Here is a 993,243-nt window from a genome sequence, read left to right on the forward strand (position 1 = left end):
CCGAGGTGAGGCTCACAGATGGCTGGGCTGTGGTCCTCATGGCTCTGAGAGGAGCAGCAGCACAGCACCCGGCACTGTCTCTCGTGTGCCCTCCTCTAGATGCTCTGCAGGAGGGCTCGTTGGCTCCTTAAGCCCAAGCATGGGTTGGTTTACAATTAATCCCATTTTTTTAAAGATTTTATTTATTCATGAGAGACAGAGAGAGAGAGGCAGAGACACAGGCAGAGGGAGAAACAGGCCCCATGCAGGGAGCCCGACTTGGGACTCGATCCTGGGTCTACCAGGACCATGCCCTGGGCCAAAGGCAGCACTAAACCACTGAGCCACCCAGGCTGCCCCAATTAATCCCATTTTTAAGGCAAAAGGCTGAGGTGGTATGTCCGCCACGCCAGATAAGGGAGAGGCTGAGCAGAGATTCCATCTTAGCCTCTCAGCCCAGGTCTCCTGAGAGGTACACGGCTGAGACCAATAACCCCACAGTGTCACCCTGCACACATATGAAAGGGTCGTAAAAAATCTCAAGTGCACATACAAGCGTTAGACCTTGGCCCCCGCTGGGCATCCCCTAGGCATGTGGCATTTGACATTAACTGGACTTGCTGGATTCTTAAAGTGTTTAATTGGGTAATCATTCACCTTTTTTTTTTTTTTTTTGGTGTTTTTTTGGACTTGTTTTTTTAAGATTTTATTTATTTATTTGACACAGAGAGAGAGAGAGAGAGCACAAGTAAGGGGAGCAGGAGAGAGAGAAGCAGGACCCTGGGATCATGACCCGAGCCAAAGGCTGACACTTAACCAACTGAACCACCTAGGCGCCCCTCATTGATTAAAAATTTAACCATTTTGATGAAAAATTTAACCATTTTCACCAGACACTACACGCTGTGTGTAATCTTTATGTCTGTAAGGTAGGACTAACCTCTCATGGCTGGCCCCATCACAACTGTGAGCAGGGAGTGAGTATCCTACTAAAGGCGGCCATGTAGTACAGAAGACACATGCTTCTGTGTTAACAGACTTCGTTTTAGTGAGGACGCAGTGTGCAGATATTTATTGAGTGCTTAGTCTACTTAAGACATGAAGTAGAAAAAAAAGAAAAAAGACACGAAGTGGGAGGTCAGGACCCAGCAGTGCATGATAGGTATGGGGCTTCCTGTGCAGTGGGACAGACAGACAAGCCCATGACAAGTTGGCTTTCAAAGGAGAACCTCTGGGTTCTGTGGGAGCACCCCGATGGACAACCGGAAGGCTTCCCTGAGAAAGACCTGGCCTTCTCCTCTCCAAACTCTGTGACCTTGAGCAAGGACTACAACAGGCTCTGGAGGGGATCTAATCTGACCCACCGGTCTCAGGGTTAGGAGTAAAGGAAGCTGAAACATACTGAGCGAAGGCACAGCTTTCTTGTCTCTGCTTCCTCATTTGAAAAATAAAAATTAATGGGCAGAAGAAGATTTAGGAGCCTCTAAATTCTTTCTTTTTTTCGTTTTAATTTCATGGAGTTGATTTTTTTTTAAAGAAACATTTATATAAACACCAAATGTGGTCAGATCAAGTTTTCAAGTATGGAGGACACATGTAATACGTGCTTTCCAGAGAATGTTCCTATAACATTTTATTTTGGCGAATGCAAAGGGATATAATGGGCCTACTCTGTGGGGAGCTTACTTTGCTGCACAGTGTTGTTGAAACTTGATCTTCAGCTTTTGCCTAACAAAAGCAATAAATGAATGATGTCAATTGATAAGAGGTGAAAAGCTCATTTCATGCTCCAGAATAGGGGATCTTTGAGCAGAAAAAAACAAAAGTCTACTTTCCAGACTCTTTATTCCCTTTACACTTATGTTTAGATGCCAAAAATCCAGGGGTACTGTGCTGTCGAGGCAACTCCGGGATCATCCCTCTGGGAGCTCCATGGTATTTTACTGAGCATTCGGACCCACGGACATCTCACATCCTGCTCTATCTGCAGCCTCAGCAAGACTTTCAGAGCTACTCTCTGACCCGAGTCAATGAATGCCACACCAACTAAGAAATTGCCAACTTCAGTGTCAGCCATGTAAATTGTCTAGCTTAATGTCTCCATGAAAATGTGTCCATTATGGACTTGTCCAATCAAAAACGTGTAAAGAGTTTTGGTAGCACGGGAGGTGATGCATCACCTTTTGAGAGGGTTGCAGAGGTTGGTGACACTGAAGACCCCAAAGAACTTTTGTTTACTTGGGCTGATTCCGCCAATACTTGCCACGTTAGAAATTAAACTTATTACAAGTATTCACAGTAATATTTATTTATTTATTTAAAAATCATAGCATAACATAACATTTTAATGAAGACCATGAAAAATTTTAGAACGAAAAGTATGAATCTCATCAGTACCTGGCATGATAGAAGACAGCTGGATCCTCATGTCTGCTCCGTCTTCCATCTGTCATGATAAGTTATTTTAAATCCGGCTGCACATAGAGATATAGTCAGAAGAGGGAGGAGTATTTTGATGGACTTTTTAGAAAACCATAGATATGGTTTTCTCCTTTGATGCTACACCAAAACTCAACAGAGGGCCATTGCTTAAAGGTCGGTTGTGATGTGAAATCTGAAGCTATATGAGCGAATTTTTCCTTCTCTGTGACATCAAAACCTTATTTTGGTCTCCCTTGCTGTGAATGGACGGACCTCTCACCCATGCATGACTTTGTAACATCAAATATTGGACACGTAAAAGACGCCGGTTCACTGAATTGTGTGGCTCTTCCAAAAGCTGATAAATTCACTCTAAACATTGAAAACTCACTTTTGTAAATACTGCCACCAATCTCATCAGAAAAATATGTAAGTATCGGGGAGCTAGTGAGCCCAAGTTGGCAGCTAGCAGCAAGTTTTCCAAAATTCCCATCTTCACTGGAAAGCTCAAATTTTATCATTGGCAACAAATGCTGTCAGTTGTTTTCCTTGAAGTGACAGACTCACTTTATTCATTTTGGAGAAAATGTTGCCAAATACTCAATGCTGAATAACCGTGGTTGGTTAGTCATTCTTCCAAATAAAAATTCCATGAAAAAGGCAGCAGAGCTCACAATTCAATGAATCACACAAATGCTTTTCCTGGAGACTATCCTGTACTTGAGTAATGCAGCAAACAAGCTGTATGCATATCTTTGTTTTGATCAAAAGTGTTCCTAACTAAAAGTGGTCTTTTTTTTTTTTTAATCCGCTGCAAGTGTGTGGTGGCAAAGAATGCAATGTCTAGTGCAATTTGATGTGTACAACTTGATTTATGTTAAGGTGTAAGCAATTTTACCACCGTTGCCTTTCCTCCATTCATTCAAGTATCAACCTAGTAAAAAAGACAATGTCTTAGTATTATAATGAAAATAGTTCTGACCTCATAGACCTTCCGTGGGAGTCTCAAGAACCCCAGGAGTCTGGGATCATTCTTTTGAGAATGGCCTCTATAGATATTTTCCATCAAAAGTCTGTCATGTGAGAATAACTGAGCTGAATGAAGCTTATTAAGTCAATGTCACAAACCTGATTTTTGATCTTTCCAATGATTAGGTTTCAGTGTAGGATTGATATCCAGGAGTTGAAAGGTTCTGGATCTTTAAGAAAACCTTCTAATTAGTTTGTTACTATTCACCTCCCAGTGGGTGAGTGTCTTCGGGCCCTTGGGCAAAGGCCCCTTCCCTAAGAGGTGATCCATAGAGACGAGTCAAGAACTGGACCAGTCAAGTTTGATGATCTGGAGTTTATCTTTCTATTAAAAATAATTTTGATAGTTGCTCATTGATTTAGAGAAAATCAGCTCATCATTTCATGGGTCCTCAACAAGGAAGTTTGAAGTCAACATTTCCAGTGCGTCTGGGTTGCATCTAGTCTATGGGGCCCCTACTATCATTGTGTGGGTTCACCTCCACGACTTTGTCAATCTCCATGTGTTTACGACCCAAGGCCCTGCTCCATAAATTACAATTAACTTTCTTTCTGAGGGCTTCATGATGTTTTTACAAAAATTCAAATTTTTGCAAGACATTTACAATCATAATTCTTTTGTCTTAAAGACCTTGCCCTGAGTTAATGGGAAGTGTATCTAGTGATATAGAAATAAGCTGTGTTCCACATATGGAATCTGATTTTTGGCTTTAAAATCACAAATCAGTTCCTGTTGGAGCAGATACTCCCTCTGGGAGGTTCACCCAAAGCCCCCTAGCATGAGATTTTCATTAGATCTTGAGGGAAAACTGCTTCTAGAATGTTCTCTGAAAGCTCTGGCTTCTGTAAATTTAGTTTCCGGCCGAGGTAATCCATAATTTTCTTTTTTTTTAATCTTTAAATGCAGGAAATGAAGAAAACAAAGAAAGGATCATTTTATTGACTCCTTATACGGCAGAAAATGTTTTTAAAAAAATATTTTATTTGTTTACTAGAGAGAGAGAGAGAGAGAACACAAGCAGGGGAGCAGCAGGCAAAGTGAGAGGCAGACGCCCCACTGAGCAGAAAGCCCATAGTGGGGCTCTATCCCCGGACCCCAGGATCCTGACCTGAGCTGAAGGCAGACACTTAACCAACTGAGCCCACCAGGTGTCCCGCAGAAAATGTTTTTAACGAATCTGGGCTGGGTTTTGAATCTTCAGGCATGAACCCTGGGCTTCCCAGCCTCCAGAACCCTGAGAAACAAGTGTCAGCTATTTCAGGACCCGAGTCTATGGCCTTTTATGGCAGCAGCCCTAGCTGACCACGACAGGCTCTTTGGAGCCACTCAGCTACGGAGCCTGGGGGAACGTGAGCAGAAGCAAGGCTCTGAGGTCACTGCTTTCCAGAAGCACCGGTAGGTAAGTAGCAGTGGGTGCAGGAAAGCAGTGAACTGGCTGGTGACCGTGGAGTGGGGTGGAGGGAAGTGCCCAGCAGCTAACCCTGGGTGTGTGTCCTCCAGGGGTGAGGACGGATTGTAGCAAAGAAAGAAATCTTTGATTTGAGAAATCACGGCAGCTCCCCAAGTGAACCAGTGAGCCCCCCAGCTGGCCCCCGTCCAGGTAGGTCTCTGTGGGAAGGAAGGAGGGGAGGAGAGTGCTGGGCCCTGGGCCAGGCGGGGTCAGGGCTCTGAGGGGCTGGGGGGCATCGCCGGGGCCCAGGGAGGGGCTGATCCAGGAGGGCGGAAAGCCATCGAGCAACTCCTTGGACTCCTTGTTGCTGAAGACCTGAGGCCCCCAAAGGATCTTCCTTCCCTCTAGGCCTGTGGTTTGGGGGAGCCGTGGGGCGGCGGGGGCAGGGCAGAGACACAGTGGGCAGGTGCTCCTGGGAGATGCAAAGCCCTCCCTGAGCATCGTCACTGAGCGGATGGCGGATGGCGTAGCTGACCTTTGGGGGAGTCTTGCTACGGGAACTGAGTGAGTGACCTTCTGTCTTGGGAAGACAGATGCCCGGGGGGCTCTCAGGGCTGGGGACATGGGGAACAGCCCGCTGGCCTCCCTGAGTGAGCCGCAGGCAGGGCGGCTGGGGGCGCACGTGGGGAGCCTGCTCGCACCCCGACTCCTCCATGGCTGAGGCATCATTCCCATTTTCTGGGGGTGGACTGTGCATAAACACTCTGCTAATCAGATGTCAGCAACCCATTTTTAGACAACATGAAACACATCGGGAAAAAAGAGAGAGAGAGAGAATAATGTGCCAAATGCTCCTGCTCCCACCACTCAGAATTTAAAATGTTAGAAGTCTTTGCTCAACCTCATTAATCACCAGGGAAACGTACATCAGGACCACAGTGACATCCACTTCGAACCCTCTAGTTCGGCTGCAATCGAAGGGTCAGACAATAGTCGGTGCTGGAGAGGTTGTAGAAAAATTAGAACCTTCCTGCACTGCTGGGGGGAACTCGGAATGGTGCAGCCACTTTGAGAAACAGTCTGGCAGTTGCCCAAACAACGAAACAGATTTACACACAGCCCAGCAACTCCAGCCCTGTAGAGACACCCAGGAGAACTGAAAGCACACGTCCACATAAAAGCTTGTATGTGAGTGTCCATGGCAGCATTATTCGTGATCTCCAAAAAGGTGGAAACCATCGAAACGTCCATCGGGTGATGGATACATCAAGAAAATGTTGTCCATCCCTACAAGGGAACGTGATTAGGGCCCTAAAAAGGAATGAAGTTCCGACCTGCTACGACATGGACGGATCCTAAACACGTGATGCTCGGTGACAGGAGCCAGACACCAAGGCCCGCACGTCACATCATTCCACTCGTGTGAGATGTCCAGAATCGGGAAATCGGGAAAAACAGAAAGTGTTTGCTTGGAGCAGAGAAGACATTGATTGCTGAAGGCACAGGGCTCTTCCTGAGGTGGCGGAAATGTTCTAAAAATCGACCGCGGTGATGGTCGCACATCTCTGGGAACAGAGCAAAAAGCACTGAGTCGAATGCGCTCGTGGGTTGTACGGTATGTGAATTGTAGCTCCATTAGGCTACTTAAAAGTCCGCGATTAAAAAAAAAAAAAAAGTCCGCGATATTCTTCTCCAATGTTTTTCATATGAAAGGACCAAAATGTTATGAAACACATGGAAGTCCCCTTTCTCTCCCTCCCTTCTTCGTCGTGAGCGAGGCTTCCCTTCCAGTCTGCTCTAAAACACTGTTCCATGTCATGCCCCTCTCTCCCCTTCCTCATTTAGCCACATGCGAGAGCGCTGGGAGACGGTGCCATGACCACCTCCATTTGACGGATGAACAAACTGAGGTCACACAGGTCAAAACTGAGCTTCCCCCGGGGTCAGAGAGCCAGGCTGACCAGGGCCGGGTGCTCCTGTTCCACGTCCGGGTTACAAACTCTACGCCTGCTCCCGCTTCCTCCAGCAAGCGTCTTTGGCCAAACCTCACAAATGATCCCACTGATCTGAAAAGAATATCGCAAGTCACATTAACAGGGAATCTGTTGCTTGCAGAAATCCCAAAACATCTCTGGTATTTTCCAGGAAACACTTTTAGAATCCCAAGGTGATTTCCTAAGTCCTTGTCTAAAAGGTGAAAAATCGCTATGCCGAACAGCTCGAGCAGACGGTCGAGATTTCTTCAGCAGAACTCAGCTAATTCTCACGTCCCAGACCCACAAATGTCACAAATCTCCCTACAAGCCTCGAAAATGTTACTACTTTCGTCGGCAAAGGATGAAGAACAGAGAGGAGCTGAGATGCTTCGCATTTCAGATACTCCATCACGATAGGGATGGACACTCTGGGAGCCGTGAAGCAGTTGCCGAAAAAGGGACAGGTCGACAGAGAAACTTCGGGAAGGCCCATCGCGGGGAGCCTCTGATCACCCCCCCCCCACACTCCTGCTGCTCACTTGATTTATTTATTTTTCTTTTTTCTTTTCTTGATTTATTCATGAGAGACCCAGAGAGAGAGGCAGAGACACAGGCAGAGGGAGAAGCAGCCTCCATGCCAGGAGCCCAATGTGGGACTCGATCCCAGGACCCCGGGGTCACAACCTGAGCCGAAGGCAGACGCTCCACTGCTGACCCCCCAGACGTCCCACTGCTCACTTTCAGAAACCAGCCTCTGAGCCTGGGGGATGAGAGCTGAGCCCACCGGCCTTGTGGGGCCCAGTATCTGCAAAGTGTCACAGGAGACCCAGTGATGGACGAGACCTGGCCCTCGCCTTCAGCGCGATATCCTTATTAACTGATGTTGAGTGGTTTCCTATGGAAAGTCGGCCCATAATAGTGAAAAATAGCAGGGTTTTTAGATACTCTTTAGACCCAGGAGGGAACAGAGATGCACAAACTAACTGGGGCGCCTCAGGCCGTGTGGGAGCGTGTTTGGCGGACGAGCTCAAGGCCATAGAACCCACTTCGCTCGGGGCAATCTAGGCGTGAACCTCCCGGTTGCAGGTCGAATTGTGGAAGTCCCAGAAAGAGATGTGGAAATCCTAACCCCGGCACCTGTGGATGTGGCCTTATGTGGAAATAGGGTCACGGCAGGTGTGATGAGTTACGAGGAGGTCAGACTGGACGAGGGTGACCCTTAATCCCATATGGCTGGTGTCCTTGTAAGAAGGGAGAAGGGAGCTGGTGGAAACGAGGCAGGGACTGGAGGGACATGGCCCCAGCCAAGGGAGGCCTGGGGCCCCAGGAGCCGAGGGGTCAGGGAAGGACCTCCCCTTCTCTTTGTTGAGCATGGGGTCCTGGACATGGGTCTTGCCCACCCTTGCTTTTCTAGGTTGGCCCTTGCTCCTGAGCCCTGACTCCGTCTGCACGAACCCAGCCTGGCTTCACCCGGGGCCCCTCGGAGAGACGCCGAGCTCTTGGGCTTCTGCGGCATCTCCCTGAGAGGCTCTGTCAGCGACGAGACGCAGAGTTGAGTTGCCCCCACCTCCTGAGTAATCCCAGGGTCTGAGTCGAGGGTCCAGACAAGGAGCCCCAGGCCGGCGGACACCGGTCAGCTGTTTCTAGGACCCCAAGAGGTCATGGGACCCCAAGCCACCGTGCCCTGACCCCAAGGAGCCTCCTGGCCTCAGCGATCTCCAGCCCCTGCTGTTTCCTGGCCCCCTGCAGCTGTCTCTTTCCAGAACTCTGGTTCCAGGGTTTGTCCAGGCCCCTAAGGCTGGGACGGTGTCTGGGACCTGCGGGCCTCCTGGCCCCTCTGAGAGGTTCCACCCTTGACGAGCCTCCTTCTGTCAGGAGGCCCCGAGCCTGGGGCCTTGCTCACCCTACTGTGCGTGTAGAGCATGACCTGAGAGCTCCAGCAGGGCCAAGGGTCCCCGTGAGCTTCGTGATGCCCCGTGGCCCCTCCCGAGGGGACACGCCTCCCGGCGGAGGAGCAGCAGCCAGCGAGGCCACGGCAAGGCCAGCACACAGGTCATCGGATCTGCTGGATCTAATGACGTGTGTTATGTGTCTTGTCATCCTCATTTTCCAACTTTCTTATTTAGTGTATTTTACAGAACTCTCAGGCCATAATGAACTGAAAACAAGAAACAAAACTGGCCCTGGACCGCAGCGAGTCTGGAAGCAAGCAGGTGTCAGAGGCACAGGGTCCCCGGGGCGTGACTGCAGGGGCCTGGCCCCGTGGGGGGCCGTCCTCTGGGGCTGGAGCCGAGTGTCCACCGCAGGACCCATCCCGTGGACGTGAGCTGGTGAGGGTTCAGGCGGGTGGGGGGGAACTGGAGGTGTCCAAACTGAACACGGATCTTCCCTTTGCACCACCTGTCATCCCTCCCCGAGGCCCCCCTCACCCCATCCCCCCCAAACACACACACAGCTGAGGAGTGACAGCCTGGGGACTTAGGGAGGAGCCAGGAGGGGGTGGGGGGGTGTCAGGGAAGCTGGCCTTGCTCTCACTGGGTCAGGGTCTCACGTCCTAGCCTTGGCCCCTCTCTGCCACCCCTGCGCTCCCCAGCCGGCCTGCTCACCTGTGACCTGAAGGGGCTGCCCCGGCCCAGGGGTCAGCGCCAACTCCGACCAGGCACCTGCTTTTGTAAAGGAAGCTTTATTGGACCCCGGCCGCGCCTGCGCTTTATGCAGGGCCTGCGCCCGCCCAGCACAGCAGGGTTGAATAGTTGTGTCAACCTGCAGCCTGCAAATCCCCCAAATCCCCCAAATCCCCCGTGTTCACTGGGACCGCTGCCCCCTCTCCGGATGAGCCCTTCTCTACGGGAGCAGCGCCGCCTCCTTGCGGGCAATTTGGAAATGGCACGTCTGCGGCGCCCACGAGGTACTCAGGATAATGTCCTGTTAATACAACTGCCGGGTCATCGCGCTGCACGCCTGAGACTCACACAACATTGTAGCCGACTATACACTAATAATAAAATATATATATATTTAAATGACATAAAAATAAAACTAAAAAAGCAAAATAAAAAATGGGGCGCCTGGGTGGCTCAGCGGTTAAGCATCTGCCTTCGGCCCAGGGTGTGACCCTGGAGTCCCGGGGTCGAGTCCCACGTCAGGCTCCCTGCGTGGAGCCTGCTTCTCCCTCTGCCTGTGTCTCTGCCTCTCTCTCTGTGTCTCTCGTGAATAAATAAATAAAATCTTTAAAAAAATAAGTAAATAAATATTTTAGAAATAAAAATGAAATCTTGCCATTTGCAACGGTATGGCTGGAACTAGGGTATATGGGGCTGACAGAATGAAGTCAAAGACAGATGCCAAGTGATTTCACTCGTAAGTGGAGTTTCAGAAGCAAAACAAATGAGCAGAGAGGAAAAGAGGGAGACACGAACCAAGACACAGACTGTGAACTCTCCAGAGCCCACTGAGGGTCACCAGAGGGGAGGTTGAGGGCAAGGGTGGAGATGGGGCAAACAGGTGCTGGGGGGGCAGTGAGGGGGGCACTTGCCGTGAGGAGCGCTGAGGAAGGTATAGGATTGCCGAACCACTATACGGTGCACCTGAAACCAATATTAACAGTGTGTTAACTAATATTTAAATGAAGACTGCAAAAAAGAAAAATTTAGTTTTTTTTAAAAAAATGTATTTTATTTATTTATTCATCAGAGACACACAGGGAGGCAGAGACACAGGCAGAGGGAGCTGGATGCCAGACTGGATCCTAGGATCCCGGGATCCCGCCCTGGGCCAAAGGCAAGACAGCCAACCGCTGAGCCACCCAGGCGTCCTGAAAAAATTTACCCTTTTAGTTCTTGCAGTCCCAGTTGATGCAAAATTAAGGCATCGTACTTATCATTTTGAGATTGGGAGCACAAGCAGGTGGCAGTCTCCCGGGCATCCCTAGGGAGGCTCTGAAGGGTAATCTCACCCCATCAGGGCGTCTCCAGCCCTGGGACAGACTCTGCATCCGCATCCCTGCGGCCGTGTCAACGCGGCACCACGAGAGGGCAGCATAAGCCCGTGAGTGTGGCCAGAGCAGGACCTCGCACTGGGGACCCGGGCAGAGGAGGGGAGGGGGGCTCCGAGAATCTTGGGGCTGGTGTGGGGCTCTCAGGAGTCAGGGGCCTCAGTGCGGGGGTCCCAACCGTGGAGGGGCGATCCTAGGGTCCAGGGCACCTGGGGGAGCAGAGTGTCCCCAAACCCCCCCACCCCACCCCACCCACCCCCTGTGTTTCTGGAGATGCTCTTGTCTCAGAGATGCTCCTTCACACGGTGCTCGGCCTTCCCCCTCCCTCCCGCAGTCCCGGTGCTCATCTGCATCCTCAAGGTTCCAGGAAGTCAGGCAACAGAGAAATGTGCCCCGTTCAGCTCTTGTGACCCTTCCCCCCATGTCCCTGACGTGCGGGTGCGTTCCTGAGGCCTCTGTGTGGGTTACGATGACTTACACCGCCAGGCAGGCCTTGGCAAACGCTGACTTGGCATTTGGGGGGAGGCTCCTTTTTTTAAAAAGTTGAATTCTCGTTCATTTGCAAGCTGCCTTTGCCAGAATGGGGTTTGATTCCACCCAGCAGAGTGCCTCCCCCTGCGGGACTGGGAGGAGCAGACTCGGGGTGGAGGGGGGTGTGCCAAGAGGAGACTGGGGATCAGAGATTCTTTTTTTTTTTAATGATTTATTTATTTATTCATGAGAGACACACACAGAGAGAGGCAGAGACACAGGCAGAGGGAGAAGCAGGCTCCCTGGAGGAGCCCAATGCAGGACTCGATCCCAGGACCCCAGGATCACAACCTGAGCAGAAGGCAGCCGTCCCACCGCTGAGCCACCCAGGTGCCCCAGGATCAGAGAGTCTAAGTACACTGGGGACCCATCCGTCAGGCCCGTGGGCGAGTTTGCTTGTCCTGATCCCTGGGTCTCCCTTGGGCCCCTTGTCTGGGGAAACTCTTGTTACTTGAAAAAGCAGCCAAATGTTGATCATTATAACCCAACAGAGTCATTGAAGAAATGCAGAGGCCCCACACCTCAGGCTCTTCCTCTCCATGTGAGTCGGTGCATCTGCCTGCTGGACCACAGGCTTCTGGGCTGGAGGCTGGGAGAGGGGACGGCAGTGAGGTCCTCCCCTCTGTCCCCCACCCCGCCCCCCAGCCTGAGAACACAGCCCCCCGCAGTAGGACCACATCGCTGGGTGAATGCAGCCAGAGGAAGCACGAGCCTCGGAGCAGCTGGATCAACCTCACGCCTCGGTGATGCAGATCATCTGCCACGGCGGACACCCAGCCCTTGAGCGTCCCCTTCGTCATTAACGAGTGTCACCAACTCACATTTGTGCCGAAATCCTTTTAGGTGCCACACGTGCTATATCCTTGTAGATTCTGGGTGTCGGAATCCCCCTCTCCCCCCGACCTCACCCACGGACCTGTGACAACCTCAGCTACATGATGGGCTGATGTCTCACTTTGTGTCACCGGAGGCCCTGAGATCAGGCCACCTCCTTCACGCAGCCCTCCACAGCGCCCTTGGCCGCACACCCTCAGCATTTTATTTGCATTGTGTGGGCACAGTCATCCCCCCACCAGGACAGGCTGGTGGCCCCGGATCCTTCTCGCACAGAGCAAATGGACTAAATTAAGCATGCATCAATGAAATTATCTGCTTCCCCTGAAACTAGGTGACCTCTGAGCGGGGACACGTTCCTCACAGCTGCCCAGAAGCAGCCGGAGTGTTGACATCCAACAGGAGGATGTGGCCAGGCCCGCTGTGGACAGGCGGTTCTCAGGTCCTGTCAGGAGTCAGCGGCGAGGCGCTGGCCTGCTCCCCTCCCCGCCTGGCCGGCCTCCCTGGGAAGGGTCCCACCTCCTGCAGGGTGCCGGCCCCTCTGGGCCCTCGGCCCCTGCCTGGGGCAGCCCTTCCCTCCCTCGGCCCGGTGCCCCCGCATCCCAGTCCTGCCTTCCTCTGCAGCCCCTCCTGCTGCCCGCAGCCCCGTCCTGCCCGCCTTCTGGAATGTTCCGCCAAAGCAGAGGCCAAGCACCTCTCGTTCCACTCCCAGCTCAGAGTGGAAGTTCAAGAGGCTCTTCAGGGGGGCTGGTCAGAGAAGTCTCCGGAAGGCACGGCCTGCAGACCCCAACCTGTCCAACCCGCCTCCTCTCCCCTAAAACCTCTCCTCGGTCTCCCCGAGCAGCTTCCCGTGTCTCACCCCTGGGCGCACCTGCGGCCCTGCTGCCTTCACCCTGCCTTACCCTGCCTTGCCCACTGCCCTGCCCACTGCCCGGCTCTACACAGCCTCCGCACCCCTGCCGCTCGCATCCCTGCTTGGCCTGGCCGTCGGGCTCAGCCGCCCGGGGTCCCCGCTGCTGCACCCTGGCCAGGACCAGGTGCCACCCTGCCTGCCCCTCCCGCCACCTTCCTGAGCATCGTGGCTAGATGCAGCCCCCCATGTGCTGCTGGGGACACTCTGCAGGCTGCGGCTGTCCCTTCTGGTCTTCGTGTAGGCCACCTCCCCGCCCGCACGGCCTCCAGAGCGCCGGCTTTGGGCCCTCACCCCCGCCAACCAGCCCAGCCCAAGTGTGTCCCCCTGCCCGGCCAGGCCCCACGCTGCCCTGCAGACAGAAGGTGGCAGGGGGTGCCCCCCAGTCAGCAGTCAGGGTTCCTAGACCTCACTTCTGGGCATGCACGCTTGGCTCTACGCTCACCCTCAGGTTTGAACCTTCACTTTGTCCATCTCAGGAGGTGAGATTTATAAAAAAAAAAAAAAAAACCTTCTTCTCTGCCTTGAAGAGTGGCAGCCACGGCTGGAACCGGGTCACTGCCTCCTGAGAAGCACAGTCCCCAGCAGCAAGGCCCCGGAGCCCTGCCCCATAGCTCTCCCCCCACCTCCTCCCCTCGGAACTCCCTGCCACCCCGAGCATTGAGCATTGCTTCCAGAACCCAGCTCTCTGGCGCTGGAAACTGAGACATAAAAGTCAATTACTTTATTGGGCTTAAAAAAATGAAAAGCAACCAGCAGACAGGATTTGTTTCCTAATTTATTTTCGGAACGAATTTTCACTTGGTATTGATTGTCGCCGGTGCGGGGTTGGGGAGGTGGTTTGAGATTTGTGTCCTGGTCCCTCTGGAGGCTGGCACAGCAAAGGCCACACACGCATCTCCTTGTTTGATAATAAATTCATTGGTTTTTTTTCCCCCTAAAAAAATGTCACCAATTTATTAATATAATCAAAATTAAAAATCTCACCAATGTCTTTTTTTATAGTTGGTTTGTTTGAATCAGAATCTAGGGCAGCCCCGGTGGTGCAGCGATTTAGCACCACCTGCAGCCCGGGGTGTGATCCTGGAGACCCGGGATCGAATCCCACATCGGGCTTCCTGCATGGAACCTGCTTCTCCCTCTGCCTGTGTCTGCCTCTCTCTGGTTCTCTCTGAATGAATAAATAAATAAATCTTTAAAAAAAAAAGAATCTAAAACAAATGGTTAGATATATTTCCTAGATCTACAATGGTACCCACATGCTTCTCTTTCTCTCTCTTAACAACTATTTTTTGAAGAAACCAGATCATGTGTCCTATAGAATTTTCCACCTTTGCAATTTGCACCACGGAAATTCATTGTTTTTTTTTTTTTTCATTGTTTTTAAAAGAAAGTAATGAGGAAGCATCTCAAGAAGCTGGGGATGTCCCCCCCCCACCACCCCTCCAATGGAATATTCTCCAAGGCGCTGCCCATCCTCCCTCTGATCAGAGCATCCCTGGGCAGGTGAGTGTGAGCTGTAGGTTAATATGAGGCTCCCTTAATCCCTCCTAGAGTGGAAACCTGTTTGCATTGGGAGCAAACTTCCTTCCGGGGCCTGGCGGCTGGGGGCGGCCACACCAGCTCCTCCCACCCTCCTCCCCTTTGATGGGATTACTGGGGCCTGCGGAGGATCCATTTCACCTAATAGGCTCTGACCGATGGCCTTTGGCGGGGTCACCTCGGAAACCTCCCAGGGCCCGAGGCGAGAAGCCTTTCTTTCTTCTTGAAAAATTATTTCTCATACTCGGCGTAAGTTCTGTCTCGATGGGGATGTTTCATAAGTTTGCTGCTCTTGGGGATCATCAACCTCTGAATAAGCTCATCCTTCTCTCCAAGAAACTCGAGGGAGGAAGGTGGATTCTTTTTATTAGTGTAATTATTTTTTGGTGTCCTTCCTGTGGGGTGTTCAGTGTCTGTATTTGATGTATTCGAATGAACACGGGGGAGTTAGTTCTATGAGCAACGACCCCTAAGGAGCCAGCATCGCGGTAATGCAGCAGACCCGTCTCGGAACGCTGGGCATGAGGACGGCGTTGGGGTCACAGGTGGCTCACAATATTCGGAGTACGACGATGTCTTATTCGAATCCACATGCTGTGAATATCGGAGGCCGCTGAGCGGGCCCTGGAGGGACGTGAGGACCAAACCCTGCGGAGGCCGTGCGCTCATGCACCCGTGGGTTCCATCTGTCCCCTGGTCCGAGCTGGTCTGAGCAGGTGCCACGTGCCCCATGAGCCCTCTCCTGGCCCCCTCACCCAGGAGAACCTCCGCACTTGCTCTACGTCCCTTACGCCTCTTCACGGACTCCCTAGCGCTTATCTCTGATTTGTCCGATTCCCCCTCTCTCCCTTCCTTCTCTAAAATCTAAGTTCCGTGAAGGCAGACCCAGGGCTGAATGCACCTGCTACCACCCCGGGCTCCTAGTCGGCGCCCACGGCGGCTGCTGGGGTGAGTGGGGGATGAGAGAGGATTTGGGGTCTGGCTCAGATGGTTTGGCATCTCAGCTGCCCTGCAGGCTCGGGGTGGCCGGTAAGCTGCTCCAGAGCCAACTGTGGGTCCTGCTGGATTGTGAGGGGTGACAGGTTCCTCCTCCCCAGGTCCTCAGAGGGCACAGGGCAGGGAGGAAAGCTGAGAGGTCTGTCCACGGGCGAGTGGAGGCCAGGGCCGGGGAGGCCTCTGGAGGACTCATCTCCCGGGGAGCTCTCCCTGGATGCCCAGGGCACCTGGCACGCTGCTGGGCACGCTTGTCACACGACAGTTGGTCTGGTCAGTGCTGTCGATCGGTGTCTCTATGACCACAGGTGCGGGGTCTCGTTCACCTCCGTGTTCCAGGTGTCCAGTGGGGGGGGGCATGCAGGAGGCCCCCCACCAGCCTGTGTTGATTCAGTACGTGTTTGAGTGTGGGGGGGCCCTGCAGCAGCAGGACGGGGTGCCCGCCTGTCCCCGTGCACCGTGTCCCTGCGGGGTGGGGAGAACCGCGAGGACGGGGAGCCGGAGGCCGGGCATCATTCAATCACAGCCGGGCACCCACAGCAGAGTCCTCACCTCCACCTGCCACCCCAACCCTCGGGCAGCTCCCAGGTGATGCGCAGCCGGTGACACCCTGCCGCTGGAACAGTACCTCCCAGCTTCCCCTACAGACAGAGTCTAAGTAAAAATTGCTAGAAAAGGGATCAGGCAAAGCCTCCCTCACTGGGTGAAATGTAATTCTGTGACTGCCCGCCGAAAACTGCCCGTGCACCTGACACCAGGGTTCGAGAAGACTGTGGGCACCTTCCTGGGTGGCACAGAACCCCCCCCTTCCACTGTGAGGAGCTGCTCTACACAGGAATGAATGCAGGTTTTTGGGGGGTTTTTTTGTTTTTCTTTTTTTTTTTTTTTTGGTTTTTTAAAATATTTTATTTATTCATGAAAGACACAGAGAGAGGCAGAGACACAGCAGGCAGAGGGAGAAGCAGGCTTCATGCAGGGAGCCCCATGCGGGACTCGATCCCAGGACTCCGGGGTCACTCGATCTCAGGACCTGAGCTGAAGGCAGATGCTCACCTGGATGGAGCCACCCAGCCGTCCCGAGGTTTTGGAATAAAAAACACAAAACCACAGAACTGTGTTTTTCAAGGCTGGAGCCTCTGGCAGCCCATCTTTATTACATACACGTATTACATGTATATTCTTATATAGATAAAATTTATATTGTGTCTAAGTATATTGGTAACATATATGTGATAAAGATGGACTAGAATCAACTGGTTTTGCATATGTAAATATACAATAAAACAACAGCACACATAGGTCTACACGCGCTGTACTGGCGTCACAGCTATACTCTTAAATGCATAATTTATTTAAGATGTTTAATTTAGGGGCAGCCCCTGTGGCTCTGCGGTTTAGCGCCACCTTGGGCCCAGGGCATGATCCTGGAGACCTTGGATGGAGTCCCATGTCGGGCTCCCTGCATGGAGCCTGCTTCTCCCTCTGCCTGTCTCTGCCTCTTTGTGTGTATGTGTCTCTCATGAATAAATAAATAAAATCTTAAAAAAAAAAAAGATGTTTAATTTAAGGGGCGCTTGAGGGGGCTCAACAGTTGAGGGTCTGCCTTCAGCTCAGGGCGTGATCTCGGGGTCCTGGGATCGAGTCCCACGTCGGGCTCCCCGCATGGACTCTGCCTCTCCCTCTGCCTGTGTCTCTGCCTCTGTGTCTCTCGTGAATAAATAAATAAAATCTTTTTTAAAAAAGATGTTTAATTTAAAAATACGGTTATCCTGTAGGCTGCGGTGATATTAACCCTGGTGATGGGCTCCCTTACTCCAAATCTCAGAACCAGCAGATCCGTGGCCTCCGGTGTAAGCCCCCACTTAGATTAACTTCGTGTTGGGTGGAATTTGTCTGCTACCCTTCAGGGAACAGAAGGCAAAAGTGCAGCGTCACTGGGGGACAAGGAGGCTGGGATGGGATGCAGGGGCATATCAGAGAAGGCTTCCTGGAGGAGGTGATGTGACGGCCAGTGGGAGCTAGTCAGCCAGGTATGGGAAGGAAGGACATTCAGGTAGAAGGAGCTGCAGGTGCAACGCCACTGAGGTAAGGGGCAGGCAGAGAGAACACGGCAAGCAGCAGGGAGGCCGTGGTGGCCGTGGGCCCAGGACAGCAGGGGATGGTGTGAGCCACAGAGGGACGTGGAGGGGGAGCACAGGCCGTAAGTCGGCAGAGGAAAGAAGATGAAACTGATGGGCTCTGGAGGGGATTGGGGGGAAGAGGCAGGACAGGAGCCCCTCCTGGTTTCTTGGAGGTGGGAGGGAGGGGGTGCTGGTGGGTGGTGGGCCCTTCACTTGGAAGGGGGAGCAGGTGTGGGCCAGTGGGGAAGAGCTGGCTTCCAGACAGGCAGCATTTAGGGGCATTTGGGACATCGCAGGGACTCCATCCAGGAGCCACTCGGCTAGGCCAGCCAGGAGCCCTGAGAAGGGCCTGGCCGAGGCTTGGGGAGCCGCACATCTGGGAACAGGTAGCAGGGGAAAGCATGGGAGGGGTGTGCCGAGGAGCCCGGAGCACAGGGAATGGACCGGCTGAGGGCTGGGCCCAGAAATCACAGCCCCTCCTCCCCCAGGAGGACCCTCCGCCTGGTTTGGGGGCTGGAAGCAGTTCCCAGGCACTGTAGCTCCGGGTGGGACAGAGTGGGATGCACCCTGCAGCCCCCCCAGGAACATCCCGGTGCGGGGCGCCTCCTCTCCCCCCACCCGACTGCCCGGGAAAGATAAAGGCCGAAAATCTCCCCAGATCGGTTTCAGTACCTGGGGAGCTGAGAGCCGCGGATGAGTGACAGGCGGTGATAGAGATCTCTCCTTGTTTACCTGTCAACAGAAACCCCGCAGGGACCGAATGAATACCCCACTAATCTCTTCCTCTGCTGCCCCTTCATTTAAGCAAAAGATAACAGGGATCAAAAGGCCCCAAGAGAGGTGAGAGTGGGGGGGCGGGCTTTGTCCTTTTCCGAGGGAGACTTGGGTGCTTGGAAACCGCCTCCCCCCCAGGGGACTTGAGTCCAGGCTCCCACCGGTATCTCTGCAGCCCCGGCTTGGGTTCGAGCTGAGCCTTGGTCGTGGGCACACGAACACGCACACGCACTGCGTGTTTTGCAGAGAATGGTGAAGACACGGCTTAGCCCCCGAGCGAAGGCAGGAGGGTGTGTGCGTGAGAAGCGGTCAGCGGGCGGCAAGGCACCGAAGCTGGAGGCGATGGGGGGCAGGGGAGGACACAGCTGACGGCCTCGCAGGTCCCAGATTGCCGCTAGGACACTGTCGCGGTGGGGCTCCCTCTCGTAGGGCTCCAGGTGGCCTCCCCAGGTCGCCTCTCTCACCTCCACCGCGTGGGACGCCCTGGGACCCAAGTGCCTCCCTCCATCGGTCAGGGAACAGAGACCAACGGGGAGGGTTTGCAGGGTCTCGGGGACATCTCCGCTGGGCTCCCCACCACATGATTGCACCCTCTTTCACGTCCCACCTCACACAGGGCAGTCTGTCCCGTTTTGAGATGTTTTTCCAGAACTGAGCCTGCCGGACGCAAGGCCAAGTGTGGTCAGCCAAGGCCTCCCACAGATGAGCCAGGTCCCCCACGACCAGTTGCAAACTCTGGTGGCTCCTGCTGGGACAGCTCCTCAGCAGAGGACTTAGAGAAGCCCTCGTTGGGGGCAGCGGTCGCTGGACAGCGGGCACCCCTGCCGTGGTGTGTGCGCGTGTGTCTGGGGGTCTGCGGGCATGATCGCTCGCGCCGGCGGTGCTCGGAGGTGGGAATCCTGCTGATGACTGGTTTCACCCAGAGGATGCCCGGTGTGGGAGAGCTCGCATGCCTGCACTCCGGGGACACTGAATTTCTAAAAGGTCAACCAGGGACCGTGACCCACCTGCGTGTGGACTTCCAGCTATCACTGGCATTCTGGACCTGGGAAGACATTGCACGTTTTCCGAGGAGATGCCCATCACCTCTCCAGAGCTTCAGGGTGAGGATTCTCACCCCTGACTCTACTGCAGAGAGAGACCCAAGGAGCCACACTTCCAACGCCCAGGGCCAGGTCATAGCCACCTCCCTCTTGCTCACAGCCCTGGGAGCCCACCAGCACCATCTACTCCCTCCCTGAGGACATTTCCTCGCTGAGCCCTGGACTTCTGGGCTGTGCAGCGGAGATAGCACCCCAGCCCAGCGGCTCCTGTGGGCGGGCGTTACGTGGAGAGGCCCCGACGGGACCCAGCAGCTTCCTTCCCACCCCCTAATTCCCTGGCCCCCTTGACAAGACCTGCCACGATCTAGCTTCCCCATGCTTCTCATCTCATTTCTCATGACTGGGCACACAGCATGTGGGTTGGTACAAGGCTTTCACGCACTCAGTCCATGATCCCTGTATCATGCACACTACTGACAACCAGAAACCATGGCCGTGCTCACAGCACCATTCACTACATGAATCTTCCACGTACTCATTCATCTGTTCACCCTTCGTCAAGGGCCGTCTCCTGGGTACACAGGACTAGGGACGGCACCAAAGCACAAAGCATAACTTCTGCTGCAGGGACCCCGCTGGCATCACACACGTTGTCCTTACCCCCCTACACGCTCACTGGCCTTCCAGGTTCATGGAGGTGGTTTCACCCAGAGGATGGTTACCCGGAGGTAACCAGAGCAGTGATAAAGTCTTAAATGAAAACGGTCTAAAGAGCCAGAACTTGTGAAATCACACAGAGACATGCACGTACGGGCTCTGTTTATGAGTCATTCGGGCTCCCCAGAAAACTTAATCGTAACGTCTGTACAAAGATTTCCAAATGCCACGTTTATTTCAATCTTGGGACCCTCATCTGTGGTTTTCTTCCTTCTCCCAAAACACATATTCATAAAACAGAAAGGGGACACTTATGTTCCAGAGAGAGACGCACTGCCCGACAGCGAAGACTCAGTGGACTGGGGCTGCAGTCAGCACACACCCGGAATCAGGTTTGCGCAGCCAGACGTCAGTTAGGAAGACTCCCTGTGCATCCCGGTGGCATCCACGTGCTGCGAAAACACGAAGCCTGTGTCACGTGGTGCCGGGTGCTGTCTGTACAAACACCACGGAGAGCACGTGAGATCCTCATCAGGACCTGCATCCTCATGCTTCCAAAATGCCTTCCCCAGACCAGGTTGCTCAGTGGCAACTTCCTGCCCCCGGAAGGACGATGCTCAAGGATGATGCTTCGCCAGCCCCTGAGAGCAGCTTTTTTTTTTTTTTTCCATCCTCATGGGAGATACCACCTTGATGATGAGATGATATTTGTAACCAGGCCCCAACCCCCAAAACACTGCAATAAAATCAGCAGACGGAAACAGGTGTTCACAGAATTCCAAGAAGCAATGGGTCATCTACCTGGAAAGGAGGGCTTTAGGAATTGAGACTTGGCCCGTGGAGAAGGCATGGTCCTAAAATTACCGTGCCCAGCCCAGAGATGCTGTCAGCTGCCCACGGAGCCTTCCTGTGGGCAGAGCAACCAAGATAGGGTTGGGCAGCGCAGAGAAGGAGCTGGAATGATTTTCCAGAACTGAGCCTGCTGGACGCAAGTGATTGAGGGTTGAGTCTGGCCTTGGGTCTGCCAACTACCAGGCCTGGAACCTTGGGCACGTCGATTCTGTGGCCTCCGTATGTTGTTCCTTGTATATAATTGAGGGTCGGTTCCAACAATGCCATTTTCTCATCTCGTTTTTTCTGGTTGACACCAATAAATTTAAAAAATGGTGACTGACAACAATTAAACAGCACTTTTCAGGTGCCAGCACCGCCCTAAGCATTTTATACATGACATTGTGTATGATATCTGTGATGTACATGCTCTAAGGATCCCCATTCCCCAAATGGGTAAATGAGGCCTACAGGGGTTATGTAGCATGCACAAGGTCACACGGCTAGCTAGGTAGTAGCGGAGTGGAGAAGCGCCCAGGCCGTCTGCAGAGATCTCTCTGTTGGAGCTGCAATAGTGATAGGCAAGGGAGGGATGGCGGTGGGGTGACTCCGAAGGGCACCTGAAGCCATTTTTGAACTTTCATCTTGTGTGACCCTCTCCAGCCCTGGTCCCTGCTCACTCCGGTTCCCGTATCTCGTGTGTACCCACTGCCCAGGCTCCCGCAGCCCAGGATCCCTCCCCAGTGACCTCCTGCTTACCTTGAAGGCTATTGATCTAAACTGGCTTCATCACCACCACCACCCCCCACCCCCCGATCTGGTCCAAACTATACCTTTGGCAAAACACGACCAAATAAACTCAGTCCTTTTTCTCTCCTGCCTGCCAAGGGCAGTGGCCCTGAAGCCAGCCACGGGGGTCGGCAGACCTTCCAAGCGGGGGGTGCGGCCCCTGACTGCTGACAGTGTACACAACTCCCACGACGCCTTCCAAGGAAAATTATAGCCTGCGGTGAACGCCCTGAGCCGAGTGTCTTCCCAAAATGCCCTCCAGAGCAGCAGCTGCCCTTGAGACAGTGACACTCATCCCCGATGGGCTCCCGGGCTCCAGAGCACCGGAACTGCCGGCGCAGACTCAGACCGCCACCCAGAGGGAGAGCTCCTGTCGGGGCTGACCTACTCTCCAAGGCGTGAGCCCCAGTGCTGGGAGGATAATTTGAACAGACTTCCTTTTCCGAGGCTCTCGGATCCTCCTGCGGCGTGGCCTCCCCATCTGCCTCCTCTGCGCAGGCCATGGGGTACGTGCCGACCCAACGAGGTTGCCAGAGCCCCAGCGTCCTCTCTTGGCTCTACCTGCTTCCCTCTCCTTTGCTGGGCTGAGTGAGCCTCGTGCTACAGACCTGGGTGCTGGCCTCCTAATTGCTTAGACACCCACTTGGCAACAGGTGTGCTCTGAGCGCAAGAAAACCATCAATAACCCAGCTGCCCACAGGTGCCACTCTCAACTCTTTTTTTTATTTATTTATTTTTTATTTATTTATGATAGTCACACACAGAGAGAGAGAGAGAGAGGCAGAGACAGAGGCAGAGGGAGAAGCAGGCTCCATGCACCGGGAGCCCGACGTGGGATTCGATCCCGGGTCTCCAGGATCGCGCCCTGGGCCAAAGGCAGGCGCCAAACCGCTGAGCCACCCAGGGATCCCGCCACTCTCAACTCTTAAAAGACTTATGGAAACAGGGGCCAGCTCCGTCCTCCAGGGAGTGAAGTGGTTGGGGTTTTTTTTGTTTTGTTTTGTTTTGTTTTATGTATATAATAAGGTCTGGGAAGTAAACCCAACTTAAAGCTGTGTGAACCAGTAACGCCGCCTCCCCTGGCACTGACAGGTGGGGTTAGCAGACAAATGGCTTCTGGATGAAGAGTCGAGGTGTCCCTCCAATGTCCTTATCGACCTGTGCTGTTTGATTTACCTGGCCGCCTGGTGAAAAGCCACATGGTGGCACCTTAAATCAGCCTGACCGGGAAACCTGCCAGCCCTGCCTCATCAATCTCCATTTGTCTCTCACGAACGAACGCAGGAGAACCACTGGGCCAGCAGGGCCTCCGGCTTATCCCACCCACCCTGGGTTAAGTGACTTTTAGAAGCGCTCCCCCACCCCAACAAAACAACAAAACAAAACTTTTGAGGGCAACCCCTCCCAGAATCTCCCGGCTTGAACTCTCCTCCCGCTGACAAGAAACACATTGGCCTGAATGTCGGGCTCGCTGACGCAGTGAAACAAAAACAATCCCTCTCGTTCCAATGACTTCATGCCATTCCTTGCTTTAATCTTTAGGAAAGAGACTGCTGTTCCTATTACAAATTGAGAGACCGGGGACGTGTTTGAAGCAATTTATATTCAAGACTAACATAGCTAATATATCCTGAGAGAAAGGTAGACGAAGCAAACATTTACGAGTCCACACTCGTTTCTTTTTTTTTTTTAATTTTTTTTATTTATTTATGATAGTCACAGAGAGAGAGAGAGAGAGAGGCAGAGACACAGACAGAGGGAGAAGCAGGCTCCATGCAGGGAGCCCGATGTGGGATTCGATCCCGGGTCTCCAGGATCGCGCCCTGGGCCAAAGGCGGGCACCAAACCGCTGCGCCACCCAGGGATCCCCACACTCGTTTCTTTTAAGGAAGACTCTTTTGCCGAGATACTATGTTAGTAAGACTATTTAGGAGGATACGGTGGCATCTTTTTTTTTTCCGCTCCCCAGATCAAGATCAGATCTTCAGCGTGATGACGTGAATACAGATACTTCGGAGCTGAGAACTGTGGAACGAGGGATGCTTTAAAACAAGAGTAAACGCCGACGGGCTGCCCAGAGTGTGGTGCTGCAAGAAGAGCGGCTGTAGTTGGCCGCCGGGGAGATGCACCTGCATCCAGGGAAGGCGATGGGCTGATGCACGCCCTGCACACCTTGCCTGCTCTCTGACAGGGGTGACTGGTTTTATTCCGGTTGACTGTCAACTTCTCACATCTCCGGTGGGTTCCTTGGGTCCTATATTTTCCTAAGTGGAGATCCAGACAACTTCCTCACAGGACTGGGGACTGAGTGCACTCTTCCCTTTGAACTGAAGCCATTCCACCCCCGCATCTGGGTCCTGGGTCTCCTGCTGGCCCCACTCTGATGGCTACTGCAGTGCTTGTCACCACCCAGGGCACGAAAACATCCTCCCCAGACGCCCCCTCTGTGGTGCCTGTGTTCCAAGAAGATCCAGCGAGGGAGCCCTTTCCTTCCTTAAAAGGGGGGGATGCCCTTGTGGCTCAGCGGTTGAGCATCTCCCTTCGGCTCAGGTCATGACCCCGGGGTTCTGGGATCGAGTCCCACATCAGGGTCCCCGCAGGGAGCCTGCTTCTCTCTCTGCCTGTGTCTCTGCCTCTCTCTGTGTGTCTCGCATGAATAGACAAATAAAATCTTAAAAAAAAAAAAAAGAGGGCCATGGGCAAGTGTCCAAGGACCTACGTGCTACGTGATTTCAGTTGGGCGACTTCATCAGCATTTCTCAACTGTTGTCTTGAGGATTTGAAAAGCTTTGTTAGCAAAGGAAAAGTGGACAGATGAGAAAGTTCCGGGCCCCTCTACGGTATACCTCCTTCAACGGAAACCGGTCACCACCAGCCTCCATGAGGTCAACCACGCTCCTGTCCCCAGTAATAACCGCCAGCACCAGCCTGCAGAGATGAGGAGGAATTGACTTTCTCTGCCAAACGTCACCAAGGGCAACGCACCTTTATGTTGTGTAAAGTACGTCTGGCCTCGAGCGGAGGAGATGTTCGAGCTGCACCTGGGCTCTTCTCCGGGCTTCCAGACGCACCCGGGAGGGGAGGTCCTCGAGCTGAGAAGGCACAGACTGTCCCTCTGCACCGAATTGCTTGAGTCCTTCCCGGGGATCAAGAGTTAGGGGCCCCCCGGGAGTGTCCCCGGGGGAAAGGAGCATAATTACAGCGAAAAATTAAAATTAGCCTACGTTACCGAAAAGAAGCATTTGGCCAGCCGTCCGGTGACATTTCAAATGTCTTTACGTTCTCGTCTGTCTCTTAAAGTTTGGGCGTTTCAGACCGAAGAATAGATGTTGAGCATCGAAGGGAAACCAGAGTCCAGGCCCCCGATTCCACACCAGCGCGGCCCCGCACGTCTACTCCCCTGCGAGTTTCCCGTCCCCTGGGCAGGTGGCAGTTGCTGCGCGTCTGAGCTGCTCGGTGGTCACTGTCTGCGCGGCCAAGGCGGCGCGTGTGTGCATCCCCACGGAAAACAGAAGGGCGGCTTCATCAGGAACAGGCATCTGTCGCGGGGCCTCTATGTCACCTGACCCCCGCGGCAGCTGGACCCCTGGGAGCCGTCTAGCCGGTGACGCGGACGGGAAACTCCAAGGTCTTTTGGCAAAAAACACAAGTTTGGGGGCAGCTTCATCCTTTGAGGCAGGATTTCTAGACCTCAACACGCTTGACACTGAGGTTGGGGCTGAGGATTCCTTGCCGGGCGGCGGTGCCCCTTGTCATAGGCGGTTTACCAGCATCCCTGACTCCTACTCACCGGGTGCCGGCTGCACGCCCCTGCCACCCCGAAGCTGTGACGACCAAAGATGTGTCTACACGTTGCCACACGTCCCTGAGGGGCAAAGTCGGCCTGCACGAGGTCAGCTGGTGCAGAGACCCGCGTGCCCGTGTGCGTGCGTGCGTGTTACTGGTGATGGGAAGTTACACGGTCGCACACACACCCTGGGGAGCCCTCTGTGGGGTCGGTTCCAAGCCATCTGGTCCTTGTCTAAAGGGCAGTGGTTCTCGGGACAGGGGTTTCTCTTGCCCTGTCTACCTTATGAAACGGGTGGACAGCTGGTGTTTCTAGAAAGATCCATCAGATTGGTCTTGGAGAAGCTGTGCTCACTTTGGCTTCAGGGTTCTGCCTTCGGCCCTGTCACTCCCTCTCCTGGACTCCCACCTGGTCCAGGAATCTCTGGGACAATGGTGACAGGAGTGCTGATTTCAGGAGCTCGGGGGGCTCCGTGGGCCACTCCCAGCCTCTGCGCCCACATCCCCAGCCTCGGCCCTAACCCACCAGCCAGTTTCTCCAAGCCCCTGACACGGCTTTCCTGATCACGGAGAGCAGGGCTCCTGCCTTCGCATCCTTTGGAAGCAGAGAGAACTCTCCTCAGGGACCTCTCTGCAAACCAACAAGGAAGGTTCTAGGCCACCATTCTTTGTGCTCCCAACCCCGAGAGCCACGTGCTCTCGGGCTCCTGAGGGCTGTTACTACAGATTATAAAGCTATAAAAGGTTAGTACTAAACAGGGAAACTGAGCCTGGGATTCACTCAGGATCCCGCAGCGAGTGTGGACAGGCTTGCCATGATAGGCAGGCCTGTTCTGTCTCCCTTCAGCCTCCAGAAAGCCAGGGATTGGTGCCACCTGCAGGTGAAGAAAGGCACACTGAGTGCTGCCATCGGCCTTCCTCCCTGCTCACCTTTGAGGACCAGACCCCAGAACGCAGAGGGCAGTGAGCCATCCGTCCTTGCCTAGAAGACGGAACCTCACAGTGTGCAGATGGGAGTGGGGTGAGCCAAGGTGGTGAGAAGGCCCACATGTATCTCCAAAGGCCTTTCTCATTGAGCCATCCAGCACGGAGCTGCAAGTCATAGGCTGCTTGTCTACCAAGCATCGTGCCAGGCACCAGGGTGGAGGGGCTCAGGGGCCGGGGCTCAGGGTGTGAGTGGACCATCCCTGCTCCCGCCAGGTGCTGGGCCCCTTGTGGAGGAGGAGAGACAAACAGCACTGGCCTCACTCTAAGGAGCCCTCCCGTGGGGAGGCCAGGCCCCCCAGCCAGGGCCTGGAAGGTAACTCAGAACCACAACCCCTGGCAAAGTCTGCCATCTGTCCCAGCCAGGATGAGCCCGGAGGGGCTCTGAGCCTGGTGGGTAGAGACACAGGTCTCTGTGCTCCTGGGAGAGGGTCCTGCAGAGAACCTTTGGTGTCGCTGAGGAATGGAAGCAGCTATTTAAAGAAAGAACTACTAGCCTGAGTACCCTAGGGAGCACCCAGGAGGAGAGGTGCTCTACATCTTTTTTTTTTTTTTTTCTCTACATCTTAAAGGTGAATTTTCATGAAGATTTTCTTCTTATCCGTGCTCCCTGGGGGCTGACCTCTGGGTCTTATCAGAGGCACAGTGTCTTGGTCAGAGGATAGAGCACAGTAGAAATGTGACATCCTAAGCAGCTCAGGTGGAAAGTCTTTTGCCTCTGGAGGCCTCGACCAGCCCACGTCTTGGGCACCAGATTTGCCCATTTGAGCAAATAAAAGCATAGGAGGCCAAATTAAATTTGCATTTTAGATAAACAACAAATAAGACATTTTACATAAAAGTTATTTATTGCTTATCAAAAAATCAAATTTAACCAGGCTTCCTGCATTTCATGTAGCACTACCCCCTACCCCCCGACGTTCCTGGGGTCAGCTGACTCATAGGAAAGGCTCTAATTTCACCCCAGTGGTCAGCTGAGGGTCCCGGGCTACAATTCGGAAGGTGAGTGTCCATCTCAACCAAATTCTAACCTGCTGCCAAAGAGCCAGGAATGGGCCACTTCGCCTCTTGGCTTCTGCTTTTGGACAAGGAAAACTTGCCTGGGCCATCTCCAAAATTATCATCCTATAATAATTTAATCTCCCTTTGCTTTGTACCATCCATTATATTAAAGCCTATACAACTTGATATAAAGCAAAACCTTCAATGAAGGTGCCAAGTGTTCGGATCCAACATCATTTTTCCCCCAACTGTGTTCTTTAGGACAACAAACAAGTTACACAAAACGCAATATATTTTCTCCCCCAAAACTGCAATAAGAACTTGCCAAGAGGAAACAGAAAATGTTCTACAATGTTCTTTCCAAAAAAAAAAAAATGCCTATCAACAGTAAGTAATGCTTGCAAACCCCAAATGGATATTCAGGCCAAAGTAAACATGCAGCGAATTGTTATTATTAATGGTATTATTTTGTAAAACATCAATGTTGTCTGGAATACAGTTTGGTGATGCTGCCCTGCCATATTGCCTCTAATAAAGTTCATGCATTTATTTTTTTTTAAATGAATTAGCCCATTGTTTGACCAACATGGACTTAGTCAACATGTTTTGATGTGAATGTTTCTAATATTTGAAATTGTAGCCTTATTTATAAAATGGAGCATCCAGTCTTCCTCCCCAAATAAGAAGAGAGTGAGATTGCCAACGGACACAGAACAGGATTTCCCATGAACCAGAGTCGTATAAATCCAGCGCTTCCTCAGGCCTGTTTGGTGAGCTCAGTAGTAGTCATGCTTAAAACCCAAGGCATTTGTAAAAACTCCAATAACAACAAACCCAAGGCATCTGTGTAAGTCTCTTACATTATCTCAATTACCCTAATATCAACATTAGCATTCATTTAGAGCTCAACTATACATTGGAAAACCAAGAAAGACCCCATTCGCTAGTCTAATGAGATCAAACAAGCAAATACATCACAAATGGGCCTTCCTTCCAGGAAATTGCCCTGGAAAAAGCACTGGACACATCACTTCCCTCATTCCACTGATGGAAACCAGACCTGACTTCTCACTCCTCCCCTCCATCCTCACCCCGCCCTCTGGGTCTCACCAGCTCCCTGACTCCTCTCCCACCTTTGCCCTCTCCTGCCTCTTCTCCACCCAGCAGCTCCAGGGAGACCTCATAATGCAAGCTGATCCTACCAGTCTTCTTCCCTCACAACACCAGACACTCTTGCACTTCTTGGAAGAAGCTTCTTTACTAACGTCCCTGGGCCCTGGAGTCTGGCCCACCACTTCTCCCTGCCAACTTGTGCTATAGTCTCCTTTACTCTCTGTGGCCCAGTCTTTAGATTTCTGTATCCTCCCTCTGTCCTCTACCCCAGGGCCTTAGCACACGCTATATAATGACCAAGAAGCTCTTCTCTTCCTGCTTCCCTGTGTGTATCTGTTTCCTTGGGCAGCGCTAACAAAGGTACCCAGTGACCGGGTACCTTAAACAACAGAAATTTCTCTCTCCACAGTTCTGGAGGTTAGAAGTCCAAGAGCAAGGTGTTGGTAGGATTGGCTTCTTCTGAGGCCTCTCTTGGGTAGTAGATGGCTGCCATCTCCCCGTCTACTCACATGGTCATCCCTCTGTGCTGTCTGAATCCTAACCTTCTTTTCTTTTAAAGACACCAGCCGTGTTGGGTTCAAGTCCATCCCAATGATCTAATTTTAACTAAATTGCTTCATTAATGACCTGATATCCAAATATAGTCACATTCTCAGGAAGTGACAGTTGAGACTTGAACATATGGATTTGATGGGGGTGGGGTGGGGGGATGGGACACAATCCAGTCCATCACACACCATAGAACCATGCTAACCTCTTAGCTTCAGACCTCTGCACACCCCAAGGAGGGCAAACGGCCACTTGGAGGCAAGCAGAGGACCACGTTTCTCTCCTTCAAGGCCCTTGGCAGGTGTGATTTTTGTGGAGTGGGATTATGTGACCAGGGGCTGCCCCTCTTAGACTCTATCTCCAGGTGGGCAGACATCACATTAGTGCTCCTGTTTGGTCGATTCCTTTGGTGACAGTTGCCGGCACATACTAGGCACCTAATAAACTGTTGAATGATCTCCTGAAGCTCTCTCCCACAGGAAAACAGTCGTATAAATGGAAGGGTGTGAGTGGACCATCCCTGCTCCCACCAGGTGCTGGGCCCCTTGTGGAGGAGGGGAGGCATATCTGATAAAGGGTTAGAATCTAAAATCTACAAAGAACTTATCAAAGTCAACACCCCAAAAACCAAATAATCCAATTAAGAAATGGGCACAAGATACGAACAGACATTTTTCCAAAGAAGACACACAGATGTTCGACATCACTCATCCTAGGGCAACTACCGGGAAATCAAAACCGGGATGAGATACCACCTCACACCTGTCAGAATGGCTAAAATTAACAACACAAGGAACAACAGGTGTTGGCGAGGACGCGGAGAAAGGGGAGCCCTCTTGCACTGCTGGTGGGAATGCAAACTGAAAAACAGTATGGAGATTACTCAAAAAGTTAAAAACAGAGCTACCTTATGACCAGCAAGTGCACTATTAGGTATTTACCCAAAGGATACAAAACTACAGATTCGAAGAGGTACACGCACCCCGAATTTATAGCAGCATTATCGATAATAGCCAAACTATAGAGAGAGACTAAATGTCCATCAAATGATGAACGGATAACAATGCGGTGTATGTATGTACAATAGAGTATCACTCAGGCAGCAAAAAGAATGAAGTCTTGCCATTTGCAACGACGTGGACAGAGCTGGAGAGCGTAATGCTAAGCGAAATAAGTCGGTCAGAGAAAGACAGGTACCGTATGGTCTCACTCATACGTGGAATTTAAGAACCAAAACAGGTAAACATACCCATATTTGCCTCTTATGGGGGCAAACCATAAGAGATTCTTTTTTTATTTTATTTTATTTTATTTATTTATGATAGTCACAGAGAGAGAGAGAGGCAGAGACACAGGCAGAGGGAGAAGCAGGCTCCATGCACCGGGAGCCCGACGTGGGATTCGATCCCGGGTCTCCAGGATCGCGCCCTGGGCCAAAGGCAGGCGCCAAACCGCTGCACCACCCAGGGATCCCAGAGATTCTTAATAATAGAGGACAAACTGAGGGCTGTTCGAGGTGGGTGGGGAGGGGCTAGATGGGGGATGGGTGTGAGGCGGACACTTGATGTGATGAGCACTGGGTGTTGTATGTGAGGGATGAATCACTGAACTCTACTCCTGAAACCAGTATCACCCTATACGTTAACCAACTAGAACTTAAATAAAAATTTGAAACAAAAGCAGCAACACCAAAAAAGCAAGTTCTTGTCTTTTATAACCTAGTCCCACCCACCAGGTCTATTGGCTAGAAGCCAGTCACTGGGTCCAGCCCACACTCAAGGGCAGAGGAATTAGCCTCCGCCTCTTGAAGAGAGGACTGCTAACAAACTTCTGGGCTTAGTTTAAAACCATTGCAAGGATAACACATTCTTAAGCTAAAGAAATAAAGCTCACACCGATGGGGTCTCGGTTTTCAGCCCGAAGGAGGGCATGTAGATTCCTGAAGCTATGGCTCCTGGGGGGCCTGCAGGGGTGTCTCTGGAAACCCTGGACTGGCAGGAGTCTCCCATCCTTTGGTTTGGAAGCCTGGGTTGGAAGCTGACCTCCCCGCCGAGGGCGCTCACCCAGCGGGGTGACAGGGTAGGGTGGCCCCAGAAGCCTTGATGCACATGGAAGGGACATTTTGGGGGCAGCTGGGGTTTGAGAGAGAGAAAAGAGGAGCAGGAAATGACCAGAGGCAGAGTCTGAAGGTCGACTGAGGGTCGAGTCACAAAGAGGCCCAAGGGAAGGTGGTGGAGATGACGTGGGGTTCGGGGTCCTCACAGACTCCGGGGAGAGCCCAGCCTCTGAAGCCAGTGCGCTCAGGGTGTGCGGAAGGGGAAGGTACGGGAGGGCGTTTCAGAGGGCTTTGAACAAGATGGTGGGAAGTTCTGACTCCACATTCTTTTCTGAGCCTCAGCAGTTCCACCTCCAGGGGGGCTTAAGGTTGTCTGCAAAGCCCCTTACATTTGCCTCCCAGGAGAAGTTCTGGGGAGCCCCCCGCCAGGTGTCACCAGCGGGGATTATTGCATTCCCATCTTGCAGACAAGGAAACAAAGGCCCCAGAAGCCCTGGAAGTCAGCTCAAAGATCACTTCCTCACGGAAGCCTCATCTGACCACCTTCGATTAGGAGACGTCCCCCCACCCACCCCCACCCATAGTGGGCACGTGTGGGTGGCTCAGCAGGTTGGGCGGCCTACTCTTGGTTTCGGCTCAGACCATGATCATGAGAATAGAAACATGAGCTGAGAAGCCAGGCAGCGCGGGTTCGAGTCCTGACTCTACGCCGTCCCGGGGTAAACAGCTCAGAGTGCTACAAAAACCAAGCCAAACCAAAACAAAAACCCTCAAATTACCCCCAGCACCTCACAGCACGAATGCAGAGGTGTGAGGGGATCTGATTTTTTTTTTTTTCTCGAAGAGTATGCCTTGATGGAAGGGAAACTGAAGACTTTTCTTTGTGCATAACTTCATAAATCGGACGCATTTTGCCAATTTAGCCTAAATTGGTGTTTTCCTGCCCCTGATCGCTATTTCACTTAAAAATAGTCACACTTGACATGCAACTTTGGGTTTTCCAGATGGCCTGAGGACGACCGACCTTTTGACTCTGCTGCCTAAACCTCTTGCCTGGAGGTGCCTGCAAGTCGTGCAATCTTGTGTGCTTCAGTGGGAAAGACCAAAACCACCTGGACTCACTGCTTAGCGTGGCTTTCAAAAGCTCCTATGTCATGGGGGGGGGGGCAGGGTGTGATCCCAAGGCTGCCCCTTCATTCAGGGTCTCCGGGGTGTCAGCTGGGAAGAAAGATTTGCTAACCTGCAGCAGGCCCCAAAAGGAGACCTGGGCCCCCTGGTGTGTTGTGGCTGTGGGCAGGAGGATGCTCTGCGCTGTGAGGCTGGGCTTTTGCCTCCAGCTGCTTCCTAAAGGTCAGGGGTCTGGAATCTGTTCTCCAGCAGTGGCTGAGGGCCCACCAGGCTGCTGCTGACAGGCCTGGAGTTAAAACTGTTGCTGACCACCAAAAAAATCAGTGACGCACTCCGGTGGGACCTTCCCAACTTCTGTCAAGACAGCAGACATCCTGCCTGGGTGCCAGTCAGAGAGGCCAGGACCCCAAGGTCCAGAAGAGCTCCCCGACTGGTGCCCATATGTGCGGGAGGAGCAGGTCAGCCAGGCTCAGCCTGGGGACGGGAGGACCCCGCTGCAGCCCCTTCCTGTGGGCTTCGGGCCCAGGGGCAGCTCTGCTTTGCTTATACCCACACTTGCTCACCTGGCGCTTCTCCGCCTCTGCCTGTGGGCCCAGGGTCCGGGCGAAGGTCTGGAAAGAGCAGCCCCCAGAAACCCAGAGACAAGGGACATAGGGCGGGGGTTCCTCTGACCAAGAACAGGAAGCAGGATGGTCAGTGTGTCATTACTCCCTTGTCCGTCCTCACAACATCCAACAAGCTGGTTTTAGGACCCTGCTTTATAGACGAGGACCCCAGAGCTCAGAGAGCAGCTTGGTCCAGGCCAAACAGCAAAAACGTGGTAGAGTCAGGACTCGAACCCGAGCTGGCCTGGCTTCTCAGCTCTTGTTTCTTCTCTTCTGCTGCAGAGAAATGCAACATCTAATCCTGGCTCAGTGCATCATTTCTTCATTCACTCATTCATTCATTCATCCATTTACTTAATTCTTTCCATCACCCTGCCCCCCACCGCCATCCCCACCAGGTGCTGGGGGAGCAGGGGTGCGCAGAACCGTGAGGGCCCATCTCATAGCACTGAGGTAACACAGCCCCATCTAGTTATATTCCCTCTGCCTGGACATAAGGGAGCCTGTCATGGGGGGACCTCTCCCTTTTTTTTTTCTTCCTTTTTACTTTTGTCTGATTTTATTTATTAATTTATTTGTGAGAGAAAGAGGGGGTGAGCACAGGAGGGGGAGGGAAAGAGAGAAGGAGACAGAAGCCGAAGCAGAAGCCACACTGAACACGGAGCCTGATGGGGGCTTCGATCTCATGACCACGAGGTCATGGTCTGAGCCGAAACCAAGAGTAGGCCGCCCAACCCGCTGAGCCACCCACACGTGCCCACTATGGGTGGGGGTGGGTGGGGGGACGTCTCCTAATCGAAGGTGGTCAGATGAGGCTTCCGTGAGGAAGTGATCTTTGAGCTGACTTCCATGGCTTCTGGGGCCTTTGTTTCCTTGTCTGCAAGATGGGAATGCAATAATCCCCGCTGGTGACACCTGGTTGGCTTTCAAATACAAACAACAATAATTCCCGTGTATTTTTCTATTTCGTCATCAGGAAGAAAAATTTATCACAGTCGGAGAACAGAACATGTTTTCTTTAACAATTTGTTAGCTCGACAGATCCCTTTAAAGGCGTGCGGGCCTTCACCCGTGGGCTGGCCCTGGGCCTCCTGCTGTCTCTTCCACCCCCGGCCTCTCCTCTGGCCCCGCTGATTGGCCCGCTGATTCCACGACCCTCCCCACCCCTCCAGGCCCAGGAAGGTTCTGGCTTCCCACTGTGGCTACTTGCTGGGGCTTCAGCCTCCTTGGTGGTCCCTCAACCCCTTCCTTCCTTACGTGGCTTTCCAATCAATGTTTTCTTGAGGGCTGGACCTGCTCCTTTCCAGAACCTTGACGGATACTCCTGGCACGTTATGAGTGTTGAACAGCACACTCCGTTCTCATGCAATTTTTTTGGTCTTTCCCATACACTTCATTTTCTTCTCAATACTGACTCCCTCTTGACAGTACAGGATCTGCAGACTTAAGCTTGTTTCCGGTCTCTGCCCCAGACTGTGAGGTCTCTCTCTAAGTGCAGGGACTTTGACTTGTTCTCTGCTGGAGCCCCAGGGCTGCAAACAGTGCCGGTCACATAGTAGCTGCTCAATAAAAATTGTTAAGATTGAGTGACCTTCAGTGGAAGAAGAGAACACACATGTAAATGTCTACAAGGACAGCTGGACTCTAAAAGACTGCGAGCATTGGCCCGGGGCACGCGTCTGTACAACGGTCAGTGAAGGGTGATTGGGGAGGTGGGGCAGATTTCAAAAGGTCACAGTTGGCAAGGCTGAGATGAGACACCCAAGGTGCCACCCAACGCCTGGCTCACGGCGGGCGCTCCAGCTACACGAGAGCTCCGTGCATCCCGTGGTCACGAGCAGGTGGGATTGCTAAAGGCCCCTCCTGCCCGCGTGACTCTGTTAGATCAACTACTTGAAGATGAGGGACAGGAGTTAGAGTTGACCAGGCTATAAATTGGCTAAGAGGAGAATTTCGGTCGTGGACCGAGAGAGACAGTGTGTGCCTCGGGGGCGCTCCGTGTGTCAGTTAAAATGAGAGTCGCCTGATGATGCCCTCACCCCGATCCTGAGGTTTGGTTTTTTTTTTCCCCTCCTTCCCATACTGAGCTGCCAAGGACTGTGATATACAATCACACAGCAATTATTTGGAACCCGCAGCCCAGTGAATAGACTGTTCATTAGTTGAAGGGATTCTGGAAAAAAAAAAAAAAACAACAACAACCAGTTGAGGCTTGTGGGGGTCGGGCTGCCCGAGTGAGGAACACCCCGGTGTCTGTCACTCAAAGCAGAGCGAGGTTGGCAGCCCTGACGGGGGAGCTGGCTGCTTGGCCGGGGAGGGTGACGGGGACACACGTCACGGCCATCAGGGCCGCGTGGAGGAGGAGTGAGTGTTGTGGGAGGTGTCGGGAGGGGCTTGGTCGTCCCTGCTGTCTGCAAACAAACATTTTTGATGCGTGCCATGAAGAGATGAAGCTATTCTGGTGATGGATCCTGCACTCTCAGGAGGCACAACGTCCTGCGGGGGGCTGACCTCCAGGCTTCGGCGCGCCAGCCCCGGCGGTGGCAACTGCGACAGGTGCCACGGGCCCCCCGCGGAGCCGGACTGGGGCTGGCCGCCCGCTCCCCGCGATCTCCTGCTGCCCATCGCCCGTCTCCAGCTGGGCTTTATCAAGGGCCTTTTTGGTTTTGTTTCTGAAGTCTGGAAAGTGGCTGCAGATAAACAGCTGAGTTGATGCTGGAAAACCTCAAATGCGCAGCTCCTAGCGCGTCCGGGCCCCAGGCAGGAGAACTGAGGCCCGACATCCACCTCGAGGGGCGTCCGGCGAGGCCGAGCACCGAAGTGCCTACCTGGATCCAAAGGTCCGTCCGTCAGTGAGTTCAACACTCACGGCACACCCCCAGCTGGGACTCTGCAAGAGACTCAAAGGTTAATGAAAACAGAACAAAAGTGGTTTCCATTCGTTTAGCGTCAAGCACTAGATCAGCAAATGATAAATATAAAATCAAAGCAATGACTGGTGTGGGGGGAGGCCGCCTGGGGGGCTCAGCGGTTGAGCCTCTGCCTTCGGCCCAGGGCGTGGTCCCGGGGACCTGGGATCGAGTCCCGCATTGGGCTCCCCGCGGGCAGCCTGCTTCTCCCTCTGCCTGTGGCTCTGCCCCTCTCTCTGTGTCTCTCAGGAATAAATATAATCTTAAAAAATAACGACTAGGATCTCATTAGTACTCACAAAACCCTATGAAGTGGGTGTCCTGATTGTCACTATTTGAGAGAAGGGGAAACTGAGTCTGGGGCAACTTGACCATGTTACGCTGACCCTGGTGCACCGGCTCCCCAGGCACTGAGGCCAAGCGGCCTTCTAGGTCTGACGCCATCCATCCTGGGGTACCCTCACCCCTGCCGGGGAACGCAGCAGGTAAGCACGGGTGGGTGTTACCCATCCGCAGGAGGGGCGGCCAGCGTGGGCCAGGCCCTGGCCCGTGGGCTCCAGGCCATGGGACGGGGCCCCTCTCCTGGGCCCTTGTGTGTGCTCTGCTCACCTCGGGGGCCGGAGTCGGTCGACAGGACCAGACACCCGAGCCAAGTGGGGATCTGAGAAATTGTGGCTCAGCCACAGGGCTTCGACCTCCCCAGCTTGTCCTCACGGGGCCTGGGGCGCGTTCAGGTCCACCTTCCACAGTCACAGGCTCTTCCAGCGGTGGGCCCCAGCAGCTCCCCTGCTCCCCGTCTGTCCGCTCTGTCTGCCTGTCGCACTTACGAGGGTAGCGGATGGCATGGCATCGCGACACAGGGGACAGTTGGAGACACGCGGAGGACCCACACGGTGTGCAGGGTCCGTGTCCACGCGGTGGATTTTCTTTTCCAAAGGCACTCACGGGCACCTTCCAGGGGCTGTTGTCTCTGCATCAGAAGGTGCAACCGAATCCCCGCGTCCGCAGCCCCCTGGCCTATGGCCCCCTGCTGCCACCTCCGTGACCGAGGATGGAGGCATGGGTCTGCGGGCCCGGGGGCTCCGTCCCGCTCACGGCATCGATACTAGGCGGCTGCTTGATGCCGTGGGAACACGCGGCAGGCCTGCCTACCAGGACGGAATTTCTCAGAGGGAAGCAAGTGGCCCTCATGCCCCTGCCCCGGGAGCTTTGGCGACAGGAGACTACCAAAAGTCAGCATGATGTTCAGCACGTCAGGCTGCCGGTCCTGACTGCGTGTCAAACCCCTAAAATGCAGTCGTAAGTGGTTTTCCCCAAAACTTTATTTGAAAATGAAAAAAAAAAAAAAGGTTTTTTAATAGTAAAGAATGGTCAAGATTAGCTTACAGAGGCTCTGCTTCCTGGGGGTGATCGAAGGCTGGTTCCACCCTTGGGAGCAGGCCAGGCACACCGCGGGAGCAGACACCCGGGCCGCGGGGCCACACGCCAACAGGCGGGCTCTAGCAGCCTGGCATCGCGCACGGAAAGGACACGCTTGGCCTCAGAGGTCGGCCTGCCTGCCTTCCCTCCTTCCTCCCTCTCTTCCTCCCTCCCTTCCTTCCCTCATTCCTTCCTCCCTTCCTTCCATCCCAAAAATAGTCAGGCTCAAGAATCTTCCAGCAGAGGTCACACTTGCCTTTGTGATGATGGAAGGTAATTTTTTTTTAATTTTTATTTTAGAGAACAGAACTGATTGTTCTGGGCTGTACGTTTCCACAGTGCGTGGAGAGATGCCACGATGGCACGAGGCCACGGAGAGGTGTGGGAGACACCGTCAGAGCCATGGGGCCACCAGGCAGCTGCACATCACACATCATGACAAAGCGGGTGGCACCATACTGCACTGTCCATGTCCCCGGCGCTGGCCCCTCATGCTGCTATTAGCATCTATTCCCTGTGATGTGTTGGCTAAACTGGTGATGGGGTCGCCTGAACATTAGCCTTCCCCTTGGGGCCTGAGCATCATGAGGGCTTCCTTATCAAAAGCTCACCTGTCCATAGGCTGCAGGGGTTTCACGGACCCCTTGGGGCTATGGCTGCAGGGTCGTCGCAGGATTCTGCAGAAGGGTCTAGACTCACCGGGTGCCTCCCAGGGGCTTCCAGTTTGCTGGGGTGTGAAAGCACCATGCATACAGGTAGAGGGGCTTCAGGGAGGAAGGGTGAGGACCAGGCCGGCCTGGGGGAGGTGTGTAGGAATCGAACTGGCGGAGGGAAGAGGAAAGACACCACCGCTCAGGAGTCTGAGCGATTTGCTTGCAAAGTCACGTGGGATGTTTCTTCTGGGCGATAGTCCACTGGCTTCCAGCACTAAATACGGCCTAGAGAGCTGAGATTCATGAGAGCTCCCTAAACCCACTCCTCTGACCTAAGTGCTTTCCCTACATTGTCTCGTGTTGGTTCTAGAGTCGGGAAATCAAGGTTCAATAGTCTGCCCGAGATTGCGCAGCTTCTAAGGAGTAGAGTCTAGGGTCACGTCCAGATGTCGCACTCACCAGACTGAACTTACAACTGCTACCCCACCCTCCTGATCAACGCGGGTCCCAACACGGTCTCTAACCTCACTGGGGCTGGTACCCACGGCCACAGTGTCTCGTGTGCGTGAGCTAGGGCAACGTTAGTCCGCGGCCAGCTCCCCAGTACCGCCACCTAGTTCCTTTCAACTCCTTTACACTCAATTCACACATACACACACACACACAGCTACCAATGTTCACAACTTAAAATGGGCTAGAGATCAGCTTTCTGGAGTTTGGTCCTTGGGCACTTGGCTAGTAACGATGTGATGTCACGTGTCTACAGACTGAAGGTCCCCGAACACCCCTAACACTTCCTCCACGTTTCTTCATTCCGCATAAGCTCGAGCAGCTCCTGATAGGATTTCCGATCCCATTGCACTCAGGGTATGTGGGACGACAAAGAAGGAACGATCCTTAGCTGTCTGTTTGGGGGAGAGGAGGAGAGTTTAGGGGTGACACAGAAAGTGCCATGAGCTGCCTAACCTGTGGAGCAGAGGGCCCAGGTTCCACCGATTTCTGCGAGGACTCACGGTGTCCCCCTTCACCGCAGCCTGCAGTACCCTGGCTCACGGCCGAAGATCTGAGAGGGTTTATTCCAGGGAGCTCGTGGCACAGAACATTTGTCCCCAGAAGTGAGGAATACAGGCATGTGCTTCAAGAGGCCTGAGCGAGGTGTGTACAAGGCTAGACGCACCGACAGAGTGTGCACAGGAGACGACTCGGCCCCTGGTGAGGCTTGGCCTGGATCCTCAGCACCTCCTGTCACCTTCACGCCACCTCGCATAAAGGTTCGCCAGGTAATACACGCATGGTTCCCATCAAGAACTGCCCGGAGCACAGTCATCGGCTATTGATCCTTCTGTCTGCACCTCTAAATCCTTAAATGAAATGACCCTGGAAGCATTTATATTTTTACCCATGGGATCTCCATATAACCACAACAGTCAAGGTTCTGGTGCAAAACAGAAAACAAAACAAAACTCTCCTCCTGTGTGCTTGTCCTAACAGGGCCCGTGTGCGTCTTGGAAACCAGACAGACCCTGTGTACATGAGGGGACGGATATTTCTAATCTGAGTGTTTTATGCCTTGTGCCCGTTTTATGGGCCAAATCGCCGTCTGGCCTAGCAAAGATGGGTAAGGTTGTTGAGAAGAGTGTGTGAGTAGATGTGTCTGGAAAATTAGTATCTTGGCCAGTCATGATCAGAGGGAGGTTACATCTGTGCAAGGACATCAACTCTTTACAAAGCTCCGGCCTGTGGTGGACACTTAGTTAACATTTGCTAAATGAGTGAATGAAGAGACAAAAATTAGACTTTAATCCTACCTTTCAGGATCCTCTGGTTAATATCTATCCTCCATCATAGGTCCTACGTAGACAGATCCTCCACATACAAGGTGCCTAGTTAATACCGCAATCCCGAGCAAAGTCTGAAATACTGACTACAAGGAAAGACTGGATAGTCCAGTAGCCTGAACATGGAGACTCCCAAGCACCCCCTTTGTGTGGAGAGTGTCCAGTGAACCAAGCCTCAGATTCGAAGTGCCCAGACCCATTGGAATCATTCAATTATATCTCTGTGAAGCAGGCAGGGTGGTTTTTCTGGAGCAGTCTAGAACCCCTGGTCACCTGGAGCAGCTCTAAGAGGGTAAGTCTTCCAAGGGTTGATCTCGTTGGGACACCAGGTCCGGGTCCCTTCCCAAAGAAGCTGTTTGCCCTGGAGTCCCTGACCTAATGTGTGAATTCCCCCCAAACCTCACTCTTCAAATCCTGGGGACTGCATTCTGCTGGGCCAGCCTGTCATCTCTTCGGGGTGTGTTCTGTTTTATTATAATGATCACATCCAACACCTTTCTGCGAAATAATCACTTGTTGACTTCCCGCGCCCCCGTTCACGATTCTCCGTAGAGTGAAGCCTAAGGAGTGGTGAGACTCGGGTTATTTTCTGCAGAAACCCTGCTCCTGGTCAACCACCCTCGCTCTTGGGGCTCAGATCCCATGGCCCCCAGAGTCCTGCTAAGACATTTGAGAGCTGAGGCCTGGGGCTGGGGAGGTGACACAGGAGGAGCCTGGGGTTTAACCTTACATCTTATGTCACGCTGCTAGCAGGAGCTCATTGCTGCGTCTTTCAGAGATTTTCCGGTCCGCACAGTGGGGTGCGTATCATGTAGAAAATGTTAAAGGAATTATGCTGTGTGCTTACGGAGTCATTACATGGATCTTGGGAGAACCAAGAAATTGACTTTTATCTTCCTTCTTATCCTTCTCTCATCTGTGCAAACCTGAGATGAAAGTGCAGGCAGGTAGAGCCCAGACCTGGGAAGAGCAGAAGCCGCAGGACGTAGAGACCTGGGTGTGATCATAAGGGTTCAAATTAGCTTTTTCTGTCAACTCTTCCAGAAATTGACCAAAGCAGAAAAGGACTCATTTTTCAGTTATTTGTAAGAGTCCAACCAAATGCTAACTTACTGTGTACCTTTTGCCTTCTTTATATGGACCATTTCAGATTTTTCCAGACTGTTTAGTGAGTAATGGCCATACCACACGGTTTGCTCCACAATTTAACTTCTGAAGGTTTTTGTTCAGTAACCGATTCCATGGAGGTAGAAAAAAAATATTTTTTCCCCATCATTTGCTCCTGAGATAATGCAGGTTTTTCAAAGCGGGTTGGGTGGGGGCATTTCTTCACTCTACAAATATTTATTGATGACCAACTATGTGCTGGGGGCGAGGTTAGGTGGAGACAGCCAGCCAGTCCTTGCCACCACTCGTCCTTTGACATGAAGAAGACGCACAGTGTACCAGGTGGTGGTAAGTTTTATGGCAAAAACTCAGAGAAGAGGGTCAGGAGCCTCCCTGAGAAGGTGATAAGTGAGTTTCCATGGTAGATGTCCCCCATCAGTGGGTCAAGTTTCCTGTGTTGGGGGAGCCTGGGCATTCGAATTTTGGGTTGGATTAGATAGATGCAGGTCTAGGGCGTAAAACCAATAAAAGGCTAAGGCAAGAAGTGACCCTGCAAACCTCGTTGTCCAGCCCCATTCAGTCTACTTGTGGGGAAACTGGCCTGCAAACCTCGTTGTCCAGCCCCATTCAGTCTACTTGTGGGGAAACTGGCCTCGGAAATGTCAACTGACCGGCTGAGTCTCTGCTCAGCCTCGGGGCCTGAGCACTATGCCTCCAACGTAGATGCTTCCGTGAGAATCCAGAGTCAACCCACTCCCCGTCCGTAGTCACGCAGCCTGCTTATGGAGCGACCCCTGATGGTTACCACTGAACAAAAGGCAAGCAGGCTCACCTGGACACTGCGCACTGTCTCAGACTCAGAAGTGGCTGGAATTCTGCACCGGAACATGGAGCCGTCCGTCTTCCCCGTGGCAGTGAACTCCAAGGGTTGTTAGACAAACCCATTCAGCTTCCGTAGAAGGTGTAGCGCCCCCTCCCCTCCACCCCCATGCACTTGTCACGTCAACTCCTACCAGCATGAACCTGCAAGAGGAAGGAGAATTGCAAAAAGAAGGCCTTGCACGCTCCCGCTACACCCGTTTACGAACCCAAGCATCAGTGGCCAACGGGTGTCCCAACGCCAAAAGGGCTGCCTCTTCTTCTCTCTTTACTTTCAGAATGCAATTCGAGTATTAATTTAATGCTTTCTTTCCATCTGCTTTGAAAAGAGCAGATGCGGAATTTGACGTGGAGAAGTAATTGAGATTCTTCTCCTGGAAATGTTGTGTTCTACAGAGTGGGGAGTCATCAGCGCTCCATCAGGAAGCCCACGGGGCTCCGGGGAGATTGTCACGATATCTCTTTTTTTTAAAAGATTTTATTTATTTATTTATTTATTTATTTATTTATTTATTTATTTATGAGAGACACAGAAAGAGAGAGAGAGAAAGGCAGAGACACAGGCAGAGGGAGAAGCAGGCTCCATGCTGGGAGCCCGATGTGGGACTGGATCCTGGGACCCCAGGGTCACGCCCTGGGCCGAAGGCAGACGCTCAGCTGCTGAGCCACCCAGGGGTCCCTGTCATGATATCTCTGAGCAAAGTGAGAACGTGCACGTCCATCCAACCGTCCAGAAGACTCAGGGGTCGAGAGAAGGCACCCTTCCCTTAGCGAGCTTGTACCATCATAGTGTTAACTGGATAATAGAGGGAACCCATCATACTGGTCCAATCATCTTAATTCCATATATGTTTTAGACTCCACCTCAGATGATACGAGGAGAACAGGGCAAAACACGAGACCCTCCCTCTCTTCGGGGTTTGTAGTCAGTGCTGGGGGGCCGCGGTCAGGTCGCAGGATAAATAGCTATAGGTCAGCCTGGTGGGTGTTATAACCAAGATAAGACACAAACTCCTCCAGGGATACAGAGGAGAGGGGACCAGCCCTGCTGGGCTTGGGGTCAAGGAAGGCTTTTTATTTATTTATTTTTAAGATTCTTATGTATTTATTTGACAGAGAGAAAGAGAGAGGGAGAGAGCACAGGCAGGGGGTGCAGCAGAGGGAGAGAGTGAGGGAGAAGGAGAAGCAGGCTCCCTGCTGAGCAGGAAGCCTGATGTGGGGCTCCATCCCAGGACCCCAGGATCATGATCTGAGTTGAAGGCAGACGCTTAACCGACTGAGCCCCCCGAGCCCCCCCGGAAGGGCTTTTTAGAGGAGGTGAAATCGAAGGTGCTCCTGAGGGATGCACGGGCACTCGTCGGTGAGAAGGAGAGAGAGGCACTCCAGGCAGCGGGGGCAGCAGGCAGGAAGGCACGGGGATGTGCAAGAGCAGGGGTGCGGTCGGAACCACAGGTCATTGCACGTGGCCAGAGCGGCAAGTCCAGGTGGGAGGGTGTGGGGGACCAAGCCCCAAGCGGGCTAGGCCCCTGCGAAGGGCCTGCACACCTGCTGAGCCTTGGGGAGGTGGGGTGGCGCCTGCACAGAGCCCCCTCCCTGAGGCGAAGCGGGTCTCAGGCTCCCTGTGGGTGGATCAGGAACCTGGAAGCCTGCTGCCCGGACGTGCCCCTTCTCTCCCAGGATCATGGGCTCGTTTCCCCACATCAGAGCAGACCCGCAGCTGCTCCGGAATTGAGTTTTCGCTCCTCTTCCCCGAGGACGCGCGCTGCCCACCAGCCCGCCAGGCCCCGGCTGCCAGGCCCGCTCACCGCTGACTGCTGGGATGGTTACCATCGCGGGGGCGGGCCGCCCTCCATCTGCGAACCAGACCCAGCTCAGCAGCTGGGGAAAGTCTGCTCAGCCCGGTGCCTGGGTCCCCACATCATTGTCCCCTGCGTCCCCGGCAGTCGGGGCTAATTGGGAGCTGGCGGCCGGGTCAGCTTTGCTGGCCCTGCGACGCCACCGCCGCCAGGTCGCTGCAGTAATTTCACAGGAGCGAGAAAGGCCAGCGTGGGGTGGTTTTCACCTTCTCTGCAAAACAGCAGAGCCGTTTGAATTTGTCTTGGGCAGGAGCAGAGGGTGGGCAAAGCTGCAGTAAATGTGACAGGCGGACCCCACTGTGGGATCCTTCACGTGCTGCCGCCTGGGTGGGGGACGGTTAGCAGGAGAATCACGTTCTCTTTCCCTCTGCTCCTGCCTCCCTCTGTGATTGCACCTTCCGGGGGGCCAGGCAGTGCATTAGACCACAGGCAATCCACCCCCGGCCGATCCCTTCCTAGGGAAACCAAACGTGCATGAAGAGTCCCTTAGCGTAACCCTAACTGCAAGTAACTAATGGGGAAAAAAAAATACTTCTTTACACTATTCGGAGAGCATGAGTTTCATGACTAATTTTTTCTTAAAAAGGAATCTTATTAAAAACTTAAAAGTCTAGGGGCACCTGGGTGGCACGGTTGGTTAAGCATCTGCCTTTGGTTTTGGTTCAGTCCTGAGGTGGAGCGCTGCATCGGGCTCCATGCTCAGCGGGGAGTCTGCTTGGGATTCTCTCTCTCCCTCTACCTCTGCACCTCCCCCTCTCTTAAATAAATAAATATGTCTTAAAAAATTAGAGTCTATTCAAAAGCACACAGAGGTTGAGCATAAACACTGGCTCAAAAAGACAGGGCTGCTCAGCTGGAAGCGTGTGTGAAAGAGGGAGTGGCATTTTTAACATGCGCATGGGGAAGAGCAAAATCGGGTAGCGGTACAGATGTCCCCAGTCGGTCCATCAGCTCTAGAAAGATTTACTGACACCTGAATATGCCACGATCGCCTAGGATTAAAATAAAGAAGAAGAAAGTATCCCTACCCAGTAGGAGAATAAGCTTTTCTACAGCAGTGTGTTCAGGTCTAAACTATAAATACCACGCAAATAATGGAGCACAGTGTGGGTCACGTGGTGGGCAGTGTCTAGAAGGGGCTCTGACCGGAGCCTGCTGCTGAGACCCGCCTTCTGTGGTTACTGGGAGACACGTAGACATCGCAGGAAGAAAGGCTCAGGGGGCTGGGGAGGGAGGCTCCAGGGTCTGCTAAGGAGTTTGCAGAGGGAGAGACCAGTCTAGCCAAGGGGCCATGTGGCCACTGATGAGCAGAAGTCCTCACCCAGAGACGGCAGCAGGTCCGCAGGCCCCACGCAGAACTGGGGTTCTGTTCCTGCATGCTCTTCCCATCTGCTGGAATCCAGAGTAATGGGTTCCCAGCTCCCTCCTCTCTCAGGAAAGCCACAAGACAGCAACAGCTACAATCTCATCTCACTGTTCCTGCCTCAGTCCACTTCTGGATTCGGTCCCCCAGATAACCTGGGAAGGAAGGCCATCAGAGCTTCTAGAATGAAAAACCATCCCTTTGGCTATGTGACTAACCCAGTGGTCTGAGCGCAACCTCTGGAGGCTGAGGTCCTACCTATGTTCCCCGCCCCCGGGTGACCTTGGGAAGTATCCTTCTGTTCCTGTCCTACTGTATTGACAGTCAACAGCGAGAAGAGTTGCCCCAGCTGTTTAGAATGTCAGTGAAGGCAGGTGCCTCGGTGCTATGTTGGCCAGTGTAAAAATAATATTTACTGTAAATCATTTGGGTTGCTTCATATCTTCTAAACACATTTGAAAAGGAAATCGGGTTCTCTGCTGGATTATAAGAATTGTGTCCCAGATACGCAACTGTGTGGGTCAAACTCTTCTTTATCCCAGGGGCTCTTGGCATATGGTTGGAAGAAAGGAAGTTCTATGGAAATCCCGACTCCAGTGTCATTACAGGAAATCTCAGAGGTTGCATAGCCCAACACTTCAGTTTCCAAGGAGACAGTCTGATGAGGAAGTGAAACCATGTTGACCTGAGTCTTTGTCGTATCAGAGTTCACACCGAGGGAGTGGGATGCATTTAGGGAGGTTGTTTTGTGTTTTCGCTGGAAATGAGACAGCATATTGGTGTTTACCAGGCTGCAGGCTGTGTCAGAAGCTCAACTGCTGTTACCGTGGCAACCAGAGGCCCTCACATCTCTCTGCAACACCACCTTGGCTTTGTCTGAACCATCTTCCAAAGTGTCCAGGGGGTTATTTCCCAGTGGACATTTCAACCTGACATTGTATTTACAGAACATCAGCCAGAGAATGCACACAGAGTATGCATCTTAGATTCAAGAATGCTCAGACTTGGGAATTTTGCCCAAACTGCTTCCCTCCCGCCTCTTCCCCCCCTACCCTCTGCACACACACACACACACACACACACACACACACACAACCCAAAAAGTGATGGTCAGTCAAAAGCCCATGGAAATCTAACTTAGCCACAGGCAGGAGAAAAGGTCAGGACATTTCCAATGAAAAGGCATGAGTTTGGCCCCAGAAAATGAGCAGCCATTTGTCATACATCCTAGATGAAGTCACCTTAAGAAAAAAAAAAACCAAGAACCAGCACAAGTCCTGAAGCCTCTGCCACAGGAGGCAGAAACCCCAAAGGAAAAGCCAGAGCAGCTAGAAGAAGAAAGAGAAAATTTTTAGGCAAATAATGCACAGATAGAGTCTAAGAGATGGTTTCCATGGTTTCTAATTCTCCTGTAGAAGCTCTGGTCTTTAGGAAGACATGGCCTAGGCTTGATACAGGTTGTATGAAGCACTAATACTGTGATTTTGAAGAGGTAACGTGACCTCTCCAAAACTCAGGTGTTTTATTGGAAAAGTGTGGTTTAGGGACGCCTGGGTGGCTCAGTGGTTGAGCATCTGCCTTCAGCTCAGGTCATGATCCTGGAGTCCGGGGATCAAGTCCCACATCAGGCTCCCCACACGGAGCCTGCTTCTCCCTCAGCCTGTGTCTCTACCTCTCTCTGTGTGTCTCTCATGAATAAATAAGAAAAATCTTTAAAAAAAAATGGAAAAGTGTGGTTTATAATTTTAATTCCTGCAGGAGTTTGGGAGGACTGAGTATCACAGCTCATGTGAGCTCTGGATCCCTACGTGTGACACACAGGAAGTGCTCGGTGACCTCTCTGGCTTTCTCATTCATTGTTTTTTCATTCATTGCTTTTTGGGCATTGCCAGGTGATATGGACACTCAACGGAACGTGTTTCAATTCGTGCTTCAAGGAGGTGAAAGCCCAAAGGGGCAGGGTGGTATATAGGTATTCATCTAATGTTGATGCCGTGTGACCGGTCTGAGAGCAGAGAATGGACAAGCTGGCCAACCCTGCTGGAAGAGTTGGGTGAGGCTCCAGAGAGGGTGGCCCCAAAACGATGCCCTACAAAAAGCTGGAACTTACCAGAAGGAGGCCAGAATGGCACTGGAGCAGAAGGTGGGGACACACGGAGCTTCAGGTGGCAGGATGAGGTTGTGCCCTGGGCAGTCACCCGAAGCCTCCTGGACAGTCTCCTGATCACTGTGCAGGATGTGTGTGTGTGGGGGGGGGCGTGGGGGGGATGGAGGGTGCTCAGGGACTGCGGACTGTCTTGAGACGATGAGTATAGTTTGTCCAAAAAAATCAACATATGCTAACCACTTGCTAATTTTTTTTTTATTAATTTTTTTATTTATTTATGATAGTCACAGAGAGAGAGAGAGGCAGAGACACAGGCAGAGGGAGAAGCAGGCTCCATGCACCGGGAGCCCGATGTGGGAATCGATCCCGGGTCTCCAGGATCGCGCCCTGGGCCAAAGGCAGGCGCCAAACCGCTGCGCCACCCAGGGATCCCCCACTTGCTAATTTTTTAAATAATAGTTTGGTTAAGATATAATTCACATACCATACAACTCACTCATTTAAAGTATGCAGTTCGGGCCACCTGGGTAGCTCAGTGGTTGAGCATCTGCCTTCAGCTCAGGGCGTGATCCCAGGTCCTGGGATCGAATCCCGCACGGACCCCGCTTCTCCCTCTGCCTGTGTCTCTGGCCCTCTGTCTCTCTCGCGAATAAATAAATAAAATCTTTAAAATAAATAAATAAATAAATAAATAAATAAACAAACAAACAAATATAAATAAAGTATGCATCTCAATTAAAATAAATAAATAAATAAATAAATAAATAAATAAATAAATAAACAAATATAAATAAAGTATGCATCTCAATGGCTTGTAGGTCACGCACAGAGTTGTGCAACCATCACCATAGTCAGTTTTAGGATATTGTCATCTCCTCAAAAGGAACTTCCTGTACTCATTAGCAGCGACTTCCCCTTACCTTCCGATCCCCGGCCTTAGGCACCTGCTAATCTATTTTCCCTCTTTATGAATCAACCTGGTCTAGATATTTCATATACGTGGAATCATATAATATGTGGTCCTTTGTGATTGGCTCTTGTCTCTTATATCATGTGATTGTTTCAGCAGATGTCACTACTTTATCCCTTTTCGTGGCTGAATTATATTCTATCACATGGACACCCCACACGTGTGTATCCACTAATCAGTTGGGGGATACCGGGTTGTGTCAGCCCTTTGGCTATTACGAATAATGTTGGTGGAAGCATTCATGGTCATGTTTTTGTGTGAATGTATGTTTTCGTGTCTCTTGGGTGTGCACGTAGGATAGAATTTCCGGGTGGGAGAGTAACTAACTCTGTGTTTCCCCATTTTAGGAACTGTCAGACTGTTCTCCAAATTGGATGCTCCATCTTACAGTGCCACTCCCAGCGTGCCAGGTTCCAGTTTTTCTCCCCCCACCCCCCCACCTCCCCACCCCATCCTTGCCAAATCTTATTAGGCTTCTTTTTTATTTTCGCTAGCCTACAGGGTGCTGAATGCTATCTCATTGTGGTTTTGATTTACATCAAAAAACCTAACTAATGACTCTGAGCATCTTTTCATATGTTTACTGGCCATTTGTACATCTTCTGTGGAGACATGTTTATTCAGATCCTTTGCCCATTTTTCACGAGGCTGTCTTTTTCCCGTTGAGCTGCAAGTGTTCTTTATATAATCCAGAGACAAGTCCCTTATCAGATACATAGTTTGCAAAATTCTTCTCCCATTCTGTGGGTTCTTTTCAGTGTCCTTTGAAGCAGAAAAGTCTTTTGATGGTGTCTAATTTATCTATTTATTCTTTTGTTGCTTGCTTATGTTTTTGAAGCTGATTTACAAATGGCTTTGAAATTTCAGGTAATCCAGCCCTCTGGGTACTTCTGCTGTACATAAGTAACTGACCATATTGCCTGGGAGAGAAAAAAAAGTGTCCAGAGATGTTAGTTATAATAATGGACACAATAATAATATAATAATGGAGACAACAGTATTAATTAATAACAGTTATAATTACGTATAATTACTCTACAATCTTAGGCAAATGGCTTAACTTTCAGTAATGTGGTTTTTCTATCTAGAAATGAATAAGTGAAGAGAAAGCAACTTTCAGTGTGAGTGTGTATTATGTGTTAGGCACTGTGTTAGGTACTTAAAAAGGTAGAAGAGAATCCTGAGGCTCAGAGACATTAAGTACCTTTCCCAAGGTCACACAGTAAATTGTGGAACTGGAGAAAAACTGAATTTGAAGAGATTGGCTTCAATACCTGTGTTTTTCCTGCTATCTATGTAATATATCATCACATGGCATAAAAATGTCTTGAGGACAATTTTATAATAATATAAATTATTCTACCAACAACACAGAGGATCAAGTGTTTTGGTAGAAACTTAGAACAAAACAATCGAATATGTAGTCTAAAAATGTGAGGTTATGCACTTTTCTTCTCGTCCTTTGCAAGCTGAGACTTGACGGGATGCTGTTTGATTAATGATAAAAATTCACCTATACATTTAAATTCCAGAAAAAAAGCAGTCTAGAAGGGCGACCAGCCAAGGTGGTAGGGAGGATGCATGGAGGTTAGGTGAGAATTGCATGATATCAGGGGTGGAAATCCCCCCCAAATTCACAAGGCTTCTGGTACCCCATTTTGCAGAAGACTTGGCTGGGGGCAGCCTGGATGGACTCTCCCATGCTCCTTTGTCTCTGGTTTCAACTTGACCCCTTCTCCACAAGGAATTCATTCTGAGAAGCCATTGCAGTAGTCCCCAGAATAAAAAATAGATTATTTTGAAGCCCTGGCTGAAATTGTATATTGGCAGGAATTGAGTGCTGGAGGACCCTGAGTCTGACTGATTTCCAGAGATAGTCTCGTTTTGAGGTGACGCAATCACCACGCACATTAATTTTGCTGCTGTTGTGTGTCTGGCAGCAGGATTTGAAAGTGTGAAGTATTTGCACAGCTTGAGCAGCAAGGAACATTCATATAGAGTGATTGATTCCCTCTCCGTCTTGGGGTGCTTGCTGTTTTGAGTGATGAAGAAATATTGAAGGCCCCACCACCTCTTTGGAGGGCTCTTTGCCAGGGTGACACAGGCAATCCCTCCAACGTGCCTTGACTTCCGGCCATGCTGCTCTGTCACTGTCCAGCGTGCCTGCCCATCCTTCACTAAGCCAGAGGTGGGAACTGGACGCCTAAGGCCACCACTGGCCGGCGTTCCCCCACCTAGAGGGTGGAGGTGTGTCGGGCTGGGCTGGGACACACTTTCCAGGAAGACCCCAGTGGAATGATGTCTGGGGCAGAAGCATCGAGTTCCCTGTGTCTCCTGCACCATCTCCCTGGTTCACTGAGGCGTGAGCAAACAGCAGAGTTTTGCTTTTCACGTTTCGTTTCCTGTTGAGTTCATAAACTTCTCTGTGTTTCTGGGGAAGCTGCCAACTCCTCTACTGGAACAACCTGCCTCAGCAATTTTGAGTGTGATTTTAGCCTTTGGACAAAATCCCCAAGAAGAAAAATTTCCCAGGGCTGCCTTTTTCTTCTGAAAAAAATCACCAGTTTCTCTGCAAAATCAACTTCAGGTAAAACAAAACAAAAATAACAACAAAAGTCCCCAAACTGCCATTTTAGATCAATGAATGCCTGTCCCAAGTCCCCAGCTTTCCGAAGGCCACATCGAGGGCTTTACTGAAGGACATCGGGTGGTTCCCTGATGTGCTCAGACAGCCTTGGGCCTGGAGGTCCACGGTGGGATGGGTGGAAGGCATGGCCTCCTGCCCTCTTGCAGGCAAGGAAACCCTACTAACCTAAGCCTTCCTTCTGCTGGGCAGAAGGAACGGCGGGTATGTGACATCCTTTGGCACTTTCCAGTGGGAAGGCTCTGCTCTGCTCCTGGAAAATGAGGTTTCCCCAGGCCCTGTTGGGGGCCCACCATCTCCCCACTCCTTCCATTTCTTCACAGCACTATCCTTAAAGCAGACATATCTGGTGCCATAATCCAAAAACACTTCTTAATCATTGACAATTTATTGTATCAACCAGGTGACATCCTTCAGAGATGAAGACATCTCATAAAGAATATAGTCTAGCTCTCCCGGTTTTAGAAATAATTCTCAGAGAGGTCAACTTTGGTTCCAGTTACACAGCTAGTGGTTGGCAGAGCCAGAACTAGGCCCCATCTCCTGAGCCTCATCCAGAGCTTGCTAAACCAAGGCAGACTGTCTCCATGTTATATTTTAAATAGTGGCTGGTGGAGGAATGGCTGGGGAGTGGGGAGACACATGGTTTGGACCAAGTGGAGTAATTATCAAAGTGGTTGGAAGTTCAATGCCAGAAGAGAGAAGATGCTTTTATACTAACTAGTCTTCTAGAAACTTCTAGAAGACCTAGAGTTGAGCATCTGCAGATTCACTTATGATTAAAGGAAAATGTAAGCAAGGAAGACAGCTTATGTTGAAGAGATACATGGCGTAGCTGACCTTGTGCACACATATGTTCCTCCTTCCTCAATACCTTGATTCACACAATCATTAAAATGATGGAAGCCTCTTCCTGGGTGGTAGCTGTGAATCTTAAATCATAAAACGAGCACATGGCTTTCAGATCTGAGAGGAAATGCATGCATTGCCATTGCTTCGCAGTTTTTATGGGCACACGAGTTATGGTTTGTGTGCAATTCTCCTCATGTTTTGACATCTTCTAGAGCAAGGATGTGGATTAGGAGTGTTCTTCGCCTCCTGTCACCTTTTCACACTATTGACTTAGTATGAAAGTTTAAGGAAAAGCAAATATCCGCCACTAAGCATAGAAATGTTCTCAGCAGGAAGGATGTCTAATATCTTTGACTTACAGAGAACATTGTCCGTGACAGCAAGAGACGTCTCCTCTTTGTCCTCCAGATGCCCTAAAAAAAGGCTCAGCCAGAGGAGAGAGTCAGTAAGTGGCAATGAAAAATGAAAGCTTGAAGTCCTTCAAAGACAAAAGTACTCTTCATTCTTGACCTAAGTGCTTGCGAGCATCAAGTTTCAGTTGAAAGGTATCAGTAAATAACATTTGCTTTGTAGATAAATACTGGGTTAGGAGGCTGAGCAACAACAGCTAGCTCGCTCTGGTTGTATGCAAATTGCTAATGGAAATGCAAGCCAAGGGCTCTGAGTGGTCAAGCAGAGCTAGCATCCCTGGGCAGAGCTGGCCCAGATGGAGTGTGTGTGTGTGTGTGTGTGTGTGTGTGTGTGTGTCGGGGGAAGGGGAAGTAGAATTCAAAAGCTATTGTTTCCCTGGAAGATAAGGAGGACCTTCCTCCTCTGCCCTCTTCTATGTCTCTTTCTTCCTTGCCACATCCCTTCATCAAACACTACGCAGTATCTCTCCAGGCCAGGCCTAAAATAATGACTGCACCATGGTCTCTTTGCCAACACAACTTGGATTTAACTTGCATGATATGACAGCAGGATTTGCATATCCCTGCTTGTCATCGAGGCTCTAGACACCAGGCACAGCGCTTCAAGGTTTAGACATTCACCAAACATTTGAGGAAGGAACAAGTGGATTGTGGAGACTTTGGAGGTTTAAAGGGGGACTTTTGCTGTGACCCAGCATCACAGGTAAGTAAAGCAGAGTTTGGGAGTAGAAGACAAGGAACAAAAGCAAAAGGGCAGCACACAATCTGAATAGGCCCCTCCTCACCCCAATTTTAAGATTTTCCAATCTTCACCAAACTGCTTCAGATCATATTTCATTAAGGGAACTTAGTTACAGGGCTACCATATTTTCACGGGATGATATTGGTTTCTTTCTTTCTTTTTTTTTTTTTTAACCAGGTATATCTCCAGCACCCTCCTACATAATAATATTGAGATATTGGGGCAGCCCAGGTGGCTCAGCAGTTTAGCGCTGCTTTCAGCCCAGGGCCTGATCCTGGAGTCTCCAGATCAAGTCCCATGTTGGGCTCCCTGCATGGAGCCTGCTTCTCCCTCTGTCTGTGTTTCTGCATCTCTCTCTCTCTCTCTCTCTCTCTCTCTCTCTCTCTCTGCCTCTCGTGAATAAATAATAAATCTTTAAAAAAATATTGGGATCTTGTAGATAAAGAAAGAGGAGAGGCTAGTTATTCTGAAGGCAATTAACTATCTCCATTTTAAAATAAAGCGTTTAAGTGACAAACATTGGAGAACAAAAGTCTATCACCAGGATATTCAAAGTATATAACCCACTAAATTAAAAAAATATATGAAAATAAAACTTTAGGGATGTCTGTCATGATTCAATTATATAGGCAAAGAAAGTTTCAAACCAGTTGAGCAATATTGCTGGGCATTTTTAAAAGGAGATATTGAAAAAACAAAGAAGTTAGAATTACAAAAGTTCTTCAAATGCATGATGCACATACTTTTGCATCTAAGATTTATTACATTCCATGTGACCTCTTGTTAGAAAAGAAATCTGTAGAAGAATGCTGTGAGATAAAATGGTCACTAAAACATTAGACCCAAAACTTCAGCCCAAAGGTGGAGTGATGTGGCAATGAGTACAAGTAACTATTTGTAGAGGTGATCTCTTTATGTCTATGTGTTGACAGCATCATTTTTATTTTAAAAGTTGTGTTTATTGAAGTTTGTATATATCATATAAAAAGCCTTAACATAAATTCTCCATTTAGACATAAGCTATTATTTAGACTTAGAATTTATAAAATAGCATAATACAATGTTCTAACCAACACATATTTGCTGTTCTTTCAGCTAATCTAAGTGAAATTTTCTTGTACATAAAACACATTCTGATGACAAACTGTATTTAAAACTCAACAAGCATGCACTGAGTGCCTACTCTGGGATGGATTTGTGCTGGGTTCTGGGAATATGAAGGTGACAAAAGGAGGACCCTGCCCTAGAAGAGCTAGTCATGGTGTAGGTAGTAATGCAATGAACTGAGGGGCTCTGAAAATGGGCTCAGGAAAACTCCATAAAGTATCTCAGGAGCTTCCAGATGGATGCTAGTAACTCTGCTTTCTTCCCTAGGAAGATGGTCCCCAATGATTCCTCATGGCTTATCTTGCTATGCTTAATCACCATGTGTAGGTGTTTTCCTGGTACTATGGCCAAAGCTAAGCAAACCAGAAATTGGTGCATTAGCAGGAGGAAATCATACTTGGAGGTTTCCTACCAGAACTCTGCAAAATTCAAAGCTTCTCTTTGGGAAGTGGTATGAGAGAGAGGAGGGTAGATGGTGGTTAAGATACAGGCAGGTGGAAGAGTAAGATTGTCTGAAGTTAAAAGTCTTTTCCATCTGGCTGTGACCCTTATGAGTGTATGCATGGCCTAACTGGCATGTAAACTTTGAAAATTACCTCAAAAATACCTGTACCCTTGGGCAAATCAATCTCTAAATCTCAATATCCTCATCTGTACAAATGGTGATGATAATACTTTTCTCACAGAGTTGTTGTAAGGATTCAGTAATGTCATAGCATTACAGTGTGTATCATGGCTTCTGACTTACAGAAAGGGCTGAGTAAAGGATAACTTGACTTAAATAGGAATGCTCATGGAATAAGAAGGTCATATGAACTCATGTGATGTCCGGTGATGCTGAGCAACTCACTGCTTGGGATATGTGCTGAGTCTGATGTACATTTCAGTCCTAGACACAAGAGATTCTATGAGATGAATAGTTGAAGAGGACATAGAATATTTTCCATCTTACAATGTTCCTATAAAATATTGCAGCAAAATTCTACTTTGTGATTATTTTGAATCAGAAAAGGAATGCACAGATTAGTTTTAAACAACTAAAATCATGTCAAATGGGAAGAATGTGTAGGACAATAAAAAATTTACGATTGAAATGAAGTACTGAGAAGTCTTTTACAACAATAAATGTATATTGTATAATAAGGCTATAACTGCCATAAATTTTATATACCAAATAATCTGCAATATTATTAGCATCAGCATGCATGTAATATGTAATAATAATAGCACCACTATGCATAAAATATAAACTCCAAGAAATAAGAGAAAAAAGTGGGCAGAAGCATAATAGCAGTGAGAGATTTCTGTAACTTGTAACAGCTTAACACAGACCTAGAAGACAAAAAAACAGTAGGTGATATGGACAACATTAAAAACATAATAGATAACATTACCTAACACATATATCAAACTTTATTCCATTTTATCTATGAATATATCTATTTAGTCCGGTGCTTGTGGGGCACCATGAACAAATGTTGACTGTATCTTAGGCTACAAATAACTTCTCAATAAATTCCTTCCAAAATGTAAAATGGATTCAGACCCTCTGACATAATGAAATATACCTGTAATCTTTTAATAGATAGAAAGCTAAATAAATTTTAAAAAAACCTCTAGCAAACAATAATAAAATAATTAAAACTTCAGAAAAATTTCTCTATTTCCATTACTGGCCAAGAAATAAAGTGGTCATGTGACTCTCTGCAGATAATAGTATAAGAAATGGGTGAAATAAAATAACCAACTATTTAAAGACACTGGAAAGCATCCAAAAACAGAAACTAGACAGGTTTAATTTCAAGAGACTATAAATGGAAGAGATAAAAACTGTTTGTGGCTTCCTGGAACAAGCATGCTGATCCACACCAAGGCTATGGCTGTAAGAAATGGTAGTTGGACAAAATATGATCTAACTTCCAGGGAAGAGAGTTCAGGGCTGGCTGAGAAAGCAGCTGAAAATTGAAAGTGGAAATTATGGCAATATGAGAACTCAAAAAGTATAGCCCCAAAGTCAGAGAATAAACTCCAAAATTCTGGCTGATAGTTGAACACACAGATGTAGGGGAAAACCCTTGAAAAGCAATAAGAGGACAAAGAAAAACAGATTCTTGAGAGATACGATATTCAAAACAGATAAGTGAGTTTGATGCTTTTTAAAAATTTTTTAAGTTTTTTAAAGAATATATTATCTATTCATTTGACAGAGAGAAAGAGAGAACACAAGCAGACTCCCTGCTCCACGGGGAAAGACCCATACTCCAGAAGAAAAGCAGTCAATAAAAAATAAACATCAAGCAGAATCATTTGTTAGATTTAGCAAAAAAGACTTCAAGTGAACTATTATAAGTACGTTCAAGAATTAAAAGAAAAATGTTCAAATACTTGGAGAAAATATGCAACCAATGAATGGATTGAGAATCTCAATACAGAAATGGAAACAACAGAAAATATTGGAGCTAATAAGTTCAATATTGAAATAAAAATTTCCTACCTGGCTGCAACATCCCTTTGGAGATAGCAGAAGGATTAGTAAACTGGACAATGGAGCAATAAAAATGATCTAATCTAACCAGAAAAGCGAATAATATAAGTAGAGAAATTAACAAAACATCTGAGACATATGGAAAATATGAAGTGGCCCAGCAGATGTGTAACTAGAATCACAGGAAAGAGAGAGAAACAGAAAATAGTCTCCTTGAGGAAAGAATGCTCTAAGTTTGGTGTAAAACAATATTTTACAAATTCAAGGATTTTAACAAACCTCCAAAAGTATAAACACAAAGAAATTGCTCCTAACCATGCCATAGACAAATTGCTGGAAGCCAAAGATAAAGGAACAATCTTGAAAACATGCAGAAATGAAGAAACACATCACATCCAGAAGGACAATGGCAAGATTGACAGCTGACTTCTCATTCAAAACCATGGAAATAGAAGATCAGAATAGCCTATTTAAAATGCTTAAAAACAAAAATCACAAACTCTGTCAACTAAGAATTTGATACCCATCAAAGTTATCCTTTAAAAATGAAGACAAGATAAAAACATTTTCAAATAAACAAGAACAGAGAGTCCATCAAACATGTTAACAAAAAATGCCTAAGAGGCACCTGGGTGGTCCAGTGGGTTAAGTGTCTGCCTTTGGCTCAGGTCACGATCCTGGGGTCCTGGGATCAAGTCCCATGTCCAGCTCCCTGCCCAGCAGGGAGTCTGCTTTTCCCTCTCCCTCTGCCCCTCCCTCCCTGCTTATGTGCATGCTCACACTCTCTCTCTCAAATAAATAAATAAAATCTTTTTTAAAAACACTCTAAAAAATGCCTAAGAAAGTTTTTCAGAGTGAAGGGAAAGAGCACAAATAACTTGGATTTACTAGAGGAATAGATAGTACCAGAAATGTTATATACATGGGCAAATATAAATATTATTCATGTACTGTCTCTCTTAACTTTCTTAAAAGACATGTGACTTCTTAAAGGAAATACATTAATATTGTATTGATGCATTTATCATATCTATAGATGTAATCTATAACAATATCACTGAGAATGTATGTGAGGATAAACAAAAATATATTCTTTTAAGTTTACTAAAACAAATAAATATTGACTCTCAGTAGCTTGATGCAAGGCTAAGATGTATGAGGTAATTTTTAAAGTAACCAATAAAACATAATACAAAGACCTAGCTATAAAGCCACAAAATGAATAAAAACAGAATATTAAAATCTCTAATTAACATACACGCACACATACACACATTGGGGAGAATGAAGAACATATGGGAAATAAACAGATGAGATAAAAAACAAATAGTAAAATGGAGATCTTAAAACATTACCAATAATTAAATTAAAGGTAAATGGATTGAATGCTCTTATCAAAGTGCAGGTTAAAAATTCAGGAACCAACTATATAACATACATATTATAAGATAAATAATTTAAGTACATTCAGTACAGATTGAGAATTAAACTCTAAATAGACATGTTCTATGAAAACTTTCAGCATAAGCAGCTGCATTAATATCACACAACCTGGATTTAAAGACAAAGAATATGACCATGAAGGATGATATTTTGTATATCAGGACAATATAAGCTTATTTTTTTGCCATGAAGAAACATTTTTTGTGACATTAAATTTATCAATCTTTTTCCTTATTGGTTCCGGATTTTGAATTATCCCCACTCAACCTATATCACACTTCGTAGACAAAATCACTCATGTTTTTTGTCTTGTACTTACACGGTTTCATTTTTTTTATTCATTTTCACAGACATTTAAGCACATCGAATACTCAGGAGACATTTTTGCCTCAAAATGTACTAAAGATCTTGATTCATTGTAACTGAATTAAACTGACACTCGATAGTTAAGACTGTATTTTCAGTTGATCTTCTTGTGCATTTAATTGGTAAATAATCAGCATGAAATTTGGTGGGGGGCATAAAAGGAAAACTCTGCAAATACGCTCTCTTTTCGCCATCAAAAGGGTGGGAAATTTCACAAGCATGAAATAGCTCCAGCTCCTCACAGCTTTCTGATTGGGTTACTTTAAAGTCAGCAGGAAGCTGCTGGGGCATGGTTTGGACATGGATCACTTCTGGAAAAGACAGAGCTGTGATTTGGGTTTCCCAGCATGATCATGCTCATTGTGTCCCTCTTTGTTATTAGCAGCTCTCAGAGTGTCTCTCGTAACTGTCCAGCCCGGGTGATGTGTGGCTCTGTGCTAAGCCCAGTCTGAAAGCATGAAGACGGGTCAGGTTATACAGTGGTAATGAGACAGGCAGACACACCAGTAGGGGGTGAGGAATCTCTGCAGAGGCGTGCTTGATTCCAAGGGCTTCCCATGCCTGCCTTCGCACCACTATAATTTATTAATGGCATTAGCGGGATCCTGGTTAAGTTTCTAGAGTCAATAGTGTTTGTCTTTTCAGAGAAGCTTTTTCTAGGATTAGGATACATACATATATGTTGCACATATACCTCTTTTGTCTTCTATCTTTCTTGGCTCATAAGTCAAGATTTACTGCCGTGTTGTTTCTTTTGAAAACTAGGCTGATTTAGATACTCACAGTTATTACCAAACACTATGTAGAAATGGTATGTATAAGCCTATTTGTAATGTATGTATACATAACAACATATGTATAAACCACTGCTCCTGTAGTTTGTAAGTGTTGGAACATGTAAGGACCTTGGGGTGTGGCAAGCACCAAACACCACCAAAGTGGTTTTCCTGGAGTATCTTCCAGTTATACAATGCTTTAGCAGATTAGTACATGGATGTCCACCCTAGTGATTACACTGGACTCTGCTTATGGTTCATATTTAGGAAGTAGGCCTCCCAGGTGGTGAGAAGGGCCCAGGAGTTGTCCTCTAGCTTAGATCTAAGTCCTGGCATGGCCTCATCCCTGCTAAATGGTCAGGTAGGGACCAGCTGTTGAGACTATTAGCCTCGACTTCCTCAAATGAAAAATCATGATGAATATAATCTACCTCACTTAGAGGCTGTTTGTGGGGCTCAGATGGATCGTTTATGAACCATGGACAAACTGATCTAGTGAGGACTCAAGCCAGACTGTTTGAGTCCAGATCCCCGCTCTATACTTAGGTGTTATGTCATTTGGAGCAAGTTACTCAACCGTTCTCATGCCTCAGTATCAGCATCTATACAGAATCAATAAGTCCTACTTCATAGGGTGGGAGGGTTCCACAAATTAGAAAAAAAAAAAAAAAGAATGAAGTCTGGCACCTTGTATGTTAGCTACAATTATTACAAATGGAGGAAGTTTCAGAGACAGTCTGGAACTGCAAGATAAAGAGTGACCCTACACTGTGCCTCCACCAGGTGCCAAGCATTTCCCAGGGACTTTATGTCTGGTTCCCCATTCAGTCCTCACAAAAAGCTTGCCAGGTAGCATGTCCGTAAAGGGGGAGTGAGAAACCAGGGAGCTTATGAACTCAACAACTGCCTCAACGTCATCCTGACGGTATACACAGAGCCAGTATAGGAAGTCAACGCTCACACTCTCTACTATACCATAATTGTTTCCAAAAGCAAGTAAGCACACCACTTCCACACAATGCCCTCCTCACCAGGCCAGCCTCTCTTATTACCATAAGTACCCACTCCTTTGCTAATTTGGCCTCCGGTCAAGTCCTAACTGCGGGGAGGAGTTGGCCCCTGCTTTGCCTTCCAGCCTCCTCGTGCTGCTCCCAAGTTGGGCACCATGCCAAACTGGCCTTTCACTTCCCTGAAACATGCCAACTTCTCTCTCACCTCCAATCTTTGTGTGCCCCCGCTGTCTGAACTATTCTTATCTTCTTGTTCAATTTTTGGTTGGTTGGTTGGTTGGTTGGTTGGTTGGTGTTTAAGTAGGCTTCACACCCAGCATGGAGCCCAGTGTGGGGCTTGAACTCCTGACCCTGAGATCAAGACCTGAGCTGAGATCAAGAGCCAGACATTTAACTGACTGAGCCACCCCAGCACCCCTCAGCTTTTTATTTAAACAAAATGATAAGTCACAATGAAACATAGTCAAAAGGCCTGGAAAATTCTTGAGGACCAAAATTTATTTTGTGTGTTAGTGTGCTGTGCTGAAAAGTATCTCTCTCTCTGCAAGAGAAGGAGATAGAATATTCATCACTCAGTGGGCTGAACTCTAAAGCTGTTTATCTGACTAATCAGGCTGGAGCAACGGACTCAAGAATAAACTTGGCTGTTCTTTGTTCTTTATCATTAATTAGAGATTCTCTTTTGTGTTCCTTGACATTCAGTGTACGGCAGAAATGGCTCCCTGAAATGTCAAATTATTTTACTGCAGAGCCCGTTTTAATTTCTCAGGAATATAACCTTTCAAGCAAAGGCTTATGTTAATGCTAAAGTTGGAAAAACATGTTTTGGAAAAACCATATGAAGTCGTGAAAGTGTTGATTGTAGGATCTCGGGATGTATAGAGACAGTCCACAAAGATGGCTGTGAGGATGGGGTCAAATTGAAAGAAATGCACCTGACCCTTCTCCCTTTCCTCTTTTCAAGATGCTTGACTCCTCTTTTGACTCTATCTGGGCACCCCCTAGAGACAGGAAAATGCGCCCACCTCCAGCAACTTGTATCAAATGTCTCTGGTGGTTTGGGATGCAAACTTAACAATATAGATATCTCTCTCCCATCCCCTAAATACTCTCATCCTGTGTCAGGGACAACTTCCTGAAGCTCCCAACTGTCTCTCCCAGAATCTGAGGCATAGTCAGTGCCAATCTGCTAATGAGGACTGCTAATGAGGGTGCCCCCCAACAGCACCCCACGTGAATTCAACCACAGTCATGCATTGAGCAGATATTGGATGAGCAGCAGTGTCCTCAGCCGAGATTGGCATGCTTTTCCTAAAGAGGGCCAGGGAGTCAATATTTGAGGCTTTTTAAGCCAGAGTCTCTGCTACATATTCTTTGTCTTATTTGCTTGCCTGTTTGTTTGCTTGGATTTGTGTCCAGCCTTCTAGAAACTTAAAAGTCATTCTTAGCTCAGGGCTATACAGAAGCAGGCTGTAGACTGGATCAGACTCTTGTGATATCTCCAGATGACGCTGTGATGAAAAACTCAAGCATGACCCCCCCTCAGAAAGCAGTGGAGAGTATGCTAAGTCATCTACAAGAGGAAGTCAGGGTTGTGAAGATAAAGAATAGGTTAAACCTGGGAGGGGGCTTCCTGGAGGATGGAAATGCTTAGGGAGTAAGTGGGGTCACAGGAATGACCACAGCAGATGCATCAGTGAGCGGGTTCAGGCAGAAAAAGCTATGTGTGCAAAATCGATGAAGCAGGAGAGAAATAGACGGGATAGGCCCAGCATGACTGTGTGGCTGTGTGGCTGCACCCCACAGGCTGAGGCATGTGAGTGTGGTCTGAGGAAAGACAGAGTCCTGTAGGAAGTGTCAGCAAACTGGGTTTAAAAGGAGGATGGAGGGCAGCAGCCCGGGTGGCTCAGCAGTTTAGTGCTGCCTTCAGTCCAGGGCGTGATCCTGGAGACACAGGATCAAGTCCCACATTGGGCTCCCTGCATGGAGCCTGCTTCTCCCTCTGCCTGTGTCTCTGCCTCTCTCTGTCTCTCATGAATAAATAAATAAATAAAATCTAAAAAAAAAAAAAAAAAAAAAAGGAGGATGGAGCTACTGAAATGTGTTCAGCCAGGTGCCAGGAGTCATGACCCTGGGGCTACACAGGTGAGAGGCTGCAGGGACACAGGGGAGGGATGCAGGAGACAGGGTAGAGCGGGGGCTGGCACTTTTCCACTGACCTTGAAGTTTGCCAGCCCCTCTGAGGCAAATTAGAGGCTAGACAGCATGTATGGGACATGATTCCAAGCTCTCTCCTCATAAGAGAATTGTTTGGGGAGGGGGTAGCTTCCAAAGAGGAATCAAGCACCCCCTCTTCCTTATCAGCTTAGGGGTGGAAAGCAAGTTTCTGCTAATACAGAGACAATGTCTCCTCTGGGGTCCAGAGGCTCTCAGCATGACACTACACAGTGAGACACTTTATCCATTGATCCCCCCTTGTCCTGTATTTACTGAGAGTCCACCAACATGCACCATTCCTGGGTCTTGGGAATAAGATGAGGGCACCTGTGTGGCTCAGTGGCTCAAAGGCATCTGACTTTGGCTCAGGTTGTGACCTCGGGGTCCTGGATTAAATCCCCGCATCAAGCTCCCCGCGGGGAGCCTGCTTCTCCTTTGCCTGTGTCTCTGCCTCTCTCTTTCTTTGTGTCTCTCATGAATAAATAAATAAAATCTTAAAAAAAAAAAAAAAAAGAAGATGAATCAGCCAACACTGTCTACAGCGAGTTGACAATCTAGTTAAAGAGACAGGTAGGCAATGCAGTCAACATGTAAGAAAGAATAGAATAAGGTTAATAGTTGGTATTAGGCAGAAAAGTCCTATGGGAAGAGACAGAAAGATGGATTGATGGGGAAGCAACCTCTCAAAGGCCTCGGCTCTTGAAGCTGGAAAGACTTGACTGCTTCTTCTAGTGGAACTTGAGTTCCAGGCAGTTTCTGTTTTCTGGTGCCCCTGGATATTTCAGAAGTGGATGAGGTGACCTCTATTTTGGGAAACCAACCTTGGCCATGGCATGCATCATGGTTTGGGAAGAAAAATGGCCGGTGGGGCAGAGAATCCACCTAACTTGAATCGGTACCTCATTCACCTTGATTAATTTAGTTACTTGTCCATCTTTTTGCACCCGAAATGCAAGGTGGTTATGTGACTGAATCTTCCATTTCTTGTTCTACTCCATGCCACGCAGCTTCTGTCCCAATGCTGCAGTCATTAGCCAGGCCCGGGCTGGAGAGACGAGAGCAATTCAATGATAATGACTCACATTCATTACTGAGAGATAGTAATGATTCAAGGGAAAATAATGACAAATGTCTCTTTCCCTCGAACAAGGAACTTGATGCCAAACTGGTGTTTGACGGTGCTTGAAAGAAAGCAAGAGGTCATTAAAAATCTTCTCCCAATTTTGTGTTCTTCGTATAAAACTTGTAAAGAATCAGTTAGATTTATAATGAATAAAAACATACAAACTTCTGGATCTTACATGAAATGCGCAGGAATGTGCATGATTCAGCTGAACCTTCCTCTGATTATGCTTTTTGGAAATGTATTCTCTCCAAAATTATATGGTTGTCAGCATGATGCTGAACTGGGTACAGGAGAAGGCCGAAGTCAATACTGCTTCACGTTCTATATTCGTTAGAGAGCCATTTGCACCCCTCCTGGGAGAATGAAGACCCTGGAGAGAGGCAAATTTTATGGATGACTCTATGACTGACCAGATGCAGTGGGACCTTCTTGCCATTTCACCCTGTTGTCCCTACAGGTGGTGGGCCTGGGCTCTTACAGGAAACACTGTTTTCATTCCCATTGTTAGAATGAATGAGTCCTATTTGTAAAACCCAGTGCGGTTGACACTTGACCCATAAAGCCTTTAGCTGGGGATGGAAAAGAAATAGAACACTCTGGCACCAGCTGTCTGGGGCCTCGCCTGATGGAGGGAAGTTGGATTGGAGGGAAGAGAGAAGCAACCTTCCACCTGAGAGCCTCCCCCACATCCTGTCACCAGCACACAGCGTCCCCATCAGACTGATCCTCTGCGTATCTGGCATTGCTGTTTAGACAAGCTAGGAGAGGGGGAAGGCTGGTTTTCAGCCAGGACAGCTGAAGAGCGCTATCCTAAATATTTCATATAAATTCAGCTTAAAGGAGGTTTTTGTAGTTACGCACTTTTTATTTCCACTGTTTATCACCCTATCTGTAAGCAAAAACGAAGGCTATTCTTCAGAGAAATGACATTGGGAGAAATTGTCTCTGAAAATATTTTCATTTTTGACTTCATTTTACCCCTTCCAATTTCAAGGGAACAATAAAGCTTGATCACATATGTAATCTGATCAGATTTTTCACTGTAAACCTATACAAGCTTTGAGTTCCACAGTATGCTTATTTTCAGTTAACTATCTGAAACCAGTAGGTTGCATTTAGGAAAGAAATTTTGTCTATGAAATATCACTTCAGAAGCTGTGTTGTCCTGTCAGCTCCAAATTACTTCTGGTGATGCTCAGTGCTCAAGGTTGGTTCAATCTGGGTCATGGTGATGCCACCCACGGCCTGAGTGGGGACATGTAGCAAAAAGAAGCAGAGCAGTACTTATCTAGCTGCTGACTGTTGGCTCATTATTCATACAAAATCTGGGTGTCAGTCCATGGGCAGAGTAAACAGACCTGTGAAAATTGCCCAGGCCCAGTTGAAATTGAAGTAAAATTTAAAAATATGAGTGACAGGGGAATTAAAATATTAATTATCCAGAAAGGTTGTCATGTTGCCGGTAGCAGGAACTTTGGTGAAGAAAGGATTCTAGCTCTGGGCCTGGAATGAATAGATCCGAAGTGTTTGGCAGGGGCCGATAAGATAACGGCAATGAGTCAGAAACATCTCAGCTTAAGAATAAAAAGGGGGCAGAGGGATGTCAGGTAAGTACAAGATAAACCCTTCTAGCATCTTCTGGATGCCAGGGACAAAGCTGCACGCTGGGTGACAGAGAAGCACAACAGGTTCTAGGCTTTTCTTGCAAGAAGGAGATGACCGACTAGGGAAGCAGATTCTTAAGCAATTAAGTCTTGGTATAGTGAGTGGTACAGGCATGCGGGGGCAAAGGGACTCATCGGGAAGTGAGTGTGTCCCGTTGATGGGGGAAGGGTTCACCCAATAAGGGGGCCCAGGAAAGGTGACCTGACCTGACATGTGATATGAACACATTGTCACTATATTGACTTTGGGGGATGTCCATTGCCTTTTGTGCATGTCACGTATCACAGAGGCACTCTTCACCTGGATTCATACCTCAAGCTTCCAGTTGTCTTCCCAGAGACCACAGCATAGACATTAGGGAGCTTTCCATTACGGAGATGTTCTAATGAAGGGTTTTTTTTTGGGGGGGTGAGGGGAGGCACAGAAAGTGCTGCGTTAAAATGCAGAAGAATAATAGCACTGATTTAAATCTGAGCTGAGTGACCACCAGTGGATCTGGAAAGAATAAGTAGGGTTTTTGTCATCTCAGCTAAAAGACCAGGCATTGCATATTTCCAGAGCCTGCAACCAGAGCTTGGACCCCAAAGTGGTCTTTCTGGGTCACGGCAAAGGCACGTGAGCCCAGTTTCACATAGAATAAAATTCTAGCTCTGTAAGCCCTTTCCCTGAGAAGTTCTCCTGGGTGGTTAACCTGGCTCCTTCTCCCATTGATCAAATATCAGCGCCATCTTGGACTTGATTTCTGGTTCTTTTCAAAAATCAAGATGATGACTAAAGCCACCTCCCGTTTCAGTCCTCTGCTCCACCCCTCTGTTCACCTAATGGAACCTCAGTGATGGAGATCACACCTTCACCCTCACACTCCTGACGTTTGTTTGCTGTTTCCAGACTCCAAGGTCTTTGCTCATCTAGTTTCCGCTACTAGAAGGACCTCCTACTCAGCTCACATGGAAACTATTCCACCTTCCAGCATCCATGAGTAGGGCTCCTCATAAGGAAGTGTTCTTGGGCCACACGCTGCCATGGGAGATGGATACAACCCTGTCTCCCATGGTCATGGCCTTCCTTGATTTACTTACTCCTTTTCCTGACTTCCTGCAAGCTGTTCTGATAGAGTCCCAGGTATATGCTGAGCACCCAGTCATTGTTTGTGGAGAGAAGAAATATACAGACCTGTACATAATTTGATAAACTTTATTCAAGCCCCTCCAATATAATAACAATAATTCAGTCAAACAGTAATTAATCTGCCTGTTTTTTTCACCCTCTCAACTATTTAAAAAATAACATGACTCCAGCTTAATTAACCAGAAGCTGTTGTCTATTGTTTTATGAGGCGTGTCTGACTCAATTTGAAAGTACATTAATGGAGGGTTTGTTTATCCCACTATTTTCTTCCTCAGAGAACACTCAGGGTTCCTTCAAGTTGAATCTTAAACATTTAAGTCAAATAATTTACTCAAGAAATGAAAACACGCAGAATGAGACAAGCAAACATTTAAAGACTCATGGGATTCTGTTTACGTCTACTAAACTGGATTACTGGTTAACACATTTGACTGCTTACCCCTGTGTATATCAGACGAGGCGGCAATGAGAACGTCGAGTGAGTGGTGACAACCCAGGAAATCAGCCACGTCACCTCCAGGCTTGGATGAAGAAAAAGTTGGTGAGGAGGGTGGATTATTCCATTCTGTAATGGGAAGAGGGAAGAATATTTGAAAATATGAAAAACCACTCCTTAGGGGGGATAAGCTACCTTTTCCACAGTATATTAGCATAACAAGATGGTGGGCTGAGTTGAGAAACCTAGAATCTATGCATAGCTCTGCCACTTACTGCAAGTTCCACTTTGAATAAATCATTTTACTTTTTTTCAATTTTCATTTATGTTATCATGGCTGGACACACATTTAACTCCTTGTGTGAACTCTGAATGACAGATGATGGCTTCCTGAAGGACAGTGGTAAGAAAGATTCTGAAGATGAGTCAAGATGGAGAAGATAAGAGCCCTGTGATGGATGATGTCTGCCGTGGAAGTAAGGAACGGGGCAACAGTGCAGTGTATTAGCCATCCTTGGAAGAATATTATCAAGGGTCTTTCAGGCTCTAAAATGCTTAAATTTTTAACCTACTTTACGCCAATGCAACTTCAAGTTTTTAGTTGGAAAAAAATTAGTTGAAGACCCCTGACATAGGTTTTTAGGGTTTGGGTGCGGCCTTGATGCTTCTGCCCCACCACCCCTGCTTGAGACCAGGATACACGCTTGAGTAAGGAACCTGTCCCTGCCTTCATCTGGAATCTTGTTGATGCTTCCCAAAACTTTTAGGGATACCTACTCATCTCCTTTTGATATTTGCCCCTATATTCTTTGGCACCTTCCCTTTTAAGACCACTTCCTCCTTAACTTCTTCACTCCCTCCTTACTTCTACCTCTTGACAGGTTGACCTCACCTTTTGCTTTTCAGAGAAAATAGAGCCTCCCATAGCAACTGCCCCCCTCCCCCACTCCCCCAGCTCCTTCCCTGGAGTCTCAAAGGAGGACATGGCCTTTGTCCCCTCTGGGCCAACCCTTCCCCACTTCTGAGCAGCCTCCTACTTCCTCTCTCTGCTCTTCCCTCTCTGGCTCTATTTTTCCCTTTGCCCTGCCATTTGGCCCTTTACCTTCTACATTTGAGCATGCTTCTGCTAAACACCAACAAAATTAAAAGTACTTTGACCTCCTCCTTCCCTCTCTTCTTTGGGATAAGTATTTAAAATAGATGTCCACACTCTCTGACCCCCACACTGGTGCCTTGCCTCCCAGCCCTCCAAAACTGGTTCCTGTCTCAGTGCTGAAACTCTTGCCTCCAAGATGGTGAGCTCTGCTTGGGACATACTGGATTTGAGGTACGTGGAGGTCATCCACACACAGATGTCCACAAGGCAGTTGGATATACATGTCTGAAGTTCAGGAGTGATGTGAAGTGTGAAGAAGCAGACTCAGGCACCATATGACCTGTCAGGAGGCAGTGATGTGATAGTCGTGGGCCAGCAAGATCCCTGGGAGCAACTGGAGTGAAGCTCTGCAGAATTGGGCCTCAGCACTCCTGGGTAAGGTGGTAGAAGGGACTGTGGCACGCATCCTTCCCAGGAGTGCTTAGTGGGCCACCTCCATTTTCTTTTCTTCTTGATCTACCTTGCTAACATTTTGCCCAATTTATTCATTTTCTTTAAGGAACGCACACTTGGGTTTGTTGATTGTCTCCATTGTTTTGTTATCCTTTTTATTAGGCCAGTCTTATTAGGAAATTTTATGATTTCCTTCCTTCTTGTTTCTTTAACGTACTTTCTCTTTTCTAGTTACTTTTATTGAACATGTAACTCAATTATTTTTATTCTCCTTGTTTTTCTAAATAAATTCATCAAAAATATAATGCTAGATATCTGCTTTAACAACCATCTTGCAAGCATTTTCATAATTGTTCATTTCGATTTCCTTCTTAACCCATTAACATTTTTAAGAATTTTAAGAATTCGTTTTGGTATTCAGACATTTTCTTAACTATCTTTTATTGTTAGTTTCTAATTTAATTGTGTTGTGGTCAGAGAAATGGCCTCTGTGACAAACTTCTTCCATCACTGTGAAATTCCCCTCTGAGATGTAGCCTGTGGTTAATTTATAAAGTAACACTTGTGTAAAATGGGTCCCATCATTTTTAGCATATGGTTCTAATTATCTCTGGTATATCAGATTGGCTAATTTCAATGTTCAAGGCCACAATGTTACTAATCTGTGTGTGTGTATGTGTGTGTCTACTTGAGCTAGGTGAAAGTGGGTTCAGATCAGTTACTCTGTGGATTGGTCAAATGTGTCTTCTTCTGTCAATTTTTCTTTACTGAATTATGAGAAAATATTGTTGGTTGTTCATATTCCTTACATATTCTTTTTAAAAAGATTTTATTTATTTATTTGAGAGAAAAGAGAGAATGAGCAGAAAGGAGGAGTGGGAGAAGGGAGAAGCAGACTTCTGCTGAGCAAGGAGCCTGATGCAGGACTCGATCCCAGGACCATGGGATCATAACCAGAGCTGAAGGCAGGTGCGTAACCAACTGAACCACTCAGGTGCCCCTCCTTATATATTCTTGATGTGAATTCATTACTATGTAGACTTATTCTTAGCCCATCTCAATATTTTTTCACCTAAATTCTATTTTGTATTAATAGTACTATTCCAGCTTTTTAGAATGTGACTCTCTGTCTTTTTCTTTCTTCACTTTTAATTTTCCTTGAGGTTTATTCTAGGTATATTTCTAATCAGCAGCAGTAAAAATAAATCTAATCCTTTGTCCTTATTAGTTTAGCCATTTACATTTATTATAATTGATCATGTATTTTGGCTAATTTCTACATCTTATTTTGTGTTCATTCTTAATGATTCTTTCCCATTCTCCTTTCCTATTATCTGATAAATCGGGTGTTAACAACTTTTTTTTTTTCTGGAAAGGATATTTTTTGATACTTTTATAAAAGAGAAAACAAATGTGAAAACATTTTTGATGACATTCAAATTATAAAACATGATTATAATAGAACAAAATTGAGGGCAGAAGCTAATTGTCTTAAACAAGTTTATTTTTTTCTGGACATTTTCTGGGCACATTTTTCAACTGCTGCACAAAATCCAGCTTAATGAATTTATCATGAATTAATGGCCTTCCTTGCCTATCTGTCAAATGAGACACTTGGAAACTTACTGTGATGGCAGCCTTGTGTTCATCTTCTTATTCTGGGGAAGAAATTTTGCTGCGCTGATATACCTGTTGTAAATTTGCTAATTCCTCTGAGCATCACTGTCCTGAATGAGGAAGTTCTTAGTCTAGTAATTTGGATATAGTATGTGTGCCCTTAGCACACGTATGGTGTTATTGTGTAATATACACCATGCCTCACCATGCAACTCATTAGCAAAACAATCCACATTACCATGCCTTAAAATCACAACATTTGAAGTCCACACTTTTCTTTTTTTGATAAATGAGTATGCCTTGGTGATGGAAAAAAAAAGTCTTGGAACATCAATATATGTGGTCCTCAAGAGGCTGCACGGGGCTGCCATTGGGATTTGCAGTGTGTGGCTATGATAGCGGTGATCGTATCCAATGCAGCTGTGGTCTGTGATGAGCTGCGGTGCAGTGCCAAAGCCCTGTGGGCAGCACATAAACAAATGGGCGTGCTGTGTTCAGTAAATCTGTATTTATGGGCACTGAAATTTTAATTTCATGTAATTTTCACATGTCATGAAATATTCCTTTGTGTTCTTCTTTAACCAATGGAAATAACACTCCTAGCCTGTGGGCCACACAAAGACTGGTGGTGGGCCAAATATGATAAATAATTTGGAGTTTCCCATTATAATTTTTCATTCTTTTTGTTCTATTTGGAAGCTATTGATTTTATCTTATTCATTTTGTGATTTCCCTTAATGTTAAAAATTATATCTAATAAATTACATTTTATAATAAAGAGGAATTGGTCTTTTTTTTTTTAAAGATTTATTTATTTGAGAAGGAGAGACAGAGCGAGCAAGTGTGCAGCAGCAGGGGGAAGGAGAAGCAGACTCCCCACTGAGCAGAGAGCCTGATGCCAGGCTCGATCCCAGGCCCTGGGATCATGACCTGAGCTGAAGGCAGATGTTCAGCAGACCTGAGCCGACTGAGCCACCCAGGTGCCCCTGAGTTAGCCATATTTAATTAATTTTTTAAAAAAGCATGCCTACTGAGTCGTGTTTCTCACAAGAAAGTCCAAAGTTGGTCATGTTTCTTTTTTAATCATTTTACTAAATTATACATATTTTTTATAATAATGTCCAGAGTCAGTCATGTTTCTGTCCTGTGTCTGATCTTTCACAGGAGTGGGACACAAAGGATTCAGTTCTCAAGAGCCAAGCTTGAGGACAGAGACACTGAGTTCCTCTGCTACCTCCATCTGCTAGAGAAAAGGCAGCGCAGATGATGGGAAGACCATGGGCCGTGGAGTCAAGACACCTGTGGCTTTTAACCTTGGTCTCCCGCCCCACCCCCTTTGGGGCAAATCACTGAACCTCTCCAAGCCTTAGTTCTCTCACTTGTAAAGGTTAGTTAACAATACCTCCCCTGCGTATGAGCTTTTAGTAGACCTGGTATCCTCGAAGCCCCTGCTCACAGAGGCCTTGATAGCGGGTCACCACCATGAACTTCACTCGTGTCCCAGCAGGTGCATCTCAGCAGGGCTCATTACAACTACAGGGCTCTGCACTCTTAAATTCAAAAGCCCAGCTCTATACTTTTGCTCTCTTGCAGGGATTTCACTCAGTCTGTAAGTGGGAAAGCATTTATAAAGCATTTGTTTTGGTCTCCTCTAGACTGAATGTGTCCATTCCACAATGGCCACAGCACCGTGTCTGGTTTGGTGAAAGGCTGGTCCAGCAGGTGGTAAGCTGGACGTGCTGTCTCAGCAAAGGCCGTCATTCTACACTCGCTTATGCTGACAGTCCTTTTGACTAAGGACGCCCCATTAGGCCATCAAGGGAGCTTTGAGGTTGCTGTATGAATGAGCCCATGTGAAATCTGAGCCGAAGAGTGGGGTCCCTCCTGAGAGGTCAGAAGAATGTGGTAACATCCATCTTACTAGTTGCTTGAGAATGTATGACCTTTTCCTGTTATAAATCTCATTTTAATTTTGTGCCTGCAATAAGTGCATAAATATGGTTATGTGTACTAACAGACATACATGCTCAAACCCTGGAAATGAAGAACGATGAAATCTTGTTGTCAAAAAGGGCACATGAAAAAAGAAATCTTGTTAATAAAAACGTATTATTGATGTGGGTTCTTATATTTCATATGTTTCTTACATATCTTTCATTGGTTATAGATACCAACCAGGACATAGCAGACAAAATTAAAGCAATAGTAAATGATCCCCCTAAAAAATTTAGGGACAATAAATCTCTTAAGAATTGCATAAAGGGGAGTTAAAAAGTACAAACTCCCAGCTATAAAATAAGTTACGTGGATGTACTGTACAGTATGATGACTGTAGTTAATAATACTGTATTGTATATTTGAAAGTTGCTAAGAAAGTAGGTCTTAAAAGTTCTCATCACAAGAGAAAAATGTTTGTTAACTATGCGAGGCGATGGATGATAACCAGACTTCTTGTGTTGATCATTTCACAATATACACAACTATTGAATCATGATGCTGTACACCTGAGACTGACATAATTACATATCAATTATATCTCAATAAAAGAAAGAATTTTATAACAAATTACTGAACATTTTCCCTTCCTTTTTTATATTTCCTTTGTTATGCCATTCTGTTTAATGTGATCAATTTTTAATATTCCCCAATTAAATATTACGTGATTTATTCTTTTTAGCAGGAATTTAAAAATTAAAAAAATCAAAGGAGGTGGGAGGTGATGTAAATAAAGCAATGAAGCAGTCCTGTTCCACTCAGGATTACAAAAAAAAAAAAAAAAAAGCATAAAGAATTAAGCACCATACTTTTCAAGAATCCTGAAACAGAAACCTTTCATTAAAGTATTAATTCTGCTCACTCCTGAAGTCCATCTTCCTGTACACCAACCTGCCCTCGGGCTTCCTGGAGTAAAGTGGACCCAGCAAAGTGAGGTCCAGTCAAAGCAGCAGGTTGTTTGGTTCAGGTGCAGAAGTTAATGTGCGCCTTAGGCAGAGCCAAACCGCTGGTGCATGCACACGTGCAGGCCAGCCACAGTGATGGATTACTGCAATGGATCAGGGGCCAGGAGACAGGCCGACCTCTGAGCTCTTCCAGGAGTAGGTAGTGAAAATTATCTATTGCACACACATTCTTTACCTCTCCCCATTGTTAAGTCTTATTAAGCCCAGACCCTGTGGAAGAAACTCAGAAGCATGACACAATTCCTGTCCTCAAATTCTTCCTGCCACCTTGGGAGCTAAGCCTCGTTCTGGACAAGGGGACTTAGCTCTGAAGAGAGCAGAGGTGGAAGGGAGGAGTGGCCTAGAAAATGCACAGGCGTCACTGGCAAATATGGAATCATCCCTTAGATTAAGGACTGTGTGGTTAACCTCTCATCAAGAAGTGGCCACCAAGTATCGGCCTCATTATCTGGAACATCATTTGTGTTGTTCTGATGGCTTTCATAATCCAAATGTGAAGCTCATGTGGACTAACTAACCAAACTTAATTGGCATCCGAATTTCCTACCCCCCAACCTCCAGCTCCAGCCTCCTCTGCACACAGCCCTCCGGCACAGCTCACTCTGCATAATGGCAGTTGTCCCCACCGCCCTGATTCAGTCATTGTTATATCTGAAGGGTTCAGAAAAAGACCTGACCCTATGTATGGGGGAATCTGGCCCATCACAGGGGACGCTGGTTGCGGGGAGAGTCCTATGATGGGATGGAGAGTGTATGGAAAGCTTAGGGTACAACTACACTCACACACTCATTCGCTCATTCATTCATTCATTCAACTGGTACTAGCTGGGTGTCTACACTGGGGATATTACTGCGAAATAAAGCAGGCAGGCTGCTCCCCACATGGACAACAATCTGGGGTAGGGGGAGGAGTGAGGTAGACCATCCAGGAGCTGCAGAAGCAGAACAGAAGGATACCAAACTTTGACTTTGGATGCCAGGGAAAGATTTCTGAAAAGTGAGATCCTTCTGGAACCTCAGAGATGAAGTGGAAGGCAGTAAAGTCAGGGGCAGAGGGTAGGCAGGTTCCCGCTGACATCACTCAGTATTATCTGCAGCCTTGGGGAGATAAGCAGCTTAATGGGTCAGTTTCCGTATCCGTAAAATGGGGGTAATAATTTGCCTCACTGGGTGGCTGTGGGGGCCTCATGAGATAATGACCATTAAGCAGCTAACAGAATCCTTGTCACCTTGATGTTCAATCGATGTCGGATGGATGGATGGGGGATTCTCAGGGGTAGAGAAAGCCTTAATGACTCATCAGTTCAACTTGCTCAATGTTAAGGCGGGATACAATTCTGATTTTTTTTTTAATGAAAATCCAATTCGATATACTATTCACTTACCCTCTGTGAGCTGAGTGAAACTAAAAATATTTCACATTCTTTGTGTTCAGCCACTGATGACAACTGATCAAAGAAATAAGTCAATTTATTGCAGGTGGCAGGCAGTTTGCCTTGAATAATGTTGTTTTACAAATTTTATATTAAATTAGAAGAGAAAGAGTTCCCCAAATTTCAACTAATGGATGCAGAGGTTCACAAAAGGAATTCGTACCCAGGAGCCCTGAGGAAGGACCAGCTCTGGTCACAATTGCTCTCTCCTGTCACTATCAGACGATAGATCTTCTAGTAAGACGACAGGTTTTATGTGAAGGTTCCTGAATGATGCTGCGGAGAAGGGAGAGGACTGGACTGGCTCCAGCCCGGGGCAGGGCTCGACCCCTGGCCTTAATCACAATGTAGTTATAAAGCTGAGAAATCAAACAAACATATCCCGAGTTAGCCGAGTGTGGGAAACACAGTGAGGTGTATTTAAAGACAAAATGCACTAATCGTGTGTTCACAAATGAAACGCCCTACTGACTTGATCATAAAGTCATCATTTTGGAGCCAAATAACCAAGATTCGGGCGATAATTGCTCCTTCATCTCTGTCTCGCCCACTGCAAAGAGGTCCTAGGAAAACAGCAATGAGCCCAGGCAATTCGCCGCAGGGATGAACGCCAAGCCCAGTACGTATCTGGCACCTGAAAAGATTTCCTGAAAGCACGGCATTTTATTAGGAGACATGCAACTTGACCTCTGCTGCATTCTGTGATATTCGCACGCAGTCCTCTCCATCTGAAGTCAAATCCTCAATGCAAATGTGACATTCTCAGTCTTAATTTGAAAATACTAGGCCCTTGCCTATCAGGGCCTTTGCACCTGTCATCCACCGCTTCTCTCATGAGAATCCCAGGCACAGCGTGACACTGTGATGCGTGTGTGTGTGGGAATATGGCATTCGCAGGTGCATTTCTGAGTATGGGCCATCGGAAGATTGCATGTCTATCAGGAGTCCTTTCTAGCTCTCATTAGATGAGCTTCTGGAGATCACTTAGCCCATTGACTCAGCTGTTCTCTCAGCAGAATGGCGAAGAAGTTCAGTTTTCTGCTTCCCTGAAGAGTTCTAATAATTACTGTAATGTTATTTCCCTGAGTGAAAAATGCCACTTGATCGCAGTGGGTACGCTTAGGAAATTAAAAGATTCAGAGTTGAACATATACATCCCAGGGCAGCACTGCTAACGTGCAAAACTTTCGCCCATCGTAAATAAACGAACTCCACGTTTAACTAATATGTGAAATGTAAACCCCTATCTTGAAATCCAGTGCTCACATTTTAAAGCACTAGTCACTACACTTTAAAAAACACTTTGAACATATTTTTGAATTTTCATCACCAATCGTTCTTTGGGGATTCCTGTTTATCCATGACTAACATGTTTGGGGGGGGGGAGTGTGGGGATTACAATTTATTTTATTATTGTGCTTTTCGGTTTTCAATGAGAAAACTTCCACTACAGTTGGGCAATGGTAAAAACTCCCAAATAATGTGATATCCTGGCCATTTTAATTGTCTTTCCCTTCTGAAATTTGAAACACATTGTTTTTATTTTTAAATTATTCGGCACGACCGAAATGTTTGTTCAAACGAAGAACAAAGTATTCCGAGGACATACCATCATGGTCCTGTAACATCATGCAAGGCACTCTTTTTGTAAAGGCTTACAGTTATTTAAAATAATATTTTGGAAATTTCCATAGGCTTTGTTACTTTGAAGACCAAAGGGGGAGAGAGGTGGAGAAGATGGGGCCTGAGCGCCGTGACAGGGCTCTAAGTCCAAAGGTGAGGGGGTTCTCCTGGCCTCCTGGTAGCTGCTCCCCATCTGAGGCACAGGGAATGGCCTTGAGCAGCCCGTGGGCAGCTTGCTTTTAGAACTATGGTCAAGTTCAGTGAGTCCTGACCAAAGAAAGGATTTAATTATAAACTGATTACAAGCTGCTTTGCTGTTTATTTATTGTGATTTCAGCACAGTTTCCTTTCTCTCGGAAAACATCTCTTTGGGATAATAAGTGGCCCTCAAGCTGACTGTGCCAGGGCCCAGGGACTGCATTTGGGCTGCTCCTCCCCACACCCCCACCCCACACCCATTGTGCAAATACATCCAGACACATGGACCGTCACGGAGGAGAGATGGACTCTGATTTCTAAATGCCCCACATGGCTAGAATTATTTTTAATTATGCATTTGTCAGAAAGAAATTCCCTCTGTTTGATTACACAATTACGTATTAAGCTTAAAAAGCTTGAACAGATGAAGTTATTTTTTTATTTTTATTTTTTATTTATTTTTTTAAAGATTTTATTTATTTATTCATGATAGTCACAGAGAGAGAGAGAGAGGCAGAGACATAGGCAGAGGGAGAAGCAGGCTCCATGCAGGGAGCCCAATGTGGGATTCGATCCCGGGTCTCCAGGATCGTGCCCCGGGCCAAAGGCAGGCGCCAAACCGCTGCGCCACCCAGGGATCCCAGATGAACAGTTTTTAAATACCCAAAACTGATTTTTAGTGAAACAAACCAAAAACTGAAAAATATTTTTAAAAAGTTTTGTTTTTTTCTCATTTTTAACAGGAAACCATTGTTGGAAGGAAAATAACCAGCTTTGCACCAATTTCTAGCCATCACGTACTGAGGTATAATATAACGACGTTTATATACACATTTGTCAATTTTCTGAAAGCTCCATTGATTGTCAGATTGTACATCGTATTTTCCCAATGTTGTCAAACTTTTTTTTTTTTTTTTAATTCTTTCTTTCTAAGTTTCCTGCAAACTCAGGGTCTCCAGTGGGGACGTTGAAGAACACTGCTGGAACTCTTCTCATATACAAAACAGCATGTACATTCAAGCTCCATGTATTGGTGTTTCTTTTTAGCATGATAGTCTATTAAAACAGGCTTGAGATAAAATTTTTCGATTTATAAGGGAAGGGTTTTCTTTCTCTTTTCTGGCCTTCTTGCATTATATTACACTTGGGCAGTGTTTCTCCAAGAGAGATTTGGCGTTGCCTGTAAGTCTGGCTGGGCAACATGGTATCGCAAACGGAACCAGCACGCTGCCTACCTTCGGGCTGCCTGGCCAGCAGCAAGATGCCTTGCGATGCTGAGGAGTTAGTGAGTTTGTGGCTGCCACCAGGAAGGCTCAGTGACACACGCCCCAGGATCCAAATTCACCCAACTCTTGGTTGTCCTACCCTGGTCTCCAACCTCCAACCTCTTCTGTCTCTCCCTCTCTCCTTCTCTCCCATCCATCTCTCTCTCTCTCACACACACACACACACACACACACTAGTGTTCATCAGGACCACTGCTGGTCAACTCGGGGGGAACTGACACAGGGCAGCCCTCCCTTCCAGCAGCTGCAGCAGCACTGGGATTCAGAACCAAGCACGGAAATCCTACCAGGGGTGGAGGCAGGGGCTCTGGCTAGCGCCCTAATCCGCTCTGCTCCAACTCCTCTGTCCCTGTCCTCCCCCAGGGAAGGTGCGTCTCCCAGGTCCCCGGGTGCGGGGAAGGTGGGTGAGCACACGGAGCACCTGCAGCACCAGGAGGCTCTCTGAAATGACTGGTGCCCCTAGGTGACCAGAGACTTCGAGACGGCCTAAGTCTGGTACCAGGGCCACCCTTTCTCTCCCAATGGCCGTGGGGTCTAAAGAGGACCTTCTAGGTAGATACAAACGAGGAGAGTGGCTTACATGTACCTGGAGGCTGCTGCTTCCCTCTGCATGTGGGGGCAGCCGGGGCCCAAACTAGGGGGGGGCGGGGTGAGGAGCAAGAGTGAGTGGGGTGTGAGTGTGAGTTGGGTAGGGAGCAAACCCCAACCCATCCTGTGAGTGTGGGTGGTAGGCACGGCTGCCGTGGCCACCTGAGGCTCCTGGTCCTAGGAGGAGGTCAGTAAGGGCCAGGGGAGGACCAGGAAAGGAGCTGCTGCCCCTGGCCTCTGGCAGCCCTCCTCCCTCCTCACCACCACTAGGAAGTCCCTCTTACACCTGGCCCAGTCCCTGCAGTCCCAGATCCCCCTCGGCCACACTCTGGTCAGGGTGAAGAGAAGCCATCTGGCCCTCAGGGCTGCCGTTCACCGCCACTCCCCACCTCCCTGGAGCACCCAGGGAAGACCCAGAGCCTCCAGGTGGCCCAGGCTGGCCTGGAGGAGGAAAGGGGCCGCGGGTAGCACCCCGGCTGCCCTCCCACAAGTACCTAGAAGTCTCTTGGGCTGGGCCAGGCTCCCCTCGACAAAGCGGGGGCTGGGTGCCAGCCTGTCACCCCTGGACGGCGCGGCTCCGGGTCAGAGCACAGGCTGGAGGCCCAACAGCTGGAGCAGGGCCCCTCGGAAGGGTCACCTGGGGGAGGCTCGACAGGTGCGCGCCCCGCCCGTCTGCGCTCCCCGCGCGCCCCCGCCCCGGCCCCGACTCCGCGGGCGCCACGCGGGCGGGACCAGGCTGGAGCTCAGGTCCTCCGGACGACACTGGGCCAGTCCCCGCGTCCGCTCAGACTTCGGTCCCCTCCCGACTGTAGACCAAGGGGCCCAGGCGGAAGCCGGCGGCCGCTGCCTGCGGGCCGGCGCCGAGGCCGGGGGCGGGGCCGGGGGCCGGGGGTCTCCCGAAGGAGAAGTCTCCGGCCAGGCCTGCGGGGAAGCTGCCGAGGCCGCCAGCCAGGGCCCCCATGGCCGAGGCGAAGCTGGAGAAGCAGGCGGCGTCGGGCGGGGACGGCGGGGCCCGCGGGTCCGGGGAGGGGGCGCCCAGGGGCTGCAGCTCGGGCGCCCTGGCTCCCCCGGGGCTCCGCGCTCCCGACCCGGCGGCGCCCACCTCTCCTCTCCTCTTCCTCTTCCGTCGGAAATTCCCGTTGTCGAACATCTTCTCGCAGTTGGGGTCTAGGGTCCAGTAGTTGCCTTTACCTGCGCAGGTAAAGAGAGGGCGCAGCTCAGAGCAGGTGCGGTCTGAGCGCCCCTGGTGTGCACGCCGCGACCGCAGGTCAACCTCGAGAAGATCCCCCCGCGCTCCCTCCATCCGTCCTCACCCCCAACTCGTCCCCCACGCCTCGAGGTCTGTGCCTGGGACTGGGACGAACAGCGACATCCCAGAAAGGCCGGCAAGGGCGCCCACCGAGGCATCCCGAGCCCCTCTAAGTTCAAGGCCAGGGAGAAAGCAGCCCCCGGGGTGCAGAGCCAGCTGGGCCTCTGCGTCGTGTCCCGCGCTTCCGCGAGCGGCATCTCCTCGGCCTTACTTACCATTTTTTAAAAATAAAGATTGTATTATTTATTTACTCATGAAAGACAGAGAGAGAGAGAGAAAGAAAGAGAGAGAGAGAGGCAGACACAGGCAGAGGGAGAAGCAGGCTCCATGCAGGGAACCCAACATGGGACTCGATCCCGGTCTCCAGGATCAGGCCCTGGGTTGCAGGAGGCGCTAAACCGCTGAGCCACCCGGGCTGCCCCCTTACTTCCCAATTCTGGGGTGGGCACCGTCCTTCCCATTTTACAGCAAAGGACCCCGAAACCCGGAGACGCGCCCCCCAAGGCCGCCCCGCTGACCAGCGATCCGGCTCGTCCTCCGCGGGAGCGCACAGGGGGTTCGAGCCTCACAGGGCGCTAGGCCCGAAGTCGGGGCCCGCGCGACCCGGGGGTCGTCTAGGAGCCTGTCTGCCCCTCAGCCACCGCTCCTCTCCAGCTGGGCCGTGCAGCTGGGATGCCCCGGGCCGCCGCCCACCCCCCCTTGCTCGCGCGCCAGCAGCAGCCGCGCTGCGGGAGTCCGCGGGGTGCGGCCCGGGCCGTCGGGGGCGCGCCCTTTCACCTGGGTCGTCCTCCTCGCGGGGCACCTTCTTGAAGCAGTCGTTGAGCGACAGGTTGTGGCGGATGGAGTTCTGCCAGCCGGCCTTGCTGCGCTTGTAGAAGGGGAAGTTGCCGGCCACGTACTGGTAGATCTGGCTGAGCGTCAGCCTGCGCCGCGGCGCGCTCTGGATGGCCATGGCGATGAGCGCCGAGTACGAGTAGGGCGGCCGCACCAGGCGCAGCAGCTCCTGCGGGCCCGACAGGCTCAGCCAGGCCAGGTCGGCGCCCGCCAGGCCGCCCGGGGCGCCGAGGAGCGCGCCCGGGGCCGCGTAGCCAGGGCCGGCGAGGGGCGGCGCCCCCGGGCAGGGCGCGCAGGGCGCGGGGCCCAGAGCGGGCGCGTCCAGCCACAGGCGCTGCGCCCCGCCGGGGGCGCCCAGGTCCCCGCGCGCGTAGGGCGCCGGGGGCGCGGCGGCCCGGGCCTGGCTGTGCGCGCCGGGGCAGACCCCGGAGCCGTCGCAGTACGAGGCCATGTCCAGCCGGTCCCGGGGCGGGCCGGGAGGCTCGGCGCCGAAGCTCATGCGCGCCCCGTCCAGCCCCGCCGCCGGCAGCTCCCGGGCCCCGCCCTCCGCCCTTTAAATGCGGTCGGGGGCCCTGGCCCCGGTGCCCGCGGTGACGAGCCCCCTCCCCCCGACTGCGAGGCCCCGAGTGCCGTCTGGATCCCCGCCCCAGGGTCCGCTTTCCGCCCCGCCCCGGCCCCGGCGCACTCCGGAGACGCCGCCCCGGGGATTCCAGCCCGCGGTGCGTCCTGCGCCCCGGACCGGCGTCGGCGGGAATCTCACCGGTCCCGGCCTCATCTGGCCTCTAGGGCCCCGAAGTCCCGGCTGCCCTGCTGCCCTGGACCTCCTCGCGCAGGTGCCACGTCTCCCGCAGGCCCCCAGTGGGACGCACGGCACCCTTGCTCGCCCTTGGGGGACCCTGCCCTTGCGGAATGTCTCATCCCCCCGCGCGCTCCGCAGATGGGGAGGAGTCGCGATGAGGCCCACGGATGTCGATGCGCTGGGCCACGAGGCGAGGCAGCGCGGGGAGGACGCGAGCGACCGGGGCCAGGCCTGGCTGGGCCGGGACAGTGGCGCTGGAGGCCTACGGGGTCCCGGCTCCATCAGTGCGCGGAGGCGGGCCGGACCCCTGAGACAGGCTGGAAGCTCCAGCCTCCCCAGCTGTCCCGGGAAGCCTTTTTTTTTTTTTTTTTTTTTTTTTGCAGAAACCGCGCCTGGCTTGTTGGCGCCGCGGGGTGCAGGGATTAGCGAAACCCTCCCCTGGCCGTCCCGGGACTCCGTGCGCGCCCGCGCGGTTCTCCCGCTGCCTCCGGCTCCCTCTGGCTCCCCCAGCCTCCCCGCTCGCGGCCTCCCCGCTCCCCGCCGGCTCTCCGTGCTCCCGCCCACCCCCCGCCCGGTGCGCCTGGCACCCCGGGGCTGGGTGCCTGGGAAGAGCGCCAGCCTCCTGGACCCCCGAGTTCCTGCCACCTGCAGGAGACGGGAAAAGTCTCCGCCGATCGAGGTTCCGAGATAGGAGCTGGGCCCCATCACTTCGAAAACCAGCGCCTGCTGCAGCAGAGCCAGTCTCCTTGAAACTGGTTTCGCCCTGGGTCTGTGGAACGACAAAGCAAATATATTTAAATTCATTTAAGGGACCCAAGTTTCAATCCTACAGCCCGCCTCCTCTCCTCTTTGGTGGTGGGGAAGAGGAGGAGGAAGAGGAGGAGGGCCATGGGTTGGGGTTAAGGATCGGAGGAGGGAGGGAAAGATTTGGATTTAGGATTTAAGGGTCTCATCTTGGGTCACACTGTTGGTGTGGCCTTAGGCCTCTTAAATTGTGATTTTAAATTTTATGTAAAACAGCCAATTTGTGGAACAATTTAAGGGCAGAAGGGAGAGTCCCTCCATTGCAACATAGGCCTCTCCCCTTAAAAGTGATGGCCCCTAAGAAGTGATAGGAGACCTCAAGGCAGTTCAGGGGGTGGTTCAGGCCGTGGTTCTGGGCTTCTAGAAGGTAGAGGCCAGCTCCTCGGCCAGCTTGTACCCGCCTGCCCCTCTCTCCCTTCCCTAAAGATTTCCAATTGTTGTAGGATCCCAGGCACCTTTCAGAAGCTCTCTCCCCACCCCCATCGCTCCCAGGACAGCCTGGGGGCGGGGGCTGTACTCAGGTGGGAAGACACTACCTGCTTTTTCTTCCTTCTCTCATAACAGCAGCCAGAACCATCTGCCTGTCGGCTAAGCGGTTTTCAGCATGTCCTCACAATTTTAAACACTTGCTGCTCTCTGTGGAGGCGACAAGCTTTTGGTAACAGCATCTTAAAGAAAAAGTCTTTCCATCAGCCACTGTGGCTGCGAGCATGACTCAGATGTGTTCATTCTGAAGCAAACTGTCTGCACTCCCGTGCACCCCTCCCGCCCTCCCTAAGGATCCTTAGTTTGCTGGAAGTCTAAGCAGGTTTCCACACCTGACATTTGAAAAGACTGCTGGTTAGGAGGCAGCTTTCCAGAAACCAGGCTTCGTGAGGCCGGGGCACCTCGGAAGCCACACAGCTCCATCAGGACCCGAACCACAGGAGCAGTGGAGACGGAGCATCAGGGTCAGAAGCGCAGCCATGCGGTGGGCGTCCCAGCACAGCCCGCATCCACAGGACCTAGGGTCCTTCCCTTTGTTCCAGCAGCAGATGTGGGTGTGGAGCTTCTGCAGAGTCAGGAACCTTCTGCTCCTCCCTGGGGGGGTGGGGGGGTAGGGGGGTGGGGGGGTGGGAGGGGGTCTGATTGCTCCAGGCTCTGAATGTACAAGACACTTATCCTAGTGGAGTAACACTGTGATTTGGGAAGAAGCATTAATGTGATCGCCGTGAACTGCTTTACTGGGATAATAAAATCAGAGATACAGAATTTTAAAGAACATTTTGGCTCATCTCTTAACAATGAAAAGGAATTTAAAAAAAGATGATAGTTCTTTCCAAATCCCCTTTAATTTGAACAGCCTTTCTTTCTGTTAATATTGTCACTCTTTAACACGCGTGCACTTCAGACTTCTGAGAAAATCAGATGAACCTTCATGTAATTTCTCTCAATTTGGCTTTTGTAAAAAAAAAAAAAAAATCACTACAGTTTGTGCAGGAATGCCCATATTTTAAACACCGTTCTTTGCTTCGTGAGCCCAGTGTCCATCTTACGTCTCTACTGTCTCAGCCTCCCTATCTCTCAACAGATTGGACTCATAAAATGAGTATCAGTAGATGGAGTACAGTCATTTGGGGGAAGAAATGTCTTAACACTTGAGTCAGACTTGGATGGAACTCTGATGAGAATTTTTCCAAGAGGGAAAAAAAAAAAAAGCTCAAGGGGATGAAAGAATAGGGAAAAAGTCTCCATCTCCAGGGTACCCAGCTCCCCCTGCACCCTCAGCCCCACTAGGGTTCCGAACACAACTCCGTCCCTCCCTCAAACCCCTGCCCCCCTTCCCCTTTATTCTCAAAAGTGACCCCACTGCCTCCTTTGAGGATAGGTCTCTCCAGTCTTCCCCCATCACACTTCCAAGCCCCCCCTGCAGCCGCACCCACACCTGGTTTTCCTCCCCTCTGACCATCTGGGACAGGTGTCCCTCTTTGTCACATGGATCTCTCTCCTGAGGTGCACCATGTGAGGAAGCACCCCAGTCCCAGGGGCAGGACCCCCAGTGAGAGATGCACTCTTCCAGTTCTTGGGCCCACACTTCTCCCAGGGGGCCTCCCAGGGGCCTCCTTATGTGACCCCCCCCTCAGCCCCCACCCCAGGACATATCTTAATGTCTTCAGCCTGAGTCCCTCTCCAGATGCTGCTCCCTCTCTTTGCTTGTCCCCTGCCTCTGCTGAGGGTTGCTCTGTCTTCCCCTCTGGAAAACAGCCTCGTCACTCAGCCCACACGGGCAGCTGCTCTGGCACAGTCTCCAGTGGCCTCCGACTCCAGGAATCCAGCGATTACTTCCATTCCTCACTGCTTCACCCTCTGCAGCTCTTGACGCCTTCCAGAACCAACACCCCTTCTTCGCCCTGTTTCTCACCTCTATTCTCTGACTTACCTCCCCTTTCCTGGCTTCTTCTCAGGCTCTGTGTTGGCCTGCCCTCCTGTTAGGGCTGTGTTTTGGAAGCCCTCTTCTCCTCGCTCTGGGAGCCAAGTACCAGCCAGTAACTCACAGTTTCTTAGACTCAGCACTACTCACTCTGGGGTGGCTAATTCTGTGTTGTCCTGTGCACTGTAGGATGTCTAGCAGTGTCCCTGGTGGCTCGTTCCTAGATGCTGGCAGTCCCAACTGGCGTGACAACTAAATGTGTCTTATAACATTGCCAGCTGTTCCCTGTGGGGCCAAGTCACTTCCAGTTGAAAACTCCTGAATTCACTAAAAATTCTCTCATTTCTGCCAGCTGTTTGCATGTCCTCCTCTGAAGTCAACATGTCCCAAACCGAATTCCTCATCTTTCCCACATGAGCAATGACCACAGCCTCTAGCAGCTGAGAGTGACCCCAGGCTGACAGCTATCAAGGAAGCAGGAACCTCAGTCGTATAACCACCAGGAACTGACTTCTGTCACTAACAGGAATGACCTTGGAAGAGGGCCAGGGCTTCAGATACAATAGCCAACACCTTGATCTAAGCCTCAGCAGAAAACCCAGCCATGCCTTCCAGACACCTGGCCTACAGAACCATGAGCTAATTATGAAGGGGTATTGTTTTAAGCTGCTAAGTTGTGGTAATTTGTCACACAGCAATAGAAAACTTAAAAATAAACAAAGCCATGTCATTCCAGTTCAGTGATCATCCCCCCCCCCCTCTTTGTGGTGAGAGGGAGGCTCCCACTTCTCACTGAACCTGGATCTCTCCATGGCAAGGCCCTGCCCCCATGCCCTAACTTCTCACTAGCTCTTGTGTGGGACTCCAAAAAGGGCACTTCCACTGATATTCAAGCCTGATTGGCAGGACCCAACTTGGTTGGAGGAGTCTACACAACTTCTTAAAACATTCAAAATTGGAGAACTCAAGCTTCTTGGTCTTTGAATGGATCATTTACAGCATCCCCCAAAACCGTCCTTGACTTTGCAGTTCTTGTCTTCCAAAGAATGCCCCAAGTTCTGGAATTGTATATGGATTTCCAGTTTCTCGCTCTAGAAGAGGTCAGGTCAGGTCAGGGGCCACTGTAGCCAAGAGCTCAGGAGGGAGTCAACCCAACCTTAGCCTCAAGCCATGGATCTTCAGTCAGTGATTCCACCTCTGACTTCCCTTTTTTTCCCCCCACTTGTGAAGTGCTTTGACATATTAGGTTTCTCGAGATCAGACGAGATCGGGCGCGTTCAGGGTGGTATGGCCGTAGACCATATTAGGTTTCTCAATTCATACACGACCTGTGCCATCACCACCCACCCCAAGGTGGTTTATAACTGAAATTTGCCTCAAACTCTTGTGTCACTGCGAGAAAAGGCTAAAGCAACATTGGGGCTCTGCAGATTGCCAAGACGTTTTTTTCAGCAGAAAAATGTAGAAGGTAAGAGCTTTAGCTACAGATAGACCTGGACCCAAGCGTGGGCTCTAGTTCCAAGCACCTGAACAGGTGGGCTGCTAACCCCCTCCATCTGCAGAGGGAGCTAATAGTGCCCATCTCATAGTTACTCTGCAGACTACATGAGGTGACACACGTAAAACAGGCATTAGTGAGTAGTTACTGTGATATGTATGGGTAATCTCTCTTTCAATTAATCAATCATCCATCAGTCTAGAGAAGGAATCTTGGGTTTAGCACACACTCAAATATATTCTATTTCTGATGGGTAACTGAGCAAAGGCTTTATTCATATTTTTTCCCCTAATATACTCTAGTTTCCCTTTATTAAGGAAAAACCTGCCTATATTTAAATATAATATTTAAATAGATGACAACTCACCCATTTTTAAACTTTTGCTAACCAAAAGTTTTAAATAAATAATTTTTAAAGTTTTAAATTATTTAAATGATAATAGCCAAAAATAATCACTTTTGTTCTAACCAAGATCAAATATTGAATTAAATTTGTAAACTCCTACTGCATTTGCTTCATCTCTGTGCACAGGGGTATTTGTTGTTGAATTGAAGCACTTAAAGCGTAAATGATAAACCTTTTGATTCTTTGCTCTGAAACATATCAGTATCCATCTTTTAAAAAAAAGATATTGCCTTATACAGCATCTCATAATGACAACTAGCAAATTGGCAGTACTTCTATAATTTTTTAAAAGATTTTATTGATTTATTCATGAGAGACAGAGAGAGAGAGAGATAGGCAGAGACACAAGCAGAGGGAGAAGCAGGCTCCATGCAGGGAGCCCGACGTGGGACTCGATCCCAGGTCTCCAGGATCACGCCCTAGGCCGAAGGCAGCGCCAAACCGCTGAGCCACCCGGGCTGTCCAGTACTTCTATAATATTATCTAGTACACACTTCGTATTGAAATTTTCCTAATTTGTCATGAATAACATTTTAGCCTTTTTCTTCTCAAATCAGAATCCAGTGTACCTATGACAGCTCTCATGTATTGGTCATGTCCTTTCTGTTTCTATTATTCTAGAACAGCCCTTGCCCTCTGCTCCCCCACCCTGAAGTTTTTATTTAAAGATACTGGCTTTTTAAAAAGAGCAGTCCAGTTGATGTGTGGGAGGTGCCACAATCTGGATCTGTCTGATTATTTCCCCTGGTAATGTTAACCTTGTCATCCCCTGCAATTCTTTTACGCTGGAAGGTAGGTTTCAAGATTGGTATAGTGGTTAAGTGGTTTTATTGTTTTTATTTTTTAAAAAAGATTTTATTTATTTATTCATGAGAGACAGAGAGGCAGAGACATAGGCAGAGGGAGAAGCCGGCTCCATGCAGGGAGCCCGACATGGGACTCGATCCCAGGACTCCAGGATCACGCCCTGGGCTGAAGGCAGATGCTCAACCACTGAGCCACCCAGGTGTCCCATGGTTAAGTGGTTTTACCCCATCATATCAGCAGGCACACAACGCCAGTTTAGTCCCCTGTCACTGATTGAGTTTGATTATTGGGTTAAGAGAGCGACAGCTAGAACTCTCCATTGTAAAGGCAACTAGAAACTAATTTGTGGCATGATGAATACCATAAAAAAATCCACCCAGCATTTGCACTACTAGATATTTATCCAAAGGATAAATCACTACAAACATAGTGATTCCAAGGGGCACATGCACCCCAATGTTTATAGCAGTAATGTCCACAATGTCCATCAACAGATAAATGGATAAAGAAGATATGAGATAGATGAAAAATAGATAGATAGATAGATATGGAATATTACAAAGCCATCAAAAAGAATGGAATCTTTAGATGTTGGGTGGCTCAGTCAATTAAATGTCTGCCTTCGGCTCAGGTCATGATCCCAGGGTCCTGTGATCAAGTTCAGCATTGGGGTCCCTGCTCAGCAGGGAGCCTGTTCTCCCTCTCCCTCTGCCTACTGCTCCCCCTGCTTGTTCTCTCTCTCTCTCTCTCTCTGTCAAATAAATAAATAATATATTTTGAAAAGGAATGGAATCTTGCCATTTGTAAAGGTAGGAATAAAACTAGAAGGTATTATGCTAAGAGAGATAAGAGAAAGATAAATACCATATGATTTTACTCATCTGTGGGATTTAAGAAACAAAACAGAGGAACATAGGGGAAAGGAGGGAAAAGATAAGATAAAAACAGGGAGATAAACCATAAAAAGCTCTTAACTATGAGAAACAAACTGCTGGAGGGAGGTGGGTGGAGGGATGGGGTAACTGGGTGATGGGCGTTAAGGAGAGCACTTGATGGAATGAGCACTGGGTGTTATATGCAACTGATGAGTCACTAAACTCTACCCCTGAAACTAAATTGAGTTTAAATAATTTTTTTAGGAACAAACAAAAATCCAATTCTGCAAATAAAAGGATCTCTGCGTAGAAATTGCTACTGATCTTATTTTCCATTGGTGGCTGCTGCCTGAATCACTCTACTGGGAGTTGCAATCTAGAAATTTCCTAATTCCATCACTCCATTAACATTGGTTAGCTGCCATTTCTCTGTAAAATAGAGCTTTCTATCATCAACTGGACTTCTCTGAACTACAATTCCTATTAGAAATACAAAACCAAAGCATGATTATTTCCCTTATTGATCAGTTTTAAGAATAAGGTGTTGGTCAAACTGTCATTCCTAATTGGGAACAATACTTTTTTGGAGTTTCTCTTTTTTTTTGAGTATCACTATGGAGTCAGGAATTTTATGTATTTGACATTTTAATGAATTCTCATTATTTTTGAGAAGCTTATATTGTCCCCAAACTGGGGCATTGGGAGTCTCTTTGAGCTGGCCGCTGTGTCCTCCTGACGTGGCCCTGCTAGTATTTGAATGTTTCCTTGCTTTCTGCCACAAGGTATCTCAGGCTTATTCTGTACTTTCTCTGATGCAGATCTTGAGTCAGCTATTTCTCCCATGGGCTCTGGCTCCATACTCCTGGGAGTAAAATGCCTCCTGGGAAAGGGATAACATTGTTTCTATGCCTTTTAGTGGAAAAAACTGGGAAATATTTATACATATGTATACAAATACATATACATGCCGTTTACGTCTTTTTAAATATTTATATATTAAATATAATATTTCTATGTTTTTAAAGATTTATTTGAGAGAGAATGTGAGAAAGGGAGGGGGTGGGGCAGAAGTAGAAAAAGAGAAAGAGAGAGAATCTCAAGCAGACTCCCCGCAGAGCACAGAGCCCAATGAGGGGCTTGACCCCATGACCCTGAGATCATGACCTAAGCTGAAACCAAGAGTCAGACCCTTAACCAACTGAGCCACTCAGGCGCCCCTAGAAAATATATTTTTTTAAATCATTAATTAAAATACTTCTTATTTAAATTTAACTTATAGGGTTTTTTTTTTTTTCAACTTTTACTCTATACCCATGTCTCATTTCTGTTACACTGGAAACCTCATTCTTCATAATATAGACGTAATTATTTCTTGCTTTATCTCACAGTATATTTCTATGGTTTCAAATAGCTACACCAGTATCATTATTAACAGAATGAGATTGAAGATTTCTTTGCAATTCCTTTTTATCCTTAAAATACATTCCACTAATGAAGTACAGTCAAAGGCGTATGTTGTGAAATCACTTGAAATGTCTCTTTTCTCTGTGTGGTCTGTAGCTGTGCTGGCAGGTAGATTCTTCTCATTTCATTCCATGTAAGTTCAAAGCCTTGAATTTGCTGAGGAGTAAGAAGCTGGAAAACACGCTTGGTAGGTTAACTGCGCAATGTTCATTTTCTTTCATGCATATATTTAGTAAACGGGTGTGATGGAATTTATATAGGGTTACTTGAATGTTAACAGTTATAGCAGCCATTGGGATCATATAAGGATGGTCTAAGTTTTATGGTAACACTGTCTTGTGTCTCTGCAGACAGGCAGACATTTGTAGACGCCGGACAGGACAATGTCGCAAGTGGTTGGCTTTGGCAATGAGGCTGCGAAAACAGGCCAGCCTGTAATGTCCCACGGAGTCAGATTTGAATCTTGGTCCTGCCAACTACTATCTGTGTGACCCTGAATGAATTAACTTGGATCCTCAGCTTCCTTACCTCTAATGCAACAATAACTATGTCCCAGGTCCTCCTCGCCCCACTGGGGTAAAATGAAATCATGCATAAGAGGCACTTTGCACATTTTCCAGCACAAAACATGTCAATTAGTGTACTTAGGGTGGTAAATAATAGTGCATTTTTTTCTCCTCACTAGTCTGGAATTTTTTCCTAATATATACATATTTTTTAAAATAATGAGTGGGCCTTGTCTTCCTTGTAGTCAATAAACAGACCTCCAACTCCAGTAAGCTGAGATAAAAAGTCACCCTCTTTGTAACCACGTGGTGGCTGTGTGTGTGTGTGTGTGTGTGTGTGTGTGTGTTGATCATTTCTCTTGGGAGTGTTCCCATCCTTAATTATGTGACTATAATGCCATCTAGTGGGAAGCTAGAATCTGTTTCCTCAAGTAGACCCGTTTGATAAGAAAAATCCCACATTTACATCGCATAAGTTCCATTACTTCCTTGTTAGAAAGTAGTGAAACAGGTAAGAGGAATGAAATATTCCAAATCCATAGCCATGGTAAGGATATTTTTGAATGAAAAAATTTTAAGGATATAAACTTTCCTCGAGAAAGATTTCTCATGAAGTAAATTTGTTTTATAATATAGTTTTCTTTTATATCTAATTTTTTTTCAGGAATCAATTCATTTAACTTTTTAAAATTAGCTTCAGAGACACAATTTAGTGATTCATCAGTTGCCTATGACGCCCAGTGCTCATTCCATCATGTGCCTTCCTTAAGGCCCATCACCCGGTTACCCCATCCTCCCACCTGCTCCCCTCCAGCAGTCCTTTTTGTTACCTAGAGTGCGTGTCTTTTGCAGTTTGCCTCCCTCTCAATTTTCATCTTATTTTATTTTTCCTTCCTTATATTTTTAGAATCTGAATTAAAAATTGTAATGTTGGGATCCCTGGGTGGCGCAGTGGTTTAGCGCCTGCCTTTGGCCCAGGGCGCAATCCTGGAGACCCTGGATCGAATCCCACGTCGGGCTCCCGGTGCATGGAGCCTGCTTCTCCCTCTGCCTGTGTCTCTGCCTCTCTCTCTCTCATTCTGTGTGACTATCATAAATAAATAAAAATTAAAAAAAAAATTGTAATGTCGATTTTCATAGTAAATTCTATTGAATTTTTTTAAACAAAATGCTAGTAAATACATGGGACTTTATAATAAGTGCAATAATTTTATTTCAGAGAAAGATCTGCTCTAACTGAACACCACAAATATCCCCTTGATTTACAAAAAATAATAATGTATCTGGAATAAATTTCAAGTTTCGCTGATTACTGAGCTAAGCACCTCCAGTCCCCAGCCAGAGGCAGGAAGTGCCCGGGAGCCAGTGGACCCGAATTCCCCTCTGGGCTGTTCTTTTCCCACACTGTGTGACCTCATCTGGGCAGAAGCCCCACTCCAGCTTCACGTGTGAACGATCAAGTCTGTAAAAGTGAGATCTGCTTTTTATGAGTCTAACTTGCCAACCATATGAGCATCTAAACCCTATTTTCACTATGAAATGCATACGGTAATATGCGTATAATGGACCAGGGTAGAGGTGAAGATGCTCTTGACTACTAGCGCTTTGCACCTTCTTGCTTGCTGCTGCCCAGATGCATTTCTGGATACATCCTGTAATGACAAAACATTAGAAAAATCCCTTTATTTTCAATTTCTTATTATTCGTTTTCCTTAAATGTAATCCACGTACCCTGATTCCTGACCACTTTGGTTCAGACTTGACTTGGGCCAGCACACGCAGGTGGACAGAAGGGGGGTCCTGGCTCCTCCTCGCCAGGGATGCGGGTGGAGACCATATGAAACATCCAGGGGCAGGGTGCAGTTGCCCCCGCCACGTCTGCTCTGTGTAGGTGCCACAGAGAGAAGGTTGCTGCCCCTCCAGAAGTGAGGCAGGCCTGAGTGGCTTTCCAGTACCTGCTGTGGCTCAGACTGCCTCTCGCGGTTCTGTCCCAGCACAGAGTGTGAGCCAAGAATGCTGGTGCCAGGAACCAACAGGCCACGGGAGCCCACACCTTGCCTAAGTGACAGGGAAATTAGTACTTAGGAGCATGGCCTCTGGAGGCAAGCAGTCCTGGCTTGGAATCCACTTCCTTGCTCTGTCCCTTTCCCAAAGTGACCACACCTCTCTGAGTCTCCTTATCCCTGTGGGTAACCTACGTAATAATAGTGTCTGCTTCACTGGGTCATGGCGGGTAAATGAGGTAATACATGCGAAGCACCTGTTTAGTGCTCAATACGTCATTATTAAAGAGTAACTATTGCAAATATCAAATTAATTCGATATTAATATATTATTAATGTAGCAATCACATTTTATATTGTATCATATAGGTTACATGTTATATAACATAATTATATTACTATATTATGTAATATAATAAAGCACACATTACTTATATATTTTTATAGTATATTAAATTAGGTTAAAATACTGAATTAAAGATACATTATAGAGTATAATATTAATCTGTTAAATTCTATTTCTTTATTTGTTTAATTGGTTTTCTGGGACACCCGGCCGAAGGAAATCATGTTCCTATTTCCACATGGTGACTGCCTGTCATTTGGTTCTTTGTTTCTGCTGTCTGCATGTGTCAGTTAGACGAGGCTGGCTCTTCCTCTTGCTGCACTTCACAGGGATTTTTCCAGGGATGACCCCCTTGGAATTTGCTAGTGTACAGTTTTTTAAACTTATGGATTTCTGCAATTTTGGCAATGTTGTCTGTATTGCAGGTGCTTTCTGGAGCGGATTGGTCCCCCCAGCTCACACCCTCTGCCCTCCATGGACTTCATCTGAAGATTCCCTGTACCCACCTCAGCTCACGCATTGTCTATGATGGGCTGGAATTGATGGAAAGCACACAGCGTTCGAAGGACTTCCACCCCGCACTCTTTGCCATGCCAGGCACTGTGTTCTTCCCAGCCAAAGCCTAAGTATTAGCTCAGTTTCCATCAGATTCTCCCAGGGCCTGGTGGAAAAGAAGTAATTTTCTCAGCATTTTATAACTGTCCCCTGTGTCTTCAGTTACCTTTAGAAAGCTACCAACAGAACAGCAGCTCTGCAGACATGGAGACAAACACCCAGCATCTGTTTAGTTTGGTCACACATCTGCAGAGAATTGCATTAAGGAAAAAGGAAGCCAATCTAATTACCAGATGATAATTAGCTGGGTGTCTCTCCAGGCCCAGTGGATCAGGGCATCCGTTCAAGGTTGGCCCATGCACCTTGTGGCGTCGCCGGGGTGGTAGGTTCCAAGCACGCTACTTAGTTCACAAAGGATGGGGCTGGTAGTCGGGCTTCTTTGCCCACCCAGTCTGGCTGCTTCTGGACTATGTCATAGGTGTTCTTGAGCGAAGAGCCCAGGCCAGGGAAGCAGACGAATCTCCATCAACGCTCAGGCCACCGACCGTCTCTGCGCCCTTGGACGTGCCCCCCAAACTTCCGCAAACCTCAGATTCCTCTGTCTATAAAACATGCCCTGCCTCAGAAAGGTTCTGTGAGGGATTAAAAAAATAAAAAAGATATTGTAGAAATATTTGCAATATGCTGTGCAATTTATGGTGTTTTTTTTCCCTACAGAAAACGCTTTGTTGAGAACTAAATATGTATGCTTTTTAAGAAGTTAGGTTCTTTTTTTTTTTAATTTTTTTTATCGGAGTTCAATTTGCCAGCATTTAGCATAACACCCAGTGCTCATCCCTCCAAGTGCCCCCCCTCAGTGCCCATCACCCAGTCACCCCAACCCCCTGCCCACCTCCCCTCCCACTACCCCCTGTTCATTTCCCAGAGTTAGGTGACTCTCAAGTAAGAAGTTAGGTTCAATGAAACTTTTAGAAAATTGGAAATATCTTCTTACCACTTTTTTTTTTTAACACTTATTTTTAAAAGAATCATTTTAGAAACTAATTCTAACCCGTTGATCTGTTTCTTCTTATATATCTGTGTGGTTACAATGATCAGGGCTAGATATTTTTTTGAAATAACAGGTAGTGAACTTGGTGCCAGATATTGTCTGTTGCAGCCCTTTATACTCCTGTCCTTCTAGACTTCTCTATGCTCTTTGGTTCTGCTAGGGTAGGACCCTAGATGCCGTCAGGCTTCCTGACGGCGCCTGGCAATGCAAGGTTGCATCCGGCAGAGGCACATGTGAGCTGTTCTGTGCCAGGTGGTGCCTCCAGCCCCCACAAGGCCATAGGTCAAGGGCTGCAGTAGGGAACTATGGGAAGCTGCAGGCTTTGGCAGGAAAACCCGCGGCAGTGGCGGATGAGCTGAGTTCGTCCCACAGAGGTGGCAGCCAGCAGAAGATGGCTCCTGGAGTGCAGCTCAGGAGAGCAGAGACAGTGGACTGTGGGCCAAGGAGCATTGGCTCCGGCAGGGATGTGACAGCTTTCTGTGTCATTATAATATTACCTTTATCCAATAATTTCATCATCAGGGACACCTGGGTTGCTCAGTGGTTGAGCATCTGCCTTCCGCCCAGGTCATGATCCCGGGGTCCTGGGATCGAGTCCCACATCAGGGTCCCCACAGGGAGCCTGCTTCTCCCTCTGCCTGTGTCTCTGCCTCTCTCTCGTGTCTCTCATGAATAAATAAATAAAATCTAAAAAAAAAAATTTCATCATCAAATTCTCTCTGTTAGATCTTCTCTGTTTATCTGTTTTCTTAATTGGGCAGTGAAACCCTGCCAGTTAATTAGGTTCTACTTATTGGATCATTTTTGCTGTGCTGTGTTACTTTTTAATGATATGATTCTCAATCTGTGCTATCAGCAAAAAAATGATAACTCATCATATCTATGTGTGCTTCGGAACACACAAATCGCCCTTACAGATGTGGTCTCATTTGAGGTTTTCCAGTAGTCAGTGAGGTAGGACAAGTGGATCACCTTTATGCGGGTAAAAGCACAGAAACCAGGGGTGGTTCAGTAAAGTCTGAATTCTCAGTCTCCTGGTTTCAGGCTGAGTCCGGCTGTCAGAGATTGATGTGCAAACTCCCAGCTCAGCTGCAGAAAACACTCCTCCAGAACACACTCCCAGCAGGAGAAAGTGACTTCCCCACTTTCAACTTTACCTCTCTCCTCTACCCTTGGTTGCACAATACCCTTCTGGATCATTTCTTTTTTCCCCAAGGCTTGTCCATGATCATCATTTTAACAACGTGTCCCCTGCATGAAAGTGTGTGGAGCAAGGTTATGCCAGTTCCTGTGATTTTCTGTCGGTGGCCACACTTCGTAGTTCTCATAAGTTACAGGAAGGACGTGTGTTAATGCTTAGTCAACAAGAATTTACTCAACACCTAACCATACGCCAGGGGTCTGTGTTAAGTCGTGCAGGGACAAAACTTTCTAGAAGGAAGAACACAAGTGAGGAAGCACTGAGGCAAACATCTAAGTGCAGTGCAGGACACAAAAGGACAGGATGATGCAGAGGCACCATATTGGTTCACCATGGAGACAGGATGCTGGCAGGATTGGGAGGGCAAGAAAGAGTGTGCTATGGTGGTTAAAACCATAGCAAGGAGGCGTGGAAAGAGCAAAGGCTCAAAGACAGAGCAAGCTGGAAGAAAAATTTAGAGCACGTAAGGCTACCTAAGCTTGTGATAATATGTGTATGCAGTATTTTCTCCTCTAAGCCAGGAATTTTATAGTATGCTCAAGTTAAACTGAGGGTACACATGTCTAAGAATGTATCAAATGTATCAAGGCTTCTTCCTTGGTTCCATTTATTTTTTTGTGAATGTTATTGATCTTTCTACAGAAAAGTCCATTAAGTCAGGTACACAACTTGATGAATTTTCAAAGTGAATTCATCCATCCATTAGGACCTAGAAGGTAACAGCCCATCAGAGAACTCCAGATGGAACCTCCTCTCCTCCTTGTCATGGGCGCCCCCTATGTTAATTTCTAGCATGAATGAGTTGTGCCTGGTTTTGAACTTTATATGAATACAATTAGTACTGCATGCTGTTTTCTGTCTAGACCTTTCATTCAATATTTCCTTTGGTTTAATTCAGTTTTATTGTTGCAAGTACTTATAGTTCCCCCCCCCCTTTTTTTTGATGCAGTACATTCTGTTGTGGGATCATTTTATCTATCCCTCTTATAGGTGGATATTTGTACTGTTTCCAGTATTTTGGTTATTATATATAGTGCTGCTATGAATATCCTATACAAATATTTTGATGAAAAAAAGAAAAAAAAACAAATATTTTGGCGAAGATATCTAGGACTTTCTAGGAGTAGAATTACCTGCTCATGGGGTATGTATATGTTTAGATTTATTATATACTGATCATTTTCTAAAGAGATTACACCAATCTCCTTACCAGTCCTGCATGAGAATTCCAGTTGCTCTGGTCCTCACCAACCCTTTAGATGTCCAACTTATTCATCTTACTGACTCAGTACACTTTGGGTGGGTGGTAAGTGTAAGATTTTGTCTCCAGGATTTGTTATAGATCCATAAACAAAATCTCTCACCCTGATCCTTAATAGCATTGGCAATGGGCTTTGTTTTGTGAGATGCCACTGAATTTTCAAATCTCTGACATTTTCTTCCCTGAGAGCTCATATTTCTGAAACTAGAGCTTCTTTTTATAGCCTAGCACAGCTCTATACTCTAACACAGACCCAAAATCCAAGTTCTAGGGGGAAAATGTTTCAGTATAAATGAAAGATGTGAACAAGAACTTTAGCAAAAGTGAAATGTAGGACTTGAAAATCTAGCCATAAATGTCTTCCAAACATTACTCACTGCTGCTGCCATTTTGACATGAAGAAAAGAAAGGCCGTGAGCACATTTTGGAGACTTCAAGTTGCACAGGGGTAATGCAATATGGTGGTTAAAACCATAGTGTTTGAGTTTGGGATTACTTAGTCTTGAATCTTCTTCCACTGTGATTTGTAAGTAATCAAGTTACTTAACCCTGCTAAACGTTAACTTCTTTATGCGTTAAATTGGGGTTAAGTTGGCTGTGACTACCTCATAGCACTTTAAACACCAAACGTGTTAACTCATAAAAAAGCATTTAGCTCAGTAAACTGGCATTCAGTAAGCTTTCAGTGTTTGTTAGCTAGGACATTTTCCTTTTGGTGCGATACTGGATATTTTTCAAATTACTATAATGAACTTAAATGTGTTAATTTTAATCCTGTAGTTACTTTGTTTTTGTTATTAAAGTAATGTGCATGATGCTAAACGGGTGAAAGCAAAACATAAAGATCTCCTTCCCACCATCCTCCTTTCCCAGCTCCTTCCCTATGCCTCAGATGTGACTACTTTTGTTTTTTTCCATTAGCCATTCTGAGGTTTCCTCCATAATTAGTACATGCTAGTATTCATTTTCTCTTTTTAATTAAAATTTAATCAAAGTAATACAAAGACCTTATGGCAAGAACTTATATGCTTTCCTATCCTCCTACTCTATTCTGCTCCATAGGAGTAATAATTTTTTTTAATATTTTATTTATTCATGAGAAACAGAGAGACAGAGATGTAGGGACACAGACAGAGGGAGAATCAGGCTCCATGCAGGGAGCCCGACGTGGGACTTGATCCCAGGTCTCCAGGATCATGCCCTGGGCCGAAGGTGGCGCTAAACCGCGGAGCTACCCAGGCTGCCCTAGGAGAAATAATTTTTAAACTCTATAGCCTGATATCTTAATTTTTACCTCTACATTTAAATAATATGCAGATACTGTTATTGCCCAACTCACCAATTTTTAGCAGTACCTATTGGCTTCATTTTAAAAGAGATGAGATTTTGATTCACTTATACCTAATCCTCCAACCCATTCTCCCAGTTTAGCATCTTAATTTTTATTTAAATTCATTCTCAGGGTTTTAACTATTTTACTTAGGTAACTATCATCTACTGCTGACCAAGCAGAGTGGTATGATTACATTTTCCTTTATGTAAAATATTATTTTTCCAAGAGTTAAAACAATTGCCTCAGTTTTAAAATTTTACGTTGTTTTCCTTGAACATCTAAGTCTTTCCATAACTTCAATATGTTCCACAAGGCAAATGAGTATAATTCTTTACAAAGTCTAACTTGTCTGATAATAAATTACCCTGTTTTGTGTATGTGTCTGAGAAATTATCGTTCTGAAGTCCTTCTTTTAATTAATATCTCTAAACCTGCTCTCTGTTTTCATATAGACTTTCCTTTGCAATTCTCCAGGGAATTTCTTTTTCCTCTTTCCTTCTTGAACCTCCTGCTTTCTGGGTCTCATATATTTCTTTTTCTTGGAGTATTTACTTTATGTTAGAGCACATCTTGTTACTTCACAGAAGTACATGTTTTTGAGAATTTTATGCACTGAATTTCTACCTTCACTTTGATTACTAGTCTGTCAGGGTATAGATACATAGGTTGGAGATTATTTTTACTTGGAATTTTGAAGATATTTATCCATTATACACCAGCTTCCAAAGCTACTGTGAAGTGCAAAGTTATTTAAGATTCTTGATTCATTTTTTTTCTCCTTGGGAGTGTTTAAGGTCTTCCCTTGCACATCCTGTGTTGATCCACTATTTTCTTGTCTTCTCTGTCCTATTAAACCTTTCTTCTTATTGTTCTACTTTCTGGGAGAATTCCTTGACTTTATGTTCCAATTGTTCTATTTTTGTTTGGTTTAGTTTTCATGGATATTCTCAACAATTTCTTAAACCAGGCTACTTTCTTATTTTTTGCCTGTTCCTTGTAATAGTTTCTTGTTCTTGTTTCATGGTTGCAAAATTCTCTCTTAAATCTTTTAGGATATTAACTATAATTATTTTGAAATTATCTTCTGCATTCTGTGTTGTCTCTTTCCTTTGAGCTCATTTACACTTTTTTATGTTTTCGTCGTTTCAATCTTTGTCTTTCATGTTGGAGTCTATCATTAAAGGTCTAGTGATTCTTGGCTGACCATGTATATTTAGGAGTGAAGCAATAAAAAAAGTTGGTTGGTAGCTCATGTGTGCCCACACATAGGCACACATGCGCAAAACCAAGGCAACTTTGGAGTTGACCCCTGAATATCAACTCAGAAAACAATATGGAGGCAAATTTCTTAGAAAGATGCCCCAGTGCTCTGCCTGGGTATAGAGCCTGCTTGTGATGTTGTGGGCCTGGGAGACAGGACTCCTGCCTCACTGTTCATCTTATAGAATTTCACTCAATTTCCCTGGTTTGAGTAAGACATTTTACTCCCATCTCCCTCTGTGCCTGATGCTCTTGAGTCTGGAACTCTCTGATTTAGTTACTCCAGAAATTAAATGTCCTTTCTTTTATGGGTACAGGGTCTCAGAAACACCAGATGGGAACAGGAGGTGTAATTACTCTCTTATGGGGATTTTCAAGCCATCCCTCTCTCTTTAGTCTCCTGCCTTATCCCTGCCTTTCTTAGTAATTGGTACTTTCAATTCTCAGGATGTATTGGCTTGTTCCTAATAACATGTTGAATCTAATATTTTGTAAGGATCAGCAAAGTTCACTAATTACCATAGAACCGAAAGTCCTTTAAACATTTGGGGATTCTATTCTCAGCAGTTACTGTACTCCATCCTTGCCTTAATTACCTACTCCTCCGTCCCTGCCTATCTAAGCTTTAAAACTTGTGAGAAGTTACGGTATTTATAAAGCAATTGCTGAAACCCGATCTTCTGACCTGTTCCTGTAAAATAGCTGATCTAAGCATTAGATCAAGCCCCACCCAAGTTAGCACTCAAAGATCGTTTTATCATAATAATAATTTTGTGTGGGAACCAAAAAGTGTATAGACCTGAGTGTCTGTAACCTTCTGTTAGAGGGAGGTATAATTCCCAGATACTTGGTGTCACAGAGGAGGAAATGGATGGAAAAAGAATCCCTCTCACGCTTTAGGGAAAGATTCTTTGTCTAATTCTTTGGCAGGGCACAGCAGGGTGTAGATACTAGAACACCTCCTTGTTCCAAGGAAGAGGTTGACACTTCCTTCCAAGCATTTAATAACCCGGTTGGATACTTTTGGGGAGTTATTACAGCATTTGTCCTTAATGGGGAGCCTCCCTCAGAACAGACAAGCCAGCCTCAGGTAACTTAATCTGCAAGACACCTTAATTGATGGTACAGAAGACCAGAGAATGGAAAGCTTAAACATGGACACGGTTTAATTGCTCACACTAAGAATCACTCATTGTTGGTGAGCTGATGTCCCAGATGGCAGGACTCTTCTTTTCAACAATTAATCACTCAAGGGGGAAAAATAATTAGGACTCTTACCAAGTCAAAGCAAGATGGATACAAAAATTCTTTCAAGAAGTTACCTGGGGTCCAGAATCTGCCTTGAAGGAATCACGGTTTTATTTTCCAAGTACCTTCCTATAAAAGCAGAGATGCTCAAGTTACTAAATACAAAAGACAGCCCCAGCTTGGAATGAACAACCCAATCCACCTTTGAACTTTTGCAGGATTAACTTCCTACCAAGTGCATGACTGTAATTCTGCAAGTAGCTACAGCAGGTGGAACCTCCCAAACAGACCTCAATCCTCTGAAGGCAGCGGCGACAATGGTTTACTTGACAACAGAGTCATTTCTAAAGGAAAGGTCACAGGCTTAGTCTTTGCTTAAGCAAGGTGGATGTACTTTATTTGGCTCTTTACAAAATTGAGGCTTCCTGGAAAAAGCGAACAGCCGTATCATGTGTCCTATCCAGTAACTGATGGAAGAGCTGTCAAAAGCCAGACTGGATCCTTCTGGTTCTGATTTTATCTGAGGCATGATTGAAAAGCACATATGTTGCCAGATGTAAGGTAGCAGCCCTGAAGTTCTGGGCAGTATCCCATCCCTTGAAGAGCAGGACAGGTCCCACATGTCCCCCACTGCCTTGTGGATGTAGAAAACCAAGTGATTTTTTTTTTCAAAAGCTATTTATTTATGGAGTGTTATTTCTGCACACTGTGTTTCAAAGAGGGGTCCATAAATATTGTCTAATTCCTTTAAATAATGAGTTACTCTTTTTAAATAGGAAAAAAAGAAAGGATTTTAAAAAGTGTTTTTTTTTTTAGTAATTTTCCTGGTGACTAAATGTATGAGGAATTACAGTGAATGGGCATGTAATCAGAATGCATTTTGTGGGCTTAAAGACAAATGTTAAAATACATTTTTCCATGGATTGGTCACATTGGATAAAATGATTTTTAAAAACACCTATAATAATTCTTATTGTAAGAGATTGTTGTTATTTTTTCTTGGACTGAAGTCACTGGAGTGCAATTTAAATAGAGTTGGTGGAAGTTTACTCTTTCCTAAAGCTGGGGTTTTAAAAATGTCCTGTACATGTTTCTAAAGTGGAGTAGCTTTTCATTGTTGATTGATTTACATGCTGTTAGTGGCTCCTTTGGAAAAGAAATAAAATGTCTCAAACCGCTGGCGCACTTCATTCTCCTCCACTGAAGGTTCAGAAAAAAACAGGAAGTAGAGACATCTATATTAATGTGTACATTCAAAATGAACAGACAAGTCTAATTTTAGGCCTATCAACCTTGATAGCTCCTTTTTAATCATTTGGATTTGAACAGATATGCAAATACAGGAATCAGAAGCAAAGAACTCACAATTTAGAAGTCACAGCAGCGCTAAAATTGCTTGAGAGGTGCATAGATTTGTAATTCGCTCATTACGCTCTGGTCCCAGAAATCTGTGGTTCTATTAGGAACGGAAGCCAGAAATGATCTATAATGTGCAAATCCACATGAATGGCATGCTTGTTGGTAAATGTCAAATCTGAGAAGCCACAGATGTCCCCTGCACAGTTTGCTAGACTCGCCTGTGAATAGAGTGTCACCCACTTTTCAGCACTGGGAAAATGAGGACTGATGAATACACGAAGCCATGCTGCGACCTCTTACACCAATATTTTGGTGGATGAGCTGGGGCTTTAAAATCCAGGTACCAGAGTTTGTAAAATTTGAACTTACATCATTTCTCTCACTTTCAGGTCAGAATCGGTCCTGTGCTCTAAAACCAGTTCAGTAATAGTCAACTGTGATGCAAATGGGGTCAGTACGAGTCCAAAATGTATGTTGTCTAGGAATCAAGTGAAGCTCGGGATTCTACAGGCATGTATAACAGTAATGTAAAGATGGCAAAGCATGGAGTCAGGTGAGCCCTGCTTTATTTTCTGGATGAAGCAGGACACTGTGCAGCTGGCCATAGTCCAGAAGCGTTTTCATTAAATCAGGGCCTCTCTTGGAGCTCCTGATGCCCAGGATATGGCACCCCTACAACTCATCTGTCTTCCTGGCTAGTGAGCTGCTGTACGATCAATTTCTCTGCAAAGGATGGTCATAAAATTTTTCAGAGGTAACTGCAGAACTCTCATTCCATGAAACATCATGTGGTGACGCATTATGATCAATGTTTAATCGAAGACAGGAATTAAAATATACAGCCAAGGCCTGTCATGGTGGGAGAGGTGCTTCGGGAATGTTGGTGCAAGGCAGACACAAAGCAGGTCCAGCTGGGTTGCTAATGGTCCTGGCCATTTTCATCATGTGGCTTCTATGAAATGACTTCAGGCTTCATTTGCCACATCCTCCCCCTCACCCCTCACACCCTACCCACCCCCCCCAGCTGGCCCTTGTCCTGTGAAAACTGCACATCAGCGCTAACTTCTAGCTCTGCTGGAATTCTCTGGCAATCAGGCTTGAACTTACCAGGCAGGAAGGCTAAACCACCCACACAGGAGCAGAGCAGAACAGATGCTAGATGGCTCGGGGACAGCTGCCCATGAGGATGTTCCACATTGGCCCCAAGTTCCAACACAAAGAAATGGCATTTTTTCCCCCTCTAGGACCTTTAAAAATAGGAGAGGTAGGAGTGGCTGGTGGGCACTTGGAAAAAGCCTTCAGACTCTGGGGTGGTTGATGTCCCATCGTCAGTGCTCTGCTTAGTGATGGAGAACCCAAGGCAGAATTAGGATGCTTCAGAGCTTACCCGGCCCTGGAGCAGTGGCACATGTATCACTGCTTGGGGCCGGTTTTTCTTCATGTTTCGTGAATAACGCTACAACCTGGGGAACATTGGAAACAGTAGTGCAGCAGGACACTCTGATTTGAAGAGAATTTGAGGGGATGGAGATCTTGCTTTGAGGACCAGGACCTGAAAGTACCCAGGGGACAGATCAACACTGTCTATTTTAGAATCTCTCCCGGTGCCCCCTGAATAATTTTGCAGTAAGCCCTGGATTCGGGTTCTTGCTGCCTGTTCCAAGTGGCCACCGTTGGAGTGTTCCAATGGTATGGACTGGCTTTCTCTGCCTCCAGGTTCTGACATCAACCCATGGAAGTTATAATTTCTCGACGGGGTCATTTTTGGCAGCCCAGGGGCTGGGAAGTCCTCTCACTCACTGGCAGCTGGCACTCCCTTTCTCTCTTTCTTTTCCACTCTTTCCTTTCCTTCCCAGTGGCGCTCACACCCAGAGCTGTATTTTGGATGGGGGATATGTCTGGTGCCAAGCATTCTTTTCAGCATACAATTCAATGGCTTAATCTAATAGGTACTCAACAGGCGACTCTCAGCATCTCTGGCATCGTATTTTATATGGGTGGGCAGGTGGCCGCTGCCACCGTACACCCCCCAGAATGTTGAAGACTTTTTGTGAAGTACAGATAAACACTTATACACGCAGTTGCCTAAATCATTATTTATGGGATGCTAGTGTTCTATCATTTTCGAAAATGACTAAAAGTATTCTATGTATTAGTATTTCAAAGTTGATGAGCCAGTAACTCAAATTCCATTTTTAGGTATGCTTTTTTTTTTTAAAAAAAAAGGTAAAAAGATCTATAGGTAAGCAGTATCTACCACTATCAATTGTCTTCTAAGCCTTTACGTTGTATATCAGTAATATTGGCATGTTGATAAGTTATGGTAAGTTGTATTTTAAAAAGCCTAGGTAACATACTTCTTAGTGAAAAGTCAAATAAAATCTGAAGTGCCATTTGAAAAAGCAGTAGTAGATAAAACTAAAAATATATGTACATCTATTTATAAAGACACATACATGTGTATAAACACATACATATGCATAGACATATATTTGCATATACATAAATATATTTGTGCACCTATAGATTTGAAAAAATATTTCCATTGCTTGACATTTTGGTTTCCTGATTTCACAGGGTTTCAGACATCAATCACCTTTGCAGGGGTGGATTGGTTTCTTAATATACTCCTATGGGTTTATTACATTTTATTTGCTGCTACTGAAACCCTGACTTATTTTTCTCTTGGGCCTGGGTTTGAATATAAACTTAAAATATTAACTATCGACAGGAAAAATGACTCTCATCCCCCTCAGACTTCATATGTACCTTTATTTATTTAGTTTGATCCTGAATTCCTTTTAACTCTCATGTTTTCACTCATCCTATTGAGAAGTAGATTTCATTTAAAAATAAAATTTCTCTGAATGCTTATAACTAATTTAGCTGTGTCTTTCCCAGCCTCTAGGTTATGCTGTCTAGCAGGAATGCTTTTATATCTGAATAAATGTCAGAAAACAAACAAACATCTTACGTTGGAATGAAATAAAGCCTCTGAAATGCATACAAAAGTCAGTATTGTCTTTTAAGTCTGTAATCTTTTAAAAATGCTTTTATTCTATGTTTCTAGTTTCTAGCATATTTTAGTTTGATTCACAGGTTTGTAGAGCATTTGTCACATTCATTTACTTAGTGAATGAGTTTATTATGGACACATTAAATTATTTTCATTTGAGCTTTGATAATGATCATTTATTATGACTGATATACTCCATAGCTCTTGTACTTTTGTAACATTAGAAGTACTTTTGTTACACTTAAGAAATAGGCTTGGGGAATGTAATTGATGTTATTTATAAGTGAAGGCGATTGGCTGGGGACTCCAAAACAGTGTTCTTCTCTCCAAAAGTGTCATCATCATCTTTCACCAGCAGAAAGCTCTGAGAGGAGTATCGGTAGCCTACGGCATGAGAGGGGATGGGGACAGCATGAGATGCCACACAAACATTGTCAGCAGGAAGCAGCCACATGTTGCAGCCAGACACCTTAATGGCCATAATTAAAGTGAAGAAATGGAGAAAAATGTTCACAGGAGTGCACCGTTAAAGTATAATACATTTAAAGTAATTATTCCTCAAGAGTAGCCCTAAGAGATGATCACATGTTAAATGAGGTCCTGATAATGAACATAGTTTGGTGATGAAAAAGAGAAGAACACAGAATGTGTGAACAGCAGATCAACAAAAGGATCAAACTCAAAAGGTAACTCATGATCCATCAGTCCCCTCTCATCACGGTTCCGCTCTCCTACTTTTCAGATATCCGGGGTCAATTGTGGTCTGGAACCAGATGATCCTCCTCCTGACATATCATCAGAAGGTCAGCAGTAGCCTCATGCTATCCCACAGTGCCATTGTCATTCACCTCCTTCATCTCATCACATAGACATTTTATCATCTCATATTATTGCAAGAAAAATGGTAAGTACCATATAACAAGGTATTCTGGAAGAGAGAGAGAGAGACCACATTCACATAACTTTTATTATAGTATATTGTTATGATTGTTTCATTTTTTATTGTTGTTGTAAATATCTTACTGTGCTTAATTTGTAAGTTAAATTTTGTCATAGGTATGTATGTATAGGAAAAAACATAGCATATATAGGGTTTGGTACCATACAGCTTCAGGCATCCACTAGGGATCCTGGAACACATCTCCAGTGGATAAGAGAGCACTACTGTATTATATGGCAAACACTTCAAATAAACAGAGAAAAGGAAGATTATTTATTAAAACGTGTAACTAAGCTATAGACTGACATTGAGAAAGAGAGCAAAAGAGAAAGAAAGAAAGAGGGGAGGAGAGAGGGACTTTTCTCTACTTTTTAAATCATAATCACTTGTGAATAGATTGAAGAGTAAGCTAAATAAAATAAAGCCATAAAAAACACAAACCCTTACGAATGAATTTATTTATAATTTTTCAGTGCAGAAATCCTTTTGTAAGCAGGGCACAGAACTCAGAAGCCATAAAAGAAAATTGAGAGATTTTATTATTTATAAAATAAAAATTTCAGTATGGATAAAATATCTTAAGTGAAGTCAAAGACAAATGACAAACTAGGAAGAAACATTTGTGGCCTGTATGACAAATTATGGGCTAATTTCCTTAATTTACAAGAAGGTCATAAAATGAATGAAAGAAAGACAACCCAATAGAAAATCAAGCAAAGGGAATAAACATGGAGTTCATGGCAAAGAAAACCTACTGACTAATTAATTTAAGAATATCTTTTGCATAATTAAAGAAATGCAAGGAAATATAATGATATAACATTTTAAAATCTGAGTGTTTAAAAATTTGACAGTACCCAGTGCTAGTCTAATTGTGAAATCTAAAACCCTAGTTACTGATGGTCAGCATATAAAATATAAAATATAAAAACATCAACAATCTTTGAAGAAAACAGGATAATTTTTTAAAGGCTATATGTTCTCCTATTTTAAAATTTAAAAAATCCGAACCAAATTTTCTGCTTTCAATAATGATGGGGTAGCTTGTTTTAGACCTAATCCACATATAACAATTAAAAAATATCTTTTGAATAACTATTTGAATATATCAGAAAGTATTCAAGAGAAGTCAGAAGGTGGGGAGGTTTGAATGTTAAAATGAAAGAAATGCATTGAGTGAGATTTGCATTTATGGCAGCCTTTTGCTTGAGAGTGCTCTCCTTCATCACCATGTGAGATAGCTAGATGTGAAACAGAAGTCTACAGGTTCACTCCCTAGAATATCCAAAATGGAATTTAGGCTTGCAAGGGTAGCAGAAAAAGTAGGAGAGGATATCCAGAAATAGAGAGGGATACAGAGGGAATAGACTCAAAATCTGAACCTAAATGCCACTCAAATGCTTGACTGACTCCTGAACTACATATACTTGGAAGAAGACACCAGGAGACCCAGCAGACAGCGAAAAATGAAAGATTGAAAGAACTGAGTGGGATTTTTAGCTTCTCTTCACCCCAGGACAGAGTCTGGAGTTTAATCTACTCAAGTTTATTTAATGCTGGGAAAAACATCAACAATCTTCAAAAAAAAAATAACAGAATCAGCAGTTTCCACATAGTTCAACATACAATAAAGAATTACTACACAGAGGAAGAAACAGGAAAATGTAAGTCAGAATCCAGAAGAAAGAAAAGCAATAGAGACTGACCCTCCCTTCTGACCTAAATGTTGGAATTAGTTTGTAGTATGTATCTATAATAACTGCTTTTACAGTTATTATAGATACATTCAAGGACTTAAAGGAAATGTGGCATTATGAATCTACTGGTAGGCAATCTTGGGAGAGAGATGGAAACTTCAAAAAGGATGAAATAATCATTTTAGAACTGAAAATAATACTACCTGAAATATAAAATTCACAGAATGAGCTTCACAGTGGATTGGAGACAACAGGAAAAGATTCACTAAGCCTGAAGATAAATGAAGAGAAATTATCAAAGATGAAGACAAAAAAAATTAGAAAAAATTAACCTAGATGTCACAGATGGTTGAACACCTGACTCTTGGTTTTGGCTCAGGTCATGATCTCAGGGTCATGAGACTGAGCCCCACATTGGACTCTGCACTCAGCAGGGAGTTGGCTTGAGACTCTCTCTCCCTCTCTCTCTGCCCCTCTTGCTCGTGCTCTTGCTCTCTCTCTTTAAAATAAATAAATAAATTTTTAAAAATTAAAAAAAATAAATCTTTAAAAAGAAAAAAAAAAAAAGAACAGATCCCTCAATGACCTTTGGGACAACATCAAGGAATCTAACTCGAATCTGTAATTCAAGTCCCAGACAAAGAGGAAAGAGAATGGAACAAAAAAATATTTTGAAGAAATAAGAGCTAACATTTTCTAAATCGGTCAAATCTTAAACCAAGAAGATCAACTAATGTCCAGAAGGATACATACAAAGAAAAAAAGTCATCTAAGTAAGTCATAGTTAAATTGCAGAAAATCAAATATAAAGGGAAAATCTTGAAAGCAAAGAAAAAAAATTGCATATTGCATGCAAGAGAACAATAATATAAAAACCAACTAAATTTTCGTAAGTATCAATAGGGGTAAAGAGATAAGTGGATGATATTTCGTTTAAGTTCCAAAAGAAGGGATCCCTGGGTGGCGCAGCGGTTTGGCGCCTGCCTTTGGCCTGGGGCGCGATCCTGGAGATCTGGGATCGAATCCCACGTCGGGCTCCCGGTGCATGGAGCCTGCTTCTCCCTCTGCCTGTGTCTCTGCCTCTCTGTCTCTCTCTGTGTGACTATCGTGAATAAATAAATAAAATCTTTAAAAAAAAAAAAAAGTTCCAAAAGAAAAATGGTCAGTCCAGAATTCTGTGAAAATATTCTTCAAAAAAGAAAAACAAAATAAAGATGTATTTAGATACATGAAAACTGAGAGAATTTTTCACTATCAAAACTGCAATATAAGAAATGTTAAAAGAAATTCTTCAGGTTGGAGGAAATGATCACATGGAAAACTGGGTCTGTGAAAAGGAATGGGGGGCATTGGAAACGGTAAATATGGGAGTAAATATTAAAATTTTTTTTCTCCTCTTAACTTCTTTAAAACACATGATCGATTAAAATAGTAATTGCCACACTGTGCTGTGTGGTTTATACCATAGTTGGATATAATATTTATGACAAAAATAGCACAAGGAATAACAGATCAGGGGCAGGCATGGTCTCTTAATGCATGTCATTGTGAATAAATAGTGTTTGAAGCAGAGAAACACTCTGCTGCCACTCTCCTGCCAAGCACACCAGAGCTCGGTAAGCTGCTTGAGAAGGTACTTCTCCTCCTTGGGGCTTGGTTGGGCAAAACTGCTCCCTGCACAAACCCTCCAACTGTACACACAGATCCTGAGGGAGGCTATAGAATCCTAGAAGGTGAGTATGACTCTAATCAAGACATTTTTTATTTTTTTATTTTTTGGAGTTGGTTAACTGATTCTTTAATCTCCCGCCCCAGTCACTTGGTAGTTATGGGATTTGGAGCAAAATATTTAAAAGCTCCTTCTTAACTAGATGAAAAGAAAGTCTAAATATGACTTTTGAAAAAAAAATAAAAATAAATATGACTTTTGCAGAGTTACTGGGTTTCCTGTTGTTTTTCTCTTCAGGTGAAAATGCCTGGAAGCATTGAGGCCTTCGTTTTTTGTTTTTTTTTTTTTTTAAGTAGCAGCTTTATTGAGATATTATTCACATATAATTAACCCATTTAAAGTGTACACAGTTCAGTGATTTTTAGTAGTTTTTTTCGGATTGTGCAACCATCACCTCAACCAATTTTAGAACATTGTCATCACCCCCAAAAGAAACTCTGTGCCCTTTAGCAACCACTTTGCAAGCTCCCAGCTCCACCCCTAGCCCTAGATAACCAACAGTTTACTCTATATCTCTATTTGCTTATTCTGGATGCCTAATATAAATAGAATCATAAAATATGTGACCTTTTGTGACTGGCTTCTTACACGTAGCAAACATTTTCAAGTCTCATCCGTGTTGTGACATGAATCAATACTCCATTCCCTTTTATTGCCAGATAATATTCCATTGAATGGATATACCACATTTATTTATCCATTCATAAGTTGATGGGCGTTTGGTTTGTTTCCACTTGTGCCCCTTTTGAATAATGTGGCTGTAAACATTCATGTACAAGTTTTGTGTGGACATGCTTTATTTCTCTTGCTTAACTGTTTAAGGGATCTCCAGACTGTTCTTCAAAGTAGCTGCACCATTTTACCTTCCTATGACCAGCGTACAAGTGTTCTAATTTCTCCACATCCTTGCCAACTTGTCCTAACTGTATTTTGATTCTAGCCATCCTAGTGGGTGAGTGGTTTTGATTTGAATTTCCCTAATGACTAATGACTAATGCTTGTTGGCCATCTGTCTCTCTTCTTGGGAGAAATGTCTATTTGGATACTTTGACCATTTTTAGAATGGATTCTCTTTCTATTGAGTTATGAGAGTTCTTTACATACTCGATGTACTTGAAAACCTCCTGGAGGAAAAAAAAAAAAAAAAAAACCTCCTGGAGGCAGACATATTTACTAGGTAATAAGGGACAGTAACATTTTATGAATATTATCATCTATCATCTATTTAGTCTATATACCTTTCTGAAAATGTAGATATGAAAGTACATGCATATATCTCTACAAAACAACGAACAATATTTTAAAATTTGAACTTAGGAGTTGTATTTTGCCAAATGATCATTTGGGACGCTGCCAGCAATTGAGCTCTTGTCTCTCAGCCACACACACCCTTTTTTCTCTGGTTTATGATCTAGGGCTGGGACTCTCCAGATTTGTTTAGGCCACTGCTCCCTGTTGGGAACTGCTACTTGGTGGCACTACAAGGAAGCAGCAGGCCTAGGGGATAGGGAAGAGACTACTTCCTGTGCATTATTGTATTCCAGGAGAAGTTGATTCCAGTCTGCAGTTTTTCCAACATCTAGACAATTAGCCTCCTCGTGTTCCACTCAGGGAAAACTGTCCCACCAATCAACTTCTCTCCTCAAAGGTCTGGGTCTCAGCCCCAAAAGGACCCTCCTCCAAACTTCGACAATTCCAACAGCTTCCACTTGTTCCACAAGTCCTGTACCTTAGTGTTTATTTTTTGCCTTTTCAGTTCTATAATACTTGGCTAACAATCCTTATGTTAAATTCTCCTGTTAAGAAGATGTGGTCTAGATATACAATATTCCTCAGCCATTAGAAATGACAAATACCCACCATTTGCTTCAACATGGATGGAACTGGAGGGTATGATGCTGAGCGAAGTAAATCAATCGGAGAAGGACAAACATTATATGGTTTCACTCATACGGGGAATATAAAAAATAGTGAAAGGGATTATAGGGGAAAGAAGAGAAAGTGAATGGGAAATATCAGAGAGGGAGACAAAACATGAGAGACTCCTAACTCTAGTAAATGAACAAAGGGTAGTGGAAGGGGAGGTGGGTCGGGGGACAGGGTGACTGGGTGACGGGCACTGAGGGGGGCACTTGACAGGATGAGCACTGGGTGTTATACTATATGTTGGCAAATTGAACTCCAATAATATATATATATGTATGTATAAATAAATTCTCCTGTTAAACTGGAATGGTTCCTGCCTCCTGACCAGACTCCAGCTGAGAGGCAGGCCATTTGAATAGTGGGTTGAAGCTTTTGTTTTCTTTGGTTTTTTTTTTTAAGATTTTATTTATTTATTCATGGGACACACAGAGAGAGGCAAAGACACAGGCAGAGGAAGAAGCAGGCTCCCTGCAGAGATCCTGATGGGAGACTGAATCCAGGACCCCAGGATCACGCCCTGAGTCAAAAGCAGATGCTCAACCACTGAGCCACCTAGTTGCCCCTGAAGTTTTTGTTTTCATCTCAATCCTCAGTCTACTTGCCCTGTGTTAGTGGACAACAGGGAGACAAGCCGTCTTCCTACTTCTCTGGATTTAGTGAACAGTTGTAGAAGGAGTAAATCAATGTGAGATTGGGAGTCAGGAACAGACAGCCATCCATGAAGGACTCTGTGGATGGTCTCTGACTTGCAAGGGGTTTGGATGTGAGAAACCTCTCAATCCAGAAGAGGTGTGTAGGGCCCAGTCAGAATTGGATATGTGACTCTCTGGAATGATGGGTCATCTTGATGCTACTCCCATGTAGTCTGGATGGAGGTTGGACTAAAAATCAAAAATAATAACTAACAATATGATTCTGTTACACATTCCCCAACTCCTGGATTCCATCTGACCCCCTATCCTTGCTTGCCATGCTGCCCCCTGTGAATCAGCTTTCATATAGCCACTGGGGGTCTTCTAAACTGCAGTTATGATCATGTTATTCTCCTCCTTGACACTTGTAAGTTGCTACTGTTGACACTGAAGACAAAACCACAAATGCACACTGTGTCCTCAAGGCCCTAATGGTTGGTCCCTAACCACCACTGTGGCTGTGACCTTGTTTCCAGCTCTTCTAGTTCCCTTCCCAAGCCTCAAACATATCAGCAATCTCCCAGCTTCTTAAAGAAAGCCATCAAATTTTCCACCTTGAAGGCCATCTGCCCAGCATGTTCTTCCTCCAAGATTTACCTACCCAGTCCTACTCTTTCTGCAGGTTTGTTTAAGTCACTCCTCAGGGAGCCAGGTGGCCCAGTCAGTTAAGCAGCCGACTCTTGATCCCAGCTCAGGTCATGATCTCAGGGTCCTGGGGTCGAGCCCCATGTCCAGTTCCACAGTCTGGGAGGAGTCTGTTTGAGGATTCTCTCTCTCTGCCCCTTCTCCATAGTCATATTCTCTCTCTCTCTCTCTCTCTCAATCAATCAAATAAATAAAATAAATCCTTTAAAAAAGAGGCACTCTCCAGAGCAGGCTTCACTGACCCCCTTCAAAAAATAGTCCCCATGATATCCTTGTAATACCTTGTCCTTCTTGATAATCTTTATTGTCATTTATAACCAGATATTTATTTGTGTAATATCAGTCTCTGAAGGAATAATCTATCCTCCTGTGGTTGGACGCATGGTAGATATTGAGTAAGTGAACAAATGAAGGTACATATGAATGGATGAATGCATAAAGTAGATGTAGACCACTTGGAAAAATCTAGAAATGGCCCATATGCCCAACACTGCTAGCTTTTAAGAACTGACCAAGTCTCAATGGTTTGAGTGTAGACAGAAATGGGTCTCTTGGCTTTGCTGTCCCTGTGGCTCCAAACATTCAGCCCCATTCTCAATCTGGTGGCTTCTGGTACTTGATTCCTTCCAGCAAGGTGATGCAATTCATATCATGGCCTTGATGTGTCCTTTCGGAGAGAACTAGCAATCAGTTTGTTTCCTGATTACCTTTATGCCCCATGAATAATTATTCAAGTTATTATTAGATCTGAAATGTGACTAATAAAGAGCTCTCTTGAAAGGTTTCTTACATTACATGTAAAGATCCTCAAGGTGTTGTTGACATTAGGCTGATAAGGCTAGGAGCACTTCATGGACTTGATTGGAGAGGGAACTAGGCTCTTTAAGGGGAGTTTCTAAGACCTTGGTCCTACAAAGTTGGTTAGTGACAAATTCTGATATCTGAAAGAAGAGGTGTTGAACACATGCTAGACAACGGGCCCAACACTTTACAGGTGATTCCTCATTTAATCTGTATAAAGACTCAACAGGATTTAATTGACACCATCATTGCCACTTTGTAGGTGAGGACACAAACTGAATAAACCTAGATAGTTTGCTGCAGGGCATGCAGAAAATAAATGGTTGAGCTGGCCAGGTCAAGCAAAATCCAGACCACCCTCTCAAAAGCAATCTTACTTGCTGGACTTGAGATAGAATTCCATCCCCTGACCCTATGGAAACCCATAAAAAATCTAGGCATGATCTTAAGGCTCAACGAGGCCATGTCCATGACCTCTCTTCAATCACAGTTCAAAATGTGTACTGTTGAAGAAGAGTCCAGGCCACATCTGCACCTCCTGTAGTAAAGACCCCCACATGTTGCCATTAGATGTGCACACAAGACCCTCACTTTTGGCTCAATAGGGTAAACAATCATTTTCATCGCCATTACTACTTACAAAGTGCTTAAATGACCTACCATTGAAAAATGCATTTTTTTTTAGATTTTTGCATTTTATAATCTATTCCTATAGGAAACCATGAAACTTTAATCAAAATAGGTTACTTCTTAAAAAGAGGGAAGCATGAAAATCAAGTATATTAAAGGTAAGATTTCTGTATTTAGAGAAGCATGAATTTCAATGATGGTACAATTAATGAAATGCCCAGGAAACTAATTTCAGCATCAGGGAAGGCAGATTAATTCTTTTCAGAATTATGGGGACATTAGGGAAATAGCCAGAGAGTCAAGGAACCTCTGAGCTTGAAGTGACAGTAGAGATAATCTCACTCAATATGCTCATTTTACTGATGAAGAACCAAGTGGGATGATTTCCCACTCACACACCTGATTGTCTCTTTAACACATAGCTCTTCTGCAGACAGCCAATTCTAATTTTTATCAAGTAACAATGGAATAAAAATGGCAGAACAGGAGAAAATTGTCTTGGATTCAATTTCACTTAGCTCATGGCCTGTGTTCAATTCAGCTTTCCCTTAAAGTGAAAGGATCCTGGTTAGTTCTTTTATTGTGACTAAAGCGTCAGGCAAGATTTTTATACTATGTTTGGAAGCTTTTTTTTTTTTTTTTTTTTTTTTTTCAAAAATAGCCATACACCCCTTATCCTGACGATCCAGTGATTTGTTGAAGGCAGATATATATCAGAGAAGCCAAAGTAAGCAGATCTGAAGAGGCACAAGAGAAATAAATCATTTTTAGCCCAAATGCTACTGATAACTTCAGTAGATAAAATTTATACCACAAGAATTTTTATTTGCAAGGGAGCCACAAAGTAGTTTATGTTTTTTTTTCCAAGAAAAAAAATATCTCCAGAAAAAATGTTGATCTAATATATTACATTCATTGAAGTTAATGTTTAAAAACTTTCTATATTCTGTACTTAAAAACAATTGCCTCACCTACGATCATTTAGAATGATTCATGGGTACAGATAAACACATTAAGTTGTGGGTTTTTATTTTTATATTTTTACTATATATTATAGTGATCAGCACTCTAAGTGCAAAAGTAAGTATATAGAAATTCCAAAGCTAGATTCCACTCTTCTCATTAGATTTTTTAGTGCTGAAAAAAAAATGTTCTCATTTGATGCCACATTTAATTTGAAGTATTTTTCGGCTTCATTTTCAATTCCTTGTCAGAACTATGTATTACAGAGTCATTTAAAACAGACCTGAGCTGGGCAATGACCAAATAAATTCATTCCAAGGAAAGAAGATCTATTGTGCTGTGCATTTTGGAATTATACCTTTTAGCTCATATTTTACCACATGCTGCATAACTAGTAACAAGCCGCAAGATATATTGTACTCTTGGGCATTTTTTGAAGGGAAAAAAAAGTCAAGGACATTACTTGCCAGAAAAATGTTTTTACATGAGGCAAAATACATTTGTGATGTTCCATGGAACCTTCCTTTTCATTAACAGCCTCCCCCAAAAGCACTTTGCAAGAGTGGTGCCCTCTGCCTACCTTCCTGCTGCTTCCCCCAGTGCTTTGAGCGAGTGCCAGGGCCATGGGTAGTGTGTAATAGCTCTTCGAGCACAGGCCACCGTAGTGACGGCCGAGATGCTGGATATAGGAACTCATACAGTAGGGCTTTCAGGCTCCATTTCTCCCACGTCAAGCTGCCTCAAACCAGCATACAGCAAATGAATTCCAAGGAGAGAAAAAAAAGCTCAATTTTCAGGCCCGTTGAATCTCTGGCCTCTTTATAAGACCCACCAGTCCTGCAGGGAATGCTCCTTGACAGGCTGGGGGAGCTTTCTGTGCATATGGCGGCCTCTCGTCCAATGGATGGTGATTAGGTTCAGGAGGGGTTCCTGGTTGTCTACAGGAGCAGTGTTGTGTCACTGACAGCTTGGGGAGCTTTCAAGTAATTAAGTGATTTCTGCAAACACAGAGAAAGGAGGAGAAATCCAATTTTAATGAATGCGAATATTACCGGGCTGATGGATAGGAACAAGGGGAGCTTGAGGGGGTTTAGCCTGTGGAATGTTAGATGAGGAAGGGCTTCAGAAAGTACCCAGGGCTTCTCCCCCATTTCATGAATGAGCAAACTGATTCCTGCAAAGGGAAATGATGGAGGTCACATAGCAAGCTTGCCCTTGTGATTATATACTAACTCTGTTCAATACTCAGTACAAAGGCTTGGACCTTTTCCAAGAGGTAGGGACTGGATGTAGCACAATAGGGGGTCACAAACTTTCACACCTGGCAAAATCTAGCACATAGAGTGAATGGGTTGCGCCAATGCAGGGATACCTCGGAGATATTGCGGGTTAAGAATCCAGAATACTGTGATACCACCACAGGACAAGTTAATGACTTCTTTGGTTTCCCAGTGCATACAAAACCTGTATTTGCACACTACTGTAGTCTACTAAGTGTGCCATAGTGTTATGTCTAAAAAACCAATGTAATACGTGAATTTGAAAACATCTTATTGTTAAAAATGCTAACCATTGGGGCACCTGCACGACTCAGTTGGTTGAGCATCCTACTCTTGGTCTTGACTCAGGTCATGATCTTGGGGTCCTGGGATCACGCCCCGGGTCAGGCTCCACATTCAGCAGGAGGACTGCTTGAGGACTGTCTTGCTCTTCTTCTCCGTCTGCCCTACCGCCCCACTGGCATGCACTCTTTCTCTCCCTGTCTCTCTAAAATAAATAAATAAACCTTTAAAAAATGCTAAACATTGTCTGGGCTTCCAGTCATAATCACTCATCATGGGTCACCATAACAAATAAAATAACCATGAAAAAAATTTCAAAATTGCCAAAACGACTGAAATGTGGGGACACAGACACAGAGTGAGCAAATTCTATTGGAAACATGGCACTGATAGACCTCCCCAATGTGGGGTTGCCATAAATCTTCAATTTATAAGAAAAAAAATGCAGTATTTGTGAAGTGCTATTAGCAAAGCACAAAGGTCTGCCTGTGTGAGGCAACTCTTAATCTCATGTCACCAAGGAATAGAGAGGGTGGTGAGGATTTGAGCCAATGGTAGGGCTCATGCCCTCTCCAAAAAGGACAGCTACCGCCCGGCCCTTATCAGTCGCTGCCCCATAGGAGAGCAAGGCCAGGGTATGGCTTCTTTCTCCTTTAAAAAAGGCAGCGGAAAACCAAATGCATGTGTGAGAGTCTAAATTTTAAAATGTCAATCAATAACTAATTTGATTTTGGAATTTGGTGAAAGTCAATCAAAATGCTTCTGCAGGCTGAGTTCAGCTCATGAGTTACAGCTTTAGACCTCTGGTGGAGAGGCTGATCTGATCCTGCATTCCAGAAGCAGACGGCCTGTGGATGGAGGAACTTCTCAGGCACCAAGATCTTCACTCTTCGTGGTTTACCAGCTGCTTCGATGGAGTCTCGAGACATGAGTCACAGCTTCTTGGCATGGAGAAGAGCTTTGCTCTGCTGTTCTTCAAGCCAAAACAGTCTGAGCCATGGCACAGGTCTCCAGGGAAGCGTGCCTATGGCTTTGGCATTGCTTAGCCCGAGGGGTCCCTTTCACCCACGCTGCCTGATAGGGGCGCGCCTCCATCCCCAGCGCTGGACGCAGAGCAGGGCCCTGGTAGGGGCTAGCGCTCGGGGTTAGTGCTCTGCACCTAGACGGTTCCTGTATCCCCGGGGATCCATATGCTTTCACATTAAAATGTTTCTGTATTCTATTGAGCAAAAATGTAGTGCGTTTGCCTGCTTCCAAGGAGAAAAGGAACATTCTGTCCTTTTTCTTTGACTCCCAAATAAGGAAATGCCACAGGGCTTTAGATTATAAAAGATATTTTCGCATTGTACAGATTTGCAATTATTTTCCTACCCTCCAGACACAAATAAACAAAGCAATAAATGCTAAATTAGTTACATCCAGTTATCAATGCCTGAGACTCCACCGTTTCTCGTTTCTGCCTGCCTCTCCTCTGCTTTCCCTTTCTCTCGCCTACGTGTGTTTTTCCTTGTAAGTTGTTTCATCTTCTGGCAATTTGGCCCTGCCCGACTTGAAACGATGTCCACGAGCCCTTGCCATTGGGCACCTTCCTCGGTTTCTAACCTGAGTGCTCTTCAACGGTCGAAGCTCTTGCTCATTTTTTTTTCTCAGAGGGGTGGAGGATGTGTTGAGAGCCCTGGGATTTAATTCCTCGTGGGCTGCCAACCAACCGCATGCCTTGAGGAATTTCCTCCACCTGTCTGGGACCTGGCTGCTCTGTGGCAAAGGGGTGGGTGGGAATGAGTGGATGGTGAACTGATCCGAGAGGGTAGGTAGGCAGTGCGGACAACCGGGGGAGCAAACAGTACGAGGGCCTCAGATCGGTGCATGGAGCACACACTTCCTCATGAGTACACCCTGGAGAAGCAAGTCAGCAGGTACATATGCTGAGAGCCAAGAAGCACACTTTTATATATGAAAAGCAGAATATGATATTAGACGTTTTATAAATAGAACTTTTAAACCCAATTACAGCACGGCTCCTCTGGTTAATTTTCCAGCTCACTTCATCATCTTTACGACTGTCTTAGGCAACCTGCCATGCATTCTCTCTATTTGTTATATTATTTTTTTTTTTACCAAAACAACTTACGTCCCCTTTAAATGAAACTTCAAATGGATAAAAATGTCCACAATTCAAGTAATAGATCATACCACAGGTCAAAAGCAATTATTTCATTTCTCTGTTCGCTAATAATATTGATCCATGTATAAAACTTAATATGGAGAGATGAAATCCTGATAAAAATTTTTATGTTTGATTTATCAGATCATCATCTAGCAAATAAAATACCTTCAATGCTTTCTCTTCGTTTTTATACATTTTAATGTCCGCAAAATATCTCCTCAATTATTTGCTTCGGGTTAACACGCCATCACTCCTCAAACACTCTCCCATTGGTGTATTTAGATAGTCCCTTTATTTGAACCTCCATGCCTGACTACAAACTCGGAAGGGGTGAAACCAAGGCTAATTTACCATTTGTAACTCAGGGTTCAGCACAGGAGAGAAAAACACAGCAGGTGGTTTAAACAGAGAGATTTAGTCCAGGGAAGCAGGTGCGTCCACACCTGGGGGTAAAGGCTCACAGAGGAGGAATTGGAGACTGACAGGAACTCCTGTATTTGAGACACCGGGTTCAGAAGCAACTGCTGCTGCTGCCACCTCTTAAGCTCTGTGTCCCCATCACCTGGCCCAACCAGGGGAAGAGTCAAAAAAGCTGGATCCACCATGGCCTCCATCCACCTTCTGTGTCCCTCGTCTTAAGTGAGTGCATGATGCATGGAGCCACCGGGCCCTCGTCTGTATCCCCATCCCTGGCTGCCCCGGGGTCTCCGAGAAGACGGCTGTCACCTTCGCAGGGTCGGCTGCAGAACCACGCTGGGAGGCAGTGGGCACTGATGCTGCACACATCCTGCCCTGCCCCCCACCCCCCATTGCGTTCCCAGTCCCACTCACTGGGTTCTGAAGGGATGTTCTAGTAGCTCGGCCTCCTCTCCGAAGGCACCTGTGGCCTGCCTACGAGACAGGGGCGAAACAATCCATAATAAAAAGCCAGTCAAAGAATCTCTTGAGGCTGTACAGCAGAAGCAGCAATTCTCCGACTAGAAAGACAGAGAAGGACTTTTTTCAGGGTTATTATTAATCACACGGAATCTAAAAGATACTTGGACGTGAACTCAGACTCATGTATTTATTTGTCGGGCTGCCTCCCCCTCCCTCACATGGCATTAAAGCAAAATGCTACCAGAAGGCCAGACGGTTGATGATACGTTTTTGTTGGTTCTTGCCCCACCCCCATGCCTTTTCAGAAATCACCATGTGCACCAATTCCTTCTGTTGGGGTTCGGTCCCACCGATGCAGACAGCTGAGTGACTTAGGACGATCAGAGCATTGCCTGGGCTTTGCTGCTATGACACACATGGGACTTTCAAAGAGTGACACTGGACTCCTAGACAATCTTGGGTCAGAAAATTTTCCTTCCGTTCCTTTGTTATGTGGGGACCTCCCAGATGAAGGAGAGGAGGTCAGTGGACTGGGGAAAGCTGAGAGAAATGTCTTAACCTCCCAGCTTTGGAATCTTTGTGAATGCATACCTCTCTAACGTTGGCCTTGGGGGGTGGGGGCACTGCTGGGTAGACACCACATAAGTGATCAGTTCTAATAGTCTTCCAGTGAAATGGTGTGATGCATTACTCTAGCGGGGCACCAGTGGAGGACGCACGATTTGTTAGGGACTTGACCTACCCAGCCGCGGGGGCCAGCTGGAGCGACATGAGCAAACATGTCATGGCAAGGAAGGTCAGTTTATCTGTGGAGGTACTTGATTCAATAGGGTTTTATTTATTTTAATTCTGGTAAAAAAAAATGCACACGCACTGCATTAAACTTACCGTTTTTTTTTTGTTTTTTTTTTTTTAATTTTTATTGATTTATGATAGTCACAGAGAGAGAGAGACAGAGAGAGACAGAGAGACAGAGAGGCAGAGACACAGGCAGAGGGAGAAGCAGGCTCCATGCACTGGGAGCCCGATGTGGGATTCAATCCCGGGTCTCCAGGATCGTGCCCTGGGCCAAAGGCAGGCGCCAAACCGCTGTGCCACCCAGGGATCCCTAAACTTACCGTTTTAACAATTTTTAAGCATACACTGTCGTGGTGTTAACTATGTGCATGTTGGTATGCAACCAATCTCTAGAACTTCTTCTTATAAAACAAACTCTCTACCCATCACACAGCAACTCCTTACTTCTCCCTCAACCCAGCCCCTGGTAACTGTATTCTACTCTCCGCTTCCGTGAGTTGGACCTCTCCTAACCTGTGTGGCCAAATTGCTTTCCAGAGGGTCTGTACCAATTTTCCATGCCACAGATTAGCATTGCACAAGTAAATCTTTTCCTATGGGGTTTTCGTAATCTATTTGTGTTCCATGCTTTGAACCATCCTTGATTTCCTGGCATAAATCTTGCTTCATCAAGATGAATTATTCTTTGACTGCCTGCCTTAATGTCCTTGATCACAACTGCTCTGTGGCTCATCTCCTTTGTCATTATTTTTGCCATGATCACCATTACCGTCATTATTATCATCAGGATCACCAGAGTGCCCCTCTCAGGTAAATTGAGGCACCAAAGGGTAGCTCCATGGTTATCCCGAGTAAACTCATGTAGAGCTTTCTCCGTGATCCCTCACCTAGGCACCATCCGATGGGTCAGCCATTCTGGCGTGCTTTCCTTAGAACTCAGCACAGTTTAGGGACCCTCTGGACTTAAGTGCAGTAAAGTGGGCTGGTTTCCTGTGCACTTGAAGGCAGAGATGGAGGCCTGGAGAGAGACAGCACAGACCAGCTCCACCCACAGAAGCACTCAGAGAGCTGTTAGAGTGTATGCGTCCCTCCTTTACACGGGGCCATATGTGCTGTGCTTCCTTCATGGCCTTCATATGCCTGATTCCAGGCCAGATGGAGATGAATGCCTCTACCCTTGTAGATGCCGCCTAAAGAACTCACCGCCACCACAGGAGCAATTATGTCCATAAAGGACAATTTGTAGGGTGGGCTTTTCACTTACCATGATGCTTCTACTATTCCTCCAACAAGTGCACTTCTCATGATGTAAATGCTATGTTTTAATTAGTTCTTATATATATGTTAATCCAATTAGCAGCATTTTCACATGAGCGTGATGAGTGGTGTTCGACTAATGAGGTGCCCATGCGCACACAGCAACTAAAGATGATCGATGGCCCCACACATGTGGCAAATAAAACATCTGACAAGCAATCTTCTGTTTTTAATAACATGAAACATTTTGAGGGAAGAGAGAAACGGGGAGGAGGATAAATCTATTTTTATAGAGCAGGAGAGGCAATGAAGCACCATGTGAGAAGGCCAAGTATGTGTTCAATAAGATTATCATTATAGGTGATTTCAATTATTCCAAACTAATTGGAAAATCTCTAAGGTATTCCGCACTACGGCTTTTCTAAGAGAGAGAGAGACAGGCAGGAGAGAGCTTGGCCATCTCCTGATTCAGAAACTCCCCGGAGCAAAATTCCACATTCCTCACCACCAACCAAGATGGTGCCTGCAAATTAGAATTAGCCAAGACACCACGGTCAAATAGGGCTGCAGATATATTACAAGGATGACAGGAGGTTTAATTTAAAACTGGTATTTCTCTCTGCTCCTAGGAAAGTGCCTTGTTGGCTGCCTTTAGACTTGGCGAAAGCCTTCCAATCACCTTCTGGGTTATTTAGGCTCTTCCTGGAGCTGTACTTTCCTAAGTGGGGCCATCTTGAGTAATACTTCATTGGTGTGTCCTGTGCAGGTTATTATACTAATACATCATTAAAGCAACAATTTGCTCTGGGGATGGATGGCATAATAGACCCTGGGAGGCACAATTCACGCAATGATGAACTGCCCCTCTTTCTGATATATACTCACAGTACTGCCCAGTGGATCCTTTGTGAAGGCAGAGGGCAGACTTCAGAGTGGGTTTTGTTTAAAGAAGCTCTTTACAGTAGAATGTTCCTTATAGATCAACCCAGAGTATGATTTGTACTCTGATTGTCAGGGGGGGAAAAGGACAAAAGCATATAAATCTAGCATTTAGCCAGATTCCAAAAAGTCAGGATCTTGGGAAAGCTGTACTAAAGTTTTAAAGGGAATGGCCTCTTTAGGACATGGATGTCTCAACCATTGAGGCAACAATGGGTTCTCTTTGATTTTCAGTGAATGTGTCACTCTTGGTGCCCTGTATGTTATTTTGAGAGCAGCTCTGTTTTCTAATAGATTAGATCCACTCTTGGGTAAGTAGGATATTCCTAAAAGTCAGATTCTCTCAATTTTAAGTAGGGTTTGATTTCTATGGATTACAGGCAGATCCAGTTGAGTGCAGGAGAGGGGCCCCATATTCGTACATGGGCGTCATTCACCCCCAGTAAATCTTTGCTGTTCATTAGCAAATGAAATAATGAAGTTTAATGTATCAACTAATGAGATTTCCTCAAAACTATGTGTGAATTTTTTTAAGCTAATAGTACAAGACCAAACTGGGGACATTTTTTAACTGTCTTTGAATATTGCCCCAGTTTAAGAGTATTTCAGGGAGTAGCATTATATATATATAATAAAATATATTAATATATTGATTTGTACATTTCGAATCATCACTGAAATGATTAAGAACAATGATGACCTCATATTATTGGAGTGTTTTAAATTCTGGAAATTATTCACATTATTTTCCAATCCTTAAGGCTCACCTCACACCAACTTGTCACAGAGGTGGGCACGTGTTAGGATTCCCCTTTACAAAGAAGGAAACAGATATGCGAGGGGTTAAGGGCTTTGTCCTTAGGGTCAAAGCCAAGGTTGGACACATGCCTATGAGGCGGCACATCCCATCTTTATCATGTGCCCACTGTCTTCACCCCATGAATCGCTTCCACATCCCTGTGCCCCCAAACATTCCTGGAGGGCAGTTCCTGAGAAGTCAGCAGCAGCATCGTCAAACAGTCATGCGTAGACATATTTGGCTGGAGCCACTTGAGTTATCTCTGAAGTGAAGTAACCAAGAATCTCAATGGACCTAGAGAAACTCAAAGTTGGTGAAAAGTCAGAGCAAAACACCTGTTCACCTAAAATCTATGTTGATTCCAAGTGCAAAAATACTCTTTTCCACTTCGAAATATTCTTGAAACTTGACAGGCTAACACAATCTTAGTCTCTGCCCCCCATGGATAAATAATGCCCAACTCTCAGACTGCGGCTTTGCTTCCGTTCAATCAGGGCTGTGTTCCGGGGATACTGGTCCTCCTGTGGGTCTGCTTCTCTGCCTGGGGTTACCAGCCCCTGCTGGGCATCGCTGCCCAGGTAAGCTGCTCATGCCGGCTCACCACTCCAGGCATCTCAGCACCTCTGGGAATCTACCCACTGGGTTCAAGACTTTCCCCATCAACATGACAGCTACCCCCCGGTTCCCACTTTGACAGGAGCGAGCAGACTGGCTGGCTCTGGGACGGTTTGCACCTCCCTCGTCTCCTGTCTCAGGCACACTGGCCGCTTAGCATAGGAGGGTTCAAAGTCAATGCCCACCAAGGCAGCCGCACAACCTGGAACATGTGAACTTTCTCAGCAACGATGGTGGAAACCAAAGTTTGGATCAGGTGGTCATAGAACCCAAACCCAATCAAAGTATCACGTGTCCATTGTCCATAGCCCTAAAGTTACAGAGAATTCACGAACTCAAAGAGGAAAGGTCCCTGTCTCCATCTCCTCTTCCCAGTCTCGGTTCCCAGGATGAGCTCTTGTCAGCATTTCTGTTCTAGTTCTTTCCAGAATTACCCTCATCACCCTGGATACTGCGCATATACCTTTGTTTCCTGACACATCGACTTTAAATATTATGTAAATATTTGACAGATAAATTCTTTTGCTATCCTATAATGGTTACACGAGAGATCACACCCGCATCATTCATCTGTTGTGATCCACACACGTTTCGTGCTCTTAGCATTTTTGTGGACAAGGTAAGAGCCCTGCGGCCTTTGAGCTCCCTCCCTCGTAGCCCACCCCTTGTGTTTGCGGTCGTCTGCTTTCCTCCTCCATATGCTCTAAACGCCATGTGACGTTGAACGCTGCTTTTCACAGGCAATATTAATGTCTATGTCCCCGGTGCTGGCATCTCCAAAGCTCCCCCTTCCTGCCCCAGGCCTTTGTTTCCAACCAACATCATTCTCCCTCAGCCTGGAGAATTCTCTACTGTTACTGGTAATGCAGTCTTGCGAGTCATAAAGTCCTTTAGTTTTTATCCTTCTGAAAATATCTTTATTTTGCCCTCATTTTCCCCTCTAATCCATAAAGCTTCTACTTCTGTCTTTTAAAAAATTGATGTTTACTTACACACAGTTATGTGCATACGTCTTAAGTGTATAGCTTGACACATTTTTTTACACATGACTATGATCCAGAATAAAATGCAGGATATTTACCGTACCCCAAAATGTTTCCCCAGGGTCCTGTTCCCCAAAGGACACTAGCCGAGACCAGTCTTATCTGGTTTTGAACCTCCTAGAAGGAAATCCTATGTCCTTTTCAGTCTTGCTTCTTTCCCTCAAAATGTTATATTATATATCAACACGAATTCCATCCCTGTTGTTGCCTGGTCCTTCTTTTTCATGGCTGTGTGGAATGCCATTGTGTGGATATTTATTTATTTATCTATTGACTCTTGATGAACATTTAAGTGGTTTCCAGTTTTTAGCCTTTATACTAGCATGGCTGTGCAGGTTCGTATGCATGTCTTCTGTGGGACTTTTATGTTCTTTCCTCCAGCAATGCAGGTGCCAGGTCACAGGGTTCATGTGTCTCTGGCTTCAGTGGATCCCACCAAGGAATTTTAGAACATAATTATACCCTTTCACCTGCCCATCACCAACAGCCTCACCAGCCCTTGGGGCTGCCAGGCTTTATAGGCTTAACCATTAAAAAGGGAGTGGAGGTGGATCTCGTGGTGATTTGACTCTGTGTCCCAACTTTTTACTGGGATATCTGTTTCTTTTTAGTTTGTAGGAGCTCTTTGTATATTCAGAATGAAATCCTGTGTCAAATATATGAACTGAAATATTTTCTCCCAGGATGTGGGGCTCTTCTTCTCTTCGATGAATAACAGTTCTTAATGTTAGTGCTTTTGTATTCTGTGTGAGAAATCTGTACAATATACCTCTATGCGTTCTTCTAGAAGCTTAATTGCTTTACGTCTCCTATTAAGTTTATGGTACATCTTGCATTAATTTTATATATAGTATGACATATAGCTCATTCCTTTCTACGTGGCTTTCCAACTGACATTTTTTTCCTCCTGAATTGCAGTGGGGACTTTGCCGTAACAGATGCATATGGATGTGAATATGGACATAAATCTGTTTCTGGACTCTCTGTTCTGTCCCATTGTACTTTGTCTGCCTTTTTTTTTTTTAAGTTTTTATTTATTTATTCATGAGAGACAAAGAGGCAGAGACACAGGTAGAGGGAGAAGCAGGCTCCATGCAGGGAGCCCGACGTGGGACTCGATCTTGGGTCTCCAGGATCACACCCTGGGCTGAAGGCAGGCACTAAACCGCTGAGCCACCCAGGCCTCCCCTTTGTCTGCCTTTCACCAATACTATGTTTGTAATGCTTTCTTAGAGTTTGTAGTAGCTATGCTATACCAAAACATCTATGCAAAATTAATATTTTCTCTTCTATAAATGTTTGGAATAATTCACCACTAAAGCCATTGAGATCCAGAGGTTTCTTTTTGGAAAGGTTTTAAATCATGAATCCAACGTATTTTTACATGAAAGGTTGTTTGAATTTTCTATGTTTTCTTTTGTGAGCTTCAGTAAATCTTGTTTCATGAAATTCGTGTACGTCATTAAAGTTGTCAAGTCTATTGGCATGCATTTATTATATTTTAAACATCCACAGCATCCTTTAGGACATCTTTTTTTGCCTCTGATACCAAAAACATTTGTTTTCTCTTTATTTTCCCAGATCAAACTCGCTAGAGATTTACAAACTTATTAAAGAAGCTGCTTTTTGACTTTGTTGATGCTTCCTGTTGTGCATTTGATTTCTATTTTATTGATTTTCGTGCCAATTTTTATTATTTTCTTTGGTCTTAATTCACTGTACTTCTAGCTTCTTGAGAAGACAGTTTATGTAATTTATTGTCAGCTTTCTTTCTTTTCTATCATGTGGCTTTATAGCTAAAACTTTTTCTCTGAACAATTTTAACTGTATTCTACACATTTTAATACGTTGTATTTTCATTACAATATAGTTCAAAACACTTTCCAATTTCCATTGCCATATCTCTTGGACCAATGGATAAAGCAGAAGTAGGGAGCTTAATTTCCAGCTCTTTAGAGGTTTTTGTAGTTATCTTTCAGTTATGAATTTGCTAAAATCAACATATGCAAGAGTCCTAGATGTTCCACATTCTCACCAACAGTTAGTATTCTTAGTCACCTTTAATTTTAGCCATTCTAGTAGATGTGCAGTAGCATCTTATTGAAGCTTCTATTTTAATTTCTCTCATGACTAATAATGTTGATCATCTTATATGTGCTTATTAGCATTTGTTTATCTTCCTCAAGTTAGGTCAATTAAAATGTTTTGCCCATGTTTTGAGTTTTTTTAAATATTAAATTGTTAGAGTTCTTTTTATACCGTGAATATAGCCACTTTACCAGATGTGTGTTTTGCAAATATTTTCTTATTCTGTGACTCGTCTTCATTTTCCTAATATCATACTTTGAAGAGCAGAATCTTTTCATTTTGATGACATCCAATCCACCTAATTTTTTTTTAATGATTGTTACATTTTGATGTATTTACCCCCTGGTTACAATAATACCCTAATAAGTGTTCTATAAATTCTATGTCTTTAGCTATTCTTTTAGATCTGTGATGCAATTTGAGGTAATATTTGTGAACATATGGGGTAAGAATGGAGAGTCATACTTTTGTATGTGGATGCCCAATTGTTTCAGTGACATTTAAAAAAAATCATCCTTTTCACATTGAATTTCTTTAGAAGTTGTATCAAAAATCAATTGGATATATACCTGTGGGTCTCTTTCTGGACCCTGCATTCTTTCACCCCATAGTAATTTCAGTTTTCTTAATTACTATAGCTTTATAGTAAATCTTAAGATTCTTCAATTTTGTCTTTTTAAAAAATTATTTTAGCTATTCTAGGTTCCCTACTTTTTGATATGTTTTAAAATCAGCTGCTCAAGTGACATTATATTTCACAGACAGTTGAATTCAAATTATTAATGTTCTATTTAGCATTTTCCATTCTGCACAGATGAGTTACATTGATCTAATTTTTTTATTAAGTCAGGGTTTAGTATTAGAATTATGCCGACTTCATAAAGCAAGTTAGGGTCATGAATTAAGGTGTGCTCTTTCCTCCTGTATTTCTCATAGAATTTGTGTAATATTAGCAAAATATTTTTATTGGATGTTTAATAGAAGTCACCAATGAATTTATTTCAGCTTAATTTTCTTTATAGAAAAGTTTTTTGTTATAAATTTAATTTATTTAATAAAAACAGTGCTGTTTGTGTTTTTATATTTTCTTCTTGTGTCAATTTTGGCAGGTCGGGTTTTTTTGTTTTGTTTTGCTGTTTTGTTTTTTTGCTTTTTAAAAAAAGATTGTATTTATTTATTCATGAGAGACAAAGAGAGAGGTAAAGAAATAGGCAGAGGGAGAAACAGGCTCCTGCAGGGAGCCCAATGAGGGACTCGAGCCCAGAACCCTTGGATCATGCCCTGAGCTGAAGGCAGACGCTCAACCACTGAGCCACCCAGGTGCCCCTACAAGTTGTTTTTTAAAGAAATTTCATCTAAATGACAAATTTATTGCTACAAAGTTTCTTATAGTAGTCCCTTGGTATAGTTACTTTCAACTTATGAATGGCTTATCTTATATTTCTGATACTGTACTTTGTTTTTTTTTTTTTTTTTTTTCCTCTTTAAAGGTTTTTTAGGCTTGGTAATACTCCCTGGTGAAACCATCTGATCCTGGTGCTACTTTGTGAAGTAGCTCTTTGTTGATTTTTTTCTATTACTTCCACAAATATTGGTCTAATTAAGCATTTTTTCTTTACTAGGGTCAATTTTGGCAAATGCTATTTTCCTAGTAAGCTACTTATTTCATCTAGGTACTTAATTCATTTGTATAGAAGTCAGTAAAACAGTATGTTACACTTCTTTAAATTTCTTCTGTTTCTATGGTTATTTCCATTTGTTACTTCTTGTTTTGTAAAGTTCTTTCTTTTTTTTTTTTTTCCTCTTGATTATATTACCCAATGGTTTGTCAGTTTTGTTAAAACAGGATTTTGGTGTATTAGATATATTGCTTGACTTTATTTCGGTAACTTTTAGTTTTAATCATTATTATTTTCTTCATATTCTATGAATTGCTTTGTTTTTCTTGGTTTTCAACTTTTTGGGTTATAAATTTGGGTAACCTATTTTATCCTTTAATTTAAAAGTATAAGTATTTAAGGCTGTATATTTTCCTTTTATCACTGTTGCAGGGTTACAGGGTTCTTGTCTCATGGAGTTGAAGAATGAATCTCATAGATGATACAGTGAAGTGAAGCAAAAGTTTATTAAGGGAAGGTGAGAACAGAAAGGAAAGGAAAAGAGCTCTCTACAGTGAGAAGGGTCGCAAATGGGTTGCCAATGAGGGCTTTTATGGTTGGTCTTTTATAGAAAACTAACCAGGGATCCCTGGGTGGCGCAGCGGTTTGGTGCCTGCCTTTGGCCCAGGGCGCGATCCTGGAGACCCGGGATCGAGTCCCACGTCGGGCTCCCGGTGCATGGAACCTGCTTCTCCCTCTGCCTGTGTCTCTGCCTCTCTCTCTCTCTCTCTCTCTGTGACTATCATAAATAAAAAAAAATTAAAAAAAAAAAAGAAAACTAACCAGGGAGCTTGGTAAATACGTCTTAAATGTCTATAACATTTAAGACCAACATTTTTGGATTTGTAAATACTATGAAATATTTCACTATATTTAGGACAAATAAGGTGGATTTGTTATGTTCCCTTCTCTTTGGTTAATTTCTTATCTATACCATTTCTCCACATCTGGGATTTCTGTGAGTCTGGTTAGGTAGTCCCCCACCTGTCTCTCCCTGCCTAGCCTCACTGCCCCTTACTCATTACCACTTCACATGTGTTCCATATAAACGGATACACATTTCATTAACATGACTTTTCAGATTTTCTACTTTCTGATTATATTTGCGTTTCTACACAATAATTGTTTTATGGAAGCCTTCTTAATTTCCAAGTGGAAGGATCTTTTTAAGCTCTGATATTATTTCTAGTCCTGTTGAATTATGATGACAGTAATTGTTTGTAATATTTCTACTTTTTAGAAAATTTACCAAATCTTTATTAGCTAATAAATGATTAATGTTTGTGGATTTTACTACTCTGATCAGCCTGCCATAATAAAATGTCACAGAGTGGGTAGCTTAAAAAACAGAAATTTATTTTCTCATGGTTCTGGAGGCTGGAAGTCTGAGATCAGGGTGCCGACATGACTGGTTTCTCCTCCTCGCTTGCAGACTGCTTTCTCACTGGGTGCTCTGGTCACATGACCTTTCCTCTGTGTGCAAGGAGAGACAGAGAACTCTCTGGTGTCCCCTCTTATAAAGGTACTAATTGTGTTAGGTTGGGGCCCCACCCTGTGATGTCATACAATCTTGTTTTTTAAAGATTTTATTTATTTATTTATTTATTTATTTATTTATTTATTTATGAAAGAGAGAGAGACAGAGACAGAAAGAGAGCTGGGGAAAAGCAGAGGGATAGGGAGAGAGAATCTGAAGCATACTCTATGCTGAATGCAGAACTTGACTTGGGGCTCCATCTCATGACCATGAGATCATGACCTGAGCGGAAGCCAAGAGTCAGATGCTTAACCGACTAAGCCACCCAGGTGTCCCTGACCTCATGCAATCATAATTACTTCCATAAAGAGCCTATCTCCAAATGCAGTCCCATTGCTGGTTAGGGATTCAACACAGGAATTTGGTGGGAACACATTCACTCATAACACAAATATTCTCTGTGCACTTGAGAAGGCATATTCTCTACTTTAATGGATCCAGTTTCATTAATATCCAGAGGATGCACCATTTTATATCTTTATGTATTTTGTCCCCTTGATGTAACTTGTATTGAGAGTATTTTAAAGTTTTTGTTGTGAGCCTGTTTCTATGTTTCTCTTACAGCATGTACATTATACCTGTGGTTGCATTGGGTTTTGGTGCTCTCTTTTACAGCTTTATTGTTAATTGTAATTTTTAATACTTAAGTGTCCTTTGTCACATTTTATGTATTTAGCTTGAATATGACATTTTTCAAACATAAGGAGTGTAATCTGATTCCTTATTTCTTCCATTTCCTGGTATTCTTTTGCCCACTCATCCATGTTAGCTCTTCCTAAATTCCAGGGCTCTGGATGTGCTGTTAGGTGTGTCCTTTATACACATCATTAATCTGGCTTTTGCTTTGTGAGCAAAATTTGAAAGTCTTCTTTGATAGGTGATTTACATCCATTTTCATTTACTGATATACTTGGTCTCCTTTTCATCAAACTATGTAATTTCTATGTGCGTTATGTAACATTTGCTGTATTTTATTCTCTATAAAATGTGTTTTAATTGCTCTTTTCTTCCGGTGCTTCAGAGAGTCTGTATTTTTCTTTGATTGCTTTCTTTAATGCACTTAGTTACCTGCTTTTTTTTTTTTTTTCCTTAGGTGTTTGCTTTCTGGTTGTTGTCTTTCATCATACCCTCTGCCTCCCTCTTGGCATGTATACAATTCCAAATGAGCTAATCCTATTTTCTCTTCCCTTCTTTCCTGTGTCTTCATTTTTAATTGCATTATTTTTATTTCATCCAAACATGTAACATGTGGATATTATTTTCCCGCCTGTTTTGGTCTTACCTCTGTCATTAAATTCTCACAATTAGTTCTTCTGCTACATCTCCTCAGTCTTATCTTGGCAGGAGAAAATTCATTCTCCAGTACATTCCTCAGGAAAGACTAATGGGCATGAATTACCTGCATTCTTGCATGTTTAAAATTGCTTTTCTATGTTTTTCTTTGATATTTGAAGAGCAGACTCAAATTCTTGGCTCATCATTTCTTTCCTTGAGTTTCCTGAGAATGCTGCTCAAATTTGCTTGGCTTCTCATACTTTTTAGAAGCTTTATACCACTTGAATTCTTTTGCCCTCATAACTAGTTTGATCTTTTTGTTCAAAGACTCTTTGAGTGTTTTTCTGTACATTTAAAATCTAATCACTTTCCTTAGCTCTGTCTCAGAGTCCACCATTGTGGGTCAGATCTCATAGGTACCCATGAGCTCTTCCATTATGTATACTCAGGTTTTCTTTCTTCAGAGAGTTGAACTGGTGTATAGTTTTATTTTTTTTAAGATTTTAAAAAATTTATTAGACATGGAGTGTGAGAGCATGAGAAGGGGGCAGAGGGAGAGGGAGAAACAGATTTCCCGCTGAGCAGGGAGTCTGATGTGCAGCTTCATCCCAGGACCCCAGGATCATGACCTAAGCTGAAGGTAGACACTTAACCAACTGAGCCACTTGGATTGTAGTTTTAAATAATAGTTTTGGTTCTTTATCTGCTGTCCAACTTTAGGGGCACCAATTATATGTATATTAGATCTTTTTTGCCTGGTTTCCATTTCAACCACTTTCCCTCTGAACATTCCTCCTCCTTCTCCTCTTCCTCTTTTATTCTCACTTCTTCCCCCTCTGTATTTTATACTTTAATTTTCCTCTATGCTCGTCATCACATTTCTATTCAAGTATTTCCTCTCTTGGGCACCATGGAATGTAATTGTCATTTCTGACTGATTTGTCTGTGTCTTGGATTTCTTTTCCAACTTTATTCCATTCCTGGTTTACATCCTTTTTTTATTAAATTTTAAAATTTTTCTGCTTCATGCTGGTTTTCCATATTCCCCAAATGCTTGCCTAATGATATTTAATTCAGTTTAGGGCTTTTTCTTACATTTTTTTTCTTTTGTTTTATGGTTGTTTGGAAAAAGAAAGGAGAATTGTTATCAGCTGAAATGTTATGATTCTTTTTTTTTTCTTCCTGGGGAGGTTTCAGAGGAAGATTTCTTATATTTCCATCCTTCATGCACACAGTTAGCAGTTTGGGATGATTACAAAAGCAGGCTTTTCTTATGTGAACTACAGAGTCTTCAGTGGGTCACTTCATTTTGGAGAGAAGGAGTGCACATTTAAATTTTATTTTTACTTTATTCTGTCTTGCAGAACCCTAAACTTCCTCCCTTACCCAGTGTCTAGAGTCTCTTCCTTGTCATCTTTTTCCTTTAGAAACATTACTTTTGGGGATCTCAGGTGGCTCAGCAGTTTAGCACTGCCTTCAGCCCAGGGCATGATCCTGGAGTCCCAGGATCGAGTCCCGCATCGGGCTCCCTGCATGGAGCCTGCTTCTCCCTCTGCCTGTGTCTCTGCTTCTCTCTCTCTCTCTTTCTGTCTGTGTCTCTCATGAATAAATAAATAAAATCTTAAAAAAAAAAAGAAAACCCTGCAATTTCTTAAAAAAAAAAAAAAAAGAAAGAAAGAAAGAAAGAAACATTATTTTTCAAACTGGCCATCCAAGTCTAGGCAGTGTTCTTACCTACACGGATTCTTTCTTTGGGATTTTCACACTTACTGTGAACCTGCCATTTCTGAAGATAATTTATCTCAGCCCCTTTGTTCTTTCCTGTGCAGCTTTTTCAGAGGCTTTGCTGGTTCTCTGGCAAAGGGTTGTGGTAATCATTTGAAACGTTGAAAGATTGGTCTGCTGGATCTTGATGTTTATTTTCACATTAATTAGAAGTATTCAGTGTTCTGGAGGTTTTTGTTTGTTTTTGTATTGTTTTGTTTTGTTTTGCTTTGTTTTGCTTTCAGAAAGGATGGGATTTGTGTGTTTTAAGTTCTTTTTTGTTGATGTTGACCGGTGAAGTTTGTGGAGAATGTGTGGAGATCCTCATCTTTGAGGAGTCTCCTTGGCTACTTTGGTACCTTTGCTGCCTGGAAATTCCCTCAATGCAGTTTTAATTCACATTTATCCCTTCTTTTCATGCAAGGTCATTATATAAGGAAAAATATATATATTTATAGAATAAGTGGAAATATGTTTCTTGAAAATTTGACTTGTGCATTTGTTTAGTAAGATTTAAATAACATATAAATTCAGTTGTTTAAAAAATGGGCTAACAGTCAATATTGTATATTCTTCTATTGAAAAACTCAAAATGACATATTTAGTTAAAATTTTCTATTTCATGACATTTGAAATTGTGGACTATATGGGAATCCTCTCTGAAGTAGTGGAACCACGTCTCAACACAGGATTCTTAAATATAGCGTTCATCATGCTTTCTAGAGATATGGTACAACAAAGGAACCAAAGAGGATTAAAGAGATTTAAACTATACAATCTGCAGGATTTAACCTTGTTGAGATTTCTTTAGTGTTACATGTTCATAAATAATTTCATAACAGTGATTAGAAGTTTGTTTATACAAAATAATTATATTGCATAATGAGTCTTCCTGTTATGCAGATAATAAAGACAACCGGGATGTGCTTTGGAGAAAATGCTGAAGTTTATTAAAGATATAAATTATGGATTCAACAATTGCAAAATAATAAGTTTGAACCATATTGTTTATGTACTCAAGTAATTATTCTCCTATTTTCTTCTAATATCCTGTTGTTATTAGAAATTTTATGCCCTATTAATCTTCCTTGACTTTTTCCCAGAGTGTAACATTATTATTAAACACATGCACATTTTTACATCCACACAGACATCCACACACACAAACAGGCACCTTATGAGAATAATTACGAGCATGGGTCATAATGGTAGTAAAATGGAAACATGGTAGGGATAACAGGCATATCTTCCTAACAATAGAATAGCCTACGTTCTAGCTTTACCATCAAAAAATTGTGAATAAGGAAAATTTAAACTTGAAGGAAAGCCTTGTCCATGTAAAACATATGACTAGAAGTTGAAGTGATACTTTTGTGTATGAATCTTTGAGCGTAGCATGAATCCACAGTAGAGTGATTTTGAGCAACATCTGAAGTTTTTTGAGGCATTTTGTTCACAATCATGGAGAAATCTTGGTTAAATGGATCTTCCTTGTGGAACTTCGTAAGTCCTTGTGACAGGTCTGATTCAAATTACTCTAATTTCACCTGAGGAAGAAAATTAAACTTACTGACAAAAAGTCACTATCTATGTGTGACGTTTATTCTCTAACCATGAATAATCAAGTGTTGACTACAGATCAGTTCACCTTCTATTAAATCACACCTTTTTCTGAAACATTGAGAATATGTGTGATAAAGGTGGATAGAAAGAAAATGTCTAATTCCAAAAACTTCCTGAGATGCTTTCATGTCATAAAGAAGCATTTATGTGCCGTCTATACAAGCCGGCTAAAACCTGTCAATTATGCAGAACAGATATTATCATTCCCTTTACTATATGGGAAACCTAAGCTAGGGTGACACTAAAATCAGCTGGCTGGCAAAGATAATTGGGACTGGAACAGAAACCTCTGCCTCTCCCCCCCTTCAGTGTCTTCTCAACTATCGATGGTCTCCAACTTAAGCATGGTTCGACTTAGGAGTTTTCCATGTTATGATGGTGTCAAAGTGACAACAGTCAGTAGAAACTGTACTTCCGATATTGAATTTAGACCCTTTCCCAGACTAGCAGGATGCAGACAATCCTCCCTCAGCGTGCTGGCTTGAGCAGCTACAACTGTGATCATGAGGGTCAACACCCTTTGAAAAGTGTTGTTTTCACTTCCATACACCGTTCAATACATTGCACCAGGTATTCGACACTTTATTCATACTCAGGGTCTATATGGTAGTTTTGCCCAACTGTAGCTTAATGTACATGTTCTGAGTACCTTCACGGTAGGCGAGGCTGAGCCATGATATTTGGGAGGTCAGGTGTACTCAATGCATTTTCAACTTACCAGATTTTCAACAGTACAGTGGGTTTATCAGGTCATGACCTTATTGTATGATGAGGAAGATCTGTATACTTTTCCACTTAATTGCCTGCAAACTGATCCAACCTTCACTATTAGATTGTATTTAGGAAGCTAGAACTAAAACTTCACTCACAACTGAGACATCTTTATTGACTTAGACTTTAAATTATTTCTACTTCAAAGAGAGGTTTGGGAAATGGATGAAGACAAGGAAAAGGGGAATGAAGGAATGGAATCAATTATTGATCTCTCCGTTATGGATGAGACCTTTAATACTCACACAAACCCAGCATGGCTGGCTGGGGCATCCCCCTTCTTCTGAAGACAAGCTGAGTTTCCATGCTTCATCAACAAAGCAGAAGTCCTTGTTACACCAGACGTCTAAAACCATTCATGCCTAATCACTTTTCAGCCCACAGAGGAATGGCAATTTCTTATGAAGCCTTCAATGTCTGAAGTCATTGGGTGCATTTCTTTCCAAACTGTTTTCTGGGCCAAATTCCACCTCTCCTCATAAGTCTTGATCAGATCAATATGAACCCAATGCTCACACTTTCTGACACATTCATCTAAATCATTTTTTGCCTTTTTCCACTATGGAAAAATCTATCTTTAAGACAGGGGTAAAGTATATTTCTCCACGTCAAAATAGTGCACATAGAAAGTCATATTATTTTTTTGTCATGTGTAATAGACACTTATTATTTTTACCTAGGGAAGAGTCAGATTTGATTCCTGTAAAGGAAGGGTCAGTAATAAGAACTTTATGAGTTTCAAATCCCTAGTCAGCCTTCTTTAAGCAAGGTCAATGCTTAAAGGTCTGGTACTGAGGTCTGAAACTCAGTGCACGCACGTGTGCACACATACACAGTATGTGAATTAATGAGGATGAAAAGATCTCACGGCATTAGGCAGACTCAGTGTTACTCAGCATTTTTATACTGACTTACACAATAATTTGGGCTACAAAGTCACAATTTCAGAGAAAGTATTCAGAGAGGTAAAGTTATATGATGCTCTTCCTTTTACACCATACTGGGAACTGTGTACTGAAAGTTAAGACCCAATTTTTGATTCATAGCTTACCCAGAGGAATATATTTCAGACAGATATTTGACACATGGTATAACCCCTGATTTATTAGAATCCACTTTAAGTATTTTTCAAAGATAGTAATTTGATATTTGAAAATTCAGGGCCAAATTCTCTAGGTCACCTTATTGCTTGCTGTGTTATAATAGCAGCTATAATTAATATTTTTTAAATGGGTCTCTCCAGGATGTTTTTAAATAATATTTTGATCTAAGTTTGTAAAGATAAAAATCCTGTTTTTTTCCCCACTGGTCTAAAAGTGAGAATAAATCAGGCACACAGACACATTTTATTTCTATATGCAGCATGCTCATCACGCAAAAGATATATATGCTTCTTGATAAGCATTAAGTTTACTTTTCCGGAATGGTAGAGCTTTCAATTTATACTTAGATCATAAAATAGCTTTGCCAGCATTCTAAGTAGTTGCCTAGGCTCAAATCGAATCACTGAAATTCCAGAATGCTGCCTGAAATTCTTCTAATCAGGGAAATTCATTTTCAGGGGGTTGGATGTAGGCATTATAATATGTGTGAGAAGTTAAAGCTGGTTAGAAAGAAGTAAGTGGGAATGCCTGGGTTGCTCAGTAGTTGACCATCTGCCTTTGCCTCAGGTCATGATCCTGGGTTCCTAGGATCAAGTTGCGCATTGGGATCCCAGTGTGGAGCCTGCTTCTCCCTCTGCCTATGTCTCTGCCTCTCTCTGTGTCTCTCATGAATAAATAAATAAAATCTAAAAAAAAAAAAAAAAAGTAAGTGGATACCATAGTAGGATCCCTTTGTGCTCCAGCAGGTTGGAGAATTGGGACATTTCATGACACCTTTTTCTACCTTGTTCTGATTTTAATTTCAATAATACTGCATTATCTTAAAGGTAAGGTCTAGCTATGTGTGCTTTTATCTGCAACCTCTTTTAAAGACTATTATACATTCAGTTGGAATATTTTCAATTTAACATCTTCCATTTGCTATCACTAGATTTACATCACTTCTCTTGAAGTTAGGGGCTTCAAATCTTTTACTGGGGTCAGTTTTCAGCTTTCCCAAATTCTGAGACCAGCACTCCAGCATAAGGTCATCAGTGAAGCCTCAAAAACCTACTTTCAGATGTCCCCAGGACATCTTACATCTCCCACTGTTCCCCCCTACCCAGGGCCCCTCCCCTGGGTACTCAACTTTGTCCCAGCTGTGGGAGATATGGGAGCTGTGAACACTGTACACTGGCACTGGCCTCTGATGGGTTTGGCTCATTTATTCCAAAATAAGAACTTTGCAAAATAGCCAACCCCCAACGTACTTTTAATTCAACATCCAAATGCTTTCATCAGATGTGTGAAAGATGCAAACAGGTATAACTTCCAGAATTTTGTAAGTTTACATTGTAGAATCAAAAGTAGTCTATCATTCTATGTAATGGGTCTAATGGAATCTGATGCTAAAGTGATTCAATACCCATCATCATCTATTTACAAGATATATAATCTCAGCTTTAACAGTCAGAAATTTCAGGTTTACATTTTATTTTTCTATTTGAACTTGGATTTGTATTACACTTCTGACACAATTTTCTCTAGGCCTAATATAGCCTATGATTGAAAGTCTTTTATTGATCAATTTAATGCTTCTTTGTGAAAAACAAAAATACACATATCCTTACATTTAAATTTTTTAGAACGCTTTTTGTGATACTAAAGCTGGGTTTAAAAATTCATCCTGGCTGAAGCTACTATTAACAGGATTATTAATATGCAATTAATCAACACAGCATAACATGTAGTATACATTCTGCCAAGGCATAATTAAACACATGTAAAATATTATTGGAAACACATCCTTTGGTAAAACGGGTAGGGATTTTTACAGTTGGTTTAAGTATGCATAAATGAATATGGCTGAAGATGACATTGTTAGAAGAGAGGCAGAGCTTAGCATCTTTTTAAAAATAGATATAAGTGCCGAGAGAGCTTATCGACATAAATAAATAGGTAAAGGAGTTTCACGATAGTAATGCATTGAAATGCTCCTGAGTTATATGCCAAACGTCTTAGTGACCTTAAGTTAAAAAAAAAAAAAAAACTCTCTTAGCTCTCAGCTCTATTAATTTCTCCTTCAGATTTGTCAAAAGCAAAGGCTTGAGGAAACCTGAACTGGAAAAGGAATTGGTACCCATTCATTACACTCATTCCTGTCCCTGCAGCGACCTGGATATTTTCAATTGCCCCTTTGCATAGAGCTGGGTTTTAACACCAGAACAATATACCACAGCAAGGGATGTGCCTTTTTTTCTATGAAAGAGAGAAGATGGTTGAGATAGAAAAGCAAAGAAAAGAGAACCTGCATCCACAAGGCCATTTTTAGGAAAGAGTAAGTAGGACATGGAGATCCCCTTCAAACCACTGTTGGTTGTTCACCCCTTGAGGAGCCGGGAGCCCTAAGTCCCTGGTCAGAAGATGACGGAGCTAAGGCAACATGGTGGGAACCGAGGTTCATAAACCAAGGTGTCCCCAGAAGTCCTGGGTTTGGGGTGAGGAGAGGCAAGTGACACAAGCTTGTGGACTGGTCCCTTCGTCTTGTCCTCCCTTGTCCCTCATACTTGGAGGGTAGCCCAGGAGTCTGCAGTTTGGACAAGGCCCTTTGGAGATTTTGTTGCAGGAGTTCACAGGTAAATTGCCCTCTCAGAGACACTGGATCACAGGTAAGAGGATGGACTTTGGCCTTAGCTGTGAAGATCCTGGGCCAACAGGTAAATCTCTCTGAGCGTGATGTCTTCACCTGTTAACCACGGTGAGGGTTTAGTGAAATAATGTGTGTTAGGCTGGTTCAGGACAAGCACTGAAATTCTCGATAAGTACTATCTTCCCTTTTCTCCCCCAATCTCCTAATCTGTCCCTCCCTTTATCTGAGGCTGGCAACATGCTATTTATGTTTATATTCTAGTTCTTAGATTTAGGGGCTCAATAGAAATTTCTGAATAAAAGCTGATACAAATGGATAGAAATGATAAAACTGAGGTAAAATCATAAGAAACTTCCCTCTACATTGACCGAGGTCTTTCCATCAGTATTGAAGAGGACAGTATTAAATGAGTCTGATTATTCAAACATCTTACCTAATAAAATTGGCATCCAGACCATATGTCCCTACCTTGTCCCCAAGGATATAAGGGTTTGAGACACTTTATCTCTCAGGTTCTCAAATTAGATAGTCTTAAAATAGTGTGTTTTGACAGCCTCCAACAAACTTTTGGTGAGGACCCAGTGTATCATAGTCCACATTCCAGGCACAGGAGATGCCAAAGGACAAGATTCTCTCCGTGTCCTGGGGACCTTGCGACTTACCATCTCTGAGAGATTGCATTCTGACTCTTACGAGTGAACTCAAGGTGACCCATTAATAATACTCTCCAGCGTCTCATCAGAGAATAATGTTGAGGTCACCTTTCCTGACTGTCTGAAAATCTGACAGAAATTTGCCATACTTACTCAGAGATGAAGGAGCAACTTCACGGTGGTGAAGCACACAGGCTATTAAGCTGGGCTACGTATGGTCAAACCCAAATGCTCGGTCTTAACAGCTAAGTTCTGCTTGGCCTAGATTTTTCCCCAAATAGAGCCAGAGACAAAGCCTTTTGTGTAGGCGGCTTATTTGGAAAGCGATCCCATGAAGCAAGAATTAAAGGACTGAGGTGGGGCCAGGGAATAAGGATACTTTATTGAGTTGGCCACTGCAATGAATGACAATGCTCCATTCTACTGGGGCTTTCTTCAGAGCCCTAGGAAAGATGTTTCACAACCACCTACCTGGGGTCAAACGTAGGAGCACTCTGTCCCCTATGACTGTTTACTCCCCATATTTGCAGGGTGAGAGAACCTGGCAGGTCCCCCATCTGGATCCGCATCACGGGGATGGATGGAGGCCCAGAGGCAAGAAGTGAGCAGTATGTGTGCGCACTAACTGTCCCTCCACCCAAGATCTTAGTCCACAGATGGCCTGGGTAGGAGACTTGGCATTTTCAAAACCGCCTTATTGTTTTCTTTTTAAGAACAGTACGTGTTCCCATCTTGACTTTCAGTTCCTTCTGATAAATTCTACTCCATTCAGTCAGAAGCTCTCCTTAGTAGGCAAAGAGGAGGGACACCTGGTGGCTCAGTGGTTGAGCATCTGCCTTTGGCTCAGGTTGTGATCCCGAGTCCTGGGGTCCCGGGATCAAGTTCCGCATCGGGATTCCTGCATGGAGCTTGCTTCTCCCTCTGCCTGTGTCTCTGTCCCTCTCTCTGCGTCTCTCATGAATAAATAAATAAAATCTTTAACAAGAAGAAAGAAAAGAAGGCAGAGAGGAGCAACATGGGACCCAGGTCCCCATCATAACACCACCGCTGAATGGCTGACCATTTTTCTTCCTGCTCATCTTTTTGCTTTCCTTTAATTCTAAAAGATCTCAGTTGACCTTCACATTGAGTAGGACCCAGGGCTTCCTTCAATTCTTTGCTGCTCCTTTTGTCTTAGCCCAAGTGTCACCTTCTCATTGAAACAACTCTGATTACATGTATAAAATTGCAACCCACATCCCCCCTCTGCTCCTGGTTTTTCTTTTAAAAAAAAATAGCACTTAGCACCTTCTAACTTGCTAAAACTTATTTATTATGTCTATATTTATTTCAAGTTCCACAGGACAGGGGACTTTAACTCTTGGTTCACTAATGCATCCCCAGCAGCTAGAACAGTGTCTGACATTTGGTAAGTGCTCAATAAACATTGATTGAACAAGTAATTGCGAATGGTTCAGGCGTATTCCTTGGTGAATAAAAGCAGGGTTTAGCTTCCTTGGAATATTCTATGGACTGAAGCTCAATCAATGCACTCACTCCAATCAAGGCAAAAAGCCTTAGTTGAATTAATAACTTGCCTTGAGAATAAAAATTTAAAGAGATGCACAGTTAATATTATTTTATAACTGCTCACTATCAGGAGGAGAGAGCTAGTGTGGGCTGTTGGCCCTCTTCCCAGTCCAAACTTGAAGGTGCCAAAAAAGAAAGAGGAAACTATATTGCTTCAGAGAAAGATAATGAAGCCCATGAGGCCCCCCTGGGGACTCAGATGAAGTTGTGACCTGATTTGGGAGAAAATAGTGGTGAGGCAGAGAAGGAGCAGATGGTGGGCTGGGCCTGGGGAGGAACTGGCTTGGCAAGGGCTGTTTGTTGCCTCTCATCTCTTTGCAGCGTCACCCTCTCCTTCACCAAGATGGGAGAGAAACACAGCAGACACAGCCCGGCAGCATGGGGGTAGTGGTGGGAACAGCAGAGAGCTCCCACCCGGTAACAGGTGTGACATTCTGGATGGCCCCTTGGCAGGCTGAGTACAAAAGTACAAGGGAAAGTATCTCTAAAGAGAGTAGTAAGGGGAGGGAGGGAAAGGAAAGCTGTGGGTATTCGGGTCTCTGATAAAGATGTGGCAAATAGGGTGGGGAACGTTTCCACTCACCCAGCTCCAAGGAGTGTGGGGTTTCTCCACACCAACAAGCAGCCCCTGGGCACCAGCTGTGTGGCTACAATTCAATTCAATTCTAATGCTGTTGCTGGAGAAAGCTCAGATTCCACAGGTAAGGGACCAGGCCACAGGACTGCACCCCCAAGCCTCACACCGGATGCCTACTGCAAATTCAGCTTGTCACCCAAGCTTCTGACCTACAAGCTATAGATGGGAGATTCTGACCTCTTCTTCTGGGTTCCATTAATTTGTTAGAGTGGCTCACAGAGCCCGGAGGGACATTTTACTTAATAGGTTACCAATTTATTATGAACACATAAAACCCGTGAAAAGCCAGACAGAAGGGATTCATAGGGCAAAGAGGCACCGAGCTTCCATGCTCCCCCGAGCATACCATTCTCCCCAAATTTCCACATGTTCACCTGCCTGGGAGCTCTTCAAATCCTCCCCTTTGGGGTTTTGATGTAGGCCAGTTAGATTAAATCATTGGCCACTGATGATTGAATTCAGCTTCCTAGCCCTCTTCCTTCCCAGGAGGTCAAGAGTAAAAGACTCTTTAAATCACGGGTTGGCTCCCCAGGCAATCAGCCCCCATTCTTAGGTTTGGCCCCAGATCGACCTCATTAGCATAACAATACCAGTCTTTATCACTCATCACAGGAAATTTCAAGAGTTTTGGAGATCTGTGTCAGAAAGGAGCGAGCAACAAATATCTATTTCTTATTTTAATCACACTATTACTGGTGGTCAAGTCTAGATGGTTTCTCTGAACGCTATTCCTTGGGTACCCTCCCTTCTTAAACCCATTAGGATCAAAACAAAGAATGACCTCGATCCCATACTCCAGGGTGAAAGTTACCTCTTTTTTTCTTTTTTTTTTTTTTTAAGGATTTACTTATTTATTTGAAAGAGAGAGAGCACAAGCAAGAGGCAGCAGAGGGAGAGGCTCCCCACTGAGCAAGGATTTTCCCCAGATGATCTTGGGCTTGATCCCAGGACCCTGAGATCCTTAATCCCATGACCTGGGCCGAAGGCAGATGCCCAACCCACTAAGCCACCCAGGCACTCCTGAAAGTTACCCTTTCAAAGGTATTCTCAACACAAAATGATTTGAAATGGTAAAATTAATCAGATGCTTTTGCAGACCCTCAAATTAAAAGGAAAGAAAAACTGAGCAACAGGTACTGGACAAGCCAGAACTAATGGAGCAGGATCATGAAGACCTAAAATAAATGCAACAAGAATAGAGAAGGGATATTGGTAACACAAAGCAGGACCAAGCAATTCTGAACAAGAACCGAAGCACATACTGCATGCAAAAAATAAAATAATTCAAATAAAACAAATAAATGGAAGAGTACGTATAGACAAACAACGTATTAGTGATCTAGAAACTCAAATCTAGGAAATCCCCAGAGGCATCAGGAAGGAATACAAAAGTGAGAAATTCAACAAAAAAGTTGAGATGTAATAGACAGTCTATATTAGCATAATATATATAAAAGATGTCCCAGGAAAAAAGAGAAAATATATGCAAAAATAATGAGTAAAAATTTCCTAGAAATAAACATGCGGTGATCTCAGATTGCAAAGCCTCATAGAATGCAAACTAAATAAGGAAAAACCCTACCATGTAATTTAAGACCATCGGAGGCAAAAACAAAATTCCCAAAGGCTTTTAGGTAGGAACGCTGATCTCCCACAGGATAATGAGGATCAGATCAACTCTAGATTTTCCAACAGTAGTCCTGGAAGCAGGAACGTGCTTCATATTTGGCTAAATTATAATTTCAGTGTGAAGGCATAGCAAATATATTCTTAGGCACAGAAGGGTCAGAAAGCTTATTTCTCCAAGATTTTCTTTGGAAATTCCCTTGAAGGATGTACTCGAGTAGGAAGACAAATAAATCCAGAAGCATGCCATGGGAAATAGGGGCAAATAAATAACCAGCTAAAAGAAAAAGAAACAACTAGACAAAAATGACTAAGGTATAAAAATCAAGAAACATGAAGAAAGGAAGGAAGGAAGGAAGGAAGGAAGGAAGGAAGGAAGGAAGGAAAGGAGGGAGGGAGGGAGGGAGGGAGGGAGGGAGGAAGGAAGGAAGAAGGGAGGGAGGGAGGGAGGGAGGGAGGGAGGGAGGGAGGGAGGGAGAGAGGGAGCGAGGGAGAGAGGGAGGGAGGAAGGAAGGAAAGAAGGAAGGAAGGAGAGAAATCATATAACCCTTCATAAATAAAAATGTAGAAGACATTAAACTTCAAAAATGCTTTCATTGAGTTGATTTCAGATATTAGAAATGATGAACTTGATTAAAATTTCTAATTTCTTTAAAAAATGACCACAGAATGCAGTTTCTGGGTGCTCTTGACCCAAGCTTAAGGTTTTAGCCTGAACACTCAGGAAGAGCCCTGGGGCATCAGTCAAGGATGCAGATATCAGTCAAGGATGCTGCTACCTGGTGAATTCTCACCTATTGGTCCCTGTTGGGGGGTCAGCAGAGGAGTGATAAAGGGATTAGAGCAGGGGACAAGTCTATCAAAATCTGAAGGTATATTTATAGTGATGTGTCGGCATGGCTGGCCGCGGGTGGGCCAGATTTACCATGTGGCTCCTCTCAGCTCATTTCGTTTGTGCCACATAGCCCCACCTGGGAAGTCGTGCATGGACTCACTTGAAGCACCTCTGTGCATAAGGGGCTCCTGTGGGTGCTCAGCAGAGGATGGTTTATGGGACTAATTAACAGGCTCTCTGTCACAGCTAATGAGGTGTCTTCAGTCACAGAAAGTGTGACGGGCACATCAATCTAACACTCAATGTAGATCAACTTGCAGAGCCTGGCACCCCAGCCTGTGACTCAGCTCTCCAGAGCTTAGTGTTGGCTGGCCTGGCGTGGATTTGGGGCAGACTGGTTAGCCGATCCGGGTCTTAGAGTACTGAGAAGACATTGCATGAAGGAGCTCTCTGGTCCCCTCTAGCCCAGATATCTCAGGGTTCCTCAAATTGTTGATGAGAATTTGGGTTAGTCTGTATTGAATAGTAGAAAAAAAGGACCACACTGAATTTGACTGAGGTGACAGAAATAAGATTTCCCAGCTCTGATGTGCCCTATGAATTCAAGTAATAATAGCTACCGGTTATTAGGCACCTGTCATCCATGGTTTCATTTAATGTCAGCCACAGCTTTGCAAAATAGATGGCCGTCTTCCCATTTCTCAAAGGGGGAATTCTGAGGTTTTGAAATGTGCTATAGGTGCTAAGGGTCAGAAAAGGAAGTGAACCCAGGGCAATGGCAAAGGCCTAGCTTTTCCTCGTCTAAGGAGCTTGCCTGATAGAGGTTACCTACTGCTGTGTGGAGAATCACCTCAGAACTCAATGGCTTATTATCCTTCTGTATAATCCAAGAGTCAGTCAGTGGATGATGTTTTGGCTTGGGGTCTCTGCAGTTCAGTTGGATGTTGGCTAGGTCTGCAGTCATCAAAAGGCTTGACTGGGCTAGAGGATCTGTTTCCAAGACGGTGCATCCCCTTGGCCAGCAAGATGGTGCTGGGCTGGTGGGAGGTCTTAGCCCCTCTGTACACGGGCTTCTCCAAGGGCTGCTAAGGGCTTTCGCTGCAGACCTTCATCTTCCCTCAGAGTGACAGACCCAAGAGCAAGAGAGGCAGGCAGATGGTGTGACTGTTTTCATGACTTCCCTTTGGAAAGGACACAGCACCACTGCCACCACACTCCACTCCTTGGGCGCGAGGTACTAAGTTTGGTCCACATTCAAGGGAAGAGAAGTCAGGCTCCAGCACTTGAAGGGAGGAGTATCATAGATTTTGTACCTTTTAAAAATTAGTCAATCTGTTTTTGCAATACTTTTTAAATTACGGTTAAAAAAAAAAACATGAAATTTACCGTGTTAGCCATCTTTATGCGCAATTCAGTAGTGTTAAATATATTCATATTATTGTGCAGCGGATCTCCAGAACCGTTTCAACTTGCAAAACGGAAACCCTACACCCTATACATGTTTTGAAACCACCAGGCATAGACGAGACTAATGCAAACTAAGAGGCAGAAGGCGGCCTTGTTGTTGGCTCACCTATATCACTCCAGGGCTGCAGTAGTGAGTGGTCATGGGAAGAGCTCAGGAAACATTTGCTAAGTGAATAATGAGACTCAGACAGGAGTGAGAGGCCTTGAAATTCATAAAGCAGCAGCTGTGTCCTGTGTGAAATTCAGAGTGTGCTGGTTTCCCTGCCCCCGGGGTCCAGCAAAGTACCTGCGTGGTACTTTGTAAACATTTGTATCATTCAAATAGAGGACTTTGACCAGGAGCGACTCCTGACCACTTGAATGGTTTGGCCTTGAATTGTTTTCAACAAACAATTATAAACAACATTTTAAAATGTCCAGGAAAAAAAAGGGCAGATCTCGCTTCCAACAGTAGATGTTACAGTTTACCACTTCTAGGGTTAGGATACATGATAATATGGTGTTTTGGATTTTTTTTTTTTTTTGCCTTGTTCTATATATTTGCCCCTAAACAAAATTTACATTCAAAGCTGCAGTTTTAAACAATAGCTTTTTTTTTTTTTCAGATAATCAAAACAGGAACCAGAGATCTGTACATGTAACTGGCATAAAATGGATATTCTCTCCTACGTGAATATTTCAAAGAAATATTTTATATAAGTTGTTTTTGTGATTCAGATTTATTTCTGAGGTCTTATTTGATCACATTTTGAGAGTAATCTTTCAATCTACTGTAAGGGAGATTTATATCTGAAAAAACAGGACATTTTTTTCACAAGGTCCACTTGACCAGGTTGTAATTTCTCTCTATATATAGACAGAAATTTTTTTAGAGATTTTTTTTAAAGATTTTATTTATTTATTTATTTGACAGAGCGAAAACACAAGCAGGTGGAGCAGTGGACAAAGAGAGGGAGAAGCAGGCTCCCCTTGGAGCAGGGAGCCCGATGTGGGACTCAATCCCAGGACCCTGTGACCATGATCTGAGCCCAAGGCAGATGCTTCACCGACAGAGCCACCTTGGGACCCCTCGAAAGACTTTTTTTTAGTTGTTTTCAAATACTTACCAAAAGCCTGTCTCTTTAATCTATTTACCTATGTATATCTATATAGAAAATATCTTGAATTTACAGTTATAACTTCATAATCTAGGTATTTTTTTTAAAATTCAGTTTATCAAACTTGAAATTTGCAACTGACCATAAACTAAATTTTATTTAATGAAATTTCAAACCTGCTTATTTCATATACTTGTAATTGATATATCTTATCAGTAAAAATAACTTATTTTTAACAAAAATAAGCAGACCAAACATTCTTTATAAGTACATTTAAGTAAACTGTTAGCATCAGCTCCACTACATTCATAGTCACATACACGAACATTCATATCATGAAAAATAAAGCACACCCTCCAGATCTTAAAGTCTCTAATGAGCTGAGCATTTCAGAGCATCTCACACCAGTAGTGCCCAGTATGTTAACAATTCCAAGGAAATGACGGGTTCTGGATTTAGGAATAGCACCTGCCTGCTGAGGGCTGCTTTGGCCCTAGAATAAGTGGTATGGTAATTATTTCTCATGCACAAAGCCCCCAACCTTATATTTCAAAACATATTTTAAAAGAGCATTCAACAAGAAAAGGAAATAAACAAGGGGATTATTTAAAACTCTGTAAGTGGTACTAAAATATAGTCCTTTAAGCATTAAACACAGCAAGCAGGTCAGTGTATAATAAATAGAATATCCTGAACAAGAAGTGGGGTGTTTTTTTTTGACAGGATGAACATTGTGATGCCCCAAAGAAAGGTTATATAAAAGAAAAGCTTCTAAAAATGTGAAGTGCCAGCAATTCACCAGGGCCACACTTTCTCTTGACATTGTCCTTTACGTTTCTAAAAAATTAGAGAAAATGATGGATTTGGGTTTGCTATAGGTCAGCTTTCTTTTTTCTGTTTCCTATTCTCCCTCTCTTTCCTAAATATAAATATATATATATGTGTATATATATATATATATACACATATATATATAATGTTATTAGTAATATATATCCTTATCTTTTTTTTCCTATCTATCTTTATTAAAAGTATAATCACTTTGAATTAAAAGTTAAAAATAGAGAAAACCATCCAAGGTCCTATGACTCTAACAAAATAACCTAATCCTACTTTAATATATTTTGCTCACTTCTCTTTGTTGCCTAGATTGAAACACACACACACACACACATACACACACGTGCATATTCACAACACATACAGAGTTAACCATAAATTTTCAAGAGTGCATAAATTTATTCAGCTCTTCCCACATTATTCAACATTTAACTTATTTTTAGTTCTCCTAAATTATAATTAATGCTATATTATCTATCCTTTTGAATATACTTTCCCCCCACCCCCCCCCCGCCCCCGGATTTAAAACTGCTACCTTGGGAGCCTGAGTGGCTCAGCGGTTGAGTATGTGCCCTCAGCTCAGGCCGTGATCCCTGGGGTCCTTGGATGGAGTCCCACATCGGGCTCCCTGCAGGGAGCCTGCTTCTCTCTCTGCCTGTGTCTCTGCCTCTCTGTCTGGGTCTCTCATGAAAAAATAAATAAAATCTTAAAAAAATAATAAAATAAAATTGCTACCTTCAAAAACCAGAATTATTGGATTAAAGAGTATAAACATCTTCTAGATTTAATACCTATTGCCAAACTGCTTCCTAAAGAGTTGTACCATTTTACACTGTCACCAACAAAGTCTGAGTCTGCCTGTGTCACCTTGCCCTTGCCAGCAGAATAAAATTAAGGTTTCCCCTTATTTTAATGGAGTGAAATGGAGCCTATCCATGTAGCAAACTTTTTAATTACCTGCTGGGGACAGTGATGCTAGAGCCACAGCCCCTGTCCGGAAGGGGCTTACCATCTAGCGGAAAGAGGGCAGCAGGGAGATTCAGATGCAAGGCTCCCTTCTCGAGAAGGCAGGCTTCCAGAGCCTTCAGGGCTAGGCACGATGCTCTGGCCTGCTGTCTGTCTCAAGGCTGCCTTTCTGCTGAAAGGTCCATTAGCCTGTGGGATTTTTCCACTGTTCCCAGATCTTTGGGGGAGGAAGGGAGAAGGAGCACCAAGCCCTGCCGTTAAATGTGGACTCGGATTCCCCTAGTCTGGTTCCTTTGCAAAGTTCTCACCAGTCCAGCTGCCTAGGGATGCTGGGTCCTGCGGTGAGACCTGCCTATGAGCATGCGCTGCCCCCTCCAAACCAGTCATTCACTTTTGAGGATACCAATCCAGTGTATATCCAGATTGATAAGAAACCTGCTTCTTTTTCCTGCTTGCCATTGTTCTACTGAGTGGTCCTTTCTTGCTTCTTCAGGATCCTCCCTGAAGGGCAGTGTGACACAAGCATTAAGATCAAGGGCTTTCTGTGCCTTGGATTTCTCATCTGTCGTGGAGGTGTAGCGATCATGGCCACCTGACAGGTATGTGATGAGGAAGACATGTAGGATACATATGACTTACAGCCCAGCATTGTCTCAACTACACTTCCATCTGCTCCCCCCATAGATTATTTTGAAACAAATCTTGGCAGTATCATTTTATCCATAAAAATGTCAGTATGGATTCCTAAAACCAAAAATACCTGTTATGGAAACATCACTAAAGTATCATTGTCATACTTGAAAAATTGATAACAATTCCTTAATATCAAATACCCAGGATTTGAATTTCTGCATTGTCCCATAATTGTTTTAAGATTTTTTTGCTTGAATCAAGAATCATATAAGGTCAACACATAGCAAGTGACATAGATATGTGATATGTACATACATATGTGTGTGTATGTATGTACGTGTGTATACTATATACTATATAACATTTCCTTCCATTGTCATGGTTTACTTAACTGTGCCTTTCAAATATCACAATTTTTAAATTTCGATAAAGACCAATTTATAATTTTTTTCCAATATTAATCACATTTTTGTGTCCTAGCTAAGGAATATTTGCCCAAATCAAAGCCACAGAATTTTTTCTATGTTTTCTTCTAGAAGTTTCATCGTTTTCAGTTTTACATGTAAGTCTGTTTTATCTGTGATGTGAGTGAAGGGTCAAGAATGCTGTGGGGTTTTTTTTCTTTATATGAATATCCAGTTTTTCCAGTACCATTTGTTGAAAAGATTTTGCCTTTCTCCTAGAATTGCTGTGGTAGCCTTGTCAAATATCTACTGGTTATATAATTGTGGGTTTGCCTTGGACCCTATTCTATTCCATTGCTCTCTGTGTCTGTCCTTCTGTCAATATCATACCTCATTACTGTAGCTTTATGGCAAGTCTGCAGTCCTGTAACATATGTTTATTCTTTCAAATATTTGGTTATTCTAGCTCATTTGCTCTTCCCTGTAAATTTTATAAACAGCTTTACAATTTATACCAAAAAAAAAAAAAAGCCTACTGGAATTTTGATTGAGATTATACTGAATCTATGTATTGAATCCTAAAGAAGTGACATCTTAGTAATGTAAACTCTCCCAGTCCAAACCAGGAATAGTTTTTTTTTTGTTTGTTTTTTTTAATTTCTCTCAGCTGTGTGGTTTGGTGTTCAGCAAAGACATCCTGCATGTCTGATGTTAAATTTACTCCTGAGTATAAGACAGTTAAGATTCTCTCACAAACGGGATGATGTTTAAAACGTTCCTTTTCCTGTTCTCTGCATCCCTGTGATGTGCTCCCTCCCCATGAGTGCTGGAGGGCCACCTTGCTTTCTGACACAGGAAGATGGTGTACTTTTCCTGCCTCGGTTCTGGAGTTAAGTTTTGTTTGGTTGGTTGTTTCCCCGTGGTAGGGAATGCTATTCTATCTTTAGAATACATCCCACTAATGATGTGCAACCAACGTACTAAGTTCAAAAGTCACTTGAAATAATGCTTATTGCATATACCGTTGGGCTTATTTGATCTCATTTCATTGCAGTTTTAGGTTTGCTTTTTTCTATTGCTCTAGTTTCAGTTTTTGAATATGCATAATATTTACTTGGCTCAAAAGCCCAAGCCGTGTGGTCTCAAAGTGTCTTACATCTGCATCCCCTCCATTATTTCCCATGTAGTAGTCATTTTTATTATCCTGTGTTTATCTTTCTGAAGGCCTTGTTTTTTGCAATTATGAGTTCTTATTTCTCCTTGTCTCTTTTACAATTTTAGCATGATACATATACTGCTTTGCATCCTGTTTTTGTTGTTCATTATATCCTGGAAATTACTTCAAATGGAACAGGGATGACATCCTATTTATTTAGATGGCTCTATAATATTCCTTTGGGTGGCCGTACCACAGGGTTGTCAACCAGCCTCCTCCTGAGGGACATCTGGATTGTTTCACACCTGTCGCTATTACAAATGTTGTCATAATTACTAACTTTATGTCTGTGTTGCCTTATAATGTTAAGGTATATCCTCACAGTATTTTCCTAAAGGAAGGATTGCTGGGTCAGAGGTAATTTGGTTAGTTATTGCCTACTATAGGGTTTCTATTATTTTGTACCCTCATATAACAATATGTAAGAATGTTTCCACATAGCCTCACCAACAAAAACACTGATTCTTTCTGGGACTACCCCATTTTTCAAAACATGGGGTAAAACCCATAGATAAAACCTGTGATGTTAAGAATTTATATTATTCAATAAAGGAATGCCTATTCTATTCAAATAATATAATTAAAAATTTGTTATTTTTTGCATAAATTTTCACTCATAAAACCCTTCATATTTTCAACTTTGGGTAACAAAAAATAAAATAAGATAGCTGTTGGGATCCCTGGGTGGCGCAGCAGTTTGGCGCCTGCCTTTGGCCCAGGGCGCGATCCTGGAGACCCGGGATCGAATCCCACATCGGGCTCCCGGTGCATGGAGCCTGCTTCTCCCTCTGCCTGTGTCTCTGCCTCTCTCTCTCTCTCTCTGACTATCATAAATAAATAAAAATTAAAAAAAAATAAGATAGCTGTTGGACAGATAGAGTTTTGGCACTATATCATATTCTTTTTAATTAAACATATAGGAAAAGCTTAATTTTGAAGTATATTGAAATCAGCGGCATTATTGCTAACTTTATATCTAACTTATTTATTTTCAAGAGCCTTTCACACTTCCCCATATAACTGACTTATAATGTTAGTTACATATTAATTATTGCATATAACTATTTATAATTTTAGCTGCACATTATTGTACTGATACAATTTAAGTAATAAGAAAGACACAGCATGTTGACTTACATTGTTTTAAAAATCAATACAATCTGGGGCACCTGGGTGGCTAATTGGTTAAACATCCAATTCTTGATCCCAGCTCAGGTCTCGATCTCAGGGTCCTGAGTTCAAGCCTATGCTGGGCATGGAGCCTACTTAAAAAAAAAAAAAGTACAGTACAGTTTGCTTTTCCATTTTTAAGTCAAGTTATTTGCTTTTTCACTACTGAGTTGTATAACCACCTTAAATATAAATAATGCCTAATAGGTTACGTGGTTTGCAAACATTTCCTCCCATTCTCAGGTTGCGTTTCCGTGACTCATCCTTCTAGATGCTAACTGCCCTCCTCATCATAGAGGCTCCCTTAGCCTGGTGATGCTGAGGATGGCCGTCAAGGTATCGTGTGGAGTGGCAGTGGGTTTCTCCTGCAGTATCGGCAGAGGTCAGATTCACAAGCTTGGACACGTAACTAGCAGTTCCATAAGGTGGTCATTACCACTGAGAAACTTCACATCATGCACAGGAGCGAGAAACCCTAAGAATTAGTAATGTATCAAATGAAGAAACCAGAAGGCTTGGCAGAGAATATGATTAAAGATAAACATAACTAAAGAAACATTTCCTCAATTAAAAAAATCTATTTATAGGCATGTTGACAACAGCCACCTTGTTCTAGGCAAAATTGATTAGAAAATAATCACATTTTTGAAGAATATAATCAAAGCAAAAATCCTAGAAGCGGCTTAGATAGGTAAGGCATGTTGCTCATAAGGACAGAAAACTCAATTGGTCTGAGACTTCTCTGGAAACCCACAGTTCAGAAAACAAAGGACCACTGTCCACAGGTTCTTGGAGAGAAATGTTGTAAGGTCAGACTTTATACCCAGACAAATTTTGATTGTGTGCAGAAATAATACAAGAATGTTCTCAACCTGCCCAAGGTCTGAGATATACTCTTTAAAAAACTCATGTTGACATACACACTTCAGCTAATGAAGAGATGTGGCCTCATTAAATGCAGCAGTTAGGTATGTCATTATAAAACAGCTGGCAAGAGGTAAGACAATTAAACAGACAGCTAAATGTGAATACCTGCAATCATGGCTCTAAAAAGACTGCAAATATAAATAAACATTCTTGAAACCAGAGAGCTATACCATAAGAAATGCATACGCTGATAATAATAATTATGGCCTCAAACCAAGAATATGTTTAATTTTTCCTTTTACCTGGGGCAAGGAGAAATGGAATCAATTAATGCTTGACTTCGTACATAGAGAAACACAGGTTTAAATATTTCTGGGAATGCTTAAAGGTAGATTTTAGTAGTTTAAAAAAAGCAACAAATGGAGGAAAACTAACCAAATATATTTAGCCCCGGCCAAAAAAGAAAATGAAGTAAAAAAAAGCGTGAAATGAAACCATGTATAAAACAGGATGAGAGAAGTGAAGTGGAAATGATTGGTTGTAGCTAAGAGGCAAAATTCTTTAATTCATGATTCCTGAACAATGTTCTATGGATCGGATGTTTCAGAAACTGGTATTCATCGTTAAAATGCAGACTCCTGGGCCCTACGCAGGCTGTGCTCAAGTAGGGTCTGCAGAAGTGAGAACAAGAATTTGTAGTTGAATGAATCCTCGGGGAAGTTTGAGTTCTGTTAGAACCTTACCTTATGTATTTCCAAGAGTTGGTATTGGATTTAAGAAAATCCAGCAGCACACTGGCTAAAGACACCCCTGAAACAACACTATGATGGAAAGTTAGAAATGAACAGATGAGTAAAAAATTATTAGGAAAATATAATCATAGAAAGGAGTAGCCATATGAATTTCAAACACATTTGAGATTTTTTTGGGTTTTTTATTGAATTATAATTAACATACAATGTTATATTGGTTTCAGGTGTATAGCATATTGATTGGACAATTCCATATATTACTCAGTGCTCTCCACAATAAATGTGGTCACCATCTGTCACCATACAATGTTATTACAATATTATTGACTATGCTCCCTCTGCTACAAACACAGCTGAGTTTAAGGTCCAAACCACTAAATAGGAAAAGAGTAATTTGATATTGATAAAAGGTGTCATTCCCAAGGAATATAATAATTAATGAACTATGTTAAATTAAAAATATATGTATACAAAACAAAATACTAAGAAATTATGAGAGCCCTTAAATTTTCTTTATCTCTCCTCCTTTCCAGCATTCTTTATATCTTAAAATTAGTAAACATTTACAAAAATTAGGGGCATCTAATATATAATAAACAAATGATCGATTTGATAATACCTAGAAAGAAAAAATCATTTTTTAAAGATTTTATTTATTTATTCATGAGAGACACAGAGAGAGAGAGAAAAAGGGGCAGAGACACAGGTAGAGGGAGAAGCAGGCTCCACACAGGAAGCCTGATGTAGGACTTGATCCCAGGACTCAGGATCATGCCCTGGGCTGAAGGCAGGCACTAAACTGCTAAGCCACCCAGGGATCCCTGGAAAAATCATTTTTATAATTTTTTAAAGATGTATTTATTTTAGAGAGAGAGTAGGTGCACACGTTGGGGGTGGGAGCAGTAGAGGGGAAGAGAAAGCCTAAAGCAGACTCCACGCTGATCATGGAGCCTGAAGCAGAGCTTGATCTCATGACCTTGAGATCGCAACCTGAGCTGAAATCAAGAGTTGGATGCTGAACTGACTGAGACACTCAGGTGCCCCAAACCAAAAAGTATTGTCCACAGCATCTGACCATGTTATAATTAAGGAAGAAAATACTAGAAAGATGTTTTTTGCTAGCATTTATACTTTTTAAATTAATTTATTTTTAAGTCTACTGGACACAGGTTCACATTAGTTTCGGGTATCACATAGTGATTCAACATCCCTACACATTGCACTGTGCTCACCATAAGTGTGCTACCTTCTGTCACCATATATCACTATAACAGTATCATTGGCTCCATTCTCTGTACCTTTTATTCCCATGACTTATTCACTGCATAACTGTGAGCCTGGATCGCCCACTCCCTTCAATGATTTTTCCATCTTCCCACTCCCTCCCCTCTGGCAACCACCAGTTTGTTTTCTGTGTTTCTAGATCTGATTCTTCAACTAGCATCTGCTACATTTCTATAGTATAGCCAGGTATTAGGCTATCTATATTATACTTACTATTTCCACCCTTTCCCTAAGTTTTCCAGGAAAGAATATTATATTTACTTAATAGATTAGGAAACTGTGAATCAGAAATCTTTACAAAATGTGTCCAAGATCACTAAGAATAAAAGTGAGAACTTGAAGCTGAGTTGGCCTGAGCTCTTTCTCTTGTCAGTACAGCTCATCCTTCCATTAATTCAACACTTATTTCTTGAGCAACTACTATGTGCCAGTCATAGTTCTATATGCTGGCGTCCAGAGGAAACAAAACTCGCTCGGCCTTGCCTAATGGCTTTCGCAAGATAGTGAGGAAGACAAACATAAAAATATGTATAATTAAAAATTGTAATACAGGCTAAGAGCAAAAATAGAGGAATGCATTTATGCAGACGACTAGGGAAAACACATTCCTACAGGGGTGACTGTATGCAAGGGCTCCGTGGGGTGAGATGGAGTTTGCTGTAGCAGCTTAAAGACCAGCACTGAGTCGTGAGCAAGAGGGAGAGTGATGGCTACTGAGTTTTGAGAGTGGACAGGAACTCAGTCTGCAGAGATCATACTGCTCTGTCGTTGGATTTCATTCCAAGAGATGGAGGAGCCTTGGGAGGATCTTAAGCAGGGGTATAACATCCAGTTGTCTCTAGCTGCTGCCTAGGGAATTGCTAGGAGGAGAAGTAGGGATAATAATTAGAAATCTATTAAAGTAGCCGAGCTGAGAGATGATGGTTATGTGGATGGGGCAATAGGAGTAGAAACAGAGGAAAAATCAATGCATTCAAGATATACATCGAGGATGAAATTCAAAAGAACTGGTGACACATTGACTGATTGACTATGAAGAGGGATGAAAAAGGTGCTAGAATGGCTCTCAGTTTTCCTGCCTGAGCGATTAGATGAATGGTGGTAACATATTTTGAAATAAGAAGATATTATTGTTTTCCACATACATGTACATGTATCTGTCCCAGTCCAGAGAAACTTGGGCATTTAAAAAAAAACTGTTTCATATTTATTTTATTTTTAAAAAATATTTTATTTAAATTAAAATTGCCAACATATAGTATAACACCCAGTGGAAACCTGGGTTTTTAAAAATAGTACAGAACAGTAAGAAGTAATGAGTTAGTATGCCACAAAAAGGTACCAATGAATCCTAAATGCATTTTGCTTAGTGGAGGGAGTGAATCTGCAAATGCTATATGCTGTATCATGCCAATTATATGACATTCTGGAAAAGGCAAAACTGGAACAATAATATTGAGATTGGTAGTCGCTAGGAGTTTAGGATAGAAAAGGGGAAGATTGAGTGGGTGAAGCACAAGGGATTTTTTTTTAGGGTGGCGAAATGTTTCTGTATGATACTGTGAGGCATTTGTCATGATATTATGTATTTGTCAAAACTCCTAGAACTTTACAGCACAAACAATGAATATGAATGCAAAAAAAATTTTTTTAAACCACTAAGGAGACCAGAGGATCCAGGATGCAATGCAGAATGTGATAAAGGAATCTAATTGTATACAAGTATATGAAACAATCTCACTGAAGGGGATGAGCGGTAAGCCTCTGAAGTGAGGTTGGAAATGTTTCTAGAAGAGGAAAGGCAAAAGAAACTGTGCACAAATGTTGCCCGTAAGTTGATTAAGTTGCTACCCACGGAGGTACCGGTTAGCAATCCTGATACCATGGCACATGGAATGGAAGCTTTCAAGTGGATTGCAAATTATCTATCTTTTCTTCTCTAGTCTAAACCACTGACAATCTCTTCCAGTGTATTTTTCATTTTCAGGTAATGTTTTCTATCTCTGAAGTTCGATTTGGGTCTTTTGATATTTTCCACCCTCCTTGTTGTGTTCATGTTTCCTCTCCCTTCTGGAACAAATGGAGAATATTTACAATAGCTGTTTTAACATCAATGTTTACGAATTCTTCTTTTTTTTAAGATTTTTATTTTATTTATTTGACAGAGAGAGAGAGAGAGAGAGAGAGAGAGAGAGAGTCAGGAGAGCACAAGTAGAGGGAACAGCAGAAACAGAGGGAGAAGCAGGCTCCCCATGGACCAGGGAGCCCCATGCAGGGCTTGATCCCACAACCCTGGGATCACAGCCTGAGGCAAAGGCAGATGTTTAATCCACTGAGCCACCAGGTGCCCCAGTGTTTGTTAATTCTATTATCTGTGTCATTTTGTGTCTGTTACTGCTCACTGATTTTTGTTCTGGTTGTGGACTACATTTTCTTGCTTCTTTGATGCATGGTAATTTTTGATTGGATGCCAGTCATGAATTTTACATTGTTAGATGCTGATTTTGTTTTATTTCTATACATATATTTTGGTTTTGTTTGGGATGCAGTTAAGTTACATGAAATCAACCTGATACTTTTGAGACATGCTTTAAAGGGAAACATTTCAGATTGATAAAGGGTTAACCCATTAAGAAGACATAAAAGGAGCAATATACCATATTTATGGACCAAGGGATGCAATACTAAGACATGCATTTTTTTCAAATTTATCTATAGATACAGGCAGTACCAATTATTATTATTATTTTTAGAAACAGACAAGCTAATGCCAAAATTAACCAAGAAGTTTTATAAAGAAAAAAAAGTTGAAGGACATACTATACCTGACATCAAAACTTCCTATAAAGCTACAGTAAATAAGACTGTGGCATTGGCAAAAGACAGACATTTAGCTCAATGGAACAGAATAGAGAGTTCAGAAGATAAGCACATACACAAAATTTTCCAAGGCAATTCAACAATGGAAAAGATAATCCTTTCAATATATAATACCAGAACAATTAGATTGCCATAAGCAAAGAGCAAAGGTTCTTTCGTACCATATAACAAAAATTAACAAAAATAATAAAATTTGTGGAGCAAATTATGTTAAAGAATTCTCAGTGATTTTTGCTTAGGCAAAAATTTCTTAAATAGGGCATAAAAACTACCAACAATTTAAAAGATGTGTAATTTATATTTTATTGGAATTTAAAATGTTTGGTCTTGAAAAGACACTTAAGAAAATGAAAATGCAAGGTACAGATTCAGAAAAACTATTTGCAAAACCTCTATCAGAATGTATAAGGAATTCTTAGGATACAGTGATAAGATAAACAATCCAAATAAAAATGAAAAAAATAAAAAAATTTGGACACTTCACCAGAAAAGATATTTGAATGGCAAATTAGTACATAAAAAGATGCTCAATCTCATTAGTCATTAGGGAAATGCAAATTAAAACTACAGCAAAATATGATGACATATGACTACAGGAATAGCTAAAGTGTAAAAAGCCTGAAAGTACGATGTATGTGAGGATATGGAGAAATGGAACCCTTTTTTTTTTTTTAAGATTTTATTTATTTATTTATTTATTTATTTATTTATTTATTTATTTATTTATTCATGAGAGACACAGGGAGAAAGAGAGGCAGAGACACAGGGTCCATGCAGGGAGCCCAATGTGGGACTCGATCCCGAGTCTCCAGGATCAGGCCCTGGGCTGAAGGTGGCGCTAAAACCGCCGACCCACCCAGGCTGCCCTGATTTGAATTTCTATCCCAAATACTGTACCTCATGAATTTACACCAAAGTCCCTATTTTAAGAAACATAAAATTTACTTATTTTCAAGCAAATTTATTTTATCAGGCTAATGTACAGTAGGTGATTTCATTAATTAGATGATACTTTAATTAACCTATCAAGTTGGTATGTAAATGGATTCATGAAAACACTGTTCTCCTGAGTGATTTAAATAATGCCTCTAATCTTATTTATATTCTTAGTTTGCCTTGCAAACTCTTCATCACCAAGGTAAAATTCAAGTGGTCACACATTGAGAATAGAAACATCTGAGCTAATGAGGTTTTCTTTGATCTCACTTTTACATTGTGCTCTTCATGCCTTCTTAACAGAGGAACTTACTTGCAAAGTTGCCCCTGGAGCCTGGCAGAATCCACTGGGCCCCATTCTCAGCTCTGAGTGCATGTGCCTTTTTTTTTTTCAATTAATATCTTCTTAAAAATTTAAAATCAATTAATTAACATATAGTGTATTATTAGTTTCAGAGGTAGTTTAGTGATTCATCAGTTGCATATAACACCCAGGACTCATTACACCAAGTGCCCTCCTTAATGCCCATCACCCAGTTACCCCATCCCTCCCCCTGCCTCCCCTCCAGCAACCCTCAGCTTATTTCCTAGAGTCGAGAATCTCTAATGCTTTGTTTCCCTCTCTGATTTCATCTCATTTCATTTTTCTTTCTCTTCCTCTATGTTCATCTGTTTTGTTTCTTAAATTCCACATATGAGTGAAGTCATATGTTTGTCTTTCTCTGATTTATTTCGCTTAACATAATACTCTAGTTCCATCCACATCATTGCAAATGGTAAGATTTCATTGCTTTTGATGGCTGGGTAATATTCCATTGTACACAGACACCACATCTTTATCCATTCATCTGTCAATGGACATTTGGGCTCTTTCCACAGTTTGGCTATTGTGGACATTGCTCCTGTAAACACTGGGGTGCAGGTGTCCCTTCAAATCACTATGTTTGTATCCTTTGGGTAAGTACCTAGTAGTGCAATTCCTGGGTTGTAGGGTAGCTCTAGTTTTAACTTTTTGAGGAACCTCCATACTGTTTCCCAGAGTGGCTGCAGCAGTTTTCATTCCCACCAACAGTGTAAGAGGGTTCCCCTTTCTCACGTGCTTTGCCAGGTATTTGACCTTGGATTCACCTGCAGAAAACATCGATTTGACTGTTTTCTCCTTAGAGCTAAAATTCTAGGCTATAAAGAATAAAGTAAAGCATAAAACTGTATTTGGGTAACTTTTCACCATTAAAATTTCCCAAATAAAGAGCTTTCAGATTTAACTTGTGATTAAACATTTATTAATTTCACTAAAATGTTGATTTCCCTTCAAAAGTATTGTTTGGTTCATAATCCTGGGTACTTTTCCAGCCTCTCCATGTCACTTGTGACCCCTTGCACATAGTAGGGGTGTAGTGGTATCACTGATTTGAGATGCACGAGCCCCCCTCACCCAATGTCTGAAGTCCCAACCCCTAAACCTGCCCTCCATCAAGAGTCTCATTGGAATCCCCTCTCCCCCCTCTCCCCCACTTGTAAGATTTTCTCCCCTGAACTTCCTTAAGCCTGTTACTTTTAAAATTGATTTGATTGATTGATTTTATAATTTGTTCACCTACTGGGGGCTTCTTGAGGGCAGAGCCCAGGTTTCACAAAAGTTTAATGGTTGCCCAAATGAATGAAAGTTATTCCTTTGACTAACATCTTCATTCAAAAATTTTTATTGATTTAATGGAATAAATCATAGACGAAACAAAGTCCGGGATTTTGTGGAGTTGATAGTCTAGTTGGGGTGAGCAAATGAAAAATACACAAATACTAAGTATAATGTGAGATGGTATTAAGAACTAAGCAAAAAAATTGGAACAGGTGCAGGGATGCAGTCATGCTTTTCAGATGGGCTGGACAGGGAATACTTTCTTGCTCAAGGGATAGTGAAATGACAGTAGAGAATGAGCCATCATTTCATTCTGGGAAGAGTATTCTAGGCAAAGACCATGGTAACATGCCCCAAGATGGATGTGTGTTCTTGTATTTGAGGAACAACAAAGAGGAAGGGGGTTTGGGGGTGGAGGACCAGATGTGTCTAGAGAGAAAGGGAGGATAATAGAAGATTATATAGGGTCTTATAGCCAAGGATAGAATGTTTGATTCCAAATGGGAAGTTGGGATGTTTCCAACACCAGTGACCAATTCTCTGATTCTCCAGACACCAAATGGATATCCTTAACTCAACTCAATTCTTTTTTTTTTTTTTTTTAACTCAATTCAATTCTAACAGTAACTACTCCGAGTTAGCTCAGACCCCACAGGTTAAGAGCTCAGTCACACAAAACAGTCTCCACTCAGACGCTGGTCACAACTAGTAGGTCTTCAGGTTACCCACACTTCTGTCCAACTTTACTACAAACTTTGGGATCTTCTACAATCTGCCCTCTCATCCTTCTCAGGTTTGATGCTTTTCTAGAATGGTTCACATAAGTCAGGAACAATCTTTATTTACTATTGCTGATTTTATTATAAAAGAGATGCATAGGACAAGGTATGGAGAGGTGAGAGTGAAACAGAGCTTCCCTGCCCTCTCTGGGCACCCCACGCTCCTAGCACTTAAAAAAAAAATTCCTAGCACTTTGATGTGCTCACCAACCCATAAAGTCTCCAAGGTTTCATTAGTAGGCACGACTGATTAAGTCATTGGCCATTGGTGATTAACTCAATCTGTAGCTCCTTTTCCCTCCCCTGGAAGATTGGGGTGGTGGGGCTGAAAGTTTCAACCTTCTAATCAAGGCTTGATCTTTCTGGAAATTGTAAGGATTATAGGAATTAGGGACAAAGACCAAATACTTGTTTTTTATTATATCACAGGAGCCTTTGGAGACCATGAGAAAGGGGTGACACAATCAGGTTGCATTTTAAAAGAGAAAAACTGGCTGCTGTGAGGGAAAATGGACTGTAAGCAGGGTGACACATGTGAAGGCTGTTGTGATGGTTCAGGCCAGGGGCTTGGACTATGGCAGTGGAAGGGAAAGCAGTAAGAAGCGGTCAGATTTTGGATGTCCTTGGGAGACAGAACCAAGTGGACTTGTCCAGCTATTACTGCATTGAACAATCTCTAAATTCCATTTTCATTTAAACATTCCCATATTTATGTCCTGGTCCCCCTCTGGCCAGCGAGTGGTCTGAGAGCAGGTGCTAAGTGGATTACATCAGAATCCTTGGAGGATTTTGCCTTTGGCTGGTGTTCAATCAATACTTGCAATCGTCCTCACATTCAGGGGAGGTGATCTGGGTCCTTAAGCTCTCAGCCAACAGGAGTTGTGAACATTTGTTGGGGTCTTGGTATTTGCCAACCATTATTCTTAGTGTGGTACTTATTTTAATTGTCTCACCCAATGGTGTAGATATTGTCATTTTTCAGGTTGTAGAGCTGAAATACAAGGGTTGTCATTTGCCCAGGGTTAGACCACTAGTGAGTGCAGCAGCTGGAATCGAGACCATTATGATGTGCAGCCCTGTCTTCTCGGTGGCACAGCTCTGCCACCACCCCTGTGCTCTCAGCCACTGAGAACAAGAAAGAGGAGGCAACAGATCCATCTTCCTTTGTTTCCAGAAGAAGAACGTCATTTGTGGCTAGAGATAAATGTTGCCCAGAATTACCTGGATTACCTTTTCACTCTGCCTCCCGGGATAGCTTTCTGTGGCTCACACCAGGGATGGGGAGGGCAGACGTCTGCTGGAGTCATCCTATGTGTGAAGGATGTAAACACCTCTAGAGCTAGGAGGCAGCTACAGGATCCTCTTTGTCTAGACTCACTCTCACCCCGCGCCCTCCAGCAGCCAGCCTCCCAACACACACCCGCACCCGCCTCTGCCCTTTGATCCCTCCCACCCACAGACCACCAGCTCAATCCTTTCAAAGCGGGATACAGGTGAGTAACCTCAACCCCACCAGCCATCCTGTGGGCTTGGGGGCAGAAGGCTGCCGTTAACTTTGAGTCTGGTAAGACAGGGGTAAGTCCCAGGTATTCTCATGCTCTTGGGGTCCCCAGGGGCCTCACTTCACATTCTGGTGGCTGGGGCTGCATACTCACTTCCTGTTAGCCTGCCGATTACCTTCTGCACTGGAACCTGGACATCCCACCTGGCCCTCCAGGTCCTGCTCTTCCATCCCTGGGAGGCTGCGAGATGGCCCCCCTGGGATAGCGACATCAAATCCCAAAATCTGTGAATGTCACCTTCAAAGGCAAAAGATGTGATTAAATTCAGCATCTCGAGAGGAATTGATCCTGGGTTATCTGCCGTGGGCTCTAAACGCTGTCCTATGTACCCCTGTGAGGCAGAGGGAGTGTGGGGACACACATGGAAGAGGGGAAGCAGTGTGACCGCAGAGGCAGAGTTTGGAATGCTGCAGCCACTAGCCGAGGAACACAAGAAACTGGAAGAGGCGGGGAGCAGATTTTCCAGGCCTGGGGAGGGAGCACTGGCCGCTGACATCTTCATTCTGGACTTCTGGTTTCCAGGACCTTCAGGGAGCAAGTTTCTGTTGCTTTGGGTCCCCCACATTGTGCTAATTGTTGGAGCAGCCCCAGGACCCAAATTCAGGGCCTGATGCATTTTGGTTATGGCGAGCACCCCCCCCTTTTTCTTTTTTAAGATTTTATTTATTTATTCATGAAAGACACACACACAGAGAGAGAGAGGCAGAGACACAGGCAGAGGGAGAAGCAGGCTCCATGCCGGGATCCCGATGTGGGACTTGATCCCAAGACTCCAGGATCACGCCCTGGGCCAAAGGCTGGCTCTAAACCGCTGAGCCACCCAGGGATCCCTATGGCGAGCCCTTTTGATTGGACCAGGAGCATCTCTGCTCCTTAGACATCCACCATCCCCATCATCAAGGGCTCAGGACCTCCTGGCTGCTCTTTTGGGAACAAGTCTTCCCAATCTAAGTCCAGCTGAAGGATTGCCCTCCGCGCCCCTCTGCGCCCTGGAAGTCCCCTGCCCCCCTGCACAGGTGACAGCCTAGCTCCCTGTGGGGCACAAGAGAAGGAAGCAGTAGTGCTGTGGGGTGGCTTTTCCCTTTGCAGCAACCTTAACTCCCACCCTAGGTCCCAAGCCCCGATGTAAACCCTGGGCATGCACCATACTCCCTGTCACCCTTTAAGGTTAGTTGCTCCCGGAACGGGGTAGGCACCTGCACTGGGTGTAAGAAATGTCCCAGGAGCTGAGAAAGACCGTGAGTAGGGCCAAGTCCCTGATTTCCCGGAGCCCCTATCCTAGGAGGGGCCGCGGAACAGGGAGCAAATGATTAAACAAGATGATTTCAGACGCAAGCGACAGCAGCACAGTTCAAGTGACTGGGTCATGTCACTGGAAAGTCCAGGGGCTAAAGCAGCGACTGGCGTTAGGAACACCTTGTCCTGGAGCTGGCTTTTTCTCTTTGACATCCCGCTGCGCACCGGGAAGGTGGTGGTGGTGGTGGGGGGAACACCTGGCTGTGGCCACCCTACTGCCCCCTCCAGCCTCTCCAGGGGGGCTCTGATTGGCCTGCTCTGGTCTTGTGCCCAGCTCCCGACCTATCACTGTGGCCCGGGGGCTCTGGGGTGCCAGTTGGGGTCAGGTCCTCACTCCTGGGAGCAAGGAGGTGAGCCTAACCTCTTGCAAGGCAAAGGGGTTGACCTGACTTCCAAAGAACCGGGGGTAGGGGGTCAGGGGTCGGGGTAGGAAGGGGGGTACGGGGTGGGGGGCCTTGAGGCCCAAAGGAGGGGCCTCTGAGCAGAGTAACGAGTCCGCCACGCGGTTCTCACCTGCACGACACCACGTCGCTGCACAAGCCTCGGGTCCCAGGGGCGCCCCCGTGGCCTCCTCCAGACACGGACAGCTCTCGAGGGCAGGGAGGGCCACCGGCCTGGCTGCACCTGACGCCAGGCGGGGGTGGGGGGTGGGGGTGGGGGTGGGGTTACCGTCGTTTTGGGGAATGCCACGTGTCCTGGCATGAGGAAAGGAGGCCACCAGGTTCTGGGAACCCATTCCTCCCCCAGCCTTGTCCGGGACTGGGGAGGGAAGGGGGGTCCTGGGGCTTCACCCCGGCCCGACCCACCCCAGGGCCATGTCCACGGGCCCATCCGGGATGAACACCAAGGACCCGTTGCCACAGGAAGCGGGTGGTCGTTCCTGTCCTGTTGGGGAGGGAACAGATTGTCTGCGGGTTTGCAGCAGAGCAGCGAGGAGGCCTGCGGTGCAGCCCCGGGTCCTGCGGGGGTGGGGGGCTGTCTCGGAATCTGGGGGCCGTCCCGGGGTGGGGGGGGGTCGCGCGGGGCTGGGGGGCCCTGCGGTATTGGGGGTGGCGTGTGGGGCTGGGGGGGGCGTGCAGGGCTGGGGGACCCTGCGGGGATGGAGGGGGACGCGGGGCTGGTGGGGGAACGCCGTGCGGTGCTGGGGGGCGCCGCGCGGGGATGGAGGGGGACGCCGCGCGGTGCTCGGGGGCTCTGCGAGGATGGAGGGCCACGCGGGGATGGTGGGGGACGCCGTGTGGTGCTGGGGGTGGGGGCCGTGCGGTGCTGGGGGGCCCCTGCGGAGATGGAGGGGGACGCCGCGCGGTGCTCGGGGGCTCTGCGAGGATGGAGGGCCACGCGGGGATGGTGGGGGACGCCGTGTGGTGCTGGGGGTGGGGGCCGCGCGGTGCTGGGGCACCCTGCGGGGATGGAGGGCTGCGCAGGGAATGGGGGGACGCCCTGCGGTGCTGGGGGGGGGCCGCGCGGGGATGGAGGGGGACGCCGCGCGGTGCTCGGGGGCTCTGCGAGGATGGAGGGCCACGCGGGGATGGTGGGGGACGCCGTGTGGTGCTGGGGGTGGGGGCCGTGCGGTGCTAGGGGACCCTGCGGGGATGGAGGGCTGCGCGGGTAATGGGGGGACGCCGTGCGGTGCTGGAGGGGGGCCTGCGCAGTGCTGAGGGGGGCCGCGCGGGGGTGGAGGGTCTCGCGGGGATAGGGGGCACGCGGTGCGGTACTGCGGGGGCCATGCGGTGCTGAGGGGGTCCACGCGGGGATGGTGGGGGGAGGACGTGCGGGGATCGGGGGGCCTGCGGTCCTGGGGGGCCCTGCGGGGATGGAGGGCGCGCAGGGATGGAGGGAGGCCGTGCGGTGCTGGGGGGGGCCTGCGGTGCTGGGGGGTGCCCTGCGGGGATCTGGGGGCGGCGCGGGGCTGGGGGGCGCGCGGGGGTGGGGAGGCCGCGCGGGGAAGGCGGGCGCGGCGGCAGGAGCTTCTCCCGCATCCCCATCCCCATCCCGCATCCCGCATCCCGCATCCTGCATCCCGCAGCGGCTGGGCCCAGCTGGGGGGCCGTGCGGGGGCGGGGGTGGGGGGGGAGCGTCCTCGCCGCGTTTCCCGCAGCCTCTGCCAGGGCTCCCCGCGCGGATTAGCCCCCGCCGAGGGGGCGGCTCCAAAGCTGTAATTTGAGCCAGGATCTTGTTGCACTTCCATGCAGCTGTTGCATTCAGCAATACAATGTATTTTTTCCCTTTCTAAATGGGCTCTGTTCATCTCAACCGCTTCATTTACTGCCTTTTTCTACAAAACTTTGGCAGTTGGCTATAATAATGTCACTGTTGAACTCCCTGCGGTTAACAAGCTCCTTTTTGTGGCATTTTTTTGATGCTCTACGCACTTTTGAAGAACGACATGTTTCCCCTTTCTGTAGTTTTGTCAATCATGATTTCCTTTTTAATAGCATTTCATCTTTCGCGCGGTCGCAGATCCGCAGGGTAAACAGGATGGAGCTACCTGCTGCGTGTAAAGCCGGGATGACGGTGACACAGCCGGCTCTGTTCATTAGGAGGGTGTTGAGAAGAAGTGAAAGCGCTTCCATCCTTAAGTGCTACCATCTGAGACAGCGAGACCACTCCAGCTTTGCTCTGGGTCTTCCTGTGTTCGTTACTGTGAATTAATCCAAATAATTACCCCTTGTAATGAAAAGGAGCATTTCTAGTGTCTTGAACTCTGAAGTGGTTGCAATGGGTTGTTCTTCTCGGGCAAGCTGACCCATCCTATTCAGTGCGCCTTTATCAAGCACCTGCTGTGTACAGGTCTCTGGATCCCATGCTGGGGGGATTCAAAGATGAATCGCTCACCACCCCGTGCCCTCAAGGAGCTTGCTACCCAGTGAGAAAGTCAGATGGGAAGACAGCTACCCCAAAGCAAAGCAGAACACTCCGAGGGTTATCTGCTAGAGACAGCCGCTGTCCCCACAGACTGGGACAGTAGGGGACGTGCCATGGGGAGGGGTAGCACTATCTGGGCCCTAAAGAGGGAGCAGGATTTAGTTGGGCAGAGAAGGGAATGCATGGGCCCAGACTTAGCAGCCTCAACTTGCCAGTGTTTTTGGGCAACGGTGGGTGGTCAGCCACATGCGGTGAACAGTGGAGGTGCTGAGCTGTGATTACTCAGGCCAGATAGGGAGAACCTGACACACCAGCTCAGGAGACTGGGCATTTTCCAAAGGCAGTGGCATCGCTCCCTGCTCATATTGGCTTCATTTTCCCTTTTGGAAAAATTGACCCAGTATATCCTTCACTTGATATTCTCATTCTTAGGAGGTGATATTGAGGAATTTTGGAGGGAAGCCTCATGACGTCTGAAATTTAATCCCAAATAGTCCAGCAAAAACTGGTACACATACATGCACCCACATACACAAAGAGACAAAACATCAACAAATGTCAAATCCAGGAGAAGGATATGTGGGGGTTCATTTTACTGTTTTCACTTTTCTGAAAGTTTGCAAGATCTCCTGATAAAGATTGTGAATAGAAAAAAATAGAAAACATTTTTTCTAAATATTTTTTCTAATAGAAAACAGAAAAAAATAGGGGCACCTGGGTGGCTCACTGGTTGAGCATGTGCCTTTGCATCAAGTCGTGATTCTGGGGTCCTGGGATCAAGTCCTATATCAGACTCCTTGCAGGGAGCCTGCTTCTCCTTCTGCCTGTGTCTCTGCCTCTCTCTCTCTGTGTGTCTCTCATGAATAAATAAATAAAATCTTTAAAAAGAAAAGAAAAGAATAGCCCATTCTACCAAAGAGAACACTAGTTGGTAATACTGTCCCAGCTCTGTATGTATCCTAGGTCTTGGGATTTAGCTCTCCTTGCAAGACACCGAAGCCACCTGACCACTGGTTTCAGCATCTGTCCAACAGATGAAAACGGGAGGACCTGCTGGCCCACAGGACGCTGGAGGATTAAGGAGAGAACTGGTGTCTGAAGCACTTGACGTGGGGCCTGACCCATGTTATGTCTCAGAAAATGGTGCAGGTTATTATAATCCCTGCTACTATTGTTGAGCTTTCTGCTTAAACCTTGTGCAGTTGTATTTCTGCCCAGCGCCCATGATCACTGCTGCAGGCTCAGGGAGGGATGCCGACAGCCCTGCTGATGCCCCATCCTCCCAAAGGGCTGATGGATCACACTCACAGCATCCTGTGGTAGATAATAATAGCATTCTCAACAATAGCCAAACTATGGAGAGAGCCCAGATGTCCATCGACAGATGAATGGATATAGAAGATGTGGTGTATTTAGACAATGGAGTAGTACTCCACCATCAAGAAGAATGAAGTCTTGCCATTTGCAACGATGTGGATGGAGCTAGAGAGAATAATGCTAAGTGAAGTAGGTCAGAGCAAGACAAATACCATATGACCTGGCTCATATATGGGATTTAAGAAAGAAGATGGATGAACATAGAGGAAGGGGGAAACGAAAAAAAGGAGGGAGACTCTAACGTTAGAGAACAGAATGAGGGTCCATGGAAGAAGGTGGGCAGGGGATGGGCTGGATGGGGGATGGGCATGAAGGAGGGCACTTGCTATGATGAGTCCTGGGTGTTGTATGTAAGTGATGAATCACTGGATTCTACTTCAGAAACCCATATTGCACTGTATGTTAACTAACATGTAAATTAAAAAAGGCAAGACAAGACAAGATGCTTTGCCGGTCCAACTTTACATATCATAAGGACCTCTCAAATTCCACTGAGGAGCAGATTTTGAATATTCAGATCAAATGTCAGTGCCTTCAGTGGGATAATCATTTGGTTTAATTTTTTTTTTTTTAATTCAAGTAAGGGGTGAAACAGTACTGTCCTTTAGGCTGTACCAGCAGCACTACTGTCCTTTTTATAATTTATAGTTTCTAAACAAATGAAACATTTCATTGTGACAATAAATTGCCACAAACGTAACATGAGTGATTTGAAGACAGACAGAAAAGCTTAAAAGTCATTTTTCCCTGGCACATTCTGGTCTTTTTTCCACACTTGTCCTAGAAAAATGGCTTTACCCCAAACCAAGAGGCATCCTGCACTTCACAGAATCATTCAACAGCGCCCGCTCGACTAATTACGAGCAAGCTTAAAATCTTGTAAATAAATAATTGAACTCAAAGGTCAGTGAATGTGAATCCACATATGTGTGTACAGATACCTGAAGGGCTAAGCAAAATACAGTAAGAGTGACTTAATGCATCTGCTAGTACTTGCACAGCTGCGATGCTCCGCAGAAAAGCAGCTCAAGCTCTGCAGGTACTAAGTGATGGGAGTAGCCAATCAACGCTGCTTCGGTGCAGATGCTTGTCTGGGCCTCCATAGGTTTTTTTCATTTTCTCTACTGTTAAGTAGGTTTTATTTTTATTTATTTATTTTTTTTAGTAGATTTTATTTTTAGAACAGTTTTAGGTTTATATAAAATCTGGGAAGGCAGGACAGTTACCATATACCTTGTGTCACTTTCCCTGATGAGTCAGGATTCTGGTATGTTTGTCATGGCTAACAAACTAATATTGATACATTATTATTAACTTACTTCCATACCTTATCCAGATTTCCTTTGGTTTCATCCAACGTCCTTTTTCTATCCCAGGACCCCATAGAACATTGAGTGTGGCAGTTTCTCAGATGTCCCTTGTTTTTGATGACTTTGACAGTTTTGAGGACTCCACATCTTGTTATGGCTTCACTTCTCAGCCTTCCTATTTTTAATCACCTCTCCTTATAAAACGGTAGTTTCCAACACCACTACACATTATTAAAAATGCCTTAATAGACTTTGCAAGAGGCTTGTAATATCATGTCAAAGCAACTGTGATCGGCTGGTAGTTACACTTTGAAAATGTGCTGTGGTTAATAATAGATTAGAACGTTTTATGCAAAACTGCTTCCTGGTAATTAGGTATTTGAGATGTTTTGTAGAACCCCAATTTTTATTTTATTTAAAATTACAATTTACTCCAATTATAAACATAATCCAGTTATATTGAGTTGGTTGGGTAGCTATTATACATTATGGGCATAATTAGAACTACCCTGTATTTAGGCCCCCCTCACTCTGTAAAAATATAACAATTGCCAGAAAGCCAGAGTTGGAGGGAAATTCTTAGAGGCAAGAGCTAATCTGTCTCTTCACTTCCAGGTCATAAAACCCCAAACCCCAAAAGCCTATGTCAACGGCCTTTTGCCCTCACCCCAGCTCTTAGGGCTTTGACGTCAAATCTATGCTTCTTTCAATTATTTAAAAAATAATATTATGGGATGCCGGGATGCCCAGGTGGCTCAGCGGTTGAGCATCTGCCTTTGGCTCAGGGGTGATTCAGGGGTCCTGGGATCAAGTCCCACATCGGGCTTCCTGCATGGAGCCTGCTTCTCCCTCTGCCTGTGTCTCTGCCTCTCTCTGTGTCTCTCATGAATAAATAAATAAAATCTTAAAAAAATAATAATATTGTGAGCAGCTTCTCTGTACCAAGCACTTGGCACAAACAGAACAAATACCTGTCTCTGCCTTCATGGGTCAGTCTGTCCAAGGAGGTGGACTTACAGCAGGTAAATAACTCAAGGCTTGGCTCCCCATGAGTTTAGAGAATCTCCAGTCTTTCTGTGACCCTACTCTTTCTTTTTTTCTTCTCTGGTATTTCTGATGCTAACCTATTACCCATATGTCAGCCTGTCTATGTGCATGCTGCATTGCTCAGCACCTGCCTGTGACTCTCCTCACCCTGCCTGGTCATGGGTCAGCCCCATCCACTTCCATCTTGCTGCTCAGTTTTCACATCCCTGAGATTTCTCAGCTCTGATTGCTGCCCACCTTGTTGGTCAAGCCCTGCTGCCTGGCCTGTGATGAGCCACTGAATGGCATTCGTGGCAGATTAGACATTGCAGAAGAAAAGAGTGGGAGAAGAGATAGTGATCAAAACTACCCAAAATAAAACAGATCAAAAAAGATTGCAAGATTTAATAGAGAATCAATGAGCTATTCAAGTGAAAATTTCAAGTGCCCCACTATATGTATAATTGAAGTCTACAAAGAAGAACAGAAAGAGGGAGAAACAGGAAAAATATTTGATGAAATAATGCCCAATTAAAAAAAAAATTCCAACAAAGTAGATTCCAGAACAAAGAACACTATCAGAGATAAAGTCATTCCATAATCATATACGGATTAGTTCAAGAAAAATACATAACAATCCTAAACATATATGCACCTAATAAGAGTGTTTCAAAATACATAAAGCAGAACCTGACAGAATTAGGAAGAGAAATAGGCAAAATCAAAATCAAATATGTCTTGTTAATTTTCATCATTCTCACTGGTATGAGGTGGTATCTCATTGTGGTTTTTGATTTGTATTTCCCTGATGGCCAGTGACGTGGAGCATTTTCTTATGTGCTTGTTGGCCATGTCTATGTCTTCCTCTGTGAGATTTCTGTTCATGTCTTTTGCCCATTTCATGATTGGATTGTTTGTTTCTTGGCTGTTGAGTTTAATAAGTTCTTTATAGATCTTGGATACTAGCCCTTTATCTGATAGCTCGTTTGCAAATATCTTCTCCCATTCTGTAGGTCATCTGTTAGTTTTGTTGACTGTTTCTTTTTCTGTGCAGAAGCTTTTTATCTTGATTAAGTCCCAATAATTCATTTTTTTGCTTTTGTTTCCCTTGCCTTTATGGATGTATCTTGCAAGAAGTTGCTGTGGCCAAGTTCAAAAAGGGTGTTGCCTGTGTTCTCCTCTAGGATTTTGATGGATTCTTGTCTCACATTTAGATCTTTCATCCATTTTGAGTTTATCTTTGGGTATGGTGTAAGAGAATGGTCTAGTTTCATTCTTCAGTGAAACCCCAGAACACCTGCACCCCAATGTTTATAGCAGCAAAGTCCACTATAGCCAAACTGTGGAAGGAGCCTCGGTGTCCATCGACAGATGAAGGGATAAAGAAGATGTGGTCTGTGTATACAATGGAATATTCCTCAGCCATTAGAAATGACAAATACCCACCATTTTCTTCAACGTGGATGGAACTGGAGGGTATTATGCTGAGTGAAATACGTCAATTGGAGAAGGACGAACATTATATGGTCTCATTCATTTGGGGAATATAAAAATTAGTGAAAGGGAATAAAGGGGAAAGGAGTGAAAATATCAGTGGGGTGACAAAACATGAGAGACACCTAATTCTGGGAAACGAACAAGGGGTAGTGGAAAGGGAGGTGGGTGGGAGGTTGGGGTGACTGGGTGATGGGCACTGAGGGGGGCACTTGGTGGGATGAGTACTGGGTGTTATGCTATATGTTGGCAAATTGAACTCCAGTAAAAAGAATTTAAAAAATGAAATATGTCAGAGATTTCAATCCTCCTTTCCAATCACTACCAGAACAAATAGACAAAAAATCAGTAAGAAAATCTGAAAATAATTTTGATATTAATATAGCCAATTCAATTTTCTTTTGATCAGTGTAAATAAATATGAATTTACTATCCTAAGCTTTTAACCTATTTCTGTCTTTATATTTAAAGTATATTTCTAACATGCAGGAGAGTTGAGGAAAGTATGTTAGAGTCTGTTATCAACCAAATTGACATAATCAACAATTTTAGAATACTACACCCAACATTAGCAGAATACACATTCTTTTCAAGGTCCCACAAAACATTTACCAAAATCAATCAAATTCTGAGCTATAAATAAAATGCCTTAATACATTTTAAGGGATTCAATTTGTACAAACTATATTATTTGATTACAGTGGGATTATATTATATTTAAAATATTTGGAAACTAAATAACTTATTCTTAATAACCAATGGATTAAAGAAGAAATAAAAAAATTAGAAAGTATTTTAAAACAGCATTTTAAAAATAAAAACATGATATTTTGAAACTCTCTGGAAACACAACATGCTAAGATTTGTGGGATGCAGCCGATGCCACACTTTGAGGAAAATTTGTAGCACTGAATGTCTACATCAAAGAGAAGAAAGAGTACAATATAGGACCTCAGATTCCACCTTCAGAAAATTTAAAAAATAGAGCCACTCAAACCCAAAGAAAGCAGAAGAAAATAAATAATACAGATCAGAGTAGAAACCAATGAAATATAAAATAGGAAATCAAAAGAGAAAACCAATATACCCCAAAACTGGCTATTCAGGAAAACCAATAAAATTGCTAAACGTCTAGCCAGGCTGACCAAGAAAACAAAGAGAAGACACAAATTACCAATATCACGATTGAAACAAATGACACCACAACAGATTTTATAGGTATTTAAAAAAAACCCAGGAAATAGTATAAACCACTTTATACCAGTACATTTAACAGCTGAGATGAAATAGACAAATTTCTTGAAAGGCACAAAAGCCATCAAAGCCCACTGAGAAAGAAATCATATTGGTAGTTAAAAACCTGCCAGAGAAATATCTTATGACTTCATTAATATATTGTATCTAAAACACAAAACAAATAAACAAGCATATTTAAAAAAGAGAAATAGACCCATAAATACAGAGAATAAGTTGGCTCCCATAAATGGGTGAAGGGAGGGATATAGGCTTTCAGTAATGGACTGAATAAGTCATAGGGATGAAGGGCACACAATAGGGAACAGTGTCCATGGTCTTGTAACAGCATTTTATGGTGATGGATGATAATGTGGGGAGCCCGTTATAACTTACAGAGTGGTGAATCACTATGTTGTACCTGAAACTGATGTAACTGTGTCAACTATGCTTCAGATAAAAATTAAAAAAAAAGAAAAAGAAAAAGAAGAACCTTAGGCCCAAATGGCATTACTGATGATCAACCAATCATTTCAAGAAAAAAATAATACCAAGTGTACAAAACTATTCCAGAAAATTGTATAGGAAGGACTATTTCCTAATTCATTCTATGAATCTTTCACTATCCTGGTACTAAAACTACACCAAGACATTACAAGAAAAGAAAATGAAACACCAATACCTCTAATGAATATATATGCAAAAAATAAAGTATTATGAGGAGGTGAAGTTCTTATCCCAGAAACACAATATTGATTTAATGGTGGAGAATTAATCAATACAATTCAATGCATTATCATACTATAAAAAAACACTGCCATATGATTATCTCAATAGATGCAGAAACTTCATGTGACAAAATCTAGCATCAATTCCTTTGTTTAAGATTTTATTTATTTATTTGAGAGAGTGAGTGAGAGAAAGAGAGTACTCATGAACAGGGGGAGGAGCAGAGGAGGAGGAGAGACAGACTCCCCACTGAGCAGGGAGCCTGATGTGGGGATCAATCCCAGGGCTCCAGGATCAAACCTGAGCCAAAGGCAGAAACTTAACCATCAAGAACCACGCAGGTGCTCCACACCTATTCCTTTTTTTTTTTTTCCACTTCTTCCTTTTTAAAAAACATTCTCAGTAGTCCACAAAAAGAAGGAACTTCTTCAATCCGACAAACGTCACGTAGTAGTGGAAGAAGGAATTCACCACTTTTATTCAACATTGTTCTGGAGGTTCTAGTCAATGCAGTAAAGCAAGAAAAAATTGAAGTGATCCAAATGGGAAACAAAGACATAAAAACTGTCCTTATTCATGGACAAGATGATCATCTATGTACATAATGCTATAGAATCTACAAAAAGCTATTATGACTAACAGCTGAGCTTAGCAAGATTACAGGTTACAATTAATATACAAAATATACATTGCATCAAATGTATATAATTTATACAATTAATATACAGGGTACAGATTAATATATAAAAGTCGAATATAATTATAATAAGGATGAAAACATGAAAGTAAAAATAATACCATTTACAGTAGCATCAAAAACATGAAATATAGAGGCATAAATCTGACAAAGGAGTTCAAGGCCTTCACACTAAAAAACCATAAAGTGGGGGAACATTAGAGAAGCCCTGCACAGCTGAGATGTAACCCTTTTCTCTGATCTATACCCTGAGAACCTTGTGGGGTCCTAGAGGTAATTCCTGCAAGTGTGGGGGTCCCCTACAACTGGGTCCCCTGGGAGTTGGTAACTTTGAAGTCTGTGCACACATGATAACGTAGGTGTTCTCACCATGCACTGGCTCCAGGAGCAGTCTTCTCCTGGGCACCTGTTCCAGGAAGCTGTGATTCTCGGTATCCACCGTCTTTCTCCCCAGTTTAGGTGGCAGCAGTTTGCCCTGGGACCATGGCTCTCTGATGGATCTCAGAAGAGTTGGCTCAGCTTTTTTCTTGTTGTAGGAAGAGATATAAACAGCTGCCAATCTCCTTACATGTCAGACCAGAGAATGCAGTTTTTAATCATTTTATTGTGAAACAAATTAACAAATATAATATCAGAGAAGCTCCTTAACTCTGTCACCAAACTTGAATAATTATCAATGTGTAGACTGGAGAGAAAAACCACTCTGGCTGGAGTGAGGGAAAAGCGATCATCTTGAAAATGAACTTTCAAGGCCTTCTTCTCTCCTTCACAAAAGCCTGCCCTCCAGTAGAGCCTGAAGACCTTGGGTTTTACCACAGCTTTGTCTCCTTGGAGGAAGGGAAATACCCCACTCTGGCCCCCTGCAAACTTCCTGCTCTGGCAAAAGGGGGAAAAAGCAGGATAAAACTGAGCAGCACTTGAGAAGGTCACACCCTGGGGATACGGTCTCAACTAAACTGAGACGCAAGGACAGGACTGTAGGACTTCTCCCCAAGCCTCGCTGCTGCATCCCTGGGCTCCTCCTAACTACAGGGCCTTCCAGCATGAAGAACCACATGTCTCAGCCCTCACTGAAGAAGAGATCTCTAGAGATTCCCAAAGACAAAGTGGGACGAGAAGGAACGCCTAAGGAAAGTAGCCTGTGACACCTGCAGCCAAGGCAGCTGTAAGCACAGCCCAGCAACGGACAGGATCAACGTGAGCCTCACACCGGAGGCCACTTCCCTCACCTCCTTCTACCCAGGACAGCCTGTCTTCCTTTCAACAAAGAGATGAAAGCTAACTAGACAATGAATCAAAGCAAAGGGAAGTGGATTAAGACCATACATGTGCCTAGAATGGGACTCTGGTGCGTCTTCCCATCTCTGCAGCAGAAATGGTCCTGGTCCCCACAAGCATCGTCTCTCTGAGCTGGGCCTCCTTCCAGGATGCCAACCCTCCTTGACAAACTCAGCATTTCATCTTTCCTCCCTGGGCCCCATGGGTCAGGAAATCCAAACACCACTCTATCTCCTGAACACCCTCCCCTAAACCTGACTGTCCTCGCGGGCGGCCAAGGCTTGGCTCACACGACCCCAACCTTGTCGGGGACCCTCTTCATCCTCCTCCGTGATCCGATCCACCCTGGAAGGTGCCTTTTCTTCCTTTCCTGCCTCCTCATTCTCATCCCACTCTCCAGGTGTGATTCAGCACGAGGGTGCCTGAGGGAGGACATCCATGGTCCTGGTTGTGCCACACTCACCTGATGTGACCTGGAACAAGCTGTATGTTTCCCTCAAGTCCCACTCACTCCAAAGAAGTACAAAGAAATGAAAGAGATCTCTCCCATTTTTCATTAGCTCAGGATTGCTGGGTAAGATCGCCTGTGAAGAACCTGTAAACGCGTAGACAGATTGATTCACACAGAGTATGGTCATTGGGAGATCTTGAATCATTATTGCATTTTCCATGCATTTGTCTTTTCTCCCAACTAATTCTCAAGCTCTTTTCAGGCAGGGCCCTTGCCATTGTTTCCCTTGTGTGTGCAGAGCAATTTGTCCCATAATGTGGACATCACCAGTGCACAGTGAATGCTTTCTGGAACCAATCACTGTTCTGGTGGCTCATGGGTACTATTTCCGCGGGCTGGGACCACAGGCATAGGATCCCTTCCCTGTCTGCCGCAGCGGCGTTTGTCATCATGTCTTATGGGTGGAAATCTCTGCAAACAAAATCCATCTCTGTCATTGACTTAACATTTCATTATTTCTTCCAGTGTTTTGTGTTGCTTTACAAGAAGAGCAGCACGATATGGCTTTTTATGTTTTTTTAAAAGCCAAATAGGAAGTGAAAATCTTTTCTCATCGGTAATTGCACCACATTCTGCTGATTCCTCAGGTTCTCTCAGGCCTGTTGCTGGTGGGGAGCATGGGGCGAGTCCTGAGGTTCTGAACATAGCAGATTTCAGAGAAGCTCTAGCTCTCAGCGCATCAGAATTTCAAAAGGGACAGATATCCGCGGCTGCCTAATAGAATTTCCTAAAATTACTGTTTTTGAGGAAGGTAAGCTGTATGTTTCATATTAACCTGTTACAAAGTGTGAGAAACAGCTATGTTTTTTTCTTTTTAATCTTTACCTGTAGAACCTGAATGTGGTGGGCCTCATCGGCCCGAATTTCACTTCTGACCCCTTAGCTTGCCGGCATCAAATTGCCCTTTAAGACAAATTTTAAAAAAGGATGGGTTAACAGTGGTATATTTCTCTAACAAACTGTTCCTCGGCAGTAAAAAAGAATGATGCATGGAACAGTAATGGGTGAATCTCAAAACCGCTGTGTTGTGCAGAAGAGAAGCCACACACAGTGATGCCTATGATTCTGCGTATGTGAATGTTGAAAACTGGCCACACTAATCCATGGCAACAAAAGTCAGACCAGTGGCCAGCTAGGAGGTGATGGTTACTGACCCTAAGGAGCCTAAGAGAGAATTTTCTGGAGCGATGGATCGGGAATTCAGTATCTTAAGCCAGGAGGTGGTCACAGCGCAGCGTGTATGTATTTGAAATGTTGACCAGCTACACCCTTAAAATGTAAGAATTTTTCTGTATGCAAACTGTACCTTAATAAAATCCTATTAAGCAAGAAGTGAGTGAGAACTTCTGCTTCTGGAAAGATGGCATAATTTCCCTCTTCCTCCCACTAAATACAGCTAGCTGCTCTGGATGTTCCATATATAAAGCAAACATAAGGAAAGGAAACTCTAAAATGTGGGAGGAAGAAAGCAGACGAGCCAGGGACCTTGGGACCCATGAAACTACAGAGTGGGAACTGCCTTGCGTCTCCTTTTTGCCTCCTATAACCTAGGCCTGGGGCTGAAGAAACAGATAATTTGGACCTTGCATTTGTCACTCGCAGGAATACAAAATAGTACAGTCACTCTGGGCGACAGCTTGGCAGTTTCTTAAAAAACAAACATTCAATTACCGCATGGCCCAGCGATGTACTCTGGTGCATTAATCTCAGAGCAATGAGGATGATTGTTCACATAAATGCATGTTGATTGCAGCTCCATTTGCAGTAACCAGAACAGGAAACCATTCAGGTGTTCTTCAACGGGTGAATGGTTGAAAAATCTGTGGCCTGTGCACGGCCCCGGGGACCCACATGGCCCCTGGATCAATACTCAACGGTGGAAAGAAACTATTGAAGTACGTACGCAGCAACCAAGAGTAATGTCCAGAGAATTATGTGGAGGGGGGTGAAAGGCCAATCCCAAACATACTGTATGATGACATTTATATAACAGTCTGAAAATTACAGAAATGGAGAGAAGACAGTGGTTGGCAGGGGTCAGGGGGGCCGTGGCTATAAAAGGGGGAGACGGTCCCTGCCAAGATGGAAGTGAGCGGTTCTGTATCTTGGCTGCCTCAATGTCGACCCCCTGGTGGTGATATTGGATCTCGTGATACTGTTTTAAGCGATTCTACTGTCGGGGGGACTGTGTAAAAGATCCACAGTATCTTTCTGTGTTATTTCTTACAGCCACACACGAATCCATAGCTATCTCAAAGTAAAAAATTTTAATTAAATTTTTAAAACTCAAAGCAGAAGAGAGTTTGCTTGGGGAAAGGCCCGAGGTAGCTCTGTGGGGTGGTGGCAGCGGTAACGCGTCGTACCTTGATAGAGATTCGGGTTAGATAGGTTTATGCATTTGTCAAGAAACAGCAGATGGTCACTTAGGATCTGTGCGTGCCTTTGTATATTGATTTTACATTAAAAAGAGAATTAAGTGGAAGTGCCTAGCCTGCCTTCCCCTCCATTCTGGGGCTGGCGGGAAAGCCAGCATCCAGCATCCTTTCCAGTTTTCTTGGGCCTATGGAAGGACAGGGGCTCTGCTTCTCCTGGTTCCCTGCTTTTAAAACTGTACCATCACTGCATTCTGAGTCCTAACGGTGCTTCTGTCTGCGTCTGGGTGGCTCCCTTCCCACACCGCGCTGCTTAGCTAGAGCCCTGACCCTTCTACTCAGCTCTGCATGTGACTCAGTCACTCACAGTCACTCCACTTAAAATTGTCTGACCCTCTGACCCTCGACTGGTGCTTGTACTCAGACTCATGGGAGTTGCCGAGACAGCACTGGGAGGGCCTCCATGCCTCCCTTCTCCCCACCACACCAGGTCCACCTAGAAAGGGGATGTGCAGGTGCTGAGGACCACCTTGATCATCTCTTTCCAGAGCCTCACCCCTCTGGACACTTGTGATAGAAGGAGGCTGCAGCTCGCAAGGGTGTGGACTATCTTAAAACACACACACACACATATACACACACACAATTCACTTCATTCAAAATTGTGTGCTGCGGTAGGTAGAGTGACAGTCCCCAAAGATGACCACACCTCAGTGCTCAGAACCCGTGAAAATGTTAGGTTATTTACATGAGCAGGAGGGATGAGGTTGCAGGTGGAATTAAGGTTCCTAATCAGCTGACTTTGGGATGGGAAAGTTTCCCTGAATCACCCAGGAGGGCCCAAGGTAACCAGAAGGGTCCTTAAACCTGCAAGAGGTAGGCAGAAAACGGTGGTAAAGTGGGGGTGGCAGGAAGGCAGGAGCAGGGACAGACATGGTGGCTGGCTTTGAAGATGGAAGAGGGAGCCCCAAGCTGAGGAACACGGATGCCTCTAGAGCCAGAAAAGCAAGGGAACAGATTCTCCCCTAGAGCCTCCAGCAGGAGCACAGCCCTGCAGACCCCTTCCTGTCAGCCTAGAGAGACGCTGTCAGAGATCTGTCCTATAGAAGGCCAAGGGGTTAGTTGTGGTGGCTGCCGATAGCAGCCGTGGAGGAGGAATACGGGCTCGACGCCTGGTGGTGCAAGCCCTGAGTGGGAGCATGGAGAAGAAAGGACGTCCAGGCTTTGCCATTGACTGGTTTGCTTTAATACTCTTGTCATAATATTTAACAGTCATTTCTGGGCTAGCTGTAAAGCAGATCAACCTCGCTAGGGTTTTAGGATTTCCTTTTTTTTTTTTTTTTTTTTTTTTTTTTTTAGGAGAGTTACTATAGTCCAGTGGGGTCAGTTTTACATTGACCAGGCATAGGCATTTCTATTTGAAAGAAAAAGAAAAAGAATGAAAGGCTGGGGGGGGGGGGCGGCCCTGAAACTGTATAGACCATGTATTTCAGCTATATGAGGTTAAATGAAACACAGAGTTAAAATCATCCTCATTTCCTCTGTTTTTACCTTTTTCAATGTGACCACTAGAAAACCGAAAATCATGAACGTGACTCCCATTGAGGTGCGCACTGGATACCATTGATTTATAGAAACGATTGCCAAGTTGTTTTTGTGTGAAAAGATAATCAGAGGAGGCAGCCAAATATATAGGCTAACATGTTACCTTTTTGGGATTTTGTAATGTCTGCAGATTTTTCAGCTTCTTTAAAATGTGTAATTTATTGTGATATTGATCATTTTAAATAAACATTTACTTTCATACTTATGTGTTTATGAGTCTGTATTCTTCTCGAAGAAGTACCCTCAAATTGTATGTTTCTCATCCCTTCGAACCTGGATCTGCCCAGGAACTCAGGCACCGTTCTTTAGAGGGGGGCTTTAGCAACATTAGCTAGCCTGGGGTCAGTTCCTGAAAGTTAAGAGATCTTTCAGTGTACTGTTTTCAGTTTGCCTTTAGGAGGTTCAAAGTAGCTGAAGGGTGGGAGACCTGAGATGGGTTGGGGGGCGAGGTACTGCCAGGGGGGATGGAGGGCAGGGCCAGCAGGGGGAGGGAGGGCTGAGTTCCTTAGGCAACTGGAGAGCAATGGCTTGCTTCTGCAGCGTTAAGTCCTTCCTTTTCTCTGCAGTGAGGTTAAAGAATAAGAAAGAATATGTTAAGAAAATTCTGTTTGTGCAAATGGAACGAGAACAAAACACCTCTGAAAAGGAAGGAAAAATGTTAGTATAAAAAGGGCTGAGCAAATTTGTGGGCAGGAGTAGTAATGAGGGAAGTCAGACACAGCTCATTTGTGAATCTAAGTTTATTCTGCAGGACGCAATTGGAAAATTTCTAGTAATTGAATTTAAGGACAATGCAGAAGCAGGAAGTAAGAGAGCCAGGCGACACTGAATCAGAGATTTTCTGAGACTTTAAGTTTGAACACCCTGGAGTAGGGGCTGTGCTTTGGCCCCCAGTGGTATAGGAAGTGAGAAGCTAGCAAAAATTGATGCGAAGGTGAGCTCAGGCATTCTGGCATATGAATTAATCCAGAGACGCAGTGTACAGCACATGACTGTGTGTAGTATGTGTATGTGGCACAGCATATACTATGTATGTGTGATACAGTGTATAGTACGCATACTTAGTATGTGTATGTAGCACAGTGTGTAGTAAGTATATCTAGTGCACAGCATGTGGTACACATATACAGCGCAGTGTGCACTAAGTGTACAACACAGAGTGTAGTATGCTTACGTAATACAGTTATGGTATGCATATTGATTATGTGTATGTAGCACAGTGGCCAGTATGTGTACTGAATACCGGGTATAGTATCCATATTTAGAACATGCATATAGCACAGTGTAATAAAGGTATATGGCACAGCACATTGTATGTGTATATAGCACAATGTGTGGTATGTATACATAGCACAGCGTGTACTAAGTATATATATAGCACAGCGTGTGGTAAGTGTATATAGCACAGTGCATAGTATGTGTATATAGCACAGCATGTAGTAAGTGTATATAGCACAGTGTGTAGTAAGTGTATATACCAAAGTGCATAGCATGTCTATAAGGCACAGTGTGTAGTAGTGTATATAGCACAACGTGTAGTAAGTATATAATACAGTGCAATGGATGTGCATATAGCAGCATGTAGTGGGTGTATATAGCACAGCACTTGGGATGTGTATATACACAGCATGTCGTAGGTGTATATACAGCACAGCATATAGTAAGTGTATATAGTATGGTACTTGGGATGTGTATATAGCGCAGCGTGTAGTCGGTGTATATACAGCACAGTGTGTAGTAAGTGTACATAGCACAGTACACTGGATGTGCATAGCCCAGTGTGCAGTAGGTGTATCTATAGCCCACTGCATAGTATGCATACAGAGCACAGTGTGTAGTAATGTATATAGCACAATGTGTAGTAAGTGTATATAGTACAGTACATTGGATGTGCATATAGCACAGCGTGTAGTGGGTGTATATAGCACAATACTTGGGATGTGTATATACACAGCGTGTCATAGGTGTATATACAGCACAGCGTATAGTAAGTGTACATAGCACAGTACACTGGATGTGCATAGCCCAGTGTGCAGCAGGTGTATCTACAGCCCACTGCATAGTATGCATAGAGAGCACACGGTGTAGTAAGTGTGTACAGAGCACAGCGCATGCTAGCACAGCGTGTAGTCAGTGTATACAGCAGAGTCCGTGGTAATGTGCACACAGTGGCTTAGAGCGTCCCTTTCAAAGCTGAAGGAAAGGAAGGAGAAGCGATGGACAACGTTGTGGCAGACAACTAATCTCTCCGGTTCGTGGGGCGAGGGCTCAGAAGACTCCCATCATCACTTTTGTTCTATGGCTCAGCCCCAGGGAACGCCTTAGTTAGGGGCACACCGCTCAGTACCCCAAAGGCAATCATCATACTTGACCCCGATAACGACTCCTCAGTCACTGAATGTTACCTGGCTCCAAGCGTGAGCGCGCGTTAAAAACCGTTAAGGATGAGCAATAAGCAGAAGCACAAATGAAGTTATCTGGCAGGTCGTGTATAAACAGGGCTTTTATTGCCTTTGGAATGATGGGAACATAATGAATGAATATTGGACTCATTAGTCACCATTGAAGAGACCGTACGTTTGAAGCAGTTTATTAACTTGAGAGTATTTGCCCCCACGATCTGTAGGGGCACCAAGTGGTGGTGGGTAGGCTTACTGACCCGTGGTCCTGAGGCAGGAGCATCATGAAAGGGCAACTGAGGACGCAGAAGAGCTCATTCCAGGGCACACAAGGAGAAGGAAGCTCACTCTACTGGAAGTGAGTAAGGAGACTGATAAGCAATATACATTTTGGGGGGTTAGGCTGAATGATGGATTTTATTTTCCTAAAAGTTTTATTTTTAGAGAACATGTATGTTGGAAACATCCTTGATTGTGATGTATATAATATCTTCAGTAAATAAATGACATATGTGGCTTTGGGTAAGCAGGTGGGGTGGGATGGGGGTGTGAGGCATAGAAGGACAGAAATCCCTCCTCCTGGGCGTCCCTCTGGGTTGTCGCCTTCCCACTGATCTACCTTCCTTGATCCCATTCTTTTTTTTTTTTTAATAATAAATTTATTTTTTATTGGTGTTCAATTTACCAACATACAGAATAACACCCAGTGCTCATCCCGCCAAATGCCCCCCTCAGTGCCCGTTCTTAAGACCTGGTTGTCTCTTGAAATCCCTGAGGGCTTGTAATCATTCGAGTTTCTTGGTAAATATGTTACCTTTAAGAAGTATTTTATGTGTAGAACACTTGACTTTTGATTGTAGGACTAATGAATATATCCAAGTTAATTTTAATACAGTTGAATGTTTAAATTTTTTTTTAATTTTTATTTATTTATGATAGTCACAGAGAGAGAGAGAGAGAGAGAGAGGGGGGGGCAGAAACACAGGCAGAGGGAGAAGCAGGCTCCATGCACCGGGAGCCCGACGTGGGATTCGATCCCGGGTCTCCAGGACCGCGCCCTGGGCCAAAGGCAGGCGCTAAACCGCTGCGCCACCCAGGGATCCCTACAGTTGAATGTTATTTATATCATGTCTGACTTCTTTCCATTTAGCAGGAGGTGCGCACTCTTTAGGGGGCCTTCAATTAATTTTATAAGAGAAAGCATGATTGGGTAAAGATAAATTTTAAAATTACATATGGCGTCATGTTTGGGTTTGGGACCAAAAACGTACATGGAAACATGGGCTGATTGTTAAATACGTGGGATGGACCAGCCATTCTGACCTTCCTGCCTGGACATGGGGGCTTGGAATTGGGAGCCCCTCCCCCACTCCACGGCCGTGGAATCTTGGCTGCCCAGCCCTGGCCTTCAACTCTTCCAAAAACCTTTATACCAGGCTTTGTCAATCCTGCACAACTGATATTCTGGCCTGAATCCTTCCTTATTCCGTGGGGCTATCCTGTGCATCACAGGACATTTAGGAGTGTCTCTAGTCTCCACCCACAAGATGCCAATAGCCCTCCTCACACCTAGGTTGTGACCACCAGAAATGTCTCCAGGCTTTGCCAACACTCCACGGGAAGCAAAATCTCCCTGGTTGAGGCCCACGGTTCTATCCCATCACCTCATATACTCTCCATTTGTCTCCCAAATTGTGACCCACCGATATCCTTAAACTGGGAGAGAAGAAGTCGTTTCCAGAAGCTATCTAAGCACAAACATGCCAGGATTTTATTTGAAAGATCACGTGTTTAAAAGTTTCCTCCAAAATATTTTCAAATCTAACGAACAAGAGTTTAGTTAACACTCACCTTCTGCAAAGCATTGAGCCGGTCCATTTTTTTTGTTTCAACGGAGTTTTCAAGGTCTTTCCATGTTCCTTAATCAAATAAAGGATTTCTGAGGCCACAGACAGCTTATGAGAAGAATATCTCATTTTGTCTTTAATACTTCAAGTCTTCCTTTGTAAAATCATTCTTTTTGTAGGAGAAGGGAAGGAACCGAAGCTGCCAAGTTATTTTAACTCCAGTTTGTATTCACACTGACATTATAAACATTTGATTTTGCAAAGTTTGGAGAGACTTTGCTCCACAAATTTCCACTGAAGGTACAGAGCTATAAATCTCAGAGAAGTGTGACATATACAGGAGTCGCTCACACATACTTCATTTGTGCCCCGTGAGTAGCACCATAGACAGTGAGTAAAGGGCACATGGCTAACGATGCGGTAAGCATTTTCAAACAGCCCTTAGACTGAATTTGTCACACACAGATAAGACACGAGATGCATCATCTAACTAATAAGACCAGGAAAGAAATGTCATTTGCTTCAAAATAAACTACAAATTCAGCTCGCCTTCCTTCATGAAATCATAAGAATTAAAATAAAAGCCTGTGCTAGCATTTTTCTGAAAATAAGTCGGGAATTTTGTACGTTAAAACAAAATCCTTTTTTTTTTTTTTTTTTTTTTTTTACTCCAGTTTTTTGAAAATAAGAAAGTACAGGGTCACGTGGGTGGCTCAGCTGGTTAAGCGTCTGAGTCATGGCTTTGGCGCAGCTTGTGATTTTATGGGTTATGAGATCAAGCCCCGCATCAGGCTCCACGCTCAGTGGATGCTCGCCCTTTGCCCCTCCCCCCAACTCACCTGTGCACCAGCACACTTTCTATCTCTCTTTCCCTCTCTCTCTCCCAATCTATCTCTCCCTCTCTAAAATAAGTAATCTTAAAAAAAAAAAAAGAAAAGAAAAGAATAAGAAAGCACACCTTCATAATTAAATCTCCAGAATCAGGAAAGGACCAGTTCATAGAAACACTGTTAATGTAATAATACCTTGAAACTTCAGCTTTCCCCACAAGCAAATAGTTCTGGAAATGTCTTCTCTTAATTGGTTGCTTAGCTGGGTCTTTTTTTTTTTTCTGACCACATGCTTTCCAAAGATTCTTCAGAGCCAGATGTTCCTTGGGCTATTTAGAACCTACTTAGCTGTGCCATGAAAACTTAGCTTTGTTTCTTGTCATATCTGTCTATCCTTCCGTCCACCCATCATCCACCTACCCATCTATCCATCCACTCATTGATCTATCCAGTCATTCATGAGAAATTAGTTGAGTGGATTTCTCTATGCCAGGCACTATCATAGGTATAGAGATTCAGGGATGACATAGACCTTACAGTCTTAGTGAGGGACTGTGTGCATCCACTGCCTTCCTAAGACCACCAGAGCTATGTCTCCCCTAGTAGAATTAGATAAATACATCTAGTGACTATGGTTTCTGTAGAACTAGGTAATTCAGAATCTCTTCTGATGTCACATTTGGAAGAGGCTATCTACACTTAACTGTAATTAGACCCCCACCATCCTCTAGGCTTAATTTAGCAGCACTGGTTACAATAGGAAGTGATTTCTTCTAGACTTAACCCCTAAGCCTCATTTGTTTCTATGCCCACTTGCCATATCCTCTTGCCTAATTGTGTGTGGTTCAAGAATCTGTCATTTCAAGATTGGAATGAACAATATGCATCCCGCCACTTTCCTTGACACTAAATTTCTCTGACATTCCAATGACTTACCCAGGGGAATCAAATTTGGCAAAGGGAATAAGGTATTAGTTATTTTTGAAATTCAATTTAACTTTCCAGTCTAGAAGTAGCCCAAATCAAACAATGCAACCAATTAGTAGAAGATCTTTATTCTCAAAAAGTTAGATCATCAGAGTTTAGTAAAACTTGAAAACCTAAATCAATGTGAAGACAATTTACCTCATGCAGTTTAGTGATTTAACTAGTTCCCAAAGCATTTTCTGACTTTGTACCAATTGATATCTCCTTAAACAGGCAGTGAAGTTGCCCACATAACCACATCCTCACTGGCACTTAATATAATTATTACTGTTATTATGATTATTACTATTATTACTATTTTATAACTTGACAATCAGATTGGAAAAGAAACACATGCTCATTAATGTTTATATGCATTTTTTAAGTTCTTTTCTTTTTTCATTGGTTTATTGCCTATTTATTTTTCTTTATCAACTAGTTGCCTGTTAGGGTTCTTTTTTTTTTTTAAAGAATCTTTTTGTGTATTTGTTTTTGAAATATCGATAACTTTCCAATAAGAAAATAGATGTTTTTCTCTAGAATATTTAAGAATATAGTCATTGTAAATTTAGGAGTGATTGGGACCAAAATAGGCATGTTCTATATTAGAAGGATTTTAAAAATGTTTTGTATTATTGTGGAATATTACCATTCAAATTACCATTCAAATATTACCATCCAAATCAAAGGAGATTTGATATGTCTTAGTTAAAATCTAGTAGCTTCTTCAATGATCTAAGAAAACATTCTTAATTCCATTAGGTTCATCCAAAGATCTAACTTCAGATGTTCTTAATAGAACAAAAATTCAAACAACTTTTGAAGAACACAGACTGAATTACTCACTAGAAGTACACTGACTATACAGAACAGAATTTAAAGTGAATAACTTAGGATCAATTTAATATTTCATTAAAGACCAACAAATCACAAAATCTTATTACTTAAAATATTTTACTTTCTAAAAAAGTTTAATCCATTTTAAAATTGAAATAATTTCATTGTACAATACTTGATAATATTAATTCAGCCTGTTAGGATTCTTTTCCTGTTTTTATTTTGGGTCTTCTGGTTTCTCTTATACCTGTTTGAGACTTTCCCCCACCTGAATTCCTATTCTCCTGGCTCTGGTCCTCAAACTTTCTTTACCCATACTCCTCCTTGCCCCAGGGATGACAGTCCTATCCTTCAAATTGCTCAGTGAAAGGCATCCAGTCTTTAGTCATCTGTAATGTTCCTGGTAGCTTTCCTAAATTTATCCTAATGAAAATGTTTACTTATTATAAATATACACACATACAGCAGACCATCCTTCATCCACTCAAGAGGATGCTCCAGCCACCATCCTCTCTCTCTCCTAATCATCAGATCTCTGGAACATTCCCAAAATACCGACACCAAACACACTAGACTTTTTCTCATTAAGAAAGCAAACAGGGGCACCTGGGTGGCTCAGTCAGTCGAACATCCGACTCCTGGTTTCAGCTCAGGTCATGATCTCAGGGTCATGAGATGGAGCCCCACATTGGGCTCACTGCTGGGCATGGAACCTGTTTGGGATTCTCTCTCCCTCAATTCCTCCCCCTCCTCCCCTTACTCACAAGTGCTCTTTCTCTCTCAAAATAATAATTAAACAATTAACTAATTTATTTAAAAAATTTTAAAGTAGAAAACATACAAAACAACTCAAACAACAACAAGAATAATAACAAAAAGACCCTTTTCTTCTCTAACACCATCTGACACATCCTGCACTGTCAGGAATACTGACAGCCTTCAGGATGCTGAGATCCTTGGAAGATGAGAAGGACAAGCCACAGGCCATCTCGAGACCAACCTCAGGAAGAGAGGTGAAAGCGCAAGGAATGTGCTTGGGAGCTGGACCAAACTTTTGTATCTTTCATAGTTTTGGCAACAGGAATTTAGAGTTTTCTTCACATTAAGAAGACGGTACTGAAAAGACATAGGTGTTTTTTTTCGATCTGGAGCTGCCCTGAGACACCCAAACTTCTCTCAGAGGCCCCCCAGGAACCAGTGGAACTAGAAGTTGAGTCTCAGTGGGTGAGAAATGCACTGACCACCCCACACAAGGTTCTCAAGGAGCATCTCGGAGCATTCTGGGGTATCGGTGTGTGACCAATTCCAAATGTAAAAAAAAAATCAATCAAATGGGGATTCTAAAGGTATAATTCATTGTAAGTTCTTGGTTAATCATTATTCATGTCATGGGATGGCTTAAATTGCCTCAAAACAGATGGGAAGAGCACAAACTTCTGTTTTAAGACTCAGTTTTCTAAAGTGAGTTGAGCTTTCTGAACTCTGCTGATTGGCATGAACCAGTAACCCTTTGCTGCATATAAATTTGGACAGAGAACTTCTTGGCACATTGACAGTAGTTAAAAAGGTACCCGACAGATGGCCCAGTTGGTTCATGTTAAAAATAGATGGATGTTTGGAAAGGTTCTCACTGTGGACTTACCAATCTGAACTCCAGGAGGGTAGAAGGTGGCTTCTAGGAGCTGAATCTGCTCTGCTTGCTCCACAGGGAGCATAGGATGAAGGAAGACAATCACATCAGCTCGTTCCACCTGCTGGGGCTTAGCACGTACCCGACACTCAGTAGGTGCTGAATATGTGTTTAGTTTATTTATTTATTTATTTATTTATTTATTTATTTATTATATTTTTACATTTGTTTTTTAAGTTTGATTTGCCAACATACAACACCCAGTGTTCATTCTATCAAGTGCCCTCTTCAGTGCCCATCACTCAGTTACCCCAACCCCACCCCCCCAATCTCCCCGTCTCCAACTCTGTCTCCCAGAGTTAGGAGTCTCTCATGGTTTGTCTCCCTATCTAATTTTTCCCACTCAGTTCCTCTCCTTTCCCTTAAGTCCTTTTCACTATTTCTTATATTCCACATATGAGTGAGACCATGTGATGATTGTCTTTCTCTGACTGACTTATTTCACTCAGCAGAATCCCCCAGTTTCATCCACATTGAAGCAAATGGTGAGCATTAGTCCTTTCCGATGGCTGAGTAATATTCCATTATGTATATACCACATCTTCCTTATCCATTCATCTGTCAAAGGACATCGTGGCTCCTTCCACAGTTTGGCTATTGTGGACAATGCTGCTGTGAACATGGGGTGCAGGTATCCTGGTGTTTCACTACATCTTTATCTTTGGGATAAATACCCATTAGTGCAATTGCTGAGTCATGGCAGCTCTATTTTTAACTCTTTGAGGAATCTCCACACTGTTTTCCAGAGTGGCTCCACCAGTTTGCATTCCCACCAACAGTGCAAGAGGGTTTCTCCGCATCCTCTCCAACATTTGTGGTTTCCTGTCTTGTTAGTTTTTACCACTCTCACTGGTGTGAGGTGGGATCTCATGGTGGTTTTGATTTGTATTTCCTGGATGGCAAGTGATACGGAGCATTTTCTCAAGTGCTTGTTGGCCATGTGTAGGTTTTCTTTGGTGACATTTCTGTTCGTGTCTACTGCCCGTTTCATGACTGTATTTTTTTTTCTTGGGCTTAATATGTGTTTAGAACTGGGCATCTCCCCTGCTGCTGATTGTTTCATTAAGGTGGGGAGTCCCAGTCTTTTACTTTGGGGAATATACAACATAGCTCACAGGGGAAGTGGGGATCAACCCCAGGAACAGACAGTCCTAAACTACTCGTGCCTTCAGATCCTTCCACTGCTGATCTAGCAAAGGTAGTTGTGAGCTCAGGGACCATCTTTAACTGAAAGGTGAGGTTTGGGGAGCAATGAGATCCCCAGTGAACTGGAAATGAGCTGGTGCTGGATTCAGAAAATGCCTTTGGGTCTGCCAATTAGTTCATCTCCTTGCAAACACTGTTTACAAAACAACAACAACAACAACAAACAAAAAACAAAAAACAAAACCCTGGCTTAGCTAAGGGTCAGCTACAGAGAGTTTCCCTGATGACATGAGTATACTAAAAATGGTGGATTTTATGAGCTCCTGTCATTTTTCATTTGACATTTTAAGGTGTAATAATTTTTTTTTTTTACAGATTTCTTCCCTTTTGTAGTTCTTTTGGTTTGTTTTTTGGATTGTTTTTTTTTTTTTTTTTTTTTTTTGTTTTTTGTTTTACTGTCATTGGAGGTTTATTCTCAGGAAGTAAAGACATGTCCTTGGTGCAAAATCTTGAACTGAAAGCCATTTTTCAAGTGAATGTGTCACTTCCTGAGTCAGTGTTTGATTACAGAAAATAAAATTGGCCCACACAAGCCAGTTTAGCTTCCTGCAATTGTTGTATTGGCTCAAACGTTTTGTTTATCAAAAATGCAACTTTGCCAGGTTCCAGCTGCAATGAATTCTCATGATAGAAAGGACTGCAAACTGGCTTTTGCTGCACTGGTGGCACTCTTCATTTGTTTGGTTAAACTATTATAATTTAAGAATTTTATTTTCAATAGGGAATTTGAAACGTGTTCCTTTCAAAATGGAAAGTTAGAAGCCTAAACCTGAAATGGGTGAAGATATGCCAGATAATGAAGACATCCAGAGCCCTCTGGAGTCACTGAAGAGTGAGACAAACATACTTTTATCTCTGAAGATTCTGACCTTGAACTTGTACGGCAGAAGTTGCTTCCAGCACAGCTTGCCTGCAAGAAGTCAGGAGCACCAGCCGACATAGAAGGCATCGTGTTCTTAGAAAGTTATCTCAGAGATGAATTTTATGATTGTGGCAAACAAATATGCTTACAACTGCTTGTTTCCTGTTGAGGAAAACTGAACAATTAATGACCTGAAGTCAAGATCATGATGGGATATTTGAGAACAAAGCTGCAAGCTTTGAAGAGAGTTTAAGATCATTTTGCATCTAGAGAGGGTTTGACCAGAAACAATGAATGAAAAGTACAAGTGCATATAATTTAGAATAAGAAGTTGCTTGGCTCTTCCACCAAGCTTGGTTTCAGAATCCCTTGAATGGTGACATTCACGTGCCAGGAGAAAAGTTGGTGAAGCCCCATATGATCAGTTTGATGAATTCTAGTCTGGAGCCAATACAAGCAGCCTTGCTGGAAAACCTACCCCTCTCAAGTGGCATGAGAAGAATACATTTTATTCCCGTTAAAAGTCACCCTTTCCTCAAATAAATGAGTAAGTGACTGAGCTTAGCTCAATTCTCTACCTTGCAGTTGGTTTGTTCACCACGTTTGTGGTGGTGATACCTATAAACACTAACTGTGTGCCACAGAGCACCTGATGGTTGGATCCAGTAGAGAAATTTTTGACTCTGTGTAAATATCTTTATAGTAATTGCTGGATAGACTAAGGGAAAAAAATTAATTTGGATGCACCGATGAGGCTAAAACGATGGCAGTTGATGTTGTAGCTTGGCTTCCTGAAGCATGCCTCAAAATGTAGGTGTCTGTGCAAGTGGTTTATTAAAAAGGGTTTCCAGACAACCTGACAGTGGATGAGGAGGAGGAGATGGGACCAGGAAGGCAAGGAGGTCTGCTGAGGGTGGGCAGCAGGTGGAGCCTTGAGAGGTGCACCTTTGGCCCAACCCCCAGAGGGAGCTGGGGAAATGAGTAGTTCACATCTACTAGTGTGAAGAGAGCTGAGTGCTAATTTGAGAGGGTGCAAATCCCCACGCAAAGTACAGCTCTGGCAGCCGGAGGCAGCTGTCTGACAAAGAGATGTAGGGACTGCCTACAAGGAGTGAGAATAAGCGTGCATGAAAATGGTAGAGGATGAGGGGGTGTGAGCTTTGCCGGTGTATCTGCTGCCATCCAATATACTCTAAGTATATTAAGCACGTGTACCCTCAAAGGGCCCATCCCCTCATTTCTGCATTTTATGGCAATCTCCTAGTCACCTAGCCAGTGTCTACACCCCCTTTTTCCTCACTGATGGAACTCTGAGTTCCATCCCCAGCTGTCAACTAAATAAATGCACACATTTCTAGACTCCTTGCAGCTGGAAGCGGCCAATGTGATGCTCCTTCAATACTGATATGATGCTCCTTCGATATTTCCCTTTGCTTTATTCTTTCTGCTTGACGCTAAGCTGCAGGGAGGGATCATCCTGGGACTGGAGCTGGTAAGCATGATGGGGAGGATTGCCGTAGGGCAGTGGAGTGCAAACATGGAGATGTAAACTGTCCGGGGCCTCAGGGGCATCTGTACCAGCCCTAGGTGCCCACTTCCTAAACTCTTGGGCTATGGCTGAAATATATCCCAAGCTAATCAGAGTGTTATTTGCAGCTGAAAAGTTCCTAACGAATGAAGCATTAAAATGTAGGAGTAAAGATACACCGACTGAAGTAGATGGTGGCTTATTGTTTGTTTTTAGTCAAATTTTAATAAAATGGGAATTTTAATAAAATGGGAATCTGAATGTTTGTCCTGCTGCTCCACGGACATAGCTGACTCAGATAGGAGAAGGCCCTGGTAAGGGTTTCCAACTCAAGGTCAAATTGATGTTTTTCTCCACGGAGGAAAAACAATAGACATTACTTGCATAAGGGGAATAAATTCATTGTTCATCCAAACGATAAAGAGTGGCTCACAGATCTGGTTTATTTCAGCAGATGTTTAACATTCTTAATCAACAATTGCAAGGCAAAATGGAATATGTTTATTGCACATGACAAGATTGTTGAAATGAAGATAAGCTCGGGAATTGGATGAAGACAATTGATCATGAAGATGATTAATCATTGGGAACTGTTGGCTCATTTACATGAGAGGAGATTTACTGCATTTGCAGCAAAATGAAGTACATCATTAACTGTCTTTCTTCGCTAAGAAATAGTTGTGACCATATGAAGGACTGACCAGGGTACATTGCCATGTGTTCAGTCCCCAGAGCCCCCCACTGCGTGACAGCAGCAGGTACCATTGCCAGCCTTCTCCACCAAGCCCTGAGCTCCAGGAGGGTAGGATGCATCTCTATTCCTTGTCTCCTCCCTTTCCTCAGCCACGTGAAGGACCTGCAAATATCATGGATGAATAATCACAGAGAGGGCCAGAGATTCCTTTAGCTTGCCACCTGCACAGACAATTAGCCTCCCAATCCGTGTTCACTGAGAATCCCACCAATGAGATCCTGGGCACTGCACTTGACAGCATCCCGCATGGCGTTGAGAGCATCTCTCATCAGAATTACTCTCCCACTGGTGGTAGAAAAGTGATAAACAATGATGCCATTGGTATTTACCCATTACGCTAGCCTGGATCCTTGAAATATTGAGCTAATGAGTCAGGAGGAAATAGGTACTGGATATAGAACCTGATAGACAGGGACAGCTTTTTGCAATTCAGTCCAGTTTTGGGAAATTGGCAGACTCACGGCACCAGTATTTCATCTGCTAAACAACAAAGAGGAAAGAAATCTTTTGTTCCTTCATGGTATATTTAAACTATTATTTTTCATGTTAAATAAACACTGAATCAGAATACAGAATTTACTTGTGATTGAATGGCAATAAGAAATTCCTGGGATGGGGTGGGGTAGAAAACAATTGGGAAAGAAAAAATCAAAAGGAGCTTAGGGTTTTTCCTATCTAATTATCCCTATGATACAACAAACTGGTATCCCCGGGGGTGTATGGTGAAGTGCAAAGAGGCCCCATGGATATAAAATTGTCCTTAATGTCTAATGGTTCTGAAAAATTCTCGTTTTCCAGAAAAAATTTCACATTTTCTATATATTATTTCTTTTTAGTTTATAAAAAAACAATATTAGCATAAATATTTTGAAGAAACAGTAGTTAGATAAAGGCTTATTAAAATTTGATGTATAGCATTAAATTCTAGTACTGAGGAGTGGCAATTAAATACTCTATTCATCCAAAATCCCCTCAAGCAAATGAGAACCTAGAAGAATGGACCCTTGGCTCTCAGTCTTATATCCGTAGCCTTAGAATTCTAAGTGCTACGTCGTGTCCAATGTGTGTACCATGGAGTCTAACAGCCCTGAGTAGAATCCTCTCTTCGTACAATCTTTGCTCGTGTATCCTTTTGTTTATAAAGCAGAGCAACCCAGTGGAGAAAAAAATACTCTTCAAAAGACAGTGCTGAGTAACTGGACATCTACATCCAGAACAAGAAACACTGATTCATACCTCATACCACATACAAAAATTAACTGTGTGAGTAGGGTTTTTTGTTTGTTTGTTTGTTTTTTACGATTTTATTTATTTATTCATGAGAGACAGCGAGTAAGAGAGGCAGAGACACAGGCAGAGGGAGAAGCAGGCTCCACACAAGGAGCCCAATAGGGGCCTCAATCCTGGGATTCCAGGATCACGCTCTGAGCCGAAGGCAGACGCTCAACCGCTGAGCTACCCAGACATCCCTAGCTTTAGTCATCATTGCCCCAAACTGGAAACAGCTCAAACATCCATCAGCTGGTAAATGGATGATTAAATTGTGCTCATCCACATGATGGAATGCTGCTTGGTGACCAACAGGAGCACACCAGTGACCTGTGCAAGGAGAAACCTAACTCCCAGAAGCATAATGCTAATTGAAGAAAGTCAAACTTAACAGGTGATGTCCATTTATATGACATTCTGGAAAAGGCAAAGCCTTGGGGACAGAAATTAGATCAGTGATTGCCAGGGACAAGGGGACCGAGGCCAGGATGGATGGAAATCCTCTATATCTTGAAACTATCACCAAAGTCGTTTCATTACTATATAAGTTTGCCCCAATTTAATAGAACTATACACCCAGAAAGACTGAATTTTACTCAGTGTAAACTCTGCTACAGTAAACCTGTAGGGTAGGGGAGGAATGAGACATGATAACCAAGTGTGGTGTGTGATCTCAACTGGATCCTGAGCCAAAATAAAATATAAACAAACAAACAAATCCACAACATTTTCAAAACCTATGAGGACATTACTGGAACAGTTGGGGGAAAAAATCAGTGAACTGCATGTTGGCTAACGTTATTGTATGAGTGGTAAATTTTTTAGATGTGGCGAAGGTAGCAGGATTGTGTAAGAGAACATCCTCTCTTTGGAGAGGCAGGCTGAAGTGTTTATAAGTGAGTGAAATATCATGACCTCTGCAAGGCTTTTTCCAAAGCTTCAGATTGTTCAAAGGGAAGCATCTGTGGGGGAAGATGAGGTGGTGAGAGAGGGAAAGTGAGCAAAATGTTCACAACTGGTGAATCTAAGCAAAATGAGTGTTATATTATTCTACTTTTCTGTACGTTTGCAATTTTTCAAACAAAAAGTTGGCCCCAAGAAGTGTTAATCCTTTTTTATCCAATAATGAGCTTTGTAGAAGTTTATTCTAATAAAATAATTGAAGCTATACACACTGTTGTAAGGAAAATATACTCCACACTATAAAGTTCATAAAGCTAAAATGTTACAAAGTGTGGAGATGTCCAACACCACATGGCCCCTGACTCAGACTGGCACTCAGTACATCTTTATTTTAAAAAATGAGCATTTGCATCAAAGGATAATGGGTAAATAAATTACAGGATAATAACATAATACAATATTATGCAAACATTAAATGTGTTTTGCTAAATATTTAATAAAATAGAAAATGCTTATGCTATGTTAAATAAAAAATCAAGATACAAAACCTATATATATATAAGGCTATTTTCCTTTTTTTATATAAATTTATTTTTTATTAGTGTTCAATTTGCCAACATATAGAATAATACCTAGTGCTCATCCCATCAAGTGACCCCCTCAGTGATAAGGCTATTTTCTAAAAACATATTAAAAAAAAAAAAAAAAAAAAAAACAGAGAGAAAAACCTGGAAGGAAATAAACTAAAAAGTTAAAGGAGGTCGTCTTTGGCAATAGGATTTACTTTTGTTTATATTTTGTTCTATTTTCCAATTTTCTACACTGAGCATGTTCTTTTTTTTTTCTTTTTTTCTGCAACGTCTGAAAATATTTTGAGTTTAGCAATGCAGGGCATCAGAAAGGAAACAAAGTGTATCCAGAAAAATCTCTCAGAACAAGTATCTGTAGGTTATTTGACAATAGGGATGACACAATAGTCACACTGAATGAGTTCAGTAAATGCCTCATGGACTGATTGATTCACAATCATTTACCTAATTATGGCAAAGCCTCTGGACTTAAAGTGAGTTGTTCACTAAGAAATCATTTTCAAATATGCTTTAATAACACGATAGTAATTTCTAATTGTGCATTAGTCTTACAACATAAGAACAAAATGAAATAAAACCTTACATCAGATGAAGTAGGAAAAATCCAGTTGTTCTGTCTTTCAGGGTTTTCACGTTGACTCCCTTGACCCCTGTCAGGTTCTGCTATAAGCTGGGACATGGGGCATCCAAGAAGAGCCCTTTTCCTTTTTCCTTTTTTTTTTTTTTGAAGAGCCCTTTCCAATAAACTTCCACCTCTCGATTATTCTTTGCCAGTTGAGTGGTGTTCAAATAGTGATGAGAAGTTTCTTTTTGAAATCATACAGCTTGAGGGAGTGAGCACAAAACAGGAGAAAAACTGTGAAAAGGTCAGGTGGAAATATGTGCGAAAATGAAGAGCTATTTGTCAAAATCGTCCAGCCAGAGGCGGCCCTGGCGCCAGGATCCTGTCCGTCCAGATCAAGTCTGGGTCATCAAGTGGAAGCCCGTGGGCCTTGGATTGCTGGAAAAAAAATCCCTTTTTGTGTGCACACCTCCTGGACAGGGAGCTGGGCAGAAGGGCCCAGGGCAGTGTGGGATGATAAGGCTGGTAAGATGCTGCTTCTACTTTCTTCAAACCCCCAAGGTTGCATGAAGAAGGTGATCAAATGGAGGCCAAGAGTTTGTACTTGGGGAAAATTCCTCTTTGGGGAAGCACTGGGGGTATGTTTGCTTTGGGGTTTCCTTTTAATGAAAGATTTGATTCCTGGACTGAAGGAAGAGCCCCAGCAGCCCAGCCTGAGCCTCAGCAGAGTCAAGAAAGTCAAGTGCATCCTTCTGCGTATCCGAGAACAGGCGAGGAGAGCCAGAGGCCTGTGGCAGAGAGGACCCGGGATGCATGTGGAAGAGCTGGGATGTTTAATAATTGATCACCATTTCTTGCTAAAATCAATGCCATGAATTCCCTAAGGTCTTGGTATCATTAGAGCATCAGGTCAATTGAGTGTGGAGAAAAGGTGGGCAGTAGCCCAACAAGAATTCTTCAAACAAAAATATATATATATATATATTTTTTAAATTTTCTTTTCAAATTCCCTCAACCCCATTTTCTGAATAAAAATTTTCAAATAGACATTTTGGAAGAAAAAAATATTTTTTTCTCTACTTTATTTCTGGAGACCACTCTGAAAGCCAGAGGGAAACTAGAAGTACTTGGCTTGCACCTTATTTTAATGTTAACTCTACCCTGGAATGCACGTGCCATCAGGCATTCATAATATCCTGACATGGGCACTTGCCCTTACGTTACATAATAGTGTTGCATAAATACTTTCATGCCTGTGAACTCAATTGAGTTAAGTATTAAGTATAAAGAGTTCTACAAAATCATGCAGTTAATAAATGATGTTGCAGCTTAATGCTGGTGCTTAGGAACCTTTGAGAGCTTTTATCTTCATATTTTAAATTCTTAATGATCCCTCCCCCTTTCTTATTAAAGCCTGTTGGAGAAATGAATCTTTTTGTCCTGGAAATCCTTAACATCTTCCTCATTAGTTGAAGGGAAAGGGACCCCAGTGAATGCCAGCATCTCTCTCTCTCTCTCTCTCTCTCTGGCTTCTATCTGACTGTTCAATTGTCTCAACTGAACAGTCAGATAGAATTAGAATTAAATGTCAGTGTGAAAATTCAGTTGATATGATCACGGTATAAAGGTGGGATGTCTACATCCTCTCCCCTCCTTAGCTCTTACTATAGTGAGTACCCCATGTGCAAGGATGAGTGTGCACGTGTGCATGCATCCACACACATGCACAATTGTGGTTGTGGGAAACCTCATAAGAAAGGCTAAAGTCCCCTAGAGATCATTCTCCCCTACTCCTTTGTTCTACACATCAGCAAACTGAAGTCCAGAGAGGACAAGTAAAGCATTCAAGGTCACCATCAGGTTCTAGGCAGTCCTGTGGTCACTGCCCTGTCTTCTCGCACTCTGCCCCGCTGTGTGGTGTGTAAGAAACAGGAACTCATGAGTTTGAATATCAGCCTGCTGCTTGCCCACTATATGAGTTTCAGCAGATCATTTTCCTTTTTCTTCAAGATGGTTTCTTATCCCCAGAGTGAGGCTGGCATCACCCACACCCCCCACCAGGAGGTGTTAGAAGGGGTGATGCGTCTTTCAGACTTCTTGTAGAGCCCCATTGGAAGCAGATTCCTGGAAATATTAGACTCATTCCCCTGCCTTTGCATTTTGGGTCCAATGATGCTGACACTGTCCCGAGGGTGGAGACCACTCAGTCAACCCTGCCAGGCATCCTGTGTGCACATTTCCTGCCCCATGGTTGGTAAGAAGGGACTTTGTAATGCAACAAGTTTGGGTAACACTATACATGGGGCAACTCCAGTTAATTCATCAGTTCCTAAAATGATTGGATCCCATCCACCACCACCATGCTGAACAAGGGCAGTCAGGAACACCAGGGGCTTTGTTATAATAGTTAAAATCAAACCACACCCAAGAAAACAAAACAAAAACCACTTTCATGGCTGAGATTCTCCAACATGGGCAACTTTAGATCACCTGCACCCCATTCTACAATCACTATGGCTGAGGGATTCCTGCTTCCTGTTCACACATGCCCTCTGCTCCCAGCCCCCATGGGTGAGCCCTATCCACCTTCAGTGATCCTGGCTAAAATTGGGGTACTACATCAGAGGAGGCTCCCAGTGTGATGTTGCTCACTCCCTTTCCTGGAGCCCAGCACTTCCTGACCTTGAAAATCTAACTTTGCCCTCTATGAAGAAGAGCCTGAAATGTGCCTGGCATATGGAACATGCTCATTATATGCTCTATGAACTGGGAGCCTCCCTCAAAGGCTCCCAACCTTCCTTGGAAAAGGATGTTTCTAAACAAAGTGACAGGCACAGCCCCTGATCCTGGTGCCACATTTGACCTCAATAAATGCATGAAAGTATTGAGATGATGCTTCCCATTTTATAAAATTCGATCAGGTCTTGAGTTCTATTTCACACTTGCCAGATGTAGCAGATCTAGAATTTTCCGTTCTCTTTCTGTTGTTTTGTGTCCTAACATTTGAAGAAAGCTCAGGTCACTAAAAGATGTTCTGAAGCCCAAATAAGTTCTTCAAAGCATGTCCTGTACAAATGCATGGACTCCTGGACTCCTGTTCCTGGAGAATGAAGGACCACCCATCAAGCCTTGAGGTGTTTCAAGGCTACTGGAGGACATTTGCTGCTATGGTCATCAGGTCCCTAACCCAGACTCTCCCTTTTCTATGGAAGTGAGGACAACTGTCCCGTGAACTGGATGAAGTGCACCGTGTAATTCACCATCCAGATATCACAAGATTCAAATCCTCTCTGCGAACCATCAGTGCCCTATAAAACGCTTCCCACTATTGCTGCGGGAATGGCAGGCACAGGCATGGAAATGATTGAAGAATGACAGACACTATGAGATGCTATTAATTTTTATGAAAAGAGGAAAGATTACCTTTACTAGAAATTGTGGTCCTGTTTTAAATGAAGGGAACATGACTTGCTTATTTCACTCAATAAAAAGAGTAGTCAAAACCATTTATTAACCAGATGGTGGCAGTGTTTTCATTAAGAAAAGATAAAGTGTTATTATGCACTCCTCTGATCCATTTTATCCAATGTTTAGGAGGATGGATTTTTGGTCCTTCTCACTAAAATGCTTAAAATTCCAACTAAACAATGGGAGGCAGGGTTTCAGAAGGTTCCTGATCATTTTTGATAGTTCCTACCACTAGGAAATTAGGTAAATTATATGAGGCAAAATTAAAATGTTTGACACCTTTTCTACCGCTAGCCCCTTTGTTAAGGTTTATAGAGATGGACTACAGTACTGACTGGCTAGGGTTATAGTTCCACTGACTGGTTTACCAGTTGACTTGTACGGCTAAGGTGCATTTTTGACAACTTTTTCGCGTTCTGTCAAAGAGGAAGAGAGAGTTGTGTTCTGCTTTCTTCTCTAAAATTATCCAATGAATCTTTTGCTCATCTACTCCCTGCAGACAGCACCACTGAGTCATACGTCACAGACAAGCAGAGCACCCGAGTTTTATTTCTGTAACACAATCAGGTGACAAACAAGCCAGCATCCTTGCCAACATTTAAATTCCATTATGCCAAAAAGGATTGCCAATCAGGTCTGGGAATAATGTTGTCCTCCTACTGAAAGGCACCAAAAATATCCACAGCCTTGACCCTTCCATCTGGGAATATGATGTTACTCCTTCTCCAAGGGACTAAATCCTCCCACCCGTATGTGCTGCCGGCACCATCTGCACCGTCTCCATCTGGGAATCAGATCCTAAACCCACACAGATGTACTCAAAGCCAGTGCCTGTACCCAGCAGACTCCTTGACCCCTGGGTCCAGTGGAAATATTGAGCAGCACATAGCAATTTGTCCGTCTCTATTGTCCCTCCTGATCTAGGATCTGTGCTTTCTTACCCTCTCTGGGACCAGGATTGTGGTATTTTGTGTGCAGAGTTTTATTTCCAAGGGTATATTGTTCTAATTGGCATTGTATTTAGGATGATCTTTGCTAATTGGTATTGCAAAGCTCCCTTGCCCTCTCCTGCTGCTGTCAGATGCAAAGGCCTCCATATGGATGGAGGATCGGGGTCACCTGCCCAGGGTTGTACAGCAGATTATAAGGAGATGAACCTGGCAGCCTTGGATTTACAGTTTTCAGCATGAAAAAAATTGTGTGTGAGTGAAATGCACTTTGCTGATTTAGATAAGGAGTGCAAAGCCTTCTCCCAGAACAAGGATGCCAAGGCCAAGAGCAAATGGGCCTTGGACAACTTTCTGTTGGGTGGTTACTCCAATCTTCACACTGTTCAAGCTCTTAAGAGCTTTCAAAGTTGACTAAATAAGTCTAATGTTTATAACAAAGGCTGTCACAGAGACCTTTGTGGTAAGACCACCTGAGCATCTGAGAACCCAGTATCTTGCAGGATTCACAAAATAGTCACCAGAGAGGAGAAACTTTCCAAATGCCCTTGAAAGCGACCTTGGCCAATGATTCAAGATGCTCATGTCCTCATGGGTGTTGGTGCCTGGACACTTAGTACCTGACCTGGAAATGGTGGTAATTGAGTCTGAGCTTCTAACCATGGACTGGAACCATTCAGGAAGCCTGAATGGCAGAATAGCTGTTTTCAAATGCTCTTAAGAGTCATCAGATCAAAGAAAGGAGTTGACTTCAAAAGGTGGCTGAATCTAGCTCAGTGCAAGGAAGAGCTCTCTAATAATTCACACTGCTCCCCAGAAATTACACTGGTGAGAACACTCCTACATGAGGCTTTCGAATGATTCAGAGTCCTGGATTCAACTCTGTTTACCTACGTACCAGTTGGATGACCAGTTGGAAGTTATTAACTCCTTGGATCCTTTATTTTATCTGCTCATCCTACTTCTTAGAGTTGTTATGCTGGCCAAATAATGCGTGTGACGGGTCCTGAATGGAATCACAGATGATAGTGCTTGAAGGGGTCTTCTTTTTAAAGATGAAGTAGAACGAGTGGCTACCCAGGTTGCAGATGAGGCAATTCATAGGTAATAGAAGTTTCATTCATTGACTACCCAGTACACTAGCCCTGCACTGCTTGTTTACACGATCTCAGATAATCCTCTTAGGAACTTTTGAAAGGATGTTGTAATCCTTATCTCGCAGGTACGCAGGTACGGAAATCGGAAATCGGGGTTTAGAGATGGGATGTAAATTGCCCAAATGAGTGACACTGCTGAAATCTGAACCCAAGACCAACGGGCCCCTTAACTCTCCTTACTCTTAGCTGACCCCAGTCTCTTACCTGCTCCTTTTCATCAAGCAAGAGGTTAATATCCAGTCGTTCTGACAGCACCACTTGCAATGCAAAATGGGAGGATGGTACAAAAGTGTGCCTTGTGACAAGTCTCCTCCCACTGAAGTCAAAGAACATCCAGGAGACTGGCATCAATTTCAAGGTTGTTTGCCTCTTGTTATTCCACAGAGCTGCCCTGCTCCTCTGTCCCATCCAGTGGCCGCACCTGCGAATGCATAAAGCGGGGGAAGATCAAAGGGTTATCTTCACAAATCTGTTCTAAATAGCTGTAAAATTCTCCTTCAATCTGAATTGTAAATTCCACAAACATCGCTGTGATCTCCCAAGTGTACCATGAATGTGTGAACAGCTGGGCAAAGGCAACATTGGTGTTAATTGACTCACCTCAGACATGTCCGTCTTAGCCCAGCCTAAATTGGGAGAATTTTCCTGTGATACTCGTTTGGTTGGTTAATGAATGATTATAGTCAGTTCAAGAGTGAGCTAAAACCTACAATTAGTGTTGTGAAGAAAGGAGGGGAAACGTGCTGACACACGGCGGACCAAGCTTTGCATTCTGAAAACTCTGCTGCCTAAAGTCCAGAGGCCTGTACACCAGCGAGTTCATATGTTAATCAACCAAAATGCTATCTGCCAGGAGAAAAGGATCTACATAGCCTCCTTTCCTTTCATCCTTTGCCTTTTCTTTCATTCTTTCCTCCCTTCCTCCTTCCTACCCTTTCTTCCTTCCTTCCTTCCGTCCTCCCTCTTCCTTTTTCTTTCCATTAGTTTTTAATTTTGCCAAACTCAAGCAAGTGTATCCATAAAAGAGTCCGTTAGTCATACCCATTTCCTTATAAAAAGAGTGATCTCCCACTTCACTGCCACTTTCCGCTTTCCAGACGCCACCTCTTTCAACACCTTCAGATAATTTTTTTAATTTCACCTCCATATCTCCAAAAATAAGCTCGTAGTCTTCATTTCTCAGTTTTAGGCATTATATAGTTAAATCACAATTTTAGGAGCTCAGTCTTTGAGATTTACGTCTTTCAACTTTGTAGCCCTGTTCACAGGTGAGTCATACAGTAAGGTTGCATTTGCTCTTTTGCACAATTTTTGTTTTCCCTTGAGTTGATATTTTATCTCCCTAATTTGCCTAATTTTCATTAATCCCACCAAGAAAGCTTCATCAGGCTATAACCTCTCAAGACATTCGGACACATCAGGATTGTTATCGATTGAAACTTCCTGATGAAGCCTTTCCCAGAGCCTTCTGACTTGCCCCAATCTGGAACAGCTGCCCTTTATGTTTGTGCACAACTGTCTCCTGGATCTCCCTTCCCTGTCCTACTCAGGGCTCCCTTCATTTATCTTCTGTCTGTATCACCTGTTCTTTTACCTGTGTTCCGCATCCTTGGTCTATACTCTCTTCTGGTGTAAAGCACATCCTGCTGTAGGGTCCTGAAACAGAACATATAAGAAGCACATTTCTGAGACTTACTTTTCTCAAAATGTCTTTATTTTCCCCTTATAATTTATTGATATATTAGTTGGGTATAGAACTCTGTGTAGGAAACCATCTTCTTTAGAATCGTAAAAATTGAACTCCTGTGGCTTTTAGCTGTTTGTAGGCATCACTGAGAAGTCTGAAGCCTTTCTGATTCTCAATCCTTTACATGTGACCTTTCTTTCTCTATTTCATTGAATCAGGATCTTTTTGTGTCCTGAATGTTCTGAAATTTGGTAGTGTGTCCTTGGCAGGGTCTATGTACTAGTTACCATACTGCATACTTGCTGTGCTTTTTTCAAACTAGGAACTTGGGTCCTTCAGTTATGGGAAATTTTCTTGAATAACTTCATTGATCATTTTTTTCTCTTTGTTCTTTCTTTTGGGGACTCTGACTATTTAAATATTGAACCTATGGAAGTGCTCATCTAGTTCTCTTCTCTTATGTTACATTTCCTCATCATTTGGTTCTGCTTTCTCAACTTCTCTTCAAACCTTCCCATTGACTTGTGAGCTCTACTGGTGTGGGGTTTTTTTTCCTGATAATTTTTTGTACTACTGTTGTTCCTTGAATATTCCTCTCTATAGCATCCGGTTCTTATTTTGTGGTTTCATTTTACCCTCCTATCTCTGTAATAATATCACTGATAGTTTGGTTGTTGTTTTGATTTGCTTTGGTATTTGATATTGCTTTCTCTTGCTATATAGTCCAACTTCCTCCAAGTTGCTCTTTCTTATTTGAAACTGTGGTAACTATCCTCCATGTTCAAGGCTTCTCTCAGATGGCTCTTAATCTTTGATTGTCTGCTCCTATTAAGTAGAGGACACTGAAGAGCTGACTGGAAGCTCTAATGACATACCTGGAGGTTGTCTTCCATGAGCTTTACTGCTCGGTGAGCTGGCTGCTTATTTGGGAAACCTCCCATGCTAGCATCTTTGTGTCTGTCCTTCTGGTTTGCCAAATAACCAAAGGAAGAATCTCCCAGCCTTCTGACTGGAGGTGAGGCTGTTTCTTGTAGTTGCTGATGTGAAGAGAGAGTTGAGCAAGGTTCTCAGCATCCAGGATGTCCACATGCTCCTGACCCCTAAATTTTCAGTAGGTACCCTGTGTTCAATGATGCTTGGTTTCTCCAATCCAGAGACCCTCTTCTTTATCCTTATCAAAGAATAAATTTCCAGTCTTGGACTATGCAAGATACAGGTGAGAGGTGATCACCTAACATGGGAGAGGAAATCATGACCTGGAGGTCTGATTGTTTCTTAAACAGATTTCTAAAAACCTCCTTATTTTAGTCACCCTACTTTAATATACTTTCAGAGATACCCAGAGCCACCAATTATTAGGCCTTTTGAGAGTTATGCAGTATAAGTCAACTTGAGTCTTTTTCCACTGCCAGATTAAAATTAAATTTTCTAGGGTCTTCTAGGTCATTTTTCCTTTTCTGTCTTTTTTCCAACTTCTCAGATTTGGTTGCTATTGTTTTCTCTCTCATCCTCCTTAGCCTTGTGGGTTTATGCCTATTTTAAAAACTCCTTTGTTGTGATTTCAGTGCAGTTGCCAGAGGATATAAATGTAGACATATGTCTTCCATCTTCCATGTTTAGCTGAAAGGCCAACCGATATTTCTCTGGTAAAGGTTTTAAAAATCAATGTCACCAAAAATCACTTTCTTATGTCTACCTCAAATATCACATACTAATGTCTAACTCATTTTCTCTTGTCTCATTTTCCATGAAGATAAAAGACAGCTAATCAATGTCTTCCCTGCTTACATTGTCAAGTACTCTATTAAGACACTATCAAACATAAATGGAAGTAACCCCTTTTCACTAAGAATCATCTTAATTTCTGAGGTACCTGGATGTCTCAATTGGTTGGGCATCTGACTCTTGATTTCAGCTCAGGTGATGCTTTTAGAGTTGTGAGATCCAGCCCTGTGTTGGGCTCCATGCTGGGCATGGAGCCTGTTTAGGATTCTCTCTCTCTCCCTCTCCTTCTGCCCCTCTCCGGCACCTCCTCAAAAAAAAAAAAAAAAAAAAAAAGATTAAAAAAAATTTTTTTTTTATTTATTCATTCATGAGAGACACAGAGAGAGAGAGAGAGGTAGAGACACAGGCAGGGAGAAGCAGGCTCCATGCAGGGAGCCCGACGTGGGACTCGATTCCAGGTCCCCAGGATCACACCCTGGGCTGAAGGCGGCACTAAACCGCTGAGCTACCTGGGCTGCCCCTCCCCCCCAAAAAAAGAATTATCTTAATTTTTATTTTGTACTTAAATGCACCTTATGACTCATTGAGATTCCTTAAGCCTTTTTCTTAGCTCTATTTATTCCAGCTAATCATTTCTTAAAAATGAAGCAAGATATAGGTAAGTAAATAATTTATTCATTTAGTCAACAAATGGAGTGGTTATGATTTTCCAGTCACCGTGTTAAGTACAAGGATTGCAACAGAAAATAAGAAAAATATACCTTGTCCCCAAGGACTTCATATCCCGTTGCATAAACTCTAGTGGTCATTTTCTAAACCAATCACCAAAATTTAACATCTTAGTGTTCTCCTGACTGGCTATTTCTCAAATGTGTTTGTGGTAACTTTAAATTCTCTTCTGAGGTTTTCATCTTCAGTGTGACAATCACAGTAACATCGCAAAAAAATTCACAAAAAAACTAAATAATCGTTTTGGATGACATTTTGCCTGGGAGATGGGATTAAATTCACTTCCTTTCAACTTGCAATGGGAACATCTCTGATCTTCTTGGCACGTTAGTTATCTGTTATATGTGACATGGAAATGCTGCTTCACAAATCTTATCTTTCCAGATCCTAGTATGGACGTAATGGAAAAGTAACAACTCATTTCCTTCTATTCTTTTATGATATGTACCTATAATTTTTTAACTCAAACATTGTACATTTCAATATATTTAGATTTTCCTGCCATTAAACATTATGCTAAAATATTTATGTATTTATAAGAACCATGTTTGGGACATGGTTATTATTAAGGACATAAAATAAAGATTGAGAATATGGTATATGAAACAAATCAATTGCAACTGCTATAGTTTTCTATCAGGCTGGAAAACTGGCATAAAACTTGCACCTAACCAGAAATAAGAGAACCATATTGAAGCTTAGAAATAAATATGCACCTATGCAGGCTTTGTGGGCATATTTAATTTAAAAATTACCTGAATATTTCCTAATCACTCCATGGAAGTGGCCACCCATGCCAAATGGGCTCACTGTTGTACATGGCAAGAACCAAGGAAAAGCCATATTTTCTGAAGCAGGTAACACTGGGTGCTTCTTCTTCTGCCCGAAACACTCTGAGTTCTCCATAGAAATAGAACCAATAGGATATATATTGGTATATATATTTCTGTATATATATGGAAATTTATTATAAGAATTGGCTCATATAGTAATGGAAGCTGAAAAGTCCCCATAATCTGCTGTCTGCAAGCTGGAGACCCAGGAAATCCAGTGGTATAATTCAGTCTGATTCAAAAGGCCTGAGAATCAGGAGCTCTGATATTTGAAGCCAAGAATCATGGACATCCTAGTTCATGAAGAGAGAGAGAATTTACCTTGCCATTACTTTTTTTTTTTTTTCTTCCCTATTTGGACCCTCAACAGATTGGATGGTGCCTGCCCATATTGATGAGGGCAGATTGCTTTACTCAGTCTAGTAATTCAAATGCTAATTTCTTCCAGAAATACTCTCACAGACACACCCAGAAATAATGTTTTATCACCTATCTGTGTATCCCTGAGCCTGTCAAGATAACATAAAATTAACTATCCACACATCCTTTTTCCAGTAAAGGATAGAATGTCTGTGCACAAGGAAGAGCTAAGAAAGACAGCTGGCCCAGGCAGATTATGGAGGCGACATTGTCACATCTTATCACTCAGGTTACCTGTCCTATTCCAAAAAGCTGAGAGGAGGTGTTTAAACATCAAGAATAACCAGTCCTGATGACCAAGTTCAGTCTACATAATATGAAAGCAACTATGATTTAATTTTTTCCCCTACTGATTTGTCCCAACATTTTGATGTCTTGTAGACCTTACAGAAGACCTAGCTGTCTTGGAATGAAAGATGAATGGACAGTCCACCTTCTAGTGCATTCCCATGGGATGGTCTTCCCTGAATGGCTTCCTTCTAAGAATGACCCTCCACATCATTGTTTCATGGTTGTTACTTGTAAATAAGGTTCATGCGTACATACATGTGGTTCACATATAAGGTTCAACAAGATATACGCCATGTTCATACAAGGAGTTTTAACTCTTGGCTGCAGCCAGCTGATCCAGGGGAGGGTGCCTCTCACTGAAGAGGTGGTGAGTTCAAGGTAGTCCCACATCCAACTCTGTGAGGAAAGCATTTCCACAGAGTGAGAGAAGATTGAAGCCAACATGTAGAATGAGGAAAGCTGCCTGGACAGAGACCCTCACTGAGGCTCCAGCCATATTCCTTACTCAGTATCCTCGTGATACATTCCTTTATTTCTGAAGCTTATTTGGGTCAGGTTCTTGTTCAAAAAGGGCTCTCCACCCATACTCCCACCGTACCCCCAGCAAATGATATTTGGTTTTCCTCAGAAGCAGGTGTTGCTGATTGCCTGTGGTTCTTCCTGCCTCCAATACGTGAAACCAAAAGTCTCGAGAGGCCTGTGTGCCTCTTTCTTCGAGTGTTGCTCTTTCTGAGCACTCACTTAAAGCAATGTTTCAAATTAGAGTGAAAAACGGGAAAAGAAAGGGAAAAGAGAGTCTGCTGGGATCAAAGTTGCTTTGAAATACACAGAACACCACTCTCTGAGCTAGCAACAATGAGGAAATCTAGCTGCTGTGAGGGGTCACTCCAGCCTCAGAAGGAGGACCACTTCTTCCTCAATTTGCAAGAAAATTTCTTTTTGAAGCATGGAACCAATTGACGGTGATTTGTCACATTTCTTTCTCCACTGGTTTACTTGCTTACTTACTTGGTTACTGAAATATTTCAATAAGCCTCCTACTTAATGGCAGCGACTTAGAGACAGGGAATGTCTCTTCTCCTCCTTCATCTGCCCTCCCTCCCTCTTCTTTAACTCCTATGTCACAGAAGAGGTACACACAGACCCTTGTACATTCATAAATTATCAAATCTCTTCCTTCACCAAGGATCTGATTGCCATGCAATAAGTCAAATGTTTTTCCTGATGCCTGGTAATATGAAAAATTTCTTATATGATTATATCTATATCCCAAGACACCAGAATTATTATATTTCAGTGTTTTGTATTAGTGGCTTCTCCTGCATCAAATCCCAAAACCAATTACATTACAACCAAAAAATCCCCACAAAAATGCCTAACACACAGCTCAGAGGGCTGTGCCCACAGTTTCACAAGGGTTAGAATTTTGGATTTGATACTCAGAAAGAAATGTTGTGAGTGTCAACAGGATTGGGATTAATAATAGTGCAATATATGCTTAGTTTTCTTTGTGTAAATATTTTCTTAAACTTGAGTGCCATCCTAAAATTAAATGTGGAAAATGAAACTTATGCACATAACTTAAGCAAAGAAAATTTAACTGAAAGTAAATAGACATCCCACACAGCCACTCTACCATAAGAATCCAAAACCCTTATGATTTTTTACAATATGCAGTCTAAATTTTATAATTACTTTTCTTCTTTCCAGAAACTGAATACCTTACTATGGAGGAGAGGAGGAAGGAGGGGGGATCAAAATTAACTTTTCAAACCTATTTTTCTTAATTTTTGATGTATTTTGTTCCATCTGTCCCAGATTATTTCACCAAGCAGGAAGATTTTCTTTTCTTTCATTACATCAAATTATATTTTGGAGACTCAAGAGCTTTTAGCAACATTTTTCAGCATAGTAAACATACCCAGATGAAGGGGTTTCCTAACAGTAAATGATTTTCCAAGCCATAGATTGAAAAATAATATAGCTATATATGTATATCTATAACTATATATACATCTATAAAGAACTATATCTCTATATCTATACAGGTGGCATTAATCAGCAGGACCATGGCAAATGAAGCCTTATGATTTAGACTTAGAAGGAGCTCCAAGTAAAATATACCCCTTAACATGCAGAGTCCTAATGTGGAACCTTGAGTTCCCTCTTGGGCTGTGTAGCAATGGGGCCCCATGGGAAGTAAAGGGAGGGAAAAGCAGAGTGGTGACTCCTGGCAGAGAATGAAGGTGGTTAGCATCACGTCTGAACAATGGCCTGCATGACCTTCTAATGTGTTAGTGCAGTGTTTGTAGAGTGACTGAGCCATTTGGCTTGAATGACATAAAACACAATGCTCATGTAAAAATTACATGTCTTGTCATATTTCATCCTGACCCTTGTGTGTGATGCTTGAGGTGTGCTATGCAGAGCACATCTCTCCATCATGGGCAGACAGGCAAGGTCATGGAACCTGGTGTCAGGACAATAAACTGCAGTGTATCACAAGACGGATAGCTAGGTCCCCCAAAAGAGAGACCTAACTGAGTTTTGATGTCAATAATGACAACAATAGTGGTGTTGAAAGCAATGGTGCCGTGTTGAGTATGATGCTGGGAGTAAAGGTGTTTTCTGAGCATCAGGCGTGGTACTGAGCTATTATAGGTATCACCTCATTTAATCTTTATAAAATCCTGTAAAACAGTTACTGTTATCAAGGATGTTTTGCAGATTAGGGAACTATATCCTAGAGAAATAAGCAATGTGGCAGACTGCCAGCTAGTCAATGCCAAGATGGGTTTGCTAACTGAGGTCTTGATGCAAAGCCCATGACCCTGACTGGGATTGGATGGAATCCAATACATTCCAATCCCACCCAATGGTACTCATTGATCTGAGGCCAGGAGCCCAGGGAGAGCTGCCTGCCCACACTTGATTTGCAGTGACATAGCTGTTTCTCTTCCATAATTGAGGTACGGTGTACTTTAACTGTCACCTTGCAAATGTTTGTTCCCCCTACCAGATACCATGTGCTTCCCTGAAATGGTCACCTTCAAGACATTACAAATTAAATAATGATTTAACCTTCGAAAGTTCTTCTAAAATATTAAAATATTGGATGGACCTTTAAAATTAATTAGTTTTTAAAAGTTACTAATGAAAGTATAACATCAACTGGAATGCTGGCCCATCACAAAGTCCTTCCATGAACTGGAAACTTCCAGGACACTTGGCCAACACATTCCATGTGCTCAGTGGCAAGTTTTCATGCATACTCCCCTCAAAATCTAACATGCTAAAATCCTCTATAAATCAGAACAGTAAGACAGTGCTTATCATGAGAGTCCCCAGAGTTAGACTACTCAAAAATTATAGACTGATGATTAGCCGTTTGTCCTTGGCTTATTCCTATGGGTCTCAGTTTCATCAACTGTAAAATGGAAATTATAGGATCTTTTCTACTATGTCAATTCAGATATTGATGTGAACTCTCTTTTAAGGAAAAAACCAGAAAAAAAAAAATAGAGAAGAGCCCTATCCAAAAGGAAGTCATTGTTTTTTATGGTTCTATCTACAGAATTAAACCAAAGAAAATTTAAAATCTCTTCCTCCTCTTCCTGCTCTTCTGTTATATCACCCTTTTTCATGTTCATTGGCAGGAGTTTATAACAGAAGATGCCACTGCCTTTATTGTTCTTCACCACTCCCAATTTGCACACGGCAGACATTTAGTGCACATTTGAGAGAGAGCATAATTCAGAGCCTTCTCATACCCATTCTGGCTCTGGGAGTGTTTTAGCATTCACTCTGAAGCTGAGGGAAGGAAGTTCTCCCACCTAAGAAGAGGATAACTTTATATTAATTTTGCTTGTTGAAAGCTTTATGTAATACTTCTAGTGAAACAGCACCCTAAGGCAGGTTCCTCGGGCAAATGAAATGCTATGACCAAGTTATTAGAGAACATCAAAGTTATTTAGTAGAAACCAAGACCTGGGAGGAAGGGCTGACATCTGACTTCAGCAGAAATGAAAAACAATGGCCCTCCTGTTCAGGCGTCCAAGCCACAGACGTGCACACGGTGGGATAGAAGTGCTTGTGGGCAAGCTGCAGAAAACTCAGCTCAAAGCTGTTGAAATAAAAGAGGATTTTATTGGTTCACATTGAAGGATGGGCTGGGGTAGATGTGTCTTCAGGCATGAGAAACTCCAGGGCCCCAGCCCTTGCCTTCAGAGCCTGGCCTCTGGCCTCTGCCCAGGTCCCCGTATCACTCAGGATCATGCAACGTCTTCCCTCATCATGGAAAGATGCCAACGGCGCCGTCCTCACAGCTCCAAGCCATGGAAGGAAAAGAATTGTCCCTCCAGGCAAGTTCAACAAAGTTCTGCATTTTATGTGCTGATTCCTGCAACCATTCCTGTGGAGGGGAACTAAGTGGCCTGACTGGCCACCTCTGGACCTGGAGCCCAGCCTCATCGGGACCACAGGGCCCAGTATACGAGACTGGGAGTCCCCAGAGTACAATCCTCTGTTACCATTATCAGAAGGGGCAATGGATACTGAGTGATGACAAACCGCCAACATCCACCACACACCTGGAGACAGCTTAAGGACCTCGTGACGGTGTCGCTTCACGACATCCCCTTGATTCCTGGAAATGACGTCCAAATTCTGGACTTGGTAGTTAAAGATTAGGCATCTCCTGTCCCCAAGGAAGAGCCCATTTTATCAGCTCTGTCGCTACCCACATCCCCAGCATTCTCAAATGTCATCTCTTGAACACTGAAGGAAACTGCCAATAAAAAGAACTTAAAAAATGCTATTTTTAGCTGCAGAGATGTACGCTCCCACCACAGGATAGCATTTATGTTATCATGACCCTAGTCTGAAAAGTTTGGATGGGGATTTGCATTAAGCCAGGGCCTGGAGCTATGCTGAATAAGGATTCGCGACCCGCACGTGGTGGTCAAGTGGGCTTCCCGATGTGAGCCTTAAGGTCTGCACCAAAGATTTGTTCTAACTTTTGAGCTCTGAGAAGCAAAATTCTAGTTCTTTTCCTGTTTCTAGTAATCAGTGATCCATTGCACTCTGCTACCTAATCAAGAAAATGTGGCAGGGAGAATGCCTGGCATTTGTGTCTGGTTTTTAAAACCTCTTTTTAGCAGATGAGATGCTAAGATTGAAGTCTCGTTGCTTCAATTGTGGACAAACAGCAGCCCAAATTAAAAGTGTGGGTTAGGTCTCCAAAACCTAACAGAAGACGGAGAACATTGAACCAAGATGCTCAGGGCTAGAAAGAACACAATTTAAACTGTGTCACAGATGAGGAAACTGAACGCAAGAAGTGCAATTGCCTGGTCAAGGATCTGCAGCTAATTTGATGAAAAAACAAGGTGAAAAAGGCAACGCACGGCCTATCTGGGAGAGCATTGTAAGCACTCACAAGGAGAAACCGTTCAGTCAGTGGAAACAGGGCTTGGAGTCAGGCACAGCTGGCTGCAGCCTTGGCTCCTCTGTGTTCTCACTGGTGACCTTGGGGAATTTAATTAATCACTCTATGCCACATTGAGATAATACTAGTGATGTCATCGTTCTGTTGTGAGGATTAAGAGATAACTTATGCTAAATGCCTGACAAAAGATTTGCCATCACAAGCCCTCAAAACGCATGATTGTTCTGAAATTTTATTTTTTAAAAAGAAAAAGAGAGAGAGAGAATAAATACCCCAAAGCAGTCATGTTTGGAAGTCAAACAAACCAGGGAATTTTCTCCTCATTCTTAGAGGGGAGGAAGAACAAAAGATAAAAAGCGAAGGAAGATCGCAGAATGAGATTAAAATAGGTCTGGTTGGCCTAAATAAAAATAAAGAAAGAAACAGTATTGTTGCAGAAATTGAAAATGTTCTCAAAGCTGCAATGAACAGAATCGATCCTATAGAAACTGGCTTAACATTCAGGACAGGAATCCGAAGTCACAGCATCGTGAAGAAAGAGGAAGGAACAGAAGAATAACAGAGAAAATGATTGTACTGGACCCGAGATATGAGCCTCCCGGGTTCTGGGCTGCTTACTCAGGGCCCCTGGGCAGCCTCAGCCAGAGGTGCTGCCCTCAGCCAGGGCGGACAGGCTGGATCAACAGGCAGCACACAGGCCTGATCCCGGGCCCACCCTCAGCCACTGCTCCCAGTGCCACCAGGCAATGCCACCGGGTCTGTGTCTGCAGGGAACCCACGGAGACCAGAAGCTCCTGCTCCTCCCACTGCCCCCACCGGGGCACCAGGGCAACACGGCCTGGGAGTGTGGAGGGGTGAGCGCCCTGCTGGGCAAACGTCCATGGAAAGAAGCAAGTAGACAAATTTGACCAAAGGCTCAGTAGACACAAAACTTGCACCTCCACCCCCTCTCCAACGACCTGCTGCAAGGCCCAGCAGCTCATGTCGCCACAGATGCCAACTGTTTTCTGATGCCTCAGTGGTCAGCTCCTGGTTCACAACCTTGCATTTGCTTTTCCTCCGTCTTTGTCTCACCTCTGTTTTGTTTTCATCCTTGCTGTCTCAGGATGGCACTCCAAACAAGGGGTTGCCGTGAAGTTTTGCCCTTATTCTGTGTCCTGGGAAATCTGGACTAAGACAGTGATCAAAATGGGATTGGCATTGGAGACAAGGTGGATACTGGGTTCTACGAGCTGGAGAATGAGCGAGAAGAATTGAACAACATAAAAATGTCAGAAAAGAGAATTTTTGAAGAAGCACCATAACCCAGAAAATTGATAGGGAATGATAAATACTGAGATTTATCCTGGCAATACTACTGAACTTTAAGGAAACTAAAAGAATCTTACCAATATTCAAAAAGAAATAGGTATCTTAACAGAAAAAAAAAAATGACTGGCTGGGACTTACCAAAAACAGGATTCTAGGAGAAAATGGAGCAATCAAATGTCTATAAAATTTTGACAGAAAAAAAAATGCTAACCTCAGAACGCTATACCCAACAAACTGTTATTTATGAGAAGTCAGCAGAAGGACATTCTCAATATGCAAAGAGGATTGAAATACCTTTATGAAAATACACTTGAGGATATAATCCAACTCAGCAAGAGATGAGGTCCTAGATCAAAGATTTAAACAAAACCTTAAAACCTTTTATTATCTTGGAATGGGAACATTTTCTTTCCTGTAACCCAATAGCCAGAAACTGTGAAGGAGAAAAAATGAAAGATATTTGCAAGCTAAAAAAAACAAATAAAACAAAAATGTAATTACAAAATATGACAAAAATGCTTAATATCCTATTATATAAGGAAGTTTTAACGTCAGTAAGAAAAGAAATCCAACTGGAGAATGGGCCAAATACATGATAAGGCGATTCGTAAAAGAATTCCAAATACCTGTGTGTGTAGAGAGACAGACAGACAGATCTATAAATGTTTATCCTTACCAGTAATGGAAAAACAAAAAGTGTGAGTTTAAACCATATAACAATGCTTTTTACCTATTGTATCAACAAAATTGAAGAAGAAGGGCAATGTCCAATGTTCCTACAATGGTATAAATGTTCTGGAGGGCAATTTATCAATATATGTGGAAATTTCAAATGTGTGTATCTCTTGACCAGCTTTCCCGCTTCTAGCAATTTGTCATTATGAGGCAATTGGCCAAATGTATAGAAGCATGAATTGTAGCATTTTTCCCCATTAACACAATATTGAACGATCTAAATGTCCATTAATAGGAAATGAGATGGTTTAGCTAATTGTGATATATGCACACAATTGAATACCATAGAGACGTTAAGCACAATGGTATAGTTTAACATTCACAGACATGGAAAGCTCTCCGTGCATTCTGTGGAATTAAAAAAGACAGATTTCGGAATAAGAACTGTGTGATCGCATTTATATAAAAATGAGTGTGCACATTCGCATTCACATCACACAGGCATCTGAAAATGCTGAGGGGTTACCTACAGCAGTGAGCTTAGGATTCTATTTTTAGCTCATTTGTCCTTTTTCTAAAGTTTCTAAATCTCTAATTTTTTGATTTATAGTAAGATGAAATAAAATGTCTTAACAGGAACACTTGAGGCGCACCTGAGTGGCTCAGTCAGTAAAGCGTCTAAGTCTTTGTTTTGGGCACAGGTCGTGATCTCCGGGTTCTGAGATCGAACCCTGAGTCAGGCTCCGGGATCAGCAAGGAGTCTGCTTGTCCCTCTCCCTCTGCTCTACCCTGTCCCCGACCCACCCACCCACCTCCAATAAATAAATTAAAAATCTTAAAAAAAGGAAAAGTTTATGCCAATAGATTTTTACTTTCAATCAGTAATGTAGAATTCCTGTGAAGTTTTTCTTGATATTTTCCACCTTGGTGTTATCAGGGTTGTCGGAATGAATAGACCACCCGAACGAGAACAAGCAGGCTGTTCCTTTGGAGCTTCCATATCAAGGGAGTCAGCCCCGTCATTTGCATTTGGCAGAGACTCCCAGGGAAGCAGAGGAGCAGGGAAGCTTTAGAAGGGGGAAAGGGAGGCTTCGGTGAGCCCTAATTGGAGGCAGTTGGCCTGGGGAAGCTAGAGGTGGAGTACCTAAAGCAGGGCATCCCTTGTAACTGGTTTGGGAGCATATTTGGCTTTCTCCGCTGGCTTTGCATTGAAAATAGAGGGGAAATAGAGACACTTGAGGTTGTTAATCGAGTCTTGATTATTCTGGGCCAATTCCTGCAAGAACAGCTTCCTGGGCTGGTTGCTGCAGAGGATGCATTGTCATATATGGTTCTCCCAATGTACTTCAATAAATATACTAAATTTGGCCACACTATTTCCTTTTTTTTCTAAGATTTTATTTATTTATTCATGAGAGACACAGAGAGAGAGGCAGAGACACAGGCAGAGGGAGAAACAGGCTCTCTGCAGGGAGCCCGATTCAGAACTCGATCCCAGAACCCTGGGATCACTACCTGAGCCAAAGGCAGATGCTCAACCACTGAGCCACCCAGATGTCCCTGGCCACAGTATTTCTAAGGAACATAGGAAACTTTCCCTGGACTCAGTCCTACCGGCATCTATATTATCTTGGTAATATATTTGGAATAATAGCCAATCTATTTTTCCATCATTGACAAATTATAGTTGTTCCAATGCTTTACTGATTTAATTTGTAAGGTGAGTTATACACCCAGTTTTTTTTTTTAAAGGTTTATTTATTTATTCGGGAGGAAGAAGGTCAGAAGGAGAGAGAGTCTCAGACTCTGCACACTGAGCATGGAGCCCAGTGTGAGCCTTGATCTCATGACCCTGAGATCATGACCTGAGCTGAAACCAAGAGTCAGGCACTCGACAGACTGAGCCACCCGGGTGCCCCTACACCCAATTTCTATCCATTGTTAAAATGGGATGTTCGTCCTTCTGCTGTAGCAGCCTGCCATTTACGGACTATTCACAAGATAGAGCACTGCGTTAGGTGCGTCACGTGTACTAGTTCACGTATCTCTTACTACAACAACTCTCTTGAGATGTCACTGTGGGTTCCATTTTACAGATAAAGAAACTGAGGCTTCGAGGAGTCCGGGATCCTGTGCACAGTCATAGCTTATTGAGTGGAATGCTTTTGGGCTCACGTATGTCTGAATCCAAAGCCTGTGCCCATGAATCTCAAGCAGCATGAGACACCCCAGAACAGATTGACTTGGCCACACGGCTGGGTTACCAAAGCCCAGAGCAGACTGGTGGGGAGGATGCAATGCACCAATATTGAGCTGCAGCTCTTGCTTCTCAAAGGCTATATAAAAAACTTAACCCATAATTCTTTTATGTACCTGGAGGGTTTCCATCGTGGTGGCAGGAAGCAGGATCCTAGCTAATGTCATCCTTTGGCAGTGACTATAATTCAGTTTGATAATTACTAACCTGCTTGCCCAAGGATGCGAGAAGTCCCATCACGGACAGGAGGACGAGAGTTACAAACCTCCTGTAAGCTGTTTTCTCCAGCAAAACTTCTAACACTTTTACTGTTGTGGACGATTTCTCCGTCATTTATAGCAAGGTTACTTTACAATGTTATGTCCATGTTTACCAAGCGCATAGGCAGCTCCTTCATAATTTAAAAGTTTTTTTATTTGAACTGGATCCAGTCATTTTGTAATTGCTCCTTGGTTCTCTCCCTTGGGAACACACTTCCCCATGGGAAGCATATCCTGGAAATTTCAAATACATCTTCATTTTCATTCACTGGATCCTTTTCCTTTTTTATTTACTTATTCACCATAATGTCTCCCCAAACTCCAGCTGTAGGAGTTTATCTTAACCAGCACGTGCCATACAAAATGCCTGAAATCTCCCAGGAAACGGCATCCCTCTTAAGTCTAATGGTCAGATACTGATACTGGGAGAAGTGCTCCTTCTCTGGAGCAAGGCCACTCGGGTTTGCATCTTGGCTCTACTGCTCCCAAGTTGTGTGACCTTGGGCAGGCCTATTATTACACCCAATGTCTTCTCTGTGAAATGGGGTTAAGAAGAGCACTTACATCAGAGCTGTTTTACTGTATTTATTTTTAAAGTTGTTATGAGAATCTAATGAGCTTATACATGTAAACTCTTCTTTCCCTGCCTGGCAAATAGTAGGACTCCAATAACATAATTTACTGTGTGCTTAAACTTTAAAATGAATCTAAGTCTTTGTCCCAAGGTTGTTCCATAGGACACAGTGTGTGGGTCAGCCAGCCACATGAGGGGAGAAGAAGCTTGGCTGAGGTGCATAAATGTGTGGATAAAGCATCTCACAGACACTTCCTTCCAGACATTGTCCACATTTAGTCAGTCACGTCTGATATGGTTCCTCCTCCTTCTTAGGGCTCCAGTTTAGAGATAGATGGTTAGCTCCCATAGCCAGGGTAGTCAGCCATAACTTCTATGGTGGTCATACTCCTATGATTTCCACCTCCTGGTGTTCACACTCTTGTAGAAACCCATCCCTGTGAGTGTGGACAAGACTTGTGGCTTACTTTCAGCAAGTAGAGTACAGCAAAGGTGATGGGATGTCAACTTCATGATTATGTTACATAACATTACAATGTGACTTTTCTGGAAGATCTCCCCCTAGCTAACTTTGATGAAGCTGGAAGTCATGGTGGAGAGCCCACCTGGTAAGAATTAATGGCAGTCTCTAAAAACTGAGAGTGGTCTCCCTCTAACAGCCAGCGAGAATTTGAGGTACTCAGGTCCACAGTCACAAAGAACTGATTCTACCAACAATTGCATGATCCTTCCCTGGTTGGGCTTTGAAACTTGGCCACAGCCCCAGATGACACTTGGATTACAGTCTTGTAAGGCCCTGAATCAGGGGACCCAGATGAGGTATATCTGCACTCCTGACCCTCAGAACATAACAGATTGTTTCCAGTCACTAAGTTTCTGGTTATTTTCTATGTAGCAATAGGAAACAAATACATTGGGGCACTTGGTGGGCCCAGTTGGTTAAGCATCTGCCTTCAGCTCAGGTCATGATCCTGGGGTCCTGGGATTGAGTCTTGCATCGGGCTCCCTGCTCAGTGGGGAGTTGGCTTCTCCCTCTCCCTCTGTCCCTGCTTGTGTGCTCTCTCTCTCTCTCTCTTGCTCTCTCACTCTGTCTCTCAAATAAATAAAATCTTTAAAAAGAAGAAAGAAGGAAAGAAAGAAAGAAAGAAAGAAAGAAAGAAAGAAAGAAAGAAAACAAATACACTGTATTAGCGTTCTCCAAAGAAACAGAGCAATAAGATATAAAAGGAGAAGGAAAGAAAGAGAGACAGAGAGAGAGTAACAGAGAGAGGGATTATAAAAATAAATAAATAAATAAAATAAAAAATAAAAAAAAGAGAGGGATTATAAGAGATAAGCCAGTTATAAGCAACTGGCGCATGCAATAGTCCGGATTCAGGAAAGCCAGTAACACAGTCCCCGTCTGGGTCTGAATGCCTGAGAGCAGGAGAGCTCATAGTGTAAGTTCTAGTCTATCTGAGTCTGAGAGCAGAAGACTTGATATCCCAGCTCAAAGACAGTGAGGGATGGAGGGAGGGAGGCAGGGAGGCAGAGAGAGAGAGAGAGAGAGAGAGAATTCTTTTCTTACTCAGCCTTGTATTCTATTCAGGGTTTCAACAGATTTGATGAAGCTCATCTACTACAGGGAGGGCAATTTGCTTTACTTAGTCCAAGGATTCAAATGCTAATCTCATCCAGAAACATGTTCATAGACACTCCCAGAAGTAAAGTTTAGCCAAGTGTCTCGGCACCCCATGGCCTAGTCAAGTCGGCACACAAAATTAACAATTACATATACCTTTCTCTGATTTCTTTTTTTCCTTTTCTTCCCTTCATTGCCTGACATTATCCTCTGGGCAATGTAAACCTGCCATTTACCAAGTATTTGACCTTGATCCCCCATGAGGAAGATCCCTGGATCAGCCTAAACTTGAGTGTCCTTGTCTATATACGGGAATAACAATACCCCAGTGTCTTCCCAAGGGCTATGGAGGGTCTAAATGGGATAGTTTATGGAAAGCACTTGCCACAAAACCCCAAACCTGGAAAGTGGGAGCTTGCTTATTACTGTGGAGGAATCTGTTTGTAACCACACATTGAGTTTCACTTAGTAAAGATCTCTTTTTTTAAATAAATTTATTTTTATTGGTGTTCAATTTGCCAACATATAGAATAACACCCAGTGCTCATCCCATCAAGTGCCTCCCTCAGTGCCTGTCACCCAGTCACCCCCTCCCGCCGCCCACTTCCCTTTCTACCACCCCTTGTTCATTTCCCAGAGTTAGGAGTCTCTCATGAAAGATCTCTTTAGATTTGATTTTTTGCAAGTTTGCCTCATCTAGAGCTTTAGCAGTTGATGGGCAGAGGTCAGCCGGGAAGGTGTCAGCCAAAAGGCTGAGGTTCAGTGTCAACACCACACCATGGAAAGCACAGCTCAGGAACAGAAGGCTCAGCAGCTGGACAATGTCTGCAGGACTTGATGTGGGTCTTTGTTATCCCACAGAGAGGCATCTTGCACCTGTACGGCTGGATCTACCATAGTTTGTGCTCCAGGAGAGAGATCCTGCCTGCTGCCTCACTTTTTGTAGGGCAAGCAGGAGAATAGATTTGTTAGCCAGGGAGGAACAGACTGAACTGGAGTGTCAGCTGCTCAGGAAAGCTTCATACCCCAGAAGGGGGGTTGTTGAAAGTGGGCACAGCACTCATGAAAAGGAGGAGGTGGGGTCCACACAGTCAATCCCAGGAAGCTCAGAGTTGCTGTCAGGCCACCCAGAAAATAATCTTGCCTGCATGGACAGAAAGTAAAGCAATAATTTCCCATTGACAGTGAAACCCACCTCTACTTTAACACGTGAGTTCACATGAATATTAGCAGAGAGAAATGAGTCCAAAGGGGAGGGGCAGAGAGCAGCCACCTGGACCTTTCTTTTTTGCTGTTATTGTCTGATGGGTGAAAAAGAGTTGAGAATGTTGATTGTAGAATTCAGAGTTTGTGTCAAATTGCTGTATTCTGGGTCTTAGTCTATGTGGAAAATGAAATCTAATTGTTTTCAGATTTTCTTTCCTTAAAATATTGCTCCTTCCTGGGAATGCTCAAAAAGGAATGAAGCTAAAGTGTTTGGAGTGGAGATTTTGTAGCAGACATCCTTATTTGGTCTTTAATGTTTCTGCATTAGAAATAAATTGCCAGGAGAAAGAAAATGAGATGAGTATCCCAAAATTCATGTGTGTGAGTTGAAATCTTAATTCTTGAATTTCTTTCCTTGGGTTTTCCACCCACAAAGTCACCTACCCATTCATCCCTCCCTGCTTCTGTGGAAGTCTCCGTAAATGTTTGTAAGAACAAAATTCTCTTCACTCTTACATAAAAGAGAATCCAGTGAAATTTCAGCTTCAAGACAAGTTTTGGTTGATGGGAGGGGAATCTGATCTCTCATCAAGATTCTTTCAGTACCTCGGAGAGTGACAGAGCTCTCTTCCCAGGATCCTGGCCCAAACCACAGGCTCCAGCTCACAGTGTAATTATTTCCCAGGGTGGAATTGTGAAACAGGCAGGGAAGGAAGGAAATCTGAGTTCCTGGATGTCAATCACAGAAGGAATTATTGCTGCTATTATCGAGATCTACTAGGTATGCATTTTATTTCCCATGCTTACAAATTAACGAAGGCTAAAAGATATATTTGATAACATCATTTCTCTGCCCACAACTCTTGAGTGGCTTCCCATGTCATTCAGAGGAAAAGTAAAAGTTCTGACAAGCCCTTGCATAAATCCCCTACTTGTCTGGTTCCAGCCTTTCCATCCTTTCCTTGATCGCTCCACTGTACAAATTTTAAGATTCTTACTACTCATTCTCAGCAACACCTTCCCTGACAACCGTATCTGAAATCACACTGACACCCCTACCCCTCCACCCTCCTCCCTGTTCCTGCTGTTTGTCCTTATCATTTATCACCATCTAACAAAACTATCATCTTGTTTTCCCCAACTCCCCTCCCACTTCAATAGAAGATCCATAAGAGCAGGAATTTGGTTTGTTTTCTTAATGATTACATTCCCATTGCCTAGAACACTCTCCCTGAAATGTACTAGGTACTCAATAAATATTTGTCAAGTGAATGAATCTATAAATGATAAGCAAATAAACAATACTAAAAGGACAGTGGTACCAGCCTTATTTCACAGATGTTGAAACTTGGGCTCAGAAAGATTCTAGAAGCTTGGGCAAGGTTGTGCAACTGAGTAATGCTGGCACTGGGATCCAAGCAGCTCCATGTGGCCCAGGGGTCTGTGGCATCCTGCCTGCCCAGTCCTGCTTCATGTACACCTTCTCCACATCAGCATCCTCCCCCCAGGTGCCCATGGACCTCAAGAGTTGTTTTCCTTCACCTTCAAAAAAATCTCTCCAAATGAAAAATGAAACTTAAACAGGTTAAGGTGCAGTTGACCAAAACTAACTAACAATGTTACTCATCCCTTGGGATATGTGCCTTCTGAGGGCTTCCAAAGCCTTGCCTGAGGCAGCTGGCTCTAACAGTAAGATTCAGACCTCCATCAACACCCCCAGGTGACAAGGGAAAGGGCAAAGCGTCATTAACATCTTGTGACCAGCTCACCTGCACTTTCCATCGTTTAAGGCCATTCTCCATGCAGCCTTGGGAGCATACTGCCTGAGCAGAAACTGGTGTCCAGGATTGCATATAGTCCCCTGGCCACTTGGTTTCTACACTGGTTTGGGATTCGCTTCCTCAAGGTTGACATGATTAGCCTTTGGCCACCTCTCTAATGACACTGTCCAAACAGGACTTGGAAGTACTTTTCATCTTAAACACTTATTCCTAAAACCCTAGCAAGAGGTACAATTCTGCATCAGAAAGTAAACTTCCCCACTGCCAGCTTTTACTCTGCTATGTTTTTTAGAGTGCCACTACTTTTTCATAGGCCTTTTTCCCCCTGAGGTTAGAATGATATTTTAGATCCAGAAATGGGAAAAGAATTTTTCCAATTATGTTTTTAGTGTTTTATTACTCCAACCAATTCATATAAATGCAAATAGAAAATCAGGAAGATTCCTTTGCAACAATAAACTCTTCCCTACACAAGATGCCCAATCAACACCACACTTAACATGAGCATATTAATGCAGTAACTATTTTTCAACTTTGCAGGAGTAAATAACACCTATTGGGCTAGCTAATTAGCCTCCCTGCCTATAATGCCAGGCAGATTTAAAAAAAAAAAAAAAAAAAAAAAAAAAAAAAACCAAACTAGATTCCTTGACAGTCTACTGCTCAATTTTCCAGTTTATTGGAAGCACTTTGTATCTCACCCATTAGGCCTCATGGTGCTACAGAGCCTTTCAGCAGGCAGGACTTTACTAACAGATAAACCCCTTCATTGCATTTCCAGATGCTCTGAAAGAAGTTCAGTCATAGAAGGTAGGGAGGGTGGAGCTACCACTGACCAGCTGTTTAGATTTCTAAAATTGTCCCCAGAGGAACAAAGGTCAGGATCATGGGGATAGAAAGCAAAAGGACATGAGGGTCTCTAGTCCATTTTAAAGTGCATGAGGAAAAAATAAATAAATAAATAAATAAAAAATAAAATAAATAAAGTGCATGAGGAAAATAAATAAATAAATAAATAAATAAAAAATAAAATAAATAAAGTGCATGAGGACTTTTTCACCTCATCTGTGCCTATACACATAGATTGAAGTGGAAAACACAATGATTTTCTCAGTCAGAACACCCTTTAGTGTGTGCAACACACACATGCAGAATCAGACATGCATGTACACATTTATTAAAGTTAGGCCTTTGAAGAAATAACACATCAACCAATGTATTATCCTTTTAAAAGAAGTAATGTCAGGAGGCACCTAGGTGGCTCAGTTAGTTAAGCATCCAACTCTTGATCTCAGCTCAGGTCTTGATCTCAGGGTCATGGGTTCAAGCCCCATACTGGGCTCCACCCTGGGCATGGAGCCTACTTAAAAAAGAAGAGGAAGAAGAAGAAGGAGGAGGAGGGGGAAGGGGAGGGGGAGGGGGAGGAGGAGGAGAAATGTCAGGAGTTTCAGTGGAAGGAGAGTCCAGGTCTTTCCTGGAGAGGGAAGGAGTGGTCTGTTCATCAGCACAGTTTGGGGAACTGGCTCACAAAGGACTTTCCCACCCCACAGGGCAACCAACAGTCTCTCTGTTGCAATTATTGTTACTAGCAGGGTTTCTATGTTTTAAGGTAAAAGGAAATAACAAACTTCCAAGGCAAAACAAAAATCCATGTCCAAGTATATTTGTTGGAAAGAACAGCAAGCGTTACTCCCAGAGGGTGCAGGTGATGTTTGTTTCTGGTATCAATCAATCGATTAAGGAAAATACTGTGGTAGCATGAACCTTAACTTCGGTTAATCTCACAAGACTCTCTTTGAAACTAAAAAAGCACATCCTAAAAGAATTGGCCCTGCTGAGTCATCTCAGAAAGTCATATTTAAAAGAAAAAGAAATCAGAATTATGATATTACGGTATTACAGGCAGGAAAGTAATCATACCATTGTCATTACAGTAAAAATGCTCATACTTTCTAGCCAATTTAAGATCAAAGCAAATGTGTCCATCCTTAGCCAGGGAAGTTGCTAACTGATCACATAAATAGTTTATTCTCTTGCAGGGGAAGTTTGAGGCAGGTTTACATTTTTTTAAACTCAATTTACTCCGTACTAGCTCAGAGAGAAATGATATTTAAGAATTGAGAGCACACCAATACTTAATGATAAAGATATAACTGACTTTTAGCACATTAGTCACACTCTACAAAGTTTGAGATTAATTCCCAGAGTCCTTTGCACACTTATTCATGATTTTGCTCTTCGAAAGGAAGTTTTTTTCATCCCTGTGCCAACTCCATTGCGAAAGGACCTTTTCATAAGCGTCTTCTTGAAAATTGGCTTTAGAAAATCTAGTCCCTCGCTTCTGTCCATCCTGGTTGGGCAGGTGTTCAGCAGGATGAGAAAATAATCAGATTTTCCAGACACCTGGCAATTCAGATGGGGGACGAGGGAGAGAATACAACTTTAGGGTTAAAAACTTATTTCAATAGTAACAATTTTCAAAACCTTAAGGCTATAAGTTCAATGTCTCTAACCTTTCAAGGGGGAAATTTTACGAGAACACGACATATGCTTTATCTAAATACAAAATATTATTCAGAGCTATCTACTCTCCTGTCTAATTTTTATGCTACTTATGTAAACGCTATTATTCGGGATTTGCATCATACACCATACATAGTTATCTTGTTGCTATTACTTTATAAAGAATCTTTCAAGTGGCACTAATTAGTCCTGGGAAGTTTTTAAAAATTTACTAAGAAAAAACAACCCATGATAACCAAGCTTCAGGTTTCAGTTGGAAACACTTTTTCTTCTGGGATTTGTCGTGGGCCATTTACCAAGATTCTCCACAAAGCTATCTTGCTTCTTGAACAATAGCATCTTCATCTTTTGACTTTGGTTCAGTTCCTCATCAGTGGTTTAAAGGCCCAGATAGTGGAGGGGGTACTTAGTCTTGAAAGAAGCACATGTCTGGAATCTTAAGAGCTCGATCTGGCCATCTAGAATGTGCAGTTCAACCCCGTACTTTCCAGATGAAGAAACCAAGTAAAGAGCAGAGGGGCATGTCCCAAGAAATGGGCCTGACACAGATATCAAGTAAGAATTTTCAGCACTTGTCCTATGTCCCCTCCTCTGTGGTTTCAGAGGAAGTATAATGCTGATGAGTTACAATTCCAAGTTTCATCAATAAATGGACCAAAGATTTATCAATGATCTTTGTGGTAAATCCTTAATGTGTATCATCTCATTTTATCCTCTCAGAAAGCTCTATGGATGAAGTGATATTATCATTTCCTCAGTTTTAAATTGAGAAATTAAATGGCTTGTAGATTAAGAAGGGATTTGAGTGGAAGCACCTGACTCCAATCCATTTCTCAACACATGAGAGCAGTAAGAGGAAAAGGAGGCTGACAGGTCTTAATTGGAAAGAAACATATTACAAAGTAAAAAAAAATTACACATTTTCCTTTCCTGGGGCAGGAACACAGGCGTGGTTTCAGGTTACTTTGGAAGTTGAAAGGGGGACAAAATGAAAAAAAAAATGTTCTCTAGAATGCTTCACCCATGCCTGGATAGGTTACTGAAGGTTCCAGTAATCAGAGCACCCAGGTAAATCATTCCCGCTGGCCTCTGGAAAAATCATGAGCATTTTTTTTTTTTTTTTTGGACCTGGGAACAGTCAGAGGGAATTTCAGAAATATTGGTCATGGAAAACCAATCAAAACTCTTATTTGAACGCCCACGATGTGTTTTTCCTTCTGTTAATGGAGGAAATCTAAGCATAATATAATGCCATCTATTTTAAATCCCCAGCAAGGAGGGCCTATGAGTCATTTCAGGAAGGGAAGCATTCCAGTTCTTTCCAGAAATACTCGTGAGGCCACCATTGTATTGCAAAAGAAATGCATCATTTCTGATTATAAGATCCTGGAAACATCCCTAAAAAGATACCGATGTACTTCGCTGATCACTGAAGGGAGTCCTTGCCAGAGCTGACTTGTAAACAGAATAATATGGTATGTTTGCCTAATTGATGTACTTTACGAAGTTAACAACAAATACTACAAGAGCCTATACATCGTTTGTCTGTGTAATTACTCACCTTAAACAGTCAAAATGATACCGTTGCTACATGATGGAGTTATAATGAGAATGAAATTGTCACATGCAAAAATAGAAATATGGAAAATGCATGGAAAGAAGAAACATCTCATTTATAGGTAAGCCGATTTGTAAGTACATTAGAAGAAAGTACATTCTTAATTAAAAAAAAAAAAAAAGAAGAAGAAGAAGCCGCATACAAATGCCTCTCTTTCAACAGAAATGTCATGAATAAACCTTCGGGAAAAGAACAGAAAGTAATTAGGAAGACACTTGAGAAAATATACCAATTTATGGGTTGTGACTCATCAACTTGATCAATATGGTTGATGTCTTATAGAATCAATGACTCAATTAGTGTTGAATGCTCATAGGACTAAATCAGGAAAAAAGAAGCTAACTTAAGTAAACAAGAAAAAGAAAAATGACAGATGCAAAGATTAGTAAGAAGACCAATAATATAAACAGCTAGATCATTATGTTTGGACATATATCTATTATTTAGGATTTGTGTAGCATCTCATTATCCAAAAAATAGTTTCATGAATTACATTGATTCAGTAATTGCAGTATGCCAGGTTAAGTCTCAGTGAATACAAAATGTTATCAGGGACCACAAATATTTTAAAATATTTTAAACAAAGTATTGACATTAAAACACCTGAAATATCATGTAAAAATAGCATCAAATATTCCAAAGAAAGATGTTCATTTTCTGAATATTCTGAACAGTTCAATGATTAACATTAGAATCTCAATCAATATTCTTGAATAAACACAGGAATTAATATTTTATGTGATGTTTCATCAATATATGTCATTTTATCTATATTCTGTATTTGAAAAGTTAGAATTTTTTTTAAAAAATTGGTAAATTCACTATTTTAAAAAAATGATCTATTGTATTTGTAATATGGTTTCAATGGTTAAATGTTCACTTTGATCATGAATGCACATATGTGGAATAACTAAATTGTCATGGGCAAAACTATGCACATTTTACTTCAAAATGAATGCTTTTCCATGCAGGAGCCAACTTCTAAATATTTAAAAACAAATTTTAACAAGTCTAGCATTATTTTTGTCACATAAATGCTTCTCTTTACTAATTTTATGACTGCTTATATTTTTTTCATTGAAAGCTCTAATAATAGGAGAAATTACTCTCTGTCACATATTTCTTGAGATTATTTTGAACATAAACACATATAAGCCATCTAGTAAAACATCACAAATACAGGCAAAACTCTTACCTTAGAAGGTGAAACTGGATAACACCAGATCACATGCATTGTAGAACTCAGCAGAAGTAGAATGAGGCTGAATTTTAATGAGCTGTAGGGTAGGGGGAAAAAAAACCCCTAAGATTAGTTTCATTTAGGCAAGTATAAATAAAAAAATGTGTAAATTCAACAGTTTTTTTTTTGTGGAAAAAGATAGTCTTTTACCTAATCATTTTGGATTTTCCAAAATCTCTGCAGATCAGTGGTTTTCTTGCCAAATTCCTCACACTTACTGTCAGATCCTCCTTGGGTGACCCTTTTATACCAGGAAAGTTCAGAAGTAAAAATGTCATCACGTCCCATCATATGTGACTAATTGGCTCTTTTTTTGTTCTTGTTAAGTTGGAAAAGGACAAAAACACACAGGCATTGTCATTGAGCCATCAAGGATTGACTTCATTTAAAGTTTGCCATTAAAAATGTCCTTCAGAAACATTGTCTTCTAAACTGCGTCATTGTGACATAGACAGCTAGAGGTCTCAAAAGAAACCACAAGCTTGTCCCACTTAGGGTTTAACACTTAAGAGGGATGGCATTATTTTGAATGTCCTAGCATCATGTTTCAGAAACTAACACAAAATCCTTACAAGAAAAAAAAAAAATCCTTACAAGAATAAAGAACATCTACCCTCACAATGGGCATGGATTGTTTTCCACAATGGATTCCCCTCCTTTAGGACTTCTGAGGTGAAATCAGGGAAACAAATATCATGTCCCTTTGTCACTGGTCACTCCAATAAAAGAAGAGCACTACATTTACCCCTTTCCTTGTGTATACCCAGAGTCCAGGCCCTGAGCTCTGGAAGAGCTGCCTGCCATAGCCTCCATTTTCTCTCCAGGGCATAGAATTTCTCTGGGAAGCCTTCTCTGTCCTTGCAAACCAATGGGCATCCACATTAATAAATTGATTCAGAAGCGCTAAGTGTGAACAGATGTTGCTGAGGCTTACAATGGAGAAATACATCAAGGGAGGTGCTTTCTGCTTGGATAACTAGTGTTTCTGAGATGGAGCCAACATTTTTTGAATACAAAGCAACCAAGGGAAATCCTTGCTTCCTCAATATCAGCACCTTTTGGAGGACAAAGTTGCCCTGTGTCTGGGACATTTGCTACCTATTTGTCAGTGCTACGTCCCCTTCTTTAGGGAACTGATGCTCAGTATGATTCTCACGTAGTTGTTGATCATATATAGTGACCCCTTGCCTACCACAAGGAAAAGCAGGTGATCCAGATTCTCAAGAGAACAAAGATCACAGGGATTAGTGCCAAGTTGAGGACCTGGGCATATAATCCAACAAATTTATCAGTCTTTTGGAGGGATATCACATGAAGGTTGGGAGATAAAGAGTTTTAAGAACACCAAAAACTGAACATACACATTTCCTTTTGTTGTCTTTTTAAACCCAGCTAAAATAAACACATAAGAACAAAAAGAATGGAAGAGAAGATGATTGCGAGTGTTTTGTTGAGAGATGAGCAATTGTCTAAGTAGATCTGAGAAAAATTCTTATCAAGATAGCTTAGTAACAGATCCTCAACAGTCTTAAGTATTCATGGAACCAGTTGCTTTTGGATGTGATGAAGGTGCACTAGTAAGAAGAGATCAGCTAGAAGTTTGAGACTCAATTCAATCCCACATCACCTCTCCACTTCCCATGTCTAGACAACTTCTGCTCCAGCAGAGGACTATAGATCTATTTTATGTAAATGGTAAAACAGAATGTTTCCTGACTGAGGGAATCAGGTCTAGTGGTGTTACAGGGTTACTTGTCTGAAACCAAAGGTTGAACAAGTACTATAATCAGTGATGAGACCCATGTGGTCTCATCCTTGGCACAGCTCCCACACACTGTTAGGTCTTTACCCTCAGGACAAGTGAATGGAAGACCTTCTCTGGATAATCTTCCCAGCTCAAGATGAAAAACCTAGAGATACAGACATTAGGGTTCCCTCATAAAAGCAGCCCAGCCAAGTGAAATCCACTGAAGTCCAGGGCTGACAATGCCCACTAACACACACACTGAATTTATGGACATTTTAGCACCTCACTCTTAATATAAACAGACAACTCAAAAATGCAACTGAAATGAGTACAGGACATTTATAAAGGCAGAACTGATAAGAACAAAGAAAATTGGATAGAATTCCATAACAACAGTGTTTTATCCTGAAAGATAGAAACCAACAAACATGAAGTAAAAATACTTGAAGGAAATAGGAGAGAATGCAAGAGAAGAAAACTTAAAAAAACCCCACTAATATTCCCCAGAGAAAAAGGAAGATATTGTATCCGTAAAATAAGAAAAAAAAAAAAGCTATAGAAAGCAAATCATTTAGAGGACAAAAAAAGGAGCTCATGAAAATTAAAACTATAAAAACTCAGTAGAAGGATTGAAAGATAGAGTTGCATAAATCTCCCAGACATTAAAGAAAAAAGACAAGGAGAAAAATTAAGATAATTAAAAAATAGTACACACCCCCAGTAGTTTCAACATATAAATAATACGGATTCTAGAGAAAAAAATGAGAGGACAGGGAATCATCAATAAAGAAATAGAAGAACATTTTCCATAACAGAATATACTGACTTTTGGGAAGGAAGGGACTCAAGTGTCTGGCACTATGGCTAAATTTGACCCATACTAGGATATATCATTATAAAATTTCAGCAAATTATCTCCTACAAGCTTCCAAATTGCCTACAAAGATTCAGACACCAGAAGCACTTTGGAATTCTCAAAAATAACATTGAGAGCTTGGAAAGAGAATAAAGCAATGCATTCAAAATTGCAAAGAAAAATGATCTCCAATCTAGAATTTATTCCCAACCAAACTATCCTTTAAGTGGACGACTATAATAAATATTTTCAGATATATAAGATCTCCAAATTATACTTCCCTCACACCCTTGGCCAGGAAGCACTTCAAGATATGCTCCACCAAAAATAAGCATATGCACCTCTAAGGAAGAAAATGTGAGAGATACATTAATGGGAGATCAATACAGGAAACAAGGAAGACAATTCCCAGGATGACAGTAAGAAGAGATCCCCAGTGAGATCTGCACACCAGGCCTGAAGGGTAAAAGAGTCCAGATTGGTATGTGTTAGATGATTCTGGGAGAGATTTCTTGTAAGAAAACGAAAGCCATAGAATATCTGCACATCTTGAGAGGAGAATTAGACAACAGGAGAATTTGGGGTTGACATGATGGCAAACCTATAGAAAACTAAGGAAAAAGGAAAAGAAAAGTAGAAGTACAGAAAAAGACACTTGTTCCAATTAAACAAAGTTATGTAAGAAGCAAAAGTAATCATAACTACTTGACTCAGCAGAGTATCATTTGCATAGTTATAGTAATATAATTATTGAACAATGATCTAACCAAGGAGTAATTTAACTAAATTGGGAGCTAGATGTTGGAAATAGTGGATTTCTATAGTGGGGTAAATTGTCTAATTTGTACAGAGAAAATTCATGCTATAATGTTGAAAAATAAAAAATCAAAACCGATCATATTATTGAGAGATAAATAGAAAGAAAATCAGCCAGAAAGTTTGAAAAGTGATGACTCCAAGAGAGGCAATGAAACAGGAGGTAAAAAGTGTTGTTTTCATAGAAGTGCTCCCTTAGAGTTAGTCTATCCTTTAAATCAGATGCATGTGATAAAAGTAAAACTTAAAAAAAATATGTCATTATGGGCCAGATAAACCCGGAGATGCCAGAGAACATCTTTCCTACTACCTATAGAAAGATTGCCTGATAAGGAGCCTCATGTCCAAAGTCAGAGAAGATGAAGGGAGAGGGGGAAACCAGGAGAGAGACAGAGAGAGAGACTGAGAGAGAGAGAGAGGTAGAGAGAGAGGGAGGGAGAGAGAGAAAGAGAGGGAAAGAGAGAAAGAGAGGGAAAGAGAGAAAGATCTGATGATATTGTTAAACTTCTGTATCTGTGCTTGAAACTAATTTCTCTCTTCTGACACCCCATTTACATAAGCCAAACCCCCCTTTTCACAGGAGTAATCACTTCACAAGGAAGTTTAGGTACCACACCCGAGGATGTGTTTATTTACTAAGTGCTCACTATACACTGTAGAACGCACAATCTTTTTCTGAATCAGTTCAGTAAGCCTTCATCACAATTCTAGGAAGGCGCTGTTACTGTTCACCCTCAGGTGAAGACCCCCTCTCCTTGACCGACCAGCACACACACACACACACACACACACACACTTGAAGTCTAATCTTCTGTGTCTTGGAAACAAGATGTTAACGAACTCTCTTGGTACCACTTCCCTATCCTATCACTTGGCAACTTTTATATGTCTTCATTCCCATCCCCAACCCCAGCTCATGGCCTGGTCCTTCTTGTAGACATGAGAGTGAGTTACCTGGTGGCCTCTTGTTCTCCTACTTTTTCAGGGAAGAGCACCCCTCCCTAATTTTAAGACCCACATTCCACTTTGTATCCTCAGAGATCCTGCAAGACAACTGTCTGAGACACATTTTACACTCACCTCAATGGCATCATTTGAATGCTTAACCATATACTGTCTTAAGCGGCTTTAAAATGTTTCTCCTCTTTTCCAGTGTTTGCTTTGTCGCCTGGGAACTGCTTGTGAGCTAGTATATTGCTGGTGCCTTTTTTGTTTGTTGAAATAGGTCCATATCACTTGGAAACAGCTCAGTATAGGAGATCCAGGGACATTATCAGATCTGAAACCCTGGAGTCCCTCAAGTTCTAATCTCAGTTAGAACAGATTCCCAAAGGAGTCTGAAGTCAACATGCTTTCCAGAAGTCCTTCTTGATAACTCAGGCCTATCCCAACTTCTCTGGGCCTTTCATGTAGAAGCAATTAGACCAGATGCTCTTGGCTAGACATCCATGAAATCCCAAGGAGATCCACAGATGGGCTTCAGAGCCCTTAATTCCTCTAAAATTATATGTTGATAATTGTGCTTCTGTGTATATGGACATTCATCTGGGAAGAGGAAGGAGAGCTTTCATCACATTCTCGATTTCCTGAGATCCTTAGCCTATCCTCCTCCTCTACAGATAAGAATTACTGATTTAGACATAAATCTATAACAAGTCCAAATTATCTCACCACAAAGTCAAACAGATGGTGGTTCTTCCTCCCTCTGCCATCTACCCTCTTGGCACTCATTTACTCATTTGTTTGGAAGGCTGGAACTGTAAGAGGACAAAGACTTACTAGTGAATGAGGCTGATGGGATATTCCTGATACATGCTTGATATGGTAGATTAAATCTTTGTTTGGACATATTTACTCCCTCCTTTCTCTCCTCTTTGTGGACAGAGTGCACTTCCCCACTCCTTGACTTTACAATTGACTTAGAAGACATAGTACAACAAAAACGTGAAAAGCACTTGCGAGGCTGAGCTGGTCCTCCTGCACTTCTGTTGTTGCCCTGAGAAGAGCACACCGGTGTTGACCTGAGACTCTCAGAAGAAGATTAGAGATTCGTGTCGTAGAGCTGCCTGGACACACCTAGCCTATATCCTCCGGCCAGTGGTCAGCTGCAAACATGTGAAAAAACCTAGCCAAGGTCAGTAGAGGGGTCCAAGACAAGGAGCCTAGGTTAGCCACCCCAGCCTGCAGAAATGTGAGCAATACTAAATAATTATTGCTTTAAGTCAGTGCGTTTTGGGATGTTTTGTGATACAAACTACTTCAGGAGCTGTTCAGTAAACATTCATTGAAGGGAATAAACCACAAAAAGCCTTGAACATTGTATGAAAGAATCAGGATTCCTTCTCAAATCTAGCCCTGTAATTAGTCCTGGCATATTAGCCTTCCCTCCCCAACTCAAAGGATCATCTGACAGTACTACCATGATTGAGGGGTAGGGAACTGTCCTCCCACATTGACAAGTGGCCACAGAGCAGTCACCTCTCATAGACGATACTCAAAATTATAGAGTTGAACAGTTTTAAATCAATTGTTCAATCCCTGCATGTATCCACAGGAAAGATTTCTGCCTTCAAAAATAACTCACACTACAGGAATCAATCCCTCCAAACAATGTTTCATTTAAGAGGTGTTCAGTCTACCGTTTGTTTACTGGATATCCATATTCCGGTCACCTGCTCTGATCTAGGCCCAAGAGACACAAGAATGAACAAGACGACTCTGTCTCTTGTCTTCACTGAATTCTCAGCTAAAGTTCCATTAGCAGGATTTACGTTTGCATTTTGAGCTTATTAAAAAACAGGACCCAGACAGCAGGTAGGCAGACCCTGTGAGAGAGCAGGATTGGGGCTCAGGTCACGTAAACAGCTCTGACTTCTTTTTTTTTTTTTAATTTTATTTATTTATTTGAGGGGGGGCAGAGAGCGAGAGAAAGAGAGAGAAAATGAGTGGGGCAGGGGCTCAGGTAGAGGGAGAGATGGAGAGTAAATCTCAGGCAGACTCTGTACTGAGTTCAGAGCCCAAGGTAGGGCTTGATCTCACAACCCTGAGATCACGACCTGAGTCGAAATCAAGAGTTGGATGCTTAGCCAACTGAGCCACCCAGATGCCCCAAAACTGCTCTGATGTCTGAGGCAGGGCCAAAGCTCCACCATCTCAACTTCCTTTCCAAACTGTCAATGAAAGCCTGAATTCCTATGAACCAGAAGCAGAGCCTTTTGCTGCTTAATTAGAGTCTAGAATCAAAATGTTTGAATCCACAGCATCATCACCAAATTAAATCCACCCTAATCTGTAAATGTCTAGTGCAAGACTTTTCTTTCAACCTGGTTTTGATTGTAGGAAGGCAATAGAATGCCAAGCACTGAATGCCTGAATGGGGGTGGTGGCTTCCAGACATGTAACGGGGCCCAAGGGGGAAATGAGACGGGAGTCAGGAGTGCTGCCTGGCCCAGGAACTGGACCATTTCTTTCAGTGACCGGGCCTGTAGTCAGATGTCTGTGACGAATACTTATGGTTCAATTAGAACATGTGAAGACCCATTGTCCACACCTAAAGGGCAGGTTAGCACTCGACTCAGCCTTGGAATTTAATGGACTTCTCAGCGAAAGTTTACTTCCTATTTGTCACAAGGTAACTGTCTTAGGGACACCCATGCCCTTCTCACAAATGTCCTTGTGACATCAGCGTGAAAGCCAGAGACAGAAAGAACAAATTCTTTTTGACTTTTGCTTCTCCTTGGTCACCCCTAAAGTTGGATGACACTTTCTGAATCATGCCTCAGAAGTTCAGGCTCATCAAGTCAGACAGATCTGGATCTGAAAAGATGAAAGAAGGCCTCTTCTTCTATAATTTCCAGAGTTTCCTGTTATAACCCCCGGAAACTTCCCACAAGCACCAGCGTTTTTGCTACTGGGTTTAGCTCCTTGCTAAGCCAAGGATGTGAATTGAATTGTGTCCAAATGATGTTAAGGAGACACATCACAAGTTGGAAAGGCCTGTCAGCTTGATATAATTCTGCGTTTGAGTGTCTTTAAAAAAATTCTACAATTGATTCCATTGTTCATGCTTTAGGACACGCATTGAGGCTTGCATCTTTCGGAATATGTAAAAAAAAAAATCAATGTACGTTTACTGCTTCTTAATTCATATGACTGTTACACCCTCCGAAAGTGTAATTAGAACATAGAACGTGACTGAGTGTGTTTTCTGGTTTTATATTAGAGTAGGAAAAACAAAGGCTTGCATAGGGCTCAGGTTAATTTATTGAAATAAATCGTTGCTCCAAGTCATGGTTATAGTTTTCATATATGCATTCAGAGTGGACCCAGTGCTTAAAAATCCATGTTCTATGGAAATAAAAGGCAAAGAAAATCTGGCAGGTGATGGTGGAATGTAAAGAGCACAAGCAACTCTTCTTGTTTGTTTAGAGCCTGGTTTTGTTGCATTGACACTATTAACGTCTCGGGCTGACGGTCCCTCGGGTGTTGGAAGCTGTGTTTGGTAGGCCTCTACTCAATAGATAGCAATAGCACCACCACCCTCCCTGTGACCATGGAAAATGTCTCTAGGTACTACCAAGTGTCCTGGGGGAGCAGGCCTCTTTCACCCGGTCGAGAACCACTGTTAAGAAATAAATAAGCTCTAGGCTCGGTCTTCTGTTGGGGGCAGACATTTGGGGCAGGTATACATCCTACGATAAAGGTATCAGAGGTAATTGGCAGCATATTTTTCTTCCTCGGTGCTGCACGACATAGTGGTATATCTCCTCATTGAGAGGGTCTTGGATTCAATGAGGTAGTTATTTTTAGAAACCATCCAAAACAGTCTTTGAGGTAAATGACATATTTTACATGTTGATTTAAATAATTAGTAATAAAATATGCTACTAGGGTGGGGTTTTTTCCCACTAACATATGTTCTTGGTCACAAACCTCTGCACATGGTTCTATTTTCCTTACACCCTGATTTTATTTTAATGATACTCTGATTTTTTTTTAAGAAGGCAGATGTTATATTAGACATCGGTTCCCCATATCATGAATGGCATTTTATTTAATAAACCCATTAATCACTGATGTGCTCTTTGCAGGATACTACTTAGGTACCCGATGAATAGCAGCCGGAATTGGCCTTTCTAAGGAACGACCGTGAGAGGGAAAAATCCTGTTATGAAGCGCCGGGCTCTGGCAGAGGCTGGGCAGCCTCCTGAAAGCATCTCAGGGAATGTTCTTTGCAGCCGGTCAACGTTTCATTTACGGATTCGTCAAAGAATCAGTAGGGCGCACTACATGCCGGGCCCGTGTGAGGCTCTGGAGTGCAGCGATAAGAGAACACCACAAAGGAGTCAATGAAGAGAGAAATGGGAACTCCAAAGTCCAGATGGGGGGGGGGGCGGGGGAGGGTAAAGGCACCTGCCAGAGCTCAGTCCTGATGAGGAGTTAGGGACAGAACTGCGCGTGCCCCAGCAGGACACAGGAGGAACCACAGTCACCTGAGGGCCCACCAGGGGCTCAGGCTGGCAGCTGCAGAGACCCAGGTCGGAAGGTGGAGCAGGATCCCTGTCGCTGGGATCCGTCCCAGCTGGATGGGTGGGGTGGTGAGCCACCAGGGGTGATCTATCTCACCAGCTCAAGTAGCCACTCAGAAATGCAGTGTCTCCAGAGTGCCACTGCCCCCAAGCCCAGCCGCTGCCTGCCCCCTTCCTGCCCCAGAGACCCCTCAACCGCGTGAGGCTTCCAGTCTGTGTTCTTGCCACATCCTCACTAGCCACCACCCACTGGGGGTTCTTCTCCCCACTGAGCAGCTCAGAGCCCACCCTCCATCCTCCAAATTACACCCCTAGAAGTGCTCCTCTTCCCCTCTAACAAACACGACTGGCAAAAATACAACCTTTGCAAACCCAAATGACTCCATCTGTGAACCTCACTCAGGTTATGACCAAAGGAAAATCCGACAATAGTGTGTCCTGGTCTCAGGCCAAAATCCATGACCACAAATCCCCAGTGGCCTCCACTTTGTCCGATGAGAACGAATTACCTGGTAAGTAGACCCATCTTCTCAATATATCAAAGGAGGGTTTCGTACCCTTTCCCCTAACCCTCTTATGGCCCCGTTGTACCCACCCTTCCACCCACCAACCCTCACACGCAAAGCTCATGACTTTGCCTCTTACATCGTTGAGAAAGCTGACACAATGAGTCAGGCACTTTGTCATCTTCTCACCATGAAACCTGTCAACCCACTCATGTCTGTTCCCATGTACAGTCCCTGCCTGGTTGCTGTGGGTGAAAGTCCTCTGCTCCCATGAGAGGCCAAGCCCCTCAACTCCCAAGGACTTTGCATCCACAGTTATCTCCCCTTCTCCCTTGTGTTCTCTCTCTCTCTCTCTCTTTCTCTCTCTGCCTGTCTGTCTCAGAGATTACTACCATCAGCTTACAAACATGTTATTACAATTTTATAATAAAATAAATCTGAATGTTTTTTATTATTTATTTCTTTTAAAGATTTTATTTATTTATTCATGAGAGACAGAGAGAGAGGCAGAGACACAGACAGAGGGAGAAGCAGGCTCTATGCAGGGAGCCTGATGTGGGACTCCACCCCAGGACTCCAGGATCATGCCCTGAGCCGAAGGCAGACGCTCAACTGCTGAGCCACCTGGGTGTCCCAATCTGAATGTTTTTTTAAAATAGCCCACCTAAGTCCCTCTACCTATTGCAGGCTTGTACCTTCACCATGACTTTTTCTGTTAAAGTCACCAAAGATCTTTTCAAACATGTGGTCACCCCCTGACCCAATGTCACCTGATCTCTCAGCCACACTGGACACAGATTATCAACCTCTTTCCTTCTTGAAATGCTTTCTCCTCTCACCATCCATGATGCCACACTCTCCTGGTTTGTTCATCCACCGCTGATTACTCCTTTACTGCTTCTTTCCAGCTCTTCCTCCTCTTGTTAGACTTTGAATGTTCCAAGTGCCCAGGTTCCATCCTGGATGCCTTTCTCATATTTCTACACAATGTCCCTCAACAGCCTTGTAGAGTCCTGACGTTTGCCTCTGACCTCCAGTTTGTGTCTCCTTCTCTTACACTCCCTAAGGTGCCGTATGTACATAGCCAACGTGCTTGATGCAGCCTGCAAAGAGCCTCCTGCCTGGTTTCACCACTGCCACTATTTACTCCCTAAAATCTTTGACATACAGTAGTCAGACTGATCGGTAACAACGCCTAATGATGTAAATTGAACACTGCAGTGTCTTCCATCACGCTGAGAATGAAGGCCGAGCTCCTGCCCCTACCCTAAATGCCATACTCAGCCGGTGCTGGCCTCTCAAGGGGGCTGGAGATTAAGAGGCGTGGATTTACTATAGTCACAAAGACTTGCAAGTGCTGTTTGCAGTTAGTGCTCAAACCCAGATGCAGACCCACACGGTGAGGAACTGACCTGGCCCAAATGTCAACCATGTCTCACCATGAGATCCCACCTCACCCCAGTGAGAATGGGGAAAATTAACAAGACAGGAAACCACAAATGTTGGAGAGGATGTGGAGAAAGGGGAACCCTCTTGCACTGTTGGTGGGAATGGGAACTGGTGCAGCCACTCTGGGAACTGTGTGGAGGTTCCTCAAAGAGTTAAACATAGATCTGCCCTACGACCCGGCAATTGCACTGCTGGGGATTTACCCCAAAGATACAGATGCAGTGAAAAACCGGGACACCTGCACCCCGATGTTCACAGCAGCAATGTCCACAACAGCCACACTGTGGAAGGAGCCTCAGTGCCCATCGAAAGATGATGGATCAAGAAGCTGTGGTCTATGTATACGATGGAATATTCCTCAGCCATTAGAAACGACAAATACCCACCATTTGCTTCGACATGGATGGAACTGGAGGACATTATGCTGAGCGAAGTAAGTCAATCGGAAATGGACAAACATTATATGGTTTCACTCATACGGGGAATATAAAAAATAGTAAAAGGGAACAAAGGGGAAAGGAGAGAAAATGAGTGGGAAATATCAGAGAGGGAGACACAACATGAGAGACTCCTAACTCTGGGAAACGAACAAGGGGTGGTAGAAGGGGAGGTGGGCGGGGGGTGGGGGTGACAGGGTGATGGGCACTGAGGGGGGCACTTGACGGGATGAGCACTGGGTGTTATAGTATATGTTGGCAAATCGACTCCATAATATATATATATACATATATATATGTACAGAAAAAAAAGAAAAAAGAGAAACAATGCACACAATCTGCCCTCAGCCCACCCCCAGACTCACTTACCCTCTCCTCCTCACTATACTGTCCATCTCTCACTCCCTTGAACTTGGAATGCCGTTCTCTACCTGGGGTGTAATCTCCTCTGGTTCTACATGCTTGGCTCTACCTGCATTAGACTTGGTCTAGGGATCCCTGGGTGGCGCAGCGGTTTGGCGCCTGCCTTTGGCCCAGGGCGCGATCCTGGAGTCCCGGGATCGAATCCCACATCGGGCTCCCGGTGCATGGGGCTTGCTTCTCCCTCTGCCTGTGTCTCTGCCTCTCTCTCTGTGTGTGACTATCATAAATAAATTAAAAATTAAAAAAAAAAAGACTTGGTCTAAATGTCACTTCCCACAAAGCCCCAGGGAAGCCTCCACTACATCACCATGGCCATCTGATGCCTTTGTTTCTTTGTTTGCTTTTTGGACTCTGCCCCAAACCCACCAGGAACGAGGAGTTTACTATCTTCTTCACTTCTTCGCTATCCACACAGAGAATAGTAAGGACTCAATAATTATTTGTTGAATGCATGAACAAATGAATGAATGAAGAAATAAAGAAAATGAGCCACTGAAGTCCAAAAGGACTTCAAAAGGGTGATTGCAAAAGAGGCGCCTGGCTGGCTCAGTCAGTAGAGCATCTGACTCTTGATCCCCAGGCCTTGAGTTCAAGCTTCATGTAGAGTGTGGAGCCTACTTAAAAAACAAAACAAAACAAAACAAAAAAACAAGAGTAAGAGGGGACTATGGCAAAGTCTTGCTTTATAAGGAAAATAGCCTGTTCAGTTTTATTCCAGAAAAAATCTGTTTATTCACCAAATACTTTATGAGCTCTTCCCCAGGCCACATCCTGTCCTCATCAATTCCAGGGTGGGCTGTGGGGGAAACATAAAGTATGTGTGTGCCAGGGGTTGTCTTCTTCCTGCTTTTCCTGTCCGATGTATCACCAGTCACCCATCCCCACACTCCCTCCCAGCCTGGGGGGAGGGGTGGCAGGTAGACGCAAAATTGATGGCACTGCCTGCCAGCGGGCAAAGCTTGCAGGATTGGGTGGGATCAGTGTGCATCAACCTGTGACCGACCCGGTTCCCCCGTCACCTTTGCAGGGGAAAAGAAGGACACAGGGGGTTGACCAAGGACACCCAGAGTGCCTGGGTTCCTGCCTCTGGGAATTAGCAATGGCTATCCAAGAGTCTTGAGAGGTGATCGAGGGTGCCCAGGAGGATGGCCCTGCCACGGCTGACCAGACATCACAGTGCAGAGTGTCATGGCCCAGTGGAGCCAGGAGACGTTGATTGATTAACTGTAGCACTGGGCATGATGAAGAGGAAGAGAGCATGATTCAGAAGAGCAGAAAGGAGGAGGAGGCAGAGGGGGAAGGACAGGAGGAAGGTCGGAAAGGAAACGGAAAGGAAACTGGGGGCCCCTTGTCTGGTGGCTGTGGCAACCCTGGGGAAGCCAGGTGGAGAGGAAAGCCTGGAAGCTGAGGGAAGAACAGCCGGGGTAAGAGATGGCTGTCTCTTCCTTCTGAGTCTCTCTTTCCCACCTGCCCCCAGAGGGGACCAGGCTCAGGTGATCTCCAGGAAAGAGAACAGTAGGTACCAGGCGTCGTGCTAAACATCCACATGCACCACCTCATTGCCACCCTCTGCGCCATCCTCATTATAATGAGCCAGCTCAGGGACCCAGCCTTGCCTCTTTTCCCTGCTCCCCTCCTGCACCTGGTAGAGGTCACTTCCCAGACCGACTCTCCGAGTATCATCAGGAGGAAAGCAGATGCGAGGAAAAAGTGTAGCCTTTGCCCAGCAGCCACAGAGGTCCCACCAGCCCCCATCGTGGGACTGGGCCAGGGGACTTTGCCTGGGCTCCTCAGTTAAGGCTTAAAGGGGAAAAAAAAAATCCTCAGAGCCCAGAGAACCTGTTAGATTTGCAGAGAGCAGGCTTTTCCCTGTAGGCAACCCTCCAGCCCCCGGTTATTCCCAGGGTCATTCCCATAAACCTTATCTCTCGGACCAACCTGCTGAATATGTTCTTTAATCTTGACCTCTCCCTGCATCTTTTCCCGCTCGAGGTTCAGATGTCTCACCGTTGGATCCTACCATCCAGTTTTTATGAGCACTATAGTCATTTTCCAACTATGTACCCATTTAAACTTTACAGTCTTTTATTAGGGTTGTATTCATGGGCAAATAAATACAAGGCCCTTGAAAGTTTATCTACTGGAAGCTTCCACCGTGGCTTACAAAACGATCCTGATCCCCCAGCTAAACTAATTTCATATCACCATCTCTTAAAAGAGGGAGGCTTTTGAACTTCAGATGTCTAAACAGGGAAAAGATAAATTTCTGCCTCGCCGAAACGTTTCTTGTTTCGTAGATTTTTTTTTTTTTTTTTTTTTTTACCATTTCAAAGAATTATTTTACTAAGAATTCTGAAGCTGTCAGTGAATATTAAGGATGCTTCAATTTTCTGCAAATAGTTGTATTAGCCTAATTAGAAACAGGAAATCCACACTACATGTAGTCTGGGTTTGGGGTGGGCGGTTTACAGCACCCCATGCCCTGGCTGTTGTGCTGTCACCTCGCCTGTTTAGGCTAATTATTTAAATACGGTTGCCTGTGAACACTTCAAAGGCATCTGGCTAATATTCTAGCCACACAATTAGTATCAGACTCCACAATTCTGTGCTGAACTAACGAAAGTTTCTGAGCTCACGGAAAGCATCTCACCGGCCCCATGTGTCATTGCTCGGTGTCTTGTCAGCTGTTTAGTTGAGAAACATCTGTAATCCGGGTCAGATGCTGGCCAGAGGGAAAATTTAATACCTGAGGAGTGTGGATGTGTGGGAGGAAGGAAGTGAGAACAGGAAGGTTCAGGCAAGGAGCCACTTCATCAGAAAATCTAATGAAGCCGGGACAGCAGAGTCTGAGCCCATGACCGCTCAGCTGAGGCCAGGAGCAAGGCCTGGCTCCGGGGGCGCCGGGAGGAGACTGACACGGAAGGAAGGGGGGCCGCTCGTCTTCATTCCCTGCACCTCCCTTCTGCAGGCTGGGCATCTGTCGCTGTGATCTGCACTTGGACTTTTCCAAAAGTGCAGCATTTCATCCTTAGAGCAACTCTGTAGATCTAGGAAAGCTCCTTTTTATGAGCGGAGGGGGCAGCCAGCCACAGAGAGAGGCGAGTGGGCGACAGCCTCCTATCCTCTCCAGCTGGCGGCTTCTTTCCCTGCAGGATCCTGACCCGACCTGGGCTCCTAGGGCAGGGGGAGGGTGTGGAAATGTGTTACACTTGCTATTTGAACGTAACTCAGCTGCTCCACGAGAGCTCCTCTGGTTAGAGAGCCATCGCCAGGTGGGCTGGGAGTTGGGGCGAGGACCCCGCGTCTGGGGCTTCTGCTGCCTCCTGCCCTGGCGCACCGGCATCTGGGTGAGGTGGCAGCTGGTAGAGAAGGGGCCACTGTTGACGGTCGGTGCCTCGTGGGGAAGGGGCGGCCTGCACGCATCTGAGAGCCTCCTCTCCTGGCCGGAGGGCCCTGACCACGCGGCACCAGGCCCCCGGCCCTCCGGGGCTTCCACTGCGGGGTCCGAGCTTCTGGATCTCTCCCTCTCCCTCCGATGGCTCATGGAGTCCCCGAAGAGTGACCTCCAGCTCTCCTTCTGGCTTGGAACACCCAGTGGCACGTTCTGGGCCCCCACGGCCACCCCCAACGAAGTCCTTCCAGAGACTAAGCCGAGAGGTCGGGCTCCTCTGCTTCTGGTTTTCACTCAGTTTACCAGAGGCCTTGCGACCGACCCGTCTACGCCCAGTTTTCACTGTGCACATCTTGCCCCGGCCTCCTTTTCCTGGGGGAGCACAAAAGATCTGCTCTCACCTCCACCTTCTGAATCGCAAGGCACTGCCAAAGGACACCGTGTCCTGAGTGGGCACAGGTGCTCCCCTTTCCAAGGGGAAACAGCACGAAGGAAGGGTGACAGTTTTGTTCCCTCCTATTCGACATTCTCGAAACAAACACCAGCAGGGCTTGGTTAGAAGGACGGGGGGCTGCCTTCTACCGGGACCTTGCAGCCCCCAGGGCTCGGGAAGACCCGATGGGCACGGCCAGGGGCCCTGACACGGGCTTGCTCTGCCTACGTTCTTCTAAGCTTGCCCCCGGGGCCGGCCCGCGAGATTGATGCACAAAGAAGGTGTGAGGAGGTGTCCAGGCTCTCTGCTGTTGGCAAGGACACGTCCTGGAGCTTCCGCTTGATCAAGAAGGTCCTCGAAGATCGGAAGATTGAAAGAAAGCTCCAGATGGCCACCGAGGATCTGGTTTAGAATTGCTGAGCGTGGGGGACCCCTGGGTGGCTCAGCGGTTCAGCACCTGCCTTGGGCCCAGGATGTGATCCTGGGGTCCCGGGATCAAGTCCCACGTCGGGCTCCCTGCATGGAGCCTGCTTCTCCCTCTGCCTGTGTCTCTGCCTCTCTCTCTCTCTCTGTCTCTGTCTCTCATGAATAAGTAAATAAAATCTTTAAAAAAAAAAAAAAAAGAATTGCTGAGCGTGGACCTGAGGGTCTGCTGCCCGCCCCGCCGCCCATCGCCATGCCCGGCCGCCCCTTCCACAGCCCCGGCTGAGCTCTGCCGACTTCCCCGCAGACCCTGAGCCGAGTCCCCGCAGTGCAGTCTGGGCCGACGGTAGCCTTGAGTAAGGAGGGAGAGGACCAGGCCTGCGCTGTCCCCCTACGGCCCCCACCCCTGCGGGACTCCCAGCCGCCCTGCACCTGCCGCTGCAGCTGCCCCAGCTCCCAGGCACCTGCTCCCGCCCCGGGCACCGCCGCACTCGGTCAAGGGAAGGGCCGACAGCTGAGCTCTGCTTGCTCAAGAAAGTGGAGACAAAACTGCCATGCGGGGATTTTGCTGAAGACGAAGACAAGGTTCAAGCCCGGAGGATCCCACTGGCCTGCAGGGAAGCGGATGGGCCGAGGCTGTGGAGGGCCCTGCTCCCGCCTCGCCCCGACCACTCGCCCTCCACCCCGCCTTGCAGGACCTCCCTTACGCTTTGGGGACATGCTGCTGGCTTCTTGGTGCTGCTTGTCCCTTCTTGTCTGCTGGGCTGCCCGGAAGAGTCATCTGCCCTGAAGTCCTTTTAGTATCTGCCTGTTCTGTCTTCTTTGAAACACAGGTTTCTGGGTGAATCCTCAAGAACAGGCAGGGTTGGGATGCCTGGGTGGCTCATTGGTTGAGCACCTGCCTTTGGCCCAGGGCCTGATCCTGGAGATCTGGGATCAAGTCCCACGTCGGGCTTCCTGCATGGAGCCTGCTTCTCCCTCTGCCTGTGTCTCTGCCTCTCTCTGTGTCTCTCATGAATAAATAAATAAAATATTAAAAAAAAAAAAAGAACAGGCAGGGGTAAGAAAGGAAGGACTACATTTGAGGGATTTCTAACTAGGACACTGAGCACCAGAGGCAGGCCAGGTGGGTCCTGCTGGGTTCCCTGGGTCCCCGGCTGGCCCTCACCGGGCAGTGGGAGCTTGGGAAGGCCTTCCAGCCATCAACTTCAACCCCGGATTTGAACACCACAAATGATCTGGTTTTGGAAGCTTCATGAGGACTTGTGAATGCTACTTCTTTGGGAATCATTTTACTTCTTTTCAATGAAAACCTGTTAAAGACTTGCCCGATTCAGCCCAGAGCATCAACACATGCCCATGGCAGACCGTTCATTTCCTTTACATTCATACATGACGCTCTGGGAGGAGGGCGGGGGGCTTGCAGGCGGGAAATGGGACAATCGAGCGGTGTTTGGGATGTGACATGCGAGGCCCGGGCTGCAGCACCTCTTCCTGGCAGCCGCTGGAGAAGCTGAAGGGCTGCCTCTGCCAACCTGGATCACATTCACGAGCTGCTCGCAGAGATTCTGAAGGAAGTTGCGGCTTGAGAAAGATGTCAGCATTACCAAAAAGACGCCTGTCAAAGATGAAAGCTCATTTCACTTTAGAATAAAGAGCTCCTTTGGATCCTCAGCTGAGCGTATGGTAAACATGCAATTTCTCCTTGCAGCCGCAAGAACGAATTCCCAGTAACACCGTGAAGACGCCAAGTTTCCAGAACGTGAAGAACAGACTCCTTAACTTTCAGCTCGAATGGCTACTACCACCTTCCTCTGAGTACCTACTGTGTGTCAGGCCTGCGCCCCGCAGGAAGCAAGCGTCGCTGTCACCACAACCAGGGGGCAGGCATCGTCTCCGTGCCGCCGAGGAGCACCTGCGACCCTGCACCGTTAGGGTCTTGTGGTCATGAGACACAGGCAGGGGCTCAGGCTGATTCAGAGCCATGGAATCATGGGGAGGAGCATGGAATTCGAGGAGGAGCTGAGCCAGTGTGCCTGGGGCGGGAACCAGACAGACCAGTGTCTAGCTCGCAGGATCTCATGGTCCACACTGGGACGTGGGAGGCCGCTTGCTGCTGCTGCTCTGGGGGAAAACTCTCAGAGGAGAAAGTTGGATTGACCTGGCTGGGTCAGAAGACCCCACTCCGTTGGGTTCAGGGAAGGAACTGGTGCACCAGAACCATCTGGAAAGGCGGCAGGACCCTTCCCCGGAGGTGAAGCAGAGTGCTGCTACCACAAGAACCCCAGGAATGTCTGGGCCCAGAGGCACAGACTCAGGGGAGGCCAAGTTCCTGCCAGGGCAGCTCCAAGATGTAGGGCCACGAGAACAGACAGTCTGGAGGGATCCCCGTCCTCCCACACCCTAGCTCTGTGACCTTAGACAAGGGGCCTAACCTCTCTGTGCCTCTGTTTCCTCATCCGTAAGATGGAACTAACAATAAAGCCCAGGAACTACCTCTTAGACTCTGGGTGAGATGTGTTGATGCACGCAGAGGTCAGAACAGGGCCTGGCGCTGCTCCATGGGGTTTGCTGTTGTTCTCAGCATCTTGCCCAAGACCCAGGGCCCCCTACATATTCGCAGAGCCCAGGGCTAAGTGAAAATACGGGGCTCCTTGTTCAAAAAGTAGTAAGAGTTTCTAGGCAGCAGCAGGAGAGCAGCACAGCCCAGACAGGCCCTTCTGAGCCCCAGGCCCTGTGGGATGGATGGCACAGATGCACCTGCGCAGAGCAGCCCCGCCTGGACCACACAGAGGGCCCGCGATGTCACCCCCAGCTCGCCTCCCTGCACGGCTCATCTTCTCATTCTAAAGAACTGCTGTGGGCAGCCCGGGGTGGCTCAGCGGTTTAGCACCTGCCTTCGGCCCAGGGCATGATCCTGGAGACCCAGGATCGAGTCCCACGTCGGGCTCCCTGCATGGAGCCTGCTTCTCCCTCTGCCTGTCTCTCTGACTGTCTCTTTCTCTATGTGTGTGTGTGTTTCTCATGAATAAATAAATAAAATCTTTAAAAAAAGAAAGAAAGAAAGAAAGAAAGAAAGAAAGAAAGAAAGAAAGAAAGAAAGAACTGCTGCTAGCAAATAGCTGGGTTCTCTTAGGAGCTCAGGAATTAGCGAACATCAGAGAGGAGGAGCATGAAGCTGACGTCTTCCCCACTCCCTGGAAGGGGGTGAGCAGCCCAACTCGGACAATGGGGAACAGACGGTGGTGAGGGCCTAGAAACCAGAATCAGCCGCCTCGCCAACTCTAGGCCTATGGTTCTGGGGAGAGAGCTGTTGGGGCCGAGTCCGACATCGATGATGGGAAGAAGGCCAGGTGCAGAGAAGAGAGGCAGCAGGAGCTCAGCATCCCGCCATCTCCGGGTGACAGGCTTTATTAAGAAGTGACTGGCAGGGGAGAGCCGCCGGAGGACAGTAGTGTCAGCGGGAGCCTGTCATCCTCCGCCGAAGGTCCCTCCCAGAGAAAGCAGCTGGCCCGTGTGCGGAGCCTTGTCTGGGTCTGAGCCCCTGGCCGGATTTCCGCGCGTGTATAGACTCTTGTTCCAGGATATTAGACACTCAGGGGAGAGAGTGCTTCACACCCCGCCCCCTTCACCCCAAATGGAAGACTCCTGCCTTGCAAGCATCTCCCCTTGGCCCTGGATGGCCTGACCACATCTTGTCGGCGCTAGTGATTTGGGACAACGCGTCGGAAGGCGGCGGGGAGAACCGGTGCACTTGGTCCCCTCTCCCACATCCCTAAACCCAGTTTTTCAGGAAAGAAAAATCAAAGTGGCTGCCTTCTGGAGCTCAGTTCTGGTTCTCATTGGCTAAGCTCCCTGGTGACCACAGCACCCCCCTTTCTCCTGCCGTCTTCCCTGATCCCCACCTGACTTCTGGGGGCTTCTCTCTCTTTCGGTTGCAAACAACGAGTCAGTTCTCTGCTCAGCAGCTCTCCTGCCCCACTTTGCTGATTCTGTACCAGGAGCTTTCGATGGCCAGCACCCCAGGAGCAAAGGGTCAAGTGCCAGGAGTGGACAGACTCCAGACGGTCACCAAGCAGGAACTGTCCTTGCACGAGGCCGCAAGCCTGGCTGCCTTGGCCCCATTTGGGCAACACCGAGACATCACTTCAGAGAATCGGTCTGAAGCGGGCCCACGTTATGCGTTTCTTGGGCTAGAGGCACTTTTGCCTTCATGGATCCCTTCCTCCTTCTAAAGAAATATTAGAAGTCATATTTTACCAAAAAAAAAGTTCTATTTTACAACTGCATGTGTCTATAGATGAATACATTCCAGGCTGGGTTACATCCTTCTTTTTTTTTTTAATTTTTTTTTTTTATTAATGATAGTCACAGAGAGAGAGAGAGGCAGAGACATAGGCAGAGGGAGAAGCAGGCTCCATGCACCGGGAACCCGATGTGGGATTTGATCCCGGGTCTCCAGGATCGCGCCCTGGGCCAAAGGCAGGCGTCAAACCACTGCGCCACCCAGGGATCCCACATCCTTCTGATTTTAAAAGAAATTAAAACATTTCTGGGAGCCCCGCACATAAGGCAGGCCCCCACCACTGGCCTTGTTGGGACTCTTGGATGAACTGCCTGGCTGGATTTGGCTCCATGGGAGGGTTGCCAGCACTCACACCCCAGCCCATGCCCACCACCACCACCCCAGACAGCCCACATGCATGTCCCACAATGCTTATCCATAAATGGGTCTATCTATCTTCTCATCAGTCTAAGAACTCCAGAAGATCAATGGCCACTGCTTATCCGATGGCGGGTCCCAATACCTACCTGGACCCATAACAAAGGACACGTGACAGACACTGACTGCTTGTCAATTTCATCCGTCCTTTCATTCCTAATAATCCTTCATGATAGATTGAGGTCTGCAGGCATGTTTTCATGGTTTTTTTGGTTTTCAACCCAAAGACAATTGTTTAGAAAAAAACCCAAACCTTAATTCCAAGTTTGGGAGGATAAGACAAACCGCTCCTTTGCATTTCCTTGCTGTTCTCAACCATCTCGCCTTCGATGGTAATGACTTTCAAAAAGAGGGGGGGGAAAAGTCACTCAGAACCAGGGCTGCAAATTCAGTAGGAGATCAAACCAAGCCCTACTATTAGGGTCAAAAAATGAAGCATGGCTGGGAAGCCACAAGAATGATTTTCTGGAGTTTCAAATAATATGGCTCCAAACACCAGATCAAACAATTGTTTGAGCAATCACAGAAGCTGGAAAACATGAGCAGACTCACAAAGTGATGATTTTGAGGAGGGATGGCACGCTCTTGAACACATCCGTTTAAGGTTATATTAAAAATCACACTCTCATCCCATTGTAATCATGCCTCATTACAGCTCTGAAAGTGTGGCATGTGTTGATGATCTGAGAGTTCTTTAAAAATGCGATGCACTTTTCAGAGTTAACTAAATCAACAAAATTGCAGTTTATTCAAACACACCAGCAATCACCAACAAGGACCCGAGACCTCTCTGACTTCCTATTTCTGTAATAAAGTGGAAATCTGGTCACACGCGCACACACAAACACGCACACATACTTCATAAGGCTTCGTTATCACAGGCCCCGACGGCTGGCAGCAGGAAGTTTTTCCACTGATACGGCGCGTGGGCCTTTTTGATTCCCGCGAAGACGAAGGCTTCATTCCAATTTGGCAAGTGATTACAACGCAGACTTTCTGCTCTTTCCTTCATTGTAGCAGCTCGATATTCTAAAATCTTATTTCCACACTGGCGTGCTAATTTGTGATTTCACAGAAGTGCTGTATTACTTTCTTCTCCTGGTAACACGTCTCTGCTCACAAGGACCAGCTTCCAAGGATCTTCCCGAGGGGTAGGTGCACAGCTCCCCGTGGGATGAGCCCATAGTTGGGCTCCCCGGCGTGATGCGGGCCTGGCGGTGCTGCTCCCTATGGGCTCCCCTGTCCGGAAAGCCTGGGGACCGCGTGGCTCCTGCACCAACTCCCTCTCTGCCAAGCATCGGCAGCTTGAAACGGAGCAGCTTCCGCAGAAAGATGCAAAACACCTTCTCAGGCATCCTGTTGGGCTTTTTCCTGCGGATGCGATTCTCCTGCAGCCGTTTCGTTGGCCGCAGGTGAACAATGAGAAAATGCTAAGAGTGGCTGTCTTCTCCGTGGGCCCCTGTGCCCGATGTGGCGGGACCAGCTGTCCCCGGGAGCCTCCTCTGCTCTACCCAGAGGACATGTGAGCAGTGGCGCTCTGTTGCTCACTTGCTGGGACAGCGTGTCTCACTCCTAGATTCTGGTTGGAGCAACCACTTTCTTTCCTTTCCCTGAGGAACGTTCTGCATGGCCAACCAGGGCTGTGAGGCAGTTTGCATTGCGCTGCAGTGTAGGAAAGAGGTGGGACAGGCACACGGAGTGGCTGTAGAGACAGGTGCAAGGGGAGAGATGCCGGGGCCCGGAGCATGGGAGCCAAGCAGATAGAAGGAAGGAGGCGTTAGAGACACGTCCCCATGCACTGGAGCGCCATTCCCAGGAACGGAAAGTATAAGCAAAGAATCTGGCTGACTTCGAAATTACTTTCTGGTGTTCGAGCTGATGTTTGATCCTCTAAAATCAAGTTCTAGGGGTTACAGCTTCAACAGTGTACCCCATTTCAATGTCAGTTGTGTTTGCGTCCTTGGGACCCCACCCCAAGCCCTGCTGAACCCAGGTTATGCTGACTCTTGGCCTCATTGTCTTCCTTGACACCGTCGCACTTCCCATGCCCATCACCTTCCATCTGGACGGTGAGAGCACCCTCCTAACTGTTGGGTTGCTGCTACCCTCAGCCCTCCTTGATGTACCTACCTGCTCCATGCCTGCCAAGGCGATCTTCCAAAATCACTGGTGTGAGCTGCTCACTTCCATGTTTTAAGATTGCTGGCTCCTCATTGGCTAGAGGGTCACATGAAAAATCCTTATCACGGTCAATAAGTTCCTTCACCCTGGGCTCACCAGGCCTTCCAGCCTCATCCTCTGGCCCTCCTGCACACTCTCATCCCCTACCCAGCCACCCCTTGCTCTGGGTGTCCTGGTGCCATCCTTTCCAGTCCTTAGAGAGGAACAAAGTGTCCTTTACTGGAAATTGCAGTTTTGTCTTGGTTTCGAAGATACCATCGTGTCCAGAGTTCCCTCTCTCTCCATTTCTCTGTCACCTTTGGTGGCTCCACATTTCTGCATGTCCTCAGATGGGAGTGTGCCTCTGGCTGGGTCCCGCTCTTTCTTTATTCCATCTGTAGCTTCTCCCCAGGGGACTGTGCACATTCCCATAGCTGGAGTCACATACTGACGGCCTCAGAAGTGCATCAAAAGCCCAAGCTCCCTTCTGAGTTACAGGCTCATATTTCAAACTATCTATTTGGCATGTTTACAAGAATATCTCTGGGACATCTTAATTTAATGTGTTCAAGACTGAACTTTGGCTTTCTTCCCACTCTGTCCTCTTTCTCTCTCTCTCTCATTGTAAATAAACCACCTAGTTGTTCATGCTTAAAATCTGAAAGTTATTCTCTTCTCCCCAACTCGATTCATCAATAAGCCCTGGTCCTTTAACTCCAAGACATAGCTGACGTTTGTCTCTGCTGGCAACACTGGAGTCCACGCCCCACCCCTGCTCAGCTGGATCTCTGTAATGTGCTCTGACCTGGAATGTCTGTAGTGTTCAGGATGGTCCTAGCCCTGCCTCTGTGTAGCCCTCAAAAACTCTCACTCCTTTCCACCTCTGAGCTTTAACACATGCTATTCTCTCTGCCAGAAACACTTTTGCTTCCCTCTCCGTGGGTCTGGTTTTCCTCATCCTTTAGGGAAGCACAAATACTGTCTCTTTGAAAATGACTTCCCTGAATTCCCCATCTGAAGTGCCCTCGGCCCCCCTCTGATTCCTTCATAGATCTTACAGCAGTTTGTAATGTTTTTTCATTGACATGAGTTTCATCCGGCTGCCCCCACATAACTCACAAGTCCACAATGGCAGAAATCATATCCTCTTTATATGCCTGGATATCCCCAGAACCAATCAAAATAACACTCAACAAACATTTGTTACACAAATGCATTTGGATGCCACTCCCATTTACCAAATGATGTGTATATTCACCAGCTTAGGCCAGGCTGCAATAAGACCCAAATATGTCCCTCAGATCAAATACAACAGGTCTTGCTCATGCAGTCACCCATAGGGTGTTCCTGGTCCATAGGTGGCTCTCCTCCATGTGGTGATGAAGGGGCCAAAGCTCTTTCCGTCCCAGGACTCCAAAGTCACCTAGAGCCTTGTCATTGTGTGCAGCTGGCAGAAGAGGACAAGAGCACAGAGGAGCCATTCACTGCTTAGAAGTCTGGGCCCTGGGCAGCCTGGGTGGCTCAGCGGTTTAGCGCCCGCCTTCAGCCCGGGGCATGATCCTGGAGACCCGGGATCGAGTCCCACGTCAGGCTCCCTGCATGGAGCCTGCTTCTCCCTCTGCCTGTGTCTCTGCCTCTCTCTCTCTCTCTCTCTCTCTGTCTTTCATGAATCGATGAATAAACTCTTTAAAAAAAAGAAGTCTGGGCCCTGAACTGTTCCCCATCATACATTCACTAGAACTCAGTCAGGAGGCAGCAAGTGGGCTGGGAGAGAAGCCTAGCAGAGGAAGTGTGTTTGCATAAAGAATAGCCGTCTCAGCCCCAGGATAGTTGCAGGTTCACTACCCACCAAAAGGCCAAGAGAGTTTTGCCTCGAAAGACGATGTCTAAGTTCGAAGAAACAATGGTCAATGTTTGGTACACTTCAGAAACGTCCGGAAGGGCTTAGGGCAGTGCTTCTTTAAAGCTGGCCTTTTGACTGTTGTCATGAAATTCCTCTCTCTGGTTGTCCCTTGTTAAAAAAAATATCTGTGGTTAAAACGGTTAATGAGTAGCATTAATTTTAAAGTTCTTCTTTCTCCTAACTAAATACTTAATCTCTCACTTGCTATCACATCCTTCTTATTTTTAGACTCATATAACCATTCCCAGTTGGAATTTTAAATATAGGTAATTGAAACCATATCTTGTAGCTTGGAAATAAGTGGAAGGTTGTCCATCTGTTGGCAAAGAAGGTAGGTAGTATTTACCTCTCCATTGAATCTGCCTCCTATAATTTGGGTTGCAGATGGCACCATCTGTTTCCAAAGTCCACTTATCTACAGTTGAGCAAGAGGGTAATGACCTTCCTGGGCTGGATTCAATCCACCTCGCACTCTGCCCAGCCGCTATCCTCTCTGTCCCATCTGCGAGAAAGGTGAAGGAGAGGCAGCTGGGAGCCCAGGCCAACTCAGCCAGGACAGCCCTGCATTCCCCCCACCCACCCACCCCAGACAAAAAGGATGTGTCCTGCCCCTGACAAAACCCACAAGTCGGGGGAGGGAGGAGGCTGAGAGAGCATCACGAACCTGGTGAGCTTGAAGACATGTCTGTTGCCCGGGAAACAGCTCCCTTTGTGTCCTGGGATCAGCAAAGACATATTCTATAAATTTTCCTCTCAATGATATTCTCATCTTGCCGATGTGCAGCATATTGAGAAAACCCTGACATTTGATAAAACTTGGATGGCAATCCACTAAATCTGATTAACCCTTTTTAGCATTAACTGTCACTTCCTGACACCCACAGCAACGCTAAAAGCTTTAGGCATGAGTACAACTCATTTCAAGAGCTAATACAGCATCTTGGTTACAGGCCCGTCTCTCTCACTTTCCAACTTGCATTGAGTGGGGGATGGGGGTGGCGGGAATAGGATTTAAGCCATCTGGTGGATTCTTAGTAAACCAGAAAGAACTCTGTGAGATAAGACAGCTGGTTAGTAGTCACTCTAAAGAAAGGTTGGGGGGAATTAAACTCCATCGATTCATTTAGCTGAGTCATCTGTGAATGATGGTTAAATATGGAAGGATCATTAGGAAGAGAATTTCCTCATTGAAATTTGTATGATAGTCGATTCATTCTTAACCACAACATGGTTAAGAAGTTGGGATCATTATTTCAGCTAAATCCAGAATCACAATTGCCATTTTATCAGCATCCTGTTCCACATACTCAATTAAAAAGTATGTAATAAAAAACTCTATTAGCATGTACATAAATTTTCAGCAGTTGTTTCCCCAAATTGCTAACTACCCGTGCCTCTACCCGATTTAGAGATGTCATCGTAGAAAATTAACCTGTTCACAACTACTTCAACGCCAGAATTAGAAAACGACTATTTGTGCATGTCTTAAACCCTAGGAGGAGAGGCTTCTAACTTGTAGAGGGCAGATAAAAGGAGTCCAAGTAGGACGGGGAAAAATCAGCAGGAGGACATAAGCAACAGTGATCAAGGCGGGTTCACTCATATGCCTGGGGCTCTCTGCAGGGAAAGGAGGAGAAACACCAGACAAGTCTGCTCTCCTAGGGGTTTATTAACATAGAGAAGAAATTTGGGTTCTGTTTAAGTGAGTATTTCAATATTTGTCTATAAAAGCCCCCACTCTATGCCAAGCACTGTGCCTGGTGCTGGGGACTCAAAGAGGTCTGCGTCCCAATTTCTGTCCTCAAAAGAGTTATAATATAGCTGGAGAGAGGCACACACTAAGAAAATGGGTGGTTCAAACTGCATAGAAATGCCAGCTGGATGGCATACGAATGGGAAACTCATGATGCCACCACTCCCACCCCTCGAGCCCCCAGCAGTCATTGCTAATCAACCACAGTACTCTTTTTGTCTGAACTGAGATACAGCCTCAGAATTGCTCCCAGCATGGACCTCTAGGCAACAGCTGATAAGTAGCAGTGGCCATGAGCAAGGACACCCATATACCCTCCCTGGTGCGGATGATCTACGCTGGGGAGGAGAAGGAGGTACTTCCATGAATGGGTTCAAAGTTGCTGATATTCTAAAGGCCAGTCTGCCCACCTTTTCAGAGATGAACCAGAAGTTACAGACAATGGTTAAAATCCTTAGAAACACAATGCCTGAGTGTGGAAGAGCTACCACGATTCTTCTGGACAAGCTCAGGTTCTCTGGCATTAGGCTGGGGTGGGTCTGAGGTGTGATTCCCTCTTGCCGAGACATGAGGCCACCTGTTCTAAGCCATTTGGTGGGGGATAGGCTAAGGGATCTTATCTGAGTCCCTGTAACTCCAAAGACGGGCAGAGAGTGTAGACTTGCCTGGAAGGGGCATTTTCATGGCCACGTCCAGCATCCTGGTCCTACCACCTGGCTGAGGTAAAGCATGTTTGGGACAGAAACAAGATCTGCAAGGTAAGGCTGACATAGGAGTGTTTGACATTGAAAAAAAAAAAAAAAAACATGGCAGGAGGTAAGTTACTCAAATGTTGCAGAGACCAGAGGCCAAGAATTGGCAGAGGGAAAAGGTACAGGTCCTTGAGATGGACAGATGGTTCTCCTGAGAGCAGAGGTTTGGAGAAAAGAAACAGTTAATTCATTGACTCGTTCAATAGCACAGACAGATCACAATAGCAAGCAAAACAGATTGGGGTTCACTCATGGGGTTTATAGTGCACTCAAGAGAGACAGCTTTCTTCACCCAACCCCACCGATGGTGACAGACCACTGGGTAACATCTTGATATATTATTGTACTAGTTTCTTTTTTCTGCTGTAACAAATCCCCACAAAAGTAGTGGCTTATAACAATTCCAATTTATTATCTTAAAGTTCTGGAGGCCAGAAGTCCAAAATGAGTCTTACTGGGCTAAGATTAAGATGTCAGCAGAATGAGAAAGAAGGGAATCCTCCAACTTGCCATGATATGGACGGACCTTGATGGCATCACACTAAGTGCAATAAGTCAGAGAAAGATAAATACTGCATGATACCGCTTCCGTGTGGAATCGAAAAAAGCCAAACCATAAAGACAGAAAGTAGACTGGTACCAAGGTGGGGAGGGGGGCTGTTGTTTGAGGGTGCAAATTTGTCGCTGGTAGATAATAAGTCCTGGACAGCAAATGCACAGCATAGTAATTATAGTCAATAACACTATATTATCAACTTGAAAGTTCTTAATTGTTATCACCACAAAACAGAAACAATATTTATGTGACATGACAGAGGTGTGAGCTGACGCTACAGTGGTAATCCTATCGCATTAAATAAATATATCAGATCAACATGTGTACCTTTCACTTACACAACAATATATGTCAATTATATCTCAATAAAAACAAATACATAAAGAATAAATTAAAACGCACTTAATTTTTCTTTGAAAAAAGGGCTGTATTCCTTCTGGAGGCTGGAGAGGATCTATTTCCTCACCTTTTCCAGCTTCCAGAGGCGCCTGAATTCCTTAACTCCTGGCCCTTTCTTCCATCTGCAATGCTCATCACTCCCAACTACTGTTTCTCTTGTCACATCTTTTCTTGATTCTGACCCTCCTGTCTCTCCTTTACAAGGACCCTTGTGATTCTATTGGGCCCACCCAAGTAGTCCAAGATAATCTTCCCATCTCAAGCTTAACCACAACTGCCAAGTCCCTTTTGCCATCTAGGGTGACATCCCTGTCTCAGGGAGAAGGATGTGCTCACCTTTGAGTGGCCAATCTTCAGCCTGCAATAATTATTGCCTATTTTTCCTTTGAATTCCTCTTACTCTTTTCCTCCCCTACAACATTCCAGCAGCAAGAAGGGCTTTCTCATAAACTCCCTTCCCCCACCCAGAGCAGCCATGAGATGATGACCTCAAAAACTATGGTGTTCAGTTGCAAGGGCCATGCTCTTGGGAGAGAAAAGCTGATTTGAATTCTAAAAACCTTCATTTGGAAAATCAAAAGCTGAAGTCTAAGGATGAGGGCAAAAAGTTAATCCGCATATAATAGATTAGAAAGAGAACCCACTGGTTTCTGTCCAAAAGGGGAGAAAGCTTTGCCCTACTGGTCACAAGAAAGAGATCAGAGACAACTGGTATGAATTTAGGAACCATGGGTCCCTGAGACATCTGCAGCCCTGACTCACTGCTCAGATCAGAACTCCAGAAGAAGGGTGAGCTGATGTGACCACTGGGCCTCCAAGGCACTGTGGAGCCACCCTCAGGCACCTGCAGGCTCTGGATAGCCAGATGCACCTATGGGCTCTTTCAGCTGTCCTGTCCTCCCAGTTCTGCCATTCTATGCACCCCATAGTGAGGCTGGAAGGCACTTGAGACATTCTTGTTTCCCTCTAGATGGGAGCAGAAGGCCCTAAAAAGGAACCAAAGAACTCTTGTTTTGGGACAAGAGGAGTGTGAGCTCCAGGAGCTGCCATTGATGCAAAAGCACTGGACCAGAGCAAGGATGAAGGCAGCCCAGGCCCCAGGTGCCACCTCTGGTTCCAAGTGACACAGGATCTCCTCCACCCTGATGGCATCTGGGCTGCACACCAAGAAAGTAGAGCACAGAGAAGGAAGGAGAGGATCCTGAGTTGCTTAGGCATAAGCCCCATTTTGACATGTTTCAAGCAAGAGCCAACTGGTTACCTTTCCTGGGACTGAGGGCAAATGTGGGAGGCAGGATTCGGTTACAGGGACCACCTAAATCACAGGTGGTAAACCACAATTCTTGCAAATAGTGCTGAGTGTTCAGGAAGGATCCTGGTCTACACGGGTTCACAGAGGGTGTCCTGTGGGGAGGGATGTGGGAACCAAGACCTGGGGTCTTCCATCTTCCATGTGGTTTTATAATCATCAGTTCTTCACATGGTTCTGAAGAGAGCAGCTGGCCAGGACCACATGGGGAAGCCCACAAGAAGGGGGGTGACACAGCGTTGGGGCTTCAGGTTTAATTCCCCTCAGTCCTGGAGATGTGAGGCCCCATATGTCACCTATTCAACAATTTGCCACCTGTTCTCTGCTTCTGACATCACTATGCCAGCCAGGGGGGCGAGGCGGTGGTTCTTAAAGTTTCCGAATAAACACTACACATCTTCCTCAAGATGTGCTAGAGAACACTGAAGTACTTAATTATAAAATAATTTCAATGTTTTATTAAGAATAAAATCAAACATACAAAAAGTTTGAGCAAAATCAACAAATGGAAAAGCTGAAAGGTCTAAATGAGTAGCCACCATCTAAATTAACCATTGTCAATAGTTACATGTCCAGATAGAAGTTCCTGTCGTTGGGGCACCTGGGTGGCTCAGCGGTTGAGCGTCTGCCTTCAGCTCAGGACGTGATCCTGGAGTCCCAGGATCGAGTCCCGCGTCAGGCTCTCTGCATGGAGCCTGCTTCTCCCTCCTCCTGTGTCTCTGCCTCTCTCTCTCCCTCTCTGTGTCTATCATAAATAAATAAAAATAAATAAATATTTAAAGAGTATGTTGTAGGGCACTTGAGTGGCTCAGTTAGCTAAACATCCAACTCTGATTTTGGCTCAGGTTATGATCTCAGGGTCCTGGGATCCCTGCTCAACAGGAAGTCTTCTTCTCCCTCTTCCTCTCCCTCTGCCCCTCTCCCTCCAAGACTACAGATAGATGGTTGTACTTCTCTGTCTCTCAAATAAAATCTTTTAAAATAAATAATAAATAAATAAATATGTCACATAGTTCCTGACATGTTATTATTAAATATTTCAACTTGTATCCATAGAAAACATAAACAATGAAAATATGAATCATTATCACAGTTGAGAGTAAGACTGGTAATTTCCTAATCTTGTCCAATGCCCAGTTCATGTTCATATTTAATCTGTGGTATCCAAAAGCCTTTTATAGCCAGTCACTTTTCTAGCCTGATCCCACCAAGTTTCATATATTGCATGCAGTTGTTATGTCTCTTAATTAAAAGTCTGTCACTTGTTTCTACTGTCGTTGACTCTTTGAAAAGACAAGCCTAATTGTCTTGAAGAATGTCCCGTGTTCTGGATTGTTGATTGTTTTCTTGAAGTGTGGCTTACTTTGTTCCTTACTGACAGATTAGCAAGCTTTCATAATTCATATTTTCCAATGTATTTTTAAAATTTTATGCAATTTATATAAGATTATGGTAAGAATTTACCTTGAGCCTGATAATTGTGCTAAATGCATTATGTGCATTGTCTCATGGAATCCTCACAGCGACTTATAAGAAGACATCCTGACACTTACTATGTCCATTTAGCAAATGAGGACACTAGCTTTAGAAGAGGTCAGTCATGGGATCCCTGGGTGGCGCAGCGGTTTGGCGCCTGCCTTTGGCCCAGGGCGCGATCCTGGAGACCCGGGATCGAATCCCACATCAGGCTCCCGGTGCATGGAGCCTGCTTCTCCCTCTGCCTGTGTCTCTGCGCCTCTCTCTCTCTCTCTCTGTGACTATCATAAATAAATAAAAATTAAAAAAAAAAGTTTTAGAAGAGGTCAGTCATTTTCTCAAGGCTGCACATAGGGGGTTTCACCTGAATTTTTACTCTTTCTGTCTCTAAGGCCTAAGCTCTAAACCTGATGCCAGTGTGCTCCACCAGAACACAGGCTCTTTGAAGATGAAGTCAATGTTTTGACTTCTCTAGACTCCCAACACATGGCATGATTCTCCTGCCTCAGTGCAGACTCAGAAACGTGGGTGCTAAGCGAAGGTAGCCCTCTGCCATAGCCTGTAATGATGGCTGGCACATGGGCACATATTTCTTGAATGAATGAATGAATGAATGACCATCTTTGGGGTCATTAAACTACTAGATTTAGGACCAGTTTTAACACCTGGTCAGTCCAAGTTGTCCTTCAGGAGGACTTATCTATCCCATGAATGGCAGCATTGAACTTGCTGTAATCTTGTAATCCTTTTGCAAACATCACAAGATTTTCAAACAATGCATCACAAAGGAGAGAGTAGCTTTGATGCCTAAAACCTGTCACAAATTCCCATTTATGAAAACATTTTCTCTAAAGTAAGATTTTTCCTCCCACTGTCCCTTACAATCTTGGCACCTTAGAAGCGGACTTGGAAGAATGAGGACAAGTCAATCCTTGTGCAGCTAGAGCATCTATAAAAGGAGTGTTGACAAAAAAAAAAAAACATTCTCCCATAAATCTCAGGAGGACAGAGGTAGAGGGCACCCACGCAGCAGTCATGAACTTCTGCCTTCCTGATCAGATGATAGGAAGTGGGTGCTTTGGAATTCAGCGGGGTGGACGCTCTGAGCTCACTGTGACTTAGAGCAATGACTCCACACTGCTCATAATTACAGATGTACGTAGGCATCAAACAGTGTGCATTTTCAGGATGTATTAAAATATTTTATGTGCTTATTTTCTCCCGAGGATACCAGAAAAGAAGGAAATGCAAAAATACTCTCAAGGTTCCTTGATCACTATTTCTCCACCAGAATGCTTATAGGAAAAATTTATGTCTGATTCATCAGTGTTTCCCAGTAAAGACCCACAAACTGGCTGCCTGGCATAGGTGTTCAGGTGCTTTATTGAACAAGTAAATGTTCTCAGGGGAAACTGAGATACAAAAGAATGATTAGGCAAGCACTCAAATAGACCATTTAAATTCATCCCCCTTGTTTGGTTTTCCAAAGGAGAAATCCAGACCCATATTCTTTTTTTTTTTTTAACCTGAGGCAATCCCTCCATGAGTAAGCAAGCCCTGTTAGCATTCAGATAATCATTTAGAGCTGTGCAACTTATTAAAAAAGCTCTCATTTCTGGTCTTCTGTCCTAGAAATTCTGATTCAGAAGATCTGGGACCTTGCTCAGAAATCTCCACTTTTATTTTATTATTCTTTTAAGATTATTTATTTATTTATTTATTTATTTATTTATTTATTTATTTATTTATGAGAGAGAGAGTGCGCACACGCAGGCATGCACACAATCAGAGAGCTGAGGCGCAGAGGAAGAGGGAGAGGAAGACTCCCCAAAGAGCCAGTAGCCAGATACAAGGCTTAATCCCAGGACCCTGAGATCATGACCTGAGCCAAAGGCAGATGCTTAACTGATTCAGCCACCCAGGCACCCCATAGGAGTCTCCACTTTTTTTTAATAATAAATTTATTTTTTATTGGTGTTCAATTTGCCAACATACAGAATAACACCCAGTGCTCATCCCATCAAGTGCCCCCCTCAGTGTCCGTCACCCATTCACCCCCAACCCCCCGCCCTTCTCCCCTTCCATCACCCCTAGTTCGTTTCCCAGAGTTAGGAGTCTCTCATCTTCTGTCTCCCTTTCTGATATTTCCCACTCATTTCTTCTCCCTTCCCTTCTATTCCCTTTCACTATTATCTATATTCCCCAAATGAATGAGAACATATAATGTTTGTCCTTCTCCGATTGACTTATTTCACTCAACATAATACCCTCCAGGTCCATCCACGTTGAAGCAAATGGTGGGTATTTGTCGTTTCTAAGGGCTGAGGAATATTCCATTGTATACATAAACCACATCTTCTTTATCCATTCGTCTTTCGATGGACACCGAGGCTCCTTCCACAGGTTGGACATTGCTGTGGACATTGCTGCTATAAACATCGGGGTGCAGGTGTCCCGGCGTTTCATTGCATCTGTATCTTTGGGGTAAATCCCCGGCAGTGCAATTGCTGGGTCGTAGGGCAGGTCTATTGCTAACTCTTTGAGGAACCTCCACACAGTTTTCCAGAGTGGCTGCACCAGTTCACATTCCCACCAACCTTTTCTCTGCATCCTCTCCAACATTTGTGGTTTCCTGCCTTGTTAATTTTCCCCATTCTCACTGGTGTGAGGTGGGATCTCATTGTGGTTTTGATTTGTATTTCCCTGATGGCAAGTGATGCAGAGCATTTTATCATGTGCGTGTTGGCCATGTCTATGTCTTCCTCTGTGAGATTTCTCTTCATGTCTTTTGCCCATTTCACGATTGTATTGTTTGTTTCTTTGGTGTTGAGTTTAAGAAGTTCTTTATAGATCTTGGAAACTAGCCCTTTATCTGATATGTCATTTGCAAATATCTTCTCCCATTCTGTAGGTTGTCTTTGAGTTTTGGTGACTGTATCCTTTGCTGTGCAAAAGCTTCTTATCTTGATGAAGTCCCAATAGTTCATTTTTGCTTTTGTTTCTTTTGCCTTCGTGGATGTATCTTGCAAGAAGTTACTGTGGCCAAGTTAAAAAAGGGTGTTGCCTGTGTTCTCCTCTAGGATTTTGATGGAATCTTGTCTCACATTTAGATCTTTCATCCATTTTGAGTTTGTCTTTGTGTATGGTGAAAGAGAGTGGTCTAGTTTCATTCTTCTGCATGTGGATGTCCAATTTTCCCAGCACCATTTATTGAAGAGACTGTCTTTCTTCCAATGGATAGTCTTTCCTCCTTTATCGAATATTAGTTGACCATAAAGTTCAGGGTCCACTTCTGGGTTCTCTATTCTGTTCCATTGATCTATGTGTCTGTTTTTGTGCCAGTACCACACTGTCTTTTTTTTTTTTAATTTTTATTTATTTATGATAGTCACAGAGAGAGAGAGAGAGAGGCAGAGACATAGGCAGAGGGAGAAGCAGGCTCCATGCACCGGGAGCCTGATGTGGGATTTGATCCCTGGTCTCCAGGATCGCGCCCGGGGCCAAAGGCAGGCGCTAAACCGCTGCGCCACCCAGGGATCCCCAGTACCACACTGTCTTGATGACCACAGCTTTGTAGTACAACCTGAAATCTGGCATTATGATGCCCCCAGCTATGATTTTCTTTTTTAAAATTCCCCTGGCTATTTGGGGTCTTTTCTGATTCCACACAAATCTTAAAATAATTTGTTCTAACTCTCTGAAGAAAGTCCATGATATTTGGTAGGGATTGCATTAAACGTGTAAATTGCCCTGGGTAACATTGACATTTTCACAATATTAATTCTGCCAATACATGAGCATGGAATATTTTTCCATCTCTTTGTGTCTTCCTCAATTTCTTTCAGAAGTATTCTATAGTTTTTAGGGTATAGATCCTTTAAAAGTGGAGACTCCTTAAACCTAACCAAGGAGTCTCCACTTTTAAATACCTTTTGGGATGGTTCTGAGCAAGCCGTTTTCGGGAATCACTAATTTATAATCATTCAAAGCCAGTAGCAAGGTCAGCAAGGTCAGCATACTTTGAAGAAGGATTCATTCATTGCAAGATCAAAGTTAGGTTATCTCAGGTGGGAATCAAGTAGTTAAAGCATCTTGGTCCTGGCTCCTCATTCGAGTCACTTGGGAGAGGTTTTTAAAAACATGATGCTTTGCCTTCTTTCCAGACCACTTAAGTCAGAATCCCTGCAGTGGGACCTAGGCATTGTCAATTTTTTAGAGCTTCCCCAGAAGATTCTAGAGCAGCCAAGGTTGAGGATGATTCAGTTAAATAAAATCTCGTTCAAATTCATGTCAATTTGTCCCGCTTGCTTGTTACCTTAATAATAGTCTATACTTTGCAAAGTACACAGGCACACTCTGAATTAGGGAGGGCTGATCTTACCAACTCCTCTTCTCAAGATAAAGAGAGTGATTCTCAGAAAGGTATTGCACAAGTTAGCACAGCTGCAAGTTACAGAACTAGCTGTAGGATTATAGCCCCACGTACAGCAGTCTTGCCATTGCACCACATCATCTGCACATTTAAAAAAGTTTACTGCTAGGGATCCCTGGGTGGCACAGTGGTTTGGCGCCTGCCTTTGGCCCAGGGCACGATCCTGGAGACCCGGAATCGAATCCCACGTCGTGCTCCCGGTGCATGGAGCCTGCTTCTCCCTCTGCCTGTGTCTCTGCCTCTCTCTCTCTGTGTGACTATCATAAGAAAATAAAAATTAAAAAAAAATAAAAAAATAAAAAAGTTTACTGCTAAAAAAAAAGTTTACTGCTGAGTTTGAGCTTTCTCAGGTTAGAGGTTATTTGGTTATGGTCTTTTAAAACCCATGTGAGTCTTTCACCTTGATTTTGAGTGGCAGGTGTGTGTCCAGGACAGGGGTGAAGATCAACATAACCACATACTCTCATAGAAGACAGCCAGCCAAGGATGGACTGATTTTCTGTGATGCTCAAAATTTACATCTTATTAAAATATGATATAAAAAGAAAAAAAAAGTCTTCAAAGACAAGCAGTTAAGTGAATCAAAAGTTTGCAAGGAAAAGACTAAATGACTCAGGGAAAGAGAGAACGAAAACAAGATAATATATATATTTAGGATCAGGCTTTCTAATTTACTGCAATCTGTAGTACTCTGAATCTGACTACATTGGGTATAATTATTTCTGTCTAAATAATTTTGCAGACTTGCAGCATAATAACTCAGGATCACAAATAAGAATCAACTCTGCTGTGCTCACAACACAGCAATAATTATGTTCTTGAGTTGGTACAGCTCCTTACAGCTTGGTGCAAAGTAATTAGGTTTTTTTTCTTGGTGCAAAGCGTATTAACCTGTAGAAATTACAATCCATGAAGTGTAAGAAAGGTCTGCGTTTTTAATGGGAAAATACCAAATTTGGCCTACTAAAAATTCCAATCTAAGTGAATTAGCTGGCACTGTGAGGCCTCCCTGAAGGAAAATACTGGTCAGTTCATCAGCTTCCCACATGGTTGGGGAGCAGTGTCATTGGAGGAAAGATGAAAACAGCTGCTTCTATGCCCAACAAAGATAGAAATATGCATTTTATTATGGAAATAGCACCAGAGTACCTGAGATCTATCCAGGTTGATATCGTGGTTCAGTCATTCATTTGCATGGCTGTATATTCTATTCTATGAATATAGAATAATTTATCAATTAGTGCCTGCCTCTGGGAAGTGGTAAGCATTGGTGTGGATTGAGTGCCATGTGCCTGAAGGGGAATACTCAATGGGTTTCTACTGTTTTTGTGATGCTTTACTTCTTAACCTAGATGGTGATTATACAATATCTGTCACATTATTCTTCATATTTTCCTTCATCTGAAATAATTTATACTTTCTGTGATGGCTAATTTTATGTGTCAAATTGACTGGGCCAAGGGATACCCAGATAGCTGGTAAAACACTATGTCTGGGATGTTTGTAGGAGATTAACATTTGAATTGGTGAAGTGAGTAAAGCAGATGGCTCTCCTCATTGTGGGTGGACCCCATTCAATCTGTTGAGGGCCCAAATAGAACAAAAGGGCGGAAGAAGGGTGAGTGAGGACTCTCTCTCCTTGAGCTGAGACATCCATGTTCTTCTGCCCTTGATGCTGCTGGTTCTCAGGCTTTCAGGTTGACACTGAGATACCAGTAGCCTCCTGTTCTCAGGCCTTCGGGCTCAGATGGAATTCCACCACTGGCTTTCCTGGAGCTTCAGCTTGCAGATGACAGATAGTGGGACTTGTCAGCCTCCATAACCATGTGATCCAATTTCTAGAATAAATCTCTTCATATACGTATGTGTGTGTGAATCTCCTAATGGTTTTGTTTCTCTGAAGAAACCTAACACTATTTCTTTTTTAAAAAAAGAAAGAATACAATTCAGGGAAGATGGCAGGAGGTATATTTTTTAGGTTTTCCAGAATCTGTGCATAGAAACAGAGCAACTATATTGCAAGTCAAAATTAACAGACAAAATTCATAACAAAACTAGACAGTAAGATATTCCTGCAAACCCCAAAATGCAAGCAAGTAGAGAAACATCTCCAAAAGCCACCAGATTTCTGGTGTCAGTGTCAAAAAAAAGCAGAAGATCTGAGAATGGGAAGGCCTCAAATTGTTAACAGATATTTACTGGTAAGTACCATATGTCCATCCGAGAACAGCAGCTGAATGTGGGGCAGGGCGTAAGTTGACTGTTCTGGTAATGAGTGAGGGCCAGTTTGATGTTAGGAAGGTTTGAAGGGTCTGATGCAATTGAGTCCCTGTGAACTTTTGAAACTGGCCCTCAGGGTTCCCATCTAGGATGGAGTTCCAAATTGAGAAGATGTTGTTAGAAGTGTCATCCAAACTCAGGAGATAAGGAGTCATAGGATAGTAGAAATATAAAGTAAAATAAGGTATAGGAGGAGGAAATGTAGCCAGAAAAATATCAGAAGGCAAGCAGCCCTATTTTAAACGTCATATCTAAATGACAGGAGTAAGAGCCCCATGAAGCTAGAAAAGCTACATTTGAACCAATCCTCTTTCTAAAAGTTCAGGAAAACTAATCTCATACATACATAAAAGCCACAGAATACAATTATGATCAAACCCCGCATGGAGTTACAATGAGGAAAAGTAGATTATGAAGCAGAGTAACATCCCCACAGACAATGGAAGTACTCCCCAATCCACACTAAGAAAAAAGGAACATTATTTCAAAAGGAACTATAAGGTATTTTAAAAATGACACAAGACACAAAAGAACAATGTTAAGTCAGAATTAAAAAAAAAAACTCAGAACGATGTTAACAGAACTCAAAAACAATTAGAAATAATAATTTAAAACTATTGTTGGAAAGGAAGATTAAACTAGAAGGAATGCAAGCACAAACAAGCATAAATAATGTCTTAATAAAAATAGTAGGCACAAAAAAACAAGATATGAAAGATATTTTAAAAAGATGCAAGATAGCACAAGTATTGAAGATAGGCAAAGAAGATCCAACATGCGGATCATAGCAGTATCTGAAGGAAAATACCAAATGAAAAATGAAGATCAATAAGACAAACTTGAATGCAAAGAAACCCTGAAATAAAGAAAAAGGTATGAAACCAAATACTAAAGCAAAACAATATTAACACAGATTAACCAATAAAAAGATACCTTCTAGTAAAATCACTAGATTTATTAAATGAAAAAATGAGAAAAAAATCCTTTGGCAAAAAGAAAATATGATTTAGAAGGAGAATAAAATTAGATTATTGTCAGAGAAGTTTTCCAGCACTGTTTTTATGTCAGAAAATGAAGTAACATATTTAAGATATTTAGGGAAACATTCATATGAGCCAGGATTTTTATCTAGCAAAGCTGATCTTCAAGTATCAAAAGCATAGACAAATGGTTACCAAGACTGAAGAACTCAGGGAATAGTGTTCATATGAGATCTTCCTAAGGAACCTAGTAGAAAAAGCTTTACATAGTCAAAATGAACAGAGAATCATGAGCGTAAAGATTAGCAGTGAGCATTAAACCTATAGTTACTTGTAGAAATAAGAGTAAATAAGTGAAAAGTATAATAGTATTTAATTGGTATATGACCTGAAAATATAACTAAGAGTATAAGCATAAGAAGTAATTAAGATGTTTGCAATAATCAGAGTTGGTGGTGGTAGCTTTCGAATTATCATCAAAAGATGCTAACATGTATAAATGGGCTGAACAAATCAATACTTAAGGAGTATTCTACTTTTATCATCCTGTGTGCTTCAGAACCAAGATTTTCAGTATTAAAAAAAAAAGAGATTCAGATGTAATATAGTCAAGGTCAAACGAAAACTATAGTCTTGATGTTGGTAAATTGAATTTAAACAAAATGGAAAACAATTTTAAAAATGTAGCCTTGAATATAACTTGGAAATATCAGTATGAGTCACACGTTGTGTCTTTATTTTGGGGGAGAAATACCATATATCTCCTAACTCTGTCCACTATGACATCCAGTAGCAATGATCACCCCAAGAACACAGATTGTGATCTTGAAATTTTGCTCAGTGAAAGCAACCATGGTTTAGAGAAATGATTGGTTTCAGGTCTGGAATAGAAGAGGCATAAGATGAACCTAGGACATGTGGTAATACCAGATAACAAGGAAGCTCCTAAGACTACGTCCTACAATTGACCAGATATGGAACAATCAGTATAAGTTTCAATAAAAATAAGAATGGCAGTGGATTGACCTGCAACAAACATGTTTAAATCCAGGAACCAATGACAGGCACTAATTTATTGTCTTGGAAGACAAGAGAAGAAAGATAAAATAATCTAACCAAGATGAGGACCCTTAGGATTAAAATCACACCTCCTGCCCTTGTTAGCTATTTCACTTGGGCAAGTCACTTCAGCTTTGCTGAGACTTACTTTTTCTCATCGTCAAAATGGAGTTGAACTTGCAATGTAGCAGTAAAAAAAAAAATGCTCCTACCTCCATATTTTTGTCAAGATGGAATAAAATATGATAACATAAGTAAATTTCATGGAGCCTCGCTGACTAGCACTGAATAAGATCTTGGGAAATGATCTTGAAATATGAATATGGATCTCGAACATCTAGAGGCAGCCTTGCTTTGGAAATAGTTCTGGATTTGCCACTCATCCCTTTGGTGACTGGGGGAGAAACAAAATCACTTATAAAATGAGAATAGTAATACCTGCCTCCAAGGGATTGTGAGCTGGGAGAGAGGATGGGCATGGACCCCTGGTGAACTGTCACTACCTCCACAGAGTCAGCTGCTTGTCATTGCCCTCCAGTGCCCTGAAGGTGTGTGTTGCCTAATGGTGGGCAGGAGGACCAACTGTGTCCCAGGGCCACTTTGTGCAACTTTTTAAATCCACGCTTTTGTTTAACCCAACAGGAAGCCTTCTTGAGTGACTGCTATGATTCAGGTAGCAGTGCTGGGCCATCTTCATGGATTACAGCATAAGCAGTAGCACTGTTACCCCCTCTCCCTCTCCCCCGAACTGTAAACACAGAGAGTTTGGGTCACAAGTTGGACATGAGAGAGACGGTAGAGGCAGGATTCATACCCAGGCTGGCTGGCCACAGGACTCAAAGCTTCTCTACTCCAAGGCTGCACTAAAGGAATGTAGATGAAAGAGAAAAGTAGTACCAAAATCCTCTCCTGCTTGCACCCCCCCCCACCCCCTGGAGGCAGCTCTGCCCCCAGCCCTGAGCACACCTCTTTCTGGCACACCATGGTCAGGGAACCCCCAGCCACAGCTGTTCCCCTCGGCCCCACAGTTCCCTGCCATCCCACTGCAGGAGCACTTTGGAACCACAGCCTTGGGTTGACTCTCTGGGGCCTCTGTTCCCTTTGGAATGTCCACAGCCATGTGTGTGGCTCCTCAGCAGCAGGAGGAGCTGCTTTCATGGACACTTTCCACCTCATGATGATCCAACATCACGGGCTGCCACTTGAGTGCAGGTGGACCCTGCATGTCATTTTTATTGGAAAATTGCCATTCACATCTACTATTTTTTAAAAAGATTTTATTTATTCATAAGAGAGAGAGAAAGAGAGAGAGAGAGAGGGAGAGAGAGAGGCAGAGACAGGCAGAGGGAGAAGCAGGCTCCATGCAGGGAGCCTGACGTGGGACTCGATCCCAGGTCTCCAGGATCATGCTCTGTACTAAAGGCAGTGCTAAACTGCTGAGCCACCCAGGCTGCCCTACTATTTTTCTCTAAAAGTAGGAGAAAATACCCCATAGGGTAAAGGCTTAGATGTGGTGGTTAAATTACTGGGGGTTAAAATCCTGTCTCCACTGGGGTTCCTGGGTGGCTCAGTTGATTAAGCATCCAACTCTTAATTTCAGCTCAGGTCGTGGTCTCAAGGTTGTATGACTTCATGCTGGGTGTGGAGCCTGCTTAAGATTCTCTCTCTCCCTCCACCTTTGCCACCCCCACCACCTCCGCTCAAGTGCTCTCTCCCTCTTTCTCTAAAATAAAATAAATAAAATCTTTAAAATTCTTTCCACATCTAATGCTAGCTAGATGGCCTCAGGTGTATCTCCTAGCCTGTCCTCATGCCTCAATCTCCTCACTGGCAAAAAGAAAATAACAGGGACTACTTATAGAGACTCTGGAAGGATGGACATAAGGTACTGAGCATGACAGAAGGCTCACAGTCAGTGCTCCATAATAAAAGGTAGTTAATCTATTATTATTTTGCTATTTCGATGGAGCCCAAGTTAGGAAGTACTGCATTCCTGGCCTTTCAAACCACCCTCCAAGGTATTGCAAAGAAAAGTGTGTTCCCTAGCATGTAAGTCTCATATTTTATGTTCAAAACTAATAGGATTTTTAGTTATTTCTTTATTTGTCGTGTGATTTTTAAAAGTAACCTTTATCCTGACAGAGTATTTTGTATCTTTGTTGAAAAAGTTTCTAGGCTCCCTATTATCTGGATAGTAGCTTTTGGCTTTATGTTATGGAAAAACCTGCTATCATTTTCTAGTTCATGAAGATCTTTTGATATTGGCAAGATTTAATGTGAATTTTCTTAACATAGATATTTTACCACCCAGGAAGATCATTTGATCATTCTTCTCTGATCAATTAATATATTGAATTATATTAATAGGTTTCCTAATGTCAGATCATCCATGCATTCCTGCAAGGAAAATACTTGATAGTAGTAGATTTAGTTTTTTTTTTTTATATGTTGTTGCTGTAATCTATTGCTAATATTTTATTTTACATTTACTGCATCCATCTTCATATAGGAGATTGCCTTAAGACTTTGTTGTTATGTTGTATTTAGTCAAGTCTATTTTATATATTATTCTAGCTTCAATAAATAATCTAAATTATGTGTACTTTGGCATTTTGGTGGAATTTGTCTCTGAAACTTACTAACCATCCTGTTTCTTTTATGGAAATCTAGCTTCTTTGATGTTTTGTATCTTTGTACTTGTTTCTTATTCTTGCCATAACAAATTATCACAAATGTATCAGCTTAAAACAATATCCATTCACCATCTTCTAGTTCTGTAGGCCAAAAGTCCATGTGGTCTCCACCTAGTCTTCTGCTGAGGTTGCACAAGGTTAAACATCAAGGTGTCAAGTGGCCTGGGCTCTTAACTGGAAACTATAGGGGGAAAATCTGCTTCCAAGAATATTCAAGTTGTCAGAAGAATTCAGCCCCTTGTGGTTGTAGGACTGTTGACCACCTTTCCTCACTATCTGTTGCTGGAGATCCACTCTGCACCTGGAGGTCACCTGCATTCCTTGTTCTGTGGCCCCTCCGTCTCCAATCCAGCAACTCAGTGCATTGAGTCCTTCTCACACCTCATATCTTTCTGACTTTCTCTTCCACCACCAGATGGAGAAAGTTTTCTGTGTTAAGGGCTCATGTGATGAGATAAAGTCCTCCCACATGATCTCCTGGTTTAGGGGTAGCTGTGCTGCATAACAGAATACAATCATGGCAGTGATACTTCATCATAGTCACAGATTCCAAGTACTAGAATAGAATATATTGGGGAGGCCATTTTGGATATTCTACTACAATCTTCTAGAGATTAATTATCAAGTTTGGTAATTAATGTTTTCCCATAATAAGTCATCCATTCCATCTAGACATTTAAGTATATTTATTTGCCTTAATTTTTCCATCTCTTTTTTGATTTTTCATATTTATGCTTGTGTCCTTTTTCTCGTAATTATGTTAGTTACAGTTTATCTCCCCCTCTGTAAAGAAACATCTCTTGGAATAATTTATTAGTTCCACTGCTTTTCTATTTATAATACATTAATTTCTACATTTATCTTTATTAACATTCTAATTTCCTTTGCATTACTGTTTGTTTTTACACGTCTCTATTTAAATAATAATTTATTTTCACCCTTTCTTGTTCATAACACTGGTACTTAAAGCTACAGATTTGTTCATCCTTTAACTACTTGTAAGTTTTGGTATACAATTCTTTACCTATTATAATTACCCAGGTTATTTTGGTTATAATCCCCTCTTCCACTTGTGTTTAAGAGAGAGTTTTTAAATGCCCAGGTGAGAAATGTTTCTTTATTAATGCTTTGTTTTATTTAATTTTCATCAGTGTTTGCAGTGTGTAAAACGTCCACTTTTTTGGAAGTTTAATGAGTTATATTGCTTTTTAATTATTTTAGGACTAAACCTATAACCTTAGCATGTCTAAACCTTGACATGCTTACCATTTTTACTTGGCCTATCATCTTTGCAAGCATCTATTGAAAAATGAAAAATTCATACATTCACACCTCTCCCACCTTCTCTGCACCCTCTTCCTCCTGATGTTTATACTTAGATTGTTCTAAATTTCAAGATTTGCAGTATTTACTTTGTTCTGTACACATAATTATCACATTGACATAGATTCAAAGCTCATCACCAATACCTTCACTACAATTTTTTCATTTTGCTGGATTTTTGTTATCATGTCATATTTTAAAGAAAGGCTCAAATATTCCCTATGTCCTTGTGAACTTGATTTTTATTCCCTTTTGTCTGATACCCACACAATTTGTTCTTTATCATTAAATTTCTGGCCATCTCTCTCAAGTTTTCATTTCTTCTTGCTCTTTCCAGGTTCAAGTGCAGGAATCTCATTGTCACAGGGAACTTTTCTTCTGTTATATCTTGAATATGTTTTCATTTCCATTTGATTTTTTCCCTTCTCCAAGGATGTGTTTTTTGTAGTATGTATCCCCTCTATTTTTCATTTGTGACATGTTTTCTATGATTTTTAAACACCGTTTTTTTCCTTTTCTCTTCAGTTCTCTCCTTCAAGCCAATCTCAGTTTCCTCTATACTTATTCTAACTTGGCATTGATTTCTGTAATTACTTGATTTTTCTTCTCCATTTCTTTCCTAAGCTCTTCCAGTTCAGTCTTCACCACCTTCTTTTGTCTTATCATCTGCTTTTGAGGTTTTATAGCTCATATAGGTGTGCTTGTTTCAGAGTGACTGTATCATCTTTTATTTGTTTGTTATCACAGAGAAGTGTCTGTCCAGAAATATATGCCATTCCATGGCACAATTCTTCTTCGGTTGTGTATTTTGGACCAACATTTGATTTAGTGTGTTCCTTGTATCATTTTATTTTGCACTTTTACTTCTGATATCCACATCTTTTCCTTTTTTGGTTGCTGTTCATTTTAAGTGAGTCCTTCCAAGGCCAGGCCCTTGCTCAAATACGGCACAGAGGGTGGGTCAGGAGAGTGCGTTGAGACAGGAATTGAAGAACAGTGTCCTATCCACTGGGCAATCTCCCCTCAAGACACATGTCTGCCCTGGCCAAGTGGGAGCTTTGCCTGGCTCACGGAGAAGCGGCAGGTCCTTCTGGTGGTAACATAAAGATTATATCTTTTCTGTGAGTGAAATCAACAGCTGCCAAGCCGATCACCACCCACTGTCTTTGTTAATACCTTGCACTTAACACTCAAACAATCTTCTTGCAGTGATGCTATGTCTGCATGAGTCCTGACTCAGCATTGCCTTCCCTGGGACTCTACAATGTCACAACATGCTCAGAGGTGTTCCACCAGAACCCATGATTCCACAGTTTGGCCACTTGGTCCTGCAGACCCTGGTTCACTGTGCAACATCTGCGCAGTCTGTGCTCTTTCTTGGCACCCATGCTACACTCTCCTGCTGCTCAACTATCAGGCACATAGGTGTGTGCCTCCACAAGCAATGTTTGCATCCTGGCAAAAAGAAAGCCCTCTCATTGGAAATCCACTTACTTTACAAAGAATCAAGGCAACACTTCCAAAAACATTGCTTTGAAGCCCAGAATTAACAGGTGAGGCTCTAAGTACTGAAACACAAAATGGCATCTGGACGTTTGCCGATGTTTGTCATTGATGATAAACTGAGTAGGAGTATTAGCACTTTAGGTTCATCCTGAGAGTTTCCACTTCTATTATTTCCTGTGAGCCAAGGAAATTGGGCCATTCTATCTAATAAAATCTTGGCTGTCTGCATGTCTTCCCCTGCAGTTACATTGAAACAGGAAAACCCTGATAAGACAACTCGGCTGTGATGACAATATGTCTGATTTCAACTTTCCCAATGTTAATTGGGGAACTTTCCTGACACATAGCATAATGAAGGTGGACGTGATGGATGCAGTCAATGATTACATGTCAGAGGCATTATCAGGAATGCTTAATGTCTAGATCCATTTCCAACTAATGACCAAGATGGTCTTAGGAAATTAGCGAGAGCTAGACACCAGGGTCAGGCTACTGCACAGTGATGAAATTGATGTAGTGTGGAAATAAAAAAAAAAAAAACATCTACTGGCAAAAAATTAAAAAGTGTGACTCCAGCAGACAGGAAGGATGCTGGCGGAACGCATGCGAGCCAGAAGAGTTCAGATCCTGTGAACCACTTTCATCGACAGAAATAGAACAAACAGAAAAGAAATGGCTTCTCAGAAAAGCTGTGACTTGTTTACCCAAATAGCAATACAAACACAGTCATGAAAACAAGGGCTCATTATAGAGAAGATTTTGCAAGAAATCAGATAAGTATGGAGCAACATTAAGAAATGGTTGTCTTCACTCTGAAATGGGCTTCAATTCTGAAATGTGATTGAGGTAGATTGGAGCACTGACCCCACACTTCTGTTATGCCATTATATGCAAACACGACCAGAGCCTTTTCAGTCCCCTCTGGCTCTCAGAACAATATTCTTTCCCTGTGCATTATTTTGGCCTTGGCCGTGTAAGCTGGACTGATGGAGCGAATGAACTATTGGTTAGTATGACATGAGCAGAAGCCACAACTGTGCAGCACAATTGGCTCTGGTTTCTTGTAGTCCTGCCATTGCCATGTGAAGTCATGCCTCAGGTAGCTGCTGGTTCAAGGAGCAACCCACTAAGAAGACTTGACCTGACCCATAGCCTGGAGCCATGGCAAGTCACCCACCAGTGAGAGAACTGTCCAGCCATACCTTGTGTAGATTCACCTCACTGTTCATTTCAAAGGTTGTTTTTTCAAACGAACCTAATAAAACTCAAACTCTGACTCCTAGTCTAATGTGGTTTGCCTTTTCCAATGGCATTACATTTTGTAAAAATTCAAAATCCTAATTTTTTAGAAAATATTTAGAACTCTTTATGAGTTATAGCTGTATTCATATCACTTTTCTTAAATTGTGGTAAGATATATATCACATAAAATTTACCATCTTAATCATTTTTAAATGTGCAGCTCAGGGGCATGAAGTATATTCCCATTGTTGTGCATTCACCACTAACCATCTCCAGAACTCTTTTCATTTGGCAAGACTGGAACTCTGTTTCCATGAAACAACCCCCATTCCCCCCTTCCCCAGCTCCTGATGACCACCACTCTGCTTGCTGTCTCTATGAATCAACTAGTAGAAACACCTCATAAAAGTAGAATCATGCAGTATTTGATTTTGCGACTGGTTTTTTCCCTTCGCATCATGTCTTCAAGGTCCACCCACGTTGTAGCAGATGTCATAATTTTCTTCCTTTCCAAGGCTGAATAATATTCCAGTGTGTGGCTATGTCACATTTTGTTTATCTGTTCATCTGCAGATGGGACACTTGGGTTGCTTCTGCCTTTTGGCTTTTGTGAATAATGCTGCTGTGAACGTAGCTGTACACATATCTCTTCAAGATCCAACTTTTAATTCCTTTGGGTATACACCAAGAAGTAGAATTAGGGGATCATGTGGTAATTCCACTTGAATACTTTGAGCAACTACCAGATCATTTTCCATATTTCAAAGACTTTTAGAAAGATTGACTTTTGGAGGCAGGAATGCCCATGTGGAGCACAGGCTAAGCAATGCATATTTTAAATGAAGAAACTCAAGTCTTCAGAGGGTGGGCACTTGCCTGAGCTCATCGAGCAAAGATCCGTATTACTGGCAGGCATCCTTGTTAATTCCAGTTTTGATAGAAATCTGAAACATTCAGCTCAACAGATGCTCCTCTGATTCCCCCAAAGGGAACTGCCTGCCTCAGTGCTGTGGCCCCGCCATACCCTGTGTGCTGGTCTCTCTTTATTTTGATGTCTGTCTCTCTTGACGCAAGCCCTTGGGAAGCAGGGCCACCACTCACGGTATCTTCTCCTTTGAATTTGCAGTGATTTGCATAATTCCTAAGTGCTTACTTGGCGCTCACTGGAGACAATCAACATGTCACCTCTGATTCCCTGTCCCCCGTCCCAGCTCCCAGTCCACCAGCATTTGGACCCTGACACAGGCTGCAGCAAACTCTCCAGAGCCCCTCATGAGCCTGACTTTCTGACCCACAAAAAACACAGGACACGGCCAACCCCTCTGTCTTTGGAAGCCTCCCTGCCTAGACTCTCTTCCTCTGACCCTGTCCCATCTCTCTGGTCATTGTTGTTCCTTCTTGGAGGCCTTCTGTACTTTGTGTCTTTATCCATCAACTTGGCTTGCTAGTCTACAGTCACTGATAGTCACATGCTCCCCCTAACCTCACCCCCCATTTCAACCATGAACTCCATTCCTCCCTCTGGCATCCAAGTGTCCTGTTCCCGACGTGTCTTCTGAGCTCCAGGACCACTTTTCTGGCGGTTCCCACAGGGAGACCCTTCAATTCTTCACTCTTACTGTTGTTCTCCAATCCCTCCCCTCGTCCTGAGCTACTGACTTTGGTAAAGCCTTGCCATCTTCCTCATCGAACCACCTGTCTCCAAAATAACTGCTAGTGCACTAGAACTGTCCCCTGGTGGCTCTCAAGGTCACACATTTCTTCCCCCTATGCTGTCCTGCATTGACTCAGGCATTTGCCATCTCTCCTCCTGCCTCTGACTTATCCTGCACACTACTACTGGGTGAAATCTCTGCAACACCACGTAGATTATGCGAATTCCCTGCTCAAATAAGCCTGATGGCGTTTGAGTCCTAAGGCCCAGGCAAACAGCTGAGGAAGATCCTGTAGGCTCCTTGGCCTGGTCAACCCTCAGCCAGCTGCTGGAAGGAATGTGAAAAATCGGCGTCCTGGTTTCAGCCCTCACTTAGAATGCCACTGAGGGAAGAGCACCCACACCCCCGAATCCTTTCCCTGTCTCAAAAGTGTGCTGGCATTTTCTGGTTTAAAAAAAGAGATCTCAGAACGTCTTCCATCTCCGCTCAGACACCTGGCCTCATTCCTTCACCTGCAGAGTCCTGTGGAGGATGCCTCTCGCCTCCCACATCTCCCTGACAAGCTGCTTGTGTCCTGCTTTGGGCACAAAATTCCACCCCAGGAGTGATGAGATGGCAAATCTCCCTGGCCCTGGGTTCTCCTTTGCTGCAGACACTTCCACTTGATCCTGCGGTCATCGGCCAGCTCAGGGGTCTTCACCATGGGTGCCTGTCCCCTAGACCGCTGTACGGGCTGTCATGGCAGGGACACGTGAGGAGGCTGCTGAAGGTGCCATGTAGATTAGCAAAGAGCCAGACGGTCTCCTGTCTGGAAACGTCACATCAGGGCCAGGAAGACTTGAAGTCCCGGCGGGGCCGCCTGCCATCTCCACTCGGCCTGGCTGCCCGGGTCCCCAGCAGCCGAAGCTCGCGGAGGACCCCGGCAGTGTCCCCTCCAGCCACCGTGATCACCGGGCCTGCCTGGGGGAACCGAGTGGCCCGCGGACCCTGGCCACCCACAGGTGCTGCAGGGCTGGGGGTTAACAAGCCTCTCCTGGGGGACAAGATTAATTTTCCAGAGGACGAACCCATGGGGGTAAGGAGAGTGGATCGGTTACAGGGCACCACGTTTGTATGAGTCAAGGCCCCTCCAGGACCCCACATCAGGACCCCAGGCCCAGGGCCACCATGGAACCGAGTTGGACCCCAGGAGCTGGGACTCAGCAGGCTGAGGGGGAACCACATCCGGCCATGGGGTGCGCTTCCAGAGTAGATTCAGGCCCGGACACTTCCCTGCAGAACAACAAAACAAGTCCCTCTGTTGTGCTCCAAAGAGCAAGAGAGGAAGAGGGAGTGCGGCCTCACCTGCCAGGTGGCCCGGGTGGCCGGGGCCCAGCTCAGGTCCCCACCTCTGAAGTGGGCTGTAAGCGCACAGGGACAGCACATACACAGTCAGCCTTCGGATCCTTCGGCGGAGACGTGGATGGGCTGCTCCTCCCCGCAAGCTCCCAGGAAATGAACCCGGGAAACACGGGCCGGGCCAGGAGAGTTGAGAAAGGATCAGTTTGTGACACGAAGCAGATGTGACTCACTCGCAGAGGAGCCCAACGGAGCCTGGCCACAGCCGCTGCTGGAAACCCTGGTGAGGCCCAGATGGGCATCAGTGCTGTCAGGCTGTCAGGACGAGCCATCAGGAGCAAGCCCCTCAAGGGACCGGGTCGGGCAGTGCAGAGCAGCCGGCAGGGGCCAAAGTAATCAAGGTAGTGCCAGGGAGGGAGAGTGAGCCTCTGAATAATTTGGGGGCACCAAACCAGAGTGTAATGTGCAAAGACCAGAGGACTGGGGTGGAACAAGATTCAGTAGGGTCCTGAAGGACCAAAAGCCCTAAATGGATAACTCCTCCAAGACTGAGACAAAACAAATAGGGACACCTGCCACCAGAACCCTAAAAAGGGTGGCCTACATAAAGATTCTTTAGGGCAGTGAGAGTATCTTGTGTGAGCCCGTAACAGTGGATACATGATGTACGCATTTGTCAAAACCCACAGGGTGCACAGTGCACAGAGGGACCCTAATGTGAGCTATGGACTTGTTGCTAATAATGGGCGAACGCCAGCTCATCAGCTGTAATAATCGCACCACACTGCGCAAGGTGGCAGTTAGAGGGGCGACTTCGGATGGGGAGGGCATAAGGGCACTGTACTTTCTGCTCAGATTTTCTGTAAACCTAAAACTGCTCCAAGAAATAAAGTCTAGGGGTGCCTGGTGAGGCTCAGTCAGTTAAGCATCTGTCTTCATCTCAGGTCATGATCCTGGGGTGCTGGGATCAAGTTCCGAGTTGGGCTCCCTGCTCAGTGGGGAGTCTGCTTCTCCCTCTCCCGCTGCCTCTCCTCCAGCTTGTGTTCTTTCTCTCTCACTTTCTCTCTCTCCAATAAATAAACAAAATCTTAAAAAAAAAAGAAGTCTATTCACTGAAAAAATATTAAACAGGCAGTCCTAAGGGAAGGAAGAGGATCCAAGTGATGTCTGCATCCAGGTGCTAAGCGTGACAAGGTGGTGTGGACATATGTCACATCCTCACCCAGTGACTCCCGAGTCATCCCAGTTCCAGGAAACCTCATTCAACACCTTCTTATTAGGAAACCAGCCCCCTGTTTGAAGACGTGAACTTACTTCGGCTTTCTCTTTTGCAGATTCTGAAGCGCTCGCATCAAGATTTCACATTTGTATTTCCCTGCTCTGTGAAGGGGTCTGTCTCCTTGTGGGACAGACAACACAGAAACAAGGGTGACTTTTACAAAATAGTGGCGTCATTTTTTCCGTCTGCTGGAAGGAGACAGAACTCTTCCCCAAAAGCACACGGAATTCCTCCCACCGAGTATCTTGTTAAAACTGTACCTTTTCGTGGAACTTTTCATTTGGAATCATGAACAAGCCTAAAGAGCAATTTAGCAAAATTCTAGAACTTTCATGACGTCAGTTCTATAGTCAACTCAGAAATGCACGCAGAGAAGACTGGACATAATCCTAATTTGCGGAGAACTACTAGGGATAATGAAAAGCCCATATTCTGTCACTGATGATTTTTCTTTCAGTGACTATCTCAAAGAAACAGTTTTATTTCTGGTAAACCATGGGTGTGGTTAAGCGCACGGGTTTGGTTTTGTGCTCCTGAGCTTAGATCGCACTGCAGTTTTCCTTTGTCTTTCACCTAGGACCCCTTGGGGATCGTGATGACTAGGAGATGTCCCTGTGGCAGAGGGCACATGATTGGAGCCTGGCAGTAAGATGCCCCACTTCCCTCAAAGCCCTGATGAGGAGACAGAGCTATTCAGTGATATGCTAAAAATACACCCGGAACTGCTCGGGACCCTCACAGTAGCCCGCTGAAGCAACCCCCCCTCCCCATCACCTGCTGTGAAATCTGAGGGCCACAGCTCTGCACACAGGCTCTTCTTCCAAGGAAAAAAACTACAGCATCAACATCCATGCCAACTGGCCCGCCACCAACAGAGGGTGTCAGGCTCTGTCTTGAACCCCTCTTCCATTGGGTTGCTCTTCAGCTGGATGAGTTGGGGCTCAAGTTTGAGGGCTGTTTTTTTTTTAAGATTTTATTTATTTATTCATGAGAGAGGCAGAGACATAGGCAGAGGGAGAAGCAGGACTCAATCCCCAGGACCCCAGGGATCATGACCTGAGGCAAAGGCAGACGCTCAACCATGGAGCTACCCAGGTGCCCCAGTTTGAGGGCTGTTATAACAGCTCCAACTTCCTAGTGCTGGGTAAGCACAAGAGCCATCAGAACCTAAGGAAAAGCTGACACTTGGAATGAGTACAGTTATGATGGAAATAATAGTAGAGGTGATCTTCAAAGTGAACAGCAGTGAGCACAGGGCATGTTCGTGTATGCACATACGCACTTGTATACACAGCCTTTGTATGGCCAGATATAGCCCTGTGGTCCTGGAGACAGTCCTTAGAATGAGCATCTGTGTATATGCATTTATATCTGTTGACTCTTGGGAATGGCAAGAATTTTGATTCACATATGTGAGAACCACAGTAACCTCCTGAGGGGTTGTGTAGAAGAAGGCATTGGAATTAGGGATGAGGACAGTGAAGCGGAATGGAATGCAAAGAAGCTGAATCTGTCCCTTGAACACTTGCTAAAGAAACAGCAGGAACTGCAGCTTTAAGCAGCCCCCTGATGTTCTGGGGCCGGCACAGGGGCCAGGCCCTCTGTAAAAGAGGGCAGAGTTGACCAAAGACACTGGAGGGAATAATGTCTGCAGAAAGGTGGTACATATTTGGATAAAGATGAGGAGCCAAAAAACACGTCTAGCAAAAGAAAAGAGCAAGAAAGTACACATAGCCCATCAAAACTGTAGTACATGAGACCCCAAAACATTATAATGAACAAAGGACAGTAAATATATGAGTTAAGTTTCATTCATTTAACACATAATAACTAATCCTTACAAAGTACTTAACAAGTGCCAGACTCGGAAGTCCTTAAGAGCGTCTCCTGCCATCCATATCAGACAGGAACTGTAATTGTCACCCCAGTCTACAAATTGGGCAACAGAAGCCCAAAGGGATTCAATAAATCATTTAAGCTGGACAGTGAACCGTCGATGACCATGTGAGCTGGGATTCCAACCCTGTGTCTCGGCCTGGTCCTGCATCCTCACCCTCAGCCATCACACCGTGAACAGTAGCCCCATGCCAGGAGCTCGGCGCAATGCAATTCTTACCATATTTATTATGATATTTTTTATTATTTTGTTTTAGCAATTATAGAAATACTTCTATGGTATGGTAGGCAGAAGAGTGCCCGCCACCAGAAATGTCCACGTTCTAATCTCTGGAAACTGAGTGTGTTAGGTTACACAACAGGGGAAGTAAGGTTGCAGATGGAATTACGGTTGCTAATCAGCTGGCCTTAAAATAGGGAAATGAGCTTAGATTATTTGGGAATGCCGGATGTGATCACAGGAGTCTTTAACAAGGGGAGGCAGCATCAGAAAAGCCTCCACTCCTCCCTTTGGTTCTCCCTCGCTGTCCCACGCCTACCACACTCAACACTTCCGACATCAGATGGGGATGGTCTCCCCTCACCAAACAGTTCTCCGCAACCCCACCTGGGTGACCTAGAATTCGATTCAATTCTGACATTAACTGGAGTTAGCCCAGACGCCACAGGTGAAAGGCTTAGTCCCATATGGTTGCACCCACCTAGGACACCAATTACAAGTAGTAGGTCCTCAGATTATCCTCAACTTCTGGCAGAATTGGTTACACATCAGAAGTTCCCATGACCCTCCTTCAAGTTCAATTAATTTGCCAAATCAGAACTCAAAAGAACAGTTTACTAATTGCCAGTTTATTACAAAAAGGAAATGACTCAGGAACAGCCAGAAGGAAGAGGTGCAGAGGATGAGATGTGGGGAGAGGGTATGGAGCTCCCCTGCCCTCTCTCAGCACCTCCATGTGTTCACCAATCCAGAAGCCCTCCAAATCCTGTACTTTTGTGAGTTTTTAATGGAGACTTCATGACATAAGCATGACTGATCATTAACTCAATCTCCAGTCCTGCTTCCCTCCCTGGAGGATGGGGATGGGGCTGAAAGTTCCAAGCTTCTCATGAAGGTGTGGTCTTTCTGGTGGCTAGCCCCCATCCTGAAGCTATCCAGTAAGAGTGACTCCATTAGAACAAAAGACACTCCCATCACCCAGGAAGTTCCAAGGGACTTGGGAGCTCTGTGTCAGGAACCGGGTCAAAAACCAAATATTGGAACAAAAGATGCTCCTTGTGCTCTTATCACTAGGAAAGTATGAAGATGTTTAGAGATCTAAGCCAGGAAGAGGGCACAGAGACCAATATATGTATTTTCTATTATTTTACAGAAGCAGCAGAGGAGATCAGAGAAATTCTTTGAGAAAAACTTGGCCTGTGTTTCTGGCTTTGAAGATGGAGGAAAGGGCCCCAAGAAATGCAGGAAGCTTCTAAAAGCTGGAGAAAGCAAGGACATGGGTTCCCCTCTGGGTCCTCCAGAAGGGAATATGGCCCTGCTGACACCTTGATTTTGGCCTGGTGGGGCTTCTAGCATACAGGACTATTAGATAATAAATGTGTTTTACTTATTTATTTGGTTTTATGTCACTACATTGGTGGTACTTTGTTACTGCAAATTTAAAAAATGAATAGAGCAGACATGACATTGACCCAACAAACTTTTATTGAACGCTCTTCATGTACCAGGCTCACGTGGGCTTTCTTATTCCATCCTTACAACAACTCCAGAAGGAAAGCACCTTTCTCCACCCCATTTTAGAGCTGAAGAAACTGAGTCATAAGCAGGTTATTGTTTAGAGTAGAGAGGTGCCAGGATGAGAATCGGAAGGTGGGTTTCGGGAGTCCACGTGTTTCACACCAAGGGATTGTGGTTAGAGAGAAGGAAGAAGGTGGGAAGGCCCCCAGCCATCTGAGAGGCTCTGACTCTTCAAGACAATGAGACTCATGGACAGGAGGAAGACAGAGTGTGCAGAGCATGCCCTGCATCCCTGTGGGTGGAGCGCTGGACCCTGGCTTCTGGATCCCAAGGACACGCTCTTAGCGGGTGTCTTCTCTTGCTGCCTGATTGTTCCATGGGCCCGTGAGCTCACAGCCTACCTCCTTCCTCCAAATCCATCTTCGATCTACATCTGTTAGCTCAACGGAAGTTCACTGTGTCGCGTCCCACAGAGTGCAGCTGTGGAATCAGGATGCTAGGGTTCCAGTCCCTGCTCTGCCCGTGTGACCACAATCAGTGTGCACACACCGTCCTGGGCCTCAGCTGCTATTTCAGGTCAAGGACTGGTTTGTGCAGCCATCTGAGCTGCATGAAGCCCGGGGCCTGCATCTTTCCAGAAAGCTTTGCCCCAGCTGTTGTAGTGACTCACAATGATGAAATAATATTCTGTTCTTCTAATGAAGTTACAACAGTGATTCAACTGCTAGCGAGTTTGAAATTGTATTGTTTTGCTCCCAATTTTTTTTTCCTGTGAAATTTTGAAAACATTGAGATTGTAAGGATACAATTAAAATCTGGGAATCACAACACCCACTAGAACTCACCTAGAGGCTCCATCTTTGTGAACGTGGGACTACTCTAGAGAATGACTAGTTACCAAAACTAATGGGGGGCAGGTGGAGCATGCACCTGCAGAAGATAAAGAGCAGCCATTGTAAAGATAAACAATCGCCCCTTTTCTGTTTCTATAGACACCACTGTTATTGGGTAACGATAGAGAAGAGGTGTAGTTCTGGGTTGGCAGGACAGTGAAGCACCACAGTGGAGAGGGGAAAGGGAGCAGTGGGGTGGGAGTAGAAGGAAGAATCGCAGCAGCCCCTGCAATGTTCATGAGATGTCCAGGAATAGGCTGCATGAATGCTGGAGAAGGAAATGCCACCTCCAGCGCCCTGTCTGATGTAACCGACAGAACGTGCCTCGAATTTAAGTGATCATCAATACAACTCACTTCAACAGACACTACTTGTGAGTCTACTGTGTGCCAGTACACAGATACAGAGCATCTATGCCCTCAAGAAGCTCACTCCTTATTGGAGAGATAAAATAAACTGTATACAGACCGGAGCAGAACACCAGAATCCCATTGCTACCATTTCTTATATTAAGAGGTCAAATGGGAAAACCATATGGTCATCTATAGGGATGCCAGAAAGGCATTTACTAAAACTGCACATCTGCTTCTGATAAAAATTCTAAGTAACTAGAGAGTAAACATAAATTTTCTAAAATGAAGAGTATCTATTAGAAACATTGGGCAGGCACCATACTAATAATAAATCCTTAGAAAACAGTGTGGAGGTTCTTCAAGAAGTTAAAAATAGAGCTACCCTACAATCCAGCAATTGAACTACTGGGTATTTACCCTAAAGATACTGATGTAGTGAAACGCCTGGACACCCGCACCCCAATGTCCGTAGCAGCAATGTCCACAATACCCAAACTGTGGAAGGAGCCTCTATGTCCTTCGACAGATGAATAGATAAAGAAGATGTGGTGTATACCAATGGAATATTCCTCAGCCATCAGAAAAAACAAATACCCATCATTTGCTTCCAAGTCGATGGAACTGGAGGGTATGATCCTGAGTTAAATAAGTCAATCGGAGAAGGACAATCATCATATGGTTTCACTCATATGTGGAATATAAGAAATACTGAAAGGGACCGTAAGGGAAAGGAGGGGAACTGAGTGGGAAAAATTAGAGAGGGTGACAAACCATGAGAGACTCCTAACTCTGGGAAATGAACAAAGGGTTGCAGAAGGGGAGGTGTGGGGGGGAAGGGGTAACTGGATAATGGGCACTGAGGAGGGCACTTGATGGGATGAGCACTGGGTGTTATACTAATGTTGGCAAATTGAATTTAAATTTTAAAAATGTAAAAAAATTCTTAGATTTTCCCGTTAAAGTCAGAGTGGTAGATGGCTATAATGGCCACACATTCTCCCCAGACATGGGTGCACACTCCTTTGTAGTGTTGCTTTGCCTCTTGTCTCATAAGTGGAGGAGTCTCTGGCCCCACCTCTTGATATGGGCTGGCTTTGTGACATATTTTGATGATGGAACTTGCTAGACACGTATGAGTCCGAGCCTAGGACCCTGGAGACCTTGTAATTCCTGCTCACGGCCCCTGGAAGCACTGCTCTGAGAACACCACATGAAGAAACCCGGTCTCCCCTACAGGAGCTTGTGAGGCCACATGGAGCAGAGTTGAGCTGTCTCAGCTGTTGGCTAGCCCCACCATTCAACATGTGAATGGGCCATCTTAGGCCACTCTGTCTTGGTAGAGCTACAAATGACCACAGACACAAGAAGGATCCTGGGTGAGACTAGCAAGGGGCAGTCCAGTTAGGCCAGCCCACCCTGCTGACCCACAACACAGTGAGCAAATAAAACAGGGGCTATTCTAAGCCACTAGGTGTTGAGATAATTTGCTATATGTATTATTACTTTGCTGGAGCTGCCGCAACAAGGTATCCACACTTGGCTTAAACATGAACAACTGAAATGTGTTGTCTCCCAGTTCTGAAAACTGGAAGTCTGAAGTCAAGGTGTCAGTAGGGTTGATTCCTTCTGAGGAGTGGGAGGGAAACTTCTCTGCTTGGCTTGTAGATGGCCGTCTTCATGTTCACATCCCTTTCTCCCTATATGTCTGCATCTAAATTTCCCCTTTTTATAATGACATTAGTCATATTCGATTAGTGTCCACTCTAATGACCTCATTTTAATTTGAGGACCTCTGGAAAGAGACCCCATCTCCAAATAAGGCCACATGCTGAGGGCCTGGGAGTTAGGACATCAACATATGAATGGGGGGGGTCACACCGTTCAACCCATAACATTACACAATGAATGATGTATACAAGTGGGAGCAAGTACCAGGGCTATCATTCAATTTTTGTTCCAAAGTTTCTAACTGATGTCATAAGGCAAAAAAGAGAAGCAAAATCTTTAAATACTGGGAAGGGAAAGACAAGGTTATTCTATGAAATAAAAAATAAAAAAAGACTATTGTCACTGGAACATTATCTTATTTTCTACACAGAAAATCAACGAGCATTACCTGAAACACCATCCAAAGCAAGAAGAGCATTCCTTAAGATTCCTGCATACACATTGAAATCTTCTCCAAAACAGCTTTCTTTTACATCAGTAACAACCAACTTGAGTATATAATTTTAAAGACTACATACACAGAGAGACTTGTCTCTGGACGTTCATATCAGCTTTATTAACAATCGTCTCCAAATCAGAAACAACTCAAATATCCATCAACTGTTGAATGTCTTTTAAGAGTGGACAGTCATTCGATGGTGGCCACGTGTGACAGAGCACACATGTGTGGCATACACACTTATATATAAAAATATATCCATTAGGAGCATAAAACTCATAAACCTACACTTAATGTGGATGCATTCTTTTTATTGTACGTAAATTATACTTCAATAAAATCACTTTAAAATCCTATATCTATTAAAGAAATAAAACTGAAATAATAAAGGACGGGGCCCCTGGGTGGCTTGGCTGGTGAAGTGTCTGCCTTCGGCTCAGGTCATGATCTCAGGGTCCTGGGATCGAGCCCCATGTTGGGCTCCCTGCTCAGCAGGGAGTCTGCTTCTCCCTCTCCCTCTGCTGCTCTTCCTGCTTGCACTCTCTCTCTCTGTCAAATAAGTAAATAAAATCTTTTAAAAAATAAAATTTTGACATCAGAATGCCAAAAGATAATGTAGGAGATTATTTTAAAACCTTATGGTAAAAAATAATTTAAGCTTCATGACAGTGAAGCAAGGGTATAATCAAAAGATTAAAATATGTTCTATATATTTTCAATAAAATATTTCAAACACTTTATACATATCAAAAGGTATCATCAGAGGCACCTGGGCGGCTCAGTCGGGGAAGCATCTGCCTTCAGCTCAGGTCATGACCCCTGGGTCCTGGGATCGTGTCTCCCATCGGGTCCCTGCTCAGCGGGGAACCTGCTTCTCCCTCTCCCTCTGCTCACTCATTCTCTCTCTCTTTCAAATAAATAATAAATAAAATCTTTTTTTTTAAAGTATCATCAAAAAGTTTCAAAATAAGCAACAAATTTGGGGAAAGTGCAACTTAGTTGGCAAACAATGGAACCCCACAAGAAACACTGTCCAAGGGTTGGGAAGTGAACAGAAAAAGGGATGGGAACTGTTGAACCTTAGGACATCTAGGAAAGGAGAAGATGGGGTGTCAGCCCCATGTGGATGTCGAAATTGCTGGAAAGGAAGACAGGGGGTAGGCAGGCAGAAGGTTCCCTCACGAGCTGCCCACTCTCCAGCCACACGAGCCAGGGCAGCAGGGAGCATCCTCTCCTCGAGCATTTAGCTTGCTGTGTGGCCACCTGGCTCAGCAGTTAATGTGAAGCCATCAGTGGTCTGTGAGCTTGCAGCTTCCCCTCCTCAGAGAAGGCTGGGGAATGAGGGGGAAGATCTACTATGTGATCAGTTCTCAGACCTTTCCATCTCAGAAGCTCTTTACAATCTAAAAAAACTACTGAGGACCAAATAGCCTTTTTTCTGTTTCTTATGGGTTATATCCACCCGTATTTACCGTATCAGAAATCGAAGCTAAGAATGCTTCTCTGTGTTTACTAATACACTGTAATTTTATTTTATTAAAGGTTTTATTTATTTATTCATGAGAGACACAAAATGAGGCAGAGACATAGGCAGAGGGAGAAACAGGGTCCTCATAGGGAGCCTATGTGGGACTCGATCTCCAAACTGGGATCACACCCTGAGCCAAAGGCAGACACTCAACCGCTGAGCCACCCAGGCGTCCCTATTAATACATTTTAAAAGAAGAATAATAAACTCATTATGTGCTAACACAAACAAATTATAAAAATTAGCTATGCTTCTCAACGCAAAAGGGTAATGAGGAGAGTATGTGTCTCTGTTATCTCCTCACTGTCTGTCTTCCCAGAAGACAGGTGGATTGTCATATTTGCTTCTACATGACATGTGTGGTCATATGTTGTTTTGGCTGATGTCACAAAGACATGTCATTAGAGAAGAGAGCAATATTTAATAGCCCTTTCACATAATTATGGATATGGTCACATCCGACACCAAAACTCAAAAAGTTATAGCCTCATAAAATTAGTTGCGACATAGAAACAGAAACCCCCTCAATGCAGCAATGACCTTTTCTACTCCACTACATTAAACACTTTGGTCCATTTTGTACTTTCAGCAGATTTTTTTTTTAATCCACCCATGATTTTGTATCATCATGCGTTGGTCATTTGGAAAAATGTTGGTTTCACTGAGTTGAAACATTTCATTAGACAATATTAAAAAATTGTATTTGGGGAACCCTGGGTGGCGCAGTGGTTTGGCGCCTGCCTTTGGCCCAGGGCGCGATCCTGGAGACCCAGGATCGAATCCCACGTCCGGCTCCCGGTGCATGGAGCCTGCTTCTCCTTCTGCCTGTGTCTCTGCCTCTCTGTCTCTCTCTGTGTGACTATCATGAATAAATAAATAAAATCTTTAAAAAAAAAAATTGTATTTGTTAAAATCACATTGATGAAGCCCGTAAGTCCTGGGAAGCTGTCAAGCCCAGGGTGGCTGATGTAAGCGTTCCAAAATTCCAGTCTTCACTTGAAAGCCTGAATTTTATCACTCGCAAAAGACACACACACACACACAGACACAATCAAAAGACAACAAACCGCTCTCAGTCACTTACCTCGAAATGACAGGCTCACTTTGTTCATTTTTGAGAAAATGTCTAGCAAATACCCCGGTCTGAATAGCCAAGCCTGTCTGTCAGTCATCCTTCGAAGTCGGAATGGTGTTTCAAGGAAGAAGCAGCTCATTGGACTCAAAACGGAAACTTCCGCAGACCTGCCGGGCCCGGAGACGGTGCACATACCGGGGTGGGCAGCAGGAGGGCTCGAGTCCGCTCCCCCGGAATATGCAAGAGACATGCATCAGGTCGAGATGTAATCAAATTAATCATTTTTGTTATTTCCTCAAGGGCTTTCTTAGGTGAACCGGCTTCCTTTCTTTCACCTGCGAGTACGCAGGAGGAGCAGGCCTGTGGCTTGCGGCCCCCTTGCGAGCCCGCGAGCTGCTCACCCACCACGACGTTCAGCACCGCCGTGTGATGCCAACACAGTGAAGGAGAGAAAGGGAATCTTCACATAATTCCAAACACAGTTTTGACCTCACAGATCTCCTCTGAGGGTCTCTGGGACTCTTAGGGTCTACACCTTGGGCCGCGGGGCTGCGCTGCTCCAAGGAAAACATCAGAAGTTTGCTCGAAAATGATGGGCGGGAATGTCGATTTCAACATCTTGGACACAGTGAAAAATCGAAATCATCCCAATGTTTCATTTTTGTGAAATAAAGTGATTCCAATCACTTTATTTATTTCATTTTGGGTTTTTTTTTTTGTTGTTGTTGTTGTTGTTGTTCTATTCACATTCCAGCTAGTTAACAACAGTGTAATACTGGTTTCAGATGTACACTTGAACTTACAACACCCAGTGCTCATTGCAACAAGTGCTCTCCTGAATACCCATCTCTGTCTAAATACCAATTCTTGGGCCTTAGTAATATTTTAATTTTGAAGGTATACAATTCATTGTCTGGTCAATGTTAAAAGCTACTATATTTGGGAGTTAAAATAATGAACATCCCAATGTTTCTAAGGAGGGTGCTGTTTAAACGTTAGTGCATCCGTGAAATGACACTAAAACCAGGTTGGGCGTCAGGGGAACCAGACCAGAGACCAAGATTGGCATCCTGGAGGTTTGCTGGGAAGTGAGCTCCAGCACCTCTGTGAGAACCAGGAGGAAGCGGGATTGAGGAGATGCTCCTGCAAGAGAGGCTTCAGCTCATCACACCCTTCGGAGGCACCGGAGGGCAAGGGCACAGGTCTTGCCCTCTCTCACCACCTGGGTCTATCACCGGAGTGTGTGGGGCCAGGAGCACAGGCCCTGACGCTGAGCCAGTGCTTGGCTGGGCTCGTGGTGCTGTGAGCCGCAGGCGGGGGGCTGAGTGCCCTGTTTCTGAAGGAGGTTCTGGGCAGCGTAGCCCGGCATCCAGGGCCAACTCTCCCAGGACATGAGGCAGTCCCGTAACCTCTAACGTGAAAAAGCTGGTTTTGACTGAAGTAACAGGTTCTAGCCTATGTCCACTTTCTGGTGCTAAAAAATAAAATGAGAGTTTATATAGAAAGCCTTAGAAACTGCTTCTAGTAATCACCTATAGTGGTGGGATTTAAGGGGGAATTTCTTCTTTAGAAACTTCTGTATCTTTCTAAATGTTTATTTATTTATTTTTTTTATTCATTTATGATAGTCACACACAGAGAGAGAGAGAGAGAGAGAGAGAGGCAGAGACACAGGCAGAGGGAGAAGCAGGCTCCATGCAGGGAGCCCGACGTGGGATTCGATCCCGGGTCTCCAGGATCGTGCCCTGGGCCAAAGGCAGGCGCTAAACCGCTGCGCCACCCAGGGATCCCCCTCTTTCTAAATGTTTAAATGAGCATATCGTACTTTTATAACCACACACACAAAAAGAACACCTACCGAGGGAAGGACTCCATCGGCCGCAGTATCCGAACACAGACGAAGCACTACCCAAGAGCGGCCCCACCAGTCCTACGTACAGGAGCAAACCCCACCCAGCGAGGCCAGGGGACTCATCCATGTCATGCAGTTCCCTGGGCCTGGAACCCTGTCCTCTTGATGCCCTGTCCCCCCAAAGCGATGTAAACCAAGAGTGGAAGCTTGCCCCAGGAGGGAGGCTGGGGAGCAGAAGAGGTGCTCTGCGGAGGATCTGTGGTGTCAGTGATGGAGATGCAGACGGGGGAAGAGCCCAAGCAGAGGCTCAGAGGCAGCCAAGCAGAGAGAAGTTCCAGGGAACAGGCAGCGGGTCCATGGGGCAGTTCAGATGAGCAAGGAGCAGGTGCCATAAGGCTGGCACGGTGGCCTGGGCAAAACGTGTGGCCTCAAGGACTTGTCCCGGGAGCGGGGTGAGCGGCTAGGCCGAGGGGCCGCTGGGTGCTTGGGTGAGCAATCCTTTCATTCTGGGATGGAAGCTGCACTCCAGGAAAATTAATCTGGGAGCTCAATTGCCCAAGGAGACCTAAGAGAAGCAGAAATACCAGTACAGGAAATACGGGAAAATATTCGTTAATGGATTTCGAGAACAGCGACAGAGTCCTTAGAAATGAAGGATCTTGGAACTGTTTAGCGATATGGATGCGCCCCACACAGCATGCGACGCTCGATTGTGGGTGCCGTCGTGGCTGTGGCACTAAAGGGCCATCCTCAGAAAGTACTCGCTGGGGCGTGAACTGCTCCCTCATTCGCCGCCCTCCTGTGTAATAAGGATTGACTCCGTGCGGGGCAGGTGTTTGGTTGTGCACAAGATCTGCTTAAACCTCACGTCTCAAGCACTGTCTACGCCGCCCACCTGGGCAATCCAAGGAAATCCAAGCAGCATTTGAGGACACCGCAAAGCTCTGTCACCAACGTGGAGAAGCATCTGGAATTGCATTATTGAGTCCCAGGAACATAAAGACGTCACCTTTGCAAAATCATTTCACCAAGAGATTCGGGCCAGGAAGTTCAGGACTGTCTCCCGCATGGTTCGGCGGTGGGGGCGTCGGAGCTGTGTGCAGGCCACAGAGTCCGGCGACCTACCCCGGGAGGCTCCGCACCAAGGCGGCCAGGCGGAGGCCGAGGCACCAGCGCTGCGGGGCAGGGCCGAGGGGCTCCAAGGAGGGGACCGGGGCCGGCTCCCAGGCAGCCTTGGGCTGTGGCGGCAACCATAAGCTCTCTGCCCGTGCGTGCTTCCTAGCACTTTCTGGAAAGTCCATTTGGGTCCGTTGCTATGGACGGGCCCCTACCCTGGGCCGGGCCAGCCACCAGGGGCGAGAAACCAGAACAGTCCCGGTTCTCAAGGGGCTCAGACCCATAGATCTGAAAGCCCCCATCGAACAAGCTCCAGCGCAAGCCAGGTGCTGGCGGGTGTGTGACAGGGGCTGAGACAGAGAAGGACAAGGAGCCTGAGAGCCACGGTGGCCTCCGGAGCGGAGCCCCTGGGTGTTCCCGCTGGGACCTTGGCCCGTGAGAGTGATTTCAGGTGAAGGGAGGTGCTGCGGCGCGACTTTCTGAAATATGAGATGATTTTCCCTTTTCTCGAGCATGAAATTGTTTTAACACCACTCCCTAAGAATGTGTGATCTTGCGGTTAGAGGCCCCGCTGCCTCCCTCTCCGCGGTGGACGACGGACGCATCCTGAATTCCAGGGCTGGCAGGATGGGTTTTCCTAAAACACCGTTTTCATCGTGTCGCTCCCGGATCAAAATCCTGCAGTGACTGTGCATTTAAAATTTTTCTACATCGATGGAACAGAGAGATATTCTCAATAAAATGTGGGGGGCGAGGGTGGAGTCCTGCTTTCGAAGGTGCTCCCCTAAGAGGGGACCGGGTTGTGCAGAACCCGACCTCATTAGGACTGGCAGGCACCCCCGGGAGACCCCAGTAAGGAGCTCTCGGGGCAGAGGAGGGCAGGACTGCCTCCTGGGTTGGGGGGGTCTAGACCAAGGCATCCCCCGAATGTGGAGGGTTGAGAGAGAGACTAGTATCCTTTAAGGGGGACCTTACCAAATGGGGAAGGAGAGTCTGGCCACCATGGAGATGGGGACCGGTGGCCATGGTCTCCCATCGGCGGGGACTCAGAGCTTCCTGAGCCAGGGCAGGACTCACGGATGAGTCACATGGAGTCACGGGGACCTGGGCTCAGCAACGGGGCCTCTCCTGGGGGACGATGGCGCGCTGGGCACCTGGTTCTTCCTCACCTGTCCCACCCGAGCGTCTTCTTGGAGGCAGTAACAAAGTGCCAGCCGGTCCTCGTGCTGGCGACACGGCGGGGACCAGCACGGACAGGCCCTGCCTTCACAAGCCGCACAGTCTCCTCGAGACCAGGGCTCGGCAAGCCACAACCCAGCTGCCCGCTGACTGTGTAGACGGTTTTCCTGGCACTTGGCCGTGCTCCTTTATGCCGGTGTGTCTGCGGCTGCTTCGGGCTGCAGTTGGCAGCTGAGTACCCGCGACGGGGACCGTGTGGCCCACGGAGCCTGAGGTGCTTACATTTAGGAAAAGTCTGCTGATGCACCCCGTGTGTGGGCAAATGCCTGTGACCACACAGCGTTCAGGTGCCACAGCACCTCTCAGCGGCTCTGTACACGCGAAAGGAGCCAATTCACACTGAGTGCTTAGCACAGTTCTTGTCATGGAGTGAGTGTCTGGTAAACCACAGCTCTTGAGGAGGAGGAGGAGGAGGAGGAGGAGGAGAGAGGAGGAAGAAGGAAGGAGGGAAGAGGAGGAGGAGGAAGAGGGAGGAGGAGGAGGAGGAGGGAAGGAGGGAAGAGGAGGGAGGAGGAGGAGGAGGGAAGGAGGAGAAAGGAAGATGTCCAGGATGCTAAAGGAGCACAGAAATAGCAGCTAGAGGGGACATCGGGGAAGGCTTCCTGGAGGAAGTGATGTCTAAGGTGTAATCGCTGGTCGGTCGGTATCGCCAGGTGAGGCGTAGCTCCCAGGCAGAGTAAAGGCCCGGTGCGTGTGACACAGATTCAGCGTGGCCAGGGCGGTGGAGACGAGAGCTGAGGCTGGGAGGGTCCGTCAGGCCCGGGAGACCCAAGCCTCCTGTGGGGTTCCTCCTGAGACGCACAGGAACTCAATAGGGGTTTCGTGGAAGAGGTGCCACGATCAGGCTTGTGTGTTAGAAACCCAGTGCTCTGGTGGCAGCCGAAAGTGCAGTAAAAGGACGAGTGTGGAGCGCGGGCGACCGGGCAGCAGGCCCTGGGGCAGCCAGCGGCGGGGGGAGGCCCAGGCGGGGTGGGGGCGCCGGCAGCTGCGGGGTCCAGAGGAGCCTGTGTGGAATGGGCCCAGTGTGAGGGAGAGGGTGAAGTCAAGGAGGAACCCAGGGTCCCGGGGGGCTCCTGGGCCGTGATGAGCCCTCAGGGGACCAGGGGATGGGAGGGCAGGCAGGGAAAGCTAGAGCCATGGGGTGGTCATGCGGGCCGCAGGGAACAGAAGGCACAGCGTCGGGGTGACTGAGGGGTGACAGCAAGGGCCCTAGGGCGGGCAGGCTCTGAGGGGCAAGAAGCGATGGCAAAGGTGCCAGGAAGTGGGGGGGGGGCTGCACCACCTCAAGGCCAGAAGGTAAAAAAGAGCATCAGTTACCCGAGTCAGAAGGACGTGGAAGGGGGCAGAGGCCAATCCATTGCCCCCGAGGGAGGGGACTGGATAGAACCCCCCCACCCCCCAGCCTCTGAGGCCTGATGAAGCGGAGGTGAGGGGCCCAGCCAGGCCCATGCCCTGGAGACAGAGACCAGGATGAGCCACGCGCCCCTGGCGCAGAAGCCCTGCAGGGTGCACACGTGCACCTGGTCCCGAGGGGCTGAACACGCGCATCTGGAGCTCAGAGAGGTCTGAGCTAGAGAGGCAGAGTGAGAGGGGCCATGAGCCTGGCCCTGGGACCTGGGGTGGGCAGAGGAAGACCCCTCGGAGGTTCTCAAGAGGAGCCATCAGGGAGGTGGGGAGCCCATCAGGAGACCAAGAAGAGGCTGCTCCTCAGAGGGAAAAGTCTGCTGCGCAGAAAGGTGGTAAGAGGAGAAAGCAGCAGAGACTAACCGCAGCCCCCCGACACCACAGGGGCATCAATGGGGACCTTAGCCCTAGGACTTTTCCTGGCCGGGGAGGGGAAATTTGCTTGGACTCAGTGGCGGAGTTGGTGGGGGGGTGTTAAGGAAGAACAGGTGTCAAGGTGGTTCGGTCGTGAAGGGAGGAGATGGAGGAGCTCAGGGACAGTGGGAGGGTCTCTCTGACGCCGGAGCGTGAGGCTCCAGCGGTCGGTGCGGGGTCAGGAAAAAGGCTCCTGAATTCATTGGAGAGCCGAGTAGGGCCGAGAAGCCCTAACAGACCCCCGTTTCCCTGACTCAGCAAACTCTGCGGATTTGGGTCCAAATAAAACACTGGAACCGGACATAAAGGACATTTGAACATTTCCTTCCCTGTCCAGTTCCTTTTTTTCTATGCTGAGGGGGATACAGAACAAGGGGGGCACCAAAGCAGAGCCTCGTGGAGGATGGTAGGGCACTGACTATGGAACACACGAGGTTCTCCAGGCCGTGTTGCAACCTAGGGATGTGAGCCACTTGTATACATAATATGACCTTAAAAATATTCCTTGGCCCCTCCAGGTCCTGCCCTGACTTCATCCACTAACTGAAGATCACAATACCCCCTCCAGAATGTTATGGTGACAATTCAATGGGATGGTGATGGTCAAGTGCCAAGAAGGCACTGGCACAAAACAGGCACACAATGCATTTTATTTGATTTTATTTTTAAAAGTATTTTATTTATTTATCCATGAGAGATACAGAGAGAGAGAGAGAGGCAGAGACACAGGCAGAGGGAGAAGCAGGCTCCATGCAGGGAGCCCGATGCGGGACTCGATCCCTGGACTCCAGGATTGTGTCCTGGGCCAAAGGCAGATGTTTAACCACTGAGCCACCCAGGCATCCCTCACGATACATTTTAATTGCTTCTCCCGACCCCTGTATGTTTCTGCAAATGGTTGCCTTGCCCCTTCCAACAAGGAAGAAGACTTACAACCTGTAAGGTCAAAGGGAATAACCTGAATATCACGGTAGGGCCAGAGGTAGAGAATCGTTCACCCTCCTTCCCAGTGTCTCTTCTGGAGGGGTGCTCGACTCTGCAGTCATCCTGACGGTGGAAATCTTTAATGATGTAGAGGAACAAAAGAAAAATGCTTTATCAGATAGCATTTCAGCTGGTATTTAAAAGAAAAACAGAATAAACCTTTTGTCAGGTTATTCAATTCTTATTTAATGTTGGTTTTAATTAGCTCAGGCTCTAGCTACCTAAATTTTTAGAGGAAAAAAAATTAAAGCCTGCCTGCTAAAAAAAACCAAAAAACAAAAAACTGTTTAGCCACTAGCAAGCAATTGAAGAGGGCAGGGAGAGGGCATTCTATTTTTTCCAGGATCTCTTAACTGTTCTTATTCGACAGGAATTATTTTATTGTCAACAGATTTGTTACAAATTTATGAACCATTTTAACCTCTTTCTGCTGCATGGGGAACATTTTCTGTTGAAAGAATTTGAAGAAATTGTTCAAAGCAGACTCTCACGTGGCAGCTCCCCCACCCTCCGCTGGAAGGTTCCTGGGAGGATGATGTAGTCTGCAGGACTTTGCAAGAACCATCACTCGTGTCTGTGGATGGGAGCGTAATATTTAGGACGTTTAGAAGTCATCTTCATAATACAATAAATAGAATGAAGCACCATGAGATTAGTCATGCCTATTGACCCATGAAAGTGAAAGAAATGATGTGACCACATAAAAAAAAATAAAGGAAGGTAAATAAAGTTCTCTCCATGGATACATATTTTAAACACTTTACATTCCATCGTTGGTCAAAACACCCCAAAATTATTATTGGTTAATCTACTTTTCATAACCACAATTCACCTCTGGCATGCAGTAGAGGGCATCGCTACAACCGTTATAAACTACTAGAAGACAAAATGCGTGTCCAACGAGCTGATTACACTGTCCTCTTCGGACAATAATCCCCGTTAGAGTGCTCTCAAACAGGAGAGGAGGATTATATACCCCACGGTGGCTTTATTACACCATGAGGTAAATTGAAAATTTCCTTTTGCATATAAATGTCATCATCTCTCATAAGAGCATTGACGACGGGAATTAGAATATGATCATATTCTAGCCAAAGGTTGTCCTTTCTCTTCTGCAGGATGAAAGCTCTCAAGTCAAGTTCTGAAGCCATGACTAGATACTTTCCATGTACAGCCCCCCTAATTACGCCCTTCAATCCCTGATAGGGTTGATCCAATGAGCATTCAGAGAATCAGCAGGATGTCCGCGGCCTTTCAACGTTTTGGCCCATGGACCCTTTCGCAAATTGAAGCAATCTCAAGGGGCACCTGGGTGGTTCCGTCGGTGAAGTGTCCGACCCTTGATTTCGGCTCAGGTCATGATCTCAGTCCCATGTCAGGCTCCTTAGTTATCCAGGAGTCTGCCTGAGATTTTCTCTCTCTCCCTCGGCCCCTCTGACTTGCTCTCTAAATAAATAAATAAAAATAAATAAATAAATAAATAAATAAATAAATAAATATAAAAGAAAAGAAAAGAAAAAAAGCAATCCCAAAAGGAAATTCTGAATTTTAAAATTCCTCGATAATGAGTAGTGAAAGGAAGACAAGTTACAACCTAAGCTCTTCCTAATAAAATGAAAATATAATATAAAGAATTGTCCTCCTATGATATTTGAGAAAATGGCAAATATTCTTTCTTACAAAGTGTCTCACATATACCATATGGTATCTCCCATATAACATATGGAACAACTGTTAGTGCCAATAGGTAAGCATTGGGTAAATAGGTGCAAACTGAACGCTCTGAGACCTGCACGGGCAGCAGCCACTCACCCAGACTGCTACCTGTAGGAACCAGGTAATCTGTGCAAGGCAATGGATGTCTTCTTAACCTCCAACTGTCGGATCAGATTGAGGATAATGAAACTTGACAAGACTGAAGTTGCAAAAGGGTTCATAACAAGGGCTGGGACAAGGGCTAAGTTTTAACACAGGAGATAATACTGTGTGTTGAGTGAAAAGGTAGCTAATCTGTGTTCTTCTAGAAAACATGACACTTGGCAGAGAAAATGTGTACCCAGCTGACGCTAGAGTTACTGGCTCTGGAAATCCGTTACTCAGTAAACACTGACTGATGTCCTTATGGGAATGGTACATTGTGCAAAAGACATTCCACTCCTCCGTGCCCAGCACGGTGCTAACCTGCTGGGAGTACAGAGACATGGCTGCCCCCAGAGAGGGAGATGGATGTAGTGACACTACCTCATGGGCCCCAACAGGTGATCTGGGGGCCGTCTCCCAGGCCACAGCGCCAGATAAAGCTTTGTAGAGGAGATTACATATGGTTCTATCTCTGCAAAAATTGAGAAGATGACAGAGTGTGGGGGGAGCAGTATTTGAGGCAGGAGGGGCAGGGTGGCTTTATAGATGTATATATTTAATTTTGTTACTGATTTTATGAACTTATATACATGTATGTATAACTAAATATATAAAATAATATATAAACATATAAAACTTTATACTCGGTAGATAATATACATTATTTCAAAATATCCAGGGGCCAGCTCTGTAAAAAATGCTGATGGCATTTTGATAGGGATTGCATTGAATATGTAGATTGCTTTGGGTAGCATAGACATTTTTACATGTGGAATTTAAGAAACAAAACAGAGGAACATAGGGGAAGGGAAGGAAAAATAAAATAAGATGATATCAGAGAGAGAGGTGTAAGCCATAAGAGATGCTGAACTCTAGGAAACAAATTGAGGGCTGCTGAAGGGGAGGCAGGGGGATGGGGTAACTGGGTGATGGGCATTAAGGAGGGCATGTGGGATGCCTGGGTGGCTCAGCAGTTAAGCTTCTGCCTTTGGTTCAGGTCATGATCCCAGGGTCCTGAGATCGAGTCCCACATTAAGCTCCCTGCATGGGGCCTGCTTCTCCCTCTGCCTGTGTCTCTGCCTCTCTCTCTCTCTCATGGATAAATAAATAAATAAATAAATAAATAAATAAATTCTTTATTAAAAAAAAGGAGGGCATGTGATGGAATGGACACTGCATGTTATAGGCAACTGATGAATCACTGAACTCTACCTCTGAAACTAATAAAAAAAATCCATGGACCATGTACAAAAATGAAAAATATTCTAAGAAGTAGAGAAAGCTTAGGTCACCTTCTCAGACCAAAGTATATGTATAATAAAAAGAAAAATCAACCATTTGGAAGCAAAGCCTATCAGTCCTCTAGCTAACATTCGGGACAATAGGAAATCAGAATTGCAATTACAGGATTTTTATATAATGATGACAATAGGAACTCTAAAGGTAAAAACATTAGTCATAGGCTCACAAGCTTTTTACTATTAAGTCAAAAACCTCTAAATATACTTATCATTCAGTTAAAGAACTGAAGGGAGGGGGGTGGAAACCTGAGAAAACATAGTAGAGAAATAGATCAAAATAGAAACCAAATAAGGGACCAGGAATATATTAGAAAATGCTGATGGGTCCAAGCAATGTGTCTATAAAAAATAGTAAAACAAACCTCTAAAAAAAAATCAGGTTATTTCTCCCCTAACCAGGGAAAACGATTGACAACAGAAGCATATTATTATTAATGAGAAAGTGATACACATACAGTTATAATAACTTAAGGTATAGTATAAGCAACTCTGAGATAAGACATTTTAAAACTTAAATGAAATGGTTTATGTTTTGGGAAAGCACGAATAAACGCAAATCACCCTTAAAAGAAGCTGGAATAATTTTACTTCTATCAAGGAGCCACCAAAAAGTCGAAAAACCCAAATGAGCCGAAAGGGAAATCTAAAATCTATCAAGGATCTACTTTCAAAATTTAAAACACAAAGCAATAAAGCTTCTTGCAGCAAATGGATTTGTGAGAGACTTCTACCGAATTCCCAAGAAATTGATAATTTCGATGTGCCTTTAACCATCCAGAGCTTTGCAAAGTGTTCCGATTTAATTTTCCAGCATAACAGAGCTACATTAATTATCCATTACCGCTTAATCAATTAGCCCAAGACTTAGGGTCTTTAAACAACAAACACTTCTTATCTCACAATTTCTGTGAGTCAGGAATTCAAAAGCAACTTGGGCGGGTTGTTCCATGGTTCTGTCTCTGGTGAGGCTGCAGCCAAGGCATTGGTGGGGGCTGTAAGTCCTCTGAAGCCTTCCCTGGCACTTGGAGGTGCCCTTTTCAAGATGGTTTTCTTTTCTGGTTCTTCACTGATGGCCTCAGCTCCTCACCATGTAGGGCTCTCCATAGGGCCACTCGAGGGTCTTCATGACAGGGCCGATGGCTTCTAGAATGAGCCATCTGAGAGAGAACAAGGAGACAGTCACAGCGACTTTTCTGATGTAGGCTTGGGAGTCACACGCTGCCATTTCCACCTTACTCACTTAGTCCCTGCCCAGGTTCCAGGGAAGGGGGATTAAGTTTTACATCTTGACGGAAGGTGCATCAAAGGATTTGTGGACGTATTCTAAAACCAACGTAGTCTGTCTTCGGGCCACAAGTTATGTACGTTACTCTCACATGCAAAATACCCTCACCTCTTCCCTATACCCCTCCCCACAGCCCATTTCCCTAGCAACTTATCTCTAAATCCACAATGTCGTCATCTGAGTTTTCAGATCCGATAAGGCTCCTCCCATGCAGTTCCTTAAGACAGCACCTCAAGGACACTTCCTGTTCCTGGAGCCTAGTGAACTCGGAATCCGTACAGAGAAGAGCTGCACAGCCCTCACAGGTCCAACATATAGCCATGGAATGGAAAAATTGCTATTGACACTCTTGTTCCAAAGGGGACACTGGAAGGCCCAGAGAAGTCACCCTATCAATTCTGAAATCCCGCCAGGAAAATGTTGGGAGTTTTTCAAATCAAGACTCAGTCCTCCCACTGTCTGGGCTCTTGGCTCTCTCCTCTGGGCTCTTGGCTCTGCTTTCCGAGTCATCCTTTCTTCTTCTATAAAAGGCAACCATGTTTGCAGTCATAAAATTTTCTCAGCTTGCTTCCTGCCAGTGGAACTTTGAGGGTCCGTTGCCTCCCTTCTCTTGGTATTGTCTCTATCCCTTCCAGCCCAAGTTGGTGTTATTCTTGCCAATATATCTTTTTTTAAAGTTTGTAGTTCTCCTACACATCTTATTGGAGGTTTAATCCACTAGACAAAAGCTGCAGTTGTAAATATCTTTGAGATAAATCCTGCTCTCCTTGAGCTTCTGCTAAGGTGAAACTCCCTTAAGATTCTTGTTTATTAAGATTCTGTTTATTAATTGACTAAACAATTCTCTGAGGCACCCATTCCATCTTTCTGAGGTCTACCAAAGGATGATCGGTAATACCCTTGTGTTCATCTTGAGGCCATGCTTTCCCATGAGTGCTCTGAATTTAGTCTTTACCGGGCAACCATTTCTTGATTCCAGCTTCGTTTGCCATCTGGAGAGACTAAGAAGTTTTGAAAACATGAAATCCTAGCTCCTGTCACGTTTATGATCTTTTCTTCAGGTTATTTCTCCTCGGTCACATTGGAGTATAAGAAGCAATAAGAAACCAGACTGCAGCTTTCACCACTTGGCCTGGAAATTTCCTTGGCGAGATCATCCAGTTCAGTATTCTACTTTTGACGTGACCACAGGTGGCATGTGTCCGTACGACGATCTGTACTGTGTACAAAGCTCTATCATTCTCTACCACGCTGCAACAGGCATCCCTGTTCTTCCCATGTTCCTAAGACCGTCCTCACTTCCTGTTACGCACCCACCCCTTGAAGGCCATCAGGCTTGCACAAGCAGCCCCTTTAAGGCTTTTGAAGCTCTCACTAACTCTCCTCAAAGTCTTTCAGCTTCTGCCTACTGTCCAGTTCCAAAGCCACCATGACCTTTGCAGCTTTTGTTATGACAGTGCTCTACCCTTGGTACCAAATTTCGTATCGACTATGGATAGAAAAGCAGACCTCTAGAATGTATCTTAAGGCACTTGACCCGACCAGTTGTGAAAGCTGGCTATGGACTACTGATTCCATGGCTGGTGGTGGAGCTTGGGGCCTACCATATGGGCAGTTGGGAAGAGCACATGGGCACAAAGTGGAGAGCAGCAAAGAAGAGCTTGAGTCCACGAGCACTAGAGGGCTCGAACCACGAGGACTGACTAGAACCTCTGTCAGGCTTACTGCCTCGTGTCTTTCTCTGGGGGAAGCTGGGACCCCACATCAGAAACCTAATCAATCACACATCTGGCTCCGGTCACGGAAGCTAAGGAGGATTCTGGGGAGGATAGGAAGCCGCAGGCCCAGCTGCTGCCCCCGTGCCAATGAGGTGAATCAGCAGATGAGTGACGATGTGTGTGAGCCACAAAAACACCTGCCTGGCCTTCCAAGTGTACACACACACACACACACACACAGGCTGCTGCTTCATTTCTACTTTCCAGATCTTATACAAAAATATCTTGTGGCTTACCTTACTTAGCTCAGAGCGTATGAGGAAAACGCGTTTGAAAAACCTCATCCTACCTAGCCAAATTGATATAATAGAAGGCCACAGAAAGTCCAAACAGAACAAAGTGTGAAACCAACAGGACGTGGTTCACCAACAAAAAAAACCTGTTAACCAGTCTCTTATAAAGACAAAATTAAAAATTCTCACTACAGTATTGGCACATGGAATCTGCAGGTGCATTAAATGAATATTAATGCTACTCCACGAACAAGGAAGGCGCATGCAGAAGTGAAACGGTGATTCAATATTAGAAAATTAACGAACATCTTTTTTTCCCCCCAACAAATTGACTCCATTATCTCAAAATTGATTTTGAAAAATAAATGAGTGAAAATACATTTGGAAGGCTAAGTTAGCAATAACAGCCAAGAGAAGAGGTTAAGAGGAGAGCAATGAGAGGGACTCACACGGTAAAATCTCTAGGAAGACACTTTTTTTTTTCTTCAAACATTCAGCAGCCATCAGGCATGCCTTGGGCAATACTGAAACTGTGCCATAACCATCATTCTGGAATGAACGTGGAGAGAGGAGCATGATGTTTGATGCTTTCTGGAACCCAAGGAAGAGTCTTTGAAGCCATCAAGCTCTGGTGCTGTTGAGCGAGGCTGTTCATCATATTTAATTCCATCACTGTCCACCAGGAATGTTGGTGTTCCCCACAGATGTAGCTTCTCTCGGCCTCCCCCATCCCTTCCCCGGTGGTCTCCTCTTCTTCCCCAGCACCCTTCCCCTCCCTCCACCTCATCTCCCTTGTGTCCATCTCCAACCCAGCATCACCGCCATCCCTTACCAGAGCCTTCCTCTCCAGCAGGCTCCTTCACAGCCCTATGGATCCAGCCCTACAGCCTTCAACAAGCAAGTGACATTGTGTATGTACGTCTTCACTTCTAATTTTATAGAAATTAGTCTACATTCTTATATTTGAGAATTTCATTCTTGGTTTATTTTACAACGAACGAATCATTGTGTTGAAATGAACTGGGGGGGATGCATGCAGCCCTGTCAGTGAGCGGGAGAGATGTCCCCACGCCGCTCCACGTACCGTTCCTTCTACGACCAGACTTGCTTTGATTTATCCAGACCTTGCTTTACAGGTGGATTTCTAGGAACACATCTGTGCCCAAAAGCTGCTTCTCTTTAAAACCAGTGGACTTGGGCAGCCCGGGTGGCTCAGTGGTTTAGCGCCGCCTTCAGCCCAGGGCGTGATCCTGGAGACCCGGGATCGAGTCCCACATCGGGCTCCCTGCATGGAGCCTGCTTCTCCCTCTGCCTATGTCTCTGCCTCTCTCTCTCTCTCTTTCTCTCTCTCTGTTTTTCTCATGAATAAATAAATAAACAAAAGCTTTTAAAAAATAAAAAATAAAATAAAACCAGTGGACTTCTCTTAATGAGCAAGGAGGAATGTGTAGAAATTGTCGATCACTGTGCTGTACCCCTAAAACTAACACAACACTGTTTGTTCATTATATTTTAATTTAAAAAGGAAAAAGAGAAACCCAGTTGTTCAATAAGTGCGCACTACCCTCAAATGAAGCTCCACACTTTGGTGCTCTACCCTCCTCACGTGTGTCACGGCAGGAGGGGCACAGAAAGGAGCCCCCCTCTGCAGCCAGTAGTGCCACCGCCCAGAGAACGGAGCCCTGCAACAAGGCATTCCCTGGGTGGTTGGCCTGTGGGACCGAGGAGGACAGTTTTGAGTCCAGATTGTATGAATTCCCAGAACGGAGATGAGAACAGAAATTTCCTCCCAAGTGGTCTCCTGTGCAGTCCTTTGGCTCAAGCCTGCATTTCTTCTCTGCTCATTATTTCTATTTCCAGGGAAGGAGTGCTCCTCTCCAACATCTTCCACTTTGAAGGATGCTATTCGAACCATCGATCCATTCACCCACCCTTCCATCATCTTGACCAACCACCCATTATGGGCAGGGAGCCAGGTGTTGGGTAGCTATAAAGACAAACCAGCCCCTGGCCCACCCTGATAGGTAGACCCCTCCTCTGGTGGCAAAAACCAAGCAACTCCGTGCCCTCTGTCCTCTAATAATAGTGATACACACCCTAGAGCAACCAAACCCTTTTCTTATTGACAGATACTACCGAGGCCTTGGTACTCTGGGAGGCTCCCCTGGAGATTAGGTCTATTAATACCGCCTGAGGATGCAGCGTGCAGACTTCCTAAGAGCACTGCTTTCCTATTGGGCAGAGAGGGCACTTCGGATCAGGCGGGTCTCAGGGACTCTGAGGGAAGGGGCCAGGTTTGAGATCAGAGACCATGAGATGCTGGGAAATCTCCTTTGCTGCTGTGTGTCTCAGCTGGTGCATTGGGGCCGGGATATCCAGGCTGCGGGGCGAGGTCTTTCTCTGTGCCAAGCCCACCTGGGAAGCCCTGCAGGATTCTATACCATCCCTGAGGAGCTTCCTGACTCAGGAGCCAGGTCTCCCGAAGGCCTGCTATCTGACCAGAGTGAGATGGATCTGCCCAGAGCTCTCCAGAAGACCTTCAAAGGAAACAGGAGTCAGCGCACACAAGCTCAAACAATGGTGATGTGATGGATCCTGGCTGGTGCTGAGCAGGGCGGCTATCACGGCCACAGCCGGGGATGCCCTCCACCCATGGCTCTCTCCAGGCTGCTCTGGGGACCCAGATGTCATTTGATCAGGACTTGAAGCAAGAACCCCCTCCCCACACCCAGCAAGCAGGTTCTAGGACGGGCAGAGAAGGAACCAGAGCTGGACCTTAACTCAGTTTGTAAGGTGAGAAATCCAGAGTATTTCCCTGGACACGCGAAGTTGACCATGAATTTGTGCAAGACCCAAAACAGAAGAGCGGACTCTCTGTCCAGCGTATACCCCTTGCCTGGTAAGACTCACCTGAACTATTACAGCAGGGCAGGGCTCAATACAGACATACTTTAGGTTCTGGAATTCATTACTAAGGAGCTTAACAGTTTATTATAAGAAGTCCAGCAAGATAGGCTTGCTGGACATTTCCAAAGTCGATATGCTCAGGAGAGAGCTATATAGTAAAGATTATGTATTTTAGAAGGTTTCTTCCTTGTTATTACTCCTGACTCAGGTTTCTACTGATTTCTTTTTTATTCTAGAAACTTAGCGCAGTGGTTTAACCCATTCAGCAATTACTAGCTAGCTGTGTGCTTGCCGTATCAAGAGCTAGGATTGAGGAGCTAAGGGGAGTCCAAGAAAAAGTCACCGAAAGCCAAGCTAAGTTTAAACAAGAGTGGAGCAGGGACGAGCCATGCGGCCAGGGAAAGGTGGGACCAGGGGCCAGGCTCAGTCTGTATTGCATTTGGAAGCAAGTCATGGGCACGGAGTGATGGACACAGAAAGGTGTGGTGGGTAAGGGCAGGTGTGGAGCATGAGCCACGGTGTGGAGACATGCAGGGGGTGGAGGGACGTGGACAAACCCAAGCCCTGAGCCAGGACTCCCACCTTCCATCCAGAACACGACAGCCGTGCCTCTCAGGGCCCTGTGTGTGCTGCAGGTGTGCCAGGCCGTGCGGCCACCTGCTGCTTTCAGCTGCCCCACACCAGCACGGCCGGGCGCCCTGCCGCCTACGTCCCCTCCTGTTCATTGGGCCACAGCCTCTATTTTAGTTCAAGTTCCCCCCAGAAGCAGAGCCTGAGACAGGGAGTTTAATTTTGGGAAGTGATTTGTGCACATGTAGGAGATGACGGAGCCAGGCCCCACCTGCCCAGCCTCGGACACGAGTGTGTGTCAGCCGGTCAGCTCACACACATGCACACTTACCAGCTGCTGGTGATAAAAGGTCTCCTTCTGCGAGTCTGCATCTTGGGGCCAAGCCCCGGGAGGAGCAGGGAGGGAGGCTGAAATCCCCCCTGGGTCCCACTTGGCTTTTGAGGGTCTGTATCACCTCCTGGAAACAACCCGGGGTGGGGGGTGTGGGAGTGGGAAGAGCAGAGAGTCCAACCCGAAGCCAGTTAGAGCTGGATGGCAGGGCCAGGTCTACACTCAGCTTCCTCTCCTGTCAAGTGGATATAATCTTGTCTAATGATGCAGAGAAAGTGGTGCACCAAGGAACATAGGCACTCAACAAATGGCCTTTCTATTTTATTTTATTTTTATTTTATTTAAGATTTTATTTATTTATTCATGAGAGACACACAGAGAGAGGCAGAGACAGGCAGAGGGAGAAACAGGCTCCATGCAGGGAGCCCGATGATGCAGAACTCGATCCAGGGTCTCCAGGATCACACCCAGGGCTGAAGGCGGCACCAAACTGCTGACCCACCTGGGCTGCCCAGGCCTTTCTATTTCAATAACTCTTTGTTATCAGTGATTTCTAGAGCATCCTGCACCTGTGCGCGTGTGTACACATACACACACACACACACACACAATCACACACACTCCTGAATGCCCCGGGTCACAGGATATGAGCTGCCGCAGTGTTTCCCAGGAGACAAACATCATATGGTCTCATTCATTTGGGGAATATAAATAATAGTGAAAGGGAATATAAGGGAAGGGAGAAGAAATGGGTAGGAAATATCAGAAAGGGAGACAGAACATGAAGACTCCTAACTCTGGGAAACCAACTAGGGGTGGTGGGAGGGGAGGAGGGCGGGGTGTGGGGGTGAATGGGTGACGGGTACTGAGGGGGGCACTTGACGGGATGAGCACTGGGTGTTATTCTGTATGTTGGCAAATTGAACACCAATAAAAAATAAATTTATTATTAAAAAAAAAAGGAATTCGCTGCTGCTTCGAGTCCCAGATTTTCCCCAATGAGCTCTAGGGTCTCCGCATGTAACCTGCCCAGACACAGCTGCCTCCACTGTAAGCCGGGTTAGTGGCGGCGCCCACCCTGCCCTGGGGTGCTGATCTCTGAAGGTAGATGGTCGCTGTGCCCCGCACCAGCACGGCCGGGACGCCCTGCCGCCTACGTCCCCTAGTGTCCTCAGTCATGGCCATGAGAAAGAGGAGAAAGGAGGAAAGAGGGGAGGGAGGGAGGGAGGGAGGGAGAGAAGGGAGAGAAGGAGGGAGTGAGGGAGAGAAGGGAAGGAGGATAGGAGGGAGGGAGGGAGGGAAGGAAGGAAAATAAGAATAGAAATAAAGGAAACAGAGTAGAAAAACAAAAGAGAAAATAACTAAAAATAAATGCTCTTTGGGAAGAAAACAAAGTTGAGGAGCCCTTGCGAGAAGGGACGGGGAGCGGAAGGGAGGAGGCTCAATGGGAAGGGAGGACGTCTCTAACCTACAGAAACACCACTGGGCTCAAGGAACAAGCAAAAGCATTGGCTCAGGTCGTGATCCTGGGGTCCTGGGATCGAGTCCGGTGTCAGGCTCCCTGCTCCTTGGGGAGTCTGCAGCTCTCTGCCTCTCCCTCTACCCTCCTCCCCGCCCCGGCTTGTGTTCTCTCTCTGTCTCAAACAAATTTTAAAAATCTTAAAAAGAAAAAGAGCCAGAGCACACTCTTCCCATGCTCTTTTCTTCTGCTCTGACACTTGTGGGAGCTGGTGTTGAAATGGAGCCTCCAGCTGCCTGGGCTGCGGAGTGGCTGCGATGAGCGGGGCCCCCTCCTGCTCTGGGTGGGGTGGGGGGTCACGCAGCATGAGTGAGAATGACCCGTGTGTGGTTTGAAGCTGCTGGGGTCACGGGGTGGGCAGCTGCGTGCACCTCCTAGGTTACCCCAGGGCCTCCGGCACCCTGCCAAGGTTGGTTGTCCTCACGGCCACAAGACAGCCATGCGCCGGGACCATGCACAGTCCTAACCTTCTTTCTCACAACCTCTTCCGCAAGCACGAAAAAGAAATCCCTCTCTTGGGATCCCTGGGTGGCGCAGCGGTTTGGTGCCTGCCTTTGGCCCAGGGCGCGATCCTGGAGACCCAGGATCGAGTCCCACGTCGGGCTCCCAGTGCACGGAGCCTGCTTCTCCCTCTGCCTGTGTCTCTGCCTCTCTCTCTCTCTGTGTGTGTGACTATCATAAATAAATTTAAAAAAAATTAAAAAAAAAAAGAAATCCCTCTCTTCAGTCTGAGTGGGTCAGTGCAGTGCCCACTGCATGTTGTGTTCACCTCGGGCCCGACGACGGTTGCCAATGCTCATGGGTGGGGCAGTGGTCTCCTGGGGCACCAACCCCAAACTCCAGTATTTACATTCATGTTACTATTCATATTACTCATATATTGATGATGGAGGAGGAGGAGGAGGAGGAGGAGGAGGAGGAGGAGGAGGAGGAGGAGGAGGAGGAGGAAGAGGCTTGGGCTGCTTAACTTGCTCAAGGTCAAGTACCTGCACAAATTCTGTAGGTGGTTGAGCTGGAATTTGAAGGAGGCCGCCTGGGGCTGGAGCCGCATCCTTAGGGCCACGGAAGCCCCGAGGGAAGGCGGAGCTGCCTACCGGGTGGGCGTGTGGGGAGCACGGGACAGGGCGCTGAAGCCCCAGCTTCCCCGCACACCTGGCCAGGTGGCCCCGGCCCCGCTGCCTCGCAGCCTCTGCAGACCTCGGGGGAAACCCGGTACTCTATCCCTTAGGACGCAGTTTTGTAAGGTCTGATGAGATAGTAAATAGGACAATATTCGGGATAGTATAAAAGATTAATGATAAAAATAAGTCACTCTTATTAGATTGTATTTATGATGCTAATTCTCCAACATTATCTTTTTCTTGGCTCACTGCTGAGTTACCTCTTAGAAGCAGTGATTAGGGTTGGGTTAAGATTTTTCTACTTTTCCTCCCACCCAGACTCCAGATGGTGTTTGCAGTCCCCAGAAAGGAGTCTCTGGGGGAGGAAGCAGGGCGCAGAGAGGGTGGGGACCCGCCTTGCGGGCGGGGCGCCCCGGGGCACAGTGGACACGGACGGTGGACATGGACCTGACGGTGGACATGGACCGATGGACACGGACCGGTGGACATGGACCGGGCACCTGCCGCTTCACTCCTTCTCTGCATCTGTGAAGCCGATGGAACGTGCCCTGCGTGTGCAAATCCTGCAGAGCTGCCGTTGTGCACCGGGGCGAGCGCTTCCTCTTCTCCCTCGTGCTGTCCTGTCCTCCCCACTTCCCCCCCAGACTTCCAATGTCCCTCATGCTGTCCTTCTGTCCTCCCTGCTTCCCCCTCAGATTTCCAGTGTCCCTGGGAGGCGGGTTTGGGAGAACAGGACTTTGCAGAGGAAACCGGCCCACGCGCGGCCTGGCCTGGAAGTCCCGCGCACCTGCGCACGCACACCTGCTGCTTCCACCTGCCTCCTTCCCTAACCCGAACCCGGTTCCCCTGCAACCTCCCACGGAACCCACTTGCCCTCTCCTCGGGCGGGTGCTCCTGGCGGCCGCTTCCGGATCCTTCCTCCCACGTCATCCTTCTGGAACCTACCCTCGCAGCCCCCACCAGCCCCAGACCCTTGAGGTTTTTGTCACCTGCTGACCTCTCGATCTCCTTCTGCCGCCGGGGGCTGAGTCTCTCACCTCCTCAAAGCCTGGCCTCACCCTCAGGGGCGGCGGCGGGCTCCATCACTCCCGACCGAGCCTCAGCCCCACCCCGTGCTGGGTGCTCTCGGCACCCCTTGCTGCCCTGCCAGGGCCTCGGGGCCCAGCGGTGACCTCAGCGCAGCTGCACAGCGAGCAGCACCCACCTGGCTGCCCTGTGCCCTTGGCTTTGATGCCTCTGGGGCCTCTCTGAAAGCTGCTCCCCAAACCTGGAAGTGTGGGGTGGTAATCACCCTCCCCACCCCCCCGCCAGGGCAGCAGTAAACCAATGGGAACTGGATTCTAAATCCCCCACAGTCTCTCTCAGGCTGGATGTACCTACAACCTGGGAGATGAGGACGAGGCAAATCACTGAGCACCCAAGGGGCAAAGCAGCTGACGCCCCCTGGTCTTACAGGGGGCAGAACAAAGGCCAGGAGGGTTCCCTGATTTGATGAACTGCTACCGGGGACCCAAGCCAGTGTAGACGGATGGAATCTTCCCTACCTCCAGGGAAGAAGCAGGTGGTCTTGAGAACAGGGGATGAGAGGCAAAGGCAGGCAGTGGAAATAGGGTAGGTGGCCACTTGCCACCTCTAGCAGGAGCCTGAGGATTTGCAGAGGGTCCCCTGCCCGAGGGGAGGGTTGGGATGCCGGGGGAGCAGGGTGGTGTCTGGCAGGAGGGGGCCAGTGGTCCTGGAAGCAGGTGGGGGAGGCAGGATGCCGAGCTCCCTCCCCAGAGGCCTCATCCCTTCTTCTCTGCCTCCATATGCGCCGGCATCATGTAGCAGGAACTGCAGTGAGACGGTTGTGAGACGGCCTCCGTGGGCTTCAGGGAGGCTGCCAGATCCTGTGCGCAAACCGCCGAGACCTGGAAGAAGGGGGAGACCCCCAGCCCCCGTCCCAAAGTAAGCAGAGTGACGGGCCGAAATGCATGGATAAGTGACTGGAACAGCAAGGCGTGGGCTTTCCCGGGGGTTGTGGCGGGAACTGGGAATGGGGAGAGAGTGTTGGGGCACAGCTGCTACTGGGGGGAGGATACAGAGCGACAGGGCTGGGGACAGGGTATTTTCAAACTGTGTCGTGGGGCTTTCAAACCTGTTGCTCCTCCTCGTCCCTTCCATTCAGTGGCTTTCTGCAAGACCACTGGTTTCAATTGTTTTTCTACCCAAATCCTGTTTCCAAGTGTTTCCACTTTTCCCAAAGACTGGCTCACGTGGGGCCACAGTGCAGGATGTGCGCCCTTCCGCCAGCAAAGGGAAGCCACGCCTCGCCTGGGAAACATCCACACCCACACCGACACCCACACTCGCGAGGAAGCCTTCTGTTTCACCGAGGTGACGCACGGGAGGTGATGTGAACCGACTGCTAACCAAATTCTTACAAGGCAGGATAAGAACTTCGGGTAGTTAACATGTACACATTTGGGGAGGGGCCTGGAGCGGACAATCATCTTTGTAAACTGCAACCTTGGCTCCTAATACTAATACAACCACGGCCCCGTGGGCGATTTTATTATAACTCTAATAAAGTGGCCCAATAAAGCAGCACAGTCTGCTGTGGATTTCCGGTACTGACTTGCAGGTTGGGAAGGCTTGGAGCCCTAAGAACAACAGAAGACGTGCCTACGACCCCACCTGTTTGTCATCCAAAGTGAGTTTTTATAATCATTTTTTTTATTGGAGTTCAATTTGCCAACATATGGCATATCACCCAGTGCTCATCCCGTCAAGTGCCCCCCTCAGTGCCCGTCACCCAGTCACCCCCACCCCCTGCCCACCTCCCCTTCCACCACCCCTTGTTCGTTTCCCAGAGTTAGGAGTCTCTCATGTTCTGTCTCCCTCTCTGATATTTCCCACTCATTTTCTCTCCTTTCCCCTTTATTCCCTTTCACTATTTTTTATATTCTCTGATGAATGAGACCATATATTGTCTGTCCTTCTCCGATTGACTTATTTCACTCAGCATAATACCCTCCAGTTCCATCCATGTCAAAGCAAATGGTGGGTATTTGTCATTTCTAATGGCTGAGGAATATTCCATTGTATACATAGACCACAGCTTCTTTATCCATCAGCTTTTGATGGACACTGAGGCTCCTTCCACAGTTTGGCTATTGTGGACATTGCTGCTGTGAACATTGGGGTGCAGGTATCCTGGTGTTTCACTACATCTTTATATTTGGGATAAATACCCATTAGTGCAATTGCTGGGTCGTGGCAACTCTATTTTCAACTCTTTGAGGAACCTCCACACTGTTTTCCAGAGTGGCTCCACCAGTTTGCATTCCCACCAACAGTGCAGGAGGTTTCCCCCACATCCTCTCTGTGTGGTTTCCCGTCTTGTTAAATTTTCCCCATTCTCACTGGTGTGAGGTGGGATCTCATTGTGGTTTTGATTTGTATTTCCCTGATGGCAAGTGATGCAGAGCATTTTCTCATGTGCATGTTGGCCATGTCTATGTCTTCCTCTGTGAGATTTCTGTTCATGTCTTTCGCCCAGTTCATGATTGGATTGTTTGTTTCTTGGCTGTTTGTAGACTGTATCTTTTGCTGTGCAGAAGCTTCTTATCTTGATGAAGTCCCAATAGTTCATTTTTGCTTTTGTTTCCCTTGCCTTCATGGATGTATCTTCCCAGAAGTTGCTGTGGCCAAGTTAAAAAAGGGTGTTGCCTGTGTTCTCCTCTAGGATTTTGATGAATTCTTGTCTCACATTTAGATCTTTCATCTATTTTAAGTTTATCTTTGTGTCTGGTGAAAGAGAGTGGTCTAGTTTCATTCTTCTGCATGTGGATGTCCAATTTTTCTAGCACCATTTATTGAAGAGACTGTCTTTTTTCCAATGGATGGTCTTTCCTGCTTTGTAGAATATTAGTTGACCATAGAGTTGAGGGCCCATTTCTGGATTCTTTATTCTGTTCCATTGATCTATGTGTCTGTTTTTGTGCCTGTACCACACTGTCTTCTCTAATTAATAAAGTGAAAAAGAAGAGATCACCACCAATACCAAGGAAATACAAAAGATTTTAAAAACATATTATGAGCAGCTATACCCAAATAAATTAGGCAATCTAGAAGAAATGGATGCATTTCTGGAAAAACACAAACTACCAAAACTGGAACAGGAAGAAATAGAAAACTTGAACAGGCCAATAACCAGGAAGGAAATTGAAGCAGTCATCCAAAACTTCCCAAGACACAAAAGCCCAGGGCCAGATGGCTTCCCAGGGGAATTCTATCAAATGTTTAAAGAAGAAACAATACCTATTCTACTAAAGCTGTTCCAAAAGATATAGAATACTTCCAAACTCGTTTTATGAGGCCAGCATCACCTTAATTCCAAAACCAGACAAAGACCCCATCAAAAAGGAAAATTATAGACCAATATCCCTGATGAACACAGATGCAAAAATTCTGAACAAGGTACTAGCCAATAGGATCCAACAATATATTAAGAAGATTATTCACCATGACCAAGTAGGATTTATCTGCGGGATGCAAGGCTGGTTCAACACTCATAAAGCAATCAATGTGATGGATCATATCAATAAGAGAAAAGATAAGAACCATATGATCCTCTCAATAGATGCAGAGAAAGCATTTGACAAAATACAGCATCCATTCCTGATCAAAACTCTTCAGAGTGTAGGGATAGAGGGAACATTCCTCAGCATCTTAAAAGCCATCTACGAAAAGCCCACAGCAAATATCATTCTCAATGGGGAAGCACTGGGAGCCTTTCCCCTAATATCAGGAACACGATAGGGATGTCCACTCTCTATTCAACATAGTACTAGAAGTCCTAGCCTCAGCAATCAGACAACAAAAAGAAATAAAAGGCATTCAGATTGGCAAAGAAGAAGTCAAGCTCTCCCTCTTTGCCAATGACATGATACTGTACATAGAAAACCCAAAAGCCTCCACCCCAAGATTGCTAGAACTCATACAACAATTTGGCAGTGTGACAGGATACAAAATCAATGCCCAGAAATCAGTGGCATTTCTATACACTAACAATGAGACTGAAGAAAGAGAAATTAAGGAGTCAATCCCATTGACAATTGCACCCAAAAGCATAAGATACCTAGGAATAAACCTAACCAAAGAGGTAAAGGATCTCGACCCTAAAAACTACAGAACACTTCTGAAAGAAATTAAGACACAAAGAGATGGAAAAATATCCCATGCTCATGGATTGGAAGAATTAATATTGCGAAAATGTCAATGCTACCCAGGGCAATTTACACATTTCATGCAATCCCTATCAAAATACCATGCACTTTCTTCAGAGAGTTGGAACAAATCATCTTAAGATTTGTGCAGAATCAGAAAAGACCCCGAATAGCCAGGGGAATATTAAAAAAGAAAACCAGAGCCGGGGACATCACAATGCCAGATTTCAGGTTGTACTACAAAGCTGTGCTCATCAAAGTGAGTTTTTTAAATGTCACCAGCTGGAAAAGCCAGCAGGGTGACGTTGGTTAAGTCGTGCGACCTGCCTGTCCCTTAGCTCGGTGCCTTTTGCCTGCCAGGCTCGCAGCAAGTGTTCTGACCAGTGAAGAATCTCAAAACGGAGATTCCGAGTCATGTGAGCTCTAAGGGTCTTTACCGAGACAGATCCCAGAATTCATCTTCTACTTCTGCAGAACATGAGCCTGTTCAGTTGTGGGCTCCCCATTTCTTGTTCTTCTGACGGCAACGCTCAGCAGGAGCAGGGCCAATGCATCTTGGAGACGGTGTTCGCAGGCGCTGCAGGTTGGAAGGTTCCAGGCTGGCTGGCAGCTGAGGGGGCTCTGCATGTCCCGTTCCAGCTCTGCGGGCACATCCCGACCCCCCAGCTGCTGGGAGCTGGTCTGGGAACCAGGAGGCAGCAGCCTCTTCACCCCGAGGCTGAAAGAATATGTTTTCCTTAGTACAGAGAAGAACAGCCATTCCCCTAACGCTTCTGAAGAACTGAGGGATGAGGGCGATGTTGTCCCGCCTTCCAAAGTTCACTTCTCCCGCCAGGCAGCGAAAGCCCGTGGAGGTCGACTGTGCTCCCCGCGGAGAACCCCCAAATATGTAGGAGCTTAAAAATAACCCTGCCTTTTGCAGGTAGCTCGTTAGTCGATATTAAGTGCCCTCCTCTCCAGCACAAGTGTTCATAATGCTAAATTAACTGTTAACAAGTATTTTTAAATGGTATAATTTATGCTAATTCAGAAATATTCCTTTCCAAAACTGATTATTTTTACTTCCCCAATTGCTGCTCTTGTACGTTAGCGGCTGAGGACTCGGGGCACCGCAGCGCAGCATGTTTCAGGTGGCTTCTCGATGGCCCGGCCGCTTCCACGGGTGGTTTCGTAGCTGCTTGTGCCCCAGCAGGGCACTGTGTGCCCTGGATAGGACCTGTCGTCATCTGGGTGGGAGGAAGGACGCCACCAGCCCTGTCCCTCAAGGTCAGGGTGGCATGGGGGGCCGGGGTGGGCTCTTCACAGAGAGGAAGGGGATCAGGCTCGCTCGTCCACCCCTCCTGGGGGCGCTACCCCCCCCCCCCCCGCCCCCCCCCCGCCCCGGGAGAGCATCACAGACCCTGCTGGTGGCACAGACCCAAAGCCACCGCCACGGGGGAGTGTGGCCTCTCCATCTGATGGGGTGCGTTTCGGGAGACGCGGTAGCCACGCCTTCCCTCTCCCTGCGGCCCTTTGCGGGGACAACGGTCTCGCGTGGCCCTCACCCAGGGGAGAGCAGGTCTTGTCCTCCTCCCGCAGCACGTGGCTCCGACACCCACGGATGCCTGCCTTAGGCCCAAACTGGTGAGGAAGGAAGGGAAGCTGAGCTCTATGTCTCGAGCTGCATGGTGTAGGCACGATCCGTAGGAGGAATCCTGCTACCCCACAGCCTGCGACGAGGGGCGACGCTGGGGACAGAGCGCGACTCCGCCGGAAGGCTCATCAAAGCCACCGAGGGAGAGCTGGGCCACTCCCGAGGCCCTTTTCCTGAGAGCTCCGCCAGGGCGTCGGGACACCACTGATGAGGGCAGGCCTGGCGAGCGGCGCCTTCCCAGCCAGGGCCCTCCGGGAATGGGATCCACGTGCCCTGAGCCCTTATGGTCCCTGACAGGTCCCAGCTCACACCACGCTGGGTCCATCAGCCATTCTCCAGCACGTTCCATCGCTTTCCCCTTGAGCTCTCCATGCTCCACCATGCCTCCTGTGCTCCCCGTGCTCCAACATACTCCCCGTGCTCCAACATGCTCTCCACGCTCCCTATGCACCAATATGATCTCCATGCTCCCTGTGCTTCAACATGTTCTCCATGCTCCACCGTACTCCCTATGCTCTAACATGCTCTTCATGCTCCACTGTACTCTAACACGCTCCCTGTGCTCCAACGTGCTCTTCATACTCCCTGTGCTCTAACATGGTCTTCATGCTCCCCCATGTTCCATCATGCTCCCTATGCCTTTCATGCTCCACCATGCTCCCTATTCTCCAACATGCTCTCCATGCTCCACCACACTCCCTATGCTCCATCATTATCCACCATTGTGCCTGACAACGTATCCAGCATGTCACTGGAGACACAATCCAAATGAACATAAAACGGCACACCCAGTTAAGAGAAGTAAGAGAAGTGACAAACAGCTGATGAAACCCAGCACTTCCCAATAGTGAAAATAAACATTAGTAGCATCAGCTAAACGGGCAGTCATCGGTGAACAAAACTCAGGAATCCAGCGAGATGTGGAAATGCTGTTCTGAGGCTGGAAAGAGGAATGGGATTCCTTCCCCGGGGCAGGAAGGGCAGTGAGATCGCTGGAGGATTACAGGACACTCATGGAGACTTCAGATGTTGCAAAGGTAGTGAAGAGAAGAATGTGCAAAGAAGCAGGGCTGCTGTGTGAGGCATTTCCAGCACCGACAGCTCCAAAGCTGACCCGCAGAGCGTCAGGCAGCACTGGCCTCCGCAGCCCACGAGAGGCTGGGACTCAGTGGGAATGTGCAGAACCTGACCGGGTGGGCTCGGAGGTGCACACCCTGCACTCTAGCTGGGCCAGGGGCAAGGTCACACCATAATCTCACAATAGCTTCTCAGAGAAGGGACATTCTGTGCAGTTTAAAGGAGAAACTTGGCCATGCAAAGTCTCCTCCTACTGATAAAACAGCCCTGGAGGATGAAAGGCAGCCAGGGTGGGGGTGAGGAGGGGAGGTGGAGACACAGACACAGAGAGAGTTAGAGAGATGGAGTGTGCTCAGCCAGCCCCAGGGCCAGACCCGTGGAGGAAGCCATTTGGACACTCCAGCCCCAGGACACAAAGGACAACATGGGTGGTTGGTATTATTATCGCCAGACTGATGAGCAGGCTAAGTGGTTGCCCGGGCTCTCTAGGCTCTGGGTATCCATCCAGGTGCCTCTACTCTAAAGTCACCTCTGTCTGTCAAAATATCGCTTTTCTGGAGGCAGTTTGCTGTGCTTCATCCCTTGTCTTTCGTGAGAATGTTTTTGCTTTGAAAATGTCATGATCCTCTTACATCACAGAAACTGGTTCTTCACAGAAACTGGACCAATAGGAGGCATGTATACGTAGAGATGGAGAGATTTATTTACTGAATTGGCACATGTCATCCTGGGGGCTGGCAGGTCCACCATTTGTAGCACAGGCTGGAAACTCAGGCAGGGTTTCCACACTATAGTCTTGAGGCAGAATTTCTTCTCCAGGAAACCTGAGTGCTTGCTCTTAGGGGCTTCACCTGATTGGACAAAGCCCACCCACATCATTGAGGGTGATTTCCTTTACTTTAGGTCGACTGATGGTAAATGGGACCCATATCTACCAAGTATCTTCAACGCAATAGCTGGATTAGCATTTGATTAACTGGATGCTACGGCCTGGCCAAGCTGACATGTCAGATTAATGATCACAAGTGTTTTGCTCGCGGCTGAAACTAACCCACCAATATTATCAAAAAGAGTTTTGTCATGCAGCACACCCCACACAGTCCCTGCTCCCGTCTCACGCCTGAGCTGCTGTTTAGCCTGTCACAGAACCTGCATGGAGCACTGGCTTCTCTGTGTTGGTGGGAGATGAACGAGGAGCACCAGTTTGGCTTATTTGGGTGCAACCGGTTATTGGCTCATAAGGTTTCCTGTTAGGTTTTTCAGAGGCATCACCAACTACACAGTAGATGTTTAAATAATTCGGAAAGGGCAGATTGAAGAAAAAAAAACCCACGAAAGTCTTGAAAAAGACCCTAAAAATTCATTAAATGCTAAAACGTAATCAAGAGATAGAACGAAAACACAAGAGCAAAATTCCATAATGCCAACCAAGACTTAGGCGAACGTGGGCTGTGATGCCCGACACCATAAAAGAATCAGAGCTGAAGAAATCTGTAAGGACGTAAAATGATCAAATCTCTCCAAGAAAGAATAACCTTAACATTGATTTAAAACCTAATTTCTTTAAATATTAGCAAGCACCCTTCAAGCACCAAGGGTACTTTTTAGAAAAGAAAAAAGACATTTATAAAACACAGTTTATGCGCTATCTTCTTTTAATGGAGATTTGAGAAGACATATTAAACTGGGTAGTTAAAAATAAAAGTTAAATAGGGTTAAATAAAGATCGACTTGCAATAGACTGGAGAGCATTCTCGAATGCAGGAGAATAAAACCGAAATGTAACTGAATGTGTGAGAGCTAAATTTGGCTTTGAGCTTCCTGGCACCCAAAGCAAAAATAGAACAGAAGATCCTCATCATTCCTGTTTTAGAGCATGCATTCTCAACGAGGCAGTATCACCCCTAAGGGGGTGAAAACCAGTGCTTAGGGGACAAAAAAAAATCTTACTTTCTTCATGTAAAAAGCATAGATATACACAACGCACATAAACACATACATAGTATATCTGTATGTTAAAATTTCTTGATGGGGAAATGATTAGGAAAAAATGCCTAAAAAGGTTCTTTGGAAGTTAATGATGAAAGGTTCAGAATTTTTTTTTCCCTGAGGAAAAAAATGTATCATTGCATCTAGATAGGCAAGTGGTTCCCCTTGACCTCATTCCAGGGCAGTGTCTCTAGAAGACACTGGATGACACAGAAGTCAGCTCTTCCTTGAGTCTAGTTTTGCAGCCCAGCCCTTGATTTAAAAGATGAAGACATTTTGTGTCTGCATATTTTCTAACTCTGGACACCAGTGTGAAGTTCCCAGCAGTTGGGGAGCATCCAGCGGGGAGGGCGGGGAGGATCCACCAAAGTATAGAGTCTGGGAATTATCCAGGAAAACTTTCAGGAGGAGGCTATGTGAGGAGAGAACTGGAACCCAGATGCCATTCTAGAAGAAAAATAACAATTTATTTGTAGGACCAAGGAACTCATTTTACAATTTTGGGCGACAGCTTATGCAGGGTGCCACTCTGGCTACCAGACCGGCCTCTCCCATGTGCTCCCATCCCAGGTAGGTGTGCCAATGGGCTTATTTTAGGATCTCGGATGGTATGCAGTTTCCAATATACTCAGTGGAGGATGAGTATCTATCTCAGTCGAAGGGTAAGAATTGACAAAGGAAAAAATTCTATATTCACATGAGTCTGACATTTCCTGGGGATGGGCTGGATATTTACAGCAAGGATGAATAAACTGGGGGTGGTGGTGGTGGTGGTGAGCAGTGATCGAGTGAGAGGGAAGGATCCTCTGAGCCTCAGGTTCTGTAGCAGATTTCCCTGAGGTCTGGTTAATGGGGCCGTGGGGCATGTCCTTGTGGTTTCAACAGGGAGGTGTCAGGAAGGAGCATAGGCGAGCATGTGCTTTACGTGGACAAGGGGACCCCATTGCTTTCTTTGTTTCTCGCCACCTAAGATCCAGAGAGAGCTCTGCAACACCAAGTGAAACATGGCACTGAACAGAACCCTCTCCCAAGTCAGCAGCTGGAAGGCCTCAAGGGGCAGAAATGCAGCCAGAGAGCCAGGCTGGGCTGAGGGGAGAAAGTCTCAGCAGGTGCTGAGCTCTGCTCTGTGCGTAAGGACGTGCGGACACACAGAGGGAGACTGGTGCTGTCTATCTGGGCCCCACATGACACAACAGAGGTGATTAAGAAAGATGCACACACACATTCGCGCGGGTCACGAAGCTTTTTAAGAAAAAGAGCAACAGCAATGGCATTTATATATACTTTTTTTTTTTTTTTTTTTTTTTTACATCAAGGGATAAAAACGTAGTATTTGGACGCTGGGAATCTTTTTTAAATGGCTTTTTATTTTTTTGTTGTCAATGGATAACTTTCAAGCCTACTAGAAGAGTATCGTGATTATAGTGGATAAAAAAATATAGATTACAGAATAAAAATATTAGGTTATACAAAGTTAGTTGTTCTTGTTTTTTTAATCATCGTCCACCAACATTGTCAGGACTTTGGAGCTGGGTGTGTGTGTGGGGGGAATCAACAAAATTTTATTTTTTTGTTTGTGTGTGTTCATACTTCCAGCAGTTAAAAAATTAAGAACACATACCAAGAATCATTTGTGGACGCCTGTTACACGGGAAGGACCAAAAACATGAACACTTAACTTCTAAGGACCATCATATATACAAACTTCTGTACAGAATGAGGACAGAAAGAAGTCACCCAATTAAAGCCACCGATGTGCTGCAGGCCTTCTCTTTTTAAAAAGAAAGAACGTGTATTTGCTCTCCCAGTGGATCCAGGATTTTTAACGGTGTTTCTACTGCATAAATTAGTAACTGTTCAGTAGCTGAGAAAGAATCCTATTTTAAATTATAGGAAAGGAAACAGGAACTTCCCTGAAAGGGTGGACCTTAACTGCCGGACTCGGGTTGAAGCCACACTTGACGGCAAGTCACACCCGCAGGAGGAGGGCTGAGGACCCTCCCTTCCAGGGGGAGCTGGGAGCCAGCCTCTGGAGGAGCTGAGCACTCGCCACACGGCCTCACGGGCTCACGGCGATGGCCTAACCTCTCCTGCTGCCCGAAACCCAGGGCAAGCGCTGTCTTTGCTCACCTGTCATTTGGCACCAACAGGGGACTTCTGGGCAAGACTTAGGCTCTCAGGACAGACACAGTCAGAAGCCCCCACTTTCGATCGTGCTGACCACCGTTCCAGACCCCTATCCACCTTGCTCCCCGATGCGAGAGGCTGGAAGTGAGCTCCTTCTCAGGACAAGCGATTGCACGACAGATGAGACATCACGGGCCCAATGAGGTAATGAGGACGCACGGGAGAAGAGTGGGGAGTGGGGCAGGGGGGGTGCAGCTGCAACCTCCCAGCGGTCCTGCGGCCTTCACTGCACGATTCCGGAGTCCACTGACGTCTGCTTGCGCGTCGTCTTCGGAGGAGGCGGAGGTGGGGTCTTGCTGGGCAGTGGAGGCGGAACATGCTAGAAGACACAGACACAGGACAGGGGCCACGTTACTGGTAATCTCGAGGTGAGGGCCTGAGGGCCTGAGCACCTGGCATAGTGGCCACAAGGGTAAGTTACTCTGCACCCTCGGGGTGGGGCCGGCCCTCCCTGTGTGACCTGGGCTGGCAGGGCTGCTGCCCATGGGGCTGGGCAGCTGGCGGCCACAGGCCTCTCTGGCATCTCTGAGCAACTGCGTTTCACAAAGCGCATCGCACATTGGCACAGCCCCTGAGATGGGAAACCACTGCTCTCTGCCTGGCAGTTTTACTTCCCGGGACTATTGATCCAGGTGCCCCTGGAAATGGACTGATTTCAGAACTGGACAGGTTAAGTGGTTAAATGCAATGGTCCAGGAGCAGAGCAGACCGGGGGCCACCCAGGCGGCCTGGCGCTGTCTTTGATGAGGGTCCATGGCCCTTTGCTGGTGCCCCCTGAAGATGTCCCCTAAACTGTTCAGGGACAAACAGGCCCTTGGAGAGGCTCTCTGGGGAGAAGCCCTCCTTTGCTCTTGGAACTGGAAAAGTCACGGGAGAGAAGGTCAGCCGGGTACATGTGGCCACTATCCAGGTATCCGCTAAGCCGTTTAAGGACAGTTTTTTGTCTGGTCTCTTCCAAAACTGCAAACTGAGGGGGATGTTTGAACTCTTTGTGAGGGAAACACATCATATACAGAATGGGTGTGGCTGTGTCTCAATGAAACTATTTACAACAAAAAGTAGCAGGTCAGGACACCTGGGTGGCTCAGTCGGTTAGGCGTCTGGCTCTGGATTTTGGCTCAGATCACCATCTCAGGGCCAGGGGATCAATCCCTGCATCAGGCTCTGCACTCAGCAGGGAGACTGCTTGGATTTGCTCTTCCTCCCCCATGCCCTCCCCTCACATGTGTGCACGCTCTCTCTCTCTGGAAAAGAAAAGGAGAAGGCAGCAGGCTGTCCTTGGTTCCTGGGCCATCATTCACCCTTGAATCCCTACAAATGATTTGGCAGTTGCCAAGGTGATAGAAAGACCCCTGCTTAATGAACCTTCCAGGGCATGGATGATGGAGGGCAGTCAGTGGCACCCTCCCGACCACCACAGACACCAGCCCCACATGAGATGCTCTATAAAAAAGTGTGGGCCACACAATGAGTAAGTGAATGAATGAGTGCACGTGGGGAGGAAACGAAGCGCTGAATGAATGGATGGACGGATGAATAAATGAGCAGATGTGCCAGAGGTAGAATGAACCAGAGGGAAATCGCAGAACACTATCACCTAAGCACGGTGGACTCTGTAGCAGCCTCTGCGTGGAGGCTCACGGGAAGCACAATGCGAGGAAAGAAGTTTCAAGGACAGGACGGTGACACAGCAGTCTCTCCCCTGTTGACCAACTTTCCTCCCGATTTTGCAGACAAGGAGATGCTAAAGTCGACGTAGTGTCTAACACGCGGGAGAGAATCAATCGGGAAAAATAGGACCGAGGTACTGACATTGAGACATTATAAGAAATGAAGTAAAATAATAGTCTCTATGTTTTCTCAAGGTTGGTAAGAACATTTAAAAAAAGACCAAAGCAAACACCTATTTCGAGATGTGATATAACGGGTGCTTCTGGACGTGTGGAAGCCAGGACGATGGGTCGGAGTGAGACGGGCAAACATAGACGGGTGCAAGCACAGCGCGGCTGACACCCTCTGTGCCAGGTGGGAAGGTGGCAGGTTTGTTGCCACTAAGTCCAATGACAGGTCAGATCACAGCTCATACGGGCCATTTTGAAAGAAATGACAGCTTGACGTGGTGACAACCAGGGACAGGGGTGACTGCAAGCCCGAGGCTGATCAGTGACAGTGGCAGGAGGTATCGATCACCCCCCAAGGCAGACGAGCGATCGGTATCCTACTACAGCCCCGTAGGGCCTGCGGAGAGGGAGCGCCGATGCCTCCGACGGGTTGTGACACACCACGCCACGGGTGTGTCACTGGAACTCACTCTCCTGCTGCAGGAATGATGTTTGATAACAAGAAACAAACAGCACAGAGACTGGGGTAATTAAATCTAATAGAATTCACGACCCGTTTATAAATGGAGCCGAGGTTCGTCGGGTTCCTTCCTGACCCAACAGCACGTGGCATCAATGTGGCAACAGTCACCTCGAGCGATGTAGCAACAGCGCGGAGATGGTAAAGTGTTGCCCCTGCACTGATCTGTCACCAAATGGATGTGGTCCTATTTCCAAGTTCGGAATTTTCTGTTCACTGGTTCGGGGAGACTCGGGGGACATTCTTACTTCCCCAGCTAAATAAAGGTATGAAAACAGAGGTGTGATCGGTTAACTAAGCTGTTCGGGAAACAACACCCAACCAATCAATTTCTCACTCGACTCCCTGGGCCTCTTTCCTTCTACCTTAGAGTGAAAAGTGTGTGGGATAGGTCAGGCCCCCGTTTCGGTGGTTCCAACAAACCATTCCGGCCTCCTGAAAAGCCATCATTGGGTAACGCGGCCCCGTCTCCATGGCCGGTCCCCCAATGTGGCATCTCTGGGGACGGAGGGCTGATCTGAAACTATGGCCTCAGAAGGTCAGTCATCCCTTCAGCATCCGAGATGAAGCCTCGCTGCTGTTCTGTGTTTTCACATAAAATCCCCTCTCTTGTCTGCCCCTCTCATAAGAGAAGATAATAAACTCACAGGACACTCCATACAAAAGCACCCGTAGAAAGAAAGAAAGGGCTTGTAGGATTTATATCGGTTTTTAAGGTGGGGGGTAAAGTGTGCACACTGGTCTCCGCCTGTGGTCACCCTAGAACAGAGAACCCGTGACAGCAACCTTGAGAACCAGGAGATGAAAGGAACCAGGAGACCTCAAAGGAACGTTTCCAGAACTGTCAACTGGTAACCAGACGCACTGGTTTAAACGGCTTTTAAAGACTTTACTGCGGTCGGGCTCAGAACTTCTCAGAGGCCAGGCTGGCATCTGGTAGGAGCCCAGGCCCCATCAGCGGGACAGATGACGCTGAACCAAGATCCTGTGGACAGAGTTCTTATCGCTTTGACCTCTTTTGTCAAAACCAGATGTGGGCTGGCCCAAAGCAAGCCCGCCAACATCAGCAAGGAGGGGTTTCCACTCTGTGGAAGGAGAGACTTTAAAAGCCGGTGTTTCGGGTCTCTGGCTGACTTACCCTCTGGTGAGGAGGAGGGGGCGGAGGGGTGGGCGAGCTGATCAAATCCTGGTTTTCCATCAAGTTCCCATAATCTGCCATGCTCCCTTTGAGAGGCAGGGGGGGCGGGACTTCGGCCGTGTCCATCCCCGTCATGCCGGTCATGCCGTTCAGCTCCAGACCTGGAAAAATGGGTCGATTTAGAATCAAAGGGCCCCACTGCGCCCGAGTGCCCATGTGGCTGCTTCACCTGCTGTCCGGGAGCGGGTGGGGGGCAGAAACGCCTGTCGATGGAGAGACGGAGAAGAGAAGTGAGCTGGGAGGGGTAGAGAAGGTGAAGGGTCAGCTCCCTTCCTAAAGGCACGTTCTAGAAAGAGAATACCAAGTGCCATAAAGACATCTGAAGCTTAAAGGAGCCGTCAATCCACTGTAAAAACAGCCATGCCATCCCCGGGCCCCTAACGACCCCTCCTTGTGCCTCTGTGCGTTGGTGGCGTCTACACAGTGGCTGGACAAGGCCCGTCTACACCCAGTGTGTTCAGAGCGTGGCCAGGTCTTCGCAGCCAGCGTCCTGCGGTTGTTACCTGGACGCCTGCACGACGTGAAAGCCCACAAAGCAGCACACGGCCGGCCAGTCACCCACCCTTCACATCTCTCTCGACAGGAAAACCCACGACCGTATGAAATGAAGTTATTAGCAGTCACGGGCCCTGTGGCTGTTACTTGAAAGCAGCCGAGGGGAAGTACAATTGATTTTTAAAGTGACCTGAAAAACCAGCCAGGTTCAAATGGAAGGAGAATCATTAAGGCGGGAAACTTTCGCAACCCTTGTGGAGACTCTTAGGAAAAATTTGTTTTTCCTTTACATTAGAGGAAAATTGACATCTTTACTGATGGGTCTCTTTGAGGTTTCCCCACTGACCCACTGAATGGGGAGGGGAAAGGCTGCCTGGGGGACCTGAGGGTTTCTGAGGGAGGCTTGCCAGGGAATCCGGGCCCGCAAGAGATAGAATGACTGCCCTCGTGACTTCTTGCTTATTTGTGTCACGGTAAACTACACACAACACACAGTTTGCCATTTTAACCAGAATTCGTTGTATAAATCAGCGGCATTGATTACATTCATGATGTTGGGCAACCATCGCCACTATTGGTTTCCCAAACTCTTTTATCATCTGGAACACACAGTCTGTCCCCATTAAGCAAAGATTGCCCACCAATCCCCCTCCACCCGGCCGGATACATCGAATCTAGTCCCTGTTCAACAAATTTGCGTGTTTTAGAGCTTTCCTGTAGGCAGAATCACAGAACACCTGTCCTTTATTTCACTGAGCATAATGTGGGAGTTTCATTCGTGATGTGGCCTGTGTCACAGCTCCCTCCATTCCTCTTTGTGGCTGAATAATATTCCATTGTGTGGCTATCTCTTTGGATGCAATGCTTCCTTTATCCAACCATCAGCTGAGGAACACTTGGGTTGTTTCCACCTGTTGTTACCGTGGAGAATGCAGCTGCAAACGCTCACATACAACAAGTCCCTGTTTTTACCTCTTTGGGGCGTGGGCTTGGAGCGCACTTGCTGGGGCCTAGGGTGAACCTAGGTTTAACATCAAGATGCAACCGAAGCGTTTTCCACACCGGCTGCAATGGTGCCTGTTTTTAACTATTTAAAGAAAATGGTAAAATATTTTTAGGAAAAGATTCTGTGGTAATAGTGTAAGGATGTGAAGCTGTAACACCCGGTGGCCAGGAAACTGTGTCCTCAGTTAGGCTCATCCATGGCGGCAGCACTGACCACACACCCCCCATATGGTGGTCTCCAGAATGGTCCCTGCCCCTTTTCAGTAAGAACAACAGGTGCAAAGGACAACGGTCCACAGAGCCCCTATCCGGGGCAGAGGACGGAAGGTGGGTTCTCCTGGAATCCCCTTTCTGTTGCTGCCTGCACTCCCTGCCACCAAGACCTCCCCTCTCTGGAAGGCCTGAATTTAGTGGTGAAGAGTTGATTACCACTGGCTGTGGGTTCAGTAGCGTCCCTCCAAAATTCATGTCCACCCAGAAGCCCGGAATGTGACCTTACCTGAACACAGGCATTTTGCAAATGAAATTAAGTTAAGGATCTCAAGAGGAAATCATCCTCGATTTAAGGTGGGCCCTAAAGCCAATGTCTGGTGTCTTTTTAAGATGTAGAGAGGACCCAGGAGAGTAGGCCACATGAAGACAGAAGCAGAGACTGGAGGGGTACATCTATAAGCCAAGGAAGGCCAAGGATGGTCAGAAGCTACCAGAAGCTAGGAGAGAGGCACGGAACAGTCTTCTCTCTGAGCCTCCGGAAGCAACCCTGTCATCCGGACCTCTGACTTCCGGCCCCCACAAGAGAGAGGAAATAAATTTCTGTTGTTTTAAGCCAACAAGTTTATGGTAATAAGTCATGGAACCCTAGAAGTCAGGCAAAACTAGAAAAATTAGTCTTGTGTTTAGCTCTTCAGAACAGCCTGGAAATGCCTCTTCACTTTACGTTCCTCCCAGACACAGGAAGGCCAAGACTTCCTTGTGACTCGTGTGTGACTCGTATCCTGTGATACAAAGAGGGGGGCTGTCCATGTGCCTCTCACACCTTCCCTGGCTCAAGGAAGGTTCTGGGAGCACACAGTCCCTCCAGGGAACTTGGGAAGACTGGTTTGCCCAAGTGCGCAGGGGACTCCCTGTACCCGGGGTGCTTGTGGAAACGGCTACAAGGGGAGGAGCGAGCCTAACTTTCCAGCCTCTGGTCAAGGAGGGAGTCACAGAGCAATGCCAGGAGTTCCAACGTGGAGAATGTTCCACTCACTCGACTGCAAACTGAAGCTGAGCTTGGCCCTTGGTGTGACTGGAGGCGGTGTTGGCTGGGAGGATGGTGGTGACGGGGACACAGAGAAACGTCTTTCACTTCCAGTGACGTTGATCACCTGGCTCTTCGGTCTCTGGGGCCGCAGAGGACTTATCTATGTTGGAGGAAAGAGCAGAGTTAGGGTCGCCATGGCTGACCTGTGTCCCCCACAATACTCAGTACCTGTGACTACGACCTTACCTGCAAATATGGTCTTCTGCAAATACCTGACCTCCAAAGGAGGTCATGGGACGGTGGGGGGGAGGGAGGAGAGGCCCTGACCCAGTATGACTGGTGTTCTTATAAAAAGGGGGAATCTGGCCACAGATACACGTACACAGGGAGAATGCCAAGTGAACATGAAGACAGAGATGAGGGCAATGCCTCTAGGAGCCACTGTGTGCCAAATGTTGCTGGGGGCAAGGATGTGAGGGAGGCCTGGGACAGGGCAAATGTGCACGTGGACTGGTGACAGTCCCGTCCCGTGAGGCACGTTCTGATGACTCGGGAATAGAAGCATGCTTTCCTGGTGCCAAGAAAATTGCACCTGGAGGACCCTCGCTCCCACCCCAGGCTCTGAGTCTCAGCCGAAGGTCATGAGATTGTTGATGATGCCACATCAAGCAGGAGGCTGAACCCAGCCCCTTGGGAATGAGCAGAGGTATAGCCTTTGTGGAAGCTGCGGGGGGCCGGGCACGGGGCAGAAAGCCGAGGCCATCCCGTCGGGCCCGGGAACACCAGCCGTGCCGGTGTTGCCTCCAGGAGTGGGGCTGCTGCTTTGACTCCACTAAAGTTGTCTCTGACTTGCCCACCTGCTCCGCCCCGTGGCACCTGGCTGGTTGCGGGCCCATGGAGGCTCTCCTTGGAAACTGCAGGTGTCCGCATGTATTCACAGACCTTGCTGACACCTGTCATCTGGAGAGACAGGTAGTTGGGCTGCCCCGAGAGCAGTAAGCCTGCGCCCAGCAAGAGGTCGGGATTCCCGTCCCCAGAGCCACAGCAGCTGTGGTTATTCTGAGGGTCGTCAGAGGCGGACCAGGGGCCGGGTTCTGGGCTCTGACCCTGGTGCGTTCCTGTGGACCTGCTGAAGGTGCTTCCGGCCAGCTGTGGGGGGCCCCACTTTGAGTGAACTCGGCCCATCTTTGCTAGTGTCCTTGCAAGCAAACAGGGCCTCGGCGGGGAGGGACACACCTGCATGTGATGGCCAAGTGCCTGGCCCGACCTTCGACCTCTTTTCACACAACTTCACTGTGACCAGCTCTGCCGTGTGGTTCAACTTGTATCAGCTTAAAATGGAGCTTCAATAAAAATATAGGGAGAGACATGCAGAGTGTCTGGCACCTGGTAAATATCTCGCTTTTCTGTTAATTCCCCACCCAGTTCTGAGGGTTTGGGACCTGAGATCTCTATCCTGGGCTTGAGAGAAGGCGACCTCGGCTCATGTCAGCAAGGTCACTGGCACCCCAGCTTTCCAGAGTCGTGGATGGAGCACGCTGGGAGGCTCATCAGAGACCTCTTCCTCCCATTGCTGAAGGCCCAGCACCTCGGCATGAAGGCCAGCCTCTGGCCAGTCCCCCTCCTGTGCTCTGACACCCCTGGCCACCCTCCTGTGCCTGAAGGCCTTAGCAGGGCATCTGCCTTCCTGAGGGCCATGGTGTGGCTCTCGAATATGCCTTCTGTCTCTGGACAGCCAAACAACACGTGACCACCTCTCTGAATGGCACGCAGTGTGGGTGAAACGTACCCTCTGAGTTTAAGATATAAACAAGCCAGGAAATATAAATATGTCTTATCAAAAGGTGGTCCCATGTGAGCCCTTTTGTCAAGCAACCCTTCAATCACAGCCAGGACAGGTCATGGGCTCTTGCCCGGGGCGGGCACATTCCCGGATGCCGTAAGACAAGTGTCCATCGTTTCTAGGGGGAGGTGGCTCTGAGCCCGACTTAACCTCTGAAGCTGACAGCCTGTGAGAGCCTCTCCTTTTATTTTGTTTCCAGTCCACAAATAGCAGGTTCTGAATAAAGTTCACCCTAGAAGCTGCCCGAGCCTCCTCTGAGATGCCCTCAGCCTGCAGCGCTGCTGAGTACTCCTGTGAGCTGCAGCCCCTCGGCCCAGCCTCAGGCCGCCAGTATGTGGCACGGGTTTCCCCGCCTTCACACGCCCAGGACTGGGCAGTGACTGAGGCTGCCCGGGAGCTGTTTCTCATGTCAGCTAACTAGCACATGTCAGCTTAAATCCCAGAAAGGCCTTCTGAAACATGGCAAAGACGTCAATGTGGGGCCGATGAGGCAGGAAGGTCAATGCTGGACGCCCGTCCTGCGGGCTGAACTCAGCAGAAGGGGCTTTGGGACTCCCTCTGAGCAGATTCTAATGCGGGGAGTACTGTTTTCAGACGACAGAAGCATTCCTATTCATCTCCTGAGATGTCGGGTTGTGTGTTGGAAGCAAGTTCAACATTGCTGCAGAAATCCTAGAACCACCCAAGTCCCTTTGGGATGGAGGATGAACGCTAAGGCAGGTAACCTTCCAGAAGGGAAGCTCCGCTCTGAGCCTCTGGATGCCCTACAGCATTGGGTTATACCAGGGAAGGGCCGAGGGGGACCTCAGATTTTCAAAGCAACTATTTTATAGAAAATTCAGTGAAAACCAACTGACAGCTCCACTGGCTAAATATGGAGCAAAGGTAGGTCCCAGGAGCCACCGCAGCGTGGGGCAGGTTCCCTAAGAAATTACCGTCTCTGAAAGAATCACAGCCTCAGACTGCTGCAGGGAAATGTCGGTGGGTTTAAATTCCTTGTCAAATATCTCTTGATGTTTGCTGTTCCTTTTTTCCTTCTTCTTGTCCTTCTTCTCCTTCTCGGGGTCATCCTTGTCCAGCTTGTCTTGGGACCTGGAGTGCATTTTCTTGGGCAGGAGAGGCTCCAGAGCAAACCTAGAAGAAATGGTCCTTTAAATCACTCATGACTTAAGAGGAGAACAGTTGCTTCACGGCCTGCAGATAAACGTGAACCTGTTCACAGGAACGTAAGGGTGGGCTGGGAGCTGCACAGTCTTACAGGAAAGGAATGATTTATAAAGAGAGGTCAAGGGGGATGAAGATATATATTAGCCAGTTGTAACCGACAAGAGATAGAGACAACAGTGGGAAGAAAGAGAACACATCTAGGAGGATGGGGGAGATGTGGAGTCTGAGTGGACAGGACACCTTGACATAAAGGGATTATCGCAGATTCCTGATGGGAGGATGGTATCTGGGGTAGGTTTCAAAAGGGGAGCCCTTGTCTTGTGGAGATTCATACAAAAATATGTACAAATATAATAGGGGAAACAGGCAGATGCTGAAGCAAATAGATTCCTGGTATCTCGATTCTGACCAAGTTCCTACAGCCACCTCAAGATTACAGATACGTCCGCCGCTTCAATTTGGAAGCCTTTTGGATGACTCCGTGAGAAGCAAGCTGATTCCAGCTCGTAGGTACATGGAGATGCCCTCAGATTTTCAGCTGAGCGCTGAGCTAGAAGACCTGGGTTTTGGCTCCACCATCTCCTGAGAAGTCTTGACATCCCCAAATCACTGTGGGCTGGACGTCCCCAGGCTCAAGACGAAAGGAAGACATCACCACCCTGGTGCCTACTGATGCCAATGCACTGGTATAAAAGCAAGTTAATGGTTAGTGCTTCCACTGGGCACTTACCGAGTAAGTGGACCTGGGGCTAGCTCCTAAGGCACGTGTCAAAGCTGAGTGTGCACACACATCTGCGTGCAATGGTGGTTTGGTATTTTAATATAAGACTGGGGTGGTAATGGGGGGGGGGGTGGTCCATCCTGTTTCTATCCTAGTAAATTATATCAGGAGAGAGAAGAAATGATTCCAGTTCTAAGGTTGGAGTTACATCCTCTGCAGCAGGAAGGAGCTAGGAGGGAGGGCGACCGTGGATAATGGTATGAAAAAGCCTGCAAAACTTTATAAACGTCCAGTTACAAAATAAATACAGCACAACACTGAAGTGAGAGCATACAGAATGTCGTCAATAAAACAAAATAATCCTCAAGATTTTATTCTAGGTTTTGTGGACAATTAACGGAGGGGAAAACAAATAAGAGCAGTGGACATCTTTGAGCTGAAGGGGAAGACCTGTAAACATCTAGGGAGCACACCAAGGGCCAAGAGAAAGGCAGGTTACGTTGAAAATTTTTCACATTATGAGAAGCACCTGCCAACAAGATGAACTTTCTTCTGCATGTAACCTGTGCCATCGGGGACCAAAGTCTCATTTCCTCCACATTAATTACATGGCTAAGGGTGGTAACCCTAGAATGAACAAAAATCTGGATTCTAATAAAGATGTCTTCTAGTTCAAGGATACACAGTGCCTCCTGGGAGAAGGAGGCGTGTGCTCACGCGTCTGGTACACCACACCTCTCTCTAAAACCTCTAGATCAATTTCTACCCTCGCCCCCTGTGTTCTCGGAAATGTAAAAACCTTTTCATAACTAGCTTGGGGATTTTCTTGGGGGAAAGTTGAATTAAATTTCTTTAGCAATCTTGCTCTAAGTGACAAGCACACATGATTTAAATACCTCTAAATTGAGAATTTCCATATGGATTTGGCTTTATAAGCAGCAGACAGTGATAAAAATTACTGTCAGGAAAAAAAAAAATGTGGGTTTAGTTTTCAATCTTCCATCGGGCCCACCGGTCATCGGCAACAAAGGGCGCTTAGCTGTGAGCTGTTCCGTGGGGCGCTCTGGAAGAGTGTGTCTGCGTGCGGCAGGGGCCAGGAGCCTATGGGCTGCGTAAGGCGAAGGATGGAAAACCAAATGGGGTTGTACAAACACAGAACTGCAAACTCAACGTTAAAATAATTAGCGGTTGTTCCCTGGTGTTTAAATTGCATGACACGTTCTTGTTGTTTAATACGAGCAAACTTTACATATTTGCTGCTCAAAACCACAAAACAATTATTGATACCTTTTAGCACTCGAAGTTAAAGCAAGAGATACAGTGGGAGCTCAACCCAAACTAGCCAGTCTATTAGCTCCTTGCTCCGCTTAGTCACTTTGTGCTGTTGGGCGGTCAACAGCAAGAACGGGGTCTCCAAAGAGGTCTTGTAGGAAAAAGGTGGCCCTGCTGGCTGTCAGGCAAGCCGACTGACCGCGTGAGATAGTTCTGCGTGGGCGTGACACCATGCAAGTGAGCGGGGGATGAAAAGTAGGAGCCCCAGCCAGCAAGGAACGTACTATACTCCTTCCAGAACTTCCAGAACAGAACTGAATGAACACTCACTGCAGGTTTTAAAATCTGATGGAAATCTTACCCAAATAACTTTTTCTCAAAAACTCACAAGATCCTGAAAGTCATACTGGGCGCTAGAGTCACAAAGTCTTGGAGGGTTTCAGTGTCTTTTCTTTTCTTTTTTCTTTTCTTTTCTTTTCTTTTCTTTTCTTTTCTTTTCTTTTCTTTTCTTTTCTTTTCTTTCTTTTTCTTTTCTTTTTTCCTTTCTTTTCTTTTTCTTTCTTTTTTTCCTTTCTTTCTTTTCTTCCTCTCTTCCTTTCTTTTTTTTCTTTCCTTTTCTCTCTCTCTTCCTTCCTTCCTTTCTTCTTTCTTTCTTTCTTTCTTTCTTTCTTTCTTTCTTTCTTTCTCTTTCTTCCTTCCTTCCTTTCTCTTTCTTTTCTTCCTCCCTTCCTTTTTCTTTTTTCTTTCTTTTTCTTTCTTTCTCTCTTCCTTCCTTTCTTTCTCTTTCTTTTCTTCCTTCCTTTCTTTTTCTTTCTCTTTTCTTCCTTCCTTCCTTTCTTCCTCTTTCTCTTTCTTTCTTCCTTTCTTCCTCTTTCTTTCTCTCTCTTTCTCTCTTTCTTTCTTTCTTTCTTTCTTTCTTTCTTTCTTTCTTTCTTCTTTCTCTCTCTCTCTCTCTCTCTCTTTCCTTCCTTCCTTCCTTCGCTAAGACAGGTAACCTGTCTTCCTTCCTTCCTTCGACTTTATTTACTTATTCATGAGAGACACAGAGAGAGAGGCAGAGACACAGGCAGAGGGAGAAGCAGGTTCCCCGCGGGGAGCCTGATGCGGGACTCGATCCCAGGACCCCAGGATCATGCCCCGAGTGCAAGGCAGACACTCAATCACTGAGCCACCCAGGCGTCCCAGAGCTTTGGTTTCAAAGACAGTTTCGATTTAAAAAAAAAAAAAAATCCTCAAGTTGGGATCAAATAAACCCAGGGCCTGGGTGGCTCCTCACAAGACCTTCCAAGCCCCCTCCCTGCTACTGAGTCGTACTCACCCATCCGAGCCTGGCCTGGAAGGGGTGCTGTCTGATGAGAGGGATGACACGGAGGCCACTGACAGAGGCCGGGATGATGAAGGCATCGTGAAGGATCGGACCATGGACCGGGGACGGTTGCCTCTTCTGTCATCCAGACTTGAAGGCTGACAGAGAGAGAGAGAGAGAGAGAGAAGGAGAGAGAGAAGCTTGTTTGATGCTCTTGTGCCAAAAGATATCTGGCCTGGATTGGTCAGACTCTTGGGGCCAAGTGGTCTTAGCAGCCTGGATTCTAGACCAAAATCTTCCACACTTTATGAGCAGTGCATATTCTTGTTCAGAGTTAAGGATGAAAATGATGGTTATTTCAGGGCTTTTTGAAATCTTACCTGATACTGTGAAAAATATCACAACTTTCCCATTTTTTTAAAATCTTAAGTGCAGTTTTCTTTACCAACAACCTGTTCCAAAGCCATCGTAGAATGTCCTGACCACAAAATCTATAGAGTAGCAAGATCATTCGATGAACTTTGCACATCTCTGCGTGTGGATAACCCACGCAGATCACCAAAATACAAGGATGTGTCTGATTGAATTTCTCTAGAATAAAAGAATTTGCTCCTGCCGCTTAATTAAAGATGGATTTGCTCCCCTGCCAGTCACTGGTACGGTGAGCTAGATGAAGCCACGGCTGCTGCTGCTCAAGCTCCTCTTCCCAGTCAGGGAGTGAACTAGAGATGCATTCTGGAGAAACATGGTCTCTGGACAGAGTTTTCCATCCTCTCTTTGATATCATCCAAACATGAGTCACTGGAACAGAGGTCGTGTCATTCTCTAATTACCTAGAAAATGCTAGTGTACCTGCGCCCCAAGACCAGCTGCCGCAGAAGCTCCTTCCTTTAACCAGAGGACGGAGGCACATCCTCCCAGCCCCACACCACCAAAGCTGGCCCTCGGGCAATCACCCGTACACGACGTGCCCGGGACCATGGCTGGTTACACAGCCAACACCACTTCCACATCTGAAAAGTGGGCCTGTTTCTTAAATAGGCGTCTTGCACGGGAAATACTACTTGATCTGCATGCTCACGACAACGGAAACACAGTTTAAAGCAGGAGCTGGTAAACTTTTTCTGTGAACGGCCAGATAATAAGTATTTAAGGCCACAAGGTCTCCATCTGCACTGCTCAGCTTGGCCACTGCAGCATGAAAACAGCCAGGGACAATACAGAGATGAGGGAGGGCAGGGATGTTGTGCTCTCATAACACCGGTTTTACAAAAAGGCCAGTGGGCCACGTGCCAACCACTAGTTCGAAGCCTCATGTCACTGGAATCTGCCAGCACGGAGGGCAGGTCTTGGGTTTGGCACCAAGGAAGGTGCCACTGGAGACTTTTAAGGAGACGGCCCTTGTCGTTAACTTGCCTTTTATGAGGAAGCGAAGCATAAATTAGTCCAATTTGTGGAAATGTTTCCTGTACAAAATCTAGCAACTCAAAGTCTACAGAAGGCTCTTCTCGGCCTTTCTGGGACACGTGTAGACAGGAGGCCAAGGCCTGGCTCTCTGATGCACGGCTCTCATCCCAGCGTCTCGGCTGGGCCTCCAACTGTCCCATGTCCCAGTGCTCCTGACACTGGCAGGGCCCGGACCCCCTCATCTGCTACCCCGCTCGGCCACCGCTCTTCCCTCTGGCATCTCTGTGGGACTCGGCCCCTCTTCACACTCTGAATGAGACGGCCGGCAGCCTCTGCCTTGCGTAGCCCACACTACCCCGTGCCATCTCTTCCACAACAGCTCGGAGGTGGGCACGTGGACACCCGCCTACCAGCCCCGGAGGTGCTGCCTTCCCATCTCCCCCTGCAACAGCCGCAGCCTTCACCTCCACCTGTCTTTCTGGACCTGGCAGTGGTGGGGGGCGGCAGGGGAGCAGCAGGGCAGACAAGCAGCTACCACAGGGTCAGGTGATCTCTGCGGTCGGGAGTGTGCCGCCTCTATATCCATCATCTACTAGGCACATGGAGACGTCGTAGCATTCAAGGACATGCAGCCGAGCACCTAGCAGAGAAGAAATGTGACCTGTCTGACACCCGGGTGCTGTGAGTCCCACTCCCTGCCTGATGGTTTCCATGTGAGCAGTGCAAGTGTTGAGTGCGCAGGGGCAGAGGAGGGAGCCGGTCATGGACCAGGAGGTGGAGAGGCTGAGCAAGAACCACCTCACTCCAGCTCCTGGAAAGGCTCAGAAGACTCTGAACATCCTACCTGTGGCCACAAAGCCTGGTGGTGTCCCTCAAGAGGCAACCTCGAGTCTTGGGTGGATGTATAGATTGGAAAGAATAAAGGGGAGGGGGTGGCAGGTGCAGGGCTCTGGCCGAGGGACAGAAGCCACTCTTGGGTCCCACACAGGGCACGCTCTAGGCCATTTGTCTTACAATTCCTTCTTGACTGAGCAGAGCCTCGAGAAATTGAAGAATTGGGACTTATTTTTTTTTTTTCATCTGAAGCAATCTGAGTTTCTCCCAGCCATGACAGGTGTGGCTCGAGCACCAGGACACTGTGAGTGAACGATGTCTCCGTGTCCCAGCAACAGGGCTGGCAGGGGTGGGGGGTGGGGCAGGTAGGACTAGACTAGAATTTTGGCTCTGGCACCAACAATGTGACCTCGCATAACATATGGAACCTGTCTGTGCCTCAGCTTCCTCTGGAGCACGCAGGGAATCATCATCCCACCACGAGAGGCTGGTGTGAGGACGAAACGGGATGACGCAGGTGGAGCCCACAGGCCTTGGCACGCTCTGCCAGTAGCTCCCCATGTCCTTGCTGGTGTCATTATAACGGCCTGAAGCAAACACTCATTTTGGCTCTTACCAGAAGCGAGCCCTGTCCGGCCCCAAAGGCTCTGACACGTGTTGTGTCCTTGTCTTACAGTTGAGCCCAAATGCCTCCACTTGACCCCCACGCAAGTGGATCTGAGTGGGGTGGGCAGAGCTGAATTTTAATGGTGGCGACCAGTGTATTATGGGGTAGCATGAGAAGCAGGTAGGTTTCCTAGTTTTCTGGAAGTGTTCTTCTCCAAATGCTATAGCACAAATGCCAGGTGTGGGTGGCAAATCCAGAGGGTGACATGCTGGCCCCTGGGAAGGGCTGCGTGGGGATGCGGGCCCCTGGGGATGTGGGCAGGCCCGTGGGGAGAGTGTGTGCATGCTGTTAGGAGTCTGACCTCATCCTTCAGAGGCCACAAACAGAGGGTGGAGCTGGGGATGGAAGGACCCGAGGTCACAGGGTCAGCCCTGCTTCTCCCACAGAGGCTCAGCGCCATGACCGCTCCCGTGAGCCTTGTGAGCCAAGTCCTCTCCCTGGTGAAGCACTCCACTGAACACGAGCACACAGAACCGGGGAAGCTGGATTTCTCCCCGCAGGTAGGGGCTATTGCGTCAGCCTCTGGAGCAGCCTCTGGGGGACCCCAGGGTTCCACGGATCCTGGTATGACAACCACATGAATGGGTATGGAGAAAGCCCTGGAGAGGGAGATCCTGGAGGCAGGAGGGGCCTCCGGGACAGCAGAGGTGATGAGGTGAAGCACAGGGTGTGAGGCATGAAGGATGCCTGGTGGCTTTCTCATCCGCTGACCAGTGAGGGCTGTGCCGTCAGCCAAGGAGGGCAGGGAGGGAGTCAGTGTGCCTTTCTTGGGCACGTCAGCCGGGGGCTGAAGGGGCTCTGGGGAGGAGTCGGGAGGGAAGCAGCCTCAGAGGGAGAGGATGCATAAAGTGATGACGTGGACGACAGAGGAGAAGGGGTGGACCCTGGTGAGGTTCTCTTGCTCCTCAATGGACTTCAAGGAAGAGGAATAGTAACTGCATGAGAAACATGGAAATTGTTTCTAGGAGCTTTAAGTCGAACACAAGCCTCCCATGTGCTGCCAGTGAAGACACAGGGGCTGGTGCTGAATGCAGCTGCAGCAGGTGCTCGTGTCCTCTTGCTCAGGGATCCCGGGGTCTGCACTCCTCACTCCCTATGCATCCGGAGAGGCTGGGCTGTGAGCTTTTGCCTGGGAGCGGCGGCCCCTAGAGTCCCGGCACAGGCAAGGTCAAGGCCAGCGGGAAGGGCACCGGGTCTGGGGGAGCCGCCTGTGGATTAAGAAGTCCGAGGGTGTCCACATCTTCTGTTTCTATCTATAGCTCTGGCTGGATCCGAAAAATTGACAAAATGGTTTATGTCTCTTCTATGGGGTTTTTATTTTTAAATCCATTTTTTTTTTTTAAACAGGATGATACTATATTGCTTTTCAAAGTATTCTGAGATGCTTGCAAGTTTTCAGAGTAGATAAGGCAGGAAAGGCTCACACCAGACTGCTTTTTATTGCCACATTTCTCAGAGCATGACAGGGGCATCTGCCTGTCTCTCTGCTCAAGGGACGCGGGCTGCAGAGCCTGCCTCTGGGGTCCCAGGATGGAGGACGCGGGAAGGGAGCCCCAGGAAAGAATGCAGCCAGGGGGAGGAAATGCCCCTCTGTTCCTGGATGGTCCTCCCAAGAAGCCTGCCCAGCCCCTAGGTGCCCTGGCTGCCCCTACGGAGAGGCGGGCGGCACGGTGGGCATGATGTCTCAGGCTGTGGTGGAAACCACTAATCTCCGGCCAAGGATGGCTGCGTCAGAACAGGGGAAACCTGTCCTTCAGGAGGAAGCCACCCTCGCCACCTCCGCAACGGCCCTGCTTCCCGCCCTTGTGTTCCCTCTCCCCGTGTCCGGCAGCAAGCACCCGCACAAGTAATGCAATCCCAGCAGAGAAGGGAACACGAAGGATGCTTGGTGAGCCAGATGGGTTTCTGTCGTTTTGAAATACAAATCATATGAGTGATAAAAGAGGAAGTCTTTCACTTAGTCCAAAAACCTTGAGATCTCCAAAGTTCATTTCTCAGACTTCAAGGTGGTGCAAAACTTTGGAGGAGACGCGTGACCATGCACTTCGAAATTCTTGCCACTCGACTTTGAGCTGTAGTGAGTCGCAGGCCCCGAAGTGATCAAGCATGGCCCCAGGGTTCTGGCTGGCCCTGAGGGTCCTCCAGCGTAGCTGGCAGGAGGGCACCCTGCTCCTCAAGCCCGGCCCCCTGGAGCAGCTCCCCATATGCGAGTTTTCAGACCGCAGCGGAGGGGTTGTGTTCTCTTGGCTTTGTCAGGTTTACACCCTGCTGGTGATGCATTGAGAAACGGGAGCCCAGCACAGTGGGCCAGGGGGGCAGGGTGGGCCAGCACGGAGTGCAAGAAAACCCAGTTAGCCCCTTTCTGGGGGGCTCTCTGTCCCTCCTGAGCCTCTGATCACATGCACAAGAGAAGCAAAAGCTTTGCCGTGTAAATTAGTGTAGTGGCTAAAAGCACAGCCTTGGAGGTAGACTATCAGGGTTCGAAGTCCACCAGGGGCTGCAGTGGCCACTGCAAGGGTGGGACCTCATGTCCCCCTTCCCATCTGTAAAATGAGGATGACCACAGTGCCTCCTTCACAGTGGTAAGTGGATTAAGCAGGTTCGTATTTGCAAAACACTTGGAAAGGTCCCTGGCATATGGCAAGCACTTAAATTAGTGTTTGCTAAGTGAGAGAAATGTGTGAAAAAAAAAGAAGTGAGTTCAACAGGAAGAGCAACAGAGAACTGTAGGGAACAGCAGACAGATGGCATTGGGCCGAAAAAGAACCCAAAATGGTGCCCTACATTGGACACCTGGTTCTTTAGGAAGAAGAGAAAAGTGTTGTGCGACATGAGCAGCAGAGCACCTTCCTACAGCACGCCTTTCGTTTGCAGGAAGACGGAAGCCATGGGCGCCCTCACCCTCTTCATGCCAAGGGCTGGGATTCTAGATTGGAAGGCTTCTAGATTGGAAGGCTTTTTGTCACATTATTGCTTTCCTCTGAACAACAGGGAGAGGGGGCCTTGAGTCATCTGCTGTGCCTGACGTCTCCAGAGTCCAGGCAGTCATGGTCAGGACCCACCAAGGCTCCCGGAGACCATAAGGAGAGAGCTGCACACCACTGCGGTGGCCTCGTCCCCATGGTGTTAAGACATGGCTCATGAACAGCCACCCAGGCCTCTGCAGGGCTCATACCGCCAGATATTTTGTGTCATTACCTAGCAGAAGCCATTCTTTTATCATGATCTTGATCCCACAGTCCCTACTCAGAAACTTCCACAAACTCTTAACAAAAGCCCGGTTCTGCCCTTATTCCAGAGCAAAACTTCCTGCCCCAGACCGCCATTCCAGGCTCTTGGGGGCTGAGCACCTTTATGGCTCCTCTTGGGATTTCTCCTCTGTCCAAGGCATGGCTATGTCCGCAATGGCCTCTGGCCTGCATTCGAATTCTGGCCTCCCAGCCTTTGCCGGGTGAGTCCTTTGTCCCTACTCCTCCCCGGACTGTCTCCAGCTTACCTTTCTTGGCCCAAACCAATGACCACTGCTGTAAGATGTTAGTCTTTGCTAACACTTTCAGGTCTCAGTAACCCACAGCAACTCTCTCCAATGACTGGGACTTTGGACCAGACATAGGCTCCAGGTCTGCCTTAGGACACATGAGTGCCGTTGCCCTGTGCGACACCTAGCCCTCTGTGTGGGGTATATGGCTGTAGGTGTGGCCCCTACGGCCAGCCAAGCTGGAGTCACACGGGCCTCTGCGCGGCTTCTCTGTTGCCTCACCAGATTAAGGATAGGCTGTGTCCACAGCAGGTGAGCAAGGTGTGTGGTGATCAAGCAAACGCCTGAACGCTGACTCACCCTGACATTTCCAATTATTGGAGGAGGTTGCTGGTTTACCGGCAGATGGACTTCCGAGGGTGCCGAAGCCCTTCAAATCCCACTTTCCTAGCAGGTGTCACATATAACATCTAACTCACTCTGCCTGTGAGCCTGTCCCAGTTGGACAGTGTGACGCAAAGGCACCCACCTCCCCTTCTGCAAGGCTTCCCCCTTACCATGGTTCGGACACCATATTGCTTTTCCACTTTTTCCTTGAGCTGTTTGAAACAGGCTTCCATTCTCTCATGAAAGGGCCTCAGTGCTTCTGTGACTTTGTCTCCATGAATCCTGATCCCTTCAGCCAAAAATGGAATCTGAAAAACATAGCAGTCAACACTCCTTATTTCCTGGTTAATGGTCTAGAGAGAGGAGCGCACACCAGGCAGAAAGCGGCACCGTGCGCAAAATGCAACGGCTTTGTTTCCAAATCAAACCGTGAATCAAACTCATCAGCAGGCACATTACCCCCAGAGACCAAAATGTTCAAATTAAAATCATTTGTGTTTTAAATTGGACACGTTTAGTGCAGTGCTCAGCGCACGATGGCCACTCGGTGACTTTGCCTGACTCCCATTGGTCGACCAATCCCAGAATAGACTCATCTGTGCTTTCCACGTGAATTCAGGAAGAACTGTGGTTCTGAATTGGTTTAGCTGTAACTTGATCTATTAGCAAAGGGTCATGTCACAGTGCAAAGGGTTTTTTTTTTTTTTTTTTTTTTTTTTTAGCCCAGGATATTGCCTTTATAGGCAATTGAGAGCCCTATTCTAAAGCTTAAAAATCTAATTATTTGTGATCTATAGTCCTGAAGGATCTTCTTATTTGGAAAGGAAAACCAAATTTATTCTTCCTTAAAACTAAAAATAATCACTTCTCTGCCAACACTGCTGTCACAAAATATCCATGCCAACACTTCACTTCCAAGCGCAGAGATGTAGCTGACCTTTAAAAGCGTCGCAGGGAGACATTTTCATTCTCCAGCCCCAGAGACCCTCGAGCATTGCTCTGGGAAGAGGTTGGGGTGGGGGGGGTGGTCTTGGAGGGCTTTCTTTCTCCAGCTTCTGCTTTCCCACAATGCTCGGACCAGGAGTTAGACATTCTTCAATGCAATCAAGCTAAGAGGCTTCCTCTTAATAATTTATAATTAAATCAAAATACTGATTAAAAACAGATTTCCCTAATACAACAGAACACCAACCTCAATGAGCAGATTTATTAGGGAGAAGGATAATAAGTACACAATTGAATTTCATGTGAACAAATTCAAGAAATCTTATCAAGATGAATCAATGCATAGAATGTATTTGGTTGCCATTTATAGCATGCAGCTGTTGCCTCTTGTGGTCTCCAGGGAAAGAGGGAAGGAGTGAGTGTTCCCATGTCACAGCCCACCCAGCCTGCCCTTGGGCTGCATGGGCACAAAGCTTGTTTTGCTGACAGTTGGGCCTACACCTGAGTATCCCCTTCCGGGTGGTCACCGCCAAAAGGACAGTGTGCAGGTGAGATTTCACGATGGCTGAGATGTTTAAATATTTCATATGAATTACTCTTGCAGATGGCAGCTTCCCCAGAGCTGGCCGCAGCGTGGTCGGGTACAACAGTAGAAAACGCTCACTCTAATCCTTTTGCTTCCTGAGTTCTGCTTTGGGGCATGGCACAGGCAGGCTGGGGGCAGTTTTTGGTGGGACACTCTCTATCTAGTGTGAAGGCGAGGATGGGGATGCTGCCTCAAGGTTAAAACAGAGCCACTTGAGATCCTGCAAGCATTTCCTTGTAGAATGGACCTTCTTCAAATATACAATACGCAGTCTAGATGTCTCTGCAGTTTTTGTTGGCTTGATTAAAAGCCTTAATTGGCCAGATTCTCTGACATCAAAGATGCCACTTGCTGGACTAAAGTTAAGACCATTTGGTTTGGGTCCCTGGTACTGCGTGAACTGCAAGCTGGCAGGTGAGATTTCTGGGGTATGAGAACTGACCACTTCAACAGGTGCCTGACGTTGTCCTTTTTCTAGGAAGGGATCTCGCCTCTGTTCTATGAGTAGGGGTGACCACAGCTACGCACAACCAGATGCTCTGTGCCAACACTCCAACACATTGGGTGCTTAATATACAAACACCAGCCATCAAATGAGGCCTGAAGTGATCTCACTTCAGGGACCCCATAGTTCAGTGGGTTCCAACCTGGATGGGCGTCAGAAACTCCCAGGCAGGTTCCCCAAACCCACCCCGGGAGCCCTGACTGGCGCTGGGGTAGATCTCAGAAATCTGCATTTCCTTAAAGTTTCCCAGAGCCCAGAGAGGGGAGAGGGAGAGGGAAGAGACATTCCCAAAGTCACACCTTGAGTTGTTCAAGGTGAGCACGCAGCCTGCTCTCGAAAGACGCCCCTCTAAGCAGCGGTGCCTTATGTGAAGTTTCCTCCTCTGTGGCCCCTGCACAAATTCATGGCCTGCCAGCAGCACAGAACATTTGGAAGCACTGCTCAGTGCTCTAGGAGCACCAACCCCGGTGACAATGGTCGCGCCTGTCATCAGCTGGCAATGATGAGTGGGTCTGGTCTTTTATCTTTGTGCATTTCAAAAGAGAATAGGTACACAACACAGCGGTTTAGTGGGAGTCTGTACAGATTCATCTTTGGACGTTGGCAGTGCTGCTCCACAAGACAGCTGCCATTTGGGCAAGGACAGAGCTCGGCCTTTGAGGAAGGGGCTGGGGCTCCTCTGACCTGGTGTCAGCTGTAAACCCTGAAGAGGCCCCATGTTGCCTGCACCAATGGCTCCCAGCTGGGAGGGGCAGGTCCGCACCCTGGTTTGGGGGTGCCAAGAGCAGAGTGAAGAGCTGCCTAGAACTTAACCGGCCTTCGCAAACGATTTCAGCACCGGGCTATGCTTACTGCACATCACTGATGGAAACTCTGCCAACGAGCCCTTGGGATTCCCAAGAGAAAACCTCACTCTGTCCTGATGGAGTTTCCAGAAAAAAAACCAAACCAAACAAACTAACAAACGAAAACATAAGACAACATCCTGATAACCCCAAACTCCTTAATTTTAATGACCGTATGACTCAATCACTGATACTAAACTATGGGTTTCCAAACATTTGCAAATGAAAGTGAAATCACAGGTAATGTTTTGAATATGTATTTTTCATCACTCTTTGATTTAATGAAGTTGCTAGAAAATGGATTCTTTCTTTCAGCTTTCCTGTGAGCTGCTTTAAAATTCATCCTTTAATATAGTTATTAGGGGTGATGACATAGTGCTGACATAAAGTTCTCTCTGGGGAACAAATTATTTTCCTCTGTAGGACTTGAAACTCTTAAAATCCAATTTGCTGTAAAAGCTTACAAGAAAAAAAAAATCAATACAACTTTTGCAGACCAAACTAGTTTTTGTGTGGCAATGATTTTATAGCCTTCAATGGAGTCTTGAATTTTGTACTCTTTGGTTTCTACATCTAAAATGGAATCACTCGGACTTTTAAACTCTCTCTTTTTTGGAAACAGAGGGAGACTGTCTACACGAGGCTTACATTCCATGCAGAGAACGATCCCTGGCCAATGAAGTCCCTGGCGCCAGCTCCCAGGCTTGGTTGGTTTGTTTCTTTCCTTCTTAAAGATTTTATTTATTTATTCAAGAGATACAGAGAGACAGAGACAGAGGCAGAGGGAGACGCAGGCTCCATGCAGGGAGCCCAATGCGGGACTCGATCCCGGGACCCCAGCATCATGACCTGAGCCAAAGGCAGGGACTCAACCACTGAGCCACCCAGGTGCTCCTCCCACAGAATAATTCTAATGCAAACCAATGTCTACAGATTTGTGGCACAGTCACGCCCGTTAGGATGGCTACTGTAAGAAAAAAAACAAACCCAAACAAAACCAGAAAATGACCAGTGTTGACTGGGATGTGGCAGATGTGAATTAAAAGACCACAAACAAAATTAGCATTGGATCCGGGAATCCCACTTGTGGCTATGTACCCAAAATAACCGAAAGCAGAGAAACAAAGACATACGTGTGCATCCGTGTTCACATCTAGATTATTCACGACAGCTGAAAAGTGGAAGTCACCCACGTGTCCACTGATGGATCACCGGATAAACACAATGCGGTCCATCCACGCAATGGAATATTACTTAGCCCAAAAAGGAAAGGGGGATTCTGACTCAGGCTAACAACACGGATGAGCCCGGAAGGCATTACACTCAGTGAAATAAACCGGTCACTCCGGGACAAAGACCATACGACTCCACATAACGTGAAGTACCAAGAACAATCACGTTCATAGAGACAGACAGTGGAATGGTGGATTCCAGAGGAGAGTTAGCACAGAGATTTCCAGCAAGATGGAAAATTCTCTGGAGATAGATGGAGGGGCTGGTGGCACAGCAATATATATAACAAAATGAGCTCTTGGGGACATCAAAGTTCTGAGCTTGCCTCTGATATCTTGTCCTGTCAACACCAGACAGAGATCTTCCAGCAGACATGGACCAGGCCCGTTGGCAAGGGAGGACTTTCTGTGTGTTCAAATTCAGGACCGCAGCCTCGGAGCTGAATGAATCACGGCGCTGGTGGGTGGGTTTATCTGGGGGCAAACATGGCTACATGCCCTCTGGCTCATGTCCCAGGCTTCCGTGCGGGCTGGCATGTGTGCAGAGCCGGCCCAGTGGGTGTGGGTCTAGCCTCCCGGCTCCAGCCCTGCAGGGCTGCCATCTCACGCTTACCTGCCACGCGATTAGGTCCTTGAGCTTCTCAATCTTTTCGTGGGCCTCTGGGTGCTCCTGCAGGTACCGCTCTGTAAAGAAGGCCTGGTGGAGACAGGGAGAGCCACTCAGGACACTGCTTACCCAACACGTGATTTTGTGTACCGACCGTGCACCAGACCCTGGGGATGGAGCCATATACGAAACAGACCCACCCCCCGCGGGATGGACCCTCCCCAGCACTGAGGGCAAAAGGTCTGGTTAGATCAAACACAACAAACGGAGCCAACGGGCAGCCAGGAGGGGCGTTGGGGGTGGCACCCGTCCTTGGAATCCAGCAGAGCCACAGCTGACCCTGACTGCTCAGTCTGCTGGCAGCAGCTCCCCAGCGGCTCACAGGGCCCTGACTCGCACCCGGCACCCTGCCCTGGGCCTGCTCTCTGCCTCAGATTTTACTCTGTCTGCACAAGGGGTCAGCACACTTGTCTGCGAACGGCCTCCACTCTGCCATCGTTACATTGGGAAACTGCCACAGACGCTAAGGGAGGAGTGGCCGTGGCCACGTTCCAAACCTGGTAACCGAAATGGAGAGCCAGCTGTCGTGCAGACCCCTGGGTGTGTCCACACCCCACGCCCTTCAACTTCTGCTCCTTCCTACTGAGACATCTTCCGGGGAGACAAGCGTCTCCCCTGTACCTGCCATGCCTGCCGATCCCAAACGTTCTGATCCTTTTGTCTTTCACTAAAATGGTATCTCTTGGCTTTTACTGATCCAAGGACTCCTGAAAGCCACCCGAGGGCAGCTCTAGAGGGTAGCCCCCCCCACCTGCGGGGACCATGCCCGGGGAGCCCTGCTTGGGGTCAGGCTCCTGTAGCTGGTGCCTCCAGGAGCTCCCAGGCCTGGCCTGGTCACAGCTGAGATGGGTCAGTGAGCCCACGGTGGATTCTGGGCTTGGAGATACGTGTCCAGAGACAGGCTGTCCCGAGACAGGGCTGTGCCGCCGGCACGTCACGTACCTTTTCATAATTTGCAAAGCCTCCCATGACGGCGGGGTCCACAATGCCATTGAGGAGCATGGAGAGGGGGTTGATGGGGAGGCTGGGGTCGTCCAGGTGCTGCTGCACCATGCTGTTCATCTTGTCGTTGGTCAGCTGCATGGTCTCGATGGCATTCTCCAGGGGGCTGATCTCCACCTGCAGGGCAAGGAGAAGACGTGACTTCAGGCCAGTGGCTGCAACCACCATCTTCTGCTGATTCTCTGGCCTGTGGGACCTTGCCAAGGGGAAGCATTCTCAAGTGGGGCCAGGCTTCCTATTTCTCTGGACAACTTTCTTCCCAGGGAGTTTTCTGGGGGTGTCCCTCATCACCCAAACAAGAACAGCTGGGTGTTTAATATCATTGTGCATTTCCAGGTGTGGCCCTCACATGCAAATTCCAAGGGCTGATACAAGGCTGTCTGGCTCTGCGAGGGGTGTCTGTGTATATGCATGTGTTCCTATACATGCACACACGTGTATATGTGTGCACACAACCACATGTGGTCTGGTTCTTTTAAAATGGGTAGGATTTTAAGGAATTTTGAGCAATCTAGCACTGCCCCCTGAGGCAGGAGGCCTAGACACTCTATGAGCCTCCTGTACCTGTTTGGTCGGGGAAGGGGCGGAGGGCCCCGCCCTGGTCTCCACATTAGGCCACATACTCACTTATGAAGGAAGAGCCCCCCAAACCTGGTGGGAACATGTCACCACCTCCAATAGCACCTCACAGGCTCCATTTGAACACCTGCCACTGGTCAGTGGGACCTTCTGTGCAGGACGCAGGGACCACTGCCCATCTTGCAAATGTCCTCCTTTCTCTGGGGACCCTGCAGCTCCCAGCAAGGCCCAGCCAAGCACGCCTCTCTGGCTCAGCCCTAAGGACCAGGGAGACATGGCCACAACAAGAGCGAACCCTTCCCACCAGGCCTCATTCTAACAGATGCTCAGCTGGGCCACAGACCCACATCCAGGGTGATCTCAACACATGATAGTTTTGGTTCCCCCCGAAGGAGGTGGGATGGGTGCCTGCAGCAGGTGATGAAGCAGAGCAGCCTGCTTCCCCCTCTCCACCCCATAGCCCCTGGGTGTTGTCTGCCCGGGCAGGGGGGAGCAGGGGGTGGGGGCAGGGACTTCAGAACAGACAACTCTGCTCGTGGCTGGTCCCAGATTCTAGAGCAATGCTTGGAGTCACCGTGGAGGAAGGGCCTAGCTGGGCCTCAGAGCCACTGTGGAGGAAGCCGGCTGCTTCTGCTCCGCATACTCTGTGCTGCCTGGGAGCTGACGGACAGGTGGTCACACACAGAGGGGCAGCCGGGCCCGTGCTGGCCACCCCGCTGCCCCGGCTGCGCTCACCCCTGAGCAGTACGTACCTCAGGGCTGCTGCTCTCACCCGGGCCCCGGCGGGGTCAGGTCCTGGCCTGCAGCATCCCAGGCACACACCTCACACCTTCGCCAAATCCCCACTCCGGGGACGTACTCCGTTTTGACTGCCTGCTAACTCCCTGCTTCTGATCCCGTTTGCCTCAAGAAAGAATAGTTTTCCTTTTAATCCAACCGCAGGGCTAGCTGCCACCCCTTGGGCGCCCCACGGCGGCGGCCTGGCCCAGGAGGCACACATGAGGCAGGGGCGGAGGTGGGGGTCCAGAGCGGCTCTCGGTGATGCGCTCCGGGATTATTCGGCTTCCAGCCTCTTAGTTTGTTAAAAACGGCAAGCAGAGCGGCGGGCAGAAGCACGTCTTCACGGGAAGTCAGGGCTCACCCCTCTCTACCTCTGAGCTGTTAAGCTCCTTCCTCTCGCGATCTGGCTGGCTCTGGCTGGCTCTCGAAATCCCGGCTTACTGAGGGCTTCGGGCAGGGGCTCATTAGGAAGATTAGTGCTGTTTATGCGAAGTCCCCCCACTCCTTCCTCATCGCCAGCCCCGGATGGTGCCAGCAAAGGCTTGCGTTTCTGCCACCTGCCATGTACCTTCTGAGGCCTCTCCATCCACTGCTCCCGCCTGGGTGCTAGGGGGGCTCGGAGCGGGCGCTCCTAGAGCAGAAAATGCAAGTGCCCCAGGTGGGAACAGGCACGGAGATCCAGGGCTTCAGAGGAGGAGGAGGGGGCACCTGGGATGGGGGTGCGGGGGATGTGCCCCGAGCTCAGATGGGCATGGATGACGGACAAGAGTGGAAACTGGGCTGGGGAAGAGGTTCCAGCCAGGTTCTGGAACCAAGTCAGAAGTTTCCAAGGGGACTCATTGGAAATGGGAGGCACCACCGCTCTGGAGAAGATCCCGCTGGCTGAACACAAAAGGCATTGCGACTCCCGCATCAACATACATATTCCAATCATATCTCTTTATACGGGCAATTGCCACTCCCTGATACTTCCATATATTCAGTGAGAATCTGCCGCCGGGCTCCGGTTCATGTAGATGAAACTGTCCCGTAGCTCACCACGGAGGCAAAGCAAAGTTTAGCTGATGAGATGCGAGTCATTATTTCTTTAAAAAGTGCCAGTGAGGGGTATATTCTCAAGCTATTTTTACTTGAAATGAGCAAGTACTATTAATCAAGTTGTTTGTCATGTAAATGGCAATAAAAGCATCAGGAAGAAAGATCTTAAAAAGTGTATGTAAATTGGAACTTGTCTTAAACTTTTCATTTAGTTAACAGAAAGAACTGTCAAAACAGCACAGCGATGACTAGATTTAAATATTTTGTAAGAAGAAAGGAGATCTTAATTCTGGTTTTCTTGTCAGCTAGAGCTGGTTGTGATTACACAGCACTTCCAGCACAATATTCGTGGGCCAGGGGAGTCGATGCCCCAAGGACCACGCGGGGTGATGATGGGTTAAGTCCCGTCTGACCTGGGGTCGCAGAGTGTGAGCCCAGCCCCGTAAGGAACGGAGGGGAAAGCACGATGCTTTCTGGGGGGGTATCCTTACCATGAAAACAGATTTGACCTCAAACCACCTTAAAATTCCAGGTAATTTGTACGCGGTTGTGTATATGGTTCTCTCGATCCACATGTTCTGCAAAGGGAACACACACAGGGCACTTGTCAGGAGAAGGATTTCGGCAGGTTGAAAGTTTCTGCCCTGATGGGGCGGGACAGTCACTCTCTGCGAGGCAGGTGCTCGTGCGGGACAGTCCTCCCCAAGAGGAGTCGCACGGGGCCCTCTCTGTGCTCGGCGTGTGGCACACCATGCTCTGCCTATGGGCCGGATGGTCACATGAGACGCAGCAGTGTCCCCTGGCCAGCGGCGCCAGCCGCCCTGGCATTTGGCAAAGAAAATAAAACAGGAGATTCTGGGTGAATTCTAGACGTCAAAACGAGGGCGAGCTCCCTCTGAGCAAACAGAGTTCTGCAAAGGCTCCAGGGGTTCTCCGTTAGCCTTGCTTCACGTTCAAAAGAAACTCAAAAAAAAAAAAAAAAAAAAAAAAAAAAGAAAAAGAAAAAGAAAGAAACTCAAAGGTGCACAGACAGGTATTAAGGAAAAGTGGGTTTCATGAAAGTGACCGCTCACATCCTGAGACCGATCGGTCAGTATCTCAGGCTTACGTTTTTATCTTGCACAATTGATGTATATTCACGATAGAAAATACTGATGTGGAAAAAAAAAACCACCCACCACCCAGAGATGGCGACTTAGACATTCCAATAACGGGTCTGTCAGGAGTGGTCCTGCCACACACAGCAGGCAGTTCTGGAGAGCTGCGCTGGATCTTACAGGAGCAGCTCTCCCTCTCCCCCGCCTCTGAGGCTCCAGAGGGGCCAGGGAAGGGGCCGGGCCTCCATCTCCCCAGCTGCTCGAGGATGTGGCTCCCTCGGGACCTTCCCTGGAAAGCAGCAGGGTGCATTTCAGAGCATCCGGGCCGCACCCCCAGCACCCCCGGGCAGGGGCCCTGGGTTCCACCGAGGGCCTTCTGGACAAGCCCACTCCGGCCAAGTCAGGTGCTATCTCTCCACCTGCCCCCTCCTTGGCCGGCCACGCCGAGTACTCGGCCTGGCAGGGCAGCCCTCCCCGCGTCCCCCAACCCAGGGGGGCCAGGCCACCTGCAGTAGGGCCGAGCCTGGCTTCCCATTGCTGCAGAAAGCCCCACGCTTATCCGCAAGCCTTAGGCTTTGTCAGGCGTGTGAAGGACTAAATCCTGTGGCTTCTGAAAGCCTCGTCCAAGTGCGAAGGCCTAACGGGGCCATTAGGGAATTTCGGGCCATTTAGAAGAAGCACAGCCTCAGAGGCTTAGTGCGGCCCCGAATGTCAGGGGTCTCGGTTATTCTTAGCTCTGTCCCAATTGGTTGCACACCCATCGGCAGTTTGCTTGACCTCCTTGCGCCTCGTTCTTTATGGTTTGAGAACACACACAGCTGCCGGATGTGAGCTGTGTGAGGGAAGTTCAAGAACTGCCTGTAAATCCCGCGGCCCAGAGACGCTGCACAGAGGGTAGCGCTGCTGCCACGAGCGCCCTACCAGGGACGGCTCAGAAAGCCACCTCCTCGGCGCTGGGGTCTTGTCCCCTCCCTCACTGCTACAGCCAACACTCAGTGACCAGTTAGCAAGGAGGCTATCCTGGGATGCTGGCACTAACCAAGAAATAGGGTCTTTGTTGGAGATAACCAGTGTGGGGAGTCGGAATGACTCGAATCCACGGGACGTAAGCTCGTTGTGGACCCTGGGAGATGGCTTGGGGTAGGAAGGGCCTTTCAGTGCCGAGACTGGAGACTCTCAGGCAGATGTTTGCCTGGAGGATCACCAGGAAACTGAGGGCTTCAAGGGGGGAGGTTGTATGGACTTGGCTGGAACTTCCAGCAACTTGGCTGGAAGTGCTCCAAACTTTACTCAGAGTCAGGTCACCTTTGACCTTCTGCACCCCCAGACACCTCCTGACGATAGGCAAGGGGATGCAGTCCCCAGCAGTGCTGCTGGTCCTCCTCGGAGGTGCCCGTGGCTAACAGCTTCCTTAAAATACAGGCCTATCTAGGGATTTCCAGAGGAGGTTTGCAGGACAGAAGGAGGGAGAAATGTTAACATTAAAAAAAAAAAAAAAAATTGGGCTTTATTTAAAAAAATTGAATTATCCTTCGCAAACGGAATCCATTAAACCAACTGTATATTTTTTAAAAAGCTGCAAAAATTTGTGTTAATATTTTCATGCCTCTAATGCAGGGGACAGTGCATGATGACCTTTTTGATTGGTTGTCACAACTAGGGAGGTGCTACTGGCATCTGATGGGTAGAGGGTCAGCGACACTGCTCAACATTCTCTGATGCATAGGGCGGCCCCGGCACAGAGAATTACCTGGCCCATGACTCTGTGCTGCCCAGGAACACCTACTCCTTGTGCCTCGGGGAACTCAGGTGATAGATAATGAGCATCTGGGTTTCTGCCCTGCTCACCTCTGACTGCTTGCCATCGGCCCCTCCATGTGTCTATTTGTATTAGAGGCACCAGCAGGGTGCTCCGGGGTCCGGGGCTCAGAGGGAGATAGCTCCGAGAAGCCAAGGAGGGAAGCGAGTGTGTCACGAGCACAAGGTGCAGGGTCACAGCACCCGTCCCCTTCTGGTAGCATTACGAGGCCTTAGTGACACTGTTTGTGAAAGGTTCATTGCTTCACCACATTTGAAGGGGTTAGGATTTGTTTTTGGACTTCTGCGCACAAGGCACAGAGACATCTGACACTGCACTGTGGTGATCTCCGAGGCCAGTTTTCCACAGGCGGTTTTGTTGGTGATGGAATGGGTTCTTTGAGAGTTTATCTAGTGGTTTTTTTTTTGTTTTTTTTTTTAGATTTTATTTATTTTCTCATGAGAGACACACAGAAAGAGGCAGAGACACAGGCAGAGGGAGAAGCAGGCTACATGCGGGAAGCCTGATGTGGGACTTGATCCCAGGACCCCAGGATCATGACCTGAGCCAAAGGCAGATGCTCAACCACTGAACCACCCAGGTGCCCTCTTTTTTTTTTTTTTTTTTTTTTTTTTTACCGCAAATTCATTGTCCGGGTTTTTCTCTCCTTTGCGGATCGGCCGAGAATATTCAAACCGCTGGACCTCGTTCACCCTGTAAAAACTGTACAGAGACAGACAGATCATTAGACATTTAATCCCCAAAGCAGTTGATTTGCTTTTAGACATGGGGTCTTGCCTCCCGAGAGGTCACTGCATCCCTTAAAATCTCCGCAACCTTGACCTGGAGGGATAGCTGAGGCTCCCTTTCCCCGCCGGCCTCAGAAGAGGGATGTTGGCAGGTGGAAAATTTACCTTGGGTTTCTGCCTCTTTCCTGTCCCTGAAAACCCCCAGGGGAGAGGAGATGCTGAGTAAGAGTGAAACAGGCGCACAGAGAAAAGGTGAAGTGAAGGAGAGCAATAGGCCTGCGTCCCCCACACTAGTGTTGATGACTTCAAAATTTTAATTAGTCACTTACTGGTTTAATGCAGTGATTCAACAATTAATTTATTAAAATTACTTAATAAATTTTTATTAAAAAGTCTTTAAATCATGTGTTTATTATTTTTAAAAAGATCTTATATACCTTAATTTCATGTCTACAAGAGGCAGAGTCTGCAACCATGAAAAGGGGCACGCATGACCACGCATGTACTTTCTTTCTGTGGGGAAGGGATAGGTTCCAGGCGTGTGCCAAAGGCGGACTGATTCACACCCAGCATGGAAATGCAGGCAGCACCCCCGCACGTCACAGCAAAACAGCCCATCAGTTGTAATCATCAGTTATGATTCACTATCTGCTTTAAGGCCTCTCTGAAATAAACTGTTGCAAAACTTAAAATATGTGCCTCGGGGAAGCAATCATCCATCAATAAACAGAGTCCTAGCTTACTTTCCATTATGGCTGATAAAAGGTTAAAGAAATGGTAGTGAATTTTGTGGAAGGACACAGCAACCCAGGATGTGAAATAAGCAGATTCTGAGCATTATGAGGCCATCGAAGAGGTTAATTTCTTAACCAGAACATGGATCATGTGGAAAATTCTTAACATTAAAGAAACATCTAAAAGCAGAGTGTCTCTACAGCATTGCTAGGCCAGGTGCAATTCAACGGGAGGCATCAGCCCTCCGAATTTGGACCTCTGACAAGTGAGTCTAAAAATCTGCCTCATAATCCCATGTTATATAATCATGGTGCCGCAGGGGCAGGGTATATGGGTTCCCCATCCAAAACAGCAAAAGTCCCAGTCCCTTTTCTGGGCTTACAGCATGCAAGCACTCCCGCCCTCCCCAGGCAGGACTCAGAAGTGCCGAGTGGTGGGCTGGGCTGGTGCTCTGCTGAGAAGCTCTGTGGGGACCCTCACACCTGGCCCGTTATTAGGAGACCTGAGTGCACCCTGCTTCCTCCCTAGTTTTCCTGGTCTCCCCACATCAGGGAACGAATAATTCTTATAGCCCCCCCAGCAACATATACTAACTTCCTCCTTCACTGTTTGATGCTGGGAATAATATGCTTCTTTACTCTTGTAAGTAATGGAAAGATCAACTGGAAAGCGAATCGAAAGCAAAAATCCATCCTTTTAAGGTGAAATGCTGAGTGCACAGCCCTTTGCCACCGTCCTACTGGTGGTGGGAGAACCAGGATGGCTTACCTTACAATCTGCTCTGACACAGGCCTGTGAAATTTGGGGGGCAGATCGAGTTTGGGCTTTACGGTAAAGCACTGGATATCTGAAGATGAAGAGAGTTAAGGATCACCAGGGAGGGAGGACAGCAGCCACGATGAGGTCCCCAGGTGCACCCCGCCACCCAGGCGCACGGCATCGCGATCGTGTCATGTTCCACAGGGTTGTCGTAAAGGATACACTGGCCAGGAGAGTTCTTAATATCATCGCCTGGTGGAGATGTTGTCTTCATTTTCTCAGCGTTTGGGAACTGAGTTAACAGTCGAGCTTCGAAATCTTCCCTGCGTTCATACTCTTTCCCTCGGTAAATGAAAACTTTCCCCTGGAAACAATGACATTCATTAAATAACACCACGGGGGAAGGCCAGGACCAACCAGTTCACGCACTAATGCATTGGTCTTCAAAATATGCTTGAGAGAGGTTTTTTTTTTTTTTTATTTAAAAAAATTTTTTTTAATAAAGTCGCTGAACTGAAGAACAGCTTGTAATTGCACTGGCCTTATTCATTAAGAATGCACAAACATGAGCCACATAAGTTAATAGTGTTTAAGAAGCACTGAACACAACGTTACTGACATCTGATGATGTATTTCAGTCTTAACAGTAACAATCAATTAAAAAAAAAAAAAAACAGGAAGAGCCAAGTGAGCACTGGAAGCCCACCTTGTAGGGGGCATGAAGTGGCTAAAAAGGGTAAAGGCACCAGGGCAAGTGGATCATGGTGTTCATGTTTTTCTTTTGGGGTAGGTTCTAATTAAATAGCTCTCATCCCCCAGGAGGAATATTAAGAGAGCATGGGATTGAGGTGTGGCCTCCATGCTGAGAGCCTGAGCATCACATTCTAAGCCGTCTCCAACAGGACACAGCCAAGAGAAGGGCTGAACCCCAGGGAAGATGTCGAGACCAAAGGAGAGAGTTGTGAGCACCGTGGCCTCCCCAGTGGTGAGAGACGGGACAGGGCTATGGAAGGACTGCCCCCATTGATGAGTGACAGGTATAATATCAGAGTTCTCCTTCTAAAGGCTGGCTCTTGTCCATTGTGGATGACACGTTGTCGCCTCCATAACTCCTGAGTTGGAGAGTCCCCCTGGGGCTGGTTTTAGATGGCTAGGTGACCTTGGGGTGGGTGTCAGGCAGGTGAGCATTCTTCCTTGCACGGGCTGCCTTGTTGAGGCCATTTCTGTTTGGGGGTGACATGGTGGCTCAGTAAATGCACCTCTAAGGAATTCCCTGATTCTACAATGTCACAGGTCTCTGTACCTTCACAGATTCAACAGTGTGTTCCGAGTTATCAGCTGAGTCACAGAAAGGTGGCCATGGGTAGTGTGATGCTACCACTAGCTCCTGAACCTACACCCCCTGCCCCCAACATCCTGCTCAACGTGAAGACTGTCTGACCCTACAGTAAAAGTGTAACAAGGGAAAGATGCCACAGGACCTGAGAAACGGGAAGCTGGGGGGTTGATGCTTTTCCTCATGGGATCTGTTATTCCAATCAGCAAGAGGCCCCAGACTGGCTGGCCGTGAGTCAGGCGCAGCCCTATCATCTGTCATGACCCAGGCCAGATGCCACAGAGGAGGAGAGACAGACAGCACCACAAAATAGCATCCTGCTGTCTATTTTTGCATTCATCTCCTAGAGACTAGGTGCGAAGTCAAATGAAAATTTGTCTAATTAATGAATTTTCAGAAGATAAAGAGAGATCCTAGGGTACTCAATTCATTTCTTTCCCTAGTCCCGACTTATTCTGAGTCCCTATAAATCACTAAAGAAGGAACAGTTTAAGAATTGAATATTTTTTTCACTTTGTGCTTAGGTATGTCTTCAAGTACCCATTATGGAAGAAAAATGTTCTCTTTCTCCAAAAAAATAATGTCAAGCAGAAACCGAAGTAATATGTAGTCTTAATTAGAAATATAAATACACAGTGTGGGCATCTTTTAAGGCTATATAAAGCCAAACATTTCAGAAATTCAGGAAGATTTAATGTATAACAGGCTACTACATACTCGCATGCATTTATTATGCTTTACGCTAGAAGAAAGACATAATAATAAAATGTATATAAAGGCTTTAATAGAAAAACACTAGTGAGTTATAGATGAAAACACTACTAACATTTTCTAGAAATGTCAATTATTTTGCATTCTGAAGCAGTCCCTTCAAACATGAAAATAAGGGGGAAATGTATATACAGTCAAAGATATTTATTCCTTTTAAGAACCATAAATATTAACATGAAAGCAAAAAAAAAAAAAAAAAAACACAAACTCAGAAAACAACCCAATGAGACCAATTCTTAAAGAATAACAAAGCAGGGCAGCCTCAGTGGCGCAGCGGGTTAGTGCCTCCTTCAGCCCAGGGCATGACCCTGGAGACCAGGGATCAAGTCCCACGACGGGCTCCCTGCATGGAGCCTGCTTCCTCTGCCTGTGTCTGTGCCTCTCTCTCTCTCTCTCTCTCTCTCTCTGTCTCTCATGAATAAATAAATAAAATATTAAAAAAAAAAGAATAACAAAGCAAAAGGGACAGTCAGTTCTCAGAGGCATTAAATAGCCAAACATTTCACCCGCTTTTTTGTAACTGTTAATGTCATTGTCAAATTGACCCCTGACAGGTGATCTGTGAAGCATAATAAATATATTGCTATAGTCCCACAAAATTATTCAGGTGTGGCAGGGAAATCAGTTCAATATTCATCAAGCCTATTAAACTCCTCATTCACACTTTGCATCTTGTCCTTCTGACAGGGTAGATGACCCAGTGCAGTCCCTGGAGCACACGTGCTGTGCTCCCAGCACACGCCAGGCATCAAATGCTCACTGCGAAGTGCCCACCCCACCCACTTGCATGCCAGCAGGTCAGGGCAGAGTCATAGTGAGTGGCCCTAAGTCACAGCACGATCCACGGAGGGCCATGCACACTCCGTAACATCTCAGCACAGCCCAGATCAGCCATGACTTAGGGTCAGTCTCTCTGTTTCTTAGAGACACATACACAGGGGCACACCTACGGATTCACACGTGTTAAGGAAGGCCTTTAATAATACCAACTCCAGGTTCATAATAATCTCCAGCTGGGTGAATTTTTTCATATTTTAAATATTTTAAAATATTTGAATTTTAAATATTTCAAATTTAAAATATAATTTCAAAACCTTCCCTAATTTAGGGCTTATAACCAAATGTCCTTTATTCATTCTTTGGGAAGATTTTCTCTGGAATCTGGGTTTCTGATCAAACGCTGTCTTAGGCATGTCTTGCCACAAGGAGAGCAGCGGTGTTAAGAAGAGAGGACAGGGGCAGCCTGGGTGGCTCAGTGGTTTAGCGCCGCCTTCAGCCCAGGGTGTGATCCTGGAGACCCAGGATCTAGTCTCACGTCAGGCTTCCATGGCATGGAGCCTGCTTCTCCCTCTGCCTGTATTTCTGCCTCTCTCTCTCTCTCTCTCTTTCTCTCTCTCTCCCTCTCTGTGTGTCTCTCATGAGTAAATAAATAAAATCTTTAAGAAAAAAAAAAAAAAAAAAAGAGAGGACGGACCAGCAGTGACAGGACAGGGCCAGATGCCCCAGTCACTAAGGACCTTGAATGAGTGGATAAACCAACTGGTGACCTTCTGGAGCAGACCAGGCCTATGAGGCTCACTTGTTGATGTCACAGAAACCATGACAAGTCCTCAGCAAGTAAGTCCTTTCTCCTGCTGGCAACATCAAGGGGTATATCTCATGCTGTTAGGGACTTCTGTGTAATCAGCCACGAGGGCCAAAGACAGCTGTGTTCTAGGCAAGAGTTCCCCCTTCACTGAAACCAGAGGAATCATCCATGGTCTCCCAGCATAAGAGAAAACCATGGGTCTTAAAAAACAATCATAAGAAATCGTGACCCATGTGTCAATGGCATCCAAGAGAAGCTTTAAACAATTCTACTGGGATCCCTGGGTGGCGCAGTGGTTGGGTGCCTGCCTTTGGTCCAGGGCGCGATTCTGGAGACCCGGGATCGAATCCCACGTCAGGCTCCCTGTATGGAGCCTGCTTCTCCCTCTGCCTATGTCCCTGCCTCTCTCTCTCTCTCTGTGATGACTATCATAAATAAATAAAATTAAAAATAAATAAATAAATAAACCATTCTACTAGTAGGTCAAGCAGCATTTATTTATACAATTTCTCTTCTGGCCTCATGAGTGCTAGGGAATGGGCATCTGGCTGATTATCATAGTATTTCTTCCATCATGTGTCACACAGAACACATCTGTCTAAGGGACGGAGTGTGATTCTGAGTCCCCAGCAATGTGGCCATGAAAATTCACTTATAATTTCTCATAGAATTAAAAATAGACATGTTCATGGTGATATTACTCACAATAACCAAAACAACCCAAATGTCCATTGAAGGACAAATAGATAAATAAAATATGGTTTAGCTGTACAATGGGATATTATTCAGCCATGAAAAGGAATGGAATTCAGGTATATGCTCCAACACTGATAAACCCTAAAGTCCCTAAGACAAGGGAAATGGGCCAGACACAAAAGGACAAACACCATATGATTTCACTTTAGGAGGTACCTAGAACAGGCAATTTCACAGACAGAAAGTGGCATGGTATTGCCAGGGCTGGGAGGTGGGGTAATGCAGACTTACTGTTTAATTGGGTATGGATTTTCAGTTTGGAAAGACGAAGAAGTTCTGGAGATGGATGACTGCACAAGAGTATTAATACCACCGAACTGTACACTTGAAATTGGTTAACTTAGTAAATTTTCCATCATCTGTGTTTGACCACAGTTTAAAAAACACACATAAATCTCTGAAGGAGAGCTCTATTTAGGAAAAATCAGATGGAAACTTTTATACAATCAAAGAAAACTTTATCAGGCCTTCTCTCATAGCTTAAGCTATGCAAAGAGCTATTCAGAGCATAGATTCAGACTGACCCATAGATGCAAAGTCCAAATCATTCCTCACAATGAGAAGGGGCTCTCTATCCAGGGAGCAATCCTGGCTCAGATGAAACGGAATCAAAATTTACCCGAAGGAATGTGGGGAATCCTTGTCCATAGTAGCCAACAGCAAAATAGTCAGGCTTAGGTCTTATCACTTTGACGATGTTTTCATAAAACTGAGCCTGTTTTTTCTGAAAAGAAGAAAGAAAATTTCAGGTTTGATTAGAATATTTGAGCATCCATTCTTCTAGAATCTTCCAGTGGGCTCTTCAAGCTTTGGAGGTTCCAACTGGGTGGGAAGGTGAGGATGTGGGGGAGACCGCGCAGATAGGCATCTGGTCACCTTGCCACACGGCTTAGAATTTGTCACTCACCCGCAGCGGTTAGCAGGGAATCTGTCCAAAAGAGCCAAATGCAATAACTGGTATAATTTATCTATGTTTTTGATAACCAAAGAGGTGCCACAGAAATGGTTTTTCTTATGATTAAATGGCTGGTCTTTAGTATTTTGAAACTGGTATCTATTAGATACTGGGATACATTACAGAAATATTTAAAAGGGGAGAAATCTGGTCTAAATTAATGGCAAGAGAAAGGCCTGGGCTACTCTTCCTTCATCCCCCACCCCACAGATGGGTCAGTTTTAAACCAGCAGAGATTCTGAGAGACTCTTGGGCCATCAAGAGTACAGTACACAGGGGGTCAATAGTCGTTTACATACAAATGCTCTGAGAAATCTTGAGCCTGGTTCCCAAAGTGCAGCTGGGAATAAAAGTGAGTACTCGAAGGCCCGAATCAACGAGCAAACACTCAAGACTGTCCTCCTGGGTAAAATGGAGGACCATGGCCAAGGTCACAGGATCCGAAGAGAATCTCCAAGTTAAAATGGAAAGAGAAATCCCAGGAAAACAAGTGTAGATCGCCTGTGTTCATTTAGATGGAAAGAAAAGGAGACCTACCAGTAATTCGCTGAGTTGTTCGTAATCAAACATCTCGTTTTCATACTGTTCGGCAAGTTCCTTACCCAGAGCAATGGCCTCCTCCCACATCTGTGAGGAAAAAGAAAGAAAAAAGAGAAAGCGAAACTCAAAGCTGAATCATGCAGTCAAGGAATGAAACAGTAATACGACTGTTCATAATAAAACAATTTGGAAATATGCTTGCTGAATCGGAGAACGCTACAAGAATAACGTTAGAAAAATACAAATATTTTCTAGAGGCTCATGTCCTTTGGTTCATGACCAGACATCAGTTGACTAAACTGGTCCACTACTGGCTCATCGGTCATGTTGGCCTCTGCCCAGGGTCAGAGCAGTCTGCCCGCCAGTTCTGGCCCAGTCCATCCTCTCTCCTGCTGCCAAGTACGGCGGCTGAAGCCCATCCATCGCAGCAGCAGTGCCGGGGCGGGGGGAAAAGGAAATGCAGTGCACGAGAGGTTACAAGGAGCCTGGTTTTGTGACTTTCCCAATCATACCATTGAATAAAGACTGGACTGTCAGAAAGAACAGGATATAGTTCAACTCCAAATTAAAGCTTGCAAGACGTTGCTTTATGTGTGCAAATACCGTGAGACTATAACGCCTGCCATTATTTTGAAAGGGGGAACATTTTTTGGTAGTAGTTTGAGAGGGGATTTCCAATCAGGTAAATGATTTATTAGAATGCTGATAAACTTTGACATTTTGGGAGAATTCGTTGATGCATATAGTGAGGCCTGAATTTCTCTTATTTTTCCTGGCAAAAATAATGTGGTCTACTCGAGAAGAATATGTTAAATATGGAAGAGCCATCATCTTCTCCAGGAAGTCTTTCTGGGTGCCAATGCTCCTCATGCTCCCATGATGACCCAGGATCCCCCTGACTTCTAACCTTTTGGTCACATACAGAAACTGGAGTGCTTCTGCCATTCTTCCTCAAAGACCACAAGGCCCTTGAGAGACTGAGCATTATTAAAAACACTAGACCACAACCGAGGGCCGGCTCAAGGATGTTGATCAGAAGAACTGGAGGTTGTTGATTTAGAATCAGGAAAGCACCATCCCACACATTGTGTCCCCAGCCAGAAACCATTCCCGTCCCGACTGCCACCATTCCCACAAGATGGTAGAACTGAAGTCAAGACAGGTGATTCTGAGCTTGCTCCGTCCAGCAAGTCCCTTGTCTCGTCAGGCGGGACTTTATTATACCCATTTCACAGATAAGGAAGTTGGGGGAGGAGATAGGTCAGTAATCTGCCCAAGGGCACAGAGAGGTGTACTTGGCCCAGCGTGATCTTTTCCCAGAATTCTCGCTTCTGTTGACTGTCTTGTTTGGGCTGTTATAAAACGGTACCATGGATGGGGTGGCTTAAACAATGGACATTTATTTCTCATAGTTCTGGGAGCTGGGAAGTTTCAGAACCAGGTGCCGGCAGGTTTGGTTCTTGGTGAGCTTATAGACCTCTTCTTGACTTGTAGACTGCCACCTTGACTTGTAGACTGCCACCTTCTCATCGTGTGCTCACACGGCCTTGAGAGGCTCTCTTTCTCTCCGTAGAAGGGCAGTAATCCCATTGTGGGGGGCCAGCCATACTCATGACTCCATATAAACACAATTATCTCCCAAAGGCTCCATCTCCAAATACTATCATGTGGTGGTTCAACATATGAATGTGGTGATTGGAGGTGCAGGAGGAATGTGAGCATTCAGACCATAACAGTGATCATGTGCCAGCACTTCCAGTTTCTCCCATCCCTTCCTACTGGGATGGGTTTTAAAGGATATGAGGCTAATCACCAATTCCAGGTTCCTGCTGAGAACACAAGCTGTCAGTCCCATATGTGGCACACTCTTGTCACTGAGGACTCATCGGCTGGTTGGTCTTCGCTTCTTAGTAGGATGACCCCATCAAGGGCCTTACTTATTACTGAACAGCCCAACAAGACTTAAATACTCTTTATAGCTACTGCCTAAATAAACCATCTGCTATTTTTTTTTTATAAGAAAAAAGGCTGTTCTGGAATATGAGTTACAATTTAATACTTTTCAAGACAAAATAAAAATAAGCCCAGAGTAGAAACAGATTTCTGAGATGGGACTAGTGCCCAGGGAAGAGAGAAAGAGGCCAAGATGCCCTTCCTGGGTCTGCACACCTGGTTCCCCTTCCAGAGCCGCCATGGTCTCCGTCCTGCTGGTGCTTCCAGAGCTGCCCTGCATTCTCTGAATATTTAACCTGCTGCTCAAGATCCTCCTTGGCTCCTCTGCTGGGGGTCCAAGCTCACATTTCTAGGAAGGGGAAGCCTCTTGCAATTTCAATATTTCTTTTAAGCTCTAGTGACCAATTCCTTCCTTAGAGTATTTCCATTTCAAAGAAAACACTATTTTTATTTGTGATTCTCTGTCACAAGATTTTTCTTTGAGTTTTCTGCAAGCGAACACACACTCTATTAGCTGCCTAGAATGTTAGGGCATCTCATTTATTACTGAGTAAAAGCTTAATCTGTTTTTATCCTAAATGACAGATGAGATGCTTTAGATACATATCAAAAGTAATTGTTTTTAAAAGAAATGTTAGTCTTGAATAAATATCTTATCCGAATCACCCTTAGGTGACACGGTTGTGTTTTCTATCAGATTTTCTATAAATACACCTTCCCCCCACTCCCTCCAGGGTCTTACAGGATTCTGCATTAGGGAGATTTTCATCTACTTTTAATTGGATAGGGCTCTAAGGAGTGTGGGCAATTCATATTTCTGATGTGAACACCTTGGAAGATGTTTCAGTACCAGGGAGAAGACAGATTCAATGTGATCGAGATTCAGATGACCTCCGTGAAAGAATCACTGTAACCCACGAGTTTGACCATCCTGCCTCAGCTCCTGTGCTAGGCTCTGAGGTTTACCACAGCCCTGAAGAAAAGCACCAGATCCTCACATAACCTCATTCCCTGATTTGAAATCCTTAATCCACTTTATTGCCTTCTTGACATCACTAGTTACTCGCAGTATGGAACACGTTCATCTCACTACCTCTTTCCATCAGACGATCTTAGCTCCTACCCACTCTTGAGATGACTGTCTTGTCTCCATCATTCCGAATCACCCAGTTTCAGGAAGTCTCATTTCATCAAGTTTCATGAATATAAACTATTTTTCCCTTCTTTTTTTTAAAAAACAAATTTATTTGAGAGAGACAGAGAGAGAGAGAGAGCACATGCATGCACACACACGAGTGGGAGGGAGAGGGAGAGAGAATCTGAAGCAGACTCCATGCTCAACGCAGGGCTCGATCTCACAACCTTGACATCATGGCCTGAGCTGAAGCTAAGGGTCAGAAGCTCAATTGACTGCACCATTCAGGCATCCCCAAATTTTTTTCTTTTTCTCTTCTTCTGATGAAACTCCTTCCTTAGCACCCTGATGTCCATGGCTGTAGAGGACAGATCAGCTATTCATTTCCTACAGAAAACTATACAGTTGATGGTGGGCCAGTCCCATTGGCCAACAACCCTGACCTCACCAGGTAAGGAAGCCGTGGCGAATGAGAGAGAAGATGCCAGCCAGGACAACTGCCCCTTACCAGTAATTCAGGTTACTGAATTACTCACTGGGACAGCGTGGACAACTCTGGTTTAATTCACTTACTAGCTGTAAGTGACTCACTGGTGAGGATGTTTTATGGGACGCCCGAGTTTCATCATTCCTCTATAATTCAGCTGTTTCTCCAGGCATTTGTTGGGAGAAGACTCATCATCAATGACTTGTGACTTTCTCGTCCCACATGGTCTTTGATGTCTGAATGGATGAGGATGTGATGGTACAGAAGAATCCAGAGCAAAGGCTGAGGCCCCTCAGCACAGAGGGGAGTGAGGTGGCTCAGAACGAGCGTTAGGTCTTGACCAGCGAGCGAGCCCAGAAGCCTGCGAGGGACAGTCTCTTTCCAGTCCCTCTGGCATGAGGGAAGATGTATGTCATGAGAAGGGCTATGGTGACTCTAAGGGCTGCGGCTCAGCTGAAAGAATAGAGACCCTTGCAGACACCACCCTCTCTCGAGGCCTCTTGGCAATTTCTTGACCCAATGACCCCATCCTTGGTCCCCCTGATGTTTTCAACTGGTGTTGGCTGATCAGATCAAAGGATCCACATTTTTCCAAAGACATTTCTTGGAGAGAAGGTCAGGCCCCAGTCTCCCATCCCAGCAGGGGCACTGCCTCTGTGGTGTGCAGCTCAAAGCCACCCCATGTGGGAGTAACAATGCCGTCCTCTCCTTGGGCATGCCCAGGAACAGAGCTGGCCAGACATGCCGGGAAAACTGTGGGATCTGGGATTTGGGCCTGGCGGAGGAAGCCTTACTGACAAGGTTCTCAAACCGAATCAACAATAAACCCTGCCCCTCTGGTGCAGTCAAGTACTCGAGGAAGCACTCACTCAAGGAAGCACTGCCCATTTAAGTCACGTGCATTCCTTGAGTACCCGACTGCACCAAAACGGCGGGGTTTATTGTTGATTTGGTTCTGGGCTTGTTTTCCCCACAGACATTCCTTACCTGTTGGAACAGAAAAACTACTTGCTCAGCTTTTGAAAGGCGAAGTGAGGAAGGAAACATTTCTTTAAAACCTGGAGGTTTTGCATTTTCTTCTTCAGACCAGGACATCTGTAGTTCAGCACATCTCTGAAAAGCCTAAATCAGGCTGCAAAGAAGGGACACTCTCACGCCTTCATTCTGGGTGGTTCTGGGGCACGTGGGACGGGGACAGGCTCCAGAGAGACCAGATGGAGAGGGACAGAGGGGAGTACAGACAGCTCTTTGAAGAACAATGTAGAAAGGAGAAGGTTGATAGGCAGTAACTGGAGAGAAGAGTCAGAACAAGAGAGAACTTCTTTTAAAGGAGGGAGAAATAAGGGCACAGGGCACAGTTGTAGGGGAATGTATGTTAGTCAATAGAGAGCAAAACTCCCCAACACTGCAGGGGTCAAGTAGATGGGCTGGCCTGATGTCCTGGGGTGGGCAAGGGGCTCCGGGGCTCTGGTAGGTGCGTGGAGAGCCCGTCCCTCAGACAGGACGGAAGCAGAATATACAGGGACAGACACAGACCAGTGGACGAGGAAATGCCAGGGACGCGTGGAGGGCGAAGTGGTGTCATACTGCCTGCGTACCCGCTAGCTGGAGGGTCAACTACTTTGAAGAAAAGAATTAACATGTGACAATTGGAGCCTCATGTCTCCGCACGGCTTTAACTGCCTTGCAGGAAATAAAACCTGAATCACTGGACTTAGCAACTTGGTCTCTTCCAATTTGACAGCGACGTGAGGATGCTGACCCCTCACCCTACCCTGGGCGACTGGGCTGTCCTGGGCACCCTGGCTCCTCCTGGCATTGACCCATTAAAGAGGCCCTGTGTGACCAGCTGACTTCAAGCCCTGGAGACATCACCTCCCTCTCTGTGGCCTCCCAGCGGGTCTCCGGCCCCTCCACCCCCCCAGCAACACCACCCCCCCTGCTAGTCTTCTGCCATCAAGTAGCCAGAATTACTCTCTGAAAAGAGGAAAATGAAGTTACTGTTGCCTCTTCTCATGAAGTCTCATTGGCTCCTTGTGCCTGAGGGAGTAAATCCAACCTTCAGGAGATGTACAAGGCCGAGGGCAAACTGGCTCTCCAGGCCCCCCGTCCATGTGTCTCAGGACCTCTCACCTCCTATCCCACTTCTTAGCTTCCCCAGAAACCCAAGATGGTCCCAGGAGCCCTTGCCGTTCCCCGGGCTACTCCTACTCCTTGCAATTCCTTCCAGCCATCACCAGGCAAACTTGATCTTACTCCTCAGGAACCAGTCGACGTGTCACCTCCTTCAAGCCTTTCCTTTCTCCCCAGAAGAAGCAATCACTCCCATACTTGCTAGACAGGTAGACCCAGCACCCACCAGTGTGACAGACCGGAGGAAGGTTCTGTTATTTATCTGCGTGCCCACGAACCCGGGGGCCAGCCTGGCAGCCCTGGAGGCAGGCCTCTCTCACTCACGGGTGCCCTTGGCACCAGTACACTTGGTGGTGGGAACACTTGCTAGGGACCCTGCAGAGAGTGGGGAGGAGTGTGGTTCTGGAGTCTGAGCACTGATGTTATGTTGCGCACGCTTTGCTTAAAAAAAAAAAAAAGGTTTCTTATTTTATAGGAGCAGATCAATATTAACATGATCCCTTCGAACACGTTAGCAGGCCAGCTTCCTCCTCACTGAACAGATTCTGGCCCATATCCGGATTTTCAAAACTTTAGAAACGCCGAGGACAGTCCAGGAAGCGGGTGTCTTTCCGCCTCTACCTGCCGTTCCTCTGAATAACCACTGTGCTTTAAAAGGGAAACTCATCGAATGACAAAACTTCGCCCCAAATACTTAAGGAAAGAAATCGAACCATTCCACCAACTGCAGCAACTTACTCCCCAAATCCCTATTTTTAGCTCACAGGAAGATGTGAGATGCCTCATTTCTGACTTGGGTGCAAGGCAAAGCGCGAACTTTGTCAAGGCGAGGTTATTTTAAGGGAAGAGGAAACGGAGCTCCAGTTGGAAAGAACCAGAGAGCTTCCCCCAGCACGTGGGCCCGCGGGCCTGCCCCCTCTGCAGGCGCTGCCAGGCGGCTTCCTGGTTGCAGAGGTAGCTGAACGCTGGTTAATACGGGCTCCCTCGCGCTGACTACATTTTCCTGATAGCAGGGCTTCTATTTTTGACTCATCCTCCATAGAGAAGCCTGGTAATTTTCAGCAAAGCACTTGGATTAAGGGCTTTATTGAAAATTACTAGGCCTCAACCAAACACAATAAGACAGACAATGCAGAGCATGTTCGGGAAAGAGCGCCCGTCTGCCAGGATAAAACCCGACAGAAGGCTTGCAGGGGGATGCTCAAACGGGTGGTAAAAACAGAATGGAAAGGAGCTAGGAGTGGTTATTAGCCCAGGAAGGAAGAACCGTAAAAGAATGAAAGGGGAAACAGATGTAAATGACGATTTATGGAGAGAAAGAAAAAGATGAAAAGCCCAAGAGCTGGGCTGAAAGACATTCGAAACTTTTTAAAACGGTAGAAAAGCAAAAATAGAAGAATGACTTCGTGTGGAAGAAATATGGAAAGATAACAGAACATAATTCAAAAGCCGGGCTGTCCAATATAAAGCAGCAGAAAATCCATTCAGCGTTGCAGCTTTCAGAGCACAAAGGCAGAGGAACTTTTAATACGGTCCGGCCTGAGTCCCTTGTCTTCCGCTGTCCCCGCAGCCTCTAAGATGCCTTCCTCGGGCACCGGCTCCTTTACTGCCCCCAAAGTCTTCGGGGGACAACCCTGCCTCGGATTCTGAGAGTCCCCCAGGTCCCCTAGGAAGCTGAATAAATTTCTAACAGTGCAAGTGAGCTCTTGGATGAGTAAAGTGTCCATATATTAAGGACATAATGAAGATATCCTTAATTATATCCACGGATATAATTATTATCCACGGATACAGCCACGTGGTGACAGCCTGTATTGATGGAGCTTTAACGGAGTCATACTTTTGCCAGACTGAGGCCCTGTTTCATTTCCATTTTAGAATTTCATGATCCTCAGCCTTCAACTTCAACTGTGCCATTAAGTCCCGTCGCTCAAATACATGTTTTCATGTATTCAGAACTGTAATGTTTTCCCCTTAAAATGGAATAAATGTAAGATCAAACCCAATTCTTCTGATTTAAAGAATTTAAATCCTGTGCTGCAGGATCGTGCACAGAACGTGGGGTCTAGGATGGAAGCTGGGTCAGCTGTTCAATCAGAGATCGTGGCCAATACCAGCTGCCCTCCCAATGTGGCGGCCCTGCTCACTCGCTGCATGACCTCCTACAACATCCTGACCGAGGACTGTCATTTCTGAAAGATGCACAGAATCCAGGAAGGAAGAGCCGGCCCAGGTGTCGCAGGACTGTCTGTGTGATCTATAGCTCTGCAGTGAACGTGGTACTGAGGTCGAGTTAGCATCAGGCTCGGGAAAGGAGCCTGTGGAACATGCCCCACCCCTCCACCCCCAGCCCCAAATCCTACACACTGCAGAAATGAGGTCAGGGATCTGCCCCTTTAGACCTCCTTAGGGGCTGACGAGTCTGGGTCAGAAGGCAAGGCCGCACAGAGGAGACAAACAGGCATAATGGAAGGTACTTTGTGGAATGTCTGAGTGATGGTGCCTTTTGCAAGTGTTTTGCCCCAGCGCTGGCCAGAAGGTGCTCCATTCCATAAAAGATGAACCACAATGGCAGTGCTGATAGTGGGGGAGGCCGTGCACGAGTCCGGGCAGGGGTTTGTGGGAACTCCCAGCACTTCCCATTCAATTTTGTTGTCAATCTGAAACTGCTCTAAAAGATTAAGTCTACTAAAAAAAAAAATCTTTGACCGAGTGTCCAGTTTCGATGCAGCACCAGTCTCCCTCCGAGGGACACAGAAGCATCACACACAGCCTGTCCTGCCCTCGAGTAGCTTCAGTCGAAGCAGGACCTGGTGACTGGGGTGGTCCCTGGACCAGCTCCTTTGTCATTACTGGGAGCTGCTTAGGAATACAGAGCCTCAGGCCCCGCGCAAGACCCGCTGAATCAGAAGCTGCAATTTACCAAGATCCCCAGGGCACTTAGGGGGCCTAGAAAGCACAAGATACTCAAAGTAGGGAGATACAGGGTACACATAAAGAGTTCCAAGGCTAGGGCAAAGAGTGTCTAGGGAGACATCTTCCTGGATGGTGGGGGCAGGGAGGCTCCACGCTGGAGAGAGCATGGGAATAGGACAGCAGGCAACAGAGGGCCCTTCCACACCCAGGAAAGACCATGGAAAGTCCACAAGGTTGGGAATCAAAGAGCATGTTCTAAAAAAAGGCAAGATGTTGTGGGTAGAGAGAGGATTGATCGGTAGGGTAGCGCCGACTACTCTACGAAGGTGAGGGGAGGAGCCTCACCTGCCAGGTGAGAAGCCTGGATCTGCCTACAGAGGAGGTAGGGGGATCCCAGAGGTTTGGGCATCTCTGAAGGGATTCAAGCCATGATAGATACTGTGGCCCCTTTGTTAGAACATAGAGTGGCGGTGATACACCTCGGACCAGAAACCTGGGAAGACGGACTTCAGGAGGAAGAGAACGCTGGATGACCGGCTCTAGCAGCAGCTCTTCTATCCAAAGACCCGAATGGTTCAGCAGTGCCTCAGGTGGATCCTGACCAAGCCAGGGAAGATAATAGAGCGAGTTTGTCAGGAATTCTCATTCCCGAAGGCACTCAGATGTACAAACCACAATGAGAAAACGTGACTCATCCTTAAGAGGGAACCCATAATGAGATTATAATTGACTTTGGTCAAAACACAGAAGAAAACAACATACCTAAGGGGCATAATGCTAAATTTTAATAATAAAATAAGATAAAATAGTATCAGAAAGCTGTATCTTGCTGCAACAAAGCTATGTTGCCTTTTCTTGGTTTCTAAGGGTTTATCTTCATTCCTACCTCCCTCTGTATCTGCCTCCTTCCTTCTCTAACGTTTGCCCTGTGTGTTTTCCTCTGCCATAAAGGAGCCCCTAACTCGTCCATCCCTCCAAATCCTCTAATGTGCGTAATTACCACACTCCAACAGTTTTTTTCCCCCCCAAACTTTAGAAATGACATTGGGTCATAAGAAAAAAAAAATCTAATTTAATGCTTGTTATCATGCTTTCCCTCATTGTTCTAACATAAATTCTATTATTTCCTGGCTTTGGTCCCCATGTTCTCATTCTTTTGGATATTGTTTAGTTTTTCAGATATTCACTCAGCATTAGGAATATATGCCAACAGGCCCATAAACAGCCCTCGCTGCCTGTGGTGGCCTCAAAGGCTAAACAGAAAAGTCTCCCTTCACACCAGCATGTGGAGGGATGTGCCAGCAGGACAAGAGTCTTGATGCTCAATGAGAACAAAGCCTTTTTTGGCTCAGATCAGCACCGACCAAAAGAAACATAATGCAAGGCGCACAGGTATTGCTAAATTACTAGCAGCACGTTTTTAAGAAGTGGAATTAATTTTAGTAAAATTTAATAACATCTGCAATACTATCATTTCAGCATGTAATCGGTAGCAAAAAAATCAGTGAGAAACTTGACGCTTGCATTAGTCGCTCTGGCTGCCATTAACAAAGTACCACAGACTGGGTACCCTCGATTCATTTATCCCCTCAGAGTTCTGGAGGCTAGAGGTCCAAGATCAAGTCGCTGGCTGGATGGTTTCTTTTGGGGCCTCTGTCCTTGGCTCGTAGATGGACCTCTTCCCACTGTGTCCTCACACTGTTCTTATTGTGTGTCTGTGTCCTAATCTCTTCTTAGAAGTACACCAGCCTGATTGGATCAGGGCCCATCCCAGTGACCTCACTTTACCTTAATCACCTCTTTAAAGGACGTAGGTGGAAACACGGTCACATCCTGAGGTACTAGAGTTCACGACTTGCATGTATGAATTTTTGGCAGAAACAACTCAGCCCTCAACAACATTCTTTACTTTACACTAGAGTCTTAAAAATCCAGTGGGTATTTCACGCTGACAGCACATCTTGGTTTGGATGGGCCACACTTCAAACGTTACTGACCACATGTTCCTCATGATTCCAGGATCGGACTGTGTAGGCTAGAGTCTCACCCCTCTGTCTGAGCACTGGCTTCCCTGGGGCACCTGCTCAGAGGTCCCCCTGCATTAACGGAGGCCCTTCTCAAGTTCCCATTGGCTGGAAAATTTGTCACCCATCGTCACCCAAGAGCCGTTGTGAGATACGTTTTCCCCAAGTGATTGCAATCTGGGAACGGAGTATGGAAATGTGTACAATGAGGCCCTCCCAAAATCCAGTCTGGTGATCTGCGGCAATGAGCATAGCCACTTGTCTTACTCCATTGTATTCAGAAAAGGCAGAGAAGATGTTCTTTCTCAAATACTGCATATACCCAGAACTGGCAGGGACACCCGTGTTGCAGTCTTATTTCCTAAATGAAAGTGATCCTACTTCTGGCACAAAGTACCCAACTCTGATATCTTCTGCTGTGACCTCACTGTGATTTCCAGTGTCCTAGCCACAGGGAACAGGAGCCCATCTCCTCCTGCTGCGCTCACCGTTCCCAGCCCCTGCCCTGATGGAAGAAGGAAATTTGACTATGGAGAAATGGGGATCAAGGCTGATCAAGGATCAAGGATCAAGGATCAAGGATCAACACTGAGTTCTGTAAGATATCTCTATTCTCACATGTCCAGTTGCAGGGAGCTATACTATTTGGGGGATTTATATGAATATTATCTTTTTGAGAACATACACCTACTTAGGTCATTTCTACGTGCCTTGCAAGCCCTTCGTTAGAACCCTGGCTCGCTTGTCTCCCTAAATGCCCTCATAGGGCATAGGAGGGGCTGCATGTCTGGGAACTTCCACTGGGGCCCGCTATGGCCTGGTTCCTTGCTTTAGCCAATGACATGAACAGAAACACGTGAGTCGTTTCTGGACAAGGCGTGCAAGGGCCAGGCTGGTGATGTGCTGTCCCTTCTTGGCTGCATCTCTTTGTGGCGGAACCTGTACCCATCTGGGTGCCGGCTGGTGTAGACTCGTTGAGACGTCAGGAGGCTGGAACTCCAGCATCTTCCTGCCCATCAGTCCTGATGGAGGAGATGAGTAATTGCTTCCTTCTGTTATCTTCTTCCCAGGAAATGTCATGCTTGTTGATGTCAGAACGACATTTTTGTGCCTCGCAGCTAATCACCCAAGTACTTCAGATTTCATCTGATGAATTTTCTCGCTCACCTGTGCTCACTCTCCAAGTTAGCTTTAGAGGGATGAGGGGACTTTGTTTCTTTGAACATTTTGCGGAAAAAGTTACAAATCCTCAGAAATGGCTTTTCAATCTGTTTTGCCAAGACAACTCCAAAAGCTACTGTGGAGGCAGCCCTCCTAACCTGTGATTAGCAAGTACTCCTTTGGACTCCAGGTTAGCCGACTGATCCCTTGACCATAACCATCTCTGTGTCTCCTCCAGAACACAGGATGTTCTCTCCACCCACTCCTCTTTTTGCCTACAATACTTTGTCACCTGAGCTTTTTCAAAATCAGGATTTCTCAACCTTGGCAATATTGCACTTGGGGTTGGATATTTCTTTGCTGTGTCACTCTCTATATGTTGTAGGATGTTCAGCAGCATCCCTGGCCTCCGCCCACTAGATGCCAGGGCAGTCCATGGCCCCCATCATGCCAACCATGTCTCCTGTGGGTCCCAGTTGAGAACCACTCTGTTCTAAACTGAACACATTCTCCCCACCCCCCATACAAAGCCGCCTTTGCAAAAAATGAAAAGGCCTCTGTTCTTTGATTCATTATTTATTAAAGGCCACTGTCCTGCTATAGATGAGCATTTCCAAGTGTCAGGAGTCACTCTGAAATGCTGATTATTCATCCACTCTTTCACTGATTTCTCCATTCAACCAACAAATGCCCACCGGGTTATGTGCCAGGCATTGTTTTGAGAATTAGATGCGTTGTAGGAGGAAAATGTGTGGCCACTATGTTCACGGCGTTGACAACCTACTAAGGCCTTACATGTGCAAACCTACGGCTGCAAACTATGGGAAGTGCTATAGGGAGGAGTAGAAGACACTGTGGGGGCCAGAGGAGGGGTGACATTCAAGCTGAGATGGGAAGAAACCAGCCAAGGGCAGGAGCAGAAGCCAGCTAGGCAGAGGCAGGAAAGGCTGCTGTGTATGAGGCCCCCCCACATTTGGGCGATGTGGCTGAAATACAGGTGTATGGGAGGGAACAAGGGGTGACATGGTGGGAGAAGTCTGGGAGGCCGACTCTGCCAGAGGATGTATCATTGCCACTGGGAGAGCCCGGAATGGCCATGAGCAAAGGCACACGTTCCCGATGCCCCGATGCCGTCTGGCCCTCCAGCTCTGCCCACAGCCCAGAACACGGTAAGCCAGGAAGTCATCAGAGGGCAAGGAATGGCTGAATCAGCCCCATTTCTTCTAGCAGTTTGCTGAGAAATAGGGTTCCCCCGGCTAAACTAATAAAATTTTAGTAATCGGCCTAAATTGTGAAAGTGTCTCATTGCTATAAAGAAATATATTCCATTCCACTGCAGGACCAGGTGTAATCCAAGGTGTAATCCATAAGACATTTCCAAGTGGCCTCTGGGCAATCTACATGCTTTTCTGAATAGTTTGATTTTTTGTCCTGTGTCAAGGACAATAGGGAATGAATAAAACACACAGTATCTTTTCAATAGAGTTTTGTTTATATTGACAGGCACCAAAAGAGGTGGCCATGTAAGTGCTGTTTTGGGAGAACTGTGCCCTCCCTTCTACCCCCTCCCCCGCCCCCCCACAGCCCCAACGTATGTTGAAGTCCTAATCCTGGTTTCTGTGAATATGACCTTACTTGGAAACATGGTCTTTGGATATGATGAGTAAAGATGAGGTCATGGCAGACTGGGTAAATCCAGTGACCAGTGGGCTTGGGACAGAGAAATCTGGACATGGAGACATACACAGGGCGGACACCACCTGCTTCAGTGGAGGTGGAGCCAGGGCTCTCAGAGGACTGCCGGCAACCCCAGGGGGTAAGGGGGACGGAATGGAACAGATTCTCCCTGTTGTCATTCTCACAGAGCAAGCAGGGCTCTGCAACACATTGGTGTCAGTCTTACAGCCTCCAGAACAGGGAGAGAATCCATTTCTGTCATTTAAAACCACTCAATTGGCTGTGCTTTATTACAGCAGCCCTAGAGGGCTCACACTGCGCCTCCAGGGGTTCTCTGGCCACTTCCCTCAGAGTGAAGAAAAGAGCAGGTAACCAAGATGAGTTATGAGTCCTGACGAAGCAGCAGAAAGAGCTCCCAAGTCACTCTGGTGGCAGATTTTCAAACATTCCAAAGCTCAAGGAGCTCCTTTCCTTTGCTTTCCCCCCAACCCCTCCTGAATAGTTACAGCTTATGTGAGTCACACAAACTACTGATGAGATCTATTACTGGCTGATTAAAATGATGGCAGGTTTCCTTTCCATAGAAGTCAATGGAATAAATAATGTTGTGGAAGCCAATTAATCTAGAATCCGCCAAAATGGAGCAATCCTTGTCTAACCACAGGATTCCGTTCTCAGTGGTAGTAGAAAAATGGAAACTCTCAAAGGAATGAATCCACTCCTTCTCGGTGCTCAGAAGCTCCTTCCAAATCAGGGTCCCGGACACAGTTCCCTGAGGCAAGGACTGGTAACATACTTGTGCTTTTAGGTTCTTCCCTCCAGAGCATGTATATAAAGGGAAGACTGTAGGGTTCTGGGGTAGGATTTCTACCTAGAAGTGCCAACTGGTAGACCACCACGCATAAGTCCTTCCAATCTACAATTTGTAACCACTTTCTGGTTCCACATACATCACGTGTTATAAAATGTGCACTGTGGGGAGGCACACATAAAGAGGGAAACACAATGAAAAACACGCCTCCCCCCCCATTTTTTTTTTTACCTTGCCTTTGTCGAAGTAGTGGATGATTTCCTGGTAGAGCTGTTCTTTCAGCTGTCCCTGCGTTGTCGCCTGGTACCCGTCCCGCTGGGTGAGGTGGGCCGCGCACACATCCTCTGACCACTGAGACCAAAGCAAAGCATGAGAAACGTCAGGTGATGGTGCATCCAGTGGTACCACTTGCCCACCCTTGGTCAGAATACACCGCAGTGAGCCCTGTGTGTCCTACACGCATGCAGGCCATGGTTCGGGGGACAACCAGGGCTGCTGTCAACAGGCTGTTGGGGTGTGGAAATGAGGGTGGAAAGCCTCGTGCAGAAGCCCCACGAGGAAGGAAAGACAAGAGGGAGGCAAAGCTGGTCCTACATTCATACAGAAGAGAAACCCAGCAGGTTCTGGAAAGCAGAGAACTGTCAGCTTGCTGATAATGTCTTATAATTCCTAAGGTAAATTATGAGCCAGGCGATTGGAGCTCTCTCAAGTGAGGCATCCTGGGGTGCTGGCTACTGTTTTGAGGTGCTCAACATTTTATTCAACAGCAAAGAAGATACACAGATCTCACATACCAGTCACGCCTTGCAGGTTCCTCTTAAACTTAGACTTGTGATCCTGACTACAACCAGTTGTCACAAAATGATTAATTATGGAGTTCTCATGGCATAGCTAGATTTCTACCTTCATGGGGGATAAATGTAAAAATTTTAGGTGATTCTGGCCTGTAACTAAAAATCAAATAAATAAGAAAGTTCAGATCTCAAATAACGTCCTTGGAGTTTAAAATCACTTAAAAAATATTGACTAGGGAAGTAAAAATCCCTCTACACCTTCCACTTAAACACTCAAACGATTTTACTTGATTACAAGGGCTCAAGGCTAACGTTTTCATCATTCTTGTTTTTGACAAAATAACTAAAAACGACTATATTTGAGAATTTTTAATGAACAAGAATATATTTGTCACATTGAAGAACAATTTTCATAACAATACAAATAATCCTTTCGTAAGTTGATTAACCAGCATGAGTTCACGGTGAATGCAATATCAAAACGTATTTAGGAAAAATTGTGAAACGTCATGGTGTAAAAGACATGGAGAGAAATTATGGAGCATTCGCCATTTAACTGGAAAATTCAGTTAAACTTTATCTTTTCCCAGTGGAAAAGATAATGCATTCGGGGCCTACCGACTTGGGATATGAAACACGCCCCATCTGTGCTCAATTAAACGTGTATGTACTATGAGAGAGTGAGGGTGAGTAAGCACTTTGTCAACCCCATTTTAATTTCCCCGGTGACAACAAATACCTCCACATTTGCAAAAATGCCTTATTACCGAAATTTGGGTTTCTAACAAATGAACGCCATTAGAGTTCCTAGCAGTATGCTTGTGTCAGGTGTGCCAAAGGAAATCTCTGTCATAAATCACATTCCTTGGGAGAGCTTTCTGTGGTGTGAAGCCAAAGAGGGTCTACTGATGAGGCCCCAGTTTGAGCCTCTTCCTGTTTTTTCTGTAATGGACCCTTCTGTTTTCACACAAAGGTAAATGTCCATACTCCAATGTCTCTATAGCAGCTTGGGTACATTGGTAGCATTAAGAGATACTGGAGATTTTGGAGTTGGGCCAAAGGCTGGAAGAATCTTGCTGGAGTTTTACTCCTAACAGTGTTCTCCTTAATGCTTCTCATCACCCACAGACATTGCTTAATGCTCATTTTAATGTAGTCTTTACTGGTTTTCTTTCATTCAGTTTTTGGTGCTCAAGGGGCTGGCTTGATTTTGAAAACAGGATTCCTTGAATGAGTGGTCTTTATGCTGGGTCACTCAACTAAATTCTAATTCTCTTAACTGTTCTTGTTTCTCTAGTTTATAACTTTTCAATTTTTTATAAGGATACAATGGGAAAGGTGATCTAATGATTAGCTAAAGTTTTAAAACGTACAACTAGAGGTTGTATAGCAGCTTCTTCATCCATCCACTCCTTCATCCATCTGCCCACCTACCCAGCCATCTACACATTTGGATAAATCTATTTACCCATCCACTTATCCATCCATCCATCCGCCTGTCTATCCACCTACCCACCTACACTTCCATCCTTCCATCCATCTACACACATCTATCCATCTAGCCACCTACACTTCCACCTATCCATTCATCATCCATATATCCACCCACTCACACATGCACACTTTCATTCTTTGATCCATCCAACCATCCATCCATTCAACCATCCATCCATCCATTCAACCAACCATCCATCCATCCATCCATCCATCCATCCATCCATCCATCCACACAGGTATATACTGAGGGCTTACTCTGTAGAATTAACTGGGCTAGAATTGGATAGGAGGGAAGAGTATGAGTCTATTACTGCAAACAAACAAACAAACCAATGTCAAAAGATATGTGCACAGCAAAACAATCACTGGAGCTGAAAGTTGTCATGCCAGACCTGTGTTCAGGGGCAACGCTCCAGGAGAACCAAATGCAAGGTCTCACATGAACTGATGGACTAACAGAAGATCTCAGTGTGAACTCTTGGCTAAGATAGTAGGGATATATTTCATCCTATCCCTTAGCTGTCTACCACAGAAATCCCTCTTACTGATGATATTATCCTCTACTACTGAGTCCTGCTGGCATGAATAAGGACCTGTAGAACCTCTTAAGTCTTTGCTAGCCTACAACCCAATGATGGGTGTTGATGATGCTCAGTGATAATTTGCTAGGACGTCTTGTTAAATCTGCATTCAGTAGGGCCAAGTCTGTCATCAAAGGACCTTCTATATATCTTTGTTTAGGTCATTGCATTTACTCAAAATCCGTAAGATCTTAAATTATAGGTTTACTAAAATTTATCATGGAAAAATAAAATTTAGATCATCTTACACTTTGTAACAATGGAATCATAAAAGTGTGCAGTAATTTCTATTACCTTCAGAAGCTTTGCATGGAGAAGCAAGGTGTAGGCCGCCTCTGTGTAGTTGTCACACTCTCTGTGGAGGTCACACAGCTTGTATAGGTACCTGAGGTGACAAAACACAGTGAGGCTCTTAAGACATCCACAAATAATTTGTGTTAAGGATTGCAAGAGCTAATATCTACCTTCAACAGTAAATCCTATCTACACATTCTCTTCACAATGTTCACAATTCCCAATGCCTCATATACGTTTGGTGCAGAAAGCACTAAGGAAAACCAACAAGAATAATATACAACAATATTTGGTAAAATAATTTTAAGTCTTCCCCTTTTCAGGATGAAAACAAAGATGGTCCAAGAAGGCAGAATTGTACTTCAAGGGTCTCTCATTCCTTTTCCCCTTTCCAGAGTTTTCTTCTTACATTTGAAATGAGATCACGAGGTTGGGTTGTGATTTCTTACATTTCTATTGAATCCAAATGCACACCCCCCCCAAATCCATAAAAATACAAATCCATAAAAATAAAGAGGTCCAATGACCATAGTGAATGTGATCAAAAGAATTTCTCTGCCATAGAGATATAAAGATTGCTTTTTAATATAAAGCAAACTACATTTTGGCTAAAGGAATCTGGTTGCTTTCCCAAAAGTTTATTACATTTATATGATATATTTTTATAAAGGAGAAAGTAAAAAAATTCTTGGAAATCAAGTTAGAAAATCAAGCTTGATGTAATAAACACATCATTAAACACCAACCCATGTGGACATATCCTTATTCTATTCTGCTGTTATAATCTTGCTAAATGTTCACATTGGCCTCTGGAAGTGACCGAGAGAGAGGGCATCCATCACAGCCCACCTCTAGAGGAAAAGGCAAGTGAAGGAGAAAAATCCAGCAGACAATATAAAATATCATAATATAATGTCAGTTAAAGGAAGAATAGGCTGAAAAATTATACTATTGTTTATTTCTGATAAAATTAAAACTGATTTCTCATTTGATCATATGGATTAATGTAAAACATGAAAATTGTGCTGTTGTCTCTTTTATGGAAGGGCCACATGAGTCCATCGAGATACAAAAACCCTGTGAAATAATTATTTATGGCTTTGCTCTAGTTTGGCTAAATATGACCCTCAAAATGTCTGCATTGGCATTTGCCCAAGGAGTCAGAATATATAAAACTCAACCTCTAGGATTCACTGTTCTTACAAGATAAACCCCTGTGGCCACAAAACATTTGTTAGCATAGACTTGACAAACAGCAATTATAATAAACGTGCAGGGGGTACGGATAAGCATGATGCCTACATACCTTATGTACATTTCTTCTCTTTCAATTTCTTTGTAGAAATTCTGAAAAATCAAATCATAACACTGTTTTAAGAAACCTGTTCTACAAAAGGGATCATGTGAGCACTAAACACTCATGGTTCTTCCATTTGGGTCACACACCCAAAGGGATCCAGCTCTTTGGTCTAGAACCATAAATTCACATAAAGCACAAAGCCTTACACTGGTCTTCACCTTTTTTGGGGGGTGATTCTAATGATTCCATTTCCTACACTGTGAGGACTAAAACCTACTTTTGTCACTTGAAAGTCAGCAATCTTTAGCTAAATAAAAGCATTACTCCAAAGACATCACACCTTAGCCATTCTTATCAATGTAAAGTCATTAGAAGATGAAAAAAACATGAAAGATCCCAAATTTGGCAATAAGAGTCATCGACATGAATTGAAACACGCTGGGCCCAGCCTCGGCTAGGGGCACAAGAAGGCAGTGTGGCATTCTAGACCTGAGGTGGCAAGTACAGTAGCCACCAGCCACGTGTGTGCAAATGTAAATTAAATTTCATTAAAATTAAATAAAGTTAGGGCTGCCTAGGTGGCTCAGTCGGTTAAATATCCAACTCGTGATTTTGGCTTGGGTCATGATCTCAGGGTCCCAGCTCTGCAAGGAATCTGCTTGAGATTCTCTGGTTCTCTCTCTCTCCCCACCTCTCTCTCTCTCAAATAAAATAAACGAATCTTCAAAAAAAATTAAATAAATTTAAACATTCACTTCCCCTGGAAAGCCATCCTACATTGGACTCTTGTTTGTTGGGAGATTATTGATGACTGATTCAATTTCTTTGCTGGTTACAGGTCTGTTCAGATTTTCTGTTTCTTCCTGTTTCAGTTTTGGTAGTTTATGTGCTTCCAGGAATTTATCCACTTTTTTTCAGATTGCCTAATTTGTTGGCATACAATTGCTCATAGTATTCTCTTATAATTGTTTGTATTCCTGCAGTGTTGGTAGAGATTGTTCCTCTTTTATTCATGACTTTATTTGGGTCCTTTCTCTTTTTCTTTCGATAAGTCTGGTGAAAGGTTTATCAATCTTGTTAATTCCTTCAAAGAACCAGCTCCCTAGTTTCATTGCTCTGTCCTACTGCTCTTTTTTTTTTTTTTTTCAATTTCTATAGCATTGATTTCTGCTCTTATCTTTAATATTTTCCTTCTCCTGGTGGATTTAGGCTTTATTTGCTGTTCTTTTTCCAGCTTCTTCAGGTGTAAGGTTAAGTTGTGTATTTGAGACTTTTCTTGCTTCTTGAGAAAGGCCTGTACTGCTAGATACTTCCCTTTTAGGACGGCCTTTGCTGCAGCCCAAAGGCTCTGGACTGTTGTGTTTCCATTTTCCTGTGTTTCCAGGCTCTCTCTGCTATGCTGGCCAGACTCTGAGTGCTCAGTAGACACGTGGGGCTAGTGTTACTGTACTGAACCATGTAGATATAGAACGTTTCTAGCATCACAGAGGTTTCTATTGGATGACGCTGTTCCAGATAGAAAGACTTTATAAATGATACTAAAGAAACTGGCTGCCACTTGAAAGCATTTTCTGTACCAGCACCGATGAAGAGAGATTAATTAGCAGGCTAGAAGCAATGGGCTATTTCTACATATTGTAAAATATCTCCTGGCTGAGCATGAACATTTCTATCAAAATGGTATTTCTTAAATGTCAACATCTCTATGAACACTTTAAAATCTTTATCAGACACGGGGCCCCAAAAAGGTGCAGAACAATCGCCTCACCAGGTCAAAAGAACGGCAGGCCTCACCGTAGCCACTTTCACTGTGAAATTTAGCACCTGAGTACCACGTGAGGACTCTGGGATTAGGGCCTGAGATAATAGGAATACCACCACTATCAAGGACTCCAATTATCCCACAAGAAGGAATAAGTTGTTTCGTTTCATTAGGAAAAAAAAAAAAAAAAAAAGGACAGTTTCCGGAACTGATCTCTCTGAAAGGAAGTGATAAATAAATACAGAAAGTAAGAGGGGGGCACCTTTAGAAAATGCTCCAGGATTTTCATATTTTGCTGCATCTGAGGTTTTAATGTCCTCTGGTTCATATGCTATGGCTCAGTAATGAGGATATTTTCAGCTGACAACTCAGGGGGACTTAACAAAGAGAATCCGCATCAAAGGTAGAGGATGAGCCCTTCACTTCCAGCTCTAACTCACCAGTATTTACAAGCTACAATTTTCATGCCATCCTATTTTGCACTCGTATTTTTAATCCTTCTCCAAGCTTCTGATCATTTTCCTTTACAATTTCACAATAGGGATATCATGCGACCTTTATTCCTCTCTTATGGATATGGAAATGTCTTCTATTCCCTGCCTGAGCTTAGCTCTGTTCCCTTCCTAGGACTTCAAAACCTCTCTAGAACTGAAGGACGCTCATCTCAAACCCCAGTTTCTATATAAAACTGTGGGTTTCTTACGTAAAAGTTCATGTTGTTCTGGCGCTCCACTTCTGGGCTCTGCAGGCAGCGCCGCCTCCCCCTCCCCTGCATCTCCTCTCTCACGTCTCTTCTGCACCCAGTGCTGCCGCCTGTACCAGGCTCAAGCTCTACGGATCTCTGCGGATCTCTGTGGATCTCTGCAACACTTTCGGAACTAGACCCCCCCAACGCTAATGCACCACTGCATGCCAATCTTCCAAAACTTATACATTTGCATTAGATTCCAGTTCTGTATTCCTTCATGATGATAGCAAATACTGAGATTTATAGAATTCTTCTGAGAACCATCTTAATTAGTCTTATAAAGGGGCCATGAAAAAAGTGACTCAAGTCTATAAAATAGCAATGAGTCTATTGGTCTGAGAAGGCTATCTGGAAGACTGTGTAGACAAACGTGGTGACACACAACAAAATTACCAACCAGTCATGAAAGACTGCACGATTATGAGGTTACAATGAAATTCTACGTAATCACAAATGTGGATTCTGGTCCAGTGGCAACCAGGATCCAGTGTAATGCAGATGTGCTTCAGGGGTTGGTACGTGTAGGGGACTTAGGTCGGTAGAGAGAGTGACTGTTTATTTCTTATTTTTTGTATAGAATGTAAGGAACAGTAACACATTAATAAATCCACACAATTTGGAATGTTCCACTAATTCCATTAAAACAACAACAACAACAATAATAGCACTGGTTCTAAAGGAAATTTGGCAATGGACGTAAAGGGCATCAATAAATCCTATGTTCTTTATTCTATTTGTTAGCTTTAGGATTTCAAGGTTAGTGATAAACTGAGTGCATTTTATATATCACTAAAGTATGCTTATATGTCTATATTCATTGAGAGATGGATATACATATTCATCTCTATGAAACTCTATTTGTTTCATAAGAAAGTACCAGGAGAAAAGGTGAAAATGGGCTAGGAGATTAAAAACACATTTATGTTTTTATTTATGTGATGGTATGTGAACTGGGTAGTGAATATTAAGACACAGAACATCTGTCTGTAGAAGAACCCCACTTTTCTTATTCCTCTTTAATCGCAGATCTATTTTACTTTTTAAATGAAAGATTTGTGACGGTTTGGGATCCATCTTCTGATCCCCAGGAAATGGTTAAGAATGGAACATCTGACTCTTTATGGAATGATGCAGGATGTTCCAAGTTCAAAGAGGTTAATGAAGTCAGATAATCTCAGGAATCCTGGGAGTATTTCTTGGTTAAAGCCTGGCTCCTGCTGAGAGCAGTAACAACAGGTAGGTACTCAGTGAGGCTCCGTATGACAGAGGAACACAGGTTAACATCAGAAACTGTGACTGCAGGTGGCATTTCAGGAGCTGATTTTCTGACCCTGGGTTCTTATGATAAAAGGCCACATTCAGAACACATCTCCACTAGGTTGCATGCCCTGGTGAACAAGAGAGATCTTACTTAAAAAAAAAAAAGAAATAGTATTCTCAATCATCAAAGTTGGAAAGCGAATAAACGTAATAATAATTCTCCCCTCTGGACACAAATCAGCTTCATAGATCCCCTTAAAAGTCAGAGAGAGCACTAAAAAAGTGTGTCCATAGAAGGAAATGATTTTTAAAAGGTTTCCATTTCTCTCCCACAGAAAAAAATATTGATTTCCATTTCATATTAACCATATTAGCATCACAAAAGTAAATTCCTCTGAACAGGGGCGAGAATGCAGGAAGACAATGCAGCAAGGGCTAGGGCATTCCTGGGCAAAAGATTGGGGCCCTCACCCTCACCCAGGGCAGAGCTCATGGACAGAAGCCAGAAGCCAATATTACTTACAGTTGCTCACGACCCTTAAGGCACACATGCGAACATATTTAGATCTTTCAAGCTCACAGATTCTTTCACTGGCTCTGTCCAGTCTATTAATGAGACCAAAGACACTCTTTATTCTGTTACAGTGTTTTGGATTTCTAGCTTCTTTTGGCTTATAGTACTCATCTATTTTTGCATACATCTACTTTTTCCATTAGAGCTCTTAACATATTAATCACAGTTATTTTAAATTCCCACTCTGAAAATTCCAGAACTTCTGTGATATCTGAGCCGGAGCTGGCTCCGATGCTTGCTCTAAATCTTCAAACTGTGTCTTTTGCCTTCAGTATGCCTTGTAATTTTATGCTGACAGTGGGCATGATACACCGGGTAAGAGGAATCTAATCTAGTTCAAGCTCCAGTGGTGGTTTTTTGCTCTTGGGCTTCTGCTCCAGTAAGCTGTGAATCACTGTATCCTCTTGTCTCTCTGATTTGGGGTGCAGCGGTTTTTCCAGTAGATCTGAGAAGATGGATCTAAGAAGAGTTGTTGGTTTTTGGTTTTCCGGGTTTTTTCTTATGGAGAAGAGTCCAAAGTCCTTTTACACAAGAAACCAGAAGTCCCCCATTTTAAGGAAAAAAAAAAACAAAACAAAAAACTTGCTATAGATGGTGTTTATCATTCATCAAAACAGTCGCCTGTCCACAGAAGGCAGGGGCTTAGATGGCTCATGAGCTTTCAGCTGTCAGGTCCTCATGTCAAGCATAAAGGCAGTATTGAGACTAAACTGGATGGAAGATGAAAGTAGCCCCTTTTGCATTTAAACTCCCTGCATCTCTGGTGCTTTTCTAAAGAATGAATGACAGGTCATATTCCCCTTGGTCCATTTTCATGAGCTCAGAGTGCCTATAAGTCCATTCCGATGAGGGGTTTCGAAGTAAAGGCAGAGCATCTCTGTGTCATCTAATGACCGGATGGTGATATACAAAGTCTATAGAAGTGAAGTAAGTAGCATGAAGCAGAAGTAGTGTTTTCTTGCATTCCTGCCCTGGGATAGGCAGGGGAAATTGAGGAAGGCCCTCTCAGGGCCAAGAGTCTGCTTTTCTGGCTCCTTGTGGGAGTGGCAGAGGAGGAGGATGCAGAGAGAGTCAGAGAGCTCTGACGCTAGATGTGGGCGTCATGTGGCTCCCCACAATGATGAGCTTTGCCAACCACTCACTTTGGTTGAGCTTGTCATAAGCTTCCTGAAAGCAGTGTCCTGAAATCATTGCACCACAACTCTATCAGGAAGCGGGTGTCCGTAGGACCTGGCCATGTCTCAGTGACAGCAGGTATGCAAGAGGCCTGTGGATGGCAGCAGCCAAGTTTCCCCAAGCTCTCTGCTCTCCATGTGGCCATGAGCTAGTTCCTTGTGGATACTCTAACAAAAAACTGGAAATCTAGTGGCTTAAAATGATATATATTCTCTCATAGTTCTGGAGGCCAGAGTCTGAAATCAGGGCATCAGCAGGGCTGCCCTCCCACTAAAGGCTCCAGGCGAGAATCCTACCGTGCCTCTCCTCGCTTTTGGTGGCTCTAAGTGCCCCTTGACTGGTGGTCCATCACTTTGTTCTCTACCTGCATCTTCCCTTGGTCTTCTGTGCATCTCCCTTTCTGTCTCTCACACTTGTTATTGGATTTAGGGCCCACTTGGATAGTAATTCAGGATGATCTCATCTCAAGACCCTTAAGTAAATCACATCTGCAAGGAGCCTTTCTGTCCCAATACAATCACATTCACAGGTTCTGAGGATTGAGAGTGAGACCTATCTTTTTGGGGCCAACCATTCAACCCACTACAGGACATGCTTGCAATCTCCTAATGATGAAACCTTATAATTGGGACTTAGAATAAACGAGGGTGCCACCCTGGTGACAAAAGAGAATTGCTCACCATTCTCAGCCACAGGAAGGACAACCTGGAAACTCCCAGGGGGGAGATGATTTTATAGACTTGTTTACAGTGGAGCTGCAAAACACTTCTTCATTTTCCTTTCCCCACAACAGACAAGGAAACAAGCAGAGGAAGCTCCGTTCTGCCTCAGAAAGCTCTGAGGCCAGCTGGCATAAGGCTTTTGAACTTCCTGGTTCAGTTTCTGCCTCACTGTGAAGATTGGATATTTAATTAACTTGCATTTCACTCACCAGCACGTTGACAGTACAGCTCATGCGATTTTCTTTGTTCTCATCATGCATGATGGTTCTATAATCCAGGAGTCTTTCCATCAGGCGCACCACGAGTTTTACAAAAGTTTCTCCTGTCTTGGCGAGGTATTTGTGCTTCCTGCAGTGCTCCAAGAGGCTGAAAAATAATTATGCACACCTTGTTAATCACGCTCAGAAAAAGAAAGTTGACTGAGGTGCAATTTAAAATATTTTCCATTATTAACACATTTTAATTATTTCTGGGCTACAAAGTTCATTGTAGTCTAATTACGGTCTCTCTGTCTTGATTCTGACATAAATCCTACTGTTAATCAACACTTACATTTTATCAAATAACACTTTGTACTGTTCGTCTCCTCTGCCTCCTTCCACTTCGTGATCCAGCTTGGTGATGATCTCATTTTCAAACTATAATTAAACACAGGAAGCGTAAATAATCAGCATGGCGGATATTTCATTTTATGATTGAGCATCAATAGTACGTAAACTGGTAAGAGATCATCATCAGATAGTTGGCTACCTAAAGCCTTTGGAGCCTGATTTCATTTAAGAGTTGCCGTCCCTGGATCCCTGGAGATGTCCGATGATCCCCTGCCACAGGGGGGAATCTTTCATTTCCCTCCCTGGTTAATGGAGCCTAAACATGTATATTCTGATAGCAGGAGCAAGAGCCAGAGAAAGAAAGACAAGGGAACCGAAGGAAAAATAATCAAAGAGCAACATGAAAAAGCGTCTCAAACTTCATCTCCACGAACAAGTAACATCTAAAATAGCTCAGTAGTTCCTGGAAAAGAACAGATGGCATTGCACTTGCCAGCAAAGAGTTCTCTGTAATCGCAAAACATGCAAGGGGCCACTTCACTGCCGTTTCTTGACGGATCTAGTGAAATATCTCACTTTGGTTGAAAAAAATCTTGTAAAATCCAGGAGGGACAGTGTCTCTGCAAGACCAGCAGACATCTCAAGAAAGTCCAGCTCCAGGTCTCTCCTGAATACCCTAAAGCTTCTGATCAGATTTCCAGAGCATACAAGTAAGAAAGGATCCTTAGAACTATCTGTTGGACCCAAGCCCTGTCCCTTGGAGTTTTCATGAAAACTCTAAATTCTGGAGAGGTATAAACCTCCAGACTGTTTTCAGAGGGGCTGCCCAGGCTGGAAATAACTACGTTGCTAATGACAGATCTGAGTGCCCATCCTCGCTGCCAGTCCCCCATGGCTAGCAGAACTCAGGGCCACCTCCCTATGGGATTCTGGATAGATGGCCACCATGTTGCAGGGGCCCTGAAATTACCCATCGACTTGGGCCAGGAAGGAGGCCTGTGAGAGAGTTAGTTCCCACAGAGCGAGACAACCACACCAGACCAAAAGAAGACAGGTATAGGAGGAATTGAGGGAAACAACAGCCAAATTCAGAGTTCTGAAAGCAAGTGCACCCTGCATGTAGGCAGGGATCTCTAGGATCCCTTTATTTTATTATAAAGATTTTATTTATTTATTTGAAAGGAGAGAGAGTGAGAGAGAGCAGGAGCAGGAGGGAGGAGTAGAAGGAGAGGGAGAAGCAGACTCCCCAACGAGCAGGGAGGCCAACGTGGGGCTTGATCCCAGGATCCTGGGATCATGACCTGAGCCAAAGAAAGACGCTTAGCTAACTGAGCCACCCAGGCGCCCCTAGGATCCCATTAAAATACATACATTCTCAGGCAATGCTTTCCCAGGCAACAACACCCAAGTTTCCCATTATTACAGAGATCCTATAATTATTTAAGCAGCACGACAACAAGAACTTCGGTCTCTCTGGGTCTCTCCTAGGACACTGCGTGGTGCTGATGTTGTAATGGCATGAACGTGCTGTGTGTACATGAATCACTGCGGAGTTAGTGCTAAACTGGAGCTGGGGAGGGTTTTGCATGTCAGCAGAGGCACGTTCCAACAGGTTGCTGAGACACAGCACACGCTCTTGGCCACGTAAGCCAAGCGGTGGACACACTCATCTGAGGGCTGGCAACAGGAACTGGGGGCACCTGGTCCACACTGGGCACTCAGGATGCTCCTGCTGTAGAGGCCGCTGACTGTGGCCTCTGTGAGGCAGAAGGCAAGGGGTCTGGGGAGACCCAGGGAGGAGCCTCAAACAGGCACACACCGGCCTGACCTTGATCAGGACTTGCTGCCTGGAGCCACAATTTTATCACACTACAGATGAAGTGGAGGCTGAAACAGGACTCGAGAGGAGTATTGATTCTTGCTTGACATCAAGGACTCGGCCACAGCACAGAACCCGGACCTCAGCACATCGCACAGTTCTCTCCTTGATCTTCCCCACTGTCTCCTCCCCAAACAGACGCCCTCTATTTTAGTCTATTTGGCCTGAAAAATTCAGGGATTTTTAGGGGCATAGAAAAAAAGGCAGCTCTAGTGAAGAAGAAAAAAGAACTTATCTAATTGTTTTTACCTGAAGCCTCATGACAGCGACTCTTCTATAAAATAACCACCTTTTGATACTAACCCACTTGTACTCTATTCTTTACAGTCAAGAATTCTGCAGAAGGTGGGCCTTTTTGGAATCAAAAACAAGGAGATCGGCTGCCATTAGTCCAAACATTGATGCTGTGAGCCAGTCCCATTTCCCAGAAGGTAACCATGATAGGAGCACCATAGAGCAACTCTTTGGTGACGGCTGATTTTTCGGAACCAATACCTGAGGTACAAAATAAGACTCAACTTAATTAAAACACAGGACTGCATGCCACACATGTTGAATGAGCATACAATGAGGAAGGCACAGAGAATGCAGAAGAACATGCTTTATCCTAACGTGGGCAAACACACAGCCATTTGCAACCGTTCATCCCTAGTTAATCAGGCGTATTTGAACTTGGGAGTCTACTTTAGGGAAATGGCATGTTTTCTCTGCTTCTACGTAAACCTAGCTGTCACAAACAAGGGCACTAAGGAAACTCCAGCTCCTTAAGTATGCTGCTTATCAAATTTTGACTGATGAATTTAATGTTTCCTAAAATGAGCGGATGAATGATAAGTAGATCAGAAGAACACAGCTGATTCTAATTTTACTAACCTCTAAACTAAGTAATTTGCACAAACACCTGGCAACCCTATTCTGTTTATCGGCAAGGATTCAGCACCCCAGACCTGCAGCTAGCTTCTCATTCCAGGGTCTGTGTTAGTTTTCACAGAATATACTAGAATCAATTTGTTAGTGTTCTACGAACCATTATCATCCTCAGAACTAAATGATCCTGTCCAAATAAACTGGAGAAAGTCCATATGCTGATAGAGCAGAGCTGGTTTTATAAAAACTATGTGGATTATCTGACTCGTAAATGCACGCGGTCTGGTAATTTGCAGCAGGGTTCTCTATGTTTAGGTTAAAATTAGCAAGGTTTTACGGAGTTGCTCAAAAGGTGGCAGAGGTTCACTCATGTGATAAGCAAAATCATTCTACTTCCTCTCTTTTCAGAATCACCAGCATCACTACAAAAATATCCACAGGGTGTCTAACTTAAAGTGCTGAACAGAGCATCTCTAAGCATCCAACACCAGCAGCCCTCCAAGAACACGAAACAGAGTCCACATATAAATTTGGACTTTTTGGAAGGTTGCTGTAAAACCAAATGTGGTGGAGCAGGGGGCTATGCTCACAGCCCTGTGAACTGACAGCGTTGTTAATTCAATTAACTCTGAAAGGAATGACTGCTTTCGCCACTCGACGCCACAGTTAACCACGGGTTATTGGCTCCAATTTAAGGGATCATGGAGTGAAGGATCTCAGTAGTGGATAATCCAAAAGCCAATTCTATTTGGTTTGGAATGCATCATTTTTGTTGGGAGTTAGATTGACCATTTTGGATATAATGTATTTATAAAGGTATGGACCCAGACCTGCACTTTGCAGGCACTGAGGAACACATTTATACAAGAGATCTGAACTTACGTCAGAGCAAGGAAGGGAGCTGGACCAGGATGGAAAGGTTTGCACAGATAATTGACCCCATCGATAAAGTGCTTGGAGGTTATCAAGGGCAGGATGAAATCTGAAATCTAGGAACATGGTCTTCTATTGACGTTAGCAAAAGTGCTTCTCTGTCTTTTCTACAAATAAGCCTTAGTGAATACTCTGTCCAGTCGTGCTCTGCTTTCTCCTATTTTTCAAGAAAATGTGCTCACTGGGGGTAGGATCATGATCTGAGAGCGCTCCCTGGTTCATGAGAGACCTCCAAGGAATCAGATTCTCAATTTCTGAATTTCTAGAAGGAACTGGGCCAATCCATTAGGATTGCAAAACCATGTCCCTTCTCATTAGTGTCGAAATGATGGGTTGGGGGGAGATGTAACTGAACTATACCTACAGGGAAAACAGGACCAAGGAACAAAGGGCATGGCTCTGCAGGGAGCAGCCTGGCACTCCCAAACCCTCAGGGCTGGGGGCTCCCATGGTGACATCCTAAATGTCACTGAGTTCTCCCCAGCCTGCCACAACCTTTAATCCCTCTGCTCAGACACACTAATATTTTTATGTATATTGCATTCCTCTTGCTTAACTGCTCTGTAAACTTAATTACACAGTTAATCTCCGGCACCCCGTATCTCACATTCTAAAATCCCCACATCTTCCAAGTCCAAAAGGAAGGCTGTTTGCTGACCTTGAAGCTTCTACCTACAGCTCAGGAGCCCCACGGCTGGGCACCTGTCCACTGCCTGGCCGGCCGTCGACACCTCAAACACACATAGCTGCTCCTCATTTCCACACCACACACACCAAGAAGTGACTCTGGGGCTGTATTCAATGACACTGGACTCCAGGAACATGCCCTCAGAGTGAGTCCTGTTTAATTTGGTTAAAAGAGATAACTGGAATGTGGGCATCTCTTTGCTGGAGGGATTTGAAGAATAGAATTCAATGCAATCAGAACTCTTAGAGTCAAGAGTGTTAGTTGCCATGGATCTTTCAGGCTCTTGGGTCTGGGACACCATGAAATAAAAGCCCAGTTCTTGTGCTGTGTGTTCCCTTTCAGGGTCCAGAACAATAAATGCAAATAAATAAATTCAATTTTGAAACTGAAAATAAAAATAAACAAACATAATCCCAAAGAATTAAACAGGATAAAATCACCACCAAACCTACATCCTTAGGACAGTACACAATGTACTGGCTCTCCCACCAAGTAGCAGAAGCCATCAACACCCACTTGGCTTATTCGATTATTTCCTTAGCCATGGGCAGTAGACAGAGATTATTCAAACAGGACCTCAAAAACGTCGAAGAAGTGAAGATTACTCATGTTCTAATAGTCTTACAATGAAATGGGAATTTCCGGAAGTTGTGGGGCATTTTACTGCCCCTCACAAAGATGACAGAAAATAACTCCATGATTGAAAATATCATTTTGCTGTGGAGACTTTTCCATTCCGTTGTTATTAATGGTATACAGCCCAAACGGTTATTTGCCGCAATTCTCAGCTGTTAGTTCTGTTTTTTTCCAAGGACATAACAAATGGAATTCTTTAAAAAGGTGCCAGGAGGGAACCTTTACTTTCTTTATGAAGCAAAATCCAGTGAGGCTGAGACTCAGAGTGTTACTGATGTGGGGGTGGAGGTGTCAGTGACACGGGGATGATGAAAGGGGCACCAAGACGCCGATGCCTCCAAACCTCTGCATGCCAGCCAAGCAGACCCTGAAATCGCCACCGGTAAGGAGCTCTCTGTGGAAAAAAAGTCATGGGACGCCTGGGTGGCTCAGTGGTTGAGTATCTGCCTTCAAGGCGTGATCCTGGGGTCCTGGGATCAAGTCCCACATCGGGCATCCCTCTGCCTGTGTCTCTGCCTATCTCTCTGTGTCTTTCATGAATAAATAAATAAAATCTTAAAAAAAAAAAAAAAAAGTCAAGATATCCCTGAGTCTCCAGTTCAATGTAAACATGTTCCTCTGGGAATGGGTCAGGGTGGGGATGGGTGAGCCCGGGGGACAGTGAACACACTCTTGGGATGACTTGAGAAGACAGGTTGCAAGGGGAGAGACTAGAGAATGCGTCCTTCAGGGCTAGTGGACAAGAGAGAGTCAGTAGAAGGGGCAACAGAGAAGAAGAGATGCGGGATCCACATGATAGAAGATTCTTAGAAAGGGATGGAAGAACCAGGAGAACCGAGCAGGTCCTTGCAGGGCTTCTTCATAACCTGTGAGGATCTGCCCAGCACAAATGGTATCAGGCTGACATAAGGCACTGCTTGGAGCCCTGGAAGGGTGTCCCAGGCCAGCAGGAGGACAGAACATGTGAAACATAACTCCATGCCCCCAATCCCACAATGAGGTGAGCCCATTTAGTGAGGTGAGCCTGGACCCTGAAGAGGCAGGGCCAGTAGCACCACGGATGAGGACAAGGACATGCTCTTTTATTTATTTTTTAAAAGATCTTATTTATTTATTCATGAGAGAAACAGAGAGAGAGAGAGAGAGAGAGAGAGGAGAGAGGCAGAGACACAGGCAGAGGGAGAAGCAGGCTCCCTATAGGGAGCCCGACATGGGACTCGATCCCAGGTCTCCAGGATCACACCCTGGGCAGAAGGCGGCACTAAACTGCTGAGCTACCTGGGCTGCCTGGACATGCTCTTTTAGATGAAGATTCATGCTCTTTCTTGCAAAAGTAGAGACCAGAAAAAAAGTAGACTTTGGGGAAATATATGTGTAAGAACATTTGAATTCAAGTCCCTCCACTATAGCTGAAGAACACAGGAGCTGCAACTCTGTGGAACTGTAGAAAAGCCAATCTGTAATACCTGCTTCTGAAATTCCAATAATGGTTTGATGCAGTTTAATCTTCAGCAAAATGGCAGGTTTTTCTTCTGAATCCAGAGGGTTCGCTCTCCACTCCAGCCTCAAGAGCATACTACTGCCCAGACATGACACATATTTCACAAACAGCACAGTAACAGCCCCACTCAGGAAGACACAGCACATTTAAAACAAACAAACAAACAAAAAACTACATCATAGGTTCAAAACGTGAATGTTTTGGAAAAATGAAAAACCCTAATGTCTTCCCTTCACTTCATTAGGTTTGCACAGCTGCTATAAAAGTGAAGCCAATTTAAGCCCTTGTTGATGTGACTAATAAGGTTAGGTAATTGGATTGGTGGCGGATTAGTTAAACAGCAGCCAGCCAGCCCCAACCTGGAGGCTCTCTGGGATGGAGGCAGGGTTGTCTGTGCCCTGCTGTTCAGTGCACATGCATACTCGCTGCAACAGGACTAACACCACCAAGGACAGAGGGCATGCCCTGTGCTTCAGAAACAGCAGCCTGTAGAAGGTGAGAGATGACTTGAGACTAGGAAAGAGTTAGTAAAGATATAACAAGTCAAGAGACAGATGCTGTGGTCCAGTAGAGCCCTGGACTAGGGCCCAAGAGAAGCAGCTAGATGCTAGGTAAGAGACAGAGGAAGGGTAGACAAGTCACTGCAACCCATCATGGAGTCCAGAAGAGCAAACAAAGAGAAGGGCACTGTAAACCTGCATCTATCAAACCAAATGACAAAGAGCCTGGCAAAAATGGGGATGACAGGGAAGCAGTAGGTCTAGGAAGCATGACACTCTGTGTGACATTCCACCTGGGAGGCTGAGACAGACCAAGAGAAAAAATAAATTGAGATATCGCAAGAGAAAAGGAGATTGATCTTTCTCCGAGGTCACAAGAACAGATTAATAGAGCAGAGAGGGTTTTTTTTTTGCCCCACAAGTTTTAGTTTTTCTGCTTTTATTTTAAAAACCTTTGGTGCGTCCTACCGCTTGTCTTTGAAGGTAAAAGCAGATGACAACACAGATGATCAAAGGGTCAATGATTATTGACCAAAAAAATCCAAGTAGCTGGCCATGCTTGGCCTGACCATGGGTTTTGTGGACCTAGTCTTTATGTTTATGCTTTTATTTACCTATATCCAAGCAAGATATGATTTAAGGACGTGAAATAGAATTAAATATGTGTTAACTAATTCTCGATATTCCTCAAACAGTTCGGTTTTCTGGAAAGAGGTGTCCTGATATAAGACCGTTTTTGAACCTACCGCGGGGGGGGCGGGGGTCACTGTTGAGAATGAAGGTAGAAACACCATGACTCTCCGTTAACTTTGTGCCATTTATTGACAAACCAGAGACCCTGTGAATTGGTGAAAATGAAGCACTTCTACAGAAGACTGTGTAAGATGTTTTAAAGCTGCAGGAATCAGAACCACAAGAATGGAAGGAAGAAGAGGAACAATTCAGGACCAAATTCTCATTCACGCCCTTGTCCTAGTTCCAATTGCTCGACCTTATTTTGACCTGAACAAAGTCAGCTTCAAAGAATGACAAATGACACAGTGTTTTAAAGGGCTTTGATCTTAGTTTCCTGGGCTCATAACATTTATTCACATAAATGCATTTTTCTCCTTTACCTGATTCTTTTTATATGATTTATTTATTTGAGAGAGAGACCCAGGAAGTGCATGCCGGGGAGGTGGGGGGAGAGGGAGGAGAGAGGCTCTCAAACAGACTCCCTGCTCAGTGTGGAGCCCAAAACAGGGCTCAATCTTATGACCCTGAGATCATGACCTGAGCCAAAATCAGGAGTCAGACACTTAACTGACTGAGCCACCAGGCACCACTACCTGATTCTTTAATAGCATTTTTTCATAAGGTCCTTGTCTGGGGCTGGGTTCAAATAAAGTTCAAAAAATCAGATGTATTTTCAGCCTAGGAAAAGGCATTTTAAATGACAATTCCTAGTTGTGGTGAGTTGGCAATGAGATCAGACCATAATTTAGTGCCCGTGGCAGTGAGATGGGTCAAATCTTACAACAAAGATATATTAAAAAAAAAAAAATGGTGATGTCAAAACTTACAAAAATATTTTGAATCGGCAATTCCATTTTTGAGAATGCATACCAGGAAAACTTTCAAAAGAAACTCAAGCTATATGCATGCATGTGTTCACTGCGCATTTACTCATAGTAGTGAGAATGTGCAAACCACCTAAATGCTCAGCTAAAGGGATGGGTAGGAGAAGATTACCCATTTCAGTTTATGAAATGTTATGCCATCACAAAAATCATGGTTACTACGTTGTAATCAAGAAAGATGTCTGTGATAGACTGCCAAACAAAAAGAACCAAAAAAATTTGGACAATGTTTACAACATTACATTACATGTGTACAAAGGCTGATTGTAAACCAGGGTGAATAAAAACAGCTGTTCTTTTAAAACAATCTCTTTAATTTTATAAATAAAAGAAGTGTAAGGAAGCCCCCTTCCCCTGTGCAGAGAGAGAGAGAGAGAGAGGAAGGGAGAAGCAAAGGAAGGGAGGGAGGGTGGACAGGTGGGTAGGTGGGCAGCCAGGCAGTCGGTCTTCACAAGTTTATTTTGTTCACCTCTCACAACATCCCTCTGGAGTAGATTCCATTCTATACCACTATTACAGCTCTGAATCGAAGACTAAAGACGTTCACTCATTTGCTGGAGATCCAGGTCGTTCCAGGCTAAGTCGGGAGTCATGGTCTACTACCTGACTTCATGTGCAAACTCAACTGGTACTCAACAGAGCGCAAGTTCTTTTGGCTTTGGATCTGTTTTTGGCTCCAGCAAGTAGCAAAATTGTTCTTCTTGGCTACCACCTTCGTGCCATCATAATGAAGACTGACCAGTAGGAATCTATAAACTATTTAAAACCTACGAACTGAAAAGGATAAAGGTTGGGAAGGAAAATCTGCTCTTTGAATATTAGATCCCACTACGATCATGCTACCTGATACAGTTTTGGTTTCCTTCCAATAGAGGAATTTTTCTTAAAATTCTACAAAACTCTCTGTGAAAGAGATACTTAGTCACTTGAATTATTATAATATTTAAGCAAAGGTTGCTTTCAATGTGGTGGACCCACTACCATTTGGGTTCTCTCCATGCCTTCTGCAAAGCATCCTAGCCAACCCAGCGGCCCATTGAGGAGAAAGCCTTTGTATGTTTGTGCACATGTCCCCAAAGTCAATATGTAAACCATACTTATTTTCATAGAATTCAGGGAAGGAGATTTTGTCAATCCTCCAACATATATATTCACATTTTGTCTTCCCTACTGATACAGTATATCCTGAGCATTTTACACAGACTCTCTTCAAGGAGTTCTTATGAGTCCCACTGAAAAGGACCAAGATGCATATGAAAGAGGAAGAGCAAAGACTTTTGACTTGAAAATAATACGTCGGCAGGAAGCAGCCAGTCTGCGAGGACGTGGTCACAACTGGTTAAACATTCTGAGGGTACAGATCAAGGAAGGAGGGAAAGAGACTTTTATTCAGGGTTTAATGTGTAAGTAAATCCAGATAAAAATAAGTAAGTAAAAGCCAATAATAATCGGTAATACTTCCTCCAAAAGATGAGGCAAAGGATGATGGGCTTCTTCAAGAAGGGAAGCCCAGGGTTTTTCTCTTTTAAACTGTAGGAAATTACGCTTTTCATGTTTTTCGACACCCTTAACTCCAGAGCCATTTATAAGTCTTTTCCAAGGTTTTCAAGCTCGAGTGCCTTCTCCCCAAGCCACTTACCACACACCTACTTCGCCCTTACCATCTGGAAGCTTCGCGTGGAATGGAATTCACACTGCATCATGTCAAAGAAGATAGGGATGGTGGCTTTGCGCAGTTCAGTCTCAGGTATTAGCGTCATTTCTAATATCGGGCCGACCATTTCTGGAATGAACTTTATCTTGTGTTGACCTTAAATATAGAAAGGCATTATTCAGAAAATTTTTATTTTTTAAGAGAAAGGATTCTAAAATGAGCTTCGATGGACCAAACAAAACAGCACAGATCAGTGTAATTTGAATGCTCGGATATTGGGGACATGTATCCATTTCTCAACCACAGACATTTTGAATGTGTCCAGCCTTTCATATAAAAAGTGGACTGTAAAAAAAAAAAAGTGGGCTGTATTCTAAATGTTGTAAGGGAAGTTATTACAGTATCCATATGATGTAATACCTGTAGTCATGACTTATCTGTTATGTAAGATAAATACCATTTCACAAATAGACAATTATATCACATGAATCAAGGACATGAGCGGGGCTCTGTAGCGGGGCTGGGAGACGGAATACCTGATACCTCATTTGTGACATTTTGTTATTAACACTAGCAATTTATCCAGAGTTAATCAATCTTACTCATATTTCTATACAATCAGAAAATAGAATGGATCCTCTAAAGAATTTAGGTTTTTTTTTTTATCTTTATTACTCAGTGAATACAAATTTCTATAAAAAGAACCATAAAACAAACTTGGCTGTTACAAATGACCAGATTTAACAAGGTACGTAACCCTCATAATAAACTTAATAGATTTCTAAAATTTACATTAAGTGGACACACATGCAAAATGTAACCTTCACTAAGGAATCTGAATATAACGAAAATCTTACTTTCAATTTTTACTAAATACATAGTATTTTGAATACAGCTATAATAATGTGATTTTCATCACTTCCCCAAATGCTTAATGTCTCTGATAGGCATGTAACTGTGGCAAAGCATTCTCTTAAAAATGCTATTATATTCAGTCTCTCAGGTGACACTTTTCTTGTATTATGCCTAAAAAATGTCAGAGCCAATGTTTCAGAAAACAGATGATAGTGACACCAAGTCGTTCATCAACACAATTTGGGTGTCACAGAGTGCTCTGTCTGTCACTGACAGATTTTACTGTTCCAAGCTGGGAGGAGCATTTAAGACAGGCGCAAGTGGCCGTAGATGCAAGGCTTGGAAAAATAGGTTATAAGAATGATGGTTTTCTAATCTTTGATTATTGACCTTCCATGAATACAGAAACCTGGCCAGGGGCCATCATCAAGCTTTACCTATAGTGACATCCCTGGGGATTTAACCTCTGCAAACAAATGGTCCTCAAGGTAAGCAACGCCTGTGTGTTCTCTAGTAATCGTCTTTAGTTTCTTGTTTCCCCCCCCCCCTTTTTTTTTTTTTGCATTTGCATTATGGATTTCCCCTGGAGCATATCTTGCTCAAATTTAATGATGAACTCAGGTTTGGAATCAATGAGTATCAAGGTGACTCTTGCAGTGTAGACTTCAAGAAAAGAAGGATGCACTTTTTTTTCCCCTTTTGAGACAAAGGAAGAACAAGCTAATTATCAGGTCACAATAAGAATACTTTACCTCCGGTCACCTTGCCAATCTCCTAGTTTACAACTCCCAAATTCTTTAAAACCCACCGAGAGTCTTTCTCCTAGTTATAAAACAAGGAGCTGTCTCGTCCCCTCCAAACACTGGGCTGTGCTCTCTTGCCTCCCCTGGGTGTTAGGATGATCTCTGCAGTCACGAGGGTCCAATGATCCAGGACATTAAACCCATTCTTACTCCAGGAAAATCTCCACATACACACAGGTAGACAAAGCAAAAATGCCCTTCATCCAGTCAAACTGAGGAGGCCTTACATATGAGGCTTTTAATGAAAGCACATAATTTGTCCAGTCCTCAAAATCATCCACAAAGGGACACCATGGATGAAAACTATTCCAGACAAAGCCTGGCCGATAAAGATCTTGCTGTGAGCACGCTGGCTCTGGCGGGACTGTCTGCGCCACGCTGGCCGACATGCCGTGTGTCACAAACAAAATGCAAGTGGAGGCGGCGCAGGCCAAGGTGAGAGCAGGTGCTCTGGCGGCTGGTTCACGGAGTGCACTTTGATAAATAACTGAAGAGCTTGGGAAAGAAGCACATTCCCCCCCCCCCTTGTTTTTTTTTTGTTGTTTTTTTTTTGTTGTTTTTTTTTTGAGAGAGTGAGCTTTTGATTTCTCCTTTTGGACTCAAAATGTGACAGGTTTGGGAGGGGGAAAACATGCTGCTATGTCCCATGGGGCAACGCCGTGCTTGCACTTGCATTAAATCAAGCAGAACAGACCTCGTGGAGGGGAGATCCAGAGACACTCATCTCACTGTAGCACACATATTATTGGAAAGACTCAGGGAAGAAAGAGTCTCGTGGAACATTCGGCTTGTTAAAATAAAAACCAAATGGAGATCAGCGTTGAAAATTCTCTGAGCAGACAAAACCAGTTTAGTCCTACAAGCGAGGCTTAATTTAGCTTCTTTTGCAAGGCTAACTTGACCTGGGTCACTTCTTGCTTATGCCTCTGGAAATCGTTAGCAAAAAACAAAAACAGAAACATTTTCCAAACCACTAACCAATTCCCTCTCATTGAAGAGAATTCTAAAATTATAAGCACTCACTAATGTTGTAAGTCATAAGCAGTCACTGCTTTCTCACGATATAAGCTGCTTCATAACGATAATACCCCTAAGCCTCCTTCCACGTATTGGTTTGAGTGCTCTAGGCCTGCAAATTGTCTTCTTGGTATGTGCACAATTACTACTCCAGTGATTCATTGGTTTTTACCTCTGTTATTTGTGACCTTTTGACAGGCTCAAGGTCTGATCGAGTGATAGGTGACTAATTGTGAGATGATAAATATACCTGAGTTCCATTCTTATTTTGTTGGCAGAGCTGGCTGGATCAACCTGCCAATATGTTCCCACCAACCTGAGCCCATTAAAACAAAACAAAACAAAACAAAAAGCCGAGTAGAAATAGGTTGTGTACATTTTAGGGCACTGAGATGTGCTGTCATAAACTTCTAGAGTGGTGGCCTTGGCAATGGCACTCGTGGCAGGCTCCAACACCTGAGATTCACAGCAGCAAAGAGCCAGGCAGCCTGAGGTGACCCCGTTGAGCCATTCTTAGCTGTTTCAAGGGGCTGCTTGGGGCAGATACTTTTATTATAGGTTTTTAATTTTCAAAAATGACTTAATTATTTTACAAGCAAGGAACCCAAGCATGCTGGTTGGTGGTTATTTCTTGCCGTAAACAGATTCATACCTTGAACTGACCAAGGTCATGGCTTACATTTGACCTCTTGGCCGCGGCTCGGGCCAGTGGATAGTCCTGGCTGAAACGCTGCAGAACACAGATCTTCTGCATTAATCACCGTATTCAAATCAGCAACTGCCAGGATGCAATGGGACATTTGCTCTCCTAACTGCATCCTTGACGTTGCAAATCAAAGATCTCCCGCTTGACTCAGCCTATTTGGAGCATAATGACAGATAATGTCGAGGGAACCAACGGCTCCAAAACAGCTTTAAAGATCTGATTTACACCTAAGAGTGCATCCTCAGAAGGTGGAGCCTTCCCAGGGCCTGGAGGTGGCATCACGAAGCAGCTCACATTACCCCAGGCCCATTGTACCTTCCTTTGCAGCAATCGTGGAAATGGGGCCAGTTTCTCAAGATGTCAGCCTCAGAGACTAAGGCAGTGACCAGGAACATAATTTTTATAGAAAGGAAGAAAAGCCAAAAAGGCAGGAGAGCCCATCAGTCAGGCCAGTCCTGGCTAGAGCTGACTTTTGCAGCCTCCTTCCATGGCAGACAGTGACCTCACAGAGGAGGGGAGGGTTCTGGGGAGCCCTAAGGGGACAGAGTGGGCCGACGTGGGGCAGCAACTGTTTATCAAGCAAGGAAAAACCATTTTATGCATTTATTTATTTTAAAACCACTTTAATATGCTAATCATCAGTCTGAATATCTGCCAAGGTGGATGCCTCTACTTACCCTAAATGATGTACAAATTATTAAGGCATTTCAGAATGAAGTATTGTCATTTGAAATCATACCTAAAATTCTCCTTTGGGGGGAGACACACAATTCCCACTTTGTCCTTGAGAGGTGAAACTGAACAACTTACAAGAAGGTGCTGCCATTCTCTTAGGAAGGGCCGTGTGTGGGAGACTGCCTGGAGGGGCTCTTGAGCAGAGGGGTGCCAGGCGGAGCCCCCAGCACCGGCCCGGAGGGTGCTGGGACCTAGAAGAGCCCTAGAGTCTCCCTCGTACAGCAGAGAGCAGTCCCTCCACACCATTCTCTGACAATCCCTCTCTGCCTTGTTCTGTCCTGGATGGGGCTGTATTTGGTCCTCTCCTGGCGTGAAGCCTGCAGTGTCTGGCCTACTAGGGCAAATGACAAATGCATCTGTCAGACCATGATCAATTAAAATGAATCATGAATGGCCCTCCTCCCTGTTCTAGAAGCCTTGGCATTTCATTACTGAGATCATCATACATATATAAAGAATTATGGAGCGTCAGGATTGGAAGGCTCTTGAAAACTTGAGTCCAACCTCTTTATCTTACAGCCTGGAAAACTGATGGAATCCCAGAAAGACGGGGTCATGCGGGAGGCCACGCAGCCAGGCAGAGGCAAGAGAGGAAGAAAACTCTAGTAGGATTCAAATCTCTTCACTTGGAGCCAGGGCTCCTCCTCTCTCCCCTGGGGCAGCAGGAAGACCCAGCACAGAGCAGCCCCCGGAAGGCTCAGTGCTGGAGATGCAGGAAGCCCATTGACAGCCTGGAGCCGTAACTCAGATTCTGGGCATCTAAGCTGCTGTGGGAAAGTCGCTTGCAATGACCCTTAAGGATCATTGGGTCCCTTGACGATAAAGTGCCTGAGACCAGAACAGCATTCCAGATGCAGCTCCTACGTCCATGGAGAGCATAAAAGTAGACAGAGCCATTCCAACCAACTCTTCATCATCACCTGGAAGCTTCTATGCTGGATTTTTACTCCTGAAAATCCAGCTTGTGCCTCACGTTAAACCACACTTCTTAATTTCTATGTTATTAGTATTATCCATAGAATATCTTACAGTGTTTTTCCCCTGAGCTTTTTGCATTTATTTTTCGTGTAATAGCTACTCGAAAAAGATTCCATGCTTCATATAAACAGATGGACAAAGGCTATTCGGAAATCCTAACTCTCCCTAAAGGTGTGCCAGAGCCCCTCCTTTACACAGGTTTGCTGACATCCAGGAACTCAAGAAGGATTAGGCATCAATCCCGCTGTGAGAAAATCTGCTCGGGCTGAAAACAAGCTGCCAAGAACTTGCTGACCGCAGAGCCGGACTGCAGGTGTGGTCCCCCCAAACCCCACCCCTGGCTGCTGGAAGGGTCCTCGGGAGGGTGATGAAGTCCAGTTCCCCACCAGGGAAAACCATGTTCAGTTTTCATCACCCTGTTTCATTCTTCCCAAGGAATATAGATGCACCAGGGCATCTTTCTAGCCAAGGTCTCTGGTCACTACACAGAGAGCAGGAATCTATTCAAGAACTGAGCACAGTGGGATGCAGCTAACGTGCTCTGGCCCTCGGGGAACACATTTAACCTGTGTGCTGTGTGGTAAGCAGAGAGAAGTAGACAGGTGTCTACTTGGAGAGGGGAACAGAGTCACTGGGGAGAGGCGGGAGGGGGGAGCAGAGGCCCTCTGTGGCCACTATAGGCTTCAGGTACCAATCTAAGCAAAAGAAGCCGGGCCCAGGTGGCTCAGGCAGGAAATATCACTGAAGTCTTGCACAGAACCCTCCATGACGCTCAAGAAAGGTGCCTGGATGCCTCTGCACAAAGCAAGCTGACAGTGGAGAACAGGTGCCAGGAAGAGCTTAATCTCCTCTGGGAGAGACGCAGGGTCATAGGGGACCCACTCAGGATGGTGACAGGATGCCCCGTGATCAGTTCCTTATTCAAGGAGTTTACCTAACAGAATTACATGGCATAAGGACTAACACTTTCATAGAGAATTCCATGTTATTTTAATTAATAAAATTTTATTGGGGTGCTTGGGTGTCTCAGTTGGTTAAGTGTCTGCCTTCAGCTCAGGTCATGATCCCGGGGTCCTGGGATCGAGCCTCTTCCTCTGACCCTTCCATGTTCTCACTCTCTCTCTCTCTCATAAATAAAAAATCTTAAGTTTTTATTTATTAATTATATTCTTTTTTCTTTTTATTGCTTATCATGGTAAGAACACTTAAGATGAGATCTACCCTCTTAACCACATTTTTAAATGTGGGACACAGTATTGTTAATGTCACCTGTATTACGCTGTACAGCAGATCTCTAGGACTCATTCATCTTGCCTAGCTGGAAGTTTGTACCCTTTGACCAATACCTCCCCATTTCCTCCTCCCCCTTCCCCTCTGCCCTTGGCAACCACCATTCTATTCTAGGGTTCTGTGTGTTTGACTCTTTAGAAACCTCATATAAGTGGAATCATGCGGTATTTCTCCTTCTGTGACGGGCTTATTTTATAAACTTAGCATAATGTTCTCCATGTTTTTGCATTTGGCAAGATCTTCTTTTTTTTAAATAAAGCTGAATAATCTTCCATTGAATATACATATACCACATTTTCTTTATCCATCCACCCACCGATCCATCCATGGGCATTTAGGTTGCTTCCATATCATGGCTATTGTGAATAATGCTGCAATGAACATGGGAGTGCAGATACCTCATCAAGACTCTGATTTCAATTCATCCGGATGTATACCCAGACGGGAGATGGCTGGATCATATGGTAATTCTATTTTTAATTTTTTGAGAAACCTCCATGCTGTTTTCCACATGCTTCACCTTACATTCCCACCAACACTGCGCAAGTGTTCAAACTTCCGTGCACCCTGGCTGACACTCAGTAGGTTTTATTTTTTTCATAATAGCCATCCTAATGGGTGTGATGGGACATCTCATTGTGGTTTTGATTTGCATTTCCCTGATGGTCAGCGATGTTGCCTATCTTTTCATAAACCTATTGGCCATTTGTATTTCTTCCTTGGAGAAATGTCCATTCAAGTCTTTTGCCCTTTTTTAATTGGTTGGTTTTTTGCTATTGAGTTGTAGGATCTCTTTCTACATTTTGAAAATGAACCCCTTAGCAGATAGACGGTTTGCACGTTTTCTCCCATTCCACAGGCTGTCTTTCATTTTCTTGATTGTTTCCTTTACTGTGCGGGACCTTTTTAATTTGATAAAGTCCTACTTGTCTATTTTTGCCTCTGCTTTTGCTGTCATTTCCAAGAAATCATTGCCAAGATCAATATCAAGAAGCTTTTCTCCTATGGCTACTTTTAGAGTTTTGAGGATCAGGGGTCTTAAGTTTAAGTCTTTATTATTAGTCCAGTATGAGTTGGTTTGGGGATATGATGTAAGACAGAATCCAGTTTCATTCTTTTGCATGTGGATATCCAGTTTTCACAACACCATTTATTAAAGTGGCGATCCTTTCCCCATTGTGTATTCTTGGCTCTCTTGTCTAATATCAATTGGCTGTATATGTGTGGGCTTATTTCTGGGCTCTCTGCTCTGTTCCCTTGGTCTCTATGTCTGCCTTTATGCCAGTACTAAATACTGCTTTCATTCTTGTAGCTTTGTAATATATTTCAGAGTCAGAAACTATGATGCCTCCTATTTTGTTCTTTGTCAGGACTTTTGGCAACTTTGGGTCTTCTGTGGTTCCATATGAATTTTAGAATTATTTTTTCAATGTCTGTGAAAAATGGATTTTGATGTCGATAGCATTGAACCTACAGGCTTTGGGTAATACGGACATTTGAACAATATCAAGTCTTCCAATCTATACAGATGAAGTGTCTTTATATTTATTTGTTACTTCCTTAATCCGTCATCATTTTTTTTGTACCCTTCACTGCTCAGGTCTTTCACCTCCTTGTGTAAGTTGAATTTTAAGTATTTTATTCATTTTGACACTACTGGAAATGGGATTGTTTTCTTAATTTCCTTTTCAGATAGTTCTTAGTATATAGAAATGCAACTGATTTTTATTTTTATTTTTTAAAATATTTTATTAATTCATGAGAGACAGAGAGAGAGACAAAGACATAGACAGAGGGAGAAGGAGGCTCCCTGCAGGGAGCCTGAAGGACACTGGGATCACGACCTGAGCCAAAGGCAGATGCTCAACCACTGAGCCACCCGGGTGTCCCAGCAACTGATGAACTGATATGAACTGATATGTTTGTTCTGTATCCTGCAACTTTCTTAATCTGTTAGTTCTACTAGCATTTTTGATGGAGTCTTCAGAGTTTTCTAAATAAAAGATCATGTCTTCTGGAAACATAATTTCACTTCTTCCTTTGTGATCTAGGTGGCTTTCACTGTTTTTTCTTGCCTAATTGTTCTGGCTCGGATTTCTGGTACTATGCTGAATAGGAGTGGTGAAAATGGGCCCCCTTGTCTTCCAGATCTGACAGGAAAAGCTTTCAGTTCCTCACCCCTGAGTATCTTGGCTTTGGGTTTGTCATATGTGGCCTTTATTATATTAAAGTATATTACTTCTATACTTAGTCTGTTGTTTTTAACATGAAGTATTAAATTTCATCAAATGCTTTTTCTGTATCTACTGAAAAAATTCTATGACTTTTATACTTTAATTTGTTAATGTAGTACATCACTTTTGTTAATCTGTGTATGTTGAACCATCCTTGCATCCCAGGGATAAATCCTACTTGATCATGGGGTATGATCCTACCAATATACTATTGAATTTAGTTTGCTGGGATTTTCTTGAGGAGATTTACATCTATGTTCATCAAAGACAGTAGGCTATAGTTTTCTTTTCTTTTTTTTAGGATTTAATTTATTTATTTATTCATGAAAGAAACAGAGAGAGAGAGAGAGAGAGAGAGAGGCAGAGACACAGGCAGAGGGAGAAGCAGGCTCTGTGCAAGGAGCCCGACACGGGACTCGATCTCGGGTCTCCAGGACCATGCCCTGGGCTGAAGGCAGGCGCTACACCGCTGAGCCACCCAGGCTGCACAGTTTTCTTTTCTTGTAGTGTCTTTATCTGGCTTTGATATCAGGGAAAGCTTGCCTTATAAAATGAGTTTGGAAGTGTTCCCTTCTCTTCAATGTTTTGGAAGAGTCTGAGAAAGATTGGCATTAATTTTTCTTTAAATGTTGGCTAGAATTCATCATTGAAGCTATCTGCTCCTGGGCTTTTCTTTGTTGGGAAGTTTTTGATTGCTGATTACTTGTCATCTGTCTGTTCAAATTTTCTTTATCATAATCCAGTCTTGGTAGGCTGCATATTTCTAGAAATTTGTCTGTTTCTTCTAGGTTGATTGACATATAATTATTAATAGTATTCTCTTTCAATCCTTTTTATTTCTGTGGTATCAGTGGTAAAGGTTCTGCTTTCATTTCTGATTTTATTTATTTAGGTCTCCTCTTTTCCTAGTTAATCTAGCTAGAGGTTGGTCAACTTTGTTTATCTTTTCAAAAAACCAACTCTAATTGTGTTAGATTTTTCTATTGTTTTTTTTTAATCCTCCATTTCATTTATTTCTGCTCTTAATCTTTATTATTTCCTTCCTTCTGCTGACTTTAGGCTTTGTGCTTTTTCTAGTTCCTTGAGGTGTAAAGTTGGGTTGTTTATATTTACTGATGAAGGTGACATGATAGACCAAATGGACCTAATAGACAGATAGAACATTCTACTCAGAAGCAATAGAATAACATTTTTCTCAAGGCCACGTGGAGCGTTCCTCAAGATATGTCACATCATAGGTCATAAAACAATTCTTAACAAATTTAAGCAGACTGAAATCATACCAAGTATCTTTTCTGACTACAGTGGAATGAAATCAGAAACCAGAAACAGAAGGACAATTGGAAAACTCACCAACAGAGGAAATTAAAAAGCATACTCCTGAATAACTAATGGTTTAAAGAAATAAAATGGGAAATCAGAAAAGATCTATGGAGACAAATGAAAATGAAAACTAACTATACCACAACTTTGGAGATGAAGCAAAAGCAGCAGGAAGAGGAAAGTTTGTAGTGACAAACACCTACATTAATTCCTCATCTTCAACCCAGGAAGCCCCTAGGATTTCCAGTGCTCTAGAATGTTCTACTATCACCACCTGGTGGCAGTTTACCTATATTCAGGGCCCAGTTTTGAGCAGGCAAGAAAAAAAAAAAAAAAAAAAAAACCTTTTTGAGGGCAGAATGTGTTCCACTGAGTACAATAAGCAGGGGCCCTTGTGACAGTGAGATGAGCTACATACATGGTTTGATGCCTGAGAAGCTGGAGGAATGTCAGTGATGCCCAGAAACAAAGAAGTTTCAAGGCAGAGCTGTGTTCAGCTGACATAAGGGGGCAGTGGACTGATTCTTCTATTTGGCCCATAGATCAGATTTTCTCCTTTCCTCTTATTTATGGAAAACAACTATTGCAAAGGTAGCAATTGCCCTTCAAGGAAGAAAAGCAATTCAGATTTTCCAGATGCCCCAGCATAGACAGCCAGGGCCTTTGTCCGCGCCCACCACGGTTTCTAGAGAGTCACCATGATGCCCAGAAACTCAGGCTACTCACCAAGGTTGTACCACATGTCTCTGATTTCAAAGCCAATCTGTCTCCTCATGTCTCCATACCTGAGAACCAAAGACAGGGGAAATGCTGAGTCACTCTTTAGAGCATATGGAAATCAGATTTAGATTCTTTTTAAGTGCAATGAAAGTCTCCCAGCACGGAGACAAACAAAGAAAGTATCAAAGCTTTGACTTCTCTTGGGAACCGAAGGAGAAAAAATCCAGCTGAGAGAGTCTCACCTACCCATCACCACAGATTAGGTAATATTTTACTTCCCACCACCACCACCCTCCCCCCCAACTCCGGTGGGACCACAGGTGAGGTGGTGGTGGCCAGTAATGACAGTATTTTCCTTCTCAGATCTCTAAATGGCAAGAGAAGGATGACCTGGCTCCCTGGCCTCAGGGGGAGCTTGTTTTCAGAGAGGGCTCTTAGCATCCAGGCACTGCAAACACCAAATGACATCCTTTAACCCTGCTCACAAAAGCAGCTTTCACCTGTTAAAATTAAGCCCTGGAGTGGACAACCCAAGCGGGGAAGGCCTCTTTCAAATATCTCCCATCTTTCTTTAGCATTTTCTTTTTTTTTTTTTTTTTTAATTTTTTTTTTATTTACGATAGTCACACAGAGAGAGAGAGAGAGAGAGAGAGAGGCAGAGACACAGGCAGAGGGAGGAGCAGGCTCCATGCACCGGGAGCCCGATGTGGGATTCGATCCCGGGTCTCCAGGATCGCGCCCTGGGCCAAAGACAGGCTCTAAACCGCTGCGCCACCCAGGGATCCCTTTCTTTTTTTTTTTTTTTTAATTTTTTTTATTTATTTATGATAGTCCCACAGAGAGAGAGAGAGGCAGAGACATAGGCAGAGGGAGAAGCAGGCTCCATGCACCGGGAGCCCGACGTGGGATTTGATCCCGGGTCTCCAGGATCACGCCCTGGGCCAAAGGCAGGCGCCAAACCGCTGCGCCACCCAGGGATCCCTCTTTAGCATTTTCGATGTAAGGAAGGACTTTGCACTAAAAGATGTCAATAAATATTCCTCTGTTTTTGTTTATCAGGGAAAATAAATGCTAATTTTCCTCCCACCGGGTCAGCAGAGGAGGTGTGTGTTTCGTGAGTAAACAGAATTTGATGCTTCAGAAGATAAACGTTTATTAGTTTGTGAGCAATTTAACTTTTTCTTCTACCGCCGAAGGAAAAAAAAACTGATTATGTTAAAAATAATAATCTGCAAAACTATCGTACGGTATGACGGTTTAGCATCTGGGTCATCAGGCCGCTCTGTTCGTCCTCCTGTCAGCTGATGTGGAAAGGGAAGCTGTGTTTACAGATGACCTGGTTGTGGCTCTCCAGGCAAAGATCCTCCTGGTAAACCAACACCCGTCGCTGTCTGCCACCTTGTAAAAGTCTCCAGTGCCCGAAGCACCTGTCTGTCACCTTCAGCAGGAGAGGGCTGCAGATGCTCATACTCTCAACCAGGGTGACCCGCCTGGCAGGCCCTTCACAGAGGTCCACCCGGGGCCACCGCCCTGGCACGGATGCCCTGGCCTGCTGTACCAACAGACAGACTGAGCTGGGAGCATCAGCCCCTTCCTGTGAGGACAAGATTGTCCTCGGAGGTAAGCAAGCTACCTAACAGCCTAGTCCGCCAACCAGGTGAGCACTGATGGGGGTCAATTCAGTGTTTGGGGGGGGCGGGGATCTCAACCAGGGAAAGCACCCATCGCTAGGGCCACAGTGACGAGAGGCTTGTCCACAGTCAGCAAAGCTGCTGGACCAGGCCAGACGGTGACAGAGAGCGTCCTTCAGGGTCTAACTGGCACTCCAAATCGCCCAAGGTCCGTATGATCTAAGCCCCATGGAATTGTGCACCCTTCCTGGGCTTGGAGATCCAGCTTCCCCATTCCCATTTTGCTCCTGTGCAAATGACAAAGGGGCCCCAGCAGCCGCCGTAGGCCAGGCCCGGAGAGGATACCGCGGGCACCCTCCCACTGTTCACTGGGGATAAGCATCTCGGCGCCTAAAGCCAAGTGCAAACCTAGTGCTGGTGCTTCCTCCTGAGGTTGTGAGCTCCTCGCTGTGCAGGTGGAGGAGTCGCCTGGCAGGAGAGTGGGCATCTGGCGAGCCAGAGAGCTCTGCGTGCCAGGCAGGACCCCCGAGAACATAAAGACACCCCCCCCCCCAGGGCAGGGCCTGCCAGCAGGTGTTCAGATCTCAACACACTGAGCCGGCCAGGTGGTGGATGCTGGTCACAGCAGTTGGCCTGCCACTGCAGGACTAACTCAAGCTTTAAATACTCTTCTAACAGCCAAGGGATTCCTTCGCACCCAGGAAAAATCTCTCTCACAAATAAGAATGGCTAAAAATGGGGGAATCCCTGAGTGGCTCAGCGGTTTAGCACCTGCCTTCGGCCCAGGGCGTGATCCTGGGGTCCTGGGATGGAGTCCCACGTCGGGCTCCCTGCTTCTCCCTCTGCCTGTGTCTCTGCCTCTCTCTCTCTCTGTCTCTCATGAATAAATAAATAATATCTTAAAAAAAAAGAAAAAAGAATGGCTAAAATGCTAGGTGGCTTGGGTCATTCAGGAGTGAGCCAATATCTGTAGTGACCTAAAGTGATTTGCCATTTCTTCCAGAGCTGGGGTTGACCCCTGAATGCCAGGAGGTCCACGCAGACGGGGAGCCTCTGCCACTCCTGCCTCTCCCCGTAGGTCACCTCTCCTTATGGTGCTGACAGCGGGAGAGATGCTCATGGGCATGCCAGTTGCGTTTTCTAGTTACACTGTGCTGTCTTCTATATGGAAAATGACCTGCCTTCACAGCATCTGAGGATGGGGGTATCAGCCAAGATCCCGGGGCACATCCGTCATGAGAGGCCCTACTGTAGAAAGGGGCTGGAAATGTGGTTTTCATCCTCCAATAAGACAAAGGTGCCGAAGGCCAGAACAAAGGTAACCAGAGGGGCAGGGAGCTGGAAGGTGAGGGCAAGACTGAGTCTCTCTGGCAGCGAGACTTAGTAAAGCCTTTAGCTTTACTAAGAGAGAAGCTTTGGTGAACCTATATATTGTTTTTAAAGATTTTATTTATTTATTCATGAGAGACAGAGAGAGAGAGAGAGAGGCAGAGACACAGGCAGAGGGAGAAGCAGGCTCCCTGTGGGGAGCCCGATGCGGAACTCGATCCCAGGACCCCAGGATCATGCCCTGGGCCCAAGGCAGACGCTCAACCGCTGAGCCACGCAGGGGCCCAGCTTTGGTGGAGGAGAAAGAAGCAGTGCTCAAGAACAGGGGGGTAATGCTTGTTCCCTGGCCACGGGCTCCCAGGCCTGGTGGCAGCCTTACAGAGCTAAGTCCACCGCTATGAATCCACACCTGAGGGGATGGAACGGGTCCTGAAGGGAGAGACAGAGGACTGGGCTGAGTCCCAGGCAAGGAGAGAAGAAAGAGAACCCAAGTGTTGAGATGCCAAGCGCATGCTCTGCGCCACGGCGTGCATCCCGAGGCCTGGCCAGTCGGGGTATCCCTGACGGCAAAGCACAGGACTCTCAGAGGGCACTGGTTTCATTTGACTCTGGCAATGAGACTGAGGAAGCAGAGGTTCCTGGTGGGGAGCCGCCGTGCCTGGCTCTGCAAAGCTACAGCACCCCCCATAGCGACCCCACAGGTTGGGAGCCAAGGCTCCCCCGTGCCGGAGGCGATCTTCCCACAGCCTAAGTAGACATAGGATCCACATCCAGGCCTGTAACCCTGACCTACAATAGCATGAACCTGGTCTCTGGGAGCTTATCTCAGCACTCACACTGCTTCATTCAGAGAACATTACTCAGTGATTCATTAATTACTGAAGACTCACTAGAGGCCAGGTGCAGAGCTAGGATGGGAAGATTAATGTAATATGGAGAACAGACAAAGGCCACAGACCTTGTGGGGGCCACTAGCATGGTAGCAGGAATGGACATCAAACAAATAATCAACATAAGATCAACACACATATGTAAGTACAGTTCCATGAAGGTTGTGATCATGGCCCTTTAGGAAAAACAGGGGTGAGAGTTTAATGGTGGGCCAGGCTGGCCGTGGCTGCAACTCTCTTGTACAACAATGTCTACTCTCAGATCTGAAGAAGGAAAGATGAAATCCAGAGAGAAGGGAAGAAGAGCATTCTGGGCAACCAGACCAGCAGGTGCAAAGGCCCTGTGGCAGGGAGTGGGTGGTAGGTAAGTATACAGAGCAAAGGAGGAAGTGTGGCTAGAGGACAGAGTCTGCTCTTCTCCCTTAAGAGGCCAAGGGGGATGCAGTGTGAACAAAAGCCACAGAGGCAGCATTTTAAAGTTTAAGTTAAAAATCTTTCTGAAGGGAGGCCTGGGTGGTTCAGTGGTTGAGGTAGGAAACTAATACAAAGACCCACTGAGCTGCTGTCGTGGCCTGAGAAAGGGCTGAGGCGCAGCTGGAAACACCATCCGAAGGAGGGAGAAGAAAATGAGAAGACCCAAGTCAGAAGGATCCGACGGATGATAATGGGCCTGACAAGGGAACAGAGAGGTCACAAAGGAGGAGGAAAACTTACACGGAGTTCTGGAAACAAAGAAGAGAGGGAGACAGTGTCAGGAGTGGGTGCAGGCTGAGAGATGCAGACAGGCGTGGAGGTCGCTGGAGGGGAATGATGGGCGACGAGAAGGAGGTGAGACCCCATCTGTGACCCCATTTGTGACCGAGGGAGTGAAGCTTATGACACGCCGGGCTTGGATGTGCCGCAGCCTAGTGCACTGCGCAGGTTGGACGAACACAGCATCGCTCAGGCACACGGGTCACTGACCTTTGCCAACAGGAACTGGGCATGGGGGTCACCGCTTGTTAAATCTGTCTCCCTGGGCCCCCTGCTAATTCCGGGTTTATAGTGAACTTCTTTGGAATTATTGGGGTCTCTTAAAAAAACAAGCACAAACACAAGCTCTACTTTTTCAAACTATTTCTTGTGCTGACCTGGGGTACATAGTCACAGCCTCAGGTAAGGCCAGGTGGCAAGGTGGGGGGCTTGTCACAGCTTAGTTTCCTCCAGTTTCTCTAAAAGCAGTGGCTTTAGTTTGACTCAATGCACGAACATCTCAGAACCCCACGCTCGGAAAGATGGAGGGACCTGTTTATGTGGAATTTCGAGGTGGCTGTGGAACCTGTCCTCTCAGAAGGTGTGACAGGCTAAGGGCAGGGGTCTGCACTAAAAATATACATATAAATAAGGAAAGAAAGATGAGAAATGGCGTGGAGACCGATGAGGGTCTTCATGGAAGGGGGGGGGGGGCGTCCTCTGTGCACAGGTTCAAATACACTGACCTGGGATTGGCCTTCAAACTTGACTCTCTTGGGCTGACAATTTTAAGTCGAGCATTTTATGCTTAGATTTGCTGGCGGCCCAGTGCCTGAATCCCCTTCTCTTCCAGGACGAAGTCTGGTGCTGGACACAGAAGCCTGTGTGCAGTCACGGGTCATGTTGTCCCACCCTCGGACACACATGCCCTGCATACTAAAGCGGTCAAGCTGGCTGCTAAAGAAAAGCCAACTTCTTGATATCTGACTCATGTTTCCTGATTCCCAGTCATGTTAAAAAGGCTGGGGGGGAGGGGGGGGGTGAGAAATCACGGCCAGGTATCTCATGCCACCGGCACCTCTGTCCTTTGTGGGTTGTGACCAGCACCAAGGAGGCCTCAAGGATGAGTCAGTTAAATTCTCTTAGTATAGACTTTGATTCCTGGTGGTTATTTATTCTGTGGTTCATTGGAAAATCTTATCCTCCATTTGGGTTTGACATCATCAGTTCTCTGCACGGTGTGGTCCATTATTTTACGTGACTACCATGTACCTTGGGGAATGTTGCTGGAATGAATATCTTAATTATCTTGCCAACCTAAGTCATCAGGAGGACTGAGTTTCACAAAAGGGAATGAGCGAGCAGATCTCCTGACATCGGGATTTTCTATTGTTTGAGGCCACAGTGGGGTTAACCAGGCAGATAGGAGTTGTTGCAGGCTTGGCAGGGGAGAAGAAAAGGGTGTGTGTGGGGGGTGCTGGGGGGTGTGAGGGTGGGGGCAGGAGAGGTTCCTCAATGAAGCCCCCACTCCGATGCATTGGGTTGGATTCAGGAACCCCAGAGCAGTCAACTGGTCCAAATGAAGGCAGCCAGAGGCTACTGAATGGGAGTGGCATTGCCCCGTCTGCCCTCAGAGGCCCCAGGCCTTCCTGCTAGAAAAAGACACCCACTGAATTATAGTCCACTGTGCTCTGCATGGACACCAGCCCTGTGCTGAGACCTGCAGATCACTGGGCCTCTCGCTCTGCCCCAAGCCCTCAAGGCCTAGCTTAGGCTAAAGCAATCCAGAGCATCTCTCTGCTCACAGAGCAGGCCATGACCCTTGGACTTGATGTGCCCTTTGGGTATTGGCTGTTGGTTGGCCCTTGGCTCAGTCAGCCAACCTGGTAACCTCCCTGCTGTTTCCCCATCCGGCCAGAAAGCCCCTCCCGCCAGAGGCCTTTGGGCTCCCCTGCACCCCATGTCATTCCCGAATGTTCATCTGCAGGCTGCCCAGGCACCCGGTCAGCACTGCCGTCCACTGGATCGCTGTTCCCTTGGCACATCTGCCCGCCCGCCCGAGACTGTGAACTTCCCACCTCTGGGTCCCTAGCACCTGGACCGGAGCACAAAGCAGGCACTCAATCCCTTTTCTCTAGCACAATTTTAAGTGGATTAAAACATTTCTAGGCCCTGGAAATTTTAAGTATTGGGGTAGGACGACTCTAAATGTGTCTCATGTAGATTTTGGTATTTAGAAATAAAACAGCACAGTGATTACAGTGTTTAAGGTGCAGAAAGAAGCATGACGGATACAACAAACACGGGTGAACCCGCCACGCGTCTTAGCCACACGGCCTCCCGAGCCATGAGCGCTTGTCTCCTCGGTGGCCTGTCATGGCCACACGCTGAGCTGGGGCCCCTGGGAGAGGGGCCCTGAGGCTGCGTAGGAGCTGGAGCTGGGGTAGTCCTACCAAAGTCTTGCGAAGGCAACTTCTAAAATGCTTAGGTTAGGGGATCCCTGGGTGGCGCAGCGGTTTGGCGCCTGCCTTTGGCGCCTGCCTTTGGCCCAGGGCGCGATCCTGGAGACCCAGGATCGATTCCCACGTCGGGCTCCCGGTGCATGGAGCCTGCTTCTCTCTGCCTGTGTCTCTGCCTCTCTTTCTCTCTCTGTGACTATCATAAATAAATAAAAATTTAAAAAAAAAATAAAAGTTTAAAATGCTTAGGTTATTTCCCCCTCCCCCTTGGGGAATCCATGAGAAAATTTCAAAAGGAAAATCCAGAATCTCTTATTGCCACGGTTATGAGGAAGAGAATACTCAAAGCTCGATTCAGAAGCCCTGCCGGCTCTGGAAGGGGAGACACCAGCTGGCTGTGTTTAATTTTCCTTGGCTTTGAAGCCTATGAATGCACACAGCTATGTGGGAAACAAACGTTTTCTTTGGCGGCCAAGGCCCTGTGTGGTTAATGCATTTATTGACGTTGCTTTAGCTTAGACTGTTAACACTCCCACGACAAAAGAAGGCCCAGTGCACAGCCACCCGGCCCTGGCCTGGAGAATGCTCAGAATCAATTGTTTTACTCTAAAAACCTCACTGGAGATGTCAGCTCTTTGAAGACAGATTTCTGGTTTAACTTCCCTTGTCCTGCAGGCATCTTCAAGGGTTGGCCACGCTGTGTGCTTGGCAAAGAGTGGGTTCTGCGGTCAGCTGGAGCTGGGTTTGGATTCCAAACTCACCGCACAGTGAACCCCGTGCACATGCAGGTAGGGGCATCCACCTGCTACGGCCCAGCTGTCCTTCCACCGGACTGGATAACGAGGCGTCCCAGGTGTCTGGGGCTGGCTGTGAATAAGTTGTATGGTGCTCAGAGTGTGCCAGTTATTTCTGCTTCTACTAAAGAAATTTCCACCATGAGAGTATTGAAACAATCAGGCCAGCAACAGCCATTAGTCTCCACCTCTAACTTCATATGAGCCCTGAGAAGATGTAAATTTGGCAAAGCGGGAGCTTCCCGATGGAGCCAGTCCCTAGGAGGTGCCCCTGGAGTCTGTTTCTTGAGCCAGGACTAGATGTCAGACCCCACATTGGCTGTGCAAAGGCAAGCTCTTCCTTCCCAGTAGTCGCTGGTGGGCACTCGCTTGGCCTGAACCTTCTGGGGCATTCCTCTTTTCTGAACAATGGACAGTTATCTGCATCAATGGCCAACTGGCTGGAGCCACCCAACTGAGGAAGCTTGAAGGAATATGACCAGGTGCAAGCTGACCTTTATGTAGACGGGACAACAAAAGGATTTAAGGGTCTCAGAGCAGAGCAGGTGAACATCTTGGGTCCTGAGCTGCCTGGGTTAGAACGACCGGGTGTGTGACATTGGCCATGTGACTTGTTCAAAACGGGTTTCACCCTCCTTATTGGGTGATAAGGGAACCCAATAAACAGTTTTTGTTTTTGTTTTAATGATTATACATGAAAAATGCTCTCGGAGGGCTTAGAAAGTCACTGGCACATAGTACATGTTCCAATAAATATTTGCTGACATAATTCTTACTCTGCAGGGATGACGTGCTTTTGATTTGGCCAGCAAGTGAGAGACACACTCACATAACAGGAGGAGCGTTGGAGGGGGGCTTCTGTTACCTTTTGAGACTCCCGCTGGCATTGCTAATGTCAGGGAGTCCCAACACCTTGGAAGAGTCAATGTGAAGCAGAGGGATTATGAAATAAACACACAGAGACCGGTGACACAGAGACATGGGAGCAATAAGAGAACTCTTCTCAGAATTCCTCATGAAAGGGGCACTCAGAGAAGAGAGAAGTCAGGGAAACTGAGGCAGAAAGAGAGACAGCAAGAACCTCAGGGCACCCAAAGTGTGCAAAGAAAGTGAGCACAAACTCTCTTCTTTGTCCTGGGCCAGGAGCCGTGCAGGACAGGCTCAGAGCTGAAGGACCCAGACAGGGACGCGGGGCTTCCGACAGGTTTGTCAGGATCATCCAAGGACTAGCTCGGTCCTTCGGATCGCCCACCGGGATCACGACGCGGGTAACCCCTTGCAAAGAAGGAAACCTCAGGCACCTCTCACTCCAGAGTTCTTCGACAATCCCAACTGTGCCAACGGCTTGCACGAGAAGCTTCCTTTCTCGAAGGAGCATTGCACCAGCAGACGGTAAGAGCACATGTGGGAGGACACCAGAAGAGCGCACTGCAAAAGCAAGGAGTTCCTGAAACTCCCAGCATGTGTGGTGCTAACGGAGGTGCGTTACGCGGACTCTGAATTTACCAGAATGAACTCTGCAGTCTTCGACCTTGACTCATGGGTTAGGAAAGGCAACAGCAGACTTGCGGTTTGAAACCGACCTTTCACGACACCATGATTACACCTTAAGTTGTACACCAAGTTGGCATAGAGACAACACAGAAATTATGCTAACAGAGTGGCAGGCACCTGCCCGTGACTTCGGGGCTGGACACAGACTTACTTGTTGAGGATTTTGGCTCTCTTGGCGCTTGAAAAATTCTCCAGTTGCAAGGACTCCTGAGTGAGGAAAGCGACAGCCAGGTGAAAGTAGTTGTTCCAAAGCTGAAAACCAAGAAGGGGGAGATGCTGAGATGCTGAACAGCTCAATATCGGATCTCAAAATGCCCTGAGACTTTCCTCATTTGCCATGTACACACTTGTGAAAGGTTTAGAAATCCACACTCACTGTATACAGATGGCTGGTCAGCCAGCCACTGGGCGTGGGCACCAAGGACATGGCGCATGTGCTCCAATCCTACTCTGCAGGCCACTGATCTAACCTCCTGGTGCCTCGGTTTCCTGGGTGGTAAAGTGGGAACCTCAACGTGCCCAACTCCTGGGGTGCTCAGGGGATCATGGGACTGAATACGTGCAGACGCTTCAGGGGGCTGCCGAGCCCACGGTAAGGACAATAATGTGGGCTCCTATTACTAGAGTATCGCGGGGCGCCTTCCTTAATAGTATATAAATTTCTATAATTTACGATTCTTCAGATACTAAAAATGTACATAAACACTAGATAACTAAGGCGAAGAGTTGTAAAAACATCAAACATTTTATATTTCAAAGACTTACAGACTATATGTGGCTTAACAGGCAATTTACTATGAAATGACTTTGTTACAAAGCTCTGCATGCTGGAAGCTCCATCTACTTAAACACGGTAACCTAGACTTGCCATTATAAGAGTGTCATTATTGGGGCACCTGGGTGGCTCAGTCGGTTAAGCACCCAACTCTTGAGTTCCGTTCAGGTCGTGATCTCAGGGTCATGAGATCGAGCCCAGTGTCAGGCTCCGTGCTCAGTGGGAAGTCTGCATGTTGATTCTCTCTCTGCCCCTCCCCAAATAAATAAATAAATAAATCTTTATGAATAACCAAATAAATAAATAGACAAAGGCGTCATTATGGGTAGATTCTTAAAATTATGGAACTAACACCCTGTGGCTATGTCAATGTGTAAGACCAAGTCAAGAACACGAAGATGCAGGAAGAATTCTTGGATCACACATGGGGATGATTTAAACATACTCCTGGCCTTTGCCCATCACTCCTCCACCCACCATGCTTATGCCAGAGGACAGTCTGCGGGAGCTTCCGCTCCTGGAGGGAAAGAGCCTGGACAGAGTTCCTAGCACACGTCCAAGCTCAAAAGGCCTTCCATGGCCTTTAGAAGAAATCTGGGGTTGTTGGTTTTCTCATTTACAAAACAGGGATCATATTTATCTATCAAATGACAGAGCTGCAAAAGGTTCTATAAAAAATAATGTGTGAACGGTATTGACTCTGTTTTGTAGTCACCTGTGAAGTAAGTGGGAATTTGAAAGCATAGCTGTAAGGGTGTGTGGTCTTCCATTTCTCTATCACTTTTCATGAACTGGGCACTTTCTTTAGTAACATAGCAACTTCTTGGATTGCTGCCGAATCAGCCAGTAAGTCCTGTGGCCCTGATTCTCAGATGAGGGGAAGAGACTCGGCCAAAGCCACAGGTTACACGTGAAGTGGATGGAGGGTCTCGAGTCGAGGTCCCAAACCTCATAGCTGATGCTCTTTCATCGCCCACAAAGGTACATTCTCTTTTAGCTCCATTTGTACTAAAAGAGTCTATAAGACACAAGTTGCTTCTTTTGTTTTTGGAGCTCACACTTCCCATCCCAGGTGCCCCATTTGCTGGCCATGGCCTCCTGCTGCAGCACTGCCAGGAAGCACGGACCTTTTGTGGGTCTGTCCCAGGAGTCATGGGCGGGGGCTCAGCTGGCGCTGCGGGCTCACAGACTGTAACACAGGGATGCTCTGGGGGGATGGTGATTCCTGGGGAGGCTGTGTATGTGTCAGGGCAGGGGGTTTGGGAAATCTCTATGCCTTCCTCTCAGTGTCCCTAAAGCTTTGAACCTAAAACTGACTTTAAAAAAAAGTCTTGGGGGTGAGGGCACCGGGTGGCTCAGTGGTTGAGTGTCTGCCTTTGGCTCAGGTCACCATCCCAGAGTCCTGGGATCAAGTCCCACATTGGAGCCTGTTTCTCCCTCTGCCTATGTCTCTGCCTCTCTCTGTGTGTCTCTCACAAATAAATAAATGAAATCTTTTTTAAAAAAAAGTCTTGGGGCACCTGGGTGGTTCAGTAAGTTGAGCATCTGCCTTTGGCTTGGGTCATGATCTCAGGGTCCTGGGATCGAGCCCCGCGTGAGGCTCCCCGCTCATCAGGGAGTCTGCTTCTCCCTCTGTCCCTCTCCCTCTGCCCTACCTCTGCTCAAGCTCACTCTCCCATCCACTCTCTCTCTTAAATAAAGTCTTTTTTTAAAAAAAAAAAGCCTTAAAAAATCACATAAAAATACAACCTGAAAAATGGTATGCAATGCATGATTTGAGGTAGGCCAAGTAACTGCACCTGCATAGTGCTGACCTGTGACGGCTGTGACTGGGACGTCTGAACTCGAATGGGGTCTAAGGATGAGATGGTAGTAACAATATAAGTTCGGTTTGGGTAGTTTTACTGTAGTCATTTTGGGACAGTTGCTGTTTGTAGGAAATACATACTACAAACCTGGGGCATGTGAGGTTAAGAGTCCATCATGCTGTAGTGCCAGGAGAGAGAGGCAGGCTGCACCAGACCCCAGGGGAGTAGGAGGGGAAGTGGCAGGCAGCCTTCAGGGTTCATTGATGAGTTAAAGGAGAAGGAAATGCCAGGAGACAGTGCAGTGAACACGATGATAGAAGAACATAAAAATGTGTCTGGTCGGAGCACCAGCTGCCTGGAGCTCACATTGAAGGCTGCCTGCGCCATAGGGCACCCTGCGCCATAGCCCCCCACTGGAGGGCGGGAGGGTGCTACGCATCAGGGTGGACCAGCAATCCATACGCACTCCATACTTGCCAAGGGGCAACATGCTATGTGCGACCCGAAGAACACACTGCTGCTGAGGTATGCGGGCGTGAGGGAAGCATCCCAGGGACCTTCCCCGGGAAACAGTGAACACGAGCAGCAGTAACAGACAGGCATGCTGGGAAAAAGGAGCCCACACTCACAGTAGCCACAACAACCGCCCCAGCAAGTAATGGGTGAGGCTCATGTGGATAAAAAGGAAAACCCTAATGAAGTACACAAAAAGAAGGCCTAGATATTCCTGTATGGGGTGAGAAAAAAAGAAATACTGCAAAGTATTCCACCCAATACTGTAACATTTCCCCCACATTTATTTATAAACTCAATGGACTCCCAATTAAAATAAGTGCAGCATCTTTAAAAAGTAAGGTCAACAAGCTGATTTTGCATTTCTTTCTTTCTGTTTTTTTTTTTTTTTTTTAAGATTGGATTTTTATTTATTTATTCATGAGAGACAGAGAGAGAGGCAGAGACACAGGCAGAGGGAGAAGCAAGGTTCCTGCAGGGAACCAGATGCAGGAGTTGATCCCAGGACCCTGGGATCATGACCTGAGCCGAAGGCAGATGCTCAACCACTGAGCCACCCAGGTGTCCCTGATTTTGCATTTCACATGGAAGAGGAAATACAAAAGAAGAACCGAGATAGTTTTGCAATGGCACATCAATAGGGAAGTCCTGGCTCTACTAGCAGGGTATAAAACCAGAAGTCAGTAACACAGAAAATAGAATGGATACACACACACACACACACACACACACACACACAATTGCAATTATGTTCTTTTACAGTGGCATTTTAAATCACTGGGAAAGATGAATGTATTCATGAAATGATATGGGGAAAAAGTGAAGTTTAAGCACTTAGCCCCAACAGTAACTAGAGAAATCTCAGATAGATTAATTATCAGGAAGTTTTTTTTTTTAAAAAAAAAGCAGAATTATAAAAGTATGAGTAGATACTAACTATATATATAAAAAAAAAAAACAGTTACATTTATAACATGGAGGCAAAGAAGGATTTGCCACACAAAACATAATACCCAAGAAGCATAGAAGAAAAGAGATACAACTACAGAAAAATTAAAATTTCTGTATGATAAGCCTAAACTCATGATGAGGCTCTGTTAAGAATTTTGACTTAGAGAAAAGCATGACAACTAGCCCAATAGAAAAATGAGTATAGGAAAGGATCAGATGGTTCTCAGTAGAAATCACATAGCCAGTAAGTATTTTCAGCTTAAGTAGCAATCAGAGAAATTCCAACAAAAATAAGAATCAACAATTTTAAAGAAATCGGTATTGGAGATGATTTTAGACAATGGCTGCTCTCAAAGAAGGTTGATGGGATTGCAAATTGCTACAGGAGGATAATTTATCAATGTCCATTCATGTACAGTTTCTCACCGCTTGGCCTGGCAGTTATTGCTTCCAGGAGCCTGTCTACGGCAATGCAGCACTGAGATGCAGTGTTTGTAATGGAAACAACCTGGAAGAGGCCTGCAGGTCATGAGTGCTGGGGTGCCTGCATCAATGTTGGTACATTCACACTGCTAAATGTGATGGAACAGAAAAAAGAATACAGACTCTAGTCCAATTTGTGTTAAAAGCCAAAGGACTAGAAATGTGTGGGAAATATCAGAAAGGGAGACAGAACGTAAAGACTGCTAACTCTGGGAAACGAACTAGGGGTGGTAGAAGGGGAGGAGGGCGGGGGGTGGGAGTGAATGGGTGACGGGCACTGGGGGTTATTCTGTATGTTAGTAAATTGAACACCAATTTAAAAAAAAAAAAAAGCCAAAGGACTATTTGCACATGCCTGGATACAGGCTTAAATAGGCATCAGAAGTGCAGACAATTAGCTAAAAGTCACCTTGCAGAGGGGAAAAGGGTGGGAAGGGGTCTTTCCTATTTTACTGTACGTGCTGACGTACAGTGCACAGATACTTTACGATGAGAACCTATCTGTGTTTTAGGATGTGTGAAAACAAGCATTAAGAAGAGAAAATGATAACTTAAAAAATCACGGTACTCTTACATTCCACAATGCAGAGAAAACAGACATTTATGATGTAAAACTTATAAAAGAAATACAGGTCTAGGTTCCTTCTCAGTGAACAATCCTGCCTAGGAAACTAATGCCCTGTACATCTGAATGCTTTTTTCAAATTATTACTAACAAGCTTTAGTAAACTAAGTAATAAAAAAAATAACGATTAGCAGAAATACACCTAGAGTGCAATGGAAGTGAGACCCACAAACATCAGGTGCCTGGTAAATCGTGCCAGGCAAAATCAATCCTTCTCTCTCTCTCTCTCTCTCTCAAACACACACACACACACACACACACACCCTTCCTCCCTCCACCTCCTTCCCCGGCATCTCTGCAACCACTGAAGAACCTCACTGAACCCAGAGCCCTGTGGGGTAGGGCCTGTGCCTGGTAAACTCCACTGGAGGTAGCACAAAGGCAACCAAGTTCAGGGATGCAAACGCACTTTTCCTCCTCTCCTGATCCTTTTCTCCCCACATTTGTACGGTCTGGGTCTGAGACAGTCTACTGGGCTACAACAGATGTGGGCGGCCTCCCTATTCAGTCCCTACTCGTCACTCTGACCCTGTACTTTTGCTCTGAAACCGCTCCATCTCCATCCTTGCTAAATTGAGCAAATACTCCAAAGGCATAATTTTCAATTCTCGGGTTCCAGTGGTACATCTTACGAATTCCATTTCCATACCTTGGATGGGGAACCCATTAGGTTCGAGGATTGGAATTGTAAGACATTGGCTCAGACTGGCAATTTGTTTTAGCATGGTTTCCCAACAAAGGGCAGGTCTACCTCTTTTCTTACCTGTAGCTCAAAGTTGGCTTGATCCAGAAATTTTTTGTTCAGCATATCTGCATACTGATTAATCGCTCGCAGGAAGACTCTGAAAGATCAAGAGAAGATTACATAATTACACACGTAGGCTCTGGCACCTTTGTAGGTTTGGCATTTCAATGAGATACAACCCGAGACTGTCTGGAAAGTAAACTCTCCAAGTCCTGGGATAAGCTATGAGGTTGTGCCAATAAAAAGCCCAGAGAATTACATGCAGATGTTCTCCAAATTAATCAAGGAAATTAGCACATGCAGAATAAAAGAAACAGACCAAAATAACAGCATCCGAAAGTAACATATGAAAAGTATCACTAAAAAGCCTAATTTAGGAGGAAAAAAAAGAAAGAAAAGGTGCTAATTAAATCCTCTTCTCAAGTCACCATGTTGTCACAGAACATTATTAAACCGGTCTTTGCTTAGCTGGCATTTTAGAGGTAAGCATTTAAAAGTGCTATTATACACCATCTATCAGGCTTGGAGTATTTGGTGACGTATCTGGAGGCATGTCTTACTTCAGTGTCACTTGTCCTCTGTTCCAAATGTTGGTTTTTGGTAACTAACTCCTTGTTAAAATAAAAAAGCTGTAGTGGATGTGTGATTTGACAAGAAGGTTAGCAGGAATTTTAATTATTGACCCATCGATAATGTACAATTTTAAGTGCCCAGAGAAAAATGTCACATCCTTCAATTCCTCGGCTTTTACTTTTCCATGTTGAGATATGTGATTTGAGAGGTTATGAATGATTCCCGAGCACTAAGCCCTTAGACCAGCCCATTCATCCCGTAGATTTGTTTTACTGCCCTTGAGAGTATTCTCAATAATAAAGCTCAGGCCAGATACTTCTTTTTAAATGACCCTTCTCCCTTTGCACGAAGGCAGGGTGCAAGAGGAATTAGCATTAGGTCACAGATAATAAACTTAATTACACTTCCTCTGTTTAGACAGCAGGAAGCAGCCAGAGAGTGTAAGAAAAATCTAGGTTACTTCCCAGGAACCAGTGCTCTCCGAAAGCATCATCTCTTTAGCTGTGTGTGCCTGGAGAAGCTCCACATCCCAGACTGTCCCAGAGCCCCCGAAGGCTAGGCAGCCTGGAGGAGGATGAGAGGGACTCTCCGCCTGGGGCTGTAAGGTCTCCATCCCCACCTCCTGCCCAACCCTGCAGCTTCTCTCACACTCGGACTGCAGACAGCTCTAAGAAAGGGGGTTTGCAGACAGCATTTCATTAAGGAACCTCTCGGTTGGATCCAGGGCCAAAACAGGTGTGACAAATGGCCTGTGATCAAGTCGGCCATCCTAGTTGCTGAAGAAAACTATGCCCAGAATTATCTGAATTCTCCCCTAGTGACATTAAATAGAACCAGAAAGGAGGCATCAGTGTTTTAAGCGACTATCAACAGAGGGACATGGGGATCCCAGCCTCGTCCATTAACCAGGAGCACAGAACGGGCAGCAGCATCCATCAGCCAGAGGGTTGCCAGATATTACAACCATGGGCTGCCCAGTTAAATGTAAAAAGGAGCTCTTTTGGCTTCATTTGGGGATTTATTGAGAAAAGCTGAATACAGGGCACTCAGGGCATTTTGATGAATTAATACGGGACCAGGATGGAAATCACTAAATTTAGGACATGCCTCGTATATCTAGCACACCTGGCAACTGTAATCAGCCCTCCAGGTCCAGGTTGGGGTCTCCCAGAAGTACGAGGTGCAAGGCTAGAGAGAAAATGGTCTGCCTGGCTCATCCGCCCCTTGGGGACTGTGTTCAGAGAGCATCTGGGGACCTGTTCTGCATTACCCTCAGCAGCCAATGGAAGTCCCCTGAGGGTCAGTGGAGCGAGACCACTCCCTGTCATTACAGTGGGGGGCCCTCATGCAGCCCAAAACCCTGGGCTAATGACCACAGACACATTTCCCCCCCTAATTTTTCCTTCAGTTTTATAACTCAGCTGTTCACTAGGGTCCCCCAGGGTCCTTCTGAGCTTTAAGGAAGACCCTCTCTCCAGCCCACTCTGACAATAAAGGCAAGTTTACTAGAACATGCATTATTATTACATGGTAATTATTCTGCCTCGAGATAGCACCCAAACAGTTGCAATATGCTACTTCTAATTAAGCTCTGGAACAATTTCAGCTGGTTAAATAAAGATATTTCTCAAAATGACTTTTTTTTTTAAATATGCCATGCTGAAATAATATGAAGGCCAAATAAAAACTTTTTAATGAACTGACAACTGAGAAAGAGCAGAGCTGAGAGAGATTCTATAATTTAGATTTACTATAAATTTTTTAAAAAGCAAAGACAAAAAACAAATAACAAAGAATGTGAGTTGTAGCAGGATAACTAAAGGCAAGATCAAATAAAAAACTGCCATTAGTGCCATCAACAAGGGCGAGCTGCTCAGGCTCAGTGCATCCAGGACCATGCATCTTCTACAGAACCATCTGGGACACACATAAATTATATATAGCCGGTAGCCCACACCTGATGGGATTAAAAACTAAGGAATGCCAAGTCCATCTGAGGATGAATCAATGATCTAACTAGGGAAAAAGGGACATAAAGGGGGTTAGCTTTTACATGAGAACATCTATTATCTGCTGTAACTCATTGGTTATTTCTAATAAATGTAAGAAATGTAGAGAAAATAAATAAATTACATTAGAAGCTTTTGCATAAAAATCTGCTCTCAATCCCGGAGGAATATGGAAAGGATCACGAACTAAGCTGAGCAATTGGATGGCAGGACACCTTCCCAGTCTGAAATGAAGAGTTCAGGCAGGTTCAACACAGCTTAAGATTAAGTCCTTTTTGTAAGAGACGACGAGAGGGAGGTCAAAGTGAATGGGCTGGCTCTCTGGTCCTGGTGACTGCTGGAGCTGGCCTCAGGGAAGAGAGGCTGTCCAAGTGTTCCCAAAGAGTCCTGTCTGCTTATTTACTCACATGCCTACAATGCTAAGTCAGCACCCAGCATGGTTTCACATGCCCCTGAGGTGTCAGTCACAGGAATGGATGGATGGATGGATGGATGGATGGATGGATGGATGGATGGATGGATGAGTGGATGGATGGATGGATCAATGGATGGATGGATAATGGAGGGAGGGGGGGAGGGATGAGTAGCCCAGAAGATCTGGCCCTGACCCCAAATCAGAGGGCTCAGGGAGGCCAGAATATTTAGCAGCCCCTAATCTCCATGGAGTTCTTACATTCAGAGGAGATTTTCCACTGTGGGGTTCAGCTCTTGAGTTTCTTGTTAACCAAATTTCTCATTAAGCATTTGGCATTTATGAGTGGGCATTGTTCCCTCGTTCTCCTTCACACCACTAGAGCTGGTTGCCATTCTCCTTTCCACCTCCAGAGCGAGTCCCTCATTCTCTTCTCTACCTTCTGAGCTGGTCCACCATTCTCCTCTCCACCCCCAGAGCTGGTCCCTCAATCTCCTCTCCAGCTCCAGAACTGGTCCACCATTCTCCTCTCCACCTCCAGAGCGAGTCCCCCATTCTCCTCTCTACCTTCAGAGTTGGTCCACCATTCTCCTTTCTGCCTCCACAACTGGTGCGTCGGTCTCCTCTCCACCTCTAGAACTTGTTCCTTGATAGTAGGAACCTTGTCTTTTACATATCAGAATCCTCCAAAGCATTTAAAAGGACCCCTCGGCACTAAGAATACTCTGAAGCATTCTGATCTGAGGATCCATTAGTCTCTACCAGCACTGCTAACAGATCTCTCAGAGCCAGCAGTGTGTCCAGGACTGGCACCAGCCAAACACAACAAAACAAACACACCTGGAACCTCCCTCGTGCAGAGAGCATCTACCCTCCCCATGCGACACTTCTCCACATCAGCACAGATACAATGGAGAGAGGTCATGCATAATGCTGCCCATGTTCCTAGTGTCTAGGAGCAAGGAGAGTGAGATGTCTGGGGACAGAGAATGTGGGGGAGGTGAAGGTGGGAAACAGTGGAGATGAGCACTGCTTCTACTCTGCCAGAAAAGTGAAGGGCTCGGGGGAAAAAGATTCGTAACTCTGTGAGCCAAACAAATTATGTCTATTCCCAGCCGGGAGGATTAAGTAATTTCTAAAAACAAAGCTAATGGTGTGAGAATGAAATGCTTTCGTGGATGCTCTCCCACATGGTCAAAACCATCAGGAAAAAGTGCGAGCCCGTACGCAATAGAGTTATTTTCCATCATTTTTAATCTTTGAATGGCTTTATTTATAACCTAAAATCTTGGAAGATAAAAACCAAACACACAAATCAATAATATATGGAGAACCACAGGCAAATTATGTCATCTCAAAAAGATTCAAAAAGCCATGAGGTCTAGATGCACTTTCTCTAAGATGCTCAATTTATTCAAAGCAAACGACTGGAAATTTTATTTTTAATGGCTGCAAGGAAAGGACTTGATCTCACTCTCATTGGTAACTGATTCCTGTCTCCCCAAAGTCAGAGTCACCATCTGTACCAATCCTGCTATGATGTTCCCCATTTTCAATCATTTAGGGGACAGCGTGAGATAAAGCTCATTCCCGAACCTCCTACAACTAAAACAAACAAACAGCAGGTTTTCCTGACTTCCTTCTCTTCTACCTGGACACCTCATCACAGCGAGCTCCCACTAGAAATAAAATGCCTATTGTTATTCCTTACGGTGTCAGCTATGAGCTGGATTGTTGTCCAAACTCCCACACACACATCCAATTACAGTCCTGATCCACTTCTTTCTATACATTATCATCTATTATTTTCCCCCCTCCCACTCTACCTATCTTTTCACATCCATGCAAACATTTAGCTACCAGACCCTCAGAGAGTGGCTCACGTTTTCGAGATTCTCCTATTTTCAACCAGCCAGTGAAAGTTGGGACGGAGAGCCCTCTGCATTCCCTTGAACTTTGAATCAAAGGGTCTTGTTTCTTAACTCTGAGATTAAAGGTAACAAAGAGATATCACCACATAGCACAAAGTCACTTTAACACCATGATCCACCGACACTTTACAAAACGTTCAGAAGCATCTGATAGAAAGGAGAACACATGCCCTAGAGCTCTACACTCTGCATATGTCTTTAGGAGCCAGGCTGGGTGTATAGGGTGAGGCTCGGCGGCGGGAGGCACCTGCAGGGATCCGGGTCTCTCAACCACCAGCATTTCACCGAGTCCTGTGGGCCTCGCCTCTGGGACCACATCCCTGCTGTGTCCTTGCACAGAAAGGGATTTGGTTGCTGCGTGGGCTCCAACAGGGACCTTCCCAATAAGCTGTCTATTGGAAGGCAGTGTGTGCAGAGCAATAAAAGTAGCAGAGTCCTAAATAATTATGTGTTAATTGAGTGGAGGGGAACTTCGCAAGTGGAACATAATCAGGAACCAATTTAACTATTAGAAGTTCCTGGCACAATTACAGTCGCTAAAATGACTTTATCATGACGGAGCCTCAGGCTTTTCTAGCATCTCTGCTACCCAGTGTCTACTGCCAATAAAACTGGAAGATGAGGTGCCTTATTATGACACAGGGAAAAACAGCGAGGAAAGCAAGAAAGCCACTGAACTTCCAGTGGAAAACAAAGCCCCATTTCTCAGACGGTGAAGCTACGGAGTATTTCATTCCTCCCCTACGCTTGCTTTAAGTTACGTAATTAGATTGTACAGTTCACTATCAGGGCATCTGGCAGTAAGGCAAGAGATGCTTTGGGGTAAAAAAAAAAAAAAAAAAGGAAAACAAAACAAAAAAACAAACCCCACATCATTTAATGAAATGTTTTGCCCAAAATGAGTGGAAAAAGGAGACAAATTAAAAGTGACAGACTCTATCCCTGCAGAACAAGGCATAGGAGTTGGAAAATTGCCTTAAATGATCTCCGCATAATTCAGGAATGCAGGGAAGGAGGGAAGACTTCAGGAGGCGTGATAAGCGGATACAGAGAACATCATTTCAACCAGCAGGCGTGGGGAGGAAGGACTCCCTGGTCCGCCAGCACAGCCTGGCCTCGGCAGAGGGGCACTCCGGTCAAGGCTCCAACCAGACAAGATCAGCCCCTTCCGTTCATGGGACCCCGGCGGGCGGGGGGTGGGGGCAGTGAAGACCACAGGCACACAAACTAGTGACGTCCCAGCAGGACCCTGGGATAGGATGCGTGGGGTGACACACAGAAGGTAGGGGCCTGGCTGGGACCTCCTCCCACATTTGCGATTTGGAAGATAGTGGGAAGACCTGTGTGAAGGGAGCTTCCAGGGCATGAGGCTGGGAGGGTTGGCTGGGGAGACTGTGGGAGGCTGGGGGTGCTGGGGTACAGTCCACAGCGGTGTCTTAAAGCAGGGAAGGAGCTGTGAAGTCAAAAGGTACAACTGCCATGGTTTCCTGGATGCACTTGAGGCCTTCCTTTTTGTCAAGATTTCCTGATTTCTTTTTCAAATCAGGCTTCAGCATCCGTCAAACTCTGAACTAAAATCCAAATTGCTGTGAACCGTGGCACTGGCCAGCCTGGTGCAAGCAGGACTCCCAGGGAGTGTCCGCTCAGGACCGAGATGGCATCATCCCTGCCATGGGCAGACGTGTCTGGCCCAGGCCCACCCGTCCGCTCCTGCTCAACAGAGTGCACTCTGGGTGCACACTTGGTCTCCAGTCCCCGCCAACACAGGACTTGTGGCCGTGAGCCACCGTGGGCTGAAGGTGAGATGCCCCGATGGTGGCCGTGAACCACCCAGTTCTAGGATCCCTGTCCCGCTCGGCCATCTCCCGCCTCTGTTGCTTTGCTGGCGAGCATTTGCTGAGCACCTAGCACATTCCCAGTGACTTTTGTCACTTTGATACAAATTATGTCATCTAATGCACACAAGGCCTGTGGGGTATGAATTACCTCCCATTTTACCCCAAAGCCTCCAAGAGGCAGAAGCACAGGTGCCTGGAAGGGCAGAGAGGGCTTAGACCACGTGCATGACCGGTCCCCGTGCCACACAGCCTTCCTTAGGAAGCTCAACCAGCGTCGGCGGCCGGACACAGATAAAACCCTGAGATTATTTTGCTTTTATGTTGTACTAAGGAAAATCTCCAGCACCTACGAGACTAGACCCCATGAGGGACTCACGTACCCTTCCCCGGGTTTCAACGATGATCACTTTCTGCACATTCCGTCTCTCCCCATCTCGTCCCCTTCACATTATCATTATTGTTTTCCTTTCTTTCTTTTCTTTTTTTAAAGATTTTATTTATTTATTCATGAGAGACCCACAGAGAGAAAGAGAGGCAGAGACACAGGCAGAGAGAGAAGCAGGCTCCATGCAGGGAGCCCAACGTGGGACTTGATCCCGGGACCCCAGGATCACACCCTGAGCCAAAGGCAGACGTTCAACCACTGAGCCACCCAGGTGCCTAACTGTTTTCCTAATAGACTTGAGCTTTAGAGCGGATTTAGGTTCATAGCAAAACTAAGTGTAAAGTACAAAAGTTCCCATATACCCCTTGCTTCCCCCACTATCAGCATCTTGCACCGAGGGGTACAATGCCTACAGTGCATGAACCCACACTGACACATCATTATCACCCACAGTCTGGGGTTTGCATAGGAGGGGGCATCTCGGTGTACGTTCTGTAGGTTGGGACAAATGTATAAGGACAGGAACGCACCATTACAGCATCCTACAGAGCAGTCTCACTGCCCAAAACATCCTCCGCACGCCACCCACTCATTCCTCCCTCCTGCTGAGCCCCTGGCAACCACTCATCCTTTTACTGTCTCCATAGTTTTGCTTTTTCCAGGGTATTATAGAGTTGGAATCATACAATAAGTAGCCTTTTCAGATTGGCTCATATTATTATAATATTTTCTAAGTCCCTTTTTGCCAGGTTTCAGATCCTTAATGCTTAAAGGAGCTTTACAGCAAGGGCGTATGACACATTCTCTCATGAGGCTCCTTTCTTATACACCTTGGCAGTGGAGAGTGCCCGCCTTCCAAAGAATTTATGGGTCATTCCCAGCATCAGGGAACACAGTGCCCCCGTACTGCTACCTAATAATGCTCAGGACGCACCCCTGCCATTAACAAGCTGTGTGGTTTTGAGTAGGTCACTCTGCTCTCTGAGCCTTGGTCTTCACCTCTGTAAAATGAGCTATTAACATCAACCGCAGTAGGCTTTCAGGAAGTCCCGTGTCTACAGCACAGCAGGTGTCCCATGGATGGCACTGATGACAAATACAGTGCATACACATATGTGTCCCTCTCCTTATAGGCCCATTGGGAGACAATCCCACTTTGGCTACTTCTCAGCAAGCTTGCTCGTCGGAACTGTGCTTCCTACACTGGCTACTATCCCCACCCCCGTCCCCGTCCCCTTCCCATCCTTCAAAGCAGTGAACTAAGCCCTACAGCCTGTTTTTGTAAATAGAGTTCTTTCTAATAAAAACTTTGGTAACATACACATAACATAAATTTACCATTTTAACCATTTTGAAGCGTATGTTTGGGTGGCATTGAGCACCTTCACACTGTTGTGCCACCATCACCACCATCCACCCCCAGAACCCTTTCACCTTCCCAAACAGAAACTCTGAGCCCATTAAACAACTCCCCACCCTCCCCATGCCCCAGCCCTGGCAACCACCATTCTACTGCCTTTGTCCAAGAGTCTGACTACTCCGGGTCCCTCCAGGTGGAATCATACAATACTTGTCCTGTTGTGACTGCCTTATTTCACATCCTCAAGGTCCATCCATGCTGCTGCAGCTGTCAGAATGTCCTTCCTTTGAAGACTGAATAATATTCCATCATGCAAATGGACCACATTTCATTTATCTGCTCATCTGCAGATAGGACAGTTGGGTTGCTTCCATCTTGGGACTATTGTGAATAATGCTGCTGTGGACATGGGTGCATTAAATATTTGTTCAAGCCTCTGCTTTCGATTCTTTTGGGGATATTCCCACAAGGGGAATTGCCGAACACAGGGGAATTCTATTTTTAACTTTTTGAGGAACTAACACACTACTTTACATTCCACCAACAATGCACAAGGATTCTAATGGTTGCACACCCTCAGAAACACTTGTTAGTTTTTTGTTTTGTTGGTGATAGCCATCCTAATGGGTCTTAGGTGATATAAATAAAGTTTTATTAGAACACAGCCACACCTACTCATTCAGGGATTTTCTGTGTCTGTTTTCCTACTATAATAGCACTGCTGAGTAGTTGTGCCTACTAAGTTACCTGGCCCTTCATAGAACATTTTATCATCCCTGGGAAGCTATAATTATCTGTCCTCTATAGAGTTTTGGGGGGGTTTTCACCACACAGGCTAGAGGGCAGAGGAAGCCTAGGCCCACACAGCTTATATAAGAGTGTGTGTGAGATTATGTATCACTGGAGTATTTTTCAAGTTCTAAATATGTGGGAATGGAGAATGGAGGGTGGGAATGAGGAATTAAGAGTTTCTGTTTGGTGATGAAACATTTTAGAAATAAGTAGTGGTGATGGTTGTACAACATTGTGAATGTAATTAATGCCAATGAATTGTTTGTGTGTAAATGGTTAAAATGGCAAATTTTAAGTTATATATATTTTACCACAATAAAGAGGAAAACTTGAGAAGGAAAGGGAACCAGACATTTCCAGATATTGCAGCAGTGGGAGTCATGATTTCTCTGTCCTAAACGCTACCATCAGTGTGATTCAGCTCCACGATTTCATACACCTCTGCCCTTTGCTTCCCAAAGAATAAGGCTGTTCAGATGTGTCTTCAAGGGGGGTGGGACATTAATAAATAAGCATAAACATAAATAAGCAGGAATAATAATGGTAAAAATCATCCATCCAGAGTCCTTTATGGCCCTGGTATGTCACTTGTCACTTAACTTGACACATGACGATGGTCGTGGACATGGCGTGTCCCAGATCTACTGTGAGTCCCCTGATGGCCATCTGTGCTGAATCTTTATCCCCTACAGCACCGAGCAATGTATCTCATATAGAATAAAATATAGTATAATTGAATCCACACAGTAAGCCCAGGGAAAAATTAAGTGGTCAGAGGCCTTGAGCCAACTGTAGGGTTCAAGGCAGAAATTCTAAAGAGAATCTAGGATAATTACAAAGGGGAATGCTTCTTTCTAGTTATTTCATGCTTGGAATATCCCACTCATGCCGAGAATTTATTCTGGTTCATTTTCAAAACCTGCTAAAGGGTACTGCCATCATTTAGCAAATGAATGTAATTTGCTTTAGGCTCATTTGTGACAGGCTAAAAATTGGGATACATTCCTTGCCCTGTCAGGGGCCTAGGGGCTCAAGAATGTTCTGAAAGTGGCTACCTAGCAGTGGGTAATGTTCTCCACATTTCCCCAGCCACAAGGTGTTTGGCTACTTCTACTCACTACTGGTTTCGTTTCCCTCTCACTAGGCCAAGTGGGCCTCTGTCTGTGGTGTATCCCCACAGAGAACTACATGATGAGGTGGGGAAGTGGAGGGGTGCAGGAACCTTGAGATCTGTGCCTATGTCACGTTCCTCATTCACAGGCTGTGCAACCCCAGGCAAGTAAACTAAAAACTCTGAACTCACTTTTCCCAGTGGGTAGGGGGGATTAGAGGAGCCTGTTTGTAAAGGGCCTGGGTCGTACTAGCTCTTCCATGATTGGCAGCTACTATTGGTTATGATAATAATACAAAAGATAAATGCCTCAGTCTTCTTCTTTGCTATTTGTTTCAGAAGAGGTGTCTGAAGGAAGATAAAAAATTAGAAAAAAAAAAAGAAAAAAGAAAAAATTAGGAGATCAACGTTCATGAAAGCTCACCTGTTGTCAGGCTCTCAGAAAAAAAAGAAAGTCTTACAACTTTGAGCTCCCAGCTCTTTGATTTGACTGTGGCTCAGAATTATCATCATTCACATGTCAAGTATATGGAGATTTCTTCAACCATCTTTGTCCATGAAGAGTAGCTCCAAGACTTTCATGGAAGGCATTAACTTCCCAAGGTAGATGGAAATGGGTGGCCTGATAAGGTTGGTGCTCAGAATCGGAGACCATTTTCTTAACGGTACCAGAGCCAGGGTGTCAGTGCAGGGCTACAGCTCACTCCTGGCTCCTGGTTTCATAGGTATCAGGTGAAGGTTACCCGCTCTGGGGTGGGCTACCATCTTGGTAGGTTTTCTGCTGGTACATAACAAATGACCACAAACATGACTTAAAACAACACCCATTGATTATCTCACTGTTCCATGGGTCAGAATTTCCTTGAGGCTCAGTGGGATCTTCTGCTTAAAGTCACAGAGGGTTCGGGTGAAGATGTGGACCAGGCTGGGTTCTGATCCAGAAGTTCTTATCTTCCAAGTTTGTAGGCAGAAACCAGTTCCTTGTGGTCTGAGGTCCCTGTACGTGTGAGGTCCCTATTTCCTTACTACAAACCAGGATCCACTCTGCTCTTAGGGGCTGCCTGTATTTCTTCTCTCATGGTCTCTCCATCTTTGAATCAGCAAGGGCATGTTGTATGCTTCTCATGCTCCAAATCTCTTGCTTCTTTCTTTTGCTACAAGCCAGAGAAAACTCTTTCTTTTTAAAGGGCTCTCCTGATTACATTAGGCCCACCTGGATAATCCCTGTCTTAAGGCTAATTATTATCATTAATACATATGCAGGATCTCTTTGTCCATAACAAAATCGTAATAACGAGGGATAATGCCTCGCTATTCATGGTTCCACCCACACTCCAGCAGAGGAGATTCCATAAGGAGGAAGGTCCTAGAGACCCTCACTGATCCTTAGAGACCCAAACCCCAGTGCCAGCCTGGCTTTTCTGGGTCCTACTCCCAGTCTCCTGCAGCATGAGACTAAGCCCAGACGGACAGGATGTCATCACGGCATTCCTTCCTTTGTCAGCTCTTAGGCTGTTCTGAGTATTTGTGACAAGGTGAAAAACTCGGCATAGGGAAGGGGAGGTTAGAAGATAGAGCTAGGAATACGAACCTGAGCCAGGTCTTGTGAGAATGAAGTGGCTCTTTCAGGAGGACATTTGTTTGCAATCTGCTGAGTGACACTTTCTATTAACAGATATAACCTTATTCTAAGCCTGTGATGTCATCCAATACCAACCTCATTTGTTCACTGGATTCAGTGTAACAACCCAGACCAAAGAGCTCAAGAACCAAATAATGATTTCCTTCCCCATACAGTCCATGATATGCACTTAAGTAGTCCTTCACATTTACATAATTCCTCTGATCCACACTAAAGAGATGAGGCTGTCTTTTTATTGAGAGTAGCACAGTACTGAAGACTGAATAATGGAAGTACCACTTCCACTCCCATGTTACAAACCCAAACAGGGAAATATATAATTGAACAGTATCCTGACCAACGTTGCACAGTGTCTGATCTCAGAGGTGAGCAAACCTTAGCCCCTGGGCCAACTCTGGCCCGTTGCCTCTTTCTATAAATCAAGTATTATAGGCACACAGTCATGCCCATTCATTCGCATGCTGCGACCGAGAAGGCAAAGTCCACCAAGATGAGAATGAGATCTACTATTCCATCAAATGATATTCAAGGAGAATAGCTCTCACTACTTATTCCTACCTCTAACAACGGTTTAATTAATCCTTCCCTATTTTTTAATTAAAATCTACTCCTTTCACTCTTAAGACCATTTGATCTTGTTTATTCTTTCCTGGCTACATCAGTCAGCATCTCTCTAACCTCAACCAAGGCTATCAAGCAACCCCGTGCTTTCCCGGCAACGGAAGCCCTGGGATGACATTTGGAAGGTTGGGATTCCAGCCTCGGTTGGCTTTGGAGGCAGCTGAGTGTGCTGCTTAGAGCAGGGGCTTCAGGGATAAACAGCCCCAGAAGAAATCAAAGCTCTACCACTGACCAGCTCTGGAAACCTTGAGTGGGTTTCCTTAGTTCTCTTGTCTGCGAAATGGGCATCAAGAATACATTTCCTCGCTCAGTGGTAAAGATTCAATGAGCTATAAAATGTGTGTCATGTCTAGGACAGTTCCCGCAGATGGTGAGCACCACGTAATTGTTGGGAGGTCTGCAAATCACTCTCAAGCACTTCAGTGGGGCACCGGTTTGAGGGATACGTTCTAGTAACCAACCAGCCACTAACCTTTAATGGGAAAACCACATTCCAGAGGAGTGCTTTGATCAAAAGGGGAAGCAGGGGAATAACAATCGTTGGAAATTACTTTCTTTTGGGGAATTTGTGCCTTCTTAATGAGTATAATGGGTAATAGAAATGGGCTCTTCCAATTGAAACCAATGCTATCCAAGGTACATGAACGAGCTGAAGTATTTTAGGGACTCTCCCCAATGGATCTTAGGAGCCCAGTGTCAAGGGACAGGCCCAAAGCTTGAGCCCATGTTCTAGCGTCATGTCACTGGTTTGAAGGACCCTGGTTGCCTGATGATGACTACAAGCTTCAGTGAATTTTGCCTTCGGAATACTTTCTCAGCACCTAAAATTAGAGAGATGTGGGGCTTCATGATTGCACCAGCTGGTGAAGAGGTGTTTTTTAATAACTGTCTGCGTGGCTGGCTTTGATCGGGGACTGGCCTTCATTATAATCTGGTAGCAAAGAGAACAGGTAACTTTCCCCCATTTTTAATGAGGAACAACCGACAATATCTAAAAAGAAAGAAAGAAAGAAAGAGAAAGCAAGAGAGAGAAAGAAAAAAGGACAAACAATGCTGAAACCTGCCTTTGGCTGGTACCCAACAGTGTGGCTCTGCCCCCAACACGAAGGTGACCTGGTGCTGGATTGGGCTGTCCGTGGGATGACACACTCACGAGTCACCAGTCCCACCTGGAGCCTCAGGGGGGCCAGACATGTGCTGTCTTCTCAAGCTGCCCCTGAGGAAACACACTTTCCAGGCATTTCTGAATTCTAACATTGGCACACTGTTTAATGAGTGCCCAATTAATGGCAAGTATGAGATGACAGGCAGATGACAGTTAGGGCTGCCTCCTGTCGCCCAGGAGATGTGGCTGGTGCTAGGTTGTCAACTGCCTTTGAGATGGGTTATTTCTGCTCAGCCCGTCTCTCTGTCATTTCAGAACCAGGGATTGAAGGCATTGGGAGCGGATTCTTCTTCCCACAAGGGTCTCTGCTCAGTCAGCATCTGCATGACACCGCTTCTCCATGGCCTTGAGTATCTTTGTTTTCTGGCTGCGTCGATCCCATGACAACACACAGCAAAGCTGGAGAGAGAGCCGAGGACCCCGCCCGCCCCCTCACGAATCAAGAACCAGTTTCGTGTGAGTGGCTCCCTTCTACAGCCGCTCTTTTCACCCTGGAGGGACCACTCAGGAGTCAGACGCACGGTGGCTGATTTCACAGTCGACCTTGACACCACCCAGCAGCGAGACAGTGGACACAGGTGCTGAATGCGCGGTAGGAGAAAAGCAGGCTCCCGCTCGCCACAGATAAGGACAGGGGCTCTGGCAGGGGCCCGGGGAAGATACGTCGGGGAAACCCGTTGGAACAGCCTGCCTTCGTGCTAGCACAGCGAGCTGAAAGGAAAGATGGGCACCCTGCTCCAGCCAAGCACCTGTTGGGGAGAGAGGTGAGAGAGGCCTGGCTGCAGGGGACCTTGGGGGGAGGCTGGGGAAGCGGCTGAGGAGCCAGGTCACACGTCCAGCCTCGCCCCGAAAGAGGAGTTGGCCCCCTGGACAAAGCAGCAGCGCGCGGCCCTGCCCCGGGAGCTGTGCCTGGGGAGAGGCCGCCGAACTCCAGAAGGTCATCGGGAAGCCCGTGCAGACACCGTGTTCCCCCGCTTACACCTGCATGTGGCCCGGCCTGGGAGACAACGGGCTCCAGGAGAAGCGACATGAGAAGGGGGGACCCTCTACCTGTGCGAAGTGCCTGCGGTTCACCCTGTAGGTTAAGTGTCCCACTGGATGATGCTTTGGGATTTGAAGGGGCTCCAATGTGGGGTGACCCGGCAACATCTGGAGCAGTGAGAATCTGCAAAACGGACGGCGAAGGGCACCAGGGGAGCGCTCACGGAGGGCTGCAACATGGGCTTGGCCAGAGCCTGCCCGGCCTCGAGCAGGACAGGGGGCTGGAGGGCTGGGGGCCCGAGGGCCGAGGGCCTGGGGCTCCGCAGAGGAGCGCAGCCTTTTCAAGAGCCGGGGGGACAGCAGAAGAGGCACCGAGCGGCCCCCTGGCCGATGGTGTGAGGCAGCAGCAGAGCTGCAACAGGTCCAATGACCTTCTACACCGAGGTGCAGAAAATCCTTATAAACTGCCCCATAGAACAAAGTCCACAAGTGTCAAGTCACGACATGGGGACTTCGCAGCCATCCGGCCCCCGATTTACTCTGGGGGCCCCAGGCAGCCAGCACAGCAGCCGGGACCCCGGGCCCCTGCCTGATTGAGCCCGGAAAGAGGGAAGGCCACGGCCAGGAGCGCCAAGCGGAGGTGCGATCGGCAGATGGGAGACCAGAAGGAGCCCCGGCGTCGTGTTTGTTGTTAAGTCGGAAGTTCAAAGGCTACGTTCCTGAGTGTACGAGCTTCCCACGGCTGCTGTGACACGTTACGACAACTCAGTGGCTTAAAGCCACCCAAATGTGTTATCTTACAGATGTCCAGAGGCTTCCACGTTTTTGCCTTTTCTGGCTTCTCACATCCATCAGCAGGTGCAACAGACAGTCCCCTTGCCCTCTAGCATGACACAGCCCCAGGATCTGAGGATTAGGCTATGGACACCCCTGGGGAACCTTATTGTGCTTCCCACATTGAAATAATCAAACGGTCTGGCCACCCGAACCCCAAGATATCAATATGGTGTATTTCTCCTGCTACAGACACTGGAGTTACTTCCCAAGGTTTACAGTTTTCACTATTCCTTCCATGGTAGTGATCCTATCTCCCGGAAGGCCAAATCCATATGGAAGCCACTTTCTGTGTCCTTCATATCACCTCGTACATAATAGGTTCCCAGTTAACATCGGAATGATTGATTATTGATTATTGCTGACAGCATGTGAATCACAATCTGTTATTGATGTGGCACCTTACACACTAAATAGTTTAGTTCGGGGATCAGCAACCTTTCTCTGTAAAGAGCAAATAGTGAATAAGTTAGGTTTTGCAGGCCATATGGTCTCAGTTGCAACTACTTGACTCTGCTGTTTTAGCAAAAATAGCCCAAGGCAAAACTCAAATGAACAGGGAAATGGCTCTGTGCCAATAAAACTTTATTTACGGGCACTGAAATTTGACTTTCATATAATTTATGTGTTGTCATGAAATGTTGCTCTTCCTTTGACTTTTTGTTTTCAATCCTTTAAAAAATGCAACGCCTACTCCTGTGGACCACAAACAAGAACAACAAAAACCAGGGGCAGGATCACTTAGGCAAACCACAGATGATGGTTTGCCAATCTATGGTTTAAAAAATTTTATTTGGGCCCACCTGCCACTGCCCCACTCTCACCCACTCATTCTTTATCAAGACCGTGCACCCACACTGTGCCGGGAACTGAGTGGGTCAGGAAGGGGTGATGGGCTGAATTTGGGGTGGGGGAGGACAACTTGGCAGAGCAAGAAGACAGAAGGCAGGCCAGCAGTGGTTATGGGGGTGGGGAATGCGCTCAGAGTGCCCCTGGCTTCAGGCGTCGGTGCCCCGCGTGCCAGCAAGGTCTGGGATCGGAGAAAAAGTCAATGGTGGGATGTCTATTTGGAACAGGATCTGAGTCCACATATAAACAAATCCTTAAGAATGGGTGAGAATCCAAGGAAGAGAGATTTTTAGAATAGGAAAATTAAAAAAAAAAGGCAGGCCAAGCAAAAAGCCTTGGACAACTCCAGCAGTTCTGGGGCAGGAGAGGATGAATCTGTGAGGGAGGCTAGGGGAGAGAGGGGACAGAGGGCTGGGGAGAGGAGGGAGGAAGGGGGAGGAGAGAGGGGAGAGAAGAGGAGGGAGGGACAGGGAGGGGAGTGGGGTTCCTATGGGCTGGGCCTGGGGCTGACTCATTTCCACACTAGCAGTGAGCTGCTCCATACACATTTCTAGAACAAATGACTGCCCAAAGGCACACAGGAGCCCAGAGCTTGAACCTGGGATTTGACATCTTTGTTCTCCTCCACATCTGTGTTGGGCTCCTTACACCTGCAGCTCACGGCCTCCGCCTTGGGCCCAGCCCTCACGTGTCTTCTGCGTTACAAGGCCTAGGCCCACCTCATGGCTCTGACCTCATTTCCCCCTCCATCCCGCTCCATGGTGTCCGATTTGATGCTATCAAACCTGATGTGATCCCAGCCACGTGGCTGCGCAGGAGGGAGCCCTGGGCATCTCGTGCCACTTACACAACTGCTCTCTGGCTGTACCAGCCCCTGTGTGTCCACGGCCCCAGCCTTCCCAGCCAGCCTTCTGGAAAGGCTCGAAATAGATTATTAAAAAAAAAAAAAAATCCCACAAACTCCACATCTGCCTCTGCTCTTCCTGCCAGATTCCTTCCTTCTCTCTCTCTCTCTCTCTCTCTAAATGACCCCTTTATTTCTTTCCTGCACGTCCCCTAATCCTCTATCTTACTAAAAAGGGGAGATGGTCAAAGTGCGAGTCTGCAGAGCCAGGCCCCAGAATCTTCTGCTCAGTAGACGGCTACTGGGAGGCAGAAGGAGAAGGGAACTCCTGAGAAACGGGGGGCGCGGGCTAAGGTGCAGCAGGGGGGCGCTGGCTGCTGTCTCACCTACTCTTGCCTAAAAAGCCCGATTCCACCGCCTGTCAGAGGATCACGGCTCCACCTCATGGGTCTGACCCAAGATTAAATGAGATCCGAGACAAGCCAACAGGGCCAGCATCCTCACTTGCCCTCGGCCTAGGAGCCGGTGAGGCTGAGAGGCGGTGAGCAACACCCAGGTCGCAGGGGAACCAAGACCCGGGTCCCTCTGCCTCAAGGCCCACGTTGCTTCGACGCAATAGCCACGCTGCGTAGACACAAGGCCGCGCTCCGCTCTGCCCGGGGGAGCCGGGCCGGTCATCCAAACGCTGCCTCCCCACCGACATTGCCTGGGCCGAAGGGGACGGAACCGAGGACTTCTTTGTTCTGTCTCGCCGTGTCACGTTCACCAACACAACAGTTGCGACGTCCGTGCTACTCCACTTTTACACCCGAGAGCGGCCACGGCGACGGCGCCCATTGACTTTGCTATTAACGGGAGCAATTGGGTGATCATGGGCTAATGATCGTCTACCTTCTTAATGCTAAGCGACTTATTACCCATAAACACACACGGAAAGTGCTCCGGGAAGCTCCCGCCAGCCGAACACACACAAGTTGAGCTTCTTAATTGAAAATATAATCTGTATTGCAGAGATTAAAATATATTGGATTCATTTTGGCTCTATTCTTCCCTATTGTCCCACATACATTTTCTTTATGCTACACAATCAAATTAGTTCCCCTGCTACGGAAATTATTTCCACACAATAAATCAATTTTATGGTGAAGCTATGACTGAATGTCCTATTTAAAGGAAAAGCAAATCAGGGATGGAAACGATTTTCTTACTGATGTGATCAGTGTGCGCGCCACACGCTTTTGGCGATCTCTGTTGGTTTTATCCCTTTTCATTTCTTAGTTCTCCTTCCCTCCCCTCCGTCGTCCTTGGGGAAGCTTTGGGTTTCGAGGGTGGAGAGGAGGCAGGTGGGAGCAGGCCCAAGAGGGGAGGGGGAGCCCTGGAAAGGCCGCATCAGCATCCCCGTCCCTGGTGGGGGACAGCAGCCCATTCCCGCCCTCGCGGGGGAGCGATCCCGACCTCCCTGCCAGGAGCAACGTGGCCCCCAGGCAGTCTCCGGCCCTGGCCACGTCTGTATCAGATGGCTGACGCTGTACGGTCTCATTGTGTGCTTGCCAGATTGTCATCTGAAGGCAAACTCCATGAAGGCGAGGCCCCGTCGGCCTCATTCAGCATCAGATGTCCACGTCTACAACAGGGACTGGCACTCATGTGCATCAATAGTCAGAACACCTCATCAAAAGAGATGATGCCCCTATCTTGAGTTCAAAGCATGGAAGGCGTAGGGAGGGAAAGCGTTTATTGAAGGTGGCCTTGGGGGCCTGATGGGGAAACCCATAGGATGAACTCCGTGCTAGGCCCCGCTGACCTTTATTCAGTGCGGGGCCTTCGCAAATGCTGTTCCCTCTCTCTGGAGCACTTCTGCTTCCTGCCTCCAAACTCCTGGCTGGCTTCTTCTACTGTTTCCCAGCCTTCCCACACCCGCTCCTATGGGCCCACATGCATCTCTGTCAGAGTGCTTGGGTCACGTCTGTCAGGACAGGTTCTCTCCTTTGGTAGGCAGAGCAAGTCTCGCATCTCCCCTGGGACTCTCAGCTCCCGGACAGTAGGTTCCCTACCCACTTGTGCTCATGCTCATCCCCAGTAGCTAGCACTCCACGCGGCCCTTAGGAGGCATGCAATAAAACCCTTGAATGGAGCAAGAACAAAATGTGGTCATGGAAATGATTTCTAAGCTCATTTGCTTAAAATCTGAATGTTGCTGGAATTAGCAAATCCATTTCCGGTTGTGTCCTTATATACATTCTACTTTAAGGTGGGAAAAGTGAAGGTTAGTAACTGCTGAACAGGGTCTGTGCCCTAGACATGTGGCACCCGAGAGGCCCTGCCTGCCTTCAATCTAGGAGCTTGAAAGCTGCTGTGTTCTTCGTCTGTTGGCACAACTGAGGCAGAGCCAATGGGGGCTCGAGGAGCAGCAAGTTCCATTGGCAGTGACGGCTGGGTCACGGCGAGGTGGCTGCTGCTGTCCAGACACCTGTGGGGAGTCCACGTACTCAGGCGTCCTCTGGTAACACACAGAGCAGGAAAGGTGCCCCCAGCTGCGTGTGAGTGGCATGCACACAATACGTGGGCATGTTCAGAAGTCTGAAAGGCTTAGAGCAAGATTTTTAAAGCCTGCCAAATTCATTCCTTCACCGAACCAAACCCCAGGAGTTGGCTATGAGACACGTCATTGTGTTAACTGCCCACCAGGAGGCTGCAACACAAGGTGTTTTAGTGAATAACCTTCTTGATATCACCAATGAGCAAATTTGATCTAGAATCCACAGTGCCTACTCTGGATGACACGCAGTCTCGATACCGCACCGTCAAATCCTTAATCATTAGTTATGTCAGGCGATCAGAGGGACAGTGCCCTGTGTGTGGAGCAGGACACCTGGATCCGGGGTTGGACATTTGAGAATTGCCTCTCTGAACACGGCAAGCAACTGAAGAGTGAAAAATCTGTATGACTTCAACAAATCAAAGGATTGCACATTACAGGAAATTTTAGAAAAAAAAAAAAAAAAAAAAAAAAACGTTGTTTCAATGCTTTTTTGTAAAAGGTTGTAGTGGACTAAGCCTTTCCCTCCTGGCCCAAACTCAAAGGCACAGAGAGTGCACTAAAAGAGCAGGGTTGTTTTTAACTTGGATTCTTGAATAAGAACTCAGCGCGTGTCACTGCACCCGTACCCACAGGCTTATACAAAAATACACATTTAATGAGGTCACAGAGTTAAGACTGAAATGGCTGAAATACATAGTGTGGGCCCAGAAAAACTGTCAGCAAAGTCTCAAAATAGCTTTACTAAGGTCTGTCAAATGTTGGGAAATCATCCAGGGAAAGGATACAAGAATGTACATAGAAGCATCAGCTCATTTTAGCTAATGACAGCAGTGAACGAGATTTAAGCGAAACATTTCATTATTTAAGGGGAATTTCTATGTTCCGTGCTGATGTGTTTTTTATGGCTTAGCCCGGGGTGGACAGGGGTCTTCGTTCTTGGTCGGGGATTGGCTATTACCAAGTCCGACCTCACGTGTGTCACACAGGTGCACTGGGGGCGGGGCCGGGGAAGGGGTGACTGGCAGGCGGAGAGTGGCTCCCCATCTCTGCTTCGGCTTCTCTGGAGGATGATGCCAAGTCCTAGGCCCACCTCCAGTTATCTTGGTACCACTGCCCTTTGGAGCTAAAAGTCATCCTTCTTGTCTCAAATCGCCAACGGTCCAAAAAAGAGAAATAAGCCCAAGTGTCACAAAAATCACAACACAAGCACAGTCCTTTCAAATATGAAAAAGAGAGAGGAAAGGAAGCAAAGCTTTTCGGTGTTAATGCTCTACTCAAAATGAATCAAAAAACAAAATGAAACAGAACACAGATGGCCTTTTCTCTCAACACGATTTTGAGTTCTAAAAACAAGAATTCAATAGTACCTCCTACTTTCTAACCAAGATTGTGGAGTTCTACCAACAGATCAATAGAGTCTGTCATTTACCATTCCCCCAAATTCTAAGTAAGAGAGAGTATGCAAATGCTTGTCCCCAGCTGGTATGTGGCACCCTGAAACTCCATAATGGGACTCCAGGGGCAGCCCTCATAGAGGATGAAGATAACAGGCTCCCTGTCGGGCTGCTGGGGTTGCCGTAAGTATAAGTACCACAGATGGAGAGGCTTAAACAGAAGGCTGTCTTCTCATAGTTTTGGAGGCTGGAAATCCAGGGTTAGGGTGGCAGTAGGGTTGGTTTCCCCAGAGAGAGCTCTTTGGCCTGTGGACAGCCACGTCCTCACATGGTCTCCCTCTGTGTGTGTCTGTGTTCTAACCTCCCCTTCTTCAAAGGACATCCATCACATTGGGTCAGGTTTCACTCTAAGGATCTCATTTTGACTTTGATTATCACTGTAAAGGCCTTGTGTCCAAGTACAGTCCCATTCTTCAGGTACCGGGGATTAGGATCTCCACAAGTGGATTTGGGAGGAGGGGCCATAATTCAGCCTGTGACAGGCTCGTGGACTCCACATCTCCTTTGAGGAGACCACAAGCGGCTTTCCTGTGAGGTACCGATGTGGTTTGTATAGTACCTACATTCCATGCCACCACACTCCAGTCCTCTCATGGAGGGGAGGACAGCTCTGCATTCTGCCAACTGGATACTCCCAAGAGGCATAAGGGAAAAAGAGCTGGCCCAGGGCCAGCTGGTGGGGACCAGGGGGCTTGCACCTCCACTGGCACTGCTCACTTCTGATGCAGTCACTGCATCACGACCACAATTGTCCACACCGTTTACCTATGTCTATCTGCCCATCTGAATTAGCAAGTGCTTGAAAGGAGAGCCCAAATACTTCGTCTCTGGATCCCCAACACACACAGCAGAGACACCACACATGCTTCCTGAACACAACAAACCCCTACAGTGTGTGTGTTCATAAACACCGGTGCCGAGCCCCTCTGCCAGTCCTAGGAGGAGCCCCTAGGAGGGGTAAGCCAGGCCAGGGCTCACACTAAAGGAACTTCCACATGAGACAGACAGACAAGGTTCCTGCCCCCACAGCCATTTCTAAGAGGAACCTGCGGACACTTTGAAAACCAGCCTCCCTAATGTGTGTCTGTGGCCCAGGGGATCTCTCTCAATTTGAGAGCAAGAGGGTTTAGTCTCATCACAGTTCCAACTTTTTAACAGAAACCTAACAGAGACAGGGCACGTGTGGCTTTGCCTACAAACACACACGTATTCAAAATTACTTACAAAGGCAGCAGCTTTGGGGCCAGACAGCATTCAAAATAACTTACAACTGAACGAAACCCATTTATAATGGAAGTTGCTAAAGCTATTTTAGACTTCGTCCAACACCAATGTGATGTTCATCTCAGAAAAAGCAGATAAAAGCTTAACCACAGGTCGCCCAGAGCCTACCCCAAGGAACCATACTCATTTCCAAGTGGCTCTTGGCTTTGGCCCTTTGTTATTCTTTTTTTTTTCCCCCTTTCTTTAGCTCATCATGAGAAAAATGTTCTATCAGACCAGACACATATATGTACCCACAATCTCTCCAACTCTAAACACTCCCACTCCAAAGGAAAGCACTTCTATGGTCTGCTCTTTCTTGCTTTTAAGATCCACTAAAAATAGTCATCAGTATGATCACCCCGGTCCCTGAAGGAATTTCAGGTCATGAGCAGGCTCATCAGCCAAAGTGTAAAAACAAGTGTGTGCAAGATGCTTCTATGTCCAGAGAAATATTTTCAGTTTCAGTATTTGTGGGCAAGAAAAGTTGTTTTCTTTGAAGGGTGCAAAGCTCCAAAAACTGCCACCTAAAATCTGTTGCACACACACTCTTCACAAAACAAATTAATTGTGTACATCACTGGGAGCTGCTATACAAAAATAACACACACACAGACCAAATGCAAACACCCACAAACTCAGAACCATGTAGTTGGGAGCCTGTGGGAGCCAAGAGTCCCTCAAACGGCCAGGCAGGGTCTTTTGTTCTAGATTAGGTCCCTACCCTACACCCTTGGGTGACTGGGTCTCAAGAACGAGCACTGACAGGCACCTCCAAAGGGAAGCCAGAGAGGAGCAGGAGTGAGAAAGCTGGTTGAGGATGGGCATAGGGAGCAAGGGAAGGAGGGGTCAAGACTACACAGCGTAGGTGTGGGATGGTATGATCATGACCTAAGAAAACCCACAATAACATCAGACAATGAGAAATGAGCTCATTGACTCAAGGAGGAAATACTTCATTTGACAAAGTCTCTGATAACATATAGGGGTTTGGGAAACATCACTGGTCACTTTCTTGACTTCAAAAAACTTACACTTGAGCAGTCACTAGACAACTGCCCTTTCAGGCCCTTTGAGGTGTCCTTAGGTTCACGGCCTCATGGACTTGGGGTCCGATGCTGCCAGCATGCTCCACGAGGAGGAAGAGAGACTTGAAGTCTAGCTCCATCCCTGACCATCCCTACTTCTGTTTCCTTGGACAAATTTTTTAGCACCTCAGAGACTCTTTATCTATGAAACAAGTGCAATCTGAGGAGTTGTGTAAAGATTTTAATGGGAAGTCAATATGTTTAAATAGAAAACAAAACAAAACACAACTCATCTCCATTAGGATGTCTACTATTAAAAAAAAAAAGGAAAAAAAAACTGTTGGCAAGCACTTGTAGAGAAATTGCAACCTCTGTGCACCTTTGGTGGGGATGTCCAATGTTAGCAGGTGCCATGAAAAACATTACGGCTGTTTCTGGAAAACTAAAAATAGAATGTCCAAGTGATCCAGCGGTCTCACTTCTGGGGATATACTAAAAAAAAAATAAAGAGCTAGGCCAAAAAACAGTATTGGCACACTCTTGTTCACAGCACAGGAGTCATGACAGTCAATACATGGAAGCAACCCAAATGCCCATCCACAGATGAATGGTTAAGCAAAATATGGCCCATTCATACAATGGAATATGATTCAGTCTTAAAGAGGAAGGAAACGCTGACACCTGTTCCAATATGTTTGAACCTTAGGACAGTATTCTCAGTGAAATGAGCCAGTCACAAAAGGACAAATACTATAGGATTCCACTTATATGAGATATCCCGAGTGTTAAATTCACAGGAAAAGAAAGTAGGATGGTGGATACCACGGGCCAGGGGGGAGAAGAAAATGGATAGTTATAGTGTATAATAGGGAAACAGTTTCCGTTTTATAAGATGAAAAAAGTTCTAGCACAACAATGCTAATATTGTTAACACTAGCGAACTGTGCACTTAAAAATGTTTCAGATGGCACATTTTATGTCCTAGGTACTGTGTTACAATTAAAAATTAATTTTAATTAAAAAAAAAAACATAGTCGGGGCACTTGGGTGACTCAGTAGGTTAAGCGTCCGACTCTTGATGTAGGCTCAGGTCATGGTATCAATGAGATGGAGCCCCACGTCGGGCGCCAGGCTGGGCATGGGACCTGCCTGGGATTCTTTCTCCCTCTCCCTCTGCCCATACCCCCTCTCATCTCTCTTAGAAAACAAAAACAAAAACAAAAAAACCCAACACCACACACAGTCAATGTGCTTATGATACTGGAAAGGCTCAGAGCGTTGCTTTGTTCTTTCCAGCACATGGATTTGTGTGGTACCAAGAAGTCCATCACTGCGGATCTCCACTGGCTACTTTTCTAGGTGAGTGAACGGCAGGTTAATTGGCCTCTTTTCTGCATTGTAAAATTGGGAAAGCCTTATCTGCTGTGGGTGCCAGAAGCACTGCACAAGATTAAATAAGATCGGCTGCTCATCACAGGTTGTAAGACTGTAAGACCATTCCAGATATCCAGAGAAAACCCAAGACCACCTCTTCTAGAGTGATTAAAACAAAGCCCAAGACTGCTGAGGAAAGGAGCAAGGCTGACTCACCCCTGGGGGAGGTTGGGAAGGATACAATTCCTTAAATCATTTAAATAAATCATGGGCCTGCCCCTGATAGGTGGGGGAACCTTCTCTCCCCTCACTGAGGACAAGGCAGTAAGAGAACAGACCTCACTGAAGAGACACAGGCAGTCCCTTTTCGGGAAGGAATAGCAAACCTGCAGGATGGTGTGCGGCCTGGAAGGGTGGGCTCCATCCTCATCAGATGTGGACGGGGATGGCCCTCTAAACAGGAGGACTTACAGCTGGTTTGCCATCAGCAAGGGGGGAATTAGGATCGTACTCCCCCAACTGTGGCCCCTGGAAGAGCTGACTTAGAAGCCCCTGGGAACTTTCGGGAAGTGCAGAGTGCAAGGCTCCTTCCCAGATCTTCTGGATTTGAATCTTCCTTTTAATAAGATCCTCAGGAGAGTCCTATGCACAATAGGGTTTGGGAAGCAGGGGCATTGATTGGTCCTCTGGCCCGCGCTTACTCCCGTTCCACTGTATGCACTTAAACGCGACTAAAAGAAATAAATGTACTGGAGGAGCATTGGGTCCAAGCTTGATTCAAACTTAAGAACAACACCCTCGTGTTGTTCTGAATCACACTCTTTTCAGATTAATTTTCTGCCATTGGCTCTGGTTGTCCCTTTATTTCTCTTCGTCCGATTGCCATCTAATAAGACATAACGGAGAGATAAATCAGCCTCCTAGTTTGGGGCATTAAGAGATTGTGGTGATGTGTTCTAGCAGCCCACTGGAGTTTATTTTCTTCTATTTCATGACAACTGAGGCATTAAATAGTCTTAAATCATCACGCTGTCCCTTGCCTGCTCTGTGACCACTCCTGCGGCTTTAGAAATCCAATATGAGAAATAATTCTTTATAGCAACCTCCATAGCTGCAAGCAAAGCAATTTAGAGAACACTTTTATGAGAACAGTTTCTACATACTCTGCCTCTGTTACAAATTACTCCCTCGCTTTGACAACACTTACAAAATATGCAGTTTAAGTAATACAAATGGGTTATCAAATTTCCATGATGTAAACAGTCTGAAAAGTTGTCCCCTATCAACAAACCCAGAATAAGGCGGCGACAAAGCTCAACTGTTTACTGGCCATCCAGTTGTTCCAGCTAATTTAGCACCCAGCTACTGGGGGAGAGCATTATACCCATTTCCCTCATTTCCCAGGGTGCCTGCTTAATGCTGGATGGGCTGCTTCAGCTCTTCTGGATGTTAGCCAGACGGGTGGGTGGGACGTGCAACGGGCTCCCATTCATAGAACATCCCAAGTCCTAGCCCTCAATTTTAATTATCACCAGGACTTTAAAAGAAATACAAAACACAGAATTCCCTTGACCTAGGACATAAGACGTGAAAGGACTTTTTCTACACTGTGAGCTATCTCATTGATTAAAAAGCGTTAACACGGAGAAGTAAGAAAGTTCTCCCCAAGGTTGGTCCCAACAAGCCCGGGCGATGCTCAGAGAATCAGAGAAACATGACTGCAGCTGCGTCATTCCTAAGACTTTGCAGATAATCCCAAACCAAGATCAAACAAGAGAGTGGGCTCAGCATCCCAGATCACCTCCTCCAGGACTGAAGAACCAGGAAGCAGGTTCTGCCGTCCCCTAGTACGGCAGCAGTCGGCTAGTTGCCTGACACACAAGCGTGTCCCAGTCAGGTCCTGAAATACTGGTGAGGATTAACAAAACTAAATGTAAAGCTCATAGTGCTGCCAGGCCAGGCGAGAAAGTCAAGTGGTTTTTTAATTTCCACAAACCACAAAGCCAACAGGATTGGATCAAGAAATGCAATCTGAGACTCATCTGGTGGTGCTGCTAGAAACAAAGTCACCTTATCCACCAAGCAGACATGACAATGCTGGCCACTTCCCCCATGGATCTTCTCCTGCTTCAAAAAGCAGTCTTAAATGCAATTTCAAATGGAACCAGCCCAGCAGGTGTGTGTCCTATTACCACACTTGGGGCCATTACCGTGACAACCAGAGGACTGCCCAACCTGGAGCCCCACACCACAGAGTCTCACCTGGGGTGTGACAACTCCGGGGAGACAGGTAGCAGAAGAGATAAGAGGTCTCCTGAGAAGAGCAGCTCCCAAGCAAAGACAGAGAGGTGGCAGGAGACAAAGAGGCAGAGAGGTCTGGACAGCAGGATTCCCAGGGACAGTGGCATTTATATGGTCATATGCTCAGACACTCAGAGGGTGGGGAAAGCACGCGTGTACGTGGAAGCCTGTGACACCCTAAGTGGGCTGGGAACTCTGCAGCAGAAGGGATCCAAACAGTACCAGGCTCAGAGCAGGGCCTTACCCAGGAGAAGACAGCCCTCCGGCCCCGCCGCAGAAGGCAGGACTCTCCTCCCTCCCAGGGGCCTCAGAGATGTCTGGCTTCTACTTCTGTCCCAGGACAGGGCTAGGGAAGGACCACGACCATGCCCACCACCCACCTAGGATGTTGGAAGGGTGCGGCAGCCTGTAGACAGCAGAGCACATTTGTCTCCCAGTTGGGTGCCGTTAGGCATGACACAGTGCATCGCACCCCAGAACATCTTTTGGGCATTTGCTGTCAGTTCTAGAGACCAAATTAAGATCTAAATCATCTCAGAGACAGGAGGGTGGGAGGGGAGAGTGGACAGTCCCGCAGAGAAAGTGCAGACCCTGAAAAGGCACAATGGTGAGCTGGGACAACGCGATGTTTTGCGTGACGATGTCATTCGTGCCAAGGACCTTGCTGCCCACATGTGCATATGAGGAAGGAGTTTCATCTTTCATCAAATGACGAAACTGTCCACACAGAGACTGAAACGTTCAAACAAAGCAAAGCAGGCCCAGAGGCGCCACCAATCTGAGGAGCACAGTGCCAGCGGGCTCTCCCACCTTCTTGACCCACTTTCAAAGCAATATGTCGAACTTATCAAATTAACGTTACAAAAACCAAATGAAAAACATTTTCTTATAAATGGATCCTACTTTTAATCCTAAAACAGTTCCAAATTATCGTCAGCATATTACATCTTTTCAATTATGGCTAATTTAACTGTTACACTTTGCATATAATACATGTAAATATTTTTCTTAATTCTTATCCAGAGAGAGATTATGGCAAAATTCCTGTTAAGAAATCAAGATATTCAGATTCTCAAACTTCAATTTTAATGCCCCCCATTGCTCTCCTTTTGGTTTAATTTCATAATAGCTAAAAATCTAGCACAGAGAGATAAATTTAAAAGCCCCCCAAACAGTTATCCACGTTCCCCGTAAAACAATCAGTATAAACAAAACACACTTCCCTGATAAATTTCCTAACACCATAAAATGTCAAAGTCAGAGAAAGTAGGCCCTACACTGAACTACACTGAATTTAGAAAAAATTCCCATTCTCATCAATACAAACATGCTTTCAAATGCCCCAAAGAGCCCCCATGATACCAAGCATTTTGCTTCTGCATGCAGTTATAAACCAGGGTTCTTTATATTATTATTATTTATTGTGAAAGTACAGTCGACACCCTATGTTATACTAGTTTCAGGTGTACAATACAGTGATTCGACACTTCTATACATTACTCGGTGCCCCCCACGGTGAAGTGTAGTCACCATCTGTCACCAGACGACATTATTTCAATATCATTGACTATATTCCCTCCGCTGCGCTTTTTCTCTCTGTGACTTATTTATTTTATAAACGGAAGTCTGTACCTCTTAATCCCCTTCATCTATTTCACCCATCTCTGGTCCCCCTCCCCTGCAGAACCACCAGTTTGTTCTCTGCATTTAAGAGCCCGTTTGTTTGTTGTGTGTTTATCTACTTGTTGATGAACCAGGTTTTAGAGGAACACTCCCATTCACGGCTCCCGAATGTGTGGGCAAGAGGCAGGGCAACAGCACAGAACATCAGGAGTCTACTGAGATGAGTAAGTGAACATGGAGATGTGTCCCTAAAAAGTTCCAGTGTTTCTGACAAGTACTTTTGGGGTTTTCAAGTTCATATATCAATTCAAATTCAAATGTCAATCTAGAGAACACCTGAGCTAAAGACAAAAACATTCAATCTACAATCACCTTGATTTCAACACAAACCAGGGTCTAAGCCATCTGGTCAACCGGGTCCTTAAAAGGTCAGGGGCCTGGTCTAGGACGTAACATGAATAGGTGTTCAGGTCTGGAAAAGCCACCTCTGAAACAGACCAGAAGAGACACCAGGGAACTATCTATAGAGACAGAGATAGTGGCATCTGTATCCTACCTCTTAGGATAGAGATGCCACAGCAGACACACATCTCAATTCCAGTCTTCAAGGCGGTCCCTCTGGATTCTTTTCTGATTGCAAATAGATGGTCAATCTACCGTACAACTGTGTTCCTGAGGCTTGCACATGTTCGCCGCTCCTCCCTGTTTGTCCCTGGGAGCTCCCTGTCTGGTCTCCCTGAGGGGACATCGCATTTCCTGCACTGTGTTACTGGAACCCCATCCCTGAGGGCAGGACCCGATCATAAAATTCCAGGTGTTCCTCTCAAAAACTCATACAGGGCTACGTATGTGCTGGGCGCTCAAGTACAGGAGAAATCCTCTAACGGTATTTTCAGGGAAACAAATTCCCAAGTTCACGGATGCTTTGCAAAGCCTCGTAAAATATGCTGACCAGTCTCCACGGCACACTAACCACCGAAGCCAGAGGCTCCTGTCCAGACATCTGGGCTCTTCTGTCTGCTTGTATCCCCCCGAGCTCACAGTCCCAAGGTCAGATGAGTAATTAAATACAATATGAAACGAGGCCTTATGAGTGCCAATAAAGGAATAATCATTTGCAGAAAACTAAATAGAATCTTTTAGAAAGATTACAAAGGTAAATAGCTTTAAACATTCGGCAAAATTAGGCAGAGGGGAGACAAATGGAAAAACTAGAAAATGTGAAACTCATCTAACTCCACGTGCAAGGAACCTTACGTGAATCAGTGGAACCACATTAAAAACAGGCATTGGCCCTACATAAAAAAAGAATCAGGAAAAAGGGGGAGGGGTAGTGAAAAAGATAGTCCTAAAAATCCTTCCACTTTTTCTTTTTTTTCTTTTTTTTAAGATTTATTTAGTTAACTGAGAGAAAGAGCGAGTGCACACAAACAGGGGGGTAGGGGCAGAAGAACAAGCAGACTCCCTGCTGAGCAGGAAGCCCGATGTAGGACTTGATTCCAGGACCCTGAGATCATGACCTGAGCCGAAGGCAGCTGCTTAACTGACTGAGCCTCCCAGGCATCCCAAAAATACCTTCCAGTTTTTCAACCCATCACCTAACTTCTGGTTTAACCACCCAGAGGAAGCCCCCTCCTAGTCCAGAAGGCTTTAAAATTTAACTGAATGTCGTAAGTGGGCATAAGAGACTTCAGGAAGAGGCATGGCGGTTTTCTCTTTGGTATGAATGTAGAATTACATTAGACTGTTGCTCATCAAAAAGAGTAATTTATTTTCTGAAGCACCTCTGAGAGGGCCTCAGGTCTGGGCGGGGTGGAACCTCACAGAACAGCATGGTCTGGATTCATCCACCAACACGGGAAAAGGTTCCCTCTAACCTCTGAGACCGCTGAGTCTCAGCTCCTGACCCCCCAGCACTCCCTCGGCCCACCTGGACCTCTGCATCTGTAGAGACAAGGAGGTGCTTGTGCTCCTCACTGCCTTGCAGATGCTGTTCCCTTCACCTTCACCCTTCACCCTTCCCATTCTCAAATACACCCAGCTCCAAAATATTGTTGCAAATCTTGGAAGGACAATCCCCAAAATAGCCTCTCTGTTGAACTCCAGCAGCATCAGGCTGGCCCAGAGTGAAGGCTTCCAAAGGAGGAATGCACACTACACTTTTCTATGCACTACGTTTGCATGACACTCTCCTTTTCATCTTCCACGAAAAATTGTTTAAACCCCAGTGCCTAACCCAGAAAACACCAGCAACTGTTTGTTGAGCAATCAGATTTAAATCAAGCGCCAGCACACAGACTCTCTCATGGGCCAAACTTTAGGAAGGCTCCCTTGTGTCTCCTTCTTGACGAATCCTTGACTTTCACCCCCAACCTCGCTGGGCCTTCACATGCTAGGTTTCATCAAGAATCCTGCAGTCAGAGGACAGAGAATCTCCCACGCTCAATACCTGATCCTCCTCTGCACCTTAGAAGTACAAATCCCTGGCTTCCCTTCAGTAGGAATTGTGTGAAGTTGGCGTACAAGAATGCCCAGCTCTTAATACTGCTCCATCCACTGACCTGCACACCTGCTCCTTGACCACACCTCCCTCCCCAGATGTTCTTGTCATATTCTGAGTTGAGCCTCATCTCCCTCCCTGGGCCCTGACGCCCATCAAAATAGTCCCGAATAAAGTTATTCTCACCCTCTTGACAAGAGTCAGGATAATTTTTTTTTGAAAGCAATCTATAGTGTTTTTTATTTTTATCCCAAACTTAACCACAGGATTTAATCATGCTACATTTTGGTAAAACAAAACAAAACACTATATATATATATATATATATATATATATATATATATATATATATGATTATTACACTGGTATGTCAAGGAGCCAGAAACTTAAAGAACAATGCAGCTTCTCTAGTAACCTCAAACCTCCCTTTTCATGGCACACAAAGCTGGCACCACATGACACTGTGATATTAAATCTCCCATCCTTAAATTAATTTTAACTATGGACAGCAGGCACAGCTCTCATGCAGAGTCAAGCAACACTAAGAGAGAATTGCAGAACAGCCCCAGGATTCCCTTGGAGAGGAGCTCTGGCCCCCCAAGAATAGCCTCCTGGTGCCCTTCTGTCTCTTCGGTGATGCCTGAACCCACGGGTCTCAAGCACATCCCTCACCCACCTGCCATCCCTCCCCACTCACAGATGGGTGCACCTAGGACCTCAGGGGCATGGCGGGCTCAAGCTGGCTACGCAGAGAAGTCAAGGCTCACTTGACATGCTCCAGGGAAGACTGGAGAAGGAAAACAGACTGGACAACAGCTGGGCTAGAAGGGGGCCTAGACTGACATTTGAAGCTCTGCTTTACACCAAAAGGGATGTGGATTTTGAGACGTGCCACTGAAGACCGTGCTGTGCTGACCCACAGGACCACCAGCAGGAAACAAGCCCAGGAGACCACCACCAAACAGAAACAGAGGTCAGGTGGCAGCGGATGTTCAGGGATCCTCAAGTAGTGGACTCAGTATAAACTCCTACTTGCAATACATTTGGGTTTTTGCTATTGTTTTATTATATATATATATATTTTTTACCAATACTGAAACCTGGATGTGCATATTCATAGGTGACCTGAAAGCCTTGAGAAATTATCATTCCACACTGATGAAAATTATTATTCCACACCATGAAAGTAAAGCTGTTTTGCAAACAGCCATCCTTCTAGCCCTTCAAAAAAAAAAAAAGTTGTTAGTATAGTCCTCATTAAAGTTAGTTTTACAAACTTATATTTGTTAAATCAACCAAACATTTGGGTCATTTTTGCTAGAATCAATACACATGGCTAGAAGCTCAAACAAAGAAAGCAAAATTTACTTTTGAAAGCTTTTGTTGAATCATGCCGGTGTGTAAAACCACCTAGGAGAAACTCAATCATTAACCCTCTGATCTAGAACAAAACCCGCACTCTGGCCCTGCACACAGCGGTGCAGAAACCGAGGCCCAGCGCATGCTCGCAAGTGGATGGCAGCCTCTCACCCTAAATGGAAAAAGCTTCAAGCCCCACCCACCCTTCCCTGGTCCTGGCTTCTTTTACAGAGATTCCAGGGCACAGATGCCTGTTGTCTCTGCTAAGATGGAAACACGGACTCCTCTTCCCAGGGGATGCATGATTCTGACATCCCTCCAACAGTTTGAGGACCTGGACGAGGCTGGGAGATTAGGGCAAACTCGAGTTCTGCTCAGGAGACTGCAACAAGTGGGTGCACCAGCCCTCAGCAGGCCCGGCTTCATGGGGGGCCGAAAGCTGCCGTCAGCGCCTCCGAAATGGCCAGGAGGAAGGAATGGAACAAGTTTGAGCACCAACACATGTAAAGGAAGCCAGCTGGTGCCCAGGGAGGTCAGCCTGGAGAAGGCAGGAGGGAAGAGCCTGCAACAGCCATCCCCGTGACCAGCCAGCAGACCACCCCCCCACCCCCTTAACAATCACGAAGAACTCGGAGCAGATAGATATGAAATCCCAGGGCCTGTAAAGGAAAGGGGAGAACACACAGGAAAATAATCCCTGGCACCAGCACGACGGGTAAAATTCACAGCCCAGAGGCAGGGGCTCGGCTTCTCTGTTTCGTGGTCTAAGGATCCTCGAGCGGGCGATCCCTGAGGGTCTACCCATCTCCCAGATCCTGGCTGCCTTCTCTGTGGCCCTCTACTCTAGAACATACTGACCTTCACTACTTTGGCTCAGTGGCTCATTTCCTGTTTGGCTTTCTCCAACTAGTTCCTAAAAGAGAATTATCAGGCAAGCAGAGGCCGATGGGGACAGACACGGGCCAGAAGTGCAGGGAGGAGCAGATGGTGCAAGAGAGGCCTTCTGGGTTCACCTCTCAACGTCCCGTCTCACTGCGACCACTATCTTGCCATTCCCAAAGCTCAGGTGGGGCAAGGGCTCTGGGGCTGCAGCCCAGCAGCACCTGCTAGCAGGAGACAGTGCCAGCTGCTGGCCTGTTGGGCGTTCGGGGAAGAAACTGCAGGTGCCTCCCCTTCCATGGTTCTTGCAGTTTTTGTACCTGGCTCACCTCTTCCCAGCACACGACTACTGTGGGGGAAACAGAGTCAAGTCCAAAGGCCAGGAGGCTCCAAGAAAGGATACAGAGTCTGAAATAAACAATACCACAAAGACACTGTTCTTTTTTAAAACCCTATCTCCAGAAGGCAGGAGAAAAGGGCTGGGGTAAGGTTTGAGGTTGAGTATGGAGCGTAACACCTTAGTTGAACTGACCAAGTCCCATCCACCTGACTAAGCAGGCGGACCTTCTAGCTAGGCCAGAAGGGACTGGTTAGGCCACACCAGGATGCAACCAGACTTGGTGATAGATGGTGTTCTCATGTCCCAGGATTGCCATGGCAAATGACCACAAACGGATGGCAAAAGACAACAGAAACTTTGTCCTTCATGAGGGTGAAAATCAAGGTGTCGGTGGGGCCACGCTCTCCATAGCCTGTGTGGGAGACTGTTCTGTGCCCTTCCTTTACTTTCTCCCAGGTGTAGCTGGCGTCCCTTGTGGATACATCACCCCAGCCTCTGTCCTCATTATCATACAGCCTTCTCCCTTCTCCCAGCCCTCTCCCTCCCTATTCTCCAGGCCATACAGTATCTCCCTGTGTCTGGCCCTACTCTCTCTTCTTCTAAGGACACCAGTCACTGGATCAGGGCCATGCACTTCAGTATGACATCTCAACGTGATTGCATCTATAAAGACCCTATGTCCAAATAATGTCATATCCACAGGTACCAGGGGTTAGGGACTCCACATACATTTTGAGGGACATAATTCATCACCTCCAGATTATCTGGGTTGTGTAGGTTTCCTCTGGTCTCTCATGAGCAGAGACTTCATGTCCCTTCCATGCTCAAAATGCCAGAAAGTTCTGACAAATATGCCCAGCGGATTTCCAAAAGTCGTGTTCTTCTAACTGTAGCCTTGGGTCTTGTGATAGACACCCAGAGAAGACTGCTAGGTGTTTCTCCTGAAATCAACCAATAGCAGGTTTTATGCATCTGCGGAAGGTGTAACAAGAACCAGCTCTGAGCAGATCGTCAGCCTCCACACTCCGCGGAAGCAGACAGCAATCTCAGCTGCAAGACAATTTATGGCCCAGTTGGGGAAGAGAGAATGCTGAGGGGAAATGCTTTCTAGTTGACAATGGTCAAAGCAATTGCTTGGTTCACTCAAGGAGAACTGAAGGATACTCCAGTAAATTTAAAAAGAAAGGAGAACTCCCCATTAACTCAACCATGAGAGGTAATTTAATGAAAAGATTTCATTTCAGTTAATGAATGATTTATTGAAAATGCAAACAAATGCACCCTCTGCTACAATTATCACTAGAATTTCAAAACAGGGGATCGCTGTCTAATTAGTCACAGATTTAAATTAACCCTCAACAAAAGGATTCATCTGTGAAACATGTGATTGGCTTACCTGTGATTTTTGACACTAATTACGCTATGGATATTATTTGTATGGGTATTAGGTTTTAGGGGCACAGAACATGGTACCACAAAGTATGCATGTGCAAACACTAAAATTATGGTGTTTGTAACTAAGGAACCAATCCGATCTTAATAACAGTTTTTAAATTCACATTGATTCACATTTAATGGATTATTTTCCCTACAGATGGGTTATTACATGTGGTAGGAATAATATTGCTTTTCCAATACTAGGTTTGGTAGGGTTAATTAAGTAGTGTTTGTTTCCCCTCATGATAATACCAACAAAACCTTGAAACGAGCGCTGTCCAGACCAGGCAGTGGAGAAGAAGGCACCATAGGTTATGGGTGGTGATCCCATGCCCCGGCTCCAACACAATGCCCACCGCTGTCACCACATTACCATGAAAACACTCCCCTATTCCCTTCTTTGTTGAGCTGATTGTCATTGCAAGGGCCTCCCAAGCCAATGCCAGGAGGGTTTGGTTTATGGTTTCAACATTCTAAGATTCTCAAACATAATTGCAGAGTTAGCTAGAATTTGTAACTGTAAAATTGGGGAGGGACAGAGAGTCAGAGGCACTATGCATGTCCGAGGCCTATCATTCTGTTGCCAAATTACAAGAACTCATGAGAACAATCCGTCGAATGCTTCCTTCTTCGATGTAAGTTGAATGGCGCCAGAATGGTTCTCCCTCAGTGCTCATTGCCCATCTGTCCTCGTCGTCCCCTTCCATTAGGACGTCCCCATGACAGTGTCCTATGTCTTGGATCCCTCTGCTCGCCCCAAGAACGAGGGCTCACTGTTCTCGTGACCCATCATCTCCTGTCTCACCCTGACCAGGACAACATACTCCTGAGATGCTGCTTGCTTCTGAGCCTGGGATATGTGCTCTGGGGTCCTGCTGGCCGGCCCGCCCATCTTACATGAGGCTTCTCAAACTAAGCAAACCCCAATCCAAATCTGTGGTGGCCTTCTTCCCTTTGAATCTACTTAGCTCTGGTCATAACATCCAGACTTGTCCTCTGGCAGCCCCTTCCTTGATTTCAACCACTGGGCAACTGCTGAAACAACAGACTCCCACCCCTTGTGGATGCTCTCCAGCCGCTGGCATCCCAAGAACTGCGATCGGCTGCCGCGTCCCCTCCACTGGCATCCCTGTCTCCAGACCCATTCTCACCCGAGGCCACAGCAAGTGCGCCAGAGTCCCCGCCCCATCCTTCTCCTGGGGAAGAACGTGGACAACTCTACCTCCAGCCACTGAGGGGACAGAGCTCCTTCTCGCACCACAAGGCTGACAAGGCCCCCCAGGACACTTTTCCAGACTGTTCTCTTCCTCACAGTGCCCCTGAGAGTCAGCCCTCTGGGCCCAGCTCCTCTCCACATATCAACCCTGCCCCGGAGCCGTGAACTACCTTCCATCCTCATGTGCTTGCCACGTAAAGACTACCTCTGCTGGCCTCTCTCCTCTTGCCCTCAGCACCTTGTCCTGAAATGGGCTGTGCACAGACCCGGTCCATCCAAGGGACCTGGGGTTTTCAGCCGCTCAGCACTGAGGTAGATGAGCAAAGTCTACTCTGTACAGCGACCACTTTGCAAATGTGCTGAATCAGAGCAGAGTGGGTATACACAGGACGGGGTCAACTTCAGCTCCTGTGAACAGGGCCTTGGTGGCAACTGCACAGAGAACCACAGGATTCTGATTCACCTGCGGTGACAGCCTGGTAAAGAGACAAAAGCAAACTCAACTGCTAGGTAATTTGTTTTGCAAATTAGAGCACAGCTAGTCTGGGTCAATCCACTGGACACCGACGTGCCAAGAGCAGGTCCGTACACTCAGGCCCTGGGAGGATGATGGGGCCCTGCAGGGAGCTGGCAGGTGCGGCCACCTTGGCTCAGGGAAGGTTCTAGCTGCAGGCACCACGTCTCCCTCTTCTTCCGTTCTCCCTTGTAAGTAACTCATGTTTCAGTGGTTTGCAAATGTCTATGTGAAAAATAATTGGCTAGTCTGTTTCTGTAATGAAACCTGGTGCTGCATGGCATATAATCAGTCAGGTATGGAGAGGTAATCCACTTCTTTGAAGTAGAGTCAGAATTTCTGAGTGAGAAGAGCCCTCAGAAATCATAGAGCAAGTATAACGTCTGCTCATTTCATACATGAAGAAAAGAAATCCTAGAGAGGTTAAGAAATTTGCCCAAAACCACAGGGCATGCTGTAAGAAAGCCAGAACCTGTCAACCCTACACAGGACCCCTGTATCGAATTTAACTTAAGAGACCAATTATCAGTATCCAATGGAGAAGGTTTAATTATTTTTCACAAACCTGATTTAGATTTGTCATATTGTCAAGACCTTAGTTACACCTGTAACTGTTTTTAAGAACAAAAAGAATATATTATAACCGTCTGATTTTGTAATCTAGCAGTTAGGCAGGCACCCTGAGCCTCCATTAGCACACAATTATGGGTTGTGTTTGCTAAAAGGGTTCCTTTACCCAATCCGAAGTTCTTCATCAGTTCTATCATCCTTATTCAAGAAGAGGACAATTCACATAAAATACAACCCTTGGGAGGTGAAAAGACCTGTTCTCTAAAAACTATAAGACACTGATGAGAGAAATTGAGGATGACACAAACAAGTAGAAAGATATTCCATGCTCGTGGATGGGAAGAATGAGCATTGTTCAAACATCCATACCACCTAAAGCAATCTGCAGATTTAAGGCACTCCCCATCAGAAGACCAACATTTTTCAGAGAACTAGAACAAACTGTCCTAACATTTGCATGGAACCAAAGAAGACCCCCAATAGTCAAAACAGTCTTGAGAAAGAAAAAACAAAACCAGAGTCATCACAAGTCCAGATTTCAAGTTATACTGCAAAGTTGCAGGCATCAAATCAGTCCGCTACTGGCACAAAATAGGCACATAGATCAATGGAGCAGAACAGAAAGCCCAGAAATAAATCCATGTTCATATGGTCAATTCATCTTCAACAAAGGAGGCAAGAATATGCAATGGGAAAGACAGTGTCTTCAACAAATGGTGCTGAGAAAATTGGACAGCTACAGGCCGAAGAATGAAAGTGGACCACTAGCTTACACCATACACAAAGATAAATCCAAAATGAATTAAGGACCTATATGTGAGACTTAAAACTATAAAAATCCTAGAAGAGAGCACAGGCGGTAATTTCTCTGACACTGGCCACAGTAACTTTTGTCTAAATATGTCTCCCAAGGCAGGGGAAACAAAAGCAAAAATAAACTATTGAGACTTCATCCAAATAAAAAGCTTCTGCACAGCAAAGGAAACAATCAACAAAACTGAAGGACAACCTACGGAATAGGAGAAGGTATTTACAAACAACATCTCTAATGAAGGAGATGTAAAAATATGTGAAGAACATATACAACTCAACACCCCAAAAACAAATAACTCAATTTAAAAATGGGCAGAAGACAGGAACAGAGATTTCTCCAAAGAAGACATGCAGCTGGCCAACAGGCACGGGGAAGATGCTCAACATCACTCATCCTCCAGGAAATGCAAATCAAAACTACAATGAGCTATCACTTCACACCTGTCAAAATGGCTAAAATCAAAACACAAGAAACAACAGGTATTGGTGAGGATGTGGAGATAAAGGGCCCTCAGGCACTACTGGTGGGAATGGAAACGGCTGCAGCCACTGTAGCCTCCCTGAGAACTGAGGCGGCTCAGTGCACTCGAAAGCTTGAGGTAGACCAGGTGACCAGGACGGTTGTAAGGGCAAGTCAGAGGTAAGGAGTCTGGCAGGAAGAGGACTCCTAGCTGTGCTCACTGGGTTTTTAAGTAAACGAAGAACCCTCCCATTTCTGCTGGTTTCCTTTTCCTTGTGTAGTCATCCACAAATACATACTGGGTACCATCTACCTGCTGGGTCTTTGGCAGTATCTAAGAGGAATCTGGTCACAGAATCTGTTGCCAGGTTCAGAGGGGCTGAGCACCTGGCTCATTTGGCAGCCAAGTGCCTTCCCCTCTCCCACCCCCAGTCTTGCACTCAACCCTCCCAGAGCTGTTCAGCAGGTTGAAGACGATGACCTGGCCCTGATGGGGGTGGGGAGGGAGAGAAGTGTGCCTTGGTGAAGGATATATGTCCAGCTCAGCAGTAAAGCCACTGCTCTGCTCACTGAGATGGGGTCGTGCACTCAGTCTGGGCTGGATGCACCCAGGGAGGATGCAAGTGCAGGTGACACATGACTCTTGGTCCCGGCCCTTCAGCATCCAGACAGGGGCCCCAAGCCATAGGTAAGGGAGAGCCACGGCCACCTGCAGGACACCAGGCTCCTTTCTTCAGAGGGAGGCAATGTTTCTGTTCTCATCCTGTACTGATGCTCCTAGAGACCGAAGACTAGGTGGCGGTGCCCCCTCTTCCCATGAAAAGGCTACTCCCCCCAAGTCTGTGCTTCCTCTGCAGTTTCCTGACCAGGGTAGCCACCTGCCCTCATCACAGTGCTGCAGGGGAGCCTCCGGGCATCCCACAAGGGGTCTCTCTCACACTCTTCCACTAAACACCCCTTCTTGTGTCCAGCTTAGTTCCTGATCAGGTTTGGCGGGGCACCGCCGGGGACCTTGTTTGGTTTTTCCCCAGAGCCTCCCACGTTACAAAATGAACCTGTCAAGCTTGGGTCAGAGACAGGCTGTGCCATTATCAACTGTCAGCTGGTCAAATGTCACTTTGCATCATCAGCAGGTTTTCCTCGGCAAGTGCAACACACAACACCCCTTGCTGTGCATGGGTGACGAGAATAACCTCATTCCCTCTGAAATAAATGTGGTCAATGCCATATGTGACAAATACGAAGCGGAGTCAGGCCACAGCTTTCATCAAGTGACAGAGATGCAAAAGCAAACAAAGCTGGACGCAAGAGGATACCTGGAAACCACTGAGTCAGACAGTAATATCACAACACCTGGGATCTGTCTGTCACCAATTTTCTTTTCTTTCCAACATTGTCCCTCTATTCATGATTACCCTGAAGCCCTATGACACAGGCTGGTGGCCCAGCTCTCTTGTGAAGACGCAGAAAGACCCAGAGCACAGTTTCACACTCCCAGGTCCTACGAAGCAACACAGAAGAGCTTGGCAGCCGCTAAGCTGCAGCAGAGGCGGCCACTGACCCACCAGCGGCAGCGAGGGTCCCAACCTGTAGTAAAGCTCCCCGCATCCCTGAGGTCCTGGTGCCAGGAGAACCCCCAGATGCCTTCCTTGGGGCGACATAAAGGGTCCACAGAGCCCATGGTGTCTGGAAATCTACCATCTTGGGCGACATGGGGTACCCAGCAAACATTTAATAGAGGATTAAAAAAGGAGAGAGAGAGAGAGAGAGAGAGAGACCGACCTGGAGTGGTCATAGTGGGAATACACATAATGAAAACTGTCCAAAATCAGAGTGGTCTATTAGAAATGCTGTCAGAGGCCAACTGTGACAGCTCAGGCAAATCGATGAAATACATCCGGAGGCACTCTGGACGTGCAGACTTTCCAAGGACCCGCTGTAGCTCATGTCCTTGCGAGGCCACAGATACTTGCTCCCGAGTGGTATCAGGGGCAAGCCTGACAGTGCAGGTCACAGGAGCCCAGAAAGAGTCCAGCCCCACCCACTTCCTCACACAGACACTCCTGCTGGCAAGGACCCCTTGTTTAATTATTTATGGCCTCTATGTCACTCCACTTGGCTTGTGACCAGAAATGCTGTTCTATCTACTTACACTTATGATAAACAACATACCCCTACCACGACCGTAGAGCAGGGAGGTTGAGCTCTGTCTCCTAGACAGGGAGAATTAAACAAAGCCATGAAGTGAGAGGCAAATACCAGGCAACTGTGGCTGGGATGCTGAGCCCTGTATGACCCGGAGCAAGCCCCCACCCCATCATGCTCTCACAGTGGACTGACCCAACCGGGGGCCCTTCTGGCTTACAGCAGTGCCCCCACCTCTGGCACTTGGTCGATACCAGGGCTGTGAACTAGGCGTCTGACCCCCCCATCCCCCAGGACATTCAGAGTTCCATCCAGGGTTTCTAGAACTGAAACAAGGGTCAGGTACGATCTCTGACATCTGACAACAGGAGGTAGGGAGCCAGAGCTGAGCATGGCAAGTGGCCACATTCTCTGTCTGCCATCAAGAGGAAGGGACAAGGCAGCAAGGAATGCAGCTGGCACACACTAAGAGGCAAAGAGGAAAGACAGCATTCAAGTCGCTGGTTCTGATTATCCCCAGCTGCCCATTGAAACTACTGCCTTTCATATGCTCCAACAATCCTCTCAGTAAATCCATGTTGTACCTAAGCTACTCTGTGCCCGTGTCCTGACCCTGGTAACCAAGGGTCTTGAGTAACACAAAAGATTCAAATGAGAAGATATGTGTCTGCTTCCCATTCTCTCCCCTAAATGAGCAGCAGCCAGGTTCCAGATAGATGTTCACAGTTGAAGAAGGGGAGGCAAAGTCTCAGTTATGACATACATCCCCAAGGCCCAGCCACCCTGAGTGATATGACTCAGCAACTGTACTCTGTAGGCACAAACTCCTCTACCCAAACAACCACAGCAGCTTTATTCATTATAGCCCCCAGGCTAGACATGACCCAGGTATCCTTTACTGGTTAAAACCGAGCTACATCCATATTATGGAAGAGTACTTAGCAACCAAAGGAAAATCTAACAATACATGCAATAATTCAGATGATCTCAAGGGCATTAGGCTAAATGAAAAAACTCTCCACTCTCAAAGGTTATGTACTCTATGACACCATCTACAGAACACTCATAAAGTGAAAAAAAAATACAGAGATAAGGAAGAGACTGGAGCTTGCCAAGAGTTAGAGAGGGTGAGGAGGAGGGGAGTGAATGTGGTTATCCCAAGGTGATAGAAAGGATGCTGCGGTGGAAGTACTCACATCTTGGCTGTGGTATTGGTCACATGAATTTATATGTGAGCTAAAATTGCACAGAACTAAATACACACACCATACACACAAACGAATGCGCTCATGTAAAACTAGTAAAATCTAAATAAAGTTCACAGATTGCATCAATGTCAAGTTTCTTGGTTGTGATACAGCATCATTCTGTAAGATGTTACCAATGGGAGAAATTGAGTGAAGGGTATGTGGATCCCTTTGCAGTATTTCTTAATGCTGCATGGAAATCTGTAATTATCTGAAAGGAACAAGCTGAAGAAATGCAATAAAAAAATGTTTTGGGGATACCTGGTGACTCAGTGGTTAAGCGCCTTCCCTTGGCTCAGGTAGTGATCCCCGGGTCCTGGGATTGAGTCCTGCATCAGGCTCCCTGCAGCGACCCTGCTTCTCCTTCTGCCTGTGTCTCTGCCTCTCTCTGTGTGTCTCTCATGAATGAATGAATGAATGAATGAATGAATGAATAAATAAATAAATAAATAAATAAAATCTTAAAAATAAAGTTTTCTCCTCCAAAGTACTCTCACCCTCATTGTGAATATCACAGAAAAGGGGTTTGATCACACTGTCTAAATAAACACACTATAAAAACACATGAAATGAGGGGGGGAAAAAGTAAGTCCTATCTGAGGTAACATCATCCAGATCCAATTAATTCTATATATTTTTCACATGTGATCTCTGGCATTAATTTAAAAAAATCTAGGCATGTAAGAAATCATGATACAACCACAGGCCAAGAGAAAAGACAATAGAACAGGCCTGCCAAAAGTATTTAAGTGATTAAAAGAATGGATGAATAATTTTATTTTTGGTTAGCAAAAATAACCAAGTGGAAATTCCATAACAGAAATTTAGAACATAATACATAGATTTACCTACATAAGTTTACCAGCATAATATAAGACAGATAAAATATGGAACTAGAAGATATTTTCAAAAAAGGAAGTCTAGACTAAAGCATAGACAGAAAATAGAGGGAAAGTATCAACTAAATAAAAGCATAAGAGATACATATAATATGCTGAAAAGTCTAAAAATTATGTAACTGAGTTTCAGAAAAAAGAAAAATGAGAGAAGCAATAATAATAGAGAGACTGAGGATTTTCCAAAACATTATGAATTCAAAGCACTGTAGAAAACAAGCAAACAATCCCCACCCAACATACACATAAACTTATACATACAAACTGACACTGAGATACCATTTTTTACTTGATTAATTGGCAAAAATATAAAAGTTTTGCAACATAATATGTTGGAAAGACTGGGGAAATAAGCATGGCCATTTGTTTCTGGTGGGAATGCACAATCCAATTATTCTATGGTGTGCAATTCGGTATTACTGACCAAAATTACATATGCACATACCTTTCATCTAATCAACCCATTGCAAAGAATCTTTCAGAAAGACACACTGGCAGAACTATGAAAATATGTGGGCACAAGGACATTACTCGAAGCACCACGTGCTAGATCAAAAGTCTAAGAACAACACAACGTCCACTAACGGAACTGACTGAATGAACTCCGGGACATCCACACAATAGAGTACAATGCAGTGGTAAACAGTTATGAGAAATATTTCTATGTACTGCTCCTGACTTATCTCCAGAACGTAAAGTTAGATGGAAAGAACAAGATAGAAAAAGTTTACAGAACATGCCTCCATTTAATTAAGAATAGAAATGGGAGAGGAATATTAGTATCTGTGTATTTACTTATAATAAAAATTAAGTAATGTATAGAAAAACAGCAAATTAATAAAATATTTTCCTGTAGAGAGAAAGAGGGGGCAGAAATGAAGGTAACCTAAATATATCTCTTTAGTATATCTGATACACATAATTATTAAACAAAATAAAAGAGCATTTAATAAAAATCAAGAATAAAATGAAATTACCCTAAATATCAAAATGATGACTTTAGCCACATAGGGGAATCACTTCAAGTTTGTGAAAAACAAAATAATTTGACTATTTCTCGTGGGATACATAAAAAAAAAAAAAAGTAATCACATTGTTAGTAATGTATTGGTATTGCTATTCTGAAACTATTTCACATACTTATATGTGTGTATGTGGTAAATAAATGTTATGTGCTATGTGTTCTACATTATATACTACATATTATAAGTTATACGTTATTCACACATGCACATATATATACACGTATAACTACACATAGATACGGATAAAGGAAAAAGTAATTATACTAGCATAATTAGGAACCAAGATTTTCCAAGGAAGGAAAAGGAATTTACAAATAAAGACTCAATAAAGATAAGTAAAAACTCCATTATCCTAAATTGGAATTGGAAATATCAGACAGTTCATGTTGTTGCTTTTTCTATTGAAAATATATTTCCCTGTCCTGCCTCCTAGAAGACTTGGACGCACTGACAAACTCAGTTGCAATGAGCACCCTTATTGCCCAGCTTATGATCTCTAAATACCAATTCCCACAAAAAGCAACTACAGGTCACTGGTTGATTCTAGATATGGAGCAGGAAATATACCAGATCAGCCAGGGAAATTCTGTTATATCAGAATGCTAAGCCATGATCTAGGAGGATAAATATAAGTTTAGCCATGGTTTATGATGTTATGGTTGAATGGCAGCTGTAACAGGGAGTTACTGTATTATTCTACTTTTGCATACATATGAAAGCTTCCATAATATAAAGTTAAAAATAAAAAAATACACACACACACACACACACACACACACACGGATTAAAACCCCACTGGAGGAAAAGATACTTCACCTTCCAAGTAGTAATAAGACATAAAAGAAACAATGAAAGCCAAACGAGTGCAGAATTATCTTCAAGTTATTGAAAAAAAAAATAACAGCCAGTCTAAAATTCTTTACCTACATTATTCTTCAAAAATGAAGTCAAACTGAAGACATTTTTAGACAAGTAATTAAAGAATTCAAAATCAGCAGATTCAAGTGTTCTTTGAGCAGGGAAAAAAACGTTCCAGATGGGAAGTAAGAGGTACATGAAGGGAATCATTTAATTACCATGGAAGAGGAGTGAGGTGGAGGTCTACACTGGAAGTTATCCGAAGGGAAGGCAGAAAAAGGAGAAGTAGAGACCAGCAGGCTGGCAGCTGCGTCTGGTGAAGCATGCTGGGGGCCGGGTGGATTGGGAAGCCCCCCAGAAACACACAGCAACCAGAGGAGGTCACCTGCTGTGGCATTTGCAGATGAACCCAACTCTATCAGATCAGTTCACTGAAGAGTCTGCTCAGATAGCTCCACTGAGGCCAGAGGGGGGACTTTCAGGTAAATCCCTTACTGCAAAGCCACCATTTTCACAGCCTGTCAAGCACGGTGGTGGGGTGGCTTAAGTGTGTTTTGAAGAGCATCCTCAAATGCCCACACCCTCCACCCTGCTCTAGCAGGAGTTTATAAAGACCACCAAGACCCCAAGGACAACCTTCTGGTCTACCTGTACCTTCACCATGTGAGTGTGCCTGCACTCCTCACTCCCAAAGCCCAGCCCCCTGCAGATGGAACAGATGACATCTGGGGTCCTCAACATGGAGTCCCTGTCTGACCTCCACACTGAGGGTGAAGCAGGGTGGGGAACCCTCACCGCCAACACCAGTAAAGAGGAAACATACCAATAAAACAGAAACTTCTACATAAAATGGTCAGCAAGGTCATTAGTGAGTGATGATCCATTTTACTTTCTCTCTTCCAATATTTTCCATAATAAACATGAATGTCCTTCATGAAATAAACAAAATACACCAAGCACAAAATTCAGCGCTATAAACTGTACCTGTTTCACGCTCATATCTAATACAAACTCAATCAGAATCTGAAAATAGTTATTTTTAAGAGGAGATTCGACAATACGATTTTACAGTATTTTTTTAAGACAATGACTTTAAATCTCATTTGGTAGAACAATTGTTGAGAATAATAAAGAAGAAACAGAGAAGGATAAGAGAGCTTCTAGAGCAGCCAAATATTAAAACATGCCTTTCCCGTAGTAATCAAAACAATGTGGTTCTGACTCAAGCATGAAAGCAATGGATCGCTCAGAAATGACCAATAATGTGACCTAAAAAATTTTAATTGGAAGATCATTTGAAAACTATAGAAGATTATTTAATAAATGGTGTTGTAGTAACTATTTGCAATTTCAGAATCAATTCAGATATATTTAGCACAGAGCCAAATTACAGATTAAATGAAAAATGTAACTATGAAATAATAAAATAATATAAACCATAGAATTGAATATTAAATTTGTGGACAGAGGGTGCCAAACAGGAGAAATGATAGATGGAAAGATGCGAAAAGTTAGTATTTGTATGTAAAGTAACATAAACATACTAAGCATTAAACATATCTATAGATATATAGATATATAGATATACACATACATATAACCAAATGAGATGGCAAACAACATCACGGAAAAAACGTATTCGTGAAAACTTAAATGGGTTAATATGAGCACGGTCTAAAAATGCCAATAAAATTTTTAAGAAAAGAACATTAAAACCCAATACGTAAATAAGCAAAAGATACAAACAGTTTATAGAACAGAAGCTCCAGTTAGAAATAAAATGGATAGGAATAATAATATCTTGCAAAAGGAAGAAGAAAATGACGATGATGACAACGACGATGATGACGAAGAAGAAGAAGGAGGAAAAAATATAGTTATAAACAAAGTAAGTCAACTTTTTACCTGTTAAATTAACAAAACTTTCCTTTGGAAGATAATCCTGAATTCTGGCAAGGGCGCAATAAAATTGGTAAAATCCTCTTGGAAAGCAATTTGACAATATGTATCAGGCCCCAGTAATCCCATTTCTGGGAATGCATCCTAGGAAATAATCCAAAATACAGAAACCATATGCATGAAGGCACTCGCCACAATGTTATCTGTAACAGATACAACTTGAAAGCAACCGAAAAGGATACAAAATGAGAGAATGTGCTGGCAAATCACCGGACAGATTCACATGCAGCCAGAAAGAAAGTTGCTGATGACAACGGTCTGTAGTAAGATGGGAAATCCTTGCGGTAGACTGGGACATTAAAAAAAAAAAAAAAAAAAGGCAGCAGCACACAGATGATATTTATACTACGATGATAAGAAAGTAAAATAAACATGCATAAAGATCTGCAGAAATCCAAAGTGAGAGGAGCTGTGGCGGTATAGGAGTGGATGTACTTTTCCTCACTCCTCTCTGGGTAGGTGGAGGATGGCTTTATTCCTTCCCTAATTAATGAGCAGAGTGATGTGAAAGGACCACTAGTCCGTGTGCTTTGCCCTGGGAAGTTGCCTGCCCCCCCGCCGCCCCACCACCCAGAGATGGCATGCCTTCTGGAGCCTTCCGTGAACCTCATGGTGAGAAATCAGGTCAAGGCTGCAACACTGGGCTGAGCCCATGCTAAGGGCTTTGCCCTCCTCTCACCGACTTGCTTGCCTGTGAGGCCGACTTCCCTCCCTCGCCTGACCTGCTGCTTACACCGACTCCGGCGTGTGGCAGACAAGCCAGCAGTTCCAGCCAAGAGTGTGGGCGTGAGAGCACAGCTGGCGGAGGCAAACTGATGAGTCACTACTCGGTGCAGCCAAGCAAAAGCCCAGGGCTGAGCTCCAGGAGCCGAACGTCGCACCGGGCATGCGAGGCCTGCTCCTGCAGCCAGGCTACGGGCACCCTGGGCCAGCACAGACCCACCACGCTCCCCGGCCTCCGCCAGCACGGCCCCCGGAAGGCCCTGCTCCTCTCCTGCACATTTAGCTCCCAGGACACATCACCCTCGTTTGGGCAATTCTGCACATGTCTCCATCCTTAGGTGACAGGAGGAAAGAAAACAGAAATCGTTGACAACCCATGAGTGGCGCTGGCTCTCCCCATGACAGGTCCATAAGGACGCTCTGCAGAGACGGCCTTTTCTTCTTGTTTTTCTTCTATAGAAGTCTGCCACTAAGAAATGACAACTCTATGTCACCCAAACAGAGCCCGCCTGCTCTCAGGACTCAGCGTAACTCTGGAGCAGGTGTTGGTAAAGACGATACGGAGCCAAATGAACACCTATTGCTGCGGAGGAAGCACGGGAAAAAAATGGCCAAGAGGAGAGAGGAGAAGAAAAAAGTGGGTGGGAACACGTGGCATGTGTGGAATAGAAAGGTGAAGGTGGACTAGGGCCTTCCCCAGGTGACCGCCTTGTGGGCTTACACGGGCTTTTTAAAATTAATCTTGGTGGATGCCTGGGGGGGTTCAATGGTTGAGCATCTGCCTTCAGCTCAGGGTGTGATCCCAGGGTCCTGGGATTGAGTCCCATATTGGGGTCCCCGCAGGGAGCCTGCTTCTCCCTCTGCCTGTGTCTCTGCGTCTCTCTCTGTGTCTCTCATGAATAAATAAATAAAATAAAATTAATTAATCTTGGCAACAGAAATCTGACCACTGTCCATTCCTGGGCAGACCCCATCTGGTGGCTAAAGCTTCAAGGTTTCTGAGCACAACTCAGCCAGAGGCTGGCTGGTCACAGGTCACCTGCAGAGCACATAGGTGCCAGCTGTGCTCTCGCACCCACTCTCTGGGATGGAACTGCTTGCCAGAAGTCCCTGCCAGTCCCTCAGGTTCACAGATACCACCAGCTCCATCAGGAGGGGGGCGGGGGGACAACAGAGCTCTGTGCAAGTCACATCAGTCTGTGCCTGTGGCTTTCCCTCTATAAAGAGGAAAGAGTGAAGCAGGAAGAGGAAAAAGGCCCTGAGGTCTTCCATGCTTAACAGAAAGGACCAGAAACTTTAGCCTTCTGGAAGATTCTATGATCCTTTACACCTGAAGTCCTGAAGAATGGGACGTCACTGAAAGAGGAAATAACAGCTGTATTTTCAGGCAAATGTGATGCTACTGATCCAAGGAATCAGAATCATGGCGAATAAAGATGCTCCTCTGGACAATAATCATCAACTACAAACCTTTCCACAAAGCCATGCAAAAGGGTAGCGGTCGTTCATACTCATTCTCCCAATGGGGTCTCAGAATCAAAAAGGTTCTGAGAACAATCTACACACTTAACGTGGGAGAGCTGCACTGAACAGAGACTATACCTCCATAACCCTGATGAAAGAAAGAAGTCGCTTAAAGAGAACCAGCTCACGTTCCTTTGAGAAAGTGACTCTGTAGTAAGCAACCATGGATGAGCTTCCCCTTCGGAAGTGGAGGTAACTGCTTCTTCCCTTAGGTTTTCCTTCAAGAAACTTATAACGCTCCCCCACACCCCAAAGATTAAAAACCACCAAGCCGGGGATCCCTGGGTGGCTCAGCGGTTTGGCACCTGCCTTTGGCCCAGGGCGCGATCCTGGAGTCCCGGGATCGAGTCCCACGTCGGGCTCCTGGCATGGAGCCTGCTTCTCCCTCCTCCTGTGTCTCTGCCTCTCTCTCTCTCTCTCATAAATAAATAAATATATAAATAAATTTTTAAAAAAATAAAAATAAAATAAAAATAAAAACCACCAAGCCTAAATTGCACTTATTTAGGTACATAAAATTTCACATACTGTAACCAATTCTGAAGCTAATCCTCTTTGCTGGGTAAAAGTCTCACAACAGTCAAAGCAATGGAGTCTTTCTGATGTTTTGGGTTCTTCGCCAACGTAATGGTGTGATACGACGTAACACGCATGGAAAATTTTACAGTTGATGAGAAAGTCTGAGCCAAAAGAGACAGCTCGCTTTTCCCTGCGTGTGAGACCCAAAGGAAGGGGGACCACCCCCACCAAGGATCCGACTGTCTATAATCTGTACAAAAGGACAGAATTCAGTCAGTGCCCTCGTCAGCCCTGTAGAGCACTTCACCCAGTAAAAAGCAGACCTATCTCTCTGAGCACATTTGGTGGTGGGAGGGAGGAAAGAAAGAGGAAAGCAACATTGGTGGCCAACCGACTATGCTTTCCAGGATACTTCTGAGCACCTACTAGGTGTCAAGCCCTATTCTAGAATGCACATCTTGGGGCCAACAGGACAACCCATGCCTGTTTCATTGGGCAAAACAGCAGCCTCCACCCCGAGCTGTCTGCCATGCTCGGCACAAGCTGAGTGTGGGTCATGTTACCTGCAAGAGGACTAGAAGGTTGTAGGTGGCATTAAGGTTGCCGATCAGCTGACCTTGAGATGGGAGCTTGTCCTGGATTGTCCAGCTGGGCGCAGTGTAATCACAACAGCCTTTCCAAGTGGCAGAGAGACACAGAGGGGTCAAGTCATACTTACATTGTGAGAGGGACTCAACTGGTCACCGCTGTCTTTGAATATGCAAAGAGACCATGGACCAAGAAATGCAGGCAGCCCCCCCCCCCCCTCCTCCCGCCAAAAAAAAAAAACCTGGAAAAGGCAAGAAAATAGATTCTCCTGTGGAGCCTCCAGAAAGACTGCAGGGCTGCCGACAACTGATTTTAGCCCAGGAGACCATTTTGGGCTCCTGACCCCCAGGACTCCTGACTGTGCTGTGAACCAGTCTCTGGTGATTTGTTGCAGCAGCCACAGGGGGCGAAGACACCTGCCTTCCCAAGTGAGAAACTCTTTTATGGTTCCTATGGAAACAATGCATCATGGGGTTGACATTCAGGAGTCCTGCGATCTGGTCTGGGAGCCCCGCTCCATGGCCCTATGCTGCTAAACCCCATGGCCCTCTCTGCTCAGTAGTCCTCGGTTACCAAGTGATCCCCTAACAAAGGCCCCCGAGTCACTCTCCATCTGAGCATAGATCATTGAGTCACAGGGACCCTCCCCACACACACCTTCTGCCAACCAAATCCTACTCTCCCTTTAAAATAGGTACCCAACTCTTGCAAGGAGAATGTGTGAGTCCTGGATGAGGTCGGGTGGCTTCTGCTGGTCTCTGACCACCACAGGCCCTCTGGGTCCCCTCTCAGTGATGCCAGTGGAGCCCTGAGCCATGGGACAAGGGAGAACCTGGTCCCAAACATGTGCCTCCCGGGGACGTCACACCTTTGTGCAGCACCTGCTATACCGATCCTCAAGGACCAGCACCGATGCCTGGCAAACGACCAAAGACTTTCCTCCTAATCCTTTCTGGAATGATATGTCCTTTTATGTTCTTCCAAGAGGGTCGAGAACTGTCCTATTAGAAATTCTCCCAGTAAAGGCAGTCTTTATGTCAATGCCTGGGTGCTTACACACACTAAACCTTGTATCATTTTCTCAACAAGCCACAAAACTACTTGAGACCATTACAATTTGCTGTGCCATGGCTCAATGAGCTAATCCCTCTCTCTTGCTAACTTTCTACCAATTATGACTTTGGCAAAGCATTTTAGGAATGCCGCGGCTTTATGAATTTGCTTCTTGAAGGACATTAAACAAATCCACTTTTCAATTTAAAAATAAAACTGTATCAGTGTGGCAAAGCCCTTGGGCCTCCCTTCCCAGCCACGTTGGAAACACAGAGACAAAGTCTCCGGCACAAACCAAACAAGGAAGCCAGGGCAGTTATTGAAAACAAATACTCGCTAAATGGAAATATATTAAATAAGGCTGTACTGTAAATTCCAACAGAGTAACTTGCTAAACTAAATAGTGTCAGAGATTCGCTAACTCAAGACGAGGACCATGACCCTGAAGTGATCTTTGTTTCCTCTGTACCATTTTGCAAATGGAAAAGTTGAAAGTACTCTTGGTTTTTCCCCAACTTGGAACAACAACAAAAAAATCCAGGTAAGGCATTTTTGATGTGAAGCGACCTGGGTCATCTCTCAGCAGATGTTGGAGAAGCATGGCATTCTGCATTCCTGGGGCAAGCCCCTAACTTCCCCACCCATCATGGGGCTCTGTAGTCACTGAGCTATGTCCTGAACGCTCTGATGTCCGAGCGCGCCACGGAGCCTAAGTGCTTACGAGAACATCGAACAAATTGCCAGCCTCATCCCCAGTGGTTATCAAGGCTGAGTGGATCCCCTTCATTTTGGCCTTCGATTTTTCAAGGGCCTGAAAGCTGGCTGAATGTAGGGTGAGGAGAAAGGTGACAATAGATAGACTCTGTGAAATGTGTGGTATTTTTGTCTACATTGGGGAAAAAAAGAGAGAGAGAGATGTTCACTATCAGGGCATTTTACTCAAAGAACAAAGGTTTCTCCGTTTTTAAAAAATAAAACTGAATACATGAAATTCATTTGGAAGGCCACAGAAATTTCTCAATGAATGAATGTGTTCTCAAAGTAGGACGTCTGACTCAATTTTAAGGTCACTTCCCCACAATTCAGTTACAGGAAGGTATTACATAGGAAAAGCCACCTTGAGGAAGAACAAATGATGGAATAAAATAGATCCTCCCTTAGACTGCGGCCTCTCCATGCTTCCTGAGCTCACAAGCTCGTGCAAGTGAACTAATACGGTCATGCACCGGGCCGGTGGGGCCTTCTGTCTGTCTGTCTGCACCAGGCTTACGGGCCGGCGGGGCCTTCTGTCTGTCTGCACTGGGCTTGTGGGGCCTTCTGTCTGTCTGTACCAGGCCAGCAGGAACTCCTATCTGAGCTGTTTTTCCAAAGTACATTGCAAAAGGATGAGAGCAGCCTCTGCAGGGAAAGCTAACACATTAATTTGACAGCCCCCCCCCAAAAAAAAAAAGTTTCTATCCCCTGACCAAGATCATCTCCTCGAGCAATCTCAGGCTCTCCTGAACTGTCATCTGACTTTTGGGCTTCTGTGATCACCTCCACGTTGACTGCTAGCAAGAATCCGGCTGAGCCCACGCAGCCAGAAGCCCCCACCCTCCATCTGTGATGAGGTCCTCACCCGCACCATCGCCAGGGACAAGGGCTGATCACCTGGCCCGCCTTCAGCAGGAATCCTGTTAGGTCGGGTTAGCCAAGATCCCTCCTCACCTGTGAGGTTTCTTTGGTGCTTCTCCATCCTCTGACCCCCTACCGACTCCTTGGCAATAAATCCCCACTTGCCCTGCTGCATGTGGTGGGGGGAAACCCAACTCTCTCCTCCACTGCAAAACCCACACTGCAGTGTCCATACACCCATCAGGGCCGTCCTGAATAAAGTCTGTCCCACCAATCTCTGACAAGTGTCATGAAGAATTGTCTTCTCCAGCGTCCCAAATATGTGCCCAGCCGGCAGAGGGGGAGCACTGGTACTGGAGCTTCAACGCCAAAACAACGTGGGGGAAGGCCAGTCCGAGCAGTTACATCATTGGATAATCTCCTGCCTTTACACCCCGCTTACCCCCACAAGGGAAAAGAAGGTACAGCAGAGGTGAAAAGTCACAAGATTTAAAGCTCAGAGCACAAGTTTGGGGGTGCTTGGGGGACCAAGCAAACCTGGTCTGATTTCCGTCTTCTCTGACTGGTCAGCCGTGTGACCTCGCGTGAACTTTTAAATCAGTAGCAGCCTCACTTGCAAAGTAAGAACCATATGATCCACCTTCTGCGACTGAGAGGATTAAACAAAATGATGCGAGTACAGTGTGTAGCCCAGACTAACGGCTTGGTGAAGATTAAAGATGATGATTTTTGTCATCCTGGACAATAATTCCCACAGAATACACCTGGAATTCTAAGAAAAAATCTGGGCTTTTCAAAGCTTTCGTAAAGCATCATGAACGCTACTGTATGGTGAAAAGGCCAGGCACACAGATTTACACCCTTCTGTGGGAGACTCTACGTTGGAAAATTATTAATTAAATATGACGAAGGAGCAAGATTCATCAGTTCATCAAATATTGCCGGGAACCCAGATGTTCAGGGCGCCGAGTGTACATCCTGGGTGCACGGTCCCAACACCAGGTGGCAGGTCCCATGCTGGAGTTTCCGCAGGCTCATACGTCGGGAGTTCTTATTTAGATACTTACTTTTGCCCCCATCATCTTGGAAGCAGCAAACATTCTGTTTGTCTTACAGAAGGAAACATTCTATTTGGGCGAAAAATGCGACGGGCATTTCATTAGTTTGCTAACATGGATGATTACATTTTGACAAGACCACCTTTTTGAGAGAAAACAATAAATTTCTCTCCTCGCTCCATGTCCCACTGCCCAGCCCCTCCCCTGCCATCTCACAGCCTCCAGGGACTCCTTTACCATGTGATCGGCTACCATGCGACCTCAGTTTCCCTGTCATCAGGCACCACTGATCACAGCAATTACCATGTCATCAGCTGCTGCTTAAACACATGATTGGGTTCAATACCCAGGGCGAGGGAGGAATATAAACCTTTAAAGTTAAATCAACCTTCTTCTTTTTTTTAAGGATTATTTAGTTATTTATTCATTCATGAGAGACACAGAGAGAAAGAGGCAGAGACCCAGGCAGAGGGAGAAGCAGGCTCCATGCAGGGAGCCCGATGTGGGACCTGAACCCAGGACCCTGGGATCACGACCTGAGCTGAATGAAGGCAGACACTCAACCACTGAGCCACCCAGGTGCCCCTTAAATCAACCTTCTTTTATAACTTTCCAAACTTAGTCTGCTGGAACTCTCTCTCCCTCATGTAATTCTCCCCAGGATTGGATGAGGGATATTTAGGAGAAAAATGAGAACAAAACCTGCTGGTCCACTGACTTCTAGTTCTGTTTACTTTATTACTTTTCTCCCAGATCTTAAAAAAACTTGGTCTTACTTTCAGAGAGTCCGAGAGCTTACCAACCCGCCGCCGCAGAGCTCAGCGATGGCTAGTTAGTGACAGGAAACACCACTGCCAGTACTGGCTTGATGCTACTTGAAGGATGTGGATGTCTTGGCCTGGGAAGCTCCAACATGGCCTAGTGCACATCTCTTTGTTTTAATGGCCATGGATCTGAGAGACATCCATAAGCAAAAATCCCTTATGCCCAGCACTAACCAAGGAAGATCTAACTTTTACTTTAACAGAGCTGTTGGGTTTTTTTGTTTTTTAATCCATCCAACAATGACACCACGGGTTCCATTCAACAGCTACTCGAGCGATGGTACCACATAAGGTCTGCAGGTAAGAACAAAGCACACACACATATGGACACACAGATTTATGTGCTCTCCACCTGGTTGATACCCATTATACCTGGTAGCATAACTGTCTGCTTTACGTAAACATTATATAAAATGATAACATAGAGCTATGCAAGGAAAGTTGACTTTTATGTGAAAATGAAGTTGCAGCTTTGAAAAGAGTAAAAAGATGAGTCACCTTAAAACTCGCTGTCAAATCAGGTGGGCATGAGCCACCTGGGAGAGTCCAAGCACTCCGAAAACAGTTCCATATACGCCATATATGCCATATACACTGGCATCAGTTCTTCGGTTTGAAGGGATGAGAGCTTGTTACTGGATGTGCTCTTGGCCAGAAACATGATGTGAGAAGCTAATCGGAAGACCCACCTTTGGGACGCCTGGGTGGCTCATCAGCTGAACGTCTGCCTTTGGCTCAGGGTGTGATCCCGGGGTCCTGGGATGGAGTCCCACATGGGGCTCCCCTCAAGAAGCATGCTTCTCCCTCTGCCTCTCTCTCTCTCTCTCTGTGTGTGTGTCTCTCATGAATAAATAAATAAAAATATTAAAAAAAAAAACGGAGACCCACCTTCAATCTGCCAAAGTAAAGCAGCATGATAAGCATAGCTTGTGAAACGGATGTGGGTTGACCACTTGTAAGTTAAGTGTATATGTGCTGGGTGGTATATGTGCTGTACGTTTTAGATATTCACTACCTTACAAAATTTTCGATTAACAATCAATTACGTGACTGAATTAGGTGAGATGGTTTTTTTGCAATACTGAAGACAGAAAAAATTTCCAAGTCAAATTTCCAAGACCATCAGGATCACTGGTGGTCAGTAGATACTTCTACATCATCATCTTTCCTAACAGGGAAACTGATTATGATCCTGTGGAGCTTGCTCCCAACCTTCACCACTACAGCAGCTAAGGTAAGAAGCCCTTCATCGCGGCTGCCCCAGCTGGGCCAACAGAGGAGATGCTTCCGTAGGAACGTGCTCAGTAAAATATATTGAGGCCATTAGCTTTCTGAGCACGGCACACACTGACCAGCTGCTCGCTGGCACCAGGACACTTGATCTTAGGTCACAGAGGAATAGGGAGGTGAAGTCAGCACCAGGAAATGGCCCAGGACGTGATTTCTAAAGTCCCTCCGTGCATTCTGCCGTAGAGAAGTAGGAAGAGTGGCGGCCTCATGGAGACCAAAGAGTAATTGGGGTGAGAGAGGAAGAATTTGGTTCTTAAAATTTTTGCTGCATCCAAGATTTGCTGGGCCTGATAAAGCTCTGCACAGAGCTCTATATTCCACACCTGTAAACAAACAGAAAAGCCTGAAGCATCTCACTTTGAGACCTGAAATGTCCAAATGCCAGAGTATGTCCTGCCTTTGTTGTCACTAAGGAGAGGAGGTGAGGAAGACACACAAGCAGAGGAACAGGGCCGCCGTCCTGCAGGAATGTGTGAACTGAAGCAGCAGCAGAGCAAAGTGGTTGTGGAAGGCACCTGAGCATCACAGAACTCACTGCCAAGGGAAGGGAAGGCAGTGAGCGGGTCAAGGCACCTGCCAACACCGGTTTAATGCTGCTCCATCCCCAAAGACGAAAGCCCTCAGGGGAGTCCAACAGAGGAGACACAGACAGCCTCAGAGAGCCCACACTTCAGGCACCAGGGGGCCCCTAGGTCCAGGACACCTGCAGAACGGTGGTGGCCCAAAGTCACACGCCGCCCCTCCCGTGGGCTCCGGTCCCTACCTGCACAGCCAGCATCCCACCCCAGGCTCTCCAGGGGCCACGCAGCCATGGGGCAGGTGTGTGGGAGGTAGTTGGAGGAGGGCTATTTTGAGAGATCGGACGGTTTTGATGGTTAATAGGGTTCGCTGAAGCTTAAAAGACAAGATCCATCTAGAAATGTTCACAGAAGGATGATTTCATGTGAGTTATTTAAAGCAATGTATCCTTTTAGACTCGTCTGCTTATGAGGCCTCTCCCAGGCTTACATAAGAGGGCGGCATGAGCCACAGGGACCTTACTCACGCTCAGGACCCAGGGGTGCGCTCTAGCAGGAACGGATACGGATGAAAGATTCACGTGGTCACCATGTAGATACAGCTGTATTTTAATCTCTGTTCCCTACACTCCTTCTCTCTCACCTGAGACTTTAGGGAGATGCCAGAAAGAATCCACAGTTATTCTCCTCATCCAACCCTACATCTACCCCATGCTGACATCTCTCCCAGGGGGTTGGCTGTCCTGTTCCCATCAATGGCCAGCCCTTCCCCTTCCATGGCTCCCACCCTGGACCTCACAGCTCCCACTGGCCGCCTCGATGCCCCCTCATTGTTTCTCTCCCAACATGCCCCAAAACAACAGCAACAATGGGAAAGACCGGCCTGTAGCGCAGAGCCTTCCAGACACCATCTCTCTGACCCCTGGCCATCTCAAAATCCTGATGGAGGGGCCCATTTCTTCATATTCCACACTCTGTGTGAGCCCTGCAGGTTGGTGGGCTACTCTGGTCCCTAATGGCAGTGACCCGGGTGGCAGAAAGGACGAGCAGCTTCACTGTAACACCGTCTTCTCATTCCTGACTTTTCCTGATATTGGTAACTGCTCTCTGCAACTGCTTTGCTGACTTACCTGCAACTGCTAAGCCCCTAAAAATGAGGGTGACCCGGGCTTCAATTGGTCTGCTTCTCTTCTGTAGCTACGGTCACTCGCCAGGTGGCCTCAAAGTCATCATCTAAATGCTAATGGTACCCCACTCAGGACCTTCTAACACTACCTGTCTTCTGAACTTCAGGCTGAAATTTCCACTTGCTCCCGAACTTCTCCCTCCTCCGCCCTCCCAAGCACCTCATAATTCACTGGGCCCTGCATTTTCCATGGGGTCAACGTCTCCCCCGAGGGGGTGAGAATGGGTTCTCAGGGAAGGCAAAGAACATCTTAGACATTACACTGGCTTGCAGCCCTCTAAAGCATGCCCTCCCCTACAAAAGCTTGTTTCTTAGCATTTAATGTCTCTTAATTAAATGTAAATCTAATCTAATCCTCCTTAGGAGGGTGATAATGAAAACCAGGCTGAGAACCACGGAGCTAGTCCAGGACAGAGTGAGTGAGCCTCACCCCTAAACCCGGTTCTCGGTTCTCGCACTGAATCCTTCATCAATCCTTTAGCTCCACTCCAAAACCCTACAACTTTTCCTGATTCTTCATTTTCCTTCCCTCCCTGCATACAGTCTGGAACAGTGCACTTGACCAATCTCCAAAACATGCCCTAAATCCTTCATTTCTTTCTCTCTCCAAAGACCACCTGAGCCCTGGCCACGGCCTCTCCTCCCCAGACTATTCTGTGGGCTCTAACTCCAGTTCACGGTTTCTGCTTGGGCCCTGTGCTCTGAGCTGCCGACCAAACAGGTAGGTGAAAAGACAGATCAGTGATGCCACGTCTCTGTTTTGAAGTGTCCATCATTGGGGCACCTGTGTGGCTCAGTCGGCTAAGCATCAGACTCTTGATTTCACCTCAGGCCATGAACTCAGGGTCATGGGATTGAGCCCCGTGTCAAGCTGTGCACTCAGCAGGAGTCTGCTGGAGACTCTAGCTCCCTCTGCTGCAAACCCCACCCCATCTCTAAAATAAATAAATAAGGGACAATAAGGTGGCTCAGCGGTTGAGCGCCTCCCTTCGGCCCAGGGCGTGATCCCAGGGTTCTGGGATCAAGTCCCACGTCAGGCTCCCTGCATGGAGCCTGATTCTCCCTCTGCCTGTGTCTCTGCCTCTCTCTCACTGTGTGTCTCAAGAATAAATAAAAAAAAAATCTTTAAAAATAATTAATACGTAAATAAAATATTTTTAAAACCATGAAAATAAAGTGTGCAACTTTCCACCTCAAAATAAAGCCCTGTTAAAACAGTAAAGCAGCCTTGTTTCTGCTCCTTCTACCCGAGAGCTTGGTGGCACCTGCTCTCTCTGGAACATTCTGGCATCGACTTACCACTTAGAGTTCAACTTAACTGCCACACCCCTGGGAGCCCTTCATTGAGAGCCAGATCTCAGGTATGACCCCCCAGTCTATCACAGCACCCCGACTCAAATCATCTGAGCGATCCTCATCAACACCTGATACTTGCCAACTTGCTCCTTTTTTTTTTTTTAAGATTTATTTATTTATTAGTGAGAGACACACACACACAGAGAGGCAGAGACAGAGGCAGATGGAAAAGCAGGCTCCCTGTAGGGAGACCGATGCAGGACTCGATCCCGGTACCCTGGGATCATGCCCTGGGCAGAAGGCAGGCACTCAACCACTGAGTCACCCAGGCGCCTCTCTTATTTATTTATTTATTTATTTTTTAGTTTGGAATAACATAAATTTTAGAATAGTTGTAGATTCATAGAAAAGTTGCACAGGGTTCCAGGCTACGCTCCTCACTCAGTTTCCCTGGTTGCTGTGGTACATTTGACTCCATCAAGGAACCAGCACTGCCTCATTGTTATTTTTTTTAAAGATTTATTTATTTGAGAGAGAGAAAGAGAGAGAGTGGGGGTGGGGAAGGAAGGGCAGAGGGAGCAAGAGGATCTCAAGCAGATGCCTTGCTGAGCATAGAACCCAACTCAAGCCTCAATCTCATGACCCTGAGATCATGACCTGAGCCAAAATCAAGGGCCTGATGCTTAACCTACTGAGCCACCGGTGCCCATGCCTGACTGCTATGAACTAAAACCCCATGACCCACCCAGAGCTCACTGGTTTCCTCCTAACATCCTTCTGCTGTTCCAGGACCTCACCGAGGACACCATGTCATTCACAGTCATCATGTCTTCTCAGGCCCCTTTGGCTGTGACAGTTTCTTAGATTTTTTTTCTGTCTTTGAGGACCTTGATGGTTTTGAGAAGCCTGGCAGGTAGGTACTTTGCAGAAGGTCCCTCAATCTGGGTTTGTCTGAAGTTCTTCTCATGGTCAGACTCAGCTTTATTAATTTGCTCGTCAGTTTGTTTCTTGTCCATCCTTCCCAGATACCCCGAACTCTGAAATGCCTGGATCTCCTGGTGGCTGGGTCTGCTCTGCCTCCTTCTTTCTATGTCCCCAGAGCCAGAACCATACCTTTCCCATAATAAACCATCAATCGACAGGCACTGACACACGAGCAAGAATATATGCGCACATCACAATCCAAGCCGCGTGAAAAAGCGAAGTGAAATTTGCTCACATTACACAGCATCACACAAAAATCGCACATACATCTGTGCCTGAGGACATCACGCTGAGTTAAAGATGTTCACATGTAGTTAAGACAAAAGCTCTATCCTCTGTTTACTTGCGACTTCTTTCTGTCTTCTCTTGCAGCGAGGGTCAGCGTGCTTTTAGAAAAGTCTTTATTCACAGGCATCAAATTCTTTGCTATTTCCCTTAATATAGTGTGAGTTGCTGCAGGCCAGTTTTCAGCTCTACGTCTTCTGAAACGCTCATTGCAAAACATTATTTTCTCCACTTCAGGAATGAAGAAGCTGAAACTCCAGAATTAACGGGAGTCACCTGAGACGATGTGCCTTCTATGAGAGCCTGGATCCTGGGCCCTGGGGCTGATCCCTCTACATGTTCTGAGACCACCCACTGCCTCTTGGTTGTTTTTTTTCCCCCCCTGGAGCAGCTGTGTGCCGAGGAGTTGCAATATTCACTTGAACATGATGCGTATCAAATAATCTCAGGTGGAGGAAAGGTGCACAAAACCCAGAGGAAAAACCCAGATGATGAGTACCGTGAAGGTATGAAAAAAAAAAATGAGGTCTGGAACAGAGAGATCTCAGCAACTGGAAGAGCATGAGTGATGTGAGGACAACAGGGAGGAGACCTAGCAAACCCGGTAAGCCGCGGCTGGACAGAGTGAACGCAGCGGTGGGACACACAGCCATACGCTGGCCAATGTTCATGGAAGGAAAACGAAGGTCACCCCAAGCAGTTTGTGGAAAGTGTAATTTCTGCAAATAGACTGCCAATTATAAAGGCTGGGAATTGGCAAACTTGAAAGCTTCATGCTATTTTTATCCCTTATTTGTTCTCCTTGTGGAGGATTTCCAGAAGATTGGAGACACCTCTGGATCCCCCTTTATCCCTACATCCATCCATTTGATAACAAGTTTGTGTGCAGCTCTCGTTAGTGAGGAGATCTGCCCTTGAATAGCTCAACTCTGAAGCAGAAATTGGTTTCCAAGAAGGTGGATCTAGAAATCTAAAGGGAAATCACTTGAAAGAAACAAAGACTCAAGAAAAGTGAAAATTCGGCACTGAGGCCGACCAGGATCTGTTTGTGTAAAAGAGATGTCACCATGTACTTGACACCCTCACGATAGGACTTAAAGTACATTCTCTTGCTACCTACGGGGCTCAGTGCACCAACCACAGCTTCCCACAGCGCACTAACACAATCAAAAGTTTAATAAATAGGTAAATATTCTCTTTTTATGAGCAACAGAATTATTAAAACAATTAACAGAGAGAGAAAAGGAAGCACACCCCCGAAATGGCCAGGATACAGCACAGGGTGGCACCTCGCCTGTTCGTCTCCCCTTCATCACAGCGATGCCACGTGACCAAGGGTGCAAAGCTCTGACCTTGCCTCCCAAACCTGTCAGCCTCGGACATGCTGTTCTGGGAGTCTGTGATCCTGACTTGTCCCTCACAGAACAAATCAGAACCCCACCAAGTAAACAGAGTCCCCCTTAAGTCTAGACTCAAGACTTTTAACGAGTCTCAAGGCAACTGCTGCAAAATCTGCCTGAAGCTTCATCATTTGGGGTCACAGCCAGGTGATCCTACCCAGTGGGTCCTTTAAGTAGCTGATCGGAGGCTGTTCTAAAGCAACCAGATTCTTCCTCCTCTTTCTCATGCCCAGAACCCTGAAATGCTCACAGCCCTGATGATGGCCTCACTCGGCCCAACCCTGGGCACACTTGATGCTGCTTGTTGAAAGGGCGTGTTGTGCAGTGGACCCAGTCCACCGATGAGGAGGCCCACAGCTCCTCTATAGCCACTGGGGACTGTCCCTCCAGAAAAGGGCTTTGGCTCTGACCCCCCGCAGCTCTGTAAATGAAACTGGAGCAACTAGGAGGGACTGCAGAGAACGGTCTCCCAGAATCTCAGGGGGTATGCAGCCATGGCTGGACCCCATCGCCCTCGCACCCTCTGCCAGGACGAGACTCAAGGCTAAAGTGAAGGAGGATGCTCTCCCAGGTCAGTGGCACTGCACTTAAACACAAAGGGGTTCCAGTCCACCCAGGCATGGTAGGGCCAGGATCTCCCAGGGAAGGAACACACTGAGTCACAACAGTTTACCACTTGCGGTTCACATGTTGGACTGCTGTCCATCCACTAACTGGAGTCACTGGATTGAGTGCTCAGTGCAGACAGCTGGCTGCACTGACCCCCCCCCACCACCACCACCACCAAAGGCCACTCAGCTAACAATGGAGAGGAAGAGACCAGAGCCTCATGAGCCACTTGCTCTCCAGGCTCCCAAAGCTTGACCCCTGCATCCCCTTAACGCAAGAATGATATAGTAATGATAATCTGAGCTTGGGGAGGTCACTCCCTCCAGCCTTTGTGGAGAGGTACTCTGTGCTGGGCTCTTGGCATACACCACCATGAATCTTCCGAGACTGTTATTCACCCACAAGCAGCCCCGGGGAGGTCAAACCACTTTCCGACGGCCATCCAACTCCCAGGTGTGTTGAAAACAAAATATAACCTGCTGTGAAGGGGGCATGCTTCCCCACCTGCAAAGCAAGCTCCTTGTATGACCCTACCTTAGCAACCTGGGAAAGATGATCACGGGACCAGCATCCACTTCTCCATCCTGACTCTGACCAGGTGATTACAACAAATCAAACACAAAGAAGGTCTGTACCACTTCTTCAAATCTGCCATGGCGGGCATCTTCAATTATGTAAAACAAAACAAAACAACTCCTGCCCAGCCTCCAAGGATGGCATAAGAAATTTCCTTAGAAATTAGTATCAGGGATTTGGCTCAGGTCATAATCTCAGGGTCCTGGGATCTAGCCAAGCTAGAGTCTGGGCTCCCTCTACCCTCTCCCATGTATGTGCACCTGCTCTCTCTTTCAATAAATAAATAAAATCTTTTTAAAAAGGAAAAGAAGAAAGAAATTAGTGTCAGGAAAACACTAAAATACAGTGGGAGAAAGTCTGAACCGTTCTGATCAGACCCCAGGGATGATGGAACTCAACACTGTCCCTCATCTGGCTGGGCTTGGCCAGATTTGGAGGCAAAATGAGGTGCTTTACAACGTGCGGGGTTCCCATAGAGCTCCCTCCGGTCCACTCATCCCCCAATGATTCCCATCTATCCATGTGGTTACTTTAAGGTGTTGGGTTGTATGTATGGTTTCCTTAAGCTGGAGAACCACCCCAAATTCACTCTATAGACAGGATATAAATAACAAGTAGGGCATTTCCCTTCTCTCACGTTTTTTTCTCAGTATTAGAAACTCACTTCATAATGCACCACATTTTGGAGACCTTAGGATCCAAGACAGAATACCAACTGTCTGACAAATGCTGCTCAGAAAAGCCAGGCCCTCGTGAATTACCGGCAGACCGTGTTTACCTCTGGGTGTCTCATAAAAGGGAAGCACTCCATTCTCTTTAAATCAAGCTTAATTCTCAGGTTTCATATCAAAAATAAAGCAATCGGTCCAATATTCAGCTTGACTCCTGTTTTCCATTTCCGAATCATCGGCAGGTTAATGGCTAATTAAAAATACCATCCACACAATAAGCTGCAGCTTCAGATGGGGATTGAGATGGCCGTTTACTTTAGCTGAGCAATAACATTCCTTCTGAAGAATCAAATCAGATTTCTGACCTCTTAATCCCCTGGAGGCTGAGCGAAGCTTCGAGGAGGCCAGCTCCCAGACTGCCACCTGTCCAACCCCTCTGCAGCCAGGACCAAGGTACAGAAAGTGTCCCATAGCAAATCCGAATTGGGCTGTGTCTGTGGTTTGGCCTCGGTCAAGGGAGCACAGCCTAACCAAACAGTCACCCACCTCTTTCAAACAGACATCCCGTCCCATTCCATCATGGGAGAAGAACTCACTCTAACCCTTTAGGATTTTTCTTTTCTTAATGCAAAGGACTTCTTTTTTTTTTTTTTTTTTTTTTAATTGGAGTTCAATTTTCCAACATACAGCATATCACCCAGTGCTCACCCCATCAAGTGCCCCCTCCGTGCCCGTCACCGACCCTTTAGGATTTGCTAGTTTTCACAGGAAACCTCAGGGATTTTTCCCTGAGCACAATGCATCAGGAAGAGAAGACAGGCCATCGAGAACAATCACAGAACAGGAGAGATAGGGGGGCTTCCTCTAATCGACTCTCCCCAAACTCAGCATCCCAGGCAGCCCCATGCTGCAAGGGCAACACATCAGACAGAATGGGCAAAGGCCCCGGCTGCTATGAAAAATAGATTGCATACACAGAAAAGTGTTAAGTGCTAAAAAGCTGCCCAGATGGCCAGACAGCTAACATGCTCCTTCCCCTGCTGGGCACGCTTAATATTTATATTTACAAATATTTGCACTTAGCACTGCCTGTCCCTTGCTCAGGTCCTCTGTATCATTGACACGGAGCTGCAGGGCAGTGGGTCTTCTGCACGAGAGTGACTCAGAGCATCTCTGATACAGCGATAGGGGAAAGAGGCTTTCGGCTTTTGTTTTTGAGTCATTTGAATCCAGTGAACTGAAAAGACCGAGCTGTCAGCGTTCATTTTCTTCCTAAATCAACCAAACTGTAGGATAACACGAAATATTTCACTTTACAGTATAATTTGTATCTTCCATTCACTTGCAGCTCTGGGAATCTGACAGGTACAGTATTAAGTAAAAACCCTCCCGGGAAGTCTCAGTGGAAAAGGTAACAGGAGCAAGAGAGCAGCCTCCCTGCAGGTTCGAGACGCCGGCCCCGCCAGGACCAACGGGCATCAGCCTCACACGTCCGTGGTCAGTTTAGGACAACTTTCAATTCAGGAAATCATTAACAGATCTTCAAGAGAGTAAGAAGTATTATTTTGTTCACTGGATACCTGTACCTGGAATTATTTCCTTGTGGACCCAAATATAAACTGGCGAACAGGATTTTATTCCTGGAAAAGCATTGCTACAAACATATCATGGACTTTAATGGTTGACTTCGTAATAAGACAGTATTTTGCACTGACCATCTTCCAGTTGGGTGGTTTCTATCTGACGAGCACCTGCTCTGGGCCAGGCAGGGTCTTGGGCACGGACCAGCCACCGCAATGACAAGGGGCGATTCCCCCTACCACGGCATCAAAGATCCACACACAGGTGTACAGAATTCCATAAAAATAGAGCAAGCAAGGGAGATAGAAAAGCATCTTCTATGAGCAAACATATACAGAAGATGCCACAATCCTGTTGACATTTTGATTCTACGGAGAAATGATATTAAATTTTATTATCATTTCCTTATTAGTCTGAAAATGTATTACATATGTGATCTTTTAAAAATTTAAATATTCCACTCTCGGGGGGAGGGAAATCATAATAAAGTTATTGTTCAATTTTATTTCTGATCTCCTGTCCAGAAAACAGCCAGAGTATGGTAATGAATGGTGTGACTCCATGTTCTGTCTTCAAGATGATTTTATTTCAGAGGTTCCTATATGGAGAGAATCTGTAACGTCAGCCTCCCTTTCTATCAGGACAGTTACCATGCTGGTTACAACCAACTCCCCAGCAGGAAGTCTGCTCCGTTTCTTTGTGCAAGTGTCTTTGAAGATTTTTTTTTTTAAGAAAAAAATTTAAATAAAAATGTTTAACGTCAACCAACAAAACCACTATTGAGAGAGAGAGAGAAAGGGAGGGAGGGAGAGAGAGAAAGCAGTCACTGAATAAGAAAACATATCTGTAACATGCTTATCTGAAACAAAGTTCTTATCCTGTTTGGACAGAAAGTGGGATAAGGCATAAATATTCAGAAAAAAGGGGTTAATATCCAAAATATATATAAAGAACTCATATAACTCAGTCACAAATAACAATCCAGTTGTAAAAACAGGCCTTTTTCCAAAGAAGTGACGTTCTTCCAAAGAAGACAAACAAATGGCCAACAGGTATGTGAAAAGATGCTCAACATCGCTCATCATCAGGGAAACACAAATCAAACTACAGTGAAATAAATATCACCTTGCATCTGTTAGAATGGATATTATCAAAAATATAAGAGACAAATACTGGTGAGTTTGTGGTGAGCCTGGGATCTAAATTCATGTCAGTGTGACCCTAATCCCCACACCCTCCTTGCTCCTAAGGCTGGCTCTGCAAGCTGGAGCACCTGACAGGGCACCTTGGAGGAAACTGCCTCCAGTTCACAGGTGCTTCCTCAGTAAGAGAAAGGTCATCCCCAGCATCTTCAGGGGATGGCCACTGGCGTTTATTGTAAGGGATGCTATCTTTGCTGGGGTCCTACAACAGGGAGGGGTGGCTGAGAAATGTGTCAATAAAGAGAAGATCACCGAAATGAATCACATATATTTCTATTAATGATTTAATATCACTGAAACTCAGTTTTTTCTATCTACAAAATGTGGTTATTATTGACATTTTTGAATTGAATGATTCTTTGAAGGGGGCCATCCTGCACCTAGAAGGGTGTTTAGCAGCATCCCTGGTGTCCACGCACTAGATGTCAGCAGCCTTCATTCCCCCAGGAGTGAAGCAACAAATGTGTCTGTACCCTGCCACGTTCTGGGGCGTGGCTGCGGGGAGACAACAAAATCCCCCATGGTTGAGAACCATGAGAAAGGTACCAAGACCATGCCAGCAACTCAGCAGGCATTCAATTGACCTTGGCTGTCTCCTCCTCCTCCCATCCTAGTCTTACAATAAAAGTTTACCAGCACAGGGTCTTACATTGCACATGATTTCTTCAAAGTCTCAGGAGCGCTGGAGGTAAACATTTAGGATGGCAGGATCTGGAGATTGACCTTAATAAAATGTATTTCCTCCATTTTGTCTTGCGCATCGAGAGAAGTTTCATGCATCAAACAGAGAGCGCACTTGGCTTCATTTCTTATAAAGTGAAGTACGTCCTCCAGGATTAAGTGCCAGCAGACGGCCTCATCAACACCAGCCACGAGCTCGCAGCAAGGTGTGCACCAGCTCTGAGAATTCTTAAACAGACTTTGCCCTTTCAAAACTTTCCTCTGAAGTCAGCTTCCCTAAATGAGAGTCCTGGCTAAGAGCTCTTCATCACTGCCATTCCTTTGAGAGTAGTTTGAGTTTTCATCTCTGAATTAAATAAAGAGGCAATCTGAATAAAACCCAACTGGATAAAAGATCTATGTTACGTGCAATAAATTGGTTATAAATAACCAGGTAAGATCTGGAATTATTTGCTTTAATTTCAGGCCAAGCTTAATTATTAAGCACAGAGCAAAAGCACGCATGCCAGAGAATAACTATATGGAAAATACGAAAATAATTTATGGAAATGCCATAGTATTTAATTTGGTAGCAAAGTATCATGCAGGTGGGGTCCTCTTCCTGCTGGGGGATCCAGGGTGCCATTAATAGATTGGAATCCATCTCCGTCTTGAAATCCCATTGCCGAAGATGGCCAACTCAGCCCCAGGGAAACACCTCATGTGTTTCTCCAGGAGACTTGACAGAAATGTGCTCAGGTCTACACTGGCTTAGCCCAAACAAGGAGGCAGGCGTGTGCCTCTGTGTGTGCAAACCGGGGTCTGACCAGCAAAACATCTCAGGTTAGGCCAATTTCTGTGGAGAGCACCAAGGTTCAAAGACCGACATTATTACATGTGTGAGCTGGGTAAGACGTGGCCATGCTGAGCTCTGGGGAAATTTTCATTCCAGAATATTTTCATTATACTGACTTTGAATTCCAATTTCTTCCCTGCAGAACAATATTTACTTTTTTTTCCTGTGGTCCTCAGCAAGTGTGTTGTGACGGTGTTTATGTCAACAGCGCCGTGTACAGTTTCAAAGGGAAAAAATGATTCTTAGGGTGTGCTTAAAATCTTCAAGCCATTGGATATGCAAAACCTCAGTAGGAAACCAGGAAGTTGAAAAAATAAATTAAATTAAAAGTAACAACATCAACTAAAACCCCAGGCTTCAAAGGAAAGAAAAAAAGATGTTGAGGAGAAATAATCCAACAGTCTCTTGAGCCCCAAATGCTTTATATCTGTGCTTTCAACTTGCAAAAAGATTTCAGCTGTGTGCCCTTCCAAGAGAGAGGTGTTTCCTGAAGAGGAGATTGAGCAGGAAAACAGTCCCCCCAGACTCGACCACGTTGAGCTAGCTGGTGTCTTAACCCCTGAGGCAGATTCCCAGCGAGTGGGGACCTCTCCACCTCTCTTTCTTTTGCCCTAAGGCAAATGGCACATTTGTTCTGCTCTGAGCCCAAGGCACAGTGCTAGCAAGGACAAAAATCCTTCCACGGCAATGGAACCAAATGGCGCTGTCCCTGCAAACAGCCTAGCCTGCAAATTTGCTTTCTGAGCATTATCATGATTTATCCTTAAGAAGCCTGGCATCTCAAAGGTAGAAATACCTTTCTAAGGCTTAAGGCCCTTTCTTGTCCTGACTACACGCCAAATTAATTTTGGCAGAAACATCCATGAGCTTGCCATCTTGGACTCTGATACATCTGATGGATACTGCTCCTGAGTGGGGGAAATGTGCTGTATTTAAACGGAGAGAAATGACTACGTTATAAAAATATGCATGGGAAATTTACCGCACGCAAGGAGCCACATGCGATTATGAGTGTGTGAATATGTTAGGCTGGTGGAAACGTAATGGACTGAGGCAAACGCAACCTGGTCACAAGACTCCTGAATCACAGGGAAGAGAAGGAGGAACGGAAGAGGCCACATTGAAATGCACCGACGCTGTAGCGGACAGAAAACTGATGAAAAACGCAGACTGTACAAGCATCAGCCTGGACTGTCCTGGGACAGGCCATGATCAAAAACATGACCGAGACCCATCAAAAAAGTAGCAACGATGATCTCAAAAATTCCGAGTAGAGACACAGTTTCAGGGTTTCTAAGGACAAATATAAGATTAACTTGATTCCAGGTAAAATAAAACCAGGCCATCATTTCTGACCGATGGTCTTCAATGTTTAAATGGTCAACAATTAGACAAGACTATATTTGGCAAGTCAGCAAAATCCTCTGTATTTGATAAGCTAGTCTTTCAGACAGGTCCAATTATGACCGGGCTCTGGTACGGCCAATATATGCCAACTGGCAACATCCTAAGCATTTCAAACTTGAAATGATAATCTCTTCCATTTACTGCGGGCAGAATTTTGAGTTCTCATCTGGTTCCTTAACTGTGATATTCTCTGGCTTGATGTGTCATTTGAGGATCTACATCATAAATTGTCAGTCTCCCCTGACAAATTGCAAGGAACTCTTTTATCACCGAGTGACGATTTTGCAACCCGTTATATTTTCCTTTTTGCTTTGTCTTCCAGGCAGTTTCGCGTCTCTTGGCTTCTAGAGAGTTTCATGTTTTCTCTATGGTTTTCCATGCTCTATTCTATTTTCAGGGTCTACAAACCTTTCCTTGTAAAACGGACCAAGTCTCATATGAAAGTATGTAGGATATAAACCACAAATCACAAAGAGGCCCCAGCTTAATGTGTAAGAAAGCAAGAAACGCAAGATACCAAATCAGTGATAATACAGAGGAACACTTAAAAATGATGCATCATCACTATTTATGACCTAAGCTATGAATGACCTGAGGGTCAAAATGTTGGTTTCATTTATTTTTTTATCCTGAGAGAGGGACACAAGCAACAAGGCCTAGTGAGAATCCAAATCGGGGTAGTTGAATTTCTTTTTTAAATTCAGTTGCAAGATTGACTGAACGGTTGACAAATGTGGAAAGGGTTTTGTTGCATGTTATACACATTATATGAGTTAGAAAGTCTAAATTTTCAAAATCTGAAAATTAAACTCACCACTGCCCTTTTTTTCCACCCCGGGTGGACTATAGAAATGCCTTTCCCAAGTGAAATTATGGCAGTTTACAACAAATGCTTTCTCCAAGGTGAAAAAGGAATTCAGTCAAACCAATGAGTACATTCACTGCCTCCAAGAACACTCCCATGCCTTAAAATTCTAGCTTGGGATTTTTAGTGTACAAACACACTACTGGGATGAATTGAAGTCCTAAGACTAAAAGAGAGACACAGAAACTCAAACAAGTGGTCACCCTTCTCCTAACAACCAAAGAGAACTCTATGATAGCCACACAGCATGAGTCCTCAATATTAGACTCTGCTGTGCACACCACGAAGAATAAATCCAAAAAGGTTGGCTAATATGAGCTCAAGGATGGATACCAGTACTTAAAGGCTAACAGAGAAGGTCTCTGCTTCCAATATAGCCTCAGATCTTACATGGAGACTTAGCCTTTCCTTGCCTCGGGGAAGATTATAAAGCACTTCTGGATGATAACACGGAAGCACACTTCTACTATATCTGAACCGTGCTTATCTTAAATGTCATCTTACCATCTGGCACTGTCATATCTGAGAGCAGAGCTGTAATGTCAGGCCATCACCAGTCCGTTGCTGTTCTGAACACAGCAATCAAGTAACTCCTGTCCTTGGGACTTTCACTGGATCTTAGAACTTTGATTCCTGATTTACAAGTGGTTGCTCTAGAACTGATGGGCACCATCTTTAATTACATTTGACAAGCCCCATGTCTACATTTGCAGACACAAAGCTGAACAAGCACACAAACATTTAAGAGACCGCAGGGGCTGAGTCTGTCAATTTCTAAGCTGTGGATGGTAAAACTGCACGTCCAGCTGTGCCATTAAAACATAAATACGGAACTGCGGGAGCTTCTGGGAATCACTGCTTATCCTATGGATGCAAGGAGGTCTCTGACACATGCCAGGAAGAGGAAGAGCATGGAAGTCTGGCAACGGAGAAGGTATTGAGCTGTCAAATTACAGGTTTTTTAAAAAGACAAATATAGGGGATCCCTGGGTGGCTCAGCAGTTTAGTGCCTGCCTTTGGCCTAGGGCGTGACCCTGGAGACCCGGGATCAAGTCCAACATCGGGCTCCCTGCATGGAGCCTGCGTATCCCTCTGCCTCTGTCTCTGCCCCTCCTCCCTCTCTCTCTCTCTCTCTCTCTCTGTGTCTATCATGAATAAATAAATAAAATCTTTAAAGAAAAAGACAAACATAGATAACATCACAGAAACAATGCTATGTGGTATCTATGTAATTTCTACAGGGAATTATTTTATTTCAATATTAGTGAGCTTTTGTTCTTCTAGAAGTTTACAGCAGCAAAATTCCATGAATTTCGGCAATAAATGATATCCTCTTTAGCAGCATAAACTTTCCACGGGGAAGAAAGCTAGGTAAGAACACTTTGACTTCTGTGCTTAACATCCACTCGGATAAGTAACAAATCTCTCAGGAAAGGTACACTTGAAAGAACACCAGGGTTAAATACAACAACATACTCTTTGAAAAGCAGGAGATATGCAAGGAAGCAGGATGCTTTAGAGAGTGGGCTCTGGATTTAAATACTGGCCCTGTCACTTGCCAGCCCTGTATCTTTGGGCAAGTTACCAAACCTCCACGCTTTAATCTCCCCATCTGTAAAATGGGCATAAAACCCCAGCTGTCTCAGAGTGCTGCTGTGGGAATCACGGCACGATTACTGTACTCTCCCCACGACAGCGCCTGGCACACAGAAAGCGCGCCAAATGCTCATCTGCAGTCCTAGGAGGCAAACACATAACACATCACAAAGAATGACTGGATTCAATGAACAAGGAAATAAAATCTTCGTTCTGAGCCTGGCAGTTAAGCAAGAACATTAAAGAAAACTGAAGAGTCACTAACCTAGATGCCTTGAGATAGCTTGAGGTTTTAGCTAGTTGCTGGTGCACAGGTAATACCTTTTCCTGCCAAACCCAACTGATGCGGCTTCTAAAAACCAGTATTATTTACTCAAGAGAGGGGACAGCATTCGGGGGCAGTGGGATTCCAGAGTGAAGACTACAATCACTGCTGCCCGAACTTGTGCGTTCACGACTCCTTTGTGGCTTCCTCTTCTGCTACCCACATTGGCTTGGGGACCTGTTCCTACGGAATGTGGCAAGTGCGATGGGAACCCAGAGGGGTCTGAGCCTCACACAGCCAGAATCTCCGCAAATCAAAGGGCTTTGGCTTGGTACCAACAAGCTCCAATGCACACGTCCACGTACACACACGCACACACAAGTATACACATACGCACACAAACGCTGCTCATCTTAGAAAGCTCTGCCAGAAGCAGCAGTATCAGCAGGATGGCTCGGCCTCAGAGTACTAGGATTTTAGATTAGATGGCTCCGTACTACATTTTATGTACAACATAAAATAAACCATAGGGATTTTATATTCAGGGTCTGTCCCTTATCAAGCTGTCTCTTGAAACTGCAGCCTCCGGGTACCCTGAGCAACAGAACAGGATGGACTCCCTACTCCAGACTTGAATTCTATTATCACCTACACCAGACTTTATCCTCAGAAGTGGCCATCAGATCCCTTGCTAGAAGGACACAGCAGATCGTGGCTTCTCCCTCGTAGATGGCTCCTTGCCCCCAAAACTCTCCTCCCTATGGCGAGATGCAAAGGCTTGGGTCCCAGATGCCACCAGACATCTACATCTCTGTCCTGCATCCAGGCGCTATAGGCATGCACTAGGGAGTAGGGACACAGGGGCAAGGCTGGCTTGATGTGCAGGGAACATGCAGTTCTGGAGACCCCAGGTCAAGCTACCTTCTCACTGTAGAAACAGTGGAACACATCAGGAGAAGCTGGATCCAGAGAAGGAGACTCTGAGCATGGTGCTCCACACTTTGAGCCAAAGGCCATATGGCTTTCACCTCCATGTGGTTCTGAAGTCATACTCAGATAGTTCACAAAATAAAAGGAAGAGGGAAGGAAGCAATCATCATGTGAGAACTGAAAACAGATACTCACTCATTATAAAATAGCATAAATCAATAGTGGGGCTGTACCTTCCTTCACAGCTTACCCCATGGGAACCCGGGGATCAGAGGCACGAGTCCAACAACTTGAAATGTGAATCACATCTGACCTTTAAGGGAGCAGCACCCCACTGCCCCATCCCAGGGATGTGGAATGGATAGGCTGGGTACCAGGCCACGGCTACTCCATCAGAGAGATGCAGGGCAAGTTCACATGTGGCGTCACAAGGCAGAGAACAGACTCCACACCCACCACCTCCCGCACTCTGCACCAGGCCTGCCTTTCACTCTGGTCAGCATTACAACCAGCTCTGTGGCTTCCTTAATGATGTGGCAAGCCATCGTTTGCTGCATCAGGGACGATGCGAATCAAAACTATAATGAGACACACTACACATCGATCACCAGGGCTAAAATGCAAAATAGTGGTCATGGCAAATTCTGGCGTGGATGCAGAAAAACTGGATCACTGTCACCTTGCTAGTGAGAATGTAAGATGGTACAGACACAGTCTGGCAGTTTCTAAAAACCTAAAAATGTAGAGAGCATGCAACCCTGCATACCTACCCCAGGGCACTCATGCCAAAGAAAGGAACTTATTATGTTCACAAAAAAAACTCTATATGCGAATGTTCATGGCAGCTTTATTTCTAATAGCCCCAAACTGGAAAGAGCCCAGATGTCCTTCAGCAGGTGAATAGTTAGACCAGCTGTGATACATCCATACCATGGAATGCCTCTCAGCCTCTCAGTAATCAAAAGGAGCAAACTACTGATACTTTCAACAACCTGAATGAATCTCCAGGGAATTCAGCAGCGTGAAAAAAGCCAACCCTAAAATGTTATCTTTGATGTGATGCATAATACATCGCATTTGAAATGACAAAAATTTTACAAGTGGAGAAAAAATTAGTGCCCGGGTTTAGAGAGGGGAGAGGTGGAGGGGCAAGGAGGCGGTGCTATAGATGGGCGGCAAGAGGGGCCCTTGTGGTGGCGGGGTCCAGAAGCAGCGCCACGGACAAGCACGATTACAACAGGAGGATCTGGGTAACATCTGTGAATTCCATCAATGCCGAGCCCCTGGGTGCAGAACGGTGTTCTAGTTTTGCAAAACGTTGCCACTAAGGGAACTTGGGTAAAGTGTATACAGATCTCTCTGTATTTCTTTTTATAACCGCAATGCCTATGAATCTACAATTATCTCCATAAAAAAAATGCAATAAGAAAGAAGGAAAAAAAAATTAAAAAGGAGGTCAATGGGAATTTCTTCCAGGAATCATATGCGATTGAGAACAGACGATCATTGTTGGTGCTTTCAGAAATTATAAAACACAAGCCCTGGAAAGTTACCCAACAGCCTACACAGGGAAAGGATAAACAAGGCACAAGATTAATATTTAATAAGTATGAAGAAAATGCTCACTTTTTAAAGCTGAAATAGGACAAATGCAAACACCGTTCAAGAATCTAGACAGAGTGAAAATCACTTGGGCTAATAAACACATGTGGTTACAAGATGGCACATTGATGGCAAACCGTCCTCTTGACAGAGGATGCCCCGGACCTACGCTAAGGGGGGCTTGGGCTCAGCTCTGTATCTCTCCAGGATGCAAAGCCCTGCGCCGGCGTAAGGAAACCATCCAATCTCCAGGTCTGTTTCTCCCAATAACTGTTTGCATCACAGAGTGGGGAGGATGTGTTCACTATCGGAGAGCCCCCACGGTATCCAGGCAACACCACTGTTCCCACCAGGCACGAATCAGACGCCTTGTAAAAAGGTGGGAGCTTTTCTCCCTCTACTCACTTATTCTGCATCATGTTCATTATCACCCAGTCGAAAGGGTAGACGTTCTTCCCAATGAGGTTCTTAAACATGATGAATGTTTCCATCAGGAAATCCTGAAATAAAAAAACAGAACATTGCAACAGCCCACCAAGAGAGGGAGAAAACCAATCCCCTCTTGAGTAATTACAAAAAAAAAATGACCTCTTTTTTTTTTTTTTAAGCTGAATGAAAACATTCTAAAAAGTAATGAAGATATATCACAGGAGCTTTTTTTTCTTCCCGTTTGTCAGAGCACCTCCTGTTTGTGATAGCTTTCTCAGGGATATATTCAGAAACAGTACCTGGGTAGGTCTCTGTAATAGCCATCATAGATCTCCAGGTTACAAATGTGCGTTCTTTCTGCTGATAGGAATAGGTACTTTTTGCGCATATAACATGTAAGGTTTACTCTAAATACATTTTTCATTATGAGCAGGGCCCATCAGGCTATCAAGTATTAATAGCCATTCTTTTTTCTTATGTAATTGAGAAACGGCAAAAAAAAAAAAAAAAAAAAAGGATTCAAGCGGGAGCTCCTGACCATCAGCACCAGGTCAGTTCACCATACCCAACTGAGCCTGTGGTCATGTGGCCACTTTCACAGGGCAGCTCCGACCCCATGAACTACTCAGTTATGCCTGTGCCACCTTGGACATGACCCGCTGTACTCCATGGTAATCCTCCACTGTGCTACCCTGCTTCCACGTTGATAACTCTGCTCGAGGCCTAAGGAAGAGGTACCCCGGTTCCTAGGGGCTCCAGCCTCTGCCTGGCAAAATTAGGAGAATTTCTTCAACCTGATGGCTTGGCGCTTGCTCTGAGCTGACCAGGACAAAATCAGCAATTATCCTGAAAAGCACACCTCCCCGGTAGTCCACACGCTCCCTCAAGTTGTGCGGCAGGCAGGGGAAAAGCACCAGGGACTCCACTTAGAAAAATGAGGCCGTGGCCAGAGGTTGCCAAATGAGTGGATATTTCTCATTTCTTTAATCTATGGAATCATAATTAGGTGCAATGGCTGTGAAGCCCAAGGTGGCATTCAGAATTTAAGCAGCCAAGGAAGCAACTCCCAGCAAAGTCCTAAACAAGCGCTTCTTGCAAAAAGGAGCAAGTAAAACTCGGTGGCATCAATAAGCTGAGGTGCCAAGGGAAATACTTCCTTGGCAACCTTACCAGCAGTGCCACGTCCTGGCAGGTCATGCCTACTGTGTGCGCCCTCCCATGAATAAAACCTCAGGGAGCAACGGTGACCCCCTTTTTACAACAGACACTCCCAGGCAAGACGAGAATCAGGACCGGGACCTCTTCAAGAGGGAAGAGTCCGCCCCGTGTCCTCCAGACTATGCTCGCCCGTGCTGTGACCACCAAACCTCGAGTTCACACCAGGCAGGAGTGCTCCGGGCCCCGGACACAACGAACAGGGTCTCTCTCCCCAGGCTAATAACTGCAATTCATATTTCCCCACTTAGGTTTTCCCACTTTGTCTAGAGTTTCACATTTTAATGACCAGGTTGCATATTTGGCCGGCTGAGTGCCATAATTTGGCCACATCTCTATTTGCATGAAATTGCTGGCTTTCTTGCTGATCACTCCTCAAAGCCTAATAATTGAGATACAGGGTCTGGGTTTTATTATTCTGGAAGAGAAGCATATTTTCCCAACTCCCTGATTTTTTTTTTCTAGGAAACACAGTCCCATCCTTCATTAGTATGGCTCAGCTGTTAAATTTCAGTACTTTGCTGATCAGACAAAATGTTGCATATTGTGGAAGATGAGGTTTTGCAAGGCGTCCTTGTCCGTCTGCATAATTTGCTAGCCAAGCCGATGGCTCCTGCCACGGCCGATGAGGCTTAGCAGACTATTACGCGGGGATCTCCAAGTCAACAAGGGGACACAGAGGACTAATACGAGATATTCTGGGAAAATGTCATCCTTCAGTGAGAATCCATTTCTGCTGTATTTTTCTGTTTGATTATTCACAGGATGCCCCATATAATAAGTGGGCAGCTCTAACAATAGCCATCAATCCATAGGCACAATCTTCTTGTCACGAATCCATCTGCTTCTGTCCACCCCCATCCCCATCCACCTGAATTGAGGTCATCCTCTCTTACCTGAACTGTCAACGGGGAATCCCTGCCTATCTGCCCATGTCCACTCTTGTCCCTCGCAATCCCCCACCCGTGACCCAGAACGGTCTTCTCAAACTCAAATCTGGTCAAGGCACTGACACTTCCCAATCTCCCATTTAACCTATATCTCCAGGGACTTTCTGATATTTCTTAGACTAAAGACAAAGTGTCTTGACATCAGAAGAAAATCCTGCTAAGCCAAAAGAGTGTTTCAGACAAGGACCCTCAATAGATGCTAAATTCATCAGATAAAGACTGATCAGGGGATTGGACATTTGCCAACGTTCTATGGGTGCCTAAGCATCAGCCGAAGATTACATGATAGTTGTGAAGGGGCACATATCTTCACAGTGGGGAGCTCAGGCTGGTACCCACTCTCAACCACGCAACGAAACTTACAGTCAGCAATGGTCAGCTCGGCATTCCCACCCACCTAACGGGCATGATGGGTAGCATTTAACACCAGCTTTGAAGCTTTCCTGCCAAAACGATGAACTTGAATTTTAGGCCAACCTTCCAGTTTGCAGGACATGTGGAGGGACAGGGGAACACGCTGAAAGCCATTACAAAGCAGCACAAAGAAAGACAAGACAAGGTGAGGGATTATTCTAGAAAAAAAGAGAAATAAAGGAGGCGCAGCCAAATGCAATAAGTGAATCTGTACTGGATCCTGATTTGAGGAGGCCTCTAATGAAAGACCAGAAAGAATGGGAAAAATTAAGAAAATCAGAGTATGAAAAAAAGAAAAGAAAAGAAGAAAAGAAAAGAAAAGAAAGAAAAAAATAAAAGAAAAGAAAAGAAAAAGAAAAGAAAAAGAAAATAAAGAAAATCAGAGTATGAACATTATGTATTTTATGTTCTGAAAAGACAATGAGGCCACTGGGGATGCTCTTGATTCTTGAGAGGGGTCAGCTGAGACCCTAGTGGAGAGGCACGTTTCTCACACACTTAACGAGGTTTGGCTGCATAGTTAGTGAAACAGAAGAGACACAGAAGGGGCAGGTATGGCGAAGTGCTTGCAACTGGTGGACTGGGGTGTTAGGAATAGTAGTTTTCATTGTACTATTCTTTCAGGTTCTCTGTATGTTTGAAGCTTTTCATCACAAATAGGGGAAAGAGTACGAGTAAAATTGGGGGAATGCAAACGAGAACCATGGACCATATCAGTGTTGGCATGCTGCTTTGATTCCGTGCTATAGTTCTGCGCGATGTTACTACTGGGGAAACTGGGTATAGTATTACTTTTTACAGCCACATGCGATTCCAAAATTACCTCTACAGTTGACTCAAAACAATAAATGCTTGAAAAATAATTTTAAAACAATGAGGAGCAAACAAATGGTGTAGAAAGTTGAAAGCAAGCAAAGAACAGAGTTTCTCAGCATGGAGTCTGGGGTCCTGTGTGCTTTGGTGACCCTGTCCAGGCTCATCCCATCCCTGGTACACTGGCTACCGCCTCCTGCACAGGTTCCTGTACATGACATGCCCTCCTCCCCCCTACATGGCTCTTCCTTCTATTCCTCAATATCCCACAATCCTCTCCTTTGCAAAGGCTTCACAACTAGCTGACCCCATCTAATCTGACTACTTTATAAGAACCATGCCTTTGCAGCAGGGATAATGGGGGTTAGTTGGAAGGAACCCCTGATTAACGGTGACGTTCTCTACCAGACTATAGCACCACGAGGGCAGAACTTGTCTGCTTTGCCCACTACTTCCTCCACTAAGCTAAAATAAAGTTGGTGTTCAATAACTATTGACTGAATTCACTAAGAAGATGTACTCCCCAGACTCATCACCTGGTAAAGAGTATCTTTGCTATAGCTTCATTTAAAGGAAATGGTCACAAGAAATAAGAAATGTGTTTATCACAAGGCTCCTCCTCCCACTCAGGATGCTGCAAGTCAACCTGCAGCGGCTACTTCATATGGAGCTCAAGGCTCACCCACGAGCAGAGAATTTCATAGGCATGGATGGTCACCTGACATCCTTGCTTTCCTGACCCCCATGAGCACCTTTGCTCATCACTACCCAGCTGGGAGATATCAGGACCACCTCCGTAGAGGCTGGTGGCCTAGTGCCACAGACCAGGTAAGGAGAAATGAGCAAAGGGCGTGCATCCGCCTGGTGAGACCAGGGCAGATATCAGGTCAAGGTCCTCAGAAGGGGTGGGACTGACACTGAATGAAGGCAAGAGGGTGTTCTAGATGGAGGAACCTGCTCGCTCACAAGCCTGTCAATTTGGCTTCCCGAGGTTAGAATCTAGAAGTGGAGAGGCCACCAGGACAGGTGAGGCTGCTTGGGGACACACGATCAGCCGTGAGTCCACGGTGGAGGCAAAAGGCCCACAGCCCTCGGGTTCTGCGTTCACTCAACATTGAACCAGCAAGCATTACTTCTACCTGCATCATCCTTGGATACAGCACTGTTCATTCAGTCACTCGACAAACATTTCTGAAGGGCCACCTAGTGGCAATTTAAGACAAGTGGCAAGACAGCTCTGTTCCCCAGACGGTCCAGGGCACTGCCCATCACCCTCGATCTTATTATGGAGACTGAGCAAGTTCTCTACTTACGTTCCTGATGTCAACAGGAACATGACAGCTAGCAGCCCATCCTACAGCTCAGCATCTCCACCGCAGAAGAATGTAAAGATTTCGCAAGGCACCCAATGCTAAAGAGATGGGTCTGTCCTGAGTGTCTGGAACCCTACGTGTCCGTTTTTGTTCGTTTCTGGGTCACTCATTCTGCCTCACACAGTGCTCCATCCTCTCTCCCTGTCCTGGGGTCCAAGGGGCCATCCGAGAGACTAAGAGTAACAGCTCTGAGGCATATGACTTTGGTGCTGATAGTAACTGCGGTTTTCGATGGGAATCGCTCATCCAGCCAACCAAAGGCTAAATCAGAAAACCTGGAGCGGCACTTGTTACAAGGAAGTAGTCCTGAGAAAACGGTCGAGGCTATTTTCATATTGCAGTAGTACTAACTAACTTTCAATTATTTAACATAAAATGATCTATCATTTTGTAAGTGCTTGTCAGAGTAGAAAAATAGTCCAATACTTTCTGTGTAGAGTTAATGGATAGGAACACATTTTACAAAGGTTCTGACAGATTAACAACAATAAAAAGGGCCTACAATCCTTGCGATACGAATTTGTGATATCCAAACCACAAATGCGGAAATCAAGTCGTCTGCAAATAATTGATTTTCTGAACTGCTGTGTCTAAAGAAAAAAAAAAAAAAATCTCTCGGGAAATCAGGACCACAACATGTAGTAAGTATCTGATCATCTGCTCCGTGCAAGGAGAGAGGGCACAAGACTTGGACTTCGGCAAAATTATAGTCATTTTTAAAATCCATTCTGTAGAATCACTTTTCACAATGTACTGAAGCTTCCCTACCAATGGCACCTCTTAATGGTTCGGATGAAATATTTTTCACAGTTTGCATGTGTGGATTTGGATCCTATGACTATTCTGATAAAGGGCAAATGATTAATAGGAGCCCTAAGTATACCCTCCATCATGATGGGTAATGCTTCTCAGTCTGAGAACTGTATTATTCAGCCTGGAATGCTATTTAGGAAATTGTTCATATAGGTTCAGTTACAGCCCTCCTTACACTGACCCCAACAGGGCAGAGGGATACAGTTAAGATTCACTGGCTGCATGGGACGTTCCACGTATCAAATATGATTTCACTGTGCCATGACTGCTGAGGGATGACAGGACACAAATATAATGCAGATCAGGTACCTGAGCGTATACCTCCTTTAGGCTGCACGCCCGTGTTTTTGAAAAGTCAACACCCGGAGACACAAATACATTATACGTTCTTGCTCCTTCACTTTCGTTTAAGGAAAACTGCTATGATTTGAAGGTGTAGATCCATTTTTGTCTCCTTAGAAATTTAAATACATGCATGCGTGCACACACACTTGGGGTGGCAACACGAAGAAGGTCATTTCTTATTAGAAATGATCCTTTGAAAAACAACCACTAAATGTATCCTTCTTCGCCTCCCTTAGTAAGGTAAATACAATGATGTGAAGTGTAACCAACCTTGTTCTGGAAACACTAGTAGCATCTGCTGGATCCCACAGGAATCTAGGGGGTCTCAGAAATGAAATCTGTGCCACTTTACTCCAGAGATTAGGTTCACATCTAACCGAGAGCTCTGCCAACAAGGGTGGTCGTAGCTTTGCGGAAGACATCTGCCGTATGGCCGTGGGATTTCAGGTCATAAGGGAGGTGGTTCCAAAGCACTCACTTCCCCTCTATTATGCTTCTCCTAATTAAGCTGTAACACAGTTGTATTGAGGATGACTGGAGAATTATTTGGAGAAACGCTGATGAGCCCCCATGATTAGAGCTAATTAATACCAGAGTATAATTTAAAGCTGAAAAGACTCTGGCTTCTGCTATTGAGAAGTCAATCAATAAGTGAACAGGAGTTACTAGATGATTCTCCGTGGGTAGCGTCTCCACATCTCCAGTGATTCCATAGCATAAGGAAGCTCTTTCTGGGCTTACATGCTGAGTCACTCCCTAGCTCAGCATTAGGAACAAGGCCGTGTGTTGGGATCCGCATCTTCTAAGAAATATGGATTCCCTTGCCAGATGGGTTATCAAACCAATTAGAGCCAAGTCCTCATGCAAAATCATACATGAAATACTGATGTCAATGTTTTGCCTAAAATGCTGGCCCCCAAACACAGTCATATAAAAAGGGCCAAAGTTACACTCACCACAACATCGGTCCTCATTTTCCCGAAAGTCTTGATCAAATGGGCGTAATGATAATCTTCCATTTGTCGTAAAATAGCTGTCATACAAGCCACAAAGTTTCCCTGTAAAGGAATCAAAAGAACAATGAGATGGGAAGAGAACACCACTTACAGGAAAAGTTGCTATCAACTAAGAGTCTGGTGTTGAAACGGTCAAGGAGAAGCAACGGAGTGTGGGCAGGGAGCCTGCGATCTCTGGCACCCCCACTGGCTGGCCAGCATGAGAGGACCAGTCCTTCCCACCTCATGATCTTGAGTTTTGCTCTATCTCCTTGTCTCTGCCTTAAATGTTTCCTGACACATGGTTGTCCAGCCTGGAAAAACAAGCTCTAAATATTTTTGCATTAAATATGCAAAAATTAAAGACAAGATTGAAACCACTGACACTCATGTCTTGTCCTCCATGGAAAGTTGCTCTCTTATTACCAGGCGAGATGTGTGTGCAGCCCTTCCTCTTGGGCCGTGGCAAAGAGAGGCCTTTTATTTCTCAAAATCTGCCTGTGTCCCCCTTGGCCAATTTGGAGGCAATCACCACCGATTCCACAATGAGTTATGGTCCAATTCTTTTCCACAAGAAGAATGTGAGGAGGCATGCAGGCTCATCAGAATGTAAAGTGGGAGAGAGGAGAGTTTCTCCTAGCAGACAGAGCAGGGAGGGAAAACAGAAACCACCAAACAGAATCATGACATGGAGAAAATAACAGGCCAATGCACCTAACGAAGAGGCAGCCGGTATGTGTGCAGCTGTCGGTGTGCACATGCAGGTGTGTGTGTATTTGTGTGTGTGTGTACACGTGCGCTGAAGGGTGGGAGGAAGGCCAAGTGGTCCTGTTGCCACTGACTGCAATTGATCCCTTCTGTGGGTCACGGTGAAGGACATCTTAAAAGCCTTCCTTGCTTTTCTATATTTGTCCCTAAATTAAAGACATTTTAAGAAACACAGGACATACACTTTTTCCCATTAAACCAGTAAGAGTCTGGTCCAATTACAGGATGAGACATACTTTGAGACATATCCCCAATTTTGGCCTCTTCCATGAGTTCCCAAACTGCCTTCTTTTACAAACCCTACTCTTATCTTACAAGCAGTATATTCGAATACGTCCATGTCCTCTATATTAATCTGGAACACACTCTCTACCATGAAATGTTACAGTCCAATATTTTTCCCGACCTATTTTATTTCTACAGCGTACTTGTGTGCTTCCAAATGAGTCCTCAAAGGGTGCGTTATGCAAATTGAACAAATACAAGAATGACAATGTGGTCCCTTTCATTTGCACAGAAATGTAAATTATGAATGATGAATTAAAAATGAATTATGAATTAAAAATTATTTGTGAATGATGATAATTGCCCAGATTTGGATTCCGAGTTGGTATTCAGAGAAAGAGTTAAAGAATGCTTGTTTTCCGCTTGAGGAATGATTTATAAAATGGCACAATGTCTGTGAACATGAACTTTTGAGATATGTAAATATTTGGCATCCTCGTGAGCTCAGGAGAAGCTGTCTTCATATCTCTACTCTTCATGAGATGCCATCTTTCGGGGAAGGGTCTTCATAATATTACATGTTGATGGACTACCTACCATGTGACAAGTGGTGTGCTGAGTCCCCATTCAACCCCACCACTGATTCTCCTCTTGTCCCATTTTACAGGCACTGGGACAGAGGCTGAATGATCGCCCTCAATGAGAAAGTGGAAAAACTGGGTGTGAACCCAGCGTGGCAGGCTGCAAGGTGGCTGCTTAGTAGCTGAGCTGATTTCTTTCCTCTTGCCCAGATGTGCATTTTAATTCTCTTTCTGAGAAATCTGAGGATGCTGCTTATGGCCAACGTGAGGTGGAGACTCACTTTCTTGCACTTTTGCAGGCATCAGAGAAAGTTGCAGGAGGGTGAGAAGAGGCCACCACAGACAGGGCCCCAGTCCCCTCCCTAACACAGTTTTCTGTAGTTGGTCTCCTTCTCAGGAGACAAGAAGTTTCCTAAGGCAAGAAGACGCCTATATCGGCCAAGACGCACCTGGCAGGGGCTCGAGTGAATTTTCTACAGGTCTAAAAGATGGGGGCTTCCACATTAGAATCGCCCAAATCACAAAGCCAGCTATGTTTATTAGATGCAGGAAAGCTATGTACTTAACTTAAAACATCAAGTAGAAAGAAAGAAAAGCAAGACCCCAGAGCAGCTTCGAGAATGACAACAGCGGGAGAGCAGAGTAGCACAGATGAGAAAAGCAGCGCATAAGGAGTCTGGGCAGATACTCAAACAGGTGACATGGAGATACTCAATTTAGGGAGCAGATTGGCATGTAATGCTGCAAACTTCATGCAAGGCCAAGGCTGGGGCCACTGGCATGATGTAGAAAATGAAGAAGTCGAGAACATAGCAATTTCTACAAAGCTAGTCCTGGGAATATGCAAATAGCCAGTCGGGAAGACTTCAAGTTGGAGAGAATGTCACAGGGAAGGAAAGCCAATGGGCTCTTATTCTACAGGGATGAGGACTAAAAGGGAGTATGCCCGGGAGGGGGACAGAGGCAGGGCACTGCCATGAGTCAGGAGTCAAAAGGCTCGGGGTTACCAATGTGCTATTTACTTTACCTACAGAAATGTTCAAGAACATTTGTATTGTGCAGACTTTCTTTCTTAGAGGAAGCAAGTCTTTGCTATTTTACTGCTCTTTACTACGTTAAAGCTTTGGACCCCTATGGAAATGGGGTAATACACCTGTTGAAATCCACAGAAATGCTCCCCCTTTTCTTTGGAATGGAGTCTCATGAATGGGGTACCCGTATTTCCAGAGGGAAGTGATGTGATGACCGTGAAGCTTTACTGTTCTCAAGAACCCGAAAGAACTCCATACAGCAGACTGGGGGGTTGGGGGGGCAGACATGGTGGGTCGTTATAGAAGCTGTACTTGAAACCAGTCATACACAAGAAGTAGACATGGGGGATAACTATGGAAAGAAAATTTTTATTCTGCAAGCTCAAAAGAAAATTACTATTCTATGCTTTTTAATTGATTTATTTGAAATGCATTTAGAAGTTCTATGAAGCTTTTGCTTTTGAACAATTGGTGGGTTGGCAGGTACGCTGGTGGTAATTGTGCAGAACTCGTCCTGAAACCTGAGCATGGGGACCAAGCTCCAGCCCCAGCGGCTGAGTAAAAACAAGTAAATAAATGAAAATAAGACATATTCCTTAGACTTCAAAGCAATGCAAAACGGGGGCAGAGAAGTCAGCATACAGTTGCAGAAAACTTAAAAATCAGGACACAGAATGCCTAATAAACAAAAAAAAAAAAAAAAAAGAAGTGAACTTCATTAGCAATCACAGATGAAAATGATATACCATTATTTGCCTGCCAAAATAGCAAAGGAGTATTTAAGTGAGGATAATGTTAGCAAGGGTGCAGGGGATGAGCACTCTTACACGCTGCTGGTGGGAGCATAAATTGCTATAACCTTTTTAAAAAGCGATTTGGCAGTAGGCTTGCAAAGTCTGAGAAAAAACACTCATCTCCTCGGTGATTCCATTGCTAACAATCCACCGAAGGAAGTTCATTCAAAATACAAAATTCTGATGTCTAAAGATGTCTGTCGCATTGCTGAAAACATCTGCATGTTGAACCACAAGAAACTGTGTAAATAATGCGATGTTTTAGAGGACTGCGGGATAAGATACAGGATGCCCAGTTCAATTTGAATCTCAGATGAACAAAGAGTAAGCATGTCCCAAACATTGCCCTGGAAAATATTGCATGTGACATCCATACGCTAGCACGTCCATTTACCGTTTAGCCAAAGCTCAGGTTGAACCAGGTACCCTGCACCGCTGCTTGCTGAATCAGGCAACCATCCCGGAGTGTGATCATGAAATGTTATGCAACCACCAAAACATTAAACATTACCTATGCAAATATGAACTATTTTAATAACATGAGAAAATGCTTGAGGACCAAACATGGAGATAATTACATATCTCTATTTCAGCAATATAAAGAATGTAGCACTGGAAAGGAAAAAAAGATGTAAAGAAAAAGAAGGAACAATAAGGATAAGAAAGAAGAAAAAACATACTCATTAGGGGTAGGAGAACTGAACTAGATTACTTTTGTAAACTGAACATATATTAATATTGTAGAAGATGGTCCTGAGAGAAAAGGAGATCTTTTGGTAGCAGGGACCAACCCCCCTGTGCTTGACTTCCAGGTTTCCTGTTCCCCTATCCTCAAAACTCTCATCCACGGGCCACTCTGTCCAAGTAGACGTGGTTACTGCTCTGCACCATTCCTCAAGTCCTGTATTTCACTGGCCTCTGAACCTCGTAGAACCACCCTCCATATTCCAGGGTTAAATCTGCTTGGGCTCCCAATGTACTGGGCAGGTGGACAGGTAGGAGGGGGAAAGGCAGAATGGTAGGCAGGGAGAACCAACAAGAGGGAGAACCAAGGGGCAGGATGAGGCACTGGTGGTGGACAAGGTACTCTCTTAAACAGGCAAATGCATGTAGGATATAAAGGCAAAAGATTATTCTAAAAGGATAGATATTGGAGAATGGGAATTGAGTTGAACACCTCTACCTTTTAAACAGTATCACTGTCAGCTTTGCCGAGTGTAAGGTCTAAGGGTGAGTGCATGAATGAGAAGGAACAACCCCAAGGATTTTGGTGCCTGGTCCTGAGGAGTTGTGAGGGTGTGCCTCCTTTATGTAATAAAGATGGACTAAGCCATGACCCGAAGGAGGCGTATGAAATTGCTCTTGGTAGGTCTATCAGAGATAAAAATGGTTCACATGACCCTAGAGCTCACACTCTGCATGCAGCACATCTCTTCTCTCTAGGACACATGGCATAGGGAGAAATTTTAGCTCTCTTCGACGTGCTCTAAGTGGCAAGGGATGGGGGCAGCTCCAATCCACAGAAGCTGTGGAAGCTGTGAACAGTGACCCAGGAGCACCAAGTCCGGGGGGCAGGCTCCTGGTAGGAATGATGCAAGAATTCCTTTTAAATCTGGGATTACACTTCATGACTTCCACGGATGACTTGTAAAAATTTTAAACATGTTTTCACCAAGTTTAAGTACTTTGAAGAGAAACTCACAGTTAGAAGGTTAAGTTTCAAATATGGTGATGAAAACAATCCTCATAATCATCACTAAAGCCTAAAAAAAAGGGACCTTCCAGTGACAGGTGTGATATACTGCTCAGTGGCACTGTGCGAGAATTGTGGTGAAGGTGGGAAGATGGATGACTTGGTGAATTTCGAATTGATTTTCATTTTGGGGGGCATTCAAGCCAAAGAACTGATGCTGTAAAGCAATGTTAGGAGCACCAGAATGTAGGAAAAGGAAGTAACTGAAAACAGCGTCTTCCATTGCAAAGGTAGGCAAGACTTAAATGGAGGAGTTCTTGGTGCAGTTAAGGTGAAAGCTCTAGGGCTCATGAAGGCTTTCTGTTTTCAAAAGAGAAAGCCACAAGCAAAATGTGTAAGGGTTCTATTTGCTATGAGGAAACTTAAGAAAGAAAAATAGGGAGTCCAGAAAGTACTGCAAAACGTTCACTGTCCCAAAAGATTCCTCCAAAGTCTCTGGAGAAATATTTGTGAACATATACCTAGGGGCTTCTGCATGATGAATGAAAAATAATCCAAAACATGCCCAACCTGTTTCCTCACATATTGCTGACAATAAAGAACATCTTTTAATTCACAAAGCCATAAGGACAAAGAGAATGAGGAGAGGACACAACTGAACACGAGGATTCTGGAAGCTGATAAGGGAAGCATGAATGGTTACTGAGTGCCTTGAACACAAGAAGAGGGTGATAATTTAAAAGCAACCTGCTGATTCCAGGCACAGAATCCTAGGAAGACTCAGAAAGCAAGGCTCCATCGTGAGGGGGAAATCAAGAACACCGATGTGTTTAACATGTGGCCTATTTGCCCACTCCCAGCCAATCCACTGAGGGGATGCTCCCACTCATTCCCGGGCAGGGGACCACTTGGTTTATTCTCTGCCTGGAGGGGACAGTGGATGCCTGATAAAGTAGAAGAGAAAGAGGGGCAGGAGCCACCACTTTCAGTATCTAGCGATAAGCAACCAAACACTATAACCACTCCACTCTCTGGTCTGCCCAACTCCCAGCATATTCACAAGAAGGTTTAACCTAACCCCCCTTCTAGCAATCTTAGCCCCATGTCAAACTGGAACAAGGGACCAGAAGAATCCTCTTTGGGAAAACTGAGCAGCCCAAGGGAGCATACGCACTGTCTGGCCACAGAGGTTCAGCCCACGCAGGCTCGCCACACCTCCAAACTCTGTGCACACATGGGAAACAGTCTGATCAAGACTGAACAGCCTCATGAGGAAAGAAAACAACTGGGGATATAAAAGAGAACTCAAAGATCTACAATAATTGTCCTCAAGTAGATAGGAGACCACATCCATAAAATAAGAACATAATGTTAAAAAAAGGAACAAAGAAAGCATTCCGGAATATTCAAACTATGTTAGCAGAAATAAACATTTCAATAGAAGTGTGGGAAGGTAAAATTAACAAAATCCTCCAGAAAATGGAACACACACACACAAAGTAGAAACATCAGACAACCATTCAAGAGATTCAATATTTGGGGTGCATGCGTGGCTCAATCAGTTGGATATCTGACTCTTGATTTTGGCCCAAATCATGTGATCTCAGGGTCATGGGGTTGAGCCCCACCTGGGGCTCTGCATCAGTGCAGAGTCGGCTTGTCTCTCTTCCTCTATTCCTGCCCCTCTCACTTTCTCTTTCTCTCTTTTCCTCTCAAAAAAATAAATAAAATAGTTAAAATAAAAAACAAAAAACATTCATGCCTGATAGACAAAGACTCCAGAAAGAAAGAACACAGAAAAAGGAGAGCAAAAGCTGTTTTTCTAAAAGGACAGAACATCCACATAAAAACTATTAGAATAAATGAGTTCAGCTGATAGCAGGATATAGGATCAAAATACAAAAATCAACTGCCTTTCTACAGACTGGCAATGAACACTCCAAAAAATGAAATTCAGAAAATAACTCTATTTACAAAAACATCAAAAAAATTAATTATTTGATGGAAATATACCCCATGTTCATGGATTGGAAGACTTAATATTGCTTGATGACAGCATCCCCCAAATTAATCTACAGAAGCTATGCAATTCCTATCAAAATCCCAGCCAGCAGCTTTGTAGAAATTGACAAGCCAATCACAAAAAAACCTAAACTGCATGATTCCGTTGCTGAAAAATATCCGGAATAGGCAAACTTATAAAGGAAGAAAGTAGATTAGTGATTGGCAAGAGCTGGAGGTGGGGTTAATGGGGAGTCGATGGCTCACAGATACAGATTTCTATTGGGGATGATGACAATATTCTAAAACTGATGATGGTAGTAGTTAACTCTGTGATTACACTGAACACTTAAATTGTTCACTTAAAACAGATGAATTTTAGAGTATGTGAATTATATCTCAATAAAGCCATCAAAAACTTTTAAAAATAGAAAATAATTAAATGATATTAATTTTTCTCAAATGGCATGAACTAGGTATCAAGCATGACCAAGACTCGTCATCATGAGATTTCACAACACTAGGGATAAAACAATGATTCTAAAACATTAAAGAGAAGAAAGCAAAGAGTCACAGAGTACACTGGGAATTGCTAATGGAGAGGATGGGGTGGGTCAGGACAGCCAATTTTCAGGACAAGTACTATTTACCCTTATCAGCCAAGTAATTGTACTACTCAGGCATCAAATAATAGTAATATACTTAGAAAAACACCTCCAAATTCTATCATCCTTGTGAAGTTGTTCTTTCTCCTCAGATTTTTTGCAAGAAATGAATGACAGTTCTTCCCCTTTGCTTTCATGTCCTCACTGATGACTTCTCATGTCATATAAAATATCTTAACCCTTTTACGAGAGGAGAGGGGCTATAAAGAAGAAATGAACATTGAAAATGCAGGCAGAACAATGTTGTAAAATGAAAGAAAAAGTGTGCCACGCAAAATACATCAGGAGACATAAGTCACTGCTGGCCCTGTGTAAAGGTATTTCATGTGTTGTTAATTAAATATTTGATGAAGCAGAGCTACCTGGGTGGCTCAGTAGTAGAGCGTCTGCCTTCGGCCCAGGATGTGATCCCAGGGTCCCGGGATCGAGTCCCGCTCGGGCTCCCTGTGTGGAGCCTGCTTCTCTCTCTGCCTATGTCTCTGCCTCTCTGTCTGTGTCTCTCATGAATAAATAAATAAAATCTTTAAAAAAAAATGATGAAGCATAAGATATAATGGATACAATTGAAAGAATGAATCAAGTACTATTGTTAAAACTAAAGTTCACAGAAAAATGAATATTTGCTCACATCATTTGAACTCAGTACATTTTCTCAGATATATGATCCATGGTAAAACTGAGGGCTGTGCGGTGTTCCCTTTTCTCATTTCAAGATAAATTTAGTCCCACAAAGCTTTTATCTAATGCATGGGGGTCTTTTTATTCATTTAGTTTCTAAAATATTGCAATTCCTTATTTTAGAAAGGACCATAAAGTGAGTATTTTGTAAAAAGGAACCACACAAAATTAAAAATAGTATGGTTGAGAAGCTACACTAATGTCATCTATTAGCTTTTTTCAACTCCTAGCAACAAAATTACACCTGTACCTTAAATTTAAATTGAGTGCCTGGTTGAGTTCATAGAGGACTAGTATTTCATATTATCACAGACACTATAAGGGAAGAAATCTAATTTTAAAAACAAAATCAATTTCAATTTTACAGTGGCAGTAATTGTAGGAAGACATTTATAGAGGCCAAATATACCAAAAGGGACTATCTGGATCTTAAGTTACCCATAACAATTATCTGCTACTTATTCAATACAATAAATTAAACACATACATTTGTTATAGAGAATAAAAATAAATCACAATAAAATTTTACATGTCCAATTATACTTTATGGTATAATGAGGAATATATACTTTATATACAACTCCTTAATATAATCTATTTATTGCTAACACAAGTCAGAGAGTAAAGCAGAAAATTTTATATTTATTTTCGTAAACTCAGTAAATCAAATAATATTAAAGCCTTAGAGGGCTTAGGATTTTCCAAATCTTCTCCCATGATATATAGCATCTGTAAACTGTGGTAGAAACAAGAATAATTCAGTCATAATAAAATCTTACCATTGAAGGGAGGATCAATATGCCTACATATTTTTTTAAATTGACTTCTGTCCATAAAGGATACTATCACCATCATAGTTACAGATTACAGTTGAAACTTTCTTGTATAAAATGAAATTCCTCTATATGAATCATAAAGGATATTATCCTCAATATTATTTATATTGGTTGGATGTGTAGGTAAGGAGGAAAGTATGTCACATGTCAAGTGTTACCCAAAAGAAAGCTCATGAATCGTAAGAAAGATAAAACATTTTGAAATACGAGATTATTATATAATAGAAGCAATCTCAGTCATAAGAAATTCTTTCTTAGGAAATACTTATACATAAATATATACATATGTCATGAGCAGATACATGCTCAAACACCACACACCAAGATACAGCACTCATAACTGATCCCTTTATGACTCCATAAGCCCCTAATGGAATATTGAAGCTAAATGCTCTTGGTGTTATTTTCAAAATCTGCTGCTATGGGAAAGTGTGACTAAATCTGGGGGAACCCAAGAGAAATTTTGCAGAGGAATGTACCTGTCTAGCAGGTGTGTAAAGGGGAATATGGCAAGCAGGAAACACATCCCATTGGGGCTCCATCCAGATCCCTCACCACAGTCCTGAGGAAATCCAAGGTTCCATAGAGTCTCAAAAAATAGGGCCACTTGGAATACACCAAAAGAAATTGAGGGAATAAGGCCAAAATGATGAGAAAATTCAAAATGGCACAAAATATTAACAAGTACAATGCTCAACAAATTAAAGAGTGGGCAGGTGTTGACAGCATGGCACTCCTGGAGGGGGTCTGGTGGCACTAAATAGAACCCTGCCCAAATTGGCACACATAGAACCAGAGACAACCCTCTGCCAGACCAGTAGAACCCGACGAAGTCAAAAGGACACAGAGGATGCTTGTGGAGGAGGCTCCCCTGGCCACAAGTGGGGCAATCAGGACATCTAAGTATCAAAAAGAATAAAAAGAGTGAAGGATTATGAGTAGTGAATTTTTAAAAATTATGAATCTACACTGACATACTGACATACAAGTGAGGGGAGTTGGGGAAAAGAAGTAAAGGCAAAGCTCTTTCTTATAGAAGACTAAAAAATGTAGATGGAATTGAGGAGTTCAAAAATTATCACTTTCAAACCTAAAAGGACTAGTTGATTCCAGCCAAGGTCCTCCATGGATGCTGAAACCAGCAGGTCAAGGTCATTGAAAAGGAAGATATTCATTCAACTTGAAAGTACTCTCTCCCACCCGCAAATTCTTCTCTCCTCCTACTATGATGGCACGCACCAAGGACACATGATCACCTAGGTGTCAAAAACATTTGCTCATGAGGAAATGCAAAGACAGATCCAAGAATGGGACATTTAACAAGACAATTGACCTGGGTCTTCAAAAACATCAATGAGGAAATTCCATTTGGGTCATGTATTATATATTAGGCGATCATTGTTAATTTCTACAGATGTCAAAATCTTATTAACTATGTAGCAGGATTATTCTTAGGAGATAAATGAAACAATTAGGGGATGATGTGCCATGATGCCTGTGGTGAACTTCTGGTCTGGTCAAAAACAAGTTTATATTACACACATATTTTACAACTCTAACGAAATGGAGGAAGGGCAGAGATAATGCATTTGGACAAAATGTCCATAAAGGGTGGATCTAGTTGATGAGGATATTGGTTTTTACAATAATGTTTTTCAAATTGCTTTATCCAAGAAAAATATCAAATGAAAAATCTAAGGGAATACAAAGTCTACCCACAACCTAGTGGTGAAGAGACATATGACAACAATTAATTAAGATATGATGTTACAAATATTAGAGAAGGGAATCATTACAGACTGACAAGGGAATTCTAAGGAGGAAGTGTTTCTTTTCCAATCACAGGAACTATTACTCAATATAGTAACAGGAACACAAGCAATGATTTAGCTATTTTAAGATACACTTGGGGAGGGGTGATAGGAAGTAAAGAGCTTTAAGCAACCCAAAGCCAGGAATATTCACTCAGGAAAATGTTTGAGGAGCTGAAGTATCAATAAATGGGGGTGTATTGCTTTTGCATGTACAGCTCCACCATATGCATCCTTCTTAAATGCAGGAATGGCTAATTGATTTGGAGCATGCACTGCACATATGTATTCTGCTCTTAACAAAATACCCTACAGTGAAAGCAAAAGCAAAGAACAGAAATATTCTGTTTCTCTACCAAATATGGATCTTCACATCACTCACACTCCTTTGGAGATTTTACAATACCATTCTCTTTATGGTAGAAGATACATAGTTGTGTAGCAGAAAATTTGTTCAGGAGTAAATGTTCCAGAGGCAGACATTTTGGAATAATTACCTGACCGAGATCAAGAAGGCTGTGTGAAGCAGAACAGGCTATTTTGCCTCTCTGAGCCTTGATTTAATCATCTGTACAATGGCAACACTGATTTTAAAATCTGGGATTTTTAAATTTAAGTCTTTTAAAATTAAATAACTTTAAATTAAAAAGTTTAAATTGAGGGGGAAAAAAAATAAAATAAATTGAGGGGGATCCCTGGGTGGCTCAGTGGTTTAGCGCCTGCCTTCGGCTCAGGGCGTGATCCTGGAGACCCGGGATCGAGTCCCACCTCGGGCTCCCTGCATGGAGCCTGCTTCTCCCTCTGCCCCTCTCTCTCTCTCTCTCTCTCTCTCTCTCTCTCTTTCTGTGTGTCTCATGAATAAATAAATAAAATCTTTAAAAAAAAGTTTAAATTGGTCATATACGTAAGGTGTAAGTTGGAAGACTTAAATCAGTCATATACATGAGGATATTAGCACAGCCATTGGCTACATACCGAATAACGGCTTATGGTGGCAGTGACATTGGTGTTGATGACAAGGAATAAAATACAAAAACATACACAGCTTATTTTAAAGTCACTGAGTCTGTATACTAAAACTCACAAAACATTCATGATAGAATCAAAGGAGACCTAGAAGAAAATGAAGAAATATATTCATGGTTCAGAAGAATCAACATAGCTTAGACGCCGCCAATTGAGTCACAATTACAAAAGACCAGCAGGTGTTTATTGTAGAAATTAACTATCTAATTCTAAATTTTATACAGAAGGGCAAATAACATGACAAAGCCAAAGAAATATTGAACCAAGGAGGACACTACCAGATTTTAAGACTTATAAACTGACAGGTATCAAAAGAACAGGCTACTGGTGAAAGAACACATCAATGAAACAAACTGACCATACATCAGGCTCACTAATTCTCAAACCAAGTGCCAAGAAAACCCAATGAGAAAGTATACTGTTTTCAACAAGTGGTATTTCAAACGGCACAGTGAGACACCGTAGAGCAGCAGGAAGAAAAGGGAGGGGAGGAGGCCCAATCCATATCCTACACCACATACAGAAATCAACTCAAAATACATTATAGAGCTAAATGCAAAAGTTAAAATAACAAAACTTCTAGAGGAAAACACAGGAGAAAACCTTCATGAGCTTGGGCTGGGCAGATATGTCTTAAGATACAAAACACATAAAACAAAAGAAAAAAATGGTAAGTCAGACTTCTTCAGATTAAAAACGTTTGCTCCTTGAAAGACTTTGCAAAGAGAGTAAAAAGGAAGGCTGTGGAATTGGTACAAGAGGCTTGTACCCAGAAATTATAAAAACTCCAAGAAGTCAATAATAAAAACAACCCATCCAAAAATTAGCAAAAACAAACAAAACAAAACAAAACAAAACACCAAAAAAACATTTAAATAGATATTTCAACTAAAAAGGAAACACAATTGGCCAAGACACACAAGCAAATGGGTTCGGTGTCACTTGTCAATAGAAAAATGCAAATTAAAACCATAAGAAGCTAGCACTACACACCTATTAGAAACAGGGAGTCTAAGAAAAACAAAAAACAAAAAAGATGCAGAGGAACTCAAATTCTCCTCTATTGCTGGCCTGAAGGCAAAATGATACAACCATTCTAGAAAACACTTTGGCGGTTTCTTATACAGTTCATCATACTTACTATACAACACAACCATCCTGCTTCTAGGTATTTACCCAAGAGAAATGAAAATGGGTCCACACGAAGACATCTACACAAATGTTTATAGACAATTCTATTCATAATTCCACACAGGGAGACACACCCAACACGTCTACTATCAACGGATGAGTCAACAAACTGGTACGTCCACAGGATAGAACAGTACCGAGCAACAAAATAGATCAATTAAATGACACATAAACATGGATAATTCTCCATTGTGGTAAGTGAAAGAAGCCAGACGCAAACATAGAGCATGAATTCACGTATAGGACATTCTGGACACGAAAACATGATAGTGACAGAAGGAGAAGGGCTCCAGAGGGGCACCAGGGACTTTTGTATGAGAATGGAAATACGCTAACCCTTGCACTTGGTCTTGATGACACAAATGTACATATTTGTCAAAATGCAGAACCAAAAAAGTGTGGATGCTCCTGTATAATCTTGAAAATATTTATATAAAGAAGAAAATTTGAGAAACATAAAATTCCCTGTGATATGTAACTAATCTTGATACTATATCAGATTCTCTCTTGCTCTTACACATATAGAAAGAGACTAGTTTTAATAAAAGCAGGATCATACTTTAATTATCGTCACTTTCAAATGGCTTTGTTACTCGGCGGTGCAAGCCCTACATCATTACTCTTGTTTTTCACATTGTTCTGGAGTATCCATGCCAATTTATTCTTGCACATGAACTTTACAACCACATTATTGAGTTTGAAACAGGTCCCAATGGAATTTAAATTGAGATTCCACTGAATTTTTTAATTAATTGAGGAGGCTTGGATATTAGCCTTCTCATTTCCGCAAATACAATGTGTGTCCATTTGTTCCAAGTCTATTTTTATGCCATTCAAGAATATTTTGCGGTTTTCGTCATATGGATTATAAAAAGCTCATTACTGCTGCTCTTATTGGGAGGGGTGCCTGCTTCAAAAACCTTTGACATTTTCTCTATATCTTTATTTGTGTATTTGGGAAATGACTGAATTTAATGCATGTGTTTTGCGATTAAACTTACAGAATTCGGCTATTCCTCCCAACAGTGGTTGTTACGGGCGGGGAGACCTCTAAAACCAAATATCTATCAATAATTTTGTGCTATCCCTTGTGATTGTGGTCCTTGTTTTCTTATTCCTGTTTCTAGACTTTTATGACCCAGTCCATCCCTACCAAGACAACATCAAGTTGTACTAGTAACTGCTGGGATCTTTGATTTTTAGAGATTTTAATTAGCATGCTTTTAGGGTCTGATTTTTTTATTTCTATTTTTCTACTGACAAATAACATGGTGTAAGGTCAAGGTGCAAGATGTGTTGATTTGATACATTATACGCTTCTTGCAACATGATCACCATCATACCATGAGGAACACCTCTAACAGGTGAGAACGTTTAAGATCTAGTCTCATGGATATTAATTGATGACAGACCTGTGTATCATCATATTCCTAACTTAGAAATCACCTGCAACAAAATATGTGAGGTTAAACAAATATGGTTATGGATATTACTATAATAGAGTTTTATCATGGAAGAGAGACTGGATCAGCAATACAATTAAGCATAGGGGAAGGGAGGGAAAAATAAAACAAGGCATAATCAGAGAGGGAGACAAACCATAAGAGACATGGACTCTAGGGAACAAACTCTAGGGCTGCTGGAGGGGAGGTGGGAGGATGGGGTAACTGGGTGACAAGCATGAAGAAGGGCACGTGATGGAATGAGCACTGTGTGTTATAAGCAACTGATGAATCACTCAACTTTACCTCTGAAACTTATAATATACTATATGTTAATTAACTGAATTTAAATAAAAAATAAAAATAATTTAAAAATTAAGCATCAAGAAAAGCACATAGGTATGCTGGTAAATTCTTATTAATGGGTAAAAATGGGACTTCCTGGGACTCATAAATATGTAAGGACAAGCTATATAATAAAACAGAACTTAGAACAGCCACACTTTTCACAAATCTCATTTCCTAGGAGGGTAACGGAGCCATGTTATTAATTCATTCATTTAATAGGCATTCACAGAGGGCTGCTGTACGTGCAGCGCAATCTGGAGCCCGCACGAAGCTCACATTCTACTGGACAGAGTATGTTGAGAGGGAGCCTACTGGAAGTGAAATTTAAACATCAGCTTCACCTGTCAGAGCTGAGGTCAGCTAGCACGTGAAGGAAACCCCCTGGTGACATCACGCACGTGGCAAGTACACGCTGCAGATGTCATCATGTCAAATTTTGTAAAGATAAAACAAAAAACCTCCTCGGATGTCGACTCGGAGAAAACATTCAAGGGGAGATCAGCTAAAATCTGTAGCAATTACCCAGAGTTAAGGAAACATTTTTCATATCTCCTATTTATTTCCACACAGACATAATGAGAATACTAGAAGAACCCATTCCACTAATCTGATTAAAATTTAGAGCCGCATTTTATAATTACCAAATTACTTAGCTTTGATCATAACAGTGACCGCCATAATTTTAAATTAGGGAGTAAAAACATTAGTTTGTCGAGATTAATCTCCTTGAACAAAATTCATATATTTTTAAAATTAATGTCTTTATCTCGTGACAATCATGGGCCTTGCAGTTATTCACCACGTACATAAAATTAAAAAGAAAGCATCGCAAATCAAATTGGTTTTCCCATTACCTGAACCCAACACTCTAATCACAAGTCACATAGAGAAGATGCAAATTGGAAGTCACTTTCCAACAAATGTTCCGTCAAGATTTTTTTATTTTTTATTAATCTTGCTTAGGCAAGATCTTAACAGCATGTAGTGGAAGGTAAATCCACAAAGTGGTACGATAATGACTAATTTTAATTATTTTCCAGAATCACTACTTGTTTGCAAAATTGAGTATGTTTTCCACAAACTAATTATCTGGCTACACAGTTAAAAGTTTGCAAAATGTAATGCTCCTAGTTTCTATCTAAAGAAAAAGCATACAGGATAATGAAGCCCACTTGTTTTGAATTTAAATCAACTGCTTAGGTGTCAGGAAGAGGCAAAAAGCAGAAATCTAGGTTGATCAATTAAAAAGAAGCACAGTCAATAGGAGGCATTTGCTTGAGAGAATCACAGACCTCAAACGTGACTACATGCAAATTCCGGTAAGGAAATCACCATTATTTGGCATAAAACCATTCTGACACATAAAAAGCAAAACTGCAGTATTAATGTGGACCAAGGTACAGGTATGGCCCTGGGAGGCCGTCCTTGAGTTGCTGCACACCGCCCAACTCCAGCTCTGCTTCTGCTGCAGGCTGAATTGTCGCCCCCCAAATTCTTATGTTGAAGTCCTAACCTTCAGCACCTGAGAACAGGACTGTATTTGGAGAGAGGGCCTTAGAGGAGGTAATTGAGGTTAAATGAGGTCATGGCCAGGGGTGGGTGGCAGTTGACCCAGTAAGTCATTATAAGAAGAGAAGATACACAGAGACATGTGCAGAGGAGGGAACGTACAAAGATGCCGCAAGCCAAGGAGGGAGCCCTTAGAAGACAGCAGTGCTGCCGAAAGCCTTGATCTAGGATTGCTGGGTTTCCTCCAGAACTGTGGGGAAACAAATTTCTGTAGGTTAGGCCACCCACTCTGCGGTGTTCTGTTTTGGCAGAGCTAGCAACCTCCCTCCCTGCTCCAGCCACACTTCCACGGGGTCCTAGAACCTTGCCTAGCCTCCCTGCAGAGACTGCCTGCCTTTGCCCCCTGAAAGAGGCTCTTCAGCCAGAAGACCACCTGACTCCCTCCCTCCCCTTCCTTGAGCTTGGCTTCAAGGCCTCCTTTTCTTCCTCCCCGCCCCCCTCCTTTTTCTTCTTTCTTAAACTTTAATTTTTTTTATTTTTAATTTTTTAACTTTATTAAATTCCATTTGCCAGCATATAGTATAACACCCCGTGCTCATCTCATCATGTACCCTCCTTAACGCCCATCACGCAGTCACCCTATCTCCCACCCACCTCCCCTCTGCAACTCTTTGTTTCCCAGAGTCAGGAGTCTCTTATGGTCTGTCTTCCTCTCTAAATATCCCCACTCAGTTCCCCTCCTTTCCCTTATGGTCCCTTTCACTATTTCTTATATTCCACATAAGAGTGAAGCCATAGGACGATTGACTTTCCCTGACTGATTTATTTCACTCAGCATCATACCCTCCAGTTCCATCCACATCCATGGAAATGGTAGTATCTTGTGATTGAGTGTGTCATCCTTTCTGATGGCTGAGTAAGATTCCATTGTATATACACCACATCTTCTTTATCCAGTCAGCTGTCGAAGGACACCGTGGCTCCTTCCACAGTTTGGCTGTTGTGGATGTTGCTGCTGTGAACATTGGGGTGCAGGTGTCCCCACATTTCACTCCATCTGCATCTTTGGTGTAAACACCCAGTAGTACAATTGCTGGGTCATAAGGTAGCTCTATTTTAACTTCCTGAGGAACCTCCACACAGTTTTCCAGAGTGGTTGCACCAGCTTGCATTCCCACCAACAGCGCAAGAGGGTTCCCCTTTCACCACATCCTCCCCAACATTTGTTGTTTCCTGTCTTGTTAATTTTAGCCATTCTCCCCATAAGACCTCCTTCTCTAAGAGCTAAGCCTACAGCATCCCATTTCAAGTTGTAGCCTGGCTCCGCACCAGGACACCTGAGCCTGCACCCTGCCTTCTTCGGGAACAATACAGGATCCACCCACTTATGATCATCCTCATCTATCAGCTCTGCTCCTTAGAATATGAACTGCACAAGGACAGAGATCTTTGGCTACTAACAACAGACCTCTCTCATTTCTAGAAAAGAACAATGAATCCATGTATGAATTCAGCTGTCATTTTTTTAAGAAATAATGTTTAAAGTCAGAGAAAAGGACAAGGCCTAACAGAAATAAGTAGAAGGGGAAATTGTTCCATCCAGCAAAGGCCATGACTTGAAATAAGGAGAGACTGATTTTACCAGTGGATAGGAGAATGTACTCCTGATGAAGTTACTCACTGCTTTTCCAATCCTTTTAAAGATCCCTAAACCGGGACACCTGGGGGGCTCAGTCAGTTAAGCATCTGCCTTCGGCTCAAGTCATGATCACGGGGTCCTGGGATCCAGCCCCATGTTGGGCTCCCTGCTCAGCACAGAGCCTGCTTCTCCCTCCACATGCTGCTCCGCCTGCTTATGCTGTCAAATAAATAAAAATCTTTAAAAAAAAAACAAAACAAAACAAAAGAAAGATCCCTAAACCGATAGCTAATGTGTACCATTCTAAAGAAATTCACGCACCAAAGCAATTTTTACAATAAGCTCGAAATGCATGTTCTGAGACAACGGTGCCAGCACTCTGCACTGAAGCTGGCCCTGAATTCACGATCCCAACACATCTCCGTGCTGGAGTTTGCTAGAATCCACCTTGGAGTCACACGTATTCACAGGTGTTCTCTTTCCTCTCAAGTGTGCTCTCTCTCTTGTCATTTTATCATTTTCAAAGCAAATTAAACAATGCCCAGGGAAAAGGAATTGCCGGATGAGTCTTGGAGAAAACTGGCCGCTCACTGAATAGAAATTGCATTAATAACGACAATCCGATGTGCTGGAGAATTTGTGCAATTTTGTACGTACGGCAAACGCACTGGGCTCCGCTGTAAGACAAAAGCACGGTCTGCGAGTCTATTTACCAGGCAGTAACGAGGTTCTGCTCCAGCATCCAAGTACAGCCTGTGGCTTCTCTCCCAGCAGAGCTTCCCCTCGGGGCCCAGCCACGTCAGATCATTATAAGCCTCCATCAAAACATGCGGCAAAGGCTAAGACCAAAGGGAGTGCGCTGGTGCCCACCCGGCCAACACAATGCAGGCCTGTAATCCAGGAAACATGAAGAAGCAGAAAACCTCATTTTGCTAAAGGGCTTTTCTTGCATTTGAGAGAAGCTCACGCCTGGTGCCCTGTGCTGGGTGCTGCCGAGCCGATGGAAAACAAAGTGAGCCTTCCCGCCACCACGGGCCTGGGCAGCGTTGGTGGGACTCAGACACAACTTTCTGGAGGGTGTCCTGGGCACCCTGCATCTGTATGCATCAGGACACGGTGGGGTCGTGCAGCCAAATGGCTCAATGCCCCCTCATGCTACCACCCCAGAGCATAGTCTCTTCATTAAGGAAAGGAGACAAGGGCAAATGTGGATTGTTTTGAAACATTAAAATTATCTTCCAATTGCTAATATTTTTGTGACTTTGCCAGATGGACAATCTACTTGATTACTAACATCAGTTATGAGTCAGGCAGTAAAATTTCAAGGTAAGGGTTATGAGGGTAACGGGGGAGAAACAGCCAGAGCTCAGAAAAAGTCAAGACGCCAGGTTTTAGAAAGGCTCCGAAATTCCTCCCTTCTCACATCGCTGTGAGTGGGATCGCTGAGCATCCATCTCAGAGCAGTCTGACAGTCACTCCGAGACGTGGCTTCCAGAATTGAGTGTGTCTGAGCCACAGTGAAAAGCCTCAGTGTTGATGCCCCAATATCAGGTCACAAGTCAAAGCAGGCCTCGTTCTGACTGCAGCCAGCCTTGGAGTGATTGTGAGGTTGTTACTGCCTGGAGCCGGGAGGCCACAGGGCGGAGCTAAACATCACTGCGGCTTCACCTCTTTCCATGCACTACCTTCCACTAAGACCTAGCATGGTCTACGTAAGCCTTTTGCAATCAGAGGGCCCCATTTCAGGTCCAGGAAGGTCGTTTCTATGAGAATCAGAATCTGTGCAAAGTATTCAGACCAGCCACTGTAGCCAGAGATTTTGGTACAAGGGCTGCTGGCAGGTGGCTCAGAATGAAGACAGCAGGGGACGAGTGAGGCCAGCTCATACCCATTTGGTGTCTCTTTCCTGCTAAGCAGGTGGGTGCTCAGGACATTGGGGGATATGGAGCAGAGGCATTGGGAATTCTGCTCATAAAACGTATTGCACAGAAACAGTTGCCAACTATCCGCAGAGCTTCAGAAGTTGATGTTGGCAGAGCCTGACGAGTCTAGCCTCACCTTCCTCCTACCCCCAGCCCCAGGGGCTCTCCGTGATAGCCAGGTGTCTCTCCATCTATCTCATGTATCCACAGGGTGTCCAGGAAGAAGCTCTGGAGCAACAGGACCAAGGAATAGGACAAGCAGGGCCAAAGAGGATAAAAGAAGACAGGTGGGATGTCAGCTTCAGGGCCCACTGCCAAGCCACAAGTGGGCTGAGGGAGCCAAGAATGGCCACATGGGGGATTTGCTAGAATTGAGGTCTTTGGGATGGTCCACTCACTGCTGCCAACAAATGTGGCGCCCCTTATTATAGGCCAGGTCCCGTGCTGGAGCTTGGAACGTGAGTGAAAATAAGGCAACATGGTACCTGCTCATGTCCAGTGAGAAACGGCCATTAAGTAATCAATCTATGCAGTGGGACAGGGCCAGGATGGCCCTTCAGCGCTGTAGGGAAATGGAACAGGGGCCAACTAGCCAGGTGGAGGCAGCAGGGAAGGTAGGGGGATAAATGCAGTCCAGGCAGAGGTGTTGCTTAGTCATAATGGTGAAAGCATCAGGAGCCTGAGATCTGGGAGCCCAACAGGCCTCACTATGGCAGGAGGTCAGAGAGGCAGAAATGAAGGGAGGACTAAAGAAAAGGCTGTGGGCACCAGGCACGGGATGCAGTGGGCCCTGCAGAGCCAGAAGGCCGATGCACCTGGCTGGCGTCAATCAGCCATCCTGGTCTTACAGGTGAGCCTTCATCAGGAGCCAAGGAATAATGGGCGAGGGGCACTGCTCAATCTTACTTGCCTTCAAGCCTCCTATGACTTAACAGCTAATCATTCCCAGGGCAGATGGGACACTACTCCTACCCACAAGTACAACCAACATGACAGGAAAGAAAGTTGCCTCTCAGGGAAACTTCAGAACACCGACAACGTGGATGTTCACTTAGAAAAGAGCGTCTTATATTAGCTACTTCTTATGGATGACAGCTTTTATTTGTGGCTTCTGTTTGCACATCTGTACACACAAATGCCATTCCTTTCCTGACAATTACAGAAGGGAAAAGGGGAAAAAGGTATCTTTGGAACGACTCATAATTTTCTAAAGTACGGATCCAACAGTTAGAAAGCTAACTCTGTGGAAAGATACAGGTGATTAGGCCCTGCCTTTGGTTGTTGACAGTGTGGGACAACGGGAGGTGGGGAAGATTATCAACAAGAGGGGGCTTGGTGGCACTCTGTGTCATGTCATTTCTCTGGAATCTAAATGGAAAAAACAATGATCAGAGAAAACATCCAGAGGACAAGCCAGAGGGCACACCAGGTGTTACTTGCTTCTCTTTGGGACACACCTGTAGTTGCCCCTCTTTGCCTATAGCGTTGATGGAGCAACAGGGAGAACTCTTTGCTTGACTAACTAAAACTTACTCCTTTCCTGTCATTGCCAATAAAACATTCAATTATTTAAAAAAAAAAAAAAAAGTCAGTTTAGTGCTTAGAACATTCCATTACAAGGGGCCTGCTAACAAATCACAATTCTTACTTTCCTTCCCAGTAATTATTTTCGTATTTTTGACATATAATAACATATGACTTCCAAATCTCTCTGATTCAGATTTACAGGCAAAGAGAGCCTGAGTTATTGGTGGGAAACATGAATTTCATGATATATTTTGTAAAAATAGATTTTATGTATATATAGTCAAAAATAGACTGCAAAAGTATATACAGTGATTTTTCTGATACCTACTTCCAGTTTGATGGTTATGTACAGCTTTTGCTTTCCATTCCAACTGCCCTGTTAACATATTTGGATTCATTAAAATACACATCAACTACCTACTATTTTGAGTTTAAAAGAATTTTTGTTATATACACACCTCCCTGCTTTTCTAGGAATGCCTGCTTCAAATCTTCATTTCCTTTTATTTGAAATTATTTATTTCAAATCATTTAAGCCATGGTAAAAAAATTTTATGTGTATATATATGTATAATATGTATATATGTATACATGTCCATATATATGTGTGTGTATATATATAATATACATTTTAAAACAGTAGTATTTCATACTAGTCTTTCTCCATCCTGAAAAGCATGGTCCACAGTTGTTTTTGTATATAATAAAACAGGGTATCTTTTCTTATTAAATAATTAATGGCTCATTAAAAAAACGGATTTTCCAGGGACAGAAAGTAAATACATGAAATTTTAAGAAGGAGCATGTAATCCCAAAGCATGGTTATAAACATATACCCAAAAAAATATCAATATCTTACTTGTGTTGTGAGTCTCCAACTCATTTTGATAAGCCCAGTAGCAGAGAACAACCCACAGCTGCGGCCTTCTCGCGGGGTTACGCTAACCCATTCAGCTCTTGACAGCTTCGCGCACCGACTCACTTTACCCTTGTTCCAGGGCGTCACCAGGAAGCAGAGCTCCCCGGACCCTCACCTCCCAGGAAGACTTCCAGGGCTCTTTTGAAACAAGAGAGGGAGAGTAAAGGAGAATGGACCAATGGCATCACAAATGACACTGCTTTGGAGAGACAGACACTACTCCCAAAGGAGCAAAGTGCTCATTAGCAGCTCAATTCTGATGCTCAGTTTCTCCATTGGTTCCTTGGTGGAGAATATTATTAGTATTCTACTAAAGAAGTAGGAACTGAAGGTATATTAGCAAAATGCAATAATTAGGCTCAAAAATTTGTGAGTTAAGTAACACGTTATTAAATAAAAGGGCATTAAAAGATCATTTTGCTAGGACTAATTGATTTTTAGCTTTCTAAACAGTAAGCACACAAAATTTAATAGTTCATTTGTTTTTTGAATACAAGTCTAAGCTATTTTTACTCAAAATATCCTCAAAAGACACTGATTTGTATTGTTCTAAATCTGTACAGTCATAAAACGAAATGATCAAACATCTTCACGAACTCAAAGTGGTTCGGAGGGTCAACTGCTGAGTTTTGACACATGTCCCACGGTGACATAAGATGCTAACACTTGGTGAGGGGTACATGTGATGCTCTGTAGGATCTCTGCAACTTTTCCATAAGTCTAACTATTCCAAATTATAAAGCTATTAAAAGGAGGGGGGGTGCAAGTCCAAAAGGGGGGGGTGTCTCTTTTTCTAGAAAAACTATAAAATTCATCTAGGGAAAAAAACTTGTTTATCATGTAAAGATCTCTCTCTCTCTCTCTTTTTTAAATTATGTAAAACTGTCTAATCAAAAAGCTTGAACAAAAAGAACCCTGCATGAGTCAGCTACCGCCACCCAGTGAGGACCATCCTGATCGTCAAAGTGACACGTTCTGATTTAAGCCTTTTTTCTACTTGGATACAACAAAGGAACCGATGCTTGAAGAGAGATGTTTGAATCTCACAAACCCAGATTTGTGGGTATGCTAAATACTTCTTCCTAGAAGCTGATCATAAAAGAAGGTAAACTACATTGAAGGATGGCGTGTCTCAAACACGGGGTGTATTTTTCAGAGATATGGAGGCACTAATGACCAAAAGGTGATTTAGTAAGCTAATTATACAATTACTTTCCAACAGCCACTTGTAAGTACAAATCCTGCTTAAAAATGAATGCTGGAATTATCAGCATGAACAAAGCTGGAGGTGTGTACCCTCTGTGCTGCTCCTGGAGGCTCACCGAAATGACGCCTGATGCCCACGTCTGGGACTACAAGGACAAAGCCACCGGAATATGCTGTCGGAACTGCATTCTGATGGAATGTCATCAAATTAAAGAGCCTCTACCAGACACTCACCGACTTAGTACTCTGCTACCCAGCAGGCCAGTCCACGCGACACAGCACTTTGAGCGAGGAACGGAAAAGCGGAATGAACATCCAAAGATGCGGAATGTCCTCTCAAATGTTTAACTTCAATATTTTTCAATTAAAATAGCACTAAGCTCTGCATTAAATTAAGGAGATGACTGAAAGGAAAGATAAGCCATAATGTGCAGTTTCCACGCACGCGATCGTGATTTTGAGACACATTCTGACTCCAAGAAACTGCTCATGACACGACTTTCCCTAAGACGGATTGGTGAACTGTGCCAGAAAGCCCTCTGGAAGCTATTCTCTGCACAGAGGCCAGATCCACTAAGTGCTTCCATTTCACAGTGACAACTCAAAGAAAGCGACAAGTGATCTTGAGGGCAGATAGACTTTCTGGGCATCCCCATTTTCGACCATTCACGTGGTTTATTGTGAGCACTGGAGCAGTGAGTCCGAGGATGGCAGTAGTTGATGCTGAAGGGAAGCTACAAGGGTGCTGGGTGGTCCCACCAGGCACACAGGAGACCTCTCTTAGCTGCTCTGATCTGACGAAGAAACCACAGCTTAAACCGGAGAGACCCTGGACACAATATACTCACGGGCCTTTCATTGTAACTTCCCTATGTGTTACCAGTTATCTTCATTTGGCCCTGTCTACTACTGGTCATTACAAATACCACAGAGAGTGAACTTATACAGCAGAAATTTATTTTCCCAGCTCTAAAGGCTGGATGTCCAAGATCAAGGTATCGGCGGGCTCTTCTCTCCTGAGGCCTCTCTGCCGGGCTTGCCAGGGCCACCCCTCTGAGCACCTGGTCCCCTTCTTCTGTGTCCTAATCTCCTCTTCCTACCAGGGCACCTATCAGATTGGATTGGAACCCAAACTAATGGCTTTGTTTTCACTTAATCACCTCTTTAAGGGCCTGATTTCCAAATAAGGTTGCATTCTGAGGCGCTGGGGGTTGACACTTCACATCTGCATTTTGGGGAAGACACAATTTGGTCCATAACAGGACCAGACTTCCTTTTTCTCTGAGTGCAGGCCCTGTGGGTGAAACACCAGCTCATCTTTGTCTCATAAATCATACCCCCAAGACATTTTCTACAATTTTCTGTTTCAGTTCCTTTAAAAAACTTGATGACACATGAAAAACAACCTGAATATAAAATTTTCCCAGATTCTCATGATTTTCCCCAACCTCTGACAGTGGTCTCTCTGCACCCAATTCTACAACTGTTCAGTGACTGTCTCTTCTTGACCTTTCCATAGCTTGTTGAAAAGAAAATATCTTCCTATGGCATGTAACAAAGCTAAATAATTTCAACAGGGACAGGTGTTATCACCAGGTTTGGAAACAAACACCAGGGATTCTTCAAGAGCACACGCCCACCAGTGCTGCCCTGAGTACACTGAGGGCACCAAGCAGAGGATATTTAACACTAGCTGTTTGGGGACAGATTTTATAAATATTCAAAAGAAAATAGCTCAAAACAGACAAAAAGACAAATTAAAAGAGGGAAAACAAAAGCAAATTCCTAAAGGGCGGGAGATCCAGTTCCACGTCCCCATCTCCTTAGGCTTTCCTGTAATCTCCACCCCCACTGCTGGGGACTCCTCTGCTCACCCATCCGCACAGAGCCTCCTCCCTCTGCAATTAGGGTTGCCACAAAATGCAGGACACCTGTTAGATGTTAATTTCAGATAAAAAGCAAATTACTTTTTTCTTTTTAAGATTTTATGTATTTATTCATGAGAGACAGAAGGAGAGGCAGGGACACAGGCAGAAGGAGAAGCAGGCTCCCTGCAGGGAGCCTGACGTGGGACTCGATCCCAGGGCTCCAGGATCACGACGTGAGCCAAAGTCAGATGCTCAACCACTGAGCCACCCAGGCATCCCAAAAGCAAATCACTTTTAATATAAGTATGTCTCGCAATATTTAGGACATACTTACACTTAAAAATCATTGCTTAGGGGCACCTGGGTAGCTCAGCGGTTGAGCATCTGCCTTTGGCTCAGGTCGTGATTCTGGAATTCCGGGATCAAGTCTCACGTCGGGTTCCCCATGTAGAGCCTGCTTCTCCCTCTGCCTGTGTCTCTTCGTCTCTCTCTGCGTCTCTCATGAATAGATAAATAAACCTTTAAAAAAAAATCATTGCTTACCTGAAATTCATATTTAACTGGTTGGCCCGTTTTTGTATTTGCTAACTGTGGCAGCCCCACCTGCGGCTCACTCATGAGCAATCAAGTCAAAGCTGCTTTAACACACACATCCCTGAGCCTCCTGGTTCTCGGACTGTTTCCTCCTCTCTCTCCTCCCATTTGCTCAGTCTGGGTGTTCCCCAAGCCCCTTTTCTTAGCTTCTCTTCATTCTCTCTGGGCAAACGTTAAACTTTTGTACATTTAAAAGAAATTAAAAGAAAGGCAATGGCTCATTTACCCAGGAAGAAACAAGGAAGGCCACTCCAGGACCCATGACAGGAAGGATCTTTAACCAGATGAAATCTTTGAACTGTTTTTCCTGTAATTTATCCCTAATGCTCTCGGTATTTATTTTGTGCCAAAGGCTGAACGAGAAGGCTAAGGACATTGAAATATGAGGACACAGTCTCAAGATGTGAGAATCTCAATCCGTAAGAAAGAGGACAGCATGACCACAGGATAGTGCTGCATGCGTGGGAGTCAGAATGTTAAGGGCCAGCTTCACCTCCATGGATGTGAGCTCAGGGGTGGTGAGGATCACGGAGCTGGTGGGCTGGGGACACAGTTGCCACAGCCTGTAAGGGCAGGCTCCACAGACAGGGTCGCACTCAGCCCTGGATGGGATTACACATACGGAAATGCTGTCAAAATCAGCTTCATTAACCAGAGAAGTCAAATCCACAGAGGCAGAGGGAAGACTGGTGCCAAGAGGGCAGAAGGGAGACTTATTAATTCATAGGAAGTTAAGAGTTTCAGGTTGGCAGGATAAAATGAATTCTGCGGATGGGTGGAGGCAAAGGTTGTACAAGAATGTGAATGTACTCAAAGACATTGAACAGTCTACTTAAAAAAAGTTAACATGTCGGGGAGTCTGGGTGGCTCAATCCATTAGGTGTCCGACTCTGGATTTCAGCTCAGGATATGATCTCAGGGTCGTGGGATCAAGCTCCATGCCGCACTCTGCACTGGGTGAGGAACCTGCTTAAGATACTCTCTCTCCCTCTCCCTCTGCATTTACCACCCTCCCCTTCCACTCTCTCACTCTCTCTCAAAAAAAAGTTAATTTAAGGTGGTAAATTTTGTTATGTATATCTTACCATGATTAATATATTTTTTAATCTTTAAAAAAAAATCAGCCTTGACATGACCTAGCACCCTAATACAGACCAAATGGCAAGTAAAATGACGAAGGTTGAAGAAGTTAGCAAAAAGCAAAGTTAGTACCCCTGAAGTAGCAGTAAGCCTAACCAAAATCTTCACTTCTTTAGGGCTGCTCTGCACAGATCATGCGACTCCATGTTCACACTGGTTAGGACCTGTGCAATATTGCAGCAAGTCTAGTTCATCGACAGCAAGATAACGGATTCTGCTTTACCCTTTGTTGATCTCTTTTCACCAAAAAGAGTAACTCCAGAACAAATCCATAGGCCCAGCTCTGAATTTGGAGGATTAAGTCAACAATATGCTCTAGGTTAGACTTTAATAACACGGTCATCCTTTACTTGGAAAATAACAGCAAAAAGTCAGAAGAAAACGGAGAAAGGACCCTGAATTTTAATACAGCACAGACCATGGGTATGAGCAGTGCAGCAGGCAGAGACACGTGCACTTGGGAAAGCACTGCCTTATCTCAGTGCCAACTGCTGGAGGTCACTGGCAAAGGAGCGTTCTTGGCTGGTGAGCTGGAAGGAGCATGAGACATGCAACTATGGGTAGGAGACTGGACTAGAGAGAAGTCAGATGTCCTCTGTCCCAGTCACTGGCCAGCAAGCTATGCAAGGCACCTCTTTTTCTCATTTTAAGAAGATTGTCCTACCTCCTACCTCTAACCAAAAAAAAAAAAAAAAAAAAAAAGCAAAAATAAAAACAGAAGTAGACTCATAAATACTGAAAACAAACGGGTGGTTGCATGTAGGGGTGGGGAGTGTCAAATAGCTGAAGAGGTTAAGACATACAAACTTCTAGTTATAAAATAAGTAAGTCATGAGGATGAAAAGCACAGCATAGGGAATATAACCAATAGGATTGTAATAACCATGTCTGGTGACAGATGGTAGCTACACCTGTTGTGCCGAACGCCGCGTAACATATAGAGTTGTCATGTCACTGTGCTGTACACCCGAAACAACGTAACACTGTATGTCAAGGGTATTTCAATTAAACTAAACTAAAATCAAACAAATAGGAAGAGTTCTCCAGCTCACAACGTTATGACTTGATGAGTCCATTTTCGAACGGAGGGTTATTTATCTGGCCCTACTATTAGCGACACCCAAAGAACATTAGCAGATTCCACGTGGACACAGTGAGATGGTCGGTTCTGCAGTCATACTGACACAACTGCGTACTAAGTCAAATTATGCTTAAATTTCTATAAAGGAAATCACCACAAATCCTAATGAAGATTCTCTGCAGATTAATCAAAGTATTTATACTCCACGGTTCTTAAACCTAATAAAGGGCAGGCCTGGTGGCCCACCGGTTTAGGGCTGCCTTCAGCCCAGGGTGTGATCCTGGAGACCCGGGATCGAGTCCCAAGTCAGGCTGCCAGCATGGAGCCTGCTTCTCTCTCTCTGTATCACAAATAAAGAAAAAATATTTTTTTAAAAAGACAAAAAACAAAGAAACAAAGAACTCATAAAAATCTTTTCCATATGGCATTTCCCCCCCTTTAGACCAGTGTGCAACAAAACTTCACTCTTCAATATGCAAAAGGCCCGTGTGAGCCGGCTCGGATTGCCAACACGCTGGCGTTACCTGTCTAAAGCATGACTGTACCAATATTTCCTTAAAGATCTCCAAACAGATAAGAAAGTATCATGTGGACTTAAGCAATGTATTAAGTAGAAATATTTTTTAAATACATCTTTGCTTTTATTATTATCATTTTTAAAAAAAATTTTAGAGGAGGAGAAGACATCCATAGGAGCTCTGAGTCTCCCCAGGAACACAGTATGCTCCACAGACTGCCCATACACACAGTAGGTTTCTCGTGGTTTTGGCTGCCAGCAAATTAGCATATTGCCATCGTGTGAGAATTATAATCCATACATAGTGTCACTAATGAAATAAAACCCAGCGTGAAACTGCCTAAACCGCTTACACTATGCAGTTTCACGGAAGTAATGTGCAGAATCCAATTAAAGAAACCGGTTTTCCTCTCCGAAAGCTGGAAACCAAGGACAGAGTTGGAGCGCAGCAAAAGAAGAAGGTGTAAGCGGGCATGCCATCAGCAGACGCTCATCCTAGGTGCGGGGTCCTGAGATGCTCGTCTGGGAAGTTTTCTTGCTTCTCCTGCCCACACCCCTTCCTTGTGTGACAACACAGCGCCCACGAGGGCAGGGAGAAGGCTATAGCACGCAGCACTGCACGCTCAGAACTGAGAATGCGGGCATGCGACAGTACCTTATAATGACGGTGCATAGGGGGATGAAAAAATCCCGCCTCTAATGGCCCCTCCTGCCCCCCAGTCCTGGCTGAACCACAGACACAGTGATGGAAAGGCAACAAGGCAGCCAGCCATTGAGAGGCCACCGCCCTGGGGGAGGACAGTCCCCCCCCCATGCCCCCACCCCACAATGAGTACCAGGCACTCCTCCCCTAAAGAGAAGCTCAAATCCCCACCTGACTCGACCACTCCTAGGAGAGCGCTTCCCTCTGACAACTGCAGGCTGCTAGCCTCTGTCTGACTGCAGCTATGAGAACACTGTTCTGAAGGCCAAAAACCTGCTGGTGGCAGGCGAGAATTAATTTACGAAATTAATGAACCCGAATCCTATCACCAGTAAAACCCTGCTTTAGTGTAAGGTCCAATCTGGGTGCCCACGGTGGGATCTGGTGTCTCCACAGTTGATAGAACGGAATGTGGATTATCACCACGAGGGCGAGTGATGCATTCAAACGTGTTCGTAGAAACGCAAGCCCCTGACCGTTTCCAGAGACCTGTGAATACCTGAACGTCAAAGCAACACGCTGCTCGTGGACATGAAAAACAATAATATTTGATATATGAATAGGCATTTAAATTACTTCTGATTTACAGATACCATTTCATCTTTAGCTTTTAAGCTTGCAGTCTCAATTTGTTTTTCTGTTTTGCTCATCCAATCTCTCACGTTGACATCTTTAACTACTCCTCGCAAATGCTTTTGACTCAGCAATACTGCTTGTGGGAGCAGATCCTAAGGAAACAAACCTAAACAGAGCAGTGTTTGGGGTAGAAAGATGGTCTAGGCAGCATTCCTTTACCCCTGGAAATAACCTAAATATTCCCTAGTTATAAAAGAGTGAAGAAAAATAAGGAACACTCTTTTGGCCGATAAAATTTGCAAAGCGATGTTAGGAAGGCGAAGCAATCACATGGAGCAAAGAGGCAGTCGCAGGACACTCGGGATGAATACCAGTGAGAAACACGGATGAGGGCTTCCAGCAAATGCTGGGGAATGAAGATGGAGAATGTGGAAGTTTGCACGAAAGGCCAAGGGCCACGCGGCTAGAGAGTAACAAGAAAGAAGAGAAAGTGAAAGAGAAAACATTACGGAGGGGCACCTGGGTGGCTCAGTGGTGGAGCATCTGCCTTCGGCTCAGGGCGTGATCCCGGGGTCCTGGGATCGAGTCCTGCATCAGGCTCCCTGCATGGAGCCTGCTTCTCCCTCTGCCTGTGTCTCCACCTCTCTTTGTGTCTCTCATGAACAGATAAATAAAATCTTAAAAATACATATATATTATGGGAGCGCCCAGGATGGAGGCAGGCCGACCAAGCAATGCCATGAAAAGAGGGAGAAGAAGTGCTCGGAGAGGTGAAAGAAATAAGGACTTGAAGTAAAAAATAGGAGATTCCAGTGTATTTAACACACACACACACACACACACACACATATATTTTGGTGGCATAATTTCATATATAATGTAACACAAGGTAATTACTTAATCTCTCCGCGTTATCACCTTATTCAAGCATACATTTAGGGCGACCGTTCCTACCTTCAAGTGTTGTTTTTGCAACTGTCGGATACCTAGTGAATACTCAAGCGTGTCCTTCGTGTCTGTGCATCAGCAACAGGGAAAGGTTAACCAAAGGCCCGGGAGGCACCCAGAGGAGGAGCCCTGTGCTGAGGGCATCGGACGTGCTCATCAGGACACTGTCAGGGTCCCCAAGACAGAATTGTTCCAGAACTGAGAGGGGAGAAGGTCAGAGGTGTGGTTAGGAATGGAGGCAGCAGGGGCATCTGTGGGGCTGAGTCGGTGAAGCGCCTGCCTTTGGCTCAGGTCATGATCCCCGAGTCCCGGGATCGAGCCCCGCTTCGGGCTCCCTGCAAGCGGGGCGAGCCCGCTTCTCCCTCTGCCTCTCCCCCACTCTCGCTTGTGCTCTCTCTTGCTCTCACTCACACTCTCTCTCTCAAATAAATAAATAAAATCTTGAAGAAAGAAAGACATGGAGGCAGCAGCTGGTGGTTCTCAAGGAGCTGCCGAAAGGCGATAGTACAGGAAAGAACAGAGCAGCCTGGGCCGGAGAAGCGCGCTGGTGGCGGGGGGTAGGGGTGCTCGCAGCCTCAGAAAGACTGGAGGGGACGCCAAGAGGACGGGGAGTGGTGAACAGGCAGGTCCCGGGGAGGTGGGGGAGCAAGAAGAAGGATCAAGCACAACCGGCTTTGAACGGGAGAGGACACACTTGTCTCCCATTCAGGAGAGACGCGCGGACAGGACTGGGGTGACAGGTGTCACTCTCAAACCACAGCAAAGGGTAGGAGCCCGAGGTGGCTCATACCTGAGGGCTGGAACTCAACGCATGGAGGAAGCACGACCCCCGTGCAGGGGCCTACGTGCACGGTCATGCCACTTACCTGGCAGCCGCTGGGGGACACAGCTGGATACCAGAAGAGCAAGAGGGGGATAAAAGTCGTCCTATCCGGCCAACATGCGTATCCTGCAGGGCCACCTGGCAAAGCAGAGCTTAGGGACCGACGGGCATGTGCCAACCTCTCAAATGCGAGGGTCGGGCCCAGGTCTCCAGGCTGGATCCTGGGGCTGTGCTCTTACCCCAAGGGAAAGGACAGCAGCTCCAAGGGAAAGCCTACACCGCAGGGGACCTGCAATCACTCCAAAAGGAGAGCACTGAGCCATGCCTGACACACAAGTCCTTTCAACTCGGGGCTAAATCTTTTGGTAAATTAGCAATTTGGGATTTTTTTTTTTAATTTGTGTCTCAAAACTTCACCCACATTGAAAAGTAAGGAGAAGGGATCCCCGGGTGGCTCAGCGGTTTGGCGCCTGCATTGGGCCCAGGGCATGATCCTGGGGTCCCGGGGTCAAGTCCCACATCAGGCTCCCTGCATGGAGCCTGCTTCTCCCTCTGCCTGTGTCTCTGCCTCTCTCTCTCTCTGTGTGTGTGTGTTGCTCATGAATAAATAAATAAAATCTTTAAAAAAAAAAAAAAAGAAATAGAAAAGTAAAGAGAAAAGACAAGACGTCTGCAATAGAGGCGGGTACATGGAGATACGCCCCTTTTTCCTCAAATGCAAAGCTCGGTGGCAGATGAGGGTAGGGCATATTATTATTATTATTATTATTATTATTATTATTATTATTATTATTATGGCGTTGGGGATGTTTTGAATTATCAACAGCAGCTTTTTGCTCATGCGTGAGTGTGAATTTTAGCCTCTTCATTCTCCAGCAGATGGAACAGTGAGGTTGCCCAGCCTGGAGACTGCCACACATGGTCATAAAGAACACCTCCAGGGTAGGGGCTCCTGAGACATGATGACGTGGGAAAAATAACAGGTTTCCACTAAGTCGCAAGTGGTTTTCCCTTTAAAAGCTGGCAATGCTTCTAAAGACACACACTGCCTATTTCTTCTCCCTTCCCCTCTATATCAGAAAGGGAGACAGAACACGGAAGACTCCTACCTCTGGGAAACGAACTAGGGGTGGTGGAAGGGGAGGAGGGCAGGGGTGGGGGTGACTGGGTGGCGGCCACTGAGGGGGCACTTGACGGGATGAGCACTGGGTGTTATTCTGTATGTTGGCAAATTGAACACCAATAAAAAATAAATTTATTATTAAAAAAAAAAAGACACACACTGACCAATCTTGCCTTGGTGTCTGCCCAGTGAGCATCTGCACCTAAGATTTCTTCCAACGCCTTGTTTCTTTCTTTCTGGACTGAGTATTCATTTCTATATAAAGTTTAGTAGAAAAGCTCACAGAAGGCACTTCCCAACTCGAGAACTTGAGACTCGATGTGATGAATGACACCTTGACACACAGGTTCGAATGAGTGACTCACCAGAGACTCCAAAGGGAATGGTTTTGTTTGTATGTTTTTTGGGTTTTTTAAATTTATTTTTAATTTTTTTTTAAAGATTTTATTTATTTATTCATGGGAGACACAGAGAGAGAGGCAGAGACATAGGTAGAGGGAGAAGCAGGCTCCATGCAGGGAGCCTGACGTGGGACTCGATCCTGGGACTCCAGGATCACACCCTGAGCCAAAGGGAGAGGCTCAACCGCAGAGCCACCCAGGCAGCCCATTTATTTGTCATTTAAATTCAATCGCCAACATATAGTATAACTACCCAGTACTCATCCCATCACGTGCCCTCCTTAATGCCCGTCACCCAGTCACCCATCCACCCACCTCCCCTCCCCTCCAGCGACCCTCAGTTTGTTTCCCAAAGCTAGGAGTCTCTTACAGTTTGTCTCCTTCTCTAATTTTTCCCCACTCCATTTCCTCTCCTTCGCTATGGTCCCTTGCACTATTTCTTATATTCCACATATGAGTGAGATCATATGATGATGGTCTTTCTCCAACTGACTTATTTCACTCAGCATAATATCCCTCAGTTGTAAATGGTGGGTATTGATCCTTTCCGATGGCTGAGTGATATTCCACTGTGCATAGACCACATCTTTATCCACTTATCTGTCGACGGCCACCTGGGCTCCTTCCACAGTCTGGCTCTTGTGGACACTGCTACTATGGACACTGGGGTGCAGGTGTTCCATCATCTCACTACATCTGTATCCAAAGGGGAGTTTTTATTCTTACTTTTCCCTGGTGCAGCCCAAGGATCTGGCACCTTGTACACCTTCTAGAAAATTATTTCACTAGTGAATCGCACAACCGTTCCCTTCCCGGACTCCCAGGGACCAAGGATTCTGTAATGCCAACCCCCTGTGAATAAATCCTCCTGGGACAGCTAGGATACGGTGCCCAGGGAGCAACATCTCCACGAGCTTCCATGTCACATGGAAAGGGGTGGACAGATAAGCCAACGCAGAAACACAAATGAATGTGCAGAGCCTCACGAGAACAGACAGGGCAGTTCCTTTAGGCTGAAGGTCTAGGGTCATAAAAAAGGAAGTCTGGCTCTCACTGCCCTGCCATTTAGATGTCTTTGCTGTTGTTGGTTTTGGGGATTTATGTTTTTGTTCATTTGCATCTGCAACAACAACAACAAAAAGTTGGCTTTAGACTATTTTGAAAATGTCCGTAAGTTATCGCATGTGTGGGTAGGGGTTTCCTGCCTTTTCGTTTTTAGCTCTGCATAATTTATCTTGAAATCAACCTTGTGGAAGCATATTTTAAGCTTCTGAATGAGCTTTAGTTACAAAAAGTGCCCATCAGTCAAAGAGCATTACCGGAGCCATCCTGTCTATTTCAGGGCCTAAAAAAACAAGGCAGAGCCATTTGTTCACAATCCATCACTGTTCATCCCTGCTAGCAGGAACTCAAGATAAACAGGGTACAGACGTGAGCTGAGGCTGCTGGATGCTGTCTTAGTCACAGGCCCTGGGCATCCAGAGGAGCTGGGAGCTAGAGACAGCAGGACCACGTCCAGGTTCAGGTCACCAATATGTCCCCAACCCACAGAGAGGTGAAAATATAATAGCATAAATACAATTCTGGGTCAGGGGATGCCTGGGTGGCTCAGTGGCTGAGCATCTGCCTTTGGCTCAGGGTGTGATCCCGGGGTCCTGGGATCAAGTCCCACATCAGGCTTCCCACGGAGAGCCTGCTTCTCCTCTGCCTGTGTCTCTCATGAATAAATAAATACAATTTAAAAAAAATAATAATAATTCTGGGTTGGAAAAAGAGAATGAGGAGTAGCCCTAGGGGCAATCACAGAGGCAGATATAAGAGCCACTTTTACTGAACAGAGTAGATGTGGGGGCCCTAAGAAGCTCTGGGGACTCCTTGCCTACATACGCATCTGCCTTAAGTAGATATTAACTCCCTATTCCACCCTGGGGTTTGTAGCATAGAGGAACCCCGGCATAGGGGTGCCAGGGACATGGTCAGATGGGTGGCCTTAACACCTCCGTTCCGATGCCACACCATGACACCACCCACACATCCATGCAGGAAGAAGGGATAACCCAGCCGCGATGTCATCCTAGGCCTCAAATTGTATTCTCTAAAGAAAAGGAAGTAGCCACAGCTGCATCCATCAAAGCAGATAGATCACAAAACCATAACGTCACAGGAAAACGTGTATTATATGATTCCATTTGGATGAAAGGCTAAAGCAGGCAAAACGTTAAGAAAATACTGTTAAGGAATATGGAAATATGTGATGAAACTATTCAGAAGAGTAAGGAGATAAGTAACCCAAAAACCTGACTAAAGACTGCATCAGAAAAAGGAGGAGGCATATTGTTGAGGGACGAAGGAACATCTGAGGATCTTGAGCTGGGGGTGGCAGACAGCCCGTTTTATTATTTTTTAAAATGTACGTATTCCTATGGAACTGTGGACTCACTACACCTAAGCGAATCTAACACTGTACGTTAAGTAACTGGAATTAAAATGAAAACTTAAATAAACAAACTGTACATACTTGAATTGATCCTCTCGTGTGCGCAATAGATTTTTATTTAAAAGAAAGCAAGGAAGGATGTTGATGAGCACGAACGAAGAGGTGTGGAAAGGCAGAAAGCTCTGCAGTAGGAAGGCTCTCGGCTCTACCTGCAGTGCGCTAACAGTGGAGGTCATTTCCCAAAGTGTGTTCCCTGGAACACAGCCCTGGCATGCTTCACAAAAATACAAAAAATAAAGAGCTCTCGGGTAAGCAAAGTCAGGAAACACTGTAATGTTAAGGTCTATCTCAGCTTTTGCAAAGTCACAACGTACATTAACGTAGTAAAGTTTCTGCCAACACTGCTATCGGGAAACATTTTCACACGGTTCAGCTTGTGATTATACAAGCTTATGGTCTTATGTGACACAATCCACATCTTATGTGACCAATCCATTAAGTAGAACTGATCACGATCGACCAGTAAGTGTTTGACAATACCCCCAAATAGGATTCCAAATCATATAAATTTTACCCTAGCCCAGAAGGACATAAGAATATATTATGAAGAATAAATCGGATCATCCTTGGGAATGTTCTAGATATATCACCTTTTTGAAGCATAATCATTTGATTGCTTTGAATAAAAAAGAAGAACTGTCATGTTCTTCATCTAGGATCCTACCTGCTGCTTATGATGCTATCCCAAAATGCTTAACCCGTAAGCAGTATGTTTAAATCATTCATTCCACCAGGAAGAACAAACATGGATGTATCTGCAGCAAAGACAATTAGTACTAATAAATTTGTTCTGATAAACTAGGGGAGAAACGATAGCCTTTGGCTTATTATGATGAGAAATGTTTAAAGAATACTCTGATAGAATAAAACCAGGGGTAGACCTCTATCTACGGATTGCAGGATTGTGCACATTGTATTGTTGAATGAAAAAAAAAAAGCAATCTTGAAAATCTTCACACACACAAAAAAAGAAAAGAAAATCTTTACACACTCATTTTACAACGAGATCCAGCAATTGTGGTCCTCGGTATTTATCCAAATTGGATGAAAATTTATATACAAACAAAAGCCTGTACATAGATGTTTATAGGAGTTTTGCTCATAATGCCCAAAACTTAGAAGCAACCAAGATGTCCTTTAGTAGAAAGATGTATAAACTATGATATACACAATGGAATATTATTCAGCACTAAACAGAAATGAGCTATCAAGTCATGAAAAGAGAAATAGGAACCCTAAATGTGTATTACTAAGTGAAAGAGGCCAATCTGAAAAGGAGACATACTGTATGATTCCAAAAAATATGACATTTTGGAAAAGGCAAAACTCTGGAGACAGTGAAAAGATCAGCAGTCACCAGAGACTGGAGTTTTGGTGATAGATGAGCAGGAGAGGACACATAGTATTTTTAGGGCAATGATATACTATTCTGTAGGATATCATCATGGTGGATATGGGGTCATTATGGGGTCATTATAAATTTGTTCAAACCCACAGAATATTCAACACCAAGAGTGAACCCTAAGATAAACTATGGACTTTGGGAGGATGATGACATGTCAGTGTGGGTTCATCAACCCTAACAAATGTACCTCTCTGTTGGAGGATTTGGCAGTCATGGAGGCTGTGCATGTGTGGGGATAGGGTGTACATGGAAATCTCTGTGCATTCCCCCCTCAATTTTGCTGTGAGCCTAACCTAAAACTGCTTTAAAAAAAAAAGGAAACTCAAAAAATGCAGAGTAACGTGAATATGGTGATTGTAAAAACAAAATGAAGCAAAGAAACCCCTCTCTCCCACTCTCAATAATAATCTGAGCTTATTTATATATGTAAATAAAAATACTGCCTAAGTGCTCGTGAGCAAGAAGACAGGTGCGTAAAGATAAAATGCCAGGCTGTCCGCATTGTTAACTACCTGAGTGGGCGGGAAGGGGTGCTGGGCAGAGAAGTGAGGAGATTTGATTTCATGCATCCTTTCACTGTAATATTATCACATATTATAAAAAGCACCTATGACAGCAAAAAGTAAAAAAAATATATATTTTTTTAACTGAAAGCACTTCTCCAAGTGAAATTTAAGAAGCAGACACCATCATTGTTTCTTCAATTCCACATATGAGTGAAATCATATGGTTATTTGTCTTTCTCTGACTTATTTTGCTTAGCATAATACCTAAGAGTCTCTTAACTCTAGGAAACAAACTGAGGGTCGCTGGATGTGAGGGATAGGGGGCGGGATGCAGTGCCTGGGTGATTGGCATTAAGGAGGGCATGTGAAATAATGAGCACTGGGTGTTATATACGACTGATCAATCACTAAATACCTCTGAAACTAATACCACACTCTATGTGAACTAAATTGAATTTAAACAAAATCTTGAAAAGAAAAAATTTAAAAAAAAAAAAAAGCAGAACATCATTATGGAATGGAGATGGCAGGAACTCAGCCTGGAAGTCAAGGTGATCTTCTCCATCCTTTTGGGGAGAGGACAGGGGGTGGGGAATGAAAAGATGTTGACAAACAAGCCAGTGACCTGATGGAAGTCATTCAGAGACCCTAAGAGAGGAGCTGCCATTATGGTCACGCACATTATAGACACAATCAATGCATCCTTTGGTGAGAGAAAAAAAAGAATCTGCACAAATACTCAAAACATTCATATAGGACACGAGAGGTTCTGAGTGACTGGGATTCAGGGAAGCCCCACAGGGAAAGGCGTAGCTCAACCAGGTGATCGGAAAAAGCACACAGGAGCAAAGGGAATATAAAGCAAGAGTTCTTGGAAGCAAGGGACCCAGTCTGCCCCACTCAGCACATGCCTGAATTGGAAGCCTTTCTACCTTTTAATGGAAACTCATTTTCAAATTCCATCTGGATTCTATCACATGCTTACATAGCCCCTCAAGAATACAAACGTAGAAAATAACTAATAAAGTCTCACTTTTCTTGAAATGCAACCAGGGTCGTCACATAGTGGCCTTGTGTACGTCTGCTTCTAAAGACTTTTTTTCACATGAGTACAAAGACCAAATTGCATCTTGAAAGAATTTCATACTCGATCCAAGCAGACACACAAGGGGAGGGCTGGGCAGGCAGCAGCTGGGAAGTCCGTGGAAGGGTTACATGATGCTTCTTCCTTCAGGACATTAACCTTCACGTCATTGAAAAAAAAATGCCCATAATCAAAATTGTGATCACTTGTGATGGGTATTTCTTAAAAGCTAAGTGAGATAACATTGATTTTCAAACATTGCCAAGATGAAAACTAGTTTTGAATAATTCTGTAATAAATGCTTATTTTTCCAAAGCATTGACTTCTTCAAGGAGGAAAACACATCGTATTCTCAAAAAGTAAATGCACGTTTGTTTGCAGGTTTGAATCCTATTAAGTGGCACTATTTTCCAACCTGGGAACTACAACATGCCCTGTAGTGTGCTCTGGTGCACGAAGCTGGCTGTCGTGCTGACGGGAAATAATCTGCAAGGTTCGAGGAGATGTGGAAACGGGCAAGGACCGGAGTCAGGAAAGGGTGAGAGCACTTGCCACCAGAGCACATCTCTGGGAGGACTCAGGGCCCCACCCCGGGGTGGCTGGTGAGCAGAGAGGTTCCCCAACCCCGGCGACACCACCTTCGTGTGTCACCAACTACATGCATTACTTTTGAAGGTGTTTTCACAGAAATTATGAAAACTTTCATAATGTTGTGTTCAAACTTTTCTCATTTGGCCAATTATGTCATTTCTACTAGGAAACCATTTCTATGAGGATAAAAAAAATCAATGTATTAAGAATTCAATAATAAAAGCTGTTAAATGTCAGAGACAAATAAGACAATACCAGACACTGGTCAGAGCCCATCTCAAGGCCTCAGATTCACGAAGTGGGAGACGCAGTCATCCACAGACCTCTGTAAAGACCACTGGATGTAGGTTTTGCCCAGGTCAGTGAGTCAATCTTCAGAGCACCCTGACCGGAGCACTTCTCCCCCTAAAAATATGTGATACCATCTGCCGGGAACCCTGGACCAACCCTGTAACCCATCGAGTAAATCAAGAGCAATGTCCTGCCCAACGGGGCAGACCCACAACCCCCTTCTGTCCAGCATGACGCACTTGGCCCTGCCTGGCTGCCTCCGGGCCCCGGGTGTGCGGGGCTCAGTGGGCGGCTGGAGCTCTGACGGGCGAGAGGGAGGGGGGCCGGCTGTCGTGCACTAAGTCAAGAAGCCCCTGTCCCATCTTGCAATCGGCCCTGGGGACCCCCGGAGCTTGGAATTCATGCCTTTAAAAAAATTTTAGTAATGCCCTGGACAATGCAGCAGAGGGAGAGGATCTGCATCAGGCTCTCAATCTCATGCAGGGAGGAATCCTTGGGGAAGAAAACCAAGAGAGAGACCAGCAGAGGTCATCCTGCTCCCAACCTCCACTAGCAGAGCACAGAGCAGCGGCGCACCCCAGGGCCTGTGCCCTCAGCTTCCAGAGGTGCAGCCCGATTGAGGCCCAGGAGGGAGAGGAGGAGGGAGAAAGGAGCAGCCTGCCGTGGCTCCCGGTAGGTCCGCCTGTCTGCAGTCCTGAGCTCAACCGGAGACTTCCTTCCCGGTAATCCCAGAGAGCACCTGCCCCCGACTGTATCACCAGCATCATCCAACTGCACGGGGTCCTCCCTCCTGCAGGATGAGTTCTCAGGCACGGGTCCCTTTACAGTGGCTCGAGGGCCTCCTGTCCCCTCCGCGGTGCTCCACGGCTTCTGCGGGAGTCGTTCGCCCCCCGCTCCGGGCTGCGGGGCCCACTGCGCCTATGGCCGGCAGCAGAACGGAGTCTTGACGCTGGTTTCCGGAGGTAACAGGACAAGAACCACCAAATTTAAGACTTCATAAAAAGTTTCATTCTCACTGCGAGGGAACCAAGAAACTGAGACAGAAATCTTTCCTCTCTTTTATCTTTTTTTTTTCCTGATTGAAAACTTCAGAAGAAGAAGAGTGGCACGCAGCAGGGTGACGTGTCCGAGCCACGACGGGGAGGGACTGAGGACTCCACGGGCCTCGCAGCAGCCCAGCCTGCGGTTCCTGAGCCAAGTGCCCTAGTCCCGGGAAAACAGGAGAGCGGGTGGGGGGAGGCTGCAGCCCCAGGACGGCGAAGTCAAGTCGAAATGACGCGGCTCAGTAAGCGGCCCCCGGCTGAAGGCAGGTGCTCGGGTTCTGCGTATCTGGGAGCACATGGGACCCGAAAGAGGCAGGCAGGCCCACTCGGGACTGTTATTCCCACCCCTGGCATGGGCAACATTCTTTCAAGAAATCCTACATCTGAGACTTAATAGCCCAATTGTGGGACATATTTATTTTTACAACTTGTCTGACGGACCAACCGACTGGTACGAATCACTTTCTTGCCTTTATACTATTTCTCCATTTTCCAAACCCATCATCTATAAAACGCAAGGCAGCTCTGCCCAAGGAAAAAGGAAGGATGGATCTGGTGAGCCCCGGGAAGCCCTCCTCCTCCGCCGATTCCCCGCAGGACGCACCGTAACATACTGTCCGATCTGGTGATGGGCTGACACCTGCCCTCACCCTCACGTCCAGCAAATCCTGGAAGCCACCAGGGAGACACAGGGGACACAGGGTCCACCTCGGTTCTGCTCTCCTCCAAGCTTCAGCTTGTCCAGGCTCCTTTCCCCAACCGACAGAAAATCTTACGTGAGATCTTCCCATGCAAAACGACCTCTGATTTTTTTTCTTTTATGAAAATCCAAATCAAGCCCTAAAACACACGCACGCACATACACACACACATACGCCGATTTGTTCCTAACTCCCAAGGCAACTTCACCCTTCTCCTAACTTCTGTGAGTTCAACATCCTGACTCATCGGTTCTCAAAAGCTGCCACTCGTTGTCGGCAGCAGCAAAGTATAAAACCAAAGAATTGCCTCTGGATATTCAACAGAATTTCAGTGCTTCCAAGAGTTATGCAGCGAGAAGATAAATTTTAAAACATTTCCTTCAGTTAAGCCCACGTGAGAGAAAGGAAGGTAGGCTCGGCTTCTCATTGCTAGGTAAACACATGGCCATCACCACAGAGATTATATTAACGACCACTCGGCAAATTATTGCACGACCCACCAGGAACTAATTTTAATCAATAAAGGCGCTCCACAGTCCTCATGACAGGCAACACAAAAATGCTGCTATATAAAAGTCAAAAGTTTATCTTATGTCTCTAGAGAATTTGCAAAGTACTAACGGATGACACAGTACTGACAAAAATGAAAGTCGGTGCAACAATCACTACATCGCCTTTTTGGCATGTTGTAAAAAGTATAGGTCATGGAATCTTTGCTCCCTTGTGATAGTCAAATCTGAAGATATTTGACTGATTATTGATCCTTTAGTGGAAAATTCGTATTAAGCTAATAAGCATTTTTCACTTGTGTACAAAGAACAATTACAGAAACTTAACTATTTATTTCAATTGCTTGGAAGCTATCAAAACAACAAAAAATACATTAGTCACCATAAAAGCTCTAGGATTAAAAGCCTAGAGCAAAGATATTCCATTTGGTTTCACGAAGTACTTAAATAAATCAGCCAGAGATGAAAATCCAATATTAACTGTCCAATATTGTCTTGTCTTGACTTACAGAGTGTTCTCTGCGGGGGGGGGGGGGGGGGAGGGTGCAATAGGGTAAAGGCCCCTGGCATACATGGCTTTCCCACTGAAGAACCTACTGCATTTTAGTTCCAATATTCTCATAACCAGCAAAGCAAAGTTCTTCTAGCACGCAATGACAAAGATGTTGCCATTCCCAGTTTTAATTTTTCTTGTTTTCCCAAGAACGTGAGTCTTGAGGCACCCGATTATTGTTACTCAAAGACACACAAAGAGCTCCATCACTGTACCCCTCACCAGAAGTCATCCTTGATAGAATACACTGATCGAATTCTGCTCAAATCTCCTATGAGGCAGGTTTCCTAGATTCTAGCACATGTGAGAAGCAAAAAGTAGGAAAACACTTTCCTATAATGAATCAAATGCTTTATTAATTCATCCTTAAAACTAGGTCCACGTATGGCACCAAAATTCTTCAGAAGGACAAATGCTATAAAACAGAGGCCAGCAAACTACAGTGTGGGGCAAATCTGGCCACTCTCTGATTTTAATAAAATTTTATGGGAACTCAGCCATGTTCACTATTTATCTATTTTCTATGGCTGTTTCCTGCTTCAACAGCAGAGATGAGTTTTCACGCCAGAGATAGTATGACCGACAAAGTCGAAAATATTTATTATGTAACTCTCTAAGAAAGAGTCTATAACCACTGCCTTAAACCATTCCTCCCATCAATAATTAGGTGGTAAAGTCAATTGTCTATGAAGGCAATCCCAAAGTGTGACACTCAACCCACATTCTTAACATGTTCAAGAATGAATGCTATTCTGTTTACCTGGGAAAAAGGAGATAGCAATTCCAGGTCTCCCAAAAGTGGCATTGGTTCATTCAGGTACAAGTTAAAAACACACAAAGCCAAAATATGTCTATATTTTGCTTCACGGAAAGTTAAATTATTACCGAATACTTCCAGAGGCTATTCCTAAATCCTCCACAACTCCTCGGCAGTGGTTTCTAAGGAAGGTTCCAGGCTTACATCGTCACATTTGTTGACCTTCGTGTGCTTCCTTCCTCATCTGACAAACCTTGTTGATAACAGTATTTAGATATACAGAGATTTTAGGATGATTAAGGTGCTGATTCACATAAGACTGTAAAACAATCACCGGCATAGAAGAACCGATTGGCGTGGGGGGACCGACTGGCATAAATAGAGTTAGCTCAGTGAAGACTGGAGAATGAGGGTAGCAGTGTTTTCTATTTCGTCATGAAGGTCCAGAGTGTAATAATAGTTATGGAGGAACTGTACCCAAAACCAGCCTACACTCATAGAAAATAGGCCCCTGAGATGCTAAGACTTATCTTTTATCCAGAAGAAATTAGCATAAATTTTAAAGAAAATATTCAATAAGTCATTAAGTCTGCAGTTGAACCTTGAACAACATGAGATGACGTACGGTGATGCACACGCTGAGGAAAGTCTACGTGTAACTTGTGATCGCCAAAAAACTCACCTACGAATGGCCTACCGCTGACTGGAAGTCTTACCAATAACATAAACATCCAATTAACACATATTTTATACGTTAGCTGTATTAACAAATATATTCTCACGATAACATAAGCTAGAAATAAGTTAAACTCAGAAGAGAAAATATATTTATAGTACTGTATCAAAAAAAAAATCCACACAACGTGGAAACATGCAGTTCAAACCCACATTGTCCACGGGTCCACTGTGCCTATATTATGGAGAACAGGGTGTTGGCTATCCTAAAAAATCAGGAATAAACTGAGTCGAACTGGACGAGATCTATAGAAATATTCAGAAAAGCACATTATAAGTTCCAATTTACTAAAACTTTGACAGGAGGTATTGGCAAGGAATCTTCCACGATTCCTTCACACAACCTACACAACCAGCCCTTCAGTTTACGTATCACATGAACATGTCATGTGTTAGGACTTCCTAACATCGCTGAGGGGATGAAAACAGGAGAAAAATGTGTAATGCTCCGAGCACAGAGCCTGGCCCTGTGGGAGATGCGCTGCCTTCTTTAATTCTTGAGCTCTGGTTTCTCCTGAGGAAATGTCACCCAGAAGTTAGAAGGAGACTTTCGGGAACTTGGCCCACATCCTCCTCTGGCAGCCCTAATCACGCCTGGACCATCTTCCTAGTGGAACATGTGCAGAAATCCAGGACAAACAATTCTGGAAACCGCCAGCATGCACATGCATTCTTATGTGCACATATATGAGAACATATGGTAGATCACACTTGACAAAAGAGATGCAAATCTCCAGAGTCACATATTAAGTAATTTTTGACACGCAGGAACCCTGTAAGTGCATGAGAGGCAGCGGTTATTTGAAGGGAGCCTTATTCAAAATGAGCATTTGTTACGGGGAAACTTGACCGCGGACCTGTTGCCAAGCCATACTCTCATTCGAGGGGTTTGTTGAAACTGAGCTACACCCATGAATGAATAACTTTAAAAATACTGATTCTATTCTGTATGTAAATGTAGAGATTATGCATGCTTGTCAAGAAATAGAGAATAGGCAAGTCTACAGGAGATCTTTGCATTTTACATGGTATAGAGATATTATTTCTGCTTTAGCAGAGCTTGTTTAAATTTCATGGCGAATATCAGCCACATTTCAACACTTGTCATATGTCTCACACCTTAAGCTGATTTCACTTCGGCAATGTTTTAAAATGTCCTTTAAGTACTAACAAAGTATATATTCCATCAATAAAGCAAGAATTCAACAAAGAGCTCTATACGTGCCTAAGGTCCAAGAGGAAACCGTTTCTTCGGAAAGTCATCTGCTCTAGGGTGTGGGCATCGGCCTCAGTCTGCTCACGCAACCAGGACGGGGTACTCCATTTTCTTATGAGAGGCTGTCCAAAATTTCCAATGGAATTCCTTCCCTTTGCTCACAACCGTAGAGTCTGAACATGGGATTCCTGTGGTTGAGTCCTAGAGCTTGAACCAGATATCCAGAACCCTTATTCCTCGTCCTTGCTGGAGTGAGAAGCAGAGAAAGCTCCAGAAGTGAAAATGTTCATTAACACCCAGAGACCAAAAAGGAAGGAGCCGATAACTTATGAATCTGCAGGTGAAGCTGTTGGCTCTTTACTATTTTCATGGTGTGAATGAATCACAAGTCTTATTTTAAGGGACTCGGAAGTATCATCAGCAATTTCATGTGACAATATTTACTCTGCTGAGAAGGGGAGGGGGAGGTACCATTAAAATAAATTTCTTCATTTTCCTACTTGGATGCAGTGAACAAAATCATCAATAAATTTCATCTTCTACTAGAACTTGAGGGCACAATGCTCACGGTCTAAGACATCCTAATAAAAGGGCAATTTTGCATTTGCTTATGCTGATCCAACAGAGCAAAGTGATCCACATTCAAATGGGCAGAGAGCGCTCACGTACAAAATGGGTAGAGCAGGGACAAATCTCGCACAATGATGACACGTTGAACTGTGTCCAAAAGTGGCCTCTTAGGGACCCACGTGTCACAGCCTCTGGAATCCTCAACTTACAGCTTAACTGTCCAACCCCAGATGAACATTTCATATTCACCGAATTCTGTGTGGGCTCAGGTTGAGAACACGTGTAACGCAAATTAAGATTTCCTTTCAATTTTTTGAATTTATTTATTCATGAGCGACGCAGAAAGAGAGAGAAAGAGAGAGAGAGAGAGAGAGAGGCAGAGAGGCAGAGACACAGGCAGAGGGAGAAGCAGGCTCCATGAAGGGAGCCCGAGGTAGGACTTGATCCCGGGTCTCCAGGATCACACCCTGGGCTGCAGGCGGCGCTAAACCAATGCGCCAGTGGGGCTGCCCTCCTCTCAATTTTTTGCTGAGTAACTGATTTTTCTGCTAATGCTATTTCATCTTATCAGTGACCATCTTCAAATTCACATCTCAAATATATTTGTTAAAGAAACACAATGATTTTCGAGTTTCTTCTCTTAATCTACCAAAAGAGCCAATCAATGAGCCCCAACAGGGCAAGCTTTGTGTGATCTGCCTCCTTCACTGAAAAGAAATGCACACTCCGGGATATGAAGATGCTTCCATCTCCTGACTTTGAGAGGCCTGGGGGCTGCTTAGAGTTCTCCTTCCAGGGAAGGGAGAGGACCTACCACAGAACCGTGATGGTTGGGATACTGGGATTGAGAAAACCGGGACATCTACTATCCAAGCACGAACACTGACCAATGAGCCAAATTGGATTTGTGTTTAAGAAAGACTACTGAGCAACATTTAAAATCAAAATGTCCGGCTTTCTTAAAATCCCAGGGACAATTAAAGTTGCATAAGAAACATGTTAAAATGTGTTCTTGATGATTGCTTTACCATCCGTTAAAAGGACGTTAGTATTAATGAATGGCAACCCCGAAGTGAGCATGTAAGGGAGTGCACGCATTTAGATCTCAGCAAAGCTCCAGAATGTGCCAAACCACAAATTAGGCAAATAGGAAATGGGAGACCTGCAACTCTACAGAGCAATGGAATTAAAGTAATGACCTACTTAATTCTCCAAGGATTCAATGATATGAAAAACAACAACAACAAAAAAAACAACTGTTTATCAAAAAATACGGAACTGAAAATCCAGTGACCTTAGAGGTCATCAGGTGCAATTGGAGATTTTTAAACAATTCTGTACTACTCCCATTTGGAACTCAGCATTTAAAAAGCAAAATGCCTGCTTTCCAATATACGGTAGCTTGCTACCATGTCGTCCATAATCGACAGGACTGAACAATACATCTCAAGTCAGGTGATGAGACCACCACTGGCACCCAAAGAATGTGAAATGGTCTTTGTTGGTCGATCGATCAATAGAGAAGGACAACTATTGTTATTCAATGAAGAAAATGTGTTACAATATTGAGATGATACTGGACAAGCGTAAGGGCTACCCAAACGTGCCCTGATTATGGTACACTGCTGTTCCAGTGACTGTTTTGACTTCAAAGTATAACTGATACAGTGATAAGATGAAGCATAGCTACGAAAGGTAAAAGAACATTCGCTCAAAGACACTCTTTAGTCAGCCTAGATGTATTATCTGCTTGATGGTAACAGTTAACACTTCTAGTCAGGATCTGTCCCATGAGAGGTTTCTACGAATACCACAAAAGGAGTGGAAGGGACGGTGACGCTCTGGACGCAGGTACCTGCTGTTGCTCGGGGCCAGGTAAGTGCCAGGAGAGCATGCCAGTGGTTAATGACATTCTCAATTAGGGCCATCGTGTCTAAATAGCACCGAGTAATTTATAGAAACACTAACTTCTAACATGTGCCCTTGAACAACACTCAAGTTCCTATCTAAATAATGAACCTGGGCGGGTTGTTGCTTTGGGGCATCCAGCAGAATTAGATTTGAATCTAGGCTTCATCACTTCCTAGCTGTGTGACCTTGGAGAAATTACCATAAGTCTCTGTTCCTTATCTATGAAAATAATTTAACAATATCCAGTTCATGGTTGTCCTGCGAGGAGAAAAAGAGACATTGCGTAGTGTACCCAGCACTGCAGATGAACAACCAAAGTGACCTGTCACCGTCAGAGAAGTTCTACGGAAGAGCATCCCGCTGTCTTCTCTCTCCCCCTCTCCCTATCCCACCTTCAGGTCTATGAAGCTCAGGTGCATATGGATGGCAGGCAGGAATACCTCTACCAGAAGGTGCTGTGCCAGACCTCAGGCCTCCCCGCGGTGGCCGCCCAAACGCAGAGAGGCCTTGTGTGCGTGGGGGCAGACGGCCGTGGAAGGGAGGGCCGTCAATGGTCCTGATACCCGCAAAGTAGATTAGCAGAGCAGACACGGAAATCTGAAAGCAAGTTTTATCCCTTCTTGACCTAATTCTGGTCCAAGGTATCATTCTTTGGCCTGGCACATCACCTGCTGGATGAGGAGCAGCTGCCCTTGGCAAGCTCAGATGGATACCGGTGTTCCCAGAAAGGATTCAGAAAAGCCCCTTAGCCTTTTCCTCGTGCAGAGGCGGTCAGAGTTGGACAAGGAAAAAGCCCTGGAGACCCGTCAACCCCACCAACAAAACACAGTCCACGCGCTCCTCAATCAGCAATGAGGGGCAGTTACTGACTTAATGGGGGGGAAGGGGGAAGCCTCTGGGTCTGATCAGGGGTGCTAAAGGAAGGAAGGGAGCGAGCCAGAGGCACATGTCCCCTCTTCACTATCTCTAAATACTACTGCCCCTGTTGTACGATGCGTGAAAGGAAACCCAGAGCCACCTTTGTTCTCTTGACAAATAAAACCATTCCATTTTCTACAGATAAATCAGATTCACAATGATGCATAATAGAAAACCAGGGATTTCAACTAATCTTGTGTGATGCTCAGTTTTTCCAAACCAAATTGTATTCCAGGCCAATAAACCCATCTCTAGTCGCTCATCATGGAAGGAAAAGAAATTTGGGGTGGGGAAGAGTCCCCCGGAGCATGGACCAGCACTTCAGAAACACAGCTCCGCTGCCCACCAGGAGGAAACACAGCTTTGTTGCCAGGACAATGGAAGAGCCACAGGCATGGGGCTTCACACAGAGGGAGACTCTTTTGCTCAGAAAGTCAGTCCAGAAAGCGGAGAGTAAATGCTTGAGCAGAATATAACAAAGGAAATGATTCAGAAGGGCTTCTCTCAAGTCTTCTAGGCAAAAGATGAGGTCTGGCTGGAGCCCCTTTGAGCAGGATGTCTTGTTCTTGAAAGAGAAAAGAGGAGCGTCCAGGTGTGACTGATCTCTCCTCGAGGCCCAGGCCGCCCTGAGTTACCTCTCCTTTGTAGGGGTTGAGTGCAGCCGATCTGTTACCACAGCTTCTGAACGGGAGGGTGTAACCCACCATCACAGACACCGGCGCACCTGACAGTCACTCAGAACAGTCAAGGACAAGGGAGGGAAACCCCGTCCAGAGAGAACGCCATGATGGCGGCCTGCGAGAGTCAGGCAGGTGCTCAGTGGCAGCCTCCCGACGAGGAAAGTTCTAGTCCAGAGCTGGACAAAAAGTCTCACCTATCGCAGCAGTGTGTGTACAGGCACCCTCTTTTCTCCCACCTTGGGTTTTGGAGATAAAGTGGCTTCAGCCATTTTATCAAATCAGCAACAAAGCAAGCGAACTGCACTGACTGGTAGGCCGGTTCCTTTGCAAGGATACATGACCGGGGAGCACATGCGTGGATGCTGCAAGGGCAGTGAGGAGGCCCAGACAGAAAGGACGCGTGCCAAAAAGAACGCCTCAGTGAACCTTCCCATACGAACAAGGTGTGCAACCACCGAGTTCAACATCAGACAACCCAGCACCAGGTGGGGTGGTGGGGCCCAGGGCAGGGGTAACCACCATACTGACGTGTTACTTTTTCTGCATTCTCGCGCCTCGTTGAAATGGCATCTTAGCACGTACACTCTCGGGTCTGGCTGCTTCTGCAGCATGTTTGTGAACGGCATTCGTGTTGCTGCACGCATCAGCCACCGGTTCTGTCCCTTGCTGTGTGGTACTCCATCCACTGCATGAGGAAACCCGGAAATTCTTATCCATTCTACTGCTCATAGATACCTGAGTTATTTCCAGTTTGGAACTCAGGGGGGCAAAACTGTTACCAACATCATCATCCATCTCTGATTTGCATATTCTTGTCTTTTTTAAGGTGGAAATTGAGACCTCCGGTGACTCAACTCAACAGCAGGGCTGGCATCTGGTAATTCTCTGCACGAGAAGGCAAAAGGAGAGAGGCTCGGCTAGGCTTTTAGCCATCTCTCTTGTACGTTCTTGTCTCTTATTTTTTGGGGGCTTCTGCTTTCAGAAGACCCTACTTAAAGAGTAGCTATTTGTCCCTTCACAAGCCCATCTTTTTCAGCAAAAATCAGAAGCAAAATGCAAGGAACCAATTTTTACCTAATCGAGTCCTAAAATGAACCTACTCTCTGCCACCTTTAACTCTTCTGCAGAAACGGAACATCACAATTAATCCTAGACCCTAAAAACATGCACCAGTCTTGTCTGCAAAAAAAAAAAAATTCAATAGTGGTAATGCAGCGGGGCATCTTCAGGCAGGAAGATGGCATTCACGAATCCCCTGTCTCCCTGGTCAGCCCCTCACAGTGTCTGCTTTCAAGATGAGAACGTGACAATCCATCAGCCTCACCCATGTGGACTATCCCACCATAGGCAAAGTGAAACAAGTTTTTGCCAGTGTTTACGCTTGTGATGTGAAGATTTGCAATTAGGTGATACGGTAAACAAAAGGCTTCCTACTTCAAAAAAGGAGGAGGATACCAATGACCTGGATTAACTGAAAAACTAAGAGTCTAGGAAACCACTGAACACCCAGAGATAGTCTTGATAATACTAAGAAGTTCATTAAACTCTCCTCTTCACATAAGTGGGTTTTCTAACCTGCCACTTACAGTTTTTCTTCCTACTTACACATCATGTGTATCTCAAATAACACTGTCCCTGGAGCCACTGTCTTGCCAGCTAACACTGCCCCCCATGGCTCTGTTCTGTCCTGCTGTGCATGCATTTGTGTTTATCTGTTTTTAATCCGGGTCCCTAAAAACATAGCTGCCCATTACTACCAGCACAATCCCAGTATTTCCCGGCAGTTTTATTTACAGTGACATGTTTAAGGGATGGAAGGCAGATTTCGATTTTATGGATTAGCAATAAAGCAAGATTTACAGAAAGCTCCCCAGACCACTGGGAGAAATACTGGGCCCGCCGTAGCAACAGTACCTCCCCAGGGGATGTATCTTGGAGCGGTCCATGGCAAGGATCCCTTCCACCTGGCTTCAAATGTCCCCAAGTCCTACACATCCCCAACATCAGGTCCCTTCCAGCCGGAACAGGGGGTACAGGTCTTCAGGCTGCTTGCACATGTGTTGGCATACACCAGCTCTCATGAGCACCGTGGGTCAGCCAGAGAAGTAAATAGTCTGAAAAAACAGACTCGGGGATCTGGAGGTAGAAAAGCATCGAAGAAAGTAGACAGAGTTTAGAGACCCAGGTTCAGGGCTCCCTTCCTGTGCACATCTGGATGCCAGAGGACTGCCGACTTGTGTCCCAAAGGAGGCTGCGAGGTAAGAGGGGAAAGGAGGAGGTCTTAGGATGCTTTTCCTCTGGAGCGATTGGACGCAATGCCCCAAGCACCACGTACAGACAAATAAAGCGTTACATATAAAGTAACGTATGTAGAACAGAACATACTAGGCATCGTGCTAGGTTCACTTCAGCTCGGTGAACAAGAAACTAGCAATGGTGAGGTCCCAGGCACGGGGTTGGTGGTGAGGCCGGGGCTCCGGGATGTGCTGGCAGAGAGAGGTGTGTGCACCTGCAGCTCTGTCTGAAGGACTGGTGACGGTGCTTATCCTCTCCTCCCCCTTAATCACCCCCCCAAGCATGTGGCTGCCCTTGGATCCACCATTTCTCTGCCCTTCCTTGGGAAACAGACGCACTCATGAGTGTGGCCGCTTTCAAATATGTTCAAGAAGAGTGAACTCGGAGCCCCAAGCCTGAGAAAATTCAGGGAGCCCGCTGTGGCCGGCTGGCTGCTTAGTCTCAGGCCCAAGCACCAGGGTCAGCCAGGACTCAGGGAGGCCCGGGGGCCCAGCTGCTGCGAGCTCACTCAGAAGACCCACTAGTACCCATTGGTGGATCGGGTGGATTGGGCGAGGGGGTGGGGTATAGCTCCCCGTGCATCCCAGATCTCTTCCTCCCCAAGTGCGCTCAACTGTGCCCTGCAAGGAAAAGGACACCTACCCCGGTGGCGTCTGCAGGTGGGTGGTGTGAGCGACAGGGAGGGAGGGGGTCTGATGGGGAGCGGAGCTGGCGCCCGGCTCGGAGTGCTCCGATGCCAGCGGGCGGCCGACCCAGGGGGCACTCCCACGTCGGTGCTCAGCCCTCCCGGCGGGCCTGCCTGCCAGCCTCCCCTGGGCGAGGCCGCCCCCGGCTGGGGCTCCGCACACGAGCACGCGCCCGGCCCTGGGCCGCGCCGAGCAAGCCGCAGGTGAGGGGCGCCGCCTCCGCCTCCGCCCCGCGCCCCCGCCCCCGCCCCCGCCCCCCGCGCTCCAGGATCCCAGAGCCCTCGGCCGGCCGCAAGCGGGCCACGGTGCCCGGCGACCCCGGCGCCCCCTCCCTGCAGCTGCTCGGGAGGCGGCCCCGGGGTAGACTCAACAAGTTCCCGGGCCGCGCAGCGCCGCCTGCAGCCCAGGAACCCCGAGGACGCGCCGCGGTGCAGCCCCGCGCGCAGGCGGCGGCCGCCGGCGGCTCCTTCCACCGCCTCCTCCGGCTCGGGCTCGGGCTCGGGCTCGGGCTCGGGCTCGGGCTCGGGCTGGGCTCGGGCTGGGCTCGGGCTGGCTCGGCGGGCGGGGGCCCCCCTCCCCGGAGCGCCCACCCCCGCCCCGCCCCGCCCCCGCCCGCCCCGCGGGGCCCGGGGCTCCGCCCGCCTCGCCGCCAGCCGGGCGCACGGGCGGCGGGCGCGCGTCTCGGGCGCCCTGTCCTCGGCCGCCGGGCTCCGCGGAGTAGCGGGGCCCCGGGGGCGGCTGCAAGGACTTCCCCCGCCCCCTCCCCCCGCCCCCGCCCCCGCCCCCGCCCGGCTCGCCGGAGACAATCGCAGTAAATGAGGACATCGGAGGAGCGCGGAGCCGGGGGGCCGTGGCTGGCGGAGTCCCCGGGGCCGGCGGAGCTGCCTCCCCGCGCGCGCCGCTGAGCCGGGCCGCCCGGACGCGAGCTGCGGCGCGGGGGCCGGCGGCGGTGGAGGGGGCGGGCGGCGGGCGGCGGGCGGCGGGCGCGCAGCCGGCCGGGTCCCGGGGGCCGAGCCTTCCTCCGCGCGAGCCCGGCGAGCCTCGCCGCGGATGCCCTGCCCGGAGCGCTCCGCGCCGCGCCAGGCTCGCCCGGGTCCGCGGAGAGACATGCCCGAGCCCGGCGCTGCACCGACCTCGACTTCCCTGTGAGCAGCCGGAGGTAAGCGCAGCCCCGCGCGCCCTGCTCCGCGCCCCGGCGCCTCCGCACTCGGCCGCTCGGACGGGCGCCCACCCGGGCCGGGAGCTCCGCGCGCCCCCGGACGCGGCTTCGCCGGGGACCCCGCGGCTCCGGGGCCGGGAGCGCACCGCGCGGCGGGCGACGTTATGCAACCGCAGCTGGCGCGGCCGGGTCGCCGAGGGGCGTCCGGCAACTTTGGCGACGGCCTGGGAGGAGCGGGAGCGGGGCCGCCGGTCTACGCCGCGGGCTCTAGGCAAACGCCACAGCCCCGGGAGCGCCCGGGAGCGCCCGGAGCCCGGGAGCCCCAGAGCCCCAGAGCCCCAGAGCCCCAGAGCCCCAGAGCCCCGGCCCGGCGGACCCCGGGCACCGCGGGCGGCCGCGGCTCCGGAACGTGGCGAGCTGCTTAAGTGTCTTGCAAACTAGAGCGAACTGGCAAGTACGGCTGGTTAACTTTGGGGGGCAGGGCGGGGAGGGGGGTAAGTCCGGGCAGAGGGGCCGCAAGCAGCCGCGAAGGCAGGTGCCCACGTGAAATAACGCGTTTCCCCCCCGTGGCGCCCGGGCTCGCTCCGGTTGGCACTTTCCCGGGGCTGCGGGCCGGGCCCCCGGGTGCGTGGCACCCCGTGTCAGGCCGGGACAGGCGTGGGAACCCGACCAGTGCTGCAGAGGGAGCGAGCGAGCCTGCCCGAGGGCGAGGGCAGGAGGGAGGAGGGTGCCCGCGGGCCGGCCCCCCGGCCGGGGCAGCGCCTGGAGCCCAAAGTCAAGAGCGTCTTGCTGAGAGTCTGCGTCTTGCTGCTTCATGCTCAGGGTTCCCAGCATCACTGGGATGAAAGAACCTGTCCCTGTGACCTCAGCATTCTACTACCCAGAAATATGCCACAGGGAGATGGAGCTAGCAATAAGGGGATGCCAGGAGTGGGGGAGGAGAGGCGCCTCTGGAGTCAGTAGGGGAGACAATCCGTGCATCTGGCTCGTCTACAGGGCAGGGCTTCCGCCCTGACCCCTTTGCCACTGCAGGTCTGTGCCTGGGGGGCTGGAAGCCCTGTTGGGCCCCTGAGCCAGAGGCGGCAATGAAGCACTTTAATTTGACCTTGTCTCGCTTAGGCGCTTACATTCTGCAGAAGCAGCCCGAGGGGAGCTGGCAGGAGTGGGAAGGAACTTTGGGCTAGCCTTGCCTTGGCCAGGAAGCCACGCTATCATTTCACAGGACTACAGCTCGGACTAGCAGAGAGGGTGGAGGTCAGTGCACTCGGAGGTTTTCCCTTGCACAGGGACTTGCTAGGGGTTACCTTTCCATTTGCCGGTGGGGGACTGTCAAGGTTACAGGGATGGGGACTTGACTGAAAAATACCACCCAAATCACCTGACCGGGGCCATTCCCAGGCAGTCCTACACTGTAGGAAAATGCTCTAACGTTGTTATTATTAAGCTTATGCTACAGATGGAGCAGAAAGTAACCACCATTTCACTTTGCGGAGGCGGCAAGTGCCGGTTTTTACTATTCACATTGTGCTATTTATTGCATTCATATCCTGTTGAATGTTACTTTCCAAAGAAAAGTTCATATTTATCTTTGCCATTTTTTTTTTGCAAGAAAGATTAGCAAATGGGCACAGGCAGCTCAAAGGAAAAATGGAAGCTCTGCCATCTGCATGCCTCACCAGATATTAATAATTTACTACCCATGTTTACTACTTACATTAGATGGCACTGCTACTCATGATGGTTTTATTAGAGGCGCATTTGGATAAAAAATGTCTAGCACGGCTATCACTAATTGCATGATTTTGCATAAATTATGTTAGCTACAGAGAGTTTGTGCTTTTCTTCACGAAATTCATCATTTCCTTAAAGAGAGGAGGAGTCCGTTTAATTTCCTTAGCTAAAGGAAAGACCTCCACTTAAAGGCAGGATGCCCTTGAAACTCCAAGTATGCCTTTAAACTTACTACAGTTGTCACACCTTCATTTTTCATTATTGTGATTAAGACTTGGAGCTTTTACTTAAACCAGGCCCCTTCTCCTGTTGAGAAGCACAGCTACTGGTTAAGAAATTAGCTAAAGAGGCAAAAGCTGGAAAGAGAGCTTTTCAAAGAGCCCGATGGAGAGTTGGATCCTCTCATTCCTCTGTTTACTTGGGGGCTTCTCTGTTCTGCCACAGTTGTCTTCCCCCCCCCCACCCCCCATGGCAGGATAGAGAATTTTTGTCATTTCTCCCTCTGTAGAGGAAAAGGCAATTTAAATAAGCACATAAGTGAAAGGCTTGTGCACGAAAAGGCATCAGTCTACCAGGAAGACTCCTACACATTGAAATAAGCAGTGAGAAAATAAAAACGATTCTCAGAACTAACAGCTGATCACAGCCGAGCAGCTGGACAGATGCGTTCACTTAGCTAGACATTTGTATTCTCCTGGCTGCTCTAACCCATGGCTGTCTCATTTAGAGCGACAACTACCGAACTCACTTGTATGAGGAGCAGATTAGTTACTGTTGGGGACAGGCTGCTTCTCGGGGAATAAGGATAAAGAAATCACGGCTAGATCACAAAGCGATGGTCTATGGACCAGCATCCAGGTGGAAAGGCAGGGGCAGGGGCAGTGGGAATATTTTATTCTAGAGCCCTCGGACCAGCCATCCAGACACCTGAGCAGGTGTGTGTCAAGGTTCCTGCATAACCAGCCAGTGGTTAACCAAAAAAATAAAATAAAATATATATATTTTTAAAAGCATGCCTGTTTGAGGCAAACCACAGCCATCTGGGTAAAGTGAGGTTATTGGAGCTCCCCAGACAACACTGGCCACTTTCTTTTAAACAATTCCTTCATAAATGTGAAGAACCCTTCCCTACCGTAATTCCACTGAGACCTTTGTTTCCAGCCCAAAATTAGCTGACATAATTTATGAGGCAGATCCTTTTCAGTCTCCTCACATATTTGATTTTAATATTTCATAACATTATGGAGTGACTTCAATATTTTAAAGGAAAATTTAATATGATTGATATTACATGACAACACTTTTATTACCATGAAATTCGCATACAAACATTTGGATAAGTCTTTCTCCAATATGTGAGCTATCCCATAGCATGAATATAGTAAAACATCATCATTTTTAATCCATTTGATTTAAAAGTTAATGTATCTTAATATATTAAGGAGAGTCTAGAGGGACTGATACCAAGTTGTGGGGACCCTGCCGGGATTCATACAAACAAGTTGTGAAGCTCTCATGTTAAACAGTAAACCACACCAAGTACAGGTTCAAACCTCTCGACCACATATGATAATGTCTCTGCTTCGGATCCGGAGGCACTAAAGTGTCTCCAAGCAACCAAGAATCTTACCTCTCAGAATAAGAGAAACCATAACTTCAGAGACATCTCCTAGTTCCAAATTCAATTCCTGATATAAACTCATTCAGAGGCTCCTCTACCATAAGTCATCAGGATATTCAGTGTGGGTGTGAGTCATATGCACTTCAGACATCATTCATACCATAATGAATGAGTTGAGGGACTCTGAGGTATACAAAGATATTATCCAGAGACGAACCGCTGATCTAAATAAAAACAAAACCCTCTAACCTGATAGCTCCCCGTCTTCCTGCTGAGGGCAGAGTCTCAAACTCATATTGGGACAGTGAAAAAATTAAGTTGAATACAGAAAAGCAGATATTAGGGACAAGAAGGAAATCATGTTTCCACAGTAAAAACCTTTTTGCTAATACCGTATTTCAAAGGAATTTGGAAAGAACTATCTCCAAAGTCATTCTTCATGAGTATTGCTTGTATAGGGTATTGATCAGATTATCCAGAATACTCTACATCCACAGCACTCTCTTTACCATGTCATCTTGCTGTCGGGGAAGTTTGAGCAAGATCAGAGAGGGGATCATGTGGACACGTTGTCTGTTCACCTGAGTTACGCTATTAGAGCCATGACCGGGCCCAAGAAATTTTTTTAAAAATAGTCACAGCATGGCAAAATGCTAATCAAAGTTTGTGTTAACATTTACTATGGGAAATTCCAATTCAAACCTTAATAATCTAGCCCTGGGCATAAAATGAAATGCAGTAAACTACAGCATACGAGAGATGTGAGGAGGAGGCTGTGGGCTGCCACAAATGAAAGTGATTCTCCCCTCAGAACTCCAGAGGGAAAGAGCAGAGAGGGGAGGCTCATGGCCTGGGGCCCTGCTAAGGAGCCACCATGGAGATGTGTCACACTCACACTCACACTCAACCTTAATGGAACTGACCGGTCTTTGTTCGTGTTTCTAGGTCATTCCAGTGGTGATGTGGGTCCCTCCACACTGGTTGTTCCCCGGGAAGCATCCTGTGTATGTCAACTTCTCATTTCTCTAGCTTTTGCTTCTGTCCTTCATGGTTAGACTAAAGACCTCTCAAATCAGCTGTAATGTACTTTCATAGTAAGCAATTTTCATGTCCTGGGAAATGTAGTGGAACTATCAAATCTGGGTTCTGAACATGGGCAAACATAGGGAAAGTAGACTGACATGAAAATGGTTTTGTCCACCAAGGACTGCTTGTCCATGGAAACGTACTGAGCAACAGCAGCAGTGGCCAAGGCAGCGTGTGAGTGTCAAGAAACCAAGTGACAGGTCCTCGAGAAGCTCCAGTCCGGGAGGACGAGAGGAGGTGGGAGGTAGAATCAGGATAGGATAGACAGCACCCTTGGAGGTTCCCAAGAAAAAGTGATGCCCTGCCCAGGATGAAGGTTGAGACTGGACTCCTAAGCCCAGCATGTGCAAATCCTGGAGCTGAGCCCACTCGCCGGGTGGTGAGAGCAAGAGATTTGTATGGGAAGAGTGAGATGTGACACTGGGAAAAGGTGGAAGAGTGGGGATCAGAGAGTGAAGCAGGACTGTGAAGCCAGCTTGAGGAAGAACCAGCAAGACAGGAGGCGCTGCCTGGCTATGGGGGACCCCTGAATACTTGGAACAATAATATGCATTTCCAGAAGACTGCGTCTTGTTAGCTAGAGATAAACCAGAGACGAGGACCTGGAGACCAGTTGAGAGGGTGTAATAGGTGACGACTAAATGATATCAAGGGTAACTGGTGGCACTAGGGAACAATGTAAGGGGGCAGCTGCGAGAGAAACATCCTGCATGGCACATCTTTGTAACATGGCAACATGAAGAAGGGATTAAAGATGGGAACCGGGTGGTGGGTAATCTAAGTGAAAACAGAGAATCTCTGTCAAGGAACCAGCAGGTTTGGGGGAAACGATGCGATTGCCATTAGAAAGTTGATTTTGAGTTTCCAACCAGGAGTACTATTTTAAAAAATAGGTTTTTCACCATCTTTTACTTCTTAAAACTAACAGGAGAAATACTTTCAAAGCAGAGAACAATGGGCCAAGGATTCAACACACAAAGAAACTCTTAAAGGACTAAGAATAGTACTAAAAACAGATGCTTAATAAATATTTAATGAGGCTATTAGTAATAAACCTAGTCAATGATTTTGCTAGAAATTCAGGGAATCCAGATTGGACATTAATTTTTCTCTTTGACTTCCAGTTGTACCTTTTTTGTAGTAGAAATTAAAAGGAAACACATAAGGTGGTAGAAAGGAAGCCTGCTTCTCGAAATGGATGGTTCTTACATGTGGCCGCACAGTGTTTAGGAAAGAAGAAGGTATCAAAGATTTGGGTTTTTCTACCACCAAACTCAGCCTTAGAGTCTTCCTTGGTAAAAATTCAGTTGGGTAGAAGTTGAGTTTCTAAAGAAAAAAGGTGTTTGCATTTAATGGCTTAGTATTGGGATAAAAGAAACAAGGAAAAATGAGAGATTCTAACTTGCCTCCATCAGACAGATTCGGTGCACTTATACCCCAAATGCTGACATTTTTGGTTGGAAGGAATTTTCACTGGAGCTTTACCAAAATACACTGGGTCACCTCGAGATGACCGGAAGACATGTGTCTGCCTCTCGGCCTTGACCTCACAACTCCATCTGACATCACGACATCAACTCCACTGATCTTTGGGGCAGGCTCATCAATTTATCACTTCTTGTTTACCAGCACCAGAATGGTGTTTAAAGACTTGCTCTTTTTCTTTTTTCTTTGTTGAAATCACATGGTGCAAATGACCAGTTTCCTGCTAATCGTGCCCATGAGACTCACAGAGCTCTGAAAAGTGTGGACAGGAATCATTCCCCAGAAAAGTTGGTGCCACATGCTTGACATTGAAGAAATGGCCGAAACAAAGAAGTTCCTCGACTTTCAAACCATAGCTTTCATTTGGCTTTTCTGGTCATTGCAAAGCCCAATGGTAACTACTTTTCTCAATCACTCACTGTCTGTGTTTGTTTTAATGTTAGTTGTCAGCACGGTGGCTTCAGAGACGTGCTTCCCAGCCTTGCTTAAGTCGCTTTGTTCTTGCTATTAATATTGGTCTCCACAGATGAAGTTAACTCCCCTTTAAGTGTATCCCCACTTTCTTGTGTCTGTCAGATTTGCTGGTGTTCCAAAAATACCCAAGGTGAGGCTGAATGATGGAATTTATCACGTGGTTGGAACACTGGGTCTCGTAACACCCAGTCTTACTGGGCAGGGCAGACGTGCTACTCCACGGTGCAGGGTCAGGTGATGAGTGAGTGGTAGAGAAAGGACTCTCATCCAGGGCTCCAGGCTCCCAGTTCACACCTAACGATCATTAAATTCTACATCGAAGCATTAGCATAGTTCTAAGTCTAGCCCCAAAGAGTCCGTGAGAATGACCAATGGCGTACCCAGCTTGAAGCAGAAAACCGGGACAACTGTATACTTTTAATCAGCCATCCAAGGTTGTAACCCTCCAGCTGGTTTTCAAGCATGTTTCTGTCGAGGAACAGATGGTATCCAGTGTCATCCACATACTAGAACATGCTCTCAGTGTGCCTGTTCTTGCCAGCCTCACCAGGACCGTATACGGAGGGTTTTCACGGCACCGACCTACTGTGCCCGCGTCACAGCCCGGAGCGGTGAGAGCAGTGTCCGAGCCACACTGCCTGCATCTGCACTCCCAGTTCTGTGCCAGCGCTGTCTGTGTGGCCATGGGCGCTGATTCGCCCGCCTATCCATGCCTCGATTGCACCCCCTTTACAAAATAAGGCACCCTCTCCTTCAGAGGGTGTTTGGAGAACGCGATGCGAGAACATAAAGTGTGAAATGGCACCGAAGCTCTGCCAAGCACCACAGAAGCATCAGCTCCCACTCCACCTTCACTCCCCCAGACTGTGTAGCGAGCCCCGGATTCTGGGCCGGAACTCAAGACCAGGCAGGCGGTCTCTACACCGCAGTTCTTAAGGATCAGGTGAGACTGCGTAGCCAGGAACCGCTACGTCCCGAAAAGCCTACGGAGTGCGACAATGCCAAGCAGGCAAGCCTGAGGACACGCCACCTCACCAATTCACAAAGTTCTACGTGGAAAACCCAAAAGTAAATCACCCTCTGAAAAGTCTGGCAATGTTCCTAGTTAACTCGTCCCAAACCGCAGATCTCTGGTTCTGAAGAGCTGCCCCCAGCCACGGAATTCCTAGGAAAAGGCCGAACTGTGGATGTTTTGCATCCCCAGCCAGAAACAGCAGAAGAACAAAGGTGTGAAGGTGCCCTGCTATTTCGGGTCTTCCTGCTATTCACCTGCCAGGGAACGCTTTATTTGGACTCTGCCATTCAATCATCTGTCCACACGGCAAAAAAGGAAAGCAAAACAAAATAATACAAAAAAAAAAAAAACCTAACAAAACACCTTGTATTTTAAACCCTGACAATGACTGGTCACTAGGGATGTGAACCTGTCCCCACGGCTGCCCCACAAGCAAGGCCACGGAAAGGTTCACATGCCGGCTGCGGCCTGGGCCGTGTTGGTGATCGGCCCAACACCTGGCTGAGCCCCAAGTTCATTCTAGACAAAATGGAAGGGGCTGGCGCTCCTTGCTCCCCGGGGGCATCCCTCACTCTTCCCTTCGTTCAATAAATATTTATGGGCACTTTATGTGCCACATGTTGCCCTGTGCTTTAGCAATAAAGCAGGAAAGAGAAGAGGAGGAGGGGTGGCCTTGTGGATCTTCGGAAAGGATGCATTAGTACGTGGATCTCTGCCGCCCCGTCTCCGTGGCTCCATCCCCAGGAACTCTGAGTGACCTGGACTAGGGTGGGGATTAATACACGTTTTCTACAAAAGCTGGGCTCAGGGGTAGAAGCCTTCAGGAAGAGCATGTCTCCCTCCAGTCTCTTCTCCTACATAACTGGAAATGCCCTATAAGAAAACAAAAGAAACCAAAACTCCTAAAAAGGTTCCACCTCTCGAACACCTATGCTCCCGCCCACAGCTTCAAGTAGGCCAAGCCTAGAAGGGTCACTTGAGGTTTTGGAAAGATTTACGGTTTCCTTTTAAAAACTACCTTTAGGATCCCCATGTACCCAGAGCCCCGCTTCCTCATTGTCACGACTGCTCACTCAACAGTGGTGCCAACTTCTTTCTCTTCATGACCCTTCACCATCCATTCCCGTGCCCTTTCACTCCCTTTTCCCGCATCCCTTGTCAAGGAAGGGACCACCCAACCCAAGAAGATAAAGGAGAGATGAACAAGGAGAAGCAGAATGCAGAAAAAGGAACTTAAAATAGGATTATTCATTAAATTTAATGTTTGCACGGACTGTGTTAGGGGCTTCAGGGAGCACGCAGCCTTATGATGTCCTGCCCCGGAGGCCTGTCGTAGCGCCGATGAGCTGGCCCGCTCCACTCTAGATAGGAGGATAGGGGGCTGCTCTAGGGGGCCCTAGAGAACCAAAAGCTGACAGCAGAGGCTCTGAGTAAGTAACAGCAGCAGGATGGGATGCGGCGTGGTGGGACCAACTTTCCTGAGGACCACCCTTCCTCTCCTGTGTCTCTCTCTCTGGGCGGTTCCCACCCTACCCTTCCCCTCCTGTCGTCTGGCTCTTCGTACTTCTCCGCTCCCCTCTTACTTCCTCTCCACATTCATCGTGAACAAAATGTGGTGTAGAATTCCATTTCTAAGTATTGATCTTATTTATTGAGAATAATTGTATATAGCATGTACTCCAAAGTAAGGAGAAACGAAAGTTATTTCATTCAAAAGCTCTGTGCCGAACACCCCCTTCTCAAGTAACCGGACTCACGGGTGCGCTGGAGACCCTCCATGGATCCCCACCCCGCAGGTCCGTGGCTCCTTCTCTAGAGCAAAAACCCAGAGTCCAATGAGAAGGCCGAGATTAGCAAAGATTCCACACTTTACAATGCTTTAGTCATCCCAAGCTCTTGAAGTTTTTGAATTAAATTCTGAACGAATTTTGCTACTACCACATCCCGCTCTTGAGCACAGAGCTGGATGATGTAAGAACTAATGGACTGGCACTCCCCAGCAAGTCCTATTTACTACAACGCAGATGTCATGAGGACCCCACTGTACTGCATGACTGCATATAACACACAGTTCGGCCTTGAACAACGTGGGTTTGAACTGTGCGAGTCCTTTTATAAGCGAGTTTTGGGTTTTTCTTTTTCAGTACTATAAATGTATTTTTTTTTCTTTCTTGATACCATTTTCCTTAGCTTACTTTAAGACTACAGTATGTAATATATACAACATGCAAAATGTGCTAATCAACATCATGTTATCAGTAAGGCTTCCAGTCAACAAAAGGCTATTGGTAGTTATGTCTTTTTTAAAAAATATATTTATTTATTCATAAGAGACACAGAGACATAGGCAGTAGAGAGACAAGCAGGCTCCATGCAAGGCCTGACGTGGGACTCAATCCCGAGACTCCAGGCTCACGCCCTGGGCTGAAGGGAGGTGCTCAACCACTGAGCCACCCAGAAGTCCTGGTAGTTAGGTCTTGAGGGAGTTAAAAGTTAGATGCAGGGAATCCCTGGGTGGCTCAGCGGTTTAGCGCCTGCCTTTGGACCAAGGCATGATCCCGGGGTCCCGGGATTAAATCCCGCATCAGGCTCCCTCCAGGCAGCCTGTTTCTCCCTCTGCCTGTGTCTCGGCCTCTCTGTGTGTCTCTCATGAATAAATAAATAAAATATTAAAAAATAAATAAATAAAAGTTAGATGCAGATTTTTGACTCTGCAGGGTTTGGCATCTCTATGCTTCGTGTGGTTCATGGGTCACCTACATACACCATTTCTGAACCATATACTCATTTTTCTGAGTGTATGGGTCATCTCTTTCTCTTCCGTAAGCAAAGAAGAAAATTTAAGGTAATCCTGAATACACTCAAACTCAAGATAGTTATGCCATGATTCAGAAGATCAGAATCTCCAGACATGGTTTTACTTATTAGCCTCAGAAAACCGTATGCCTCTCTCCCTTCCACTCATCTAATTCCTACCCAAATTTCAGAAAACAGCCATGTTCCATCCAGTCTGAAAATCGAGGCAACACAGAAAGAATCCTTGGCAGCCACCAATATAATATGGTAGACCCATCGTCAGCCTTCTGGAAATACCATGGGTGAGGCCCCAGCTGTGAGGATCCTGTAACATGGATCATTATATTCTTACACCAATTAGCAAATATCAAAACTGACTGAGTTAGGGGGAAAGAGGTGCTTCCAGGGACCTCGTCTATAATCACTTTATTTGTGTAAGGAGAGAACTGATACATATCAAAGAAGAGTGACTCATGCTTCAGGCCTGCTCTTCCAAGTCCCCCGGGGAGGCACGGATGCATGCCTTTGCTCAGGACTGTGCCTCCTTCTCCTGCGTGCCCAGCACCTGGTACGGTGCCAGGTCACCCCAGACAGGCAGGTGCTGTTCCCCATGCAGGGAAGGCAGCACGAGGACTGGAGCAGACAGAGAAGGGAGGGGTAGACCTGGACCATCACAGAGACATCACCTGGGGAGGGGAGGCTGGGGGCACAGTCCTAGAACACGAACCACGGGAACCGAAGACACAAAGCAGGGAGAGACCATGGCGTGTTCTAGAGACAGAACAGAAACTTGAAGCCTGGATGAGCAGGACCTGCAGGAGGGGAGGATGGAGAGCTGAGGGCAGGGGACGTGAGAACGCCAAGGTCAGGATGGGAGCAGTGGGAACAGGAAGGAAAAAGCCAATGGGTAAAGCAACAGAAAGGAAAAACAAAAATTCCTGAGACCTGGAGAAGACTGGCTTCAAAGACTTAAGCCAGAGAATGAATCAGGCTGAGAGCATTGCCACCACTTGCCAGGGTGCCCTCACAACAGAGCGCCGGGGACTCGCCACCATCCTAAGATGGGGCATGGGGCTTTTGGCCCCATTGCAAGCCAAGTTCAGTCCTGCATGTAATAGTGGGTGCCCCTGATCCACGCGCGGCCGAGGGGGGCATAGCAGCTATGTTTCTGGGTACAGTCTGGTCCACCTCAGGGTCACACATAGGTCATGGCCCATGGCCTCTTGTTAGGATTTTGTACATAGGCTCTTGGGGCTGTCATTGCTCTACGTTTTGCTGCCCACTTAGAAGCAGAAGCTGATTACAAGAAATGCTCATTTCTCCCTTTCTTTCTTGGCTTAGCTACCTCCATAGGTAAACTCAAGACCTAGCAAACTCTATAGTTTGGCTGGACCAGGGAAACACAGGAGATGCACTACAGAGAAAAATACAAGGGGTGGGGGGGGGGGATTCCTGTTTTGATGGTAATAGATGGGCACTCACACTGTCTTGCCAGTAAGACAGATCGCATCTTCAGCTCTAAATCATTTCATCTGCAGTGATTGGTTACTTCCACGCAGAAATCCTGCCCTGGGTGTTCCCAAATGGTATCCTGAGATTCAGCTTCGAGAAACAGCAGGGAAAACATATACTCTTTTGACATAGTTATTTTTTGGAAAAATCAATGTAATAATTTTAGCTCAAGGATAGATCATGAGTGGAAAACATGCCATTTAGTAAAATAATAATAATAATAATAATACATAAGGATTCATCATCATTGATAAGACAGAACCATCCCAAAGTTCATTCCATGATGTACATGTTTTCACTTGAGATTCCCGCAAAGTCTAAGCAAAGGAGGCCACCTCTTCCAAATCCTACCAACTCCAACCTCCTGGTCTTGGGCTCCAAACTACCAGCTGGTTGCTGCTTGATAGCCCAGAACCACACAGGCAATAGAGCGGGCCGGACCTGTGCTACAATAGTCTATGCCTACCTAAGAGCTACATTCAAAGCCAGAGCCCTTACATTTAACACCTTGCCCAGTTGTCCTGCTTGCTGGTGAGAAAAGAGGAGCAGGGAAATTAGTTCCTTATACTAATCTTATATATGATTTTGATGGGTTGCTGGAACCAGTTTTTCTGGACTCTCTTTGGACATTATTAGTTAGCAAAGCTAACTGCTGCAAATAAAAGCCGTTCTCTACGCTGATGTAGCATCTCACTTGGAGGAGGCATTTTCCCTAGTTGGTTTTCGCCGACATCATAAAATTTTGCTAATTCATTTCTACTAATTGAGATTCCACTTGGACAGAGGATAAGCAAAGGTTAACATCAGTGTAAGCTAAAGATCAGAGAACCACGTAGTGAAGCAAATGAAGGAGGATGGTTTGCTCCTCCTTGGACGAGGACCATTTCTTGGTTTCTCTAAAACCTCAACGCCAAACCCCAAGCATCCGTGTATGACATGGATGGTTCCCTTCCTCTCATTAGGTGGTCCCCCACTCATCAGAAGCAGTCCAGTGTGAGTCTGTGTGGCAAAAGCAATTTGCACCATGTGGCTGAAGTGATGTTTTCTGTTGCTGGCGATGTGTTTTTGGAAATCACAGATATGCATGAACCGGGGCCTCCCCCTAAGCTGGTTTCCATCTGCGTGAAGCCTGCATCGGAGCTGCACGAGGGCCCCTTTCCGCTACTTCTGACTGGACGCTCATCAGTTCTTAATGCTGGAGGCCTTACTGCCGTCTCCCACAAATCAAGGGAAGGGGGCATGGCTGGGCCCCGATTCCTCCCACACCGCGGAGACCTGGGGCAGCCTCCTCCCTAAGCGCTTCATCTCGGAGGGGTGTGTGTTTTCATTTCGTTACCCCATTTCAGTCCTCTCGAATCAATGACCTTTGAAGAAGTGAACAAATGTCTGGAAAAATATCATTTCAGTGTATTAAAGGAAATTAAATGGGATAATGAATCTAACCAAGGCACAGTCCAAAATCTATAGCAGTTAGCTTTGCCCCTAGGAAGGGAGGACTTCCATTTTGGAAGAATCAATGGGCGCCTATGAAATAGGCCTTCAAAGTTTAACTCTTTCACGACACAAATGAGTTCACTGCAGGGGTGGGATGCGGCCTTTTCCTTTCCCTCCGGGAAGTTGAGTGTTAAAAGAAGGGTAGGTTCACTGGCCCCCCTCCCCCGTCCTGACTAGCCTAATGCTCAGGCATTCCCTCAGCATATGGAATAAAATGCTGACCCAATTAATCTTGAATTCCAGCCAGCATCTGTGACTCCAAGGTGTCTCAACAGCGGGAAAGCCACTAGAAAAACCAATAATATCATACAGTCCCCTTCCAGACTCATCAGATTGCTTGCCTAGCTCTTTCTGCTATCTCCGCTGTCAGATGGGACACTAGGGGGTGTCCTGGCAAGCCAGGGCACTCACCAGCCCCCACGGTCAGTCCGCCGCGCCAGGCCACAGACAGCCCCGCATGGGGCCCTAACAGAAACCTCTCGGGAGCACAGACACGTTAGGAATGGGGCTAATCTGGTGGAGAGTCTCCTGTCAGCTGCTGAGATTCCAGTTGGCTTCAGAAAATAAATGCAGAGGATACGTCAAATCCATTTTTATTTCTAATTAAAACAGATGGCAGGTCTCCTCCCAGCAGCAAGCTTGCTCATGTATTGACATATTTGCGACTAAACACCCCTTCTCCTAACCTACCCGCGCACACCCGTATACATGTGTACGTGCGAAGACACGCTCGGCATCTGCATCTGTGCTACACGCGCAGGCACCACCAATCCTCTGAAATTCATTTTCTTTCTTTATTCAGAGCATCCTCAAAACAGTAAAAGATGACCTTTGGGAGACTGCGCGTACCCAAATCTAATCATTTCTGGGTTTTTCTTCTTCTGATCCCAGTGTTTATACTTTCCAGCTGCCCGGTCCTGTCATCCTGCCTAAGGTGTGGACCCACTTTGCCCTGTGGTTTTTTTAATTGGCAAATAATGATAATGCAGCTCCCCCAACAAAAAGCGGAATGCAGAATGGAAAGTAGATCTCCCCAAATGCACTCTCTTAAAACCACAGTGATGATGACCATGTTTGTTCATTTTCTTCCAGCACAATTTGGTAGATGGCTTCCTTTCACTTAACATGATTTCATAAGTGTTTTTCTAGGATACTAAGTAATCTTTATAATTATCATTCTAATGGCCACACTGAGTGGACGTACACCACCGTTTACTTAACCGTTTACCTATTGTTAGGCTTTTAGTTGCTTCCATTTTCCACTCTTTGAAGCTGGAATGAACATTTTTATATAAGCTATTAATTTAAAGCAGCACACAGATGAGTCTCCATCACTAATCTAAAAATACAAGGTTTATATATTTACAACTCACATTTGATTATGCACTTTAATTTGAGGGTAATTAAGACATTTACATTCCGAACAGCTCCTCGACATCGAGCTCTCCCCGAGCCAGACGGGCTCAACCGTGACTCGCCGTATTCACCTCAAGACGGCACAGTCCGATGAATTCCAAAACACCATTTTCTTATGAAAAATAAACTTGATGAACTCCCGCTGCTGGGAGCCAAGAGATTAACTCCAAGAACCAGAGCCCACGGTCCTCGGAGGTGACATGGCCAGGGCGAGCCAGCACAGAACATGCCCATGTGGCTTCCCGAGGAGTCCAGCCCTCCGGGCAGCCCCCACCACGTCTGTGCCCAGGGACAGGTGCGCTCCTGGGACCCACCTGGAGCTTCTCTGCACAACTTGCACCCGGAGACCCTGTGACAGGCCGAGGAAATTACTCAGACAAGTTCCAGCCTTTGGATGCTTTCTGAGGTTCACTGCAGGGCACTTCCTTCAGGCTTACAGGTTTCCCTGGGCAGGGCAGTGGTTCAGTGCCTTGGGATTTAGAGGGATCCAGGCAGGGGCCCTCAAAGGGCAGGACTCCCAGCAAATTACCAAAAAAAACAAAAAAACAAAAAAAAATTTGAGGTTCAATTTCTCAATCTGTAGTTTGAGGACAGCAATAATGCGTCCCCTGTGAGGCTGCCCTGAGGGTCAAGGAGGAGATGCAAGTGCCCTGCAGACAGTGCTGGCATTTGATAAGAGAAGTGCACGCGGACTGCGCGTTGACATCACACCGTAACGCGTGCACACTAATCGCTGAATGAATGAGTGCAGGCACGACGGATGAATGAAGTGTGCCACAAGGTATGACCGGCGGGATGTCTTCTGTTAGAACGCCCATATTTCCTTTCCTGACAAAAACATTTCCTTAATGATCTCTACCAGCCCGCATCCCCCCGCCCCATGAACAGTAAGTGAACGCCCTGGAAAGGGGTAACCATTTCATATGAAAAGTAATTCTTAACGTCCAGGAAAATTGCATTCTAAAGCTTTAGAAAACGCCACCCAGGCATCAAACGGTGCACAGATCTCCATCTGAAGTCCAAATAAGTCAACTATTAAGAATCCTTTGATGTCTTACTTATCAGTGGGATGAGGACAATTCAATTTCTACCACTTTAAAACTGAATTCACCAACAAACTACCCTGAGGAAAAAAAGAAAAAAAAAAAATCCCCAAGTACCACCATGATTTTTACTAATAGGAAAATGATTTTTATATACTTAGCAACTCCCTGTAAAACCGAGAAGAGCTTAGAATTGCTTTATTATTATTATTATTTTGCCACTGGCAATTAATTTTTCGGATTTGTTTTATTAGGTTGATGGTTGGGTCCAAGATTCAGAATATCTTTCCAAACCAGCAGACTGATGTAAGAAAATTATTTCAGTGCAGTTCCTGGCAAATCGCGGTGATGAATAGCATGGTAGGACAAACTTATTCAGACACACATTTTTCAGGAGTGGCAGGGAAAAGGCTGAAAAATCACTAGTAAATTGCTTTTTGTAAAAATGCTCTCCCTTTCAAATTTTCCCTAGTAGGAAGGTCTTCTGCAGAATGATGGCACAATATAGTGTGACAGAGCTGGACAACAAAGAGGCAGTTCAAGAGTGATTATGAGATAGGAGGGTTGAGATTTAATTTTCTCATTATCCCCCCCAACACACCCACGTGCCTTCCCCACACCAAGTCCACTTTAACCTGTTGGGGTAAGTGTCTGTAAAAGATCTATATTACCTGCCTTCAGCAGCCATGCTCTACCCTCCCCACTCTCCAGAATCTAGTTCTCCCAACACAGCGCCAGGAGATGATGCGGCTCCTTTCCATTCCTTCCCTTTACAGGTCTCTCCAAAACTGCCGGGAGGCCTCCAGCTATCCTCAGCACCTAGTAAAGCTCCAGAAGCCAAAGAAGGCTTATGCTCGGTCTTCTCCAGACTTCCTAGGAGATGGACCGTTTTGGGTAATTCCTTAGTCAGAGGACACACAGATGCAGAATGTGGCACGAGGACGTGGCTCCCTCCTGGCTCAGCACAGAGCTGGGCCTTTTCCAGATGAGCCCTTGAGAACAGGCACCTTCTAGATCATCCATGCCCCCGGGTGTCAGGACACTGCCATCTGTTCCTGGTCATTCACTCTGCTCTCCTATGCCCGTCCCTTTCAGGGACACACTCCAGCACCCACGATGAACGGTCTGGTGTGGTGGTTCTTACCCAGGGGTGGCTGTGCTCTGCCACCCCCCAGAGCCCTTTGGCAATGTCTGGAGACCTTTCTAGCTGCATACTGAGAGGCTGCTCCTTCCATCTAGTGGGTAGGAGCTGGGATGCTGCTCGACATTTCTGCGTGCACAGGAGAACAGTCACCCAGCCTAAATGCCCGGAGCGCCAAGGCTGACAAACCCTGGCCCTCTGACTTACACCAAATTCTGCAGAGCGGATTTCTGCTGTCCTCCAACATGACTGCCAGTTCATCGTCATGGCATAAGTGATGAAATAATTAAGTTTTCTCTAAGCCTTTTTGTTCAGTGAGTCTAGTGGAGACCTGCAGAGTGCCAGGGCCACGCTGGTTTGTGATGCAGAGGCCAATTTAACAGAGTGTCCAGACTGCAGGGAGAGGCAGTTCTAGAACAAAGTCTCACATGAGGACTCTGGGCTTCTCCCCACTTCTTTTCCTTCACCAGACCACCATGCCCATTGGCCCGCAATCCTAACCCAATAAGAACTAAGAGTAGAGGGAGGTGTCCTGCCTGTGTTGGACATTTGACATCATGATAAACAGCATGACCTCAGGCATCTGGGAGATAAGGATCCGGCTCCTGCCTGTATGTCCTACTTACTGTGTGACATTAACAAATGACATAACTTCTCTGATCCCCACTTTGCTCCTTCAAATGGGCCGCACGGCACGGAAGGTGTTAGGTATAGTCTTCATACATCAGCGGAGCTCCTGGCGGCCCACTCACTCACTGACTTCTAGAGCGGCTGTGACGACTCACCCAGTTCCCTGGTCATTTCTGGAGAAGCGACCCTGGAGGTTTCAGTCCTGGGTTCACAGGCTCCTCCCACGACAGACCAAAGGGCCTGTCAACAGGTGGACCAGGCAGTGCGGCCAGGGCTGGTTCTCATTCTGCTAGCTCGTGTCCATGACCCTGCCTCTCTGCACACGGTGCTCCAACGCCAGGCCCCTGCACACCCCAGTTCCCCCCCATCTATTTTCTTCTCAAACACAAACTCACAAACAACATAACTATATTTTCTTCCTTTAAGTTCAGCCCGCAAGAAAATTCTTCCACGTGCGATGAGCAGCTGTGAATCTGCCTGATAAAGTGAAGGCATTTACCCCACTGGTATTCCCCAGAGGGATCGTCGGCCACCTGCACCTTTTTAGATGCATTTAATAATTCAGCCCAAGATGAATTTGCATGATTAACATAAAGCCTTGTGATTTTATTTTCTTTCAGGATTTAAATACTGAAACAACCACCATTGTTTTCATTTTCAGAGGTTGTGATCAAAACACAAAACTTGATTCTAGAATGAATAATTTCTTTTAAAGAAAAAAAAAGTATTTTCAAATACCACTCTCCCCAGAATCAAAGAAAAGAGTTGCTAACGCTGTCCTTGTAGACGCAGGGAAACCCAGTGTTCTTCTCTAGGGCTAGTGTTAACCCATTAGAGGCAAGCCACAGCGCAAAGACTCATCCTTTCTGGTCTCCCCATAGAGCAGGATGCCGTGTCGTCCCATGGCATCCATAGCGGCTAAGACAAATAGATTCATTTGAGTCCCTCGTGTAGGGCTCTCCACATTTATCTGATCAGGACTTCGAATCTCCAATAAGAAAACAGCAATTCTCTTGGATTCCAATAATAGATTAATCACGTCATCCTCAAAAACTAGTAAAAACCCAAACCGAGTAAGATGCATTTGGAAAACCATCTGCCTATGAAGTGGGGACGTGTATGTGAAATGATAATTTGCAAAGCGGAAAGAGGCAGCATCGTTGGGCTTCTTGATGAATATAGTAAAACAGGTTTGTCTAATGGGGAAACATGCATTACTATCAAAAGAAACGAGTGTATCCCACATGGAAAAGCAAGCAGGCTTTAATATCTGAGAAGCATTTCAAGCTGTGCCTGCCAGCAATTCTCCGCCTGTCTGATTTTCCTTAACATAAAGGCCAGCCTCACCTGTTTAAAAAATAATTAGGAAGCAGGCGGTAGTCCCGTTCGCTGGAAGTCGGTGCGGCGCGTGTGTTCGCGTGTGTGTTTCTGTGTCCCTGACGTCTGTGTTGCTGTTTCTGAACGCAGGAATCATGGTCAGTAAGGAAACCAGCAAATGCGTACTCACGACGTCTGAGGGTGAAGTGGAACCTGCCGCCTGCCTGGCCCTGGAGATGAAGTATGCCCTGGATCCCAACCGGCAGATTAAAAAACGGAATAAAGCCCTACAGGTGCGGTTTAAGGATATCTGCGAGGCGCAGAATGAGCAGCGGGACGCGCAGCTCCCGGCGGGGCCGCCGGGCGACAGGCGGGAGGCCAAGCCCGCGTCCTCCAGGGCGGCCTACCGCAAGTACATGACCGTGCCCGCTCGCAGGTCCATCCCCAATGTCACCAAGAGCACGGGCGTGCAGACCTCGCCGGACCTCAAAAAGTGCTACCAGACCTTCCCTCTGGACCGCAAGAAAGGGAACCTCAAGGGCATCCCGGCGGCGGACGCCTTTAAAAGTCAAAACAACGGGTTCGGGCCGGACGCCAAGGACCAACGCGAGGAGGGCCCCGGGGAGGCCGGCCAGCCGTGGGGAGGCGGCCGGGTGCCCAAGGCGGCGGCCCCGGTGGCCCACTCGGACGAGCACGTGGACGCGCTGGAGCGGCCGGCCGCGGTCAACTGTGCGGAGCCGGGCGGCGGCCCTGCCGAGGCCAGCTGCCCAGACGGGGCCCTGCCCGACGCCCCGGGGCCCGAGCCCGCGCTGCCCGGGAAGCCGAGGCCCGGCCGCGCGACGCCGGACACCGACGAGGCCGCTCCGGCGGCCCACGGGACGCTGTTTAAGACGGAGGTGGCCGCCGTGTACGCGCCTGCCCCCGGGCCCCGGGGCCCCGAGGCCGCCTGGTCAAACCCCGGCGCCCCGGGCGAGCGGCCCCTCTGCCCGGCGGCCGAGCAGGAGCCCAGGAGGGCCGCGCGCCTCGACGGGCTCCGGGCCGCCCCGGGCCCCGCGGCCGCCTGCTCGCCCCCGACGCAGTGCCTGTCCCCCGAGTGTAGTGAGCAGCCCCCGCAGACTCGAGCCCCGCCGGGGGAGGAGAGCCAGCCTTGCCCCCCGGCCGCCGCGGCGGGCGAAGAATGCCGACAAATCGTGCCTCACACAGAGGTGGTCGACCTGAAAGCACAGCTGCAGGTGATGGAGGACCTGATCAGTTCCAGCCAGGAAACCATCAAAGTGCTCTTGGGGGTCATTCAGGAGTTGGAGAAAGGAGAAGCCCACCGGGAAGGGTATGTATGCCCACGTTTCTCGTGAAGCCGTGCGGGCTCACCCCCCGCAGGGGCCCCATGTAGCCTCCAGTGCCCAGACCCGTAGCCAGAGCAGTGCCAGCATGTGGACAGGTGATAGTCCGAGGACAGCGCAAGCTCAGAGGGGGGGGCCTGGGTTATTTTGTGAGGCTAGGACTTCACTGTATACTCGCCGTGAAGACGTACTTGGTGCTTGGCATTCATCTGCCTGGCCTGGAATTTAAATCCTATACCTCTGTTTTGAATGAATGAAACGACGGGTCTTAACTTTGGATGTCCTAGGACAAAAGGTTTATTAGGATATGGATGAGGTATAACAGGTACACCAGTCCAAAAGGGCTAAATGAGAGAACCACTCGCCTCTTAGGAATCCTATGACAGAAGAAAAAAAGAATTGAAATGGCATCTGCAAAGCAAATGCTGACTTGGTTATATTAAATCATTAGAGTAACATTGATATTCAGGACTGTACAAGGCCTCACACAATAGAGGGTATGTTTCTCTGTCCCGCTGTGGAGCTCCTAGAAGCAATGCTTAGCCTTAGGCAAGCCCTGTCTGTGTGATTAGGAGACTGTGCCTTTCCCCCTATGAGTTGTCTTCTGTGTGCAGCTGGGCTAGAGAGGGAATCATACCCAGTTGGCGGCCAAGACCACCCAGCATTGATAACAGAGTGCTGAGTTTTGTTTTCCATCTTTTGAACTTGGAAATTGTGCGGCAGCAAATTTAAAGGCAGCTGACCTAACAGTAAGGATGGTGGCCGTGAGCCCCCTAGCTAGAAGGACCCGGCAGTGTGCTTCACGGAAACAAATATGCCAGCAGTGCTCCAGTGCCACGCTTCTCGAGAAACATTGCCCATGGCTTCTGGCCTTCATCTTGACTGCCAGGTTTTCTGTTTCCCATTTCCCCTCGGCACAGTCTGGACTCCCTGCAGCCTGTGGTCTGGAGGGGGGTTCTGAGGCATGTGGTTAGTTAGTTGTGCTTAGTTCCCACCCTGGGGACCTCTACCCCTGGTTATGTGAGCTAGAAGCCAGCATGAAGGGAAGCCAAGAAATGCATCACCGGGGCAGCAGATCACCGATGCACAGTTTCCTCAGGAGGATTTTTGTGCTTTGGTTGTACCGTGTTTGGTGTTTGCGTATGGCAAACAAGGGGGAGGAAACGGTCTCTACGGCCCAAAGCAGTAGGTGAGGCTTAGGCCATGGCTCCAGAGGCAAGGTGCCTGGTGCAGGTTCTGCACCTGGTTTCTGGCTTTTCCAACTGACTGCAGGTGACCCATCTGTAAGAAGAGTTGGTTCTCAAGAACTCCACACGCCTCCCCTCCCCCACCCGCCCTGCCATGCAAAGTACAGTCTGCATTTGATGGTATTTAGCTGTCAGCCAATCATAAGCTAATCTCTGTGGAGATCAGTGATAACCTAACATTATAGAATGTTTTCAAAAGGCCTCTTTCAGCCTTGGGTTTACATTTCCATTTTCATCCCATTTCAGTCATTTAGACTTGAATACGTACACATCCGAAAGCAACACGCTCAGGTGGGTCTAACAAGGGACTAGGCAATCGGGAGACCACATTCCCACCGAAGACTGAACAAGCCTAACAGGGTCCCAATAGGGACCCATTCCCTGACTTCGATACAGCTTGTAGTGACTGGAATCAGACAGCGAGATAGGAAGATACCAACATTACTTGCTGGAGCATCCCCCCCCCCAAATTAAAACCAAGCCACCAAACGGTATAAAGCCAAATGCATATGCTAAATGTGTATGCTCACAAGGGGAGGTGCCAAGCTAAAAGCCCGCCAAGGCTGAACACACATGGATACGCCATGAAAGGAGAATCACATTTAGATGTGTCCTCCTTATACTATTAGAACAAGTGTAGAGATTTGTTTTACATGAGTTCTCTGCAACGCTGCCAGTCTACACGGTGCTCTTGCACTTACTGAGACATCTTTAGGGTGGGGATTCTGACTCTGAGGACCTGGGCCAAGGGCTCCACTCCTCTGTTTTCCATGTCTTCACCCGTAGATTGGAGATCATCACTCATCCTATAGATGGAAGTAGAGGATGATGTGGGGTGACCCTCTAATGCAGTTAGCCCACAGCCAGGTGCATCTGAATGGGTTGATAACTGCAGTGGCACGAGCACTGATTGGTCTAGTCAAAGATGCTGGGGTTTGGGGAACACTTAGCAGCCCCACATCTGAGTCCAGTGTGACAAATGTACCCGCCACACTCGCAGCACATAGGCTTCCACCAATATTCTTCCTACAAGCCCTGAGCTGCTCTATCCAGTAGAGTACCCACCAGACACAAACTCCGATTAATTACAACTCAGATTAATTACAATTGTAAATTCAGTGTTTCGGTCCTACTGGGAACATCTCAGGTGCTCGAGAGCCATACGTGATGACTGGCCATTGCATAGTACACGAGCACTGCCAAGGTTATAAGACATCCTTCACCCCGGTCTCCCCAAAATGGGGCACAGCGCCTGGCTCTTAACTGTATGAGGACTGAGCACCACAGATCAAGGCAAAGGGTGACTGAGTTTAAAATCAATCCCTAGTTCAACTGCTGCCTGCACATGAAGAGCTTGCTGCAGAACAGCAGTTGAGTGTCCTGGTGAATTCCCACATCTCTTCTAGACGTTCCCTTCCACCTCGATCTCTGAGCCCTCTGGACTTGGGTAACAGTCACATGACTTCAAACTCCAAGGCCATCCTAGAGGTGGGCCCTCTTGCCAATGCCCGAGGTCATTAATTTGGCCAAATTCCACCATTCTTTACCATGGCAGGATGTGGGAGGCCAGCAGCCTCACAGATGTGCAGAGAAGAGGCAAGCTCCTTCTCTATCCCTCTCCTGGGTTTCTGACACCAGCACGGAGCTGGAGGGTGGAAGACAGGTGTGTTGGCTCATCTATAACAACTGGTACTGGGGGTGGGGCAACAGCATTTGCTGATTTCCGTGGTGTAAATATTGCTGTCGTGGCCAATTTCAACCAGATCACAAAATCTGGAAAATTTAACGTTCCGCTCTTTTGAGCATTAAGCCATTCCCCTGAAGGGCATGCTCCAGGACCATCACGCTAAAGGAGGAATTTGCAGGACTTATTGTACGTATTCCATCTAAGCCAGTGGAATAGGTGTTCTCGTTGCATCTCATGGTTTAAAAAAAAAAAAAAAAAACTACACAGATTATTATATAGTCATTATGTAACACTGACAAAGAATTTCATGACCAAGTTAAAATACTAGTAGAGTTTTCTAGAGTTTACAAAATCATCAACAGTGGAGGATGCTCAGAAGCTGGGTAAAATCAGTTTCTCTCCCTGTCTTCCACCCCTAATTAAGCACGGAGAGCCTACTTTGTAAAGAGTTTGCCCACACTGGGAGGAGACCTAGTGAGGACAGGCCTTTTTTTTTTTTTTTTTTTTTTGATTTTATTTATTTATTCATGAGAGAGAGGGGGGCAGAGACAGAAGAAGCAGGCTCCATGCAGGGAGCCTGATGTGGGACTCGATCCCGGGACTCCAGGATCACACCCTGGGCTGAAGGCAGGCGCTAACAGCTGAGCCACCCAGGGATCCCGAGGACAGCATCTTACGTGCATTCTGGGACACACGACTTTGAGTCCCAGTACAGATCTCCCTCCAAAACCCACATCGCACGGTGAGGCCAAGGGCCTGCTCTGGTTTATGATGTTAGGACAGAGCCAGGGAGGGCAATACTCTTGGAACTTGGCTAGCGTCCAGGGCCCAACTTCTGTTTCTCGAAGAACACCGAAAGTATAACCTTTCCATAGGATTTCTTTTCACTAGTGAGTTTGCACAAACTGTGTGCCTGAGTCTGTCAGAAAAGCTTCTTGAGCTCTTCTGTGCGTGAGAATTCCTATGTCACCAACCCCAACCACATTCAGGAGCTTCCAAAGTATTTTTCGTGAGGTTCATTAATCTCATTTGCTTATGTAGATTTCCAAAAGGCCGTGGCAGTGTTTTCTGCTCAGGAAAGTTACTTAATCTCAGGGAGCTTCAAGGTCCTCTCCTACCAAGCCAGGCTACTAGGAGCTTAAAGATGATGTCTGCAAAAGCTAGAAGCAGAAACCAGCACCCAGTGGGCACCGAGGAAGGGACGTGTCCTAATAGCATTTCAGAGGATGCATTCCATACGTAGGTAGCTGTGCAAGAAGTATTCCAAATCATGTCTTTTAGTCCCTTGTAAAACGTTTGGGCAGTTCGCTAAAATCGCTCACTTTATGCAGTGCGGGCAGCTTGTGGTCAGTCTGCTTGCATGAATGCCAAGAATTATCCTGCTTATTTCAGAGCTCTCCGTATTATTCTTGTCTCTTCCCAGAAAGCTCAGGGTCACACAGGCTGCCTCAATAGGCCACTAATGTAGTTGTCGAAGGCCGAGAACCCAGCAAACGGGGCACTGAGTTTAAAAACCCAAGTACTTCTTGTAACAGCTGTAATTCCCCAGAGCAGCCATGGGCTGCTCGGGCAGGAGACACTCTGACCCACGAGCTCCGGATCTGAAATGCTCCTGCTGTGCCATCACCAGCCAATGGGATGGGCACTCCATGGGGAGACGGTTATTTACTTCTGAGACGGCACCCCGGCACACTGAGCGTCTCCGTGGGTTTGGTGGTGGTGACAGCCTAATGTTACTCTATTCAGAGAAGACCCGAAACAACATGAGGCGCTTCAGTCGAGCTATCATACATGAGGGCAGGATCTGTCGCTACCCAGAGTGAAGTGGGCCCTTTCACCGGTCACATCTCTCCCGGCGTCAGCTGGGTGTTACCTGCAGGCCTGGGTGTTGGGGGGCAAAAAAGGAGAGAGCAGAACCCGGGCCATTCCGTGCCGTCAAATGTGATGGATAGGCAGAGATGAAATCTTGAAGCCCGGAGGCTTTGCAGCTGTACTGAGTCAGAGCAAATGTGAGACCATCACTTTAAAGAAGAAAATCCTAAATAACAAACCAGCCCAAGGACTCCAGCAGCTTGCAGGGAGGGCTGTAAACCCAGTGACCCAGTCTCCCGTTCATCCCTGCTACCACTCTCGGGGCCCTGTCCAGCCGGGTCAGCCTCACCGAGAAAGAGTCTTTCTCTGTGACGGGAGGTCCAGGGCACACGGGGAGAGCAAGGAAAAAATAAGCCAAGGGAATCCCCCTGAGACCGGGGACCCTTTGAGGGCAGTGCTCACGGTGGCTTTGAAGACAAAACAGGTAGGAATAAAGACCTGAGGGCAGCAACAAGTTAATGCAAACCCAGCGTGGAATCCTGTGTTGTTGGTCCAGCTTTGCTTTGCTTTTAATCACTAAAGCAAGGAGGCCGGCCACACAGCGGGTGAAGGTATGTGCAGCTACTCACATCTAGAGGGGGAGGAAAAAAAAAAATCAGGCTTTCAGGATCTATGTTTATTTGAAGACCTCGGAGTCACCTTTCGACCTGGCAGATGTTGGCACACTTTTCCTACAAAGGGCCAGATAGTAAATATTTTTGGCTTTGAAGGCCACAGCCGTCTCTGTTCAAACGATTCAGCTCTGCCACAGTATCATGAAAGCAGTCACAGGCAGTATGTATACAAATGAGGGTGGCTGTGTTCCCGTGTAACTAGGCACGTAACAGCCAGTAGCCGGATCTGGGCCATAAGCACAGTTTGCCACATGGTCTTGTAAACGGAAGGACCACATTTACTCAGCTGAAAACCAGGTCAGAAGACGGGTGCGGGACAACGCCAGGGGTGTGACTAGCAGACGGACAGGCGTACCATTCATTGCATGTTCGGAAGGCCTCGACCAAGAGTCTCCTACCCGCTGAGCCATGGACCAGGCAAGGAGAGGAAACAAGTCCGATGAGCTCAGGCTCGCGGCGGAAGCATCCCCAGGCCACTGCTGGTCAGTTTGTTCCAAGCCTACGCTTGACTGTTCATCATCAGCCCATGCAACCTGCAGGGTTCTGCTTGCGAACTCCGTGTGTGTAGGTCATTCATGTATATATAATTTGCACGTAATTTGCACGTTTACATACATGACAGCATTTGTTTAAAACGTGAAGGTGTCACCGTCCCACCAGCAGGAATAAGAGGTCATCCCAGCACATGTTTGTGTGCCATGACGTGCTTTCACCTGGATATCGATGCTAGATGGACAGAAGTGATATCCTTGCTTTCTCTTATGTCCCTGTATTGACAAATCCCTCAGAATCAGGCACTCTTCAGAAGGACCTGTCAGGGGATGAGAAATCTCTCCGAAGTTCCCTTCATTATCCATGCCCAAACAGAATAAATAAATACTGCCTCACAATTACAGGGGAAGCATAAGGGGACAGCTGAAGTCACAGAGCAGGATGGGCCAACATGGGAATCCGTGCACCCCCGCGGCAGCCAGGACATGAACACAGAACCACCGAGTCTCAGCCTGAGACTGACTCGGAACATCCGAGAGCCCCTGCCAAGAGCCAAGGGAGAAGCTGGGCACAGGAAGGCAGTCCCGGCTCCACGGGACTGGGCATCCTCTGGACGGGCTGGGCTTGCTCTTGCCAAACCCACCCACCTATTGAGATGGAAACCTTCCACCTGGTTAGCTGGAATGGCCGCATTTCGAAGACGGGAGGTGGGTGGCCGTTAGAGGTTCCGCAGACAACCCTTGTGGGTCTCCTCTGGAATGAGTCCTGTGTGTCGCCTTCCGGCGCCTGGCACGATGCATCACAGAAGAGCGGGCCACTGTGAGCAGCAGAGGGAACGCAGCACCCGGCATCGAGATCAGGAGCACAAAGCTCCTCACTCCCTGCCAAATGCACTCCTATCCCTCTGCACTCCCTACCCGAGCAGGATGAAAATGTCAGCACTTCATTTTCTAATCTTCTTGATAAATCAGTTTCGGTGCCTCTGCATATTTGTCGTCACCCAGGCATTCCAGCCAGCCGGCCGAGGTCTGCCTCCCGCTCCCTTCATTTTTCCATTTTCCGGGAAGGAGATCCAGGAGGGGAGGGGAGTGGAACCACCAGGGCTCGGCAGTCAGCCGGTCCTGAGTTGGCGACTTTGCTCTGCCCCCCTCTCCCCCAGCTGTGCTTAGGCACAGCGATGAACCTCTTCTGAGCTTCAGCTTCTGTCTCTGTAACAGACAGCTAAGAGCACCTGCCTCGTGGACTTCTCTTGCAGATTAAATGGAAGACGGAGGACGAGGCTCTCAATCCAGGCTGGTGTTTGCACACAGTACCAGTTACCTCCTTCCAAATTACTCTGTTATTGAGAAGAAGCCTTCCAAGTACAAAAGTGCCGGGAGGTTAAGCAAGGAGGCGAGCGGAAATAAACACTGTCAAGAGAGACTTTCCTGCTTTATTAGACAGGCTGGTTTCTTTCCAAAGATTAGGAGGGAGGGAGGATTACGAAGGGGGACATCAGCTCTGATTCCGTTTTCAGAGACGCAAACAGGCCACTTGGATCCGGTGTCTCGGACAAGGCGGGGTGCGGGGTCGGGAACACCCCGGCCAAGCCTCTCCCAGCTACATGGTCCCTTCTGAGAGGACAGTCCCGATGACACAAGGGACCCCACAGCTCCTTTCGGCTCGAGACACAAATCCTCCAGAGAGGCTTAACAACATCGTCATTTCAGCCACTGCCTTCAAATACATATAAAAGTTTACAGAGGGGGAGAAAGAGAGAATAAAGCAGGAGAGCCCTCTCTACGAACGTTCCGCAATAAATGCGTTCAGGGATCCCACCGTCGTATTTTCTTATCTCTTGACACTTTAGTACTTATCTCTTCACCTGCTACACATGCTCGATTGGCTTCCATCCTCCGAACAGATTTCCGGAACACCTTTCTGTTTTCTTTTTCTGTTACAACAAATGGCTTTTATATATTTGTGATCAAACATTCAAGTTTCAAGTCCCAAGTAGAAATTATGTTTTGTGATTCTGCAACAGAAGCACCCATCACAGACTATCCAGCTTTCTCTTCCCTTAATGCACAGGGCCGGGGTGAGTCTTTGCTACAGCTTGTGTGTATGTAACTTTGTAAACACTTTTTTTAAGTTCTTGAAAAATAATGTCTTTCCATCCTTAATATGAAAAATGAAGCAAATATATTTGTAAGAATATAAAACACATTCCAAATTCTTGCTTTGGGCTTCATGTAGGTATCACACATACTCGAAAATGTAATTTAAATAATCTCCCTGTGCAGAATGCCAAAATAGATTTCAAATACCTCCCCGGCCTTTTAAGTTGGTAGGTGAATAAATGCCTCACCACAGAGCTACTAGGCAATCCAGATACCCCATTTGCAGATAAAATGAGCAATTCAAGGCATGACATGAACATTTATGGAATTTATGGATTTGTGTCCCAGAATTCAGGTGGTTTTTTTTTTTTTAAAGAGATGAAATGCAAGTTCTAGTTTTCAAATACTTTTTAAAATCCCATTCTATTTCTGCTAAAGCTATGCAAAAATGGCATGAGCTCTGTTGCCCACTGGATGTTGCAAGAGTTCAAGGAAGTGAGTATCTCTGGGCAAAATGCCCATAAAGCCCATCGATTCTGAGCCCCTCCAACATGTGAGCATTCTGCATTGTGGCACTGAATTCTCAAAATAACACTGAAGGTAAGAATTATCTGCACCAGAAAACCAAAGCCTGGCTATGCAGGTGACATCCCCAATGCCGGAAGGCTGGTGAGAATGGCAAAGTAAGACTTCACATCTAGATATGTCAGGCCTGAGCACCTGCTCTCTCATCCTCTGAAAATGGCAAACCTGGTATGTTTACAGAGAATTAAATAGCAGGCATTCTTGTTGCTACTGCAAATCTGGATTCTTCCTTTTTCTTGAAGGGACGAAGAGGCTCTTGGGCCTAGAAGTGGCGAGATCTTTGCAAACTTACGTAATGGAGAAAGCAGAAAGCACCGTATAAAGGGATGCCAGTACTGGCACATGCTTTTTTTTTTTTTTTTTCTGGCACATGCTTTTAAGGATTCATAATCAGTAAGAGGAATGTCCTCCGTGAGGTAATTTAAAAAAAAAAAAAATCAGAGCCATTGACCTTCTGAAGTCGGGGGACCTAAGTGCCGAGTACAAAAATCTATCCAGAGGCAACCATCCTGGGGAGAACCCTCCAAGGTCTTCCTATTGCATGTGTCACATCAGTGGCTCTGTGAGTGACCGCCACAGGCCCAGCTGGCTCTACCTTCCTCGAATGTACGTCTCAATTCATGTGAACAACAGGTTGGTGGAAAGTTTTCAATGCAACCAAAACAAGCATGTGTGTATTCTAACGGCCGAATTTGAAAGGACATTTATGGGAATGGAGGTCCTAGGCACCAAAAACAGAATAAATTTTTTTTTTCTATCGCGGTCTCATTGGTTATGGCACTAGACTATCTCCCCAGATAAAAGTCTCATAAATGGACATCAAGAATCTCATAAATGATGACACTACACGTTCAAGATTTTAATCTTCAACTGCAAGAGCTCTGAAGCGGTTGTTTAAAAAAACAAGCACGAGGTCAGACTTTTGAAACAAAGCACAAACGCTTCACAAAGAGGAGGTTCTGACTTAAAATGAACTAAACTGCTCTAAAAAAACACATCAAAAGAAATTGTAAATGAAAAATGAAGGGCTCTGTGGATATTTATGATCAGAACTATACTAGCAAATGCACATTAATGCTTTCAAATTAAAACCTCTGTTAAGTCAGACTCCATGTAGCAGTACTAGTGCTAGGGAAACTTGGCAAGCCAAGGAAAACCTGCTTCAGTGCAACATACCCCGATGCCTATTCTCATTCTAGTTTGGTAGCCACTGCCACCATAATTCATTTTCATTAATTTTCAATAAGGTATAGCTTAAGCTTTATCTGTCTTCCAGGAAAACAAGTTAATCAACTGAGCCTCAGCTCAGCCCTAAAAAGTTGTTTTCCTTATTAATAGCTACTCCTGATGCCCTTTGGGGTGAGCGACTTGTTTGTCATCACGGTTATCATTTTGCAGCTTAGGAACGTAAGAAAGAAAATGCAGGCTTTGCCCTGTTGGTAATGTAACCGGACCATCCACGCACAAAATAAGAAGTACTATCTTCCCTAATTCCTACATACTATGATTTTATATTATGGAAATCTGATTATAAAACTCTGAAAAGTCCTGCCCTAATAATAGTGTTTACTTCTGTGTCCATCTCTGTCCGAGTCAGAGGAGAGAGCACCACGAGGGCAGTATCGTGCTGCCCACCCTATTTCTGACAGTCATAATAATGTATCTGGAACAATAACAATAATAATAAATTCCTGTTTCTTCATCATGCATGGCTCCGTGTAAAGGGAAGTGAGCAAGGAAATGAGGCAGATCCTTAGGGAGAGCAGGGAAGCACTGCTGGAGGTGAGGCAGAGGGTGGAGGGAGAAGCAGGGGACACCTGCTGGCCCCCATGGACTCCCGCGCCCTTGAAGTGTCCCCCGGGCTGCCATGCTCCGCCAATGGCCACCATTTTGTTTCCCTTTATAATGAAAACAAGCACTGCAAGCTGCCCTAAGAGCCAGAGCCTCCTGAGAATTAGAGGGTCACCACATCTGGGGAGCTGCTAGGCCAATACAATCTCATTTGTCAACATCATATAAAGAAAGCACCTGCATTCATTATTAATAAGGTCTTTGTTTCTCACTGAAGCTCGTTCACCAGGACTGCTTCTGGGATAGAGAGATGGCATTTCCCCTGGAAGAGGAGGGGGCCGGGTCAGGTACAGGCTGAACCATCTATTTGAATATCTGGGTGCGGGAAGCAGAAGATGACTGACCTTTTCCACTTGTGGGGAAAATTTAAGATAGGATCATGTTAATACTTCGAGACAGATGTTCTCACCTGATCTGGATGGGAATAGCAGAGTGCCGACCGTCCTGTTTTCATATCCAAAGCACAGGGTATGATGTCAGTTAACCCACCAGGATCCTCACACGGATTCTTCACTCATTCATTCACTCATTTCCTCATTCATTATTCAAAAACTGTTTCTTGAGCGTCTACCATCCTTCACGCCCCAATGTGAGCTGTGAGTGTTCATCAGGGAAAAAACAGATAAAAATCTCTGCCCTAGTGGGGCTGACATTCTCGGAGGGACGGGGGGCAGACAGAAGGCAAAATAATAACAAAAACGTACGGTATGTTCCACGCTGATAAGCACTGTGGCCGACGGTGAAAGCAGAGAAGTACAGCACTCACTCTCTGTGAGTCACAGGAGAAACAGATATTTACAATATATACCTCAAGCCCTACTACAGGGAAAGCTCTTGTGACTTCAGAGCCAGGACTGGGAAGATGGATCCGTGGCCACCAAGATGCTCTCAGGCATGTGGGGCAAAGACCCTTAATCACATCATCAACATGCACCAAAAAATGGTCACAAGGTCACAAGGTTGTAAGCACCCAAACAGGTACTGGGAATCTGCCAGAAGATACACTGAGCTGCCCACGAGGGAACAGAGCATCTGGGCCAGAGCAAGCATGTACATTTGAATGAGTGTAGAAACTGTCCCGAGAAGTAGCACAACTCTTCAAAGTTCTACAGCTCTACTCAGTCCGCGCAGAAGCAGTTCTTTCATACTGGAGACATATGTCCTCTAGATTTTTAGTGCCTTGAAGGCAAGGACTGTGATTTATTCACCCAAGCAACTGCTCCCCAGGAAGAGGCCAAGCACCAAGCTGACGCCGAGGAAGCACTCCACGAACCATGAAATGCAAGCATGCTGAAGGCCAGCTAGTTGTTTGGGCTAATCCACAGCCAAATCCTAAATAGAGGTCTCCTAACTAGAACACAAGGTGGAAATAACCAGGATTAGGTTACTGGATGTGTTTTGTAAGATGCCATGGGGCTTGCATGTGGAGCTAATTCTTCAAGGATCAACATCTCAATTCCTGGCTCTGGGAGAACAGGCTATGAACAACTTTGAGAACTTTACCCTCCGGTAGGAAAAAAGTTAGTTAAGGTTAAGACAAATGGGAAGAAGAAAGAACTACTTTAACCTCCAAATGGGTTGTGCTATAAAACATCGTATCTAAGGAATCTGTTGGACCACAACATAATTCCCAGCTAGCCTAACTTATACATGGTGTTGGGGTTCCCAGGCTAGCCCTCCAGGTTTTTTCAGCTGTACTGCAACTCAACTAGAGAGTGCTACAAAATCTAACCATCATGTTGGTAATAGGATATCCCTCCTCTATTCTAATGTGGAACCCAAAAAATAGATCACCCTTGGGGAGTCAGCCAGGACAACTCTATTTTTTACACAAAGGATGTTTGGAACATACACATTCTTTTCAGAAGGATCACATGAGTATGTGTGGAAAAGAAGAGTTTGATGTTCTTCATCAACGAGACCTTTTTTCTCCAAAAAGAAGTTCTAGGTGAAGAGAGGAAAGCAGGAGTGAAGGCGTTTGGCCTTATTACCTGAACTAATACTAAAACCAATACCTACTAATGTCCTATTTGGCATAAGAACAGGAAAAGAGAGAAACCAGGGTTATATAATTAACAAATATTTGCTGGTTAAAATTCTTAAAACACAAATAACTCAGCGGTTATACCATATTCAAGATACAGAATAGAAAACGTGGACAGGAGTCTGAGTTTTATTTAAATGAGGTAAGAGCTGCTAAATTTCACCAGGACTGAGATCAATCCAACCCTCATAGATCTACTGAAGCAAAGTTACCTTCCCAATTAATTTTGTTATTTGCTCTTCCATTCATGGTGGAAACTTTTATGGCCACCTCTCCCATGACTCTTGTGCACGTTGCAAGCCGGGCAAACAAAGGAGACTATGAAGCGTACCAAGATAATACCAAATGGGAGACGTTGTGGTAGAGGAAGGGTACTAGGACCTGCCCAAAGGCACCTGGGTGCAGATGACTGTGCTGTTCCTATAGAAACTAAGAAGGCTTCCAACCAGTCAGCCCTCTTAGACACCCCCTGTGGCAGGAGGAAATGGGGGTGCCACAAAGAGTTGTGGTCACTTATTTTGTGTTCTTTAAAACACCACCTCACTTTCTAAAAGACACAAAATGCTTAGTCAGCTGGGGATCCCAGGCCACTGATGGACACAGCCTAACATAGGAAGCTGGCCTCTGGCTAACAGACGGCTCCTCTCAGCTTCTGGGGAAGAGGAAACAGTCATACCACTGCCAGGGGAAGCCAGCACTGCCTTTTACTGATCAACAGATGATCTTGGGAGTTTGTTGGGAAAATCAACTTTTTTTAAAGATTTTATTTATCCACAAAAGAGCACACACTAGCGCACAAGCAGGGTGGCGGCAGAGGGAGAGAAGGAGGGAGAACCAGACTTCTCACTGTGCAGGGAGCCTGGTGTGGGGCTTGATTCCAGGACCCTGGGATCACGACCCAAGCCAAAGGCAGCTGCCCAATGGACTGAGTCACCCAAGTGCCCCTGACTTCACATTCTTTTAACAAACTTAAACAGGACGTTCCCCAGATCCTGGCATTTAATAGCTTAGATGCAAAACACAGATATAGTTGAGATTACATGGATCTATATGGGAAAAGTCTAGTTTCACTCTCAGTATGGAACAGCTAACATAGGAAGCAACTGCACTTCCAGGGCATGATCTGGCAAATTCCTAGTGACAATTCAGCCTTAGGAATGAGCCAAAACCCCTGCCAGGGGTGGTCTTAAAACATCATAGGGGGTCACTGAAAACAGCTGCCTTTGACTATTTTTTTGAAGTTTAGTTTCTCCCAACAATAGTTGTGGTATCACTTTATGCTTCTAATTACAGTCACTTTGAGACTATTAAGTGAAAAAGCCCTTTAAGATGCTGACATAAGTGATGGCTCAGTTATCAAGAAGGGACAGCTGGAGCACAAACCTGGGCTAGAATGTGATAGAAAAAACACTTCTTGGCACCCAGTGAGAAAGCGAAAAGAACAAGAGAGATCGGAATAAGAATAAATTAAACAAGTGCATAAAATTATCACTGAGAATAGAGATCGTGCCATTTTTTTCTAAAGCAGCCGCCATCTCTAACAAAGGGCCCATTACATACCTTTGAGTTAACTCAAAGTGACCATTCCAATACCCTCTGTAATGTACGTGTTTTGAAGACCACAATTAAAGGATCATGCCCTGAGTTTAGCATCACCTGAGACACCATCTGCTTGCATGCCAGAAATTCTGAACTTGCTGAAAATCACTTTGCCATTTAAGAGACCAGCAGTTTAGCAACAGGGTCAGCTATACTGTGTGGCAATGCCGAGCTCTGGGGGACAGGCCCACAGCATGCCACGTGCTAATGCACTTGTGACGTTGCTTGAGAGGAGAATGCTCTTCTGAAGTCAAAACCCATTCACGGTCATCCAGGAATGAAGGGAAAAAATTTTCAATTGGGAAATTAAGACCTTGTGGAGAAAATCGCATTGTGGGATGTGGCAGTAGGAAGAGCATGGTGTGAGTCAATCCAATAATATAGTGCTAGTAATTACTACTAAATCAGAGGATTAATTTCTACTTGCCAGCCTTTCTTCTCTGAGGTGCTTATGACTTTTGTTGGACTTTGCTTCTGATAATAGGCACAGTGAGAGGCATTTTTCTTTCCTTTCCTGACCTTTTAACCAAACAATTAATTTGGGGGAGGGGATGGGGGGAGGATCAGAGTTGTTTGTCCTGCCTCTCAGGCTTTATCTTCAAGGTCTCAGAGACACTGAGCAGCTTGGATATGTGGCCAGGAAGAAAGCTTTCATGACCTTTCTATGACATTTCTCAGCACCCTTTCCTACCACCTAGGGCCTTGCTATCTTAGATCTCCCTGTGATGCATTCTCGAGAAAGCAGATGCTGCCTGTCATGGCCACCCCTGCTCTTGGGCCCCTGCATCCCAGGACATAGCTCAGGCTGACACCAGCAGCCATCCTTCCTTCATCATCCCCATGGCATTGTTATAACAACTGCCACACTGTCTCTGCCATGTGCCTTACCCCCTTTGTTGCTCATTGTCAATTCTACATTCCGTTACCTTTTGTTGATCAGCAGAAATGACCAAAGACTTGCAAACCCCCAAATTTGTCACCATTTTTCTCCTTTTTGTATAGGCATACAAAAGTATACTTTTATACACAGGAATTTTTGAAACTGATAATTAAAAATTAGAGCAGGTTACTGCAGAAGCCTAAGATAGCTGGAGAAACTGGTGAACTGCATATACAGGGTTAACCTGGAGAACTCAAGGCCACTCCAGGAAGGAGGCCCCAGTGTTGTGTTTGAATGGAGGTGCCCCAACTAGAGATCCACACTATCTTCTGTAAATGGTACTTATCTTGCTTTCTTGAAAGTAGAGCAAGGTCTTGTAAAGAAATCCACAAAGCAGAAGTAGAAATGGCTCTACACCTGGACTCCACCAAAACTACATTTTAAAATAAACTTTTCCTCATCCCTCTGCTTTAGCAAATCTGGAGCAAGTCCTCCTCCATGTCCATGCTCTTTACATCACTACTCATTTCATGACTCATGTCTAGTCTCCTTTAGGTTTCAGCAAAGCCCTCCCTGACCATAAGTGTCAAAGAGGTATCAAATGAGGAGAGGTTCCAGGTTCTGGAATTCATTCCTTGGTTAGAACTATGCTCTGGAGGGATGGAGGCAAGAGAATCAAGGGAAGAGGAGAAAAACAAGTACCCAAGACAGCTTGGTGCTTGGCGTTGTCCTTGGTGCTGACTGCTGTGTTCTTTCCAGGTTAATAACAGAAAATACTGACAAATGGCAACTAATTGCAATGGACAATAGTGAGTGCTACAAATATAAGTGTATTAAAAATCCTATTTACAATGAGCATGCTAATTATTGGAGTCCAAAGGAGTTCCTGCTGGGAAAAAAGTGGGGACCAGAGCTTTTCACATGTACGCTTTTTGGTTGCTTTTTGCACTTGGTTGGAATTTTTTCATTAGATTTGTCTATTACTGAACTTCAATATGAGAACCAAAAGAATGATTCTATTATTTGGTCACGTTAATATTAACCAAATACTCAGTGTACCGGGCATTGTGACAGGCATAGAATTATAAACCTATATACAGTGTAACTCCTCAAAAGGAAAGAGAGCTTTACAAAAAGAGAAATTAACTTGCAAGACAGAAAACACAATTTTTGGTCAAGATATTCTTCCTCATAGCTTTTACATCAATAACGTAAACTCTCTCTTCTCCAAACTTATAATCACAAAAGATCTCTAGCCCTACTGTCACTGGAGAAGTCTCTGCTCCAGCAGCCCAACGTTTTTGGATTGCTCTTCTTCACAGCAATGGCTATCTAGAAAGATAATCATTCCAAGTATTGGTTTTATGACTTGTTTCCAAGTGAGAAGGAAAAATTAGGGAAATTCCATAAGCACTTTGTGTTCCCTGTCCTATAGAAAGAATTTATCTGTTTCATCTATATTTAGAGAACACATTCATTCAGATGCTGTAACACAATTATTAATGTGACCATAAAATTATCAGTGAAGCCAAACCCTACAGCTTGAAAGCTCCAAGGACAATTAGATGGATTATCAAAGCAATAAGCACAATGGATTACATAGTTTAAGCCCTCTACTGAAAACACCCTCATGCTTAATAAAACTTTAGCAGGTATACCTTGATTGATATTAGCTGCTGGAGGCAGCCTGTGACTTAGCCACATGACCCAAGGGCAACATTTTAAATTTTATCTGCAAATTAATTTCTCATTGACCTCTATTTCTATAAGCCACCTTTATGGACACCAAACTCTTGGATCCTTTAAACAAAAGAAAGATCTTTTTTAAAAAAATCTTAGAAACATACTGAGGGGTCTCTAAGAAAAGTTCATGGCAATGAGAAATTAAAACTTCCCAGACACTGTAGAAATACGACTGACCACATGTTTGTTTTTCTTTTAAATTAGCTAAAAACCAGTGACCACAAATATGTCTCCATATAAAGTAGGTATGATGTCTCATGTTCATTGCCTCTTATCAATAAACATCAGTCAAACCATACTATATCTCAGGATTGAGTAAGTGAATTAGGTTGAGTTGTAAATAAAAGAAGCAAGAGAAAGGGAACTGAATGAAAGTGATGTTGGAGCCACGGGGGAGAGTTAAGTCAAGAAGTGATTTCCGCGCCACTCTTTCATCCAAGTGTAAGAAAAACTCTGGAATGGCTTTCCAGATTAAATTTATTAAATTTAAAATAATATCCAAAGAGTTTCATATTTTACATGATCTCATCTCATCTCCCGCAACTCCGTTATGCAACATCTGTTCTAGCCATGCCGGCCTTTTTTTCTGTCATGCAAACATGCCAACATCATTCCCATTGCAAGATGTTCACATGTGATGGTCCTCCTGCTTGCACCACTCCACCCTGGATCTTCAGATGACTCACTTCTTTTATTATCATCAAGGTCATGCTTCAGAATCCAGGTCCTCAGTCTGCTAGCTAAAGCCACCTCTCCACAACCCTTCCTTAACACAATGTTATCAAAATTCATCCATCTGCCCATCCCATTCATCCAATGCATCCATCCATGTGTTTATGTGTTGCTTGTCTGCCTCTGCCACTCTACTGCAAGCTTTGTGAGGACAAAGACTGTGTCTTATTCAAAAATGTCTCCTCGGTAGCCAAATAATGTCTAACACTTAATAGGCACTTAATAGCTATTTACTTACTGACTGTAATAGTGTTAAAAAATATGTGTGTGTGTGTGTGTGTGTGTGTGTTTAGATGGGGATTAGAATAGAGTCTTTTCAGAAAATGCTTTTAAAAAGCAATTTCTAACTGAAAAATGCCAAGGTCCTGTAAAGAAAGTCCTCTTGTGCATTTCTGGTACCTAAAGCCCTTGTCCTGTCATTGCTGGATTCATTGACTAGCCCAAGCTGCCAATTATACATAGTGCCGAATACGAATCCCAAGGTAGAAGGCAGGCATCACAGAGAATCAGAAGCCTGGGGTCTAAGAATAATGAGATCCTGGCCCTGAAATGTTACTGTATTCTTCTCTTTAAAATGAGGATACCATAATTAATTTGAAGGCTCAAGGCTCTAATGTGAGACACTTGGGAACTCTAGGATATTGGGCAAGTAAGGAGTGTTGGTGTTGATGAGGCTTAATAGAGCTCTGTCCTGAGGTCTAAGACGGGAAGGTTCTACAAGTTTGAAATTCATATTCTCCTCAGACTCCAGAAAGAGTGACCCTCAGATAAGGGCTAAGAAATGTCTCTGATGCTACCTGCTTTCTTTTAAAAGCCTCACCTTTGGAATGTGACTAGCACCTATAAACAGCTGTCCTGGTAGGTGGTTAGCACATGCTCATGCAACACAAAAGCAAAACACTACCTCATCTGCAACCCAACCTAACAGTGTGACAACATGTTTTGCACCAGCCTAGTCACTGCTAAGACACGGGCTCACATGTTGTGCATGATATTGTACAAAAATGACCTCAGTCAGAAAGGAGCTTAGGGCAAGCTTTGGGAGAATATGCCAAATGGAGAAAGTCCCTTTGTACATATGTAAGGCATGGAAGAATGGAAAATGGTCGATGTCATGACACAGGGGAACCCTGGAATGGGTCTGACAAATCTGGAGCCAGGTGGGAAGGTACATGAGACTCTTGGGGGTCTGTCAACAAGAGGAAAAGTCTAAGGAAAAAAGTGGCCATGTCCAGTGAAGAGAAAGGGGAGGTTGTGATGCACAAGCTCTTGGCTGTTCCTCTCTACTGACTAAGCCAAGGGAAGAGTAAAATGCGAGACGTGCATTTCCAAAGGAGCCCAATGCAGAGAGTGATAGTGGACAAAGATCAACACACAAGCCGCCACACCACGATTCCAATCCTCACCCAAATACACTAAGGTCACAGGCGATGATCAGCAGCACCTTAAGGCAGGATATGGTCACTTGATTAAGTAAAATGCACAGAATTCAAAGGTCAAGTCCTGAGTTTACCAAAGCTCACTGAGACAACATGACATTGAGTGGGAAATCTTTTTGTCAAATGTTTATGTAACAAAATATAATGAGGAAAACAAAAGTTATTTTCAATTCGAAATCCATGATGCATACCAGAAAAGTTTACACAGTGAAGGTGATAAAAATACTGACTATTGATGTTGACGGAAAACCTTCTGTGCACACTATTACTATGTTGAGTGATTCTATGTAAATGTAAATTTATCCCCTCAGTGTACATAAGCCAATTCAGATGGAAGCTTTTCTTCTGCCACAAATTTAACAGACTGTGGTTATCATGTTTGCCCCTGGGTACAAAGTAATATTCAGAAAAACTATGCCTGGCTGTTAAAAATATCAGGGAAGAAAGGTCAGCTGAAGTCGTTAGAAGAAAGAGCATAAAACCACCTCTAATGCTAATTTCTTGAGGCAAGAGGGCCAAGAAATAGTCAAACGTTTTAGGGTACTCACCCTTCCACAGTATGCTCCAAAAAATACTCTAAGGTTATTTTTTAAGGAGGAAGAAAGTAACCTTGCCACCCACTCCCCCCAAAAAGCAAACCTGTGTGGCCTCATAGGACTGATAGATCTCACAGATAATAGAGCCAGACAAGGTCAGTGGAAGGCATGACAGCAGCACTAGGATTCTCTGCCACAAGGCTGAGCAAATTGTTTTCTTTCTAGAGTCAGAGAATAAATATCTGGAATCTGGAAACCAAGAAGCAAAAATGGAAGATACCATGTGTAGATATTTATGAAAAAAATGTTCACTATATTTTTTACTCTCAAAATATTTAAGGACGCTGTAATTTAAATTTCATTAACGCACACAGTTTCCAAATATTATTATCCTTTCTCCCTTTTTCCCCAACCATTTAAAATGTAAAATCCATTCTTGGGGGACAAAGTCAGAATGAGGGATAGGATTCAGCCCATGAACTGAAGTTTGCAGACATGTACTCTCACCTGCAGTGAGAGGTTGTAGGGCAAAGTTAAGCCAGGGAGTCAACATATCTGGCATTGGTCTTCCCTCAAAGTGTCTTCAAAATACCATAAACATAGAGCTTCACTGAAACATCCCAAGTTCTCTTTTAGCAAAATCAGATTATCTATTTCATCCAGTAGCTTACGTTCACATTCTGGATTTATTTTAAATATCATCTTAGCTGTAGACGTTGCATTGGTTTTGTATGATAAATGCAGACAGGAGCAAAATGGGAAACACACATTAATCAGTTTCCATCACCATGACAAGCAATGGCATTGGGAAAGCATCTGATGTGAGGTGTCTGCTCTATAACAGCCAGCGACCACCAGCCACCACTTGTAATGCTCTCCTGTTCTTATCTTGTAGGCTTTCATATCGGACTGGGCAAGACACAGCTAATTGTGACACATGCAGGAACAGTGCATGTATTATCTATAGGTATGTTAACGTTCTCCTCCTCCCACTTTTCTATTATGAGTGACAAATGATGTTTACCCACGGATGCAAGAATCATTGGGGGCCATGCTGGGATGATTATATCAGACACAAAGTAAAGGGCTTTACTTGACCATAATTCTAAGCTACTCCTAAATACTCAACCCCAGGTGTATGATCCCAGGATGAGGGAGAGCTTGAACTCATTTATCTTGCAAATGCATCTTAGTGGTTTCAAAAACCGGTATAAGTTTGATGGCTTGTTTTCTCAGAATCGATAGCCATGAGCACTGTACTGTGTGTTCTAGCAAAGCTATGAAAGCTAAGTCCTTCAGATGGTATAGATCAAAGACTGCAAACCACACTGGATGCACTAGGAATACCACGGAAGAACCCAGGCTGCTTGGACCAAACGTGTAATTTATTTCCTTAGGAACTCACAAAGACTGTGGCACTGGCATCCCTTGGGACATAATCCCCAGTCTAGAATCCCTACAGCTGTTGTTCATCACGTTTTTGTTTTTGTTTTTTTTAATTTAAAGTTTGTTTAGATTGCTTGCATCAACAAGAATTCACAAACTTTCAATAGGGAAAAACCACATTGGGCTTCTTGTGGAAATTTAGGATTTTCAGATATTGTCACAACTTTCAGGGAGGTGACTGCCTGTTTTCTTTTCGGAAATATAATTTTCACAAAACCACACGAGAGCAGTTAAGAGATGCTATGATTTAGTTCGCTGCTTAAAACCTAAGGCTGAAGGACAATTACAGTTGACTTACCCAATTATCAAAAACAATTCTCACTGCATAGTTCTATATCTAGAAATGTATAAAAGACCTCCCATCGCTCCTCTCCCCCGACCCATGCCCAACAAAATACACCTTCTAAAAAGATCTTCAAAGTCCCCTTTCTCTGATCAACAAGGTAGAGACAGGGAGAGGGTGTAAATGTCTTCAATGTAGCAAAAAGCTTGACACATTCTTGGGCTCATCACACATCTCCAGCCCAGCAGAACATCCAGGATGGGACTTAGACTGTTTAAAAGCAGAGTTGGGTCACTTGGTGACATCTTCTGGGTCAAGGCAGACATGAGCACCAGGTGTCACACTAGCACATTCCTTACTGTGGAAGTTCTCAACAAAGGGCAATTTAGCCTCCAGGGGACATCTGACAAGGTCTGGAGGGAGACGTTTTTAGCTGTCACAACTAGGGGGGTGCCACTGGCATCTAGTAGGTAGAGGCCAGAGGCGCTGCTAACATCCTGTAAAGCACAGGACAGCCCCACCACAGGAATTCATCCCGTCCAAATTGTTGATCCCTCTGAGACTGACAAAGCCCGCCCTGCTGGAACCATCACCAGGTTAAGGTCTGTAAAAGGCACACGCCAGCTGCTACCGCCTCCTGGCAGTACGCAGGCAGCCTGGACCCCGGCAGGAGCCCCGGCCCAGCATACCAAGCTGCTGGATTATCCTCCCACCTTTAACAAAGAAGAGGTGAAAAGCAAGCGCCCAGGCAAGTTTTGTCAAGAACTCCCACAAATTGCAAATCACCTCCTCAGAGACATCTACTTATCAGAGAAGTTGCTTAGTAGGAATATTTTCACTAAATTCATATTGTGGAAGAGAACTAAGAATCAACAGTGAGGGGATGTAACTCTGACTCAAGATAACCCTTCGCTAATATAAGTCATTAGGAAAAGAAGTGAAGACCGTAAAGGGCCTGGCATATACCCTCACTATTTATTTAGCTTCTGTTACTCTGGGAGCCGTGGTTCACCCAGCCTTTTAATGCAACAGAGCAGAAGTGCACCAAGATTTTCAGAGAAGGTTCACAGTGAGCTTGATGAGCACAAACCCATTTAACATTTTGTGGGTGATTGAAAAAAGAATTTATTAGGGCACTCTCCAGTGTAACTGAAGTAATTTAAGTAAATTTAGCTCTAAATCCAGAAGTAACTTACATTAAAAGTGATATTAAAAGTGATTTAACAAGCCCGTGAAGGACAGAAATTTGTCTTTTTCAGGAATTAGCTTTGAGTGCTTGCAATTTAGAATTGGCTCAACCAACATTCTGCACGAACCCCAGTACACCAGCTCCTGGCCCACTTTCTGAAAGATCTGTGAATGTCTCAGAACCACAGGAAATTGCCCAAATTGAGCAAAGACTCACCAGTGAGAGGGACTGGGCCACAGTGATCATTTTGGTTACCTCTTGCAAAACAAGGACAATGCACGTCCCCTCACAGTGACCTTGTCGTCAGATCTGCGACTGCAGGGATTGCTAGAGTGCTGGTGTGCATCTTCAGGAGCTGCCCCAGAGGACCCTCCAGAGCCAGGCACACCCCCTCCCCCCCCCACCAGCCCCTTCTCTAAATGAGGCAAACATCCCTGGAGAGGTGGTACTAGAAAAACTGGAATGTGAGATCCCTTGTTCAGGAAAGCATTTTAAAATCTCTCCTGTCAGAGTGATGGCAACACCAACTCCCCAACCCCCAAACTTGTGCTGCAAACAGATGTTATTCTAGAAGGGCTTAAGAACAACATCTCAGCTGGACTCCCGCTGCCTCTAGACTTCCAGCCATTAATAAGGATCTCAGTATCACTACCAAGTTGAACACCACAGCTCATCAAGCTCCGTTCCCAATTTTTAGTCACTTTACATTAGTAATCACTAAAATTTAACTGTTACTAACTCACACAAGGTTGCAGGTCAACAAAAAATGTAACACTCGGTACGCTGGTTATTGACCCTGGACCCAAGTTTTCTGAGCTTCATGGATGGTAAGTCAGGTGAGAGCTCACTTCCAGTCAACTCACTGAAAAGCCAGTCAAAAGGGACATCACACACTTAACCTATTAATTTAATCTGACTCATATAGATTGAGATCTAACAATTAGCTGATTTAAAGTTATGCCAGGCTTTTGAAGGGCAACCCAGATGTTTTCTATGAATATGGGCACCCCACTCAAGTTCCAAGGGATTTTCCATGAACCACCTTGCGGGGGGAATCTGATTTCACACTTCTAGATCCTGACTGCCTGTACCTTTTTCACACTTGATATCTGGTCACACCCTACTCTGTTCAAAGCACCTAACTCACAGAAATAATTCTCTCTTGCCTAAGTTCTACGTTGTTGGTTTATGTCCTATGACGTTGATTTATGCAACATTCAAATAAATGATATCATTTCAGTGATAGGCACAAATGACCTAAACAGATCCAAACACAAGATCCTCTTGGTGAGCATTCAGCAGCAGAATAAGAATAAAGGGTTTGTAGGCGACCCTACAGGAAGTCACCTACAGGAAGCCTGTTCAGCAGGAGCGATGGCCTGTGTGGGCATCAGTTGTGTCACGGGGGAACCACATATTTCTCTGTAGTTAACTCAGGACAGCCACCAAGGGGGCTTCCGTCATACTGTCTGAATACCAAAGAGTAACCTACAATGATAAAAGGATACTGGTCTGGCTCCTTGAAGACTCGCATCTCTCCGAGACTGCCCTGATGGCTGGCAATGGTTGATACATGACTTCCCTATTGGAGGGTTCCCTTTTGTCAAAAGAGAAAGGACATCAAGGAGGAATTCAGCTAGGTGGCTTCTCAGTTTCCGGTCAGCCCTATGATTTAATCCTCAAATGCCAAATGCTTCATGAAGAACAGAGGTTTCTTTGGTAGAAAAGCATTCAGAACTCATAGTCCTTATGCAGGAGAGATCACCTGTTCGGGGGACCCGGTCACAGTGCACATGGGCAGCCATAATATCTGAGAAGTGAGACAAAGGGAGGGCACAGATTTCAGAGGCTTTATGATTTATTAAGGCCATTTCTTCTCACCAAGGAAACTTGCAAGCAAATCCTCCTTCAGTTCCTGCACACAACTGTGTAGAGAGAGGGCCCCATCACCGAGGTAGCTCAAGGACAGGGTCCTTGCAGCGGGTTCCAAGTGTGGCTCTGGCACCCGAGCTCTCAGATACCAGCGCCTGCATCCTAGACCTCAGTCCCCATACCACCATCTCAGCCACTGTTCTTGGTCTTTCCCATGAGGTGCCTCGTGAGCCTCCAGACTGAACAGGTTAAAGGAGTTTCAAAATAAAGAAATTTTTAGATCCCAAAAGACAGTGGTTATCCCAGAAACTGGGAGCACACAAGAGGCCATCATGGCTGCTATAGCCACATGTTGCAATTTGTCGTGCCTGTTCGCTGGTAGGCAGAGAGCCCTGGAGGTCAATGAATTTGACCCTCCCTGTCCTGCATGTACACACCACTTTTCACTCAAAACCCAATTACCCCCTCCGAACAGCATAAAAATCCACTGTGTTTCCAGTAACACTTGGCCCAGGGAGATGCAAAGGGTGCCGTGTTCAAGACCTGGCTGCCTGCAGTTTTATCAACACGGTCCTATAATAAATGTGTACCTTTGCCATGGGCGGCGGTACATATTTCTCTGTAAAAAATAAGTCTGTCGTGGAAATATACAAAACTTGGAAGAAACATCAAAAGGACAAAAGGTCTTGAAGCAATTTCAGGGGAAAAGGCTGCCAGTACCACAAGCCAAAGGTTGGTACCATCAGCCTACGAGAGCCTGCTGCTCAGGCACCAGGTGCCCCAGAGGTACCCCCACCCTCTCTTTGTCGGGGTGGCCACTAAATCTCTAAAGTCACGTGGAACAACAGCACACAAGGATCAGATAGGTCCCTTCCAGCTCTGAAAGCTTGCTGACTGAGTGATTTACAAGCGATTTACTGCAGGACTCTGAGCTTCCACAGAAAGTATACATGGAAGGAAAAGTGTGGACAGTCACAAGGCATTTCTCAACCAAGTAACATCCATCCCTGCGTTAGCAAATCAGATTTATGTAGAGCCCAACAACCATTCCTGGGCAGCCAATAGCTGGCCCTGCTCGCTGGTCCACTAAAACCTCCAACATCAAAAGTAACACTTCCCATAATCGGGAATTTTGAAGTGGTTGACATGATTACATTTTTTCCTAAGATGACATCCCTTGGATTGTGATCTGGACCAACAATGAATTTCTAATGAAAGACCATCTTGGCATGAAAAAAGATTAACAGAAATACAGGTTTCAGTTTTCTTTAGTAAAACTTTTCTGGCTAATCATCCATATTTCCTGTCACAATATGCTGTAATTATTTCAGAAAATGTTTTAAGGATAAATTACTAATATAATATTTGCTCATAAGCAGTTCAGATGCTTTGTACCCAGCCTATCTTGGTTAATTCTCTTGTCAGACGAATCTGATGAGTCACACTACTGATGATTCACCTTTTGTTCAGATTGTGTTTCAGAAAGGAACAATGAAATACACCATTTCCCTCCTTTACTGAAGTGGTTAATTCGTAAAATAATACCACAACAAAATGGCTTGAATTCAAATCTGTACGTTTTTATGAAAACAGCACGTGCCAACCTCAATTCTAAGGCTTTTGAGAATGAGAGCAAAATTAAAAGGTAATAATGATGCTGATTTGGATTCATTAAATAGGATCTTTACCAGAATTTAAAATTTCCCTGTGTTAGAATTCCCACCATTAGTCAGAAGCCCTGATGCTACTGTTCCCTCCAGGAGGACGCTGCCTACACATGCTCCATTTCCACACATCAAGGCCACCACACAGCTGGCCTCCAGGTACACTAATTATGTGGGGGACCAGGAAAGGGACAGGAATCTGTATGGACAGGAATGTTGAGGGTCTGCTTTGCTTTCAGTCCCACTGAGGGAGGGGGATCTTGCAGAAGGCCATGTTGTCTATGTCCTATTTTTGTCATTTGATATGATCCACTGATGGTCAAGCATGGGCAGGATTTCAACCAACCATTTTGATTAAATACCCAAGCCCTTTCCATGCGGTGCTTATAGGCATTTCTGCAGCAAGCATTTTCACTAGGATGCCTAGGAAATGGGAGGCTTCACCCCAGTCACTGGGAGATGGAAAGAAGTCGGTAATCTGGCTGAAGATAACCCCACGTACACCCGCTACCCTATGACTCTGCAACAGCAGAGCTCTGACAAAGGAGAACCTTCTGCTGGAATGGTGTGTGCCACAGACACAAGGACAAAAGACAGATAAAGTTGAAGGAAGCGGGGATGCCTGACCTGGGAGGGGGCCAACTCACAGGTGGTGGGATCATCTGGGAAGGACAGCATGCTGGGGAGGGTTCAGTCATGTGCTCTAGAGCCCACCCCCATCCCCCAGGCTACAGAGTCAGGAACGAGGGGCAGGAACCAAGGAGAGAAACAGCCAGACTTTCCCCAGGGGTGGAAGGGGATGCCTCACCGCATGTGCACACTCATCTTTACAGCATCTGGGAACCTTCTGGGACCTCACGATCCCTGACTGCTCATCTGGCAGGAAGTTCCTAAATTCTGCACGTTTGTTTCCAAAATGACTGGAGGATTTCAGGGAAGATGAATCAATTACCCTTATATGAGATGGAAGGAGGAATCCACAGAAGTAACGGGTGGCACTTCCTCATATCGTCCTTGGTAATTCATTGCATCGCCATTAAGAGCACAGAATATAAGGATGCAAAGATTCTAAATAAAACTGTGCATGGAAATTTTACCGATTCTGGTGTAGTGCACAAACTGCAAAGAGCTGGTGAGGGTGACGCATGATCAGGACAGCCACCAGCACTGAAAGCCTCACGACTAATGAAGTCTTATTGTTAAGAGAGGTAATTGCATTTGTATGCAGAAATGGTGCCAAGTCTAGCCTGTCCAGAGCCCACTTGGAGTGAGATCTCTGCAGCCTTTGTCATTTAGTGATTATCTCTTAGTGGAAGTGCTCTTTCCAGTCCTGCTCTAATTACTACCACTTGTGCATATTAAGTTCTTTAACAACATGAACTGATGTGGAGGAAATTAGCCTTTTGTCTAATATTTAGTGTTCTGTTCTTTGTATTTACAGTGAATGATGGTATGGGAGGAAGATGACAGGAAGGAGTCCCAGGGTAATACCTTACATAGTATGACTCTGGCATAAGGAAGTATTTTTTTTTTAATAAAGTAAATTAAAAGTCAGAACAGAAGATTTAACAGACCTCAGAATTCTCCTTGAAAATTCCCAAAGCCAATAATCAGAGTTTTTTCCCATTCCATCAGAATTTGTAAAATACATTATTTCTTTTTCCCCAATATACAAGGATTTAGGCTTTTGTAATACCAACACCTTCATTCTAACATGGAACTCTGATATGTATTAGAGATTAGAAAACTGAAAACCAACTACTTATCTCAACATATTGTTTTTAAGCAATTAGTTAAAATGTATTCAGCAAAGAAAGGTTGATTACGCTGATCACCCTCCTCTTAGAACCCTCACCCTTGGTTATACCCAGAGGTAATAATTAAGGAGGCATCACCGATGTCCCAAACCTTTGGGAGGAGGTTGCACTGTCAGTATCATGAGAAAATGGATGTAATTCATTTTTACATGAATACGAAGTGTTGTTTTTTTTTTTAGGGGCCAGATGCAGGACTTGGTTCCTACCACAATGCCTGAGTTAGATCATTTGAAATTCCACAGGGAACGTGGCGATTAGAGAGGATATTGGTTGCTAAGACCACACGACAGACTCTCCCATCAGCCCTCTTGAAAGAGCTCCTCTCTTACACACCACATCCCTGGGGGTTGAGTGGGGAGCCCAGGATTTACATGGTCACTGGTGACACCAGAGGACTCGCACAAGAAGCTAATGGTTTTCCGGTCTGAGTGATGCGACTCTCATTGCTTCCTATCAGCACAGATGGCATAGCTCAGCTCAGATCAATAGAGGGAGAGCTCCTTGGAGCATCTAGAATTCAAGTCCTGGGTTGGTGGCCCAGGGGGTCGGGCTGCTTTGCATATTACCTCCAGCACTATGACCCTAGGAAGTCATTTGCCTCCTAGCAGAATTGTGCCCATCCTGAAAATGGTAAGAGCAGATGAAGTGACAGTCCAAGGTGTTGGCCAACCCTCAGTAACCTAACCTAGTGGTCCATTCCGGCACTTGCCGGACTCACTACAACCAATTTTGAAGAGTTTTTTATTTTCTCCTTTTAACTGCAGTTCCAATGCACTCCTTGCCCAAAGATTAAAAAAAAAAAAAAAAAAAAAAAACTCATGGCCTTCGGTGGGGCCAGAGACAGCAGCACAGTGGCAGGCTGCATTTAATAGTTATTGTACTCTTGTAATTACTATGTAACTTCTTTGTGGCTGGCCAGGAGTGTGGCATAGGAGATGCTTAATACACATGTGACACTCTTGTTAGTGATCCGGTCCCTTTCCTACTCAAGAAATTATTATGGGTGGAGGTTATAAATAGAGCTGAAGTCTTTTCCACTTTCACCTCTCTGCGGTACAATTTATGGGAAGCTAACACGTGGTTCCTTGATCCTGGTGCATCTGGCCAGCCCACAAACTCAGGCACTTCGAGAAGGCGTGGGTGCCAGACTAGTTATTTGTATTCCAGAGGAACTCAAAGATAAGATGGAGACCAAGCATGGAGCTTAGCCAAGCACCAAAGAGGAGGACTGTTCTCCAGTGTGGTCAGGATATATAACCGTTCAGAAAAGTCACTAACTAATAACAATAACAATATAATTATAGCTACGACAACAGGCTAGTGTATTGGTTTTTATAACTGTAATCATAATTTCCTTGCCATAGCATAGCAGGGAAGGGGGAGAGATCTTATAGTCTGGGCATTAATATTATTGAATACTCATCTACTTCTGGTATTTTATATCTTATAGTGATTCCATAAACTTGAATTATGCACCTACTATGTGAAATAATGGTGAGAGAAGGATCTAAAGTTATGATGAATCATTTCTATGTTCAAAGTGTTAAAAGCTGGTAATACAAATTATTACTATTTGAAACTAGTGGAATGGGATCCACAGATAATACATAACATAGGTATATAATACATAGACATATTTTATATACGTATATTCATTTTGATGGTAAAATATAAAATAAAAGAACAGCATTCTGCAGAGATAAGAAGTGAGGGGGTTTGGGTCCAGTTCATCTGTTTATTTCAGTTCAGTAACAAAGCAAGTTCTGAGCCGGACACTACTCATTGCATCTTGAACAGAAGAATAGGGTCTGTCCCTCAATGAGTTCACAGTCATGAGAAAAAACAGCTACAATCCAATGTGAGATAAACTCGCTCTAGTAAAGATGGGGAGACAACCATGCATGAGGAGAGTCTGGACAGGACAGAGAGCGGGCAGGTGTGGTTTTTCTGGAAACGCCACAGAAAGAGGTGACCTGAGCTAGGCTGGAGGATGAGCAGGACTGTGCCAAGGAGTTTCAGGATTTCCAAAGGTGACTCTGGAAGGTAACTGGGAGATGGGTTAGAGAGGGGAGAGGGGGGAAAAGAGATGGAGGGGAAAGATGGAGGGGTGGAGACAGCAGGAGAAGAGGGAAAGGGAGAGGGGAGAGAATGAAGGGGAGGGGAGAGAGACAAGGAGGGAGAGACAGGGAGGGAGGGGGAAAGATGAGGAGGAGGGAAAGGGGGGAGAGGGGAGAGACAGGGAGGAAGAAGGGAGAGAATGATGGGGATGAGGGGAGAGAATGAAGGGGAGAGCGAGGAGACAGAGGAGGGGGAGAGGGAGAAAGCAAGCCTACTGCTGGGCTGTTTGAGTGGTCAGAGGACTAACTTCTGAAGGTTTTGAAAAGGGTAGTGGTGGCTGGCCCAAGAGGAAGGATGCTGGAGCCTGCAGAGGGCAAATCCCCCGATGCGGGTGGTGGGATCGAGCAAAAAGAACTAGTGGAGCTTGATGCCAAGGTGCAAGCTTGGCCACCTGGACGAATGTTGGCTGCGTTTGGGAGGACAGGGCAGCGGGCCCAAGGAAAGATTTGATTGGAGACAAGCTGGATGTCTGGTGCCCCTCAAATATTCAAGTGGAGATGGATTTGGGAAGAGTATGATGGCTGTCTGGGGTCCCAGTTCTTCAACTACCTGGAGGCATGGGCAGGGTCATGTACAGAAATCAAAGCCCAGGAGGAAGAGACTTGCCTCAGTTCACCCAGCTTGCAAGGGCAACAGCCAGCCTGCAACTCGGAGCCTAACCTTAGGGTCCGTCGGAGCGGTGGAGCTGTCCGTGGTGCTGACACGGAGCCGGCCAGGTTCCAGCCCTAGACACGGAGCGCTGAGCCTCGGGGAACTCGGTCTGTCCCACCTAGATCTACACAGCAAGAGCCACCGCACCCCACGCTGTGCTGTTTCCCTGCACTCGAGGATGTGCCGCAGAACCCCCATGTGGGGGAAGAGCATATCTCCACTATTGTTTCACGACCCAGCAAGCTCAGGTCCCCATAGGTGAGATGATTTATCCACAGTGGCTGAGCGTGAGTCAGTCAGAGCCACAGAGAGCACCGGGGGAACTCAGTGATCTAATTCAGGGAGAATTAAAAACAGACGTTCCTGCTCTGCAATCTACAGAGCCCGCCGAGGTGGCCGAAGCTGGAGAAATCTGAGGTTCCAGGTTTTCCTCCACTGCGGAAAACACAAGTGCTTGGGAGCCCAACTCACTTGCTTTTTAACTCCTAACGGCTGCACACAGAGGACTGAAGAAAGGGATGTTTTAACTACATTCCCCTTAAATTAACTTGAGGAGTTGGCGACAGCGTGCTAAAGAAACTGTGGCAGGGTCCAAGTATTTATAGGAGCATCAAGCGAGCAGAGCACCGACTGGAGAAGCTACAACCACACTCCTCTGCAAAGGCAAAGCGAGTGGGGGAAGAGGAGGGGAAGAGGTGTTACTACAAAGCCTTAGCAGAGCCTCCAGGAAGAGAACAAAGCTGGGGTGCCAGCTGACGGAGCAGCCTGAGACTGAGGACAGATTTTTATTTCTTTGGAAATGTACTGAATAATAATTTTGCAAAAAAAGTCTCCATCCTAAGACTCCCATTTTTAAAAGAGAAAAAGACTAACCCAAGAAATTGAATCTACGGCCCGCCGCTTTAATTGTTTACCACAGTGAGTCACGGGGAGTTCGGCAAATGGCTTTGCAATAGCACCGTGGCGCGCCTTCAGCTCACAGGGTGTTCTCAACACAAAGCATTCGGTCAAATGGTTTGGTTGTCTGAAGGGAGAAGGGGATGCAGGGAAAGGAGAGACGTCAAGGTAAGTAACAGGAGCTCCTGGGGAGCTATGCCTCCTATGCAGCCCCGGGACTTCTGGGCATCGTGTGTCTCCCAGCACAAGCTGCAGCCTGTGTTTTGTCTAGGCATTTAAGAACACCGAGCACAGGTAAGGCTGGCCTGGCTCCGGCCCCTTTCGGTCTTGAAACTCAAGAGTCAGGACTTTTTCCAGGCTGCTTATCCTCCTGACACACAGCATTCAGCATCATGCACGTCTCCCCACGACAGTGCATCACGAACACCAGCCCCCGCCTGCAGGAGATGGGTGGCGGCATCAGCAGCGTCCGGCCTCGTGTGTGCTGCTGGGCACACAGGCCCTGGAGGGTACGGGGAGCTGTTTAAACCCCCACTAGGTCCTGAAGGGTCATGAGGTCTACAGCTCAGACTTGCAATACAAACCTTCTCATCTGTTCGGTCCACCAGAGGAGAAGTCTCTGAGCTGGGGAAGCAGAACCAAACTGCATGGTGGAGGCAAGTCACCTTTGACAGAGGGGAAGACACCACCAGGGCCTCCAGCCCACGGGAAGAATAAAATGCCACTCCTAAGTTCCCCTGAGCAGAGTTCGCAAACAGCTGGCCACTCATGAGCCCCCTACCGATCCTATCCAGTCCTTCCAAGATCCTACTGCAGACTCTTCCAGAAAAATAGAAGTAGGAACTGGAAGTACAGGGACCAAGCTCCAAAAAGATCCTGGTCTGTGTGTGCTGCAGAAAATGTTTTACCATCTTCTTCAATTAAGTTGATAGAATGGAGCTGGGCCAGATTCCACCTGGAGTGGGCCCACCAACTTCTTCCAGGAGAAGCCTTGTTTGTCTGGGCTAAGGAGTGGGCTCAGCATGGGAGGAGAGAGAGGGCATGGGCTATGGCGCCGACCAGAGCAGCCCAGGGCAAGTGGGACCAAAGCCAAGGAGAATCTGTCTTTTAAGGCTCTGTGCTCATTTGTTTAATTCAGTAAATATTACAGAGTCAACTGCCATGATCCAAGCTCTGTGTAAGTCCTAGGAATGGGGGTGGGACAATATCCCCCCCCCCCCAAATCCCGGCACCTGCATTTGAGGGATGGAGGCAAAATAATACAGAAACAAATAATTATTCGTGGTGAGGCAGAGAAGGCGAAAAGAAAGGCATGGTGCTAGAGGATCTGTCAGAAGGTGGCTAGAGAATGAGGAAAAAATGGGTACCTGGGGGGACAAAAGGATGAGGAGTGGCCAGTCACGCCAACAGCAAGGACAGGTGTTTCAGGCAGGGAGAAAGGTAAGAGCCACAAAGACAGCAGCAGTGGCGACCACTTCCCCACTACACCGCTGCCAGGCAGCATGCTTGGGCCCTCGCCCCATACCTAGTGTCACGCAAGCATCGGTGGCAGAGCCCAGAGTGAGGGCAGCCTCCCCTGGCGCTGTTTGGGTAACTCGGGGGACGAAGGGGTCTGTGCATAGAGTCAAAGCGCCCTGTGTCCAGTGGTGGCTTCTGTCCCAGTCCTCTGCTCTAGCCAGGACAGCAGGTGCTCCTTTCTTAACTAAAGGGACCTTTGCTCTGTGTCTGCCAGAGTTGGCCAGACTACTAACCTTCAGACACTGCCCTCTCCAGCCAGTTGTCTGCTTCCAATCAACCCGGTGACTTGGTGTGTTCCTTCCATAATGACCAAAGGCCCCCAGAGGAAAAGAGTGTACACAGTGATACACATCATGTGTCTGACAGCCGGGGCACACGTCCCACAGGCAGATGCACTGGCACTTGTGAGTGACAGGAGGGGAGGGAGGGACATGGCTCAAGGTCACTGCCAGCCCCAGCAGGGGCTGTCCCACGGGCAATGGTGGCCCATACACACTCCTGCCATAAAGAAGCCTGCTCCTGCTGCTGCTCCTGAGGGCAGCTTCTCAGTAACGGGGGAGGGCAAACAAGAATCAACTCGACAGACAGAGTCGAGTCATTTTGTTAACAAGAACTCAGATTAGATTACTCTGTGATTACATGGTTCCGCGGTGTGATAAATTGGTTAATAACAGGATTCCCAATGTAGCGGCTTAATGGGAATTCAATAATTACAGGTACCCAGAATTGTACTGTTAGCCTAGGAAACGCCAGCACCCGCCTGCCAATCTAATAATTCAAAACCTACCTGGAACTGTTGCGGTGGTTATGATCTGGAAAGCACGCTTCCAGGATTAACCAAGCACCTGATAAAATTACCCTTTGGTACCTAACCTACCGTGGTGGCTACCACAATGTCTCACAAACTTGACTGCAAGGTCCTTGGTTCTCCTCGTTAAGGGTCCAAGCAGAAGAATTCCTCCATAGGCATCTTTATCACTGCTAGCTCTTGCTCCCATTACAGGGTGAGTGATCAACAGATAATAAGGCTTAAGTAATATGTGAACTGCATCTTATAGTTTAGTATAAAGTTTTTCACTGATTTTTCTTAGCGGGGAGTGGGGGTCGGAAATCCTCACCATAATTCAGGGAGATCATCAGGCCAGTCATTATTATACCCCTTGAAGTTAGGGACCCTGAACGTTAAGAAAGGGGCAGGGACTTGTCAGAGCCCCCACAGCCCCCCAGAGAAACAAGAAGAAAGGCAGCGTGGGTCCTTGTCCCTCCCACCGCACCGCGTAACTGTGCTCGTGGTTCATACATGCAGGTTTCCACCGTCTGCAACTCCCCTGCAGGGGAACTGTGCCTGCGTGATCACGTGTTCTCGATTAGCAAGGCACGAGTTCACGAGGTTTTCATTCTGCCTCCTATAAACTGCAGCATAACTCAAAAAGGCCCTTTGAAATGAAGGGGAAAAAAAATAATTCTTGTTTTGGGAGCAGGGGTTAACTAGCCATAAACTTCTCTGACAATATTTTTAATTTTTCCAGTACTATTATAGTCTTCGATGATAAGAAAAATGGAACAGTGGATTTCAGACATAAAATGGTCCATTAGATGGGTCTTGAACTTGTTTTTAAAACTCCGGATAATACAGCTTTGCTGTTTTGTCTTTCCAAAATGTCAAAATTTGGCTAGGATTAATGGTTCTCTAAATCAATAGGATTTCATGTTTATAAATGGTTTATGGTTCTACTAGATATAAAATGTTATGAGCTCATGTATTATCATCACTGCTGAGCCTTTACTGAAATCTACTGACATTTAGTCGGCATCCAGACCAGACATGGAAGGAACACAGGGCGGAATTCTCTGGAGGCCTGGTGTGATGCAGCGCTCATGTTCAAATAACCAGGGAATGGGGGTGGTAAGAAGGGAGGCAAGGCTCATCACTACAGGGACCATCACAGAAAGTGTCATTGGACCAGGGTGTTCCATCCCAAAGGCCAAGGGGACCCTCTAGAAGTTAGGGGATCCAACAATGGGCCACGAAGAACAGGAAGGACACCAGGCAAGCTGCAGTATTCTATGGAGAAATTTCATAAGAAAAAAATTGCCTTGAATCCTGCCATTCTAACACAAACATCATCACTACTGCTGAAGGTCCTTCCACATGGCTACATGTCTGCACACTTTGGCTTCAGCAATGTCATTACGATGTTTGGTTATTTTCACCAAACACTGTGTTCTTGCTTAAAAACCTGTCTCTGATCACAACTGAGTGATGTTCAATGGCACTGACTCTATAAACACGCTATTCTCCCTGAGGTTGGATATCGTGGCTCTTACCATTTTGGTAGGCAATGAGATTTCATAAGAACATAACCCAAGGTCATGTCATGCCACAACCGTCTGAGGTGAGATCCGTGGATTTCTCTGATCTTGTGAAAAGGTGCACGGGCACAGGGCTTTCCCACCCCTGCTCTATCTGTGCCTGGACGGCCCCTGAACACTCATACTTTTGGTTACCTGTTTATTCCGTGAAGCACGTGTGTGCAGTCTACGGACAAGCAAAAGGGCTATTCGGATGTCATCTTTTTCATTACAACAAACACATTATATACTCTGACACCAACTGAATACATTAAATAAAACTTCAAAGGCTCTCCACGAAAGCCAAGTAAGTTATTCTCGAAGAAAATGAACCTATCTGAGATGGTTCACAGTGACACAGAGCTCAAACAGATCAGAGCTGACTACTTACAACTGAGCCATAAAATTTCATAATAAACACAATGCATACGATCATCACCCTGGTAGGATGTTGCCACATTTTGCGGTCACTAAGAGGGATCTTTATATATGAAAGATCAAGCACTAAATTCTCCCCTCTCTCTTCTTCCCAGTGTGGAGCTGGACTTTAAGCAGCAAGAAGACAAGCTCCAGCCAGTTCTGAAGAAACTCCATCCTTTTGAGGAGACTCAGGTTGCACCTTCGCCTTACTCTCAGGAGCCCTACTCCGCTACTCCCAAGCAAAAATCCAAACCCGAATCTAAAAAGCACGGAAGATGGAAACTCTGGTTTCTTTAAAACTCATGGCGTGTGGAGTCTAAAGGCCGTCTTTAAAACCCACTGGAGTTAAGTAAATCCTTTTCCAAAATGAACAGGATCGAGTGAGCCATGGCTGGCTCGGGCGCCTCCCACTTCCCACCCTGCTTACCAAAAAGGCCTTTGTACCAACAGATAATGACCTTCAGAAGCAAGGTAGTAAAGGTCACACCTTGCCAGCTGTTCTTTGCAGTTCACGGATGTGGGATGTAAACTCTGAAATGAAGCTTATATAGTCAAAGATGATAAGTAAAAAAAAAAAAATTCTATGCCCCCACCCCACCCCCCAGATCGGCAAGTGTTACGTTATCAGCTCACGAGAGGGTGGGCTGTCACTCTGTACACAGCTAAAACTCATAATTATTTTCAAGCCTATTTTTTTTTTAAATAATGAGAAGAAAAAGCAAGCCTTATGTTTGCAAAGGACTTCATTTTTATGTTTAATTTTGCAAATAAGCAGGGGGCGAGTGCAATTTTCAGCACATCAAATTCTGGAGAAAGCACAATTTTTTCAAGTGGTCGGAGACCATAAATAATCTCTAAAATGTGACTATATGTATATTTGCCTTCATGTGCTGTAGCGCTAAGCCAAGTGACCACATCTCAGTGTCACATTGACACCTCAAACAGCATTCTCTTCATCTCCAGACCTGCGACATGTTTACTGCTCATTTTCCAAATGGCCAGCAGCCAGGAGTCCCCCAAAGTCAGGACATGCCTTTAATCACTGCAAGTTGACAGGGTCAGAGCTATTGGACACTAAGCTTTCTTAGATCTCATTTTTAATCTTTTGGTACCCAAAGGCCAAATGATAAATTCTGGCAAGAATTTGAAAACACACATAGAGATACACAATGGTTAATACAGTCACCAATAAATCACAGGTGTTCTCTGCCACCGGAAAGTGTTTCTGTGGATCAATCTTTGAGACACGGTTCATCACGAAAAGCGCGACCGGACGTTTGATACAACCTGTTCTGCTCTGAAACAACTGTGGAAGACCCGACCATCTCAAAGAGAAACCGCGTGTTTAGTTTAGCTGCTACCAACAAACAAACTTAACGTCACCTACATTTAACGTATTAGTAAGTTGTACTCAATGACATACCTAGGGGAAAGCTGTGAATCAAACGTTTTTAGGTATTTTTTAAATAAACAGTGACACTTAGAGTTCTTTTGATTACACATTGCAATATAAATCTTAGTTCCTTTATTTTTCCACTCATTCTTTTGCACCTTTGCAAGTATCTTTTTATAGAAATCAAAAGCCCCTCATCTACAAATGACTTGGTCTATCAACTTTCTGCTTTACATTATAAGAGATAGGGAATCTTATTTTGCCTTTTTTTTGTATGACTTAAATTTTGAATAGTTTGTGAACATACCAGGAAATGCAGTCTTCACGTTTCTGTCCAGAAGTCTCACATCTAATCTAGTGCTGACATGCACATCTCATTGATTAGATGCCAAAAACAAAGTGGCTGCCCTTGGTAAAAGGATCTCTACCTGCATTTTTCACATTGGAGCTATTTCTTGCCATGTGTTTTCCTCCTGACTCAACAGCAAATCTATTTTAGTTCTAAGTGTTTTGATTCTACGAGGACCTGGTGATCAGCAGTCAGACCTGGACTTGATAAAAATGAAGAGTGTATCATGTAAGCATCCTTTGGGGGTTACTCACACTATACTGCAGATGTATGCTTTAATTAAAAGAAAAACACACATCTTTTGTGGAAACACTACATGAGGATAGAAATCCTTGAATATTAGTTAAACAGAATTGAGAAATATTTTTGTGCGAGGAAAAGGCTAGACACGTTGATCCTGTACCTTGAAGGAAGTGCAATTGTTTCATGTAGACAAAAATTCAAAAAAAATGTGTTTCATGTATTTTATACTGTTTTTAACTGAAGTTATAAAACTGTTTGCAACAAGTTATATCCCCTTGTGTTTTAAGAATCCCGACTATCTCAGTGAATTGAAATAAGGGTGTTAGCAGCTTTCCAATTAGTGCTATAAATCTGTCTCAACAAGAGGGCATCCTAGTAAACTGACATCACTGTTTGAAAGCAGTCTAGACCAAAAAAATAAATAAAATTTTCAGAGTCAAAATGAAAACTGAAGATAACCTAATCCCTATTTAAAAATAAGAGTATCTTCAGAATAGAAAAAAAAATATTTTCAAAATCATTTCATAGTTTAATTGCAATGTGTCACTAACAGATGCCGATTCTTCTCTTAGAAAGATTTAAGTAAAAAACTTTGATACAAAACCGAGGTAAAAAGTACAGTGTTCCCTCATATGTAGATGTACACATGGCATTACGTATAGAGATTAAATTATGATACTTGTCACTAAGTTCTTTATTAATTTTTAAATAAAAAATCAAAGGTAATGTTTTGTGTGGCTCTTAAACTCATTTCATGGTCTCGAGAATTTGGGAATCAGTAGAAGTAATCTCAGAAAAGAATAATAAAGGGAGGATGTTGGGGCTTAAAAGAGCTTTCTCCAATCTTCAAGATGATGGTCAGGCAGCTGCAGGCTCACCAGGCCTGGCGAGAGGGGGCAGGGCTGGAATTACCAGACCATGGATCCTGACAGAGGCTTCAGCCACCAGGAGGACAGGGAGACTTTTTAAGGGCACAAAGTACCATAGCGGCTCACAGCAGGATCTGGCTAACTCCGTGCAATTTTTAAAGAACCTCAGAGAGACAAGGGAACTCATCAGTGTACCCATGCCAAATCTTGTAATGGCCCCATGGAGACAGCTTCTCTCTAAATCAGCCACTAAGCAGGCTCCCAGCCCCAGGGGATGGGCCATCTCCTTCTTCTTCTTTGAGGGGAGGTGGGGAGTGTGGGTAAAAGACCTACACCCCAGTTGGGCTGAGCACCCACTCTTTGGCAAAGACCAGCTCAATACTCATGCCCTCTCCCAAAACAGGGGTCTGCCTGGAAGCCAGAGGACGTCACCACCCTCTTTCCTGCTGTCTGCACTAATAGGATGGTAGGACCAGTGAAGCTGAGACAGAGGCTCTGCTGCCCTCATACACTCACCAGGGAAAGGAAAGAAGGGATGGGTGTTAGTAACCCGCGTGCAGGGTGGGGAGGAAGACCCCGTGCTCCAGCCTGAAGCATCTGGGAAATAATAATTCTCCAGGTCTCATTCTATACTCACTCTGAACCACCTACTGGTGCTGCCTCAGAGGTCTCCCCTTACTAACTAGATATAGGAAGGGGCATCCTGCCTCGTGCATACTTTCCAAGTGACTGGTTGCGACTGGCATACAAGGAGAGGTCCCAAGGCCTCTGCATCTGCTCCTTGGATCCCAGGTCCTCCCCCAACCCCCATGGAGTATAAATGGGGAGGGAATCAAGGTGTGGGAAAACCTTTCTAATCCGCAAAGGGTGTAGGATGTGGGCAGGGTTGGCGAGGTGTCCCTGGCTGGGGAGACCTGGGGTGGGGCTTACATGCGGTCAGAATTCTGGAAGCTCAGGAGCACCACGCTGCCTCCAGCCTCAGACAGTAACCAAGAGCTGCCTGAAAAAGCCATTCTCCCTGCGCGGGGGGATCGTAGGCACAGCAGAGCTGAGGTACACAATCCTGGATTACAACTCAGATGACACAGCATCAAATCAAAGTGCCTGCTTTGTGCCTTTTGTAGAAGAGAGGAGATGAAACCAACAAGAACCGGGTTGTGAGCGTGTCCATTCCACGCCATCTGGAACAGCACGGCGCATGGATGAAGCCACCGCGAGTGGACTGGCCCTCGGGAGCGTTTTTATCAGCAAGTAAAATTTGACTTGATTACTAAGCGAGGCGGTTTCATTGGCGCAGTGTCACCTAAAGATCACAGCAGCTGCTTTCCGTACTGATATATCTCCTTTTATCTAGAAAAACTCTATCACTGGCACATTTGGCATGAAATAAGTGTGCGGCCAATTTATTTACTGGAGGAGCTATAGGATTCAGAAAGTGCATTCCATTTTGTGAATTGGTATTAACTAATCATGCTGTGGTGTGCAGCATACATTTTGGCAGATGAGAAGGTCCTATGAAAGCAGCACATTGCCTTTTAAGTAGCTCGATAATTAACTTAAGATACCTTTTTGGTTTAGTATGAATATGCAAGAACTGCACACATATTTTACTCAGGCATGATGTGGTGTTTCTTTCCTCTGCAGTAAATCCACAGTCAGTGACCAACCTTGAAAAGGGTTGGTGTTGCTGTACCGATACCAAATAAAAATGAACATATATAAAGCCATCACAGCTCACACACGCATGCCTGTTAGGCTATGCTTTCCTACAAGCCACAAGTCTTCTAGGCAGATTTATTAGCAAACATACCATTAGAGACACTTTTTATGATACTCATAGAGAAGACGCAGACACCGTCCATTTGAAACTTTTATAATGTATTAATTTCTTTTGCAAATGGAAGATTAAGGATAGAATTTTTTTTAAAGCATATTCATACCTCAACTCCATTAGAATAAACATCACAAAAATGAATGTTCATGCATGGGGTCATTACAGCTTTGGGAAAATAACTGGTCAGCAGTCTTGGTAAAACGGGCTCTCGATACTGGGAGGCCAGTTCTATTACACTCTTTTCCAGGTGAAGAAACGTGTCGGGTTCTTATAAATTACGAAGGCTCAAAGAAAGCACTGGGTTCTCACTAAGAGCATCTGTCCCACCAGTGATGCCGCTCTCACGATGAAACGCACCCCCGGCCCATGAATGTCCCCCACAGCTGGTGCTCAGAGTGGAGACAGAGTAACTTCCATCACATGGGTGTAGTGAATCAGGAGATGTGCTGGTCACAAGAGCAAGGAGACAGTCCAGGCACCATCTTCCCCTTTCCTAAGCCCTCCTGGTGAATTTTCCAAAGGGAACCTTTCCTTAGAAAAGGCCCACATTTTCATTTTAGTGAATGAGCAATTGCCAGTCTTCTGGTGGGTATTCAGGCCATAGAAAAATCTTTAAAAGGCCTTATCACTCGATTACATTTTTAAAGGACCCGTTAACAGAATGTGAATCTCATCACTTGGGAGAAGCAGCAGCACCTAATATCACAGGAGAAGGCACATCCCTGTGGATTACTCATGTGGTCTTCTCTCAACCCAGCTTTGTAAACAGTCGCTTTATTCCAGCAAAGACACATGCATGGGGGGGAGGGGCAGGGGGTCACCCACCAGAAGGCAGGTCATGCCATCTGTACACAAGACAAGACCAGCTAACCCAGAACGACTCCGAACCGGCTCAGAACCATTTTCCATAACAAAGAACTTGAAAATTTCCAAAAGAGAAGAGAAACATAGATTCTGAAAACGGACAATATAAAACTAAGCATTTCACTCAATTATTCCTGAGTACTACATCACAATGGAATGAAGATAAAATGGCATCTCAACGCTGTGGCAAGGTTACCACGAGACTTCTGGGTTAGGGCCTGTTTCAGGCATTCACAAGATCTATGATTCTATACTTGCCAGATGCAATTTTATTTGTTAAAAAAGTATGACACTTAGGATTATGGCACATTTTTATCCTATGCATGAGATGCATTTCAATAGCTCATTTCACACAGAATGCTGAAAGGTATAAAATGAACTAAAACAAACAATATACAATCAACTGTACAGTGTTTAGGAAATACCACAGATACAGATAAAAGAAAAGGCTTGGGGCGCCTGGGTGGCTCAGTTGGTTAAGCATCTGCCTTCAGCTCAGGTCATGATCTCAGGGTCCTGGATGGAGCCCTGCATCGGGCTCCCTGCTCAGCAGGGAGTCTGCTTCTCCCTCTCCCGCTGCCTGCCGCTCCCCTGCTCGTGCTCTCTCAAATAAAGAAATTAATTAAATATTACAAAAAAGACAAGGCTCACACTGTACATCACAGCTTCTCCAATGACATGGTAAGTCCCTCATTTCTCAATTCCGTACATAAATAGATAGGAAAACTGTCAGCCCACAAGAGCATTCCCAACTAATAACATTCCGATGGAAGGAGAGGCCACATTCCGGATATGATTGTTGACAAAATCGTGGAATAGATCATTACATGAAGCATAACTATTCAACATTTTTTAATCACTTTAATTTTTAAAGCCATTTCCAGTGATTACTCAGAATCCTTAAGCTGATTCATAGTTACACAATTCCCATTCCATTTATGCAACAACGAGCAGCAAGCACAGAGGGACTGTAATCTCTGTGCTGCACTGCGCTATCACCGCTTACCCGGGGCGGGTCTGTAGACCATTCTCCACTCTTCTTCTACTCTAGAAGGTCCACTGATTGAGTTTGTTCTCCACCTTGTCAGAGACATTTTTTCCCCAGATCTTCCTCTAATCTAAATTCACAGAGCAACAACAGTGACATTAAGAAGCTAAGGCATAAATCTACAATCTGAGCAAATCGGAAAGGCAAGGTTAGCACACCAAGCAGAGCAGCATTTCCGTCTTCCCACTCTGTGGACATCACAAGGGCTCCTTGATGACTTAAAGATTCTTCTAGGTAATTCATTTTAAAAGGTAATCGTCCTTCATAAAAACATCTTGATGCTGTTGTTGTTGCTCACTGAGTAATTACAGCTTATTCAGAATCTTTTTTTTTTTTTTCTTTTGAGATTCTTTCCATGACAGCCTCGTCGGTTGTACAAAAGGAATCTCTGAACTCCTTTTATAGATTTTGAAGATGTTGGAACTGGGAGCAATCAGCTTAGGACCTAAATCCCCTTCCACTTCTAGAGACTTCTGTAGGACAAAGTCGGGATGGTGGGAAATGGGCCTGGACATGCTCTGTATCCCCATTCCCACACAGTGCCTTGAACCCCTGCTGACTGCTGGGTAAGACTGAGTGTGGGTCATCACTGTCACACACCCTCTTCTTAGAACATGGGCTCTTCCTCAGGAACTCCTAAGGGTTCCTCCAAGTCCATCAGGAAAGGGGCACCTAATCCTCCCTTCTATCTCCAGGAGATCCCAGCGTGTGGCCCATAGAGATCATGGAAAGGTCTTAAATTGAAAGCTGCTTACCTACTTCTCTGGACAGCTGCCTCCCTAGTTAGGGATGGTAGGGATGAAAACCTAGAAGCAATTCACAGTCCCCTTTGGTACCTCCTGGACACCACTGAGATCAGTAGCGTGAGTATCAGTATTACAAAAAAGTCTAGGAGAACCAGCTGTGGCACCAAACCAAGGCACCAAATCATAGCTTCCATGCCAGTGCTGGGATCTAGAACCACATCTTACGCCTCTGCAGGACATCTTCTGCAATTGCAAATGCATGGTAAAGTTGAGAATTAAACAAGAATCTTCTCACTCATTGCACAGTGGCCACACAGAAATATGTACTTGGTAACGTGCTGCCATCATGATTACCACTATGGGCATCACGCCTGAGAGGAGAACTTTCCCAAAGGCATCTGGGGACCACATGGTCTGAGAGAAGACACCCCACTCCACACGCTCTGGTCTACCTTCTTCTAGAACACCTTACAATCTCTCCACATTCCAAGCACCATCCAAAATTGTATGAGTTCCTCCTTGTCCTCCTCAACCCAGTTTCCCAGCAGGGGATGACCCAAGTCAACACTATGTTAGGGTTAGACCTCTAACCCTAGAACTATCTCCTCAGTTCACCACACACTGGAACCACACAGTTCCCCACACTGGACACTGCATTACCAGTGCCCATCACTTACTCCCTAAAACCCAACAATGCCATCATTTCACCCCCACCTCCGTACTCCAGCCCATTCCAATAGGGGTCATCTTAAGAGGATGGCACCAAACCTGATTCAACTTCAAGCCACACATCATCCATCCCACCTCAGAGTCCCACAGCATTTCACAACATGAGAGTGGTCCAAGGACACCCAGGTAACACCACAAGAAGTCAGGAACACCAGCCCCTAGGGGTGATCCTGGAGATACCTCACATCTTACTCCATGGGGCCCAGTCTCCACCCACCTGTACAAAGGTGTTAAGATTACAGAAAAGCACATGATAAGGTAGACAAATCCACTATGGCAGAAAAATGGAAAAGTCCACTGCAAATAAAGCCAACTTACAAGGAAAATATCTTATTTCCTAATTCATACATGTGATCGTCCAAACCTAAGTGAGACATACCTTAAAAAGGAAAAATCTGAACATAACACATGCTGAAACTCTGAAGTATAAAGTAGGCTGTTTTACTGGATGGGAAAATAGTAAGGCAGCCACTGTCCCACTTCTGTGCTACCCATCTGTGATTTCACCTAAAACCGCATCCTTTACTGAGGCCAGCCACAAAAACCAAACAGTTCCAGTGCTACCTATGTTCCTGCCCTGCTGCCTGAACAGACACATGTGTCACCTTCCTCGTCCCCTTCCCAGGATATGTAGGGAGAACTGTGGTCCCACAAGGAGGACCAGTGTAGCTAGTCTAGTTACCAGTGAAAACTCTTTAACTGGATGGTTTGTTCCTGGATTTGAAAAAAAAAAAAAAATCTTTCTGGAAATGCCATCAACCAAACTTAGTGACATAGTAACGTACACTAGAAATGAAAAGAATTAAGAGGGATCTATGTGTGCATCTTTTGTCGAAAAAAACCGAACTTAAGAATAATGGTAGGGAGGGAGAGTTGGAAAACTCTGGGGGGTGGAGAAGAGCCTTATAATACAAAACTTGAAAAACTGTCTAAATTATTATTACAACGTTCTTGGAAAAAAAGAAATCACAAATGTCATTGCAAGCCTCAGTCATATCTGTAGAAAGGAAACATGAACTATATATCAGAGTAGACAGTAAAATAGCTGGGTTGGAGCACCTCAATTACTTTTTAAGGTCCTTCATAAAATTTTATTAACGGCATCTTAAATGTAAATACGTAGAACTAAACTGCCAGAAGAATAAAAGACTGAGAAGAAAATACATATCCTTTGCTAAAAGTAAATTATGAGTAAACTAGAATCAAATGTTTCTGTCTCCAAAATGTTCGTTTGCTGACACTTCAACTTTGATACTTGCTTCTAGAATCGTGGGGAAAAAATCAGCATATATTTTATATACCAGATTGTAAATAAATGCACATTAGCTGCATGCTACAAAGTAGTAAAATAAGTTTACTGTCAAAAGGCAGTTGGAAAGGGACCAGGTGGATTTTCAAGCATCAGACTAAGTGACATGCCTGAGAAAGATGCTGTCAGCCACATTCACACACCCAAGCGTACGTCACTGAGCACTTACAATGAGTTCGGAATCCCGCCCCATGGAAATGACGGTTCGGTTCACTGTCCGGAGAAGTTTCTCCATGATTATCTGGACATGCCTCTGAGTTGGCCCCTGGAGGAAGACACATCAGTGAAAACCAACACCTAAGACAATCATTAACATGCAAGCCCTGGTGGTTGTCACTGAATCCATTTACCCTGTAAAAAGTAAATCAATTATAACCCTTAACGAGATGAAGAATGGCCCTTGTCAAAGGCAAAAGCCTTCACAAAGAAAACACAAGGCATCTTATTAATTATAGTCCATTAATGATAATTTGTTATGTAATCACAGTAATTTAATTTAAGCAAACCTTAAAAATAAAACAAATTTGTTTAAACAATATAATGTTTATGATCCCTGATTAGCCCACCAATTAGTTTCCTAGAGACACTTGTCCATTTGTAAATGGAAAGCAGGCAGAGAGCAACCGTAGATTGTTCTGCATTTCAAGTCTGAATAACCTGGGGAATAATCGCTGGGAATACAATGTATTTTTTTCAGGACAAATTCACAGCGCCACAGATTTTTCCAGCAGTAGAAACTTGCTCTTTTATTTTGAATGTGATGGGATTCTTGATTCTTCTTCATGAACTTGGAACTTGTTCAATATGTTCTCTAGATGCTCACACACTGGCCCGGGCAGGCACCACCTCCACCACGAGGATGGGCCCTACCACCACTTCACTCCCAAACTTCACCCCTTCATAGAAAGGGAAAGCCCTGCCATGGGGCCACGCGGACCGGCTGTTGGATTAAGGCTTCTAACACCTTTCAAAGGCAACTCCCCTGGAAGAGCCGATGCACCCAGCCACCTTTGCTAGGAAGTGATTTAATACAATCTCTTTCTTTGATGGTACTAACCAGGCTCTGAGAGACTGTGCCCATGCGGGAAGGAAGTGGGAAGGACAGGCATGGGCGTGTTGACTGGGAAGGTATCCAGAGACCATGCAGGGCAGAGCAAAGAGTAAGTCCTATTGACCTTAAAAACCTGGCCCATGTGTTTTCTGCTGGAGGTACAGGTAGATGGACAAGGATCTGTATGCCGTTCCAGACACACCTGGAGAATCAGTGAGTTCACGCATGTTTGCACATGTGCACAAGTGTGGACAAATGTGTATGAGGGGCATATGGGGATGGGAAGCCATAAGGTCAGATGTTCCATATGCACTTATAACAACTTCTGATTAAGAAAAAAGGTTAATGGACTCAACATAAAATTTACAATACAAAAGGAAATACCATTTAAAAGGAAAAAAAAGGGGCAGCCCCGGTGGCTCAGCGGTTTAGCGCCGCCTTCAGCCCAGGGTGTGATCCTGGAGACCTGGGATCGAGTCCCACATCAGGCTCCCTGCATGGAGCCTGCTTCTCCCTCTGCCTGTGTCTCTGCTTCTCTCTCTCTCTGTGTATTCTCATGAATAAATAAATAAAATCTTTAAAAGAAAAATTCATGTGACTTTAAAAAAAATAAAATTAAATTAAATTAAATTAAATTAAAATAAATAAAATAAAATAAAATAAAATAAAATAAAATAAAATAAAATAAAATAAAATAAAATAAAATAAAATAAAATAAAATAAAATAAAATGAAAAAAAAGGGGTGCCTGCGTGGTTCAGTCACTGAGCATCTGCTTTTGGACAGACTGTGATACCAGGGTCCTAGAATCAAATTCCCCATCAGGCTCCTCGAAGGAAGCCTGCTTCTCCCTCTTCCTATGTCTCTGCCTCTCTCTCTGTGTCTCTTATGAATAAATTTAAAAAATATTTTTTAAAAGAGGAAAAGAAAAAGAAAAAGAAAAAAAAAAAAACTAGGTAAAAAAGCACAGAGGGAAATTGCCTGTGGGGAGAGGAACGTGGGAAAAGAGGAAGAGCCATTTTTCTCAAAACTCAGAAATACGAAAAACTTAAAACAAACAAAAAAACTGTGCATATTTTACTTTATATTAAAATAAGAATTGAGAGCACCTGGGTGGTTCAGTCAGTTAAGAGTCTGCTTTCAGCTCAGATCATGATCTCAGAGACCTGGGATCGAGTCCTGCATCTGGCTCTGCACTCAGCAGGGAGTCAATCTACTTCTCCCTCCCCCTCTGCTGCTCCCCACGCCACTCTTATGTGCATGCTTGCTTGCTCTCTCTCTCTCTCAAGCTCGCTCACACTCGAATAAATAAAATTTTTAAAAAATAAAGTAAAATAAGCATTGACAATAAAAATAAAGTAAAATAAGCATTGACAATAAAGAATGTAGATAATTAGCCTCCATTTGTTTACTTTTAATTCTGGTCATCAAAGTGATTTTTCTGACCTTAAGGACCAAAATCTGTCCCAGGGAGGCATTCACTTGAGAAGGCACAGGAAAAACTTACAGATTTTTAACTTGGAAGAATAGACATTTTAGTATTAGAATGATACTTTATACATAAATAAAAAACAGTTTAAGGGTACCACTCAGCAGAGAGAGAGAGAGGCGCTAACCTTTAAAATTAAGATCATTCCTTTTGAATCCAATGCACCTCTGTGCAGTGAGGCGGGGGCTCTTGTGGATCATAAGGGGACCACCACCACCCCCCGCCGGGCCCGCAGAGGCAGCCTGAGCAAACACAGCCCTCACTCACCACATCCTTCCTGTACAGAACCTCCAGGATGTTGCTGAGCAGCTGGCAACAGGCCTCCAGGTCTTCCTGTCTCTCTAGATGGTACTTGAGCTGATCCGTCATCATGGGAAGCAGGATCTCTCTGCAGTCTGCAGGGGACATGGGGCTGCCAGTCAGCAGGAGACCCACCAAGACACAACTCTACTTGCTAGAAGCTTGTGTTCTTAGCACGTTACCTTGTTTTCAAGCATGTTACATTTACTTTCCTCCAAATGTGAAACTGACAGCTGGAGGGGGTCAGAAGGCTGGATGTGCAGAAATCACTTATCCTGCTCTGTGAATTCGTTATACACAAGCACACATCTAGGTGTGTTTCTCCTTGCAAATACAATATACAATGATAATCCACAGACATGCATCAGCACGCTGCACACAGAGTATGCACGTAGATATAAACACAAATGTACATGTTGGGGGCTTTTGACTAGTTTTGTGTGCTGAATTATAAATTCGATTTATAGCTTTAAAAGAAACACTAGTTATAACAAAAAGTATTTTAATTGCAGCTACTCTTGTTTTTCCACAGGAGGACCAAAGCATGGCTTCCTTCTATTTCCATATGCCTAGTAAAGGTTTCTGAGCTCAAGCCAAGTCATAACCAACTCAATTCCCCACTTGCACGGCCATTGTGAACAGCTCATGTTAGCTCTCCGATTGCTCATCCCTAATGTGCCATGTGCTCATGGACACATGGCATTAGCTACTCACAGGTTTGCGGTACAATGTACTCCTACAAGGTTAAGTAACAAAGACCTGGGCCTAGTTAGATGCTCAGGACAAGGTACTTGCTCTTATGACGTAACACAAATCCAAGTGAGGAGCCACAGCCTCTCTGGCTTCTCAGACCCCTATCCTAATTACTGCACAGGCGTGTAAAGGAGGGAGCCGTGGTGAACAAGTACTGAGCCAGGAGAGGAGAGTCAGGAAGGCCTCCTTCACCTGCTAGCAAGAGGAATCACAATTTTGCACATGGGGCAGGCAGTGAAAGAATGGAAAATCTGTACACAAAATCAGGCAGGCAGGAACCTATGGCACATTCAAGAGGCACACGCACTGCTGCAGGGGGTGGGGGCAAGGCGAGGGGCAGGATAAAAGGCAATACAGGCATTTGGATACCAGCATGAACATGGTGGCTGAGGTTGTAGGAAGCTGAGAAATCAGACATGCTGATGGGGGAGAGATGTGATCAGACTAAAAGGCTAGAGACCCTCTGGGATGGTGCATGGGGATGGCAGTGGGGACAGGAGGCAGAGAAACCAGTTAGCTCCAGTGATCGTCCAGGTGAGAAAAAGCAAAGGCCTGACTTCGTGTGCAATGGTGAGTTTGAAAGAGGCCTTGAACAGGCAATACCAGAGGCAGGTGGATGGACACCTTGAGGCTGGAAGGTGGCAGAAAAGGGAGAATCAAACCCAATGCCCAGCATCCTAAGAGCCAAGGAGCCATGTGATGCTACCCACAGAAAGGAAATGAGAAAAACAAGTGTATTTTAAACAGGAGGAGAAAAGGATCCGGATTGTTTTGGACACGATGAGTTTTGAGTTGTTGGCTGGACGCCCAAGTAGCCCCCTCTACTAGGCAAATGGAAGAAGGGTTCTACACATTATTTCTGGCTTAGAAAAACAGATTAAAGAATCATCAGCCTCAAGGCAGTAATGAAAGCCAAAAGGACCATCAAAAGGAATGTGAAAAATAAGAAGAAAGCTTGTGACCATCAGAATGTAGGTAGTAGAACAGGAGATGCATGGGACACAAAGGTGGAGGGATCAGGGATGTGGAGGCAGAGACAAGTGACGTCACCCAAACAAGGGAGGACAGTGGACAACATGGCCAAACATGGCAGCGAGAATGGATGAAACAGAACAGGTTTGGGATGTGGTAGTTAGAGGCACACAGGCTCCATGAGGCGGCTTCCAGGAGTGGCTGAGTGAGCAGGGGTGAAAAATGGATATAAGGGACATAGACGTAGCCCCCGGGAGCATGGCCGTGTAACGGGGCGGGGGTGGGGACTGGAGTGTAAGGACCAAAGAACTACCAGGTTTTTGTTTGTTTTTTAGATAGGAGCAGAGAAAAGAATGTTCAGAAAATTAAAGAGCAATAAGGAAACAAACACAAAGGAGACTAAAGACAAAAATGCAATTACTAATGGTCTCTTCCAGTTGGGAAATCCCATTTGACTCCAGTATCATCCTCCCTCTAACATGAACTATCTGTTCTTACCACCATAGTTCTGCTGGCAAAACCGGCCCAGCCACCGCTGCTCCCTTTAAAATGCAGAGCACGAGAGAGAAGACGGCAGAGCTCTGAAACATTAGATATACTTAGCTTGTTTTTAGATTTTACATTTTAGGGCTTACGTTAATGACACATAAAAGCATGTTTTGCACTAATGTTTCCTGAATTTTTTTTAATGTAGGAAAAAATGGAGCATGCAACATTGAAATGGTTCTTGCAGGCATGCTGATACCCACTTAGTTAGAAGACTTCCCCAAGGACCACACAGTAATAAAGGTCCAGGACTGCAGGTGGGAGCCACAAGGATGCTGAAATAGCACAAACCCTTCTGTTCCACCTACTTCCAGGGAACCACATATGGGAAGCTCATACCAAGGCTTTTTCAAACCCCTTTTGACTTATCCTCCGAAAAAGACTAATAGCAATTCCATTTTTCCAGAAAGAGTTTTGTTCAGTGATTCAATGATTTTACTTCTGACCATTAGAATAGCTAATATTTAATGCATGAGGTGCTGACATGCTGTGCATCTTCTGGATGGAGGCCAGGCTCACCTTATGGCTTAATATCAGGAATTAACAGTGGTCAGGGAGGGAGACACAGAACACATGAAGAGGTCCTATCCTATGGAGATCATGGCCCTCCATGTCTGTGTTTATGGATGTCAAGTGCCCTCATGTGATTCCCTTACCTACTCAGCCAACCCTCCCTGTGATGCCAATGGATGAAGTCAGATTCCCATGGAGAGCATCTCCCCAAATACCACATCCCCATAAACTCACAAGGGAAGTGCTCCAAAGAGCCGAGACCTGCCGTCGGTGTAGGAGCATGAAGAACCAAAACATTCCAAGGGAAATGCCACAAGAAAATTACCCATGGCAGCGAAGCCAGCCTGAAAATGCATCAGTTCCAAATGCTGACCCACCAAACACATGAATCCTACAAGCACCCCAAGCCCAGTGTCTTTTCTACAGAAACCCAATGCTCACAAATGACATTTGCCCTCAGTAGCTCTTGACATGCTAACCTGAACCACAAGACCACATCCAGCATAAAGACTACACAGCAACCTCCTAGAATCCAACAGGCTGGGAAGATCTCCTGGCAATCCTGTTCGGGTCCAATCATGCCTGCGTCCATCCTCACAGCCTTTGGCAGGACATCTCCAGGATGACGGTCTTCAATCCCTTCTGCTGAAACACATCACCCAGCTTGACAACCCTCACCTGGAGGGCAAGCCTGTTCACTGGGTCACCCCTGCTCACTGGGTCATCCCTATCACTGCCACCATCTTGGAGGTAGGTCAGATTTCCAAGACATCTAGATCAGAGGGAGAAGTTGGGGCTATGAAGCCCTGGACCCTAACAATACGATAAAGGAAAACAAATGTCGCTGGGCAAAACAAGCATAAGAGGAACCCAACAGAGGTAGAAGGCCAGTCCGGGTTGGGAGGAGGAGTGTGTCTGTGAACAGTCTTAGAAAATCAGAGGAACACAGTTCTGGACTCAGAGATAGCAGACATGTCCCTCCAGACTCTGGGACCCAGATGCCCTGGCCAAAATCGATCTCTTGCCACCCCATTTATCTGTCATCCTGGACAGGCAGTTGTTGACTTCACCGTTCCCAGAGGTAATTGAGTGTGTTAGTGTCATTTGTCAGAATTACTCCAGGGTGAAGAAGTGACAGCTGCCCTGTTCATCTTCGGCAGGAGATGCTGTCAGCCATCTTCAGCTACCTGGCGGGAACGCCCACCTTCTCCCCAAACCAGGGGTCCGTGTGTTAGCTGCACTTGTTTGTTATCCAGCTTCTCTTGATAAGAAATGACAAAACTTTTTGGAAACTTCATTACCATTTTGTCACACGGAAAGACATTTCATTGCCTTAGCTCCCCCCAAGAACACAAAAATAATCGTCCTGATGGACCCGCAACCTCAAGCTGGACGTTTCCGGTATCCAGGAGAACCGTAGCTCATCTATCCTTCGTCACCCTCCCCACCCAAGGCTGGTAACGGTAAAGTGGGGAATGGGGAGTAGCACACTTCCTTGGAAGGAGGATAGAAGGAGTCAATGCTGGCAGAAGGACTTTATGAAAGCAGCCCGACACTCCAATGTAAAGGACCACCACCTCCCAGCCCCAGAGCAGAGCTCCAGAGACAGGCTGCCAAGGTGCCTAGGCTTTCCTCAGACCTCGCTGACCTCACCAGGCATCTCATGCAGGCTCCCAAGAACAGAGGGTCACAGGGCAGCAGCACCCTTCAGAAACACGGCCCCAGGTCCCAGGAAGAAAGGCAATGCTCCAGAGACCTTGAGAGGCCAGGAGGACCAAAGCTGGAGGCAAAGCAATCAGCACATCTTGTTGGTGACCTGTGATCTGCAGGCCCCAACATGGCCCTGGGAGAGATCTGCACGCAGAGGGGCCCCAGATGCCTGGTGCATGGACCACCATCCATGATGACTGGTTCTACGGTCCTTGCTGGGATGCAATCTCCATGAGAGCAGAGGTCTTGCTCCCATTCAAGGAGAGGAGCTCCCACATGTAAACTAAGACCTGACTGTGTGTGCATGTGAGCTCCTCCTAGCAGGACAGCTGTCACACATAGGACTTGTTCGTGGTCTATAAACCACAGCGCGTGGCTCCTGTGTGGTGGTAAGGAGGGACCTGGTCCAAGCCACCCTGTCCTGTCCTAGGAAGACATCAGAGGGAAGACAGCATCATAACAAGTTCTCTCTCCCTTTTCACAGGACAGTGTCCAAAGCAGTTGGACAGGAGTGTGCAGGGATGCACGCGCACATGCAGACTCATATACAAGAGCTGGTGTGGGTCACGTGCAATTCCAGGTGCACAGTATGGAGTGACAGATGTGCAGCGGGAAGCCAGTCTGCCTCCCAGTGCTGCCCAAGCTGTTTAACCGCCCCCGCCAGGGCACAAGTGACACAAGTTCCCCAACGTCATCTCTCAAAGACCGTCACTTACTCCACATTTCAGTGACTTCCAACTTCTTCAAGAAGCCATGGAGCACAAGGTCTAGTGACACCCAGGTCTCTCAAATTTTACCATCAAGTTGAAACAAAAAACGTAGAGCACAGAAGAAAGTATACCACACACACTCGCACCACAAACACACACGACTCACTACACAGCTCACCATACACATCACATACATACACTACACAACACATACTTACACACTACATGCACACACACCAAACACACATTCATACCTGCAATGCAGAATTTTAAAGCATCAAATGCCATCTCTGGCAGCTGAGAAAGAAGAATCTCCTGTCATATTCTGAATGTCCCAGCTCAATGTCCTGAATACCCTTCGCCATGAACAGAGTGCCATTTCTCTACCATGATCGACGCCAATAGTCCAATTAAGAATTAAGTTCATGACAGATGGCCTGGGAAACCGAAAATCCCCCCCCCCAAAACAAACAAACAAATAAACCTTTGCATTTTTAACAGAAAACTCATTTTAAATAAACTAGCCCCACATAACCACTTGGAAAATAGCTACAATAAATATCTGACTGAAGCCTAGGAACCTGGGTCAATCTTCAATCTTGAGAAAGATTTTACTCTCACGATGGTTCAGTTTACCCACCACATTAGGAAATGATGAAATCCACCCTGCTTACAATTTTCTTTGGATCTTGGGCAAGTTACCTATACTCTATAAGCCTTTATCTGCCAAATGGGGCTGTGTCTTTACCTTTGAGTTTCCCTGCAAGAATCAGATGATATAATTTGTGCATTCAATAAATGGGAGCTGCCAATAACAGTAATAGAAATAATATCATTATACAAAGTCAGCCTTTTCAACAGAGGTACATAAAGAGGAATGCCTCAGAGCTGCACTGCCCAATAGGGCAGCCAGTGAACACTTGAAGTATAGCTGGTACCACTGAGGAACAGAATTTTCAAATTCAGTTAATTTTTAAGACATTAAAACATAAAAGTAAAAAAAAATTATACTTGCTTACTGGAAACACTGTAATGGAACAATTCAGGTATGCAAACTTACTTTTCAGGGTAAATTTTATTAAATGTTCAAAATCCAGATTAAGTATGTGTGATAAAAATTTAGATGTGCTGTTGGGTGTCAAAAATACACTGGATTTCAGAGACCCAGTATGGAAAAAAAAATGAATGGAAACCATGTCATTAGTAATATTTAGATTGAAGTTGTGTTGAGATGATATTTTAGATAAATCATTAAAATTAATTTCAGCAATTGCTTTGTCCTTTGTTTTTAATGTAGCCTCTAGAAAATTATAAAGTGTGCCTGTGGCTTACATTGTATTTGTGTTGGACAGCATGGTCTCAAAGTACACTAGGAAACAGATGTTAAAGACCTCCTGTGTGGTTTCTCATTTTAATGAACTGGTGTTCAGCCCTGGAAGGAGAATCAAGGCCACAGCAGATCTCTCCTATCAGATCTCTCTTCACATGGATGTGACCACGAGGCTTGTGAGCGCCGGGTTAGTGTGAGTCGAGGCAGAGACAGGACCCACAGGGAAGCCAGAACAGTTGTGCAAGGGAAGCTTACACAGTTCTCCTGATTTTTCCCATTGTATGAGGGAAATGCAGGCAGCCCGGCACAGGCAGCCAGGAAGGGGCAGGCAGCCCAGGGGATCCAGATTCACACAAATGAGCTATGGGGATCAGAGGTCCCAGCCACCCTTCCACAAGCCTCTCTCCCAGTGTGATCCACTATGATTACAGACAGCAATAATTCGACATCTGTTCATGCTCAGCTGTGCAGGCTGAAGCCATGATGATTAATGCCCTGGTAATGGGCACAAAGTAAAAAATATTAATCTTTATAAAAGGTATTCAACAGGCATCATCAGCTTATAAATGTCCAAATAGAATATCTGTCTATAACCCCATTACAGCTCTACATTAAGGCAAGATGCAAATACGAGAATGAATTTGTCCATTTAAAACATTCGTTTTATGAACACTGAGTAATGTGCTGCTTAATTTTTAGTTTGGTCACATTAAACAAATGATCCATAAAGTGCATTTAATAACCTTGAGCCTGTTACACAGAACTGAGATCCAGATTAACACTTTTAATGAGAATTAAACAGTAGGAGCTATATAAATGGGGGATGCTTGTTACTCATTTGTTATAGACACTCATCTTATTTTTCAACTATCTAAGAACTCTGTAACCACATGATTCAATTTGTTCGAATGATTTTCTCCCTCAAGTCTTCAAACAACAGAAATGCAGGAAATGTAGTCAGCACTGTAAGGGATCACAGGAGCCATGTACTTATGTCCAGATTGACAGATGGGGGTACCAGGGATGTGTGGGGATTGCGCCACTAAGCACCCAAGCCAGAATTAGGTGCCTGATTCTGAAGCCAGCACTCCTTAAAATAAATGACCCATGCATGCGACTACATGTGGTTCAGGTATCTTTACATGTCAAATGCAGATTACATTTTTCCAAGTATCATTTAAATGCAACAAGTCATACTCACTGGTAGTACCAGGAGAATCAATTCATATTGAGTAACCCTAAGTATGTCACTTTTCCTTTTTGATTTTCTTCTCCATTTTCTCTTTGTGAAATGAAGTAAAAACAACTGCCCTGCACCATGTTTCTATTTCTATTACCTGGTAACACCTTCATAAGTATTTTGGTCAGAAACTCCTCAGTGCCACTCAGCTGAGTGCTGAAATGATCAGAAATGAGATAATATGCATGTCAGCTTTGAGGTATGCAATGCCATAGAATTTTAATTGATAAGATGACATTGAAATTTAAAGAATCCATGGACACCTGGGTTGTGCAGTTGGCTGAGTGTCCAATTCTTGGTTTTGGCACAGGTCATCATCTTAGGGTTGTGGGAGCAAGCCCCACGCTGGGCTCTACACTCACGAAGCCTGCTTGGGATGCTCTTTCTACCTCTCTCTCTGCCCCTCTTGCACATGCTGTCTCTATTATTATCTCTCTCAAATAAATAAAACCTTAAAAAAAAAAGAAATTAAAAGAACCTTGGAAATTGGAAGGACACGACAGGATATATACTGTATGGCAATGTGAAAAGAAGCTGATCAAAGATATCTTCTAGATGAAGCCACTGGACCTAGTAAAATAGGTGTCATTTTTTTGGAAGAAGGGATGGGACAGCAAGTATGTTGTATCCCCCAGTCTTGAAATATTTAATAATTAAGTTAAACACTCATTAGTATTGTAGTAATAAAGACTTTTTCAGGGGATCCCTGGGTGGCTCAGTGGTTTAGCGCCTGCCTTTGGCCCAGGGCGTGATCCTGGAGTCCCGGGATCGAGTCCCGCATTGGGCTCCCAGCATGGAGCGTGCTTCTCCCTCTGCCTGTGTCTCTGCCTCTCTCTCTCTCTCTCTCTAGGTCTATCACGAATAAATAAATAAAATATTTTTTAAAAAAAGAATTTTTCAGAAGAAAGAAATGAAAGAACCATCAACAGGGAAGAATCACAAATGAGTCTCATTTACAAGCAGATGAAAAAATTAAGGAGTCAAGCAAAATCCTGGGGAAGTCTATGTGGGAACAGCCAGTCAGGCCAGGAATGAAGTGCATTAAGGAGGTGGTTTGGTAAGTTCGGAAGGAATGCTACAGGTCTCCAAGTCCTTGGCCAGAATCTTACCACGTGGAGGATGAGAAAACAAAAAGACAATATACAGGGCTTGGGTGTGGTATGCATTTTTTTAACCAGGAGGGTGAAGGTAGACAAAAAAGTAGGTCTTGGTCAATGTAGTCCAGCAAATACAGTGTTTTTTTACTATGGATGTCTGCTGCAATCACTTGATGTAACTGCCATCTGTCACTCAATACATTCCTAAAACCTAAAACCTCTATAGCTCATTCTAGCCTTGCTTATTTAAAAATATACAGGACCATACTGAAATCTGAGGATTGCTGCATCAAGGATTACTATGCTCTGTCAAACTTATATCTTATTCACTTTATGGAAAAGACTAGAGTTGCTTAGCATCATAGCTATGTTTGTTGTACCTAAGTGGGGGTTCTCAGCTTTCTACTGATTAAGATTTTCATCAATGTTTTTTCATGGTGGTAGATTCTTTGTAAATAAATTGGCTTCCAAGATTGAATTGACCAGCTAAGATTTTTTAAAAACCCACAAAAAATAACAACAAAAAGCCTACAAATTCCTGACTCCCCTGACAATAAAATGTATATGTTAAAAACAATGTAAAAACTATATGGTCCAGTCCACTCCATCTTGAGGGATGGTCGATGCACTCAGGAAACGGTTTATACAACAGGAAAAAAAAAAAAAAAGGAGTCTTCAAGGAGAATCTGAAAGAAGACAGACTGACCTGGTGCTCCTCCAACTGTCCCAGGCAAGTAACATATCATTATCATAGAGGTACAGAGCTTATCTCATAGGGCTTGGAAGGAATCATGAACTGGGGAGACTTACCTGCAGTCCTCGTGCCCTGTGTGAGCATGACTAGATACAGGACAATCGAGGCAGCCTCTTCTAAAGCTGCTCTTCTTGCTCCCAACATTAAGCAATAGGGATAGGAGCCCACCCAGAGGTGGGTACAGAACAAGGGATCAACAGACTATGATAAAGGTAGGACCAACTACACCCTGAGGAACTACTGGCACTACCAATGTGATCACACTTAAGAGTCCACACACACACAACAAAAAAAAAAGTATGAAAACACCATGAGCACAACACTACATTTTTGCTTATTTTTGCCTAGTCTGTTTACATTTGTTTTAGTTTATTCATATATTTGTATTTTATCTTGTTCCATATGGCATTTGAAGTGAATTCAGTATTCAGAATGTATTACTCATAGAGTGGGGTGTGAAATAGTTTTAAGAACAGAGTGGGGTGATGGATTTCTAACAAGACAGCTCCTTAATCAGCACCACAGTGGTGGACAGCACCCTGCCCGGGATTCTCCTCGCTGATTGGTAGGACTTGCTGTTTAACCCCTGGGCCCTTATCTGGAAATTAAGAGAATTATGCTTTTCCAATTATATATTTTTAAGCTGATGGCTCTGAAGCTTCTCAGAGGAATCAAATGTGCTAACCAAGAGTCCTGAGCACATGACAGGTGCTTACCAAATTATAATGGAATGGAAATGGATATAATTGAGAAACTGAAATTGAGTTCACTCTCCTAGACTCAGTAAGCCCTCTCTGAAAGGCTGCATTCTTTTAACAAATACTCTTTTCAAACACTCATATAATGAATGATATAGAGTGATATACAGAATGAGGTATGAAAAAGGTACAGTACTTTACAGATAAAGATTAAAATTTTCTCAAGAATAGGAGAAAATGATTTCACATTCCACCATTATTTCAAGAATGGGTCTTTCGGGTTCAAAGCCAGTAAGTAACATTCTTTAGAAATCATCACACAACCACCTAATTAAAACATCCTGGAATGAGATATGCGTGGTATGTTACATGACCGTGGCACTCAACTCCAATTTTGCTTCCTGTACAATATTCCTCAAGTTAACAAAATTACTGTAGAGTAGCTCTGGGTTTAAGATCCCTTCAATAAAGACAAATCTCTCTCCACTTCCAAAAGTAGAGAAGCTCAAGAGTTTTTATTTTGATTTGTTTATGGATCAAAGCATTAAGAAGGTATATTTTATTAATAAATCTATTATTAAATGATAAATTTAATCTATATTAAACATATAGCTATTCTTTCTACAATTTAAAGTAGAGGCTGATTGATAGAGTGATCTTAAGAAATATAAATTTTAGAACTGGGATTAATCACAACAAAAACAGTCTGGAAATCTGACTTCAATATTTCCTAATAGCTAGTCCCATTGGTATCTGAGCCTTTGCCCTCAGATTTCAAAGGGCTGCTGTAACTAATGTTTCTACCATTAAAAAGGAGAGTTTCACTCTGCTTGATAACTGGAAGAATCATTCACCTTGAAAATAAGAATGAGGAAAATAATTTAAGCTCTCTAGGCCTACATTTTGAAGAAGCTCTGTATTGTTCAAAAATGGAACACAAATGAAGTTTTATGAGGCTGACGAACACTGTTTAAAAGGAGCCTGTTTGCTATATTGAAAGAAAGAGCCATGGGAATGGCCAGAAAATGAGGGAATGGCACATTTCCCATTCATACTCACTGCTAGATTCCAACCATCGGGGAAAAAGACAAACCCAAAAATGAAAAACAAACAAATGGATGCCAATGAATAGTGAGCTTAAACAACGTAATCCACCAAGAGTATTAAACTACTGTCAAGACTATAAAGGGATTATCTTGCTACTAAGTCTTCAAATCTTTACTCTTCAAATCTTATGCTACCTTCCAGAAGCAAAAAAAAAACTTAAGACACAATGGTAAGTACACTGTGGGCTCTAAAGAAAATCTGTCAGGTGGTTTGGTCATTTTCAATATGGAAATATGGAAAGGTCAGTTCCTGAAAAGATGCAGTGTTACCCGGACTGAGGATTCCCAAAGTTCTCAGGTTCAGATCCACGGTGGAAAGGAGCCCATGTGGATGAGAGCATGTGTTCCAGAAGCTCTCTCACCTTCACTCAAAGGCATCTTGCAAGTATGTCCAATGCTCCTGACTAATTTGAAATTTAATGCAATCTCAGGTTGACTCCTTTTTTACCCAATTGCTGTAACATTAATGTAAAACATTTTTGTGGGCATAAATCCTAAACCTTCGTGTCCTAGTGTTTATTTTAATTTAATTACATTGAAACTTTTCATTTCTATAATAGGATTTAAGCTTTAATTTTCGCAGCTTTTGTCAGATATGTGGGCAACAATATAATCACAGGGGAACAAAGCTACAAATGCACAAATTATGAAGCTCTGACCTTTCTGTCTCTTTGCATCTTGCTTTGAAAATCTGCTCACTCCACACCACAGATTATATGCAAGAGTCATCTTTTTGTGAAGCACATAATCTATTTAACCAGCTTTCAAGTAGTCAAGTCACATCGCGAGACAACGCTTGGAAGCCATTACCGCCCATTCATTGGCTCCCGTGCACAGCATGCTAAGGAGTCAAACGCCCTTCGCCTCAGCTCAGGAGCAGGAGCGGGAACATCCAAGGTGGAGTGGAGACACCAGACTGGTAACCAGCCCCTCTGCGCATCCTCCCTTTCCCGAAAAAAAGTCATTCACTCTTTGAATACCACCAAACTTGTGAAAAGACATCCTAATGGCATGCTATGGCGGCTGGGATAAAACTTACCATAATCTTAACAAAAAGCTACCTTGAATCCAGAGGTAGAGTTGAACTGTACTCCTTTCCCACCTCACATGTCCACAAAACTGAGGAAGAACTAAATCAGAAGCAAAAAGGTGATCCTAATTTTATAAAACTGTTCATGGATGACCCTCCACAGCTTCAGCCACTCCTAAGTCTTTGTTTCCCATCTCTCCTTCCTCTTCCATGATCAATCCATACAGGGCTAAGGGAAGAGAGCCAGCCAGTTTCTCTGTACAAACACAAAACCTCTCCTCCCCTGAATCAAGTGAACTACGTATGTATGCAGCTGGTCACGCCTCCTCCTCCTCTCTGCTGCCCCCTGAGAAATGAAGTGCTGTATTCAGAAATCCACGGCCATTTTTGTTTGTGCAATAAGTCCGTACTGTGGACAAGCACACTGTCCTAGGAGCCAGCAATCAAGCAGCAACAGCATAAAGAAAGCCATATTTAGGGAGCTCTCATTTTAGGGAGAGACCACAGGTAAGCAAGCCAAAGAAGAAAAAATAGGCAATGATTTCAGGTAGTGGGGAGTGTCAGGCCTGGGGCACTGGGGCTGGGGGTATTCCATGCAGGGTGATCAGAGTACCTCTCAGAGGAAACTCCCTATAACACTTTTCTCTCTTTTCTCTCTTTGATCCAAGTTTACTATCTTTTAGCTCATATTTGACATGATAATTACCCTCCTCGATGAGGGCAGGATCTTATCTGCCATTCTCTACTGAATCCTCTGTAAAAATGAGAGACATGGCTAATGCTGATTGACTGTGCCTTAGACGTGAGATGAAAATCTCAGCACTATACATACTTTCATCTTCAAAATGCATGATGGAGAAAAAAAAATAAAATAAAAAAAACCAAAAAACAAAATGCATGATGGAGGAAACAAGAACAAGGCAGTGAGAAAGCTGAAGCCAGGAGGGTAACTTGTTGAAGGTCACTGAGGTAGCAGGTGATAGAGGTAGGATTTGAACACAGGTAGTCTGATCATAAAACCCACACATTCAGTCCTGCTGTGTCCTACCCTGCCTCATCACAGACAGGCCTCCAGAAATACATAGTTCTTTCTTAATGAGGAAGTAAAATAATTTGTAGGAGAAATGACACAAACCATTATTTTTTTTTTCCTTTTTAAACAAATCACAGTTAAAGGAGAGGCTCATGCACTCAGTGGTGCTTACTGTGAGTAGTCGAGTCTCCAGAGGGCCTGGTGCCCAGGCTTTATTGGCAGACCATGTGGCAGGCACCCACCATGGCCACCAGGTCCATCTCAGCTCCTGAAAAGCCTTCTTATACCTGGGAGAGATCTCCATATGACAAGCTGTGCCTCCCCAGTACAGAAGTCAGAACAAGTCCACAGGCACTCTTGCACCTGGAAGGCAGGTCCTGCCAAGGAGGCAGGTCCTGCCAAGGAGCTCTGATGCAACTAGAAACAAGCAGTGGGCGGGACAGCTCTATGAAGAACTCCCATTTCCCTCCACCAGGGTAGTGGCCACAGAAGCAGCAGGATAGCACAGCCCAGACCCAGAGGAAGCACGGCAGCTGGGACACCCGTGAGTAAGCAGCGACAGGAGCCACAGTTTCCACACCAACGGGGTCAAACAACCCTCTCTGCCAAAACACACATCCCCTGCGATGGCCTCGCACACTCAGCTGGATACGACCTCAGTTTCCGGGTCCTTCAGAAGACAGAGAAGCAGCAATCAGGAAAACAAGGCTGCAACGACAGGACACAGCAAGCCTCAGCCTACCGGGACCCAACTTGGCAAAGGCAGGCCTCTCTGCAGAGAAACAATTCCAGTTCAGTATGCCTAGCCTTGCTGCACCCAGATCATCTTGTCACTCCCACTGAACGGAGATTCTTAAAACTATGGAACGTATTCAATATGGGGGGTGGCGGGGTGGTGAGGAGGAAAGCAATGTTTTAGAGCAAAGTAACTCAGTGAATCCCTTCTAGGAGCCAGGCAACCCACATGCTGGTGAGCAAAGACAGGCCCTGGAGTCCCCACTGGGGAACCTAGAGGAGCCACACGGTGATGTACCCTGACCACACAACTTCAGTTCTGTACAGTTCTAGAACTCTGGACATGTGGGGCGCTCATCTGACTGGTTCCACTGGGATCAGGAAAAGCACACAGACCAGGACCATCACAAACTAATAAAAACTGGAACAAAGCAGGAAAATCAGGGCCATCCCATCACATCAGAAAATACTTTGACTTCAACGATTTATACCAAACATGGTACAGAATATTTTGCAAAAGTAATGATATCTGAAGACTTCCGCTGATTAGTCTTTCCTGAGAAGGAGGTGAGATGGCTGTAGGCTGCCTTGAAAAAGCAGGCGGCCCACAGATGAGAAAAATCAGGGTTGTCTTTGCTATCCCTTCGCAGAAAGTTTCTTAATGCTCAAAGCCTGTATGACGGGATAGGGGGTCCTCCTTCTTCACACTGGACATGGGACGGTGTATTCTGAAACATTTCCAGACGGCCTGTGAACATCTGGAAGCACATGTGGGCAGCCAATGCTGGTTTAAGACAAGGCCCACTGACTGGGTAGCTGGGGAGCTGCTTCTAAGACAGGAGGCTTCAGGCGAGCTGTGGCTCTTGTAGCACAAAGTCAGTCTCGATTCACATTATTTCACATGACCTCATTTTCCATGTTGGTGCAGCTTGCTATGAAAATTAAGTCCCTAACTTTGTACTTAAGATTTTAGGTTAATAATTAACAGCATGTTGCAAAACTTCCACAACAGGCCTTGAGGCGGTCTTTAATACAAGACTTACAGAACAAGAGCGAAAGGAGAAACGGTGCAGGAAGGAAGAAAATCAGAATCGCCAGACTCCCAGGCTGACGGAATTACCAAAAATAAATACGAAGAGTCCCTTCCAGCTTTCTACTAGCTAAGGAAATAAAGTTACGCTTCAATAGAAGAAAACACTCCCTTGAAATGTATTCTTAGAAGAATTTCTATTTTAAATATTTTTAATCGAACCTTTTATATTTTAGGTCCTCATTCAAAGAGAGCTATGTGATAGGTGGTACAGAGTTTTGTAATAGAAATTATGTGACATAGGGAAGGAGGTCATCCCGATGTCAACAGTCAATAAAAGTACAATCAATCCATCGACAATTGCTATTCATTGGTAATTGTTCATTCAACGAAGTGGTGTAGGTCGGTGCTGGTGGTGGTGTGTGCATCCTTGGGTTGGAGGGTTAGGAGAAGGGACATCAGTAACTCTCCTAATATAATCCAAATAGAAAACTTTTGGGGGGTTTTACTTGCTCTGGTATAAAATGTAGTCGATACAGAAAGAAACAATGATGCAGTGGTCCCCACCCATCACCTCATCATCACGCCCTCCTGAACCCCATAGTTTCACCAAGCTTTAGAAGACACCTGAGGAATGAGTAACTCAAGACCCAGCCCTCCAATGAGGCCCTGAAGTATGGACAGTCGGGATTGCTAGCTGAAGGAGATTCCTGTGCTTTGAATCCCAAACAATGGCAACGGAGCTGCCTTTCAATTATGCAAGTCAGCTATGGGCTTGTGGCCCAGATAGAAATGTTTGGAGGGGCTGCAGAAACCCATTCACTTCTTAGTTTGATGTTTCCTCTCAAAAAGAACATTCCCACTCAAGTGAAGTCTTGGCATTTTCTCTTAACATAAACCTTCATTGTAAGTGTAGACTCCAGTGCAATGATAAAGTTCGATCAAGAAATCAGGTTAAAGCCAGCAGGAAAACAGAGGCTCCAGGAGCCCAGAAGTTACGAAAGACTAATCTGGACATACACTGAGTTCTAGATGCAGCCAGGAGCCCAATAGGACACCCCCAGCCAGGGCTGCTCCGTCCCTAAAACGCCACACTCGAGGACAAAAGAAAATGAATGGAACAGCCAAATGTCTGGACACAAACAGAAGAGTAGAGATCTGTGCCTCTCGGTCAGAATGTCACTCAACGGTCCCCACATCTGCCTCCACTAAATGAGAAAGGTTGTGGAATTATGCAAAGGTTTTAAGCTTTCAATAAAACTGCTTGACAAATGTAAAATATTAATTCAATCTGTCCAAATAGAAAGAAAATGATTAATAAAAAGGGTAGGGAGATAACGTGGGGAAATAGAAGGTGTTCCTCAGGATAAATGAGTTGAGGAATCATTAAAATTCTTATTACTTTGAGCAGGGTTTGAGGAAGCCCTGTCAAAGAATGCAAAGTTCAGGAAAAGACAGTACCATTATTTCTAAATTTAAAGAAAACTTGACATTTTTCTTTGCAATCATCTGAATGGAGGCAGGTGATTGCCTCCCCAGGATAGACAATCACACATCTTAAAGGCTACAATGTACGCTGATTATCTTAGGGCTTTAGTGTATACCTAAATTACAAACTACGAGGCTTTCCCCTTCATCTTTCAATGATCTATCACTGCACTGTACATCAATTACCATTCTCTTGTAAGGACTAAATCTTCCTGTCTTGTAATGGAGCTGTCTTAATTGGTTGCAACCTCCGCTCCTTTTGGCATAGAGGAGAGAATTCAGAAGGGACAAGGCCTATAGACAATGAATAATGGGACAATTTAATGATTCTCAGGGTTCCACTCACCGTGCTGTGTGAAGAGGTCACTGTGAATGATTTCAATCAAGCAATATAGCTTCTGAATGGTCAGCAAACCCATGGGAACATTTAGGATGAAATCAGTAAACATTTTGCTATAATGAAAAACACAAGTGAAGAGTTTAGGAATATAACAGCAAAATGAGCCACTGTGTTCAAGATGATACTGAGATGCAAGGTCATTAAATGGTGATTAAGCTCTACCAGAACGTTGGATACTGCCCATAATAGAGACCAAAATCTCACCCAACGAAATGATGCTTTAAAATGTTATTTTTCACTTCATGCCCACTCAAATGGCTATAATCCAAAAGAGAGACAATAACAAGTGTTGGCTAGGATATGAAGAAACTGGAACCCTCATATCACGTTGATGGGAATGTAAGTTGGTGCAGCCACTTTGGAAAACTGCTTGGCGTTTCCTGAAAATGTTAAACCGGTTACTTAAGGACCCACTCCCAGGTATATACCCAAGAGAAATGAAAATACATATCCAACACAAACCTTGACACATGAATCATAGCAGTATTATTCTTCATATTCAGTAGGAGAAAAACCCAGATGTCCATCACCTCAGGAGCAGACAAACAACATATACCCATAGAATTCATCCCTAACAAGGAATGAAGTTCTTACAAAGGCTACAACACAGATAGACTTTGAAAATATTATGCCAAGTAAAAGAAGCCAGGCACAAAAGGCCACATATTATATAATTTCCTTCGTATAAAATGCCTGGAAAAGGCAGATCTGTAGACACAGGAAGGAGATTCGTGGTTGCCTTGGGCTGGGGTAGGGACAGATTATTAATGAGCACCAGGGATCTGAAAGGGGTGATGAAACTTCCCTACAACTGGATTACGATGACGGGCACACAACTCCGTAAAAATACTGAATGCCCTTTAATTAAATACTCTAAAACTGGCACACTTTATAGGATGCAACTTACATCTCACTAGAAATTTCTTTTTAAACATTACTTTTACAAACAGTTGATAAAACTATGAAGGGGTCTTAGACGAAGGGTTCTTGTTAGTAACAAAGAAAAGTCTTTCACCAATCATAACAAAGGTTCTATAAAATAATAATTTCAAGTACCGGCAAAGTTTGGGAAGACAGACACCAACATACTTTAGTAGAAAGTTGCTTTGACCTTTAGAGAGCAACTGAGTAGTATTTGTTAAAAATCTTTTAAGAAAATGCAAAAAAAGAAAATATAACACATGGTAATCCCACTTCACTGTTTTTCACTGTTTCTGCTAATGATATACATAAGGGCAAGATCCTACAGTTAAGCTACAAAAACATGTATCCTAGCATATTTTATAAGAATAAAAACCGAACAGAACCCAGTACCCATCACTATAGCACAGTGGCCTGTTTTGCTGTAGTCAGAAAGCCTGGGTTGGCCTTGAAGCACCACCACTGACCAGCTCAGTTATCAGGGACAAGTTACTTAGCATAAAAGTAGGCTAATAACAGAACCGATGTCATACCACTGTTGGAAAGATTAATTGAACAATACATAGAAAGTGCTTTGCGTGAAGCCTCTTCTATATGGAGAAAGCACATAATCGATGTCAGTGCCTACTGTTGCTACTTAAATAAATGATGGGCCAACATAGGATCGAACACCATGGAAGTTATTAAAAATTATGATGTAGAAGACTACTCCCCAATGTGGGAAAACAAAATGTCTTACATGCAGAAACTGCCTGTAAAATAAAGAATAATTGTGTTGAATTTTTTTAGGAAATATGTGTGCACATATGCATGTGAATATTTGTGCATGTGTGCAAATCCACATCCTTTCAGTTATTTTTAGGCAGTGGAATTAAGTTTGATCTATTCTCCTCTGTGGTCTCTTCTGTATCATCAAAACATCAATCAGTTTTCTAAAAAGGATACAATACTTACATGATTTACAAGGTCATGTAAAAAAAAATCAGTAGATAAGGTGGGGTGCCTGGGTGGGGCTCAGATGGGTAAGCAACTGATTCTTGGTTTCGACTCAGGTCATGATTTCATGGGTTGTGAGATCAAGCCCTGTATCAGGCTCCTGGCTCAGTGGAGAATCTGCTTGCAAGATTCTTTCCCTCTGCCCTCTCCTTACTCTGTCTCTAATAAATAAATAAATCTTTAAAAAATATATGAAATATCAGTAGATAAGGTGTTGAAGCAGCACACAGGCATGCATCAAGAGACAAGGGATCAAGAGCAGACGGGGCTGGCCCCAGAGAGGGGGTCTCCCTTGGCTCTCCAAGCACTGATGCAAGCACCCACTGTGAACGTGGATGCGGCCCCACTAGTTGGTTAGAGTCTGACCCCTGTGCCTCGAGAGAAGCACAATCCCAGAGTATGCCCATGGGCCACCCAACCACAGCTTGCCCCACTTCTCCTATTCTCCAGACCTGAAGCTCTCCGACAAAAGTCTCACTGAAAGCACCCAGAAGGTTCACTGAAACCCAACGGCTGGGCCCCAGGCCCTATTTCTAACTGGGGAGACCTGGGAAGGAGCCTGAGATTCAGCATTTTCTGACAAGGCCCCAGGGGCTGCTGATACCTTCTGTGTATGCCGCAGGGATGGGACACACTCCCTAGACAGGGCAGACATGGCCCCTTCACATCTCCTCTTCTCATTGAGGGTGTGCTAAGCTATGCCCAGTGTTGTCGGTGCTGGGGGGCAGAAAATAAATGTGTCCATGGAGGACACTAAATCCTCAGGCATTTCAGAAACCTGGTGATTCGTGGAGGAGAGTACACCCCCCTCCTCCAGAAAGCCCCTCACCCTTCACCTCCCAGGCATGAGCAAGCTAAAGTAGACACAAAGAAAGGGGAGGATGAACATTGTTTATTCAGTTTAAACACTCGGGGGACACATGGACCTTTACTAATATTTAAATGGGCTTTTCAGCTGCTAAAAACAGTCCCATCTCCTGCAGGTAGTTTATGATGTCAAATGTTAAATCAAAACCACAATCAAATGCAGACAAGGGCGGTGCTTTAGGTGTCTGAGGTTAGAAAGGCTGCACATCCCAGTGGCTCTCAACAGTCATGTAGAACCCAGGGCGTCTACAGATTTCACAAGTAGACCTGGACTCAGCAACCAAGGAGGGAAAAACAGGTGGAAAAAGGAAGGATTCGGTCAGTCCTCAGCCTCACTCCTTGGTCTGAAAGCCCAACAACCAGCTTCCTTGAGGTTGCTTTGATTGTGTTAATGTTATCTTAGGTGACAACTCCTAACCATCCTGCCTGAGGCTTGCAGTCTGTCAGGAGGAGCTCACGATGAGCAGTTGTGCACGTGCAGGGGAGAGGAGTGAATAGTAAATCTCCTGTGTCAGATATTTTAGGTGCCAAAAACAAAACAAAAACCCAACCACTACATAGTGAAATTCAATCTCTCGAAGGAATGCAAAATGTCAAATTTGTATGATCTACCCCATGTGTCCCCTGAGTGTTTAACAAACTGCTAAAGAAAATACTTTGACTGTTGGTCAAAAGACACCATCCGATGGGGTCTTTTCAATATAAAGTCATCTTTAGGGAAGTATCCCAGATACGACAACCAGCATGTCTTCAGGAATGATCCAGGGCACTGACGCCTGCCAATATGAGACTGAACCTTGAGTCTCATAACCTCCATGCACAGAAAGGAGGCAAAGTGAAGGACATGGGAAGCCTGCCCCTCAGGTGCTTCCTTACCTGAGCTCTTTGGGATCGAACACCAATTTCACATCGTTGACAATAGTTGGCAAGTACTTCAACGCCGCCCCCTGCAAACCAAGAGCAAAGAATGCTGAGCCTAATGCAGTCTGGCAAATGTTAACACAAATCTGTAATTACTATGAAGAACCACAGACATACCAAGAAGAGAAAGATAGCTTTCTAGACGAGAAGATGAGATCATCAAACACAACAAAAATAGAGCAAAGAAAAAAAGCCTCTGATCCACAAACAATGGTGATTTGTTAGATGGTTTTCTTGACACATAATAATTTAACAGAGGCCTACAGTTATTGCCTGGGGACCAAATGCCTATAGTGCACTAAGTTTTTGTGTGATTTTCTCCTTAACCCTAATGAAGCTATAGTGGACACAGGAAGACCCCGTGTCCCTCAGAAGAATCCCCTACCATTCAAATCCTGCAGTTGCTTCACATTTAACATCTAAAATGACTGTCTTTGTTCCATTCCAAAACTATTTCTGTATATCTGTATATCCCTTAAATAGGAATCTGTTGTTTCTTCAGTAGTAGCCTTATCTCTTATATTCCTATTTTGCATTTTCCAGAAAATCCACACTCTCAAAAAAATAAGAGTGATGCTTATCATGACAGATCGTACTACATGCTATGTGCTGCACTGGGACCTTGTATATATTTTATCTTTCATTCCAATAGACCTCCGACAGAGAGCTGGCTGTGTTGGACAGCCAGGGAACTGCAATGGAGACGCTAATTACTCCGCCCCTGATCAGACCGCTAGACCTGAACAAAGACAGAATCAAAACCCAGTTCTGTGGGCAGCCAGAGCCCCAGCACCCTCAGCTACACAGCCTGACGGGAAAAGTTAATAGATTTTCAGTGTTCTGACTATGGTGGGCCTCCCCCTCTATCTGTGACTCTATGTAACTCCTCCTGCCAGGTTGGGCTCCCCTTCCCAAAATGAAATGGGGGAAATAATGCTGATGCTAAGGACATGAGAGGTTACATTAAAGTTCAAACTCAAGCTGAAAAGAGAACAGGATAATGCTTTGAACGCTGGAAAATACTGCACTTATTGCATAAACAATTGTTAACATTATTTTCCAAAAGCAAGAGTGGTGTTTCAACAACCAACAACAAAAAACCAAAATGGAGTCACCTGTGCTAAACTCCATGTCAGCAAACCAAGGCTTCACACCTAAACTAACTGCAGTTTCAGCTTCTCTCAGGAACATAAGATTGAACTACTCAATCTGGAGGGGCGCCTGGGTGGCTCCGTCGGTGAAACAATTGCCTTCAGTTCAGGTCATGATCTCGGGATCCTGGGATTGAGCCTCCTGTAGGGCTCCCTGCTCAGTGGGAGGGTCTGCTTATCCCTCTCCCTCTCCCAACCCCCTGCTTGTGCTCTTTCATTCTCCCTCTTCTGTCAAATAAATAAAATCTTAAAAAAAAAAAAAAAACCCACAAAAAAAAAAAAACAAAACTACTCAATCTGGAACTCCCTGGGCAGCACTACTGAAGTAATCCACCTGATAGACCTCTTCCAACCCTCAAAGAAAGAAGTAGCCTGCTCGTCCCTTGTCCTTGCCCCCTGCTGCCTATAAAAGTCTCATTTTGTCCAGCTCTTCAGAGCTCCTTTCTACTTGCTAGATTGGGATGCTGCCCAATTCATGAATCATCGAATAAAGCCTATTAGATCTTCAAATTTACTGAGTTGAATTTTATTCTTTAACAGCAAAAGCTCACTTTAACATAATACCCTGAATATACATGGTCCACAAATTTGCAATAATGGAACACAGGCCCCGCCACCTCACCACTGAATGAAACTAGTTCCATACCTCACGCCCTATACAAAAATTAACTTTAAGTGGTTCATAAATCTTAAACATAAAACTTTAAACTACACAATTTCCAGAAGACATTTGTGATGGGCTAAGCAATGATTTCTTAGATAAGATACCAAAAGCTTAATCCGTAAAAGAAAAAAAAAATCAATAAATTGTGGTTCATCAAAATAAAAACTTCTGCACTTTTAAAACTTACTGCTAAGATAATAAAAGATGAGTCACACTCTAGGAGAAAATAATTGCAAATCGTTATCTGATCAAGATTTGTATCCAGCATATCCAAAGAACACTTAAAACTCAATAATGAGAAAACAATCTTCCCTCCAAATAGGCCAAAGATTTGAAAAGACAGTTTTCCAAAGAAGATATATGGATGGCAAATAAGCACTTGAAAAGATGCTCAGCATCATTAGTCACCAGGGAAATGCAAATTAAAACCACAGTGAAATATCACTAACACCTATTAGAAAGGAAAAAAAAAAAAAAAAAAAACAAACCAACCCTGCCACCTGACAATATCAAGTGCTGTTGCAAATGCTGCTGGGCTGAATGCAAAACAAGGTCAGGAACAACTGTGGAAAAGCACAAGACGATTTCTCATGAAGTGAGACATGCACTCTCCATACAGCCCAGCAATTGTACTCCTGAGTCTGGACTCGATGATATGCAAACTTGATGCGCACACAAAACCCTGCATGTAAATGTTGACAGTAGCTTTCTTTGCAATCGTCAAAAACTAGAAACAACTCAAAAGTCCCTCAAGAGGTGAATCCATACAATGGAACACTACTCAGTAATTAAAAAAAAAAAAAAAAATCGATCCCGTGTTACACACAACATGGATGATCTCAAATGTGCTCGGAGCAGTAAAACAAGACAAACTCAAAAGGCTTCGTACCATGTGATTCCATCTTTAAGACATTCCGGAAAAGGCACAGCTATAGGGACGGAGACCACCTCTGTGGGTGGAGGAGGGGGAGCTTGTGTACACTGAGGGAAAGAGGAACGCAGGGGAGGGGTGATGGCACCCTACTACATGACTGTACTCAATCTGTACCTTAATTCTCAGAATGAATAAAAACATAAGTCCTAGACAGACGGGCCTGGAAAAACCTTAGAGAATGTTCCTGAATCTCAACGCTGGTGCCTAAGAGGTACGTGGTCGATTCCAGTCACTTCAAATGAGTTCAAGTTTCCTAATCTATAGCTTGGGAATATTATGTCCATGCCTGAGGATCTCCTGGGTGCTGGACTCTATGGACACAATACATCCGCAGGACAACATGAGAAAGATCTCTTATCCCCATTCACAGATGACACAGTAGAGGCATGCAGCGAAGTCATGTGTCCAGACTCATGCTGCTGAGATGTGGAGCAAGGCTGTGCACGCCCACGGTGAGCACACTAGTTGTCCCTGTCTCTCTCAGTGCGGCTCGGTCCGGATGAGACAGGCAGGGCAGCAGTGTTCTGCGCCGCACAATCACTGAGGCTTGTTTCCTAGGGGTGGGCCCTGTCCTCCCACACCAGCCAGATCAAGGGATCCCAATTACCTCCTCGGCAATTCAACTTTGGAATTTATCAAGTTACTGCAGGTTACCCCCATTTCGCAAGGATGAAGCAGACGGGTGACAAACAAGACAGGCCTCTATGGCCCGCCTTGCGCTTGTTCCCCGGGGGCCGCCGGGCGCTGCGTTAACCAGGCACACAGACAGCCACACCGGGCCAGGGCTCCCTAGGGCCTCCGCCCATCCAGAGGTCACAGCGATGCCCACAGAAAGGGGCATGTGCCCACCAGAACCCCAAAATGCTGCCTAACACAGAATTTATAGCACATGGGGTTTGGAGAGAACAGAGGGGTTCACGCTCCTGCCACCAACCCTGGCTCAGCTTGGGAACAGAGGACAGAGCCGATGGAACAAAGAGAACAGGACAAGCAAGGAGCCACCTCTTGCACCTGCTGCCCATCCCTGCTTCCCATGGGGCTCTTCCATGGTTCTCCTGGAGCCTGCCTGGGACCTCAGCCCTCCCCACCCACCTCAGCTCCTACGCTGGAGAAAAACAAAATCCACCAGGAGAAGGAGCGGAGGCACCAGAAGGTCCAGGCGGAGAGGGGGAGCACCCAGCTCCCAAGGACGGCATCCCGCGCCTGGGCTCGGCAGGGACCCTGTGCCCTCTGTCACCCCTCCTCCCTCCGGGTGACTGGGTCCTCACCCCAGCCACTCTTTCCCTCCGCGTGGGAGCCCACGCTTGTCTCTCAAGAGGGAAATGCCCCGGCCCAGGCGCACGGGCAGTGTCCAGGCTGGGGGCTCTCACGGTGCCCGCTGCCCAGCATGCTCCCGGCTTTGCCCCTGTCACCTCTCCAGCCGCACCCTGGCTCGGGTCCTGCAGAGGCCCCAGGCCTCTCCCTAGGTGCCCCTTCTCATGACCCAGCTGCGAGCCCTCACCTGCTGCCTTCCTCTGCACCCACCCCTCCCCAGCTGCCTGCGCAGGGCCCTGTGCCCACCACCCCTTAAAGATGGGTGTCCTTGGAGTCCCATTCTAGGCTTCTCCCCTTCCTCCACATGCCCCTCAGGGAGCCCACCCTTCCGCCGGGCTGCGGAGCCCTAGTGCCCACTGCCCAGGCTCACCTTGCTCCCGGGTAGAGGTGGGCGTCCCACCCACACGCGGCAGCCCTGCTGGCCCAGGGGCGCTGCAGACCCCACCCGCCACAGGCCAGCCCGACACCTGACCTCCCCGGGGACACCTCGGCTCAGGGTGCCGCACGGCCCCGTCCCCAGGTCACAGCCTCCCTGCTCCCTCTTCTTCAAGCGGGTGGAGCCTCACTATGAACTGCCCCTGGTTCTACCACCTTCTCGGTCTCTACAGCTTCTACCACCAGGTCTGGGTGCCTCTGTCCCCAGCTGGCACCGCTGCCGCAGCCTCCTGACGGACCTCCCGCCTCCACACGGACCCCTTCAAGTCCGCACCCCAGGCGGCAGCCAGAGTGCCTGTCCTGAAACAAGAGGCAAACCTAACGTGGATGCTTTGGAGGCATCGCCCGACTCCTGGGGTACCAATCCAACTAGCCGGCGCCCTCAGAGGCTCGGGCTCCTCCTCCCCAGTGTCTGAGCTCAGCGGCCCCCACCTCCCCCTGCAGGAGGCTCTCCCACCAGTGGAGCCTCTTTCACCAGCAGGTGCACCTGTCTTCCGTCTTCCTGGGCCACTGCTTCCCTGCACGCCACGCACGCCGGCTGTTGCCCCAAACACCCAAGAGTTAACCCCCAATCACGCCCGGGTCCTTAGCTAAGACATCATGTTCTTCAAGACACAGGGACCTCGGGTTGGGCGTCTGGAGAGGCTCCTGCTCTGGGCCGTGTCCGAGTGCCACACACCAGAGCCCGTGCGCCACACAGGGCTAGCCCTTCGCTCCGGGCTCCCTGAGGCCCTGGAGGTTCTCAGACACAACACACACTCCAAGACATCGGACTGCCGGAGCTCTCTACAAAACCACCTCTTAATTCTCAAGAGACACTCCACGTCTTTGCTTTGGACCCGCAGAAATCCCCATCCTCAGCCAAGAGAACAGCCTGGTGAGCCGCCAGAAGAGCCAGGGACTCGGACGCTCCCGCTCCTGCAGGCTCTAACTCTCCTAACCAGGAAAAAGCAAGCTCTGCCCGCTTCTAATAGGGGTGATTTGTCAAGAACCTCAAGTGTTTTGGTTTCTGCTCCTGCTTGCCGCAAAAGGCTTCATTTTCCCTGTGGAGTCGGGCTGCTTCACTCAACTCAGGTCGCTTCCGAGTACAAGGAGCAGCTGGCTCGAGGGCTTCCCAAGACGCAGAGCACAGGACAGTGCCGGGTGGGATCGTCTCTGCAGAAAGACACTTCCAGAACAGGAAGGCCCGGGTGCAGGCAAGAGAAGCCACGGCGACAGGACGCACGGGTGCGGTGCCACAAGGGGGACACGGGACACACGCTCCAGGGCCTCGCTGTCTGCATCCAGAGCTCGTGTCCACCACTCGCTGCGTGAACCCAGGAAGATGGCATGTGCTCAGGGGTTCCCGCTGGTGAACCGGCCGGGGGAGCGCACCGGCGTCCAGACACTGCCGGCAGGGTGGAAAGACGCAGTGTACGTGCCACGCTCAGCGTGCCACCCCAAGCACATCACGGGTGTTCAACACACGGTGGCCAGTGCTGCCGCCAGGACGTGGTGGGAGACCGTGGGATGTGTGCAAACGGTGGCACGGAAACTCTCTTGAATGTGCCAAACTCTCAAACGTGACCCCGCAATTCAGTGGAAGCTTTCGTTTATCGCATCCTATCCTATATGATGTGGTAAACGTGGAGTAGAAGAATTTGCCAAATCACAGAATTCAGGATAACAGGAATGGGAGGGATCTGAGGAGGGTTTTCTTATTTTCCTTTTTTTTTTTTGTCCTATGTTTATTATTTTCGTTTGTCCTATGTTTATTATTATGTTTTTATTATTTTGTTTATTATTCTGTATAATTGTCTTGTTATTTAAGCAAAATCTTGTTCAGGCTACGCAAGGGCGGCATGTCTGCAGCCCCGTGCTTACGGTGCCTTGGGTGGGTTCTGCGCGCCAGGGTGACAATCACCCATCAGTTAGTTCTCCAGGGTGTGGCCTGCGCGGCGGGAGTGGGAAGGGCACAGGCCAGCAGGACGCATCAAGAGACAGAGCTGAGGGGTGCCTGGTGGCTCAGCCGTTAAGCATCCAGGTCTTGATTTTGGCTCAGGTCACGACCCCAAGGTCATGAGATGGGGACCCACCTCGGGCTCTGCACTGAGCGCTGCGTCCACCTGAGATTCCCTCTCTTCCTCTCCCTGTCTCCCTGTCTCCCTGCTCGTGCATGCACTCTCTCTCAATTAACTAACTAATTAAAATCTTTTAAGAAAGAGCAAGACAGAGCAGCATGTGGAGTGGGGCCCCCTCCCTCGGTCCTCCTGGGGCCGTGGGCCTTGGGCCACAAGGGGCCATATAATCCATCAGACCACCCCCTCTCTGACACGCCTCGCCAGAAAGAGAGCGGCACAATACAAGGGATTTAGAGGACTTCGCAGTGTTTAGCTTTGTTTACTCATCTCCTGTGTTTTAAGACTTAACTGTGATGATCAAACCAATGCTTGCTTTCTAAGAAAGTTATTTCTTCAGGTTTGACTGTAAACCTAAGCAAATTAATGTAAAGGCATTTTAAGTCCTAGCTTGTTTTTCTCTTTGAACTTGGCAAAGCTTTCATCTGCCCACCTGCGGATGGACCGGTCCAATTCTAAATGCACTTGGGCCTCTGGGCGGTGGACACGTGGACACTGGCCTGCTGGGGACGCCCACCTGAGTCCCCAGCACACCGTGGCACATGAAACGGAAATCACCCCCCAAAACAAAGGGCTCCCCACCACTGAGCACTGATTGAAAGCCAGCGAGCGGCAGAAAGATACCAGAAACAAAATTAGAGAGAATCTCGGCCGGCGGTAAAGAAAGCTATTTCTATTTCTTTTTTTTTTTTTTTTTTAAGGTTTTATTTATGTATTCATGAGAGACACAGAGAGAGAGGCAGAGACACAGGCAGAGGGAGATGCAGGCTCCATGCAGGGAGCCTGATGTGGGACGGGGGACTCAATCCTGGGCCGAAGGCAGGCGCTTAACCGCTGAGCCACCCGGGCGTCCCAGCGATTTCTATTTCTATTAAATAGAAAAGAACTTGCCTATTGAATAGGCAAGTTGCTGAGGGCCCCTCCTAAAAGTGAGTCCATCGCCCACCATCCTGGCAATCGAGAACTCCTGATGTCCAGCGATCGCAGCTCTGGGGGAGGAAGGTAAGGTCAGACCTGAATCAAATGGACAAGAAGCATACTGGAGCCACAGCTTGGAGGGGGAAAAGAAAATTAAATACATAGGAAGGATTTTGAAGTGGCAGAAAATGCTAAAAGTTTTCTAACCACTGAAATAGTTCAGGTTGAAGAAATTAAATAGATTGTATACTCTTCTCTAAGCAAATTTAATCATCATGCAGCTCACGAGAATGCCAACTTAATCCAAGCCATAAAACAAAACAGAAAATGTACCTTCTACCCAGTATCAGTTTAATGTTGTAAGTGTCTCTCTGGCTAAAACTGTTACTACTGATGATGATTAATAGACACTATTTTAGGGTAAAGTTCAGGCTACATTATTCAGTATAATTATTTTAATTAAATCCATTAGCATATCTTTATATAAGATTACAAGAGCTATTGGTGATACAAAATAAGTTTTCCTTGAATAATGTATGAAGCAATTATTAATTTACATATTTCTCAAGAAAACGCATATTAAAATGATTCCATTTGGAGGTTTTGAGCTAAAATATATATGGGCCACAAATTCTCCTTTCAAACTTAAAAGTTCCATCTTTGGAAGACTCGGGGCACAACCAAACAGCTGCAGAAGAACCAGAGCATTCTGATCCGGAAAGTGGAGCCAGACCAGTCTAGCCAACAGGTGGCCCTAGACTGAGCTTGTGCCTTTCGGGGGGAATGGAAGAAACAGGGAGCACTCTGGAGAGAAGTACTCTGCCTTACAGGTTGCAGGAATCCAGAACAACAAAATAGATGATGACAGTGAGTGTTTCTACTCCTTATACTCTGTTATTAAAAAAGACTACTTACATCTAATGTATCTTAAATCTAAAAATAACTCTTCTCTGTATAATCAAGCTTCCTTTAAGCAGACACTGGTCTTTAAAATAGCATCCCCATCTCTACCACCAACGCTGGTTCATTCAATCCCAACTGACAGCTTGGCAGTTGAAAGAAATCATTCCTAGGAGTAGTTTCATGGTTAAGCATCATGAAGTCTAAACCAAAAAAATACTGAAAGTACACACTTACTAAGATTCTTCAATAAATCCAATATAAGCTCCTTACGTTTAAAGATCCATGTTACAGCCAACAAACATATGAGACAATGCACTAATCATTAACTCAATCAAACCACAATGAGATATCACCTTATATCCATTAAAATAGCTGCCAGGAAGGAAGGAAGGAAGGAAGGAAGGAAGGAAGGAAGGAAGGAAGGAAGGAAGGGGTGTTGGCAAAGACTCAAAGAACTAGAACCCTTGTACACTGTTAGTGGGAATGGAAACTGGTAAAGCCGTCAAGGAAAACGGTAAGGACGGTCCTCAAACATCAAAAATAGAATCATCATATGATCCGGCCATCTCACTTCTGGGAATATACCCAAAGGCAATGGAACAGGATCCTGTTCACTGTAGCACTATTCACAATACCCAAGAGGTAAGAGCAACCCAATGTCCATCAGTGGATGAAGAAAAAAAGAAAAGGTGGTACACACATGGAATGGAATGGAATGCAGCCTTAAGAAAGAAAGAAATTCTGACATATGCCGCAGCAGAGATGAACCTTGAGGTTATACTCTGTGAAACAGGCCAGTCACAAACAGACAGAGTCTGCATGATTCCACTTGCACAAAAAATCTGAAGCAGTCACAATCACAGACACACAAAAGCTGGGGGGGGGGGGGGGGGGGGGGTTGCAGGACGGGTAGGCACCAGGGGTTCCAGGCTTCGGGGAATGGGAAATTATAGTTTAGTGGGGACAAAGTTTAAGTCGCACAAGACAAAAGTTCTGGAGGTGTTCCACAACAACATGAATACAGTTAACTCTACCGAACTGTAAAAACTGTTCAGGGGATGTTCTAATACGTGGCTTTGACCACAATGAGAAACAAACAGATCCACAAAACAATTTGTTCTCCCTCCGTTGGAGATACCACCACTGTCAGGTAAGGGTCTACCCTGGGCAGACTGCTCTTAGCACAGCCGCACCACTGGTGCCTGCCCATCAAATGTCAGAGGTAACTCCCCTGTAAACACACAACACACACACACATACATACACAGAGTCACTGTCACAAGCAAATGATGCCCCTGAAATTCCCAAACAGCCCCTGGCTGAGAACCACCAGGATAGACAAGAACCTTCCCGGCCGGGTAGTTGTGCTACCGTCAGGTCCCCAGCAGGCAGGAGCCCTCAGCCCTTGGGTCAGCCTGGCCTGACCTGGGCCCCTAGGTCTGCTCAGGTCACAAGAAGCCTCACTAACCAGCAACAACCAGTCTCTGGGCTACCTTCTCTCTCCATGTCACCACAAGGGTCTGAAACCTGCACCTGTTTCATCCCTCATTATCCAACACTGGGCACACAGGATACCAAGACGGACTCTGGTCATGAACAGAATGAAATATAAGACAATAAAGGGCCCAGAGTGGAGCCACCATGACTCAGGGAGTGAGGACACAACACAGGTGCCTGCAGACCTGCAGCTAGGGAGCAGGATCATGTAGCAAAAAGTGCAAGACAAAGAATGAGAAAGGGACAAATTAACCCACGACACACACGAGGATAAACCCTCTTCTTTGGAACCACCGTGCTCTCCTCAACCTCTGGAAATCCATTTGTCAGGAATTAAGTCATGCTAAAAAGGGGTATTAACCGTAATCTAGGCAAGAACAAATTTGAATTAAATCACTCAACTTTTTTTGTCACACTTTACCAGCACAGCCGCGTACCTAAAAGGCTCAGGGAGACGGGGAGAAGGGGAGCGATCCTCTGAACAGGTCTCCACAGCTCCAAATTGGCAAAAATTGGTTACCCGTCTAGACAGCTTCCAAGAAGCAAAGCGTTAAGTTACAAATAATGGCTATTTTTTAAAAATCACTTGAAATGCAGGGGTTGACATATACAGGAAAATGGTCCAGCTTGGAAGCACCTTAACGGCCTGACCTGCAGTGAAGCACTTTGGAAATCAGCAGCTAGAGAATACAACACAACACACTTGTGTTTTCCTCCTGGTCTGAATGATCTCACAAAATGGAGTAGGTGTGGAGCAACGAGAGGTGCTGAAGGGCCAGTGTAGAGGAGGGAAGAAGGACAAAGATACAGGAGGAAAAGGGGGAGCACAGGCAGGCCTCAGCGCCCCCCTCCACTGCCCACTGCTCCTGTGCTTGGTACACACCAACCCTCAAAGCATTGGAGATGAAGGTCAAGGCGGGGGGAAGACACTCAACAGGCAGAGGCGGCTGGACGGGGTGAAGAAGGACCCTCTGGGGAGAGACGCAGTGAAAGCAAAGGGGGGCCCAGCTCCCCACTCCGACCTCAACCCCAAGCCCCGGGCATGGTGGCTGCCCAGCATCCCAAATACTTTCCTCCCATAGTGTGTGGAACTGTGTATTCCCCCAAAATGTGTTCAAGTCCTAATCCCAGGTCCCAGTGATTATGAACTTAATTGGAAAGAGGGTCTTTGTAGACGAAACCAAATTAAGAAGAGGTCATACTATGAGGACGGGCCTGGAATCCACTGTCGGTAGCTTTATAAAAGAAGTGGGGAGATGGGGCACAGAGGCACAGACGTGTGATGCAGGGCAGGGTGCCAACCGAGGATGCCAAGGACCACCAGCAGCCATCAGAAGCTGGAAGAGACGGGAAATGATCCTCCCCTGGAGCCTTCAAAGAGGGCACAGCCCTACCAACACCACCAGAGCAGAGAGAGAATAAATCCCTGCTGTTTGAAGGCATCCAGACTGTGTTCACTCTTTACAGGTGCCTGGGAAACCGATGCACAGCGCCCCTGTCCCAGGACCAAAAGGCAGGGTCCTCCCACTACCCACAGGCAGAGATGAAGCTCTGCTTTCATTTTCCATCTCTTCCCAACCAAGAGCTTTATAAATACAATAAAAATAGTTTCTAATGGGCTGAAATGCCACTCAGAAGCCATAGTGGTGTCAAATTCATATGTAAGTCACTAAGCGTTTACTGTCAAGGCCTGCCTTGATCTCACTAGGGAGGAAGAACAAGCATCCTTGCACAGGCGAGGGCCAGAGACCACCTACTCGCAGTGGCAGAAACAGCAGCACGTTCCAGGCCCGCAGCAGCTGAGACACTGGGGGAGGCCCCGGGGGTAGAAATATGCCTTCCTTGATCAGAGAGCTCGGAACCAGAATTATGACTCCACCCTTCTAGGATCAAATCCTGACACCTGTTTCCCCACCCAACGCCCACCCCTCCCACCCTCTGCCCCGGAGCATCAACAACTGCTGCGGTCACTCTGGTATTTATGGTCTGGCCAGGCCTGGCCAATAGAACTGCCTGCACCCATGGCAACATTCTACCGCCATTGTGTCCAGTACAGTAGGCCCTTGGTACTTGGGTCTGTTCCGCACAGGAAATATGGCTAAGGGGACAGAGAAGCAGAAGGTTTAGCTTTATTTAATTGGAAAGGACCTAAATCTAAGTAGACTAATGCAGATCTAGAATATAGGCCGTAGCAGCATTCTGCTGTCCGTTCATTTCACCGAAGTGGGTCCCTGAACCCTCAGGTTCACTGGTGCTGATTTCTCAGCTTCTGCTGGAAGACACATCTTGTGAGAATTAACGGGGACACTGCAGGGAGGGGTCTGGCATACAGTTGGTGCTCAATCACTTCCTTGAGGACACAATCTGAGTCTTCTTAGCCATCCTAAGACTCTTCTGTGTCACAGGTTCAACAGTTTAGATTATAAACAAACACTGATTTTGCTGTATTAGGAATGCTGTATTTTGACATAAAATACTCCTGGAAAAGGTGCATATCTATCACAGTTTCTAAAATCTCAAGATGGATTTGCCATCCCAGGACTCCGACCCTAAGTGTTCTTCTCTTCCTGCTAGACAGCCCTCTCTCCTGCTCAGAGAACACCATAGCAGGAGGTTGGATTCCTTGAATCTTGACACAGGGAAGGCCCTAGATACGTGAAAATATAATATACAGTCCTCCAACTGCCTTACAGAGGAAGGTTTAATATAAAAAGAGGAGGAGGGGAATCTTTACAGACCAACTTGCATGTGCAATTCAGGAGTCTATGCAAATAAAGCAACAAGAGTGTCTATTCCTCGATCAATTAAGACAAGAGCCACAGGACCCTCTGGTTCCACTCCTAGGTCCATACCCAAACCATGGAGAGCAGGTGTTCAAAGAAAAACATCTACACAAATGTTCACAGCAGCATTATCGACAATACTCATGAAATGGGAACAACCCAAACGTCCATCAACTGATGAATGGATACACAAACTGTACACATGGAATACGATGCTCATTCACAGGACTGTGATTCCCTATAAAACAAGAAGAAGTACTGACTGACACATGCTATTTTTTTTTCAAGAAATACTGACTTCTATTCCAATGATTTTTACATTTAAAAGCTCTTTGTCCCATACAGCTGGCAAATTGAATTTAAATAAAGTTTTAAAAAAATAAAAGCACTCTGTCTTTATTGAGCAATCTTTTTCACTTATTTAATATTTTTTAATTGGAGTTCAATTTGCCAACGTATAGCATAACACCCAGTGCTCATCCCATCAAGTGCCCCCCCTCAGTGCCGACACATGCTATTAATACAGATGAACCCTGAAAATGTGCTACAAGAAGCCAGACACAAAAGGCCAGGTATTTTATGCCATCACGGATATGACATATCCAAGACAGGCAAAATCACAGAAACAGAAAACAGATGAATGATGCCAGAGGCCACAGGAGAAAGTTCTGGAGAGTGACTGTAACAGGACTGTAAAAGAGCCTCCTTTTGGGATGACAAAATTGTTTAGGAACCAGATAATGGTGATGGTTGCAAAATACGGTGAAAGTACCAAATGGTCACTTTAAAATGGTTGAGACGAATTACGTGTATGTATATTTCACCACAAAAATTTAATTATTTTAAAAAATAAAGTCCTGCCCTCAACTATCAAATGGCACTTTTCATTAAAATAATCACAGGACTGCTCTTAGCAGCTCCGAATCACTGTAACACGTGTGACTGACCCACACGACGGTTTCTAGTGGTGACAGACCAACAGCTTGGAAACAGCATGGTGCCTCCAACTATTTCTAAAATGAGGCATGAAATTAGTCATCATAATAATGATCCCACTGTCACTGGTTCACTGGGACAGCTACAACTCGCCTGAAGCAAGCCACTATCAATGCCAATGTTTTAATTAAGCAAGATGTAATACAATCTACCAAGGTAGAAATCCAAGGAAACCAAAAAGGAGAGCTACCCAAATGTCCCCAATACCCATCATTGTCCCAAATGTCACCCCTAAATGCCCTTTCATTCGGTTCTATAGTTGTATCTCTGATTTGTGCCTCAGCAAACATTTGCCACGTAGGTCAGAGGATTTAAAACATGAACATCCAAATTCACAACTTTTGAAAAATGTACTCAGAGACACAGAACATTATAAATGTTGCCAAAAAAAAAGAAAAACCTTCAGTTAGGCAATTAAAAATACTTCCATGGGTCAGCCTCTTCTCCTCCACAGGAAAAGCTGGTCAGGAAGACAAATTATCACAGGGCCCAGACACTAGCCCCCGGCAACATCTGTGCCTCACTCCCAGGGCGCCCCTGACCCCACAGATCCCACACCTGCAAAGGCAAACCCGGCCCGGGGTCGAGACTCCAAGGCAGCTGCTCCTGAGTGGGGTTTTCTATCCTATTGTCCTAGATGTCAGGGTCCGAATCCTCTGTTATCCTGTGGTCCCCCAAAGCAGGAAGGCATGGGGGAGGCTGAGAGAGCAAAAGAACGGAAGGAAACCCAGGGAGGCACAGAGGATGAGGGAGCAGAGGAGAAAGGAGAGGAGCAACGACGGGAAAGAGGCCCCAGGGAGGGGCTCTGAGCACACAAGGAACAGGTGCAGGGGGAGAAGCCCCCAGAGTCTGGCACCAGTGATGTAAAACAACAAGGAAATGCCAGCAGGGCTGAGTCACTGGGGGAGGCCAAGGACTAGGGCTTCTTTCTATCAAGGTCTGGCCAGGTGGACAGGGTCCCCTTCCCTGGGCGGTGGCCAGGGCAGGTGATGAGAAGAGGTTAGGCCTGGAAGTCAAACCCAAGTTTAGGCAACTCACTGGGTTTTGTTGTGACCATTGCAGCAGTCTGCTGGAGGTGCTCCAACATTCACAGACCAGGCGGCTTCTAAAAGCCCAAGGCCAAGGGTCGGTTCCTTCTGAGTCTTCTCCTCTTGGCTTGTAGATGGCCTCCTTCTCCCTGGGTCCTCACATGGTCTCTTTAATCTCCTCTTAAAAGGACACCAGTCAGACTGGATCGGAGATCTCTCTAATGACCTCACAAAAACTTCATTACCTCTCAAAAAGCCTTATCTCCAAACACAATCACATTCGGAGGGACTCGGATGAGGCAACATAGGAATCTGGGGGATGCAATTCAACCCATAACACAGCTGTTCCCCGGGCTCCCTCCTTTACGCAAATGCATGGATTAATAAAAGAGATATTTTTCTTCTATGCGATGGCATTCTCGCTGTTATAAATTATTTCCATGTAGACCACTGAAAAGGGGTCCTTTGAAGGAAAGGCAACTACAAGGGAAAGTTCAGATTCTGCCAACAAAACTTCTTTCAAAAGTTCCTTCCCCAAACATCACCACCCTCAGCCACAGAGAAGATGGGCTCCCGTGAGGACACACAGACCTCCTACCGACTGACCGACACAGGCAACGACTCCTCTGAACGATCCAGGGAATCAGTACTTGGCAACTAGAACCTACCGGTTCTGAGACGTTAGACTCAGCGTCCTGAGGGCAGAGACCCTGCTCGTATTGGGGATGCCACCTGCCACACCACTCCCAGCACCTGGCAGGCAGGGAAGGTCAACAAACGTCTGTGCAATGACTCATAAAAGACTGTCGTGTTGGGTGTTTTGTTCAGTTCTCGGTGGCTGCTGGAGAAAGAAAGAATGAAGCCCAGAGCATGCTGACAGGAAGCTACAAATCAAGAGAGCTACACGTTCCCATTTACAGGCAGCAAGTCAAGGCACTCGGATGTGTGGGCCACATGGAAGGGCTCTGGCTTGCTCTGTCTTGTTCTGCGGCGGCGTACAGGGCAGGTCCAGCACGGATGGGCCGTGGATAAGGAAATGCCTCCGTGCCCAGCCCCGGCCACCCGACCCACGCTCAGCCCACTGTTCCCCTCACAAGCCTCCCCTCTGCCCTCCACGCTAGCTCATGGACCTCACGAGCTGAGACTAGCTTCCTTCAAAGCCCACCTTCTCTTGCGCCCAGGCCACCCCGGCACATGTGGGCACACTGCTTCCAGGTACAGGCTTCTTCCTTCCCAGACTCCTCTGCCATCAACACCTCATGTGCTCCGTGTGTCCCCCACCCACCACCCTCCACACTCCTCCAGGGTACAGAGGCAGGGGTACAGGGAGCAGGTGCTATACTGCCTGCAAGGCCCTGAAAGGCTGGCTGTGCGCTCCGTGTGGCTACAGCTGCCACAGCCCTACAGAGAGATCCACCTGACAAGCCCAGTCACCAACCTGCTGAGGGCCTCGGGCACGGCAACCCCAAGAGGCCCAAGTCCTGGCTTCCTTCCCTGACACACGAGACCATCTATAGCCAAACACAGGGGTTTTCTTTTGCTTTTTAATAAAAGTTCCGAGGTGCAGTCATTGACCACTCAGCAGTCCCCTTCGGGCCCGAGTGCCTCGAGAGCACGCCGTGGGCAAACATGAGAATCACAGAAAAGGCAACACAAATTCATTCAAATTGACTTCTCCCAAAACCTGGCTTCAAGTATGTTTTGCCAGTGACACTAAAAGGAATAAAATGTACCTCTCGTGCTTCCTTTCCTAGACACAACTCAAATAAATAGTGAGTTATTTGGAAAACGCCATCATCACTGTCACGTTCGGAAGCAAGGACAGAAATGAAAGATTATTTTCAACTAAATAAAACGAGAGTTCCTATGAAGGCATAAAATCAGAGCAAATAAAAAAACAATGTTGAGGTGTCTACTGTGCACATCAACAGTAGTCAACTTAATAGCTCTTAATAATTTCTGATGAGTATGTTTAGCACAGACATGAGCTTGGAGACCCTGTTTGCAATCTGGGGGAAATGTGGTATTTTGCTCCAAAGGAACACGATGCTACTCCCACAATTGAGGGAAGGATAGAGCAAATGTCAGAGGAAATGACAGCAAACACCACAATAATAAGCGAAAAGGACAAAAGCACCAACTTCCAATTTATAAAAGATTTGTTATTTGAAGACTCCACACAAAATGCCTGACCATAGGACAAAGAAAAAATCTGAGGTACATGATGGCAGCTAACTGGTTATCGAGTGAAATAAAATTTGGGATGAATTTTACAACGACACTTATAATTGCCACCATCACGCTAGAAAGCCAGCTAGCTCTGACTCTGCATTTGTAAAGGATAAATCAGAGTGAATCTGAGAAAACTCTGAAATTTCGAAAGCAATGGCAAGAAAATAATTCTATTTGTTGGAAAATGAAATGACGTGATCATCTGAGAACGCTCAACAATTCACCTCAGGATCTGGGAAAGTCTAGAATTTCGTAAACATAACAGTGTATAAAACAATAAAGCTGTGGAGAAAAAGCTCAGGTGAAACCTTACTACACTGTTATCTAATTAAAATTTAAGTAAAAACAAACAAAAAGAAAAAGCTCAGGATGAGATTCCTCATTTATTCCCAACATTTATATTTTAACTAAAGCATCATTTATCTCTTTGAAGACCAACATCAATATTATTTCGATTCTACTTTATATAGATGGCCCTGAAGGATGCAAATTCCTAGCATTCCATCAGAGTAACCTCGAAGAGGTTTACTGCAATCCAAAACCCCACAGAATATTTGACAAATAGGAGAGAGGACATGCAATGTTTCTTGAGAACGAAGTCTGTGAACTAACATTCTTTCAAAGCCCTCACACTTGAGAAGTCCTCATTCCTACCCAAGGTTAACCCTTGCCTGGTTTCTGGGAGAGTGACCAGATTTCTCAGGGACCCCCTGGACCACAATGCATCCTAATAGCCCCAGGGATCAACCCCACACTCAACAGTCTCCCCAGGGTGGGTCCATGGAGCAGCCCCCCTCCCCCACCACATGATTACCAGGCACTGAGCTCAGCATGAACTTCTGGAACTTGGTCAACGCCAGGTTAAATCTTATAAAGCAATGACCCATCTCTGAACACTGCAGAAATTCTCTGCATCCACTTGAGAAGTCAATGTGTCATATGCTCTGCTTAGGAAATTACAAGCCCATATTCTGAAAACTCTCATTACTTTGACAAGTGTGGTGTGACTCTAAGCACACACACAGCATACACAAAAGCCCTTGTGTAATGGATACTGTTCTAAGTACAAGCTGCTGAGTGCCTTTCCTTCCACCCAAACGCCATCATGTACCTTCACCTTCTGGAACCTTCTGGAACGTTCTAAAGACCATCACAAATATCTCTTGCCACATCTGCTCCCACCTACCCAGCTGCCTTCTGTCCCTATCAATCAGGTGACCCTGGACATACAACAGTCCCTCATTTTCCGAGTGAGAGAATTTTACATCTGTCCACTTCAAATCTATCTACTTGGATAAATACAGATAAAAGCCAAGAGCCCACTCACAATACTTCGCTAATGTAACTATACATTCCTATTTAACATCATAGTATATGAATATTAATTTAGAAATATTTTTACCCATGTAAAAAAATTATGCTATTTTTTTACATGCACCTTTGATATCATTACCTTAATTACCACCAACACCCAGTTCTTGATCATCATTTTACAACCATCTAAAATATTTACAAGATGGCACTTTTTATGAACTATGGTAAATTACTTCCCAAGCCACAAGTCCCCACATATATAATATTAGCAGGGTTTTACTTTATGTTAGGTTCACATTCACGATCTTTCATGATCTCTGCAATGTGACCAATTATTTTATTTAAAATAATCTTGGAGGGACGGCTGGATGGCTCAGTAGTTGAGCATCTGCCTTCAGCTCAGGTCATGATCCCAGGGTCCTGGGATTGAGACCCGCATCAAGCTCTCCACAGGGATCCTGTTTCTCCCTCTGCCTATGTCTCTACCTCTGTGTGTCTCTCATGAATAAATAAATAAAATCTTTAAAAAAAAAATGATCTTGGAAAGGTTTATTATAATGACATCTAACACTTGTGTTCATGTAAGCAGGAAATTGTCAAAAGTATGTTGTATTTCTTTAGTCCTTTTCATCAATTCTGCTAGGTAACCTCTAAAATCATGGCAAACTAACATCACGTTTTTAAGCTAATGTGTTTTAGTGGGGTTTAACAAAAAATATTGAGAAAGAAGTTCATAAGGTCTCAAAGAAAAGGCCGCATAGTTGTGCATGCCTACTGTGGGAGGCAACCATGGTGTGTACAAGAATTGGGCTGTTACCTCATAGAGTTCAGGTCGAGTCTCCCTCCCTGCATACGCGGGCTCCTCCAGACCTGGGAGGTAAGACATGACAACAATTTCCAACTTCTGCAGGCCCCAGGACTGTGGAACCCCGTGTCCTTCTCAGTGGGGGGTCCTCCTGCATCACTTTGCTCACTCGGGACCTCCCCAAGAGCTGAAACTAATCATCTTTCCATATCCACAGAACCTTCCATAGTATCTGGCCTTGAGCTGGTGCTAGGAAACATTTGCAGAATGAACCATGTATGCACAAAATGACTAAAACACTTTAAAAAAGAAGAAAGAAAGGGCATAGTACCTAGAGGTGAAATCTGAGCAACACAGAGTCATGAGTCCCAATCACCCGTGTATGACACAGGATGATCGAGCAGAGTTTCCCCACTGGACTGTGATAATATAAGAAAAATGAAGGAAAAGAAGTAATTTTATAAGAGCCAGAAGTTTTAAAAATTTAGACCTGCTCTCTATTATGAAATTGGCTTCCTCTCACTCTAAGATGAGGAAGTTCTTAATAAAATGATAGTGATGATAAACGGTAGTTAATCTTTATTGCCAATGATCACCAGCAGATGGATGACATCATTGTCTCCATGACAAAAAGAACATAACCCCTCAGCTCACACGCCTCCCTCTGCATGCTCTGAACCACTGACAGACCTCCACACCTAGAACAGTGCCTGGCAAATACAGAAGGGCTCAAACATATCTCATGAATACAATTTTTTTTGTTGGTGACCATTTGTTCTCACTGGCCTAAGAGCAACTGCTGAAGGTTGTGTAAGAAGACCCAGAAAGCCCACACAGTACAGATGGCCAGAGGGTAAGAAGGGTTCTTAAGCTCCCTTTCTTCCTTCATCCTTCCCCAAACTCTAGGCCCAAGGCTTCTCTCCATACTGCAGAGGTTGAGTAAGAATTAGGTTTGGGCAAAAATCCAGAGACTGGAATAGAAGATGATGAACAAACCAGGAAATCAAAAGGCAGTGGGTTTTAGTCCTGCATCCCAGCTTGGGCTAAGGAGCTCTCTGCCCTCCCTCATCAGCTGCCTCCGGTTCACACGTCCCCAGGTCTCCATGAGGTAGGGTGCCTCTGACCACTGCCTTTCTCAGAAGCAATCCCCGATTGAGCACTACCTCACCCTCTTCCTCACCTTTGCAAGATTCTGTATCCCCACGGTGGGTGTGCCACGGAAAACCACAGAGCATCCCTGAGGGCACATGGACTTTGCACAGTACAGTAACATTTGAGCTCTACCTCTTAAATATGGAATTCCTTATGAAGACTCATTGAAAGATATAGCAAACTAGTATTTTGATGCAATAGTAACTTGTGTTTTGTTCTCACTGACACATGCCATAGGAAACAGGAAGGTGGTACACTGCCCACCTCACCATGTCAGGGAGGCAGTCCTGCAACACTGCACCCATGGGGGCCTCCCCACCATTTCTGTTTCCGTTTGGGCTCCCAGGGAGAAGGTGCTGGACACCAAGAGGATGGCCCTAACTTCATTATTCCTCGGAGGCCCATCTAGGGAGACCGTCTTCTATACCAAAATTCAAGTTAATGGCTTGCCACGCCAGTGAGAGACACTGTGAACCAGATACCTATGCTTAACAAAAATAAAACAGGAGATAATTATAATGAGGCAACCAGACGCCTCTGGAACCCAAACATGGTAGAGAACGTTCACATACTTAGCTTGTCATTGCTTTATATATTATCTTCCTAATCACAATGTGCAACCATCACTCGTCAACGAAGAACTAATTAATTACAAGTTATGAAACACCCACGAAATGGCCAGGAGGTTACTGGAGGAAGGATTTAGGGATAAGGAAGGTTAAAAAGAAAACAGCATCCTATGGTCACCCAATGACGAGACAATATTAAGTAATGAGGTTTAAAAAGATTTAAGATTCAGGGCACCTGGGCGGCTCAGCAGTTGAGCATCTGCCTTTGGCTCAGGGCATGATCTCGGGGTCCTGGGATAGAGTCTACCATCAGGGTCTCCCCGCAGGGAGCCTGCTTCTCCCTCTGCCTGTGTCTCTGCCCCTCTCTCTGTATTTCTCATGAATAAATAAATAAAATATTTAAAAGAAAAGATTTAGATTCATGAGGAATACTAATATCTTAGGAGCAGGACAATAAAAGAGGGAAAAGTATAAATATCCGCTGTATCTAAAATCTCATCATTCCTCTGATGACCAGAGCCAGCAGCCCAATATTGTGATCAGAAGAACACCAGCAATTTTGACCCCAGGTTAATGAAGCACAGCAACATGGTTGCTGAGAATATATCTTCTCTCCTGTGTCATAACATAGCAAAGGACAGAAAGACGACTCCGTTCTAAAGCTTTTAAAAGCTTCTTAAAGATTCTAAGTAACTTTTAATGGGTTTTTCTTTTTCTTCAATGTTATCACAGGTATTTGTTTGGAAGATTAAGAAATCACCTTAGGAAAAAACAGAAAACAGAACTCACTAATCATCTTCCATTTAGCCTTTTATATGAGTAAATAGGGAAATCATTTATAATCACATCCATTATAAAGAATTCAAATTATTCCACTCTGTTTTATTATCTATCAACAGGAAGCATACTTCCTCACCAGGACGTTCAGTTAGTGAGTTTCTGGTATGATTAACTCCTATTTTAATACCCAAAGCGTTTCTCCAATCTGTGCAGTCAAGTAAGGAGTCGGCACCCCGCCACGCGAGGAGGAAGCACGGCGCAGGGCCGGCGCCACCCAGGCCACCTCGAGGTATCCCGGGGGTGAGGCACCAGGTGTTTTACCTCTCCTTGAATGCCAGCAGCAGGTGCATTTTCAGAGTACTTTCCTGATCTCCAACTTACTCATTTGTTCATAAGGAGCTGGCGCCCACGGCATGCCAGGCCCAGTGTTCAACCGCCAAGAGACCTGGTCTGCTGGAGAAGCGGCCGTGCAAACAGCCATGGCCAACACACCTGCTCACCGCGGTTCAGTTACAAACGGAGAGTCCTTTGCAGAGGACTCTGGGAGCCAACAGCACGACACGCAGGATGCCCGGGCAATCCTCCACCAGCGGCTTCCACACCAAGCAGGGCCCCTGGAGAGACGTGGGGAGGATGCATTCCAGGGAGAGAGGCCTCTGCACGCAAAGACAGCAGGACAGGCAAAAAGCACAGCAGGCAGGAAATGAACAGTCTTCTGGGGCCACGTGTGGAAAGACGAGGGAGCAAACAGAAAGCAAGGGAGGAGGGTAGCTGACGCTGATGGGTGTTGGGGCCACTCAGGAGGGGACATGCATGGGCCAAGGGGAAGGAGCCCAGGGCACGTTCCAGAGCACGACAGAGCTGTCACTTCCTATTCCCCCGTGGAAGCCTCTATCTGTCCCCTCCCTACAAGCAGACCCAGGCGGACACCAGCCTCCCAGGTGTAGGAGGGCTGGGTACCACTCGCTTTACACCTGGAGAAGGAAAAAGGCACGTTCCTGTGTCTGGGGTGAGAACCGATGCCTGGTGAGAAGGCTCTCCTCCTCGTTTCTACAACTAACCACCCCCTGCCTGAGGTGTCAGCAGCCCCTCTGGGTCATGGAGAGGAGAGGAACTCAAGCAATAAAACCTCAGGAGGGCACCTGGGGGGCTCAGTAGGTGATGCCTCAGCCTCGGCCTTTGACTCGGGTCATGATCTCGCTCAGGTCACGATCCCTGGGTCCTGGAATCAAGCCCCTCAGCAGGGAGCCTGCTTCTCCCCCTGCTTGTCCATGCTCTCTCTCTGTCAAATGAATAAAATCTTTAAGAAACAAAACCCTGTGGCTTAGACAAGGCTCACAGTAGAAGACAAAGGGAAGAGAGATTGGGGCACTCATCACCCTCTTTGGGTTCAGGTGCATTTCTGTGAAGAAGCATTGTGAGCCCAGCCACAGGGCAGGGGGAGCGGGGAGGAGCGGGTCCTGAGATGCTTGGACTGTGGGCTGGGCTGTGAGGAGAGGCTCACGCACTCACAGGCTGCACTTATAAAACCTCTATAAACTTGATTTTAAAAGGAACCCATCGGGACTCTGATTCTGCTGGTCCGGGGGAGGACAGAGTGAAGAGACTACCGAAAATTCTGAACCAGGACCCAGGCATTCCTCCCCAGGTGGCTGGGGCGGCTGTCACTGGCAGGTGGCAACCACAGCTAGCTCCATGTCACAGCGCAGAGACCTACCAGAGAAGAGATGAGAGCAGAAGACAGGGAGCGAAGTCAGTGAGGAGACAAAAACTACGCTGACCCCTTGGGTTTGGTGGGATGTAAGGAGAGCACCCAGGGGCACCCCTGCTCAGCTCTGGGGACCACGAGGCAGCACGCAGTGTGAAAAGTCATTATCTACCCCTCAAGGTAAAAGTCTCAAATGAGCAAATACACCCCACGGTTAGAGTCCACCCAAGCGCAAATCCGTGAGCAAGAATCCTCACACATGCGGATCCCAAAGCCGCCCAAGAGAACACCAGCTGATAGTTCCATGGCTATGAAACCATGATTTCTCCTAATGAAAGGAAATATAAATGGATGGGCTTTTTAATTCTCTGAAAATAGTACTTATTTGCCAAAATATAGCCCACGGGTTCAGGAACATTCAAAAAGAGATGACATATTTAATTCATAGAGACAGCAAAACCTCACTTAACTACCTTAGGGGCGACAAAGGTTGAGAGTGAGCTCACACCAGACTCAGAGGAGGTTATGAAAACAATTAGGAAGCTAATGAGTAGACACTGGGAAGGCGAGAGGCAAATTGCAGGCTGGCTAACTCTATCCTCGCTCATGACAAGTAAAACACCAAAGGTGTCATTTAAAAAATATTAAATTATTGGGTAGGAAACTCCAAATTCAAACAGAATAAATAAAACCAATTTTTAATAGCCTGGCATTAACGACAGGCTGGTAGAGACAGACTCGGTGTCAACTGTGATACATAAGAACCCACTGAGGGCTCCTTCCAGGAGGAATATGCTCGTTCAGCTCTGAGATGCCAGCAGCCAGAGGTGCCAGCAAAAACTCAGAGGACAAACACAGCAACCCGAGCATCTCCAGATGACACCACACTCCCCAATCCAATGGAAAGAAGCTGCAGTGAAGGAAAAAAAACCTCATGATGGCTGGATATTAAGTAGTAAGTATAATACAAAAGCAATCATCAATCAAACCCGGGGGGGGGGGGGGGCGGAGGTAGTAGAAAGTCTGGGAAGTGAGAGCGATAAATTTTCAAAACGATGAAATGCTGTCACTTTCAAGTTTTTAAAAGAAATTAACAACCTGGCTTAGCATGGTATTGGCAAGAACTGAGAATTTCTGAGCGGGGGTGGGGGGGTGGGTTACTAGAAATCCATTACTTCTGAACTCCCTGGAAGTGACCTGGTGGAAATAAGACTTGAGTCCACCTCCTAGAGTCTAGGACACCTCAGGTCTAAGAGCGCCAGCAACGACTGAACCCCACTTACGCTGCGTATCTGTCAGGCAAAGCCTCACTTTCCTAACCAGAGAGGTGAATGGCAGCAGAGCCACTACAATAATTATCCCAAATTATAAATAAGTGGGGGTGTGAATGAAACTATGCTCCACTGAACTTAGCACAGTGTCAAAAAAAAAAAAAAAAAAAAAAAACTAGGGAAAAGATTTGAAGTATCACACAGCTGGTGTGCTAATTTTGGGAGCTACAATTAGTTTAAAACAAAGACACATCACGTTTACAGGATTGACTACTGCATTACACACTCAACAGATTTCTTTTAAAAATCTGTCTCTGTGCACACTTCAAAACAATTACTTCCCAGTGCAAGCAAATGATGGCATCTTTATCCTTTTCAGCCGATGCAAAGTTTCTTTTGCTGTTCACTGTCTATTTTAAAGAGGTGACCACTTCCTTTCTAGAGAGCGGATCACAGAGCGTAAATGCAGAGAGAGAGCCTCACAATACAGTCTAAAACCCTTTCCTTTATTCTACAGACAGAGAACAAGCAAATTCAGTGGAGTAGAAAGTTTCTGTCTGAAGGAACTGGGATTCAGAGACTCAGATTCCAGGCCGAAGATCAGAAGAGGTGCCCCCCGACAAGCCAAAGCCCAGGGACCAGCGGTGAGCAAGTTCTACGCTTTGATGGCGGGGGTGGGGGGTGGGGGCGGGGGAGCACGTGATGTAAGCATCTGACAAAACCAAGTAGGCCACACGCATCCCATTTAGGCATTTCAATGCGTATCAATTATCCCCACAATTTAAAATTCAGCTTTTTGATAAAGGGATCTTAAAAATATTTAAAGCACACAGATTAAATATTCCAAACGAAAGACAAAGGTTGTCAGCTTGGGAAAAACAGCAGCGATACGCTGCTTACAACATGCTGTCCTCAAACAAAGGGACGAGGAAACATTGGAGGAAGGAGATGCTCCACAACAACGAACAGAAGCGGGTGATTTAGTGGATTGGAAGTCATCAAACCCTTCATGCCTTGGTTAACACCATTTGCACATATTTCCCAGATGAAATTGTGAGGAAAGGACTCTCCCGGGGTCCCATGCCCTGATCCAGTGCTCCTTCCACCCTGCCAAGAAGGAAGCTTGGCAGAGAAGCAGGAGGAGGTGTGGAAGGAGAGTGGAGAGCCCACAGGGCAGGCTAAGGAGCACCAAGAATCCCACAAGTGATGGGAAGCCAGTGCAGGGGACGGAGCCATCTTCATGTCGGACAGTGGTGACTCAGGCCACACCAGACCCTCCAGAGAAAACGATGGACACACTTAGAAAATGATCGCGGTCTTCTACAAATACCTTCCACAAACGCAGCATGTCACTTGTATGTTTTAACACCTCTTCCGCTGATCAGGGCGCCCTGCGTGAAAACAGTGCCAGCCCCACAGATCCCCCGAAGTGGCTTCCTAGGGATAGGTTATCGGAAGTCCCTGGCAGGGCACCTGCTGGCCATGCACCCCAAGAAGGCGCTCCTAAGGACAGGCACAAAACTCCAAAAGGGAACTTGCCCGATTCCAGGAGAACTTTCTTCAATTAAAAACATATTTTACTTAAAAATGTAAATGAAAATAGTTATCCCAGGACAAAAATAAAAGAACTAATAAAGAACATCATAAGATAACATTTCTAAGAACTCATGTAATTTTCATATTGAGAGATCCCTGGAGAAAAAGTCCATTTCCTCCCTGCCCACCATCCCCCCACCCCACCCCATTTCTTCTCTGGGAGATCCTGTCCTTTTCTAAAAATATAATTTTAGATTAAAAACATAAACCCATAGTTCAGTTCTCAGTCCACCTGGAATCTCAGATATTACATCTGATGATTGGGAATACATCATGCTCCCCTTCCCAGCTCTGAGGACGCAGCGGAGGACCAAGAACGCCCCCACCCCATGCTTCCTGCTCCTGGTGCAACTCTCCACTCCAGCCCCTAGGTTCCAGTCTTCCAAAAAAAACCAATGGACTCCTGCAACCCCCCACTCTCAGGACAAAGGGGACCTCGATGGCTCAGTGGGTTAAGCATCTGCCTTCAGCTCAGATCATGATCCCAGGGTCCTGGGATCGAGTTGCACATTGGGCTCCCTGCTCAGCGGGAAGTCTGCTTCTTGCTCTACCCCTAACCCCTGTTCATGATCTCTCACTCATGCTTTCTCTCACGGTCCCTGTCTCTCTCAAATAAATAAAATCTTGAATAAAAATAAAATTAAAATTAAAATAGTCCTCCTACCGGTTTTGTTGGATCGAGATTTGGTGATAGGCAAAGTTTTAATAATGAACCACAAAGAACACTGAGCACTTACCTCAGCTTGCTGCCACACACGGCTGCCCACTGCTCCGTGGGCAGAGTAACTCTGGCTGCAGTTGGAAGGTGACGACACTAAGTCCCCGACACATAATAGACCCACCCAAAGGGGAAATGCAATTGTATAACCTGGAGCGCACCGACATCCTGCTGAACCAGTGGTTTGCTGTTGCACCCACTATATGGACCTGGAAAAATAGAGCAGCAGAAGGAAGAAGGGGCCAACTGGTAGACCACATACATCAGCAAGGTGACTTCCAGGGGTAAAGGATCCACAAAGCTACTCCTTTGAAGGGGTGACAGATCCACAAAGCTACTTCTCTGAAGGATTCACTGATGAGAACATGTAAGCAGAATCATGACCTACCAAGGAATTATCAGAGAAGAAGACGGGCCTGACAAATGGCAGGAGGAATAGTATTTTCTTCTACCTTAATATAAAATGAATCATTTAAAAGAAAAACAATGAAAGGACTTGCCAGACACCTAACCTCTCAAACACAGCAACTCTGCGTGTAATCTTGAGCGGTGACCACACAAAATGTATAATGTCACCATGATATGAAATGTTATAAAAATATCATTTTCAAATTTTGATTACACTTTTGTTATGTTCCACCTCACCAGACGATGAGGACTGTTATTCTTCCTCAATCATTAAACTAGAGAGAAGAGAATTTATGCTTTAAAAAGAAAAAAAAAAAAGTGTCTCTAAGAATCAATCACCGTATCTAAAGGTTACGCAGGCAAGAATAAAACCTGCTTTGTTTTAATAAGATGCACCTTTTATAGCTTTTTTTCCCCCTTTACCTCTTCTCTAATTCAATGTACCATATTGAATGCATAGGATTTCCCAAGGGAAAAATAATTCTGCTTGAATTATAAAAGTGTCACATTCACAGTTCATAGAGAATAATACTGCTCAGGTTCTCATCAAAATTATACTGCCTAGCACAGGATTCTAAATAAAGCCAGCGTAATGTACAAACTTATTATCTGACTCAGGATGTCGTGAGAAGAGCACTGGGCTGAGAGGCGTTAAACTGCAGGCTGACCCTCCCTCACGGGAGCCACTCTATTCCTGCGTGAGTGACAACAGCTCTAGGTGTGACTTTCCCGCTCCCCGATCCCACAGTGTTACCTACTTGAATGCTTTTGAAACTGGACTCCACATACTCCACATAAAGTCCATGATTTCACCGGTACATATACAAAAAATAATTCTTTCCACCATAAGTTCTGCCCAATAGTTTTAATGAAATTCGTAATTATTCGCTATGATGGAGCTGATGATTTTTTAAGCACACGTAGGATACACTCCTTTTTCACACTTGCTTATGCAAGAGCAACCAGCCAACAAGAAATAAATTTCTTGCTGGGCATATTTAAGATCTGGTCTTTTCTCTGGTCTCAGCTTGGGCTACTTGGCATGCCGGCTGGAACACCAATCCTACATGAAGGCATTAAATAATCTTTCCATCCGCCAGTGGACAAGTCCAGGGCAGAGCTGCAGGGCCCATTGCACAAAGTGACAAATCTGAATTGGCCTCAGCTACATTTACAAACGTCACACGGGCCCTCCTCCGTCCTGCTGGCCCTTCCAGCTCCCTCACTGCACACTCTGCATCACGAAGCTATTTTTCTTTTCAATTTCTCCGAGTCTGCTCCTTCCAGGAATGGTCACTCCTTCACATCAAGAAGGTTGGCGAGGGTTCATTCTGAGAGTTGTTATGGATCTAAAGAGAGCGACGGGCCCTCTGCGTCTTCTAGGATTATAAACAATATGAAAATACGAGCCTCTGACTACGGGTGGCCATTCGCCCCTCGCACAGACAACTGAGCCGAGGGAGGAGATATTCTAACCCCTGGGCACGGCCGTGCCTGCCTCATGCCTTGGACTCCCCAGCTCCATGAATCAATTATTCTCCTTCCTTCTGGACCTAATTTGAGTTGGGTGTATGCAATTGGATTACTGCAGCTTTACAGTAAGACCTTTAAGACCTGAAGTCAAGTAGTGGCAGGGCTGTGACACTGTCCTCCCTCCACGTTGGGCTGGTTATTCTGGGTCCTCTGACTCTGCACAAATCAGAATCAACTAAGATTTCTACTGAGATTACAATGAATGAATAGATCAAGTTGGGAAGAACTGACATCTTAACAGTATTGAGTCCTTTTACCCATATGCTGGGGTAACTTCCCATTTATTTGCCTCTTGTTTGAAGCTTATGCAATTTGCAGTAAAAGAGGCCTCACCACAGAAAATCAAAATACAAAAATGAACACACAGCAAATGCATTTATAAATAAATCTACAAACCTACAGCAAATGCATTTATAAATACCATTCCACAAGTGACCTGCACATAATAAGCCTTTGGAGATCCTGTCTCTTCCTTTCACTTGAGAAGATTTTGTTTAGGATTGACTGGACAGTTTTTAGACCATTTTAAAATGGTCTTTCTAAGAAGGCCCCCTCATCCTTCTTAGAAATAAATCTCTGGGAAGGGGGTTCATGGGGCAGCTTCACCTTGAAGATGACAGAGAAGAGCCAGTGGACATGGGATATAAAGGTTTCCCTCAACAACTCAGCTCCTAAAATATAGACTTTTTACATGATTATGCTTCCTGCCCATCCCTTGTGAAAGTTTTTCCATTATTACTTCTAACGGACATTGCATGGCACCAGGAGGATCAGAGAGATGGCAGGCATCCAAAGGCTTTGACAAGTGAGAGTGCCACAAATACGAAGGATTACGATTATTTCACGCTCCACAATCCAGCTGGACAAAAGCAGCAAATAAATTCCCTCCACACCAGATGGGAGTCTGGGATTGGTATCTCCCTCCACTGCGTTATGTAACCAAGCATCCAGTAGCAACAAGCTCTGTATCTGCATAATTACCAACAGCCAACCGGCCAGCAGCACCAGTAAGCAGACATTGGATTTTGGGAGGAAACAGGACGCTGTCCAAAGAGAAAAGGAAATGAAAACCTAATCCTAAAACATAGCAATGCAGTCAGAAATGGCAGGAGGACACACATGAGGAAGATACCTAGAATGTGCCACAAGGAGTAAATAAAGACGTTCCCATGACAGAGTGAGCAGAGTCATTAACACAGCAATTTCCAAAAAGAGGCATCCAGCGGGGTCTCAGGAGAAGCCCATATGCTCAAAGTCTAGGCCCCCTACAACCTCCACCTGCTTCTACACATACTTCCATCACTCATATGCTTAAAGCCAAAAATTTGGTAGGTGATTATGACCCCTCCCTTCATCTTCCTCACTTCCTATATCAGATCTCCTACCATGGCCTGCAAATTATACCAGCGGTTCTCCATCTCCTTCTCGAAACTCATCATCAGTACTGCATGGTTCTCGTCCAGGAGCAATTGTGCCCTCCAAAGCCCAGGAGGCATTTGGCAGGACGTCTGGAGATACTGTTGGTTGTCTATGCTACGGCATGCATGTCGCTGCTAAACATGTTCCACTGCACAAGAGAGCCCCTAGGACCAAGAACTTTCAGCCCCAAAGGTCAAGAGTGCTGAGGTGGAGAATGCTGCTCTGGCCCCAGTACCATGGTCTCTCACCTGGATTCCACGAGAGCCTTTCACCCCACTGCTTCCTCTCTCAGCTGCTCCAATCCATCCTGCGGATGGCAGCCAAGGTGATCCTCTAAAAAGCCAAATCTGATCTGACCAAACCCTCGCCAGGGCACCTGAGTGGCTCTCTGGACCCTTAACAGGGCCACAGGGCTCGGCCCAATATGTCCACACCCACCTGTCCCTCCTCTCCTCACAGTCCTGGCCTTCCCGTTCCCACTCTATCCAGCCACACCCACAATTCATCTTGCATTTCACAACAGCAACAAATACCTGCCTGTCTGCTGCCTCTACCTGGGACTTCCCCCATTTTGTACTTTCTTTAACCAGCTCCTCCTTGGAACCATCCTTGAACGCCTCAACTATTTCCAATCCCCACCCTGATATACGTTGTCATTCTATCTCTTACTTTTCCCAAAAAAACATTATAATCTAAAATTAGAGGCTTATGCCTATTTTGCTTAAAATCATGTATTGCCATCTATAACTATGTTTATGGGTGTAGTTATTTGGTTAGTTTCTGGCTCATTCTTCAATGCAATCACCATGAGAACAAAAGCCATATCTCTGTTATTTGTGCCCAGTGCCTGGCACACAGAATGAACATATTATTAAGTGCATTTTAAAAATACATGACCAAATAAATGAAGGATGAGGTGCTAGTCATAAACCTATCCATGAGGCCTGCTGACACTCACAGGGACATTGAATAAACCCTGACTGTGATAGAGGATGGAAGGCCAGATGACACCATGCCCATTGGCAGAAGGTATATGGGGGGGAGACCCAGAGGCAGAGGCCACAGATGGGGGAGGGGAGCTGAGGGAGAGACCTCTGAAGGTCAAGGTCAGGGATGGAGAGAAGGAATTTGCTGGAGCCACAAATTCAAAGCAGCACTTTCCCCCTCAGTGAGCATCATAAGGAGGACAGGACAGAGGGGATGGCCAGGAAATGCCCGGAATTCTGCAATCCCAAATTAAAGGCTTGTCCTCTGACACAGATAGGAACATAGGGGTAATCAGGACAAAGGAAACCTGCCACGGAATTTTTGAAAAGATAAATGCCAACAACTACTTATCAATGAAATCATTTACCGCAGGCTTAAAATGCTAAAAGCAAACTGCTAGTATTCAACAATGGAAAAATTAATATGATGAAAAATCACTTGATTAGGTAAATGAATGCACATCAATTCAGGTCCATGTTCTGAACTGGCATAGAGCCATCACAATCATAATCATGACTGCTCATTAATATGGAAAGATGCTTGTGATCTAATGATACAGGAGCAGGAAACCCAATGGCATCTCTGTTGGAACTATCAAAATGCTCACGACCATGCACCACAACTGGTGGAAAACCAATACAAATGGTTGGTTTGCTGAAGCAGAGCAGCGACAGAAAGGACTTATCATCTTTTCATTTCTGCTACTGTTACAATGTGCTGTGCTGGACATGGGGAGGGGCTTAAGGGGGCAAGTATATCCACACAGGCAGCTTCAGATAATGTCTTGCCCTGTGGGCAGTACCTCAAGCATCCTAGGGGAGCAGCCAAGAAGACGGTGGAATTGCCCTGAAAAGCACGGAGGCCAGAAGAGACCCCAGAAATCCAAGGTTAGGCAAATGCTCTCCTGAGTACCAACCACTCTGGCAGAAGCTAGGAGTCTGATGTGTTCAAATCCCTCCGCCAGACTGCGGAACTCTCTGCAGAGTCTGGAAGCCACGGACCACAAAGCAGCATGAGGAAATTGAAAGTACTTGGAGGTGAAGGTTTACTAAGAACAAGTCATAAAATATTTTCTTCACCTTTCTGTGGCTTTGTTTTTGCTGCTTTCTTTTTTGACATGAGTCATGACTTCACCTCCAAGCGTCTCGTCATCTGTGTACAGGGAAAGCTCGCACAATCAGAACAACCCAGAACATGAGGCAGATGAGGGCTGCAAGCCCGGGTGAAGCCAGCCCTGCAGGGATACCTGCCCAAGCCCGACTTCCATGTGTCCCCTCCTACTGGTGCTCACACGGCAGCCGGAATGCTCTCTACACGAGGGCAGCCCTGGCCACTTCCAATTCCACATGTCGCCCAGGGGTCAACACCGTCAGCATTAACCCCACACTGATTAGACATGAATGATCTTGGGCAGCCTCTCCAGAATTTCTGTGTGAGAATCTGCATTTTAATAAGACCTGCAGGCGATCTGTGGGCACACACTGAGGCCTGGGCGCTACCCCTCTAGCCCTTCCTCAGCCACTGGCATCCTCAGTAGGGCAAGGAGATGAGAGCTCTTCAATCCAGATGATTTTGGGTCATGAGGGTACTGGCCACGGAGATGAGGGACCAGTATGCAGCTTACAGAAATTGGTAGCACCCAAGCCAGGAAGGTGTACTAACAGCAAACAATGAAACATTGTTTTCTATTTCTTTTTCCTTTTCCTTTTCCTTTTCCCTTTTCCGGTTAGGGATGGTTATTGATTGTGTTGATTAATCCAAGAGTTCCAGAGATACGAGTCAGGGCTTTGCTTGCCTGTCTCTCGTCACCCATGTGGACAAGGATGGGGGGGTGGGTGGTTTGGGTGGTGACCTTCTGGGTCATACTGTCTGCTTTGGGGGGAAACCCTGTTGAACCATAACATTTGGGTGCTGAGGGTCTGCAGCCCAGGAGAAGCCAGCACAAAGGGAAGGTTTACATTTGATTGAGAATCAGCAACGAGCCAGGCCTTCTAGAGAGTTCTGCTGACACAGAGAGGAGAGGGGAGGACTGGGATTCAGGCGCTGTAGGAATGTGCCATGCCTGGAAGTGGTGACAGTCTCCAAGGACCGCTGTACCGAAATACCACAAACGTGGCCTCTTAAGACAGAAATTTATTTCCTCAGTGTCCCTTCTGGATGCTTGTCTTAGTTTGGGTGGTTAGCACAGATTATCCTTGCCCGACGCAGCCACTAATCCCCGTACCAACAGACGCTACAGAAGCAGGTGGCTCCCGTGGGCAGAATGGCTCTGCAGCCACACAACACTGAACTTGAGAGGCTGGTCCCGCGAGGTGGGCAGTGATGTGCAATCACAGGGAGAACCAGGGCTCTAGTGAAAAGCAAGGCCAGACAGTGGCATTGAACACAACCAAGCAGACGAGAGGCCCACAGATTCATAACCCGGGGGCGTGTCCTCACAGCTCTGGTGAGGACTTTCACAGGCCTTCCAAGCATTAGGAAATCTGGCTGCCCCCCAGTAAACCAGATGGAACCAGGGCTTTGCCACACAGAGAGGGCCAGCCAGGGAGGCTTACGAAAGCACTGTTTATGGAGTCAAAAACGAGAAACAATCCAAGTTCCCAAACACAGAAAACTGGTTCAATCAGGGATGACAAAACCACAAGGTCATACGCAACCTTAAGAACAATGTTCTTGAAAAATAGTACAGGATGTAGGGAAATATATATGGAAAAAAATGAAGGTTGTAAAAGCATGTGTAGATGCACGTACGTATCTGTCAATGTTCGTGTATGTACAGATCACATATATCACATAAGCTCAAGTATATCTGATGACACTAAGGAGATAAGGAGAAAAAGCACACCATTATAAAGACAAACATGCTAAAAAAAATAAAAGATGAACATGCTAAATAGTGTAATTAATCCACGGGAGATGAAAGATAAATGAGTCTTATTTTTCTTAATCAATGTTTGGCATTTTCCACTTTTCTAACAAGATCGCAATTACATTTAAAACCGAGGGCAAGGACATAATAAAATGCTGCTTTGTTTAAGAGAACCAGTAAGATGACATCCTTTGGAAATCTCAAAATCTCGCACCCAGCACAAGAAGCAGCAATTTCCATCACCGAGGCCCTGGGAGGTCAGGAGCCCCCCGTGAACCTGACATCAAGAGTCTGATGACTCCTGACCCCGATTTGGCATCATCCTCAATACACTGAGACAATGCTTCCTGGGGACCAAAAATTCTAAACTCCCAACCTGTGACAGGTGGTGTGGCCCCCAGACACTAGCTTAGAAATGGACAAGTAGCAACGAAGTCTTCTGATGAGGAAGGAGTTTAGACAAGCCGTACGGTGAGTGAGTGATGCTCGTTTCAAGTCAGGACATGGGGTTTAAGGAACTGAAACGGTGCTTCTCGGAGGACAAAAGTCCCCCCCCCCCGCCCAAACGGCATTGAGCACAAGCATGGTCCCTTCCAGAGAAGGCCAGACGAAGCAGCACCACGAATGATGAGGGAGCAGCCCCCGGCAAGGAAGACAAAGCCTCCCGCATCTGGGTGCCAACCTCTCGCATCTGGGTGCCAACCTCAGCCCGAGGACCTCGATTTCGGGCCCCCTCCACCCCCGTGCAGTCTGCTGAGCTGCAGGGGCCCGAGGCTGTATGAGACGCGGGAGACACAGAACACGAACCCTATTCTCACCCTACACTGAGCAGGAGATACAGGAGATGAAACCTCAAGAATGAGGGACAGCGCGTTTTTAAATGTGGGGTGAGATACACTCGCCGTTCAGGAAAAACACCGTAGTGCCTGTCAAGATGCAGTTTGGTTGTTTTCTTTTGTTTTTATTGAAATACATTAGTTCAGAATAGACCAGAGGTATTAGAACAGAAAATGCCAGAGGGTATTACATGGAATAAAGGTAAGAACCTTCTCGTGAAACATCTTTCAGCTTCACACACACACACCCACACCCAAGAATCTATTTCTTATTGTGGATCATGGTCAGAGTTTCCCTCTACAGAAAATTCTGGATTTCTCAGCCCCAGACACACCAGCAGACTATGCCTCAGAAGCAAGGTGGACTAATCTCTAAGATTAGTCCATAGAACTAATAATGTTAGTAGTATCTTTGCAATTCAGTGAAAACAGCAAAGCCTGTGTTAACTCTAATTGTAAAGCCCCAAACACCCCAAACGTAGCACTGCTACCCACGAGTGGTCAAGAAAGAGAACCACCCGCTGCCATCACAGAGGGATCATGACCGAGATCCTGTCCTCCCCAAAAACTGCATGACCAGCCCCATCAAACGTCCTTTACTCCCCTCAAACACACTCAATTTAGAGGCATTTGGTCAAAGTTGTTTTTGTTTCTTTAGGGGGAGAGGCAGACAGAGAGGCAGAAGGAGAACCCAGCATGCAGCCCAGTGCAGGGCTTGATCTCACAACCACGAGATCATGACCTGAGCCGAAATCAAGAGTTGGATGCTCAACCGACTGAGCTACCCAGGTGCCCCTGGTCAAAGTTATTTTTTAACTGCTTTACACAGGAACATATAGTACGTCCACTTAGATGGAAAGGTCCACCAGAGGGTTTTTATGACTTTACGGCTCCAAAGCATCAGACACAGAGCTGCTGTCCACCGAAGGGGAAGACCATGTGGGCTCTGTTTCTGAATACTGTCAATGACCGGTGCTTAGCAGCATTCTCCAGAGAAGTTGAAGACAAAGTAATGTGGCTCTGGAACCAGGCAAGCCTAGGCCTCAACGGTCACTTGGCCCCATGCTAGCCATGTGGCCTTGGACAAGTTAGCTAATATTTCTGTTTGTTTGCATCTGAAAGCAATGATAGTCCCTATTTAATAGCTTCATCATAAGGATCCAATAAGCTGATACATGTAAAGCACTTAGGACAGAAAGTGATCAATGAATATCAGCTGTTGCTATTCTAGCACGTGGAGCTCATGATTTTTTTCTATCAACTATCGGAATTAATTCAAGGAGGCGTCCCAACATCCAGATGTTTCGTGTTCTCTAGGGGAGGCACTCTACTTGAGTCTCTAAGAATTAAAGGAGAATTGGTTGGGTCGGCCAAGAAGATTTCTGAAAGGCAGAAACTGGAATCCGACCCATTTCTCCAGGCAGCTGGAAAACATCACAGCTTTCTGAGAAAAAGAAGGCCACCACCAGATGTGAGTTTTAGGAAAACACTGACACACAGTCAGGAAATAAGAAAGGACAGGTACGGCACCGAGGGAGTAGAGTTAAGAAACTTTCCGCAGAATTTTATCAAGAATAACTGTGGAATGAGCAAACACATGTGTGATATTAGAGCCAAGGAGAAGAAAAGGAAGAATGGCCACATCTGGCTTCGCAGAAGCCACATCTGAGTGCCACTGAGTCATACGTGAAGGAGAGGTGGACCACGATCACTCAGGCGAGAGCAGAGAGAGAACCAGAGGGCCCTGGCAACGGTACAAGGCCCCTCCTGTAGGATAGGATGGGAAGGAGAGAAGTGTGATGGCAGTGAAGGGTCCCACAAGCACCTGCTGAGGGTTGAGAATGTCTAGGCATGATCATAGACAAAGGGAAAAAGCAATCTGATATACAGACACAAGGTTCTAGACTGAGAGGATGCATAAGGGATTGATCAGAACCCCAGAGGCAGAGATGGGTGGGGAGGACCTCCGCACAGGTGGAAGGTTAGTTTCAGGTAGCAGGACAGGAAGTGAGAAAGGTAAGGTGATGCTAGACAGATCGCAGAGGATCTTTTCAGCAAAGCAGACAGACTACAATCATTTGCTGAAGGTGGTGGCAGGGGGTTGGTGATAAACCTCAAGCTTGAGAAGTTGCCGGAAATAGCTGCTAAGGTAAATTCACTAAGGAATTTCAACATTAAAAAAAATTTTTTTTTAGTAAACTGATATGGTTGTGATGGAAAGGAATATGGAAATTCCTCAAATAATAAATAGTATTACTGTATGACCCAGCATTTCCACGTCTGACATACACCCAAAACAAGTGAAAGCAGAGACTCAAACAGTGATCTGTAAACTCATGTTCACAGCATTATTCACAATGAATAGTATTATTCATACTGTCCGTCCGTGGACGCATAAATAAACACAGTGTGGTCTACAAATAGGAGGGAATACAATTCTGCCTCACAGGGGAAGGGGCTCAGACACCTGCCACACACTCCATGGAAGAGTCCAGGAGACGCAGGGGAAGGGGCTCGGACACCTGCTACACACACCATAGAAGAGTCCAGGAGATGCAGGGGAAGGGGCTCAGACACCTGCCACACACTTCATGGAAGAGTCCAGGAGACACAGGGGAAGGGGCTCAGACACCTGCTACACACACCATAGAAGAGTCCAGGAGATGCAAGGGAAGGGGCTTGGACACCTGCTACACACTCCATGGAAGAGTCCAGGAGACACAGGGGAAGGGGCTCAGACACCTGCTACACACACCATGGAAGAGTCCAGGAGACACAGGGGAAGGGGCTTGGACACCTGATACACACTCCATGGAAGAGTCCTGAAGCCAGTCACAAAGAGACAAACACTGTATGATTCCACTTACATGAGGAACCCCGAATATGAATGTTTGCAGAGACAGAGAATAGGATGGTGGATGCCAGGGACTGAGGGAGGGAAAGAATAGGGAGTCATTCTTGAACGAGGACAGGGTTTCTGTTTGGAGAGATGAAGTAAGTTCTAGAGATAGATGGTGGCGATGGCTGCACAACAGTGCGAATGCGCTTAATGCCACAGAACTGAATTCTTGAAAATGGTTAAGATGGTCATTTTTAAGTTCATTACCATAATAAAAAAAAAATTTAAGGGTCTGGCAGCAGCCCTGAGGTCAGGGGCATTCACTGAGGGACAGTGAAGCAGCACAAAGGTGAGTCTGTCTCCAGAAATACACAGATGCCCCAGAGCACGGTCCAGAAGCACAGGCATCCACGGCCCCCAGCAGAAGAGGGAAGGACAGCGCAGCACAGCCCTGAACCCCACAGGTTTCTCTCCCACATAATAAAAACATACTGTCCCCTTCGTACACATGCTCACTTACATTCATTCAACCACTCACGTACAACGTCTGCTCCGGAGTCAAATGGAAGGCAGCGCGGCTGACAACTACATAGACACCAAGTTCGTCCTGCAGTTAATTATTGCCCCAAACTCCTCTTGCCTCTCTCTCCCTTGAGGCATGAAATATGGGAGCTGACTCTAATCTGCCAGGTGGATGGAGGTGGTGGCTGCAGTTTTGGGCAGGTGACTGCAGGGTGCGGGCTCCGGTGGACAGGGCAGCCTGTCGCCACCCCCACCCACCAAGCCCATCGGCTCACCCCACATGATGCCAAGAAGGCACGAGAGCCCACTGACATCTCAGTCACAGAGAAGGGCACACAGATCATCTCAAAAAGCAAAACGGCCGCCAAGGGCCACCCTTTGAGAAACAACATGTAACCCCTACGAAACGCCGCTTAGCTTTTCCATATTTTCTCTGTAGAAGATGATTCACAACTATATCTGTTTCCACAGAGCAAAACGTAAAGAGGCTGAACAATGCAAAAATCATGGTCCTGGGATGGGAGTCTTTCAATCTCACCCATAGAGAGAGCACCTATTGTGCAAGAACAAAGTACAAAATTAGCAGCAAGGGAGGTAACGTTTGGAACAAGACTCCGTCACCCGTCTCGCAGATGTAAAGTTGGCATCCACACATGAACATCCCTGAATTCACTTCCGCCTCACAATAAAACACCCACTGGAAGGAAGGTCTTACAAGACTTCAGTCACTAATTTGACACAGAGGGAAGCAAGCAGACAAAAGTCAAGCCCAATCAAATTTAATAACATTTAAGAGTATATTTGGAAATCTAAAATTACTGCTGGGCTCAAACTTCCTGTAATTTTTATCTATTCTTACACCCGCCGCGCCTGGTTTTCTAAAATGCCACAGGATGTCGTAGTAAAAGTCCCCAACACATTGCTAATTTTAACCCTGCTGCCATACGGAAGCGTGGGGCAGCACCAAGGCGCCAAAACAGTCGACCTAAACCTTCAATATATGAACCACATCGCTTCCTGTATAGATCACCAGGGTTTTGTTTTTTTTTTTTTTTACAAGAAATTCACATAAGATCAAGCAATTCCACTGAAGGCTCCAGCAGCAATGAGATCAAAGGGCCAGTGTGGCTCCGCCAGGCTGAGTTATGTGGGTTCCCCTGGTCACAGCAACCATCAGACACACCTGACACATGGACGTCTTCGTTCCAGACTGAATGGTTAAGCTTGAAACGGAAATCACTCCCAAAACATCTTCAAGACAAAAGCCATAAAGATGTTTTCTGAAATCACGCATCAAGAGAGCATGAAGGAAAGAGAGTAGCAAAGACAGCTATGGCGAGCACTTGTGTGAAAGCGGAGAGTTAATCACTCAGAAGACTCTTGTCCTCTGCGGGAATCAGCTTGGGCTGCCAACTGCACACCATACCTGACTGCAGTTGGTTGGCCCCATGGAAACTTCCAGAAGGGCTAAAGCCGAAGAGCACACACGGCCCTGGGGCTGCTCCAGGGGCCCTCCCCATGCTCCGCCTCCCAGCATTTCCACACTCCAAACCCACGGACCAGCAGACCTCACAGGAGATGAAGGCATCTTTCTTCCACGGGGCAATAAGGGTGAGAACAAATGATCCCAGTGGTGAGAACAGTGGGACCAGGGAAATGCTGGATCCTCGCTCTTCTGTGCAAGCCAAAGCCTCGCAGCAGGACGAAGACATTATGACCATTCCCACAAGGTAACTCGACTGATGCCTGGACACCTACCCTCTGTCCAGACCCGGAGACACCCTGAACAGTGACGTGCAAACATTATTCTCATTGGCATCCTCACATTTACGAAGAGTCCATTCAGAACGTCTCCTGGCCAAGGAGCAACCGCAAGGGCCAGCCCTGGGCTGTCCCCCGAGCTCACGCCTGGAGGAAGCAGAGCCTCTGCCACTCTCATCCCTCCCAGGGAGCCCTGCAGCTCACAGCGGGCCTACCTTCACCCTGACAGTCTGGTCCGACACGCTGCTCATCATGTCGCTGATGGATCGGAATAGCTGCAGCAGAGACTCCATGAAGTCCGCCTCTCCTTTGTCTTCGTACAGTCTGCAAAGGAGCACAAAAGACTCTCTGGCACCTGCCAGACAGGGCCTCACCACTCCTGGCTCCTACATCAACAGCCATGAGAGGTGTTGCCTGAGTGGCAGGTGAGAATGTGGGGGAAGATCCTCCACGTCCATGGAACACAGGAGGCAGCTCAGAAATGGGGTTCATCTGGACCACAGGGCTAGGGAGAGATGTCCTCACGCTCAAGAGGCTGGTTTTTAACCACACCATCTATTGCCTTTTTCATTGTAACATAACATAACATTTTATAAATGAAAAACACAGAAATGTATAGAAAGGGAAAGAAGGAGAGAAAGAGGAAGAAAGGAACAGAGGAAGGAGGAGCAGAGAAATTCATCCTACCTACGGAAATGACACCATTAGTATTTTGGTGTATTTCTTGCCAGTGTTTTTTTAAACCCACGGTGTCACATAATTAAGATAAATTTAATTTCCTGAATTTAACACGATCTTGTAGCCATTTGAAAATGAAAGAAGAGTAAATTCGGGCAGCCTGGGTGGCTTAGTGGTTTAGCGCCGCCTTCAGCCCAGGGCCTGATCCTAGAGACCCGGGATCAAGTCCCACATCGGGCTCCCTGCATGGAGCCTGCTTCTGTCTCTGCCTCTGTGTGTGTGTCTCATGAATAAATAAATAAAATCTTTAGAAAAAAAGTAAATTCGAAATTACTTTATTTCAGAATAATGACACTATATAAATGTATTCATCACAGAATTGATGGGAATGGGAAAATCTTCGAGAGGCGGAGCATTTGTTCAATAAATGGGTAATAAGGAAGTTGTACATTGGTTACATGTATACAAATATATGTTGCTAATTATAAATAAGTTTCAAGTATAAATTATTTATTAGCAGTTACTTCAAGTTGCTGTGTTACTAAAGAGCAATGCATTTGCATTTTAAAATGTTGCAACGCAGATGTTTTCTTAATATAGACTAGTTTTCTGCCTAATTAAAAGTATACCATACCTGAAAACTTGTGTACAATGGAAAATGTTATAAACTAAGTGATAATTAATTACCCTAGAGATAATCTTATATTTAAATGAGTTCCATTGTAAACCAACAAATTCTGTCTAAATTGGGAGACTGCAACCTAGTGTGTCTGTTTCATAAAGGATTTTATTCAATAGGAGTTTGTTTAAATGGTGCATAGCAAACAATCAAAAATATGGAGTCATGAACTTCTGCTTGCAGGTAACACAAAGCAACAGATCAATGTTTTACAGACTGGTCCAAACACTTGGGAAGGCTTCAAGCATGCAGTTGGTCTCCTCCTCAGGACATATGCCAATTCCTAGAACTACGTGGGGTAGGAGGCTGAAAATGTTGGTAGAGTGGGTTTTTAATCAGTCTCCAAAGATAATGAATGATAATGAATTAGAAAATGCCAGGGAGACAGGTCCCAAATGACACAGCAGACTTGCAATTGAAAACCCTGGAGAAGCAAGAGCAAACCAGATATAGATGGAGGCTCAGTAAATACAGCCTTGACTCAGCACAGCTTCTGTGGAGTAAAAGGTCACCCCCACTGTCTCTGCCTAGAAGAGGAAAAGATGAATCATCTCTGAAAGAAGAACACATCATCTGAAGCTACATTTAAATAAAAATTAACTAAACATAGAAAAGAACAGACCACATGGCCAAGTGAAAAAATTTAAAAAAAAAGAAAGACAACAAAAATAGAACCACAGGTGGTCAAGATATTGAAGTTAGCTAGCAAGAACGTCAACATAAATACAATTATTATGTTTTAAAACGGGAAAAATAGAGAAAAAAGATGAAAATATGAAATAGATGAAGAAAACAGAAGGTAAAATGTGAACGTTTAGTAGAGAAATAAATCTACAGAAAATAATCAGATGAAAATTTAAAACTAAAAAATATAATATATAAAATTTAGAATTCATTACATGGGTAAACTAAAATTAGACCAAGTAAAAGGCAGAATTAGTGAAGTGGAAGATGATCAACAGGAAAATAAATAAGCACAGAGACAGAACACAGAAAAATGTGTTAGACATAAGGTATAATAAAGAGGTCAAATACACGTGTAATTGAAGTTCCAGAAGAAAATGAGAGACACAATGTGGCAAATACAACACTAGAATAGTTAACGACCATAAATTTGTCAAAATGAATAGAGAAATCAACCCAAAGTCCAAGAAGCTCTGAAAATCCAATATAGGATAAGTAGAAACCAAAGCATTCCTACACAATCCATAGTAAAACCGCTCCTAACCAAAGAAACAGCAAATTGTAAAAGCACCTAGAGGAAAAACAAGCAAAAAAACACACTATCACCTTCAAAGATGTAACAAGAAGTCTGAAAGCCAACTTCTCACAAGAAATTGAGGGAAAACAAGAGAAGAAAATAGTATCTGGAAGAAGAACTGTCAAACTAGAATTCTATTATTAAATAAAAATATCCTTTAAAAACAAGGAGAAAATAAAGGATATTCATATAAACAAAACGTGTAGCTGACTTTTATTAAAAGAAATTATACAAGGAGTTTTTTGGGGGGCAGAAGGAAACAAGCCATAAAGAAACAAGGAATTGAAAGAAAAATGAAAAAAAACAAGAATAAATATAAAACATATTGAATGAATACTAACTATACAAGATACCAACAGTTGTGTCTTACAAGGCATAAAATACAAGTATATTGAAATGTATAACAATAACAATAAAAAAAGAGATTTCATGTGGAGATGGAATGTTCTATTCTAGTCACATCTGGTATTATGTGAAGGGTGGCAAAAGTAATAATTTCAATTATTCTGTAAGAATTCAAACACATGGGCAGCCCAGGTGGCTCAGCAGTTTAGCATCACCTTCAGCCCAGAGCCTGATCCTGGGGACCCGTGATCAATTCCCGCGTTTGACCCAGGATCAAATCCCAAGTCAGGCTCCCTGCACGGAGCCTGCTTCTCCCCTGCCTGTGTCTCTGCCTCATTCTCTCTCTATGACACTCATGAATAAATAAATAAAATCTTAAAAAAAAAAAGAATTCAAACACACATGTTGTCATGTGTAAGATAATCATTAAAAGAATAGTAGAAGAATGTGTCACTAACATGTTAAAAGAGGAGAAAAATGAGACAATAAAAAGAAAATCGTGCTTGGTACAAAAGAACACAAAGAAGGACAGCGTAATATAGATGGGTAAAAGAGAAAATGAACAGAAGAGACAATAGGTGTAAACCCATCACATACAAATAAACTATAACTTCAGTTAAAAGGAGTTTTAGACCGGATAAAATAAAAGATACAGCTATGTTTTTGTGTGCAAGAGACAGACCTTAAATATAAGGACAAAGAAAGCTTAAAAGGAAAAGAGAAGAGATATTCCATGCAAATATTAACCAAAAGATAAAGGGAAAGTTTTCATATAGATAAAGGGGTACAAGCATCCCTGGGAGACACTGCAGGTTTGGTCTCTAGACCATCACAATTAAATGAGTGTGGCAATAGAGTCAAATTAATTTTCTGGTTTCCCAGTACATATGAAAAATATATTTACCCTGTAGTGCAGTCTATTAAATGTGTGACAGCATTTTATATATATATATATATATATATATATATATATATATATATATATATATTAAAAAGGGGGGGGGCGGCCCAGGTGGCTCGGCAGTTTAGTGCCACCTTCGGCTCAGGGCGTGATCCCGGGTACCCGTGATCAAGTCCCGTGTTGGGCTCCCTGCATGGAGCCTGCTTCTACCTCTGCCTGTGTCTCTGCCTCTCTCTCTCTCTCTCTCTCTCTCTCATTCTCTCTGTGTCTCTCATAAATAAATAAATAAAAATCTTAAAAAAAAAAAAAAGAGTACATCCCTTCATTTACAAAAATGCTTTATTGCTAAAAAATGTTAAAAATCACCTGGGGTTTCAGCCACTGATAATTGCTAATCACAGAGCATCATAAAAAATACAATAATAAACAAAGTTTGAAATATTGCAAGAATTACCAAAGCACAACACAGACAGGAAGTGACCAAATGCTTTTGGAAAAATGGTGCCAACAGACTTGCATAATGCAGGATTGCCACAAACCTTCCACTTATAAAAACCACAGTATCTGCAAAGTGCAATAAAGCAAAGAGCAATAAAGTGAGCTGTGCCTGTAAATCCACAAGAGAGAGATCACAATCCTAAATCCATATGCCTCCAATAACACAGTTTCAAAATCTGTAAGGTGTGAGGCATGAGTCTTCATTATATCGAAATTTCTACCAAGAATCCCTCAAAGATGAAAATTTAATGATTAGTTTCTCTGCTGCCAATCAACATGTTTAAAACACAGAAATGGTTGGTATTTTACAGCACTCCCACTGATGCACCTTTCTGTAATGAAAGGGACGCCTCTAGAGTCTCACCTCTTGGTTTTATCACATACACCAAGAACAGTCACTTGTTTTACCCACCTTGAGGTGAAGGAAGGGTGAGGAAAGAACTCAGAGGGATATCAGTAAATAGATAGATGAGTAAGACCTAGTTATCATTCCTTGCTCTATTTACACATGGTAAGTTTTCATTATCAGGGAATGACGAGATTGTTGTCTATTAACTACATTCTATTTTTGTGACCCAGGAAATGATGGCAGAATGACAGATCTGCAACAACTTATTCATGATCAATAACTAATTATGCACAAAGCTAACACCAGATGACAGGCAAAGCCTCCAGAAAGCACCGGAAGACAGAAGAAGAACACAGCAATAACTAGCTTCAGTAATTTACTTCAGAAGGTCTGATGCAGGATGTGTCTGTTTTCTGGCTTTCCAGTTAATGTGATCCACCCACACAGAAAACACAGACAAACAACAAAAACCAGCGGAGAAGTGCCCCTGGCTGTCAGGAATCTTTCTGTGGGTTCTGAACCAATGTCTTTGGGCCAGAGTTTTAAAATTGCTGTTCTCAATTCAAAACAAAACGAGCCTTCTAAACAAAACAGAAAGTATGGATTTGCATAGTGAGAAAGATAGTGGGATAAGCTTCCATATCTTCATCTCCAACATTTCACCTCTTTGTTCTTTGGAAGAATAATGACTGTCAATTATCTGGGAATTTTACAAAGCTACTACATCACCTGAAAACACAGCACACCATTTTGAAAAAAGAAGGAAAATAAAGAACTCTAACGTTTATTCCAACTGCAAAGAGAAAAACAACTCTTGTCAACTCCAGCTGTGAGCACAATTGTCTTTCTCCCAAGCTAATAAATGTGGTGCAGGTAAGAATATGGGAACCCTTGCTTGCTTTTTCCCCCAGCTCTGCAAACACCACACAGGAGAGCTGCTCAGAACTTGTTAAGGAGCAAACACTCCCGACACCCATGTAGGACACAGGACCGCTCTCTCTTTAAGCAGCCTCTACGAAACAGGAATATTATTTCATCTAAAATTCATCCCTCTGATATCACAGCTGAAGAGCTACTGAAACATACAGTGGGACAACAGGGAGTGGGGATGAGCAGAATAAAACCCTTCTTAAGTCTTTAGTCCTGTAGTCCATGAGTTGAAGGCTATGATTTTTTCCCCCCTCAGAATCTGGGTTCTCAGCAGTTTTAGACTACGGATTTAAATTTAAGAAATATTCTCTTATCTACATAATGTGGCTGCAACTGTGTTCTAAATTTTAAAGGAAACATATGTTCCTCTCTGCCCTCAGGAATCATAGAAGGCAGCCAAGATACACATTTAGGAAGCAATTAGGAAAAAAATAAGGTCAATAAACTATTAAAGTCTGGGATACAGTCAGGACTCCAAAGCTCATTAAGTACTTATGGAAAGGAGAAGTAAGGGACAAGGGAGGAAGGGGGGAGGGAGGGGACCTCATCATCAAAATCTCTGTGTTCCCTACAGTATTCAGATGAGGTCTGAAATGCCCAGACACGGGCCCTGGAAGCCTTAGGAAGCCTCACTGCCCTTTGGCAACTGCTGCTACTTGCCTTATGACCTCTTTGCACTTTTGTCCTGGACAGTGTCAGCTCTTGACAAATAAGTTATCCCAGCAAAGGACTCCTTTGGCCATCAGGCCATGGCTCCTGCAGGGGCCACTCCAGAACAAAGGCAGGCAAGCAGGACCACGGTCTGTGCCAACACCATGCTGCCAAGTGCCAAAGCAAAGGCATTCCTAAGGACATCAAACATAAACGCTTCCCTGGGTCGCAGGCAACGATCAATTGAGCATTTCACTCCACTTCTGCGTAGCACAATAAGACTGAACCACATCTTTGGGTCACATAGGGCTCCAGTGATTTAAAGCCAAAGAGACTCTAGTGACAGGAGTCTCAGAAATTGACCCCCAAACTAACAGGGAGAGAAGCTCTCAGTGGCCTAATTAAGTAGGACTTTGGAACCCAGAGTAAGCGAGGGGCGTTCTGAGCTGTCAGGTAACAGAAACTCAGGCTAAAAGCATGAGAAGAGAATGTTAATCACCTATCCAATAGATATTTCTCCCTTACTCCTTTACTAAAAGAACTTTGATTTTGTTGAAAGCATCACTAAGCCCATCTAAAACTCCTTACCAACCTCCTTGCATCTAGAGTGGTCATATGACATAGTTCTGAGATGAGAGCATATGACACTTCATAGGGACTGAGAAAGTTCTTTAAGAGGGGAGTAACTGGAAGGCTGTTTCCACCAGACTTTCCCCTCTATGCTGCTTGGAATGCGGTCCTTGAAACCATAAGACACAGACACAGACCCTAAGGGTGGTAGAACAGAAGGGAAAAAGGAACCAAGGACATGGGGAAACCAGGGATCAAGTGCAAGAACTCCAGGATCTTCCTCTGGACCCCATGTTACGTATGCTGGTGGGGAGAAGTGAAGCTCATCTGGTTAAGCCATGTTAAGCTAGGTTTTTCTGTAACAGCAGCCAATCCTAGTCCTAACCTCTCTAAGAGTGATCAAATTCAACAACATTTATGGACCGTGGGTCTAAGGTATCATGTCATTTGTATCTGGAGACTGAAAGAGATCAAGAATAAGATATAACGTTGCCACTGGTCCATTTGGGTGACACCAGTCTTCTCTAGCTGCATGATTTTGTACAAGATTACAGCGTTTACTACAATAATAAGAACACAGATTATCAATGCATAATTTCTTTTGAAATTTCTTTTCATTTCTTTTGATTCCTAGTCTCCGAATGAGAAGGAAAGTCAGCCAGTGTGCTCAAGACGGAAATGACCATCATCAAACCCCAGACTCAATGTCACACTGATTATAAATTGTATAAGATTAAGATTCTTCCAACAAAACATGAAAAATCTATCCATATCCCCTAACTATTCTGTTCTTTCAAGTTCATGCTCTCACCTCACTGTAGGTTTTGGTTTAGAGTAATTAATGATTTAAAGTTAGTGGGGAAATACACAAAAGCAAGATAGAGGGTGTTGGGGTGCCTGGGTGGCTCAGTGGCTGAGCATCCACCTTTGGCTCAGGGCATGATCCTGGGGTCCTGGGATCGAGTCCTGCAATGGGCTCCCTGCAGGGAGCCTGCTTCTCCCTCTGCTTGTGTCTCTGCCTCTCTCTCTCTGTCTCTCATGAATAAATAAATAAAATCTTTAAAAAAAAAAAAAAAGAGGGTGTCAAGAAGTGCATTTTCATAGAATTAATTTTATTGGAAAAAAAATTAAATCCAGGAAAACAAACCTACTTTACTTGGTCAACTTTCACAACTGACAGTGGAAAAATCATTAATGGCTTTGACCTTAAGAAAAGAGAAAGCTCAGAAGCACCTGGGTGGCTCAGTCAGTTAAGCGGCTTCAACTCAGGCCATGGTCTTGAGGTTGGGATTGAGCCCTGTGCACGTCAGGCTCCCAGCTCAGCGGGGAGTGGGCTTTTCCCTCTCCCACTGCTTCCCCCCAACTGCTTATGCTCTCTCTCTTTGTGAAATAAACAAAATCTTTTAAAAAAGAAAGCAAAGAGAAAGCTCGGTCTACAGCCAGATTCATGCCTACCCAGAATTAGCAAAATAGAAGAGCATGCCTTGGATGCCTGAGTCAAGGATGACAGCATGTGACCTCAAACCATTGTGTCTTCACATAATGGTAGTGTAGAGATTGTTGTCTACATCATGTCAACTTCAGAGAGAACACAAGGACAATAAGCCTTAACCAATAACATAGAGGCTGTAACCACTGATCATCACTGTAATCAACATGGGTCCTACCCTGTGTATGACTTTTCCAGATCTACACATAGTCAATAACTTGCTCCTCTGGCTTTATTTGCACCACGGTGTACACAAGATTGGATTCTGAATACCCTCCCTTCCTTCTGAGAGCTTCTGGAAAAGGCAAGCTCAGGGCAACAATGATAAAGAGGAATAATGAGGGGCTAATTTGGGTCTAGACACTGGTTCAATGACCAGTTCTCACTCAGACATTTCAAGAGCATCGTGCTTTTAAAAAGATGATGTGTGCTGTCTAAATGAGAGGGACGTCGGTTTGTATAACTCCATCTCTGTGTGTAGACCTCACGACAAGAACATCAACCTTGAATAATCAACGTGCACCAGCATCACTCACAGTAGGTCACCCAATGCAGCTAGCTGTCCTCCCACAGAAAAAAAGCAGAGTCCACTTCAACACTCAACACTCAATCTCTCCCGTTTCCACATCTCTTCATTCATACAATTACATATTGTGGGCCACCAGGAAGCTCTGGTTTTAGCACAGCTCTTAATCACAGATACCTGGAAACATATTAACGTTCTCTATAAAATAACAAAGTTATCAACACCCCAAGCCACTTTCAGGTTCAAAAACAATTCCTAAATTCATCCAGATAGGATGAAAAAGAAGTCACTGAGCTAATCAACTAAGTGTCCATTCACCTGGCAATTCCACACATGAGACCGTCTCTCTAGAAACAAAATATTATTCTGGTTGAAGGAAGGAAAGAGAGGAAGCCCCCCAGTCTTCCCGAGTGAGGCAATTTAACTTGGTTTTGGCCTCTTGTTGAACATTTTTTTTTTTTTTAATTTATGATAGTCACACAGAGAGAGAGAGAGAGAGAGAGGCAGAGACACAGGCAGAGGGAGAAGCAGGCTCCATGCACCGGGAGCCCGACGTGGGATTCGATCCCGGATCTCCAGGATCGCGCCCTGGGCCAAAGGCAGGCGCTAAACCGCTGCGCCACCCAGGGATCCCTGGCCTCTTGTTGATGCTTATTTTAATTGTTTGCATTTTCAAGGCTTTTCTCTGGAGGAAGATATACTGAAACGAACTTCAGAGCCCTCGGTATACACCCTGCACTACCTCTGGTGAATATGGAATACCTCCCAGTGGTCAGTGTTTTACTCACATGCACACATTTCAGGCTCAGGAACAGGGCTTGCTGCTCAAACCTGTGCTTACGTTTCACGGCACGGGGAGTAGTGACACTACAAGTGGGCAACCCCAACATGGAACAGCTATCTATTATTGTTCTGCCACTCTGGAAAGCAAGGCAAGGGAGGAAAAAGAAGAGAGGAAGGGAAGGAGGGAGGGGAAGAGAGAACGAAAAGGAAGGAAGGAAAAGATGTCCTAAGATCCTCTCAGAGGCCCGGCATGGGCAACACTTACTGGTTGAACAGGATCCTGGAGCGCACGATGAATTTGAAGATATACTCCAAAGCCTTCATAGCTTTGTACAGCTGCTCGTTTATTCCCGGCTTCTCGGCATTGTCCACGTAGTTCCTTAAAACTTTGGTCAGCTTCCTATTCACAATGGGATCACAAATTAATTAATATGTTCAGAAGATTACGGTATCTCAAGTTCTTCACTGGGGCAGAAATACACAAGTGGATTATTGTTATTTTGCTTCACACTTGTCAGTAGATGAATATTTATAAAACATATTGGAGACGGATTAAAAGGGAGCCATGAGGTAACACTCAGAGGAGCGAGATCTGAACAGAGAAAAAGTGTTTTTCTAAGTTTTAGTTGCTGTTCTAAGCATTTAAATGTAATTTAAGTTACATTTAAATCTAACCTTCACAACAACACAACAATTATTACTTTAGAATATAACAATAATAATTGGGTATAAGAGCAGGTATATTATCCCTAATTTACAAGTGATGAAGCCCAGGCTTAGACAGATAAACAGCTACATAAAATTGAAGAGGTTCTCTTCATAGCCATACCCGTTTTGTGATGGTTTTTTTTTTTTTTTTGACATCAAGCATGTATTATTTTCCAATGACAGAGGCAGTGATGACAATAAATGACTTTTAATTCTGCAGAAACTTCTACATTTTCTATTACTGGCCCATAAACTAATAATCGTTGTCTATTATTTATAAGGCTGACCCTCAAGCAATGCTTCTAAATCATATAATAACAGCTAAATGAACTATAATACAGTTTCTGGTTTTAGGGTACTGGGCTGCACTATTATTCTCCAAAAACTAGCCCCCTATGTGCAGTCTATATGACAACAACCAACAAGATTACCCCTTTAAGCAAACTTCTCTGATCCCCAACTTTTCAAGGCATCAACAAGAACTCACTGTGGCTTTTTAAATATTCATTATGCTCATAAAAATAACCTGGTAGGGCAATGCCAGCATTTCCAGCTAAGTCGTGAGCCCGTATACACCAGACTGTTAGTTGAAACTACTGTTAAGATACCTGTTAAGAGCTACTGTAACTGGCATTAGGGATGACCCCACAACAGTCCTGAGCATGACCACTGTCCTGATAAATCACAACAATAAGCTTTCTGGGTGACCAAGGGGACATGAAGTCATTTCTAAGACTCATCACATTGCAGAACCCTAGCAAAGAAATCTGACACTTCCAGAAGAGCCTCCCTGCAAGGTGGTTGGGAAGAAGCCCGGCCAGAAGGGCACTCTCCCCTGAGGCTCCCCTGGCTCCCCTGTTGGGAAGGGCAGCTCACCACACAGGTCTTCTGGTGGTTCTCAAGGCACAGTAGAGCATCCGAAGCCCTCCCATAAAAGCTGTTTCACCTGATTTAACTTATTTTCTCATACTTACTGAGCAGACACAATTTCTTATTAAACCCATGGATATCCCAATAAATATATACTCCATAGAACACGTCTTAGGTATTTTCCCAACAGATTAATCAAAAATACATAAATAGATGATAGAGAGAGAGACAGATAATAGAATTCAGAAGGAATGATCTGCAAAGACAATGACCCAGGCCCAGGAAATTAATGAGGAAGTCCAAAGACCCAGATCCACATGAGCCAGGCCATCTGTAATGGCAGAAAGATCGAGCCTCCCCCTGGCACTAACTGAGAGGAACAGACAGAATGGAGCATCACTTAAGTGGAGGCAAGCCCTAAACCAGCTCTAGGAAAACAAGCTCTGTGGACAGAAAGGAGCCCATTCCGGCTGGTCTTTTGAAAGAAGGGTCCCCGAAGCTAATGCCTCCCTCCCTTCTCGCCTGGCTGGGCTCTGGTCCCTCCGCTGGGGCTCCAGCACCTGGGCCACCCATGCAGGGAGCCAGAGAACAGAACCGGGAGGTCGCGGCTGCGGCCCAGGCATCTTTTAGTTCTTCTCCTAGAGTCCTCTGTGAAGAAAGGCTGATGATCTCAACAGCATCAGAGGAAAGAGATAAACTATGTGGGAGAGAGTCAAGCCTAGGTCCATGCCTGCCGAGGCTTCTATGGGGCAGTGGCTGGGAGGCCCTCCATGAGGAGCGTCCCCGGCCCAGAGACCACCGTGAGCACTCCATCAGCGCAGAGGATCTTCCACAATTAGGCTAGTGCTGCATGAATCACAGTTACCTCCTTTGGCATGCCATGGCTTAACTATCAGACTCACATGCCCAGGAACTGCTTGGGGCTGGCGACTTTATCAAAACATGGTAAAAACAGTTATTTTCCAAAACGAATCTCCTTTTCTGCAGATTACAGTGGCCGGATGGGAGGATACGGATTCTCAACCCAGTCTCATCCTATCTGAAAGATACACAGCACTTTTTTGTTTCTTCCGTTCAGGAACTTGCCAAAGAGTCCCCAACCTTCCCTTCGCCCCATGTGACAAAGGCACAGAAAGAGCAGTGCCAACCGAAGGTCTGGAAAACAGCAGGGCAAGCTTACTTACTGTGCTTATTTTCTGAATTTCAAATACAAGAGATAATCTGAGAAGAGCTGTTTGGCCACATTTCAACAAAGACGCAGAAATGTGAACATGACTCGGCTGGCGATTGCGCCTCATTAGGAGCAGCTCACAGGCCACTCCAGGAAACCCCGCTTGGTTGCCAAAGCAAGAGGACGCCATGTGGTTCGCCCTCCCTGGGGTCTCAAAGGACCTGTCCCAAGTGCAAACTGGACGTCTCCACTAAAAGAACAAATCTTTTTAAACAAACATTTATTAGCAAGCACAAAGCTCTCTGCCCACTTGGGGCTCTACCCACCGCCTTGCATAGATGTGCACCAGAGGCAGGCATGGAAAGAGCCCCAGGACAGGATGACAGACATCACACACATAGCAGGCACATCAGACCTCTGACCCTGAGCCTCGTGGCTGGATACAGGCAAGGAAACAGATTCTGACTTGAATATGGTCAAGACACACCATTTCCAGTGATTCTAAGGGAGGATGTTCTTAAGGAAATTATTTAAATCTTTTTTCAAAAAATAAAAATAAAAAATAAATAAATAAATCTTTTTTCATTGCAACTCTCACATCTCAAAGTTGGAATAAACGCCAATAAATCCCACTGTGAGAGAGGCACAAGGGAACTCATCCTAATCGTTCTAATAATAATGAAACCTAACAATTGCTTCGTGCTTTCTAAGTGCCAAGATTTACTCCAAACACTTAACATGTAATAACTCATTAAAATTCTCAAGAAAGGGGAGGCTTGGCTGGCTCAGTCAGTGAAGCGTCTGCCTTTGGTTCAGGTCATGATCCCAGGGTCCTGGGATTGAGCCCCGCATTGGGCTCTCTGCTCAGCAGGGAGTCTGCTTCTCCTTCTCCCTCTGCTATTTCCCCAACTCATGCTCTCTCTCACTCTCTCGCAAATAAATAAAATCTTTAAGAACAAATTTTTTTTTTTAATAAGGAAAATTCTCAACAAACCCTAAGACCATGCCCATCTTACTGATAAGAAGGCTGAGGCCGAGAGAGGTTAAGAAACTTAAACTTTTAAGTGACAGAGCTGTAGGGGAAGCTGGTTCCTAGACCGTGCTGGTCAACAACAGGCAAGCCACTTCTCAGTCCCGGAAATCCCACACTTGCTCCGGCTGCTAATAGACACCCGGGGACAGGAATGGGGTTACGGGCACAGGTCAAGAACACCTGGGTGGGCAGTTAGAATCCAAGTGAGTTGCAGCGGAAGCATCTAGAACAAAAAGGAAGGACCTCTTTAAAGAGCAAAAAGATACACTGAGAAGTACAGAACTGAATTTTATTCACACTAAACAACCAATAATCTCAAATCAGGAACATATCCATTTACTCATTTGCCAAAAGCTGGTTGGGAAGCTGCAGTGAGGCCTACATCAGTTTCATGGAACAAAAACTGAAAATTTCAAAGACAAATGGAAGGTATAGAGGAGGACAAGAATTTATTTCAGAGTGTTAGGATAATCTATCACATACCACCTTTCAGCAAGATTTTCAGATCTGTTAACAGGGAAACAATAATAAAAATTATCCCAGTAAATTCAGAGTTGGGGGACTGGGGGTGGGGGGGGGGGAGGGCGGAGTGGCGGGGCGAATATACAACCAGAGACAAAAGTATATGAAAAAGGCACTTCGGGATGCCTGAGTGGCTCAGGGACTGAGCGTCTGCCTTTGATTTAGGGCATGATCCCAGAGTCCTGGGATGGAGTTCCACATTGGGCCACCTACAGGGAGCCTGCCTCTCCCTCTGCCTGTGTCTCTGCCTCTCTCTCTGTGTCTCTCATGAATAAATAAATAAAATCTTAAAAAAGAAAAGAAAAAGGCACAAGGCACTTAATAACAAACACAGAAAATGAAGTATTGGTTTTAAAACAACAAAAATGAACTTACGTGTAGGCTAATGTTGCACTGAAGTGTTTCTTAATGTAGGTTTCCAGAACAGGATTAAAATGCTGAAATTTCCTGTCAGCAATTAGTCCAATGATAAACACCTGTTCAATTAATCAATATTTTCATTAGTAAAATACTGCAAGCCTCCTCTGAATCATCTGCACTGGAAGTGTGGAAAACACTTCCAAGGTGACTGGGAGGGATCCTCTCCCCTGGCTTCAAAGGCTGCATCATGAAAAGCACCTCAACATCTGAGCAGAAAAAAAGTAGAGGCCTCTTACCAGAGCATCAAACACCAGTGTATCAAACGTCTCGCTCTCGGAGTTCTCCATCATGATGTTGAAGAGGGCATCCAAGGTGTCCTGGAGGAACTGCAGACACACCAAATGTCAGCAGACAAAGTAAACTCACCTCACTGTCCCCCAACCTAGAATAAATATCACACATGGGGTGTGGCCATACCCCAGGCACCCACCTTTCCCAAATGTCACCAATGAAGCTGTGCACTTTAGAGACTGTTCCCAGCCATTAGACACACAGGATGAAAACTGAGATGAGTGAACTCAGAACCAAAGACATGGCACCCTGAGCCGAGCAGAGGAGGACTTGTAACAGGGACATGCCCTATGGTCCCTTCCCCATAAGACTCCTCCAACCCTTTCTCTGGTCTTCACCAGTCTGGTGACAAACAGCTCAATAACAGCTCTAGGAAGACTGGCCTTGTCTCCTCCCGAATGCTGAGTCTAGGACCTGAGCTCAGGAGGGGACAGAAGCCACACAGGGACAAACCTCAAGCTGAGGATAATAAAGGACCTTCCACAGACCAAGATGCCCATAGATGGAGGAGGTGTGGGACTCTGAAACTGGGGCACCCAGCAGGACACCAGGAAGCACATGGCTTTCAAGAGTAATTTAGAAATTCCCTGTATAGCCTACGATAACTCACCAAATAAATATGAGAATACAGAATGACAAACCATCAGGAATTAATTAAGGAAAGAAAAAATTAGGAGACTCCAAAGGTATGTCACACCCAGAAACCAGCTTCCAAGTTTTTCACCTCCACCTTCCCCTGAAAGAAGCGAAAGACCAAGAAAGACTATCTTGGAGGGAATGAGTTCCCCGTTGGTGGAGGAGTTCAAGAATATACAGAATGCCCCGTGACAGAACAATGGCCCCAAAAGAGAATAAACTATACATAAATCATTAGTCATTAGGGATCTGCAAATCGAAACCACAGTGAGGTAGCACTTCACACCCACTGAGCAGCTATCATCAAGATGCAAGTAGCACAGAAGGTGTGGGCAAGGATGGGGGGGGGACCAGAGCCCTTCCGTGTCACCGGTGAAAATGTAAAACAGTGCAATGGTGTCGGAAAACACTGTGACAATTCCTCAAAGGGTTAAATGTACATTTGCCCCGTGAGCAATCATGCGAAGGCATGTAGCCAAATGAATGGAAAACCTGTGTCCACACAAAACCTTGTACACAAATATTCATGGCAGGTTTACTCATAAACATCAAAATGTGGGAAACATTTTGTGGGACTCAAATGTCCACGGAAGAACAAACTGGCGTATACATACACTGGAATATTTATTACTCTGCCATAGAAAGGAATGAAGTTCTGATACATGCCACGTCATGCTCTGAAATCCAAGCATTGTACTAACTGGAAGAAGGCAGTCACAAAAGGCTATATATTGTATAATTTGATTGATATAAAATAACCAAAAATAGTAAAAACCATAGAAACAGAAAGTAAATTATGGTTGCAGGGACAGTAGGGAGTAACTGATGACAGGTTACAGGGTTATTTTTTCTTGTGACGGAAATGTTCTGGAATCAGACAGTGAAGATGGTTGCACAGCTCTAGAATATACTACCACCATGGACCTGAGCGAATTAAGAGTGCATTTTATGAAGTCACAGGCTCCTCGGACTGGGCCAGCCAGGCTCCCCAAACCCTCATCTGTGCCACCCACCACCCACCACCTACTTTATCCAGGAAGTGTCATCATCACAGTCAAGCAGCGGGGAAATGAAACAAACTCATCCAGCAGGTGCTCTGGTCTGAACATCAAGGGCTTTACCAAGCCCTCAATCATTGGGGCCCATACCAGCTCATCACTTTTGTATTATCTCCCATCATGTACAGTTTGTAAAATCTTTGCAAAGGTCAAAACTTTACGCCATCTGCTAATTGCCCAACATTACTACCAATGGACTCACCAGGTGCCAACCCCTGGCTCATTTCGCTTCACACAGAGCCCCTGCAGTAGGTCTCCTCCCCATCCCAGCCAGACCAATGACATCATCAGGAGCACAGAAACATGGTGGCAGAGAGCTGGAGCCTCCCCGACCTGGCTCTCAAGCCTCAGGGGCACAGGGACACCACATCCTGAAGGAGGCCCCTCACACAGAGCCATAAACGCATTTCTTTGGACACCCGCCCGCTCTCTAAGACTAGCCAATGGAGGCCCCAAATCATCATTTTCATTTTCCATCAAAATGGGCAACTGTATCTTTTACTAATTAAGCAAATACTGTTCATCACCAATCAATGTCATCTCTCTACTATCAGTCAAAAATATATACAGGGGAGGGGGTTTGAATGAATGGAATAAGCTCAGTCTACAGCACCCTCAAAGAGTAAAAAGGAGCCCCATGCAGGCTAGGAATCCCTCCAGCACTGGCTCCCAGTAGCAGCCGTGCGGCCTTAGGCAAGTCCCTTCTTTCTAGACCTACTGGGTACACAAGATGCGCCAGTGATGGACAGACCAGCCATCCAGACCTGGGGTACGAGTGCACTGGAAGGAGGCAGGTTGGTGAAAAACATTTCCAGGGCTGAACAACAGGATCTGGTAACAGATGAGGTAAGGGGAGTGAAGGACAACCAGAAGACAAGATGGTTCTGGGTCCTCTCCTTTCGTGTAACAACAGGCCAACAGAAATACAGCTAATTCCTGATGTGATACAGGGATTTAAAAATGAAAAAGGACAAAACTCTCATTAACTGTGTATCTTCTAAAGTTACATTAACTTATTCACTCAGTTTCCATCCGAATCAGGGAAGTTCCAGAACCTAGGGAAGTTTAAAATGCAATTAACATTGTCCAAGCCAGAGGTAGCAGACAAGAACCTCAAAAGATGATTAAAATTAGAAGATTAGCAAGGATATGTTTGAATGGTTATACAATGAATTTCAGAAAGTGGTGCAACCAAATTAATTTATACTGAAGTTAACCACATTGCTGCTTAATTAAGGCCATTTTAAGTAATTAATTTTTACAGAGATAAGGCAGTATCCTTCTGCAAGCATCTCTCATGGAGAGCAAAGGACTGAGCCAGGGACAGACAGACCGGGCTGTAGACACCTCGTTCACAGAACACCACCAGTGGGGACCAGCTTATCGTCTGCAGGCCAAATGGGACATGCTAAATTTGGAAACAGGTTTCCTTACATGAAAGACAAAGGACACATGGGTGGCCCAGTCGGTTGAGGCTCTTGGTTTCAGCTCAGGTCAGGATCTCAGGGTCTTGGGATCGAGCTCCCGACTCAGTGAATAATCGGCTTGATATTGTCTCCCCCTCTCCTTCTGCCCCTCCTGCTCCTGCATCTCTCTCTCTCAAATAAATAAGTAAATCTTAAAAACTAAATAAATAAAAAAAAAAAAAAAAAAACTAAATAAATAAAAGGAAAAGTCCTTGGAGCCAATGAGAGACAAGAATGGTCTAATATGAGAAGCAACGTTTCCCTAATGAAGAATTACAGAACTGGAGTGCTCCAAGGGATCGCAGATCACCCTGGTGGTCTGACTGTCCTATCAGGCAGATAAGGAATCAAGAGGGTACCTGACATTTCTGCAGAGCCTGCTCTGTGTGAGGCTATGCGTCCAAGATCACATGGGGGAAAGAAACGGCCAAGACAAGACTCTCAAGGCTGTGACCTTCCTGACACACCACCCATCTCTCCAGGTCAACTGCAGAAGTTCTGGGTGAATCATGAGCCTGGGCTGATACTGGGAATGGGTAACGACACTGGTAAGATGGTAACAAGAGAACTGAACACTGCCTGAGCGCCCCCTGTGTACCAGATCCAGGCTACGTGTCTCACTAACCTCCAAACGACCCTATGAGCAGGTATTACTGCTATCTCCATTATACAGCAAGAGAAAGTAAGCCTGGATGAGGTGATCTCACCTTCCTCCGTCCCATACTGAGGACCCACTAGAAGAGGAGCCAGAACCCAAGACTGGGTTGATCCCAGAGCCCATTTCCTTCACTGTGAAGCCAGTCAGCCCCCTCAACTGGAATCCAAGCCAGAGTCTGTCCATTTACAGGTGTGGGTTAACATCCATTGGAGGGATTATAACCAGAGCCCCATGCTACCATGGAGGGAGTGCCCAGATCTGTTAACACGTGGAAGAAAAACATAACAAGCAACCCCTGGTCTGTGTTACCTTCACCACTTCACCGCCATCCACCTTCATCAGCTGTCTCAAGTTCTGCTGCAGCAAGCTGGTGTTGGAACGCCACTTCAAGAGCCCCAGCAGGTCCACTGAAAACACAGAACAAGTTTTAGCAAAGAGCTTCAGCTCCCTTAGTCACCTATCAGGGGAGGGTCTCGACACAATTTTGAAACAGAAAAAAATCAGCCCTATTTGGAAACATTTGCTCACTTAAGACTTCATAACCTTCTAGAACATACTTGACACCTGGTATGGCTGAATTCATCATTTGAAACTGCATTTCCCATGAAATTATATCCACAGTGATGCTTAAAAATGCATCTGGTGGGGCACCTGGGTGAGTCAGGGGGTTGGGTAGTGACTCTTGATTTCGGCTCAGATCAGGATCTCAGGGTGTGAGGATCAAGCTCCAGGTCAGTCTCCTCGCTCAGTGGGGAGTCTGCTGGAGATGCTCTCTCTCAAACCCTCTGCTCCTCCTCCCACTCACAAGTGCTCACAATGATTCTCTCTCGCTCCCTCTCTCGCAAATAAATAAATCTTTTTTTTTTTTTTAAATGCACTGGGGAGGGATGTCTGGGTGGGGTGGCTCAGTGGTTAAGCATCTGCCTTTGGCTCAGGGCATAATCCTGGGTCCGGGGATCAAGTCCCAACTCAGGTTCCCTGTGAGGAGCTGGCTTCTCCCTCTGTCTCTGCCTCTCTCTGTGTGTCTCTCATGAATAAATAAAATCTTTCAAAAAAATAAAAAACAAAAATACATTGGGGAGCTTAAGAAAAAAGGGCTGGCCTTTCCAATCTGCAAGAAGGTAAACTCAGCCCAGCAGAGAGTCTGGAAGAAGGCTGCTCACGCATAAAGTCCTGCCCTGAAATCCTCTACCAAGTGGATTTTTCCTACTTGAGAACGTGGCTTTTTTTTTTTTCTTTTAATTAAATAACATACAATAAGAAATGTGCATTCAGGTACAGAAACTGTAAGGTGACAGGAAGTCTGAACTGCAGGGCAACTGCTGCCCTCACCCTGGCCTGGCCTTCCACGGCTGTTTGTTTCTGATGGTTGAATTTTTGTTGTTTTCTAATAGAAAAAAACACGGGCTGAATAGATGGATTTTTATAGACTAAATGTGGAAGACAATGTCCAGAAATGATTTTGTTTAAGGCAGCAAGACGTTCTTAAGGCATAAAGACAGAAGCCAAAGCATCTCTAGGAAAGAACATGTGTCCACACAATCTTCACTTGAACTTATATTAATATCCCATTATGTGAAGAAAATAACACAATTAGCAAGTGTATCCAATTTACCTTTTATACTCAATGGGAACAAACTTTAGCTACACAGAGTGTCTCCATAAATACAAAGCAAAACAAAACAAAAAAAAAAACCCTGATTAATACTGAGAAGAAACACACAATTTTGGCAATAGGTAGGATTTCCGGGAACACAAAATACTTATTTGAGGACTGAACCACACAAAAGGCATTATTCACATGATGAGCACCAAACATTCGTTTTCATTTATTTGCCTTCACCCCCAAGTACAGCTGACAAGGGGACCCGTGGACATGAAGACAGGACAAAACTTGAAGCACCGTGCCATGTGTAAGTAGAATTCAAATGCCCACCAGGCAACGCTACCACTCCCTGACCTTGGGCATGCAACCTTACCTCAGTTTACCTATCTGAACGACGGGGTACGATGTTGCCAAATTGCAGGACTGGTGCCAGAATTAAATGGTGTCGTGTAGCGAACATGCTCAGCAAGAGGCCCAGCATGAAGACAGACAACACCGGTCGGTCAACAAGAGGATCTGGATGTGAAAATTTTAGCCACCCATGGTAAAAGTTAACGTGTTCTCATTTCTAAATGAAAGGTAACGAGTCATCGTCCTTTCTAAAGGATGGTGAAGTGATGACAAAGGCCACATCCTGCCTGGACATGCTCTTGGTCCCAGGGTTAAGGGAGATTTCCATGTCAGAAGAGTTTCCTTTCATGGAAAGTAGATAATAATCTGGATTCCATTCATGCAAAGTTTAGTGGTGCCTTAGGTAGGAGGGAGGCGGAGGCTGACCTCTGTACTATAAATCTGAGAAAAGGAACAACTGGGAAGTGAACAGTGGAAGAAGGTCTCTGAGGAGGGGGAGCACATTTTAAGAAAACAGAGGTGAGCGGTGGCCCCAGTACCCGGGTCAGCCCGGCACACCTCCTCGTCCCAGCCCTTGTTCCCCCAAAGCCACCCATAGTTTGGCCCATGGTCATCTTGTGTTTCGTGACTTCTAATTACATAGGAAGCCAAGTGAGAAGAGGAATCCCATCCTATACTTCTCTTTTTATCCCCGAAAGCATCCGGTAGTGCTGAGAACAGAGATGTTTAATACAAACCTCGATGAATAATTCAGCCACCGCTTTTCCCCTAAGTGATGGAACTCCCATGGAACAAATCACGGTCACAGAAAAAATGACTCCCGGAATGAGAATCTGGGACTCAGTGCTCAGATGCCAAGCGGGGCAGCTCCATCTTGTGTACCACCTGCCACACCACCATCCCGAAAAGAGGGATCATTGGCTGGTGTGCGATGAAAGCCAAAAGATGTCCCCTTCGCTCTCGATGAGCAGGATCACCCCGGAATCTCCTTGTTGCCCAGCAACAGCTGCTGCCAAGAGCTGGGCACTCGCTCCCTCGGTTCCAGGGAGGAAACCACCCTGTCACTGGTGACAGCCAAGGAGCCAGGAGGTGCGAGGAGGGTCGACATCACACTCCTGGGAGATTTCTGGTTCACTGTCCCCTTCTCTAGCAATATATGGCTTGAGACTTCCGTGGGTGGGCCTCCCAACCTAACTGTTCTTTGGAACATTGTTTTGATGGGAAAATATGTTCAAGCCCCAAATAACAACTTCCAAACATACTTCTGGAGCATGACCGATGCATAAGATGGGTGGCTTCCTACCCATCCTGTGTATTGCCTGTAGAGACAATGGCAATACACAGCCGCTCTCATTTGTCTTGGCACATAACGAAAAGCTGAAGCGCCACATATACAGGGCAGCGACTCACCAGAGAGGATGCCATTACCCTGAGTTTAGTGAGGCCCTGGATCGTGTAGCTGTCAGGCTAGCAAACTAGTAGAGCCATATCCAGAGAATAACGTTTGACCTGTGGAGTCCCCCTTTTTTCCATACCAGCACCTGCCTTGCTGACCACGTGCTCCCTGGGCATTCTGCAGCCCTCTCCCTGCTTGCACAGAACCCGATGCTGAGGGAAGGGTTCGAGTCTGTTTATGGAGATTACTGCACACCACCAGCTAAGGGTAACTCATAATGCTTCGGGCAAACCATGATGATGAAGTAGCATCAGAGAGATGTGTCCAAATGGTCTTCATGCGTTTGAGAGACACGTTCCTCCCCACAGCTGACTCACAAGACAAGCAGTGAGGACGCACAGTTTGTACAGCAAAGGGGAGAAGGCAGACACGGAAAACGTGAACAGGCCCTGCGCACCGAGCACCAGGCCTGCTCTCCACTCCAAAGCCATGGCTTCCCGATGATGAGGTTACTCTGTGCTGCATTTATCCTGTTACAGTGCAAACAATGACCGTTCCTCAGGCAAATCCAAGACTACCACCAAGATTTACGGACAATCCCCAGGGACACAATTCAAGATACCAACAAACATTAATAATCGAAATCCATATTGGGTTGCTAAGAGGAAAACAATTGGATTTTCAAGCTGAGTTTCGAGAGAGCATAAAGTAAGTCACTCTGCACAGCCGTGATATGGTCACATTTGGGGGATGCAATTTTTAAACGTAGGAAGTGTGCAGAGGAGCCTCTGTTGCGTCCAGACAGTGTGCTGTGAATGAGAAGTGCCCCTGGCCACACAGTCACGTTGCTGGGGAGTCTGCAAGCAGTGCTAACAAGTCAAGGCAGCCTGGCTGGCCGAGCACAGGCCGAGCAGGCACCACCTGACACTGAGCTTCGGTGTGATTCCATCAGCCAGGTGCCTTATCTCACGGCCAGGGGAACCAGAAATAGCATTAAAACCAACCTTTAAAAGTAAAGATAAGTGGTAATTATGTCAGTGAATAGCTGGGAGATGGGAAGACGTACACAGAGTGGGCGCCTCAGATCATACAGTTTGCCTAACGCTCACATCCTCACGGAGCCGTCTGAGGCACACATTACACCTACATGGGTGCAGAGATGAGGGAAATGAGGTTCAAACAGTTTCACAGGGCCTCGGTTCAAGGTCACTTCCAGGGTTACATTTCCAAGGGCTCAATACCCGGTCCTCAGTCTGGCTCCAAATCCCCTGTGTCTTCCCTTATACCATGCCACCTTCCTGTGGCCAAAAACCTTTCTTTTACAGCAACCCCACTGGTTTACCTCGCTTTAAGTTTAATCATTAGACCAAAATTGTAGTGTTTTTTGTTTTTGTTTTTTACTTATTTATTCATGAGAGATACAGAGAGTGAGAGAGGCAGAGACACAGGCAGAGGGAGAAGCAGGCTCCTTGCAGGGAGCCCGATGTGGGACTCGATTGTAGCGAATTTTAAAGTGCAGTGGATGCCAGGCCCCCTTCTGGTCCGTGGACACCCACACGGGCCAGCACCCACTCCACCACCTGCAGGACTTCCACTCCTTGACAGGGAGCATGGAAAGGACGGGGCTGAAGAAGGAAAGCTGCGGGTGAACAAGGCTCCGTCCCCACACTCACCATTCTGAGTCAGCTTGGTGGAGCACACAAGCGTGGAGATCTGGAAAGAGTCTTTGCTGATGGTGCAGCTCCCAAGACTCTGCATGCTCCTGCCCGTGGCCGAGTGCGCCTTTTCCTCTAACTCTGCCTTGGTGGAGGGCAGGCTCAAGTACGTGGCGGCATCCTCCAGCTTCTTGGCCTCCGCCTGTGGGTTTGATGACACGCACGTCGAAAGCAAGTCACAAAATCAACGCCGCCTGATGCTTTCCTCTCTCCCTTGCTATCCTTTATCCTTTTAACCATCATGATGTTTGCTCTTTATCATTTGCTAAACTGTTTATTTTAACGATTTCCCTTAGTCGTGTAGATTCACTCAGGTTAACATTTATTGCACACTATCCTCTCTCATCAGATCAGCAAAAAGGCTGGTCATCTGAAACGGGCATTTGCATAACCGACTGCAGCTAAAGAGATGCTTTCTCTCAAAGACGGGCAACAGTCAGCTGAGGCCAGGAAGCCCAGAGAGGAGCGAAGCAGTCCATACCAGCAATATTGCTCCAAGCAAGCGGTGTGTACCTTATAGACGATGAGATCATGCTCTCCGTCCCTCAGCGTGGTCCCATCGTATCTCATCAGCTTTACAAAGGCTAGTGCAAATATTTTCTCAGACTTATCCTTGGCTGCAAGAGAAATCAATCATCTTTAACTGCCGTCATGGCAATATCACATTAAAAGGCTACCTTTGTGAAAACATGACAAAACCGCATTGAATCAAAGGAAATATAAGGAAATGGAAAAATGGACAGTGTTCACCAGAAGAAAGACTCCTCCCAAAGGGACCACCGGTGCTCCAACTGATCTGCAAATTCCAAGGAATTCCAATCAAAATCTCATGGAAGAATTTTGTCATGAACACAACAGATTCCCACGGTCAAGAGCAGCAGGATGATGCTGAAGGAGAGCCCAGGCGGGGGATAGGTTGCAACCCTAGAAACCAGCAGTGACTGGAAATGACCACAAAGACCACAGTGCAGCTTAACAATGGGACACGCAGAGAAGAGGGAGCCACAGGGTCTGGAAACACACGACGAAGGACAGGCCAGTTGGGACAGATGATTCCCTAAGAAAACTGGCTCTCGGTATGAAAAAACAGATTCCTCGTGGCATCCACGAATATAAATCCAAGTGGAGTGAACACACGGATGTGAAATTTCGTTCTCTGTCTAGAACGCTCCTCCCCGGATACCTGCATGTGAGACTCATTCCCTCCCTCACTCAAAGTCTCGGCTGACGGATCACCTGCTCCTTGGTGACCAGCCCATCTAACACAGTAAATTATAACCTGGTCACACTCTCTCCCTTCCCCTGATGCCCTGATGCGTTTTTCTTCCTAAGTGCTATGGACTGAATGGTGTCCCCTGCAGTCTGGTGCTGGAGCCCCAAATCCTGCCCCCATGTGACCACAGTGGCCATGAAGCCTGTAGGAAGGGGCTTAAGGTTAGTGAGGTCATAAGAGGGGAGTGCTGAGCCTATGGAACCAGTGCCCTTCAAAAACAAAGAAAGAGGGGATCCCTGGGTGGCTCAGCGGTTTAGCGCCTGCCTTTGGCCCAGGGCGTGATCCTGGAGTCCCGGGATCGAGTCCCACATCGGGCTCCCGGCATGGAGCCTGCTTCTCCCTCTGCCTGTGTCTCTGGCCTTTCTCTCTCTCTATGTCTATCATGAATAAATAAATAAATTAAAAAAAAAAAAAAGAGACAGCAGAGCTCTCCTCGTTGTGTGAGTTCACAACCTAGAAGAGCATCCCCACCAGACCCCAGGGTGCTGTAGCCCTGGTACTCTCTGAGACTTAAGCCCCCAGACCTGTGAGGAAACACATTTATGTTGTTTCAAGCCCCCTGGACTATTCTGTTAGGGTGGCCGGAGGAAACCAAGACGACAGTCCTTATCCCCGCCAGGTTCACGTGTGTGTGTGTGTGTGTTTGTGTGTGTGTGTGTGTGTGTGTGAGAGAGAGAGAGAGAGAGAGAGAGAGAGAGAGAGAGAGAGAAACCGCTGCTTTTCGTTAAGTTTCATCTGCAGGCCTCTGGAAGGAAAGGGACACTGCACACTTGTCACCGCTATTTCCCCAGTGCCTGCCATCTATTAGGCACTCTGTAAACATCTGTCCTAGTTGGGGACATGCCAACCAACTGGTTCTCTCACTTGCTGCCAGTGACGTGTGAAAGGGGAATGATGGGAACAGGGATGAGTGGCTGGATGGGCGGGCACAGTCTCTGAGAAGACGGACAACACGGGAGCCAGTGTGCAAACCTTCCGGGGACAGTCATGGCCAAATGCAGAGTCCCTAAGTGGACCCAGGCTTGGCCTGTCGGAGGGTAGAGGGCCAATTGGCTGGGAAGTAGCGGGGCAGGGGCCAGCGTAGGAGGGACGGATAAGGAGTCTCCACTGAAGAAGGAGATTCGGCATGGATTCCGCAAGATGTAACTGAGTACGGCATGGAAACGAGTTTCAGAGCTGTAATCTTTAAAATTATACATCCCACATTCTCTTTTTAGATGAAAAGACAGAGGAGCGCCTGGGCGGCTCAGTCACTTGAGTCTCTGACTTCGGCTCAGGTCATGACCTCAGGGTGGGTCCTGGGATCCAGCCCCGTGTCAGGCTCCCCGCTCAGCACAGTCTGCTTCTCCCTCTGCCTCTCCCCTTCCCCCTCCTTGTGCTTGCTTACTCGCTCATGCTCTCTCTTTCTCTCAAATGAAATCTTTAAAAAAGAGAGAGATGAAAAGACAGAGGTCAATGTAGAAAGGAGCACATCCACCCACCTTGAGTCAGGGGCTCAAAATATCTTCCCTGAGTCACCACCACTGCACAAGGTAACGTATCTCGTTAACCTCTGCAGTCCTGGTGTCCAGCAGTGCCTGGCACACAGTAGGTGCTCAAGAAATGAGAGCTCATTAGATAAATGAAGGAATGATTGAACAATCAAAATAAAGAGAAGGATGAAGGCAAAAGAAAACATGTATCCTAGGAATTGGGGAAAAAAATAACTTTGCAAAAGGGCCTCACAAAACGTAAACTATCTCCATGTTCAGGTGACAAAGAACAGATCCTTCTAGGTTTGAGCTCATGTGGAAAACACATAAACGTGTCTTCGTGAAAGCAGCCATGGTTCAAGAGGACACATGAGCATCCCCGTTAGCACCCGGCTTCCCCTGATCCTACTATTAAGTAGTACAACAGCAAGCACCTTTATTAACATCCTACCATTTACATCAAGGCCACGGACTCACTTATTACATGCTCATTAGCAGCCACTGTGAGCAGATAGTAAGTTTACAGGATGCCCAGGGCATGGGGGACAGGGCTGCCAGACCCAGGCAGGCCCCCTATGACCAAGGGAAACCCAGGCCCTGGCCGGCTGGACCCGGAGCCGCACAGATTCTCGAGTCCGGGTAAAATAGGAGCAGATGCATCTGGAATGGCCAATGACATTCTGGACTGTGTGTCACATCAGCACCAAACTTCACACCCCAAGGGATGGATCCCAGCCTGAGAAAGCCCAGGATTTGGGCCCTATGCTCACCTCCCTCCAGGGGAAAAACAGCTCATCTGGCCTGGGGGACATGGGGGCCTGCACAGGAGACATGTCCTATCTCCGGACCCTGCGTGTCCACGTTCCGGGAGCCTGCGGAGGTCCCAGTGGCTGCTGTCACTCCCGCAGCAGACAGCTCAGGACTGCATCAGCCTCACACTCTTGATGCTCAACATGGTTCCAAGACCACACAAGCCATGGCCACGGAGCTTCATTAATTATGCAAATGTGTGGTGGTTTGTCGGGTGACAGCATCTTGTCTATGATGAGTACTTAAAACTAACTAGAAAAACAAGGATTTTGAAAATTAAAATGCTACAGAAGATATCCCTCTGCATTAATGCAATTTATTAACCAGAGAGAAGAAGCCTTCTGGAGACGGGGAACGTGCCTTTGATACAGTCCTCTGTTGACCCCAGAACTCTGTCCTTGCCCCTCCAGTGCTCCCACCTCCCCCGCTGCGGCCCATTCCCACCCCAACCGTTCCACGCTCCCCACATGCCCCCTGACGGAGGACAGACCTGTCCTGAGTGTCTCCAACAACACACCCTGCTCCATCCTCTCCATGATACTCTGAGACTGACCTCACACCTCAACTCAAACTGAAGTTCCGAGAACCTTCTAGGTGAGGTGTAGACAGCAGGTGCTAAACTAAGAGCAGATAGGTGTAGACAGAGGTGGCCTCGCCGTGCCTACAAGGCATGGGAGTGGGACACTTGGGCACGTAGACTAGGCTGGAACCAGAGCCCTCCCACTGACGAACAGGGTGACTCTGGGCCACTGAGGTGGGGTCTGTGAGCCTCAGGCTCCTCCACAGTAAAGTGTAGAGGGATGACCACAGTGATGGCATAGGGGACTGTCATGAACACTCATCCAGATGGCATGGTAAAACTGCTCGTGCCAGGAGCATGGTAAGAGCGTGTGAATGGTAGCTAATACATGAGATGCTCTAACCCCAAAGTTCTGGCCATCAAGGGGTGCCATGCACACCTAGTAGACCTCCATCTGCCACCGGGTGGGCTGGCTTTGGTCCTCAGGCAAGCATGCAGTGGCCAGGTACCACTTTCCATGCTGCCTAGCCCTGGAACCCCAACCCGTTGTTAGCTAGATCACTGCTATGCTTCAACAGTGGGACAGGAGTGAAAGTGGAATGATGCCCCTGGGCCATCTAGATCCCTTGGTTCAACCTCTTCAGTGGCCTCAGCCCACCCTTTGTGCACATCTTCGGGCTGATACACGTTCTCCACACCAGCCCTACAAACTGCATGAACATGCCTCCCCAACGCTTCTGAAGACCAGCAGGGTCCACCTGCCTCCTCACCAGACCCACAGAGGAGTCTACATTCACCCAGCATCAGGCCGTTGCACAGGTACTCGCTCTCCGGCACCCCTACCACTGCAGGTGCCACATCTGAGAAAAGGGCCCAGGTAGGCAGGCCCCTGGGCAGAAAGAGTACGAAGGATAGACACGTAACCACACTGCAGTGGCTTCTAAGGAGCCCCTGCCCTACACCGGGCATCGTGCCACAGGTTCAGCAGCCTCCATACTACTTGGTCAAGACCCTTAGGGACTCTTATCCTCCAGAGAGAGTATTGCGGACACAGAGAGCCAGGGCTGAGGATCCCCACCCAAGCAGCCCCAACCTCCATGGGGCTATCTGTGACAAATATGGGCCCCCAGACCACCCCTTCCCTCAAAGCTACAGCACACACAATGCAGCCAATCTTCTCCTTATTTCCCCAAATCTCAGCTCCCTCCCCAGTGGATACAGACCACCAAGGGCAAGGATATAGCTGCCTGTCATGATGTCTTAGCGTCTAGCACAGGGCTACGTCCTTATAGACAATAACAAGGGTGACAAGACAAACTCCAGTCACCAATAAAGAACTCTTTTGAAAGGGGAGGGATTCGAACCCCAGTCCCTTCCTCCCAGCTTCTCAGCATCACTCAGCACTATAGTAAGATCTCCTTTGAGAGAAGCGTGGCCTGAAGCCAGACATCAGGGGCTGCCCACCAAGACAAAATGGATCTCGAGGTTTTCCATTCCAACACAAAGGGCAGTAAGGGCCAATTTCTGAAACCTACTCGTGTCTCAGTGACTTTTCTGATGGACAGAACAGCGTTACAAGTCACACGGAAGAGAGGAAACAGAAAGGAAGAACAGGAAGCAGCAGCAGGAAAAATTCAAGAAGAAAATGAAGATCTCCTGTAATCAGTTCCATGAGAGTCAATAACATTTTCCGGAAACAGGTCAATGCAGGAATGAGCTAAAGGACTAAGACCGCACTGTGTTAGGATAACCGAGTTCTAGAACGATCCAGAACAACTGAGAACAATCCAGAGCAAGTGGCAAGAGCAGCCTGCTGAGCTTTCCCCCAGTTTTCCCTCGCAAATGACATGGGCCAAAATGAAGGGATTACTCACAATCCTGGGACGACCGATGGCGGAAGGTAAATCGAAGGTGACTGCGGTTGACGTCCTCAATGGGAATGGCCACCTGCACAGTTGAAAGAGGAAGTTTCAGCACGGGTACCCAGTACTCACGTTAATGGTTCGTTTACCTGGAGATGCTGTGCAACTGTACACCCTTCCTCCCTGCAGGGATGAAAACACGTAGGCCTAACCCCCTGTAGGACTTTCCCAAAGGCAGAAATGCTTTTGGAAAATTTAAATAAGACAATGTTGCAAGGGACGTCAAACCGACTCGGCAAGCCCACAGAAGTTTTCGTAGACGTTTCACATCCTCGCTCTTAAGAGCCTATTTTCACAAGTTGCCATTTTCAGGCTAGCCCTTGGCGGCGGTATCCATGGTCCCGCCGCAGCCGCGGGGACCTGCCCTCGGCAACAGGAACTAAGCTTTCCAGGTGTGACATTCAGTCAAAGAAGATACCCCCCGCCCCATGCTGCCGTTAAGCTAAGATGGCCCCAAATTCTCCTATCTCACATCTGTAGTCTAAGGCCAACCCCAAGATGGGTTCTCCAACATTCAAGCCCTTGCTGGCTCAGGGATTGGGGTGTGTGTGCCACAGTGGGCTGCCGGGGTGACATCCACCTGACGCACCAGGAGAGCAGAGTGCCACACCATGGCCCGGGACCTGTCTCCCCAGCAATGTCCTCCATATATTGTCACCTCTATTTTTTCCCATTTGGTGTAAAGACAGCATGCCACACATAAAACAGACCCAAGAAGAGAAAGATAATAGCTATCTTTAAAGGACTCTGTCATTTGTCTCCATGAAAGTCCTATTTTTATGTCCAAAAGGAGATGAGAGTAAATGTATTCCACGGAATGCCGGCATGGTTCCTTAGCAACCTTGAACGACTTTGTTGGGAGAGCTCCTCTGCCTGCCTAGGGTGCCCGCTGGCGAGCAGCCCCCGGTCGGGTGGGAGCTGGGGACTTCCTTGGGATACAAATGAGCATTTCATAATCAACCCTGTGGGATAAAATGACCATGTAAATGATACCTTAACGGTCTCAAACCAACGTGGCTGTTTTACTTGGTAGTAAATCACAGACTTGTACTCTGAAATCGCTTCGTCACCAGCACCCGGGAAAATCACATGCTTTAAAAGAAGGCATAAAGGGTTCGCATCAGACCTCATAGAGCTTGACACTGCATCCATCTCCCCACTTCCCGCCCCCAGTAGATGAGCTAAGCAGAGCACTACAGGAATGCCAATAAACCCCATCACAAATGGAATATGCTCCCAGCAATGGAAGGACGGATTCATCTGGAGAAAGCGCGGCCAGCGTACAATCTTGCTCGCAGACATTTAAGCATCTTGATGGTTATCAGTAGAGGGATGCTTCTGTCCATCCTTCGTGCCCTCACCCCGAACAGCTTTAACATTAAGAGCTGCGGGAAGAATGCCTGATCCACTCAGGAGGTCCAGAATAAAGAGCTACAGGCTAAGGAGGGGGTGGCGGGACTCCTTCCCATTCCACCAGCCACAAACACTGACCGCTCGACTCCAGCGGAAGCAATGCTGGTAAAGCCCAAGTGGTGAGGGCAGCACTGCGGGGCAAGGACTCTACACACGGGCCACCCATACAGCTGAGCCTAGGTGCACACATAGGGCACCACTCTCAGATTTGTGGGCTCAGGGGAGCCCAGCCTGTCACCCATGGTCCAGAGTGGTAGCTGCCAGGGATACCTGCTCTTGGCTTGGCCACCATCCCCGAGCACTGCCAGGCTGCTGTGGCCATGCAGGGGGAGGTCTTGGTAACCCCCACCACCCAGCAGAGCATGAGGTTAGATGCCCAGATTCAAACCCTAGTTCCACTTCCCACTAGCTCTCTGACCCTGTACAAGACTTCCCTGGGCCTCAGTTTCCCCATCTCACAGACAGCGATAATAATGACGTCTGAACTTCTTGTGTGACCATCAGACCTCTGAGCCCTGGGTCTATGCTGGCAAAGGAGGCCCTGTGACAGGGCCGGGAAACAGAGGGGGTTCTCAGAAACAGGATCGCGCAGCCCCAGCTATAGGCTTCCCTATCCTGCAGCAGAGTCAAGGACACACTTGGAAAATAAAGTTTCAACACCACAGATTAAGCTTTGCAACCATAAATACCTCCAGCCGTTTCCCGTCTTCATCGTAAACAGACACTGTAACCTCCACGTTCTTTGCTGTGGTTTTGCTTCCTTTATCGAAATCTCCTTGAACTAATGTTACGTAGATATCATTTCGAACATCACCTGGGGGAAAAAAAATTATACCTTTAAAACCAATCCATTATTCATAATGTAACGGGGAATTCTCCAACACTGTCTAAACTGGTACCTCTCTGAGCAGAGGATTACAAATACGGTACAGATGATTACAATATATTTTCTACGAAACAGTTGCAGCATTTAAAGACATGACAAAAGCAGTTTTCAGCATTATAACCATTAAGAGTACGACAAGGAGGAAAAACTTCAAGGCCTTTAGTTATGTGCACGGTCTTCTCCCCAGTGGGTAGCCCACGCCCACGGGGACTTGAATGCTGTCGATGGATCTGCAGTGACCATCTCCTCTCCAGTGTCCACGGCCCATCGGGACTCACATCACTGTCTCACGGCGGACCATGGGCTGTGTTCTCGGAGTCTGAGTAGCCGAAGAACATCACAACATGAAATGGCATACCTAGGGTAACAACTGGCAATATTGGCTTCCTCTACATTTTTCTAAGGAGTTGAACAAAAAGCTGATTTGAGAATTAGAACCACAGGCAATGTTCCGAGGTGATGTCCGGGATCAGGGACTAGGAGTGAGTCAAGAGAGAAGCCTTCTGCATGGATCTCCTCTCCTCCTGGTGAGCAGCTGTCACAATCACAACAGACCCATTCCGTTCTGTTCTGTTCGGAGCAACAGACCCATGCATTTCAAAGTGAGACAGGCCATAAGTTGGGAGAAACCAAAACCAAAACAAAACCCATACACAACAAATAAACTCAAGACGCTCCTTCCTGCTGAGAGCATGTGAGGCCCCTGGTAATGGTCCGACTGGGAAAACTTAGCAAGCTTCATTAGCAGCATGATTTAGAGCAAGCATCACTACCCAGTGACTGCTCCTCTGCTGTCTGTCTGGTCACGTCCCACGTCTGAACCCCCCTGCTCTCCCACAGGGGATGTGAGAAACCGGTCCATCAAGAGCAGTGAAAGGTCCACGTGGGTCAAGAACAAGTCCCCTTGCTTTCTTGCTTTTTCTTTCCTTCATTCTTTCTTTCTTTCTTTTAACTGCTCTACTCTGGCTTTTAATGTATCCAACTATTAAATTAAGGTTTCATTTAAAAGTCATTATTGTAATAATCCCAGGGGGTTGCTACCACAGCCACAGTCGCTCCTGGGAGAGGAAGCACGGCTGCAGTCAGTAATACCGACCGTGCAAGAAGCTAAGAGTGATAGAGCCCAGGGCCGGGGCGGGAGGCACAGCTGCCAGGCCAGCACCTGCCACCAATCCCTGTGTGACCGCAGACAAGTCACTTAACCTCCCACGCCACCCACAGCTAAACAGCCTCATCGATAAGGCAGGGTAGTGTGTATGAGCCCTCAGCCTGCACATTCCGCCAAAGCACAAAAGCAATAATCAAAACAGGGCTGCAAGAGCGTCACAAAGGCCTCACGAGCCAGATGCCATCCCACGCTGGGGGCAGGGAGGTAGAGAACCCCATGGTCTTACTCTCCTACTGGCCTAGACATCCATACTCAGGGCCATCCCAGATGTAAGACCTTACTTGCAGTAGATAGACCCCACAGACGCACACTCACAAGAGTGCCCTCCGTGGATGCCTGCAGGGCTACAGGGTCCTCATTCTGGGGAGAGAAGAACTAGAAGCAGACATGGATGGACTCACACAAGCCTCCAGCCTCCTTCAGCTCAGAGGAAAACTCTGCTTCCCCACCAGGATCCTTCAGAAAAACTGCAGGATTTCCAGCAGCTCACAGAAAGGTAGAAAAGCCGCTGGCACAGGTGACACAGCGGGCTCTCCCACTGCGCAAAAGAGGTGCACGTCTCTGGAAAAAGCATCTCCATAAGATGAGACAAGATGGAACAATGCACAGTTCTACCAAACTGAAGGCCATGAGATCTGAGTGAAAACACCCCAGGCTGTCTCATCTCCATCCCCACCCCCACCCCAGAGGGTGTAAAGCGGCGCCCACAGCCTGTTAGTGATCCCCTGGCCAGAGAGAACAAGGTGACTCAACTATAGCTGGAATCCCATGCTACAGGAACCCTGACCCCCAACTTTAGCACACAGAACCTGCGGGAACAACGGTCAGCTGTATGGCTTCCCCGGGAATCCATTAGGAGGTTATTTTAGAGGTCTAGCCTTACCTTTTAAGTTGACCAATTAAAGAAGGAAACACGACCAGTACAAGCTAGATTTCTGGGTCTCCCTTTGAACACGAGGCCATCCTAAGGCTACCCAAGATGAATGCACAATGTCATCCTAATCTATAAATTTCATCTCAAGCTCACGTGCAAGCAATATACCCACGAAGAGCTCCAAATTAGTTTGCTGCACACAGACTTGACTCCTGCCCATAGAAGACATCCCAAGGTTGTGCAGCGCGCTGGAGATCATGCTTTCTTCCCCTACGGGTGAGCCACTACGACCCAGCCTAACCAATCTGCGATGTCTTTCCCATTGATTCACCAGTGAGAATATACAGTGACCCACAACAGCCCTGAAAGATAGAGGTAGCAGAAAGAACATTCCCCACCTGCCCTAAAATAAACAAAGCAGTAATTCTGACAACACACACAATGAGCAGATACCTCTTCCTGCGAGTGTACCGTGGAGCCCGATAAAGGGACGCCACGGGGAATCTCACCCACGCCAAGGGGAGGGTGGTTTGGCCCCATTTCTACTGCTCATTAGCTGTGTAACTTCAGGTTGTGGCTTAATTTTGATCACAATTAGTTCAACACCAATGTGTGGGCTTCCGAGATCCTCAGATGGATCAAGCCACATTATTAATGTGAGCATTATCTGCACACCAGAAAGTATCCCACAGATATAAAGGATAAATATTAACGTGCTTGCCCAAGATCTCGTGAGGATCAAATCAGATTATTAATAAGAACGTTATTTGGAAACTGAAAAGTATTATGTAAACATGAGATTAATCGTAACACGGAATTCCATTATTGGTTTAATAAGCTTAAAATCCATTATCAGGCCGGAGCGATACTAAGTAATATGAACCGTGCAGGTACCAGGTGTAAACATTCACTTTCTGCCCTTCCTTCCTTGTTTTGAGCAGATGTCTATCCAAACATTTGTCAGGTGTCCACATCTCCCTCATATCACCCTTGCACTAGGAGGGAAGAGCTGACGTCTAGGTGGCTAATGTGCAACGTTGCACCACCCAGCCCTTCACTGTCCGGGGGCCGCAGGGCAGCGGACTGAGCAGGTCGGTCTGGACGATGCTCAGGCTCCTTGCTGGGAAACACTGGGTCAAAAGCAAGCCATCTTCTTCAGGACACTGACGTCTGGGAAGAAGACGGGAGACATCAAAGGGCCTTACCTAGGGGATGAAGTCAATATGCACAGGAGACAACCCAGCAGAGGTCACTGTGCAAAAACAGAGCAGGTGCCCGGGGGAACTCAGAAGCTTGCTGTCTCTGCCGCTCGGGTGCCTGAGCTGATGGGTATCCTCAGGGTTCGGCCATTTGGCCATTCGAGCGAGTGGGGCTTGCATTCTCCATCACTTTACCCCCTACAGCATCCCAGCTCTAACCCGCCCCACAGGTAGAGATTATCACCACTCATTCTTCAGAGCAGCAGACCACAGCCAAGCGAGGTCACAGAGGAGCTGTGGCGCAACTCCAAACACAGGACGGATTCGGGGTCCCATGTTCTCACTTCTAGGGCTGAAGGCTGGGCTTCCAGGCTGGGGACCACTGTGGTGAAGAGACAACCCACCCTAAGGGCCATTTTTTTTAAGCCTGGAACATAGTAGGGTCCATTTACCTAAATCATGCCCCCTTAACTTTGAACACATTCTGGATGATTCCAGAGCTGTTAATGGATCTTCATTGTGAACCTATGTTACCATCATAAAAGAGCTGCCTTCATCCTAGAGGGAACCAACCATGACTGAGCCGTTGATCAGAACCAAAAGTGAATCCCACATGGCCCTTGAAACAGCCCCACGCTCCACAGCCCTTAATCACATTATGCCCCACGCTCCACAGCCCTTAATCACATTATACGTATTACCCCACGCAGCAAACACAGTCCGTGTGGCCAGGGTCGGTGGAATGTCTAAGTCCCGTTCTTCCTTTCCACCACATCATGTGGGGCAGAGACAAAGTGCAAGGCTTCTAGATTAAGGGTGACAATGGAATACAGGAGGGGCACCTGGGGGGCTCAGTTAAGCATCTGCCTTCGGCTCAGGTCATGATCCTGAGGTCCTGGGATCCAGCCCCAAGTCAAGCTCCCTGCTCAGCGGGGAGCCTGCTTCTCCCTCTCCCTCTGCCTGATGCTCCCCCTGCCTATGCTCTCTTTTTCTGTCAAATAAATAAATAAAATATTTTTTAAAAAATAGAACATGTGACAGTAAAGGGTTTGCTTACAATGAAGAGGACGTTGTTCACTCAAGCCGGGGTGGAAACCCATCTCAAGCCCTTAGGGCTGGGTTTCTGGAAATGCTTGTTTCACCGGCTTGTCCTTATTACCATGCTTCCAGAAGCCACTCCCACCAGCAGGTTATTACAACCAAGAGAAGCCACCTCCCCGCAGCCTGAACCTAGGTGGTCAGCTCTCACTCTGGCCACAGCTCCTGCCTACACGGATGATCCGTAACCACGCTGGGGTTTACACACCACCTACCACAAGCTCCACCCTCTGCTGGCCAGAGTTCCTACAGGCTACTGTCCCCGCACTGCTCATGGTGGCCGGCGAGCCAAATGCCCCAAACGCTGGCCACATCCACACCACACTCGGAAGTGTGGACGGACAATTCTTACCAGGCATGATTATCTCCGGAAACCCCGTTTTCCGAGCCACCGCTGTGGTCCTGTCCACTAAATGAGGAAATTCTTTTCTAATCTGATGGATATCTCCAGGAAGTAATTTCAGGGTTACCCACAAACCTAGGAAAACAATGGATACATGAGTCATGTTTTAGCTTCATTTCTGAAAGATAATTTCAGGAAACCAACCTCAACGAAGGAGCAACTGTTAATTGACAAACCAACAACTTAAGAGAAAATGTGGGTGTGTGAGAAAGAGAGAGGCCCAGAAAAGTACCTGGCACAGGTGAGTCACCTGTGTCTGACTAGCTGGGATACAAACCCTGCCCCGGAGGTGCCTAATGCCCAGGTGAATGCACATTAGCAGAGCTGTGCACAGAACCAATGACTCCTCTGATAGGCATTTAAGATAAATCAGGAAGAAGCATTTTTCTAGGCGTGATTGAGAAAGCTATCCTTTTCCATTCTTCCCAGAAGGATGACCACACCAGAGGGTTCGGGAGGTAAATTCACAGCTCCTCTGACCCAGGAAGCTTCTCAAGTGGGCAGCACAGCGCCAGGCCAGTCCGCACAGCCAGGGCAGCCCGGTCCCTATGTTTCACGACGTCACAGCAAAGGAGAAATAAATGCTCTGGCCACCACTTGGCTCTTGCCTCCAAAGGGGGAGAAAGCGAAGACCCTGAAACCCTCTGAGCAAGACGGAAGGGCTTCCATGGACAAAACATGGGAAACTTTCTAGCACCTGAGAGCTGAGCGTGTGTACCATCCTCTCGCTCCACAAAGCTGATGGACAGTTGCATTTTGTGTAAAATACTCTTGGGCAGCAAGCAAACAGGAAATAAAAATAAAAGACACTTTGTAATGAAACCAAAGGCGGGAGATAAATGAGTTGCCTGGCACTCGTGGCCACTCTGAAAACAGGACCTTTCTCCCAGGGAAGGGAAGTTGTCACTGTCAGCTGACACGTCCGGGTCTCTGTCCCTGGGACCCTGGGGGCCTGGCTGGCTTGCTCCCTGGTCACTCAGCCCTGCAGGACCCCAAGTGCCCATCAGAATATAAAAATATTTGCTCTAACACTACTAGTGTGTGTCTGTCCAGCCATTCCTCCCCCAGGACACAGGGACCATTCACCACTGCTTAGCTCAGCCTTCAGTAGAAGGCAGATGGGTAAACCACAGACATTGTCCACAAACGTGCACTCCCAGCAGAACTGGGACACCCCCGACGCTCCCACACGGAGGGCCACCCATGTGGCTCCTGCCCAGAGCCACCCTGCTTGATGAAACCCCACACCTCACACCTTTTTCCTCGAGCTTCCCATCTCCTCTCAGCTGGCCTAGAAACATCTGTCCTCTGCAAAGAAAATGTTAATAAACAGAGACAGATGTATTATCTAAGGTAGATTGTTTTATGCATAGTACTTTCCTTTTTCTTTACTTTGATATTTTTTTCCTTTCTCTTTCTTTTCAAGATATAAAACTCCAAATCATGAGAGGGAGAGTCTGAAGAAGGAGGAGAGAAGCATAACCAGTAAAAAGAGGTCCCTAAAGAGATGTCAGCAGGTGACACCCAACCGGGGGCATGTGTATCATTGCTCAGAATGCGCACTGCACAAAGCCCTGGCAAAGAAAGGCAAGTGAGAGCCAAACCCAGCTCACACTCTGCTCACCGAGCCGTGTGCCCAGGCCCTGCCTGCATGTCCTCACTCACCCAGAGGATGGGCACCCTTTCTCTAAGTAACACAAAGGCACCACAGGCTGGTGTTGCTCTGGACCTGCAGGCAAGGTCCCTTGAAGGGCCAGGCACCTAACCCATGGCTGTGGCCTCCAGTAGAGCAGACCAAGTAAGAGAGACGCCTGCAGAAGTGCAAGGGGAGATTATCACTGCAGGTGACACAAACAGACGTGGTCCCTCCTGGGGATACCCAGGCACCGCTGATGGGCTCCCAATTCTCACTCAGGTCCCCAAAACCTGCCAAAGGAATGACTGTCCCCAGAAGGAATGTGACTCCAAGACATTTTTCAAGGACCTGCAAGACGTGGTGATCATGTACAGAGGTCAGAGTCAGAAAAACGTTTAACACCATTCTAAAACCCTGCCGCCTTCCCAACACCTTTCCTTTCTCACAAATACCAGCTCGCTCAACGATCTTAGTTCATAAACAAGTAACTTAATGACACAATTCAATTTGTTAGAAAGCGATTTAAACACGGAGATTAAGCTTTCCTGATTACACCGGGTTTAAAACACTTTCCTCAAAAGAGAAAATGAGGCCCATTTCCAAAGAAAAAGGGTATTTTAGGTTGACTTTTGCTTAACCAGAGTAGCTAAAAACAAAAGAGATTAGCACACATTCTATCTCAAACAATAGAGAACAGATGTCCGGGGGTGTCTGGGGCTTCACTGTCCGCATACAACACCCAGCACCTCTGGGTTCAGGGTGCAGAATAATTTGGGCTAAATACAAAAAATGTCAACTGGGACAAGTAAACATGTGGACATTAAACCCCAAACAGGCCAGAGCCTAGAGAGGAGCTCGGAACAGATGAGCACAGGAAACACCCTGGTCCGGAGTGAAGACTTCCCAGGCTTCCACGTCCCTCCCACCAGCCCGTACTCTTCACCATGGCTTGACAGGCAAGCAGACATCACCGGGGTGAGCCTGGGTCACCACCTGGGGAAACACAGAGCTCCACTGGGCCAACCCACAGGCCTTGCAGGCAACTGATGCAATGAGGCCCAGAGAAATGTTCACTTCAGAAATGCTCCTTCGGGGAGGAAAAAAAAAAACCCAGCTAGTGACATTGCTTGGGGGCACCGCAGTTCAGGAAGGCACCTGTGGTCCCCTTGAGAAAAGATGCTCTAGTCTCTCAGTTCTCACTGTGACCTGAAAACACCCCATCCGTCTCCTGGAGACCAAGGACCTGGGCCCCCTGGTATGAGTCCCATGGCCTCTGGTGACACACATTTGCGCCCCAACACCAGGGAGCCTGACAGAGGCAGGCTGTGGGTCCTCCTGCTGGCCTGACACCAATCTCCACTTCTCCTGTGTGACTCCGTGATAGAAGTTTATCAAAATCCAATGGCTCTGCCAGAGAGACTCCATCCAACAGGAGCCTGGGGTCTGGGGACTGGCACTCCCAGTCTCAGAGTGGCTCCAATCAAAACAGCTTTAATTGGATCTCCCTGTGGTTTTCAATTAAGTGTAAATCAGAGAGCTGGTAATTGATGAGAAGGTGGGTCCTGGGTCAGCTTAAACTGCTCTGTCTACAGAGGCCACGGTTCATTAACGCTTTGGGTCGGGGTTTTTGTTTTGTTGTTGTTTGCCAGGGACAGAGCTGGCTAGTTCACAACGCAGAACACCAAAAGCTACTCACTCCTCCCGAACATTCTTCAAACTCAATTCACACTCCCCTTTATAACAATGGAAAATGAGTCAAGAGAATTGTGTCTTAAAAGGATAGTGACATAAGGTAACTAGACAATGAGAGAAGTCGCTCCACTTAAGCTCTACCGACTTTATGATAAGTCGCCATCTAATCAGGGGCTGAAAAGTGGGTTCTCCCACTGGCGCAAAAAACAGCCTTAGGTGGGAGACGTTGTGAAGGTGACTTCCCCTCGAGCTGGAGGCCTCCGTAAGCAGCTGTGTTCTGGCAGCGGTCCTGGCCAGCCCGAGTGCCAACTGTCACCAGCCTGGGGTGACTGATTCATTGCCTCTGCCAACAGAAGGTCAGCTGCTGGGAAACCTGTCAGCGGGGGATTAAAAATGAGGAGTGCAAGACGTGGAGTCAGGAGGAGAAATCCCTTCCATTACAAAACTGAAGAGAGATCCATCTGCAAAACGAAGCCACTTCCTCAAAGAGAGGAAGGGGAGCCCCAGCAAACCGTGCCAGCATTGAGTGTGCGACACGGACAAGGAAGAGAGTAAGGAGCACAGGGAGCCAGGCTGTGCCGAATGTCTCCGCAATTCTCTGAGCAGCGAAAGTGAAGTAACAGCCAGTGGACAGTGACTGTATTCTCTTGTAAAGTCCTTCAAGTGCTTTCAAAAATGGCTAGGAGAATAAGGGAGGGCTGCAGAAGACTCAGGAAAGCAAACAAATGAGTTGCTTCTAGTCTCAACACTGGGCTCTTTGCAAACATTTCATTGTGTCCCACACAGCCTCCCCTACTCATCCAGGGGCTTGGGGCTCAGCAATGCTGACAAGGGAGATCAACAAGAAACCCTTTATATACTGTACATACACCATACATGTAGATTGTGATCCAACACTGCCAGCATCACCATCACCATCAGCAGCATCACCATCTCCACCATCATCATACTCATTCTCGTCATCAGCATCATCACCATCCTCATCACCAACATCACCACCATCACCACCATCATCATCAGTAGCATCACCATCATCACCATTATCACCATCAACATCATCATCACCACCACCATTATCATCATCATCAAACTAAAATGCAAACCATACAGCATTGTCTCAAGTTCATGTAATAACTGAACATGTGTAGAAATAAAACAAAAGAATACATACCCTGGCCCTTGTGGTTGACTTCTTTGGCAGCAATGACTTTGTTTATAACAGTCTGAAGGAAGTCATTCTCCCCTGCCACCCTGGGTGAAAAACGGGATGACATGTTCAGCGGCTTGTGTCGAATGGCGTCGTCCAACGCGAGCCTGGAGGGCACGGGACGACCAAGACCACAGGAGACAAAGGGGCACAGAGACCCAGAGGTCACGGTAACAAGGGAACACAAGAGATCATCGTCACCGAATGCGAGAGAGTCATCATGAGTCAACGCACGACAAAGGACAGGATAGATGACAAGAGAGACAGGGAAGAGCATTGATCAGGAAAATGCTGAACCACACAAGAGAAGTAAAGCAAACGAGGTTGACCCAATCCCCAGGAAATAAACATGCACCAAGCCTCCACTCCATTTCTATCAGATAATAAAAAAGGACACTTATCTGAAAACAATGTGTTTGGACAGCATTTAATCACAAGGAATGTTTATGTCCATTTCTTCAATTTTAATAATTCCTGACCATAGCATAGGTCAAGAGGCAGGTGGTGTGAAGGGAAAAGCAAAATCAAGACCAAAAAGGGATCCCTAGAACCTAACTGCTTGGGGAACTTGGGTGGTGACCACTCTACTCCATCAGATTATATATTCAGTGTAGCCTCAGATAATTAAGTACGAGAAGAATGGCAAAGTCTTTGGAGAACATACTACTATGTCTGAGAAGTAAGACTGTGACAACACAATTATGAATGTAAATCATCAATATTTGAGGGTCCCATGGATCATGAGTTTTTTTCATAAAAGCTATACTAAGACCAAGAGTACAAACAGGCAACATGTGCAAAGAGAAATACCACATAGCACAACAAAGCACAATATGCAATAAGCGAGAAAATGTACGTCATGTACATAATGTTTAAAATCATTTCCAGAACCAAGGCCAAGTATTATTCATCACTTGAGCCCACATTACTCAAGAGAGCTGAGGACTACTTTAATTTACTTCACCAAGTTAAAAAAGACAGAAAGAAAAAGATGTACACTGTGTTAGCTTCCCTAAAACTTATCCTGCGATATAATAAATCAGTTTTAATGGAGCAAAAAACGGTTTCATTAGCATGGCATTTCCCAAAGAACTGCTTTCATTGCTTATTTTGCTATTAAAATCATGCTGCTCTTTTGTTACAAACACTCGAAATATTAATCTGAGTATTAGCCTTCTTTTAATGGAGCAAGGAATCACAAATTATAATAAGAGTCAAACACGTAATAATATTTTTTAAAACGGGTGTTTTGCGATAAGACAGAAAAAGATGGTGACAATATGCTATCTCAGGCAGCTCCTAACACAACCCAATGAAATTTAGACTAGTGAATCTAAAACTAATAACTCCCCTAACTTTTCAAAACAATAACCCACAGGTTTGTTTTGTTTTGTTTTTTCTCCTTGACTTTTCCCAGAAGATACTAACAGGCAACAGGTAATTTCAAGTCAGTAGTACATTAGGGCATCAAAGAAACTCTGAGGTCTAATATATAAAACAGCATTCAAAACAGCACTGGGCTACATTATTTCTCACGGGCAAAAGAAGCAACTTAGTATTATCATTTTATAAGGGTATATTTTATTCATTACCTCAATATCTACCCATGTTCAAAGATGATGTTTCCCTTGTTTACTGAGGAAACTTCCAGATTCTGCAGAACTGTGCTTCCTTTGTAACTATCTTCACCAGGTGTGATTCCGAGACAGCACTAACCAACGGGACGTTCTGCATTGGTGGGAATGTTCTAGATCCTCACTGACCTCACTGACCTGAGGTACTGAACACACTTTAAATGCGATCGAAGAACTAAGTATTTAATTTTATTTAATCTTCCCTAATTTAAATAGCCACGTGTAGCTCATGGTTACCACATTGGACAGAGGCTACCATATTGGACAGAAGAGCAACCCTACCAAAATGAAGCCACAGAAGACCTGTTAGCCTCCGGTTTTGTGTGGTGAGATACCCATTTCAAGCTGGTTAATGCAGGGTTTTCTGTTATTCTCACACACGGGGAGGATTAGAAAAATTTCCACTGAGCCACGCTTTAGGATGCTATCTGACTAGATCACCCGCCTGCAAAGAAAACCACTCTGATCACTCTGACCCCATCCTGACCAAGTGGCTCTCAAGCCTGGGGCTGAGTGAGGAGATCCCCCACGCAAGAATGGGTGATGCAAAGGGAAGCCAAGCTCACAGCTCCTGCCCACCGTGCCCCAGAGACTCCTTCAGCCACCTCCTGAGTAACCCCAGCCTCCAAACCTCCACGACTGACACCTGAAGACAATGTAAAATTCCTAAAATAAAATTCGTTTCAAGCCTGGAACCACTTAAGTAAAAACAGAAATGAGAAGAGGCAGAAGGCAGAGCACTGTGACAGGTCATTCTAACACACCTTATGGTCTTCTCCTCTAAGATTTCACACCCCCAGGAGGAAACTGTCTCTTCTGATTACCTAAACCACTCCAACCCCTTTCTGTCTCTCCACGGCTGCCTGAGATGGAGAAGTGCCTGGTGAAGTGGCCAGAGACGTTATGTAGGTACTCTCTCGCTTTAATCCCCAAGGAAGTAATGCCAATTCTTCCGACCTTTTCCACGGGATCTACTTTCCAATCAGAGGATCAATTTGACAAATCTTCTCCAAATGTTTTCCAAGCTTCCCACACCTCTCCATACACCTGGCTTCAGAACTACATAAACCCGAAGAATGGGGAGCACAGACCCAGTCCACTCTGAGCAACCAGAGGCAGAAAGTCAACAGCATGATTATTTGCTTCAAGCCTTACTTCTCGCTTTACAAAAGAAGGCCTCATTATTTTGTTTGGTTTTCTATTTTAAAAAGAGCAACCTCCCGTGATGAATTTCAAAGTGCTGTATTTTGAATATGTGAATAGCTACTAGAATAAATCAATTATGCAAAGAAATATGCATGCTCAGAGTGGAATGGTACTTCTGCGTGTCCTATGTGATAAGGTGATTCCCCTGAATCACATGGAAAATCTTCTACGTCTAAGACCATAAAGCAACTTTAACCTCAGATTCATGCGGCTACAAAAATGCGGTGACTACACAGATTTGTCATTATTATAAAAGAACCAAACTCTGTGAATTCATAAACTTAATTTTGTAGAGAATTATTACACATGTTTTCCATAGTCTATCTAGTTAAGTGCTCTGATTGCTCCATACTTACGGCTGAAAGGGGATGAAATGCTGCTTATCCTCATCGTCTACTTTTCCATTTATTATATCCGTTACATCCATCACTAGGGACAAGAAAAAAACAGACATTGTTTAAGTGCTATAATCAGAGAAAACAAACAAACAGAGGAACACCAGATTGTCTTCTAACAAAACAACAGCATAAACTGCACGGTGGCATTTTTTTTTTAATATCCAAGTTTAAAGCATTTTCATGTTCAAAAGAAAAATGAAATTATCTGAAAATGCTGGCCCAAATTGGAGTGGGGTTCAAATGGTAGAGTTCTACTTCATAAATTCCTTTGCCTGGGGGCACCTGCATGGCTGAGTCAGTTAAGTGTCTGCCTTCAGCTCAGGTCGTGATGCCAAGATCCCAGAGTCCTGGGATCGAGCCCCAGGTCGGGCTGCCACCTCAGTGGGGAATCTGCTTCTCCCTCTCCGTCTGCCCCTCCCCTCTGCTCGCTCTCCCTCTCTCGCTCTCTCTCTCAAAATCTTTTTTAATTTTTTTTTTAAAGTAAATTCTTTTGCTTAGGATGCCACGGACAGTTTAGACCTGCACTCCCCAATAGAACATCATTTGATGATGTAATGTTCTGGAACCACAAGCACCTGGACCGTGGTGGTGGAACTGAATTTTTCCTTTGATTGCATTCATTTACATAATAGCCACATGTGGCCAGGGCCGACTGCACTGGTTGGCACTGTTCGGCACTGCTCTGGGTCATCTGTAAGTTCCTGCCACATTCCTCCAAGTGACATCACAATAATCAAGTCGCTGCCGCCACCTACCTGCCCCGTGCCGGTATCTGGAGACAAACACTCTCTCAAGGGATACCAGACAGCTAATCCTCACAATCACCTTCTGCACAACTGAGGAAATTCAGGCTCAAGGACACAATCGAATGACCTTGCCCCAAGTCAGCCAGAAAGTCTCTGATGCTCAAGCTTTGACCAACACAGTCAGAAACCCCAAGAACAGCCCTGGACACTTACTCGGTCTCTGCTCAATTGCCACCCTTAACCCAAGAGAGGTGAGCAACGTGCCTGATTCTCTCTTCCTCGATGACTATGGTCATATACTAAAAATGTGGGCAATTTCCATTTCTACCACCTGCCCCCACAAAAGGGGGAGGGCTCCGTAGGACCAGGATAAGCAATGCCACCTCCTGGTTGGTTGCAGAGATCCCACGCAGCCTCCTGAGTGTGTCCTGAGGGAGTATGCCCCCAACACACACTCTGCGGAACCAGCGCTCCCCACAGAGCAAAGAGCCCATGCATGTGTTTAGACATGCAGGTCAAAGAATCACAAAAAAAAAAAAAAAAAAAAAGAATCACAAGTGAACCTGAACATGAGGTTGTGGGTGCTCTGAAACGCATGGCCTGGACTGCAGTCTCCACCTACTAGAGGATGCTTCCAGCTTTAAGTATCCTTAGGGGCACCTGATGAGCACGAGACGTGCCTATTAAGGTGCACCCATGCCCAAGACCACACGTCCACCACCAGTTCAGAACCATGTGGCTCTGGGCCACGGCAAGGTGAGTCTGAGCTTCAGACAACACCTGTCACCCACAGGCCACAACAGACAGCCTGCCTGTGTGTCTGCACAGCTGTCTCCTCTGTCGTGGGGCTCACCCCACCAGTGGAGTGTCTCTCCCTGGTCGTACAACCCCAGTACTTGGCCCCGGGAACCCATCAGGAGCCCAGCAGAGTCTCGCAGGAAGGCAGCAAGGGAGCAGGTAATGCAAGTCGCATCCAAGCACCAGTTGGGAGAAGGCAGCCTTAATCCTCTAAGATCCTGGAAGCAACAGCCCTCCCAGGGCCACCACCACCCGGATCCTGGGAGGTGAAGGCTGCAACAATGCGGACAGCTTTTGCAGGGAAACTCCCTCTAGGGCTGCTCGGCGGCACAGCAGCCCGTGCCAAGGAAGTTCTTGCTCCGGTTGGGGCTCTGGCACGAGCCCGGCTACACAAAATTATGAATGACGTATGTGTTAATTACGCTGGTTTTTTCATAGTTTTTATATCCCCGCTGTTACAGTCTATTAAAAAAGAAACGTGACATAATATTTTCCATAGGAAGCTGAGAAATGTAAGCTTAAAAGTCCATGAACACATTGTTCATCTGAGCTCTGTCGACACAAACATGCAGAAGTTATTCTGGATAAAACCTCAAAATTAAGTTCAGATGTGGGAACTGCAATTGCACCAGAAGGGGCAGAAGCTGATTACCAAAAGAGGGGGATCAACCTTCTGAGGTGGAGAGGTAGGTATCCTTTCTGACCAGAAAGAGAAGAGCAGGTCAGAGGAGGTCCTGAGAAGATTAGAGGCGCACACTAAGCAACACAGTCCCATGGGCCTGCTCGGTGCCACGAGCAGGAGGAACACGAGGAGGAAGGCAGTCTGACGGCAGCGTCCCGCCAGGCGCCACGTGGCCCACAGTGGCTCACAGGTGATGTTGGTGAAAGAAGCAATTCTAATTTAATTGGCAGGCTGTGGGAGCTAGGCAAGAATATATGTTTTAATACTTCCCCAACCGTTCTCATCTACAGTTAGGCACGAGAATCACTATGATAAAACATTTACCTTTTGCATCAAAAACATAGAACCACCTTCACCTCCCCCAGCAGACAAGGGGGGACGCCCTCACCTTCCCCAGCAGACCGGGGGGACGCCCTCACCTTCCCCGGCAGAACAAGGGGGATGCCCTCACCTCCCCAGCATACTGAGGGGGGACGCCCTTACCTTCCCCAGCAGACCAGGGGGGAATGCCTTCATCTTTCCCAGCAGACTGACGCCCTCACCTTCCCCCAGCAGACCAGGAGAGGACAACCTCACCTTCCCCAGCAGACTGAGGGGGGATGCCCTCACCTTCCCCTGGCAGACCAGGGGGGATACCCTCACCTCCCCCAGCAGATTGAGGGGGGACGCCCTCACCTTCCCCCGGCAGACCAGGGGGGACACCCTCACCTTCCCCCAGCAGACCAGGGGGGATACCCTCACCTTCCCCAGCAGACTGAGGGGGGACGCCCTCACCTTCCCTGGCGATGTGACTAATCTCTCCCTTTTCTTGGGCTGTCACCAAAATAGCAGAACACAAATATGGAGGACAAATGCCACCTATTTCAAGATAACCGTGTCCTCCTCATGGTCCGTTCTCCTTCTACCTCTTCATCACTTTGACTCTTTAGGGCAAATTTACTCCTAAATCAATGAATCACCAAGTCCAGAAACACTGAAAACTTCCAATGACTGGCTTTCTTCCAGGCTGAGAATGTGGGTCAGGGTCTCCCTCAGGAGATGGGATCTGCTTTAAAACCAAATGTATGATTTACATCTGAAACCTGCAGGCTGAAGCATCCTGAGCTGCACGTCCACAGGAACCACACAGAAAAGAACTAAGAGATTTTTTTTTTTCCTAACAGAAGAGCTTATAAATCAAAGCAGCCCACTGTCCAATATTCAGCAGCAGCTCGAATTCAGAGTGAATGTGATGATCTTGAAACTCCCAGGAAAAGGAGAGAAATGGATTACCGGCCACTCCAAAAGGCCGCCGCAAGCCCGAGGTCAGCTTCCTGGTGTTGTTGTCTCTCAGCTCCATGCGACCCACTCGAACGATCTGACAAACAAAACTGATTTTGTCCCTTTTCAGGTCTTTGCTTCCGAGGTCCTGGAAATATTAATTTCCATAAATTATTTCGGAGAACCATTACTCAACGCAGGTTCAATTGAAATAGATAGTAAAAAGATGGATTGAGACTCTTTTCTCTGACCAGTTTTTAGCATTTTAATAAGTCATTCACATAACAAAAAGGAACCCGGTAACAATAGTCAATTAACAATAAGCAAACTTCAGATAGGAGTTTAAGAGAGTGCCAGGTAAATCTCCTTCAGGGGGATGCAGAGGGAAGTGAGAGACCCAGAACAGTTCTGGGAAGGCGTTTTATTATTACTGAATTCACATGGATTACAGGCATCCCAAGGATCCATGCTCTAGTAGGGAGAAAAGACAGACGGAGGTCATTAAAAATAATCATTAGAATGGTGAATGATTCAAATGAACATCTTTGGGTGTACTTACAGTAAAGACAGCCCGCAAATTATGCAATCGGTCTATATCTTTAGGCAATCCTGAACTTGACCAGCGAACCAGGTAGTTTTCACTTGAAAACAAAAGAAATAAAAGCAGATTCATTTTCCAAATACAGCGGGGTACTAAACAGACACCCACACTGATTTATGATGACCACCACGAAGGTCCAGGACGCAGGAACTATACGAGCTCAGAAATGTCAGCCAAGCCACACAGAGCTGCTCTTCCATTAAAACGTAAGTCATCTCCACACAAGGTAACAGTAGAGAACGGTCAGTACAAAACCCTTGAGAGGTTGTAATTTTGGATGTCTAGGGTTACAACTGCAGTGGAATCACTTGCAAATGTCATTTCAAGGTTTATTATTTTAAAAGCATTGTTTTATTTAGATTGACTATAATCTAAAATTCACCATTCATTCCTGTATAGTATAAAAGAAACACTGCACATCTATTTCAGAGCCTAGAACAAGCAAACATGTCAAATACACAAAATGAATCCTAAGAAGTTAAGTCCATATCAGAAGTGAGGATGAAATTCATCCATTTGTTCTGTTTTCTGTCACATATTAACTTACATATTAACTTTTAAAATTTTGGATGATATAGGGGCACCTGGGGGGCTCAATCGGTTAGGTATCTCTCTTTTTTTTTTTTTTTTTTTTTTAAAGTGTCTGACTCTTGATTTCAGCTCAGGTCAAGACCTCAAGCTCATGAGATTGAGCCCCACTCCAGACTATGCACTGAGCGTGGAATCTGCTTAAGATTCTCTCTGGGGCACCTGGATGGCTCAGTAGTTGAGCATCTACCTTTGGCTCAGGTCGTCATTCCAGGGTCCCGGGATCAAGTCCCACATGGGGCTCCCCACAGGGGGCCTGCTTCTCCCTCTATGTCCCTGTCTTTCTCCGTGTGTCTCTCATGAATAAATAAATAAAATCTTTAAAAAAAAAAAAAAAAGATTCTCTCTCTGCCCTTCCCCACCCTCGCAAGCACATGCCTCTCTCAATCTCGGTTAAAAAAAATTTTTGAATAATAAAATGAAGATATTTCAGTTTTAAACAAGCACACACATACATACACACACTTCACACAAAATCTAACCATAATTTTTCCATCTGGATAAATAGAAAGTTCTACTGAGAGACAAAAGCAAGAACTAAGAAAGAAGCCACATTAGAAATGACAGAAATGGCAGAGACAAGATTTATAATATTTTATTCAACAAATAAAGTGAGAGCCTTTATGTAGCAGGCACTGGTCCAGATGCCACTTTCCAGCCAGTCATGTTGCAGAAATAACAACAGGCCAAACCTGCAAATATGACATTGACAAAAAACAGAAGTTTGAAAAAGCAAGATTAAGACAAGAGTGATAATATTTAGGGGGGTGGGAGTCTGGAAACATAAAACTCTATGAAGACATCATAGGAAACAATCACTTCAATCTTTAGTTGCCAGGTCCTTGAAATGTTACCAGACAAAAAACCCTACATTCAAATACCTGTGTGCATGTGGAAAAGCAGACCCTGGCCCAGAGCCCAAGCCCTGCCATCACACCGTCCCAAAACAGTACCGGGGTCAGCTGCTGGGGGAAGCCTGGCCAGCTGATCACCTCTCTGCTCTCTGTGAGAGCAAGATCTGCGGTGACTCCAGTACCATTTTCCTGACATTAACCAGAGAGGAAAGGCAGCAACAGGGAAACGTCACTGACCTGATAAATTTGGACTCCACAGGGTCATAGAGAGACATGAGCACTTCAGCATCTTCTCCGATTTTACAAACCACATTTTTGAGGTTGACAAACAAGGCCAGAGAAGGGGTGGCAGCAAACTTAGCTTGTCTGTTAATATCTATGTTCTGCTTTTGGGACTGTAAGTAGAAATAAAACAGAAAGTTGACATGAGCAATACTCCCCACTAACCCTCACTTTCTTTATTCTCAACAGAATAGGAAACCCTGCAACCAGTTGGCATAACACAGCAATGCCACAAGTCACTTACTTCCCTGTCCCACTCGGAAGTTCTCAGCACATGCATGCACCCAGCTGAAAGTAACTACACCCAGGGCAAAGGTCGCAATCCCGAAAGAGTTTGTACTGAGTACTGACTTCAGATACTCAAGTGTCTAATCAATCAATCACAATAGTGTTTACATGCATAGCTGCTTAATTTTTGTTTCTCCATTAGGCTAAATCCTCCGAGGATATTTCTGTCTTATTCATCGTTATGTCCTCAGTATGTGGCACACAGCAGGTGCTCAATAAAGACCTGCTGAATGAATGGCTGACTCAATCAATCGATTTCTGAGTATCTGTTCTACAGAAGATCCCATTAAAGACCAGGGAAGATAAAAAAGATCAATAAGACATTTGTTCCCTGCCCTCATCAAGCTTAGAATATGTTGCTCCCTGGGCTCCTATCAAAGAGGAAATGCAGAATCAAGTACTGTTTCCCAGGAGATGAGAACACAAAGTCAATGTCATTAAGATCTTGCCTCCTAGGACAAAGCAGAGTGCCATACAACCCTCCCCCATCAAGGAATGAAATCCATTCTGGCCCTCAGCAGCATGTTTTGATGCCGGACTCCTTTCCATTCATCACTGTATGAAATATATGGTTTAGTTGTGCCTTTTGGGGGGGTTTCTAGTGCAAATTCTGGGCTTCACTGGTGTTTTATTAATGTTGAAAACAGTTTCTGAGCAAAGATACTCCAAAAGTCAATGGCACGTTACAGAAAAAACAGAACTTACTTTTTCTTCTTGCAATCTTTCCTCCACTTGTTTAGAAGCTGTTTCATGAGCTCTAAAGAGACTAATCGTGCTAGTTAGTTCTGGATCCAAAATGTTCCCATCTTCATCTCTCACCACCAAGTCCAGATCGAGAATTCTAGAACAAGAATTCAGAACTTGATAGGCTTTGAATTCCTTGATTCCTTGACACAATTTTGGTCCCAGCAACTGAGCACAGTTGAAAACATCATAGAAAGTCAGGATCACCAGAGATATTATGCACCACTTACTTTAACTTAAAAACATATTCCAATGGAATTTAAAAAAAAGAAAAATCACTTGGGCTCCTGGCAGGCTCAGCCAGTAGAGCACGTGACTCTCGATCTCAGGGTTGTGTGAGCCCCACATTGGGTGTAGAAATTACTTAAAAATAGAATCTTAAAAAAAAAAATTACTCAATTTTTACTTCTTTTGCAGTAATGACTTTGTCTTCAAGTTAGAACTTTCACAGATGTACACAACCCAAAGAAATGTATGTTACTATTATGTGAACAGCATGGACAGTTTAAAGCATACACATGCTATACATATTTGGGGGAGGGGTGTGTATGTGTGTGTGTGTGTGTGTGTATATGTATAGCATATATAGATTGAATATACATACACACATATATGTATATATACACACACATACATATATATATGTATGACATACATATATACAAACATACATACATACAAACACATACAAACATACAAACACATGTGCCCAAATACTTAAAATTGGTGGTTGTGACATCATCACTGAGCTGGGGAGAAGAGGAAGGGGGTTAGAGCTGGAGCATGGGCATCCCCACCCTTCCGTTCTGGTAAATTCTATCACATAGCTTTTCTTCTACCTGCAGTCAGTTCTAATCCTAAAATTAGTCCATCAGAAGTTCTTCAATAAAGACATTCTATTGTGTTTCGACACCAAACATGTGGATGTTATCCACAATAACATTAAGCAACTTTCTGGCCAGATGGCTAGATGTAGTAGCCAACTTAAAACACGAGCAGCATCTGTCTAATAAATCTGTCCATCTAAATCTGGAAATGTTTTTTTAGCAACATTCTCTGTTTCCCCAAATCCAACAAAATCGTTAAGTGATTTTTAGCACAATTTTTATTTAAAGAATAAACAAAGACCATTATGTTAAGAAAGAAACCAGGAGCTGTGCTATCTGATGTGTTATGGTTTTCTTTTTAATAAGATATGAGGATCTTAACCACCGATGGCTTATACTTTGCCTTTGGGATTTTCTTCCTGCAATTAACAAGTCTATAGAAGCAGGAAACTTTCAGTTTTTTTTTTTTTTAACCATTCGGCAACGTAAAGAGTCTGCTGAAAGAAAGATAAATTTCAATTAAATAATGCCTTTAGCGGTTACAATTTTAAGAAAGTTGACTTGGTAATAAAGACTCCAACCAGACAAACTCGTCCCTGACTTCTCTTCCCTGAAGGTCACACACCTTAACACTGGATAGGAGTCTGATGCCCTGTCACACAGGATTCATTCTGAGAGATATGCTGGGCCACTGCACCATTTGCAAAGCAGTCACAAAGACCTTGTTTTTTCCCTGTGAATATCTATTGAACAAATCCACTGATGGCGAGGCAGAGCCAACTGGGCCTGTCAGCAACATGAGGGTAAACAGGCTTTTAAACAAATAGTCAGAGGCTTTTCGCTCTGCATGAAAACAGCTCAGTAGTTGCAATGATTGTGGGGTGCCGCAAGAGCAAAAGAAAGACATTTTTTTAAAGCCTTTTAGGCTCTCATCAGTTGTTTCTGTAACATATTTCTCTAATAAGGTAAAGCCCCCTCCCAAATTTTATTGCTCATAGAAGCCCTGAACCTGTCCCTGGGGAGGAGTCAGTGCTGGTATGGGCGGGGTCAATGCTAATGAGGTAGGGAGGAAGCCTCCCCTGTGTGGGCAGGGCCCTGCTGTGTGGGTGGGGCCCTGCCGGGTGTGGGCGGGGCCAATGCTAATGAGGTAGGGAGGAAGCCTCCCTTGTGTGGGCAGGTGGTTTCTGAACATAAGTTCAAAATACAATAGTCCAATAGAAAACAGAATCAAAAGCTCTAAAAATCTGGTATTTTAATAAGCAGGTGCTCATGAAATGGGTTTCCCTGCAACATATCTAATAACCTACACCCAGAAGTCTCTAAATTTCGAGGTGGGGGGAGGGGGACACCTATAGCCTTTTTAATTCAAATACTACATCTAACTAATGTTGTTTCTAGAGACTTTCCATATTAGAAAGGATGAAGTACTAAAAAGTAAAATTATATTGTAACTCTGATTGTACAGAAAGGTTCTCTAGTTTACCCAGGGCATCCTTCAGCTGAATGGCTAGGAGCAAACCTCTCCCATTCTCTGCATACCATCCTAACATGTAAAATGAGAGGTTTGGACTAACCCAGAAGTTTCCCCAATCTGCTGTCCAGCATGGTCCAACCCTATTTTTAAAAACTGAGATTTCCTGCCAGCATTCCCCATATTAGAAATCAGAATCATAAGGAGTGGGTCCCACAGATCTATTATTTTGAAAGCTCTCCAAGTGATTTTGATATAGACCAGCATCTGGGAATCATGTGACCAGGATAATTTTTAAGGCTTCTTGCAGCTCTGACGTTACATGAATAACCAAATCGTTATCCCGTGGGAAAGGGCGTGGCTTCACTCCGGTTACAGACTTGGCATAATCAGAATGAAGCAGTTCACCCCTGCTCGGCCTGAGGAAGGCTTCCGAACACTGGAACTCATGGTGCTGTGGGGAAGGGAGTGCACCACTGCCGAGGGCAGTCAAGCAGAGCTCAGTGGAGGCTCGCTGTAGATGGGAACTTTTGCAAAAAGACATCCTTACACAAGGCACATTATGTGTTATTTGTCTAAGATTCAGATTTAGCCGGCTGGATTTTGGTGTGCCACACCTGGCACCCCTGCCCTGGTGGCTAAGTTTCAAGGTGACCTCTGATGTCCCTTCCAATTCTTAGAACTTACGATTCCACAGAGAAACCTGGTGCTTGTTATTGCACAAAGTACCACCACGACTGGACTCGAAGACAAGTACTGTGAGCAGAAAATAAAAATCCCTTGTCGGGGGAGAGGGAAAGGGGAGTCACGGCACTGTCACCAACGGAAGAGTGAAAATGACAGACTGCCCCAGCTCCTTGGAGACAAGAACAAGTTTCAACAATGACTCTGAAAACTGATTTTTAGAATCCAATAGAAAATAACCTATCCTTTTAAAAATGAAAACTATGCCCTTATTTTGATGTTAGACATTTTTTTATGATAAAATATGATTTTAGCCTCCTCGAGGCTTACAGTAATGTTATTATATTGGATAACTTAAGCATGAAATCATCTTTCACATAAACAAACCTGTTTCCATAATCAATTTTGGCAGTGACCTTCTTCTTCAGCTCTTTGAGCTCATCCTGCGGCAGAGTTCCAGATAGAATCTGTGATCGCCATTCGATAAGGTCGTAGATCATGTGCCGCACACTTCGAAACATCTCCCTGTTGTCTTGCTACACAGAGGGGAGAAATGCCAAGTATAAAGCTTTTGGTATAAAAAAAGCACTGTAGACTGTTTTTCAAATACACATGTAGTATATACTTTATATGATGGGATTCAATCAATATCAGAAGATGTTTTTAGCATGGAACGGGAACACATGATATGGAGTCTGATTCCTATCAGGCACTAAAAGATCAGAAATATAAGAAGTAATGCACAATCTTCAATACTCCATCTGACATTCCAGAGTATGTGCCACTGAATCAAGAAGTTAACCAGAGCAGGGTCTGGATGTGGAGCTGCAAACACAGCCCGTGAGCTTCTAGTAGGTAGCCCATGGATAGGCAACTCTGAAACTCCCACAGAATCAGCGTGAGCCTACAGATCTTGCCATGGAGTCTTCACTACTGAAGACTGTGCCCTGTGCCATCCTTGGCATACCAGGCAACTGGGTGTATTGTCAGCTGAGCTGTAGGGAACAGCATCACACTGGGCCCCCACACACACTGTGCTTTTTTCAGTGCACACACAGCAGTTCTGCTAGGAGTAAAATCTCAATCTACAAGCTCTCCGTGCATTTACCTCAAAAGGAAAACATGAAAAATTCACATTTTTATCACTCTCTATATATTTTAAGGGAGCTGATGGTATAAAAAAAACAACAAAAAACAAAAAGCAACAGTTTTGCAACAGCTGAGAGTACAATTCATCAAGGGAATTAGGGATTACCCCTTAACTCCTAAAAGAAGCCAGTGGTTCCCTCTATAAAAAGAAATCTAGGGGACACTTAATTGACAAAATTCTAAACATGGCTGCTACAAATATTAAAATGTGGCCATTGCTGCTTTTTAAAATAACTTCTGCTTGGGGTGCCTGTGTGGCTCAGTTGGTTAAGCATCTGCATTTGGCTCAGGTCATGATCTCAGGGTCCTGGGATCGGCCCCAAGTTGGGCACCCAAGTCAGCAGGGAATCTGTTTCTCCCCCTCCTCCCTGTTGTGCTCTCTCTCTTGCTATCTGTCTCTCTCTCAAATAAATAAAATCTTTAAAAAATAACTTCTGCTGTACATATATGTGAACCTTTCATCCCACTATTTCTAGCATGTGACCTTTTTTCTAGCGATTTCTAAGATCCCTACCACCAACCTGTCATAGAACACCCAAAAGACTCTTCTGCACCCCACAAGCTCCTCTTTATAGCATCATCCTCATGTTAATTTCTTAAGTAACAAGCAAATAGCCAAACGTAATGGTTTATTTCACAACTAGGTTTGTTTCCTCTTACTAATTCATTTTTCTAAAGCCTATCAAATATCTAAGCTCCGTAATATTTTGCTAACTTGTCTACAATCACAGAGCATAGCAAAAAAACAATTCACAGAAAGATACCGTAAGGGGTTTCTTCTTCTAGCTTTGTGCAAATCCAACAACGCAAATCCACAAGAGGCAAACCTACATTTCTAAAAAGGAAACCAAGGTGACCGCCGGCCGGGCATGCCTATCCCAAGCGGAAAGGCTAGCACCATGCCCACTAACGGATCAGTCAGCATCAGTCCTGTTTGTTTTGCTGCCATATTTTTGTTTAAAAATTGCTAAGTTGAACATGAAAGACCGACTACAAAATTGCTCAGATTTACACAAAACATTCATGGCTAACTTTACGCTTTTCGGTTTTTGAGAACATTTGATGACCAATTACTGCAACTGCTTATTACTGTGCATTTACAAGAAACCACTGTATAATCAAAAACAACAAGCCTGCCCAGAGAGCAGCTGTGGGACTTTTGCAAGTTTTCTGTGTTCCCAAGAAATCGATGCAGTGACTTCCCTCCAGAGCCCTTGCTTTGTGCTGACAACATTAGCATATGAGAAATCAACACTCTGAATAGAAATACGGGCTTAACAAAAGGTAATCTTCTGCAAATATGAATTTATGTGCAAAGAAATGCCCAGAGGGAATAGAAAATGGAAGATGTCAGAGTCTCAACCTCCCTGCGTTAATAAGGCTTCTTCTATGATTGGGAGAACCGGACAGTTGCACAACGGAGCCAAGATGTAAATGCCTTCCCTACCTCTGTAACAGGCACACTTAGGTCTAGAAGACTATGTGGTTTTACTCCAACAATAAGAGACAGACAATGCAAAAAAAAAAAAAAAAAAAAAAAAGTAAACAGCAATTGCTCTCTACTGCATCCATAAATGAGCACTCCTTACAGCTTAAAAGCAGATTTTAGTTTTCATGATCAAAATGTAAACGCTGGGGGTTATATCAGTGCAGACTCCCTAATCCTGTCTTCCAAAGCACTCAAGCAGCCCTTCTCCTGTTTTAGCACAAAGAGGGTGAAATTCTTGGCCCTTCCTTTTACCAGTCACTGCTTTGTCACAGTGAGCATGGCTGTACCCCAACACAAAGCAGGTCCAAGAGGACAATGCCCCCCACCCAGGGTGGCCAGAATAATGGGCCATGCTGCTTTCTTTGCCTTGAGTATGACTCAGTCTGAGGAGTTCTGCTTTTGAGGTTCCCAGGGAAAGGGGAAAAAAATATGCCATCGGTACAGCAAGGTCCAAAAAGACCATTCGCTATTTTTGAGCTTGGATGCAACATCCCGTTTGCTCACCACGTAGAGCTGTCTCCAGATGGTGGACCACTCTCGGAGTGTCGTGGTGACTTCCTGTATGAGTGGGAGGTCGCCTGGGATGACCGTTTCATGTTGCCTAAGGAGAAGGAGGAAAGGACAGCCAAGTTCATGGTTTCAATGGAGTCTGCAAGTTGTACCTTGTAAATTCCAAATCTAGTCCACAGAATTAAATATTTAAGCCAATGGAGAGAAAATATAAAAGGAAGACTGTGTCCACACATAGGAATACACACACCTCTAAGAACGACAGGTAATATTTGTACAGAACCTGAGTGTGTTCATGTATTACCCTACAAGTAAAGGCGTCTACCTCATGTGTCAAGGTAAGATGAAGGAGGCAAATAATATCCCACTGAAAGTCTTCAAAACGTCAAGGTCTGAGAGTACATTCGTAATATGTGTACCCATCTATCTTATAGATGCCATAAATTATAACCAATCTGTGTGGCATTAAAACGCAGGTTTGAGTTAAGATGATTTTTACATTTCCATCATGCATAAAACTCATTATATGGTAATACATGAAGCAGTTATCCTTGGTGAAATACGAATGAGGCGACAGCTCTCAAATGCTCTCAAATGTCCAGAGATACTTTATCTGATCCCAACACTTTATCTGATCCCAACACTTGGATTATCCTTTCCCTTTTCTCTGCACCTGGAAAGGTGAACCCTTGACTTATTCTTAACTTGCTATCTATTTATGCTTTTTTTTTTAATCATATCAGCCATTGTTTTCTGGTCACATGCTCTGCATCAGGCCCGATGATGAAGAAGACTCAGAATCCTTGAGACCAATAAGAGATTGAAAGGTGGGTTGTAAAATTAGGCCACCTGGCCCCAGAGGTCCCAAACAGATAGGACTCCAACCAGCATGGAATGTCCTGGGATTCCGAGACAGGTTCTACCTACATATCTTGATTTGGCTGGAGCTGAGATCAGTGGGTAGGACTCTTGGTTTGGCTCACATTGGGGTTTAGGCCTGCAATAGCCCACTGATGGTGGGGACTCTCAAAGGAAGAAACCGTGAAGTCCTTGAGAGAAAATCAGTCTCTGTGGACAGGGCTGGCCACATGTAGCACCTGGAGCAACAGGAATCAGATGTCTGAGGCAGGGGTGCATATGAGACCCCCCACACACACCCTTTTAGGAATTTCCCTCTCATGGGACATTATCAGTGTCTATTACAGAATGTGGTCATTACAGCAGCCCTGCCAAGCCTGTCACCAAGGTTCCCAGTAAGGATCCTGATGAAAATGTGGTTCATTACACTCTGCAATGCCATCCTTAGAAAGCCTCTGGGAGGATTTCTCTTCTCTCACAGGGTGAGCATATGTGTCAGCAACTGCGATGCTTCTGTCCTCCAGATCCTGTTTCATGCTGAGTCCACTGGGCTCTTGCACTGGCTTGCAGAAGCTTGGAGCTCAACGAGATGGCCCTGCTTGCACTATGACTAGAGGGCCTCAATGCTCATCCCGTGTCCTGGTCTCAGTTCTGGATCCTTCTCACTTCCTCCCTCTTTGCAGGCCTGATCTGTCCCTGGAACTAACATGCCAACCGGCTCTAATGTATCTGATCTGGCTGTGTTGTATTATCATCTCTGTAACCACCTCACTACCTGCAAGCAGTCAGCAATGTACAAACCCAACAACAGCTGCCTCGGTAAGACCTATGGAGAGAACATCATACAGGGCACATGGAAGAAAGGCCAGGACACAACAGACACTCGGCCAATGGTGGTGGCTCCTTAGTTACTTGGCTCTAAATGATCAAGGGGGGAACAAGTCAGGGCTGGAGGCCCTGATCTGAGCATCACCCACAGAGAGGAAACACAACAACATAGGCACCCTCAAACGGAAGGGCAACAGAAGGCTAGGACACAGGCAAGGAGAGCCCCCTGGGAGCAGTGGGCAGGGGGGACGTAGGTTATAATGGCAGCAACAGAAATAGACAAGGAGCTTCAGTGAAGGGGACAGCCATGTGTCCAAGACTGTAGGAAAGAGCCAGAAGAGCAGCCCTGACACTGGAAGCTTGGAAATCAGGAGGCACTTGCAGCCATGGGAGCGTGGGAGAGGGGACAAATGGGAACTGCCTTGGCTAGAGGGAGAAAAGGAATCACTGGCAGCTGGCACACAGCAATGATGTGGGATGTCTGAAAGCGAAGGGAGCACAGAAAGAAGAAACCCTGCAAAAGAGTTGGAGTAATAACCCTGGAGAGCAAGGAGGCAGGTGGGGTGAGATGACAGAGTGGCCTGCCCCATAGAGGAGGAAGGACCCAGGGGAGGGGAAGAGAGGGAAGGGGAGGGGAGGGGAGAGCAGGGGAGGGGAAGGTCCACAGATCTCCAGAGGAAAGGAGGAGCAGTGAGACCACCTGTCAAGTCTGAAGGCAGGAGGGTCTTTACAAGGAGGGAGGCAGAGGGCAGCTGGCATGGGAGGGAGCAGCAGCAGAGCAAACACAGGGAGCCCCAAAGCATCAGCAGGAATGCGTTTTTGAAGTGCTCATGTCCCCAGTACACCATTCACTCGCTCACCCCAGGGCATCTCCAGGAGCCCCAGTAATGGGAGCCAGTGTCTGTCTGTCTGTCTGTCTGCCTGCATGGGAGTGACTCCACTCATTGAGAATCAAAATAACCTCCCGTCCACATTACTATGATGCTTCACAATTAGATTCTCCATATATTCTTTTGTATACTCAGGATGCTTTCTAACAAACATTAATCACAGTCTGACTTCTATATCGATTCTGATATGGAGAAATGTAAAATACAATCAATGCATACTTTATTTCATTATTTCCACAAGAGTCAAAACTCTCCTTTTTTCTTTCCTTCCCTTTAAAACTCTGCACACAAAACATCTAATCTATATAAAAATATATATATACTGTATTACAGGTCATCACCATCTAGGCCTCTAAATTATTTTCTTCATTTTATTTTTTTTCTTCATTTTAATTATGCATCATGCAACTACAGAACCTGAGCTAGTCCTTTTCATATGTTAAAAGTACAGTGCTTGGGAAGGCAATTTTGTAATCAGCCAAAGAGATGTCATTATGCAGTAATCATATGATTAGTAATTTTATAATTTACATATTTAACTGAGGGTGAAGATGTAGAAGAGACAAAAAAGGAAAACATTTTAATGCTCCTTCTTCCAAGTTCACACCTGGCTATTCATTTGCCATTCCTGCCTAATGGGTTCTCGTTCTATAAAAGTCCTTTTAATGATCTTATACATCAGTTTTATGACCTCTAAGAAACATACATCACAATTAGACAAAATGTAAATTCACACACGTCCCAATTTACCACCTGTTGCTTCACCCTAAACTCCATTTGTGTCACAGCCTGCAAAGTTTTCCAGAAAAACGGACTCGGAGTTGGGGGCTGGAGGGTCTATCGGGTGGGACTGCTCATGGAGAAGCAGAGAGCACTGGACGAACGCTACCCAAAATCGACATTGGGTATAAAGAGCACGACTGCAGGTACAGTGGTGACTTCAGACTTTTCAAAGGTTGAAGGCCATTTTGTACATACGTCTCCATTCCAAGTCCCCTTTTTCACCCCAGAACTCCTGTCCCATCACGGTCACTCACGCCCGCATCCAACCCTGACAGGTCCTGCCATACAGACGAGCAGCAAAGCCAAATACAATCATCACGTTTCTTTACTTAAACATTAAGACCAGACTCACCCTTTTCCTTCAACTATGGCTTCTTTAAGATGAATATATGAAGCAGGAAATATACCCTTTGGAGGAAAAAAAACAATAGTTTTATTATCAACTTGAATCCCAACCAAAAGTCAAAAACCACCCTGAAAACATGTGGATAGGGATGGGTGGACCACTATTAATTCAGCGAGTCTTACAGTAAAGTCTCATATACAACATAGTGGGGAAAACATTCCTGTTTTTGTTTAAACTCAGCCTGTTTTTGTTTCATGGAGACTACAGACATCTCAAAAGGAAGAAAACAGAAGCAATCTGTGTGCAAGGAAAGAAGCGCACAGGGCTTTGTCTTCTCCATAGGACGCACCTTGTATACAGGGCTGCCCTTGACATGGGCAAATCAAAAACCAGCGGATGCCTAAAACAATCTCTGATGATGGTCTTTGACAGTTCTTTCTTTCAAAAAATCTAAAATGGCCATCAAAAGTTGACTTCCACCATCATTTATCGTCACGTATGCATGTAGGACTACTTACCTGACCCACAGATTTCTCATCAATCTCCCAACAGAGGGACCATCTGAGAAAACACAGAAAGTGGGCAAATTTTGCCCAAATTCGCAAGACGTGGGTCCCAACAGAGGGACCATCTGAGAAAACGCAGAAAGTGGGCAAATTTTGCCCAAATTCGCAAGACTACTAGACACCAGCTTCCGTTAACACAGAGCTCTGCACTGCCCAAGTGCAGCTCACTTGGGGCCTAGCAGCATGGTGTGCCAGGCAGTTTCTCAAGGGCAAGTTCAGTGTCAGGCACGGTCCGTAAAGTGCTAGCAGCTTTACCAAGACTTTCTGTCCTGCTTCCTGAGCAAGCAAAACAGCTCCCTTTGTGACATGAGGCAGAAATGAGCATCTGAAAGCGGGCAGTGGGGCAGGAGGTGCTGGGACCCTGGACAGCACAGCACAGCCAGCCAGAGTTTCCTGTATGGGATTTAGTGCATGCAGCAGAAATCTACTCAGTGGCATTGGTGGTTTCCAGGCACCTGTTGTGTGAACAGGAACTTCTGATTGCGTTTCCCTGGCATCTGGCCCCAAAGGATTTACACAGGTGGACCAGAAACCACAACTACTAACCATGTTCAGGAGGGGCATGGGTACCACGGATTCATGTTCCTCCTGCCTACTAGGAAAGCCTGAATTTCACATAAAGAAGAATTATCACAGAGATGGCAACAGTTGTACAGAAAGACAGTGGCCACTGTCTATGAGCAACAAAAGGGGCCAAAGGGTCCCAAAGCTGGGAGCTTCACCAGGTCCCAGTTGTTTCGGACACCTCCAAATCCCCAGGATGCCTCCAGGAGCAGCACATGTGATGTCAACATCTGCACTCGGATGGAGGGGGGAAGAAAACAAATATGCCAGCCTCGTCCGTGTCCAGAAGCAAAGATACCCCTCCATCTCAGTAAACCTGCTCTGGGGCAGCACAAAGCCAGGGAAGGAAAAGTAGAAGGCAGAGCGAGGACACACGTGGAGGCTTGAAATGAGCAATCTCTCCAGCTGGGGCAGTTTAAAACTGGTCCAGATGAACGACATCTGTGTGAATAGCTATACAGGGGATGGTTCCAGAACAGTTGGGAGCCTGGATTACTGGGGGCCAAGTCCCTTCTCTGCATTGCCTGGACAGAGCCCACTACAAAAATCATACTATGGGGACAACTGGGTGGCTCAGCGGTTGGGTGGCTGCCTTCAGCTGAGATCGTGATCCCGGGATCTGGGATCCAGTCCCGCATTAGGCTCCTTAAGAGAGCCTGCTTCTCCCTCTGCCTGTGTCTCTGCCATTCTCTCTCTCTCCCTCTCTCTCTCTCTCTCTCTCTGTGTCTCTCATGAAAAAATAAATAAAAATCCTTTTTAAAAAATCATACTATCTTTAAGGGCTTCACAACTGCCTCATCTTCCAATGAGGATTTTAGAAGAAGAAATGAATACAGCCCCACCCAGCTGTACTGCACCAATGAGTTGTAAAGCCGGGGAACCCCAGTGAAGGGCAGGAAGGACAGCAGTTCAGGGAGGCATGGCAGGGACACGATGATGATGGTAGAAAGGATTCCAAGCTGAGGAAGGTGGTACCAAACACCAAATAAGCATCAAAGGAAAGTGAACAGTTTGCCTGGGGCGAGCCCAGCACGTGGAGCTCCAGCTATGCTGTGTGGCTATGGAGGGAGACAGTGTCAAGAACCTCCTCTCGTTATAATAAAATCCTCAACTGTGGCTTTCTCATATAAAAGTAGAGTTTCATCTGCAGGAAAACATTCTTTGGGATGCCCGGGTGGTTCAGTGGTTGAGCACCTGCCTTCAGCTCAGGTCGTGATCCCAGGGTCCCAGGATCAAGTATCGCATCGGGCTCCCTGCTGGGAGCCTGCTTCTCCCTCTGCCTGTGTCTCTGCCTCTCTGTGTGTCTCTCATGAATAAATAAATAAAATCTTAAAAAAGGGTGGGGGGAATATATTCATTACAGGAGAGGAGATCGGTGTGAAAATAGAACTTTCCCTGGAGAAATCTATCCCACCACCCACGTGGTTCGAATCCACCTTGTTCAAACCTCAGGTCTCTAGGTCATTGGATGTGTAAGACCCACAGCCCAGTCTGAGGCCGGCAGGGCAGGGTAGGAGGTCCTTGCTCCAATGTGTGAATCTGCCTTGCCAATACTCCTAACTGCGTCTCTCCTATAAGAACACCACAGCACTATGCCAGAGGAGGGCTGCCCTGCAGCGCAACCTGGGCCCTTCCTAAACGACTTGCCCAGCAGGGCCTGGCTGCAGGGTTTCTGGGGGAAGCAGGGCAGGCAGGTCCCATGCTTGAGCCACTTAGACTTTGGAAGCCTTAAGTTCCAGGCCCAGGACCACATGAGGAGTCCAGCCCAGTAAGGAGACCATGAGAGGCAACGTTAAGAAATAGAAGTAAAATGAACCATCTTGTCAAGCCTAAGTAGATATTAAAGTGTGTAAGTTAACGTGGACAGAGCCTAATCACAGCTTTCGACTGGACATTATTTCAAAACCATGGAATAAAACAGAAGGGCCATAATTAGGCTATGTGAAGCTAAGAACGGAGAAGCCACCACAGAACTGTGTGTGGGAGTGTCCACCACAAGGATCGAGGTGTAATTGCAGGTCCTGGCTTCAGGAGTTCAAACCACCACGCACGCACGCACGCATACTGCCCTGGAAAGCAGAACCTTTCTTTTGCAGGCGACTTAGTTTGAAAATAGTCATACCCAAGAGGAAAACCACCATGCGTGAGCTTTGCAAACCTGTTGTCATCAAGGATAATACTAAGACTGAAAATCATGAGTATTTTTTTTTTCTGAAGTCATAATACCAGGTCATTCTCTCCTGCCTCCCACACTTAAAGAGGACCTGATGTTGTACCAGGAAAAGAAGATTGCACCATTCGTGATGACAGGTCAGCAATGCACCGCAGCCCAGCGGCTCCATCCTGGGTACATGTATTGTTCAAACAAAAAACAATTCGGGTAGCCCACATGTCAGCCCACAAGCGTTTTAGGTTCAGAGAAGGAGATATATAAGGAAACCCCGTAGACACAAATGAGATGGGAATGATCTCCTTTCACAGTGTGGAGAATGAATAGAAAGGCACTGGGGTTCAGCAAAAGGACTTACCTTTTTAGACTTTTTTCGTAAGGTGTAACCTCTGTACCACCCTAAACAAACACAAAGTTGCAACAGTTAGAGAAGGAGGAGACATCACAGGGCCCCCACAATACCTTCCTGTCCTGCAGAATTCACTGCCTTGCAGATCCAGGGAGATCACTTTGTCACCAGTATTCAGTAACCCTAACACTGTGGAAATAGACTGGGAGGTTCCAGAATGGGTCTCGAAACCGCCAGGCTAGTGGCCTTCCCAAACACACCGCCAGCTCTCTCATCTCCGTCGGCTGCTAGAGACCCCGAAGCGGTCAATCTGAAGTTAAGCAGCACAGTCCCAGGAGGGAACATCGTCCTAGGGACCACTCATCCCGGAGCGGGCTCCTTGGGGATACACTGCCCTATCTCTCCCTCTAAGTGATGAGGAGAGGGGTCCCTGCCAAGTGCACATACCAGCATCCCCAGATCATCAAGTGCCCCACAACAGAGCATCTATTGAGCGCTAACTTCCTCCCTCCTCAACCCAGAGACGCTGTGTCCCGGAGCAGCCTGTGATCTCACAGAGAGCTTCTGTGGCAAAGACTAAGCCCTCCGCAGGAAGCACCAGGCCCAGAAACATGAACCCACCTAGCCCCTGGGATCTGGCCTAGACTCAAGTTCTCACTGCCTCCATGTGGGGAGGAAGCTAAAGCCAGGCTTTCTATAATAGCTAGCACGATATAAATGCTAACCGGAAGGGACCATTTGACGGCAGAGCAGCTCCCTTGGCACCTCCCATCAAGTCAAGGGCAGAAACTGTCCCTGCAGGAGCTCTGGGGGTGCAGGGCCAGTGACCAGCCTCCCAATAGCCCCATCTCACGTGACGTCGTGGCTGCTTCCTTACACTCCCAAGTCACCCTGGCCACCTTGCTCAGAAAAGTCAATCCAAAGCTCAGACACATTCTAACTCTGCCCACAGGAACACAAGGACCCGGTCTGAGAATTTCAGGAGCACCCCAAAAGTGCAAGTTGGGTAAATTCCCAGAGAATAACCAAATATTAGAGTCTTACACAGTATCAGAAACTCAAAGCTCAGAAGCTAGCGATGTCTGAGTGAGCTCAGAAGATTGCCCCACTAGAGAGCAAATCATGTTACCAACCCGGGGCAGGGAGGGTGATCACAGACCAGAAAGTGATGCAGTGGAAATGAGCAAAGTCCTCAAGGGATTATTAACAGATGCTTTCTAAGCATTCAGAACAGGAGATGGACATTCCCAGGATCCTTGCAAAGACCTAATGGTGACCGCTTGGCTTTCTTGACAATGGGACTCAGAGATCGACTGGGAGCCCTGCAGATGCTAAGTGTCTAGATCTCTGCTGCACATGTGGAGATGATCTCTGAGAGCCATGCTGTCTCAACCTCGCTGGCTCCTGCGTGCCGGCCCAGAACCTGCGTTCATCTAGGGCGGCGTTCACAGACATTGCAACAGAGAAAGAGGGGAAGTCGATGCAGTCACCAGCCCACATCTAGAGCCAAACCAAAGCTATAGTTACTCGGTTTTAAGGACGGTCTTCCATCCCGTCATTATAGCCTTCCCACATCTTCATTATGATCGTGCCCTTTCTTTTCTGAAACTGACAAGGGATGGATGTTCTAGAACGTATATGGAAAGACTGCACAGAAACAAGAAAAAGACAGAAGCCAAGTAAAAAAGAGTCATACTTATCAACAGTGTACAAAAGGAGTCCAAGGGCTTACCACGTATGAAGAGACGGCTCCAACCTAATAATAATCAAATACAATTTTACTGCACAAATTTTAGTGGTAAAAATGGTAATGATGTAGGATATAGGCACAGCCCTGGGCGCTGGGGGAGAGTGGAGCCAACAGCAACCGAAAGGCAGCAGCCATCCCTACCTATCAGAACTATCCGTCCACACAGCTTGCAACCAGCACCCCCAACCTGGGAATGCATCCCTGGGGAAGACATGCGCACACCCATCTGTGCACGGCGGGATGGATGCACAAGGCTCACGGCAGCAGGACGCAGAGGGTTGCAAGTGGAGGAAATCCAAGTGCCCAGAACTGAGAAGGCTGTGGGTAAAACACAGGGGGCGCACACACAGCAGTGGGAGCTGTGACCTAAACATATACTAAAAATACACAGGGGTGCATCTTAGAATATAGCTCAGAATAACAAAGTAACAAACACACATAGAGCTACACCCACATCTATATGCATGAAAAGTACACAGGCATGCCACACAGTACAACACAGGCAAACAAAAAAATCCACTTAAAACACAAGTTAAACGGTTTTCTGTGGGAAGAGGGAGGAGAGAGAGATGAGCCACGGGAATAAAAGGTAGGAAGTCCTTTTGGTTTTTTAATGTTATAATAATAGAGGGAGTTTCTTTTTTAATTGCCTTCCTAGGCAAAATGAAAACCTATCCTGTTCCTCCCCAAGATTATTTGCATTACATTCTTCCTTCAACCAACTGAGCCCACACACTGTGTGCCAGAGACTGCACTGGACAGAGCAAACTAGAGAAAGAGATGGGACCCAGTCTCTGCCCTCCGTGAGCTCACAAATGGGAAGACCCCCTAAGACAAGCAGGGGCCAAACCACGTTGCAGGGCAGAGATGTCAGCATGAAGGAGAGAGGACATCCCTGCCCTGGTCTCTCACAGGGGAGGGAGGGGATCTAAGAGAACATAGTCCTGGCTGCTCTAAGGGGAATGAGCAAGAGGGGGTGAGGCTAGGAGCAGGAGGGTCCACGGTCAGTCAGTAGCAGTACTTCTCCCAGGCAGGGCTCACAGATGGTCTCTATGGAGTCAACTGGCATGCTCCCAGCAAGAGTCCCGCACCTCAGAGACAGGTAAGGATGGGCAAGACACAGCCCTGAAACTCAGGGGGCACAGAATCCACCACAGGAAAATGGAAACCAAGTCAGCGAGCCCCATACAGCGTTCTCAGCAGAACAACAGGAGGAACACACGCACATCCATGTCCAGGGGTGGTGCCAGGAGGGGACAGACCAGGCCGAGCGAGGGAGGCCGGAGGCAGGCAGCAAGGAGCTGTCACCCAGACAGGTGAGCTTGGACTGGGTCTTCAAGGAGGACTTGTGGTCAGTCAGATGGAGGAGGGTGGAGTCACGCCAGGCACAGCAGCGTGTGGACAGGTGCATTCACTGCGCCCTGAGAAACCAGGCAGCAAACCCAGACATGCACGAGGAAGCAGCTGGACTTTCTTCAAGGATGGACAGGTGAGGACCACATCACCGGGTCCTGGGATCTGCCCAGTTCACAAGTAGCTGCCTGAAGATGGACAGGACGTTCATTTGTGTCAGGTGTACGGTGTCTTGTGCCCTGTGCCCTAAGTACTGAACGGCAAGAGAGCCAACTCCAGAGGCGACCAAATCCTGTCCTGAAGGACAGCATCCACGTGCACGGTGGGCATTCTGGAGAAAGAACCAACAGGTGTCCTGCATGTAACATTTTGCAGGCACCACAGGGGCAGACCCAGCCCCACAGCTGGAGGCTCTGGAAGCAACATGACCACCCTCAGGTAGACAGTAACCACAGCTACGGGGCCCTTCCATTGGGCCAGGGCCAGGTGGCCAGTCAGCTGCGACCAGTCACAGGGATGCTTGCTGAGTGGAGGCCGGGCTGGAGGGCTCACAGGTCCTCAAAGAAATGTGAACCTTATCAATTTGACTGCCTTTTCCAATCTGTCATGGGTTAAACTGTGTCCCTCAAAATAGATGTCGACGTCCTCACTGTATCTGCGAACATGAACTTATTTGGAAATAAGGTCTCTGCAGACGATCAGGTTAAAATGAATTCATTACAGCAGGCCACAAACCAAAATGACCGGTGTCCACGTACACAGGGAAAGCAGAGACACAGGGAGACTGCCACAGAAATGAGAGTGCTGTATCTACAATCTAAATGCCACCAGAAAAAATAAAATAAATAAAATAATAAATAAAATACAATACAATACAATACAATACAATAAAATAAAATAAAATAAAATAAAATAAAATAAAATAAAATAAATAAAATAAAATAAAATAAAATAAAAGCCACCAGAGACTGTTGGCAAGCTGCCAGAAGCTGGGGAGACGTAAGGAACAGCACCTCCCTCAAAGCCCTTCAGGAAAAGCAACCCTGGGCAGCCCCGGTGGCCCAGCAGTTTACCACCGCCTTCGGCCTGGGGTATGACCCTGGAGTCCCAGGATCGAGTCCCATGTCAGGCTCCCTGCATGGAACCTGCTTCTCCCTCTGCCTGTGTCTCTGCCTCTCTCTCTCTCTATCTCTGTCTGTCATGAATAAATAAATAAAATCTTAAAAAAAAAAAAAAAAAAAAGGAGAAGCAACCCTGCAGATGCCATGATTGCAGATGACTGGCCTCTAGAACCCGGAGAGACCACGCCTCTGCCGTTGAGGCTGCCCAGTGTGGTCCTTTGTTATAGATGCCCCAGGAAACTCACGCTATCTCACAAGACCTTCAGTTAACAGATGCTGAGACACAAAAAGGAAGTAAGGTACGGGGCACCTGGGTGGCTCAGTGGTTGAGCATCTCCATTTGGCTTAGGGAGTGATCCTGGGGGGTCCTGGGATCAAGTCCCACATCGGGCTCCCCGTAGGGAGCCTGCTTCTCTGTCTGCCAGTGTCTCTGCCTCTTTCTGTGTGTCTCTCATGAATAAATAAAAAATAAATAAAAATAAAATCTTTAAAAAAAAAAAAAGAAGTGAGGTGCGTTTTGTAAGAAAACACATCATTACCCCCCTTAAAAAATACAGATATTTTCAGTTCCAGTGTAGTGGCTGAATCAAAAGATTAACTTCCTAATCTTTGCACATTGCCTGCAAGATCCCTGACGTATGGCATCTAGCACCCAGCGTGGAAACAAGCAGGTGGCAGGATCGGCACATGCCCTCGGCCACTCAAGAGTCACTTTATAAACACGGGATCTTGGCTCACCTCTCCTGTCTGGTTGAGCCAGGACACTGCTTAATGGCAGGGACGTGCCCTCAGTGACCCCTCCATGCTCCTTCCACCCCCACAGTGACCTGGACACTGCTTCTTCTTTGTCCTCTGCTCCAGGCCTTCATGAGCCTGCGAGAGGGAAATTAACCATAACTTAAAGGTAAATTTGTTCTTTGAACCTTACTATAAAGAGTGATCATCTAGAATTTATATTCTCTGCAGAAAGCCAAGTAATATCCTGAAAAGGATCACACAGAAAAGGAAAATTAAGTTTGACAAACAGAAATACATTTTCTTAGAGGAAACGTAGGAGGGGAGAGGAGAAAAAAAAAAAAAGGCCAAACTCAGATATGAGCCGTGAAACTAAAATAGAACAAAAGGAAAGAGCAGAAAAACAATTATTCCACTTTTATTTGATGAATAAAGACACCAAGTCTCCCAAAGTCAAAACTACTTTCCCACAGGCCTTTCTCTGATCAGATTCTGATTAAAACCAAAATGACAGTTGTCAAAGAAAAGGAATTTGTTTTGCGTTAGAAGGTCTCTACAAAGACTGGAATAGTTTAATCAGAATCTGGAAGACTGACTAGCCCGGAAACTAAATGCTCAATGAGGAAGCCTCTACCGTGATGCTCCCTATGCAATTTTTTTTTAAGTCAAATGTATGCAAGGATCACTGGCTCATCCTAGGATCCCACTGCTTAAAGAGTACATTCTCCTTAGGAAGCAAAGAACAAGAGATGACAGTCCCCACATACCCAGGCCAACCGGAAATTGCTATCTATTCGGGAATGACGTCATTGCCCAGTGTTTATTAACCAGGATTTCAACTTCAACTGAGAGAGGGCAAACATAAAAAAGATGTAAGAGCATTTTTCCCTTCAGATCAGTAAAGCGTCTGAGATGAGAGGTCTGATCCTTAACCTCTACTTAATTTCTCTGTTTCCTCTCAAACATTGGCAATATATACTGAGAGCAGATAAGGCAATCCAACTGTCAGCTATAAAAATTTAAAACAAGCAGAAGGCACCCATCACAACTACTCATTCACTTAAGGACAGGGTCTGTTTTTGCAGAGTTACATCTGCTTCCAGGCATACGCCACTAAAGCTGATTTTTTTTTTCCCCAGTAGGAAGATTTTAGGGTTGAAGATGCAAATGGACTGGAATTCTAAGTCTGAACACAACACAAGGGGAAGTAAGGGACATGGCCATGGGTGTTTTAATAGGTTTGTGCTTCCCGGAGGTGTCTGGGAGGAGTACCAGAGGAACAAGCTGCAGCCTGCCTAGTGCACGGAGGCTCATGGCTGCTTCACTCGTGCGCAAAGTAGATTCTGCAGACTGAGTGTGAAGTCCAGTTTGCCAATCACTGTGGGATGGCTGCACTCTCCTCTCCTAGCCCCACCTCCTACTGGAAGGGTTTAGCTAAATTACCACCCTCAAAGCAATTTTTCTATTGAAACGATCCATTTTAATCAGTTCTTTTCATTCATCTGCTATATGGGAGTCACCCTTTCCAGCAGGAAATAAAGCCACCAACGCTAATTACACAATTTTACAAAACTTCCAGATCCGCGGAGTCTCAGAAATCAAGCCCATCATTGCTTCCCTTCTGTATGTGCCACAATAACCACAGGGTAAAAAGGAAGGGTGGGCCGTTCTAATGCTATCCAAAACACTAAAGATAAAAACTGATTGCATGGAGTGCCTGGGTGGCTCAGTCGATTAAGCAGCTGTCTTGGGCTCAGGTCATGATCTCAGGGTCCTGGGATCGAGTCTTGCATCAGATACCCTGCTCAGCGGGGAGTCTGCTTCTCCCTCTCCCTCTGCCCCCACCCCAGTCTCATGCGCGCTCTCTCGCTCTCTCTCTCCTTCTCAAATAAAGCCTTTAAAAAAAATTTTTTGAAAAAAAAGTTGTGTGAAAATCCAAAGACACTGAGAAACTACCATCACAATAGTGTACTTACTAGATTTCTAACCTATTGGACAATGATTGCTTCGCTGGCCCACATCCCACACAGTTGTCACAATGTCTGTTCACCCCTAAGAAAATGGGGTCAAAGAAAAAAAGAAACAGTTTTGGTTCCTCTGTTAACAAATCTAAGTGAGAAAGTAAGAAGTCTCACCACCTGCATTAAACACATCAAAACGGTAACTTAAACACGAAAATATCTTAAATGTATTTTTTTCATAGTTTTCCAAGTGGTCAGTTACAATCAAGATTCACATACATTTGCAACAAAGGAACCAAAGTGTTGTTGTTTTTTAATGAAAACAGCTATTTCCACAGAAAACTTTAGAGGTGAAAAATTAGAATTTTTAGCTTTAATTTCATCTTAATTGAGTATATTATTAGAACAATGAAGAGACCTCGCCACAGCCCTCCCCAGAAATGGCATCCCTCACACAGGAAGACGGATCACAGGCACAAGAGTCACGAGGACACCTATTTCTGAAACACCTGAAAACGTGCAAACTGCCCAAAATGGTAAGACACCAAAGTTATACGCACCTTCGTATGTTTCCAAGATGTGCACAGTGTCTCCTATTTGCAAAGAAAGCTCATCCGCTCCCCTGGCATCGTAGTTATAAAATGCTGCGAAGGAGAAACAGAGGTAAGAAGACATTAGTAGAGGTCGAAGTGACTTTGCTGGCTTGTGTCTGCTTGTTTTTCATGCTGAAACACATTCACTCTGCCTAGATCAGCCTCTCTGATAACCTATAGTAGCCTTTTCTTTCAAGACACAAATATTTCTTCAAGTAGACGAAGTTCGGAACACCATGCAACTGGGATTTGTTTGTTTGTTTTTTAAGTGTGGCCCTGAAGCACTCTAGTGGATCAACACAGTGTGGTGGTGGCACAGAAACAGACACAGACCAAGAGAACACGGCGCGTAGCCTGGAAATAAACCCACACTGACATGGTCAATAGAGATGATGGGAAATCTGCCGTTTTAAGTAGCTTTAAGTGTCCAGCGCGGCGGCAGCAGCATTGAGAACGTTGTACAACCATCACCACTGTCACCTTCCACACCTTCTTCATCCCTCCAAAGAGCAACTTCACGCCCACGGAGCAAGGACCCCCGTCCCTTCCCCGCAGCCCGAGGACGACCTCTATCCATTTTGTGTCCCTAGGAACAGGTCTGCTCTACCTGCTTCATAGAAACACCATCAAACTATAGTGTCCTTTTTCCTATCTGGTTTCCTTGACCTAATACTTGAAGGTTTGGGCATGCTACACCATGTATCAGAACTTTGTTCCTTTTTATAGCTGAATAATGTTTATAATAGAAAGAAAAGTGATACTGTTAACATTTTAATTATCACTTCATACACTGTATTTTCCATTAATGCACTTCCTGAGGGGTACCGGGGTTGCACAGTGGTTGAGCATCTCCCTTTAGCTCAGGGAGTGATCCCGGAGTCCTAGGATCAAGTCCTGCATCGGGCGCCCCACAGGGAGCCTGCTTCTCCCTCTGCCTGTGTCTCTACCTCTCTCTGTGTGTCTCTCATGAATAAATAAATAAAATCTTAAAAGAAAAATACATTTCATGAAATACTTTCTAACTATGAATCAATTACACGTGGGCTGAATAACTTTAGAAACCAACCTGATTTTTTAAATTATCATATAACAAAAAAATAAATAAATTTTACAAGAAAAATAAAATAATCGTATAACCAATGCTGATACTAAGCCAAAAAGCTTACATTACAATCAAATAGGCAAAAATATGTCCAACATTGTAAGAAATTCTTTAAACTGGCAATAACTCAACAAATCTCTGAAATCACCAATGCGTATCCTGACATAAAGCAGTTCCTATTCCTTTCAGATAAGCACCTAAAAAAGTAATACCATTAAATGGAGACCACACTTTTGCTCAAGCATGATGAGATAAAGGTAACTATCACAGTGGAAAAAGGACATTAGGAAGTGTTTAAGATGCTAAAATACTCAAGTAGTCTACTCTCTTAAAAAAAAAAAAAAGTAAGAAAAGAAAGAAAATACTGGAGAAAGAATAACAAAGCTGTAGTCATCAAACCAGTATGGTGCTGGCACATAGACACATAGGTCAGTGGAAAAGTATGGAGAGCCTAGAAATAAATCCATGCTTATATGGTCAATTAGCCAACAACAAAGAAGGAAAGAATATGCAACGGGAGAAAAAACAGTCTTTTCAACAAATGGTGCTGGGAAAACTGGACCACTTTCTGGAACCACAGACAAAAATAAACTCAAATAGATAAAGGACCTACATGTGAAACTTAAAACCATAAAACTCCCGGAAGAGAGCACAGGCAGTAATTTCTCTGACATCGGCCATAAAAACACATTTCTAGATATGTCTCTTGAGGCATGAGAAACAAAAGCAAAAATCAACTACTGAGACTAAAAAAAAACTTCTGCACGGTGAAGGAAATTATCAACAAAACAGAAAGACAAACTACTGAATAGGAGAAGATATTTGCCAATGACACATCTGGTTAAGAGGATAGTATCCAAAATATACTATAAACTTATACATCTCAATACAAAAAAAAAAAATCCAAAGAAAAAATGGGCAGAGAACTTATATTTTTTTTTCCCAAAGAGGACATACAGATGCCCAACGAATACATGAAAAGATGCTGAACAACCCTCATCATCAGGGAAATGCAAATCAGAACCACAATAAAATATCACCTTATACCAATCAGAACAGCTAGAATCAAAGAGACAAGACGTAACACATGCTGGGAAGATGTAGAGGAAAAGAAACTTTTGTGCAGTGTTGGTTGTGATGTAAATTGCATCCACTGTGGAAAATAATATGGAGGGTTCTCAAAAAACTTAAAATATAAACATCATGGGGCGGCTAGATGGCTCAGTGGTCGAGCATCTGCCTTTGGCTCAAGGCATGATCCCGGGGTCCTGGGACCGAATCCCTCATCAGGCTCCCTGTGAGGAGCCTGCTTCCCCCTCTGCCTGTGTCTCTGCCTCTCTTTCTATGTCTCTCATGAATAAATAAATAGAATCTTAAAAAAAAAAAATCATATCCAGCAATTCCACTACTGGGTATTACCCAAAGAAAATGAAAGCACTAATTCAAAAGAATATATGCACCCCTGTGTTTATTAGAAAAATAAACAGCATTATTTACAACAGCCAAGATACAGAAGCAGCCCAAGTTTTCATCAATACGTGAATGGATAAAGAAGATGCGCTATATATACACAATGGAATATTGCTCATCCATAAAAAAGAATGAGATCCCTTCCATTTGCAACAACATGGATGGACCTAGAGGGTATTATGCTAAGTGAAATAAGCCAGACAAAGACAAATACCACAAGATTTCACTTCTATGTTGAATCTAAAAGACGAAACAAATGAACAAAGAAACTAAAAAACAGATGCATAAATACAGAGGTTGCCAGAGAGGAGCTGGATGCAGGATGGTTGAAACAGGTACAATTAATGGGCACCAGTGTGGTTCAGTGGTTGAGCGTCTGCCTATGGCTCAGGTCATGATCCCAGGGTCCTGGGATCGAGTCCCACATCGGGCTCCCCGCAGGGAACCTACTTCTCTCTCTGCCTATGTCTCTGCCTCTCTCTCTGTGTCTCTGATGAATGAATAAATGAAATATTTAAAAAAGAAAAAGAGGGATCCCTGGGTGGCGCAGCGGTTTGGCGCCTGCCTTTGGCCCAGGGCGCGATCCTGGAGACCCGGGATCGAATCCCACATCAGGCTCCCGGTGCATGGAGCCTGCTTCTCCCTCTGCCTATGTCTCTGCCTCTCTCTCTCTCTCTCTGTGACTATCATAAATAAATAAAAATTTTAAAAAATTTAAAAAAAAAAAAGAAAAAGAAAAAAAAAGAAAAAGAAAAAGAAAAAGAAAGAAAGAAAGAAGAAAGAGGTACAACTAAGAGGTACAAACTTCCAGTCATTAAAACAAAAAGAAACAAAGAAAGAAAAATACAGTGATACAGTGATGCTCCTCCTTTCCAATGGATCTTACTTAAAAAGAAAGCAGACCAAATGTAAAACTCATCTTCAAAATTCTGATCGTCTCATCCATCCATCTTGAACACCCTACCAGATGAAGTTATTCTCACTGTGTCCATCTCTAAAATTCTCCTTGATCATAGCATGTGCAAACTCCTCCAGCAAGCATGGTGTGCCTTCCACCAACCACACAGTATGGGCCTTAGGAGGGTCCCTGTCCCTGCTTCTTCTCCCTGAACGACAGTAACCAGCCTGTCCCACACCTGTATGGGCCAACTTACCCCCCACCACCACCATCGACCGGTCTTCCAACCAGGTGCACCTGTTCAGAAAGCCAGGCTCACTATGTTTCTCTCATCAACCCCTTCTCCAAACGTCTCCACCACAGCACACCTGCTGCTGTCTGCCCCATACCTGAGCTACCCGTGGCTGGGAAGGCAGTGTAGGCCTAGGTACCTTCCCTGGTTCCCATGTCCACCCGGCAGACAAAATACACAGGTAACGTTTCTATGCCTGAAGATCCGAGGGACCTCCAGCAAATGACCTATCCTCTCCATATTCACCTTTCCCCATGAAATAAGGCTCTTGATATCTACACCTTGCATGATCATGTGCATTTTGTGTCTTAAAGACAATGATGCCACTGGCAGATTTGGTGATTGGAACACTGGGTGTCCTGCAGTGAACACTTAGTAAATAATAAAGACTCTAATTGTGGTTGGGAGCATTTTGCTGTTACTGCAATAAAGACTTCTAACACTATCAGAATCCTTTTTAAAAAGCCAAAGCGAGGAGATAAACACACGATCAGGAAAATCCTAAAACATCAAAAAACATGCATGTAGAAAATTCTATTTTCATAGGTATTTTCCTCTATTTCCACCAAAATTCATAAAATTTAAATGTCCTCAACTGACATAAATGGCTATTAGTAGTTATTAAGTTTATTTAGCATTTTATGGTGAAGTTTAACGAGAAATAACTGCATTAGGTAAAGGAAGCTCGGAGCATATGCCAGCCTTTCCTGGTTCAGCATAACTATATTCCTAAGCCTTTAGGAGTCATAAATGCATTTCTCACAGTTCTTAACAGCATCCCTGCCAGCATGCCTATTCTGTTAGAGATGTGCAAAAATTAAACACATCAAAAATAATAAAAATAAAGCAAAATGAACACGTCCACTATAAACACATCCAGGCTCATGTGAATTTGTAAGGCACATACATAAAAATCTCTAAGTACCTGCCCTCTTCCTCTCTGAAAAAGGCAGACAAAACCAGTTGTGGGAAGAGGAACTTCAAATTTAACTATGAAATGAGCCTTGGGTCCCTGGGTGGCTCAGAGGTTTAGCGCCTGCCTTTGGCCCAGGGCGCAATTCTGGAGTCCCTGGATCGAGTCCCGCATCGGGCTCCTGGCATGGAGCCTGTTTCTCCCTCTGCCTGTGTCTCTGCCTCTCACTCTCTCTATATCTATCATGAATAAATAAATAAAAAAAATCTTAAAAAAAAAAAAAATGAAATGAGCCTTAAAGACCCGATTTTATAGATGAAAGGGGAAAAGGCCTCTGAAGGTTTATGCCTGGGGCCCCAAAAGACACAGAAGAGCTAAGACCACTATAGTGGCTGCGCAGCCTCTGGCCCTTTGCTCTTACTATCACAGCCTTAAAAATCTTTCAAAGGCAAACTGAAAGACTTTACTACGTAAGATTATTGGCCAAAGGAGTGGGAGGGAGGGAGAAGTGTGGTAGATAGAATGATGTCCCCCCAAAAGACATCCACATCTGAATCCCTGGAACCTGTGAGGTGTTACCTTACATTGGCAAAGGGGGTCCTTGCAGGATTGTCCAGGGTAAGTATTTCAAGTGGGGATGCTAATCCTGGATTATCCAGGTGGGACCAGTACAATCAGAGGGGTCCGTGTGAGGGAGGCAGGAGAGCCTGAGTCAGAAGATATGATGCAGCAAAGGTTACAGTGGTCAAGGAAGGAGCCACAAACCCCCCGGAACACAGATGAACCCTGGCAGCCAGGAAAGGCAAGGAAGTGGAATCCCCCAGGACCCTCCAGAAGAAACACAGCCCACACCTTGATTTTAGGACTTCTGACCTCCAGAGCTGCAATATCATAAATACATATTGTTTTAAGCTCCTGGGTGTGTGGTAATTGGTTACAACAGCCATGCGAAACACAGAGGGAGGTATGCGCAGGACAATGTAAAAGGAGTGTTTTGTGGCTAATTTATTCACTGCCGAAGGCAGCTGGGGCAGAGGTCCCAGCTGCAAGCATCTGAACCTGACCAGCCCGTGGCTACGGTTCCCCAATTCTTGGGTGATGGAAAAATGAATACAATGCAGTGAATTTTTCTTAAACCCAGAAGTATTCAAGACAAGAGACTATTCCGAATTCTGGTTCTTTGACCTTTAAAGCGGTCCCTCTTTGAGGGGTAGAGCAGGCTGAGAAAGAGGAGGAACGTCTTCTCCTTTATTAGTATGACAATGACGGAAGACATCTGGGTTTTAAAATGTCTTTACTTGATAGAAGCACAAAGGCAACCTCTTTGCAAGTTGCCCATTTGTCTTATTTTTCGGATCTGTTAAGATCTGGGAATGATTCCACAAGAGAATGTGGTCATCCCGCGTCCACTCATATCTTTGCATCCACCCTCATCTGGCTGGTGGGCCGTGTGCTTAATATATTCCTCCTCCTCAAACCCATTTGCCTTTTTTAATAGCCTGGCTAAAGCCGGCTGTCACTGGGTATACGCGCACGTTCAGCAGAATTTCTCAATCCTGGACTGTGGAGCCCAGTGCAACGGCTTGCTATGCTGCTCATGTGAAATGAGAAAGATGCAGAGATGAACCCAGCATGAAGGTTCTTCCCCAGAATGGCGGGGTTTTTTCTTTTTCTGGAAGAGTCAGCAGCAGCCCAGAGTGAGTAACCATATGGGTCTTTTTTCCCAAAATTAAAAATTAGCACACTGGTCTGTGCCTCACTTAGTTTGAATGGATCAGAGAGACACGAAAAGGCAAAGTCATCACCTCTGCTCAATCTCCTAATCACCCTAAAAATGGCTGCTTGGGGATAGAAGGAAGGAAATGTAGCTCATAAATGACAGAAGGCTTCCACCTACACCCATATCACTCCTAATGCTAACAGCAATGATGCTGTGGATGAAGCTGCTGCTGCTGCTGATGGTACAACACTGGGATACCTTGAATCATGATCATGATCATGGCAATGGTGGTGACGATGGTGACGACGGTACTGGTGGTGATGCTTGTGATGATAGTGATGAAGGTGGTGATGAGGACGATGGTGATGCTGGTGGGGATAGTGGTGATCATGGTGATATTGGTGATCATGGTGACAGTGATGGTGGTGGTGGTGATGGTGGCAGTGGTGGTGCTAATGGTAGTGCCGGTGGTGTTAGTGACAATGGTGATGACAATAATGGTGTTGGTGGTGGTGGTGGTGGTGACAGTGGTGACAGTGGTATTGATGGTGACAATGCTGCTGCTGATTCTGGCTGACATTAACTGATTATATTCTATGAGCTAGACAATAGACAAGGAGCTTCACATGTTCATACTCATTTCACCCTCACAACAGTCCTATGAGGGGGAAATAGAATTTTTCTATTTCTTTCATCAGAGCTTACAGCAGCTTGGAGTCTGCTATGTCTGAGCAGCCCCTGGAGGGGCTGTACAGGGCCAAGGCCAGCCTGAATGAAGGACCTCCGTGCCAACACCTGCACAGACTCTTCCTCAATCCCTGGCCAGTGTCAACCACAGCCCTCCCTGGGCCTCAGATTGCCCTCCTGGTAGCTCCCCTGCAAATCACAACATCCAGCCTGCAGTTCCCAGACAGGCAAACATGCCTGCGCATTTCTGAGGTCCACCAATGTCCAAAGCATCCTGCTAATGGACTTCTAATTCCTTACAAAGAAGAACTCAAGTTGAGGTAATTCCAGTAATGCAAGGTTGGTGTAATATCCAAAAACCGATCAAGGTAATTCATCACATTAACAGAGTGAAGGATGAACAGTCACAGGACCACCCCAATTGGTACAGAAAAAGCAGCTGAGGAAATGTAATTCCTATTCAGGGAAAAACAAAAAACCAACTTGACTAATCTGGCATTAGGGAAAAAAACTACTACATCCATCAACCAATTTAACAGATAAAAACACAGAACCCTACAGAGAAGTTCTGACTTGCTCCAGGTGACGCAGGGATTGATGACAGCCCTGAGACCCCATGGTGTCCCTTCCAGACTGTCTCCAGCTGGAAGGCTGACCCAAGCCTTCTCCACCTCTCCCCACAATGAAAAATAATATTTTAGCTGATCTCCTTATATAAGCTCTCATTTCTTCTATCACCAGTTACCTTCCTGAAATCTTACTCCAAAACACTGTACTGTTTCCCTTGGCTTTGTGAATAATGGGTAAAGTCTCCATCATCCAAAGCCTGAGGGATGGGATTTGAACTTACCTTTCCAATCTCATCTCCCCACTCACACTCCTCCAGCTCCCCACCCCCCACCCCATGTCACCCCCTGGGGCCTTCTGAAAGCTGCTCTGCCTCTGGAAATGCCTTCCTCCCTCCCTCTATGTCTGAAGGCTCCTTGTCTACAAGGCCCGTGTTTCATTTCATATCCTTCTCCAGATCCTTCCTGAATTCTGACTTTCTCCGTTGACCAAAAAAAGGTATGTGCATACCTCAATTAATTGCTTGTTCCACAACTTTTTCCTACAAGCTCTCTGACATCCCATGGCCTTGCAGGAATGCTTATCTGTATCTGTCTCTCCCTCCAGACCAGATTTCCTTGAGGAAAGTAAACATTTATTAATCACTGGATTTCCCACAGTGGTTAATACCATGCCTTGCAGTTAACTCAATAAAAATTCACAGAATTAAACCAGATCACCATGTATTCCTTCTTGTATGGTCTGCCATAGAGTGAGAGCAAAAACCCTGCCCTCTACAGAAAGATCTAGGAGCCCAAAACTTATTCAATCACTAAGAAAGAGAGACACAGCGTTAGCTTTCCTGTTTTTGCTTTGGGTCTCTTTGCATCTAATGAGAGAACTCACCATCAGTGCTCAGATGCAAAGCCTCCTTAAAGCATCCAAGGTATGGGCCTGACCACACATTACTTCTAAAATCTGCTCAGCTCTTTCTATCCTACAGGGTCTCCTTGAAATATGACTTCAAGATTTCAAGTAGCAATTTAAAAGTTAATTAATTCTTTTAAAAAGTCAATTTGTGAAAATTAATTGCTCTGTTTTTGATCTCATTCCCTTTGTCTTGCCTTCAGTTGGAAAAATAAATGTTCACTGGCATGCTTCTCAGAGCTGGGGGAAATGCAAACCATATCCTTAAGGAGACAGGGGCAAGGGGCCCGTCTGCCTGCTACAGGGCTTCATTCTAAAGGGCCATCCATCCGCTGTCTAGTCCATGCCAAACATATACACTTGGTATTTCCCAAGACGCTAGAGGACTCCTGCTCTGGTCTAGCACCGAGAGCATGGTCTCAAACCGTGCTGGGGTTTGAGAGATATGCTAGGCCCATTTAGAATATCTAGTGCATAAAGAACCAGAACATGATTGTATATATTTCCTTTGAATTTCACTCTGGACAGAGACCAGCCCTGTATCCAAAGTCTGTATTGGAACTGGGGACTAGGTTTCCTAAATTACTTCTTCAAAAAGACACTGGCAGCCACACCATTACTAGTTTCTATGGCCATTAAGCCAGTCCCCACCCCGGCCCCCCACTCCGATTTGGAAGCATATCATTCAGGCAAGGTTAGAGTTTTCCAGAGCCCTGAAACATACTGAATCAGAACACTGCTTTTGCCAATAGTCTTCATTTTCCCAAGCAGCTAAAAGTACCTGGCAACAGCAGGACCTTTAAAATGGATGGATGGATGGATGGATGGATGGATGGATGGATGGATGGAAGGAAGGAAGGAAGGAAGGAAGGGAGGGAGGGAGGAAGTAGGGAGGGAAGATGAAAATAGATGAAAGACCTAAACATAAAAGCTACAACAATAAAACTCTTAGAAGAAAACACAGGAGAGAAACTTCATGGCCTTGGATTTCACCATGGTTTCTTGGATAGGACACCAAAAACAGAGGCAACAAAAGACAAAATAGATGTTGAACTTCATCAAAATCTTAAATGTTGGTGCACCAAAGGAAATTATCAACAGAGTGAAAAGACACCCACAGAATAGGAGAAAATATGTGCAAATCCTATATCTGAAAAGGAACTGATCATCAAGATATTTAAGGAGTTCTCACAATTCAACAACTACAACAAAAAACAAACAACACAATTAAAAAATGGGCAAAGCACCTGAATAGACCTTTCTCCAAAGAAAATATACCAATGGCCAACAGGCACATGTTAGGATGCTCCACATCACCCACCAGTCAAGTCAATAAGGTAGCACGTCACACTCGCTGGATGACTGGTATTAAAAAAGAAGAAAACAACAAGTGTTGATAAAGTTGTAGAGAAATGGGAAATCCTGTGCATTGTTTGTCGAGCTGTACGTTGGTACAGCCATTGTGAAAAACAGTCTAGTTGTTTCTCAAAAAATTAAACTTAGAATTACCATATGGCCCAGCAATTACACTTCCAGGTATATAGCCAAAAGACCTGAAAGCAGAAACTTGAAGAGAGAATATGTACAGCCACGTTCACAGCAGCCCTACTCAGAATAGCTAAAGTGTGGGAGCAACCCAAGCGTCCACCCAGGGACGAATAGATAGGCAAAATGTGCTCTGTCCATATAACAGAATATTATTCAGTCTTAAAACGGACAGAAGTTCTGACACCAGCTGTCACAGGGATGAACCTCGAGACATGATGCTAAGAGAAATAAGCCAGATACAAGAGGACAAATGGGGCATAATTGCACCTACATAAGGGACTGGCGGGGGGGGGCAGGGGGGGCGATGTTGGTGTTTAAGGAGGAGAGAGTTTCAGCTGGGGAAGACGGGAAAGTTCTGGGGATGGATGGGTGGTGATGGTGGTGGTGGTTGCACCACAATGCAAATGTACTTCATGCCACAGAACTGCACACCTGAAAGTGGTTAAAATGGTATATTTATGTTACATATAGTTTACCATGATAATTTTTAAAGGATGTAAAGAATAAAAGGAAAGGCTGCTAGAGAGAATGAGAAGGTTCCTAGTGGATTTAGCATCTCCCATTACTGGGAGCTGTGAAATATTCAGTGGGTCCAGTGGCTGCACCTACAAGGTCCCTGAGGGTGTAGCGGCTTCCCTCCCTTACCTGTTCCACACATGAGGTTCAACCGGAAGGAGAAGCAAGGAGAAATTAGGGGTGATGGGCTCAAGATCAAAGAACACCTCCAGGTGTGTGTGTATGTGAGAGGAGAGAAAGACAGAGAGAGAGAGAGAGCACTACATTTCTAAAAAGGATACCACTTTCAAAGTTTCAAAGTCACAGAGTTACTTCTTTTGGGTTCCTATCTTTCCTTCTTAGGAACAGAGATTGTTTCTCAGCCAAGAAAATCCCCCATGGCAGGATTTCCTGCAACGTTTGAATAACAGAATCAAGGAATTCATCTAAATAATTACAAGACAGAGCAGGGGCACAGCAAGATAAAGGACCTGTTGTTTGCTATTCAGGATTTCTTCTTGCCTTCTGGATGGAAACAGGTGGGAGGGATGGTGAAGATAAGAGTGCGAGAAGAAACGTACAAAAGAGTCCTTTCTCAAATTCTAATGGAACTGACAGACACAATTCAGAGATATTTTAATGTCTTTCTCAGAATGAAATGTCACCGTGCGCCTGGCCCACAGCGAGCCAGCGACCGCCTGGCTTCTCTCCGGCCCAGGAGGTCACAGTGTCCACAATACACGGGTTTCTGAGGAAAGACACTGGCGTGTGGAGGGGTGTTGGCTTTACTGTTTTGTCCTGACAGGAAAAATCAAGAGTCCACTTTTCAATCCTTTTGTCTCTCATAAACTCGGTGCCAGGAGAGAAAAACCACTGACTTCATTACGGGGCAGTCTTTGCAAATCTACCCACAAATAAGCAAAGACGGGCTGACCTGAAAACTATCTATTTTTGCATTTCACTCTGCTCAGCAGCAAAGAGGGGTAGAGACAAGATGGGGGAAAGATTCCATCTCTTTAATCATCCTTCTCCAAGACAGAAAGGTTACTGCTGCCTAGGAAAATATATGCTAGAGACCTAAGAGCCCAGCTGTTACCCCTGACCATAGGGGCTTGACAAGGACCTCACCCAACCCTACGGGGCTGGGCAAACCCCAGTGGACTCCACAACCAGGGACTGGTCCCAGAGAGCTTCCCGATGGGACCATGTGCCGCCAGGACCTCTCCAGTGTCTGACTGGACACAGGGCTCAGCTTCAGTGCTGCAGACCTGGCCAGACATGCCCCCCTGCCCACCCCCCACTGCCATCCCTGACTGGTCCAACAGGTTCCACCTAAAAAGGGCTCCCTGAAAACACGCCCAGGCCCAAGGGCATCAGGGGCAGAGGCAATGAGGGGGAGAGGAAGGAAGAGAAAAAAATGGGCCAGGATCCATTTTTCTGTGATACTAAAGGATAACAACACTTTGTCACATCCCCAAATTCCTCTTACTGGGCTTCAGTGGAAAGTCTCAGGTGATTTCTTCTGTAGAATAAGGCCACTTCTCCTGTTTTCACAACACTCTAATATTAGTAGTGACAAAGAAAGAAAGGGAAGGACATACAGAACATTCCTTGTTAATTTGTTTATCTCAAAAAACAAATTTGTTCTTCTCAAAAAAAATATGTGCATGTGTGTAAATGTATATTTCATATGTATTTATAAACATATATAGAAATACACACATTTACATATTATTCATATTATATATGAAAGTCACAAATAAAGGTAGCAATCAAGTTGGAAGAAGCCTTTGTCATTCTGTGAATGTAAGCAGGTATTCCCAAGGAACTGAACCCCAGGCGCCCCATACCTACCCCAGGTCTCTGTCTAAAAGCTTACTTCCATCTGGAATGCCCTTTCTCCCCCTCCTGTGGGGCTGGGCCCTGCAGCTCACCTATACCTAGGGGAAAAGCTTTCCTGTCACCTCCACGCACCCAGGAAGTTCAGGGGGCATGCACGGCGCTCCACGGCACCCCTGCCCACCCTGACCAAATGCCAGAAGAGAACTGCCCACTTGCTACTCATGCTGATGCGCCCATCACATCACCGGTGCCCGACGTGGGTCAAACGGAGCCGTGAAGAGGGCCTCCCTCCTCTAGCTTCCCATCCTGCAAGCAGTCCTTCTGAAACACCGGAGACCGGTTCACCCCCACAGCTCTGCTCCCCATCTCCTCTCACACCTGCCCTGCATCTTCTCCACCTTTGCTTACAGATTTTGCAGCGCCCGGCACCCAGAGTGACACAAGCGTTGACTGAGTGAATCGCTTAACAAATCAACATAGGAAGAATCCAAGGCGGCCAAACTATTACTTGAATCTTAAATCCACTGGAAAACACTGCAGTTGTGTTTTCACTTGTGTCACATTAAAAAATCGAAGACCAGACCAGGGTGTCCGCAGAGCCAGCTCCCTGCACCTCCGTTTTGACAGCCAAACCTGGGAGGCACGTCATGGGGTCCAGCCATCTGCCCAGAAATAAAGCACAGTTTCACTTGGACAAGTGGTGCCAAGATCCCACCCGGGCACCTGCACACGCTCAGCCTCGCTGGCAAACCACACAACCATGAGGGGCTCCAAGGGGGGCAGAGACGGAGTGGAGTCCACTCCAAGCGGGCTTCTGCTGGGAGAGATGCTGCCCTGCACCCCCACCGATGGTCTCCCTTGCCCTGACCACTCCCTGGTGACCCTCCACAAGGAGAGCTGGGTGGGGAAGACCTGCAGGAGCTGAGCTGCACCAACCTGACAAGGAAAAACCACTAAAATCAGGATGAAGTCACCGGCGTTGAGTGGCAAATATTCCAGGGCACAAATACGCTGGTCCCCAAATTACTCCAGACTTCTTGAGAACTAACCACCTGCTTTTTCTAACAGGGCCCTGCACCTCCAACATCATCTGCATACTCTCCATCTTCCTGTCTCCTAAGTCAAGGCATCCTCATCACCCCATGATGGGCTTCTGCAGAGACATGGAAAAACCTACTGCGCCAAGTGTCAAACGACAAAGCCCCACGGGTGGTCCCCACAAGCCACTCCCTCCTTTCAACCTGTCCTTCAGAAGCCACAGGGGGCTTAAAGCCACGTGTAAAAGAAGCAATATCCCTGGGCACTGCATGAACACAGTGGCATCCGGAATCTCTAAACACACAACAAAATGAGTGCAGGGAGCCCCACAGCAAATGAGAATACGCTCACCTATCTGCAGAGGGGCCCTCACCGCATCTACATTTTAAAGAACGTGAGAGACTGCACAATCCCAGGTCATCAGCTCAGTGAGTGTAAGATCTTTCTATACAGAAATCCAACATAAGAGCTCCAGAAAGTACTCCCGTGCCTGCCTCTAGGCAATTTTCCTCCCACAACACCACTTTCTCAGATTTGTCTCCCCATAGACCAATTCTGACAACTCTTGGATTTAATGGAATCTAAAAGCACCAATGAATGTGGTTGGTTCTTGGCTGTAAGGGCAATTATATTACACGTACTACTCCCTTATGCCAGCAGCCCTCTATGGCTCAACATTTTCAGATTGATCCACAGTGCCCTCTCAGAAGTGGGTTGTTTTTTTTTTAATGGTATATAGTCTTCCATGGTATCAACATGTCCCAATGTATTGATCCATTCTCCTGAAGATGGACATTTGGGTTATTTATTTCCCATTTGCAGGTATTTATTTTTTAAAAAAGGCTGCACTGAACCTTCCCTCATGAATCTTTTAGTGGCCGTGTTTTCTACCAATGGGAATTTCAGGCTTGATTAGAGGTGCCCCTGCTCTCTGAAAAGCATCCAGCACCTGCGAGCAGCCCCCCAGGCCCAGCAGGTGCCGGCAGGCATGGAGGGCGGGCACCCACCTCGGTGCTGGAACTCCCAGGGAAGGCGCACTTAGCACCAAGGAAACATTTGGCTCCTTTGTAGTTTGTTGCACTTTTTCCTCCTGAGTGCTACATTACTTAGCTTTGATAAAATATAAATTTGAAGATTAAAAAACAATCAAGCACTCTTTGAGGAAAAAACAATAAAGCTGAGCACACATGGGGTGTTTATGAAGGAACTGCAGCAGGCACTGCTAGAGGGGAGCCCGCTGCAGCCCTGCATTTCCAGACATGTGCTCCAGGGAACAGCCACCATCCCCTCCCACATAGGAGGGTCTCAGGTGACAAAGCACTAGGCCTCCGCTGTGCTCTGACCTGCCCCTCCCACAGGACAGACAGCACAGCCAGTCCTGCGCTACGACCCCATTTCACAGATACGTGTAAGGAGACAGACCTGTATGATGTACCTGAGAAGTAAAGGGCCCCCCACCCAACACCTCCCAACCCAGGACCCCAACCCTAGGGCAGCTCACGCCCCCTGTCCTGTTGCACAGGCCCGTCTTCAAGGCTGGCTGACCCCTCAGTGCATCAGGTCACACTCTCTTGACCTCTGCAGACCAGCCAGCCATTTCATCTGAGCAGGGCACTCAGACCCCAGCATCGAAACTGGGGCTCAACTCCAAACCCCAGCTCCAACCCTTGAGCAAGTAACACAAATTCTATGAGGCTCCATTTCTCTCTCTGTGAAAGGGGCCAATGACAGAGAAGGAAGAGGAGGGCAGGGAGCGGGAAGGGGCGGATGGCTTGGATGCCTCCTGGAAGATGGCCAGAGAGCGCTCATTTTGCTCCCCACATGCACTGCAGCTGGAGGAAAGCAGATTGTCACTTTGCACTTGAACCCTTTCAAAAGCGAGGCTGACGCTTACAGTACACGTGTTAGGGGCTAGCCTCAGCTGGGTGGCTCCCCCCTGTGTATCTCACGCACACCTATGTGGTGCTACCTTCTCTGTTTCACAAGGCGTGTGGACAAGTGTGACCCAGAAGCCTCCTCCAGCATCCTGTCTGAACCACCTGGCATGCCCTGCAAGTTCCCAGAGGACACAAGGCAAAGCCCTCCTCAGTGAAGCACTGGATAGATCTGCCTTCCACAGGCAATGCCCAAAGATGGGAGAAGACAGTGTGGGTTAATGGAGAGGGGTGCTGGCAGATGGGCTGCCCTTTACAGAGCAGGCCACGGGCTCTGCTCACAAACATTATGGACCGTGGACACCCAGGCCTGAATACAGACCTAAGTCGAGACGTTAAGCAACCCAACAGATGCCAGCAGTCTTGTTTTGCCTGCCTCTCCATGTCTCAAAATGCTACTCCGCCCAGACCCAGGCCAGCCAGGAATAGGCTTGAACAGCATGAGCCTCTGTCCTCTGCACTGGGTTGCTAAACCCATGCGTGGCTAGACCTTAACACTCTTAAATGTGGCTGCAGCGAGCGCAAGGCAACAGCAGTCCCCAGTAGGACTGGCTACATGATTTTCAGGGCCCCAGTGCAAGTGAAAGTGCAAAATCCTTTGCTCAAAAGTTATTTAAAAATTCAAGATAATTAGAATGGCCACTATTCGAGAAAAAATAAGAACAAAATAACAAGTGTTGATAAGGATGTGGAAAAACTGGCCCCCCCTGTGCTCTGCTGATGGGAATGTGAAGTGGTCTAGTGGCCACAGAAAACACTTTGGTGGTCCCTTAAAAAAAAAATTAAATATGATACACAACCCAGCAACTCCTCTTCTGGGTAGATATCTAGAAGAATAGATAACAGGAACTCGAACAGATATTTGTACAGCCAGGTTCACAACAGCAGCCCTCACAAGAGGCAGAAGATGGAAGCAACCCAAGTGCCCGTGGACAGACGAATGGATAAACAAAATAAGAGCCATCCTTACAACAGAATATTATTCAGCCTTGAAAAGGAAGGAAATTTTGACTCCTGCTACAACATGGATCAACCCTGAAGGCCTTATGTTCGGTGAGATAAGCCAATCACAAGAGGACAAATACTAGATGATTCCACTTACACGAGGTACCTACAATAGTCAAACTCATAGAGATGAACATAGAATGGTGGTCGGCAGAGGGAGGGCGACTGGGGAGCTCGTGTTTCGTGGGGCCAGAGTGCCAGTCTGGCAAGATGAAAAAGTTCTGGAGATGGATGGTGGTGATGGCTGAACAGCCACGTGAATGTCTTTAATGCCATTAAATGACACACTGAAAACTGAAAACTGTATGTTATGTATATTTTGCCATAATAAAAAAAAAAAAAATTAAGTGCACGGTCCTATGTGACCACACAGGTCTCAGGCCCATGATTTGACTGCTCAGGTCCATGCCCAGGTCTCGGGCTCTGGCTCCCAGAAGGTCTGTCTTTCTAAGCAGCTGCTGCCCCATCTTGCAAGGGCAGTGCTTCACCAGCAGAGCTACTGTGAGCCTGACGAGCTATGTTATATTTTAATAGTCATTTCAATTGACTATAAAAATACAGCATCACATAACAAAATTGCTTTTGCACCGTGGTAGAAATACTTAGCAAGAGATGAGAAATACTTAGCAAGAGGCCATAAAAACCTATTTGCTTGCTTATAGAGTCGCTGCTGAACAGGACAAAAGCAGAAGAGGATAAAAGGAAGGCAAAAGAGAATCCATCCCAGAAAATGCATGCAACAGTGTGTCCGCCATGATACTCCATAGACAAGATCCACTGGGTATTTTTTTCTTAATGCACCGAGCAAACCATTGAATACGTCTCAACTGTTTGCTTCATTTTAACTTTTAGAAGCCTGACAGTGGAAAACGCTGATTTCCCTATAATTCCCTGTTGTTCCATCCGACTTGCACACAGCATGCTCTAGATAACACTGCAGCTGACCACTGAGAAGCCACAGCAGCCTCCAACCCCAACACACGTAGACAATATTTCCTCCACCAAACCAGTTTCCTGGGGGAGAAAAAAAAAAAATCCCAACCACAAACCAGGGACAATCTTCTCACGCTGTTCCCATGAGGCCTTTGCCACAAAGGCATACAGGGAGAAAGATGGGGGGCTCACCATCACCCCATCATCACCGACAATGCTGCCACCATCGCCACTACCACCACCACCAGTAGCACCACTGGCATCATCATCACCACCACCACCACCATGACCACCACTGCTACCAACACCAGTGAGGACACCATCACCATCGCCACGGTAATAATCATAGCTACCTTCCATTCTGTGCTTACTAAGACCAGACACTCCACTAAAGACTTCGTGTATCTCCTCGTTTCATCCTCTACTAGCCCCATGATGTGGGTCCTAAGAGCATCGGGCCGTTTCTGCACAGAAAGCTGAGCCAAGAACCGGGGAAGGAGGCTGAGCTGCTGGGGCAGCCGCGGGCATCATGTGACCTCTGGCTGGGAGACCAGCCCTCTGGCCTCCCAAACAAAGAGCAGCTATGCTGCTGCTCCTCACAAACCAGGGCTGCAGTGCCTCCTCCAGAGCCAGCTCCCTGGTGCTTCAAAGGGGCTGTGACAGTGGTGAACAGTGTCAAAGGCCCCCATCCCTCCCCCTAGGAAGCCCTTGAGACATAGTGAAGTAACAAATCCATTAATCTCACGAGGGGAAGCCCAGTCCAGACGCGAAACTGCCTCTCTGCGTCACATCTGGCCGAGCTCACCGGAGCCTCTACGACCATCGGCGGACCCAGCCCCGCAAAGGAGCAGCAGGTACCACCCAAGCCCCCAGGTGAGCGCCGAGAGCGGCTGGAGACTCACAAGACCAGACTCTTACCCTCAAGACAGCTCAGAGCTCAGACGATCTCCCTCCGTCCAAAAAGCAGAGACAGATCTGCTACAGACACACTGCCCCTGGACCCTCCAAAGGACAACGAGGGCTACGAAGCCCTTAGCGTGTAATGGCCACGGCTGCGTGCTTCCTGAGCACGATCCAATGCGATAATCACAACTTTCCTGGGGTGCTATGACTGCCACCATTCCCATCTCACAGGTCAAGAAATGAGGCTTCGATGGGCGCCTGGGTGGCTCAGTGGCTTAAGCGTCTGGCTTCGGCTCGGGTCATGATCCCTGGGTCCTGGGATCGAGCCCCTCCCCCCGTGGGACTCCCTACTCAAGGGGGAGTCTGCTTCAACCCCCTTTGCTCCCCAGCATCCCATTCATACCCTTTCTCTCTTTCAGATAAATAAATAAAAATCTTTAAAACAAAAAAAGGAGGCTTAGAGATTGAAAGCTGCCTTCTCAAAGTCCCAGGTCTGGAAGGCCGGGAAGCTCAGGCGTGGGAGCCCGTGTCCTACGCGAGCTGCCACAAACACCCGACCTGAATTCCAAAGGAGCGCTGCCCCCCACCGGCAGCTGGCCAGGGCTCTTCCTTCCTGGCTCCTCTCCCTCTGGCGCTTCCTAAATAGCTCCCATAAAACCAGGCGAAAAGACGTCAAAACAAAAGTCACACAAAATATCATCTAATATCACACCAGGACTGTCACAAGCAAACCTTGTCACCAAGTCCTTTTTAGGTGAAATATTCTCTACTAATACTTTTCCGCTGCAGATCCTTCCTGCATCCGTCAAACTCCTACATTTTCCTGTCTAACACGAATTTATCGTTACTGCACGAAAAGGACATTCAATACCCCATGCTCCTGAAACAGGATCGCACAGAGAAATCCATCCATGTCCCAGCTCTGTGTCCTGCTCCTCTGAACTAAAACAGAGGAAATACCCATGCCCCAGGGAGAGAAAGGGTTTGCAAGGATGAGCCCTGTCATGCAAACGACCTTCACCCACCCACGCTCAGGGCTCAGGACTGTCCTGTGTACTGTCAGGTAGGTTGTTGACTACACCAAAAATACTCAGGGGCAAATAGGAAATGAAACCCAGGCTCCTGTGCTTGCCAAGTAGTATGCCCACCCCAAGGGGGTGCCTTTCTATAAGTTACAAAGGTAGCATGTGGCTCAGGAGCTTCTGAAGCCCCCCTCCCCCCACCCCACTCCCCGTCCAGGCCTACAGGAGCACAGGAGTGAGGAGCTATTACCTCCTTGTACCTGGGGCCCAGCACACCATGCACATGGGACCTATACATCTTCAAGGCTCAGCCGGAATTGGGCAGCGAAGGATCCATTCAGGTGGAACCCTGGAGTTCGGAGAGCCCTCCCACCCCATTGAGACCTGCCACCACCCAGGAAGGGTGGGCAGGACCCAAACAGGTGCCCAGAGTCCTGGGGCAAAGGGAAAAAGGTGGTTATAAAGGGAGAAAGATCGAGAGTAAAAATGTGCAGGGTGGAAGGCCTGGGTGAGAAGAGAATGATGCCAGCTTGCTGGCAAACACGCCGAGCTGGCCAGCCTCCCCACCTGCTCCAGTGCTGCCTTGGGTGCCTGGGAGGGCAGGTGAACACGAGGCACGCCAGCACACATCCCCCACCTAGAGAGGGCAGAAAGGTGCAAGGGTCCCTTGTGAGGGAGAGGATGGAAAATCAAGCCCAAGGGACTAGGGTCACTCAGACACACTGGCAGGGATGGGAAGTTTGGGGTTAATCATAGGTTAATAGCTGAATACACAAATCATGGTCTCCTATGAGGCCAAGACTCTGGGGAAGCAGAGCCTCTGGTCCAGTGCGCTGACCTGCTGACCTGGCACTGCAATCTCCTGGCTCCAGCTCAGGCCTGGAAGGCCTCCTTCTGCACTCCATCCCTGAGCCCGCTGCAAGGAGGAAAGGTTCAGTACACAGATGCCACCAACATTTAAGAATGAATAATGTAATGCACCAAAACCATCCCACTGCACACTTCAAATAAGTGAAATGCATGATATGTGAATAATATCTCCATAAAGCTATTTAAGAACAACAGAGTATGTAGGTGGTCGCCCCGTCCAGCAGGCGGTCCAGCCCACGAAACTTCACCAGCAATCGCTGAAACATCACAGTGACTGGCTGATGACCCTTTGTGCACAGCCACCCCGACACTGGGCTGCCTCCACCAGCAGACCAGCAGGGCTTCCAAGAAACTGCCTCCCACGGCCAATAGAACACAAAGCACCAGCGGCACAGCCTCAATCTGCACTCAGGACGGCTTGACCAACGGGCTTCTCAGGACCAGAAAGGAAGATGGAGCAGAGGGGACCCAGGGCACAGCTCAGCAAGGCCGGTTTTAAGGAGTGTTTCATTCATACATGTGTTTTCCCAGAGAACCCATTCGAACATCGTGATCCAAGTGTGATCTGCACCCGGCTGTTTGAGAACACAGCCAGGGGAGCCTGGGTGGCTCAGTGGGTTGAGCACCCAATTCTTGGTTTCAGCTTAGGTCATGATCTCAGGGTGGTGGGATAGAGCCCCATGTAGGGCTTTACACTCGGTGCAGAGTCGGCTTGAGATTCTCTCCCTCTCCCTCTGCTCTTCCCCATGCTCTGTGCTCACTCTCTCTCTCTCCCTAAAATAAATAAATGTTTACATCTTTAAAGAATACACACACACCCCCCCCAAAAAAAAAAAACCTGCATTCAAAATTAAAGATTTCTTTTCATTTTTGATCATCCTCTGATCTATCCTGGGAGGAATGTCCTTGGGGTTGGCCCAGCTCTCTGCATGGAGGGAAGAGGGGTTTCCACAGCACCTCATCTTTTCAGGAAATACAGGGGTTCCGTGGCATTCTGGGAAGGGGCAAAGGACCCTCACATGGCTGTGTGGTCCCCACCCTAGAGCCTGACATGGAAGTTAGTGAGCAAAGCAGTGTTGGGGAGGGGGTCTTACAGAGCCTGTACCTTGTGAGCTGTTACATCCCCAGCTGTGCCAGGTACCTTTCCCCCAGGCACATCCTTGCCGGGAAATACCCAGGGGTTGCACCGAGCATGACCCACAGCCTGTGACTCACTGGGACAAGAGCACAGAAGGCCAGGCTCCATTCCTAGGGGGGATCAAAACCCAGATGCTCTTCGGGCTGCAGAGCTCCCGGTGGGGTCAGGCTGAGGCTTCCTCCCCATCCTGTCCCTGTCACTTCCCCTACAGCTTTCTCCCGAGAGCCTCCTTGGTCAAGCACTTAAACAAAGATGCAGTCTCAGGCTCTGCTTCTTAAGCTACCAATTTCAGAGTGGGAATACTCCTGACAAAGGGGCGACGGCAATAAACTTCGCCAGGGAGAATCTACCTTGTTCAGCTTCCCAAGGCAAGAGAAAGTTCAGCTACAGATGGAGAGGACTTCAGAGAGAAATGGGGAATGGGGAGGGGGAAGGAAGAGAGAGAGTGAGCAAGGGCTCGATTGTTTTTTCTTTTTAAGGTTTTATTTATTTATTCATGAGAGACACAGAGAGAGAGGCAGAGACACAGGCAGAGGGAGAAACAGGATCCCCATGGGGACCTCGATGGAGGATTTGATCCCAGGACCCGATCCCAGGACCCCGGGATCACACCCTGAGCCGAAGGTAGAGGCCCAACCGCTGAGCCACCCAGGCATCCCGAGAGCTCGATTTTTTAAAATAAACCCAGGTTATTTGTATGAGGTCCCAAAGCTTAGAAGCAGCCATGTCAGGAAAGCAAAGCCTTCAGCATCGCTTCCCCAGCGTCTCTCAAAGGTTCCTATCCAATCTCCACAAGCCCAGTGTGCACACACTGTAATGTGGACAATAAAATACAACATAAAACTATAAATGTATATCAATGACTGTCAGTGAAAAGCACTTGAGGCATTTTATTTGCTTGTTCCATTGAGGAGTCAGCAGCCACAGCCTGTAGGCCAATCTGGCCTGATGCCTATTTGTACAAATAAAGTTTTATTTTTTTACAGTGTAAGAAGACAACTGAGTCATTGCCCCAAATGCTCCAGGACTCCTAGGACAGTACAGCTGATGGGCCCTGGGGACATCCTACACCCACATCCTCATCCAGGGAGCATCTCCATCCCTCCCCACCACACCCTCCAGGTTCCTGCCGACAGGTCAGGTCGGGATGGGCACGATGCTCCTGAGAAACACACCCAACTCATCCTGGAGCAAGGATGGCCCTCACCTGAGCCCCACGAAGGGTCCGTGATTCACGCTCTCCAAATACTAACCCCATTCAACGTAAGATAGTTTATAAAAGAGAGACTGGCATGTAAGCACGTCCAGTACAGCACCGTAAACAGCAGAACAGCTCTCCCTTTGCACCCAACCCGTGCCTGTTGGTTATAGGATGGGCCACACTATGGAGCCCCTGGCAAAGATCTGTAAGGGAGTATTAGTAGTTGAACTGTTGGGCACTTTTGGAGCATATTTTTTGTTTAATAAGATGAACACAAGCCAAGATCTCAGGCAAACAATGAGCAAGAAATTTCCCTTCAAACTGCAAGTTTATGACAAACCCACTGAACAATCTGGAATGTACGGAGTCAGAGAGTAAGAGCAAAAGCAAGAAATATGGTTGAAGAGCAAAACTCAGGACCAGTCATCGCGTTCACCATCCCATCTAAGCTGTTCCCGACCTTTGTTGGGGTGAGGGGGAGAAGATGAACAAGCCACACTGTAGACTCCTGGCCCCACAGAACCAAACAGGACCTTCTGGTCGGGCCAGGGCTTACAGCCATTTCCCATCCACCATGCAAATCCCCTGCTTTTGTTTGCGGTTTTTCTTTGGCATTTATTGTTAAAGATTACTGTTCAACAAATAAAAGACTAGGACAAGAAAGGGAAAAAATAAAAATAAAAGAGACTGAATTCCGTGAAGCGGAGTTTTCTTTTTCCAAGGGGACATCCCTCGATCACAGCCCCTGTGCAATTCGGGTCAGTGTTTGCACCTTTTCGATAGGGGACCCCAACAGGGAACCAAAGCTTCCTGTACAGTCATCACTGTGCTGTGGAGGGCCTGTGCTGGGGACCCTTGACAGCCAGATGGGGTGAGGTCATGAGGTCACCAAGGCATCTCAAGCCCAAGGACCCAAAACTCAAAGACCAGATGGACAGACTTCCAAAACGGCTACTATGATCCCCGTCTCCTGGTGCTCATGCCCTGGTGGTGCCCTCCCTTTGAGTGTGGGCTCAACCTACTGGCTCATTTTTAGCCAACAGAATGCAGCAGGTAACGGGATGTCACTTCCATGATTAGGTCACATAGAGGACTCTGGCTTGTCTGTGTGTCCTTCTCAGAGCTTATGCATTTTGATAAAACCAACTGCTGTGTTGTGAGCCGCCCTACGGAGAGGCCTAGGTGGCAAGGAACTGCAGGTGGCCGTCAGCTAAGAGCCACTGAGGAATCCTGCCAAAACTGCTCTGTGCCCACGGACATGGACCCCACCCCGGCTGAACCGTGACATGACCTCACCTTGACTGCAGCCTCGTGAGACAGCCTGAGCTGGAAGACCCAGCAAAGCTGTGCACACATTCTGGACCCACAGAAACCGTGAGATGATAAACATTGTTTAAGCCACCAAGTCTGGTGTCATTTGTTACGCAGCAGCTAATAACAAATACGGACGACCTGGCAAAACTGGGCTTTGTTCTCTGCTTTCTTCAGACCAGCAGCCTCCCACCTCGAGCCCCAAAGCATCCCCTACGCACACGCCTCCCTCCAGCTACTCACTCAGTGCTCTTCCTTCCCGCAGCTTGGACCTCTGACCCCACGCCACCCACTGAGGCTCCAGCTCACTTCACCTCTGCAACTCCCCCCTACCCGCCCCCATGAACACAGACATCCCCTGGCAACCGACACTCGAGGTGTGAAGGCACATCACGCTCAGTCTTTCCAAACAGGGCCGCTGCTCATCAAATAAAGCAGCCACGTCTTCCTGAATGTCTGCCACGGGCAAGGCCCTGTGCCCTCATGGAGTTTACCCTTCTCCGGGACTACCCATCCCAGACAGCGGCTGCACCGCCCACCCTATCTACATGCCTCTCTTGCCGCTCCCCTCATGACACTCACCAACTGCGCCGTGGATCTCCCCATGTCTGTCAAATCCCCTGGCTTCTCCCACTCCTCCTGCCATGGCTGTCACTCAGGCCACCGCCACCTCTTAGCTGGACTGTTGCCTGAGCTGCCTAACCCCTCATCCTCTATCCTTCCTCCTTCTTGTTCTTCAAACTACCCATGGGATCTTTCTAGAAACCCTCTAATAACTACTCATTGATCTAAAGATCAACTCGGATCCCTCAGTAAAGCTTATGAACCAGCCTAGCCATCCTGCCCACCTTGCACTTTGCTCCATCCTCCACCCACCCTCAGAATGATCCAGAGTGAACTTCAATGTCCCAGGCACTCTCATGCCTCTGGGCCTTTGGATATATTTACGTGACTCCCACCTGCCTTTCTTCATCTCATTAATTCATACTGATTGTTCAAATCACCCACTGAGATGTCACTTCCTCCAGGAAGCCTTCCATGATAGGCCTTTCTCCCTCCTACTATCCACCACTCTGTTGTATGGCTGTCTACTTACCTGCCATCCCTGCAGCTCTACCTCTACAGTCCACACTGTATCTCACAGCCTCACCCAGTAACTGGCATTATGTAGGCACTTGGAAATTATTTCCTGAACGTACGTCTTTAGCCAAAATCCACTCAGTGACTGCAAGCTTAAATAACATTTGGTATGGGCAGCCCGGGTGGCTCAGCGGTTTAGCGCTGCCTGCAGCCCAGGGCCTTATCCTGGGGTCCCGGGATTGAGTCCCACGTCAGGCTCCCTGCATGGAGCCTGCTTCTCCCTCTGCCTGTGTCTCTGTCTTTCTCTGTGTGTCTCTCATGAATAAATGAATAAAATCTTAAAAAAATAAATAAATAACATTTGGTAGATGCTTACATACTCTAACTCCTTTAACCATCACCTCAGCTCTATGCCAAGACCACTATCACCATCTCCGTTCTACAGAAAAAGAAACTGAGGCATGCACAGGTTGACCCTCCTGAGGTCAACCAGCAGTCTGGCAGGGCTGGGATTTGATCCTGGGCAGTCTGGCTCCATGAGTGTGCAACTCCTGATTACAAGCGCATTAGCCCTTCAAAGAAAGTAAGGCAGTAAGGTCCAAAGAAACTCTTAAACTTTGGTTTGTTCATTTTAATGATCATTTCTAGATGAAAAACGAAGGGAAATCAATATTTTTTAGGATAGTAATTAAAATCACAAGTGCTCATGAAAAGTAAAAGAATCTATATTGAGGTTGTGAAACACGTAATCTATATAAGTATTTTCTGGAAAGAAACGCCTTGTAAATAAACAGCCAGCCAGAGGAATCATCAGCTATCCCCCCCTTTCCATTACAAGCTTCCCAAAAAGAGAGATCGTGATTATCTCTTAATCAATTTGTATAACGATGAGTGTATTTACAGTAAAAACAAGCAGGATATTTCTCTGCTTCATCATAGGTCCCAGGTTCCCAGAGATGGCAGGTCCCTGGAGGCCAGTTCACTCCCTTAAGGCAGCTTCCTGCAAATCAGAAACAAGGAGCAGATTCATCAATTACCCTGAGTCCAATGTCCATAGGTCTTTCAAGATTTACTCCTCCTGTAACATCAGGCAATCCACTCCCCAATGAATCCAGTGCACAGTTTCAACATGAAATAGAAAGTAATCTTCATTCCACTAAAAAACTAAGGAGAAAGGAGCTGATCTCATTCTCCCTGTGTCTATTACTTAGGGTGCAAGAAGGACTGGGACAATGATCAAACATTAGAGCGCCAGCACATACCCATACCCTCCTGGCCCTCAGCTCCTCAGCATGCGAGCTTCCATCCACATCCTAGAATACCCGAAACAGAGCAGCTCAAAAGACATGCAGGCAAGAAACAACAGGTATTGGTGAGGAGATGGAGAAAAAGGAACCGCTGTACACCGCTGGTAGGAATGTAAAATAGTGCGGCTACTAAGGAAAGGAGTATGAAATTCCTCAAAAAAATGTAAAATAGAACTATCATATTTCGGGACACCTGGGTGACTCAGTGGTTGAGCATCTGCCTTCAGCTCAGGTCGTGATCCTGGGGTCCTGGGATGTGCTCCCACATCGGGCTCCCCACAGGGAGCCTGCTTCTCCCTCTGCCTGTGTCTCTGCCTCTCTCTCTGTGTCTCTCATGAATAAATAAATAAAATCTTTAAAATAAAAAAAAGAACTATCATATTTCCACTCATGGGCATTTATCCAAAGAAGAAAACACTAATTCAAAAAGATAGATGTACCCTACGTTCACTGCAACATTATTTACAATTGCTAAGATATGGAAGCAACCCAAGTTGCCACTGACCAATGAATGAATGGATCAATTAGATGTGCAAATGATACATTATATATATAACATGCACATATATAATCATATACACATATACATACAGAATGGAAGATTACTCAGTCATGAAAAAAGAATGAAATCTTGCCATCTGCAACAACTTGGATGGATCTAGAGGGTCTTACACTAAGTGAAATAAGTCAGACAGAGAAAAACAAATACCATGTGAGCTCACTTACATGTAGCATCTATAAGCGAAACAAATGAACAAACAAAACAAAACATTCACAGGTACACAGAACAATAAGGTGGCTGCAGGAGGGGAGAAGCAGCAGGAGAGGGGCAAATAGAAGGGTATTAAAAGATATAAAATTTTAGTTACAAAATAAATCACAGAGATACAATGTACAGCACAGGGAATGTAGTTAATATAATTAATAACCGGTAACAACTCTATAGGGTGACAGATGATTTATGGGGTGATCACTTCCTAATGTATACAAATATTGAATCATTCTGCTGCACACCTGAAACTAATACAATAGTATATGTCGACCATGCTTCAATTAAAGGCCCTAACAGAGAACCACAGGCAAACAATATCTTCACAAGGGATTTTGAACTCTTGGCACCCCACCTGCAAAGGCTGAGTGGGAAAGGAGAAAGTTTCCAGGAAAGGCAATTAAACATTACTCGGACAAGTAAAACCCACAAATTGTTTAACTATGACTTTACCACATTTCTGTTGTTGTAACCGTTTTTGGCTGAATGATTTACTTTGTGTTTAGGTTTTAAAGGATGACTGGAGTCAAAACTGGCACCATAAAGTGAAAAATTTCATCAGGATCTAGGTAGGTATAATATACCCATAAAATGTAATCTATTTTATCTCTTTCTTTCAGGTGGACTTCTTTATACAATACAGCATCTCCTTTCATAAGCACAGAAATACATACTATATCAAACTTTCTCTTCCTCTCTGTCCACTAAATACCAAGACAAGCGTGAAGTTCCAAACAGTATCTGGGAGGTTAAACTGCTAATATGCCCTCTCATCAGATCTCAGGGCAGATAAATCAATCAGGCAACATTATGAAGACTATCCTTACAGACACTGACCCAACAGGTTACTCTGGACCAGCGGGTCCCTGAAATATTGTGATGGAAAAATGTAATTGTATAACTGATCATTACTTTGGCTGTTTATCCATCTGTTTGCTTTCTCATATATATGGTTTCATGATTACATTTAATCACCCTCAAAAGGATTATCTTGGTAAGTTCACAGAGCAACATAATAGAGTCACCATAATTCAATAGACACTTCTGATTTCCCTGATAAGATAAAGAGTCAGCAATTACTGTTTGTTATCACCACTCCAGTTCTTGTCAATACGATTCAAATTTTTACTTGATACCCTCATTAAACAAACCCTGGCCAACTATAAAAGTTGGCACTCTGAGTTATTTGGAGTGATGAGTTTGTTTACTGAAATAGGTACTTTGAAAAATTATATTGAGTATGAAATGCCCCAGATTCCCTCTGTTATCTAATTTGGAAAATCACCCTGGTTTGAAAGAATAAGCAGAATGGTTGCATGGATCTCCTCCTCCTCCTAGGACAGGTTTATTCTAAATCATTCTCAAGCAACTCCCAACAAATTAACCAAAATTATAAAACAAAGCAAGTCTCCGAGTCCTCAAATGCCCCTTGGTCCACCACCATTCACGTAAACCATGCATAATTCACTGCGTCAATTTCTTGTTGGTTATAGAAACTACATAGAAACATGCTATTGTTGCCTCTAATTTAGACAAGCAGACTTTTCAAAGGTTAGAAAGGAACATTTGGGAGGAAACATAAATCGTGCCTACTTTCTTCTCTCTCTTGCTCCTCCTTAAATCTGTCCATAGGACAGGAAGACACTGTCACTACAGGCCTGACCCTGTGCTAGGGCCAGCCACCAGCTCCCCCGGTGGAGGGGCCCCCAGGGGACACAGGCTCCAAATAAGGCCATCCCCTTCACTCAGGGGCATGCACTTGTGGCCACCAGGAAAGGGATCCAAATACAGAAATACTATGAATGTTGGGTTTATCAGATACCAAACCAAAGCATCCTTGGAAGAATGACAGCAGCTACACCAAATCCAGGTTCCTGCCTGGGCTGGTCCATCACAGAACACTAATCTGGTAAGACTGAGGGTGAATTATTACTGAATCAAGCCACAACCAATGAGGAAAAATTAAAAGATAAATACATTTAAAATACAATAAATAGAAACACCGATGTCCATTAAACTATCAGCACAGGAGACATAGCTAAAGTAATCAGTGGTGAAAAAATAGAAAAAATTATCCAAAAATTCATAAGGAACCTCAAGGGACCCAGAATAGCCAAAACAATCTTGAAAAAAGAACAAAGCCACAGGTCTCACATTTCCTGATGTCAAAACTTACTACAAAGCTACAATAATCAAAACAGTATGGTTGAGGCACCTGGCTGGCTTAGTCAATAGAGCCAGCCAGGTGCCTCAACCATACAACTTCTGATTTCTGGATTATGAGTTTGAGCCCCACATTGGGCACTGACTTTACTAAAATAGTAACAATAAACTAATTTTTTAAAAAAACAGTGTGGTACCACCATAAAAACTGTACACATATAGACCAAGGCAATAGAAAAGAGAGCCCAAAAACAATCCCTCACATCTATGGTCAAATGCTGTTCAATTAGAGAGCCAAACCATTCAATGGGTAAAGGACAGTCTTGTCAACAAGAACTGCTGGAAAAAGTGGATATACACATGCAAAACAGCAGAGCTGGATCCTTGCCTAACACCATATACGAACCTAACTAGAAATGAATCACAGTTCCACTTACTGGGGCAAAATACACACAAGCAAAAGTCAGTAAAGAAGCATGCCATGGAAAGTTTGAGGAACACACCGGACCCGGTAGATTTACTCATTTCTCCTTGATTTTACACTAATGTTTTTTGACTTTTTTTTTTTTAAGATTTTATTTATTCATTCATGACAGACACAGAGAGAACGAGAGGCAGAGACACAGGCAGAGGGAGAGGCAGGCTCCATGCAGGGAGCCCGACGTGGGACTCGACCCCAGGACTCCAGGATCGTGCCCTGGGCCGATGGCGGCGCTAAACCACTGAGCCACCCAGGGATCCCTTTTTTGACATTTTTAATTGGGAATTCTGCTTTTGTCAGGCGACATTGTGAGCACGATCCTAATCTCTAGTATCCACATGTATCTGCGGTCTGCAAACTGCAAACTGCCTCCCCCAGCCAAATCTGGTCCACCACCAGTTTTGGCATGGCCATGATTCCACAATAGCTTTTACATGTTTGTTAAGATTTTTTTTTTTTTTAAGAGAGAGAGAGGGAGAGAACACAAGCAGGGGAAAGAAGCAGAAGGAGAAAGAGAAGCAGGCTCCCTGGAGATCAGGAAGCCTGACATGGGGCTCTATCCCAGGACCCTGAGATCCTGAACTGAGCCAAAGGCAGATGCTTAACTGACTGAGCCACCCAGCCTCTCCAGTTTTTACCTTTTTTAATGGTTGGGGGAAAAAATAAAAATAAGAATATTTCGTGGCATGCGATAATTATACAGAATTCAAATCTGGTTGTCCAGAAACACAGTTTCATTAGAATATAGCACACTCAGACACTGATGCCTCATCTGTGGCTGCTTTGGGGCTAAAACTGGAGAAATGAGAAGTAGCATCAGAGGCTGTGTAGTCCACAAAGCCTAAAATATGTACTTTCTGGCCTTTAGCAAAAAAAAAAAAAAAAAGTTCACCAACTCTTTCTCAAGCAGCCCCAAATGCAAATGTTCTGCAACGCTGCTCCCACAAATTATCAAAAGGTTTCCAGAACTTTAAACATTCCAACTTCGTACGTTCAACAAATATTGACCAAGCACCGGCTCTGTGCCAAGGACAGCAGCAGATACCAGGGACATAAAGAAGGGCTGCCAGACGCAGTCCCTGACCCCACAGAGTTTCTGGTTTCACGGCAGAAACGGTGCAGTAACCAGGTGGTCACAACACAGCCTGCCACCTTGGGCCCGAATGCACTGGTGCTGTGGGCAGCCGTGAAGGCCCCCAACCCCGAGAGAAGATCAGAGAGAAATCAGGCAGAGAGAGGAATGGGGAGGGCAGGAGGAAGGAGGAAGTGCAGGAGAGGTAAGGAGGGTGAGAGAACAGGATACATTTGCTTAGTGACAGCTGCAAGGACAGAGCTCAGCTGGGCCGGAGAACAATGGCAAGGCATGCCGGGGCAGCCACAGAGGCCAGGGCAAGCCCAGAAAAGCCCTGCTAACTCTGTAAAGAACCAGCCGCCAGTCTGCATCCCCTGGCAGGTCCTTCATCCACACGGCAGCCAGAATTCCTCTGGGAACCACCCTGTCCCAGTGGGCAGTAGAGTTATGAGCTCCAGCTTCCCGCCCTATTCCAGTGGGGTGTACACAGCCACCACACACTGAGTGGTTGTCTTGATAAAACCACACGATCCCTGATCACGAACCAATGAAATGCACCAATATCACAACTACTCTTCAAACTTCATGACGTTCTCGGTAGAAAATTCTAGATCAAAATCAGTAACATCCCAACTGGGGCTTTTTCCATGGCTATGATGGAACAGTCCATGTTCCAAAGGAAAAGTTTCATACTTTTCATAATCCTTATTGTCACCCTCTCCCTCTAAATAGACAAGACAAAAATTAAAAATAAAAACCCACAAATTCCAAATAGGTCATGGCCAGCCGTGGTGTTGAGCCACAAAGAAGTCAACTCACAGAGGGTAGGAAAATAAAGTTGACATCCATCTTTTAAGCAGAAATAAAAGTCTAAAGACCTGCAAAGTGGATTTGAAGTGGCTGCCCAGGCTTGTTCCAATTTATTGCAACAGGTCAGGTGACTGGGCATTCTGCTCGTCCACCTGTCCAAAGGCAAAGCCCTCACTGGCTGCCTCGACCAGCCACAAAGTGCCTACAGGCTGCCTCAGTATCCACCCCAGTCAGCCCATGGAGAACAGGCCACAGGACAGATGTTAAATACAGGAAAGGAGAAAGGCTGCCCATGATGATACTGTGCTGTGACCTCACCCCAGGCACCTGCTGTTATAAAAAGCTCCCCCCAAGACCAGCAGTAATTGAAGTACATCCCAGGAGAGAGAAACTTAAGAGACCTGATTCCATCCTCCCCCGGTCCCTGGACTTCTGGAGTCACAACCACTCCATGCATCATAGGCGTACAGGCATCCGTGGCGGGTTCGTGAACTCCAGGGGACAGTCCACCCCCAATCTGCCAGAAGAGCTTCCCAGGACTCAGCAAGGCTCTGGCTCCTTCAACCTGCATCCCTGGGCCTGGCACCTCCTCTGGTGTCACACACCAGACTCCATCTGGGGCTCCTGGACACACTTCCATACAAGGAATCAGCCACAGATCCTCAGATCTCTCCTCCAAACCTTCCAGCTACACGTCATTCATCTGCTTCTCCGTCATTCATCTGCTTCTCCGGGCGGCCTGGAATGCAGTGAATTTTGCTTTCCGAGGAATATCGTCCCGTGTCCGCAACACCCCCTCACACACACCCCCCGGTGGTGGAGTTCACTGAGGAGCACTCTCCAGGTCTCCCTAGGAGGCGGCTTTCGAAGACCCCACACTGCCTGTCTTGTCAGATTTGTGCCCTAACTGTAAGACTCCAACTTTGGTCTGGCAAGCGTCCATCCAATGTGCTCAGGCCTGTGGCCCTGGACAGTCAAGACCTCTGGGAATGCTGACCTGTCACTCAGCTTAGACTGGACCTTCTAGAACCCAAGAGGCAGGATCTCCAGAGAATCATCATCTATCCATCAATACTCTAAAAATGGTCATTCCAGCCCCTAAGAACATGTCCCCACCTTTCCTCTATCTTGTTAAACAAAGACCTAATGCCATTTTAAGATCTGATAATCCCTTTACCTTTCTTACAACTTTCTGAAAAAGGGCACTGAATCTGAGCTGCCTTCACCAACAGGAATACCAGTTACTGTGTCCCAGGTACCCCACTGAGCACTTTCCATCCATTCTCTCACTGAGTCCCCCACTGGCTAGGGAAGGTAGGATCCATGCCCATCGTGAGCTGATAGATGAAAATGCTTAGTTCCTAGAGATAAGGACTGTCTTACTCCACAGCCTGAATGCATAAATTGTGCTGGACCAGCTCCCACTTCACATTGGCTTCCACAAAAAAAACACAGAAAAACAGAACCGGAGAAAACTGCAGATGAGCCAACCATCCCATTCAACAGATGAGGAACCAGAAGCAGGAGTGACCCATGCCAGGACAAAGGCTCCTCCCTTCGACTTCCATCCATAGCTCTCCGTGTTGGAGCCATGAGAGGTGCCCCGTGAAGACACACTGCTGACCTTCTCCCCTGAAGGGTCATCTGAGAATACACTGTCTATGTATGACTTCTGAGGATCTCCAATCCCTCTGGGATCACTGGATCTTTCAGAGCCTTTATTACAAGTTTATGCCCGTCTCATCTTTGAAGCTGTTCATATCCTTTTCCTGGAATCCCTGATTGGCTCCTTTGGCAGGTAATGACCTGTGGGATGAAGGTCAGTATCTCCCTGGTCCCAGCCATACCCACTTTCACTTTACTAGGATCCAAATAGCTCTTCCCCTTCACTGGTCCCCCTAACACCTGGGAGCTACAGCTGTCAGCCCAGAAAGTCAAGAGTTTGGGAACTTGCTGCCCAGGCCTGCTCCCCAATGTGCTTTAGGAAGGCACTGTCACTCAGGAGCACATTCCCTCCAGGGAATCAGGGCTCGCCCACGTTTACAGCCTTCCACACCTTCTACAGCCCTTGGTTAGATCCATTTATTTTGAGATGTTCATAATGAGAAGCTGTTGTGGGTGAAATTTTATCCCCCAAAAGTTACATCCAGCTATCTAACCCTTGGTACCTGTGAATGTGACCTTATTTGTAAAAAGGGTCTTTGCAGATGTCATCAAGTTAAGATTAGAGTGGTCCCTCAGCCAACGACTGGTGTCCTTATAAGAAGAGAGACATCTGGACACAAAGATTCAGACACAGAAAGCACACCAAGCCAAGGCACAGGCAGAGACTGGAATGTTGCTACCACTAGCCAAGGAACCCCAAGGATTCCCAGAAGCCACCAGAAGCTAGGAGAGAGGCAAAGAACAGATAACCCCTCTGAGCCTCCAGAAGGAACCAATCCACAGCACCTCGATTTCAGACTTCCAGTCCTTAGAACTGAGATAATATACTTCAGTTGGTTGAAGCCGCCTGGCCTGTTACAACGGCAGGAAGCGAAGACAATAGCCACCATTAATCAATCACACACTTACCATGTGGCAGGCAATGTCCATGTACTTTACACCCATTAGCTCACATCATCCCTTCCATGACCCTACAAGGCAGGTTCCTAATCACACTGCTCGGGGACTTGTCACTCACCCACAACCACTTAGCTAGAGTACAGTGAAGGTGGGGTGCAGACTCAAGTCCTCCCTCCCTTCATCAACTCGTCCCTCTTGCAATTTGAATGCTGGCACCCCAGAGTCTGTGATACCCGGGGGACACCTGCCTCTTGCTGGAGGGTGCACAAACATCAGCTGACATATCTGCTCCAAGCACTGGTCTGAAAACTGAGACCCAGTACTACCCTCATCCTTCTCCCAAGTCATTTTTTCCTCTTCAATTACTGGAAGCCACCACCACTCCTCCCCCATCCAGGATGTCAGAGCCGCTGACTCCCAGGGCGCCAGGCAGAGCAGGGCTCTGGGACCACCGAGAGACCCAGAGACCTTGCTCAGCAGGGGGTGTGTGGTAGCTGACTCAAGAGAACACCGAACTCCAAAACTGACCTCTGGACTCTATGACTCTCTGATGTCAGCGATGTCGCAGCAGGGGAGATGCACCTTTATCGCGCAGCAGGCATCCACTGATGCGTCCCAGACCCCATGCAACTACCATATGGCCCCACAATTCCACGTCTAGGCCTGTACCCAAACAAACCGAAACAGGTGTTCAAACAAATATTTGTCTTTGAATGCTCACAGCACTATTCACAATACCCAAAACGTGGAAACAACCCAAATGTCCATCAACAGCTAAATGGATAAATTGTATCTGCGTCCACACTGTGGAAAATTATTCAGCCATAAAAAGGAGTGAAGCACTGGCACATGGTACACATCGTAAAAGGATCTCGACATTACACTAAGTGAAAGAAGCCGGTCAACAGAGGCCACATATTGTCTGACTCCTTTTATATGAACCATCCACAGGGGATAAATCCGTGGAGTCAGAGCATAGGCTACTGCTTGCCCGGGCCTCCTCAGAGGGAGCAGGGACTGCTCGATGGGTTTTACTCTGCAGTGATGTCCCCATGTCCCATGCAACAGCCCAGCCAGGGCCTCCTGTGGGCTCCCCGCCATCGGGGGTCCCTCTGTGCTTCCCCTCTCATCCTAGCATCCTTCCAGGCTCCCCAGACAGCCCACCACCTACAACTGAGCCAGGACCCCTTCTCAGACGACCAGCGTCGCTCTGCATCCCCAGGCTTGCAACCGTCACCCCGGACAATACGTTTCTCCACTAGACTCTTGACAGCGAGGCCAATAAATGACATCGTGCCCTGGGTGTCGGCCTGTAATCCATGGCAACACCAAGGGGCAGCAACCAGTATCATCCACAGTTTGCAGATGAGCAAACCACAGTGCGGAGGGGGAGGTTAATTCCAAATACTTCCCAACCGGCCTCACCCCCAGTTTGGGGCAACTACACACCATCCCCGAACCCTGTGGGATCCAGGCCAGTAACTATCCAGCCCGTAACAGGACCTGACAACGAGTTGCAGAATCAATTCGGACACAAATAAACTTGCATGGGTTTTCATCTGTACCTAAATAGATCTATATGTGGCTGTAAGCCCCGGTTCTTTCTGCCTCCCCGGATCATGGCAGCTTTCACGGTTAGCGTATTTTCTTCCCTGCAGTCTCCTGGACAGAGATGCCATCCTCAAACAAGACATATGAAAATGCCTCAAGAGATTAAATGCCCACGGCCAAGCTTCTGAAATGACCTGATTAAATACTTAACCGTAATTCCAGTCTAGACTCAATACATCAGCCCTTCTGGCTCAGGGCAATACTGCCTGTGCGGCAATTGTGCAAAATAACGCTTATAAATGGAAGCACGAAAGCCCATTTCTCCTTAGTTTCAGCTAAATTGGAAGTTGGGAGACTTAATAATGCCGGCCAAGTTTACCAGTCAGGCTGCGGGCTCAGCTGAGGCCCCCAGGGGACAGGGCCCGGCCACCAGGCCAGGACACAGCTCTCCAGAATTAATCAGGGCTGAGAGCCAGGACGAAGCCTGCTATGGAGCAGGACGCACCAGGGACATGGGTCTGACGCTCCCTCGCTCTTCCTCAGGCCCTCCCAGGAAACCCGGAGGGCTCTGAGTCCTCCATCTCGCTCAGGTTTTATATTCTGTATCCGGGGAATTCTTACTCAGTTTGTTTTATTCTTTCAAGTTCTCCAACAAGCCACTCATCTGAACCCCAAACCTCAAGACACAGAGTTCCCTCCACCGAGAGCTCGTCACCCCATCGCCCCGGGGTCTCTTCTGGAGGCGCCGCAGGTGTCTGTAAAGGATCCTTGCTCGGGACAGCATTACCCGAGCGTCCGACCCGAGTCGGTGGCCCTCACCTGCGCGTCAGGTGTCCCCGCCCTGAGAGAGCGCGCACTCTGAGCATCATAACCACCAGCTCCCAAGCCAGTGTCTCCCACTAGACGGCGGGCAACCCAAGGGCCGCACCCAGGCTGCCCCGTTCTTCCCTGGCTCCCCAACCCCGAGGAGGGCGTCAGCCACGGAGGCCTCTGTGACGCAGTATCTGCTGCATGAAGGTGGAAGTAGTAAGCCACCGACAGAGGGAGGGAAGGAGAGACCATCTACTCATATACTAAGCACCAAGTTAACAGCTCCAGAAGAATCTCCAGTGTACGCTTCGGTGCCTGACCCCTTTGCAGGGATGGCAGTTAATTAAGCATCTCCTATTCACCTCAAGTTCTGGTCCATAAACTTTCACAACAAAGAAAACTGACATCACTTAACAGTATCCCGTACCTGCCACATAGTTAACCACCTCGGATTCCAGAGAACTCTCTAAGAACACGAAAGACTGGAGCACGACCTCTGAGGGTCAGGAGGCTGCGGCTCACTGAATGGAGACAGGTGCAGGGTCTTGAGTGGGCCGCTCCAAGGTCACAATCTTCTCTCTCCACTGGCCCTCTTCACCTGTTCCTCAAACGCATTTCTGCCCTCACCCTCTGTCTTTGGGCTGCCATAAGCAATGACCTGCCACCAAACTTGGTGACCCAGGACAACACTCAGTGCCTCACAGTGTTGGAGGCCAGAAATCTGAAACCAGGGTGTAGGCAAGGCCATGCTCCCCCTCTAGAAGAGGCTCCTTCCCTGGGTCCTCTAGCTCCCCGTAGCTGTAGGTGGCCCTAGGGCACAGTGGCTTCTGGAAGCAGAACTTCCACCTTTGTCCTCACATGGCCTCCTCCTCATGAGGCTCGTTTCTCCTAATGGCAACAGTCACACAGATTAAAGGCCTGCGATAATCCAGAATGATCTCATCTTAACTATATCTGCAATGTCCCCAATTTTCTAATGAGGTCACATTCTGAGGCACAGGGGTTCCAACCTACCTTTTTTTGGGGGGAGGGTAGAGATATGTAACCCAAAACATCTCCATTTTCTATCATATTTATTAAATGATCCACTCAAGATGTTAGAATCATCAAGAACTGTCTTTTCCTTCAAGTTAACATGTAAATACATGCAAATACGTATGTGAAAATGTTGTTTTTCACAGCTTTTTTTTTTTCTTTTGTCTACTTTTCCTGGGTCTCTAAATTCAGACCAAAGCTTGTAAGTAATTTTGAACTTAGGAGAACAAACATCAAGGAACTTTTGTGGAAATCCAACGATTCTACTTAACAGCACTCTAATCTTTTTTTAATTTTTTAACGGAAGACAGAAGGACACTAAACTTAGGCTGCTTTGTCACCAGGGATGGATTTTCAGGCTGATGCTATGCCAGTGACGGTGTTCCAAGTACCGAGTGCTGACGAGGTGCCAGGCATTACACTAAACACCATACACACATTGTGCTGTTTAGTCTGTTCAAACACCACAGTCACGCCAGCACCAGCCTGACACACTGCAGTCACCACACCAGGGCCCCCCTGACACACTGCGGTCACCCCACCAGGGCCCCCCTGACACACTGCGGTCACCCCACCAGGGCCCCCCGACACACCGCAGTCACCCCACCAGGGCCCCCCCGACACACCGCAGTCACCCCACCAGGGCCCCCCTGACACACTGCAGTCGCCACACCAGCACCCCCCTGACACACCGCGGTCACCCCACGACAACCCGCCAGGCTAACTCCTCAGCAGCCCTCACACTCCCCTGGGTATCACAGGTCACTGATAACTTTTTAACCTTTGACTCAAAATGCCACAGAGCGGCCCGTCCCAGAGCTCCCCGTGCCACCGGCGGCCTCCCGGGGCGCGGCGGCCGCAAAGGGCAAAGCGGGCCACCTGTGTGGTGCTCAGCGCAGGCTCCTCAGGCCCTCTGCCGCCGTGATGAAGACGACGGTCACGTCACTGACCAACCCCGGCCGCCCAGGAAGGCTGATTCCATCATTAAGAGCGATCTCGGGGCGCCAGGGGCTCAGCCGGTGAAGCGTCGGCCTTCGGCTCAGGTCGTGATCTCAGGGTCCGGGGTCCGGGGCCCCAGGTCGGGCTCCCTGCTCAGTGGGGGGCCCGCTTCTCCCCTCCCTCTGCTCCCGGCTCATGCTCTCCCCCTCACTCCTTCTAGCTCAAATAAATAAATAAAATCTAAAAAAAAAAAAAAAAACTCTACTTGACATTCTACATATTCCCCTGACTTATCTTCTCAGAAGAGGGAGAAACCAGAAGCTTCCATTCTCTCGACGTATCACAGGAAAGGCTTTCTAATAACTAATAATTTCTAATAACTTGGGCCTCAGCCGGCCCGAGGTCTGGGGTTTGTCCGTAGGGATGCGGCCAGGCCCCTCTGCAAGGGGTGTACTCTGGAGCCATCCCCGCGAGCCCCCGGGTGTGAGAGACCGTGGGTAGAGGGAAGGAAGCAGCAGGACTAGGGGGGCCAGGATTCACGCGGCTCCAACGACGTGCACACGCGCGTGCGCGCACACACACACACAGACACACACACACAATTAAGGGTACTTCAGAACACCAGCGCAAGGCCGCTCAGGCCTCCTGCCCAGCCCGGCGGGCTGTGTGAAACAAGAACCGTTCTAGAAACTGCGAACCATCCGGTTCCTTCGGGCTTGCGGCGCCTTCCCAGCCGCGGGGGGATCCTTCGCGGGTCACTGAGAGGTGGAGGCCAGAGGAAACGTGGAAGGAAGGGAGCTGCGGGAGGCTGGGAAGAAGGAAGGAAAGGAAGGAAAGGAAGGAAAGGAAGGAAAGGAAGAAGGAGGAAGGAAGGAGGAAGGAGGAGGAAGGAAAGGAGGAAAGGAAGGAGAAAAGGAAAGGGAGGGAGGGAGGGAGGGAGGGAGGGAGGAAAGAATGTTGCAGGCTGACCCAGAAAATTCGCAAAGCTGCTGCATGGACCTGCGGGTAAGCAGCGGACGTTGGCAGGTAAATAAAACATCGACTTTAAAAATAGAAGCACTGACGGAATATTGTTTATGCCACCATTATTAAAACTTTGTCCTCAAGAAACACTTTCATCCACTCCTTCACGTCCGGGGGCTTAGATTCTTCACTCTGAAGGCCCATCCCGCGGTAATCCCACCTCTAAGGGCCGCCCTATAAATCACAGCGATCAAGGCGGGAAATGGTGCACAGGTTTCACGGCCCTTGACCACATCCGGTCCCCACTGGTAACTGCTGGTCGGATGAAGTGCAAAATGGAGATTTTATTTTCTGTTCCACTGGAAGCAACACGGTTGAAGGGGCAGGGACCCTAAAGATTTGGGATTCCTGTTAAATCACTTGGAGTGGCCCTCCCCCACTCCGCGTTCACTAAGGCTCTGGATGGGGTGCCGGAGAGGGTCCCCGCTCGGCCTCCACCACCCCCCAGCAACTCGATCCAAAACACCGGGGGGCTGGGTGTCCTTTCAGCCTCAAGAGTCGACGGATCTCCCGTTTTTCTGCCCACATGCAACACAGGAACACACAGGCTTAGAAGGGTGGACATTTCTGAAAGGTACGCTATTTAGAGATAAGCTTCGGGCAGATTTCTCCCTTTCGTAAAGCTTGCATCCTTCTCTCATTAGTACAGAACACTGACAAAATAGCCATTATCCTAAAGGGAAAGGATCGTTAAGACTCTGAGCCAGGGGCTGGCAAAGCACAGCCCGCAGACCCAATCCGGCCACGGACAGCCCGGCTTTGTTCGGCCCGTACACGGAGAATGCTTTCCACCATTCTTTTAATGAGGTCAAACTCAGGTAACATAAAATTAATCATTTTATTTTGTTTTAAGATTTTATTTATTTATTTGATAGAGAGAGGGAGAGTGGGAGCACAAGCAGGGAGAGCAGCAGGTTGAGGGGGAGGGAGAAGCAGACTCCCCGCTGAGCAGGGAGCCCGTGGGGCTGGATCCCAGGACCCCAGGATCATGACCCGAGACGAAGGCAGACACTTCACCGACTGAGCCCCCCAGGTGCCCCCAAATTAACCATTTTAAAGTGTATGATTTGGTTAAAACAATTCATTAACAAAATATTCAGTGCCTTGGTCTCCTCTGCAAAATAGAGACCAAAAATAGTACTCCCTTCCCAGGAAGGTTGTAGGAGTAAAGTAAATGAATATATAAATAAATCAAGTGAGTGTACAATTTGGTAGCATATAGTACATTCACAATGTCGTGCAACCACCAACTCTATGCAGTTCTAGTTCTAAAATATTCTCGTCTCCTGCAAAAGAAACCCCATGCCCCTTATGGTATTCACTCCCCATTCCCTCTCCCCCAACCCCCAGCAGCCAGTAATCTGCTTTCCGGGTCTATGGATTTGCCTATTCTGGACATCTCCTATGCAGAGAATCCTAAGATATATGTCCCTTTGTGACTGGCTTCTTTCAGTCTGCATAATGTTTTCTAGGTTCACCCATGTTGTAGTGTTGGGTTGGTGTTCCGTTTTGTGGCTGAATAACCCTCCGTTGTGTGGATGCGCCATATTTTATTTACGCACTCATCTGCTGATGGACATGTGGACGGTTTCCATGTGTCTCGTATGGTAAATACTACACAGTGGACGTTTATATGCAAGTTTTTGTGCAATGCCCATTTGCAGCTTTTCAGGGAACAGACATAGAAATGGAATCCCTGAGTGATATGGTAGGTGTGTGTTTAATTAAAACTTTCTGAGGCACTGCCAAACTGTCTTCTGATTCTTACACACTTTTGAGTGGTTCCATTGTTTGTTTCTTTAAGGAGGCTCCACGCCCAATGGGGAGCCCAATGCAGGGCCTGAATTCACAACCCTGAGGTCAATCAAGACCTGAGAAAAGAGTCAGACTTAGCTTAACCCACTGAGCAACCCGGGCGCCCTGGGGGGGGAGGGGGGGGGTCCCATGTTTTTAACAATTATATAAATACCCACATGGCACCCTCCGTTTTGCCTTCAGGGGGTTCGGGGGGTACAAAACCTAAGTTATTTATTACCTGGACCTCGACAGAAAAAAGGCTACAGGTATCTCTTCTATTATTTTTTTTTTAAGATTTTATTTATTTACTCATGAGAGACAGAGAGAGAGACAGAGAGAGAGAGAGAGAGAGAGAGAGAGAGAGGCAGAGACGCAGGCAGAGGAAGAAGCAGGCTCCATGCAGGGAGCCCGACGTGGGACTCGATCCCAGGTCCCCAGGATCAGGCCCTGAGCTGAAGGCAGCACTAAACTGCTAAACCACCGGGCTGCCCCAGATCTCTCTTCTAAACAGAAATGTCTGGAGGTTCCTTTCAGCTCTTTGCTGCTCTGCAGGCACCAAGTACTTTGCGCATACGATCCCCTTTGATTTCACTGGCCTCTCACCACCATGCTGCATGGCAGGGGACACTGCGGCAGGATCCCCACTTTACAGATGATCTCAGGCCCCAGAAGCTGTCGGAGCCTCCCTGGGGTTCCGCGGCCACCAGGACCCTGAGCCGGGGCTCCCCCTGCCACCTTCCTTTGCAACCTGGGTCTTCCTTCTCCTGTCCTCCTGCTCATCTAGTCCCTGCCCTTGACCCCAACCACTAAACTGAGAAAGCAGGTTATTGGAGCATCACATTAGGAAGGGAAAGCTTGGCAGGGGGGTAGATCTAGGAACAGCATGCTGGTGATGCCCCCATTATCTGAGGTCGGGTTGAGCTGTCTGGTCACCAAGTTTGTAAGCAGCAGGGCACTGGGTACCCACTTCCATCCAGGACAGAGCCCCATCTCAGGGAGCCACCCACAGTCAGGGTGGGGGAGCTGTACGTCCAGTTGACCCGACCCTGCACTGGATTCCTGAGCGCTCCCTACCACACGTCCCAGAAGGGGCCGCACACCCAGGGTCATGACTCTCCGCCACCAGGAGATTTGCGGCTTTCAAGTTAGCTCCCAACACCTGGCTGAGATAAAAGCCTTCTGTACCTTTGCCTTCATTCAACAGGTATGCCGGGGGTCACACTGGGCACAGGGAACAGAGAAAGGAACACAACGCAGCCCATGTCCTCCAGGGCCCTCTGTCCAGCAGGGGACATGGGTAAGGTGCCCCCACGGCTCCCACGGGTGACAGAACTGCAGAGAGCAGCATCGGGGAGGGCCCCGTGCAGCCTGGATGAGTTGGGAAAGGTTTACAAGATGAAGGGGGCCTGGAGGTGGAAAGTAAATAAGACTATTGACAGACAAAGAGAAGAACACATGCAAAGGCACTGTGGCACTGCCACGACACGCAGCGGTGACTGAAGTTGGGTAAAGAAATACCACCGGACATCAAGGAGGTCAGCCGGACTAAGTCCCATCCATCCCTTGTGTATGGGGGAGTCCCCGGTATCGGTTCCCCATCCCCACCTCCCCCTCCCCTTGGCCGCTCCAGGCTGATCCTCCAAACAACACTCCCCGAGAAACATCTAAAGAAACTTGGCAGCCTGGCCACAGTGCCTGGAGGACCAAGACGCATTCCTGCCTTTGAAAAATAGGCAGCAGAACACACATGACGTTAGAAGGACTTGAAAATAAATCTTGCGAAGTTAATAGAAGCACAGCAATTTGGAAGAAAAATAATCACATTTCCCTCCTTGCTAAATCATTATTTGCCCCTGGAAAAGTCAATTATGTTAAAGAAAATAAGTTATTATTTTCGGGGGGGGGGGGGGGGACGAAGTCCTGAGAAGGCCTTTATTCCAGCAAATACAATTCCAGCGGCGAACGCCTGAGCTCCAGTATTTCTGGAGGTCTGGGGGCAGCCTGACCCCTCAGGAAGGACGTGGGGAAGAGTCCGTGATTCCCCTGGGGATCGGCACATCTGTCTAGGACCTGACCTCACAGGTGTCTCTCAGAAGGGAGAAGGGAGAAGAAACACAGCTGGCTCCTGACCACCTTCCTACAGCCATACCGGGCCAGAGGCTGTACCCCTCCCCCCTCCCTCCCCCCTGCCTCCCCCTTGCCTCCCCCAGCACACCGTCTAGCAGTCAGTCCTATAGGGCTCCAGCTGGCCTGCCCAAGTATGCAGGAGACATCACTGTGATGCCAACAGCCAGGGGGTGTCACCCGTGAGTCCAGCTTCACCCCTGCACGTCATACCAGTGGTTCCAGCAGATGAACCATCCTGCCCACAGGGAATATGGGGCCACGTCTGCAGCTACACAGGTTGTCACACTGAGGGAAGGGGAGCGCTACTCAGATCTAGTGTGGAAGCCAGGGAAGCTGCTGAGCACTCAACAATGCACCAGGCAGCCCCGCGCAAGCAAAAATTATCCGACCCAGAATGTCAGTTGTACATGGGTCCAGAAACCCAGTTTTGCTTGAATTAGCTCATTTCACTCTCAAACAATTCTGCAAGGCAGCAACTACTGTTGTTCACAGTCGACAAGTGAGCCAACTGGGGCCCAGAAGGGGTGCAGAGTCCCCCATGCATACATCCCAACCTGGGCACTGGTCCTGGCTTTGCCCGGGGAGCCCCCACAGCAGTGATGCCCTCGAATATTCACAAGGAGAAGGCACTGAGCCTCAAACAGGTCACTTCTCAGGTATGACCACCAGGACCAGTGGGTTGAGCTGGGCCTCTCTCACCCAAATTCAGGGCCAGCTGCCCCAGGCCCCGTGCGGCGCACCACTGCCTAGAGCTCAGCCTCCTGGCCATACAGCTACATCAGCCCAGAACCTGCATCCGGAGACTCTGGCTACGGCAATTAAGAAGGGAAAACCTCAATGCTGTGAGCTCTGAGGGAAGGCAGGCCGCTCCTCAACCCTGACGCCCTGACCCTGGGGTGCACCTGCCCCATCCCCTGGCTCTCTCTCTACCCTTCCCCCCTTACCCTCCTTCTGCCTCAAGACTCCCAGGCCCTGGGGATTCAGTCATTCCTGCTAGGCCCTCAGCCCTCACACACTTGTCCCCACAACCCGGGTTGGGAACAGAGAGGCCGTTTCTTCCAGAAGGGGTCAGGAGGCAGGGAGGACAAGGCCTACAATGCTGCAGCCCTGGGCACAAGTCCTAAGAAGCTAAGGCAGGAATGGGCAAATCACAGACTGGGTCCAGCCGGACCCCCAGATGGATAGGACAGCAGGAAATGAGGCCAGACGGCTCTGAAGGGCATTTTTTAAAGGGTTTCCAAGCAGCCAGCAGCCACCACAGTCTGAAAACTCTGAGAGAACCTGAGAGCCCAGGACTGACAAGCGCTAAATGTGTTGGTTTCGCCACCAAAAAAAAAAAAAAAAAATCCAACACATCCATGTCCCTGCAATCACCCAAAGCTCAAAAAAACAGAGTTTTGGGGGGCATCTGGGCGGTTCAATCAGTGGAGCATCTGCCTTCAGCTCGGGTCACAATCCCAGGGTCCTTGGTTGAGACCTACATCAGGCTCTCCTGCTTCTCCCTCACCCTCTCCCTGCCATTCCCCCCAGCTTGTGCGCGCGCTCTCTCTCTCTCTCTCTCTCTTTCTTCTTCTCTGAAATAATCTTTTTTTTAAAGGAGTTTTTTATTATTCATTTAATGGCAAAAACTGAGCCTGAGTGAGAGTAGTACGCTCATCACAGGTCACCTCCCTTACACGGGGAGAGACCCTACACTCCCCGCGGTCTCATCAGCACATGTGACTGCGGGGGTGGGGGGGGTCCTCAGACCTGCCAGGGGTGTGCGGTTGGGGGTGTGGGTCGTCTGCACGGGGACCATCTTCTCCTCTACATCAAGACAAACCTGAATTCAGAAACACCACTATCTCCAAGAATGTCACATAGGAGACTGACTTGTACCACAATATACACTTACCAGGAGGGCGGCTCTGGATCCCCAACATCTAAGAACAACGCCAGCAAGAAAACTGGAAGAAAGGAGGGTTATCTGAAGGCACAGTTCTCTTCGCTCTATCACTCCTCAGTGGCTCACAACTATGGTGTTCAGGGAAGCTGGGACACACTCGCCTTCATCACTCTCCACCCCACGCATCATGGGCTCTCCGGCTCGCAGCGTTCATCAATGACTACCCAACTTGTCTAGTGATAAAACGAAAATTACAAAACCTTGGGAAAAATCAAGCTCCTGCTGCCACAGTACCCTTTTCCAGTAAATGATTTAAACCATCACCAGAAATCGCATTATCTTTTCTGTAACAGGTTAACATCAACAGTACAAAGTAGTACTTTCTCCTTCTGAAAGGGGAAATAACAGAAAGTAGTACTTTCTCCTTGCGGAAGCTCTACCGTATGTGTCATCTTGCTAGCTCCCCCAGGCACCTCGGCAAACAGGACACTATTTCCCCATCTCCAAGGGCCTGAGGCTGGGGAGGGTAGATAAAGCAGAGGAGTGGTGCCCTAGCCTGGATTCCAGGCATTCTGACTCTCAGTCCAGTGCTCTTCACCCTATACCACAATGCCACCCCCCACCCAAAATTTAAGTTACTATAGCTGTGACTGATTTACTAGGGCAGCCTTTTTTCGGTGCCTGGCTTAATCATAAAGATTAAAGATTCCGTTCTAATAAACAAAAACCAACGCTTAGACACAGATCTAATTAGCAGGGTTTGGTGCACCCTTTTCTGAGGCCAAAAGAATTCAAAAGACACAGGAATGGGATCCGGGGGTGCCGCATATGTTTCAGGATGGCGAGAATAGGAACTGCCAGACAAATAGGAAGATGACTCACTTAGAAGGCAGCCTCCCTTAGACTCGCGGGGGCTACCCCGCCCCACAAGGAGTACTCTCTGGGCCAGGTCTACAGTGAAGGACATCCCGGAATCCAGAGAACATAAAGGAGCTGAAAACAGGCCCAGGAAAAGGCAGCACCTGTTCTCATCTGCAGCTCTTCATGTATTTGGAGAGATCTGGACATCGGCTGTCAAGTGACTCTCAGGGACAAAATGGTGTTTATAACTTACAATCTCTGTGTTTGAGGCCAATGAAGCTGAAGGTTCTAATTCCTCCTGATTAGGAGAAAGCAGGTGTCGATGGGAACCGGTGGAGGAGACCCAATGTGCACATCCCCCTCTTCTTGCAGGGCACACAGTCAGACTCTATTCCCAAGCCCAGGTGCTGCTGTCAGGTCTGGCCAGGTACTGAGCTCTGGGCAAAGGATGGAGGGAGGCGCACCCACCCCCAGCCCTGGCTGTAAACTGTCCTCTGTCTCTTTCTTTCCTTATCCACAAGTTGAAAGGCAAAGAGCCTAGTGGAGGGCAGGGCCACAGGACAGAAGGAACCTGAGCTCCCAGATGGCTAGAGGCAGCAGAGCGTCTGCACCCCCTCCCACCAGCCGCTTGGACTGCGGCATAAACAAATAGCAAACCTGCACTGTAGGAAGCCACGGAAACGTTGGGGCTGTGTGTTACAGCAGCCAGCCAACCCTGATTCAGAAAAGCAATCACAATAGGAATATTTACATATAAAAGCATTCCTTACAAGGCCAGTTAAACAGAATCACTCAAGATGGCACAGGAATTTGGTGTCACATTCCTGCAACAAACTGCAACCCAGAACAGCAATCCCACCAGGACAAAGACCCCAAGTGATGCTTCTGGTGAGAGATTTCTCCACGTAAGCTTTAGAGGGCTCCCTTCACCAGGTCCCCTCAGGAGCTCTGGGATCTGTGGGAACTTCAACCCCTGATAGGGCTTCAGGGTGAACACTAAAATTCTAGCAAAGGCATCAAACATCTCTCCCCATCTGGGACCCTCCCTTACAACGCACAGTGGCTGCAAGGCTGCAGAGGTAATGGGACCCCGTGGCACACGGTCAGACTGAGGGGCTGAGGGGATCCTGACAAAGAGCAGAGAGTGCCTGGGGTGCCCAGGTGGCTCAGCCCAGGTCATGATCCCAGGGTCCTAGGATCTAGCTCCCTGGAGGGCTCCCTGCTCAGCGGGGAGTCTGCTTCTCCCTCCTCCCTCTGCCCCGTTCCCAGGCTCATGCTCTTGCATTCTGCTCTCACTCTACTCTCTTAAATAAATAAAATCTTTTTTTATTTATATATATGTATATATACACATATATTTAAGCAGATGAGTAAAGGACAGATGAGTAAGGGAGAGGCGCGGCTAGGTAGGGAGACAAGTAGGGGCTACGGGATCAGGCTCATAAAATTCCAAAAATGTGGAGGTGTAAGGAACCAGAGATAAACAAGCCAGGCCTCCAGGCATCAGAGGTGGGGTCTTGTTAGAACAGCTACTTGTGACCAACAAAGTTTACCAGGACCCTAAAAAGGGCACTAGTTCTTACTCACTGATGCTATCCATAGAGATGTTAAAAGGATTTAAGTTCCCTGGTTGGCTTTCCATAAGAGATGAACCCTGCAAGCCCCCAGTGGCAACCCTGTGGGGACCCCTCTCACCCCAGAGAGCTTTCTCTGGATCCTTGCTTAATAAACTATCGTTTTATTCACTCTTGGTCCCCGAGATTCGACTCCGTGAAACAAGAACCCAGCTCCCCTGCTTCACAGACAGTGCCCAAAATTTCAACGTGGAATGAGGTGCATGCGGGGATGTGGGGGGGGCTGCCCAGTGCCCTGCTAACCCTGTGCCTCTGAGTGATCAGCAAGAAGCATGCGGCCACCTATTTGTCACATGTCAACACCTGCCCTCGCCCCATCAGCTACCGAAGTTAAAGCACTCCCGTGACTGCCCATGACCCCTGCAGACCGTGCAGGTGTAACAGGGGTGCAGGAGCCCGCTTCAGGCCCACAAAGTGAGGAGCATCCCCTGGAGCTGTGCACTTGGCCCAACAATGAGCATGTGATGCCATAGCCAGAGGTGCTCCTTGCCATCGCTGGACAACTGGCATTCCAGAACCACAGGGAGCCGGGCCACCCCACCCACATGCCAAAACGACAACATCCCAAGACAAGTGATGAGAAACTGGAAACACGTCCCAGCTGGAGGTCTCTGCCTCCTAAAGCTAAAGGCAGGTGAGCACAAGCAGGTGGGGTGTGACGGCACAGCCCGAGGGAGAGGGAGAGCCGTTCCCCAGGTGTGCCCTCCCTGTGAGTGACCACACTTAAAACCTGTTCCACTTCCTGTGTAGGTCTCAAACTCCCTGGCTGTATCATTCTGTCAGTAATTTGATTACAAGAAATTTCCAGGGCTGAACACAGACACTAATTCGATTCTTTAAATTAGATTCTGTGAGCCTTGGGGGGGGGGGGGGGGGCAGGGTTTACACTGGGAGCTCCAAGCTCCCAGCTCCCTCCTCCCTTCTTCCAGGCATCCCCAAGGAACTGGGGACCCACAACCCTGCAGAAGAAAAAAACAAATTCACTCAGATGGTGACCACCAAAAGCATCACTAAGATTCAGAGGGAAAGTCTGACTTGTGACAATCCTGTTATGGGTTATGTCGCCCAAAATTCAAACGCTTTAGTTCCACCCCCACCATTAACCCAGAATGTATTGCAAATAGGGTCTTTAATGAGATGATGAAGGGACGCCTGGGTGGCTCAGTGGTTGAGCGTCTGCCTTTGGCTCAGTTCATGATCCCGCGGTCCTAGAATCAAGTCCTGCATCAGCCTCTGCCTGTGTCTCTGCCTCTATCTCTGTGTCTCTCATGAAAATAAATAAAATCTATAAATAAATAAATAATAAAAATAAAGAGATGATGAAGGTAAGGAAGTCATGAGGGTGGGCCCTCATCCAAGAAGAGGGGGTGAGGACACAGACCCCACGGAGAAGACCCCGTGAGGGCCCACTGAAGGCAGCCATCCACACACCACAGAAAGGTCTGAGGGAAGCTACCCCACCAACACCTTGGACTCCCAGCCTCCAGAACTGAGAAAATAAATTCCTGCCTAAGCCCCTCAGAGCAGTACTTTGATCCGGCAGCCAACTAATACACATTTTATATGTGGACTTGAGGGAGGGTCCCAAAGCACTTCCCACCTTATAAATAAGAGCAAACTTAGGAACAATGCTGCTGCTATTGGTGTAACAATGTTTCCAAGGAGCCTTAAGGTCTTTAGCTCCTGGGACCTCCCATCAGCCTGACCTTACAGACAAGGCCAAGCATCATCCTTCCATTTTGAAAACTTGGAACCAGCCAGGAGAGCCTCAAAGACAATGCCCCAGGTCACATCAACAAAGAGTGGCCACACCACGGCTAAAACTCAAATTCTGGGTCCCCTCCTCAGGGCTTACCTCTCAGAGACCTTCTCCAGACACCCAGGAGGAGTCTGAACACCGTGCCTGGCGATCAGCCAGCGGTGTAAGGCAGTGTTTCTTTCTTTTTTTTCTTTTTAAGATTTTATTTATTTATTCATGAGAGACACAGAGAGAGGCAGAGACACAGGCAGAGGGAGAAGCAGGCTCCATGCAGGGAGCCTGATGTGAGACTTGATCCAGGGTCTCCAGGATCATGCCCTGGGCTGAAGGTAGCGCTAAACCGCTGAGCCACCAGAGCTGCCCTAAGGCAGTGTTTCTATGTCCACACTGTTGGACAGCCCTACTGGCCTCCCACCCCATGATCTCCTCTTCCAACAGAACTCAGCTCCCTAACATGTTGGACAACTGCACAGCGTGGTGGCCCCGCTCCTTCTGCACCTCTGCAAGCACCTCCTGTCAGCAGCCTCCCCCAGCAGCGCAGCTCATGCAGCAGCCCACAGGCCCATCTCCCAAATTACACCAAGACACTCTTCAAGGAGGGGCTGCAAAGAGGGAAATGCAAATGCAAACCACAACGATGTACGACCACACTGGATCAGACTGGCTAAAATAGACAAGAGGGACAACAAGGAAGTCTGGCAGGGAGAACCATATGTTGCCAGTGGGAACGCAAAATGCTGCAACTAGTCTGCAATAGTTTGGCAGTTTAAAAATCCAAACACGCAACCACATACATCTCAGCAATGGCACTCCTGGGCACTTATCCCAGAAAAGGAAGACTTGTGTTCACATGAAAACCTGTGCATAAATGTTCATAGTGGCTTTATTCATAACAGCCAAAACCCAGATGTCCTTCAACAGGTGAATGGTTAATCCATCTGTGGTACATCCATGCCACGGAACACCACTCGGCGTTGAAAAGGAACCACCTGCGGATACACACAACCACCTGATGCATGTCGAGAGAATTATGTGGCGTGGAAAAAAATAATCCAAAGAGGCTTCATACGGTAGGATTCCACTTGTGGAACATTCTTGAAATGATAAAACTAAAGAAATAGAGAAGAGACTACTAGTGGCCAGGGTTTATGCAAGAAGGAGGGGCGAGGTGGGTGTGACTATGAAAGGACAAGAAGAGGGTCCTGGGGGATGGCAATGCTCTGTACCTGGATTGCATCCAGGTCAATATCCTGGGCTCTGGTTTGGGGGAAACTGGTAATGGGGTCTATGGGGTCTCTGTTGTATTATTTCTTTTTTTTTTTTTAAGATTTTATTCATTCATCAAAGACAGAGAGAGGCAGAGACACGGGCAGATGGAGGAGAAGCAGGCTCCATGCAAGGAGCCCGATGTAAGACTCGATCCCGGGGAATCCAAGATCATTCCCTGGGCCAAAGGCAGACACTCAACCAGTAAGCCACCCAGGCGTCCCAGTTGTATTATTTCTTTAAAAAGGTATGTGCTTATAATTATCTGAAAATACAGCATTAAAGAAGAAATAAATAAAAAGATAAGGAAGTACTCATAGATGGAAGAAAGGTAACAAGGAACTATTCACAAATCCTAGACAGCCCTGATAAGATGTGATATTCGAGGCAAACATTGGCACAATAAATTTAAATTTTTTATAATGTTTCCAAAGCAAAATAGGGTTTGTAGGAAATATAATATGCCCTAATTTGGTTTTTCTGCAACTCCAGTGAATGAAAATGCCTGCATTTCTATTTACTTACAATCAAATCTAATTTTTTTTCCCCAAAGTAGCAGCTTGCTTGCTACTCCAGATAACAAAAGAGATCTCTCCACAACTCCCACACTCCCAAATTTATTTGGATATTACACTACTCCTAGCTAGCAGTTATCATCACTCAGAACTAATCTAAATACACACAAGTCATGCTCCCCAGCACCAAGCACACGCGCCTTTCCCCCAATAGAGGGGCAGAACACACCACTAAGAAATCAACTTTTGAAGAAAAGTATTCTTGCAGCAACCGTGCCTGTCAAATCCAAAATCAGTTGTCACTACATTTCTGAACCGCACTTTATTAAATAAAAAATTAATAAAAGCAACGCGCCATTGAGCGCTTGGCTGATCTCAAACATGATGCCCCCCTGCTCTGCCAACATCATCATCTCAAGGCATCATCGTCCTCAGTCTTTGTGGTAGGCAGGCTTAGCTCCACCTTCCAGATGGGGAAACAGGAAGGGGCTTAGGGGCCACAGAAGGAGTAAGAGCCAGGAGCTAAAGTGTCTGCAGCACCAACACCCACCTCCCGTTTGAGCTCTCCTTCGAAAGGCCAGAATTAAGCACCCACATTGGATCCACTGGGGTTCCATCTCCTCCATAACAAACCTCACTCTCCCACGCTTCTGCTGGTTTTTCTATTGCCGTCTTAACCACCACTCCCTGAGCAGCTTCAAAGGGTCCCCAGGGATAATCTCACAGCTCCCCAGGTCAGACACTCAGTGGCTCTGGGTCTCCAAGTCCAGCTGTTGGCCAGCTGGGCTCTCGTCGGGAGCTCAAGAAGGGATGGATCCCTTTTCAGGCTCAGTCGGGGTGCGAGCAGGATCCGGTTGTACCTGCAGGGCTGAGGTCCACATTTCCTTGCTGGTTGCCAGCTGGGGGGCTGCCCTGAGCTCCCTGGGCTTCCTCTGGTCCCTGCAAGCAAGCTCTTACATCTCAGGGCCAGCAACCTTGCGTGGGACCCTGCCCAGGCTTGGAACCTCTTACTCCACTCTTCTGTGACCAGCCAGAGAAAAGTTCTCTGCTTTGGGGGCCCATGTAGCTAATGCAACGTCATCTCTCCAACTCTGTTTCATTACGTTAACCCCATCTGCAAAGCCCTTTCGGCCATGTCACAGAACGCATTTACGCGGTCTGGGGGTTAGGGCATGGACATTTTGAGGGCCGTTATTCTGACCTTCACACCAAGAGAGGTGAGCGCACCATTCTCAGGTGTGACTCTAAAACACACTGCATCTTTTTACCTCATTTTAGGAACAGGACCAATAATAGTTTTATTAGCGTTGAGACCTCAGACTCTGCCTAGCTGGGGGATGATGGAAAAGTTCACCTGTGCCAAGCTTCCCCCCACCACCACCACCGCACTCCCGTGAAGGCAAGTCAAAATTCCTCCCTGTGTTAATTAACCAAATCTGTAAACACTGACCCACTCAACTCAAGCCCAGGGGGAGACATTAACAGGCTGGAAAATTTCCTGGGGGCAACCCCAACCCACACTGGAATAAATGGGGGGCCTGGGGAGAGACCAGCAGTTCCTGCCTTGCTGAGGAAGCAACAGATCAGCTGTTTACTCTTTTCCCCATTTTGCAAAAAAATAAAGTGTCTCATTTACAAACAATGCTTCTGACAGATTCCAAGTACATGCAAACAATGAGCTGTGATTCATGTTTCCAAATGAGATGGAGTTTTATCATTTTCTTTCCCCTCGTGATTCATTCATGCCGCCAATCCAGTGGCCGGAGTGGAAGCAAGGCCCACCCACGACCCGCCACAGCCCTCGGAGGAAACACAGCCCTGTTGTTAGGCTCCCCCAAAAAACGCTGTGGTTGGTAAGGGGGATGGCCAGTACTTTTCCCTTGGGCGGAAACAGCCTGTTAGCTAATGCGAATGAGTCCCTGCCCCCCAGCACTGCTGGCTTCCCTTCTGGCGAACCAATGGGACCCCCCAGTGCCAACTCCCAGAACAGTGAAGAGCTTGGGCTGACCCGGATGTGCGCATCCTCGCTCGCCTTGCCTTCTGCCCAGAATCAGGAGTTGCCTGACGGGACTCTGGTCACTGAAAGCTCCTTCTGATGCTGAACACGCTGTGCTGTGCTGTGCTGTCCTGTCCCTTCTAGGGCCTTCTAGCGCCTTCGGCTGCCTGGGCTCTGCCCTGGTGAAACCAAGCCTAGCGGGCCACTCTCTCCTCCACCAGACGGCCGTGCGCACCTGGTTCCTCGCATTGCCTGGCAAAACCATCCAGGACGCTGTCCTTTGGAAACTTTCCAGCACAGACTTTTCTTAAAACCACAATTAGCCAAAGGTGTGATGTCAGAAGTCACCACAGTGAACGCTAGCGAAACTTCTGGAAGTTGTGGGAGGAGGTTCGTGGGGAGGGGACACAGCCATGTTCTTGCCCAGGGTCACCTCCCCAGCAAGGAGACCCCGCTCACTCTGTCACGGGGTGCTCCCTTTGGTCCTCTCCACGGGACAGTCATGCAGCTCAACAGGTGCCACACCTACAGTGTCCTCCCTGACACCAGCAGGTCACCCTGGGAGCCAAGGAAAGGTGTCAGGTATCAAAAATGTTGTGCTCCAGGGAGAAGCCCCTCCCCATCTCCTGGCCTCCGTGCGATGGCCTAAGTTCCCCAGCCAGAGTCCCATCCCAGAAGTAGCACTCAGCAGAGGTGTGAACACTGGAGTTTCTCCCTGCCCCTGTCAAGTGGGAGTGGCACTTGACACTTGACACTTGCAGTGTCCCAGTGCACACAGGGAGGGGGGAGGCAAGCCCTTGGCCAGAGCTAGAGCTGCTGCCTGCCTCCTCCACAGGGCTGTCTGCGGTCGGGCTCCTCTGCTCCCTGCCCCTGCACTCCAGGCCCCCCTCCACCTGTCCCTGCCGTGTCCCCGTCCTCGGCTCACTCCTCACGCACCTCCGGCGAGCTCTCCACGGCGGGGTCCCCCAGGGCCACCACACCTTGAAGCAGTCCTGGACGGACAGAATGTGCACCCCACACCTCCTCCGTGAGCTGCAGAGGGACCCGACGTGTCTATCAGGACGGCTGAGACGAAGCCACACGGAGGCACCCAGGGCGCTGCTTACACACTCGGAGCCCTAAAGGCCACCTGTGCCGCTGACCTCTGTGCCCCTGAGCCTCCGCCTCCTCGTCGCTACAAACGGGGAGGGAAGAGAGCCCGGCCACAGGGGTCCCTGGAGCGAGGCGGAGGGCCCCCTCCCCTCCCCTCCCGCGGCCCCGCAGGTGGAGCAGGTGGATCGGGGCCCACCGCGGCACTGTCCACAGCTGGGGGTGGGGACAAGCCGGTCACTGAGGGCCCCGAGGGCCAGGGCCGCCCGGAGGCTTCCCCAGGTCGGAGCAGCCCAGCTGTGGGGCCAGGCCTGGCGCCCCGGGAGCGGACGACAGGGGCCCCGGGAGGGACCGAGGTCACCAAAGTCAGGCGTGGGGGGGGGCAGCCCCCGGGAGGGGGGAGGGGAGGGGAGGGGAGGGGAGGGGGGAGGGCGCCGTCGGGGCGGCCTCGCTCGCTCCCCCGCGACCCGCCGCCCGACTGCCCCGGCGCTGCGGGGACCCCAGAGGGCGGCGACCCCAGGCTGTCCCGCCGCGGGCCCGCAGCTCCCGCCCCCCCCCCCGCCCGCCGCTTGCAGCCGCCGCCCTCCCCGAGCGAGCCCTCGGGCGCAGCCCCGCAGAGCCCCCCAAGGATGCGGCCGGGCGGGGGGTGCGAGCGCGCCCCGCGGGGCCCCGAGGCTGCAGGGCTGCGCCGCCGGCCGGTGCGCGGGGCCGGGGGGACCGGGGGGACCGGGGGGACCGGGGGGACCGGGGGGACCGGGGCGCGTGTCCCGGCCGCCTCCCGCGCTCTGGGGCCGCCGGCAGCCGCTCGGGGCGCCCCCCCGCCCCCGCCCCCGCTCACCGACGCCGTATTTCTCCTCCCGCTTGGTGGGCACCCAGCGCGTCATGGCGCCGCCGCAGCCGCCGCCCGGCAGGAAACTCCGCGCCTAGGCCGCCATCTTCCATTCCCTCCGAGCCGCCCCAGGATGGGAGGAAAAAGTTTGCGGCGGAGGCGGCGTCATGTGGGACGGGGCGGGCGGGGCGTCGCGGGCCGGATGGGAACGGCCGGGAGCGCCCGCGGGAGGCGGCGGGGCTGCGGCCCCGAGCCCCGGCCCTGCGCGGGGACCCCCCGACCCGACCCCGACCCGACCCCGACCGCGGGGACCCCCCGCCCCCACCCCGACCGCGGGGACCCCCCCGACCCGACCCCGACCGCGGGGACCCCCCGACCCGACCCCGCCCCCACCCCGACCGCGGGGACCTCGACCCCGACCCCCACCCCGACCCGCGGGGACCTCGACACCGACCACCACCCCGACCCGCTGGGACCCCCCGACCCCACCCCCACCCCGACCCCACCTGGACCCGCGAGGACCCCCCCGCCCCCACCCCCACCCCCACCCCGACCGCGGGGACCCCCCACCCCGGCCCCGACCCACGGGGACCCCCTGCCCCGACCCGCGGGGACCCCCACCCCGACCCCCACCTCGACCCGACCCGCGGGGACCCCGACCCCCACCTCGACCCACGGGGACCCGCACCCCGACCCACGGGGACCCCCACCTCGACCCGCGGGTACGTCGACCCCGACCCACGGGGACCCGCACCCCGACCCACGGGTACGTCGACCCCGACCCGCGGGCACCCCGGGTCCCGGAGGCCTCCTGGGGGCCAGGCGGTCCCAGCACGACAGGGGGGCGCCCTGGGCGGGGTGGGAGGGTGGGGGGGCAGCGACAAGGGGGCGATCTGCGGGGCTTGGGGTCCTCCCCGCACGGGCACGGGGACCGCGAGGGGGGTCTCCCGGAGCGGCGCACAGGGTCCCCCCACTCTGAACTCAGAGTGAGCACCTGCCCGTTGGGGGAGGAGGAGGCGCGGAGGAGCCGCGGGTGGGAAGGGGGGCGCGGGGCTGGTCGCGGGGGCTTCCCAGGGAGGTGACCCCTCGCTTGCGTGTGGAATGAGGGCAGTGACCCAGAGAAGCCCCGCCGAGGCCCAGCGACCCCGTCCTCCTTGGGCTCGCAGACACGAGTGCGAGTGTGTGCAGGAGGGAAACTGAGGAAGCGGGAGAGGAGCCAGAGCAGACGCGCAGGGGCTCTGTGGAAAGGGGCCTTCACCCTGCAGGCGGGTTCTCACACCCTGGCCGTGTCCACACCAATAAATAATGGGGCTTCACACTTCTCCAAGGAAAAACTTCAAACAGGGGCGCCTGGGTGGCTCAGGGGTTGAAGGTCTTCCTTTGGCTCAGGGCGTGACCCCGGGGTCCTGGGATCGAGTCCTGCGTCGGGCCCCCAAGGGGAGCCTGCTTCTCCCTCTGCCTGTGTCTCTGCCTCTCTGTGTGTGTGCCTCTCATGAATAAATAAATAAAATCTTAAAAAAAAAAAAAAAAACTTAAAATACACGTCTCTATTTTTCACCATGATTTCAGGAAAGAACAAGAAGTTAAAGCCAAGAAACAGAGAAAGGAGAAATCCTCAGAATACAGGCAGCTCAGTACGTGGAGTTAATTCGGAATCGTATTAACTGGTTGTCCTCTCCTGCCAAGAACCATGACAATGGCCCTGGGGCTGGGAGTCTTCAAGGCTTGGAGGAAGGGTTAGGTAAAAGGACGAAAGGCTCCACGGGGTAGGAAGGGCATAGGGTGGCAGAGCTGGGGGGGAGGGCGCCACAAGGGCCTGGGGAAAGCCAGGCGGGCCACCGTTCTGCTGTAGAGGGTGCCCTTGCCTGCCCTTGGGGCTACTCTGAGCCAGGGAAATCTCAGCATCCCACCCAGGATGCAGACTAAATACACTTTGGAAGCCCGAGGAGCTTTTCAGTCTGCGTGGGGGAGAGAACCTGCTGCATAGGAGAGGATGAGGTGTGACTTGAGAGTCCGGGGGGTGTCAACCACAGATGCACAGAAAGTTACGGTCCTTATTCTACTAGTAAGGAACTTGAATCCCGCAGAGGAAAGGCACCTGGGCTCCTGCATGCACTCGAAGCCTCTGTGGAGAAAGAGAAACCTCAGGGGCTCAGGCCCTGAACACACGGCCTGTGACTCTGACCATTGAAAGAGAAGCAACTGTAAAGGGGCTGTCCAAGAGAAGAAGGGTGCCCCAAGACAGGTGGCATGGTGGCCTGACCGCCATCCGGGTCAGGAAGGGCTTCCGGGAGAAAGCAACACAAGCCCAAACTTTAAGGACAAGCAGAAACTAACTAGGTGAACTGCTGAGGGAACAGCATGTACAAAGGCCCTGGGGTGGAAAGGAACACATCTCCTTCAAGGAACTGAACGACTGAAGCATCTGGGGAAAAAAAATGAGAAAAGGGACACAAAATGAGCCTGCAGAGGAAGGGTCTTGCTAGGAATTCTGATTCTGCAGAGAACACCTGGCAAACAAATTTTGGTGGTACTTACCTTATCTTCTATGACCAATTTCAGTTTTGCTTGTGCGGCTACACATTGGGGAAGATGAGCGATAAAGTGAAAGCCCAGAGGCTTCACAGTCACAGAGTCACACACACACACACTCAGGAGGCCTGGGCCTGCGCTGCAGCAGGGTGGCCATTCTCTTTTCATTTCTGATCATTCTGTTCTGAGCTCCCTACATAGAAACTAGGGGTAATGATGCCAACCTCATGGGGGCTCTTCTGAGGATCACAGGAGACCGGCTGCACACATAAGACACCGTAACTATGGTTGGCTTCCCCCTCGCATGCTACCTCTAGGTTCTTTGCCTAATAACTTCATGGTCCACATTCTAGAACAGTGGCCACTGGCACTCTGATAAAGGTGACCCACCAAATATATAAACAAATACATACTTGCATATGGTTGTAAGACTGTCATATAAATGAATTTCTAAATCGGATCTTTAAAACTCCAGATGGACCATGGACTGTGTGCCTGAGACACGAAGCCTTTGGTCCCATTATTGAAAAGTGTGCCCGAGCTTGGCTGAGATCTTGTGCATGTGGCCACGGTTTTTGCAGCTCTGAGGTTTGTCAGCATTCCCTGGCCGACTCCAGCAGTGGTTCTAAATCAAGTCCATGGCCCTGGCTCCTGGCCCCACGGTTACATGAGCTCGGGACTGGCTACATCTCCAGTTCCGGGAGTCTCGCGTGTTGTGGCCAGTTGGCATTTTTAACTCCTGAGTCCACAAGCCCGGGCCACGGATCTCAGCCACACCTGCCAGGCCTCGTGCAGGACTTAGGTCTATGCTGTGCTTGTGGGTGTGATCTGTCCAAGAGCTCTGGAGTTCCCAAATGTCCCACTCCTAAGCATCAGTCGGAGTTCAGACTAGTGACCTCCTCAAGATACCGCAGAATCTTGAGATGGAGCCGTGAAAAAGGCATAACCTATATTACAGTTTTAAATTTTGAAAATTGTTTAAGTTGTTTTTAATTTGAAAAAACTTCCTTATTTACAGTACAAATTCAGGAGGTATGTTCAGCAAAATCTTGCCCACTGCAGATGCCAGTCATTAGGGAGAAATAATTATTTGCAGTGGGTGGGGATTCCTGGGTGGCTCAGTGGTTGAGCGTCTGCCTTCAGCTCAGGGCATGATTCCAGGGCCCCTGGATCAAGTCCCACGTTGGGATTCCCTGTGGGGAGCCTCTTTCTCCCTCTGCCTGCCTGTCTCTGCCTCTCTCTGTATCTCTCATGAATAAATAAATAAAATCTTTAAAAAAAATTATTGGCAGTGGGTGATATAGAGGAGAACAGGACCTGGATGTGGGGTTTTTTATACACCTCAACAAAGGGGTGTGACTACAGGCTGGGGAGGAACATGGTCTTGCAGTGAGGCATCTAGCTGCTGCCCCTTTGAGCCAATGGCAGATATCCACGTCATATTAGATGACCAGGTGTGTGGGCACAGTACACAAGGTGACCTAGCACAAAAAAAGGTATCCTCAAGATTTTACATCTAACATTCAGTTTACAGAGATGATCAAGAAACAAGTTAAATGACATAACATGAAATACACTCAGACAAAGATACAAGGTGGGACCTTCTACAGGACCCCGGTCTGATGTCATCAACAAGAAAATCTTACGGAAAAAAAAAAAAAAATGGACGGATAGGAAAGAACCATTGTAGATTTCGAAAGACTTAAGAAATATGACACTCAAATGCAAAGTACAGCTGTTGACCGCCTGCTACTTTTTTAAAACACACGCTAAAAGATGTTAAAGACGAGAGAGATGTTAACTATGAACCAGTCTTAGATGATATTTTTAAATTATTATTTATTTTATCAAAGGTGATTGTGGTATTATTGTGGTTGTGTCAAAAAGTGCCCTTCTACTGTTGAGGTGACTGCTGAAGTGTTTAGAAGTGAACTGTCATTGTGCTCGTCACGTACACTTTAAAATATCGCAACAAAAGCAAAAAAAAAAAAAAAATGAAATTGTTCAATCTAGGTGGAAGGTCTATGAGTGTTTCACCTCTACTTTTTATATGTTTGAAATTTTTTATAAAATAAAATAAAAATGGGAGAAAGGAAGGGTCGGAGATTTAAAACCCAACAGTAGCCTGGACTGACCTCGCTCTGACATCTCAGCCTCTGCCTCACCTCCCACTGCTCAGCATCCTCCAGGAAGATTATGAAGGCCGACCCCGGGTGTTAAACTTCAACCAGCGCCATAAAGCAAATATGTAGGTCAGTAGAGGATGCTGCCTCCTGTACCAGTGTACCTTGTGGGCTAATGTGACTGTGAATATAAATGCACACCAAGCAGTCCTTCCCACACTGAGTATACAAAGAAATGAGCTCCGGAGCCAGGGGACAGGGTACCTGCAGGAGATCGAGTGTCCTGAAATCAAAGGAGCCCTAGATCTGGGTGGCAAGGCATCGAGGTCTTGCCCTTAGAGGCTGGATGCCCTCACGAGTGGAGTGCCCCCCACCCCGTGAACCTCAAGGTCCTCTGATGGTGCAGGACAGTGGTCGTAGAATCTACCAGACATCATGGCCAAGACCTCAGCAGCTGTCTGATTCTGGGAAAGGTACCTGGCCACTCTTTAAAATAGTCTGATTTTTAAGGTGTTGTGAAGATTTAATGAGATAATGGTAGCAGAGCCTAATGATGGTGTGGGCTCCGCATAAATGAACGGTTTTCAGGCACCAGATATTAGGCTGTCCCCAACTATGATCCCTGATAGTAGGTGAATGAATGGAGTGTGCTGTACAGTTACTCGCTTCCTAGAGGCAGTTTTGGGGTTGCAGCCCAGGGAACAGTACTCTACCAAGCCTGGGGGCAGGTCACTCACTGGAGATGGAAATTGGAGTTCAAAGAAGTCACAGCTGCTAGGACTTGCAGGGCAGAGTCCCCAGGAGGATGGGCCTGCCCACACAGAGAATCCCAGAGATCTGCAAATGGGCTGCCCTGAGTCTTAGAATACTATGCATATATGGATTAAAACTTCATAAAAGAAATACCAGAAAGTAGCAGGCCCCACATAATTCCCAGAGCTCACACAGTACTTAGTGATCCCTCCGCGCAGGGTGCAAAGAGCTCAAAATATAGAGTGGGACAGGGATGGTCCTCCAAAGGATCACACCTTTGCAGTGAGGCTACATTATCCCCAAACCCAAGGCTGCTCTAGACAACAATAAGCTGAAAAACAAGCTCAAAAGAATGAAACTGAGCCCCAGTAACTTAATAGCTCTAGGACAAAGTCCAATGCTATCTAAAAGAATACAATAAAATCTAGCCCCCGACAATGTAAAATGGCATGATGTCGGGCATCCTACCAAAAGTGACCAGGTATGCAGAGATACAGGAAAATATGGCCCATAACCAGGGGGAAAATATCGATCAGTAGAAACAGACACAGATACAAGGACCTTAAAGCAGTATTATCAATATGCTCCGTATACCCCAAATGGTAGAGGGAAACACAAAAAATATTGAGGGGAAAAAAACGGAGACCATAAAATCAGAGTTAAGTGCCTAGAACTGGGAGCTGTTCCTGTCATGGTGGGTTTGGTGGTAGATCTCTCTAAGGTACCCTATTCCATCTGGGAAATTCTGAGATTCTCTTAGCCTCTTCCTTTTTAACTTATTCAGATGAGACCCTTCCTGTCTCTGGTTCTGCACATGCTCACTGCTGTGGGCATGGGTCATAGGCTTCATGGCTCCATGAAGAGGTAGTCAGGAGTTAGAGTGGGCATTTGTTGGGTTTGTCTCCCCCCCCTCCTTACTTCTTTGGACAACACCATCCTGGTTATCCTTTGGGCACTCGCTGTTAGGCACTGCTGTGCATCGCTTAAAATTCATATGTTGAAACCCTAACCCCTAGTACCTCAGAATGTGACTTTATTTGGAGATAAGGCTTGTGAAAAGGTGATTGAGTCTTCAACAAATGGCACTGGGAAAAAAACTGAACAGCCACATGCTGAAGAATGAAACTTTCTTATACCATACACAAAAACAAACACAAGATGGATTTAAGACCTGCATGTGATACCTGAAACCATAAAACTCCTAGGAGAAAACATGGGCAGTAATTTCTCTGACATTGCCCTTAGCAACATTTTTCTAGATATGTCTCCTGGGGCAAGGGAAACAAAAGCAAAATTAAACTATTGGGACTATACCAAAATAAAAAGCTTTTGCACAGCAAAGGAAACCATCAATAACAAAAAAAACAAACAAAAAAAAAAGGCAAACTACTGAATGGGAGAAGATATTTGCAAATGATCTATCTAATAAGGGGTTAATATTCAAACTATATATAGAACTTATACAACTCAACAACAAAAAAGCAACAACCAAAAAAAATAATTCCATTACAAATAGAGGGCCTGAATAGGCTTTTTTCCAGAGAAGACACACGATGAACAACAAACACATGAAAAGATGCTCAACGTCACTCATCATCAGGCAAATGCAAATCAAAACCATGACAAGATGCCAACTCACACCTGTCAGAATGGCTAAATAACAAGTGTTGGCAAGGATGTGGAGAAAAAGGAACCCTCGTGCACTGTCGGTGGGAATGCAAACTGGTTCAGCCACTGTGGAAAACAGTGTGAGGGTTCTTCAAAAAATTAAAAATAGAAATATCATATGATCCAGTAATTCCATTACTGGGTATTTATCCAAAAAAAAAAAAAAAAAAAGAAAGAAAACACTAATTCAAAAGGATATGTGCACCCCTGTGTTTATTGCAGCATTATCTACAATAGCCAAGATGTGGAAGCAGCCCAAGTGTTCATTGACTGATGAATGGAAAAAAGAAGATGCAGTGTATACATAATGGAATATTACTCAGGCAAAAAAAAAAAAAAGGAATGAAATCTTGCCATTGCAACAATGTGATGGATCTAGAGAGAATAAAGCTAACTTAAATAAGTCAGGGAAAGACAAATACTGTATGATTTCACACACGCTTGGAATTTAAGAAACAAAACATGGGGGCGCCTGACTGGTGCAGTGGCCATTAATGTCATTAATGTGACCATTCATCTCGGGGTTGCAAGTTCGAGCCCCACATTGGGTGTAGAGATTCCTAAAAAATAAAAATCCTAAAAAAGAAAAGAAACACACAAAGAAAAAAAAAAAGAGACAAAAAACAGATGCTTAAATACAGAGAACAAACTGGTGATTGCCAGAGGACGGGTGGGCAGGGGGACGGGTGAAATCCGTCAAGGAGATCAAGAGGACACCGATGGTGATGAACAGTGAGAAATATATAGAATTGGTGAATCATTACACTGTACACCTGAAACTAATTATACTTCAATCAATCCATTAACCGATGATTAAGTTAATTGAGGCCATTAGGGATGGCCCCGATCCAACCTGATTGGTGTCCTTCCCGGAGGAGGAGATCTGGACACACAGACGGACATGAGGGATGCATGTGCACAGAGGGAAGGCCACGACAGTGGCCATGGAGAGAGGCCTCAGGGAGAACCCGACCTGCAGACAGCTTGACCTCAGATTTGCAGCTTCCAGAACTGTGAGAATAAGTGTCTCATCCCTGGCTTGTGGTGGTCACCTGCGCAGAAGCTAAGGAGGCTTCCCACCAACTTCCATGGTCACCCGGGGTCACCCGGAAAGCCAGGGACAGCATGTGGGCCGCAGCCCTGACAGCTGGACCCACTCCAGGACCTGGCTCTTGCCACCTGACATTCAAACAGCAGAGGCAGCACTTTCTCTTCTGAGCCCCACAGCCGGATCCCTTGGCCCAGAGGTTCCTTCTCAGCCGCCACGGGGGAGTCCAGGTGAGAGCCAGCCTGCAGGAGGCCCGCTGTGGGCAGGCTCTGGGGATGCCAGTCCAGGGCTCAGACACACACACCACCCCACGCTCCTGCCTCTAGAGGCTTGGGGGTATGTCTGGAAGAAAGAAATCTGTACTACCTGGAGGAATCAGAGGAAGTGGACAAAGAGGTGACAGTCTGGGGAGAAGCTGAGATAGGATGGTGACATGTCATTCTGGGCAAAAAGGAACTGCGTGAGATGTAACCCAGGCAGGGAAGGTGCTCCGTGCCTGGGACTGCAGGATGGGGGTGAGGTGAAGAGTGGTGGAGGGATATGGGGTCTGCGGGGAAGGGCCGCGACTGCCAAGCCAGGGGGCCAGCATGATCCAATCTGTGCCTTAGGAGGCTCACTCTGGTGAGCTTGGGACACATGGACTAGGGAGAGGACAAACTGGATCTAGAGAACAAATTACGATGAAAGGGGGAGGGGATGAATTTGGAAAGTCTTTTACAGTTTCGACATTCACCGATTAAACACATGCACGGTAACAGCCAATTTACTGAGAATGTTCCCACTAATGCCCCAAGAGCATTTAATCCTCGCGCTAACCTATGCGTTATGTGCTACGGTTATCCCCAACGTCTAGAAAAAGAACCTCAGCCTCCTAAAGATTCTCGGTCACTTGCTCAGAGTTCACACGGCTAGAAAGCAGTAGAGTCAAGACTAAACCCGATCATTCCAATGTCAGACCCCAGACTTCAACTATGTGACCGACTATGGCAGCCAAGCTACGTGGATATGCCAGGCCTTGTTCTAATGCTGACCTTGCAGACCAGGAGGCTGTCAGGGGCTGCAGCCAGGGCCTGACCTGAGACTTCTAGCCCTCAGGGACCGGTGCTCCTGGGATCTCCCTGCTTCCAGGTCCGAACAGCCCAAAGGTACACAATGAAGCCAGTGGACTCCCATCGCCCAGACCAGATAAGGGCCACCTGGACATCCCTGTCCTGTTGGAAGGGGTTAGACACAGTTGCATGTGTCTTCATAGTGAAATTCAAACTTCCTGAAGAGGCCAGTGGTCAGTGCCCCGGTGCCGTGACTGGATGGAGATCCAGGCAGAGGCATCCGCTGGCTCTTCTCAGCCTGGTGTGGCCTGGGCCCAGGACACCCCTGCTGGGGCTGCCTCTGCACCCAGACTATCCCTCCCAGCTCACTATCCACCCCACGGGCACACATCAGCCTACCTGCCCCCCACCGCCCCAATAAGCACTGTGTTAACCTGGGCTCCCAGGGTCCACACTATTCTCTACTTGGCTCCCGCCACACCTACTCTCTCCAGGTCCCTGGACACAGATGTGCCTCAAGCACAGAGAGAGTCCCCCTCAACTGAAGCCTTCCTCAGCCAATACTGCATCCCCACACATTTCTCATTCTGGCTGGGGCTAACGCCAGCCCAGCCCAGGTCAGAGGGCAGCCAGGTGAGGATTCCACTCCCCAGGCAGTTGGTCACCCCCTCAGTAGTACTCACAGAAGCCCTTCCATCTGAGACAGCATTTACTTGGACTTACGTGACCCTGTAATTATCTGCAACTGCCCCTCAGCCTGGGAGGGAGCCTTCTGCATCCTCTGTGCAGACCCTGGCCCTTGCGGCTACTAGTAGTGAGCTGAGAGTAATAATACAGACAGCCCTCATTGAGCTCAGGCATTATCTCACTTAATTACAGCCTCTCATTGGCAGATACCCGTATGGCAAGCATTTTGTTCGCTGTCTGGAACATAACGAGTCAATGTTTGCTACTGTTGGGGCCCTTGGGTGGCATAATCCGTTAATCAACCGACTCTTGGTCAGTTCTGTTCTCAGGGCTGTGAGATCAGGCCCTGCATCAGGCTCCACGCTCAGCACTCAGTCTGCTTCAGATTCTCTCTCCCTCTGCCCCTCCTGCTGCTCACGTGCACGCTCTTTCTCTGCCTCTCAAATAAATAAATCTTTAAAAACCTGTTAGCTATTATTATTAACAGATGTTTGTCGAATGAATGAATGGGTGAGTGACTACGTGGGTGACTCAGCCTCTCTTCTGGGTGCTACAGGAGTCACTTACAGCAGGGACTGTCAGAGCAATACAAACTCATGTCCCTGACCTGTGGACCAACCCATCTGGCTTGTGCAAGGGTGCAGCTGAGTGACCCTGGGGTCAGGACCAATCCCAATTAGCCTTTTCTTGAACTTGCACAAGCCACCCAGTGTTCAGCATCATGGAAGGCCCAGTCCCAGACCCTCTCCCCAGAAGAGGACAAGCCTGAGACCCACAAACACGTTCAGCAACAAGTACTCTTCACTCCTGAGTGCAGGAGCAGGCTCTGCAGAGCCACGGGGAGAGCAGAATTCAGCCATAAGTGGGTGAGGACCTCGGAGGCGGGCCATAGCCCGATGCAGGCAGGCACACACACCCTGTCCCTTGGCCGGCATCCAGGGGCCAGGACCATGGGCAATGAGGAAGTGGCTTCTGGGCCAAGCCAGATGTATCCTAGGCCCAGCAGAGGGTCTGGGAGCCTGCAGGACTCTGCTCGGGGCAGGAAGTGTGCGTGGTGTACCCACTGCCTGCCAGGCACAGCACAGGTCCTGGACACACACAGCAATGGCCAAGAGCTGTCCCCACTCCCAGGGCCGCACAGTCTGGAGGACAACAGACTGGGAAACAGCTCCAGAGAAAGGCATAAGTGGTAAGAGAGGGTGAAACTGGGGCCACAGGTTCTAAAACCACTCCCTGTCCTGCCACTCTGAGGACTTTTGCCACACCCACCACCACTTGTGCCGTCATGGGCTTAATATTTTTAAACATTTTATTTATGTATTTATCTGAGAGAGAGAGAGAGACAGAGACAGAGAGAGACAGAGAGAGAGAGCAAGCAGGGAAGGGAGAGGAATAAGCAGACTGCCCACTGAGACCAGAGCCCAAAACATGGCTCCATCCCACACCTCTGAGATGGTGACCTGAGCTGACCCAACTGGACCCCCAACCGACTGAGCCACCCGGGTGCTCTGCTTATATATTTTTAATAAAAAAATTTAAGGGGCACCTGGGTGGCTCAGTCGGTTAAGCATCTGTCCTCAGCTCAGGTCATGATCTCAGGGTCCAGAGATCAAGCTCTGTGTGGGCGCCCTGCTCAGTGGGGAGCCTGCTTCTCCCTCTCCCTCTGCCCCTCCCTCTCCTTGCTCATGCTCTCTCTCTCTCTGTCTCTCTCTCTCTCAAATAAACAAATAAATAAAATCTTTTTAAAAAAATATTAAAAAAATACAAGATGTTTAAAAAAGGAAGATGTTTTTGAAAAGGAGAATCAGTATCTCTTGCCATAAGTAGAAAGTAACTAAAAATAAAGGCCTAAGTACCTTAAGGAAGAAGTGTTCATTCGTGTGACTACTTCAAATCCCCTCCCATCCCACACTGTGGGACACTCTGTGCTCCCTGCAGCCTCCCCCCCCCCGCCCTCCCCCCCCACAAGAAGAGGCAGGGCTGAGGGGCAACGGGGATAGGGGAAGGGTTTCCAGGAGCAAGTGGCTTTGCAGGAGGGGCACAGCCCTGCAGCAGTGAGGGGGCAGCAGAGGGAACCCATGAGTTGGAGAGAGAAGCTGTGGTAGGAAGAGAGGAACCTACTAGCAGGGGGAGCAGAGGCCACAGGGGCAGCGGGAAGCCTCTGGGGCCGAGTGCATGTGCATGTGTGTGTGTGTGTGTGTGTGTGTGTGTTCACTACAAGTCCCCACAGTCTAGGATCCCCGAAGGGAACTGTCTTAGTCTATTCGGCCTGCTGTGATAGGATACCATACTGAGTGACTTCTAAACAACAGACACCGTTTCTCAAAGTTCTGGAGGCTGGAAGTCCGAGACCAAGGTGTTGGCAGACAAGTATGGTGAAGGCCTGTTGCTGGGCCCTCCTGGCCCCTAGCTCCCCCCTGCCCGGCTGCAGGTTGTCCTGGAAAGAGGCTGGTGCTCCGGACAGGAGGGGGGCAGGCCCCAGAGTAGGGGGCAGGCAGGGGGGAGGCCCCGGACAAGAGGGAGGCCAGGTAAGGCGCGCTCGCTCGTGCAGGCATTGGTTCAGGAAGAGTTCTTTGTGCACCTACCACACTCCACTTGAGCCCTGAGATGCAAAGACCACTTCCCTCACCTCCGGGCCACGGTGGACACGTGAGTGTCTTCCAGGGTTGACCTGCCTGCTTTTTATCATGTTATAGAAACTTTAAGCTTGAAGCTATTTTAGTTTAATTTAAGGAGCGACATGCATGGAATTCCTATTTCGGGTGAGATCTTCGTTTTCTGAAGTTCATTCCTTTTTATTTATTTATTTTTTAATCAGCAGAATGAAAGAGTTTTAAGCAACAGATGCTTTTGGTGTATTTTAGGCATCCTTGATTTTCTTCTTTCCTTTCCTCAAGTGCGGAGAGCCATGGAGAAATTCTGCAGGAACAGGGCGGCTTGAATGGAACCTCCTGGGGCTATAAAACCTGTAGCTCGGGGCTCCCCCAGGGCTGGTGAAAGAAACTATTGAAGGAGGTGACTCGGGCAGAGGAGCTGTGGGGGACGGCGTCGCCCCCACCCCGCTCTCCATGCCACCCAGCAGGCACGGCCACGGAGGCCACGTGGGCCCCTTGGAAGGGTAGAGGGCACCGCGGCCTTGGTGTCTGCAGCAGGTGGCACACCTACAGCCCAGCTCTCACCTGGACGGAGCACTTGCCTCAGGGCGTGAGGGTTGACTTGTGGATTTGGGTTCTTCCGTGCAGGGTCCTTGCATTCTCCATCAGGGCAGGGTGCAGGCCTCCCCGTGATGCTCCCCACTGGGGACTCCAAGGCCAGGAAGCAGAGGCTGCTGGAGGTCAAGAGCCAGGTGACCTTACTTGCAGTGGCTGTGAGCACTGGTTGCCCCTTGCTGCCCTCCCCCCACCCCCTGCCCTGGTGGGAGCCAGGAGATCCACCCCTGCCCAGACTGGGGTCAATGACCCACAGGCCCAGACACAGAGGCTCCAAATGCTGACCTTACATCTCTGAGCAGGACGTCTGTGGCGCAGTTCCTGCCACAGCCCCCTCGGGAGGAGGCCGGAACTGGTCCCCTCCGTCCCCTGCTTCCCCCCGACCGCCCCACCATGGCAGTTCCTGACATGACCCCCTCGCAGAGCGCCACCAAGCAGGGCTCCCCACCTCAGGTGTAGTAGGTCCAAGGCATTTGTTAAAGACAGAAGCCAGTGTCCTGGATTCGAGGGAGACAAGAGGTTGTGTGTAGAGCAGGGACAGAAGGGCTGTCCTCCAGATGGAGAAGAGGCCTAGGGGTGCAGGACCTCCAGCGTGAGGCTACCTGCCAGGTGAGGGGTTGATGGGTCCTGACGTGGTGACGGTGACCCCGAAGGCCAGGAGCCACCCCTCACCTTCTGGTCTCCGGAACACTCTTGGAGTCAGGTGGTGTGCTAGGTGCTCAGGATACACAAGTGACAAGGATTCCTGCTCTGATGGGGCTGATAGTTAGGGAGGCAAATAAACCAGCAAGCAAATAAATCAGGTGGATAATGGGCTTTCAGGAAAGCCTCTGCAAGAGGAGGACGTGTGAGCTAAGACCTGAATTTTTTTCTTTCTTTTTTCAAAAATCTGGGAGCAGCATAAATAGAATTGAGGAAATGGCAAATACAAAGGTCCGAGGGCTAGGATCCGAAGACCCATGGAGTATTAGTTTGAGGCGAGGTGGTAGGCGGTGCAGTGGAAATGGTAGGGAGGCGGCAGGTGGTATAGTTGCGCTTTTAGTTGCTTCTGATTTTGTGTGAGTCTTGTCAACCCAACATACACCCTCTGCCCAGGGCAGAAACTGTACCCTAAAGTTACTTAGTATTATGTGTGATCATTTATTTAGATGAGTGCTTTAGTGTACTTCATATACCTCATATAGTGTAAATATTTATTATTGTCTATTATCTTCTGCGAGGATCTCTGCTGTGCTGGGTTTGCGGTGCAGGCTGGGGGCTGGGAGGGCAGGAAACCTTTTTGGCTCTGGGGGAGCTCCCTGAACCCGGCACCCCAGGCTTTGTGTGGGGCATCTTAAAGGTATAGTTCCACTTTCTAGAAACCTTTAGAGAGCTCATATGTATTTATTTTATTATTTATTTATTTTTTAAAGATTTTATTTATTCATGAGAGGCAGAGACACAGGTAGAGGGAGAAGCAGGCTCCATGCAGGGAGCCCGATGTGGGACTTGATCCTGGGACTCCAGGATCACGCCCTGGGCCAAAGGCAAGTGCTCAACTACTGAGCCACCGAGGCGTCCCGAGAGCTCTTATTTAAAGTTCACGTCAGACCCCTAGTAACTGGGGCTGACTGCCCTGGCAGGTGAGTTCACCTGACTAGGTACCACTAGGATCTACCTTGATGAGTGTAGGTTAGCACAACTGCAGGAGGGGCTATGGGCAGGGCAGATCTTCATCATGCCTTCCAGCTGGTTCGTTTTCCTTGAGCAATGCACGGGGAAGTTTTTGACTTCAGCAGTGAGGTTATGGAGTCAAAATTCAAGCCCAGCCTCCCAAGAGCACTGGGGGCTGTGTTTGCTAAGTGACTGACTCTAGAAACTTCTGAACAAGGTGCAAATGGAAGCATCAAGCCGAAGGGCATGAGAGGGAGGCTCAGGCTGAGCCAAGACCTCCTCGGAATGCAATCTATGCTGTAGCTTCCTGGATCCTTTCATTAGTTTGAGGCAGGGAGCCTTCGGCCAGCTGAAGTTCAAAGGGGCACCCGGCCCGGGTGACATTAAGTGCCCAAACTGGGCTACACTTTTCCAGGGAAAATACAGAATCTCAGAATGTCCCTTGTTCACTCTCAAGCAGAGATGATAGAGAAGTATGTTTTTGTTCTATTGAAGAAAAGTGACTTAATCCCGTACTGAAAGCGGGAGTTGTGCAGGTGAATTTCTCTATTCTGCAGACTAGAAAAGCCACTCTAAGCCTTGTGAAACTAAGCAAGAGGAAAATTCTGTGTTCATTCAGATACGAGGTACAAATTCCTGGAGAGGCTTTAAAAACACTGCTTTGTTTTATCGAAACAGTTATTTCATAATGTATAGAGAAGCACACAGGACAGATCAGGTTTTAGCTTTCAAAAAGGAAATCGTCCTCATGGGATAAGCTTTTGTTTTGCTTCTTAAAATCCTTTTCTTGTAAAATAAATCACAAATATAGAAAACTTCACAAATCAAACCTTCGGCTTAGCGAATTATTTCAAAGCAAACGCCATCAGGTGAAGAACCGCAACTTGGCCAGCCGCCCCGAAGCCCCATGCAATCACAAGGCCCTGTCCCAGCCACAACCTCTCCCGTGGCCCCATAGGCAACCATTGTGTGGACTGTTACAGTGGTATATTTCTTGGGCTTTTTTAAAATGCATCTTTATCACCCAAACATGCATCCCCACCCACGATGAAAGGAAAACTGTTTCTCTCACGCAACACATCTGCCACCAAATGTGCAGATTTTCCACATCAAGCAATTCACCAATTCTTGGACTCCACCTAGGGAGCCTACAATTTAATTCAGTTCTGACCCTAACCACCCAGTGTGAGTACCAACCCCACAGGTAAAGGGCTCAGTCCCACTAAAGTTAACCTCACCCCAGAAGCCAATTGTAAGTGGCGGGTCCCCAGGTCACTTACACTTCTGACTTGGCTACAATTTGAGTAATTTGCTTTATCGACTCACAGAGCTCAGGGACACACTTTATTTACTGTTATTATAGAGGATTTAGTAAAAGATTGAAATGAACAGCCAGGTGAAGAAGCATAGAGAGCAAGGTCTGGGAGGGTACCAAACACAGAAGCTTCTGACCCCTTGGAATTTGGTATGTACCATCCTCCTGGGCACACAGATGTATTCACCAACCCAGAAGCTCTCCACACCTCATCATTTAAGGATTTTGTGGAGGTTCTACTATGTAGGCACGATTGATTAAATTGTTGGCTGCAGTGATTGACTCTATCTCTAGCCCTCCTGCCTCCCTGGAGATTTGGTGGGAGCGGGCAGGGTGGGGGTGAAAGGGCCATGGTAAGGGGTTGAAATTCCAACCCTCTAATCACAGGACTGGTTCCCCTGGCAACCAGCCTCCACATGGAGTCTAACTAGAGACCCTCTAGCCTAGAGACATCTCGTTAGTATACCAGACACTCCTAGTACTCAGAAGATTCCAAGGGTCTTAGAAACTCTGTGCCAAGAATGGGCAGAGACCAGATACATATTTTTTGTTATGTCATAATCACTGTCTTACATTAAAAAATGCTTATCTTTGGGGCACCTGGCTGGCTCAACCAGTGGAACATGCGACTCTTGACCTTGGAGTTGTGAGCTCAAGTCCCACCTTTGGGCATTGAACTTGCTTAAAAAATGTCTATCTTCCAAGTCTCTTTTAATCTCTTGGCTCCTTTTCCATCCTTTTGTTCTCTTCCAGGTTAATCTGTTGAAGGACCTTTGACCTGTAAAATTTCCCACAGTCTGTCCTTTGCCGATTGCACACTTATGTATAGTTTAACGTGTTCCTTTGTCCTTGTATCTCCTGAAAATTTGTAGCTGGATCCAGAGACTGGATCAGATTCAGGTTAGGTCCTTTTGGCCAGATTATAGGAGGCACTTAATTAGCTGTCTCTCTTTCTTTGTCATGTTAACAGGCTTTGATCCTTTATGCCTTTCTGTGTTCAATTATTGGGGATTGCTAAATGGTGATATTCTAATTCCGCCATTTCATTTTTCATTTATGAGCTGGAATACAATTTTAAAGAGATGCCTCCCTTCATCTACTATTTGGTTCCCCAGTGGGATGATTCTTACATGAATAAGGTAGAACAATGCTTGACTCTTCTGTAGTCACCTGTTTTCAAGATCATGAATCCTTTCTCTGTCATCTTTCAAATATAATCCTTTCTTGGTAATAACTTTTGAAGTTGTAGATTGGGGATGGGGGTATTTCACTCAATAGCAGTTATTAGCTTTATAGAAGCTCATTGTCCCATCTTTGGCCTGAGGGAGGCATTTCATGTTGCCTCCTGGATCCTTTTGACATGACCCTAGTCATCTAAGATAGCCTCCATCTGGCATTAAAAGATGTTTCAGGTCACCTATATGTTTCCTGCTCTAGGCCTGGAATCAATTTCTCCAAGAAGCACCAGTTTCTTTCAGTGAGAAACTCTTTTAGATGACATATTGAGCTCTGGAGATGCTCACTTCAATCGGATTAGTTATTATTTCTCAGCCTTTTCAGCAATGTATTTTTAATATATGAAGCAATAATTTTAACGTTTTTCTTTTTATTTAAAATATTTTCCAAAAAAATAAAATAAAATAAAATATTTTTCCAGTTTTATTGAGCTATAATTGACATGTATCACAGGGTGAGTTTAAGGTGTACAGAATAAAGGTGTGATTAACACGTCATGATTGATTACCACAGTAAGGTTAGTTGACATCCATTATCTCATACTGACATAATAAAAAGATATGAAAAAAAATGTTAATTGGAACACCTGGGTGGCTCAGCAGTCAAGCATCTGTCTTTGGCTCAGGGTGTGATACCGGGGTCCCAGGATCAAATCCTACATGGAGCTTCCTGCATGGAACCTGCTTCTTCCTCTGCCTGTGTCTCTACCTCTCTCTGTGAGTGTTTTTCAGGAATACATAAATATCTTCCAAAAAAAAAATGTTTCTTGTGATGACAACACTTAGGATTAACTCCCTTAAGACCTTTCCCACATATCATGTAGCAATGGTAACTGTAGTTATCAAATTGTTCATCCCTGGTACTTACGTATCTTATAACTGGAAGCTTATAGCTTTTGATCATATGTGTGTATATATATACATACATATGCATATAAAATAAATGATTTTATTTACTTATTCATGAGAGACACAGAGAGAGGCAGAGACAGGAGAAGCAGGCTGGAGATGCAAGGAGGCCGACATTGGAATCAATCCCAGGACTCCAAGATCATGCTCTGAGCCGAAGGCAGACACTCAACCACTGAGCCACCAAGGTGTCCCTTCATACTGATTTCTTTTTTTTTTTTTTCATATTGATTTAAGAGTCTAGAATTTGGGATGCCAGGGTGGCTCAGTGGTTGAGCATCTGCCTTTGGCCCAGGGCATGATCCTGGAGTCCCAGAATCGAGTCCCACATCAGGCTACCTGCATGGAGTGTGCTTCTCCCTCTGCCTATGTCTCTGCCTCTCTCTGTGTCTCTCATGAATAAATGAATAAAATCTTAAAAAAAAAAAGACTTAGAATTTGATGTAATTTTTCTTATAGTTCTTTTCTATTATACATGTACCTTCTTTGATACCAAGATTCCTGGTTCTCAAGGACACAAGGGATGATAGAATTAATACAGCCCATAATCACACATTTGTTTTATCCCATATTGAGTACACAGCAGCCTCAGAATAAAAGTACTAATACTACCACAAATATATTTAAGAGGGATCCCTGGGTGGCGCAGCGGTTTGGCGCCTGCCTTTGGCCCAGGGCGCGATCCTGGAGACCCGGGATCGAATCCCACGTCGGGCTCCCGGTGCATGGAGCCTGCTTCTCCCTCTGCCTGTGTCTCTGCCTCTCTCTCTCTCTCTCTCTGTGACTATCATAAATAAATAAAAATTTTTAAAAAAATGGCAAAAAAAATATATTTAAGACATTTTTTATGCAAATATTCACCACATTCTCTTTTCCCTAATTAGAAAAACAGTTGTCTTTATCTGTGTTGTCACAATACACCCTTGTGACTTACTCTGACCTCTTGCTCTTCATCCTTGCTTACTTCTACAGGTAACTGTATATTCCATGCTCATCAACTCTTTATAAGCTGATGACTGAGCATTCCTGGATCTCTTGCTTGTCCATAATAATTTTATATCTGAGAGTCAGTTTCTCTGGATATAAAATCCTTGACTTATAATTCCTTTCCTTGAGTTTCTTAAATATGAGCTGTATTTTCTTCTGGATGAAATCATTCCAGTAAAAAGTCTGAGGGTAATCTCATTTATTTTTCCTTACAAGTCCCATGCCCTTTTTTCTAAAGGCCCAAAGTGTTTTTTTTTTTTTTTATTATTTTGACTTTTTAAACTCAGTAATTTTACTAAACTTTCGTATCTTGCTGTTGGTTATTTGAGGTCAGTGGTCTCAGGTTTGCACTATGCTGTTTCAATTTGGACTCTCATATCCTTTTTTTAATTTCTAGGAATTTTTTTGAATTATGTTTTTAATATCTTTCTTCCCTTGCTTCTATTATCTTTTTAAGGGACTCCTACTATCTGCATGTTTAATCTTCTTTGCCTATTTTCAATACTCATTATTTTTTCTCAAAGGTTTAAAAAAAATTTTTTTTAAAGATTTATTTGTTATTTATTCTAGAGAGAGATAACAGGAGCAGGAATGGGAGGAGAGGCAGAGGAAGAGGGAAAATCTCCAGCAGACTCCGCTCTAAGTGCAAAGCCTAAGGTGGGGCTCAATTTCATGACCCTGAGATCATGACCTGAGCTGAAACCAAGAGTCAAACACCCAATCTACTGGGTTACCGGGCACCCTTTTAAAATTTATTTCTGATTTAAATTTCTTCTTCTTCTTCTTCTTTTTTTTTAATCAGCTATTTCTTTTCAGGAACGATTTTTGTCTATTCACTACTATGTTCCTTCTAATTTAGGCTTCATTTTGATATAAACTTTTCTTTGACTTCTAATTGTTTTGTGAGTTTGTTATCTCATTTCTGGGTCTTCCTAAGTATTGTTTACCCATATGTTATATCATTTTAGCTTATTTTGAGATAATAGGTTAATTCAGATCTGTTCCGTTGCCACATCTTTCTGGCATGCTTTGATTGTCTGTATGAAGGTTTATTCTGCTTCTTACTCTATTATAGTCATTTTGTATGGGATTTGACCTCAATATTTTCTGTTTCTCTCTCTCTTTTTAATATGGAATGCTTCACAGATTTGAGTGTCTTCCTTGCACAGAGGCCATGCTAATCTTCTCTGCATCGTTCCAATTTTAGTATACGTGCTGCTAAAATAAGCACATCTGTTACTCGTTTTTAAGTAGAATTGGTTCTCCCGAACTTTCCAATTGAAGAAGTGTTCAGAAAAGCTTTTCTAAATCTAGAGAGCTCCCCACTCTGTTGTTTTTGCATATTGTTCAAACATACGGTGACTTGCTTTCTGAGCAAACTTTCCTGGATCCAGTCCCCTTCCCCACTGTGGTCTGGATCTTCTATTCACATTTGTCTCTATTGCCCGTCCTGGACAGTTTTGATTCATTTCCTGAGGTTTCTCCTCTGTGTGTGCCCTGTTCTAGAAGCAAATCCCAGCAGGGCCATTTGGAGCATTCCTAGGGCTCGAGCTGCTACAGCCCTTCCAACCTTCTTCCCTGAAGCCCCTGTGTTCACTATCTGTTGGAAGGGGCATATACCGCTGCAGGTTTCAAATACTGTTCTTGGAATTCTCCTATGCCTTTGCTTTTTTGTTGGCTTTAAATCATGGTACACTTCTTCCATCATAGCACTTCAGCTACAAGTGGCAGATATCAGAAATTTTGTCACTGCCACTCACTATCACAGTTGGAAGAACAATAAAGATTATACTCTAGACACTCAAGCATAAGCCAAGAGTGTTTGGTAACTAAACTTTCTCTAAAAATTAATGGTTTATAATGTGGTTGAATAAATACTCTAGATAAATAGTAGGTTGACTGTCTCTGTAATTATATCATAAGCAGAAAGGAGGGTAAATGTTTTAGTATTATATCTTCATTTGGAAAATTTTGACTTGATTGTAATTTAGGCACAATTAATAATTTTTTAGTTGTCCTTAATAGCAATAATAAATGTTTAATTGTAAGCTATTAATTGAATAAAAAGACAGAATCTTAAATCTTGAGTAGGTCTGTTAATTTCTATATTAAAATAGAAATGAACTGAAAGATGATTTTAAATATCACTACTTTTTTAGGGGTTGGTTTAAGTTTAAAAATTAATCTTTAAAATGAACTGAAAATTCACATTTTGTGACAAGTGGGGAAAATCAAATTATGAATCATTTATAGTTCACAGTAAATGAAACCATTGGGGAAAAAAAGAACAACCTTTTCAATGAGTATCATTTCCATTCTTGGGCTTGAATTCTTGGGCTGAATGCTGTGGGACCACGATCCCAGAGCAGTGGCCGGGGAGATGTCAGCTACAGCACAGTCCGAGTGGGTGCCTGTGAATTCCTAGGCACATACAGATGATTCCAAGCATCCATGGACTCTGGTTTCTCTCTCTTCCCCTCTGCTTGAAGGCTTTGTTTGGCACTTGAAGCATAGCTTGGAGGTACGGGGGATAGTAAATGCCTCCAGGAATAAGCTTCAACCAATGGAGAAGGGAATTAGTGGAAGTATACTTTACTGGGCTTGCTTCCCATGGTATCTCAGATGGGCCCTAGTGGGGAACAAGGAGCATCCTGATCATTAATGAACCTTTGACTTTTCTCCCTTCCTTGGCTCCCTTTCCTCATGTCCTCCCTTGTGCTTCCTGGGATCATCTTCCAAAAAACTATCTTCACCCAAGTCTTTATCACAGTATCTGCTTTTGGGAGCTCCAAACTATGACATCAACTAGTTTGGGTATTATTTCCAAAAGTCTTAAACCTAATCCCCTACGTCCTTTCTGAGGAAGAGAGGGGCCAGAAGAGGTATAGGCAGAAAGCAAAAAAAATAAAATTAAATTAAATTTAAAAAGTCCATTCAAATGCAAGTTTCTTTTTTCTTTTCCTTCTTCTTCTTCTTCTTCTTCTTCTTCTTCGAGAGAGAGAGAGAGAGAGAGAGAAAGAGAGAGAGAGAGAGAACATTTCTCCAAGCATACAGGGGGAGGAAAAGAAGGAGACAGAGTGGCTGAGGGAGAGGGAGAGAGAGAATCTCAAGCAGGCTGAGCATGTGGAGCCCAATGAAGGGCTGGATCTCACAACCTGATCCTGAGATCATAATCTGAGCCAAAATCAAGAGTCAGACATTTAACTGACTGAGCCATCCAGATGCTCCCAAATCCAAGTCTCTGCTGAGTAGCTGAGATCCCACCTTACTGTGGAGACAAGGCTGTTGGCTAGCAGAGTCCCCTGGCATTAGGCTTAGGGTCACCAAACCAGTAGCCTTTGCTAGACTCCGTGTCCCCCAGTGCCCCTCACTTGGCAGTGTGACTTTAGAGGGAGTGTACACAGATCTGTAGGCATGAGGATTATGGGCTACTTAGCATTTTATTTCTTAGCACTTTATTTCTCAGGTTGTTCTGATCTATACATATACCTCTTGGAAATTTTGTTAATGTGAGTGTGTTTCTATGTCCGATCAATCCTAGGTTCAGCTTCTGGACCTGCAGTGTTGCTGTCCAGGACCTGGCACATGGGGACGTCAGCCAGAGCATATCTGGCTTGTGCCCCTTCCAGGTGCAGTGGGGATGTTTAGTGGCTTTCTGGTGATAGTTCTGGCCTGCCTTTGCTCTTGCAGCAGAAATTTTGAGATGTCAGTGATTTGTTGATCCTCAGGACGGCACGAAGGCAAACTAGATGGATGGAGATTCCTCTTGTCACTCCTCCAGAGGGAATCCCACGCCCTCCGGCTCCTAGTGTCGATGCCTGCTCAGGGAAATGGCACTGCAGAGTCCCTGGATGTCTCCCCATCAGTCCTGTGTTGAATGAACAGGTTCTTTATTTACCTCAGGGCCTCTCCTTTAATTTGGTTATTCTTTTTAAATACCAAAGTTCTTTAAATCTTTGTCTCAAATTCCTTTTCCAATCCTTTTCTTTGTTTCTATTTATGGTGTCTTGGAGCAAATGTCCATGTTGAGAAAACTAAAGGCTAAAACCCGAGTTAGAGCCTCCCATGTTTGTATCTTAAGGACAGTTTCTCCCTTTGATTCCTGTGGCCACCTCCTTGATGGCCCCTACAAGTGCATCCACCTGCCCTCTAATTTTCTGCCCTCCAGGCTGGGACACTGGCTTCTTTTCTGGTTTCTCTTGGCCCAGGTGACAGGCACTGTCATTTTGCAAAAAAGCTTTTGGCAATAACCATAAGAACAGATCTTGTCCCAGCCATTCATCCACTCCACAGTCATTCAACCAGCATGTGTTGAATGGCTGCTATGTGCCAGGAAACACCCTGCCCTGCCCTCTGAGAGATCACAGTTAAGTGCCGCACGTGAACCAGTGAATTGTTCATTGGGAGCATATTGTATGCTCTGGGGATGATGGGCACACTGAGAAGAGACCTGGAGTCAAGTCTGAGAATCCATGACTCCCCAGCAGAGGTAACACTACCCCTTGGGGGATGAGTAAAAGTGAACTGGACAGAGGAGGAAACACCCTTCCAGAAGAGAAAACGTGAATGTGATTATAGCCACAAAGCCACCTGTGGTCTAGCAGAGGTGGAATGTGGGTGACCCAGAAGGGTAAGGAGCCATGAAATGGAACTGGAAGCGTAGAAGGGTGAAGGTCAAGGTGGGAAAGGCGACAATCATGGCAGATTCAGTCTCTCATTCTAACGATTCCCCTAGAGGCACCCCTCCATGTTGAGTGAGTATCAGCATGAGTGTATTTGTACCTTATTTACTTTTTTGGAGAGGAAGGTGGTAGGGCAGAGAGAGAATCTTAGGCTGGTTCCTTGCTCAACACAGAGCTGGATGCAGGGCTTGATCTCACAACCCTAAGATCATGACCTGAGATGAAATCAAGAGTAGGATGCAAAAAAAAAAAAAAAAAAAAAGAAGTAAGATGCCTAGCCAACTGAGCCACCCCGGTGTCCCTGTATTTGTACCTTAGAACAGAAGCAGGGGCTGCAATGGAAGGCTGGACTGAAGATGCCAGTCTGGAGGACAAGGAGTCTGAGCAGTGAAGCAGGTGATTCTCACCAGGTAAGAAGTGCTGAAAGCCTGACCACAGACAGGGAAGAAGGATAGGAATTTGTAGAACACATGGGAGATAAGAGACTACACAAAAGCCAAGATCCTTTACCTAGATCTCTGGCTGTTGAATGGATCCTAAAGCAGGATTCACACAGTGGGTAAGGAGGGGTCACTCCATTCAACCCACATCTCTAAGTCACAGAACCAACACCTAGAATACAAAGATATTGAGTTGACTATTAGAACTTAAGACAACACGAATAATGCTATTCTCCTCAGGCTTTAAGCCAGCACATACTAGAAAATGCATGAAGATTTTAAAATCAGGAGCACCTAGGTAGCTCAGTTGGTTGAGTGTCCAACTCTTGTTCTCTGTTCAGGTCTTGATCTCATGGTGTGAGTTTGAGCCCTGTGTTGAGCTCCATGTTGGGCATGAAGCCTACTTTAAAAAAAAATATTTTTAAAAAAGATTTTATTTATTTATTTATTTATTTATTTATTTATTTATTTATTTATTTATTTAAGACAGAGCAAGAGAGAGAGTGCACAAGGTGGGGGAGGGGCAGAGGGAAAAGTAGACTCCCCCCTGAGCAGGGAGCCCAGGACCCTGAGCTGAAGGCAGACACTTCAACTGAGCCACTCAGCCCTGCTCCCACCAAAAAAAGATCTTAACATCAGAATTTTAAGATGAAAGCCTATAGCTATTTGTCGTATGGAGTCTGAGAATGCCAACTGTGCCAAAGGGCAAAATGGACCCCCCGGAGAAAAAGCCCTGCATATTTTTTGTTAATAAACCCTAGTTGTTCTTATTATACTGTCTTCTTTTCACATCTGGGGCTACTTTGGTCAAACCCGCCGTGATGACTGCTCTGTGATCTGGAGCCTTCTAGAGCACAGACCCCTTCCCTCAGTCTCTCTTTTTGTCTAACCACATCCTTAAGGACACCCTCGGGCCTGCTATCCTGATCTGCTCTGAAGAGAGGGCTAAGAGCACCTAGTTGCCAACCTCCAGGATGATAAAAGCGGGTCTAACACAAGATGTGGGGCGTGGTGATTTACTGTCTTGGGGCAGCCTACGACATGCTTCTGTCATCCCTATGTCCCCTTCAGAAACCACTTCTTGTCAAGCTGGACTTCCTGCCCTCTTCCTTGGTCATATGGCTCCTTGGCCTTCGGAGGTCTTTTTGCATTTATCTCCCTTTCACAAACAACATCCAAAGAACTCGTCCATTTGAATAGGAATAGCATTAAATTTTGACTTGGCCCAGCTATAGGCCACTCTGGCTTCTAGATTGTTATCCCATAGAGGTTCACAAAACCTCTCTTGGGTTGGTGCATTTTTTTTTAATGACTAAACTTAAGATCTATACTTTTGGCTTCAAACACATTTTCTTCCTGAAATATAATCCTGAATTGTAATTACTAAAATATGACAGATCAAAATCCGAATCCCAGTGAAAGAGAACACAGACGGTTGATCCATGGCACAATTATGAGGCTATTACTCATTGCACAGCCCCCAGCGGCCAGCTCCAAGAGCCAAGGGTGAAAGTAGCAGTAACATTTCTTTGAAGTTTTGAGCCTACAGATTATACCATGGGCTCGTTCTTCTCTGTGATTCCTCGTGTTATTGATTTACCATCAAGCTCAAGTTGGCCATAATGTTAAATGTGCTCATTACAATGATGAGATTGATTTCGAGGAGGAATTAGAAGGAAGGGTCCTTGTCTGGACTTGCAGGCATGACTTTCATTAATCTTTGTTCTTTGGGGATTAGAAGAACGATGACCTCATTGGCCTGTAGATGGCTTGTTCTCATCTTGGGGATGCCCATTTTTGAAAGAGACTTCACAGTCTGGTTCCCCTCTGTTTGGGTCAGTTCAGATATCCATTCTATCTTAACCCTTCAAGTGGTTCTTGAGACCATCATGCTCAGTCAAGACCCCAAGCACGGGTATGACTGTGGTGAGCAAGGCAGGGAGGGAACAGATAATAAACACACAATATAAACAAGAAACCAAGCAGATGGGTTAAGGGCTTTGCAGAGAGTTACACGGTTGTGATGGTGGTGGTGGGGACATAAAAGAGATCCCGAAGGACCTTTAAGACACGACTCCCCAGTGCCTAGGTGGGGTAGCACATTCTGAGGAACGGGACTGTGGAGAGCCCAGAGCCAGCAGGAAGGGTGGGCTTGGTGTGTTCAAGGAAGAGGCACAGCCATATGGCTGGCAAAGAATTAACAGTGGAGGACGGGGCAGATCAGGCCTGAGAGGGAGACAGGGCTGAGTTTCATTCTAGATGTCGTAGCCAGCCTTGTGTGTTTAGGCTGAAGAGTAGTGACAGGTTTAATGTTCTTTAAAAATCCGCCAGCAGCTCTACTGTGAATAAATTGAAGAGGGTCCAAGAGTCCAGGCAGGAAGACCCACTAGGAGGTGCTGAAGATCTCTGGGGATCAGGGTGTCCTGGTCTCACTGGTAGTGGGGGTTATGGCAGGACCTGTACTGGGCTGCAGGCAGAGAGGGAGTGAGGAATGGAGGGGACCTCCATGAGGATTCCTAGATAGTTGGCTTGAAAATCTGGGTGGGGTGGGATGGGATACAGAGACGGAAGGGATACAGGAAGGTGTGGATGGTGCATAACTGTAGGAAATACAAATTCTGTTTTCCCTGTGAAGGCTGAGATTATTCCAAGGCATCCAAGAGCCATGCCATTGGCTGTCGGATCTGGGGGCTGGAATTTCTGGAGGTGATGAGGGCAAGAGATATGGACAGGAGGAGAGGGTGTCAAACACACAGCATTTAGAGCCTGGAGCCCAGTGCCGTCGTCTGGGAGAGTATGCAGAAAGAAGGGCAGACCAACACAGTCCCTCCTTCCTGTAACTCTTGGTAAACTACCTGAATGATCCACATCCAGCCCCCCATCAGCTGGGAGCACTGTTGCTTCAGGAGGGTCCCCTGAAGTAACATGGAAATAAGTCAGGGGGGCTCTGAAAACAGAACCCTGCAAGAGAGCGTGCACCCAGGCGAGAAGAGGGACATACTCCCAGCCTGTAGATGTTGGACTGGATTACAGGTGACCCTCCTGGGACTCCTGAAAGGTCTCCCTTAAACCATCCAGTCCTGCATCTGAGCCCATGCCACACCCACCCCCCTGCTCCCACTGTGCTCCTGGCTTCTAGGAGCCACATTCTCGGGGGTTTCCTCCCAATTCAGTAAAGAGTCCCGGGGCTCTGGACCCCAGCACCCTGGTCACAGTAAGGGCTGGGCTCCTGCACCCCATCCCCTGGTCCACCACTTTCTTCCCCGTCAACCTGCAAACCTGCACTTGAAATAAACGTCTATGCTGTCTCTCCCATTCCTGACCTCACTGCACACAGGCCTCACATAATGGTACCTGTGTACCCCCCAGTAATGGTACCTGTGTTGGGGTCACACAGGAGCTCCATATTCCAAGCAAATGGGCTCCCCTTTGTGCACATACAGCTTCTTGGAGGTCCTCACAGTGGGCTGCTCTTTCCTGCTGAAACACCCCCTTCTTCTGCCTTCTGGGAGCCCACTCTTTCGGGGTTCCCTTCTGATCTTTTGGGTGCTCCTTTCCAGCTCCCGGTGCCGGCTCCTCCTCCTTCCGCCCTTGACCAATGACATATCCCTGCTGGATGACTCAGCGGCTTCTGGAGGGACTGAAAGAGTTAAGGTGGGTTTTCCATGGGAGCCCTGTGCTGTCGTGGGGCATTTATGACGTGCCTTCCCCAGGAAGAGACAGGGACTAGGAGCTGGGGCTTTGGAGCGGCCTATTCCTAGTAGTAGGATGCTTGGCAAGCAGCTTAACCTTTCTCAGACAGGGCTCCTGAACATGTTGCACAGGCTGCACACTGCTCAACTCTAGAAGGCTCCATTCATATAGAAGTCTGCACGAATAGCAGCCCCTAGGTGTACTGTGCACAACCCCCACAGGCCACAGGCAGAAGCCCTGACTCCGTTTCCTTCTCTGGAAAACAGCTGATGACCTCATAGCGGAATCCTTAGGGGGAATTATGAATTATACCGGCCAGGTCTGACGCAGGGCACAGGGTCAAGCAGGTGGCAATATTGTGGGAATGGATGCCAAGAGGCAGAGCAATGGCCTTTGTCTTTGGACAGGTTTATGTTTTAGTTTGAGAGGCCAGATGAACGCCTTAAAAATAACCATTGGGAGAGGCGTGACCCTTGGATGGACACCGAGTGTGCCAGCCGCGTGCCCTCACCTTTGCCACTGCAGTGCAGACTGGCTGGAGTCCCAGCGCCAGCATACGCTCCTCCTCCGCTGCCCCCAAGGGGTTCTCCTTGCCACTCGAGCTGTCACCTGTGTGGCAGGTCAGAGGTGCCAGAGAATTAAAGCCCTTGGGAGCAGCCTTAGCAGATGAAGGCTGGGAGGTGATACATAAATGCTCGTCCGTCTCGTCCTCCCTGGGACAGCTCACAGGGGGGCATTGTACACGGGCTCCTGGCTCCCCACGCAGGGTGAAGCACCTTCATCCCACAGCGTAGCTGGCTCAAGAGTGCAGGATCATCCGTGCTTTCCTCTCTTTGTCTTATTCCCCACTCCCCTGCCTGCACGCTTCACGCCTCCCAAGTAGCCCCCAGCCTCACCATCGGCTTCCAGGCGCCCCCAAACCAAGTGGCAGCTCTGCTATGATCCCGCAGAGCTCCACGTGGATTCCCATCACTTCCCATGACGGGGCTTCTTGCAACCTCACAGCTGACTGACCTGTTACTGAAACTGAGCCCACGTCTTATTTGATCGGGTAGCCCCAGGACCCAGCCCAGCACCTGGCATACGCAGGGTCAACTAAATATGTGCCGAGCGTGAAACATAGTATGGGTTCCACTCACGTGGCCCATCTCAAGTCATCCCAGTGAATGTATCTCCCCCGGTATCTACTGGGAACACGCCTTGGTCTTTTTCAAGTTCTACCGAGTGATCGTTAAAAATTAAGTCTGTAATTTCAGGCAGATTTCATTACAGATTCTGAAGAAGGGGCAGGTTGAGGATTCTTGCCAAGGACCTGCCTTCTTTCCTCTGAGGATTGAATGTCTATGAATCATCAGATCGGGACACCCCATGTGTGCAGCCAAGGTCTTGCTGGAGTGTGTGTGAGTGAACCCCAGGGGTAGGAGCCTGCCTTCCCTGCTGGCACAGCTGCTCTGGGTCACTCGGGCATTGTGTGCAGCCAGGTGGTCTCACTACCTGGAACTCACTGTCTCGGGTTGGGACTGTCTCTGTAGCCTCTTTCTCTATGGCCCCTTTACTGAAATATCAACCTACCCTCTGATTAATATGAATGCTTGGCACCTGGATGGTATTTTAGTCACAGCATCTGACCATCTGCCTACAATCACTGGCACATCTCCAGCGTGTGTTTTCACAGCGACCCAGCCCCAGGGTTGAGGCTCTTTATCCTGATTTATGATGGTTCTGTCCAGCCTCCCCAAGCTGGTCCCCATCCAGGCATCACACAGGTCCTAGAGCAGGTCACCTGGCCTCTCAGTTCCTCGGTTTCCTTAACAGGAAAGTGGAGCTAATGAATATGCTCTATGGAGTTATTGGAGGACTCAATGAGATAGTCCATTAAAAACGCGTAGCGCAGTGCTTACCACTGAGCCGATGTAGGTTATTACTGTTAGACCGAACGAAGTAAGTTCAGCCAGTGTAAGTTATGACTGTTATTGCTGTCAGCGAAGCCTTCGGTTGTGGGCAGGCATTGCTGTTTGCTTTCAGACCCCTTTCAAACCCTTATTCCCCAGAGGTTCTTGCATGAATCGTTCCGGACCATGTGGGTGATCTTGACTCTGAGACACATTTCCAATCAGCTCCCACCCCTTCACCCCATTCCCACTGATGACCCCTGGGATTACGGCTCACCCATCTGAGGGGCACCTGCCCCAGCCAGCTGGTTCCTCTTCACAGCCAAGGCCAGAGGCTGACCACAGGGATGAGGTGGAGATGGTGTAAGAACTGGGGAACTATGAAAACATGCGGGACCTACGTGGAGACCCAATAACACCTCAATACTGGGCCCGAATACTGAGCAAACAACTCGGGGTGGAGGAATGAGGAACGACCCAGGACAGCCCTTGGCCCTGGTCCCCCCTTCCTCCCACCCTCCACCGCAGCCTCTCTGCCTGGATCCCAAACCCAGCCCTGTAATTAACATTCACCATGGACTGTCTCCAGTCCATCCTTCACCGCGATGCACCCTCAAGCTTCTTCGATAGACACTTTTATCACCACGGCTGACATCTCTGACACCCCTGGTCATATGCTACTACAATATTTATAGGCTTGTGGATTGCAGATCTCGATAAGGGGAGGAAGGCTATGGAGGTGCATTAGATGCCAACAAAGCAAAGTTGAGCTGGGCAGGGCTCAGCTCTCGTTAATGTCGCTGTAAATCATCCAATTGCTTCAGGATGCTCAATATTTTCTTATTCATCTCCATTTTTCAAGGGGAAAGTGTTCAATCTGTCAAGCCAATTCTTTATAAATGACTTGTCAGTTGTAGAAGCACCAGGTTGAGTCTCCACGGACCTATGATCATATCAAAGAGCTGGGACGGCTTGACACCTCATGGTAACATCCTACTTAGGGTCCTAATTGATCAGCAAACACTGGCTGAGCCCTGGCCATGTACAGGCAACTGCATAGGGGCTGTGGCTACAGAGACCAAAGCAATCAGGCCATCCTTTTCTTAACAGATCCCTTAGTTGGTGGAAGGAAGCACATCAGTAAGTAATTACACGGTAGCAGTACCAGCACATCAATGGAAGTGTGTCCAGAGAACCCTGGAGAGACCTGGGTGGGAGTGGATCACCCATGTGGGGACTCAAGGAATACTTTGCAGAGGATAGGCTTTTTTTTTTTCCCAAATTGTATTTGTATTCAAATTTTTTGTATTTCAAAATACATATAACATGCAATTTACCATTTTAACCATGTCTGAGTGCACAGCTCAGGATTGTTAAGTATATTCACATTGTTGTGCAATCAGTCTGCAGAAACTTTTCATCTTCCTAAGCTGCACCTATGAAATAATAATTCTCCCTCCCACCAGTCCCTGGCAACCATTCAACCTTCTGACTCTGTGGATTTGATGACTCTAGGGACCTCACAGATATGGAATCACGTGGTATTTGTCTTTAATGGCTGGCTTATTTCACTTAGCATAACGTCTTCAAAGTTCATCCACATTGTAGCATTGTGTCAGAATTTCCTTCCTTTAATTAATTAATTAATTAATTCATGAGAGCTACACACACACACACACACACACAGAGAGAGAGAGAGAGAGAGAGAGAGAGAGGCAGAGACACAGGCAGAGAGAGAAGCAGGCTTCATGCAGGGAGCCCGACGTGGGACTCAATCCAGGGACTCCAGGATCATGCCCTGGGCCAAAGGCAGGTGCTAAACCACTGAGCCACCGAGGGATCCCCTATTTCCTTCCTTTTTAAGGCAGAATAATATTCTGTTGTATGAATAGGCCACATTTTGTTTATCCATGCATTCTTGGATGGGCATATGTATTGTTTCCTCCTCTTCATTGTAGTGACTATTGTTGCTATAAACATGAGCGCAAAATTTTTTTTAAAAGATTTTATTCATCCACATGAAAGAGAGAGAGAGAGAGAGAGCATAAGTGGGCAGATGGAGAGGGAGAAGGAGAAGCATACTCCCCACTGAGCAGGGACCAGGACATGGGACTGGATCCCAGGACTCTGAGATCATGACCTGAGCTGAAAGCAGATACTTGACTGACTGAGCCACCCAGGCACACCACAAAAAAATTTTTAAGAAAAAAATGAGTCTTGAAGAAGTAAGATTTTCCTGGCATAGCAGAGGAAAGCAGAGACCAGAAAATGAGCACCGTGTGTGTAGAGGTGCTAGATCATGACAACACGGTAGGCTCAGGGGGGCGGTGTGGGGCGTCCATGCTGCTGGGGCCCAGGCAAGTTGAATAGAATAAGGTGACATAAGGCTAGACAGCTGAGTGAACTGGCATCCTGACAGGCCCACATGCTATAGCAAGGGCCTCCAGCCACAAGACATCACATCGTAAAAGTTGTACTTTGATGTCATCTCACTGCCTAGTGGAACACATTGAGAGCTTTCTGGATCTCAGTGGAGCACACAGAAGTAATAATATCTAGAGCTCCTGCTCACCAGTCATAGGGACCTAGCCAAGTGCGTGTCTGTTGGGCTGCTCATACAGCTGGTGGGAAGCCAAAGGAGGCTTCAACACCAAATCCCACCATGTTGGGCAGAATTTTCCATAGCTGCTCCGTCCTAAGGATTTCCATGAATTGGGATCCAGTCTAATTCTAAGAGCTCTGTGGTCTTGGACGGGCTAGTTGACCTCCTTGGATCTCAGTGTTCTTGTTTGTTACACGAATGGTGTGGGTTACTTTTAAGCTCCCAGAAGTGTCTATATTCATAAATTCTACTAATGTTAGCGTTAAGTATGCTGCTCTACTTCCCTACGGCCCTGCAAGAACAGAATTCTACAAGTCATTGACCTTAGACAAATTGCTTAATCTCTCTCTCTCTCTGTCTCTGTCTGAATCATCATCTATAAAAAGAGGTGTTAGCAATAACACCTGCCATCTTTTCCTGCAGGTCATTGTACGTGTCTACACGGAACGGATAAAAGGAAGCATTCGGAACAAGATGTTACAATTCCTTTAACCATTTATCTCCCCAGGGAATCTTCCCCACCTCTCAGACATCCATATTCAGTGCATATATAATTTCTCTGAGCTCTTTTATCACAAGGTCCTGATGCTCCTCTGGTTCTAACATCTTCCTTGACTTGTTCGCAGGTAACTCCTTGACTCATCAGGGAGGGGCCTCTGGGCCTGAACAGGGGTGAGGTCAGGGACAGGTCAGCCAGGCTCGCGCCTCCCCTCGCTGCTGCCCCGGCAGCCCCGGGCCCCAGCAGGCTCTCCACCGCCTGGGGGACACGCCCTGCCTTCCCACACTTCTCATCTTTGCCCACACATGTCCCATCTGGGGCAATGCCTTCCCACCTGTGGCCACCAGAAGTCCTTTCCATCCTTCACATCTCAGATGAAATCCACCCCCACAGCCCCAAACAAGACCAACCTGACCATCCAGGGAGACACTTTTCTCTCTCCTTGTAGTGAGGAGCACTGGGGGTTGGTCTTCTCATGGTTGACGATCTGGGGTTGCTTCCCCTGTGTCTGAGGTCGAGTTCTGAGAAACGGGTCCTGTGAAGGAGATTTGTGGGCAGGAAGCTTTTGGGCCAGAAGCCTTCAACCTCTTACAGGGTGGAGGGGGTGCGGGGCAGGCGAAGCAGGATTTGGCAAAGGAAGGCTCTGAGCTGGGACTCGGGCCAGACACTGGCCTCCGCCCATCACGTGGGGCGAGGGAGTGGGGTGGCCCCCTCAGCCTGACCTTCATACCCCATCACCCATCACAGACTGGCCCCCGGATGCGGCTGCCCCCAGGTGGGAGGCATGATCTTTGCCTGGTGACAGCCTCTGTGATACTTGGGGGGAGACTCAGCTGACGGCCCCCACTCCCGGCAGGTGGGAGAGAGAGTGACTTGGTTGTGAAGGGGACCTGGCGGCGTACCTGGCACCCAGCCTCCAGCCACCGGTAGGGAGGAGTGGGTACACTCGTGCGCGGTTGCCTACCCCGGCTAGCGCGGCTGCGGCAGGTGTGAAACCTTAGTAAATAGTGGTCAACTGAGTGAATAATAGATCTACAGGTGAGCAGCCCAGAGCAGCTGAGTGTCAGTCGTCATTTTGTGTTTTTATTTGCAAAGAATTTTTTTAGTCCTATTACTTTTGTTCTCTTTTAAAATTATATTACATACTAATGTGGACAGTTCTTCTAGGTCTTTGCTGGGCTCTCCACCCAGGGCTTCCTGGGAAAGTCCTTCCAGGAAATAGTCCTGGGAGGAGGACTATTTATTCTTATGGTAAAGTGTACACAACATAAAATAGTTCTTTAACTGTTTTAAGTGTATAGTTACTTGGCTTTATTCACGTTCACACTGTTGTTCAGCTGCCCCTACTACTCGTGTTCAGAACTTTTTCATTCCCAGTGAACACTCTGCACGCCTTCAACAATTACTCTTGATTTTCTCTTTCTCCTCTGTTCTACTTTTTGTCTATAAATTTTTTTTTAGTTCAGACACAGCATATAAGTGGAATCATATAATATTTGTTCTTCTGTGTCTGGTGTGTATATTTTTCTTAGCATAATGTTTTCGAGTCCAGCCATGTCGTAGCCAGTGTCAGGATTTTGTTCCTGTTTAAGGAGGGATAATATTCCGTTGTATGGAAGGACCACGTTTTGTTTATCTGTGCCTCAGTCAATGGACATTTCAGTTGTTTCCTTGGAACCTTCTGGCTATTGTGAATCATGCTGTGGACACTGGTGTATGAGACTCTGAGTCTTTGCATTTGACTGTTTTGGGCATATACCTAGATCCATTTTTTTAAAAAGAGATTTCTTCCCTTCTTTCCCAGAGGTGAAATCTTCATCCTGAGGGAATAAAAAGGCCTTCCATTATGTATTTGAAATTTTTGTTTATGGGACATGTTAGTGGGACAAGAAGCCCTTTTTGAAATAAGGTGTCTTCTTCATGCTCTCCACCATAAGAAATTGCAGCAGGCTTGACCTTGCAGCAGGTTTGTAATCAAGGCAAAATTTTGCATATATGTGTTTACGTTCTTTGGAAATGTGACATCTAAACCTCTCATCAGATCTTCATCTTTGAAGCCAATGATCAATTGAGTCTTTCCAAAATCATATCCTTATGATACTGAATCCTCTGTCTTCCTCTGCCACTTGTAAGGACCCTTATGACTACAATGAGATCACCTGGATAATCCAGAATAATCTCCCTAGTTTAAACTCAGATGATTAGCAGCCTTAATTCCATCTGCAATCTTATTTCCCCCTTGCCATGAAACATAATGCATTTATAGGACCTGGGGACTCAGATGTGGACATCTTTGGGGGCCCTAGGGATGCTATAACAAAGTGCCAAAAATTGGGTGGCTTAAAAAACAGAAATTTATTCTCTCACAGTTCTAGAGACTAATGGGTGTCCCTATGGCTATGCTCCCTCTAAAGTTTCTATGGAAGAATCCTTTCCTGCTTCTTCCTTTTATTTTATTTTTTAAAAGATTTTATTTATTTATTCATGAGAGACAGAGAGAGAAAGGCAGAGACAGAGGCAGAGGGAGAAGCAGGCTCCTGGCAAGGAGCCTGATGTGGGACTCAATCCCAGGACCCCGGGATCACAACCTGAGCCAAAGGCAGACACTCAATCACTGAGCCACCCAGGTGCCCCCTTTCCTGCTTCTAGTTTTGGGTGGCTACAGCAATCTTTGGTGTTCCTTGCTTGAAGCTTTATCACTTCAATCTTGGCCATGGTCTTCACATGGGTACCCTCTCTCATGTCCTTTCTTCTCATCAAGACACTGGTCATCGGAGTTAAGGGCCACCCTGACCCAGTATGATCTTAATTTCATCTGCAGAGACCCTATTTCCAAAGAATCTCTTCCTGAGTTTCAGGGTAGACATGGATTTGGGGGGAGACACCATCTAACTCACTACACGGGGCCATTATTCTGCCTACCAGAGACACAAGAGAGGCCTCAACCTCAGAGTGATCTTATTTAGATCATCCCACTCCTGGGCCTCAACCCCAGCCACAGAAGAATTTGAGGGAAAGCCTAAGAGGCTCACATGCCCCTGGTCAGATCACACTCCCAACTACCCCTCACGAGCTGTCCATCTTATCTCAATAAAACACCCAGGAGACCAGACCAGGAAAGCATCTGTACTTAGAACTGGATTTCTTTGCTCTGTAGCTCTGTCTCCGTATAGTATCCATGTGGATACTTCAGTATCCACATAAATGATCACTGGACAGCTTGGGCTCATGCCTCTGTATCTTTTCCTTCTCACCTTATCCATGTTCCTACACTTGACTAGTGGTTCTCAGTCCTGATAGCAGAATCATTTGGAGAACTTTCAAAATGTACTGATCTGGGCAGCCCGGGTGGTCAGCGGTTTAGTGCCACCTGCAGCCCAGGGCCTGATCCTGGAGACTTGGGATCGAGTCCCACATCAGGCTCCCTGCATGGAGCCTGCTTCTCCCTCTGCCTGTGTCTCTGCCTCTCTCTCTCTCTGTGTCTCTCATGAATAAATAAAGTCTTAAAAAAATAAAATAAAATGTACTGATCCTGGCACCTCGTGTCCCAGAGGTTCTGATTTGCAATCTGGGGAGGATCCAGGCATTGATATTGTCAAAACTGTCTTGAGCTGCTTCTGCTGCAAGCCCAGTCTCAGAACCACTGCCTGGCCCACTCACTGGGGCTCTTCTAAATATATGTATTTTTTGAGATATATTTAAAATATGTTTATTTAATTTTCCTTTTTATGTTTTTTTAAAAAATATTTTATTTATTCATGAGAGACAGAGAGAGAGAGAGAGAGAAAGAGAGGCAGAGACACAGGCAGAGGGAGAAGCAGGCTCCATGCAGGGAGCCTGACTTGGGACTCGATCCCGGGACTCCAGGATCATGCCCTGAGCTGAAGGCAGGCGCTAAACCACTGAGCCACCCAGGGATCCCTACATGCCCTCTTTAATGCCCATCACCCAGTTACCCCATCCACCTGCCCTGCAACCCTCAGTTTGTTTCCTAGGATTAAGAATCTCTTATGATTTGTCTTCTTCTCTGATTTTGTCTTGTTTTATTTTTTCTCTCCCCTCTTATGATTCTGTTTTGTTTCTTAAATTTCACATATGAGTGAGATCATATAATAATTGTCTTTCTCTGACTGACTTATTTTGCTTGGCATACAACCCTCTAGTTCCATCCATGTTGTTGCAAATGGCAAGATTTCTTTTTTGATGGCTGAGTAGTACTCCATGGTGTGTGTGTGTGTATGTGTGTGTGTCTGTCTGTGTATCTCTCACATCTTTTTTATCCATTCATCTGTCGATGGACATCTAGGCTCTTTCCATAGTTTGGCTATTGTGGACATTGCTGTTATAAACATTGGGGTGCAGGTATCCCTTCAGAGCACTACATTTGTATCTTTGGGGTAACTACCCAGTAGTGCAATTGTAGGGTCAGAGGGTAGCTCTATTTTCAACTTTTTTGAGGAATATCCATACTGTTTTCTAGAGTGGCTGCATCAGCTTGCATTCCTACCAACAGCATACGAGGGTTCCTCTTCTCCACATCCTCACCAACATCTATTGTTTCAAAGGGAACTTTCTGAGTCTGCAAGCTCAGAGGAGAGGTAGGACTGGGAATACGGATTTGGGCACCATCAGTAAGTAGGTAATGTTCCACATCATAGGACCAAATGAGGTCACCCCAGGAGTCAGTGCAGATAAAGATTTTGCATCCTGAGGTACACAATGGTCAAGGGGAGGGGAAGGATTTAGTTAGAGAGATTGAGAAGGTGCCACCAGTGAAATAAGGGGAAAGCCAAGAAATCCTGGCATCCTAAAAGCTAAAAGATGTTCCATGCAGGAAAGAATGATCAGTTAATCAAATGTAGCAGAGACATCAGAGCACAGGAGACCTGGACCCCTGGATGTGGCACCATGGAGATCACAGGTGACCTGGCAGGAGCAGGACACTTGTGGGTGGGGGTAAAGGTCCAACTGGAGTGGGTTCTGGGAGTAAGATGGTAGATGTTGGCAGGATAATATTTCCCAAAGATGTCCATATATTTGAGTAGTTCACCTTACATGCCAGAAGGTACCATTGCAGATGTGATTAAGTGAAGGATTTTGAGATGATGAAATTATCCTGGATTATCTGGGTGGGCTCAATGTAATCACAGGGTCTTTTTTTTTAAGTTTTTATGTATTTATTCATGAGAGACATAGAGAGAGGTGGAGACACAGGCAGAGGGAGAAGCAGGCTCTATGCAGGGAGCCCGATATGGGACTTGATCCTATGACCCTTGGATCATGACCTGAGCCAAAGGCAGATGCTCAACCACTAAGCCACCCAGGTGTCCCATCACAGGATCTTTATAAGGGAGAGGCAGAAGGGTCAGCCAGAGAGAGATTTGAACATGATATGTTGCTCACTTTGAAGATGGAAGGAAAGACCATGAGCTAAGGAATATGAGAAGCCTGTCAAAGCTGAAAATGGCAAGGAGATGGATTCTTCCCCAGAGCTTCCAAAGGAATGCAACCCCTGATACCTTGATTTTCACCCAGTGAAGTCCCATTTTGGACTTATGACCTCCAAGACAGTAAGATAATATATTTGTGTTACTTTAAGCCAGAAAGTTTGCAGTGATTTGTTATAGCAGGTACAGAAGATGAGTATAGGAGGGCAGTCAGCATGTTTGCACGGTATTGGGGATGATCCAGATCCAGTAGAGATCTGGGGATGCAGGAGAGGAAGGAAGGTTCTAGGAGCAGCATCCCTGAGTAGCAGGGAGGTCAGGTCCCAGTGCCCCAGCGGAAGAACTGAACTTTGTTCTGACGGCTTCTGCTTGCTCAGTGGGACACAGAGGGCAGGTTACTGGCTGAGATGAAAAGAAGGGAAAAAAGAAGGAAGAAGAAAGGACAAATTCAGAAGTGATCATTTTCAGAATGGACTTAAGACATATCTCTGCTCCTTATAACATTTCTTTTTTTTTTAAAGATTTATTTATTTATTTATTCATGAGAGACACAGAGAGAGAGAGACAGGGACACAAGCAGACCCCTGTAGGGAGCACGATGTGGGACTCGATCCTGGACCCTGGGATCATGCCCTGAGCCAAAGGCAGACGCTCAACCCCTGAGCCGCCCAGGTGTCCCTCCTTATAACATTTCTAAGAAGAATAAACAAAGAGGTGCACAATGCTCCACCTGTAAGAATGCCTCTGACGATATTCTTCAAAATAGTAAAAAATTGGGAACAGCCAACATTGCTGACGAAAGGTTACGCATTGAAGAAGTATGTTATATCCACGACGGATTACTCTGCAGCCTTTATAAACCATGCTTTAGAAGACCACTTAATTAAATATGAAAATGTACTGTTTTGTTAAGTGAGAGAGGTCGCAAAACAAATATGTACAGAATGAAACCAAGTTGGCAGAAATAGTGTGTGTAAACATTTGCGTTAACAAAGACTGTAAGGAAAATACATAAGCATTTAAACAATAATTATATCTGGGTGAGGGAATTACAGATATTTTAATTTACTCTTTATATTTGTCTTCATTTTTATATTAAATAAAAATTGTTTTTTAAGGCCCCTATGTGTGTGGAAGAGTGAAAGCAAAAAAGTCAGGAAGGTAATGTTTACCAGTTAGCCACTAGGTGCTCAGTATGTATATTATCCAATGAGTGAAACCGCCCAAGAAGTAGGCATTATATGTACACATGACTAATGAAGAAAAAGAAAGGAGAAATTAGGGGATCCCTGGGTGGCTCAGTGGCTTAGCACCTGCCTTCGGCCCAGGGCATGATACTGGGGTCCCGGGATCGAGTCCCACATCGGGCTCCCTGCGTGGAGCCTGCTTCTCCCTCTGCCTGTGTCTCTGCCTCTCTCTGAATCTCTCATGAATAAATAAATAAAATCTTAAAAAAAAAAAAAAAGAAAGAAGAAATTAGGAAGTGATCGTTTTCAGAGTGGACTTAAGACGTACTTGTACTCCTTATAACATTTCTGAGAGCAATAAACAAAGAGACGCACAATGTTTTACCTGTAAGAAGGCTCAAAAGTGAACTAACTCAACGTCACCTGTGGTAGGAAGCATGTGTTAGAATCAATCAATCAATCCCAGTTTCTCTGGTCTATTGCATCACAGTTGCTCTGGCCACAGTTGCTCAGGTGGCCAGAGTTGGGCCAATCAGCTCAAGGGCCCCTGACTCAGGAGAGGCCATGCCTATGCCTCAGGGGCCTGCCCTTTGGTTAACAAAGGGAAGTTTCCACCGAATTTTAAGGATAGACACTGGCCTGGCACCACCCCACTTTGCCCTGAACAGGACACTCACATTATGGCAAAAGCACTGCAGTGGAAAACACACGTGCACACACAAGCAAATGAAATGAAAGATAGTCAGGTGAAGCCGTATCTGGTCTGGAATATTCCACCCTGGGAAAGGGACTGTGTCCCAACAATGGTTGGGATCTCTTAGGTTTCAGTTGTGAAAGGGATACATTGAAGTCCTGTTATCTGGGGTTATGACCTTTTTTGGAAAGAGGATCTTTGCAGATGTCATTAAGATGAGAGTATATGAATTAGGAGGGGCCCAACACCAATTTCTAGTGTCCTCATAAGAAAAGGGAAATTTGGGGCACAGAGAGACACAGCTGAGAGAATGCCATGTGAAGGGGGAAGTGGAATCAGAGACCCGAGTGCTGCTGCCACAAGCCAAGAAACGCTGAGGACATCTGGAACCCTCCAGAAGCTACAAGGGAGGCATGGCGTGTAGTCTCCCTTGGGACACTCAAGAATATGCCATCCTTGCCCACACCTTGATTTCAAACTGCTAGCCTCCACAGGACAATCCATTTCTATTGTTTTAAGCCACTAGGTTTTCAGGACTTTGTCAGGGAGGTTCCAGGAAACAAATGCAGGCTCACCTGGGAAAGAGCCAGGGCTGTGTCCACCAGGGTCGTGGGATTGCTTCTGGGGAAGATGCCTGTTGTTGCCAGGGGAGGTTCCGTGGGCTCTCATTGCGTGTTCAGGCCACGTGCCTATTCTCTGCCTGCAGGACTCTGTGGATGGTGCAAACGCAGGAGCTCAGCCCCAACACTGGCAAGAGACTGGAACCTGGGACGGTGGCAGTAGACGTGCGACGAGATTGCTTTGGTGGACTTTGTGGTAGCCAAGGCGGGTTGGGCCCACTCAGCAGAGATGGAGGGATTGGGACAGGAGTCAACATCCTGTGCTCAGCCTGTTGCCCTTGTCAGTGAGGCAGGAATGCACTTTATTACAGTGATGGTTTGGGCAACAATTTCTAAGCTAATGAATCTGTTGGTCAGGTGAGCTCAGGTACATCATGGCTGATGCACATATGTGTAGGCCATTTTTTCTTCCAAAGATTTTATTTATTTGACAGAGAGAGAGAGAGAGAGCGGGCATGAGCAGGGGAGTGGCAGGCAGAGGGAGAGGGAGAAGCAGGGTCACTGTTGAGCAGGGAACCCAACTAAGGCCTCGATCCCAGGACCCCAGGATCACGATCTTAGCTGAAGGCAGCACATGTAGGCCTTTTCAAGCGACAGTCTAGAGCTGCACATCCAGTTCGGTAGCCACTAACCACTGCAGCCAATTAAATCTTTAAAATTTTTATTTTCAATTCACATACAATAAATTCCCTACATGCAGTATTTTTCATGCATGGTTCCTTGGCTTTGACAATTGCATAAAGTCAAGTAACCACCACCATCCTGAAGACCCAGAAGAGTTTGTTCACTTTAAAATATCCCCTTGGGTTGCTCCTTGGTGGTCAACCTTCTATCAACCCCAAGTCCCTCACAACCATCTGTTTTGTATTTCTATAATTTCTCCTTTCAGGATTTAAATTAATTAAAATTAGACAAAATAAAAGATTCAGTTGGTCAGTTGCACCAGCCACATTTCTTGCGCTCAATAGCGACATGTGGCTGACGGCTACCATTCTGGACGGCGCAGACAGAAAATATTCCCATCATTCCAGAAAATTCTACTGGGCAGCACCAGTAGAGGTCCATTTATTCAGTGTTTCTAAAATGTTTGGGGGTCGTATTCCTTCTATCAACCCTCTTCCTAGAAAAGGCTCACAATACAGGCATGCAGAAAAGAAATCCAATGCTGAGTTTCAGGGCATCCGTCGATGGCTCTAAGTCCCTTCCTATGGGGCTGAGACTCCCAAATGTCATGTAAACTTGAAAGTCTAAAAGCATTTTCCTCAAGCTGAGTTTTCTGCTTTGTGTCTTCAAGTTAGAAATCAGACCAAAGCGTTGTCTCGTAAGCTTGCTGTTTTCTCTTTAATATGCGACGCTGACAGGCAATTATTCACGGAGATTACTCCGTGCGCAGCGTTGGCCTGCTGCGCCGCCCGCTCGGTTGCAGGAATGAGCTTTTGGAAATCATCGTTATTAGTAAATATGAATCGGGGGTGTTTGAAATGACTTAATGGAAGTTTAGCTTCTCTCACATTAAATCTTCTTTGTTAAAGGGTAATGGTAAGGTAGTCTGGGCATCAGCTTAGCACTGTCGAAAAAGGTAGCTTGTTCCTTAAAACAGTGTTCTGGGTAATTCTTGCCCAGATCAATGTCATTCCGAAAGCTACTGCCTTCCATTTCACAATTTAGGGGCGATAATTGTGTTGGCTTGACTGACACTGTCTTGGTCACAATTTCTTTCTGATGCTGCCTCCTGCTCAGCTCCCCAAAGACTTGGGAAAACCTTTCTTGCTTGCTCCCCATCCGCCCTTTGCTTATAAAATGCCCCACGCAAAATAAATAAATAAATAAATAAATAAATAAATAAATAAATAAAAATAAAAAATAAATAAAAAAATAAAATGCCCCATGCAAATGGGACCGGGTCTGGCTTAAGGGCTGCTCAGGTATAGATCCTAAATCACTGTGACCTTATTACCAGAGGAAAGCATTTTATTTACTTCCAGGGCCCCTAGGTCCCATGGCATCTAGATAACAGTGACTCAAATGACTCAAATACTTCTTCTGGGCCCCACGGAAATCAAAAGCCCACCCCTTAGCTGTCTGCAAATGGTTCACAGCTTACCGTGGTGGAAGTCAGACCAGAATTCTTGATTTCCCGCCTTAAAGAGTTCTCCTTCCAGGTTCTGCCTCTTAGGGGGTTGCCTTTTATTTTCACCTGATGGTGAGCCCAACTGCAGCCCGACACTCCTTCTTTTGAATTCATTGCCCACCTTCCGACTGCCATGAATATAGGCCGCTTGCACGTGGTGGAACTTTCTCCAAAAGTTTGTGGGTCAAGGGAATATTCACTTCCCCAGCACGCAGCAAGCTTTTGGAAATCCTGCGTCACGTCCTGCTGCTCTTGGGAGCACGCTGGATCCTCTGCAAGTTCAGTCAGGGTGGTGCCCTGCAGTCGGCCCTCTTGACTCCTTGCTTCTCCCTCTTCTTTCTATCCTTTCCTTCTTCTCTCCAGAGATGAATGGACACTTCTGATGGATTCTGTTTTTTAAAAAAGATTTTATTTATTTATTCATGAGGAACACATAGAGAGAGAGGCCCAGACTAGGCTGAGAGAGAAGCAGGCTCTCTGCAGGGAGCCCGATGCAGGACTCAATCCCAGGACCTGGGGATCATGACCTGAGCCGTAGGCAGATGCTCGACCACTGAGCCATCCAGGTGCCCCACTGATGGACATTTCTAATACAGAACAGCATGGCCCTATCTTCAATGCCCTTGGCTCTTGCTAACACCCACATCCTGGGGACCTCATTCCTACTCCATATTCATCAGGACTTTTGGGTTGCAAACAACAGAAAGCCAACTCAAATTAGCTTCAGGGGAAAAAGAGAGTATTCTTTGACTCGAGAAACCTAAGAGGAAAAAGCAGGAGAGGCTGGTCGACAGGCTGACCTGGAGGCTTGGCAAAGTTTTCTCCATATTCATCCTTTCTACCTCCCAGCTCCTGGGATTCTTCTGAAAACAGATTTCTCCAGGTAGTGGAGACATGGCTTCAGGCATCAGGGACCCCATCCTTGTCTCCACAAAGGAAGCAGCACCCTTGGGTAGAACAGTCTGGGCAAAGTTCTGATTGGCCTGCCCTGGGCTCCGTCTGATGCAAGGCTCCTTCCCAAGACCCCGGGATCATGACTTGAGCTGAAGGCAACACTAGAACAGTCACAGTGGGCAAGGGACAGGGGACAGGGGATGGCGACCTGGAGTGGGTGCCATCCCCTGCAATTAGGGAGGCAGAATAGTAGATCCAGGTGCAGGGGAGGAAATGCCAGGGGGTCAGAAATGGCTACTGATGCATACAGCAGGTGGGGCTCACTGGAGGGCTTACCTGACCACTGCTAAGAAGCTCAGAAAGAGCAAAGGGGGCACAGAGACCCTGATAATGTTACAGGTCCCATGACTCACCCACAACAGACGTGGGGCCAGGGCCGGATAACTCCCCCCTTCTGCCCCTAGGAAGGGTCTCCGCAATCCAACAGCAAGAATGTTTTGGAAGCCTGGGCATTATGTACCCTCCTGCAAGAGGCACTTTCAGCACAAGGAAGAACTCTGGAAGGCATTTCAGAGAGATCACCTCACTTGTCCCGCGTCCTCTGCTCAGACTGCTCCTAAAACGGCCTGGGCTGATAGCAGTTGTCGTTCCCTGAATCATTTCCAGAAGGTGATGCTATAGCCTCTCAGCAGCCAGTATTTAATAACCTTAAGCATCTGGAAATCCTTCCTTATTTTCCAACCAAAATCCTTCCTGATGCAATTGCAAGTCATTTCCTCTCAGTGCTCAGGAAAGGGAAACCAGATGGTCAGTGCCCCACATGAAATAACTTTTAATAAACTTGCCAGAATTAGTGACCCATCGTGTAGTCTGTTTCTTCCCTGGGTGAAATTGTCCCAATTCCATCAACTGTTTTCTGCTTTGGTCTCATTTTCTAACTCGTAAATTACCTGAGCTTCTTTTCTCCAGAGGAGACTCAAGTTCTTGCAGTTATTCAATGTGTGTTGATGTGTGGGATAGTATTAAATACTAGTTAGGCAGGAAAGACTCAGCAAAGAAATTTCCAGTGCTAAATGAACCCAATTCCAGAGTGTGTGTGGGGGGGTGGTCCTCGAGGAGATGTCCTAAGTACTACAAACGTTAGTAGCTCCAGAGTCTATCCATAGCCAACTGGACATTTTCAAAAGCCATAACAGATGCCAATTCATTGCTTATTCATTTCCATTTTATTTATGAGAGATTTTTTTGGCCAGCTCTAAATCATTTGTTGGAATGCAATTGGTCTTGCTGGGCCTAAAGCGGGATCATGTCTCATGGAATTGTTCTAGGTTATTATCATGAGCAGCTCTCGAGAAACCATTTCATGTTCTGCTGGGTAGAGTTACTAACACATCTCATGCGACGGGGGCCGGGGGTGTGCTTGAGACTTTTCTCAAATGCAAACCTGAAACAGGCAAACAAAACCTTCCCAGTTGTTAGAAGGCAACGGGTTCCAACTCACAAACCCTGGGGGCAAAGAAAGCTGCACCCAGGAGCAGGACCACAGGATGAAAAATACTTGGTTTGCGGGTGAGATCATGGATCCCAGAGTGAGAGCAGACCAAGGAGTAGTGTTCTCTGGTAGATGCAGATACCCTGGGGTATCAGAGTGTGTGTGTGTGTGTGCATGTGCACGAGTGCAAATATTTAAGAGCTGAATGAACAAGTGAATCGGTGAATGAATGAATTGAAGGTGGTTCTGATTGGTAAGGAATCTTTTTCTTTATCCATTTAAAAATATTTTATTTATTTATTCATTCATGAGAGACAGAGAGAGAGAGAGAGAGAGAGAGAGGCAGAGACACAGGCAGAGGGAGAAGCAGGCTCCATGCAGGGATCCTGATGTGGAACTCGATCCTGGGTCTCCAGGATCACGCCCTGGACCAAAGGCAGGCACTAAACCGCTGAGTCACCCAGGGATCCAAATCCATTTTCTTTTTTTAAAAAAATATTTTATTTATTTATTTGAGAGAGAGAGAGCAAGAGAGCATAAGCAGGGGGAGTGGTAGGCAGAGGGAGAGGGAGAAGCGGGCTCCGTCTGATGCAAGGCTCTGTCCCAGGACCCCGGGATCATGACCTGAGCTGAAGGTAGATGCTTCACCTACTGAGCCACCCTGGTGCCCCTTCTTTTTTTTTTTTCTTTTGTAAAGTTTTAGTTATTTATTTATGAGAGACACACAGAGAGAGGCAGAGGCCAAGGGAGAAGCAGGCTCCCTGCAAGGAGCCGGAGGTGGGACTCGATCCCAGGACCCCAGGATCACACCTGAGCCAAAGGCAGAAACTCAATCTCTGAGCCACCCAGATGCCCCCCTCCTTTTTTTTTTTAATAATCAGAAATTTGTACCTTTTGACTTCCTTCACTCCTTTCACTCTTCCAACCCCCACTTCTGGAAATCATCAGTCTGTTCTCTGTATCTACGAGCTTGGCTTTTTTGGGTAAGATTGTACACACAAGTGAGATCAAATAGTATTTGTTTTTCTCTGACTTATTTCATTCAGCATAAAGCCTCAAGGCCCATTCATGTGGTTGCAAAGCGCAAGATTTTATTTGTTTTCACAGCTGAGTAACATCCCACCATGTGTGGGTGTATACAGGTGTTTGTACAGGTACAGTTTCTTTACCTGTTCATCCAGCAGCAGACTCCAAGGCTGTTTCCATGTCTTGGCGCGGTAAGTAACGCTGCAGCGGGCACGCGTGCGTGACCCATTCAGAGTCGGTGTTTTTCTTTTCCTCAAATATATACACAGAAGTAGGATGCCGGATCATATGATAGGCCTATTTTTAATTTTTTGAGGAACCTCCACGCTGTTTTCCATAGTGGCTGCACCAATTTACATTCCCACGGACAGTGCACAAGGGTTTAGGGAGTTGTTTTGGTTTTTTGTTTTTAATAGGAGTGCAAGTTTGCCTTCTTTCTTGCTTGTGTTCTTCGGGGGGCACACGAGTGGATCCTGCTTCTCCCTCAACACGACTCATGAACTCTGCCGCTGTGTGGGCTGTGCACCATGCAGTTCCAGGAACGCCTTTTACGTCATTCTTTATGTCCCAGCGGTCTCCTGCAGTTGTTCAGTGCACAACCTGCATGGCTGTCCATGGCAGCCCCATCAGTGTCAAGCCCCAGAGATCTCATCCAATAATTTTACCCTTCTGTGAATGGGCTCATTGCCACCAACTACGTGAATGGTAGATACATGCCGGAGAGCATTTGTTTTTCTGACTGTAATATACAAAACAAATTTCGACATAGTTCTGTTAAATTTCTGTTGATATTTGTAGACATCTACTGCCTCATAAACTTTGTTGTCAATTATGTATGCTCACAAGCTGTTCTAGTTTTGATACGTTTAGGAAAAGTTCAGTCACATTTTCAGAATTGTAATGATTTCCCATAAAACATCTGATTCTGAAAATTTGTATCTATACAGTACAAATAACATAATGGCAGGCAAATCATGCTACATAGTACCTTCCTTTATGCTGTAGTTAAAGTTATTATAGCTTTCCAAACAGTTTGCTTTTCAAAATCATAAATAAAGATCCTGGGGTACAGGCTATTTTAACAAATATGCATAACTTGGAGACGCAGGATCTATTTATCTTTCCAACACCCATTGTATTTCTTCTCAGTCCAGATTCTTTCATAATATTTATCTGAAGGTAGAATTTTAAAAAATGCTCTCGGGGACACCTGGGTGGTACATTTGGTTAAGTGTTTGACTCTTGATTTCAGCTCGGTTCTCAAGTTGAGTTCAAACTCCACGTTGGGCTTTGTGCTGGGCATGGAGCCTATGTTAAAACAAGCAAGCAAGCAAGCAAGCAAACAAAAAATCCTCTCTCCCCTAGGGACCTAGTTCACCTGGAAAAGGTAGGCAGATTTGGGGTGGATTCACGGTATGGAGGCTTGACTGGCAGAGATCTGCGCATCTCTGTGGACCCCAGTTTGATCAGCCAAAGCAATATGGGTTTCTATTTATCTAAAGGAAAGTGGCCAAGGATGAGTGATTAAGGAAGATTTGACATGTCGAGGACCTTGTGCTCTAATGATCTGTGCAAAAGTTAGCATTAGAGAAGGCCTCTATCCTTAGGAATAAGATGAGGAGGATGAAGAGTGTCACGAGGGAGAACAGTGACAGGGAGAAGGCTGGGATGCTGGGTCCATGAGGCTGGTCCCCTTGGTGCCCAGAGACATGAAGGCAGGAGCCCCAGAGTCTCCTTCATACCATTTGCTTTGGGTGCCCGGGGCATGGCCAACCTGGTCCCTATGGGCTGTGGGAGCAGCAGAGGCTTCTGGGACAGTGGAAGCTGGCATTCCCTCAAGCCTTCACTTGTGCCTTCATGTGTCCATTTATCCATACATTCGTCTAATTGCTTTACCACCAACAATCTGTTCAGAACCTCTTTTGAAATAAGACAGGTTTGAAATCAGGCAGAGAGACAAGAAGCAGGGGTGGTACCCATTACTGCTGCAGACGCTGTTGGGGAAGGAATATGTGGCATAAAACCCACTGCAAGATGCTAACAGATACCGGGAAGATGAGGCACAGGAGGACAGAGATGCTGAGCCACAAGGTTGGAAGGAGTCTTCCTAAACAGAGACTAGAAGAAATGGGGGAGGGTCTCAAATGGGGCCATCTGACTTCTGGCTGGAGGGGTAGGGTGGTGTTTTCCAGCTCTCATCTTTCTTGCAAGACCTTCAAAGACCGCATCTCTGATCACCTCACTCCTATGCTTGGAAACCATCAGTGGCTCCCTATTACCTACAGAATGAAGAACAAGTACCTCAGCAACGCATTCAAGGGTGTTCAAAAGTGACTCCCTTCTCCCTTTGTGGGATGACCTCGCACCCCCTGCCTCCTATCGTTTACTCCCCGACCTCATGGTCTCACTATTTCCTAAACATTAGCGTTCCCTTCCTCTTCTCTTCCCAGAAACTGGTGTGTGGATGGCTCTGCCTCACACCAGGGGAGGAATGGTGATGGGTTTGGACCAGTAATCACGGGAGCCAGAGGGTCCAGGAAGAAGACAGAGAACCGAGATGTCTGGAGGACACAGCCCCCAGCCTCATCTGGGGCACGACAGGAGGAGCCAGCACCGGAGCTGGGTTGCACAGGATGGTGGGATTTAGGGAGAGAGAAGATTCGGACCCAGGCCATGTGCATGGCCACTTGTTAGAGCAGTTTTGATTGTTGGATTTCAGAAATACCAATGGATCAAAGGAAATGTGCCCTGGAAATTTGGGAGTAGATGGATTCTAGTGCCTTTATAACTAAATGGTACTGTGATAAAATTTTTTTTTATCCTATCTTTGTGAACTCAAGTGACTAATGTTTCAATATGCGATTTAAAAAGGGATTTTGTTCCCATGACAGCATTCCTTGAGGTGCTATTAAATACAACCTTAACGATTTTTATATAAAAATGAAACATGATAGGAAGCATGTGACCATATGCTGGTTTCCCTGGGCAGACAACGCAGAGGGTATGTCAATGTGGAGGGCGCCCTAGCAGTTATAGCCACATGCCATCGGCACTTCTAGCAGGATTTCTAGAACAGTCCGCAACAATTCCTACACGCTTCCACATGCAATCCTCACCCGCTTCTAGAATCCCTAAAGTGAATTCACAGGGTGGGACAATGACAAATTTCCTAGTGGGAGCCCAGATGACCCCTCCTCTGTGACTGCGGGGGCTTTGCTCTTGGGCCCAGCACCTCGGGCTTCCCGGGCAGCAGTAGCACCCAGGCACCCTCCTCACCCTCGAGGCCTGGCCATCTCGCCCCGGGAGTCGGTCCCACCCTGAGCCGAATCCAGCACCGGTCGTGGCTTAAGTGAGGTTACATTTTAATGAGATGAAAAATAACTCCTAACTCCTTCTTAGAGGACCGGGTATAAATTAGTTATTGATTTTAAAGCACCTTGGAAATGTAATTCGGGAGGCAGTGCAGCATCCAAGCTTGAATAATTAACGAGACAGGTGGAGGTAGGAGCCCCATTCCTCCCCCGCCCCTGTTATCGGGAAACTGAGTCCTCAGTCAATGGAAAGGATGGGTGCCCTGGGGCTTGGACTGGCCTGTGGCATGGACCCAGCAGCCCTCCAGGGATGGGAAAGCCTCCTGGCTACACAGATGTCACCAGAACCGTGTTTTCCGGAAAGCCAACGATAGTAATCTAAGCTGGCTGTGGGCGTGGAGGTGACTAGAGTCCCTTCTCCACGATTTCTTTATACAGTAACAGTACGACAAGCTCACTGTGGAAACTCTGGTCAAAGGGAGGAGTAAACATCCCAAACCCATCATCCAAAGATACCGTTCTTGCTGCTTTCTTCTGGTATATTAGAATTCTCCGATTTCTTAAAAAAAATACATTTGTCATAATAGTCTTCATATAACGTTATATGGACCAGACTATTTTGCTTCCTGTTAGTTTGATTGATTGATTTATTTATTTATGATAGTCACACAGAGAGAGAGAGAGGCAGAGACACAGGCAGAGGGAGAAGCAGGCTCCATGCACCGGTAGCCCGACGTGGGATTCGATCCCGGGTCTCCAGGATCGCGCCCTGGGCCAAAGGCAGGCGCTAAACCGCTGCGCCACCCAGGGATCCCTTCTTCCTGTTAGTATTAGATCATAAACAATTTTTCATGTTATTATAAGTGCCGTATAAACATCCTTTTCAATAGTAACTTCGTGCACTTCAGTTCTAGTCCTCCTGCCACCATCTCTCGGTTGTGGGACACGTAAGCTGCAGGTCATCTGTTTTCAGTGATATTAAGGCAGGTGATGAACGGACCCCCCGGGCGAGGCGCTTAGGAAGTTAACGCATAGGGACGCCTGGGGGGCTCAGGTCGTGATCCCGGGGTCCTGGGATAAAGTCCCACATCGGGCTCCTTGTGGGAAGCCTGCTTCTCCCTCTGCCTGTGTCTCTGTCTCTCTATGTCTCTCATAAATAAATAAATAAGATCCTAAAAAAAAAAAAAAAAACCCTCGTAAGTCGCGGCAGGAAAGGCTCCTTCCGTTCTCGACCTCCAGGGGACACGGTCTCAGACCCATGACTGTTTCAGCAAGGGCTGATGACAACCTGACTTCATAGGTTGACTAGTAACCCATGTGCCTTGTGATGCCATAGAGGAAGGCTCACAAGCATTTGTTAAAATATCATTCATTCATTCATTCACTCATTCATTCATTCTGCGGTGATTGTGCACATCTATGCACCAAGGCACCTACAGATTGGAGGGTGTGCTGGCCGAGCACATGGAGGGAGGTTGGTCATCTAGGGTCACGCTGGCTTCCAGCCGGTGATGACAAAGGGGCAGGTGGAGGCTCCCGGGGAGGGGACCTTATGTCTCTTCAGCAATAGGTAGTGTGTGTGTGGGGGGCAGGGGGAGCAGGTGGTCAGAACATCCCCTCCCAGCCTCGTTCAGAGATTAGACGGAGGGGATCGGTGGCAAATGGGCCTGTGCGAGTGGCTGATGCATGATGCTGTCACTCCAAGGTGTAATTAAAGAGATGTATGCTAATTTTTAACTTGGTTAAGGGATATTAACTCAGACAAATGAACCTCTCCTTTCCCAATAATTAGATATCCAAACAAACACACACTTTTCTCCCCAATTAAATGAATGGAAACTCTAAGCTATGGAGCCCCATTTCAATATGCCCTATTTGTTACTGGTTTCCACTCCACTGCTTTCTTTAACTTCACAAAAGCAAACGATACTATAAAGAAGCATAATAAAATCATAACAGCAAAAATTTCCTTTTGATTTTCGCAGGACATAAAACACTCATTCACAACTGGAAAAAAAAAAGACACTGTGTTCAGCTAAAATGTCACGTTGTTTCCAAGAGAATGCAGTTTAAAGGGCTTAAGGGATGGTGGCATCCAAGTGACACATTTTGAAGTTATATTTAATTTAAAGCAGTAATGCCTATCCCTTTGGTATATAAAGGATGGATCATATCAAGCCAAGTTGACTGCATTCTTTTTTTATTAAATTACAAAATTAGTGAAAGAACTAATGCTTTTAGGTGGTATGGAGACAAATACCTTTTATTTTCGTGCTGGTGGCGGCAACCGACGTGAGGATAATTGGTTGTCCTGGCGGGGCAGACTGAACAGGATGAGGCACTTTGGCCCCTGTTCCCACTGTTTTGGGTTCAAAAGAAATTCCCAACACTAGAGTCACTGAACTTGGCCCTGGTCACCCCTCTACTGTCCAGGACACAGCCTGGGACGGATGGGGCTGCAGTGTGCCATGAAATCCAGGACCAGTGGATCTACTTAAGCAAAAACAAAGTGAGAAGTTAGTCCCTGTGGAATTAGGACGGTGAGCATCTTCGTGTGCAGCCTACGTGGAGCTTCAGTGGGAATCTTGCTCAGAGTTAGAATGAGGGCTGCAGAACCCGCATGCTTGGGGGGAACCCTACCTGTACGCAGAGCCCCCAGTGAACAAGCCCAGTGGCCCTCATTCCTGTGTCTCAGAATCCGCCTTTAGCTAGTGTCTGAATTCAGGCAGCAGAGGCCCCACCAAAATGTAAATGTGCCTCCTGGGAGGCTGGCTGCAGTGACACTGGGCTGCACATGGGCCCACTGGTGCTCCCACAGTTGGGAAAACCAGAACACTGGACAGGTAGGGTTTGATGGGGAAGTGTTGGTCATTTCGGCCTGGAGAGCAGAGGCCCACCTGGAAGCAAGGTGGGGGTAAGCCGGAGGTTGGGGGTTCAGCAGAAGCAGAAACACCAGGTGACCTGAATGCTGGTTGCCTGGTCCCCCAAATGGTTCCAGTTCTCTTGGGCCGGGAGAGCCCCCGCCCACTACAATGGGTCTCTACAGCCCAGGGGACTTTTGGGTCCATCTGAAAGGCCAACCATGAGTCCCCCAGGGAAGGGACGTGGTGGTGTGATGACGAGTCATGCCATAGATTAGGAGTTGGGTGACATTAAGTGGTTCACGACTGTCGCAGAGTCAGGGTTTCCTTCTTGAGCTGAGGCGTGCAGGAGGTGCAGAAGGTCACCCCAATACCAAAGATGAAACCCAACCCAACCCAGGCACAAAACCTCTATCCCAGTGGGACCTACCTGAGTGCTCTCCATCATACAACCTTTCACAGAAGGGACGGGAACGCTGTTACTCCCACGTCAGAGGTGAGGCTCCAAGAAGAGCCATGTCTGCGGTCACGCGACAGGTACAAGTGGAGAACGGGGCTTCGGCCCCGAGCACACGGGCCTTCAGCAACGGCGACAGGGGACAGGAGGAGGACGGGCGTGGCTGGGAGATGCCCGCTCAGGGCCTGCTGTGCCGTCTCTCTCCACCTCTGCTGACCTTTGCCAGTGTCTCTCTTCTCCTGATGGGCTTCGACACCAGCACAACGACACGACGAGAAACACAACGTCACAGTGGAGGGAACCGGCCGGCAGACCCGGGGTGGATTTCAGGGTGTGCCCTTTACTCTCTGACTGTGGCACACGGTCCGCTGTGTGCTCCTCGCTTTCCTTGTGGGAGTGAAGCCTCCCCCCCGCACCCCAAGTGTCCTGAGGACTAAATGTTCTGAGGCACAACTTCTGGCCATGCAGCAGCTGCCTGGGTAGGCCCCTCCTCGTGTATAATCAGCTGATTTGGTCCATGAGGTCAGCAGAGCCGGAGTCGTCTGTCCGTCCAGGTAGAGCCGGTGAGGACGGGGCCAGGCTTTGCACACTCCGCTGTTGAACCCGGCTGCGGGCGGGAGGCACCCTGCCCTTGACACTCCCGTGGACCCCAACCTCCTGTTCCTCATCCACGCTGATTTTGCCATTTCCAAGGGCCTTCTGGGTTCCTGCTCTTGCCGGGCATCCCGCCCCCTTCCTGCATCTCTTTCCACAACACTCACGCCAGGCGGATCCACCCAAGGTCTGCCCCGGGATGAGGTTGTCGATGGCACGGCCGGGGCAGCGCAGCGCTGACATGAGGCGTCTTTGTCCTTCAGAGCCTGCTGACCTCGATGCCCTGGCCTCGCCCCATCAGCCTCCGTCTCTGTCCTCCCGCCTCACACCCCTGCTGCACCCCGTGTGTCTGCTCTTCTACAGTGTCTTTCTGAATCAGAGATCACCGACTGGTGGCCTCCAGGCCAGATACGTTCGGCTCACGGGTGTGCATCGTTTGGACCCCAGCGTTAAAACGTTTTTGAGATAGAGGCCCGACTTTGAACATTTGGCGCACTGCCACAGTTTTAGTTTCTTTGGAAAATTTGGGCAGTCACGCAGGATGGGGACCCCTTCCTGTGTAAATCAGGCTGTCCGGTGGGCCAGAGTCCCGTCGCCCCCACCACCTTACAGCAGCCAGCTGGAGAATCGCCCCTGCAGGCTGACCCTCACCTGGCACAACCCAACAAGCTCATCAAACTATTCCCCTAAGCCAAGAAGTTGCTGATGGCAGCTATGTTACTATCTACCATCCATCCACCCATCTATTTATTATCTGTCTATCCATCCACCCAACTCTCATCTATCTCCAGATCCATCATCTCCCTCTATTTTTTATGTCCTCTACCTTTGTTCCTGTAGCGCTGACAGCAGTAGCTGGCATAGAGTGGGTATTCAATAAATATTTGTCAAACCAATTAGCAAATATAGGATAGATGATGCAGCCAAGGTTCAGAGATGCTGAATTACCAGGCTGTCATAGGGCTCGCAGAGGGGAGAGCCAGACCCATTTCCAGCCTCTTCAGGGGCCCACTTGGCTCTCTTACTTCTGAGACAAGTTTGGATTAGGGCTTATCCTGGCCACTGCGGCCCAGGTCTACACTTGCCCTACTTTCTGGCACGTCCCAGGTAGCTCCTGGGTGCTTTATTATTATTATTATTATTTATTTATTTTTTTAAATAAATTTATTTTTTATTGGTGTTCAATTTACCAACATTTAGAATAACACCCAGTGCTCATCCTGTCAGTGCCCACCTCAGTGCCCGTCACCCAGTCACCCTCACCCCCCACCCACCTCCCCTTCCACCACCCCTAGTTCGTTTCCCAGAGTTAGGAGTTTCTCATGTTCTGTCTCCCTTTCTGATATTTCCCACTTATTTTTTCTCCTTTCCCCTTTATTCCCTTTCACTATTTTTTATATTCCCCTGGGTGCTTTAGTGTGGCTTCCTGGGGACCTCAGCAGCCACAGAACCCCTGCAAGTTGGGGCACTGTGGAGAGACCCCACTCTCCTCTAAAGAGCCCATATTCTCAACAGTGTTTAATAAATGGGGGACTGTTTCTTGAATAAAGCACCTTGGTCTTTCCTGAACTTGGTTTTCATTGGCTTAATTAAATGATTAAGTAGGCTCCACGCCCAACCTGGGGCTTGAACTCATGACCCTGAGATCAAGAGCCTCGTGCTCTGCCGACTGAGCCAGCCAGGCGCCCCTCCATTAGCTGTGACAACAACAGTAACCACCGCCACGTATTCGTCACTAAGGCACAGCCTGTGTCCTCTCATTTCCCCTTGGCAGCAGCCCTCTGAAGCAGGTGCTAGGAAGAGGTTAAGTGGGTGGGTTAAGGCCACACAGTCAGACACCCAGCCAGGATCTGACCTTAACCTTGTACTTGCCCTCTCGATGAGGTCAGGCTATGGCCCGTGAGCCAAATCCAGCTTGCTGCCTGTTTCCTGTTATTTGTATGGCCCATGCGATAAGAACTTTTACATTTTTGGATGGTTGGGAAAAAAAAATCAAAAGAGGAATAATATTTTGTAATACATGAAAACTATACGAAATTCAAATGTCAGCGTCCATAAATAAAGCTTTGTTGGAACGTGGCCATGTCTGTTGGCTGACATGTCGTCTACGCCTGGTTTTAAGCAACACGGGCTGAGTTAAGAAGTTGCATAACGGAGACTGTGTGGCTCACAGAGTCTAAAACATTAACCATTTGGCCCTTTATAGAAAAAGCTTGTCCCTTCCTTCTCTCCACTGTGACCCTAACATCTGTGTTCCAGGGGCTAAGCAGCAGGACCAAGTCATTTCCAGAGAGGAGCTGTGAGTCGGGAGAGTCTGGGGCAAGTGGGCTGTGCTCCACATGGGCTCTGGGGGGTGGGGGAAATTGGGTGTGAAGGTGGGGGGCAGGGCTGGGGAGGGCTTGGGGGATCACAGCACGAGCAGGTGCTGTGTGTCTCACCGCAGGTCCTTGGCCAGCAGCCCTTCTGTCAACCCACCAACATCTGTGGGCCGAGGCTATGCTGTGGGGGGACCAAGGAGTCAGGACCGTTGCCACCTTGATGTCGGGCACAGGGTCGGGGTGCCTCTCAAGGACGGGCAGCTGCTATGGTGTGAGGATCGGTGCACTGGCTGGGGGCACGTGCATCAGCTGGTTACCTGGCAGGGTAGACGCACAGCCTTACTCTGGTCTGTGTGCCTAGGAGGGGAGAGGGAGTGGGGAAAGGCCGTCCAGGGCTGAGAGCCAACCACACCTTCCCTTCTCCAGCAAACACCTGTGCCCGCGCGCAGGCGCACAACCCCATATCGGAACCATCTGGCTGCAGAAGTAGTTGAATCCAGGGACCCAAAGTGCCTTAAATATCACGCAGTATGGTGCTTTCCAAACTTTAATGTGCACACGAACCACCTGGAGAACCTTGTTAAGCTGTGGATTTGAATCAGTAGGTTCTGGGGTGGGTTGGAGAGTCTGCGTTTCTAACAGGCCCTGCTCGGGTGCTGTGTTCACACCTGTGGTGTCGGGACCCGCAGCAGCATCTGGGGACTCGTTAGGACTGCAAATGCTCAGGCCCCCTTCCACGCCCTCCAATCAGAATCTCTGGGGGGTGCAGCCCCGCCATCTGGGATGAGCGTGTCCCGCCGGTGATTGGGATGCTCCCTCAAGTCTGAGAACTGCTGTTCTAGTCCCTTCTCCAAGGCTTCCTCCCTTGCCCCGAATCTCCTCCCATCTGTGCAGGAGGCAGCTGGGCTTCCTGCCATCACTTGAGAGAATCATTAACTATCCTGATACCCGAGTCCCCAAGGCCTCTCACCTGGAGCAGGTGAACACGGCGTCACCCTCCAGAGACGCAGCTCGATTTATAAGCCAACGCCTACAATCTGGAGCCTCTGCCTGGGTAATTTCCATTTGGGGGCTTATTTTTGAAACTACGGCTTGCTTTCTCTGTCTACAGTGCCTTAGTATGCAGGGCTTGTGGCTCCTTGGGGAGGGACCAGGTGGGGTGCGCTGGGGTGCCGGTCTCAGCCACACCGGGACACCAGCCAGGCTCTCTGAGGTGAACCCACCAGGGGCCCCCAGAAGCATTTCATAAGCCGGAACCTTCCAAGTTCTGCCAAACCTATCCTCCCAATTTCATGATAATCTGTTCGAGCATTTTTGTGCGATGCAGCAATAAGAGAGAAACATAATTTTATCTTTAATAAAAGCGCAAATTACATGTTTTGATGAGTAGAAGATTATTGCAGAGATAAAGTGTTAGTTTTCCAGGAACCTAGCTAAAAAGCATCTTTCTATAGATTGAGAAAGTTAACCTAAACCCACTGAAGTTTATATTTGTGCTGCTGATTCCTATGGTTAAGAATAGCAAATTTTTATTTTCACGATAGATTTTAATTTGTAAAATTACCCTTGCATTAGCAGGCGGAGCTCGGGGGTTCTGTAGCCCTTATTTTGACTTTTGGCTCTTAAATAAATGAAGCTTTAAAAATGTTGAGAGTAATACTTAAATAGAATGTAGTTAGATCTCACAGTGACTCTAATTGTGATTACAATTATATGACTGTAATGATACAAAAGACACATTATCTTTATAATTTATGATCCTCCTGGACCAAACGCAACTTCTTAAAAATGCAACATTTCAGTACCATCTGGGAGATTTGCCCAACAAAATTATGTATAAACAAAGTTCTTTATTGACTCGCTGAGATCCAAGTGGAATCAATTATACATTATTGTTGTCTTTGTCGGCACTGCAAAGTGTGAGACAGCTAAAGGCCCACATTCCATAAATCACCCAAGTGTAATTTCCCAAGGGGCTACGTTTTGTGTGGAAACAAAGCATTGTTGGTGTTTTCAGTTCAGACTTTCTGATCATACTCAGCGGGTCTATCCATTTTCCTTGAGATCCCCAGTGAGTCTTGTTGGGTTCGGCCAACTTGGTGTTGAATCCCGCTCTGGAGGTTCCAGATGCCTGGAGTGTGTGGTGTGTGTATGGGGAAGGGGAGGGGGATTCAGGTGATTGTAGGTAAACCCACGGCCATTCAATTCCACTATTTTCACTTACAGTGGACACTCAACATCAAAATTCTGAGAAGTCCATATTTTGCAGTCTAAGTGAGAGATTGTACTGAACTAGATGTCACTGAAGGGAAAGATCAGTTGATTGCATAACAGTGGCTAAAAACCCCACCTCAAACCCTGGGGGCCTAGGCTCTGTATTAGATCATTCTGTGGATGGGCACTTCAGAGCTCATGAAGGAAGATGCTCTGAAGTACGCAGTGTACTGACATTTAAAATACGAGGGTGGGACTCATCTCAAAGGAAGGGATGGTACCACGGAGGAAGACTGGTGTTTGTGTGGGTTAGAGAAACATCACTGTAATGGACACAAGAGGAACTCCGGCCTCTCACACAAAGTGCCTGTGGTTGGTTTGGCTCCGCAGAGTCGAGGAGCTGGTTGATCTAAGATGGCCCCTCCACCTGCTGTGGTTTAGCCTAGACTGGAATCGGAGCTGGCCTTGTTGGTGTTTTTCTGCCTTTCTTTGATATGCTCATTCCTTCAACATTCCTGGACACCCACCCTGAGCTTGCCACTGGCCTGTTACTGTCAACATCAGTTGGGCAGGGCCAGTGGGCAATGGTAGCTAGAGGGGTGGCTTCACCATGGGAGGAACACACAGGGACAGGGAGATGGTTCATGAACGTGACCCAGAAGCATGAGAAGCCAGCCTGGCAAAGAGAGAGGAGGGAAGTGGATGAGGCTTGTGCCAGGCCAGGAGGTGAGGGTCCAGAAGGAGACCTCAGAGGACAGAGGAATTCTGGGAAGCGGAGTCTGGGGAGGTTGGTGGGAACAGGTCAGGAAGGGTCTTTGGAGCCCTTCTGAAGAGCACACCTTTTTTCTGAGGGTGTGGGGGCCACTGCAGACTCATTTCGAGTGGGAGCAGTGATGAAGTCAGATCTGCCACCCAGAATGCTCACTCTGGCCACTGTACAGAGCATGGTGGGAGGGCCCAGTTAGGAAATGGCCATGACTGTCCAGGAAGAGAGGACGATGCCTTGGACAGGGTGGAGGCTGGTCAGATAGAAGATTCCAGACATGCAGGTATGTGTTTGTGATGTTTGATTGACTTCAGTGAAATACTCAACTGTAGACTTGCTCTTTGCACGGGTGGGGGTCAATACTGGAACCTCCCTCTGCCCAGTACGAGCAATCCTTCACCCTACTTCTTGAACGTGTTTACCTCACACGCAGGGATTTTTCATCCTGCAGACTGGGTCTCCCCATTCTTCGCTACAAGATCTACTTTCACATCCTCAAGGTAACCATCCCGGCCTTCAGCCCTCTCCTAGCTCCTTCCCCCAGGACACAGACCAGGCATCCAGTTCTCTATTTAAGACCCAAATGTCCACAACTGTTCTTGGCTCAGTAAATGTTTGCTATTATGTTTATTATATGCTTTTACCAATAATAATATTGTTAGGTCCAGTACACATTTGCTGAATATATGAGCATTACCCAAATGAGGGTTGTGCTACTCATTATAAATTGTAGCTTAATGGTTTTCTTTGGGACCAGGGAGTGTTTTAGTTAGGGATTTTTCTCTTGGTGAACTGCTATGTCTTAGTAAAGATGTTCATCTCTTTCTAGCTTGTCAAATGAGACTATTATAGGAAATCATGGATCCTAGATTCTCTGCCCTTTGAGTAGGTGAAGCTGACACCTGATGACGAATGTTCTCTTTCTCTCTTTCTCTCTCTCTCTCTGTTTTGTGCCATGTGGAGGACCTATAGATAATGAAGCCATTCTCTGATATTGAGAAATTCTCCAGCCCAAGAAATGCTCTGCCAGGAGCAGGAAATTCGGCTGCCAGGAGCTCCCTCACTTAGTGATGAGCCGATACTATGTTCTCAACTTTTCTCAAGTGTCACTGTGAGAAATGCTTCCAAGAAGAATGTCTCTGTTCTTTCCAAGATGGCCCACAACACATCATTCATTAGAAAATTTGCTGCTCTCCTGTGTGTATCAGCATGGCACATTCCCCTGAGCATAGAGTTTCTTTCCCAAAGAAATGTTAAGCTTCCTCTTACTAAATATATAAATTGTGGTTTTCCCTCGTGACCAGATATCCAGGAAGCTCAGAGTTGTGTTTGGTAGACAGCTGCAATAGTGCAATGCCCATAATTATCACTAAGATTGTGTTTCTTTCATGTCAGCAGGCACTTTTGCCTACGCTTTCTGACTGGATTCTCATAACATCACTGCAAGGGCGATACTAGTAATACCCCCACTTTACAGAGGTAGAAATAGAGGCCGAGAGGAATTTATTGAGTCATCCACAATCCCAGCGCTGGTGAATGATAATGCTGACCAAGGATCCTGGAATCATTCTGTCCTTTCTCTGTTTGCTTTTTTATGTTGGTGGCTCCAGAGATACCAGGGCAGGGCAATGTGTCTTTAATAACTGAGAACAGAACATGAAAAATTAAATTCAGTCTATTCTGAGCAATAATAGGAACTATGCCTGGAAGTATTGTTACAATATACCCTGAAATCCTTAAAACCAATAAATATTTATGTAAACACAGCTCCTACTAAAGATTTAGATGTTCTTTGCAAAGACTGTTACTAAAAGTTAATAACTCTGAATGATTCTTTAAAAAAATTTTTTTTAAATATTTTATTTATTTATTCATGAGAGACACACACAGAGAGAAAGAGAGGCAGAGACACAGGCAGAGGGAGAAGCAGGCTCTATGCAGGGAGCCCGACGTGGGACTCGATCCCGGGACTCCAGGATCACACCCTGGGCTGAAGGCAGCGTTAAACCGCTGTGCCACCCGGGCTGTGTGTATTAGATCCAGACTGAATAGACCAGGACGACATAAGCATTTACTCTATGTTCTGGGGGAGACATGCATTAAAGTTCAGTTTGACTGGGAGTCCTAGAGGTCCTACCACGTGCATGGGGCCAAGCAGGAAACACAAGATGAATAACACATGGTCCATGGCATGTCTCACACAACCTAACCAGGTAGCAAGAGAAATACCAGCTTGCCACCAGGGGAAGCAGCTGCTGTCTGTGGAGAGGGAAAGGAAGAGGGGGCTTATCACGGGTCACCCCACCAAACCCTCATGGGAACTCTTCCAAGTGGGAATTGTTGCCTCTGTTTTACAGATGGGAAATCTAAAGAGCTTATCCAAGATCACATAGCGAATGGAAAGCAGAGGCGAGATTCAAAATCTGGTGGGAAAGCATCAGCACTTTCCGGGACACTGTGAGCCTCCATACACCCTTCTGGTTTCATTAAGAGAGGCACCAGATGTCATACATGTGGAAAGGCAGGTAGGGACACAGTTGAGGAACTTGAGAGGTCGGGGGATGTGGTGAGGGTGCAACTGTCTCTCGGGGGAGGGATTGGCTTTCAACAGACTGGGTGGGGTGGCATTTTCGCAGAGAGAACAACAGAAGCAAAGAGATAGGGGCAGGAAAGCATGGGAGTTGTTATAAAGATTTGTAGTAACAGGTAGCGAGGCTCACCAGCAGTTCTGTACCCTGGGGTGGGGGTGAGGGTGCCCATGTTGGATCGGAATCCGGGCTCTGGCATCGGTAATCCCTGAGGCTGGGTGCTAGGAGCCATGTCCGAGAAGCACTTTGCACAGTACCCACCTAGCACCTAGAAAGCTTTTAGTGAACTATCACCATGTGGTGCTAGACCCTTGTCAAGAAATAGGAAGCATTTCAGGGTTTTGGGGACAGAGAAGGACATGACCTGTGCTATTGGGGTCCTCACTTTCAGGAACCTTTTGGCTCTGACCCTTGAGAGAGCTAACTTTATTATTATTATTTTTTTAAACTATTAATCCATTTTACTTTTCTTACAAGCCTTCCTTCTTGTCCACTGTGAGTGAGAGCTGGCCATAACATCTCAGTAAAAAAATAGGAAATGATCTTTAGTTCTTTATGATGGTTACCTCCAAACTGGTACATTTCTCAAGCTTTCCAAAAAAAAAAAAAAAAAGTGGGCAGAAATTGAAATTGTGGGGTTTCCTTTTTTTATTGTTTTGTATGTTAACTTATCTGAGGAGAGGTCACTCGGATGGTCTTGGAACAAATACCTGAGCTTCCCCTTAGCTTCCATTGGGGCATCTCTATTCTGTGACGGTCTCTAAGAATGCTCACGCTTCCAGAATGCCCTATCTCCACTTATAATGATTACAAACCTCCTTCACAAAGCTTTCCTTCCTCCCAGATGTTTATTTGACTTTATAAAATGAAGGGAAAGGGTCATAATTCATTATTCTAAAACAGTTTTTTTCCCCTTTGATTTTGGGTCTTTATGCATCTGCAGATTTGTTTAGATCCAGTTGTGAAGCCCCGGCTCGAGCAGACCCTGGTTTATAGCCATGCTCACTATGATTTATTGCACGTACCTGATGTTTCCTGAGCACTAGGCCTTGGGCTGAGGGCTTTATGTGCTGCGGAAAGTGTAACAACGTTCTGCACACTGAGGTTGCGCGGCCTTGTGTTCAAATCTCCTCCCTCGCCGCTCCCTCCTACACTAACCTTTGTGTAGAGTAAATGACATGACATAACATGGCAGCTAGCTTTCACTGAGTGGTTCCCCTGTGCCAGCCATGGGCTAAATGCTCCCACACATTCTTCATTTAAAAAAAAAAAACACACCTCTATTAGGTATGTGACATTATTATTCCCATTTTATAGAATAAATCAGGGCTGGTCCAAAGGTCACACGGCTCAGTTAGTATTTGTCTTGTAGCATCATGGATCAATCTCTTGTGAACAGAGCACAGACATTTGAGCTAACGAAGGAGTCGAGATTGCTTCAGAAAAATATATATTTTTTTTCTGATTCTTAGAAGTGAAGCCATGTAGACATATTTGAAAGTCATGAGATCAGCTGGATTTCAGAAAGCTCTAAAGCATCCTTCTACTCTTTATACTCGTTATAGAAAAAGATACTTTAAAAATGGTGTTACAATTCGTGGAAAGATCCCCGGCTGATTGGTATTTAATGGGAAAGATGTGTACGTGGGAGCAAATAACAATCCGGGCAAACCCCCACGGAGGAACAGACCCATCCATTATGTAACACTACTTGTCATGACTTGGATTTACACATGTCACCAGGAAATGATGCCCCACAAACCGCAACCACATTTCTAAAGTCTGGCTTGGTCCTTGTCAAGAATTCAGGCTGCACCTAAGGACTGATCATTGAGGAGCCAAGGGAGGATGGTGTCTTGTCAGGGGTGGAGTGGGGGGGTGGGGATCCAAAATGAAAGCCTGGAGCTAAAAAAGAACCAGCTGGAAGAAACCCAGTGGTCAGCACAGGACTGGCACTGGAGGCTCCTCAATAGATCCTGGAAAAGTAATGAGCAAAGTGGTTGGGTTTTAGGGATTGTAGAATGAGACTGCATTTCAGAAAAGGGAAGCCCATGCATCTGGAAGAGGAAGGTTCTGGAATGAATGTGGGGCTTCATGGTCTATGTAGACCCTCCTGTGACACAAGCCCAGGCAGCTGGAGGCTCCCATGGCTGGAGGCTGCATGTTTACTTTCTGACCTGGCCTCGGCCTTGTCCCTTGAATCCTGCAGCTGCATAGATGGTCTGGACCTAGAGCCTCCAGTGGTTCCACTTCCCAGTGGCAGTGGGTCCCCTGGGGGCCCATCCACACCGCTCCTGTCCTACTCACTCCCTTTTCCCCCAGGGCAGAAAGGAGTACAGGTGGGGCCACTCCCCAAAGTCTCAGGCCTTGGTCTGAGCCTTTCTGTTAGAACCCCCATGTCCAGCCCTTTCTTCCAGGCCCATGGGAAGTTCCAGAGCCAAGACTTTTATTTTAACAGCTTTGCTGCAATAGACTTGCCACACCACACAGTTCACCCAGTCAAAGCCCTTGTATAATTCGGTGGCCGTCAGCGTGTTCCTGAGTCAGCTGCCATCACCAGAGTTAGCTTAGAACACTCCCATCATCCATCATCCAGAAAAGTAACCTCCACTCCCTTTGCCATCACTCTCCCTTCCAGTCCCCTCACTCCCCCAACCCCAGGCAACCACAAACCTGCCTTCTGTCTCTTTGGATTTGCTCGTTCTGGAACTTTCTTATGAATGGGATCATAAACAATGAGATCTTTGGGGTCTGGCTTGTTTCACTCAGCATGGTGTTTTCAAGGTTCATCCATGTTGCAGCATATTTGTGTTTTGTTCCATTCTATGGCTGAATAATATTCCAATATACGGATATACCATGTTTTGTTTATCCATTCATCATTTGATGGATATCTGCACTGTGTCCACTTTTTTTGATGATTATAAGGCTGCTAATTCATGTGCAAGTTTGTGCGTGGATGTATGTTTTCATTTCATTTCTCTACAGCGTAACCCTAGGAGTGGAATTGCTGGATCATATCGTAGCTGCATTTTTAACTTGCTGCTGTTTTCCAAAGTATAGTTATGCCATTTTTGGTGTGCCTGCCTGACTCAGTCAGGAGAGCATAGGACTCTTTTTTTAGACAGAGTGTGTGCATGCAATGCTCTGGGGTTGGGTGGAGTGGGGTCAGGAGAGGAGGAGAAAGAGAATCTCAAGCAAGCTCCATGCCCAGTGCAGAGCCCCACGAGGGGCTCCAACTCATAACCCTGAGATCATGACCTGAGCTGAAATCAAGAGTCAGATGGTTAACCCACTGAGCCACCCAGGTGCCCCAGAGCATGAGACTCTTGATCTCGAAGTCAAGAATTCGAGCCCCACATTGGGTGCAGAGACGACTTAAATAAAAACTTAAAACAAAGTAGCCGTATCATTTTACATTCACACCAGTACTTTGTTTATTTAAAGAAACCCCCAAGGGCACTGTCTACACTTAATGAATGCTACCTTCAGAGTAGGACCTCAGTAGGTCATGTGGATAATCGAAGGTTGAACTGCAGTGCAGCAGAACCAGAGGATGTGGGTTCTCAGCCCAGCTCTGCTCTAATTGCCTCTGGGACTTGGGACAGATCACTTAAATCCCTGAGTTTCAGCGGCCTTGTTCGGTATCTTAAATCAGTAGGTTTGTTCTAGAATATTCCATAAGTTCTTCCAGCTAAACTCTTGATGACAAAAAAAAAATCACTCAATTTTTAAGAATTATGAAAGTAGAACATAAATCGAGTAAAAAATAATAAAAGTTTGTAACAAGAAGTCTATTATACCCTGATTTTAGCCCCCTGCCCTCAAAGTAACCATTTTGTTACAGATATGCTTTCCTATATATCCTTCCAGAATATATTCTATATATTCTGTGTATATATATATATATATATGAAATAATTTTACATATTCCAGAATTTGCAAACATGATATATTTTCTATAATCATATATGTCTCTTAGTTATATACATGTGTATCTTTTCTTTTTCATTGAAGGATGATTCTATTCTAAAAATGACCTCTACCTCACTTTACTTCAGTCAATATTTGGGGCAACTTTGCACAGCATTCCATTTTATGTTCATTTCATAATTTATTTAACCAATCTCTTATTGATAAAGTGATTTCTAGTTTTATTTTAATGACTTCTGGGCTTCAGTGACTATCCCCCTGCATTCACCTCTGTAGTTGTGGGTGTATCCGTAGGATAGCTTCAGGCGCCGATTCTGCGTGTGTAGGCTGTCCACACTGTCATCTCCGTGGAGGCTCGGCAGAGCTTTTGGACACGCTTCTTATTGTATTGAGTTCCACAAAAGCTGTGCATGGATAGGGACAGATAATGGAAGTCCATCTCAGGGAAGCCCTCCTCTCCTCCTGCAAAGCCTCTTCTCCCCGCCTGGCCCAATGCAGGCTGGTGCCCACAAGTCCCCCTGCCACTAAAGTCAGCCTGTCGTCTCCTGTGATCTACAGTGCCCACTGCAGGGCAGCCCCAGTGGATGATTATGAATAATCTGAAAGCCACTGAGGCTCCCTTCCTTAAATTGGGCTGCAATGAGATTATTCCCTAGAGGCTGGTTGGGGGCAGTGATTCTCAATGATCACATACCCAGAAGGGGTTATTTATTTATTTTTAAAGATTTATGTATTTATTCATGAGAGACCACAGAGAGAGAGGCAGAGACACAGGCAGAGGGAGAAGCAGGCTCCCTGCGGGGAGCCCGATGCAGAACTCGATCCCAGGACCCCAGGATCATGCCCTGGGCCAAAGGCAGACGCTCCACCCTCTGAGCCCTCCAGGTGTCCCTACCTTCAAGGGTTTAATATGTGCTCAATGGTGCATTAAAGTCCATGATGGGTAAAAAAATGAATGATTTTGGGGGGCGGGATCGGCCTTCATATTCATGAATCTTGACTCGTGTACCAGTAGGGGAAATATGAGAATCCATCGGAGAAGTTACATCGCGGTGGCCAATGCATAGTATTTAACCAGTAAGTATGTGAGCAAATGGACTGAATTGGGTGATATTAAACAGATTATGAGGAAGGTTACTGCCCAATAAGCACCCTAGCAAAGAGGAGAGGAAGTGAGCAGGAGACCCTTGGCACAAAGGAAGCTTTCAGTACCGTGCCCCAAAGCCCATTATGGGAAGCGGTCAAAGCGATGGGCTGAGAGGGAAGGGGGAGAGTGGGCTTGTCGGCCAATTCAAATCTGCCGATTTTTGCTTCCTATGATTTAAGCTTCATTTTTTAGTGCATACATGTTTTTAGGATTGTTATGGCTTTTTCATGAATTGACTCCTTTATTATTTTGGAATGTTTCTCTTTGTCTCTTGCTGTCCTTTCCGGTTTGAAGTCAGCTGTTAACAGAGCTAGGCCTCCTTTCTCATATGTAAGATGAGCCTGGAGGTTTTCCCATCATTTTCCTTTCAGTCTGTGTGTTTTTATATTTAAAGTTGGCCTCTTGTAAAATACTCTGGAGTCTTGCTTTGTGATCCAGTCTGACGATTTGCCTTTTAATTAGAGCACTTAATTTCAATGTGCTAAGTAATATGGTTGAGTTTAAATCTACAATATCTACTTATTTTCTAATTATTGATTCCGTTCTTTATACTTGTGTTCCTCTTTTCCATCTATTTTTTTAACGTGTGTTTATAGAATCTTCGTTAATATTCTACCTCCATTAAAAAAAAAGATTTTATTTATTTGAGAGAGAGAGAGAGAGCTGAGAGAGGAGTAGTGAGGGGAGGGAGAAGCAGACTTCTCACTGCTCACCAGTCTCAAGATGCGGAGATCACGACCTGAGCCAAAATCAAGGTAGAGGCTTACCTGACTGAACCATCCAGGTGCCCTATTATACCTCCTTCTATTGGCTTTTTGGCTATTCCTCTATCTAGAAAAGTGGTTTTTCCTTTTTTCGTGTGTGTGTGTGTGTGTGTGTGTGTGTGTGGTAGGGAATACCATATGCAATGTTAACTTACCACCATCTTACACTTCAGAAATAATGGGAGAATCTCAAAACAGCATCATTTTCTAACGGTATTACTCTTCTGTATACTCTGATAATATGACCACTTATCTTCTACCTACGTTAAAAATCCCACAATATATTATTTATTTATTTCCACAATATATTATTTAAATGTTGCTATAAGCTGTAAATCGACTCTTAGATTGTTTATTTTATTTTTTTAAAGATTTTATTTATTTATTCATGAGAGACACAGAGAGAGAGAGAGAGAGAGAGAGAGACAGGCAGAGGGAAAAGCAGGCTCCATGCAGGGAGCCCAACGTGGGATTCCATCCCGGGACTCCAGGATCACTCCCTGGGCCGAAGGCAGCGCTAAACCACTGAGCCACCCAGGGATCCCCAACTCAGATCATTTAAGAAAAATACAGAAGGAATCTTTCATATTCACCCATGTAATTACTACCTCCAATAGTCTGGATTCCTGCCTAAAGTTCTGAATTTCTACCTTGTTTCATTTCTCTTCAGTCTGATGAGATTTCCTTTAGTATTTCTTGTAGGCACACTATTGACAAGTCTTCTCAGTTTTCCTCATCCATAAAAGTCTTTAACCTTTATTTTAGGGGAATATTTTCCCTCTCAGGTCTTTATTTTTATTTTATTTTTTATTTTATTATTATTTTTATTGGAGATCAATTTGCCAACATATAGCATATCACCCAGTGCCCATCCCATTAAGTGCCTCCCTCAGTGCCCATCACCCAGTCACCCCAAACCCCTATTTTTATTTTTTAAGATGTTATTTATTTATTTATTTATTTATTTATTTATTTATTTATTTATGAGAGAGAGGGAGAGAGAGAGAAGGAGAGAATGCAGGAGGAAGGAGAATAACAGGCAGACTCTGTGATGAGCAATGAGTGCAGAGCCCAACGCAGGGCTTGATCTCAAGGCCCTGAGATCATTACCTGAGTTGAATTCAAGAGTAGGAGGCTCACTCTTTAAAGATATTGTTCCAACATATTCTGGCCTCCATTATTTCCTAAAATCTTCATTTTATCATTATTCTCCAGCATATGTCTTTTTTCTTTGCCTTATCTCTCTCTCTCTCTCTTTTTTTAAAAAGGTTTTATTTATTTATTTCAGACAGAGAGACAGAGAGAGAGCATGAGCAGGGGTTGGGAGGGGAGGGGGGAAGCAGACGCCCTCTGACCCAGCAGGGAGCCCGACACTGAGCTCCACCCCAGGACCCTGGGATCATGACCTGAGCTGAAGGCAGATGCTCATCTGACTGAGCCCCCCAGGTGCCCCTCTTTGCCTTCTCTTAAGATTTAAAAAAAATTCATTGATGGTTTTCGGTGGTTTGTAATTTTGCCTAAGTGTAGTTTTCTTTGTATTCCTCCAGTTTGGGATTCAGAGAGTTTCCTGGATTGGCAAATTGCTGCTTTTGATCAAATCTGGAAAAATGTCAGTCACTACTTCTCCAGATGTTTTTTCTGTCCCCTTCTCTGCCCCCTCATCTTCAGGGACACTTTAGGCTGCATGGTCCTAAGCCACAGGTCACTGAAGTTCTGGTTGTTTTTGGCAACTTTGTTCTCTCTGTGTGTTTTAAGTTAAATGATTTTGTTCATCATATTTAAACTGATACTTTTATATATAAATATAAGTACTGTTATATATATACTGTTACATGCTGTTTATATATAAAAATCCATTTATATGTACATGAAATATAAGTTATATATAAACATATTTATCACAGCTTTTTGGGGGCCCTTTTCTGCTAATTCCAAACTTTGAGTTTTTGTGCTATTTCTTCTATTCACTGACTTTTTTCCTTTGGACTGTGAACCACATTTCTTGTATCTTCTTGTGTCTACTCAATTTTTAAAAAAAGATTGATTTATTTAAGAGAGAGAGAGAGCCTGAGCACCCATGCAGGAGTATAGGGGGAGGGGCAGGGAGAGGGAGAGAGACTCTCAGGCAGGCTCCTCGATGAGCGTGGAGCCCAATGGGAGGCGGGATCTCCAGATTCTGAGACCTTGATCTGAGCCGAAATCACTAGTTGGACTAATAATTCTAACTGACTTAACTGAGCCGCCCAGGCGCCTCGCATGTCCACTAAAGCTTTATTAACATTGGACACTGACTTATGTGTCCTGGAGGGGCTGGCTTCTCAGAAGGGTGCTGGTTTTTGTGACAACAAGGGGTTAGATTTCTGACAGACCATCGGGAACTCGTCCAGGCTTGATTTTAGATTTTGTTGTGCAAAATCATGGCAGTTTTGCCCTTAGGCTTTGGGCAAGTCTCTTAGTCCTCGGATAAGGACTGTACCCTCAAGAGGTGGTCTTTCTGGGGTGACAGTGGAGAGCCCGTTGATTACAAAGTCCTCTTAACTTGGTGACTCAAATTCCCAACTGACTCCCTGTGGGATGGTGGTGGCTGAAATCTGTGCCCTGCACCTTATCCTCCTGCTGCCCACCTCCTCCTTACTTGGTGTCTCTCTGTCTATGCAGTTCAGAGAACATTCAGGGATTGGGGATGACGATTAGTTACAGATGCTGGGGCTCCTTTTTTGGTGCCTCTCTCCTTTATCGGATTTCTTCCTTAATTCCTAGTCACCCTGGCAGCCCCCAATTTCTCCTCTGATTCCTTCTGCCAGTGGGACTGTGCCTTCCCTTGAGCTCTACATAACCCTCAGCATGCAGAGTGGAGTGTTCTCGAAGGAAAAGCAATTACGCAGGGATTACACCTAGTGATTCTTTTCTTTCAAGAGTTGAATCACCTCCAGTTTCTGCTTGAATTTGGTTGTGCTCCAGTGCCCTCAAACATGATTTTTTAAAGATTTTGTCCAGAGTTCATAATTCCTATAACCACCATCAAGCTTGGTTTGACACAAGGAGGCCGAACTCTCACAAGTTCATGGCTATTCTTTTTGCATTTTGTTTTGCCCCTGATATGCTTCTGAACAAGAATTTTGGGGATCCCTGGGTGGCGCAGCGGTTTAGCGCCTGCCTTTGGCCCAGGGCGCGATCCTGGAGACCCGGGATCGAATCCCACGTCGGGCTCCTGGTGCATGGAGCCTGCTTCTCCCTCTGCCTCTGTCTCTGCCTCTCTCTCTCTCTCTCTCTGTGTGACTATCAAAAATAAAAAAAAAAAAAAAGAATTTTGGTCGTTTCCAATGTGTTTGAATGATTCAACGTCTTTATTTTTCTTAGGTCTTCCAACATGCTTATCCTCTCCTGATGCCTGATAATATCTGTTTTGAATCTTTGTACCTCCTTCTGGTTCTCTTTTATTAGAGAGTCAGATCACCTCTTGCTCTAGTTCATCTGGGCTGTTATTACAAAAATATCATAACCTGGGTGGCTTATAGACAACTGGCATGTGCTTCTCACACTTCTGGAGGCCGGGCGTCCAAGATCACAGTGGGGCGGATTCAGGGATGGTGAGAGCCCACATTCTGGTTCAGAGATGGTGACTTCTCCTGTGTCCTCGACAGGGTGGAAGGAACCTGGGAGCTCCTTGGGGCCTCTTTTATAAAAGCATTAATCCTCCTCATGAGGGCTCCACCCTCATGTCCCAAAGACCCCACCTGCTAATACAATTACTTTAGGGATTAGATTTCAGCATGTGGATTTGGGGCCACAGAAACATTTGGTTCACTGCGGCTGCGATATATATGAGATGAAGGAGAAGTAACATCTAAGGTGTCAGCAACCAGAAAATCAGCAGAGCTTTTATAAAGTCCTTAGTTGTAGCCTCTATGTTCTGACCTGTCATAGCTTCCTCCTCTTCTTCTTTTTCTCTGGCAGTTTCCCTCAGGTCAGATGCTACCTCCCCATCATGAAAGGGGTATCTCGTCATCCTTTCTCCTTTACTGACCTCTTCTGACCATTGATCAGCTTGCTTCCTGCACAGGCCTGCCCAAATCACAAAGCTAATTGAACGCCGATGACGGGGGTTGGAGCCTTTCAGGACCGTGACACTAATAATTATGGACATTTGTGAGTAGCTTAAAATCTAAGGGTCTGTCTTATCTCTTGGCAGTTTCTCTCTCTTAGAGCATATTTCACAGCACTGGGCAGGTGTGTGTCGTTTTGTACTTTGGGGTTATGGCTCTTGCCCTGGCTCTTTGAGGATGTTGTTTTCCTGCATTTCCCTGTTGTTCGGGGTGGCTTTGGAAGGCATGAGAGAAGTAGGTTTACTCACCTACTTTTAATCAGAAAACGACCCTTGCTCCCAATTCTAAGGGGGTCCTAAATTACTCAGCAAGAACACAGACATCCCGGATTTTGCGTGGTACCAGCGTGCATGCATTCGGTCCCAAGGCACCCTGCAAAGTGAGGGCCACCCATTCTGATTCGGTTCCAGGACATGTTTAAACATGCAAATAGCCATGTGTATTTCATATTTCCCCTTGAATTTTATATCTTTTTATTTTTTAAGGCAAGAGGGGATCATAATAACAATGTTTCTGGGGTGCCTGGGTGGCTCCAGTTGGATATGTGACTCTTGGTTTGGCTCAGGTCATGATCTCATGAGGCATGAGCCCGAGCCCCAGAGTTGGGTGCCGCACTCAGCGGGGAGTCTGCTGGAGATTCTTTTCCTCTGCCCCTGCCCGCACTTGAGCATGTTCTCTCTCTCAAATAAATAAATCTTTAAAAATTTTTCTTTTTTCTCTCTTAGTACTATTTTTGTTTGTGTCCAAACACTAAGTGTAGGTTTCTACAGTCTGGAGGGCCTCCCGTTCCTACCTAGCCCTCTGTCTTGCCACCGCCCCCTCTTCTTCTGAGGGCTTCTAGGCTTGGATGCAGTTGCCAAAACAGGACACTGGATGGCTGGGTGGCTCAGTGGTTGTGTGTCTGCCTTTGGCTCAGGTGGTGATCCCAGGGTCCTGGGATCGAGTCCCACATCAGGCTCCCCACAGGGAGCCTGCTTCTCCCTCTGCCTGTGTCTCTGCCTCTCTAGCTGGGTCTCGAATGAATGAATGAATGAATGAATGAATGAATAAATAAATAAATAATCTTTAAAAACCGAAACCAGGATGCCAGCTTACTACCCAGGATGTAGAGATTCTGACAATTCTTAAAGTCTCTGTCCATTTTTTTTTAATTATTAAATTCAATGAAAGGAAGTTCACTTTCCCAGATGATCTGTGCTGTCCGGTGAGGTGAGTGCCCTGGAAGGTTCAGGGCAGTGCCTTCCCAGGGGGAGGTAGGGTGGGTGGGTCGGGGCAGGCTTCAAGCCCGTGGGGAGGGAAGGGGTAACTTAGGGCAATGATAGTACGATGATCCTACAGGTGTTGCGAGGCGCTTGTTGTGCCCGGGGAGCACGAAGGTCTGCAGAGACACACGGGAAGGGGAAGGGAACAGGTGTGTGCGCTGTCCATGGACGTGCCCTTGATGTGGTACCCTCATGGGAGACAGTGGCGCCCCGTGCGTGTGTGATGTTCACAGACCGTCCACGCAAGACCACACAGCCTGGCCAAAAGTCAAATCCTAGCTTTCACTGTGCAACATTTCAGGTGGACACAGGGCGAGCAGAGCTGCTCAGTGAACCACCTGGACACCCATCACCCGGTTTCAACAATTAGGAAATTCATCCACAGTTTTTTTTTTCATTACTCGTTCCACTCACTCGCCTTCACCCCACTCTCCTTTAGTTTAGTTTCACAGTTTTCTTTTGAGGTAAGATTTATGAACTTGGCAGCACACACATCTTCACTGTGTGATCTGGCCAAGGGGTATACCAGTAATACCAGCGTGCCTATCATGATGTAGAATATTTCTGTCTGCACGGAAAATTCCCGAAGGTCCCTTCCCACTCAGTTCCTCCCCTGCCCCCAGAGACCGCTGCGTTCTGATTTATTTTCCACCTTCAATTACTTTTGCCTGTTTTACAACTTCATAAAAATGGACTCATGTATGTACTCTTTTGTACCTGGCTTCTTCCCGTCAACATAGCGTAGGACAGATCGGCCCACATTGTTGTAGGTCACTGGTTTCTTCTTCTTCTTCTTCTTTTTTTTTTTTTTAAAGATTTTATTTATTTGTTCACAAGAGACACAGAGAGAGAGAGGCAGAGACACAGACAGACGGAGAAGCAGGCTCCATGCAGGGAGCCCAACGAGGGACTAGATCCCAGGTCCCAGGACCACGCCCTGGGCTGAAGGCAGGCGCTAAACCGCTGAGCCACCTGGGGAATCCCTAGTTTCTTCTTTTTTATTGACAAATAGTATTCCACTAGATGGATAAGCCACCATATTGGTAATAAATAATGAATAATTATAATTGGTATTATACATAATAATTTTGGTATTTATTAAATTATTTTATTTACAGTTGTTATATAATTATTAATAATTAATAATATTGCTAATAACAATATTGCTATGTTGGTGGCAATGTAGTAATTTTTATAATTATTAAGTACTAATTATGATCAATAATGAGTAATCACAATTAGTAATAATAGTACCATTGTATTTATTTATTTGTTGGTCTATTTAAAAGATTTTATTTATTTATTGGTTGGTGTTATGATGAGGACTTAGGTCCCATGTTGTTCCACTCTGCATTCTTTTTTTTTATTTTTTATTTTTTATTTAAAAATTGTTTTTAAATTTATTTATGATAGTCACAGAGAGAGAGAGAGAGAGAGAGAGAGGCAGAGATACAGGCAGAGGGAGAAGCAGGCTCCATGCACTGGGAGCCCGACATGGGACTCGATGCCGGCCGCTGCGCCACCCAGGGATCCCCTGCATTCTTTTTTTTAAAGATTGTATTTGGGCAGCCCGGGTGGCTCAGTGGTTTAGTGCCACTTTCAGTCCCGGGCCTGATCCTGGAGACTCGGGATCAAGTCCCACATTGGGCTCCCTGCATGGAGCCTGCTTCTCCCTCTGCCTGTGTCTCTGCCTCTCGTTCTGTCTGTGTCTCTCATGAATAAATAAATAAAATCTCAAAAAAAAAAATAAAGATTCATGAGAGACACAGAGAGAGAGAAGCAGAGATACGGGCAGAGGGAGGAGCAAGCTCCCTGTGGGGAGCCGGATGCAGGACTCGATCCCAGACCCCAGGATCACACCCTGAGCCAAAGGCAGATGCTCAACCACTGAGCCACCCAGGTGCTCCTATTTAATTTATTTAATTTATTTTTAATTAATTAATTAATTTTTATTTAATTTATTTTAATTTATTTTTTAAAATTTAAATTCAACTGGTCAACATATAGTATAACACCCCGTGCTCATCTCATCACATGCCCTCCCTAATGCCCCACCCCCCACCCACCTCCCCTTCTGCAACCCTTTGTTTGATTCCGAGTCAAGAGTCTCTCATAGTTTGTCTTCTCTTACTTTTCCCCACTCAGTTCCCCTCCTTTTCTTATGGTCCCTTTCACTATTTCTTATTTTCCACATATGAGTGACAGCATATGGTAACTGTCTTTCTCCAGCTGACCTATTTCACTGAGCAGAATACCCTCCAGTTCCATCTACATGGATATAAATGTTAGGTATATGTCCTCCCTGATGGCTAATATTCCATTGAATAATATCACCATATTATGTAACTATATATAACAACATAGCATATAATATAAATTATATTACACGTGAATTACAATATAATAGCTCTATTTTCTATATTTACATTTGTAATTACATATAATAATTATATTACATGCTATGTTATAGAGCAACATATAATATATATGTTTATTTCTGATTCGTTAACATTTTGTTAAGAGTTCTTGCCCCTGGGGCACCTGGGTGGCTCAGTGGTTAAGCGTCTGGCTTATTGTACCTTATTTTTGTATTTTCTGAAAGAGCGTACATAAAACTGGTATTATTTCATCCTTAACTTTTGGCAGAATCACCAGTGAGAACATCTGGGCTAGTATTTTCTTTTCGGTGTTTTTTAGAAACAAACAATTTTCTGGACTAGACAAATGCTAATCACATTTTATATTTTATGTAGTTTCAGTTTTAATCAATTGTGTTTTTCAAGGAAATTTTCCATTTTGTCTAAGCTGCTAGATGTTCTTTTGATGTCTGTAGGAGTCACAGTGACATCGCTGCTTTTATTCACGTTGCTCATGATTGGTTTTTTCTTTTTCCTCTTATTAGTCTTACTGGGGATTAATGAACCTGATTTATCTCTTGAAAGAATCACTTTTTGCCTTTTAAAATTTTCTCCATTGTGTTCTCTTTTATTGGATTTTACTTTTCAGTTCTTTGTTATGTCCTTCCTCTGTGTACCTTGGGTTTACTCATCTTTTCTCTAGAAATGTAAGGAAAAACTTAAATAATAATTGGTATGGGTGTTCTGGTTTATTATCTGATTAACAATTTATTTAAAGTTAATTATTTAATTTCCAGTACTTGGGATTTTTCTGCAGATCCCACTGATTTACAATTTACTTTAATTTTGGTTGGGATACATACTCTCTAAGATTTCCATTTTTTTTAAACATTTATTGAGACTTGTTTTATAGGCCAGCATATGGTCTATGTCATGAACATTCCATGTACATCTGAAAAGAATGCATGTCCTGTAGCTATTAGCCAGTGTTCTGTAGCTATCTATTAGTGTAAGGGTTTTATAGTGTCATTCAGTTCTTCTGTATCATTGCTACTTTTTTTCTAATTGTTCTATCCATTACTTAGAGAGGGGTATTAAAATCTCCAACTCTGTGGCTTTATGTATTTCTCCTTTATTTCTATTAGTTTTTGCCTCATGTGTTTTGAAGCTCTATTATTAGGGACACAGTTATAAATATGTCATGTCTCCCTGCTACGTTGACTTTTTTATCATTATAAAACACTCTCCTCTATCTTCAGTAATGCTTTTTGTCTTAAAAAATTTATTTTGCTGGATATTAATGTAGCCTCTCTAGTTTTGTTATGGTTAGTGTTTGCATGGTATATCCATTTTCATCTTTTTATTTTCAACCTATTTTATCTTTTTGAAAATGTTAAATGTATCCTTTGTAGACAGTATATACTTGGGTCCCAGTTTTTTTTTTTTTTATCCAGTCTGAAAATCTCTGCTTTTTGATTAGAGTTTTAAGTCCATTTAATAATCAATTTGGTATCAATTTAATAATTATTGACACTGTTGGATTTAGGTGTGCAATTTTGCTGTTGTTTTCTATTTGTCTCATCTGCTTTTTTTGTTTCTCTGTTTCTCCTTTCTTGCCTTCTTGTGAGTTAGTAAAATATTTCTTTTGGTTCTTCTTTAGGCTTTTTCTGTTATCTCAATTTTAATCATTTTTTTAGTGGTTCCTGGAAGGATTACATTATGTGTCTTTAACTTACATTAATCAACTTAGACTTAATATTTTATGATTTTATGTATAACATAGGAGCATTACAACAGTATCTTAGTCATGATCTTAGCCATGAATCTGCTTTGCTATTGTTGGAAGTTGTAACTTACCTTTCCCTTAAAAAAATCATACAGTAAAATTTCTTATTTTTCTTTGGTGTAGATGTTTGTTTGTTTTTAAAAATTTCATTTATTTGACAGAGAGAGAGAGAGAGCGAGAGCGAGAGCGAGCACAAGCAGGGGGAGCAGCAGACGGAGAGGAAGAAGCAGGCTCCCAACTGAGTAGGGAGCTGGACATGAGGCTTAATCCCAGGATGCTGTAATCATGACCTGAGCCAAAGGAAGACACTTTACTAACTGAGCCACCCAGCTGCCCCCTGATGTAGAGTTTTATGAGTTTTGACACATATATGTCTTCCTATAACCACTATTACAATTAGGATATAGAAGAGTTCCATTACCCCCCAAATGCCCTAATGCTAACCTTCTCCAGTGACACCTTCCTTTCACCTGTCTTTCCTGGCAACCACTGATTTGCTTACCATAGCCATAGTTTTGTCTTTTTGAGAATGTCAAAGAAATGGAATTGTACATTAGCCTTTGTACTAGCTTCTCTCACTCTGCACGTTTTTGTAAGCCATCTAAGCTGTTCCATGTTTCAATAATTTGTTCCTTTTCTTCTTTTTCATTGCTGAGAGATAGTCCATTGTATGGATATACCACACTTTGTCAATTAACCTACTGGACAATATTTGGACTAATTCCAGCTTTTAGCTGTCACAAAAAAGCTATTATGAATATTTGTGTACAGGTGTTTATGTAAACTTAAGTTTTCATTTTTTTTTCACATACAGAGGGAGGGGATTGCTAGATCATATGGTAAGTGCATATTTAACTTTATAAAAAACTGCCTAACTGGTTTCCAAAGTGGCCATATCATTTTGTATTCCTATTGTCAGTGTATGAGAATTTGAGTTGTTCTACATCTTGGCCAGCATTTGGTATTGTCAGCATTTTAAAAAATTTCCATTATACTAACAGGCTTGTTGTGACATTTTATCACGGTTTTAATTTGCATTTTCCTAACAGCTAATGATGTTAAATATCTGTTCATGTGCTTATTTACCATCCTCATGTAATCTCTGGTGAAGCATCTGTTCAAAAGCTTTTCCAATTCGACAAATTGGGTTGTTTGCTTTCTTATTGTTGAGTTTTGAGAGCTCTTTGTATATTCTGGATACAAGTCCTTTATCAAATGTGATTTGTGAATATTTTCTTCCAGTTTATGGCTTGTCTCTTTATTCTCTTATAGTATCTTTGGATGAGCACCAGTCTTAATTTTTTTTTTAAAGATTTCTTTTATTCATTCATGAGAGACACAGAGAGAGGCAGAGACATAGGCAGAGGGAGAAGCAGGCTCCTCAAGGGGAGCCTGATGTGGGACTCAATCCCGGGACTCTGGGACCACGCCCGGAGCCAAAGACAGACGCTCAACTGCTGAGCTATCCAGGTGTCCCCAGTCTTAAATTTTTAAATAAAATCCAGTTTGCTCATTATTTTTAAATTTTTCTTTGTGGATGCCTGCCAAATTATTGTTGCTCAGGGTGGTAAGCGTGCAAGACCTCTAATTCCACTATCTGCTGATGTCCTATCAATCAGTTTCTAACAAATCATGATTTGGGTTATTTCTAGGAACTCTGTCTAATGCAGGCTTTGGTGGTTTTCCTCTAAAAAGTGCTGTCATCTGTATTTTATATTTACATCTCTGATCCATTTCGTGTTAATCTTTATGTGGGTCAAATTTCTTTTTTTACATATAGATGACAATTATTCTAACACCATTTTTTTAAAAGATTTTATTTATTTATTCATAGAGACACAGAGAGAGAGAGAGAGGCAGAGACACAGGCAGAGGGAGAAGCAGGTATCATACAGAGAGCCTGATGTGGGACTCGATCCAGGGTCTCCAGGATCACGCCGTGGGCTGCAGGTGGCCCTAAACCGCTGTGCCACTGGGGCTGCCCCTCTAACACCATTTGTAAGGAACATCCTTCTTTTTAAAAAAATGTAAATCTTTCTCTCTCTCTCTCTCTCTCTCTCCAAATAGAATATTATAGCTCAGTAAAAATATAGGGAGTATACAGTAAAAAAGTACATCTCTTTTTTAGTACACTAGTTACCTCCCTAGAGAAAATGCCCATTACATATTTCTAATGGATTCTTCATGTGAAATCGTGTGCACCTGTAAGCATAAGGATCTATAACTCCTTTTAAAAAAAAAGCCCCCACAGGGACGCCCGGGTGGCTCAGTGGTTTAGTGCCTGCCTTTGGCCCTGGAGTCCCAGGATTGAGTCCCACATCAGGCTCCCTGCATGGATCCTGCTTTGCCTTCTGCCTCTATCTCTGCCTCCTCCCCCGCTGTGTCTCTCATGAATAAATAAATAAAATCTTTAAAAAAATAAATAAAGCCTCCACAAACTGCAGGACACTCGACCCACTCTTCATGGTCTTATATTTTTCACTTAATAATAGTTGTACTGGAGAACATTCTGTATCAATACAGTAACTGCCTCCTTCTTTTAAATCACTTTATAATATTCCACTGTATGAATGCCATAATTTATTTAGCCAGTTCATGCTGATTCATCCTTACGAGGTTTCAATTCATTTGCCATTCAGCAGGGTCCTTCTAATTATCTTATTCACCAGAGTGTCAGGTCCCTATGAGAGTCCAAAGCATAGATGAATGACATCCTCCCCATTTAGCAAGAATGGCACACCGTGGCAGGGCTGCTCTTCTTTCAACGAAGAAAAAAAGAAACTTTCTGCAAGTGCAAAAGAATTATCTTCAAATAAAATTTAGACAGAAATACATCAAGAACGTCTCTCACAATGAAACTTCCCCCCAAGAGCAAGAAGGCAGTAACTCTTACAGCGCGGCCTAACAATGGGATTAAATGGTCTTATTTCTTTTCACAAAGTGCCCTGCCGGAGAAGCTATTTCTGACAAGGGCTTCTGTTTCTGTCTTCTGGCTGTAAAGTGCTGCTCACATGTCACGCAGACCTATCAATGTGGACACGGAGACCTTCTTAAGGTCGCAGATTTACCTGTTCTGTCAAGGCTGATGCCGAGCAGAAAACAACAGGACAGGGGCCATCTCAGCTCACGGAGGCACGGAAACCACTATTGCTGTGGACCAGGCTGGGTGTTTTGATTATTTGCCCAAATGTGGGAAATATATAATCACAATAAGAAAATAAGATGCAGTTTGGGCATTTTGTCATTTTGCTTCAGGCCACAAGAACCTGAGACTAATATTTACTTATTTTATTTTTAAAAATTTTATTTATTTATTGGTGTTCAATTTGCCAACATATAGCATAACACCCAGTGCTCGTCCCATCAAGTGCCCCCCTCAGTGCCCGCCACCCAGTCACCCCCACCCCCCGCCCACCTCCCTTTCTACCACCCCTTGTTCGTTTCCCAGAGTTAGGAGTCTCTCATGTTGTCTCCCTTTCTGATATTTCCCACTCATTTTTTCTCCTTTCCCCTTTATTCCCTTTCACTATTTTTTATATTCCCTAAATGAATGAGACCATATAATGTTTGTCCTTCTCCGATTGACTTATTTCACTCAGCATAATGCCCTCCAGTTCCATCCACGTTGAAGCAAATGGTGGGTATTTGTCGTTTCTAATGGCTGAGGAATATCCCACCGTATACATAGACCACAGCTTCTTTATCCCTTCATCTGTCGATGGACACCGAGGCTCCTTCCACAGTGTGGCTATTGTGGACATTGCTGCTTGAAACATCGGGGTGTAGGTGTCCCAGCATTTCACTGCATCTGTATCTTTGGGGTAAATCCCCAACAGTGCAATTGCTGGGTCGTAGGGCAGGTCTATTTTTAACTCTTTGAGGAACCTCCACAGTTTTCCAGAGTGGCTGCACCAGTTCACATTCCCACCAACAGTGCAGGAGGGTTCCCCTTTCTCCGCATCCTCTCCAACATTTGTGGTTTCCTGCCTTGTTAATTTTCCCCATTCTCACTGGTGTGAGGTGGTATCTCATTGTGGTTTTGATTTGTATTTCCCTGATGGCAAGTGATGCGGAGCATTTTCTCATGTGCTTGTTGGCCATGTCTATGTCTTCCTCTGTGAGATTTCTTTTCATGTCTAATATTTAAAATTAGGGGAAAGACACTGATGTCAAGAACGGAAAGCAAAATCCCTCTTGATCATCTGTGAAATGTGGTCTGAGGGCAAGAAAGGTTAATTAATAATGCCTCGTAATTATTATCACCCCATGACTTAACTCCGAGGAGACTCTTTTCCCCCCTGAATTCAAAGTACTTGGCTCAGTATATTTTAAGTCTTCGGAGCTAAGAGCTTCATAAAGGTGAATGAATATTGTTTTGTGTTTAGGCTGTGCCATAATTTTTGTTCATTCATTTATTTTTATATAATTTTTAATTTTTTTGGAGAGAGAGGGAGAAAGAGTAGTGGCGAGGGGCAGAGGGTGAGAGACCATGTTACGCAGGCTCCATGCCCAACACAGAGCCCAACACGGGGCTCGACCTCATGACCCTGAGATCATGACTTGAGATGAAATCAAGAGTTGGATGCTTAACCAATTAAGCCACCCAGGCGCCCCTATCCTGTAATTCTTAAGTTTAGATCCTACAATGTGAGTGACAAAAGCTTCCGGAGGGAAGGATGCTTCCTTTGATTAAGCTAGCTGGGTCATTGGGTCTCATGGAAGTCGGCTATGGTGGAATGCAAACCCTAGTGTTTATGACCTGAGAACTCTTTCCGCTAAATAGAAATGATGATATTAGTTCAGTAACACAATTACCCTATTTGGTTCTGGGAGCAAATATGGAATTGGTCCCTAATGTGTTTTAATTGCTCACACAACTTTATGGAAATTTTAAGAGTCTGTAGTAGTTAAACACATTTCTTCCTGCCCAGATAAGCTTTTCTACAATTTTCTGCCATCATCATTCCCTGGTTATTTGAACTACAGCTTGGGGTACAGCACTGGTCTCTTCCAAATTTTTTGTTCTTTTGATAATTTGAAATGTTCTATTCTGAAGTGCAGTTAGAGGCAGCGACAAAGGTTCCAGACGCCAAGGGTGCAAATGGCAGTTACCATCTATTATGCACTTACTACATGCCAGGCTTCATTCTGGGCACAATAATAAGAAATCAACATTTGCTAGCACCTACTGAGCACTTGCTATGTGCTCAACACTGTACTAAATGCTTTATATAACATTATCCCTTTAATCCTCATGAAAACCCTGGGAAGTATGGTTTATTTTTATCCTCATTTTCTAGACAAGGAGGGCAGTGAAGTTAAGTAAATGCCTAGATAATTCAGCTCGTTAGTGATGGAGAATGGAGGCAAACCCAGGTTCTGAAGCTTACGACCCCAGATGGTAGAAGTACATTGGCACACAGGTGTTCCCCTGGGCCCCTCCCTGGGCAGGCCCCTGAACGGGCATGCCAGGACATGTGAAGCCAGGTATGTCCTGCTGTGTCAGCCAATATGGGGTTTGGTAGATTGATTCATTCATTCAACAAATAATTGCTGAGCTCTATGCCCATCTGGGAAATTGAACATACACCCGGCTGCTTGCAAAGCTAAGCATTAGAGAGCACTACAGACTGGGGGCTATGGGAGTTAGAAGGAGATAAAATGCTTCCGATGGCTTTGAGGGCATAAGAAAGACCATGTGGCATGGATGGGAGTTGAGAAGAGCCCTGCAGGATGTATCAGACCAGGACATTCAAGGAGGAGAGGGAGGGGATTTCTATGTAAAGGGAGTGATGATCATAAGCAAGCCACTTGAATACTCTGGGCCTTGGTTCCTTTTTATGAAAATCACAGGCAAAATGAGAAAGTTAAATTTGATGACCTCTAAGGTCACTTCCATCTTTGAAATTCTGTGATTCTCTTGACCTAAGCCTTATGGGTACTAATTAATGAACCTGACAGTGTACTCAAGGATTCAACAAGAAATGTATTTAATTGTATCTTAGCTACATTCACCCTAGAAAGTCATCTGCCCATTCTTCTTTGCTAGGAGAGAGCTCTCAAACGTTTTCTTTCCGTGGATCCCTAACCGAGACTTATTTGCTCTCTCTCACATCCACAAAACATTCCCTAACGTCTAGTCCTTCTGCCTGGGCAGATCATTTCATGTCTTCAAATGTCCATTAAATGATCCACATATTAGACCATCGTTGTGACTAATGAATTAATGGACATTTAAACATATTTAGTCCTCTTAATTAATCAATTAACAATAAACCTTCATTGCATATCTATTAGGTACAGAGAACTGTGCTAACAACAGGGAATATAGCAGTGAGCAGATTGATCTCAGCTCCTGGTGCCTTGGGGTGTATACCCTAGTGTATTGCAGCATTGCCGTAGAATCAGAACTCAGATGCCCATCTTGGCTCCACCACTTATGAACTGTGTGATTCTGAGCCAGTTACTTAGCCTCTCTGTGTATCCATTTCCTCCTCAGTAAATGGAGGATAGTAATAGTACTGACTTCATAGGATTGTTAAGAGGGTTCAGTAGTGGGGCACCTGGGTGGCTCAGTGGTTGAGCATCTGCTTTGGCTCAGGTCCTGGGATTAAGTCCTGCATCAGCCTCCCTAGGGGAAGCCTGCTTCTCCCTCTGCCTGTGTCTTTGTGTCTCTCATGAATACATAAAATCTTAAAAAAAAAGGGGGGGGGGATTCACTAGTTATTTGTAAAGGCTTGAGACATATCTGGCCAAAGAAGGTATGAAGTAAATAAATTATTTTTGACATTTCACTCTCTAATCCATTCCAAACTTCCACTCTCTGGCCAAGAACCATCATTTCTTAGATGTTTTACTTCCATCACCAGTGCTCATTTTCCTTCTGGTATTGTTTTCCCCAAAGAAACGATTAAAAAGGGATGACTTTTGGAAAGCTGCTGCCTGAGAGAAGGTCTGTAGGGAAGAAGAAAGCTTTGTGAGTGTAGGAATCCTAGGCTCAGGGCGCAGATGCTCAGTGGGTCCAAGCCCCAGGTAGGGTTAGCCAGCCAGGTGTTCTGAGCAGAGGAGATAGTGCAAGGGAACTGGAGCAAAAGACAATACCCATGCACCTGCCACGGTGGGAGGACAGAAGTAGGGATGTGGCCAGAGAGATAAGCAGCAGCCAGATGTTAAAGAGGGCTGCAGAGGGGGCGTCTGGGTGGCTTAGTCAGTTAAGCATCTGCTTTCAGCTCAGGTCATGATCCTAGGATCCTGGGATTGAGCCCCGTGTTGGGCTCCTACTCAGTGGAGAGTCTGCTTCTCCCTCTCCCTTTGTGTGTGCTCTCTCTCAAATAATTTTTTTAAAAAATTAAAAATAAAGAGGTCTGCAAAGGTACAGCAGTACCATGACAACAGTGGAGGACCCCTGAGGAATTCCACAGGGCTGTGTAGTATAGAATTTAACCCTGTCCCCAAAGTCCCCTGACCTTTGTTCTCAGCTTCTGGGAGGTGACCTCTAAGCCCCTGGGATGTCTTACCCGATAGGGGTGTCTTCACTTCCTGGGGCCCTTGGATCAAGCAGGATTGTAACAATGTGAGGTAGGGTGGGGACTTAGGGTCACATGGTATCAGTTGACCTCTGGAAGGGCTGGTGACCACTCAGGTCCAACAGCAATCCATCACGTCTACATCATTGCACTCCAGTACAAACTTGGACACCAGGACTCAGGTGGGTATTGGCAACATTCTGCATATTGTCACACAATGATGCTGGGAAAGCAATGCTGTCCCCGACTCCACAGGGGGAGGACGATGGAAGCTCTACATTTGGTATTTTTCTGGACTCTGCCCATGAACCTCTTCCCTTGGCTAATTTTAATTTACTTCCTTTCCTTGTCATAAACTATAACCCAGAGTATAAGCTTTCAGCGAGTCCTGAGTCATTCTTGAGAGTCATCAGACCTAAAGGTAGTTTTGGGAACTCCCTCCGCTGAACCTGCACTTGGTGTCAGAAGTGAGGGTGGACCTCCAATTTTGCAGCTGGCTCATCTGTTCAGGAGTGGTGAAAATTTTCACTGGGTGATGCTCTCAAAAATAACATTTAATGGCTACAAAGGTAATAGTATTCATGATTAAAATTACAGAAAACTTAAAATATCTAAAAGTGAAAATCACCCGTGACCGCAGTTCTCTCTCATACGCATGTACGTGCACACACACAGAGTATTAGGTGTTTTTTTTTCCTTTAGCCCTGGTACCTGGCTTAGTTCCTAAGGCTTTCCTGGGAATTGCAATCCCAGGGCAGCAGCAATGAGGGAGGCAGAGAAGGAGAGAAACCAAGCATCAGGCAGTGTGTTATTGAGCTATCAAGAGCTTCATGAGAAAAATAAAGCGGCCTGTCTTCCACGCCTCAGAAAGTTTGGAGAGGAGAGCTGGCTACCTGAGGTCTCCTTCTAGTCTCTTGCCCCTGACTGGGAGAGTTTTACTCCACAGGACACCAACTTCCTGGCATTTCTATGCTTTGTTAGCAGCCCCTACAGGTGGCCATTGGAGAAAGCAGGTCCCACCCTGCAGCTCGGGGCCTGGCCGGGGTGGAGCTGCCATGGTCCACATGGGTTTCTGATGTGGACCTGGCTGCGAGAGCAATGGGGCCTGAGCCCAAAGCCCATGCCCAGCGCTGGCCTGGGGAGACTGAGGCAGGCAGTGTTGGGAGATTAAGTCATGGTGGCCGTAGCCAAGGCCTCAAGTGTGAGGAGGATCAGGGAAGGAAGTAAACTGGGTCCATTACAAGATAACGGATAATTTTCTCATTAAACCATAGGCCGTTAATTTGTTATTAAACAAATATCTGAGTAGAGCATACACATAATCTTTAAATGGCTTATATGGTTTCTTATTGGCTATAAATTATATATGAATGCTGTATTGCTAGACATTTATATTGTGGCCAAGCTTCTGGTGTTTAATCAGTGCTCTCTGATGAATATCATTATACATATTTTTTGGATCATATTTCCCTGGGATATGTTTCTAGAAATAGAAGAGTCAGGTCAGAGAGGAAAACTGGGCTTTCATAGTTACATAAATGAGGTTTCTGAGTCTCAGACTCTTGTATGTGTCTCTTGAGCACCTCAAAGATTCTCATGGCCTGGGAGGCCGATCTGGGGCCAAGGCCCCCCTGAGAAATGGTTGAGGTCCCCAGTAGGGCCACCACCACCGCCACTGTGTTGTGTCACAGAGAAGGCACTGGTCAAGGAGGCAGGAGGCCTGATTGAAGACACTGAAGTGCCCACAGGACCTAGCTGATGGCTGAGGGAATCGGGAGGGGATGAGTCCGTGGGTGGTGATCGGAAGGTAGACAATGCATTGCTGAATGGCCAGCACGCCGAAACTTGAAAACAAAACAAAAACTAGATTTGTGTGCCGGCCAAGAAGACGATGTGAGAGGCGAGCCTGTGACCCCGGTTCCTGTGCTGTGAACGTGGGCCTCCCCCGCCCTCCCACCATTGTCAGGGCCTCAGCCACAGGACATCTTCCAGGACTTTTCCTCCCCCCAGATCTCGTTCTGGGAAAGACTTTGCATACAAAGCACATTTATTAAATAGCAGGTCAGTGCTACCACCATGACTTGTTATGAAGCCAACCAAAGCAATTTTAAAAATGAGTATTTTAATGAGCATCTGTCGCTTTAGCCAGAGAAGCCTGGGAAACAGAGACCAGACCCCCGTTACCACCTTGTCAGACTCTGTTCCAGTAGGAACCACTAGGTGGGAAGTGCTGAGCACCCAAGGGTACCGGAGGCTTTGCATTTGGTGGCATTACGGAGCCTGGCTTCCTGGAGCTGCCCTGGCTGGGTTCCTCTCTTTAGCAGTAACCGGTGTCTCAGGGGTGCTCCTGCCTTGCCCACTGCTCAGCAGGAGAAAAGGACTGGGCCCAGCCAGGGATGTTTATCTTGGGCGCTAGAGCAGGGTCATGGCACACCTGGGGCATGTCAGCTGACCTGGGCTTCCAGGGGCTGAGCACTGCAAGGTCACTGCGCCCCCCGCAACCCCTTTTTATTCCTCTTGGGAGGAAAGCCCCATTAGTAGCTTTTGTGAACTCAGCTCTGAGAAGTGAGGGAACTGGCTTGAGGCTGCGTGGCCACTGCAGAAATGCAACGATCGGAAGCCAAGTTGGCAGAAGCCATCTGCTTCCCACTGGGCAGAGTCAGGGAGGGCTCCGTGGAGGAGGTGAGCCGAGGGGTAAGAGGCTGGGCAGGCTTTCCCAGGTCACCAGCGAGAAAGCAGGAGACCGAGTGGGCACGAATGAACCGGACCTGGCAGTGACGGATAAACATGAATCTGGACTTAGGTTTGGGGGAACTTCGCTCAAAAGGATTGCTGCCAGGGGGGAGGAGACAACTGCAATAAGAACTCGGCCCTGAGATGTGCAAGTTCCCGAAGGTCCCCCAGGAAAGATGTTCTTTTTGGAGGGAGGTGTAAAGAGGCCGGAAAGAACAGGTGCGGGGGAGTCAGAGGAGAGGACGGCCAGATAGTGGGTCAGGGAATGTTCTCCCTTGAGGTCAGCTGATGCTCAGGAGGGGCCACTGGGTTCATTTCTCCAGTCTCCAGGACGAATACTAGAGCCTGGGGAAGGGGAGAGCCTGGTGGGAATTTGGTCAAGTCCCGTAAGTGGATATTTTGTCCAGACTGGTCAGTGTGGACAAATAGTTCAGCCAATTACTTAAGAGACAAAGAATGGAAATTTGTGGGGAGGGGATCAGAATTGGCTTTATTGTAGGTAACAAGGGGTCATTTGGGGGGTCTTATTTAAAAAAAAATTTATTCATGAGAGACACAGAGAAGCCAAGACCCAGGCAGAAGGAGAAGGAGGTGTCATGCAGGGAGCCCGATGAGGGACTCGATCCCAGTACCCCGGGATCACTCCCTGAAGGCAGGCGCTCAACCACTGAGCCACCCAGGTGTCCCCAGAATTAAGAATTTTATTTTATTATTATTTTTAAAAGATTTATTTATTTATTTTTTTATTTATGATAGACAGAGAGAGAGAGGCAGAGACACAGGAGGAGGGAGAAGCAAGCTCCATGCCGGGAGCCCGACATGGGACTCGATCGCGGGACTCCAGGATCGCGCCATGGGCCAAAGGCAGGCGCCAAACTGTTGAGCCACCCAGGGATCCCCAGAATTAAGAATTTTAATAAGGAGGGCCCTCACCACAATGGAGTTAGGGACTGGCAGGGGGAATGCTCCAAGCCACCATGCTTGGAACTCCCAGTTTACTCCAGTGGACTTTGGTTTGGGGACAGCCCTCCCAACATCCCTTTTTTCCTCTTCTTTGTTCTAGGAACTTACCTATGGTTTTGCATGTTCCGGATTGCAGTTCTCTGCTACTCCTGAATAAACCCATTTTTGCCATTTTAGTTTGAAGGTTAACTCAATCTTACCAAGCCCCACGGGGAAGGTGCTTCTCTGCAGGAAGCCACTCCCCGCGCACCTAAGGGTGGGTGGGGGCAGGACATAGTCATCCCCGTGCTGCAGAGACAGGGCCCAGCACATCCCACCCTGAGCAGACCTGGAACAGCAGGGGAGGCCCTGAACCCGGGCTGGAGGACTTAGCCCACTGCGTGCCGGGCGGGTGGCAGAGGCTCCGTGGCTGCTGGGGTCTTGCTGTCCTTGTCACCTGTGCATGCAGCTTGGGTGGCTGGACCTCTGCTGGCAGGAGCTCTTCCCTCCAGAGCGGTGGGTCCCAGGCCCGGCATTCTTCGAGAACAAAGTGGGAAGGCGTGGCTGAGGACCTGGGGGACCCAACAGGTGCTCGGAGTCCCAACAACTCCTGGCGGGGCCTTGGGGTTGGCCGCTCCCCAGCAAGGAGCTCAAGGCTTGGAGGCCCTTTGCTGGGAGGCCCCACGCAAGGGGAGGACTCGGACAAAAGCCCAGAAGTCTGGCAGATGGGATCACCCTCTGGGCTCACAGAGGGTCCCTCCGCTCTCCGGGTCCCGCATTTGACCCTGAAAATCGCGCCGGCACCTGCCGGCTTTGCCACCAACCAGGTGGAAGCGCTCGGTCTGTTGGGTAAGTCGCAGGTTTCAATTAGAAGCATGTGCTTAACTATAATTTAGTCTCACCGGTTGGTCTTTGCCTTGAAAGATCCATTTAATTATCTTTGCTTAAAACCTACAGGGTGTAACTAGAAGCATCTGTAGAGGGAGACTACTAAAAAAAATCACGTTTTGGGCAAAAAACTGATTTCCTTTCTTTTTGGTTGGCAAAGAAGTATTTCGGGGGTGCTTTCGGATGCAAGCTGGCTGAGAATGTGGTGGTGAGTTTTCTGGAACACGTCGGGGTGCCTCTGGAGCGGAGCCGTGGGACGCGAAGGCTGGTGGTGGCAGCTGGTGGAGTGGGGCCACACCTTGCAGGTGCTCCTACTTCCAGCGTCCAGGTGGCTCTTGCCTGTTCAGCACTGGGACACATCGTGGGACGTGGCAGGGAGGGTCCAACCCCGTGTCCCCTATATGTTGAGTTCCAGCTCCAGAGATTCTGTGCCAGGCTCGGGGGATTTTTCTTTCACCATTAAACAATCCTTGTATGCGATACAGGACCTTGTTCTGACTTCCTATAGCTCTGTAGGGGAGGTGTGAGGGTTACCACGATTGTTTTTTTTTTTTTTTTCGTTACCACGATTTATAGATGCATCGAGACATAGACTCTGCGAGGGCAGGGATTTCTGTTCTATTCACTGGCGTGTCCCTGGCACCCCCGAACACCTGAAAGCAGAGCCGGAGTTTAGACCTGGCACTTCTCTTTTTGTTCCTCACGTTAAGGGTCATGAACCCTTCCCCCTTCTGCAGGAGTAGCGAGGTGGTTGGGTTGGATGAGGGTCAAGCCCTCCCTCCAGGTGGATTCTAGGACTCTGTGACGAAGCACATGTAAAGCGTGGACCCCAGCTGGAATGCTTTTGCTCTGATTTATGGTGAGGCTCTCTTGCACAGTTGGCCCCGGACGCTGGGGACGTTACTTACTTCCCAGCTTTCCTGGAGTCACCTGACCCTTCTGGCCCATCCTGGCTCCCCAGGTACTGCTGAGAGGCTGCTCCACAGCAGAGCCCACCTGGGTACCTGGCAAGGGTCCTCAGTCAGCCTGGGGCGAGAGGATGTGCACGCCACACCTGGCCCCTCCCAGCTTTTCTGATGCTCCTTTGGCCTGGACGGTGCCGTCAATGACCTTCTGTCTTCTACCCTCTTTCAAATCCCCCACAGCAGTGCTGATGCAGGCCTCGGCCTGGGACCTGGACCTGCCCTGATTTCTGTTGACGTCCCCCTAGTGGAGCACCCCCCATGCCTTTGATCCATGTCTACTTAAAGTTCGGGTGCTCTTCAAAGCCCAAGTGAAACCTTGCTGCTTCTTGAAACCTTCTCATTGACCCTCTAGCTCTTGTGACCTCTTGCTTTTTCATTTCCCTTTTTTTTCTCATATTGTCTGGACCCAATTATTTTTGCCTCCTTCTACTGCAGCCTGTCTTCTATTATTCTGTAACGTGTGTTAGCTCTATATTATATCTCCACGTGTTCAGGGACTGAAAATCTTCATGTCTTTGTGAGGCCATCCCTTACTTCTGCTGTACAGAGCTCCCTCCAGACCCATTTTCTTAATGTAGGTGCAATATTTCACTTTTCTTGATTGTGCTGGTGTCAGACTAGTGTCGGGCACTTAAGAATGTTACTGGTGTCACGCAGGAACTTCCCACCAGAGTGGACACTCTTCTAGCAAGGGGGCTGCTCCCAGGACCCTTTCAAGCACAGGATGGATGCCCAAGGAAGATGAGTTGAGATGGCCTCTGGCTGGTAGGTGGCGGAGGACGTAAGGCTCAAGGAAAGTGTGGGCCATATGTTTGGGGCATGTGTTCTTGTGTCAGGAGTGTCTGCTGGCTGGTAGAGTCCCTAAGGCCTTGGCACTGCCCCGTTCTCTGGAGCAGAGAGCAGCTAACCAGGTGGAGGGAGCTGCAGTGTTCACTGGGCTGTAAGTGCCAACCAAGCCCCTTCTCTGACTGAATTCAGAAGAGCGGGAATGGCTCTTCACTGGGAGAGTCAGGCAAATAGAAATCAAACTCTTGCTCCTTGATGATACAGACTCAGCAAGAGGACAGGCTCAGGTGTGTGGCCACACGGCAGAGCTCCCCACATCTGCTGCATGGACATCATCCTGTCTTCTCCCCACCCCAGGGCTGGAGCTGCCCTGTCACACTTCTTGAGAGAGCTGAGGGCAAGAGATCAGAAGAGTGCCCTTCCCCTCCTTTGTCCTGGGGACTTGCAGTTCTTGGAACATGCCGTCTGCAGCATCACAACTCAGGTCTTTAGACCCCTCCACAGGGGGCTGTGGGTTTGGTGGGGCTCACTCTGGAACACTTGCTCATCAGGCAGCAACCTCTTTGGGTGGTTGGGAGCACAGACTTGGGAGCCGTGCAGCTCAGGTTCTAGTCCTGGCTTTGGCATCAACTGCCTAGCGGGCCTCCTCTTCCTCATCTGTAAAGTGGGGGTAACATCACTCCCCCCCCCCTTAGAGGGCATCATGAGGATTAAATGACTGTGTAATAGATGCTTTGCGCTGTACCTGGCACACGGTAAGCACTTGAGAAAGTCTGTTTGTTATTTTTATTTTTTGAAAATAATGGTGTTAAGCTATGACATCTATGAGTGACCTCTATTGCTCCCATTGTCATGAGTCATGACACTGTCACACGTTGGGTTTCATAAGGCCTCTCCAGCTCTTGTGTTCTTAGAGTGTGCTCAGTTATGAAAACAACCTTCTCATTTGGCAAGAATTTTAGGAGTGTGGAATTCCTTAGCTCCCTGTTTTTTGGGAAAAGCCAGGACCACACCCATGCCTCCCCAGCTTCCTGGAGGATCAGAGATTTTTACCTTACACAGGAAGAGATCTGTTGGCTTCGTTGTTGCACCTGTACACCCAGAGGAGGCACACGCTCTCTGTTCAACACGCTGTGTTCATATTGCGTACACCTAATATTTAATCTTTCGCTGCTTGATTTCTTTTGGCATTTTTAGGCATCTCATTCCCTGTGACTTTATCTGTGTTTGGGATTATTTTTCCCAGATGCTTTACCTGGCATTTATCCAACTAGAATCTCATTTCCTTATTTTCTGGCTCTGTTTATACTCTCCTTAGGGTCATTTTTCTTATTTGTCTTTCTTCCCTGGTGTTCTTCAAACTGCCCAATTTAGTTATAAGGATGCCACAAATTAGCAGCACAGTGTTTGAGATTCCATTTGCCCATCTCTGTGTGGATTTAGCCAGCATGCAGGTCTGGATTTTCATGCTCTGATTTAGCATTTCAAAAAATAAGCCACTCATTCTATTAAGATATTATCCTCAGCCCATCTGACTCTTGAATAGTTTGGTATGTATCTGAATCTTGCCTATAATTGGATGTAATTCAATTAGTTTAGCCTACAGCCATGTTATATCAATCAGTGGTGATATTGTTATGATGGACATGTTGGTAGACTTTAAATTATTCTTTTTTTCAGGTGGGTGCCCAGATTTCAGAATCTGTGAGTTCTTTCAACTTTGACCCCTGCTTCCTATCCTTTTGATTTTTTAAAAATCAATTTTTATAATAACAGTTTTAGATTTATAGAATTATTGGGGCGCCTGGGTGGCTCAGTCCGTCAAGCGTCCAACTCTTGATCTTAGCTCAGGTCTTGCTCTCAGGGTCCCGAGTTCAAGACCCAGGCGCAGTGGTTTGGCGCCTGCCTTTGGCCCAGGGCGCGATCCTGGAGACCCGGGATCGAATCCCACATCGGGCTCCCGGTGCATGGAGTCTGCTTCTCCCTCTGCCTGTGTCTCTGCCTCTCTCTGTCTCTCTGTAACTATCATAAATAAATAAAAAAATTAAAAAAAAAAAAAGACCCACACCCAGTGTGAGGCCTACTAAGAAAAAAATAGATTTACAGAATTATTGCCAGAATTGTACTGAGAATTCCCAAATACCCATATAAGTATCCTCTGTTGTTGACATCTTACATTAATACAGTATATTTGTCACAATTCACACACCAATGTTGGCATATGTTCATTGGTCAAAGTTCATAGTTTACTAGATTTCCGTAGTTTTTACTTAATGTCTTTTTTTTTTTGCTCCAGGATTCCATCCACGATTCCACATCACATTTAATCATGTTTCCTCAAGCTCCTCTTGGCTGTGGCAGTTTCTCAGACTGAGAACAATGAATTGTTTTTGATGATCTTCACAGTTTTGAGCAGTACTGGTCCTATATTTCTGAGAACATCCTTCAGCTGGTATTTGTCTGATGTTTTTCTCATGGTTAGACTGGGGCTACTGGTTTTTGGGAGGAAGACCCCAGAGGTGAAGTGCTGTTCTCATCACATCCTACCAAGGGTACATACTATCAATAGGATTTGTTACTGTTAATGTTGACCTTGACCATCTGGCTGAAGTCGTTCTGTGTCTCCACACTGTAAAGTTAGGCTTTGTTTCTCCTTTTCCCTACTATACTCTTTGGAAGAAAGTCACCATATGCAGCCCACACTTGGCAGGGAAGGGGAAGGGGCTATGCTCTCCTTTCTTTTCTTTCTTTTTTTTTTTTAAGATTTTATTTATTTATTCATGAGAGAGAGAGAGAGAGAGAGAGGCAGAGACATAGGCAGAGGGAGAAGCAGGCTCCATGCAGGGAGCCCGACGTGGGACTCCATCCTGGGTCTCCAGGATCACACCTGGGCTGCAGGTGGCGCTAAACCAATGCGCCACCAGGGCCTCCCTATGCTCTCCTTTCTTAAAAATGAAATAGTTATGTAAATTATCTGTAATTCTTTTGCATGGAAGATTTGTCTACTTTTATTTATTTACTTATTTAATATTTTTATTTCATTTGGACTCCATATCTCTATACCTTGGGTTGTAATCTAATAGTACTTTATTTTGTCACTCACATTTTTCCATTGTTGGCCAAAGAGTGCTTTCAGTTGGCTCCTGTATTCTTTGCCATGACCCATCTGTTCCTTTTTTAAGCACTTCCTTGCACTACTCTTTTCTCCAGTCTCATCTTGTATATTTCCTGTCCCAGTCCCTGAATCAGCCATTTCTCTAAGGAGCCCTGTTTCCTTTCATTGGGGAATGATGTTAGAAACCAACATCTGGGTACTAGGTGTGCTTGTTGCTACTGGGCTGTCATTTCTTTTGGGTTCTCAGCTGACAGAGCAACAGATGCATGTGTATATTCTAAACCATGTCTATACACAGCTATAAATATTTTAATGTGTAACTGTCTCAAGTTGAACATGAGTTTAGCATATTCAGGTCTCCAGACCTAATCATTCCCACACGGATTGTCTGGCCTCCTCCCCTTGCTTCTCTGTATCCCCCCCCTCCAACTTGGGAAACCTGGCTCCTGCCATTTGGTAATTCCACACATAAATGGAATTGGCATAATAAAATTGTTTTTTTTTAATTTTTATTTATTTATGATAGTCACAGAGAGAGAGAGAGAGAGAGGCAGAGACACAGGCAGAGGGAGAAGCAGGCTCCATGCACCAGGATCCCGACGTGGGATTCGATCCCGGGTCTCCAGGATCGCGCCCTGAGCCAAAGGCAGGCGCCAAACCGCTGCGCCACCCAGCGATCCCTGTATAATGGAATTGTTAACACATATCTCCCTGGCAAACAATTTTGTCAGCTAAGGTGCTTATGTATTGTTGCTTTTGCCTTTGGGTCTTACAGCCTCTACTCATTTCCAGAGTTTTCTAGGTCTGCACCTTATTGTTTACCCCATTCAGTGAGCTTGTTTCATAGGTTTTTAATGCATTTAGACTCTTTTGTCACATTCTGTCTTCCCTCCTGGGATCCCTCAACATCCTAAGTGATTTTTTGATCATTTTGCCCAGCTACATATATTAAGGTTTACTTTTTGTGCTGTCAAGTTTATGGTTTTTGACATATAGTTTTGCTTATAGTCTTGTACTCATCATTATCAAACAGGATAGTTTTGCCACCCTAAAAATCCTATGCTCTATCTACTCACCTTTCCCACCCCCACCTGGAACCCCTGGCAACCATAGATCTATTTACTGTCTGTATAGTTTGCCTTTTCCAGAATATCACAGAATTGTAATTATATAGAATGTGCCTTTTTAGATTGGCTTCTTTCACTTAGTAATATGTGTTTAAGATTAATTCATGTCTTTTCATGGTTTGGTGGCTCTGAATAATAGTCCATTGTATGGATATGCCATAATTTGTTTATTTGTTCACCCATTGGTGGGCATTTTGATTACTTTCAGTTTTTGGCAATTTTGAATGAAGCTGCCTAAGCATGTGTCCACAATTTTTTTCTTGTGTGTGTATGTGTGAACATAGGTTTTCAGATCATTTGGGTAAATACTTATAAGTGCAATTGTTAGATCTTATGGCAAGACAATGTTTAGTTTGTAAGAAACTGCCTTTCAAAGGGGCTGTATCATTTTGCAATTCTAACGACAATGAATGAGAGTTCCTGTTCTGAATTCTTTCCAGCAGTTGGTATTGTTGGGGTTTTTTAGATTTTAGCCATTCAAATGGGTGTGCACTGGTATCACATTGTTGTTTTACCTTGCAATTCCCTGAGCACAGATGATATCGAGACCCTTTTTATATTGCATACTTGCCATCTAGATATCATTTTCTTTCTTTCTTTCTTTCTTTTTTTTTTTTTTTTAGATATCATTTTCATTGAGGTGTCTATTCAGATCTTTGGCCCATTTTTTAATCGGGCTGCTTTTTTTTTTTTTTTTTTTTTGTTGAGTTTCACCAGTTCTTTGCATATTGGATACAAATCCTTCAACCTATGTGTATTTTGAAAATATTTCCTCCTAGCCTGTGGCTTGATCTTTTCATCCTCTTAACAGTGTCTTCTGCAGAGCATGTTCTAGTTATAATAAAGTCAATCTTGTCAATATTTTTCTTTTATGGATCATTCCTTTGGTGTTATACTTAAAAACTCAGCACCAAACCCAAAGTCATGTAGATTTTCTCCTATGTGTTCTTCTAGAAGTTGTATTCATTTTGCATTTAGATCCACAATCCATTTTTTTCCCACAATCCCTTTTTAATTAATGTTTATGGAAAGTATAAGGTCTGTGACTGGGTTATTATTTTGCATGTAGTACTGTTGTTGAAAAGACCGACTTTTTCTGCTATATTATCTTTGCAATTTAGTAGGGATCAGCAGATTGTACTTGTGTGGGTCTCTCTCTGGGCTTTTTATTTTGTTCTATTGATCATATGTGCCTATTTGTTCACCAATATCATGCTGTCTTCATTACTGTAGCCTTATGATAACTCTTGAAATCAGATAGTGTGACTCTTCCAATTTTGTGCTCCTTCAGTATTCTAGGCCTTTTGCTTTTATCTATGAATTTTAGAATTATTGATATCTACAAAATAACTTACTGATATTTTAATTGGAATTAAGTCAAATCTATACATCATGTTGGGAAGATTTTATATTTAACCATACTGGTTAATCATTCCATTCCATGAACATGGAATCTCTGTCTTTTTATACAGATCTTTGATTTTCATCAGTGTTTTTTAATTTTCCACTGGTCACTCCTACATATATTTTGTTAGATGAATACCTAAGTATTTTATTTTTTGGAAGCTATTGTAAATTATTTCCTTTCTCATCTCAAATTCCAGTTGTTCATTGCTGTTATAAGGAGAGCAATTGACTTTGGTGTATTAACCTTGTGATGGTGCTAAACTCTGAGTTCAAAGAGCTATTTTTGTTTGTTTGGCATTTTTTACTGAGAACAAAGAAATTTTATTTCTTCCTTTCCAATCTGGTTACCTTTTACTTACTTCATTTTGCTAATTTATATGTCTAGTATGATTTTGAATAGGAATGGTGAGAGAGAATATCCTTGTCTTGTTCCTGGTTTGGAAAGAAACTGTTCAGTTTCATACCATTAAGTTTGATATTAACTGTAAGCTTTTTGTGGATATTTTTCACCAGATTAAGGACCTTTCCTTCTATTCCTAGTTTGCTGAGTTTTATTATTATTTTTAAATCATGAATATGTGTTGGATTTTGTCAAATGCTTTTTTGGTGTCAATTGATAAGACAATGTAATTTTTATTCGTAAGCTTTTTAATACGGGATTGAATTTCAGATGTTAAAACTATCTTTGCATTCCTGGGGTAAATCCCACTAGGTTGTGGAATTTATGCATTATTAGATCTGATTTTCTAGTATTTTTTTTTTTTTGAGGATTTTTGGGTCTGTGTTTAAGAAAGATACTAGTCTGTGATTTTCCTTTATTGTAATTCTTTATTTGATTTTTTAAAAAGGTTTTATTTATTTATTCATGATAGTCACACACACAGAGAGAGAGAGGCAGAGACACAGGCAGAGGGAGAAGCAGGCTCCATGCAGGGAGACCGACGTGGGATTCGATCCTGGGTCTCCAGGATCGCGCCCTGGGCCAAAGGCAGGCACTAAAACGCTGCGCCACCCAGGGATCCCTATTTGATTTTTTTATTAGGGTAATGCTGGCCTCAGAAAATGAATTGGGAAATGTTTCCATTGCTTTATTTTCTGGAAGATATTGTGGTGAAGTGGCATTATTTCTTACTTAAATGTTTGGCAAAGTTTACCCATGAAGCTACATGGATCTGGTACTTCTTTTTTGGAAGGGTATTAGTTATTAATTCAATTAAAAAAAAAGAAATAAGGCTATTCAGGTTGTCCATATCTCCTTGTGAGAGTTTGTATCTTACAAGGGATTGTCACATTTTATCCAAATTATCCAATTTGTGGACATAGAGTTGTTGGTATCTTCCTTTGATGTAATATCAATATGTATAAGATATAATAGCCATATAATATGCCCATGGGATATACTTGAAATTGACAATTTGCATTTTCTCTTTTTTCCTTGGTTAGCTTGCCTAGATCTTTATCAGTTTCATCAATCTTTTGGTTTGTAGAATTTTTTCTATTTTTCTGTTTTTAATTTTATTGATTTCTGCTCTAATTTTTGTTATTTCTCGTCCTTTCCTGCTCTAGGATTAACTTGCTCTTCCTTCTCTAGTTTTTTGAGATGAATAGTTAGATAGATTATTGCAATTACAGTTTTCTTCTTTAACAAGTGCAGTTCAACACTGTGTATTTTCCTCTTAGCATTGATTTCACTATATCCCACATATATTATAAGTTGTATTCTCAGTTTAGTTTAAAATGTTTTTACATTTCTCTTGATACTTCCCCTGGGATCCCTGTGTTGTTTAGAAGTATATTGCTTAAATTTCAAATATCTGAGATTTTCCAGCTATATATGTTCTAGCTTAATTTCTTTGTGGTATGTGATTTTTATTCTTTTAAATTTATTGCGATGTGTTTGGTGGCCTAGAATGTGTCCCTCTTGCTGAATATTTGATACATACTTGGATAGAATGTATATGCTGCCATTGTAGGATGGAGTATTCAATAAATGGCAGTTAGATTAAGTTGATTGATAGTATTATTCGGGTCTATTATGTCCTTGTTGATTTTATGTCTACTTGGTCTATCAATTACTGACAGGGAAGTGTTGAGCTCTAACTTTAATGGTGGATTTGTCTATTTCTCCATTCAGTTGTATCAAATTTTGCATCATATATTTTGATCTGTTGTTAAGTGCATACATCTTTAGGACTATCGTGTCTTCTTAGAGAATTAACTCTTTTGTCATTATGTAGTTCCCTTGATAATTTTCCTTGCTTTAAAATCTACTTTGTTTGAAATTAACATAAGCCACTCCAGCTTTCTTTAGTATTAATGTGGTCTTTTTTCTCATTCTTTTACATTGAACTTTGTAATCAGCTTCATATAGACAACATATATTTGGGTCTTGTTTCTTCCTCTGAAAAATCTGTGTTAATTATAGTATTTAAACAGTTAAAAAAAATAAACAGTTCATACTTAATGTGATTATTGATATATTTGGATTAATATTAGTATCAACTATGTTTGTAGCTCTTTTCCATTCATTGTTGGAACCTTCTTTCCTGTCTTCTCTGATTTGAGCATTTCAAATGATTATATTTTATCTAATATATTTTATCAATTATACTTAAAAATGTTAGGGCACCTGGGTGGATCAGTCAGTTGAGCATCTGACTCTTGACTTTGGCTCAGGTCATGATCTTGGGGTCATGAGACCGAGCCCTGCATCAGGCTCTGTGCTCAGTGTAGAGTTTGCTTGAGATTTCCTCTCTCTCTCTGCCCTTCCCCTGATTGCTTGCACATGTGCTCTGTCTCTCTCTAAAATAAACAAATAAGTAAAACCTTCAAAATAATTTTAGTGGTTGCTTTAAGAGTTTATGGTACTTATTTTTAAACAATTTAAGTCTACTTATACTTAATTTGTAGACAAATTAAGTCTACAGTACTTAATTTTAAACAATTTAAGTCTACTTACTAATAACATTATTCCACTTTATGGGTAGTGAGGTGATCTGATAAAAGAGAATTCCCAATTTCTCTCTCCCATCCTATAGCATTGCTGTTATTCATTTCATTTATCCATTTGGGATAATCACTGAATGCATTGGTATTATTACTAATTCACACTAATAGCTGTCTCTTTGATCAATGAAGAATAAGGAAAAGATTTTGCTTTATCTTCATTTATTCCTTCTCCTATGTGCTTTTTTTTTTTAATGTAGATCCATGGTTTTGACCTACATCATTTTCCTTCTGCATTAGAAAATCTTTTAACATGTCTTACGGGACAGGAGATGAATTTCCTCAGTTTATGTTTATCTAAGAAGATCTTTCTTTCACTTTCACTTTGGGGAGTAATTTCTTTGAGTATAGAATTCTAGATTGGTGTCTTTTTGTTTTTTCAACAGAAAATGTTTCCCTTAATTCTCCTGCATGGTTTCTGATAAAATATCTGCTAAATTTCTTGTCTTTATTTATAAGTAAGGTTTTTTTTTTTTCTTCCTCTGGCTTCTTTCAAGATTTTCTCTGTTACTGGTTTTCTGCAGTTTGAATATGGTATGGTAATAGGTGTTTAGATTTTTTGATAGTCTACTTAGTGTTCTCTGAGATTCTGGATCTGTGATTTAGTATCTATTATTAATTTTGGAAAGTTCTTTGCCATTATTATTCAAATATTCTATTCTCTCTTCTTCTAGATTTATTTATTTGTTTATTTTTGAGAGAGCGTGAGAGAGCATGAGCACATGTTGCGGGGAGAGAGAGAATCTTAAGTAGGATCCCCACTGAGCACAGAGCCTGATGAGGGGCTTGATCTCACAACCCTGAGATGACCTGAGCAGAAATCAAGTGTTGGATGCTTAACTCACTGAGCCACCTGGGGTCCCTCCTCTAGATATTTTATTTTATTTATTTATTTTTTAATAAATTTATTTTTTATTGGTGTTCAATTTGCCAACATATAGAATAACACCCAGTGCTCATCCTGTCAAGTGCCCACCTCAGTGCCTGTCACCCAGTCACCCCCACCCCCCACCCACCTCCCCTTCCACCACCCCTAGTTCGTTTCCCAGAGTTAGGAGTCTTTCATGTTCTGTAGATATAGATATTTTAATTACACATTTGTTACACCTTTTTAAATTGTGCTATTCCTTTCAAGATGTTCTGCTTTTTTCATTCTTTGTGTTTTAGTTTAGAAAGCTTCTTTTTTAAAAAAATATTTTTATTTATTTATTCATGAGAGACAGAGAGAGAGGCAGAGACACAGGCAGAGGGAGAAGCAGGCTCCATGAAGGGAGCCCGATGTGGGACTCCATCCCAGGACCCCGGGATTACGCCCTGAGCCAAAGGCAGACGCTCAACTGCTGAGCCACCCAGGTGTCCCTAGAAAGTTTCTATTGACTTACTTTTAAGCTCATGGATCCTTTCCTTGGCCTTGTCCAATCTGCTGATGGACGCATCAAAGACATTTTTCATTTCTCTTACAATTTTTGATTTCTTGCAATTCCTTTTAATTTTTCTTAGAAATTTTTATTTCTCTGCTTACATTTCCCATCTGCTTCTTGTATGTTTACTTTTTCTATTAGAACGCTTAAACATTAATGATCATGATTTAACATTCTCCATCTGGTAACTCCAAAATCTGTGTTATACCTCAGCCTGATTCTGATACTTGCTTTTTCTTTTCAGACTGTCTTTTGTTGTTGTTTTTTTTAACCTTGTAGTTTTTCAAATAAAAGTTAACCATTTTAAAGTGTACAGTTCACTGGCATTACATGCAGTCACAGTGCTGGGCAACCATCACTGGGTATGAGCAGGGTTGGCACGTGCAGGATGTATGAGAAAGATGACATGAGCAAGGCAGGAATCAGCCTACTGGACTCTGCTCTGCATCCCCGGGCCCAGCAGAGTCCAGCAGAGAGTGATAGCTGAGCTTGAATGCATAAATGGAAAGAAGCAACATCTGTTTTGTTCTTTTTGTTTGAGGAGGCTTGATATTTGGCTTTAACCTTTTTTGGGACTAGAGCTACGAAGCTTGTTACTCAGCCTAGGGCGTCTCAAACTTCAGTGAGCATCAGAGTCATTGAAGTTGTTAAAACTCATTGCACATGTCTGGACTGGATTCTGAGATTCTGAGTTTCTAACCACTGCCCAGGTGATACCAATGTTGCACACCCCTGGACCGCACTTGGTGTGGCTCTCAGTCCATTCTCTGACTTTGTATTTAATGCCCTTCAGAGTTGGGTAGTTTCCTGGGTGAAGCAGCAGCCCTGTGTCTGGTCACCAGGCCTTTTCAGGTCCATGTGCTCTACAGCTGGAGTTGGAGCAGAATAGAGCATGTATCCCTGCCTTGGGCTGCAGTGGATACTTTAGAACTTCTGAGGGGTTATTAAAACCACAGATATTAAAAAAAAAAAAATAAAACCACAGATAAAAGTGGCTGGTACCCCTAATGGGGTATGTCCTGTGAGTCAGAGGTCTCCCCAAGATCAGGGCAGTGTAAGGCCAGATGATGACATCTGTGAGACTGTTACTCTCTCCACGCCCCAAAAGAACCAGCAAAGGGAAATTCACTCCATGAACTTGGAAGCCACGTGGTCATAAGCAGCCTGGAGTCAGTGTATCAGATTTTTACACATCTTCTTCCAAAAATCTCCCTCGACAGACATCTTCCAAAAGGAAAATGTATTTTAGATAATCAGTCTCAATGGTTTGGTATTAGCCTCTTTTCCTGATACAGGGACCTGGAGATGACATCTCGTCCTGAAAAGTCTTCCGGGGGGGGGGGGGGGGACACTCCACTTCGCAGATGCTATTATTGAAATTGAATGGAGCTGTTATCAGACGGCTGATACCTGTAGATCTTGTAGAGCAGGATGTTAGCTGGCCGCCGTGGCGTCAGCTCCCTGTGGCTCTTCGCCCCTGGCACGTATACAATTGGTAGCTTGGAAGACTTATTATTCGAGAACAATACTCATAGTTCCATCAGGTTTCTTTTGAGTAAGAGGCCAAAATGTCACGTGTGTTGGTGAGAGGAATTCATACCGGGAGCACAAGTCACTGGGACCGAAAATGCATTCAGAAAATTAGACCGGCGTCCCTTCTGTCACACATGGCCATCCCATCAAATGTGAACCCTGGGAGTTTTGCTCCTGTTGTCATTGTACGAATGTTCCAACAGCCACAATTTTAAGTGTTTTCACAGTGGTCTTGCAAATGGTGAAAACCTTCATGCCCTGAGATCTTATGCTCCGAAGCAACAATTACAACTCGTAACGTATATTTTATTAACCTCAAAAATGGAATGTGTGAACTGTAGACTCAGGGCATTTGTTTGACATGTCAGTGAGCTCTTATGTATACTTATGTGTAGGAGCGAAACTCACTGCTTCTCCAGCTGGGTGCCAGCTTCCCCCCTGCAACCACCCCAGGCCCTGCACAGGTGGCTGGACACCATGTACACAGGCTGTGCAGGGGACTCTAAGGGTGGGACTGGCTGGGACCACTGGTTTTCTGTGATAAAGGAGTTTCCATGGAGCTCCAGGGTGCCTTACATGTCCTGACTCCCCTCCCACCTGAAGCCTGGAGTCCCCCTGAGTGCCTAGCAGTGGGTGACACTCTCATTTCTGTCTGGGAGGACCAGATCAGGCCCATAGTCACGTAGGGTCCAAAAGTCACTCCATCTTTCCCAAGAGCCCATGGGACTCTGGGTTCCAAACCCTATTGCCCAAGAAGATTAAGATTCACCTTAACCCCTCTTCCCTGGGGTCCATGGGCCCCAGGATCTCAGACTTCAGTTTGCTCTAAAAGCTTTACAGTGTCACAGTGCTCCTCCTTCACAGGATTGAAAATCATTTTATGTTTGAGTCAGATTCAGAAACCTGTTCTATTTATTTATTTTTATTTATTTGTTTTAAAATTTTTATTATTTTTTTTCCTGTTCTATTTTAGAAAGCTGATGACTCTTCTTGTCCTCTGCCCTGAAATGTTAAATTTACTGCTTCTCTTTTCCTGTAGGTGTAAAGGAATAAATTAGCATATTGGTCCCTCCTAATTGCTTGATTCCAATTAATCGTCTTTGTGTGTCAAATCTTTTATATTTGAAGGAATGATGGTAGAAACAAATGGGGTGACTGGGATTTTAAAAAAAAACATGCTGGGAGGATCTAGCAGAACCTGATCAGTGCCCATCAGCATGGACAATCACTCACTTGCTTGGGTTTCTTTTTTTTTTTTTTAATAATAAATTTATTTTTTTATTGGTGTTCAATTTGCCAACATACAGAATAACACCCAGTGCTCATTGGGTTTCTGTGTTTAGAAAACTCACTGTGAGGGCTCCTGGGTGGCTCAGTGGTTGAGCATCTGCCTTTGGCTCAGGTTGTGATCCCGAGGTCCTGGGATTGAGCCCCCCCATCAGATTCCCCATGGGGAGCCTCTTTTTCCCTCTGCTTGTATTTCTACCTCTCTGTGTCTCTCATGAATAAATAAATCTTAAAACAAACAAACAAACAAAAAAACACCTCACTGTGACTGGTTGTCTATTACACTGTCAGGTTGCCCTATCCAGTATGGAAGTTACCAGCCATGTGTGGCTGTGAGCACTGGAAATGATGCTACTCCTGGTTGAGCTGTGCTATAAGTATGAAATATACTCAGGATTTGAACGTAGTAGGGAAATACTATAAAAATATGTCGTTAGGATTGTTTATATCGATTACATGCTGTGAGAATAATACGTTGGATATGATAGATGAAATACAGTATATCATTAAAATTAACTTTACACGTTTTTATTTTTTAAATTAAAAAGCTACTAAAAATTTATAATTATGAGGCTGAGGTTAATTCTATTGGACAGGGATAGTCTAGCCCGTTCAGGCTATTGTTCAATTCAAGCACAAATATATAGTCTTCATGGGGGCTTGCTCACACTTCTGGTTGTCTACTACATAGGAAAGCTTCCATGACCTAGCAATCGACTTGAAACTCTTTTTGACACCCAGCCTATAATGCTGTTTGAAGAGTTCTAGCATTTTACAAAAGACCTCTGGGAATTTTTTGATGCACAAATCATATAGCTGTTATAGTGTTAGCTGAGCTTCTACGTGTCTATGAGGAATTTTGATAGTCAGTTGTGAGTTTGAATGAGCCACGCATTGTTTATTGATAGCAACAGGTAGTGTCTCTCTGCCTTATGAAAATAAAAACCTTAATTCGATTCATTGGTTGGAATACTATTTTTGAAATATATATTTAGTATCAGAGAAAAGTTGGCCAAGTTTCAAGAATGTAGAAAACCTACATTAGAAAAGACAATGAGATTAAGATCAGAGAATTATTAATGTGGAAATAAGAATGTGTTAAGGGAGTTCTGATTGTAATTTATAAAATCAGTGAGTTCTGTATGTAGTGTAATTGCAATAGCAAACCTCTCCGAGGGCATCATTGGAGGACATTAGCTCCCTCAAAGTACTTTCCAGGTGCTGTGAAACTACTTCTGTGATTTCCTCAAGGGTGTTTAGATTTAGCAAATAAAAATACAGGACACCAAGTTAAATGTGAATATCAGATAAACAATGAATAAATTTTAGTCTAAGTACGTTCCATGTAGTATTTAGGTTTTGCTTTTACTAAAAGTGATTTGTTGTTAATCTGAAATAAAGCATGTCGGGGAGCTGCCCCTGACCTTCCACCCTGGCCTCCTGCCCCTTGGGGCCCTGCTGCCTCTGCCCCTCACAGGGCTGTCTCCAGGGGTGGAAGGCTGTGGTAGGCTGAGTCATGTCCCCAAGGGTGGTGCTACCTTAGTCCCTGGAACCTGTGAATTTGTTTTCTTACATAGTAGGAGGGCCTTTGCCGATGTGATTAAGATTCTGGCCATGGGGAGCTTCCCCTGCAAAAACTGGATGGGCTCAGTGTACTCACAAGAGACCTCATAAAGGAAAGCAAGAAGGTCAGAGCCAGAAAAGCAGATGTGAGGGTGGAAATGAGGTTGCAAGTGAGGTTGCAGTGATGCAGCCATGGGCTAAGGAATGCAGGAGCCTCTAGAAGATGGACAAGAAAACAGATCCCCTCCCCCCCTTGAGCCTCTGGAAGAAGCACCTGCCTTGATTTTAGCTCCCTAAGACCCATTCTGGACTTCTGACCTCCAGAAATGAAAGTATGTCTCTGCATTGTTTCAAGCCACTTCATCTATGATGATTTATTAGAGCAGCAATAGGAAACTACTACAAGGGGTAGTAGTTTCACAAGGGGTGAGCATGGCATTCTCGCTGGCTTCTCTTGGCCCTACAGCACAGTAAAGACCACGTTCCGACTCTTAGGAAAATATTAATGATGGGTCCATGATCACAGAAGGTGGAGGAATCACACACAACTACTGCAGAGAGCCCTTTACCGGCCTCCTGCCTACCTGGGTTCAAAACCTATGTCTGCCTTGCCACCTGCGCATGGCCAAGATGAACTGCCTCAGGCCCCAAGCCTTTTATCCTGGTAAGAATAAGAAGTCTATCCAGGTTTGATTTCATGAGGATCATTGATTTGCCTCGCCACCAGCCACGGGACGTGAGTACAATTCTCCAAGCTGGGCTACCAGGTCTTAAATCCTACCTGCCATCCGGGCTGGGCTAGGCCGAGGTGAGCCCTGTGTTCTTTTGACCCTCTCTTGGAGTGAGGTGATGCAGAGGCCTGCATGTCCTTCCTGTAGACCGGTGTCAAACCCCATCCTTGCTTCCCCCAAACTGCTGTGGGCATACACCCACCGCTCTGCAAGAAGGCATAAGAGTGTGTGGATGAAGGGCAGATAACATCTTCGCTCAGGCAAGGAGTACTTTTCCATCACTAACACCGTTTAGAGTCGGCAGCTCTGTCCGTTCACAGAAAATAACATCATCTTAGAGGACTACTTGGAGGTGCATGGTACCCGAAGCCGCATTTTCTCAAAACTCTTTCCAGTAGAGTCTTTTTGCTTTGCAAATACTGAAGGTCCTTGGCTGGTTTCCCTGGAACGGAGGAACAGACTACATCAATATGCAAATTCAAGCAACTCTTGCTTAGGAAGAAAGCTGCTCACAAGTGTATATAAGTTTTCCTGATTTTTCTTCATCTGGGTTCAAAAATCTTCGGTGACTCATCTCATGTCAGGCTGTCATGCTATGCAGTTCTGGAGTGAAAGGAACTCGGTCATGGTCTTCTAGACCCTCGAGTGAGGAGTCATCCAGAAAGAAAGAGGAAGTGGTTTTGGAATTGACAGGTTGGGGCGAGGGGGGGGAAGCGGTGAGCACTGGGTTTACAGAGCAGGGACCGTAGCTTCAGTGGCAAGTGACAAGCGTGTCCTACTGGCGGTTAGTTCCGTAGTATCGCTAGTCTCGTGGGTGTGTTTTCCTAATATTTTCGCCTTCTCACAGACATTTTGTAATTTCTTGCTAAACAGGAAAATACGGCTTTTAAGCAAGACTGCCTATGGATTTGTACTGCTGTGCCCAAGATTGCAAATCCGAGAAACCACCAAGGAGCCGACACCTATATAATCGCACAAGGGTTTAATCACAAGCTCGAGCTTGGGTCCAAGTATACCCGACACAGCGGAGCAGAGACTTGGACCCCGAGACTAAGAAGCACAGCAGTGTTATAGGGGCTGGTGGCCAATGAGATCGTAACATACATAGAAAGTTGCACAGTCATGTGGGTCCACACGCAGGTGGCCGATCGAATCACGATCCACCCTATAGTGACCATTTGAAGTAGCCTATTATTCTGGTCAGAATTGGTGTGCAGGTTTGGTGGGGGCAAAAGACGGGGTTTTCATTCTTTGGTGGTTAAAGGTCAGAGGTCCCGCATTCCTATGTGTGCTGGTTTCTGATAAGGGTGTGCTTAATAGCTAAAGGAGGGTGAGGGAGTGCCTTAAACAGCAGGCAGGTCGTGTGGGGGTTTTACATGAGGCGGCGGGTGTAGCACAAAATGGAGTTAGTCCTGCTCTGCTTGTCCAGGGGTAGGGGATTTTTGTTAGATTTCCTGGGTCCCACAGTACCTTACTGACAGTTGATGCTTAGAGAACACATTTTAAGTGGATGATGGTCGAGAGGGGAAGGCGGGAAGACGAGTCAGTGAGTATGTTGTAAGATTTCCAGTTTGTGTTTGGGGGAGAACAGAGAAAGGAAGGCAGAGGCCTAAGGCCTCGTTAACTCCAATGAAGATGCCACCAGTTGCCGTTGCTTCGGTTTCTTGCAGGCTATTCCGGAGAATTGGGAACCCTGGCGATCTGACCACCTTGTAGTCCTTGCTGAGGAAGTGAGAGGAGAAAACACCCAACACCCAGAAGGGGCCGAGGCTTTATTGTTCGTCTTTTGTGTGCCTGGCCCGAAGTGAGGCCTTTGGGGACAGGGTGGTGGCTGAGCGGGGGAGTGGGAAGCTCGGTCGAGAGTCATGGTACATAGCCCAAATCAGGAAACAATTAGCATGGAAAAAAAAAAATTCCCAGGGCAAAACATTTTCTTTTGGAAAATTAACGGTAGTGTTGAAAAAGAGACTCTTGTTTTTTAAAAAAGATTTTTATTTACTTATTTGGTGGGGGGAGTGGAGGGGAGGGACAAGCAGACTCTGTCCTGAGCACAGAGCCAGACTCGGGGCTCAGACCCAGGACCCTGAGATCGTGACCTGAGCCAAAATCAAGAGTCAGAGGCTGAACTCATTGAGCCACCTGGGCATATATACATACATACATACATTCGTACATTTATATTTAAATTTAATTAAATTAACGCGTAGTGTATTATTAGTTTCAAAGTTAGAATTTAGTGGTTCATTAGCTGCATATCACACGCAGTCCTCGCTCCATCACGTGCCCTCCATCCGGTCCCCCAGTTACCCCCCACCCTGCCCCCCAGCGGCCTTCAGTTTACGTCCTACAGAGACATTCATTCATTCATTCATTTTAAGATTTTATTTATTTATCCATGAAAGAGACAGAGGCAGAGGGAGAAGCAGGCTCCCTGTGAGGAGCCCGATGTGGGACTTGATCCCAGGACCCTGGGATCACCTGAGCCAAAGGCAGACGCTCAACCACTCAGCCACCCAGGTGTCCCCTACAGAGACTTTTAAGTGAAGGGCATCCCCAAGTGCCCCCCAGAAGTCCACTCATGTTCCTTCTTCCAGCCCACTCACGAGTTGGGTCGATCCCTGGGTGCGCTCGGCCTCTGCTTCTGTCAGACCTGTGGCCTCTCTGCTCCATGCCAGCCTGAGTGGCTAACCGCCCCTTGCCTCGGTTTCTGCACATGAGGCATTCGTGTGGGTCGTGAACCTGAAGGGAAGTTAGGGGGCTGGCACTGATTTGTAGCTCACAGTCAAGTGTCAGCTGCTATCTGCTATGTCCTTTTATTCTTTTTTTTTTAAAGATTTCGTAATTTATATTGAGAGAGAGAGAGAGAGAGCGAGCAAGTACACACGAGCAGGGGAGAGGGGCAGAGGGAGAGAGAGACACACACCGAGAAACCCAAACAGACTCCCCCACTGAGTGCAGAGCCCTATGCGGGGCTCGATCTTACGACCCTGAGATCACGAGCTGAGCTGAAACCTAGAGTCAGACCCTCAACCCACTGAGCTACCCAGGCACCGCAACTGCTATATTCCTAAAAGCTTTGGGAACCCCTTTCAACCTCTCTTATCTCCTCTCCTTGGTCCCCAAATGCAAAGCAGCTTGACCACATCTTTTGTTGACTTGTTTCCAGTCCAGTGGAAACCTGAACCCCATCAGTGGATGATCAGGGTATCTTCCCAAATAAACAGAACAACTGCTCTCCCTAAAAGAATGTTGGTGTTTCCATTAAGATAATTTTAAAAGCCTCACTGTATAAACAACTACGGATATCTGCACTTTAAAATCAGATCTAATAAACTACCACTTTTGGTAACATATAGGGAAATTCAACCTTATGTTAGGTTAATAACAAATTAATATTTTTTCCATAATTAAAATAATGGATTAAAAAGATTCAATGAGAAAGTCAGTAGTGCACGGGATTATCTTATTATCTTCATTAAATATTTCCTGAGAAAGCAATAATTACTACAGTCAAACTGTCAAAGCCAAAATGAGCCACAAGACAAATATTGTAGTTAAATCCTCTAGTTCCTCCACTGTAGGCATTTGCCTACAAAATATAGGTTTTTGAGTTCTTCTAATTAACAGAGGAGTTCATTCTGAGGTGTGATAGAAATATGATCCCTCACCGAGATACTCCATTTAAGAAAACTCTCAAGTCATGGATATAAACTATTTATGGTCATGTAATATCATTTTCTAAAAGGGAATTAGAAATATACTTCAGAAAACCAGCAGCTGCATAATTTGCAGTTAAGACGTGCCACCCTGGAGTATTTGTAAGCCTACTTATTAGCATATATGCCAGAGACATTTGCATATTATAATTTTTAATTGGTCTGGTGATTCCACATGGAAACCTTCACTTGAAAATTTTCCTGGGAACTTCTACTTCCCGTTCTTCTAGATAGAAAAATTTTTTACAAAAATGCCTTCAGAGACTGGCTTACAAAAGAGAAAGGTATCTTGTATCCTCTTTCCCAGCAACGATGAGGCTTTTTCCGGGAGAGCAAGCATCCCCCTCCCTGCTCATCAGGTAGCATTAGACAGGTGGCGTCTCACCAACGGTGCTACCTTCATGGTGTTTCTTTGTTCTCTGCTCCTCTGACCTCAGAGGCCCCAGGCCAGGACCAACTGCTTAGTTTGTGGGCCCCCTTGTTCAAAAATTGGTAATTGCAAGATGACTCTACAACAGAGCCTCAGAGTAAGCTCAGGGTTCTGGACTTGAGGCTCCATGTGGCTGTCCAGGGTCACCTCCCCCCTGGAAGCCGGAACACTCAGCCCTTGTTCAGCTCTCTTTACCCTGTCAACCTGTCCAGACTTGCCAAGTCTACGTGACTTCCAAAAATCTTCTATTTCAACTCCGGAAACAAAGTTGTCTCCTCTCCTGGCCATGGAGACAGTACCCACCTCCCCCCTGCTTTCTGGGAATTGGGAAATCAGGAGTTGGCTCTCCTTGTATTTGCTTCGGTTTCTTCCAATCACTACTAATTAAACATTCAAACAGCATCTCTTTCTTCTTTGGGCATTTTGTAGTTCACCAACACACACTCTTATTTAGCATTGTTCTATTATGCCATATGAATTGGATTATTACTCTTTCACAAAGTTTCGAGATTAGTGTTGTGGTTGCCAGCTAAGCAAATCTATCTAGATGATTCAAAGTAGGAGCCTCAAGTCTAAGAGGAGATTTCTGAACATTTCAAGAGGATGAAAACATCAGGAGGCAACAAGGTTCATTTCAAAGGAGATATTGAATCCACTCCTGCGGAATTTATTTTAACAAATGGATTTATCACAGCAAGTAAGTATGGTGCGCTACTATGGGATAGACACTGTGTGCCATTCATCAAGGAGCAAGACACAGCCTGTTCTCTAAAGGAACTTCTGATTTAGGGGAGAGAATGAGCATGTTTGCCCGCGGTTCTAAAGAGGCAGCAGAAAAGCAGGGCACCAGGAAGTTTTCCTGGCAGGTGGGTTGCAGCTGGGGCTCAGATGATTCTGCCAAGTAGAGATGGGAGGTGGGGAAAGGTGCTCCAGGAAGAGGAGCCCATGTGAACAAAGGCCGGGGGCTGAGAAAGCCCAGGCGTCCTTGGCTCGAGGCAGATACTCTGGCCCCAGGGGAAAGCACAGTATGTATGAGGAAGGAGTAGGAAACAAAGCTGCCAGGATGAGGCCAGAAAGGGACTTGAATGCCACACTAAGGGGATTGGACTCTATAGAAAGCAGCATCCAGGGGAAAACACAATAATGCCTTGAGTGAAGGCGGCCGCAGAAAGGATGGAGAGGGTTTATAGGGCTGGTAGGGAATAGAGGGGAGCACTCAACAGTGATTCCAAGGTTTTGAGTCCAGAGGACCAGAATGATGCTAGCCCTGTTGCTTGAATTACAGGAGTTTGAAGTAGGAGGTAAGTCTGAGGAGGAAGGTGAAGATTTAGTTGGGCCTGGAGTGAGCACAAGGGTCTGCTGGGGCATTTGGGTGAGGATATTCTACAGACAGTGACAGTGTGGGCCCAGAACCTGGGAGAGGGAGGTTCCAGAGTCACAGGGAGGGTTAGCTGTGCCCAGGTGGGTGGACAAGGTTAAGGAAAGAGGATGTGAAGAAATGGGAACTACTTGGCCCAAGAAATGGATCTTCACTTAGGAGGCATGGGACAGGGGATGGGGGAGAGAGACGGAGAGAAGAAAAAACCCTTCTGCTTGGAAGACTGCATGGTAGGAGCAAGTATTTTCTGCATGGGGAGGTCTAAGAACTTCTGTGGCTTGGAGCTAGTAGAAAACAGCATGCATGAGTGGGAGAGCCACAGTGGAGCAGGGAGGAGGAGCAGGTGGGAAAAGATGGCAGCGAGGAGGCCACGTCTATGTGAGTGACTGTTTGAGTGAATGCCCTTCTCTTTGCTGTACAGATGCCACAGCTGTGATCTCTGGGAGATGTGGGTTAAATCAACATGTGCTAAAGTACTAAGGCTTTGCGGTGTATGGCTCTGTCCAACCACCAGACCTACCTGGTGATGCCATCAGCCCTGGGTACGGTGCAGGCCAGCATCCTCTCAGGGGAAGCTGGGCATTGCATTCCAGGTGGAGACTGGGCAAATTTCATTAATCCATTTTACCTTCTTTTTTCTCTGATGCCTCATATCTCTAGAACTATTGCCTTAGCATATAAATAATGCTAATACTTTCTGTGTACTGGAAACTATTTTATGTTCATAGTTCTTCTCCGTGTATTTGCTCCTCACTGTGACTATGTGGTCAGGGCAGCTACTGGCATCTACTGGTCTGACCAGTAGCCTGAGCCTGGGATGCTGGGTGATCGTAATCATGTAGGGGCTGAGCTGGGGCCAGTAGTGGACTCCACAACATGAGACATGGGATTAGATTTTCCCAGCAGGCACTCGACACCTTTCTGATGCTCTGGTTTGAAATGACAGAGTCCACGTTTTCAGTGTGAGGGTGGGATTTGGGGTCAGGCCTGCAGCAGCCAGACTGAATGTGGTCTCTTACCAATTACTCCGAAGAGTGGGACCTCTGTTTTCAGAGGCATTCCGGTCCTGATGGTGTTGGGCAGGTTTTGTGACTGTATAGATGATTGTGCTCATACACAGGGTCCTGGAATGGACCATCTGATGCAAGAAGCACTGACAAACATGGGGAAGGCAAAGCAGAGGGAGATTGGGAAGAAGGAGGTAAATTGTGCCAAATGTGTACTTAGCATTACAATAGGGGCAGTGCCACTAGCTGAGTAAATCCAATTTATTTTTCTGATAAATAACTGCTCCTTTGTCATCGTGCAATGATATCAGGTTCCCTTCATGCCTCCATTCCTTTCATAGAGAATCCATTAGTTTTGCATGAATCTTCAATTATCCTGCTACACAGTCTGCAGGAAGCAAAGTTATTTCAGTTGATGGAAAATCTCCTTTTTACTCTCCTTAACTATTTAGGCAAGGATCAGACCCTAGAACACTAATAATCTTTTCTAACATCACATAAAATATTGAATAACATTTTCTATGGGTTTTCTGTACAATCAAGACTTTGATGCCTGTGTGCAGGATCCATCCCTATCCATTCACTCATTCCAAAAACTTTGGCAGAGTACCTATCATGTGCCAGGAACTGGGGTAAATCCTGGATACTTTAGCCCATTTCACAAGGGGTGCATCTACCTTGTTGAGGAGATTGGATATGTTTAGGGCTATTAGCCCCCAAAAGGAGAGTATTACTAATACTATCATCACCACCAAACAGCTCAGACTTTTTTTTATTTTTAAGAAAAATTAAAAAGAATTACAAAGTTATGGAGAAGTTGCAAGTAGAAAATCAAGAGCATTGGTTTCCTGGACCATTTGAGAATAAATTGCTGAGTTACTGTTCATCTTCCCTGAATAATTCAGGGAATTCTTTATAGAGAAGGCAGCATTTGACCTATTATCTTAAAAAATGAAAACACTTTGGATATCTGGAGTGGGCAAAAGGGTATCACAGAGAGAGGGATTTGTTTGAACAAAGCCAAGTATCTGGAATATTGTGAAACACATGTAGGAGGTAAAATCATGAAAAGCAAGATCAGATCATGTGTCACTTAAGACTCTTGGTTAGAAGTAACAAAATCCAACACCAGTCAGCTAAAGATGAAAGAAACCTATTGTTTCACTTAGGGAAAAAGTCAGGGGTACCTTTAGACATGGTTAAAAAAAAAAAAAAGTCCCAACCTGTTTCTCCACATCTTATCACTTAGCTTCATTTATGGGCTTCATCCCAGACAGGCTTTCTTTTCATGATTACAAAAGGGCTGTGACATCTCCAGATCTTCTGTTTTTCAGGAGAAAACAGTATTTCTTTCCTAGGACACCCAGAAAAAATCTCATTGCCTCTGTCCCGTCATATGCATGTCCTTAAACCAACCAGTGTGTCAAAGACAATGTGATTTACCCACTGATTGGCTTAGATCTTGTTCATGTGCTTCACTACTGGAGCTTCTCTGGGATGAGGCCAGGTCTCCTCCAACAATAAGGAGTGAGAGCTCAGTAGAGGTGGTTTTCTAGAGGGAAGTAAAAGTATGGCTGGACAGGAAAGAAGAATAGACTCCAGGAGGTCATGGCAAAAAGCCTGAATGTGTATAACAGGATATGCCAGGATGTGCTCACTCAGGATATTGTCTGTGCTAGACATTGTCCCAGTGCCATTTACTCATATAAACCAATTTTTAAAATATGTAGTCAGCACAGTTCTGGGCATTATCAGTAAAAACCACTGATTTCACCACTGCTTAAAAATGCCTAAAGACACTGCCTTAAGGGTAGAGTGGCCATCAAGGGAGTAGGGAATCAGGCATTCCTGGAGTGTATTATGTTCCCGTTGTTTAAAATGTTTGGAACTCAGTAATAGGCAGTTCTTGACCATAATGCTTTGATAGAATTTAGGACATGGGGTTTGGATGAATCCTGCAGGGCAGCATTATTCAGTTAAATAATAGCTCACTGAACTATAGACATTGGAATGATTAACTTTGATGACCTCAGTTAACCATTACAAGGATAGACTTACTAGTTACTGTATTGGTATTAACCAGGAGTACAAGGATATTATTTCAAATCAGATGCTGAGGGGAAGCATGGGAGTGCAAAGAGGCTACTAGCTAATTTTGATATCGCTTATAGCAGAGGATCAATAGATAAAAGCTCTAAATGAGGAATTAAAGAAGAATTGTGAAATAGTACTAGTATAAAGGTAACTACTTTAATAAAAATACAAACGTTCCTACTTTCTAAAACATAAAGAACAGAAAGATAAAAAACCAAAGAGACCACATGCTGAAAGTCTCTTATGTGTATTTCAATGGATGCATCTATGTGCAGGTGTGTACATACATATGTGTAAATATACAAATACAATATGAAGATGAGGTAAGATATGTTGATTAAAATAAATGGTTTAGCTTATGAAAAGAAGGATTTACAGATTTGGCTATCAAAGGAGAATCTTAACACTATGCTCATGTAAGAGATTCTCCTAAAAAAGAGAGATCCAGAGAGGTTAACAATTAAAGAATAGACAAATGTATACTATACAAAATCATCATAAGTAAAATAAAAGGAAGGATAAAAATGCAAGAAAGAAACCTTGATATCTGGCAAGGTGGAATTCAGATCAGAAAGCCTTATAAGGGGCTTGTGGGTGGCTCAGCTGATTAAGCATTTGCCTTCAGCTCAGGTCATGATCCTGGTGTCCTGGGATTGAGCCCCACGTCAGGCTCCCTGCTCAGTGGGGAGTCTGCTGCTCCGTCTCCCTCTGCCGCTCCCCCTCTCACTTGTGCACTCTCTCTTTCTCATAAATAAATAAATAAATAAATAAATAAATAAATAAATAAATAAATAAATAGATAATAAATCTTTTAAAAAAGAAAGCATTATAAAAGTCCAAGAAGAGAGTTTATAATGTCAAGGCTCTAGTTTGCAATAGATACCACAGTTACTAGTATTTAGGCTCCCAGTAGCACAGCAACAATTTTATAGTGCCAAGTCTATGAAAGATTCAAAGAGAAGTCATACAACCCATTAACATTAAACTTAATTCACTTCTCTCAATTGAAGGAATACCATGTGCACAAAAACTTAGTAAGAATATAGAAACCATAACCAGCGTAAGCAATGAGGTAAATCTGTATAATTTAAAGAACCAGGCAAGGGAATACATCTTCTTTTCTCTTAATTTTTTCTAAAGAATTTATTTATTTATTTATTTAGTGCTCACAATGGGGGAAGGGCAGAGGGAAAAGGAGAGGGAATCCTAAGCAGACTCTCTGCTAAGTGGAGCCCAATGTGGGCCCAATCCTATGACCCCAAGACCATGACCTGAGCCCAAACAAGAGTCAGATGCTCAGCCAACTAAGCCATCCAGGCACCTTAAGACATTTTCTTTTTAGTAAACATGGAACATTAAGAAAATTGACTAAATCTTATCCTACAAAGAAGATCTCAATGAATTTAGAGGAATAGAAATAATACAAGTGAGAGTCTTTGACCATAAAAAGCCAGAAATTGACAACATTAACAAATCAAAATGTCCTTCTATAAGAAACAGTGGCAAGAAAAGCTAAAATCAATGAGTGAGACTACACCAAACTAAAGAATTACTCCGCAGAAAAGGAAACAAATTAAAATTGCATCCTATATAATGGGAGAGAATTATTTGTAACCCATATATCTGGTAAGGAGTTAATAAAATAAAGAACTAAAACAACAACAACAACAACAACAACAACAACAACAACAAAAAAACCCAACAAAAAAACCACCACCACTACCAAACAACCAAAAAAAAAAAAAAAAAATCCTCTGTTAAACAGCTCTTAGATTCAAAGGAAAAATGCAAATTGAAATTGCAGGAGTTCTTAAAGGTCAATACAGGTAAAAATACAACCCATCAGAATGTAAGGGATATAGCAAAATTACCAGTGGAAAATTTGTAGCATTCAACCCATATAGCAATGATAGTTAAAAAAGAAATAAATTAAGCACCAATGCAAAAAAATATATATATATATATAAATAATAGTGAAAGGGAAAATAAGGGAAGGGAGAAGAAATGTGTGGGAAATATCAGAAAGGGAGACAGAACGTAAAGACTGCTAACTCTGGGAAACGAACTAGGGGTGGTAGAAGGGGAGGAGGGCGGGGGGTGGGAGTGAATGGGTGACGGGCACTGGGTGTTATTCTCTATGTTAGTAAATTGAACACCAATAAAAAAAAAAAAAAGAAATCTAAAAAAAAAAAAATAGAAAAAGAACAATATAGCAAACTAAAAGAGAGGAGAAGGAAGGGTTTGATAACCAACCATGGAGAAGTCAGTACATTGGGAAATAGAGAAGCAGGTGGCTCCTGGGTGGCTTAGCTGGTTAAGTGTCTGACTCTTGATCTCAGGTCATGTCTTGATGAGTTCAAGATTGATGAGTTCAAGGTCTTGATGAATTCAAGTCCTGCACTGCCTCCATGCTGGGCATGGAACCTATTATAAAAAAAAAAAAAAAAAAAAAAGGAAATAGAAAAGCAGTAGAGATCACAAGGAAATCAAAAAGTGATTTCTTTAAGTAAACCCAACAAAATGGACAAACCACCCACTAATCAACCTAAGAATAGAGAAAGCAGAAATTCACAACTTAGGAGTAACAAAAGGTGAAACCCAAAAAATAAAAAAAATTAAGAGTATTTTTTTACAACTCTATGGGTGTTGGGAATAAATATGAAAACCTAAATAAAATGGGAAAAATAAAAAAAAATACAACTTAGTTTAATAGAACCTCATAAAGACAGTAAGTCTGAACAGACTGATTACCACAGAAGAAATAGAAAAATATAACTTTGTTATAAAGCCTGTCATTAATCCTCAAATTCGGAAAGAGTTCATTGAAAATATGACTTCTGATTTGATCTGGCTTATAAATATTGGTGATAAATTTTTATTTTTTTTGATAATAAAATTTTAAATAAAAATTATCCAAGAGAACACAAAAGCACATTAAAAGAATGATGCATTAAGAACAAGTGAGATTCATTTCAGAATGCAAGGATGGTCCAATATTAGGAAATACATTGATATGCCATACTGACCAAGGGGCTAAATGGTAAGGCCATCTCCATAGATATGGAAGAGGCTCTTGATATGACTCATACCTGCAATGGTCTGCTACAGTGTCACAACAAGGGACCATAGTCCGGGTGGCATAAACAATGGATATTTATCTTCTCATGGTTATGGATGCTCTAAGTCCAAGGTCAAGATGTTGGCAGAGGCGTTTTCTTCTGAGATCTCTCCCCTTGGCTTGCACATGGTCTCCTCCTTGTTGCCTCACAGGGTCTTTCCTGTGTGTGCATACACTTCTGGTGCCTTTTGGTGTATACAAATTTCCTCTTCTTATAAGAAGAATCAGATTGGATTAGGACCCACCCTAATGGCTTCATTTTAACTTAAATTGCCCCATTAGAGGTCTTTTCTCCAAATCTAGTCACATTCTGATGTACTGGAGTTACAGCTTCCACATATGAATTTTGGGGACTACAATTCCACCCATCATAATACTTATTCCCTTTATCAACACTTATCCCTATGGTAGAATAGGAATTGATGGATGCTTTCACCACATGTAAAATATATAAGCCTCAGACAAAAGTTAGCTTCTACTTAATGGGAAAACACTTGCTGCCAAGGGCTGGAATAAGAAATAATGACCACTCTCTTTATTACTGTCTAATATTGTGTTATTGGATGCAACCAGACAAAGTAAAGAACTTACAGTGTAGACGTTAGAAAGGAATATAAAAGTATTTCTATTTATAGACAATATGGTTATGTGACAACTCAAAGAATCGATGAGAAGCTGCTATAAAATAGTAAGAAACTTCAGTAAATTAACAAGTGATAAAATCAACACACAAATCAGTAGATGTACTATATAAAAACAAAAACCAATGCAAAGGCATACTGAAGGACAAGACTGCATTTACAACAGCAGGAAAGACAATGAAATATGTGGGTGTAAACTTAGCAAGAAAGGTCTAAAACCTACATGGAAAACATAAGCACCCCTGGAAGATACAAAAGGGGCCATGAGCAACTGGGAAAACATCCCATGTTTTGGATGGAAAAATCCATTTTCCCAAATATGTCAATTCCTTACAGATCAATTTGTCAGGTGAAGGCAGTCTCAGAAAAATCAGAGATTATTTTTTTCTATATATTTTTTTGTTGGAGTTCGATTTGCCAACATATAGTATAACACCCAGTGCTTATCCCGTCAAGTGTCCCCCTCAGTGTTGGTCACGAGTCATCCCATCCCCCTGCCCACCTCCCCTTCTACTACCCCTTGTTTGTTTCCCAGAGTGAAGAGTCTCTCATGTTTTGTCACCCTCTCTAATTTTTCTTACTCATTTTCCTTCCTTTCCCCTTTAATCCCTTTCACTATTTCTTATATTCCCCATATGAGTGAAGCCATATAATGATTGTCCTTCTTAAAATGGGCCTAGACAGGCCACTTATGAAGTTTATTTGGAATAACAAATGAGGAACATTCACTGGGAGAACTGGAGGAAGGTGAGTTACAGGGATGAGGAGCAGAGGTTAAACAGATTATGAAGCTTTACAATTAAAATATTAAAACATGATATGAATATTCTATAACTAAAGTAGAGTGCAACTGGCACATGCATAGACCAATTTAACAGAGTAGAAAAATCTAGAAGTAGATCTACTAGCATATGGAAGTTTAGTGCTTGGTAGAGATGGGATCTCAAGCCAGAGTCGTCAGTGAGGACTTGCTCATGCTTTGGTCAGAAGAGTTTGCAGTTACGGAGTGTCTCAGGTTGGATATTGTCCCCCCTGCCACCAATTCATGTCCTTCTCCAAACCTCAGAATGTGATATTATTTGGAAATAGAGTCATTGCAGATGTAATTCGTTGAGGTGAAGTCATAAGGAGTAGGGCAGGCCCTTAACAGAACACTATTGGTATCCTTATACAAAGAGATGCAGAGACACATGGGAGAGAAGGCCGTGTGACAATGGAGGCTGAGATTAGGTGATGTGCCTGCAAACCAGGGAACCCAAGGATGGCCAGCACCCACCAGAAGCTGGGAGAGGCAAGGAAGGAGTCTTCCCTAGAACCTTCAGAGAGACCGTGGCCCTGCCAACACTTCAATTTCAGGTTTGTTGCTTCCATAACTGTGGGAGACTAGATGTCTGTGGTTATAAGGCACCCAGTGTGTGGTGCTTTGTTACAGCAGCAGGACAAGAATGCACAGGGTGGTGAGACAAGAAGGCTGTTCTACCAGAGCTGGGACTTGCTAGCCTGTGGAAACTTTGGGAGGCAGGGAGTTAGGGGCATAAACTCTCTGATCTTACTCCCTTTCCCCGTGCTGGCTTGAGCTTTCCAGGTTGACAGCCATCACCACATGCAGCTAATGTGCACTTGAAATGTGGTTAGTGGGAACCGAGATGTGCTGTGTGACATACACACTGGGTCATGAAGACTCAGTAAAAAGATTGTAAAATATTTAATAATATTTTGTATTGATTGCAAGTTGATGTGTCCTGTTAAAATGTATTATTAAAATGAACTTCAGTCATTTATTTTTACTTATAAAAAAATGTGGCTACTAGAAAACTTTAAATGACACGTGGCTCACATCGGTGGCTTGACTTTCATTTCTGTTGGACAGCACTGCTGAAAGAGGCAATGAACAGACTGTTATGCTGAGATGAGCCATCAGGTCAGCTCTCTGGGCCCAGGACAGAGGGGCTGGTCACAGGAGAAGGCTGGATCCAAAGAGGCAAATACAAGATATCGAACACAAGCACCTACTATATGCCAGAGATGGTTTTGGAAGCTGGAGAGTGAGATAGTAAAAAATCCAGATGAGAGATGATAGTGCCTTGGGGTGGGAGCAGTGGGGATGGGGAGTAAAGGATCGGTTGAAGAAGTATCTAGAGGGCAGAACTGATAGTACTTGGAAATTGGACTGGGAAAGAGAGGGGAGTCAGGATTGTAGACTGAGTGAATAAATAGTGATGCCATCTCCTGAGCCTGGAATAGCTATAAGGAGTGAGACTGGTGTGCCAGCAGAGAGATGGTTTCTATTTTGGAAATGATGAGTTTGTTTGTGAAACCTAGTTGAATGTATGGAACCAGAGGTTAGGAAAAAATATGGGTTTGAGATTCTGATTTGGGAATTATCAGCAGATGCTACAAACCATGCATCTTTAGCACTTTTGACATTAGTTGTTTGAGACACAGACACGGTGGCCTCATGCTGCCCCATTCCACCTTTCCAGTTGAAGAAACTCTTTTTTAATCACAAAATTTCACTGTCTAAGGACATTCTGAGATTATTTATATAACAACAAAATCACACAATAACATATTTATGATTATATAATTATCTATAATAACATCTCACAAATCTTGGCAATAGGCGTCTGAAGGATTCATATTTGTACCATTACACATTGTCCTAAATCTGGGCACTGGGAAATTATGGGCCAAAGATGCTGTGGATGCTAATAGGCATCTCATTATATAGCAAACCAAATAGCTTGCAAGAAATTAAAGTGATAATGATGAAGTCAAACTAATAAAGATTTCTAATTAAAATGGAATAATAACAGCAAGTACCAACCACAACAACTCAAGGCAGTGTTGACAATGCATTAATGACACAGCATTATCCCTGAAAATTCCAAGGGCTTATTTGCACAGGAAGTAGGAGAGAAGCAATACTGTCAGGCAAAATCCTCAGTAAATTCTAATACAGGGCTGATTTTAGTTTAAGAACTCCAAATTTAGAAACACATTTCATGGATAACTCTTAGTCCTATAAAAATAAAAGACTTTGGAACTGAGTGCCATTTGCCTGTTAGAGAAGAAAGTGATTTGTACAAAACCATTTGCACGTACGTATTTTCAGCCTGCCCCATCCTCTTCCAGGGGGGATCCTGATGTTTTGTTTGTGGGCTATTGTCATGCTCAACCATGTAGTGAGTGGAGAAGGAAAGAGAAGCTAGACTGATTATATAAGAAAATGGAAGAGATTTGTTGAGGAAAGATGGATCCCTAAAGCTAATACGAGTGAGTGGTTTTTGGGAGGAAGGTGGGGAAAAAACCAGAGAAAGGGGATGAGATTCTCAGGAGGGTGCAGCGGGCGCTGGAGGGGTGGAACTTTGAAGGAATTCAAATCCTTTGATGCAGAGCCAGGCAATGAGGTTCTCTCTTTTGGCTCGTGCTTGAGAGCCTTCACTGGCAACCGAGATGGCTTGTCAAGTTTTGGCCATTGTCTTGTTTTTATTGCATTTTTTACTGGGGTAACTGGAAGAGATTTCACAGCCTCTCAGAGAGAGAGAGAGGTTGAGCAATCCTGCTGTGGATGGTGGTTGGATGTCTGTGAGTTGATGAGGTTGCTCAGGGTGAGGACATAGCACAGGGGTCTTCTGGTCAGCAAATCCTCTGTCCATGGACCCTGGAGGACCACTGTCAGTGGCTCTTGGATGCTGCATCTTTGGGAAGATCGTTCTCTCCATGGCTTGATCAAAGTTGGCATGAAATCTTTAAGGCTCCCAACTTGTTTACAGGGTCTCAAGTTCTTTAAGCACCCTGCTTCGTTCTGCTCTCTTTTGCTGTTGGGGAGCGAGAGCTAGAACCTTCATCTTGAAACCCACGTGAGAATACTGTATCTGAAGTGGTGGCAGAGCTGACTGAGCGGCAGAGTGTGGGCCGGGCAGTACGTCTCCAACACTTCTAGCAATTGTTGAGATTCCTGAAGAACTTGTGTTAATTTGGGCTTTGTCTATTGAGATTATCCACATTAGAACTTACCTGAGACACGAGAAATTACTTATAAATTAATTAAGAAATAAGAATAGACCCATTATATGTCAACATAAATAACATTAAAAAGAACTGCATCTTCCAAGAAAAAGACAAGGAGAAGAGGGGCATTATTTTACATTTTTGGAAATATCGTTAATGTCGGGCTTCCTGGAAGATAGCTACAATCTCATATCTGTTTCTTCGTGAAATGTGTTGTGATATGTTTGGTTGAAGTATATAAAGGAAAACCTGGCCATGCACAAGTGTGTGGTTGGAAAAAAGATGACCGTTCACTAGTGTTTTCAAGTAATCATGGATCTTCTTCTATACTAAATCAAAACTCGAAGGTAGTTTCTCAAAAGCTGGTTGCAGTGTGGAGCATGGAGTCATATTAATGAACTTTTCATTCTCTGTTTTAGTAAGATCCATTTTCCCCCCATCTTATACTTTAAATGGATATTTTACCCGTGTGTGATTTTGTGACATCGTGCACTGGTCACTTGGAAAATGTGGGCTCACCTAGTCAGACAGCTCTGCTGGACGTTGATATATTTCATCACACACCATCAGGAATTACATTTGTTAATATCAGCGCCAATCACATCAGAAAACTGTTTAAACATATTGGAAGGCTCTCGAGCTCATGGTGGCATAGGCCAGTTTTCCGAAATGTAATTTTCATGTGAAAGCTTGAATGTTATTATTGGCAACAAATACTATCAGTTGTTTTCCTGGAAGTGACAGACTCATTTCATTCACTCCCGAGAAAATGTCTCCAGTTACTCAAGTCTGAAAGCCCATAGTTTGTTAGAAGTGCTTTCAAGCAGAAACAGTGTTCCACGAAAAACTGGCTAGTTCAGTGTGCAACTCAAATAATTGCTCAAGGACTTTCATTCCAGACAACTGTTGCTCCATGGGATGCAGCAAAGTGCTTTATGTGCCGTTCCCAATGTGTCCCAATTGGGACAAATTTAAAGATGTGTTCTTATCGGTAGAGACAAAAATAATAGTAATCATTTCTACTGCTTCCAGAACATTTTTGGGTGAAAGTGGCTTATTTTTTCTTTGAGTGCTTGGTGACACACAAAGTGACGAGTGGTGGCGTTTGGCGCCAGCCCATCACTCATTGCTGACACACCAGTAGTTTTACTGCCCTTCTTGGCGCCATCAGTGCAAATGTTCAATACAGAGGAAAAGGCAAATAAATGGCATCTTGGTAATACTTTGAAAATCGTTTTGATCTCACGTTCTTTCTGAAAGAGCCTCACAGTCTTTGGGTCCACAGGCCCCACCGAGCAAGCTGCTGGTAGAGTTGGTCCTCATTACTCATGGATTCAATATTGTGAGTTCATCTACTTCTTAAGATGTTGCTTCGAGCCAACACTCACTGTGTGTTCGGGGCTGTTTGTGGGCAAACACATGCACACAGTAGCTTAAATTTGAGCAGCTCTGGGTGCATATTCCCTGCTGGGGTGGAACAAGGTGACCCTCTGCCTTCTTGTTTTGGCACTCATACCGTAAACAAGTGTCCTTTATGTAGTTAATTTAGTTCTACTCTTTTGGCTCTAGTTTTGTGCTTTTTGTTGGTAATTTCACTGTTTAAAATGGCCCCCAAGGGTAGGGCTGAAGCGTGACCTAGTGTTTCCGAGCGCAAGAAGACTATGACGTGCTTTTTGGGGAAAATGTGCATGTTAGATGATAAGTTTTGTTCAGGCACGAATTATAGTGCTGTTGGCTAGGAGTTCAATGTTAGTGGACAAAATAGATTAAATAAGGTGTTTCTTTAAACAGAAACACACATAAAGCAAGGTTTTATATATATATACACATATACATATGTATATATATCTTATATATACATATATATAAGATTTATTTATTTATTCATGAGAGACACAGAGAGGCAGAGACACAGGCAGAGGGAGAAGCAGGCTCCATGCAGGGAGCCCAATGTGTGGGACTCAATCCTGGACTCCAGGATCATGCCCTAAGCTGAAGGCAGATGCTCAACCGCTAAGCCACCTGGGCGTCCCAAGCAAGGTTATATATTGATCAGTTAATGAAAATGTTGTGACCAGAGAGGCTAGTTACCTATTTGCAATTTAAAATAAAATTAGTGGGCACATTGTTCATGATCTTTATTCCTTGAAATACTCTGGATCGACTTGAGCAAGTAGGGTTGTTTAACATAAGAATTCCCAGACTCGGAAATAATTTCTAAGAGATTTTAAAGATCCGTCAAGGTCTGTTCATTTTAGAATGAGGGATAAGAAGCAGTGGAGAGACTGAGGAAGGGAAAGTAAAGAACGTGCATGAGTGTTTATATCAGATTCTCCATATTTTTTGACTCCATCTTTAGAGGAAAGAGGCCATAGCTTTTCTTTCTTTTTTCTTTTCTTTTCTTTTCCTTTTCCTTTTCTTTTCTTCTCTTCTCTTCTCTTCTCTTCTCTTCTCTTCTCTTCTCTTCTCTTCTCTTCTCTTCTCTTCTCTTCTCTTCTCTTCTCCTCTCCTCTCCTCTCCTCTCCTCTCCTCTCCTCTTCCCTTCCCTTCCCTTCCCTTCCCTTCCCTTTCCTCTTTTCTTTTCTTTTCTTTTCTTTTCTTTTCTTTTCTTTTCTTGCCACAGCTTTATGATAATATCTATGATTTAAAAAATGCCTGTTGTCTCCCGCAGTCTCACCAAGTGGCGTGAAGAACCTGAAACAACACATGGAATTACGCCATGCTTTAGTGCCACTTGCCATGGAGGGACCGCACTGTGACATAAGCCGTGATGCATATTGTCTTGTTTGCTTGGACAATGACCTCAGGAAGTAGGATTTCTTCTCCCTATTTCACAGATAGCAAACTGATGAACAAAACTGCAGAAGCAAAAAGACTTGCCCTAGGTCACTCAACCAGCAAGTGATCAAGTGGGGTCCCACACCCAGCTTCTTGGACACCCCCCCCCCCCCCCCCACACACACACACAAAGAAGTTCTTCCCCTGGGCAGTGCTGTTTCTCTTCCTGGCTGGGCATAGTTTTCCAGTAGATCAGGAGAGGTCACCAGAACTTATATAGAGCCAACTGCCTCGTCCAAAGTGCCAGCGCTCAGTAGGACACGCAGGAGCCTGACAAGCTCCTACTAGTCGTTCCCATTTCTACATGTGGGTTGCTTTTCAGATACTCTTCTTCTGGGCCTCTGGGTCCCCAGCACCTTTTGCAGAGTGGAGTTGCCTTGGTCTTGGGTGGGGCCAATCAGAGAAGCAGGCCATTGTGTAGCGCAGGAAAAAGCATCTACCACCAGAGGGCACTGTGACCCTTAGTGGTTGGTACCTGGAGGACAAATGGCCCCAGCCACTTTCCCAGCAGAGAAAGGTGCTTTCTCTGAGATTTACTTCTCTTTTGGCTCAGACATTACCTTATGAGGATAAATCACAGTGGTTGCTGCATGTTATAGAATCCTTATGCGCTCTGCTGGTATATTGCAGTTGAAAGAAAACGAGCCACTTTGACGCATTTTCCCCTTCCACCTAACAATGATGGATGAGGATGGCTGAGGCTGCTTTTTCCCAAAGCACAAATGTATTCAGTGGCTCTCTTTAGAACCCACCATTCAATGATTCCAACACTAAAATATAATCAGTGGTGTCGGAGAAAGGTCAGCAGATTGCTTGGGAGCCAGAAGCAAAATCCTAGGCCATCCTGGCCCTTGTTGATTTTAATTAAATGCCGTGTTCTGGTGTCAGGGACTCAATCAACCAGAGGGGGAGTTAGAGCTCAGAATGGGGAAAGCAAAGATTCCTTTGTGTAATGGGAACTATAGTTATTTTTCATATCAGGGAGCCCATATGTCACTTGCTTAAATTCTTCTGACCAAGTAGAGGCTCTGATGTTTAAAGATATAATGTGGTTTGACATTATGGGAAGGAGGACGGGGGATTTAGGTAACAGGACAGTCCATTTACAATTTGGTCCATTGGCTTTTACACCTTGTGCATGGGCAGCATCTTTGAGAAAAGAAATCCTTGGCAGAGATAGGACACAAGATGACTGGCGCTGGCCGGTGGTGTATCATTGTCCATGCAAGAAGGAAGGCAATGCTATTGGGCAACACTCCCCAAATCCTGCTGTTTGACACATGCTAAGCTCTGGTCTGTAGGCAAGGACTTGCCCTGGACAGGACATCCTCACCTTGTGGATCCTGTCTGGGCTCTGCAACCCCCTTCTCTGTAAAAATCCTTGGGCTAATTCTCAGCAGATTGTATAATAAATGCTCCCTTCCATGATTCACTCAGGTTCCAGTCAAGATACTGGACCACAGCATGGAATAACCTTTTCCATAGAGAGCTGCATCTTAATAGGGGATTGAGGACTTTTCAAAATTATAAAATTAGTCCATTCTAATAAAAAAATGAAAATCTCCTCTTTCTCATTCCCTACCCATCAATTATATTCTCTAGGTATAATCACTATGCATAGTTTAGTTTGTATTCCTCCAGAATTTTCTCTGTGCACATTGGAACATCTATTATACATTGGTACATAGTTTTTTAATTTTTCTTTTCTTTCTTTTTTAAAAGACTTTATTAATTTATTAGAGAGAGAGCACAAGCAGAGGGGGAGCTGCAGAGGGAGTGGGAGAAACAGGCTCCCCACTAAGCAGGGAACCTGAGACAGGGCTTGATCCCAGGACCTCAAGAACATGATTTGAGCCAAAGGCAGATGCTCAACCAGTTGAGCCACCCAGGCACCCCTCACCTTTTTTTTTTTTTTTTAACACAGTTTTATATTTTGCTCTGCAGTGATCTTCCCCCAATACTCATGCTTGAGTACCCATCCCAGTGAGGCAAACAGCCACCTTGTTCATTTCAACTGCTGCATAGAGTTCCATAGCATGAGTATCATAATCTATTGATCAACTTGGGGCAGCCCGGGTGGCTCAGCGGTGTAGCGCCGCCTTCAGCTCAGGATGTGATCCTGGAGACCCGGGATCGAGTCCCATGTCAGGCTCCCTGCATGGAGCCTGCTTCTCCCTCTGCCTGTGTCTCTGCCTCTCTCTGTGTGCGTGTCTCTGATGAATAAATAAACAGAAATCCTTAAAAAAATAAAACGTATTGACTAACTTTTATTGGTAGACTTTTAGGAGGTATCCAATTATTTTGCAATTATAAATAAGACTGTCGTGAACACCTTCTCATAAATAGCTTTGACTGCATGGACCTTACCAAAACAGTCCCAGATTATTTTCAAGATATTTTTTTTAATATTAGTTATTTATTTATTCATGAGAGATACAGGGAGAGGGAGAAGCAGGCTCCATGCAGGGAGCCTGATGTGGGACTCGATCCCAGGGCTCCAGGATCATGCACTAGGCCAAAGGCAGGCACTAAACTGCTGAGCCACCCAGGGATCCCCTCAATAGAGAGATTTTGAAGACGAAAGGTTTTAATGCTGAGAAAAAATGACCATTAAACAGTAGGCTTGGGGTTGTTGAGTGCCTAGGTGGGGGAGGCTGGTCCTGCTGGCAAGGGAGGCAAATAGTGGCCTCTCAGCCTGTGCAGTGCTAGGGTAAGGGTATCTGTTCAACCATAATGATGGACTCTGCCCTGTGCTCCCTTTGTTTATGCTGGAAAACATTACACATCCACAGAACCATCATCTACCCCCTTGATTGAAAAAGATTCATAGGAACAAAAGCAGCATCTAAAAGCCCCATTCCCAGGGTGCCTCGGTGGCTCAGTCAGTTAAGCATCTGAATTCAGCTCAGGTCATGATCTCAGGTTCCTAGGATCGAGCCTCATGGAGGCTCTCTGCTCAGCAGGGAGTCTGCTTGTTCCTCTCCCTCTCCCCCTCACCCCCCCGGAGCGCTCTCTCTCTCTCAAAAAAAAAAAAAAATCACCCTTCCCATGTTTGTAAAACTCATATTCTAGACAAGGAAGTGGTAGCAATGTAGGAAGGCTTGCTTACTCCCACCGATGTGGAAAAAGTCAATTCATCTAGAGAAGGGTATTATTTCTGTCCTTCCTTGATGCAGTCTTTTGCACAGCACACACACACACTAGACATGTACACACATATCTACTCTTGTTCTGTCATTTCTAATCAGCCATGATACTTTTCAAACTATACTTTGCTCTTGCAAATTTCTACAGAGCGTGCACTCCATTTCTTTTTTTTTTTTAAGATTTTATTTATTTATTCATGAGAGATACAGAGGAAGAGAAAGAGAGACAGAGACACAGGCAGAGGGAGAAGCAGGCTTCATGCAGGGAGCCTGATGTGGGACTTGATCCTGGGACTACAGGATCATGCCCTGGGCCGAAGACAGGTGCTAAACCACTGAGCCACCCAGGGATCCCCACTCCATTTCTTTAATACAGCCTTCTGTTTTCTTTCTTCTTCCAGTAAACAATCAGCGTCAAGCATCCAATCTTACTGCTAATAAAAGGTCTAAGCATTCTCACATTTCCACATTTTTGTTTTTTTTTAAAGATTTTATTTATTCACGAGAAACATACACACAAAGAGAGAGAGAGAGACAGAGAGAGAGAGGGGCAGAGACACAGGCAGAAGGAGAAGCAGGCTCCATGTGGGGAGCCCAATGTGGACTCGATCCCAGGTCTCCAGGATCACACCCCGGGCTGATGATGGCGCTAAACCACCAAGCCACCGGGGCTGCCCAGATTTCCACATTTTTAAATTGTAAGACCTGCTGATGCCACGTTTCCAGTGAACTAAAATGGTTTTCCAAGATGGCACCTTCCAATGGTGTGACACCAATAGGGAAAGTTGAATGGACAGCAGTCAGTTTAAATCCTATCTGGCAAAGATGAATTAACATGTCAACAAAACCATTTATAGAGCACCTACTAAGGGCCACACAGGATGACATGCTGGCTGGGCAGAAATGATGAAGAGAGTCTGTGTCTCTAGAACAGACAAATACACCATTGTGGTACGACACGGTCATCTAGCTCTCCTTGCCCATACGTGCATTCACCCGTACAGAGGGCATCACTGTAGATGGTGCTTATCTTTGCACCTGCTGAGAATGTGTCCCAGGGCAGCTCCAGGTAGAACACTGACTAGATCCCAACTGCCTGCTCTGATGGAGTCACTGCATCCCTGGGCTGAGCCCTTAATGTTAGCAGTGCATGGAAATCACCCAATCAGGCTAATGTCAAGCGGACACTCAGTACCTCATTGCTGACTGGCCACAGACTAGCAGTGACTAACCAGTCTTCATCCGTATGTGACGAACACCAGGGCACTTGCGTCCAAACCTCTCAGGATAACTTATTAAACGTGAAGGTTCCTGGGCCCCACCCACAGGGCTTCTGGTTTAGTGGGTCTGGGGTGGAGTCTAGGAATCTGTGTCCTTAACAATATCTCAGGTCATTCTTATAGGTAGGCTGGGGTGGGGGGTGGGGTCCCAGGTTAGCAACTGGCCAAGGGGCTGGTTGTGACCTCCTGATACATTCTCTCCCCTGCCCCAACCTGCCGAAGAATATCATAACACTTGAATTAGTTACCAAATTTAAAAAATCAGGACTTTGTTTTCCTGGAGTTGGAAAGTGGATGAGGGGTGGAAAGTGATGGAGAGGAACAGCCAGTGTACTCCTAAGAACCCCTCGATGCTCAGGACCAGAAGACCCCAGGCTCTGATGGGGGCAGAGTAGGATATTGGGGCTGACTGCTCTCCATTTGGCTCCATGGATAGCTGGGAAATTCATTCTCTAAAGAAGCTGTGATAGAGGGCATCCAGGCCACAGATGGCAGGCCTGAGGTACAGAGCTGGGCATCAGGGATTATGTGAAAGTCTGTGTCTGGAGCCTGGACAGCCAGCTCCCATCCTCTGTCCTTCCTCCAGAATGTTGCAGGCAGGCTGTGTGCCCAGAGGGGACCCTGGAGGATTCTACTCCAGGGACAGAGGAAGAACTCTGGAGAAAAGCCCCTGACCACCCGGGGCTGAAGCCTACCAGTAAATAATCACTACCCCCAGGCATAGCTTTTTCAGCCCTTCCTCTTGGATATGAGCAAACAGCCAAGGATGACCAGAATTTGAGGAAGAAATCTTGCATCATGAAAATGAGAGAAACAAGCAAACAAGTAGAAGAAAGAAATCCAAAGGAAATGTGATTGTAGGAATCAGCAAACAATTTCAAAGTTTACTTATTATTCTTAGAGAGATCAGAGGACACAGTGCATCCGGAAACCAAGAGCAAGATGCTAATGGGAAAGAAACCATCAGGGAGAAAGAATGAGCTCTTGGAAATTGAAAATATAGTAGCCATCAATAAGCTCAGAGGAATTGGGACAATAAAGGTCCAGGAAATATCGCAGAAAGTGGAATACTAATAATAAAAGAGTAATGGAAAACATGAAAGAGTGGGAACAGGAGAGGTGAGGCTAGGAGTCCAATATCTGACTAATAGGAATTCCAGGAAACAAGAAGAGAGAACATGGAGGAAGGGAGTTAGTGAAAATCTAACTGAAGAGACAGGTGTGAAGGACACAAGCCACTGCTGAAAGCAGGAGCAGAACAAAGGATGAGGATGATAGGGACGCCTGCGTGGCTCAGTGGTTGAGCATCTATCTGCCTTCATCCCAGGGTGTGATCCTGGGTTCTCAAGATCGAGTCCCGCATCGGGCTCCCTGCAGGGAGCCTGCTTCTCCCTCTGCCTGTGTCTCTGCCTCTCTTTCTGTGTCTCTCATGAATAAATAAATAAAATCTTTAAAAAAATGAGGATGATAGTATCAATAATCACAAAACCCAATATTTGTTGACTGTCCCCTCTGTGCCATGCCCTGTTCTGAGGGCTCTGATGTATTCTCTCATTAATCTGTACCCCCCCCCCCACCCTTACGAGAAGGGCACTCATGCCTGTTTCACAGAGGGACACTCCTAAGTTATATCCCGGATCGCAGGGTTCACAAATGGCATTGCTGGGCTCTAGATGCAGGTCTGACATTTGCCTTGTCACCGTAACATGTCAGAATGAAGAGAAGACCCTAAAGTTTGCAAAAAGAGACAGAGAAGTAGGACACAGCTGAAGGCATGTGAATTGGAGAGTATGGATTTATCTAATGCAACCCAGGAAATGGAAAACAATCAAGGAATGCCTTTAAAAATCTGAAGGAAAATGGTTTTCAAGGCAGTCATCTATACCAGCCAAATTACCAAGCAAGTGCGAGAATAGAACAAAGACATTCTAAACAGGTAGGCCTCAAACAACTTACCTCCAGAACAGCATTTTTAGGGAAACTGCCGGAACTATGTTCTAAGAAAACAACAATCAGGAAAAACACGGAGCCCAGAAAACAGGGAACCTAGCTCAGGAGAGGGCCGAGGGGTGACCTGGAGACCAAGGCTGTGGTGCAGAGGGAGGGTTGGGTGCTGGGAGAGCTAAAAAGCCCTCCGCCTCTGGGAATGCAGGAGATAAATAGGTAACCAAACTACTGAAGAGCTAAATAAGCATACTTTTCTGTAAGGTAGAAGAAAATACCAGAAGAAATAGAGTTAAAAGTGGTGCTTACTGAATGGGAATGGTGGTTGCAGGGGCCAGAACAGGGGCTGCTGTTTCTATAAGCCTTTGATTTTTTTCAGTTTTTCTTTTCTTTTGATTTTTTCTTTCTTTTTTTCTTTTTTTTCCTTTTTTTTTTTTTTTTTTTTTTTTAGATTTTATTTCATTCTGAGAGAGAGAGAGAAAGCCTATGCATGCATGAGCCAGCAGCAGGGAGGGGCAGAGGGAGAGGAAGAGAGAGAATCAAGCAGGCTCCTTGCTCAGCACGGAGCCCAGCTCAGGGCTGGATCTCACAGCCCTGGAAATCATGACCTGAGCTGAAATCAGGTGTCCCTTTTCTTTTAATTTTTTTTTTTTTTTAGACCAGTTTTAGGTTCATGGCAACATTAAGCAGAAGGCTCAGAGATTTCCTACATGCCCTCTGCCCTCCCAAAGGTACAGCTTCCTCCATAATCTACATCCCCCACCAGGTGGTACATAAGTTACAATTGATGAGCCTGCATGGGCCCGTCTTCCTCACCCACAGTCCATGGTCGACGTTAGCGTTCACTCTGGGTGTTGTGGGCTCTAAGGTTTGGACAACTGTGTAATGATGTATATCCCCCGTCATGGTATCATACAGAGTAGCTTGGTTGCCCCACAGATCCTCTCTGCCCCGCCTACTCATCTCACACCCCTCACCCTCTGGCAACTAATCTTTTCACTGTCTCCATAATTTTTAAGTCTTTGATTTTCTAATGATATGCATGCATTAAGTTGATTAAGAAAAATTCAGTGGCTTTCACCTAAAACACAGTAAATCTTATGAAAAACCAATAAATCTGACAGCTCAGGGCAGCCACTGTGCATGGGAGCATTGGGTGGCGCTCCATAGCTGTGGATCCTTTTTAGATAGGACTTGCCCTTCCAAGTTTGCTGTTGTCCCGAAAAGGTCAGCTTCCCTCATTTACTTCTGTTCCTTGTAGGCTTTGAGTGTGTGCCTTGTAGTCGAGTCAGTCTCCTCTGTGCCCTGCTCAGCTGTCAACCTGCCTAGGAGTTGGTATATAAAAGATTTATTACCTGCAGGGACAGGTTCTTAGGTGCCACTGCTGGGGTTGACACCAATAGGCCCCTTGGAGTGGGGTCGCATTTCGTACCCCAGAACAGCTTCTTGCTGAATCTCGCTGTTTTCAGAAAGCCCCGAGTAGTAGATTACGTAAGTGGGATTAACACTGATTTAGTGAAATCCCACTTTGAGAGGTTCATCTTGCAGGCAGATGCATTGAAGCCCAATACCCTTAATGGGGATTGTCTCCACTGAGCAGATGGCAGATGGCCCATCCGTTCTGCTTCCAGGAGCTTCTCCTACAGCAAATCCACCAGGATGACAAGGACGAAATCGTCTAGTCGGAATGTTGTCAGTAGGAATTATGAAAAGTGTATTTCATGCCCCCAGGAGTCGACACTCTGATTTTAGCGAAGTGCTACACAGATCTTTGATCTTTTGGTGTATTGTTTAAAGGATGATTGTCATTCTCATAAGAGGAACAAGGACTCATGGAGCCATAGATCAAGGTGGTCCTGGCGTTCAAAAAGAGCAGCAGGGATTCGTTTTTGTGAAGACAGAGGGAAAGGCAGAGTGTTTGCACAAAAGAGCAGCTGTAGCAGAAGCCAGTTCTGAGTGTATGAGTCTCCATCTTGAGGTATCAGGTTAGGAGCTAGGAGGTTAATTTCTCCTTTTAGACCCTTTGTCAATAATGCCAAGAAAGTTTAAGGCTAGAGGCAACCTCGGTGGGCTTCTCAAAACTGCAAGCCCTCCTTTTAGTCACTACATTGCAACCAACCATTCCATGTGGACATTGGTTTCATTATAGAAAGTGTCAGGAACAGGAGCGACTATGGGAAAGACATCTGGAGGCTGGTGATGGGAACCCACAGCCTTGGGTGTCCCAACAGTGAGTCAGCGACAAGGCGAAGATTCGAGTGCAAGTCTCTCTGGGCCCCCGATGGAAATGCATTCCATTAATACGCTCAGGCAATAGTAACAAATAGTAACAACTGGCAAAACACAACCAAAGCATTTGTCGAACTCAACAAATATTAAATAAACTTTTCTGCAATTACAAATTATATCACCTGTTTAATAGTTGAGATAGTGACTGATCACATCTACTTGGGAAATTTTCTAGCCCCTACTACACAAGAAATTTCCCCACTTTTGAGCCATGAACCCCCAGATTTGGAACCGTGAATCCCCAGATGTAGATATGATTTGTTCCTCAAATTTAGCTTCACCTTGTGTTTTGAAGCTGTGGCTAATTGCCTGTCCTCTTCAGACTTTCTGAAACCTCTCAAGTCTCCTTAAGGAACCCAGACTGGGAGCTAAAAGTTATGGTTTAACCACACATTGAGTGATTTTTTTTTTTAAATTTATTATTTATTTATTTATTTATTTTATTTTATTATTTTATTATTTTATTTTAATTTAATTTAATTTTTATTTTATTTTATTTATTCATGAGAGACACACAGAGGCAGAGACATAGGCAGAGGAAAAAGCAGGCTCCCTGTGGGAAGCCCAATGTGGGACTTATTCCCAGGACCCCAGGATCACGCTCTGAACTGAAGGCAGACGCTCAACCACTGAGCCACCCAGGTGCCCCCCAGTGAGTGATTTACTAAAATTAGTTCACTTTTGTTCTGAAGTGCTGATAAAGGAATTTGTATGGGGATGAAATAAATAGATGAGTATGATACTGATCTAATGCTCAAGTCCTGGGTAATGAAGTATGGGGCAAGGAAAATCAGAGCAATGCTCAAAACCTGGAGAGGGCTCACGCTACTGAGTTCTCTTTCTGTTGGGCTTGCCTTTATAAATTGGTCATAAGTATGAAACATTTCTCAGGCACTGATCATGTCGGAGGTTGCAGAGTGAGTGTAGGAAACCCCTAACTGGAAAGGCACCCCCCCCCCACATTAGTATTTTCCAGAGTGCTTTCTGTGGGTCATCTACATTAGCATTACATGCAGAGCTTGTTAAATATTTAGATTCTGGTACCCACCTCCTGTCCCCAGACCTAATGAGGGAGTATTCTGGGTCAGAACCTGGGAGTATGCATCCATAACAAACACCCCAGATGATTCTTATGTATGTTAAAGTTTGGCAATCTGCGGTTACTTTCAAAGGTTCTACATGGTGTTATGCTGTACATTGTGGGAATGATAAAGAAGTAAAAGCAAGTTCGAAGTATTCAGGGTCCAGTCTGATGGACAGAGCCACGGGGTCAGTGTGTCACCAAAGCCTAAATGATTCAAACCCTCGAGACATTTAAATAGTGAAAAACATTTATTTGTTTCTACTGAGTGCCTCATGTTTCAGCTTCACCTCGATTGACATCAAATGAGTTATTTAATCTACTTCAAACCCAATTTTGTTTTTCTCATTAAAGAAAGCAGTGGTGGAAAGAGTTGAATTTTAATCCTCACCTTCATTTAGTATGAAGGCCAAGGACAAGAGGGTCACTTTAAAAGATGAACATTTTGCTAAAGTGTAGATAATTTAGACGCAAATGCACAGCAACCTTTTGAGAATAGAAACTCGGGTATGAGCCGAGACCTCAGCGGGGAAATGGATAAAATCTGAAGATAAGCAAAGCAATGAAATAAAAATGTCGGGATCATGGGAACAACTCAAAATCCTATAGCTTTTCCCCGCTCCTCCTCTTGTCTCCCTCCCTGACAACCCTCAATTCTTCTCTGAACCACTGCCATTTGGGAGGATAGACACTTTGGAAGAGGGAGAGAATGAGATGCAAGGAGGGATGTGTGGGAGAAGCTAAGGGGGAGAAAAAGAGGCAGGTGTCAGTGGGCATAAAGCTCATTCCTCCAGAAAAGTGAATGAGAGTTAGGTGGTCAAAAACCCTAATGTGTTTCCATCCTTGGGCTATCATCCTTCTGGCCCCAAGTACTGATGACATGGTATGTCTTGAATAGTCTTCACTCTGTCTTATTACCTGCTTTGTCCATGTTGGGCTGCTCTTTTTTAAGAAAAAAATTGAATGAGTGGAAATCCTTTGCTCAGGGTGAAAGAAAACCCACTTCCATGGCATGCGAGTTCTTAGACCAGCCACAGTTACTCGCCAGATGACGGAAGGAGACTTGTTCATGAGTGGACTTCTGTGCTTTTGCTTAACAGGTTCTTGCCTTTCCATTTTGTGTATTCTCCCCCCCCCCCCCCAAGAATATCAAATACTTAAAAATTGATCATGCATGTAGTAAATACCAGGGTCATATAACGGATGTTCTCATAATGGATGGAGGCACTAACACAATTTTTGGACCAGTGGTGATAATGATTGGCTAAGGCCATTTGGGAAAATAAATATACTTTGCCTTTTTTTTTTTTTTTTTAAACAGGTTGTTTAGCAGGAGTTTCAGGAAAATGTATGTAATTAGTAGTTACTACAGCAAGCTTAAGACAATTATTTTTAATAATACATCTATACAACTAAAACCCTTTTACTTAAAAAATGAATACAAGTAATAATTGCTCTTGCTGGAATATGTCATAATGATTTTGTAAAGTACATTATTAACCTTCATGACAGCATGGGAAGCGATTATCATTCCAACCATTTTTGCGGGTGAGAATATGAGTAATAGAGGTCAAATGACTTGATTGTTGCAGAAGCAAGCTTGTTATACCAATCTTAAGACTTTTTCTATCATACCCATCACACCCATCATACCCATCACATTTCTTGAAAGAAAAATCATTAAAAACCAGTATGGGAGAGGGGTGCCTAGCTGGCTCCGTCAGAAGAGCACGCGACTCTTAGGATCATGTGTTCGAGCTCCATGTTGGGTGTGGAGATGACTTAAAAATAAAATCTTGGAAGAAGATTTTAAGAAGATTACTGGAAGAATCCAGTACAGGGAAATTCAGTATTTTTATCAAGTGATTATGGCTAAAACGATTGTCTTGGGGAAACTTTAAAATGCGGTAATGCGTGAGTTTGTTTATTGCATATCATTGATTTTGTCTTGCTATCTGGCATCCCCCCCCCCCCTGCCTGATATTGAGAAAACCCAGAGAAAATCTAGGTCAGAAGAAAGACCTACATCTTTCTGAATATTAATCCGCCGAGATCCCTACCTAATTGAGGGAAAACACATAATGAAGTGTGTCTGATCTTTTTCTTTCTTTTCCATAATGAGTTGTCATGATTCCTTAAAATAGAAGATAAATGTCCCTTAGATTGAATGTGTAGATAATGGTGTGTGTAATAGGGTATCATCAGGGACCCAGGACAAGTTTGATTTCCCAAGAAGAAAGACATCATTGTCCAGCTCTAATTCCGTCCATTTCTCATGCTACATTACTAGGCTGAGACAATAAGCATTTCCAAGTTAATTGTCTTTCACCCTAAATTGGGATTCAATATGGCGGCCACTTTGTCAATGCTAAGGATAAGCAGGGTGTCCTGGCAAGTAAGGGCTTAAGAGTAGGGAGGGCCCTGGAAACCAAATACATGGAGTCTAACAGAGTGGTGGCTACCAGGTGTGTGGCTTGGGGCTTCTCTGCAAGTGGAATATTTCACAAAGAGGCTTCTTGCTTTCCTTCCCAAGCTCTGGTCTCCTCTAGGGCTCTATCTTCCATTCTTAGGGTCCAGTTGCATCATGCTTTGTTCAACACCTTGTGCCCAGGTACCAGTGTAGTGTCTGATGTGAGGTCAGCACTCAGACATATCTGCCAATAGATGATCACATCCCTGCCACTTCCTGTTCTTTTGGCCCTAACGCCTCCTGGGTGTACTCACATGCTCCGGGTGCTGCTAGGATCTTCAGATACCACAGCGTCCTGCCCTCGCCATGCTTCCTGAGTTCAGGCTTATGTTAGCTCTCACTTGAACTTAACCATTCCAGAGCATCTTTGAGCACCTGCTGTTTGCCAGGAAGTTTCTAAATATTTCTAAAATATCCAGGTGTGGTACCGATAAAGTTCAAATCATAGCAGCATTATGACAGATGACATTGTTTCCCTGAAGCTGACTCATTGATATTGGGTTGCCCAGTAAAAAGGTGCATTTTCATAGATTTCTGTTTGTTGTCTAACCTTTAAAAATTTTTTCCTTTGAGCCCAGTGGGCCTCTTCCCACCCCACCCCGACTGGAGACATGGATAGTATGTTTGAACACTGCTGGGAATGGTCCTGCAGACAGAGGAGCAACAGATCATGATTTATGTAACCAGCCCATTCTAATCATGTACCAGTGAGCAACGCATGAGGCCCACCTGGAGTTACTTCCCTTCACATGATGCATCCTGGGATGTTGGGGTCCCCAAATGCTGCACCCTCTTCTTCATTCTGAAACTCCTTTGCAGGCTGTTATGGCTTTCTCACCTTTCATCTGTTATCCGGGCCTCAAGCTATGGGTGCAGTTCTGTCCTCCTTTATCTTGGCATCCCCCCCCCTCCATAATGCCTTGTCCAGACTTTGCACTCGGCTCAGAGTATTAACAACAGCAGTGCATAGCATCCATAGGACACTTCTGTGTACCTGGTGCTATGCTCATTGCTTCTGTGCATTATAGAATTAGTCTTCAAAGAGTGTCCAAAAAAAAAAAAAAAAAAAAGAGTGCCAAAGAAGGTGCTTTTTAAAAAACCCAAATTTTGCTTCAAATGGAGGAGATCCTTGCCCAAGGTGAAACATTTGGTGAGCAGCAGTGATGGGACTGAACATGTGTGGGGAGCTTTTATCCACCACGCCATACTATAAGCTGTTGGGTGTAGACTTCCTGAATGAACGCATGAAAGAATGAATGAATTGTGCAAAGGGTACCTGACTGGGAAATGGAGGGGGTTTGATGAAAATCATCATTCATCCTAGGAAACAGCAAAAATATGCCTTCTAATGGAAGGTACGTTTTGATGGCCTGGCAGTAATGCTGTGCTGGGTGAGGTCTCCCCAAATGAGACAGAGGTCACAGGGCTGGGTTCTAAGATGCTAATAGCTCACGTTACAAATGTACATCCTTACCTACTTGCATAGATCACTGAATATTCTAACCCAAACATTCTGTAGAATTAGATGCTATTCAGAAATTATTTCTTTTCCTCTTGGATAGAGCATCTTCATTTTGAAAGAATCAATAGCCTGAAAATGAATTTTTAAAAAGACATTTTTAAAAGTCAGTGTTATTTCAAGAGGGGAAGGTGTCCTGTCTTTCACCTGCAGATAAATAAATACAATCTATGGTTCTCTGTGTTTCATCCTTCCAGACTACAAGTTATCAAACACTTAAATATTTAAAGCCTCAAATTAACTTCAAGATAACACTAAAATGCACCAATGTCCTTTACCCTGATAAGAAGAGCAATGAATGATTTTAAATTAATGCCAAGCGTACATGCTCTGAATATATGAAGGAAGCCCTGTAATTTGTATGCCTGGCTGAGCCTACGCTTGTTCTCTCTGCAACTGAGGAGGATTGGTTGGTGCTCATTTAACAGTGCCGGTGACAAACAGCGCTGTGACTTCCAAGTGCAGGCAGTGGGAGCAGGTGGGCTGCAGCTCTGGCCACCCAGCCCAGCTGCTTTTGAAGTCTCCTGGTGTAATCCCCAACACTGTGCTCCATGCTCCATGTTTCACAGTGTGGACCCTTATTCGGTCTGGGTTGGTCCTCACCAGCATCCTGGGAGGTGGGCAGGGATGGATCGCTCATTACCCTTCTACAAGTCAGGCAACTGAGGCACAGTTTGAGTTTGTGACCAGAGTTGAGTGCTATGTTGTTACTTCTGTCCTTTGGATTTTGGAAGGTCAAGCTGACGTGGCCTTTCAAAATTTAAAATATGCACAGCTTTTGACCGCGCAGTTGGTTGCTTAGATCTTATCCTACATGTGCTGACATGGGCAGGTCTTGAAGGCAAATTGTGAAGAAGAAAAAAAATGGCCACAAATAAAATAGTGTTTACATAAAAAAGAATTGTATGTATTTCCATGTGTAGAGATTTATGCTGGCAAGGGCTAAGGAGACAGCCCGCAGTTGTTAGCAATGCTCACATCGGGGAGGAGCGTGGTGGGGACTGTTTCAGGGGAATTTCTCTCTATAATAATATTGTTTCCACTGTTAGCAGATGTAGTAGATGGCTGGGGCTTTAGTGCTAGTAGACTCATTGTGGGAATTTTTGGTTTTTTGATAGAGTGAATGTTGCAGCCTCAGATACAAAGAATTTAGAATATCTGTGCTTTTTGCTTCTCTGCCATTCACTTGTGCTCCAGAAATGGCTCTAAAGGAAGCGGGTACCTGCCTGGATTTGGAATCCCTCAAAGGAGCACGAGAGCTGCGTGATGCTTGATACTTCATGCAAAAGTTAGCAAATATCTCTGGTGTCCCTGTTCTTGGTTGTGTGAAACCTTGATTTTTTTTTCTAGTGCTCATTATAGTAGAAATTAACTAGATTTCCTAGTATATAATTATTTCCTAAATGCTTGTTTTATCCTTAGGACTGTGAGCTTCTTGTGTAAGGATTGTGATGGACTAACTGAATGGTTGAATGAATGAATGAATGAATGAGACTTTGTCATTCACTCAGCCATTCAATATCAGTTTCCTGGGCTGCCATGATCAATTCCCACAAGCGGGGTGGATTGAAACAACAGAAATTGATTCTATCACAGTTCTGGGGTCAGAAGTCTGAAATCAAGGTGATGGAAGGGCCATGCTCTCTCCAAAGGCTCAAGGGAAGAATCTTTTCTTGCCTCTCCCAGCATCTGTCAATCTTTGGGGTTCCTTGACATGTAGATGCGTCCTTCCAATGTCTCCCTCCCTCTTGCCATGAATTTGGCGGAGGTGGGGGGCACTATTCAATCCAGTACAGGAGCTATAAAGGAAAAAAAAATCGATAATTCAGTGGCTATTGGGGCCAAGTATTTCACTGTTGGAAAAGTAGAAGAGAAAAAGAGGCTAAAGCAAAAGCAAGAAATGAAGGACATGGACAAGGAAAGGGCAGAGGACATTTCTTTAACTGAGAAACATTTTGTGAATTATTTTTTAAATGCTCTGCGGAATACTGCGTGGTGTTGAGGGAGTCTAGACCTCTGCCCCAGGGCCCTTGGGCCTCTTGGTTCCCTTGGCTCTGTTGCTACATGTGGGTGACTCCTTCCTGCTGCTGAGACTTTGATTGAAGGGTGACTGGGTGACATCATCACCTGCCTGATGGCTTGTGAGAAGCAACAGAAGACTTTTCATAAAGTGCATTATTAGGCAGCCTGAGTGGCTCAGTGGTTTAGCGCTGAGGATCAGTCCAGGGCATGATCCTGGAGACCCAGGATCGAGTCCCACATCAGGTTCCCTGCATGGAGCCTGCTTCTCCTTCTGCCTGTGTCTCTGCCTCTCTCTCTCTCTCTCTCTCTCTCTCTCTCTCTTTGTGTCTCTCATGAGTAAATAAAGAAAATCTTAAAAAAAAATAAAAGAAAAGAAAGTGCATTATTGCTCCAGGAAAGCAGACTTCCTTCTTTTCCCTTTCTTTCACTCTGGAGGAGAGGCTTCAACTGAATTCCTTAGGGGAAAGAGGTCCTTGACTGCATAGTTATAAACATGAAAATGTTCCCCAGGTGTGTGCTGGCTCTCCAGGTACAGCAGCTGCTAAGTGTCTAAAAGCTCACTATGAGTTCCGTGGACCATGTTCTCTTACCTATAGAGCTCATCTAGGATACAGGCTGTTTCTCCATAGATGTCCCTCAGAAAAATAACAGGACCCCAGCTGAGTTGGCACAACTGTGGAAATCATAATCACTTGGCTGAGAGTCGAAGGAATGGTGGGTATGGACTTTCTTCTTACATTCAGCAAGCCTGACGTGTGCTTGGTGCAGACGTCACAGGATTTGGCATCTGTGACTCTTGCTTTCTAGGGCTCAAATCTTTCCCATGGGTTTGTAACCAGGGACCCATAGGCTTGGGGAACCGTTAAACCTCTAAAACTTCTGACACGAGTTTTTGTGTGTCTACCAGGCCTCTAAAACTTCTGACACGAGTTTTTGTGTGTCTACCAGGGTATGTTGATGTGGTCACTACCATTTACCAAGTACCCATCATCTGCTGAGGATTCCAATCTGGATGGCGTTGATGACAGTTTGGTATCTTTCAGCCTTTACGGTCCCTTTAGCATCTTTGAGTTTAGCTAAATGGACTGAAATGTTTACCTAAGAACCCAACTGCTTTGCTTTTGTCCTCATCACTCGGATGACCCTTGGCAATGCGGAGGTGACCGGGCACGTCTGCTTCCAGACCCTCCTGAAGCACGCTGTTTCCCTGGCAGAAATTCTACGTCCCTTTCAGGGGGGTGGTTAGGACGTCAGCATCTCAAAGGCAAAAAGCCACAGTCACGTCTGAGTGCGTCTCAACTCTGGCCATTTGCTAGAACCACCTGGAAAGCTTATGAACTCCAACATGGATGAGTGGGTCCCATCCCCAGAGGCTCAGATTTAAGTCGTCCCCCAGGTGGCCCAGGCATCAGTGTGTTCTAGAAGTTCTCCGAGTGACTCTACAGAGGAGCCAGGAGGGGGAACTCTGAGCTGAGAGATGGTACCAGTCACTCAGGAGCACAGGGGCTGCGGAGAAAGCGGAGGTGAGGGCAGAGACAGGCCCACCAGCCCACGGAGGGTCTGAGAGCTCGTTGGGGGTTGCAGGGAGCTCGTCTCACGGAGTCCAAGGATGAATCTCGCAGACCAAAGGGTGAAGTGAAGTGAAAGTTTATGAAGCAAAGGTGAGAATAGAAGGGAATGAAAAGGAGCTCTCTACAGTGAGAGGGGTCCCGAATGGGTTGCCCCTAAGGGCTTTTATGGTTGGTCTTCTACAGAAAACTGACCAGGGAGCTTGGTGGCTTTGTAAATATTATGAAAATATCTTGTCTATATTTAGAGCAAATACGGTTAACATCTCTGGCTATTATCTCATCTATAATATTTCCCCACATCTGGGATTTCTGTGAGCCCGGTTACATAGTCCCCTGCGTGGGCCCAGTCGTGTGGCCCCCTCCCTGTTCCTCCCTCCCTAGCCTGGGGTCCCTCACTCAAGCTGACCCTGCAGATGACTGAAGGCTGGCAGGAGAAAGAGGCATGAGCTTTAGGTCGTGAGGCAAAGAAGTGTGGGCAGGTAGCGCTGAGTGAGTGGCAAGATTTACCGGATACCAATAGGTGATGCCCTCAGGTGTGGCCAGAGATCCTGCCCTCCTGCTCCCTGCGGACTCAAGTGAGAAAGAAGCCTTGCTGGGGAGAGCGAATGGGTTTGCCAAGCCACTGGGGAGTGAGGTCAATGGCACCGATGGGCCAGGGCAGGGCTGGGGGTTGTGGGCACTGGTTAGGGGTTCCAGACTCAGCAGCTCTGCCCACTCAAGCGCCTATAATAAGTTTCCTGTTTGGTTGTAATAAAAATAAATAATAATTATAATGACAGTAAGAGCATATAAGTGGTTATATGGCAGCCACTGTGCTAAGTGCTTTTTGTGCACTATTTTATTTAAATATCAGTAAATGGTATGATTCATCTTCCCTTTGCTCAGATCAAATGGGTGATGGGGTCATCATTTTTTTTTAAATGACATATAATTGACATAATATTGTGTACATTTCAGGTATGAAAACTGTCAATTTGATTTATTTACATATTGCAATATGATTACCACCATATCACTAGGTAGTGCCCCTTAGCATGGCACAGAACTGTCACCTCTTTTTTGTGGTGAGAACGTTTGAGATCTGGTCACTTAGCAACTTTGAAGTGTGTACTGCAGTACTGTTGGCCACGATCGCCGTGCTCTACGCTAACTCTCCCACGCTCATTCATCTTCTAGTTGCAGGTTTGTATCCTTTGATGACATCTCCTCAACTCCCCCCCACTTCTGGCCCCTGGTGACCACTCTGTTTCTACTCTGTTTCTCTGAGTTTGGCTCTTATAGATTCCACATATGAGTGACAGCATACATTATTTGTCTTTGTCTGGCTTATTTACCTTGCATAATACCCTCAAGACTCATCCATGTTGTTGCAAATGGCAGGGTTTTCTTCTTTCTCATGGCTGAATAATGTTCCACTGTGCGTGTGTATCTCACGTCTTCTTTATCCGTTCATCCGTTGTCAGACACCGAGGTTGTTTCCGTACCGTGGCTATCATGACTAAGGCTGCAGTGACATAGGAGTGCAGATATCTTTTCAACATCGTGTTTTCATTCCAAGTGTAGACTGAGGAGTGGAATTGTTGGATCCTACGGTAGTCCTATTTTTAATTTTTTGAGATGCCTCTGTATGTTTTTCCCAAGTGGCTGAACCAATCTACACTCTCACCAACAGTGCACCAGGTTCCCTTCTCCCCACATCCTACCCATGCTTGTTATCTCTTGTCTTTTTGAGGATGGTTATTCTAACAGGTGCAATGCCTCATTGTGGTTTGGATTTGCATCCCCCTGGTGATTAGTGATGTTGAACACCTTTTCACGTACCTGTTGGTCATTTGGAGTCATTCTTGGTTTTCCTTTTACCTCAGAATCCTGACCTGATCCTAGGGCACCTGGGTGACTTTGTCAGTTGAGATTTGACTCTTGGTTTTGGCTCAGGTCATGATTTCATGAGTTGTAGGATTGAGCCCCATGTTGGAAGCTCAGTGGGAAGTCGACTTGAAAAATTCTCTCCCTCTACCCCTCCCCCCACTCGCTCTTTCTTTCTCTAAAATAAATCAATCTTTTTTAAAAAAAGAGAGAATCCTGACCTGTTCCATTAGCATGTCCTGTCAGCTTTAAGTTGAGAATGCAGTCCCCTTTGGACTATTGCTCATTCTCTTCCCCATTGTTACTTTTATCTTTTGCCAAGTCTTCTGCAGTGATATCCTAGCTGCTTTTCTTCCAATTTCTTCCCCTTTCTTGTGTTACCATCCATTCATCACACAGCAGCCAAAGCACTTTTCAAAGCACATAAATTCATGTGCTTAGTCCTATTCCACACTCCCACCCCAACAGCAGGTACCATCATGTTTCATATATGCCAATGAGGTCTTGGTGAATGTGTTTTTCACATCATACATACGGGATCCTCAGTACATTTTTTGTCATTTTTTCCTCTATAAACTATCAAGAGCAATGTGTTGAAATCTCTCATTGTAAGTTCAGATTTCTCTACTTTTCTCTTAGTTCTGTAAATTTTTTGTTTTATATATTTTGAAAGTATGTTACTGAGTGCCTACACATTTAGGATTGTGATATTGTTTATCATTATGAAACGTCCCTCCTTATCTGTAGGTTTCATGCCTTAAAGTCTACTTTGACATAGTGTAACTATATCATCTTTCTTCTGGTTATTGTTTGTATGACTCATCTTTTTCCATTTTTTCTCTTTCAACCTTTCTACTTGTATTTTACTTGTGACTCTTGTAAACAGCAGCATTGCTTTTTAAAAAATCATCCTAACAAACTTGGTCTTTTAATTGAAATATTTTATTCATTAACATTTAATTTAATTATTGATATACTTGAATTTTAGATCTATCATTTTATGTTTATACTAACATAAACAAAACCCACCTGTTTTATGTTCCCTTTTCTCACTTTTCTTGCCCTCTTTTGGATTAATTATGATAAACATTTTTTATCATTTCATTTTTCCTCTTTTATTAGTTACACATTCTTCTATTCTTTTCGTAGCTATCTTAAGGATCACAACATGAATCTTGTCTTACTCCTATCTGAAACAAATTTTTACTTTTACCATTTCTCCAATAGTGGTAGAAACTTAGGACATCTTAATCACTCCCTCCATCTTTTACATTAGTGATTGTCATATGACACTACTCATATTTTTAAAACTATTTATTTATTTATTTTAGAGAGAGAGAGAGCATAAGCAGGAGGGGCAGAGGGAGAGAGAATCTCAAGCAGGCCCCACTCACTGCAGAGCCTGATATGGGGCTTAATCTCATGACCTGGAGATCACAACCAGAGCTGAAACCAAGAGTTGCCACTTAACCGACTATGCCACCCAGGTGCCCCTACACATACTTTTATTCTTGACATATTTTGAAACCCACAAGAAATTGCCATAATTGTTTTGAACACTGCATTTTCAATCAGCATTTTTTATATTTGTCTGCATGCTTACATTTTCCATTTTTCTTGATGTTCCTCTGCAATTCTATGTTTCTCACTGGGATCATTGATTGTTCTTCTGCCTGAAGAAACCCTGTTAATACTGCTTTAAGCGAATTGTCAGGTTTTATTTGTCTGAAAACTTCATTGTTTCACCTTTGTCTTTTATGGCTTTTTATTTTTTTATTTTTGTTGAGTTTTAAATTCTAGGTTGGTAGTATTTTTTTGCATAGTATTTTTTTTTTAATTTTTATTTGTTTATGATAGTCACAGAGAGAGAGAGAGGCAGAGACACAGGCAGAGGGAGAAGCAGGCTCCATGCACCGGGAGCCCGACGTGGGATTCGATACCGGGTCTCCAGGATCGCGCCCTGGGCCAAAGGCAGGCGCCAAACCGCTGCGCCACCCAGGGATCCCTTTTGCATAGTATTAAATAGTTTTTCTGTCAGCACTAGAATCCATGGTTTTTGTTGATAACTCAGCTGTTAGTCTTTCTGCTGGTCTTTGAAGAAAAATTATTTACCCTTTTCCATTGCTTGAATGATGTTCTCTATATCTTTGATTTTTATCAGTGTTATGATGTACCTTATTATAAATTTTTAAATATTTATGTACAATATCTTGGGTATTTGAATTGATATATTTAATCACCTTTACAAAATTCTCTGCCACTCTGATTTCAGATATTGCTTCTCTCACATTTTTTTTTCCCTTTTCTTCTTCTGGGCCACTAATTATACACATAATTAGATATTTTAATTATGACCTGACCACATATTTCAATCTGTCTTTCTGATTTTATTCCACCCTGTTTACTTTCCATGCTTTAGTTTGGATATTTTCCATTGATCTGTCTGCCCAGTACAGGTCAACAATACTGTATACTGCTGTGTTAAATCTGACTAAAATTCCTCTTTTCAAACACCACTTATTTCAGTTGAAGATTGACCATTTATTATCTTTTTATAGACCATATTTCAGTGTTAAAATTGTCTATCTTATGCCTAGTATCCATTTTTATCATCAGCTTGTTAGTTATGGTTATTTTATAGTTTGTTAGCTGATTTCAGTATCTAGATCCGTGTGGGTATGATTCTCCTGTTTAGGTTTTCTGAAGGGTTTTCACCTCTTGTTATATGGTTATGTGATTCTGACTTTTGACCTAGTAATATTTCAATTTAGAGGCCTCAAATGGTTTTGTTTTCCTCCAGACAGGACTTAACCCTTTTCTCTGCTGGGAACATGGAGCAGTGACTGGTCTCCCCAGTGCAGTCAGGGTCTGATTAAGTCAACGATGGGTTGCAGCCTTAGTAAAGCTCAGGAAGGTTCTGAGACCAAATGTTTGACCTCTGGGACTGTGCTTTTCAGAGGTTTCCACCTACATATCTGGTTGTCATTCTGCCTAGCTCCAAAATTCAGCTAATGTTCTCGGGAAACAGGCCTATATTCTTGAGGATGCCCAAATGCGTGCCAGAGCTCTCCTGGGGATTTTTTTTTGTCTCCCTTCCAGGGACCCTCTACCTAGTTTTTCGCTGGTTATCACACAAGATGTTTACCCTTGTCTTTATACTCAGAACCGGGCAATGTCCCTAGAGTAACAGCAGACAGTGACGGACAGCTTTTGTCTCTAAAAATTTTCCTTCTTTAGAATCTGTTTTGAATTCTCATTGCCTTAGCAGCTCGCCCCTGCTTCCAAACAGGTGATGTGTGGACGTGGAGTGGGCCGCACACACCGTGACCACGAGCCCCAGCTGCTGTGCTCTGAGACCTGTCACCACTCCTGTCCTGAGGCCACACCTCCCAGTGGCTGCTCTCAGGGTGATAGAGGGATGCCAAGGAGACCCATTCCTGGGAGGAGCAGGACTGCTCCACCTCAAGACTTTGGCTTGAGGGCTCCCTGAGGACTTGGCCCAACCTTCCTTTGATTGCTCCCCAGTCTGGGACATCTTTTTCCCTCTTTTTTCCTTCACGTGCCTCAACTTGTGTCATGGTCTGATGACTCCTCCTGCTTTTTCCAGCTCCCCTCGATTGCCTCTTAGAAGGCATCTTTTCCTTGTAAAGTCATTGCACAGTCTCATCTGGTGCCTTCCTTTTTGATGATCTAGATTCACATAGGTCATTTCTGGATTTTGTCAGCTTGTGGCTATTCCAGGAGCAAGCACTGGTCAGTCACTAATCACCCAACCCATTTGAAAGCATGTGTATCAATAATATTTTGAATTATTCATCATACTTTTTTTAAAACCAGCATTTTTTCCTACTCTCCCTAAATGTGTTGTCTTTAGGGGAGGATTGGTAACGTTTGTTTAACCAAAATGCCAGGAAATGAGGAGAGGCAATTTTATTTTTTTTCAGAAGTTGAGGTGTAGATACAAGAGAAGATTTAGAGGAGGAACTAAAGAATCAGTGTTCTTGTTCTGGAGGAGAAAAGGTCTTTCCCCAGGTACTAGCCGGGGAGAGTCAGAGGAAAAGCCACAGAGTTAGATGCTCAGTCTGACAGGAGCTGGTTCCATGCCCCTCCTACTCTGAGGAGCAAGAAATACCCCAGGAAGAGGGATGATATAACCTCGAACTGCACCTGGGTGTCTTGGGCAGAGGAGGTCTGAGCTCCACTGCCTGTTTGGGCCCAGGCCAACATCGAGGCCTTGTCCCTCCCCATGCAGTGTGGCAGCAGGAGGGAAGACCAGTGGGATGGGAGATCCAGGTAGAACAGGTCTGAGAAATTCCCCTAGAGTTCTAGCCGAAGCATTGGGCAAAAGTATCTGAAATCTTCTGGGTCCCTGACATAAGAGTTGTCAGATGAAACACAGATCACCCTGCATTTTTATTTGCAAAACCCAGCAACCCTATTGAAGGGGGATGTGCAAGTAGACAGAGACAGCTACTAACCTAAAGAGACCTGGAGGTTGGGTAAGAAGGCTCCACATTGGCTTTGTTGATCTTTGCTGGTAGACCAGATGGCATGAAGGTGTCTCACTGAGGCTAGCAGGAGGTGATGCCAATGGCTGGTGACCAGAGGAGGAAGGAGGGCTCGGTATCAGCCGTCACTCACACATGTGGTACCAAGGACTTCTCTCCACTTATTTATTTGATCCAAGATAAACTCCCCTCCCCAATTTAAAAACTACCCTGCAAAGAAGGGGGAAAGAAGAGCCTTAGTTGAGTGGGTTTACCCTGAATGATCTAAAGTCAAATTCCTGTCACTGGTGAATAGAATTTTGGAAATTAAGTTCAAGTGTGAAAAAATAATATTGCCTTCACATATGTCTGAGTTTGTGGCTTGAAAAGTCTGGCACTGTGGATAATGTAATTATTTGTAGCAGTGGCTTCGGTGATGATCTCTGTTTGGGTAAGGACGTAGCTGTCACTTCTCTATTGCTAGTTCTTACACGGTACCTGACACACATAGATGATTTTTCTCTTATGGATTTTTTTTTTTAAAAAGCAGGCTCCATGCCCAGCATGGTGCCCAATGCAGGGCTTGAACCCACAACCCTAAGATCGAGACCTCAGATGAGATCAAGAGTTGGATGCTTAACCAACTGAGCCACCTAGGCGTCCCTCTTATGGAAATTCTTATATGTTTGTTGTACTGCCTGCTTTCCCACTGAATGGAAGCTCCTTGAAGGCAGGAACCTCCTGCTTAGCCAGACCCACGGAGCTTCTTAACTTCACCACCAAGTCTGGCCACTCTGTGTAGGAGAGTCAAGCCAGGCTTTGGACCAGGTTCACACAGTTGGGCTCAGTGTTTGGCTCCAGAGATGCTTCCTCGGGAGCTGGAGGATCTGTGCACCCTTCTTCAGAAGGCCTGGCTTTGTTTGCCCCAACAGTCGTGGGTGGGGCCTTTACCCGGGCTGTGCCTGGGCACAGGAGGAGTGAGGATGAGCAGGTCTCTATTTCAAAAGGGCTTACTTTCCTGGCAAGCCAGAGAGGTAAATGCCAATAAGAAAGCTCAGTGAACATGGTAACAGGCTGTGTTCATGGCCCTGAGGCCGCTCCTTGGAGGGAGCCCCCAGTTCAGCCGGGAGAAACCCAGGTGGGTGTCCTAGAGGAGAGGCCATTTGAATTGGCCCTTTTGATAGCTGAGTGGAATTTTCCCAGCTGGATGGGGGGTGGGGGTGGGTGGGGATGGAGGCTTGGAGGAGAGAACAGCACGCACAGGGGCAGAGGTGCTTGGTCTCAGGAGCACTGAGCAGCTGGGGCAGCTGGAGCTTCTCACCTGAGTGCGAGGATCTGAACTGCCTGATGCCGGGGGTGGATTTCTGGCTCGTGTTCTCAAGTGTAAGATAAAAGATCTCAACGTTCAGTTCCTCTAATTAAATAATTCTGGCATGATTGCAGCTTTCATGATTTTAACTCCGTTCACACCTCTGCAGAATCACAACATCGCCTGGTTCATAAAGATAACGTACTCGGGCTGCGCAGAGTGTCTGTGGCGAAGCCCCTAGAAGGTCAGGAGCTGCCTCAGGCAGGAGACAGGGAAGTTCTCCGTGACCTTCAGAAACTCTGTTCACGGGATCCCTGGGTGGCTCGGCGGTTTAGCGCCTGCCTTCGGCCTAGGACATGATCCTGGCATCCCGGGATCGAGTCCTGCATCAGGATCCCTGTATGGAGCCTGCTTCTCTCTCTCTCTCTCTCTCTCTCTCTCATTCTCTCTCTCTTTCTCTCTCTGTCTTTCGTGAATAAATAAAATCTTAAAAAAAAAGCAAAAGAAACTGTTCACACGTTGAGGCCACCCTGTGTGGACACCCAGGGCCAGCTCTGCACAATGCCCCATCTGGGGATCCGACAGCAGCACATGCTGCCAAAGCTGGGGAGTCGGGCTGCTTTTAGCTGTGCAAGTTGTGCCCAGAGCAGCAGGAAATCATGGGTGACCTGGAAATTCCTGCCTGGTCTTAGAAGCAAGGTCCTTCGCTCCCACACCCAGTGCCCCAGGGGCCCAAGGGGAGACTCTACTCCCTTGACAGGTGCATGAGGAGACAGGCCTGCCCGCAGGTGCGGGGTGGGGGGCAGCCTGGCCAGGTGCTTGAGGGAGGGAGGGGGAGATGACGGCCCTGGGCTAGGTCCTGTGGGATGCTGAGTGCTGGCCCGGGGAGCGAGCCGGCAGGTGGCACAGGGGGACTTTTGTTTTCCAAAGATTTTATTTATTTATTTGGCTGAGAGAGAGACAGAGGGAGAGGCAGGCAGAGGGAGAGGGAGAAGCAGGCTCCGCACCGAGCAGGGAGCCCGATGCGGGGCTCGATCCCAGGACCCCTGAGATCATGACCTGAGCCGAAGGCAGATGCGTCACGGACTGAGCCCCCCGGGTGCCCGGGAAGTTGGGACTTTAATGGGTACTAGGGGTTGGAGCAGCCTGGACTCCCAGGATGGTTTCTGGAGGGGCGGGGTCAAAGCGGGGGTCTGGCCGCGCTCTGTGAGCCTGGGGGGCGGGCAGTGGGGACAGCGGGCTCTGAGCACAGGCCCCAGAAGAGCCGGTGGGGAGCCCCGGGGCTGGGGCTGAGCTCAGGCTGTTTGGGATGCCCTGCACCGTTGGCTCTAGAAAACCGTGACGGCCCTGAGCCTCAGTTTCCTTCTCTGCAAAGCGGAGTTGGCGTCCGTTGGGAGAGTCGGCGCGGACCAAGGTTTGGGTGTCACTGCAATGGATTCTGAGAGGGCTCGGCTACTCCCGTGTCTGTCCTCTGTCCCCTCCCACAAGGGCCCGGGCAGGGGGGCGGGGGGGGAGCGGGGGGCCCTGGGGGCTGCGGAGGTGCCGGGAGGGTTAGACCTCCCTCTCTCCTGGGTCCACACACCTTCCCCTGATGGCCTCGCCCTGGACTGTCGCTGAAGGGGGAGCCAGGAGCTCTCCCCCGTTCTTGGCCTCGAGGTCGGGGGACACGATGGCCCAGCATGAGCAGCCCCCGGTCCAGCGGAGAGCTGCGCTCGGTCTGACCGCGGCTCTCCAGACTCACGCCTCACGGTTGCCCACCTTGCGCTCGGTCCCTCCAAATCCCCCCAAAGATGCCGAGACCCTCGTGCCCCTGGGCCCCTGCACCTGCTGGGATGCCCCCCACCTGCTTCCACGTCTGCCCGCATCCCTGAGTCCCGGGCTGGCTAACGCCAACATGTCCTTTCCCGGCTGAAGCATCACTGCCTCCAGGAAGTCTTCCTTGTTGACGCCCTCCCCTCATCCAAGTTACAAAACCCCTTTCCTGCGGCCGTACTATGGGGCCTTCCCCCTCCCCTGCCTTTATCACAGGGATGCTCGTTTTAGCTTCTCTTTTGTTTCTGTCTTTAAGCCGTAAAGTCCTGCTGGTGGGGCCCTCTCCCCCATTTATTAAAATACACATAATAGTATTTAAACCATTTTAAACCGTACAATGCATCGGCATTTGGTTTGCCCGTAATGCTGTAGACCACCACGTCTGGCTGCAGGACGTCTGCATCACCCCAAAAGGAGACTCCGTATATATGAAGCAGCCAGTGCCCGCGTCTCCCTCCACCTGCCGCAGCCCCTGGCAGCCACGAACCTGCTTCCTGGCCCCGTGGATCTGGCGACTCTGGACATTCCATCGAAATGGAATCATACACCACATAGGTGGCCTGGCTCCGTTCACTCCACGCATCACCGAGGCTCATCCGTGTTGTAGCCCGTGTCAGGACTTCATTTCTTTTTATGGCCAAGTAGCTCTCCTTTGCAGGTAGTGGACATTTATGCACTCACCGATTCATGGGCATCTGGATTGTTCCACCTCTTGGCGCTGCTGACTCGTGCTTACTCATGTATATGTTTGTGTTTGAGCACCCGGTCGGTTCTTTGGGGTGTATCCGCAGGAGCAGGACTGCTGTGGCAAAGGGTCATTCTGTGTCCAATTCTGGAGGAATCCCCAGACTGTCTCCACTGCGGCCGCACCGTTGCACAGTCCTATCAGCGACAGGCGAGGGTACCAGTTTCTTGACAGCCCCCGTCGATTCTCATCATCCGTGCACTTTATATAGTTATTTATTTTTTAAAGATTTATTTATTTACTCATGAGAGACACACACAGAGGCAGAGACCCAGGCCGAGGGAGAAGTAGGCTCCTTGCAGGGAGCCTGATGCAGGACTTGATCCTGGGACCCCAGGATCCCAGCCTGAGCCGAAGGCAGATGCTCAGCTGCTGAGCCACCCAGGTGTCCCTATCCACACGCTTTAAAGAAAATTATAGCTAACCTAGCAGGTGCACGGTTGCACCCCCAGGTCCCAGGACACTGTCGGGCAGGTACCAGGACCTCTGGGAGGATCTGCCCAAGAAACAAATCATTGTTCCCCTCTCTTGGTCCAAGAAAGGCCACCTCACTCTCCATCAGAGCCTGAGCTGTGTGGGTGACCCCGAGGACAGCCACCCCCCTCCGCGCTCTCCCACGGCGCCCTTGAGGCCCGCTCCTGGCTCCCGTGGGAGAGGAGCGCTCTGGCCGGGGTCCCCAGCCCGGGGATCTCCTCCATCCTGGGTCCCCTCCTGCCATCACCAAGCTGCCACCAAACTGCTGGATGTGGGGCTCCAGCGAACAAGCAACCGCTCTTCGTTTCCCTGCATTTCTCTTACTGGCCCTTGAGCTCGGGCTCACTGGGTGCTTTTCATCCTCTTAAAATGCTGCTCGCAAAAGGCAGGTCTTTGCCTTCGAGGGCTGCTCTTTCATGTTAAATCATCCGGAAGCAGCGTGAATATTGATAGCTGGTATTGTACAAACCTAGAACACGGCATGGGGTGTTTGGGTCTTTTTCCCCCATTTTTATTTTGGAGGCAGCCCTTGCTCGTGGCACCCACCTGTCACACTCCTACCCGTGGTGCCTGAGCTTGGGACCAGCTCACGGAGCAGTGGTTCAGGGCTCTGTTGGCAAGCCACAGAAACTAGCGTCAGCCGGCGGAAAACCAAGAAAGGAATTTGCTGGAAGGGGGCTGGGTGGCTCACAGACAGGACGCTGATGAACGGATGGCCTCTGCAGGGAGACTCCTGCCCGGCCATCCCACGGTCACCGCACCCCCAAGGCCCAGTGCAGCTGCTCCTGCAGCAGGAGGGGTCGGCTGGGGCCTGGGCATCCTCTGTGGGGGTGCGTGTGACCCCGAGGTTCTTCAGCTCGCGCAGCCCTCCCGTGGGACCTCTATCAAGACATCCAGTAAGAAAGGACGGAAGGATGGGGGTCACCAGCTGCCCCCGGAGGTGCTCCCCGCACTCGGGCTTCAGGGTGGTGGCCCGGCCACAGGGGGCAGGTGGCCTCACAGTGCAAGCCGCCGCGGTCCCCCGGGATTTTCTGCAAACGGCCCCTTGGACTCAGCGGGCCTTGCAAGCTCTTTGCTTCTGAGAGCGCCAGGCGGGCCCGTAAGTGTCCTGTCCCAGGAATCTGCCCGTGGGGAGAGCCCAGCTCCCGAGGACGGGGGGCCACGGAGGCCGGGGCACGGTGGGGACCTGAGGCCCTAGACACGGCCCGTGTGCAGTGGAAGCCCAGGGCGGCCTGTAGGGTGCAAATGTGTCTTTCTCCCTTAGTGGAAGTCCAGTGTGGCTTTTGGACTCCAGTGCAAGCGGAGTAGCAAATAAATAACACCTCGCATTTATCGAGTGTTTCATCTTTGCATTTTGATCCCGGCAGCTCGGGAATGCAGATGCTTTCTAACCCGCTCCTGGATTTATAGGTCAGGAGAGGGAGGCACGGGGACGTCCCCAAACCTGCCCCCGGCCAGGCAGCTGGTGGCGGCCGCACTGGAGGGAGTCCAGGGCACCCGGCAGCAGGGCCGGCCTCCTGACCCTGTGTCGCCTCCAATTTGTTGACACAGAACTTCTACAGATGGTGCGAGACCTGCTCGTGGGGGCAAGGCGGGTGGTTGTGTCTTTGTGTCTTTGTTTAGTTCCATTCCTTTTAGGACACCATTTGCTAAGAGCTAGGCACAGGGGCGGGGGGCAGAGGTGACCAAGGCACTGTCCTTGACTTCGAAGGGTCGGTTCTGGGGAGGGCCATGTGAAAACGAACCCACGGTGCTGAAGTCACAGCACGGCGCGTGAGTGTTTCCAGTCTGGGGCCCTTTCTGTGTGGCGTGGAGCCGTGGGGGGCAGCCATGGAATCAAGGAGGGCCCTTGAGGGAGGAGGTGAGCGTTGAGCTGGGCCTTGACTGACGAGTAGAAGATCAGCAGGTGGACGGTTTGGAAGAGGAGCAGAGGAGGCCCGGGGACCTCCATGAGACCAAGCAGGAGGACTCCAGGCCAAGAGGGCCAGTGGACGTTGAGTGGAGAGAAGGAGCTGTGAAATGGGGGTGGTGGCGAGTTGGAGATGGAAGGGGTCGGATGCCGTCGAGGAGATGGGGAAGGTAGGCCAGGGCCTAGAGCCGTGGCCGCACGCTCCCAGGCGATGTTCGCCAGCCTGGGCATTAGTTCTCTGTGACCGTTGTGACAAATTACCACCACTTAGTGGCTTAAGTAATATCGTTTTATCATCTTACAGTTCTGGATGTCGGAATCCAAAATGGGTTTCACTTGGGCAGGGCTGCATTCCTTCTGGAGGCTCCGGGGGAAGACTGTTTTTCCTGCCTCTCCCTGCTTCTAGAGGCTGCCTCCTGACACGCTCCTCCATGTTCAAAGCCAGCAACAGTGGAGGGTCTTCCTCATGCTGCTTCTCTCCATCTCTCTTCCACTTTTAAGGACTCTTGTGATTATGTTGGGCTCACCCAATAATCCAGGGACAACTTGTTTTAAGATTAGCTGATTAGCGACATTGATTCTATCTGCAGCATTAATTCCCTCTGCCATGTAACTTAACATGGTCATGGGCGCTGGGGACCCAAACGTGACCATCTCCAGGGGCCATCATTCTGCCCACTATGTCCTGTAATCACTGAAGCTTCCTAAACTGAGCAGTATCGTGTCAGAGTTGGAGAAAGATGATCTTGGATGCAAGTTTGCAAATAGGATCGCAGGATTCCTTTATCTGCCCCTCACGTTGGACAAGGCATGATTTTTTTTTTATATTCTTATTTTAATGTCACTTTATGACATTTCCAGAAAAATGTGGATTGGCAAATCTAGAAGTTTACATTGCGGTATCTGCTTACCTGTGTTTTTTTTTCCATATTTTAATTCATATGTTGCTTCAGTCCACAGAGGATTTGATGTAGCTTCCAAAAATGTAAGTAATACAAGATGCTGGAAGAAGTAGTTGCAGGAAACAGGTTAAGTGGAGATTTTAAGTAGGAAGAAAAGGAAACTAGAGAGTTTGTTCATTGTTGGCTGAGGTGGTTCATGAACTTGGCCCCGAGCATCCCAGCCCACAAAGCAAAGAGAGAAGAAGCAATCAGGTGAGTTGTCTAGCAGATGCCCATTCTTTTCTATGGCTGACATCTGAGAAGAATTTCGGCTGCAAGTCCTCACAAGCAATAGTGTTGGTTGTTGTGAACTTTGTCCTTGGGAAATCTCTAACGGACGTTATAGTGACCTTTGTGTGAACACCAGATTCCCGCAGTGTCCCTTAATGCAAGCAGATGACCAATACCCAAGCACCTGTCAGTGAGAGATACCATGAAGGGGGTGGGGATGGGGTGGGGGTGTTTCAATTAGCTCTTGGTGCATTAAAACACCCCAAACTCAGTGACTTGACACAACAACCACAATTTATTATCTCTCCTGGTATGGTGGGTTGATCGGCTGGAGCCAGAACAGCCAATGGGGCCTCCTCACATTGGTGCTGGCGGCACTGGCTGTCATGGGAGGCTCAGCTGGGCTGCTGACTAGGCTGCTCGGGTTCTCAGAACATGGCACCTGGGTTCCAAGAGAACCATTCTGAGGGGGAAGGAGAAGCTGTCGACATCTTGGAACACATACACCTCTGGAGGCCCAGCCTTGCAAGTTATATAATATCACTTCTGCCACATTCTGTTGGTCAAAACAGATCTTCGGGCTAGTCCAGCATCAGGGAATGGGAAGTTGACTTCACCTCTGGATGGGAGAAAGAGCGAAGAGTATGTGGCCAAATCTAATCCACTGCGGAGGGTAAAACAATATCCAGGCCTGCAGGTCCCTGATCAGCTGACCTGATGTAGGAGTAAAACTTGGAAAAGCTTGAGGAGTGGAAGGGCTGCCTCAACCTCTCTCTCCAGCATCCCCCCCCGCCCCTCAAATTTCAGTTATTGAAAAGAGTGCTTTGGATGAAAACTAGAACAGAGAGGTCAAAGTGCATTTCCCAGGCAGGATGTGGAATATAGTATTCTACGTTGCAGGTCAAAGCAAGAATTTGTGTTTCAAGAGCCAAGCAGTGGGATGCTTTTCTCCCCTTCCACGTATTCACTTGTCAGTAGGGATTTTAGTATTGTGGGTCACAAAACTGTTGCTAATCTAACAAAATTGGGTTGAGTTAATCATAAGTATGGCAAGTGGCATTGGTGGTGGTTCTGCGTGAAAGCAACTTGGCTAAACCTGCTAGAAACTTAGGCTTCCCACACTCTCCTGCGTGATCCTGAGTTAGAGTTGGTCGAGGAACATTTGTGTGAGATTGGAAGGTTGTGATGAGGAATCTGACTGTTTTTTGATGTTTCTTAGCATCACCTCTGCTTGGTTCCTCTGCTCTGCATCTGGGTGAGCTGATGAGAAAGCCCCCTTGTGGTGCTGGCAGGAGATGTGAACCACAGAAGCCCTCCCTGTGCCCAGGAACCCACCCCAAACCACCCCAAACCCTGCGTCAGCCTCCCTTCCTGGTTCTCTCAAACCATGGCAACCACTTCCCCAGGGGCCTCAATGCTGTGAGTCATCAGCCTCTTCATTTATCTCCTTGGTGTGAGTGTGGCAACATTGGTCGTGGCATCTGAGCCAACTCTGGGGATCCATCTGCCTCTGTGACTGTAACAGGTGGAAGTGACGTGGCTGCTCTGAAGGCCATCCGAGTCATGGCTGGGAGGTGTGCAGATTCCAGCTGCTACTCGCTCTTCCTGCCCCGTTCCAGCATTTACCCCCCTGACTGCTGGTCTTGCTGGCAAGGAGCAACCCACGGCAGAGGTGGCACCTTCCACAGCTTCTCTGCTTGCTCTCCGGACCTTCATGGCCCTCTCCTGGCAGCTGGTTGTACCTGGCTTCGGGGACACTGGTGTGCACATGTGACTTCTTCTTTGCGTCCATGGATAGAGGCAGCTCTGGTGTCCCTTCCACTTCATATGAGGACAGGAATCCCATCATGGAGACTCTCCTCCCAGCACCTCATCTAGACCTAATTACCTCCCAAAGACTCTCCCACCAAACACCATCGCTTTGGGTTGGCTTCAACAATTTTGGGGGGACACAAAATCAGCCCATCACAGCTCTACACAGCAAGAAGGGACATCTGAGTCCAGTCTCTCCATCAGGGCCAGACATGAAAGTCTCAATTTAGTTTTTATTTAACACCTCAAAGCGCTGCATTCAAGCAGGACTATTGTGTAGTTTAACTCTTGGTCACATCCCCTGCCTGGCAACATGTGGGTGGAATGGATTCAAAACAGCATAATTTGGGACTTCAAGGCAAGAGAAAAATCAATTCTGCATTGTGGAAAATAGAATAAACTCATTTCTTTTAGCATCTCGTGGAGCCTTCAGGCATTCATATTTACACATTTTATCAACTCGTGATATCTCTCAGAGAAGAGCGTCATTAGCAATTCCAAATCATCAGTGGCCTTCTCATATGTGGTTTGTTTTCTGTGGGTCTTGAAAACACTGATATTCTTGTATTTGTTTGTGTGTTTTTGTTCGTTTCGCCCTGACTTATAGAAGCACAACATGTCCCTTTTTACAAAATTGGTAAAATAACATGAAAGTATGAAGAAAAAACTTAAATTACCAATAGTGTCACTGAAAGATAACTGCAGATTTCCTTCGAATTTTCCAGGGCATGTGAAATAGGCATGCCTCATTTTCTAGAAGAGCTGATTATTCAGAAGTCCCAACATACACGTGAATTGTTGAACACGCTAGGGGAAAGGACCTGCAAGGACATCATGTCAGCCCCTAATTTTTTAGCTGGTAAACTGAGGCACCTACTCAGGAGTGTGTGGCTCCCTGCACTGTGTCTGTACGTCACAAATTGTACCACTTCCTACTGTTTTCTCAGCATTATCAGAATCCAGATCCTAGTAACCACTTTACCTAATAATGTCTTATACTAAAATTAAAATATTTGCTCATGTGCCCCCAGTTCTGTGAGGCACCCCACATTGTCCATGTCCCCAGCAAACAGTGGGTAGTGAGTTAGGGAAGGACATCTCTATAACTCCCTTGATCTCTTGCAGAGATCTCTTCATAAATTCCAAAGTATGGGGGTGCCTGGGTGGCTGAGTTGGTTAAGCATCTGCCTTCAGCTCAGGTCATGATCCCAGGGCCCTGGGATGAGCCCTGCATCAGCCTCTGCCCATTCTCCTGCTTGTGCTCTCTCTCTGTCACGTAAATAAATTAAATCTTTAAAAAAATAAATTCCAAATAATGAAATGAACTGAGAAAATCAGACAGTCCTAGGATTCTCACTTTTAAAGTTTTTATTTTAAATAATTTTGAATATGCAAAAGGGTTAGGAAGATAGTAATGGGTCCCCTTGACGCAGCTTGGCCCAGTGTTAACATCCTATAAAACCTTAGTACGTTTGTCAAAACTAAGACCTTAGCATTGGTACAATGCTGTGATCTACGGGCTTCTCGTTCTCCTGGGATTTCCCACTGGGGTCCTCTTTCTGTCGGGGGATCTAACCGGGGATCCCAGGTGGCATTGAGCCCTAGCATCTCTTTAGCCTCCTCCAATCTTTGACACTTGCTCAGTCTTTCGTTGACTTAAATTTTTTTTTAAGGTTTTATTTATTCATGAGAGACACACCCAGAGAGGCAGAGGCACAGGCAGAGGGAGAAGCAGGCTCTGTGCGGGGAGTCTGATGTGGGACTTGGTCTCAGGACCCCGGGATCACGCCCTGAGCCGAAGGCAGATGCTCAACCGCTGAGCCCCCCAGGGTGTCCCATCCCTTGACTTTTATAATCTCAATTCTTTTGAGGAGTAGTGATCTGTCGTCTTGTAGAGGGTCCCTCAGTTGGAGTTTCTCTGATGTTTTCTCCTTATTCCTTTGCAGTTGTAGATTTTGGGGACGAACGCCACAGAGGTGATGTGCCCTCCTTGTCACATCACATGAGGGGGCACGTGACACAACATGGCTCATCGCGGGTGATGCCAACCTTGATCCCCAGTTGAGGCTGCGTCTGCCAGCGTGGCCACTTTACAGCCACCACAGTCCATTTGTTAAAGGATTCTCATTTTCAGGATTGCATTGACCGGGGAAAGCAGAGGCATCAGGGACCCGTCTAACTTTCTCCTCGTGGCCTCCCTAGGGGAAGTCAGTCCCTGAGCACATGCACAGCAGCGATTCTCAATGCTGGCTGCACACCTGGGATACCTGGATCTTCCCTGAGAGCAGCGGTTCTCACAATGTGGTTCCCAGGCCAGCAGCATTGTCACTGTCACCAGGGGAACTTGTTAGAGATGCAAATTCTTGGGCTCTCCCTTGACCTACAGGTTGGAACCCCTGGGCATGGGGGCCTGGCTTTTAATCATCTCTCCGGGTAATGCCCAGTGGTGACAACCATCATAGAGTTTCTAGTGAGATGGGTCTGGGATATGGCCTGATCATTGGGAGTTTTCCAGAATTTCTCAGGTGATTCCAGTGTGCAGCCAAGACTGAGAGTTACCGCTGGAGCCATATGCAGATTTTAGGGCTTGCATCTCAAGCAAACTGCCTCCTGCAGGCTGCTCTCCATCTGAATAATGGCTTTTTCTATTGTTTATGGCAGATTTTTCTTCATCTCTCTAATCTGTATTATAAAAGAGTAGAAATGTAATTTCCCAGTTAGCTTGTATTTTACATGAAAAATGGCTATTTTGAATCAGACAAAAGGAAAGACATCTTTCAAAGGGTAATGACCCCTGTTTATTCAAATGGCAGCTTTCCAGTTTCATGGCAAGAGGAGGGAACAATTCATTTTCCCCAAATTGGTCTCCTTCAGGGTATCTTCCCCTTACAAAGGAGCACTTGTGAGAAAGCCGCCTGGTGGGTAGAACGGAGGCGGCCTTCCTCGGGACCTTCTGGACTTTCGATCACCTCAGTCAAGGTGTGATTGAGGATCAGGACCTCTGCGAGCTTTGCTGGCAGATCTGAGTTTCAAAGTAGGACTTCTAGGAGGGCAGACAGCAATGTGCAGACCACGGAGAAGGACGGCACCACGTTGCTCCTGGAGCTTCACGTGCCCTCCGTGCTGGTTACAGGGAGCTGACGTGTGGGGCAGGAAAATCCTCGGTCTTGGGGGCCGTTTGGTGCTTTGCTGGATGTTTAACTGTATCCCTGGCCTCTATCCACCAGATGCCATGACGTGTCCTCCCGGCTGTGACAGCCACAAGTGTCTCCAGACATTGCCACGGGTTCCCCAAGGGAAGGACAGAAAGGTCCCAGTCGTGAACCACTGGCCTTAGGAATCAGAAGTCACAAGGCTTTGACCAAGGACCAGCCTGGCAGGTTCAGTGGCCCTGCCAGGAGGCTCATCATTGTCTCTGGCCCCTTCCTGGCCTCGCCCTGCTGGTTCTGCCCAGGGAGCAGCCCCAGCTCCTGTCTTCAAGCCCACTGGCCTCAGACTCTGTCTCTGAGCCCATTTGACTCTACATGTGGCATCAGCGGCGGCTCCGGGTGCTCGGCCTTGCTGTGCACTCCGACCAGGTCACCGCTGATGGTGAGGGCCAGCCAGATGGCCTCAACAGTCCTTGGGAGGACTCTAATCCGTAGGTTTCTGGAACTTGGAGGACACCAGAAACCCAGGCGTGGGGCCCTAGAGGAGTCCACCACATGGCTGAGTGTGGTGTAGGGTCTGATATGTTCACTTACCTCATTTCCATGTTTACTGCCTGCTTCCTGAGGGACGGATTTTTTCCCCTTGGTGGAAATATTTGGGTTGCCTCTCTTTGAAGAGGGCTGCCTTTTAGTAGACGCAGCAGATGAGTGGAGTAAAATCTCAGTGCTCAAAACCGATCCACAAAAACCACATCCCTCTTTCGTCCCGGTCTCTACCTCCCCAGGTGCCTCTGCTGCTGTTGGACCAATGGCCACTGGCCTCTGCCGGTTTGTTCAGTAGAGAGCACACATCTTCCGGTGCATTACGTAGTGTGTTTCATCCTTGCCCATCAGGGCAGGAGCACGTTTTCTCTTTTGGATACTTCACATCCAGAAGGAAGAAGGCTTTTCCCAGCAGGGACTTCCCAGGCCTTCACCCTTACAGGACTGAGGCTTGCCTTTGAGCCTCTCCTGTTTCACCCTGGGGGAGCAGCAGGGGCCCTCCCTGTTCACATGTGAAGTCTTGGAGGGAGCGTCAGGTGTCTGCAAAGGGTGGGATACTGGCGGGGGCCTCCCGGAGGTTGGCCGCGCGGATGGGTTGATTGGGGTGGCTGGCGTGACTTCCAAACCCTCACGAGAGCAGATGCTCAGGCCATGCGGGGATGGGGTGAGAAGGGGGGTAGCGTGTGGGCCCTCCGAGATCTGTCTACGTTCTCTCTTCTCAGAAAGGTTAGGGCACACGGGTGAGGGCATCGCCAAGCTCTGTTTGCTTTGGGTGAGAGGGTCTGGCTTCTCGCTTTATTTGAAAGTGGGTGAGAACCAAAGGTGAAGGCAGGGAGAGGAAATGCTGAGACATTCACTCTGGCACAAGAGGGAGAGACCAGGGCTCCTCTCCTCCTGTCTGGACTCAGAATGGCAGCCAGGAGACTTACTTTCCACTAGACGAGTCTGCCTGGGAGAGCCGGGGGGTTGTGAGGCTGCGTCGGGGGTCGGGGTCAGTAGAACCTCTGCCTCGATTGACTCAAAATGATCTCAACAGGCCCTCCAAGGCAGTGGTGGGATGGGGCAGGAATCACCGCAGCCCAGAACAAGTCAGACGTGATCAAAAGAGAGCTTGCAAATCAGAGGCCCGGGGGAGCGAGAGCAAGCCCCAAGTTTGGGAATCACGGAGGGCTTCTTAAGGTCAGACCTTATGATCGAGGTCATGGGTCTGCGATCTGTGTGGTGCCTCAAAGCCTGTGAGAAGGTTTAGTTCCCCGGTGCCATACCCACAGGCAGCTCTGCTTCCACCGGGTGTTCGTGTTGGAGGGAGCATGAGAGAGACGCCCTGGAGGGAAGAAGCTACGGGGCTCACAGGGCAGAGGAAGACGGGCCCCAGCGCTCAGGGTTCACATCCCAGGGTCGGGGTTGGGTCGGGGTTGGGTCGGGTTGGTGTACTGCCTCCGTCCATCTGCCCTTGGTCAGGTTGCATTTGCTTCACCAGGTCCTTGGTTCTAGGCTCTCCGAGTTCATTTGCTTCTCTGCTCCTGGGCACATTCCAGAACTTTCTGGCTGCGTGTGAGCGCATGTGAAGGCAGCATGGCCTGAGAGGCCCACCATTCGTCCAGCTGGTCTCTTCCCCAGTGATGTTTTCGAATCTGTGAAGCAATTCGAAGTCCCTTCCCTGAATCCTGGCAGGTAGTAAATCGTGGTCTTTAAAATGACCAGGAAGACTTGATATATGACAAGAATGTTCCTCTCTGAGTTATTTTTACTTTTGTTTGCCACCCCTCCCCCCCAACCCCAGGCTGGAAGTACAGGATTGATTAGCACAACCCTCCACGGGATGAACTCTGACCATGTCCCAGTGTAATGGGAACCACCCCAGGAGTCTTACAGCCAACTGGCTGGGCCCATCCCTTCGACGCCCAATAGGACCAGGCCCCCAGCCCGCAGTGGTCTTCTGGCTACTTGGCCATTAGCTATGATGATGGTGACAAAGGATTAGCCAGATGGTGGTAACATCACTGGCTTGTGTGAATTTGTTTATTTCTCAGAGTTTCCAGAGCCTAAAGCTTGTATTTGTTTAGACTTCAAACACCAACTGTGTTTTTTTGTTTGTTTGTTTTGTTTTACCATCTATTAAACATAAGGTATTTCTAAATGATTCTCATAGCAAATGACTATGGGGGTTGGGAACGTAAAGTGATGTGAATCTTTCTTCATGGCTCCCCAGTGTGCAGGCCTCAGAGTGTCTTGTTTGATTCTTGGGGCCTGAAAAGGCTTTTTCCTTGACCTACTGTCAGGTTCCTCTGATGCTTCGTTCCCTCCAGATCTTGCCTAGACTCCTGTCTTTGGCCTGCCCAGCTCCTCCTAGCGAGCATCCCTCCCCCTGATATCTGACCACCTTGGCCTGCCTCTGGTCAGGATCCCCCTGGCTCTTGATGCCTTTCTTAGGGACTCTCCACCCACTGAGTCCACCCGGTGAGCCCCTCTCTCCGCTCCTTTGCTGGAATTCTCTTCTTGCCCTTGTGCTCCGAGGTGAGCTGGTCTCTCCCTATTGCGGTGGTCTTGAACAAAGTCTTCCTTACTGTTGTAACAAGTGTCAGAACAATTTTTCCTTAACTGCTAAGGTCTCAGGTGAGTGAGGCAAATGGTGTTTTACTGAAAGAGAAACAGAGGCCCCCAGTGTTCAACTCCCAGTGGATGACACATGACAGTACTGGGTCTAGAGCCAGAGGACCCCAATGCTTTCTGGCTTTGCAGACCACACAGTCTGCCCTTAACTCTTCAAGCCAGAAATCTGAATTTCCTTACATGGCTTTTCTCCGTGTGTCCTGGAAATGCCATCACAGAAAGGACGGGGAGGGGAGAGGAGGGGGAAACAAATCCTTCCTTGACCTCTGGGTCTCCCCAGTCACCAGGCTTCCCTAAGTTGCTGATTTAACTTGTTTCAACCAGTTTCTGCTTCTGTTCCTGGAATTAATCCTCAGGGTGGAGCCTTTACTTTGTATGCAAGATGATTCCTAAAGGCTTCCATTCATCAGAAATAGAAAGGGCTCCTCTAGTTGGCTGTGTGACCTTGAGCAAGTTGCTTACCTCCTTCATGCTTTGGCTTTTTCAGGCTGATTCCAGTTATAATATTCAGTGAGACTAGTATTCAAGACCACTGATGGTGGAAAAGCGGGTACAAGAGATAAGGAGGGGACAGAGGCCAATTACCAACAGAATTTGGCATCAAGGGCTCAGCTCCTTTTTGGACTATTCTCTCCTCTGTGCCTGCTCGTGTCCGCTCACTGTGGGCCGTCAGTAAATCGGACTCAGTAGAGGAGTGTGAGGGCTGTGGGTGGCCCTCCTGTGATGCCACCTTCGGCAACATCAGAGGGGTTTGATCAGCAGCAGAGAGGTTGGCGCCCCATGCCCGTGATGTATCGGCTTAGCATGATACGTGACGTGCAATCTATAATGCATTGACCGATGGAAGAGTCTCAGATCAACAGGTGCTAACTGGATTTCAGGGGAGGGCAGGCGGTAGAGCGAAGTAGGACGCCCCCTGGGTTAAGCTGAATTTCTCACCTGTGCCCCAGACTCAGATTTGAGGGTGACTGGCCTCAATTCCACAGGGGAATGAATCTCCATTTGCAGGCCCACAGCAGACACTAACCAGCTTCTTTCCTCATTGCTGGAGCCAGCTGGGTCTTCCTGGTCCCTCCTGGGTCTTCCGTGGAAGGTTCTGCATCTTAGACCTAGCACCATTATAGTCATTGTCACAGGCTGCAATTGTGCGCACGCCTCCATCCCAGTGGAATGTGTGATCCTGGAGGGAGGGATGTTGTCTTTGAGCCCCTGGGATTAGCCCCAGGAAGTACTTAGTGAATACCTGTTGAATATACTATATAAATGTATGTTTTCTTTTTAAATATACTATTGAATTTCCTGGAAAAACTCAGACCAGAGGTGAGATGAGCAGAGTTAGGATCCCAGCCCTCCTCGCACTCAGAGGTGTGACTATGGTGTCAGGAAAGGAGGGCTGCGTCTGCTCTCTGCCCCTTACCAGCGGGGTGGCTGTGGTCCAGTTGCCTGACTTCTTTTGAGATTTGGTTTCTGCACCTAGGGCAGGACCCTTATGAAAACTCCATGAGCAACTTTTGTGTTCGTTTTCATGGAGCATCTTATCTGAAGAGGATGGACTTTGATGGGGTGCCCTGCTCCCCTAGAGGTTTGGAGGCTGGGCTCAGAGTCAGCCAGACTCCTGGTCACCTCTGGGCTGGGCCTCTGCTCTGGTGAGTGACCATGAGCGTGTCACTCCTTTCTTGCCTCACTTCACCTTGCTGTTGAATGTGGGGAACTGTGGTGTCAGTCTCGGGTGTTTGTGAGCTCTGCATTACACACTCTGTGTGGTGCCTGGCACGCCAATGCGCCCAGTGAGTGTTGAGCCCTGCTGTTGGCACGACACCATCTGACTTATGCTCCAGCTGCTTTTCTTCAAACTTCAGTTTGATCTTTGAGGTACCTCTCTTCAGCAATAAGGGAAGTTATTCTGAAAAATTTTCCTAAAATTGGTTTTCATGAAGAAGAATGCATATTCACTACTGAAAAGAAAAGCCGTAAGAACAGGTTGCCTGTGGTCTCACTGCACCAGCAGATCACTGTTGATATTTTGTCATGTTCCATTTTTTTGGTCATATTCCATTTTAAGGTTTTCTGTGTGTGTATAGTTTTAGTTTATAATTCATAATTTGATTTTTTTACTTAGATATTCCAGTTGTTTATTTTTTTTTCATAGTATAATTAATACCTTTTCCGTTGAAAACAGAAGTCTTTTTCCTCATTTCAGATGACTTCCTTCGGATCTTTCCTCAGGAGGGTCTTGGTGCAGCCCCAGCTAGGAGGGTGAGGGCAGCTCTGTCTGGGATCCTCTCATATCTTCTTTTGTCTCCTCGAGTTTTTGTACCTCTACTCTACTAATCAGCATCAGTCAGTGCCAATTGACTTGAGGATGCTCACTTATTGTTAAAATCAATATTTACATGCTAATTCCAGAGAGTTATCAGTCTTTCTGGGTGAGTCCAGATTTAGTTTTGAATCTACAGAGAATTTCTGAATCCGTTCCATGTACACTGTAAGTACATTTTTGTTTTTCTAGCTCTAGATGTTCCATTTTAATATATTTTGTATCTGTGCATTTGCCGGAAATTCAGGGGCATGGCTTCCTTTGTGATAATGCTTTCTTCAAGATAATTTTTTTCTTTTTTCTTCAAGATAATTTCTACAATTGTTCTGGGAGGGGGAGAAGTCTCTGGTTTTACAAGGAAAGAATATCTCTCTTGGAGTCAAAGATGCCTGGAAGATCCTCTCCAGTCACTCAAAATTTCCTTTATCTCTGTTTTCCTCCCACTTTCCTACACTCTTGCATTTCTATTACACCCCACTCCAAGCATGTCAGGTAACAAATGGTATATTCCTGGGCTTTCTGCCATCTTGGTCCCGCCAGAAGGGGAAATGGGGAAATTGATTGAGCTCCTCCTTTACATCATTCTAGGTGTTTCTCTGAGGTATTTTAAATTTAATCTTTGCCTGAGCCCTCTATAAGAGACATCATCCTCCCATTTATTGATAAGTAAGCCAAGCCTCAATGGTGTAGGCAACAGGGGAGTCCATATGGAGAATCCAGTCATACCTGATTCCTGGTAAATCCTTATCCTTCTGGCAGTTTGATTCTTGGATCTATCCTTGGATTCTTTGAGCCATTGGGCTCCTCTCTCTGTCCGGGCTGGTGTAGGGGGTTTGTATCATTTGTAGCCCCCCGGGAATCCTCACACACTGTTCTTGTTTGACCTTCCAGTAGACTGTGAGCTCCTTGAGATTAGCTACTAGGGCCCAGCTTATTCTCTGATCTCCAGCAGAAGAAGGAAGGAGAACATTTGCTGAAACAAAAATAAGAATAGATTGGCTGAACACTGAACAGAATATTTGAAATCAGGATTATCTTGCAAATTTGGGCCATATGGTTCTTTAATATAAAGTTTCTTTCAACTTGAAAATTCTATTAGTTATAGCCAAAGCATGAGTGCACTAAGCCTTGGAAGTTCCCATCATGAGGACTTGGGCTTCTTCTCAGAAGATAATTGGCAGTGTGTCCCTGAAGCCCTCTCTAGAGGCCATTCATGAACAGCTGGTAAATTAGAAAGGAAGAAAAAAGACGTCAGAGCGTGTGAAGCTGCTGGCCTGGGAGAACCCTCTGGTGTTGAGAAAAAGGGGTTGAAGAAAGTCCCCCAGATGCTCATGCTCCATCCTCCAAAGCATCCTAGCCAGCGTGATGGCCCTGCTGCAAGGTACAGGAGTCTACTCATGAAAGAGCAAGAAAGTAGGATTTATGCATGGTTAGAATAAAAGTGTATTCCTTGGATCCTAAATACAACAAGGACACGCAAGTCTGAGTAGGGTGTCCTGATGTCTCTTTGTCCCCTTTCATCTTTGTTGGCACCCTGCTTTTATCTGCTCTGTGCAGCCCGGCCTCTCTGGTCGTCCCCATGCACATGGTTCTGTCTGGCCCCAAATGGCGGCACTCAATCTCATGACCTTCCTGGTGGGTCACTCCTAAGCAATCGGCTCTGTCTCCTTTTCCCCAAACAGAAAGCTTCTCTTTGGAAATATAACTGGCTTGAACCAAGCCCCCATCCCTTACCCAGTCGTCTGTGGTCAGCAGGATCACATGATTTAAAGAATTCTCTTTGAAGAGAGAAGCCATTAGTCAGCTAGAATCTTCTTGAGAGAACATTACAAGGACAGACTTGGAGTGATGCTTGCAAGTAATTAGCACCGCCATCAACATTCTTAACTGTAGAAGATAACTCACCAGCAGTTTTTTTTTTTTTTTTTTTTACCAGCAGTTTTTTTTAAAGAAAATTCAAGGTCCTTTTATGCAATTCAAAAATGATACAATATTCTTGGTGTACACTGGGTTTTCCAGGAAGACATCTGCTGTGTTTGGCACGGCAGCCTTGAACTTCACGGGCAAGCCCTGCCTTGTCTACAGTGGCTTGCGGGGCTGTCAGGTGGCAGTATTTTATGCAAATATAACTCCCTCTTACAAGGTTGTATATTTTTCTAATTTAACACATGTGAGTGTTCATGTAATCCTTGAAGGAAGTCAGGTGAAAGAGAACAGCAAGATAAATGAGACCAGGATAAACGAGTTGGGGAAGAATAAGCTTCTGTTATGTTAGTTTGGTTGCTTTCTACACAGTGACGTGATTGATAGAACAAAAGCAGAACAAGACAAGATAACATAAAAATGGGGCTTAAGCCTATTAATCAGATTAAAGATCGCAGGGTAGGAAGTATCTTGTGAACACAATTGGTTGAGATATAAGAAAACATAAAAATGTCCCCATGTCCCCTAATAGACAGGTGAGATAGGAAGACAATGAGGCAGCTATGGGGAACTGAGTGACAGTAATAGAGACGCTTGAAGTCATGGTGCTCGGCCCTGCCCCCCCCTCCGAGTAGATGCACACGGTCTTATCTCTCCTTCCTGTTGTCTTTTGCGTCTGGGCTTGGGTCCATGTGTGGAGAGGAGCGGTGCTGGAACCAGGAGGGTCAGAGATGACCCTATGATGAAGGGTGGCTCCTGCAAGAGGATGGAGCACAGAAGCCAACATCTCTCTCCCTGCTCCCCTATTTTTTACTGGAAATAGTAACAAATAGTAACAGGCTGAATGAAGTCCAAGGACATCATAGGCCAGCAAAAAAATGAGCTAGGGCCAAATCAAAGCTCATGTAATTAGGATGCTTTTTGGTGCCAATAGTGAATTCACACTGAGGTTAAATAGTAGCTGGGATTTATCTGCATGTGGAGCTGGCAAGTCCAGCGTAGGATGGGCTTTGGGGATACTTCAGGCTGCTCCCTGCCATCAAGGATCTGATTGCTTTCTGTGTGTCCATGCTGGCTTCCCTGCTGTTGGCTTTGTCCCCAGGGGGGAGATGGCCATAGACATTCCAAACTTCATGGCCCCCTTCTGTTCATGCACAAGGAACGAGTGTCTCCCAGCATGCCCAGATCAGGGATGAGCATCTTTCTTGGGAGCCTCAGAAAATCCTCCTCCCTCCAGGATAGACCTGGGATTTACCCAAGACAGAAGATAGTCAATGGTTGGGCTGAGGACTAGCTGAGGGCTACTGGGAGGTACGCTTAGAAGGCAGCCCCAGGCAGTACCATCCACCTAGTCCCAGAGGAGAATGTCATACGTCCCTTGAGAGTAGGGGCTGTGAGAAGATCAACCACAGTAGGACACCTACTGTAGGCTCTAATCCCAGTAGGGAGAGAGCCCATCCCATCACTTTGGGACAAGTGGGCAAGCCTGGCCCCAGGAACAGAGGCAGTGATGATGTAGCAATGGCTCTGCCAGGCTTGGCTGCCCATGGCTTTGCAGAGTGACCAGCAGTCCCAGGAGCAGCGGAAAAATCCCTCAGAAATAATAATGCACGAACTCTCCTTGAGTCCCCTGGAGAAGGAGGAGGGGAACAGGGTCATTGTTTTTAAACCCTGGGAAACAGGGTTTAAAATTGGGAAGTTGCCCTTCCCAATTGCATTTGGTGGCCCGGTAAACAGGGACCATGTGCCACTGCCCCTTGCAGTTGTCAGCACAACTTGGATTATTATCCTGCCACCACCCCTATTCTGCCCTGAGGAAAAAAGGATTCCAATTCTGGGAAGGGTCTACTTGTCCTGCAGAGGTGCAAAGGGCCATTTTTTAAGACAACGGGCTCCAGACAGCATCCAGTCCATCATTCTCACCAGTAAGGAGTTTTTAGGGCACTCCAGAGGTAGGCCTAATTTTTGTCTATAATGCATGACCATGAACTATATTGTACTAATATAATACTTTATAGAACCAGCTCTATACAGATATTTTTAAAAGACGAGTTAAAAGCAAGCATACATAAAGTTGCCATCTTGTCTTTCATCCCCCCGTGGACAAGAGAATAACTGCACAGGTGCCTAGACCAGCTTTGGAGACACCACTGTCCCAGAACCACCAGATATCAAGAGCTTTGAGAGCAGGGACCATGTTTTTTTAAAAAAATTATTATTATTTCAAAAAAAGATGTATGTACTTATTGGAGAGAGAGCACACACATGAGAATGAATGGGGAAGGGCAGGGGAGGAGGGAGAGTTAAAGGGAGAGAATCTCATGTAGACTCCTGGCTGAGTGCAGAGCCCGGCGCAGGGCTTGATCATACAACCCTGAGATCACGACTTGAGCTGAAACCAAGAGTCAGATGCTCAACTGACTGAGCCACTTAGGTGCCCGTAAAATTGTTTTTAGTTGTGGTAAAATATACGTAACAAAATGTACCATCTTAACCCTTTTGAGGTGTACAGACCAGCAGCAGTAAGTACGCTCCCACCGTTGGGCTGCCATCACCTCCATCCATCTCCAGGACTCATCTCATCTTGCAAAGCTGAAAGTCCATAACCACGAAGTAACATCTCCCCTCGCCAGCCTCCCCAGCCCCCCGCGACCCTCCATCCCACCTTCTGTCTCCATGAATTTGACGATTGCACGCACCTCAGCTAAGTGGAATCATAGCGTGCGTTTTGTTTTGTGTCTGACTTATTTCATTTGGCAAAACGTCTCCATGATTCATCCAGGCTGCCCCGCGTGTCAGAACCTCATTCCTCTTTGTGGCTGAGTAATACTCCCCCCCCCCCCCCCATTCTGTTTATCCATTCAGCCGTTAAAGTACACCCGGGTCGTTTGTGCTTTCCGGCCCTCGTGAACAAGGCCGCTGTGACTGTGGGTGCACAAAGACGTCTTTGAGATCCTGCTTCTAATTCTTTTGGGTGCATTCCCGGAAGTGGAGCTGCGGGATCACGTGGTGAAGGCATGTTCAGTTTTTTGAGGCTCCACTATATAGTTTTCCACGGTGGTCTCACTCCTTTCCCTTCCCACCAGCAGGTCAGGAACTGTGTTCTGCTTGGCTCTGTATTCCAATGCCAAGAGCTGTGCCTGCCATCTGGGCGTCAGGTGCTCCAAAAGTGTCCACGGTGTGAATACGCGAGCAAGAGGCAATTGAAATTCCAGTGGGCTCCAGGGAGCCAGGGGTGAGGCGGGGGTGGGGGCGGGAGAGCCTGGACCCTGTGGTCAACAGGAAGCTGCAGCAGCTACCCAGTGGGACCTGGGCTTGGATGCCGAATTACCCGTTTTCCAGCCAGGATGCCAAGAGAGCTGCCACTCCTGAGGATTCAGGCTGTGGCTTTTAAAACTATTTTCACCCTTCTAATTGGCTGGCAGGGTGAATTCTTCGTGTGAAAGAGCAAAGCTCTTAGAATTTCTGTTTTCTTCTTTTCAAAAAGGGCGCTGGCCTGGTCCGGGCCTGTATTCTGGGTTCATTCTGGTTCCCCAATAGAAGGCTCTTTCCTTTGCTTAAAAAATAGGGCTGTCATCCGATTTGAATTTTAACTGCAGGGTGAGGAGCCCAGAGGGAAACCGGAGCCGGGTGAGAGAAAGCGTGCAGGAAACTTAAGGAGGGAGCACTTTGTGGTCGGCCCACAGGGAGGACAAGCGGAATCCGAGGTCTGTTTCCCTTTGGTGGAACAGGTGGCGGGGGGCGACGGCGGGCTGGGCAGAGCAGCCTAGAGTGAAGGGCCCCAGGGCCGAGAACCTGGGGGCTGGTGAGAGGGTGGAGAGCGGATCTGCACGGCCAGGTGGCCTCGCCCCATGCCTGCGTGCCCCGGCACAGGAGGAGGGCAAGGTGCACGGTGGGTGCGGGACACGCATACTGGACAGACTCCCCCGGCAGGTTTCACTCTCCTGCCAGTGAGGGCGCTGCAATCCTTTTGTGCCCCTGGCCTGCTCAGGCCTCTCGGGAGGCCGCTCAGACAGTTGCCAGCAGTGGCTGGGGGAGGTTGGCCCACCAGGTGATCGAGAGGGAGCACCCCTGAGGAGATGACTCAGGTGTCCTTCTACGTTTCCTAGTAGGGTGTGAGATCCCTTCAAATACAGCACAGAAATGGAATCCTGTTCCAAAGAGGTGTGCACTCGGCTGCATTCTATCCAAACCTGGTAATAGAAACCCATTGCCCCAGTGAGGAGACTCCTATAACGGCGGAGCACTTACCCATTCAACGAACACTTACTGTGCCCCACCTTATAGTAGGGGACGGGCCCAGATAAGGCTCGAGGTACCCATGCTTGCAAGTCTGGAGAAACGGTGGGAGGGGAGCTCACCATTAGACAGTCCATTTTCTTTTTTGCTGGTACCCACCAGTGATGTCCAAACAGTGATGGCCAAATGGTGATAGTCCACAGTGATGCCCACACAACAGCCATAGTTACCCTTTCCCTTTACCTGTTTTTTCATTACAACAGGGGATGGCCCTGTGCTCCTTTGGCATGTGTTTAAAAATAACACTTTGTGATATTTTGTCAAGCTTACATGCCCTTGAAGACAGGTTGGAATCAGAGGAAAACCTATAGCGTGGGATGCAGCCTGTGATCTGCGTATTTGATGGTCCTGGACTTCTGAGTCACACCAGGTGCTTTAAATGGTGCTAACTCAATGTCCTGTGATGAGGGTTGATTCGTGGCCCTTGGTAGTATCCTTATACACAAGATTTATCCCTTATTCCTATATGTGGCTCATTTGTTATTGTGCCATTACATGTAACATTTATTGGGATTCTGTTATGAGCAGGATACTGAGCTGGAGGTTTAGAAGGACCTAATGGAGATTCTGATACTTGTCCCAGTGAGAGCAGAATGGCCACCACCAAAGTGTCTGGGGCACTAGAGGTGAAAGTCAAGGGAGGGACTGGTCACTCGAGGAAGAGATCCTTGAGCCATCTGGGCTGCAGTGAGGGGGTGCCATAGGCGAGTTGATATTGGACTCAGCCTGGGTTCTCCTGAGAGCAGAGTTTGGGAAACCCCTTGTGGCGGCAGCCAACCTGAAAAGGGCACCCCGGGAGCTGAGGTGAGTGAAAGCCCAGGGTGAATGCAGCTGGAAGGTGGAGAGGCTGGGCCAGGAGCACCGTGAGGCCGGCCAGCCCTGGCAACTCATGTGCCATCATGGGTCAGCTGACGGAGCCTTATGAAGTGCATCTCAGGCCTGTCCTCTGGGCTCTGCCTCCAGCCCCCATAGGCCATGGTGGGCCTACTTCCCACCGGCTACATTTGACTCACAGACCAGAGTTTGCTGACCTCATATACATTGATGGACAGGCAAGGTGGCCAGACAATTCTTATATTTATATGAAATGACCCAAAAGGTATATTGTACTGGGCCTATTTTACTTTTAGGAAACACACAGAATGTTACACATCTTCGTGTGTGTGTGTGTGTGTGTGTGTGTGTGTGTGTATGCTCTCGTACATGCACAAAAGATCATTGAAATAGAACCAGTTTTTATAATGTTTGGGAAATCAGTAATCTGTCCATCCTGGCTGTTGGTTTTCATGTTTGAGGATAACCCGACTGGCCACACGCAGTGGGGAGGGGGTCACCTGGTTACCAAGTCAGTGGGTGCTCTGGGGGCTCAGAGGAAGCCCGTCCTCTGCCCAGGACAGGATCACGTAGCACAGGACACGAGCCTGATGGGCGGGTGTGCAGGTAGAGGGCCATTCTCTTCCCATAAATGCCATCCGGGCCTCATTCCCGCAGGTGCCTGCCACTCTGCATTCAGGGAGACAGTCTGGGTGCCACCCAAGCAGCCGCCTGCCTGCTGCCCCAGTGGCAGGGAGGGATCTGCGCCGGGTAGACCTGGGGAGTCGGCGGAGGCTATTCTATTGGTGGGCACTAGTCTTGGGGTTTCCCGGGGAGCTCTGGTTATTTTACTGATAAATACTGCATTTCAGGAAGTTTTCAACACTTTTTTAAAAAAGATTTTATTCATTTATTCATGAGAGACACAGAGAGAGAGAGAGAGGCAGAGACATAGGCAGAGGGAGAAGCAGGCTCCATGCAGGGAGCCCGACGTGGGATTCGATCCCGGGACTCCAGGATCATGTCCCGAGCCAAAGGCAGATGCTCAACTGCTGAGCCACCAAGACATCCCAGTTTTCAACACTTTCATTGAAAATTTAACTCATGCAAGGAAGGAAGCCTGGCCAAGAGTAACAGTGAATACATTTGCGAGTAGAACACCTGGAGAAAGCAGAGTGCGAGTGCTCGGGCTATAGCAGTAGACCTCGCCGTTTGCTGCCCCAGCCCCACCTGCCTTCATTTCCCACAGGAGGAGGGCGGTGACGGGTGGCCCACACTCCAGGCTTTCCTTTCGGGTAAAATTGCCCCAGGATGTAAGTAGCAAATTGAGTTTGCTGTTTTCCTTAAAATTTCAACCTAATCTTTCACCCCCAACTCTTGCTTGTCAAAATATTGCTTTAAAATCCAGCATAGTGTCTAACAAAGCCATTGATTTTCTTTATTCAAAATCTGTTCACACCCTAGAGAGAAAATATGAAAATACCATTCGTTGTCTTCAAATAACGCACTCCTGTCAGTGAGCGTGAGGGAGGGATATGTGATTTCTCCCCAAAGGTGGCTTAGCTCTGGTTTTCCTTTTTTTTTTTAAGATTTTATTTATTTGTGAGAGACACAGAGAGAGAGGCAGAAACACAGGCAGAGGGGGAAGCGGGCTCCCTGCAGGGAGCCCGACATGGGACTCGATCCCGGGACCCCAGGATCACACTTGAGCCAAAGGCTCAGTCTCTGAGCCCCCCCAGGTGTCCCTAGCTCTGTTTTAGAAGTGGCTTAGAATGTGTAATCGGAGCGCTTGCCACACAGCCGAAGCTCACCCAGTGGGTGGTGAGTGAGTGATTACCGATCTCTTGCTCAAGGGACAAGAACATGAGCCTCGTGGGTGAACTGGCAATATTGTTTGTGCCACTGACTTCAGTTTTCTCCCTGGTTTTGTCCCTGGGACCGCTGGCAGACAGATGGCATTGTCAAGGTTTTCAACATTGTCTAAAGACAGAGAAAAAAAAGTTTTCCATTTATGGACGAGGAACAGGCGAGCCTATGAGAAAAGAGGGCCGATACCTTTTCACTTCATTCACCCATGGAGCCAATAGTTAGTGAAATGAGGACACCCTTTCCATCCTGTAACCAGCGCTAGAGCCCAGCGCGGCTGAGTGGCTTCAAGGCGACGGCATTCGGGGAGCTAACTTGCATCCTCTTCCTAACTGGGTTAAAAGGCACAGGATCCCACAATCAGCCATTCCCAGCCCTCTGTTTTGGCCTCGAACCTCAGCAGGTGGGAAGAGAGAGGAGGAGACACACACTGCATTGGTCCTACGTGCGACTGTGAATTCCACCCATGACGGTTTGGATGCACGTACAGCGAGCACGGTGCCTTTGAGGAGAGAGAAAACTTCAGCTCCCACCTGATGAGTGAGGCGCCCATAAATAAAAATGCCATTCCCCCTCCACCCCGAAAGGAAAAACAAATTATGAATTCAGAAATTCATAGTCATTTGGTTTTATTGTTGCCTAATGCTTTTTAGATCTGCGCGGGCCCTGCAGAAAATCAACTCTGAAACTCTGCATAATTAGGACATCTTTCATAGTCGTAAATGCTAATCCCATTGGAGAACAGATTAAGAATTCACAGGCATGAATTTCTGGCATCAGGTACCTGCAGTTCCTTTTCTTTTTGAATAATTCATTATTTAAATACTTCGCTGGGCATCCTATGCAGCCCTGCGTGTTGTATCGGGGGCAGGGGAGAAATAAGAGATTAATTTCCCATATATATCAACGCTAAACACATTCAGGCCTCGTTGGTGTTGATTTGGTGTCGTTGGATGGCAATTGCTAACGATGTTACAGTTTTAGTCACCCTAGGGACCCGTTTAGGGAAATTAAATAGAATTTCTGCAGGACATTAATAAGGTCAGAGAGCTAACTTTTATAGGTGACTGAGTTCTTTGGTTTAAGAAGAAAAAAATAAAACAGCAAAGGATTCGGAAAGGTGTTTTCCGTAGAGTGGGGATTATTTGTAGCAAATGGGGTTTCATTCAGTGCTTCCCCATTTTTGGCCATGAGCTTAATGATAAAATGTGGGGACAGAAGGTGAAATGTGACACCCTGCAGGTGACTTTTGTCCACCCACAGGTGTGTGTGTGTGTGTGTGTAGCAGCACATGTCTAATCCTTCAAGACTCCGTGCCCTATCTTTTCTTATACAAGGTCTGTATCAGGTCTTTTCTTGAGGTCTGCACCAGCGTGGTGCAAGTCTCCCTCGTGGAAAGCACTCCCGGGGAGGGGGATCCCTGGGTGGCTCAGTGGTTTAGCATCTGCCTTTGACCCAGGGCGTGATCCTGGGGTCCCAGGATCGAGTCCCACATCGGGCTCCCAGCATGGAGCCTGCTTCTCCCTCTGCCTGTGTCTCTGCCTCTCTCTCTCTCTCTCTCTCTCTCTCTCTCTCTGTGTCTCTCATGAATAAATAAATAAATAAAATCATTAAAAAAAAATGGAGGTGAGGAATTTGTAGTATCTTAAAAAAAAAAAAAAAACCAAAAAAAACAAAAACAGCACTCCCGGGCTGTGAGGAGCTCCCTGTCCAGGCGTCTGTGCCTCTGCTGAGCAGTGAACTCCTCGTGAGAACAGTGTGAGTTTCGCCTGTGTGTCGCCGGTGCTGGCAATGCCTGGCACACACAAGTGCTTTGCACGTGCTCGTTTAATGAATGAATCAATTTTCAGAGACTCGGTCCAAACTCCGTTGGTTGCAAGTGACAGAAACTCAATTTGAATAGCTTCAGCCTAAGGGAGAAAGTAGTATAAAGATCTAGAGTCTCACTTGGAACCCACGGGCGGGCAGGAACCAGGGCTCCAGGGCCATCAGGATGCTCCCGGTTTCTGGCCTTTGGCTCTCTCAGTGGCTGTTGCCGCCTCCACCCACCGCACCCGGTGTGTGCCGTCTTGTGGCATCCGCCCCCTCGCTTGCTCTGTTCCAGGACCCAGGATTCTCCAGGACGGACTGTGACTGGCTCTGTTCTGGCTGGATGCACACCCCTGAGCGAGCCAACTGAGGTCAGCTGTCCTTATAAGACAGGCCAGGGGCCCCTGGGGGGCTCAGTCGGTGAGGCGTCTGCCTTTGGCTCACGTCATGATCCTGGGGTCCTGGGCTCGAGTCCTGCATTGGGCTCCCTGATCAGTGGGGAGTCTGCTTCTCCCTCTCCCTCTGCTGCTCCTCCTGCTTGTGCTCTTTCTCGCTCTCGCTCTCTCAAATAAATAAATAAAATCTTAGAAAAAAAAAAAAAAGGCCAGCTCCCATGGGGTGGAGGTTGATGGGAGAGTTCACAGGACAGTGTTCAGTGTCCTGGGCCAATACGGGCCCACGCGATGGCATCACACAGTCCCATGCCACTCTCTTGTGGTGGTAGATGTGACTGGCTTTCTGTCTCTGGGTGAGAATTAGCTTGATGTGGGTTTGTGCCTGGTACTCCTCCTTCCTTTTTTTTTTTTTTTTTTAAGATTTTATTTATTTATTCATGAGAGACCCAGAGAGAGGCAGAGACACAAGCAGAGGGAGAAGCAGGCTCCATGCAGGGAGCCCCACGTGGGACTCGATCCCGGGACCCCAGGATCACGCCCTGGACCGAAGGCAGTTGCTTAACTGCTGAGCCACCCCGGCGTCCCAGTACTCCTCCTTCCACTGGGTGTTTTGTTTTTGTTGTATCTGACATTAAAAACTTGCATTTGAATAGGTTTAAAAAATATATACTTTACAAATGCGCTTGAGTGAATCAACCCCCCACCCCGTTCTGGGCAGCACTGCGTGGTGGACGGAGTCCTGGAATTCAGGTCTCACAGTGTCCAGTTCAGTTCCTCTTTCCCCTGAACAGAGTTCCTGCCTTATTAAAATAACGTGTCCAGGAGTTTACCACTCTGAGAGTGCTTGTCCTTTCTAGGCGACCGCGGCTGGTGATTGTCGAGCACGTGCCCAGTGCCAGGCTGGCCCAAGTGCTTTACGTGTTCCAGTTTTTTCCAGATCCACAGAAGCCCAAAGGAGGAAGGTACTGGTGTTATCCTCTGAAACAGGTGGGGACGGTGAGGCAGAGGGTGGTCTGCAGTTCACCGAGGTTGTAGAGCCGTTGCTGTGAGTGCCCGAGGGAGCAGGGGCTTCTGGTTAGACTGGTGGCAGGGGTGGCCCTGATGAGAATGAGGAGCACTGGATCCAAGGCTGGACAGGGGGTGTGAGCCCCCCCAAGCCCATCCTCAGTGGCTCAGGCAGGAGGAGGCCTCCATCTGCAGAGGGTCTGCTGCCTTTCCTGGGGAGGCCTCCCCTGGGCGGGGAGCTGCCCTCCACACTGTCCCCATGCAACCTGGATCGACAGGCCCCACATGGAGCAGCCAGGGGCTTGGTGACAAAGGAACGGAAGGCTGATGGGAGGGGGCTTGTCTGTAATCTAATCACATGCTACTTTGGGGGTCCATCCCCCGGCTGTGCTCTTTCCTTCCCCCTGGGCCTCTGCTTCTTGCTCCGGGTGATGAGGGATTGGATCTGACAGTGCTGAGGTTTCCTTCCAGGGCCGAGAATTCTGAAGACCTATGCAAGGTCACACTAGTGCTTTCTCTTGCGGCTGCAGAAGCTGGTGGAAGCCCAGATCTGCCTATGACCTTGGCAGAGGGAAGAGCCACCTACAGCCTTGGTGATCTTTGGAGTCTCCACAGATTACCCTTCCCTTGCCTTGCCTTGCCTTGCCTTGCCTTGCCTTGCCTTGCCTTGCCTTGCCTTGCCTTCCCTTCCCTTCCCTTCCCTTCCCTTCCCTTCCCTTCCCTTCCCGCTTGCCACTGCTGGATGGGGACAGATAGGCATCAGTAGGAGCTGGTTCAATGGTGACTGGATATAGGGAATAGTGTTCACAGCACCCAAAGAGCCAAGCAAATGCCCTCTTCCCTTTCTGTCCTTGTTTAATTTTATTTCTTTATTGCTCAAATTTCTCTCCGGGCTGTCTTGATCAAAGAGCTTCCAAATTTCAGATGGCACCCCATGGTGTAACTCACTGGGGAGCATCCAGCCTGGCTCTCAGGCTTGGATCTTGGTGTGTCGCCCTTCCTGTGGGAACCATGCTGCCATCAGCTGGGTCCTGACAACTTCATTGACATCCTGGGGAGGACCACGGGGAGAACGGACA

At 45.8% G+C, this 993,243-nt stretch overlaps 4 protein-coding genes, 5 long non-coding RNA genes and 1 other non-coding gene across 18 annotated transcripts; 2 read left to right on the plus strand and 8 right to left on the minus strand.

Annotated features, from left to right (window-relative positions):
- Positions 1-17,369: 17,369 nt before the first annotated feature.
- LOC144300759 (uncharacterized) lies at positions 17,370-19,622 on the minus strand. Its single transcript, XR_013367540.1, has 3 exons — positions 19,502-19,622; positions 18,393-18,452; positions 17,370-17,501 (listed from the first exon to the last, which is right to left on the minus strand). It is a non-coding gene; the product is annotated as an uncharacterized LOC144300759 (long non-coding RNA).
- A 58,961-nt stretch (positions 19,623-78,583) lies between these two features.
- Positions 78,584-80,441, minus strand: FOXI2 (forkhead box I2). The gene is made up of 2 exons (XM_077877007.1): positions 79,886-80,441; positions 78,584-78,990 (listed from the first exon to the last, which is right to left on the minus strand). Exons 1-2 carry the CDS (start codon positions 80,439-80,441, stop codon positions 78,584-78,586), a joined length of 963 nt encoding a protein of 320 aa, XP_077733133.1.
- A 144,116-nt stretch (positions 80,442-224,557) lies between these two features.
- On the minus strand, positions 224,558-228,571 carry NPS (neuropeptide S). The gene is made up of 3 exons (XM_077877018.1): positions 228,442-228,571; positions 228,247-228,328; positions 224,558-225,313 (listed from the first exon to the last, which is right to left on the minus strand). Exons 1-3 carry the CDS (start codon positions 228,567-228,569, stop codon positions 225,134-225,136), a joined length of 390 nt encoding a protein of 129 aa, XP_077733144.1. The 5' UTR covers positions 228,570-228,571; the 3' UTR covers positions 224,558-225,133.
- Positions 228,572-252,035: 23,464 nt separating this feature from the next.
- Positions 252,036-279,379, minus strand: LOC144300761 (uncharacterized). Its single transcript, XR_013367541.1, has 4 exons — positions 279,154-279,379; positions 253,751-253,802; positions 253,433-253,588; positions 252,036-253,194 (listed from the first exon to the last, which is right to left on the minus strand). It is a non-coding gene; the product is annotated as an uncharacterized LOC144300761 (long non-coding RNA).
- A 40,556-nt stretch (positions 279,380-319,935) lies between these two features.
- Positions 319,936-813,494, minus strand: DOCK1 (dedicator of cytokinesis 1). Of its 2 annotated transcripts, none has more exons than XM_077877225.1 (52): positions 813,337-813,494; positions 758,137-758,220; positions 750,666-750,706; positions 747,014-747,069; positions 743,297-743,393; positions 740,542-740,690; positions 737,134-737,269; positions 736,096-736,253; positions 734,375-734,456; positions 733,828-733,963; positions 730,288-730,360; positions 727,056-727,135; positions 722,506-722,631; positions 717,618-717,742; positions 716,509-716,607; positions 715,468-715,540; positions 710,032-710,135; positions 709,477-709,660; positions 704,760-704,857; positions 700,578-700,667; positions 700,297-700,397; positions 695,883-696,017; positions 686,173-686,281; positions 645,854-645,924; positions 642,140-642,246; positions 625,016-625,143; positions 622,379-622,474; positions 503,346-503,447; positions 496,443-496,537; positions 421,224-421,302; positions 415,457-415,557; positions 405,923-405,981; positions 395,263-395,411; positions 384,980-385,065; positions 384,637-384,793; positions 378,192-378,232; positions 376,886-376,976; positions 373,951-374,070; positions 359,420-359,509; positions 358,547-358,651; positions 353,699-353,840; positions 353,486-353,564; positions 351,872-351,956; positions 348,830-348,916; positions 345,882-346,058; positions 344,886-344,969; positions 340,330-340,467; positions 333,399-333,544; positions 329,856-330,054; positions 327,084-327,237; positions 324,275-324,435; positions 319,936-321,094 (listed from the first exon to the last, which is right to left on the minus strand). In XM_077877225.1, exons 1-52 carry the CDS (start codon positions 813,380-813,382, stop codon positions 320,999-321,001), a joined length of 5,607 nt encoding a protein of 1,868 aa, XP_077733351.1. In that variant the 5' UTR covers positions 813,383-813,494; the 3' UTR covers positions 319,936-320,998. The 2 variants fall into 2 exon arrangements, with proteins under 2 accessions (XP_077733351.1, XP_077733350.1); XM_077877224.1 differs by having other exon boundaries at positions 727,056-727,198.
- INSYN2A (inhibitory synaptic factor 2A) lies at positions 556,928-615,536 on the plus strand. Of its 7 annotated transcripts, none has more exons than XM_077877216.1 (5): positions 557,259-557,531; positions 558,197-558,331; positions 575,989-577,165; positions 597,494-597,565; positions 612,939-615,536. In XM_077877216.1, exons 3-5 carry the CDS (start codon positions 575,994-575,996, stop codon positions 613,120-613,122), a joined length of 1,428 nt encoding a protein of 475 aa, XP_077733342.1. In that variant the 5' UTR covers positions 557,259-557,531; positions 558,197-558,331; positions 575,989-575,993; the 3' UTR covers positions 613,123-615,536. The 7 variants fall into 7 exon arrangements, with proteins under 7 accessions (XP_077733343.1, XP_077733342.1, XP_077733349.1 ...); XM_077877223.1 differs by lacking the exon at positions 612,939-615,536 and adding an exon at positions 604,494-604,607; XM_077877222.1 differs by lacking the exon at positions 612,939-615,536 and adding an exon at positions 602,859-604,439.
- On the minus strand, positions 809,738-812,771 carry LOC144300762 (uncharacterized). 2 transcript variants are annotated; one of them, XR_013367543.1, is made up of 4 exons: positions 812,346-812,771; positions 811,869-811,967; positions 811,422-811,661; positions 809,738-810,281 (listed from the first exon to the last, which is right to left on the minus strand). It is a non-coding gene; the product is annotated as an uncharacterized LOC144300762 (long non-coding RNA). The 2 variants fall into 2 exon arrangements; XR_013367542.1 differs by having other exon boundaries at positions 809,738-811,661; positions 812,346-812,769.
- Positions 813,495-833,619: 20,125 nt separating the features above from the next.
- On the minus strand, positions 833,620-833,726 carry LOC144301512 (U6 spliceosomal RNA). Its single transcript, XR_013368323.1, has one exon. It is a non-coding gene; the product is annotated as a U6 spliceosomal RNA (small nuclear RNA).
- Positions 833,727-846,281: 12,555 nt separating this feature from the next.
- On the minus strand, positions 846,282-853,414 carry LOC144300944 (uncharacterized). Its single transcript, XR_013367688.1, has 4 exons — positions 853,323-853,414; positions 848,063-848,123; positions 846,714-846,838; positions 846,282-846,466 (listed from the first exon to the last, which is right to left on the minus strand). It is a non-coding gene; the product is annotated as an uncharacterized LOC144300944 (long non-coding RNA).
- A 75-nt stretch (positions 853,415-853,489) lies between these two features.
- On the plus strand, positions 853,490-858,133 carry LOC144300945 (uncharacterized). The gene is made up of 3 exons (XR_013367689.1): positions 853,490-853,683; positions 854,338-854,416; positions 857,741-858,133. It is a non-coding gene; the product is annotated as an uncharacterized LOC144300945 (long non-coding RNA).
- The last annotated feature ends 135,110 nt before the right edge of the window (positions 858,134-993,243 follow it).

The sequence above is a fragment of the Canis aureus genome, chromosome 29 (genome assembly GCF_053574225.1).
Source record: "Canis aureus isolate CA01 chromosome 29, VMU_Caureus_v.1.0, whole genome shotgun sequence".
NCBI lineage: Eukaryota > Metazoa > Chordata > Mammalia > Carnivora > Canidae > Canis > Canis aureus.

Excerpts from the sequence above, each read along its gene's own strand:
- FOXI2 (XM_077877007.1), bottom strand. The coding sequence starts at position 80,441 with ATGAGCTTCGGCGCCGAGCCTCCCGGCCCGCCCCGGGACCGGCTGGAC. Across the intron at positions 78,991-79,885 it reads CCGCGAGGAGGACGACCCAG|GTAAAGGCAACTACTGGACC; the intron begins GTGAAAGGGCGC and ends TTACCTGCGCAG.
- NPS (XM_077877018.1), bottom strand. The coding sequence starts at position 228,569 with ATGACATTTTTACTTCTGAACTTTCCTGGTATAAAAGGGTCACCCAAG. Across the intron at positions 228,329-228,441 it reads GGAAAATCCAAAATGATTAG|CTCATTAAAATTCAGCCTCA; the intron begins GTAAAAGACTAT and ends CCTACCCTACAG. Across the intron at positions 225,314-228,246 it reads ATCCAGTTTCACCTTCTAAG|GTGTCTGGAAAATCTGATTA; the intron begins GTAAGAGTTTTG and ends CTGAATTGCCAG.
- INSYN2A (XM_077877217.1), top strand. The coding sequence starts at position 575,994 with ATGGTCAGTAAGGAAACCAGCAAATGCGTACTCACGACGTCTGAGGGT. Across the intron at positions 577,166-597,493 it reads GGAGAAGCCCACCGGGAAGG|GCTTTCATATCGGACTGGGC; the intron begins GTATGTATGCCC and ends CTTATCTTGTAG. Across the intron at positions 597,566-612,938 it reads AGTGCATGTATTATCTATAG|TGTGGAGCTGGACTTTAAGC; the intron begins GTATGTTAACGT and ends TCTTCTTCCCAG.
- DOCK1 (XM_077877224.1), bottom strand. The coding sequence starts at position 813,382 with ATGACGCGCTGGGTGCCCACCAAGCGGGAGGAGAAATACGGCGTCG. Across the intron at positions 385,066-395,262 it reads CCACGCGAAGCTTCCAGATG|TTTGAAAATGAGATCATCAC; the intron begins GTAAGGGCGAAG and ends GTTTAATTATAG. Across the intron at positions 353,565-353,698 it reads TAAGAACTCTCCTGGCCAGT|ATATCCAGTGCTTTACCGTA; the intron begins GTATCCTTTACG and ends CTTCATCTTCAG.